Source organism: Pantherophis guttatus, chromosome 6 (assembly GCF_059756535.1).
Source record: "Pantherophis guttatus breed Tessera chromosome 6, ASM5975653v1, whole genome shotgun sequence".
NCBI lineage: Eukaryota > Metazoa > Chordata > Lepidosauria > Squamata > Colubridae > Pantherophis > Pantherophis guttatus.
The window spans coordinates 47,363,891-48,501,970 of record NC_142068.1 but is presented as its reverse complement, the minus strand read 5'-3'; the positions used below and the strand labels follow the sequence as shown (position 1 = coordinate 48,501,970).

The window sequence follows — 1,138,080 nt, the reverse complement described above, 5'->3', positions numbered from 1 at the left end:
GCTGGCTTGATAGTTTGGGGTCTGTGATTTCACCACATCTTAAGGTCTATTGATTGGTCAAGGCTCTTTCAAAAAGCACTGTATAAGCTCAACTACATAAACAAATGGTAGATAACACTGAATGTCTTGAAAAATGCTTGATAAAATCACTGCTATGCCATCTGTCTTTAAGCTGTCTGCACTGATGGCTTTGATGCCCTCTGTCTTCAGAAATACAAACAGCAGATCAAATAACCTCATGTTTTGACTCAAAACGACAGGCAGCTTATTGAATTATCAAGGCTTCTAATTTAATTGAAATTTCAGAGATAACCCGAGACCTTCCTTTAAGAACAAAGGTTCAGCTATCAGAGGAATTGCATTAAAAGTGTGATCATATAAGAGAAGGAACTGTTCTTAGATGGCTGATGATTGAAAGAATGGCCATGACAGTGAGAGAAGCAGTCAACCCCAATAGAAGTTAAGAAGGGGAAGGAAGGTCAAGAGGCAGATGGATCAGTGATGTGTTCAAGTTACTAAAGAATAGGGTGAGCATGGGAATGGTAGCTATTGTTTCATGTAGAATATTTTGAAATCTTAAGAAGTGCTCAATAATAGCTCATTTGGAATCTGTGATGAACTCATGTGGTCTATTCCAAAATAGATAACTTTTTTTAAGGTTGCATTTCTAACTAAGCTACATTTGTTCCACGGATACTACTCTGAAATTAGAGTGCCAAGGTTCAAGCCCTTCTGATTTATTTTCAGTTGTAATTATATAATGACATTGAAGTTCTAACCCTACACTAATGAAGGCCAGCTACGATATGTATCACACCCTGAAAGGCTTCAGCAATCTTCCTGTAAGGTCAGCTTCAAAGCAATGTGCCAAACCACAGGATATTACATATGGCCGATCGCATTTGCTTTTAATTACAGTCTGAAAAATCATCAACCTTCCAGTGGAAGCTACTTACTAGTGTTCTGATCTTTGAAAGAAAATTATAAGCTTAAAGTTAGAATCCAAAACAAATAATTTTTGTATTACTGGGACAGAGAAGAACTCATATAACGTGGAGGAAAGAACAATATATTGGAAAGTATGGTAGTTTAAAAGATCTTAAAACCCATCTTTGCAAGAGAAAGCACTATTGTGTTAACAAAATGGTTAGGAAAAGGGACTCCTTTCGTCGTGTGTGAGTTCTCACTTGATGTGCGTATCAAATATATGTTAGTGCATAGCTAAAAAGTGATTGATTAGCTTTTGGCTCAGGTAGTGTGAGCCTGTGTCATTGGGTTAATTCTATAAAATATTTTTTCTGTTAATTGGAAGTTAATATCTTGTAGAAATTTGACTTAGAATACACTACATCTGTTCAAAATAGTTGGTAGGCTATAAACAGTTCTTGCATTTATTTGATCTTGTTCCATTATCAAATAACTTCTTCGGGATTCCTCCCAAGCTCTGTTTTCACTGGCAGAGGGTTGCAGGAGGCCATCCCAGCCAAAAACGGACCTCGGGAGCCTGTTTTCACTGACAGAGTTCTCAGGCCACCACAGGCACCGACATGCGTGACTTTGAGCTGGCCCCGCCGCCCCGCCCCCACGAGGTCAAACACAACCCTGATGTGGCCTCAATGAAATCAGGTTTGACACCCCTGCTTTAGGAGGACAGTTTAATGTAGAAGTGCTCTTCTAGATTGAAATATCAAGGAGTTGTTGGATAGTAGGCTAGGATACTTGCAAAGTATAAAGACTTTTCTTCAAGCTTATGCTTTGGTGTTTCTGGGTTAGGAAAAAGAAATATTTTTTTGAGTATTGCTCTAATCTTATCTTCTAGCCTATTTCAATATGTTTCTTCTAATTTCAGGGACAGTAATCATTTGATTATTTTCAATTTATAGTATCCCCTTGCAAGTCATCTTATATGGGAAAGTAAATAAAACCAGAAGGAATATCCAATGCATGCTGATCTCATGTTAGAACAAATGCTGTGTTTCTCACTCATGAGATATTTAAGCTAAATTTGGATATATATGAACTATGTTCTATGGGAAAATATTTTTCTGCCCTGCCCCGCCCCCAACTATTTTTCAAAAAATGCTTGCAGACTTTACTTTTGAATCTCTCTCTTTCTTTCTTTCTCTCTCTCTTTCTCTCTGCGCACACAAACACTGGCAGTACAGTGGTCCCCATTTAACAACTGCTCATTTAATAACTGTTCAAACTTGGTAGTACAGTGGTTTAATGCACCCTGTAATTAACACAGCTGCCTGCAATTTCTGCAGGTTCGAATCTTACCAGGCTCAAGGTTGACTCAGCCTTCCATCCTTTCTAAGGTAGGTTAAATGAGGACCCAGTTTGTGGGGGCAATAAGCTGACTTTGTATAAATATACAAAAGTATGAAGGCTATTGCTTAACGCATTGTAAGCCGCCCTGAGTCTCCGGAGAAGGGCGGCATATAAATCAAATTAAAACAAAAACAAAAACTTGCAAAGCCATTGAACAAGTGGTAGTTACAACCAGTCCTGAAAGTCCCAGCTGGTCCAGTGTCCCTACAGGTATATGATTATGATCCATGTGCTTTCTGACTGTTGCAGCATCCCGCAGTTATATGATCATAATTTGCAACCTTCCCTGCCAGCTTCCCTCCCAACCCCACAAGCAAAATCAATGGGGAAAGTGGCAGAAAGTTGGAAGTTGCTATTAAGTGAGATCCTCACTTAGTGACACACACACACACAGTCTTCACTTAATGATGTAACTGTGGACTGCTACAACTGCTATTGCTAAGTGGCATGATCATGTGATATCCGACTTTCTGAAAGCATCACTTCATGTTACAAATTCTGGTCCCAATTACTGTTGTTAACCAAGGACTACCAACTATTATGGCTCTTCTGCACCTAGTAGTTTGCCCTCAGCACCCAAACATTGATCAAGTCATGTCCCAACACACAAAGAGAATACTATGTATAATAAATATATTATTGAGCTGTAACATAAAACATATTTGAGTTTTCCCAGTGGTGTGTATTCCAATAACCTGCATTCTGATACATTAAATATTTAGTTAGTTCACATGCAAGTCACTTTTCTTCTATTTTTGGCAATATGGGAAAGGTGATATGATTTGGCTTTGGTGCATTTTCAAATTTTACATGTTATAACTCAAAATGTATTGAAGTTGAAAAGTGAAAGCGTATTAGACTTGCTTCTGGGAATTAAAGCAATATAAACTTCTCTTCCTTGCCTTTTTCACTTTCCCATGACCTCGAATGGGGGTTGGGAATTACTATTTTTGTAAAGGTCTTTGTGGGGCAGAGGTTTAATGCTGTACTATATGTGTTTAATGATGTCCATATGGATTTGTGGGCATAGGAATTAAATACCTAATAACTCCCAATGACATGACATGGAAGTGCAACCCCAACAGTGCCTGCATTTAGAAATTAAAGGGTTATTAATACTTTAAATAGGAAAACAAATTTAGCAGCACAGAGTTGACTTCCAGTCCATCTCTGAATAGCAGCAAGGAGAGGTTTGAAAATTGTGGCCTTAGCCTGATGTATGAAAATTAACACCTTTTGCATCATTCAAGGTTCAGTTTACATGAGATACCTGGTGGTTTTCAAAATTGCAAACCTAATGATGATGGTGGTAAGAAAAGGTGAGACTTTACAAATATACTGAGTCAAGAGCTGGGCCTTTCAGTTGAAAGTTTCAAAGGAAATTATCCCATTTTACTCTAAAGCATTATGTTTCCTTTGATAGACTCTCCCAGAGAGTTACTTCTTAATTTGTCAGAAAACAAGATGTGCTTTGTTTCTAGGTAACCCAGAAAAATAATAGCAGGCACAATGTGAACGCAATTTGAAAGAAAGTGCATGAAGTATATTTTATTTATTTATATCCTGCCTTTATTATTTTTACAAAAAGCTCAAGGCATATCCCACACATCTTCCTCCTCTATTTTCTCTACAACAGCCCTGTAAAGTGAGTTGGGCTAAAAGAGAGTGACTGCCCAAGATCACTCAACTCACTTTCATCTAGCCTGGTGCCTTAACCACTAAACCAATTTGCTCTCTGTATTATACACTACTATAGATGATCCTTGATTTATAACCATTCATTTAATGATGTTTCAAAGTTACAACAACCTTGGAAAAAAGTGACTTACGACCTGTACTTACACTTACGACTATCACACCACCCCCACCATCACGTGATTGTAATTTAGGAGTTTGGCAACTGACTCGCATTTACAACAGGTAGCAGCATCCCATGGTCACACAATCACTGTTTATGACTTTTTTTGCTGATTTCCAGCAAAAAAGCCCATTGGGGAAATTCAGATTTATTAACAATCACATGATTGATTTAACAAATGCTGTAAAAACTGTTGTGAAGTCATGATCAACTTGACTTATGATTGCAACATCTTACAATGTAAACTCTGGTCTCATATGTGGCCATAACCGAGGACTAACTGTATAGAGTGTTGTCTTCTAATATTAATGGTGAAAATGTGAAATAATATTTATATTAATAGTATAGACAGTTACGTCTTCTTTGACTTCTAAAGATCATCCATATTATCTTCAATATTCATATTCTGTCTCTTTTTCTTCCTTAGCAGTGTTATATTTATGCACAGATAAAGCCTAAAAAGCTTAATTTTTGTCTCGCTCATATGCCTTCTTCCTAAATGCTGAAAGCTATTGAGAAGAAGATTCTTCTTTGCCCATGGGTTTTTTCCTATCTACCACCAATTCCTAATTCACCTAAGATAGTTAGTGATTTATGGATTTCTTCCTGTAAATATACAACTACCAGCTCATTCTGCAAACACTGCTAGATTTGTTCAGCCTGTTTATTTTTCATTTGGCATCTCCTTGCCAAAAGGCCTAGCAAGAAAGACAAATATAGCAAATTGAGAATATGATTGTTCTGTATAGGTTATAGGTTACTGAATCAAGTAACATACAAAAAAGAAGAAACAAAACAATTTCCTGTTGTTTTGTGACAACATGACACTAGATTTTTTTTAAAAAAAATCTACTGGTAGGGAACAAGAATTATTTACAGTGCTCAGAAAACATATTCTGTATCAAATTTTACTTCTATAGAAGAGGAAGGGAAGGGGATAGATGGACAAAGTCAGTCCAATAGTCTTTCCTTTTGTCCTTTAGGACATGGTAGATCCAATGCAGAGTGCAAATGTACCATTAACATTTTTCAGCAACAGGGGAACTGAGAAGAATGAATTGGTAACAGTTCCAGTAGACAAGATTTATTGGGGATAAATTCCAATTTGAAATTTGTTAATATTATGAAATAGTAGAAATGAGGTGTTGTGCATATATAAAGTTATGTAGATACAAGCATTATTTTTTACTTTACCAGCAAGTTTCTACAGCATTAGCCTTGTCATAAAGATGGAAGAATAAATGAATGCAAAAGTTACTGTTGGAATAAATGTTAAAAAATATTAGTCCAAGAGAGAAAGAAGTATTCAAACATAGTGTCAGATGACACAATAACTTGGAATAGCACTAAATCATTTACTTTAAGTTATAGGCTTCCATTATGTTTCTATCTAGGGTTTTTTTCTGACTGGTGGTATGCCATGCCTTTATTAAAAAAATCCAAATTTATATGCATTAAAACATTCATGTATGTCTGGCATATTATGTGACTTCAGAAAGAAAAGCACAGTATCTCTATCAGCTAAAAAAAAGATTACAGGACATTCCTTAAATAGTATGTGGACAACTCTTCTATCATGCCCAAACCAAAACTTGCTTGGTTTTTTTTAGAATGGTAGAACCTATTTTTGATATGGGATGGGAGTTGTCCTTCAAAGCTAGAGTGCAAAATATACAGTATAAAATTATTGTTGCTTCCCCATCCCCTTCCATTCTGAAATCAGATTCTACATTGGTGTTACTTGAAGTTGTTAATGACAGTGTTGTAGCCACATTTGAGTGAGCATACATAGGCAATTAATAGTGATATAAGAGAAAGACACCTGACTGTATCTGATCACAGAAACCATTAAAAAAAACATGGATGAGTCTTAACATCTATTTCAGACATAGTCAGACTAAAAAGCAAACTGTGCAGTTTTGATTACTGTCATGTTGATACTACTGCTTCTAAAGGATTAAATGTGAATTTTGGACTGTATCACTTCTGACATCTAGTGGGAAGTATCATATTCTTCAGTGCCCTTCATGAAAAAAAAATGTAACTCCCTAAATATAGTGGTTGGTACAAAGAAGGTAGAGATTTAAAGAGATTTAAACTGCTCTTTTTGCAGTTAATAATTTTTCATTTTGCATCAAATAATTTTATATTCCTTACCCTCATTTTAAATTTTCTGATATGTCAGTTTTATTGTGTTTACTCTCTGAGGTACCTTTCTATAATTCCTGATAGACCAAAGCTCCTACTCTTTTATTCAGCTGTTGTCACTGGTTGCAGATGATGTTTTATTCCAATCTGTCTCTCATTCCAAGTACCAGTGCGAGTAAGAGACATTGTATGTAAAAATGCATTGTTTTCTGTGTGCTGAGATGCACGGCCCAGTTCCAACTTTAAACAAATACAAAGACACTTTGTATAGATAAGCTAAACAGCTGAGTATTTCCCGGCTATTCTTTTAAAGAAGGAGAACTACATGCCTTAACTCTCATGTAAGTAAATCTACTGACATGTGTTGATATAGGTGAGATAGATAGATAGATAGATAGATAGATAGATAGATAGATAGATAGATAGATAGATAGATGATAGATAGATATAATCCTATGTAGTAATGAAACAAAGTAAGATATGTGTGGGCTCTCTTTTATCATCAAGTTAATAATATAATTTTTTTTTGCTATGATCTTGAAACGTGTTTCATTTCTAAATAGCAAATTTGTATTGAATGTTCAATTTCTGCTACTTAGATAAAGTTTATGATTGAATAAAAAAATCTGACAAGGAATCTTAGACTATACTTCTTTAAAAAAATAGTGGTGGTCAATAGAACTCATAACACAATTTCATATAAATGTACTCAAAGGTGCCACTGAGCAGTTATTTCTTATTCACATAGATGTTTGCATGGGAATTAAGTCTTATTGCCTAAATAACAAAAACTGAAGCATATAGTTAATTTAAATTTTCCTGTAACTCATTTAGAGGTTGTTGAAAGTTTGATATCCACTCCTTTCTAGTTTGGCAGTTATTCATTTAGCAAAGACAATAGAAGTTCCTTTTGAGATCAGTGCTCAACACATTTTATCAATAAATTGTAGTAAATAGTATATTTGGGAGAGGCTGGTAAAATTATTTTTATGATTAAATGAGTTGTTAATATGTTTGTGTTTTCCATTTACATATCACATGAAATATTTTGAAAATATAAAACTGTTCAGTTCGCCGTTTGAGGAATAGTGGCTTAGTTGCCACATATTTTGGATATATTCTATCCTTATTTTTTTTCTCTTATCTAACACATTAAGTAACCTTGACCTACACAATACTTTGAGTTTTTAAATCATTCTCAATAACAATATACCTTTAAACTATCAATCCAAACATATTTAAATAATCAACAGAAAGTAGCTTGATACCCAAGTAGTATCCTAAGATCAAATGGCCAAGTCTCAAAAGTAGGCATAGTCATTTGGTCTTTATATATAATCATGAAAATTAGATTTTTTTTAATTAAATGAAATTTGTTGAGCAAAATGAAATTTAAATGGAAAATGTTGGTGAAGCAAAAGAATACAATCATAAGAAAGAAAGAGAGCCTGTTGGCATAGTTTTTGTTGCAACAAGTTTAACAAAGCCAAATTTACAAGCAACAAAGAAGAGAACATTTGGATCATCTGATCACTCATGTAATACCCATATATTAAGTCAGAAAAACAGAAACTCTTTTGTATGTCCTTTCAGTAAAGAGATGTGTGATTGAATATGATTCATATGATGGTAATTATTTTGTAAACTTTGTCATACCACCATTGAAATTTCAGATTTCTCTTGCCTACATTTAATCTTCTTGCCAAATTGTGACCTTTTGGTTGTTAAATTATACTTCAAGAGAAAAAGTAAAAACCTGTGGTTTGCTTATTTTTTCTCGTGGCTTCTTTAATGGCTTCTATGGCTTCCATATTTTTCTGGTAAAAATAACATGACTAAGTTGTTTCTGAGTACATTCTTGTCATTTACAAAAGGAACATCTTATGAGCAATTCTGGGTGCCAGTTTCCTCTTACTGCTTATAGGTGTGCACACCCATCCATTTCAAAAGGTCTGATTCTGAGATGAGTGAGCTTACACAGTGTTTGTGCTTGTTTTTCTTTTGGAAAAAAAAACCCCTATATGATCTATCCGTCATCAATCTCTTCCTGGGTTATTCAACACAACTAGGAAAAAAACATTGAATGCAAATATTTTGGCACACCACTCCCATTTCGCATATTGCCATGCAGTACCCTTAAGAGTTGCTGACATAATATCTTGCACACGGCTCACCTGAATGCCATCTATACAGGTTTCTGTTGCCAGGCTGTTTAGCAACCTTCTAAGCCAAACATTTTATTTATTATTATTTTCCAAGCATGATGCTTGCAGAGTTACAAATAAAATGTTACTTATAACATTGTAAGAATGTTATAAGTAAAAGAAGCCCAGCAACTGAACGATCTTATCATTGCTGATCTGGTTTCATGAAGGAACAAAAAGATTTTGCTATAAAACTGCTATTTTAAAAAAATGACCTTCCTTTGCCACCTATTAGAGAAGGAATGTTTTGTTCATCACCAGGCAGATCTCACAAATATACACAGACAAATATGTATGTATGTATGCATGCATGTCAGTATGAAAGGGAATACTAGAAATTTATTTCCTTCACTTCAACTTGACAATTTGAAAGAATTATAGAACTGAAAATCATAGAATCAGAGCTGGAGAAAGGTGTTTAGGCCACTGAATCCAATCCACTTCTCAGTACGTGAATTCAAATTAAAGCATTCCAGACTGATCGGTCACTAGCTTTTAGTTGAAAACATCCAGTTAAATGAAGCCTATCACTCCTCTAGATAATTGATTCCTCTATTGAGATGCTATGGATGGGATCTGATCAAGGCAGAATAGAATAGAACTTCTAGTGGTTTTGAAGTCATTTTTTTAGTTTGGTTATTTTCAGAAGTACCATTATCAACCTGCATATTTCTATCCCGTACCTTTGCTCAGATTCTGACTAGCTTAAATTGAGTAATGTTTGTTTAATGCTAGGCCTCAGAAGCTCTGGACCCACAAGTGTGTAGAATACATCATACTCAAAACTTTGAGAGCTATAAATGGTAATATGTATTATGGAGAAATTATGGTTTCTTTTTCAAATATGTTAAGTACGATACGCAAATTGGAAAGCTTCCTAGTGTGGAGAACTTCATTGTCTCCCCATGGTTTCAAGTTTAGTTCTCAAGTGTTATTGAGTCACTAATGAAACATTCAAAGTGCAACTACTCTGCTTGTAAGCCTATGATGACATGCTACTTCCTTCTGCCTAGCAACTCATTCATGTGAACTGGTGATGCACAGGGGAAAGTCCTTCAGAAATTATACATAGGAGCAATTCCTACAGAAATTGTGCAAGAGACAGACAAGCTCATACTGGTAGTATGGGTGTTATAATGTTGAATTGTTCCTGATAAGCAATTACAATCATTTTCTTGTAACAATTGACAAGACCAATTGCATCTAAAATAGCAAGAACTGGTCTGGACATTTTTCCTACTGAGATGGTTTATGAATCCAGAAAATAGTATTAGAAATATGATAGGAAAAAATGTCACAACAATATTAATTATCCCCTGAAAGTTATATACAAGTTATACCCATTTATTTACTCTGAAGGTCAAAATACTTTGTGAAGAGAAATGATGGTGGATCAGTAGTTTTCAGAAAAAACATCACTTGTTATTAATCTTGTTTTGTAGTTTCTATTTATTTATTAAATTGTATGATAATAATTTTATTACACATGGAACTGTTCTGACACTAACTACTACTTTGTTTTGGCTTGCCTTCTTTTCAACCCATCCCTGTCATGGAATTCAAAGGCACTGGAAAAAGCATTGTCTACCTTTCTGTTTTTGAATTCTCTGAGAAAGATAGACACTAGAGGTGTGCAAGGATTCAGTTTGAAGATGATTCAATCAAATCATTTAATCAATTTTTTCAAACTGAATTATTAAGACAGTTTGAATTGTTGAATCAAACTTGAGTGTCTCCAAACCTATTTGGAATAGTCTTTGCAAAGACTGTTTCTGGAAGCATATAAAATCTTTATTTCCTGAAAACCTTTGTTTTTTATTGTAATTAATTCTTTATTACAAGTAGTTCTCATTTAGCGACCTCCATTCAGGTTGGTAATTTGGTCATTAAGCAAGACAGTTGCTAGGTAAAATTGCAACTGTGCTTATGATTTTACTTCAACTTTTGTTTTACAGATCTGATAAGTCATTAAATGCAAGGATTGGTTTTATAGTTATAGTTTTTTTTAATCATCGTCGTAACTTTGAATGGTTGTTAAATGAGACAGTTACTAAACAAAGATTACCTGTAATCAAGTGGTTTTTTTTTTTTTTTTCTTGTTATATAGCCTTGTATTGCTTGGTTAGTGTAGATACTGACATTTTATAACCAAGTGATCCAAATAAACCAGAAAATTATTTTGTATCACCTGTATAATATTCCATGATTAAAGCCAAGCATGAACAAAAGGCACTATTAGTGTTGATCAGTGTATATTTTGTGCAATGAAAATATATATATAATTTCCTCTTTAAGAACAGATGAACAACCTTGGTGATTCCCATTTTTCAGAACCTAGTGTCAATAATCAAGAGAAAGATGAGAAAACATTCTGTTTCCTAATGAAAAAGAATTCATTGGCAGTATAATAAGTATCATTTGGTTACCCAGTTGTGTGAGAACTGAATTCCACAATGTCCAGAAGTTCACCTTTGTTCCATATTATTTCAGATGTTACAGGATACTGGCATTCAAACAGGGTCTGATGCTGAGCTAACAGATTCTTATATTTGTCAGATGTAATTCTAACCAACCATCTGTTCTGAACCTGTTTTTTCTCCTGAATTATTCATGCCATAACACAATCCTAATTAACTACCAAAGTAAATCGATACCTGTTGCGTCACATCTCTCAAAACAACAGTGTCTACAAGTAATTATGATTAATACATTTTAATACTCTTTGACTTAAAATAAGAATAGTTAAGATCATTGCAATGGATTTTGGTTGCAAAATTGGTGATAAACCAGGCAGCAGGGAACCATAGATTGATGATAACGAATTATGTAATTTTGAGAAATTAGAATATATATTTGTAGGGAATAAGAGAAAATGACAGTCGGTCTATGGACAAGTAAAAGGCCCACCATTCACACATTTGCCCGTGTGAATAGCATTTTAGATTATAAAGTTCTAGGGTAAAAGTAGACCTAGGATTTTAGCAGATGAAAGGAAAAGCAAGGAGAGATGGAAATAAAAGCAGTTATAATTACGTATTTCCTCTATTATAAGGGGTCACTGCAAATTAAAGAGAAGCAAATGAAAAACAGCAGAATTTCTGAGGACAGTTGCATTTAGTTAGCCATTGTTCTCTTCTTTTTAATCTCCTCTTATTGCCAATAGCAGGGGTGGGTTTCACTTACCTTTGCTACCGGTTCACTCGCACGCTCGCACACCCCGTCTGCGCATGCTCAGAAGCCTCTGCACATGCGCAGATTGTATTTGATGGTGGGTGGGCAGACCTACTGCCGCCGCTGCTACCGGTTTGCCCAAACCGGAGCGAACCGGTAACAACCCACCACTTGCCAATAGATACAGTGTTCAGGCTGTTGGTCTGATATTATATTCAAATACATTCCAGATACTGTTCATTTAGCTCAGTGCCTGTTAGATTTTGCCATTCTCATTTCATGAAATTAACACAGATTTAACAGAAAGTACAGGGCAATATGATTCTCCCTGAATAGTTTAAACCAGACTTACTTTAAATGTCTAAGATTTTTTGAGTCACTATCTCCATCGTGTGGTAAAATGATGTATTACACAGTCTAACTCCTTGTTTTTACCCACAAAATCATTACAATTAGCAATTGTTCTGAAAAGAACTTTGTTCAATTATTAGCGAAAAATATATAAAACAAATACATTGTTTTCACCTTTTGTGACTCTCCTTGTGTGTCCAATCACACTTGGCCAATAAAGAATTCTATTCTATTCTATGTGAATTCCTTCTTATTTGTTTGCTCATTTAAAGGAATTCCAGGCTGACAGACAAAATGCAAGAATAAGATGGGTAGAGCTAGATAACTGATGTTTGGGAGTTAGAATTCAGAAGTTGCTAAACTACAGATCTTAATTTCACTAGGAAATAAAGGCAGCAATGGTAAGACAAACTGGAAGTTATGCCTCAGTAACATACATAAAATCACAAGCACAAGTTCTTGTTGTCAACTCATTTTTATCCATGATTTAAAAAAATAAAAATCTGCTAATAGAGAAATATTTATATGTTAAAATAAGGAGAAATGCAGAAAATGGGATTTAAGAGCCAGATATGATCTGGCAGCCTATATTTTCCACCTCAGAGAGATGGAATCGCATCTTATGTCTCTAGTAAATTAAACTTGTTTTCCTTCATTAGCTAGAGAATAGGAATAAACATTTTTATTTTGTGGAATTAGATAATGATGAACTAAGTAAGAAATTATATATCACACACTATACACACTATATAAACCAAATGATACTATATCATCTGGGCCCTTCAAAATTAGTTCTGCTCTTGTGTTTCTATTCCTCTATTGCATCTGAGAAGAACTACTAAAATTAATTTGGATATGTTATGTATACCAGTTCCAATTGAAAGTGCTGGTATTGACCTTTAAAGCCCTACATGACATGGGATTGGGTTACTTGTGGGATTGCCTTTCCTCAATTTAATCTCCCTGTCCCACCAGATCTCACAGTTCCATTGTCTAGGAACTGACATTTGGCAGATCCTAAGTGGCAGGCCTTTTCTGTGTGGCCCCCATCCTGTGGAATTTCCTTCCCAACCTGCACCTCTGGAGAGGACAACCTTGTCATTCTTAGCTTCTGAAGGTCCCTCAAGACGTGGTTATGCCAACAGATGTGGGGATCTCAGGAGATAGGTGAATTAATGAAGTGGCTTCATTACTATTAACATAGATCCATTTATTATTCCAGTTTAACTTTATAATTTTTAAATGTTTTAATATTTGTTAATATTGTTTGTTGTTTGCTGCAGAAGTCATGTTATGATGAGGTAGGTAGGTAGGTAAGTAGGTAGGTAGGTAGGTAGGTAGGTAGATAGATAGATAGATAGATAGATAGATAGATAGATAGATAGATAGATAGATGAAAATGTATAGTTTACTGCAGTGTTAAGTTTCTTCTGCTCATTTACCTATTTTTTTCCTTAACACAGTGGACTAATATTTGAGGCATTTTTATCTGGACTCTTTATTTCTTGGCATGCCCCAGCTTTTCCTCAAGCAAAATGTGAGCATATGTATGTAGTCACTAAGTATTAACAATCATTTGATGACACTTAGTCAATTAATTCTTGACTTTTCTATGAAATCCCTTGCAGTTTCTAAATACATCATACTGTTGCTCCAGTCCCAAGAATCACAAACTACTATGCTCAAAATGAGAGTTGAGTGAGTCTATCATCTTGAAGTTATACTGTGAGGCTTTCAATTTGCAAAATATTTTCAATGCACCCACAATTCCTCTATTGTCTTCATCATCTGCAGATTGCCAATAATTTCAACATTGTGTTCTTTGTATGCTTATTAATTTGGAACATGAGAGAGCAGCATCTGTTAGTCATTACTCAATCCAAGGTAGCCATTAGATGCAGAGAATACCAGCAAGTCATTATTTACTCTTTCTTTTTTGAAACTGGCCAGTCACAGGATAGAGATTTTCTAGTATTTAAAAAATAACTTCCCTTCCTTCATGGCAGAGGAAGGAAATATGTTTCTTCCTTCTCTGTACACAATATCCTCATCTATTTATTGATTGATCCACATGTACATTTGTCTGGTTGTTTAGATAATACTGTTCTTGATAGGCTGCAGAAGTTTTTTTGTTTACCAAGTATAAGAACAGCATTATAGAAAGCAAAATTCTAGTAAGACCTGTGAAGTGAATTCTAGTAGCATTGCTTGACAGAGTAGTACGCCAACAAAAATGCATTCCAGGAAGGATTGAATGAAATGCTAGTTAAGAGCTGGGTGGTAGAAGGTGGTTTGTGGTAGTTGTCCCACTATAGGTAGTCCTTGACTTACAACCACAATTGACCTCAGGATTCATGTTGCTAAGTGAAAAATTTGTTAAGCGAGTTCTGTCCCATTTTACAACTTTATGTGCCCCATTTTATAACTTTTCTTGACACATCATTGTAGTTGTTAAATTAGTAACATGTTTGTTAAGTGAATCTGGCTTCTCCATTGACTTTGCTTGTCAGAAGGTCGCAAAAGATTATCACATGACTCAAGGGCACTGTAACTGTTGTAAATACAAACCATTTGTCAAGCATCTGAATGTAAATCACGTGACCATGGGGATGCTGCAACAGTCATAAGTGTGAAAAATTGTCATGTCACTTTTTTCAGTGCCATTGTAACTTCGAATGGTCACTAAACGATAGTCAAGAACTATCTGTATTGGGAAAGCACCCACCTACAAACTTAGGGACAACTTGTTGGAACATTAATTTCATCCATATTAGGAAAAATGAAGAAAATGCAGATCAACTTTCTGAAAGAGATGGGTCTTAAAAAATTTGGAAATTTGCTTTCACTTGGTTTATATACTACTATTAATGAGGGTTCATGAAGTTTAAGTGGTATCAAAAACTAACTATATTTTTATAGAAATCACTTCCAAGCTATCTCATTCACTTATTTAATTTAATTTAATTTAATTTAATTTCCAATTTATATACCGCCCTTCTCCCTGAGGACTCAGGGCGGTGTACAGCCAAGATAAAAAACATAGAATACAAATATTAAAACATTTAAAAATATATATAAATTTTGGCCTGAAAGTTAAGAATCACAGATTAATTAAAAGAATTTAAAAATTTTAAAAATTTCTTCTTAAGCCAGAGGGTGGGAGCCCCCACAGAGAAGGCCCTCCCCCTGGGGGCCACCAGCCTACATTGTTTGGCTGATGGCACCCTGAGGAGGCCCTCTCTCGGGTCGATGGGAGGACATCGGTAGCAGCAGGCGGTCTCGGAGATAGCTAGGCCCGATGCCATGGAGCGCTTTAAAGGTGATAACCAACACCTTGAAGCGCACCCGGAAGACCACCGGGAGCCAGTGCAGCTCGCGCAGGAGTGGTGTTACATGGGAGCGCCATGTTGCTCCCATCACTACCCGCGCTGCTGCATTCTGGACCAGCTGGAGCCTCCGGGTGCTCTTCAAGGGGAGCCCCATGTAGAGAGCATTGCAGTAGTCAAGGCGAGAGGTGACGAGGGCGTGAGTGACTGTGCACAAGGAATCCCGATCAAGAAAGGGCCGCAACTGGCGAATCAGGCGAACCTGATAAAAGGTCCCCTTGGTAACAGCCGTCAGATGTTCCTCCAAAGACAGCTGCCTATCCAGGAGGACTCCCAGATTGCGAGCCCTCTCTGTGGGGGCCAAAGACTCACCCCCAATAGTCAGTGATGGAGTCAACTGACTATATCGGGATGCCGGGAGCCACAGCCACTCAGTCTTGGAAGGGTTGAGCTTGAGCCTGTTCCTCCCCATCCAGATCCGCACAGCCTCCAGGCACTGGGACATCACTTCAAGGGCATCGTTGGGGTGGCCTGGGGTGGAGATGTACAGCTGGGTGTCATCAGCGTACTGGTGGTATCTCACCCCAAAGCCACGGATGATCTCGCCCAGCGGCTTCACATAAATGTTGAACAGAAGGGGCGAGAGGACCGATCCCTGCGGCACTCCACAAATGAGAGGCCTCGAGGTCGACCTCTGCCCCCCTGCCAACACGAACTGCGACCGGTCGGAGAGAAAGGAGGAGAACCACCGCAACACAGTGCCTCCCACCCCCAACTCTTCCAGCCGGTGCAGCATGATACCATGGTCGATGGTATCAAAAGCCGCTGAGAGATCTAATAGGACCAGGACAGAGGAATAACCCCTGTCCCGAGCCCTTCAGAGATCATCAACCAACGCGACCAATGCCGTTTCCGTGCTGTGCCCAGACCTGAAACCCGACTGGAACGGATCTAGATAGGATGTTTCCAGGAATTGTGGAAACTGTTGCGCGACCACACTCTCAACAACCTTCGCAATGAAGCGAAGGTTGGAGACAGGACGATAGTTAGCCAATATTGCTGGGTCCAGGGACGGCTTCTTGAGGAGAGGCCTCACCACCGCCTCTTTCAGGGCAGCGGGGAAGTGACCCTCACTCAACGAAGCATTAATAACGCCCTGGAGCCAGCCTCGTGTAACCTCCCGGGAAGCCAGTACCAACCAGGAGGGACACGGGTCCAGTAAACATGTGGCCGCACTAAGTCTCCCCAAAATCCTGTCCACATCATCGGGAGTCACAGCATCAAACTCCTCCCAGATAACATTCTCAAGACTGTTCCTCGTCACCCTGCCCTGATCTACCCAGTCAGAGTCCAAATCCCCCCGGATCTGAGCGATTTTGTCATACAGGTATTGTCCGAAATCCTCCGCCCTGCCTTCTAAGGGATCCTCCCGCACTCCCAGATGGAGCAGGGCGCGGGTCACCCTAAACAGGGCGGCCGGACGATTCCCTGATGACGCAATAGAGGCGGAAAAGTAGTTAGACTTTGCCGTCTTTATCGCCACTAGGTAGGCCTTAATATGCGACCTTACCAGTGTTCGATCAGATTCAGTGAGACTGGCCCTCCAACCGCTCTCCAGGCGTCTTTTCCGGCGCTTCATTTCCTTCAGCTCCTCAGTAAACCAAGGAGCCGCCCGGGATCGGCATTGGGTCAGAGGCCGCAAAGGCACAACTCGGTCCAAGGCCCCACCAGCCGCCCGATCCCAGGCAGCTACCAGGTCCTCGGCCGAGTCATGTGCTAGATCCTCAGGAAATGGCCCAAGCTCCGTCTGGAACCTATCAGGATCCATCAGGCGCCTGGGGCGGATCCATCTAGTTGGGTCCACCTCCCTGCGGCGAGGGGTCGCGGTTCGAAGATCTAGGCGAAGGAGTGAGTGGTCAGTCCATGACAAGGGTTCCATGTCTATATCCCCTATAACAAGACCACTCAACCACTGGCCAGAGACAAAAATCAAGTCCAGAGTGTGACCTCCCCTGTGAGTAGGGCCATGAACTAACTGGGTCAGGTCCATGGCCGTCATGGAAGCCATGAACTCCCGAGCCACCTCAGACGTTTCACCGACGGATGGCAAGTTGAAATCACCCATGACTAAAAGCCTGGGTGTATCTACTGCCACCGTGGCTATCACGTCGAGTAGCTCAGGTAGGGCTGTTGCCACACGGCAGGGAGCCAGGTACGTAAGCAACAAGCCCATCTGAACCCCACGGCCCCATCTCACAAAGAGGGACTCACATCCGGCTATCTGAGGCACAGTGGTCTCCCTCGGATCCAGATCCTCGTTAATAATAACCACCACCACCCCTCCCCTCCCCTGGGCCCTCGGCTGATGGAATGCTCTGAAGCCTGGTGGGCACATTTCAACCAGAGGGACGCCGCCCTCCGGGCCCAACCAGGTCTCCGTAATACCCGCCAGGTCCGCTCCTCCCTCTTGTATAAGATCGTGAATGAGGGGGGCCTTATTAACCACGGACCTGGCATTGCATAACATCAGCCGAAGGCCCAGATCCTGAGTGTCTGAGCCACCTAGTCTCTGAGAGGAGCCATGGGGACCGGGGCAAGCAATTGCTCTCAAACAGCGAGTGCGAGCCCCCAACACATGATATGGTCCCCTGCTCCCGCCATATCTGCCCCTCCCATCTACCGTGCTGATGGTACAAACCTCATAGGTATCGTCCCCCATCCCTTTCCCAGTCCCTCGACCAACACCTCCCAAATCGTTACCCTGTGCCGGGCTCGGCTCTGACCCTGGTGGATTTCCCCCCCCATCCCCCAGAGTCTTCTTCCCAATTTCTCTAGAAAGATCATTACAAACCCCCCTCCCAGAACCCCTTAAAATCTTAAAAAATTTCCCTAAAAAACCCCACAAATTCTTCCTTGCTCCATGCCATCTCTCTGGACTCCAAAGTCCGTCATCGAGATAGGCCCTCGATAATGTGGAGGGCCACACCTGCGAGAGGGGAGAATCTCGCAGGGCAAGGAGTTCTGACACCAAATACATATAATCATCAGGGGAGACAAAGTCCAAGGGAAGGGAGTACCACTGATGTTACAGACATAGGGAAAATTCTAGTCCATGGTTAGGCCATCAAGCCCATTGTCCTCTCACGGCAATGGCCAAGGAGGTGCATATCCTTCGACCCCGGAGGTTTCCAGGGCAGCCATGCTCTCACCTAGGCCACCCATGGAAACTCTGATGGAAATCCGGGCGTGAGGATAGCCATAGTCTGCCTCCCACTGGCCTTACGTCCATAGAACCAGTATTCCTCCTGGGATTAGTAGCATCCGGGAGACCAAGTATCCTGCTCAGAAGGAGGGTTAAGTTCGTAAATTCACGTCGAAGAGATTTTACATGGCAGGGAGTTCAGACAGGCTGGATGTAAAAGGGGGAAAATTCGGAATAATTCAGCAGGCCAAAGTAGATGGGTAGCTGTAACCGTAGTAAGGCCCATAGGCCTAAACTCGGTCCAAAGGATGGAAGAGGGAGGGGAAATTCAAGCCGCATAGGTTTGTAGTTCTTTTCCGACCCCTGCAAATCCCTCAACCATTATCTGATGGATAATGCTGCCCAATTTCGGTCCCCCCCCCATCCAGCTCGTCCTGGGGGGGGGTGTCTCTGGGTCTCCATGGAGGTAGCCCTTCCCCCAAGGGTCCAACACTCTCCAATCTCCCAGAGCTCAGTCTAAGGCTGCTGCTGAAGAATCCTATGCTGTAGTTCAGGTCTGCAAGCCACTGGGAGCCGCCCCGACATCAGCTGCCATCACCGCAGCCGCCGCCGCAGCTGCCGCCGCCACCATCGTCGCCGTCGCCATCGGCCTCCCCACGGACGCCCCCAGTCGCCCCCTGCCTTAGATCTTCCTCGAGGCATCCAGGGGCGTGGGGAACCTCCGTAGGGGCCTCAAACGTCGCAAACTTATGCATGGACTGCTGTGAGTTCTATAAATCAGATGTTGTTTAAGATGTGTTTCAAATCAAAATGCATATTTTTGGATTCTCTAGACCACGGGTGTCAAACTCGATCGTGTGACATGATGTATCGTGATGTATTGTGACATTTTTTTACCTTTGTGGAGCCGGGGTGGGCATGGCCTCCGGGTGATGCATTTGGACAGCGTTCTGTCAGTTTGACACCCCTGCTCTAGACAAATCTATGCATCTCAAACAGGGTATTGTGGAGTTTTGTTGCTCATTTCAGAAAATAATATTCAAAAAGGGGCAATCGGATGATCAAAGATGTCTTTTTCTCATTGAGGCATACCTTCCACGTGGAGAAAAATAAAAAAAGGAAGGGAGCAGTTTGGGAGGAAAATACAAGGTAGGGTTTGTTCTCTCTTGACTATACCTATTCTGCATTTGTTAGATTTTTTTCCCCACCTGATTTGACTGAATTTACCCAAAACAGACTGTTTTTTCTTTGTTAAGTCAAGACTTTTAAAGGGGTCTTTCTGTTTCCCTCTTCTTTTTCAAATTTAAAATTCAAGTCTGTTTTTGCACTGACATATTCACAACTGATGTGGCCTGCCCTACTAAGTGGGAAGAGAACAGACTAAAAGCTCAGAATTTATTGTGGAAGCATCTCCCATTTATTGATTTACAAGCAGCTCATTGAAATGCCTTGATTGCTTTTGTGGTTTTGTTTTCAATCCATTATTATTGCTGATACATTATATATTTCTTCTACCCCCTACTGAAGCCACACTTTCAGAAACGTAACATCAGGCCATAGCATGAGAGATAGTTGTTGACCATCATTTATCCCCCATGGTTCAAGGAGTTCCAGCAGGGGGCATCAGTGTGCTTAGTGATTGCCTTAAATGCCAAATGCCTTTGCAGTTGACTCATTGACGCTGGCTGCAGTCTGTCGTTTGTGGGAATAATTTTTGGTCTGACAATCTGTGAGACTTGTGGCAATTCAGAATTACAGTGCTCATCAATTTCCTTTTATGGTTTCTCTTGAGAACTAGCAAAGATCAAAGCTTTTCTGATTTCCAAACCATTTCATATCTGTCTTGAGTATCCTCATGTGAACACTTTTAACACTTTGGTTTGGGAATTATATACTGCCACCTTCCACAGCACATACTTAATCACAAGTGGCAACTTCCTTATGCTTAAATATGCCAGCTCATTTTAGAGCAGTCTAGAATTTGAAACCATTAATAATTGGATATGATACCCTGGTTAAACGGTCTTTGCAGTATGGAAGATGCAGTGCATACTTTTTCATTAATATTAGACAGAATAGTTTAATTTACAGTATTGTGCAATTTGAATAATTATGACTAAGGGAAAGAATTTGAATTTATTCAAGATACGTATTTCATGCAACTATCCCTTAAAGGGCAATTGAAGTTTTTTTTTAGAGATATGGAACTTGAGTATCCTTATAAATCATCTAGTTTAGTTCCAAACCTTTTTGAAGAAAGAAATCTCTATCTTCTGCTTGGAAACCTGCAATTTCTACAGGTTTGGGTAATTGATTCTATTGTCTCAAAAGCTAATATCACACTTTTAAACAAAATCATCCTGCACCTTCCTGTCATCTTTTGTTCACACAGCATAAGTTTTACCTCATGACTTACACTTTTTAACTTATATTCATTGTTCTAATTCTAGAGAGTTTCCTGCCTCAGGTTATCTCAGCAGATGCATGTAAAAAAAGTAAGCTGTGAACAAGACTTTTGATTTCCTTTACATCCCACACTTTCAGTTTTTATCATAAAAAGAGATTTTTGTCTTATTTACTGCTGCATTTTGCAATATATTATCTGCCAGCCTCCAGTTATTCACAAAGTAAGCTATTGTTACTTCCTTGAATGGAGCCTGGAAAATATGCCACTAAAACATTTCAGTTCATTCCATTTCAGGGAAGAATAAGAAACACAAGAGAAGAGCCAGATGAAAAACAATATTTCTTCCATAACACAAGCCTCCAGCTAGGCTATATTCCAACAGACATTTACCAGTTTTTGAATTCTTGCAGACCAGACAGCATGCTTGCATAGAATCAACATGGGCCCACTGTATAAAATCACACCACAGTATTGGCATGTTTGAGTTATCAGTTGAATGTTGGTATATGAGAACCAAATGCATCGATTTCCAATATAAGTCCATCCCGATACATATCCTTGTACTAATCATCACCTGTAGCCATAGAATATGGCACTATATTAGTTTTACAGGCTGAGGATAACAAAGCACAGCAGATTCAATCTATTATTTCTCAGTTAACAAGCTTGCACAGATTGTAAGGCAGATAGTGTCTGGTGGGGAGATGTTATGCCATACACCAAGAAAAAGCAACAGAATCAGACTACACGATGAGTAGAAGTATGAGGAGCTAGTTTGCTCAAACTCAGGAGTTGCCTTAGATATAAATTGTTAGGCCAAGGTTGGACTAGATAACCTCCAAGGTCCCTTCCAACTCTGTTACTGTTAAGTGGGAAAGACTATTTTGTTTAGAAGATGATAAAATAATAATAATAATAATAATAATAATAATAATAATAATAATAATAATAATAATAATAATTTTATTTCTATACCGCCCTTCTCCCGAAGGACTCAGGGCGGTGTACAGCCTATTTAAAAACACAGAAACAAAACAACAGTTTAAATTTAAAATCGTTAAATAATTAGGCTCCAATTAAAATCCCAGAAATTTAAAATACCCCAATTTAAAACGTTATGTTAATAGCCCGGCCTGGCGGAACAACAGGGTCTTCAGAGCGCAGCGAAACACCCAGAGGTCGGAGATCTTACTTATTTCCGGGGGCAGTTCATTCCACAGGGCTGGGGCTCCCACAGAGAAGGCCCTCCCCCTGGGTGTCGCCAGCCGACATAACTTGGCCGATGGCACCCTGAGGAGACCCTCTCTGTGGGAGCGGACTGGTCGGTGGGAGGCTATTGGTGGCAGAAGTCGGTCTCGAAGGTACCCGGGTCCTATGCCATGGAGCGCTTTAAAGGTGGTAACCAACACCTTGAATCGCACCCGGAAGACCACTGGGAGCCAGTGCAGCTCGCGCAGGAGGGGTGTCACGTGGGCGCAACGAGTTGCACCCATAACCACCCGCGCGGCCGCATTCTGGACCAGTTGGAGCCTCCGAGTGCTCTTCAAGGGGAGCCCCATGTAGAGAGCATTACAATTAAAAGAGCTCCACTGATAAAGTATATGTATCCTTCCTGATAGCAATACTCACAAAAACCACTAATGGATTGGATGCAGCCCCTGAAGTTTAGTCTTCATGCTATTTATTTAATTTATTTATCTAATTTAATTTCTTTATATCCCACCTTTATTGTTTCTACAAATAACTCAAAGCAGCAAACATATCCAATGCATTTCCTCTTCCTGTTTCCCCCACAACAACAATTCTGTGAGGTGAGCTGAGCTGAGCTGGGCTGAGAGAGAATGACTGGCTCAAAGTCACCCAGCTGACTTTCATGGCTGGGGTGACATTAGAACTCACGATTGCCCACTTATTAGCATGGTGACTTAACCATAGACCAAACTGTCTCTGCCTGCATTCTTGGACACATACACAGAATGATAACAGTGTAACAACCATCAACAAGTTAACTACTCCTGAGTTGGATTAAGATCATGGAGTCTTAGTCTTAAAACAGTATTAGCCATTCATTGGCCCTGTTTGCACAACACATGTAATTAGGATAGAAGGAATTATTGTGTGGTACTTAATTAACTAAAACAACTAATGCAGAAGATTTAGTTTTATCCAAAAGCAGCCCTAATTAGGAAGAAGTAAACTAATGCCCCCAGCCAACCAGAATTATTTTCCAGAGGAAATATCTGTCTTTTCACACTTTCAAAACAAGGCCCTCAAGAAATGTCACGAAAATTGGCATTTCTCTCAGCTGCATCCATTTTGTTTCCTTCTCCATTGCAATCACATGGCAAAAAGCTATGGGCAATCATAAATATTATTTTTCACTTCTTCAAGAAATGAAAGTTACGGTCTGCTAAGCCCGTCTGTGAAATAGAAATGATTCAGAAAAAGCCCACTTCCTGGTTGATTAAGTGATCTATTCAATGTGCACTGTTGAAAAAAGATACTTTGCAGTTAGGAAAATTGTCTTTATTCACCTCACTTTAAAAAGGCCTGGAACCTTGGTCTTATATGGCCTTTGTTGTAGGAATTGCACATTTTTCAGTTCTAACAATAAACAGTCCTGTAAAATGTGGAGAGGAAGACCATGCAATGCTTTCAATTTGACTGCAAAAAGTTGTTTAAAAATGTGCAGGGAGCACAAATACTTGTTTTTCTAAAGAACTGCATAATCCTTAATGTGTCTGGTTTAAGTAAGCCTCTGACATATGCTGCCTTCATCTTCCTGTGCACTTCAAAATACCCTTTCAAAATCAAATCCTAAACTTTCCACAGTCAGAATAAATAGCATTTAATGAGACTTGCAAATATTGCATAATTATGTTGTGAATAAGAAGGAGAAAAGAACTCTCTTTCTCTTCTGGTATCATAGTTTCTATCTGGAGATTTCATTTTTACACAGATTGCCTTTGACATTTATACTACAAGCTGATGGAAACAAGAGCTGTTTTAATAAACTGTTAAGTGTGAAAACAGCCTAAATTGTCCTCAAGGCAGATTGAACAAAGATGAGGCTTAATCCTTACCTATTCAGTGGACAATCTTTGTTTTGCTGTCTAGATGCAATTAGAGCAGCTGGATTATAATCTATTTGTTTTACTTCAGAGTCTCACTCAGAAGAAGAACCTGATGCACATTCAGTAACAATTTATATGCAAGTATGTGCTTCTTATCATACATAATTATGTCAAATCCCAAACCACTAAGATCATTAAGTGAGGGTCATTTACCATGTGGTGAAAAGCAAAGTCAGCAAAGCTGTGCAGAGAATAGTCTCACTCCTCCGTTTTACAAAACCGGAGAAAATAGAGCAATGACCAGGCAGCCGGCTTTGCTGTGTGTCTCATCCATTAGTGGTGTCTGGCAAAAATCCTGTCTTACAATTAGATAAAAGCTTTTCCATTCTAAATCACTATCCAGAAGACAGCTTGGAGCCTGAAATGCTGAACTAAAATACACAAGGGAAGCGAAGATCCAACTCTGGATGGTGGTAATTTATGTGTCTCAAATATTTACATGGGGGAATATCGGCCCTTGCTCAGGGATGCATTGGATATTAAAAACAAAAACTCCAGAAATGTAATTAGTATTCTCTGCATATTTTAGTTGCTCCTAAGAGCCTATTTTTTGGATCAATATAGAGCCTATAAGGCCTTTCTCCACTTGGCATCTTCTGAATGGGTTGGAATTGTAGTTGGGAATTCTGGAAATTGCAATCCTGATCCATTTGGTAGATGGATTGATCTTGAAAATATGCACAGTATCTGTAATAAGATATGGTCTTGAGCTACTATTTCTATCATTCTTGATTATAGATGACACTGAAGATACAGGTGGAATCCAGTACCATCTGGAAGTTTGTTTACTTTTGATAAATGTCTTGTAGCCTGCACTTAGGGCTGCCATTTTTGACCTGCAGAAATGCAGGTGACCAATAGATGGAAGTTTGTTTGTTGTGCCTCTAATGATAGTCCATCTTTTTTACAGCCCAGATATGTAAAATATGGATTATGGATTATTTACAGTAATAATACACAAATTCATTCATTGAGGCTTATTTTAAAAAATCACAATTAAGTAAACCATAGACTAGTACAGTATTTGAGCCAACTACTGTGTCTGGTAAAGCCACTGTTTTCATTTTGTTTTCTGGGAAGGGGACAATAAAAGAAGGAAAGAAGCTGAATGACTTCTAATCACAGAAAAAGTTACTGGAACTTCTGCAATTACAGAGCCGAGGAAGGATGTTGTATGATGTATGATGATATAACTTAATATATTAATTTGTTTCAAAAACACCAGTTGTTTGTGCTTTGTTTAACTTTGGATTTTTTTTATAATTCCAAGAAATCTTTATTGTTCTAGATAAATCTTAAATCCCATATATTGTTCTTGTTATTTGTTAGTCTTAACTTTTGTTAGAACTTAAACTGAATAGGTAATTTCACCTCTCGTCTTTTTCCATCTGTCAATTAGTCCTAATTTAATGTCCATCTTTGTGGGGGTTTTCATTTTTCATAGGTTCTTTTTTTTTTTTTTTTGCAAAGTCTTATGTTGATCATTTTTTATTAAAATTATCTGTCTTATTGTTTGTCTTTAGGCGGGGATTTTGGCAGTATGTAGGTCTATTTATTTTGTGTGTGGTGTATTGTTCTTTCAATTGATGATCTAGTGTGTGTACTCTTATGATGATTTATGATGATCCATGAGCCACATAAAAACATCTAAAACATTCAGGGATACAATATTTGTTGGTATGATTTAACCAAAGCAATATTAGTAATGCTAGCACTGGAGCCTATTTCTATATAATAAATCCTGTTTTAGCACATTATTATTTACAATCAGTATGTTATAGCTCCATGATAGTTGCAATCCATGTGACAAACATATTCAGAATGAAAAGAGATAGTTTATGTTAGCACAGGTCTTTGGATCTACCGCAATTGCAAATCTAAATTTGCTTGCTTAAAACTTCTCTTTTTCTCCCTGAACCTATATTTCTCTGTGCTTTTTAAAAAAAATAAGTTAAGCAGTGAGTTGTTTTGTCATTTCTCAAGTATTGAAGTAAAGTGCAACCAACCAAAAGAAACAGGAATGTTGAGGCAACCTAAGGGAGAAAAAAGGACCTCAAAAACCACCATTGGAAAATATGCCTGCAAATCATATTTGTGATGAGAGGAGTACAGAGCGACAATATCCACTCTTGTCCTCCAAGGATGATTGTTCATTCTAATGATAAGGCAATTAAGTACAAATAAGCCATCCGTTCTGAAAAGTTCACTGATATTGATTTAAAAAGAGATTAAAGGCATTCTAAGACAGAAGAATATTTTCTTTTGTGGCTCTATTATTTTCTCTAGAGCTAACAGCACAGACCTTTTACAATAAGTGATGAGGAGAAATAAGCAAAAGAACCAGTGCTAACAAATGTTTCTTTACTCTCAGTGCTGTTATGGATGCATGAGTGACTCTTAACTTAGATAATAACTCTGGATTGCCACAGGAAAGACAGAGTAGGAGATGGTTTCAGGACACCAATCTTATCTTCTGCAAGAGTTTGGGTCTCTAAGTAGAGATGTCTACTTGTCCTTTGCTGCATGGGAATCAGAAGAAGGGGAATAGGCCTGACTTTAAGAGCAAATGGGTCCATCAATTACTAAGGAAATGTAGCTGTCAACAGAAATGAAAAAGAAAGGATACCAGGTCTTATACTATGGAATAAGTATTGATGAATTTTAAACTCCTGCACTTCTTCCTTCTCTGTTCTTCTCTGATGTAGTGTGAGGCAATTGGAAGAATCTGCTTCAGTTTTAAAGTGCATTCTATCAAAAAAGGATGACTTTGGTCAGTAGATCAATAAAGAGACTAGTGCAGGGTGGGTTTTACTTACCTTTACTACTGGTTTGCAATGAGGCGTATGTACGTGCTCTGCTTGTGCATGTGCGCGCTTCTGCGCATGCATAGATCATCATTTATTATGTCTGGGCAGGTGGGTGGGACCTTCCACTGATTTTACTACCAGTTCTATAGAACTGGACAGAACCGGGAGCAACCCACCACTGGACTAGTGGCTCTTATCCTGATTTGTTTTCCAAAACATAATTGATATTAATCATAGTTCTAGATTAGAACATATATGGAGAAATTCTGGTTGCTTTATATCTAGAAAGGTATTACTATTGATATTGTTTTCTTGAAACATTTTTTTTCATTAATCTGAAGCCTACAGATTAAGACCTCATGTCTTTAGTCTAAAAAAGCCCAAGAACAAAAATTAATTACCTAAGTTTTCATTGGTGATTGAATTGAATAAAGCAGTTTAAGAAAGAATATTGCAATATATATTGCAATAAATGGACACAAAACTTGTGATGTTTTAGTAATGTATGTTATAGTAATGTCCAATCTCTTGGGATTTTATTTTTATTATTCATAACCAACAAAGATTTCCATTTTTACTGTTGTAAATTGTATCAATAGAGTTGTTGTTTTTTACAAAAATGATAGAGCACCAAAATCTTGATCAGAGGCTGGTCTGCTTGTGTCACAGGGGCAAAAGATGAAAGCAGTGCTTCAGTATAAGCTCCACCTCTTTGTCATGTGTCATGATGAAAAAAATGGCCAAATTGTATTTTTGGATACATACAGTAGAAAAGTAAATGTCTATATAGATATGTGAGAAGACTAATGAAGGCTGCAAACCTTGCTGATTGGATAAATGTCCTGTTTACCAACATCCAATGAGATATCAGATAGTGGCAGTAATTCTGTTTCTAATATATTTGTGTGTGTGTGTGTGTGTGCGCGTGTGTGCATGTGTGTGTGTGTGTTAGAAACAAGACATAGTGTCATTTCAAATAAAAATAGGCTCTTGCAGGAAGCCTGATAAATTAAAAACTGCTTTTCAAAGGATGAACAAGAGAGACATTTTTTAATATTGTCTAATCAAATACTTATAATACTAGTCAGATGTTGTTAGAACCACTATTTCTGTGTGTGATTGAAAACTACATACTTTGAATCACAAAAACATTCTGAAAAGTAATAAAAGTACTTAAAACTTCAGTTCATATGGCACAACTAGCAGGAAATGACTTGTTTGGTTTTGTGTTAAGATTTTTGAGTGAACACATAAATCAATAGATTTTAGGGTTATATGCCAATTACCCAGGGCTGGATTAAGGCAAATTGATACCCTAAGTAATGTAAAGGTAAAGGTTCCCCTCGCATATATGTGCTAGTCGTTCCTGACTCTAGGGGGTGGTGCTCATCTCCGTTTCAAAGCCGAAGAGCCAGCACTGTCCAAAGAAGTCTCCGAGGTAATGTGGCCCACATGACAAAATGCTAAAGGCACATGGAACACTGTTACCTTCCCACCAAAGGTGGACCCTATTTTTCTACTTGCATTTTTTACGTGCTTTCGAACTGCTAGGTTGGCAGAAGCTGGGACAAGTAATGGGAGCTCACACCGCTATGCGGCACCTTTTGATCGATAAGCCCAGCATCTTAGCCACTGAGCCACCGCATCCCTGATACCCTAAGTACAGCCCCTCAATAGAAGCAAAGCTCTCTGCCATGAGAAGGGAAATAAATGTGATACCTACTATAATGACGCTTTCAAACCAATCTTTTAAGCTTTAATCATTCACCATGCCAAAGAAAATGCTTTTTAACAATGCAGATTAAAGTCAAACATGGCGATAAATTCAAATAAAGTCAAGTGTGGCAGTGAATTAGTTAAGAACATGATAGCTAGGTGAAAAAATAACTCCATGGTGCCCTCCTTACATTGGGGACCTAAGCACATATTTATTTTTCATAACAGTTAATCCAGGCTGAAATCAACCATGTGTATTTATTTAATAAGTCAGGAGCTAACAACTATTTCAGGACTCACTTTCTCAGAAGTTTAAATTTGTCGGTAGATATTTCTAGCAGCTATAAAAACCCATTTGCATTAGAAGCATTCATTTAAAGTTAACGTAAAGTATAACAACCCTTTTTATTATGCATAATCAAATATTATATTGTTCACAATCATATTTAAAACAATAAAAATGAAGAAAACAGTGTCCTTCAAGATTATGCTTTTTGTCTTTTTTTGTCATTATTTACATTCAGTGAAAACTATCTTCAAAAAAAGCCACAGGAGGCATTAGGGTAAGCACGTGTGTGCACTCTCTTATGAAAGCCATAATTACAAAGATGTCTTTGCAAAATAGGTTGTTTTGTAGGATCTGTCTTTCATGAAATTAATAAAAAATTCAATTTCTCTTTGCATGTAAAAAGTACAAACCAAGACGATAAACAAAGCAAAACTAAACCAGATGGAAGATATAATTCTTAAGTAAGATTGTCTTTTTCTTCTGCTGCATTTTTGGGCTTCATCTTTCCAAGAAAAAGCTGGCAGTAAGCATCAGTGTTGCATATCCCAATGTTGGATGACCTTTTCAGGAGGAAGTCATATGTTTTTAATCGATCATCATGGTCTCCCAAAGCCTTCTGTTTTGTTTCTTAGTAGTCCCTGCTTTCTCCAAGAGGCATGGAGCAGAGAGAGAGGGGGGGGGAGGGAGAGAGAGAGGGTGTTGTGTGGTATATAAAAGTTATCATATATAATAGTTTAATGTAATGAACCAATCAAGCCCTCCTGTAGAAAAGTAATATAGGTCCAAAGATGAAAAAGAAATCAGCATAAAAGTGTAGCCTCAGACATTTTACAGCAGGGATATCCAGTGGTTGGATTCAAATAATTTAACAACCAGTTCTCTGCCCTAAGGTGTGGTGTGGGTAGGTGGGGCTGGATAGGCATGTGACTGGGTGGGCAAGGCCAGAGCTTAGGCAACAGCTGTTTCCTTCAGAGATGTAGAGGTCTTCTTTGCTTCTTAAACCACACCCATGAGGTCTTTCACACACTTAAATCTGAGAATGAGAATATATGTAAACTATGTGGAAAAAAAAGTTCTCACTACCATAGAAGCTAATGTAACCACAACCATGAAACAACCAATTTCACAGTGATAGGACTCCCTTATCAGAGCTGGGCTCACTCTACATTTGGTGTGGAAAAACCTTGAGGGATTGAGAAGCAGGTGTGACTTTGCTTTTCCCATTGTTCTCAATTAAGGTGGCTTTTCAGCCACCTTAATTGGGAGAAAAGGAGAGAGCAGGTTATCATGTCCCCTTTGGGGAGAAGAAAGGTCATCTGTCTTAAAGAGCTGCCTGACCTGGAAATATCCCTTCACTTCAGCCAAGCTGTTTCCTTGCTGGTTTTCTGAAGTTCTGCTTGTCTCCATTGGCAGCATGAACTGAGATGGCTTGTTAGCCCCAATCCAGAGAGACAGATAGAGCTGATCATATCTTGAACAGCTTTTCTTAAGCTTGGCCACTTTAAGCCATGTGGACTTCAACTCACAGAATTCTCCCTACTATGCTGGCTGGGGGATTCTGGGAGTTGAAATCAACACAGCTTAAAGTTGCCAAGGTTGGAAAGCGCTAAAGTTGCAAAATGAACAAGGAGGAGCTCTGTGTGTGAATCAGTTTATCAGCAAAATATCTGGAAATACCTGGTATTTTAATCTTGCCTCGTCTCCTGGCAGCTTGCTCACCTGCCTCCTGAGGGGGGAATGGCACTTCCTTTAATGGCTGGCCCTGCAGGAGGGGAACCCCTTCCCTCGGCCACCATTACATCATACAAGCCGCCTTCCCCTTCTTCGCCAGCACGAGCAAAGCCTAAAGGGCAAGCAACTCAGAGGCAAAGCTGGCAGCGAAGAATCACCCACCCAGCAGAGATGGTAATGGGACCAGCCTGCACCATGCTCACCAGGTTACTGCAATCCTCTTCAGGCTGAAGCCACCAGAGGGGGAGGAAAGTGCACCCAAAAGGCTGGAGAGCTTCAATTAATGATCATGTGGCAACCTGGAGCTGGCAGCCACTTGGGACTCAGGAGGGTTCTCCATGGAGGCATGCTCCAGCATTACTGCAAAATGGGTGCCCTCAAGAATGGCAGCGGGCTCAGGTGAGCACTGGCTGCAGGGAGAAAATCCTGGGGAAAGCGCTTCTCTCAGAGGAAGTGGGGAGAAAAAGAAAGGCGGGAAGCCCAAGCGCACAGTTTCTTCTCCCATGGCAGCTGTACCCTGCAGCCCTGTGCTGCAAGCTCCATGGCTGGAGCTGAAGGACGAGCGTGGCGCTGCTCCTCAGACAGCACATTCGCTTTCCCTCCTCAGCTGGAATGGACCATTCAGACTCTCAGGCAAAAGGGGCGGACAGGGTGGGGGAGACTGCCATGGATGGAGGTAGTGGCGCCATTGCCTACCTGGCTGCATGTACTGCTTCCCTAAAACCACGATGCCACTACCACCAACATCCCTCCTCCTCTTCCTGACCTCGCAACTTGCCAAGAATTCAATCTGGGGTTGCTCAGTTGAATCTTCACCTTGGAGCAGATGAGATGGCTTATGATATTGGGAGCATGGAGCAAGCAAGGAGGAGGAGGCAATCATGTCCTGGACGAGATGGAGATTTGGCTTGGGGAGGAACTGTCTCAGCGATGAATTAGCCACTTGTGCATGCATGAGGCGAGGACTGGCTGGGAGGGGAGGGGCGAGGGGTGGCTGGGAGGCGAGGGGTGGCTGGGAGGGACGTGGCAAGGCATACTATTCAGCCAGTTCACCAAACTCCACAAAAAAAAATAGCTATCGGTTCTGTTGAACCGGTGTGAACTGACTGAATACCACCACTGGGGCTATTCAACCTTGACAACTTGAAGACTTGTGGACTTCAACTCCCAGAATTCCCCAATGAGCATTTATTGAAATATCTTCTATGTGCAAGCATGCTGTTCCCCCCTCCACAACAAAGTAGTTTCTCAATTCTACTCATATGGAATTTTAGTTGTGATCCATTTTGTTTTCTCTGTATTACAGGTAGTTCTTGATTTACTCTCATAATTAACACATGAATTTCACTTGTTAAGCAAGGTGATTTTATGATCTTTTTTTGCCATGCTTGTTAAGCAAATCATTGCAGTTAAGTGAATTGGGCAGTGGCTGAGCGAATCCGGCTTCTCCCATTATCTTTGCTTGCTAGAAGATAAATGTGAAGGGTGCAAATGGCAATCATGTGACCCAGGGCACTGCAACCATCATAAATACAAGCTGATGCCAAACACCTAAATTTTGATCATGTGACCATAGAAATGCTGCAATGGTGAGGACTGGTTGTATTCACTTTTTTCAATGTTGTTGTAACTTCACATGGTCACTAAACAAATGGTTGCAAGTCGAGGATTATCTGTTTCTTTCCTTTTATGTATTTTAATTATTTCACCTATTTAACACTTTTCATAATTAAACAATGACTGAAAACCTTTCACATTGTACAAAAATTATATTAATTAAAATTATATAAGCTATCATCTGATACAAATCAGTTTTGAACAGAGTATCATGTTTCCCTGAAAATAAGACCCTGTCTTATATTTTTTTGAATCCTGAAATAAGCTCTTGGCCTTACTGCCATGTGCTCAAAAGCCCAATTGGGCTTATTATCAGGGGATGTCTTATTTTGGGGGAAACAGGGTAGTGCTTATTTCTAAGTAAATATTCATAAGACCAGGCTCTATGATACTTACACAGATCTAAATAAGACCTATTGGACTTATTTGTAGACAGTGAAAGCCCAGTTGTTTGGCAAGGGCTGTTATTTTATTTATTTATTTATCCCTTGTATATTGCTCCTAACTATTCAGTTCTATCTCTCTGTTTTGAGTTAGAGTCCTGGGACAGCATAGTGGGAGACATACATACATGCACAGATTTAAGACTGCTATTATCTCTATGTGTAAACACTAGGGATTAAATCTTTTGCATTCAGAAGATGCACTTTCCCATTAGGCCATCTTTCTTCTAGTGCACATGGAAGCAAATGCCTGTTTACAAACAGTAAGGTACCACATAGCATATGGCTGAAGTTCACACATTGCAACATCCAGACTATTTATTAGGCCACTGATTTGGTTGGGAGTTTTAGGCAAAAAGTTATTTATTTGGGTCCTGTTTTTTTTATATTTGTAGAAACAGGGTTATATACCAAAGTAGATGAATACAGCTGACTGTGCGGAGTAGAGCCTGCTGCAGTGTATGCTTCTGATCTATTCCTTTGTTTTCCAAGACAAACCAATGAAATTGAAGGAAGAAATATTCTATTCATTTCCTGATCTAAATCGCTGCATTGTGGACCCTCTTCAATCTGTCCCTTCACAATCTGGGTTGAGTTTTTCCTTAGATTCAGAATGCTTCCCATTGTATGGTATATTAAGCCCAAGAGCTCCAAATTCCTTGCCTCAAGCAAAAGGAACACATGAGGCAGACAGCATTTTTTGAGATATTCTCTGTTTATTTCAGAAAGTGCAGAATGAAAACTCTTATTACGAGAAGGATATGCATATAACCCTAAAGCATGGTACCCTCCTGGCCTGCCTGAATAATACCTCATTAAGGCTCCAGTGCAATGAAAATATAAGGTTCACATACAAGCCGCTCCACACACTACATGTTATCTCCTCCATCTATGAATCATATCATTTTACATCTGGGAGCCAATTAAATCTGATTTTTAAAAAAAGAAAATAATAAATAGAAATAATCTACGAGCCATTACATTTAACATTTCTCACCTATACCCTTCTTTGAATAATCATCATAAGTTCCATTCTTCTACAACTGTTTCATACAGACAAACCGTGAGCTTTGAATAGAAACAGCTATAGCTTGTGTTATATGTTGACTCTCCTTTCCAGCTTGTAGAGATATTATAGATCATATGGACTTCTACAATTGTAGTCTTAATGAATCTGATTGTTGGTAAAAACTAGACAATCCATGACATGTTTCAGAAATATTTCCTTATCTAAACAGAAAAAGAATGACCAAGGGCAAAAAAGCAATGGGAACGGGAGTGACTTCCAACTTCCTGCCAGCTTGACCACAACTAACTATTCTCCAGCAGCCAGTGGTGGGACCAGTTTACCCAGAGAGTCAGGACTGGTCTACCTGATTATGTATCAGGTAGACCATAGTCCATAGTAGGGGCCAGTGTATCTGGCTTCTGGAAAGCTAGGACAGGATCAAGCTACTGAACTGGTGGCAGCATTGCAGCAACCACAAATTTGTGAAATTTCAGTCTCAGATTTTGGATGCATTCTGTAAATTAGCTCATTTGAGGTACCTTGAAACAAATATTGTTGCCCAACAATACAAGTTACAAGCAAAATAATTTTAGTAGTATATAGGCAAAGAGAAAAACATTCTGATTTTCTCCATTCCCTAACCACTCCTCTAGCAGAAGAAGTTTCACAGTTAGGGCTGAACAAAAATATTTACCTAACATTTATGTTTAAAACTAGGTAGGAAAGCAGAGTTTTGCTTCCTTTTTGAAGTCTCTACCAAAAATAGCAATAGCATTTAAACTTATATACTGCTCCATAGTGCTTTATACTATCTAGTATATACCATAGTGCTATATACTCTCTAAGCGATTTACAATGTCAGCATATTGCCCCCAACAATCTGGGTCCTCATTTTACTGACCTCGGAAGGATGGAAAGCTGAGTCAACCTTGAGCCAGTTAGGATCAAGCTTCAGGCTGTGGGCAGAGAAGTAGCCTGCAATACTGCATTCCAACCACTGCACCACCACAACTCCTTTGCTTTGCCAAAAATTAAATGTCAAAATCAATATATATATACTGTATGTGTATGTACACACACACACACACACACACACACACACACACCCAGAGAGCTCTTCTAAAATTATACACATTCAACCTCACTTAATACATTTGGAAAAACACACCCAGAGTCCACTTTCTGCCACACATTTAACTATAACTTCTGTACATTTAGAACATTACATACACTTTCAGATGTTCTTCCCTAGCTTGCACATGACTGTTAGAGCCAGGAGAGGTCATGGATTGAGTAAAATGTGGTGAAATTCATTTAACAACACTCTTGCTTAGGAACCAAAATTTTGGACTCAATTTGGTCATAAGTCAAGGACTATCTCTGCTTTCCTCTGCATGGCAGCCTTGTCCTAGTAACCTCCTTCTCCTTTCTGGCATTTTTTTTCTCTGTTAGGGGCACCAAAATAATCCAGACAATATAAGGTTTCCTGCTGGAGTAGGGGGTTGGACTAGATGGCCTCCAAGGTCCCTTCCAGCCGTAGATTGCTGTCTTGTTTCAAAGTGTCTTCTGAAGCCATGTCTAGTTTCTCTCTTGCTTTCTTTTTCTCCCTTCCTCTTTCTTTCTCTCTCTCTCTCTCTCTCTCTCTCCCTTCCTCCCTCTTTCTTTCTTTCTTTCTTTCTTTCTTTCTTTCTTTCTTTCTTTCTTTCTTTCTTTCTTTCTTGGCTCTGCCTTCCACTTTCTTTCTTTCTCTTTTACTTTCTTCATCTCTTTTTTCTTTTCTCTCTCTCTCTTTTCTCTCTCTCCCTTCCTCCCACTTTCCTTCTTTCTCTTTTTTTCTTTGTCTCTTTCTTTCTCTGTTTTTCTATTTTTCTCTCTCTCTCCCTCCCTCCCTCCCCTTCCTCCTGAAATGCCAACAAAACCCACCACTTTGCTCCTAAAGTGGTCTAGGGCAAGGGTCTCCAATCTTCGCAACTTTTAGATTTGTGGACTTCAACTCCCAAAGTTCCTCAGACAGCAAAGCTGGGTCTCTCTCCCACGTTGCTTCTCAGTCTGAGCAACAAAGCCCCCCCCCAACTTTCAGTCTCCACAGCCCTCCAGGTTACTTGATCCAGCCAACAGCCCCTCTGAGTGCCAATGTCCCCCCCCCCGAATTTCACCCAAGAGCCAAGCAACGGGGAAGGCAACCTCATTCCCCACTGGAGGGGCAAAAGGCAGACCTTAGTCCAGCACTCGGTGGCTGGGTAACCTCAGCGCCCAATGGGCTGCGTTGGCCTCCCCTCTGAGACTCCTTTCAACTGCTTTGGGGGCCGATTTCACAGCGAGGACCCACACACACACTTTTGAAATGTCAGAAGGCCCACTCTCAGGACAGCACAGTCCAGAAAACTATCCAGACCCCGCAGCGCACAAGTGTGGCCAAATAACCTCGGGAAGGGAGCAGGTATGCTAAGGGCTCCCACGACAAATCACTGGAGCCTGTAGGAGAAGGAAGGACAGGCGGGAGGGCACTGAGGGGGTGCTGTCCGGCCAGGTCAAGTGCAGGACCAGGTATTTGTTCTGAGGTTGAAAGGAAGAACCATCTGACCTGGAAGAGGATCACGAGGGAGATACCAAGTCCCACCCCACCCTGCTTCCCTTTTACCTTTCTTTAACGCGCCCCACTTCCCTCCCCAACCTTGGGAGGTGGCATCCTCCGCACCGCCAAGCCCTCAAGACAGCTGCAGGAGAGGGAAAAGAAAAAAAAGCCTCAGCCTCTGAAACCTCTCAAAGGAGGCCTCCTTGTGTGTGTGTTTGGCGGCGCTGAACTGAACCACGTGAAGGGAGCCCACCCGATAACCACGCCGACTGCGATCGGCCCCTTGCCTGCCAGTGTTGTGGCCCATACGTGTTCTTTGGGGTCTATAGCTGCCACTGCCACCTGTGCCTCTTCCTTCTCTCTGCTAACAGAAGTCGGAGAGGAAAAGGCAGTTGCTTCACTGCACGTTTCTCCGCGTTTCCATCCCAAGTCAGCCGCAGCCACCCTCCCATCTGCCATTGCTTGTGGAGGCCTCCTTCAAGAGGCTTCAGAGGCTGAGGCTTTTTTTTTCTCTTCCCCCTCCTGCAGCCGCCTTGAGGACTTTGCGGTGTGGAGGACGCCACCTCCCGAGGTTTGGGGAGGGAAGTGGGACACGTTAAACAAAGATAAAAGGGAAGCAAGGTGGGGGTGGGTGGCAAGCTGGCCACCAGGACACTGGGAAGGCAGCATGGAAGGCAGGCAAGCATGGCAGGGCTTCGGGAAAGGGGTAAGCTTCTAGCTTCTTCCCCACAGCTGGGCGGCCCTGACATGCTTGCCTGCCTTCCCGGTGGTCCCCGTGGCCAGGCCCGCTTGCCTGCCTTTGCAAGCTGGCCACGGGGACACGTGGAAGGCAGGGAAGCATGGCAGGACTTTGGGCTGCGGGGAAGGGAGTAGGAGAGGCAGGCTGGGACAGTGGGGGGGGGGGCAGGGGCAGCTAGGTAGGCGGCCACTCGCAGGCTTACCTAGCAGGCAGGGCCACTCAGTTGGGACGCAGTGCTTCAGGCAGGCAAGCTGCAGGCGAGGACCCACACAGCATAAGTGAGGAGTGACTGGGTGGAGGGGGCGGGGTGAGCATCAGGTGGCTGGGGCAAGCGAGCCCGGACCGGTTTGGGTGCATGGCCAGCCAGCGATTACTAATGGTTCAGCGAACCAGCCCAAATTACCACTACTGGTCCTCCCGAACTGGTGCGAACCGGTAGCAACCCACCACTTTTATGGAGGTTACTCTGTTTCAGATCTTATTACTTATGCGTAGGCCTACTTAAACCCAATGGAACTTTAAACTGAATATATTAATACAGGATTATATTTAGATGGCTTTAACTATACCTCACATTTTCTCCCATTCCACATTACTTTTTATATGGTGAATAAAACCATCTCACTTACTGGAATGAAGTAATTAATTTTCAAATATTATTACTAACATTAACATTCATATCAAGTTCACATTCTTTTCAGAGGCCGTGAGTCATTTAGACATATTTAATTCAGTGTTGAAAAATATACCTAGATCCATCTGAAAAGCCAATAGCAGGCAGGGAAGAAAAAAGAAATGCTAGCAAACATTTTTTTTTAAAGGCCACATTTATTTCTTGTGGAAAAGGACTTTATAGAAGAGTAAACTCTTAATATGGATTAATTTTAAAAATTGTACCCCGGAATCTCTCTTCACGGTTACACAGAAACTAGCAACTTTTACTGAAAGAATCAGACATGGGATTGTGCTATTTTAAAAAGTATTTTGCTCTACTAGAAATACAAGAGATTCTTCTTAAGGACCAGCCATGCTGTTCTGCACCATGTGATATCCTGATAAGCGTGATCTTTCTTTCTTAAAAAGTGCCTTGTCAAAAGAATTGGCTTGCTGTTGCTTTCATTTTGCCAATGAGGAAAGAAAATCATCCCCAGTATTCATTCTTATGAGAAAGAAGCCAGAGAGGTTTTTCTTTTTTTATACAAGCAAGTGTTAGGAGAGATAACTAGAAGGAGCTGCCAGCAATGCAGATGGCAAACAGCTTTTGAAACCAGAGGATCTTGAGCATCACAAAATGCTGCCTATAGCAAAATGTAGGAACTTTACAGAGAATAGCCGGCAGGCTTGTGCCTCTGAGTTGGAGGAGAACAATAAGGAGTTAAGAGTCAGCAACAGCTTGATTTAAAGAGAGGAAAGAATTGATACCCTCTCTCTCCCCCTTCCTTTGCCTGGATGGTCTGGTCTCTCTGATAGATCACATGGGCTTTCTTATATTCAATTGCTGCAAGAGCACCAGCAGCTGCTGCTGCTGATCTAGGAAACTACATCGCGGCTGTTTAAGTGTGTCAATGCCTTATGGTCCCCAGCTCCAATTTAAAACAGAAGGATCCTACAATGTATCTCTGAATAAGCCGATAGGAGCCTGGGATCTCACCTTTTCTCCCTTTATGCTCCAGGATCTAACCATGTCTATCTGTTGTTGCCTTTTTTTCAGGGATTATGGATCCTCGAAAAGGAAATCAGGTAGGAGAGCCTACTCTTTTTTACGCATAAATTACTTGTTTTTGAATGGGAAGTGGGATATATGCAAGCTCTTTTTTTTTTTTTTAAATGTCTGTTGTTTGAAATGCACTTGCTGCATTGGGAACAGGAGTTACTAAAATTTATAGTTAAATAGATATTTCCTGTTACATATATAAACCTCCCGATTTCCAACTTATTGAACTGATATTCTATTGTATAAAAGCATATTATACTCTGGCAAATTCGTCAAAGAATTGATATTTGATTTTGCAGTATTGTAAATTTGCTTACACTAGAATCTGTTTGAAAGAAAGGTAATCTAATCTACTCTCCCAAAGCTCATATATCCTGGCCCAACCCTACAAACTGAAATAGTTTGCTGTGGGTTTAGTAACCAAATGAGACAAGTTCACATGTTACTATCAAGTATTCTTGTTTTCTGAACAGGGCCAAGATATCCTGCTGTGGAGGCAATGGGTTTTAAAGTAGCTACTAAAGCACTGCAGAGGTTAATTAATAATATGCAGTTAAATAATATTTGGCAAACAAGCCAGAACCACCAAACCCCCTAAATGTTTATCTTCTTTTAGGGATAACCATAAGAATAATTATTAGTTATTCTATTGTGACACTTGAAATATATTGATTGGAGTAATCATCCTACTCTGCTTTAAGGATTGAACTTGATTTGTTTGAGGGATCCGTGGAGAAGCCAAGAATGCTTCATATATCTTTACATACTTTAGAGAACCAACATGAATGGAAAAAATAGCTATACAGTTGTAAAAAGGATGAGAAGACATAGCTAAGCAGTTGAGTATTGCTGTTACATCCATATAGGGAGTCTGATCTTCTTATAGGGAGTCACCATCCAACACTTGTTTCTGAGGAGGCCATACTGAATTTTTGGGATTTATTTCTGAATAATATGTACAGTCCATTTGCAAATATAGTTATTCCTGATGCCTCTGCCAAGATTATGTGTGAAGTAAATTCTGCTTTGGAATTTCCCTTTTAAATAGCTGCATGGCAGACAGCAAATCGCAGATGCAGCTTAAGTTAGAAATGCAATCACAGAAATATGTACTAATAGATTTCTCCCATAGACTGCACTCACATATGTATCAGTAATAATGTAATTTGATTTTGAGTTATTCTGAGTGCACTCACAAGAGTAATCTAAACTGGAACTTAGATATATATTCTTGCTTATATTTTGGGACCATGGCTTGTTATAATCTATATACACCTCATATAACTCATACTTATGGCTACTTGCATTTACTATATTGAGACAATCCAGTTACCCATTCCCCAGAATTTCTTTGACTTTCCCTTGTGCAGTGATCAACAAGGCCATAACTATGGTGGGGAATGTCAGTTGGGAATGATTGCTTTCTGAGTCCTCTCAACCTCAAGGAAGCTAGGAAATTAGCTTTCCCCAACTGGAGTAGAGCAAATAAATAAATAAATAAATCAGCAATATAATCATAAGCTGATAAATAATGTTGGAGCCTATTATTTATTGTCCCTCCTCCGCCATAGAGAAAGAAATAATAGAGAAATATTTACCGTACAGAAGGCCCATTTGGGAGCCACCCCATCCCTTTGCCTCATAAAGAGGCAGATAATGTAATCCTGAGAAATAGTTTTTACCATAAAATTGAGGAAGCATTGTCTTAGTCTCTAAGACTCCAGGGACTGTTCTTTTTTTTTTCCAACTTGATTAGATTTACATCTCAAAAACAAACCATGCATCCTTCTGATCCAATTAAGTATATCATTTGAATATGAAAGGGCAGTAAATCACCTTATCTGATGTGTTCTTATAGCTTTCAGGATTAATACAATTGTAGTTCAATTAATCTAGTTTTCTGAGTTTATTAGCCTACACTCAAACATGAGTCATAGAAGCTAAGTTCAAATATGGCTTAAACCACACTATTTGTAGTTCACCATGTGGCATAAACCTAACTGTTGAAATGGGATTTTTTTCTTTTCCTAGAAATCTTGAAACAGCCATATAGATGCTATTTTAGAAAAAAAACAAATGGTGGTCTAACAGAGCCAAAGATATCATTAGAAGATGGAAAAGACTGAAATACTTTTAGAAATACTGATTATATTTTAAAGCCACAGCAATCTATTTTTGGTAGCTTGGTCTCTTATCTTTCTAGAAACAAAAAATGAGAGTATTTTGTCCAAATTCAATTTAAGATTTAAACAAAAACCTTAGAATTATAGACTGATGTTCTAAACTAGTTAATGTTCCTTTCCTACTGCTAAAGAAACCCCAAGTGAAACAAGTCAGAGGTTCTAATGCAGATCTACTTCTTGTAAAACATTATCTGAGATCACACATTATGCTTTATCCAGCGGTGAAAGACACTTACCTTCGCTGCTGGTTTGGAAATGTGAGCGAGCGCACCTTTTCTGCGCATGTGCAAAGCCTTCTGCGCATGCGCAGAGGGTCAAAAATGTGACATAATGATGTCCTGGCGGGTGGGCAGAGCATCCCACCGCCACTGGCCCTACTGGTTCCCTCGAGCCGGATAGATCTGGCCAAATTTCACAACTGGCTTTGTCATTTGTTTTTAGCCATTTTCATTGATTCCAGCCAATGGGACTCAATTGGAGATCACCAGGATAGGTAAAGTTATTGGGAATTTTCATAGATGATCCAGCAGTAGGAAATTGATGTAATAGAATTTGATGTAATATTTTCACATGATGTTATATTAATGCATTATCTCTGCTTTCCTCACCCCACTGGTCACTACGGTACCATGTAACGGTGAGATAGTAGAAAAGGTTGTGAATTCTGTTTCCCCAACGAACTCAGAATTGCCGTGTAATTTTTGGGTCATAGTGATGAAAGGAGATGTTTTCATATATAACAGAATATCTCTCTTTCAATGTATAGATACATTGAGATTCACATTGAGAAGAGAGTATTCTCAAAATTGCCAAATTCTTCATTTTTCTTATCTGTGTTGTAAAACCCAAAAAGGCTCCCACCCCCACTTTTAATGACATATCATCTGCAGAAGACTACCATGTTTTCCCGAAAATAAGATAGGGTTTTATCTTCCCAGCTGTGAATGGCCTTCGTGCGCCACCATCACCCTTCTTTCCTTGAATGCAGCCAGAAGCAGCAGAAGTCTTTCTTTCTCTCCCCTAAACTCTGCTTCTGCGGCTTCCAAACCCCAGCCAGGGCAGTGGTGAGGGTAAAGGACCTGTGTGTGTGAGAGAGAAAGTGGAAGGGCTTATTTCTGGGGGAGGGCGTATATTTAGGCCCACCCCAAAAATCAGGCTTGGCCTTATTTTCAGGACATGTCCTATTTTCGGGGAAACACAGTAGGAATTTGATAGAATCTAGGACAGGGGTGTCAAACTCAAGGCCCGCAGGCTGGATCCAGCCTGCGGAGTGCTTAGATCTGGCCTGCAGGGATGTCCTTGAAATATCAAAGGACTGGCCCACAGTGCCTCTGCTAGTGCCCCCCCTCAGCCCATTTTTGGCTTGGATGGCTGCCTGTAACATTCTGCTGGCCAAAAGAAGACATGGGGGCCTCCAGAGGCCTCCCCCGCCTATTGCTGGCCAAAATGGAGCTTCCGGAGGCTTCTCCCGGCTTGTTACAGGCCAAAATGGAGCCTCCGTGGGCTGGATTCAGCCCTCCCTACCCCATTTCCCATGGCTTTGCTGTACTTACTTTTCGAAGATCTCCAGAAGAGGTTGACCCATGTGGCAGAGCAGCCAAAGTCTTTTATTCAGAAGCCTGTGAAGCTGTAATAAGGTGAGAGGAAAACAGCTTTCCCCATCTGAATAAAAGACTGGCTTCTCAGCCATGGGGGCCTGCAGGCTTAGTTTGGGCCCAGTCTGGCCAGCAACGAGCAGTCTCCTGCTTGCTGCTGAGTGGCTAGTTTGAATAAGCAGCTTCAGGGATTGGGGCGTGGCAGCCAATCAACAAGGGGCTTGCAGTTTAGCCTGATGAGACAAAGCAACCTCTTCGCTGATTGGCTGCTGCTGCTGCCTCAATCCCTGAAGCAAGAGGCTGTTGTGGCCCAGCCCAGGCCTAGGCCTGTTGGCCACATGGCCCCTGCCGAAGTCTTTTACTCAGAAGCTGGTGAAAATGTTTCCCTTAGATTTCACATTCTTACAGTTTTGCCATCATCTGAATAAAAAACTTTGGTTTCTCTGCCAGTGAGTCAGCCTCTTTTGGAGCTCTGGCGATCTTCAAAATGTAAGTAATCCATGGAAAGTAAGTGGAGAAGTAAGTGGAATATGGGATGCTAGCAAAGCAGGCCCAGTCTGTGGAGACCCAGTAGGGCAGGATGGGGGGGGAAGCAATTGTGGGGATCCCGGAGAGCATTAGTTATCTCAGTGGATTGGAGTACGCCTTGGATGGCCTGCTGCAGCATTATTATTATTATTATTATTATTATTATTATTATTATTATTTATTTATTTATTTATTTATTTATTTATTTATTTATTTATTAAATTTTTATACCGCCCTTCTCCCGAAGGACTCAGGGTGGTGAACAGCCAGGATTAAAATACATATAATATGAAAATTAAAATAATTTAAAAATAATTAAATCAATTTGGCTTCCCAATTTTAAAACCCCTTACCCATAAAATTAATCAATTAAAATTTTAAGCCCACCCGGCTTGCTGAAACAAGAAAGTCTTCAGAGCCTGGCGGAAAGTACGGAGGTCCGGGATCAGTCGTATTCCTGGGGGTAGCTCGTTCCAGAGGGCGGGTGCCCCCACAGAGAAGGGTCTCCCCCTGGGGGTCGCCAGTCGACATTGCTTGACTGATGGCACCCTGAGGAGACCCTCTCTGTGGGAGCGTATTGGCCGGTGGGAGGTTATTGGTGGCAGAAGGTGGTCTCGTAGATACCCAGGCCCTAAGCCATGGAGTGCTTTAAAGATGAGAACTAAAACCGTGAAGCACACCTGGAAGACCACCGGAAGCCAGTGCAGCTCGCGCAAGAGAGGTGTTACATGGGAGCGCCATGTCGCCCCCATAGTCACCCACACGGCTGCATTCTGGACCAGTTGGAGTCTCCAGGTGCTCCTCAATGGGAGCCCAATGTAGAGAGCATTACAGTAGTCCAGGTGGGAAGTAACGAGGGCATGAGTGACCGTGCATAAGGAGTAGGCCCCACATGCTCTTCCCTGCTCTGAGATACCTCATGTGCATTTAATGATCTGCACATTTGATTAACAAATGCATTGGGGAAAGCAGGGAGTGATCACGTTCATTTAATGTGATTCAGTTAAACGAATCCTCGGGTTACGAATGTAACTGGTAGGCTCTATTACATTCATAAATCAAGGATTACCTGTATAATGAGAGTGAGGGAAGGTCTTAGGGAAGTCCTGCCTTAGCACTTGGCCATCACAGGTGCCCCCCTCACAAGTCCTGTGCCATGCCCACCATGGCCACAGCCCCTGGGCATGCTCCACCCCCGGCCCTCCAGGGTCAAAAACAATCCTGATGCAGCCCTCAATGAAATTGAGTTTGACATCTCTGGTCTAGGATAACCTATAAAAACTAACCTTAGTAAACCTGAGTCTTGAGGAAACACCTTTTAATGTATCTGCGCTGAAACTTCTTAAATTGGGGATGGAAGAGATTCTTGAGATTCATTTCATCTTTTAAAAATTTATTCTGCTATTGAGCAATGCTTTTTTTTTTTTTACTGTTTTTGTGTCTTTCACCTTTCCTCTCTATCGAAGGCAATAGATGGGTAAATGGATACACATACATAACAGACAACTAATGATATGGCTATATATGATCCACATATGGCTGCCATCATATCATTTGAAAACCTATTTGCACACATGTAATCATGCTCATTTGGACAAAAGTTAAATGTAGTCCTTGCCTACAAAAAGTTACCTGCTTTTGCTATGGTTTGGGGCAGGGTGTCAAACTCGTGGCCCGCAGGCTGGATGCATCACGCGCTGGCCAGGCCCACCCCTGTTTTAGCGAAGGGGGGAAAAGTCACGATACATCCCATGATGACAACGTGATGATGAAGTTTGACACCCCTGGTCTAGGGTTAGGCAGTAAAACAGCTGGAGTTTCTCTTTCTCATTTATGTACACATATATACATACAAACACATATGTGTGTTTGTTTGCTTGTTTTGAGCAGGAAGGAAATGGTATATGAAAAAAGATCCAACTGAAAACATCCTTCACATATAGTTCCTTCAAGAAAACAAAACAAAACTTAAGAAGGATAATATGAAGTTGCTTCTTTTCATTACATATTACATCAGGAGGAGGATACATATCAAACATATATTTTATACAAACACACACACACACACACACACATACACACACACACACACACACACACCTACTTCAAATATTCAGAAGACATTCCTTAGACTTCTGAATGTAGCACCTCTGTGCTATATTAAAGTAGCCTGTCACATTTCCGGCTACCACAGGCCCTGAAAAATATTGCTGCTGCTTCAAGAAATCAACTCATAAAATATAATTCAATCCATAAAGTAGCCATATGTTTTTTTCATGCCAATGTGAAAGCCTGGGAAAAAATTGGACTTTTAATGAGAGCTGGAGAAGTGAATTAGAACCTGAAAGTTCTGAAGCATTTATTCTGAACCATTTTTGAAGCACTGACAATCCTAAGGTAGTCCTCAATTTACAGCCATAATTAATCCTAGAATTTGTGTCATAAATTATGCTGGTTATTAAGCAGGTCTCCACATGACCATGACCAATTTTATTATCTTTTCATGCAACAGACATTAAGTGATCATGGCAGTTGTTAAGGGAACCCTTGGTCTGCACTGAGTGTTTTTTGCTGAAGCCAGAAATAAATGTTGGTTTCAGACAAAAGTATAAATAGTCACATTATCATGGTATACTGCAACTGATTGTATATGAGACAGTTAAGAGTGCCCAAAATGCAATAACATGCCCATGGGAGGTGGGGAGCAGCTATCAGAACTTTGAACCCAGGTCATAAGTAGCTGTGAGAAAGTCCATTGTAACTTTGAATGATCAACCAGTCATAAGTCAAGGACTATCTGTACTATGTAGGTTAGGAGCCTCCTGGGTGATATGATTGCTCAGAGAGACTCATTTAGAACTAATACTTAGAACCTGTACTCATACCTTGCATTGCGTGGCTGAATCAGTTGTTGCTTCCTAGAATATGGTGGGGGTTTTTGTTTCTAGATAAAGTGAATAGCAGTCATGTAAATTGAAACCATTGCAGTCAACAGACGAAAAATCCAGAATAAAACACCAGAACAAATTAGAAGAAATTAAACAAATGTAATCTTTTTCTTTGTGCACTTTCTGAGAAATCTCAGCTTCATTTGAAATGACTGCAGTGCAGCATGCTGGAAGGCAGGCTTAGGGAGAAGGTATGTGCTTTCTGCAAAAGATTTGGCAGCTGAAATTCTTTCTGGCAGTCTTCTCTTCGGAAATACTTTCCTTTCTGTATGATTTTTCTTAAATCTGGCTTGCATCATTTGAAAATCTTAATTTATTTTTATGAGCTGTCAGTGCATGATATGATTTTTGCAAGGTTCATACCTCACTGGCAAGTCTGCTAATGCCAACTAACTTTTCACAGTACTTTTGTGAACTGTTCATATCCTGCTAAAGTTTTTCTTTGCCAAGGACCTTCTAATTTCACTAGTTAAGTTTGGACAAAGCTCCATAGTTTGCAAGCAGTTTAATAATAGCTTCAAGACAGGCTGCTTCATCTTATTCCAAGGAGGAGTGTGTTAACTCTGAAATGCAATAGTAAATATTAATGTTGACTAAATATGGACTCCCCAGCAGATCTTTCTGAATAATGATTGATGTAATTTTCTTGTGGGGCTTCAAAAAGGTAGGATATACAGTTGGAACAAAGGACTGCTTGCGAATTGTATTTCATCAGTCCTTTTCACTGAAAACTTTATAAACTGTCCTTTTTGAAATCTGGTCTCAATTAAAGTGTTAGATTTCTATTCTTCCAACTGAAAATGGAAAAAGGGGAGTGCAGAGTTTTATAATTATGAGTAGTTTTCTTCATGTTTTTATTCCACCCTTCAATGTACATATATTCAAGGAAGCTTATAGAAAAATGATAAAAGTTAATAGAATTGTCAGCAACAATCATTGTTAAATAGTTTAATAATTGTGAATTATTTTACAGGAGAGTGAAAAGACAGCAAAGTAGATTTCTTAGCGATAGAATTTTATAAATGGAGAACCATCATTGACACTTTTTGCCAAAATCTGTTTTACAGCAGATTTGTGTAGAAACAAGAGTTTTAAATATCAGTCCTTTGCATTGTGCTGAGAAAGAGCAGTAACTAATAAAGTTCTTTGAAGAATGAATGAGATTCATTTCTGAATTTTTTATTCTAGCTAACCAAAAGCATTTGTATTGGACTAAGTGAAATGTCTATCAGAAATAAAATGTTATTGACTTTTCCCTTTCTTTCAATGCTGATTAGCTAATTGTATTTTTACAGCATTTTGTGGCCTTATAAACTGACAAATGACTGGGGCCAGCATACTATTCCCTGTCATACACCATTTAAAATACAATAAATCAAGTCATAAAATCACAATATAAGAACCCTGGAATATTTGCAGTCTATTCTTCCATCTTTAGTAATAGTAGTTGCATTATGTCAGAATTCTATTTCACCATAATCTGAAGAATTATGATCTTCAAGCTATACTAATCCTGGATAAATTGAGTCTATTTTGACTGCAATGAGAAAATTAAGGTCTGAGGAATACAACTGGCAACCTGTGGACCTCTCACTGGCATATAGAAGATTGATCCTTTTGGAGTATCCTATGTTCTAACATACATACATATAGGGAGTCACTTCAGTTCAGATCATTTTAAATACAATACATTTTAGTTTGGGTTCAATGGAGAGTTTTGCTTGGCCATCCTAAGCTATGTCTTCCCCTCACCCTCTGCAAAGTAGTCACAAAGAAATATAAACAAGAAGCTACAATTGAAGTTTATGTGGTTGACAGCCAGGCATGGATAGACATGCTTGCTCTCAGATCAAAAGTGCACTTGTCACTTGAAAGGGCACACTGTGTGTCCTGTCAAAAAGTTTACCCTTACGCTACCCAGATCCAAAGGTTTTGGGGCGGTTAGCACATTCTCTCCACCAGATTAGAAAGTTCATCATTTACCTCTATGGTCCAAACGTACTGTGTTCTCCCTTTTCCGGAACCTTCATCTGCGTTCCTGACAGAGGAACTTGTGGGAACGAACATCAACTGCTTCCCACTCAGAGCAGAGGAAAAACTGCTGGTCCTGATCCTGCAAGTCATTTCCAGACTGCATCAAAAATGTAAACTCAGCTAATTGTGGTTTATTCAGCAAGTCATGTTAAAAACATGCATGGACACTAAGCATCACATTGGCACACACAGATGTAGAAATAATAATGTATGGTATGGTATAATGAGTCTGAGTAGGTTTTATTAAATTTATTTGGCCACCCATCTCACACACATAAGTCTTGATGGCTATAATATTAAGAACAGTAAAAGCATATACGAGAAAATAATTCTCACAGTAGTTGAGAGAAATTACACAACATCGGTCAGCACAATCAGAAAGACTCTTAACTAGAAGTGGGAATGCTAACACTCAAGGCAGACAAGTTAACCTGCCTCTTATGTTTAATAAATCTACTATGGATGCAACTATATATAGAGTGTCTACAAGTGATTTGCTAGATTGTGTGCTATAAGCAAAATGCTTATGAATTGTGAATTATAATACTGCATAATTAAAACTTTGTGAAGATTACATGAATTTCAGGTGTGGCTAAAGTAAGGAAAAGGGTCAGATCTCTTAAGAAGAATGGCATTGCAAACCCTTTGATTCGATCCCTCACCAGTCCTAATTGGCTATGGAGTCAGTATGTGGAGGAATATCTTCAATAGATGAATGTACTCAGTTCATGATATTCATTGGTTCCATCCTGTGCTTGATTAACATTTTAATAAATCATATGCATTTATAATCTTTCATTTCCTTAAAAAAAAAAAACACTTTGAGGTCCTAAGGAGGCAAATTACTATTCCAGAAGGCATGGCCCAACTCTTAGGATGTTTTTGTTTTTGTTTTAAAGAGAGCTTTTTCAGAGACCTTTATAAATGTCACTTCCAATTGGTAAAGTGGAATGATAGGATTTGTCAGATGTTCTTATACCAGCTTACCTCATGGACAAGATGTGCTTGGAAGATTATTTTTGTAGAAATGCAAGGATGGCCCCTCTGTGAAAACAGTCACTTCTTAATTTACACTCTAAAAGGGAATTGGACTAGTTTAAATTAGGTAAAAACTGTACTTCAGCTAGTGGAAATTTGGGAAACAAAATGCTGCACATGATCAGCTCGACCAGTGCAGCTGCCAGAACAGAAATAAGCACATGCATACTTTATTAAATAACAGCCTAAGAATCTGGATTTTGTTGACCCAGCCATGAATGTGGTATCTTAGCAATCTATATATTAGTAAGGTACATTTGCAAAGACTCCAATCAGCTAAGTGATACTGTCTGGTTGAAAGCCAAGATCTCCCTCCACCCCTTCCCCTTTAGCAGGCATTTAGTTCTTGCCAAATTTCCTGCATTTTCCTCCTAGCCTGCATAGCTGTAAATGTTATTGATGGCAATGAAGTTATCCAGGCTCTCTGCAGCATACAGCTGTAGCACTTAGACCCTTAAAATAGTGGTGTTACAGCTCCTTGAAATCTGAATGTGTGTTGTCTTAATATAGCAGCCATATGAAGAGAGGATAGGTAGGCTGAGGGGGGGGGGTTTGTCGTCTGTTTTGACTCCCTAAGCCAGCCTCCCCCAGATCTAGACTAACCTCCCCCAGACAAAACAAAATAATCCTATAGATGCCTGATGTCTTAAATAAGATCAGGGTGGGTCCAATCCACCTCCTCTGGAGGATTAAGGGCAAATATGTTATACAAAAAACATATCTGTGGTAATTTTCAACCTTAATTTCCTTGGATTAGGAGGCTCTGTTTCCCAGGAATGAACGATATGCCTGATAATCAATTATAATAATGCAGAATATGCCTTATTTATGCAAAATGTGTGTAATCCTTCTCTCAAATTACAGTCTGGAAAAATAGCTCTTCTAGAAGAAGAAAAATTAGACAATCATGAGATATTTTTTCCTTTTTCCCTCTCCCCATTTTGCAGTTCATATGATCAGTTCTGAAGCACCATTCAATCACATAAATACAAAATGCAAATATTTTCAAACAATTTGTGCGTGTAAGAAGTAGCGCAAAACTAGGCAATTCCAATTTTTTAATTTTTCTTTGTGGCATGTTGAAAGTGGGATCTGGTGTGTTTATGAAGTAGCAGCATGGTTATTTGTTTCACGTTGAAACAAGGCTGCAAAAGGGGCTTTTAATTAAAATTAAATATTTTAATTAATTAATTAAATATTTACTTCATTGTTGCTTTTGTGACATTTTAATTTTCTTGTCATTCTGCTCTTCAAGATATAAGAGCTGTTTGATATAAAGCTAATAACACCATGAATATCTTTTAAAGATGAAAACTGTCCTCTGAAGAAATTAATACAGGTAGTCCTCATCTTACAATACTTTGTTTAGTGACCGAAGTTACACAGCACTGAAAACAGTGACTTATGACTGTTCACACTTACGACCATTGCAGCATCTCCATGGTCATGAGATCAATATTCAGATGCTTGGCAACTGACTCATAGTAATGACGGTTGCAGTGTCCCAAGGTCATGTGATCCCCTTTTGTGACCTTATGACAAGCAAAGTCAATGGGGAAGCCAGATTCACTTAACAATTGTTACTAACTTAACTGCAGTGATTCACTTAACGACTGTAGCAAGAAAAGTCATAAAATGGGGCAAAACTCACTTAACAAATGTTTTGCTTAGCAACATAAATTTTGGGTTCAATTTTGGTTGCAAGTTGAGGGCTACCTGTATTCATGTTTTAAAGCAGTTTCAAATTTCATTTCCATATGCAGAAGACAGAAAAGGAACAGAAATTCATTTTAGGCTAGGGAAACCAACTGTGAAAATGAATGATTGGATAGACATACTGTATTCAGCGGAAAGTTGGCAGTCTTAGGCCAAGTGCAACCCCTGAGTCTCCAAAACCCGCTCTAGCATGATGGCTAAAAAGTAGGGTTCTAACTAGGGTTCCTCACTATCTTTCAGCCTGTAATGTGAGCCAGAAAATAAACTTAACATTCCTACCAAAATGAAGAAAATTCCTTCACTTCCCAACCAAGAAGAAAACCTTGACTACTGTAGCTCTGTTTTGGCTCCTCACTTTTCCATATATGAAGCTCAGTTCCATTTAGCAGAAGTGACTAAGAGATAAGGTCACTTGAATAGTTTCAACTTAGCTTGTGGTTTGTAGTTCAAGATTTGTTGAAATATCTTTCTCCTTGGGAACTGCCATTTCCATTTTATAAAAGTCAGCCTCCAGGGTATCTGATGATAAGAGGATGTGAAGCATTCAGGATGACATGCAAAGCAATGCTGGGGTTTGTTTAAGCCATTATTTTCCAGGTTTTGTGGGCTTGGCAAAATTCACGTGGCCTAATCCATGGGTGTCAAACTTGATCGTGTCATGTGACGTATCACAACATTTTTTGCCTTTGTAGAGCCAGGATGGGTGTGGCCTGTGCATGACGCATCTAGCCCTCAGGCCATCAATTTGATACTCCTGGTCTAATCCATCGGTTTTGCATCTTTGAGAGTGAATTTAAAAAACACACATTAAATAGTTGGTTTTGAAAGATGTCAGTTAAGCCAAAAATATAGGAGAGAACATGAAAATGCATAAAATTTATTTTACTTTTTTATTATTGTGTTACCTGGAATGGTTGTGATTATCCTGGTTTATGGCAAAATGTAATATGTAATCCAGATATTTTCATTTGTATAACCAACTGGATTATCATTTAGTAAGATGATGAATATAAAACAAATTTACTTGAGCAATCCAAATTAGAACCTGAGTAATTAATCCCTTTTTGGCTAATAGTTGAATGGTGGATTCATTTGCATTTCTGTTTTTTCATTCTTTTCATGACTATCCAGTATAAATGGCACTATATAAACTGTTTGTAGTATAAACTGCAAAACAACTAGACCAATTTGGTCTAGTAGTTAAAAGTGCTGAACTAGGAACCAAGATGCTGTGAGTTGGGGGACTTTGGATCAATCACTCTGCCCAACTTATCTCACAAGATTGTTGGGAAAATAGGAGAAAAAAGAAGTATTAAGTATGTTCGCTACGGTGAGTTATTTATAAACTATAATAAAAGCAAAATAAAAAATAAATGATACGAAAGTGATTCAACATCTCATGATATTACAGCAGAAACCCAAGTTTTTTCGTAGTTGTTTGCAAATGCACAGATCATAGGATTTGTATCACATTGTGCATTAAAATATGCATTACAGTGCATATTCCAACATTCTTTCTCCTCCTTTCCTTCCTTATAGCTATCTGTATTCCCTTTTCTGCCCAGCAGGCTGCTAACAAATTACTTTTAGCAAGTTCTGAAACTATTTTTCCACTTCTCCTTCTGGGTTATTTCTATTCCAATGAAATAAGCGGAGTGCTGCCTGCAGGATGCCCATCTCTGTTTTAGGGGTTCAGAACAATTAGAATATGTATGATTGTCATGCTATTTTTAAAAAATGAAATCCTTTGAAGTAATGCTAAACAGATGTTTAAATCTGAAATATGCTAGCTGTCTTCCCTCTTCAGAAGCACTCTTATTTCTTAACTCATATTTCTGTCTAATGCTATCAGATGAGTTTGGGGAGGGGAGGTGGTCTGCTAAATTTACCAGAGGCAAATGTATCTTTTCATTGGAAATCTACAATGTACTCTGCCCGGTACTCACTTCTTAGTTCCTAATTCCTTGTGTTGGGAGCTGTTTGTATTGTTTTGCTTCAGTTACTATTGATGGAGCATGTGCAAAAGGAGAAAGATGCTTCATTTAAAAATTTACAACCAGTTACCATTCAGGGCAATCTGATTAAATGGCAATTGTGTGAAAAACTTGTTTACACTTCAGCTGTTCTTGCAAAATGCAGTTCAAGGTTAAAAGTTTCCTTTTCTTTTTCTCTAAATTCTCTTTCTGAAATAGGTCAGTTGCATACTATTTTAAAAACTACGTGTTGTGCCATTGCAAGAGCATATGCTTCCAATATAGCCTAAGCCTTAGGCATTTTCTTATTCCAGATATTTTTCATCAGTGCCAGTTTTTTGGTTTTTTCATTATTGTTTTGGCAGAGGTAGTACAAACTCTGTTAGGGGTAGTTGGGGAGCGCTGAATTTTTTTCCCCCTGCTTGCAATTATTTTGTGACTTTATTTCATTATATTGTCACCTCAGTTTCTCTTTATCCAGACAAATCCCAAAAGCACAACACATTATGTACTGCTGGGTTTAGTGTTTTAACTGCTCTTCATGAATTGTTTCCAAGTCTATCTTTGTACATATTAGAGTATGGTCAAAGCTTTCCAGGTGGAATAGATGTCTATTCAAAAATTTGTCTTTTAATCAAGACAATGGATTTTGTGAGCAAACCAGTAATTTCCAAGAAAACGTGCAGTATTTTACCTTATAATAGCCCCTCTATGAAGGAGATGGATGGATGGATGATAGATAATTTCTGAGATGACTGCTAAAACATGGCTGTAGAAGTCATACTAACTCCTACTCAGGCCAAGATCATACCGAATGATAAAGCACCTGATTAGGTGATACTTTATCTGAGGAGTGCAAATTAAACCAAGAACACCTCCTTTTATAACAAAAATGAGAAATAAGATAATATGCAGCCCTCAAGATTTCAGTGTGGCTTTCAGAATGTTCCAAAAATTTCTGTCAAATTTTAATTTTTAAGGAGACAGAAGGGGGAAATAATCTAGCACATAGAAAGTATACCATATAATTGAATTTAATTGTATTTTAGCTTAAATAAATTATAAATTAAGTTAGATTTAATCTTGTCCTGGTCTTTTACTATTTTGGAAATGTGGCCTCTGATCTGCACTCAAAAACCAAGTAGGATTCTTGAACTGAAAAGGGATACGTTCTTCTGTATTAGTGACTGTATTCAGAAAATGCTGCCATGCCCCCCCCCCAAACTACATGAAAGCCAAGCAACAACAATCTTGCATCTCGGCCCCATGCAGCCCTAGCACCACTACTGCCACACAAAAAAGCCACCTCATGCTATTCCCCAAGGTGAGAGCCTTGGGGAATGGTGCAATTGGCCTCACAGCCCAGTTCTCCCAAGGATCTGCCACCTGCCGCTTACCTTCACACAGTGGTCTTTTTCTATTGGCAGGCCCTTGCGGCCTACCTGAGGCTACTCTAGGTCTGATGAGGTCTTTGTTCATAAAGTTGCTTCAGAGAGTGCTCTTCTGCAGCTTCTGCAGCCTCTGAAAACCTCATGAAAACCCTTCCCATTCTCATGTAATTTTTGGAGGCTCAGGACGCCTCCAGAAAGCCTGCCCTCTCATGTGACTTCCAGACAGTCCAGAGGCTGCGTAAGAGCACATCCCATTCTTGCATGGTCGCCACAGCCTCCAAAAAACACATACAAGAATGGAGCATTCTTTTGAGAATAGTTGTTGTTTGGCATTTATAAACACTGCCGGGACATCAAAGATGTGACATTTGACACATGTGTCATAGGTTTGCCATCACTACTCTAGATAGAATATTTCAGTTCTATAATTCTTAACCAAAGAAGTTCAAAGTATTTTTTTTAAAAAAAAACATGTACTTCGGGAAATGTTCAGTCCTTTCAATAAGGTTTCTGGTTGCTTAGAAGATGGAAATTCTGAAAAACAGGATTGTAATATTTTTGTTCCATCTGAAATGAAACACTGAAAGGGAATCCTTCTCATGGAGCCCCCCCACCCTTTTTTTATTTTTATTTTTTATTTTTTTTGCTACTCAAAGTTCAAGTGATGGTTCCTGCTTGCAGAAAGGCTCTGTGTACCATTAGTTTTGAATCATGTTTACTACAAGTGATTTATGCTTTGATGTCTCCGGAAATGTCTGTAGAATTTATATCTGATTCCTTCACAGCTCAATTTTAAAACAGTATGTGCTAATATAATAGTTAAAAGTTGCATTATTACTTTTCTATTTCTACTGCTCTTCCGCCACCCCAAAAGTTGGCATGGAGACAAGGCAGAGATTTGATGGGGTCCTTTCAGAGCCATATCAAAATGTCCTTATAGACCATATGTAGATTATAAATTGTGCACTTATAGCTATCGTATATAGATTTTTCAGCATTTTATCTACTGTATGATAGCAAGATTTCATTAATAAATTGAGCTAGAAAGTCATATATATCTGTAGATGATCACAAGTTTTGTTGGTAAAATTGGAAAAATGATTTTTTTAAGACTTTAAGACTTGTGGCTCTGAGAGCCTACACCACCCATCTCATTGTCAGGTGGCTCTTTTTTTTAAGTAAATAGAAATAAAAATCTTTATATTTCCAATATCTCAAAATAATGGTTTAAAAAGTTGATTCTTTCTAATCAGCTCAATGATTTCAGAACTGCTGTATAAATTGACAGCTCTAGCATTAGCTTACGATGAAGTGGATTGAAATGATTCACTAAACTCATGGATTAGTGTCCGTTCATGTTGTAAAACGGAGTTAATGTCTGGCCTTGTGGTAAAATACTAAAACACCCAGGCTTTACTTTATAAAAATGGCAGTCTGGACAGTTTCAAGGTATTGCCACAAATGTGAATGATTTCATTGTTGTACAACAAACCTTCTAACCAAGAGAAACGTCTAATGCTTATACAAAATAAACACATTTGTTGTTTGCAAAACTACCATGGAAACAACTTTGTATCAGCTGATGTTCTCCTTTAGCAATGTATTTTATTGTTTGCTTGCTGAGAGTTTAATGCAGAAAATTTCTCTGTATATATTCAAACAAATATAGAATTAAAACTATTCTGATTTTCATTGTTACAAAACTGCTTCTCTCTATCTCTAATCTCTCTTTTGCTTTTCTTGTTTCTCTGCTGTTTCTTTTCTTGGCTCTGAAGTTTGGATGTCAAGCCTATCTGATTCTCCAAAGAAGGCTATAGCAGGTATTGCATTATTTCTGTGTGTTAAATCGTGTTTGCTCTTTCTGGGAATGTTACAACGATGCAAAAGAAAATTAAGTGATGGTTGTAGGAACATTCTAGCAAGATTATATGTAGGTACTAGCTGGACGCCCATGCTTCGCTACGAAACTATGTGCTCGGGCTTGATAAATTGTCCCAGACCACAGCATCCATCGGTATTCATCTGGCTAGCATCCTGTCAGTGTGTGAGAGAGTTGAGGGATGTTTGGAAACTCAAACAGTATTTGCTGTGTGAGCAAGAAGGAGACAGGAAGGAGGCTGGGTGTGGCTTAGCTCAACTGTTCTGTAGTAAAGCTGCTTGCTGCTGTGAAAGTAAAACTGAAAGTGAAACTCCTCTGCTTGTGTTTTGCATTTGGAGCAGATTTCTTTTGAGGCGGGGAGGGGGAGTAGAACTCTTTAGCATATTCCTTAGAGCACACTCCTTAGAGCGTGTTAATAATAATATAGGAAATACTAATGCTCTGATGGTCATTTCGAAAAATCCTTTCTTAGTGAGCCCCTAAAAGCCAAGAGGAACATACGTGGCAAATTTCAAGTTTGTAGGCTTTATGGTTCTGGAGATTTTGTGATTAATGCGTGAGTGGTTTTTGCTTTTATATATATAGATTACATGTAATAATCATATCAACATTAGCTGTGTTTGCCTAACAGTAGTTATAATAAGTAAAATACTATACGTAGTCCTTGACTTACAACCATTCTTTTAGTGACCATTTAAAGTTACGACACTGAAAAAAGTGACTTATGACCATTTTCACACATACAACCATTGCAGTGTCCCTATGGTCACATGATCAAAATTTGGATGCTTGGCAACTGGCATGTATTTATGACAGTTGCAGTGTCCCAGGGTCATATGATCACCTTTTGAAACCTTCTGACAAGCACAGTCAATGAGGAAGCCAGATTCAGTTAGCACCCATGTTACTTAACAGCTGCAAGTCATTTTACAACTATGGCAAGAAGAGTTGTAAAATGGGGCAAACCTCACTTAACAATGTCTTGCTTATCAACAGATATTTTGGCCTCAATTGAGTTGTAAGTCGAGGATTACTTGTAGTCTGCCTTTAAAACTAAAAGTGGGGATTTCTTAAATTCACTAAACATATAGCAGAAGAAGCAGATAGGGTTTTTTTCTGATTAATCTTTGTTCTAGACAGTGAATATTATTATCATAATAATATCTCTTTTAGATAAAGGTAACTCTGAAATCCAATAGCAGTACTGCATTGTTTTTAAATATATATTCTTGTTTTATAATTTAGAAAATGAAACATTTGCTGGAAACTGTCCACTCCCAATCACCTATCCAAAGAAACATGTAGAAAAGCAAAGCAAATAGCAGATCTTTTAAAAAGATATAAAATGGTTGTGATTGGAGCTATAAATTATTCCAATATATGTTAGGAGAAAATTCTGCCAAGGATGGTCCTTTTAAGAAATCACATGACTTGGGTTGAAAATTTTCTTCAGATAGTAAAGAAGGCACACAGAATCAGCTATCCTTGACTTGTTTGTAACCAAAAGGGACAAAAGTATACAAAATGAAAATAGCAGAAACACGGAGAGGAGGAGACAAATGCTGGAATTCTCCATTGTAAGGAAAATTAAGGCCCTATTTGCACACATACACACCTTCAAGTCATTGTTGACTCCTGTCAATTTCCTGACAAGTTCCTGCAGTTTTCTGAGTAAGATTTTGGAAGTGTAGGAGAATTAGGGAAGAGAGCAGTTTGCACTGGCCAAAAGAAGAGCTCCATTTTCCATTCTCTAGATCGCACAAATAAAGTAAAGTTGTGTAATTTTGCAAAATACACAGATGAAAATTAGAAAAAAATGAAATAAATAATTTGGAAATACTAGTTTGTAATTTGGAAGACTACTTATCTGAATCAAGATGTAATAACTGGAATATGTTGAGCAAATGTTCTTTAGTCAGGAACAAAGTGATCTGCTATGTTGATTCCAATTTTATTTACAATAATATTATCAAATGATTCATTTTCTTCTTGTAAAATTGTTATTGCTTAATATTTCAGTTTAGGCTGAGCTAGGATTTGCTTATTTTCCCAACCCTAATCAGTGTTTCTTAGTATCAAATACAGGCAGTCATGGGTAACAAAAGAATTATGTTGCAGGAATCCTTATACATTCTTCCATATATCAAATTGTATGCATCTGCAAATGGCAGTCACATTTTTGCACCCTTTGTGTAAATTTGAGTTTATACAAATTGGGGCTTGCGTAATACAGAAACTATTTGTATACAGAAACTACTTGTATATAAAGAGTATTTCCTCCCCTCACTGGACTTCCTTAAATTAATGAACAGACTAATTAATAGCTTAGCTTCCATCTATTATTTCCCAATATGTTTTCTGTCTGATTGTTGCTCAACACTCTCTCTTTCCTCTCCCTTGACCCCACCTCTCATTTCTTCTAAATATTCAATTGTGAACTGGGAGAGTGTTGTTAAAAATGCATGAATGATCGGAGGTACAAATGACTGATCTATCTACTGAAATATGTTAATATCTTTAAGATTAATATGTTCTTGGAAAAGGTTGTCTACATGCTATATTTGTCTCATATGAAAGGGGGAAAAAATCAATACATTTCATCCAATTTTGCTCTGCTATACACTTTCCTTCCCTTGTCATTGCAGCTATTTTACCCTCACCCTATCACTATCCTTCTTTATTCCCCTTATATTTTGGTGTTTTGAGATGTAGAAGGGGGGGGAATATCTCTCATTCTGAAATTGCTTTACATGTGATTGATACAGAGAATGGTTCATATAAGTTAATGGAGATAAAAAAGAAATAGAATCATTATTTTATAGAGTTAAAGTAAATCACTAATTTTTAATTTTACTACTAGTACTAATATTTTTGCCTTGGTCCTGTTGTTTTTGATATGTCATTTCTACCTATATGTACCCACATGCATATACAAATACACTTCTCCTAAAAGGCTGGGGAGATCTCTGACTAGAATAGGAACATCAGATTGATAAAATGGAGAAGTTTAGCCTTCCACTTATTTTTTTATCTTACTTTTTCAGGGGTTTCTAAATATAAGACAGTCTTCCTTTCAGATACATATCATAATTGAGGAGAAATTTATTATAAAAAAAGACATATTCATTTATTTCGATTTCTGTAGCTGCTTATTTGTACACAAATCTGGATGGCTGTAAATAAAGCTGCTTACATTATTAAACTAGCCAATTTCACTTGTAAATCTGCTAATAAGCAGATTTTTTTAATGAATTTGCAGGTTCTGCCTGTCCTTCTTAGATTCATCTTCAACCCAATTCTACTTCCTATTCTTCTGTACTTAACCCTTTCCCACCCAGTAACCAACTTCTGCAACCACTTAATGCCCAGACAGAAGGGCAGGGTTCTTTCAGTTGGCTTGATGATAGCAGGGTCTGGCTTGATAATAGCAGATGTCCTTGACAGATAGAGCTGCTTCCAGTGGAGTTCCAGTTCCCTTAGCACAGGGGTCTGCAATCTTAAATACTCAAAAGAGCCATTTGGACTCATTTCCCACAGAAAAGAAAACACTAGGAGCCACTGGATGAGCGTGGCCAACTCGATGTCACTCACTTACACCAGTCACATGAAACTCCCTCCCCCCAGCCATGCCTACCCAGCCAGTCATTAGGCAGAGAACCAGTTGTTAAAAACACCGGGAACCACAAAATCCTTTTGACATCTCTCTCTCTCCCCTCTCTCCCCCGCCCCCTTCTCTCTCTGTATCTCTCTCTCCCCCTCTCTCTGAATCTCCCTGTTTCTGCCCTGGTCGTTTCTCCATATCCCACCATTGCCCTTACTTTCTAAGGCCAGGCGAGGAGTGACTGTGATGGGAGGGCGAGGGATGGGGCCAGCCAGTGGTGGGATCACCTGATAGGGAGCCACAGCAGAGGTTTACCCCTGCCTTAGCAAGAAAGACACACCGCCAAAGCCCAGATCAGATCAAGGGATCAATTAGAGTAACTGTTGGGAGTATATTTCACACTGACTAGGCCAGAGGTTGGTCTTTGCATCATAGAACTGTTCCATGCAATCCTGGTTATTCTTTAAAAATAATTGTTTTACTGAAGATCCAACTGCTTAGTTGTCTCAAACATCTGGCCATCTGTCTATTGTTTTTATTGAAGAGCAGTAAGTTTTTATCTTCTTGTTTAAAAGTTTTAATAAAAAAAGACGTCTTCATTGCTTTATCCATATGGCCAAGGAACTTTTTCCTTATTAGTTCATTTCACATTTATTTAAATTAATCTGTATTTGGCTTTTTGTTTATTTACTAAATTGATTTGCCACTCATCTTGCTTCAAAGTGACTGTAAGTCACTTTAAAAGCATTAAAATTATAAAAGATAAATATTTATAAAACAATAAAAATGGAAAGTACAATCAAAAATAGAATTATAGTTTTAAAATGGTGGGAGCAGGATACACGGGGGGCAGGGATTGCCTCTTAATTCATCAACCACCTCCAGTGTGATGGTTCCCCATTGGGGGCCCAAGCTATCTGGCAGAGTCAGGTCTTCAGGCCCCTTACAGAAGGTCAGAATCTCACCTCAGGATTAAGATGTTCCAAAAAGTAGGGGCCATAGAAAAGAAGGCCCTTCTCCTGAACCCTGCCAGCTGGAATTCCTTGACTTATGGAGCCCGCAATATGTCTCCTCTGCCGTCACAGGTGGGGCAGGTAGAATGAGACAGTTCCTCAAGTAGCCTGGACTGTAAGGCCCTAATGCAGAGCTTTAAAGGTAATAATCAACATATTGAATTACAACCAGAAGCAAACTAGCAGCCAGTGCAGATTGTGGATCAGTTGTGTAATATGGCGATCTTAGGGGTCCCAAGAACTGTCCACCCCACTCTGCACCAGTTTTAAATGACCATTCACCTAGCCAAAATAGATGCTTCTGAAACTCTTCACAATCATTTTTTATTTTCAGCATTCTGTCCTTTACAAACTTGGCTAACTAACTGTTTATCTTTAAATCAATGTAATTTATAAATGAGTCAAAAAGCACCAATTCCAAAACAGAGGTTGAAAGGATTCTATTTCTTACTTCCTTGTATTGGGAAGTTTACCCCTTAATTCTTACACTTTGTTTCCACTTTTAATAACACACACAATTTGTAACCTATTTTATACCTTTTCTCTATGCAGTCATGAGGAGACATCTATAAAACTTAAATCAAAGATTCACAGACTAAGATACTGATATTATTCCTCTCAAATCTGCAGAAGCTTAACTAAAATTCTTTTTTGGTTCTGTTCAATTTTACTTGGCCAGATGTTTGAGACAACTAACTTTAAGTAGTTGGATCTTCAGCAAAAATCCATATATGTCCATAAAAACTCTTTTATTTTATTTTCCAAGAAAAATATATCAGCTTTATTCTTCTTCTACCCTTAATGTTGATAGATCATAATTGGTTCTTTATGCCATTTTTTCATCTTATGTTCTCCCTACTTTCCGATATATAGCTTTATAGCACACATTGGATTAATGTGGTGAACAATAAGACCTAAACTGGTCCATATAAAATTGAGTATGTTTATTTAACATAGAGACATTGAATACATCTGCATTGTCCAAAAGATATAATATTGATTCCTCCCCCCCCCCCGCACCACACCACTAGATTGCATTCTAAAATATGGCAGATTTATATTTTTGTAGTACTGTGTACAAATAATGAAGGATGTATGTGGATATACAGTACTTGGAACGGTAAGACTGTATTATGTATAATTGTATAGTTTATTGAATAGCCCGGAGGCCTTTTCAAACAAAACAGAAAAGAAAAAGGGAAAAAGATAAAACAGTTACAAAAATAGCAATCTAAAAATATATGATAGATGACATTAAAATTTTACCATATCAAATTTCAATAGCTAAGTTGCCAAGACTAGAAGACTAGATAACCCAAATAGGATAGCTCCTCTCTAACTGAGCTCATCTTTCTTACAATCGATAAAATTTTCCTTGATATAACTGGCTCGTATTGCCGTCAACCTTTTAAGGTATCGAGTGATCGCTCTTACCAGGGGAGGAGAGTCAGCCCTCAACAGAAATGCTAATTTTTGGCTTATAACTATATTATGTATGCATTGAAGAATCTCTTGCTTTCTTCTACATTATTCAAAATTAATATATAGACATATAGGCATATGTGGAAGTGAGGTGCAACTTGTAAAAAGCAATTTTTGGCTTTTAAATTTGAATTCTGGCTCTATTACTGTTTTCTTCTGTAATACTAATGTATGAGAAGGTGGAAATATTGATTAGCAAATACTGTTCCTTTGTATGTATCCTCTGTACTTTTGTGTTATGTATTTCCTTGTCTGCAGTTGGCCAAATAGTGAAGCATTTGTAGAGAAGAATACAGTAAATAACTCAACCTAGGATTAAACATGCTTCAAATGGACCAATATTTGTGGATTCTGTAAAAACTATTGAGGAGGTGTGTAGCTGCCAAACTGCATAATTTTGCTCTTGATTTAACCAAAGAGGGAATACCTGGTCTAATTGTTTTATTCTTTTTAACTTCTGCAAGCCAAACTGATACTTTATAGAAATGTCTTTTGAGTTTCCTTCCTTTAAAAGATCAAGCTCTCTCTTGGCTATACAGCTAAAGAATCTACAATTGTTATAGCCAGTTGAAATGGATCAAATGGCAAAGTACTTAGGTGCTTTTCAATTGTTGGAGAACTTTTGTCTGGCAGTTTCTTGGATAACTTCCAAATGGTTTCACAAATCTGTATGTGGAATGCTGCTGCCTTTTTTTAAAAAAAAAAAAACTTGCAATGCAGTTGATTGGATTCTGTAGAGTTTGAGCCAATTTTCCACAAAATTGAGGTGGTTGGGGAAAGACGTCTGACTTCACCCTTTCCTCTGTCTCAACTTTGTCTTGGCTGGATTATTTTTTAAGATTAGCAAACGTACTGTAAAAGATCAGTCTGCTAGTGGCTGTTGTTCTAGCAAATTGTGTCCATGAATAGATTTTATTTGAAGATATGTACAGAAGGCAGACCAGATGTTGCATGAACAGAGAATATCAAAACTATCTGCAAAACCAGAATCTGTGCAAAGAATGCAAAAGAGATACTTTGGTCATATGGAAGTGCAAATGAAGGAGCTCTCTTTGAAGCATTAAAACAGCCATGTCTTTAGGACACTTGAAGAGTGCTTTAGAAAATCTCTATATGTAAATGCAGGGACAATTTCTTTGCTTTGTTGGTAATCCCAGTAGGAAGCATGGTTTATGCATGCACATGAACAGACAATCAAAGGTACCCTTCAGTGCAGCTGCATAAGACTTGCAAAGTATGTAGTTGCTTTCAAACAAGATTCACTTTATGATGCAATTCTTTTCAATGCTAGAAACAGCTGTAATAGATAGCTATTAATATTTAACCATGGACTTGAGGCATTGCTGTTACTAAGTTGGAGTCTCAATTGATGTATTTATTGCAGCTTAGAGTTCTGTTCATAAATGAGGCTGTGGAAATCAGACGTAAGATTGGTGGATATCAATATGCAGAAGGGCTAGATCCTGTGCCCACTGTAAATGCGATTCTGTCAAAAAATTTATTTATTTATTTATTTATTTATTTATTTATTTATTTATTTATTTATTTATTATTCAAACTTCTATACCGCCCTTCTCCTTTCGGACTCAGAGCGGTGAACATTACAATTAAAAATAGATTTAAAATAATTAAATAAATTTGGCCCGTAATTTAAAACTTGTCAATTTAAAATCCGTATCAAAATTTTAAAACCAACCCTAAAATGTGAAACCTTTGAAATCAGAAAAATATGGTGGTGTGCTTGACTTTTTTTCAAACTACAGTTAAAGCTGGTTACAGTTCAGGATTCAGAGACTACAGCAAGCCAACAAGTTAAAAACAAAGCAAAATGAACAGAAAATAAAAGTAAGGGTGGGGTGGGGGCGGTGAGAAGCAAGGTGAGAAAAGATGCACTGTTAGCAGAGAACATTTGGATCCAGAATAAGCATGCATATTCTTTGTCATTTGGACACTCAACTATCCAATAATATCCAATAAAAAGAAATTTTAACAAAATAAAAGCAAGGCAAATATTAGAAAGAAAATCAGAAAGAAATAGCGAATGAAACATTAAAAAGGAAAAAAGAAAAAGATTATGTAGAAGCGGCATCCAATCTTTTTGACAGCGGTTATAAATGCATTTATAGTTTAATCTTTTCTAAGGTTACATCATAATTTATTTCTTTCATAAGCTACCCTTTCTAATCTTCAAGCCCATAAATCACAAGTTCATCTTTCTCTGCTTTCAGCCAAAAGTCCATAAGGAGTTTCCAGTCACTGATAAATGTAATTGTTGGTCTTTAATCAAGTTAATTTTGCCATCTCTGCCAATTCAGTCATATTCACCAACCATTCCTCTATTGTGGGTATTTCAAAATATTTCCATTTTTGCACATATAATAGTGTTGCAACAGTAAACGTTTATGAGAACTATCTTCCTTGGCTCTTTTCTAATTGATTGTCCATTAATCCCAGCAAAATTTCTGATTTCAGTTGAATGTTGATCTGTAAAATTCTTTGTATCGTTCTATGTATTTGAACCCAGAAATTTCTGGCTTTTTTACAAGTATATTAGGCATGATAAAATGAACCGTTCATGATATGCACATTTCCAGCATAAATTTGAAGTACTTTATACATTCTGGACAACTTCTCTGAATTCATCACTTTGTGAAAATCATCCAAATATCATAAACACTGTTTGGATTCTCTTTTAAGGTCTAATGTAAATTTCAGTCCACTCAACCATATATTTTCACACTGTGTTGTCAGTATATTGTATCTAAAGTTCTTATCCCATTTTATTACATTCTTTCATTTGTTCTTCCACTTCAAATTGCAATAAAAGTTTATGCATTTTAGCAATTATGTTTGCATGTAGTCAAATTCTGTCTCCTGTTGCTCAATTCCAAATATCCTATTATCTATCTTAAATCTTTGTCTTAACTATGCCCAAACCGTTGAAAAGTAAACCCCTCAGACCACATTAATAGATTTCAGAATTTGGAAAAATGGATGGAAAAAGTGATGGAAATGGCAAAGCTAACTGTTTTAATTAGAGAGAAAAAACTTTTCTAGTTTGTTTCTACTTGGAAACCGCTTTTGGACTTTATGCTCAAAACAGAAAAGATATATGAACATTCGATCTTAGGTTTGATGATTAGATTAACTTGGTTGTTATAAAAATGGTTCGTATATATCAGTAATGTAAAGCAAACAGTTGACGTTGTAACTGTACCTTGTATTTTATTGCACTGAAAATAGAAGACTGTTTTTTTTTTATTTTTCTTTCTATCTTACACTTCTTTCTCCTGTCCTTCTGATCTTTATTTTATTTGTATTGTATATGACAATAAATTCAAAAACTAAATCCCGTTGCAAGCAATTGCTCTTTTGACTTCATCTTATATTCCCCATTTTTCTATTCGAATGACTGTTGAAAAGTTAACCATTTTTCTTTACTTACTGTTTCCTTCCTATAAAATATATCTTGCTCCAAGAGCCATAAAGGTATTTTCAGGCAAGTCTGGCTTTATACCTGTTCCATAGTCTTGATATAGCATTTCTAATATAATGATTCTGAAAATCTTTATGCACCTTACTTAACTTTATTGTACCATAGAAAATCATGCCATCTGAACCTCAGATCCATGCTCTTCTAATTCTAAAATTCTCTTATTTTTCACAGAAATTTTTCAATGTCAGTTGTAATTTCTCCCATATTAATGGGAGAAATTGATTTCATTCCATGTCTTAACATAATTATTCTCATACAATATATAATTAAATTTTGTCATAGTAATACATAAGTATTTCATTTTTTTCACAACCTTAAAACCAATTTATATTAATTCTTTTTTATTTTCATATTGCTAACACCTTCACTTTTTGATTATTAATTTTAAAACCAGCTAACAGCACACAATCTTTTAGTTTTTCCATGAATATCTTTATTACTTCCAAAGTTACCATTATCATTATTGCCTTTAATATTACATTTCTACAAGCAGAAAACAACCTCATTTTTGTAGGTTACCCTAGAAGTGTTTCTTGGCTAATGAATAGGACAAAAATTCTTTAAATAAATAACCCCCCTCCCTTTACCATTAATATAATGGGAGAATTCTGGAGTCACAATGTTTCCTGATGATCTGTCCCTAAGTGTCCGAAGGAACACTGCTGGCATTTAGTAAATAGATGAGTGTTTATGATGTTTGAATGAGTGTGTGGAATAAGTTACTGTTTTAAAAACCTTTCCATTTATTTTTCCTCAAATTAACCTAAGAGGTTAATTTGCAACATTAACCTCTTAAAAGAGTGAACCAGTTAGACAGGTTTTTTTCGTTAGACAACAATATGACTTAGGGAACACTGGCTGAAAAGATAGCTGTTCTCCTTTTTGAGATTACTTGAAAGATATTTTTCAATTTCTTTGATGTAATTAATGATGGTAGGAAGTCTTTTATTTTGTAATAATTAAATTGCAATTTAATGTCCCCATTATGAGTTGTAGTGGCACAGTGGTTAGAATGAAGTACTGCATACTTCTGCTGAATGCCGGCTGCCTGCAATTTGGTAGTTCAAATCTCACCAGGCTCAAGGTTGACTCAGCCTTCCATTCTTCCGAGGTGGGTAAAATGAGGACCCAGATTGTTGCAATATTCTGACTCTGTAAACCGCTTAGAGAGGGCTGTAAAGCACTGTAAATACCCTATATACGTCTAAATGCAATTGCTATTGCTATTTCAAATATTTCTGAGTACCTTCTATTTTGAAGATAAATTATTCCTACCTTTGTAAAAAATAGTCCAGTATAATAGTCCAAAATTTCTTTTTTACATTTGCATTTTTTAAACATAAATCTGTATCTTTGATACTCTTGCTTAAGAAAGATGAGTATTTTTTTTAAAAAAAATTGATTTATATGCCGCCCTTCTCCAGAGACTCAGGGAGGCTTAAAATGCGTTAAGCATTAGCCTTCATACTTTTGTATATTTATACAAAGTCAGCTTATTGCCCCCACAAACTGGGTCCTCATTTTACCTACCTTAGAAAGGATGGAAGGCTGAGTCAACCTTGAGCCTGGTGAGATTCGAACTTACAGTAATTGCAGACAGCTGATGTTAATCACAATGCTTTTAGTCTGCTGAGCCACCAGGTATTTAGTACAGATAAGTTTAAATATTTATCAATATTTAGTTATGTTTGGAATACATGGTCATAATAAATGGACTACTCTATCTTGTTCCTAGTCACAGGTTCTGTCAAAGCCATTTCTACTTCTCATGTTGATTCCTTGACTATGTTGTACATTTGTAATAGTCAAACTCTATATAGTTTTGAGATTGATCATATAGTTCAGCTATCCTTTGTGTGCACATTCTAACTTATACTGGTTTTTTTTTAACAGAATATGTAATGCAGTCCAAATACCATATAATTTCTTAGATATTCTCACAATTGTTTAAAAAGTGTTAGAGGAGTTTTGAAAAAATATATATTTATTATGACTATAGTATACTTCAACCTTTAACTAGCTCTTGACAATTACTAGTTACAAGAAACTTGGCAGGACTAGTTCCTGTAGTTCTGTTGGTAAGGTTTTTTTTGGAAGTGGTTTGCTATTACCTGCTTTCTATGGCGCAAGAGAAAGTGACTGGCCCAAAAGCCCCCAGCTGTCTTTGTACCTAAAACAGGATTAGAATTCATGGTCTCCTAGTTTTAGACTGATGCCTTAATGTGGCTTTCAATACAGACACCATACTAAGCCATAATAAGGGTGTACTTTGATTAGTGTATTATTTGAATCCAAGCATTGCCTCAGGTTTATTGTATTTATTGTGTTTATTATATCATGTTATATCAATCCAATGTATCATGTCACATTAAATAATGTGATTAAAACAATATGTGAAGCCAGCCATTTTTTAAAAATGGTTGTTCATGAGCTGATGTTCATCAGAGACATCCTGGTGGCAGGTAAGCCCATTTACATAGAATGACTTTTAAGTATCCCTGAGGTTGTTGATGACATTATTAGGCATAGAAGGTATAGAAGAGAGTTGACATTTGAGTGTTATGGACAGTCTTTGTTTATATGTTGCATGTTTGTGGCTGTCTTGGGCTGTGAAAGTTGTGAAAAGGAAGCATTGCTGGCCACGTTGGGCTATAGTACAGTTATAGTTTTCTTGAATGGTTTTAGATAAGAGCTGTTTGCAGCATAGTAATAAACACTGAGTGTCAAGGTTTTTTTTAATGTAAGTCCTATAATAAATTCTTCCTAAGTGGCTGTCTGGCTTTGCGCATACTTTTTTCACTACAATTCCACCCAAGGAATTTTTTAATTAGAAGAAAAAGCATCTGTTAGGGCATCGGGTGACAGATTATTTTCCCTTAAAAGCCTTTTAATATCCCTTAATAATCAGAGATAGAGTGCTTCATAGGAATGATGATAGATTTCTGGTTAGTACCAAAGGGATGATAATTCCCTACCCCAAAATACTTGAAAAGTCCATATCAAATACTTTATACTCTCTGTGTTTGGCATTGAAAGAACTCTGAAGAATTCAAAATATAGGGTTTGTAAGATAACTAAAGAACTGGTTTCATTTTTGCTGTCGTGATACTTTAAATAAAAAATCTAAAAAAAATAACACCAAGTTCCAAATGCAGGAATATTGATTATAAAACAGGATATGCTTGCTTGTTGGAATGCTACCTTAGATAATGCAAGTGATCCTTGACATACGACCACAATTGAGCCCAAAATTTATGTTGCTAAGCGAGATCTTTGTTAAGTAAGTTTTGTCCCATTTTACAAACTTTCTCACCATCGTTAAGTGGAATCATTACAGTTATTACATTAATAACAGGGTTGTTGTTAGTGAATCTGGCTTCTCCATTGATTTTGCTCATCAGAAGGCCACAAAATCTGATTACATGACCCGGGGACACTGCAACTGTCATATATATGATCCAGTTGCCAATCATCTGAATTTTGGTCCCGTGATGATGGGGATGCTGCAACAGTCATAAGTTTGAAAAACAGTCACAACTCACTTTTTTAGTGCTATTGTAATTTTGAATAACTATTTGAAATAAACTGTTGTAAGTTGAGGACTACCTGTAATATAAATATGGTCATGTGTTCCACCCTTGCAAGTGGAAAAAAACTAAATACAGAAGCATGGCTTTGAAGATGTAGACAAGAATACACAGGGACAAAAGGATGCCATTGTGCTGTAGGAATTTAGGGAGGGGGGTTGATATGCACAATTAGATTCATATAATATGTTAGTAAACATCTCTCAAACTTTAAGGAGTTCAAGTTTTTTTGAGAGAAATTCTTGGCTTCTTTTGGGGTTTTCAGTCTTTTGTTCCTAAGTATGCTTATTCCTAAATATGCCTGTATGCTGTGAAGTGGGGTAAGAGTTCAAAAAGAGAAAAAATATTACTGGTTTAAAAAAAATGCTTTTGTAGCACATATTTCTTCCTTGCCGGCGCCAAAGGGCAGTGTATAAGAGTCGATTTTCCTGTGGGTGTTCAGAAGTGGGCGGGCTAAGCCCTTGTTTATGTTCTGAGTGACTGATGAGCAAAGGGCACGCATGTTTCTGCTGCAAGTTGCTGTGGAAAGCAATTTTAAAAAACAAAAACTGACCATAGTAGCAGAATAAGTTTATTATTTCTGTTTCATATAATCAACTTGGAGAAAATGTAGCAAAAATGGTGCATAATAAAATAATAAAGCAAAGAGAGGGAGACTTAGGAATCTGAGGAGGTGGTAGAAAAATATGGGAGCAGGTTTTGCCAGCACTTTGCAGTGCTAGAGTTGTAGCAAGAGATTTGCTATGCAGTTTACTTTAAAGGGACACTTCTTTTGAGTTGTGTTTAGAAGAAGGTGAACAGTGGAGCAGGAGGGGGGCTGTGTAAGCAGGATTCTGTGCTATAACTCTTCTGTTTCAAGTAAACAGACCATTGCACCCTCCCCTCTTCCCTTCCTCCATTCCCTCCTCCCTTTTTCAACATTGCTCATGTGTTTTCTATTTAAGGGCTGCAGCGAGAGGCAAATATGATTGGCGTCCACAACCCTCTTTTGCCTGTCTCAAGCCTGTAAAAAGCAAGCAGGAGCTCTGTCTATAAGGGGAAGAAATTGCGAACTAGACTGTTCTGTTTTTTTTATCCCATTTTATCGGAGCAGCCCTGGCTTTCCTTTTTTTTCGCCCTTTTATGTTGGCTGTGATTGGGATGGATTTTTCTCTCTGAATAGGAATGAGTATGGTGTGGAACCATGTTGGAAAGAGGTTTATTTTCAAACTCCATCCTGCATTTTAATGTCTGCATTATGCTGTTGTGTTAAACACTTGAGTGTGGGTCTTTGTTTTGTTTTGTTTTTTGTCTCTTCCTCAGTCATTCTCCAATGTTCCTCTGTTCTGTTGAGCTGTGGGCCAGAGGAAACTACTCCTTTATGGCCAGCCATTTGGGGATACGCTGTGAGCCACAGTTGTGTTCTGATTGGCTTGGCCTTGGTGACAAGTCAGCCTATCCTGAGTCGGATGGACAGAGGTGATTTTTCAAGGAGCCATGGCTGGAAGCTGGCTCACAGCTTGCTTTTTCCCTTCTCCAGGTGCTGACGCTAGCTCTGAACCTATGATCCTGGAGCAGTATGTGGTGGTATCTAACTATGAGAAACAGGAGAACTCGGAGATCAGCCTGCAGGCCGGCGAAGTGGTGGATGTAATAGAGAAGAATGAAAGTGGTAAGATGTTACTTTTTTGAAAATTCATATTTCTCTTTCTTAACCCTCTCTATTCTCCACAGCCTCATCAGTCTTCCTGAATTTTTCTGCATTGCATGTAGATTTCTCTCTCCTGCACCATTTGATTTGGGCTAGGGCCAGATTTTCTATTCTAACAACCTCTCCTCGGCTTTTCCTTAATTACTCAATGTACTTTAATGGAAAACTTTGGGGATGTGGGGAAGAAGAGAATCCATAATGTATGTAATGTATCTATTAGTATTATATAGTTGCTCTACTGGAGAAAATGTCACTATTTCCATTTCTTCCCACTGTTTTGAAAGATTTATTGTATGAGCTGCTTTAGAACAATTGACTCTAGGGGTAAAAATTTTTCATGGTAACTCCACCTTTGTCAGTCACAGAACAGGGGGAAAGGTGGACTGTTATAGATTATATGGCATGAAAGATTTAAAATACATTTTAAGAGCTGTGTATTGTGACATTTTTAATGTAATTCATAGTAAAGTAGTACATGTATGCTGTATGCTAATTAGCAAAGAGCAATTGATCTTCATTGAAGAATTATTTATGTTGGAATGAAATGAAAAAGCAACAAAGTATTGTTTAGCAGTGATAGGAATTGCAGGTCAAACATCTGGACAGCATCAGGTTGGGGAAGACTGATCTTTAATGTTAAATACAATTCAAATTGAAACATTTTAACAAGAGACAGGTCTGATTAGAGCACCTCCTTCTACTCTGTGATGAATAATGTATCTTTTGTTTTATGTACACTGAGAGTGTATGCACCAAGACATATTCCTTGTGTATCCAATCACACTTGGCCAATAAAGAATTCTATTCTATTCTATAATATCTGATCACAGTTCAAAATAGATAAAACATATAGATATAGATTTGGGGGTTGGGTATGTGTATAGATTTGTTTTCCATTTGGCTTTTGCCACATGGGGTTGGATCCTTTTATGAAACAATTTAAAATCATCTAGGTAAACTACAATTATCTTTCTAAATTGGAATATGTTTATATTGTAGATTGATTGAAGGTGCTGTCCTATATTCTGTGGATTCAGCTTAAGTTTCATATAAAGAAACAGTATTGTAATACTTAAGAAATCTACATACTGAAAAGACTTAAATCAACTGTACATGAATGTCAATAATTCTACCATTTACTTATGGAAGAAATACAAAAACTGAGGTGGTTATGGAACGTCTGGTAAATTGCATTTTCACTGATCCAAATATTCTATATCATCCTTTGAGAATCCTTTACTATGGACAAAAAGTTCATGAACCCCTTATTTCTGTAGTGTTCATTGGATGATATGACGTAAATGCAGACACACTGGATAGCCTTATGCATCTTCTTCCATGAGTTACTGTGAAAGGCTAAATGAGACTGTCAGCTGAATATGTAACTTTCAGGGGTAAGAAAAGAAATAGGGCTATGGCTTCTGAGGTGCCCCTTGTTCAGGAGTATAGCATGGAATGATAGATTCACATAGAATATTTCTCAACTGGAATTCTTGTCAAGAGTATGGAATGCTGTGAAATAGAAATAAATAATTATTTAAATTAATTTTTTTGGACGGCTATATTCAGGAATAAAACATGGCTCCAATTACTGCTTGTGAATCACAAGAAAAGCAAGAGAAAACATAGAAATTCTTTAAATGCATATAATTAAGGTTCCAATTGAAGGACAGGGAGCCAGGTGAGTGGGTGAGACAGTAATTTGAAAGAGAATAATGTGATATACATGGAAGGACTCATGATGAAGAGCAGATGAAGAATATATCCAGGAAAACAACAGGCATTCCATTAGAATGGACATCTGGCAGCCAACTGGGCATTTGCAGAAACTTCCTTGTCTTTTTCTCTTCTTCCTGTATTGATTATTTACCTTCAGACATAACAAGAATTGGGAGGTCCAGAATAACACAAACTGAGTTTTGAACCTTAGCCGTTCAGAACCACACTTTTAAAAATAATTTGGAACATGAAATAATATTATGAAAAAATATAGAGTTGGAATTTTATTTTCCTTTGATTTGGGAGCAATGATTCAACATTTTTGGTAACTGTATTAAGCCAAACAAAGGCTTACATGCCAATTTTTATTGTTTGCTTCTAGGAGATTTGCTACTAAATTCTAGAGGCATATACACATACCTGGCTTTTGAAAGCAGTGTAATTTCCTATGTAATTTCCCATAAATCAATAGATTTACTACTACTGTTGCTGAAACATATATGATTACTTGTAAGTTCCTTATGGGAGATAAGAATAGGTATAAATCTTTTCTGTACTTATAGGTTTCTTATATGATCTTTTCTTAGACTAAAATAAATTAAATATCATCAAACAGTTATTTAAGTACTTCTGTTGCATCTTTTATAGTTTGCTTTATCTTTTGTGGAACATTTTTGGGGAAGAGTACATACTAGTTCTGTGCTTTTGCTTAAAAGACAAAGAAAATAAGTTTGAGGGTATTCATGGTGCTTTTTGTTGTTGTGGCTGCTTTAGAGTTGATAATATACATCTATGAGATGTATAGCCAATGAGTGACATTTGTATGATTCTGCTTTGCAGTCTAATGTATAATTTTTTAATTTAAAACTTTTATACTTCAGTCTGAAATCAAAGAAACTCCCATTGTGTCTACATCCCCTTTCCTAAACAATAGGGTCTTGCCCTCAGATTTACAAAATAAAAGACATAAGGGGTTAGGAATTAATTAAGGCAATATGACAAATTTCTTGAGATTGAGGGTTTGCTTTAATTTTTGAAATAAAACTTCTTTCCAATTACATGCAAGTTTGAACTCTGTCTGGGCTAGTCTGTTTCTCCCCCTATTTTTCATTTCATTCCATTCTTGAGATTAAACTGAAATTGTTTCTATTTCCTTTGCTTAGAGAAAAAGCTGAAAAACTCCTCTGGTTGCAATTGGGAAAAAGAGAGTTTGCTATTAAGACAAGGGAGGTGTCAGCTTACTGAACTGTGTCTCCTCTCTATTCAGGGCAATATGGTTTCTCAAAAACTACATCTGGAGGATAGTTGCAGAGACAAATGAGTGGAGAGCTTTTTACACTGAATATCATTTGAAAAGCTCCTTTTTAATCCTTAAATGTTTTTTAGAACATTTCTACTTTGCTGCCAAAGTAGTTTCCCCTACTTCGCTGCCTTTTCATTATATACAGTTGAAACTTTTAAAGGAAAAGTTGGGAATAAATCAGTGACTTTGCCAAATCTGCACTGGATCTACACTGAAATGATAAAGTTATGAAATAATTTATAATAAAAAAATACTAACATAATCTTGGGGGGGGGCTCTGAATGGTTTCTTCAGAAAATCTCCAACTGGGATTTTCTCTTGATGCAATAAAAGCACATTTGGATTGGTAGTTTTTTCTAGTAGCCAAATCATTGTTTTCCTTAAAATATACTGTAATAAGAGTAAATAAATTTATTAACTCAAAGGTAGGTCAATCCGACTTTGACAGGTTTTTGCATGAAACGAGAAGGGAGGGGAGACAAGAGGAGAGGAGAGGACTGTAGGTTTCAATTTTTCATTCCTCTCCCACCCCAATTTGAGAATGGTTTATGATAAGAGCCTTGGTGATGCAGTGGACTAAAGTGCTGTTAAGAAGCACTTAGCTGCCAGCTGCCTGCAATTACTCCGAGTTCAAATATCACCAGGCTCAAGGTTGACTCAGCCTTCCCTCCTTCCGAGGTAGGTAAAATGAGGACCCGGATTGTGGGGGCAATAAGCTGACTTTGTATAAAAAAGAACACCGCTTGGGGGGGGGGGTGCGAAAGCCCTACTAAGCAGGTATATACAAAAGTATGAAGGCTATTGCTTAACACATTGTAAGCCGCCCTGAATCTTTGGAGAAGGGGGCATATAAATTGAGCCAACAAATAAATAAATAAATAAATAATTTTTTACATTGTACTTATTCATTCTTTGTGTGTATGCCTTTGAGTCATTGGTGGCTCCTAGTGACTGCCTGGACATGTCTCTGTAGTTTTCTTGGCCAAATTTCAGAAGTGGCTTGCCCATTGTTTGCTTCTTAGGGCAGAAACAGAGTGACTGGCCCAAGATCATCCAGTTGTCTTTGTTCCTAAGGTGGTACTGAAATTTTTGGTCTTCTATTTTCTAGCCAGGTGCCTTAACCACTATATCAAACTGGCTCCTACTGAAATATTAATTAAACTAATATATATTTGCATGTTTTGATTTATTGTTAGAAAGATCCACCAATATTGTATTTATTTTTTCAGTTTAACAAGTAGACATACCAACACTAAACAGAACTCAGTCTCTATTTGTGTCACTGTTGCTAGGCTTAAAGCACCTTGATAAATGGACATATGCTTATTTAATATGAGCTGTCTCCTTTTACCAATATTTACTAATGGAAAAAATAGGCTTCCTTTCCAATGACCCTTTTGTCATGGGTGTCCATAACTATTTTTTAAAATATCATTTATTCTTCTGGGAGCACCTCATTCCTGTAATAAATTCCATAAATTAGCTGATGATAGATACTGCTGACTCCTTAAATCAGAATTTTAATGATTTTTTAAAATTTTTGTATCCGTTTTACTGTGTATAATTTATCTTATGCATACCTAATGTCTTGTGAATCTGCAGTGAATACAAAACCTTTAAGCTGAAGTTCTAACATGCCTAAACTTTTCTTATATTTGTAAAATTGTGATTGATGTATTTGTGTAATGCACACTTGGCCTAGCTGAAATGTAATGATTGCAATATAAAATTGGTAGTGATTTTTCTGCCTTATTGTTCAAGCTTCCCACGTAGTTGAAACCTATATGGTTAGAATGTTGATATTTCAGACTAACTTTTGGAAAGATTAGGCCACCTGTGTGTTTTCTCTTTTGATTGCTTTTTTCCCCTGGCAGAAGGGATTTCCAATAGGATAAATTTCATTTGGAACCAATTGCTAAATCTCATCTCACATCTTTTCCCGCTGAGATTAGATGGAGGACATTCCAATAGATCAATGTGCAAAGATGCCTTATAGTGTGTCAAAGGACTTGCTTTTTTACGAATCTTTACATGCACATTGAGAATAGGCAATACAAATTAGCTCTTTAGTTTCTTTGCAAGGTATTATTTCTCTGTCATATTAGTACAAACAGAGAAAGAGAGAGAGAGCTGGATGTGATAAGGGTGATTCCAGTTATGTCTTAAACCACATAACAGTGACTGATGCATTAGCAAATATTTCAACAAAAAAATTTTCTGTAGATATTCTTCTCTGTTAAGTAGAAAAGGGGATATGTGATATTTAATATCTTAATTAAAAACAGACTGCATATTGTAACTTAAGAGCATCATGAGCTGCCATGTTTCACTTACTCATTCCTTGTTCTTTGTGCAGCCATGTAACTTGATAAGCTATTAAAAGGTGACTATCTGACTATCTTAGTATGACAGAAAAAAATCTTAAAGGCTAGCAATAATATCAGTGGTTTCACTGGCAAAGCATTCTGTGCCGTTGCCAAGAAAACTGCCATGCCTGTAAAGGTATCAGAAGATGAGCTTGACCTGAAGGAGACAGGTCACATGAACTTCTAAACAACATCCCCATTTCCCTTAGTGCTTAATTGGACTATAGGAAAATAATCATTTACTACAGTTAAAAAAGAGCATGAAAGTGACTATCTTAGGGTCTTTGCTTCCTACGCTAGAAAAGATTGCTATACTTGCTGTACCACTTTTAATGTCTTGCATTCTCTACCCTAAACAAATAAATGATTACATGTTTAGAAAAAAATAACATTTTAATACCAATCTGTTGATAATTCTGTGGCATATCACTGCATTAAAATGAAACTACTCATTTTGCATAGATTTCCTTCCTTGTTGGCTTGCTAATTACTACAGCCAATGCTCTTTTGCAGAGGTATTACCATTGGTGGAATATTGTTGAATATTTCATCCCTTGGAGTTAACAACTTATTTTGTTGTGTTATTATTTTAAAACAATATGCCATATTTAGCTAAATGACAGATAGGTTTTCCCCTAAGTCTTAAATCTGCTAGTCCTACTGTCATCTCATTTTCCTCCAGATATAGAACTGTTGCAGAGGGGAATTTCTTATCTGTGAAGGCACTCTATACAAATAAGGGCTCTGGAAAATCAGGATTCTCAATCCCTGAAGACTCTTATATACGTTTGGAGAGGTGCTGCGTTGTAGACATTGCTCCTTTATAAGAATAGAAGAATGAGAGATGCAGGCCTGCTGCCTGACAGGATTAATTGTGATTTCATTTAATGCAAAGTGGTCTATACTTTATTTAAAATGTAGTATACAGAAATTCTAATCATATTTACCATATAACTCAGTCTAGAATTATAGAATTGGAAGGGACCATTGAGTCCAAACCCCTGTTCAGTGAAAGAATCCAAATTAAAGCATCTGAGACAGATGGCTTTTGGCCTCTGCTTGAACACATCCAACGAATTCTTAGGCTTGCAGCCCAGCACAAAATCTTTTCTGAGTCTGTCCTTTCTGTAAACAGAACGGGAGGGGAGAGGCTAAACAGTTCCATTCCTTTTGTTCTAGCTTTGCCCCTTTTTTGAACTATGGCTTCTGGCCTATTGTCTTTGTGAGTACACACATGTGCAGCTATGTCTGCGGGCATCCTTATATAAATGTGTCACCTGAAGAAAAAACAGTGGGATTTCTACAATTGGTAGAAACTCTAGCTGATAAGGTACAGCATTGGTCAAGACTGCATATAAGATTTCTTTCATGTAATCTTCCTATGGGGAGGAGTGTTCTATATTCATATTCTCTTTTTTAAGAGAGTGTAAATGTGGTAGGGAGAATTGAACAATCATTATCATTGCAGCTATTATTTTAAGGCATATGCACATACATGAAGCTTCATGTATTCAGGGTTCTGTGGAGTTAAAATACATGTTCACACTTTATTGCTCTGTACAGTAGCACTTCTGACGTTGCTATCCCTCTCTAGGCAAAGATAATTCTCAGAATCTTGAAATTCTACTTTGTGTATCCTACCTGGTCCCTAATCCTGTGTTATCACATGGCATTGTAAACTCAAAATTTAAGCAAGATAGTTGTTCATATTTAAATGAGTCATGCTGCAATCTTGTGATGTTTCTGATTTTTAGTGGAATTCAGAAGAACATGGAACATGGATGTTGAAATAATGCACATGACAAAGGTTCAATAAGATGAAAACAAACAAGTCTTTGAAGCCCATAGCTCTAGGCCAGAATCCCTCCTTATCTCAATGTCAGCTGAATAGGAAATTTATTTTTATCAGTATTTAACTTACCAGTACTACAAACACTACAGTACTTAAAAAATATTATATAACTGTCAGCAGGAAGAGAATTCCTATGATCAAAAATGAATTTTTTAAATGCAAGGAGGTTAAAGCCTTTTTTTTTTTACAGAGAAATGTTGTATTAGATATAGTTGCAATTAACATAACACTATATTTCATCAATGCTTTTTATCTAAAACTGGTTCAAGAGAAAATCATATTTCAAATATGGACAGAATGCATTTGATCAACCTCTCTGAACATAAATAGGCAGGTATTTTGGCCTGCCCAATTGCTAATAATGTGTCTATTTTGCAACGCCAGATATTTATTCTGCTCTCTTGATTTTTGTTTGTATCAGTTCAGCACAATTGGTGATTTTTTCTCTTTAAGCATATTCATGAAAAGACACACTGGGATTGTGTTTAATGCTTTTTATACTGAAGCATTTGGATAACTGCTTTAGATTATGACTAACAATGTCTCATAAAATTAATATATATCAGCTTAGGCATTTGAAGTTGTCCTTTTTGCAAATAGCATGTTATATCTCCTGCTTTTTACTGCTGCAATCATGATTGTAAAGTAAATGAGATGTAGCTTGATAGGGAAGTTATTTACAGCAGTTACTCTTATCAAAGAAAAGCTGCTTTAGGAATCTTTGTTTCTTTGTTTTTTCTGTTTTTGCACAAGATAAAATGTATGACTGTAACCTTGTTGCTGGTATCCTTAAGATTTATATTGACTGTTTCCCTATGACTATCATTAAGTGTTGTACCTTATGATTCTTGACGAATGTATCTTTTCTTTTATATACACCGAGAGAGTATGCACCAAGACAAATTTCTTGTCTGTCCAATCACACTTGGCCAATAAATAATTCTATTCTATTCTATTCTATGAAATGTTCTGACTATTTAACCTTTTTTAGTGCTTCATATGGACCGTCTACCAGTATATTAATATAAAATGTAGTGGAAAGGGAAGCGAACATAAAAAAGACTGAGGAAAAAAAAACCCACATAGTTTATGGGGTATATGTTAGAATTATACCTCAGCTACTGAGCATGAACTTATATTTTAATAAACATGATCTGGTGTTATGTATGTTAACTTCTTACGAACTGACATTATGTGGATTTCTATTACAAGTTGATTTGCCCAAAGTTTCCTCTAAAATTCAACTTCTGGTATCACTTGTGGGATGAAACCTGCCCAAAGTACCAATGGCACAAAGGCAACGTTTCTGAAATATTTACTAGCAAGTTGTCTTTATAAACACAGTGCTTTTACCACATGGAGATTGAGGTGTTTGGTGAATAGCCATATTGTTTTAACAGTTTTATTGAATGGATGAATAATGGACAAAGCTATAAGCTGAGCTAATTACAGGTAGTTTTCAATATAGGACCACAACTGATCCCACATTTCTGTTGCTAAGTGAGACAGTTATTAAGTGAGCTTTGCCCCATTTTACGACCTTTCTTGTCACAGTTGTTACAATCACTGCTGTGGATAAGTAGTAATACGGTTGTTAAATGAATCTGGCTTCCCCATTGACTTTGCTTGTTGGAAGGTTGCAAATCACATGATCCCAGGACACAGCAACCATCATAAATATAAATCCATTGCCAAGTGTCCAAATTTTGTTCATGTGACCATCGGAATGGTCATAGGTATGAAAAATTATCATAAGTCATTTTTTTCAATGCCACTGTAACTTCAAATGGTCACTAAATGAACTATTTTAAGTCAAGGACTATCTGGCCATTTCAGTTTAGTATGATAAACAGGACACCTTAGTCCTTGTTTCCATATGAATTTCTAGTTATGAAAATTTGTAAGTTTCCTTCCTGGAAAAAAATACAAGATATTATATACATGTAAGCAATATACAATATATTCATTAAAAATTCTCAGATTTAAATACTGGAAAATTAACCCAGCCTCTTCATGTAGCATTGAGAATGGATTGGAATGAATTAAAATAAAACATAGTAAGCTATTATGAAATTGACAGCTGGGAACAGCACTTTGTCCATACAGTCATTATTAGGGTTGGCAAATTAGCAGCGTTGTGCAACTCTGAAAGCAAAATATAATCTATTTTTTGAATTGCCTACAATCTAACAAAAAGTATTGGCGCATGCTTTGCATGCAAAAATTTCTATTCAATTCTGGCATTTCTAGGTAGGGCTAAGAAAGATTGCTGATCAATTCTACATAACAATAATTCACATCTTCTTAAATTCATTTCCATAAACATAAAATTAGTCTATCTCCAAAACAAGCGAAGGTTTGACTCTCATTTAAAGAAAGGCAGATGCAACTCAGATCAGTTTTGTGTAGAACTTGAAACCTTTTCTATATAAAGTGGCAGCCCATTATCATTTTTCCTCTTTGCTTTCCAGATTTGGATTGGAAAGGGCTAACTGGAAACTTCATTACTTGGTTTTAATTTCTCCCTTACTTTTCATTCCTGGCCCTTTCCAATTGTCAAGCCTTTTGGCTCATTCTTCCTACTTCCCACGGAGAAGTAAAACTCCCTAACTGCTCAGGTTGGCAGCTCAAAAGGGAAAAAATTATATGCTGGACCTTTTCCCCTCCTCCCCATCAGGCCCCTTTACACATTTCCCCCTCTGTTTATGGAGCTATTGCCAGCTTAGGGACCTTGAAGCCTCCCCAGGAAAAATCTGCTTTCTATATTAGAGCACTCCAATGTTATAATGCTTGGGTTTCTATATCCGCCAAATAGGTCACTAGCTCAGCAGTCTTGTTGAGAGAGCAATAACCGGAAAGATCTGAGGGATATTACAAAGGATTCCCATTCCCTTTGGTAATTACCTTATGGTTTCGATTTCTAGGGTGTATGGCTACAAAAAAAGCTATTGTTTCAACAAGCTCTTGTTACATCATAAAACTTTGTGTGCATGCATGCATGTGCTTTTTTTTCTCTCTAAAGAACGTTTTTAAAAACTATCTAAAAGTTTTCAAAGTGGGTTAAACATACATCAGTTTGTTTTCAATCCTGTTTAATCACAGGAAATGATTAATGACTTTTCTGCATAATTTCTTTTTGACAAATTGCTCTGAAAATATCAAACAAAAAACTGATGATGATTTTTATGTCAGATGAGGACAAGAATAATAAGGCATGGAAAGTTGATTTTATTTTCCCTTGAGCTGCACAGCAAATAAGCAGTTTCAGTAAAGCTTTGATATGCATAGAAGTTGCAATCGTTTTAAGAGTGGTTATGATTGCAACCAGAATTATTCATTCTGTCTTTCTCTCTTCTCCCCCTTGTTCCATTCCCTTGGGCAGAATTTACAGTGGAAACACAATGGAGGAAGTAGTTTTCCAAAACTATAACTGGTACATAGGATATATGACAAACAGAACAGGAAAAAATTTGCTGTGTTTAGGATGTATCTTCAAGTCATGCATTTCACAAACGGGGTAGACATAGGAAGTGATAGAAAACTCTGTATAATTAACAGGACAGCAGCTTCAGCATCTGAATATTTCCTTGTCTTGTTGTTAACCAAGTCTGCAAACACAGACAGTTCTGAACTTTCTTACTTTCTGAAGGGAATTTGTGTGTATGTATGTGTGTGTGTGTGGCCTCAAAGTTTGATCTTTGTGTACTATGATATGCCTGCCTATTTAAATTAATAGGTCAAGTTTATCTTTTCTTTTGCTCTTTTGAGGTAGGACTTATCCTGTTCAATATAGGAAGATATGATGAGTGAGTGGTTTAATGCTGTTTAAATTGATATAATATGTTCAAAGTGGCTAGGACCTTGGATTATTTTTAAATATCAAACTAATCTTTAAGAAAGCACAAGTACAGAGATTATTGAGATTATTCAATGAACCTATCATCTCCTTTCCAACAGAAAGCCAAGTTTGCCTTTGCTTTAGAAGATGCAAATTATAAGTCAGAAAAGTTTTTTGGCTTTATGGGGAGAGGGGATTAATGAGGAGAAAAAGCAATATTCACAGCCCCAGAACTGGAATAATAATTTGGTTCTTGTTCCAATCATTCCATAGATTCATATTTATAGTTCTATCATTCCTGCTATATTAAGGTACAATCAAACTATATTGCTCCTTTATAACTTTTAAAAACCTTTTTCTAGTTGCTTTGAAGTGTTGGGCTCAGAGCTCATCTCTGTATAGTGAAGAATTTAAGGCAAAACCTGTACACATTCTGCTCTGCATGAAAATTGACAGAAGGGGCTTTCATCACATGAAATACCTATCCATCACCATTGAACTCCTTGGAGCTTTTCCCCCTTCATGAATTAGAAGGGGAAGCCCTTTTGCAACAGATAGTGAACCCTAGAACAATATTTGATGTCTCATTGTCAACTCAAAAATAATATGCTTCTGATATCTCAGTTATGGTATAAATAGGTAGTCTTTGTTTCGTGACTACAGGTAACCCTCAATTTATGACCATTCATTCAGCAACCGTTCAAAAATAGACTTACAATGTGTGTCCAAAATTATGGTCTTTGTAGCACCTCCACAATCCTGTGATTAAAATTCAGACACTTGGCAGCATGTCCACTCCTAAGACCTCAGGGGCACTTCAGTTTCTCACTCCTTACTACTCCCGTGCCACCATCTCTGTCCTTTTGACTTCCCTATATCTGGCCTTGCAAGGGAGGCAAACATCCTCAGAACCGCACAACTCTGCAGGTGCTTGCTATGCCTTGGGAAGCCTCAGCAAGCAGCAGCAAGCGTTCATTCACTCACTTACCTTCTTTCCTGGTTCCCTGCACCAACTTTTTTTCTTTTGAGCCCAGTATGTCACTGCCTTGGCTGTCTCCTTTTCAGACCCAACTTCTCCAGCAAAGATTTCCTACACATGGCTAAAGCTGCAATTGTTCTGACCTAGACTCCCTTAAAAAGCAGGAAGCAGAGTCTTGGTCCTGGCAAAACCTCTTTTATTTACACAACTGTGAATTACTTTCATTCATAGTCAGCAAGGCATGTCCAAACAGTTTTTCCAAGGAATATTTATCAACACACCTTATCTTGCTTGGTATGCTGCCACATAATTTGTTTCCAAACACAGTGTAAGGCAAAACTTGGCACAGTATCTCTTAGAGTCACGAACAGAACTTTCCACTCTTGAAATGACTGAACGAACGAATTGTTTCCTGCAAAAGCCCCCTCCCCATTCGCTCCTCTTTTGTTTCCTATGGGAGGGGCCAATTATCTCCAAGGTATGGCTTTACTTCCATGTTGACCCTGCCTTCTTAGCTGTTCTTGTCTTCTGGCAGCTCTGCACATGCTCACACTGGGAATGGGCTCTAGCTGTTCCTCTGCCTCACCGCTGTCTAACTCCCTCTCTGCCTCTGGCGCAGAGCCCTCATCCGAGCTTTCCCCAGCCCCCAGGACTGGTCCATGTTCCTCCCCAACTTCCTTACTGTCCAACTCTGCTGCCAGCCCTGCTGGTTGCTGGCGGGCCACAACAGCAAGGTCTTCAGAAACCACCTCCCCCCACCAGTTTCCAAAGTGGTTAAATCTGTTCTGTCTTCACAAACCTTTCAAACATCTCAGTTGCTGAATTCTATGTTTTTAATCTTGGCTCATGCTAGAAGGTTGTAGATTGGAAATTGGATTTTTGCCTTTCTCAACATGAATGATATGAAGTCAAACTAGCTTTTATGGAGGGGCCATTCCAAGCCTGTGCTTCTTCAGAAAAGAAGTGTTGGACACAGTTCTTACCTGAATATAGTTTAGGAGCTTGGTTGAGCAACTGTAAGGCCCTTGGGTCTAAATGTAACCTTGAAAGGTATGAGAAAACAAAGAGCTGTGCAGATTAGTTTCTGACTAGCAAGCCAAGTTTAAATGAAGCCAGGAGATTAAAGTCAGCTGCAGTAGTTGGTCTGGAAATAAGAGGATAGACAAGTAGGGTTGTATGAATTTATCACTTGTAAGCTTAGGTTAATTCTATTGCAATTTCATTTCAGTTAGCTTGTTTTTTAAAAGACTGCATAAAAATGTGTGCATATTTTTCATTTTAGGCATATTGTTTCACATACGCACCAGAAGGGAAGAAAGGGGTTATCTGAGGAACATCTCATCCCAATTATATTGACCCATCCCACCAATCAGGCAGAAAAGGATTTGAAGGATCTAATCAGCTGAAAAATGTTGACTGGCAGGATCCAGAGAGTGAACCTTCTCTGCCATTGCCCCCACCCTATGGAACATCCTGCCTCTTGAAGTGAGGTTGATCCCCATTCTCACCAGAGTCACTTCAGAAGTATTTCCTACTTCTGCCATTATTGAATGATCAGCTCTGGAATCATGTCATATATATATATATATATATATGTATATTTCTTATACTGTATATACATGTATTATATATATAACATGTATATATAATAATATGAGTTATATATTGTATATATACATATATATATATACATATATATATATACATATATATATATATACATATATATATATATATACATACATACATATATACACACACACACACACACACACATATATATATGAGTTATACACACACACACATACATACATATAAATTGGCCATTTGTAGAGTGTTTTGAAGAAGTGCTTGACAACAAAGAGAAACCCATGCAATGCACCTCTTTTTGAACTGTTAGATCCAATCATGTCATTTGCTAAGCCTCATGGCAACACTTCAAAAGCTTTTCTGGTTGTCTCCATATGCTCTTTCAAATAGTGGCATAGTCCTAATTGTTTTCATGCTACAAAAAGCCTTTCCCTTTAAAATAGGGAAATGGAGTAAATAGTCTTTCAATAACAACCCCTCCTCTCTCTTAAAAAAGTCACACTCTAAGATCAGAAGGGTCTATTGTATCAAGGATGGGCTAAGATATCCACAGAACCAATCTAGGAAATTCATTGTGCCTTCAGAATTAGAACTGTTCCATTTCATGATCATCTTCCTTGCCCATCTTTTAGCAGTGAAACGAGCCAGCATGTGTAATTGACTGAATACTACAATGCTGTTGCATGTTACATACTAATAACAAGGATTGGGAAAGTGGTACAGTGTTTATTAGTTGTCATCTAAATTTAGCAACTGTGTTAATTTCTTCACTGAAGTATCTTTCACACTGTACAAGATAGATAAACTGAGCAATGATAGTTTTTCAAAAAGGTGAACTCTTCAAGTGAATTAATAGACAAGTAGGGTTGTATGAATTTACATTAACGGAAGTAGAGTGTACATAAGGGAAGTAGAGTGGTGTTCAGCTTTTAATCCAAACAATACTAAAATGCCTGTTTTTAACCTACTCATAGGAGTGAATCCAAACAGAGAAGAACCTTTTTAGAAGTTGGTTTATTTGTTTTTATTTTTACCATATGATTCAAAACATTGGTTGAGGCAGTACCAGAACAGGAACTAAAATGATTAGGTTTTAAGTCAGTTCAGAAATTATTGCTCCTATAGCTTTGATACAGTTGTGGGTTGCCCCCAGTTCAGACTGGTTCTCCAGAACCGGTAGTAAAACCGGCGAGAGGCTCCGCCCACTGATCCGGATGTCATCATAGGTGATATGCACAGAAGAGCGTGCGAACGTGATGCAAACTGGTAGTAAAGGTAAGTAGAATCCACCCCTGCTTTGATACCTCCAGTGAATGGGAGTTCATTTCCATCTTGGTAATAGGTTTCATTGTTGCTTTGTGACCGGGATGGGTATGGCCAGCACGTGATGCATCCCACCCGCGGACTGCGAGTTCGACACCCCTGACCTAAAGACTTTATATCTATATCTATATCTATATCTATATCTCTTATCTATCTATCTATCAATTTATCTATCTATCTATCTATCTATCTATCTATCTATCTATCTATCTATCTTTTCAGCTGTAATCTGTCTTCCTATATAACTTTGTGTGTCTATGTGTGTGTGCCTATGGTTTCTAGTCATTGTTGACTCCTAGGAACTCCCTGACCTAATCCCTGCAGTTTTCTTGGCAAGGTTTCAGAAGTGGTTTGCCATTGCCTTTTTCCTACAGCTGAGGGAGAGTAACTGGCCTAAGGTCACCCAGCTGGCTTCAATTTTTTAGAATTTCTTTTAGAATATGGCGTCCAAAACTATAGTGGGTTTGACCAGCGCAATATGTAGTGGAAATCTACCTGTATATAATTTGGAAATTATATTGATTCATCCAAAAATGTACATTTGTTTTTTAGCACCTGTAGAACATTGTTGATTTGTATTCAGGTTGTATTCAATTACAATTCCAAGTTCATATTATTAAACCAAATATTCTATACTATATTATGTATTTCATTTCTTTTGAATAACTTTTAATTTATGTATAATTTATATTATTGTATTACTTTCTGTAATCCATTGTGGTGATTCTGAATGTTGTTTCTATCTTCTAAAGTAAGCTTCTCCAAAGTGGTCAGTGTCGACTTCAAGGGTCAATGGGACAATTCATTGTACATTATAGTATTATTAGTTAAATTAGTATTTATTAAATAATATTTATATTATAAACGTCTTGTGGGTTGATGAATAATTTGAAACTTCATGAAGAGGTCACTGAACTAAAGAGTTTAGGGACCCTGTTCTAAAGTATATTTATCACACTCAGTTGTGTGTCTTTAGCTGTGATAAGTCTTCTTTCGACTTCTTTATCTTATTTAATAAAAATATTGACCATAACCAGGCCTATAATCAAATCTTAGTTCTTATGTCTTATCTCACTCCAGTTGCTGAGAATTATACTTTGGAGTAGTTTTCAAGCAGCTGCACAGCCACCTGATAAATATGTCATACTTAACTAGCTTGCTGTCAAAATGTCCTGTCTCATGGTGATTCTTTGCTGAAAGTGTATATATTATGTCTATATTTTTCTCACATTCTAATGAAGTATTACCTGTCCAAAAAGAAAAAAGAAAAAAATAGATTGAGAAGAGTTGCACCTGAGAAATCTATTGTGACTTCTAGGAATTATTGTTTTCAAGGTGCTTACATGTCATTGTAGAAGTTGCTTGAGTGTTTTTCCAGGGGCAATGTCAGACTGACTTGTCTTTAGTTTCCTGGTTCCTCTTTCCCAATTTGAATCAGGGCACAATATTCACTTCCTCTGATCATCCAGTACTTAACCATTTTTCAATGCCCAAGAAGCCTGTGGATAATTGACAAAACATATTCATTTTTTTGCTGCTGGTTGGGTGTAATTAGCAATTTTATCTTTTTTTCTCTTTCATCTCTTCCTTTACCTACTTTCTAGGAGATAATGGATATAAATTCTGCTAGAATATCAGCAAAATTTATTTAATGCCGTAAGATGTAATCGATCTGGTCATTCAAACTCATAGAAGATCATTCAGTAAGTTTTCCACAACTATTTTTAATCAAGCTTAGCTAGAATCATGCGCATTAGAGCATCTTTTCATAGTTTTGGATTGGCACTGCGCCAGCAGAAAAAATACTGTCTTTCTCATACCACATATTCTATTCCAATTAACAAATCTAATCTTTTTTAAAAATTGAAAAGCAATTGCAGGGAAGCCATAGCAGGAGAATTAAATTTGACATGATAACAGTCTATGTAATTTGCAACCTACATATGCTGGGAGAACTTGCCATGAAACTTAAATTCGTCATTTCCATATTCAGAGCAATTCCTCTGAAATTAACTGGAAATTATTGGTGGCAAAACTTTGTTCATGAATGAAGCATTAGAAGCATTATCTTGCACTGACTCAGAAATAAAAAGGTATGGATACTTTTAATATTACTAAGGCTTTCCAAATGCCATGTACCATATTTTTCGGAGTATAAGATGCACCTTTCTCCCCCCAAAAAGAGGGTGAAAATCTGGGTGCATTTTATACTCCGAATGTAGCCCCGCCCAGCTTTTCAAACGGAGGTTTTAGAAGCTGAAAAAGGCGTCAGAAACGAAGCTTCAGAAAAGAAGCCCCCAAACAGAGCTTCAAAAAAAAAAAAACCCCAAACAGAGCTTCATAGGCTTTTTTTCTGAAGCTGTTTCGGAGGCTTTCAGAGGCAGGAAAAAAAGTTTTTTCTGAAATGGAGTTTCCGAAATTTCAGAGGCAGAAAAAAAAGCAAAAAAAAAAAAAAAGCAAGGCACAGAGCTCACAACCAAGGAACCTGTTGCTAAAATTCACTTCTGGGAACAGCTGATTGGGGGTATTCCGGGAGGCCGATCCACCTGCCAATCAGCTTTTTTCTTATTTTCCTCCCAAAAAACTAAGGTGTGTTTTATACTTCGGTGCGTCTTATACTCTGAAAAATACGGTATCTGAGAGAACTACTGGTTGAATTTAAATTGTTGACCATAGTTGTGGTTTAAAGATGTACACCAACTAACAGATTTCAAAAGGCTTTTAATCCTTTTAAATTAATCCATTCAATTATTTTAATATAATAAGGTTTTCTGAAATCATCCACAGATAAAAGCTGTGCTATAGGTAATTGTGTTCAAGAATTTCTCCATTTTTCATTTTAAAGCAAATTAATGTCATTTGCCAATGTGTGGCATGAATATGCATCCTGTTACCTTTTGCATTTCTCTGAATTTTGCAATATAATTCTTATTTCAAGAAATTTAACCAAGATGCACCTAACTTTGAGCCTACATTTTGAAATGCATGTTTGAAATAAAAGTACGGCTAGAAGTATTTATGGACAATCCTTGGTTGGAATGCTTAATGGATTAAAAAATACAAATACATCATGGAACTGGCTGATTAATAAGCACATGCAAACATTGCAAAGGCTAGAAACATTTTTATGTCTCTTCCTACCTTAGTTATTAGGTAATAAATTGTTATGGTAACCATTTATGCTCCAAACTCAATTGCAGAAAATATGATTTCAGCAACAGAGTGGTCAATGCCTGGAATACACTACCTGATTCTGTGGTTTCTTCCCCAAACCCCCAAAACTTTAACCTTAGACTATCTACTGTTGACCCCACCCCATTCCTAAGAGGTCTGTAAGGGGCGTGTATTAGCGCACCAATGTGCTTACCCTCCCTGTCCTAATGTTTCCTTTTATTCGTATCCATTTCATGTATTCATAATTATGTTTATACTTATATCTGTTATCTAATACATGCTTGACAAAATAAATAAATAAAATAAAATACTATAATAATCTTTTCCCCTGCAGAATTCCTTCTTTTAAAAAGACAGGAGATGTTATCTACTTAGGAGGTTATATTTCTAAAATACTTCCACTAGGGGGCATTTTCTTATATTTCTGATGGATTTTTTTGCTGTGAGACCTAAATTAGAAAATGGGGAAACTGGAAATCCTTACACATTTAGCTGTATAGCTTTGATTTTCATGGGCTGCTAAGCTGCCTTTTCGATGTTGCAGTCCTTAGCCTATGGAAGGAATGTGGTCTCACAATAGGAGGAGATTAAGGAGTTCTAGAAAACAGAATTGCTTCATGAGAAAGGCTCCTAGAAAGAGGACAAAGACTTCTGGAAAGGGGATTTCTCATTCTTTTGTGTGGTCTGACTTTCTCTCTCCTCCCAAGTGGTTTTTACAGTTTGGAAAGACTTCTACCTCTTCTGTAAAGATAGTTGCACATATTATCACTGAACTGATATTATTGTTGTTATTCATTTTAGCTTGCTTTCTCAAACTGGTGAACCCTTGTGCAACCAGCATTGTCTATCTTATTGAGCAGAAGTCTGTTTCTTTCATGTACCTCATTCTGAATACATTGATATGCCAAGCTGGGAGTTCTGTAAAAAATTGAAAAGGTTCCATATATTTTCCAATATCTTTATTTTTAGGGAACATCTGCTAATTTTCAAGAATAGCCTAGCATTGTGAGGATTAGGATAGTATTGTACATGTTAATGCTACCACCAAATTCCTCCCTTCCCTCCTTCCGCTTTCCTGTATTTCAAGACTGAGCAATATCCAGTCTTCCTATAAGCCTGAGAGTCATGGAGGAGGAAAAAAAATCATAATGATGGATGACTTGTAAAACCTTAAAAGAAATTAAATCCTTTAGTTTGAGGCTTTAGTTTTAGGCTTTCTCTTTCATATTGGTTACAGGAACTAACTGTTACCCGAGAAAAGAAAATGGAGCTAGAAAACTAAAATCCTAAGTAGAATTCTGAATTCACTCAGTACATCCAGCAGGATATGTTTGCTGAGGAATCCTTTATCTTTTCACTTATAGGACTGCATATAGTGAGCAATGCTGGAGCAAAAATATTAATCTAATGGACTGACAAAATATGAATACTGTCATATCCTAGAATGGCTAATTGCAGTGGCTTAACATTCCATCAGTAATAAACCAATCAGACTTTGGGTGGTATTGTGAATGACATATTCCAAAAACTTTGGAAAGGAGGTTCGGGCCTTTTAATGGATGAAAAGAGTGCTTAAGCATCTGAGAAATTTACAGCACCTTAAATGCAAATAGGTAAATTGCTACAAAATAATCAATTTTTTAGCTACAACTATTTGGGAAAGCCATAAAAGAGATAGCTGGCAGTTGCACTTTTGCAAAGCTATTTTAAAAGGGATGGTTCTCTTAGCTGATATATTTGTTAGCTTTAAAGAAAACATTATCAAAAAGGTAGAATATTTTTGGCAAAGAATAGACTTGATAAGATTTCAGGTTACCTCAGGCAGTAAGTAACCTGTTAGACATATCAGACTAAGTCATAAATTTTCATTTAGTTCTAGTTTTTACGTAATGTTCTATGTAAAGCCAATTCATTGTAGTTTGTAACCATGTTTTAATTCAGTCTGGGAATCCAGCCAATAAGTGCAAATGAATATACAAATAATGGCAATAAGTTCACTCAAAACGAGCTCTATGCTGCTTTCTCATCAAAAGATCTTGGAATACATGTGTATTGGAATGAACTGCAGAATGGGGAAAAAACGTGACTTGATAGTACAGGTCAGATACCAAAAACATGTTTCATTTTCCTTGGGCTTTTTTTTTTTCTTCTCTACATTTAACAGGGAAAGGAGATAGCTATTTCTCTCACATATTAAAAATCACCACCATCAGGGAGATACCGATTCACTTAGCATGTTTTTAATAGTTCTATAATTAAGTGGTTCAAGCATTCCTTCCTCTTGAATGCGTGTATCTTTTTGGAGTGTAGCAGTGATGAAATGTAAAATTTGTTACTACTGGTTCTGTGGGCGTGACTTGGGGGGGGTTAATATGACTGAGTGGACGTGGCCAACTTTTTTTTTTTTACTTTTAAAACCATTTTTTCCACAACCAAAAAATGCTTTTAAAGCCTCTGATGATCCAAGCTGACTTGCCTGATCGGCAGAGGCTTTTTTTCCTCTTTTTTTTTTACTTTGAAAACCATTTTTTCTACAACCTCTTCAGCTGAAGAGATTGTGGAAAAACATGTTTTTAAAAGCCTCTGATGATCCCAGCTGAGCCGTGCGATCATCCCAGCTGAGCCGTGCGATTATCAGAGGCTTTTTTTTTTTTACTTTTAAAAGCATTTTTTACAAAGAGGTTGTAGAAAAAATGCTTTTAAAAATAAAAAAAAAGTCTCTGATGATTGCGTGGCTCAGCTGGGCAATGGGGGGGAGGGATTTTTGCTACCGGTTTTCTGAACCACCCGCCTCCATCGCTACCGGATCGGGCGATCCGATCCGAACCGGGAGCATTTCACCCCTGGAGTGTAGACAGCAAAGCCTGAGTAACTTTCCTTTCTTTCTGCCAGCTTCTTATCTTCTCTGCATTCTTGCCCAGTATTTGGTTCATTATGACTCATCTCCCAGAGTCACCCTATTGTGGAAGTGGTTAACATATATATATTTAATAAATAAATCTCCTAAGTAAAATGAAATACTCCCTGATTTAGGAGATAGTTTGGGTAGATAGATGACCAGCAAATATTAATAAACAGAGAGGAAAAGAATGTTTCCCCAAGAGCATTTACATGTATTTTTAATCTTTTGGAATAAGTATCATCTGAGCTCTGCATTTGTTTTGGTTTGGATAGAGTTACTCCTGCTTAAAACTAGAGTGTGTCTTGGCAGCAGGAAACCATTGTGACAAAATAATACTAAAGGGAAAGACATCCAAGATTAAAAAAGAAGCCCAGCTGATTTCATTTTTCCTTAAAATTATAGCACATTTTGTCTCTTTTGTTCAGTTTAAAAAATGCAGTATTAAGCATCTTCTTCACATTAGCTGTGGGGCTCTCAGCCTGCTTTTATGACCAGAATGAATCTTCATGGCAGACTAAATCAGAGCCCAGCACAATAGTTCAAGCTGTAACATCAATTCTTTTTGTCTGTGTTTCAAAGGGTCACTATTACAGACTGGTGAGTTCTGTAATTAAATTTCTAAAGAGTGATTCATTATACCTTCTGGTACTCTGTGGTAGATGGGTATTCTTTCATAAACCATTTCTTCTAGACATATTTTCTTCCAAATTGAGCTGTGAATGATTTATGGCATCTGACATATTATGGGTCAGAGATTGTGTACATTTGCTATAAGTCTATACAGTAGAAACGTATGTTCTTCTACTGTATATGGAATGAGCATAAACTGGAAGAACTTCTTATTTTATTTTTTTGGATACTCTTCCATGCAAAAGAGAATAGAGGTGACTTCAAATCTCTCTCTCTCTGCATTTTGAATTTTTGATATGTGAGCTTGTAACTTTAATTATTTTCCTTTTGCTAATTTCAAAATCTTGTACAAAGAGCTGAATGTTCTTAGTTTTCTGTGCAAGCATCACTTTAATGGCTTTTGGTTCATTTAATTTGTTTTTCTTCAGCCTTTACACACTTCATTTTTTATTATCTTGATGATTTTAATATAATGGAAAGATCTTTAATGGAAGGACCTATAACACAGAGCAGTCAGGATCAGGGCACAATAATATTGAAGATAGAAGACACATTGGCATCCTTCAGACTCAAAAGACTATGGTATCGTGCTCTGGAAAGAGGTCCTAAAACAGCATCTAGTGTGACTAAAAAGGCCAAGTGGCAATCCCTTCCACACTGAGGGCAGATACATTCTGTCCCCTGCCTAGCCCTCAGATTTCACTGGTTCTGGGACTGCCTCTTTGCCTCAGCCTGCCGAACAAGTGTCTCTTTGAATTGGAGAAGGCCTTGCTGCATCTTTAGCCTTCAAGCTGAACGATCGGAGGTCAAGGTTTCCCAGTTGTTAATGTCCATTCCTAGGGCCTTTAGGTCCCTCTTGCAGATATCCTTATATCGCAGCTGTGGTCTCCCTCTGAGGCGCTTTCCCTGCACTAATTCTCCATACAGGAGATCTTTCAGAATCCGACCATCAGCCATTCTCACAACATGCCCCAGCCAGTGTAGACGTCACTGTTTCAATAGTGTATACATGCTAGAAATTCCAGCACGTTCCAAGACTGCGTTATTTGGAACTTTGTCCTGCAGGTGATGCCAAGAATTTGTTGGAGACAGCACATATGAAAGGTGTTCAACTTTCTCTCCTGCCGTGCATAAAGGGTCCAAGACTTACCTCCGGACCAGATCAGATGGAAAACTCTTTAATCTCTCTAGATTGAGAGCAAAGTCTAAAGTCCAGCTGAAATGCTTATGGGATTTCCTCTTCACTGATGATGCTGCCGTCACTGCTCACTCTACTGAAGACCTTCAACAACTTATGGACAGTTTTAACAAGGCCTGCCAAAACTTTGGACTAACAATCAGCCTGAAAAAAATACAAGTCATGTGTCAGGACGTGGATTCACCTTCCTGTATTTCAATCTCTGAACAAGAACTGGAGGTCGTCCATGACTTTGTGTACCTCGGCTCAACTATCTCTGACACTCTCTCTTTAGAAACTGAGCTGAATAAACATTTTGGTAAAGAAGCCACCACATTTTCCAGATTTACAAAGGGAGTATGACCTTAATAAGAAGCTGACGGAACATACAAAGATCCAGGTCTATAGAACCTGCATCCTGAAGATAGAAGAAAGAGGCTTTTTAAAAGCCTAGCAGAAAAAATATCAGAAAGAAACATAGCTTAAAACTATAATATTAATTTGTCAATGTTTAAATAGTTTGCTGTTTAGTTGGTAACCAGACGATTCACTATGATTCAGATTCATACCCTACCCCTGTTTTGTCATCCAGTTTTGGGAGGAGTTGCTTTTGAGAGCAGGGTCATATTACAGTAGCTAATTAAGTTTGTTAATTAAGCAATTGGGAAATAACTGATAAATGTTATTAATTTTGCATATGTGGGATAAAGGTACATATATAAAGATGGATGCTAGAGATTTTGCATGGGATTATTTTTCACAAATCAAATTTCAGTATAATGACCTTGTTGAAGAAAATGAGATGACCTCAAACATAAATATGATCCGCATGAAACTAGTTCTTTTTTTAAAAAAAACTCATCTGAAAGTTTGAAAAGAGGGTTATTTCTGCTTATAGTTGGGAAAAGGACTTCTTGTCCATCCTGCATTCATTTGTCTTTTGGGCTGACAACCAATTTACCAGCTGATTGTATTAATTCATCCTTTAAGATTGACGTTAAAATGTTTAATCGTATTTTACAGCTACCAGCTTTATCTTCCCCAGGAAAAAGAGCCCCTTTCCACATTTCTTTTCAGCATCTGCAGAGTTAACTTCAAAACACATAATCTGCAAAAACAATTACACTTTATTGGCTTGGTCTCAGAATATTTGAAAGCTGAGTTGGGGAACAAATAAGCACTGGCAGACAGAGGTGTACTTGAGGAGAAAATGCAAGCAAGTCTGGCAGCAAGAACCAAAAATTAAAATTGGATCAAATACCCCATTGTTGATTCTTCCATAATTCAGACCATAGACCAACAATTATCTTGTCTTGTGTTTTGAATGTTCTGGAGAACCATAAGATCACTTATTTTCTATTCACTATGAATTGCCACATAGGCACTATGTGCCCCTAAGTCAGATTTAAACAAATTGTATCAAAACTTTTTTCTTTTTTTCTGGATCCATTTTAAAGTCCCGAACATATGGAACTGAACCACAGATGCATCCATCTTATTATTCTTTTTAGGAGTAAACAACTTTATCCAAAGTATAGAAAACAATAAACACTCATAAGCAAAATACATTAGAGAGATAAAATGACAGGATACAAAGTACAGCTAAATTAAACTATATCTAATTTAAATTGAACACCATTCACAATACATTACATACATTCAATCCTTTGCAAACAATGCTTGCTGCCACCACAACTGTATGCCTTTTTATATATATCTCACCTTTGTCTTTCTGGGGTTCTCAACAGTTCTACCCAACACCAACTTTCTGCATGTTTCCCTTCTTCTCAACAAGTTCAGTCATTCTTCATTTATTTGCTTTGTGACTCAATCCTAACTCATTTTTTCTGCATGTCCATATTTCTTACATAGTGTCATTTACATCTCTGTTCATCTACATTCATTTATCTGCTATTCATTCTTTAATGTATCACTCCTTGTTGTATCAGCATGATAATAAATGTACATAGCTATTTTTACTTCTTTGAGCACATATTCATTCCTTACTGTAAACTGTGGCATAGTTTCAGCCATGATACGACAGTGGAGTTCTGAAGGCTGCAAAATGGAGGCTTAAAAATCTAATTTAAATCTAACACCTTTGTTCCTTATGCTTTCCGTGTTCTAAATTTGCAGGATTATTTTTTCTCTCTCCATATATATGTATACATTCAAACAAGATTGCAATGTTTCTCTGTGTCGTGTATGTGTATGTGAGTATATGCATAATGGTTATCTTTTGAGAGTTGAATGCAATGAAAATTCATTTTAATGTATGCATTAGTGTACATTTAAAGTGACAATAAAGTTCTAGTCTAGTCCAGTCTTTCTAATTAATTGCACAATCCCTGTTTAAAAGGCTTGATTTTCCTTGAATAAACAGTGTTAATTAACTATTCAACTCATCAAATCAGTTGAATAAACATCTGCTAAATTTGATTTCACTGCATACATAGGTAGCATGTTTACATTACACAATTCCCAGCCTCTGAGTTATGGTCAATGATTAGTCCCTCATTCTCCCCCACATAGAATTTTGAAACTACAACCATCATTAAAATGCTTATGAAAAGCTCTTGGCTGTGAAAATGTCATCATGCTGGCCTTCCAGTATCACGGCTAACAGAGTAGATTAAAACTGCTGGAAAAATTGCCATAATTGTGTAAATTTATCAAAACTTGCATATTTAACATGGTAAAACTACAAACATAGTTGTGAGTGATGCTCTAATGGATAGGCTGGTGTATGCTTAAAACATGAAACAATTTATTAAGACTTTTTAAAATGTCTAAACGAATGATTATCTGTAAGAGACATTCAACAGAGTGTGCTCTTGCATTTTCATTGCAGTTTATAATTATGATCAAATATATAACTTCAACTCTTCTTGCGCAACTGATTTATTTTCTAACTAAAATAATTATATTGCCATAGAGCTTTACTTATCTTGTCTCTGATTTTCTTTGAAAAATAGTGTCCCTGCATTTTTATGCCTCTTTACATTAATTTGTCACATTGACAGTAACAGATTCGAGTCACAGAATTCTGCATTATTTTTTACCTGAGCTGAGAGAGGTCAGAGATGAAAGAAAAACTCAAGTATTTAAACAGAGGTTGTATGAATGTTACTAAATACATAGACATTCTGATAAAAGTGAACCAAAAGTGCAGCAGCATCTAATCTCGTTTTGCTTAACATATGAGAAAAAAACATTTGAAGTGATAGCTATACCTGTATTAAAGTTTGCCATGTTCAGAGGTACATTCCTTATCTATCCCCAGAATTTCCAAGCAGCAAATCCATAACACAGAGAAATTCAGAAGTTTAATCTCAACTCATTTCAATATTGTAACTGGTATAACATATGAGCCCTCCCCCTTTCCATTGCTTTCTTGTGATTTGTCCTCCAAATGTTTGGAGCCCTTTTTTCTGAGTTTCACCCTCCTGGCAGCTGCTTCTGCCTGGAAGCTTCTGCCTCTTCTCTGGTAGAACTGATTTCTCCAGTTTCAAGGCATCTGAAAGGATGTCAGGCTGATGAAAGTGAGCTTTGATAATACTGATGGATGTTGCAGAGATGGATGGATAAATACAAGGGTAGGATTAATCACTATTACTATATCCAAGATCTAGCTACTTTCAGTTCATGTAAGATAGTGTTAAAAAGACAATAAATATCTGAAAAGGTAAAACCATGAATCTGTAGTAGAATTATGAAAATAAGTGAATGTAGTTGTAGTCACATGAAAACATTTCCAAAGAGAGAATCATATTACCAGTGCTGCATATATGGACAATCAACTCAGGATCAGAATTTTTAGCTGTTTGAAAAGAGATTTGCATAACATAAAACTATTTTTTAAAATAAGATTTGCGTCCTCCTTTAAGCATTTTTGTATCCTTATTCTCTGTATATTTGTAGATGCTCTATAATGGTGTGTTTTAGTTGTGTGTTTTACCAGCTATAATCATCAGGCTAGAAAAATAGAACATTCTTGGAAGCAAATGTGGATTCAGATTACCGTCTTGCTTTTGGGAGCGGCTATCTCTGATCGTCCAGTTTATTTCTCTGTGCAATGCAGCTTTCTTGGTTAATTGGCAGTTTGCTAGATGTGCTGACTTCTCTGCGGGTTTCTCATTTCTAAGAAACATTTCCAAATGGTTGACTGTTGTTTCCGTTCCTTGAGGCGTGGCTTCAAAACCAGAGAAGTTGTTTGAATAAACTTAAGGAGCCAATCCTGAAAGAAAAATTGAAAGCAAAAGGGAGGGGGGGGGAAAGAGAGAGAGGGAAGGTTTAGCTTTGTAAGGTACTGCTTCCATCTTCTTCTCTGAGCTTGCTGGCCAAGAATAGAGGTGAGACAGAGGTGTGTGAATGGGGGATGTTCAAGGAGCCCCTGGCTGCTTCAAGAAGTGGCGTCGACAGTTTGGTAGGCTGTATTCTGCTCTTCTTTCTGCTGTTTAAGTGTTGAGAGAACGGGTTGGATGCAAACTGTAAAATAATGCTGATGGGGCTCTGCAGGTTTCCTGATAACCTGCCCATAGAGTAAATTGTGTTTTAGTCTGATTGCTAAAGAAATTAGCAAACTGACTCATAATGGAGCTTTGTTTGGAGAAAACACATGGCACTACTTATTGAGTTGTCATATGGATCTAGTATTAAACATATTTGAACTGTTTGAACTGTTATAGTATATTTGGATTCTTGGGGTTGTAAAGTATTAATCGCTTACTATGTTTTTGCAGGTTTTATAATTATTAAGTTTGATTTTCATTCATCTTTACTGCATCAACAAAAATCTCTAAGTGACATAGCTTACTAATTTTTAGAATTTTTATCTTAGGTTATTAAGGTACTAATAATCTAAGGTACTAAGGAACTAAATTAACTCTAAGTTATTAAGATTAAAGCCTCACTTTAGAAACAAAAGTTGGATATCAGCCAACAACTTAATAACTTTGTGAACCAAATCTAGCACATTTTGCTCACTTGGTTGAGTAGTTTTTACTAATAACATGATATATATATATATTGTAATAGTTTTATCTTTCATGTATCAGTTCACTAGTTCTCTCAAAATTAATCCTGAGAATATGGGGGGGGGGGAGTTTTGCCTGTATTTTTGATCAGCAGAAACAAATTTTCTGCTACAGTGTTGGTGGGATGGCACATGGAGCTACTGTTACATTTTTCTGGTAGATGTTGGCTGAAAAGCATTGCATTCAGGTACATGAGCACTCCCTGGTTGAATCTGAACTTTTTACGAAACTGTTTATATGGCAAAGTGAATAGACAGGTAAAAATCTGGAGGATGCATTTAAAGCAGTTTTGGAATGGTAATAAATATGGACGAAAAAAAGACCCAGGACAGATTGTTGAACATGCCTGCTTTCTCTATGGTCCTTGGCCATATTAGGTAGTGGAGCCCTCTAATAATGTGGTTGCCTTTAAGTAAAATAATATTTGTATAGGCATGCCTCTATTTAGTGGACTGTTAGATAGCAGATTGATACAAACCATGTCCAGTTTAAGAAATAGTTTTATGAGAATGACAGTTTCACAATTGTAGAACAGAAACTGCCATCTGAACAACATTTCTATAATTATAAAATTTTCTGCATGCTTTCATTCCTGCTTCATAAGGCTAAAGATAAAAAGCATCTTTTATTTTTATGTAAATATGTAAATACGTTATGAAACAACTAAAATGTAATCAAAAAGCCAATTTTTGGTATCCTTGCCTGATTTGTGAATAATTCAAATAGATTTGTTTTTTTTATACCGCCTCATTTTTGATGCAGAAAAAATAAATATAACACCAACTGAAAAATGCACTCCGATTTGAATTTGGCTGCATGGAAAAATGTCGAGGAAGAACAGAAAACATAACTGAAAATGTCATTGGAGGGAAAATATCTTTGGACTGCCTATTTAAGGAAGGATGATCTACTGCCAGCCATTTCCTGCAAATAAGTCTGGTCTCATGCAATTGTACATGAAAGAAGCCTGAAGGCATTTTGCTCACACATAAAAGCATGCTTGACTAATGAATGGGTCATGATTTGTCAGGATATGATATTTGCTTCATGACTAAAGCCAGTATATAGCTCCCTTTCCACTTCTGACTTCCTTTTATTCCCTTTATTATATTATGGGATCTTTGTGAAATAAATATATGTCACAAATTCAAATGGTCCTGTTTCGCCGAACCTTTTTTTGTGAATGTCTGTGCAAGGTAGAAAATACTTTTTTAAAAAACATCAAGTAATGCTATTTTTTCTGCCTTACACAAAGGTAAATTGACTTAGGGTATGAGTTGTCCATGAGCAAGTAGGTGGATACAGAGTTCCTGTTATATCTGTTGTTCACAAATCACCATCAATGACTTATCCTACCAAGTTAGTATGATAGCTATGTAATACTACAGCTATCCCAAGATGCTTTCCAAAAAGAGCGCACACTTCCCTCATTCAATATCAAAGACCAAGCCAATTGGAATTCGATTGTTTACATATTTATTTTATTTTGCTGATCAACCAGCATACCTTTCTTATGTCAAATGAGTAATAGGCAGCAGGCAAAACCTTGAGAAACAGGAGGAAGAACCACCACTCAGGCAATAGTCAGGTAAACAAAACCTGAGCTTTAGGCAGCAATATACTATAATTTGAGAAAGAATCTAGTATATGACTGTCTCTAGTTCTCATGAAGGGAGGGGGAGGTGCATTCAGGCTTGTAAAATTCTATTACTATAATATTGTACAATAAAAGTTCTATTAGCATTTATAACTCTGGTTTCTGGTCTGGTCTGCCTCGAAGGATGACAGTGAGGTACTTTAATTCACAAGACTTAGGTCCTGTTTAAGATATGTGTTCTTTCCTTCAAGAGAACAGAAAGTTCCAAGGGAACAGCTTGAAGAGCTGTCAATCATCGTTGCCCCAGTACGTCCCTCCTTTTAATGGTATCCAGGAATCATGTCATAAAAAGTAAAATTTGCAATTGAAGGACACATGCTTTTTAAATAAAATAGCTTGAATTATTAATTGGGTAGGTCGAAGAATTCACAAAATCACTCAACATTGTCATTTTGACAACTGTGTTTCCCAATTCTTTTAAATGTCTCTTTTTTTTCCTCTGAGTGGTTTGGCACAAATTTCAAAAATTTAACAACTAGAAAGCCTAGGCAGGGTATTTTGAAGAAACTGCTACTGAGCAATACTTGACTGGATGAGATGGACTATAATCTGACTAATGATAAGGCTGCTTCATATAATTTCTACCTTACTTTCCTTCAGGCTTGAAGATATTATCTCTTTGATATCAGCTTCCGTTTCCCAGTGTTTGAAGCAAGGGAACTTTCCCATAACTTGCTATCTCAGAATCTTTTATCCAGGGATAACAGAGATTGAACCTGGCACTTTCTGCCAGTAAAATGGGTATCCTGCCACAAAATATGATTTGAAGTATTTAATTCCAAAACTTTTATATAGTGTAAGCTTTTATTTTAAGCTATTCATCCAAAGTAAAGATACAGAAATAGATCGTACTATTTATATCTACAAAACTGAACTTATGAAATCACAATACTCTTACTCTTTTAATGATGGGAATTTCTAATAGGGCTGGTATGTTACCAAGATCTAAAAATGGATGAAGCCTAACAAATTGAAGCAAAACATGAAGCAAAACAAGTATGAAGCAAAGCATACTAGTGTTATAGGTAAGATAGTCTGGCTATTCTAAATGGGATCATATTTTTTTGAAGGAAGCAAATGCAAAGACTTGTTCACCACTGTTTCTCTGTTGAAGTAATGGTGTTGCTAATGATGTTATATCAGATTCCACTGATATGTGAACTACAATCTTATCTTCAGACTTGATTTCAGTTATCAATGTTGAAATTATTTCTAACCTTGAATGTAGCAATTCATTATAGATGAGGCTTTAATTGGTTTAAAATATAGAGGCCAAACATTTTCAAGTTGGTAATGTGTGATACTAGTTCAATTATGTCTCCACTGCCTTCTTATTTTCTGATTCAAAGTGCTGGTTGTTGTATATATGTGCCACAATAGCTTGAAACTTGGAAGGCTGCTTATTCAACACTGGTCTTGAGATTAAATATCTGTATTGGAGAATTTCTCTTAATTCATTGCAAGCCTTTTTGTAATTCTGGACACCCTCCTAAATAAAACCCATTAGAATAATACTCATGTGACATTGTTCAGAAAAAGCTACTTTGCTACCAGTATGTATCTAGACTAGGGCTGTAAAATTCGTGGGCCGCAGACCAGATGCACCACACATTGGCCATGCCCATGCCCAGTTTAGCGAAGAGGGAAAAAGTCGTGATACTCTATGTCACATGACGATACTATGATGATGTGAGTTTGACACCCCTGATCTAGATTTCTGTTTATATTCTGTTATTCTGCCACATATTTTATTATTGTTTAGTTTGCCAGTGTTTTGATTGCCAGTGTTCCTTTCCTATATTTTATTCCATTTAGAAGTAATGTTAGGTCCTTTTTCAGTAATTACATTTTATATTATGTTACCTATTGTTTTCAATATTGTTAATAGAACAGTGAGATATTATGGTACAGGGATTAAGATGTTGGAAAAAGACTGGGAAGAGCCAGTCTCTAGAGGGTCTAGATCTGTCTCTTAGCCATGGAAGTTTGTATTTTCTTAGCTGATGCTGTCCAATATTGTTTTGGAAAGAAATAGTAAGATGTAAGATGTACACAGCCTTCCTTCACTTTTAGAAGAAAGGTGGGATTTAATAGTTACAATAACAGTAACAACTGGTCCTTTTTTCTCTCTAAGCTATATGTACAGTATATAGTTTTGCTGTCTTAAGTGTGTTGATTTGGTAGCTACAGAGAATTAAACTTTGTTCAAAAAAAGAAAGCAGCAATTTGATACACTTTGCAGCTGTTCTGATCATTTGCCAAAATTACTTAGCTGATATGTAGAAATAAATGATTGAGTATCTTGCATTAATAATCTTGCTTTCATCGTATGCATGTTTTCCTCATGCAAGAGAGCTAACAGCTGAAAAGGTTAATTCTGATGTGAACTTAACATTGAGGTGCAGTGTAATGTTACTCTTTCAAAGGTGCAGTTTTTGAATCATCCACCATGCTGTGTTATAATAAAACGTGATTAGATTTAAGTACTTTGAAAAAAGTTCAGATATCTAAACACTATTTGTGCAGTGTTGTTTTGAAACACAAAAATTAAAAGCAGATCAGGGCCAATATGCGAATAAACACATATACAATACATCTAGTAATATTTAGAAATAATACTATATACCAATTTATCAAAACATTGTTCTGTTTCATTGCTCTTATTCTCTTTCTAAACTACAGGGAAGTAATAATGAATAGAGCAATTACTATTAATAGTAAGTTTTAGCAATTGCTGATAGAAGTATGGAAACGTTTGGAATAGCTGTTTGGAATAGCTGTTTGGCCTAAAGCACACATAACAGAATGGCTGGCATAAATTCCCAAAGAGACAAATTGTTAGACATGCTAGATATAATTATTGACCTATTGCCCAAAATGCAAGGAACAGTTTAAATCTTCAAAAGATAACATGTTCTCTAGTCATCCTTAAATTTTGGGACAAGTACTAAACCTTCTTTGAATGACAGACAAAAAGGATTATTCTGAAATGTAAACAGATCCATTATGTGAAATTACTGCGTTTTGAAATTTTGTGTTCTTCTTGAATGCATCTAAAATGAAAAATGTGTCCCTTGCATCAGTAAGGAAAAGAGAATATCAGAAAAGCCAGCTATTTAAGAAGGGTGAACTTGGAGTGGAAGGACTTTCTCTTGGACAAGGCTCAGCAGATGGACTTTATTTTTCCATTGTTAAGAACTGATTGTCTATCACTGTGGTTTAAGAGGCAATGGTTTCCCCCACCAAACTTGTATAACCTAGTGACAATCTGGCTGAATAGCTGTAGAAGCCTACTAGACTAGCTAAGCAATTTGTGAAACCAAGAATGATTTTACCATTTGACTTTGAATGTGTGTGGATTTGAAATGCAGACCTGCATTATAATTTTAAATTGTCTAATTCTGTAATTAAAAAAAGAAAATAGATCTGATAGCAGAGATATGTACTTAATCTAATTTTGGAGAATTGATGACATATATCTTCAGTAGTTGTCAGCAGCAGAAAAGCAGGAATGAGCTCCATAATTAATTGACATTCAGGAAAAAATTTTATATAATCCCCTGCAGCTGTTTTTTGTTTGTTTTTTTTGTTTGTTTTTTTTTTTATTTTGTTTTGTTTTGTTTTGTTTTGCTCAGGTCCTGCATGGAGATGTAAAGGGTGGAGAAAGTATGAGAGAGAAAGAACAAATAAAAAAATATATTGGTTTCTGAAAAATTAGATCCTTGCTAGACAATTTTGCTTAAATAGCTACACAATTTGGGAAAGATGAAGGACCAAGCAGTTGACCTGATGTTTATTTATTGAGAATTTTTTTGCTGAGGAGATGCAATGTTGTATGCAAGCAGAATGGTCCAAGCATAACTACTGTGTGGTATGTAGCTAATTATGGTGTATGGTTTCAATCAGGGGATAGGCAGTAAGAATTTGTGGTATATAAGAACATGCTGTAATTTAAACAACACTTCCTTTTATGTATGCCCCTAATTGTTCTTCAGAAGTTCGGGGTTAGGAAAAATAAAAGTATCAAAGTCTTGTGGAACTACAATCCATAGCAGCCTTAGCCAGCATGCCATTGGTGAGAACAACTATGGCTTTTAGTAAGGGCTGCAAGGCCACAGATCTCACATCACTATGAAAGAGGAAAAAACTTCAGGACAGAGATGCATGTATAACTTGTAGAAAGTTTTGAGGTGGTATATACATTAGTACTGCTGTAGTTAGACTTCAGCATTATCAAGAAAACTAACTCTGGTCTTAAAAGTTTTCAGTTGCAAGCAGTTCATTTCAAAGTGTTAAAAATGATGAATAGCATTTCAGAGCTTCATTAACAGTGCCTTTTGTTTAACCTGAACAAAGCAAATGTGATGCCTACTTACGTATTTATTGGGGCACTTGGAAGTCAACCTGCAAGGCAGATGTTTGCAGTATGTATCCATTTAGGCTGGATTTTTGTGTTATGTTGAATGCATAAGATTAATTTGATTCCCATGAGTTTACTTATGTTGAATGGTTTATAAAATTATTGCCATAAAGTTCAGATTATTTGTCCCTCTGTTCAGCATTTGGTTTTGAGTTTAGCTTCAATTGATTTTGTCTTTAATCGGTTGCACGCACACAAGTGCTTCCCAACATATCCCAGACATTAGTTCTGCACTTTTAAAAAAGGCTTCTTGCATTTTGCAGTATGTGAATATTTAATTGACTATTTATAAAAGTAATTCTTTTGAGTTTATTCAATAAGAAATCTAACTTCAATATACTTCCTGAAGTTGTAAACACTAATAATACTCTGTTTGGAAAAATAGACCCATCAGGTTCCCCACTTTAGCATTAATACTTTTAATTATGTGCTGCTTTTAAAAAGTGTGTCTAGATGTTCTCATTGTACTAATGTAAATTAGATCGTTCTGCATTGATTTATATGGGCCAACTACTTGATGAAATTCTAAGATAATTGATCCTAACCCTTATTTCAAATCCCAATTATGCTTTCTGTTAATCCACTTCTTATTATTATTTCTTCTTATTAATTTGGATGAGGAAAAATTTAGTAATACTGACATTTTGTTAGCAAGTTTGGATCTGCAGTTGTGTGGCTGAATGAGTCCAAGACCTACAGTCCAATTGTCATGTCAAGAAGCAGAAATTCAAAGAACAGAAAAAGCTGTTGGAGCAAAGCAAGATTGCATAGAGCTTTCTGCTTTATATGAAAGTAATCCCAGTGTAATTGCATATCTTTAGAGACTGATTTTGTTATGGAGTTCTAAATCATGAAGATTACTGATTCTTTCCCTCTCCTTTCCTCTGGACCTCCAAAGTAGTCTTACAATAGAGTGGAAAGGATTTTTCCTATAGGTCAGAAATATTTTGTCTCCCAAGAGTGCTCTGCTTTCCTGAAAATTAGTATGGAATGGAAAAACATATCTATTTAAGAGATATAAATTGGTTTTGATCTGAGTTGAAAATGGCTGTTAGCTATTTTCTAACTTGGTGCATTTGAGAACTATATAAAAAACCAAAATGTGGAATAAAATAAAAGACTTAAAGTTTATGGGTTTTCAGTGCTAACTATAGTACAGACCTTCTCACTCATCCAACATTTCCTTATGAAGAACAATTCATAGGACCATTTCCATCTAATTAGGATCAGATGTACATCAGCTTCTGGTCTATTTACTTCTCTGCTATAATTACAAATGTATGTTCAACTCACTGTGCCTCTTGTCCTTGCTATTGCTAAAAAAAAATCCTCATTTTGAGCAGCAAACTATGTGAAATTGTTTTGAAATGAAGTGGCTGTGTCAATTATCTTTTTAGTATTATTTTGTATAGACAGCTGCCATGGGTGAATATCATATTGGGAGAATCACTCCCCTACTGTGTAGCAATCTAATTAAATTTAAATTCTCCAACTGAGAAAAACAGATTAAGCTTTGGAAAACTTTGCTTCTTGGGGTTATGGTATAATTTGTACTGTTTATTTTTTATTCTTTTTGAAACAATTGAGAAATGTGAAATTGAATTTAATAATAATGTCATATATTATAGGTGATTTGGAAACCCGTAGGGATGAATATTGAGGCATATACATTCTCACAATTGTAGATTTGAGGACTTAAGAACTTGAAAAATTACTCTGCAGATGATAAGGGTAAATGAAAGGGTAGCCTACAGAATATAAGGGTACCAGGATAAAAAGTGATGTACATTTGACTAATACAAACATAAATCAGTAACAATGCTTATGATTTTGTATGGCAACAACAGAAAAACAATGAAGGGGCAGGGAGACACAAAGTCAGATATCTACTTGCATTATTTCAGTGTTTTTATAACAGCCAGGGACATTAGAAATAGTTTCGAAAATCGTTCTGACTAAGCTCCAAGATAGACCTTATATATCCAGTTCTTTTCAAAATGGTTGGAGGTAGTCAGTCTCAGAGTGCAAGGCCTCCCTTAGATTTAAGAGACCACGGTCTGTTTTTTATTACTCCTGCGATTTCAAATATGACTTCCCTACCTGCAGTGTCAAGGAGCCTTGGTGTTACTTCGACATTTATTCATGACACCTTATACAAATAGTTCTTTTTGTCTTAACAAAATGTTTATTCTGTTGATCTCTAGGGGGAGGAAATAAATGGAAAGCCTGAGAGATGAAATGGAAAATCATAGGATCTGCGTAACTGGGGGGCGGGCGGTGGGAGGAGTGGAGCTCATAAATGGGAGTGAAGGTAGACTCATTCAAGGTAGCAGTGGGGCATAGAATACAGTGTAGTAGAGCCAAAACGATCCAGACTCAAATGTGCTGCAAGCAGAAAAAAGGGATTAAAAATGCTGATAATCAAATTAATATAAATTTAAAGGCATGCACTCTTATGCTCTGTGTTTTATTTATACCAGCTGTAAACTATTCTCTGAATTTCATAGTGAAGGAATGCTAAAGCACAGTAGTGCCAAAAATCAGTCAGGTAGGCGAAATTATTAAGTTTAATAATAGTTTGCTTCTGAGTATATGCAAATGTTTTTGAGTAAGTGTTGCTGTTTATCTGCACAACCAACTTTTTCTCCTCACACCATGTATTTATTATAGAGACCACTACATACAATGAAATAAGATACATGAGGTATTCCTCACAATTATCCAGGCCTTGTTTTCCAACTATGTCCCAACTGCTCCTCTTCATTTATGGGCAAATTGTTTCTATCCCTAGACAAAAAGGTGGAAGATAAAGCAGATATAAGCAATAATTCTTCAGATTCATATTCATTTCTATGTCTTAATTTATAATAATAAAGGGCTAGCATTGGGAAATGTGTTTGTGAAAGGCGGGAATTTTAAAAGAGAAGGTCCATATTATTCCTCATCTCTCAATTGAATAACTGTAACAGCACATATTGTCCAATTCACAAATTACTGATCAGTGTACATATAAAACAGAGTAATCAAATGATATATTTTACTTCTCAATAATAACACTTTTTTAATATATTTAATGGTGAATGAAGCAGAAAGAACCTGCCAAAAGTTAAAGACTGCTTTTAATACTGGAGTGTAAGAAGGATTATAAATTGCATTTGAATAGATTTGTCAGCTAAAGTGGAAATCCTGGATATTTCCTGGATAAATATTAGTTCATTTTGGAGAATAAGCATCTGTTTTTAGGAATGGAATAATATCTAATTCCATAAAATTTGGTCTGTGTGTGTGTGCATGTATGCCTTGAATCAGTCTTGACTCCTAGCAACTGACTGGGCAAAGTCCCTGCAATTTTCTTTGCAAGATTTTCAGAAGTGCCATTGCCTTTTTCCTAAGGCTGAGAGATTGTGACAAGCCCAAAGTCACCCAGCTGATTTTGTGCCTAAAATGGGACTAGGATTCACAGTCTGGTGGTTTTGAATTCCATGAAATACAGAATATCAAAATAACATTTAGTGAATAGTATAGCGTACCCACATCTCCATTTTATTTATGTACTTGACCCTAAATACTTTTAAGAACTTCAACAGTATTTAAACATTCACAGATACAATTAATTTGGGCTAAACTGATTTCTCAACACTCACATAGCAACTTAATATGGGAAAATTGGATATGGATTCTGCTATATTCATTCTTGGCAACTTATTCACTCCTTTTCAACTTCAGCATGTGAGCTGTAGAAAATATTCAATGATAAATTTGTCACATAAGTAAAGGCAAGCTGTCACTTTCCAGATTCCCTTCTCTTCATATGTCTATTAAATATTTGAATTCCACATTAACAGTTTGTCTCAAACACAAGTTCTTGAACCCTTCATATGCCAGCAAGGAATCTCAGGAAGGCTTCCAGTGATACTTCTGGAGAGGAACAAACAAAACCCACAGGTTATTTTTAAATCTCTCTGTAGAACCTTAAAAGTAAAATACACAAAAATAGTTTCCAGCAGGTTCTATGACAGCTTCTGGCTTCTATATTTTCTTCTATTATCAATTTTACCCCATGATGACGGTTCTAAGAACTTGCTTGTCTATAACAACAATTTTGCTGTATACTTACAGGTTGGTGGTTTGTAAGTACTTCAGAAGAGCAAGGCTGGGTCCCTGCAACTTATTTGGAATCCCAAAGTGGAATTAGAGATGATTCTGAAATTAACATGTCCAAAAAAGGAGAAGGTAAGAAAACCTGATGCACTTTCAGGTACTTTTCTCCATTCAAATATAGTGCAGCAAGGAAGTGTAAAAATTTATTACTGTGATCCAGAGCTTCTTGATTATAAGAATGGAGTCCATAAGGAATATAAGAAATATTCATTTTTTGAGTTATACAGAAAAATTTAGAAACTGTAATAAAGGTATTCAACATAAATGTTAATTCTGTATGATAATAGCAATGCAAAACTTCTAGCAATTAGCTGGAATAATTATAACAGTGATATATATTAGTAATGTATTCTATTAATTGGCAAGAGATTTAGGATCCAATAACTTCTTACTCTAATTTTCTCTTTAATTTCTTATTGTTGGGAGTAATGTGTAATGTCTATAAAACTCTCAATTTTAAAGTATTTTAAAAATGAAACACATACTTAATCATATGCATTGTAAAGATTATTGTATTTTTGTTCTATTTCATAAGCATTTTTGTCTGATTTTATATGCTATAAAATCTGGCAAATACACCTTTTCCAAAAAGTGCTTTTAGCTAACCTCCTTTGGATGGTGCTAACTGAATCAACCTATTCCCATGTATTTGCTCCATTTTAGCATATATTTTTCTCATTATTACATTCCTATATAAGTTGTTCATCATTTAAAACCTGAGTAACTGTGCACAGAGGACACTTGGCATTAAGTTTTATTGAGGATCCCAGTGCAGTGACAGTCTGATCATATTCCATTGAACTATGCCGAGAGATTTAAAAAACCAAAATATATTACCATAGCAAAATAATGGAGTACAGGTAGCTGATACCCCATACTCCAATTTCAATCCAGCTATGTTTAAATGGAAGTACAAATGTTGTGGAAAGCAGAAAGCAAGTTTTTTTGTAATTTATCAGCATTTGCCTCTTGGAAAGCAGAGCATAGTGTTCTTTGGCCAGTTGAGGAAAAAATCTATACAAGTAGAAAGATTCAGCTCACATATTAGAGGATGCTGGGTGGTAGACAATGGTATGGCAAAATGATATTTGATTGGTAGACTAGGAATTTCAGGAATCAGTTGTAGATGGGTAATATACAAAGAGTCAGTTTGGTCTGGTGGTTAAGGCACCAGGCTAGAAAGTGGGAGATCACAAGTTCAAGTCCTTCCTACCTTGCCATGGAAGCCATCTAGATGACTTTGGGCCTATCACTCTCTCTCTCAACTTGGCTCAGCTCACAGGACTGCTGATGTATGGAAAATAGGAGGGGGAAGATATGCTGAATATGTTCACTATCTTGAATTATTTCTAAAAATAAAAAGGCAGGATACAAATAAAAAATAAAATAAAAATAAAATAATAAACATAATCAAATATAACTGGGGCTGTTAATGCAAGCTTACATATTTTTTCTTCACAGGAATTCTTTATTTTATTTTTTTTACTCAAGACTAAAACTGGTAGATTTATTTCTTTCTCTTTGTACATTGAACTTGAGAATATTCAGTAAACATGTTACTTCCTGGCAAAAAAAGCAACAATGAAATGTCCTCTGTGTTCAGCTATTTTAACAATTAAACTGTCACAAAGAATTCTTTCTTTCTATACACAAGTGAGTCTGCATATTGAACAGATGAGATTGTCATATCTGTCAGCACATATAAATGCCTTGGATCTCTCTAAATGTCATTGTTAAAGAATCAGAAAGTTGGTCTCAAGATAGAAATTGTGTGTGCTAACTCTTACAAGTTTTGGCTCAGTTCATGTCTTCCTCAGATTATTTACACTATTCTCTCATAATTACCTAAAATATTTTAATTATCTGTTTTGGGAATAGATCAGGGGTGTTCCTTCCTCACCCTGCTCACACTCCCATGATGTCACCTGTTTCCAGGACCTTACTTCCAATTTACTAGGTTTAAAAAAAAATCTTCTTCAAAATATCTGAAACCTAAATAAAAAACCGGTTTGGATATTCATTGTTTTAAAGGCTGGTTTTGCTTCCAAGAGACCAAAAAACATGCAGCCTTTTAGGATTACAGGAGGTCCTCATTTAATGACCATTCATTCAGCAATTTTTCAAACTTGTAACAGTGCTAATAACAGTGGTAGTTACAACAAGATCTCATACTTACGGTTGTTGCAACATCCAGGGTCACGGGATTGCAATTTGTGACTTTCTCTGCCGGGCTTCCCACAAACAAAGTCAATGTGGAAGCCAGCCGAAAGTCAAACACTATGGTCATGTGAGGTCCTTGCTTAATGACATGTTGTAAAGTAATCTCATTATATTATTTATCACATCACATTCTTGTTAATGCAAGATGAAGCTATGCAAAGATCATTGTTTTTTGTTCAGTTTGTGTTCTCCATCCATCATATTTTATATTTCTTTCCTTTTTTTATGCTTTCATCCATTTTTCCAAAATAGTTTCTAAGAGACGCAAGGCTCATCTGAGGCGCTTGGACCGGCGATGGACACTGGGAGGGATGGTCAACAGGCAGCAGAGTCGAGGTGAACATTTTTCTGGGATGCGGTCCCTTGAAAGATGCACATGCTGGTTGCTGCTGCTTCTCTTGCTATCTGACGCTGCTAAGAATGGCTGGCAGCTGCATAAGCTTTGATAGGGCCTTGTTTCCCTGCAGCAGAAATAAATCTGTTTGCAGTGAAGATAGAGGGTATTGTAATGTTATCTGCTGATAACATTTCAAGATAGAAGTCAATTAAAGTCACTAGAGACACTTGTTTTTTTACAAACAATTGTTCTAGTAATCTAATCTGTAATGAAATCTGGGATTGTTGAGAATCTTTTTCTGTATTTATTCAAAGGTATGTTTATTCTAGCGTAATGCAAAAAGATATACTTATCTTTTTCTATTTTAAAAAAAATTGGTTAAAAATTTTATTAAGAGTTCTTCTAAATGTACATTTTGGAAAAGTTCTCAAGAGGTATGTGGCAATCTTACAGTTATGAGAGGGGCAAGATGTAGATGTGTTTGAATGGCCAGGCTTTTTATTGACTAATCATCTTTCCTGTGATCTGTAGCCTCCTTGACCTTCCTTGCTTCCCTAGAGAGATTCTAAGAGATCAAGAGTTACTTCCTCCAATTCAGTTTTGTTCACTAGAAGCATTGCTGTTATTCATAAGGGAAAGACCTGCCTTTGAGAAATTACTGAAACAAATTTGATTGGAGAAGTTAGTTTCTCTTCCCCATTTGGCAACTGAAATTTGTACAAATCTAGAATTAACTTTGAAATTGTTTTTAAAAATGAGTTAACTATCACATTTGGCATTTGGATTAAAAAGAAAATGTTTCCAAATCCTCAGTTAATAGTTTATATTAACTTTTTTTAAAAATTAACATTGTAAAGTAATTTAGAAAACTTAGTTTATATATAATCCACAGAATGACTTATTGTAACAGGTGAACTTATTCCAAAATAGAAAAAAAATCACAGTATAAGAGCAAATTATGTGTCACACTGTAGAAACAAAGTATGAGACAATTTAGCATTATATATCAACAGTGCCCTCGGTTCATCAAGAACTTGGTTTCTTTTCTATTAATTCTTCTTTTTCTAGCAGAAAAGAAAAGTGATTTTTCTTCTCATGAGTTCCCAAATGTTACTGAATATTTCCACTAATAGTTCCACTGTCAGATATTCATATTGGCTTAATAAATATATAAAATTCATTTAATAAATTAAAAATATCACTGAATGTGAGTTTCTGAAGTGTTGGTATTTAGTTTAAATCATATTTGCATACAAGACAATAGGCAGATTTAAGTGCCTGAGAAAGAGTGAATAAGAGAATGTTGAAAATATTTTTAAAAGATATTTAGATTGTCTCTTAAATAACCTATAGTGTCTGTAACATAAACCTTGGAATCAGCTTTTGCATGCTATGTGATTAAACTCTTTTGCATAAAATAATCTTAGACTCCAGGATATTTCTAAATAACTGAATCAGTGCAAATCAAATCAGGTTTCTATGTTTAGCATTATATATATATTGTATGAAATTTATATTTTTATAATTTATCAGCAATGGTTCGAGCAATACAGTAATAAATGTCTTGCATATAATGCTTTTGCTTTATACTTTTGAGAAAAGAGTATGATTTATTTTTTTAAAAAAACCTAAAGTCTTTTAAAGTTATGAAATTTGTTATTCCTGGTTGTGGCACAATCATTTAAGAAAGAGACACGATAGTTGCTGCATTTATTTTAAGCCTGAAGTTATTGACTGAATTCCATTTGTATTTGTTAAAAAGACACATCCTCACAAGGATCCCATTAGAGGAATATCTATTATGGCCATAAATGTTCTAAAACTTTAGTATTAGGTCATCATTTTAAAAATAATTCTTAGATACAGAAACTTGGCCTAAATGAACTGATTTAAAGAAAGAAGAATGAGTAGAGTGAAAAGACTGCTGACTGAGGGCAAAGTGTGTTTAAGGAGAATTATTTTGTGGTTTGAAAAACATAGAATTTGAACTATTGCATTTTATGTAGGAACCTTAATTAGATGATCCTCTAAACTGCATGCCTTTTCTTCCACACACTCTCAGATTCTATAGTGATGTTCCATTACTGATACAGCATCACAAATTAAACAAGTGGATACTTGTCCTTGCTTCAGCTCTTCTGTTTACCTCGAAAATAGTTAAGATGGAGTTTGGTAGATAGGCTTTTGTATGGCAGCCACTTGCATTGGTTTGTATATCCAGCATTTTTTTTTAACAGAAAGTATTAGTGTAGATGAAATGGCTAGATTTGTAAATTTACAATCTGTAAAGTAGAGTATATTTATTTCTTGGTTAATTTGTTTGTGGTATATGAAGAAATTTACTTGTGGGCAAATTTGAGGAGAGCATCAGTTTTTCTTAATGAACTGCTGCTTCCACTTCACCACTTTCCCATTCTGAGCCAGTATTTTTCTGATGGGAGACCAAGGCAAGTTATATTCTTGTCTTCTTTGAGATGTCATGCTGTTCTCTTTGAGCAATTTTGATATGGTGGCCATTTTGTGGGACACTTACTATTGTCATACCCCTTCTCCATTTCAAGATTTGTGGATGGGTGAAGCCCCCCAAAGTGTTAGAAATTATTTTATAACCTTTTCTACACTGATTAGCATCCATGACTAAGCACAGAAGTTTATTTTTTTAAAATATATTTTTATTTGTTTAAAAGTACAAACAAGACAAAATGTTTAAAATGTTATTGTGAGCAGGGTATGACAGGCTCGTATAAGAAGCCTGGTAAAAACTTGACTGTGATGAGGGGAGCCAGAGTGAGATTTGTATGGGCAGGAATGACCAAACCAGTCCTGACTGTTTGAGTATTTGTATTAGGGCACCTATTTATTCTTTGATTGATTTAATTTTAACCAATTAAACTAATGGAGTGTTTTTTGACACATTACATGACATTGTTTATTAAATAAACACCAAATTTTTGTTTTCTCAAGCTCCCTTTATATATCGGAAAGACTCACATGCAACAAATAACATTCAGTGACAAAGATACCGGTATGCAAAAATTCAGAAAATCTAAAAGAGGCTAAATACTGTGTATATATATTTGCTTACCTTAAAAAGTGAGTGAGAAAAGTGAGAAACCTCATCCAATGTTTGTTTGAAAAAGAAAGTAACATTTCTTAGATTTTCAGCAATTTATGTGAATAAATGCTGAAGATTTTAGCAAATCTTATATTTCAAAGCATCCAGAAGAGTTTGAGGATTCAGAGAAGTAAATGAGATCCTAGCGAGCTCCCTGCTTGTATACAGTTAATGCTGTCTGGAACATTAGTAGGCAAGTTAGAGACAAAAAGGAAGGAGTTATGTCTGAAAATAAGTGAAAGAAGTACTACATGGGAGAAGCTGAAAGCACCCACTCCTTTAAATATTCACTTGTTTTAAAATAAGATATGATTAATTATTCATAAAAGCATTTTACACACACACACCACACACAAAATCTCTCAAAAATAGATCACATATCTAAGAACAATGATTTCATTCTTTTATTGAATAGCCCGAAGGCCTTTTCAAAAAAAAGAAAAAGATAAAACAAACAGTTACAGAAATAACAGTCTAAAAATATATGATATATGACATTTAAAATTTAACAATATTGAAGCTCAATAACTAGATTTCCAAAACTAGATATCCCAAATAAGATAGCTCCTCTCTAACTTAGCTCATCTTTCTTACAATCAATGAAATTCTTTTCGATATAACTGGCTCGTATTGCTGTCATTCTTTTAAGATAGCGAGTGATAGCCCGTACCAGGGGAGGAGAGTCTGCCTTCAATAGAAATAATAATTTATGCCTTACATTCCAGTGTGGAAATTTATTTATAATTGGGGACAGATATTGTTTTCTTACTTTCTCATACAACCTACATTCAAATATTATATGCGCCGATCTTCCACGACATTTGTCCGACATATACATGTTCTTTTGTCATACGGGATTTTCCGGTAACGGCTGAATTTAATGTTGGTATCTAAAAGTTCAAATCTAAACTTGACAAATAGCTCTCTCTCCACTGATGGCATTTCTAGATGAAAATATTTTTCCAGGGTAAAAGTTGTTTTAACTGCTGTCAGAAGCTTAAGGGAGTGATTAGTTGAAAGAGTTGCCATGTCCATTTGCCCATGTATATCTTTAATCCGTTGTTTAACTTGCTTCAGTGTGTCACACAATGGGAACCCTATGCCATATCGATTCAATATTCTGACAGCCGAGTTAGCCAGGAATACCTTTGAGGATTTGAAATCTGCTGTAAGAACAATGAAGACTATATTGTTCACTTTAGTTTTATTTGGGAAAAAAAGTAAATGTACTAAATTAATCATTGTCATATTCAGAATTGCTTAAACTTCTTTGGTCAGTTCAATCATTCTTCTAAATGATAGCAATAGCACTTAGACTTATATACTGCTTCACAGTGCTTTACAGCCTTCTCTAAGCGGTTTACAGAGTCAGCATATTGCCCCCAACAATCTGGGTCCTCGTGATAATGGTTTTTTGCTTTTCCCATAAATGCCAACTTGCATAATTTGATTTTAGAATTGTTCATGAATAACCTTGAGACAGGATTATCCCAACTTGCTTTGAGGTTTTACAAGGAGACCAATAGTCAAAATTCACTGCCTAAATCTCATTTATTTTGTGTTTGTGGGCTCTTCTTTTCCATCACAGCAAGAAATCAAATAGATGTAATTTGGAAAATGTTACAGTATTTTGCTGCAAAATCACTTTGCAAACAGAAACTTTAATGATAGCTTCCTGTTCCGGATTAGAATGCTTAAAAATAAAAAAGATAACCATACCATAAATGAAGCTCTAATATCTATAGAAATTAAATCTTTTACAACACCCAGTTATAAGCATTTTATCCTTTTATCCTTTAGTCTTTTTATGCCTTGCTTTTCCTTTTCTTAAATAAACAACGAAAATGTATCAGAATTCACGTTCAATTTTGGATGGCTTTTTTCCAGAGTAAATGAATCTTTGGAAACCAGACTTGGTGATGGGCAAACTTCAGCTGTTTAGCAGTTGCATATTTGACTTTAAGCCCAAACCTTATTTGAACTATCTGAATCTTCTTCTAAAACAAGGTTTGCTGTGAGTCAGCTTTTTGTAGCAAGATGGCTTATTTCAGTTATGTGTGTATTTATCGTAAAACTGAGTTTTTTTTAAAAAAATAAAACTGCAAAAGGAAATGTTAACTGGTAATACTTGTAGCAAGAAGTACTGCTAATAATCACCACCACAATGTATTGTTACATTGCCAATACCATCTCCAGATTCTTCTTTTCAAATTCGTTTTGAGCCCTACAGAGCACAAAGAAAATTTCTAAAATTCTGAGATACAAAAGACCAGTTTTTGAATGATAAAAATGAATCTAATATACAAGTGGCTGTACTTACAACTCCAAAAACTATGTATACTTCCTTGAGTATACAGACTGAAAGGTTGTATTCCTTGAGACTGAAAGGCTTGAACTCATCCCAAAATTTGTTTCAGTCATTTTTGTAGGAATCATCTGCATAGGAATTGACTAGATAGAGTGCAGCTCAGAGCATATCAGAGAGACTTTATCCACCAGTTGTCTAGGACACGACATTTTAAGAAAGATGTAGAGAAATTGGAACAGTTCCAAAAAAGAGCCCTGTGTATGTCTAGAAACTATATCTTGAGAAGAGACATTGAAAGGTCGAGATACATTTCAGCTGGAAGATAATTGAAGAATATGCAAATACCCTTCTACTACAGAAAGGATGTCACATAGAATCAGAACCTTTTTGCTTTCTAGTCCAAATGTTCAACACATATAAATATGGATTTAAATTACAGAAAGGTAGATTATGGTTTTTAGGGGGAACAAATGTTTAACAGTAGATGAACAATGAAACTGTGAGATTGTGGGCTCTTCTTCAGCTGACATGTTTAAGTGGAGACCATACAGCTGCCATCTGGAATGCTTTGACTTAGGATTTTTGCCATGAACAGAACATTGGATTTAAGGGTATAAATGGTCACTCCAATATGTCTGCTAAGAATTATATAAAACTATTCTTCTTGCTTCTGATATCTTCCTCCTTTTTAAATATTGCCATTAGGCACGAGACAAGAAGAGTTGGGAAATTTATTAACCCTCAAAATCTTGCATTCCAAGTCCATCTCTCCAAGAGTAATAGTCAGACAATATGAGAATCTGGAGATACACAGGCTGAGTCTAGAGCTCTTCTCAGTGTGATAATGCATTAGAAAAACAGCAATTTGGTGGAGTACTTCATATAACACTGTATACCATTTAGCTGAATATCATAACAGCCTTTCTTCAAATCTTTCCTGTCAACACAGGGTAGTCAGATGATGTACATACTTCTATATCCTCTACACAATCAGACAATTCCTTATGCTTAACTATTGAGGCTTAGAAAGCAGGCAAAATGCTATTATACATGAGTCACATAAAACATTGTAATGTTTAACTGGTTTACTCTGAACTTTAAAACAGCTTCAGTAGCTCCTCGAAAATGCTGCTGAATCCATTATTGGAAACTATATTTTTATTTAAATGAACACTTGAAAGATAAGCTGACACCTCATTATTCACTAAAATTGCTTATGTTTTATATCACATTTTCAAAATCGACTGTGCATAAAGAGTAGTTTGGAATTAATTTTTCCTTCCTTTTTCCACCAAAAGATGTATAATGAAAAACAGTTTACTCTGTATGAAATATTAATGTCCTGATGCCATTAGTTCATTTGAAGGGGATGAGAGAGTGGTATTGTGAAGTTTTTGTATTAAGTAAATTACACTGTATGTTCATTATATTTGTTGCATAAACTCATTTGCCTCTGGGAATCAGATTGGTATCACACCATTATGGCCACTAGTGTCATGAGGAATGATCTAGTACAGGTCCACAGTAGTTTTATAACATGGCTGCTTTTGAAATATCTATCAGGTTTCCCTTATAGTAGGATCTTCTAGATTATATTAGAATACAACTATTTATCATCTCCAGTTAGTATGGTCAATCATCATGCCAAATTGAGACTGATTCTGTTCACATAGGCTTTCAAGTTTTCCTTCTTTTTAACTAGCGACAGAAAATAGCTGATTCACAAGGTATGCTGAAAACAGCATGTTAAAACTAACTGTAAACAGGAAGCAAGAGTAATCCTGTCCGCATTGCTGTTATCTCCTGTCCTCTTATTAGCAATATGTAAAACCTCACAGCTGGTCAATAAGAGTATTGAGACTCTTCAAATTATGCCAAGCACCTAGATTCAACCAATGCTAGGACTATAATCCATATTTGCTGATGTGCAAGTTACAAAAGAAGTTAAACCAGTTTCAATTTCATGACTAAAATTGAGAAATTCTTATAGCAGTAATGGTGGATTAAGCATCTACAATAACCCACAATGTTATCTGAATTGGCCTGGAATCTCATCTAATTATGTCCTACACACCATCCTTCAATCTTAAAACAGCTGAGACTAATCTACTCCAGATACTCATAGTCTCCCCCATCCCTTCCATTTATGATCTTTTTTTATGAGGTTGCTTTTATCCACCTTTATTGGCTCTAATAGCAAACCCATTTCCCTTGGGGTTGTTCTATTTAATTTGTTGTGTGCAAATTTCTGCAGCTCCAAATAATCCACTATCTATTATTAAAATTCTTTATTTTCCTCTGGAACAATATCCCTCATTTCTTTAAAAACATTTTACATAAGAAACCTGCTTTTGTCTATTGCAATTACAGTCTTCCTTATCCAGTGTTCAACCATATCCAGATGTATTACTTAAGTTAATGTGGGGATATTTTGCTTTCTTCTTTTAACGCACATGTTCTAGAAATAGGCAACAGTGTACCAGTATACAATTTCCACAATGTAGGCTTCTTCTGATAAGAGATTTGTGTCAATTTGTCTCCATCTTGACATAGTCTTAAATGTGTGATGTAGTGATTTCTAAGGATGCCTATGTTCAAGTCCTTACTTAGCTATAAAGCTTGCTAGGTGACTTTGGGCTGATCAGCCAACTTTCCTTATAGAATTGTTGTCAAGAAAGGAGACCTCCAAATGTGTCTCTTTGAGATCTTAGGATAAAAATAATCATATTAAGTAGAGTCCTTTCCACCACTTGTGCAGCATCTCTTGAAAGCTGTTCATGGAATAGGGAGGGACAACCACTTCTGCCAGACCAACTGTGTGCATAAACCAAACTCAGATTAAGGTGAAATAATTCTGCTTCAAATCTTATTTGTAAAGACAGTCAGATTATCTATAGCCTTGGCTTATTCTCTCTCTCTCAATTCTTATAAGAACTATAGAATTGGGAAAATATATAATGTAGCTATTTTCAAGTACCCTGGGTAGAAAACAGAATACACAAATAATAAATAAGGATCCTGCACTTTAAATATTAAAGTGGGGACAGTGAGGACAGAAGTGATATTGTTTCTGATAATCCAGAAACAATATCAAGAGGAGTGTTTCTGGATTCTCAGAATCATGCCTTAATTTATTAAAGATCATGGTCTGTAAGAAATACCAGTCAATGTTAATACCTAGATTAACAGAACTATACTTCAGAGGTAGCCTACATGCCTTCAGTATGGAAGGTCAAAATTCAGGCCCACAACTTCTTATCAATGTAAAATCCTTCTCTCTATATAACCAGCGCTGGCTTAAAAGGATGAGTGTTCCTCTGAACCTGGTTAACTAAAGTGTGGGATGAGTTTTCCTGATGGTGCAAGTGTTTATAGTCTGCAGTAAGTAATCCAGGAGGTTAACAATGAATTAGCATTTTTTATTTTTTAAAAAGGCTAAAAAGATACACTTGCTCTTCTTTTATGAGTAGAGACGACCTGTAAGCAGAATATGATCTAATCAACAAAAAGAAATCCTGGCTGCTTTGTACTGAAACATGATATTGTTTGTAGGAGTGTGAAAAGGATAGTTCAGTCTGTTCCTCTGGGTTGAAGGACTTTTGGTAATGCTCCAGCTTCACTGTACGGATTCCAGTAATGCAGGGTTACTATAATCATGTGTGTATTAAATGGAGCCAGCTGGAGAAGGTTCCTCCAGTACTGCTTTGCTTCTTTGGCAGCTTGTTTGATTTTTGTCAATACCATATGTATAATGCAGGGGAGCCCCTTCTCTAGACACCCTGTCTCATTTGTTGGCATGAAAGGAGCTGGGCGGTGGTGATGGTGCTGACACAGGCATGCTTACAGTATGATAATTAATAGGTGTATGATCTCACAAGCAAGACTCCACCTCTGCAATGCTCAAGGATTTTAATTGCCTGCAAAATAATTTGAAATCACAATGAGAGAAGAGAAAACAGCTGTTTGATCTTAACTGATGTTGTCTTCTCTCTCTTTGCTAGAAGAGAAATATGTCACAATTCAGTCATATACCAGCCAAGGGAAGGATGAAATTAGTTTCGACAAGGGAGTCACTGTGGACGTCATTCAAAAGAACCTGGAAGGATGGTGGTACATAAGGTAATGTCATTTTGGCATGTTCAAGCCTTTTGCTTCCAACAAAATCCTATATATTTCTATCAAAGATAGGACCCAAAAATGTTTCAAATAAAGAAACGCTAATAATGTTATGAAAGCCAGTTAAACTATTTTGATAACGTATGTAAAATAAGATTTACAGTTTGTAGATTTCTTCAGCTAGGGAGAGAATAGAAGACTTCTGTCTTACAAATTGGAGAGAAAAATTAAAACCAAGTATAGCTGTTCTTGCATTTAAGAAGGATGGGTGGTTAAGTGGATTTTCCAAGAATTTTTTCTATGGATTTTCCTAGTTTTTCCAATTAAAGCAGTGTTCCATAGGTTTGTAATATGATATTTTAAACTATGGGAAGATTTTAGCACTCTGTGTTTGTGTGTATTCATGTATATAAAAGAGGTTTTTTTAAAAGAGCAGCATGTTCTGCTAGCATATGTGTTGAATTTTTGCAGAGAAGAGGTAATCTTGGCTGTAATTCAAACACTTTCCTTTTGGTAGCTTTAAATGATTAGTTCCATGCAGAAACCCAGGGCTTATTTTTAATGACATAGTTCTAGATACATTAAATGCCACGTACGCATTTGCTGTGCTCAGCACAACCCCTATTTCTGGTTGATGAAATAAAGATCAAAAGCACACAAAAATATAAAATTATTCAATGTTAACTGTTTACCAATCAGGTTTACAAACTGATCCTAATACTTTTGCCTCCTTACGTTCTTTGAAATATTCTACAGAAATTTAGCTGGGTCTTTTCCCAAAGAGTGATAAAGACTGCAGCCTTGCAGTTCAACTATTAAGTAAAATCACTATAATTCAAATGGAGAAAAGAATGTACTTGATCAAGAAGCCTGGAAACCTGGCTCCTCAATGGCTTTAAGTAGACCTTTAATAAAGGGTTGCCTTTATTACAGAACCTTCTTCTGGGTGGCCCATTTCACCTCTGGATTGTGCGAATTATTTTCTGTTCATTTTACTTTGCCTATAAAATAGATACATTTCATAGTTTGTCATTTGCTTTTGAAGTTTGACCATCTTACAACACCATCTTACAACACCTCTGGTTTGAATAATGGACTCATACTGAGATCTATATGATCTATAAACATAGTGACTGTAACATCTTCACTACTAACTTTTCCATCAACAATAAAGGAAAGCTGATAGAGTGGGAGTAGACTCTTAACACTGTGAGCAGAGAATGGTTGGCCTTTTGTCAGCTCTGCATTCTTCTGTCTTTAAATCATTCTCTGGACTTTAATCCAAAGCCAAGGGTGCAGGAGCAGAGTGCACAGCATTTGCAGGAGGAAAAACAATGTCATCAACTCTCCCTGATTTTACTTTTGAATTCCCTTTTTGTTTTTAAAGATTGATTTTGTACTAGCAAATTTTATTTTATATTAAACCTAACAGAGCATTAAAGTATTCATTATTTTCATTTAAGATGACTATACTATAAGAATTTCGATATTATTAGAATTTTCATCCCCTCTGATTGTTCACATTGTAGTCTAAAAATAAGCCATGTTTGTCTTTTTCTTATACCAACCTTGAAAATACACAGAGAATGTCATTTTGTATCCTGCTCTCTTAGCTACTAATATAGATGGAATGCTTGAAAATCCCACATATCCTGTTCATATGAAACGGATTGAATTTCTAGCTTGCCCTATCCATGTTTTCTAGTAAAGAAATTTTACAACTTTTAAAGTAATCAAGTATCAAGGTACCACCATACATATATTTGTATCGATATATCTGGTGGTTTGGGGAAGGGGAAAGGGAAGAGCTTGCTTTTACGGGAAACTGTGAAAAAGGAGGATATTGTTCTTAATTACAAAGAAGATAAAGAAAAAGAATACCAATATTTTTGCTGCTATTCTTCTATTTTATTAAAAACTCCCATGATGAAATGGTATCATGCTGGCAATTTTACTTTCAGACTTTTTTTCCAACAGAGATTATTATGTTTATATAATCACTAAATTGAGGGTGGAAGGTGGAGAAGGTCTAAATAAGCCATTCCCCAAATAACACCCTGTCAAAGTTTGTCGCCTCTGGTATGACTTAAAGACCACTTCAGCTGCCTTAATAGTATAATGAAAAATATTTTTTTTATTCACACATAATTTCTGAGATTTAATTTAGCCTGTTATTGGTCTTTAAAATAATATTTCATGGATATCAAAACTTGAAAGGTTTGTTTAAAACCAAATGGCAAAGCTGTTCATAGTATTCGAGGCTTGAAGATGTATACTTTGTGTCTTGGACTGTAATAACGCGGATAGGAAAAGCCTATCTAGAATTAATTCAAGTAGAAGTTAGATCTGCATAGGGTCTGCTTAATCCAACCTCTTTCCTTTGCATAATATTAGCCAATTAAAGAGGTTTACCCCAGGGCAATGGATTATGACCAGCAGCTCAGACTTCATTACTACCCAAATATAATAAACTTCATGAACAGCTGTAAGGAATGTGCTTTGCTTCACATTTTCTTTCAGCTCAGTAATGAGAACTAATTCTTTAAATTATTCTGAGATATGAAATTCCTATTCTCTTCTTCCTCTAGTGTCATAATGGAATTAATGAGATGGAATTTTTTGTAGGCTAATCAAGGATAGGAGTTTTCTATTTAGATTATGAATGTGATGCTTCTAAAAGTAGCACCAAAACAACAAATGCTAGATTTACCCAAATGTAAATACAAAGGATGTAAATATTTCATTATATTCATTATATATTTCTTACATCTGGTAGAGTCACAAATACTGAAGTTCTTGCACTCTTAGTTCTCTTCTCTTATGGCTCTGCATTCCATCCAATCCTCTGCTATGCTTTCCTTCATCCACTAAACAGATAATTACCAAGATTCATAAAGGATTACATGAAATGTTGCTAGGGATAATAAGGGCACTGAAAAGGGCATACATTGTGGCATCACAAGTAGCTTTGAAAACTGATGATCAGTAGGAGATTTCTGCTAACTAGGTAGGTAAGTGCTATAAGAAATATTTTTTATAGTGGTGAATTAGGTGCTACAGGAGGAATCAGTACAAATAATGGTGTAGCAAGTTCCACCTTAAACTCTTAATATTCTCCTCCTTAAATATAAATACAAAATGCTGATTCTGTTCTGATTTTCACTTTTCTCCCCCTTCCACTCCCTTCCTGGTTTCCTTCCCTCTGGAATAATTCCAGTGTTCTGGAGCTGGAAAGCAGATGTTTTAAAAGGGAAAGAAAATGCTCAAACAGGCAATTTTGACCATTCGTCTTTTTCCTTTAGTATTATGGTTGGAATATTGAGTTTTACCTTCAAAGAGCATTAAAACATTAGTGGATTTTTGGATAGAAACATAGTTAGCCCCTTTTTTCTGCTCCGCCTTGTTGCAGTTCTCTGATTGTATTCCACTTTCAGAACAAGAAAAAGATCCTCTTTTTTTCTCATTTTTTCTTTTCTATACTTGTTAGAAAGTTGGCTAATAGTTGTTGCATGTACTTCAAGTTTTCCATAAAAGCTAGCTATGAAAACTAATGACTAATTTGTCCAATAAGGTCACATGTTTAATAAAGGAGGTGGATTGTGTCCAGTGTCATTTATTGGAAAGATATCAAGATGGCTGCTTGGGGATTAACTGCATGATATTGCTGTCCATGATTGTTCTACTGTCCACCATGTAGACTTGGACGTTTTTGAATTGTGCAGAGAAGGAAGATATGGAACCTTGAAGTTTTGTGTTTCTAGATTGGATCTTCCTCTTTGATTTTGTCACAGCTAGAGTGCCTTGATCCTAACGAGAATTCTGTTGCCTACAGGGCTACCGGAAGAGCACTTGTACAGCCATTTCCTGAGATGACATGGAAGGAACAGTCGGCTGCTTTTTAGTGCGTAGCTGGGCTTCTTAGGAATATTGCAACTGCATAAGTTCTTTATCAAATGTGTTAGTCCTGGGTGTGCTGGCCTAGTGTTACTCCTAAATCCTATTCTGACTTGCTTTTCTTTTTGCAGATCTCAGTTTCTAATCTTTCAGCTGAAATGAGAAGATTCTTGAAAACTTCAAAAGAAAAACACAGCTGCTTCACTGAATCTGTGTGACTGATTCATTTGTCAGGTCTATATTCACTGACAACATAAGATATGTTTAAAATGAAACTAATTCTGTTAATAGTCACTGCATGAAAGAGAGCAGTTTTGTTTTCTTTTGGAATTCAGGAAGTAAGAGGAGACTTTCCATTAGCCTGTCACATTGTTTTCATTGTTTTCTTTCACAGATTTGAGCAAGAAAATGTGAGTTTTTAGATAAAATCACAAAATAGTGCCTGCTGTCTCCCATGAGCAACTTTGCATTTCCTCAAAGTAGTTGTCTCTCAGCCTTAGTCCTATAAACTTCACACCAGGGCCTGTGATTTTTACAGGGAAATCTCTCCTTGTTGTCCTTGGAGTTGTCAAGAGGCTGCTATATGGAGTCTTTGGTGCTCTCTGAGCTTGGTTGTTTTCTTGCAGACATTTCATTCTTAGACTAGGTAACATCTTTTGTGCTAGAAGGGTGTGTAGTTTGCTTTCTATTTATATACAGTAGCTTTCCCTATCAATGTTGGTGGGAATGTTGTTTTCTTCTTGGTAGTCTTGATTAGACTTTTACTTCTTGATTGTTTGAATTGGTAATTCATTGATTAGAGTTTTGTTTATTGTTTGATTGTTTGGTGTTAATTCTGATATTAATATCCTGTTTATCTTGAATGTTGATTGCTGGCAAGGGGATATTCCAATCATTCATTATAATTTTTTATGGTTTCTTTTGAATGGTATATAAGTGTTCTTTATCATTATGTGTTACTGATGGCTGTTTTGTCTGAGTGCCAAGCTTCTAGGAATTCCCTAGCATCTTTGGATTTAATTTGGTGGAGCATCCTCAGTTAACTATGGTTAAGTCTGTCAATGTGCTGTGAAATTAAGGAGTCTTTTTATCATGTCTTCTGAAGCTAGTTGGTGTTCATGATTCTTCAAGACTCTTATCTTCCAGTGTGAATAATGTTATTCAGTTGGCCAGGAGGCACTGGCAAACTGAACATGCTTTTTAATAATTGCTGATTAATTTCTTCTGTATTTCTGAAATAGGTTCTTTTTTAAAGTTTCTGTGTTTAATAAATGTGAAACTCTGAGATTAGCTTCTGAACTAAATATTTCTGGGGCTGAACTGTCTATTTAGCTTTGATTCAGAATAAGTCCTTCTTTTATATTGATTTAAAATGCTAGAAATAAAAACTAATATAGGTTTTTTCTTCCCTGATTCAAAGTGGGATTCTTGAAGATTTACTTAAGAATTAATTTAAATTACTAATATTTTATTTTGAGTAAGCAGTGATTCAGAGAAGATCTGCTTTTCTGCTCTAATACAGCAAATCCTCAACTTACAACAGTTTGTTTAGTGACTGTTCAAAGTTACAACGGCACTGAAAAATATGACATGACCATTTTTCATAGTTACGATCTTTACAGCATCCCCATGATCATGTGATCAAAATTCAGATGCTTGGCAGCTGGTTCATAATTTGTGATCTTTCCTGCGTCCCAGAATCATGTTAACATCTTTTTGCAAACTTCTGACAAGCAAAGTCAATGAGGAAGCCAGATTCACTTAACAACCAGGTTACTAATTTATAAACTGCAGTGATTCACTTAACAACTGTGGCAAGAAAAGTCATAAAATGGGGCAAAACTCACTTAACAAATGTCTCACTTAACGACAGAAACTTTGGGTTCAATTGTGGTCATATGTCAAGGACTACTTGTACTTCCCAATCTTTGGTAATATATTAATATTGTACTGCTATTATTTTGTATGATTGTATTTTTGATGGTTTAGAATGTAGAGTTCCTGAGACAAAGACAAAGGCAATATCTTCCTTGGTTATACAATGCCTATAAAAATGTTTCCTGCCTATATACAGAGTTTCTTCTTTGTAAAAATAAGATGAAAATGACCTCTTAGCAGCTTCCTTAAAGTTTTGGAGGAGAAGCATGATAGAGATGTGACAAAGAAATATCATTTATAGAAATGTTCCTAGTCATCAAACTGGAACAATATAAGAAAACAATTAGAGGAAACCAGATTAGATTATTTAATAGTTTTGCTATTTTTAAGCATTTTAATCATCTTTTCAAACATATTTATACAGGTAGTCCTCGACTTAATGACCATAATTGAGCCCAAAATTTCTGCTGCTAATTAAGACATTTCTTAAGTAAGTTTTGCCCCAATTTACGGCCTTTCTTGCCACAGTTGTTAAGTTCATCGCACAGTTGTTAAGTGAACCCGTTTCCCAATTGACTTTTGTGGTCAGAAGGTTGCAAAAGGTGATCACATGACCCTGGGACATTGCAACCGTCATAAATATGAGTCAGTTGCCAAGCATCTGAATTTTGATCATGTGACCATGCTGCAATGGTTGTAAATGTGAAAAACAGTCATAAGTCAATTTTTTCAGTGCCGTTGTAACTTTAAAATCTCTGTTAACAAACTGTTGTAAGTTGAGGACTATCTGTAGTGCTAACTCAGCTTCTGCACCACATTATGTATTTATGGTGTAAGCAGCTAAACTGCAATCATTTTTTGAATTTACAGATATTTAGACAAAGAAGGCTGGGCCCCAGCATCATATCTGAAGAAAGCAAAAGATGAGCTTCCCATTCGGAAAAAGAATCTTACAGGACCAGTGGAAATTATAGGAAACATCATGGAGATCAGCAACTTGCTGAACAAGAAATCTTCCAGTGACAAGGAAACTCAGTCAGAAATTGAAACGACGGAATCGCATGTTACCAAGAAAGAAATAAGCTTGCCCATCTTATGCAATGACTCCAATGGCAATTTCATGATGACCCAAGACAAGCAGATTTCAAAGCAGGTGCAGGGATCCCCTGCCATAGCACGGATTGCTCCACAAAGAGCTCAGATAAGTAAGATCACAATGATCTTCTAACTTTCCCCCTCCCAAAGCTTATCACTTAGAAACACAGATAAAATGGGACTGTAAATTGAGAAGGCAGTGGTTTGGAAAAGTTAAAGGGCTTATGATTTAAACATTTTACTGCCTCCTTTTTTTTTTTTTTGAAAAAAGTTTTTTTTATTTTTTAAACCACAAACATAAAACATATCTTTTCCAAAACGAAACATTGATCTGGTCACAAATTAGTACAAATCACTAACAATTCTTAACTTCCAATTAACACAATTTAATATTTTACACAGTTATTTCTCTAAATTCTATCCATTATGCCATTATCCCAAAAACCCGTTACTTAAATCTTAGATCCTAACCAAATGTCATTCCATTTTTCTCTTCTTGTTTGCTTAGATGGATATCTTTTAACATAATATAATATAATATAAATCGTTACAATTATTATAAACATTTGAAAATTATTTTAACTATTTCTCCCATTTTAATCATCTTCATTACTTTACAACATAATCATTTTTATTTCTTAGTGTTAACTCCAACATAATCATTTTATTTTACTGTTAAACTCATCATTATCATCTTTATTTCTTTAATTCAGCTTATACATTCCATTTTTACTATTATTCTCAACATATTCCTCCCTATTTTTGCTGTCCTACCCAGCATAATAATTTTTATTTTTGGCTGTTAATCCCAGCAAAATCATTTTATTTTTACTGTTAAACCCAACATCTTTATCTTTACCTTTGTTGTTAAACCCAACATAATATCATTCCATTTTTGCTGTTACTCACAGAAAAATCCTCTTTGTTTTGTTGTCCTACCCAACATAATCATTTTTGTTTTTTGGCTGTTAAACACAGCATAATCATTTTTGGTTTTTTGCCTGTTAAATACAGCATAATCATATTTATTTTTTGGCTGTTAAACACAACATATTCTTTTTTATTTTTTGGCTGTTGATCACAGCATAATCATGGTTAGCTTTACTATTAATCCCAACATCCTTTGTTGTTTCCATCCATCTATACATTGCTTATTTCAGTTAATCATATTTATCATTATCCTTTTTTATGACCATTTAACATTGAGACATGGTTCTTGTTTAAAGCTTAACTTTGTATATATTTAAAAATCTCTTTTAGCATGCTTAATTTGTCTTATATTCTAATTTCCATCAATATTTCATTTTTATATATCTATGTCATATTCTTCTCATATTCTTAAACATCCATAATTATCTTATAAGAACCTCCTTTTTATTATTACCACCACCTACACATTTTTCATTTTTAATCACATTATTTTAATTCTTCTTTTTTCTTTTTCCAGACATGTCTATCATTTCTTCACTTTCTCACCTGTTAATATATATTTCCTTCCATTTTCAAAGTCTTCAAATTTTGTCCTCCATATGTTATATTAAATCTTTTTCTTATTTTTAATCCGGATAAAATGCATCAGATTCCCTTCTTTTGAGCCTGCGCTAAATTCTTCTTTTGTTCCTGCACCAATAAATTGTTATTATTCAAATTATAGGAGTTCCATTGTAGTTTCTTTTTCTTTTCATCAACATCAAGCTGCCTGTGGTCGAGAAGATAAAAACCTCTTACACAAATCCCACGACTGTTGTCTGTAAAGTCTAAATTTTCCATAGCAAAAAAAAATTACAATGTTCCTTTTTAGACCAGAAGGTGTCCCTCTACAATCCACATATTCCATTAGTCATGCAAGTATCCATTTTGTTACAATTATATAACTGTCCAGTTGTTTACTTTTCTTTCGTTGATTTTAAAAGTATCAAATCTTTTTTTTTAATAAATCCAATTCCAGTTTTAAAATATCCAGTCTTTTCACCATGTCTCGATATTTAATTCCATTAGTTTTTTTTTATTTATTTAATTTGATTTATATGCCGCCCTTCTCCGAAGACTCAGGGCGGCTTACAATGTGCTCAGCAATAGCCTTCATTCTTTTGTATATTTATACAAAGTCAGCTTATTGCCCCCACAACTGGGTCCTCATTTCACCTACCTTAGAAAGGATGGAAGGCTGAGTCAACCTTGAGCCTTGGCGAGATTCGAACCCTGCAGTAATTGCAGGCAGCTGGTCTTAATAACCAGCTTAATAACAGGGTGCCTTAAACCCTTGTACTACCAAGGCTCCAAGGTTTTGTTCTAGAGTTAGTTGTTTGTCAGGTCTTTGTCTCTTTAAAATTACATTTTAAACTTTCCATAGCCCTCGGTTGTTCATCCGCTGTTTTAAGGCTAGGGGTCTTATAGTAAAAAATATTGCTCCAAGCGTTGTTAGAAGCCTGGGTTGGTTGTCACTCACCCGGCTTCAAAATGCTCCATTTCAATCCACTTTCCTCCTGCACATCTCTTAGCCCGGTTGTCCCAGCTTCGTGGCAGCCTCTATGGCTGCCACCCCCCTGCCACCGACTCACAGAGGATTCCCTCTGACCTCCAAGGAACTTGCCTGTTCCTCTTGATTGTCCAAGGTTTTCCCCCGCCCCTGCAGGACGGTTCCGGTCCGAAGACCCATCAGCGGCCATTCAGCAGCCAGGGTTTTTGCTGGCTCATCAGAGCCCACTAATTCCCCGACTGTGTCGCCGCAACGCCAAACCAGAAGTCCCTTTTTACTGCCTCTTGAACACATCTGTCCATTCTGATATTTCTCAGCTGTTAATTTTTCCAAATTTAATTTAGTTCTTTTCATTTCATTTCTTCACAAGTTTAAAATCTTAAAATAATAAAAAAATGAGTTAGTTTGGGCAGTACTGCTCCTTTGCATGCAATTATTTTTTTAACATGTGTAAGATTACATATACTTTATGTGGGAATCTGCATCCCAAGTTTATATGAAGTTGAGATATGCATATTGTTCTGCATATGTGTACTCAGAAGTAAGCTGCATATGAATGTGTACTCAGATTCATACTGCATATGAATCTACATATGAATGTGTACTCAGAAGTAAGCCCCGTTTAAGTCTGTGGTAAATTAGTGTAAGATTGTAGCTCTAATTCTACAACTTTTCAATAATGTTCTCTTCTATCATTCCTTGGAACATGCTGTAGCTACCGTCCAAATTCTACAGTTCTTAACATTCAGATAGACAGTAAATAAGCTACACACTGTGCCTGGCAATAGTGTGTTATACAAGCTATTGATTACCTTCCTAAACTGCTTTTCCTGTGCTGCTACATGAATTAAACGGCCATTAATTGTTCATTGTTGCCCATTCTATGCTTTTTTTGTCCCTAGAAGGACTGTCTACATTTGAATTTGAGAGTAGTTTTAAGATTGCTAGTTATTCACATATAGCATGCTTTTGTTCACTCTCTCCTACACACATAACACGCACGCACAAACACACACACACACAAACATATTAGTCATTTCAGGCTAAAGTGATATATTGCTAAGAAACTGCCTAGACTATGGACTGTAGGTTGCCATCCTACATTCTACCTCAGCATTGATCCTACATCTAATACCTCCAAGATCTAAAATAAACTGCAAGGTTTGGGTATGTAAGAGTAATTACTATTTTTTTGGAAAGGCCCATGATGCCCCCTTCTGATCAGCCAGTATACCGCTTCTTAATATCCAGTTTCCTAGCTTGTTTCCATGAAAGGTATATATAGGCACAAAGCACATAGATTTGTCATATAATCAATCTATTAATCTAATTCTTGAATAAATGGACACAATGGACATAACAGGTAGCACATGCCATATAAAACTAGAAAAGGAATCTATAAGTCTATAGATTGTGAAAAAGCTGCAACTTTTTCATCTGTCAGGACTATTGATTTTTGCACATCTTTCCACAGTGGGGAGTAATCTGTACATATGTAGGTGCATAAGTATGAGCATGCACACGTGCACACACACATACACACTGAGTTCAGCAATAATCCATGTGATTTTATCTCCACCCAATCCTAATCCCAAAAAAACTACAGTATTGGAAACAACTTGAAAGAGAGTTGAAATCCATATTAGTAGTCTTGGAATTATTTGTATGTTGAAAGGACTGTATATTTTTTTCATTTTTAGGATATTTATTATTATGGTATTTTATATTTATATTTGCTGTTTTTATATTCTTTTTATCTTTTGTGTGCTGCCCAGAGTTGCCTTGGGTGACATAAGTGTCTATATAAATTTAATTAGTAAGTAATAAATAATTGAAATTACTATAGCCATTTTAGTCTAGTTTATGGTTTTTGATTGCTTGTCCAGGGAGAAGTAGTGTACCAGCGTTTTAATTTATTAAAACCTATTAGCAGATTTTGGCAATCAATCATAACATATTTCTGGACTTGTGTCCTTCTGATGTGTTAGCTGAAGGCACTGCATTCGAGTCATTCTGCTTTTGTTTTGATAACCATATTCTGGAAAATGATATTTGGAGACTAGTGACCCATTATTTACAGTATTTGGTGGTACACAAGTTAAATTTTGACCTCACATGTTGTTCTACAACTGCATGGAGCTCATAAGATCACGCATAACTATAAAATATGGTGTAATTACTATATTAATAAACATTCTTCTTTTTATGTGTATGGAATGAGAATACTAAATCAAACTTCAGTCCAGATAAATACAAGGCATTATTTCTTTGATTTTGGATATAGTGTTTGCCTTTTTGGAACAGACTGTACATTTTTCCACAGATCTGAATCTTGAGGTACAGATGGTCCTCAACTTATGATCATTTGTTTAATGATGATTCAAAGTTATGTGTCAGCGTAAAGCCATCTTGTGCTGCCTCATAGTTGGCATTATGACTTGTCTCAGGAAAAGTGGGTTGTGATCATTCTCAAAGTTAAAACTGTCACACTGATGGTTGCAGTATCTTGCGGACATGTGATTGTGACTGAGCAATTAGGGAAGCCAGAGTCACTTAACAATTGTGTTAAGCCATGCAATTATACCACAGCAATGGTAAAAATGGTCATAAAATTTAGCCTGGTTACATGATAACTCTTTTAGCTGCATTGTTTAGCAGTATCCATCTTTGTCCTCCCTAGTAACATATGGAAAGATTCTTTGTCTGTCTGGTAGTGTATCTGTATCTTCTTGTTAGAGAACCTGATCATGGTTATTCTTCTTTGATATTAAGCTTCTTAAATTAAAGTAATACGTTGCATACAGATTTATTTTTTGAAAATTTCCTTGGTACAAAATATAGGAATTAGACTGATAACTTAAAATGGTCAAATCATATTTGCTTTACAAATTTGAAATAATAATACTGGTGTGTTGATTCAAGCTTAAATATGAGGATTGCCTGTTTACTACTTGAACATGTAAAAATAGTAGAATTGTTGAAAAAGCCCATTTTCCCGGTCTGCAAGTCCAAGTAAAACAGTACAAGAAATATATTATTATAGTTTATTCTGAAATGTCCTGTAGAACAGATTCTTTTCATCTGCTCAGGTTTTTTATATGCTGTGGCTATTAGAATATTTTTGTATGGGGAAAAATACTTCTGGACTTAGAGTTAATAAACATCTTAGTAAATCACTTTTTACCCTTTTGCTTACAATTTTACTGACAATAATTTGGAAATATTCCTTCTTTGTGAAGGTTCACCAAATCTGCGTATGAAACCTCCTCCAAGAAGAGAATCTAGTTTGGTAAGTAGTGATCTTGTTTTTATATTTAAGTCACTAAATGTTTAGTATTACACAAACACGTTGCCTAATATTTAGAGCTTAAGTACAGGAAACCAGCTCTTGGTTTCTCCACTGAGCAATTAGGGAAACAAGTGGTACATTAATAAGTTAAGTTTTTTTTTTATCATAAGGGACCGTATTATGATCTGGGTGTCTGAATTCATTGATGATGATAGTTAGGTAGATCCCTATAAAGTTTTATCGCTAATGTATTGCTAATGATTTTATATGAGGGGTACGAGAACATTAGAGTGTTATTAGAGTATTAGTCAAACTTATTTTGAATCTTTCAGCCAAAGTGCTAAAGTGAAGCTCCAGCTTCACATCCATAAGTCCATGAGTTGGCCACAGTGAGTTGTCCAATTCTGGTTTTGGTTGGATGCACCACTACTGATGTCACATTGATTTTCTTGCTTAGGGAGATTCAGCAACCACAATTTATATTCATTTGTCTCTTGCAAGTAGATTTCTAATAATTTGATTTTAGATGTCCTCTTCTTGTTCTCTGACATGTTTAATTAATCTCTGTGTCACTGTTTATTGCCACAGGGCTTTCAACTACCTAAACCTCCTGAACCACCATCAGTGGAAGTTGAATATTATACTATTGCAGAGTTCCAGTCTTGTATTGCTGATGGAATAAGCTTTCATGGAGGACAAAAAGCAGAGGTAAGACTAAAATAGGAAATGAGTTAGTGATGGATAGTTGTCATATAGTGAGAAAAAATCAAAGAGAAGCTTGGATTTAAAAAAAATGTATTAATGTTTTGCATCCATAATTAATTTATGATTTAATCCTTCTCTAGGTTATTGACAAGAATTCTGGGGGCTGGTGGTATGTCCAGATTGGAGAAAAAGAAGGCTGGGCTCCAGCATCATATATTGATAAAAGGAAGAAACCCAATTTAAATAGGCGAACAAGTACTCTGACCAGGCCCAAAGTTCCTCCCCCTGCTCCTCCTAATAAAGTAAAGGATTCTGAAGAAGTAACAGCTGCTAGTACCACAGCTTCAGGTGATGGCCAAGATTCCCCACACAAGCAGAGATATGAGGAACCAGAGTATGATGTGCCTGCCTTTGGTCATGACTCAGAATCTGAGCTGAGCCAAGGAGAAGATGGTAACTCAGACAGAAGCTCATTCCACCTTCCAAAACCTTCCTCTGGATCATCTCTCCAAAGAGCAAAATTTCGAGTTGGAGAGTCTTCTGATGATGTGGCTCATGAAGAGGAAACAATCTATGAAAATGAAGGTTTTAGATCTTACATAGAAGATGCACTGTCAAGCAAGGAATCTAGTGGTGATTCTGATTCTCGAAGTTCCTCACTATCTTTGATCCAAAGAAATTCTCCACGTTCACTTTCTCCTAAATCCTCCTTTCTGAAGCCCAAAAATATTCAAACAAACTTTGGGAAGTCTCATTACAGTCATAACGAGGAGACAAAGCCAAGATCAGCCTCAGATGCTGGCCTAAGTAGTATACCCAAATCAAGCACAAAAAGGGATACTGGAGAGCTCATGTCTAGCAGAGCAAAACCAATGGTGAGGCCAAAACCATTTCTGAACAAAGCAGAATCTCAAAGTCAAGAAATGATGAACATCAGTACTCTACGTCATCATCTGAGACCAACTGGGCAACTCAGAGGTGGACTTAAAGGTTCAAGAAGTGAGGAGTCTGAAAGTCCACCTCAGGCAATTTCTGGAAACTCAGAAGAATCTTTCAGAAGAAATTCTGCAGAATTCATTACATCCCCTTCCCATACCTCATTTTATGCCAGTCAGCTAGCCAAAACAGAGAATGAAAGCAACCCCTCAAAATGTCTGTATATAACTACTGATTCTTATCAAAAAGTTCAAGATTCTGAAATCAGTTTCCCTGCTGGAATAGAAGTGGAAGTATTGGAAAAGCAGTCAAGTGGATGGTGGTATTTGAAATATGGAGAAATAGAAGGGTGGGCTCCTTCTCATTATCTGATGCTTTTTGATAACCAGCAACAAGAAAACACCTCCAGTGGAGGAGATGCCACATCCAACATATCACAGGCTAGAAACAGAAGAAATGAAAGCAAATCCAATAGCTTGGAGAAAATAGAGAAGAAGGTCCAGGCACTGAATACTATCAACCAGAACAAACGAACAACACCCCCTATTCCTAATAAACCACCTGGTGGCTTTTCCAAAACATCTGGGCCTGTCAAATTGCGAAATGGAGTTAGACAGCTAGCAGTGAGACCACAGTCAGTGTTTGTTTCCCCACCCCCCAAGGATAATAATCTGCCTTGTTCCCTGCGTAGGAATGAGTCTCTTTCTGCCACAGATCATTTGAGGGCCGTACGTCGTAATTCATCTTTCAGTGCTGCCCAATCCCAAATGAATGAGTCTAAAGTAAAACATGATAGTCGATTGGGCTCTGAAGGGTCAGATAATGCCTCTTACATACCAACTGACCGCAATGGACTTCCAGTGTCCACTGTCAGGCCCAAGCCCATTGAAAAATCCCAGTTCATTCATAATAACCTTAAGGATATTTATATCTCCATTGCAGATTATGAGGGAGATGAAGAAACTGCTGGGTTTCAAGAAGGTGTCTGCATGGAGGTATTGGAAAAAAACCCAAATGGCTGGTGGTACTGCCAGATCATGGACAACAGTGGGAAACCATTTAAAGGCTGGGTGCCCTCAAATTATTTGGAAAAAAAGAAATAGTATTGCAATGTATTTAAATTCATTAATTTATATTTCCCTATGATGTACATTTGGAAAAAGGGAAAAGATACACAGATGTATTTCCTTTATACTATTGTACATACACAGGATAGTTCAGTTTTGCTTGTGGCCCAGAAAGTCTGCCATCTTTTAGGATATTTTGAAGAAATGGTCTCATTCTGCAAGTATCAAGAAAATACAGCTGGAATTAATGCCCTTTTATTTTATCCCCCCTCCCCCACAAAGATGCACATCAGGATACATTACCCTATCTCCTGATTTTACTCAGAAACCAAAAGTGTGCCTTTCACATTCTAGTTTGGAATTATGGGTTTACTTGGGATTGATTGGGAGTTTGATGCCAAACCTAAACGTGTTTTATAAAAAAAAAAACCCTCTGCTTGTTCATTTCTCCCATGTGATGTGGCCATAAATAGTATTTGGTTGATCCCCCTTCACCCAAGATGTGTGGGGAACAGAGCAAGTGGAGAAAATTTTCAAGAAACCATCACTCAACGATTGCATTCTGGTCTCTAGATTGAAGATCTGAGAAGGTTGTTTTTTGTTTTTTTTTCCTTCCTGGTATTGGATTTGAATCACTTATTGTTCTGTTTCCTCCAGTACTATCCACCCTGGTTTTTTCTCTTCTCGTATTCCTTACTTGTCAGCTGGGTCAGGAATGGGGAGTGATATTTTTTAAAAAGTTATTAGTGGACTTTGAAGTGTAATCCAATTTTATGCAGTTCCCTAATGTTTATAAACACTCTAAAACTAAGAGTTGCACACAATCTCTTCTGCACACTAGTTTCAACTTCAATGATTTCCTTTTGAGGCCTTCTGAATAATATGTACTGTAATTATTTTGAGAGTAATTGCCAGGCAACTCAGTTATTCAGAGTTTCGGATATCAACTAAGAATTAATCAAGTTTCATCCAGATCCAAAGATGAGAAGAGGAAGGCCCGTAGTGCAACCTCTTCTCTTTTTGTTGGGTTATGGCCTGTTATGGCTTGGCTTGGCTAGTTTTCTGAGGGCACACCTTTCTCAAACATCTGCTTCTTCTTCTATTCTTAGTCTCTATCTTTTGGCTGTGGCAGAGTTGCACTGGGTTGCACATGCCCTGCTTTCACCATGGCATTGGTATTGCTGTGCTGCCCTTTATCCTAAGCCATGGACTCCCTGCTCTTGTAGTCCTGGAGGGAGGAGTGGAGGGAAGTGCGTAGTTCCATCAGAGAAACCATTCAGATGCTGCTTCTCCTCTCACTGTGCTACTGTCAGAACCAATTGTATGGGTTCTATGTGTGACTCCTCACTATGTCCATTATGTGAAATAAGACAGTTCAAACCAATAGAACTTTCCTCAACAGATCGTGGCAAATTAGCATTACTATCACAAAGAGAAAAATAAAAATGACAGAACTGAGTTGAGCTAACTATGTGTGCCGCACTGAAAAAAAAACAAACAAAATTTGCTTCCACACAATGGAACATTGTCTGGCTTCTTTTGTTTTGAAGAGAAGGGTTTGGCATGTTTACAAGATTTGTATCACCAATGTGTATGAACAGACAGGAACATGAAAATCACTGCATGTAAGGAGGCAGTTGCCCAATCCAGCACACTGTATGTTTGTGGGAAATTATTTATTTTCTTCCTTGAGTACTTCACAGAGAAGAATGTGGTCCATCCCGAATTAGTTTCATGTTGCAATATAAAAGAAGAGTGTCAAAATAGGTGCTATGTGTGCACATCTGAATGTTGACAGTTCATCAAGTTTCTCTTCATTTCATGTCCAATCAATGCCAATTCTTACCTGGCAGAGAAGCGTCTATATTTTCGAAGTCAGAATGGGAATGAGCAAAAGCCATGGATGTTACCAACTGCATTCTTCGTTTTAGTTAATATATGAGCAGGAAGGGAGAGATTTTTATTAGTAAACACCAGTCTTCTGAACAAGTCTTTTTTTAAGAACAACAGTACACATTATTTTGTTCTTCTCGCTTGGATGTTAGCTTTGTACTGATAGCTACTGTCAAAGGATGATTGAACAGAGGACCATTAGACTGGAAATGTCACAAAGCAGGAATTCTGTACTCATGTATCCTCTTTTGCCTTTTTATTTATGATTTCAGATGCTTTTTTTAAAAAATGAGATTTTGTGGAAAAGCATAAAGTTTAAAACCACTGGGGTTTGTGCAAAGGCTTTGGGTACAAAGTGTGTTTATATTTTGATGCATTTTCATTTACTAGCCTTGCAGTGAACTTTGTAATTGGTAAACAACAGCAACAACACCAGAAGGCCTTTATTTAAACAATATGGAAATCAGACCACAGATTTATCGCCACTTTGAAGCCCAATATTTTATATGGAAAATGAAGAAAAAGAGTTGGGATTTTTAGGGAGAAAATATTAAATAATCTGGTTATCTCCAGCCACAATCTTACATTCTACCACTAGAAGATGAAAGAATCGGAAGATTTTTAATAAGGTCAAACTTATTTTTTTTTCCTGAACAATTAAAAATTAAGCGTATTTTGAGATGTTTTAGTTTTCTGAAAATTACATAATTATCACTTGATTCTTGCCTCTTTTGTTTTTTTGTTGTGTGTTACAAATATTACATTATAAAAATAACTTGAGGGATTGATTTCCACGTCTTGTGTGATTGATGCCTTTCAAGCTGATCTATTACAGCGCGTCATCATTGCTACTCTCCATGCTTCTACAGTGAATAGCATGGAAGAAAAGGCTTGGTGATGAAGAGGAAACCCAACAGGCCTCTGTAACATCAATAATAATAAATTTCATTAGGAGAAGACAGGTTTCTACACCACAGTGCATTTAAAAATGGTGTGGTTTTGCCCAAAGCTCCTTTCCATGAGGCTTTACATCTCAAGTGTTTCCTCATATTTATGTTTTGTTAAAAAGTGAGCAGCAATTTAAGTGACTGCCAAAGCTGCTTGAGTTTAAAATAGTATTATTTTCTTCTGCTGGACAGTATTAAGTAGAGCAAAATCATCAAGTTATCTGCTAGATTGCAGTACTAATATTAGTGATTTAGCAACACATATTAATGTTTATGATTTTTTTAAAAAAACAATAATGATGACGAAGTGGTTCATTATTTTTGAATTAATGCACTTTAACCATTTTAAACCAAAATGCAGGAAAATCAAGTGCATTATTTAAAGATGCAGTATAAATTGTCATTTTAAGAACATCTATTTATTAAAATAATTTATGATTATTTAAAATTTGTACTATACAGTTTTGTTCCAAAGATGCCATCTCTTGGGAAAGCTAAAAGTACATCTCCCAAAAATCCTGCACTGAGCCATCAAGACTCTTCAAATACAGGAGATTCAGGTAGCCAGAATCAAATTTTTGCCCAAAAAGGGATCAATATTTCTTGTTGTACAGAAGCAAATTGGTATGTAGTATTCTTGATAATCTCAGCACTGGGGAATTATGTGTACAGAATTGAACCAAAAAGGATCGACAGATTTTGAAAATTATCTTTTACAGATTCCCTAAAAAGAGCAACCATTTCCAGCCACATTTGGGATCAGTGGTATATCTCTCTCTTTAGTGCTACCCAGCCTTCAGCCAGTCCTTTTGCTGCATCTGCAGTTTTTGGGGGCAAGAAAGTCACTGAGTTCATTTTGAGTCTCGAATGCTTCTGCAAATTCTTAAGAAAAAAAGTTTTAACATAAATATGATTTGCCCATACTTTCAGTAAGAGGAATAGCTTTCCATATTGTTCTCTTTCATAGCTGCATTTTTTATGCAACAGTAATATTGAATTGGCACATGTAAGGGCAGGTTTCTTAAAGTGCCTCTTTATAATTAGAACAGTTATCAGTCAATAAATCCATTTGCATTTTATGCATTATAAAAGTGAGCCTTGATTTGTCCTATAAAACTGCCCCAATGATATAAAAAATTACATAAATATAGTTGGATAGTTTTCTGAGCTAAACTAGTTTATCATTTTTTAATTGTAAAACTTTATGTAAGTATGTGTCACATCTCTAGAAGCTTTATGCAGGGGACGTTGTAGTTGGTTTTATGGTACATGGAAGTAATATCTAGGTTCAAATACAGGGAGAAAGATAAAGGGCACTACCAAGCACCTTCTTAATTTAGTCAGTTTCACTGTTTCCCGCATGTAATCTATAACTTGCCCTTGTAAATATTAGGAATGTGTTTAGGGATTGGAGAATTCAAATTTCAGTGCCAGGCCAATGCTCGAAGAAATACATTGAAATCCCACTCACAAGGGCTGTAGCTTTCCCTATCAAAATATTATCTGCTAATTCTAAAATTATTTTGATCATAAAGCTGATTTTTTTTTTAAAAAACTATATAGTACTTTCAAAATAATCTAGATCTCAATTTTTAAATATTCTGGGGACTAATTGAATATTAAACCAAAGATTGCACTCTTAGACAAGAGTGGCTTCTGGTCATTTCCTGGTTCTTTAAATTGCCTTGGTTTTCAACAAAAACAACTCAAAATGCAGGTTGATATTTTGACAAAACCCAAACAATGAAAACTTTTTTTCTGCTGTATACTGCAACTTTAATAATAATGAGCACTTCTGAATTCGTTATTGCGGATTTATATAATGCCTGAAAAAAATACTCTTGCTTTTTTTCTTAATTTCTACATTTTGGTGAGTTAAGTTTAAGGAATAAGTTTAAAGCTTATTCTTTTTTAAGTACATATATTTTAATACCCCAAATAATATAAATTAGGATTGTAATGAGTTCCCTCACAAGATGCGGTAGTAAGCTTGGCTTACCACAGGGTTTTTTTTACAAATATGAAACCGTTCTATTTTACTGAATCCATTCATTCAGCAGGGGAACAGAAGTATAGATTGAGAAAAACCAGTCTAAGTATTCCTAGGGTTCATGGAATTAGTTTTACAATTATTTGACTTTCTAGAGCAGTGTTTTAGAAAATTGTGTGGATTTCAACTCCCCGTATTCCCTAGGCTGGGGAGTTCTGGGAGTAGAAATTCACACTTCTTAAAGTTGCCACATTTGGACAATAGTGCTCTAATGAAATCTAGCTTTCTGACAAAATAGGCTCTTTAATTTTTTACAGATTTGTGTCCCATTGATAGAAGCTGAAACAAATGAACAACTGCACATACATTTATCCTGTGGTAGCAACTACATTTGTTCCAGTGAACTGATTCCAAAAGCAACACTGAACATTTTGACGATGGCATTATAGAATTGTGCTTTTTAGAACTACTTTTGAATATTAGAATAGCTTATTTTAATTTAAAATTATACTTATTGCTTCTCTCCATTTATAAAAAAAATTGTTACTGCTTTTTGTCATTTATGAAAAATGGAAGGGAAACTGATAAATAATTATTTCATTATTATTAGTATTTACTAGCATTACTATAGCAATAGTAATATTTAAGTTTAGATCATCTTTAGTAATTTGTTCATTATATATTTTTTAATTATTGTTACATTTTATCCAATATTTGCATTCTCAGTGTAGTATCCAAATAGAGGATCAGTGCAATATTGAAAGGGCAAAAACAGGTCCCTCATCCAGGACTTGAAGTGGATGTACAGTGTGATTTTAAACATCTGTCATTTTTTATTATGCACTCTTAAGTAAAAAAAACATGAGAATTGAGGAAAGTTGAACAAGAGCAGAAGTACACAGGAAGTGGATGAAGAAAACGTTTGGAAAAAATGGCTGTGTAACTTTGATATTTTATCAAAGTTTATCACATTCAAATAGAAGTATGACATCTTGTTGGTTCCTGGCTGTTCAGCTGTCCCTTTTCTTTGCAATGTTCAGTATTCTTCCATCTTTTTTTGTAGCCGTCTGCACTCTTTAACTTAAGCAGAAGTTCCAAATTCTTATCTGATTTACATTGATGTCAGAGGAATTTACTCCTGAATTGATATATAGGTGCTGTTTATCATGCTATAGAAGCATGAAATAGATCCTGGAGCCTGGACAGAAGTTGCCACACTGAAGGCATGTTGACAAAGGGCACTTGCTGTTTAAGTCTGCATGAAATACAAGAAGTAAATGCTTGAAATAGAGTATGTCTGTATTGCATGGTATTTTAATAGTCTATTCCAGAATTAGACTGTTTAAAAACAGAAACTTCTATGAAGTTGCAGTTTGATCTCTCCTTTCTTAAAAGAAGAAAAGATTCAGAACTTTATTAACCCATCATCACTAAGGTAGCATATAAATAAAGTGGCTGGATGAAAGTATTTCTGGCTTTATTGAAAATAAAATGCCTATGTTCAGATGCTTGACATTAACACTTGATGAAAATTATCTTAGCCATTTATCTAATTCATCTCATTGAACTGAGTGAAATGTCAAATATGCATAAAGAGCCTGAATTATAAGTCAACCTTTCCAGAAGCAACAGTTTTCAGAAACTGGGACATATCTATACTATGTGAAATTAGAAAATCAAACTAAGGTCTGAATTTCACTATCACTGAATTTTTCCCCAAAGAATGTCCTTTTCCCATTTAGAAGTCATTTTTTAATATATAAATAATTTTATTGAATTTTTTAATAAAATGTGTTTTTCTTAAATACATTTCTATAAACAACACAAGCTTTTTAAATGGAATATGAATAAGGAGAAAATAGCTTACAACTTAGCCACTTTGTATCTACTGGATATCTTATTTTAACACAGGAATACATAACTTAACAAAATAACCTCTCTAGAATCACATTTGTAAATTAAGGAAGTGATAGCAAGGATGCTTTTTTTCATGCTATCAGTTTCTTGCTAAAAGGAACATCGCTTCTTGTTTTTATATTTTCATTGATTACTTGAGTGCAACGGACTCCAGTTAGGTTTGCTTTTAGAATATTCTAGTTAACATATTTTTTAGTCTGATCAAATTCAGACTCTGCACATGCAAAGAAAATTTGTGACTTTAACAATACCTTTAATATCAATCATAGATTGCTGCTAAATAGTCAAAATCACATCTCAGAAAAGCCAGCCATATATTTTATGGCTAAATCAGGGGTCCTTTACATAATCTTAGGTCTTAACAGGTACAAATTGGTGAAGCATAAGTTTCTTTGTAAATATTTTTTCAGGAGGATTGTGGGGAAGTAGTTTTAAGTTTTTAGTAAACATGTAGAGATTAATGGGAAGTACATGAAAAGCTTATCAGGTTCCAAAATTACCTTCTAGACTTGTTCGATTACTGCTGGTGTCTCAGTTCATCTAGTTAATTGTAAATTCTAAATCAAGGACTTAGGAATCAAGTGACCTTTTTCAAGCATCCTTGGAAGTCCATGAATTAGTCCAGTTCTTTTAATTGATATTCCTCAGCCTCCACTTGGTTTTTAGAACACCAAATTGGAGAACCCTCAGTTTTTGCGAGGGGCTTGTATAAATTGTGTTAAGTAAAGTACAACAGTTTCACTGAATTCAGATCCTTGCTTTGGGGACAGAATAGCCCAATCTGATTTTACTCAAAGAAAGCCCTGTTCTCAGGGTGATAAAATCATTTAGGCCTAGCGGATACAGAAGCAAATACATCTGTGCCTTTAAATTTTCCAGATGGGCTGGCCCCGTGAAGTGTGTAAATTGTTTGTAGAGTGCACTTTTTCAGGAAAAAAATGAACAGAAAGTTTCACACTGTTGAGGGTGTTTTTGTACATGTTCCACATCCAACACAACAGCTACTACTGCCCTGTGTTGAGACACCTGTTTATTATGACACCAAGTTGGAGGATAGATGTAGTATTCTTTAATGGTCAGAAATAACTGGATTGTGACTGAGGAAAGGCTAATTGGATTAAATAAAAAAATTGTTTCAAAAATGAGTTAATATGCATATATACATCATTCTCTCCCCCATCCAAGTGTTTGATTGAATTCCTTTTATGTGTATTTGTGTGATACTTCTTTATGTTAGGCTATGTTATGTTTTCCCCATTCAGGTACTCCTCAACTTATGACCACAATTACACCCAAAATTTCCATTGTTAAGTGAGACATTTGTTAAGTGAGTTTTAACCCAATTTACAACCTTTCTTGCAGCAGTTGTTAAGTAAAACACTGCAGTTGTTAAGTTAGTAATGGTAATTAAGTAAATCTGGCTTTGCTTGTCAAAAGGTGATCACATGAACCTGGCACACTGCAGGTGTCATGACTACAGGGTTGCAGCAGCCGTCATAAGAGAAAAAGATCATATCACTTGTCAGTGTCATTGTAATTTTTGTCAGTAAATGAATGGTTGTAAGTTGAGGACTAACTGTATTGTCAAATGTGATAGTTCTATATTGTCTGTGATAAGTTAGTTAATGAATGCCTATAATTGGAAGAAGTAATGTCTTTTACATTTGGAGGAAAAAAATGAAATGATTTGAAAATGGCATGACCATTTAACCTTAGTGTTTAGACTAAGGGACAATGCATGGTTCAAAAGAAGTGAATAATCAGAAATGAAAGATAAAGCCAATGTTGCCCTCACATTTCGTAGCATTTTAAAACTTGCTTTGCAAAACTGCAGTTATATATTCGGTTATATAAAACCAAAATGTGCAAAAAAGTGACCATCTTACTTGTTTAAAAAGTTCTAAAATTAAGAGAGTAGTAAGATATGTAAGGATCTAAAAGCTTGAAGAAAACAAATTTTATTCTCTTTAATATAAAACAAATATTGAAGCTGTTTTTTTAGCATGAAGTAAGTCATTGGAATTTGCTGTCATATGGTTCAGCACAGAACTTCCAATGAATTAATAGAAACCAGTGCTGTTTTTCTAATGGGCTTATTGTGATTGTTGTTATCTAGAATAAAAAGAATGTAATTATTAGAAGTCTGAGAAGAGTATGTTGACAAGGAGATGTTGAAGGATGTATGGCTGGTCCTTGAGCTGTGTGGTCAAGATGGATGGTGGAGGATGTGCTTAATGTTGTTTGGTTAGTTTCTTGAGAAAGATCATTTTTTTAAGTTAGAATAGATATTGGTTTATAGTGAGGTATTTTGAGTTGTTTGCATTAAGGAAGGATCAAGAAAGGAATCTTATTTGGAGTGCACTTTGGGGAACAAGAAAAAAAAGCTCAAAGATATTCACTGTTTTCAAAAGTAGAAGAAAATAGTTAAGTTGAAGAATATTAGATCCTTACATATTATTCTTTTTTATGCAAAATTGTTGGTCACATTGGTAAGAGCCATTTGGGAAAACAATTTACATGAGTGCAAACTAGTCATTAATTCTGTACAAAGACATTGGTCAGCCATAAATTTATTACACTAACCTATATAAAACAAACTGGCAGCAAAGGATAATGTCTATATTTAGACTGCTAACTGGAATTAAAGGTGTAAAACTAAATTGTATTTGTTTGAATATAGATTAATCATACCTAAAGGTCAAATGCTCCTTTCTAAGAACAGTGTCAGTCTTTAATTTCCAAAAATGGAATTTGGATAGGGGTGAAGTTTTAACCAAAAATGTTGCATCTTTTTACAGTTTCGTGCTGCAATATTCATTGGCATCTATGTACTTGATTATTATTGAAATATGTAAAGTTTTTTTTCTGGTAGGCACCTGGCACTAGTATTGCTTGGCAATTAAGTTGATTTGTCAGTTTCAGTCATTGAAAAGTAGGCATTTGGGCACATGTTTGGCCCAACTTTCTATTTTTTAATGGTTTATGTTTCATCTTTTTGGGGTGCTCAATTGGAATTTGCAGGAATTGAATGGTGGAGTAATTGTGGAAATGTTGCACAGCATGAAATATAGTCTTGTGCTCATCAGGGTATCTGAGCTGGATAAAGTCTGTATTATGCAAGCTTCAGTACAATAAAAATACTACATACATGCAACGTTTAAAAAAAAAGTGAGGTGCCAACTGGACAAAAATCCAGGAAAGCCCTTAGAGGTACTTGGTGAATAGGTAAATTAAGAGCTGTGCTTCCAAAATCCCTTGTTATATCTTAACTAGTGAATACGAAGGCACAACTCTCAGGTCATATGCAGTGATTACACTGCAGCTTTTTCATTCATACAGGAAATCATTTAAAGGCACTTCCAAGAGAATCTAGTCTGCAGCCTCTCTTGTTTTATTCCCAGGTTCTTGCAATGTAAAACCATAGTACAATATTAAATGTCTCACAAGACAGAACTTGATAACTAACTATACCTCACAGTGATCTCCCAGTTTACTCATTGCTTGGACCAAAGGTGGTGCTAATATGAACTTTAATTTTTATATTTATGTTTTTTGTTGTTGAGTTTTACCTGTGTGTATATTTGTTTGTTTTTAAAATCAAAGACTTAATGTCCTGTTTAATTAAAGAAGATTTTACCCTTGGAAAAAGATTATTTGAAACCCATAAAAATTATTTGCGATTTAGACATTACTGTGTGTTTTAACTGGCCATACTTCTTTTTTTTTTTTAAGGGAGGAATAAAGCATATCCTTCAAATGATTTCAAATTGTATTTCTTTTTATTATTTACAATTATTTACATTGTTTGCTGTGTCAGAAGGGTTAAAGTTTTTATTCCTTCAACTATGTTCCAGTTATTAGCGAACTCATTTCTTCTAGCATTAAAAAACTATAAACTTGTTACAAAAACATCTTAATATTTCCACTTTAACATCCAAGTGATTTCTTAATGAATTGTCAACGTAATTTACAAAACTTTTTTAAAATCTTCAAGTGACATCTAGCTAACTTTTGGGCTGGGAAGCTAAACAAGGTTAGTACTAGTAAAAACGTAGATTAGATAATCAAATATCAGGGAGTATTTGAGGGAGTTACTTGAGGGAATAAAACATTTTTAAAAATCCTCTTAGAAGAGTCATTTTCCATCTTAAATTGTTGAGCCCATGAATCCACCAAGAGTCAAGCTTGACTTGAAAATACTTCCCTTATATTACATAAGTCATTCATAGCAGGTAGAACTTTCAGATGGGGTTATCATGTCATGGGGAATCTTCTTGAAGAGGGCAGTGTGCATGGAAAGGATCTTTAGAAATATTCAAAACCAATATTTTTAAAAGTAATTCAGAATTATTTATTTTCTTAGTGGCATCTTACATGAGACAATGGTAGGAATATGTGAAGCTACCTTTTCGCTTTTAACGATTCCTCTAACTCTGATAAACGTATTTTTTCTAGCACATGTGAAGATTTGGGCAAATTTATTTTTCTTTGCAGGTGTAATTTGTACATTTCTGAAGGATTAATTTGCCCTTCACCAAAGGCCAGAAATAAGATTATGACAGCCTGTAACTGCAAGGTGTGGTGTATCTGAGAGTACATTCCAAAGTTTTGGGATCTATTTCAGGATTGGAGAATTCAAGTAATTATATTGAATCCCATGAAATTTCATACAGGATTGTGGCACTCTGGGTGAAATATCTATTCCCTACATTTCATGGAATTTGGCTAATCTCTAGCTACATCTGCCTCTCCCAGGATACTGTTGAGGTGGACTAGAAACATTAGAATATCCACAGACTCAAGTTAATTCTTGATCTATTTGAATAAACTTGGTACTATAGAATATTATATAAGATTAGAATCTTATATTTATAAAATATAAGACTTGGTGTTCACTCATTACACAAGAACGTTTTGTGTATAATATGGCTCAATGGCTGTACACATTTCAAAATTCTGAGAATTGATTAAAGCAGCCCTATATTTTTTTTCAGTTTAAAAGATATAAATCAGTAGTACCTCTGTAAAAGTTGTATTGATTTTAATGAATACATTCTTGACATTTTTATAAAAAATAAGACTGCTTTAATGAATAGCATAGAATTCAAAAAATGAATATGCTTACATTTCCAAAGGACTTATGTCAAATAATTTTTGAAGCATGGACTGTATGGTGCTGCCAGTTATTTATATACTGACATATGGAGAGCAAAATATTTTCAATAGAAAGGATTATCTAAGATTCCACCAAAAAGCTTTGTTGTTTTATATATACCAATGAATACAGATCTATTCTCTGCATATACATTGTCAACAGTCCAAAACATATTTTAAAATAAAGTTTTCACATTGTCAGTCATTGGTGAAGTCTGAGAAAAGCCAGTTCACTTCTGATTACATATGGGGAGAAACAAGCTTTCTCCTGGCATCTTAAATATTCATATAGTAGATTTATTATGGCATAGGTTTTTTTTTTGATGCAATCTTCAATTCAGATGACCTTAGTCCACAAAAGTACATCTTTATCTAAACAAAAACAATTTAACAAATAAATAAAATAGTACATCCAGGTTTAGTCATGCTTACATAAATCCAGTGAAAATAACTCGGAATGAGTGTATACATGACTAATTTATATGCCTGATTCAATCCAGAGTGTTGTAGCATCTTGGAGACCAACACATCAACTACTTATTTAAAGGTTTTATTCATGGAAATGTTCTGTAGTTCTCACCTAGTCTATCTATGTGTTACAAATATGCAGCAACAAAGATATTCTTTGCTCAGTAGGTGATAGTTAATACATAAGAGCACAAATGTAATTCCCAATTATTTAGGACTAAACTACATACTGAATGTCATGCAACAGATTTCACCCAAAAGCTATTTTTTCAATTAGGTTAAATTGGTTTAATTGCAATCTGCCGTGCAGTTCTGATGATTTGTGGTATAAAATGTAATAATTGTTTTTAAAATCTCCAAGCTGCTATTCCAAAAATTGTAATACTTAGCATATGTTTAAACTAAACTAGCATATTATGGAAAGAGAAGGTATAATATCAGTTTTTAATGGTAATCCCTTTAAGAGAAACTAACCAACAGTTAATCATTTCCTTCCATATGTTTTTCTTTGAGAAAAAAATCAAGATATGTGCCACATATTCTATATGTAATAGATAGTTTGTCCCTTCATTTTCAAACATTTTTATCAGTAATTCTGAATGTCATGTGCCAATCATTAAAATAACCACTAGATGGTAGTGATTCAACATTAATGTTTGCATTGTTATTTCTTGCCTGTTCTGTAGGTTTTATGCATGAAGTGAAAATATGTGGCAGGAATTTTAAAGAAACCAGATGACAAGCATGGGGAGAGTGTCAACAACTCACAAACTGATTGTAAGCTTAAGTAAAGTGCACAATAAGATTAGTCAATAGGCTCTTGGACATGAGGTATAAGAAAAGAGCAATACTGAGAAATCTTTAAGAGCATGATGTCTAACTGCACATTGCAGAAACTTTGTTAAAAGGTAAGGAATGCTAATCTTGTTCATGCATGGCTGGAAAACCATCTAAGGTGCTCAAAATATGCTGCCTTAAGTTATATAGTAGAGAAAGGCAATATCAGTGGGATATCTTAGTTTTGCTTCAGAAGGCCACAAACCAGAGGATGTTCAGATCCTCAAAACAACTTAGCTAGAATTAGTTCGGAGAGGAAATACATTTATTAAAAAAACAAAAATGAAACTTTACCCTAGACACCTTTACACAGACTTCCTCATGTATAGATATTATTTATCAATATATTAATTTCTACAGAACACCAAACCATGCAGTTCAAATATCTGCTCTTGATTTGTCAAAGTGATGATAAATGTCTTAGTCTATAAAATTTAGATATGTAGAAAGTAATGCCGCCACATATATGTTATTCTACTAGAAGCATTATCTTGTTAAAAAAGAAAACCTCCAAAAATGTCATTTTTACAAAACAAAAATAAGACTCTTTATGCCTCGGAAATAAATTAATTGAAAATAAACTCCCATTTAAAAATTGCCTCTATATTGTACTTTCACCTGAAAATCCTTACTCAATGAAAGACAATTCAAGGGCTCCAAGCACCATAGACCCTACCAGTACCTCACGATTTACTCTGTGGCTTCTTATTTTTCTGAAAGTGTGTGCCCAATAGTCACAGCAACCATAGACTTTAGTTCCATACTTCGTGGGCCTTTCAGGAAAAAAATGCAAATACAGGTGTATGGAATCAAGACGTGACTAGACAGTAGGGACAATTTTCAGCTCCTTGAAATTTTGTGATGTGACACCTGTGCACGCAAATACCTGCACCTATGACCAGGTAACTGATTACATGGAGCTCTCTGTACTCACAGGCTCTTTCCATGACACTTACCTTGTACGTCATAAGCAGCCCACATCTGCAATTCCACAGATTACCTAAATCAACTTTATTTACAACTATGCAATTGTCACACTGAATAGAACAGATTTTTATATCTGTCTTGAAAACACAAACATACGAATAAATAAAGCATTTAAAAGTTGAAATGTTCTTGTCAATGACATTAAATCACAGGAATTATTTCAGATTTTACACAGGGACACAGAGACAAAGAAATCAAACTGAGTTTACTGCTGTTCATGTGTAATGCTCCTCTCCCGCACAAAAAGCCTTTGCTTCATCTTCCTTTTTGGCTCCTCTTAGCTGTCCACCTTTGGTCATCAGTATATAAAGTTCTGCCTTTATAATAATGGTTAAGAGAAGAGTCCCTATTTTCTAATACTTCTTTCTCTTCACTCCCAAGTACCATCCTGAGCTAGTTTTTTTTCCATGCGAATATATTTTTGGTTTCCATGTGCAAAAACGATGCTGCTGATGGAGGGGAGGTGGAGAAAAAGCAGCTTAATAGACAAGGTTCTTAGGAACTGGGTTCTGATCTATATGTGCGCATGTGAGAAAAGCAGAGGGATCTACTATTTTCCTGTGATTCTGTTCTGTGAGCATTTGCGGTTGGAATTTCTGGTGATTATTCCCTCCCATGCTTTCTTGGAACAAACTGCCACATGACTCTGGCAAAAAGCCGAACTGATCTTAAATTATATAATAGAGGAATGCAATATCAGTGGGATATGTTAGTTTTGCTCTAGAAGGCCACAAAACAGAGCATGTTCAGATCCTCAAAGCAACTTGGCTAGGATTAGTGTCTAGTATAAGCTTCCTACCTTTTGTACCTTTGGATTCTTTTTTTAAAAGTCTTTTAAAAATATGTTAAGATATTTACAGGGGATATTGATAATTGGGGGATTAATGTTATTTTTAAGTGGGAAAAACAGGCCATAGTTTCAAGTCAAAACAATCTTTCCTTATCTCTTAATTATTATGGTTGCAGGCTTACAAGCTGGCAAGTTTTCTTCAACATAGGTATTTACAATGTTTGCTTTAGTGTGATATAATTAGTACAATAAGCTAAACAGAAGGAATTGAATTGAACCACACTATTAGACAAGTGGTCAAGAAGACATTTTTATAAAATATTGAAGAAATTTAGGGGTCAGTGAATAACAAGTTGTTAACAATTGGTATTTCAACTGTTTACAGGGAGAGAACAAAATTAATTAAACCAAGGTTTCTTTCCCTTGGTGTCAAACAATTTTGGATTGCCTTATGTTACTAACATCCCACTTTCTTTAAAAGAGACAAGCACTAGTGGGCAAAAACCAATAAAAAGTTTGATACAACTTTTAAGACTAACACATTTTATTATAAGGCAAAAACTTTTCATGATTCATTATTTCAGATTTTTAGTTACTGTTAACTAATTACTAATTTGAAAATTATGTCATTCTTACTGATGGCAGCATCTTTTCTGGGCTCAGAAACTTGCATACTAAGTTAATAGATAGCATTATGGCTAGACTAGACTATTCTAAAAAAATCTTGAAAGACAGCAGTGGAAAACCACTTCCACTCTGTAATCAAAATAATCGGTATGCATGATCCAGGAAGACACCAGGGGACAACATAAACTCAAAAGAGACTTTGACTTACACATGCACAATTTTGAATTAAGGGTTAAAGTTACTCTGTACTATAGAAAAAAAATATCTTTAGCTGTTTGGAGTTCAGAGGTGTAAAAAAAAACCACCTCACCTACATGCCCCATTCATTCATGTCCACGATATGAAGAAATAGGAACTTGAATGAATGAGAATGCACCAACAAAAAACTTTATTAGACTTTTTTTAACTGCTTAGTTTTTTAAAGCATTACTTTTGCACTTAGAAAAGGATTTGAGGAACAACTTATTGCATAATTTATAGAAATATCAAAAGACACGATGAGAAAGAGTGCAGAGAAATTGTTAGTGTGCAAAGATGCATTTTTAATTTTGATATCATTCAGGCTGTGCTTGTGCATTTTTTAAAAACTGTAGTATGAAAAGTGAAGACCATTATTTTGACCTAATTCTGGGAGGTCTCTCTCATATATTCATAAAATAATATCAATGACCATTATAAGAATCAGAAGACTACTTCAATCTTCAATAGACTCAGTGGAGAAAGAAATCAATGTAATTCAAACAAATGGAGGATGAAATAAATTGGACTGCAAATGTGAAATCCAGCGGACCATAATACCTTTCTTGCACATTTTCCCTACCTTTTGTCTACAACATTGTTTAATAGCCAAAACTGTATGTAAAATATAGGGAGTGTGTAAAAGACGAGACTTGCAGCACGTTGGATTCAAAAGGTGTTTGGGCACATGGAACACTCACATACCAATTGCAGAACGCTCCTTAAAGTAGTATCATTAAAATAGGTATGTCTTTTTCTGGGATCATGCTCTACTTAAAGAGGCAGCTATTTTAAGGATTTGATCACATATGATATTTGACTTCCTAAATGTGCTTCAAAGTACCCATTCCCCCTTTGAATCCAAAATGCTGTACAGTCCTAATTAGTAAATTCCTAGCATTTTTTTAATGAAGCCAATATTTTCCCATGCACAGTACAAACTACTCTATACATAATATATTAAGTAATTGCTAAGTACAAAGCCTATGGTTAAATTTTCCCAAACATCATATCCTATCAAAACAGCATTCCGTAAAAAGGAGAAAAAATAAATAATGTTACAAGTTATTAAACATGCTAGCCTAAACATCTTTGCGGCCAAAAATAGTTTTACCTATGAAATGACATTATGTATAATCTCCAACTGTTGCCTGGATTGGCCATTGCTGGTTTGTTGACAGACCTCTGAAATCCCCAATTATAACCAAGAAATCTATAAATATTGATGCCCAGGAAATCCTTTTTGCTGCCTTTTTCAGACCAAAGTCTGAAGATTTGCTTTCTCCATTAATATAACTGAAAATATTATTGAGTGGTAATGTGGCATGTTCCTTTAGAGAAACTTCATTAGATCAAATTTGCTCTGCATGAAATCTTATGCAATCATTAACTCTTGCCCAGAAAATTGATACTATCTTTTTAAAAAATTGTTATTACCTAATTGTCAACTCAAACATTATTTTGTACTTGTAGGATTCCACAAATATACATAAGATGTTGGCTTCTTTATGAATTTTGCAGGAAACATATAATCTATTCCTAACAGTACTAATTTAGAACTAAGTCCCACTGAGTTCAGCAGAAACGCTGCCAAATTCAAGTGGATTAAGATTGCAATCTAAACTTATAATTCTTTATTTAGATCTTTTCATTGAAAGCAATAGGGCATGGATTATCAGCTGTATTACTCAGATCACTGGAACAAAAATTCCTGATTCAAATGACTTTGCAATATCACAGCAAGGTGGAGTTCCTGAGCTGAGTGGCATAAATTTAATGTCCACTTTACATTAAATAACCCAGTGCTTTCTGAGATTACTAAAAAAAAAAACCTAGCACACAATCCTTTCAGAATTTCCTGGAACAAGCAAACACTTTACAATTAATTATTCCATTTTAGAATTGTAACTAGTCTAGCAACAAGTTTCTTGGATGGCAACATAGGAGAGAAGAATCTAGAACCCTGAAAATGCTACTGAACATCCATCACCCAATACCATAAGTCATGCTCGCCAAAGGTTGCTACTAATTGTGGTTCGGTAATGTCTGGGGTGACACATATTTCTCACCCCATTGAACCAGTTTTCCATCTACATAGGACTTGAACTATAGCATGAAACCTAACTGGTTGCACATTAGTTCCCTTTATAAGGATCTGGCCAAAGATGCAAGCTTATGTCCTCCAGTTATTTGGGCCTGAAGTTGCTACAGTTCCTTGTTTTGGGCCATTCTTGATAGAATGGATGAAAATCAAAATCTAAAACCAATTGTCTAGCTCTGATCAGTATTGATACTGACAAGATCCTTGCTGGTTCCCAGACTACAATATTAAGTGATTGTGTGCTTGCAACAATTCAAGGTGATTTTTGTAACTACTGTCCAGCACTTGGATTAATTTCATACAGTGGGGGTATAGGACTAGCATAGTATGAGTTGATCATTTCTGTTAAACACCACATGGCTATTGTAATTTGAAGCCGAAAGATAGACAAAATTAATTGAGTATTTTGGTAGTCCTCCACAATCATAGTAGACGAAAAAACCAAATGGCAGTTTCTCTACTTACTGAGATATCAAATGTGTAGAGTATGTGGCTTCTTGAATCCTGAGGTCCAATTTGTCATATAAGATGGAGGGGGGGTTCTATGAAGCATTGCCTTAATTATAAAATATGTCAATCATACAGTACAGCAAAATCTCTGCACTGTAAAATATGAACTAGAAGTGTTCAGCACAAACATTATTATTTGGACTGGATGAAAAATGGCATGTCAATTATTATTTTTCTTAGATTTCTATCTTAATTCACCCTCTAAACCTGTATTGTCCATATTGGGGAACTGAAATTGTGACCTAGGGTATGAGATTGTTGTCATTTTTCAATCAACCATCTCAGGATAGTTAGCTCACTTGGAATATATTAATTGTGAAATGCAATTTCTGATTTAAGATTTATTAAGTGGAACAGCTAAAAATAAAAAAAAATGGACTATTGAAAATGAAAGATAAAATATGACATTACTTGTGAATGGAGACAGAAAAATATTTTAAGAATTCAATTATGCCAAGGATCCATATGGTTCTATGAGTAAGTGAAATTAGCATATTTTTCACATGTTCTTCTCATATGAATCCTTCATTAAATCAAAGAAGCAAATAAAAACTAAAATCCATTTTGGTCCTGATTTCTTTTCCTTCCAACAATATAAATCCAGCTCTGTAACAACACATTCATTTTGGCAAAAGATTATACAATTGATCATTTTCTTTCCTTTCAAACCTGGGATAGATAATGAATGTCCTGACGACAAATTAAAAATAAAACTTTGCCAACTTTCATCCTTATGGCTTTGACATCAGGTGAAATCATTCTCCCAAAGCACCATTTCCTAGTGTAATGAACTTTGGAAATAAAAGTAAAAGAGGAAGGTGATTAAAGAAGGAAGTGATATCATGCTTCTGGGATATGAACAGCTTCTGCCTTGAAAAAGTAGAAGAGGAGAGCTATAGAAAGTAGAATCAAGGTCAACGATTAGCTGTTGGCCCTCTGTGCACAGCACAGCATAGAAAAACCAATCCAAGCATAATCTTCCTTAGTAGCAGCATGCGCTGCATTATAATTATTTGTAGAATATGACAGCCACTGATATGATTAGGAAAACTGGGAGGGAAATCCTATGTGAGGCTCTCTTGCCCATCAACGTAGTTCTAGCACTGAAATGATTTGTCCTTATTGTACTCATTCCAAGTATTCATTTAGTTCACTTAATCTAACATGAAAATCTGCTTATTTCATATTATTTTCTCCTTTGATCCTTGTAACATCCAACTAGGAAGAAAGGACAGTGAAAATGCAATGGAGAGCCAAGGAAAGGTAGACATGAAATCCAGCCTTTCTTGCTGGCTACACATATTAAATGTTCACAGGAGCACTTTGTTAGATGCCAAGAAAAGAAGATATTTTTAGCCCTCTAATTTCAGGTGGGAGGCTGTACCCACAGTTAACCACATTCAAAATTAGCTACATATTTAAAGAAGGGAACCACTTCCTCCCACCTTCCTTGTCCTGGTTAAGTTTATGAAGATCCTCTTGCTAGCTCCTACCCTTCTGCCATGCAACTTTAAGTGCTGCGATAGGTTTTGATTATGTCCTTGATGGCACGTCTACAGATAGGACAACAGGCATTAGCCATCTTCTTGAGTTTGAGCCCACATGTATAACACAGACACATATGTCCACAGGAGTAAATCACAGTGTCCACCATATTCTCATAGCAAATAGTACACTCATCATTCCAAGATCCTGAGATGGAAGAGGAAAGAGGGGATTCTGGCATACTGATTGGAGAGTTTGGAGCCGTACCTGCAAAATAAAAGACATTTTTACTTTTTAAAATTTTAAACCCTAATCAGCTTTACAGTTGCCCTAGTCTAGAATTTCTACGCCAAAGGTTAAAATATAGAGATTATGTCCATAATTCCCACCCTATTTAGTGGAATTACACTTTTTCCAAAAGCATTCTGTTTATGCACAATCTTTCACAGGATTAAGCTAACCTGGTGTCATCCTGTTTCAGATTTGGCTTTAGCAACCCCATTTAATGTAGTCAGAGGCATAGGATTAAGGAAGTTGTTATGCAAAATGTTTAAATGGCACCAAAAGTCATTTGAACTGTACCTGTGCCTCCACAGATGGTGCTCCTTGCTAATTCCATATTACATACATTTTGAATTTTTCCTTTTGTTAAAATATGATGCATTTAAATGTTGAATTCTTTGTTCTTTTTGGTGGGGGAGAATCTAACTCCTTCTCCTTGTATGTTGTGAGTGATCAAAAGAAAAAAAGACTATGGATTTTCAGTCTTACAAGATAATGAAATATTCAGAACTGGAAGGGATGCAACTTGGTGCTGTGGGAGAAATACTCACCACTGATTGAGCTGCCAAGTGGGCCAGAACCAGATATACATAGGACAGGATCAGAAACCTCATTGCAAAGAATGGAAGATGAATTGGGAGATGAGGTGGGTGAGCTTGGTGCTGATGGCGCCAGGTGTTCTGCCATGAGAGTAGAACCTGTAAAAGAGAGTAATATAATTTAGCAGTTCAAATAGCCCTATTATGCTGTAATTGGAGGACAAGCACATGTGTGTTCACATTCTCATTCTACTGCAAAGTTTGTTGAATTTCTTTGAGCCAGTCCTAGTGCTACAGCCCACTTGGATAAAACAGAAAAAATTATGAACGTTTTTATAATTAAAAAAGGGAGTTTGGGAAGTTCTGTAATAAAATAAGTAAGAAATTAATTCATGCAATTGATAGGAAACAATACTGGCTTTAGAACACATACTGGCCTGATTATTCTGGAAGCAGATAATATATAAGTATATGGTAGGCAGGTGGAAAGTTTATTCCCTCTCATCTCTGCTCTTACTATTTGTCTTCTCCTTTGATTAAAGAGAAACTCAGGAAATTAACATGATAGTATGCTAAAAGTCTGGTGTGTGAAGTGAGAGCAAAAATAGGCAGGTGGTGTGTGTGTGTGAGAGAGAGAGAGAGAGAGAAAGAGAGAGAGAGAGAGAGAGAGAGAGAGAGAGAGAGAGAGAGAGAGAACAGCCTGTACCCAATATCTGCATTTTATTTGCTTTAGATTTTATAGTCCTTTTGGTCTATATCACCTTATTTCTGTTTACATAGCGTATTTATATAACCTTTAGCTACTTTCACATCCTAATGTTCAATGAACAGAATGACAAATGGCAAAATGTTATTCATCAATAAAGCATATGGTTAGCGTATTAAACTCTCAAATTCAGCTTGTTAAGTCTCCAGTCAAAGATACCCTGTCTAGCACTATGCACAGAAAAGCATATTAAAAAGTACTATTTGAATAAAAACAATATAAAGAAAAAATGCCAAGTAGGCAACAGTGAGATTGTCATTCAAAGTCTAAAACAATATGAATTAAAATACAATTCAAACTCATTAAAAGCCTAGGAAAATAGAAATGATGCTAAATGTGAGCACCAATTTCCTTCTCTCTATATAAAGTCAAATCATATTTAAATATACAAATTATAACTTTTATATGCAATACAACAACCAATCATTTCTTGCATTTTCTTATGTTTAATTCAATACTGTTTGCTGGGTCTAGGTGCACAGTACCATAACATTAGCCTGACATCACCTGTGTAAAGTCTCATAGATTTGTTTTTTATATTACCATACTATTTTCTGTTCCCTGAACTACCTACATTATTGGGTTGTTTAACAGGTTCCATAGTATATTATTCCATTTGTCATTTGAGGCAGAAAGATTTCACCCCAGCTCCCAAATAGTGTAAAATGAACAAGTACTGCAACATATTTTGCAGGCAGGCATGTAATAAGCCTTTTTAATACTTTTCATCTAGGTTAAAAGAAAGCTGGGTAAAAGACAAGAAGATTGGTGCAGCATTTCAATAGTGCACAAATAGTGTTGTTGTTGTTACTTAAATAACCCATCAGTAAAATGAACAATATAAGAAACATGGTAAATTAAAAAGGAACTGGGAACTCCATCACTGGAAGTTTCCAAGAAGAGACTGGACAACCATTTGTTCAGAATATAGAGGGTCTCCTGCTTGACTAGAAGATCTCCAAGGTCCCTCCCAATCCTATTATTCTATTGTAGAAAGTTAGCATCAACTCCTCTTCTAGAAGAATGAAATATTTTGAGAAATATTAAAAAGGCAGAATATTATATTTCCCTGGATGAGTAATGGAGAAACATGTTTTTTTAGAGGGAGAAAGCAAACCCCACCTTTTCTTAATAGCCCTCAGTAGATGTCAGCACTTAAGAGATAAAGAGCTTATTAAAAACTGCTCTATTCATAAGCAAATATCGTCACCCAAGAGCCAAACCAGGACAAAGCCATTAAGCCATAATAGGAATAGTGATGGTCAATGGGAACATGACAGAGAACTTTAACATAAGGAAAGGAACGAGGCAAGGATGCCGTCTGCCCCCTTTACTCTTTATATTAACACTGGAAGTATTAAATAGAAGCATTAGAAATGACCCAGAAATAAAAGGAATGAAAATAAAAAAAGAAAAATACAAATTACAGGCATTTGCAAATGACCTGGTGTTTATTTTAGAAGAACCACAGAAAACTGGACCCAAGCTAATAAAAATGATAGTAGAATATGGTGAAATGGCATGACTGAAAATGAATAAAGAGAAAACTAAAATATTAGTCAAAAATGTTACAGAGAAAAAAAAAAGAGCTGGTGGAGAAGACAGATATTCAGATAGTGAAGAAATTTAAATATTTAGGAATTCAGTTAACAGCAAGATGTGCAACTATTAAAGAATATAACTATATGAAATTGTTACAACAAATTAAATTAGACTTGGAGAAATGGAAAAATCTGCAGCTATCGATGATAGGAAGAATAGCTACAATAAAAATGAATATCTTGCTGAGGCTATTATTCTTATTTCAAACAATTCCAATAAAACTAGAAAAAAAATTCTTTCAAAATGATATTAAAATATATCTGACAAGGGAAAAAAGCAAGAATAAAATTGAAATTGCTACATAAAGGCGGCTTTGGGTTGCCAGATTGGGAGCTATATTGAGCCGCGGTGGCGCAGTGGTTAGACTGCAGTACTGCAGGCTATTTTTGCCGATCACTGGCTGCCAGCAGTTTGACAGATTGAATCTCACCAGGCTCAAGGTTGACTCAGCCTTCCATCCTTCCGAGGACGGTAAAATGAGGACCCAGATTGTTGGGGGCAATAGGCTGACTCTGTAAACCGCTTAGAGAGGGCTGTAAAGCACTGTGAAACAGTATATAAGTCTAAGTGCTATTGCTATATTACCAGGCCACTGCACTTGCCTGGGTGAAAGAATGGGTAAATTTGAGAAATAAATGGAGGCACTGATACACCCTAATCTGATTGATGTGGAAAAAATTGTAAGATATAAGGACATTTTGAATGGCAAAGGGGAACTCAAATCTAAACAAGAACTGACTAATCAAGGGATTGATTTAGCATGGTGGTCATATATGCAAATACAATCAAGACATGAGAAAGATGCAAGAATGTATAACTTTCATAAAGAACCAAAAGAACTATATCAAATACTACTAGGGACAGATCAGGGGTGAAATCTAAAAATTTTCCCTACCAGTTCTGTGGGTGTGGCTTGGTGGGGGGGGGTGTCCTGTGACTGAGTGGGCATGGCCAACTCGATGTCACTCACAACCAACCCACTCAGTCACAAGACCCACCACCACCAAGCCACGCCCACAGAACCCGGTAGGAAAACTTTTTTAATTTCTATTCTGCCTTTTCTTTTTTTGCAAGATGCCTGCAGCTGCAGCCTCTCTTTTTTCGGTGCGCCAGGCGGCGCTTCTTGTGATGCAGATGCAGCGGCTGCAGGCTTCTTGCAAACGAAAGTTACCGGAACCGCTCCCCTTCTTGAACGTGGCTTTGCCCCGGAGCCGCCGCCCGCTCGCCACCCGCTCTCCCTTTGCTTTGGGTCAGGGGCCAGGGACCAGGGATTTGTCATTTCCTGGGACCCTGGAGCTGTTGCCCACTTTGACCGGGTCGGGGAATGCACCATTCCCTAACTCCAGCCTTGCCCTGGAGCTGCTGCCCGCTCGCTGCCAGCTCACCCTTCGCCTTGGGTCAGGGGCTTGGGCCCAGGGATGCGCCATTCTCCAAGGCCCCAGAGCCACCGCCTGCTCGCCGCCTGCCTCAACCGGGTCGAGGAATGCACCATTCCTTGACACTAGCCTTGACTCAGAGATGCCGTCCGGTCTCCCTCCGCCATGCGGTGTTTCCTTACCTTTCTCCTGTGGCTGGCTGCCAGGGAAGGCAAGCACTTGAAAATTACTGGAGCCACTCTCCTTCTTGAATGTGCCACTGCTATCGTGACCCTGGTCCATGCACCGGCTGTACATACCCAACCTGCCGCTGATGAATAAATGAAATAAATGAAGTGCGCTTGCACAGCCGGTGCATGGACCAGGGCAGTGATGGCGGCAGCACATTCAAGAAGGAGAGTGGCTCCAGTAACTTTCAGGAGCTTTCCTTCCCTGTCAGCCAGCCACGGGAGAAAAGTAAGGACATGCCGTGTGGCAAAGGGAGAGCAGGCGGCAGTTCCGGGGAAAGGCTGGAGTCAGGGAATGGTGCATTCCCCGATGTAGCTGAGGAAGGTGGCAAGCAGGAGGCAGCTCCAGGGCCTCAGGGAATGGCGCGTCCCTGGACCATGGCCCTGACTCAAGGCGAAGGGCTAGTGAGCGGGCTGCGAATGGGTGGTGGCTCCTGAGCAAGGCCGGAGTCTCTTTCTGGGCATGTCGCTTCCGCCTGTTGAGCCAATTCCTGAAGCTGGCAGCTCCGCAGCCAGCTGCTTTGCTTTTTTCCCTCTTTTTCCTCATGGGAGGCTTGCATGGTGGCACCAGCAGAAGCACTGCGGGGAAGTGGCCCAACAAGCAGGAACACTGCACCCAGAAAGAGAAGGGCAAGAGGGGCCAGTGGGCTGCAGAGGTGAAGACAAGCTTTGGGCCGGCAGCAGCACTCTGGGAGAGAGGGCGGATGACCCGGGGCTGCACATGCAGTGCTGCCACCACTGCCCCATTGGCCCCAGCGCATGTGCAGAGGCTCAAAAAACCAGGTTACTTCCTGATTTCTGGGCGGGTGGGCGGACCCTCGAGCTGCCATCGCTACCGGTTCTCTGAACTACCGGCTATCATCACTACCAGATCGGCCGATCCGGTCCTATCCAGGAGCATTTCACCCCTGGGACAGATGAAAAATTAATTGTCAAAAATATACAATTATTTACTGAGTATTAAACTGGAAAAAGTACAAGTGAAAGAAACAATGATAAGATGGGCTAAAAACTTTGGCTACCCAATAGAATTAGATAAATGGCAGAAACTGTGGGATAGAAATTGTAAACTAACAATGTCAACGGCCTATAAGGAGAACTTATATAAAATGTTTTATAGATGGCATCTACCACCAGTGATATTAGCAAAGATGTATGAAAATTTAGCTAAAAGTTGGAAGTGCAATCAGATACCAGGTTCATACTACCTGTCAACTGATATGAAGCTCATAATAAATAACTGGATTTCTTTTGAGACTTGGCTCGAGGCTCATGATTTAATTAGGGCATTGGTTGGAACCCTGTCACTATCATATGTGGTGGACATGCTCAAAAGCAAAAAAATATTGGACTAAAATACATACTTGGCTAGAAAAAATGAGAAAGCAACATGTAGATTTCAAACCAGAGATATTCTTGTTGGGTATATTACCAGAAAGTATGACAAAGGGAAAATATATTTAATTTTACATGTATTAATGGCAGAAAGAATTGTGTTTGCACAACAATAGAAAAATGAAGAGATCTCTACAGATGAAAGTGTTATAAAAAATATTAGAATGTGGTGAGATGGACAGTTAAAAGAAAAGAAAAGGAAGAAACAGAATACTTTTTGACATGGGACTTACCAATGGTTAATTAACAGAATCAGAGATTAGAATCTAAAAAGATCCAAAAGATAATAAGAACTTTTGTATTTGAAAACTTTATAAGATAGATAAACTAATTGTATTACTATTTTGCTATTATTACTGATATGTTTATTATGATTATTATGATTAATGTTGATTAACATGGCATTTCTACTTAAAATTAATTGTGTCCAGACAACACACTGTTCAGATAGATATGGAATTTTTAATGTGATATAAAAAATGTATTAATAAAACATATATTTTTAAAAAAAGGAATTGCCCAACACCCTTTCAGAATATAAGCCTCTTCATTTCATCACCCTCAGAAACTTCAACCAAACTTAGCTCAGACAAACACCTAGGATTTGTACTTTGCCTATAAAGCCAGCTATGACCCCTACATAACCCCTACATGGCCCCATGGGAGTCTGAATAGCCAATAGAAAACATGTCCTTGCACAGGAACAGGAAGCACAAGTGAAGGTATAAAAGCTACCTACTCTCAACTCCATGTGGTCAGCTGCACCAGAACCATGTGCTTGGTGGTTCTGTTCATCATTAAACCATCTTTCCAATCAGCCTCCATGTTTTCAGTGTCTTTCTCCCAGCTTGGAACTGAACCAGATGGATATTTCTTCCCACACTATGTTCTAACTTTCTTCTAGTTTTTGACTTTGTGCAAGTCAGACAAAGGTTACAATCACAATTCAACTGGAATTCCATTAGTAACAACTGGAGCAAAGATTAGAGAGCTGCAGGCCTGTCTTCCCAGTTAAGAGTGCATACCTATCATTACATGTGAAAGTCAACTACAAGTTTGAAAACAGGCAGGTATAAACACAGCCTGGACAAGATTCCAAAGGGTTAACTCTATATTTACTGAAACAATATCACACCATCTATGTTATCTACAATCTATATTCATTTAATGTGAATGTCACTGTACCTTTAAAAAAAATTCATTCCTTCTGACGACAATGCTTATACTTCGTCCTTCACAAAATGATTTGCAATTGTTTTTCTTTCTGTGAATCTCTTAATAATATATAAGGGCAGTCTTGTGAATTAAAGTTTAGCAAATCTAAACAGTAATGTGGAATTTACAGTTTCAGTTATATTCCATAATGTCTTTTATCAATCAGTAAATACTTAAATATCCAAATCACATTCACAAGTCAGTTTTTCAAAAATGGAGCTCACAATAATAACCTGAATTTACAGTAACTATTTCAACTTTCGTCTTACTTGATGTAGCACAAAACTATCCCTTCATTTTAATTTTACCATTTTAAAAAGGAAAGCAGTAGAGGAAAGGCAATAAAATCAAAAAAGCGACTCAAAATGCCAAGATCACTGAAGACAATGTTCTGACAAAAGTCAGCTGTTTCTAATGGACCATTCATTAACAACAAATTTTGGCCAATCTGGGGAGTTCTTGACTATTTTCTTTTGGCAGTCAGTATGGCTCTGCTTTTGTAGATAATTTTAAATGTTAACTGATTACCATCAGTTCAATAATGAGAAAGAGGAAAGGAATGGGGAGACAATAGCCTCTAGCTTAAAATATGAGCCAGAGTAACTATTCCCCACCAAATTCACAAGCAGACTCAGTTTGCAGGCAAATGTTGATCTGTTCTAGATTATACATTCCCTGAACCTTGCATTGCCCCAATTGAAAATAATGAACTTGCCCAACATTGCTTGATAGATGGCATTTTATTGTCAACCTGGCTGTTATTTTTAAAGACTCATTAAGTTCATGAATAAGACACATTAAAGTAATATTTAACTGTCCTGATCTTAAAGTAGCACTCACACACTTATTCCAATAAGATCCAAACAAAACTTTGTATAAAATCTGACTTTGCCACCCTTCCCCTTTTGGGAAAAGTCAGGTGACTAATTGATGCTGATTTGAAAAGAGGCAAGAGAGGGATCAGCATTAGAGACACAGATGTCTCATCAGTATAGTTTTCTGCAAAACTCAAAGATGGGCAGAGATTATTCCAACTAGATAGTGGAAAAGGTCCTTGTCCTTGGAATACACTCAGGTTTGTCATATTCAGATTACAAAGGTTTGATGCCAACAAGTTTGTGAAAGCAACATATTGTGCAGTTTTGGCTTCACTTTCCCATTGCAAACAGCAAATGTGGAAGGAAAGACTGTACTGCAGTGATGTCAAACTCGTGGCCTGAGGCCTGGATGCATGACACTGCCATGGCCACCCCCATTTTAGTGAAGGGGGAATAGTCATGATACATCACGTGATGACAACATGACACCACGAATTTGACACCCCTATTGTACTGGAAGAAAAGGATTAAATTCCTCTCACAAATCCATTCTGGAGAAGTCTGCACCAATCATTTGTTAGTCAAATTTGGAACCAAATTTCATGACATAATGATAAATATATCTATATTTGCATTGAAATAATGAAAACTATTGCAATTAAAAAAACAACATAAGTTGAATGACAACTTATATTCAAGAAATCTCATCTTGCTTACTTTAAAACTAAACCTGCACTCACCAAAAGCCATTCCACTAATGGAACAGGTTTGAATGTTTCAAAATGATTCAGAAAATTTTATCCAGATACATAAAATTTTCAACCAAAAATGTTGGTTGTTATGATAAGTTATTATGTCAACTTTCTGAAGCAATTCCAATTAACCCATGATATGACACGGTAGTCTGGTTTTTAACTCCGGTTTATTGAACAAGCATATTATTGTTTCTACATAAGTTTAAAGTAGAAGAATGGGTTGCACACCAACTACAGGCATCAATTGTGTTGACCTCATAGTGTCTAATGCAGAAAGGAAATAATGATCTCAACTCCTAATTTTCTGCAGATATTGTCACACATCAAGTATTTAAAGTCTAGGGTATTGCCAGACAATGCTTATTTTTCTGCTATTGCAATGCTCGCTATCTTGGAGGCTTTGGAGCATTTGCAAAAAAAGGGTTATGGTGGTTATCTGAAATGAACAATGAAGTTATTCTAGCCATACTAACTTATCCTGGAGATTTGGGAAATTCTTACAAGATGTGAACAGTATGGTCAGCTCAGAATAATCTCCAACGTAATAGTTTCCTTACTGCTTCTAAGCAACTTCTCTTCTGTCCCTATCAGCATCATGGAATGGTTTGCTGCAGTCCTATTCATAGCCCTGTATAAACAAGGCTCTGTTCCGTCCAGCAAGTGTTATCCAAATGTTCTGGACCTGCCACACTTTCTCCCTATCCTTGCCTCCCTACCTCACAATATGTTCAGTTGAAAAGAATTAAACTGTATACTGTAAACATCACAGCAAGGGACAGTTGTGTTAATATACACACAACAAAGAGAAAGACTAAACAGCAGTTACAAATGTTCAACCCAAAATATGAAACTAAAAGCCTTCCAATCATGTTTGGCCTAAATGAGATAACATCTCATTTAACAAGTCCTTATTTTCTTTTCCACAATAATTCCAATGAATCAGAGATTTTTAGAAATTAAAATAATTCCACTCGGATCCACTGTTTTAATTACTAATATCACACTGGGAGAATTCTGCAGATTAATATAGAGGCTCCTGAGCTAGTCACATTTAAAAAAAAAAAAAACCCTTCCACCCCAACTCCCTCCCCAAACCCAGGGGAATAGGAAAAGTCTTAAAAAGATTCCTTATTATAAATTTGATTCAAAAGGATAAGCCCGCCACATCCAGTCTAGAAAATTATAGACCACTAGTCACAATTTTCTGTGCCCTCTTGCACCATATATAATAAACTATGAGAGTTTATTGCAACAAAAGAAAAATGCACTTTAAAAGTTCACCAGATATAGGAAGTATTATCCTGTAGGAAAGAATATGTGAGCACTGATTTTCCAGTGGTGTATGGAAACAATAAATAATGAGGTCATAAGGAAATAAAATGTTTAAGGTACAAATAGTGTTAATTGTCTTTTTTCATTGTGACTGTTTACATAACAGTTGTTACATATGACTAAAATGGTCTGGTATTTGTAAGCTAATGATAAGAACATTTTGTTTCATCAATGTCACATCTACTGACCATTAATGAATTCTCTGCTGTCTGCAAAGTAATGGTGGATTATAGTCAACTAAAGCATATCCCATAGCAAGGATGTACAGGATGAATTAAGACCTCTGGAGTGTCACAAATGATTTAAAGAGATTTATTTTCAAAAAAGAAATGCATCAGGCATGGCAGTGCAGTAATTTTCCAATTTGGCTGAGATTCACATTGGCTGGGAGTTCTAGAAATTGCAGTCCTAATATATCAATGTAATGGCAGCTTGGGTGAAGTTTCAAAAATCCTTGATTTCACAAGTACACAAAGAGTGATTTTTTTTGTAGAGGAGGTAGATGAACAAAGTAGAAATGTAAACATAATAAAAATGTGTTATTGTATTGCACATTTCGCTGGAAGTACAAACTTGGCAGTTATTTAAAAGTTTAGTCTATTCTGTCACTCTTGTAAGAAAGCAAAAGAAAAGTCAACCAACTTTGGTATTCATGGAAGAAATAGATATACATTATATGTCCTGCAATTAACAAATACATTCAGAAAGATGATAAATCACCATGTATCCAATTTATTCTATACAAGCATAAGATGTCGGGAACACTAAGGGAACAAGTTCACTAATTAGTAACATTCTGTTTCACCCAAGGCTATGTTATTATTCTGAGTCTGAAAGTTATTCACTTCTATTCTCACAGAGGTACAAAAGTTAAAGTTTACATACTGGTTGAAAATTTCTTTACTGTAACTTACAGGCTCTCATTCATACTTGATACATAACACTTCTGGAACCATAGCACCCTCTGGTAGGAATGCTCCTGATTCCAACTAATCAAGATGCCCTTCCAATGCATAGCCTTATCCAGGACAACCAGTTATTAATGCAGCTCATTGCTTAAAACTACAGCTGGACTGTATCTATTTTCTTGAAACCACAGATAACATCAAGAGAGAAATGAGTAATCATATAAAAGCATCATCCAAGGAAGAAGTTGTGAATCATGTTACCTTTGAAAATCTCTGAGAAAGATAACTTGAGAATCTCAAGGTCAGATTCTGCAGTAAAATAAATCTTTTGTTATTTCAATTCCATCACTTACGATGTTCAAATGTTACGCTGAAATGCATTTCTGAATACATTTTTTAAATTGAACTTCAGTTTGAACTAGCTTTATTTTGCTTTCTACCTTCTATTAACAATATGAATGCTTATTCCAGACTAAAACAAGTTGATATGGTTTGCAAAAACACCTTAACGAATAAAAAAAAATACAGTATAGAACAAGAAACTTCTAAGCTTTTTCAGAAGATAGATGGGTCTCTACAAAGGAAATGTTCCACTGTCACAAGGTACAAAGCAACTTCAAATTTACAGTAGTTACTTTAAATGATGCTGTCATAGAAGACGAATTTAGGACACTGTATAGTGTCAAATGTATAATAGTAATGAAATTTGAAGATTAAGTTTATTAGAAATATCTGTATCTTAAAATTATCATTACTAATATATGACTAACATGCAAAGAAAAAGAGCAACATGAACCTGATGGATAGGGTCAGTCAATATTTCACACTTTTGGCTAATTCCTTTCTAAGAGGCAGATGGCGTATGCTAGAATCCTATTCTTTGAAAGCTACTTTGAAATTGATTTCCACCAAATCTGTTTGGATTGCCTCAAAAGATGGATCTACTAAATTTCTGTCTCTTTAACAAAACCATTTTTCCATAATGCCAAATTAAAAAGATTGCTCCTAGAACCTGGAGAAAGCACCTGAAAGAAAATGTGAGATAAAGAGATTCATTAAAAACACTTCATGTTTTGCATCTGCCAAACTCTCCTTGTGATGGAGTCATTCTAATCTGCTATTTAAAAGAGACTGCTATAATCTTGAAAGGGAGATTTTAGAAGAAATGTGGCTGTTTCAGTGATAAGCATAGCACTATGCCTGTGATTGTCTGTTGAACAACTGAAAAACATTCCAGCTACACTACATATGAAGAAGAGTTGATATATGTGCTTAGCAGGACAGACTCTGCAATAGGTCTAATATCCTGTATGGAGTCTACAGAGTCCTTTTAGAAAAAAGCATCTAAAAAGTTCCACCCTTGTGCAACTGAGCACTAGCCTTTCATGGTCTGTTCCCTTTCTTATTAACTCTTCCAGTTCCTCAGTACTCTGGAGCACATATCCCTGGGTTTTGTCTAAAACATTGTATATATTCTTGCTATATATATTTACAAGACTTGAAACAAGGGAGGACAACCCGAACTTCATGTATACTATACAGCACTGCAATCCTTTTTCTGTGGTCCATAACCTTCATCAGATGGCATAGTTGTAAAAAAAAAAAGTAAGCAATAATCAAAATCTATAGTTTAAGCCATCGCTAGACTTAGCATACGTCTTAGAAACAACTTCAGCAAAGCAAATTCAGCACTCTAAAGACATCATCACACCATTGTCCCAATTTGTATCATCTGTGGAGGATGAAAATTTATTTTTGAAAAGTCAACCCCACTTGCAAAAAATTATTCACTTCAACTACACCAAATTATTAACCTATAGAAAATATGTTTCTTATATATTATTATAATTACAGTTACAGATGAAGGAATACTTTAGGGCTACGGCTATAAGAATTAGATTAAGTTTGGTTTCCGGGCCAATTACTGTAGAAGTATCAAAAGTCCATAGTCATTATATTCCTTTAGCTAAACGTAACTTTAATCTGTTTAAACCTGTAGATACAGGAAATTTGGAAATTTGAGAAACTGCAATAGGATCCATCACAAAATTGGTACAATGCAAAGAAACTACTATCATAAATCACAAAAATAATTTCTTTAAGTCTTATTCCTTATCACTTTTTTGTAAATTGGGGTCTTTATCAAACTATTTTTGGTAGATTTTATTGGTATTGGAAAAGAAAGACTGAAAAGTGATATTGATGTCAGAATAAATAATACATCTTCTCCATCTGCAGATTTGGCTGAAGCTGAAGGGACTGGAAAACAAATATGCCTTTTTAGTCTTCTCTTTCTAACACATCTCATAATCTAAAGAACTTTTTCTTTGCTACACAGTACAGTATTTTAGTGCTACTGGTCATTTAATTAACTGACAAAATAACAGCATGCATATAAGAAGAGACAAACATACCCAGGACACGAATTTGCATCACTGCTCCATGTAAACCAAAGAACATCCATAATGGTTGGGAACAATCCACGCATACTTGCATGCCTGCACTTGCTCCATTGTGACTCAAGTGCAGTTCTCCTTCTGAATTCACCATGAATCCCAAGATGTCTCCACTCTGGAGAGGCACCAGCACTCTACAGACTGCCCAGAACTCTTTTCGATCAACTAAAGACTCTGGGTTATAAGGAAGGTCACTGGGTCTCAAGGTGCTAGGATCACAAGTGGTTACCCCATATGACAGTGTCGCAGTACGCGACGTGTTGGATTTATTGATTTTGACAAATATAGTCTCATTGATTCTAAGCGGCCTGTTGGTAAAAACCAAAGTTCTCTCATCTCGAGCATGGTCTAGACGGGCCACAGTCTGGTCATCCAGAATTTTAATATGGGCTCCCCTGAGCTGATGGAAGCGGAGATCGCTTTCAAGTTGAGATGGGAGGAGGTGGGAATGCTGAGAGTTGAGGGAATTCTGTGGAATAGGACACATGGCTGTCATGACTTGGAAATTGTCCTCCTGCAAGTTGAGATCACAAAGGCTTACAGATAGACGGGTATCCTCAGTGTCTCTGCGCAATGAGGGCCGGCGGATAGCTGTGAAGGATCTTGGACGGAGGCAATCAGGAGGAATAATTTCACTATCTGCAATTAAGAGAAGGAAAAGGTAACCGAAAGTGAGGAAAATATTTCAGTTCTGTTATCAGTTGTTCAAAAAAGGAATGCAATATCTTGCTTTCTTTTAATGCCACAACACATGTTTAATCTCTTGTAAATATTTTGGTCACTCTTCTGCATAACCTCTCAAACAGCAAATTCCTAAAACAGGAGACAACATTGGGAAAGAATAAGTAGGCTCCAGTGTGAAACCTCTAAGAAGATTGCTACACAGTCCTGAAAGCTATGCTTTGAATTTGTTCTTAGAACCAGTTTCGCTGATACAGTGACAAGAATATTTGAGTACATAGTTGGATTTTAAAAAGTTTTTAAGAAAAGGAAAAGATGTCTTAACCCCAATAGCATAGAAAATATGGACTTAGATCATATTTTATTTGGTTTGTTTATGGCATTTATCATCACTTCAATCCATTTCAGTGGTGGATTGCCCCCGGTTTGGACTGGTTCTATAGAACCAGTAGTAAAACCGGCAGGAGGCTCCGCCCACTGACCCTGATGTCATCAGAAGTAATCTGCGCATGCGCAGAAGCTTCTGCACATACACAGAAGCAAGGCACACGTGGGAGCTAAGCGAGCGCGCAAGCGCGTGCTCCTGTTGCCAACAAGTAGTAAAGGTAAGTAGAACCCACCCCTGATCCATTTATTTATTTATTCAATTTATATGCCGCCCCTCTTTTGATGCTTACAATCATTAAAAACAATAAAAATATTAAAACACTAAATAGTGATATTAAATTAGTTAAAAATCGACAAAGATTAAAAAAAAAGGAGCAAGATCAATCCATTAAACTATCATCTCTTGATTTTGTTCACTATAACAGAAAAACTTTCAAGATGCTGCTACTATATCCTACAATAAACATTCAAGATGCTGCTACTATAGTATCTTACAACAGTAAAGTAACATTCTTAGAATCCTTTTAGTGGTTTCTTGACCTGGTCAGCTTTAAAGGGCTATCAGGCCTTTATCAATTTTAGGCAATCTTTTCTATGCCTGTTTTGCTCTTCCCCTTCCCATTCACAGACTGGAAAGATTGGAGTGTTAGACATTACAAGAGAGTAAGCATGCAACAATGGGGAATTCACATCTAAAGAAACAGTTCTGGCTTTAACCTAACATGCTTGGGGCCACAAACGATTTAGGTAAACTAATTCATTTATTTTGATGTGTATGCCTGTTTATTCCTCTTCTAAACCCTTATCCTATTCAATTCTGAGGCTCATTCCTGTTTTTCTTTATAGCAAAGCAAAAAGTCATTCTTTTTTAATGTTTTTTAATAATCAAGGGGTCTATTTACATAATGTAAGAGCAGGATATTATAAAAAACCAGAATAAGATTTCTCCAATAATTTTTTATCGTAAATCAAGCAAAGTAGAGCTGTATTTAATTGTACCTAAAAGTACTGACATTGTTGGAGTGTGCTTTAAGACTAATATTAAACTTATGAATTTTGTGTTAGTTCAACATTAACTGGCTGACATCATTGAAAAACACTCAGGAAATTGAAATAACATCACTCATCAGAACAAATATTCAGTTCTAATCTATAACTTTTGCCATGCTTAAAAAAAATTAACAGCTTTTTTACTAGACAATGGTTTTGAACTTCATAGCAATGAGACATTTACATCTGAGAAGGCACATCAATTTTTTCAGCCTCTGTTTATTTGACCGATTGTTTATTTGAGGCATAAAACATGTATTATTTTGCTAAAATATAGCACAATATAGGGCTATTTTTATTCGATGGCTTTTGTTATTGCTACCTTTTGCAAAGTACTGCAAAGCAGTGACACATACTGTATATGAAGCATATATCAGGGCTTGCCTATATCTGTTTTACAAGGTGTGTAGTTCTTTACATTTGGCATGATGAAACGCTCCATGATTTCTAGAGCAAAAGGATATAAGAAAATATCTTCTGTTTTACTTTCTGTTCCTCTGTGTGTGTGTGTGTGTGTGTGTGCATATTTAATCTGACCCCTTATCACTGAAATAGGAAGGAAGGAAGAAATTTAACACAAAAACTCCCTACTTTAGAAATGTTCTAGAAGATGGAGAATATTTTGGATTTAGTGAACCTAAGCTTCTCCAAGTTTATCTGTTGAATACATGTTGAGATACATATTGCAAATTTTGTATCAAAATATCAGATTATACTTCAAAGATGGCTGTATCCTCTATCTGAGTGAATCAGATAAGTAAGTAAGTAAGTAAGCTTTACTGCAGTCAGAGACCAAATTAAAATAGACAAAGAAAGGGAGCATATTTTACAAATATGGATAGATCATGGGACATTACACCATCTACTGCCTCAAATACAATCTGTACTGTCAATACTAGTGATCCTCTGCCGTCGGGCTTACCCGTCTCTTTTCCCGTTTTTTCCAGCCACGACTGCAGCAAAAATTTTTGCCACCTTTAGAGTTATATTGGGGTCTGCGTCCTGGAGTAGGAAATAAAGGCTGAACATATCAGGTGAACCAGGGAATCTCTGGGAAATAGGAGAAATGAGTCTTGATCTTATATCCTGGTAGTGGGGACATACGAATGTAATATGGAACAGGGATTCCGGGGATCGGCGGTCACATGTACAATGGATGGATTTTACCCTCCCGCCCCGAAAGCCTACTGTCGAGGACATTCGAGGGGATCACATTAAATCGTGTCTTCATAAATGCGAGCCTGTGTTTGATAGAGTGTAATGTGGAGAGGTAAGGCGGAGGGTGAGATGAGGGAACAATACCAAGGGAAAACGGTGAGCATGTTCCCGATCCGTGTGCCAGATTTAGTGAATCAGATATAAATTTATCACTGAGCGAATCAGACACCTTGCAAGATTTTTATAAGTTTTTAACTTCTAAAGTTAGGATGACAAAATCTATCCCAAGTGGCTCCTGATAGTTGTGGTTCTGTCTTTTATAAAGTCTTCAATTACAGCCCTTCCTTGTTCACATTTGTTTTTCTCCTAAGAGTATACATATAGTCTGACACAGACATTAAGAATTAGCTGCCACTCAGTGTTTTACAATTCACTTTTACATATATTAAATTTATATACACATGTCTCAAATATAACAGATTTAGTTAGAACTTGGTTTTATTATATTTTTCATGACCAAAGTGAAAATTCCATTTTAGAATTGTTTAGAATTCTGAATTGTTTTCCAATCCACAAACACTTTACTATTGAAAGATAATCAACTACATGGACTCGACTGAAATATTAGTTCAAGATATACAAATTTTCTGTCTGAGGAATGTTTTTAAAACTCTGAGCAAACAGTTATCCAAAACGTTGTGTGTCAGTCTTGTCATCTCATCCCAATAAATACTATGGTGATCACTGTAGTTTCTATGGTGTATACAGTATGCAGGGGACAGTTATAATTATGATACGTTTTAACTATTTATTAATGCAAAAGAAACTTCTGTTTTCAAACAACTCAAGAATCTTTGTTTCATTTCAATATACTGTAATCCAGAATTATTGCTATATTTTTAACTTCAAACTTATTGACTGTAAGAAATTAGTAGTTCCCTGTGCAGTTCAAAAAACTTCCTTAGCTATTGTGACTCAGATAATAATCAAAACCAATTCTAGTTGCAACACAGTTATACAAAGTGTAAAATAGGATCTGATAATCTTCAGATTATCAAGGACATGGATCACAGCAGTAAAAATAAATAAGGCATGTCTGTGTAATATCACAGTGCAGAAAGCTAAGTTTATTCCAGAAGCAAATCCGAACAGTTCTAACTGACCAATTGGATGAAGAGAGAAATATATATGCACAATCAGCCTTGGTGGCAGGTTGAGTGATTAGGGTTTTGATTATGTGGTTCCCAAGCAACTTCTGCATATTTGATGTGCTTATAGGTCATCTTGGTTTACTAAGGAAATGTGCTTCATGGAGCAGGTGAACAAATACCAAGGGCATAGGTGATAAAAACAGAAAAGGGAACAGAGGGCCAATGATGTGTCATTGAAAAAGAAATGTTTTTTATTTGCTTCTGTTGTGTTTCCTGAAAATTACCTGAAAGATTACTGCATGTAACTTCCTAATGTGATCAATACATACTGCACAGCTTTTAAAGGATTTTTCACACCAACTCATAGTTGTTGGAGACAGATGTTCCTTAGTGTGTTGATCAGGAGACCAACAAACACACCAATTTATACAGTTTGTTTCTGTATATCTTGAGTCCAAGGACAGAGTGCTTGGAAGGATTTGAGCCACCACTACTTTTAGTAGTGGTGGCTCAAATCCTTAGTTCACCTGCCTTTTCGATGATTTTAGCCAGGAGGAACATGCTGAGGGAGATGGGTTTTTTGGGGGGAGGGGATTTTTTAGATTATTAATACTCCTTCAACCGAGGAGGGTGCAAAGGGCAATGGTACATAGATAGAAATAGATATAAGCTGGTATCAGGCTTAAAATTCCTTGTCAGAGTAGTTGAGTAGGTAGCGGCATATCAGTTCCAAGCATTCATGGATGAAATTGGTTTTTTAGATACATTTCAGGCTGCTTTCAGGCAGGGCCATAGAAAGAGATACGATTGGAATAGAATCAAAGAATATAAAGGTTGGAAGGGCTTTTGTTCATTTAGTCCAATTCCTAGTCCAACGGGGAATCCACAATTAGACCATATCTGATCTCATGCAATATATTTAAACATTTCCAATGAGGGAAAGTCCATCATCTCCTGAGGCAGTCTGTTCCACTTTCCTACTATTGAGATTTTGTCTGGTTGTTTACCCAAATATTGCTCCAGCTCAGTCATTGTACTGTGGGTTATATTCTCTCTCCTTACTATTCAACAACCATAAAATTAACCGCAGCAGCTTCAGGAAGAATCCTGAAGTTCTGTTGACTGAGATATCTCCTTAAAGACACAAACCACAAATCCCTCTCATTTTTAACCTGTTGTACGTCATGCATTCTGCAATATGGTTCACATAGGATAAAAATGAGGAGTTCACCATATCTTTTTCTGGAAGGGAACTCAGAAATTACAACAGGTCCAGAACCTAGTGGTTAGAGTTGTGTCAAATACTTTCTGAAGGGATCATGTAACACCAGTTACAGAGAGGTGTACCATCCTGGGAGAGGACGCAGTGGGAACTTAATACAAGGGTGTTTTTAGTGGCAGCTTCAGCGTTTTGGAATTCTCACCCCTAAAAACTTGATCTGCCTTTCTGTACTTTGTTTTAAGAAGAATTTTAGAAATATCTTTTATATTCTAGTCTTTTTGTTTGTTTATAGGCTGTTTTACACATTTTTATGATCTAAATAAGGTTTTTAATTATTTATGATACTCCTATTTTATGAATACAAATTAACTTAGTATTTATTGTTGACTTGATAGTCTTCAGAATTTTTGTTGTAGTTATCTGCCATGGTTTGCCAGAAGTGTGCAGTAAAGAAATATGAATGAAATAAATCAGAAATAAAGAAACACAGAATTACTTAAATAGATATGCTTGGTGCAGTAGATCACAAGAGCTATATGATGATTATTTGGAATATACTTTCTAAGACAAATAATTGTATAGCAACTGTTAATACTATAGATTTCAGATTTCAGATATGTGAGCTGTTCTGACCAGCTTTAATTGTACTAAAATGTCACCAGAAGATATTCAATGCCACTTCAGAGAATGCCAGCATAATTCAGAATTTTTAGTTCACAACCAAAATCAGTCTATAGGGAATGCTCAGTTTTCATACTTCCTTCATGCCACTTCATCAATTTCGCTGTAATTCAGGTATGAGAAAACAAGTTTGCACATGTGCTTAAATGCATTTCTTCAAAGCTCATTTGAGACTTTCAAAATTATTTACAAGCAGAAGGATATGATCAGATGTTTAACATACATGGATAGGAGCCAAACATGTTAAACCGAAGCAAATTAAGTTACTGTAAATCTATGATGTTAATTGTCACTTATTTCTTTAGTCAGTTATTTACAGAGTTTAAGATGATACCAGGAAAAAATATGCTCTCATTTAAACTATATTCCAAGTAAAAAAACAAAAACCTTGGGTAATCTTAATTTTTAAATGTAAAACTAAGAATTCCTTGCATTAGAAACTGATGCAAAGCAAATAGCTGAAATAGTAGCTCTAAATTCGATAACTTTAATTCTACGTTCTAGTGAAAACTAGAATGGTACCAAGGAAAGCCATATATAGGTATTTTTTTATGCCCAAAGATATTTTGAAGAATTCAAATATTGATGAATTCCTGTAATATGTTGATTGATGGGTAACCGAGAATGATTTTTTTTAAAAAAAAATATCCCTCTACAAGAACACAAAAAGAAAAAAGAAAAAATACGTAACGCCATGTTGTAAGCAAACTACAAAGTAGGAAAAACTTAGAATATCTTCCCCTTCCTCCCTTTTTATATGCATAACATATAAGACAGCAAGACTATTATAGGGCTGGATAAACTCTTTCAGGTTTATCTTTAATCACTGCCAAATATTAAAATTAAATTCCAATATATATGTTTGAAGTAGGTTCCACATTTGTGATTAAAACTTCCTTGGAGTATTGATATGATCCATTAACAAATAAAAAACTAAATTAAAATTTCCACATAGAATTATATGTTCTATCTGTATATTAAAAATGAGCAAAGCATCCATTTTAACTTTTGTTGAGTATAATAAAGCTGACTATCCAAACATTTAATCACCAAGATTAAAAAATGTTTTCAGTGTGAGATACCAGTTTATCAATGAAAATAACTATACATCAAATTTCATTTTTAGGTCAGTAACTACTACCGTACAGTATTTCTAGAATATCTACATCTACATAATTATGTTGTTTTTCTGACCATTAAATATTAAAGCTTATGTAAAATCAAGTGTGCTGATTCTCTACTTTGGTCCTGCCCAAATAGAAATGATGAATATATAAATAGCCTTTTGACTTATTTGTTTTGCAACTGAAGAACATTTTAATCTCATTCATAGCTGCCTCCTTTAAGCATCGGGTTTCCTAGGCACTAGTAGCATTAGCACCCATGCTAACAGTTATTCAGCTGAATGAGTAGTTTAATGCTGAAAGTGGGTTGCTATGGAGAGAGTCATACAAGCAAGTAAGACTTATCAAGGGCACCGGTGCACAGGTTTAGGCAGTCTATTGCGTCTGTTGATATTTATTCCTTGTCTCTCTCCCACACCCCATATGTTGCAACAGAACAAAGACTAAGTATAGCATTTGAAATATGCCAACAACCTCTGTCACCTCAATCCGTTTACAAGATTAAATCAAGTAACATCCACAGACTTCAGTGGTATCAATTACCTAAATTAATTCCTGTTTCTCCACAACTTTATATATCCTATAAACTTCCATCTTCAAATATAAAAAAATATATTTTTTATAAAAGCTCAACAAACTACTGGACCTATCTACTTTTCTTATGTAACAGATCATTGGTATCGTTTTCTCATGTTGCTTGATAATATTAAGAATTCAAATCTTGGGCTTGAATGATTTTCTATGTTTAATGGATTTATAAAGCATTACGTTTTAAAGAATACAGAAATTTATTCTTTCGGTTAAAAAGTGGGTAACTTGGTATCATTTAGCAGTAAACTATTCACAAATACTATATATCAGTGATGGCTAAACTTTTTGCTATTGCGTGCCAGGAGGGGGGGAGGTTTGCGCATGCGCGTGCCCACACCCATAATTCTATGCGCCCTGCCCTGCACATGCATGCGCAACCCCCCTGCCTCCCCGCTCCTGGCACACGATGGCCCGGTAGACCTATTTTTCTTTCTCACCTGGCTCCAGATCCTCTCTGTGCATCTGGGGAGGGCAAAAACAGCCTTCACCACCCCCTCCGAGGCCCTCCAGAGGCATGAAACTCCCAGTGGGACAGGAAATGATGTTTTTTGCTGTCCCCAGCCTCCAGAGCCTCCAGAGTTGTTATAAAGAAATCATCAAATATTAGAATTTGGACATTCTCCTTCCAAACTGCTGTTTGTTCAGATCAAGTTTGGTTTTATAATAAAGTTGGAGAAATGGCTGGCGTGAAACACACACACACACACACACACACGTTTTTTAAAATTTTTAAATTTTGTATTGGATGTTTTTTACTTGGCTGTGCACCGCCCTGAGTCCACCAGGAGAAGGGCGATATACAAATTTAAATAAAATAAAAATAAAATAAAAAATAAATGGTGTACATGTTTATACATTTACCATGTAAATGTAAAATGAAGGAAACTCTTAAATTAAGCCTGACAGATTCTCTTAAAATATTACACTTTGGAAAAGGGTTTTGAATTTAATGAATCTAAGAGAAACTCTATGTGTGATTCCTTTTACATTTCATTTTATTTCTTCACTTCAGAATATTCTTCATAAACACAGTTCCATGGCAACAAGATGTTATTAGGAATAATAATGAAGATTGTCTTTATTTCAGTGTGGGATTGCATACAATAGTAAAATCTTTAGAATCTTAAGAACATACCCAAGATATTTCTTTCAGGTAATTATGCTGGAAAAATCTCTAAAGATTTAATCATATCCAGACTAACATGACCAGTCATATGAAAAATATCTACCAAGCAAGTGGTCCCATAAATAAAAAATAGAATGTGGAGACAGAAGAAAAATAGTATGAGAAACTATCTGAATTGGCCTCTTTCCAATCAGTACTTCTACAGAAAGAAGATCTGAAATAAATGTTTTCAGCATAGGAAAGATGAGCAGTTTAGGATGAGCGCTTTCCCCTACATGACCCTGATAATTTTCCAGAGTGATTGGATCTGCTAATTAAAAATAGCAAAACAGAGACATGAGCAGAGCACTACAAAAATACCATGTGTCTTGTGATCCTGAAATAGTCAGACATCACAAACAAAAGTAAATCCAAATCTGAAAGCCTGAATAATTCCCCAAATTGTAAATTAAGTGTCACAAGATCCACAATAAAGGGACATGAGACCAAGATCTTCTATTTATACAATATTATCAGAGGTGGTATTCAGCAGGTTCTGACCATTTCTGGAGAACTGGTAATGGAAATTTAGAATACTTTGGAGAACCGGTAAATACCACCTTTGACTGGCCCCACCCTCATCTATTCTCTGCCTCCTGAGTCCCAGCTGATCAGGACGAAATGGAGATTTTACAACATCCTTCCCCCTGGAGTGGGGTGGGAATGGAAATTTTACAGTATCCTTCCCCTGCCACACCCATCAAGCCACACCCATAGAACCAGTAGTAAAAAATTTTGAATCCCACCACTGAATATTATGCATGACCAGTACTAAGAACAAGTTAACAGTAATCTAACCATTTTGGGAGGAGTCCATTTGAGATAATTCAAGAACATACAGTGTTTAAAAACTTATAATGGTTACACTTTTTGTCACTCTAAAGATAATGCAATATTGCATATAATCTAGTGTCCATACCCATCTATGATCATTTTATGTTGGCTACTTTATAATTTTTATATCTATATTAGATCTATTAGATTATTTTCTACACATACAATAGTTTCTGGAATACTTCTCTGCTTCACGTAGCAGAATGTCCATCATATCTGTCATTTATGTGCTGAGTGGTCACTTGGAATATACAGACACAGATTCATGAATTTACAAATATCTCATTTGTATAATATTTAATGATTTCCTGACAGGGCTAGATATACTATTTAGATTTGAAATAAAACCAGATTCATCCATATGAATAATTCTACATAATAATTTTTAACGGTTTAGCCAACTATTTAGTTTTTAATCCACATTGAGAAGTAAGGTGGGCCTCTAAAATGTCAATTCTTGTGATTTTTTTAAGGTTCAAAATTATCTTAGATGGTTTCTGGTAAGATTCTGGTAAGCGGTTTCCTTTCTGCAAAGTATTGCCCAAAAAGAAAAATTTAGACTATTTGATTTTTTTTATAAAACTCCCCTAACAGTTCATCAGAGACTTTCCACTTTGAATTGAATTAATTATCTCTGAAATTTCTGAAATAGAAAAAGGCGATTCCATAAATTATATATCTTCTGAAGCTAATTCTGGGAATATTTTTTTAAATATTTATTAATTTTTATTAAAAAATTTTATTAATTAATTTTAAATTAATTATTAATTTAAATAATTTTTTATGAATTATTTGAGAATATAATTGCTGAAAAATTGCTTGAATTCTTTACTTATATCTTTGGTTTTATTCACTATTTGTCCATTGCTGTTTTAATTTTTATATACCACCAAAAACTCAAAAGCAAATTTCTACAACGTTAAAGATTTGAACAGCATATAACTTTTTAAAATATTTAGGCAGCATAATTAGTAAGAATGTTAACAAATTATTACCTAATAATTCTATAACAACATGGAAAAAGTTAAATAGGTAAATGCAAAACTGTACTTCAAAACATGTTAACATTTTAGGGAGAACTGCAGTGGTAAAAATGAAAATCCTTTCATGGCTTAACTTTCTGTTCCAATGCTTCCCAATGGAAATTTCAGAACAGGGGTTAAGCCCTTGGGAAGAAAAATAGAAAGCTTCTACTTTCATGCAAAAGAGAGAGAGAGAGGGAGAGGGAGGGAGGGAGGGATAGGGGGAGGAGGAGTGGGGAAAGAGAGAGAGTAAATAAAAGGATTTTATATAAGCCTCAGAAACAAAGCACTTTAGGTATGCCCAATTTAATAATGTATTATGAAGCAGCACAGTTAGAACATATGATTCCATTTATTATGGAAGACTTTTCAAAACAACAGATTCAGATTGAAACTATATTACAGCCAAATAATTTTGTAAATCAGTTATTTTTTCATCTAAAATATTTTTCTAGAATAAAGAAATTTGAAGATGTCGTAACTAAATTGATGCTTGCTTTGAAAAAAGATACTTCTTAAACTCCTTAATTTTTTTTTTTATAATAATAAGGAAACTCTCAATAAAGATCAGATAGACCAATGAATAGATGATAAATGATATGGCTCTTTGGGTATCATATCTTTTTGTGTAACAGAAAGAGCTTTTGCAACATGGTCTTATATTGTCTATGGAGATTCTTAATCATCTAGGTCATGGTTTTCACAAGGATGCTTTTTCAAAAGGCAACTGGGCTTTTTCACTTCTCCTCCAAGAAGCTTCTTCAGTACCTGAGGTAAACTTCAGAAGAAGCTTCTTGGATGAAACGTTTTCAAGGAAAAAAATAAGAAAGTCCAGTTGTCTTTTGAAAAAGCACCCTTGGAACATAAATTTTAAGAATTTAATACTTTACTATTTAAGAACAACCAAAAGAATAATCTCAAAAAAATATAGGTTATTACTGCAATTAGAAATAGGAGATCCACCATTTGGTTTAAAGGAAGTTTGGGATATTGGGAATCCCTTTCAGGAGATAAATTGGCAGAAATTATGGAAAGATGGATTCACCTCAGCTACAATGGAATAACTGCAAAGAAGGATTATGCATCACTGGCACTTGATTTTCATTAGATTGGCACATATATATCAAAATTATTCTTCCAAATGTTAGAGAAGGTTTTTCATGGGTTGTTTTTTTCATTTGTGATGGTTATCTGATAAAGCTATAACCTTTTGGCATAAAAGTTTGGGGGAATATAACATCACTAAGAATTGAATGCTTCCCAGAGTTAAGCTTATTTATCAGTGACGCAGTGGTTAGAGTGCAGTACTGCAGGCTACTTTTGCTGACTGCAGTCTGTCTGCAATTTGGCAGTTCAAATCCCACTAGGCTAATGGTTGACTCAGCCTTTCATCCTTCTGGGTAAAATGAAGACCCAAATTGTTGGGGGCAATATGCTGACTCTGTAAAATCGCTTAGAGAGGGCTGTAAAGCACTGTAAAGCGGTATATAAGTCTAAGTGCTATTGCTATTTATGGAACCATTCCTCAAGCTTAAAAATTAAGAATGTATTTATCTATTTAATTTTAGCAGCCAAAATAATAATTGACACTGAAAAACTCTAGATAACATAACATTTAAGATATGGATGAATAAAATCTCTTCAATTGCCATGTTAGAAAAAAATCACAGATAAAGTTAAAATAATGAAACATTTGAGACAAGAACCACAATTTTATCAAATTTGGATAGCAATAATGTGGTAAACTTTACATATGGTAAATCTGTACATGTGCGATACCTGTCTCTTTATTTATTTATATTAGTTCTTTTTCTCTCTCTCTCTCTACTTTTTTTCTTCATATCCATCTTGGACTTGAAACTGTTAATCACAATTCAATAAAAACAATAGGAAAAATTAATTAAAAAGATCTCCATGTGCTTTCACCACAATGCTTTCTTCCAGGGCTGCCATTCCACTCAGCATATTGCAAGGAGATGATTTTGGATGCCATCAATGGATATAAATGTTATAGATATCAAACTTGTAAGCATTGTATTTTAGTGTTAGGGTGAGAAAAAGATGCAGCTGATTATCAGGAACTATAATAGTGTGTATGCAGGGATGGGGGGGGTAATCTGGTCCAGTTAGAAGGTGGGAGAAAGAGTTGGAAATAAAATGGAGGCTGGCTGGTTGGAAAGAAAGTCTCTGTTTATTTGGTTTCCAGAAACTTCAATGACTGAATGAGTGGATGGATTTTTATAGGGTTCTGGGATTAAGTATTAATTTATCATCCACAAAATGTATGTCATTCATCTAAAAGGAAGTTGTTTAATTAGGTTAAGGCAGAACATATCTTGACAGATGATGGAGGGGGCACTACCATATAAATCAAGTCCTAATATTACAATTCATGGTTGATAACTATACTAATAAATTAACACCAACATTATATGTTGCTTTTGCTAATTTTAATTATGCCTTTGACTCAACTTCCAGAAAAAGGTTAAGGCAAAAATTGAATAAACCCTCAGTTGATAGTTTTTGCTCCTATCTTTATAAAAATTCCATGACAGTTTAAAAATAAAAATCCATCCAAGGTTTTTATGCCAGGGAAATCTTGACAAGTTTTCAAGATTTTTGAAAAGCATTTCTATCTCCTCTCATAAGCAGATGATGTAGTAGTACTGGCATTAACAAAGGTTACTTTACAGAGACTACGTCCTTCTCAGAATTCTGCTATGAGAAAGTTTAGAGATCAGATATGAAAATAACTTATTGCACAGCCCATAAACTTCATAGACTATAGATGGACACTAAATAGTCATGAGATGCAACAGACCATACAATTTAAGTACCTAGGTAATAAAATATCTCAGAAAGCTTTAGAATACACAATTCAGAGGAATCAACTTTGGCTATTCAAAACTTATACAGATCTTGGGAAGTATTATTTCTAGCTGCAATTAAATGATTTATTGCTAAAGACCAAATACAGCATCTGTACACAGATAGGACCCTATAAAAACATCTTAAGATTGGAATCCCTATCCCCTCTTTTTATGGTCTGGTCTGTCTGATTTCCTCTGACAAATTTATCAGCAAATGGTAAGGGGCCACCTTACATAATTAAAATTACTGTGACTTCTCACTGGAAGCCACTTTAGCCTTAGCTCATGATCATACGAAAGCCAAGGTAAGGCAGAGTGTAACATATAAAGAAAGTCAGGAAGCAAAATTCTATGTGGCAGCAGGCGTCTACTTTGGGTACTCAACCTTTGCCTGCCACATATGTGAGATCGATTGACACATCAGACAATTATAGACAAGATACGACAGTAGAAAAATTTAATGCTTTGCCTACAGCTATCTTGGGACAGTGGTATAAGAATATTTCATACAATGAATAGCTTTGCCCATGTAATTGGTTATCTTGAAACTACTGCTCATTTTCTTATATGATGTAGCCTTTGCCAGGAAATTTAGGCACACTATTTGACTTTATAAATAGCAAATTATTAATGGAGATTCAACCCACCCAGGTTCATTTTATCTCTGATATTTGCTATCTGATTGAATTAACACTCTGAGATGGTAGTGTTCCATCTCAAAGCTGAGACAAGGAGATGAGAAGAAAAGAACTGTTAAGTTGTTCTAAGATAAACTATCACTCGACATAAAACTGGGAAAGATGTCAAGTTATAGAAAGAAAAGTTTCCCTTAGAATGAATTTCTTTCAAAGATGTGGTGGGGTAATATTTTAGAAAGATTTTAAGATGTATGCTCAGAATTGCTTTTCTCAGAGTGATAAGAAAGTTGTTCTTTCCTACTGGGATGGACTGTTGTCTCTGTGACATTAATTAAAAAACAGCATGCGTAAACTACATTAAATATTGACAAAATAAATCAGAGCAAAAACTATTAGAGAAATTCCCTGGTAGACAGAGTCATCTTCAGATCTCAGACTGACAGTCCCCAATGTCAGATGATAAAAGGAAGTAGAAAATTCTACAATATTCTGAAATGAAAATGTGAACTAAATAAAAAAACTTTAGTCTCCTAGGAGATTATGGAAAGGCATTCTTCAGTAGCACAAGATGCCAAAACAGTGATAAGCCTATTATGCCAGATGTTCAAACTGGCTTAAGAAAAGACCTCAGGAACGTGAGATATTATTGTTAATGCCCACTGGGTACAGTAACTGAAAAAGCTAAAGAATACCAAAACAAGCCCATATGTGCTTCATTGATTAGAGAAAGGTCTTTGATTGTGTCAGTCATATCAAGTCGTGAATATGCTTAGAAAAAGGATAATCTCAGAACATTTCATTGTTCTGATGAAAAACCTATGTACAGACAGAACATAGTGAGACAGACTAACTCTAGTTGGCAAAAGAGTGAAACAAGACTGTACACTCTCCCTTTATCTATTCAACATTTATGCTGAGTATATATTATGAGAAGGTAGATTGGGAGAAGATGAGTGTGGGTTTTAAAATTTAAAAGAAGTAATATCAAGAACAAGTGCTATGCTGATAGCCAAAAATGCAACTGATCTGCAATCTCTAATAATGAAAATCAAGGTGAAAGGAAAAAAATTAGATTAACATGAAATACAAAGAGGAATAATCTAATAGATAACAAATACAACAACCAGCCTTAGAACTGATAATGAAGATACTGAAGCAATATCAGAAGCAATAATTACCTTCTGGTTTTTAGGATCAATCATCAAGAGAAAAGGAATAATGCAGGGAAGAAAGAGTAGCACCAGTGAACTTCCAATGAAGGCTTTGGAAAAGACATTCAATGGCAGTGTCCTAAATCTACAAAGATTAGACTAGGCAAGCAATTGTATTCCTTCTAACACTCTATGGAAATGAAAGTTAGGCTTCCAAGAAGCAGGATAAAAAGAGTATTGACATTTTTGAAATTTGGTGTTGAGAAAATACCATGAGATTACTGTGGACAGCCATGAAAATAAATCTATCAAAAAACCCAAATCAAACCAGAGTTCCCACTTGAGGCACTTATTAGCAGGCTCATATTATCTTGTTTTGGACACATTATGCAAAGACCTAGTTCTCTGAAGAAGGCTCTGATGCTGAAAAAAGTTGAAGGAAAGAGGAGAAGAAGAAAGCCAAAAGCAAGGTGGATAGACTCAGTTATATTGTCAATGGGGACTTCATCAGAAGTCCTTTAAGGACCCGGTTAGGGACAGATTGTCCTGGAGAAATTCTCTGTACTCACTAAGTGTCAACACTCACTTGACGGCACATAATCAATCAATGTCAGAAGATGACTGTAACATGCGATGTAAAAGACATTCTGATATATCTAACAGGACCAGACAATTAGGAAAATCTCTCTAATAAATTATAAAAATTTCTAGTATTACTGTTAAATCGTTGGACATGAGATGAACAACATATAAAATTTATTTTAAAAAATGCATGCATGCATGCATACATACATACATACATACATACATATATACGTACGTACTATAGAAATCAATTCTTGAATTTATTTTCTTCCATTTCTGGACAAGGCTTTGACCATTTAGGGTCACTATGTGCTCTACTGGAACAATAAATGTTTTATGGAAATGAATGCAAATTAGTTGTGATTCCCTTCATTCTTTGGGATTCCCCTCATTCTTTACTCTTTGCTTTTTCAATCTACTGCCTTTTTATGTCCACACAGAGCCATCTGTTTTACAAATTCAATATTTAATCTAAGTCATTCAGTGCTCTTTCTTTCTTTATATAGCATGGAAAATAGCCTGTTACCACATTAAGCACAATAAATTATATAATTCCCTAATATATATGAATTCATTTATTTCCTTAGATGCACAAGTGAGCATCACCCTGACTTTCACTAAAGGAGCACTGTTTGTCATACCTTTACTATGCAATAAAGTAGAAGAGTAATTTTTTTTCAAAGTCCAAAATTAAATAAACAGATTCAATTTTGTAAACTAGTAGTTTTAACATCAGCAATTGCACTTAAAATCTAAGATTTATATAAAGCAATAACCAATTAATTCTCTTTGTGGGTGCAGTCTGAAATTACAACTTATCCCAGTTGTAACAGAGATATGCAATACATGGGGAATGAACAAAGTACATTCCATATTTTAAAATATGCACCAATGGTCTGTCATAACAAAAAATATTTTATTAATGATATTTATTTTCATAGTAATTTCTGGCTTCCAATCCTGGAAATGTTTGCTTGATCTTGGATGTTCTTATAAACAAAATGTAAAAATGTAAAAAGGGCATCAAGCATCATTTTTACAACAAATATGGTTTAATATCATCTGTTATTGTCTGATATGTCTAATTATGTCTCTTCAAGGAAAATATGATTAAAAGACCACATAAATGTATTTGGAGATTATATATTATATGATGATATATTTTTAGGTATCAATGAAATAGCACAAGTTTTGCATGTAGAAAATAACAGGTTCAATAAAGACAATGCAGAAGTTGTCTACCAATAACTTTAAAGAGACTGACACACAGAACAGACATTAGATTGCATTTTCCTCAGTGACAGAACTGCCCTAGGGATTAGGGTGACATTGGCCATATTTGCCTCTCATGAGTTTGGGCCACCAACCATTTCCAGAGGGCAGGAATAAATGATGTTGCCTTCTATTCATCTCCAACTCATCATAAATAGAATGTCTGCCTGTATTTTCCTATTTCAAGATGACAATAATGTTTTCTGGCTTATGCTGGTTCAAGTGCTGTGATCCAGTTTGCATGCTGTGTTTTACATTGTCTTAGGCAGCCCACTTTACTTCGATTACCCACTGCACAAAGGCAGAAACAGTCTTATCTCATTTTTCCTCCTTTCCTTCAAAATGGCCTTGTGAAGCTTCTGAATGCCTTGGCAGTTATGACATTTGCTTGACATAGACAAATTGTTTCACACACACACACATGCAAACCACATATACACATGAGAGAGAGAGAGGAAGGGAGGGGGAGGGGGAGGGGGGAGATAGTTTTTCCATTGTTGAGCTACCGACTTCTCCAGTTGGATTTTTTTAAAAAAAGATCATTTTACAGATTTTCTAGTCAGTTAAGTTAAAAGCATTTCACTTCCAACAGGGACATTGTCTATATCTACCATATGGAAGTGACTTGGCATGGATTAAAGACATTTTCTTTGTTTCTATGTACCATAAAGTCAAATGACAATAAAATGCAAAAAGCCTGCAATTGCGCTCTATAAAGTTTAGTTCATGCCAGCTGAGTCCTTAGCTCATTAACAGTTTATGTCCAAAACAAACAATTTTAAGGTGTACTGACAATCTGCTGTATTGCTCTTTAACTTCTTGACTTTTGGAACTAGAACAAGAAACGGTGACTAGAAGATAAGCATAACAGGATATGGAGTTAGGAAAAAAAAATCAAGAGATAAAAATTCATGGATGGCTATATTGTTTCAGAAACTCACATCACTAGAAATGGCCTGATTCTGTTGTTCAGCCACTGGAGAGTCATTACTAATTCAGATAATGCAAGAATTAAAGTATTTCTTCTAAAGAATACAAGGATGTACCATAGCAACTCATAACAATGCTGTATTGTTTTCAGATATGTACCTACCTAATAGTTGCACTCCACGAGTGAGTCCATAGACATCAATCAAAGCCCACAATGGTTCAGTTGTCCTTACCCCACTGAAGAACAACATGGCAGCAGAATCATTCACGCGATAAAACACACGTCCCTTTTTATCCACCCAGAACGCTATGATATTTCCTTCATTTGCAAACTCTTCTGGAAGGGCCTTTGCCCAAAATCCACTTTGAGAAACCAGATCTGGGCATGCATACTTGGGCAGAGTTTCTGGGTTAATCCTAGAGGGATCCTTGGACGTAAATCCCAGTCGAAGAGCTCCACTCCAACAACACTGCTTCTTTGTGATCTAAAAACAGAACAAGATCAATATAATTACTTTGCCTCTTTATTAGGTATGCATAGGATTAAGAATATGAATGGATAAGGAATTTTAACACATTTAACAATCTGATGGTGGAGATATACGGACGAAGAAACTGTGCTTGCACAAAGCATGGAAATATGAATACAATATGTTATGAGATCTGTTTTTGAAAGGAATGAGGATGTGATACAAATACTGTAACAATAAGTTGTGTGTGGTTCCCAATCATCATGGTGATGTCTAGAGGCAATTTCACAGTAATTCCATTGTTAGTCTCATGTGTTCTGACCTAGGCTTCCTAGAAATTAAACAGCACAAACTTAGTGCTGGCAAACCTCTTTAATTCATATGGCTGTAAATTACCTTCATTTACAGTCTGCAAGGCTTGATAAACAGTCTTTCAGAGGAAGGTTATCAACACCCACCTATCTCACGTGGAACGCTGCTGAAGATCTAATTTCCAGGCACAGGGCAAAGTTGGCACAGAGTCACAAACAGAAGTTTCAAATCTTGAACCGGCCAGATGAACTAATTGCTTCCTGCAAAAGCTCACGTCCCATTTGTTTCTCTTTTATGTCTTATGGGAGGGGCCAATCATCTCCAAGCCTTATTCCCAAATCAACCCTGTTTCCTTAATTGTTCCTGTCTCCTGGCAGCTCTGTGCATGCGCACACTGGAAACAGGCTAACACTATTCTTCTGCTTCACTGAAGTCAGACTCTGGAGGCAGCAAAGAACTACCAGATGGCCTTGGCCCCCTCTCTGCCTCCAACTCAGAGCCATCATTCGAGCCTTCCACAGACTCCAGGACTGGCCCACGTTCGTCCCCAACCTCCTCACTGTCCAAATCTGCTGCCAGCTCTGCTGGCCGCTGGTGGGCCACAACACATGGACAATTTAATTCAACCATAACAGAGAAGGGACACCTTCCTGCTAAATTGAGAGAACTCAGATCACACCAACTCCACCAATCAAATCATTTCTGCAAAATATGGAATCTCTTTCAGTATGGAAACATATGGGAAAATACTGCAAAGGCTACCATATCAAGCCAATGTTTGTGTTAAAAACACAGCAAGTAGAAAGAAGCACCAACTCACCTTAAGTCTGATTTGCTCATAGATGACTATTGGCCTGTTGCTGAAGGTGATGGCGTTGCAGAAACTTGCCTGTCGCTTGACCACTTTCTGAGTGCTATCCATAATGATCTGTGACCCCTTGGTGTGAGGATGGAAAAGCAGTGGGCTGACAGAGAGAGTGCCACACTGTGAGATGGGTAGACAGTGCTTTTGCTTGTGATGACATCGATGAGAGGAAGCAGGAAAGGGCCCACCAATGGAATCTGAGACAAGAATAAGGACAGAGAGAGAGCTGATCTTTAAATCAAACAAAAAGGAACCACTATTAGTGAAAAACATTGAATGAAATCATTGATTAGCTATGAGACTATTGTAATTTATAAAAAAATGTATAAATTACAATAGTTACAGTATAACATAAACTACAATATAATATAAGTAATATAAATAATCACAATGTAACCATACATATTTAAGTCAAGGGACTATATGGCATTCAAAACACTTTTTTTAGCTTGCAAAATGTTCTTTAGTCACAATTGCTTAATATCAGTAATTCAAAATAAATTATGTAAAATAAATTCTAGATGAAACTACATATAGAAGGGAAAGAACAAGTGTACTGCATTTTCTGTATTTACTGTATTTCCCAGCAATTAGTCCCAGATTTTAACTAAATCTAGAAATCTTTAGAAAATATATAAGAGTGTATAGTAAAAATACAATGATGTTACCTAGCTGGGTAGTGAAACATCTTCAGGTAAACAACCAAGCTCAAAGAGCACCAAAGACTCCATAGTTGATATGGATGGATAGCATTTATGGCTTGCCATGAAAGCCTGGAAATAACCCTAATCCTAACCAATACAATATGACATACAGGCAATCCCTGGATTAAGAACATTCAATTTACAGACAACTCATACTTACAAATGGGCTGCCTATTACTTAAAATGGCAGAAAGTTGAATGTCAGTGTGATCTGGCTCAAAATGGTAAGGAATGTTCTCTTTCCTTGAACCAACAATTCTGCTGAAGCTATGCAATGTTTTCATGATGTGGTGCATGTGTTTTTAATATATAGCCTATTTTCAGTGGTTTTCGGTGATTCATAAAAACATTGCACATTGATCTGAATTCTGCACACGGTAATAAATTTTAGGTCAGGCACTAAATACAGGAAATACCATGGCAAATCAATTTGAAAGTAAATAGTATTGAGCACTGATACCTAATATTTGTTTCCCTTTCCTGTCCAGTAGTGTTGTGCAGATAAATAGAGATATGCTAAAACTTCAATTTCCATTAGTGTAGAATGTTCGCTGAGTGTAAACAGAAATTGACATTGGAAACACCAGCCATGTAAAAGGAGAATCTAGTTGTGAATATTTAATGATCATTGTTTATTTCTGTGGTCTACAAATCAATGTGAATGTTGTTTGCTTTCCTTCAATAGGCCTCTCAAGTAGTGCAGACTTTTAAAAAATCACTCTGTTGCTAAATATAAACTAACAGTTAATCTTTTGGAAGAAAGAAAGAAAAAATGCTGGTCATAGTATTTTAGGATTTAGTTCTGGAATATTTTTTAAAGTGCCAGTGTTCTCTTCTAGTTTAATTATGTTGTAAAGGAAAGCTTATCTCAGGCATATTTTCTATGCACATTGCTTTAACTTGGAAGCTATCCTATTAAATTTCAACAAGATTATAAATCAGAATTTGGTTCAGGGCTGGAAAAGGTGGAAGAAGCCAGGAACAATAGGAAGATAGGGAATGATAAAGAATCTTAATAAGAATTCATACAGAAATAGACAATACATAGCAATGGTACAGTGTATTAAATTCAAGAACAGCTATGAATTCTACAGTGCGTACCAAAAAGAAATCATGAGGTCTTTTGGAAATTGCATTGAATACTGGATAATTTGTTAAGGCACAAAAATAAATAATACATTTATTAGTCTCAGTTATTCTTATCCACTCACTAGTTCATAGCATGGTCCTTAACATGCTATTCAAAGGTGAAGCAGAGTCCTGAACAAGGAAAAATATGTGCATGCTTCTGCTAATCTATTCATGAAGGAAAATACCACAATAGAAGTTTAGGAAGTAAAAGAAGTTTTAGAAGTAAAAAAACTGGAATCTTAAATTTTTCAGAAGAAAAAGAAAGCAAAATGGCAATATTTATATTTCTGAGAAAATGAACTCTTCCAGAAATTATTTCAATGTAAAATACGGTAATCTAATTTGAGATAACTTAAAGAAGTAGTAAACAAGTCCCAAATGACAGAAGAGAACCAAGAAAGTTTTAAAGAGCAAGAAAACTTTCTTGCAAGGTTATTTATTTTCTATTTTAACGTATGTTCTAAGTTTCAATAAATCTTTTTTATTGCCCAAATCAAGGAAACAAGAAGGAACACACATTCTGGCAAAAACTGTCAAGATTTTAAGGCAAAGGGAACTAATATTTGGAGTACTTACTCCTCAAAATATTATGTCAAGCAATAAATAAGTATAATACATCAGAGTGCTATAAAATTTGAACTGACCACTAGAACACAGGGAACAGGGAAAACTGTTAAAGGATACAGATTTGTACAGAACCTACATATTTATATATATTTAATGTGTTTAAAATAATAATAAAGAAAGATTACTAAGAGCAAAAACATCTTAACTGATATTTGCATTCTGCTAAAAAATAAAGGACTAATATCTGTGATAAGAAGCTAAGAAACATTCTGAGAGGAGACCTTGTTTCATTCAGAGTTTCTGGTGCCAGAATAAATGGTATTTGGTGTGTCCAATGCTGTTTCAGGGAGGAACAATGGAAGAGAATGAATATTTGGTTTATGTTTTCTTCTAGGCTAAGAACATAGCTGAAGGTGAAGATATTTAGAACTCTCCAGACCCTTTCATTTTTTCATTCAAAACAACTAGTGCTGCTAAGAGCACATCTAATAGATTGAATGCTTCACCTGCCATGTCAAATTTTCCTTTTGAGGCTACAACCCTTTTTTAATATTGGAGAGGAAAATTAGAAAAAAAATATCGTCTTCTGGATTCTCTTCACTGTTCTGCAGAATGAAAAAATATTTTTATTTATTTATTTGTATTTCATCCTTATTAGTTTTAGAAGTAATTCAAGGTAGCAAACGTATCCAATGCACCTTCCTGCTCCTATTTTCCCCACAATATCCTGGTGAGGTTAATGGGGCTGAGATAGAGTAACTGGCCCAAAGTCATCCAGTTGGCTTTCATAGCTAAGGCAGGACTTGAACTCAGGGTCCCCTGGTTTCTAACCTGGTGGCATAACCATGAGACCGAATTAGCTCTCTATTTTAAAGTAATTATAATAATTATTTGTTTATAATTTTAATATATGACCCTCTAACAAAAGTATCTATTATTAAAGTGGATCTTTTTAACTGAAGACTAAGAATTTATGCAATATTTGGGCAAAAGAGGACAGTGATTGGCCCAAGATCACCCAGCTGGTTTTCATGCTAAAGTGGGACTTGAACTCACAGTCTCCCAGTTTTTCATCTGGTGCCTTAACCACTAGACCAAACCGGGTCTCTTTATGGTGTGGGTGTTCTGATTTTCGGATCCAGAAAACATGTCCAACGTTTCCAATATTCCTTTTGCAAAATCAGTTTTTAAAAACTGACAAGTTAAAATGGAGTCATTTTGAAAACAATTTAGTTTATACACAGTGAGATTAATACAATTATAGCACCATCAGCTAGAATAATTATTTAATTCATGAATTCCTAAACAGAGAGATGACATTTAAAGGACAAAACATACTGTAGCATGCAAACTTATGCCTGAAAATGGTGAAAGCAAGAGTGTTTTGCAACAATATGCCAAGATACAAAATGAGCTAACCATGCTTTTCCCTATTTTGGTTTATTCTTGGTTTTGCTCTTACTTTTTTGTGCTTTGTACTGTATATGTTGCTTACCCTCAAAGAAAGTAGCAAGAGAAATATATATGTATGAATTAGCATTCTCTTCAGGCAATTAAGAAGCAGAGTTCTTAATTCTCTTCTTAGATTAATTTGAAGCAGTATCAACATAACTTGTCTTGGCGAGATGGGTTGCATAGAATCTTAATAATAAATGAACATTGCTTTCATTTTAAAACTCATTTCTCCTGATTTTGGTAAAGCAGTTAGGATCCATTTGAGTAAATGTAGATTGTAGAATTAGAATATTTATTTAATAAATTATTTATTAATTATTCTAATATTATTAGAATAAATTAGCAAAAGTTTCTGGTTTTGAATTTACCTTTTAAGTACCTTAAATTATCCTGTTAAAGTGAATGAAGCCTGATATAACAAGGAATGAAATTTTGTTAAGAAGAGCTAAAACTTCTATTCAGTTCTGAAATTAAATACAAATACAATTGAGGTCTCCATTTTGTACCAAGCTTGTGGTTAGTGGATCTTCAAGTTCCAATTTAAAAAAACAATACCACAGCATAAAATTTATCCTGCTTGAGAAAGGGTTGATTAGTGAATAGAAAATGAAAATTCCTGTTATGCGTCAATAAAACTTAAAAGTAAACACTTTGATGTAGTGGCTAAGGCACCAGGCTAGAAATGGGAAGATCCCGAGTTCTGCCTTAGGCACATAGCCAGCTGGCTGACCTTGGGCCGGTCACTTTCTCTCGGCCTTAGGAAGGAAGCAATGACAGATCTTGTCAATAAAACTGCAGAGTCTTGTCCAGGCAGTCGCCAGAAATTATAAACTCTCTTGAAAGCACCAAAATAAAATAAAGGCACAGCAAATCAAGTATTTTGTAGTAAAGCTAGTCAACAGGATAGAAGACTTTTGCAGGATTTGCACAATAAGTATGCATTTTGAATAAAAACAAATAAGTAGGATTTGCCTGATTATTTCTAAAAGAAAAAAAAAACCACAAGATGAGATCCCCAAAAATAGTGCTAACTAGGGTAGTTAGTGTAAGATACACCACTTTCCAAACAACGTACAGGTTTGGTTTCTCCGGAATTGTTAGATTAGCCTTTATTTGAATTTGCAAAATTTGCTGAAGTGGGCACGCCCAATAGTATGGTTTGTTTCCTGAAAACAAAACCCAACCACAACAAACACTGAAATAATTCATATGACAGTTTTCAGAACAAATATCATATGGACTTGCAACAGGGAAGGGAAGCTGTGTATGTTATACCGGTATATATAACAAAATGCTTTGTAAGTATATGGGGAGAACATTTTGATTAACATGCCTTTACTTCTTTTCAATGTGGCATACTTAGTGTCACAAACTGTTGAATCTAAATTCTACAAAACAGACAATCTGACTGGGTTTTGTCTCTTTTCTTCAGTTTATAGATAGCATTCAGCCTTTCCAATCTTGATGTTTTCAAGATTTTGGACTACCATTCCCACTGTCTGCAAATTGTTGAAGTTATACTATGTATGAAGTATAGCATGAAGTTATCCTCGACTTATGACCACAACTGAGCCCAAAATTTCAGTTGCTAAGTGAGACAGTTGTTAAGTGGGTTTTGCCCTATTTCTCACCACAGTTGTTAAGTGAATCACTGCAGTTGCTAAGTTAATAACACGGTTGTTAAGTGAATCTGGCTTCCTCATTGACTTTGCTTGTCGGAAAGTTGCAAAAGGTGATCACATGATCACAGAACACTGCAACCATCATAAATATGAGTCAGTTGCCCAATGTCTAAATTTTGATCACGTGACCATGGGGATGCTGCAATGGTCTTAACTATGAAAAATGGTCATAAGTCACATTTTTCAATGCCATTGTAACTTTGGTTACTAAACAAACTGTTGTAAGTCAAGGACTACCTGTAATTCATACATTTGTAGTAAATCTCATAAGGGATATTTGTAGTAGAGCAAATTCATCTGGTAGAAGAGGAAAAGGTGTGATGAGTTTGTGTATTTCTCTGAGTTCATCTGATGTAGATTTATTACCGTATTTTCCGGCGTATAAGACGACTTTTTAACACATGAAAATCTTCTCAAAAGTCGGGGGTCGTCTTATACGCCGGGTGTCGTTCTCCTGTAACCAGGCAGACCAGCCCGAAAGGCTCTGACGAGCCTTAAATGGCTCTGGCGATCCCAGCTCTGACGATCCCAGCTCTGACGATCCCAGCTGAGTTCCCTGCAACTCAGCTGGGATCGCCAGAAACCACGTAAAAGGAAAAAAGTTTTTTCCCTTTTACTCTGACGATCCCAGCTCTGACGATCCCAGCTGAGTTCCCTGCAACTCAGCTGGGATTGCCAGAAACCACGTAAAAGGAAAAAAGTTTTTTCCCTTTTACTCTGAGGATCCCAGCTCTGACGATCCCAGCTGAGTTCCCTGCAACTCAGCTGGGATCGCCAGAAACCATGTAAAAGGAAAAAAGTTTTTTCCCTTTTACTCTGACGATCCAAGCTCTGACGATCCCAGCTGAGTTCCCTGCAACTCAGCTGGGATGGCCAGAGCCATGTAAAAGGGAAAAAGTTTTCCCCCTCCAGCTTGCTTACCTCAGCTGCTAGTCGCAATGCTTGCCTTGCTTTGCTTGCCTGAATCTATTCAGGCAAGCAAGCAACTCCTGCCTGCAATCAAGCAAGGAGTTAGTTGTGGACTTCAACTCCCAGAATTCCTCAGCCAGCAAAGCAAAGCTGGCTGAGGAATTCTGGGAGTTGAAGTCTACAAGTCTTAAAGTTGCCAAGGTTGGAGACCCCTGTTCTATTGGGTAAGTTTTTTTCCCCTTTGGGAGCTTTAAAAAAAATAGTCAATTGGGGTTTTTTTAGTTGTTCTTTTTTAGACCTAGCCATTTAAAGTTTAGGAAGTTTTAAATTTAGCTTTCATATAAAAATAAAAATAAAATAAAATAAAACAATATTTGTGCAGCTTTCTGAGATTTAGTGTGTTTCTGTAGTGTTTCACTCCAACTACACAAACACACAAAATCTCACAAAGCTATATGTGGAATTTTGTGTGTGTAAAGTGTGAAAGTTGGTTTTTTGGACTTTTTGTGGCTGTGTGAGGTTCCTGCTTGTTGCAGGGGCCATTTTGGGTCTAGCACAGCTGCTTTTACATTGTAGGTGAGCCAGTTGATGTTTTTTAATTTTTATTTGGTGTGCATTGGAAGAGGGGCAGTCTTATATGGCGAGTATAGCCCAAACCCTATATTTTAACAGGAAAAGTTGGGGGTCGTCTTATACGCCCAGTCGTCTTATACGCCGGAAAATACGGTAGGTCTGATCTGCCATCTGAAAGCATCCATTTCAGATGGCAGACCAGAGGCAGGAAAACGCTCCATTCAGCTTTTGCCCCCAATTAGCCTCCAAGTTCTTTTTAGAAGTGTTGAAATAAAACTGAATTCAACCAGTACCAACTTTTCCATTATTTCCACAATTTATAGGCACAGTAAATCAACTCACAAAACATTTTTTCCCCATAAATTCTATTACCAGTATATTTATTTATTTATTTTATTTATTTATTTATTAGATTTTTATACCACCCCCTCTCCCGAAGGACTCGGGGCGGTGAACAGCCAAAGTTAAAAACATACAATACAAACAATTAAAAATACGTTTAAAACAGAATTAAATCTAAAATGGCTCCCCAATTTAAAATGCCTTACCCATACCCCTATAAAAAGACGAATTTAAAATTTAAAAATTTAAAATTTCCACATTTAAAAAGGGGGAAGATTTAGGCCAGGCCAGCTTGATAAAATAGAAAGGTCTTAAGCGCGCGGCGGAAGGTGCGCAGATCCGGGATCCTACGTATCTCCGGGGGGAGCTCGTTCCAAATCGTATCAGTTCATCTCTTTTGTCAAGAAACTGAAGGATAAACTCAGGGACAGTGGCAGGTTTTTTTCATACGCAGATTGTGAGAGGACAGTTTAATTATTGTGCTGGAATATCAGAGCAGTTCGGGAAAAATGAAGAATCATTTCTTGGGCTTATAAAAAGGCTAAGTGCAGATTTTTTTTAAGAATGGGAAGAAAGTGTTGCTGGAAAACTGAAAGCATATGAGCTTGCCTAGTTTTGGTGAAAAGTGTGCCTTTTTTTTCAGCCTCTGAGAGAGTGTTTGGGGAAAAGGAGGAAGTGTTGAATGACAATTTTAAAAATTACCCTAAATGTTAGATTGGAAGCAGCAGACTATTCTTTAATACATCTGTCAGGTAAGCTCCAAAGTACAGATGTAATATTGATTAATCTTACTTGAAAACGTAATGCTATTCAACTCAAGGGAACATCAGACATTTTTAATTTAGCAAGTTCATTATATCATGATAAATTAATAGATTATAGATGGGCCCAGGTAGCATAGTGGTTAAAGGGCGGTATTGTAGGCAAATTCTGCCCACAACCTGGAGTTTGATACTGACGGGACTCAGCCATCCGAGGTTGGTAAAATGAGAATCCAGATTGTTGAGGGGAATATGAAAATAATGCTTACATTGTAAACTGCCCAGACAGTGCTGGAAAGCACTATGGGACAGTATATATGCCTAAATGCTACTATATTTGTGTGTATGTGTGTGTGTGCGTGTGTGTGTGTGTGAGAGAGAGAGAGAGAGAGAAAGACAGACAGACAGACAGACAAACTATGGATTAATCCAGTCGACGCATGGATTAGTTTTTATAAAAGTAAACAAACAGCACTCCTTTAGAGAATGTAAGACCTGAGCAACAATACATATCTGTATCTTTACCTAGAATTATAACCTATTGCTCTAGATTTCCCACCCTCAACCTTTCAACTTTAAGGAAAGTGTAACCCTAAGATTGTGTTTTCACAAATGCATTATCAAGTTTTCACAGTCAATTTCAAAAAAAGTATTGTCTTAACCTATCCTTGTTCCTATTTTGGGTGTTTGCAAGCCAAATTATTATGGAAATAGTATTGCTGAATATATAAACAACTACTTATATGTACATCTGAGACTAATAGAATAACATTGTCTCCCTTTAGTAACGCTTCAATATTTTTTCACTTAGCTTTTGCACCTTTTTTATCACTCCCAATCTATTTAAAAGTCCATTTTTAAAAATGCACAATACCCATATTAAAGTCTGTGAGCTTCTCAGACGTATTTATATACATTATTTGGGACTAACTGGCATATGATCCAGCAGGGCTCTTCATATATTATTCAGCTTTATCTTTCATTAAAAGATTACTCATTTACTATAAATTCCCTTTCTCCATTATAAAAATGGAAAAAAACTTAAAGCTGATATGTTGAATATTATTTTTTATAATTCGATATCCATGTGCATTTTTGGTTGTGGATTATCTGAGGGTAGTATATAAGTATGTAATAAATGAAGAAAGTAAGGGAGTTTTGTGGTTTTCTTCTCATAACTATATAATTAGAAAAGAGATCCAGCTATTTAATCTGTTTTTTTCATACTTGTCTTGCTCTGAGAAGCCTGTGTTACAAACATTTCTTGTGTAAAAAGCTATCCACACAAAAATACTCTAAAATGAAGCATATCACATAACTGAAAGACAGTCTTTTTTTTTTTTAATGTTCAAGAAGAAATGATATTTTTCTTGTGGGTGGAATACAGAACTGATACTATTGAAACTTCTGTGCCCTTCTATTTATGCTGTTTTCAACATCATTATATTGAACTCCATGCATACAGTATTTTATTATGGACATCTGCTGTCTTGCACAATAACTGGTAGCCAATTACTATAAACGGTATAATAGAATTGCAGCATGCTTTGCTCCAAGAATGAATGCCAGTTTTTAGGGTAGCCAGTCCATGTTATTCTTATTATCTGCAACTGCTATTATATCTGATATCATAATTAAAAATAATAATCCCCTTTTACATCTGACAAAAAAGTCATTCTTCTTAAAAACATTTAGGGTCATTTTTACTTCTTCCTCCAGTTGATTAGGTTTTATGTATACTCTTGCTTTTATTATTATGAGAGCCACTTTTCAAGAAGCTGACATCTTTAGGCAGCCTTCTGAAAAGCTGAAATCACCTGGCTATGTTCATTTTAGATGAGTATATAATTGCTGTACTAAATCACACCAAAGACTTACCTACTTCAATATTCTGGATCTCAACGTAACTAATCAGGTGCTCTGGGGCCACCACCGCTGTTTCTTGTTTTAGGAGATAATATTGAACAATTAATTTCCTTTTTGTTTTTCCTAATCCTTTTTAAAACTGCTCAAGTTGGTTTCTTTGCTACATCTTCCAGAAACAGATTTTAATTGAATTTTGGAAAGGTTTAAGAAGTCCTGTCTTTGTTCACTTGGTATTGGCACACTCTGGGTTCCTTTGATTAAACAAGGGCATCTATCAGGATCCCAGAAGCATACCTTCTGTATAGCAGAGCTAGCCCTCTGAAAGGGCGTTCCCCAGAGATTCAGATAGCACTGAATCAGAGATTCCACCAAATCAAATGCTACTGGTATGGTGAAGGTCTCCGAAGATCTGGCTCTTTGTGCAGGCCTTTGACAAGTGTGGCTAATTCAACACACACACACACACACACACACACACATAGACACAAACACTTTTTTGTTTTTCATGTTCCCATTTGGGTTTGCTATCTCTGCTGTTTTGTTCTTTTTATCTGTTTTATTTTTAAGAATTTGTAAACCATCCAGAAACTGGGAGTTGGGCATATAAATTTAATAAGTAAATAAATGGTCAAATATTCAATTTTACTATATAACAGAATATTCTAGCATTATGAAGGAAGGAGAACAGCAACTTGCTTTCCACTACAGAGGTAATGTGATTATTTTTTTCTAGCTCTTTAATCATTTTGATTGTACTTTCTTGTGCACTGATCCACTATACAATATTCTCTTTTAATAACTGAAGTTTGGTGCACATACGGGTTTATACGAAGGCATCTCTGTAACAAAAGCATTCTTTTTGATTTCTTTCTAAGAATCTCCCTTACTGTTCTTTATGCTGACAGCAGCAAGGATGCTGTATGCACAAACATGTAAAGATACCGTACTCTAATTGCTACAATGAATGAAGGGCTGGAAAACTGATGGATCTAGCAGAGATGGCTAAATTAACTGCTTTAATCAAAGAAAATAATACATCCAATTTTGTTTCTACTTGGAAACTACTTCTGGATTTTGTGCTTGAGATGGAAAAAAGTGAAATTTTGGGTTTTGCTGATTAGATAAGTTTGTTGTTATAGTACATATTAAGTATATAAAAGTAAAATTCTGGGGCTGTAATGTTATTACTTTATTCTACTTTATTCTACTGCACTAAAAAGAGTCAAAGGTCAATGCTTTTCTCTCTTTTTCCCCTTTACTCTACACTTCTTTTGTTCCCCTTTTCCGTTCCCCATTTTTCCATTACTATGATCAGTTTAATAAAATTGTTTTAAAAATTTTCCCTAGGAATCCCTAACATGGAATTATATTTTTTTATTACTGCTGGAACACTTTGGTGCAGTGGCTTAGGCACCAGGCTAGAAATGGAAAGCCTCTGAATTCTAGTCTAGCCTTGGGCACAAAACCAGCTGGGTGACCTGGGGCCAATCATTTTGTCTCAGCCCAGGGAAGGAGGCAATGGTAAAAGTTTCTGAGAAACATTGCCAAGAAAACTGCAGATGCCTGTCAGGCATTCTTCAAGAACTGGATATAATTAAACAGAAGAAGCTGTTGTATGAATACATGCAAAATATTTACCTTGTTCCAAATTTAAATGAACAAGAAGAGACGTTGTAGGAAATGTTTAAACCAACTCTGCTTTCTATGTAGATCAAAATGTGCTACCTGAGATCTACACGTAGCCCCTAATCATACATTTTATGAGTTCTGCCAGATCTTCCTTAAGTGGTTGGGTGAAACATTACAGAATCGGTTTTGTTTTGTTGTCCTTTTGGAGTTTGGGAGGGAGATAAAACAGATGTTTTAACAGATGTATTTCATACCTTTAAATGAAATCTTCTTCTAAAAAGAGGTGTCATGGGTCTCAACTCTTTTTGGAAAGCAAGAGCTGTCCATGAATTGTTATACACATCTTCTTAAAACAAATAAAAAAAGGTGATAGAAATCAAAATCCTTGTAAATTAGTGGCTTTGTCTCTAAATAATAGAACGATAAAACACCAGCTATGATAGAAACAGTGTCCACTTTTATTACTCTGAAATATAATCTAAATGTATACTTATACATGCAACTGTGCTTTAAATCAATACCATGTGTACGTTATGTAGATTTAGTCAACAAATTCAGTATAATCTAATAGAAAGGGAAAGAAGGACCCAACTGAGTGCCTAATTTTAAGAAAATAACCATTTCTGTTGAATTTTTTAAGAAAATGCTTTTATTCATATTGCATATGAAAAGGACAATTTCTGTTTGCACAAAATTAAATTAGTGTATTATTACTCTGAACAGTCTGTCTATTGTTTATCTGCTCTGTGCACAATGAAAAGATTCAAGGCTTAATCTCCAGTCAATAGCATGGATATAACTTTCAAGAATAGATGCAAATTATCTTCTTCAGGAGTATCAGATTCCTATACTTTTCGTTATTTTGTATCCCTTTCTTATGTGATTCAGTAACTTATTTCAAAACAATAATATAATTTTCTAGTCCTGATTATGAGATCTATCAAGGCAGTTTGGTGTAGTGGTTAAGGCATCTGACTAGAAACTGAGAGACATTAAGTTCTAGTCCTACCATAGGCACAAAGCCAGCTAGGAGACTTTGGCTAATCACTCTCACTTCGCCCTAGGAAGAAAGCAATGGCAAGATAATAGCAAAATACTTCTGAAAATATTACCAAGAATACTGCTGGAACTAGTCCCTGCAGTGAGCAGGAGTCGACTCAACACTGATAGGAGGGAGGGAGGGAGGGAGGGAGGGAGGGAGGGAGGGAAGGAAGGAAGGAAGGAAGGAAGGAAGGAAGGAAGGAAGGAAGGAAGGAAGGAAGGAAGGAAGGAAGGATCAACCACTACCAATCTGTCACCATTTTTCATTTTAAAATATTACTTTAAGAACTTTTATAACTGCAGTATATTAAAGCCCATTCAATCTCTAAATCTTGTTTTAAGAAACTTGGAAGGAGCTGAAGACCAAACAGGCCAACTTCCAATGCAGTATGCATAATCCCAAACACAGATCCATTAAAAGATGCATTTTGGCAGAGAAATGAATCAATTATTCTCTAGAGATTCAAATAATGCATCAAGGGAAAGAAAACAGGCATATCCCAAATGAAAGTTATGAAGTTACCAAATCCAGAACATATGTAATTTTTTCTTCATAAGGGGTATGATGACCAGCTAGGCAATGTATAGGTAAAAATTATGTGTCAAGTCTACCATGGGGAATATGCATGTAGACTCTATGCTATAAAATTGTTTATTCCAAGCAATACTTGGAATAAGTATTTTTTATGGCAATGAAAGGAAAAAATAGAAAGTTAGTATTTCATGATAGTAATTCATTAAAAAGGTAAAGGTTTCCCTGTCAGTCATGTCCAACTCTAAGGCACAGTGCTCATCTCCGTTTCTTGGCTGAGCCAGCATTGTCCAAAGACAATTTCCATAGTCATATGGCAGCCTGGCTATATGCCAAAGGTGCACGGAAGGTACCCACTGAAGTGGTACCTATTAATCTACTTGCATTTGCAGGCTGACTATTAGTGCTCCACAATAAATAACATAGCATGCAGAAATGTATCTGTGACTTAAACTCTGCAGGGTTTTTTTTCCATTTCCATTTTCTTTTTTAATAGTTTTAATAGGACTTTTGCAGCAACTAGAACCTTGTACCTAGTTTTCATTAACAGAAATATTTTTTCTCCCATACTGTGCTAACATATACAACCTTTTTTCTGTGTTATCCTCCTTGTTTAATCATTCTCCAAATAAATTAAGCCAATATAGTATGGTCACCATATGCAGAAATAACTACTAACTTCTAGTAAATAATATTTCCCAGAAATAATTCACAATTAGGGCACAGATTTTAGACAGATTCATGATAGTAATTATTCACCCAGATTAACAGCTCCACATATCCTTTAAAATCTGAAGAAAACCCAGCACTTTTTATTGGGTTCCTCAGTTTTGTTGTGAAAATACATTAACACTATTTTGCAAACAGTACATGACATGTGATATGCTTATAAAAATAGGTAATATTATGGTTGCATGTTGAGAATAAAATATTGACACTGAACATCTAATCATTTGACAAATCATTGATTTGCATTTTTATTAGCAATTTGTAAAGATAAAAAAAATTCAATGCAAGCATCTTAGATATTGCTACCACATATAACATTGTGGAAAACAAATGATACAGTCCACATTAATATCATATTTATAAACAAAGATACATTCATGAAATCTATTCTCATTCTATTGTAAAGCTGAAATATGGACATTTGTATTAACACTTTAAAATAAGAGAGTTTCCTATGTAATATAAAAAAGTAACAGAGAACAGCTGTGAAGAATAAATAATTTCTGTGTTAAGTATATTCTGCTCCATCCAAAGTTTAAGCGCTGTTCAGCCTTATTGATATCAGTGTGAAGAAATGCTTAACTTTTCCACTGAAATTACTCAGGCTGATATGCCTTAATGTTCGTAAAATCACCAACTACAAGCATGCAGAGAATATTCCATCTTGCTCATCATCTTGAAACTTTTGTCCCTGCAATGCCCCTCCCTCTTCTCTTATGTACTCTTCTCCATGAACCCGTCAAGGCAAGCAGCATTCTGTGCTAAAAAGCTTTACAATGGATCAGCTCTTAACAAGCTGTATTGTAAAGCAAATGCCATTACAGTCAGAGAGAACCATATCCCACTAACCAGGAAATCTTTAAGATAAAACCCTGATCCATTTCTTAAGTGGATGCATCTTCTGTGCCTTCAGACTGTCTTGTCAAACACTACCAGTGCTCTTTTCTTTTTCTTTTCCCATGCAGGATATCTGTCAATCCACAGGAAGCAATATTCTTTAGACAAACATTTGTCCGAAGCAATAAAACAAAAGCAGCATATTGCATACAATCAGATAAAAGAGGCACATAGGTATACACTCTTTCTCTCTCTCTCTCTCTCTTTCCCCCCTCCTGCCCTTATGGATTCTAGATTAAATAAAGTCTCTCGTAGGAAGATTGTCTCTAAAAGAAAAGGCAGAGAGTACGAAGGAGACCGGGCAGATCGCAGCTTCTTGCTATAACTCACTTACCTTTCTGAGCCATATTGTCCCTTGCTGCAGAAGGCTCAGGCAAAAGGCAAGCAATCTACCAACATTAAGAATTTGCTGCCTAACCATCAGTGCTGCTGGCCAGCTCCTTACCGTATATTGTGCTTCTCGTTAGCTGTCCCCCCATCGTACTGCGCAAGGTGGCTTGGCTACCTTGCAGCTTTCTCTTTCACAGGACAGAGGTGCAGAACTCCAAGCAGGCAGGCATTGTCAGCAGCCGAGAGCCATGGATCCTCCGACAGGAGAGAGGATTGAACGACTCTCCATAAATACATACTCATGAACATACGACAGAAGCCAGCAATCAGCCTCCACCCACTTTCCGACCCCCTCAGGCTCAGCAGTAAGCAGAGGCATATGTCATGATTATTTACATAAGGAGGAGACTTATGACTCTGAAATAGCTCCAGCGGCTCAAAGCATTTTACACATACAATACATCCCAGTTCCGAAGTGAGTCAAGGGCAATCAACACACCCTAGGCCCATTCTCTTTCTCCTCACTTGGGGGTCACACTTCAGATAAATCACTGGATGAAATAGAGTGGATTTCTTTGCTGGCAAAAGGATGGCAGCGTGCCTGCTCCTCCACCCAAAGGTATTCTAGTTTCTAAGCAAAACAAAATTGCTGCCTCTGCAAATTTCACTGTAAATATAAAGCAGATTTGTTTATAAATCAAATGTCTGGCTGTCAATTAAACTTGCTATCCACCTCCATCACTGTGCAATTTAAAGGTTTTTGTTAGAAAAGAAGAAGGAAGGAAGGAAGGAAGGAAGGAAGGAAGGAAGGAAGGAAGGAAGGAAGGAAGGAAGGAAGGAAGGATCAATTTATCACATATTTGCTGCAGTAACACTGAGTTCTAAATATTCACACTACTAAACACTGTTGGCTCAGATTCCTCTGTGCTTAATTATTCAACATTTCAGAGCAAGAAAGCATTTTCTGAAATGCAGCACGATTCATTCTAGATAGCAACAGCAGAAACATTTTCTTCTGCACACACAGTCTCAAACTAGCTTTTTTTGGTAGGACTGCAGTTTAACTCAGGCAGAAAGCAGCCGCCACTTCAGTCCATTATCTCTGCTGAATAATTATTAAAAGTACTAAGCTATGGAAGCAGGTTTGTGGGCAGGGAGAGCTCAAGCACCTGGGCTTCTGTCCCTGGATGATAGGTCAGAATTTGGGACTTTTGGATCAGTGGTGGGTTGCCTCCGGTTCGGACCAGTTCTCAAGAACCGGTAGTAAAACTGGCGAGAGGCTCCACCCCTGACCCGGACGTCATCATAGGTGATCTGCGCATGCGCAGAAGCTTCTGTGCATGCTCAGAAGAGCACGTGGGCATGCAAGCGAAGCAAGTGGGCACGATGCAAACTGGTAGTAAAGGTAAGTAGAATCCACCCCTGCTTTGGATCTAAATAGTCCAAATAGGAACCATTCAGTCCTATTGTTTTCAAACATGTACCCTAGGATCTACTGCAAAAGAATCAAGCTAAATTCATGCTTCCTTGATTCCAAAAATCAAAATTGTACCAACCACAGACAGCCATTGTCCATCTTCTATAGAGCAAGCCTAATTGGCATTGGAATTTCCATTGCTAAGTGATCATACTGCTTAGCAACAGCAGTTTTGGTACTCTTGCTTGCAGTAATTAGGCCAGGATCAAGTTGTCATTAGGTGAGGACTTCACGTTGAAGAGCATTTGGAGCTTCAACTGGTCCAAATCATAGCACCTGTGTAGCATTGGGTGCACCATCCACATAACATTATTGCTACCTGAACTATATTGATTCTCAGAATGCTTGTCATCTTTAAAACCCTCCGTGGCATGTGGCTAAATTACCTGTGGGACGTCTCTTTGTTTTGATTTCTGCTTTCCACCAATTTGGTCAAAACATGCATGCACTGGGTCTCATTGTGAAGCAGTGAACTTAGCGGGTCTTAAGAACCATGTCTTCTCTGTTGTGCCTGCTTCCTGCTGAGATAGAGATTGTCCTGACTGCTGGCCTTTCAGAAGGCCAAGGGGTACTTGGCTGTTGTGTTAATGGATCTCTGATGAGGATGCTGTTAGGTCTATTATGCTGCTATTGAATTTTTTGAGATACCCTACTTAGGGTTTATTTTTTGTTGTTTTCATGTAATGAATAGTGGCTTTGATTCCATTTTTAATTTTGCTCACTACCCTTTGGTAGATGTGTATCATGTAAAACAAGTAAATGAACTCCTTTTACAATTAACTGAAATGTTTAATAGAGATGAAACTTTTTTTGTGTTGTTGAAGTAACCTCATTTTAAGATCATATAACACTAATTGCATATTTAAAGGAAACTTGCACTGATTTAATTGGACAGGAGATATAAGCTTATTTTCTGTCATGTAAGCTGTCCAGTATCAGTTTTATTACCTTCCTATTTTAATAAGACTTCTAGCTAGGAGCCAGTCAATTCTTCCAAAACCTCTGACCACGTCAGATATGGAATAAACCAAAAAAGAAATGTTTAAATTGAATAGATTGCCAAAAAGCACTCTGAGTTAAATCAAACTTTTTTTTAATTCTGCAAAAGCTTTTTAAAAGATTTCATCAGAAGTGAGTTCATCCAAAGTAATAACATTGTGACAAATCCAGATCATTCCCTCCCCTAAAAAAGATGTAAATGCCATTTTAAAAATGGGTTTATCTCATAATATAAGATGGGGTGGGGGGTTGTAAAAAGGATCAAAATAAATGTGTGGCCTAATAATTTCCATGTAAGACTTTCAGCATTACGTGTAGACCTGACATTAATACCTGAAGAAACAGAGATTTCACTACGTGCCAGGATTTCAGTGAAGTCAAATAATATTTCTGGAACAGATTTCCGGGAAGAGGTGGATTCTAAAATTCCTTATACTAGCCAATAACCAAAGCTAGAAAAATGCCACAGCAATAAGCCTGAAAAAATTGGAAAGTTAAATCAACCTTCCTCAATGTGACATTACAAATTGTGCAGTAGAAATCACACAGGATGTCTTTGCTAAAGAAATATATTCAGTATCTTGTAAATAAATTTAAAACCATAGAATAGAATCAATGTGGGATAGCATCCCAGAATGTAAATCAACTTCTGAGTAACACTCATCTTAATCACCTTTCTATCATCCCCAGATATTCAAAAAAATTCTAGGTCTGATTAGGTCATATTTCATTTTGTATCAAAGCAGAAGATAAATTCAAATTTACCTGCTGAAAAAAGAGTCAGATCATAATCAACCCACCCATATTATTTCCTGTATTATTTCCTGAACATAGTATCATTTTGGATTTACTTCAATATGTAGAACAACGAGACAGGATGCTAAATTCAGGTATTATTAAAATGAGATTAGAAATAGGGATTTCTGGTCTTTCTAAAAAACATAAGATATCATTAACTTATTTATTTATAATAGTTATATAGTCACTCATCTCACCAAGATGATGTTAGGTGGTGTAAAAAGATTAAAACCAAAGGTATAATATGACAGTTTATATTTTTTTGTACAAAATGTACAAAACGGCCTTGTATATGAATTAAATGAATTAAAGCAAGAATTAAACCAACTATAAATCTGAGATTGTAAAAAATGTGACAGCCCTGCATAAAACCCACACAAATTAAATCAACTATAAATCTAACAGTCAAAAATGTGGCAAGCCTACATAAAACCTGCCCAGTCATCTCCTATAGTTGGATGAGTAAATTGAAATTTATGCACTGAAAAAGCAATTAAATCAATCAAATCTATGGATGTATATTTATGAAGAAATAGATCTATAATTAAAACACAAGCAGAATCCTGACCATGTATAACCTAACAATTGACCTTTCTGCTGTAGTGCAGGGTAATGTAGAATAGAATCTATGGAGATTCTCAGTCATCCAGGTCATGGTTGTCCCAAAGTGCTTTTTTTTTAAAGACAACTAGACTTTCTTTGTTTTTCCTTGAAGATGTTTCGCTGCCCATCCAAGAAACTTCTGCAGTTCTGACTGAATGGAAGGATTTATGTTCCTTGCAGTCATGTGGTGGTTAGCACTCTTTCTGTTGCACAGCCATTTGCATTATTCAGGTGACCCCCAAGAGTACAGATAAATCTTCAAGTGGTCTCAATGTCTTTCAGAAAGAATGCTAACGACAAATGACTGTAAGAAATATAAATCCTTCCATTCTCCACCATTCAGTCAGAACTGAAGAAGACTTCAGTTGGGTGAGAAGTAAGACATCTTCAAGGAAAAACAAAGAGAGTTTGGTTGCCTTTTGACAGAGCCTTTAGATCTAGAAAATTCCAGATTAATAGATGAAATCACTAGTATCAAACAGCAGTCTTGTTTGTTGTTTGTTTGTTTGTAGGACTGCCCATCTCTTTTTTTTTTTCTCCAATTTTTATTTATAAGTATAAACTAAACAGAACAATGAAACGTACAAAACATAAAAACATATAAACATCCATTTCAATACATATCCAGTTTGTCGCAACTATAATATACATTTCTCTTTGTATTTTGACTCTTCCTTATTTGGTCATTCCCTTTTATCTATCTAATATTGATCTTTGTTAACCTATGTTTGTTCTTTGTTTCCATCATATTATATTTGGTCATTTTATTTACTTCCTATTGCTTCATCTCTTTCCTATTTTTCAACCAACTATACCACTTTTCCCATACTATGTAAAAGTCATGTTCTTCCCTATTTTGTAATTCCTTTGTGAGTCTATCTAATTCCGCACATTCCATAATTTTATTGATTACTTTATCTGGTGTTGGTATATCACTACTCTTCCAGTGTTGCGCGTATAGTATTCGTGCTGCTGTTCTGCTGTTATTTTCCATAGTTTTTCCCATTTGTCTAATTGAATATTATAACCGAAATTTTTTGCCCAGTTTATCATATTTTCTTTCATTACCTCTTCTTCTAATTTATATCCTCGTAAGTAATTGTAAATTTTTTTGATCAGTTTGTCCTGTGTCCCTTGCAAAATTTTATCTAATTCTGTTTGACCTTTTTGAAATTCAAATTGAGCCAAATCTTTATTGTATCTTGATTTTATTTGTATATACGGCCACCAGTCAATGTCTGTACCCATCTCTTTTAGTTCTTGCCTCGTTCTTAGTTCCCCCTGCTTGTTTAACAGATCTTTATAAGTTTTCGTTTTGTTATAGTCCATGGCATTTGGATAGATCTGGGCTTCTATCGTTGACAACCACTCCGGGATTTTGTAATAATGTGCCTTTTTAATACTCTGCCATGTTTGGTATAATGTGTGTCTGATTGTATGTCTCTGAAAATATTCATGCCTTTTGTCTGTGCCCTCCCATAAGAAGGCATGCCATCCTCGCTGAAGATCGAATCCTTCCAAATTCAATAGTCTATGGTTTTTGAGTTCCATCCACTCCTTGATCCAAATTAATGCTGATGCTTTGTAATATATTTCCCAATCGGGCAATGCCAATCCTTCTCTCTCTCTTGAGTCCTGTAGATGTTTTAGTTTAATTCTTGCCTTCTTCCCTTGCCATATGTAGTCTGCAATTAGTTATTAAAGTCCTTGAAGAAGTTCTTCCCCGGTTTTATTGGAATCACTTGAAACAAGAATAGTATTCGAGGCAACACATTCATTTTAATGGAGGCGATCCTTCCCAAAAGAGATAGCTGTAACTTTTTCCAAATTTCTAAGTCTTTCTTAATTTGTTTTGTTAATTTATCATAATTATCTTCTTTAATTGATGAACTTTTATTGGTCAGTCAGATACCTAGGTATTTTACTCTTTTTGTTGTTTGTATGCCTAATTTCTCTTCTAACTGTTTTTCTTGTTGTAGGACTGCCCATCTCTGAATAGCATACAAAGATTAAAAACAAACCCAATCATTAAATGCAAAATCCCATGCACAACAGAGTTTGCCTAACCTGGCCCAGATACTTTCAGGGTCTTAAAAAAGGCTAGCAGAGTAGGTGCTATTGGCTCTCTGAGAGGACTGCTGTTCCACAAGGCAAGCACTGCCGCACAGAAGGCATAAGTCCTGGGTCTAACAATGTGACATTGCTTAATGGAAGGGACCCAGAACATGCCCCCTCTGCTAGATCTAATGTGGCAAGCAGAAACAATGGGAGAAAGATGATCCTGAAGTAGCCTGGCATTGTGCCATACAGGGCTTTTTTAGGTAACAATCAACACCTTGAAATGCACCTGAGAGCCAGTGGAGCTCATGGAGTAGGCAGTATTGCAAGAGACAAAAAAAAAAATCCTGGATCAGCTGCAGCTTCATGTTCTTTAAGGGCCACCCCATGTACAGTATATTATAGTAATCCAAACAGGAGATGACTAAGGAATGAGGAGCCATTAGGAGGATCTCCCAATCCAGATATGGACACAATTGTGTCAGCTCTGCCCTTTAAAAATTGGTGCACAAGCCAAACCTGAGCAATGGCTCTCCCAGTCATGGCTGCACCTGCTCTTTAAATAGGAGCCATGAACCCAAGAGGACCTCCAAGTTGTACACTGACTCTGTCATGGGAAGTGCTTCCCCAGGCAGAATTAAAAGTAGAAAACTTCTAGAGCCACAGACATTCCTACCAGTGTTAAGCTGAATCCTGTTCTCCCCTATCTAGTCCTTCAACCTCCAGGCACTCGGAAAGGACCTCTGTGGCATCATTTAGTTAGCACAAGGTAGAAATGCATCAGCATGATGCTAATACTATACCCCATCACCAGCACCCAGAAAGTTCATGTAGATATTAAACAGAGTGATGAGAAGATAGAACCCTGAGGCACCCCATACAGGTGGAGCCTGTGGCTTGACTTCTCATCTCCTACCAAGACCAAGTAGAACTGACCTTAAAGAAGAATAACCACTATAACACAATGACTGCCAATTTCCTAAACCAGGCAAGAAGGATCCCAAGATTGATGGTATTGAAAGTTTCTGAGAAATCAAAGAGAACCAGAATAAATACACTATACCAATCCTGAACTCACCAGAGGTCATTCACAAGCACAATGAATGCTGCCTCAGTATTATAGCCAGGCCTGAATCCTGAATGTTAAATATCTTGATAATCCTTCCAAAATCCTTTGTAGTAGTAGGCCAACCACATTCCCTAAAAGGGAACATTGAAAATGGGGTGGGAGAAAATGTTGGATCCAGCAATTGTCTTTTGAGATGGAGGCAAACAACAGCTTCTTCAAAATGAATGAAACTACCCCCCTTCACAGAGATGTATTCACCATGCCTGGACCTAACCATCTGTCACCTCCTAGGTGACATTAATTAAGCAGGAGGGACAGAAATTTAAAACACAAGTGATTTAGCCAACTCACAGCAAGGAACCTGTCTTTTCATCAGGTCCCGCAGGTTCCAGTTCTGTATTAATCCAAGAATCTTTATCTGACAGATGGCTAGAATAATCCTCACAGTGGCCCTGTAGGCATTCCCACAAACCCTCTTTATTAAAGAGAGACCAGATTACTCTGAAAAGGGCCAATATTTGGCACTCTGTGGACACTATAAGGAAGAGTAATAGCTACATTTGAGTGAGTCGTATCACCATGAAGTAATCCCTAAAAAGCACTCTTACCCCCTGGAGTATACAGTATGCTTGGTTAAGAACACTCTTTGTTTTCCTCCAGCAATATTCTAAGAACATCTTATAGCACTTCATCACCCAAAGCTACTTTGAAAATCAGAAGGCCCTTTGGGATCCACCTGCAGAGAGAGACAGCACAGATATAAGTCAATCCAAGGCCAAGGTTGCCATCTCATTCCAAGTAGCAACCAAGAACTCAGTCAAACCACATATATACCAAAGTCCCAGAAACAATTCCAAGCTTCTCCTGGAACCCAACAGGGCCCAGCAGGAATGTTTGAATAAGTTTTGCTTCTTTGCAGGGAGGTGCAACCCCCAACAGGCAGTGATCTGTCCATTGCAAAGGATTGATGGTAACATGTGCCAATTCCAGATCACATTGCAATTGGTGTCTTATAGATTTTGGATCCCATATTCACCAATCCCAACCAGCATCACTAAAGGTAAGGGACTGTGAAGAAGCACCATGTTGCCCATGTTTGCATTAAGCAATCTGCAATTGACTTTATTGGATAATTTTGAACCAATCCTGAGCCAATCTCAACCTATACCAAAAGGTTGTTATTGTTAGGAAACTTATGGGACAGAATACTATTTATATATGCTGCCTTGAGCAAAAAAGGAAAGGAGAGATATAAATTTTTTAAAAAGGAAAATAACTTTTAAAAAGTATGTTATATGAGTACATTTCTTACATTCATATTATGGTTAAATCACAATTTTTATTTTCTGAACTCACTTTACTTTACTAAATATTCTTTGTATCATTACCTGAAACCTATATTTAGGGCATAGGTATATTTTCTTCATATTCCAAATGAGTTTTGCTATTTATTTTTGCTATTTTTGCTATTTACCCAGATGTAAGCATCGCTTATGCTAGTAGTATGTGAAGAAAAAGCTCAAACTTATCATCTGCATGTGGATTTGCACTGTATCCAATTAAGATATTGGGATGAAGCAAGTCTGGTATAATCACATGTTGGAGCACATGGACAAATATCAATGCCAAGATTTTAAGGAAAAAATATTAACCTTTTTCTTTTTTTTAAAGGTTGGCATTGAAAAGAGAAAGGTCAGCTTAGGCAAAGGCAAGAGCATTTCTCTCTCTCTCTCTCTCTCTCCCCTGCGGGACCTTCCTTCAACACTGCCTTAATTAATTGGAACTCAGAGGCATTTAAGGCAAAAGACAATAATGATTGCAAAGTTGTCCAATCCAATCCATCTCCTATCAACACTCCTGGAAACTTGAAATAGGAAAAAGAGAGAGGAAAAGAAAAATCCTGCTAGCCTGAAACAATATCTGTCACTTGTTCCCGCAATTTCTCTTTATGCAAATGGTGAAAAAGCACTAATGGATTTTTATTCACTGGCCTAATACACATTTGATGAAAAATAAAACAGTATAATAATTATTTTAAATGCACAGTAGTAAAGTGACAATAGCAAGTCTTCTATTGTAGAATGGATATTTATGTTCATTTAGTCTCACAACTCCTCAATTCACAACTCTGAAACTAGACATCTTTTTTTAAAAAATTTGATTTATATGCCACCCTTCTCCAGAGACTCAGGGCGGCTTACAATGCGTTAAGCAATAGCCTTCATACTTTTGTATATTTTATACAAAGTCAGCTTATTGCCCCAACAAACCAGGTCCTCATTTTACCTACCTTAGAAAGGATGGAAGGCTGAGTCAACCTTGAGCCTGGTGAGAATTGAACTCGCAGTAATTGCAGGCAGCTGGAAGCTAAATACTACTTTTAACAGTAGCATTAGTCTGCTGTGCCACTCAGGCTCCTTAAAATAAGTATCTCCAGCTATTTACATTTTTGCTATTTACTGCTGATGCTTTACTTGTAAACCACTATTCAACAAATCCATAATTTTCCTGATCAATTTCTTCCAATACTGAATTGTACAAATTCCTTGTGAGTCTAATCATACTTAGCCAAATAAAGTATTCAATTCAATTTGTTCCAATTTATCTTAAATTGCTTTCTCTGTATTTATGATACATTTCTTGATCATCTCAGGATAGATAGCATATCATTCCAGTGAGAGATAATGAATTTTGTAAGGTAGATACAGATAAGAAGCTACAAAAATATATGAATTATTGGCCTTTGACAGTAGGATTTCTGAACGATTTCATCTTACTCCCTTCAGACATTAAAATCCTCCTCTGAACATTAAATGAGCATGTATGAACATCGAAGAACATATTAATCAACTGTCACAAATTTTATGAAACTGTCTTTTTTTTTTCTTCAAAAGTGTGGTTCCACAATTTACAATGAGAAAATTCTCCAAACAATTGAACTGAATATATTTTTTGAATGGTTTAATGCTATTTCAGCTACACTCTTCCCTCGGAGTTCTTGGGGTCATATACATTTACCAGTTCAGAATCTGTCATCCTCCTATTATTGAAATTATGATCGGTTTTCATCCAGTTAAGATCAAATTATAATTTGCCTTCCTTTGCATGTTAGTACCCAGGAGATTCTTATTTGCTTGTGCAAAAGCTGAGAGAAGAATAGACTGATTCCTCCACTCTAGCTATATTTGATGATGTTCTAATACATAAGGCATAACTGTTATACATTGAAAGTTCATACATTGAAAGTTAAACAAGGTGGAGAAAAGAGATAAAGGGATTTTTAAAAATCATTTATCAAAAGCTGGTGCAAAATTGCAGATACATTCAGTGCTACCTGGTTCTAACTGTTTGATTTCACTGTGTTTTGAAATGTGGTCTCCTTCAAGTCAGCTTGATTTCTTGTGACCTGCGTAGATATGTCAGAGAAGTGACTCACAGGGTTACATTATGGCTGGTATCATGTGAGGCCCAGTGCTACTTAGCTTTCACGTCCAGATGAGGACATCCAGATACTGCAAACTATACAGGAAAAGTAAAGTTGCTACCCAGGTGAACTGGTTTCCAGGTGAATTATACTGGAACACTAAAAAGAGGCTACAATTTTACATAAGGTTATTTGGGAATAGGACACACTAAATCACTTTTGACAATCTAGTCGATGTTCTTGCTTGCATTGGAAAAGTCTTTTTTTTTTCCCTTGTGGCTATTCAGTTTATTTTATTCTATTAGAAAAAAGGCATGGATGGGGGGAAAATATGGCCCTCAAAACATTTCCCAGAATGGAACTACAAAAGATCCTCTGCTTCTGGAATGAACATAATGAATAACCATAAAGAAAATTAGTTGGATATATATAAAACTGTTTTAGGACTTAAAAGACAATACATAGTTGAGTATGGACAAAATAATATTTGTTGTTATGCTATTCAAATTGCATTGAAATGGCCAAGTTTTCTTTTGATTCAGAAATGTTCAGCAGATACAAGAGAACTCTTATTATGGATAATCCTCATTCAGTGACCATAGCTTTGCTTATTATCTTACTTCAGCTTTCCTTAGCTTTTCAAAACTAAATGTGAGGATTAGAAGCAAAAGTATTTTTTATCACAGTTGTAACTGAACGGTTGCTAAACAAGGACTACCTATAGAGCTCAAATTTACTAAGACCTGAGACTAAAATGGTAACATTTAAAAAATTTGGGTTTCAAAAACATGTAACCATGTTCACAGTGAAAGACAAACCTGTAAGAAGATTTTCCCATAATTATCCCAGCACTTGGGCCAGATTCTGAAATCCCCAAATTTATTTTTGGCATATCCACATATTTGGCAACTTCAATAATAGCATCCATATATTTTGATCTAGAACTCATTTTATCAGTGGCAATTTATATAACACATTTGGAGAGCAGTAATGTAGCTTTAAAATATCAAGAGAGAAAGCTGATAAAAGAACAGAAAGACCCCTTTTTCCCTAAAACATTATATTGTCAAAATGCAACTGCTGAACAATAAAAAATCCAAACAAAAATTACAGAACAAGCGTGCAGCAATTATTATGATTAATACTACTATTCAGACAGATAAGCAAAATCATGTATCTACTACTATATTGTGTGACTCTCTTTATTTGGATAGCACATGTTAAGCCAGCTGCCAGAGATATCGGTTAACATAATTTTGTCCTGGTTATCATGCTCAGGAGATAAAGGAAACACAAGAGTGCTCTTTTGTTCATGGTGGATAAAACCATATAAACTAATTAGTATTCTCAGTTAAAAGAGCCAGAAAGCTTGAGTTAATATTTAAAGAAAGAATGCTAAAGTCAAGGGAATAGATTAAGAGTCCCTCAGAAAAATGCTACTTGTTCTTTCTCAGTTAACTACCAAAAATTATCCCAAGTTTCTCACGTTCTGTCTTTCATTTTGAACATAATGTTCAAAAGACAAATGTTTTACAACCAAACACAAGTCCTATTAATATGTTATGTAAACATATAAATGGGTGAAAACTTCTTTTTACTTGTTTGACTTGGCCCAGTCCCGTTGGCATTTCCTATCTACTCATGGAAGACTGACAAATTCTCACAATTTCTGGTACACAGAGGAGTTGCCACAACATTTTTAAAATCTCAGACCTAGAAAGATCTTAGAGAAAAAAAGAAACAGAAAATATATTACGATCCAGACCAGCACATCTCTAGTTGAGCTAAATAATTCATTTCTAGGTTTAGTTCTAAAATAATCAAATTTTAGAAAATGATTATATAATACATATAATCCAAAACAAAAAAATGGAACAATTGTACAGCATTCTTTCATGGACTGTGCTGGCAGTATTCCAATTTATGTATGCATCGCTAGCAGAACTATATACTATGCTTCCTATACACTCAATACACTTTTAGTTATGCATAAATAATTGCACACACACTGTTCAGGTATTGTGTTTAGAGTACAACAGATGATCCAGGCCCATTGGGTTATGGATTTGGAGATATTTCCTTACCCAAACCAAGAAACAGAATGACTATGGGTAAGCAAAAAAATAGTGATAGCAGGAACAACTTTCGATTTTCTGACAGCTTCTTCATTGAGTTTTCTTGTGGGAAGCTGACAGGAAGTGTCAGAAATCTTGCTTATTTCCTTATTTGCTTGCTTGCTTGCCTGCCTGCCACCCGCCGCCTCCCTCCCTCCTTCCTTCCTTCCTTCCCTGCCTCTCTCACTGTTCCTTCCAATTATACAACAATCTCACATTGAATTCCATCTTTACACAACATACCCATTCTTAATTCTATACTGTCATGAGGATCAAATTTGAATAAATTTGGCTTGCTGTTTGGAGTCTGGTATTAAATGTCCAATGTAATTCTGGATTTACCCTTGAATAATCACAGAATGAGTCCATTCATTCTTCATTGAAAGGATTTCTTTGGCACTAAAATATATCACTTGGTAGAGAAATTTATATTGTCTGATACTATACCTAAACTCGGCTGTAATAAATTCATCATTGCTATTTAAATTGAAGAGTTCATTAGGCAGAGTTTACAAATTGCCTATCCTGACCTTTCTCTTCATAGAGCAAAAATTGGCTCCAAAGAATAGAAACACATGACAGTGAGGATCGACTTTGGCCAAGGTACCAACATCATCAAAAATATGTCGTCCAAGTTCTGCATTTCACCTCACTCTTTCTCAGTTGAGGTACTGCTGTTGAAGACAGGAATTATGCTGAGGGACTCTTGGAATAATTAGTGTCTGCCACATACCGTGTTTCCCTGAAAATAAGACGCTTTCTTATATTTTTGGAACCCTGAAATAAATGCTTGGCCTTACTGCCATGCGTTCAAAAGCCCGACTGGGCTTATTATCAGGGGATGTCTTAATCTGGGGGAAACAGGGTATTCTCAAGTTGATCTTTCCTTTCCTCCGCAATCTCTTCTTGTCTCTTCATTCTGTACTGTTCCCTGTGATTTCCTGTTTCCATGTGACATAATTATGCTGATGATATTTTATTTTAATTTATTTTTATTGCCACAATGTTGTGTGTCATAGTTGTCACCTCATAACAGTTCAGAAGCCCTGCCAGCTTCTCCTTTGAGTTGTAGGAAGCTGTCAGACATAGTTTAAAAATAGGATCATGTAACCTCCTGAGGGCTAGGTCAGGACCTTATCTCCATCAGCCAAAGGAGGGGCTGATCAACCCTAAGTTTCAGAATAGGAAGCTGCTGAAAAAGGAAACAGCATGGGCAAGGACTAAGGAATACCAGCTAATGTATTTGACTAATACCAGAGAGATCCAATTTCTACTCCATCTATAGCTATAGTAGCTCATTTTGTGACTTTCAGCCCAATGGACCTCGCAAAATTGTTGTGAAATAATATAGGAGAATGGAGCATTGTGAATGTCTTAGTTAATTTCCTAAATGAAGATTGGATAATCATGGATATAGATATATGTGCATGTTTGTGTGCCATAGAAGAGGCATGTAGAGCAATAAAAATATCCAGGCTTTTCTTTATGTGCCTTAAAGTTGTTGCTTCTACAAGATCCACATAATGAGTCAATACCTTGCTATGGGGGAGTAGGAGAAGGAGGGAGGAAGTGCAACAGTGGTAGGAAAACTGTCACAAATGTTCAGAATGATCATCATGGGACCACAGCACAACCCCCCACAACTTTCTCAAATATCATTCCCTCAGGAATCATGAGTCCCAATTTTGGACACATTCTGTATATTTGAGGCCCTGTGGTTCAAAAATTGTTGCACCATTTCATCCAATTAATGAAAGTGCCAATAAGAATGTTAGTGATATATATATATGAAGACAAGGATGGAGACAAATAAATAGACTGGTCCCAATACCTTTTATTGTCATTCTTAGTACTCCCATTAGAGAGATAAATACTTTTGCCTCAGAGTTTCATCTGTGTAACCTTCTGCAGAATGTTATGTCATGTATTCATTATCTTATAAGAGACTCAGCAGCCTTTTCTGATTCTAAGTACCATCACCATATCTCATGAACCAATTCCTTCATCACTGCCATGCTTGATATTTTACAATATTGCTAAATTAAAATATATCATGAAATTTCATTTTTTAAAACTTAGTTTTGGAAATTATTTATTTTGTTCTAATTGTATCATAGTCACATTCAAATAGTGCATATTCTTACTTTTATTCTTTAAGTACAATAAATACCACACAATGGGAGGTTATTGGAAGAGAAGGAATCTGAGAGCTTAATTTACTAAAAATTACAAAGACTGTTATTTGGAAATGTTTTGATCTTAGAAGAGATAAATGCTTATTAATATCAAAACAGCATACAATGGTTTTAAAGAACATGTATTTTTATCTTAAATTGTTGTGCCTGGAGGGTGCAATTAAGAGTTTTACTAATCTCTCTACAACTGCTATTTAGTTACATGTGTATTATTCAGTCAAGCAATTTCTTAAATCACATGAAACACAAGCCACTTTAAGAGATCCCAATATAGCATCAGGAAGCATGCTTAGCTATTGCCACAAGTAAACAGAAAGAGACACAAACGTAAAGAACTATAGGACTTGACCATTAGTTATATTAGGCTTAAAGAGGAAGATTCGCTTTAAGGAAGATTTCATCAAATTATCTCTTTGATTCAAATTAGGTCTCCATAAAATTGATTTGGAGAAATTGTAGGTTATTTGGAGATTTGATGTATGTTCTGACCTTACAGACTCTAAAGTTTTGCAAATTTCATATTACATATAGACAAAGCTAAGAGAGTTTGAGGAAAGTGACAGGATCTCATATATTGATTGTAACCAACCAATGAATTTTATCATCTTCACAAACACTGCTATTAAGTCACTTGGACAATTGCTGCTCTGCAGATTGCTAAAAAGTATTTATTCTAACTATTCCTTTCTCCAAAATCCATACCCTTTAATCTTTGTCTTTCCTTTATTCTTGTCTCTCTCTCTCTGCTGTATAAATCCCTGATAGTCTTTATTTCCAGTCTATCTGCAGTTCTTCAGCTCTTTCAGTTTTCTCTGTAATTCCCTTTTATTTTCCCCATTTCCTATTTTAAAAATATTTCAGTTTTTTTTTTGTTGTTTTCTATTTGTTTGTTTCTACATTGGCTTGTAAAGGGTTGGGTTTTTTTTCATTACATGAGGGTATGGCTACAACTAAATTGCAAAAACTCAGATGACTGCTAGATAGTAGTATAGAATTATAGTTTTATTAATGTTTTTGGTGCCATCAACTGGTCACTTGGAATTTGGCAACCCAGATATGGTGGCCTTACCTGAATAGGTCTAGAACAGGGGTCCCCAAACTCTTCAGTTCATCGACCTCTTCATGAAGTTTCAGATTGTTCATTGATCTCAAAATATTTATTACATTAATATATGTCAGGGCATTTATTAATCCCATGTTTGGCTCTGGGACTAATTACCCTGGTTTGGAGTAGATGAATCGAGGCTTATCCTTGTTGCAATATTCTGATAAAGAAAACGCGAAGGAAGGTTTCTAATAAAACTCATTTATTTGTTATAAAGAAAATAAAACACCTCACTAACTAAGAAAAGTTAATTGTTACATTTTTGAAAGTAATTCGGGCCGGCTATCTTTCAGCCGGACCTTGCTGGAAAGAGAACAAAGGAAAGAGATGTGTGAAGAGCAAGTGAAGGAATGTGGGTGGATACGGAAACACGTAGCTTACTGATAAGAAGTTGGCAAAGTTACGGAGAGTCTGACAGTCCAGAAATAATGAGCTCAGCTGGTAAATAAAATAACGCAGTGACAATATAATACAATAAACACTACTTTACCAATAATACTACAAATAATAACAACATCTTGAATAGTCTCCTCAGTCCTTGGGTGTTGATATTGACCACTTTGGGGAAACTTGGTCTAGGACAATGTGCTTCCTTGATCATTGCATACAATGCTGACTATGTTTATATCATTATGTATTATATATTTTAATGCATGTTTCAGAATGTTGAATGCACTCTCTATTTTATTCTGGAGCAATAAAGACTATTTTTAAACAGCTGAAGATCATAGTCCAAAACTGTTCGCTTCTCTCTTTTATGGAAAATTTATTAAAAATAAGGAATGTTTTTTATATTTTGCTGGAGATCAAGAGACAAGCCCAGTTAATCCCATTTAATAAGAGTTTTAGGGAAAGGAATATATATATATATATATATATATATATATATATATATATATATATATATATATATCCATATCCATATCCATATCCATATCCATATCCATATCCATATCCATATCCATATCCATATCCATACTTAAAATGCAAACTATCTATCTATATGCTGTCAAATTGGCTATGAGTTCTAGTTTAGAAGATTGGAAATTGGTTAAAAGACTGAATTATTTTGATAGTTGTTGTTCGTTCTTTTTGTCGGAAGCCAGTGATAACGAATGATAGACATGCCTGAACATACTGCTCAGATTCAAAAGTAGCTTCATGCCACATCATGAAGAAGGAAAAATTAAAGTTGATACTTTTTTTTTTTTGAAAAAGCTCGACCAACCAAAACATGAGTCCCCAAATCAGAATGTTATTCCAGGCTTAAATGATACTTGGCTCAGGATGTGCAAAAATTAAGCCATTTTCTTTTTTGTACCTGCTCTCCAAAGGACTTTAGATTTAGACTGTATTGCTGCTTTTGTTTTAAAAAATGTTAATCAGGGGTTCAGTTTTCTTTACCATTCACAAATCTTCCCCTTTTTATCTCTCCCCTAGAATTCAGAATATATGTTTATAAAATCTACAGTTACTACCAATTAATTTAGTCAGTTTTAATTTATTAAGATTTCGATTTTAATCAATTTAATAGGATTAATGTAAACATAATTCTCTATTTCCCAGATTACAAAATGAAGGCATTTTTGATCCAGATGAAAATTTAGGAAATAAAAGCTATTACTTACTGATAGAAGAGAGGTTTGATATCTTCTTTTGCATTTATAACATATATTTAATTGAACAAAATTAAACACCTGTAACTTTCAGGAACGATTATATTTTATTTTTACCAATCAAGAACCTGTACTTTTACATGAATAATGTGTTCATTAAGCTTCTGAAAGCATCACTCCATCACTCAGTTATGGATGACTTCAGTGTGCCATTGTAGTCATTAAGCAGCTAACACGGTAATATCAAGAACAGGATTCAGCTTGAACTTTATCACAGCTCTTTGGGAATCTTATCTTTGGCACAACATGATTTATTCAAAACCTTTATCAGCTTACTGTTTAAGGTGCACTGCAGGTGTTAATATGAAAACTACAGCAATATTCTTGTTAGAAAACTTGTTCCCTCTGGATACTCTGCAGGCATACTGTTTCGCTGTTCCTGATGCATATCCAGTTTTATGACAGAAAGTATCAGCTAAGCATAATATAATGAGAAAGCATTACTTTCTTCTGCAGGATTTAGCTGGTATATTGTTACCATTGAGTTCATACCAGCTACATTAAATTAAAGGAAATTAATATGACCAGAAAAAAACCTTCAAGAACCACATCAAGCCGCTTCTTATGATAATGTGAGAAGTGTATGAACAGGTATTTTTCTCCCATAATAGTGCTATGTTTGCCAAAGAAATATTAACTCACAAGTATATGTCTCAAAGGTGTTTTTACAAAGGCAACTGGACTTTGTTTTTCCTTGAAGACGGTTTGCTTGTCATCCAAGAAGCTTCTTCAGTTCTGAAGAACTGATGGGCTAAACCTACAACTTGGTTCAGTCAAGTTCTGCTTAGAGTTTTAGAAAATGAAATAATGACTGATAGCAAATGATTACAGATTAAAACAAGCACATATGCCCCTCAAAAATATAGCTTGACATTTATTTATTTATTTATTTATTTAAACATCTGCAAACATTTTAAAAAGCAGTTACTTAGTAAAATGGGATAAAGATAGACAAAAGAAAGTAAAGAGAGAAACATGCATGGCTGGCCTGAATTATTATCTACTGTATATCCACATCAAAAAGACACCCATCTTTCCAGAACCATTGGGAATAGTGCTGTAGATAATTGCCATGAAAAGTCCCAAAGGGGGAAACTTTTTATTATTCCAACTTTATCCCTTTTATTTACATAATGGCAACAGAACAGAGATGGATACCATCTGAGCCCTCCCACATTCTGCATTATGAAGGAAACAATTTGATGAATGGGGATAATACATTCAACACAGATAAGCTAAGTAACTGGTAATGGACTGAACTTTGCACAACCTTCACTGAATGAGCTACTAACACTGAAATGTCATCACTATTTTAACACAGTACTGAAAGACAGAGCAAAACAATTGGCTTATGGTTATAATTGGCTTTAGATTATAATACCGCATAAAATCAGAAGTCCAGTAGCATCTTTTCAGATTAACATATCACTATATTAGATGTACTTCAGACTAATACAGTTTGTTAGACTGAAAACATACTTTGAGACTCCTTCCGATTTTTGGCTACTAATGATTACATGGCTCTCCTCCTACAAAGCTATGTTAGTGGCTCTATGGTTACATTCTCTTTAAAGCGTGGGAATGTTATGCCTCATAAAACAAAGCAAAACCTCTGTGGAATTTGGTATGGAAGATATCCTGGGAAGTTTTGAGTCATCCAAATCTTGAAAAAAATCAGTTGAAAGATGGATGATGTCATAACATCCTTTACATGGGAGGCACACAGTATTTATTAGGACCTTTCTTGCCTAGGCTCAGAAACTAAACAAAGGCAGGCATGGTTAGCATTTGGCTGCAGGGGCTTCAGGACTATCGGCTGGAGTGTCAATTGCTTCTGTACTGTTGCCATGAACACTACATGGAAGTATCCATAAAGTCACCAGATATCTAGCTTGACTCAAGAAAGGAGTCACCTGCAATAGTGACTACAAGGTTGAATGAGATATTCTGCCAATCTATCATCATCGGTATAGTTGCCAGAAAGTAGAAAGGATGGTTATTGGTTTGGAGAAACAAAACTTTTAAATGAACAGTAACTTTTTTTGCAACAACATTTTTGTGTGTCTTCAGTAATTTTGAACAAAATGATCAATGGGAACAGTATAATGTTATTTCCAGAGATGTTAGGGGATTGTTTCCAACCCTTTTATGAGCAGTGGCCATAGGAGACATCTGTATTTTCCTGTGTAAAGATAATGCATTACATCTGTGTGCACTTTCTAGGGACTAATCAAAATGTATTCATACATGTTGTCTAAGTATGTATGTACACTAGAGAGAAAATGTAACAAGGATGGGTTTATCTTCATATGTATGCATACATGTGAGGAGAAATCAGAAAGAATATATAATTTATTCCTGTGGATCTTGCCATCTCAATGATCCCTAGGAAAAACTCAACTGACTTCTAAAAGCATCATTGCTCAACAATATGTCCCATAAGGATGCATTGTAGAATTATTTTCTGGATCCAATCCATTTTCAAACTTCTCTCTTCCAGAATATAGTCAATCTTTTTTTTTTTTTTGTTTTCAGTTGATTATTCTGCTGACAAAGAGACAGGGTGCTGAACTACTTTGCAGGAAGAGATCGTTAGGCTATTTCTGTAATGAATGTGTTATTTATTATTTCTAAACTGACAATAAACAGAATTGCATCTTAACGTTTCATCATTGGCGAAAGGGCTTCTTCAGATGCCATTAGCTCAAAGCTAAGATGAGCAACTTCTGTATATCTCTTCTAGTCTGTCTCTCCATATTGTCTGTCTGCCAAAGCAATTTTACTGTTTTCTCCTCACACCTAGCTTGTCCCTACCTCCAAAGCAGATGGAAGGAATGTGTCACCTTCCCCCAAAATGTCTTTCTATCTTTTTAGCACATTCCAAAGTGGTCTTTTAATAGGGACTAATTGTTGGAAGATGACCTTTCTTGATAGAGGAGCATCAACTGAATATCCGGGCTATTAACATTCTTTAGTCTACTCTAGGCTGGCCAGATACTGGGTTAAGACTTAATTTTGGCACAGACCATCAACATTAATTAGATAGGAACAACCTATGATGCTATTTTTGAACAGCAAACCTACATGCTTGGCAATGGAGCCAAGAGGATTTGAAGAAATAAGCTTAGAGCCATGTTGAAAAAACACAAACAGAGGGGGAAAATATGGATATTAGCAGGAGTATATTTTCTCCTGTTTGTAGGTCTGGTCTGACACTATGATTTGACTTTCTCCACTGCAACAGACTCCCTTTCTTTTCGAGCATATTGATGTCCAGTTGTGTTTCTTAATGACTTTCAAAACTATTGGAATTCTAATGCACAAACTGTCCAGGTTGTTGTGGAAATGCTCACAGAAAGTCAAGCTGGTAAATAGCAAAAAATTTCTAATTAGATATGTCATATCTATAAATTTTCTGCCCTGTCAAGTGCTTTATCCCTGTAATTTGGCATCAAGTTGTCTTTCTGAGATTGAAGAAAAATCCAGTGATCACATCTTACAAAATTTGGTTTCAAATATGTTTTGAATAATCCATTTGATATTACTGCATGAAATATAGGTGAATTTGAAGAAGCACAAAAATGTCTAGGACACCTTGTCCCAGCTGACTCAGCCAACTCACCACAGAACAACTCACCACAGGACAATTCAATGAGACATAACTCAAGAGAGGGACAAGTGAATTGCAGCGGGCTTTGTCTTGCTTTAAGTTTGAACCTTCTCAAGTTAGAAATCCTCGAGGCTGGGATGAGCTACAATTCTACTTGTCCCTCTCTTGAGTTATCCCATGTTGAATTGTCTCAGAGCAAGTTGTCCTGTGGTGAGTTGGCTGCAGTGTCTTGTCTCATGGCAAATTGACCACAGTGGATCGGCTGGAGTGAGTCGGCTGCAGCAAGACGGACAGCATGAATCAGTCATTGTGAGTTGTCCCATTCCACTCCAAATCATCTACTGTTTTCCAAAATGTTCCTAAGAGAAATGTTATAGTAGCCCCATCCAGAAAAGAAAATGAATGCCTTTTTCAGTAAAAAGGAAAAATAGAATTTTTCAGAGTTCTTGATTCAATGTGGTCCCAAGATAATTTTCTTTTACCTTATCCTAATGAGCATAAACTGTATTAAAATGTTTGTGATCATTTGTCTTCAAGAAATAGTGCTGTGGAATAAGAATGATATATTTTAATTTATTCTTCAGTCCTCAAAGACTAAAGTAACAATTATCTAATCCTTCAAGCATGGATGCTCTTGTTAAAGAGTTCTCACCAGCCAGTTGGTCCTACCTTCTTTCAAAATATAATTCAAAATATAATTAGTTCCAATTGCTCTCGCATATTTTCTGCAGCTTTATAACAATTGATGTTCCTTTAAACCTGCCGGTACATTCCTATAAGACGAGGGGACAACATCAGTGACGTGCCTAAGGAATTGAAGAATAGAACAGTTATTAGCACAGGTAGACAATCTCTTCTGGCTCAAGGTGATATGTGTTTTTATGTTATGGTTTCTCACACTGTGGGATTAGGGTTAGGAGTGATGTCACTATACTTTGCTAGGCCATGTCCTCATTTCTGGCGTTCCGGGGCTAGTAAAATATTGCTGCAGAATGTCTAGCTCTATATTTTTATATGGAATGGGGAAATAATTCTCCTCCCAATATTAATACATGTTTCCTAAAGAAGGAATCAGCGCTGTTGATTTTACTGAATGAAAAGATGTCATGAGGAAATTTCCCAGAGTTCTTTCTATTTCAGTGAACAGAAAAACCGTGTTAGAAGAATCATGAAGAAGAAGGGCAGATTGTGCTTTTTAACAGCAGCCCAGTGTACGTAAATGTAGCAAAGGAAGATTTTCTTGGCAAGAACATGAAGTAATGGGGAAATTAAGGTCTCCCTGAATAATTTCTGAGACACAAGCTAGACTGAAAAATCAAGTAATAAGATGAACTTAAAACATGGGATCACTAGACTGAATGGAGTAATTAGAAAAAAAAAGCATGAGCACTAAATAGTAATCAAAGGGTTGGAAGGGTTAGAAATATACCTTATGTATATAACTAGGAAAAAAGATGTAAATGCAGTATGTAATAAATATTGATATATTCATTGAAAAAACCTTGATTGTAGGAAATACCTTAAACAGAAGTTTTCCTCCTTGCATCACTAGATATTAAGCAATTCAGATAAACTTTCCAAGCAAAGACCAGGCTGGGTTTGGTTTCTATTTTTTATAGGCCACAACCTCTTGAGAAAAAAGAACTGAGAAAAACATGGATTTCTTTACATACTTTACAATCACACAGGATTAAGGAAAGATTTAAGGCAGTTTTTAAAAATCAGTATATATATGCATATGACCAAATATGAAAAGTTATAAGTTATATATAGAAATTTAGAAAGACCCCTTACTCATTCAGTCCATCAGGCACATGACATGCTAAACAAAGCTATTTATTTAAGTATACACTTTATTCATAGTTAGCTATTAGCTTACTGTCCTTTTTCTGGACTATCCAATTGGGCAGATCCAGAAGATGAGCTTCAATTTAGCCCTCTCATTAAATGTTCAGCAGTCAGGAAACAAAAGGCAAAACTGAGCTCTTACTATTCTTTTTTCCTTATCCACTCCTGTAAGCAAGTATGGGATAATAAATGGAAAGTAATGAGCCAGTTTGTTGTACCAAGATAGCAATTGGGAGACTGCAAATTCTGGTCTTGGAACTAGGTGACCTTGGACCAGTCATTCCTCTCAGCCCTAGAAATCAGACAATGGCAAATCACTTCCAAAAACCATTGCCAAGAAAGCTACAGGGACTAATTCAGACATTTGCCAAGAGTCAACAATGACTCGAAGGCTTACAAAAAAGAGAAAGCAGGGGAGGCTAAGCCTTCATCTATTTCATCAGTGTTGGCTCAAGTCCCAGTTGGGTCATCTCATATTCTTTTTTTTTTAAAAAACTATAAATAACACAAAGTCAAGAAATTACTGTCTTTAGCTGCCACAAAAGTGGCTGAGATGCTACTGATTGTGGTTCCCAGTATCGCCAAGACAATGCTCTGATGCTTCTATTATCTTGTGGAGGATTACCAGATACATTGTTTCCCCATTGTCCATGTTTGAGTCAGAGTATGCATGCCTTATAGGTGGCTAAATTCCTCTCAGGTCATTTACAATGTTGATATTTCCACACACAAATTTTGTACCATATTCTTTTTTAAAGTTTATGAGCTTAAAATACGGCTCTGTGGTGCATGACTGCTCATCAAAGAGAGGAGCCACTGTCCAATTTCAAAAGGCCAGAACACACCAAGACAGCAAATATGAATCATTCCAAACAATGCATCTGTGGAAGAGTAGAGGTAGCTATTTATAGAAATCAAAGGAACCAGTGCTGTTCTTACCACTGTTAATCGAAGTCACCATTTACTACAAAAGGAAAGCACAGAGGGAATTTGGCTTTAAAACATTTGAAACAAAAAATACATCACCCTAGGACACTGCATACTTTAATTCCTTATCCGGCTATATTTTATTTTGAAGTCCTGTTTTATTTCCATATAAGTGTCCAGTCTTAAATTGGCTAGATTTAATTTCTTCACATTATCTGGCTGTATCATAAAAAGATGATTCATATTCATAGCTTTGTAGGCTCATTGTGCAAATTGTACTTCCCCTCTGTCTATCTATCTGGAACTAACCCTCTGCTGTCATATTTGCCTCTAGAGCAGGAGGTCCCAATTTACTGTTTCCCAAATCCTTGGTGTGACTCAAAGTCCTTCCGAAAGTAGTTCCTGAAATTTAACAGAGTAATTACTAAGTACTGGGAAGAAGTCATATTTGGTTTGAAATATAATAATAGTTAAATGTAAACAAATTTCCCTACCTGTCTAACCTCTAATATTTTTTGAGCTCAGCACAGTCTGAGGCAACAACTGAAAAGCCAAAAGTGGCCCTCAGCACAAAAGCAGCAGCTCTTAAAGTAGCATTATTTGCTTGCAATTTGATCCTCAGAGACTATAATATCAACTTACAACTGGCAACATCCTATTGCAGAATATTAAAAAAAAGATAATTAGAGGAAGCTTATGAAATATTTTATGCACTGAAAGTGCTGTAACTGATAAGATCAAGGTTGAATCACCGTAGGCCAGCCTTCTCAACAGAAGAGTTTGTTTTCTGTAGCTGCATTCAATAACTGGGATTCTACTTGGCTCATCTATCTGATAAACTGAACTCATTTCTTTGCTTTTTCCTATATCTATATATATCTCTACTTTTTGCTTCTATGACCTGCACATTTTTTGTACAGAACTATAAATGGTCCACAAAGCAGATGATAGAAGTCAAGCCATAAACCACCTGTCAAAGAGAAGACTGTAATACTATAATCAAAGAGGATTTTACTTAGAATCATGATTAAAGTAGCTTAGAAACCAGCTGGTTGAAGGTTATCTCCTACTGCTGTAGGATTTTAAAATAGCTACTTTATTATGTTTTCTTACATATTATTTTGACTAGGAGATAACTATTAAGATATCTCTTTTTGCTGAGGTTCACAGACACATGCTTAGAAACAGAAAAAAATGAAAAAATATTTTTAAAAATATACAAAGCTATCCTAACCTAAGAGTAATAATTGCATGTATTCTGCAAAGATTTTAATATATTGCTTCTTTAACTGCACTTATAATACCAACATTCTCCACTTGTCTCAAACGTATTTCTAGCCATTGTGACTGAATTGAAAAAGCAATGACTGTTAAAAGCTCAAAAATAATTTCCTTAATATATTTTATACTGAATTCCTTCTGAAGGACTCAGAACACTACACTGTATGTAGGACTGGTAGATTCTCTTTGTTCTCTGTGTGCATATAAATCTTAAACTCACAAAAAGTTATGGAATCCTGAGTCTTGAATGACCGGAGAGGTTTTCAATTCATGTTGCAGTTGCTGTGAAATGTACAAATTCCTTACAATATACTCATTCCAGAACAGTATCCATGTGAATGTGAAGACTGGGAGGAGATCCAACTCCAAAGGTTAATGAGTCCACCTTGAAAGATGAAAGACTAGCAAGTGGCTGCTAATCTTGTGGCCACAATAGAATCACTGTTTCATAAGAACAATCTATGAATTCCATATAAGAGAGCTGATAATAAGGAAGTATTTCTTTTATCATATCTACTTACACATATAGACTGGTTTCGGCTATTCTCCTTTACAGAGGGTGATAATCCTTGAATTCATGGAATGCTGGCAAATTTGATCTTTCCTTTAGCCATCACTGAAGAAAAGAGAATATTTTTTAAAAAATCTTTTTAAAATCTTAGTTGGTCACCAGCCCATTGGGGATACAACTGCTACCATCATTCCTTGAAAAATGAATGAATGCATGGATGGATATTCTATCTGTGCAGATGCATAACCAAACCAAAGGCAGCTTTTAATATTTCAGAATGACTATTTTGTATAAGACAATTGAAACAAGAGTCAGAGTTTGAACCTAGCACTAAAAACCTTGACCACAAGCAATAAAAAAATTGCCAGAATAAAAGTGACCTTAGCAACTGGGAAACACAGTGGAGAAAGGGACAGTAGCTTTTTATTGAGTCGGACATTTTGGAAGCTGGGTGCAGCAGTTGCCAAAGCCCCAGGTCAGAGTTAAATTTGGCCTGGTGAAAGGGAACAGAGCAGTTTTTATGGCTAATTAGTTTTGTGATGATAATTTTTTATGTCTATAAGGCAATGTTCACATTTGAAACTCCTACTGGACAACTCAGACTCAGGGTAGCGAAATGAATCAGTCTAATTCACTATTGAAATGTCTCTGAAGATAGCAGCTTTGAAGATTGTTGTCCTGGAGAGAAAACAATTCCTTCTCGTGAACTTAAAAAAAGAAAGATAAAACGAGGCGGGATTTGAATGTTGCTTCAGACAAGTTGGAACCTGCCAATTCTCTGTACACGTGTATCTTGTTCTTTGGGTTTTTGTTGACGATACCATGGCATCTTGGCTAAAAAATGTCTTTATTCTAGAAAAGGAAGCCAAGCCATAAGCGTGAAGGTTGCTAGCCAGAACAGAGAAGAATGTCCTGGGTGGCTGCAGATAGGTCAGAACCTAATGCTCTGTACAATTCCTCTGTGGATGAAATGTAAAGGACTTGTTCCCATGGAACTGAAAACATGTGCAAATGCCTGCCTAACTGCCAAGCTACTATCTAGACTGCTGAACCATGAGGGTACCTGTAAATTGACTTTTTTAAAGACCCATAGTTCTCAAGAATACTTAAGCAACTTGAAATAAAATATTTGCATCCTGGGACAAGATACTGTAAATATAATTGATGTTGCTTTATTTCCTTTCTTTTCCTTTTCTGAAGTTTCTATTTCCATCCTGCTGCTGACTAGTTTCACCAGGAGTACCTGAGTATAGCAAAACAAAAACAAAAAAACCCACCAACCTGCTTCCCTATTTCCTTCCATACCTTATTTGGCAATCTCTCTACATCTTCAGTTTGATAAATGCACGCACATTAATTTGTATTGTACAAATGAATGGCCAATGCAGTGTTTGGAAATGAATGTTGTCAATCTAATGAAGCTTATATTAGAAACATGAAAATATTTCTTGATCTCTTGAGAAAATTGTCATGTTAAAGACACTCTGAAGCAACACATACATCACAGTGGCAGGGAAATAGGAACCTGCTGGAGTTGCTAGTGCCGCTATATGCAGGATATTAGGTATAAAATAGACTAAAACAGCAATAATCCATTTCTGTCTGCTTAGAGACATAAAAGCTTATCTAGCCAAGTTAAACACCTAGCAACTGCATTTGCACAACCGTTTGTTGGTTTTATCCTTGGTTAGATTTGGGAACTGTAGCATGTTATAAAAAATTAGCTTGTTTGGCTAATTCATGAATCATTATAATTCATGTACAAATGCGGCCATTTTTATTTTGTTTTTGGATCGAAGCCCATTCAGTGAGCCTAGTGGTAATATATTGTTGTTACTGGAAGAGAAAGGAATCTTTGCTTTTGAGGATGATGCGGGTGGGGCAAGCAAGGACAATCTGTCTTATTAAGCCTATTAAAAATATAATACATCTGCAATATTTTAGGAATTCATTTTTTATAAGGACTAAATCATGACGCAAAAAAATTGCAATTTTGCTGTCAGATTTTGGGGGCTTAAGAATTGAAAAATGATTGCCTATAGCCCACAGACTATGAGACTCCAGCCATAGTGTCCAGAAATAGTACAAGAAGATACTATAGTGTGACTTCCATCTTCTTTAATACTGACATTTTGCTCACGATTTCCAAGTTTCATGTAGTCACCTGTATGAAGTGAGGATTTAAAAGAAATTTGTCACATTTCTGGCAGGGAAAGATTTACAAGAATGGCCAAAATAGATTCTGCCACAGCACAGAGCAGAACTGTATGGAATTAGCATTTGTTTTTTCCAGTCAAAGGTTCTCTATCTCTTTCTTCTTTTCTCACAGATATGTACACACAAAGATATATCCAAGAAATAAGGATTTCTGAAAGCCACATACAAAATTAATGAACTATTTTTTAAAAAGAGCAATACAGAGAAAGCATTTACACATTAGAGAAATATATGTTTAAAAATCTGCTTTCAGGAAAATTATATTATAAAATGATATCTGGAAAATATAGATTAATAGCATAAAAAGCTATGTCTATCATGAGAAATTATTCAGAAAAGCTTGTGGGGAAAAATCATGTATGTGTGTTGCTTTTATAGTCCTTTTATAGTCCTTTTTTTAAAAATTGGAAATAAAACCTACTGCACCAATGCAAACAATAAAAAGGTCAGTTTGTACTGATTTGCACTATACAATCCTAGTGCAGCGATAGAGAATAGGCCTTACACCAACCGAATCAAGGCTGGAATCGCGCCACCTGCCAAGTGCCCTATTTCTACAACCACACCTAGAGACTCTTCAGAGGTACATTCCTAAGTGCCAGCTTAAATAGGCATTATATTTTGATTACTGACATTGATAAATAACCACATGGAAAAGCTACTAAAAGAAGCTAGCTCAGGACAGAGGTCTTTTTCTTCTTGCACTGTGTGTAGGAATTGGACCATGCGTGACAGATGGCAGAGATTGCATAAGGCTTAAATAAGAACAGATTCCTAATCTGCTTCCTCACAAACAGAGTGTTCTCTTTTAGCCCTTTAACTCTTCATTACCAGAGCATACAAATCAGAGACAAGGACAGCAAGCGGTTGCTTCAAACTACAGTTCCTACACTTCTAATACGGTTCAATTAACAGATAAGGGAGGCAAATATCTATGAAAAATTCTCAACTTCAGCCTTACAGCAACCAGTTGGCGACCTGTAAATAAATATATAAATATGTACCTTTGAAGAATGGAATGTATGGAACTCACAGAGGGAGTAGTTCTCATGTGATAACTATAAATAAAGGGAGATCGTATAACTCTGGTTTCATTTTGCTGAAATGTTTTACATGGTCACAGGGGGCCGTGTAAGGTATTTTTAAAAGAGCCATTCTACTATATTAAAGTGAGTTTGATTTCATGATCATGCAATTCTCCTTTCTGTTGACTCTTAGCCATTCCCCACTTCCCAAATTTAGCAACAGGATCCACAGCAACCTCCCTTGACCCACTGCTCGTGGGAAATTCTGGGTAGGAGATTTCTGACATCCTTGACTCAGCACAAAACAAATTGGAACCCTGAAATTGATTGTTCCCATTGCCAATCCTTACCCTGCCTCTGTGTGACTATTCTAACTCCCTAGCTGATAAGTGATGGCAATTCATTAAAGCAAGCAGACAAGTTTTCTCCTCTGGCTTTGCTACCATATCATTCCTGTTCAGTAGATCACTAGCTAGAGAAGAAAATATTCCCCAATGAGGCCACTTCAAAGAGAAAGAGGTTGGGTCCAAATCGGACTCTGCCTGTCTTCTCCTTATCTTCTCTTGCAACGCCCTATTTAGACAGATTCCAAGTTTAAACAAATATGAAATGTAGAAATATATGAAAAGACACCTAGCAGACGTAGCTCCAGAGAAGAGGGAGACAAACCCTGCCAGGACTGTGCAACCAACTAGAGACTGTAAAGCAGAACTGAAACTGATTAGCTGCTGAGCTACCATTATTTACTTGTCTGTTCAGAGAAAAAGGAACACAAAAATTTCTTCCCCTGAAATAGTGGCAGGCAGCATTCCTTTCCCCTACTTCTATGTCAGTTATGTTCACAGTGAATTCTGTTCTGTATACATATGTTTTATTGCTAGCTAAAGCACCTGTGATGCCTGCATAAAAACTCAGGTTTTATCTTCAACATCTCCAGATCAAACTGGAAAACCTCCTCAAAGGGACCAATGATCTGATTCAGTATAAGGCAGGTATTTATGTTCTTACTGATAGTTTTTCAAATATGTCACCATAATGAGGAAAGAGAAATACTGCACTGGATGCAAAAGAGGTAGAGTTGAACATAAGGCTCTTCACAAGCAGCAAAAGAAAGAGACTGTGATTTGGTCATCACGGGGGCTATTTTTACATTCTCTTTTTGACAATGAATAGAACATAATTGAAACCAGACTGAAACTAGACATTTAAGCTCTGAGATTGATGCAAGACCCTTCTCCACTTTTACCACCTGGAATATGTCCTCACATTTTTCTGGTACATAAAATATTTTAATATAGCACAACACATCCATATGCAGGTTAGAGAGTCAAATTTTTTACTTTCTAAAAATATTCTAAAAATGATCACTTGGAATGATTCCTCATCTTGCTTCTTGGGCTTCTAATGTTTCTCTCATCCAGAATCTTTCTCCCCCAACATAAGGTTCACACCAGTTACATTCAAACAATGGCTCTTATTCCAAATAAGGGAACTTGTTTCAGACTTCCTTGAAGCTGCCTTGTTCTGGCTGGTTTATGTTAGCGAGACAAGACTAAACAGACCTTCATATTTTCAGTATTAACCACTAAAAGTGAAAAGTTGCTTGTTTGTTTCCAGAGGGAAGAAAAGAAATAGGGAGGAAAGTGGAAAAGTTTTATTTTTCCAGAAGTATTTTCTGGACTTTACAATACTATAGCACTCAGCCTATCAAGTTCCATTATAAAAGAGACAGATTTAAGTTTGCAAAAATAAGGAAAAGTGGGGGCGGGGGAATGAGTTGATCTCATTCTGACAGTTGTCTAAAATTCCCTCATTTCCCCTATGCACGCTCATAGGGGCCACAGCCTCTACAGAAAGCTGCATTATCCTGTTAGATAAGACAACATGAGTTTGCCTAGTACAACAAATCTGCAAATTAATTTGTCATAAACATAGAATAAAAATAGCCTCACTGGTCCATTTTAGCTAAAGAAATGTCCTGGCTGACATAAAGATGAACTAATTTATGATTATGGCAAAAGCTTGCATGGTCTAGCACTTACTTCATCAGATGAAAGCAGTAAACAGTCTTGTAAAACAGAAACAGTTTATATGTTACATTTAGAAGAGCTTCAAGATTCATTTATTTTTCTACTGCAAACAGAAATAGTCATTCTGCTTACAGATGGAGACAAGATCATTCAACTTGTATTCTTCTGAAAACTTTTACATTTGTATCTCCTGAATTGATATATCATCTTTCCCAAGTTGATGCCATTCAGATATTTTGAACGGCAACTCCTCTGTTGTCTCCCCCATGCTCAATTCTCAGTACAACAGATTCAACAAAATCTAATGGTGTTCAAGGGAGCCCCATGTAGAGCATGTTACAGTAGTCTAACCTGGAGGTTACAAAAGTGTGACTATACCTCCCAGTTCAGCTACAGGCACATCTGCCGCACCACCCAAACCACTCCTAGCCGTGGTTGCCAACTGCTCTTCCAGCAGGAGCTGTGAGTCTAGGAGGACCCTAAATTAAATACTGGGTCTGTTTGGGACAGTGCAACCCGTCCAGAACAAGAGATGAAAAACCATGTCTGGGGGGGGGGGAGTCCAAATACCCACAGCTACTCCATCTTGCTAGGGTTGAGTTGGAGCCCAATTTTCCCCATCCAGTCCCCAATAGCCTCAAGAAACTGGAGTAGGATATCCATAACATCACTCAAGGGGCCTGGGCTAGAGATATAAAGCTGGGTATCACTTGCATACTGATGATATCTCAGTCTAAATTGACGGATCATCTTACCCAGTGGCTTCAGGTAAATGTTAAATAGAAGGGGAGGGAGAACAGAGCCCTAGGGCACTCCCTAAAGTAGGGGTCATGGGCTAGATCTCTCTTTCTCTATTAACACCGACTGGAAGTGGTCCTGGAGAAAGGAGGAGAACCAGCACAATACAGTGCTGCCCACAATTTCTGCATTATTGTGGTTCTTCCTGTGTTTAATTAATGTTTCATTTTGGGGGATGCAGCCACCAAACCAACACCTAAATAAAAACAAGATTTTCCCTCATGGCAAATTTATAGATGAGCACAATACAAATAGCAAAAGATATGTGACTATAGTCTCAATTTAGTTAATTAATTATATGTGAAAAGGATGTGCTGTTCTTTTTCCAGTTCGTCATTTTCTACTTTGAAAAGATAATGATTTACATCAAAGTATAATCTAAATAGATGACAGTTGTAAATTCTCTCTGCCTCCTCTGAATAAAATATAATAGTTCAAATGTTGTTTTCTTTGACCTTATAGACCAGAGTTTATGAATTCCAGTAGAATTATGGGTGGCCAATGAATTCCTGTGTGGTCCAATAAATAGGTTACTGTTTGAAACTAATGTCTAAAATTAGACTATATTCCAGATATTATTATTCAGCAGGCTTACTTCTTCATGTCATAAATTAAGATTTAATCCTAAATAACACTGGGCTGATTCAGTCCAACCAAGTATCAAAATTTGAGGATTATTTGAATTCAACCTAATCCAGGTAGGTTGTTCAGGAAGAGCTCAGCCTTTGAACTAAAAGTTTGAATTGCAGAAGAGAAGAGCTGAGTGCATATATCACTTCTCAACTAACATGAAAATGTCCACTGGCATTCTTTTCTGACATTGGGATAGTAAATAAGCACACCAAAGGGAGCACAGAATGGCATTACATAGTGTACTACCTCCCTGTTCTTAGACAAAGCTCCAAAGTAACTACTGATCCAGCCCTGGATCTGGTAAAGATCCATTCCTTGACACATTTCTGGTTAGAATAAAAATACAAAATAAATGTAAGCATTACAAAGCTATGATGAAGAGGAAGCCAAGCAGTGAAAGCACTGATACTCTCCTGTATCCTTCTAGCCTTGTGATGGGAAGATTGAAAATGGAATATTGGTGATCTCTGCAAGAAGATGTAAGATTGCCTTAACCAAATCTTTTACCGTGTACAGTAAATCAGTAATTCATAGATAGGCAGCTCTTTTAAAATGGCACTAAATCAACATAAGGAATAAAAATGTCTCAGACTAAAACTATTCTTTTAAAAGGTACTTTAAAAAGTCAGTTGAACAGTAAATCACAACCTGTGAGGAATATGCAAATAAATTTCTCAAAGGGTGGGAAAAAGTATTTGATTCCCAGTTTTTTTAAAGCACATTTCACTGCTTGACACATCAGTAATAATGTCTTCTGTTCAATTATTTTATATTTTCTATCCATGTAGTTCAGGGGTGAAATCCAAATTTTTTTACTACCGGTTCTGTGGGTGTAGCGTGGCGGGCATGGTGTGGCTTGGTGGGCATGGCTTGGTGGACGTGGCAGGGGAAGGAAACTGTAAAATTTCCATTCCCACGCCACTCCTGGGGGAAAGATATTGCAAAATCTCCATTCTCACTCCACTCGGGCCAGCCAGAGGTGGTATTTGCCGGTTCTCTGAACTACTCAAAATTTCCGCTACTGGTTCTCCAGAACCTGCTGGATTTCACCCCTGATGTAATTTTCCTGATAAAAATACAGGGGTGGTTTACCACTGCCTTTTCCCATGCAGTAGGAATTGTTGCCTTTAATGTCATTGTCATTAAAATCATCATCAGATGTTTTCAGCATCTTCCTGTATCTCTGTTGCCATATATAGCACCTGCTTGCTTTAGATGGACAACTAAGATGACCTTCATGCATTGGTGACTCTGCTGTTAGTATCTACTCTTGGTATTCACTCCCAATGTTCTTTGTTCATCCCACCCAGGAACATTCCCACCACCACAATCAGGTGGCACAGCAGGAAGTGGGGTGTGATATTATCTATACCCTTCAAAATTTTCTTTATTTTATTCATTTTTCCTAACAGTAGTTCACTGCCAGACAACTGGTGTTCTTAGCAGTACATTAGTGAAACCAAAGTGACATCTAGTGACAGCACTGGAAATGTCAGTGTTAAAACAACCAATTGGGAATCACCCATTAATTTCACCTTAATGGAGAAATATGTCAGGCAAACAAATCTGCATCTGTAGCCAAGCTGGAACACAGACAGTTGAAGTATGTGGTTAGGGAGGCATCTTTTGACAAGTTTTCTTCTGGTGAAATTAAGTCATATTTAGTCTTTCCATTGACACTGGATCACCTTCTTCATAATGCCACAGCACCAAAAATAATAGCAATAAACACCTCAGTTTTTCCTCTACCTAACTGCCCCATCAACAGTCTGCTGCCTAACAGATGACTTGATGCTATTTTTAACATCCCAGATGAATTAGCAGAAGTTTTCAAATGAAAAGACTTCCAATCAATGCCTGGCAAAGGATACTGGGAGTTGTAGTTGATCCATATCCATACATTCTGAGTTTCCTAAGACCTTGTGTTAAATCATGGAGAATGCTTCAACCTATTCATAACAGGAAAAGCATGAATTCGACACAAAAATACCACTCTTTATTTTCACAAAATGAAATTATCTTTCCACAAAATAATAGTTAAAATATGAAAAAGACCTGTGTAATGATGATTAAAAGAAGTAATTATATTTTCATCCATTTTCATTAGATGTGTAACTTACTTTCTCCATCTTTTTTTCTCACACAGCTTAACAGATTGCTTAGTGACTTGCCAATGATTAGTGAGCACTGCAAATGAGTTGGCACAGACGTCTCTTTCCCATCTTTATTCATACTTTACGTGCTCTACATGGGGCCCCTCTTGAAGAGTATCCAGAAGCTTCAGCTGGTGCAGAGTGCAGCTGCACAGGCAGTTCTTGGGGCCCCTCGGACAGCCCATGTTATATTACTCTTCCATGAGCTGCACTGGTTGCCGGTTTGCTTCTGGGTCCAATTCAAGGTGCTGGCTATCACCTATAAAGCTCTTCATGGCATGGGTCCAGGTTATGTGAGGAACCAGTTAATTCCATTGGGATGACCCTGCCCCACCTGCTCCAGCAGAAGAGGCATGCTGTGGACTGGGTCAATCAAAGAATTTTGGCTGGTGGGGTCCAGGAAAAGAGCCTTCTCTGCCATGGAATTTACTCTCTAGAACATATTGCCCCCTCAAGGACAGATCCTTCTGGCCTTCCGAAATGGCTTGAATATCTGATTCTGCCAGCTGGCTTGTGGCCTCAATAAGCAGTGGCATCTTGGGGTTGGTTAATAGATTAGTCAGACACCACCTCCTCCCCATGCTCTCTTTGCTCCCTTCCTTTCCATCCTGGTTAACTGAATTTTAACTGAATTTTAAATCATGGGTCTTATTTATTGTTTTAATGTTGATATGGTATTTTAATTGTATAACTGTAATCTTCCTGCAGTTGCCTCAGCAAGATGGGCTACATAAAGATTTAATAATAAAATAATTAAAAATAAATACTTTATCCATGAGTCTAATCTCTGCATACAAGTGTTAGAATATAGACAGTGATTCCGTGATTGCTGGTATGCAATTTGCTTGGCTGTGTATATTTTGCTTATCTGTCAAAACAAGAACTCTATAAAGGGGGGGAAATGAAATGAGAAACAAAAGAAAAACGTATATGAAATGTTGCACTTAACTGGCATGGAAAAATATGGAGTGAAAAGTAACTTTGTGTGGGATTTTTGTGGTAATGTTTTGTCTTGTTCTATATCTATATGTGGTCCCCAAAATTGTGGGAATCATGTGCCCATGATAATTCCCTTGATGCCATCAAGACTTCCTACTCACTCTTTTTTTTTTTTACAATTTAAACTTTAAAACAAAATAAAAAGCTCACCTACTATAAAAACCTCAGAATAACTTTCTTTCTAAAGATATCTCTAAACAACCATAAGCATGTTGTGTAAGGTTGACTATGGTATACAGCTATGCTTTGTATCTGATTAAGTCTCCCCTATCAATGCCCTTGTGAATGGACAAGCCCTTCCCAACCCACATTTTGGAAAGAATATTCTCAAACATGCTGTCAAAACCAAGTGCCCACCAAGCCCCAATAGGTTGGGGATTCTTTCTCCAATATCATATTTTCCTTGTAGTTACTTCTCTGCATTCTAGATAGATTGGTATCACATACATTAAGCCATTTTAACACTGCAGCTTGTAACATTTGATCTGTTCATTCATCACGCTAAGCCCCAAGTTATGATTTACAAACCAGACACTCAAATTCATACAATATTCTAAGGCCAAAACCACATATAGCTTGTGAACCCAGCCAGTGAGTTAAATGTATTTATCCACAGAATCCCCACCAATATAACACTACCTAACTAGCTACTGCACAATTGAATAAATAAATGATCTGATTCCCGTTGGCCAATATATATTATCCATCACTATTTCTGCCACTACAGGTTGCTAAAACAAAAGCCAATAAAGAATTTCATTCAGCTGTCTTCTGAGCCCAATTAATTAATGCTGAAGTTGTATGAAAAGTAAAAGGTATAAAGAATATCATCAAGAAAATTCTGTGTGTATGTACACACAGACATAAATACAGAGTAAGAAATAGATTTTCTCATTATTTAACAGAAGGTAGCCCAAAAGTAATTTATAAAGAAGAAAGAAAGATAAATCTCAGGAGCAGATATTAAAAGACAGAGTATTAATGCAAATAAATTGTCCAATGAACTTTAATTAACTTTTTCATCAGTGGTAAGGAACTGAGTTCGTCTGCATTAAAATGGCATTTGCAAAATGATTGTCAAACAGCATGTGCTTCCAATGCTAATTACCTCTATCAGTTTGCTATACTGTTCCCCTAGGTCAGAGTTCACAGATTTCTCACAGTTCCAGCTAAACAACTTCTCAGCAGTTAACATCAGATGCAAAACTGCTCAGATTTTGGATGGAAATGTATGTGTAATACATGCACTTTATACAATTACATTGTTTTAGTTATCCTCTAAATATAGCACATAAACTCAACCCATAAATGTACATGTTTTTCAATTTCATATGATTCAAACATTTCTTATATAAAAAATGCTTGCAAACCCTAGCAACCACAGATATATCACCATGCACAATTGTAATATTTTGTGCTAAATGCACACAAGCACACTAGAAAGCCATAACTATTTGACATATATATGTGAGCCATAACTATATGACAAGAATAAAAAGTATGATCCCCTTCAAATGTTTTAAACAACAAAGCCAGTATAATCAGCTGAGTTCCAAAATATGTGGAGCTTACCAGGTTGTTTCTTTTCCCATTCAAAGATGGGAGGAATAGATACCATGGTGTTATATATAAGAAATATGTCACAAGATTAGCAACCTAAAGGTCTCCAGATGCTTTGGATTTCAATTCCCTTTGCATATACTCCATATAGACCAGGCCTGTCAAACTGGTGGCCTGTGGGCTGGATGCATCACACGCAGGCCACACCCAACCCAGCTCTGCAAAGGCAAAAATGTCGCAATACATCACGATACATCACATGACGTGATCGAGTTTGACACCCGTCACCTATTGAATAATTTGTTACCACCATAGTTCAATGGACAACATCATAATTCAGTGATAGAACAGATCACAGGCCTATTCCTTTGTCTCTCTATATAAAAAGATTGAGATTTGGTAGAGAACAACAAGCTAGATGAAATTAAAAAATAAGTGTACAACGTCCTTTGTTCCCAATTTAAATGCTTTTTTTGATTCTGAACCACTACACTACAGAGAGTTGCATAAATGCATCGTTTTTGAAGACATATTTTAAATACAGAGATTGAAAACTAATGCACATGATGTCCACAGAAATGACCACTGAACAAAAATAGTTGGTTCTCTTCTAAAATAGACAATGTAATTACAAAAATTTAAACTGTGAGGTTGTTAAAGTATTTCACATTAGGTACAAGTAGTACCTGGAGCCAGTAATGCTATGGTAACGAGGTGAGCAATGTATTAATCATACCCTAAAAGGCCAAGACGTAGTGCTTCCAGCAAACAGTAATTGGTAAAAGTAAGAGGAGGGAAAAGCAGCTGTGTATAATATTCTGACCAGATGGCAGCACTCAGAAGAATGTAAGCATTTTCTGTACTAAATCAAAGACCTATCTAGTTCAGCATCCAGTTTTCCCCAGCGACCAATCTGGAAAGTAGGGCATAAGAACAACAGCAACACTTTCTAGCTTTTCAATCTAGAAAATGGAATCCAGAGATACAGGCTTTTGACTTGGCAGTATATACAGTAGCTGTCATGTCTAGCAATCATTGATAGATTTGTGTAAAAATTCTGAAAAAAACAGGGGTACCAAAATATTTTTTAAGTTAAATAGGTACAGCTGCCTTCCTAGACAAGATCTTTGAAGAGTGGGCTCAGATCTTTGGGATTTAAGGCTTTAAGAAGAAAAATATGAAAGACGGTATTATTTCAGAGACATGCACAACCAGGATTTCAACAAGACTAACAGATTCATTTAGTGTTAAAGGAGTCCTATTGGTGCAAAAAAGCTATCAAATAATAATATCCATTCTCTCTCTCCATACACATAATATTCCAAATATAATATTCCAATAGTATACAAAAGCTGAGAATAATACCAAAAATTAATCTATCTTCTGGGTTTTAATTTCTAGCACCCTGCATAGACAATGGAATGTGACTGTGGAAGTTGTGGTTCATTAGATTGCTTATCCCTAAGATAAATGGACAATAGAAATCTGATATTCAGAAGTGCAATGTTCAAAAAAAATATGGAGCAGCATGTTGACTTTCCAATGTGAGAAATGACTGATCAAGATTCATCTCTTTATTCTGTTGTTACTTTAATAAGGCTTTTTATTATATTAGATATCTTAACTGGCTCACCAATGCAACATTAAGCATACTTATCTGATTCAGATAAAGCCAATCTGATTTTGTAACTGTTCACAGATAAGTAAATTTTTACTTATCTTCTTCATTTCATTTCCCTCTTTTTTTATTCTCCCACACCAGAAAAGATAGCTGATTATATGCTTGTTTCTCAGAATAATACTCCATGTTTCTAATGAAGAAAGCAATGGTTCACTAGACTTATGCCATAATAAATGTCAGTTCTTAGAGTGCCCATTACTTTTTTTTTGTTGTACATTAAACATCTTTATAAATATACAGAGTTCAAGTGTATAAAATCCAACTTTATTGTTCTACTTTTTCAAATAATGTCTGAACATTAGGGCATAATCCCTGGGAATTTTAGGGATATATGTAATATTAGAGATATTTTGACTCATATACAATCTCTACTGATCAAAGACAACCAGTTCCTTTGATACGGATAAGGCACAGTAGGTTTTCCCCATGATACTGCCATATCAGCTGACTGCATATTATAGGTAAGATGTGCATCTAAAAATATTTTGACAGACAGCTGTAGAAATGTAATTTATGAAGCAGTCCTCAAGAAACAAAACAATTACGAAATTTGAAACTGAAGAATCAATTGTTCACTCTAGTCTAGTGTCAACCCCTATTACAAAATATTTTTAGTGGAAAGACAGTTCACTAAGCTCCTAATTTATTATAATGAATCACTTTGGAGCAATATTAAATTAGCCATTCAAAAGTAGTAGCAATTAATTAAAGTCTATATCAGTCTTCTGAATGTTTTCTTCAGAATAAAAAAAGAAAAGAGTACATTTTGGCTACGTTTTAAAACCAGCCTTCCCCCAACATAGGAAGACTATAATAATATAAAACAAGAAAGACCATAATTTGGCCACAGAGAGCAAGAAAGAAAGAGGTATCCCAAAAAAATCCTCCAAAGTTTTCTCCTGTTTCCTACAAATAGAGAATGCATTAGAATGTAAAGTCAGTGTTTTTTGTTATCGTGCAAGATTCCAAATCATAATTTCTCCCTAGAACTCAAGTAAACAAATAGCTCTTTGCTAATTTGTTCTCAAAAGCTGAAGTCCTTGATATACTGATCTCATAAGAATGACCTCTTAACTGTACCTTCTAAGTATGTTTATTACATAAAGAGATGCCTTATATATATTATAGCATTAATTCTTATACTTAATAAGAGTTGACATGAAAGATATAGATAAAAGATATAATTGAAAAGAGTCAAGTAACACAAAACTTGCTTGAGAATGAAATCTTGTTGAAAAGAAAGCTGTATTAACCTTGAACCCAGAAAAAAATAGAAATGGGACTTGAATATGATTTTGTCTTTTGCCAGAAATTTGTATCTTTTAAAAACAGACCATGTCGACCTTCTTGAATAGAAAGTGATAAAATGCCCTAAGGTTAAGCAAATAAGGGCAGTTCGTTAGAAATAAAACCAAGGAAAACAATGAAATTAAGATGAAATATAAAAAAGACCAAATTAATGATGACAATACCGCAACCAGTATAGAATTGACAATTAAGATATTGACATGAAATAGTAGAGAGCTTTTGCCTTTTTGGATTAATTATCAACAGCAAGGGAAGCAGCTGTCGAGTTAGCACTTGATAGAGTTGCAATGAAGGAAAAGACATTCAAATGCCTGGTGTGTCCATAGCTACAAAAATCAGAATTGTGCAGCAATGATTTTCCCTGTGAAACCTATAGAAGTAAACATTGGATTTTTAAAAAGCTGGATAGAAAGAATATTGACATTTTTTAAAACTTTGGTGATGGAGGAGACTCCTGAGAATATTATGAAGAGCCAGGAAAGTAAACAAATGAACAAATCATTCAAAGTAGAAACTATTGTATTTTGGACATTTTATGCAAAGTTCTGGAGAAGTCTTCAATGCTGGGAAAGGTGGGAAGAAAGAAATGGATACTCAGCAGCAGAGTGGATGGACTCAATTACAGAAGGACTGTAACAATGTTAAACATTGTTTCAGCTGCCCAGTAAATCACTCTTCAAGTTAAAACCAGAGTCTTTTTAAATAATGGAAAATGAATGAAAACAGTGGACTAGATGAACATAATAGGATATACATATAGAAAATGCACAATATCCCGCAGTAAGGCATAACAATTGCAAAATTGCTTGCATTCTATCTATCTGGATGCTCCTTAAAGCTGCTATCTATATTCAACCATAACCTATATCAAATGAAATGCAGCAGTCACTGGAGCCCATGATAACAAGATAATCCAGGGAATCAAAAAAAATAGCTCATGGCTAATATCCAAAGTACCAAAATCTACTAAATATTCTATCTTTGCCTTCCTAGAACAGTTTTATAGTTTTTTTTTATTCCGCCCTCTGAAATGATAACATATACTTTTTGAAGCAAAACATACAAAACTAGTTAACTTGTTCCTCCTGGAATACCCTATTCTTTCAAAAGGATAGGATATTCCAAATGATAATCCCATTTTAAGAAAGAATTCAACAAAACCAATCACATCTTTTTGTGTATCTATATATTGATACCTACTGTTAAACTTTGTATGTGTGTAATGTGGACAGATGGATATATTAAAGGTTTTCTTCTGTTCATAGAAAGGCTATTGTTCACAAATATTCATAATAAGGCTTAGAAGCAGTCCTCTTTTCCTTCTATAGAATCAGCTCTCCATTCTTCTGAGAGTCTGCTGTAAGAGCATATTGTAGGAACAGCAGATTTAACAATATTTTTAAAACAGTCTTGAAATGATGGAGCACTGCAGTGGGAGGGAATGGCAAAGCCATGTATCATTGTTGGATTAGGGTAATATTCAAATCTCCACTGAGCCATGAAACTCAAGTAACCTCAAGCCAGTCACTATTGTTTAGCTTAACTTACTTCATATGCTTGTCAGGAGGACAAAATTGCAACATATTAAGTTCAGCTCTTTCAATATGTGCACCCTGAAGGCATTTTCAGTTAAACACATGCTTTACACATGACCAAACAGGCCCAAGTTTAAAGAAAGGGATTTTCCTCTGCCACATTTAGACCAGGACTTAAGAGTTACAACTCAGTTTCACAATAAAAGAAGAAACTAAAACAAACACTACAAATTAAAGCTAATAGCATTGTCTTATTCTTGCCCCCTTTAACAAATATATTTATCTAACTGCAGCATTTGGTATTTTCATCAAATTATCTGCCTGGTCCAAAGAACACTGTTGACACTGCAAACAAAACCATTACAAGAACTAAGGCGAGTAGAGAAACCTCATTTGGTGATCTACCTTAGGATCATATTAGAAAATAATATGGAAAGACAAGACAATAAAATGAAAGCTTAATACTTATTCCCTTTCAGCCCAGCGGACTCATTTCCAAAAGCAGTTTTTCTTGATTAGTTCTGTTTTGTTCAATTGGTTTGCTCAGTTTCTAAATTAACAAATTTTGTATGCAAGGGACTAATTATTAAGTGTCTCCCCTCACTTTCCATTCTGGGTCTTAAAGCTGTTTATTAGGATAATGCACTGCTTCAGATCCAAAGGCAAAATAATGTTTGGGGGGAAACATATCTACAATTCTTCAGAGTAGTTAGCCATGCCATGTCATCTCAGAAAAAAAAAAACATTTGGAACATAAACAATTAAATGTGGGTCTAAACAATAAGTTTTAATTGGGGTAGATTAACTCAAACCTTTATTTTAAAGTTATGATCTTGAAATTATTTTGTCACAATTACGTTATGCTTATTTACTACTGATACGTATTATGTGTGAAATTAATAGCTGCTGTACATTCAGAAGACTGTTTTGTCTGATGCTCTATTTTAATGTCTCTTTTCTCCCATTTTTTAAAAAAATAGACCCGAAATAGTCCAAACATTTTTTAAAACCTGAGGTATATTGATAATCATAATTTCCAAATCTGAATATGCTGTTCATCCAAATGTTCCAGAGCCAAACTCTTATTCAAGGAATGATGTTAATTTCTTGAACAAGGGTTGTGCCTGGTTGTAGGATGTGGTGTTGGCAACAGATCTATTATTTCACTGCACAAACCAGTGTGATCATTTTCGCCTTTTGTTAACTATTATTAGCATGAGACTACGCCTTAGTTTAGTTTGATATTGTGTAACTGTAATGCAATGCCTAATTAGATATAGTTGGATCCTCTGTTTTCACTGGAGCAATTATCACTAGCACCAATGATAAATTAATTTTAAGATGGCATACACTGTTGTGACATCTACCATTGCCAATTATTTTTACAATATAGTTGAACTATTGATTTTAGTTAAAGATAAGGAACAAAATAGTGACTGAAAACAAAACACTAATAGGGATAAAAAGCTGCTTCAAATATTAAAATGTTTTATTTAATACTGGTAGTCAGAAAAAAATCTCATATTTTTTTATGAAATATGTATCAATTCCAATTTTGAAAAGAAACAACAAAAAGGTTAATATTATATATGACAATCCAAAATAAGCTCTATTTTATTCATTTGGGTTTACTTTCAAGAAAAAAAATCTCCACTGAATTGGGACAATATATTATTATGCCACAAAGCAACTGTGTTTTCCCCCATTTTAAGAGCAAATTTAAATAAGCTGAGATTGTTATTGGAGCCACATGACTTCTTTACCAACAGATAATCATGTTTCTATTCATTTCAGAATTGGATCTTGTATCAGATCATAACCCCTGTAGCTATAAAAGTAACTTATCTATGATTCTGCTTCTTATTAAAATCAGCTTCCATGTTTATGACTATTGTTAATCAAACAGATAAGAGTGTTGCCAAGGAGACTATTTTGTCCCACATTGTGTTGCTAAAGCAACATGATTAAATTAGGTACTGTGCTTTTAACCTTCACATGCTGCATTTGTGCTGGTAGGAGAATTAAACTGTCACAGCAATAAAGTCTATTGGATTTCTACATTTAATGCAATGGTGTAGAGTACTCAGCAACTTAAAAATAGTAATCGCCTTCTGTTCCTCTCCTTACCTGTCCAGATCAATCTTTCCCAGTTCTAGGTGTGACAAATTATAAGTTTCATACTTCCCATACATCATAGCCTGCTCATGCTATGCAAGCCAATAAAGAAATTCACTTCTCAATATTAAATATATCATCCAAATAGTTTTTGAGAAGAACAAGGGCAGGGGTGTCAAACTCAAATTCATTGAGGGCTGCATAAGGATTGTGTTTGATCTCAGGAAGCCAGGGTGGGCCTGGCCAGCTCAACATAACTCGTGTTAGTGATGCCTGTGGTGAGCTGAGCACTCTGCCAGCAAAAATTTATTTATTTTATTTGTTTCAATTTGTATACCGCCCTTCTCCAACAGGACTCAGGGCGGTGAACAGCCAGAATAAAAACAAAACATACAAAATTTAAAAACAGTTTAAAATAAATATTTTTGGCCGCAGTTTAAAACAAACCCAATTTAAAATCAATTAAATTTAACCCAAAACTGTGGGATCAAGCCAGCCCGGCTAGTTGAAATAAATAAGTTTTCAGGGCCCGACGAAAAATCTGGAGGTCTGATATTGTACGTATCTCTGGGGGGAGGCTGTTCCACAGGGCGGGCGCCACCACAGAGAAGGCTTTCCTCCTGGGGGTCGCCAGCCGACACTGTCTGGCGGACGGCACCCTGAGGAGGCCCACTCTGTGCGAGCGTACTGGCCAGTGGGAGGCTATTGGTGGCAGAAGACGGTCTCGTAAATACCCCGGCCCTAAGCCATGGAGCGCTTTAAAATGGGCTCCCGAGCTCTGTTTTCAGCTGCAACTGTCTCCTGCAACCCTCTGCCAGTGAAAACAGAGCTTACAAGAGCTGCATGCAGCCTCCCAAGGTCCGTTTTTGCTGGCAGAGGCACCCCCGTGGGCCAGATCCGGGCCCCAGGCCTTGAGTTTGACACCCCTGAACTAGGGTGTCTTCCCTACTACAATCTTAAACTGGATTGGGGAAATAGGCAAAACATTATTATTTTTTTTACAAAAGAATGTAGCACAGGTACACACTGAATAGAATAGAATAACAGAGTTGGAAAGGACTTTGGAGGTCTTCTAGTCCAACCCCCTACTCAAGCATAAAAACCCTATACCATTTCAGACAAATGATTGTCCGATTTCTTCTTAAAAACATCTATTGTTGGAGCGTTGACAACTTCTGGAGGCAAGTAGCTCCACTGGTTTATTGTACTGTTAGAAAATTTCTCCTTAGTTCTAAGTTGGTTCTCTCCTTGATTAATTTCCATCCATTGCTTCTTGTCATCACTTCAGATGCTATGGAGAATAGGTTGACCCCCTCTTCTTTGTGGCAGCCCCTTAGATATTGGACCACTGCTATCATGTCACCCCTAGTCCTTCTTTTCATTAACTAGACATACCCAATTCCAGCAACCGTTCTGCATATGTTTTAGTATTCAGTATTTAGTATTCAGTCCCTTAACAATCATCCCACAAATATCAATGACATCACCCAACCCCCCAGAAAACATCTTAAGAAAGCTTATTAGTTGCATTCTATTTGATCTTCAGTCCATTTATAACTTCATTTTTTCATCTGCAACAGATTTTATAAACTAAACTTGGACATTAAGCAACTGTGCATATTACAATATTTTGTTCTTCAGATACTCAAGATCATAGATAGCTATGAGAATCTTTGAAACACTAAAATAAATGGAGCACAAGTCTTGTTTTTGAGTATGGTTTGATTCAGGAGAATGGTTTGATTCAAAAGCATAAATTCAGCTTCTTGGTTGTGATTGTGAGCCCCATCAACCTTATATGTTCTCTCTTTTCCAGCCTATTTTTTTCATGTAAACTGAGGAAATCTAAAGTTTATTACTTGTGGATTGGAAAAATATTTAAATACAGGAAATTATAACCTGTTCAAATAAAAAAAAATAGATCAAATTAAGATTTCAAATCAGATGGTTTAACAAGGGCCAGGGTATTTACAAGACCGCCTTCTGCTACCGATAACCTCCCACCGGCCAATACGCTCTCACAGAGAGGGCCTCCTCAGGGTGCCGTCAGTCAAGCAATGTCAGCTGGCGGCCCCCATGGGGAGAGCCTTCTCTGTGGGAGCACCCACCCTCTGGAACGAGCTACCTCCCGGAATACGGCTGATTCCGGATCTCCGCACTTTCCGTAAGGCCCTGAAGACGTTTTTATTTCAGCAAGCCGGCCTGGCCTGAATAGGTTTTATGGGTTAGTTTTTTAATTGTATTGCTAGGGGTTTTAAATTGGGGCGGCAGTTTAATTTAATTTATTTTTAATTATTTTAACTTTTATATTGTATGTTATTTTAATTCTTGGCTGTTCACCGCCCTGAGTTCTTCGGGGAGAAGGGTGGGATATAAATTTAATAAATAAATAAAATAAATAAACTATCATATGAACAAATATACTATATTCAGGTGTAGTGGGAATTGTGGTCTGTTCCTAATTATATGAAACTATTACACTGCCTCACCTTGTGTATGAAGGAAGAACATGTTAAGGGTTTATTAGAACTGAATCAATACAAATTAAAAAATCTATATTACCATTAATTTGAATTGGGACAATGAAGAGTGGTGGAACACAATTTCCAGAATTTATTTTGGAGAATGTGTGATTTCAGACACTCTGTTAATATTTTCAGGATTTCCTCAGGTTTAGTTTATACCTTACAAGGGAGTAAATATGTTTGCTTTCCTGGTAAATATTCAAAGAATATTTATAATAAAAACTCTCAAATCTGAAAAGCAACATAAGACTAGGGATATCTATAGAGAGAATTGTTTCCACCTATGTAAGAACATTAGTATTTCTTATTATCTTTGCCTCCAGTGTCATTAAACAACCATACACTGTGAAAAATATCAAATCTTCCTCTCCATTGCTACAAGGCTGTTTTTCTCAACCTTCACAACTTTAAGATGTGTGGACTTCAACTCCTAGAATTTCCCAGCCAGCAAAGGCAGAATCAAGGCAAGCACTGGAAATATGGCTAAAGCTATAATGAGTTGTATCATTCACCTGATTCCCCTGTTATATTCCAGTTTGCAAGGTTAGATAACAAGACTATTTTCAGCTCTGTAAATTGATTGTGTACTGCAAAATCAAAGGGATATGAAAATTAATTTCCTTCTGTATTCATAATATATATATATATACAAAGTTTTTTTTTTTTAAAAAGAGATTTTTAAAAAAGAAAGGTACTTAAGTAAGCAGCTACATGAACGTAACTAAGAAAAACTTCCTCAAAAACAGCTGTTTTTTATGGAATTTTGATCAGTAATCTCTTATGCATTTCAGATAGATTCTTTAAAAAGGACAACACTGTAACATAGTATATCACCAAAATCTATGTGCATTCAAGCAAACAAGAATTTTGGTCAGCATTTTCTACTACAGAGTTGTCCTTTATAAAAGGATAATAAAAAATGCAGAAATTTACGACAGATGCACAAAATAATACTAGTTTTTTCCCCCTTCCTCATCACAAAGCTGTCTCCCTGGTTACATCTTAACAATATTCAGTCTGTTTGGGTAACTGTACAATGTTTCAACACTTACCAATATTTTGTTTAGAATTATCACTGTTGTTTTTTTAATGAAAGCCTGAGTCCAACTTCCAAGAAACATCATTGAATTCAGAAGTCAATAGAGTCAAGATGTACAAAGTACAAATAGATGTCATCTTGACTATATTTTAATAGCTACAGGTAGTCCTTGACTTACAACCACAACTGAATCCAAAATTTCCATTGCTAAGCAAGGCAGTTGTTAAATGATTTTTGCCCCATTTTACAACTCTTTTTGCCATAGTTGCTATGCAAATCACTGCAGTTGTTAAGTGAATCATGTGGTCATTAAGCAAATCTGAATTCCTCCATTGCGGGGAAAGTCACAAAAGGTGATCACATGACCCCAGGACAGTGCAACTGTCATACACACATGCCAGTTGCCAAGTGCCCAAATTTTGATCACATAGCCATATGGGGATCGTAAGTCACTTTAGATTATAAGTCACTTTTTTCAGTACCGCTGTAACTTCGAACAATCACAAAATGAATGGTTATAAGCCAAGCATTACCTATGTATGATCCCATTCACAAAATATCGATACACTATTCATACATCATGACATAGTAGCAATGAATAAGCTGTTTTCTTATGAAAACACAATACACACACATTAAGTAATAATACAATGGAGAACTTAATATTAAGCAATTAGTTCAAGACCAAACTATTATTATATAACTAATCCAGTACTATGATGCAACCATTTGTTTTTATGTTACACTTAACTTTGGATTGCAAATCAAATAAACTAATGTCTTTAATATTGATATCCTGCACTTTAATTAAAAGCAGAATTTTAATTGTTCTCTTTTTATCTTTAGTGCTCTAAGCTTTCTAAATAATAGAATGTTCATAACTTTAAACATATTACATAAATACTACTACATTGAAACAACACAATGTATCAAGTTTTATATACTATTACAATAAGAGGAAATATTACAATAATAAAATACACTAACCAACCAGAAAGCATTATAACATACAGAAAAAGAGCCTTGGTAGTACAGGGGTTTAAGGCACCCTGTTATTAAGCTGGTTATTAAGACCAGCTGCCTGCAATTACTGCAGGGTTCGAATCTCGCCAAGGCTCAAGGTTGACTCAGCCTTCCATCCTTTCTAAGGTAGGTGAAATGAGGACCCAGTTTGTGGGGGCAATAAGCTGACTTTGTATAAATATACAAAAGGATGAAGGCTATTGCTGAGCACATTGTAAGCCGCCCTGAGTCTTCGGAGAAGGGCGGCATATAAATCAAATTAAAAAAAAAATACACAGATCATAAATACATATCACGTTTACCATAAAAATATCTGAGAACAACCTTCAAAGCACAAAGCTCTTAAGACTAAAGAGTCCTCTGTATTTTAAAGGAAAACTCTTAACAACTGAAAACTAACAATTTCCTGACCCTCAAACAACAGTTTCTTCTGTTCCCCAATTTCTTCATTCTCCTCTCCTTTACTTTCCTAGCCATCACAATATTATTCCAATCCCAGACATAGAGATTTCCTTTCTCAAACACAATGACAGCAAAATGACAAAATGTGCAACATGACATCACAAAGCAAACTCCACCATTTTGTAGTTGGTCACAACGCTGCATGCTAGTATTTGCAGATGCCTACAAATACTTTGAAGTGAAAATAAAAGTTACCTTAGAATCAATTTTGGCTATTATTTTTAATAAAGCTACAATCAGAACTACTTCTATTTGACAACTATGCAAACAAAGCAGTACACAAAATCTCTTACTAAATGTAGATTTCTGTGGTCCAGTGTTTCTCAAAATTTGCTCACGGAATATATTGGGAATAGCATTATCCCCAAATTGATAATCTGGGTGAGAATTCTGCAAATAATACAGCTGGAAGGCATCCAGTTAGGAAAGGCATCAACAGGTTATAAATGCCTGGGACATATAATAAACTGCTAAGATTCTTATCTCAGTTCCTGTGAAAAAGAATTCTCTCTAACATTTCAGTTTTGCCACTCAGATATTGACTTACAGGTGCTGCCTTGCCTTTCGTATGCTGGGTTATTTTAATAACACCATCAATCTCTTATTCAATCCCTGATCACCCAGTACCAGCTACTGAGGTTTTAAGGAAGAAGTGAAGGGAAAAAGAGGAACTGAGGAATAAAATAAATAAAAGGTCAATAATTACAGCCCTGTGAAACAGAGGGCCTTATTTACGGGAGCCCTTTAGAACCCAAACAGAACATACCAGCCAGATGTGAAACACACAAAATGGGATGGGGTGTGAATTTCTGTGTGCTTTGTCAGACTAACCTAAGGTAAGGGGATTTTTTTCCTTATGGGGAATAAGATGTTAACTGTACAAATCAGTTAAATAAATAGAAAACAAAGCTACAGCCTTGAAATAAAATACTGGAGGTGAAAACTAGCAAGGTGGCAGAAGGCAGGTGGGTGCTAAATGAATGGAAATTATATCTCTCACATTCATACGCCTATAATTAGTAGTTGCTGTACTCTAACCATGGAAACATCTATAATGGAAAAACAGGGTAGCTCAACTATTATATAAAATACAAGGCAACTTACTCTTTCTGGTAAGTAACACCTCCTCTTCCCTGAGCAATCGGGGTAGTTTCCCTACTCCAATTGGGGATGGCTACCTCTGTCCACCCATTGAGAATTCAGTGAACAGGAAAAAACATCCTTCCCCCATGTTCCTGGCTCCTGTTACTCTTTCTGGGAGTGCAGTCACACTAAAAAGCAATACTACTGCAATCATTTTACTACTTCCAAAAACATATGAAACATAGTGCAGCATTAGGTAAGTGAATGTTCCTTTCTTGCCTTGATGGGGCTTGAAGAAATAGATGGAGCTCCATGTTGAAAAATTCTGCTCTTGCTTCTGATTGGCACCAATTTTTGGAAGAGGGGAGAAAATGATCATCCTGTCCCAAAATTTTGTGTTTTGAAATTAAAAACTAATTCACCTAAATTGCACTCTGGAAAAGTATAAAAACTGCAACAAAAATTCTACAATTTTTATCTTCAATCCCATTATGAAATGGAACCTTAGCTTCTTCCTTTGTTCTTGATTCTTGGCAAGAGACCTGGTAGAAGAATGGTTTTGTTTCACCATAAACAAAGAACAGAATTAAAGCTGTGCTCACAGTAATAAGATAATAATGGGACGAGAAACAATATTCGAAGCACATTGTTACAAGGTCAAATGGAAAGAGCAGCTGGGATCCCACTATCGGCAATTGTCCCACATATAGTTGGAGGAAACCCATATGGGATAAATCTAGGTGGTGTTGGTACATGTTATGCACAACTATTATATAGACCAGGTATGAAACAATGCAGTGCTGACTTTTAAGTATCTTTTTTTTAAAACACCTGATTAAAACCAGGCAAAGGAAGAGCAATCGCACAATACATTTGTCATATCTAACATAAAGCTTTGAACTTCTTTTTATCCTGGAATCATGTTTATTCAATATTCAAAATTCTTAAATAAAAGCCAAGTTTCTGGGCTGTGAGAAAGGAAAAAGAATGTTAGTTTGTTATACATGCACGTAAGGCCTATTTCCACCGCCATTTCAGGGGTCTGTGCACATGGGAAATACAGTACTGACACCATAATTTTGCAATTTGTACATGTTCCAAATCAATCATATGCATACAATATCAAACGCCAAATTCTGGTTTTGGTATAACACAATAGACTTATATATCCCAAAGGCAAATTCATGTAAATAATCAGCTTTGCATAAAGTGGAAGAATAGTTATTCTTTTGTCTCCCCAAACACTGAAATAATGGCCCACAATTTTAGAGTGATTCCAAGTGAGACATTAATTCTTCAGTTAGTCTGTCTCATTCATGGAATTTTAGGAAGGCTTGGACATTGTTTTTATTGAGGATCATGTGTACTTTATCATATTGTTTTTATCTTTCATATTACCAAAGAAAGAAGCACCGAGACTCTTTCAGCTAAAAGTACATGCTGAGATGAGTCAAATTCCTATTCTCCAGCCTGTCTCACATATGCAGGATTACAATCTATCTAACTGAAAAATGTGACACATTCTCTTTTATGCTCAAATGGTACTAAAAGATAAATAAACCAAGTCCAAGCAATTTATTATCAACCCTTCATATTTATTATGAAGGGTTATTATGAATCACTGGCCCCCACGGAGAGGGCTCGCAACTTGGGCATCCTCCTGGATGCACGGCTGTCTTTAGAAGAGCATATGATGGCCGTGGCCAGGGGGCTTTTCATCAGGTTCGCCTGATACGCCAGTTGCGTCCCTTTCTAGATCGGGACTCCCTACGCATGGTCACTCAGGCACTTGTCACCTCCTGCCTGGACTACTGCAATGCTCTCTACATGGGGCTCCCCCTGGGGTGCACCCGGAGGCTCCAGCTGGTCCAGAATGCGGCCGCATGGGGGATTATGGGAGCGACGGGGCGCTCCCATGTGACACCTCTCCTGTGCGAGCTGCACTGGCTCCCGGTGGTCTTCCGGGTGCGCTTCAAGGTATTGGTGACCACATTTAAAGCGCTCCATGGCTTAGGGCCGGGTTATTTATGAGACTGCCTTCTGCCACCAATAGCCTCCCACCGGCCAGTATGCTCGCACAGAGACGGCCTCCTCAGGGTGCCGTCCGCCAGACAGTGTTGGCTGGCGACCCCCAGGCGGAGAGCCTTCTCTGTGGTGGCGCCCACCCTCTGGAACAACCTCCCCCCAGAGATACGTACAATACCAGACCTCCGGACTTTTCGTCGGCCCCTGAAAACTTATTTATTTCACCTAGCCGGGCTGGCTTGATCCCACTGTTTTGGTTAAATTTAATTGATTTTAATTGGGTTGTTTTAAATTGCGGCCAAAAATATTTAATCATTTTTAAAAGGTTTTTAAATTTTGTATGTTCTGTTTTATTCTGGCTGTTCACTGCCCTGAGTCCTGCTGGAAAAGGGCGGTATACAAATTGAAACAAATAAATAAATGATATGCATTGTATAATCTTATATGTAACATGTACTTTTCCCCACAGGGCAAAATTCACTTTCAATGTGACAAATATTCTAAATTATGAGAGACTTGTTTTCTTTCAATCATTTTCTTGAATTGTTCATTAACGTATACAAGATTTTCTGCTTTGCAATTTATTCTATGAGAAATTGTCCAGTAAAGTATGTGCCCTGAATAAAGTGTACATCCCTGAGATACCAGGGAGTGGACTTGGGTTTGGTATCTTCTGTTCTTTTTTTATTTATTCTCACCCAATTTTTTCACACAACGAGCACCTTGCTTTGCTATGAGAAAAGTTATATGAATATTTAATGATATTCTGCAAGCTACAGCACAAACCCTCAAAGGAGATTTAGTTAGCAAGTTGGGGACACACTGAAAAGGAAGTCCAAAAGTATATTCATGCCACTGCATGTGCACAAAAGAAAGTGAATTGTTCATTATTGTTTTGCTTCAAAATGCTGAGATAAGAAAAACTACTTTGCATGTTGTCTAATAAAGTGCTTATGTTCTTAGCCTTAGTGGATTTTATTGGAACTGAAAGTACCCCAGCTTCAAAAAATGGAGAGTGGTTAATTAAAAATATTTAAAAGACAATTCTAACATCTAAATTTCTTTGGTTAATTTTACAATTCTTACAAATTAACATTCCATTCAAAAGCATGGGTCCATCCAGGACATTCTATCTAGGAAATGTTTTTATACCTCTCTTCATTCATGAAAGCCTGGAAGAACCATTTCTAAGTGTCTGCTCTGGCCTTTTAGATAGATGTCCCCTTATAATCAATACTTCTCCTATCCCTTTTGATGATCTAGATGCTACTTAAGACCCAACTTTTCAGTGGATAATCTGGAGATTAGTTGAAGTCATCATATTGATTTTTCAAATTAATTAATTTTCAAATTTATCATCTTTATTTCAAATTAATTTGTTTTGATTTTATTCCCTGGCTATCTCATTTTATTATTAGTTATTAATTTTTTACAAATATTGGTTTCTTAATTTTTAACATGGATATTTTAATTGTATGTTGTTTATTATTTATGTTTATATATATGATTATATATAATTTTAATAGACATGCCATTTTGGGAAAATGGAATACAAATAAACCCAGGTCGTGCCAGAAAACACCTCTGTGGATTTCAAATTTAGCCAATTTTACAAAAATAATTAATCTTCCTCAAATTTATTTTTACAAGCTATTTCTTTTTAAAATAGAATAGAATAGAATAGAATAGAATAGAATAGAATAGAATAGAATAGAATAGAATAGAATAGAATAGAATAGAATAGAATAATAACTATTTTCAATTTGAATGTACACTAATCAGCATACATTAAACTGAAATTTCATTGCATACAACTCTCAAAGGGCCACCTCCTCCAATATACACTACATAGGTAAAGGTAAAGGTTCCCCTGCACATGTGTGCTAGTTGTTTCTGGCTCTTTGGGGGGCGGTGCTCATCTCCATTTCAAAGCCGAAGAGTTGTCCAAAGACATCTCCGTGGTCATGTGGATGGCATGACTCAATGCTGAAGGCGCACAGAGCATTGTTACCTTCCCACCACAGTGGTCCCTATTTTTCTACTTGCATTTTTTACGTGCTTTCGAACTGCTAGGTTGGCAGAAGCTGGGAGCTCACCCCGTTACGCAGCACTAGGGATTCAAACTGCTGAACTGCCGACCTTCTGATCGACAAGCTCAGTGTCTTAGCCACTGAGCCACCACATTCCTACATATACTACATAAACATGACAAAATAAATATGAAATTATGTATATACACACATATAATATATGACACAGAGAAACAAAGATATGAATGAAATTCATAAATGAATTTCATAAATGAAATTTAATGAAATTGAAAAGCAACTTTGATTTTTATTTATAGGTCTATTTCTGTCCTTACTTCCCTAAAAGCTACATATTAAGAACATTAGGTGGTATGCTGTATACTGTATAGAGTTTTACATCCATTTTTGGATTGGAGAGGAAGGTTTCGGGAATCTCCAACTGATAAGGGCATTTCTGAATCCCTATAGAAAGCCAAGCTATCTTGGTGATCTTTTTCAGTTCTGCATATTTTGTTCTTTTGAATCTACCTGCCAAGTAGTAAAATGACTTGATTGTATACCATTATTATTTAATTCATACTGAAATGATCATCTTACTTTTACGTAAATATGTGATGAATCACAATAAAATGCTATCCTATTCAAGAGGATTGGAATAAGGTAAAGGCAATGGAAAAAAATAAAGACAGTTTTTCACAAAAGATATGTCTCTTTATTGTTCAAGAAACTGAATTAAAAAAAACCCATACTCAGTCCTATTGCTTTTACATGGCTTCTTTCTTAGCCCCCATGAACTCTCTGAAGTCCCCTATCAAGGACATGACTTGGCTACGGTACTTTTCAGAAGATTTATAACTTAGAAGAAACATACAATGTTTCTTATAAATTACAAATACAACGAGTAAGATTCAAAAGCATAAAAGTTCTGTCAATCTATTTGAACCACAGCAATTTGAAACATCATCTTTTCATCAGTAGTGATGGGATGGGTAAAGAAGAAATCAGTTTGTATCCATTTTTATATATACATTTATCTAGCTAATCTCTCGTTCATATATACTGAAAGTATATATGAACGCTTATATACTGAAATTAACACTTTTCAACATTTTAAATCAGAGTTTGCAACTCAATTTAAAATAGTATTAAAAAGCATATGAGAGCTAATTTGGTGTAGTAGTTAAGGCACTAGATTAGAAACCAGGAGATGGTGAGTTCTAGTCCTGCCTTGGCAGAAAACCAGCTAGATGGCCTTGGCCAGTCATTCTCTCTCAACCCTAGGAAGCAGACGAACTACTTCTGAAGTCTTACCAAGAAAAGTGCCGGAACTTGTCCAGGCAGTTGCCAAGAGTCAAGACTGACTTTTAAAAAATGTATATTCAAAAAGAATATCCAGTAATGGGTAAAATAGGGAAAAATACAGAAAATATATTCTATTCTATAAGGAAAAATATCATGCCCAACACAAAGAAATGCATATAACAATGTTGATATTAGGAGAAATATACTCAAAAATGTGAATTTTCATACAGCTTTCTTATATGATTAATTCATTAATTAATACAAATAGGCTGAAATGAATGTACTATAGAATCAGAAAAATAAGAAATGGACAGAAATTGAAACTGAGAGATTGATTCAAACTTAGTCACCAAATATCATTCATAATCTTGTTCTTTTAGGAGAATAGCCATGTTATTCTATGGCAAACAAAAATCTAAAGGGTAACACTAAAAGCCTAGAAAGATGCTATCAAATTTATTCTGAATCTGCTTATCAGAAATTGATGAAGTTCTGGGTTTTGGTGATTAATTTGTTTATGATGAATAGAAGTACTGTTATCATTCATTCTAATTCAAAACGTCATTGATATTAGGCTTATTATCAGTATTGAAGGAAGTTGAAAGTTACTTTCTTTGAATAGCTTTTGTTCCTTTCTGTTTCCATTCCTGCCTTTTTATCCATTTCTTTTTATTTTTAATGGTTTTTTTATTTTTTGTGTGTGGGCATTTTATACTTTTTAAAAAGTTTTGAGAAGGAAAAATGGATGAAGTTCACCAAATTTACCTGAACTTATAAATGCGGATATAGGTAGCCTTCTTTAAAACATTTTGGATAACTGAAAAAGTAAGATGTAGCTGGAAAAATGATATTGTGTCTCTTTGTACAGTTGCAAGAACTGTAACAACCTTTCCCAATCTGATTTCTTCCAGATGGGTTAGGTCCCTTAGGAGTATATGCTCCAAAATGTCCCAACACTTTTCATAGACAACAGATTAGTGTGAGATGGACTTTAAGAGAGAGAGAGCCTACAACTCCATATATATAATTTTTATGGACTCTGAATTTCAGTATTAGTACCACTATCTTGTTTAGAGAAGATTATTCACAAAGATAAGCAAGAAGTCCTTATTTTAAAGACAAACAGACATCACTAAAGCTGTGAGGATTTCTGCATCCCTCCCAATCTGAAACATTGTTAGGAAAATAGACTGAAATAAAATACATCTTCAGTTAAAATATATTTCCACAAGTGTAACAAAATAGTGTCACATTCATAATTTTGCGCTGCTATGCCTCCAAAGCATTTTAGAGAAATCTGTCAAATACAATCAAACTTGTTTATTTTTCATGTAAACGTAGGACCTAAGGCAATCTTCTTTTTGGGGGGAAAAATGGAAAAAGCACATATTGTCCCTGGCAGTTACTTGGCAGGGTTGTTTTTAAAATACAAGGCGAGAGAAAGCTTAGTTAACACTTCGTTTAAGTGATTTCAGTCCTTTAGCATTTAAACTCTACAAGGACCATTTTGTCTATTTGCTACAAGTAGTGACAGCCCAGCAACCAAACCCAGTTTAACTGGGGATTAGGAAGAGATATGAAATGCACCCAAAAGCGTGTCATATGAAAGCAATTCAAGTCAGGTTATTCCAAACTGCATTTGTGTTCCATAAGTATAAGCTAATAATAATTACGAGGATATGTGGTGTCAGCTTATGGATTTTATAATTTAAGTTTCTCCCAGAATAATTTCCAGTTGAGAAGCTTGTTCTAATGATAAATCTTTCTTGGCAGTTTACAACAGAATCCTAACTACTGCAGCACTGATACAGAATGATGGTTCTGGGAAAGATTCATCTGCCTGCCTCCTTTTTTACACATCTAATTTTAAACTGAGCAATTGCTTGCCCTGATTTCTCTCTGACTCAGTCCATGTTGGAATTGTCTTCTTGACCATCATTTGCAGAACTAGACAAAGCTACTAATACTCTTGAAACTACATAGGAGCTTCATTAAAATAACAATAGATCATTTGATTTCAAACATTTTTCATTATCAATCTGTACATTGCCCTACACCTAATCGCCTTTTCTTATATTGTAAACAAATGAAGCAACCAAAGTGCAAGTATGAAAGATTAGAAAACACGGGATGCAGAAGGTTCATTTTTCATTAATCGTCTTTTTAACAGCCAACCCTGGTTGTCTTATTTTAAAACTGAATTAGTGAATGTAATATGCATGAAATATATACCTGTTATTCTAGATTGTTCAACAAAATAAGTAAATAGATAAATAGATGGAAATACTTTTTAAAATAAGAGAGTTCTCAGTGGTTGAGAAATCATTTAATTTTGTATAATTGACGTCCATTTAGTCCCAAACAATTTATGGAATAAGTATACTCTGGCTTCATTTTTTGTGACCCAGCAGGATATTTTTGTGCAATGCCTAGGAGTCCAGTATACCAAAAGAAGCTCAGGTGATTCATATGCTGGGTATTTAGATTTGCAAACAAATCTATTGGGAATTATGTCAGTAGTGACTGCTGAAGATTTTTAAACATAACAGCATTTAGAAAGGATTGTAATATTTAATCAAATCTGAATTACAACCATCAGGATATCATTGATGCACATAAAATCTGTTATTCCTAAAATGGATCCTCCCACTCAAAAAGATGACATTTATGGGGTTACCAAGACAACAGCAGCTGCAGCACACTCATTCAGAAGTATATCGCCTAGTTCCTTAAGACATGTTATTCCTCCTTCCTTTTTGATGCCATCCTAATGTGTTATTTACCCAATTCATAGTTGAAGAAAGAGTTAGGAGAGGTATAAATAAACCCATTTCCCTGCAATAACTCAGCAGTAAAGTCCAACGAGACTTATTTCCAAAGAAAAACATTGACTCCCAAGTATCCAGATACATGATTGCAAACCCAAGCAAAGGAATCAAGTTTTTCTATTTCTGCAACAAAATTCCCCATCACAAGAGTAAAAAAAGAAAAAAGAGAGAGAAAGCAAACAAAAAAAAGATTCTTATTGGGGAAGGGTTTCAGGTGACTTTAACCATCCTGGGATGTATTACAGAATGGAGGGGAGGGTGGGTGGGTTTAGAGGCTGACATTTAATCGTGTATAAGCTTTGATTGAGGACTCCTATAATATCCAAACTTTCAAGGGCTTCAGTCAGCATTTCATGCTACACGCTAAATTCAAGACCAGATGAAGTTTTTACCTTTGAGATGTTGATGATGGACCCTGTGGAAGCGGTTGGGGTTGCCCCTAGGCATTGCTGGGATACTCGAGAAACTGTTCCCCATGGCACCAAAGGCAGCTAAGGGGATGACAAGAACTGGAAGGCTCTAGGTTTGTTGTGCTGCTCTGGGTGAGAGGAAGGGGGTCATGGAGGGGAGCAAAGGGCTGGTCTCTCCCCTCCCGTCTTCGGACCTTCCTCCTCCTCTCTCTCGATATCCCTTCGGCTTAAGATCCCCTTTGTCTCTCCTTCCTCATAAATGGTGCTAAGTCCACATCTCCTTGGCTGTCATGCATGGGAAACCAACGGCAAGAAGCTGTCTCCCCGTTGGGCTAACAGCCTGGAAGCCTTCTGCGGCGCTCTGCTCTGTATCCCTCGGGGAATTCAGGTGGATTCGAAACCCATCAAATCCTCGCTCCGAGTCCCGCTTCTCTTTCGGCGTCTCTTCTCGCCCCCTCTCCCTTCCCGCTGGCTCCCTCCGTCTACTTTACCTTGCCCAGGCAAAGCAAGAGGAGGGATGTCATCTGGCCCCGCCTTCGCTCAGCCATCAGCTGCAGCTGAAACTTGGCGTCTCCTAATCCTTCGATCAGCCACCCCCCACCCGCCACCTTCCTCCTCCTCCTCCCCCGGCATTTCTTCCTTATCTGGGGTGGGGGAGAGCTGTGGCGCCCCTTTCCAATCTGGTTGTTATGGCGATAGCTGCCTCCTCAGGCTCGGCATTTAAGAGACCGGACGGGTCACGTGGACAACTCCAGATGTGCCACCTCTGGAGTGGGAGGCCGGTCGGAGAGCGGCGCGACCCCTCCTCTCCCCCCTCCTCGCCCCCTCCCCCTTTTTTTTCTTTTCACGGTACCTGGTCCACAGGTACCTGGCCGTACATCCCTCACCGGGCGTGGGGCGGAGACACAGAATCGTTTTGGAGCGAAAACCGCCGGTGAAAGCTCTGCCTCGCCTCGCCTCTCGCTCCAGAGGTGGACGCTGAGGAGAAAAGGGCGGGCGCAGGCTCACCTATTTGGCCAGATGAAAGGGACATATGGGCAGCCGACCCGGTGAATGCGGGCGCCGGAGTGCTGCTGCTGTGAGGGAGGAGTCGGAGAAGAGGGTCGGCGGGGCGAGTAATTTTACACGCGGAAACCGAAATGGTGCCCTAGGCGCGAGTCCCCGAACCGGCAGGTGAACCGATTGCCTAGCGGTGTCATGTTTTCGGTAGTACGGTAGGGGTGAGGAAGAGGGGTGGTCCTGGGCACGTCCCGAAAATATTTCTCTGCTAACCCATTTGTTTCCCCTTAGAGTCGGTTGGATTAAATCAGGAACTGAGATTCTGTGGCCCGCCCACGTGCTCGTTCTCCTAAAAATACTTTTGATACCTTGTGCAAAAGTAGGAGGGAATAATAGTGTTTGGTGGCAAAGTGGATACATCTGTATCCAAAGGTAGGTAGATATAAAATGACACCTATCTGAGACATCTGAGAGCTGGATGCTTTTTTGCAATTGTATACTAAAGGAAGTTGAGGCTCCAGATTTCTGCATAAATACCCTCTAATACAGTGTTTCTCAACCTTGGTAGCTTGAAGATGGGTGGACTTCAACTCCCAGAATCCCCCAGCCAGCAGCGCTGGCTGGGGGATTCTTGGAGTTGAAGTCCACCCATCTTCAAGCTTCCAAGGTTGAGAAACACTGCTGGCTGGGGGATTCTGGGAGTTGAAGTCCACCCATCTTCAAGCTTCCAAGGTTGAGAAACACTGCTCTAATACTTACAGTTACCAAACTGAAAACTCAGTTATTAGGAGAGTCTTATTATCTTAGGAGGTTTTCAACGGTAAATCAATCTGTCAAATCACAGACATTCTTGTGTGGATCTAATTTCACTCACTGAAGTACATTACTGTATATGGGAATTGGAAAGTATGCTAATATTTATCTAAACTGCGTTTTTTGGGGAAGACAGACTTAGAATTTAGAACAACTTTATTGTCACTTTGAATGTACACGAATCAGGATACATTAAAATGAAATTTTCTTGCATACAGCTCTCAAAGGGACTCTCCACCTCTAATATACACTACATAAACATGACATATACTACATAAACATAATCGGGGGGCGGGACTACACATTTTTATTACTGCTTCTATGTCTCAACTTCACACTATATTATTACAATGTATGTTTGCAATTCACTGCATAGTGACATCCCAGATTTTAAAAAAATATTTAAATATTAGGCATTCTGAAAAGGCATGTAGTTCACCTTAATACTTAGAATTAGCAGTCAGAAGACACAAGAAGACTACAGTCCAAACTGTTGATAATTCTTCATACGAATCAGATTTCTGTAAGTAGCTGAGAACAGGTGTATTTGCATTTCAGCTTGCTATGAAAATAAATAATTCCAGGTGACTCAACCATTCTTGTGCCAAAGGAAAGTCCTTAGGCCCTCTGGGAATTAGGCAATATCTGTTACATTATGAATATCAGGACCATTACATGTTGTTTTAGCCATTTTCCTAATTTAGATGCATAAGAATTAAAACTTCCATATTTGTCCAGTCAGCAGTCTATGCTCAGTATAAAATTAACTGGGAAGAAGGATGTATATAAGTTTTTTTTTTCTTTTCTCCAGTGTTTGTAGCTCTGTTGCATTCCATATAAAGGTTTTTCCTTAACTTATCAATATCTTAACTGTCTCTATCAGGAAATTGAAAACAATGAAGAAAAGGCCAGCCAGAATGTTCAACAGGCTGATCTACAATGTTGGTTTTAAAAAGATAAATAAGGAGATTTAATATACTCACTACACATAGTGTGGGGAAAATATGTGATAATCAGGCTTCACAACAATAAATGTTGGTTCTCAAGAAACTAAGATCTGCATTCAATAACTAGTTAACAGGAGAAACTTTAATGATGCAAAGTGAATTAATGAAGTCTTCAAGTGCAGACAAGATTGCAAGTCATGCATATTAGATCTGCTAAAACACAACATTGAAGTCATAAGTCTTTTAAGCTTTGTTTTTCACCTGTTTTTTCTCAGCCTTGAAAATATGCAATACCTGCCCAAAATTTGCACAAAAGTTCTGTCTGACCTGAGCACTGCTGATATGAATATAGATATAGATATAATTTTATTGAAAGTTTTTCATAGTTAAAAGATCAACAAGGAAAAGTACATAAAGAGGAAATAGAAAAAAAAAGGAAAAGTGCTAGAAATAATACAGATGAAAGAAAAAGAAAGAAATGCCACTTCTAGTGACTGCTGGTTCATACTCATGATCATCAGTCTTTAGATTATAAGAGGAAATGAAACAAGCAATTCAAATTAGAAATTACCAGCTTTTAATATACACACGTGGTTTTATTTTTTGCAAAATCACAAATATGAAAGAAGCTGTAAGATAAATTGCACAACTGCTAAATTAATTATATATTTATAATTTACATGTCATTCTTTCTATTGCTTTTAGATAAAAGCTCCAGAATCTGATTGAGTATAAGTTCATTATTTACAATAATGTAAAATTGTGCAGTATCACAATAATTCATTTAGTCGCAGCAGCTATTGGTGAAGAAAACTTTTTAAATATGTAAAAAACATGAAATTTAAACTGTCCAATTATTAAAAATCCAAATGTCTGAATTTATAAATTAGCAGTGTCTAAAATCTTTAATTAATATTTGCTTGATATTGTTCCAAATCTACTGATTTTTTTACAATCAATTAAAAAGTAATATTATGGTGAATATTAATTATTTGGAAGACCATTGATGTAAAGAGTTGGAATACCTCATATTAACAAAAAATGGATTGTAGAATACTATCTTTCTTTTGATTATACAATAAGATTAATTAATTTTTCTATGTTTGTTGAACATTTCAGAAAATTAAAATGATTGTCAGTTTTATAATCCTTAAAAGTGTAAAGGGATTGAAGGAGGATTTAGGAATATGTTATTGCCCCACAATCATTAGTTTAATATATATTAATAAGGTTTGGGGAAGACTAACGTGGTTTAATGATGTGAATGCCATTTTGAATAATATCGCAAAATTTTCAAATCAATTGTTATGTGAAGAATAATGGGTTTTTTAAACATGGAGCTGGCAAAAGAAATTGCTTCTGTGATGGAAAGGTAGGGCTACCCAGATTTACAATCTTAGATTGATGATATGTGTTTGTTCTCTGCTTACAAAGTGGTTTTTCATCAATATAATGGAAAAATTGATCAATATTGCTCTAGGTGGTCAAGGTTTAACGCTGTGTTTAAAATTAAGCTGTTTATACATGAATAATGTTTTCCTCATTGTCTTTTTTCTTTTAATTTTTTCCTTTGTTTTCTCTATGTTAAAACGAATGTATTTACCGGTTATGATTTATGCAATTGGATGCCTACTAGTTTTAGTTTATGAGAAATAATTTTCAATTTTAGAAACATTATTACTTGGTGTATAATTTTGCAAAGGAATAGCAAAAGAAGTTTCATATCCTAAACATCTACAAAGGCTAGCTGAATATCTTAATATCAATGGATGAAAATTCCATCCATTCTTATCTGAAAGGCATAAGTTGCATTAGAGAACATTGTGAATAACTATTGTTATTATCTAGTTTGTGCATCTTTAGGTGTTGCCCTCTGAATGTGTTGAACATTCAAATTCTCCAAAGTGGTAAATTTTGTACTAATAGATCTTATGCTACCCATTCATGTTACAGCAACTAAACATTATAACTCTTTGTGTTGGTGGCTCCAGTTGGTTAAGGCTATTCTAGGGGAGAAATAAATCCAGAACTTATTTTTGCATATTTTCTTTCTGCCTAGAACTTTTTTTTATCAGTTACCTCAATCTCTATCGTTTCCCCTTTGTGAAAAGCTGAGAATAGGAAGAAGGCAAAAAAGTAACATGGTCCTTAACTAATTGGAATTATAAGGTATGAAAGTGACATACTGTGATAAACAATTAGACTAGTCATAGCACTCTGCAACAAGCAGGAAGGAAGGAAGGAAGGAAGGAAGGAAGGAAGGAAGGAAGGAAGGAAGGAAGGAAGGAAGGAGTCTAGCTTTACCTACTGCTTATCCCTAACAGGTTCTGTCACAATTCTTATCTATTTTTATCATCTGTAAGAATAATTAGGAGATACAGCAACTCTATTAATTTGCTTGATGGCCCTTGCTTCATTTATCATCAAAGTAAAACATAATGAGACAACCATTTTATAGGGAGGAATATCCTTTGTACAAAATGGGCAGGGAGGCAGTAATTTAAAGTCTCATGACAGTAATTTAAAGTTTCATCCATAAAATAGATTTATTCTAGGTTGCCACAGTCAGGTTGAATCTCCTGATACATCCGCTCCTGCCTGGAGAAATTCTTACCCCTTCTGCTAAGCCCGGCATCCTTCAATCCAATTCTGGAAAAATGGAGAGGAAAGTGCTTCCAATCTTGTTACTCAAGGCTGGAAGTATGAAACTTCACAAAATTTGTGCCAATTCTGAGCCAAAAGTTTTGTTGTTTAACTATGCATAGCTTCACAGGACTTTTCAGAACCATTGGATACAGTAATGTGGGTAAGTGGCCTTTAGTGGTTAATCCAACTAACCATTTTATGCATTTAATAACAACAGACTAGGGATGGAAAATAAGGTAGCAATTGATCTATCTTCTGTTCTACACCAGGAAGGATACAGTTTGGTGAATGGGGACAATGTGCCCAACTTCGACATGGAAGGTTAAAACTCATGGCAGAAGAATGCAATGGTAAATCACTTTGCAATTTAAGAGAAAATTAAATGAAGGAGTAACTCTAATTTCCATTCCTGTCCAACAACCATATCCGGCTGCAAATTGTCTGGCAGGGAAGTGTACCATGGAAAAAAATAGGAGGAGAAGGAAGGATTTACTTTGTATCATTTACTGCTTCCCGGGAATTTCTTTTCCCCCATGTTGTAAGTCCAGACCATTATTTACTTAATATTTTAGTTAAATGAAATCAATGGGAGAAAGGGAAAAACAGTTAAAACCACTGAAAATATATGACAAAGATGTGTAGAAACTTGGAATCAAAAGTGAAAAACTACTGTTCCTGCCTATCCTATACTGAAATAATAAAATCTTTCTTACTGTGTTGCTATTTCTGTAAATCCTCAACTGAATTTCTTCGGTGTGTCTTGACTAATAATATTAAAAGAATGTGTACAATGTGTTAATGCAGAAATTTCTCCTTATTTTCAAGATCTGCCATGCTAAGTAGTAGAAAGCTCTTCTTTTTTAGTTAAAAGGGGAATAGCAACATTTGATCAAGAGGTTTGGTTTGGTTTTCCAGAATGTTCACCTTCAATCAAGCATTTTCAAGCTGATATAAATAATTACATGATGAAGATATTAATTGTGTTATTCATTTATTCATTCATTTAGTAGATTTATATGGCTGCTCATCTCATGTACATGACTCTGGGATGCTAACAATATTAAAAAGGATAAAAAGTATACATACAGTAGGGAAAATATTTCAAAACATCAATCACCTTCAATATTGCAAGAGCTGGGCTCCATTATGAACCTGGGCCCCCACGTTCAAGCACAGAGCCAAGTCTTAGGGAAGGCCAAGAAGCATGGGCATTGGGCCAATCTAACCTCCAGAGGAAAAATGTTTCAGAGAGTAGACACCATGACAGATGAGGCTCTGTTCCTGGGCGCTACTAGCCAAGACTCCTTAGCAGGTGGGATCTGGAGCATGTCTCTCCTGCCAGATCTTAACAGGATGGGTAGATATCACTGAAAGCAATATATTGATGTTTAACACACTTTCATGAAAATAGACCAGTAAGTAGGTCCTGTACATACTGTATAATCTGCACACTAGTTTGCAAAAGGGCAAATCAGCCATTTTCAGTAAAGCATTCTTAGTTAATTTTAAAGTAAAATATTTCCTCATCTTTGCACATTGTCTTCAGCTCATGCCATCCAGTTGTGCTAGTTTACCACTTATCATTCTAAGACAGCATACTGTATATGCAAACTGAGGATAGTATAAGTTGAAATTCAATGAAGGGTAGAATGCAAGAGAACAAGAACTGAGGCAAAAGCCCCATTTTCTTTTTCTTTTCTTGTTTTCTGTTAAATTTCACACAGCAGGCTTTTTATCCTCATGCATATTTCTCTTATTAGAAATCCGAGTTGAAGATTGTGGAGAGCTTTCACATTAGGCCTAAGGCTATGTTTACTAGACTGAGCACTCTTTAAAAATGATTTTGAGGAAAATGTTTCCAAGCACATAAAAGCATAACCACCTCTCAGCTATTCATTAAACAGCCCAACAATTGGGGCTGCTTTAAAGTCACATTATCTTTAGGAGATTGATTCCTTAAAATAGCAGCATTTCTCCTTCACATTCATGCAGAAGCCAAAAGGAAAGGTGGGGTTGCTTTCCTAACTCTGAGAGGTAAGGTCCATCTGATCATGCAGGATCTGATGCCCTTTTTGCTAAAAATTTCAAAGCATGCACCGCCCGATTGTTTACTTCAAGGAAATATATTAGTCAACATTTGGCACAACTGTATGGATGCAGACATGAGAAGAAGAGTAAATATAATTTTTTTAAAATATCACAACTCAATTATTTCTTATTGTAACTTACTAGAAACTCAATCTGGACTATAGGAAAAGAAATGAATATCAACAAAGTCACCCTACTTATTGATTCAGTCAGGCCCAGAAATTCCCTGCCCTCTGAAGAAATTATGCAAGCCCAATAACATTAAATCTCAGCTACTTTTTCCCCCTCCGGTTCATCTTCCTAATTTGTACCCAAAATGTTCCCCTAAAAGCAAATCTTAAAACCAAAATCAGAAAATAAAACACTGCAGAAGAGATAGTGACAGTAAATCAAAGTCATGAAATGTTACGACAAATAACAGAAGTTGTAGCTTGGCACTGAAATGTGTCTAATGCGCTTATTAAATTTGACTATCTGGAAAAATATGTTTAACATAATGAGGAACTCCAGTAGAGAAAAACTTTTAATATTGTTTCTGATGTCAGGGACAGATTGGGAAATAACTCCCTTGGTGACTGTAGGATTTGGCACATTTATCATACCTAACTCACACAGTTCCACTAGATAGGTTCATAAGTAAATGCATTTTTGCAGTTCTCAAATTCAACACACTAAAAGCAATATCAGGTTGAATGCAGGACCCCCCCCCCTTCTCCAAGAACAAAGCCTCTTCTGCAAATGGAAATGCTTTTATCCATTTAGAAAAATCGTTTTGCTTAAAAGAACAGAAACCTGTCAATATGCTTCTCTCAGGCTTTGAATCATTTCTCAACACAAGCTCTTGCAGAGGTTTTTAAGATACTATACCTGCTCTATCAGGATTCTGGACAAGGTCACACATAAGGTTGTGATCTGTCATCTATGAGGCTCTCCCGGAGCTCACATGTAGCAGTTTCCAAAGCAAAAGCACCATTTCTTCTTTTTGCAATCCCTGGATCCATTCCATATTACACTTCTTTTTTTAAAAAAAAAAATCAGTATTAGTTGTAGTGGTTCAGTTGTACAAAAACAAATCACTTTATAGTTTTCTCCTTTGATATAATTCCTTGCAGATTCACCTAAGCAGTATAAAGCCACTTTCATTTTTCTATCAGTTTGCCAACATTATCGTATTGAGTCATGAAAAGCAGTCCCTGGGGATGTTCACTGGCAGCATGGTGCTTGTAATCAGCATTTGACTGTGATCTTTATGTTAGGAAGGCTGTCATTCATCATATCCATCAGGATCTGCACATAAAGAAATAGTAAATATTGAGAGGTTATTTTTGAGACTATATCAAAACCACTCCAATCCACAGCAGAATCCGTCTCTGAAGTATTATAGTTAGTGTTACAGTGTTGGAGGAGGAATAAAATATATATTGTGTGAGATTGGAATTTAACTAGATTATTTTATGTATTAACCTGACACCACTTTTAAATTATGTGGTATAGGACTATTTCAAATATCATGCAGAGTTGTGTAACATAAAAAGGGAAATTCAGTTTGAGAAACTCAAAATCTAGAAGACACAGATGGGAAAAAACTAACAAAGAACATTGACATAAAGTCATTTAACTGCATATTGGTCACTAGAACTGTGTAATCCCTTCCTCCAACCTGATAATGTGCTAGGTCTGCCGGTTAGAATTTGCAAATTCAGGAAGTTGCAAGGTCAATTACACCTGGAAAATGTAATATGTATATTTGTTGCTTGTTTAGAGCTATATATCTTCCTTCATTATGCTTTCTGTGTATACAAGGAAAAGCCAATATTGCAAGCACACCATCCATCTCCATTTTTTCCATATTCAGAATTATTTCTGAAACTTCTTTCCTGCCAGCATGCAGAAGATATAGCATTTGGTACACAACTGCTGGCTCTGTATGGCATTCAAATGTGGGTTTTTTAGCCGTTTCAAAGGCCTTCTGGGACTGTACCTATGAAATTTATCAGCAGTTTCCTGCTGATTTTCAAAAGGAAACCAAAGAAAACCTTCAGTTAAAGAACACTGTCGCATATTTAAAAAATCCTCAAACTTCTCCACCAACTTGGGTGAGACAGTCTTGTTTCCATGTTCCAAATCTGCCAAAAGCAATAATGCATGAAAGTAAAAAGAGTACAAAAAGGCTGTTTAGTGTGGTATAGGGGCTAAAGTGTTGGACTTAGAAGGAGATCAAGTGCTATTCCATTCTTGACCATTGGGATACTTTGAGCCAATCTGTCTGAGCCTAACCTATTTCACAGAGTTATGCTGCCCTAAATTCCAGAATGAGAAGGTGGGACATATATATAGTATATAGATAAGGTAAAGAACTTAACAAGAGCCACTTTGGTGCAACAGTAAAAACACCAATTTAAAAACGAAGAGAACACGAGTTCTCTAGTCCCAGTTTAGGCACAAAGCCAGCTGGATGACCTTGGGCCAATCATTCTGTGGAAGGAGGCATTGGAAAGTCATTTCTCAAACCTTGCCAAGAAAACTGCAGGGACTTATCCAGGTAATTGCCAAGAATCAATACTGACTTGAAGGCATACAGACTGAGGTACAAAAATCTTAATTAAATATGTAGGTAATTTAATAGAGAAATTGAGGCAAAGATAAGTAACATCAGGTCAGATTGGTAAAACTTTCACATCCTTTTATTAGGTGTGTTCTTAAATATATTATAGGAGGAGAGCCATGGTAGTCAATAGTAGTGAAAAATCAGAATCAGTCTAGTATCATCTTTTCAAACTTATACATTTTATTAAAAGGGATAAGTTTTAATGAGCTAAATTCATTTCATCATGGAACTCCGTGCATCTCAGAAAGTACAATGCAGCTCACAAGTGCTTATGCCTTTAAATAAAATGTGTTAGTCTGAAAAGATGCTATCAAACTGTTTCTAAGTCTTAAATTCAGTTAGCTTATTCTTCACTTATTCCTCATTACAGAAGTGCAATGAAATGAAAAACACTTTGCTGAACTAAAAATAAAAAAGGACCACCTTTCTCCTTCATACAATTATCAGGCCAGCTTTGCTGGAGATCAGCAATTTTCTTCTGGAGTTTATCATTTACATGTCATTGTACCCCAGCCTCACTCCTATACTGTCGTTTATTAAGCTAATAGCATTCTTTGAAAATTTCCACTTCAGTGAATGCTCAGTGAGCCTTTAGTAACTGCATGGCCAGCAAAAGTGTTAAAGCTTCATGCCAGTTGGTTAAAAGAAGAATAACTGCAGGAAAAAAACTAGAATATTTTTCCTCTCCCTTTAGCATGGTCCATCTCAATTCAACAGTATCTCAAGAACTCTCTGAAAAGATTAAGGATTGAGATTTAAAAACATCAAGACTTGTAATAAGGTTGTGGCTTTCTGTGAGTAGTGAAAATGCAACTATTGTACCTACAAAATCTGATTATTTAACAGTAGGTTAAAACATCTGAAGTAGCATTCTTTATAAAAGAAATAATCCTCAGGTTCCTCAATAGCTGGACACTGCACCATTTGCACAGCTGCATGATTCAGCCTTGGCTTCCTTCAACTGGCTTGTCTGCTCTCTCATGACTACACACACACAACAGCACAACCTAAACATGAATCTATACGCACATACACAAATAATAAATTATCTCTTTAAAACAACTATTTCTATAATACAAATTTACCAAGCTTTAGGAGAAAACAGTGGATTAAACAAATAGGATTACTACCATTTTCAGAGGATAATATTCTTTTGAACTATATACCTAGTACTGTACATGGAATCTGACAATCAAACAATGTAAATGGATTATCTGGCTAAAAAGCTGATATTGCAGCCTTGGGAAGATAAATGTACAGCTCCATTTATTGACTGAAGACTGACTGTACTTGCCACTTATAATCAGGTTGTTCATGAACACAGATTTTGTGTGGTTAAGTAAAAGCAAGTATGGGTCTCATTTATACAGAAAACAGTAGATTAAAATGTATCTATATAAATGTATTATAAATATATATATACTTGAATCATATTTGCATTTGATAAATATATATATACAGAATTGTAACTGTTTATTGTTCTAATGATGTATTAGGGTTTTTTCTTAGTTACATTTCTTTCACTTTTTTGTTAAAGCACTTTTATGTGTTCTTTTTTCTTTTCTTTGACAACGTATTATCACATTACTATTACCTTTTTTGTTTTGATTTATTTCTACTTTTTGTTATTAAGCAAAAAGCAATAAAAATAAATTTTAAAAAACTGAGGAATGCCAGGAATATAGACACAGAGACTCAGACACCAAGGCAGAAATAATCTGAGAAAGAATGATATGATTGTGTAGTTGTCTTCTAAATGAGCCCATTACAAATTTTCTGTTGATTCTGCTGGCAGGATTTTCATAGTTCTATTACTTCTGAGGGCACTGTTTTGCCTATACCAATGCTATTATTTGTACTCTATGGGATATTCTGTCAAATTGCCTTGAAATCTATCAGTTTCCCTTTTTAGACTGTGGTTAAATCACAGACATAGCTGAACTGTAGGTTGTGAAGTGGAAGGAAGCATTCTTGATCCTCCCCCGTGCACCTTGACATTAAAATATTTCTGAAGAGGATCTACTGGTCTTTTGGAAAATCAATAAGACCATTTCTCAGAATAGTCAATTGACAGTCAATGGGCTAAAGGATGTGTCCGGGATGAAATAGGACCGGATAGATGGAGTTCTTTCAATGCATTATATGACATTCCTTCCATTTTGCCATGGATTCCACTTCTAACATACTGACCTGTGTCTTGGACTATTTCTGGACATGCATTTACTTATTTTTCTGATCAGTAAATCCTGTTCAGAAATAGCACAATAGACAGGTTAATGATCTCATGCATGACACAAGCAAGTTGAAAAGTGGTAAATCTTCTGTTCTAGCATCAACCCATCCTTGCCCAAGTCCATTACACCACACACTAAGGACAGCAATTGCTAATGTTTTCTCCCACCAGAAAGTAATGCTCAATGGGAGGGGAAATTCAAGAAATCCACCAATCACTACCTTTAAATTGTCCTGCAGTGATTTGGAAAGAAAAGAAGTATTTATGAGCCTCAGTGCAGAGTCAGATAGAACTGGCCAGAATAGCGGGTGGAGGTTGTGCTGTTGAAATCTGGAAAGGGACAGACCGAGGAAGCTGCCGTAGGTTAAAATCAGGAGAACTTAAAACAAAAATATTTCTCAGATAAAAATTGGGAGACTAATAAAAAGAGTCAATACTAATAAAAAAAGTCAATCTCCCATCAAGGATCATTGCTTGAGCCCTTGATCCATAAAAATCAAATAGATCTAAAAGGCACAAGACCAGGGTTTGGGGCATCATTTTGAGAACACAAATTTGCATCTATGTGCATTAGAGGAAAAAAAGCAATGATTTCACTCTACCAGAAAATTAATTTTGAGAACTGTAAGTGAAAAGTTAAAACTCATGAAATGACAATTATAACAATTTATAGGATTAATTCTAAATTAACCAATAAATTAAAAAACAGAACCTTGCTGAAAAGGCTAGTAATACAGGTTGGACACTGCCTCCTTGTGGTCAGAATTAGTGCAGAAACATAAATAATTGTTCCTGCTGGCAATACAGATATTAACTTACCTTATTTCTGTTTACATCCAATCTTTAAGAGAAACTCAGAAGGTTAGATACTTCATTAATCATTTTCTATAGATATGTTTGTATATGCATAATTGCAGGTTTGAAATTTGAGAGGCAGATAATCACGCAATAGTTCCCAAAGAAAAGGCAACAGCTGATTTTCTAAAGATATTTTGTAGCACAGATCTGAAGAATCTTCTGGAAAAGGTTCTTTAGCTAAAATTTATTTTACTATATAAAATATAAAAAGAAAAAGAAAACAAAATCCAGAAAACAAAAATCCAGACAGCTATTAAAAGGAAGCAAAAAAGATGCATATTCAACTTTGAAAATAACTTTTTCAGAAGTTTACTGGGCAAGGCTTGTACAATATGTGGGCCTCCATCTAGTGCTCTTAAGTCTTGGAAAGAGAATGGAGGGAACAGAAATATAAGACTGTTTCTAGAGCTACATCAGGAGTAGGAATCCTATAATCCTCTGGATATTAGGATGTGTAATTCTCCTCAGTCTCAACTAGTATAGACTGGTTATGGTAGATGTTAGGAAAAACAGTCCAGCAACATTGAAGGGGCACAGAATTCCCATTTCTGTATTTAAACTTGTATTTTGTTTTCCCTGTATTCTGTTTTATACAGTTGAAAAGCACTTTCTTACACTGTCCAATGTGCCCCAATCCCCCAATCCATAGCATTGCCTTATAGGTTTGTTTCTGCAATGAAACAAGAAAAATTGTCTACTCAGTTTTAAAAAGTGAAATGGTGAGAGCAGGAGGCAAATGGAGATGAGAGCCCTTGCCAAGGATGCAGCCATAGTGTTAATGCTGCAGAATCCTCCAGCATCTTCTCTGAGAAGAACAGGGAGGAGTTTTGTAAACAAACTCCCTTATTTGATTATCTTGCTTCCTCATTATGCACAGGGACCATGGGGAAAAAGGAAATAAGGAAGAGCTCTGATCATTTAAACACTCTTTACAGTGCACCAGCTACAGGTCCTGCAAATCCTGCATTGTACTGCAGGTTCAGTACAATTTTCTGTAATTTTCTCCCTTTTCTTTAAAAGGAGATAGTGGAGAGAAGTCTTTTTTAAGGATCCAACAACACACAGATAAAGAACTTTGCTAATGAGGACTGATTAAGAAAGCTTCTAAATACAACGGCAAGAAGGGCACAACAAAATGTTATATTAATGAAAATGATATTTCAGGACAACTAAAAAGGCCATCTGTGAAAATCTGACTACTCTACTGTGTTCTTCTTGACCATTGTCCTACTAACTTAAGAGCTTATAGAGCTCAGTGCTGAAGAGGACTGTCAGGAAAACAGAACTTGCCAGTGCTGAAATCCTTTGATACTATTTCAGCCCTTCCTTTTTCAAGGAAATATCCTGAACAGCATGGATCGATTCCAGATGGTCTTTCAGTACTTCCAGTCTAATTCAGAATCAGTGACAAATGGGATCTGTTGCCTATTAGCATTGGCAAGTGTGAAGATTTACACCATCTTTGATTTCAATTGCCCTTGCCTTGTTAAATACAACATGGCATATGGCTTGGGAATAATGTTTATCCCACCAGTAGCACTTTTTCTCTGTGGGCTCATTGTCAACAAGCAATTTGTTATGATGCTTGAGGAGTGGAGGAGACCAACTGGAGATAGAAGGAAGAATCCATCCATTATCAGGTGGGAGATTCCAGTTATTTTTATTGCAAGAATCCAATTACTTAAATAATGTGTTTATCTTAAAAATGCAAAGTACTTAGATAATTCAATTTCCAGCATCTTCTTTCTCTGCCATAGTTTTCCTGGCACTTTAGTTCCTGAAATATTATATTATATATTCCAGGAAATAAAATTCCTTATATGTTTTTAAAATTAAACATATTTGGCTGGGATGTTTTATATCAGGGCTGCAAGATTTTAAGAATTTTACTTTGCCTTATTTTTTTGTATAACTAAACTCCTCCTTTGGCATTTGTTTATACAGCAAGACATTTATATACTTAATCTGTAAAATAATATTTGGGTAAACCATTATTTTATCATTCTTCTGGAAATTCTTTCTTTCTTCTCTAAAATATGTTATGCCAAATAAATAAAATATTCTATAACTTATCATTTCTATTTGTTTTTTCTTCTGTTTGGTCTCTGTATACCTTCTTGTTTATTTCTGTTACATGTTTCCACTTTCTACAAAGATAATGTGGTAAGTCTTTATAGAAGCATTGCACAGAAATATACATAGCAAAATAGATTAATGCAGGCAAAACATTCAATGTTAACTTGCATATCATTCCTTTCTTGATGATAACCCTCTTTGAGTCTATCACTTATCTTGTAAAGAAATGTTCTCTTCAGTTTATGGTATAACAGATAAATCTGTTCCTATCTGTCCAACACACAGGTACATGTGTTCTTCTGTTATGCAACGGGCTATGATAGCACCCACCATTTGGATCCTAGTTAGCCTCCTTGATGGGAAATGTTTTGTCTGTGCCTTCAGCAATTCCATTGATCCTGAGAAATTTCCAGGTTTTGCTGCCAACATCACCACCTATGATGCCTTACAACACTTCCTTGCCAAAATCCCATGTAAACATGAGTTGATGAGGAATAACACTTCCCGCAAGGCAGTGTCCAGGTATCTCAAATGCTGTTCACAAGTAAGTAATGGGCATCTATTGGCATTTGGTCCTGTGAGAAATACTTTTCCAATCCAGCACCCAATAAATGCATTGGGTCACAAATCATTCCTAGACTTCCTGCCAAATGGGGATTAAAAAAAAACTGTATAAAATACCTTGGAATAAGTTACTTACTGCAGTTTATAAATAAAAACTATATATAAAATTAAGTTTTCAAAAGAGTCAAATTCAATTGTCTCTATTAACTGCACCAGATTTTCTAAACATACTGGAGTTACGACTCCCAGATTTCCCACTGGAAACCTGGATATTCTAATAGTTGTAATATATTCTAATTCTAATAGTTGTGTTGTACCTTATGATTCTTGATGAGCGTATCTTTTCTTTTATGTGCATGAGACCATATGCACCAAGACAAATTCCTTGTATGTCCAATCACACTTGGCCAATAAAAAATTCTATTCTATTCTAACTCCATTGTAATTTCATCAGGTTCAGAAGGATGTTCTATACAATTGTACCACCTCGCTTCTACTCTGCACTTCCCTTTTTTCTTTTTTTGCCAGGATTTCTTCCTGACAAAAATGTGATTTCTCCTCAAGATTGATACAAACAAAGTTATATTATTACGGTATGGATTCATTGACCCTGGGAACTGGTGTGAAACTTGAAGTTGCATAGGGATGTAGAGCCAACCTAGGGTTGGGTTTCACCTTGTTGTAAATCCAAGGGCTCTTGATCTGTTTGTCATTTTCTTCCAGGCTTTTGGTTGGAGTCTTCTTTTAATCCTCATCGTGATGGCCTTGCTTGCTCGTTCTCTCAAGCCCTGCTTCAATCATGCCGCCTTTTTGCAAACCCGCTACTGGAGCAATTACATTGACCTTGAAGAAAAAATATTTGAAGAGACCTGTTGCGAAAAAACACGTGACTTTGCACACAAGTGTATCCTCCATTTCTTTGAGAGCATGCAGACAGAAATCAAACTCAGGAGGTTTAATGCCTACACAGAAGAAAAGGGAGCAAAAGCAAAGGAAAATATTCATTTGAGTGGCATCACTAGCCAGGAGCAAATAAGCAAATTTCTTTTGTCCTGGTACAATAGGAAACCTCCACTGGATTTAAGCCAAGCATACAGGCAAAGAGATTATACCTTTGCATTGGACAGGCAGCACATTTAACAGGTGCCATCCTCAGCCAAACAAACAGATGTTTAAAAGAAAGTTGAAACGGGCTTATCACACTTAGAAAATTCCTATGTCACATGGCTCCCCACAGCAACAGGGTTCTACTGCCTTGATCTGCAAGACTAAGCAGCTGAGCTTTCCCAAAAAGCAACTGGAATTATTTAAAGAATTGAATTTATTTTATCAAGTTTACCACTTTTGTTTCTACATTGTCCATAGATCATCAGACAGAACATAACATGGTTCAGAGTATATTGTTTCCCAGAACAAGACTGGCTTACACATAACTCAGAGGCACAATTTTTAAAATCATGGTATACTGCAGTCCCAACTACCTGGGTTTATCCACTGTCCTAAGCAATAATCCAATAATGGACAAAAGCAAACAGCTTAGTGCAATGCAGAAACCCAACCATGGTGAATTATAATCTGGTTCATCAACCAGAATTCAAAGACTCTTGAAGCAAGCAAGTGTGGTAGAGTTGTACTGATGTGATAGAATTGCTTGTAAAGGCACCAGACAGAATCTGTTTGTTTGTTTGTTTGTTTCAATTGATAGTCTTATCCAACAGAGAAATAAATACAGAAAGCAAATTTTGTTATTAGAAAAACAGTTGTAATTGTTAGTAAATAATGAAAGCATGCAGTAAAAAAGAAACAAATCTTTTGAGATAAGATGTGGTGGTGCAGTGATTAGTATGCAATATTGCAGGCTAATTCTGCTGACTGTCAGGGGTTCGATCCTCACCAGGCTCAAGATTGATTCAGCCTTCCATCCTTCTGAGGTTGGTAAAATGAGGAGCCAGATTGTTGGGGGCAATAGGCTGACTGTAGAGAGTGCTGTAAAGCACCGTGAAGCGATAAATAAGTCTAAGCGCTATTGCTATATAGGACTGTCTCTATATGAATTTTGTTTATCTTTTACTTTAAAGAATCATTTCTCATTTAAACTAGAGTGAAAGGTAAGAGAACCATGCATATCTTTACCTAAAGTAGGCAACCTGGAACCTTACAATAACTGATAGAACTAAATTGTAAGGTTGCTTTATGCTGTTAATAGAAAATTGTTTGTAATAACATGCTTATTTTTTAGTAATCTTTAACTTGCATTTTTGATTATTTGATTATTATTAAAGTGCTGTATTTTTGCTGAACTAATCTGTGTATCTACTTCCTCTGGTTATCTATGCCATCATTGTTTTTCTGAGTCTGTTTTAGTTAATAAGCCATTTGGCCTAGCAGGCTGCTCATAGTAGCAAAGCTGCGTTTATTTCCATGTTACTTGGCACCAAATAAATAAATATACATTAGCACTTTCTGTTGTAAAGATGCATATATTGTGTTACTCAAGTCTGTCCTGAGCTATTTTGCTTCACTAAACGGTACTTTTTGAAAAAGAGCTTTTATTGCTTTACATTTTTAAGGTCTGAACCAAGTATAATAATAATAACTTTATAATAATAACTTTATTGTAATTGTATGTGTATACACAGTATACCCATACAACAAAATTCACTTAACACCCAAAGACCAGGTCCAACACACATAACAATCCCCAAACACATTCCCACCCACCACAATTCCCCGTCCCTAAACCACCCAAACATCCACACAACAGACCAAGTAATGCTGTCCAACAGCTCACTGATGGTGGCCCTTTAGTTCATTGTTGAGTGCAATTATAGCTCTGGGATAAAAACTATTCAGAAAATGTGTGGTCCGAGTTTTAATTGTTCTGTATCTTCTGCCAGAAGGCAACAGTCCAAAAAGATTGTAAGCAGGATGGGAAGAGACTCTGAGAATGTTATGCAACTTCCTCAAACAGCGAGATTCGAAGAGGTCGTCCAGGGCTGGTAGCTGGAGCCCGATGATATTCTGGGCAGTTTTAATGATTCTCTGTAGAGCTTTTTTGTCCGCTACAGAGCTGCTTCCATACCATGTAAGAATGCCGTATGTCAGGACACTCTCAATGGTGCTGCGATAGTAGGATAGAAGTAGATGCTGAGATAGATTTATCTTCCTGAGCATTCTCAGGAAGTACAGCTTCTTCTGTGTCTTCTTCACAAGCATGTTAACATTCATAGTCCATGAGAGGTCCTTCGAGATATAAATGCCCAGAAATTTAAAACTACCAACCCTCTCCACCTCCTCATCATACTCTTCAACTGCTTTGAAACTCATCAAATTTGGTACTCAACACATTTTGACACTCAGGAAACTCAATCGGCCCATTCAAAATTTTAATTCTGAAGGTCTCTAATAGCTTAGAAATAGTTAATGAGAAGTTTTCCCAAAGTGATTTGAAAGTGAGGTTTGCAAAGTTAGTATTCTTTAAAAGTCCCCACCATGGTTGAGCAGTTAAGACACTGGGCTTATTGGCTGAAACCCAACAGCCTCAGTTACGAACTGAGACAAACATCCTGTGATAGAGTGACCTCTTGTCCTTGCACTAGCTCCTGCCAACCTAGCAGTTCTAAAGCATGCAAATTCAAGTAGATAGATAGGTACCATTTCAATGGGAAAGTAACTGGCCTCATGATCATGGAAATATCTTTAGACAGCACTGGTTTAATGGCACTTGAAATGGAGGTGCAAGATAATTCTCATTCAATCACAGGTTGATGCATTGTACCTTGAATAATTGTCACTTGCAGGTGAAGGTTTTCCATATAATTTTGCAGCCATCTACTAGTTGTCAGGATTTTTGGAACCTAGATATGTAGCTCTATTATTCTTGACATTAATTTGCAAGGACAGATGATAGAAACTTCTATCTCCATTAGCTCTTGGAAACTATCCAGGTTATGGTTTACTATGACATTCAATAAACCACAACTAAACCAATAAGGGTTTTGCATAATGTGCAAATTTAGCTAAAATAGGGATGCCTGTATTTATTTTTTGACTATTGTCGGAACAGATTTTGCATTATTCATCTTGTTGCCAACTAGGGTACATATTCTCCCATCATTTAGTACACAAATATTCAGAATTAAAAGAAGTTAAACAAGCTATAAATATTTTTAAAACTTGCTTTAAAGAGCCTGAATCAAACATACATTTTCTCTTGGGACCAAGTTCATCATATCTTCTTAGTAGGTCAGCAATGAATGAAAGCATTTTTAACTACAGCTATCCCAATCTATTCAGCTCAATAGCTTACTATACATTTTGGGATTGTTCTAATTTAATTACATTCACATAGTGAATACAGAATTATGAACCTGAACTTCCATATTTACTAAGAGCTTTAATAAAATTGGCTATGTCCTAAAATAAGCTGAGAATAAACAAGCCCCAGAGATCAATTGTATTTGCATACTGATTTCCCTGAAAGGGTATTTTTACATTTTTTTTTTTTTAATTTGATTTATATGCCGCCCTTCTCCGGAGACTCAGGGCGGCTTACAATGCGTTAAGCAATAGCCTTCATACTTTTGTATATTTATACAAAGTCAGCTTATTGCCCCCACAAACTGGGTCCTCATTTAACCTACCTTAGAAAGGATGGAAGGCTGAGTCAACCTTGAGCCTGGTAAGATTCGAACCTGCAGTAATTGCAGGCAGCTGTGTTAATAACAGGGTGCTTTAAACCACTGTTCTACCAAGGCTCTTTCTTACAGACATTGCAGAATATTTTTTTTTAATGGAAATATACTGAGTCTGGTTTCTGATAGTGACACTGTTATTGCTGGACTTAACAAATCATTGTTCCTCAGAAAGTATTATTAATGCTTCAGTAGTAGCATTCCAAGAGGCTGAAATGTGGAAAATTAACTCAATCTTTCACTCTAAACTGAAACCAGATACTAGGAAACCTGAACCCTGGGCAAACAAACAGGAGCTGGAAGGTTTCCCTTTCTATCAAATGAACTTTTAAAGGGAAGGGGACCTTGTTTTGTCTTTGTTCTTCCATAATAACAGGGTATCTAGTTTCCTAGCCTGGTTCCTATCAGGTAAGAAAAGCATCTTAATCTGGAGAAGGATTGGAATTTCAAAAGAAAATCATGGACCTAAATTAGGTTCCTTATATTTGTTAATATATTATGTATTGAGCTATTTATTTGAATTGTTAGTCCTGTTGAAGTTCTATTTAAATGTGATGCCATCATGTGTGAGAAATCGTCTCTACCCTAAGCCCCCTCCACCTCCCATATTAAGGGAAGTGACTGGTGACTATTTGGAAGAAAGGGAAGGAAAGGAAGGAATTGACTAATCCCTTTTCTCAATATGCCATGTACAGAGTAGCAGAAGACCTTACAAGATCCCTTCTAGCCCTATGATTCTATGCTATGGACGCCATCATTTAGGAGCAGTGAGTGATTATAGAAGAAGCAGAAGTACCCAACTTTATGCTGATACAGTTTTCTACCAGCTCAAGGACTGGCATATTATGCTTCACTTCAGCAGTGGAGAAAGGCCCAAAGAGAAACCAGTAAATTATCTTAGTGGCCATAGGAAGGCTGAATGGCACATAGCTCTGTGACTCCCCAACTAAGCCCAATACAAACCTAGTTCTGGCTAAGGGTAATGCTGGCCCTGGGGAGTTCTTTTAAGGCAGTAGAGGGTTGCCAGCCACATCAGAGCTAAATGTATGTTGTTTGGCTTTGATTGAGGTGCTTGGGGTTTTTGTTGTTGTTGTTTTGTTGTTGTTGTTTTGGTCTCCACTCAGTGAGTAAATACTGGAATAGATTTATTGACAGCTATTTTCAGAAAAAAAATAAAGATGTACGTTTTCTCCTTTTTTCATGAACCATAAATAGCAGCCCATCCTGTTCCTCTACCAAGCAGAGGTTGATTTCTCAATTTCAAAACAATACCAAAAGAAGAGAGAAAGCCACTGAATAATATTTCTGTTGCCTAGGAATCCATTTATGCAGAACGGATCCCATCCCGCCCATCATTTTGCATAGGCTCTCTTCTTTCTTTCTGCAGGTGGAGCATCCTGTTTTTTTAGGGGCTGTGGGATGAGCCCATCTTGCAAACATCTTCACCAAAATCAGAGAGATGCCTTTCCTGTTACAAATGAAAAGTGTTTGAAACAGAATCAAAACATCTGCTTTCTCCAGAAAGAAGCACCATCAGGGATCCAGACTACTAAAAAGACAGGGAGGGAGAGAGACATAGAAGAAACCTTCCTTGTATTAAGCCAAGACTTATCTAAAATGAGCCATAACTGATGGTTCAGAGCTGGTAATACACAACAGTCCAAGTCCTGGGAAGAACAGAGGTGAAAGGTAAAGTAACTTTTTGTAGACTGCAATAGAGAACTGGAGAGGCATGTTTTCTGAATAATAAAAAAATTACTGGAGAAGCAAAAAGTTGGATGTTACACTGATTACTGTGATTTTCTTTGTAACTTCTGGAAAATTGAGGGACCCCTTTGATATTTCTACAAGACAGTGCTCATAAAGCAACAAAGAAGATGGATAAATTCCGAATGATATTCCAGTTCCTCCAGTCCAACCAGGAGTCATTTATGAATGGCATATGTGGCATTATGGCTCTCCTGAGTGCACAGATCTATGTGGCTTTTGATTTCAAGTGCCCATGTCTACCTGGTTACAATCTGGCTTATGGGATGGGTATCCTGTTTATGCCTCCCTTAGTCTTGTTCCTGTTTGGTTTTGTGATGAATAATAATGTTTCCATGTTGGCTGAAGAATGGAAAAGGCCCATAGGGAAACGACAGAAAGACCCAGCTGTCTTGCGTTACATGTTCTGCTCCATGGCTCAGCGAGCTATAATTGCTCCTGTAATTTGGATCTCAGTCACACTGTTGCATGGGGAATGTTTTATCTGTGCATTCAGTACTTCCGTTCCCATACACAAACTTGGAAACAGCAGTTATAGACATCTTCCTGAGAAGGAGATCAGGAAGATTTTAGCCCAGATTCCCTGCGATGATATTTACAGTGGCCAAGAACTGATTGCCAGAGAGGTGGCAACCAGGTATCTACGCTGCATTTCACAGGTAAGCAAACAATAATGAATATAGGAAACTGATTCAGGTTAGCTCGTGTAGACTAGCTTTTCCCAATATCTGTGCCTTCGATTTCTATAAGCCCCAGCCATATTATGAGGGTTGAAATGCTAGAGGAACAGGTTTAGAGAAGGGTGCTATAGAAAATTTTGTTGTGTTTGATTCCAAAGGTTTAGAAGAAAGTTGGACTTAGTTATCTACAGCCTCTGAAATCACTTCTAAGGCATGCTTCTACATAAGGAGGCAGCACTGACTTTAAATTGACATATCTCCCATGAGCACCATGATGAGGAATCAAAGGGTTGGAAACTTGAGATGATCAATATCAACTTACTCTTCTGGAGCTGCAGAGGAAGGATTTTCCATAGGTAGAAACTCTTGGGATTGTCCTCCCTCATCAGAGGGCAAGCTTATAGTCATCCCATTTGTACAATAAAAAGTAATTACTGGTTCCTCACTCTGTGACCATTGCAATTTTTTTCCTCTCAACCTGGGATAAGAAATTGTGCTGAAGCATGAACGAGGAGGAGTTGAGGGATTGGCTGGCTGCCCTTTTTAGCACTCCTCTATTGACCAACCACAGACAGTGCCTTGGCCAGCTTAAGCAACAGAAGATGAGGAGTGTAGATAAGCCCTGCATAGCAGGGTAAAAACATCGTTTATGGTTGTGGAGGAAGCCATTTGGCAAGATCTAAATTACAGATTTTCAATTATTTCAGCGTTTTCCCAGATTATATGTAGCCAAGGATCAACTGGCAAACCACACTTAAACCTTGTGTGAGATAAGTGGAACACCCTGCCTTCATCTTTTTTGAGATCTAGCTTTATAGCAATCATGTTTCATTATTCTTTTCTCATGATATTGTTCCCAATTACTCTTATTCTAGTGCATATTTTCTCCATAGTGACCTACTTATATTTGTGAAAATAAAATGAAGATATATTTGCACCAAATGAGGATTAGAAGACATGGATTGGGTGTTCCAATTATGTGTATATGCTATAAAGCACAACCTAATTCCCAATTTAATGATTTTATGTATGTTTCAAAGCAAATAAAGGAATGGATGTTGCGTCCTACTTTACCCTTCCCCGTTCCATATTTCATTTGCCATGCAAAAGAAGTTTAACATAATCCATGATTCCAGTTTATAGCCAGAGCAAGCAATTCTGTTGTTTGTTGTCAACACTCATTTCCTGCACCTTTTATGAGATGCAAATTCCTTCCAGGTAGTCAACCCATAAGGACATTATCAACTTTTAAAATCTGCCACTAAAGGCCTTAATCTTTCTTTCGTTGCCTACTAATCAAATCAATTATTGCTTTTCCCAAACAATGAATACTGCCTGCTCATGTGACTTGAATGTATTTTTACATTCAAGGCAGCAGATCTTTATAGAATTAGAAAAGAAATACTCCATTCTGTTATCACCAAGGGGACACACAGAACATTTGCTGCCTCCTCTTCTCTCACCCCAACCCATTTCACCCTACACGCATTCTACTTCACCCTACCCTAAAGAAAGTCTTGTCTTAATAGGAATATCTGCAATTGTACAGTCAACTACATGGAGATGCTGTTTTGTACATGAAATCACCATGAAATATGAACCAGGCTCCTAGTGTAACCCTAACCTAAGATATCTAGCATTCAAAGCAATCAAGTTTGTCACTACAAAGCCACATATTGGTTTGGTTTGCATATTATTCCACCTGCCACAGGAATGGGGTAGTTCTGGCTATACAGTTCTGCCTATCAGCTCTCCTATCCACCTCCTCCTATAGTCGATTCTGTTTTAACCGAAGGTGAATAAATTGGAAAAAGAATCAGATCAGAGTCACAAAGGGAATCAAGTCACAAGTAGCACTCAGGGTTTGTCTCCTCTTCCTTTGTTTTCTTTTAGGCTAAATTTCAGATTTTTCTGGGCAATTAGGTTTGTGGTCTCATCATTCCACTGCACCACTATTTCACTTTGCACTAAACTGGTAAATGCTTTTATTTAAGTACTGAAAGTACTGACTGTTGAATCTCTATCGTGCAATTCTAATAAACCACTAATATATAGCACTGTTCACGTGCTATATCAAGTTCTTTGAGAGATGGCATGAGAATAGGGGCAAATAGGCTGAGCTTGGACTAGAGGGAGGCTGTGTTCCTACATCAGCCTAAAATGGCTAATTAGCATTGTTTTGATCTCACCCAATACTGATCCCTTGACTTTACCTTCAACTTAATGGGGCTTTAGACTACTTGACTCATAGGCTGATGATAAAATGAAGACAATGTCATAGAGACTCAGAAGAAAAATGATGTTGCCAGGATATTTTTGTGAAGTAGTTACTTCACTAAAATAAACAGGAAAACAGGTGTAAAACAGGAAAGATCCTAAATAGAAACTAAACAAAATACATAGCTTTAGAATTATGGGTAAAATCAGCAAATACCCCTAGCTTACCCATCTTAATAGCTTAGTATATTATTATGACTCTTCTTTCCCTTCGCAGGCAACAGGCTGGGTCTTTGTGCTGCTAGTAACTCTGCTGGCTTTCCTTGCCCGAGCCATACGTCCCTGCTTTACTCAATCTGCCTTTTTGAAGAGCAAATATTGGTCCCACTACATTGACATTGAGCGGAAACTCTTTGAAGAGACATGCACAAAACATGCTAAGAGTTTTGCCAAGGTTTGCGTCCAGCAATTCTTTGAGAACATGAACAAAGACCCCTTCATGGGCCACACACATATGCAGATTCCTGAGAAGGCACCATCAGACTCAGAGGAAGAAAAGGAACAACTGCTGGGCATCGTGGATCAAGGAACCATGAACGAGCTTCTGAAGAACTGGCATAACTGTAAGCCCCCTTTGTGTCTCAATCAAGAGCTGATACAAAATGGGACCAGTTGGACAAGAGAGATTCCACAGCCTTGTCCACCAAGGAAAGAGTATGCAGCCTATTACAGCAAAGTTTAAGGATACACAGGCTGAGAACAAAGAACACAAAATCATTACAGGGAACAACTTCTGGATGCATCCTCTTTGTAGACTAGATTTTGCCATTTTTCCAGATGTATAGCTAGAAGTCACATCCTCCCACCACTCAACGGTTTATAGTTTATTTTATTGGAAATGTTCTTACATTAATAAACAAGCTGTAGACTATTTTCTCACATTTTTAGCAGCAGCAGGTCTTATTACATATGGTCCCAAAAATGATTATTTATTTATTTATTTACTGAAAGGCTGTATGCTGAATTTCCAGTGAGCACCAGAAAATCATATACAGTAATTGATATATTTTTACATTTTACCTGAAAAGGGCCACACAGAGTAAATAATACTACCATTTAATACTGTCAAACATTTCTTAAAGCAAATATATATATAACTTCATATCTCATAAAAAATGTTCATGAGTAAGCATAAATTACGCAAATACAGAAACATATTTCAAAGACACTAGAGGGCGTTATAAACCAGTAAGAAATGCCTTCAATACTAAGTAATCATCTCCAGAACCAAAACCTACATTGTGTCTCGAACATTTTGAAATAATTTGCAGGGTTTTTTTCATTTCAACATCATACTTAATTTTGTATGAAAAGTCAAATAATTTTAGGCTTGTGATATCGATATGCTAAATTAATACTGTTACAATATACCTTCCCTTTTCTCTATTTCCAATACTCTAAGTTATCTAAACAATAGAATATTTTAATTAATACTGTACAAATACTAGTGTACATAAACAATGTAATATATCAAAAAGGAAATAACTCACACAACAGGAGGGAACCTTCAACAGGTATCCCTGGAAAGGGATAGAGCCATCTAAGCACCATCTAAGATTTTATAGATTACATCAGCACCTTGAATTGCACTCCACAACATATAGTAAATGTGCAACGTTCCCAAAAGTTTGATGATGTAACAATACAAAGCCTGCTATTTAAGCACAGAAGCCTCCTCATTATGGGCAGCTAAGGCTTTCCAGGTGATCTTCAAAAGACCTACTTTTGATCAATGCGATGATGGGAAATTTGTTTTGAGAGAATATTTATAAAATATTTATCACTGATAAATAGTGGTTGAAGCTATAGTAGGCCCACAAGACTCTGTTTTTCCTGACTTTTGTTTAAGTGTATTGTATATGCTCCTTTCTCCTAAAATGCTACAGGCTGTGATCTTCATAATAATATTTGTACAGGTTCAGCAGGTATTACAGGAATGCTCAAAGGCACAGGAAATGTTTAGATGAATTCATGCCCATTCAACATTCAATGCACACTCAGCAACCAACAACATGCATCTTACCATAAGCCAATAATATGCAGGCAAGGAAACAAACACAGATACTATGCTTTCCAGTACAGTTCTTTGCAATAAAAGATAAATCTATCTACATACCCAAATTCTCGTTGTCATGACTTTTAACTGGGCAAAATGTTGCATCATTGGTCAACAATTTTTGAATCAAGGTACCTCAAACGGTCTAACTTATAGAATATGTACATTAGGCAAAATAAATTAAAGTATGAAAGTGTACTCCAAGTTTATTTGTTTATTTATTTAATAGCACAAATTAAAGTATTAAAATGTATTCCAAGTGGTTTGCTTATTTAGTTAATACACAGAACCACTTTTTTCTTAGTAAGTAATATCCTCAAATGAGAAGTTTTGTTGATGTCAATTAATCATTAAGTACCCAACCACAGTTTAAAGCATTGGAAGAAAAAATATAAAACCTGGCATAAACAAACATTTTTATTACATTCTATACAGTATTAAGGATATTATTGTTGTGCATTTAGAACTTTTGCTTACTAATTGGATCATAATACTAAAGTATCATATTAAATTTTGTTAATGGTTAGTTGTTCTTATTAATATTTTCTACCAAGTGAAAATAATTCTGTATCTTCTGGCTGTACCTTTTTTCCTAAGCAAGAGGAACCAAATTTTGTATGCAATTATACCTGTCATCCATAAAGAAAATGTTGATTATTTGGATGATGATGAAGAAGGTGATGATGTTATCCATTCAGACATGTCTGAGTCTTGGCAATTCTATGCGCCAGGTTGGAAATTAATCATCACCTTCATTATGATTGCCATGCCAGCTTTGTAATTATGTAAGAGAGGAAAAAAACACTGAAGGAAACCAATCTCTCTTAGACATAGATGTAATCCTTATCTTACAACAGTTTGTTTAGTGTCTGTTCGAAATTACAATGGCACTGAAAAAAGTGACTTTTGACCGTTTTTGACACTTACCGACCATTGTGGCATCCCCATGGTCACATGACCAACATTCAAACACTTGGCAACTGACTCATATTTATGACGATTGCAGTGTCCTGGGGTCATGTGATCTTTGGGACCTTCTGACAAGCAAAGTCAATGGAGAAGCCAGATTCACTTAACAACTGTGTTACTAACTTAACTGCAGTTATTCACTTAACAACGGTGGCAAGAAAAGTCATAAAGTGGGGCAAAACTCACTTAACAACTGTCTCACTTAGCAACAGAAATTTTGGGTCAAAAGTCAAGGACTACCTGTGGTATCCATCAGTTTAACTTAAATATAAAATCCATAAAATCCAGTATATAACCCCTAGGGTTCATTTTTTTAAAGAGTGCTATCTTTTACTTTCCTTTCATTCCTATTGTAGTTCCCATCCCGACAGATGGAAACTACACAGAGGCACGTATCCATTGCGTTTCTAATGAACCCATGAATTACTGTACAGTATAACAAGTTTTGCAAAGGGGTTGAATCAACAAGAGAATGTAATCACCCATTGCACGGACATTTAATTTTGATGATCACTTTAGTAAATGCATTAGGTTTTGAATATGCAGAAGCTTATCATAACCATTCTCTATTTGCAAGAGAAGGTAATCACCCCCCCCCAAAAGAGAAGAACACCAGAAGTTTTTTAGACCTTTAAAAATAAAAGCTGGCTATAATGAGTCATGTCCTTCACTTTACAGAATGTCCAATATGCACACATAGACTTTACAAACATATATATATATTACCAAACAGGGGTAATACTCAAGTTCTGGTATCTATTTTATCTGTTCATAAATTGTTTTATGGGTTAGTGTCTGAACTCCAACATCGGCTGGCAATGCTTCCTGCCTCCCTTTCTAAAATAATTTTAAATTCTGAAAAAGGAAATTGGAAGCTATATCTTCATCATACAAATGCATGTTAAAATTATTTTATTTCAACAAAATAAAGATAATAAGCATAGTAAATAAGTTAAGTAAAGCATTCATCACAAGCCTAACTTATACTTCCAAGAACATCTATCAACCCTATATTAGGGATATCATGTATATGCTGCAAAATTAGCTCAAATACAAAAAAATCTCTTTTAACTTTAATCTCTTTTCTTTTCTTCTTTTTCTATTTCCAGTGTACAGTACCGCAATTTCTTTTCACTCTCTCTAGCAACTTTCTAATAGCAAGACTAATCTTGATATTAAACATACTCCTGACTCTTTAATTAATTGCTGACATAAATATCATAGCAGATGTTAGCTATCTGCGATGTTATAGCCACATAAACATGGCAGCCACTGTCTAAGGCTGTTATCTCTCTCTCTCTCTCTCTCTCTCTCTCTCTCTCTCTCTCTCTCTCTCTCTCTCTCTCTCTCTCTCTTTTTGTGGTGACAGTTAATGTAATACAAACCTCTGGGACTTTATTTTTAAGTTGTTATCTGTTACTCCAGCTGTCTGCAATCATACTGAAACCAGGAATCTCTTCCTGTATAAATAAAAAAACCCTGTAATGGCAAAGCTGTGATGATGATAAATAGAAGTTAAATGCAATTATTGGACAATATATTACATCAGTCTCTCATCTGCTTTTATGATTATAAATGGAAAATTGATATTTATGATTACATGTGGGGAAATGGTCAAAACAGAGTCAGTTTAGAACATTTTGCTGCCTGAGTTAAAGTAACAAATAGCATTTACAGATTCTTGCATATAACCATCTATCATTTAATTGCATTAGACCCAAAATAGTCTGCACTAAAGCAGACAACTCTAGAAGTGCTTCTTTCTTTCCTTGACAATAACAATATTGAAAAATGAAGTACTTAACAATCTGCTAACCTTTTATGCAAGGTTGTTATCTAAATTAGGCAAAATGAGTTCTGACATCATGTTAGCACTTCAACTGGTTGGAAGAAAATTGTCCATACAAAAAAAAAAATCCCTTTGAGTTAAATAGCATTTTTTGATAAAAAAGATTAGAGGAACATTGTCAGTAAAAGTAGCTTGGAGATGGGAAGACGACAGATGTAAAAAAAAAAAAAAAAGTCAGGAGGGCAAACAAATGGAAAGCAATTGGTGGACAATGGTCAGTGACCTGAGAGGATATGGTGTCTTCCAAAACTCTCAAAACATGTCTCTGGTCGCGCCCAGGGCAGGTCATCCACAACTTCACCTGCAAAATAAAGCTTTACAGATTTTGCACATCTTAATAATATTGGCTTCAGGGGAAAATATTCTGTACTGTAATGTAATGTAATGGTGATCTATGACTATCTCACTTATTGAGTAGGAATGAAATAAAGACAAAACTGTGAAGACAAGAGGTGTCATTGTCAGAGGTGAGTCTAATGCAGTCAACTATAAGCAGGGACAGAGTCTAACGATCTCTTTATTTGTATGCAGTTTCTCCTATCACAATCTGCTATAGGTTCTGTAGAACAAATGTTCACAACTTCTTCAGTCTGAAGGCTGCATTTTGTTTTAATTAGCTTGTCAGAGACAGGAGTTGTGCCTCAAAAGTGGCACGATGTAGTAGATTCTGAGTGACCAAATGTCACAATGAATTGATTGAGAACATAATTGGTTCCTATGGGAGTAGCTAAACAATGTTGTTTACACAGATAGGCAGAGAGAGAGGGAGAGAGAGACAGGGAGGGGGAGGGGGAGAGAGAGAGAGAGAGAGAGAGAGAGAGGGAGGGAGAGGGAGAGGGGCACTTCAAAATCCATTCTTGATTAAACATTTAGAAAAGCAGAGGATATTCAATTTCTTAACTGAGTAGCCTGAAGCAGCTGAAGGACGGAATTCTTTCCTTCTGCTTATGAGTCATCCTAGTTTACTGGTGGAATGTTTCATTTTTTCCAATAATTTTCCTACTTTTCTCCACAAAAACAGAATGAACGCAAGCCTCTTTTTTTCCTCTTCTTCTCTGTATGCATAATCTCCACCCTGAGTGAAATCTTTCTCCTCCCCTCTCAAATGAAAAAAAGGTCTTTTCAGCACAAAAGGAAACTGCTAGAAATCAACACACCCGCTCTTTTTAACCCGTCTTCTGACAGCAGTAATTTTTGCCTCTGATCCCAATGCCCAGCTCAAGTGCCAGACAGTCGGATAAACCTGGAATAAATTCAGAATCCACATGGTCACTAGAGAAGCCCCGGACATTGCTTTAGTCACCCCCTAAAGTAAGTGATAAAAGATTATTTTTCAGCATGTTTCATTTCAGTTTTAGAAAAAGCAAGACTTTTTACAATAACAGTAAAAACATAAGGAACAACAGAGAAATAAGTGTACCAGTTTAAAATACAAGACCATCTCCATCTACTGAAGAGAAAGTTTTGCACCCTAATAAGGTATTTAGCTTTATTTTTAGGCAGAAATTAGTTTGAGAAGCTTTCAGATGCCAGAAATAGATCAGATTCTTTTTTTTTTTCAAATCATCAAGAGTTACTAAAGCTTTTTTTTTTAAGTGTTACATCCATTTACTTACCATATTACAGTGTTGATGTTGTTTAGCTTTAAAATGATGAAAATGAAATATTTTCAAATCTGGAGATTAGAATCATGGACAGGGTAGAATTTTTGTTTGGTTTTGCTTTGGTTTGAATTTTAGCTAGTTTCTAACTTTTAGGCATTAGTCTAAGGGTGGGGTTCTATTGCACTAGGATGACACGTGAGACGCCTGGCATGTGCTTTTCTTGGCATTTGTGTCCTAAATGACCTACTAATTATTGTAGTGATTCCACTGCAATGAACAAGGAACAAATGTGGATGTGGGTAGAGATACAGACAACGGATCTACTATTTTCACTCCCCCGAACTACAGCCTCCACATTTATTGGCGATTTAAGGCAACAAAAGTTGAAAGTATTGCCTAAAAGAGAACTGATCTGGGTTCAGCCCTTGAGCTCAAGATTTAAGCATATATATTAATGTGTAGAAAGGAGTTTGTCTATATTAATTATTATGATTGTGTACTCTGAATTTCAAGTACAAGATTGCAGGTATATAAACAAGTAAATAGATTACAGTCTTTAATGGTTAGATAATAAATGAAGATGTTATCTAGCTAACACTGGTAGAAGAACAATTTCAATCAAGGATAACAAATTAAATGGAGCAATATTATGAGGTACCTATATTTGAAAGAAGCCTGATTATTTAATATTTCCTGCTCCATCAGGGTTGCTGCTCAGAAAAAGAAAATGTAGACAGTTCAGGCTGACTCTATAACTATGAACAAGAATCCTTCAGATTATCCTTCCCAAAGCCCCCCAGACCTCCTAGGACTTCAGTCCCAGAATTCCTTGTCAGCCTGTACTATTGCAGGGTTAACACTTTGGAGTCCTAATGCATGTGAAAAAGATGCTCCAGGTGCTAGTAATAGGATGAGTTGGGAAACCAAACCCTATATCACCATAAATTGCATAGCTAAAGCAGATAATTCTTTGCTAATGGAAGCTTCTATATTGCTTCACCATAATGCCTCGATACACTATACATATCCTTTTCATTCATACTAAAGCATCTGTCTTAGCTTCATCCTGCCAACGTTCACACCTGATAGATTGAAAGTTTATTTTGAGGCTAGTTTGATTCTGCTCCATTGCATTTGTAATGAAAATAAAACAGCAAGAGATTTTCCTTCTGTAGATAGGTAATAAACTTAAATTTTCTTGTTTTATCTTTGGTCTACAACTTATTTAATTGTTCCTTCTCTTTGGCAAGAGTGCACTTTGAAGTGTCTGTAATATACATATTTACATATTTTAATAATTTACATAACAGATGATTCACTTAAATATTTAAATGGAGGAGCAAGCCTAGTAAATAGTGTATGTTTTGAATGTAAGCATTACTCCAGGATGGCTTTAACTGAGCTTGCTGATCATGGATACGCAGTGGTGTATGGAAAGCTTCCCAGGGTCCAAAGAAAGCATGTATGTATCAAACTTTTCTTCTGGAAATTTCAGCTAATGCTAAGCATTAGCTGAGCTGATGCAAGTCACAATTTTAGTTAGGCATTTGGAGACAGTGAACATAATTCTTTCCAATACACAGACATCTAAAATAGGAAAATGTTGTTTTAAAATTATTTTAGTTTCCTTGCTGCTTCCAAAAGAGATGATGAATTGAAAGAAAGCTGAGATACTATTTTATGGGCTAAGTGCCTTTAAGTGTACTATACTGTAATTGTTTCAAAAGAGAACAATGTAATAGACTCCAGCTAGAAAAGGCAGGAACTTGCCCTAGAACAGTTAAAAATAACATGCTAAAAAAGGAAATAAAAATATGGTTCTCTTGAAAAAGCAGAAAGCTTGCCAATGGAGAAGGAAAGGGTAGAAACTCCAGTCAGTCTTATATCCTGTAGATATATGAGCAAGCAAATAAAGCACTAGGAATATGTTGCTGAAGATATATAAGCTGAATGAATGTAAGTACTTGCAATTCAGTATCTTGCAGTGCTTTTGTATAAAATAACAGTAAAACAAACCAGGAGAATATTTTTATAGTTAAAAATTAGGGAGCAGAAAAGAGGAATACATGGAACGTTTTTACAAATCTGGGATAAGAGATAAAAGTTAAACCATACAATAGAAGCAGTTCTATTAAGTATACTAGTAAAGTATGTAAAATCCAGTTTGAATTGGAGGATTACATCAGAGTATCCAAGATGCAGTAATCACAGCCAGAGCTAAAATAACTCCCATACTGAAGAGTATATTAACGGCAAATATTTTTCAATATTTATACAGGTATCCCTGTTCTCTAGGATGATTTCCTTTGGAAACAACTTGTCATTTTGCACCATTTCATTTTCAAAGGGGCAGGTTGATCATACAACCTAAATCACCTCTCTTTTTGTAGTTTACCATACTGGAAAAAATCAAAAGTCACCACTTTTGTCGTCTTCTTCCTTTGCATTTTCCCTTCCTTTCTCTTAATTTTCTAATTTTTGTTTTTTCGGTATTTTATTTTATAGTGAAAGTTAATTTTTCTAAAAAAATTAAAAGAAACAACTGAAGCTAACTTTCCAACAAACATCTCAGAGTCACTGTTCCCTAACAACATTCTTTCAGAAGAAAGAATCTCCATTCTTTCTTCTGACCAAGTCTGCCTTTTCATACATGTATCTGGTCGACCTTATTTTCTAAGAAAGAGGATGTATATAGAAAGACATCCAACCTGCTGGAACAGTTACTGATCACTAGTGACAGAGAATGTAGTGGGTCCTTTGACCAATCTAAATTCATCATACTTACCTCTAGCTGCCCTACCAGTTTGGAGGACTTGCTGACACACACACACACACACACACCTTAATAGTGGTGTTCCCCAAGGCAGTGTTTTAGGTCCAACACTCTTCATACTTTAAATAAATGACCTTTGAGATCATATTAAAAGTAACTGTGTTCTCTTTGCTGAGGATGTTAAACTATTCAACACCACCGACAATGCAATTATCCTTCAAAAAGACCTTGACTATGTGTCAGATTGGTCTAACAAGTGACAACTTCAAGTCTCAACAACAAATGCTCTGTCTTGCACATTGGCAAAAAAAAAATCAAAACATAAAATACAAATTAGATGGACCTTGTAGATGACCCTCACTCTGTCAAGGACCTTGGAGTATTCATTTCTAAAGATCTAAGTGCCAAAGCCACTGTAACAACATTGCCAAAAAGGCATTAAGAGTTGTTAACCTAATCTTGCGTAGCTTCTTCTCTGGTAATATTGTACTACTAACTAGAGAATACAAAACATTTGCTAGACCAATTCTCAAATACAGCTCATCTGTCTGGAACCCGCACTGCATATCGGACATAAATACAATTGAGAGTCCAGAGATATTTTACGAAAAGGGTCCTCCATTCCTCTACCCGCAATAAAATACCTTATGTCACCAGACTTCAAATTTTGGGCTTAGACAACTTAGAACTACGCCAACTTCGGTCTCACCTAAGTGTAGTACATAAAATTATCTGCCACAATGTCCTACCTGTCAATGACTACTTCAGCTTCAACCACAACAATACACGAGCAAATAATAGATACAAACTCAAGGTAAACCGCTCCAAACTCGATTGCAGAAAATATGACTTAAGCAACAGTGGTCAATGCCTGGAATGCACTACCTGACTTTGTGGTTTCTTCCCAAAACTTTAACCTTAAACTGTCTACTGTTGACCTCACCCCATTCCTAAGAGGTCTGTAAGGGGCATGCATAAGAACACGAGTGTGCCTACTGTCCCTGTCCTAACATTCCTTTTTATTTTTTACTCTTACTCTTTTCATATATTCAAATTATGTTTATACTTTTACCTGTTATCTTATATATGCTTGACCAATAAATAAATAAAAAATAATAATTGAGGATGGCCTAGTTTTGTGTCCTTACTGTGGCTTTTGTCAATAGCTACCCTGCTTCTTACACATTCCCTCTGCTGAGCAAAAGAAACATCCATTTAGTTATTTCTTTTTCCTTGGGTCCATCTTTGAGGGCTTGTGATTTCTGTTGATAAAATCTTTTTGGCATGAACTCCCCTCCATTGACTCTTCCTTGTACTTGGCACCTTCCTATCTGGTACTTCCCGACTAAAAAAAGAAAACACCACTACGGGATGTTACCATTCTTCTTGTCACTTGGGAGTAGAGAGAAAAGTAGTGAAAAATCTTATCAATTTCATTTGGTTAAAAATTTAATATAATAACTCTACTCTTCCCCCCAAAAGTTTCATCAGTGGGAAGGAAGGAAGGAAGGAAGGAAGAAGGAAGGAACAGCATATTTTCCCTGAGCTAAGATATAATCAAACTGCCCATTCTAAGCAGTTACTTTTCACCAGTTTGCAATTTTAAGATCTGAAATACAAGGAATAAATTTTGTGTTATACATAGAAGTCACAAGCTATGATTCCTTCCCTTGATTTTTTTTTTCTTCCATAAAAATACCTCATTACTCATGCTGTCAATAAAGAACATTTAGTGATACCTTATACACATTACAAAGAAGAGGGACAGTGACTGTAGACATTAGCCACCGAGCCATGTCACCAAAGATGATAAATTCAAGATGTCCTTGTTACTCCCCTTGATTCAAGTTAGTCAGGCAGTAACTATTTACTTCCTGTAATTCATCAAATGTTATAAACTCAGCCCAGATTATTCACACTAATACAGCAAATTCAGTTAACAATTTAATGCTGATATCAGAGTTGTAAGGTCATGAAAAAATGAGTGTCTCAGCATCACGTAGCAGAACAGGTCAGAATTCAAGTTTAAAAGCACTGCTTCTTCAACCCACAAAAACGGTATTTCTTCATTGAAAACTTCAGATAATTCCAGGGTCATTATATAAATAGCAGCAAATTCATGGAAAAGGTAAGGCACACTTGACTTTTGTTTTATAAGATGGAAAATGAAGGTAGACAAGCAGCCAGCTGAGAGATAGCAGGAGGGAATGGAAGAACAGATGAAAGTTGCTATTGTTGTTGTTGTTGTTGTTGTTGTTATACATTCTCAGTATATGAATGGGGAATAAATACTTTTAGTGGGACTATATGTAATAAAATGTATAACCATTTAAAATAGAGTGCATATTGTACACTGAAGTTGTACACTAAATTCTTATATAATTAATATTTACAAATTTATTTTGTAAAATTTTACCTATTTTTAGTATAATTAATATGTGAGAAAAGCTGTGCTGAAAGATATTACCTGCAGGAATTGTAAACTAGATACTTTATTTTATAATACAAGGTTCATAGGCTGTTTAGTTTACTTATTAAAATATATATAGTTGAAATATATGTGGATGCGTAGTGATCTTTGACAAGCATACATTTTTAAATCTACAATTGCTAGTGATGGTTCTGTTTTTACAGTAAATGAAGAAGTGAGAAGACCAAGAATGTCTATAGACATCTCTTCTGCATCAAAATACTAAAAGCTCCAATTGAACCCTATTAAAATGGCTGCTCTTATTGCCGAAAATTTCCGCTTTCTTTCACTCTTCTTTAAAAGCAAAGATGTGATGATTTTCAATGGCTTGGTGGCTCTGGGTACTGTTGGAAGCCAGGAACTGTTCTCGGTGGTTGCATTCCACTGTCCATGTTCCCCAACTCGGAATTACATCTACGGTCTAGCTGCCATAGGAGTGCCTGCTCTGGCCTTGTTTGTGATCGGTGTAATCTGGAACAACCACACTTGGAACTTAGTGGCCGAGTGTCACAAGCGAGGAACCAAGAACTTTTCTGCAGCAGCAAATTTCTTGATCTTTGGATCTGTCATGGGAAGAGCTGCAGTGGCTCCTATCACATGGTCAGTGATCTCACTGCTTCGTGGAGAAGCCTATGTCTGTGCCTTAAGTGAATTCATAGATCCCACTTCCCTGGATCATTTTCCACCTGGCTATGGACCAGATATCCTGGCCAGGTTTCCTTGTGAAGATCAGCCAGCCAACATGACACATTTTAAGGATGAAGTTACAAGACGATTAAGATACGAGTCACAGGTAATTTATTTATTCATATAAAATAGCATGTTTCCCCGAAAATAAGACTGGATCTTATTTCTTTTCGGCCCCAAAATAAGCACCCTAACTTATTTTCAGGTCATGTCTTACCTGCTTACCTTAGGACTACTGCAGCCACGCCTCCCATGCACCAACACCTGTCACACTGCTGCCCAACTTTTTTTGCAACTGCTCGAGGCCAGATGCTGCATGGCTCATCATGCCATTTCCGCTGCTCATGGTAGGATGCCATGGGGCCCGTTGCGCCAGTGCTGCCGCTTGCAGGAGGCTGTGTGGTGTGTTGTGTCATTGCACACGCGAGTGGCAGCATCGGCACCAGCGCAATGAGCCTGAGGGCATTCTTATTTTTGGGGTAGGCTTGTATTAGGTGCAGACGTGAAAATTGGGCTAGGGCTTGTTTTCAGGGTAGGTCATATTTTCAGGGAAACATCGTATTAATTTATTTACATATATATATAATGTACTATATTATAATATACAGCGGTACTCGGTCCTCATTAGTAATTCATTCTGGAAGTCACATTGAATACTAAAACAGAGTACCGAGAAAACTACGTGACTTATCACATAACCTGCTATTTTGGCCAGAAGAAATAGCAAGTCATGATCAGCAAGTTCTTCTTTGCATGTCGACTACTGGATGAAAGACAAATGGTGGGACATGATTTCTGCTTCAAAATGCGTCGAATACCAAATTTGACAAGTTTTGAAGCAGTTGAGAATCAATGTATGACTGTACTATAATCATAAAACAAAATCCAAACATTAACTCCAATACTTACTAATTCAGATTAAGAACATGGCATGCTACAAACAAGTCATCAAAATGAAAAAAGTAACAAAAACTGAATGTTGGCCTAGTCCACAGTAAAAACCAAAGAATAACAATAAAAATCTTCCATAGCATATCCCTTGTAGAAAAGCCTGCTTAAACAGGATAGTTTGGTAGATCCTATTCTTCATTGCAAGACAAATATGGTTATATATCGGAACATTTTTATTTTACCAAATGTTTTTAATGCAGTTTGTGAAATATCTCCTAAATCTTAATAGCCTCCAGAGCAAGTATGAGTGCTCAGGAAACTGTGGAATCCGTTGGTTGCATGGAAGTCCACACAAAAAAACCTGATTAGTTTCAGATATTTAATCCATAAAAATCCTCAACTACCAGTTAAACACAAACATTGCAATTATTAACCAGTTTCAAGGTGGAAAAAATGAAATTCCACTATAATTACAGCTTTTACCATTATCCATTTACAAATGTAACTGAACTTGAATAGAGTTTTCAATTATACTTTGGAGTCCAATTTTTACTTCAAAGAAATAAAATAAAGGTAGGCTTTTTAAAAATCAAACTTGTTAAAAATCAAACCAAGCCAAGCCGTGTTCTATCTCTATTTTCTTTCTCTTCAGCTCTTTGGATGGATGCTCATTGGTGGGGTTGCAGTTCTTGTGTTCATCACCAAGTGCCTAAAGCATTGCTGCTCACCACTCAGCTACCGCCAAGAGGCCTACTGGAACCAATACCGCTCTAGTGAAGCTAGGCTGTTCGAACGGACTGCTGAGGTACATTCTAAGATTGTGGCTGCCAATAACGTCAAAAACTTCTTTGGCTTTGTACATTTAGATAAAGAGGACCAGGAACTGATCCAAGCATATAATGTGCAAAATGTTCAGCCCCGGTCACAATGGGATGCCATCACTGGAGTTTACATCTATCGAGAGAATAATGGCTACCCTCTCTATAGCCGCCTCCATAAGTGGGCCAAAAATATAATGGGAAACTGCTCTAATCCTGATAGCCAGGAAACAGCCTTCCTAGCTACTTAATATAGGTAATCCTCAACTTAAACTATTCGTTTAGTGACCTTTTAAATTTACAACGGCATTGAAAAAAGTGATTTATGACCGTTTTTCATACTTATGACTGTTGCAACTTCCCCATGGTCACATGATCAAAATTCAGATGCTTGGCAACTGGCATGTATTTATGACGGTTGCAGTGTCCTAGCGTCATGTGATCATCACTTTTTGAGACATTCTGACAAGCAGAATCAACAAGGAAGCCACATTAACTTAATAACCGTGTTGCTCACTTAACAACTGTGGAAGAAAGGTTGTAAAATGGGGCAAAATTCACTTAACAACTGTCTCGCATAGCAACAGAAATGTTGGGCTCAATTGTGGTCGTAAGTTGAGGACTACCTGCATCTATTCAACAACTGTCCTACAAGTTTAAGAAAAATCATTTTGAGCACTTAAGACAGCTGCGCTGGAAAGCATCCAAGACTTGATTTTATACTTTGACTAAAGTCTTAGAAAGTGTATAGCTGATATATTTCAAATGAATTATGTCACATGATTACAAATCTATTGATGCTGCCTCATCAGAAATAAGGCCTATGAAGCTCAGTAGGATATATTCTTATATAAAATTACAGCTTAACAGTCTGATACCAAATAATATTGGGAGGAGATCATTTATCTGTCCAATTGAACAGGAAGTTATTTATCAATGTATAATTTCAGAAAATATGCTAATAGACAAACATGTACATTTGGTCCTTGATTTATGACTGATTGCTTAGCAATTATTCAAAGTAACAACAGACCATCCTCAGGGTTACTTATGATTTGGGTTTGAAGTTTTGATGGCTGGGCCCTCCCTGTGCTCACAAATCTCATTTTGGATGTTCAGCAACCAGCCCACATTTACAACTGTTTGTAGTGTCCGGAGCTCGTGCAACTGTGTTCTACTTAAAAAATGTTTTTTGCCAGAAACTGGTATTTATTTCTGGTTTCCAGCAAAATAAATGCTCATGGGCTAAAATGGGTTTGCTTAATGACTGACATGTTTGCTTAAGGGCTGAATTTGCTTAGTTACTGTAGCATTTGCTTAACAACTGCCACAAAAAGTTTGTAAAATTGGGCACAATCACTTTACCACCATAGTTCTGGACTCAATTATAGTCGTAAATTAAGGACTAATAGTATCTTTCAAATCAGTTTGAAATACTGCCTACAAATAAACATTATGTCCTTTTCAGGTGAAAGAGGAAAAATTCTCCTAATTGTTTTGTGTCTCATTTGTAAGTCCAGTTGCTAAAGACAAAAGCCACACTAAGTTGGCGAAATATTTTATTTGTAAAATCTGCTCTAATTTCTCTTGGTCTTTAAGATCTTTCTTTTTTGTATACATTTGATCGATTTGTTAATGAAAGTAAAATTTTAAATACTGAAAGGTTGATTTGTTGTCTCAATCTTAAAATTAACACTGCTAAATGCTAGAAATCATAGTAGTTATTAACAATCACTTTGGCCTTTAAAGATATTGTGGGATGTATGTGGGATTATCAGTGATTAAAATATGAAAAATTACAGAATTGGATGGCAAGACAGAATCAATGGTGGTATAATGGTCAAATATTGGGTTAGAACTGGGGAGACCCCCCACCTCAGGCATACTAACTGAGTGGGTAATTTTGAGCCAGTAACTCTAAACCCAACCAACTTTATAGAGTTGTTGATGTAGGCAAAAATGGAAGGAGGCCATACTACATACACAGCTTTCAATTCCTAAAGAAAAAGCAGGTTATAAAACAAACAAATAAGAATCTGTTCAAATATCATATGCCAAAATATACATGCCCTGCCATTTTCCTCCAAGGCGCATGACTGTCACTTACTGGAATTAAGTGCAAAAGAACAAATTATGGCTATTTTCCTGGCAGTGCATCACATTTGCACTGTTACTATGCAAATGCCATGATACTGCCAATTTTTTAGGCAATGACTATAGTCTTCTATAGGAGAATGGATCACGAATACTGGGTTGTAAAATAACAGATGGAAAAATGTATGGAAACTGCTTATTGTTTAGAAACTGTATATTTAACATTGATATTTTTAGCTTATTTATAAGAAGTTCAGAATTCTGTGAATAGCAGATGTAGAACAGGATAGGGCCGTGATGGCGAACCTATGGCACGCGTGCCACAGGTGGCACGCAGAGCCATACCAGTGGGCACGCGAACTCAGCTCCGGGGTGCATGTGCGCACTGGCCGGCTGATTTTCGGGCCTTCTGGGCCCACCGGAAGTAGGGAAACAGGTTGTTTCCTGCCTCCGGAGGGCCTGTGTGTGGGGGGGGGAAACGCCCATTTTTCTCTCTCCCCAGGTTCCAGAGGCTTTCTAGGAGCCTGGGGAGGGCAAAAACGGCCTTCCCCACCCACCTGGAGGCCTTCCAGAGGCCGGAAACGGCCCGTTTGTCAACTTTTTAGAAAGCCTCTGGAGCCTGGGAAGGGCAAAAAACGGGCCTACTGGGCCCACCGTCCCATCACGTGCCAAAAGCAGGTGGAGCGCGGGGGGTCGCGTACACATGCGTGGGGGACGGGGCGCATAGAATTATGGGTGTGGGCTGGCACGTCCACGCCCCCTCCACCTGCGACCCCCTCGCTTTTGGCACGCAATGGCAAAAAGGTTAGCCATCACTGAGATAGGGTGTATAAAATAAAAACTGAGTATTTTATACATAAGCTATGATGATGAGGCTAATTAAATGGAATTGCAGAACCTTGGTCCTGCAGACAACAGCCCTTTAATTTAGTCTTTAAGTCTTTAATATATTTTAAATGATGCTTAGAAAGCAGTGCTGTTATTATCCTCTAAGCCTATACTTGGATAGAATACAAAATATTTTAGGGAAGGAAGAACTATTTATTTACTACTGTAACCAAGCAGCTGGTTGCTTTCTCCCAATTATGAATTGCATATTTTAAAAAGAATCAAAGACAAATAATTATATAATTATTTTATTAGAATTTGGGGGGATATAAAAGGTGTAAAACATTTACATCACTTACACTGTTAATCTCTGGTCCTGGCTATTCCAATCTGTTATTGAGCTCGTTGGGAAATGCAAAAAAGCAGGAAGGCTTTTTGTACTACAGATGAGGCATGTCCACTTCCCTTCTCAACATACTGGGTTTAAAAGCAAGACCCCGAAGTCTGTCTACCGCAAAGGTTAGCTCTCAGCAAGGCTGTTCTTGGATTCCACATACTCCAATGCTGCTGCCTTCACAGCCTGGATGGTTTCCACTGTGCCATACTTCTTCTCATACTCCAGATAGCGTTTAAAGAAAAACTTCATCTTCTTTGCTGTTAAATTTAGGTGAATCACTCTTTCAAAAATATCCCTGTGAAAAACCCAAAATAATGTTCAGAAAACAGTTTTAATCTGATATTTTATGAACCTTTTCTATTTAAAATGACTAAAATTGTTAGCTTGCTTTCTCCTATGTATAGGAGATATACTTCTAGAATATATTTCTAGAGCAATTTCCTTAGGTTTCTCAGTGTTAAGTGTTAATAATGTTTCCTTTCCAAAATCAAGTCACTCTGCTTGCTTTAGTTTTAAGTTAATACACATTCCCAAGCTTACATTTGCATCTTTGCTGGAAATTAAGAATTCTAACCTTCCTACATATGTTAGTTGTCAGGGTTCCAAGTAACACCCCCAACGAAAGAAAACTCTGAGGCTTGAGTTTCCTCAAAGTTACATTTTATTAGAGATGTCATATTGGCACATCTGGGAAAACCTGAATCTGAAAGTTCCCAGGTTTTCCCCACCCAAAGAAAAGTTCAAGTCCCTGCCCAACACCCACAAGTCCATCACATGGTCCAATCACACATCGTCTCAACTGGAGATGCCTCCCAAGTCCAGCCTTCCAGGTACAGGGCAATTTGTCCTTGACTTTCTGGGAAAGAAATGTGGCAGCGTGGGGCTTTCTGGAATGCTGACATTATGACTATATATCACCCCGGCTCCATACAATCCCCCTCCCAGTTTCCCACAGTAGTAAACTGGGAAAGCCTAGTGCAAAAGATGGCTTCCAGGCCTGACATTAGTACTCACCGGACTTCTTTTTGGTTTCCATGTTTTATCATTATGTCTATGTACACTGACCAGATGTCTGTACGTTTAGGGTATGTGCTCAGCATGTTTTCAAACATGGCCTTGCCGTGTTCTGCATCACCAAACTGAAATTCTAACTGTGCCAGCTTTGAAATCACATCCACATCTGCGACCAAAAAAGAAGCAAGGATTATTTAAAGGATTATTTCCAGCAGTCATTATTAATTCTGCCTGAAGTTTGAAGGTATAACTATTATTTAGAAATATATGGTTAGCTACATCCTCACTAAAAGAATTTTCAGAGCAGACTAACAAACAAGGTGGAAAGGTCTAATCTTTTGTAAAATATGCACTGTTCCTTGTGATGCTGAATTTGTTTTTGTCTATTGGCATGAAAGAAAAAATAATATATTAAGAAATGAAGGTGAAAAAATGGAAATGGAAGAAAATGACTGAAAGAGATGAAGATAAGAATGGTTACAATACAGATAACACAGATATTAATCTAAATTAAAGTCCAATGAGGAAAATATAGACAGCACTATTCAAGAAAAAAGGAAACCAAAGAACTCTTACGCTCTTTGTCTGGCAAGCATTTCAGTGCCCGTGGCATCAGTCTGTGAGCTGCCTCCACCGAACCACGTTTCAGAAGAAAAGTGGTGTACTTTACCCACACAGACTTTTCTTGACGGAAGCGTTTCAGCATTGTATTATATAGGTCATCAGCTTCCTGAACAGATCAAGAAAAAGATAAAGAATCATCCTAAATATGCAAAATGTTTTTATTTACATAGCTTCAAAATTACAAAGGCCAATCTAGCTCTTGCTCTCACAAATATACTACCAATACCCCTGTTTTTCCTATCCTATCTTCCAATAATTATAGAAATGGCTAGTAGCTACTTTTGTGCTAGATTTAGATATTTATGTGGGGATGAAGCTAAACAGACATGACTTGAAAACAGCTACCTTCTGTTTTATTTCAGCCTTAAAAGTTCTATGCTATAATAATGTTCCCCGGGCTTTAATGATTCAACATAGGCTCAGAATGCTAACTGCTATTCTACAATCTGACCAGAAATTCTAAATTCAATACTAAAGAGTTGAAGGGTAAATCTTCTCTCATATTTAGAAAAATAAAAAATATACATTAAGCCTTTGTACCTTATTCAACAAGGTGCTTCACTGAACACAAGCTAAATATACAACTATATGTCCTGTTTCTTCATCGTCAACGGCCAATTCTGCAATTTTAGAATATAGATTTCATAGGTCCTAAGAGTGGATTTTGCATTCAATAATCCAGACAAGAGCAATAATCTGACACTGAAAAGAGCCACACAGAGATAAGACATCTGCTGCTCCAAGCAGAGGCAATATCCACAAGTCCAAAACGTTAAGGGAAGTCTAGGACAAGCTACAGCAGACTAGGTGCATTCTTTCTTGAAATCAAACAAATATTCTTCCTGTCATACACACACAGATGAATAAAAGCGATCATTCTCTTTATCATGCTGCTATAATTGGCATCACCTTATATTTCTCAGACGCGCTGTAGATGTCTGCCAACTGCTGAAAAACCTTCAGAGGCTCATTGTACTGAACTGCTCTTTCAAAAACTTTCATCAGTCCTTCCTCTGTGCCATACATGTTCTCCAGGTTCAGCAAAGCGACCCATACATTCATCTTTTCTTGTTCCTCTCTGAAGAGGAAAGAAGGCAACATTCAGTACAAAGATCAAAGCTCTTGATTTTGCTTTTGATGCTGCTATTCTTCTTAATTTGTTTGTGGCTAGTTTATACTGAATGTGTTTTTGGAGAAAGGTAAGAGAGAAAAGTTGCATGTTCCCTTTACGCTGCAAGTATCTTATTTTAAGATCCACCTAGCAAAGTATAGCATGGATATGAACTGTTACCAAGGAAACTGAAGATCAATAAAAAACAAAAGTCACCTAAAGGAGATAGTTTTTAGTGCCCTTTCTGCAACAGCTCTAGCTTTTTCGATCTCTGTAGCTTGGAGATGAAAAGCCATGAATTGCAACCAAAGGATGGAGCTGTTAGGACTGCCGAGGACCAAGCGGTCAAAGTCATCTGCTGTCTGCGGCTGTCGCTTGGGATCCATCAAGGCAGCTTCCAGCTTGGAGAGTTCTTTCTCTGCCTTTTGCTTCTCCAGCTCCTGTTTCTTTTTTGTTTGTTTCTTGGCCTTAAAGAAAGAAAAGGGAGAAAGAGAAAGGCTTTGACCACTGGAAAACCTGTAGTGCTGCCAGATAACAAGTGGGGTGCATCCAAGAACCAGATACTACTCTAGGGCCTTTGGGGTACTTAGCAGGCTCAATTAGACTAGTGAATCAGAAGCTTACTATTTTTACAGAAGGATGACACTCTGTCTCTTTCTAAGTTATTCTTAACACCAGTAGTGTCACAAGAGTCTCTTTTTATTATTTATGGTTTTTTAAGTGTTGTGAAAACTGCTGCAGCACTTTAAAAAAGTAAAAAAAAACCAGACATAAAAAATAGCTATGCCTACAAAACTCTTTTCAGAGTTACATAAAAATGTTATAAAAATATTATTATATATATGTGCATGGAAATGCTTTATCCAAGACATTCTTCACCATGATCACTTTAACTTTATAAAGAAAGGAATCTCTCTCTCTCTCTTTCAACTAGATGGGCCTTTTTACCAAAAGGTTAACTGAAGGACAACTACATACTAACTGCCATTGCATAAAGTTAATCCCAAGAGCAAACAATACAGAGATACTATACCATGGATTCAGCATCATTTTCTTCCTCGCTGTCTGAGCTCTGCTCCTTTGGAATCAATGTGGTTCCATCCAGCACATTTAAGCCCTCCTCCCACATAAAGCTGGTTGAAACCTTCAGTCGTGGAACTTCTTTTCCCTGCTGAAAAACAAGCAGAAATATATACTCACATCAACCATCCCACTAAGTACAAAAACATGGCTTCCACCATGTCGAAAGGCCTATCCCTTTCCCTCAGCCTTTTACCTTAGACTTCTTATGCTTCTTTTCCTTCTCCTCTTCCTCCCGATAATAAACCTCCACACCACTATCACCGTCCTCAGTGCAATGAGCTCTCTTTTTTGCTGGCGTTACTTCCTGTCATTGAAAGAAAAGAATGTGTTAAAACAATAGTTTAAAAAATGTTTCCTAATCAAGCCTAAAGTCTCTTCCAGGATAGATACCTGCTCGCTTTCAGAGCGCTTCCTCCTTTGATTTCTTGATTTCTGAGAGAGTGTATCCATTTCACTACATGGCTTTTCATCACATGGAATAATGCTTGGCTTCCCTGTGTCTTCAGGAAGGAGAGAGAGCTCCACAAGGTTCTCTTGTCTGTTTATACTGCAGAATGATTAGAACACAGGAAATGATAGGAGAAAAACCTAGCATAATTATGAAATCTATAGTGTCCTCTTAAATGTACAAAATGCTTTACATTTTTAATCTGCTCAGCTTCACACCATTTCAGTAAGGTAGTATTATGATCATTTAATAAAATGATTAACATAAAGTAAAACACATACACAATTCACCATAGTGCCACACCCTCCTACATACCTGAGAACTTTGGCAGTGAGAAGCTGATCTGTATGTATGTACTTCATACAGAGTGAATGATCTGGCACAAAGAATGGGGTGACATATTGAAAGGAAATTTGACCCACCACTGAATCAGACAACCTGTCAAGAAAGAAGATTGTAACTTCTTCAAGTGTACTTCAAAAGGTAAAAACACACACTTTGAAATGGTGCCCATGATATGGCTAAAAAATATACAACAAGTCCATGGCCATAACAAGAATACAGAAGCTGCACTTGTGTGGGGAATGCTATCTATTCGAAGGATGTAAGTCTATAATTGTCTAGTTGCCGTATGGGGTAGAAGGAACAATGCTTTTTCAAGCACAAATAATTTTCTCCAAAAAGAGATGGTAAAAATCTGCCTGATTTAAGGAATATATCTACATATTTATTAAATATGCTAAGATTCAAACAGACACACACAAGGAGGCATACACAGAAGTGAAATAATATCTCTATTTACTTTTATGATCGCAAACAAAACTCACCCCAAAGAGATGCCTGATGCTGTAATAGATTTGACATAGCCTCTGATGAGTTGATCTTTCTGAATGTTATCAAGGGAAGCAATTTCAGGATCTTCAACTTTACGATGGGCTTTAGGATTTATCCTAAAATAAACAGGAGAATGAATAAAGTGCCTTCTTCCTGCATAGACAAAATAAATTAGAACGACAAATACCATACTCTTCTCTAAATGCACATTTATAATACAATGAAATTGCATTAGGACTAAGAGCAGGTTTTTCTTCTGATGACAGATGAGGCAGTATTTCCTTACCTGGATGGTCGGAGGGATACTTTTACAGCATTGTCTTCAATGGAAAGAATATAACATCTATATAGAAGAGGGGGAAAAATTAATCTTATATGTAACTTCACATGTGATTATGTCTACTAAAAGAAAACGTTGATTACACTATACATGTCTTAGATGCATCATGCTGGAGCATCCCAAAGCATTGTAGTTATTGAATATTGGCATTGGGAGGGAAGACATGGTTCAGAATAAAGTGGCAAAGTTATCAAATGTTGTCTAAACTCTAAAGGATCATGCAATGCCTTTACTAAAACTCATGCACTAGTTTTGATTTGTTTCTTTTCAGGCAATTCAAGGATGGTATCTACAATCGGAAGAGTTTAGAAGTATCACATTTTCTAATTCAAGCTGTTTTGCCTATTGCAATAATCATCAAAGAACCTCTCTTACATTTTTTAGTGTCCCTAGAAATCCAGCTGGTTGGGACTGTGAAGCGGAATTTTCTTAAGAATGTACCTAAGTTTTGGAAATTGCTTCCAGAAGACGTTTATCTTCTTCCTCTTTTAATGAACTTTTCAAAATTAGTTTTAAAAAGTTATATATTTAAAATCACAGATGAAATTGATGTTATTATTTTTTACTATTGTTCTAATAATTTGTGAATTGATGCTTTCACCCTTCCCTTTTATAGCCAGTCACCTTGAAGTTGTTTTTTTAGGGGAGCAGAGGGAGTTTAAAACAAAAGAACTATTTTCTAAAATTATTCCTGAGCAAGGATTCATCTTGAAATACTAGCAGTCAAACAAAAGATTTGTTTTCGAAGTAGCTTAAGAAAATCAATGATCTCAAAATGGGAATTCAAAATGTAGGTTTGTATCAACCTGGCATTCTTCATATATTCTGGGAGCATAACCCCCAGGCTTCCAAAGGCATTGCTGGTTGGGAATGATGCTCATAACAGATTGAAAAGCATCAGATTGGAGAAGACTGCTCTAAGCAATCAGTACACACAACATCTCTGGCATTGGGACTGGTTAATTTTAAGCTGTTTAGAATTGATATTACACTGACATATTTCACAAGCTGAAATGCAATATAAAATTTCCATGCTAAAAGTAAGAAATAATCAGGAGACAAGATCATTGTTAAAGATCATTACATTCAGTTATTTAAAGTTTTTGCAGAAGGCTCTTACCTGACCATTTTTCCAACACCAAAGTCTTCAAGTGGTTGTTCTGTGTATGAATCGTTTAGGTGGAAAAGACTGACTTTGCCAATCCTCCCAAATGGAAGGATAATATGCAGACCAACATGGGGAACCAGTCGTTTCACAGTGCCCAGTGCAATTGTTCCTTTCTCCAGTGAACAAGAGCCTGAGGAAATCCAGATCAGACACTACAGATAACTGTTATAGAGTACATTTTCTTATACCTTTAAGATATTTGAGATTGTGGCTTGCTAGTCTTAATTTTCAAGCATGCCTTAGATCAACTCCTAAATACCAAAGGTTTCATCCACTCCCAATTACAAGTGCTAGAAGTTCTACCACAGTGTGCAAAAAGACTGTATCAAATTACCAGTAAAAGAAACAAAATATATAATATAATCCTATAATCTCTGTAGCATTTACTCCCAGTAAATGGACTCAGCAGCTTTTTCCTGGCTCCAGGCACCATACCCAATTATTGTAATTTGGCACTATTTATCTGATTTTAATGCATTTATCACTATTTAAGTATACCTGTTAGTGACAGAGAGAGTTTGGTTCCAGAAATATCACAATCTATCACTGTTGCAATCAATGCCTGTCCTTTTTTGAAGCATTTTCTGACATGTTTTATATCCTATAGAAAAAAAATATATAGACATGAGTATCAAAAAGTGCTCACAATACATAGAAAAAAATGCCAAGTTTTCAAGCAATACATAGTAAACATGTAATTATACAATAAACATGTAGTTTTAGACATATGGTTAATTCCTGAAAATTCCTGAAAAATAATTTGTGCTACTACAAAAGTGTTTCATGAGACACAGTCCTGAAGTTAAGCTTAAGCATAGGCTTCAAGCTATGGCAAATGATTGATAAGAAATCTCAAAGTTTTCCATATGAATAACCAAACAAAAGCTTCATGTGTCTACTTTGGGTCCTTAACTCTCAAAGAATGCAACAAGCCTTTTACAGGAAGATTATGGGCCATGTAAGAATGCAGGATTCACAGCAAACGGCATAACTAGAATAGAAACGTTAAAAAAAGTATGGTGGCGCAGCGGTTAGAATGCAGTACTGCAGGCTAACTTACTGCTCACTCCAGCAGTTTGATTCTCACTGGCTCAAGGTTGACTCAGCATTCCATCCTTCCAAGGTTGGTAAAATGAGGACCCAGATTGTTGGGGGCAATATACTGTCACTGTAAACCGTGTAAAGCATTATGAAGTAGTATATAAGTCTAAGTATGTATGAATTGAGTCAGTGGGAGAGGGATAGTGTCTTACAAAAATACAAAAAAGGGCAAACTGATAAGTCAACAGTGACCAAATACTTAGATTAAGTCCGAAGAGTCATCCATAGGACTAAACTAACTCATGCCGATTGCTTTTTTCCCGGATAATGGGAAAGGGACTAGAAAATATAAATTTATATATAAATGTATATAATTTATATAATATATAAATTTATATAAATATAAATATACTTCCCTGGAAAAAAACTCACAATACTAAATGCTGATTCAAGAAGATTGGTGGAGGAACTCTATATCTCTAATGGTGACTTCATGAAATGGTGGTTCCAAAACCACCATTTATGTTATGCATGTTGTGGGGATTTTATGGGATTTTATCAGATTAACACGGTTATCCCCTAGAACTTTTAATAGCATAGAAATAGGAAACAGAATTATAATCAGGGCATAGTATACCAAGATGTAAGGTTGATCTAAAGTATTTTAAAGGTATTGCCTCTCACCAAATGATAAATTTTCATAGTAGCCTCCTAAGATGTGCTTAAGGATACTGAACCTCTTATCCCTCAGCAATTACCTTGGGATTCGAAGAAAGCAGCAGCTGCAGAACTCTCCCTCTCATGGTGGGAGTGACCTCCACCTCCAGCCGTTTCTTCAACACATTGTACTAAGAAAATATACAATTCACACTTCAGCATTTCATTGGAAAAAGACTGATAATTCATCAACGTAACCTCCAACAACAGGTTCTAAAATCCTTTCGAGAATTTCAACATTGCCTGCACTTAATCTCACACACATATATGCACATAATACAAAGTAAAAAGTAAAACTCTTAACTCCTAAATCTTCAAAGTAATAATTTTAGAGGAAAAGATGCAAATTATTTTTTTTTAAATTAACTATACATTTCTCCTTGTATTTTACTCAAAAGTTAAAAGGCAAGAAGAAAAAATCTCCAGCGTGTAGATGTTGAGAAATTCTAAATCTCACCTTCTTAACATAGCATGTCACTGTCTGCCCAGGTTTCAATGGTTCTTCTGGACTGTCATTTTCAGCATTCAAGGCTGCTTTACTTTCCTCTTTCAGTTCACTGATCGTGAAAAAAAGTAAAATAGTTATGCCCAGGCAATTCTACTTTGGCATTCTGATTTTTTCCCTTTTCTGCAAAGTATCTTCTAGTTCATATTTAGGAATAAGCAGCTGCAAAGCCACATGTGTATTCAAATTCCAAGACACGTGCAGGTAGTCCTCGACTTACAACCACAACTGAGCCCAAAATTCCTGTTGTTAAGTGAGACATTTAAGTGAATTTTGCCCCATTTTATTACCTTTCTTGCCACAGTTATTAAGTGAATCACTGCAATTGATAAGTTGGTAACACAGTTGTTAAGTGAATCTGGCTTCCCCATTGATTTTGCTCATCAAAAGGTTGCAAAAGGTGATCACATGACACTGGTAAACAACAACTGTCATAAATATGAACCACTAGCCAAGCATCTGAATTTTGATCACATGATCATGGGGCTGCTACAAAGGTTGTAAGTGTGAAAAACAGTCATGAGTCACTTTTTTCAGTGCTGATGCAACTTTGAATGGTCACTAAATTAACTGTTGTAAATCGAGGATTACCTGTATTACAAACTTATTTAATTCTCATCTAACATTCTGGATTATTTAGAAATACTTGTTCAGATTAGAATAGCACAACCGTAATCTATGAATAATGGCTGGAAAGTTTACAGAATGGATTAAGTATGTTCTGAGGCTTCATCTTAATACCTAAACACTGTACTGAAAGATTTCCTTACCTTGGTCGGATACTGAGCTCTAGGAATGTACGGGTGAAGAGGGTATGGGTGATGGGCAAATATCTGTAAGTTAAGAGCATATGACCATATGAATATCATTTGGAATTATGAAAAATAGAACAGCAAATGTGTTCATCTAACACACTAATAAATACACCATCCGATAGCTTTTCACCTGTTAATGTTAGATTAGATTTATCGTTTTAATTTCAAGTAAAAGGGAAAAATATACCAATTGCAAGAAATAAAAGAAAAATATACATAACGCAAGAAATTCCTATACTTGTGCCTATCTGAAACACTGATTTTTCTCCAGAAGGAAAACTGTTCTTCAATTATATAAAACTTGTTCTCAAAAATCTAAATGCTTTCATGTCCAGTATCTGTCAAACACATTGACAGTTAATTCTCCAGGTTACAGAAACATACATAACATACATTGTAAGGTTTTTTGGCAAGATTTTGGAAGTAGTTTGCCATTTTCTCCTTCCTAGCTACAGTTGAGAGTGTAACTGATGCAAAATTGTCCAGCTGATTTTGTGCCTAAGGCGAAATTAGGACTCATGTTCTCCCAGTTTCTAGCCTGGTACCTTAACTAGTATACCAAATTGGCTCATAAGACCCTGGATCTCAATAAATTCATTACAATACAAACATTTCAGATTTCTTTCTTTGGTAAATCTCAAGAGTTTTTAATTTAGTTGATATATTTGAAACAATAGTTATGTTGTTTTATTGTTATTGTTGTATTGTTAAGAAACAATAGTTAAGAACAAGAGATGTTTCTTAAACATTTCTATAATATATAAAACATGAATATAGAAAAGCACATTTAAATTTCAAAAGTCAACTGAAGCTTTGCAAGTGTTGTTCATGGCAACTGATTGTGATCACATGGACAGATTTTCAATCCTTATCTCTGCTTGCTCCTAAAGGACACCCCGACTCTGAGTTTATAAACAGCCACAAGGCAATGTTATTATGTATAAAATCTGACTCTAATACAGATGGGAAGAGGGAGGGGGAATCATTGTATTTAACTTCTTTCACCAGGGAAGAATTCCAGGCTGTCTTCCTGTCCCTTCTGGATTGAAATTAGAGGTACTTAGATGGGAATAGAAATCACAGCACTTAAAACACTGGGCCAAGCATGAGGAGACTCGGATCTAAATCCAACAGTAGCTGACTGGGTAATTTTGGTATTTCTAAAAGGCTCTGGGCATGTCACATGGCTCTGGGAAAAATTAGGAGATGGACAGGTATGTATTCCTGAAGGAAAAATGGGAGAGGTAAGTAAATTTAACAAGAAAATTTTCTGGAACTAGGAGTAAAAATTAAAAACAAAACAGCAAATGCATGAGAAATGCTGTGCTTGCTAGCCTATTGAGCAACAATGAAAATAACTGTTAACCACTATACAAGAAATATATAAAATGTTGTCTTACTTGCGACTTTTAACGCCTCTGCCCCCAATCACCCGAGCAGTAATCTTCTGTCCAACTTTTAGTAATGATGTTGGAAAAGTGCCTACAGTAACATCATCCAGGATCTGGGATGCATGAATGGAGCCAGTCAACCTATCATTAAATGCCACTAAGACATGGGTGGGTTTGACAGACTTCACAACTCCACTGACTAAGTCTCCTGAGCTTGGCAATTGTTTTGTTGCAAGTGATATATCCTCAAGTGTCTCCGATTCATGACGTGATCTGATTACACTCTTCTTCTTCCCTGAACTTTGCACCGCAAGTACCATCCCATGATCACCAATCTGTGTGCTTTTCAGAACCACTTTGACTGACTGTCCCGTCTTCAGTTTTTCAGAATCAAATCGGAATGTATCATTCAAGTGAGAAGCCACAGGGATTGCGGTCAGCTGACCTGTTCCTAACAAGGAAACAACTGCATGCTCTGTAGCCACGTGGTGTACAAAAGCCTCATACTGAGAATTCAGGATTAACTGGAATATATAGAAGTTACAGTCAGAAAACCAAAGAAAAGTCTGTTATACATGTAATATATTTGCTTTGTTCTATTTCAAGCTTACGTTTTATCCTTCTTTGAAAAAGCTTCAGGAATTTCACAACTTTCACAACTATCATATAACACTTGAAACTTTTAGGTTGTGAAAAAGATCCCACAAACATTAAAAATAATAATTTTTAATGTTTTGGGGATCTTTTTCTGTAGCCTAAAGTTTTGAATGTTATATGCGACAAAGTTCTAATAAATTCCCAATTCTTCAATACCCGCAACAAATGCTTGAGGTTTTGATGAAGGGACGCCCTTAGGATATTTACAGGTATGCATCTATGCTGAATTTATTCTAACATGTGCCTAAAGGTTAAATAATATGTGAAATACTGTAACTTAAATCAACTACTACTTTAAGTACCTCTAAGACATAGAGGTTATCTCTTGGTATCTTATAATATCTTTTATAAAGGTATTATTATATAACCTAGGGAAGCATTCCATTGTATAGATTTGTCCATATCTGTAACTCTTAAGAGTAATGCATTTTCTGTGGTTTCATCATTACTCATGTAAGCATGTATCTATTTTATTAGAGTTATTAGAGTTAAGTACTCTATAAAAAAGAATAAGGATATCATACCTTCTTGGCTTTGAGAGACAGCAGTTCCTCTCGAAGAGATACATAGATTTTTGATTTCAGAAGATCAACACAGAGAACTACAGCTTTTGCTTTTTGACCTTCAACAATACTTTTGCCTTAAAAAAATAATACTTAGATGAAGATAACTGTTTCATGTTCAGTCAAAGAAAGCAACAATTAATGGTGCCCTAATGAATTAGTTAAATTATATCCTTACTACTTAAAGAGCAAGCTCAATTCCTAGTGACTTCAGAAACATGAGTAGTTTATTTGGCAACAATATAGAAGTGGTTAGCTATTACTTGCTTCTAGATTTTTTTCCTATTTCCCTCTCTGTGCACTGGGTAATCAGTGATTCATTTCCAGGTAACAAACAAGATAGAAGAGATCAAACAAGAGTTGGGGAATGGGAATAATAAATACTGTACCTCCAAGGTGGCTGTGAATGGCTATTACAGTCAAATCAGAAACACATGGACCACTGAAAACTGCTGAACCATCAGCCTTAACTTCGGTAACTACCAATTCTAGCCTCTGCCCCACTTTTAATTTGGAAAGTTTCTTAGCCACACTGGTATCATCTGCCAATAAGGAGAAAATGAATTAAATCTTATTTTCAAGTTGGTTTTTCCTTCTGAAAGTGTATAAAGTTGATGTACATTTTGTCTTCATCTTTTGACAAAGGTTTCAATGTCATAGCAATTAAGTTCTTCTAAAAAATTTCCTTAAGTTAATTCTCCCAGAATAAGACAAATCTGTGGCCTTCAACTCCCTACAGTATTCATCAGGGCACTATATGGATAGTACTCATAAGAGCTGGAAGGGCAAAGCATGCTAGACAAGGCTGAACTCTTAATACCTAGCCTTGAGGAAGGATGCAAGCTGAAGGCAGCGCCACCTGGTGGATCACAAGTAGCTTCATACCAAGAGATTCATTTTAAACACAGTCCCTTGAAAATTGCCTTCTTGTATTTAACTTATTATGGGGATAACTGCAAAAGATTAACTATTTTCTTTTTTATGATTTGTCAAAATTAATTGTAAATGCAAACAGAAATTGCCAAATTGAATCTCGCTCCCTCCCTCCCTCAGGGGGCAAAGTCACTAAGCAACAACTTTTGTTTGAAATAGAATCCCATGACTTTCAATTTTTATTATTTTTTTAAAAATATAAATGTTTCCATAGCAATAGCACTTAAACTTATATACCACTTCATAGTGCTTTTACAGCCCTCTCTAAGCTTTGCAATGCAGCCACTGTAATACCAAGTGCAGACATAAGACTGTCACATGCCACCTTTGTGTTCCCAAACACTCTTACCTCTATTGCTCATGAAGCTCAGAATCTCCTGCAGTTCATTAAAGTACTGTTCCAGTAAGCTAAAGCTCTCAGGAACAGACCCCTCAACAGAGCACTCTGACATCTTCAGGGACAGCAAGATGCGCTGCTTCTCCTCATCAACACTGGTCACCTTGGCAAGTACAGTTTGACCTACCACAAAATGGTCTTTGGTGTCCGTCACAAACTTGTCACTCATTGCCTGCAGTGGCAAGGAGACAGGATACAATTATATCAGCATCAACCCCAAGGTCTCTAAGAAGACAGCAATATACAATCCAAATGGAAGGGCAAATTCTACTAGTTGCTGCAGTATTTGTTCTTCTACTACCTGATGCCCTTTGACTTATTTCTACTCTTAGTATGTACCAGCATACAGTAGGCTTGTTCTTGCTTTACATTTAATAGATAATCAAAGTTGTATAATTCCATTCCAAGCTGGATAATTTTATATACTTTGAAATTCTGGCATTTTTTTGTTTTTGGTTCCTGAATGTAAACCTTGCCTGCAGAATTCCAAGCTCTATCTCTATTCATAATTTTTATTATCAAAGCCATTCAAAATGAAAGTTTCAATTCCTGAAGTTGAATTGATGGTCAAACCAGTAACCCAAAGATATGGTTGGCTTCCCTTTAACAGATGTGCCTCTGCATTAATGGGAGATTGGATTTGACAGCTTAATCGTCTCTTTGCAGTTCTATGATTTTATGAAAAATAATATGACATAAGACATTTTAACTTATAAATTTGTATTAAGAAATACCCCTCAAGCAATGCATCTGAATAAAGCAATCATTATAATGAACACTGAAACGAGTCTTACCGATTTGGGGGCCAGCCCAGTCAAACCATAGGGAAACTCCACAAATACACCATAAGACATGATGTTTCTCACAAAGCCAGTAAGCAGCAATCCAGGCTGGATATCAGCAAAACTCTTCACTACATGTTCATCCTCCATAGAGGAAATCAATGCTGGCTTTCTACTCAAGAGCTACATAATGAATTAAGGAATTAAAAAAAAAAACAACAGGCCTGAGAATTTCTTGTACTGGATAATTGAAACAAAACACTCCACCCATGACTACCAATGTATTAGCAGCTGAAAAAGTGCTATAGCAGACAGCACTTTTCTGCACTGATCAATCTTTTCTAACTAGTGTCTTGACTGAGCCAGAATTCCCAGTTAGTGTGGTCCATCTGAAGGACAAAAGACACTAGGGAAATATGAAATAAATCATGATGCAGACAGCCAACTGAATATAAGTCAGATGGGAGGAAAAACCAACCAATTCTCTCCACCCACCCAGAAATTTGGCTGGGAATCACAAGTCTTTGGAGGGAACCACTTTAGGTACATGCTATTGCACTATATATGGTGGGAAATGGATTGAAACAAGTATTGGCAAGAAATAAAAGGATACAAGGTGACCTCCTTTGTTATGGAGGCATATAACCTTTTGGAGAACATCACCTTCTTTGAGCCAGTGCCACCACAACCTGCTATTGGACACATGGTCAGAAAGTTGTGCCATGGGAAGGTAGGCCGAAACATTGTTGGGTAGGATTGCGACTTCTAGGCCATCTTCTTTCTTGTTCAGAATTTTTACATCTACAATCTAAATAGCATAATAAAAAAACCCCAGAGGTTTTAGACCATTTTCAGTTTATAATGCAGTATCCAGAATCCCAATGGAAATAACAAACAGGGTTTAGATATCTAAAAAATAAATGCCTAGGAGCAGTAAGAATCTTTACTGAATCTCATATTTTATAAGGTTAGTTCATCAAGAAGCTCAACATTAGCTCATTGCTGTATCTTTACGGAAGCAAAGGGGAATTCTAGCATTTCCTGTATGCATGTTTCTTTGCTGGAAATTAAGAAATGAAAACAAGGGAACTGAAAATGGGAAGATTAATACCAGAGCTGGTTGTGTTAATCAAAATGCCACCCTCTCAATTGCTTTCTTATAGGCGAAAAATATTTTAATCTTTTAAAGCAATGTGGGAGAAAGGATAAAAATTGAATTGTAACAATTCAATGTCACTATTCAAAAATCAATCTCCCTCACCTTTTTATCATTTGCTCTAGAAAATTAAGAATTTTGTCAGGCTTGCTGAAATTGGAACCTTTCCTCCCACACATATCAGGGGTTGAAAAAATATCTTGAATTATCCCTGATGGCTTTAACGTTTGCCTCTGGCATGCTTCTCAAGTAATAGAAAATAATTATTTTAGAAAATTACCTGTCCAGTTTTATATGCCATTTCATGGCCTTTTGAAGTTTCTGTTCTTTCAGCATTCTTTGCAATAGCATCCTCTTCCAATCTGAATGACAGCAACAATCTTTCTTGCTCAGGCTCACATTTTAATACAGTCACCTTGACTACCTGTGATTTTTTTTAAAGGAAAATCATTATAGTTAAGTATATCCAGTTTACACACTGAGGAGCAATTTGCCAATCCCATGAAACTGCTTTAGTAGCAAGCATGTACACCCAGCAGCCATACTGTCTGTGAACTGATCCACCATGGGGTGGGGTATGAAGGAAGACCCTTAGCTTCAACGTTTGGAACAGAGAATGAAGAGTAAACAAACTACAGACTTAAAAATACTGCTTCATTCTCTAATTGCTTTCAGAGAAATGTCGTAACTTAAGGTGTCATTTTCTAGTTTCTTCTAAGCAAAAGAAATCAGATTCCTGTTTTAATACCACACGCTTAGCTTGGCTAACCAAACCATGGTTAAAGGTTATTAATTGTATAACTAATTGTGTACAGAGCCATCAGGTACCAATGAATCCAGCATCAACTGATCACATGTAAAGTCACTATTAGAGTCCGACTAATACTTTATACATACTAAATGCACAATTGCTATGTATTCCGTAATGACAGCATTACATAATTGCTCCTAAGCTCCCTTTACATCCTATCTCTATTGTATTAGCAACTTCTTTACTTGGAAATTCCACAACTATTCCACTATTTAATGGTTTTTTTCACACAGTGATAACTTAAAAGTGCTATTTTTAAAAAAGATAAAAATATTCTACGTTGCTGTTTAGATTTTAAAATATTATTGCACACGTCAAATCTGTTACACAAACATGCATTTCAGGTAGCTGTTTTAAGTGCAATACTCAAGGGTACTTTTTACTTCTATTAAGCACTTACCTGGCCTTCATAGAAGGCTTCTTGAGGAGCAGTTAAGGGGAGCAAGCCAAGTTCATTAGTGGGTACTAAGCCCCTCACATCATTATAGAATTTCACAATGCATCCAAAATCCTTAATACACGCAACAAAACCATGAGTGATCAAGCCTGGCTTGGCATCTTCAAAACTGTCAAGGACAGGGAGCTTGGAATTAACAAGGGTTCTCTTAAGAGTCAGAATAAGCTTCTTTGTTTCAGGATTGCAGGCAAGTACCTGGAAAAGCAAGAGATTGGATTCATGTTTGTTAACAAAAATAGTTTCAAGCCGGGTTATGACTAATGTACATAACTGGAGTTAAATGCAATTGATGGATTCCCTAAATTCAGAAATATTACTGTCACTAAAGCTGGAAGAAAACTGGGAAGTAATTATTTCCTTACATTATAAATATAATAATGAACTAACTCTGAATGTAAATAATTTTAAATGGAAGTAACCATTAACCTTCAGATAAACTTTTCCCCAGCTGGTACCTTTGAGATACATTGGAATAATTTTACACTTGCCTACTTCGGAATGACCATCAGTAAAGTCAATAGATTTTAACTGTGCAGGTAATCCTCGAGTTTCGATGGACCAGGATTGCTATTGCTAAATGATGCAATCATAAAGTGTGACTGCATCACTTAGAAATGACAATCTCAGAAGTCCTGGTTGGCGTCAGCGTCATAACCCAAAGCTGTGTGGGTTGCTAAGTGTGAATCCCAGATAAGGAGCGCAGGGCTGTGACAGGGAGATGTAGGAGGCCTACAAAGAAGGCCGGCTATTCAATTGGCTTTGCTTGTGGGAAATTCACAAATGGCAGTTATGTGATCCCAGTTCCCTGTAACATCCTCATCATGAGCTGCACACCAAGTCCCCAGATCACAATCACGTGACCACAGAGAGGCCATGAAGGCCAGAATTTTGATTGCCCGTTTTTTTCAGGGTCCCGTAATTTTGAACAGTCACTGAATGAACGGCTATAAGTTGAAAACTACCTGTATTAAGAAGACATATACAAGATTATGACATAGGTAGTGTGTTAATATTTAACCGATGAGAAAGAGTTGTCAGGATTTATTTTTAGTGAAGCTTATATATATTTCTAGACACAAATACAGGACAGAATACATATTTTTACTTTCGCCTCAGATTAAGTTAGGCTAAAGCATAACAATTTGCTTAAAGGTACCTAGCAAGCAACAAGGTTCAGAAAGTTTGCATATTCAGTTGAAAGTTTACCCATATTGTCACAACAGCTTTAATGATAAAGGTTATATAGAAACACTAATAACAGTTAAGAAAATTAAATTAAAAATATTTAAAATAGAGTTTAAATTTAGTTTCTTACAGAAAAATCTTACCCGGCACTTAACAGTAGTTCCCGTGCTATACTTCTTCTCTGGCTGTTTCAATTTTACATCTGCAAGATGCAAATTGGGGACAAAGCCTTTGATACTCTCAGTGAACTTCACCTGCATGCCCAACGGCTTCAGAGTCAACACTTTCCCCTAAGAGTCAAAAATAGACAACAGGTAACTCAAAATTAAAATCAAGGCATAAAGAAATCATTCTTTTTCTTAAACACATCAACAATTCATAACTCACCTAGCAGAAATCATAGTGATATTTATATACCTCCCCTAATAGATCTATGCAATAAATGTATCAGAACAAAATAACAGTATTCCACTAGAGTTACACAAAGTTTGGACTCAAATATTGTATATATACCAAAAAATGTTAATATTCTTTCAGAACTACTTGAATAACATTTTCAGTTTGAAATTGTTTAGTTATGATAATTGATTCACAGAAAATATAGAAACAAATTTGTTTTCTAATTGAACTTACTTCCAGCACTTGCCCAGGATGTATATCATGATATCTCAGAAATGGAGCATTAATAATATGTCTACAAGCATTAAAAGAAAGAAAATAATTCTCCTTGGTGTGAAAAAATAAACAGGATGAAGTTTAAATAATAGCTGATTAAATTTTACAATATGCTGTAGAAAGTTGATATAATGATTTGATCAAATTGGCTTCAAATTAACTATCTAAATCTACAGAAAATTCATATGACCTTACTCATCTAATAATAGCTGCTTCAGAGCCTAAACATTCCAACCCAACATAGGTTCCAATTCTCTTTTTCTTTTGCTCTTTGTGCCCCAACCATTGCTTCCTGAAAGATGAAAAATTGCATTATTAACTATGATAAGCCTTCAGGAAACCTCTGCAACTGTGTTCTATAGTGTGGTGAAAATGTTTTATTACAGTTACAACCATCTTTATTCCAAATGTTATACTTATAAATTGCTTACAGGTAACATATTTTTTCTCACATAAACAGCAAAACTGGGATATTTGTATCGAAATAAAGAAACCCAATAATTTGTGAGTCACTTTGCTAGTCTTTTTCAGCATTCTACCAAACTGGTGGTTCTTGAATTAAAATACAAAGGTTCAAAATACATAAAATTGATGTTAAAATAAGAATGTGTACTTATAGCTAGTTAAGTCTGCATAAGTATATATATATATATATGTAGGTCTTTTTGAAGCAATGGGAATTCAGCACTGAAGGGAACGGAAATGTATCAGATATTTATGAGTTCCTCCTGCCTTGGGCAGTGTCAGAAATGGACATACATTTAGACTATGTTCAGAACTTAAAACATTGATCCATACAAACAAAATACATGAAATGAGACAAGAACCTTACTGTTTGAGAGACACCACAATCATGTCATCTATCAAGCTGTAGTCAATAATTCGGCATGCATGTTTACTTCCAGGCTTAAATACCTCAGTTTTGAAAGATTTGGAAGTCTTTGGAAGATACTTTATCTATAAACATATTATAAAGATTAGGTCAATTTCTAGTATACCATCAACCCTGCTATAGCAAAAAAGAAATGATATCTTAGATGCTTGGTCAGATTCAAAAACTCCATATTTACTTTATTTAAGTCAACAAATATTCTTAAGGATTGTGGAATAAAATGAACAACAAAACATAATAAAAACCTTATAACGCAAGTGACAATATTTATTCCATATTAAAATTTCCCTCTCTAAACCAGGTATCTAAACTGCAACAGAGGAGAAAAAAAATCTTTTGTGTGATGCTGAAAAAATAAGGAGGGCATCAAACTCCTGGGAAGGTCAGAAGACCATGGTGAAGAATATATCTATAAAAGGACACACTCTCCTTTTATTAAAAGGTAGCCTCATTACCATTGGGGGTTTCATTCCTTCCAAATGCAGAAAAGAAAACCAGAGTCCATGCAAAGGCTTGTCCTTTGCTTTATACATGCACAGTAACAACAATACTAAAAGGTCCAAAGTGCAGAAACATAAAAACTTTCATAGGTATGCAAAATTCTTGTTCTGTTTGACAACTGTGGAAACATGATATCTGAACAAGCCATAGATAACAGAACCACTGTGGAATGTTTATAGTCATTATTATCCATTTCTTAAATCTATATCCCATCTTTTCTCCAGAAGGCTCAAGATGATTATTTACATGGCAGTGATCCTTAATTTTAGTCCCCATCAATAGGCTGGAGTAAGAGAAGGGATTGCCAAAAATCACCCAGTGAATTTCCATACTGATGCTGCATTAAGACCTGAGTCTCCCAAATCCTGATCTAGTACCTTGACTACTAGCCACAGTGGATCTCAGTTTGGTCTTTAAAGACACACCAAGATTTTAAACAACTCAGAAACCAATGAACCAGTTTATTTATTTTAAAGAATGCTTCATTATTTTGAATGAATGAATGTATGATTATGCAGAAGAAAATTGAAAAAGTCTTCACTAACTTTTTTTGGGAGGGGGGGATTTTTTTCAGAACCCATGAAATCCAGGACTGTATCACCATAATCTGATGGCAAATTATGTTGTGATTAGTGGAACCCAAGTGGTCTGTTTCTGTTCTACAGATTTCACTGTACAAGTACTTAAAAGAAATAATAAAATACATTTAGCAAGGACTCATTTAATGGATAAAATTACTGATAGAAGCTGAAGTCTTCCAGCCAGTTAAGAAGATAACCGCATTTCCCTTGATGGTTTTTGACTGATGAGACTTCTAAACAAAGAAAATAAATACAAACTGAAGCTACCATCATGTTACTTACATGTGAAAAAGCATGACTGCCATCATCCAGCTTGAAAACAGCACCAACGTTTTTGAGAAACAGCTCTACTTTTGAGTCCGTTACTACAACGCCAATCCGATCATTGGAAAGTTGGCCAAGCTGGACGCCAGGCTGAAGGAAAACTGGGCGCAAAGAAAGACGAATTGCCTTGGAGGCAGGATTATTTGAAAGAATACAGGCTTTCACCTGGAAAGAGGAAATGCGGAAGAAAGTATTTTAATTCTATTTACTAAAGGTATCAGTTTGTGGAGGAATATAGAAAAATATTTTTATATATATTTACCAGAAGGTAGTAAAGATATTAAAAGTCATGACCCAGGTGATTTCATGTGTACATACAGTCTTTTTTACAAGTGACACAGAAGTATGAACTATTTCTAAGACATTTATCAATTTGTCAGACTAGCTTGGTAGTCTATCAACCAAGAATTAACCAACCCTATGCCCACTGAGTTTCTATGCTTATACAAGGATGGATAAATGCTGCCACTTTCTAAGATCATTAAGAATATCACTTTTACTTTAAAAAAAATTCTAGAATCCAGAAATATGAAGAACTACTATTTAGAAATGCACTAATTCATTTACATTTTCATCATAGTTTAAACATAGTTGCTTACCAACTTACCATCTGATTTGGTGATAAATGTCCTGTTTTTAGAGAATTTGTGTGCATGAAATCCACAATTCCAGTAAAGGAAGAGAGAAAACTTAGAGAAACTCCAGAAGAAGTCACCTGAAAAAAATGTAAAAGGAACAAAAAATCATCTTGTGGATGGATTTCCTTAAAAGAACTGGAGGAAAAGTAAGACTTAACAAAACTTTCAAAGTATTTATTTTGACATTTTAGAACTTTTATATATTTGGTTATATTAATTATTCTCTACTATGTTTGAATTAAATTTAATATTGCACATATCACTGAATATGTGAAATTATATATCCTTTAAAAGTCCAGCCAGAAAATGAAAGCTAGTAGCATGTATGTATATTTGCCAACAAAAATATTTTATTTTGTAATTATCCTTACATTATACTGGGTTTTAAATGAGAAAAGGAGCAATTGATGTATTAGATAATACAATGAAAGACCTTCCCGGCCATAGCTGCCACCTACTCTTTGAACAAGAGCTGTGAGTCCAGGACCAATTGCAAACTGTGCCATACTTCCTTGTAGAACTAAAATTGAAAAATCCCAAGAGAAATGGTCCATGACCTCCCAGCCATCCAGATTAGCTAGGATTGATCCTATGTTTGCTCCTTCTCATCTAGATCCCAACATCCTCACACTATTACAACAGGTAATCTTGATAGGTTCACTTAGTAGGCGTGGGTCAAGATATTTAACTGTATCAGCAGATCCTTGAAGCCTGACCTCATGATGAGGGATGAGCTTGTCCAACAGTTTTAAGTAGATATTAAACAGGAATACTGAGAGGATCAAGTCTTGTGGGAGTCCACAGCACAGGTGGCTTAGTTTTAATCACTCCTCCTTTACCAACAGTGAATGGAACTGGGCTTTGGGAAAGGAGGAGAATCAGCATTCTTGCTACCCTTGATTCTGGGAAGCAAATGAGATACAATTCAAAACCCACCCTCACTTTGAAGGAAATGAAATTAATATAGAATTGTTGCATAACAAATTTTAGTAGGAGGGCTTATAAAATTCAGTATCTGCCTACATAGTTTCCAACATCATTTTGAGTCTAGAAGAATGAAAATTGCAATCAAGCAGATATCTGCCTACTATATAGACTCTTGGATTAATAGATCAAAAACTGGTTCTTAACTTCAATATGGATGAGGTATGCCCACTATAAATATAACGTTTTTTCTTTTTTGTATCTATGCCTATAGACAATAGAGAAATGATTTTACCTCCTGAACCTGGGCTTTCACCACTAGCCCAGGTAGCAAGTTGGCAAGTGACCAGTTTTGTTTTTCTGTGGCAATGGCTGAAGCAACCTCAGACTGATTGATGGATATGCGGATTATTCTTCCACCATTCTTTACTTCTTCAATAAGGCAGTTCAGATATTGCCCTATCATCAGTTCAGTCCCTATAAATCCAGCATGCAGAATAAAATATCTCCTCAGTAATTATTTGCTATAACGTTTCTGTTATGATCATACTTTTCAGCACTTGCTATTTCATTGATTCACCAATTTCATCACGAGTGATAGATTGTTTAAATGACCAAAAAACAAACACGCATCTCATTTAAAAAGCCTAGAAAGGTTGATCAAATATGGAAAATAGCTATTGTACATTGAATTAAATACACGCATACAGAGACACACAGAACTTTGTAATGGTTTTTGTCACTATTCATTTTCATAGCTAAAATTTCATAATCCTTACTCACCTACTTCCTCTTCCCCCCACCCCCAATGCTACGCTCAAAACAACTATAAAAAGTCTTACCTGTGGTGAGTGATTGCAGGTAGCCTTGGGCTTTCTGCCGAGGAAGAAATGCTTTTGTTCCAGGAATACCTATATCAATAAGGTAACCATGGTCTTCTATACTAGATACGCATCCAGAGAGTAGCTATTCAAAGATATAAAACGTTGAATTAAATATATATAAAGAGATTGTTATTCATACTGTTCTGTGTCCCCTACTTTTCATTAATTTACTAAGTTTATACTGAAAAAGAAAAAAGCCATTGACTTTCCCAAGACTTCATTGCTAATTGCCCAAATCTTAATGGAGTTTTAAAAATATTGTCATTATATTGTACAACAAAATTGTCATTGGGATCCTGCTGACACAATGGGTGACACAATGAGCACGTCTAGCAACAAATACATGTACGTGTGTGTGTGCATGTGTGTGTGTGTCTGTCTATCCATTTATCTACTTCCCTCCCTACCTCCAAAAGGATATATTCATAGACACACACACACACACACAAACACATATATCCCATTATGTTTATCTCCAGAGCTAGCCTTTTTTAATGATTTATAATTTAACTTGTGTTTTCCCAGAAGCCACACAGACTTCCCACATAGTAGTGAGTGCAGCTACAGGTAATCCTTGATTTATATCAATTGTTTAAACTTTAAAGGCTGTTCACAGTCACAATGGCCTTGGGATGGTTACTTTAGTATACCCGTTTAAGAACTGCAGTGATTCACTTAACAACTATGGCAAGAAATGTCATAAAATGGGGCAAAACTTACTTAACAAATGTCTCACTTAGCAACAGAAATTTGGGGCTCAATTGTGTTCATAAGTTGAGGACTAGCTGTATTCAAGACAAATCCATTTTATAACAGCAACTTTTAAAAATCTGTGTGATGTTCAGGCCATTCCCATGAAACTTATTTCTTAGATTTTATGTGTGGCACTTGTTCATTACCTTATAAACCTGTTTGTATATTTCAGCATTTTAAACCAATATGCACTATCTTAATGCTATTTCTCTGAATTTTCGTATAAAACTCTACAGGTAAAAATGTAATTTTGGAATTTGACTTTTTTTTAACCCACCTTTGTTTTCTTTAATTGCACTGCTGTCATTTGTAATCACTCTTTTGCTTACAGTTTAACAAAAATGTGTTTTTTTCCTAACTGTCTCAAACAATTTGGGAGAAATTGTTCATTTAATAAATATGAAAAATAAGATGAGGAAAATCTTGAGTTACTAACCATGCCTGCTTTCAAAACTGTAGGATTCAAACCTTTGTTGACATCTTTTGGATTAATGGTTAAGTGTATCTTCTGATGTCCCATAGCATTCTTTTCTGTGCCTTCCACAGCACATCTCACCAACATTCCTGGAGGAAACAAGTCTGAGAGAGAATTCAGTTCCTGCAAGAAAATTCAAGAGGGAGTAGAAAAAATAAGGAAAGAAATGTGGCAAGGTGCTTTCTAGCTTTCACAGCAAGTAACATAATAACACTTTTTCCCCAGGGTATATTCGGTAAATTGAATGTATTTTGACATTGTTAGCAAATGATGTTACAGACTGGATTCATAGCAAATTGTGTTATAGACTGGACTCACAGCAAAATATATATCACAATTAAGATTAAGTTCAAGAATTGTACTTATATCCTAATTCCAATGGCTGTCCTCAGTTCTTTTGGCAAAGAAACACCCATATCTATGTATTCAAAATCTGGAACTTTGCAGATCAAAATGTGGTTTGATTAGGAGCAAAGCAAACCACAAGGCAACTACGAAAGCCAGATTTGTTGATCTTCATGGATTTCATCTATCAATTCCACATCATGTCTTACCTCCACAGGCTCATCAGTGGCCACCTGCTTATTTAGTAGTTCACTATAGGCATCACATAGGCATGTTATTTTCACAAATCCAGTAAGACCATTTGGTAAGCTGATCACCAGATCAAATTGATTACTCTTTTTCACACATCCTAACAGCAGTGTTCCTTCTGTGAGAGACTGTTGAAGACAAGCAAACATTAATAAGCAACAATCACAAATATACTTTTGCATGGTTTTGCACACAAAGCTTCTGTTAATACAGGTAATATGAATTTAAGGAGATGCAACAAAGCACCCAGAAAAAATCCAGTTAGGTGGAAAGGAAACCAAATCCCCATTTCAAGATCAAAGATCTGTAACTTGTTGAGAGCTTATACTGAGCTTCAGAGTATAATCAAACTTTGGCTGGATTCAAACATCTGTCTTCTATCAACATGTGGTTTATTTGTGTCCTTAGCATCTTGTGCAAATCTAACTAACTGATATTCATTCAATATTATGCCATGTAAACAGGGCTTAGGAATTATTTTATCATGGTGACACATCATCTAATAGAATCAATTGGAATAGTCAAGTAGAATTGTAAATCATAGCACCATAGATAAATTACAGTACAAATTACCAACCAACCTCTGCTGACAAAAGATCAAAATCTTTAGCACTGGTTTTTGAAACAGCTTTCTTTTCAAACTTAAGTTTTTTTGGCTCCTTTTGATCTTCATGTTTTTTCTTTCTTTTCCGAGTTACTTCTTCATGTTGAGTCTAAAATAGATTACATAAAAATACAAAAGTTGCTTCCTCAATTCTAGAGGTTAGTAATTGGGAGTCACCCCGTTGCGGGTTGGATGCGGGATCTGAGGTGGAGGGGAGGGTGAGTAGGCGGCAGCCGAGAGGTGGGCCCAAAAAGAGGCCAAGCCTTGCTATGTTGCCCCTGAGGCGGCCCTTCAGCCGAACAGGCAGGTCCAAAGTGGGTCTCCCTCACACGGTATGCAGCTTTCCGCGTTTAATTTTTGTAGCTGCCCGGGTGAGGGCAGCCTACTGGGCCTGGATCCATCCCCCCCTCCCGAGCGGCAATCCCTGCCACCACCATGCGAGACAGCCAGCCTAGCCCGTGCCCACCAGGCATTCCTGGCCAGTCCCCCGGGGCCTGCAAGCAAAGGAACAATTGCCCTGTGCCAGCCGGCCCGAGCCCACCCGGTCATGTTGTGGGAGTGCCTGGCTTCCCAGCCACCCCGGGACAGCAACAGGAACACACTCCCCTCATCCCACGGCAACCCTCAGTTCCCGCCGCTTTGGCTTGGAGCTGGAAGCCGCGGCCAGGATCACTCCTAGTTTTGCTGTCCATCGCAGCTAGGAATCTCAAATAAAGCTGAGAATGAACGCTTGTGTTGTAGCCAATCGGGGCGCCAGATAGGCAGGCGCAGGCCCCCTGCAAACTCTGTTGACTTCTGAGAAGCCCAGCCGAAGTTTTGCTTGCAGAGGCACCAGGACTCCTGACGACAGGATGGGGTCCTTTAGGCACTTAGCTTGGCCATACCAGTCCCTGCCTCCACCTCAGTGAGTGGCGCACAAAACTTCGGCCGAGAGACGGCGTTTGCAGGGGGCTGATCTAACACCCGCTTCTGGGACCCAGGGGACCCCCAAATGTGCCCATTCCGTTTAGCATCTGACCACACTGTCAAGACTTTGAGACTTGGCCTACTTCTTTTTGAAGTTATATTTTTTTAGATGCCCAGAATAGAAGTGGTGCTCTCCAAAGGTGTGAATGTTCTGGAAAGTTCACTCACAACATTTTGGAAGATGCAGCTCCCATGTGAGGAGTTCCTCTCCCTGCCTCTTTTCCCCATTTGGGCTCTTAGAAATCCTTTCTTAGGGAGCACAGAGCCAGGTATTTCAATGCCCTGAAGGTCCTCGGCCTGCCTAGCCTTCACCTTCTCCCTTCACAGCAAAAGGAGCTTTTTCTCTGTGTGCACAGAGGCTGGGCATTTTTCTGCAAGGAGCTTTCTTACATATTCTCATTAGGGGTAATCCTCGATTTATGGCCACAACTGAGGCAAAATTTCCATTGCTAAGCAAGATTTAAGTGAGTTTTGCACCGTTTTGTGATTTTCCTTGCCACCGTTAAGTGATGTTCACTAGTAGTAAATAGAGATTGTATCTTGTTGAGGTCTTCTGAGGCGAGCAGCCGGGAGGCGGGGCCAGGCATGAGTGATGTTGAGTTGGCCACACGCACCCACTCACATGACCACCCAGCCATGCCTACCCAGCCGGTCATTAGGGCAGAGAACGGTTGTTAAATTATTTGAATCCCACCGCTGCATCAAGATCACAGGAAATGATAGGAGCACTCTATATTATACTAGTGATTTGGAATACTGCATCCAGTTCTAGTCACCAAGATTAAAAAAAAGATGCTGAGGCCCTAGAAAGAATGCGGAGAACAACAACAAAAATGATAAAAAGTATGATGAATGTTAAGGGAACAAGTTATGCTTTAGCCCGGGGGTTCCCAACAGGAGGTGCGAGACGATATTCCAGAGGGTACAAAAACTTGGGTTTAGAAGTTTCAAAATTATAGTGTATATGTATAACTATATGCATTTAATTATTTATTTTAAGGGATGCGAGAATATATCAGAAGTGTTCTAGGGGCACGGGGTATAGAAAAGGTTGTGACCCTCTGCTTTAGCCTAAGAGAAGGCTTAGGGGAGACATGATGGCAATCTTCCAATACTTGAAGAGCTGTTAACAGGGAAGAGGGTATCGATTTCATCTTCACAGCACCTGAGGGTAGGACAAGAAGCAATGGGTGGAAGCTCATTAGAGGGGGATTCAATCTTGAAATAAAGAGAAATTTCCTGAAAGTGGCAACAATTAATCAATGGAAAAGCTTGCTTGATGGTTGCGGATACTCGTCACTGGAGGCTTTCAAGAAGAGACTGGGCAACCAGTTGTCTGGGATGATATAAGGGGGCAGGGGATTGGACTAGACCTCCAAGATCCCTTCCAGCCCTATGATTCTAAGAAAGTCAAGGAATAAGGCAATTGATATCAGTCACAAAACTACTTACCGGTATTTGGAGGAATCAACAGCCTGAGACAATAGAAGTTAAATGTTTCTAATTTGCATACCTTGAATAAATTATCATCTTTTTCTGTTGATTGTCTGATTGTTTTTTCTTCCTGTCCTTTCTTCTGTGTACCACCTCTTGGAAAAGTCTCCTCCATAGATGACATGGTTGTTTTTCTGTATAAAAGGAAACTAAACTATTAGAGTTTATATATCATCAGGATAAAATCATAGAACATAAGTATTATTTCATTTTAGGAATGAGATGACAGACATTAAATCATAAGAATATAAAATATTTGACTCATTTTATTAAAATATTACTGGTAGCTCTTTAGCCATTCTAACAGTGTCAAAAATTGGAACCATCCAAATATATATATGATCCCCATGTCATCTTCTGGGTAAGTTAAGTGGGTAATGATGGGAAGTTCAAAACAACCAAAAGGCATGAGATAAGGGAAGGCCAATGCATTATGGGATACTGATAATCAAGATTCATTCTTTATCAATAACTAAGTCCTGGGCCAGAGGGACCGTAGACATTTTAATTGACTACGTTATACAAATATTCTAAAATTCAAGTGTTTTAGCAGTGGCTGACAATTTTCAGTTCTTTTTATCAGTGAGCTGTAGTTTCACAATGGCTAGTTGTCAAGATTGACAGATGATTTTTCTATGACTTATTAAACTAAAGCTTTTCAATTTGGGATGGAAACTGTTTCAACTGAATTCATAGTCAATTATTGAATTCATATTGTAAAAGTAGTTAAAATGAGCTTTACTTAAAAACAATATCCTGGAAATTCTGAAGAGTTAATCTAGATCCTGAAATTCCTTGTACAGCATCACAGTGTCCCTATTACTATTATCTATAGAAACAATCCTTATAGTCAATTCAAATAAATATGAATTTGTAACAGAGAAGAAAGTAACAGTCTTTGCTATGTGTCTGCTTCAAAGAAATGTTAACCTCAGCTGGCCTCTCAAACATTTAATTAGCTATTTTTATATCTCACTATCAGCATAAAACTGCAATAAAAATAAATTAACGTTTACTTTGGTTTGTTACTATATTTCTGAACGTTAAGTAACATTGTTATTATTTTCTTGTACAGAACTTTTTCAATCCAAAGCAAACCCCACTAAGCATTGTCTCCATGATTTGTTAATTTGTTAAAAAATAAGTAAAAAACTGGGATGCTGTTTTCAGCATATTACAGAAAATATTGAGCAAACACAATGTCTGAAGCACTTGGCATCTAAAACAAGCATTCTGGAAAATGCTGTTATGCTTTCCTATTAAAAGGTATGATTGATTCACTGTTTGGAATGGTCTTTCAGGTACACATTTAGTCTTATTCGTGTATTTCAGCGGAGACTATAAATCCACTCCGCAACGCTTGTGGTTCACACAAGTTCAACACGTGGAACTCGCGTTGCTTTCTTCCTCCATTCCCAGTTCGGTAAACTTTCTCTCTTTACCTCCTGCTCCATTCCTTCTCCCCGCCACCCGCCGTCTTCCAAAGAACCCATCTTACATTCCTCAAACTTACTTTAACGTATCAATCTCACGCTTGAAGAAGAGACACCATTTGTTCCTTGACCCGGAATGGAAAACGATGCCGGAAAAAAAAAAAAAGGTAGAAGGGAGTGAAGCCGATTACCAAGTAACCATAGAGCAACGGCACTGAGTTCCGTCACAGAAGGTAGGAACTAGTAATTTGACGAGCATATTCATCGGCCAATTAAAAAACCCGGTCTTGGCCACAGTTCCGGTTTGGATAAATAAAGTCCCTCCTCAGCTTATCGAAGATTGGTTAGGGAAGGTTGGTCAATTGAATGACTCCATTTTGTACGTGAAGGGCATTGAGTCGTTCATACCTAGAGCAGGAGGCGGCAGCGGATAGGAAACGCGGTGGGTGCCGCCTTGTCTTGTTATTGGTATTTGTGAATAATATTTCTCAGCATGCTTTGAAGTAAATTAAACTTTGCCTATTGCAATATATAAATAACTAGGGGTTGAATACCAATTTTGTTCTGCAATTATTTGAAAGATTATGCCTGCACGATTATGCACCAAGACAAATTCCTTGTATGGGCAATAAAAAACTATTCTATTCTATTTTACAAACGTGGCTATTTTTATAACATCCTTCTCAACCGGAGTCTTCCATTTGTTTTGAATCACAGCTTTTGTAATTACAATATCTGGCAAGGTGACAGTCCAACAGTTTTGAAAAGCACCAGAAGGACTAAAAATGGTCAGTAGGATCATTTGCTGCCTGATAAATGGGACTATGTACTGGGGTATGCAGAGCTACCTTATTTCCCTCAACCAGCATCCTGGAATTGTATAGTGATTTTTTTGTTAAATTGAATTTATGTTTGAGCAGTGCTGCCTATCTATAGGAGGTGAACCGTCTCCTTTATATTTCATATTTTCTGTTCTTAAGTGGGTATAAATTCAGGTGGAAAAGGAATCTTACCTGTGCTCATCTAGATAGAAAAGTAAAATACTTGGTAAGTGGTTTTCATATAATGGATTACTTTGCCTCAACTGTTGTACTGGATTGATTTATACTCCCCAGGCCTGTATTCCATCTCAAATACTAAAAGGATGGAATATACCTCCATACTTTTCTGTTCACTGTAATCAGGTACAGATGTGTTGAATGCTATGACATTTTGCCCCTTATCTGGGGAAATGAATTGTCATTCACTTCAAAGTTCATAATTGAGTACAATGTTAATTGATCCTTAAACGGTTAATAGGATGTTGCTTTCGCTTTTTCTGTTACTGGCTGTAAATTTGGTACTCTAAGAATACCTACAACATCCTCCTGTGCCAAAAACAGCACTATCCTACATCCCAGCCTAAGCAGAATACTCTCTTGTTACGTATTGTACATCGTAGCTCCGTTTCTTAGTTGCATGCAACTTTTTGTTTTACTGGATGTCTGGAAGTGTGGTTAGCCTAGGAAAATTTGAAGCTAGGCTAGGTATTTTGATTGTCATAGATTGCTTTTGAAGGTACTGGGAAACAGATTAGTCCATTGTGGAAACAAACACCAAAGAAGTTAAAATCTGTACACTGTCTTGTCTAGCACTAACAACTTGATAAAGGCTTCCAGTGGGAGGAAGAAATCATTGTTGAACTTCAACTGTAGAGGTGCCTGGAAGAAACATCTGGACACATTTCAGTCAGATTTTAGGTCACGGGTGTCAAACTTGATCACTACGTGATGTATTACAACATTTTTTTACCTTTACGGAGCCAGGGTGATTGTAGCCTGCGGGTGACACATCTAGTCCGCAGGCTGCCAGTTTGACACCCCTATTTTAAGTCACCATTCAGTTTAAGAGAGAGCATTCATTGCATTTATGTATAACTTCTGGTCCTTCTGGCCTTGCTTGATCTCACAGTTGCTTTCAATACCATCCATTATAGTATTCTTTTAAGTTCTCCTCAAGGGTTGAAGGAGGGGGGAGTGATCAAACTTAAAGCCTTAATTGGTAATAGGGATGGTGTAGGACTCTATTCTCTCCCCAATCCTATTCAACATTTAGGTGAAACAGCTGGTTAACATCCTTCATGGGTCATTGATAATGTAATTCTCAACTATGATCAAATAAATGATGCTGTCAAATTGCCAGGAGACTCTCCAAGACTGGATGGAGAGGAACAGATCCTAGCAAGACAGAATGGCATTGGGTTCCAAGATCTATCAATTTCAATGAGATTCCATTGTTAAATCTGAGCAGGTGGAATTGGTTTACAATTCAGACTTCTTGAACTCATAGCCCCTGCGCAAAGAACAGGTAGTATTTGTAACCAAGAGGGTCTTTGTACAGTTTCATCTTGTATTTCAGTTGCACTTTTTCTTGGAATGAAAGACATTACTGTTGCCTATGCCTTAATAACCTCTCAACTAGACTATTGGAATGAGCTTAGTATGGAATTTGGGGCCTGCAATGATTGGGTAGTGATTAGCATCTCTAGACGCACATGTAACACTTCTAATGGCCACATTGGCTATCTATTGGTTTCTGGGTGGAATTCAAAGCCACTCTGGCTTAGTCTGAGATTGAGGTTTAGTTTGTTGTCACCTTTAAAGTTTTCAATGTTTTGGGGCCTGTATCTATGGGGTAGCCTTCTCCCAATAACATCTATCCACTTGATAAGATTCAATAGGGCAGATCTTTTATGTGTTTCTTAATAACAAATTTATTACTTTAGGGACTCTACAGCATGTTTTCTCAGTGCTGCCCCACTCATGGGAATAGCATTGCCCCTGTGTGTGATAGGCCCCTTCCCACCTGGCTTTTAGAAAACTAATCAAGTTGGTTTATCAGCCAAAAGTGATAAAAGGCTCTCTTTGCTACTGGTGTCATTGCTATACTGCACAAGTGTTGGATCCAGGAGGGCCCCAATCTGCAAATCTCTGATCTTCGGGAGAGAATGCAACCTGTTCATAACTGGTATTTCTCCTAGAATCAGTAATACTTCTACCTGTCTTAGTTGTTCATTTATTTGTATACCTGCTTCAGTCCTGGGCTAAATATCCATGGGGTCTTCTGTCAGACTACTTACTTGAGACAGAACTACAAGAAAGCAAGTATGGCTGCTTTGTAACTGTTAGTATGTTAATTGTTATTTGTTTACCAGTTACCAGTAATTTTGTTATGTATTAGAAGTTCATCAGATAAATATAACAAAATTGTTTTAAATTGAAATTAAGGTTAATTTCTATTGCATCTAGATCAAGCAATAATGGCAGGACACGATTCTGGAATACAACACCAATTTACAGGATTTAAGAAATACTTCAATAGCTACACAATAATAGGCAGAAGAAATGTAAGTATCTGCCATTATAATTTTACAGTATCCATTTGAAATTTTGGCTGATCTGACCTGTATGCATTCTGTCTTTAGTATGTGATCCTTACATATGGAAGCCTTCTAGTGCTCTTCCTTGGATATAAAATGAGGAAACCTAAGGAAATTTCACACAAATAAGTAAGTGTCATAATTTGGTAAATAAACAGTAACTTGGATCTAGTAACACTTTTTTCCTAATTTTCTCGTTACATAAAGATTTTATGAAGCTTGCTTAAGAAAAGGGTTTAATTACAGCTAGTTCTCATTGAGTGACCATAGTTGGAAGTGGCTACTTGGTTGCTAAGTGATGCAGTCACAACATAGAAAATCATATAACCACAATCAGCTTACAATGTTACTTTAGCTTTCTTTTGCTTTACAGTATCAGAAGGATTTGACCTGAAACAATTGAGTGAGCCCAAAAGGTTTCCAGAATTTGTCTCTCAGGCAGTTTTACTCTCAGAGTAAAACAGCAAATCTTGAAATCCTTTGCCCCGGCCCCCCCACTTCTCCACCTTTTAGAATGCTCACCCCAGCATTGGGATAATTAGCAAGGGAATTAATGTTTGCATTTATATTTATTGGAGATGAAGGAATTTCAAGGAGTAAGGAGGCACACAATGGGGAATACATATTGAAAGTAATGAGCTGGCACCAGCTGTTTGCCTAGCAAGCTCCTGAGCTGCAAACAAAACCCAAAGGTGTGAAATTGATTCAAGTCTAGTCAGCTACAGGCAGTCAATTTCTGCTTGTTAGCTGAACTTGTTAATTTCTGCTTAGCCCTTTTTAATTACTTAGCACTTGGTTGGAGAAAAGCAGCTCAAAACAGCTCACTTGTTTAGCCTATCCTCTTTGAGGACAATGGGTCAGGCGCAGGGCAACATTTACTAATCAGCAAACATGTGACAAAGAGACACTGAGATCATAAAAGTGGGCTTTGATCACAAAGTTTATTTTTCCTCACTGTCATAACTTCAGATGATCACTGGCTGAGGCAGACACTAAGCAAGGTCTACCTGTTTTAGCTATTTTTAGTCAATGTACTAAAGCTTACCCTATTTTATTTTCAGTCTAATAATATATAATTCCATACTGTCAATTCTGTAATTCCTTACTTAATGAAGAACTTTTCTGTCACTTCTGATATACGTTAGTGAGCCTGTTTTTATTTCTATGTAGTGTCTATAGATAGTCCTTGTTTAGCGATTATAGTTGACATTGCAACTTGCTCACTAAGCACTATGGTCACTAAGCAGAAGATCAAATGGCTTCATTGAGTTTACAACCTTCCCATTTGGTTAAGTGAAGCCCTGCGGTTGCTAAGCAAAGCATTTTATGACCACAAGTTACAATTATATTTCCACACTCTCTCTTAACTTGCTTCTTGCAATGGTAATCACATGACTGGGATGTTGCAATGGTCATAAATGTGAGGGTTGATCACATAGCTTTTTTTTATAGTCATAACTTTGAATGGTGGTTAAACAAAGCAAGTTGATAAGCAAGGACTGCCTATACATCCGTTTCCTCATTTCATAAGGGAGAATTGAGTCTTAAATAAAAGTTACGCTAGATGATATGTTGACTGAAGTTTCTTTTTTTTCTTGGACAGGTTCTTATTGTTGGACCTTCCTTGTTGTATTGCTGTCTTGTGAGTTGCAGAAGCAGATGCAGTTCAGTAAATCATGAAAAATGACTATATTTGCCTTTAGTATCAATCCATGAGTGAAAACTGTCCAAATTTCTGATGTGTATTATTAATTAAAGAGACCCTCTCTATCTATATTGCCCAAAACCATCTGCTCCAGAATAAATAAATTGACTCTTATTAACATGAAAGCAAGATCACATCTCTGCCCAAATAGTTCTGAGCACTGATTTATTTCACTGAAAAGTATTTTCACTATTCTGCCCTTCTAAACAAACAGAATATTCAAGGTAGGCACTATAAAATATATGGAAAGTAAGCTAAAATAGCACAATTAAAAAAAATAGAACAAAGAATTCTTTAGAACAGTTCATGAATGCCCAATTTAAAAAAAATAATTTAAGATTTTAGTCTGAAGATCTTAGTGTATGGACAAGTTTATAATAGAAAAAACAATTTATTAAATATAATTATAGGCCTTTTAGGGTTTAAAATGTTAAAATAACTGATTTTTTGCCTACAAAGTTTTGTGTACATCTGTACACATACATACACATATGATCTGTGTCATTCTCAATCCACCATACCCTGTGTGACTTTTCTACAAGTAAAGGGAGATATCAAAAACTAGGCAAATGTTAAAATAATATTCTGTAGTTTTTTTCGATAGTAATAAAAATGGGATTTGTACTACTGGGTTTGACCTCCAATGAACCATCCTATGTAATTTAAGTGTTAACTTTAAATAGATTGTCAAACAGAATAGCTTTAAAAAAGTGATACCAAAATAATCAAGTCTGTAAATCCCTATAGTAGGCAGCTCATTTAACCAACCTTGGCTGTCCTAAAAAGCTAAGCAGGTTCAGACTTGGTAAATACTAATATTTTTATCCTATCCTACCCATCCATCCATCCATTTGTCAAGGCAGTGAGAATGCCTAATACTACTGCGTCCTATTTTCCCAACAATCCTACAAAGTGAGTTGGATTGAGAAACTGGCCCAAAGTCATCACCAAGCCAGCTTTCAAGCCTAAAGGAAGCCTAGAACTTAAGTAAGTTCTGGTTTCTAGGCCAACATCTTCATTTCTGCATCAACCTAGCTGTACTTGTATAAGAGACCATTAGGAAAGATCAGAGCTGTAGACTTGGCAATTGAAGAATATTCTGGAAGATGGAAATATAAACCATGTTTATATTATTAGTAAAACTACATGGAGAATCCATTAGATAAACTGAATTTGAAGGGTTTTTGTTAGAATACAAAGGAAATAGTGTTTTCCTACTACTTATTCCTGCATTCAGGCACTTTGAAAGTATATTGCACACAAGTACTACCCCAGACCCCTAGAGAACATATCTACTCTTTTATTGGGTACCATCAAACACAATTCAGTTTTATAATTTTTTAAAATGTTCAAAAATTGAAGTCTTGAAAATTTATGTGCACTGCCTCTTCCCTCTTAAATCATAATCCAGTGTTATATATGAATCAGACCTAATTCTAACTGTTCTCTGTTTGATTTTCTACATAAATATATTTTTAATTATTCTAACCATCTGGAACCTAGATGCAGGAATACAGTTGAAGAGAAAGTTAACTAGTCACAGCAAACATTCTTTAAAAGCATAAAGCTTCCCTAAAACAAATCTATACTAATAGAAGAGAATATTTGTAGTTCAGGGTTTAACTGCTGAGTCTGGTGCTGAGTTTGGTGGTTTTCTTGCAGATGTGACACACATTTTTGTTTCAGTCCAGCGCTAAGTGCATCATACAAACCCAGAAAAGTTAGCAAAGTTTTCCACAAATTACATTATCTGAGAATTCACTGTTCTCCTAATCGGAGGGAAACGGCAGTCAGGTATGGGAGGAGCTCCGTCTATGCAACATAGGAACGAGTCTGCAGATTTGAATAGCTCCGCCCTCTGCTGGTGTTCCCCATATGATCATGTGGTCACTGGCAAGGTTCCCTGCCAGCTTCCCATAAGATGTCAATGGGGAAGCCGGCAGGGAAGATTGCAAGTTGCTCCCACCACTTTTTCTCTCAAGGAGCCCTGCTACAGAATATGAAATACTAGGGTTCCCATACACTATAATCCCATACACTTGCATCACAGCAAACCCAGTCCGCAAGCAGTCATACCACTTCAACACCCTGTGCAATTCACTTCAGCACTTCCTCTTACCCCTTAGTACTTGTCCAACTTGTTTGCAATCTGCCCAGGACTAGCAACTTCCGTATGATTTTCCCATTGATTTTGCTTGTGGGAAGCTGGCAAGTTGCACTCATATAATGTTCTAGCTCAGAGGTGTCATTCGCAGGCCGGATGTGTCACCCGCTGGCCACCCCCACCCCCCGGTTTAGCGAAGGGGAAAATCGCAATACATCATGTGACAACATGTGAGTTTGACATCCCTGTTCTAGCTTAATGACCCATGATTTTCATTTAATGGCAATAGGAACTGCCAGGATTGCTATCGTTAAACAATGCAGCCATGTGTCATCATGCTTTAAAGACTGCATTGCTTAGCAACAGAAATTCTGATCCCAATTGTCATTAAGTGAGGAGTATATGAAGTCTGCCATTGTATTAAGATATCTACAGTAATTCAAGGTTGCTTCTCAAAGAACCATGTAAAGAGAACTCCATCCAATTTTTACGTATTTTTACAGAATTTTTATTATAAAGATACAAAACTATAAAATACAAAATCACAATTATTTTTTAAAAATGCATATACTGGATCCATGCTGCTTGATTTCAACACTCAATGTATAACTGATATATTTCAATGACGGCATAAGCCAACACTTATTATGGAAAACTTTAAGGCCAGCTATTTTTTTTCCGATTCATACTTGAATAATCATATTTCTGTGACAAGTTTTTACTTGTGTAGAACAATATTTAGAATTCTTAAGAGAAGCCAGTCTCTCTCTTAAAAATCTTAAGAAACATTTATGAAATCAGTCTTCTGAAATACTATTTATTTTAGTAATTCCCAATACATATGTAGTTATATAATGTGATTTTTAAAGCTCTGGGGTAATTTAAATAATAATTCTGGTTTTCTTGCTACATAAATACAGCACACTGCTCTATACATTCTCCTCCCCCAACCTTTTTGAACAGGTTTTACAGAAAAATATGCAGTTAAACCTATGCTAATGTTGGGAAAGATCTATTTGAAACCTTTGGAAAGGTCAAAGGACCATTGAGAAAGGGAAAAAAGATTGACTGGTACCCAAACTAGCTGTCTATTTACACTATTGTCACAGATGACACCAGTTAATTCCTTACGATTTCAGTAGAAAAAAGCTGTTTCTGTTTGAGGGGAGGGTGGTAGAGAAAAGCAGAAATGCCACTTTTTTTTCCTGTCCTGCTTTACTTAGTACCCTCGTACCAACAGAATTTCAGTTCATTTGTACAATATATTAATGGTAATATTCAGGAATGTGAAGATCTAAACATACTTTACAAGACTTGCATAATCAAGCCATCGACTTTTGCGTTTTACTGAGGACTATAAGCCCCAGCAGCAAGAAGTAAATTTCTTCGAGTAAAGTGGAGGTGTAAAACTGGAGTTGATTTGGTCATATATGTGCCCAGAAGCAAGTCCTGTGAACTTTCAGGAAGGTTTATGTGTCCAGTGGCTGTTGTAAAATCATCTGTCTCCAAGTCCTCAAAAGCTTTCACAGCATCCCAAAGTTTAACTGTATTGTCCATTGAACCTTGAAAATAAAATACATGAAGAATCTTAAAACCAGGCATTGCAATTATCAGTTCATGACATCCATGGATTCTCTAAATGCTGTAGTCAATTTGACAAACATAATTTACTATTTTCTGGAAAAACGAACATTTATCACAGTAAATGTAAAAACAAAATGTCTTGATTCAGAAAACAAGAGTACTGAATATCCCTGTTAATGTCTGGACCAGGAAAATTACATTGAAGGTTGATCTCCATTTGGATCTGAAGAATGAACATATCCAAACTCTCAAAATATTGCTATGGTGACTTCTATAATATACCTTCTACCAGGGGTGGGTTCCATTTACCTTTACTACCGGTTCACAACAGGATTGCGTGCCTTGCTTCAGATCACCAATGATGACATCTGGGGCGGTGGGCGGGGCCTCCCGCCAGTTTTACTACCGGTTCTTGCGAACCAGTCCAAACTGGGGGCAACCCACAACTGCCTTCTACCATTCCTAGTTACTTTTCCGGCCTTATTTGTCTCACACAGAAAAGCATTTATACCACAATGGGATTTAACACCTTATTCTCAAAGGTGTTGGAAGAGAGCTTCAGTAATGCCAGATATTTGAGGTATCTGGCCATGCTTGGATGAAGCTATCAATAACTGTTTCAGACCTCTTTCTATGCCATCTTTTGACCCACACTTAGTACTAACATTTAACTTAATTTAATTTAATTTAACATTTGTTCTACCTGCCAAATATACTGGTAGTTTTATGTAAATGGAGCTTGTGCACTTTATATTCCTCACTTTTTAAATGTTTATTGTATTTTATCTGTGATTTTCTACAGTCTGGTCTTAGATTGTATATTCAACTAAAATAACGTGCTTAATATACTAGGAATTTATAAAGAATTCATATGAGCTGTCATTTGGAAGGTAACATCAATTTTTTAAAAATGGAAAATTGTTGAAGTTACGATAAATATTCAAGCAAACTTATTGTTCTAGTAATAGAAGTCTCCTCGTAGTTTTCTAAAAATTTAAATTTCTAAAAAAAATTATCATGTAAAACAATTTTATCTGCCCAGGATGTCATGGATGGATGGGACCATTTATAATACTAATGCAACTATTTCTGCAGTTATTTTTCATCTTTAGAAATGAGATGGAGCACAAAATAGAGAATGATGTATTATTGTAGTTCATAGCATTAGTTTTATAATAATTTAAAAATCATACCTGAAGCTAATATTTCTCCATCTCTACTGAATTTGAGTGCATAAATTGTGTCTGAGTGCCCTTTTAATTCTCCTACCATTAAACCATGGCCAATATCCCACAGAAGCACTCTTCCATCAGTTGCTCCAGTTGCCAAGAATCGTCCATTAGGAGAAAATGCTAACGAATTAACTGGTCCCTAAGGGGTAAACAAACAAAAGATGAAAATACTTTATAAATTTTCAGTTAAATATGCTTAGTGTTTAAATCTGCTAATCATTCCCATTCAGTTATGAGTCTCTCTAGATGAAAAATTCTAGTTGAAACAAAATCAGTTATCAGTTGTCCATCTGATAATACTTTCCAATCTCCAGCACAGTCCAGAAGCAGTTGGGTCAAGTACACTTAATTTTCTACTTCATTATCTACTTCAGCCCAGAATCCAAATAATGAACTTAAATATGACCAGAAGGATGTTTGATTATAGTTTTTTTTAAATCATAAACAGTAATGACTCAGATACAAGCTCTATGTGATTTTCTCTCCCACTAGAGAAACTATCTCTTGGGGCGAAAGTAATTACCCACATCTCTTGATTTGGTCTGGCATCAGACTATTTGCTTGTCTCTGTGTAAAAATTGAGCTTTCAATACATCTCTGTTATGAGGGACCTCAGCCTCCTTTCATGAATGGTCATGTAGATGTTTTCTCAAGGAGACTGGCTTCTAGAAAGATTAGTCATAAGCAATGTAAATCTGCATGATATTATAAGTAGCACTTTACCATGTTCCTGAAAACAAACTGGCAACTGATATATCTCTGCTGTTATGGCTCTCTTAATGCCATATTTTGCATTACTTAAAAGTTTGTAAGTAGTCATCAAGCCCAGTCTCTAGTACAGATGCATTGTAGTAGACCATCTTCAAAGTAATAAAAAAATGAGTGCTAAGGCCCCCCATTTTAGAAAAGGTCACAGTGAAAAGTGCCACAGATTTTATCTTACTAGAAATGTTTAACATTTCACCAGGAACTTCCCTAGTAGGTAGAATTCTCATTGTATTTGCTCTCAGACTTGCCAGAAGAGTTTTGCTAGCTTGGTACATATACTTCATGGTATACCATAAAGTGCCTTGGTTTGGGCTTAGCATGATATACTAATCAAACCACTTTAGTTTTTAAAATAAGTGTCAGTTATAATCTTCAGTAACCCATGATTGGCAGAATATATGAACCTGTTTTATGAAGACAAAACTTGTTTGATAGATTTTTAAGTTAAAAGTTCTAACAAAGTATGTTTGATGAGGCCTACTGGGTAAAATTAAGGATTCTTATAAGTGTAAATTATGCCTTGCTTGCAAACCCATAATTGGGTTTCCCCTACTGGTAAAATTTGCATTTAAAAGTTATAATTTGGATAGGAGGCCATCTATCTACCTACCTACCTATCTGATTTTTGAGGCCACCTAAAAAACCTGTGGACAACTTACAATATTTAAGAATATACAATTTCAAAGAAATATGACTATCCAGAGAAAACCAAATAAATAAAAATTGAAGGTGACTCCATAAAAACAGATTCAGGTCTTAAATTAAACTTCTAGAATATGCAGTGAATGGGAACTGTTATCTATCAAATTATTTCCATACGGGTTTGATATTCATCTACCTTATGTCCCGTGAATATTCGTACACAGTTTCCATTAAGTACATCCCAAAGCCTCACAGTTCTGTCTGCTGAGCCTGTGGCAATGTAGTTGGAGTTTGGGTGAAAACGTGTACATGTGACATCTGCCAGATGACCAGCAAAGATCCGCAAAGGCTGATAGTGATCTGTAGCCCACAAACTTTAATCCAGTAGAGAGTATGTTTAAGAAGAGAAAGAAATAGATTGTATTAAAAATGAAATATTGCCTCTTTTGTGCCTCTATATAAATATAAACAGAACTGTTTTTAATCAATGGTCATATAATTTTGTAATATAAGATATATTCTAAGTTACAGCAGCAACTAACATAAAGAGTTTCCTTAGCTAAAAATAAACAGTTCTGAGATTGTATCTATATGAGAAACTTGTGATAATTCTTACCGAGATACTCTGTCATGGCCACCAGATACAAAATAATATCCATATGGAGAGAACTGTGTGTCCCATACAGGATAATTATGTCCTTTGTATCCCACCAAACAAGAAAAAGTTAGAAGACTCCACAATCTGATTGTGCCATCCTCTGAACATGACAGCAAATAGTTCCTGACAAAACAAGCCAAAAGAAAAATCTTAATCCTAAAAGTTTATCACAAAATACAACTATTCAAAAATACCTGTAAATCAAAAGTTCACGCACACTCAGTGAAGGAACTATTATCTTACCTATCAGGACTAAAGCTAGCACCATAGACAGGTCCACTATGACCATATAAAATTTTCAATTCACTTGCTGTTTTTTCATCCATGATTCTTTCTAAAACATCATCAGATTCTTTATCTATGACACTGAGATCTGAAAGAAAAAAACCCCTAAATTTCACGTTCAGTATAATCAACTAATAGTACTTGTTTTAGTAAATGTATTTCTTATTCCTACTAAAAGACAATGGGTTAAACATGCTACAAATACAGCAATTCAATGTATGAAATATTTACTGTTTTAATGTAAGAGGTCCTCGGTTAAACTGGGGGTGCATATTTAGAATAACTTGGGTGACCTATTTAATAGGCTAATAGGCCTGCACTTACAGTATTTTCTTTTATTCTATTCTCCCAACTATCTGAATTTCCTATCTCTATATTATTCCTGAATTTATTTATGTTCTTTCCTTTTGGCAAAAATACATTATTAGTGAGGTGCAAATCTCAATGATTCAGGAACTGAGTCTTCCTGATAATTTGGGAACATTCTATTACTCCAAAAGACCATAACAAACAGAGCATGAATTTCAAAATGGACTTTTGTTGTTTTTACCAGTTGTATGTGCCCAGGATTTTTATTACAACTATGAGTAGCTATGTACCATATTTTTAGCAGTATAAGACACACGTTTTTCCCTCCTAAGAGGTTGGAAATATTGGTGCATCTTATACACCAAATACAGTCTCCCAAAGCCCTGCCCCGCTCATCCCATTTTTGCGAAAAATGGGCCCATTTTTCACAAAAACAGAGTGCGCAGAGGGTTTGGGAGACCTGCAGATTGCTCCTGTGGAGCAGAACAGCTATTATGAAGATTGAAATGAGAGTTAATTTTTATTACCTGTAGCTGATTTTACACTGCGAAGCTTTTTGGGTGTCACAGACCATACCCTGACAGTGGAATCAGCAAAGCCTCCAACGATCATGCTAGAGTCATCTGTAACATCCACAGATGTAAGACCCTGTTTGCATAAACCACAATTACAGTTTTATTTTAAATAAAAAGTTAAAGCATAACACCAGACTGAAAGTAAACAATAAACTATCAATTGGAGCAACAATCAATCAGTCATTCTCTCAGCCCATCCCACCTGATAGTTGTGGAGAAAATAGGAGAAAGGAATAATAGGCATGTTTGCCCTCTTATTTATAAAAATAATGACAAGATTTAAATAAAAAAGTTAAGAAATGAATAAGATAAAAATTATCAGCTTCTTTTTTTTAAGTGGCTTCAAAACTTAGTGAGAATAGTAAGTTTGACAATGCAGTGTGCAGTCATTTATTACTGGGCAAAGCAAAGACAGTGCAACCAGATACACACCTATTGCTGAAGCCCTATTTATGTGTTTTCAAAAAGACCACAAAGGGGGGGGCTCCCAGGCTAAAATACAAATGGGGCCACCTGGATTAAAATCCAAAAAAGGCATGGGCTTTTGGTCCATATTATATGATGGAAGTGGGAGAGGCTTGTGCTACTTTCTCACTCTGTTAACTGTCCCCAGAAATAATGGAGCGAAGATTATAACAGTAACCTGTATCTTCACATTAGATTTTGAAGCCACTCTGAAGGGTTGGACTAGTTCACAAAGAAAGTTTGCACTTTTTGAAATGTAATATTCTTTATTTGGGAAACTGAAAAAAATAATTTTGTTTTCCTTCAGCAATAGTTTATAAGTCTTTTGATTTTTCCCTCTGCAATCACCAATCAAAGGCTGCATGCAAGGCTGTGTTGTGATCTGATCCACTGTCAATCCAGTACACTAACCTGGTATGCATTAAGAAACGTGTAGAAGCAAATAGAAGGCAAACAGTCTGGACCAAGCCGAACACGTTTAGTAGCTTCCTTCATATTCATTATTTTATCCAGTTTATCAGAATCTTTTAGCTCAGGAAGAGGGATTCTGCATAAAGAATAACAGTTTCAAAACACAGATAAAACATTTTCAACGTCATTGAGCAGATGCTTATCCTCAAGCAAATTATCAGGGTTTCCTCACTCTCCACTTGAAGACTAATAAACTTTAGTCTGCACCCTAGTGTAGTCTATATGATTCACATAATTTATAGTTGTTCCCTATTCCTTCCCCACTTGAATATCTCTTTACACAGAAAACTGGCTGTGGGAGTGAAAATGGAGGAACATTTAAGCAAGGAAAAAGTTGCTTATTACAGTTTGAAATGTCACATTTAAGTAAGAACTGCACGTGAGCAATTTAAATGGAAAGTTAAGAGAGGTTCTACCTATTCTGAGGTGGAGCATTTGGATCCTGCTTTTTACTTTTTGATCCCAAACTATCTTTTTTGGGCTTCTTTTTCTTTGGCTTGCCCTCTTCATTCTCTCCCTCTTCATCTTCATCATCCAAAGGTAACTCAATTTCTGGTTCTTTTAATAAGCCAAAAAATACCTGTAAATCAAAAGGAGAAAGTACAAATTGCAGAAATATTTCCTTAGCATTTCTTCCCTGTGTGTTGGAAAAGAGAGATTGTGCATGTCCATGTTGTAGACCAGGGGGTCAAACTCGCAGCGTAACGGCAGCATCACATGACGTATCAGAACTGCTAAATCGGGCCTGGGCAGTGCGTGACACATCCGGCCTGCAGGCCACGAGTTTGACATCCTTGTTGTAAGCTACCTCTAATCACAAATCACAATCCAAAGTTCAAAAATATTTTTAGTTTCTATTTCTTTAAACAGCACCTCTTTCCTGACATATCTCAAAAAGTGGAAAGAACCCCAAGCACCTTGCTGAATGCTGAAATTACACTGATCTAACCATAATTCTCTCTCTAATCTTATGCCCTCCAGATATGCTGACATATCAGAATTATGAATTATGGAAAGTTTATCTAGATAACCGCTAGATTAAGGGGATGAAGTAAAGCATTTTTACACATAGTGCTATTTTTCGAAACTTCTGGTCTTATTTCAGTGCAAGTAAGGCAACTGGTTGTTATCAGGCCTGGACTTTCCAGGAAACCTGAGGCATGCTTTGATGGCTCCACTACTGAGGTAGCCATCCTTATCCTCTCTTTGCCTAGGATTTATATATTTGTTTTTATTATATTAATCTTTTAATGTGGATGTTTATACAGGTAGTACACAACTTACAAGCACAATTGAGCCCAACATTTCTTTTCCTAAGCGAGACATTTGTTAAGTGACTTTACCCCACTTTTTGTCCCACTTTACAACCCTTCTTGCCACAGTTATTAAGTGAATCACTGCAGTTGTTAAATCAGTAACACAGTTGCTAAGTGACTCTGGCTTCCCCATTGATTCTGTTTGTCAGGAGGTCACAAAATGTGATCACATGACCCTGGGACCCTGCAACTGCCATAAATATGAATCAGTTGCCAAGAGTATGAATTTTAATCACATAACCATGAGGATGCTGTAACGGTCATGTGAAAAACAGTCATAAGTCACTTTTTTCAGTGATGTTGTAGCTTTGGTCACTAAATGAACTGTTGCAAGTCAAGGACTACTTGTATCATTTTATCTGTTGTTTTTACAGTTGTTTTATTCAATTGCTGTATGCCACCCAAAGTCATTTTTTGTGAGATGGGAAGCTGTACAACTTTGATTAAATAAATCTCTCCCTGCTCACTCCTTGCTTTATGTATGGTGTGAATAACTTACAGTACTTTCCTTAAGTTCAAAAAGCCTCTGCTATCAATTGATTCAATATTTTCGTTAATCTATACCTCCCCTACTATCATGATGAGCGGAGAAATTTATTTATTTTTATCTTGCTTTTATTATTTTTACAAACAACTCAAGGCAGCAAACATATCCAACACAAATTCCTCCTATATTCCCCACAATAACAATCCAGTGATATGAGTTGGGCTCACTGACGCAAGGTCAGTGTGACTGATTCAAGGTGACCCAGCTGACTTTAAGTTTATCCTTAAGAGTTGAAATATAAAAAGTCTTACTTGTTCATATGAACCAAATTTAAACAAGGAAATGAGCTGATCAAAACTTGATATTAACTTAAAACTATTATTTGAAGCTTGTTTGTTCACAATAATTATTTTTCAATTTGAGCAAAACAGTAAATTCTTGTTATTTGGAGTATAATAATGTACACTATTACAAGCAGACCACTATACCAATTGCAGTCATAAATGTAATTTTCATGGGTTTTTTATCCATGTGCAATACTGTCCATGATGATATATCTTATGTCATACCTTTGCTTTATTTGCTTCTCGTTTTGCTTCGCCAGCTAAACTTCCCACCATAGCATCAATCTGTTGTTTACTACGAGGCATTCCATCAAAAATATCAATATAAAGATGTTCTTGAACAATGTTCCAGATCTGATTGTTCTGTTTTTCCTGAAGATGTCTCTTCAGAAGCTGGTAAGAGTCACGAGAAATACGCAACACAAACTTGCTTGTTCGGAAATCCAGCATAGTCTCATTGCCCCTCATATGCTCTTTTTTGGTTAAACTGGATAGTACACGCAAGTCATCTTGGTAATAACATTCTTGGTCCCCATGAAACCTGGGAGGAAATTAAGGATATATTAAAGATAAGTAGGGACTTAATCATCTCATTAATTGATTAAAGGAGATCTTGAAGCAGTTGTAAAATTGTATCACAAATAGTTATATAAAAACTATGGCATAGAAATATAATTGAGATATATGGAGAATGGAATGGAAAATAATAGAGAGTCCTCCATTAGGAGCAACTCTTAGCAGCAGTACATGTTACCAAAATGGGTAACAACTGACACAATACCTAAGTCCCTATGCGATACATTTAGAACATCATATCCAGACATATGTAATATTTTTCCAACCAAATCATGGGCAATTTTCTTTCCCTCTTCCCAATCTTACTCTTTGAAGCCTACTCTTTGAAACACCAAGGGAGAAATGCTGTCCTTGAAGACTATCTAGAACCTATAGCTGGTCAAGAATGCAACGGTGTAGAGCATCATGTTATGTGTACATGACTTTGATGCTTCAAGAACTGCACTGGTTTCCAGTTGCTTTCTGGGACAATTCAAGGGTCCTGTTTATCACCTTTAAAGCTTTTCATGGGTTTGGCTGAGGGACCATCAATCTCCTGCCTACTTGGAACAATTAAGGAGGTGGGTATTCTCTGTGTCCTGTCAATAAACATTGTCAAATGACAGGACCCAGAAGTGGCCCTATTTTGTTGTCTTCTGAAATGTTATTCCCCCAGAGATTTGTGCAGCTCTCACTCTTAAGTTGTCTAGGAAATTAGTAAAGACCTAGTTGTTCCTTTGTGATAGATTGATTGTGAAGCCCTCTTAGTTATAGTTGCTTCAATGTTTCATGTTTTGTTTTTCTGGCCAGTTATGATTTATATTTTTATATAACTTTTTATTTCTTGTTCAGAGTTGCTGAGTAATTGGACGACCTCAAAATCTGATAAATAATGGGTGTATATTCAAACAGAAAACAATAGTTTTAGCATTTCATGATAAACCATCCTTTTACCAAGAAGGAATAACATTATTCAATGGTTCAGGCCAGAACATTTCAGTAGTAAAAATTTACCTCAGAATAAAATGTTTTTGACATATACATATCCACAAACAAAGCAAAACATATTTTATGTATTCACTGATGCAAGAAATCAAAACTCCCTGAAAAGAAATAATTTATAGATAGTAAGTAACCAAGTAACTGGGAATCTCTTTCTTATGCATCAAAATTCCCTAAAGAAATCATATCCATTTACTAACCCCGATCAACCATTTTCAAAAGAATGTCTGTTAACCTTTCTCTGCCAAGAGGGATAAAACTGGTAAGCTTTCTATATTTTCAAAATGTTTAAAATGTATTTTCTTTCTACTCTTAATGCATCCCAAAGTAAATGCTATAGATTCTTTCTATTCCCAGTTTACCATGCTTCAAAATAAATGTCTTTTTTACTGTAACAACAATTAAGAAGTTATGCGCCTAATTAGTGAAACATCCATGGATATTAAATGAACAAAATTATTACTTTTGAAAGAACGATTTTGCTTCATTTTCATGTCCATTGTAGACTAGTTCCAAGTACATGTGTACAAACAGAGGATAAAAAAGTTGTGATAATTCAGCTCGATGACAATCCAGAGCACATTCAATGAAGTGTTTCAATCCACTGTAGTATTCTTCATAAAGTGCTGGGTCTCCCTGTTGATTATAAGCAGATAGTACTGCACTCACATCTGGCTGATCTTCTACAAGAACTCCAGCTACAAAATTAATATAGGAAAATTAATGTCTGCATTCTTTTGCAATTCATTATTTCAATCCTAAATCCTTTGAATTCCTTGTAGCAAAATCTCCCATTTTATTTCAAATCCAGCACATATTGACTATGAAATTTGATTTTAACTAGCAACATTCAACCGATGGCTAGCAAGAATGTTTTGACCCAAATTTATCAACTAAATGTTTATTAAGAACTGCTGCATTAGCAATTTCCCATTAATTCCACCCTTTCAAAGTTTACAGATTGTTTACAAATTCCCCCCCAAATTACAAATTAAGTACAGTAAAATCAAATATAGAGAATGAAGGAAAACAGATTAAGAACTATTTGTAGCATGAGTTGATCAAAGAAAGAAATTTAGTGCTGTTAAACTTCCATTTCAGCAAGAGCTTTCTTCTTCTTTCCAATCCAACAGAATGTTTCAAAAATATGTAAAGAATATCAGGATTTGGCCTCTCTATAAAATGATTTTTTGAAAATGTAATTTTCCCTAATGCATTTGTATGGGAGAGGCAATTTGGCAGCATCTTAGAATGTAGCTAACTCTCCCATTCTCTCTCTAAGACCTCTCCCACTTTTAAAAATTCACATTTATTAAAATGTTTTCATACAACAGAAGATAAATCAAAAGGAAAAAATCAAAAGAAAAATTTAAACATACAAAAAAAGAAAATGAAAGAAAAAAGTTAAGGAAGTTAAGAAATTTTGGATACAAATTCATAAGATTTTAAAAATTAATATTTATGAAGAAACCAGAACTCTCTTTATTTGGAATTTATGGACAATGAGTTCGAAAAGACTTATGCCAGACTGATTTTATATATCGCAACTGCAGCAAAGTTATTGTATGTACAAGAGCTATTTTAAGGGATTGCCTTAAAAGTTTTGGTTGCTCTCCATAACACGTTGCATTCTTGTATGTTTGTTATTTACTCTGGATGAGAAGCAGATTTTGTTCTCATAGCTCAGATTTTTAAAGGATTAAATTTATTACACCCAGCTACAAAATTGGATCAGGACACAATTTCTGATCCAATGTTTGTATTTCTGATACTTAGCTTCTGGAAATAAGAGTGAGCAATATACATAGGAAGGAGATCGAAAAGTAAAGATAATGATCACAACTATGCAATCCAATTCCCACTTCTTTTTCTTTCTGGATTATATACAAAGGGCTATGATGGGGGAATGCAATTATTAAAGTGTAAACTCCGCTCCATTTTTAGGTGTGTCATGATACTGCACATAAACAGGAAATGATACTTTTGTTATTGTTTTGATTAAAGTCTCCAATCCAAGTGATGACTTTGTATACCCTTAATATGGAACACTGATATATATTTTATTGGAACAATCTCTTTAGAAGACTAATATATATTCTGTTCCATATTCAGAAAATGCTTTGTTTGCCTGTTTTTGTCACTGGCAAAATTTATATTTATACAATTTATACAAAATTTATACAATTTATATTGATATTGTTTCCTGATTGCTTATTTGTACCCTATGACTATCATTAAGTGTTGTGCCTTATGATTCTTGATGAACATATCTTTTATGTAGACTGAGAGCATATGCACCAAGACAAATTCCTTGTGTGTCCAATCACACTTGGCCAATAAAAAATTCTATTCTATTCTATTCTATTTGCATATCTGATATCTGCATATTTGCAACTATTTTTTGGTTCTTTATATCGTATCTCTGAATATTTAACTATAAAAATATAACAAAAAATCTCCCAGCCAGTATTAGGGTTTTTTTTTTTAGTTTTAAATATGCAATTTAAAACCACAGTAATGTGTGTTAATGATATTTTCATTTGGAAGCACTGGGAAGCTGTTTTGTTACTCCACCATGCTTTTAAACTGCATATTTAAAACTATATAATTTACAGTGGAAAGTGAGGAACATGATTCACTAAATAGAATAAACAATTGAACCATAGGTTCTAGCGCTTCCAAACAAAAATATCATTAACCCGCATAACACTCAGTGTTTACTTATAGATTATATTACTATAACCACAGTAAATTTAGGAGGGCAGTGCTTGAACTGATATTCTCCGAAATGAACTACTGTAAGTTGTACATCAATTTGTCAGGAGAGCTGGGCAAAAGTAATTAGCTGGCTCAATGAACACTTGCTATTAATGTTTTACATCTCACCTTTCCCAGGATGGCCCAAGGGCGCTGCGGGAGGTGTCGTGATAGCGGCTGGAGAGATGGTAGCTCCAGTCTGGCCAAAAGTGACAGAATTGATTAGCACGTCCCCCGCTCCAGGGGCCAAGATCCCGGCACTGGGATCCTGTCCTTCCCCTCCATGAGCTCCGGGGACCCCGGGAGCTGAGGAATTCGGGTCGCTCGGGACGTCGTCGACGAGACCACGGGCTTCCCTCCGGAGGATCTCCTCCGATTCGCGCAGATTGCTGCGGCGCAAGAACTGCAGCACCGCCAGCAGAGTATGCTTGTGGATGGGTAGTTGAGAGGCTGGCGGCGTGGGGCTGGAAGTCCCCGAGCTCTTCGAGTCAACTCCTCCCGCAAGCGGCTCTCCATCCGCGAGAAGGGTGGCAGCGACCGAAGAGGCAGACGCAGGAGGGACAGTTGTTGCAACTGCTGCCGCCGTCGAGATCGGGGACTGGGAGAGAGGAGCGGGCGGAGCGGGCGGCGGCGCTCCTGCATCAGGATCCGGCTTTACCGCTACTGCCTCCGTCGGCTCCTCCGGCAAAGCAGCCATGTTGGCGCGCCCAACGGCTTCACCTCCCCTTTTGCTTTCCCGCGTTTTTGCGACAGTCCGGGCATACCCGCCCAGCGACAACTTGAATGGCTCCAGGAAGAGGCTTCCCTTTGCTTTACGACATTTCCGCTTTATGGAAATCAAAGGAAAGGAGACATTTCACTGATCAAGATCATTTCACTTATAAAAGGTCCTGCAGAAGCTTGCGCGTGTGTGGTTAGGAGAATCGCATCTTCTGAAATGTGCAGTTTCTCTTTTAATTTTTTTTTTTAAATGAAGACTTGCCTACAGCTTATATAGAAGCAACTCCGGTTAATTATCATTGCATCTTTACACACTAGAAAGTATATTACCTTGGGTGTATTGTTTAGTATGTCAAATCTCGGGAAAACTCATTTCTCCATAATACGAAAATAGTAATATTTAATACTACAGCTAAGTAGAAAAAGTTAATATGTATAGTAACTTATATTACATTGCATAAAATATGAGTTACCCGGATTCTGAAGTGTCTAATTTATTCCCTTCTCTATTTATTGAGCACATAGCTTTTATTATTAATGTCTAACGGTAATGATAAAAACAATCCTTTACTTTTCAGAGTCAGATATAAACCTATAGTGCATGCAAGTTTACCTATAGCAGATAAGCAGCAATCCCTGATAACCTTAAATACGAGTCCAAAAGATCTTCAAAAGCTCTCACCAACTTGTTTAAAGCTATTAAATATACTTTTAAAAGGAAAATCCATTAAATGAAGACAAAACTATTAAATATGTTACTTTAAATTTACTTTTAAAGTAATTTTACTTTTTCTTTAAATTTACATTTAAACAAATTTAATTTAAACAAAAACGTTTAATAGCTTTTTTTCTTTACATTTAAACAAATTACACCTATATTATAGGTAGGGCAGAGCAGGGCTCAGCTTCTCCTCCCCTCCCCCCGCCATTATAGTACTGAAAGATCCTTAGACTTCAGTAACCTACTCCTAGAACTAAATCCTACCTATATATTTTGCTGCCCCAGATGTAACTTGGGACTTGGAGAACATTTTTTCCAATGACAAATAATTTTTGTGCATGGAAGTCAAGCTCGATTGGAACGATTGTCTAAAGACAGATCAACAGAAGCAGCAAAAACCAGCGTTATTTTAATAGTTTATATTTAATTAGCATTACAATGCAACAGAATAGCACAAGTATGAATGTAAACGATCTGATATTTTATTGCAGTCCCTGCCTCACTGACGTTTTGACACAACTTCGTGTGTGCCTATTTTTACATTTTAACTTAATATTGAAAATTAAAATTAGTTCCGGTCTTTAGGAACCGTCGTATCACGCGGATAAAAACCCTCGCTTTTCTCGTCTGCAAAAAGAGGAACAAAATTTAACTCAGTTTCCCAGAACACAGCGCGAGTATGTAAATTATGCAGGTGTTCTGGAGATGTGCGCGCCAAATTAGCCGTGCGCACGCGCTAAAATTGGTAGAAACCCCCCCTCCCACTTTTTTTTTTTTTTTTAACTTCTGCTTGGAGGGACTGGGCAGACCCCTCGCGCAAATTAGCGAGAGGGGCGGGGGGGGTGAAGGAGGCGACCAGGTAGCACAGCGATACTCCGCCACTGTTGGAAAACTGTGTTTCCTTGTGTGGAGGCAGGGAAGAAGCTCGTTTTTGGTCGGGGATATGGCGTTGACTCTGCTAAGCGAAGGGTCCGTGGCTGAAGCGGCGGGGGGACCGGCCGAGGAAGTGGAGGGGAAAGTAGCGGCAGCAGCCACCACGCTGGAAACGCCTGGCTGCTCCGGGGCAGGTGCTCGTTACGAACAGGGAAGCCGCTCTGGGTCCAGCTGCGGAGGCAACGAAGAGATGGAGGATGAGGAAGAGGTGATGGAGGAAGGGACTACAGGAGGGGGAGCCGCAGCTCTCTTCGGAGGATTTGGCACCGAGGAGGGCGAAATGGATTGCGACGAGGAGGACGAGGTAACACGGGCCTGCCACTCTTTCCTCGGCAGCGGGGTTAAAGGGACGCGAGGAGGGGTAGCTCGGTAAAGCACAGTTGCGGAGGTCCTTAGGCAAGTTACCCTAGAGAGCAACTTTACTGATAAGATTATTGTTGAGCCATTTTGATTTTCTTGAGATAGAAGTACTCGCATTGCTTTCTGTGCAAATTCATTCCTTTTTTTTTTTTTTTTTTTTGTATTTTGTCACAATGTGGCATTTCTTGTGTTCCCTGGTTAAAACAGTTCTATCGGTGTTGCTAGTTTCTTTTATGTGCTCTTACAGAAAAATGATCCAAAAGTGATAACAAAACATTGTCGTAGTTTGTAAAACTTGTCATGGTTCAGAAAGAGAAGGAAAGAACTTGTGAGACAAACTTTTTAAAGTCCTGTTGTGTAGTTTCCTGTACTTATCCTGTCGTGGATGAATATAGGATGGATTTATCCGATATGTCTTGTGCAAAAGTACTGCTGCTTTTCACACCAGAGACAGTATCTGTCATCACATTCTGGGAACAAGAGTTGGCCTTGGAACATGTTGCTTATATTACATTAGTCTCTTCTTTCCTTCAGAAGTAATGCCTAGTCTTGCACTGCTCAGTTGCTGAGGCAGTTAAAGAGGTTAATACCAAACATGATGTGAGAAGATACATGCTTGTTTCCCAGGAATCCTCTTTTTAATGTGGCCTTCCAGATTTGCTTTGGAAACACACAACTCTCTGTAGGAACCTTGGAAGGCTCGCAGAGATAAAACTTGCTTTCAACTACATAATATGGCCATTATTGTTTGCAAATAGTTTATGAAAAAAAATATGTTCTCAAGTACTTATTTTAAATATAAAAACTGTAATGCTATGAGCAAACTTTTAAACAATACTCTTGACGTACTTTTTTGAAATTTCAGCGCATGATTAATCTTTCTGAACTGGTACCGTATATCATGTGTTCCATCTGCAAGGGGTATTTCATAGATGCCACAACCATCACAGAATGTCTTCACACATGTAAGTATTGGAATTATGATTACATTTGTTTGCTAGCCATTGCAACTCTGGGCAGTTTACAACGTTAAAAGCTATAAAAGTGTAAAACAAATATTTCTGAAAATAATTGGTTGATGCTACAGCCTAAAGCATTGTAGGTATTGCTTTGTGTACCAAGCAGAAGAAGACCAACTGCTTCATCTCAGAGCTTTCCTACTGCAAATAGCCTGCTGTCTGAATTTTTAAAAAAACTGAAATAGTGTGAACTGAACTGTGGTATCCTGAATTACAGGTATACTTAGTTCACCCTAAGTAAATGTGAGCTGTTTGCCAAGCACTGAAAATGCAATCACATTAAGTGAAATAACTTCATGTTTTTAAGAAGAGACTGGACAGTCACTTGTCTGAAATGTTATAGGGTCTCCTGCTTGAGCATGGGGCTGAACTAGAAGACTTCCACGATCCGAGCCTAGCTCTATTCTGATTGATTGGTTGATTGATTGATTGATTGATTGTAGGGAGAGGCAGTCATAACCTTGAGGATGGGTTGTAAGTAGCTTTTTTGAAGTCCATTATAACTTTGAATACTCTCATATCTCTGTAGATTCTGGACGTTACTGCTTTCAATAATAATGGATCATTATGTAACAGTCATGTAATTACTTTTTTTTACAGTTTGTAAAAGCTGCATAGTAAGACATTTTTACTACAGTAACAGATGTCCAAAATGCAACATTGTAGTACATCAGACACAGCCGCTTTATAATATCAGGTAATTTACCTATTATGGTATACTCTATATTTATTTTGTGTATAAATGAACAGTTTAGCTAATATTCTTATGCTAGTTTTAGTCCTGACATTAACTATTGGAGCTAAGAATTATTTCAAGTAGCCTGATAAGGGAGAATATGTTTAAGTCTTCTGAAACTCTAGCAATGTGTTCAAAACCATTAACTTTATTATTAAAACAATGAAACTAATCCACAGACCACACTTCACTGTCTTGTACTTGATATTTTTCCAATCCGTTTCTAGGGCTTATTATTATGTTGAAATGTTAATGTGTTATTTTAAAAATGCTAATAAAGTTGCTTTTGTAATTTTGACATGGAAATTTTGCAGTTTTGATAGCTATTTTTCAGCCAATCTTATAATATCTGTTATAGTTTAATAATTTTGTGTTAGTGCCTATTTTTCAATATGTCACTGTAATAAAAAAAATAGTTACATTTAAAAATTACTTTTTATTTTCTTTTTATAGACTGGATCGACAATTGCAAGACATAGTATATAAATTAGTTGTCAACTTGGAAGAAAGTAAGTTTTTACCTCTGAATCTTGGTAAAACTGAAAGATACACCTAACTGAATGTAACTTACTTTGCTTGTATATATCTTATGTTGCCATATCAGTCAGTCCCCTTTTTTAGATTTTCGAATTTAACATGCTTGTTTTCTTTTGATAGTTCACTGAAGAACCACATGCTCCGTGATATAATTTTGAATATTGCAAGTTAAAGATTCTTAGTTATAAGATTTATGAAAAAAAGTGTGAAATCTTGGAAAATGATAGAAGGGATGGTTCATTTCCTTCAGAAAGTTCATCATCCCTGCCCTTTCCACACATGTTCATCTTCTTAAAAGTCTTCATTTAGTGACTATCTTGTTTAGCAATTGTTCACAGTTACAATAGTGATGGAAAAAATAACTTTGTGACCAGTCCTCATATTTATGACCTTTACAAGTCTATAAAGTAAAAGAGAAGCTTAGCAACCAAGTTTTGCTTAGCAACCAAGTTGTTGGTCTTAATTGTAGTTGCTAAACAAGGATTACCAGGCTAGGCATATTCGTAGAATGATTGCTGAGCTCTTTTTTTAGCATGGGGTATTCACAAATCTTTTTAAGATTTGACAATCAAGAATTCAGTGCTTTATATTATTTTGGTACTATATCCTCTTATTTAAATAATAAAATGTACTATTTCTGTCAGTTAAATTTGTAACAGCTGTAGAACTAAAGTACCGTATTTTTTTGAGTATAAGTCGCACAGAAGTATAAAACGCAGCTTAGTTTTTGGGGAGGAAAATAGGGAAAAAAATCTGTTTACCAGGTATTCATCTGGCTAGCATCCTTAGTCTGGTCAGCTTCAGCACATTAGTTTGCTGGTTTTTAGCCCCTGCTTGGGGATAAAAAAACAGCTTCTAAAGCACAACTGATCTTTGGAGAGAGAAGCAATGAGAAAAGCAGGCAAACCACGGAGATCGCTTCACTTGCTAGCACCTCCTTAGGGCCGAAAGAAAGCTTCACAGCTGAGAGTCGGAGGGAGCAGGCAAAGTAGGGAAGCGGAGATCGCTTCACTCACTAGCGCCTCCTTAGGGCTGGAAAAAAGCTTTGAAAAAGCTACATTTGGAATATAAGACGCACCCAAATTTTCAGCCTCTTTTAGGAGGGAAAAAAGTGCGCCTTATACTCTGAAAAATACGGTAATGAAATAAAAGATTGACAGATTATCTTCAGAATCTTAAACTCTAGCAGCAAGATCTAGGATTTGAAATTGAATCTTTCTGAATCTCTTTGTAATATAGAATTATTATATTGTAGCAAATCATTTATTTATTATTGGTTCAATTTATATGCCGCCCTTTTCCGGAGACTCAGGGCGGCTTACAATGCGTTAAGCAATAGCCTTCATACTTTTGTATATACCTGCTTAGTAGGGCTTTCGGGGGGCCCTAAGCGGTGTTCTTTTTTATACAAAGTCAGCTTATTGCCCCCATAAACCAGGTCCTCATTTTACCTACCTCGAAAGGATGGAAGGCTGAGTCAACCTTCCATCCTTTCTTGATGTTAATCATAAATAATTAACATCAAGATAACTCCTAGGAAAAACTATTCTGCACTGAAATTACATTCTGTTAATTGTAGCATTTCTAGATTGTATTGGTGAAATTTTAGCAGATTTATACAAGTCATCGGGGTGACAGTGCCCAGTTAGATAATATTTTAGTCAAGTATTTTTGAAAAAACAAAATGTCTCACGGTCTTTCACAATATATTACTATTAATTTATTGGCCATATTTTCTAATGGATATAAGTTATTGCAATGTAAAAATAATGCAGTTCCTTTTATTATCTCTCAGGTTTTTATTACAAAATATTGGAAAATTAAAACACTCCTCTCATTGGATGAACCATGTCAGAAATTGTTCTGAAAAATTAACAACGAAGACCTTTAAAAGACTGTGTGAAAGACAAACTATTAAAATATGATAGCCATTTATTACCTATACCAGCAGGTTTCCTATTTTCATAATCTTTTTTCCTTATAGATTACTTTCACCTGTACATGCATTAATCTAGAAATAATATGTATTTAAAATACTGAGCCCTTTTTTTAAAAAATCACATATGTGCATATGACGATACCTTCCCAAGTTTTTATTTTCTTATTTTCATTTTCTTAGTCTTTTTGCCCAGGTCTGTGCAGCATTTTATCGTTTGTTATGTTTCTTTAATAAAATGACAAAAAATGGAGACTTTAGATGATTTTCTTTATCTGTTTTGTCTGTTTTTGTCTGCTTACTCCATATCAACTAGATCCATATTGTTTAGGTTGAGGATAACCAGCCCTTTTGTATTTATACATTTAGGAGAAAAAAAAAGAATGCATGATTTCTACAGGGAAAGAGGTTTAGAAATACCCAAACTTGGTAAGTTTTTTAAATGTGAGTATACTATTGCTGAAAAGAAAGTGAATTTATTAAAATTTAAATTACTGGTAAATACTTTTTATTATGCCTCATGCCAAGAGATATGTAGCTATGTATTTAACCTTATTTTCTACAGACTAAGACCAACATGTATTTCTTTTCTGACATTATAGTTGCTTTGGTTTAAAAAAAGTGACTGGAAAAATTATATTTTTATAATAGTTAAGTTTTCAAAAAAATTCATAGCTGAAAAAAATAACATTCTAACACAAAAATATTGTTAACCTTAAACAACATTAATGTTTTCTTATGAAAGTACTACTAAATTTAGGAATATTTAATGAAAGTGGTTTTTGTCCTGAACATTTTAAAGATGATATTTTAGTGAGTAGTTTTGTTCATGTGTCAAACTACACTAAGATTGTTGATTATTGTCTTCAGTCAGTTCTTGCTGTCCAATTTGTGATTGATGAGAACATTACATCAGATTTATGGAATTGTATTTTGTTGCTGCTGCCTGTGGCTCTCTCAGAAATTCAACATCATTTCTTACTTTTCCTGTATCTTTGAGATAAATATGAAGGTTAGAAACATAGCAATGTTTACATAAAGCTATCAAAAATAGCAATGGGAGAATAACTGTATATAGAAAATCACAAGTTTCAGCATGTTATATTAGTAGCTATTACTTTTCAGTGCCTGTAATCATCTAGATGTATGTCAGAGATTTTGGAGATGTATCTTTTGTTTTAATAAGATTTTATATAAGAGACACCAAAAACCTAGCCAAATTTGACAATATTCTAATTTGGAAGACAGTTCTTGTGTTATATTGTTTTTAGACCTCTAGGACACAAATGAATAGATTTGTGGAGGCATATCTTTGTCACTGTCTCTTCATTACTGCTCTTTTTGGATTCTTTTTTCCCCACTCTTGGCCATTCTTAGCTTCTCTGGTCTGAAACCTAATTAGTACAAACTCTTACATGTGTGAAAGTCTTGTATATTGTTACAATGGAACACATAAAGGGAAGAAAGAACATAAAACTATGGGACATAAAGGAAAGAAGAAAAATATTTACTCAGAAAGAGGTTTCACAATTGATAATACTTCCAAGAGAGAGAATACTCTATGGTGTAAGAGAAATAAGAGAAAGCTGAGAAATCATGGGGTTGGAAAGGGACATTTAGGCCCTAAAAGTCCAATCCCCTATTCAGCATAAGACTCCAAATCAAAGCATTTCTGATTGAAAGTTATCCAACTTCCACTAAAATACATCCAGAAAAGAAATGCACTGATTCTCCAAGTAATTGTTTTCTGGGCAGTGGTGCAAAGATTGTTAAATCATCACCAGTGAGACAGAGGCAATGGGTAGCTCAGAGAAAGGACACCATGGATTGAAAAAAGAAAGGGTTGAAAGAAGAGTAATCCACAAGTATTACAGGGAAAGAAGCGTGAGTGTATTCATTTTATTCTCTGTTCCTAGCCTGATTAATCTTTTATATTTTAGCTGTACCTCAGCCAATGGCAGCGAGCAGGGGGAGGTCCCGCAAGGTTGTAGGATCTGTATTCCGTATTCCTCCAGAACTTGACATGTCACTTCTTCTGGAATTTATTGGGTAAGTTAAAATTGAATTTCTGAGAATCAGTGTTTTATATATGAACATAGACAATAAATTATTGCCTATTAGATCATATTTAAGTCTTGGTATTGACAGAAATATGAATAAATATGGTAGTAGCATGCAAGTTGGCAGGTGGTGAAATGTGCATTATGATGTCAACTCTGCTCCTCTTATATATTTAAGTGTGATGTCTCAGTGTGAATATAAAAGTACAGAGCTTCAATTACGAGATTACTGCGCATATTTTATCACTTTTTGTGATTAGGAATGATCACCTACATTGGCCTATTATATTACCACAATTTTAAGTTGCATTATTAGATTTTAATGCAGTGAAAAGATCAAGGGATAGTGGAATAAATTAAGGTCTGCAACTCTACATCAATATGCTCAATTTTCAACGTATGCTGATAGCAGTGTCTGAAGAATACAACTTTCTGATATAGAAAGTAGTGTTATTTTCACTATGCTTTGATTTAGCTTTATGATTTGCTGAGTAGTGCTATACTTTGTGCAGATGTTCGTCCAATGCATTAATCTATAAATCATGCATATGGTGTGCATACAGGTAGCTGGCAGGAAAGACTACAAACTACTGTTGCCTGCCAAGAGGTCTTCCTCTCTTCTCTGGGGCTTACTAAAAGAGGTGCTTGCTGAGGGGAGCTGAACTCCTTTGGCAGAGAAGAGAAACAGCTCAGATCCTGAAAATCTGAGCTCCATTCATGCAGCCTGCCCGAGCAGTTTCCTTCCACACATGGAAGGGAGCCGAACTCCTCCTATGGGGTGCAGAAATAGAGCTCAAATCCCACAGATTTCAGATCCTGAAGGTTAGTTTAAACAAACAAAATTATAACATCTGCCATAGTCTTGTTCCAGTAATTAAAGCTAATTGTTAGTTAGATCCATTCAGGAAAATACATCTTTGATTCAAAATTGAAAGCATGATAAAAGAAGAATATGACACTTGAGCAAGCTCATTTCCAAAGTAACTAAAACTGAATTGAGCTTGGCAGCAGATTTCACATTACAACTAGTTGACAAGCAGCCTTTGTATTTTTAAGGTACTTATGCCTTGTGCATCAATGTCTTATTGTAATGAAAAATACAAATCAATCATGTGAAGTGGTTCAGAATCTCAATAATTTGAAGGAAAGAAATTTAAAAATACTCTCTTCAATTTATCCACTAGGTGGCAATAATAACCAAGTAATGTTCACATCGATTCATGCAGTATTTCATGACAAATACGCTTGAATGTATCATACCTGGGGCTTCCCTTAAAGACCACTCGGAGGCTTCAGCTGGTGCAGAATGCGGCCGCGCGGGTTGTAATGGGAGGATCCCAATACTCCCATGTTACACCTCTCCTGCGTGACTTGCATTGGTTGCCAGTTGCCCTCCGGGTGAGATTCAAGGTGCTGGTGTTAACCTATGAAGCCCTTCATGGCTTAGGCCTTGCAACCAGCATCGACTTCCCATCGCCCAGTGCGTTCCCACAGAGAGGGCCTACTCAGGGTGCCATCGGCTAGACAATGTCAGCTGGCGACCCCCAGGGGTAGAGCCTTCTCTGTGGCCGTGCCCACCCTTTGGAATCACCTTCCCGTGGGTCTTCAGCTGGCCCCCATCCTTCGTACCTTCCGCCGTGAGCTTAAGACCTGGCTGTTTAAACGCCCTGGCCAGGACTGATGGGGTCTACTGTTTTAAATTGGTTTTTAGTATGTTTTTAGTATGTTTTAAATTGTATTTATTGGAATTGTTTCATTTGATGTGAACCGCCCTGAGTCCTCTGGAGAGAGGGCGGCATATAAATCCAAAAAATAATAATAATAATAATTGGTAATATTCAAATGTTGGTTTATTAAAAGTGTATTTTAAAAATAATGTTATAGTAATTCAATCTTCTTTACCCTTTGGGATTGTACATGTTTAGAAATTAGTTTAAAAGCTGAGGGAGGGCTTTTGGGGCACTAACCAACCCAACGACTGCAGCTCCCCATGCAAGACTATATTTTAACTCCTTTGCGGGGGCCTCTCTCACCTCCTTATTCCACAGGGCTGGGGCAAGGGAAGAGAATGCTGTCTTCCTCTCTCTTCCTTTTGGCCCCTCAAAAACCAAAAATTAAAGGTTTTTTTTTGGGAACCACAAAATAAATGCAGGAGGGAGCATGGGCTTTGATTTATGCCTGTAAGTTGAGCATGCCAATGTATGTATATCCCATGCACACTGATTATGTTCGTTTCTCTTTCTTTCAGAGCAAATGATCTCTCCGGGAATTTTAAGGTATCAATATTACCAAACATTCTTGCTGTATTAAAATAAATGTGGCATTATGTTTGCAACCTTTTATTTGAAGAACGAATTTGTAGAACATAGCTGCCTATATACTCCATAAATATATGTACAAACACTGAAAGATCCCAGTTTTCTCCCTACTACCATGTATTGATGATTTCCAGACAACATTTACTGCATTATACCTCTGTTATGATATGCTTAAGGTCTACCCGTAGCACTTTTCTAGCTGAATCTCTACCTAACTTTCTTCTCTTTTGGTTTAGTTTAAATCCTTGCTGACATGTTAGCAACTACATTCTTTCCTGCCTTTGGATGCAGCATATATCTGCCTAAAGGCTTATTATACTAGTGGTATATGTCATGGTCCATAAATCCAAATCTTTCTTCCAGTTTACTGCTTTTCTTTATACTGTAGTTCCTCAACCCCCACAGAGAGGATAGATGAAAATACCACCAGCCCTTTCACATTTTCATTTATAGATTTGTATTTGCTTTTAATCCTCTACCTTTTCTTGACTATATCATTTATCCCCTTGAGTTCAGAAATTATGGCTAATGATCAGTTGATTTCATGAGCATTGGTCATCTTTCAACCCTTCTTTTTCACAGGATTAGACAGTATGCTACTCTTAATAACTTGTCTTGTGTACATCTTCTGTCCTTTGCAGTAGTATGTCTTCTACCATCAATATTTTTCTCCAAGTGAAGGGCTTTGATTATTTGTTGGGGCAGTAGAAATATCTCAGGAGGCTGGAGCTCATTTTCCATGTCTGGAGCCTCAAATCAATTTCAATTGTTTGCTAAAAGGGCAACATAGCACCTGAGCTATGTATTACAATGCAGTCTGCTTACCTAGACAGCAAATGATTGTCTTATCAAAGTCTCAAGAATGAACAGTGAAAAATTATTGATTTCATCCTCTGTGGCTATTTTCAGGTTTTAAAATAAACATGAGATTAACTATTTGCAAAAGATCCTATATATTACAATTTAACTGTAAATTAACCTGTTCTTTGTTCTTATAGCCACTGGAAAAGAAGTTTGTACGTGTTTCTGGAGAGGCAACAATTGGACATGTGGAAAAATTCCTCAGAAGAAAGATGGATCTTGATCCTGGCTGTCAGGTACACTGTAATAATTCATATAATTTTACCTTTTTTTGCTTGTCTACAACATGTGTATAACAGTTATCAGATGAATGAGGTTCCCACAGATTTTAATGTAATACTTTTCTCTGAAAGCATTATGTAGGTAGGAAAGACCAAAATAACAGAAATGAAAAATTCAGGCAGTTAAAAGAAGTACTCAGTTAAACTGAGAGCCTGATTTTGAATCGGCAATCAGGCAACTCAACTGGGATCGTCAGAGCCATTTAAAAGAAAAATGCCTCTGACGATCCCAGCTGAGTTGCCTGATTAAAAAACCCTTTGACAATCAGGCAACTCAGCTGGGATCGTCAGAGCCTTTTGAAAGCATTTTTTTTTACAACCTCTTCACTGAAGAGGTTGTAGAAAAAATGGTTTTAAAAGTAAAAAAAACCAAAATTGGCCACGCCCACGCAGTCACATTACCCCACCACCATGCCACACCCACAGAACTGGTAGTAACAAATTTTAGATTTCACCACTGATCCTTAGTATGTATTGTTAATATAATAGCAAAAAAATTAACTGAGATTCATTTTTGTAATGGTAGGTGAGGATGACTTTGAGGGGTGTGCGGGAAAGATGCTTAGGGAATGATCAAAGAAAAGAGAGATAAAAAGCTGCATCTGCCTAATGGGCAAAGAAGGAAACATTTAAGGATCTATCCTAATGTATTAGACTGTTAAAAATGATGCAGGAGGTTTGTATTTTCAGACTTGCAAATTTTTGTTAATGTAGCATGACAGCAAAGTAGAATTAGCTCATCTAATCATGGTTTACTTGGGAGGATTGATAATTTTACATCTTCCACTTTATCATAATCTGTCTTTTAATGATTGCAGATGGTTATACAGCCAAACATCATCTTTTCTAGACTGGCAAACAGATTATGTTCATTTCAGTTACATACAAGTAATCCTCGACTTATGCCAAAATTAGGACAGGGATTGCTATCATAAGCCAGTGCTTATGTAAAGAGAAATGTCATGTGATTACATCAATTTATGACAACAATCACCATACTCCCCATTGCGGTTGTTAACTGAGAATTGATCGTCGTTAAGCGAGTGCCCATCCCAATCTAAGCCTTCTTGGCTTGGTCCTTCCCTGCCCCAAGCCTCAATAAGGTAAGGAACTACCTCCAACTCCCTCCACCCTGCCTATTTCTACCCTTATCTATGACTTTTGGCCACCTTGCACCTATCTTGCAGGATAACAAGCAGCCACAGAACCAGGTAGCTTTGAGGTTATTTGTACGCCCTAGGAACCTCAGCCTCCCCCAGCAAATGCTAGCAAAATCCATTCACTCTCTAGCCTATCCCAGTAAGCAAGCCACCAAGTATTTGTTTGCTGCTTGGTCCAGCAAGGAAGCCAGCCAGCATCCATTCACCTTGCTGCCTTCTTTTCCAGCTCTCCACAGCAATCTTTGCCTTTGGCTTTCTCCTTTTCAGACCCAGCTTCTGGAAAGGAAGGCCCCTGGAAATGTTTCCTAAAATACACATGGTTCCCTAAACATTCAGAAGGCTGCACTGCCTTTGTAATGCTGTGTTATCTTTGATTTTGGCAGAGAACTTTTTCAGCCAAATCCCAAAGAGTCATCTCAGCAGGCAGCATCAACTTATGACCTTCCCTGATGGCTTCCCCATTGACTTTCTGGGGAAGCTGGCAAAGAAGATTGCACATGGTGATCACATGATTGCAGGGTGCTTGGCAATCAGCCGTAAGTATGAATGGGTTGCCAATCACATTCTCCCAGCAGTCCTGTAATGCTCTTAACTTTGCGTACGTAAGCCCCTTCATTCAGCACTTTGTTCATAACTTTGAATGGTTGCTGAATAAATGGTCTTAAGTCAAGGACTACCTCTATTATTAAAGTGATGTTTTCTTATTCTGGTTTTCCATTATAATGTCAGTATTTTTGTTTTATTTTATTGAATGGTTTGAAAGAAACAGTTTGATTTTTAGAGAAATCACATAGTTCTGAGAATATTTAGATTAGCTTCTCCCAGCCTTGACATCCTCCAGATTTTGATGTCATTTTCCAAAATTTTCAGCAATAGCTGTGCTTTTGGGGGAATTCTGGGATCTAAAATATATACATCTGGAAGGCACACAGATATAGATAAGACTGATATTCAGTAAAACTATATTTATTGTAATCAATCTCCTGTTTTTAGAATTGCCCAGAAAGTAATTTAGAGTTGCTTTGGTTATTTTTAAAGTGTATTCTACGAATATTTTTGTCAAGGATTTAATGGTGAAAATATCAGTAAAATAAATCAATCAATGTAGAAACAATTCGGCTGTTGCTATTTTGCAGTTCTGAACAGAGCAGTTCTCAACAGAGTTCTGAACAGTGTCTGATAGAAGACTATAAAGTGTGGAGGAATATAACATATCAAGTGTAAAATAGTAGAGGAATATAAAGTGAGTATTAGGGCAAATAGTCCATTACCTTTAACTCCCTCTGTGCATTGGAAATGTGTCATAAAACTTAAAGTGAAAAATTTCTGTAGCTCACAGTAATCTCAGAGCAATTGAAAATACATCTACAATTCAGATCTATCACTAGGAAGTTTAATTCCACTAATCTATTAAATAAATTGCAGATATCATAAGAGCTTTGTGGTAGCAAACAGTATGATCATGAACAAATGATCATGCTTTTGTTTCAGTTGCATCATTGAACATTATTCTTTTTTAATGGCTTGGATGAATTAAGCAATGCCATGCAATAGTTACATGTGAATAAATAATGCCTCTGGGTTTTGTTAATGCTAGATGATGAGCTGAGTGGAAAGAAACAGTATTCCACAGAGAACTGGGTTGCAGGATTGATCCATTGTTAATTTTAAATTATGTTTAAACTGAGAACAGCTGCTCATCTTTAACAAATTTAGCAACATCTGATCTGAAAGAATATTAGCCCGAAAGTGGAGGTTTTTAAGAAACTTCTCTGCCCATACACTAACAAGTATGTGAAACAAGGGTAAAGTTTAAAAGGGGGGAAATATAGAAAGTACAGTATTTGCCACTGTTGTTAGTAAATCAGTTAAAAATAACTGACTTGTAACAGGTGGTGTGTAGTTTCTCGGAAACTATTAACTTTATAATAGTTTTAGCAGGCTATGTTCTTGTTAATTGGGCATACATTTTTACTTTGAACACAACTTTTACTAAGTACTAAATTATTTGATAATTTCTTTCTGTTCATTTCAGGTTGACATAATATGTGGTGATCACTTGCTGGAACAGTATCAGACTCTAAGGGAAATCCAAAATGCTCTAGGGAAGAGTGCAGTGCAGGTAAAGTACTGACATGCTAATTAAAAATGTGTTTTGCTTAAAAGCAATCCTAATTTTGAATAGTGCCGTCTCAAGGCACTATTTATTTATTTAAATTTGTTGGCCTTCAACTCTACTGAGTCTTGGCAGTGTGAAAAACTAAAAAACATACAAATAGCAAGAAACATTAAATCAACAGGTAGCCTAGACTAAAATACTCTGCTAACAAAACCCACAAAACAAGACAGCGGCCATTAAAATAACAAACATTAAACTTGAAACAAAACCAGGATTTAAGGAGAGAAGACACTGTCCTTATCTCTGGAAGGATACTGTTCTCAAATGTGGGAATACACATTTCCTAGGTCCCACAAGATGGCAATATTTAATTGATGGGACCTGGACACATCCATTCTGCCAGAACAACTAAGTAGGCAGAAACTATTGGAGATATTCTTTATTTACCTTTCATAAAAGTGTTTTTGAGACTTTTTTTTTTTAGTTTATTGAAAAAAATGAATCTTGGGATCTGGATATTCTTGCACTCCCAAATATATGCTGTTCAAGTCAAAAACTTTGTGGTCCCAATCCAGAAACTGAACTTGCAGCTTTCTTCCATGTATTTGCCTTATATCCTACAATCTTGGCACACTGGAATATATACAAACTCACTATATGAGTTTAACTTACATTAAAAGGTTTTGGCGCCACATAACATTCCATCTTGGCTTTCTACAGGAACTGCATTCATATATATTTAATAGATGGGTTTCAAAACTGATAAAGTTTTGACAAGCAGGCAAAGAAAGGGCCAGGACATGAACAAGGCATTCCCAAGTGCACACAGATTATGCCAGTTTTCATAATGCATAGCATAGGAAATGATAGTTCTATAAGTAGAAGGTGTAAGTTTGTATCACCAGTGGGAAGAAAACATAGTGCTTCTACCCTTTTATCTATGACTGCAGAGAAGGTAGTCAGAATAATCTATAACATATGAAATATGATATACAATCCGATTGCTGCTTTCATCAAATCTGAAAAAGAGATTTGAAAAAAATCAGTAAATAAAATTACATGTGAAACTACTACTGATTTTCACAGTGCAGAAGTGCTAAATCTGAATTATACAGAGAACCTGAATATGTGTAATTAACAGTTACAAGACAGTGATGATAAAAATCACAGTGAATTGATTTTATTATTTTGCATTAAATTATGTGTTAAGACTTCTGCAGTGATTGTACCAAATCCTAAACATAGCATCAGAAATATCAAAGAAAATGCAATGACTGCTGTCTTTACTAGCAACCTCTGTACAAGGTTCTCAGGAGTCTTTGGCAAACATATGTCATGATTGAAGATGCACAGTCATGCTTGGACTATCTGCAAAGCAATCTTGTAAACATTTGGGCATTTTAAGGCCTACAGGCCACATTTGACACACGGGCTGCCTCTTTCTGGACCACAGTGTTGAGGGGGGCAGGGTGGCGGTAGTATGGGGGGCAGGATAGTGGCAGCCCTCCACAACAGACCCAGTTTTTTATGTGGCCCTTGGGAAAATTGTCCACTGCTGCCATAGACAATACTGTAGGCACAATGACTAAATAAAATTTATGGAAACTATGCACAGATTGGATAAATTTTTCTCTTTTACAATTTTATTTAAAGTTTTTTTAAAAGATAGAAGCTAATACAAGCTAATAATAAAGAAAAAAGAAACCAAAGAGAAAATTAGAAGTGCAAGAAAAGAAAAAATACAAGAAAAATAGAAAAGAAAAAGAAGATGCAAAGAAGTGATTTCTAATCATCTTTGCAGCAGTTATAAACATAATTATAAATTTACCTTTTTACCTAAAGTTATGACCTCTCTCTATTTTAATCTATCCTGCCTAGTGATTAAAACTATAAATCATACGTTCATTTTTTTCTGTTTTCCACAAAAAGTCCATAAGGGATTTCCTGTCAGCAATAAATGTAGATATTTCTTTTCTCTCATCAAAGAAGACAATTTGGCCATCTCGGCAATTTCCATTATCTTCACTAACCATTCCTGTTATAGGTATTGCCCAGTCTTTCCATCTTTGTGCATAGATTAATCTTGCTGCAATTATAGAAACATAGAAAACTAAGTAGGCAGAAAAAGCCCTATTGGTCCATTGAGTTTTCCCTTTGGGTTTTTTGTTTGTTTGTTTTTGTCTTTTTCATTTATTATTTATTATTTTTAGCGGATGATGGATATGTGTTTATTCAAATTTTTAAATTCAGTTACTGATGATTGACCCACTACCCCAGCTGGAAGTTGGTTCCTAGCTTCCGCTATTCTTTCTGTGAAGTAATACTTTCTAACATTACTTTTGAACTACCTTCCTATCAGTTTGAAGTTATGCCCCTAAGTTCTTTATTTTTGCTTAATATTGAAAATACTGTCTTTAAAACCATATTCACATCCTTAATATATTTAAACATTTCAATCATGTCCCCCTTTCTTTTCTGACCTCCACGCTATACAATCATATTCCTCCAATCATATACAAAAACATATCATATACAAAAACAAAGTTCCATCACTGTCCATCAATTGCAAAAGAGAGTACCTTAGTTTTTAATTGTATATTCATCTTTAAAATCCACTGAATCTATTTTTTGGCTTTTTTATGCATGCATCAAGCATGATAAAACATCTTTTTGTTCACATATATTTGAACTACCTTTATACATTCTAGACAATTTCTCTGCTGGTATATTCCAGTGGTACATTATTTTATAAAAATTATCTTTAAGATTATAACAATATAAATTTCAATCTTTTCAGTCATATATTTTCCCATTGTTCCATCTGTATATTATAGCCAAAATGGAAGGAAGGGAGGTGAGAGAGGGGGAGATGGGAATGAAAAAGTGGGAGGCAGGGAAACTGGCCACACCCACCCTGGCCCCCAAGGTCAACTACAATCCTGATGCGGCCTTCAATGAAATCGAGTTTGACACCCCTGATTTAAATGGTGCATTATCTATCAAAACTGTGGATTTTCTGAAACAAAACCATCATTATAAAAATATGATCTATTTTTATCACAGAAATTCTCCCCATCAGTAACAATTCACAGTTTTTCCATCCTAAATATCTTCTTTAATGTCATTTTGTGTCTTAACATAGTTTTTTTGAAATAGCATATATATTTGTCATAGTGATATCCAGATATTTTACTTATTTTTCAATCTTAAATAGATACGGATTCATAAGCATTAAATGGTGTATATTTCTTTACATGACTCACTGGCCTGATGTGAACCAAATCTAAATAAACTTCCAAGGCAATGCTCAAAATGATGTTATTTTACGTTACTTTTTCAGGAAATTGTTTTCTGTAAGTGTGTTTTCTTAAAAATTTGTTCTAGAAAGTAAAAATGGAAGCTTATTCATAATGAAGTACTTTTTTCAAAAGGGATCCATATACATAAATAGTTAGCATGACATATTTGGTGTTAATGCTTAAAATGCTTAGCCCAGCCATTTGAGAGTCACAATGAACATAATTGTCTTCAAATTTGCCTTCAAACTCCTTGAAGAGTCTACAAGGCTAGGAAGATGGAAAGTTAAGTAAAAAGATGAAATCCAAAGTTGGTAATAGCTCTTCTTTTCTTCTTAACGAGGAATTACATTTTTAAGGCACAAATAGATAACTGAAACAATATGTCTTTTTTAGATATTTTGTCACTGTGCTTGTGGAGAAATATGGTATTTAGATTCAGATGTGTGTTTTTTGCTGTTTCTCTAGAAAATTATTAACCCAAAGCTATTTTGTTTCAATACCAATACCTAATGTGTGTGTGTGTATGTGAATGTGTGCATGCACACCTCCAAATCAGTGTTGATTTCTGGCAACTGCCTAGACCAGTCCTTGCAGTTTTGTTGGCAAGATTGTGGGGAATGCTTTGCCATTGCCTCCTTCCCAAGGCTGAGAGTGTGACTAGCCTAAGGTCACCCAACTGACTTTGGGCCTAAGGTAGGACTAGAATTCATAGTTGCCAGGTTTCTAGCGTAGTACCTTAACGATTATATAAAACTGTCTCTTGTACCTAATGCACAATAAGAAAACTTGTCTGTATAAGTCATTGCCTTTTTTAGTTTGCTGATTTCATTGGATTTTTGATTCATACAATTTCTCTTTTTCTTTCCAGGATGGGTTACTTATACTTCATTATGGACTGATTCTTAGTGGAGATTCCACATTTTCAAAAATCTCTTAAATTTTCAGAAGATGTTTGAAAGAACAAAACTTCATGGGAGAACTGCAGCAAAAAAAAAAAGCATTTTATTTAAATGAATCTAAAGAAATGCACTGTGTTTGCTCTGCATAATAATTAAGGAAGTGATTTAAAGCAGTGAGAAAAACAAACAATTGTACCAGTAAGTAAGCTATAAATACTTCAGTGCTCTTGTATCATCAGCGCCTAGCTCAGGGAAGAAGCATATCAACATAACAGAATTCATTCTAAATATGTAGGTCTTGCGGCATTCATGACTAATCCATGGGCAGTGTTGTATTTGAGACTACAATTTATCCAAAAGTCTTTAAGTATATTTGCAGTACAGTTCTCAGGGATGATCTCTTTGACCACAATGTCTTATTGGGAGAAACATGCATTATTCATAGGGGCATTTGAATTTTATTTTAGTCAGTTGAGAAATAAAATGACTTTTAGATTTTTCCCTAGAGATAAAATGGAGCTAATCACCCTTTACAAATTGCAAGCATTTCTATCTCATGCCTTATATGAAAAATATTGAAATATATAATACTACCAAATACTACAACAGGAAAGGAAATAAAGCTATGTTGCCTATAGATCATCACTTGTTGAATAGCAATGTAAATGTAAAAGTAGATGAGACAATGAATTGGGCTGCATTGGAACAGGTGTTCCACTGTTGTTTATACCCCCAAGGTCAGTGGAAAAATAAATGGACCATATGCTTTCCAAATGTTTAAAACAGTAAACTTGTTCCCCAGGTAATAAATGTGCACTTAAATAATAAATTATGAGCTGGCTGAATGGTAGCAATAAAATAACAGAGCCAGAATTGGTCTTATTAAAATATGAATTTGATTAGTTTACAGCTAATATATTAAAATGATAAAAAATGAAATACATCAGATATAAGAAAAAAAGCCATAGAAGCACTCAGCACAAGAAGGATATGGCAGGATTATTGAAGAGCAGTGAGAAATTGTTAATGATTTTGACTGGATTTTTTAAAATTAAAAACTAATTCCAGTTGCAGCAACATAAGCTTGCTGGGACAAATGGGTGAAATACAAATATTAATTTTTTTGCTTCCCCCATACAAGAACTCAAATTCTTAAAGAGTGAAATAATATGGTGTTTGTTACTTTTTTTAAGTTGATTGAGTAAATAAATTAGTTCATGCTACCTCAGTTTGTAAAAATATCAATATTACAAAATTTGTTAAAAGCACACAATTGGAATTAATGCAGAAAAACAGACAGAAAACTGTCAGAAAAAGTAGCATAACTTTCGTAGTGAGAAATCTGCATTGCCAAGGAGAAATTTTTCTGGAGTGCCAACTAGGGATGCTGCATTAGATATATTTGAATATCTAAGTAGGCACAGAGTCAGAAAGTTAATGTAAGTTTTCAATATGCTACTTTGTTTACTTTGTGGCAAAGATTGTTATTGTCACAGAGGATTGTCACAAATGAAGCATTAAGTTCATGGAGAGAAATATGGAGTGCTTTTTTCTAATAATCAACATATTTATTACTGATATGTAATGTACCCACAAACGTTCAAGCTTTGGTTGAGCAGTATAGTGGCCAAGTTCTGGTCATTATCAAATTCAGTTTGAGTTTCTGCATGTATTATTTATAGAGCTGAAATTTATACAGAAAATGTTAACTATAAAAAGCAAGAGTTGATACATCAATTCTGAACAGAAAACTGCATTGTATGGATATTTCATTTAAAGAAAGCGAGGCATTTCAGAGGGAAGTCATATGAAGAAAACAATTGAAGCACTTTTTTTCTGGTAAAGCTAGTGTTCATGACCATGCAGTTAGCTATAGCTAATTAAGAGTAGCTTCAGAAAACAAGAGGCTTGCCTTTATATTGCATATGGTAAACTTTAAGAATTCACTGAGTAAGAGGTGCTTACCACTGATATAGATGGGTTTCTGTTAGCCTTTTCTGTATCTCCAGAATAGAGAATATGTTGCTCAGAATTGCAAGAAAGCAATCTTTCCAAAATCTGTATTTGGGCTTTATAGAGAGACCTTTAATCCTTCAGGACTTTTTCTTTCTTTATACATGGAGCACTTTCAGTAATCAGTCTAAGCCAAAATGTTTTTCATATTCGACATTAATAGATTATTGGGATGGGATACATAAGAACAACAATGATCAAGTCTGTCTGCTGGTGCAGTTTAGATTATCAAGAGAGGAGTTTTCAGAATTTGCATGTACCGGTATATTGCATATATATTACATCACACAGTATTTTGGAAGGCTCTATTATTTCTCTTTTGAAGAGGAGTCGGCATTCCAAACTGATATTTGAATAAATATTGGAAATGCCCTACTTGATTCATTAAAAAAAATGAAGCTCCACGATGGAATATGAAAAATATTTTTCTTGTATTCCAGTTAATTCGATTGCAAAGCATATAGAAGTTCACTAAATCTGTAAGTCATATGTTCAGTGTTTGTGTTGTTCTCTTTTGTTTCTTTTTTCTTCATCTATATATTAATTCTGCATGAAAAAATACCTCCCCAAAGCACCATTCCAAATTTTGCCTTATCAAGTAAATATATAATATTTTATTACATCTTGGTTACGCAACATTTGGAATTTATCACAATGTTGAAGCACATTATAATAATATGTACTATTATCACAATTGTAACACATGTAGAGGATCATGTTGATATCAATTTTAAGACATACCACATTTCACATTAATTTTTCCCTCTAGTTATTCCATAAGCTTGAGACAATCCCAATATATTATCACAAGAATTACCTGGAATCCTCTCATATCTGTGCTTTGCATATTCTTAAACAAACATTTTGGAAAGTTTCTTCCAAGATCAAAATAATGATGGCCATAGTTCATTCTGTCCCCCCTCCTATTCTGTAGCATTCATCTTCCAATTGTAAGGTTAAATACATACATATATAAATACATAAATTCATCTTACAGAGTCATTATGAAAGCATTCGTGTGGAATGTGGAAATATTACACATAGTTATAACTGAAAGCATTTTGTGGTTTCATTCGTTCACTTTTAATCATTGGTTTTTTCCACACAGATAAACTTAGATATTTATTGGCTGTAATGTAACTATTAATTCTTAATACCAAAGTTTAGATTCACAATAGCACAAATGACAAACAGGCTGCCTAAAGTGGTACAACATTTTTTTTATTATTAATTTGTGCCTTACAGAGAAGAAAAGTGTATTAGTTCAAGGGACACAAGATAGGACATGGATTTGTATTATGAAACTTTGTGACAGGATGAATCAGTGCAAAGACATCGAATAATACAGTCTTGAATTTCTGCAGAAAGCAATTTAGTTGCTGGCAATCTTTAAGGCATTCAAATAAAATCTAAAATAGTGTGTTCTATATAAAAGTTGGCACATGTTCAGACAGAGATACATAGTGAAGTTAAATTCTGATAGGACTTGGGAATCTGATTTATCAGAATTCCCAAATTATTAAAGGAAATTTTATGTTGATCTCTTCCAACCAAGATTATTCTTGTGTCATTTGCTGCAGAAACATGGGCTGAATCTGCTACTTGTTGGAAATGTAAGAATTTTTATTTTATCAGATTTCAGCACCATTTGTTTATTTTTAAAAAAATCAATTGTTTTTGTGTGTGTTGCTCATGTATATGATTTTCAGTTGTGATTGGCAAGGCTGAACAATTACATTCACCTTAACCAATCAGAGCAAAATTAGAAGAACCACTAAAATTCACTAGTGCATTTTATTTGTGCAATAATGAATGTGTGTAAGAAAATACATTTAGGAAAAGTCCCTCTCTTATTTAAGAAACCATATCTCAATAACTTACATAGAAGCCATATTGTTTTCCATAATACAGAAATAAGCAGCTGGCATAAATCTACATTCATTTTCTAATTATGAACCAACACATACATCCCTGTTTTAGGTTGCAGATTGTGCCTTATAGAAGCAGTAGCAATCACTACTTTTGAATCAGCATTAGTACTGTGCTTCTAGACAATACAGGAAAACATTCTTTTAGCTTTGTTTTATATAAAGCTAACCTCTAAAACATGTGTTTCTTTTCATTTTTTAATAGCTGGCACTATTAATTCTAAGCAACAACAACTTTTAAAATTGCTGGCTACTAATATGGCACAAGGTAAAATGGACAGTGCAGTGACTTTTTAGATAATCACAGAGATGGTCAAAAACGTGCATTCAACTAACAGTTAACCAGGATCCTAAGACTCCTAATTATTTGACTACAGCAGGGGTGTCAAACTCATGGCCTGTAGGCCAGATGTGTCATGCACTGGCCACCCCCCCCTCATTTTAGCGAAGGGGGAAAAGGTCGTGATACATCATATGACAATGAGTTTGACACCCCTTGTCTACAGCATGTAGATTTTTTTTAAGATGGGCATATTGTGAGTAACTTTAGATATCAAAAAATGTATTATGTGTCTCTTGACAATGTGCTAATAGGATTTCTTTATGCAGTGATACAGCAAGTTTATCATGGGGTGTTCATTTTCCTAAACCTTGTTCATATTTTCTACCTAACATTCCTAGATAATTTTGTATTTCTTTGTAACGTGCATAGACCACAAAGTAAAATAAATATTTGTATTTTTTACATCTCTGTGGTCCAGAAGGACTAAAATGGAATAAAGTTCATTATCTGGAAATTACATAATTGAATTATCTGTCAGTTTCTTTATTTTATGAGGCAGACAATAAGGATTAATCTTCATTTCACTAATGTGATTTAGTTGCTAGATTTTTCCCAACTTGAAAGTTGTGCTCAGCAGAAATAAATCAGAAACATGATTTAATAAGAGTACAAGTGTGTGTGTGTGTGTGTGTGTGTGTGTTAGCACATGCTTATTTTCTCTTTAATTCAGCAATTGGGAGACATGTCTGCCTTACAGCAATGCAATTGGCAAACAAGATTTACTACAGTATTTCTAAATTGATCTTTGAGCCTCTGTATTTCTGATAGTATTGAACATAATACTCCTATTGAAATAATTTACTGTGAAACATTAGAAAGTTAAATGGATGTGAGTTGGGTACCTTAATTCAGGTATAGGCAATTTAAAGACTTACGCTATATTATTATGCCTTGCATGTATCTGTATTTAAGGTCAGTGATTACATTTTTTGATTGACAGTGTTTCCTTCTTCCAAGTTTGTTCTTTCAGGTTTTTTAGTAGCTGCTATGGTTTCCTCTATCATTTCAGCAAAGGGGTCTCCTACCTGGCTTGATGAAATTTTTGAGGTTAATTTAGCTTCCTCTTTCTCATCTTTCTTAAAATAGAAAGAGGATGACATTTTGGAGCTGCTGGCTACAGATGAACTATAGAGCCTGGGTTGGAAAGAGTAAGTAGGATTGGAAAGGGGATTCAGAGATGAGATGTTCATGCTTGAAGTACTAAAACGTGTCTCCTCACCCTCCAACAGCTTCCTGCAAATACAACAAAAGATTTTATTAATAATGGAAATCGAGGATTTTCAGGCACACTTATATACATAGACAAGGTAAACAATATATGTCTTATTGATAAAAAGAAATTACCCTTAACAAAACAATCACATTCCCTGACCGTAAATGCAAAATTATGGCAAAGCATTGAAATAAATAGGATCAAGCCATTTCTCACCAAGTTATTAGGGCAACATAAATTCGATCACCTATTTTGGAGATTTTCAAAATAGCATTACAATTCTAAATTGATATTGAGAATCAAAACCTGGTTACCTGTATGCTGCTATCTCTATATCCAAGGCCATTTTGACATTCAGTAAATCTTGGTATTCTCTCAGATGCCGAGCCATTTCACTCTTTGTGTCTCTCAAATCGCTTTCCAACTGGCTAATGGTATCCTGTAAATTCAGAGAGTTCAACATTAACATTTTAAGGCCAAAGTCTCTGCTAAATAGTTTAATTCCTTTTTAACAGAAGCAAGAAAAAATGAAGTTTTGCTAATTTGTTGCAGACAACAAACAATTGGAAAATGAATTAAATTACAACAGTAAAATTAACAATTAGAATCTTTTTTGTGTCAAGCACTTTAAAATTATAGAGATATAGCCTTCAATACTGAGCAAATGAAATAGGTATAAAATAGATATACCTATACATTTATTATGATAGAAATGCCACTTTATTTTTTTTAAACCAATGATAAGCACCAGGATTTTTCAGAGTTTCTGAATAAAACTCCCAGAACTGCTAATTACTAACTATATTGGGCTAATAGGAACATTCCAATTGTTTTATTAGAATAAGATTAAATAAAAATAGATTATGGCAGCTCAATAGGCAATGGTCATACATTGTATTTATTTCATTTGGTAATGTTTTTAAAGACTAGAATAAATAGTAAAGAGAGTAATAAATTTGATGAATTCATGATGTTTCTAGTTGAGTTCTGATATAAAACATATGAAATAGTGTTTAATGATTTGTGATGTGATTGTTTTTATTTGATGAAATTATTTCACTTTTTGTTTAATACTTTTGAAATTATGTTTTATTGAGAAAAAATAAGCAGGCAAGTTACAGGTTTATATACATTAGGCAAAATCGAAAACCTCTATTCTGTAAGTCCTGAACTGATGGGAAATTGAGACTGTGGATGTATATTAACATCATTTGATGGCATGCACAATCTCACACATATACATAGAATGAGCAAAAGGTTATTGGCAATTTTCAGGATTATCTCTCTACACACATGCTTATATATCAAATATAAACAAAATTTATATTCAGGCTTGAAACCAAGAAAGAAAACATAATGAACTGTCATTGGAGTTAGCAATATTGTACATGAATGTATGTAAAAATGTCATGCATGTTTAATTCACCACTATAAAAATATATAAATTTGCATTACCGTATCTTTATAATTAATACTTGATCTTACAAAATATTTTCATGGATCTTTTAAGGCCATTCTAGTAACAATGACCACCACACTGAAATCTCACTAGATAGATTTGCTATAAAAAACACTGAATGACACTGGAGGATGCACCCCCCCTCCCTCCCTCCCTCTCAGATTTGGAAGGTTTAGTACAGATGGAATACGATGAAACAGGTTGACTCCAGGTTGGCAAAGGAGTGTGACAAGTTTATATACTCTGTGATTCAAAGTACAGTGTATGCTTAATGTGCATTAAAAGAAGCTGGATTAAATAAAAAATAAAAGTGGAAAATTGGAGCAAGAAACAGCCATAATCTGTGCTATGTTGATCACATAACTCTGCTAGCTAAAATGCAGGGATCTGCAAGTGAAATTGTGGGCACTGTGAAAAAAAGCTAAATTAAATATAAAAATACCAAACTAATGACATCACATACAATGAGCAGCTTTAGGATTGATAATGAAGCTATCAAAGTGGTGGACAGTTTAGGATCAACCTTGTTAGTGATAGATATTTTTAAGATTTTTCCTTTACTATGAACAGTAAAGGAAAAAGCACTCAAGAAATGCACTTTACATTAGCATTCGGTAGTATGCATAACATTATAAACTATAATGTATATTTTATTCCTAAACTACATAGGAGCAATTATTTTAAACTTCGTTGTTTAAGGCAGAAGGTTGTTCCATCTGCTTGATAATTTTGGTTTCCCTCTTTTTTACATTCTTTATAGTTATATCCTTTTGGGGTATGGTGAACTAAACAATATGCATCATATTTTAAGTATAATCACAATGCAAAATAGTGTAAGAGCAGTACAATATTGCAGATTTATTTTTGTTCTCTAATTGATAGCTTCGGATTTTTCTTTTTTATAGCAGAGGCACATTGTTCTCATTGAGCTAATTATCACAAATCCATTTGTTCATTTTTGCCAATGTAAAGTACTATATGTGAAATTACATATTCCAATGCATTTGCCAATTTAATTCTTATGCCCCATTTTGAAATATTCTTCAAAATGTTTTATGTAGGTTTTTTATTGTTATTTCAAAATAATAAAGCTGACCACTTTTCAGTTTACTTGTATTCAGATTGTTTATGAACATATGAAAATCCACTGATCCTATTATAGATTTTAGTAGTATTGTTTTTCCTCCTGTGCTAAAAGTAATTTTTTTATTGCCATTCTACATTTTACATTTCTCGAACAGTTAAGATGACAAATTGACCTCTGTGATTTATTGCTATACAGGTAGTCCTCGACAACTGATATTTTCAACCCAAAATATCTGTTGTTAAGTGAGACATTTGTTAAGTGAGTTTTGTCCCATTTTATGACCTTTCTCACCACAGTTGTTAAGTGAATCACTGTAGTTCTTAAATTAGTAACCTAGCTGTTAATTGAATCCGGTTTCCCCATTGACTTTGCTGGTCAGAAGGTCACAAAATGGGAACAAGTGACCTTGGGACACTGCTATCGTCATATATATGAGCCAGTTGTCAAGCAATTTTGATCATGTGACCATGGGGGTGGTGCAAAGTTTTAACTGAAAAACGGCCATAAGTCACTTTTTTCAGTGCTGTTGTAACTTTGAATGGTCACTAAATTAACTATTGTAAGTCGAGGACTATCTGTATTGCCTTCATGACTAATATATTTATGTAATAAAGTATAATCTAAAATGAATGCTTTCTGATATCCAGAAGGAAACAATATAATTTAGAAAGTACCTAATGACAGTTCGAATTAATCTGAAGAAATCATCTACTGTAACATATTTTTTAAAAATGGGTGGACGTGCAATTTCTTAATTTTCAATACGATTGTCCATCAGTTCTATATTAGCATAACACTTAAGTGCTGTTTGTAAACAATGCTAATTCAAAAACCCTGTCAATTATAGTATCTACATTTCAAATCATTTTGTAAGGCAATTTCTCATGTGGAACCCCATTCCATGTAAAACAATGATTGTATTAAACATGTTTCTGCAGTATTGAAAGCATAGTAAATGTACAGAAGGAATGGATTTGAGATTGGAATATTTTCTCACAGATGTCCAGTGAGACACCTTTCTGTGCTAAATGAGCACTCCTGAATGTAACAACACATTTTATTTCAATTGTCTTTTATTACCCCTATTTTAGTTCTACCTTTCCTGATTTTACTGTTTACCATCTTTATAATTTTATTAGGGTTAGAGTTTTATTAGTTTCATAGTAACTTACTGTATAGCATGTTTAATTTATATATAGTAAAAATCTAAGCACAAATTATCAACCCTGAAGAATTAGCCTAGGATTAGTTAAGTAATATGTCTATTACAGAGAGATCATGAAAAAAGCATTCTGGAAAATCAATGGCTGATTTGCAGTAGTTTTGAGTAGGATCGCTAAAAAGCAAAACGTTTCATTCCTGCTGGTAAACACAAGCACAATTCTAGAGGTGCAGTCAACCAATTGTTGGCTATATTCAGCACCACGGAGAGCAGCGTGAACGTTAAGAAACGTCAAAGGAATGAGATGCTCACAGCAGACAGACATCCCGGTGCAACCCTTCCTGTGGTTTTGTCACTGAACACTGATTGTTTACAACAATCATTAAGCCAGCTAGAACGGCCAATGATAATGGATAAGGGAAGGCATAACGCAAAGCATCTGACAGGCATTAGGAAAGGTAAAAGCGACCCAGCTTAATAGCAGACTGCCTGCTGTAAATTTAATAACCGTTCTGCTGAACGTTGGATTTTTACCTGCTGAGGGTATTTGGAAGACAAAAATGCGGTAATCGCAGTAGGGGAGTGGGAGGCTTGAAAAACGTAGCTGGCCCAAATCTGCGCTAGGGGCAGCTCGATATCACCACGGGACACTTTGGGAGGCAAGAAGTAGTAGAGCTCGCGCGGGCGGTCCTCACCTGCAAGCCGAGCGCTTCGGCGTTATGCCGCTCCTCCATCTCATTTAGCTGCCGCTCCAGGGATTCGTTGGCTCCGCGCAGGCTCTCCACCTCTAAAGTGCGGGCTTGCAGCTGGCGGCGGTACTCGCCGATCTCCTCGCGGCTGGCTCGGATGGCCTCGTTGTTGCGCGCCGCCTGCTCGCTGAGGTTGGCGAACTTGGCGCGGTACCACTCGTCGGCCGCCTGCAGGTTCTTGGCGGCCAACGCTTCGTACTGCGAGCGTAGCTCCTTCAGCGCCGCAGTCAGATCGGCCTTGGTGGCGTCCGGCTCGATGGCAGCCAGCTGGGTTGGCTGCAAGGAGACGCTCAGCTCGGCCACCTCCTCGGCGTGGACCTTGCGCAGGAAGGCCAGCTCGTCGAGCAGCCCCTCCACCTTCTTCTCCAGAGCCATGCGCGCCAAGGTGGCGCCATCCACCTCCCGCTGCTGCGCGCGCAACGCCTGCTCAGCCTCCGCCTTGGCTCGCGCCTCCTCCTCGCAGTGCGCCCGTAAGAGCTGCACTTCCTCGGCCAGCCGCTCCCTTTCGAGCGCCCCCTGTGCCCGGGCGGCCTCCGTCTCGTCCAGTTGGGCCCTCAGCTCGCGGAGCTCGTTTTGGAAGAGCTCGGCCAGGCCGCTGGGTTCGGCGTGACGCTGCCGCAGTGCGCTCAGCTCGGTCTCCAGGAGGCGATTGTGCTGCTCCAGCTGCCTCACTTTCTCGATGTAGCCGGCGAAGCGGTCGTTGAGTCCCTGCAGCTGCTCCTTCTCATTGGTGCGGGTCAGCCGAAATTCGTCATTCAGCGCCGTTGCCTGGCTGAGATCCAAGTTGTCTGCCTGCGCCAAGCGATACGAGACGGCGCGGTTGCTACAGCGGGATACCGACTGAGACCGGTAACTGCTGGCTGTGGCCGAACTGCCAAGACGGGAGGAGTAGCGGGGCGGCTCCCCGAATATCTTCCTGTAGGAAGAGGCCAAATAGTGGGAATCCGAAGAGAAATTCATCCTGGAGGTTGTGGAGGGCTACACGCGACGCCCCGGTCTTATATAGAGAGGCGGATCGCCGGTTCCGCTGCAGAAAGGCGGGGGACGTGCGCTTCTAGGGCGCGGCCAAATGAAGGAGATTGGTTTGGGAGGAATGGGAGGGGACGATAATGGGGTGGCGCCAGGATTTTGGGCGTCAATGACAATCTCGATCCTAAGCACGTTTTCTTTCACTGCAAACTTCAGGGATCCTACAGTTTGGCCAGCTTTGGAAGGGAGAAGCTGACAGGAGACACTTAAAAGAATGTAGTCCTCATTGGATTGTTGACTTAAGGTGGTGGTTGATGTGTGTGTCTTCAGGACACAGAGCCAGATAAGTGTGAGGATTAAACAGTGTTAGGCCAGGTCGGAGGCCGAGAGGTTCTCAAGAGTCTCATCAGAATAAACGAGAGCCACCTAATTGGTGTTTAGGGTTCCATTAAATAAAATCCAAGAAGGCAGAAACGGAAAGCGACAGCTGGAGAATGAAAGACAGCTGGTTGCACAGTTAGTAAAAAGAATGGGTGGAAGACCGAACTATTTCATGTTTATGGCCCTGCTTTCACGCCCTACTCTTGCGGCACGCATTCCCAGTTAATTTTAACACGGCTAGACTAGAAGAAATGCTGATGGAGCTGTCCATTTTGCCGCAGTGCTGATGTCGTTCCCACTCAGCTACCCCTGGCGGATGAAAAGAGTTAGCGCAGCCTCTTTCCGCTTTTACGTTCAGAATCGGTAATAATACAAAGAAACAGTTCTTTTTAGAAATCTGTGTCTATTTTATACTGAATTCCAGCAGTAATACTGGTGTTAGGAGCAAGTGCTTTGCTTTAGGTTGCTTGAATACTCCAATACAAAATGGCACGTTTCTTGTGTCTCATATCATCAATAAAGAAATTAAAGAAAACCTATGGTGTTTTTAATTGCAGATTAATTCTTCATATAAATTGCCTACTTTTTAAAATAGTGTTTGTAATATATATATATGCAAAAAATTAAAATCTCGGGTGTTTTCCTGTGTCATGTTAAATAAGTTAGTTAAAATGTTTAAAATTCTGGTTAAAATCCTAGCTTAAAATCTTCCAAAAATCCTTACAGAGCACTCTGCAAGGTCCTTTAAAGCCTTAGCTAAAATCCTACCAGTACCTTAAAAGTTTTTTCTTTCTAGCAACGTTTTGACAGGCTGTCAACCCTGTCATCTTCAGGCTCTTGTTTAGTTTAGAAGCTATGGGTGTGTTGCGAGGTCAGAGCTGTCGCTTTTCTATGTTTGCTGCTGCTGACGTATGCTGGTTAGCCTGTAACTCTGTGTCCTGATTGGAGGACAGCAGTTTTTCTTCCTGCTTCCTCATCCTGGCTGTTTGGCTACGTGTTACAGGCCTAGCTTTCTCACGTTCTCTATTATTATCTGTCTGCTGTAGAGGGCAAAGGATTTTGGTAGGCATCCCAGCACCCTTGATAGTTAGTTGAGATCTCAGCCTATCTTCTGGCTCAATCCTCTCTCTCTCCCTATTGCTAGCCACCCTCTGCAAAGAGGGAAGAATTCTGGCAGGCCTTACAACACCACTGGTTGCTTGTTGGAATCTCTGCCTCTCTTCTGATGTTAACACTCGAGTTTCTCTCAGTGCAGGTCCCCAAATACTTGATAACCTAGAGGCGTTATCTCGTCTGTTCATATTCTGCGGCCTCTTTTCAATTTCGATGGCCTCCCTGATTATTCTTTTGTTGAGATGTTCCTCATATAATAGTAAATAAAATTCCACAGATTATAGCCAAGATGCTGAGTTATAATTGTAAGAGAATAGATAAAATCAAACTACAGCAAAACAATATCCCTGAGTTCCACGTTGATCAAATATTTCAATGGAATGGCCAGTAGTATCAAATACTAGATGAGTCAACAAAATTAAGACTCTCCCTCACCAGTTCCTGGCATCGTGGTGACCAATGTTAACAAAAACTGCACCTAAAGGAATAGAAAATGGAACAATTATCTTTTTCCCAATAAAAATTAGCCTGGAGTTTCTATTACTTGTATTACATTTTACTACATGACATCGATCAAACATGCAATACTGAAATCTTTTAGAAAATGGTAACAAGTCTCTCCTGGTGGAATTGGATATAAGAAGTATGGAACCTTTTTTCTGAAAAATTAGTGCACAATATTAAATTATCCATATACAAGGAAACCAAGATAAGATTGCATGTATGTTTTTTAAAATTTTCTTTTACATTTACTGCATACCTCTAGGTCCTCTCCACAGTATAAATCCATGATGGCAAACCTGTGGCACAGGTGGCACGCAGAGCCCTCTCTGCTGGCACGCCAGCCGTCGCCCCAGCCCAGCCCCACCATGTCTCCCGCCGGCGAGCTGATTTTTGGGTCTCTGCCGTGCATTCATGGGGGGATGCTCACATTTGATTTTGTGGGCTGCGTGCACACACACACACCCATGCCCTGTTTTGGGCCTGAAAAGCCTCCTGCATCAACCTGGAAGCCAAAACAGGGCACGGGGGGTGTGGCGCATGCATGGGAGGGGTGGGCGCATGCGCAGGGGGCGCTTACATTGCATTTTGGGGGTTCAGGCATGCATGTGTGCATTCGCGTGTGCGCACTTTGGGCACTCGGCACCAAAAAGTTTAACCATCGCTGGTATAAGTAAAACTGTAGGGGCTCCAAAGCAATAGGCCTCCTCAATGAACTTCCCCAGTTGCAGATCATAGAAAGAGAGGAGGAAAGTCACATGTAGAAGCTGTTTCTCTCTAGCACCTGAACTTTCACAAGCAGCTCAGTAAAACAGAGAGAGTGGTCAAGCAGCAAGCAGTATAGCTACCGGCTTATCCAATCACTTTAGTTCCACTGTACAGTCCAGTTCTTTCTCTTGTTGCTTTCAGGTATTCCACTATAGCAAGGTCATTCCACATTCATTCATTACTTCATTCACTTCTTTTTGTTTCCTTTGCCCTTGGGGCCCCACTAGTGTGATCAATTTCGTTGCAAGTATAAGGAAGCAACAAATGAAGAAGGGACCCAAATTTTCTGTACCTGTGAGCCCTAAGGAGAGTGACTCCCCTCATCTCTCTTGTTTATATCTTGGAAGATGGTCATTCAAAGGGACATACTATTTTCAGAGCATATCATCAGGTTTCCTTATTTATTATTGCTCTCTTTTTAATGTTTATGTTATGGGTTTTAAGTTTGTTTTCAAGAGGTTTGGTTTGAAATTTCACTTCAATAAATATTAGAATAAGCAATGTAATTCATTTCTCCTCTCAATGTACCTTTTACATTGAACAAGCATGAGAAAATGTGAAAAAAAACCCAGTGTTGCTACCTTCGATGGCCTATATATAGCTAGAATTATTATGCTGTATCATTCAAATAAATATTACAAATAATAAGTCTGAAAAACCTATTTTTAGAATATCTGTTTTCAGTCCTGATTGCTAGGAGAAAAGTCCGAGAATTTGCTGTTTTCACCATCCAACAAATTGGCCCCCTCTGAAGCTCTTAACCAATTTAGATACATTTGCTTTACTTCTCCAAGTAGTGATTTCCAAGCGCTTTTCAAATCATTTTTAAAATAAAATGAGGCTCATCCACAAAAACCAAAGAAGCAGCTACCCTATTTACAAACCTTGAGCCTGCTTTCTATCTAAAGTGCAAGTGGACAAACATTAGCAATTGTACAGTTTTGAAGGGTCATTATAATTGGCTACCAGAATGTTCCTTTTTGAGAGGGCTATTCTCCCTTTTACAGTGTGAAATTGTCTGTTGGAGAGCAATAGGTCTGAAATTAGCTCTATTATGTGTTAGCACCTTCTGGCGAGCAAAAACCAAGTAAATGACAATAAATTGGCCCAGAGATTATGGTCCAGAGATTACATTAAAAAACGTGCTGCACCATCATTATCTGTCTGTCTGCTTGCCTTCTCTGCCATTTGGATAGCAGCTTCCTCTAAGGATAGGATAAACTAAGATAAAACGGATGGGAATATTCAAAAGAATGTTTCAAATATGCAGAGGGATATTTTTTTAGGGGAGAGTACAAGTGGTACAGGAATTACCAGCCTGGTTTATTATTTGCACTAAATCGTTGCTTAATCACAATTTATTAAGTAAATCATAACGTCTGGGTTCACACAAAATGCTGAGCCATAACCAAAATAAACCCTATCATCACAGCTTAATGGGGATCCAAATCCATCTAAGCCATTATTTCTCAAAACTCTTAATCCAGGGGATAAAGGCTAATAAACTCTGATAAAAAAAATCAATACCCAGTTTAGTAACCAATCAACATCAGTGACCCTGATATCAGATATGCTGAATTGAGGATTATCCCATTTACCAATTAAATTGATTAAAACTGTTAGTTACAGAACAGAACCACAAGGTTTAAATGAAGAAATATAAAGCTAAATCTTAATTGGAAGAAATTTTAATCAAATGTGATAAAGAAAGGATAGTCTAAATCAAACCTTGGCATTTTACAGCCACAAGGCCACATCTGGCCCTTAGGCTCTCCCTGCCGGCCCGTGTGAAGTCAATCAGAAATTAGAAATCAAGTGTAAATAAGTATCCACCATGCATGCAGGACAATTGCATTGCTTTTATTTTGAAAGTTACTTTTTTTCAATTTACATATGTGCATGTGTGCATGCCTATGCATCTTCACAAGCCTATTTGTCTGGTCTGCAACAACAGTCTCAGTTTCTCATCTGGCCCCTTGGGGAAATTAATTGCCCACTCTTGGTCTGAACTGCTTTGATAACTTGAATCACTAAATGAGGTACAAATATTGAACTAAATGATGCAAAAGACTGGATTCAAAAGTGGCCTGAATAAAGTAAGATATGTGATGTATAATCAAAGAAACATGAATTATCTTATCAAAATATTATAGTAGAGGGAATATTTGCCTCAGACCAGAAGTCTACTCACCTCTATGGCTTCATACACAATGCTATGGCATGGCTTCTTAAATAAATATAATATATACTTTTCCTCAAAGTCAAAACCATACAAACTGCCTTAGAGCTTAATATAACTCATAGGTATGTATCTATTACTGCTTGATTTGGGCTAATTACTTCTCCCCAGTAGCCCATGCCTCTAAAAGTGAATGGATAAAAGATAGACTCACTTGAATTGACTCTGACTCCTGATAGTTATATGCCCATATTTTCCCCGTTAGCAATAATAACGTAATTTCCGTTATCTTTTTCAGGATGTTTTTCAGCTTTCCTGTCCTACAACCCTGATATTTCCTGGCAATCTCCTACCCAGCTATTAAACAACTAAGCCTGTATGGTTTTTAAGAATCTGCTATTCGGCGAGGTGCTGTCGTTTATGAGACAAACAGGGATATTTTGCTGGGTTCACTAGCATAGTATGAAAAAAGAATGTTAATTTGATCAATATTAGGAGAAAGAGAGGGAGATCCTACTAATACATATATAGGATGGGACGTGGGTAAAGAACTGAGTTCTGGAAGCAAAGAATGCAATCACTCTGTCACTAATATGACAAAATATCTTTCAAATTAAAAACATTTAGTACAATCGATTAAGACACATACATTAAAAAAAAATATTGTGGCAATGCATATATGAGCCCTATTCCCCCTACAGCTGACTACCTATCAGGGTGTTGGATGTTCTGTATTTTTTTTCTTTTATACTGCTTTTTGTATTTTTGAGGAATTACTTTATTTGCTTCCTTTTGTCTTCTCTCCTACTTCGATGCTTCACTTACCCATTCCTCAAACATTACAGCTTCTATTTCACTTTCTTTAATTGATTTCCAGTTATTGTTCCATTCCTATTATTCACCAATCTCCTTCTACGCACATTTAGGAAACTGTGGTAAGAAAAACACACGCAGGGCCTCTCAAGTTAACTTCCAGACATATCATTTAGAAATGATCTCAAGTAACATGGCTAAGAAATATTTTGCCTGAGACCTGCCTGTCATCTGTCATTTCGTATAATATTTCAGGAAGTGCACATTTCAGCTCGTCCAAATTTCTAATTTTAATCTTCTGTGTGATATCTTGATAACTTAAAGGCAGCTGCAGATGCATGCAGAAGGGGGGGCTCTTATCCAGGCCGCATAATTGTAAATGGTAATTGTATGGCAGAAAATAGTGCTTTATATCTTTTGGTTGCCATCTACTTGTTGTCCAGAGTTTTGTAGCTTTAATATAGATCAATAATCTGATCTACCCAAATAATTTCTTATTACTTTTGTTCTACACCAGGGGTCAGCAACCTGTGACTCTGGAGCTGCATGTGGCTCTTTCACCCCTCTGCTGAGGCTCCGTCACTCAAAATATGCATTACAACCGCCAAGGTGCGACACCTGCCGGCACACGATTTATTGAACTTTTCAACCCCAGTAGACCAACCATGGATAAATCCAATAAAAGTTTCAGAAGAAAACAGAACATTTAATTCAACTACATATAATAGTTTTGTGGCCGCTCAAGAAATAGTCAGGCACGGGAAGGGTTTTGTGGCTCCCGGTGTTTCCTTTTCTGTAGGAAACAGGTCCAAATGGCTCTTTGAGTGTTTAAGGTTTCAGACCCCTGTTCTACAATGATAAGGTTTGATTTAATAGCTTAAATTTCTAATAAAACATTGAAATGAGGGATCTTTGCAAATGTACTATAGTCAGCATTGAATTTTAAATTTTTGTCTAAAAATTGGGGTTTTGAAATAAAAAAACCCAGTCTACTTTGTAAATAAACCTAATGGTTAACTATCTAATAGATTTCTCCTTTTTCCACTAAAACCTAAAAAACAAACAATCGCCCATTTTATTATATACCAATAATGCAGCTCTATTATTGCAAAACCCATCAGGGTTAAGATGCACACTATGATCCCTAGCCAAATTCTGAAGGGAGGACAAATTATTGATAAACAATTTTAAAACTGAACTTTGGGTTTTCTTCATAATAGAATGAAGACCCAGCAAGAAGACCAGTTCATAATTCCTCTCTGATCAAGAAGAGACTTGAGATTGCCCACAATTGCTCATACAGTTGTTTCTCATGAGGAGACTGCGAGACAGCTGTCACTGGCAGGTTTAGAGCCATCTTTTTGCTCAAACTATGGCTGGCCCACTCAACCATACTTCCTTCCACTTTACATACTTTACTTCACATACCTTCATTTTCTAATCACTTTTGGAACTTGTTTGTTAACTGCTTTTCAACTATTATGAACCTTCGGCTCAATAGGTTTTACAGTACCAGATGAGTTACCTTCAAACCTTAGTGAAAGAAGATTTAAATACAAGTTTAAGGAGTTTTTTTTTCTGGAGTGAAACAGCAGAAGGGTGACTAAAACTTTGATTTTATAAAATATTGATTTTTTGAAATAAGATTTTGGAATTAATAAGAATTCTATGAGAAAATACTTTGTTTTGAATCCTTTAAAAAAACACATGTAATTGCTTTGAAGTTTAGACACTAGAGGGAACCAAAAGGAACTAAATATTTTAATAAAGAACACTTAAATTTGACTTATTAATACAAAATATTTTAACATTGGGCAGATTGAGATATTTTTGAAGTTAATTTTAAGAATGCCTGCCATGATAGATGCACTGTTTTAAATATGTTAAGGAAAAGGAACAAGAAAAACTGACACTGATAGGAAAAGTCTTCGAAGAATTTTGTAAGAAGTGAAAACTAGTTTTAAGACATTTTTAAAGGATTAAAGATCCAGATTGTTAAAAGTAAAAAAGAATGATTATAAAGTTGGTTTACTTGATCAAAACTGAAATGATGTTATCACTGGTAATTCTTCATGGAGTTTGCTGATAAAGACTGAAATGATGAGGTTTTAAAGATTTGCTTGTAGATAAGAGATGGGATGTGGCGAAAAATGGTCATTTGTAGTTTGAGAAGGCGATAGGTTACTAAAATCGTTTATACTTGTAGTAATGAAGGGGGGAGTCATTTCTTTATATATTTCTTTTATTATATTCCTGTTTTTATCTATTTTCTATTTTCTGCATCATTTTTATTTTTATAGTTTTTAAATTTGCATTCATTTTTATTCTTGTAATTTTAAATAAAATTACTAGTTTTTAAAAAGGAAGCCAAAATGATAAGCTTATATATATTGAATACAGAATGGCTAATTAGTTCTGCCATTTTTTCTTAAACAGCTTTGCCCGTGTGTAAAGCAGAGAGCTACTTGAATTATATATTGCAATGATACCCATTACAGGTAGTACTCAATTTAAGATCACCATTGAACCCAAAATTTATGTTGTTAAACAAGAGAGTTATTAAGTGAGTTTTTTCCCATTTTACAATTCTTCTTGCCATAATCGTTAAATGAATCAGGCTTCCCCATTGACTTTTCTTGCCAGGTCACAAAAAGTGATCACATCACCCTGGGACATTGCAACCATCATACATATAAGCCAGTCGCCAAGTGTCGAAATTTTGATTTTGTGACATGCGGATGCTGCAATGATTGTAAGTGTGAAAAATGGTCATAAGTCACTTTTTTCAGTGCTATTGTAACTTTGAATGATCACTAAACAAATGGTTGTAAGTCGAGGACTACCTGAATTTAGAAGTTTCTTCACCATGGTCTGCTGTCTACTACTGCTTTGGAAGGGAAATTCAGAAGAGGCCCTTATAATGACCAATTGTGTCCTTGTGGATCAACTGCAATCTCTAAGTCATGTTTTATTATAGAGCTTCTTCTACAGAGATATTAGGAACAGGTATATTTCACTTCATGAATGAAGACAAATATATGTGTCCCAGGATAAAGTTGCAGGATTCAATCTGGGTTGGTCATGGGGATTCCCTGCAAGGGTGGTCCCTGTGGCTGTGTAGGGAGGAAATTAACTACCAGATTACAAGAACCCAAGTGAGTGGTCAGGTGAGGAGATCCAAACTCATTGGTAGCTTCATATTGCAATGAACAAGGACATACATTCAATTTTGCAGCTACTAAGATTGTTGGCCAATCAGGGACAAAAATAGCCAGGGAAATGATTGAAGCCTGAGAAATGGGCCCCTTCTCAGTCAACAGCTTATCAACTATTTAGGAGCTGAAGGCTTGGCAGCACAAGTAAACCCCAGCCAATGACTTAAAAGCTGGTAATCAACATCCCAATCAACAATTAAAAAGGTACACACAACCAGGCACCACATAAATACCACACACACAATAGCTCAAAACACACATTTTGCTAGAGAGAAGTTCCTTGAGGATGGGCTCTAGTATGAGCCTGAAAGCTCGGAAGACTAAACCTCTGGTCCCAGTGTCCGGAGTACAATGTTACACCTCTGGCAGTGGCCAAATTCTGCCTTTCAGGTCAGAAGCCAAATCTTGATGCAGCAGCAGAACTATTCTGCTCCTGGAAAAAAATATACCAATTGTTTCTTGCCTTTTCCTTTCCTTTTAGTCAGTTTTTAGATAATAACCAAAAAATCCACACACTTTTCCCTTTTGTTTTTGTTTTTTCTGCATTTTGACCCATGACCTTAAATTGAATACATGAAACGAAATGCATGAAAAATAATGAGAAAATAATACAATTTTTGGAAATAAATTTTACTTTTATCTAAAAAACAACAACGAAAAGCCTTAAGCTTTTGCAATGATATTTAGAGGCGCGATTATTCAGACCCAAACTGCTTTATATTACTTTTGAACCGGGTGCTGGCATAAATCGCCCGGGAAATGAATGAAACGCTGAAAAGTGACGTTCCAGTTGGCGAAGTTATCAAACAGCTCCCTCTGTTCGCGTTTTCATTTGCAAAAGCCAATTCTCCTCCCCTTTGCGCATGGCTGGTAGCCTTTTGGCTCTTTTAGGGACGCTCCGCAAATGTTTGCTCCTCCCGTCTGCTATGTTGGCAAGTAAAGTAAGCGAGCTACGGTTAATATGTTGGCATTTCGTCCCTATCAATTTGGATTCCGCATACGGGAAGCCAAAAAATGTGCTTCGTTTGCTAATGTTTATCTGGATCTCCAGCAAAAAAAAGCAGTGGCATTTCTTCATAGAGTCGTTGGGTTGATTGATTATGTGCCAGCAAGGGCTTTTCGATTCCTAGTGGCTACATGATCACCGATAAGATTTTCTCCATGATGTTCTGTTCCCTAACTTGATCTTCCAGGTCTTGATATCTGCCCTTTGGCAAATAAAAAGTGACAAGAATAATTAAGCAAAACACACACAGGACTGTACCCAGCATTTATTTATCTTTTTTGCTAACCTCAGCTTCATTGCTAGACTATAGTTCCCAATCTGCAAAATACGAATTAAGTCAATCCAACAAGGAAACAGCGTCCAGTTCCCACGCGCGCTGATCTTTAGCCCCGCGGGGAAAGCCAGCCCGGAGCCTTAGCCGGTTTTGCGGCTCTGCAGTAGCATCGCACGTTGTCTCTGGTCCCTTAATCGAGGGGCCGGGAGAGAGGGGGGGGGATTGAGGAATAAAGCGATGGAGGGAAGGGCTATTCTTGCGCATGCGCGGCTTTCGAGGTCCGGCGCTACAGCAGTCCTGCGGTTTCTTTTGGGCGAGGGCGAGAGCGAGTGGCGACGGGCGGCCGCGGAGAGGTGAGCGGGGCAGCTGGGGGGGCCGAAGAGCCGGCAGCGACTGTCTCGCGCCCTCACGGGGAGGGGGAAGAGGAAGGAGAGCGGTGCCTTTAAAGCGGAGCTGCCAGGCAAGACGCGGGAAGTCAGATGCCCCCCCCCTCCCCCGCCGACTCCTGTCTCAGTCGGGGGAAGGAAGAGAGAGGGAGAGAGAGGGAGAAGCGCCGTCCGTTTCTTTTTCTTTAGGGACGGGGCTGCCCTTCCCTTTCCCCGGCGGTAGCAGGACCCTCCGGCTGCGCGCGCTCCTCACCCATCTATGCACTTAAACGCAGCGCGGGAGAATGAGTGGTACAAACCCCGTCCGGACTGAAGGGGAGAATCGCCCCGCCGAGTGGAGAAAGGAGGCAGGCAGGTTGCCCCAGTCTCGCAGGTTGAATCCAAGCACGGTTATAATATTCTCTCTTTCTCCCCCCCCCTCCACCCCCAAACATAAGGATAAACATATAGGGTGGAAGATATATACCAAAGTGTCACCTAAGAAGTGACGGGATATCTTCTTGAAGCTTGACCTCCTATATTTCTCTTTGGGAGTGAAAAGTATGGAGAAACCACCCAAACTTCCTTTCCAATCCGCTCATTTTGCGCCTGGCATTTGGAGTCTCACTCCGTGATGGAGATGTGGTATCGTTTTGCTCAGTGCTGCATGCATGCCCACCTTCTCTCACCCGTGTGTTGTTAACAGCAGGGCATGGGGGATCCTTTCAGCCCTAATTTTTTAACCACTTCTCCTCTCGAGTGTGGATCAAAATAAACCTTCAAGATTAGAAAACAGATGGATCTCAAGGATTGATAGAGGAAACAAGGTTCTTTAGAGATATTGGATAGAATAATCATTTTGGGTGTAAGGAATAGATGGGTGTAATCTGTTTTTAGTCCCTCAAAAATCCCTCAAAATCAAAAGTGATTTGCACAGGAACATTCTTTGGCCAATGTAAAGCGCCAGGCAATTTGATGCATAAAATGTACTGCCTGAGTTGCAATCTCTATCTGCTTAAGGCCAGGACTTTTTTTTAAAAAAAACTATACTTTTCAGATGTCAGGTCTTCTGTTCCTCTTTATCTCAATTATAACTTGACTCCAAATTTGCAGTTTTCTCCCCTTATTTCTTTACTGCAGCTATGTACCATTTGCATCCATATCTCAATTTTTCATAGACACTAAAGTTATTTCATTTTCAAGATTTATTATAGTGGGAGCCCCTGTTTAGTTGAGGAAAGGGTTATGTTTTAAACAGTAATGATGGGGAGTGATTTGATTGCCAGAACTTTGCAAAATATTTGGGTAAAAGTGTGTGTTCAGATCAGCTAATTGTAAGATAAAGTGTAGGTTAGAAGAATGCCAGTAATACAGTCAGTTTTATTTCAGACACTGGCATCAATAGCATTAGATTTTGTATTAGATAGGTCCTGTTAAAAATTTAAATACTTTTTTGGTCTTGTGGTTGAGACTGAGCAGTAGTTTGGAAAGACAGCTGACATTTTGTTCTTCATATAATTTCATTGTGCAACCACAAAAATCTGTTGAAAGAGAGGGACAAAGGTTGTATGTAGAGTAAGTATTTGGCCTAGCAAATGTTGGATGTTTCAGAGAAACATTTTACAGGAACTGAGTTGACGTTCTTTATTTAAAAGTAGGTGGCCTTGGGGAAGGTTTTTGCAACAGGCTATTGTTGATAAATTATATCAGAGAGATAACTGTCAGGTTGAGTAAGAGGCATCTGAACATGTGTTTATTTTCCTTTAAGCTTTTAAGAACATCTGTCATTGATGTTCTGTTGCAACATGAAGCAACTTGCAGTAATCATACATTAGCTAAATTGTTTAGTATAAATCATCTGTATTTTGTGGTATTAATTAACTGCAATCCTTGAAACAGCAAATAATTAAACTCCTTAATGTTCAAACGTTTGAACTTTGTTCTTCTACTAAGGACAGCTGACCTGCTGGTCTTTTGTTTGTATCTATAGATGTAAGAATTTCTAATTACTGTGTATAATGCTAAATATTCCTCAAGAACATTTTAAAAATGCTTGCTATTGACATTGGTAACATACTGTATTTACTAAAGGATTATAGGGTCATAAAAAGGGAGTCACTGTATTTATTTGAAGATAATTTTTGCTTATCCCCGAAAATTGGAGAATTGTCTTGTGTTTCTCAAAAATATGATGTAGAAGATTATAGAATGTAGAGGATTTAGTTGAAAGCAAACAAATAGATTACAGGAACACTGGCTGATAATACGGCAAAAGTACAGAAGCTTCAGGAGGAATAGTATTGAACATGTTATCTCAATCCACATTTATCACCCTCATTTATAGAAGGTGCATGTCTGCTTTGAGAACCTCTTCAATCCACATGGATTAAAACTCTTGGAAATTATGATCCTCAGATGATGAACCTGTCCATTGCAGAGACTCTTTGAATTTCCACCACTTTTCCCCCAACTTGTATGGAGTAAGATGAACTGAACAGATTGATCCTCAATATAGCACAAGACTTTTGAAAGAGGAACTTCACAATGTATACCACAAATACGAAGCGGCTCTTTTTGAATCATTAAAGGGGCCATATTGTTTCCAAAAATGGCTTTGGAAGCTGCTCCTGGTTGTCTCTCGTGTGCAAAATGCACACACATGGATGTAAAGGTAGCAAAAGCTGCTTCCAGAGTTAAAACAACTGCTTTAATATTTTCAAAAGATCTGTTTCATATACACTTCCATTTGTGGGAAGCATCTCTTTGAAACATGTTGCAGTGCATACATGCATGCATGCATACACACACAGACCCAGACTCAAACATGGTTTCAGGAGGAGGAGTTAATCAGTTTAGTTCAGGGATTCCCAACCTCTGGGACACGGCCCACTAGTAAGCTGTCACGTGTTTGCAAGTGGGCTGCGGAAATGGGAGAGCATGCACACCCACACGTAACTCCACTTACACGAGCAGCGAGTGAATGTACATATGTGCTTCATTTGCGTGAGTGGCAGCTACACATGCCACTTGCGCAAATGCACTTGCCGCTCACGCAAAACCATCCCCTCCTCCCCGCCGGTCTGCAAAGCTTAGTTTATTGTTTAAACACAATACACTTTAATTTGTAGAACTGCAAGAATTATATTGATTTCTGTGTCCAATCATTGCCAAAGAACTAGGATTTTTTGAGATTAGTAGCTGCAGTTCAAAGTTCTGTTGTTGTTTGAGTATCTGTGTGAGGCAACAAAATGTGCTGGTAAGATATGAGAGAAGAAGAGTCACTGTTTTGCTGCTACTAAATCCTATCCTCCTTGTCACACATATTTGTGTAGCTATTGTAAGCAGAATATATAAATTATAATACGCCACTATAAATTATAATACCATTTATGATATAACATTATACAACTTACTATGCCTTATTATTCTGAACACTGAGTAAAGAAAATAGCAGCTGTTATCTTTTCCACTATCTTGAACAATAATAAATTCATCTATAATATTCTTCATTTTCTTTTCTTTTTTTAGATTGATTGCAGTGCTGTTCCTTTTTTGTTTTTCTTATTGCCTCTCTATTAAAACTTTTTTCTTGCAGTCTGCACAAACTTCACCAATAGTCACAAAGTATTAATTGATATTTCATATTGGTGAGATTAGCAATTCAGTTGAATTTCACTGTACCACCCTCTTTTTCTAGAGCTTTTCTTCCAACTTTTTTAGGACTGTCTCCACTTTTTCAGTGTCATTCATAGAACAATAAGGGAAGAATTTGAGCCTCCTCTTTGGTGCTGGTAATCATCAATCAGATTGGGATCTCCTTCCTCTGCAGAGTTAAGACAAAGATTACATCAAGCATGAGACATGCTAAATTATACATTTTGACTATCTTGTCATCCTGAGAAGTAGATCCATGGTTTTCATTGGATCTTTTTCAGATTAACTTCAATTCTTGCATGGCTTAATAGTCACAGGGGTTCTATGTCTACTTTACCTATTCAGTTGTATTCATCATTCACCCACATAGTTTGCTCTGTTCTGCCATTACCACCATTGAACATTTAAGTCTAATTTTTTCAAAATAAAAAGACATCATCAAAGAAGTCAGATAATCACTGACTTTGATAAGATACCTTTTGCTATCCCAAGAAGATTGGCAGACTTTCTATTTTCATTAGAAGACAATTCCTTCAATTCAGTGTCCTCACTCCTGACCATCCAAGTCTATAGATAAATATTGGAACTCCAGTTTATCTCTAATAAACCCTGTAATTTATTTTTAAAAAATGTATTTAAACTTGCATTAGGCTCATCTTACGTAATTTCTGACCGTAAATGCTGAGCCAGCTAACATATAGTGATCACTTGACTAAGAAAAAATCTGCAGCAGAATTTGGGTCTTATGTCATCTATTTTAGCTACAGCATTGATTTATCAGATTACAGGTAGAGATATTCCAATGTCATGACCCTATTTTCTAACCTTGTTTGCATCTTTCTTTGACAACGCAACTGAAATGCAGATAGTTTATTAAATTGTTTCTCTCCAGCAGCTGATACTGTTTTGCTTTTGCAAACATCTCACTTTTAGACTGCAGGGCAAATTCATGTAGTTTGGTCTTAGATGGAGAAAATGAGTAAGGTCTCAATCCTTTGTCCATCCTGCATTACATAACATGGAGAATGTAGCCATGCATCGTCATCAGCTATATTGCAGCTTATCAAGAGGCCATAGAAGCCCTCCACTTATTAGTCATAATTTTACAAAGTGGGTTTATTTATTTATTTATTTATTTATTTATTTATTTATTTATTTATTTATTTATTTATTATATTTCTATACCGCCTTTCTCCTGTAGGACTCAAGCCGGTGTACAGTCCAGAAAAATATAGACACACAAACATCATAAAATTGCTAATTAAAATTATTACTTAGTTTGGTCAATTAAATAAAACCCAGAATTAGATCACATTTAAAAATCATTCACATGTTCATATGTTTAGCCCTGCCTGTTGGAACATCAGGGTCTTGAGGGCACAGCGAAAAGCACGGAGATCAGGGATATTCCGTATCTCCGGGGGCAGTTCATTCCAAAGGGTTGGAGCCCTCACAGAGAAGGCCCTCCCCCTGGGAGTCGCCAGTCGACATAATTTGACTGACGGTACCCTGAGTAGTCCCTCCCTGTGAGAACGAACTGGTCGGTGGGAGGCTATTGGTGGCAAAAGACGGTCTCGTAGGTACCCAGGTCCTAAGCCATGGAGCGCTTTAAAGGTGATAAATAACACCTTGAATCGCACCCGGAAGACCACCGGGAGCCAGTGCAGCTCGCGTAGGAGAGGTGTTACATGGATGTAACGAGCTGCGCCCATAATCACCCGCGCGGCTACGTTCTGGACCAGTTGGAGCCTCCGGGTGCTTTTCAAGGGGAGCCCCATGTAGAGAGCATTACAGTAGTCCATACGGGAGGTAACTAGGGCATGAGTGACCGTGCGCAAGGCATCCCGATCCAGAAAGGGATGCAACTGGCGGATCAGGCAAACCTGATAAAAGGCACCCCTGGCCACGGCCGTCAAATGATCTTCTAAAGATAGCCGTGAATCCAGGAGGACACCCAAGTTGCGGGCCCTCTCTGTGGGGGAGCAAGATCTCATCCCCTATTGTCAGTGATGGTACCAGCTGACTATACCGGGACTCCGGAAGCCACAGCCACTCGGTCTTGGAAGGGTTGAGTCTGAGCTTGTTTCTCCCCATCCAGATCCGCACGGCCTCCAGGCAACAGGACATCACAGCAAGGGCATCATTGGGGTGGTCTGGGGTGGTCTGTTCACTCTGTATTTTAATATATATTCAAGTTTCATCTGATTTAACAATTTGGGAGTATTTCATTGAAGAATATTCCATGTGAGCAGTTACTTTGTTTACAGCATATATGTGTGTGCATGATTAATTTGAAAATATGCTAATTAGTAATCTGGTCCAGTCTTTCAATATTTGTTCATTATTATAGATTGGACATCTGTGTAAAAATGATATATTTTGGGGGAAGTTATTCTCTCTTAACATTTTTTGTCTGATAAATAAGCCTCATTTACAGACACCACAAAGTAAAGTGAATGGTTTATTTCTAACTGTGGTTCTTTATTAACAAATCCATTCCAGGTTGTACTGTCCATTATAAAGAACTGAAACTAGTCCATTGCTCTGAAGTTTGTTTCTGTGTATCACTATAGCTTTCCATGGAAACTAATTGGGAAGTGTGGGAATTTCAATATTGGACATATGCAGATAGAATAGAAGGAGAGAGGCCCCTGTTAAGTTCCTGTTTTTGGAACTTTCTTGATGAGGTTTTACACAAATGCAGAAAGACATATGTATGAATACATAGATAATTACTAAAAGAATAATAACTATTCATAAAATACTTGTTTTTCTGGATCTTGTCCCCTATGGTAAAATAACCCCGAGTATCTTTCCCCCTTTTTTGATTTTTGTTGCTAAAAATATCATGCCCTGTTAATCTGAAAGTTGAAATTGGTTACAGTACTTTGTTACTTAGTTTTTAACAGCAGCTCCAAAAGATTTTAGAACCTAGGAAAGAAGTGTTCCATATGGAAGAACCTAGCAGTTTTTATAATAGTATCTTAGATCAGTATTGTGCTCCCTCTGTTAACATCTTTTAATATATGTTAAATCATATGTATATATTTGTATGTGTGCATATATGGAAAAGATCCCAATGTGTTAAAATCTACACCTAGCAATTTTTTATTAAAACATAGCACATTTTCTACCTAAGATTTTATACTTATGTTCAAAATTGTTGTATAGTATGCATCTAAAGCTCTTGTTTTTTCATGATTCCCTATAGTTTACTGCCCTTTAGCCAAGTTAGGAGACCTTCCTGATACTGCATCTGTTATGTGAGCTACAGTATTGTTGTTTCCGGAATTGGAATTTAAATGCAACAATTGGCAAATAACACTCCTAGCCTCAGGTGAATTTCCAAATGTGGTTAAAAACCATTCTCTTCCCCGTACAACAGCTAGTGGTGCATCTAAGCCCATTTAACCTTTTATAGGGGAGTAGCATGTCATGTGAACCAATCAGCTAATGTAGTTGATGCATAGCTTTGTTCTTTTTCTTTAACTAGTTTCTATAATTGTATCTGTTTAATATAGTGACACAGGGAGAATATTTGTGATCTGGCCAGTAAAGTTATAAGTGTTTGTCATATTATTCCTAAATGATAGTGTAAAGGTTACAAAACTTTATTAACTGAATAAGAATCCAGTGCCATAATATAAGATAATGATAGAAAATCTCTGAAAATATTTTACAAAAGGAATAATCAGTTATTTAATAGTGATAATGGCAGGAGCAATGTAATAAAAATAAATTCCCAAGTTATTTAGCATGTTTACACATTTCTGTATTTATCTGAAGCCATTTATAGATGCATAAACTTTAAAATAGATTTTTGTAATTTAAGAAAGGTGTCATGGATTTCAGTAGCTTATAATTAAGAATTTTAGCTGGCTGCCCGCCTGTACTGTTACGTACTTATCCCACTGACTTATAAAAGTATGCCAGAGTTCAGACAACCTTATTTTTAGGTTGTATCTTTGACATCATTTAAAAGAAGCAATCATATATTTAAAGTAAATAAAGTAAATAAAATTACAGAAGAAACAAGTTGACGATTGGTTTATGATTCACCATGAAATTAAGAAATAAGAGGATAAGTGGGAACAATATAAATAGTATTTATATATAGGTGTCCACACAAATATAATTTTTAGATACAGTGATTAGTTTAGATCATAAAGCTTACACATTGAAGTATGAATTCCAAATTTTTCTGACATTTCTGGGTTTTCTTGTGTTTTACTCAACTAGCTAATTTAAATTGTTTTTATCAGGTATTTGTGGACATTTCCAAATACATTTGTCTTTAAAAAGAAAGCATTAGACAACTCTTTGGAATTGTGTATTAATGTTAAATAGATCTTTATGTTTGTTTTTTCCATAGTTTATTAAGTTTTAAAGAAAATCAATCAGTAAAAATGACAACTTCATGGAGTGACCGGCTACAAAATGCAGCAGATCTTCCTGCAAACATGGATGGCTATGCTCTGAAAAAGTACCGTCGGGAAGCATATCACCGGTAAGCTATTTCTACAGTTAGAAGCATTTCTTTAATATACTGAAAGAAAAACTGAAATCCTAAGTATCACATACATACAGCTCTATTCGTTCACACAGCCTAATTTCAAGAAAGCAATTGGCATCCTTGAATGTTGCTAAAACTTGATTATGGGATGAAGGAGAGAAAACAAGTGAAATTGCATCCAGACAAAATGCAGGTGCTGATAGTCGAGAAGAAGCTGGATTCAGGGACTGAGATGAAGCTTTGTTTTTATTTCCCCAGAAAGAGCAGATTTGGAGTTTGCGAGTACTTCTTGCGAGTACTTGGTGATAGTTATCCACAATCCTGGTTAATTCTCATCTTGACTACTGCAACACACTTTATATAAGACTGTCCCTGAAAGCTGCAGTAACTAGGCTGCTGACAGGTGCAAGGTACAGAGATATGATGCCTGTACTAAAATATCTCACTGATTGCCAGTTGTCTACTGTCAGAGTTTAAGGCGATGATGTTAACACTTAAAGTCTTAAGCATCCTAGGGCCTATCGGGAGGAACACAGTCCTATTACAAATCTCTTGATTATGTAGATGAGCAGGATCTCCTATTCTCAGGTTCTGATTTTTTTCTGGATTGCTTCCCATTTCCTTCTGCTTCCTTCTGTTTCTCCTAGGTGCCCTAGCGATGTTATTTGTGCTCTTGTGCAAACTCACTGTGCAGCAGTTTTGATCAAGCAAGGCTTTAATTATAGCAACTGCCCTTGTGACTTTTGCAGATTGAAGTTCGAAGAAAGGTAGCTAGAATCCTAGGCTACAGTTTGCATAACTTTCCCTTTAGTTTTTTTAACAAGGGAGGAGAGATGCCATTGATTTATTCTCTCCCCAAATGACAGATAACTGGATTACGAAAAACTTAAGATGAATTGAGACTGTAATGTATGGTACTGAAACATTATTAACAAACAGGGAGAAGTTATAAGAAGACAGTTATGGTATATCATAAATATACTTTGTTAGAATAGAAGGAAAACAACCAGATTGAAACTACAACAGGTGATAATGAAGGAACAGTTCAATTTGTTTGTCATTCCTATACTATTTTGGCCTGTTCTGAATTTCAAAAATAGTGTAACCATCCTTGGATGAAGGAAAAATTAATTGGACTTAGTGGATGCAATGGAAACTATTTTTTCAAGCTGTGCTTAGTCAATGCCACCAATGTCAAGGCAACCCTCATTGCTGTAGCACATTGCTAAACATTCCATAGATGTTTTACAAATATAGATAACAGGCAGCTTATACAAGGAAAAAAATCAGTTATCCAAAGCCAGTAATTTCTTGTGCTGCGTATAATATTGAATAAGTACTAAATGAATGAGAAAAGCCTTAAGACAAAATGCAATGTTTAATTATAATAACATTTGTAAACTGTCCAGAATTGTTGGGAGTGGGCAGCATGTACAGAAAATCCTCGACTTACAACAGTTCATTTAGTGATCTTTCAAAGTTACAATGGCAGCACTGAAAAAAGTGACTTATATCTATTTTTCACAGTTACAATCTTTGCATGGTCACGTGATCAAAATACAGATGTTTGGTCACTGGCTCATATTTATGATGGTTGTAGTGTCCCGGGCCCTTTTGTGACTTTCTGACAAGCAAAGTCAATGGGGAAGCCGGTTTCACTTCACAGTTGGGTTACTAACTTAACAACTGTAGTGATTCACTTAGCAGCTGTGACAAGATAGGTCGTAAAATGAGGCAAAACTCACTTAACAAATATTTCAACAGAAATTTTGGGCTCAATTGTGGTCATACGTCAGGACTACCTGTATACAGTATATTAAATAACGTTAATTTTCCTTTTTATTCAAATAATTTTATTAGCGATTACAAATTGAAAAAGAACTAATTAGATTACACAAATATAAAAACAAAAAAGTGTGAAAAAGTAAATGGAATTCACCTTTCATCACAACATATATTAAACAATTTTGGTAACTTATTCTGAAAATATTAGAATGCTGAAGCTAAGAGCCTTTAGTAGTTTGACCCCTGGAATCCACCTCTTTTCCTAGTATCTTTGTCCTGTCTGGAGGAGAAAGACACTAGCAAAGCCAGCATTCTGAAAGGCTTTACTCTGGTTTTTAATGGCGATCACATGATTGCAGGGCACCTGACAACCAGTCGTAAATGTGAACAGGCCCCAAATGTGATCATGTGTCTGGAGAGAGGGTGGTACGATGTTTTACCATAGTCATCAGGACTACGAATGCTTGTTAAACAACTGGTTATAAGTCAAGGACTACCTGTATAAAGTATAATATGTTGTTACAACAGTTAACATTTACAATTATGAATGCAATTATCTAATGCAAACATTATGCAAGTACCATATTTTTCAGAGTATAAAAGTATCCTTTTCCCCCCTAAAAGGGGGTGAAAATTTAGGTGCATCTTATACACTGAATGTAGCCCCGCCCACCCACTGGCCTCCACCCTTTGGCCTCTGCCTCGCAGCAGTTACCTCCTTGCAAGCAAACAGCAAGAAAAAACAGCTCCTTTCAGCTTCAGCACAGCCTAATTAGCGCAAGTTGATTGGATCAGCCTCCTGACTCTCAGCTGTTTTGCGCAGGCTCTGCTTCTTGCTGTAAAGTGGTAAATTGCTGGAGCAGATTTTTTTTTCTTTGTGCTAATCAAGCTATGCTGAAAACGAAAATGAAAGTAAAGCAGGCTGTTTGCTGTTTGCTGCAACGAGGCAAAATTGCTCAGAGGCAGAGGGAGATTTTTTTTTCTTCTTTTCCTCACCAAAAAAGGTAGGTGCGTCTTATACTCCAGTGCGTGTTATACTCCGGAAAATACAGTACATATATTTGTGTATTTATAAAGCTAATACACTTGCATAACTATCATACTTCCTTTTTAACTTACTATATTTTATATAAATGAGTCCCATATTTCATTATTCTTGTCCATAAAAAATCTATGTCTTCAGGCAGGTGTGAGCATATCTTCAATCCATTGAGTAAGTGGGGACATATATTTATCTTTACAAAGTTGCAGTATCAATCTTTTAGCCATAACATAAGACATATTTATATTTTATATATAGATATACATATACACATACATATGTGTGTGTGTGTTAATTGTAAGCCAGCCAAAGTTACCCTGTGGTAAGATGGGGACCAATAAGTTTTATAAATACATAAAAAATAATGGAGAATCCATTTATGTTCTCCAGTCATCAAATTCCATGTACTAGATATACACTGCTCAAAAAAAAAAAGGGAACACAAGCAGTTTTGTGTTCCCTTTAGTTGTTTGAGCAGTGTATAAACTACTGTATGTAAAGAACGAAGTATTTAATAAGGCTATTTCATTCATTCAGATCTTGGATGTCTTCTGCTTGTGTTCCCTTTATTTTTTTGAGCAGTATATAATTCAAATGAATATTATCCTTTGAAAAGTTTAGCTTTTGTTGCAGTCATATTTTATAGTCCACTACTTCTCCCAAAACTTTCTCCAAAATTTTCTTCCCAAATATAGAACATTGTAAAAATAAGTGCTTTATTGTTCTTATTACATCTACAACAAAATGCTGTTTTAGACATGCTTTTTCTATACAAAGGTAATGGAGTCCAATAAAGTCTAAATATTTTTTGTTATATAAATTGTAGTTTAAGGTCCATTGACACTCTTGCTAGAGAAGTTAAAATAGTCTCCCATTGTCTAGCCCAGTGATGGCTAACCTTTTTGACGTCACGTGCCAAAAGTGGGGGGAGCGCGGCGAGGTCGCCCACATGTGTGCCCACACCCATAATTCAATGTGCCCCACCCCTGCAGATGCGCCCCACCCCCCACTTTTAGCACATGATGGCACAGTGGGCCAGGTAGGCCTGTTTTTCACCCTCCCCAGGCTCCAGAGGCTTTCTAGGAGCCTGGGGAGGATGAAAATGGCCTTCCCCACTCCCCCGGAGGCCCTCTGGAGGCCAGAAACAGCCCATTTCCCAACTTCTGGTAGGACTGAAAGGCCCAAAAATCAGGTGGCCGGCGCGCGCATGTGCACTGGAGCTGAGCTAGGGCAACGCTTATGTGCCCACAGATATGGCTTCGCGTGCCACCTGTGGCACGCATGCCATAGGTTTGCCATCACGGGTCTAGGCAATATAGGAATCTACTATCTGATCAAGGTTAAAATAGATAATTATGCCTGGTAACCCTTATAGGACTCTTCAATAAGGATTATCAGAAATAATTGAAATTATCCAGAACAATTGGGTCCAACAAAGCTTGTCGAGGAAGGGGCATATCACCACTCTCTTTCTTAAAACACAGATCCAACTATATATCACCTCCTGGGTGACATTAATTAGGTAGGAGGGATATAGATGTATTATAGAGGTGGCTGGTACATTGGCCCAAGGTCATCAGAAGACTAGACTGTGCTTCAGTCAACTCTATATTAGATTGACCACTATATGTTCAAAATACTCTTTATAGCAACGAGCAAAAATCTTGTGACTGATCTCTCATAGAAAAGTGGACTGCTGAGTAACTATATCCAGAGACAGTAATGGTGGAGAAATAATTGAACTTTGCCATTCTTATTACCATGATGTAATCCACATGGACTCTTACTCATGTCCATTTGCTCTTTGCTATCCCTCAGAGGTTCTATAAAAGAGGACAGTATGATTAGCTACACAATTTCACAATTGTGTAAACAGTAGAGTGGGTGTTAAAAAAGAAGAAAAAAATTAGCCCAAACAAACTTTGTGTTCTGCTTTGTTGAAGGTTGCTGGGAATAGAAAATAGTTTAGCTTCTCGTAAGATAGTGTTCACAGAAGAAGGAGTAGCTACTGAGTTTGCATAAATTGGAAAGTCTTAAAAACTTCCAAGTTGACATCTGAAGATCAAAGAGGATTATAGGGAAGAGAAGCTGAGCAATGGGGTTTCTGCTGCAATAGCTAAAATGGATTAGGAAGTTCTAGTGGCTGTTGAAGATGGACTATTGGCTTACTGATTCTTATCCAGAGTAAGCTGGACTGGCAAATCTCAAATAAAGCAGTTTATACTAATTAAGATTTATGGGATGCTGGATGAGAGTGAGAAAAGAGTGAATGAAACATTTGAACACATAAAGGGAGCAAAATGATATTTTCTCCCTTGAAAAATGAGGTGGGAGCAGGGGTGAAATGCTCCCGGTTTGGACCGGCTCGGTAGGTAACGATGGCGGTGGGCAGTTCGGAGAACCGGTAGCAAAAATCCCTGCCCCTGCCCCCCATGCCCAGCTGAGTTGCGCGATCATCAGAGCCTTTTTTTCCTTTTAAATGGCTCTGACGATCCAAGCTCTGACGATCCCAGCTGAGTTGCCTGCTAATCAGGCAACTCAGTTTGGATTGTCAGACCCATTTAAAAGAAAAAAAGTTTCTTTTTTTCTCCCCCCGTCCCCCAGCCTCCAGCTTGCTTACCTTAGCTGCTGCACTTGCTGTAATACCTGCAATCCATTGCATCAGCAAACAGCTGAATCTCCCTGCCTGCAATCAAGCTCATCGGTGAGCAGCTCTATCTGCACTTGTGGACTTCAACTCCCAGCAAAGCTGGCTGAGGAATTCTGGGAGTTGAAGTCCACAAGTCTTAAAGTTGCCAAGGTTGGAGACCCCTGTTCTATTGGGTAAGTTTTTTCCCCCTTTGGGAGCTTTAAAAAAATAGTTAATTGGGGGTTTTTTTAGTTCTTTTTTTAGACCTAGCCATTTAAAGTTTAGGGAGTTTGAAATTTAGCTGCTTTTATATAAAAATAAAAATAAATTAAAATAAAATAATATTTGTGCAGCTTTCTGAGATTTAATGTGTTTCACTCTAACTACACAAACACACAAAATCTCACAAAGCTGTATGTGGAATTTTGTGTGTGTAAAGTGTGAAAGTTGTTTTTTGGGGGGCTTTTTGTGGCTGTGTGAGGTTCCTGCTTGTTGCGGGGCCATTTTGGGTCTAGCATAGCTGCTTTTACATTGTGGGTGAGCCAGTTGTGCTGTGTTGTGTTTTGTAGGTTAAAAAAGGGCAAAGAAGTGACATTGACTTGGCCACACCCACCAGGTCACCTTACCACCAAGCCCCACCCACTAATTAAGCCACGCCCACAGAACTGGTAGCAAAAACTTTTAGATTTCACCCCTGGGTGGGAGGCTAAGGTCAAGGCAGCTTGGAAATATGTTAGTCAGCTGATGGAACTACAGAAGGATGTGAAAATTAACGGATAAGGCTTGGCTATTGAAAAAAATACAAGGTCCTGACAAAAAACCATCCAAGGTGCAGTGCAACAACATAATAACAGCAGAGCCATCAAGAGCCAGAAAGAACATATGGAAGTAAGAGAAGACACATAACACCAGTACAAAGTGGGTGCAATACCCAAGAGAAAACCACAAGTTTCCAAGAACAGGAACCAGTTTACCATCATGGTAACTGGCCTAGATTATCACTTGGACTAGACATGATCCACACATACTGGCTAAAGAAACTACAAGCAGTACATGGAATACCTAGCACCACAGATGAATCAGCTGAAGTGGCTGACATTGGGAAATCGTACCACTGGCTGGAAAGGGCTTTACTACAAAGACAGCACTGAAGCTTTGAACATAGTAGCAATGATCAGGCACTAAGCATCAGATCCATAGAAGTGGGAATCTACTGACTGAAGGTGAAGACTGTGCAGAGGTGTCAGAGACAGTCCAATGCATAGTGGTGATGCAGGAAGGAGCCAAGTGAGAGCAACATCAGGAAAAAGGAGTATGAGAAGCTGGTGAAGTACCAGGGACTGAAAGATCAACAAAGAGGATATAGCCAAAGTACTGAAAGAACGTATAGGAGAAAAAGAAGACACATAACACCAGTGTAAAGTACCTATAAGATCTGAAAGCAAGCAACAGCAATCTCCCAGAACAGGGGAAGTAAAATAAAAGCCAAAGTGGTTCCAGTGGTGGTAGGAGAACTCAGAGCTGAGTTTCCGTAGTTGGGAGAAGAGCTCCAAGAGATCCCAGAAACAAAATCAGAGTTCTCTGTCCAGAAGAATGCAATGCTAGGAACAGCTAATATATTGCACAGAACCCTCAAACTCCCAGATCTCTGGTAGAGGACCCTGATTGAGGAAGACACATACCACCCATAGGGGTAAGCAGGGATTTTGTTTTTTTAGAACTTTGCATGAATAAAATACATGATAGTGGGTTTTAGTTTAATCAAAAATTACATCGAATCTGAAAGACCCACTTGCTTTTACTATTTAAGTTAATTTATTTCATCTCTCCAAAGGTAGTGTGATTTTTCTAAATGCCTAGAATTGGGATGATACCTGCTAAGTATCAAGCCATCGAGCACAGAGGGCAATTATGGATCAGTGGGCCAGTAGAATAAAGCCACTGACTCAGACAGGAAGCAAGGAAATAAAAGCAAACTCTTGAACTTAGAAAGATTCTTATTTCAGGATCTCTGGAAGCCTGTTCCTGTAACAGGTTCTTTAAAAAGATGTGCTATTTAAAATAGGTTTTTAAATAAAATCAGGTTTTCTTTAGTTTTCCTGCTTATAGAAGAGCAGCTGTTCATATACACAGATCTACAGCTACTGAGCTGTGTCTGATGCTACTACAGTGGTGCTTAAAAGTTTGTGAATCCTATTGAATTTTCAATATTTCAGCATAAAAATGACCTTAAACTATATAAAGAAAACCCAATTAAACAAAAGAATCCAAAACATTATACCTGTTTATTTATTTATTGAGGAAAATGATCCAAAACTACATATTTGTGTGTGGCAAAAATATGTGAACCTTTGCTTTCAACAAATGATGTGCTCCTTTTGGTCAGCAATATACCAAGGCATTATAAAGTGGTACTAATACTTCATGTGATCTTGATTCTACCCTTCTGTTAAAGCAGCCTAGGACCGAATTGGCTTTTTTGACAGCTGCCGTACATTGCTGGCTCATACAGGTAGTCCTCGGCTTACAATCACAATTGAGCCCAAAGTTTATTTTGCTAAGCGAAACATTTTATAAGTGAGTTTGTCCTATTTTACGACTTTTCTTGCCACAATTGTTCTAGGAATCGCTGCCGTTGTTAATGTAGTAACACTGTTGTTAAGTGAATATGGCTTCCCCATTGACTTTGCTTGTCAGAAGTTCACATGAACCACTTGCCAAGCATCCAAACTATGGGGACGCTGCAACAGTCGTAAATGTGAAAAACCATCATAAGTCACTTTTTTCAGTGCCATTGTAACTTTGAATAGTCACTAAACAAATGTTTGCAAGTTGAGGACTACCTGTATTTAAGTGATTGTCTACTAGGACTCGTGAAGCTTTCCAAATATGTAGTTTTGTATAATGTTTTTGACTCATTTGTTTAATTGGGTTCTCTATCTAGTTTTAGGATGTATGTAGAACAGATCACATTTTAGGTCATATTTATGCAGAGTTACTGTAAAATTCAACATGATTCGTGAACTGTTAAGCACACTGTGCCCCTTCTACTTCAGTGATGCAGATTTTGTAATTCTTTTTTGAGACCCACAGATGCCTTTCCTCCATCCTTCAAAAAAGCAGGAAATTACCAAAAGTGGCAGTGCAATTTGCATTATTTAGACTGATTAAAATTAAAAAATAAACCCTTTAGAAATTTCAGTTCTGTCTGTTTAAATAATATTGTTCTATCACTACATTTATCCTCTATATTGCGTGACTATTAACACTTTTAGATATAATCCCTGGGACCCAAAATTACCCTCTCCTCTACATCTAATGGCTGAGAAGAAGCTAAAGGGTGGAATGGTTGTCAGGAGTGTTGTAAGTGATTTTTGAGGATCGTGTTGTTTAAATTTGCTGCAGTTACAATAAATTCCGATGGCTGTTTTAAAAATAATGTATATTTTTGCCAGAATATATTATGGAATAATCTATATAGAATTTAGAGAATTGCATGTTCATGCCTTCAGTTATTTCACCAGGATAACTAAAAGTTGGACTGAATCTGTTGACAAATCTGTTGTGTTACATCACCCCAGGTGGGTGTTGCACATAGCTTTTTTTACAACTGTCATCTGTAAGACTGGCTTAACCTGTATAGTGAATAGTGATTCAGTATCTGATAGATTATCATAGATATTAAATTGTACAAAATGTTTTTATTTTGCTTTATGTTTTGTTGTAAATACAATTCACTAAGACAGTAAAAAAAACCTGAGATGCTTATTGAATTTTAGGTATATTAATTAGGAAAATCTGATTTATAAAGCACACATTAGAATAGATAGTATTGGCTGTACTTTCAAGAAAGATAAAAGTATGAGGACCCATAGAAAATGGGTTACAACCTCTACTCTTATTTTATGTGTAATATTTATGCAGTACAAATGCCTCTTTTCTCCCTCCCTTCTACTTCATCCCAAATAATAGCTAGCTTTAGACTCATAGCTGGTGTCAACTGTAAGTCTTATTATATCTTATACCCTATTTGTGGAAATGCTTATTGTGTAAACAAAAATAGAAATTGACTATACAGACACTGACTTACTGAAATATTTGGAAATAAGATGCTACTCTTTTATAAGCTGTTACTGATAGCATGAATTTGGGTAGAAATGAAACTCTCATTTCAGTAGAAGGAAGTTCTTCGTTACACAGAAGAAGAATGCTATCTCCTTTGCTCATTGTTGATGTATCTGGGTTGGGAGTAACTGAGGCTGGTCCCTCCGTAGGAGTACAATCATACAGTATGATTGTAGTTAGACAGGAAGGAGGTTCAGTATGAGACACCAAATTGTTGTGATGTCTATTTTTTAACTCTGAGGGAATACTTCTCGTCATCCTTTGGATTATTGCATACAGTTCTTTGGCGTCTAACAGCTGTTACAAGTAAAGGTTAAACAATGGAAAAAGTTGGGTTTCCATTCTCTCTTGTTACTGGCAATTGCCAAGAAGCAGATTCCAGGTATTTGTATTATCTTATTTTATGTGTGTATAATGAATTGGGGTTGTAATATTCCAAGATAATAAGATAACATTAGTTATTTTGGTGCACATATTTTTACAAATAACTCCTTTTAAATATATCTGATGTGAGAAAGGATTCAGTGCTTTACTTTCTCTTCTTTCAAGACAGCTTTGTGTAAGGTTGGCATAAAAATATGGCAGTTAGGCCTCTTTCTATATTCTGATATGCCACTGGTCTTACTTTGGCTTCACTTTAGGCATCTTTCTATTTTTATATCACAGACTTCACTGAAGCAGCGTGAGACTAGAAAGTTCTCTGTCCTGGGGTAAAAAAATAGACACAAAATATGTACTGTGGCTTCACCAGAGATTTGTTTTGCATTCAAAATGTAGATAAAACTAATGTTTAAACAGAATAGTTTAAGGTTGAGGCCATTTAGAATTTGGCTTCCTATTATTGGATATCAGCTTTAGTTAAAAAGAATAATTTTTCTGAATTTGACAGATAAAAGATACTATCATCTTTTAAAAAATTAATATAGACTAATACTAGCCTAAGAATTTCAATTATTGTTCAAGAATAGTTTGTGTATGTTCAGCACTATTGTATACATGTCCCATACATTAAAAACTGACTGTTTACCAAAGAGTAAATGAAGTACATAAAAAGTAGTTTTTTAAAAAAGTAGGAATTGATGCTGTTAGCTCAAGTACTTCTGATTTTGGTAAGCAATTTATTTACACCTTTTCATTCCACTAATGAAGTGTCCAACAGAAAAATTTTAACTATTGCTTGTTTATTACTAGATAAATGATATTAAACATATAAAACAAAGACTGTAAAGCTAAGAATAAGTCAAACTTGAACTTTAGAGCAGTTTGCTTTATTTAATATCTTGGACTGAATTAAAAAAATATCAGTTTTTTTACAGTAGTAAGAAAATATTTGTCTCCATATGTAACAATGGTAATATACAAATAATTACTTTCTCTGCATAATCATACATATGACAGTAATGACCATGCATCTGCATATATTGAGGGGTTATTTTTCTGATATTCCAGTTCTTTTGATAATCCCTAAACTTGTAAGATACACAATAAAATTCTTTCGATGCAACTTGAAAATGAAAGGGTTACCATGTTAAAATGTTGCTGCTACAATTAATAAAATAGAGTCCCAGACTTATATGACCATAATTGAGCCCAAAAAATTATGTTGCAAAGTGAGACAATTATTAAGTGAATTTTGCCCCATTTTATGACTTTTCTTGCCACAGTTGTTAAGTGAATCGTTGTCGTTGTTAAGAACACAATTGTTAAATGAATCAGTCTTTCCCATTGACTTTGCTTGTCAGAAGGTTGCCAAAGATGTTCACATGATCAGGGGAGACTGAAACCATCATAAATATGAACCAGCTGCTAAGCATCAGAATTTTGATTACATGACCATGGGGATGTTGCAACGGTCGTAAGTGTGAAAAACGGTCATGTCACTTTTTTCAGTAATGATGTAACTTTGAACGGTCACTAAATGAATTGTTGTAACTCGAGGACTACCTGTAGTTATATGCAGCACGGTTGTGATATGATTCTGGAAAGGAAATTATATCATTGAAGTTTTATATCTTGCTTAAATTGTTTATATCCATAATTTTCATAAGGTTAGCAATGCTTCTAATGACGATTTCCAAATAAGTAAACAAGTTTTTTACTTCATTTTAATTAGTAGTGTTAGGTGGCTGCCCATCTCAGTTACACAATTCTGGGGTGCTAACAATATTAAAAATGATAAAAACATATACACATAGCAGCCACAAAAAAATTATAAAAGCAAAGATTCACATCTTTCAGCATCACCAACTTCTGAGTTTGCCTAGGGCTGTGATGGCGAACCTATGGTAACTATGCCCGAGGTGGCATGTGGAGCCATGTTACCTGGCACGCGCAACGTCGCCCGTTCCTCTTCCGGGCTTCTGGCGCACATACACACACGACGATCAGTTGGCCTTTTTGCATGCGGCAGTGTCGGAAATTAGAAGAGCTGGTCTTCCGTTTTCCTGTGTGAGCATGCACGCCGGCCAACTGATCGTCGCGTGTGCATGTGCGCCAGAAACCTGGAAGAGTAGCTGGCTGAAACCGGAAGTTCAGTAGCTGAAACCGGAAGTTCATTTTCGGATTGCAGCCCAGGCCCATGAGTGCTCCCTTTTCGGCACTCAGTGCCAAAAAGGTTCGCTATCACTAGCCTAGGGAATGGGTGGGATCAACCCATGAGCTGAATAAAGGTTCCATGCAATTCCTTTATGACATTGGCTCTCTTAAATGTCTTTTTTGCAGAATTCAGACAAAAATGGGCCGCTATCATTAAAACACACACACACACCAGAATTTGTGAGTGTTTTAATGATAGTGGCCCAGATCATTGTTGAGAATTTGCTGTTAAAACTTTCTTTTTGTTAATACTTTTGTCATTTCTCATTTTGATGACGCCTGTACAGTGCAGTCCTGGATGCTAAAATTTGATACAAAATGAACTGATATTACCAGAAAAACATTAGGAATATTTTTATATGGCCTTATAAGTACCCACATATGTATCTTGATTGTGGTACATACCACATATGTACATTGATTGTTTGATTAGATTTCTAGGCTGCCCATCTCTTCACCAAGTGACTCTGAGTCATTACTGAAATTCCCTTACAGTATTCTTCATTATTTAGTAATTAATAGAAATAGCATAGAAAAGTAAGCATTTCTATCTTAGCAGTACATCAGAATCAAATATTACTTTTATTATCCAATTCAGTTGGCATATGTGGGCTGGAGGATAAAGAATTGGTAAATTGTATTGTTTCCATGAGACAATATATATATATGAATAGCCTTCCAGTCATTGCCCTAAATTAAACACTATTGTAATCTTAAGTGTCCTGGCTGCTAAGGATCAAAGCTATTTATCTAGGAAAATGTTTATCTAGACCTGAATCTTAGAGGATACAGTGCAGGTTGGGCAATATTGAGCAATGCCTTCAATCCATTTGTGGGAGAAATCTAAATAGGAACTGGTTTCAAGGAATATTTATCTCTTGGCCTGTATCCCTAATATAACCTCATTCACTCATTCTAAGAGACATTACCTCTAATCCTTACAAGCTAATACTCAATGTTTTGTAGGACAAATCCGCTAAAAAATCTGCTTGCATTAAAAAAAAAAGTACATATAAATATCTTTCTATATTCCAAATAGTCTCCTTTGTATATAAAAACCATCATAACTGTTCAGTAGTTCTTATTTGCTGCCATGCTGATCACCACAAAATTGTTTCGTATTCAGAGAGAGACACCAACATTTCGATCTGTCATGGAGCACAGAGGTGGGATTCAGCCGGTTCAGACTGGTTCAAGCGAATCAGTTAAGATTTTGCACAGTTCGGAGAACCAGCTAATTGCACCACTGGCTGGCCCTGCCCACCCACTCCTTATCTCGCCTTTCCCGCCTAGGCCGCTTTCCTAGAGTCACGCTGCTCTCTGGTTCCCTCGCTTGCCTTGATCACGCTGCCCAGCTGATGTCTCCCTGGTGAGGCTTCCTTCGCTTCTTGCCCAGCTACCTCCTATGTGGCCCAGCCTGGTTGCCTTCCTTCCCTGCTGCCTTCCCCGTAATCCCCATGGCCCAGCCCATTTGCCTGCTTTCCCCATAGCCTCCCACACGTGCCCCGCAGCCCAGCTGATCTCTGCATGGGCAACTGGGTGTGTGGCTGACCCTTGGCTTCCAGCACCGGAGAGGACGGGGAAGGGAAGTGGCTGAGCTGCTGCTGCCTTTCATTGGGGCACGTGGAGCGAAATGGAGCTCCTCTTACCATCTCTTCTCCCCCCCCTTGCCCAGGGGCGGAAGGCTTCCTGCCCCTCACTTATCCACCTGCCCCCTTTTTTGATGCACTTGGGATTGTGGCAGGTGGGGAGGGGTGGAGCAGGGGAGGAAGGGTATTCCTGACGCCCGCGCTGACTGGCTTCTTCCAGGCAGCTCTTGCTCTGCCTTTCGGTGACAGTTGTCAAAGACAAGGTTTTTGTGGGCAGAAGACATTGCCCAACCCACCACTGCCCAGGCCCTTGCTTTCCCGAAGCATTTCTTTGCCTACCTGATTTGCAGCTCATCACATTTCTCCGTCACTTTTCTTGCCGTCATATGCAGAGAAACAGAAGTTTGTGAGACTAAAAAAAAAGTTCAATCAATCCCAACTTCTTGCAAGAAAAAGATCTTGCAAAGTTGGAATTGACTGAGTGATTTTTTTTTTTTTAGTCCCACAAACTTTTATTTCCCTGCACACGATGTGAGAAACATGATGGAGCTGGAAATCAGGTAGGCAAAAATATGTTTCAGGAAAACAAGGGATCTGGATGGTGGTGGTAGGAGTGCGATGCAATGGCAATGGAGCGGCCTTGCCTTCTCTTCTCTCTGTCCTCCTACTTGGGGAAAGCGAGGGATTCTGGAGGGGGGGTGGTAAACTCCGCAGCGCTGCAATGGCAACAGGCAGTCTCATCCTCTCTTCTCCCTGTCCTCCTACTTGGGGAAAGTGAGAGATTCTGGGCGGTGATGGTAAACTCCATGGAGCTGCAATGGCAACGGATACAGTTTTCTTCCAGATAAATAATTGATGGGAATTTAGTTATGAGGAAGACAATGTCTCTTTCAATAATAGAAATTAAAACTATTTTATTTTAACAAGAAAAGAAGTAAAAATATACAAAGAAAATTGGGATAAGAAAATGAAGAGAAAAAACAAGAAATGATACTACAAAAGTTTTTCTTTTATATTGTTGCTAAACGTAATATTTCAAAAGCAGAAAAAAAATGAAAGGGCATAAAAGTGCATTTATCACATTTTTCTTAGAACAATTAGCTGAACTCTGCCTTGTTTATCATTATTTTAGGTAGTAATTTAGCAAATCAAAAACACAACATGCAAAATTTGCAATAATCCTTATATTTTGGTCAACTGTAAGTTCAAAAAGCAGAGGTGAATTTGTGGTATGGAATCATTTCTCAAATGAAGCCACTCAGTTAAACAGAATCTTTATAATTGGCATTATATCTTTGGAAAATACAGCTGATGTGAAAATGCTAAATTTATATAATGTACTCTGTATGTATGGTGTTTGCAATTCATAGCACTTATTTCTTAAGCTAATAATTAATATTTCATAACTGGAAATAGTTCTTGGAATCCTCTGTATTTATTAATAAATCCTTATTAATTTTGTTAATGTCCTCATTGGACGATAGGGGGTTATAAAAACTGACTTTATATCCAAGGTGATCCCATACTTACAAAACGTATGAAAAGAAAAAACTGTTTTTTGTTAAGTAACTATTAAGTAACTATAAACATGCAGGTGCAAAAGTTATCCTCAGGGGAAGACAAAGAATATTTCTCAGGTTTTAGATCTATGATGTAAAAGGTACATGAGTCAGAAAATATGCTTGCGGAATGGCTGGGAATGGGGTTGCTCAAGCACTTTATGTAAATACAGATAGTCCTTGACTTACAACCATTTGCTTAGCAACTGTTCAAGTTATAGTGGTGTTGAAAAAAGTGATTTAAGATTGGTCATCGCACTTATGGCCATTGCAGAATCCCTGCACTTGGCAACCAGCATGTATGATGGTTGCAATGTCCTGGGCTTAAATGATTGCCATTTGCGACCTCTCCAACTGGCTTCCGACAAGCAAAGTTAGTGTAGGAAACTGAATTCACTTAACAACCATGACAGTTTGCTTAACAACTGTGACAAAATAGGTCATAAAATTGGGTACAACTCATTTAATGACTGCTTCACTTAGCAACAGAAGTTCTGATCCTAATTATGGTTGTAAGTTGAGGATTACCTGTATAGTATTAATAGATAGTTGTAACGGAATATAGTTGGTACAACTAAAGATTTGTAGATCTTTGATACCTGACTCATGGAGGTGGATTAGGTTAGTTTGAATCAGAGTTTCTCAAGCAATTCCATTTTGCATAAAAATTTTGGAGGTGAGGTGAGGGGCCGCGTGAGGCGAGGCCCCTTCGATGTGAGTGATGTCAAGTTGGCCACGCCCACCCAGTCACATGATCACTCAGCTACGCCTACTCAGCCGGTCATTAGGGCAAAGAACCAGTTGTTAAATTATTTGAATCCCACCACTGATGGAGCAGGATCGTATTCTCTGAGTCTGGAGGACTCGAGTAGAAAAAAGGCAAAATATTTAAGGAGGAAAAGGTACATTTCTGTCTCTTTCCTTGCTTTATGTATGTATGTATGTGTTTGTGTGTGTGCAAGTATATGCGCGCAGGCATGCATGTACCTTCAAGTCAGTTTTGATTCCTAGGGACTACAAACATTTCCTTTGCAGAGTTTTTCAGAAGGGTTTGCTGTTGCCTGATTTCTAGGGCTAAGAGAAAGAGCCTGGACCCAAATCACCCAACTGCCTTTATATCTAAGCCAGGATTAGAACTCATGGTCTCCCAGTTTGTAACCTGACATCATAACTATCACCACAAATTGGTTCTTCCTTGTAGACTCTCCTACATAGTGTTAAAATTACTCGTTTTTGAGATTAGCTGTATGAAGAAGTTTCTGTAAAATTAGAAGGAACCATATCATTTCTTCCAAATTACCTGGTTGGAACAAACCCTTCTAGTGCAGAGAGAACAATTCTTTAATTGTGGTGGTGTGCTTACCACCCCTAATAATGTTCTGTCCAAACAGACTGTTAACTGGTTATGGATTTGAACATGCAATTTCTTCAATCTCTCCTGTTTTTCAGATGAGATTCCTAAACTCTCAGAAAGAACTCAAATTCTGTGGATTGTTTTATGGTTAATTTCATTTTAATTTACAAACTAATATCTATGTTTATATCTGGAGAATCCTGAGAGGGTATAAAAAAGCCCCACCGCCCTTTTGTGATGATCCTGTTGCCAGAGATCAAACCATCTAACTTGTGTATGAGAAAGATGAATCATATCTTGTTTATTCAAAGTCATGATGATATTTGGCAATGCTGCCTTTCAGTTGATATCCCAAGGGCTCATGTGGTGCATCATAAATTTGCAATATTTCTTCTGTTTATAGTGGCTTTCATATATTCTGATGGTAGCTGTTGTGTAACTTTTGTCATGTTTAACTGTCTCTCCTCCCTCCTGTCTCATTCCACAGTTGTACTTTCTATGCTTCACTGCCAAAACAGGCAGCTTGCCAGGAAATTGTGACTCTTAGAGCTGCATTGAAAGTTAAGGGTAAAACATATAGCCAGAGAGATTCTATTCCAAACGGAGATGTATTGAACAGTGATATTCTGTAACTTATTAAATTAGCTGCAGATCTGTGTTCTCTAGCACTGTCTAAACAGATACGTGGCATCTCCCAGTTTGTTTTACGCATAGTGCTATGCTGAAATCCAGCCAGAAAAAAGCAAAATTGCTTATATATGGGGGAAGGGAGCCTTTTAAAAAATAGGTAACGTGGATTTGACAGCTACAAATTTTACAAGAAGAACATCCAAATAAGATGATGAGGTAAGCTTGTTAGTGCAGAAATATGATAGCTTGACCTTAAATGTTAATGGTTTGGAATCCAAATGTTCGTAATTGTAAATTGTCTTGTATTAAGACAAGCTGTTTAGTTAGTACTTGAATTTTGGAAGGGAAATCTCTAAGGTTAAAAATGCTCTATCTTTGGATATATTTGTTCATTTTTTAAATATTTACCATATCTCATAATCCTGTACAAATGAAATGTTACTTTAATCTTCTTTCTCCTATAAATCTAAAAAGAAAATCTGAGTAGTACCTAAAAATACAAAAAGCCTGTTAGTGACTTTGTACTATATTTATTTCATTAATGCAGAAAGCATTATTCCATAAATTTGGATTGACTAATTCCTCTGAAATCTTTCAAAAATGTTAACTGATAACCTTGTCTTATGATAGAATCATATTTTCAGTACGTTATTTAATAAACAAAAATTCAATTACTTTTCTAAAGCATATTTCCCAAACAAGTAATTTTCTTCCTTTGGGTGTATAGTTAATAGTAGGGCAAATTAAAAAAAATAATACAAGATTTTCAAAAGATTTGTTTTTAATTTTTGAAAGACACCAGAAATAACTGAATTGCTGTATTAGATTAGCTGATTGTTCAAGTTAGTGCATAGCACAGGAGCCAAGTATCTGACCTTCATGTATCTAGTGTCATCAACAAATTAAGATCTGAATTTCTCAGAATGATGCACTGTTCCTTGCAGGAAATATGTACTTATCTCTTACAATATCTCTTACAAAGGTGAGCAGTAGCTGACTGGTGAATACTAATCATTGATCCTGATAGTAAACTGCAGTCAAATGTATTTCTTATGCTGAATACCACAATTTTTTTTAATAAATGTATTGAAGGCTAATAGTTAGCTGAAGGATCTAACCAGGAGTGTCAAACTGGCAGCCTGCAAGCCAGATTCGTCACACACATGCCACGCCCACCCCAGCTCCGCGAATAGGAAAAACATCATGAAACATCACATGACAGCAACATGACGCCACAAGTTTGACACCCGTGATCTAAATTCTTCCTTCATTTCCTCTTTTGTTTTAAGTTTTAAGTTTACTCTAAAACTGTACGTGAGAAAGTAAGGCCAAGAGGGGAATTAGAGGAAACCTAGGCAAGTTAGGTTCAGATAAGTTGCCCAAAGAGATCAGCATTTCTTAAATGCAGTCAGAACCAAGGATAGACAGACATAAAGTTAAACTAAAGGCAAATAGAGAATGCAGGGACCGGGACACGCAAGTGCATGGAATGACAACATTGTAATGTAATAAATAATGCACTTACATGCTACTTATAGGATGAAATGTTAAAGGAGGAAAGAGAAGTTTATGGAGGTTCTCAATCATTCAGGTCATGGTTTTCCCAAAGGTTCTTTTCAAAAGGCAACTGGACTTTTGGGGTTTTTTCCTTGCAAACATTTTGCTTCTCATCCAAGTAGCTTCTTCAGAATTGAATTGTATATTACCAAAAAAATTGTGTATATTTTTGAATATAAAGTTGCTAATGCAGGGATTGGTTTAAATTAATTTAATGTACAGAATGCATTTTTATGCATTTATAAGGGACCCAGTGGCTCAGTGGTTAGGATGTTGAGTCTTAGACTGTGAAAGGTCCATATCTTGACAGTTTGAGACCCGAGTGTCACGAGACAGAATGAGTTCCCACTTGTCCAGTTCCTGCCAATCTAGCAGTTTGAAAGCATGCAGAGGCAAGTAGATGAATAGGTACTGCATATAAGCATGCAGGAAGGTAACAGTATGTTGTGCCATATGCTTTGTGCTGCGGCGTGATGTCATACTGGCCAAGTGAGTGCCAAAACATATTCAGACAATGCTGGTTCTTTGGCTTAAGAAACAGAGATGAGCACTGCCTTCTAAAGTCGGTCACGACTAGCGGGGGTAAAACTTGCAGGGACAACTTTACTTTTTATGCATTTATATATTGGTGGAATTAGAGTGTAATTTCTGTGGCATCTTTTAAATCAATCAATACCATTTTAAGTGTATTATTTAATAATACAATGAGATAGGCTTGATTTTGAGAATAATTTTAATGTTAAACAATTTATGTAATTAGTAGGCAAACTATCAATTCATAGCCAGTATGCCACCTTCTTGGTATATTGCTTTTATTTTCGTTGAGTTAAAAAAAATGAGCATTATTTCATCCTTTCTTTTTTTTTTCTTTTTGATTGGTATCTGCAATTTGTGTTTATTCTGTTCATACATATAACATAAATGAAAAATCCGGCTCTCTTAAAAATCTTTTAAATTCAACTACTACTGATAGCATCCAGCAATGTTATTGCATTTAGGAGATTAACAGCCCAGTGCTGTAAGTATAAAGTTATTCCCAGATGAGTCTACTGAGTCCAGTGGCATTTGCTCCAAAGCGAATGTACTCAGGATCACTGTAAACGCGTCTTAGTCATTTTGTCCATTGGCATGTTCCCTTAATAACTCTTGGATAGTTTAAAGCATATGTGTTCCTCATGCAGTTTACTCAGGTTTCATATCAACAATACTTACTATTGGTTCTCTTACCTTTTTTTTGGCAGGGTTTTTGTGAATAGAAGTCTAGCCATGGAAAAAATAAAGTGCTTTGGATTTGATATGGATTATACTTTAGCTGGTATGTATACAAATCTATGTTTCATAACTGAGCCTTATTGCTAACAAGAGCAAGAATGTCTTACAAATTTTTGGGATAGTAAGTGCTTATTTAAGAAACTACTTAAACTCTGTTTAAGCAGTTTATAGAGAAAACTGAAGAACAGATAGCAGTTGACTTACATTCTTATCGTTTTGTATAAATCCTGTCCATTTTGTTGAAGAATAAACATTCTAATAAATGAACATAAATCACCCTCACTTCTATCTGCCAATAATAAAACTTAATTATTTTTATCCTGGATCACATAATCTTTAGAGTGGTATTGATAATTATGCTTCTATCAAGGAGTTGCTATTTGTCTCTTTTCTTTGTGGTGCTCTCTTTTAGAATTGACCAACTAATGTTTCTGTTTCCCCAACTAATGCCAGGCAGAGTTGAATGAAAAAGTAATTTTTCATGAAGGGACATTTTCCTAGTATTTATGAATAATAGTTCATATTTATATCTGCTAGCTTCAGCAGAGGATGACCAATTATTCTAAAGCTATTACAGTTGTTTGTATCTCCTAATTTCAGTAATATTTGTCTTGATACTCCGTACATCTTGCAACCATTTGCAGTTGGCAAATAAATAAGTGGTTATGCTTTTTAAAGACATTTAAGTAATTGATAGTAATTAGTGTTTTGCATGTTGTGCACAAAAACTGAGTATTCCATTTTGGAAATTTTAAATCGATTATTAACTTACTATGGTTATATGCCCAAAGACACAAATATTATACACATGTTGTTATAATAATCCATGTTCTTTATTTGATTATTATTATTTTTTTCAAGGAATAAAAACAATTTTAGATATGCATAGCATTTTAAAGGTATTTTAAAGTAGCATTTTAGGTTATAAGATTGAAAATACTTATATGTGCCTGGTTCTCTAACTGAATGAAAAATTGCTATGCTGTAATTTGTTTCTGTCATGTTGATAATTCTGTATACCCAATGGAAGGAAGTAATTTGAGGTGGTTTTGTAATCAGTTGTGTAGTGAAAGTGAAGAGGTGTAACTTCTCCTGTCTGTGATTCAGAATCCGTTGTGGAACTCCAACTCTGACATACAGCTTGATGATTAAGTAAAGGCAGAGCATTTTACTAGCATTAGGCCAGGACTTTACTATTATTTTTTTAGATAGTACCTATAGTGTTTGCTCATATTATAGAAGCAGCGCTTTTAGATTAGGAGTTTGTCAGGTCTCTTTTAAGAGTCTCTTTTACAGTCAATCACTCCAAATCATGGTAAGCGTGAACATGAGGGTAGACAATGATGAAAGACCTGTTTCTGCTACCACTGCAGTTGACTGCATTCTTGTCCAAGACCTCTTTTTATGTATTTGGGCATGCAATAGTTATAAGTGTGTTAAATGTTACATTTCGGAGACAGAATGTTCCAAGGAATTCTGAAACATTCCATTCTTCCTCCGGACAGTGCTGATTCAGCTGCTCTGGAAATAGTCCTGCAATTGTTTGGAAGTGAAATGTGTTTTCAAGATGTTTCTGGCTTCTAGTATCTTGCTGTTTAAGAAGATGGTTGAAACACATCTGTCTTTTCAAGCTTTAAATAGTTAATTATTGTAATCAATTATTTTAATTTCATTTTTAATTTTTTTTAAAAAAAAAAATTTAAATTGGGTTAATTTTGTTTGCCAGACATATAAACTGATAGAAGTAGCTTGTGGTCTAGAAGAAAAATGGAATATTTTGCACATCCCTAACATGTTGCAGCAGTCTTGTGAATAAGCAGTTTATATTTCTAGTTTCTCAATACCTTCAGTTGTAACCATTCGTATCACAGGAATATGTCAATTGAATAGGATTGAGTCGAGGACAGATTTCATTCAAATTGTAATTACAAAAATCACTGGATTACTGAAATACTTGCAGAAATGGTCTGAGCAAATGACTGTTATTATAAAAGATTAATTGAAATCAATATACTCATTTCTTCAAAATTTAGGAAATTGTGTCCCCTACATAATTGTCATCCTGTAAATTTTATCTAGATATATTAACACTCAGGGGGAAAAAGAAGAAACCATTTTATACCATTCTTTTTTCTTGCTAGGCTTTCCTATTTCTGTCATTTTTTTGATCCTAGGAAGATAACATCTGTTGCCACTTATATTGTGCATGTAAGGTAAATAAATGAGATGTAAATATACAACGTTGGCATATTCCTTTCCCCATTTTCAACCATTTAGTTGCTTTATATTGCATTCTGATGGAAGGTTCCTGGTTATTATAGCAATTTTCAATAGGCAAATGAGGTTTCTGATATACCATGTTTTTAAGGAACATCCATAGTACTTTTCAGACTATCTTGTTAAAAGCCATTGTACAATTAGTAAAACAAAAATAGATATCTTTTTTGAACTCCCCCTTTTTCATTTTCCATTGGCTATTAGCCAAATGATCTTGGGTATCATCATCTCTTCTGAGTCCATTTGTGTATCTGGAAGTTCTTGTTCCATGTATTATTAAAATCTGTGTTGCAAAATATTGGGCATTATCTTATTAGGGTGTTAAATTAATGCAATTGTTCATTAGTTCGGACATTCCTTAACATTTCCTTTTTGTGGTACTCAAATATAATGGATCTTTTTCATTCCCTTGGCCACAGTTGTTTTCCATAGTTGTTTACAAAGTTATTTTCTGCATCTTGTTATCAGATTTTAGAGTTCTGATATTTTGCCAATTCCTGCAGCATCGAGTTAGCAATATTTTCTAGGACCAATTTAACTTCACTTTACAGAATATCTGGTTCTAATTCAATGATTAAACACAATAACATTTTGGATAGTTTTCAACATTTCTGAAAAAGATAATTGCAAATCCATAAGATATTAGCATTAAGTCATTTTTAATTGCAGTAACTCAATATATATGATCAAATATAAAAAACCAGAAGATGGATAAAAATACACATATACTTTAAAGGTAGTATACAGAATTCTTGATTTAACTACACTAATTTCAGATAATGTGTTCAATGCAAATTTATTATGTGGCACTTATCAATATGCTTTTGGCTTTTGGTGTACACCGAATACATAGCAACATTAATGGAATTGTGGAGATTTTCCAGTAGTTGACATACTTTTCACTGAATCCTGAAATCACTTAGCTATCTTCTCTCATCTGTAACTCTGTATTAAGGATATTCTCCCTGCCTGTAGCCCAGGAATCCATGTAGTCCATTTTGTATTGTTCAAGAATGTCCAAAGCCCAGAAAAGTTAGTCAAGATGTTCAAGTTAACTATAAGAGAAGAGGTAGAAGCCTGTAAAGACTAGGAGTCTTTAATTAAGCTTAGATCAGGAGTGTCAAACTTGTGGCCCGCAAGCCGGATGCATCACATGCTGGCCACCCCCACCCCCATTTTAGGGAAGGGGGGAAGTCAGAATATGTCACATGACGACAACATGACAATGCGAATTTGACACCCCGGCTTAGATCATGAGATCACTGTTGAAAACTAGAGGGAAAATAAATATTGACTACCAAAAGAACAGTGAAGGGCTAAGAAACAAAGTAGTTCAAGTAAAATCATTTTGCATCTGGCAGAAAAATAACATTGACCAACTTACTAGCTAGATCTGGAGAATTAGTAACAAGTTAATTGAGACTCCATTACAATATTGCTGCTTGGGAAGAGAAAGGATATATATCTTATCAATTACTCTTTTAGTTATGATTTTTATGAGGATAATTATTGATTATTGTATGTGTTCCTGGTTTTTAAAAAATATGTAACTTTTGGAATAGAACATGAGGAAAGCTTTCAGATGGAAATGTTTAAATGTTTGTGTGTTAAATCAAAACATATGGCATATGATAGAAATAACAGGAGTGTGTTGTTCTTTTGGGGGGGGTATACTGGTATAGTACTGGCCATCTGTAGAAGGATAGAGTCATGATAGATGAAGTTCTTATTGCAAATAAAAATAAGTCTAGAACAAATGGATAAAATCCTCTATATAAAGAAAAGAGCCTACAATAATACAGTTTCATTATCCTTGTGACTTGCTTTTTAGCCATAATGGCTCAGGGTAATTTATACATAAATTTTATTTATTTTATTTAAACCCCACCTTTATTATTTATAAATAACTCAAGGTGACAAACATATCTCCTCTCTCTTTCTCCTATTTTTCCACAACAATCCTGTGAGGCGAGTTGAGCTGACAGAGAGTGACTGGCCAAAAGTCAGCTATATTTCATATGTAACAGTTCAGATGTAGCATCAAAATTGAATGATAGACTTTGGCAGAAAAAAGATAAAGTTGGAGTTAAAATCTGAGAAATGAAGGAATTTTTAAAATTTGGAGTCAGTTGGGATAGAAACACAATCCTGAATGTAGCAATGCCAGGAAAAAAGCAGAATATGTAAAATTTTTAATCTTTAAAAGATTCAAAAATATTTAATCTTTGCCATGGTGTCTGTTAGCAATATTGAATAGTCTTCCAGGAGACCACTTGCTAACCTTTTCAATATTATATTACGGAAAAAAGAATTATGCTGTGGAAAACAGCCAGCTCTTTTTGCCAGATTTTGATAGTATATTACAAAGGAATGCTAGAGACCACATGTAGTCTATCAGTTAAGGGTTGTTGCTATTAAAGTTAGCAGAGTCTGGTAAAAGCAGAAACTCGACTGAACATGGTTGCCAGATTTTGTTTCAACAGAAATATTTCACATTTGTGTGATTAATTCTGATACTGAAGTTTCTCTTTGCTGCAGTTAAAAGGGACTAGGAATTGCTTTTGAGAGGGACGGATATAGAATGTGCTTGTTTTCATAGCTGGCTTCTAATCTTTATAGCAAGGTTAGAGAAAAGTCATCATTCCTTCTGCAGTAGCTAAAATAGCAAGAAGCATCTTCTGTAATTAAATGTTCTAAGTTTATGTGTGTTCTTGCATATAGAGTCACAGAGACAGCATATTTGAGTTTTATCAATGGAATTGCTCTTATGTTTAGAAATATGGAAATATCTCATAATGTACTTCTTAGATGAATTTTAGTCATTTACAACATGCAGTTCATCATACATTTACTCAGAAATGGTGCACAATTATTACACTAGTCTAGCTAATTAGGCTTGGCTTATCTTTTGTAATGTATCGGGTGATCCTTTCTTTCAAAAGTAAATATTATGAAAGCTATTAGTTCATCTTCCCATTTCTCCTCTCTGTCAGCATTTATCAATAGACTTCTGCATTTATAAGAAATATAAGGAGGTGAGCTGCTTCTTTAGTCATGTTTGACACTATTGTCCTTATGGCCACCACTCTAAGGAGTGGGCATTCTAAGTCCCTATGACCATATGCAACCGGTACGTTCCTAGATCCCTTTCCAACCATATTGCTAAAATCCAGAAGCATATTTTCCTCAATTATGAGAAAAAAACACAACAAAACCTATTGTGAAAGCCACCAGATCTTACAATTGGGACCTGCCTATTTTGCAACTCTTACCCTTTCCAGAAATGTTTTGTCATCAGTCACCAATCATGAGGTCCTGAGCTTCATATTTTTTTTTCTCAATATTATTTATTTAGTGAATGGCATATCATACACGGACTAGCAGTATTATCATTTCACCTAGATTAGTAAAACACAATAAAATCTAAACATTAAAAATATGTATGTTCAAATACCAATGCCTAGGCCATCTAACCACTGAAGTGCAGCATTGTTTATATTAAAACATCAGATACTGGACTAGTATATGTCCTCACTTTACAACCGGTCATTATGTGATCTGTAGTTTGACATGGGACTCCACAGTCACACTGAGGGAAGGATACTATGCCTCATTAATATAGAAAGTCTCTGCAGATGCCATGTGAGGTGCGAATCCTATTCAGAATTGTCCATTGCTGGAATGGTAGTTCAAAGCCTGACATCTTTTTTGTGGAGTCAGTTATATATCTTTCTATGTCAGGGCATTCAGCCACCCCTTTGACTTTCCATTGGGAATCAATGTTAAAGTTGTACAGATATTGTGCAAGTACTAGGGAGGTTTTCTGGATTTCAGTCTTCAGGCTGATAAATGAGAAAGGTCGGCATGCACCAGTAAGAGTGAATTGTTCATAATTTTTCTGTATTCTTAATTTATTTTGCTTGATACTTCCATAGGTTTTTGCAATCTATTAACATTTCTTCACGTAACATAACACTTACAACTGAATACACTTAAAACTAGAGATGAGAGTGGATTTTAGGAGAAGCCCTTCTATTTTTACCATATTCAACAGGACAGTATCAACAGTAGAGTCCTTCAAATTTTTGGGTTCTTTAATCTCCCAGGACTTGAAATGGACATTGGAACCATCATTAAAAAGGCACAACAAAGAATGTTCTTCCTGCATCAACTCAGGAAGTTAAAACTGCTCCAGGAGCAGTTGATAAACTTTTACAGAGGAACTATTGAGCCTGTCATATGTAGTTCTATAACTGTCTGGTTTGGTACAGCAACCAAACAGGACAAGTACCAATTCCAATGGATAGTTAAGATTGCGGAAAGAATAATTGCAACCAGCTTGCCTTCATAGAAGACCTGTATATTGTTCGGATCAGAAGGACGGCTGAGAAAATAGCTGTAGACCCCTCACATCCTGGACACAAACTGTTTCAGCTCCTTTTCTCAGGAGGGTGCTATAAGGTATTGTATGCCAAGACAACTAGACAAAGGGACAGTTTTTTCCCTCGTGCCATCACTCTGCTAAACACCTAATTTTCACACTGTTGTCTAATGTGTTTATGTATTTATCCAAGTAGCATGACTGCAGCATTATTATTATCTTCTTATTATCTTTATTATCCCCTCCTATTGGTATGATTATGATTTTCATTATTCTGCTGCTTTTTGGCATGTACACTGAGAGCTTCTGCACCGGAGACAATTTCCTTGTGTATTTAATCACACTAGGCCAAATAAAATATTCTATTCTGTTCTATTTCAATATTTATTGTAGCATATGTCTCAATAAATAGATGTATTATTTTCTTTCAGAATCCTGAGTATTATATATGCAGTGCTATTCTCTTTCATTCCAATGTGCATTAACCTGGCTTTTGTGGTAGAGGAAATGGAAAAAAGTCAATTATTTTAATTAAGCCAGGTCATAGACAGCAATCAATGACCTCAAGTTGATAAGTTTATTATACATTCTATATTGCTGCTGGAGTAACACTACGTATTGCGGTCAAAGATCTAATTTTTTTTAAAAAAATCTTCATAGGAGCATAATTCATACAAACACATTACCCCTTTTATGCTAAAGCCTCCTGCAAATTTTCTGTGTTTGAATCTAAGAGCGTTTTGTCGTTTGAATATGGGATCTTGCCTATAGATCAGCAAATATAAAGTATGTCTCACTGGCTGGTTTTTGATTGTCCTCAAGCCAGTACCTCAAGCAAGCATATTGGTGTTAATACATCACCACTGCTCTATTTTTTTAAAGTCAGTTTGATTCTTTCTTTTTGACAGGAGAGTCCAGTGTAACTCCTTCAAGACTGGAGTGACACTCTGCATCTGCCTCTGCCTCTGCCTCATGTGAGTTAAAATCTTGGCAGCAGTATATTGTGCTAGGTGGAGCGGCTGCAGATTTTTTTTCTCCCCACAAAGGCTATTAATGTGGCTTCTGTGCCTGTCTTAACAAGTAACCCTAGCATGCATGAAAGTCCTGTATATATTTTAATATATAGCTTTCTGTGCTTTGGGATTCTTTTATGATTTCATAAGGAAATTGCATTCTTTAAATGGTTAAAATAGTTTTCAACACAGCGCATTTTATTGAATATTGCATTTGATAGTTATCGGATCTGAAGATGCTGACAGCTGGATTGTGTTTTCAGCTTTGTTCCACTTCCCAAATCACCCCTCGCTAATCTGAAATTAAATTTGTTGCCTTGACTGATGATTTCAGTGTATCTCTTGATAGGCTTGTGGACTTACTGCACAATTAATTATGCGTAGCAGTATCTACTTCTTTTCACTACGCCAGGTGGGATTTCCTCATCAGGGTTTTCCGCCGTTTTCTTAGTAAGATTTCAGACATGGTCTCCTACTGCCTACTTTCTAGGGCTGAGAGAAGTGACTGGTCCAAGGTAACTCAGCTGGCATAGACAGACAGGTAGGCAGGCAGATAGACAGACAGAATTTCTATGCAGACAGATAATAAATTAATTTCTATGTATTTCAGAGGTAGGTTTCCAGAAAACAGAAGCAGAGAGCATTGGTCTCTTCTGCCTTCCAATTTTTGTGGATTTTTTTTTTAAAAAAATACATTGATAAAATAAACATGTATTGATCTGGATTGATAGAGGACCCTGAAAATGATGTTTCATAGAGAAGAGATTTTTAACTCCTACGTTAAATTTTTTAAAAATTGCACAATAAATGCAAACGATTCCTTAAATAGCTAAGTGCATTAAATGGCTTAAATTGTCCAATTCTGCTTTAGGGTTTAATATAGGATTTAATATAGGATTTAATGTTGAAGCATTTGGGTTTGGAATCTTAATTGGTTTCCTAGTACATATGCAGAAACTTATAAACTATTATTGAACAAATAGTTGTATTTAATATTAAATGATTTTTTTTAAAAAGCATACCCAAATACACTGAATTAGACATGTATTAATTGATCTATTTTGCTAGAGCTTTTCCTAGGCTCAGTGAACTTCATATTATAATGGTGAAACAACATATGCATTAAATTGGTGAATATTAGTATGATGGGCCAGTATATCTCCATGACACAATTAATTTATATAAAACTCTCAGTATGAATGATGCTTTTTAGAGTAATAGCATAAAATCAAATCCATGCAATGAAATTGTAATCTAAAATTGAATCAAAGAAAGCAACGGAGAAAGATGGTGGTGGAAAATAGAAGTGAGGATAAACAAGGAACAGATGTAAATTTATATAAACCTGATTTCAAAATGTGATAAGAACTACTACTGTGGGAAAAAGTGAGACTTAAGAAAGCAGCTTGCACTGTTTCTTAGAAATTGTGTAAAGCTATAATTTGGGTAGCTTTTCAATGAGAGCTGTGTTGTTGTACATCCTTGTGTGTTATGTGCAAAGTATTTGAGGTCGTACAAACCCCAAAGCCTTCTATGGGAATAATACATGTGGTGGTAAAAAAATTGTTGGAAAGAGAATACTTGGCTACGGTCACTTCATAAATTGATGCATTGCATCATATTTGATCTATGAATTTCAGCTTGCATCTGTGCTTTCTTTTTGGCTCCATTTTGTGGAAAAAGTCAAAGTCAGTTGGTACTAACTGCTACAATCATCAGCTCTTCACTTTTAATTCTGTGATTTGCTATTCTTATGGTACACTTTAATTATGGCACTGGAATTAATTTTCATTTACTTTTTGGTAGCCAATTGTGGGGTTAGGCATCTGCATTTGACGAGGCAGTGATACAAAGGAAATTGGGTTCTTTCATGTACTTTGGGATTGCCGGGATTTTTCTTTTTGTTTCTTTATGCTAACCCATTTAGGGCCTATGTTAAAAAATGTCATTTATTTTCTCTGCGAATGATTGAAACTACTGGAAAATATTTGTTGTCCAATGTGCTCTGCAAAAGGACCTAATGATGATAATGAGGATTTTCGCTCTCAAAATGGAAGGAAACCAGTTTTCAGCATTTGTTCCATAAGCAATGTGGCTAAAGGATTTTTGTAAGCTATAGGCTATATTTATTCTTGATTTGCTATTTTAGCCCTTTTGAGAACAAAACCCAAATACTTTTTTTCCTTCTATGTTTTGATGTAATATGTGTTATAAAAAACCTAACTTGTTGGTCTGTAATGAAGGCAATTTCAATGTGCAAATAAAATCTTTACTATAAGTTTTCTATTAAGTCTATTTTCCCCGAAGTCTATAACACAAAATATATTTCATACAAGTGCTTTAGAGAAAAAATACTGATGAAATTCCATGGAGAGAGACTTGAACCCTGAAAACGACATCAGGTTATCAAAGGAAGGTAGAGAAATGGATGGTTTGTGTCAAACATCACTATTTTGCTCTTCATTTTGTGATGCCAGGGTTTTATTTGAATTGAAGATTGATTTGTCTGATTAATCAACTTCACCAAAACAGACGTAGGACTGTTTATTCTATTGGGCCACACATGAATCTAGAGCTGTGCCTAGAACACAGTCACGATGTTATCATGGGATATTTTCTCATTTTCCTAGTTAATCCCAGTTAAGTTTTACAAAAACAAGCAAGGTTGGCTAGTTATTGCCTTCTGTTGCAAACTGCAACTCCTCATCACAAATATTATATCTGACTAGTTGTAGATAGCATGAATCTTTCAGAAAAAATAGCTCTGGTTACACATGTTCAGTCTGTGAAACAGTTCACTGCTTAGACAGCATGGCACATCATGTCCTGTAAATATCAAAGGGCACCTTTGATTGTTTTGGGGCACCTAAAAAATTACCTGGGTAGTTACTAAGGGTTTCCCGGTATACCAAGATTGTACACCTTTCTTGATTTGGACAAGTAGAAATACTACATTGCTTCTATATAATAAATGCAATGTTAGGGATCAATTCGCTTTCCATTATGGAATTGACAAGACTGCGATTGTGACCCTTAACAGAGCATCTGTAGTCTATTACTTTTAGAGTTCTTTCCCTTTATGGTTGTATGGAGATTGGGGGAGTATTGCTGGGCATTTGCAGTACTCAATAAGAGCTACAGATATACTACGAGTTTCTCGCATATTATTGTTTATTCTGTTTTACTGAATGTTTTTCACAGCCAGTTGTTCCCTTTCCTCCAAAAACCTCTAGATTCAGTTATGTTTTTATACAGCTTGGTTATACATGCATACTGGTCAAATTTATTATATAGTCTGATGGAATATATACCATGTTTTTCATAATACATGTATTTATCAGCTGAAGTTATTTTCGGATGCTAGAAAGAACTGTTTTTTCTTAGAATTGACAATTTGTGTATACATGTACTTGCTCTCTACATATCTGCAGTAAGAGCTGCTGTTATCAGAATCTTTGGATAATGTGTGCTCTTCTATACATCAAATAAGAAGGCCACTTGGCATAATACCATATACTGAACCTTAAATAATGTACAGTCAGTTATGTACTATTACTACTAGAAATAGACATAGTCATAGAAAAAGAAAAAGCTAAAGGGCTCTGGAACTTTCAAATTCAAACAGAAGAGTACCTGCTACATAACATTCCAGACTTAACAATTGTCAATAAGAAAGTTAAAAACATCCGGATGTGACAATACCTGGAGACAGCAGAATTGAAGAGACATAACTGGAGAAAATCACAAATTACAAAGATCTGCAGATAGAAGTCAAATGATTATGGAAAAGGAAGCAAAAATAGTATCAGTAGTAATAGGTGCTTTGAGCACAATGCCAAAACACCTGGAGCATCATTAAACACCATTGCCATTGACAAAATCACCATCAGTCAATTGCAAAAAGCAGCTTTACTTGTAGCAGCTTATATCTTGTGACTGTTACGTCCTCTATCATTCTGTTGGAAGGAGGTGGGGAGGAGACTTGCTGGCATTTTCCACATGTTTTTGCTTTTGCATATCTCTACTGCAGAGATACACTTGAGAATTAGGGAGAGGGATTGTCTTTGGAGAAAGAGCACACTCCCTCCCAGTTGGTTCCATCTTGGTTCCAAGGCCATTGTGTTCTGAGAATGAACAGTTATCTGCCTAGCATCTTCACATTCTCAAAACAACTTTTCAACATCAGATTGGCTGCTGGTGGACTGGTTGGGGGGGGCGGGGTTGGGTTTGGGGAAACGGACAAATTGCTTTGTGCTGTGCGTGGGTCTATCAGATTGTGCCTGACTTTACTGCAACCATTTTCTCTCAGTAAAAGTTCTTTTGATTTAACTTAATGGAGTCAACAGTTTTATTTTCCTTTAACACCAACAAAAAGCAACATCTGTCTATTTTAGGAAGGACTTGGAAGGTGAGTAAAAATGCCAATTCCAAACTAAGCATCTGTCTGACTGTGCAACCAATCATAAATAATATGAAGAATAGAATGACACACGACAAGGCAAAGTAATACATGGCCAGTACATTAAAAAAAATAGCAGGCAAAGCAGATATTAACAAGACCCTGGCAAAGTCTAAGAGCAGGTAAATTGAAGAAAGACAAATCTGGAAGCCTTAAAAACAAATGGATACAGAACTATAAATGAGAAGGCAGCAACGAACAGAAAATGCCGCCTCTGCAAAGAAGCTGAAGAAACAGTGGGCCATCTACTTAGTTGCTGCAAGAAGATCTCACAGATTGACTACAAACAATGGCACAACAAAGTAGCAACAATGGTGTATTGAAAGATCTATAAGAAATATAATTTACCTGCTTGCAAGAACTGGTGGGACCATAAAATTGAGAAAGTCGTAGAAAAGGAAGAAACTGCAACATAACACCCCAGACTTAACAATTGTTTTTTTTAAAAAATTATTTATTATCAAATTTATAGACTGCCCTTCTCCCGGAGGACTCAGGGCGGTGTACAGCCAAAGTAAAAAACATAGATACAAACATTAAAAACAATTTAAAAAGATATATATAAATTTGGCCCCAAAGTTAAAAAAACAGTAACAAAACATATTAAAAACATTTAAAAACCATTAAGCCAGCTCGGCTTGCTGAAAAAGGAAGGTCTTCAGGGCACGGCGGAAGGCACCGAGGTCTTGAATTCTTCGTATCTCTGGGGCAGTTGATTCCAGAGAGCAGGTGCCCCCACAGAGAAGGCCCTCCCCCTGGGGGCCACCAGTCTACATTGCTTGGCCAATGGCACCCTGAGGAGGCCCTGTCTGTGGGAGCGCACCGGTCAGTGGGAGGTCGTTGGTGGCAGCAGACAGTCTCGAAGGTATCTAGGTCCTATGCCATGGAGCGCTTTAAAGGTGATAACCAACACCTTGAAGCGCACCCGGAAGACCACTGGGAGCCAGTGCAGCTCACGCAGGAGAGGTGTTATGTGGGAGCGCCATGCAGCTCCCGTCACTACCCGCGCGGCCGCATTCTGGACCAGCTGTAGTCTCCGGGTGCTCTTCAAGGGGAGCCCCATGTAGAGAGCGTTACCGTAGTCCAGGCGAGAAGTGACAAGGGCATGAGTGACTGTGCACAAGGAATCCCGATCTAGGAAGGGCCGCAACTGGCAGATCAGGCGAACCTGATAAAAAGTCCCCCTGGCCACAGCCGTCAGATGTTCCTCCAAGGACAGCTGTGTATCCAGGAGGATGCCCAAGTTGCGAGCCCTCTCTGTGGGGGCCAACGACTCGCCTCAAATAGTCAGTGATGGAGTCAACTGACTATATCTGGATGCCGGGAACCACAGCCACTCAGTCTTGGATGGGTTGAGCCTGAGCCTGTTCCTCCCCATGACTTTTTAACAAAGTCAAAAAAAGTCTGGATAGTGGACATTGGCAATTCCTGGAGACAGCTGAATAGAAGACAAAGAACTGGAGAAGCTAACAAAATACAAAAACCTACAAATAGAAATGAATTATTATGGAAAAGAAAGTAAAGGTAGTACCAATGGTATTAGGTGCCTTGGACGCAATCCCAAAACAAGTAGAGCACCACTTGAACACCATTGGCATTGACAAATTCACCATCACTCAATTGCAAAAGACAACTTTATTCAGAACAGCTTGCATTCTGTGATGATACCTCACTATCAACATCTGGCTATCCTAGGTTCTTGGGAAGGACTCAGTGGGTGAATAAAAATGCCAAATTCAGTCTAAACATCTGGATGATTGTGCAACCAACCATAATAGATTATTAAGCTTGTGTGACACTCAACTCAACAATTCTGGGTGGCTCACAACAAACACATTACAATAAAATCATTAAAGGTAAAATATGGCAAGGAGAACAGTCCAGAAGAAATAAACAAAGGATCTCACGCTTCCTTGCCAAAGACCTGGGTTTTCACAGGTCTTCCGAACAACAGCGAAGAGGGGACCATCTGGATCTCAGGGGGAATCTCATTCCAGAAGGCAGGCAATGCTACAGAGAAAGCTTGTTTCTAAAGTTCTGATTGATATCAAGACCCCCAGATTATGCACCAACCTTGAAGGGCAAACAGATACTTTACAATCAATAGAGTTACGGAAGTATAATACCTCAGTCATTGCTTTATGTCTGCTGAACTTTCTGTAAAGACTGGTAAAATTAATGAAAATTTTCTGATTTGCTTAGATGTGACATCTCTCTTGCTTTCTCTTTTGTATTTTCTAATTGGAATCTTCTCATCTTATCACAGTGTATAAATCTCCAGAATATGAATCCCTTGGATTTGACTTAACAGTCGAACGGTTAGTTTCAATTGGATATCCTCAAGAGCTGCTTAGTTTTGTCTATGATCCTACATTCCCTACCAGGTAAATAATTGTAATTTAAAGTTGAATTTGTTCTGTACAGTTTAAGTGGTACTTTTAAGCTTAAGGTGCTATAGTTCATATATGGTAAACTGCATATGTATCTTGAAAATTTAAGTTTATGTATTATCAGATAATGTGTTTTAAAATACAAATAAATAGAAGAGAACTGCAGAGCAGATAGGCAGAAATATTCCTCTAGACTAATGTTTTGCCATTTTATAAACGTCAAGTTTAATTTATGACAACTAAATAACTACTATTCACAAAATCATTTGGGGATAATATTCATGGGTATTCCAGAAATTTTAATGATCTGTGTATTTCCTTAAGGTGCTTTCTTGAGTGTATCGGGACTGCCACATTTTGCACATTTTTCTCAGACAATTCTTTGTGCTATGTTAGAGACTTTTGAAGTTGCTCGCAGCTTTGGGAAGAACTTAGTGGGACTGAAAGCATCATGGTTGACCATCTGACAAGGATACTATAGTTCAGTAGTAGTTTCTGGCATTGATCAGGAGTAGGATTAGAGAATCTTCAAAGACCCTTCCAGTCCTTTATATTATGTAATTCTGTGAACCTTTCCCTGAATCTTTCTGGCAACATTGTTAGAACGTATGGTGCATTTACTAAAAATAGGTAGTGAGGGAGAATATAAGCCTTTTTATAAAATGTATATTTTAAAAAGCTTCACATTTCGATACTTTTTATTAGGCTCACTTTTTTAATTTTTAATGATGATTTATGTAAAACTTTTGAGACGCTGTTTAATGGGGAAATATTACTTGATAAAAATATGGTAGAAAAATTCTTATAGCACAAAGTATACAAGAATAAATATGGGAATCAAGCCTTAATCATGGGAAAGTGAAAAAAAGAAAGACAAATCTATTTGTCCATATTGTTTTTCCGCAGTGAATACTTTACATTTTTCTAAGAAGCATCCAAAGTTTCACAGTATAATGTGGGCAAAGATTTCTAGGCTCATTGTGAATCACTTACATCAGGGGCCCCAACCTTTTGGACTCTAGGGACTGGTTCCGGGAAGGGCGTTTCTTCCGCAGACCGGGGGTGTGTGGTTTCATGCACTGCCTGGATCCCACACATGCATGGATGGTTTTTCATTTGCTTGCCCAGCCTAGTTCCTGGCAGGTGGCAGACTAGTGCCGGTCTATGGCCCAAGGGTTGGGGATCCCTGAATTACACCATTCCTACACTATCTCTTTGTGAAGTCCACTTGCATTTGGTCAAGCCATGTACTCCTGCTGTTGGCATCAGACTAAACAGTCATGGTTCAAATCAACAGTATGCATTTAGTTTTTAAGCTTATTTCCAAATGTATTTGGATTTCTCCTTACTGATTAGAGAATGAAAATTTTAGCTGTTGTAGTTTATTATAATTTCTTAGTTTGATTGTTGTGAGCTGCTCAGAGGTGTTGAAAGGCAGTATACAACTTTTATTATTATTATTATTATTAATAATAATAATAATAATAATAATAATAATAATAATAATAATAATAATAATAATGATGATGTCTGGTTATTAACTCCTTATTCTCTCAGACCTGGGGACAAACTACACATTGCAGAAAATACGCTCCACTCTACTTTCTTGAATCACAGTCTCACCTTTCTCTCAGTATTGTTGACTTAACATAAAAATTAAACTCTTTATACCTTGAACATTCTATGCCTATCTTTCTACAGCAACTATTGATGTAGAGCGGGGTCTGAGAAATGCACTATAGGATAATGTCACATCATGGGTAAGGAAAAACCATGACACATTAATGGGAAGGAAAGAGACCCACCAAGCACATTAAATGAATTGACAATGAAGCCAGAGAAAAAAGAATAGACAATCTGAAGTCTTAATTTATAGCCACACCCAATGTAGCAGTTTACTTTTTTTCAAATATCCAGCCTCTTTCAAGCATTGTTCAGCCAATTGAGACTATTTTAATAGCAGAATTTAATAGAGGGATAAAGGGGGGGATAGATAATTATCAAGCAGAGGAAGCATCCCTTAACTGTGTACCTCATTGATTGTCTAAATTCAATATATTGTTTTTCCATGTAACTAGGACACTGTTGCACTGAAACATAAAAAGTACCCATAATTATGGGTACTTTGACTTTATAGCTTGTTTTAATGAAAGCCCTCCTGGTAAGCTGCTAGCATCTAATATTTCATTGAGATATTTTAGTGTTTATATAACACTTAAATGTGTATTGCATCCATATTGATGGTATGTGCACATCATATTCAAGCTTGCTTTAGGAAGTTGTAGAAAAATGTCAGTGAATGTTGGCCCACATGGTCTCCCTCTTATTCTTCTAGATGGCCAGACATTAGCATAGGGTGTGGCAACTTTTGTTTAATAGTACGTATGGTTAGCTTCAAATAAACCAAACTTCAAAGAACTATTTCTCAAACTGGCTTGTTAGAACTAATAAAAATGTTAACCACAATTTTGGGTTAAGTCTAGCAAACTGTAGTGAAATTCTGAGAAGTAAATGCTGCCAAAATTGTTCTGGCAAAGTACCTTGCTGTTAAGATAAATGAACTAATTATAAGCAAATAGATTAATTGTACATTTAAACCAGGCAATGCAGACTATTTTTTCCTCTGCAGCTAAACAAAAGTTCAATGGGACTCTATCATCAGTGTCCTCCTTAGGGTCAGATTCTAATTTGGACAGAACGTGATAGAACTGGCTCAGGTATGCCATTCCAACAGACTATCTTTCAAAGTCTTGCTGTTCATCGTTGCTTATTATGAAATGCTGACATCCATCCTTGCATTTCTTTTTTTTAATAGAGGCCTGGTATTTGATTCTCTTTATGGAAACCTGTTAAAAGTTGATGCCTATGGGAACATCCTAGTGTGTGCACATGGCTTTAACTTTATGAGAGGGTAAGTGATGCAAATATTGGTGATCTTATGCACAGCTGGGATATATTCTGTTGCACATGGTATAGAGTCTCGTAGTGACTTTGAGGTTTGTTAGTTTCTGAAAGAAATTATCTAACTGTAACATTATCTTATTCCTGTTTTTTTCCTATCAATAGATTGGTAAACCAATATAATACTTTTGTGATCTTTTAGTCAATAAGTATGGTTTCAAAAAATCCAATTTATACTTTGTATACAAAAGCAGTACATGGATAAAAGATTAGATGTCATCTTCAAGAAATCATATAATCTACTCAGGGCTCAGTTTTTTCTTGGAAATTTTAAGAGATAACTTGGCTTTCTCATAGGTCTTGTTGACTGTTGATTGAACCTTACAATATACAGTAGAGGAATTGCTTTGATTTGATATCATTAACTACCATATTCTTTTGTCCTTTATATTCCTCAGGCCAGAAATACGAGAACAGTATCCTAATAAATTCATTCAGAGAGATGATACTGACAGGTTTTACATTTTAAACACACTGTTCAACTTACCAGGTGAGAATTGAGAGGGGGAATTATGTAGTCCAGATCAGTAGGTACATTGCTATTAATTGTAAAGGAACACTTTTATGAATGTCTTCTTGGTTTAGATTAATGACAGGTATGTCTATTTGACTAATCGTTCATTTTAAGATCTGGTCTTGCCTTGGTTTTGCTTTCTTGCAGAGACATATCTGTTGGCTTGTCTGATTGATTTCTTTACTAATTGTGACAGATATTCAAGGTGAGTATTGTCTTGGCTATATGAAATCAACAAGGCCAAGTTGTAGCCAGCTTTTCCAATGCAACTGTATAAAAACATAGCATAGTGGCATGGTTATTTCAGAGTGAAGAAATTATTTAAAGGATTGCTCCTTTTTAAAATAAAATATTGTGATTTAACTTTCAGTAAGATAACAGGGTTTCCTCACTCACTGGAAAAAATGATTCCCTTTGAATCAGTGAAGATAGTATTTGAACAGATGGATATGCATAATGCCTATTCATGAAATATACAAAATATGTAAACAAAAACCTAGGAGGAAGGGATGGGAAACTGTGCTTTTAGTTTATACCTAAGGACACCAACGTCTTTTTTAATTACATAACATTTCTCAAGCCTCATGCAATTTTCTACATGGCTGTTTTATTCCATTTGTCTCTCAGCTGTGACACAGGATTTAAAGACGGAGACCTTTTCATGTCCTTCAGAAGTATGTTCCAGGATGTGAGAGATGCTGTAGACTGGGTTCATTATAAGGTAACCTGCATTTTGGGGACATTTAGATCATCTCTTTAATTCAAACATTTCTAAGTTTTGAATTATAGTATCATTTCAATAATTTTAATTTTTTTTTCTTCCGTGATGAATAAATGCTAAATACCAGTAGTACCCCAGCAAGATAATTGGACAAGATGTGATATAGAATGAATTACTTTTTATTCTTCCTTCATTCTCCCCTTAATTTAATTCTTCTGTTTCTTCCTTGCCTCAAGAGATTAGTAGCTGTAACCCATCACAGAAACAGCTGCCAGTCCTCTTACACTCTTTATATTCAATTTTCTCTCTACCCTTTTCGGCGACTTATATAAAGTTCCTTGGTGGCCTGTCATCCAGACGGAGTTGACGATAGCCCCACCCTGTAGCTTTAAACTATCATATGTCTTCAGACTATTCAGTTTTAGAACAGAAATTATTATGTACCATCATCTGAATGGCACTTTGACTCATATTTCATTTTTATGTCAAAAATGACTCTTAGAGTTGTCCAATTCTACAATGAAATCATCAAGACTAATCCCTTGACATATGAAACTCTGCAAAGAACTTTCTGTCTTTAGTGTCACTTGCACATCTTTCTACATGATGACAGCATGGAAGATTATATTCATATGAAACCCAAGTAAGGTACCTATTAGATCATTGCTTCTGCTGTCATGTAAGATTTTTTTCGCCTGTTGTTTCAGGGCTCACTTAAGGAGAAGACAGTTGAGCATCTACACAAGTATGTGGTGAAAGATGTAAGTATCAAAAAGTTGCTTTAAGAAAGAAGATAGATGGTGATTTATTTTGCTAATTCTTAATTGGTCTTACTACCCAGTCACTTAAAATAGTGGATGGAAAAGAGGAAGTCCACCAAACGAGAGTAATTTTATCTCGAATCTGCCAATGATATAATTGCTCTAATAAATATTGTTCTTATTGATGGAGGTAGTGTAGTATTTCCCTTTTCTCTTATTAAATGTCATTAATATTAAACAAACTGGAAACATTCCCTTCTTATCTTTCAAATTGGACATGTGGTGCAAAGTAATGATTGTGGCTCTCACCATTACTTATTCTGGGCAAAACTTCAAATTAAGCTCCAACATATAAAATGACAGATGATTTATTAGCAAAGCAGTACTGGTCAAAACTGGCTGAACTGGGATTAAAAAGAATTTTAAACAATATTAGCAAACTGGTTTTCTACTCTGACATTGTATGATGATGTGAACGTGGAAGAAAAACAAGTCTCTGAAACTATCCACACACATACCAAAAGCATGTGCCTGACTATCTGATACCAAACACAAGTATGGAACTTGGATGAATGCCTAGAATCAGTGACCAACATAGGTCAAGTTGGCAGACAATACATGATACGGGCGGCTCAGAACTGAAGTTTGCCATCAGCTAAAGACAAAGCAAAAGGCTTGAACACCATGGCTGTGGAACTGGAAGAAGCTGCACAAACACAGGCACCACACCCTCTTTGCCATTCTCTGATAACTAAGTGAAGAAACTAAATCAACAAACACAAGGCCAGTGGGATATTTATACAATCTTGAAAGAAACGAGTGACTGCAAAGACAGAAAACCCAGAAATCCACCACTCATTGAAAGGCTGGGATCTCAGGCCTTGCATGCTGAGCCTACATCTTGAGGGACTAAGAGTGGCAATAAAGGTAGAGAAAATGGTCATGCTGCTGGAATGGATGGAGTCCCAGTTGAGGCATTTGAAACTGGGTGGAGATAATGTGAGACAGTGAATGCATTCACGTAATTCAGGGAAGTTCCCATTAAATGAAAATTGATGATGATAATCCCTTTTTGCAATCATCCAACCACATTTCTAGAAATAGCAGGAGCAACTAGAGAACAGCACACTGATGCTGGGATCAGATTTCACCATCAGACAACTATTGGGAGAAAAAATCACTCTGGCATATGAATGCCCATTGTATTCATTGATTTTCAAGCAGCCTTCAACAGTGTGTACTAATCAGCTTTATGGATAACATTAAAAATCAAACATATACTCCCCCAAAGGGATATACTTACTGTAAGAAATTTATAGCAAATGCACTGGCTGTATGCACATCCAAAATGGATCTTTCAGAATTCCCAATTTGAAGTAGTACTAAAAGAAAATGTTTGATATAGTACAGATAGTCTTCAACTCATGACCATAATGGCACTTGCCTATCATGGTCATAAAAATGGGTCAATCATCTTTTTTATGGCAGTCATTAAGAGAACATGGTGGTTGTAAAATGGCCAACATGATTGTTAAATGAATGCTACAATTGTTAAGTGAATCAATGCTTTTGTATAGGTGCGGCATTGCCAAAGGTTGGAAGTAAATGCTGTATTTTTGGGGGGAAACACTGTAAAGCCTAGTCATGTGACTGCAGGGCCCAACAAACAGCTATAAATGCAACCAGGTTGCCAAGCACTTGAAATTTGATCACGAGACCATGGGAGGAGTGACCGTTGGAACTTCAAGTCTAGATCATAAATCGCGTCCCCTCTTGATAGGGCCATTGTAATTTCTTATGGTCACTAAGCGATGGTCGTAAATCAAGGATTACCTATATGATGACATTGCCATAATTGCAGAGACCATAGACATTTTGTATAACTTCACAAAAACTGCCAATTGATGTGGCCTGAAAAGTAATGCTTACAAAAGAAAGGTTTTGACAACTGACAAGCCACAGTCTTCTGTCTATCTCAGTGGAGTCCAAATGGAGCAAGTTAACCATTTACAATGGAAAAGAGAGAACAGTATCAAAAGGCCACTGCTCTGTTTGGATTGTTAAATTGGTGTCGGTGGAGGAAACAAAGGATTTCAGAGAAAACAAAGTTGTGAATTTTCCATTCACCAATCTTGTTATACAGATATGATACGGTACATAGGCACTATTACAAGGACTTCTAAACAAATGTGACATTTACATGATTGTCTCAAGAATGAGACATCATTTTCAATCTGCAATTGAGAAGGAAGTACAAACATGCATATTAAGATGGTTGGGAAGGTATGCAGAATATAGTTAGAACTTTGGCTTCCTTATAGACAGTGGTGGAGAAAGTTACCTGCAGGATGGAATAGCACCAGAAAAAATAAGGGTGAAGTGACAATCTGAAAAGCCTAATTTTCAAGTAAAACAGATATAAGAGATAGCATCCATATCAATGCACTGGCCCCCTATTTAGCCCTGCCCAGACACTTGGTAAGGGGAAAAAGAAGAAGTGAAACTTCAATTAATTCTATTGTTAAAGAAACTTTGTTCTCTCCTGCTATCAAAAATGTAAGGACAGTAGCAAGAGAGACGACCATCACAAAGAAGACACAGAAAACTTTCCAAGATACCAGTCCAGCCTTAGGTCTTGAATTCAGTGGTGGCAACACCATTTGGGGCTTAGGATCTGTCATCTGAATTGCAGCATTTAAAGGGGATGTAGGGTTCCTGAATGTGACATCCTCCACTCTCTGAACTTGATAGTTCCACAAAGCTGTGTCCATTCTTTCGGGCTTCTCTTCATCCAAATAGGAGGTATTCAGTGCATCCCTGTTCATGACTGTCAAAAATAAAGACTGTTTCTGTAAAATATCTTTGGCAGCTGTTTCCATAATGTGTTGAAATGTCACTTTTTCACACATTATTAAATGATTTATGAGAAGTTGCTCCATTCTACAAAATCCAACTTTAACTGTAACTATCCTCTTGTCCGGAACTTAGCACGTAGTAAGGATGCACTAACAAACCTGCCCTTTCTCTATCACATTGAATCATCTATATTATATGCACAGAACTTGGCATGAGATTCAGTACAACATAGTTAAGATGTGTAACATTTTAGAAGATATTTTAAGCAGGCTGAAATATGTATTTGACATTATTCAGAACAGCAGGGTGCATGGTGCTATTTCAGCTAGGTCATGTGAAGTACCCCAAAATAAAATTTAACTTAAATGTTTGAGAATTAGTTTTATGTCGATGTTTGTCATTTTAGGGAAAGCTTCCACTGCTGCTGAGTCGCATGACTGAGGTGGGAAAGGTGTTTCTTGCCACAAACAGTGATTATAAATATACTGATGTAAGTAAAATTTTATGAAGTCTTTCAGTAAGTTGTATATTTTTCCTTTGATAATAAAGGAGGCTTTAAATGCAAAAAAACAAAAAACAAAAAAAACAACCCCAAATCCAAATTATGAATTTGAAATCCTGGAGTGTTCTCCGGGTTTGATTACTGGTCTAAAACTTAATTTGCAAGGGATTAGAGGTGCATATATAAATACTTTCTAAACCTTTCTCCAATATATTTAGTATGAAATGCAAGGATTCTTTTCAGTTAAATTCACTAACATTTTTACATATCTGGTGAGACTATAATGGTCAATTTTCTTCTGGGAATTATATTTCAGTTTTGCCCAGAAAAGGCAGTCTGAATGCCTGAGTGCCTGAAGGCCACTCTCATCCATTGAGACTGAATATTTATATGTCAGTCCAAAGAACACATGTTAGAGACCAATTTTATCTGAATTTTACATTAAATGAATATCAGGCTTGCAATGTCAAGCGAAATTCAGAATTTTTCATTTCTGGTGTTCTCTTTGCAGACAGATAAATAACTGCTTGTCTGATTACAGGTAAAATTGCTTTCTGTGTATATGGAAGGCATCAATAGTGGTTTAACTTCCTCTTCTTGTTCAGAAGATGAGAAAATACACTGCTGTGCTTTTTGTACCATTCTCTTTTCTGTACTTCCATTTCTTTGCTTTGGTTTCCCATCATAGGAACTTCTGTTTTCTGTTATGCCCTGTGGCCATGTAGATGATATTTTCCGTATTTGGCAAAATAGCAGATATTCTACCCAGAAGGGTATTCATGCTATTGTCCCATTCTTTTTAGCTAGTTAATTTGGTGTGGTGATTAAGAATGTTGGCCTGGAAATCAGGAGACTGTGAGTTCTAGTCCTTCTTTAGGTAATGAAAGCCACTTAGGTGACTGGCCAGTCATTCTCTCTCAGCCCAACACATGCCTGTGGCCATGGGGAACCTAGGAAGAGGAAGCAGTATTATGTATCTTTGTCACCTTGAGTTACTTATAAAGTAATAAAGGTGAAATAAAAATCTAATAAATATTAAATAAATCTGGGAAGCTAAACAGGAAAGTATACCAATGCTGAACCCCATCCTCCTTATATTTCTTGAGTGATGAGAACTTTAAAAGGAGCAACAATCCATTCACTTTCATCTCAAGGCTCCAACCTTCTTATTCAGCCAGTCACAAAGCCCAGTGACCTAGAAGCAGAAATAAAGATTGGTGTCATGGGAAAAATACAGCAAGATGTACTGCAAGTAAAAACTGACAGAACTCATTCCATATAGTACCCAGATTCTAGTGTTTGTAGAATCCATTTGAAGGATACAGAGAAAGGCAAAACTTTTATTGAAAGAAAAAGTAAAATTGAAGCTTTGTAAAGTCTCTTCAAGTTCTGTTCCAGAGCTGATTGAATCGTCTCTAGACATTCTTTAGTCATTCTTTTAACATAACAGCCAATTCAGGTGCTTTTCGGGCTCAAAACCTTCAGGATACTTCATCCCCTGCTTTCTTCAAACTTTAAAGACGCAATTTGCAAGGAATGGACAAGGCCATCCCCATTAATGCAGTTCAACCATGGCATCATTGATTGCTTTTATATTTTGCAAGCATAGGTGACAAAGAAGCTAACTATATGATAATGACACTGCTGTGGCCACACTGCCTTCCAAAGCACTGGTATCTTAATAGCAAGAAGAATATTTAACTGATCATATGACAAAAAAGTTGAGCCAAGCCTGTACAAAATTTTTTAGACATCCTGCACAGTACTCAGTGTCTCAATATACTTCTTTGTTGACCTGGAGCATCTTCATAAAGTAATATTCTCATTAGAAGTCAACAAAACAGTCACACTAATTTGTGTGGTTTTCTAAGTTTTCCCAAGATTTTCATTCAGGTTTACATCATGTAAGAGGCTGCTACTTTAATTTCTATCTTACTCTTCATTCTTTGGCTCTGTTCATTTTCTGTTTTAAGATTAATTGTAATAAAGAATTGCAGAAGAGTGTTCAAAGTAAGAAACATTATTGTAGCAGTGTCTGAGGATTCCTATCTTTTGAGCAAATTGAAGGAGTTGACCTACTTTGGATATCTCTGTATAACAAAGCAGGAGGAAGTTGATTGGTAAGCATTTCTATTGTGAACCCATGTGCATTGTGAGTCACTGAAGGAAATAAGAAGAAGTGAAATGTATTCAGGAATTAGAAAGTATAATTTACATTTTATAGTTAGGAATTTGGTTGCTTTAGTTTTTCATAAATGATTCTGAATGTTTATATATATTTATTTATGATCAGAATGTTTTGTGACAAAATTGTTTAGAAATAATTGTAGCATAGGATTCAAGAAGTTATTTCTTTGAACTGTCAAAAGGAGGTTAAAACACCTAGTGTATTCAAGAAAAAAACAAATAGAAAAGAAAGGAAAAATGAGAATACATTTAAAGAAAAAAATATATAAATATATTCACAACATGAATAAACATTGTTAGTAACTTATCACCTTCCCTTGTATTGCAATAAATGATCTTCTCATATCCCATCTGTTATTTATAAAAAATAAAAATATTGTCATTTCAGTCCTAATGTCAGCAAAAGTCCATTAAGTTCCAGATATAATAACATATCTATTCTAACCTTGTTCAAATCAAATATTCCTTCCTTTTACTTTTAACAATCTTGCTCTTTAGTCCTTTCAAATAACTTCCTCTTAATGTTATTCCTAGAACTTCCTACTTTTTCATTTTCTCTTTGTCCCTTCTCACTAGATTCTTTAAAACTTTTAACACATGTTTTGTAAATCCAATATAGGAAAATTATCCAGTCACACTTTTTATTATTTGTATATCCCTTTTAATTATTGAGATATCAGCTGGTTTCTTTTGTAGATCCATTATAAAATCTTGTTATAACATCTTCTAGACACAGTCTATCTGTAGAGGCAGATACTATTAAAATTAACTTCTGAGTCCATTGTTCAAAAATATCCTCCAATTGTCCAATGTTAAAATATTTTCCTTCATTGTGTAATTATAATAGGAATTTTAAGTGTTATTCTTATTTAATTGTAATCTTTAGTTTCCTCTAGTTCCCTCTAGTGTCCAGTTTTTAAAATCTCTCTTCTTATGTAAGATAAGATAACTTACATATTTAAAACTGGTTGAACTTTTTTGCTGAAACTGAACTGATTTAAGTCAAAAATGAATGAATGAAATATTCCCTCTAATTTCGGTACTTAAACTACGTATTACATTTTGTTTCTTATCTGTCTTTCAGAAAATTATGACATATCTCTTTGATTTTCCACATGGACCAAAGGTAGGTGCAAAGAAATATGTTATTCTATTGTTGGATAGTATTCATTATCTATTCTTGAATAATTCAGGAATAGAATTCAGTTTTGGTCCTGGGAACTGGAAATATATGGCAGCTATTTATGTATTTGTAAAATTCAGATTGAAAAAGTATTGTGTCAGTTGCGCTAGATATGTTGTTATAGGTCAGGCGGAAATAAGTCCGATGCATCTTCATATGCCAGATAAGGCAGATTTTTGAAATTAAATAATAGTAATTGCTGCTGAACTATTTAGTTGTGTTTTAATCAGCAGCACTGATTCCTCTTAATGTTAGTTGTTTACTTATTTGCATTTCTCTTGTAAAAACAGCTTAGATAAAAGGAGTAATGGCATATCCTGGATTAATAGATACACAATTAATAGTACCAATTATATGTTGAATATATAAGAGATCAAAGCCTTAGGCAAAAGAATACTTCTACTTAGGATTTATATTTCTGATGTTATCATATATCTGAATTAACTAATCACTGGAAAACATAGGAAACATGAATTCTCTAGATGATATTTTCTTAGTATCTTATCAAGCACTGTAATTAACCAATTGTAGTAGCTGCAATATCAGACTAGATGTAGTACAGAGTACAGTTAGTGGTGTTTGCTGCAGAACTAGCATTAGCCAATACCTGTATGAGTTATTACTATTTGTTTACATTAACTTTAAATGAGATATGCTTCTGTTTTTTTAAATGTAGCCAGGTAGCTCTCATCGACCATGGCAGTCTTATTTTGATCTCATCCTTGTGGATGCACGCAAGCCTCTTTTTTTTGGAGAAGGCACAGTCTTGAGGCAGGTGGATACAGTAAGTCTACATGGAATACATGGTTAAGATTCATCTGGAAGAGGAGACAATATTCCTATTTTGCTAATTAGAATATGGGTGTGGACAACATAGTATAATTTCTCCCCTTTTGAAAATAATTGAATATTTGCCCTTAAGTGTATTTATGACATCCAGTTTTGGGATAGTAGTGATTAAGACTTCAGGTTAAAAACCAGGAGACCATGAGTTTTAGTCCTATTGGGTGACCTTGGGCCTGTCATGTTCTCTCAGCCCATGGAAACAAGACACTGGCAAGTCATTACTGAAATTTTGCCAGAAAAACGCAGGGATTAGTTCAGGCGCCAAAAACATTTTTTTAAAAAAATAACCCCACAACTATATTTAATAGCAAAATAGCAAAAATTTGGGGTCAGTTAGTTTGATTAAGAAAACACAGCATATTTTTTAAATAGATTAAGTATTCTTGTAGTCTGTGTTGTCCTTCTGTTATTACATACAGCTTAGGAATCCTCATTTTGCTGAAATCAGTTCTACTGCAATTGCCACTGCCTCATTTGTCACAGTATAATATGTCAAAGCCAAATCTGCTGGAGGTAATTTGGTGCAGGAGGAATTGGTTGTGATCACCATTTGTACTAACTATACCATTTGGCAGTATAGGTTTGTGCTATTCTCACTAGTGTTTTCCTGGAATCATTTGTAGGTTACAGAAAACTTGCTGTTGCAGAGGTGGTTTAATTGTTTTTAACAAAGGTTGAGGCAAGAGTAGGAGATAGTCAAAGAGTGCTGACGATATATAGGTAAATTTCACAGTACATTTTCCATTGAGCTCTGATTTATCCTATCCCCTCCAAGTAGAAGATGGAAGTTGCTCATGAAAACAACTTTCTCCTTCTTTATAGGTTACTGGCAAGTTGAAAATTGGAACCTACACAGGTCCTTTGCAGCATGGTATTGTCTACTCTGGAGGTAAAACAAAGATGAAGCTGTTTTTTTTATTAAGTGCAGGAAGAGGGATTTTGCTTTTGGTCAGCTTCAGTTAGAGTTTGAAACTGGGTTATATCTTCTATAGAGCAAAAATATTCTCTGTTGATGGAAGCAGAGATTTACCCAGCATAAGCTGCTGGCTACGGTTATTTTTCAATTCATTGTATGTATCTTTGTGGCAGGGACTGATAAACCATGACTTTTCAGATATAGCTGAAATATAACTGCCAGCATCCCTAATCTGTGGCTGTAAATGGACAAGAAGAAGTAGCAGCTTGTATCTCCCTCACTTTCATGTATCCCTTTTGATGTCTGCTGTTAAGGAATGCATCAGAGAGATCCCAAGGGCCAGCCATTCCAAATCAGTTTGTATTTTTCAGATTTTGTATACTTCAGAATAAAATACATGTATCATGCATTGCATCCAGTCTCTGCATTAGGTGTTTTTCTGTATTTCAAAACTCTGTGTGACAGAGAGGGAGGGAAGGGGAGGGAAAGAGGAGAGAGAGAGGGAGGGAGGGAGAGAGAAAGAGAGAGAAGAGAAGAGAAGGGCCAGTCACCTTGAACTTGCCACTTGGAAGCACTGGGCCTGAAAATGAAAATGTTCCAATCAGCAAAGCAGAGCGGCAAGAGTTACATATAAATGTGCTTGACTTCTTCCAGTCACAACTATTTTAGGGAACAGCGCATGAAAAGCAAAGAGTTTTCCACCATGACATCTTAGATTTTTGTGAAGGGCAAAAAACATTATTGCTCCTAAGGCTGTCCTCTTTTCTCCTCAGGCTCCTCCGACACAGTATGTGATCTCCTGGGAGCCAAAGGCAAAGACATCTTATACATAGGTGACCATATATTTGGAGACATTTTGAAGTCCAAAAAACGCCAAGGTTGGAGAACTTTTTTAGTGATCCCAGAACTGGCACAGGAACTTCATGTCTGGACAGACAAAAGCTGTGAGTGTTTAATATTCCAACCTCAGGTTTGACTGGGTTTAGAAAAAAATAGAAAAGTACTTGCCTTGTTCCAATTGATTATTTGCATTCTACGTATTTGGGTGGTTCCGTACACTAGGATAGAGGAACTTCTTCAGATCATTCTGAAATGTGATATTGACACCTTGTGGAAACTAATTCATTTCCTAATACATTTTGGATTGAGATTTGGGAGAATTTATTTCCTTTGACAATAATGTTGTCAGTTTTCCAAGTAATGCACTAATGCTGCTGACGTTTCTTGTTTTTATTACATTCAAAACATACCCTGCTTTTCCATTAAAATGTACAAGGTTACTTTCAGCAACAATTTAAGTAAGAAATTTGCACTATAAAGACAATTACTTTTACATTGGAAAGATAAAAACCTGAACATAATAGAACAATGAGAGGTCCAAAAATAATTCTGAGAGGTCCCCAATTATCTTAAATATCTTCATTGGGTAGACATTGCAGAAACATTAAAAAGACTGATTGCAAGCCGATTATTCTTTTTAGCCTTGTAATTGTTCCCGCCATTCACAGACTAGAAGTGAAGAATAAAATTTGTCATGTATACACCTTGTTTAAAAAAATGGAGACATTGGTTGTGACAATTGCAGGAGGTTTTCCAAGTAGGATTTCATATTGCCATTATTAAGCAAGCAAGCAAGCAAGCATCTGTGCCTCCCAGCATTTCTAGTTCTTTTGGTGAAAATAATGCTGCCTGATAGACAGGCCTATTTGCTTCATGGACTTCCAGTTGGAAATGACCTTTACTTTCTCTCTCACTTAGGCCTTTTTGAAGAACTTCAGAGTCTAGACATCTTTTTGGCTGAGCTATACAAGTAAGATTTTTTTTCATCCACACAGCATAAGCCATAAATTGCATCTTTTCAGAATGCCATTATAGCCTCACCATTTTACAGTGCCTGCATCAATTCAGTGACTTCTGGACTTAACATAAAATCTGAAAATGGAGTTATGTGTGAGCCCCAGTCACCTTCCTAAATAAGTCTTTGTTTTGTCTATGTTAGTTTTTTAAACGTCCTTATGTGCTTCTTTACTGTTTTAAATTTCAACAGGCATTTGGATAGCAGCAGCAATGAACGTCCCGATATCAGTTCCATCCAGAGGCGTATTAAGGTAATGCTCACCATTTGGTCTTGGTGGTTTACTTTTTACCCCCTTATTAAACCCTCCCTTTTCCAGTTCTTCAGCATGATGCTAGAGTGAAGTATTCTGCAATGGCCCTGTAGAAGGCTGTTCTACAGGATGCAGGCCATGAAATGAGTGAAAAAAAGGAACTAGGAGGAAGCTGGAAGGCCATGGCTGCATTTTACACATTGATTTTGGCTTTGTATGATATATGACCTCATGCCAAGGCTCTATACTTTACACCTACCCCATTATGTGTAAACCAGTCTTAAGGAAAAATAATTGTAGAAAAACATTACAAGAACTGAAAACATGAGAGCATACGCTATATTGATAAAATTATGGTTTGTACATCAGAGAAAAAGTAATACTGAACAAGTGGGATGATGGCTAAGGAAAGAAGAAGGCAGGGGCAACGATGTATGTAAAGCATGTGGGAAGAATAAAAGTTTCTGGGCCATAAACATTCTTTGTGTATGCTCTAGAGTTTAGTACTTCCCACCCCATTTTATTTATTTTAAAAATGCCTCCATTGTTGTCAAGCTATATAAACACAAAGCCCTAATGGCCTGCTACTACAAGGAACACTTAATTTATGAACGATATTTCCTAAAAGCTTTTATCTATAAAAGTTTTGATCTCTAACTGAATGAGAGGTTCAAAAGAACAAAGCATTGTATGTAATCCAGCAGGAATAGGTTTAGTCTGTTTCCAATGACAGCCTTTTTAATAAATGGAATTAGCACCCCCTGAATTAAACGGGGAACCCTTATATAGGAATTAAAGCTCTCACTCCTAGAAAGACTTGCTGTTCCTAGCAAATGCTTACTAACTTCATTCTCTGATTTTAGAAAGTGACTCATGACATGGATATGTGCTACGGAATGATGGGAAGTTTGTTCCGAAGTGGTTCCCGACAAACGCTGTTTGCTAGTCAAGTGATGCGGTATGCAGATCTCTATGCAGCATCTTTCATCAACCTCTTATATTATCCCTTCAGTTACCTCTTCAGAGCTGCCCATGTTCTGGTAAGTTGAAACACAGGTTTTCATTTACTCAGGTAGACAGACATTTTTCTGACTCTTCAAGTTATAGAGTAAAGCATTCTCAACATAAAAAAGATGTGCCCTACTGTATCAGGTAGGATAACATTGACGTTGCATAAAGAAAAATGAGGCTAATCAGTTACCTATATGATAAGGGTAGACCAATGTGACCTCTTTTCTGAAATAACTTTCCTTTCTGAATTCTGGTGAGATAGGCTTGGGGCAGTTTGAACTCCTGCTTTTAAGGAGCAGTTCTGACAAATGTTCCCCATGAAGACACATTGACTTGAACCTGAAGGCATCTATATCTGACGGATTCATATTAAACAAGGAAGTTACATAATATATATTAGATCTACATCAGTGGTAAAATTCAGGCGGCTCTATCCGGATCGCACAATCCGGTAGTGCCGGCAGGCTGTGCCCACCCACCCACCCGGATGTCATCATGTCCCATTTTTTACCCTCTGCGCATATGCAGAAGGCTCTGCGCATGTGTGAAGGAGGTGCATGCAGGCATAACGAGCGCGCTCACATTTGCGAACTGGTAGTGAAGGTAAGCAAATACTATCCCCAATCTACATCCACTACATCACTTTTATGATCAATAGAATGCTTGGGGAAATAATTTGTAAACAGTGTTGGTAATGGGTCAGTTAGCCCTCCGTAAGGAAAAATTGCAGGCTTTCCTATACAAAGTTCCTCACTTAACAACTCTTTCATTTTTGTTATGTCGGTAAATATTCACCACTCTAGGATGACAAATTCCTCTACAGGAGAGGCAAATTGCCCTGCTTTGTGATATATTTTAATTTTGCGAAACGTAAGCAGCTTAATACAATGTTGCTGCATTTGTTTGTTTTAATGCATTGTTTTTGCTGTTGTAAGCTGCTTTGTGGTCTTATATAGAGATGAAAATCTATGTTAGTGTCTGCACATAATGCAGCTAATGAGTCACCTAACTTCTTGGAGCACTGAGAGAAAGATACTCTCTTTTCCATTGCAGATGCCACACGAGTCAACAGTGGAGCACACCCATGTGGATATCAATGAGACTGAATCCCCAATGGCTACCCGTAATCGCAATTCAGTGGACTTCAAAGATTCCGACAAACGACATCAGCTCACCCGATCTGTTAGTGAGATTAAACCACCCAATCTCTTCCCTCAAACGCCCCAAGAGATTACACATTGCCATGATGAGGATGATGATGAGGAGGAAGAAGAAGAGGAAGAAGAGGAAGAATAGAAAATATTTTCATTAAATGTGGCTATAGCAGGAATTGGCAGGAACTGATTTCCCCCCAGGTGGGGAATAATACACAAGCAAGCAAACAAAAACTAATCAGGAGCCCTTTATTTTAGCAAGCTTATTCCTTGCAGACCTATTCCAAATATATAAAGAATGTGCTGGCTGAATTAAGACATATAAGTAGCCCAAATGCATCCCCCACACACATATAAAAAGGAAGGCTTGTTTGTATATTTTTAAATTCTCTACTGGTTCATTTCATTAAAATAGCCTCTCAGGCAGTTTCTATGACCTGCAGTAATCACAGCAATTACAGTTATTTGACCCTTTAGGGAGGGAGTCATCTCTCTCTCTCTCTCTCTCCTCAATCCTGTATGTGTAAAAATGGGAATATTTCAGGGTTCAGTTCATCCGGTCAAGAGCGGTCCTCTGCCTTTGCTCTACAGCTTTCCAGCTTCCACTCATTTTTATATGTTATGATTTATGAAATGATATACCATCTGTTCTTGGATGTCTGAAAGGTAATTTTCTGTGGCTGAAATTTGAAAGCTTTATCATTCTGATGGAGGCATGTGGTGCCTGTGTTCTGGAACCTTCTAAAATGGATCCTTACGCCATGTGCTTAATCTTTGCCCTGATTATTTCTACTGGGGAGATCTATACTTTTTACGCTCAATTTTATGGGAGAAGGAAAAGAAGAGGTGGTTTTGTATGCGTGCATGACCTCAAAGAAAACAACTCCTCATATAGACCAGACAAAGAAAATTACAATCTTTTAAAAAAGGAAGTTTTATTCATGCCTCTTTTCATTACCTTATTATTGCTAAAACTTTAGCTCTGTGTCAGAGTGAGATTCTTTTTTTCAGCTAGCAGCCACTCAGCTCACTCCTACAGAGTTGGAATATGTGGCAGCAAATGGTTCCAGAGCCTTTACAAAACAAAACACCTTCCACAGGATGTCCTTGTTGGGCCCCTCTGTTTTTACCTCCATTCCAAGAATGAGACTCAATGAAGGTCAGCTTCATAATATTTGTAAAAGGCTCCGAGGGCCTGGCTTGTTGTCCTATTAATTAGTTCAGGCTGTTAAATTAAAGCACATTTCCTGATAGTTACTCTCTAGTGCAAGGCTGTATCTGGGTTTTTTTTTCATATAAATAAGCTGTTTCCTGGAGTGTAAACATCTCTCACCATTCTATGCCATTGGTGTATAGAAGACAGAAAAAGAGGCCCTATTTTAAAATATTGCAATTTTTATTTTGAATCATTTAATAGTATATTCCATTATTAAACACACTGAATTGGAAATAAGCTGGTACTGCTCTGATAGATCTGCAAATAAAAAAACCCATGATATTCATAAGCAGCTTTCATGTGTTTCTGAAGATGCAAAAAAAAAAAAGGTAAAGTCATCAGTGTTAGACTGGCTAACAAAAGTTTTACAAGCAAGTTTAAAGATATGTGAATAATATCTCATCCAAGGATAATAACCATTATGAAAAGTACAGATGTTTCATGAAATGTAGCACAATTCTGGGATATTCACCTCCCATTATCTATACCTCATTGCATTCTGTTGTAACTTGATGGCAATGGTGGGCAATTTGGGTTTCGTACATAGGTTAATCTTGGAATAGAGATGAATACCTACATCATAATGAGCTGCCTATTATCAGTGCAATCAGAATTGGAAGAGGCTGCCCATAGGCAACAGATCAAGTTTGTCATAGAGTTCCAACAACCCACATTTAACCTGTTGCATTCCTGTTCTGTGTTATTGTGGATTTCTGCCTTTGTGAATCAGCTCTTAGTTGCCCCATCAATAATTTCACCAGGTTGCAGTCATCTGGTCTTAGTTTGAAAAAAGAACTTTTAACTGCTCTGGTGGTAAGTAGTCAGTTCAACAACTTTTATTTCTAAAAGATACTATTTATAATGGTAGCAAGTATTTCCAGCACCCCTTCAAATTTGTCCTCAACACTTGGATAAGAAAGATGATGATCAAAAAGTGGGGGAATGTTAGAAGGTGGGATTTGTTGCCATACATACACATACAGCAAAATAATTTAGATTCTCCAGAGCAGATTTGAGGAAACCAGAGGTACAGAAAAAAGAATCCAATTGTGGCAATGGAGACTAATTCATGTAAGTCCAAACATAGCCCATGGTTTGTTCTGGTCTTAAATATAATTAACTTATGCCTTCTAGATCTCCTCAATAAATCTGGATGCAGATCTCGGTGTCTAAGGCATTCTGGTTGTACTGAAAAACAGTCGCAGCAAAAATGGTCATTGCATCTAACAGTGATTTGTTGGGGTCCTCCTGTTTTATTCCACTAGTACGGAAATGATTGATTGACATGTCATTATGCCATCTCAGTCACATGGAGAAAGCAGTGAAAAGCAATCTAGGCATATTAGGCATATATTTTAATATTTTGAGTAGTTTTCACTAAGCATCGTGTATTTATATTATTTCTCCAGTACGCTCATACCATATTGTATTAGTTTTCACTTTCTTTTAGGAGAAAGCAGGAAACAAAATCTATTTAAAGGGCTCCTACTTTGTAGCACAAATTCAGCCAGCAGCTCTTCTATTAAAGCCATTATAAGTACTGGACATGGTATGGGTGAGGTATATTTAAATCCCTATATAGCTAGAGAGTTCACCAGATGACATGAGCCATTCACATTCAAACACATTTTAAATTATCCAAGAAATTGTGAAGATAGGAAAATAAAATAAAATACATTGTAGGCAGTATTTAAAGATGATTAGACAGAATCCTATTGAATTGTCAAAATCATAATCTGAATTTCAGTTTCCTTATGTTTTGGGGGGAAAGGCTGAATAAGAATGATACAAAAAGATGACTTTGGCAGTATGAAGACTACTTTTGCTATCCACTGAGATAATTTAATATTTGGTTGCTTTATTTGAATGTTGTAACCTACTAACATTGAGTGATGACGGACTTAAAGTTGAGAAGGAATCATTATTTTTGGCGTCTTTAAAAAAAACTAAAATGCATAGAAACAACTGAAGTATATGATTAATATTCTCTAGATAAATTTAGATTAGGTGAATACTGCAGCCATTTTTATCTAGGTTAAAAATAAATGTAGTATATATCTTATGTAGTAGGAAAGAAAAATTCCATCAGCTTGTTCAGTAAATAATACTGTAACAAGGGGCTTAATTGGACACCCAAATCTTCCATGAATACTAGAAATAATATCACACCAGGAGGGAAGGAAAATTGGAAGGCCAGCTAGTTCTTAATTTCATCCCAAAGATTTTTTTTTTAAAAAAGACAATGTTTTGCTTCTACCTGAAAACAAATACCAGCATAATGTTCTCTCCTTTTCTAGCTGGTGACTGTGACCATTAACAAGACTGCAAGTAACCATTCATGAACAACAAAGTCAAATCCTGACCAAAGACTTTCGGAAGTTAAACATTCCTTTGGAAGAAGCCTTCCATTCTCCCTGGAAGCCACTTTTAGAAAATTACCATCTTGTCCTCTTATTAACAAAAGATGATGCATGGAATGTGAAGGACCCACTTAAAACAAAGGTCAACAGGAAAAACACATTTATCTAACAGAAATAAACTGCTTTTCAATAAAATTGCAAAATATACAAATAAATCAAGTTCAAAATAAATAGAATTAATTGTCAACACCACTGAGTAATGGTACACTCCACTGGGATTACAGATTATTTATGAAATGTGTACATTCCACTTGTGCTTTTTCAAAAATTATATAAACATAGTATGGAATACTATTAGGGGTATCCCACTTAGAAGAGAGAGAATGCATAGATACAATGCAATATTAACAACAAACCTAGAAAAAGAATGTAGATATGTAGTAATAAGTGGAAACAAATTGTGTGAGGAGCCTTTGAATTCTTACCAAGGCATGGTCAGCAATCTGCAATAATGAAAACTGGAATCCAATGCTTGGAACTTTATAGTTTTGATATACTGTATTACATATGTATAAATCTGCAATTCTGTACAACACTTATGAGGGAGAAAGATATACTAACTGCATTGGAAAGCTTCTCCTGAGATGCAGTTAAGTTTCAACTTATGACCTTAATTGTAGTTACTGTATTGTAGTTCAGAGTCTCCAACCTGTGGGCTACAGACCGGCACTGGTCCACGGCGTGCCAGAAACCAGGCTGTGCAAACAAGCAAAGCCCCATCCATGCCCGCACGAGATGCAGGAAGCGTGTGAAACCATGCCCCCTATTGTCCATAGAAAAATCTCTCTCCACGGAACTGGTCCCAGGCACCCAAAAAGTTGTGGGTACTGTTGTAGCTCATGCAGAAGTACAAATATTTTTGAGAGAGAACCTTTTGTAGAGATCCAGATAAACCTCTGTGAAAAAAATGAAGTTTGGAATTAAGAGCGCTAAGTCTAAGCATGAAGTATGGTATTCTCCTTTATTGTTACCTTCTCCCTTACAATACCAGTTTTACTCCTAATCTTGAAAATTGTATTGTGATTGTTCTTTCATCAATCCCTCCAAATCCACAAACAGGTTATTTAGAAATACTACACCCAGTTAAGAAATGTAAATACAGTGGTAGGATCAAGCCAAGAGGAATTACAGCTAAGAAATGACAATAACCATAAAATGTCAACATATGAAACAGTAAAAATAAATGGAAGAAATGTACATCATAAATAACGGAACAGTTCTTAGGAACCCCCTATACAACAACTGTGTTTCAGTAACAAATCCTAGCCTCCCGTTGTGCCTTTAGTTGCAGCACCGTGTTATTAATAATAGCACAAATGTGCTACAGATACCCATCAAAAAGTGTACACATTTCCCTTCTTCATCCATGAGCTAACCTAGATGTAGATTGTTCAACCATGCACAATTCTCTGACTTCTAAGCAAAATTAGACAATTTCTAAGGTCAGGTGAGAAACAGCAAAACATCAAGAGGTTCAACCACTTTCTAGCACCTCACATTTATAAGATAAATTATTTTTAACCCTGTATTCATTCTCCCATCTTTTGAGTTCAAGGCTTGTTGTTGTAATGTTAATTCAGTCTACACATTTATTCTAGGATTAACCAGGTTTAGTATCACTCACTTTATAAAAAGATACATCATTGCAGCATTACTACAGCAGCTAGACAGGCACTTCTGTGGAAATAATGCTAACTGCCAGAAGTATGTTAGGAAAAGTACAACTGTAGAGATGTACAGTTGCTGTACATCTCTACAGTTGAGATCTACAGCAAGCATGTAGATCTCAATTGGTTGCCTATTGCGATAACAATTTACACACATTACAGGAAGGAAATGAACCCTAACCAGCAAATTCACCCTATTCTAATCTAGTTTCATCTGCATAACTACTTGTGGCAAAGACTCTTGGGGATCAGTCTCAAAGGAAGCAGTAGACATTATGAAACATCTCATAGTACATAATCCAAAGGAGGCAAAACAAGGAATCACTGACTGCGTTCAATGCTGCAAAATAATTTCCCCCCTGTTTTTTGTTACGAAGAGGCCACATTCTAAAGATCACAGGAAATGCTGTACAATTCAAGGGCTGAAACAAATATACTTTAATTTATGGGCATGTTTTACTACTGTAGTAAAATGGAGGGGCTGTATTCTGGTAGTTAAAATAAATAAGATCATTCTGGCTTAAAAGCCAAGAGTACTTGTTAAAAGCCAGCTAATTTGATCCCCAAATACAAAGCACAGATTAACTAGAGATTTTCACACAGAGATGTAAGAATGATTCTAACTGGACCTTAGAAATATGTGCCTTCTTGTTCAAATGCTGTCTGGTCTCAATCGAGAAATTCCAAGCACTCAAGCTTTGTTCAGGCCACCACCATAACCACCACTCTGTCAATTTAACAAATGTCTGAAAATGGAATTAAAGCCTTTCTTGCTTGCCAGTTGCCCTTGTTGCCATATCAAAATAGCAAAATACACATCACTTTTTGGAAATGTACAGTCATTTGGACATGCTGGCCTAATTATAGCTATTTTGTATTAAGAGTTTAATGTTTCTGAGACCTTTTCCAAGGATTCTTTATTACATCTACCTGAGGGACAAGGCATACTTGCGTCTCCATGGTGGATCTAGCAATATTGCTTTTGTCTTATTAGCCCTGAGCATAAAGCATAATGTTACTTATTTGTGGGACTCCATCTGCACTGTTAATTGACAAATTACATCTCTGGGCTGTCTTGATGAATAATTCACACAATAACCACCATGTGAGAGTTGCTTAAAATTACAGAACTGCTTACATATATGAAGGAATTTATTGCTACAAGCAGCCATAATCATGTAGCTGAAGCTTATGTATTGTATATAAAGCTCACTTACATGTAACAGCCATCCCTATAATTTCAAAGCAGTCTCCAGAGCATCTAGTCATTATATAGGAGAACATAATACGATCAGAAAGCTCACATAAGAGAATCAGAGTAGATAAAAAATGTCTTAGTGACCATTGGATCAACTGACGTTTTTATTGCTGGATACTATACTACCTGTTTCCTAAGGATGCCAGAACAGTGAAAAATTGGCCTGGAATATTATCCACCATATTATCACAAACTCACAGAACTGATTCCTGACACAAAGATATAAAATCTCTGGGTAAGACTTGGTAAGTTTAGAACAATCATACATGAAGAAAATGAAAAAAAAGAAATGTTATGCTCAAGTACCATTTCTTCACATGCCAGGAGGGGTAAAATGGTGCTATATTTCATTTTTATAAAGATTAAAAGGCAGGGGAATTGGGGTATACTGGGGGGGGGGAAGCGGATGATTAATGCTTATGTATCAAAAAATATAAAGGATTTAATACTTAGGTTATATTGTTCTTTGCTTTCATATATGCCAACATATTTCACATGGAATTGGAAATTAACTTTAGCTCCTTAAGAGAAAGCATACAAAATATTTTGGAAATTAATTATGCAAAGGTATGTAATTTGATTTACTGCACTTCATTAAATTGCATAGTCCTAATCTTCAGCCACACTTGGATGATTAATGTTTATACAGCCCAAATGTTCAAAGTTGTGCATTTAGGTGGCTGGTTAAGATCAGTGAAACTTTGCAAATCTTCTGCACCCACAGTTTGCAAGTTTAGAGAAGAAGCACTTGGGGCTAACTCCAACCCCCAAATGAAGTCTTTATGATGATCTCTGAGTTCTTACCTCACAAACAAAACATTTCAAGAAGTAGGTATCACTTTATGAAGACTTAACAATGTATTGTCCTAAACGGTATAAGGCATTCACATTAGTAAGTGCAAAACTAATTCACAGGCAGTTGAAGAACTAGTGTAAGAAAAAACAAACAAGGGCTATATTTCTGTAAGACTTATACAAAAGGACTTAATGACCATTGCTGACTACCAAATCCCAGAAGAAGAAACAGTGAAAACAACATGAGCAACTGGGACAAAGAGGCCAGGAAGATTTCTGTCAAAATCTGAAGACTCAGATTTCAAACTTTTCCTGCCTTGTGGTATTTGAATGGGAAAGGGTCCAAACATTCCAGTCTAAAGTGACTGTGAAAGTCACATTACTTGCCAAAATATATTTGGATATTTTTAAAAAATGGATAAAATGATTGGCATAATACATGAAAAGCAGAATTTAAATAAACTGAGTAATATTCTTAAAGACATGAGTAAATTCAGATAATCCAGTGGATGTTAATTTTACACATTACATTTTAATACATGATGGAATCTCGAAGTTTGAACAGGAAAGGAGACCACTCATCAGAAAGTGAAGTCCAACTGTGATGCAGATATTGACAGAGCAGATATAAAGATGTCAACTTCTAAAACATTACCTCTTCTTTTGAACTGAGAGCATCTTTAGCTTGGCATTGGCTGGGAAGCCTAAATAATACAAATGGCCTGCTACTAATTTCTTCCATGCACCATTTTTTTTCAGGGATAGAGGTCCCTCTAGGCTCTGGACTGGAATATTTAGTCATTCAACTATATATACTGATTTGAAATAATTACAAAAGATTGATATACACCTTTAAAATATTTAGGAAGTTCTAGAAAAGCTTTTCATGACAAACCAGCATAATCATTTGGATATAATCAATTGGAACAATTCAGTATGTGTTATGGGAAACAAAACATGAAAAGAGATACATGAAATACAGACACAAAAACAGTTAAGAATCTATCTTTGTCATAACAGGCCAAATTATAATGCATCATTTTCAACAGCACATTACATTTGAAAATTCAATATTCAAGGGCATAGCATTTTGCAGCCTCTAAAGAAGTTTGTCTGCATTTCATGACAAGCCTGAAAAAAATTAATAGGTTAAAGTATTATGCTAATAAAAGAAAGTTTCAAAATGTCAATCCTACTCAATGGCATACTGTAATGGAAAAATCTACATTGTGCTTCATGGGAACTCAAAAAGTCTTGTGGTCAACAATGAAAAAACAGCTCTTTCATATTTACAGATTAAACTGCAAAGTAAGAATCACAACCTAAAATAAAATAAATTTCACTTAGGCGCACAACTGTTTGGGGTTAGGATATTTGCATAAGCAGAGCTATAGAGAATTTACATAAGGTTCATCTCACATCTGCAAAGAACCAACACATCATCTGCAAAGTATCCCTGTAAATTCAGGGTTCCAGCATGAAGAGTGAAAAAAAAACAATCAAGGCTCAGGAGGTCATCGTAGCTAACACACTCTGGAGGTCAGCCCTGAATGCTATTCTGCAGAATAGAACCTTTTATCCATTCAGTAATACACGATTTTCATGGTCATATTTCTTGTAAGCAGGGAGAATGGCACGGGCAATTCAGGATCTCATCAGCAGTGTCAAATGAGATTGTTTAAATATGTAACTGCAAGGCATTCCTTGGGGAATCCTCCCTAGATGCCACAAAATAAATTGCAACTTCTTGAGGTGGAGCTCATTTGTCAGGGAACATCCTAAAGAGATTTGCCTCTTCATTTTTCATGCCCAAGTGTTCATAAAAATTCTGAACAGCTGATTAAGAACTAGAGGTTAAAAAGAGGACTTCTAAAGAAAGAATGTATGGAAAAATAGAAATTCTCTCCCACTTGTTGAAACATATCCCATCTCTCTTCTTCCTGCCCTCTAGCCTAGACTCCTCTAACACACACTGACTTTATCTTAAAAAGAATTTTAAAATCTAAGAGAACAGGCTGGCCCAGCAGCATCTACAGGGGCATGTATCTTCTAAGAACAGAGCCTTTGGGAGGATTGACTTTGGCTATCAGCATAGCAGCATTTTTAAATAACAAAAAAGTCAGCTCTCTTAACAAACCTTTTACAACAAGTTCTTTGTTGAAAGTAAAGGGCGGCATGACTGACAATACATAGACTCTGAAAATACTCCAAAGTTTAGACATGCACTCAGCAAAGGAGAAGCAGCAAAAATGGCTACTTATCTCCCAAATAAATAAAAACTATGTGCAATTTTTCAGGACACAATTCCTTCTTTTTTCATATGGTGCCCACGTATTCCACTATTCCTGGACTCAAAAATATGGCCTCTTAAATGACATGTCCTTATGCACAACTCGGAAGGATTAAGGGACCACTTACTTTTCTCCGGTCTCAGGAGCAACCTGTGTTAAGTTCTTTAAGGATCATTCATATTTTCCCCAACCAATACATTCTACAAATGACAATACTTTGTTATTTTATCTAAGGGGAAAACACAATAAATGGAAGATGGAACCATTGGAACAAAGTCACAAATAATACAGTAGAGTTTAACTGGGAATAAATATCCTGCAATTTTTACCACTGCAAAATATTTCTTAAAAAAGATTCATGATATTGCTTGAAAAAATAAACCACAGCTGCTTTGACTTTTCAGCATATATTTAAAAGGATTACCAATATAACTGGAAAAAAATAGACCTGATTCTGCTCCACTTGGAATAATGTTGCCATTTGTCCCAAAAAGATGGCTCATCATTGCCAAGCTTTGCTTAGGTGTTTGCTGCTTTTTTTTTTTTCCTTTCCTTCTGTGCTCTCATTCTCTGAGCTCCCAAATCTTCCCAGCGTTGTCTCCTGCTCCCAGAATGTCTTTGGTCTCAGAGCACTGGATATAAGCACATGTTAATGGTGGTCACAGTCGGAGAGAAGGCAAAGGAGGGAGGACTGGTCCTGGTGACCCGGCGATGAAGATGGAAAGCAGAGAAACAGGGTGAAAGTTGTGTGACAATTCCTAGATGGTACCTTCATTATGCATACTGTGGTTGGACTTGTTGTGAGTTACACAGTTCTGTTCGTTCAGTAGATTTGCCATCTCATCCGGCAAACCGTCATGCAGTTCTGTAAGAGTCAGTTCTATTTTAGTGGTTTCACTGTCCGAGGACTGAGGTGTTTTATCCATTCGAGATGCCATTAGGGCATTTTGGTATTGCTGTCTTGAGATCTGTACCAAGCACATTAACAGATACAAAAAAGAAGTTGGTAATTAATAATAATACTCCTGATGCTGCTAGCATTAAGCGATTCATAAATCATAACTTGCCTTTATTGAAAATAAGCAACATAGTATCTGTTCCACAAATTTTGAATTCCAAGGCAGTTTGGGATCACTTAGAATACATTTCTGTTTATTCAAGGCAGAATAAATGGCTCTAATTTTTTTCTGCCCCAATTCTAGAACCAGTGATGCTGCAGATTCATCTATTGCTCCAGGGCCCAATCATGTTGCAAACTCCATCTGAGTTTCCCTCTCTCATTGTATAATCCTCTTTCTGTAAGCTTAGCTAATTGACTGTTGTAACTATTTTCAGTTTGATAAAGACCATATGTTTCTTTCTGAATCAAAACTCCAACTCTCATATCATTAGATTCAGGATGCTACAGTAGATTCAGGAAGGAGCATTATTATTCTTAATCAATTCTCACCATTGGGAGGTAACTTTGAATTGGAAGTAATGCTTTTAGTTTGTGAATGGATGCTCTATACTGTATATTAGAATGGTTCTACCTATTTTCTATTGGTTCCTTTCTTGAATCCCTGGGCAGCTAGAAGTTTCACTTCTTGCTTTATCAACTCTTGGCTGTTGACTAAGTTCCATTCCCTGAGCAAATTTAAACCCATTGTCCTTTATACACTGTCTCTTCTGATGACAAGACAATATGTATATTAGTGTTATTATTAAAGCAGGCTTATTATAACTTGTTTCCATTAAACAAATATATAAAAATATATTTGTTTTATTATAGCATAAAGTACAAAAGTACTAGTTTTTGAATACTCAACATTTGGGAGAAAAGACAGTTGCAGTCTATGAATGCTAATTAAAACCTTTTCTCCCTCTATATGAAAAATTCTAGGTAACTGAAAACACTTATTTTCCACTTTCTGGTGGTCTGTTCCATTTTTTAAAAAGTGCCTGCACAGTTTTAAACCAAAATATTGTGCTTGGAACCAGTCATAATATTCCAAATGCTGATATATTCAGGTAGATATATACCTTAGAAATTAGATTCCTTTTTTTTTGTATGTAACTACTGTATTTACCTGAAAGATAATCCTGAATTTATAATCACCCATGCTCCCTCAAAAAAGAGATTAGACAAATAATAATAATAAACAGAGCAAACTCTTGTGCATTGTCCAGTTCCACATCTACTTGCTAAGAGTAGCAAGTAGACTTTTTGGAGACTTCCAAATGAGTTTAAAAAATCAGGAGTTAATACCTTTTCCAACTGATAGACTTTATTAAAAGGTACAAGGTCATGAAAGAGGAGAAAAAGCGGAATCCAGGAGACATGAGGCACAGCGGACAGAAAGAGAAGAAGAAGATCAAGAAGATAAAAGAAGAGCAGAGAGAGAAAAAATGGAGAGAGAGGGAGCGAGGGAAAAGATACAAAGAGTTACTAGAAACACAACAAAACTGAAAATAACTAACAGATAAACCAATAGAGATGGAAGGAGAATTAAGAATCATTTCGATTAATATAAATGGACTCAATTCACCAATTAAAAGAAAATACATACTTACAAAACTGCAAAAAATTAATATTGACATTATAACACTACAAGAAGTTCATATCAAAAGACAATATCAAAAATTGTTGGAAAATCAAAAATTAGGAAGATTATACACGTCCCTAGGAGACCATAAAAAGAGAGGAGTAGCAACGTATGTTAAAAAACATCTAAAAATGAAACAAATATATACAGATACAGAAGGAGGTATTTTAATAATAGAAACACAAACAGAATTGAAGACAATCTTACTAGTATCCATATATGCACCCAATGGAAATCAAAGCAACTTTTTAAGGAAATTGGATGATACAATTAAAGATTTGGAGTATGAAAACATCTGCATTGTCGGGGATTTTAACGCAATCACAAATATACAAGACGACTATCGAAGTAATAAAAGAAGCAAAACCAGAAAGAAAACTCTACCAGATACATTCAAGGTCATGGTCGAAGAATTACACCTATACGACGTATGGAGGGAGGCAAACAAACAAGTTAAGCAATACACATATTACTCGAGCCTGCATCAGTCATGGTCTAGGATCGACATGGCCTGGATGACGCAAGATCTCAGGAAGGAAATACAAGAGATTGAAATTACACTGAATACTTGGGCCAACCCTAATCCTATAAAAATAAAGTGGAAAGGGTATAGAAAACAAAAGAGATGGATGATGGACACAGGAATAATAAAGGACAAAGAATATATACAGATGATTGAGAAAGAAGTAAAAATATTCCTTCAAATAAATACAAAAGAACAGACATCGTTACAGAATCTGTGGGACACAACAAAAGCCTACATAAGAGGACTTACCATAGCGTATGCAGCCAAAAAAAATAGACATAAACAATAAACAAGGAACAACTTAGTAGAAGAACTCAAAACATATGAATTACAGTTGCAGAAATATCCCGATAATAAAGTAATAAAACAAAAATTAAATTTGGCTAAACATAAACTGAATTTAACTATGCAAGCAGAAATTGTACACAAAATCAAACTGACAAAGCAGAAATACTTTGAACATGCAAACAAAACAGGACCCTGGTTAGCGTATAGATTAAAAAAAAAAAGGGGGAGTAGAATAATATACCAATTACAAGACGAAACAGGACAAACATACCATTTGAATTCAGATAAAAAGCGCATAGTCAAGGACTTCTTTCAAAAGCTTTACACCCAAGAGGAAACCCAGGACCAAGATATTAAGGAATACTTAAACAAAACAAATATCTCGAAATTAGAGGAAGCCCACAGAGAGACACTAAACAGACCAATTACAATGACCGAGTTGATGGAAGCACGGAAAAAGCAAAAGAACAACAAAGTGCCAGGCCAAGATGGAATCCCAGCGGATTTTTATAAAAAGTGCCAGTGTCCAATGGACGAGTTATTACTCCAGGTCTTTAATGATGCATTGTTAGCAGAAACCCCTAAATCGTGGACGGAAACTATTATCTCACTCATTCATAAGGAAGACACTGAGCCAACACTAGTTAAAAATTACAGGCCGATCTCATTGTTAAATGTGGACTATAAACTGTTCATGACAATAATAGCACAAAGATTGAAGGCAGTCATCCACAAGTATATGCACTCTGATCAAAATGGCTTTGTCCCAAGGAGACAGATTAAAAATAACATGAGAACAATCATAAATGTCCTTGAATACTATGAGCAAAGAATTGATAAACAGATAGCCTTGATTTTTTTAGACGCGCAGAAGGCCTTCGATAATTTGAATTGGAACTTTCTTGTATTGCAATTAGAGGCCATGGAATTCGGCGATAAATTTCTAAAAATGATTAGGAAAGTATACTCATTCCAAATGGCAAGAATTACAATTAATGTGGACATGACAGAAAAATTAGATATACAAAAAGGTGTTGGCAAGGGTGTCCATTATCCCCTTTATTGTTCATAACATCATTGGAAGTCCTATTGAATGAAATACGGAAGGAAGAAGAAATAAAGGGCTTGAGGATATGGAAAGAGGAATATAAATTGCAAGCCTTCTCTGACGACGTCGTGTTCATAGTGGAACAACCGGAAACAACAGGAACTAAGTTATTAGCGAAGATAGAAGAATATGGTAGAGTGGCGGGGCTTAAAATTAATAGGCAAAAAACTAAAGTCTTAACAAAAAATTTGACAAAGACACAGGTGCCACAATTTTTTTTTTTGTCAGGAAGAATTAGGAATACAAATTGTAAAGAAAGTAAAATACCTAGGAATCTGGCTTACCGCAAAAGCAACAACGATTAGAGAAGATAATTATATTAAATTGATGAAACAAATTAAAAATGATCTGGAAACATGGAATAAATTGCAACTATCATTTTTAGGTAAAATAGGGTCAGCAAAAATGAATATACTACCTAGATTGCTCTACCTCTTTCAAGTGATACCGATTGGCCCAGGAAAGAACTTCTTTAAGGAGCTCAATAAAATAATAGCGAAATATATTTGGCAAGGAAGGAAGGCCAGAATAAAAATAAAATGCCTACAGGATACCTGCGAAAAGGGAGGCCTTGGTTTACCGGACTGGGAGCTATACTATAAGGCAGCATCGCTTAATTGGATAAGAGACTGGATAGAATTAAAAAATAAGAGAATGCTATATCTGGAGGGATTTGATTTGAACCGAGGCTGGCACGCTTTCTTGTGGGAGGGCGCCAACAAGCAACAAAGATACTTCCAACAGCATATTATTAGAGGCTCACTGTACAAAACCTGACAAGAAATTAGAAAGCAACATTATACTAAAATCCCGAGATGGTTATCGACCATGGAAGCATTGATCTATCCAAATGTAATGGACATAGAAAAAACGAGGAGCTATCAAGAATTATTGAGCGAAGAAGGGAATTTATATACGAGACAGAAACTCGACAACCGGGGTATAGACATTGACTGGTGGCCGTATCTCCAAATAGAATCAAGATACAAAGCAGATCAGGCAAAATTCGGATTTCAAAATGAACCAAATGAATTAGACAAAATATTAAAAAGTACGGATGAGAAAATGATAACCAAAATTTACAATTACCTAATAAAATACAAATTAGAGGAGGAGACTGTGAAAGAAAATATGATAATTTGGGCAAGAAACATTGGATATACTATTGAATTGGATAAGTGGGATAAATTATGGAAAGAAAATTATAAGATGACAATGTCTATACCTTACAAAGAAAACCTTTATAAAATGTTCTACAGATGGCATCTACCACCGGCACGTTTAGCTAAAATGTTCCCAAATGTGTCACCAATGTGTTGGAAATGCAAGTCATAGAAGGGATCATACTACCATCTCTCGTGGTCATGCAGAAAGGCGTAACATTACTGGCAAGAAATCAAGAAAATGATTAGATATAATGAAACAGAAAGTTGAAATGAGACCGGAATTTTTTCTACTTGGAATAAGTACCCCACAATTTACTAAGGAAATAAAATCTCTCACTATACATATCGTAACAGCAGCACGCATATTGTATGCTCAAAATTGGAAATCTGAATAACTGCCAACAGAAGACAAACTAGTTGCCAAAATAACAGAATGTGCAGAAATGGACAGACTTACAAAGCAATTACAAGAGAAAGATGATTCTGAATGCTATTTAGTTTGGCAGAGATGGTATTCCTGGTTAGAGGGAAAGATAAATATAGGAAAATAATGTAGCCTGAATGTCTAAGCAGGAGCCACAGATAGCTAAGCAAGAAGTAGATTACAATTGATTTGTGTATAACTATGTGAATAAATGAATACATAAAATAGATATGTATAGATATGTATAGAGGAAAACAGGTGGAACAGGAAAATAATCCACCAATGCAACAAATTTATGTTCTTTTTGATGTTGGTTTGTTTTTCGTATTGTTTTATTGTATTTATGTTTGTTTGTATTTTACTGTTGTTTTTCTTTTTTAAACAATAAAAAATTGGGAGAAAAAAAGAACTAGAGTTCAGTTCATCAGATGAGATTCTACCAAACTCCTAATTTTTTTCGATCAGACATTAACACAACTCTTCTCCTATAATGTCTACAAGAGGCATCAAATGAATTCACATGTCACACACTTATGTCTGTATGTACAAAAAGAGGAGACCAGGAGAAAAAAAGAATTAACTGAGCAACCATAAATTATTAGTAATTATACAATTTATAAAATTGATTCTGCATTTGCACATACCAATTATTCTCTCACCTGCTTACAAACCACTCTCCCACAGAGTAACTCACAAGGACATGCACAAAGATATACATATTATTTTCTTCCTTCAAGCAGAATCATAAAAACGAAGGAAAACACACACCTATGCACAAAGAATGGAAATTGCATGAGGAATAGATCAGGGATGAAATCCAGCAGGTTCTGACAGGTTCTGGAGAACCGGTAGTGGACATTTTGAGCAGTTCGGAGAACTGGTAGCAGAAAGTAGTTTGGAGAACCAGCAAATACTACCTCTGCCTGGCCCCAGAGTGGGGTGGGAATGGAGATTTTGCAATATCCTTCCCTTGCCACGCCCACCAAGCCACACCCACCAAGCCATGCCCACCAAGTCAAATCATTAGCTAAATTTAAGAAATGCCTTCAAAGTATTAAAAAAAAAAGTAATCAAACAATTTGGGAACTGAATAACATGAAGAGAAAAGCATGGGGTTTTCAACTCCACTAATGAGTGCCTAGAAAGTATTAGCTGGAAAGTAGGGTCAACAAGGAGGATTTGTTTAACTCTGCTGATTCCTTCTAATAATAGCTCTCAAACTGCCATTAACTGAGCAAACTTCATTAATTTATCCAGTCAGAGTTTAGTTCTTCCCTAGAAGAAGTACAAGATCACCTCTAAACAGATAAAATGTTTTGCATCTGAAACAATTCTTTCCAAGTGTTGAATATTCTTTATCACAAAGAACTGATTGACAATTAAGAGTTTAGACAGCCTATATTCCCAGTCTACAATTACAGGTAGAAGATCCATTTTTTTTCCTTTCATACCTTGACGTATTGAATGTCTGAGATTGCTCTGACTGAGTAATCTGGAACATATACTTGAAGAAATGAGGAGTTCAACTGATTGTTGCTATTCCCTATTGCTGGTGTCACAGCATCAATGCGATCTCCTCTATTAAGAGAATCTGAATGATTTAAGCCACAAGAACGAGGTGGTGACTTATTTTCAGCTGGGAAAAAAAGAAAAATATGAAGAATGAAATTGAAATCCAAAAACCAACATCAGTTCATGGGACAGACTGAAGGTAACTTGAGATAATTGACAAGCTACTTGAATTTAAATTCATGAGGCTTATTCAGCAAACAAAATATGTAGATGTGTGTCCTTTGTTAAATTTTCTTGTTCAACCTCTAAAACCACTTTGAACACAAATTAATGCATTCAAATTCATAATAAAATATTTTAATAAATACAGTATAATATAGTTTAGAATAATGTAATGTAATGTAATATAAACATAAAACACAACATAAAACATAACATAACAATATAAAATTCACAAGTAAATATCCAATGCTTGTAAAACCTCGGGGAGATTAGGACCATTTTCCACAGCATTATAAGCAAGTAAATGTTCTAAATTATAAGAGAAATTAAAATGACTTTGCAACTTATTTAGAGGCTAGTATAAGTCAATAAACGAAAAAAATGAAAGCCAGATTGATGATTCTAAATTAAACCTTAATTTTCGATTTACAGATGCTCTAAGAGAAACTAATAATGTTTCTCAGTTTTTAACCACGTGATTATACTCTGGTGTTAATTAATAATGCAAAACTCATATAAATAGTCCTCATATTATGACCATTCATTTAGAGACCATTTGAAATCATGATGGTGCTGAAAAAAAAATGGACTTATGACTGGTCTCCAAAGTGTCCAAATGCAGTGTCCCCATGGTCATATGATCAAAATTTGAGTGCATGACAACCCTTTCACACTTATGACCAAAAGGACACTTCAAATCCCCCACCCATATCTCTCTGCCATCTATGCCATTTTGGTGTTCGGCAGTTGGTGGCCCTGCCACCATAGCTGACCATCACCATCTTCCTGCTTCTAGTGCTGGCCAAGTATGTGAGGTAGCTGCAGAGAAGAGCAATGAAGATGATAAGAGGACTGGAGGCTACATCGTATCATAAATAGTTAAGAGTTCTGGGTATGGGATTAGGGAATCACATGACAGCTGTCTTCTGGTACTTGAGGGGCTGTCACAGAGGAGAGGGAGTCGACTCAGTGGGTGAAAGCTTGTTAAGGAGAGATACAACCTGGAAGTAAGCAGAAATTTCCTGACAGAACAATTAATCAATGGAATAGCTTGCTTCCCATGGTTGTTGATGCTCTATCCCGTGAAGTTTTCAAGAAAAGATTGGGCAATCCAATTTTTCTGGGATAATATAAGGTCTTCTGTCTTGAACAGGGGATTGGATTAAATCTCCAAGGTCTCTTTTAGCTCTATGATTCTATGATTCTAAACCAGGAAGGCTAACAGCTTCATGGCTGAAACAGGAATAAGGCAAGGAAGTGGCTGAAAGCAGTTTAAGAAGCAAAGAAATCTTGATAGAGCAAAATAGAGTGGAAACAATATATTAGAATTAATGACCTGGGCAATGAAAGAGGTTTGCCCATCCAAACTAATATATAGGGTATTGTTTACATTGACTGAGACTATTGATTGATCTAGCTCAGCCTGTCACTATTTTGGTATAGCCCCACCTGGATTGGACTGAACTACATTCTCCCACATGAGCTCTACCACTGAGCTATGGCCCTTCCTATAAACAGTACACATAGCAGCAAAAGAATTAAATTTACTGAATTTTCAGTTTATTGGTTTTGGCAATGCTTGCAAATGTGACTGCTATGATCCTCATCAGGTATAGCAAATTAGAGACTGTGACAGAGTGCAGTCTGGTTCAAGGAATATAGCAGTTCATCCATGACATCTTCTGAATGAAATTACCTAACATATATGATAGGAGACAACATATGGATCGTTTTAAAGGACTCATCCCATTTTTGTTGCTTCACTCCACATGGAAAACACCACTGAGTACAAGACTGCACAGAGTCAATGTTCCTACTAGAGCTTTTAGAAGAATTAACTCATTATATTCTCATATACTGGAGTTTACACTAATCCATAGCAATAGAACAACTTGTATATTTTGTTTAACTTTCAAAAATATGTTTAGCTCTTGGCAGTATTTTTAAAGATATGGAAAATGCTAACTGTCAAGGCAAAAGTTTCCGTGACTCAACAAATGTCAAGACACAATTCCTTTTTGTTTCAATGTCCACTTATTATCTAATCAGAAATAAAAACTTAGGGCACCCACCTGGTTATACCCAAACCCTTTCTTCTCTGAAAAGTTGATATGCAGTATATAAAACTGCTGCTAATTAGTTACAAGGTAAATGCAATTTACAACAGAGGTACAGAAGAAGCAAGCATATTTACCTGGACTGCCTGGGGCTAGTATGTCTGTTCTGCTGACAACAAAGGTACGAGACAAGGATAAAGGAACTAGAGAAGGAAAAAGAGATGAGACTAAAATAAGAGAAGACATTAATATCTTTAAAGAAATCATCAGTTTTGTCATGGTGAAGAAATCAAGTACAATTCAAATGTAAGCGAAGTACATAAAGAGAGCAATGAAAAACTGGAAAATAAAACATAATTATTTAGGAAATCAAATGTCAAACAATACATGCTTCTTTCTTAGTTACTTCTTAGTTACTTAGTTCAAAATTCTCTGAATTTGGAAATACAGTTCTGTTAATATTTTTAGAATAATCTTACTAACAACAGAAGTTAGAGATATACAACAGAATATATCATCATAAGCTGTTTAAAGGAAGTATCTGTCCCATAAACACATGCATTTTGTATTTGTGTTACAATATAAGTAATAATCACAGCTCATCCTCTTATTCAAACAGGCCATAAAAAAACAAGCCTTGCAAAAAGTGAAAGAAATCATTTTGCTGTTAATTTTTCAGATATGAAATAACGTTATTTCTGTATAATCTTTTGCTGTCAACAAGTGTGGCAAGTACATACTCTTTTAATCCTAATCCAGGAATTCTAAATTATACCAGAAATGAAGGTAAATAGCCAGCTTGATGGAAGTTATTGTAGCAAATGAGAAAGAAAGAAAAAGAAAGAGAGAGAGAGAGAGAGAGAGAAGGAAGGAAGGAAGGAAGGAAGGAAGGAAGGAAGGAAGGAAGGAAGGAAGGAAGGAAGGAAGGAAGAAAAAGAAAGAAAGAAAGAAAGAAAGAAAGAAAGAAAGAAAGAAAGAAAGAAAGAAAGAAAGGAGTTACTTCCATAATATCAACTCATACAGAAATCCAGCATGCAATTTATTTTCACCTTCTTGTTGTAAAAGAAGAGGAGTCATTCCAACAAAGGAAGTGATCAAATATCTGGAAAAGGAATTTGTTCCTTCAAAAGTAGGTATACAGAGAAACGTAGGAGAGCAGGACAATGTCAATATGTGCTCACAAATACTTCTAAAATTGAACATATTGCTATCAGAAGCACCAAGAATGGTTTTCCAATAAAACAGTAGCACAAAGATGAAGCCAAAGACAAAATTCAGAGCTGGACCCAAGTTGTCCTTTATTCCTGATCTGATATAACAAATTTTATTTATTTATTTTATTTGTCAAGAACGTATTTGGTAATAAGTATAAGCATGGATTGGATACATAAAATAGATACAAACAGAAGAAACATTAGGACAGGGATGGTAGCAGGGGTGGGTTCTAAAATTTTTTACTACTGGTTCTGTGGGCATAGCTTATTTTGTGGGCGTGGCTTGATGGTCATGTGACAATTCTTTAGGATTTAGCAGAGGTACTAGTCTACCAGGCTTTTAACTGCTTGCAGAGCTATACCGGTCTATTCATTTGTTTTTGGAGGCACCCGTCTACCACCAAACTGCCTTTTACCACTGATCAGCTGTAGGGCGGCCCTTTGAAGCCCCGCGACAAGAATTTAAACAGTTTTTTTTCCTTCTAGCCAATCATCTGGGACTCAGGAGGCAGCAATAGATTGGGGGTGGGGCCAAATAAAAGGTAAGAATAACGCGGGGTGGATGGGCAGAACCAGTTCGGTGATGTCATATCGTCATCGCGACCTGCTCGGCAGAACCGGGCCGAACTGGGAGGAACCCACCACTGGATGGTAGGCACACTGGTGCTCTTATGCACGCCCCTTATAGACCTCTTAGGAATGGGGTGAGGTCAACAGTAGACAGTCCTAGGTTAAAATTTTGGGGGTTTTGGGATGAAACCACAGAGTCAGGTATTGTGCTGTATCTGATTGGGGTGGCTGGAAATCTAGCTCTAAAAAGATTTTTAAAAATACATCTCTATAGGTTTGTCTTAAGCTACTGGAAGACTATACTGTCTTTCTCTATTGAAACAGCTGCACCAGAATACTTCAGGTTAAAAAGTCTCTCCCCTCTCCCCAACAAGTGCATAGGGGATACAGGTAGAATACTGTACACTTAAGTACAGAAAGTGATAGAAATAATCCATAGCATTGCTATGGATTGTTAACATACTCTGTCCATGAGTCCCCAAAATTTAGGTTTTAACAAATCTATTTATCATCTACTAGAAGTGAGGATAAAAATGATCATTGCTGAACCATTTTGATCCTTGTTGAATAAAATTGGTATTTATTTTTTGTAAACAGCAACTAAAGATTCTATCAGGCTATCTTTCAATCTGCTATTAAAGAGGTAACTGAATTTAACTGTCTTAATTTAATCTTTGTAGCAGAAGCAATTATTTTATTATCTGATTTTTACTAAAATAGCACATCTGGGTTTCTTGCCAAGAAACATTAATTCATATGATTTGGTTTAAGACTTCTTTCAGGTTGAGTGACTTAAGCTAATATACACTGCTCAAAAAAATAAAGGGAACACAAGCAGAAGACATCTGAGATCTGAATGAATGAAATAGCCTTATTAAATACTTTGTTCATTACATACAGTAGTTTTGTGTTCCCTTTAGTTGTTTGAGCAGTGTATAAACTACTGTATGTAAAGAACAAAGTATTTAATAAGGCTATTTCATTCATTCAGATCTCGGATGTCTTCTGCTTGTGTTCCCTTTATTTTTTTTGAGCAGTATATATGCCATCATTTCTCTTAATAGCAGTTTCAGATGGAGATGGTGAAAAATTACCTGGTGAGGCTGTGAGAGCCATCACTCCATAGTAAGAGAAAGCACCAGCTTCAAACTTCATTCCTTCTTTCCCAGCCTCTACTTCTACTTTTCCCTGCAGAGAAAAAAAAGATAACATTCCTATTTAGAATTAGAGGAAATGCTGGCCTTTAGCCAGATCCATTAATTCATTCACCTTAGCAATCATTTATTCTTTTTAAAAAATAGTTTTTCTTTTACATGTGTTCCCAAATATAACTGGTTTGACTTCAATACCTCAGAGGCTGTATTTCTCAATTATATTCAATAATTAAACAAAATATTTTAAATAAAGGAATAAATCATTCTGGCTATGAATTAAACAGGTTCACTATTTGGGACAGTGCCATATATATTCCCCAATGACATTTGAAGGAATGCCTTATGCTTCTTTCCAATATATAACTTTCTATTCCCTTCTGCAGATTTCTAACATTATCTTAAAGGCCAGGCAAGCAAGCTTTAGAAGATCAGATAGGTAGTTGCCTGAGCTAAAGCCAGTTGGTGGTGAAAGTAGAAGAAAATGGCAAGTACAAAGTGAACTAACAGAGCAGAAGACCAAAATTGGCAAACTAGCATTGTTACTTTAAGAATCACAAGTTCTATACCAGGTTCAAGGAATTCTATCTTCTGTGTAATTGTTCAACACTGATAGTGCACATTAAAAATGTCTGGTATTTATAATTTTGAAGCTTTGCATGCTTCAAATTCCAAATTAATAAGCAGCATACAAAAATGGAAATTTTAGAAGCTGTTGGGATCTGATGTTTCATGGTTAGTCCACAAAAAGAATGGTTCCTGTTTTTCCCAGATGGGACTGAGGGCTGCTTCATAAAGTCTAGCAAGAAGTTGATTACAACAGGAAGAGCTCAATGTTTCATTTTAGGTCCTCTTAAAGGTGGCCAACTTTACCAAAGACATTGGGAATTTGGGGAAATAAAGTGAATTAAAAATAAGCAAAACAAAAATAGGAATATTTATTAAGAATAATAAGAACAGAAAAAAAAGATAACCTAAGAAAAGAAAAAAAACAGTAGAATTCAATCACAGTTCTTATTCTGCTACTATCGTGTCTAAAGCAAAGTGATTTCTTCACTTGAGTTGGGAAGAAAATCTACCAAGTACTTTAGAGCCTACTTTTGCTGTTCCTCAGTAGCACAGCCAGCAGATACTCATTCTGTACTATCCTTTCTTCTACCACCTACTGTGATCTACCAACAGGAAGGACTACCACCAATTACTCCCCTCAGTATGTTTGGCATTCAGTTCAGTTTTGCATTGCTTAATTTTGACTTTATTAGAACTTTCACCACACTAGTTCTGCAAATCACATGATTTCCAGGCCCCAGAGGCAGAAATGTACCACTCTAAAAGTGAGAATTCATGCATAATAGAGGTCAGGGGCTGTCACACACGAAGGCTGACAGTTTTCTTCAGCCGAGAGCTGTGAAGAGTGCAGGGCTCTTCTCCTTGTTAGGGTCCTGATTAGAGGATAAAATCTAAAAAGCTTTTTCTCCTTCCTTCTATGAGTGTTAGCAGAGATGAATGCTTTTAAAATAGAACAAGGGTTTCACAGATCTGAACAAGTGAGATTCACCACTTCAAACATCCTATTTGGAAAACTGGGATGTTGTTTCCTGATGTTCTCTATCATAATTAAGCTTTTGTTTCTATGGACGCCTCCTTGAAGAGATACCTCTGCTAAATACATGGATCTTCATTCAGAATAAATATATTAGGTCAGCACCGCCTCTGTGTTTACAATAGAGTCAAATCTCAAGGAAAGCAACCAATGGAATGAGGAAATTTATATTTACTGCACAGGAGAAGGAAAGAATATTCCAGAATGCTTCTCAATGCAGATCTCTCTCTCTCTCTCTCTCTCTCTCTCTCTCTCTCTCTCTCTCTCTCTCTCTCCCTATATATATATATACACACACACACACACAAACACATGCATGCAGACAGATGCATACATACAAGCACATGGTTTCCCATTTAACTGGCTCTGCAGTCACATATTCCCTCACCTCATTTGCAAACAGGAGGAAAAGTTGTTGGCTGAAGTTCTCCCTTTTTTTAATCTTTCCTTACCAATGGGAATATGGACCCTCTGGTACACTTGTGGACAGTTTTCCACAAGGTCAACATTTTCTTGTCTAATTTTGTTGGCAATGAACTGAAAATAAGGTGCCAGCAAATTTAGCCCAACTTCTTCCTCTGAGCAGCAAGCTGCTGACAAGGTGGAACTCTCTTGTGAGGATATGCGCTTAGCAAAAGTAAGTGAGCTGTTTTAATGCCACAACAACCAAGACATGTGATAAACCCTAAAGTGGCATTTAAAGGAAAAATGAACAGAGAGCTACTAGATCACTAAAGAATACTTACATACAGGTAGCCAAAATTTGCAGAGAATATATCAGGAAAGCAAAAGCTCAGAATAAACTGAATTAGCAAATGATCTCAGGAATAACAAAAGAGATTCTTTGGGTATGTTTAAAATAAAAAAAGAGGGAAAAATAATACACCAGCTGCTAACTGAAGATGGCAAATGATAACAGATAACAAAAGCAGAACTATTCAATTCCTATTTTAGCTCAGTTTTCTCTGAGAAAAGAATATGTGTTCCACCAGGGAATTATGAAGAACCCGAGGAAGAAACAGGTTTCCAGTTCAAGCTTGTGAGAAATATTAGTCAGATACTGACCTTGAATGAGTTCAAATCTCCAGGGCCAGATGGATTGCATCCTAGGGAACAAAAGGAAATTGCTGAAGATCTGGCCAAAACTCTCCAAACCAGGTGAAATAACAGATGACTAGAAGAAGGAATGCAGTGCCTTACAGAAAAAAAGGAACTGCAGACCAGTCAGTCTGATACCTGGGAAGATTTTGATTTTAAAGCAATTAATATTAAGAGACTTGAAAATAATATGGAAAATACTAAAAGTGTGGATTTATTAAGAACAACACTTTCAAAACTAATTTATTTTTTACCAGGTAGCTTCCTTTATAGACTGTGGAAATGCAGTAGGAATAAACGTATCTTGATTAGGAAAAAATTCATCAGCTACTCTGTGGCAGTCTGATTAGCAAGTATCAGCTGACTCACACATCTGTAATATGGATCTACAGATTATTTGAAAACCATTCTTGAAACTGAATTTTCATTTCTCAAACTGAAGTGAGATATAAAATAGGATATCACAAAGCTTAGCCCTGGACTATTTTCATTAATATTAATAAATTGAACGAAGAAATAGAAGGGATTTATAAAATTAGTAGATGATCCAAACTGATGTTAATACTCTATAAAACAGAAAGAAAATTCAAAATGATCTTGAAACAAAAGAGAAGTAAATTTAAAAAACATAGAGGAAAGGTTCCTTCTAAGGATGGAGAAAAGTTTGCAATAGGGATCTTGATTTAATTCTGACATACAGAAATATCTATGCTGACTAATTGTCGCAATGCAAACAAGTTTATTAAAGCAAAATCTTAATAATGTTCTCTCTACCAAATGATACAGTTATAATACATATAAGAATGTGACCAATTTGTTTAGATGGATGGAGGTTTTGTTGTCTTCTCTAACAGGATGTATTACTACAAAAATGCTGAATACAGATTTCCTAAAATTTGCAAGATGAGTTGCATCACGGATAGAGAATGATGTTACTCTACTTATTTATATGAACTATGACTCTCTGAGGTGACCTGAGTGGATTAATTCCAAAAAACTAAAGACTTTAAGCAACTTTGCAAAGAAATTCTAAATAACAGATGTGACATCATCATTTTGTTACCAAACAGCATTTATTTATTTGATCCAAACCTAAATGTGTATCCCCCTGTAAATAAGAGTAAAGAAAGGTCAATAGCCTTATTGGTGAATCCTGTCCATCAAAGAAGAGAGACACAAGTTTCCATGGAAGGCGAAGATACTTTCAAAAGTGCACTGTGAGAAGAATGAGTAACTGGTACCATCTCATAGTCAGCTGAACAAATAACATTATAAGAGTAATTGTTATAAAGTGTAAAAAGCCTCTGAGCCATGAAAAGGCTGATGCTATGTTGGTCCCAAGCAGGACTCATGAAGTCAATATGATAAAATGTCTTATTGAATGACAGAAAGATCTTTGTGTGACTGAAATTCAGGAGGATCCTAGAAAGAATAAGATTTAAGATAGCTGAAAGTGCAATCCTCTAGAAAGTGTATTCTATGGGACTGAGAAAGGGTAGCCTGGGCATGGTCCTAAAGTGGAAAATCAAATGGAACCACCAGGAATCAATGTGAAATAGTATTTAAGAGACTGAAGTAGGAATGGTAAGGTCTAGGTTCAAATCTACCCTTAGTTATAGAAACTTAGTGGTGACTTAGAGACAATCACTTTCTCTCGGTGCAATCTAGCTCACAGGACAGACGGATTTCTCTTTGTAAGCTATACGTTGCTCCTGGAAAAAAGACAAGAAATATATTCAACAAATAAAATAAATAAATAAATCATTTATATAAAGATATAGACACTGCTGTATGAGATATAATATTACAGCCATTCATGCCAACCAGGAATAAATTTTACTGAAACAAGCATTTAAAAAAATATCCTTCTTAATCCGATAAAGATTTTCTAATTAATTAGGAATTGATCTCATTCTCAAATATTTTTCAGTGTGGTCAGAAATTCTAGTAGGACTGGAACAACAGCAGGAATGCAAACTGGATTAAATGAAATATCAGGAAAAGAATATGATCACACTTTTAACCTGAAGAAAGTTAAAACCAGTTCTCACAGCATACAGGACTAAGAGTAATGGCCTAAAATCAGTTCATATTGAATATTAGGAAAATTTTTCTAACCATAAGAGCAGCACAACAGACAAATCAATTATCAAAGAAGGTAATAGACTTTCTTTTGGTTGAATTATTTAAATGGAAGCTGGATATCCAGCTATTGGGAATGCTTTAATTTTAATTCCTGTGTAAAACAGGATTACACCTTGATAGATAAAATTCTGGGAAAGGCAAGATTTACATATGATGGTACTCCAAAATTGCTTTGACTATGGCTTATTAAAGAAAATGCAATATAAAGTAGCTTAGTATTATAAGCTAAAACCAAACAAATCATATTATGACTTATTAAAAAGTGTGAACCCAACCAAAATCTCTATGGAAAATAGAATGAGTTCTAACTCAGAATAAAGCTTTACACTATTCCAAAAATTCATCCCCCAACACAAGTGAGAAACAATACAAAGAGATCAATAAATACCAACCTAAAGACAGCAATAGACAATGGCACGGTTTCTATAAGTAGAAATTCTACAAATTGTTAGATATACTGTTACATATTTCTATATAAAGAAAAATCAAAAGATTTTCTGATCCAAATACAAATGAGGCTTTCTGTGAAACCCTTCAGCATGTAATAAAGACAATGTCTTTCTTTCTTTCAAAACATTTTAAGGTGCTTTGGATTAATAGGCAGTAATTAGACCAAAACCACTCAGTGAACTCCATGACTAAATGGGAACCTGACCACTACCACTGATTCTCAAACCTAGCCAAATAGAGATTGTGTGAATTGGCAATTCCAGAATTCAACCATTGGATTGATGGACTGCATTACATGAGGTTTTACCCTCTTGCAGCTGCAAATGCTTTGGGAGAGGATGCTCTTTGATCTAAATTTCAGAACACTAGAGGTCCATTAATAGAAAAGGCATTTGTTCGGCTTCATTTGGTACATTAGATTCTACAGATAGTTCTTGACTTATGATCATTTGTTTAACCAAGTTCAGAGTTATGACGACCTTGGAAAAATTGGCTTACTTTTTTACACTCGGTTCTACATTAGTACTCACATTTATAAGTATCACACCACCCTCCTGATCACATGGTTATAATTTGGATATTTGGCCACCAGCTCACATTTACAGCATTCTGCGATTATGTGATATATTTTTTTTGCCAACACCCATTGGGGAAGCTGGATTCACTTAACTACCCCTGTAAAATGGTCATAAAATCAGATCTGACTTTGATTTATGACAATGATTTATGACAGAAGTTATGACAAATGGTGTATAAATGGAAAAAATCACATAGATATTTCTAGCCACAGTATATTTTTAATGACCTTGTTTTTAAGAAGCGCCAAGAAAGATAATGAGAGTTTTCTTTATAGGATGACTGACAGTACATTTCACAAAGTCTGCATGAGTAGTAGAGAAACCATCATCCTCTTTAAACTACAACTATCCCTTCAAGTGATCAAAAATCTTAAGAAGGATTTACAAAAGATATTTCCTTTACATTTTGATATGAGGTAATAAAACAATGACTAAACTTAGCAAATCAGCACAGAGGAAGGTAAAATCCTTTTGAGTTATAAAACAAATTTTGAGCACCATTAAAAATCTTCAAGTCAGAGTCTAAATTATTGACCTAAATCCCTTCCCGAGAGCTTTAGCTATAAGGGTACTTTTTGAACAATAATTTCTGGATGCTGAATATCAAATGAGTTAACCTTAGTCTTTAATATTACATCCTGGAAATGGAATCTTGCCACATTGGAACTCCCAAATCATCACAAAGCCTTCTCTCAAGCTTGACTTCATGTTTGCTCTTCTGCTCTGCTGGAAGGCAGATTTACAATGAGCCAATAAAAGTTTGTACCTGTTCTTTTGACTCAAGGTCACTTGATACAAATGAAATGTCTTCACACAATGCTGTATATAATGAGGTTTAAGTTATACATCTCTACTGGGGCTGGGCAAGTGATGCTGTTGCAGGGTTTCTGAGTGCCTGGAGGCTATGCAGGTCTGGATGGGGACTTCAACTCAATCCAGACTAATCTTGCCAGATTGGCATTGGGTGTTTGGCCCACCAGGGAATGGTGAACTGTCATCTTTGATTAGGGATGGGATTGCATTTCCCTGGACTAAGCTGTGTGCAATTTGGGGTAGGGGGAATTCCTGGATTCACTGTTCCTGCTTAATGAGCAGATATAGCCATGGCAAGGAGAGGCTTTATACAGATTTGTTTTGTGCACCAATAACACTCTTTTCTGGACCACAATCGCTCACAATTTTAGAACCCTACAAGCCATGGGGCTTGATTATTTGTGGGGCCGCCTCTCTCTAAGAATATATACGCACTAGGTCAGATAGGGTGGGCGCACTCAAGGTCCCCTCCCTGAAATCTTGTGAGGTCTTGGAAGCATGCCTTTTCTGTTGCTCCTACCCTCCCACTGGTGATTTGACAGACCCCCCACCATTCTAGTCTTCCAGAAGGCCATTAAAACTTCACTTTTTACTGAGGTGCTGACATTGTGTGCATATAAGTTATGGAAAAACTACAGTTGAGCCTGCTGTGAGGCATCTCAAGGGAGACATTTCAATGGGTACAATTATGACTCAAGGTTTTTATTATTTTACAGTTTTTATTGTTTTTATGATTGTTTAATTCAGTGGTTTTATGGTTATTGTGAGCCATGCAGAGTTGCTTAAGATGGGTGGTCATATAAATATTTTAAATAAATAAATAAATGAAATAATGTTAATTCTAAAGGGATCTACATAATAATAATTATGCTCCATTTAGTAAACTTTCAAGGGCACCCAGATTAATTCCTCAATCTTATACACAGCCAAATTCTAGCATATAGAGTTCAGCAATAAATAGTAAGAGTATACTATCAAAACCAGTTCCTCTCCAGCTATAGCAATAGCACTTATTCCCTATTGCTTTTATCTTATAATCTGTTTGTTTCACACTGTATTATTCATTATGTAACTCAGTATTGGATTACTGTCTGGACTTTATTTCTTGTAGGTCTTTGATTATAACAAAGAATTCATTCATTCAAAGTTAGAGTGACTTAAGCAGAAAAATGACTCAAGAATAGACTATGATCCTGATCACAGAGACCAAGAAAACAACTATATTAGCAATATAAGATTAAAACGCTTTTGCTTAAACATTCATTAGGTGGGATCATTCTTAGTACCTAATTATATAAGAAAGTTTATGCAATATATACGTTGTGACACAGGCTTTCACTGACTACATCAAATGCATAAACTGTTATCCAAAATTGATAGGTGTATTTCTGTGTGTGGAACTAAAAACATTGGAATTTTTTTTTCAAGAACAGAAGATTCTTCTACTTTTTATTATAAAACAAATCACTATGTTTGTGTTGAACAAAGGCAAAGGAGTTTCTATTATTTATTAGAATTTTCTACTATGCATTTTATCTATCATATAAGTAACAACTCTTGGAACAAAAATCTGTTTGAATTTTAAAACGTGTACATTCAGTATACAAGAGAAGTAAAATGAAAATAAATATACTCTTTTAATAAAAATATTTTTTAATAAAAAGTAATATATATTATTAAACAAGCTCAATAAGATCAGGTTTGCAACTTTTTTTTTCTTCATGACTAATTTTAAAGGCTTTTAAAAATACCTCATAAAACTACATTTGTAAAACTACAATTATAATATAAAATATATTGAACCATATCTCGACCATATTTCAAATTTCTCGCAGGACTTAATGACTCTTCATGCTATTTTGGGTATTTCAGAGAAAGGCTTCAGAAGTCATAGTTTGTTTTTCTCTCTAAACATCTGCATAGGTATCTGAGGTAAACAAATTTGTGTAAATCAAATTATGTTTATCAATAAAGAAGATATTGTTCCTAACAAACATTCAGACTACCTTGTGAATTGATTTGTGAGAATATCAAAACCATAATTATTTATTTATTTATAATAGCTAAGTGAAAATACTGTAGAAGATTTCAGTTTTATTTAAAAACACCAAAGTAATGTATTAAACTAGATAGTATTGTTAAATAGCAGATCTAAAGACTACAAAATTGCTTGTTTTTTTGTCTTCATTTGTTTTAAAAGCAAACCGGTAGGTGGTGCTGTTTGCTTACTTCAGTATACATAATTGTTTAGTTTATTAGGCAAAACTAAGGTTAGTTCAATTCATATTACAGATTACACATAAAATAATGCCTTGAGTTAATAATATGCATACCAGGATTTTCTCAAAATGTCATCTGTTCTGGTTATTGACTTAAAAATATTTACTTTTGAGAAGAAGTATGATTTTTCAAGCTTAATTGTTGCTTAATTGTTTCCAATCTATTCCCACTTCAAAATAATTTGGTTTTCACTTTATTTTGATGATGCCAAAAACCAAAACTCAGATAACATTATCTTCCAGATGTTGCTTACTTACAATTCTCAATATCCCTAGCCAATGTAGTGAGCAATGGAAATGGTGACTTGAAAACATCTACAGGGACTTAAATTATATAATTAATCGGATGATTTTAATGGTTCATTAAAAGTAGTTAATATTAACTAGGAGTATATCTAAAATTGTATGGTGATCAATACATTGAATAACTGAATAAGAATGTAATACATGGCCCTGGTTTTACACAGGCTAATATTTTCACCTTTTCTCAAAAGGGTCAACAGCAATTTCTTCGGTCATTTTCAGATTGTGCCTTTTTCTTTCATCTCATGCTTTATTGTAATGGAATGTATGAAAGATCTTGGGGGAAAAGAGGAGGAGATGCTGCCTAGGAAGCAATCAGACAAGAGAAGCAGGAGCCTGCAGTCGCTTTATGTCAGAGAAACTTAAGAAAGACCCCACTTTAATGGACCAAGTAGTGAAATTTGTGTCTTCAGACTTGCAAGTTTCTATTAATGTAGACTTACAATAAAGTAGAATTAGTTCATTTTGTCATGTTTCCTGTCTGGTTTACCAGAGAGCGCTGACATTTATCAATGTAATTATGATTTTTTTTAATTAAAAAAAGTACTTTCTACTCCTGAATACAAGGCTCAATTTTAATCAGACACCCCTAAAATTTTAATAGACACATAATAATTTTCCCATTAAATAAGATGGTGTTGATTGAAGTCTTTCTAAAAAAGTGACTCAGATTGGAACTGTGGAATGAGGAACTGTTGTCGTGACTTTTGCCCTCTCCCTGACATTTTAAACCAGCACAGCTCCATCGTCCCACTATTTGCACTGAAAAAACAAGCTCCCACTCTTACCAATGGACCTTTTGCTAATACCTCTGAAGCTGCCATTTATTTTTTTAAAAGCCATTCAGTCACTATTAGGATGAATGGTATCTTGCTTAACCAAATCTTAGGTTGCCCAATGCAGGCAGAACAAATAACAAGGTAATGCAGGAATAATGATGACCCTTTTGACATTAGAGACTGTCACTGAATAGTCATGCTGGTCAGAGGAGATTTGCAGGAGAAACAAATGCTTATAATAATAGGTCTGACCTGTAAAATTAGAATGAAGTAATCAATAGGTTTGTTTCGCTGATAGAGGTAGTATTCAGGGGCTTTCTTGTTTTTCTCATCATACTTCAGCTCCTGAATCACATTGGGATGCTTTAGTAACCTCAGGAGGATCTTTTCAGACATTTGGGATGGGCCAAATGCTTCAACCTCTGAAAACATAAAAACAACTTTATTGATAATGAATACTACATTTGTTAAGACATAATATAGATTAGCATATTAATAAAATAGCTATAAAAGTGGAATGGCAAATGTTTCAAGCCAACACATCTCTGTTATTTATTACTTCTGTCCTGTGCCATGCACACCATTGTCCATGTCACTGCTCAGACTGTCCAAGAATTTATCAACCCATCTGGACAATATTAGGCTACAGGTAATATCTGTCTATTCATAAAGAGGGACCAGAAGTAGAGGAAGCAATTAAAGAAGACATCTTTCTTCCATTTTTTTGCTCTTCTCTACCTCTGGAAATTGGGCCTAAAATATTTTTCCTCCCAAAAGGAAAAAGGCACACATATAAAAGAAAAAAGGAAACAAGAGAAGGGAGGGAGAGAAAAGGGGAAGGTTTATCTTAAATGGTGCAGGGTCTCCTGCTTGGGCGGGGGGTTGGACTAGATGACCTACAAGGTACCTTCCAACTCTGTTAATCTGTTAACAGTGGAAAATAGAAAGGACTCAGTCCTCCTGCATGTTTGTTTCATTCCAGCAACTATTTTTAATTAAATGAAAGGCAAAGAAAGTTACACGGTTTTCCTAGTGGCATCCAGTTCAGTTTTAGCCTGGTCAAGTCTATGAAAGTAATGTGATGCTGCTCCTTACCCTGCCTCCTCAAACAATTTTAAATTGTACTATAGCTCTTTTTCTGTTACACTCTTGGAATTTCTATCAGGACTGACCAAGAGCCTTGGTAGTACAGGGGTTTAAGGCACCCTGTTATTAAGCTGGTTATTAAGACCAGCTGCCTGCAATTACTGCAGGGTTCGAATCTTGCCAAGGCTCAAGGTTGACTCAGCCTTCCATCCTTTCTAAGGTAGGTAAATTGAGGACCCAGTTGTGGGGGCAATAAGCTGACTTTGTATAAATATACAAAAGGATGAAGGCTATTGCTGAGCACATTGTAAGCCGCCCTGAGTCTTCGGAGAAGGGCGGCATATAAATCAAATTAAAAAAAAAAACCAAAAAAAAAAACCCATGAAGTATAAGAGAAGAGAATATAATGAAGAAGGAAACACAATATACAATTCCATAACACAGCTTCCCTACTCCATCCACTGTTTCATTGATTCTCTGTTAGCAATTTAGCAGTTAGATCCTAATGTGATAAGAACTTTAATAAACCACACTTGCCTGTTGCTAGGAAACGGTGCATTGCCAAAAGCAACTGGGGTGAGATTTTAACCTTCATTTCACTATCTGTCTGTTTGAAGGCAGAGAAATCCTGTTTTCTCTCCCGATGGGCTACTTTCTTTTTGGTCTTGTTATCAGCTAGAGATAAAACAAATAAAATATTCATTACATTTCGCTCCAGTGTTTACCTTGTGATTCCATTTTTATATTCCAATTTATTATTTTTATATTTATTTATTCCAATTATTATAAGCTGTTATTATTTACACAAATAGAAATTCACAAACCTCTGAGACACTCCACCCATCTAATTAAAAGTTTGTGATGTCGGGTAACTTTTGATCAAAGTCTTTACCTTATCAAAGCAAGCTACTGAGTAAATTAATATAAGATCTGTTTTCATTAGGCTAGCATTTAAAGACCTGTCAGAGTGCTCCCACTGCTGCTTTTCTGCCTTAAAAATTATGGCACTGAGGAAGTGTTCCTGGCTTTACAAATAATGGCAACAATGAGGAAAAGAGATAATGGGCAGAAAATAATCTAACATTCTTTGAATAACGATAGACAAAAAATAATTGGTATTTTTGCTTCTCTTGTACCAACATATGTTTTATGCTAATAGGAGAACTGCATTAATTTTAATGGAATTACAGGATCAGCTGAAACTGTTAGTTATTTTTCATGTACAAAATAATGTAATAATCCTTTTCATAAAAGAAGCATTGGGTGGAATCCGATATCATGTAAAATTTGCCTGAGAAACAGAGTTCTTCCCCAGCTCTTCTCCACAAACCAGCTAGAGCAGTGATGGCTAACCTTTTTTTCCTTGGGTGCCAAAAGTGCATGCGGGCACAATAGCGAGTGTGCCCACATCCATAATACAATGCTCCCCACGCCCCCCAGTGCATGCATGTACAACCCCCAGTGCTGCCCCGCCCCCCTGTGCAGGCGCGTGTGACCCCCCATGCTCTCCCACCCCCCACGCATGTGCGCATGATCCCCCCGTGCCCTGTTTTGGGCCTAGCAGGCCTTCCTGAAGCCTCTGGAGGCCGGAAACAGCCCATTCCTGGACTTCCAGTAGGCTCATTTTTCACCCTCCGGAGGCTCCAGCGGCTTTCCTGGAGCCTCCAGGAGGCCGGAAACGGCTTGTTTCTGGAGGCCCATTTCTGGACTTCTGGTACTTCCAAGAGGCCCATTTTTCACCATCTAGAGGCTCCAGAGGCTTTCCTAGAGCCTCCAGGAGGGAGAAAACGGTCTCCCCTGGAGGCCGGAAATGGCCTGTTTCTGGACTTCTAGTAGACCCATTTTTTACTCTCCCAGAGCATCCATGCGAGCCCTGTACTTACTTGGCATCCAAAACGGGCTGCGTGGAGACTCCTGGGAGGGCAGTGGTGGCATGGGCATGTGTGCGCGTCTCCCACATGCGTGGCAGAGACCTGAAAATCAGCTGGCCAGTGGAGGCGCGTGCACATGCGCGGTGGAGCTGACCTAGGGCGACAGCTTGTGTGCCCACAGAAATGGCTCTGTGTGCCACCTGTGGCACGCGTGCCATAGGTTCGCCATCACAAAGCTAGAGAATTCCTCAACCCTCTCATGATTCCAGAGGCCTTGTGAAGGAGGCTGCAAAAGGACTCCTATTCTGACCTCCACATAAAGACATTATGGAAACAGTTTCCTAAATCAAACAGGAAACAGGATTACATGAACTACTTTTATTTTACAAGAAGGCTACATTAACAGAATCTTGCAAATCTGAAGGCACAAACTTCCTTCTGCCACTTTTAGCTGATTGATCCATCAGGAAGGGTCCTTTCTAAGTTTCTTTCCCTAACAGTTAAGCCACTGGGGCTCTTACATCTCTTGTCTGTTTCCTAGGCACCTTTTTGCCCCTAGGTTATTTGCACATTCTACACATAAGGAGGATCTTTGTACAACTTTGTATTGTGTGTCAGTTGCCCCTGTTCTTGGATCATGAGGTTCTGCTCACAATTACTCACTCCATGGTCATCTTCCAAAAGGATTACTACAATGATGCTGCCTTTGAAGATCATCCAGAAGCTCCAACTGCAATGGCATGGACAATGATATATGTCTCTAGAAAGACACATTACACCTTTGGTCTGTGAGTTTCCATTGGTTACCAATTTGTCTCCTGGTACAATTCAGGGTGCTGGTTTTGATCTTCAAAGCCCTACATGACATGAGGCCATGTTATCTGAGGGACTACCTCTCCTTGATTACATCTATCTATCCCATCAAGCCTGGCAGGAGAGTCATGCTGTAGGTCCCATCCATTAAAAAATTATGTCTGGTGGCATCTAGAAAGAAGTATTTTCTGCCATAGAACCTGCCCTTTTAAATATTATTTGCCCTGAATTTAGCCCAACCCTTATAGCCATCCTGAAAGTCTTAACACATGCTTTTTGCATCAGGCCTGGGGATCCCCTGACAACCTTCATTTTATTGCGAAGGTTGTTGAGAGTGTGGTGGCGCGGCAGCTTCCACAGTACCTGGATGAAGCTGTCTATCTAGATCCGCTCCAGTCTGGCTTCAGGCCTGGGCACAGCACGGAAACGGCATTGGTCGCGTTGGTGGATGATCTCTGGAGGGCTCAGGATAGGGGTTGTTCCTCTATCCTGGTCCTGTTAGATCTCTCAGCAGCTTTTGATACCATCGACCATGGTATCATGTTGCGCCGTTTGGAAGGGTTGGAGGTAGGGGGCACCGTTTTGCGGTGGTTCTCCTCCTATCTCTCTGACCGGTCGCAATCTGTGTTGGCAGGGGGGCAGCGGTCGACCCCGAGGCACCTTGTTTGTGGGGTGCCACAAGGGTCGGTCCTCTTGCCCCTTCTGTTCAACATTTATGTAAAGCCACTGGGTCAGATCATCCGTGGCTTTGGGGTGGAGCTCCATCAGTACGCTGATGACACCCAGCTGTACATCTCCACCCCAGGCCACCCCAACGATGCCCTTGAAGTGATGTCCTGGTGCCTGGAGGCCGTGCGGCCTGGATGGGGAGAAACAGGCTCCAACTCAACCCTTCCAAGACTGAGTGGCTGTGGCTTCCGGCGTCCCGATATAGCCAGCTGGCGCCATCGCTGGTTATTGGGGGCGAGTCATTGGCCCCCACGGAGAGGGCTCGCAACTTGGGCGTCCTCCTGGACACACGGCTGTCTTTAGAAGAGCATATGACGGCCGTGGCCAGGGGAGCTTTTTATCAGGTTCGCCTGATAGGCCAGTTGCGTCCCTTTCTGGATCAGGACTCCCTACACACGGTCACTCAAGCACTCGTCACCTCCCGCCTGGACTACTGCAATGCTCTCTACATGGGGCTCCCCTTGGGGTGCACCCAGGGGCTCCAACTGGTCCAGAATCGGCCGCACGGGGGATTACGGGAGCGACGGGGCGCTCCCATGTGACACCTCTCCTGCGCGAGCTGCACTGGCTCCCAGTGGTCTTCCAGGTGCGCTTCAAGGTGTTGGTGACCACCTTTAAAGCGCTCCATGGCTTAGGGCCTGGATATTTATGAGACTGCCTTCTGCCACCAATTGCGTCCCACAGGCCAGTACGCTCGCACAGAGAGGACCTCCTCAGGTGCTGTCGGCCAGACAATGTCGGCTGGCGACCCCCAGGGGGAGAGCCTTCTCTGTGGCGGCACCCTCCCTCTGGAACGACCTATCCCCAAAGATACGCACGATACCGGACCTCCGGACTTTTCGTTGGGCCCTTAAAACTCACTTATTTCATCTAGCTGGGTTGGCTTGATCCCATCCTTTGGTTTTAATTTGAAATTAATTTTAACTGGGTTGTTTTAAATTGTGGGCCGACATTATTTAATATCTTTTAAACTGTTTTAATTTTTCTTTGTTGTGTTTTTACTTTGGCTGTCCACCACCCTGAGTCCTGCTGGAGAAGGGCGGTATAAAAATCAAATCAAATAAATAAAAATAAATAAACAGGGAGCCTGTACCATGGTTATATCATGCATAACATTCTGATTTTGACCCTCTTGCAATCTTGGTTTCAGTAATTGTTTTTAACAAAACAATTTTAACAAATTAAATAATTAATTTAGTTGGTATTATAATACATATAATCAGTGGTTTTGAGGCATGCTGCCCAGAGTCACCTTGTGTGAGATGGGCAGCTATATAGATCTGATAAAACAAACAAACATTAATGAACAGCATTAATGTAGAAAAGGTATAGGTAAATATATTTTAATAGGATCTTAAGGTAAATTACAGTAAGCAAACTGAATAATAGAGTAGAAAGTGTCCTAAAGAAAGGATAGCATAGAGGTCTCAGAAAATTGTAATCTACAGATCACTGCAGAAACACTAGGATCTCCTTAATTGATTGCATAAGGTTACATCTCCAAAGGTGACCTGCTTTGTGCCCTGTTCTCAAACAATTTAGGAAGTTACATACTGTGAAGTTTGTTTACAAACTAATAGGCAGTCACTGCAGTTATTTCAGCAGTAGTAGAATGTGTATACGGTAGATACTCCTTCAGCAACTTGGCTGCTGCCTGCATTCCATTAAAAATCCATTAGTGGAAGATGCCCTTGTTCAGGAAAAGGTATAGCTGGTATACTAACAAATGTTCCAGGTCACAGAACTCATTTGGGCTTCCAATGATGATAAACCAAATCCACATATTGAAGAACACACCCTCCCAACTGAGGCTCTGTGTTGTTAGAATTCAGCCTCTGTATTTGCATTATTTATTCAGCATCTGAAAATATGCTTGATCAGATATGACAGCATAACAAAAATACATGTACATCTTCCAAAATGCCTGCAGTCCAATCTACATTGTTTTTTCACAACTGCCTGCTTCTTTTCCACAACAAACAGCAGTGATGGCACATGAGGTACTACAAACCATGCACTGCGGTAATAAAACATCTTCTGACATTTTCAGAGAAGGCATACACAGCGCTTCTGAGGGCTAATCCAAGACACTTTGCTGCCTAATGCCTGACAATATTCTTACACTCTCAAATACCATGTATAAAAGACAACGAGAATAAAAGCAACAGGTCATTTTAAAGCATCAGGCTAAGTTAAAGGGTATAAAATTGATCACATGGTGAAAAATTTGTCCTTTATGTTTTAAAATAGCTGTCTTAGTGATAAGAGTGTCTCTTTTTGTTACAATACAGAGGCAGTCACATGCATTTTAAATTGGGCTAGGCTTTCAATTTTAGTTCATATTTAATTCTTCTCTTCTCAAAATGTAATTTCCCTCAAAAAATAAAAAGACAGAAAACTTTATTACAAGAAGGCCTTTATATAATTCTGAGGGCACTGTGGTGCTTAATACTCACTGTAGAGATCTGTTTCATCTAGAATCTCAGACTTGATGATCTCTTCAATTACATCTTCCAACGTAACAATGCCCAAGACTTCATAAAAAGGATCCCCTTCCCCTTCATTATTCACCCGCTGCACAATTGCCAAGTGAGATTTACCTGCACAAAGTAGTAGACCAAGAAATTAGAATTTAGAGCAGAAGGACTGACTAGTCAGTTCCAAAATGATACAGATGAATCTTATAATGCAATAGCATATAATTTATGGAGAGCACTGTGTGAAAAAAAGGTTAACCCATTCATTACACTGTCCACCAAAAAAAAAAAAAAGGTTGTTAAAGAAAAACTGTAAATAAAACATAAAGCAAAAAAACCCCCACCATATAATTTATGGGATACTGATGCTTAAAAAAACATCAAAAACAAAAACCTACCTAAAAGTTTACCAAGCATTTTTAGAGGCAATCATAACTAGAAACATTTTTTTCCCCTTGTTGGGTACCATAGGAAGTAGGGTTACTTGGGTATTGATATTAATTAGGTAGTTGGAGTCAATTTTTCAATATTTTGTTTGAGAAGGCTGGATATGGAATTAAGGAGCAAAATGGACATATTATTTATATTATTTTTAAAAGAAAAACCACACTGTTACAGATTAGCAGTTTTGCTAAATTTTGGGAGTATAATCTGGAAGTGCTCTGGGAATCACAAAATGGGGGGAGGGAGGTCCACAAATTATCTAATCCTAATATCTTTAACCACTTCACAAAGATGATCACCATTATCATGCCAAATGCAACAGAATTTGATATTTTTGTATCCAAAATATATAAAAGATATTAAACAAAATAAGTCCAACCAGCATAAATTCAATTAAAGCAATATCCAAACATCAAAGCACCAACAAAGCTTTATATTAAAATAGAAATTTTAAACATCAGAGATTAATATTTTTATCAGGCACACAGAGTCACTGGCAGCAAGTAGGCGGTCATATAAATTCAAACAAACAAACAAATAAATAACATACTATCTTCCAAGAAACCTCTATAACACAAAATCTAGTTTGTACTAAATTACGTATGCATAATTATATAATAATATGCATTATGTATGCATATTATTTAAATTTTAAATAAGCTTAAAATTGCTTTCATCCCTCTTGCCCTCTTCTCAGGAAAATATTTCACATTTAAATTACTAATTCTTATGTGCTATACCATTCACCTACAAACAGTTGAATTTGATCACTTGAGATGTAAGAGAATCAAAGCAATTTTTTACTGAATGGCAGGTAAAGACTGCATTTTGTTAAGAACAAATGGCTGAAGATTAAATATAACATTCTCAAACATGTTTGATTGTACTTATTAATTTCTAATATATTAATATAACCCTATTATTCATTTTTAACCTATTGTATTTTATATAAATGAGTTCCAGGTTTCATTATATTTGACTGTACAAAGTCTACCTGTATTGGCCATCTGTCCATAGGTGGTAAATGTAATCACGTCTTCAATCCATTGATTGAATGGGCCATACATTTATCTTTCCAATATTGCATTACACATAGTCCTTGACTTACAACAAGAATTTCTGTTGCTAATTTCTGTTGTGACAACTTTCTTTGCCATGGGTGCTAAGTGAATTATTGAAGCTGTTAAGTGAAACATGCAGTAATTAAGTGAATCTGGTTTTTCCCATTGCCTTTGCTTGTCAGAAGTTGGCTGGGATTGTCACAATGACCCCAGAATGCTGCAAATGTAAATATATGACAGTTACCAAACACCCAAATTTTGATTATGTGACCGTGAGGATGCTGCAACAATTGTAAGTGTAAGGACTGGTTGTAAGTCACTTTTTTCAGTGCTGTTGTAACTCTGTGAACAGTCTTTGAACCACTAATTCATGGTTGTAAATGAAAGATTATTTGTATCCATATCACCCTTTTGGCCACAGTAAAGGCACAGAGAATCCATTTATGTTATTTTAGCTATCAAATTTCATGTAGTTCAAGAGAATATTATGGATTATGGAAGATCATTTCAATAAATTATTATTGCAGCAAGATTACCATAGGTATAGATTTGGAAAGATTTGACACTACTCATTCTGAAGAAATGGTTGGTAAAGATAATAGATCTTGCTGAAATAGATAAATTGACTTGTTTAATTAAAAAAAAAAGCATTATCTACATTTACTGGTGCCTGAAAGCCTCTTACGGAATTTTTGTGTAAAAATGAAAAAAAAATGAACCAAAAATGCCTTATGTTTCGATGATTACACAGGCTAGAGTATAGAAAGAAGAATGAGATAACTTTGGAGATGGGTTAAATATATTTATACATATAACTGCTGTGAATAATATTGGAAGCTACTTCTTCATATCTTTTTTCTTTCTTTTCTATTTTTCATTTTTTTCTCTTTTTTGCATTTTTTCCCTTTATTTTTCTCCCCCTACTTTATCTTGGTCTGTGTTAGTTTTTTTCTTCTTATTCAAAAGTTTTAATTTAAAAAATTATACAAAAAGAGATATTAACCTCTGAAAACTTTAGCTTTTGTCACACAGTCATATTTATATGGTTCTTATTTCTTATTTCTTATCCAAATTCAGTTCTTATTTATAGAAACATAATGGAGCCCAATTAATTCTAAATATTATGTCAGTACATCAAAGAAAAATACTGGTAATCTTCATTTACTGACTGGAATTATGACTGGTCACTCAATTGCTAAATAGTGTGGTAGTTAAGCATGACATTACGTGACTGCGTCAACTTACTGGAACCTCAATTGCAGCAAATCTGACTGTAGTCGTGAATCACTATGGATTGTTAAGCACCACATCACATCCGCTGGTTGCAAGTTTCCAAATTGTGATTACAGGACTACTGGGACATGGTTTGACCACAACTTTGAGGTCCAATTGTCTCTACTTTCAACATCATTATAAGTTTGACAGATCACTGAACAAATGGTTGGCAAATGAGGGCTATCTATAAACTAACTGATGTTTTGACTAATCATATTAAAGTATTCCTTATTAACTAACAACAGCATACTTATCCAAAATTAAAAAATAGCTGAATTCAGACACTCACTCTTTAATATCTATTCTAAATGTTAGATTACTATCTAAATGGCAGATGCAAGATTTTTTTTTTTTAAAAAGACATTTTTATAAGTAAGAATTTGGTTCAAATATCTTAGGTTTATTGAACGAGCAATCAAAATATCCTATTCAAACAAATGGATGTTTAAAGATATTCTGGAAACAGTAGATCAGGGAGAAGACCTTAATAATTGACATAAATACTGCATCAGGTCAAAATAATTCAGTTCACTAAACTTCACATCTGCTTTCCCAGGGACCTAACATAAGCAAATTCTTTGAGAATGCTGTCTGTTGAAAGTTAAATTCTTTTGCTATTCCCAGCTTGTGATCATTTAAAAGGAATTTTCCAAAGCAAGGTCTAATATTAGACTTAAAATGAAGTTTCCATTCCACTTACGCGATATTCTCACCAAAGTAACTACTACATAATCTGATTGTCTTGGAGCTACTCGTTTAGATGCAGATGACCATACTTCAAATACCAACTGAACCACATTGGCAAAACTTGTCTCAAAGAAACCTTTACAGTGTGAATCATTATTACAATCATACTTTGCATTTATAATTATGCACAATATCACAAACTTCATTAAGCTATAAAAATGAAAATCCTTCCTTGCATAATTATATTTTGTTATCAATTTGCAATCTGTGAAATGGGTTCTATGTTACATGGTATCTCAGAGTCAACATAAATTCTAGTTATTCTAAGTGTGTCAAAGTAAGACAACAGAGATTTATTTGGTAGCAAAATACAGTGTACACAGAGTGCAGATACAAGTAAAGGTATGGAATCATTTTGACTTAAACTATCCATTTGAATGAAGTTTACATTTTAAATTTGAAGTTGATAAAACATATTAATGAAAACAAATAAGACAGAATTTCATAGAGATTCACTACCCTTGAACTTTGATGCTTTAAAATAAGAAACATGACTACTTAACATTTTATTCCAATCTTTAATAGTATATATATATGCTCTTTTATAGTTCTATGGAAATTAACCTCCTTTTAGAAGAAATAAAATATACATTATGATATCACCAAAATGATTTTTTTTGACATGCAAATATTAGGAAAAAAAATGTTGGACCTCTAGATCAAATTAAAGCTATTGATACGTTAGGTAGTATGGGTTGTTACAATCATAAAAGTTAATTTCAATACAATTAGCAGCTTACTTTACTTCTATAATGCTCTTCTTCCCGGAATGTATGTTTTTACATGGGTGCATCTAAGGCAATAGTGTAAAAAGCAGCAATAAAATACATATTTGAAATGGATGGATTACATTGTATAGTTTTACATAGAATTTAGATAATAACTCCCGAAAGATTTGTGAAACATGTGCCGAAGATTTAGATACAGAAATGAAGCATGGTATGTTTAATTGTTAATCAACAAAGCATATGCTTATTAATTAATGAGGATTAATTTTAATCAGTAGGTTTAGTATTAGTAATTTTAATCAAAATTTTAAAAGACTTCAGACCACCTAACAACTACCTATGTTTGTTTGTATGGAAGTTATCTGTACAAATGCATTGCCAGACAAATCATGTTTTTTTGGGTTAACAAGTAGTGACATTGATAGGTTTATATGTAAATGTGTGCATATATAAATACATGTATATATAATAAAGAAGGTTGGTGATGAGATTGAGAAGGTGAGGGAAAGGGAAACTTTGTAAAGTTCTCTGAAAAGAATCTAGATGGGTTCTTCACTTTAATAGTTAGCCAAATTATAACTTAGAACTTGTAACGAGTGCCAAAAAGAAATTTAAGAACTACTTAATGTTATGTCATTTTTTCTACATTCCACTTGGTTATGATTGGAACAAACAAGCATCCCCTCTCTTGACATTATTCAAATATACCAGTAGATAGTTTATTAAATAGCTGTCTGCCCATACAATTGAAACCAATCTTTCCCACTCTCACATTAAAGTATCACTAATTCTGAAGATTTGACAATTGTCCAAACTGAGAAAGGAAGTGGAAAATGAACAAAATATTAGAAAGATCCTGAAGAGAATGAAGCAATTTTTTTTCTTTAGATGCTTAGAGAAGAACTGAGATAGACAAACTGAAATAATGGAAATGTTTTCTATGATTCTTAAAATGAACTGATGTGCACAAAAGGGTATTATTTATAACAACATACTTATAATGCAGCAAGAGAAGTTCTCATAGAAACTTAAATCCTTCAGCATGTCAGCATAGTACTTTTGTTGTTGTTGATTAATTTCACTGGACCCTGCGATGATGGATAGGAATTCTGAAGTATATTCTATTTCCCCTGAGAACCTATAGTCCATTTCCTTTCTACATTAATAAAAGTTACTTATAATTATTTTACTCTGTCAGTCAGACTTGCCGTATTGGTGCCATTTTGTATTTTGAGATCAATATCTTAAGAAAGTAGAAAAAAAAGAAATCAGGAAAAATAAGAAACCAAAAAAACCTGCACATTGATACCAGTGGTAGTCTATTGGAAATCAACGACACAAACTTTTCTGTTTTAGATTGCTTTTTCTTTTATTTCTAAACTTCCCAATGATGAACATGCTCAAAACTTGACTTCTTGTCTAAATGGAGACTGCTATTCTAATATCATAAACCCACAGAGTTTACTAGAATGGCATTATACCAGAGTGTTGGAAAGTTCAGACAGAGTACAAACAGATAGTCAAGTTTTAACTACATTGTAAAAACAATAACAAAAATGGTGCTCTACTTAATATAGCAACTAACAGTAAAATGGTTGAGAAAGCAACTTGATGAATGGCTATCATGTTCATTCTTCTCTTTCTCAATCAACTTTTATTCCAAAATTATCTGGAAATAAGAATTCTGAGAATTCTCTAGAAAAATGCATAGTAATTGTTCATGTTTTAAAACCTAATTTTTAGTATTTGGAGAAATAATTTGGTATGAAAGTACTGCCACCTTAGTCATTCATCCTGATGTGTGCAATTCCATAAATAAAAGGCATGGTTAAACTTTTAAAATCAGGAAACAAAATTCACTGGCTTTACCAAATGAAAAATGTTGTGTGGCTGCAATAGTTTATTGACCTAGTTCAGGATCTTAGGAGTCTTAAAAGTGTTGCCTTCTGGATTCATTGCCAACATTTCTCAATTTTCTAATACCAATTGCCAATTCAAATAATATGAGGTTTCTACATAGATAGCATTGTTATATAGGAAAAAGATGCCAACAATGTGCATTTGTTTATATTTCTTCCAAATTTGCCTTTTACCACATAGGAACCAGCCTAGCTGCTAGGCAAGAGAAAAATCTATATCCCTGTCTAAGAGAGTGAAACAAATCTCAACTTGATGCCAACTGGATATGCATTCATTAAATGCATATGTCCCCAAATGTTTTGAGAAATATTTTTTAAAGTGCAGATAGTAAATGCTGCTAATTATGAAAAATGTAACCTGTTACTTTCATCCATCAAGTTTATAAAAGAAAAAACATCCAAAGCAAATGAAACAAAGGTCCTAATGTTAAACAACATAATTACCTTTAGTTTTTTAAGCAAATAGATTTACTTTTGACATCAATATGCAGTATAACAATCAGAAATGTGATGGATAGATATTCTCTACCGTGTTTTCCTGAAAATAAGATCCCGTCTTATATTTTTTTGAACCCTGAAATAAGCACTTGGCCTTATTGCCATGCACTCAAAAACCCAATTGGGCTTATTATCAGGGGATGTCTTATTTTGCGGGAAACAGGATAGTAAGCTCTCTATCCAATGACATTTTGAAATCTTCTACCCTATAGCACCTTTGCCTCTGCCACTTTTGATACTGCCCTCCCTTCAATTTATTAGCTAACCATTTTAAGTACAAAAACACTACAGAAGGGGAAGTAGTTTGTTCCATAGGCCATATCAATAACAGAGGACATTTTCATGAAATTTTAGGCATTAGATGAGCATTAATAATCAATTTATTAAGGGACGATAAGGACCTTACACTATTAACAGCAAATTCACTTTAGAGTTCCTTAAGGTTTTGAATACCTATCAAAAGTAACTTTTCCTGCATCTAGTTCCACTGTAACACTTGGGTATAAATGTTGAATTTGTGCCAGAAATAACCACTATGTTGCATTATATTGTTTCACCAAATGAAAGTCGTAAAATTACAATCTAGATTACAATTGCCAAACAAAACTGAGACAAACATTGATAGTACCACATTATATTATATTTTAAAAAATCAAGGCAGAATCAGTGTTTATTTCTCTAAAATTAAAGTTACTTCTGTAACACATTGTAACAATACTTGATTAGTGATTACTCTGTATATCAAAAAAGACCAACTTTTTTTCTTATTATTCTTGGATTTCTTTCAAGATGTAGTCTTATCTTCATGAACCACGGAGGAAAACAATAAATGATCAGAACCAGCTGCTTCACACATTATGTTAAATGTTGGAAATCTCAGTACATCATTAAAGTGTTTAAGAGAACCCTATCTCCCTGGCAGTGAACTTCAGCATCCATTTCTGGAAATTCATTACACTGTACTGGTTTAGCAGACTGGTACTTAAGTTCCATTATTTAATTCTAGTTCAGGTAATTCAGGCAGATGAACCTCTTTGGCTTAGTTTCATGAACCACATCTTTGGCAGACAGCAGATCATGTACAATCCTTCTCTCCTCTACCTTTTCCTTCACTTCCTCATATTCCTCTGGTGATGAGTTGTGATCCTCAAGCCAGCCACATCACTGAAAAAAGAAGAAAGGCACGTGACCCAGGACAATAAATGTACCACATATAGCTGCCATTGTTACGCCTACAAATAGGAAAATACAAGGAAAGGAGGTGAGCATGACAGTCCAAGGGACATACTTTGCTTGTGATGACACACAGAAGATATGTGAGCTGGGGTAAAAGAATGCATGCAAACTATGAAGATTTGGAAAGGGAAGTAGAAAAACAAGGCAAAGAAAGATGTGTGGGAAAAATGAGGCCACATTTTTGTGAAGAAACACTAGTAATTATACAACGTGACAGAATACCAAGCAGTAAAATAAATGAGGATATTGCTATTTCTCTAATAACATGTTTCTCTCTCTATTTTTAAAATTATTTTATCTGTATGAGACACAATTTCTCTATAATGCAACCATGAATAGAAGAATACTGTAGCCTAAATCACAGGTCACAGCAGCTTAAAAATATAACATAACACAGCATAGTTTAGCTTACCAGTAGCAAAAGTACAATGAGCAATGCTGCCTTTTGTGTTGGCCTTCTCTGTTCTGGTACCACCTGTAAAAAAGTGGAATGCTGGCAGCTCAGATCTTACGAGTTCTGCTTCTCAGATAACTCAAAGTGTTGAATTCTTTGAAGAAACTGTCTCCATGCTTAAGGTAAAGAGTTGCTCAGAGATAAAATGTGTACTTGGCATCAGAAGTTATAATGAAGACAGTTCACATGACTAACCAACAAGAAATGCTGTATTTTTTATGCTTCTATAATTTTTAAACATTGGACCAAATTGGGGCACTTCTTTTGGGACTACTTCACCTAGCTCATGTTTTTATATGTTTTTATATACAGAATTCTTGGGTTGACTCCTCTTGATAATTTATTTACTTACTTAATTTTATTTTACCTCAATTGGAAATGTGGGACTCTTGCTCTCCAGTTGTTTATGCCTATTTGATAAGAACCAAGGAAGGTCTTCCATGCTCTAGGTGCCTACCACAAAGCAAACATTTTCTTATAGCATTTAGAAAGTATGCCTTCTCTGTTGCCACTTCTCTCTAGAACAGCACTTTCCTCAAAGTCTGCACTCTTCCTGACTTGGTTGTTTTTCAGAAAGTATTAAATTCAGGTGCTAGTTGTCACCTTAAAAGTCCCTCATGGCTTAGGACCAGGTTATTTACCAGATTGTCTCTCCCCAATTGTTTCTATCCATCCTATCCAATCTGGCAGGAAGGGCTAACTCTAACCCCAGGTTTAGTCAGCTAAGAAGTGTTGGCTGGGGAGGGGAGGGGCAGAAGAAAGCTTTTACTGCCATGGCAGCTGTTCTGACCTAGGCTTCCCCAGCAGCACGAATCCAAGTCCTCGTCCCGGTAAACCCCTTTTATTTAATTTACAGTGAATTCCTCTGCAACAAAGCCTTTCCTCTCCCACAGTCTTTCAAGATAGTTCACAATTACCAACCTTTGGAGAGTGGTCCGGCCGATATCTTTCAGGCCGCAATACTTGGCAAGAATGCAAGAATGAACTAATTGTCTCCTGCAAACTCCACTCCCTTTCATTCTTTTATTCCCTCTGGGAGGGGCCACTCATCGTCCACCTGTGGCCTTACTCCCAAATCGACCCTTATTCTTTAGCTGTTCCCTTTGTCTGGCAACTCTACGCATGTGCACGCTGGGAACAGGCTCCAACTGTTCGTCTGCCTCACTGATGTCTGACTTCACAGACAGCTGATAACTGGCATACATCTCTGGCCCCCTCTCTGCCTCCAACCCAGAGGCCCATGTTCCTCCCCAACCTCCTCACTGTCTGAATCTGCTGCCAGATTTGGTGGCCGATGGTAGGCCATAATAGCAGCTGCCCTTTGGAACATCATTCCTATGAGATTGGCTTGGCTTTGTCCCTGTTGGCCATTTGTAAGGTCTTGAAAATATAGATTTCTGCTCAAGTCTGGAGCCCTGGGAGTGGATTAGAGTAAATCTCTGGGCCGTAGAAATGATAGATTAGATCAGTGTGCAAGTTGGCTGAAGAATTCTGGGAACTGAAGCCGAGAAATCTTAAAGCTGCCTAAGTTGAGAAACACTGGGTCAGATCATACCCAGCTACTATCGTGTTTTTATTTTTGTTTTATATTGTGTATTTCTTGTTTTGTTCTACAGAGATCAGCCGTTGTGGGTAAATCAGACAAGAAACAATTAGATGAGCTAATTCTACTTTATTGTAAGACTATATTAACAGAATCTTGCAAGTCTGAAGGTACAAATTTCTCACCACGACTTCTAACTGCCTCACAGGTCCTTCTTAAGTTTATCTCCCATTAATCCATTGCTGGTTCTTATGTCTCTTGTCTGATAGTTTATTTGGCAGAATCTCTTCCCTTCTTTTCCCCAAGTTCACCCACACATTCCATTTTATTTGTAAGCCAGATGTAACCACATAAAAATGAAATGGGCAACTGTATACATCGAATGAATGATCAGGCTTTTTTACCAGGCCCTCACCAAGGGAGATTTATGAATTGCCGATACATTACAAGCTTTTAAGTTTTCATATTCTGGATGACTATTTTATGTGTTTTTATTGTTATATTATGCTTTTAACCATTTCTGCATGCCCCTTAAAGTTACATGACTATTAGATAGGTTTATAAATCAAATTACTTAATAAAATATTCTAATATATTGCTTTTCATTTCCTATATTGGGCATCTCTGGAATGGTGAGTTCCAAAGCAATTTTAGAGCAGAATCTTTTCCTTTACTACCACTAGTATGGACAGTTAGCTGGCTTCCTTAGCAAATACAATTCTATACCCTATTCCCCCAGGTTGGATACGGTGTTTTTTTTTAAAAAAAATTCTAATGTATAACAATGTAGTTTTGGGGAAAGAGTTAGGTGCAGTCTAGGACAAACAAAGAAATCTAACCCATATCGATTTCTAGGAAGAGAAATGAAGCAGCATTAATTTTACTTTGGTTGTGTTCAAGGCCCTTCCTGATTCCTGACAAAGATATTGAGAGTCTCAATCTCTATTTGGATGAGCCTACCAAGCAAATTCACCTTTGTTTTTCAGTCATTAAAACCAACACACATACATGTTGCTGTTATGTTTCTTCATAAATGTTATTGTAAGCAGGTATGCTTGTGTCAGTTTGTGCTTTAGCTGTTGTAATCTTATCATTGGTAACATAACTCAGAAAACCTAGGGCCGATCATAAAGAGATGCACCTGTAAGAACTCTGTGAACCAGTGGTGAAATCCTACCAGTTCGCACTGGTTCAGGCGAACCAGTAGCGATAAAAGCTACCGGTTCAGTGAACAGATAGTAAAAAAAGCTACCGGTTGCTCCGAACTGGTATTTCCGACGATCAGCTGTGCCACGCGATTTAAAACCACTATCATACTTTCTGGTGAATCTAAATCACACGGCACAGCTGTTCCCCCCCCCCCGCTGTTCTACTTACCTTCCCAAGCCTTTTTCCACACGCAGCGCATGTTTGGCGCATACTGTGCATGCGTGTGCACAGCGTGCATTTGGCATGCACTGTACATGTACATGCAGCATGCGTTTGGCACGCACTTGGTGTGCACCACATATGTGCGGCAGTGGCGGGTTGCCCCCGGTTCAAACCGGTTTGCAAGAACCAGTAGTTTAACTGGCAGGAGGCTCCACCCACTGACCCAGACATCATCATAGGAGATCTGTGCATGCAAGCGCGATGCAAACTGGTAATAAAGGTAAGTAGAACCCACCCCTGATGCACGGGCAGCGAACCAGTGGCAAACCGGGAAGATTTCACCACTGCTGTGAACCCTTGATTACCAGAAGTCAATAGGGATTTGTCAAGTACTAATTTTGGAAATAGAACCAGTTGGTGTAATAGTTAAGAAACCAAAAGACCACAAGTTCTGTCTCAGGCATGAAGCTAACTGGGTGACCTTGGGCCACTCTCAGCCCTAGGGAGAAGGCAATGACAAACCAAATCCTGCTTTTCACTTGTCCAGGCAATAGTCAGAAGTTAATACTGACCCAAAGGTATCCCACACACAAATTGCAAATTGTAAGAATAATTTTGTTTCTTTTTCTAATTACTTCCCTAATACATTATGCAAATACTATAGTCATAATATATCTTGATTTCAGCAAAGCATTTGAGAAAGTACCTCATAATACACTAATCAGCAGCAATAGGCTAGAGTAAATAACAGTTAAGTGCATACATAGCTGACTTGAAAATGGTGACCAAAGAAAGTTCAACAATGGTTCCTCATCAAATTGAACAAGTGTTGTGAACAATCAAATGAGGTGCCAAAAGAACCAGCCCCATGCTTCTTTTTAATAATTTCATCAATGTTTTGGATGAACAGATGGACAGAATGCTTACCCAATGCAATTGCAGAGGCCAGCAAGATTGCTTGGGGTAGCTAATACCTTAGAAGACTAAAATAAAAATCAAAACAATCCTGATAACTTGGAGAAATGGATTGAAAGTAACAGTAAGAACTTTAACAGAGAAGTGCAAAGTTGTTTAATTAGGAAACAATGAAAATCAAATGCAGATACATAGAACAGGAGATATTGGGATTGAAATTGGGGTTGGTTACAGTTTATGTGGTAGCATTCTTGTAGGAGGAGAGCTGTGTTAGTCTATTGTGGCAAAAATCTGGAATCTTAATAGCATTTTTTCCAACCAACATATATTATTAGAATGCAGGGCATGATTTTACCCTATTTAGGATTCTCCTAAAATTACTGCAATGTATATAGTTATCTAAAGGTGCAAAGATCTTCAGTTCTCAGTACCGTAATTAGTTTCAACTGCACAGAATAACATCTGTTCACCTAAATCTGATCTCCAGTCGGATAAAACCAATCATACTATTAATAAAATATATTAGTTAAAAATATGCTACTAGGCTCTTTGTAAATGTTGAAAAAATTCTTGGAATAGTAGTTAATTGAATATTCAATGGGAAGCTGTAAAGTGATGTATGAAAATGGTTATCCCAAAGGATTTAAGGAATCCTTCCATTCCCCACTATCCAGTCAGAGCTGAAGAAGCTTCTTGGATGAGAAATGAAATGTCTTCAAAGAGAAAAAAAACCCAGAAAGTTCAGTTGCCACTTGAAAAAGCACCTTTGGGACAATCATGACCTGGATGACTAAGAATCTCCATAGACATTTATGAAAGTGATTGTAAGCTGCATCATTTCCAGATCATTCTTTGTCCAGCTCTGGTGACAATACTTTAAGGAATTAGAGAAACCAGAAAAATTCAGAGAAAGCAAGGCAGATGATTAAGATACCGTACTTGGAAACTATTAGCAAAGAAAGCACCAAATAACAGAATAGATTATCTTAAAAAATATCTCCAATTATACCACTTTGCAGGCACCAACAATGTTTAAGTATATGCTTTCCATGTTACATCTTATGACTTATTGTGTGATGGCAATATGGAGGAAAGTTTCTATTGTGACAACAGTCCTATGGAATGATCACTCCTCTCCGGTATGCCACATTGATGAAGTTTATGTCTCCTCTTTTTTTTTCCACTAGCTATAAACTCACTCTATTTGTTTTTTAATTGGCAGTTGTTTTTCTAATTTCATTTTGATCTTAATGAATTTGTAAACTACTGAAATAGCAAGAAGCTTCAAAATACTTTTAATAAATAAGTAAATGCTTTCCACTTTGTTGTCCACAATACAGTGATAAAAGATTTTTATTTGGACCTAGAGTTTTATCATTGAACTTTGCTTTTGATCATCTTTTATAATCCATATTTTTAATCATTGAGTATGTGGGCTGAAGAAACTTTACAGAAGCACTTTCTCAAAAGGGATATAAATATTCTGGGACAACTAACCTATGATAGAAGAAAATGAAGAAAAATTATAGACATAAGATGATGGCCTTTGGGTATCTATTCTCAAGTTGTCCCATGTGTTGTTTGTGGAAGTTTTGAGTCTCTCCCTCCTCCATTGGTCCTGCCCCATTTAACCAGATTTAGTTTATTTCTGAAGTGACTATCTAAAAAAAGAATTCAGATTACCCAAATAGCTATTTTACCTTACTATCCCACCAGAATAAAATACATTTTTCCACTCAGATTTTCCCACCATTAGAAAATGTGACAAATATTTCAAACTGTTTCTATAAAAGCAATTGGAAAGTATAAATATAGAAATGTGATCATTTACAGAAATATTTAGTTATAGCAGACAGAGAGTGAGCAATAGTGAGAGTGTGCTTCCAGTTTATACTTAAGCTATAATTCTTTTCTGGTTGACCATGCAGACAGAAGGTTGCAGGAAGGTACAGAATCCCAGCTTCCAATTTTAAGCATCTGAGGATTATTTTACTTACAATGCAAAATCACATGGTCCATTCACATAATTTTTGAAAAGAATTTATATAGCACAAAATAATTGAAATAAACCTTGTATCACACATTCTCAAATCGTAGGTAAGGTAAAACTTTGAACGGACTTTACATATAACTTCCTCGCCATACAAATAAAGGTAAAGGCATAAGCATTTATAGATAATCATGATAATATAGATAGTAACATTACTCTCGCATACATGTGCCCTAATGTCCAATGCAGGCCAGAAACTTCCAGTGGTACCGAAAGTAGGGAAACGGTCCGTTTCCAGCTTCCGGAGGGCCTCCGGGGAGAGGCCGTTTTCGCCCTCCCCAGGCTCCTAGAAAGCCTCTGGAGCCTGGAGGGAGTGAAAAATGGGCTTTCCCCACCCCCCACCCCCGGAGGCCGGAAACAGCCTGTTTCCTGACTTCCGGTGGGCCCGGAGCTGAGCTAGGGCAACGCTCACGTGCCCACCGATATGGCTCCATAGGTACTATAGGTTCGCCATCACAGGTATAGGGTTTCCTGCACAAGCAGGGGGTTGGATTTGAAGACCTCCAAGGTCTCTTCCAATTCTATTATTCTATTTGTGATTCTAATAAATAAACAAACAATAAATTTAACAAATAAAGATGCTAGTTTTAAACAAAATAAAATGGAATGAATGAATGAATAAATAAATAAGACACAAGATGAAATAACCTTAAGTTGATAATAATAATAGAAAGAAGAACTAGTCAACAAGTGAAAAGTGAAACATTGGAAGAATGGGGTCTGCTGGAGTTCTAGACTAAAGCTAACAAGTGCTAAACAGATTCTTTAATTTCAAGAAAGCAAATTTTAATAAACTCAAATAATCAATAAATACATTTCCATGACGGAAGAAGCCAATGGAAAAATGGAAAAATATCAGACAGTGAGGGTGAAGGTACATTCTCTAAGCATTTTGAACGTTTTGTTATCAGGCTAGGTAACATCTTCAGTGGATGTTGAACCCCTAAATTCTACTGAAGATGTTATCTAGCCTTGTAACAAAACATTTGGAAACCAACCCACAAGCTCAGAGAACGAACCTTCACCCTCAACCTACACCCAAGCTACAGATATTCACCACTATTGCATATCTGAGAGTTACTGTAGAAACAAAACTACAAATACTATATTGTATTTAACCTCCTCTTTTCACAGAAAGATATTAAGATAATAGTTGTTGGACAACCAAAGCATCCTAAAATAAATATTATCTGGACTCAGTTAATATTCAACTGGTCAGAATTTAGATTTAGGAATGACAGAGAGACTAAACAGGATACTGTTGTTGATAATTGTCAAGACTTGGATAGAGATAGTGTTTTCTAATCCTTTTAGAATTCATGAGATCCTACAATTCAATTAACCATGGTATCTTTCTAATCTATCTGTGAGAGTTAGGGAATAAAATAACAGTTTTACAGTGGTTTCACTCTCTTTAAAGAGATCAGCCAGGCAATCATGTCTAATAGGATGGGAAACAAGCTGGACCTGCCCGGCAACAAGGGCGGGCTTTAATGTTATTGGCTGACTCAGTCCTTCAGCTGATTGGGCGAGCTACCCACACTGGCTGCTGTCTCCACCAACAATGGAGAAGAGCATTTGATATTTTAATATTTTTTTGACAAAACAATCTTTAAACCTAAAGGAAAAACACTGGTAAGTATTGCTTTCCTGTGCTCTACCTGTTCATTTGACTAGCCTCATATTTGAAATGAGATTGGCCTCCACATGGTTGCCTTCAGGAACTTATTGAGAATGTAATTGTTCCAAATGGCCTTTGATGATCTTTGATGCTTAGGAAAATTGTAATTGTGCTTTTCATGATTTTATAGTTATTTATTTTAATTTGTACTATGGAAGTTTTATTTTTTCTTTTGTTACTATGAAGGGTTGAGAATTCAACATTAAAAACTAAAATATACGTATAAGGCTTTTTAGCCTTTCAGCTAACCTCAAGTAATATCCATATACCCTGTTTCCCCGAAAATAAGACCTCCCCGGATAATAAGCCCAATCAGGCTTTTGAGCGCATATGCTAAAATAAGCCCCCTTTGAAAATAAGCCCTTCCCGAAAATATTTAATTGCATGTGCAGCCGGTCCCCACCATTTCCTCTGGTTAGGGTTAGGGAGACAGAGCTGGAAATCAGGCAAGATGGCAAGAGGAGCCCCGTCTTGCTCCACATGCCCCAAAATAATAAGACCTTCTCAAAAATAAGGCCAAGCGCTTATTTCAGGGTTCAAAAAAATATAAGACAGGGATTTATTTTCAGGAAAACACGGTATATACAGGTAGTCCTCAACTTACGAGCACAATTGAGCCCAAAATTTCTGTTGCTAAGTGAGACATTCATTAAGTAGGTTTTGTCCCATTTTACCACCTTTCTTGCCACATTTCAGTGCTGTTGTAACTTCAAATGGTCACTAAAAAATTGTTGTAAGTCAAGGATTACCTGTATACAATTGCCCAACTGCCTCTTCCATATTCAGATTTTTTTTTGCTGGAATTTTATTTCTCTGCAGACCCCAGCCATTTCAAAATCCCTTTCGAATGCATACGTGGCTTCTCCACACATACAAATATGCTCCTGTTTTTGAAAGACATCCTGTTGACTGGAAGAATTCTTTTTATGTGTTCTTTCTTTTCAACTCTGTTGAGTTATTAAGAATAAAAGGACACATATAAGAAGTGGAAAGAAGGGTAGGCACCAAGAACAAGTACATGCAATGTCAGTAGTTTAATACTTAACATGAGGTAAAGTTGATTTAAGATACTAAGAACAATACAGAAGGCTTCTCCAGATAGTTTCAAAATAAAAGGAAAAGAATGAACATACTAGCTTCTTATTTTGGCTCAGTCATTTCCAGTAGGTAGGATGTGTCCTATTAGGCAACTATTCAAGTAGAATTAAATATTTAGATTAATAAAAGCATGATCAGGGAATACCTATTTATTTTGTGTTTAAATTCTCAGACCCAGATGAACCCTCAGTTATTGAAGAAACTTGATGATGATCTGGCCAGAAGTTTTATGTACTATCTTAAAGTTCATAAAGAATGCAATCTGTAAACCATTCCTTGAAATGCTATGATAATTACTAGCAGTCAGCAAGAATTTCTCAAAACAAATCTTGCTTCATTAACCTTATCTCATTATTTAATTAGGTATTAACCCAGGTATTTGTGGAAAGGTTGTAGATACAGTATATCTTTATTTCAGGAGATCATGTGACAAAATACTCATGGTATTCTTGTAAGCAAAATGGTTAAATATGGGCGAGAAGGCAAAAAGCAGAAATAAAATACAAAATACCGTATTTTTCGGACTATAAGATGCACCGGAGTATAAGACGCACCTTAGTTTTTGGGGAAGAAAAGGAGAAAAAACCTGATTGGCGGGTGGATCGACCTCCCGGAATACCCCCAATCAGCTGTTCCCAGAGGTGAACTTTATCAACAGGTTCGTGGATTGTGATCTCGGTGCCTTGATTTTTCAGCCTCTGAAACCTCCATTTCAGAGGCTTTTTTCAGCCTCTGAAACCTCTTTTGGAGAGGTTTTTTTTTCAGCCTCTGAAGCCTCCATTCAGGGCTACATTCAGTGTATAAGATGCACCCAAGTTTTCACCCTCTTATAGGGTACTCGGAAAAATACGGTAGTTTTGATGAGTTAATCTGAAAATAATTGAATTTAGCAGACACAAATGCAATATTTTCTGTTTATTGACAAAGTTTATTCACATTGATCAACCCTAAACTAGCCAAAGGTATAAACACAGTGTTACTACATAACACAATATAACTGACCACACAAAGCCTATAAAAATGTGGAAACCTACGTCACCCAATATATTTTAAATTTTTTGGCTAATTCTGTGAACATATCAGATGAACCCTAAAGAATTCCTCAGTTCAGGAGTCATAGCAGAAACAATAATCCAGTGGTTAGAAAGTATAGTCATCCCACTAAGTCAACTCAAAATATGAATCTGCTACATAGTTTCATAATGCAAAAAGAACTGTTAAAAACATGTACAATCAGATTCATAAAAAACAATGAACTCTCTTTTCTAAAAATTCTTGTCAACAGAAAAAGCAATAGCACCCTACAAATCGGAGGAGGTCATCCCGCTTGACACTCAAAGTGACTGCAGAGCCAACCCTCGCATTGGGGGCACCTGGCTCTCTTTGCCAGGCATTGGGAGGGCATCATGAACCATTTGCTCCATCTAGGAACAGTCATAGACACTGTGGCGTGCACGGTCTACCTCTCTCAGGAGTGACAGACAAGCCTAAGGGACTTGGCAAGTCGAGTCAGAAGGGATCGTACAGTGCCCTGCCCCTTCTCTCACAGCTCCTGGGCAAGATGGTGTCCTGCATTTCCATCGTGCGTTGGGCACCCCTGCATGCCAGTGGTTCCTCCTGCCTTACCAAAGGTCAGGCGGGAGTAATTCTCCGGCTAAGGTCAGGGTTAGCTATATTAAAGCTATATCAGGGGTGTCAAACTCAAGGCCTGAGGGCCAGATTTGGCCACCTGGGTGTTTAGATCTGGCCTATGGGGCCATCCTTTAAACAGTGAAGGATCGGCCAGTGGTGCCTCTGCCAGTGAAAACAGAGCTCTGTTTTGCTGGCAGAGAATTGCAGGGGACCATCGTGGCCAAAAATGGAGCTTGGAAGCCCATTTTCATTGGCAGAGAGCTTGGGTCACCTCAGGTGCCCCCAACACGAGTGACGTTGAGCCCCCCTGAGGTCAAATACAACCCTGATGCGGCCCTTAATGAAATCAAGTTTGAGACCTCTGAGATATATCCAGACAAGCTACAATGCACTTGAACTACTGAAAACAGAAATAAACAACCTTTACAATATCTTTCAATGCAGGAGATACTTGTGAAATTTCATCAAAAGTGCATATCAATGCTCTTTCCCCAGGTCTTTGGAGAGAATGACTGATGCCCCTTTCTTTATTTTGGTTCCCTTCTGGGTTTATTTATTTTGCCATCATTGTTCTATCTTGTGCTGCTTGTAGTTGTGTGTGTTTTTTGTTCTGTGCCTTTACATGTTTTAATGACTGTAAGAAGCCCAGAGTTGCTGAGAGTCAGGTGGCATATACTTTTAATCAATTATTATTAAAATATATCAACAAATATTGTCAAAAGACACAAAATGATGTGATTTCCTTGCACATAGACAACCTTAGGCATTAACTACATCTGGAAATAGAACAGGCCAGATTAAAAAAATGTAAGAGAATTCTTAGAAACTTGGCACTCCTGCCAGCAGCAATCCATAGAGTTATCAAAAGACCCTTAAAGACTATCAAACAATATACCAAGGACCTAATTCTAACACATCAGTTCAACACACTCCTTCAGAGAATATTTAAAGACTTGCAATTTTCCCTTCATAGTTGGTTCATCTATATTTTCCTATAAATAAAAATTACACATAGAACATAAATCTCTCAACCTTTACTGGTACATATTGGGTTTTGCTTGCTTGATAGTTCTTGTAAGCAATAAAGAGCAAAGAGAGACAAAGGGTATTGGGTCTTGAGCAAAGATAAAGAAGGGAGATGAGAGCTTTCTCATGTTTCCCAAGAGACAGGTATCTTTTCTTTATCCTCAAATGTTTTGTTTTGGAAACAAATGTATCTATTTCTGTCATTTCCTTTAAACTTGTGCTATTTAGACATGCAGTCTTATAGAGTATTAGATAAGCATGACTGATTGCAGTGTCTGAGAATGAGTGTTGGAGCCCCCAAAGCATTCTTAACCTAAGTATGAAGCTTTCAGAAGTTAAAATATGCCCTGCTATGAAACATATGTCTCAATGAATAATATTTGTGGATTATAGATGTTTTGCTCAAAGCATTCCTTCTTTAATCCATAGTCTAATAATCAAGTCAGCACTTTCTATGGAGAATATGTTTCTGAGTTTAAATTCAAGAGACCATTTGAAGGAATCTAAGAACTCAAAAATACTGAAATAGACATTAGAAAATATTTTTCATATTACATATTATAGTTACTAATAATAACAATGGAATAGGGCTAAAATTTGGACATTTTTCAATTCTTCTAGAATTTCCCTATGCCTTAGGCACTTTTTTGGCATACTAAAATATCTGCTTATTTTCTGTTTCTGTATTAGTTTATAATGATCCAAATATGATTAGCACTCCTTTATATCATCACTAACCTTGTTTTAAATGACTATGAAAAAGAACACACTATATATAGCACTATAACACACTATATTACATCTCTGGTAATCAGCAGGATTTGAGCTTATAAATTCTTTTACTTGAATTTACTTTAAATTGTTATCTTGTTGCTGTTCAAATATTCAGTCATACCAAAATCTCCATCATCTGACTGTCTGTTCAGATTGTCTGTCATCTTCTTTAAGTTTTTGCAGTCATTTCTCTTCATCTTGTCTCTGCTGATCTCTTTTTCAATTCCCTTTGATTTTTCCAAGCAGCAAAGTCTCCTTAAAAGATTCTTGCTTTTGCATTTTATGTTCAAAAATTTAAGCTCAAGCTTCATGAATAGTGGTTCCAACGAGCTGTTTGATTTTACTTAATCTGGCAGGTCAAAATATGCTCAATAATTTCCATTAGTACCTCCATTCAGAGACATATATTTTTCTTCATTTGACCCTTCTGATGGAACCACAACAAACATGCTATAACCAGAAAGCCCACTATAGGGATTTTCTTTTTTTAAAAAAAAATGACCCCAGCTTAGTTATTCAATTCTTCATAATTCTCTTTCTTGTTCTTTGACACTACACTTTGTCTACTCTAATACAACACAACTCTGGATCCACCTGGCAAAAGAACTAACTTTAAAAAAAAAAGCAGACAGGCCTCCTCCAGAAAACCTGAAGCCCTTGACTCCAGTAGAAACTCTGCTTCCACAATAAGGGAGACCCCTGAAACAGGAGATGGCTCTCAGAAGTCTAGTGATCACCAAGAACTTACTTTTGCTAATAAGCAGTGACCTGTGAGCATAGTCTTCTTCTCACATTTCTCATAATGCAATGATCTAGTCAGCTAAGTCTAAAGCTGACTAGACTTTTGGCAAAATATTGCTTCTTAACAGCTGAGACTGTTTGCCCAACTGGCAGCTATCTCTGTTAAAATTAAGGACTTAGAAAAATTTAAATAACAATATTGATTATTTTATTTAGTACGATAGCTAAAATTAAAATACTCTCTAAGACAGAAAGAAGCCCTGGCAATGACTTTGGTAGGTGACCAAGAGGAGGCTCCTGAAGGTAAGTCAATATATCAGTAAATTTATCTGAAGCTCACGTATTTAAAAAAAGGTATGCTTCCCTTAGGAATGGTCCTCTTCTTACCAACAAACAAAGCACATCAAGGCTGTTATCAATATCCCTTCAACTCCACAGCTGAAAGATACCAGAACATAGCCCCGCCTATATGTTTATTTACAGCAATGCCATTCATCTGAAAAGGTACAGTAGCTTACTGAAACTGAAATGGCATGCGGATGTTCCTGGTAAATTGTATTGAGGATCCTCTTAGAAATAAAAAATAATCTACCTCAGTCTTTCAATGTTCCTTCTACTGCACTGTTTTCTTGTCAGAATTGAGTCTTTTTTACACTCTAACTTCTTCAATCAGAAAAAAAATTGGACTCAGAATTGGTCAAAGTGATCTTTTCTTGGTCTTATAGAACATAAGTGGATAAAAAGTCCACATAGATGAGCCTGTTTTTTTGACTCAAATTTCTGAGTTAGAACTAGTAATTCTACAGGAAACTTGGCCTGTGGTACAGATTACCCTACTTGGGTAGATTAACCACTCTTTTACAGCTACAACGGGAACAGTGAGAAGCCATGCCTGCAGAAGTCTAAGCACGTTTCACTGTTGATAGGACTGCCCCTATTTAGCTTGGGACTATCATCTCTAATCAATTTGGCAGCTGTAAATTTATCATTATCAACTATTTTTATTGAGGTAGGCTCAGTGGTGAAATCCAATTTTTTTTTACTACCGGTTCTGTGGGTGTGGCTTAGTGGGCATGGTGTGGCTTGGTGGGCATGGAAGGGGAAGGATACTGCAAAATCTCCATTCCCACCCCATTCCAGGGGAAGGATACTGCAAAATCCCCATTCCCACCCCATTCTGGGGCCAGCCAGAGGTGGTATTTGCCGGTTCTCTGAACTATTCAAAATTTCCGCTGCCGATTCTCCGAACTGCTAAAAATTTCCGCTACTGGTTCTCCAGAACCTGTCAGAACTTGCTGGATTTCATCCCTGGGTGGGCTATAATAAAATAATTTTTAGTCCAGTGAATTAGGGAAAATTTGAGCCATTTTCAGATGTTCTCTGATCATTTGTGACTGAAAAAATCCTTTAACCCCTTTTGCCTAAGCAACAGTACTGCATACCACCATCAAGATAATCTTTTTTATTTTCTACAGCATTGTATTTAAGCTTCTCTGATAAAGTCCTTGTCCTACATCACACTCCCAAAGCAATAGTGGCCTTTTGCTACAGATAGTAGGTGTATCCTGACAGTTGTAAATCTGTTTACAGCTAAACCCTTCTTTTGCAGAGGCCTTACAGCTCACAGATATGCATTATAACAGCTTTAAACCGTACAAAAGTTTGATCCAAATTTTTGTGTATTCTCTTTTAGGTCCCATGGCAGATTGATCAGGAGACGATTGATTATTCTTACTGGTGGGTTTTTTTATCAGAATCTATTTGTAGCCACTAAGTATTTATTTAGTTTCATTTCTGCTATATACTATAGAATTTTGCCTGCCCACCTTGTCATCTTGCCCACAGCAATACTGGAGTGGAGGTATTGGAAAATTCTTTTTGTAGAAAATCTTGTGATTCAAGTGAGATTGGAATCCTTGTCTACATTTTCTTCCATTGTCTCTTCTATGATATAAAATATATTCTACCCTTTCAACACTCCTCATTAATGGAATTCAATTGTTCCTTGAGGTAGAAGGGGCGTTGGTCTTACCTGAGATGCTCCTTCTCATTGTGATGGAGATAGGATCCAGGAATGGGCTTACTCCATCTGTCAGCTAATTGGACTGAGTCTGCAAGTTGTTATGACACAGTTCCTCTGCTTGCGTCCCCAGCTTTTTGACAAAGACGTCAATGCAGACTGATGTGCTGTGCTGTTTTGCAGTCGTATTCCCTTGTGACCCAGGACTGGACGCCAAGCCAAGTGGGACCGGATGCTATCTCCACCCCAACAAGAAGGAGTGCCTCAGATAAGACCAACACCCCTTCTCCATAGTGGTGGAGATAGCATCCAGGAATGGGACATACCAAAGCTGGCTGTCCTATGGGGGGGCGCGCGGTCCGGTCCGAAGTCCCCTGCTCCGTGTGGACATGCTGAAGTACCCACCTGCCAAAAGCCGAGGCGTAAGTGTCCAACTTATAATGGCAGATAAAAGGGGATGGAGAGGACCAGGTAGCCATTTGACAGACTTCCTCAATAGAGGCCTGTGTTGCCCATGCCACAGAGGTGGCCACGCTCCTGGTAGAATGGGCAGTTACTCACCTCAGCAACACCAAGACCTAGATCTCATAGGCCTTGGCGATACACGCCCTAATCCACCATCCCAAGGTTGAGGAGGTAACCCTGTTGCCTAGCGTGGAAAGAGACAAACAGTGACTCCGTCCTCCGTAGGGAGAAAGTCCTTTTGGGATATATGCAGAGGGCCCTCCACACATCCAAGGTGTGCCATCTATGTTCCAAATGGTGAACTGACTCAGGACAGAAGTTCGGCAGCACCAGTTCCTGAGCCCTGTGGAACCACGTGTTCACCTTGGGGATGAAGAATGGGTCCAGCCCCAAAACCACTCTGTCAGAATGGAATACACTAAGGTCTTTCCTTACCGACAGAGCCGCCAGTTCTGAGACCTGCCTGGCCGATGTAATGGCCACCAGAAATGCCACCTTACATGTAAGGTAGCGTGGGCTGGCTTCTCTCAAAGTTTCGAAGGGAGCTCCAGTAAGGGAGTCCAAGACCTTGGCCAGGTCCCATGTCGGGTACCTGTGCACCACAGGTGCCTGAGGTTGGTTGCTCCCCTGAGGAACCAACGGACCATGGGGTGCTGGGAGAGGGAGTCCACGTCTCCACATTCCAAAACGGAGGACAGGGCTGCAACCTGCCTCTGGATCATATTTGGGGATAGCCCATTGTCCAGTCCTTCCTGGAGAAACTCCAGGATCTGGGCTATGGAAACGTCCGTAGGGACTAATTCTCCTTTAGCACACCACCCACAAAAAGCCTTCCATGTGGCATTATATATTTGATCAGTCGAGGCCCTGCGTGAGGCCTGAATCATCTTGATTACCCTGGAGGAGAAATTGTCCCCACTCAGAAGGCTCTGCTCAAGCGCCAGGCGGTCAGTTGGAACCACTGTGGGTCTGGATGGATCAATGCCCCTTGGCTGAGGGAGACCCTGCTCTGAGGGATCTTCCAGGGTTGAGCCACCGGCAGGTTTACCAGGTCTGCGAACCAAGGCCTTCTGGGCCAGTGGGGGGCCAGAAGCAGAAGCTCCTCCTCCACCTCCAGCAGCTTCCTGACGACCTTCGGAATAAGCAGAAGAGGAGGGAAGGTGTACAGCAATCCTGGAGGCCACGGACTGCACAGCACATCTACTGCCTCTGCCCCCAATGTCGTAAACCTGGTGAAAAACCTGAGGATCTGGCAGTTGTCTTTGGTGGCAAATAGGTTGACTGCTGGGAGGCCGAAGCGGTCTGTCATTTCCCAGAACAGGGATGGGTGCAGGCGCCACTCTGCATGGTCGACTGAGGCTCTGCTGAGCCAGTCCACCTGCATGTTTGCCACTCCCGATATATGTGCTGCCCTGATGGACAGCAGATGAGTCTCCGCCCGGAGGCCCAGCTGCTCGGTCTCTTGCATGAGAGGCCTGGAGTGGGTCCCCCCTAGGCAGTTGATGTGGGCCTTGGCGGCTACGTTGTCAGTCAAGACCAAAATGTGTTGGCCTGAGACCACATCCTTGAACCTCCTGAGGGCCAGGTGGATCACCTGGAGCTCTAACCAATTTATGTTGTGGCTCAGATCCTCCTGAGTTCACTGTCCCTGAGCTATACATGACTGAAGGTAAGCTCCCCAGCCAAATAGGCTGGCATCAGTTGTTAGTGTCAGGCGATCTGGTTCTCTGAACTGGCAGCCTTTGGAAATGGCCTGGGACATCCACCATTCAAGAGAAAGGATCACCTCTGGCAGGATCTGCACTCTGGCCGGTGAGCTGCTCCTGCCGGATCTCTGTTATGGAAGGAGGAACCACTGTAGACTTCTGCTGTTGAGTCGTGCCCATGGGGTGATAGAAATGCAGGACACTATCTTTCCCAGGAGCTGAGAGAGAAGGAGTAGTGGTACAGTACGCTCTCTCCTGATATGAACTGCCAATTCCCTCAGGCTGGATTGGTGCTCCTGAGTTAGATATACCTTGGATTCCACAGTGTCAATGACTGTCCCCAAATGAAGCAGTTGAATTGTGGGGACTAGGTGGCTTTTGGTCCTATTTATAGAAAAGCCGTGGTCCTGTAGGACCTGGATCATGGTAGCCAGATCCTTCCTCGCCTGTGGTTCCGAGCTGGATTGAATAAGGATATCATCCAGATAAAACTGGATCATTATCGGTAGAGTCCGGAGGTGGCCTGCCAGTGTGGCCATCAGCTTGGTAAACACCCTGGGGGCGGAGGACAGGCCGAACAGCAATGACCAGTATTGGTAGTGTTTCCCTGCATAATGGAAACGGATAAACTGTCTGTGGGCAGGTAGGATGGGGACATGAAGGTACGGTTCCATCAGATCCACTGATGTGAGGAAGTCGCCCTTTCTGACACTCTCTAAGATGGTATGGAGCAACTGCATTTTGAACCATTGGTAAACAATGTGATGGTTCAGAGTCTTGAGGTCGAGAATTGCCCTCCATCCCCCCAAGGCCTTTGGGATGACGAACAGTAGGGAATAAAACCCCTGTCCCTGCTCCTCTGGAACTGGTTGGATAGCCTGGATATGCAAGAGATGTTTTATGGCCAATTCCATGAAGAGCCGCTTTGTCCAATCCTTTGACACAGGACACTGGATGAAAAACCTTGGGGGAAGGGAGACGAATTCCAGGAAGAGGCCTGACCTCACCATTTCTCTGACCCAGGCATCCATGGTGGTGTCCTCCATCAGTTGGCAAAGAAGGCCAAGCGACCCCCGATGGGAGGGTTGGACGAGCAGTCACCTCGGGTGCCGAAAGAAGCAACCCCTCCCACATCAAAAGGACCTTTTGGGTGGGTACCTCTGCCCTTGTCGGCCTGCCTGGCCTATTATTCCCCTTGTCTGGGAAGAAAGGGCCTTTGCAAATGCGGTATTCTGAATTTGCTGTCTGGCCCTCGAAAGGACAAGGGTCGAAAATAAGGGGGCGGGCATGAGTTCGCTCTCCGGGACATGGATGGCAGAACCTTGTGCTTGTCCCTGGACTCAACTAGAATAGGGTCCAGGGAATCCCCAAACAATTTTTCCCCAGAATACAGGGCAGATGCCAGCCTCCACTTATTCCTGGCATCAGCTTGCCATTGGCTGAAAGCATTCAGGAATGGGTAAGTGAGAAAAAACACATCTTGACCAAGCTAGACTGAGTCTAAATGCTGGGGACACAAGCAGAGGAGGCGTGTCATAACAACTTGCAGACTCAGTCCAATTAGCTGACAGATGGAGTAAACCCATTCCTGGATGCTATCTCCACCACTGTGGAGAAGTTGAATGCTTCCTCTTCAGGATCTGAATTCAACTTTTACAAATAGAATGGTACTAGATACTGTTGTTGCCTGTTGTTTTTTATAAAACCTAATAAAATTCTTCCACCTTTGCTTTAAAGTGTATGATCAATTTGAAGTTGATGTCTGTCCAGCAACATCCGTGCATTAACTGACCTTTTATTTTGTTGTAAAAAATTAGTTGCCATCAACTCTGAATAATTCTTGCAGTCTATAAGCCACTTTTAGACTGGGAAAGGTAGAAGAAAAGAGAAGAGGACAGCCAGGAGTAAGGTGGATGGACTTAGGTGCGGTGGCAATGAATGCACAATTGGAAGACCAGATTAGGGATAGATTTTCATGGAGAAAATTTATCTATGTGGTTGCATCAGGTCAGAGTGACTTGATGGCATATAATCAATCTATCTATCTGTCAGGCTTTTATGAGCAATTTTCTCTAGAAAGTTCTTGTAATTTGTAAGATTACTATAAAACATCTGAGCAATCTCTTTTTACAGATTCTTTGGGGCAAAGAACAAACTATTTGTAGCAGCCCAGTGTCATCTTGTGGTCTATTTAGGGCATTTTTATTTCGTGTGTGTGTGTGTGTGTCTGACTATCTCTGTGTGTATGTGTGTGTGTGTTTTTCAACTACTGTTTTCTCTTGATCTGAGCAGCTTTTGTAATTTATTTTCTTATGGTTTTTATATTTCACTTTTCTTTTTTTCAATAAGGCTAAATCTTTTAGTCATGCCTATACACCATACATCCAGGAAGAGGCATTATAGAAATGGGGCGTTGGTCCTACCTGATACGCTCCTTCTCGTTGAGTGGAGACAGCAGCCAGGATGGGTAGCAGCAGCCAATCAGCATGAAGGACTGGGTCTATCAATAATATTAAGTCCCGCCCTTGTTGCCGGGCAGACCCGCTTTAGGCGAAGGACTGAAGAGATAGACTCGGCGTGTGGGAGACGAAGAAACCAAGTTCCAGAAGAAAAAACAAGAGGAGAGCAACACCAGACTGGCAAAAAACAAAGGGAGGGTCTGGCTGCTGTCTCCACTCAACGAGAAGGAGCGTATCAGGTAGGACCAACGCCCCTTCTCCATTGAGAGTGGAGACAGCAGCCAGGATGGGACATACCCCAGTTCACTGTCCTGAAGGAAGGGCGGGGCCAGACTGGTGAGAAACATCCTCCCCCGCAACCACCTGTTGCAACACCTGTCTACCAAACGCAGCCTCAGCGGAAGCAAATGTATCGATCTTGTAGTGCCGAATGAATGGAACGGGCGAAGACCACGTAGCCGCCCGGCATATTTCTAATAGCGAAGCTTGAGTAGACCAGGCCGCCGACGTGGACGCACTGCGAGTGGAATGTGCTGTTACATGATCCGGTCGCGGGAGAGAGCGGAAGTCGTAGGCCGATGCGATGGTTTGCCGGATCCAACGGCCAACTGTAGATGCTGTCACACGAAGACCCAGAGAAACGGGTAAGAAGGATACAAACAAGGCCTCCGAACGGCGGACCCCAGCCGTTCTCTTTAGGTAAATACGCAGTGCCCGCCGAACGTCTAAGGTGTGCCAACGACGTTCCCGAGGATGAGATGGTCTGGGGCAGAAATTAGGTAGTATGAGTTCCTGGGACCGATGAAACACTGAGTTGACCTTCGGAAGGAAGGTGGGATCCAGACGGAGCACCACACGGTCAGCATGAAAAACACACAGATCCGAGCGAATTGACAAGGCGGCTATCTCCGAGATACGTCGGGCCGAAGTTATGGCCACTAGGAAGGCGACCTTGCAGGATAACAACCGGAGACTCGTTGTCCGCAACGGTTCATAAGGAGGGCCCATAAGAGATTTCAACACCAATGGCAAGTCCCAGGTTGGATAGCGATGCAACACCGGGGGAGATATGTTAGCAGCACCCCGGAGGAATCGTCGAATTAGAGGATGCTGTGCCAAGGACGAGAGAGAACCACAGCGAAGAACCGAAGAGATAGCCGCCACCTGGCGTCTCAAGGTGTTAGGAGAAAGACCCTCCGAGAAACCCTTCCGAAGGAACACCAACACGTCCACAATAGATGCTTGAAGGGGTGAAACATCATCACTGGCACAATAAGAGCAGAAGGCCCGCCAGGTAGCCGAGTAAATCCGGTTAGTCGAAGGACGACGAGAGGCTAGGATAATCTGGATCACATCGCCAGGAATGTTTGCGGCACTCAGACATTGCCGCTCAACCGCCAAGCGGTCAAACTGAGCCAAGGCAGGTCTGGATGAAATACGGCACCCTGAGTGAGGACGTCCTGATCGGGTGGGAGACGCCACGGCGGGGCGATTGAAAGAGACACAAGGTCCGCAAACCAAGGCCTCCGAGGCCAGTGAGGGGCTAACAATATTACTTCCGCCCGCTCTATCAATATCTTCCGGATGACCTTGGAAATCAGAGAGGTAGGAGGGAAGGCATACAATAGGCCCCGAGGCCAAGGGGATCGCAGGGCATCGGCGGCAACGGCTTGAGGTTCTGGGTAACGGGCGATGAAGAGAGGAAGTTGGGCATTCAGATGCGTGGCGAAGAGATCGATCACAGGAGAGCCGAACCGAAGAATCAGAGCTCGAAAAATGCGGGGATGAAGCCGCCACTCCGCAGCATCTACTTGTTGACGGCTCAGCCAGTCCGCCTGAGTATTGTTGATCCCTGAAATGTACTCTGCATGAAGAGAGCTGAGATGACGTTCCGCCCAGAGGCCTATCGCCAGAGCTACGGACAGCAGGGACTTCGACCTGGTGCCTCCCAGTTTGTTGAGGTGAGCCTTTGCAGTGACGTTGTCCGTGAGGACGAGCACGTGTGCTCCGGTCACCAGGTGACGGAATGCCCGGAGGGCCAGGAAGACAGCCCGCAGTTCCAGCCAGTTGATCGGGCGGGAAACATCCCGCCCCGTCCAAGTCCCTTGAGCTATCTGCCCTTGACAATGAGCCCCCCAACCGTGGAGACTGGCATCCGAGGTGATCACCACCCGTTGAGGTTCGAAGAAGAGGGAGCCGGCTGACAGAGCTGGAGATTTCCACCACTTGAGGGACCTGCGAACTGCTGGGGGAACAGGAATCGGCTTCGCTGAGGTGGCTCTTCCCGCCTTCTGCAAGGGCAAAAGAAACCATTGGAGCTCCCGAGTGTGGAGCTGAGCCCAGGGAACAATGGCTATAGCGGAAATCATTTTCCCTAGGAGCTGGGAAAGAACAAAAGGGGAGACAGTACGACACCTCTCAATCCTATCAATCAGGCCCTTCAGGCTATCCTGTCTTTCTGATGATAGAAATACCCTCCCTTGGACAGAATCAATAAGAGCCCCTAAATGGACCAGGGAGGTACAGGGAACCAAGTGGCTCTTTTCAAGGTTAATCGAAAAACCATGAGAAGCCAAAGTCTCCAGAGTCAGCTGGAGATCTCGAACAGCCTGTTGGGGAGAAGAGGACAAAACAAGAATATCGTCCAGGTAACAAAGTAACCTAACTGAACGAACCCTGAGGTAGGCCGCCAAGGCCGCTAACACTTTAGTAAAGGTACGGGGAGCAGAGGAAAGTCCAAAGGGCAAGGCCCTGTACTGATAATGGACCCCCCCGTAACAAAATCTCAAATAACGTCTATGAGAACGACAAATTGGAACATGCAAATAGGCCTCCGTTAGATCAATAGAGGATAGGAGATCACCCCTCCTAACACCGTCAAGAATTGATTTTAAAGATTGCATCTTGAATTTCCGGTATACCACATACCGATTCAATCTCTTAAGGTCCAGAATGGGTCTCCACCCCCCCGAGGATTTGGGCACCAGAAACACCCGGGAATAGAAACCCGTACCCCGTTGGTCGGGGGGAACAATTTGGATAGCACGGATGGAAAGGAGATGCTGAACCGCAGAGTCCATAAGGACCCGTTTCTCCGGGTTACGAGAAATTGGACAGCAAACAAAGGCACTCGGAGGAGGGGAAAGAAATTCGATGGCCAAACCCGATTTTAAAGTGGCCAGGACCCATTTATCAGAGGTTGATCTCTCCCAGGAAGCGGCAAAGAGGGCCAACCTGCCGCCAATGGGAGGATCTGAGATGCAACTAACGACGGCGTCGGTAGGGACGACCTCCTCCCCCCCGAAAGGGCCGTTTCGAGACAAAGGACCGACCCCGAGCCGATCTATCCTGCGCACTCCGGAACCTATTAAGGTTAGGAGGTGGCCGAGAGGGCCCAAAGGAGGAAGAACCACCCATATCGTTACCTCTAAATTGAGAACGAGGGGCATAAGGCGAAAAACGGGACTCCCCCCTGCGGAAGATAGGGGCCAAGATTTTCTTTTTGTCTCTCGTTTCCGTGAGAAACGGGTCCAACGCATCCCCAAATAATTTGGCACCCCCAAAGGGAACGGAAGCCAGACGCCATTTATGTCTGGCATCAGCCTGCCAGTGACGCAACCACACTAAACGGCGGGCGGCCACAGAGGAGGCCAGAGCCTTGGAAGCGAGACGGGAGGCGATTAGGGAAGAGTCCGCCGAAAATTGCAGGGCAGCAACAATTTTGTTCAGGTCCTGCTTGATCCGTGAATCCTCTGGTGATAATTTCTCCTGCAACTGTCGTAACCAGAGCAGAGTAGTCCTGTTAAAAAATGAGGCCGTAGTAGCGGCTCGAATAGCCCAGGCGGATCCTTGAAAGGCCCGTTGCAGGACTAAGTCCGATCGCCGTTCATCAGGACGTAAAGCTTCATCCGGCTCCCCTGGAACGTTGACGTTAGGCAGTAAGGCGGCAATAGGAGTGTCGACAGAAGGAATTTGGAGGATGGAGTCCAATTCCGTAGCCACATTAAAATTTCGTCGATCGTTAGCCGAAGGCAGGACAGCCGAAGTTGGAGAGGACCATTGTCGTTTAACCGTATCTAAGAAGAGGGGTGGAGTAGGCACCGATGTAGTTGGCCTAGCCGGCTCGGCAAACATGGGGTCCAGCGCGTCAGCTGAAGAGGAATGCACAGGATCAACAATTGGAGAAGACATGCGGGCCGTGGAAACAGCCTTAAATAGCAATGATTTGAATAATGATTGCGGAAACAACCCCGTAAAAGAAGGCTGGTCCGGCGGAAGGTTGTCATCGTCGGAAAGGCCTGAATCGCTGAGCTCAGCATCCGTCATAGTCGAAAAATGACTAGAGTGGGAGCAGGATGGAGAGCCAGAGGCCCTGCGATGGACTCTCTCAGAGGCAGGACGTTCAGGTGGGCCCGGAGAAACCGACCTCACTGACCCCGCACGGCTGGAAACACAGGAACGGGCGTCCAGGGACCTCTGCACCGCAGCCTCAATCATACGTTGGATCTGCTCCGGAGAAAGTTGGCCAGGAAACTGTCCGGGCACAAACTGAGGCTCAGAGACTGCAGGTGGAGGAGGCAATGACAGAGGCTCAGGAGCAGAGGAAGCAGGAGGGTCAGGCAAGGAAGGACTTTGTAAAGGCTCCGGCTGAGAGAAAACGGGCTGGGCAGAGACCTCAGATCCCCAGAGATCTGTAGCAGATATGGTTACAGGACAGTCCTGGAGAGACATCTGGTCCGGAGTGATGGAACGAGGGACCGTTGCTCGACTTGAGGTCTCGCCCGTTGAAGAAGCCTGATTGCCAGCACAGGTAAGATTTGCGCAGGCCTTGTCGCACAATTTCTTTAACACTTTATCCCTCCTTCGCTCAGCTCTGGATATATGGCCATGTTTGTCAGGCCTATTACGGGCGCAAGGCGCATGTGAGACTGGGGATGGCTCCTGAGAGGCCTCCCGAGCCAAAGGTGGAGCAGCAGGCAGAGGGTCTGGGCCATGATTGTCAGAGGAACCGGCCCTGCGGCCGTGTTTTGATTTTGTGAGCGCTTTGGGCATAATGCTGGCAAAGGTCACCCTAAGGGAGCACAGATGATCTCAACAAGCCCACAAGTCCAAAGGGCGTAGGTTAACAACAATATGGGAGTGATAGCCTCCACTCAACCGCCCTTAGAAATGTCACAGTTCAAATGAGGCAGGGGGCGTGAAAGCTCCACAAAACCTGCTGTGCTGGGTGACAGAGCTCCACAATGCCTGCTGTGCTGGTGAAGGGCTGTAGAGGCAAACTGAACAGACAATAGGGCAACGTGGAAACTGCCAAGAGCCTTCAAGGTGACTGGTCACAAAGGATAGCAAGTCCCAAGAGTCCTGGCTCAGATACAATTAGTAGAGGGCAATGCAGTCTGTCAGAAGCAGAATCAAAGATGATATACAAAAGGGTCCAAGTTCTCAAGGCCACGGAGAAAGGACTGAATCCACGATGCAGAAAAAATAAAAAATAAAAATGGGTAAACAAAATGTCCGCCGCCCAAGGGTTGAAGCCAAAGCCTACTGAGGGCAGAGAGTTCTCCTATGGCAACACGTTGAAGCAAGTGGCAAATTAGTATTCAAAATGGATGCCGCCCTCACAATGAAGCCAAACCTCCTGAGGGCAGGCAAAATGGCCGCTCGCTAGTCCGAAAGCTGCAAAGGGCGGCAAGGAATCCAAAACGGAGAAAAATGGCCACCGCGACTTGAAACGGGCAATCCGAGCCGAACCCAGCCAAAGGAGGCAAACTAAGCCGAACGAAGCAGTCCTTTGTACAACGCTGAGCGCCAAACAGCGATTTATCGCCGCCCCCCCCCCCAGGGGCGAACGGGAGCGAAGCAAACGGCCCGTGAATGGGAGAAGTGCTAAATATCACAATACCACCAAGAAACGTTGTAAACAGTCCGAGAGTCAGCCAACCGATCAGGGATGCAATGAATAATACGTAGTCGAGGAATCCGAAGTCAAAACCAGAAGGAACCATGCAAACAGAGCGAAAAAGCCAGAAAAGGATAGGAGCTGAAGACCCACACGCCAGATCAAGCTGAAGGACTGAGTCTAAAGCAGGGTCTGCCCGGCAACAAGGGCGGGACTTAATATTATTGATAGACCCAGTCCTTCATGCTGATTGGCTGCTGCTACCCATCCTGGCTGCTGTCTCCACTCTCAATGGAGAATATGTCAATTTTTTCAATTTGATATTTTATGACAGCCTCTGACTTTCACACTGGGTAAGGTGTGACTTTTTCTAGGAGTTACACTGAGGTAACTCCTAGAAAAATAAGGGGTAGTTACAGGAATTGCCAAGCTGCCAATCCAAAACAGGACAAGGGATCAGGATATGAATACATACAAATCATCTGAGATTTGAGATCTCTAATCTTCCCCCTACAATCTACTACAAACATAAACATTCCAGGTTTGATAAAGGAAATTATTAAGAAATCCTGTTGTCTAATTCCTCAGCATCTGTGCTAGCTGCCTGTATGTTAATTTGCATCTCCTTGAAAATCAGTGTCTTTAAATAAGTTATGTTTATTTTTACTGAATTTACTCAACTTGATGCTAATAATTCTTGGAAAAAGTTATTTCGTTTAGTGAGACTGCAAAAATATACTAACTAAAAGACAATAATTGATCTTCAATTCATTTGTTTGAAGCAATATTTCCTGAACTGAGCAACTTTTAAAATGAGTCAATTTCAACTCCCAGAATTTTGGCAGTTGAAATCCACCCTTCTTAAAAATACTGAGGTTGAGAAACACTAGTTTGAAACTTCACTTGAAATAGTCACTTATTACACAGTAACATAGTAACATCATACAGTCATTCAAAAAAGTTAATTAGCAATAGCAATAGCTATATATCACTTCATAGTGCTTTTACAGCCCTCTCTAAGCAGTTTACAGAGTCAACATATTGCCCCCAAAATCTGGGTCCTCATTTTACCATCCTTAGAAGGATGGAAGGCTGAGTCAAACCCAGTTTGCCACCAGTTTGCTGCCTGCGCATGCGCGCCATATGCACACTGTGTGCATGCATGTACAGTGCATGACAACGCATGCTGTGCATGCATGCACAATGCGCACCAAACACACGCTATGCACGCGCGCATGCACAGTATGTGCCAAACGTGTGCTTCACACGGAAAAAGGAGGCTTGGGAAGGTAAGTAGAACAGCGAGGGGGGAAAACAGCTATGCTGCGCAATTTAGATTCACTAGAAAGCAGGATTTCCTGCTTTCTAGCGATTTTAAATCGCGCGGCACAGCTGATCGTTGGAAATAGCCAGTAGTTTCGAACCTGTGCAAACCGGTAGCATTTCACCACTTCCTTGTTATTAAGCAAACTGCTAGCAGTGGGCAGAGTTAGCCAGCAATACTGCATTCTAACTACTGTGCTACCAGATGATGCTTTAAAAGCCACAAATTTATATTTATAAATCCTATGGTCATCGATGTGCCTGTGGAACCCTCCAATGGAGCCTGCCATGCTCCCTATTCCATCTAACTTTTAATTGAAGGGGGAGGAGGGGAAGACATGCAGCAAGGTAAGCCATCAGTTTTCCATTCTCAAAGTTTCAAATGAACTCTATTCGATTTCTTAAAAAATAACCACAGTGTGTAACTTTGTTTGGAATGTCCTCTTCTGACTATTAAAAGAGCAACCAATAGCAGGGATAGCACAGAACAACATGTGTGCAGTAAATGAGCAGCAGGCTGGGCACAGAGCATCCTGTTGAATTGAAAGAACACTTTCTAATGCTTTCATTCTCCTAGGAGAACTGAAAACTTACGTATCTGAGACAACTAACAACCCTCCCTCAGAAGCCATTTTGCAAGGCCAGAATATATTTTCAAAATTCTGAATGTGTCCACCAATATCCCAAATTAGGGAGCCCTATTTTTGTATGTGCAGAACATATTATTTCTGAAACTGGAGTAAGTCCTTTATTTCTGTCCTCCTCTCTCTTCAAACTTCTATGCTACATGCCATTCTAGTGGTGTCCAACCCTCAGGAGTTGTTAGTGGCTGAACTAGAAAAGACATGAAAGCCCATCTCTTTTTGTTGTCTAGATCCTATCTGTTATGCATAATTAGAACCAATTTAAAAATAACGTAAATGAAACTTAGAATTAAGTTGCTGACCTATGTAAGACTATTGCAGTAGATTCACAGTATTTAAAATAAAACCTTACAGGGGTCAAATAGTATACCTATAACCCCCTGAAACTCACAGTGACCTTTTTTATTTTCCATTGGAGTTGCAATTTTCCAGCAGTTTAAGCTCATTTGACTTAATGACTCTAACATGAAGTTGAAAATGGAAAATGTTCCTGGCAAGATTGTTCCACTCAAGAGTAATTTATGCAGGTGTATTTGCGTCAGGCCCCACCTGTTTTATAGTATGGACTCTATGTCACTGACCTTTTGTCTGGAATTTTCAGTTGGTATGCCTGTATATAATATAATTTATGGCACATTGTGTACTTGTAGCACTTAAGTAAGTGACAGTTTACTATAAGAAAATATAATAGCCAAATAGTCCAATGGACATTCTTACTACCTTAGAAGCTTCTTGTAACTGAATTAAGTTCAATATTTTTGATTTAAGGCTATAATCAAAAACACGTACCAGCCTATTCCACCACCTTTATATGGGCAATCTGAAGTTGTATGGAAAAATACGATCTGAAATAGAATAGTGGTCCAACAGTATATGTATATCCAGCCAAGATATTGCAATGGAATTTGGACTGGACAAATGTGGCATCCTACAATCAACAGGGGGGAAATAGTGAAAACTGAAGGAATCAAGATGTCCTATGGAAATAACATCATGTGTCTGGATGAAGACAATCATTATAAATATCTGGGTACCCTTCAAACTGACAACATCAAGCACTCTGAAGTCAAGAAGAGAGTGAAGAAGATCTTAAAGTCTAAATTCAGTGAAGGAAATACCATCAAAACTATTCTAACTTGAGTAATTCCAGTCACATACATATATACATACACATACACACACACACACACACACCTTTGGAAGATATGTGGGTAAAAATGTCCAATCCATTCTATAATAAATTTAAATAATATAAAATATACAAAATATATAAAATAGAGGAAATTCATCATCTGGGGTAAGTTTCAATAATTTTCAAAAAAGTAGGTATCTTACAACATGCTATCTTATGGTATCTTATGTAGATTTAGGGTATAAGATTTTGTGGAATTATTTTATTTTATTTTTCTTTATGTAAACTGAGAGCATATGCATCAAAGACAAATTCTTTGTGTGTCCAATCACTCTTGGCCAATAAAGAATTTTATTATTATAAAATAATTTTATTATTTATTTTATTTTGTGGAATTATATATTTTATTTTTTCTTTATGACAGCATATGCACCAAAGACAAATTCCTTGTGTGTCCAATCACACTTGGCCAATAAAGAATCCTATCCTATCCTATCCTATCCTATCCTATTCCTAGGGCTGAGAGAAATTGACTGGCCAATGGTCATCCATTTGGCTTTGTGTCCAAGGCAGGATTTGAACACAATCTCCCAGTTTCTAGCCTGATGTCTTAACCACTACACTAAACTAGTTTTCATATCTATTTTAACTTTTTAAAATAAATCAACTTCATATTCCTTCCTTTTACTTCTAACACTCTTAATCCAGAGTCCCTTCAAATAATGTTGTAGAATTAGATTTCTTTTCATTTCTTCTTTATCCTTTCTCATGAGATTCTTCAAAGCTTTAATAAATCTCTTTTGTGAGTCCAATATAGAAAAATTATACAAGTCACTCTCTTAGTTTACTGTTTGTATGTTCTTTTTTTTCCCATAGGCAGATATTGCATTAACATGTCTCCATTTTTCAAAAGTGACCATTAGTATTTCTATTTGTTAGAATATTTTGCACCATTCTGTAACTATCAGTCAAGTTCTTCTTCTTTAATTTAAACCTTTAGTCCCCTCTCGTGTCCTATTTCTTAAAAATATTTTTTAAATCTATTATTTTATATTAACTTTATAACTATTATAAAATTGTATTTGCTAATAAAAATGATTAGAAAAGGAAGTATAGCCCTTTCAAAGATGCTGACTGCAGTTTGAGCAAGATGAGAATTCCCTCATCTCCCAGTGCTCAACCTCTTCCCCCAGGACCATTGTCTTGCAGACTCCTCATGAGGAGCAACTGTCTGGAGCACTTGTTGGTGACCCCTCAGCCTCTTCTTTGTCCTGAATGGTTCCAAGAGCCAATCGACTTGCTGGCTCTTTGTTCTTCACAGCAGTTGTCAGTTCCACTTTTCATAAACCCATCTTCAGTCCACCATTCCTCCTTCGAAAGTTACTTTTTACTGTGCATTGGATTTTACAAGTTGCCCATAGTCTACTGGAGGGGGCAGCCATAACAAAATAAATAAAAATTAAATTAAATCTGCAGAAAAATATGCTGGTATAATTTGTGCTCCCATGACTGCCAACCTCCAATATGCCTCAGCAACAAAGTTTGTGAGTAATCATGTCCTGTCCTGAACAGCTGTACTACATAACAGTTTAGGGCAGCAGGTAGAGTAGATTCCCAGCATTACTAGCTTTCAGGAAAAAATCATCAACATTCTCCTTAAAGTTGATGGGCAAGCTTGAGCAAATATGGGTGTCCACACCAGTAACTTTTGACTCAGCCTATTTTTGAAGGTGGGTTCAGAATAAATAGTAAATACACATTCAGTTTTGCAGAAAGATGTCATGTTTGTACCATGTAGAGATGTCAACTGTTTACTTAGGGTTTCACCAAAACATATAAAATGATTACGCATCCTTAAACCTTTGTATGGAACTGTATATGTATTGATAATATATTACCACAGATTTTTAATGAGAGGCTTACACATGGGACATATATATTTTCTTGGACAGCTGTATTTCCATGCACACAGATACACATACCAAATTTTCTACATAATCTGTAACACATTCCATTAAGCCTCAGGCCTTGAAGAAATCCAGGATTGGTATGTATGCTTTGGTGTGCTATGGTATGCTTTGAAGCAAACACTACTCTGAGGGAAGATGGGGTGTATATATAATTCCTGAACACGCTAAAATAACATCTGACTACCCATTTCTGAAGAGTCCCAATAAAAAATGAAACTTGTCATACAGTGCCTACAGGTGGTCAGTATAACTGAAAAATATTACACAAGACATACACAGTGTAAAAAATAGAGAAATCCCAGTTGTCCAAGAGGGGGAATGGAAGTCATATAAAACCCTGTATATGTTGGATTGTCATAATAAAATATTTGTATCCCTCTGGTCTGAAGGTTAAGAGGAGATGGACTGTATATACCACATCAAGAGCATAAATGAAACTGTATTTGTCTCCAAGGTTATCTACCGATATGAACCTGAACCATATATATTCTTTGGAAAATTAAGTTCTTTATAACTGTTGTTTAGTTGAGAGAAATGAGTTACAACCTTCTACCTTACCAACCTTACTACCTTACTATCTTACCAAGTAAGGTTAATATACTAGTATTCAGTACTCATATTCAATATCCGTATACCAATGATACCAATCTTCATAATGCAACTCTTTGCTATTAGTTAAGTTTAGTCTTGTTTGTTTTAACTCTTTATATTTTAACTATAGCCAGATACCTAGAAGTATAAAGACTGGCAGTCTATTTATACACACATAGGCATAGGCACACAGAATCTTACATACAGACACAAACACAGTACTTAAAATTTGTGACACCTTTGAATTATCCAAATTTCTGTATAACCATGATCTAAAATGTGGTTCTAAATTAAAGAGAACCGAGTTAAACAAATGAGTCACAAAGACTCATTGATTTACTGGAGAAAATGAGCAAGGTACATATTTCTGCATGAACTTATTAGTTTATTTGAAGGGGAAATTAGAGTCAAGTGTTTCAATCAATGGAACGATAATCAAGTGTGATTATTATCATTATGAGAGGTCCTGTCTTATTTAAAGAGGTGGCACAGTGGTTAGAGTGCAGCATTGCAGGCTACTTCTGATGACTGCTGGCTGCCTGCAATTTGGCAGTTCAAATCCCACCAGGTTCAAGGTTGACTCAGCCTTCCATCCTTCCGAAGTTGGTAAAATGAGGACCGAAATTGTTGGGGGCTATATGCTATCTGTAAACCGCTTAGAGAGGGCTGAAAAGGACTGTAAAGAGATATATAAATGCTATTGCTATCAGAATTCTGGATATTCACTATCAAAGCTTGAATTTCACACACAGGTATGTGGAAATGTGTCATGGCTCAAACAACAGAGATTCTGGTAGACTCCAAAACAGTTGATTTCCCATCTAGTAATAAAAGATTACAAAACAATTTCCAAAGACTTTAGACCTATCAGTCCACTGTCAGACAGACTATATACAAATGGAAGCAATTCAACATCATTGTTGCCCTTCCCAAGAAGGTTTAACCAATTAATATCACACCAAAAACAAAGTATTGGGATGTATCAAAGATCTGGGATGTACCAAAGAATGTCAGGGTGACATCTAAGGAACTGAAGTATTCTCTTACATTGGCAAATGACAGTACATGTATAACACTACTACCCAAAGGAACACTGAACAACAAAGACAAGCTACTACTCACCAAAAAGAAAATTATGGCCCTCAGAATGGGCTCACAATTTGGGTGTCCTCCTAGACTCACAGCTAAGATTAGAGCAACATCTGTCAGCTGTGGCTAGGGGGACCTTTGCACAGGTTCGCCTGGTGCACCAATTGCGACCCTACATGGATCAGGACGCTCTCCTCACAGTCACTCATGCCCTTGTCACCTCACGGTTAGATTACTGCAACGCGCTCTACATGGGGCTACCCTTGAAAAGTGTTCGGAGACTACAGTTGGTCCAGAACGCAGCCGCGAGAGCTGTCATGGGTGCACCTAGGTACACCCACATTACACCAATTCTCTGTGAGCTGCACTGGCTCCCTATTGGTCTCCGGTCACAATTCAAGGTGTTGGTTATTACCTTTAAAACCCTACATGGCTCAGGGCAGGGTATCTTCATGACCGCCTTCTACCGCATAGCTCTCAGCGACCGGTAAGATCCCACAGAGTCGGTCTCCTCAGGGTCCCGTGAGCTAAACAATGCCAGCTGGCGGGCCTGCGGGGGAGGGCCTTCTCTGTGGCTGCCCCAGCTCTCTGGAACCAGTTACCTCCTGAAGTCCGGACCATCCCCACCCTATTGGCCTTCCGAAAAGCGGTGAAGACCTGGCTCTTCCGGCAGGCCTGGGGCCATTGATCTCACTGTTGCGATCTGGCAAGATCCGGACATGAATGGTGTGAATGGGTTTTAATTGTTTTTAATGGTTTAACTTTTAATGTTTTATATATGGTTTTAAATGCATTGTAAACCGCCTTGAGTCTTCGGAAAAAGGTGGCATACAAATTGAACAAATAAATAAATAAATAAATATATTTTGGGGGGAAAACACATGGATCAGCCAAAAGACCAATAAAAGAGAAATTTGTAGCTCAGGATTAAAATAAGGCATACTTGATGCTTTGTGAGTTTGGTTGTTTTATGCAGACATTTCATTACGTAAACTAGGTAATAACCAAACTCAGAGAGCCCCAAGGACTCTTTAAGCCAGAAGAGCACAAAAGAGACGAAAACAACTTTTTGGGGCTTGAATGAAGAGAGTTATATTTGGTGAAAGGCAAATACTGCATTCCAGCATAAGAACCTTATCCCATTCGTGAAACTATCTGTTCTTATAAAGAAAGAACTCTTGTATCCATATGGTAAGAGGTAAATTTATAATTGTACATAACTATTATAATTATTGCAATAGCTATAATTGTATTATAACTATTGTAAAGAAGATCAGAAACCACTTCTTTGAATCTTTTTCCTTTCTTTTCTATTTTCTTTTCCTGTTTTCTCTTTCTTGCACTTTTAGTTTCTCCATTGCACTGAGGAGAGAGAATCTAGGAATGGATGTTGTACTTCTCTTCTGCCTGGAGACAGAGCCTGTCATCTTTTTTGGTGACACCTCCCTTGCCTAGTGACCTCTCAGTTCGGCTCAGTCTTCAGCCAGAAGAGATGTTCAAAATGAAATGACTTCACAGCTCCATCAATTCCTGGATTCTCTTCAAAACCGTGAGACAAAGGAAAAATATTTTTTCAAGATCACTGGACAGTGATCAGGTCGGCTAACTGGCCCACTGGTTAGCCACGTCTCTGGCTATTTAAGAGCCGAGGTCCCTGCCATGCCCACAACACAGCAGAGAGGAGCTTGATCCTGAGCCAGCTCCAATCAACGAGCCGAGGCCCCTGGCATAACCTGTACAGACAGCAGAGGAGACTCAGTCCTTGTCCGGCTTCGTCCAGGCACACTGACAGCGGCTGGTGCGATTGGTGCGAATCCAAGCCGCGGCAGCAGCAGTCCATTGCGGGCCAGTTCTGCCTAATGACGCGCTGGGAAAATAGAGCCTCTCTCACCAGCCACCAATCGCAGGAAGAGGACAGTAGGGCTTCCCCTGTAGCCCCTCGAGCTGCAGACAGGGCTCCTCCAGCCAAAAAACGGCTGCCAAAGGAGCAATAGTTCAGAGCCATAAAGCTGTTGCGAGCGGCAGAGGCTCCAAAGCAGCTGAAAAGGATGCCAAACAGCACCAAAGACATTGAAAAAGAACTGGCCAAAGTTGGAAAGGCTGGCAGAAGCCAGGGCCTGGGAAACCCTCCCAAGGGAGGAGCTGTCATTTCCCGCCCTTCAGAGGAATGACCATTAGAGCCTTGCAACGAACCAAGCCTCTTGCAGCCAATATACTATCGCACTTTGTCACCAGATGGGGCTAGAGAGCTGATTTCTCCAATTCAAATTGAGACATTTGACAAAACTGAGGCTTTCTCTAATGCAGCTTTCAGTCTGTCTGCAGCAGGAACAGAGGACCAAATTCCTCCTTTGAGGTCAAGGCCAATGCCTGAGGCTACCTTTACTCCCATTGCGGCAGGGCTCCACCCAGGGGAGGACAATGGGTCAGAATTGTCTGACCATTTAGAAATGATTATTTCCCAGGCAATAACACAGGGAATAGCTGCAGGCCTGTAACAACCTCCCCAAAGCTTTCCTCATTACCAGGCCCAGCAATTGCCACCCATGACACAGAGCCCCTGGATGGAACTCAGAGCCTTCACTCTCAAGGTCCTTCCATTCCATCTGGAGAAAGGGATGAGATTATGGGTCTTTCAGAGGATGAGGGGATGGCCCCTCAACCGTCACTTTTCACATGACTTTTTTGACCTGACCTATTCAAGTCCCTGTTGCACAAAGCCAAAAACATAATCAATCTGGGATCTGACCCTACCTGGGAGCAATCATAGACACTTCCTTGTGCGTGGTCTCCCTTTCACCAGAGAGATAGGTCAGCCTACAGGCCCTGGCAAGGCGCATCCAGAACGAAGGTACAGTATTGCTGGCACTCCTATTGCAACTTCTGGGCAAGATGGTGTCTTGTATTTCCATTGTACCATCGGCATGTCTGCATGCCAGGACCCTACAATGGTTCCTCCTGCCTTACCAAAGGTCCAGCAGAAGCAACTCAACAGCCAGGGTCCGAGTTCCGCAGAAAGTACTGCTGTCCTTCCAGTGGTGGATGTCCCAGGCCATCAACAGGGGATGCCTGTTCAAGAAGCCCGACTGTCTGACCATCACGACAGATGCCAGCCTCTTCGGCTGACACCTAATACCATCCGTAGGCAGGTGGCAGCACTGTCTTCGGTCTTGTTGTGTGGAGTCTGGAGTCTCTCACTAAACATCCTACTGTACGCAGGTTCCTCAGGGACGCAACGAACTTGAAGCGCCCTGTAGTTCACGGGTATCCCACCCGGGACCTGACAAAGGTTTTGCATGCTTTCACCGAGGGGCTGTTTGAGCCACTAAGATTGGTTAGCCTGCGCTTCCTCACATATAAGGTGGCCTTCCTTGTGGCCATCACATTGGCCAGACGGATGTCAGAACTGGCGGCCCTTTCTGTGAGGAAAGACCTATATATTCCACCCTGACAGGGTGGTCCTGCAGTTGGACCTGTCCTTCGTCACCAAGGTGAATTCCTGGTTCCATAGGGCCCAGGAACTGATACTGCCTGACTTCTGCCCGGGGCCAAAATATGCCCTGGAGAAGAGACGGCACACCTTGGACGTTAGGAGGGCCCTACGCATTTATATTAAGAGGACTTCTCCCCTCAGGAGGACAGAGTTCCTATTTGTTTTCTTCCAGCCCTCTACTCTGGGCAACAGGGTCACTCCATTGACAGTGGGACGGTGGATTCAGGCATGCATTGCCAAGGTCTACGAGCTTCAGGCTCTTCTAGTACCTAGGAGTGTGATGGCCCATTCCACCAGAAGTACAGCCACGACAGCAGCGTGGGCAACACAGGCCTTTATAGAGGAGGTCTCTCGAGCAGCGGCATGGTCCTCTCCATCTCCTTTTATCAGACACTACAAGTTGGACACCTTCGCTTCGGCTGAGGCGGCCTTTGGCAGACAAGTCCACACAAATTGTATATTTAAAGAATAGTTAAAGCAGAAGAAAGTTAATGTTCTGGAATGGCCAAGTCAAAGTCCTGACCTTAATCTGTAAGGAGAAATGGGCTAAAATTCTTCCAAGCTCATATTGATCAATAGTTACTGGAAATGTTTAGTTATAGTAATTGCTGCCCAATAACATCAGTTACTGAAAGCAAAGTTTCACATGCTTTTGCCACACACAAATATGTAATCTTGGATCATGTTTCTCAATACATAAATAAACAAGTGTAATGTTTTTTATTCATTTGTTTAATTAGGTTTCCTTCATCTAGTTTTAGAACATGTGGAGAACAGATCATATTTATGAAATAGTGAATTCAAAAAAGTTCACAAACTTTTAAGCATCACTCTGTGTGTGCGCGCGCGTGTGCTTGTGCATGCATGTGTGCACTCATACATGTGTAAAATATTTAAATAAAGTATTTATTATTTATCAACAATAAATAAATAATAGAATCCAACTGCTGTTTCAATTTCATATTTTGTTTAAACAAAATTTAGAAATAACCTGGAATAAAAAGCTGTCACTGAATGTAAGAATACAAGAAAAAACTATATAGTTACCATAAATAAATTGAACAATCTACAAATACTGTAAAACAAACAAATAAAATAACTTGCAAATATTAGTAATACATTCTTTTGTTGTCACAACAATGCCACTCAGTTAATTCCAAGCAAAATAGGATTTGTTGACTTGAAATCAGTGGTGGGTTTCAAAATTTTTTACTACCAGTTCTGTGGGTGTGGCTTGGTGGGCGTGGCATGGGAAGGATACAGTAAAATCCCCATTTCCTCCCAATCAGGTGGGACTTGGGAGGCAGAGAATAGATGGGGGTGGGGCCAGTCAGAATTTTTACTACCGGTTCTCCAAACCACTCAAAATTTCCACTACCGGTTCTCTAGAACTGGTCAGAACCTGCTGCAACCCACCTCTGCTTGAAATATATATAAACATCTATTACATTTGCAGATGCTTTCATCTACAGATAGTCCTTGACTTACAATCATAATTGGGACTGGAATTTCCATCATCAAGTGAAGCGGTCATAAAGTGAGACTACATGACTGTATTGCTTAACGATGGCAATCCCAGAAGTTCCACTTGTCATTGTTAGGTAAGAATTGTAGGTTGTTAAGCAACCGACTTCATTCTGGGTTTGTCCCTTTCCAACCCTGAGCCTCAGTAAGGTAAGACTCTATTTTTTGACTCCCCTCCCCACACAACCTATCTCTCATCCATCTCTGCCCTCGGGCCTAGCTTGCACCCTGTATACTGTGGCTCAGGGGCTGCTTTTGGTTCCTTCTTTCTTTTCAATACAAAATCCAGTTCTAGCTAAGCCTAGCAGCCACAACAGGCATGGCTCATCAGGAACAAAAAGATAATGAAGGTCATCTGGGGCAGTGAAGCACTGGGCAGCAGAGGACAAAAATGGCATAGAGGGAAGCTAGGCAGGTGGGGAGTTAAAATGCTCCCGTGGTTATAAATGCAGACAGGTTTCCAAGCTCCCAAATTTTGATTATGTGGCCATAGAGCACTGCAATGGCCATTTCTTTAAGGCACAGATTGTAAGTCCCATCATTCAGTGCTGCTGTATCTTGGAACAGTTGTTGAATGAATGGTCGTAAATCAAGGATTACCTGTAAAGTGGCTTAATACAACATTTCAGACATCAGACATCTCAAGTTATTTTGTTCATGCTGGCACCACCTATTCTATAGAAAATTTCATTTGCTATTATATTTCTGAGTGCTCCCCCTCCCTAAATTGACTGAATTTCAACAGACTCGTCATTTTAACAGTTTCAGTCTTGAACTATAATAAAGTTTAATTTTACTACTTAATGGATTTATTATACATTAAAATAAGAATATCTAAGTAATTTTCAATTGATTTGGTTGATTGTTATGACCAGGGCTTAAGGCAGACACTACATAGGAACATAAATTAATCCTCAAGAACAGTGGTGGGTTCCTCCCGGTTCGGTCCGGTTCGGCCAAGCCGGTAGCAGTGACGATATGATGTCACCGAACCGGTTCTCCCCCCCCGCTCTCCCACCCCCCACACATTATTCTTACCTTTTATTTGGTCCCACCCCCAATCTATTGCTGCCTTCTGAGTCCCAGCTGATGACTAGAGGGAAAAAAACTGTTTAAACTCTTGCCGCGGGGCTTCAAAAGGCCGTCCTACAGCTGATCAGTGTTAAAAGCAAACAAATGAGTCGGGTCGTAAGTGCGAGGACGGGTTGTAAGTGCGAGGACCTTCCAGAAATGACTCTGACCAGCTAGCCACGCCCACCTAGTCACATGACCTCCAAGCCACACCCACAAAATAAGCCACACCCACAGAACCGGTAGTAAAAAAATTTAGAACCCACCCCTGCTCAAGAACTATCATAAACACATGCAGATGTTTCCAGCTGACAGAAGCCATGCAGAATACACTGTCCATGTTTCCCAAACTTGAAAGATTTTGAAAGCTATTTTCCTATGGTTCCAGTAAGCATTAAGAACATGAGATAAGAATACTACTAGATAAAGGCTCATAGATTCATTCAGGATATTTTTCCATTGTGGTTAACCAATGCCTTTTTAAATGGTTTTCTACAAAAGTTCGTAAGAGTATTAGCGATCCTCTTAATTTTGAAGTATATGAAATATGGGAAGATACTATAACAAGATAAGTACAAGTCAAAATAAAGCTAAACAACAATATAAACATCAAGCTATCCTTCCTTCCACTTTTTTTCTCAGTAGAGAAGAGTTTGGCTGCTTTGCCAGAAGCCTATTCATTATTAAAGAAGGATCTGGTGAATTCCAATAGACTTTACTGAGTCTCTAACATACATATTGAAGCAATGTCTATGGGCTTCACAGAAGCCCCACTGGCCAGAGACAGATTCTGCTTAGCCCTGCCTCTTCACCAGTAGTGAAATCCTCCACGGGTTGCCACCAGTTCGCTGCCCGCGCGCCAAATGCATGCTGCGCACGTGTGCATGCGCAGTGCGTGCCAAATGTATGCTGCACACGTGCGTATGTAGTGCACACATGTGCAGTGCGCACCAAACATAGTTCATTGGAGGTTATTGTACAGCATAATGTCAAAAAACAAACTAAACAAATGAAAAAGGTCTGAGGTATTTTGAGGTCCACAATGGTCTTTCTAATGACAACTCTGTAACTTTGAACTAAATAAAAATATTAGATAATGTTTTATCATTTTTTCCACAGCAGCAGTCAACAGTTAAATATCTGGAAATCCTAAATAACAATTAGATGGCCTGAGTGTACTGGTTCTTAGTTTGCACTGAACCCTACTGGGCTTATTGTGATATAAGAACTTAACCACTGTGGTTTAGGGCATGGTTTATAAATAAACATTTAAGAATCAGTCCATTGTGGATTGTTTACTCAACCATGATAAAGCAAAGCATGACTTGCTCTGAAAAATAAACCTACCTACAAAAAAGTTTAACTAACTAACAAAGCTAAAGTTCTACTATCAGCTGCTGAATAAAAGTTTCACTGAAGCTTCACTTTACCCTGCTGTCTCATAGTCATTGGAAACATGAAGTTTAGCCATGGTCAGGCTGATACTCCAAATCGAAGTAACTCCCAACAATTGTATAGGGCTGTGATGGCGAACCTATGGCACATGTGCCATAGGTGGCATGCGTAGCCATATCAGTGGGCACACGAGCTCAGTTCCAGCGCACATGTGTGCGCCGGCCAGCTGATTTTTGGGTCTTCTGGGCCCACCAGAAGTAGGGAAACTGGCTGTTTCCTGCTTCCAGAGGGCCTGGGCGGGTGGGGAAGGCCCATTTTTCTTTCTCCAGGGCCTCTCTAGGAGTCTGGGGAGGGCGAAAACGGCCTTCCCCATCCCCCTGGAGGTCCTCCGGAGGCTGAAAATGCCCCATTTGACAACTTCACCCCCTCCCGGGGGTGTGGAAGGCCATTTTCACCCTCCCCAGACTCCTAGAGAGGCCCTGGAGGTTGGGGACAGCAAAAAAACGGGCCTTCCGTTCCCACCGGAAGTTGTTATACAGGCTGTTTTCGGCCTCCAGAGGACCTCTGGGGGGGGGGAGACCATTTTCGCCCTCCCCAGACTCCTAGAGGCCCTGTAACCAGCTCAGAAAGAAAAATGGGCCTACCAGGCCATCGCGTGCCAGGAGCAGGGGAGAGAGGGGGCATGTGTGGGGCCATAGAACTATGGGTGTGGGCACGCGTGCCTTCCCCTCCTGGCACGTGATGGCAAAAAGGTTAGCCATCACTGGCATAGGCGATATAGCAGATTTTCAGGAAACAATAAGCAACTGCAGAAAAGACAGACATGTTCTGGAAATGCATGAATGAGAAACATGCTGAAACCCTTTTTTTGCTATTTAAACATATTTTCTGACTTCAAGCAGCCTTCCTTTCCTTAAAAAAAAAGGCATACAAAGAAGGGTTAGAATGTGGGTTTTGGAGAATATGACTGCAATGAGAGAACACCACCTGACAGGAGAATTTAGCAGGCTGAAGAGTTGTGATAGGAGAGTTAAAATTCTAGAGGTTCCCCACTGCTATTAAAAGAATCCTCTAAGCAAAATGTGAAAGAAAAATATGCTTCTTAGGATTGGGATAATTTTACAGTATTTTGGTTACTTATATGAGCCCCTCTGTTGTTCCACTGCTTCAAAAAATCTGAGGGGACAAAAAAAAATTATAGCCTTACTGATACATGATATGGCTACATGACCATCCCTTGCATGTTTCCTAATTTTTCAAAGAATATTATGTAGGTTCCAAATATATTTATTTAATTTATTTTTATCCCACCTTTATTATTTTCCCAAATAACTCAAGGCACTGAACAACATACCTTCCTCCTATTTTCCACATATCAACCCCTGTGAGGTGAATTGGGCTGAGAAAGAGTGACTGCTCAAGGTCATCCAGCTGGCTTTCACTGAACTTGGGACTTGAACTCATAATCTCCTTTCTAGCTTGGTGCCTTAACCGTTTAGTGTTACTAACTTAGACTATCTAAGTGTTACTCTCAACAGTGGATCTCAGAATATATCTATTATATTAAAATGTTATAGTTTTCATTGTGAGGCAATAGTGGTCTTTACCATTTTTTGGAGTCCATTTTTTTATGAATCTGAAATTCACCATGCAGACTAAGCGTAATATAACTCCTGTAAACCTGAGGCTAAGGATCTATCTTTATTACAAGGTTTGATGAAGCTCAATCCAACAAAATATAACATACAATGATAAAATCATTCAATATTCTCACTTGCTCAGAAATATGAAAACATAACATCAGAACTGCCCCCATGCTTTTTATATAAGATTAAATTGCTAATTGAGCTAATTATTGTCAATGAATTAAATCATTGGGTTAGATCAATACTAATACTGTAAGCAAAACTTACAGTCAGAGGATTTTCAATAGTACAACTCCTGAAAATCTTTATTTTCAATAAAACAAGGTCTAATTTGAGTTAATAAAAATAAACTCTGATATGAAAAATAAATATAAACAAGTAAATACTTAAATTAGACTTGTTTTATTTTGGTATATGTATAACACTATATACCAGGGCTGTGAAACTCATGGCCTGCAGGCCGGATGTGTCACGTGCTGGCCATGCCCACCCCATTTTAGAGAAGGGGGGGGGGAAGTTGCGATACGTCACGTGACAACATATTGTCACGAGTTTGACACCCCTGCTATAGATTATATGCTGTACTATTGTAGTTTATAGTACTGTCATATGAATTTCTGAAATGTGTAATAGTAGCTTGTAACTAGATAGTTATATAAATGTTAAGTACAAATTAAAAACAATTGAAAATATATAATTTGTGATAACTTTCCTACTTAGATATTGCTAACCTGAAAAGTATACATATTTATACAAAAGTTATTCTTTTAACCACAGTGCAGTTCTTCAACAATTGTCTTAATCACATTCCAGGTTTCATCAGTCAGTCCTGTAAAATGCTGGTGTGTTGTTTTTTTAATTTAGGGGTTAAGGCAGGTAACATCTGACATGATTTACTCTATTTTTAAAAATCTACATTTAAATTTAATAGTAGATATGGATTTATGTGAATAGTAATTATCAAGTAATTCAGCTAATGTAATACATCAGTGTTTTTCAAGGAATCCTTTCCGTGCAATAATATTAGAAGAAATGCTTCATTATAGTTGATTACAGATGCCTCCTATCTCATAATTCTGCTCTTTTTCTTTGCAACAATGCAACATTGGCCAAAAAAAAAGGTAAGAGACTCCATCCAGGCACTCTTTATCTCTTCTCATTTCCCAGAAAACTGTCATTAGTTACCAGTTAAGCCAGAGATGCTTTTAAAAAGTTTTAGATTCAGTTTTGTATTTAATTAAGCCACTTGCCCAAATTGAATAAATTCCTTCAAGGATAATAGCCTGATGGACTCACTGTTCAAGAATACGTGGGACACATAGACAAAATACTTAAATATTAAAAGTAAATATTTTGCAGGGACAGGAATTTGTTTTGTCTTTAGTTTCAAAAGTTTAGAATATTCAGTAAGCTGTATTCAAAAATAGCATGCTCTAAAAAAAGGATGCTCTCCATTTTATTTTTAAAATCTTCATCTATTTATTTATTGTATTTATTCTATCAGTTCTTGTTAGGAACTAGAAAACTCGTTCATCCTATATTTTCTCATTTTCCAACTCAAAAGCATCTAACATTAAAAACATGTTTTCTATACATTTCATTACAACAATAAGGGCAATGTCCTTCTGACTCAGAGTTGAACAGCAATACAGCCATATCTGCAAACATGCACATTCTTGAGCACAGGCGTTTAAAGGTTTGTAATTCATAATTAATACCCCCAATGAGAAACAATCATTTGAGTCAAAGCCCTAAAGCTGCAACAAGCTAATTACTAATAAAAGCTCCACAGTTTCAGTTAAGCTTTGGGAATGTCGCTAGGCGCAGCAAATAGCCCAATGGTGAGCAACACTTTAAGCCTCTGGTTCTTTGTGGTAAAAAAACCCTATCATTTTTGTACCCTACCCCCAAGCTCTGAGGACTTGTGCTAGACAAAATTGCTTACTCAGAATAGAAAACAGTGAAAAAACATTTTCTTTAAAGAAACTCCCTTATCTGCATTAAAGTTGCCCAAATCTGAGAAATAATATATCAGTTGAGACCTGCTCACTAATACTACATTGCATCCCACATTGCACTTTGCACCCCACTCCTGGTGCCCTGGTTACCAGTACTCAGCAACATCATACTACTCCACATTAGAAGACAACAAGCTCTTGATCAGCTATGGTCAAGGATGCTGAACAACAAGGCCCTCCCTATTCACCAGGATAATGCACAGTCCATCACAAGATTGAAATCCAGTAGACCAGCATGGAAAACAGCTATTCACTTAACATCTACCCAGTTTAACCTGTGAATGCCTAGAAAGAGGAATAGTCCAAGTTACCTTCTTGGAGCGTGGCCATTAGTGATGCCTCTACCAAACCACCTGGTTTCAATCTGTTTGCTCTTTCTGGACAAAATTGGACAGAATTAGATGTTACACTGAACGACATGCCCCTGCCCTGTATTAATGGGGCTGGAAAGATTTCCCTTGTTGCCACTGTGGTGCTAATATGCAAACTATTAAACATACTTGGCAAGACTGTCCACGGCATGTGTTCCCTGGTTCCTTAGAAGATCTGCATGAAGAATGCCAGAGGTGATCACCTGGATAGCTGAACTGGACATCAGAGTTATGAGGCCACTGTCATACCCCTGTAGAGGTTTTGTATATAATTACGTGAATTGTGTGTATATGTTTACTTCTCTTTGTTATGTTCTCATCATACGCTAAATAAAATAAATAACTAATACTATTCATTACACCAGGACTTCTTATATCTTATATCTAGACAGGCCCAGGCCATTTCTAGTTTTGGCAACTGAGTTAAAATAAAATTTTAATGTGACATGAAATAAGCCATCCAAAAGAATAAGGTGTAATTTTTTACTATTTTTATAATAAGTTTGGCTACTCATAAGACCTATTAGCTTCATGGCACAAAATGAATTGGCTCAAGGCAGATAATGTGGATTAATTCTAGATATGCTGGTAAATAAAACCATAAGACCTATCTGAGTGAGGTCCATTAAAAAAAAAACTGTAACAGATATAATTTTAAAAGGAAGTAGTAGTACAGGATTTCAGAAAGATGTGTCTGGGCATTTCATAAAAAATTACCTTAGTCCAATATTGGACATAATAAGCTTTCACATCCAACCCATTTTCACTTGACCTTCCTCCAAATTGCTTTCATTGGAGCTCATGCTTAGATCCTACTTCTATTCTCAGTACATCATTAACAAAATCCACATCTTTTCTTCTACAAATTTAAAATAAAATAACTTGCTGGCACTTCCCTCCCCCTCTGTCATCCTCCCCCTATACACACATATAATCCACATATCTACATGAATTACTTTATTTCTACTAGTGGGTTTTAAAAAAAAACTCCTTCAAGGAAGTTGTTCCATAAGAGTAGTTCTGAGAATTTAACTACCATACTCCATGATCAGTAAACATACATGAAGAAGCCTTTCTGAGTATAGTAACAACCATGCATTCAAGCAATATTCTGACTGACTATAAATTTACAGCATTATGCTAAAATTACATTACAGAAATTCTTCAAATCACGGGTCTGGTAAAAGATTAATGATAAACAATGCATATTCAGATACCAGAATACTGGAAGTTCCATTAACTGGTGCAGAGTGAAGTAGCACAGGCTGTTCTTGGCCCATGTAACACCATTGCTCCACATGCTGCATTGGCTGCCAGTCTGCTTTTGAGTGCAATTCAAGCTGTTGGTAATCACCTATAAAGTCCTTCATGGCATGGATCCAGGCTACTTGAAGGACCGTCTCCTCCCACTGGGATTGGCCTGTCCCACCCATGCCAGCAGAGGAGGCATGCTGTGGGCCCCATTGGATTGATTATGCCAGTGGGTAGAGTCCAGGAGAAGGGCCTTTTCTGTCATTGCATCTGCCCTCTGGAACATTGTGTCACCTGGTGTGAGGCCAGCCCTAAACCCTCCTGACTTTCCACAAGAGCCTAAAGACCTGGCTCTGCCAACTAGCTTGGACTCCAATGGGAGAATAGCACAGTGGAGATGGTTGATTGATTAACAACAGATCCCATCTCCCCCCATTCTACCCACCGCCACCCTCCCCATTTTTAATTGAATCAGCGTTTGGCTTATTTTAACTTATTTATGTTTTTAATGTATTTATATTTATCTTTTATTATTGTAAACTGCCCAGAGTTACCTTGTGGTAAGATGGGCAGTCAATTAATTTTATAAATAAATAAAATATTAAGTATCTATGAGGGAGGGGAAAAAATCATTGCAGATGCTTTCAGATACCACACAGGAAGAACATAACACAACAGTAAGAAACTATTCTAATAGAAAACTCAGCAAAGTTCCTGATATACAAATACTACTGAAAATGTGAGCCTCGAAGAAAAGTTGACTTTTCTTCATTTGAGAAAATGGTAAGGAAAGGAGGTAAGGTGATAAATGGCTTCTGCAGTGTGAGCACTGCTAATAAATGAGGCATTACTTTGTAATGTTTCTGGATGAGCAGTGGCAGGGAAAAAGTCAATTCAGACAAAATGTAGATCCTCCTACAATTGGCTAATTACCATACTTTTTGCTCCATAAGACACACTCTCCCCTCCCCCCCCCCAAAGTGGATGGAAATGTCTGTGCATCTTATGAAGTGAATGGAGCCGATCCTTTGGCAGCCGGGCCGTGGTGGCAGCATCCTTTTACAGTGCTGAACCCCGCCTCTTCTGTCTTTGTCATTGCCCGCCTCTGTGGTCCTCTCAGGCTCCGCCTCCTGCTGTCACTATATTGCTGCTCCATATTCGGTGCTCCATATTCACAGTGAAACGGCACTCCATATTCATATTTTTTTTCTTGTTTTCCTCCTCTAAACCTAGGTGCATCTTATGGTCAGGTGCATCTTATAGTGCGAAAAATATGGTAACTAATATTAGTCTCATTTTGAATGATTGTATTGTAATATTGGACCGACCACCTAGATAGTTCAGGTGGTGAAAAATAAGAGTCTTCCTTTTCCAAGTTAATAGATATTTGGCCATTTTCCTAATGGGCTTGGAAGTTTATGTAACAATTCTGTCTAGTTTGGGTATCACTAATTGCCACCTTGCCAAATGTAGACCTTAACATTCCAAGCAATTGAAACGATTAATCGTTATTAATCTTTAAAATACTAGTTATCGAGTGATTAATTGCTCCATATTTATCCAAATGGCTCTTACAGTCTTTTATTAGAAGCTCTTTTCCAGAAGTCTAGCTAAATTATGAAAATTGAGTAGTTATCAAGGACATGGCAAGCTTGTTATGGAATGCCTTATCTTTAACCTGTATTACAGTCTTATGTATTAGAAAGAATAACTTTATTTACTATACACTCCCAATGACAACAGCGTACTTTAAAATCCAGTTCTGAGAGCAAGATACTGAAAGCAGAACTATTCATTGCTGCTCTGTTAACATATATCTTTGAACCTTAGAAGACTTAGAACACACAATGTCCCTCTTTTATATTTCTAGATAGACAGAGCTCAGCTAACAAGTACATTTAGACTTTCATTAATAGAACACCAGATAGACTAGGTTAGGGAGGACTAGGGAGTCATGGAGAAAAGCTGTGTGGTCCTTAAGAGTCAACAATACTTGACAGCATATAATCTATCAATCAATTATAGCTTAATAATTATATATTCAAAGTTCTACAAGGATATTTTTTAAACCAGACCAAAGAGTAGATATATTTAAATTCTCTAGCTTATAGAGAATTCTAATTTTAAAATACAAAACATTTGTAGCTTTTAATGTAAGAATTCTATAATAAGTGAATAAAAGGCATTCATAGCCGTTAATTTCAATATTTCAAAACTAAGTCTTCTTAGTTTTAAAATGAAGATACCAATTCAGAGAATTTAATCTTAACACATACAATATTTTTATTTTTTTTATTTTTTTTTATTTTTTTTTTATAAATTTTTATTAATAATAAAAAGAAAAAACAAAACCAACATAAATACATAAAATGACATACAAAACTAACAAACATCGATTCAGTCCAATGACTGACTCTTAGAAGTTACTATAACGGTGGGGTATTTTCCATTTTTCTATTTATGTCAATGTCTATAATCATCTGTTTACATGGTTAACACATACAATATTTTTAATAATGCACCTAAAATTATAAATCTATTTTTGTTTAAAGGATGTCAGTTTTTTCTTGCTGTTCTAAACTTGATTTAGTATTGGAATTAATGAGAAACCTATATGAGGGTCCAGTGAGAACTGGACACGGAACCACTGACTGGTTCAAAATTGGGAAAGGAATCCAGCAAGGCTGTGTACTGTCTCCCTGCCTTTTTAACTTATATGCAGAGCACATCATGAGAAAGGCGGGGCTAGATGAATCAAAAGTTGGAATTAAGAATGCTGGGAGAAATATCAACAACCTCAGATATGCAGATGATGCCACTCTAATGGCAGAAATTGAAGAGGAACTAAAGAGCCTCTTGATGCGGGTGAAGAAAGAGAGTGCAAAAGTTGGCTTGAAACTCAACATTAAGAAAACTAAGATCATGGCATTGGGCCCTCTCAATTCCTGGCAAATAGATGGGGAAGAAATGGAGGTAGTGACAGTTTTTATTTTCCTGGGCTCCAAGATCACTGCAGATGGGGACTGCAGCCAAGAAATTAAAAGACGCTTGCTCCTGGGGAGGAAAGCTATGGCAAATCTAGACAGCATACTATAAAGCAGAGATATCACCCTAAAAACAAGAGTGCATATAGTCAAGGCTATGGTTTTTCCAGTTGCAAAGTATGGCTGTGAAAGTTGGACCATAAGGAAGGCTGAGTGTCAAAGAATTGAGGCCTTTGAACTATGGTGCTGAAGAAGACTCCTACAAGTCCCTTGGACTGCAAGGCGATCAAACTGGTCAGTCCTAGAGGAAATCAACCCTGACTGCTCTTTAGAAGGCCAGATCCTGAAGATGAAACTCAAATATTTTGGCCACCTAATGAGAAGGAAGGACTCACTGGAGAAGAGCCTAATGCTGGGAAAGATTGAGGGCAAAAGAAGAAGGGAAACGACAGAGAATGAGGTGGCTGGATGGAGTCACTGAAGCAGTAGGCATGAGCTTAAATGGACTCCAGAGGATGGTAGAGGACAAGAAGGCCTCTGGAGGAACGTTGTCCATGAGGTCGCGATGGGTCGGACACGACTTCACAACTAACAACAACAACACCAAATTGGAATTAATATACTGTAGTGGTAAAAATGTTGGACTAAGACTGGAGGGACCCAGTTATTATCCACCCTCAGAGAGAAATTAAGCACAGCAAAAGATATGGGCTGATTGGCTGTGGTTAGTAGCCCTGGATGGGAGATGAATCAGTGCAATGAAGGCCTTCACTTGAAGTGAGAGACAAGTAAGGAGGGAAATAAACTGACATCCTCGTGCATGCAGTGATCTCTAGAATGATATGATACAATATATGGAAAGTTGATGACGAATGAGTGAGATGTCTGAGGAATGGCCACCTAAATAGCATTGCCAAGAAGCAGACCACATATGAATGGTTTGTTCAAAGTATCTTGGGAAGATCAATGGGAGGGACTAGAGAGCTCTTAAGTGGAATGGCTTTGGATTTTAGCCCACCAGAGCTGGTGTTGCATCATTTTTGCATTCCAATGTTCCATGCTTGTTTTTCTGCAATTCTTTTCTCAATATAAGAAAATATGGGTCAGTGAGAGCCAGTCTGGTCTAGTGATTAAATGAACCAGGCTAGAAACTGACCATGAATTCTACTCCTGCCTTAGTTATGAAAGCCAGCTGGATGACCTTGGGCCATTCACTCTCTCTCAGCCTAACTCACCTTACAGGTTGTGTTGTGGGAAAAATAGGAGGACGGTGTGTTGGTATGTTCACTGCCTTTAGTTATTTGTAAAAATAATAAAGGGGGGATAAATAAAATATATGGTCCTAGTCTTCCATGTAAGAATAGGACCAAAATATTCTTATGTAAGGAATCACAAAATTAAAAATGCAAATATTTTGGTAGCCCATGCATTCTCTTATATCTCTCTTCCTGAATATTACACTGTTCTTTATCTAATACGTTACATAGTTTTTCTGTGTATTTGTTGACACAGATTTATTGTTTCTTTTTTTTTATAATTTTTTATTAAAGATAGACAAACCCATCCAAGACCGAGTGGCTGTGGTTTCCGAAGTCCCGATATAGTCAGTTGGTGCCATCACTGACTATTGGGGGCGAATCATTGGCCCCCACAGAGAGGGCGTGCAACTTGAGCGTCCTCCTGAATTCACGGCTGTCTTTAGAAGAGCACTTGACGGCCGTGACCGGGAGGATTTTTCATCAGGTTCACCTGATTCGCCAGTTGCGTCCCTTTCTGGATCGGGACTCCTTACGCACGGTCACTCATGCCCTCGTCACCTCCCGCCTGGACTATTGTAACGCTCTCTACATGGGGCTCCCCTTGAGGAGCACCTGGAGGCTCCAACTGGCGCAGAGTGTGGCCGCGCGGGTGGTAATGGGAGCGACTTGGCGTTCCCATGTAACACCCCTCCTGCGCGAGCTGCACTGGCTCCCGGTGGTCTTCCGGGTGCGCTTCAAGGTTTTGGTTACCACCTTTAAAGCACTCCATGGCTCAGGACCTGGGTACTTGCGGGACCGCCTACTACCACCAATAGCCTCCCACTGGCCGGTACACTCCCATAGAGAGGGGCTCCTCCGGGTGCTGTCGGCCAAACAATGCTGACTGGCGGCCCCCAGGGGGAAAGCCTTCTCTGTGGGGGCACCTACTATCTGGAACAAGCTCCCCCCGGAGATACGGAGGATCCCGGATCTGCGCACCTTCCGCTAAAGGTGGTCTTCCTTTAAAGACCTTTTTATTTCACCAGGCGGGCCTGGCCAAATTTTCTCCCTCTTTTATAAAAGAATTTTTAATTTTTAATATTTTTTAGTATTTTATATATTCAAATTTTAAAATTGGTTTTAAATTGATTGGGGTTTTAATTTGTCTGGGCCAAAACTATTTAATTTGATTTTAATTCTGCTTTTAAATTTTGTATGTATGGATTTTATTGTTGGCTATTCACCACCCTGAGTCCTTCGGGAGTAGGGCGGTATAGAAATAAAATAAATAAATAAACAAACAAACAAAGAAACAAACAAAGCATACATACATACAATACACAACATAGACAAACTATACATTAAAATCAAGTCTTACAACTTGAGCCTTAAGAAAAAAGAAAGTTACTTCGGTATTGTATATTTCTGTATATAGATATCTACATTCTTCATTATATAACAATATTTTAAGATTATTTCTCAATTTTTGTTTCCGTAGTTGGTATTCCCTTCCTTTCCTACTGATTTTTTCTTATTTCGTTTTTCTTTTCTCTAACCAATCGTACCATTGTTGCCAGACAATAAAATACTCGGTGTCTTCCTTTTCTTATATTTCTTTGGTAAACCTGTCCATCTCCGCACATTCCATTACTTTTTGTATTATTTTATCCTCAATTGGCATATCTTCTGATATCCACATTTGCACGAATATGATTCTTGCTGCTGTCAGGATATGGAGTATCAAATATTGTGTTTCTTTTTTGTAGTGATTTGTTAGTATTCCTAATAAGTATGTTTCTGGTCTCAATGGTACTCTCTGGGTGGTGATTTCTTCCAGTTGTTTTTGGATCATTTTCCAAAAAATTTTTGCCTTTTGGCATGACCACCACATGTGATAGTACGTCCCTTTGTGTGTGATCTAAATTTCCAACAGTCCTGTGAGGTGTTAGTGAACATCTTTGCCAAACGTGCTGGGGGGAGATGCCACCTGTAGAACATTTTGTAAGTATTTTCCTTGTAGGGTACAGACATTGTCAGTTTGGTATTTACTTTCCATATTTTTTCCCATTTATCAAGTTCAATGTTGTATCCGAAATTTTTCGCCCATGTAATCATATTCTCTTTCACCACTTCTTCCTTTAATTTGTATTTTAGTAGATAGTTATAAATTTTGGTTATTAATTTATCATCTGATCCCAATAGAATTTTGCCCAATTCGTTCTGTTCTTTTTGAATTCCAAATTTTTTCATGTCCATTTTATGTCTTGATTTTATTTGTAGATACGGCCACCAATCAATGTCTGTACCCTGTTCTTTCAGTTCCTCTCTTGTCTTCACTTCTCCTTCATTATTCAGCAGTTCATTGTATGTTCTCATCTTATCTATGTCCATTGCGTTTGGATATGTTTGGGCCTCCATGGTTGAGAGCCACCTTGGGATTTTGTCATAGTGATTTCTCCTTATTTCTGTCCAAGTTTTTGCAAGTGCCTCTCTAATAAAGTGTCTCCTAAAATGTTCATGTTGTCTGAATTTCTCCTCCCATAAGAATGCATGCCATCCTTTCAGCAGATCGAATCCCTCTAGTGCAGGGATGAAATCTAAATTTTTTTGCTACTGGTTCTGTGGGCGTGGCCTAATTAGTGGGTGGGGCTTGGTGGTAAGGTGACTGGGTGGGCGTGGCCAAGTCAATGTCACTTCTTTGCCCTTTTTTAACCTACAAAACACAACACAACACAACTGGCTCACCCACAAAGTAAACGCAGTTGTGCTAGACCCAAAATGGCCCCGCAACAAGCAGGAACCTCACACAGCCACAAAAAGCCCAAAAAACCAACTTTCACACTTTACACACACACAACACAACACAACTGGCTCGCCCACAATGTAAAAGCAGCTGTGCTAGACCCAAAATGGCCCCTGCAACAAGCAGGAACCTCACACAGCCACAAAAAGCCCAAAAAACCAACTTTCACACTTTACACACACAAAATTCCACATACAGCTTTGTGAGATTTTGTGTGTTTGTGTAGTTAGAGTGAAACACTACAGAAACACACTAAATCTCAGAAAGCTGCACAAATATTATTTTATTTTTATTTATTTTTATTTTTATATAAAAGCAGCTAAATTTAAAACTTCCTAAACTTTAAATGGCTAGGTCTAAAAAAAAAGAACAACTAAAAAAAACCCCAATTAACTATTTTTTTTAAAGCTCCCAAAGGGGGGAAAAACTTACCCAATAGAGCAGAGGTCTCCAACCCTGGCAACTTTAAGACTTCTGGACTTCAACTCCCAGAATTCCTCAGCCAGCTTTGCTGGGAGTTGAAGTCCACAAGTCTTAAAGTTGCAGATAGAGCTGCTCACCGATGAGCTTGATTGCAGGCAGGGAGATTCAGTTGCTTGCTGATGCAATGGATTGCAGGTATTACAGCAAGCGAAGCAAGGCAGGCGTTGTGACCAGCAGCTAAGGTAAGCAAGGGGCTTGGGAGGGGGGGGGAAAGAAACTTTTTTTCTTTTAAATGGGTCTGACAATCCAAGCTGAGTTTCCTGATTATCAGGCAACTCAGCTGGGATCGTCAGAGCTTTTTAAAAGGAAAAAAGGCTCTGATGATCGCGCGGTTCAGCTGGGCATGGGGGGCGGGGGAAGGGATTTTTGCTACCAGTTCTCCAAACTGCCTGCCGCCATCGCTACCTACTCACGTGAGCCGGTCCGAACTGGGAGCATTTTACCCCTGCTCTAGTGCCAACGTGCGTTTGTTTTTTAGTGTTATCCAATCTTTTATCCATGTAAGTGATGCTGCATTATAATAAATTTGCCAGTCCGGTAATCCTAGGCCACCCCTCTCTCTGGTATCTTGAAGATGTTTCAATTTGATTCTTTTTCCTTGCCAGATGTATTTTGATATCATTTTATCGAGGTCTTTAAAATATGATTTCCCTGGATTTATTGGTATTACTTGAAATAGATACAATATTTTCGGCAAGACCTTCATTTTAATGGAGGCAATTTTACCTAAAAGTGATAATCGTAGTTTACTCCATATATCTAGGTCCTTTTGAATTTGTTTGGCCAATTTATTATAGTTGTCTTCTTTGAGTGTTGATACTTTGTTGGTGAGCCAGATTCCTAGATATTTTATTTTTGTTGTTGTCTGTATTTCGAATCTGTCTTCTAATTCTTTCTCCTGGGCTTTCGTCAAATTTTTCGTTAATAGTTTGTTTTTTGTTTAATTATTAATTCTTTTTATTAATTTTCAATCCTGCTACTTTTCCGTATTGCTCTATTTCGCCTAATAATTTCATTCCCGATTGCTTTGGTCGTTCTAGAATAAATACCACGTCAAGCGATTTATTGTTTCTTATCCTGTAGTATTAAGCAATCCAATGAACTTCATCTGATCTTCAGGTTTCCCACTAAACAGTTGGTCCATTGTCTGCTGCACCTTATTTTTTAATGGAATTGGGTCCTAAACCTCTAGAGAATTATTTCTATACAGTGCTCCAATATAGCTTTTTCATCTAGCTTTAACCCCACGTGCTTCTTTGATCTCAAGCAGTTGAAATCCACTTGAACAATCCTACTTTAATGTTAAATTATTTGTAATTTCTCTGATTTTTTTTTAAGTTTGATTTATATACCGCCCTTCTCCGAAGACTCAGGGCGGCTTACAATGCATTAAGCAATAGCCTTCATACTTTTGTATATTTATACAATGTCAGCTTATTGCCCCCACAATCTGGGTCCTCATTTTATCTACCTTAGAAAGGATGGAAGGCTGAGTCAACCTTGAGCCTGGTGAGATTTGAACTTGCAGTAATTGCAGGCAGCTGATGTTAGTAACAGTGCTTTAGTCTGCTGCGCTACCAGGGCTCCTATTATATATCCTATTTTCTTTGTTATGGAAATATGATATCCATCAGAGAATATTTTAATTGAAACCAATGAATCAGGAGACTAATAGAAATGTAGTAATATGTATACAAATATAAATAATGAATGATTACTAATGAAACTGGTTTAAACTTCTATATGGAGCCACAACTACCCTGTTTCCCCAAAATAAGACATCCCCGGATAATAAACCCAATTGGGCTTTTGAGCACATAGCAATAAGGCCAAGTGCTTATTTCAGGGTTCAAAAAAATATAAGACAGGGTCTTATTTTTGGGGGAACACGGTAATTAGTTACTCATGGTCTCTTGGGACATTTAATCTAGGAGATATCAGCTAAAATAGGTCAAAACATAAGTATGACACAGACTCTTGTGTTCATTCTGCCTTTCTAATTTTGATAAATGGCACATTAGAATTATAGACCATAGACAATTATAAACCATAGACAAAGTAACATGAGACAATCAAATTGATAGGGAAACCCTTTGCAATGAAATTGATTTGGTACTTATATACAGAATAATCCATTTGCTTTTATGAAAATCTATAAACTTTCACAGATATTCTTTTACATCTTTCACATTAAACTTTTATAATTTAAGTACAACTAAAGATTGTAACAAATCTTATCATTTGGGTTCTATTAAATCCCTTACTAACAAAATATCTTAATGTACAATGGAAAATCAGAAATTTTTCTTCCCTTCCCTTGGTCTGATTCTCTAATCTGAAGCCAGGAAAATATTATTTCATAAACCCGCAGAAGTTTTAAGTCTTGCACCACAGGAGCTAAGATGAATGGGGGAGGGGGAAAAGTGCTAGCTCATTGTCGGGAGCCAAGAGATCTGCATGTGGTCAAGTTAGAAATCAAGTTTAATTTTGCTCTCATGGGTTTTAGAATGAGCAAATGCCAGGATTTGCTTTAATTGGGATTACTAAAAATAACTCATCTATACAAGTAACACTCTACTGTACAAAGAGTTCTGCTAGATCAAAAGTTGGTTAAATAATAAAATATAATATTCTGTAATTAGAATATAGTAATAGCTTTTCTGAGTAAGTTCATATTGATCAGTTTTTAGGAGACAGTATCCTAATTCAGAGGACCCCAACTATTCTGGCATCAGGGACCAGCTTTCATCCTGCAGTGGATAGACAATGGCGATGATGATGATGATGATGATGATGATGATGATAAAACACCAAGGACACCTCAAGACAAAAATGTAACTATGTGCTCCAGAGGTTCTGGAGGATGAAGTGTGTTAACACTCAAAGATTACTCTCTTCTGATTTAACACAAACAGTGAAACCTGTATCCTTCCATGTACTGCAGCACTAATAACTCCCAGTAGCCTCAGTTAACATGATCAGTGGAGTAAGGAGACTCTGGAAAATAGAATTCAGCAATCTCTGCAGTCATATTCCTATGTTAGGATTAGTCTTGATAAATATAATTTATCTGGAATATAGTTTCTATTCATATCCAAATGAATATTTTAAAATGCAGACTTTTTAAATGACAGTCTGAAGTTACAATGATACTGAAAAAAGTGACTTATGATCAGTTTTTCATGCTTATGACCGTTGTAGCATCCACATGGTCAGGTGATCAAAATTCTGATGCTTGGCAACTGGCATGTATTTATGACAGTTGCAGTATCCTGGGATGATGATAACCTTTCGCAATTTTCTAACATGTAAAGTCAATGGGGAATTCAATTCATTTAACAACCGTGCTACTAACCTAATAACTGCAGTGATTCATTTAATAATCATGGCAAGAAAGGTCATAAAATGGGGTAAAACTCACTTATCAACTGTCTTGCTTAGCAACAGAAATTTTGGGCCCAATTGTGGTAATAAGTCAAGGACTACCGGTATATAAATCAGACCTCTCCTCAAGAAGCCGTCCCTGGATCCAGCAATATTGGCCAACTATCGTCCTGTTTCCAACCTCCGCTTCATTGCGAAGGTTGTTGAGTGTGTGGTCGCGCAACAGTTTCCGCAATTCCTGGAGGAAACATCCTATCTAGATCCGTTCCAGTCGGGTTTCAGGTCTGGGCACAGCACGGAAATGGCATTGGTCGCGTTGGTGGATGATCTCTGGAGGGCTCGGGACAGGGGTTATTCCTCTGTTCTGGTCCTATTAGATCTCTCAGCGGCTTTTGATACCATCGACCATGGTATCATGCTGCACCTGCTGGAAGAGTTGGGGGTGGGAGGCACTGTGTTGCGGTGGTTCTCCTCCTTTCTCTCCGACCGGTCGCAGTTTGTGTTGGCAGGGGGGCAGAGGTCGACCTCGAGGCCTCTCATTTGTGGAGTGCCGCAGGGATCGGTCCTCTCGCCCCTTCTGTTCAACATTTATGTGAAGCCGCTGGGCGAGATCATCCGTGGCTTTGGGGTGAGATACCACCAGTACGCTGATGACACCCAGCTGTACATCTCCACCCCAGGCCACCCCAACGATGCCCTTGAAGTGATGTCCCAGTGCCTGGAGGCTGTGCGGATCTGGATGGGGAGGAACAGGCTCAGGCTCAACCCTTCCAAGACTGAGTGGCTGTGGCTCCCGGCATCCCGATATAGTCAGTTGACTCCATCGCTGACTATTGGGGGCGAGTCTTTGGCCCCCACTGAAAGGGCTCGCAATCTGGGAGTCCTCCTGGATAGGCAGCTGTCTTTGGAGGAACATCTAACGGCTGTTACCAGGGGGACCTTTTATCAGGTTCGCCTGATTCGCCAGTTGCGACCCTTTCTTGATCGGGATTCCTTGTGCACAGTCACTCACGCCCTCGTCACCTCTCGCCTTGACTACTGCAATGCTCTCTACATGGGGCTCCCCTTGAAGAGCACCCGGAGGCTCCAGCTGGTCCAGAATGCAGCAGCGCGGGTAGTGATGGGAGCAACATGGTGCTCCCATGTAACACCGCTCCTGCGCGAGCTGCACTGGCTCCCGGTGGTCTTCCGGGTGCACTTCAAGGTGTTGGTTATCACCTTTAAAGCGCTCCATGGCATAGGGCCTAGCTATCTCCGAGACCGCCTGCTGCTACCGACGACCTCCCATCGACCCGTGCGCTCCCACAGAGAGGGCCTCCTCAGGGTGCCATCAGCCAAACAATGTAGGCTGGTGACCCCCAGGGGGAGGGCCTTCTCTGTGGGGGCACCTACCCTCTGGAATCAGTTGCCCCCAGAGATAAGAAGAATCCATGACCTCAATGCCTTCCGTCGTTCCCTGAAAACCTATCTTTTTCAGCAAGCCGGGTTGGCTTAGAAGAAATTTTTAGATTCTTTTAATTAGTTTGTGATATCTTAACTTTCGGGCCGAAATTTATATATATTTTTAAATGTTTTAATATTTGTATTCTATGTTTTTTATCTTGGCTGTACACCGCCCTGAGTCCTCAGGGAGAAGGGCGGTATATAAATTGGAAATTAAATTAAATTAAATTAAATTAAATCAAAAGGTCATTTTATGGAAAAAAGTCTCCTTAATCCTTTATCTAGCCTCTGAAGCTGTCACAACTAAAGTGTGATTTTAGCCTAATCTATAATCTAACCTGCTATTTAGACTAATAACACAATCCTATATCCACAATTGGATACTGTATAGAAATAAAACACACTGACAGTAAGACACAATGGATAGATGTACTTTGAAGTATATATGTATAAAATTGTATTATCAAATCAGATGATACTGTAATTTCCTGGTCTTTCCCCAAATAGAATTGTTTTTTTTTTTTAAATTTGTAACAAGGAAAAAAAGCCATACTCAATCTGTTGGTGAAAAATAATATATGTGAATCTTAATAAGAAAAGCTTAAATAAATGATCGAGCACCTTAAAGACATATAGAGAAGCCTTTCCATTCTATCATCTTTTTACTCTTTGATTTTCTTCTAAAATAGACATTGTGGCTAGCATGAACTCTAAACCAAACATTGGGTATCTCTGAAATAGTTGTAAGAACCTGTGTATGTAATAGACAGACCAGATAGACCTGTGTATGTCTGGAATCCATCACAGTTGTTTTTTCTCTGACTAGTTCCTTAAATAATATTTGAGTTCAAAAGCATCTAGATTCAGGAGCTGGATGACCAGTTAATTCCCGGAAGCTTCTCTTACAGATTCTTTCCCCTAATAATAATTTTAAAAACCATGATGATTTAGAAGGGAGAAATGTTGCAAAGCCTTTTACAATTGGACCTTGTTCAAAATATCAGCTTAGCAGCAAGTTAAAACCTAACACTTCAGGCTATTGTCAATAATGAAAATATTAACTATTCAAGCTCAGGTACTTTTTCTTCTACCTGTATAATATGTTTTTTTTTCCAAATACAGCAAAACTGCTTGTTAAAAAAAAGTTTCAGGAAGTAAAGAAGATCTATTTTAAGAGTTCCTTAATTTGCACCATTTCCCTTGAAAATACATTTATACTTTATATTTCATATTATAGAAACACACACACATAAATACATTAAAAGGCATATAATACCAAGAAAAAAAGTTTATTCCTAGCAAAGCAAATCAGCTTATTTTCTCAACATGAAGTTCCATAAGCAATGACAAAAATATAAGCTTTAAAATGTGATAGCCCTTAAACTATTTCTATCTATGTACCATATAGCTATATCTATTTATATTGAGATACAGATACATATATAGATATAGTACAGTTCAGTTCAAAAATACAGTGTGTACTATGTACACACACACACACACGTATATATATTCCATATAGTTCAGTTAAAAATAAAGTCTGTTTTAGGTAATTTTTTATCAAGGTATAAACACTAAACACTCCTAATGCAAACCAAGCTGTTGCCAACCTTCTTTCCATGATACTAAAAAATCTTTTCATCTGTACGAAGAGACTCCATCTAGTGGTTCTTAAACTGGGGTTATTATCCTCTTGAGGGAATTAAGGCATATCTTGAGGGTAATGTAATTTCTTATATTACACACAGTTTGAGACAGTTGCTGCTGAGACATTTGTGTAAAACAACAGTTGAGGGGGCAATGTTGTTATTTTAGACCAGGAAAAAGGGTAATTAGGTCAAATAGTTTAAGAATCACTGATATAGAGAAAATATGGTTCTATTACTTAATATTAAAATTTTGCAAATTATTTTATAAAATAGTTAATGCCATTTTAAAGTCCAATAACAATAGATATATTTAAACATGCCATAAGATATCCTTCACTGCATACTACTTAAGCAATGGTCAATTTATGTAATTATTTTTGGTGTCTTATTTTCTCTTTCTGGAAATCTGGAGATTGTCTCTTGTCTTAGCTGAAGGAAAATGATTATGGAAATAATGGAAATCATCTAAGCTTTTGGATTTTGTTGGACAAACAACTCAGAAGACAACTGGCACCTAATAAAAAGTTGCAATTATTTGTCTCATATTCAATAAGTTGCTCATTTGATGACCAGTTATTCTTTCTAAGTTTTATGTCCAATAATAGGCTGCTTACTATGATTCTTGAAGTGATCATCTCTATACCCACCTGTATAGATTTCCAGTATGTATGTACTCAGCATTGGAACATTTTAAAAACTAAAGTGTACTGCATTTTGCAAGCTCATAAGGTACATGTGCCTAAATGACTTATTATCTGCTTTATATTCCTTGAGGCTACTGTATGAGGCTGACTCATGTAAATGCATGAACGAGTACTTAAAGAACCATAGCTGCAGCTGAGCAATTTATTATTTTAATCAAGATCTTTCTCAATCACACATATGGGTGATTAGCACCTATATTTACCATCAACACAATATTAAAGAAAGAACGGTCCATCTAAACACAGCACATGATATAGTTCTGGTATCAAGGTGGTAATAACAACAACAACAAAAGTCTAGCTCTGGTATAAGGTAGTAATGACAAATAAAAGTCAACAGCTACAACTTGATGGCTTCTCAAAATATGTCAGGAAGTTAAAATGCTTTGTAAAATTGAAGCTAATACAGGTAGTCCTTGACTTACAACAGTACCACTTAAAGTTACAAAAAAAGTGACTTATAACTGCTTATGACCGTTGCAGCATCCCTATGGTCATATCCTCAAAATTCAGATGCTTGGCAACTGGTTCATATTTATGGTGGCTGCAGGGTCCTAGGGTCATGTGATCAGCTTTTACAACCGTATGACAAGCAAAGTCAATGGGGAATCCAAATTCACTTAAGAACTGTGTTACTAAATTAACAAATGCAATGATTCACTTAATAAGTGTGGCAAAAAAGGCGTAAAATGGGCCAAACTCACTTAACAAATGTTTCACTTAGCAACATAAGTTTTGGGCTCAATTGTGGTCATAAGGACTACCTGTACAGTCAAGCCCACCTCAAAAGCACTTGAGCAAGATGAAGTGGTGAAAATGTGCAGCCTGACAAGAAATATCATGTGTCTTTTTCTCTTTTTTTTTTCCCTTGGAGACCTGATATTGTTGTTGATTGGAAAGAAGTCCCTTTTTTTTCTTTCTTGCTTTTTTTTTTAACAAAGCCTGCCTGGGCGGAAACATGGCACTGAGACTCATAAAGTCAGATAAACAAGAAGGGGGGGGATCCCCCCACCAACAACTTAAAGGAACAAGTCTTAATTCTTCAGTCTCAGAAACCTGATTTTAATATAATAGAATTTTTTATAGAGGAGATTGAAAGAAGGGAGGAGATTGTGAATCAGCAATTTGAAAAATTTAAGCAGGAAATTAAAGAATTGGTGAAATCTAAGTTTGATTTTTTGGAGAAAATACTCTCAAAAGTGGTTAATGGTTTTACAGGATTTATGAAACAGTTGGACACAAATACTAATGTACTAGAGTCTAAAATGGAAGAAATTCAAGATAAATTGGACAATAGAATTCAAAAAATTGAAAATGATTTGACAAACACTCAGGATAATAGCTTAGAAGAAAAACCTAAAATGGATGCTGATCAAAAGTATGGTAATGCAGAAAATCTGCAACAGAAGATTGAAAAAGATTTTAATGGTACAATATAATTTCACAGAATATGCGATAAGATTAAGAGGTTTGCAGGAAAATAATAGAGATGATTTAAGGAAAATATCTTCTGAATTTCTAGCTGGGATTCTAAAGGTTCAACCTGACGAAGTGTTTTGTAGGATCGATAGAGTTTATCGAATCAACTCCTGGATTGCTAAGCAAAGGCAATTGCCTAGAGATGTGGTGATTTATTTTACAGATAAGGAAATTAGGAATAATATCGTTCAAAATTCCTTCAATTCTAATTTGCAATTGTATGGAAGAAAGATTTGGATTTACAAGGAACTCCCACCTAAGATATTGATGGAAAGGAAGAAATTTGGTTTTCTGGTGAATGAGTTAAAAAAGAGAAATATCTCCTACAGGTGGGACGCCCCAGTTGGTATTATATTTAGATACCAAGGAGAAAGATATCAGCTAAATACTGTTGAAAGAGCGGAAGAATTTTATCAAAATAGGTTGAAAATGAACTTAACATCTCCAGGTATAATACAGGATAAGCAGAAGGAGCCGGAAATAAAGGTAAAATATCGAATTACAGAGACTGTACCAGATGAATTGCCTTTGGATTTATTGGATACCCCAGCTGGACTATCTACAAATTTGAGAGAAGAGGCATCTAATCTTAATGTGATGACTTATCAAGGCAAGGATAAACATGGAAACCAATTAGGGGATATACAAGGGATAAAAAAGAAATATGAGATACAAAAGCAAAACCAACAAGACCAATCTACAAAGCAGAATAAAAACCGACCAGATGATACACATTTTGTAGAAAGGGAACCAGGATGGAAACCAAACCCACAAAAAGAAAAGAAAAAAAGAAATAGATGGCATAAAAACAGAAATTTCTAAATCAGGCAACAGTGAAGCCAGTGATTTTAAAATATGAACGATTATGTGTAAACACAGAAGAGGCGACGTATTGGTTAATATCATCCTGAGGTTTGTGGCAGATCTCTGCATGGCCGTAATCTGGGGACGTGAAACGAGCCTTAAACTGATGGATTTGAATTATCCATTTTGGAATTTCTTTTTGTGTTGATAAACATATTATATTATCTTGAATCACAAGGCAAGAGAATTATGCTGGGGCATGCAGAAGACCGGGTTGTTACCCACTACGATGATGGGAATTAATAATCCTGATGAAACCCACAATTATTACTATATGGAATATAATTATAATGTCACTCGGGTGGTTGTTTTTACTTTTATACATATAAGAAGATATTTACTACTGATGGGGGCAGATATGATTGAAGATCCTGAATAAACTGTTGCACCAGTAAGCTATGTTACCCGATTATGGATGTTGGTTCTACCAATCCAGCGGAAAGACCTCAAAGAAGATACTATATGGATTATAAATTTAAAGTCATTGTCTTTTCTTTTTTTTTATTTAGATATAATGGAAAATATAGACATATATTTTTAAGTAGTGTGGGCAGTGAATCAAAGATGTTAAGAAATGTTGTGTATGGCAATTTTGCATGATAGTGGGTGAATAAGCTAGTTAGTAGATTGATTAGTCTAAGAAAAGGGATTTTTAAGTGTTATATTTAGGGGAGTGGAGGAAATGGATAGAGTGGAATAAATGTTAAACTAGATTTTATGGGGAAGGCCGCTTTGGAATGTTATAGTAATATATATAGAAGATTAAATGTTAAAGTAGGACTTATCGTATAGTTTTAAAGTGGAGAAGTTATTCTATAATGTCATAGTATAATGTCTTTTTTTTTTCCTTTCTTTTCTCTTTTTTGATATGTATGGATAAAGGGGGATGTTATAATATTAATAATATTTTTAGTAAGTAAAGGTCAATATCTAGAGGAGGGAGTAAGTAATCTGTTATGAATTGTTTTTTTTTTTTGTTATGAAGAAGTCACAGGGGGGGATGGGTGGGGAGGGGGGGTTAGGGAGGGGGAGGGAGAGGTGAAAAAAAAAGGGGGGGAAATTGTATTTGAAAACTTTTTCAATTAAAAAAAAAAAAGAAAGAAATATCATGGAAAAGAGCACACATTTCTAAATGCTAAATAAAGAGAAAGTGAAAAGGAACTGAGGGAAATACCAATAATCGTTCAGATATATATAGCGGCAGTTAATGTAAGGACACACAAAACTGGAGCTTTTTTCAATTCCTAAAATGTCCTAATGATGTCTGCTCAGATGCTGCAAACTCAAATGTGATGTACAGAAACCACACGAAAGCAACTGCCAGAATTCTGACCTGTTAAACTATAATTCTTTTGGAAGATTTGTACTCTACCTATTTGCTTCCAAGCCCAATGTACAGGTAGTCCTCAATTTACAACCACAATTGAGCCCAAATTTTCTTTTAAGTGAGTTTTGCCCCATTTTACAACTTTTCTTGCCACAGTTGTTAAGTGAATCACTGCAATTGATAAGTTAGTAACACAGCTGTTAATGTGAATTTGGCCTCCCCATTAATTTTATTAATTTTATTTATTTATTTAGGGAATTTATATTGCCACCTTTTCGCACATGGTGACTCAAGGCGGCTTACAGAATATAAAATATTCTGATTTTGCTTGTCAAAAGGTTGCAAAAAGGGATCACATGACTTTGGGACACAGCAATAGTCATAAATATGAGTCAGTTGCCAAGCATCTGCATTTTGATCACCTGGGCAAAGGGATGCTACAAAGGTAAGTGTGAAAAACCGTCATACTTTTTTCAGTGCCATTTATTAAATTTCTCTAAATAAAGTATTCACAGAGATTTGTATAAAACATTTTAAGATACAGGTGGGGAGATATGAGAAGATGCTTGTCAACTTGCAAAGCTTTCAAGTTGCCATGAGCAGGAGGGAGGGAAAACTGAAGTGAATTCCAGACATTCTTTCTGACCGCAATCAGAAGGAGGGTGTTAGGTTTCACAGCCACCCAAAGTGGTTAATTGGAGAATGTGATTTATGACATGGCCAGAGAGGAGGGGAGAGACAGGGTAATAGGGGAACGTAAATCTATGTAGGATCAGTCCTAACTGCATCTGAGTATTGCCGGAATGTTGCTCCTAATAAATGACTATATTTCCTTTGAAGTTTGGATCATGGCTCATGAATTAATTAGGGCATCTTTCGGAAACTTGACAATGCTTATTGTATAGTCATAGATTGTGCAATACTAATTTTGTACTAAAATACCATCCATCATGAGACTCAGTTTGTCCTGACATACTGGAGTATTGGTGTGTGTGTGTGTGTGTGTGTGTGTGTGTGTGTGTGTGTGCGTGCTGTATCAGTTCAAAATCCTAAGCATTTCAGATGTGATCCTATTTATATGGCTGTGATCTGCTTGATTGCCTTGAAACTGTTTTTTTGTCTGTTTTGGGTCTTCAAATCAGTGCTGAATTCTGGCGACTGCCTGGACAAGTTCCTGCAGTTTTCTTGGCAAAATTTCAGCAGTGGTTTGCCATTGCTTTCTTCCTAGGGCTAATAAAAAGCGACTGACCCAAGGTCACCTAGGTGGCTTTGTGCCAAAGGTGGATTAGAACTAAAAGGTCTTGGTTGCTGGCCTACTGTCTTAACCACCACACAAAACTGTCTATATTCCATGATGTCTGTTGTTTTCATTTATATTTTTATTTATGAGAACAAGCACTGTTCACACATTTGCTTATCATTTGTGCTTGAATGATGTCTTCTGCTCATATGCTAGAAACTCCAAGACTACAAGTCAAACTCAACTTGAGGGAATTTTTACCTTTCAAAAAAGTTACTATTCAAATTATTAGGCATGATTTTTCAACAAATATTTCCAGTCTCTTTCAATTCGGCTTTCCTTTTTCATCATTTCTAATACATTTTTCTCACTTCATATCCAATTATTTTTCACAGGCGTACATGTTCAACACCCATCGAAATTGTCTACAGATCAAGCAACATTATTGTCTCATAAATCTATCTTTTCAATTACTTTTACAATGCAAATAACATTTATAGAACATTTTAAAAAGTCAAGGGTTCCAAAAAATCCAAATTACTATCCATTATAGAAAAATCTTGCCTATATAGAACAATTGAAAAGGAAGATTAAATATTGAAAAGGGGGATGAAAAATAGCAACAGAAAAATATTGGTACTAATAAACATCTCTAAATGTTAGAAGTAGATTCACAGAACACTAATATATTTCTGAAAATTTAAATGGCAAGCCACCAGTTTAAAATATTTAATTTATCAAATTTGTTCTTATGTCTGTCAAAGGAATATCAGAGCAACATGCAATATTTCAAAACTAACACTGATTCTATGGGTGCAAAGTTTAAACCAACTGCATTATCTCCAACAACTTAAAGTACAGAAGGAGGGGCTAAGTAGAAGAAAAGACCCAGAAATACTTGTTTTGTTATTCTCAATTTTTTTTCACTGCCAGCAGATATTTCAATTGAAAATGTGAATTAGAATATTCTGAATAATTTAGTACTGATATTATATTGGCATATTGATATAAGTGTTGTATAAATGTGATGGTTTATGATCACAGGTTTCAACCTGTTTCTCAATATCTAGTAAATAACACAAATACCCCTTTCCACTGATCCGCTGATTGTTGTGAACAAACAATACAGTGAGGAACATCCCTGAAGACATTGCAAGGAATTACAAACCACTGGACAAGAAGATTGAGATAGGAGCACAAGTGGTATTGAGGGAAAGGCCTAAGAAAAGAGAGAGAAATCCTGGCATTGAATTACTAGCAGTGCCAATAGTGTTAATATGATCAGGCTTAATTATTTCATTCTTCCTGAGATGGAAAACTCCAGATAAAGATTTGGTTGATTGATTGATTTTACATAATTCAATTCCCCTTCCAAAATCAAAAAGACTTTTGATTGTGTCTTACATAGAATAATAATATAAAAACCCTTCTCATCCCTATGAGTGTTATATTTTCCTCAATTTCAGGTCCTCTGTCAGAGACCTGGAAGTTTGAAAGTTCTGTGAAGTACCTTAGCACTGGACTCTTCCAGATAGAGCTCTGATATTGTTCCTGAGATCTGTTGGAGCCACTCTCCCAGCTTAGGAGTCACAGCCCTGAGTGCTCCTATAACCCCTGGGACCACTTTGCCCTTTACTTTCCACATCCCCTCTAATTTCTCTTCAGGTCTGGTACTTCTCCAGCTTCTGGTACTCCTTCTTCCTGATACTGCTACATCTATCACCACTGCTGTATTTTGGTCCTTGTCTACGAAGTGTGGTTGACTGTCCAGTACTTGCCTGTCAGTCTGGATCTGGAAGTCCCACAGGATCTCTGTTATTCTCCATGAAATATTCAATGAAATATGAAACATACATAGAACAGTTGCAAGTACTCGGCATGGCTAGTCTAGTGAAGTGAAGGACCAGGGGAGACATGATAGCAGTGTTCCAATATTTGAGAGGCTGCCACAAGGAGGAGGAGGTCAAGCTATTTTCCAAAGCACCTGAAGGCCAGACAAGGAATAATGGATGGAAACTGATCAAGGAGAGATTCAACATAGAAATAAGGAGAAATTTTCTGACAGTGAGAACAATCAGCCAATGGAACAGCTTGCCTTCAGAAGTTGTGGGAGCTTCATAATTGGAAGCTTTCAAAAAGAGACTGGACTGCCATTTGTCAGAAATGGTGTAAGGTCTCCTGCTTGGGTGAGGGGTTGGATTAGAAGACCTACAAAATCCCTTCCAACTCTGTTAATCTGTTAAATGATCATCTATGGAATCTCCCATATGGATTTGGGAAGGTCTAGATGGGAAAGTCACAGATGGTCTAGCCCATACACTCTGCAGGTGTTCCTGTACACAATGCTACTACTTTGTGTATTGTATGCTGTTCTTGCCTGCATCTAATATCATGCCACCAGGTGTTGGACTGTCTCTGAGGCCTCTCTGCACAGTTTGTACTTTGGGTCCTGTCTAATGCCTGTTCTTGTGTTGTTATGATCAGCACCTCAATGTTGTCATTCAGTCCAGTCCTTTTCAGCCACTGTTAGGATTTCTCAGTATCTATCGGTTGATGATATAGTCCATGCAAAGTCTTTTCTTGCAGTGGCACTTCCTCTGCTTGAACCTCCTCCCACATCTGCTGCTGCCTCAGACACAGGCTGGACAGCACAATGGTTAGAGTACCACCCTTTGACAAGGGAATCCAGGGTTTGAATACCAGTTGATACCTATTTTAGCAGTAGGGGTCAAGGATCCCTTAACCCCCTAATACTTCTCCTGCCAAACTTGAATATGAGAATGGTGTGAAGTAAGAGATTCATGCTGACTTGGACATGACTCAGATTAACAAGGTTCTGCGTCAGATGTTAAGGAACCAGGACAATCTGATGATAAGTGGGCTACTGTAACAAACCATAGATGACTGAGACAAGAGAACCTGGAATTAATGGAATGCAAGCAATAAAAATAACAGTGAAAATATGGTATGATCAGATCAGCAGATGATTCTCCTAAACAACTCTGTCTCTAATAAATCTCAAAACATCAATAAACAAGGGTGCCTATCAGGGGTGGGTTCCAAATCCATTGCTACTGATTTGCTCATGTGCATGCTCGAGCGTGCGTGCAGCCCTTCTGTGCATGTGCAGAAGCATCTGGGCAGGTGGGTGGAGCCTGCCACCGCCGCCACTAACAATTCGCCCGATCCTGTGAGAACCAGCAGCAACCCACCACTGGTGCCTATTCTACCAGGAGGCTATTGTACAGGACTGATATTGCCTCTAAAAACCAGCACTTTCTCACTTAAGCTGCCTCCCAAGCCTTCTAAAAATCTGGGATCAATAATACACTGCTCAAAAAAATAAAGGGAACACAAGCAGAAGACATCTGAGATCTGGATGAATGAAATAGCCTTATTAAATATTTTGTTCATTACATACAGTAGTTTTGTGTTCCCTTTAGTTGTTTGAGCAGTGTATAAACTACTGTATGTAAAGAATAAAGAATTTAATAAGGCTATTTCATTCATTCAGATCTCAGATGTCTTCTGCTTGTGTTCCCTTTATTTTTTTGAGCAGTATAGTTTCTCTCTATTTGATCTTAATATTGGGTGGGTAATGGTTGGAAATGGAACAGGCAATTCTGAAAGTATGTGGGCCATTATGTTTTAGACCAATTGTAGTTTCCAAATAATTTTTAAGGGCAACCTCAAGTATAATGCATTACAGTTATCCAACTATGAGTTGATAAAGGCATGAAACGGTGGGATACAACTGGTACATCAGTAGAGTTCAATTGAGTTCAACTCTCTGCTCCCAGCTTCCAACTGCTATTTCATCAGGTGCTGAAGTTGTAAGCTTCCTCTCTGATAGGTCCTGTCAAAGAACACTTTTGGCAACAGAGAACTGTGATATATCAACAGCAACTCCAGATTACCAGGATTCAGTTTTATTCTCTTCTCTTCTTTCTTCTCTCAACTCAGACAATCTCCAGGCATGAGGAAAGGACACTGACAGCATCTCCCTCACAGCGTACAAAAAGAGCAGGGGAGAGAGGAACGGGCTCTACAGTATCCCACTCAGAAGCCATCAATCTTTCTTCACCAATGATCACAAACTGTAACCAACTACTGAGGAGGAAGTGGAATCACAGTAAATAAACTCCTCTGATCTCCAATCTCTGTACACAGTCCAGTAAGATACTATGGTCAATGCTATCAAGGGCTACTGAGAGGTCCAACAAGATGCAAGGGTGCATTATCTCATTTGGGCCTTGACAAATGTCATCTAAGAGGTGACCAATGGTATCTTTACTCCAAACCTAAGCCCAGTGGTAGGATCCTCCTGGTTTAACAACCAGTTTGGTGATCGTGCGATTTGGGTGTGCAGTTTGAAGAAATCTCCACTTCCTGGTTTCTTCGGAGGAGTAACACAGCTGATTTGTGCAGCAATCCGGTCTACCGCATGAATCAGATGAGAAGAGAAAGGTAGGAAAATAGTGCGGGCGGGTAGGTGAGCCCATCTGATTGTCGGGGCAAACCGGTTCGCTCCCAGCTGATCGTTGGAGCTACCAGTTCACCCGAACCAGTCTGAACCAGTAGAATCCCACCCCTGCCCAAGTCTGAATCCTGACTAAAAAGAGTCCAGATAGTTTGTTTCCTCTAGGGTACTGTGAAGTTGTTCCACCATCACCAGCCCAATAACTTCTCAACCAAGGAGAGACTGGAGACCACCTGACATTCTCCACTAGCAATGAATCCTTTTCAGGAAGTATTCACCACAGCTTCTTTCAAGGTCACCAGAAATTGCCCCTCTTATAATGAGGCATTGACAATTTTCTAGTACATCACTCTATCTGCTTCTGGAACATGTCAGGATAGACTGAACCTTGTAAGAATTGGGAAAACTATGTTTGTAATGTGCCTTACAAACGTAATTCAGAACTCCTTAAGTCGGAATCCTGTCAGAGAGGGAGAAGAGACTATGGAAAATAGTGTGATGCCGAAAATCAGAAATGGATCTAGGAGTGATATGCAGGATATGGGGTGGTTCAATAATGGCTATATAAATACAAAGACAAATAAATTATACAATTCAAGGATTCATGTGTTTGTAAACATTACATAGATTATTGGGAATATACAGAAAATAATGCATTGCTTGGCAAGAACCACTGTGGAATCAAAAATAAATCATGCCAAACGAACCTAATATTTTTATTATTTTCAATATCCAAAAGTATATCATGTGAAAGGGGTTAGGATTCTGTCATTCAGTACAATAACTCTGCAAAAACTGACCTGAACAGAAACAAATTTGATGTGGCAGAAGACGTCAAGAAAAGAAAGATTAGGTTTGAAAATGGGCCAGATCAAGCCAGGGGGCAGAGGGAAAACAAAACCCTGAAAAATTTCTAAAGTGCTACCCTAAGAGAGAAGCAATCCAGCAGCAGTTTTAGAATGTTGACAACTCCTGCATTCTGTGATTCCCTTCCTCCTCTCACCCAGTCACGTGATCAATAGCAAAACTATTATCACATGATTGAAAAGAATTTCAGATGAACAAGTATTTTTTGATAGAATGACCAGTTTAGTTGACTATAAAAATGCAGTAGGTATAGAATATCTTGCTTCACCAAAGCACCCAATGGTCTCCCATGAGATTCTAGAAGACAACATGACAAAAGTATTATTGAGATTCAGAAATATCTTGACATGCTAGAATAATGAGCATGCTCATTAGCACAGAGCCCTAAGAAAAATGAAAAGTATGATAATGGGGTACAAAAGAAATAGTAGGGGACAGTGTATATACATAAAGGATCTGGTTGCCTTGATGGATCACAAACTGAACATGAGCCAATGGTATAGTACAGTGCAAAAACTACTATAGGTCACAGCCATAGTCTGTTACCCTTACAGTATCAGTATATTTTGACAGAACTATTCATGGTTACCTATTCCTTTCAGGGAAAGATGAGAGTAAAGATAATCCAGCAGACCACTATGACTTCTCTGTGGGTTTCTTGCTTACATTCCCCCTAGGTTTAACTACACTTGGATAGGGTCTGATATGATGACCAAAGCAACATCCTATGGAATGATCTGGCATCAGTTTGAGCTTGTTTAGACCAAAGCTGTGAGGAAATGATATATGAGCTCTTCCCCCTATTAGCTCAATCTATGCCCCATCTAGGACATCTGTGCAGGTTGGTATTAATCCTTCATTTTTTATTTTTAAATTAGATTTATATGCCGCCCTTCTCCGGAGACTCAGGGCAGCTTACAATGTGCTAAGCAATAGCACAATAGCATTGAGGAAAGGAGTAGTGCCAAACATTATGAATGAGGTAAGGAAGCCATTCCTTTTAGAAACTATCTTTTGACTCAGCCACATTGGATAATTATCAACCAATCTCCAATCTTCTCTTCTTAGGGAAGATTCGTAAAGTAGTAGGGAATTCAGCTACAGAGATTTTTAGATTTAACATTTTCTGGATCCTCTGGATTCAGGCTTGAGCACAAGACAGAAATAGCACCGTTTGCCTTGATGCAGAGCTTTTATTGGGGCTGGAAGGAATGCACCTCCCCTGATCCTTTAATACCTCTTGGAGTCTTCAATACCATGGATTATGCTATCCTTATTAGTATTTATTGAATGTATATACCACCCAACTCCCAGCAACTCTGCTTTTGTATAGATGAAAAGTTAAAAATGGCTGAGGGACCCAAACAATAGACAGAAATGAAAAGTAAAGATAGGAAGGGTGGCAAAAAAAGATGGTAACAAAAGAAATAATCTACATGGTCCTTCATAGACTCTTACCAATAGACTGAGTGAAAAGTCAGATCTTCAAAGGGACTTTGAAACATCAGCAAAGTGGAGTCTGTCCACATTCACAGGCACTGTTACAGAGAAGGCACACTTCTTGGGGTCTTGATAAATGGCATTATTTAATTGAAAGAACTGGAATATACCAACCCTGCTAGATTAAATCAACCAGGCAGATACTATGCAAGACAGATATCGCCTCAAGTAACCAGGCACTATGCCATGTAGGACTTTATAGATAAAACTAGTACTTTGAATTGTACCCAGAAGCAAACTGACAACCAGTGCAGCTCATTAAGTAGAGGTGTTACATGGGCTTACCAAGACATGCTCATCGTTATTCATGTCATTTTGGACCAGTTGAAGCTTCCAAGTGGTTTTCAAGAGCAATCTCATATAAAGCATTTTGAAGTAGTCATGAGGTGATGAGTGACTGTCTGAAGGACCCCTCTCCCCCAGTCTAAAAAAGGATACAATTAGTACACCAGATGAAGCCAAGAGCTTGACTCCAGGTAAAGCCCTACACCAGAGGTCTTCAAACTTGGCAGCTTTAAGGCTTGTGGACTTCAACTCCAAGTCCACAAGCCTTAAAGCTGCCAAGTTTGAAGACCTCTGCCCTACACTGTGTACCATTGTTGAATGAGGAAGTGCAATGTCATCCAAGGTCAGAAATGGAAAATCTCTAGATCTTATGGAGTGCCTACAAGGTTGGAGCCTAGATCTATGTTTCACAATACTTCTGCTTTATACTAAATAGGCACTTCCAGCTAGTATGCATGAACAGAAATTGCATTAGTGGCTAATCCAATGTGAGTTTCTACAGGGCTTGTTCCTGTCATCCATGCAATTTAATTTCTATGTATAGCTGCTAAGCAGCTTATCTGGCAGTATAGAATGCAGTATTCTTGCTATATTATATATTACTGGTGATACTATATATACATGATGCCCTTGAAGTTCTGGCCTGGTGCCTGGATACAGTAAGGGCTTTGATAGATCAAAACTAGATTAAATCTCTGCAACATGGAGGTACAGTTTGCTGATAATAAAACTTGCTTAATTTCAGCCTCAATCTTGGCTCTGAATTGTGTCACATTTCCCCTTAAGCAGCAGGTTTACAACTTAGGTACCCTCCCAGGTTATTGATTTATGCTGGAGTGACAGGTGAAAACTGTGGTCATGGGGACTTTTACCCAGCTCTAGTTGGGGTCCCCATTGTGGCCCTTTTGGGACTGAGATGCTTGGCAAAAGCACCCACATGACCATGCAGCTAAAACTACTGTAATAGGTTTCACATGGGGCTGCATTTACAGACATTTGATACTTCTGTTACTCTCAAATGCCTAAAGATAATGTTCCTGAAGAACTGCTCAGAAGAATGGAATGGGAAGGAGTTCCTGGAGGGCCAGGAAAGATATATGCTGATATAAATTGGAGTTTCCTATCTTGCAAGACCCTAGAATTCTGTAAATGGGTCTTCGTCTAATAGCAAAACTGCTCACAAAGCAATTCAAGAGGGAAAATAAAGCTATTGAAGCTAGGAAGATATCCTATAAATAATGGCTGGCATTAATCAACATAGGCTATATAATATCCATCCCTGCTAGGTATTAAACTTTCTTTTCCAACTGAGTATCCAGCAATAATATTTTACCATTGAAGTTATCTTGAATTTTTAGGGTACACATAATTTCATCATGTATTTCAGAAGTACATGCTCCTGTCCTAGACTCTTAACATTCATTTTACTATTACTAATTTTTTATCTTTTAATTCTTAAGAAATAACTTCTATTTTGATATTTTTCTATTTCTGTGACAAGACTGTTCTACCCGCTCCTCCCATTTTTTTCTGTTTAACTTTGTATTTAAAGTTATCTATGTTGCCATCTCAGAGCGATCACTTAAACTTTCCTAGAAAAGCCTAAGATAATCATATCTCTCCATGCATTTTGCCTCCGTATGCAAAAGAGACCATACAAATACCTGACATTATCATTCTTAAGCTTTGTAAAAATTATGAATGCAGCTTTGTCTTGCAGGCAGATGTTTTGGTTGGGATCCAAAATTTGATTATTTTTAATGATACTTTGATAGTTTGTCCTTAACAACAAAAATGTCCAACAATATGGTATTTTATACAAAAATAATAGTCTATGGCATTTCTGGTCTGCCAAGTTTATGTAACACCATTATAAACAAAAACATGAGAAGGATGCACATGAGAGATTAGATTCCTATCTGAACGGGTAGCAAGTGTTTCTGTCTAATATGTAAGAATGTCCAAGCATATCTCATTACTACAGCAAGCCAATAAAATGTAGATCTAAAATATTTAGTACTAGGTGTGAACTAACAACTTGTCTCCTGCTGACTTTGATAAAAGGAAGATACAGGTAAATCAATTACCTTACTTCCGTAATTAAGTATGTCTGATGTATGAATTTCTTAAGCAAACCAATTAATGTATAACAATCATAAAATGAGTGAAGACCTTGCTAAAAATGGGTCTCCTGAACTATCCTAGATGAACCAGTATCATAGCAGAGCAGTATTACTCAATCTCAGCAACTTTAAGATATGTGACTTCAATTCCTATGCTGGCTGTGGAATTCAGGGAGTTGAAGTCCACACAATCTTAAAATTGCTGAGGTTGAGAAAAACTCCCTTGTAAACTGACATTTATTGAATGTGTATAATAAAAATACTTTTGTTTACATTATTTATTATTCATTATAATACATTCAAACTCTGGGAGATAATGTATAATATGTGGCTAATCACTCAATTCAAATTTAGGTCATACTTTGACACTAAGTTTCTCTTGCATCTTTTTTCAAAATTCAAAATATTTCAGATTTGAACAAAAGAAAATATTCTCAAAGCTTCAATTTAAGATCCGAATAAAGATCAGTATAAGACATTTATTTATTTTATTTTATTTTATTTTATTATTTTATTTATTTCTTACCTCTTTCTAAACAGTCCATCTCTCTCAGAGCAGGGCTCTTTATTATACTTTATTGAAAACACAATCTTACCATTTTGGTGTTATTTGAGCACAGAAGAGCTTTAAGGAACAATGAATGTGTATTTTTTTTCTGGTATAACAGCAGGGAACAGTTATTTCTCAGCTGCTATTGGTTTAGACTGCATGATGTCATAGAAATGACTAATGTGTTAGGAATAGGCAGTAGACATTGTGGACTTTGGTGTTGTTTTTGCACCTATAAAAGACTACATTAAAAAAAAACCTCTAATAAACACAACTGCTTTATTAAAAAGCTGAAGATTTTTCCCTAAGCTGAATTAGTAAAACCTATTCATACCATTCTACATCTCTTCAGAAGATTAAAAACTCCCACCAAATACATCTAAACTGGATGACCTTGGCAACAGACAGGCTGAAGTACCCGGCTGATCTGGGGTCATTAGCCATGTGCTGGTAGTTGCAGTACATTAGAGTTTAGTATTTACGCTACTGTTTGTAGCTGGCAGGCTGCAAATTAAGACCCTGTCAAATCACTGTTTGAGTGCCAGGTCACGCACACTAGACATGGGATGGTTCATAGCACTGCATTCACCAGTGTCAATGATTAGTTTTATGAGCTCAATTATTGGAACTAGGGAAGCCTAAATAATAATAATAATAATAATAATGATAATAAAGATGTGAGCCAGGAATCAAAACACTAGCTAACAATACTCCTGTAGTACTATTGTTAACTTATACATAAATGAATCAAACATTTTAGAATCTCAATTTAAGTTTACATCCCCTCAATAATTCCATTCTAACAGAAAGATCTCATTCCAGATAAGAAATTGCAATTTAATTCCATTTGTTCTCACTATGTTGCTAATATTCTTTATTAAATATTTAGCCTGCGATCTTTTGTATATACTCAGATTTATCAGATATTTAAACTTCTAACAATGTAAGCCTCCTTCATTCCTGTCCTTAGTAATTTTGTGACTGCATAGGATTATATGCGTGTATTAGAAGAGAAATTGATGGTCAAGTGTTTGAATATTAAAAAAAAACCTTTAAGTTCAGAACCCACCATTACATTCAACAGATATAGCTGGCCAAATTCTTATTTCCTGTTATCCTCATAATAGACCAGAGATAACCTAAGACTGAAAAGTAATTATTTAATCAAAACCAACCAAGAGGAAACAGAACGTATCTGAATTTGTGAACCTACAAACCTCAAAATGTTACTGAACTGTAATTTAGAATATCATTAATGATTTCATACCCCAGCTAGAATACTAGTTCAGTCGAATCTAGAAAAGCACAAATATCTCTCTTCACCACCATCTCTACCCAACTCCATCTATACAGATAGCATGGATTAATTCAGTAGGAGAAAAAGTATTGGCCTTTTCTTTAATCTGCACTTGGTTTATCCTTAAAATATTCTCTATATAATATTAAACTTCAAATGTTCAAAATGTTATCCTAATGTCTCTGCTGATTGTTTAAAACTGCTTCTCTGACCATCAATACAGTCATTAAAGACTACAAGTAGCTCTCAACTTACAACAGTTTGTTTAATGACTGTTTGAAGTTATAACTGAACTGAAAAAAGGGACTTATGACTGTTTTTCATGCTAACGATCATTTTAACACCCCATGGTCATGTGATTGAAATTCAGATGCTTGGCAACTGACTCATATGAGAGTTACAGTGTTCTGGGGTCATGTAATCAACTTTTGTGACCTTCTGACAAACGAAGTCATTGGGGAAGCCAGATTCACTTAACAGCCATGTTATTAACTGCAATGATTCACTTAACAACTGTGGCAAGAAAGGTCGTAAAATGGGGGGGGAAATCATTTAACTGTCTCACTTAGCAACAGACATTTTGGGCTCAATTGTGGTCATAAGTCGAGGATTCCCTGTATTTTCTCAATTCAAAAAAAAGTTGAAATCTGATTTCTAAGATTTGGTATTATTTAACAATAATATTATTGATTCAAGGGAGTGTTTATTTTTATATTATTATTGTTAAATAATACTAAGCCTTAGAAACTTGTAATGATTTATCCCTATTATTTCCATATTATATCGATATATTTCGTACAAAAAGCAGAACTACAACTTTTTTAGTTTTTCATTTAAGCTTCCCAGTTTAGCCTACATTTCTAAGATTTTGGTGTGGTCTCTCATCCAACTATTAATTAGATCTAACTTTGCTTACTTTTTGTGGGATCATTCAGTCAGCTTAGGTGCTACCATCTGACACCATCATGTTTTAACAACAATGCAGCACTTGTCAGATATTCAGTTCCAAGAATGGTTTGACCTAGGCTTTTTTTCAGCTGAATGCTTTCACATACAGAACTTGCCCTAGTTAGAAAAGCATATTTGCATACTAGGAAGAAGCCACTAAAACACTTAATTGCTATCAACTCGTTTCCTTATACCCACTATAGTTTAATTCCAGTGTTTCCTTTTCAAATCCTTCAACTTGAAAGAATGTTTGTGCCCTATCTTTCACAGCCTTGAAGCTGGTGACTGTTAGCTTTTGACATAAGTGACATCTCTGCCCTGAGAAATTCTAGCTTTCACCTTAATTTCCCCAACCACCATATATTCACCAAATTCATGTTCATACTGAATTCCTGTTCAGCATTCATTACCAAATGAAACAGCATGGGTATTGTTAAGCAATAATAGGTTTGTTGATAAATATTCATTAAGTCAAGTATAAACAAGCCATATGATGGCTTACTGTTAGCTATGAACCAGACCAGATTTTTCGTTGTCATACAACTAATTTTATCTAGTATCTTTACATGTTCATAGAAAGAATTGAAAGGCAGTTGGGTGTAATGATTAAAGCATCAGGCTAGAAACTGGGAGACCATGAGTTCTAGTCCCACCTTAGGCACAAAATCAGCTGGGTGATCTTGAGCCCTAGGAAGGAGGCAATGGCAAATCACTCCCGAAAAACCTTGCCAAGAAAACTGCAGGAACTTCTCTAGATAGTCACTAAGAATCTGACAAAAATGAATGGAAGAAAAGAAAGAAAGAAAAATTACTCTGGCCGAATAGCATATGACCAAAAGCTATACCATTTCAAGAACTAATTAACATATATTCTTGTTCATGAAACAGTTATGAGATGGGAAATTTTATAGCAAAAGCACTTAACCTGTTTCCCGCAAAATAAGACCTCCTCTGTTAATAAACCCAATTGGGCTTTTGAGTGCATAGCAATAAGGCCAGGCGCTTATTTCAGGGTTCAAAAAAATATAAGACAGGGTCTTATTTTTGGGGAAACACGGTAAATACTGCTCTATAGTGCTTTACAGCGTTCTCTGAGCAATTTACAATGTCAACATATTGCCTCAACAATCTGGGTCCTATTTTTACCTATTTAGGAAAGATGGAAGGCTGAGTCAACCTTGAGCTGGTTAGGATCAAACTCTTAGCTGTGGGCAGAGTTAACCTGCAATACTGCATTCTAACCACTGCACTACCATGGCTTTTTTATAATTTTCCTGAAATTTTATTTAGACCTTGCTTAACAATCATTCAGTCAGTAACTAAAGTTACAGTGAAAGATACCATATTTTTCAGAATATAAGACGCTCTGAACTATAAGATAAACCTACCTTTTTGGGGGAGGAAAACAAGGGGAAAAAAATCTGCCTCTGCCTCCCAGCAATTTGCCTCCTTGCAGCAAACAGCAAACAGCCTGTTTCAGTTTCAGTTTCAGCACAGCCTGTTTAGCACAAGAAAAAAAATCTGCCTCTGCCTCTTAGCAATATACCTCCTTGCAGCAAACAGCCCGTTTCAGCTTCAGCACAAGCCTGATTAGCACAAGCAGCTGATTGTTGGTTGGATCGGCCTCCTGAGGATCAGCTGTCTCATGCTGCAGGGATTTCCATAGGCTATTGCCGCCTCCATTTTCAGCCTCTGCGCATCCCATTTTCCGCCCATTCCGGGCAGTGGGGATCGGAATGGGCAATAGGCAATGGCAATCTCTGCAGCCTGAAACAGCTGATCCTCAGGAGGCCGATCCAACCGACAATCAGCTGCTTATGCTAATCAGGCTGTGCTGAAGCTGAAACGGGCTGTTTACTGTTTGCTGCAAGGAGGCAAATTGCTGGGAGGCAGAGGCCAAAGGATGAGGGCAGGCGGGTGGGAGGGGCTACATTTGGTGTATAAGACGCACCCAAATTTTCACCCTCTTTTGGGGGGGAGTGTGAAAAATACGCTGAAAAATACAGTAGTTATGCTTGCCCCCAAAGTTGTGGCCTTTAAAGTGCCTCACTGTCAAAGTGCCTCCTGCTCAATCAGGAGAACTTATATCATTCCAGACAAATGGCTGTCCAACCTATTCTTAAAAATCTCCAGTGATGGAGGACCCACAACTTCCAGAGGTAAGTCATTCCACTAATTAACAGTTCTCACTATCAGGAAATGTCTCCTTAGTTCTACGTTAGATAGCTCTTTAACGTTTTCATGGGAAAAAACCCCCAATCTTTCTGAACTGTGAAAATATGCTAGCACGGATAAAAAATATATTTAGTAATAAGGTATTTATTTTTTGAGCAACTGATAGTTCCCCAAATGAATAACACAATGTATAATATTTAGATAGAGGAATATCAGGTGTAAGTTTATCATTTCATCATACAATTTTTAAAATTTAAGGTTTTAAAGTATGTTGTCTTCTAGAACTATTCTCCCCTGAATAGAATTCAAAGAAAACTGCAAGGTATCCATGTAACTTATTAGAACACTGAAGCAGCATTATCTGGGTGCTCTTTTGCAAAACAAATTATTAATCCAAACTCAGCAAACATATAGTGTAATATAGTAGCAAACAAAAGGATAAAACAAGAACAAGAAGCAAATCTCAAAGTCTCTAGGTCTACAATTACAACAGATAAGGAAGAACTCTGTGTTGTAAAAGGCTCTGGGAAAGTTTCTATACAGAGTAGTCTGCACTATGTGTACTAGCTTTACAGTTTTAAATACAAGGCATTTCAAGCTAAATTTCTGTGGTAAGCTAAGAAATAGAAGGCTTGGGATTTAGAATCGTACATGCTGAGAACAGCCAGTTAAAAAAAAGACAAGAAAAAATGCTAATGGTTTTAGTGAAAGCTCAAGCAAAAACAGGATCCTTAAAATCACTTGTCCACTGGAAGAAAGGCAAATGAAAAATTGCTCACAAGTTTATTTTCAAATTAGATTTTTAACCACACTTGCCACTGATTTCAAGGCAAATCACACAACTTGGGGGGTTGATCATAGTTTTACACTATAATTGGAGTGGATAATTCCACTCTGTGGTCAACAGAACCCTATGGTGGCAAGAGAATCTGATGGGCTTCTATGAAAGACTAAACACAAAAAAAAGTTAATTTGAATGCAGCAAATGTTGCATTGCTTAGAGCTTTGAGTTTTGATCAAGAGTATCAAACTTCCAAATTCCACAATTGGAAAATCCCAGTATAGATGCTAACAACTGAACAATTACAGTATCATATTGGCTTCAAAGGACTGTTTTCCCATCCATAAGTATGTTATTTTCAAAATGGAGCTATCTTATAAGATTATGGATAACAAAGGTAATTTTCTCTGTTCCATTTTCCTTTAATGAGAGGGACTGTCTAAAATCTGGGTGTTCTATTTAATATACTAACAGTTCTTGCTCTTTCAGCAAAAAAATCACAAAGTAAAAATCAAAACTGGCTTATTTGTATTTTTGTATTTGTCAGAATAAAGACTATTTTGCATCTCTACTACAATATTAAGTAGAAATTGATAGTAGCCTTTTCACCTTCTGATATGTCAACTTGCACAGAAAAATCCCCCAAATTTCAGAGCCTTGGATGCAAATTGAAACAAACCCCTTAACATCTCCCTTTACGTCATCAAGAATGTAGAGTGAGGAAAGAAACAGAAACTACTTGTTTGCATTAACTATAATATGATACTTAATGAAACTTTATCAATGCAGGAGTACTTATTGAAGTACTTACTGAAACTAATAATGGTCAATCAGGATGAATATATACAAAAGAATCCAGTAATATAATTATTAATGAAATTTTCATCAGATTGTATCACATTCATATCCTAATTCATATTAAATTTTAATCACATTCATATCAGATATTCCTTAAACTCAGGGCGGGTTCCAAATCCCGTCGCTACTGATTCGTTCATGCACATGCACGGCGCTTCTGCACATGTGCAGAAGCATCCGGGCAGGTGGGCAAAGCCTCCCACCGCCGCTGGTTTGCCCGATCCAGTGCGAACCAGCGGTGGAGCCTCCTGCCGCCGCTACTGCTCAATCCGGTGCAAACTGGTAGCAACTCACCACTGCTTAAACTTTAACCTACATCACCAGTCTCTCAACAACATGCATCCACTCCTATCATTAGATGACAACTAGAACAGGACCAACCCAAATTCTGTTCATAAAACCAAAGATCAAGATTTTTTAAAAAAAGACCACTGTATCCTTCTTAGCATATTATGTGAATTCACTTACTGTGATTTATTTAATAAAACATGTTTAAACAGTAACAAACATAATGGGAGATTCCAGTATTCCCTATTATTGGAAATAATAATAAATGTCTGGCATTATGAGCAATGCAGGACTCTGTTGATTAATTTGTAAGCTGCTGGTGTCTTACCTTCAGATGTCTTGCATCTTACAAAAAAGGACTTTAGCCCACACATTCAAAACCACTGATATTGGAAGGAGGTGTCAAAGCATTGAACTAATTATATTAAGCTTAATTAGTAGAACTGCTCTGGTGTTCTGCTTATCTATGGGTGGTTTGATTTCAAGTTGAGAAAGAAATAGAAGTCAACTTGGTTTTGCTACTAATGTTAATAATGTTACAATATTTTGCAGAGTCAATCACATAAATGGGAATTTGCAAAGACTGTTTTACACAGATATTTGTTAGAACAAAAGGCGCAATAAATTGTTATAAAATAACAAAGACAATGGTATGTTTGTAACAAAGGTGTGTTAATGTACAGCACAATTTGAATATTAATCTAGAAGCAATTTTTCCATTTAAGGAAAATAACTTTTCTATTTCAGTAAGACAGCAAGATAATATTTTAATCCATTCCACACAATACTACAATAGCTTACTAAATTTAGGGATCTCTCATTTTGAAATTAAATCCATCTCTACCAGCTGCTTTTCAGAATATATCAGTCTCTGAAAAAAGAATATTAAATATCATGTGTTAATATAGAAGGGCAATATATATTTTTTATAAATACAAATAATGAAATTGACATATCTAAACAGAATTGTATACATTAATCTTTAGATAAACTTGTTATTGCCCAGAAGAAAGGTTTTGCAGCCAGAGTATCTTCATTTTAATATCATAATATATTTCACTAATACCACTGAACAACCTAGCATATTGACTGAGAAATAATCCTTCTATGCTTAAGAATAATCTTACCCTCTAACAAATGGATTATAGTTTAAGGGAATGAGTAGAAGGACTGAAAAACAAGTGTTATTTTACATGTATTTGTTACTTTGTTAGTACATCTTCCTGCTCCCTGATTTTAGCTTCTATAATGTGTGTGTGTGTGTGTTGTTTTTGTTGTTTTTTACATACATACATACATACATACATACATACATACATACACACACTAATCTATTTAGTTCATATAAATTAAAAGTCCAAAGTCTTGTAAGATGTGTGGCTATATAAATTTGACAACTAAATAAATAAAATCAATTTTTAAAACTGTAAATATAATTATAAATTCAACAAGACTGCTTTAGTGGTATTCTAGAAATTTAAACTATTACTAAAATGGGAAAATAGTACTATTTGCTACAGCTTCGTGATTAGATTGCAATACAATCTCATAAAATTCACTTTTCATAAATTATAAAGGCCAATAAACTAGCCTGGTTCTTATTCTAGAAAATACTAAGTGGTTATAGGAGATACATAATAGATTACCAAAACATTTTATCCACCAAAACATATTCATTTGAAAATTGAAAAGAAAAATAAAACTAGAGTGAATAGAAAACTGAAAAATGGCTTAACTTTTAAATTGAAAAAGCTAAAGATAAGTGTTTCAGACTGGCACTATTTGAAATCTAACTAGCAGTTTACTGCCTACAACTGTGCAAAAAAAAAATTCAGCTACAGAGAATGTACCACTTTGAGAAAAGGTTAACTCCAGCAGTACCCTGTTTATCCAAATACTGAACAAATGCTAATCTCAAGATGGTGTTGAATCCAACTATCTTCAAATATATTTTCCCTGCAACAATTTGATCACAATTATCTTTAGATTGATAGCCTACTCTAAACATTGAGTGCTTGACTCATATAAACGCTCAGAAACTAAGCAACAGTATACCTTTCACTATGGCTTCCCAACTTAATTGATCCCAAAGTCCAGCCAAACAAGTAGATTTTAGAATGGTTCTAAATGATTCTCAGTTCTGGCAGTTTGCAGCTGAAAAGAAGTCAATAACAGGAGAACCAATAAAATGTGCTCTTCCTCACCAAGCTGGAGAAAAATATAGTATCATTCAGAAGATGCCATCAGTGATTTCTAGTTAATATAACAAGATACAAGAGAATACGTGATGAAATTCATATAAATCACACAGACCAAACTACTTTTTAACAATGTTCATGATTGCAGAGCAGAACTGCTTCCTTTCCCAAAAATCAAGCACACTGCATAACTAAGTCAGATGATTTGGATACCTGAGGAAGAAAATATCCCTGGCAGTAAAAAGGCACCAATAATAAATTAAATAAATAATAGTTTACAATGCTTTTGTGACAACCAGAATCAGATATCTAAGCAAACATCTCTCTTTACAGCTAGAGACAATCATGTCAGCAGAGTGGTGGTATGCTAGGCTAGGAGTGGAAAATACTAACAATGTTTTAAACAGAACTTTTGGGATGTTAAAAACAAACTCAGTGACAACTTAACACCAATGTCTGTTAGTAGATATAAATTATTGAATGACATTTCACAAAATTTGTAGAAAAAAACTTAAAATATTAACATAGTATAAAAATTATAATATTGGATGACTTCTTTAGTTTTAACTTTCATGTACAGTACAGATACATTGAGGATCCATAACCACAATTCCCAATCATATGTATGTGCACAATGAGAAAAAAGCCAACATTAACCAACATTATTACTGACCTAAAATTTTAACTCCATCTGTATATAAGCATTTACCATGTAAGAGGTCTGTATCATACACATCTACCAAATATTTTTACTATATAAAACAGAGGCTGTATTATTGCAACTAGTGAACAGTTAACAAATAGTTGTTAAAGGAAACAAAAATTGCTATTCAAGGAAAGATAACCTGAGAAGTAAAACTAGTTGCCAATAATAATAAATTCAAATCTAAGATAAACATCAGATAAGTAAAAGTTCATATATGGCATGATGCACATACCAGGCATAGATTTCTATGGAAAGAGAATGCTTGTTATATATTACTTTAGCCTATACATTTGGATACAATCTGGTCCCATAAATTCCTCTTGTTTCTTGAGATATTAGCAGTCATAGGTGCACATAAGACAGATGATGAGTCCAGGTTGGAGTCACAATTCAACGTAATATCTGAATACCCACTGGACAGTGAAAAACCTAAACTGATCCTTAAACTACATTCAATGACATACATATAAATAGAAATGATGGGAGCTGTAGATTAAAGTTTATGAATACAAGGAAAATATGTGAAGGCAAGAGAATCACTTTACTATTCTGAGCTATACCATAAAAACACCAAATGTTAAGCACAGAATTTAATATCCCCAGAACTTCATCTTTCATTGTAATAATCAGGTACCTTCCATACTCCTGAAGCTCCTTTTCACATTTTCCTTCCCCACTCCCTTCACCAGCCACCATCATCCCACCTTTTTTGAATTCCTCAAGCATGGCATCAAGCTTGGTGTCATTGAAGACAAAGTGCAGTGGGTGGTTATAGAAACGTGTGATGGTCTTGAGTGGAGTGCAATCATCAGGATCCACAAAAGCTAAGTCTTTGACAAAAAGAAGGTCCACAATATTAGAGCGGTCTCCTTCAAAAACTGGGATACGTGTATATCCACTCTCCATGATTTCAGACATAGTGTTGAAATCAAGTACAGCTTCAGCAGTAATCATGAAGCAATCCCGGAGAGGAGTCATTACATCCTCCACAGTTTTGGTGCGCAACTCCAGCGCTCCTTGAATTATATTCAATTCTTCTTTGACCAAATCATTGTAAGGATCAGTGACTCTTAACATTTCAAGTAGCTTCTCACGGTTATAGACAGTACCAATCTCTTGCCCTAAAACACAGTCCAGCAGTTTGCTGACTGGATAAGAGGCTGGAAAGGTCATCATCATAAAGAACTTTGTAAGGAAGATGGTGTTGGCACCCACAGCCAGACCATGCCGGGAACAAATAGCCTGTGGCACAATCTCACCAAAAATGACAATACCAATGGTGGATACTACCACTGCCACCAGTCCAGAACCTGCAATGTCATCGAGCAGGATGGTAAGGGTAGTATTGACCAATACATTACCCAAGAGCAAAGAACAGAGCAAGTAGTTGCCCTGACGGCGCACAGGCTCAATGCGCTTAGCATAGTTTTTTTCTTTTTCTGTCCCACAATTCTGCACAATACGCAACTCCATAGGATCAAGAGCCATAAGTCCCAGGTTGAGACCACTGAACATGCCAGAAAGACACAACAGGAGGGAGATGAAGATCACCTGAAGCCAGAAGGGTAACAAGAATTTCTTCTCCTCACCTACAATCATCTTGGTGTCCTCACCATCATGATAGATCCAGGTGGTCTCAGTCCAGGGCCCTCCATCGGGACCAATAATGCCAGCTCCACCACCGGGGGCCCCGGCCACACTCCCCGCCCCTCCTAGGATAGCAGGGGAAGACACCGAGGTACACAGGTAGTACGACTTGCTTTTTTCCGTTTTGCGCAACGGCTTGATATCGATCTCGATGATCCCCGAGGTACGGCGGTTGAGGGTGATATGCGGGTAGATGATGATGTCCGACGTCCGGATGCCGCAACGCTGCGGGGCCGACGACATGGAACCCACGGGGACCGGACCGTCTTCTTGTTCAGCCGGCGGCCGCCTGCCTTCCCCATCCTTCCAACGTTCATGCTCAGTGAATGCGATGCGGGACCAGGTCTCGTTATTGATATTCTGCCCGTAGACCCGCAGTTTGACACGAGTTCTCTCGCTCACCCGGAGCACTCCCTTTTCCATAAAGGACACGTCGTCCGTGTCCTCCAGCCGTAACCCTATTATCACCGTTTCCTCAGAATCAGACGCCCCGGGCAACAAGGAGGAGGAAGAGGAGGAGGAGGAGGAGGAGGAGGAAGAAGAGGCGGCGGCGGCGCGAGCGGGCTGCTCTCCCAGGCACCGGCTGAGGAGAATTCCTAGCAGCAGCGGCAGCAGCAGCGGCGACCGCGGTAGCATCCGCGTCTCCCTTTCGCCGCCTCCCCCCGGCCCTGCCATGAGCCTGGGAGCGCCCGCGGGGAGCGGCGCGGCCATATTCCAGTAGATAAAGGTCAGTGGTAACCCGGCCACAGTAAACTGAGCGACCTCATTGTGCCAGCGCTTAACGAAGAGAGCCAGTAGCGAAGTCCTCGACGGATGACAAGCGACTGCCGGGCCTGGGCCAGGAGCTGCTCCAACCCCTACCCCGAAGGGGACGGGGAGGGGGGGAAAGAGACCCGCGCGTGCGCATCAACCAATGAGGTGAAGGCAAGCGAGGCAGCGGAGGGCGCAGATAAAGAACAATCGTCCAATCAGACCGCTCATGAATACAGGGTGGGGACGAGGGCTAGCCGGCCGGTAGGTCGGCCTTCCACTTTTTTTCATGGTTGGGGGCGGGTGAGGAGAGAAATGCCTGCGCTACACATTGAAGCCGGGGGGGAGGTTGTTGTTTTTTTTTTCCCCTTCTCCAGCGAGACCGGTAAGGAGACTCATTCGAATCGGTTTCTCCAGGGCTTCTTCCCAGAATCCACGAGTTTTACTGAACCGATGTTAACCCTGCCTATATTGTTGATCATTACCCCGCAGTATACTGCTCGGAGGGAGGGGGGGGAGGGACATCTCTCTCGGCCTTCTTTCCTATTAAAAGAGCGCGTGATGCTTGTGTATATCTCAGTTTTTAACAAGGAGTCAGCGAAACGCCAATCGGAAGGGAGGACGACGGCGATTGGTCAGAGGATCAGCCAATGGGGCGCAGAGTTTTCTTCCGGAATCGGACCTCTTAGCGCTCTTTAACCGCGAAGCGAACTCTGCTTGAAGACGAACTGTGCAATGGGCGGCTTATTGCTCGCCGCTACGCTCTATTTGTGCCTGCGACCTTCCTCTCCTCTTCGTTTCCCATCCGAATTTTCCTGGCGGCGTTTTGCTTGCGAGAAATACTTTCTTGCGGCTCTTCGTTCCTCCAGTTTTTTTTTTTTCTCAACAGAAAGGTTTGACAGCACTAGTTGTGCTGCCCGACAGCCAAAAATCTAATACCTAAAACCTGAGTTAGGACGCTTGCTAAATGATCTGTTCTTTAGCTTTAACTGTAGGACAATTCAAAGGCAGGGACTAGTGGATTCCCGGGGTTTCGCTTCGTTTTACTGCCCAACTTCAAGCTTCCCTCTCAAAAGGTGCCCTTTCTGTCCCCAAAGAGCCATTTTGTCATTGGTCTTCTCTACCCAAAGAGCCAATCTTATCAGGCAGAGGACCAGTGGGAGAAAAAAGCAGGACACTGAAAGTGTCCCCCTGCTTGGTTATTCACAGTCTCATTTCCTGTCAATAACCTGTCATGTGAGGTGTTCTTGGTTAGAATTTACCAGAATTCAGGAGCCTGGTAGACTCATGGTCAGCAGTGACTATTCAAATGACTGAGTTCTAGTGACACTTCATAGGCAAGGTGGAGGGATTATGAGGAGGACGGGGGTTGGGGGGCTTCCTATAATCCAACTCCGCACTCCTGGGCTGAGCTGTGATCTGTCACCTAGATGAGAAGGAAAAACTGGCAGAACTCAAAAATCGATTTTACCCCAACTCCCAGTTGCTGAAAATAAGTAACCGCTACAAAGGAATCAGTGTCTTGTCTTCTATAATATCCAGATGTATTTCATGGAATACACAAAATGGCACATTTGTAACTACCCCAAAGTAATAAAACCAAAAAGTACCCTCATATGCAGAAGCATTAAAAGCATACAATGCCTTCATTTTGGATAGAACCAGAAAAGTATAGTTGATAAAACATGACTGTTATTACGAGTTTAAATCAACCATTTATGCAAACATCACGGTTTTTTTTTTAAAAAAAACAGGACTACCACTGTCAAAATGCACGAAAAGGATGTCTCCACTGCAGCTGAGAGCAAATCCTAGCCCTAACTTTGTCATTGCCAACATAGTGAATCACTGTAGAACGTACGTTCTGCAAAAATTATGTTGGAAGAGGAGGAAAGACACTACTTTAACTCTAGGACAACTGTCTCCAAATATAAACTGAGAAGGCCTCTTTCATGATGCCATGTCCTCCAAAACAGTTTGTCTTTATGTCACAGAAGGACAGCAGGATGAGTTCTTTGGCTAAATTCACGTTAAGTTGAATATGGTATAAACTAAAGCACCAGCTATAGTTTATAAATCAAATAGCATTCATAAAATACCCCAAGGGAAAACCATAAGAAAATAATAGAATTGGAGTATGAAAATATATGTGTAGTAGGAGATTTTAATGCAATTGTGGATGCAGAATTGGATTATAAAAGTGAATAAAAAGGCGGAAGAATTAGGTATTCGAGATTTATGGTGCGAGGTACAACCCAAGAAAAAGCAATATTCATTTTATTCAAATTGGCATATGTCTTGTTAAAGAATAGATATGATATGGATGACAGCTGAACTAAGATCTAGTGTACAAGAAATAGACATAGAAACAAGTAATTAGGCAGACCACAATCCAATAAAAATTGAAAGGAAAAAAAAGAAAATCGAGATGGATGCTGAGTCAATATTAAAAGACAAGGAATTTATTCAATTCATGGAAAAAGAATTAGACTTTTTCTTTAAAGAGAATAGAAAAGCAGAGACCTCATTACAAAATGTATGGGGCACAGCAAAGGCATACATTAGAGGTTTAGTCATAACTTACATGAGAAAGAAAAATAAGAAGAAACAAAACCAAAAGATATTAGAAGAAGAATATAAGAGGTTAGAGATGGAATTACAAAAGGAACCACAAAAAAAGAGTCTAAAAAAATCAAATGGAATGAATAAGACATAAGTTGAATTTAATAAATAAAAGAATTAACACAAAAAATTAAAAGTGCTAAACATTTTTTTTAATGCAAACAAACCAGGAAGATGGTTGGCATATAAATTGAAAAAGGAGAAGGAAAAAAACCTGATATACCAATTAATTGATGAGGAAGGAAACCTTCATCATCAAAATGGCAATTAAAAGAATGTGATCCAAAACTTTTATGAAAAATTATATGATCAAGAGACAGTTTCAGAAGATAAAATTAAACAATATTTAGAAAAAGCGGAATTGCCTAAAATACCTGATACCAGTGAAAGCTATGTTAGATGAATATATAACAATGATGGAATTAACAGAAGCAATTAAGAAACAAAAGAACGACAAAACACCGGGGCCCAGATGGTCTACCAGCAGAACTCTATAAAGACTTATGAAATATTTTAAGTATACCAATGTTGGAAGTGTTTAATGAAGTACTGCTAGAAGCGAAAGTACCAAATTCATGGACGGAAGCATATATTACTCTCATACTGAAAGAAGATTCAGACTTACAACAAATGCTGACTATAAAATATATGCTTCAATAATTGCAGAAAGACTAAAAAGGTTCTTAAACCAATTTATACATTCAGATCAAAATGGATTTTTACCTAAGAGATAAATTAAAGACAATATGAGAATAATTTTAAATACATTGGAGTACTACGAAGCACATCCAGGGAAGCAAATAGCGTTGATTTTTCTAGATGCAAAGAAAGAATTTGACAACGTGAACAGGCAGTTTATGTTAGCACAATTAAAAGATATGGATTTTGGGGAGAGAATTATTAATATGATTAAGGCAATATATTATAAACAAACAGCAAAGGTGATGGTAAATGGAGATATGACAGAGAAGGTTAACATTTAAAAAGGTATAAGACAAGGATGTCCCTTGTCTCGTCTATTATTCATATTGACACTGGAAGTATTAAATATTAGACAAGATGCAGAGATAAAAGGTATGGAAATAAAAAAGGAAAAATATAAATTACAGGCATTTGCAGACGATTTAGTCTTCATTCTGGAAGATCCACAAGAAACAGGGCCTAAATTAATAAACAAAAATATAGGAATATGGCGAAGTGGCAGGATTGAAAATAAATAAAGAGAAAACTAAGATATTAGTTAAAAATCTTACAGACATGTAGAAAAAAGTTAATGAAGAGAATAGATATTCATATTACTAAGAAAGTGAAATACTTAGGGATTTACTTGACAGCAAGATGTATAACTATTAAAAAAGATAATTACTATAAACTGATGCAGCAAATTAAAGCAAATCTGGAGAAATGGAAAGATTTGCAATTATCATCAATAGGAAGAATAGCTACAATAAAAATGAATATATTACCGAGATTACTATATCTATTTCAAACAATTCCGATAAAAATGGGAAAAAAATACTTTGAGGAACTCAATAAAGTAATATTAAGATATATTTGGCAAGGGGAAAAAGCAAGAAAAAGTTTAAAAATGCTGCAACATGCAAGGAATAGGGGAAGCTTTGGGTTACCGAATTGAGAATTGTATTACCAGGCTGCGGTATTTATATGGGTGAAATAATGGATTGTATGGAGGAATACAAGACTATTGACTTTAGAGGGGCACGGTTTGCAATTAGGTTGGCATTTCCTATGGGAAAAATAAAATACATGGTTACTTCCAAAGACATTACATTAGGAATGCATTATTTTTAATGTGGGAAAAACTAGAGAACAACATTATTTGAGGATACCAGTTTGGCTTTCAACAATGGAAGCACTGATTCACCCATACGTTATTAATATGGAAAATATTGTTAGATACAAAGATATCTTGAATGAAAAGGGGGAACTCAAAACTAAACAAGAACTGTGTGATCAAGGGATTGATATGGCATAGTAGAAGTGCAGATACATTCTAGATACGAGAAAGATATTAAACTATACGGATTTTATAAAGAACTGACAGAATTGGATAAGATATTAACAGGGGCAGAAGGAAAATTGATAAAGAAAACATACAGCTATTTATTGGGTATTAAATTGGAAAGTGAACAAGTGAAGGAGACAATGATAGTAGGGCCCAAAAACTTTGGCTATACAATAGAGTTAGATAAATGGCAGAAACTGTGGGACAGGAACTATAAATTAACAATGTCAACTGCATATAAAGAAAATTTGTATAAGATATTTTATAGATGGCATTTTGCGCCAGCGAGGTTGGCAAAGATGTTTAAAGGTAAATTGGCTAAATGCTGGAAGTGCCACCAGATACCTGGGTCATATTATCATATGTGATGGACATGCTCAAAGGCAAAAAAGTATTGGACAAAAATACATACTGGTTGGAAAAAATGATAAAGCAGCACATTGACTTAAAGCCAGAAATATTATTGTTGAAAAATATAATAAGGGGAATGCATATTTAATTATTCATATATTAACTGCAGCTAGAATTGTATTTGCACAAAATTGGAAAAGTGAAGAGATTCCCACAGATGAAAATGTGATTAGGAAAATATTACAATGTGCAGAAATGAATAGACTAACGCTAACTATCAAGGAAAAAGAACAAACTGAGTATTACATCATATGGTATTTTATCAATGGTTAGATAATAAAAACGGAAGTTAGAAACAGAGAAACAAAAGACCATTTTAACCAAGATTAGTGAAATAAAGAAGATATGTTAAGAGAGAAACAAATATTATGATTATTATGTTTAATATTATCATTTTAATACTATAGAATTAATGTTAAAGTAATGACTATTGCTGTAAATTTTGATTATTATGTTATAAAGGTATCTGTACCTGGACAACACTGTTTAATTGAAGATGGAATTATTATACTGAAAAATAAAAAAAATATTTTTTAAAAAAGGAAAACCAAACCATACATCATTACTTATTGCTGCATGATAAACTCGTATTTTGAGATATGGACTCCAATAGATTTCAGAGGGAGTTGCAGATTATAATTGAAGGTCAGCTGCATAGTCCTGCTGAGACCCAAGTCACTGTCTGGAATAGGAGGATAACAGAGGTTTTAGAAAGGATGGTACCCAAGCCACCTCTCCTGACTCATGGATCTTATTATGCCACATGGTATATGGAGGAATTGAGAGAGATGAAATATATCAAGAGACATCTCAAGCACTACTGGCAGAAGATGAAGAAAAATCTTGACTGAACACAGATATTGAGGCCCACCTCATAACTATTCATGTGGCAAACCATGCAGAAATTACATCTGCAAATTACTTAGCAACCCTCTGTAAGATGACCTGGTTCCTTCTGAGTAAAGAGGACTTGAATGTCTATCTGCAGGGGCACATTGAGGAGTGTGTCCACCCTTGTTTTACTTGACCTCTCCATGGCCTTTGTTATAATTGACAATGGTATCCTGGAATGATCCCAAAATTGGGAGTTGGGGCCACTGTGTTGTCCTGGTTCGTTTTCTTCTTCCAAGGCCATTTGTTTAGCCATTTCTCAATATATACCTATCAGCTTTGCCTCCTCTTTTGCTTCTTTATGTGCAAACCCACAACAAACATGCCCAGTAATAAGAGTTTTTATGGCATTACCATTTTGCGTAAATCTGATCAGATTAAAAATAACAACACAATCTCCCTTCTAAGTGTTTTGACCTGTGGCAAATGTGTGGTTTTAAAAAGATACCAGTTCAAAGCTGCTTTTATTTGCCAAAGCATTTTAAGTGGTGCGGTTTTGATTGGTCTGTTCTGATATTTCTTTATCTTGGGGCTATTACCGGTACATAAAGTTTTTATTTACTATTTTATTGGATTTGTCTTATGTAAGATTTATTTTGAACATATTTACTTTACACTGCTCTACTATCCACAGGGACAAACACTATTAAAACATATTTAAGACTAGGATATAAATATTCAGGGATTTAAAAAATATTTCCTTGTGAAATTAATTTAATAAAATTTATACACACTATATTTTTTCAAACATTCAGATTATTTTGTAAACTATACATTAAACAAGCAACCTGTTCTAGTTTATGAAAAGCCATAATAGGTTTTGCTTGTTTTTAGCTTATAATATTATATAAACCTGGCCATGGAAGTTTACAAACTGTGGCTCATAGTTTAGTACCTGTGTGAACTAGTCATTTGGGGTTTATTCAATAAACCATAGTTTAAAAATAGTTTTTGCATACATGTGAAGTAGATCTGAACATAGAACACGTTTACAAGAAAATTCTTTAAACAGAATATTCTTACAGTGCACAATTCAAGCATGAATATTAATGACAGCCAATATTCCAGCATGGATAAAATCAAACCAAACACACACTGATAATGAAATTCTGGAAGTTCTGCATATGTTTTGAGTGAATTTTGTGAGGATTTCCACTAATAACACAGAACTTGTATGCAACAGCTATCCTTTTAAATTGCTCTTATAATCGATTTGATTCATGGTCTCCCAGTTTCTGCCTTACCCACTACACCAAGATATATACTGCTAAATAAACATTTTATCATATCTTAATTATTGTTGTATGCCACCCAAAGCTACTTTTTATGAGGTGGTCAGCTCTACAAATTTGGTGAATGAATGAATAAATAAGTAAATAAATAAATAAAGGTCTACTCAGGATGTTTTGATAACATTTTTCAGCATTTACTTCACAAATATGACAGAAATATACTTTTTTTTAGATCCTAAAGCTCTGTTCTCTTTGCTGCTGTTGGGGCTGGTTGTTTCCTTTCTCCAATTTGGTTATCATGGCAGCATGTCTCCCTCTGCTGTCAATATTAAAAACCAATAGCACTGTACCAATAAGATTGTACAGAAGTAAATATTTGGTCCAGTAAGGTTTAGTACTGTAGTTTAAGTCATCATTAATGCAAGCACCAGGTCTTTCTGCAAAGAAATTTTCAAGATTCTTCTACCTCTCTTACCTCAGTTTTAAACTCCTGGAAGTTTTACTTTATAATGGCAGTCAAAACCCAATACAAAGCAAAAAGAAATTGATCACTCATCATGCCTAGGTATACTGTATATACAAGGAAGAGGGGTATGAATGCCAAATTTTTGCAATCCTATCATTATCATCCACCATATGCAGAGGGAGAAAGCATGCAGTAGAGAACCTCTATGGGATTCAAAATTCTAGAAATCAAGATATGAGCACCCTTTTTATTGTCCACCCAGTTTTTGGAACAGAACCCACAGCTTGTCATTCAAATGCCAAACATACCTTTTTAGCATTCTGGAAGACTGTGATAACCTGATTCTTCCCCCAAGCACTGGGATAGAACAGAGAATGAAACAGTTTGGTCTGGTGCCTGGAGGGAAGGGTACTTCTGTTTTTATTCCAATAACAGCCTTGAAATTTAACGGGCCCAGAAAGCAAAATGTTATGAGCATTACATACATATTTGAAATCAATACATCCTACCAGTATTTAGAAAGTTGTAGCAACTTTCAACATGCTGCCCTTTGGCCATGCTTTCCTGAAATAATTTACAGCTTTTCTGATTTGAATTATAGACAGAACAAATCCAGAAACAGATATAAACACTTAAGAATGTGGTTTTCAAGGATAGCAGTTTCTAGAGAACATTCTATGAACTTTTATCAGTCTCTTGCACACAGTTATGTTACTGCTCTCAGTCTGGGGTCACCCAGGTTCAAGTCCATCCTTATCCATGGAAACTCTAATCCCATCCTGAGAGTACCAAAGCTGTAATGGGATAAACATTTAGAGAGATCCCATGTAAACTGCCTTGAGCTCCTGGGACAAAACAGGAGAAAAACCTAACAAATAAATATACCAATAAAGTTTAACAACTGTTCTTGGTCTAATGAAGGAAATAGGCAGTAGAGAAAGGATTATCTTTGCAAGGAGAAAGCTGTTGTTGGGAACAACCTGTTATCTTTGCAAGGAGAAAGCTGTTGTTGGGAACAACCTGTTCTTCCTAAATTGCTCAAAACAGGTGGAGCAACATTAGCCTTAGCCACTCTTTTCCATTACATGTTATAAAAAAACAAAATAGTTGAAATTTTTGCTTGATATAGGACAATGTTCACATATATAAATCTATATGAGGGCATGGCGATTAAGGTCTTTATTCAGGTTTATTCATTCATTGTCCATGAGTGCTTTTTAAACTTCAATTGTACTCTTGCTTAAGCAAACTGATAAAAAAATTAAAAATTAAAACCACAATTTTCTAGTAAGTTAAATGTGTGCTATGAAGATAAAGACTTGTTTGCAAGCAGGCGGAGTTACTTTTTAAGAAGTGAAAATATGCAGCAGTGTTGTTGTTTCTTTCTTATCAGCGATTTTATGAGGTTCTACAATAAAGTAATTAAAAATTAACTCTAACAGGCTTCAGGCACAATCCTTCCTGCTTTTTATATGACCCCCTGCTTCTCATTTGACATTTCTTTATTGCACTCTCTTCCTGGGGATTAGACATTTCATATTGATAAAGTGACATAATATAAAAATAGCTTCACAGCATATAATTCAGGATTTTCATGAGATCAAAACATTATATGTCAAATAGTATCTATCATAAATGAGATGTTTTGTTTTATTGTCCAATAAAAAAACCTTTGAAATGTTAATTTTGTTTTTTAAAGGTAGAAGTAGTGGATTAATTATATTTGCAAGGCATTTAGTTATACTTCTGGCCTGACCGCTAAAATACCCTTGTAAAATATGAATGGATTTTTCATGTGTACGTGTCAGAACTGCAATATATATATTTAGTTCAAGACCAATAGTCATTCCAAACTTTTGAAAAGCAAAGGGGAGCTGGGTGCAAGACCCTCAGATGATCCACTTAGCCTTACCAAGGTTGAGCTTAATCCTGTCCCTCTCCATCCAGGACCCATGCTGCCTCCAGACGTTGACAAAACATCTTGGCAACATGACTTGGCTGGTGCAGGGTAGAGAACTTTAACTGATTATTACTATCATAGTAGTGATATCTAACCCTGTGCTGATGCCATCCTCTTTAGTTAAGTCTCATGTAGACATCTTTCTCTGCTTTTCCTTGCTTTTCCCTATTACCAGCTCTGACATTTATATATCTCTCTGAATCTTGACTCCATCACACCATCAGCAATTTATCCTGTTTAATTCAATGATGTATAATTTTAAAGTAGAATTTGAGAGTTTTATACCTATAATGGACTTCAATCAGGTTGGTTCTCTCTATAAAGGGAGAAAAAACAAACCTGTTCTCCGTCTCCTTTCTATTTAATTTGGCTCCTGAGGCATCAAGACGAAATGGTAAATAAATTCCATGTACCACAAATCCCGCATATTTCTTCATGTGCCATAGTAAGCGAAAGATCCTAAAAATTAGTGCAATAATTACTGCAATAATTTCTATGCAGTTAATTTTTACTTTGGGCCCTCTATGTTCAAATGTCGTGTCTGCAAGTGTCTCTGTGTTATCTATATTGTATCGTACTAAATATTCAGAAGGCTAGGGAACACTCTGCTTGTCTGACCGTTGCCTTGATAGCAGCTCTTCCTGTCCTCCAAGGCCATCCCAATGCGTTCTGTACAAACAGGCCAATGAGAAGTAAGTAGCTACGGCCTGCTTATTTTTGTTGGAAAATAGAACTTGCCAGTAGTGCAGTGAACAATGGAATGCTCTGCTTGATCTCATAGAAGGATGTGTGTTTTTGTTTTATTTTTTATGTATAATGTACACTGAATTTAATTTTGTTGTACAAGGTGCAATGATAATAAAGTAAACTAAACTAAACTAGTATCCTGAAAGACATGTATGATTGGCTGAAATTAACCCCAATACCATTTCTACTAACAAAATGAGGAATATATAGCTATTATTTTCGTCAGAAAATGTGCCAAATATCTCTTGGTGTTTTCCTCACTGAAGCAAAACATGAATTCATGACACACCTAGAAAAACTCTTCCTCTATCCTTTCTCTTCCTAGCTCAGTAAATCAGCTAATGCCTGAACAAGCTTTTTTTTTGTTGTTGTTGCATATTTTCAGAAGGATCCTCTGGAATAGCCCTAAACTGCAAACAAAATTCCTTCTCTCTAAGCTCAAGCATAGCCAAATTACCCAACCCTCTCTCTAACTCCAAGTGCCTTGTTTTGGACTTTTTCTCTAAAAAGTCTATCCTATTGAACGGACCTGTTCAATTTCCTCTGAAATCTTAGCCAATCTTTCATCCAAACTTTTTTTCCTACAGTCTCAAACTTAGCTTCTCGAGATTGTGTCAGTCTTTTACTCAAGTTATCAAGATTGCTTTTATCAGGTTCAATACTATACTTTTGTGGGGAAAATGACCATGGATAAGTTTGTATACATTACAGACAAAATGGACAAATTCTCCACCTGAAGGCTGCCGATTCTGGTTCTGGTATCCATTTTTATTATGAAAATTCTATTTTTAAAAAATAAATGTAATACACAGCATACATTTTTCAAATCTATCATAAAATGAATTTTTAATTCACTATTTAGGAATTAATTTTAAATATCTTAAACTTTGGAATTGAAGAACAAAGTAATTATATAACATAAATTGTTGATTAAATCACTAAGTAATTACTGGTTTAATTTCTGTGAAAGTCTAAAGAGCAAAACATTGCTCACCTGTTCAGATGTTTGGAGATATGATAATGCTTTAGATTGGGCAGAAGTATAATCTGTTTATTATTCCTTTCTCCCCCTCTTGCAATCAGTCTTTTGCTGTTTTATGCTAGTCAGAAAAATGTAAATACTGTTGCAGAGCAGGTATCACAAATTTACGCACAATAGAATCCTAACTAAAATTACAGGATTAATTCTTATCTATGAATATTGTCTCAATTTACCAAGACTATCTTTTAAATTTGTCTAAGAGGTATGCCTAATTCGTATGTGCATATATTTTGTCAGTTCTTTAAACTATATGCTATGGCTACCAGATCCCAGCTGCAAAATTCTGGACTGCTACAAAGAGATACCTAAATTGTCAGCTATTTGCTACCATCTGGTGGTCATTGGGATTATTGTAGGCCTTTCTGGTAGGCCTGATTTGTATTTCATTCCTATGAGATGATCCATTAACTGACATGGTAAAATGCAAAATTTGAAATTATATCAGTAATATAAACAGTATTACAGCAGTTACAGTACAGTTTCATTAGCAAACAATTACTAAGTCACACAGTTTGATTTCATCAATTTATTTAACCCAGTAAACTATAATTTACAAACCACAAGGGTGCACACCATATAGGCTGAAAACCAGATAAATTACATTATGACTTAGCCTCCTGATGGCAACCTAGGCCAACTGTGTGTAGTTTTTGCCTGTAGAGGCTACACCACATTCTGTGTACTATACTGTGTAAACCACAACTTCAGAAGTAGTAAAAAAAGTATTATTCATCCCTTATTACTGCAAAAGAAAAGCTAGGGGGAAATGTCCTATCTCTTTGAGGATATAAAAGGCTAAAATGTCTGTTTTCCTGATTTAGGCAACTGAAGTTTATACTTAACCACAAAGTCAGGAAAGGTGAAGGAAGGTTTTTTTAAAAAAAAAAAAAATTCTTGGCTTTCACTGACTTTCTAACACAGTAGATGATCTGGCATTTAGGAATGGCCTTTTTACCAATGCAGGCTTAAAGGAAATACGGATAAAACCGTCCAGGAATCTCAACAGGAATTTGAAGACCTGCAGTAAGGTTTCATGTCTTTTTAATGAAGCTGGTTTCACAGGCATCAGCACTTTCTTTCTTACTCTAAAGAACATCTTTGATGCCACAAGTAATTAGAGGAAATATCCCAGCTAGAATATTTTCAGAAATATGTTTGAATACCAGTGAAAGGAAGAAAGAATAGAAGACAAAGTCTATTTAGAGATTTACTTTATATTTTTCTGGTTCCAATATCAAATGGGTCTTTAGTCTGTCCTTTCCTGTATTATTAATCAGCTACACACTTTTGGGGGAGAAAAAAAACTTTAAACTTTCAAAAATATACCAGACTTGACACCATAAGCGTGATTGCTCTTATTTTACAATTCAGCTAGGAGATATTGTACGAAGACCAGGAATGGAGATATAAATCTGGGTATGATCAGCATATTGATGATACCTCACTCCCAAACCTTGGATCACCTCATCCAGTGGCCTCATCTAGATTTTGAAATAGGAGGCAAGAGAACTGAACCCTGGGGCACACTATAAAGTAGGGGATGCAGGTTGGATCTCTCTCCCCATTATCAACACTAATTGGAATTGACCCCAGAGGAACAAGAAGAACCAGCACAAGAGTGGCATCCACTCCCAACTCCCAAAATCAGTCCAGAAGGACCCCATGATCCATGTTATCCTTCTGGACTGATATTATCAAAGGCCACTGAAAGGTCAAAAAGAGCAAGGATGGTCACATTGCTGCCATCTCAGTCCTAAAACCTGGCCTGAACCCTGACTGAAAAGGTCCAGAAAGATCCAGATAGTTCGCTTCATCCAGGATCTTCTGCATCTGCCATGAAAATATCATCTCCACAACCTTCTCCAAAAAGAGAAGGTTGGAGCAGGGGTAAAATGCTCCTGATTTGGACCGGATCAAAATCCCTGCCCCCCTGCCATGCCCAGCTGAGCCCCGCGATCATCAGAGGCTTTTTTCCTTTTAAATGCCTCTGACGATCCCAGCTGAGTTGCCTTGATCGGCAGAGGGTTTTTAAAAAACACTCTGACGATCAGGCAACTCAGCTGGAATCGTCATAGCCTTTTGAAAGCAGTTTTTTACCACCTCTTCGCTGAAGAGTTGTAGAAAAAATGGTTTTAAAAGTTAAAAAAAAAATGGCCACGCCCACCGTCACATTACCCCACCACCACCAAGCCACGCCCACAGAACCGACAGTAACAAATTTTAGATTTCACCACTTGGTTGGAGGCTGGATGAAAGCTGTCTAGACTGGTTGGATCAAGTAATTGGCCCTTCTGAAGAGGGTGCACCACCGCCTCCTTGAGAGCCAATAGAATCACACCCTCTCTCAAGGAATGATTAACCACTACCCAGACCAAATCAGAAGTCCCATCCCAGCAGCCTTAAGCAGCCAAAAGACACATCTAACACAGAGGTGGCCCAAGTAATAGCTGCAAGAGCCTTGTGCACTTTCTCAAGCAGTCCCTTATAACACATTTTCATTTGCACCCAATGACAAAATATTAATCAATTAAGCAGGACATCTAAAGGCCATGATTTATTATTTTATACGTTATCCTATTTCAAACCATGCTGTCTTTTATTGGGTATTATTTTGTGTGAATTCCTGGCTGAATTTTCCATTTTTATTTCAAAATTATACTGTAAAGCTAAATAGCATGCACTGCAACTTCAGTTGCTTTCTTTCATTCATAGTTTATCTGGATCTTCAGATTCAAAGTTGAGATTAATGGCATAATTTCAGTTAGAAAGGTAGGTGTACAGCATGTATAACTATGCCCCAAAAGGCTATTTGCAGTTTCAAAATTAAAATAAATTTTGAAGAAAGATTTTTGTTCTTGGGTACTACATATGTGATTAACCTCAGAGAGGTTGCTAATCTTTATAAGTCCCCTCTGAAATAAACTAAGTACTATATCATTAATGAAAAATAAAAAAATCATAACTGAACAGGGATTTTCAATGTGGAAATTTAATTCCTTTATTCGGTGCAAGGATGTATCTGTCTCTCATTTACAGAGCTCCATAAAATATGTTTTTGTTGAATTTTCTGCCCATAAAAATCATTCCCAAATTATAATACTAGAATGCATTTTGGCTTCCTATTATGCTCCCTCTCTTTACTATTCCTCTTTGTAAGTCAATTCATTTTTTTTAATCGTAATTTTTCTTATTACCCAAACAGTAATATGCAATTTGGACAGCCATATCTTTCGACTAAAAAAAGTAATAAAAGTGTAAAAACTAGAAGCATCTTTCTGCTTTGCTTAATTTCAATGAGAATAGTTGTATTTATACTAATATATTAATATTAATTATAGTATGCTATTTTCATAATTATTATTATAAAATGTAATATATATTAATATATTAATTTTAATGAATTAAGCCATGGAAATTAAGCATATTCTGTTATCCAAAAAATACCAAAAGATAAAATTAAACTACCAGTTGTATACATCTAAACATTTTGTGATAAAACTTCTAATTGGTAATTGATCTGCTTATCCTTTTTAGAAAGGATTTATTTTTAGAAAATTAATTAGTTTTAGTTCACATACTTTGTGATTACATTTGAGTCAATTATTAACAGCTCCAGAAATCACCAGGAATCAAATAACAAAGCAGCAATAAGCAAAAGTAATGAATGTACAGCAGATGGGGCTGTTGTATATTTTAGAATTGCATTATGGAACAGAGGTATACATTTGCAACGCCAAATCAAACAAAGGACTCTCAACCATGCGTTGTTTGGGTTTGTTTTTTTTTGACAGAATAGGAAGCATATGTACACACAGAAATGTTATATTTAAATTTTCTTTAATAATGTTAGCTGTGTTAGCTATCATAGACATTTCAAAGGATTGGCAAAGTATTTTTAGTTATAGCTGATAGAGAAAAGAGAAAAATGGCAGTAAATGACAAAATATTGTGGAAATTCATGGAGAAAGTGTGTTGAAATAAACAAAAACAGCTATGAATTAGACTATGCTTCTGTTCAGTTTTTATATGAAAGTCAAAATTAACTATCTCATGAAAAACAAAATAAGTTGAATACATTACTTACAAAATGTGCATAGGAAAACAAGAAAAAATAAGGTTGACACGAGACCTGAATGACTGGGGTTTGAATACAAACGGAAGTAAGCAAAATTTCCTTGGAGTACCTTGGAGTAACACTGGACTGGACTCTTTCCTATAAGATATATCTAGAGACCATAGCGGCAAAAATCAATATTAGGAACAATTTACTCCAGAAATTATGCGGAACTAAATGGAGAGCTTCAGCCGCCACCCCACTAGGACTGGTCCACTCTGCAGCTGAATGGTGTGTCCCTGTATGATTTGAAAGCTACCGTACTGTAAGCTAGACATCAGACTCAAAAACACTATAAGAACTGTAAGTGGATTAAAGCCACTCTGACTTGCTGGCTTCCTGTTCTGAACCATATAGCACCGCCAGCTTTACGAAGACAAGTGCAGGGGTGTCAAACTCAAGGACTGAGGGCCAGATCCGGCCCATGGGGTGCTTAGATCTGGCCCGTGAGGCTGCCCTAGAAACAGCAAAGGACCAGCCCATGGTGTCTCTGCCAGTGAAACGGAGGTCAGGAGGCCTGCGTGCGAGCCTCCCAAGCTCCGTTTTCAGCCATGACAGCCTCCTGCCGCCCTCTGCCAGTGAAAATGGAGCTTAGGAGGGCCATGTGCAGCCCTCCCGAGCTCCATTTTCACTGGCAGAGGCCAGCAGGAGGCCGTTGCGGCTGAAAACAGCTCGGGAGCCCATTTTCACTGGCAGAGCAATCGGGCCATGACAGATGCCACTGACATGAGTAAGCTGGTCATGCTCACCCCAGCCACGCCCACTCTGGCCCCTGATGGGGCTCTCAATGAAATCGAGTTTGAGAGAATACAGTGAGAGAATACAGAAAAATTATGAACAAGTCACTCCTAGCAGCATTATCAGCCATAAGGTTCAAATCCAGGAAGCCCCACTGGCACTTGCATAACATCTGCTCAACAACTTTAAGATTGATGAAAAACGTCACTGTGTTCATGACAAAGGATAAAAAATAATTCTTGCTATTCTATTCTCTTCTATTTAGTTTTATAAAGCAGTCTCATGTTTCCTTTCTCTTTTGTTTCTAAAGTTAAGGAACAACATTGCCTATCAGAAGTTAAATTCGACTATTGTAAGACTAATTTATAAGCCTGGATGGAAAGTAGGAAATTAGGATTTAATAACATCTGTTTTAGCTCTTACTTGACATTTTCAAAATTAATCAACAACCAATTTTGTAGTTTTTTTCTGATAGCAAAACCTGAATTAATCTATATATCTAAGGCAGTGTCTATATCTACAATTATATTGCTCTATCTATATCTGTACCTATACATGCATACATGCACGCAAGCACACACACACAGTATTAGTTGCTTCAAAGTGCAACCATTGTGCATTCTCCAAATTGTCTTTTGCGTAAATATTAAATTCACTTCATTTCATGCCCTATCTTTCTCTCATATATGCAACCCAATTAGAGTTTATTAAATTGTATCTTATGATTCTAGAATAAATTGATTGTATAAAGCACTTTCAAACACAGGGAGGGACTATACTGTCCTTGGCATTTAATTAAAATCTGCTGTACTCTCAAGTCAATTTGAAAGCTAAATGCAAGGTTAGATGCTATGCTGGAGATAAAGCCACAAGGCTATATGTTACAACCCAAGGAGAGTATATCTGCAAAAAAAGAAAATGGCTGAAGCTACAGATAGTGTCTGTTGAAATCCTAACTTTAATTGAACAGCTGTGAGAGACTCCTTTAGATTATCTATCTGAATGAGACTCATTTCCTAGGACACAGATGTTGCAAAGGACATGGCAACAGTTTACTGATTTAACTACGTCAGAGTTTGGAATAAATCTATACCAGTCACCCATCTTCCCTTCTCTCCATTCCTAAGGTTTTCTTTTCTTTCCTCTTCTGCATTCAGAAAGCCAGATGGGAGGGCGGGACAATTTCCTTATCTGACAAATAAATTGATCACTTGCAAAGATCTAGTTGAGTCATGCAGGGGCAAGACTGCAAGCTGCCCTCTCTTTCTCTAGATTTCTACAGTAATTATAAGAGAATTTTACCTTAAATTGTATTTCTCAAGGTAGACATTAAGCCTTGAATGAAAATGCTTATGTTTCCCTCCACATATATACTGTGCATACTAGATATTAGAAAAATCAAGCTTGGGCACTCCAAGGGGTGGCATTTAACTTGCATCATGTTACAGGGATAAAGTAACCGGTTTGCACTAGGCTTTATGAGTTAAGCATTTAGCAAATCTCTAAATGGATTCCATTTCTTATCTAACAAATGTCTCTGAGGCCTTCAGCATCTCCACCTTTCCTAACATAAATCAATAGGCATGTTATCTTTCTAGGCCACACAGCTGTTTGCCTTCCTTGGATGAATCTGGAAGAGAGAACAGAAATCTTATAGATAGACCAGCTCCAAAATCAGGCTGAAGGATAAAGGTCAAGATCCAGTTAAGCACACTGGATGTACTGAAAAGATCCTGGGGAATATGAAGCATGAGTTCCTCTTCAAAATATACTACTATGGATTGCAAAACTGCTTCTTTCCTTTTTCAGAGTTTAAGCTTCATTTACAGTATGTTCATCAATTTCTCCCAAATACAAATTTATACAATCCAAATAGGTTTATCAAAATAACTAGGTAGCCAGATCTATCCTCATCATTTCCTCAATATATGTGTTTTCATAGCAAGGGGGAGAAAAAGCCGGTCACTATGAGGAGAAGCTATTAGGCCATTCTTTAAAAGCAGTTTTAAAAGCAGGTTGAAATGAAGGCAAGGAACCCTTGAGTTTAACAGAGATGGAGGGTAGCTAGAGTTGGGAGGACATATATGGAAAGAGTTCTTCCCAGTGGGAAACCACCCATTTCCCTATGAGAATACAGCACTGATATGCCAGCAATAGATTGTTGACACAAACCAAATGCAGTGAAGATCTAAATCACTTTGGAGAGTATCTGTGAAATTCAGTAGACATATTGCAAGCTGGAAACTATTTTGTTCTCATTCCTCAGCTTTCTTGGCCAGGTTTTTCTTCGTACAATTTAATATATTTCTTCAAACTTCAGCTTTTGTCATAATTTTATAAAACAAACACACGGCAAGCTATAACAGCTGGCAATATGTTCCTGCTGTATCACATCTGTTTTAAAAGGTATTATAAGATACCGGCAATTAGGGAGAATTTTGGTTATGATGATCAGTCTATGATATTTGCTTCCTGATTCATTTGCTAATAAGGTTTGTATATCTTATTTTGGGACTTTCCTTGGAATCTTCAATCACAAAATAGCTCTCCTTTGCCAAATAAGGAATAAAAATACATAGAAGATGATGAGACTGATTTTTGGGCTGGTAAACTTTAAATCTATAGTCCTCTGTCAGAGAAACTGGCAGATACATTTCTTTAGAAGCAATTATTCAGTAGCTCTCCCTAATAAGAATAAGTTTTTAAAATTATGCACACTTTCTAATATGAAAGCCTTTGTCTCATATTATCTCTGCTCCTCTCTAGAATTTCATTTACAGTATATCTTCCTTTCAGAAGTTCTGTTTCCACAATGTACAAGAGCAATTGTCCCATAGTTTTATCATTTTGCCTGTGTGTGTGTGTCTGTCTGTCTGTCTCAGTAATTGTGCCAGCTTAAACTGGTTGCTATGACAGCTGATCCCTATTCACATTGTTACAGATTTACTAAATGGTGATATTCTTATGTACTAGGTGGAGCAAATGTTAAAAACTCTGCTACCTTTCTTTCCTTTCTTCCCACTATATGTCACCACCAATTGCTTTCCTTAATTTAGGAGGAGGCTTCAGGAGGACCTGAATTTTAACATACATCTTGATCAATATATAGATTGGTCAAAAGTCACTCCTAATTTTTTTACATTATACATAAGTACCTTCAAAATAAGCCTGGACAATACCTGACAAAAAGGATGAGGACTTTATAGTGAAACAGAAGTTTAGAAAACACAATCTTTATACCAGAACAGCTAAGGACAAGTTAAAACTGCTTCATCTATGCCTTGGGGATGAGATGACAAATTGGGAATAAGATAAAGGCAACATCATGTGGATATATGGCAGTTTAAAAGAACATCTTGGTGCATAATTGTCCTACAGCTTATAGAACATTCACAAGTTAATTCTCTACCAGATTTGCATAGGACAGGATAAAACTTTTTCTGCATCAGTTCAAAATATTTTGCTCATGAGTTGGAGATAGTATATCTGAGTGTTTTCCCCCTCAAGAGAATGGCTAAGTTCCCATATTATACTAGGCTTTAACTAGCTTATTGAATTACCCAGAAGGGCATAGTTGCCAAAACCATCATGACCAGTATAAATCCAGCCAAGGAATTATAGCAAAAGAACACAGATAAAACAGAAACTCCATGGTATCAACGTAACTTCTTTTTCTGTTTTGTTTGCTTGCTTGCTTGGTAGACTTATACAATTTGGGAGAGGGAGAAACTGCCCCATCCAGGTATTCCTTTTTGCCACCAGTTGGTATCATGATTTGCATATGGACTAGGTACACATGACACACTAAACCAAAAGCAAGCAAAGCAACTGATGGCTTTGTGCAATTTTTGAAAGCAAGAACTGTTATTTACTCTAACACATTTATGCAGATAGTTCAAACTTTACCCTTAGCCCCCCCTCCCCAAAGATGTCCCAGTCAAGTCACTTTGTTTTAATAAGACAGACATTAATCACATAATAGAGGTAACAGGAGATAAATGCTCACTTAGATACTTTAAAAAACAGCTGCAAAAGCTAATTTCATCCTAAACAGAACAAATAGTTTTGGAACAAGACAACAGTTATATTGGATCCTTTCCCCTCCCCTTAGCAGAATTGAGAAGGGGGGAAAGTAGGTAGTTCTCATTCCTTAAGTAAGCTCTCTTGCAGCAGACCAGAACTGGACATAATGGGTGAAAGGAAAAGAAACCAAATTAAAAGCAAGATTTTCTAAAGTAAGCAAGTTTAAATATGTTTCAAATTGCAGACAAAGAAGCCTGCCTTCTTCTCCAATAAAAATCAATACTTACTTTCCTGTAGGCCAGCACTAAAATATATAAGCATGGATATCATAAACATGTCCGTTCTATTCTAAGGGATGGAGAAAAAATGTCATTTGCATAGAAATATACCACAAATGCTTAATTTACATAATATACTAAGCCATAAACTATGATTTATAAACAGGATTTACACAGGATGGTAAGCCCAAACCAATCATATTACAGTTTAGTAAATGTGTAGATCTAAGCAAAAAGTCATAAAAAATATTTTTCAAAAATTATCCTCTATCTGGAATATATGTCTATCCCTGTTATGTATTTTTTTCTCCCCTATCAGCTTACTGATTATATAGCAGTCTTCACCATTCCTACCAGTGGTGAAATTCAGCCGGCTCTATCCGGATTGTGCGATCCGGTAGTGCCGGCAGCAGGAGGTTCCGTCCACCCGCCCAGACATCATCACGTCCCATTTTTGACTCCCTGTGCATGCGCAGAAGGCTCTGCACATGCATAGAGGCGCGCACGAGTGTAGCAAATGCATGCACACACTCACATTTGCAAACCGATTGCAAAGGTAAGTGAATACCCCCAATTCCTACTGTTTAAATCAAACACTCAGCAGTCTTTTACCTATTCTAATACAATTCATTAAATCAATACAATAAATCAATAAAATTGCATGTTAATACTGTAGCAGAATTAAAATACCAACAAGCATCCAATGTGTATTTCCTCCCCCTTGCCCAAATATTCCTTACTGATCTACTTAGTTTTTTCACAACCAAAGTTTAATTATACACACATCTATTTTACAAGCATGATACTTCATTAAAGTAAATGGAATGTGGATGTAGAATGTATAAAACGTATGTTATACATTCTACATCCACATTCCATTTACTTTAATGAAGTATCATGCTTGTAAAATAGATGTGTTTTATATAATTACACTTTATGTTGAATATTTTATTTGAATTTTAATTTACTATAATATCTACCAAAAATTAAATATGCATAGAATATTATTAAAAACATGTCAGTTATTCCAATTATTACTGTTTATGAAAACCAGCATTACCAAAAAGATAATAAAATAATATAATTTTAATATTATAATGAAACCATTTGTTATGATGTAATTCCTGTATATAAACAAAATGTTTGCAATTTTATAAGGAAATCAGGAGTGTTTTTTAAAAGGGGATTATGAAAAACATTACTAGTTAATGAATTGACATAATGAATATATTTTGAATGCATATTATAACTGTAGCTCTGCTTTTAGTTGCTTTTAAAATGGCCCACTATTGTAAACATGAAGTATCTCCAAGACTCTCCAAAATCAAATCAACTACTAGCCGATTACTTGTTAGGTAGAGAACTGCGTAATGACACCATGGTGAATTAAAGAAGCATAGCAGCAATGAAAATGTAGGAATGTTTCTTAAGGCCAAACCTGACAGCAGATGTATCGCCATAAAGAAATATATATAACTTAGCCCTTTTTTGGAAATAAATTATACATGCACTAGATTTGTTTCATCAGTTTATATTCACATAACAGATTATGCAACAAGAAATAGGGGGAAATAGCAGAATTCTGTGAATGTTTACTTCAAAATAAATCCCATTACATTTATATATTTATTACTATGTACAAGATTATAGTCTAAATACAAGCATTGTTACAGAACAAGGCATGCAAGCCTTTTTTAAAAAGATGCTTGCTTAAATTAGGAATTTAAAGCAAATCTAAGTAAGCAAACTCCCAGATTTTTACTCAGGCAGACTGTGTTCTCATTAACTTAAGATAAGATTGGAAGAAACAAAGAGTCCAGACCTTGAAAACATGTACTTTCCTTGAAGTTAGATATTCACTCTGAAGTCCTCAGAATGTCAGTGAACAGATTTTGCGGGACAGAAAAGAATACTACTTAGGAAGTGCAATTGTTAAATAGCACCACTCTCCTCCACCACTCTGGACTCTTATCAATGATTGAATTATTAAATTACAAAATTATATACACATAGAAATCACACACAGGTTAATTCACTACCAGCACTGTATAGGGTAGGGTAAAACTTTTTCTATATCAGTGGACATTTTACTCATGAATTAGAGGTAGTATGCCCTGAGAGTTATCCTCCTCAAGAGAATGGCTAAGTTCCCACATTATACTAGGCTTTAACTAGCTTGTGGAATTACCCACAAGGGCAGTTGACAAAATCATCATGACCAGTATAAATCCAGCCAATATTAGAGATATAAATAATAAATATGGGAACTTCAACTACACCTATACAGATAGTTGTCGACTTACAACCAAAATTGGGACCAGAACTTCTGTCATAAATGGTTGTGGTCATAAGTCAGACCCAGTTATACAAAAAAAATGTATGGTGGTCATTAAACAAATTATATAGTTAATAAGCAAATCCAGCTTTCCCAATCGGCAATTTTTGTCAAAAAGCAAAAAGGCTGCAACTCAAGATGATGCAGAATGCTGCAAATGGCTGTATATATAAACCAGTGGCCAAATGCCTGAATTGCAGTCGTTACCGTGTGGTGATGCGTTGGTCGTAGGTGCAAGTACAGGTCCTAAGTAACTTTTTCCAAGGCCATTGTAGTTTCGAATTATTAATTGAACAATTATAAGTTGAAGACTATCTGTAGATTTTTTATGATCAGTGTTCTATACTCTTCTATATTGTGTTCTATCAGTATTCTATGAAAAGCATTTACACTACAAGAGTTTTCAAACAGCCTGAAAAAAGGAAAAATTCACCTCTTGAAGTACTCAAAACCAGAACAAGATGAATTTGATTATTTAGAATGATGTTAATTCTTAAAGAAATCAATGCTGCTAAAGAGAAACAGGCATCAACACACAGAAATTGCAATTTAATACACCGATGTACCTACCCTCTTATAAAGGTAACATTTGTAATTTAAAAATTGTCCACATTTCCAGATCAGAATCTTGTAGAACAAAGCACATATTTTGTGGCATTACATCTGGGAGATGACTTTTGACTCAGTCTTATAGTGCATCTGTAGAACAGGGAAAGGTATTCCATAAACCCCCACTGTGTATTTTCTTCCACTCTTTCCCAGCTGTTTGTTACCTCTTACAAACTCTTATCTTCATTTCAGCAGATGGGTCAGCTGATCACGCAAATTTGAAGACTGTTCAACACTACAGAAGAGTTTAACAAGTGGACATGGATATTTAGATATAATTGCTGGAAAAAAGACTTCCACAACGTAAAGGTGTTTCAGAATAAAATAAGGGGGCATGTGCTGTTTTTATTCATTGAACTCCAACTCCTTTTTCCAAATTATGTAATATAATGGTGAATAGACTGGAATAATGGGATATATTTTATTTTTATGTGTAACAAACGTTACTGTTTCAATATTTAATATAGCACTGATTAAGGTAAAAAGCTTACAATTTACTTATAGCAAGAAATGTGGCCTAATGGGCAGTTGGGAGGCAAACAAATTTAATAAATGTGAATGAATACAAACAAAACGTTAGCTATAATATCTAAACTATTAGATTTACATACTACATATACAATCTTTTGAGTACATATAATTTGCAGTTCACATTTTTCTGATAGAAAGGAAAAAACAAGGAAACTAAGATTAAGTACAATTAAAAGTCATAAAAGGGATGCTTACTGGCGGAATGAATTTGACCTAGATTAAGTCTAGTTCTTATATGATACCTTTCCAATGCAATCATATTCATATTTACTCACGAGATAAATGCTATTGTGTGCAATAAAGCTTCTTCATTACTATACTTTTTCCAAATTGCAAGCTTCAGTAATAAAGAATCTCTCATAAAAATCAGGAGCACCAAAAAAAAAAAAAAAATGGGAAAAGGCAGAACAATTGCAGATCTGATTTACTCAGCTGCTAATTCTTGTCACCACAAAAATCACCTGAGCTTTCATAGGTGATTTTTTTCCATATTTTAATATCTTCTAAAAGCAAGGTATTTAATGTAGCATTAAATCATTGTGGTGTATATTAATATTTAATATTAATATTCAGTATTTAATAATACATAAAGTGCAAATTAAGCCAGCTCTGTAAAGAGGCAGCATAATCCTAACTCTATTGAATTTGCAATTTAAAAAATATCCACACAAACAAAATGGATGCGAGCAAATTTTGAAAAGCAGTAATAAAGATTTCTGGAGTAGATAATCTCCCAATCAAATAGAAACAGCGTACTTACTTTTTTTGAATAGCTTCTTGCCTAAAGGTGGGAAAAACACAATGTGAGTTGAAATGAATTTTAAATTGATAAAAAGAATGCTGATTTATTGCTGAGGATCCAGGGAAATCAAACAGACTAGAAATAACTGACATATTTAGATTGTTTGTAATGATGCAAATAAATCTGTGTTGTGAAGAGGACAACTGAGGGCAGTAATTTTTTATGTTGTCCATCAGAGCTCCTTACTTATTTTCTATCCTTTGGGTTGGTATCCAAGAATGCTTGTACCTTGGGCAAAGCGTTCCAGTGTTAGGGAACTTAATATAGCCCCAAAGCTGCATTGGATTGCCCTATCCTACAAAAGTAAGTAGTGGGGCCTTGGAAAGGGATACACTGATTGCATTCCAACCCTCTGGCCTTTGAACCAAATCCTGCCCTTTTTTCTGTTCGTAAACAAGCAAAGGCATGCTATGCTTTACATCCAGAAGACAGAGTGTGATTATTTTTTTTTCATTACCTGGAAAAAGAGGCTTCCCATGCAAATCAACTATGAGGGAAAAGACTTGCTTCCAGCTGTCATGTTCCTGATGGATAGGCCTTATTCATTTATTTGAATGTATTTCTCTGTGAAACAATTCATAGAGCTGCCCATCTTACCAAGATTAGAACTGGAAGCTGGAGTTTCCCAGCACATCCCAGATAATCTTTACCAGGTAAGTCATTGGATACATATGGGATCCTAATATCTGTGTGTAGATTCCATAATGAGGGAAACTGAAAAATTCAGATTTTTTTTCCCAGTTTGGGAGGGTAGAGGACAAAACAGGAATATCCCTAAAAATACAATTTTCCAAAAATCAGGGACAAATCTTCCTATTCTGCATAGATTTTACTTCTGTAATGCTTCACTTCCTCCCTGAAATAATGCAATAACACTGACATTAAAACATGTAAAATGCTGATTTCTAACCACCACCTTGCAAAACTTATTCTATACCATTCTCAGTTGTATTTTGGCTGTAGTAGGAGAGCTATGTTACTCTATAATAATCAATAATAAGGAGGAGTCTATTAGAATCTTTTCAGAATAACAATGTATCTGACTAAAATGAGAAAATCTTCATAAAGGCTTATGCCCTTTAATAAAACATTTAAATTTGAAACTATACTACAGGGTTTTTTTTGCATTTATTTGCATTTCTAGGGACTAGAAATCCCATCAAATATAGTATGTACGGTGTGTATACTTACTGGTACTGTAGGTGAGTAGTTATAATAGCCATTTTTCTTAAACTCTGCAAAGAGATAGACATGAAGTAAAAGCTTTTTCCCTCAATGAAGTTATCAATGCTATCAACATTTGGCATTACATGATAATGACAAATAATCACATATTAAGTTCGTCTAGCTCTCATAGTATTTGCTGTTTTGAAGAAAACATGGTGTTTTGATAAATCCCTAATTTTAAGATAACTGTTTTCACAACTGTTTTACTTTTTCTAAATGAGATGATGATGGTGACTTAATTAAACTCTTACACAAAATTGTTTTCTCCCACTAGCAGGATTAGCAATATAGACAACAATCTATCTGGGTAACTACCACCATTTGTACACTACAATTCAATACTATAAAAATGAATAATGTACTCATAGAGATTTTGGTTAGTGATAAAGACTTTCCTTGGAAAAAATAGAAAAAAGCTAAATAAACTGTTTGAAAAACGTAAAGCTAGGCATCATTCCAGAGTCTTGAAGAGTCTTCCACAGTCTGATGCCCTTCTACTGTGCTAGACTACAATCCCCATATGCCTAAGGCAAAGGTCACAATAGTAGGTAATTATGAGAGTTAAGAATCCAAACCGATCAGAAAACATCAAACTGGAAAAGGCCTCATTAGGTTGAAGCCTCAAAATGTGGTCTGGGAGTTCAACATGGTATCCATGAGTACCAAAGTGTCGACAGATACAATATATCACAGAAGTGAGTACACCCCCTCACATTTTGTAAATATTTAAGTATATCTTTTCATGTGACAACACTGAAGAAATGACACTTGGCTACATGTTAAGTAGTGAGCATACAGCTTGTATAACAGTGTGAATGTGCTGTCCCCTCAAAATAACACAACACACATCCATTAATGTCTGCTGGGAACAAAAGTGAGTACACCCCTAAGTGATAATGTCCAAATGGGGCCCAAGTAGCCATTTTCCCTCCCTGGTGTCATGTGACTTGTTAGTGGTACAAGGTCTCAGGTGTGAAGGGGGAAAAGGTATGTTAAATTTGGTGTTATCACTCTCACTCTCTCATACTGGTCACTGGAAGTTCAACATGGCACCTCATGGCAATGAACTCTCTGAGGATCTGAAAAAATGAATTGTTGCTCTACAGAAAGATGGCCTGGGCTATAAGAAGATTACCCACACCCTGAGCTGCAGCACGGTGGCCAAGACCATACAGCGGTTTAACAGGACAGGTTCCACTCAGAACAGGCCTCACCATGGTCGACCAAAGAAATTGAGTGCCCGTGCTCAGCGTCATATCCAGAGGTTGGCTTTGGGAAATAGATGAATGAGTGCTGCCACTATTGCTGCAGAGGTTGAGGGGGTAGGGGATCAGCCTCTCAGTGCTCAGACCATACGCCGCACGCTGCATCAAATTGGTCTGCAGCGCTGTCATCCCAGAAGGATGCCTCTTCTAAAGATGATTCACAAGAAAGTCCGCAAACTGTTTGCTGCAGACAAGCAGACTAAGGACGTGGATTTCTGGAACCATGTCCTGTGGTAAGACCAAGATAAACTTATTTGGTTCAGATGGTGTCAAGCATGTGTGGCAGCAACCAGTGAGGAGTACAAAGACAAGTGTGTCTTGCCTACAGTCAAGCATGGTGGTGGGAATGTCATGGTCTGGGCTGCATGAGTGCTGCCAGCACTGGGGAGCTACAGTTCATTGAGGGAACCATGAATGCCAACAGGTACTGTGACATACTGAAGCAGAGCATGATCCCCTCCCTTTGAAGACTGGGGCGCAGGACAGTATTCCAACATGATAACGACCCCAAACACATCTCCAAAACGACCATTGCCTTGCTAAAGAAGCTGAGGGTAAAGGTGATGGACTGACCAAGCATGTCTCCAGACCTAAATCCTATTGGGCATCTGTGGGGCATCCTGAAACCGAAGGTGGAGATGCACAAGGTCTCTAACATCCACCAGCTCCATGACGTCATCATGGAGGAGTGGAAGAGGACTCCAGCGGCAACCTGTGAAGCTCTGGTGAACTTTATGCCCAAGACGGTTAAGGCAGTGCTGGAAAATAATGGTGGCCACACAAAATATTGACACTTTGGGCCCCACTTGGACATTATCACTTAGGGGTGTACTCACTTTTGTTGTCAGCAGACATTAATGGATGTGTGTTGTGTTATTTTGAGGGGACAGCACATTTACACTGTTATACAAGCTGTATGCTCACTACTTAACATATAGCCAAGTGTCATTTCTTCAGTGTTGTCACATGAAAAGATATACTTAAATATTTACAAAATGTGAGGGGGTGTACTCACTTCTGTGATATACTGTACTTATCCCAATGTTGCCCACATTTCCAGTCCATGCTGCTAATTTTTCAAAACAGATCTTTTAATTTCAAAGGTGCAGCAAAATAAGTTTCAAGCATGTAAAAATGTCTCTGAACCTACATAAATCTAGGAAAATATGTTGCTGAAATCCAGTACATTTTTTATGTATATCCTGAAGCCCAGAAAAAAACAACACAAAGCAAAATTAGGTGTAGATGGCAGAGAGAGATTTGATACACTAGATAGGATTTGTTTGTGTGTGTGTGTGTGTGTGTGTGTGTGTGTGTGTGTGTGAGTGAGTGAGTACACGTGCGCGCACACTATGGACCCCTTTTAGACTATGGCGAAGCCTCCAGACACTTTTAGAAAAATATATTTAAATGCATACAATTTAATACATGAATATAGGCTGCATTACAAAGAAAATTTATTAGTTATCGAAGTATTTTTTTAAAAAAACAAGAAACAATAGCAAAAACATAACAGTAATATATGTGAAAATAAAGGATTTTTTTCCCATCCAAGTTCCCACGGCCTCTGAAATCTACCCATGGACCTCAGGTTAAGAATTTAACCTTAAATTAAAGAATACGTGTGGAAATGCATATTGTTTTGTGTTATAATGATTTATCCTAAGTTTATTTATTAAAATGACTAACTGGTATTATGCACAACATAAAAATATTTTCATTTTCAACCCTGAACTTGATATTTCCTTTTCTACATGTCCTGCAACTCCCACAGAGGTATGTATTTAATATTAGCAGACAAGTATTCTATTCCATACTTACATCTTCAGAGTGCAGAATGGCACCCTCTTGCATCACCATATTTCTGGCAGCCTGTCCTAGGAACTAAAAGACATGAAAGTCATAGGAAGAGATATAAACTTTACATTATCCAAGTTAGTATTCTTCCACTGTTATTCAAAGTTGACAATGCAGCTAATAGTGAGCTTTCAAGAGATAGTAAGATTTTGGAATTATAACTTTATGAACTCATATTTAATCCAGAAGCATTAACTTACTGAACAAACATTCCGAACCAAAGGGATTTTCTGAAATTATGTAGAATCTTCATAATAAATAATATATATGTGGATAAGTACTACAGGCTATTTCTGCTGCCTGCCAGTTGCCTGCAATTTGGCAGTTCAACTTTCACCAACTCAAGGCTGACTCAGCCTTCCATCCTTCTGAGGTCGGTAAAATGAGGACCCAGATGGTTGAAGGCAATATGCTGACTCTGTAAATTGCTTAGAGAGGGCTGTAAAGCACTGTGAAGCGGTATGTAAGTCTAAATGCTATTGCTATAAGTGAAACTTCTTGGTATAGTACAATATTTATGGTAATTATTAATTATGCTAATATACATAGTGATTTATAGAAGCCTTTTTTAAATTGACGGTCTCAAATTTCTTGATCATCAATTGGGCTAGTTCAGCAGACAAATCCTGAGGGTAAGCAAACTGTAAATTACTTGTTTGTGAATCAAGGATTGAAGTTTGGGGCTGGTGGAAGACATACCAAGCCAGCTTCAATCTGATGTCCTTCAGATGTATTACATGCAATCCCCACAAACACCTTTGTCATGTAAACAGGATGATGGGAGCTTTATACATCAGAAAAGAATAAAGATATGCTTACATTCAAACTTTCCCAGCAATTCCTTTCTGAAATTACTTTCAGACAAGTTCCAGCAATTGTGCAACACATATCCAGCACCATTCAATATTAATTTCTACTACAGGATCTCAGTGGGATTTACCACTTTTTCAGCTAGTTTGCTCAAAGGGGTGTGACAATATTGGATACATACTTGGGTCTTTGGGGCAGAAACAAATAGGCTTAAGAAAGCAACACCAATGAATTTCAAGAATAAAACCTAAGTCTCTGTTCTTTCTTATTAGCTTGCTTGGTTAAATCAGCAGCAGAGCACTTCCACTATACGTATATGAACTTTGTTCTTACAGGCAAAAGGTCTGAACTATTTGAGTTTTAAAATAAAGGTGCTAAGTATAATATCGGATGTCTGTAACTGAGCATCTAAACGTGTCAAAATCATCGGCTCCATCCCCTGACATTTAAGGGGAAGAATCAGTTGACCATCTTTATCCCATGAAACTAAGCGGCTTTAGGTCAGTCCTAAGTTTTCTAGCACTACAGTATTTCCCTTAAAAAGGCTGCCCGCCAAAGCATTCAAAGAGACTACAAATCCCACTATACACCGCAAGCCTCTTGTACCAACTGAAATCCAGTTCCGAACTAATATTTGGAGGGGAGCCACATAGTCTCGCTTACCTCAGCGCTTCGGGAGCCCTTGAGCACCTGTTTAGTGAGAGCGATTATATCCGTACCGCAGTTGGTCACCTTTTCGGTCAGCAATCCTTTCACCGAATGCCCAAATCGTGCCTGAACATCCACTGCCATCCCTGCCGGAGTTACTGCCATGTCGCTATCAATAATCACAGAGGAAGCGAGAGAACCGCACCTACGGATAGAAAATAGGGTCAGAAAACATAGAAAAGCACCCCGAACGGGTTTTGGCAAATAAGGAATTGATTGCTCTTAGCTTATTCCATCTTACTGTAGTTCTTATTACCTTTTCTGATGCAGAAAAGAAAGCTGCTTGCTTTTTATGTTATTTGCACAATACAGGAAATACTTTGTATATTTTTTAAAAATGAAAATATTTGTTTTAACCGTTTGCCCCAGAATTACTTAATGAAAAGCTAAAGACAAAAAAACTGATCGGTTCTCTACTCCAGAGTACTTAGTATACATCCCAACAGCAAGTGTGATTGCTTTTGATTCAGCATTTGGATTTGCACAATATATTGTATTAAATTGTTGCCTAGTCTATAATTTATAGTGTTTGACTTCAGCTACCGGCGTTAGTTCAGTATGATATATAACCATCATTCTGTTTGATGTATAATTCTAATAAATTGGGTTAATTCAGTAATCATTGTTAAGTAAGTCATCACTCGGGGAAGTGTTTTCCTCAACCCTCTACCCACAACTTTATTGTAATTGTCATTTACTACACAGAAAATGCGAAATTCTGCTGCAGTCAAAGCCAAAAGTAATTCTGTATTTGCAGATGCATCATTGGGTTGTATAAATTGGACAAAGGGTACTTTAATGTTTGAGAGTATTTTAAACCCTTTTAACTTTCTACAATTGTATATGTTGAGAGGACCTATATCAGTGATGGCGAACCTTTTAGACACCGAGTACCCAAACTGCGTGGCAAATCCCCCAATTGAAATGTGCGCGTGCATGCACAAATGTGCATGTGTGCGGACATGCACGAACATGCGCATGCACAGACATGTGCACACATGCACGGATATACGCAGATATGCGTGCATGTGCAGCAGAGACCCAAAGACCAGCTGGCTGACAGGAGGCAGGGCATCCCAACACTGGCAGTGCGGCAAGAGGTAAGATCTTTTTCTTTCATGGGCTTCCGTTTCATCATCTGCAGGGAAACAGAAGCTCACGAAAGAAATGCCACAGAGATCTGACCTGGGGTGATGGTGTGTGTGCCAGCAGAGAGGGCTCTGGTGCCACATCTGGCACGTGTGCCATAGGTTCGCCATCACGGACCTATATACACAGAGGACCACCATGGATTTTTAAAAAGGCACAAGCATCTGTTTCACAAAATGCACATAAGTTTGTTTCTACATTCTACATTTTTTTACTTTATGTATTCATTATCCATTGTAGAGGATAAGGAACTGATTTTCATGAGGTTTCTGTTTGGATTTTTGTTTGGTCATAACTGGAACCGTAAGATTTTAGTTAGCAAATCTTGATTAGTTAAAAAAAATGGTGATCGAAACACCTAAGCAGTGTTTAAATTTTAATTAATATGATTATTTTATAACACATATTAAATAATAAAGAGAAAATAATGAATTTACAATAAACATATACCAACAACTGTATTGGTCATTCTTGGCGTTTTTTTGTTGTTAGTTGGGAAGTCATGTCCGACCCATCGCGACCCCATGGATAACGTACCTCCATATAGGATAAGCAAGGATTTGACTAAGTTTGAAAAGGAAATACTATTCTACCTATAAAAAGAGCTTGACTGGAGTGTATAAGCAGTTTCTAGAAATAAAAGAGTAACAGTTAATCTAATTGGTTTCAGTAACTATCTCCTAAAGCTGGTTCAGCATGCTCCCGCACACTGGATGGCACATATCATCTGGACCCTCTTAGGGGTATTGTCTATGTATCTACTGATAATTTCTACCTGGTGAATTGTATATATGAAGTCAGCATGCCCAGCCACTACGAGTGTGTTATTCACACTTTCTGCATTCACAGTAACTTTGAAGGCATGAACAAACCTTACGTGTAGATCAAATCAAATCTTTATTATCATAAAGAAAGTTGGGTACAATTAGTAATTTTAAAAAGCTAAATATATATATATAAGATACATTGAAATCTAATTTTAAAGAAGTTAAAAGTATAAAACAATAGATATAAAACCAAGTCACAGTATAGAACACTCTTGAACATGAACCAAATACTCATTAGTTTATAGCATCGCTTATCATCTGATAGATTTTAAGTGCTGCTGGGCAGAATCTGGTAACATATGTTGTACAGTAGTGGCCAAAATTGTGGAAACCTTTTGGGAAAAGTGTATTTTTGAGGTTTGATGGCTAATAACACCACTTTTTAGGAGGAGTTTCAAGATAATCATATTCCACTGCTGGAATGGCCTGGAAATAGCCCAGACCTTAACACAATTGAAAATTTATGGAGCCGACTAAAGAAACTTGTTAGTCAGAAGCAACCCAGCAATACTGTAAAACCCAGTTAATAGAAGCAATCATTCAATCTTGGTTTCACATTATAACAGCTGCAGAACTAACAGACTAAAAACTAAAAGTCTTGGTTCACTCCATGGGAAGATGTTGTAAGGCTGTAATTCATGCTAAAGATTACCCAACTAAGTATTAACTGACATGGTGATAATTTTTGTATATCTCATTTTTTTTTACATTTCACTTTTCTTCTTTATACTGTAACTGCTATTCTAATAGCAAATCCTTCATAAAAGTTATTGCATTACATTCTTGATTAAATCATCTTTCCATTGATATACAATTTTATGGTACTACTCCAAAAAAAGTGGTGTTATTAGCTAGTTTTAGAAAATACACTTTTCCCAAAAGGTTTCCACAATTTTGACCACTACTGTAGTTGGGTGACTATCTGCAAACAGCAAGGAGGTACCAAATTGTCCTGTATACTTTAGGTATCTATGCAGTAATGGTGAGATGGGGCTAATACAAATGTTTCTATAATACAGGCAGAGTCCAGTGGTTAGGTACTTGGAGATTAGTTAAGTATGCCACTTAACATGTACTCAGAGTACATGTTGGATTCATTGACAATAAAGGCTAGATCCAATTAGCGCTTTGTGTCTGCTACATGCTGTTTAATGTGTGTTTTGGCCAAATCCTGTGCCATGCTGAGTAGAAGACCTGGACAAGATGACCAGGGGTCAGTGGGCCGGGCCTCCCACCAGTTTTACTACCGGTTCTATAGAACTGGTCCAAACCGTGGGCAACCCACCACTGAAAAAGATCCATGGACAAGATTTTAGTTCCCACTGCCTTTTTTCCATGTGAAATGAAAATCATTCCTCGTAGTTAATAGAGCAAGACCAAGGTGGGGGGAAAAGGGTATTTTGAACCAAAGGTTTAATATGGTCACCCACACTCTGCCCTCCCATTTTCATGAGGCCTGTCTCTAGTCTCAGAATGGCATTAGAGACACATTTTGGGACTTGTAGGACCAATCTTAAAAATTTGGATTGAACAAATTCTAATGGTACAAAATTGGAGAAGGGGCCCAACTGGGTTCGCTAAAGAAATTATATTATTGGCTTGGCCTCAACCAACTTGCTTCAGATCTCCTAGGGCTAAAATCCTGTAATTTCCAGGGATGTTTTTTGGGTGAAATGATCCCTAGTCCCTGCAAACCATGACTACCCAGGCCAATTCAAGACAGTTCACAGGTATATTGATCTGCACAATCTTGGATGAGATTGTTGATCATAAATATACTTCTACAAATTAATATAGCCTTTATCAGCAATGTTTTCTGCTTAGGAGTAAATAGTGGACAGAGGAATCTGGGAGTAGATACACTGAAGCAAACTGATTAATGGCAGGAAGAAAAATATGCTTGTGTTTGGGCTTATTAATTGAGCATGAAAATATAATTGTTGTTGAAACAGAATTGCTCCTGAAGTTGCAGTAAACCTACTGGGAAGTCACCAATTTTGGAAATCACCAGAAAATTACCATACTTCATTTTTATGATATGCTGATAGAGAGTCAATACCATAGTTAAGAGCCTTTAGTGAAACAATGACTAAAGTGAAACTGAAAATTTTGTTAACTGTGAGATATGCATGCATTTCAATTATACCTTTAAGCATTATGTTTGGATTAGCATTAAATCCCATAGTTTACAATTGAGAAAGCCTTATCTGATTGCAAAAGAAGCCATCTACTAACTACGTAGTAGGCATTGTGAAATATTGTCATGCTTTGCTCATAGACAAGGGTCTATGCACCAAGATCAGAATTTCCATTGAACAGAAACCCCTGTGATTCTATTTTCTGGTATGATTTCTTTTTTCCCTTTTTTTAACTGGCAATATAGATGTGGTAGCTCAGTGGCTAAGATGCTGAGCTTGTCAATTGAAAGGTCGGCAGTTCAGCAGTTCGAATATCTAGTGCCGCGTAACGGGGTGAGCTCCTGTTACTTGTCCCAGCTTCTGCCAACCTAGCAGTTTGAAAGCACATAAAAAATGCAAGTAGAAAAATAGGGACCACCTTTGGTGGGAAGGTAACAGTGTTCCATGCACCTTTGGCATTTAGTCATGGCGGCCACATGACCACGGAGACTCTTCGGACAGCGCTGGCTCTTCAGCTTTGAAACAGAGATGAGCCCCGCCCCCTAGAGTCGACTAGCTCTAGGAGGAATGACTAGCACATATGTGCGAGGGGAACCTTTACCTTTACCTTTATAGCTTTCACGTTTGGTTAGTGCAGCTACCTGCTTTCCAGGAAGCTGAAGCCTCTCTCTGTTTCATTTATTTCATTTATTTATTAGATTTATATTCCACTTTTATTACTTTATAAATAAAGTAGCAAACAAATATAATACTCCTTCCTACAACTATTTTCCCCACAACAAGAGTCTTGTTTTTCTGTTCTGGGGTGGGCTGAGAGAGACTAATTGACCCAAAGATTCCCTGCTAACTTTCATGCCTAAGGCCAGACTAGAACTCATAGTCTCCTAGTTTCTAGGCCAGCACCTTAACCACTAGACCAAATTCCTTCTCTTTAGTCTTTCTGAAGAAAGCAGTATCACAACATTGTACCACAAGTCCCACACTTTTGATTGTGTGACACCTTATAATATTGGTATTACTGCAACAGTGCTTATATCACCCTGATCTCCACTGCCCCCGCCCCCACTCCCAGTGGACATTATTGCTGCTTTCGGGAGTATGTAAGTCAAATTAGAAGAGCCAATTTTATGTCCAGTCAGTTAAATCATATGCAAGCGTGATGGGCAGTTTAGCAATTTGATAGATAAATAAATAAAATAAAATGAATATAGGTAGTCCTCAACTTAAGATTCATTTGGTGACTGTTTGAAATTGCAGCAGTATGAAGTGATGTATGACCATTTTTCAGAGTTACGACCGTTGCAGCATCCCCATGGTCACATGAGCAAAATTCAGAAACACATTTATGGAGGTTGCAGTATCCCGGCATCATGTAATCACCGATTGCAACCTTCTGACTAGCAAAGTCAATGGGGAAGCCAGATTTACTTAACAATTGTGTTACTAAATTAACAACTGCAGTGATTCACTTAACAACTGGCAAGAACGGTTGTAAAATGGGATAAAAGTCACTTTTCAACTTTCTTGCTTATCAACAGAAATTTTGTGGTCATAAGTCAAGCATTACCTGTAAATAAAACCCTCGTCTTCCATCTAGTGTCTACCACAACCACACTATGACTTGCTGGAAATCAAACAGCTTTGAATGTCAAGTGAAGTTTGACATTTCTGGCCATCATAGTAGATGTCTTTAACCAAAATCAGCTCTTCCTGATTATTAAGGATTTTTTTACTGCTACTTTTGTCCCTGTTCAGAACAGAAACCAGATGGGTGAAGCTGTCTCTTCCTGTAGAAGAGAAGTCAGGCAAAGGAGGTAGAAAAGGGTCTCTTTTACTTCCTTCTACATAACAGAAGATGGATGAACAGCAGACGGGCAATGCTCCATCCTGGGAAAGTTATAAATGGCGATCACGTGACCACAGGACTCTACAACCGTTGTAAATATACGCCAGTTATCAACAACTGAATTTTGAACATGTGACCACGGGGGTGCTTACTTTTTCCAACAGTTACTTTTTTAGAACTTCTAACAGTCATTAAAGAAATGATCATAAACTGAGGATACCCCTACTATTATGCATTTTTATTGCTAGTTGCCAGTGTATTATTGTATCTATTTGCATCATTCTGTTTTTGTACTTTTTATTGTTAATACTATTACTGTTGTTATCCTGAGGAGTTTTAGGAATATTGAGGCTCTTTTTAAAAATATAGAGTATGAATGTTAATATTGTATAAGAAAAGTAAAAAAAAACCCTTGTATTTCTTGCAAGGACACACATTTTTTTGATTTATTTAGTTCGGGTCAGTTCAAATGAGATGCAGCTTGCTCTTGATTTCTTGGCAGGCAGCAAGGCTAATTGCTCAGATTGTATTATCTGCTAAAGATTAACCAGCATCAAGGCAAGGTGATGTCGCTAGGACCCCTTATAAAAGTCCATATATAGGCTAATGCAGAGAGACTCCTTCATTTGGCTTCTTTTTTTCTGGATCGCAGGCCATTTCTCCAGGCACCTGAGAGACAATGATGATTCTCTTGGTTGGCTTGTTCCTGATGCTGGCTGTCCTGTCATTCTGGAGAGTAGCAAGAGGAAAGCTGGACTCCAAGCTCAAGTATCCCAGAAGCCTTCCCTCCCTGCCAGTTATTGGTAGCCTGTTGCATTTAGGTGGCTCCAAGCAGCCCCATCTCTTATTTTCCAGTCTGCAGCAAAAATACGGTAGTGTCTTCTCCCTATACATGGGTTCCCATTACACAGTAGTGATCAACGATTATCTTCATGCCAAGGAAGTGCTACTTAAAAAAGGGAAGATCTTTGCTGGCAGACCTCGAATGGTAAGCAAACTATCCACATTAATATCTAATCTAGGCTAGGAGTTAGTTTCTGGCTCTTGATACAGCTTCAATCAATGCCAGGGCCTAGAAAACAGCAGACTGTGAGTTACAATCCTGCCTTAGGCATGAAAGCTGGCCAAGTAAGTTTGAGCCTGTTAGTCTCTCTCTCAAGCCAATCCATTTCTCAGGGTTGTTGTTGTGGGGAAAAGGGAGGAGGAGGAAGTATTAGGTATGGTTGCCATCTTGAGTTACAGTTACAAATGAAATAAACAAATTTCAGTTAATTTAAATTTCTTAGATAAGGTTGTCCGAATAATTTATTAAGAAACTTTAGAAACGAATATTCAGCTGTTGAAACTCCCAAAATGCACTGAGAACAAATTAATAAATTAATGCAAGTATCATTTTATTATAAGCTTATTATTTGAAAGTATTCTTCAGTCTCTTTGCTGTTGACTTGTATCACTTTAGAATACTTTAAGTAATTGTTTTTATAAAATATATTACATGACTGCATAATTTATTTCAAGGAATTCTGAAAAAAAACTGAGAAATAACACTAGAATATGGATATAGTTGCTATTAAGACATATTGTTCTTTCAGCTATGTGATTTATAATTTTTTTTATGAGCCATTCAAATGCATCACTTGGATATGTGTCCTCCACCCCCAATTTAGAGATATTTATGGAAAAAGTAGTGTAAAGACACATATAGTTTGAAATGCTTACCTGCTCTCTCTAAAGAATTAAACCCAATATTTTTCTTTGCTCTGAGATCATCCTATTCAGAAAACCAACTATAGGTAAACCTCAGATCAAAATAGTTCATATTGAAGATGGTTTCACTCCCATTTATTGTTTATTTGTTTAATACCCTACTATTTCTCCAAAAGTTCATAATGGTGTACAGCACACTGTAGTTCAAACTCCACCAGGAAAGATATTGCTCTTATTTCTTCTATGCTAGCTCTAGGTCTCACTGAGGTAATATATTTGCACCTGAGTTTATAAATTTGGACTGCAGAGATTATATGTTTTTCCATAACCGCCACAAAGTTAAGAACAGAAGAGGCATCAGACTCGTGATTTTTCAAATCACGTACTATCCTTTGCTCTTATCTTGGAAATAGCACATTGAAATAGCTTTCATTAATTTCTCTGTCTTTTAAATCCATCTTATTTGATGGTTACCATCACATCAACAAAGCGAACAAAATCCTGTAATGTGCTACATTATGTGAAGAAGTGCTTCATTCTGTGTATCTTGAGATCCCCCTCTCCCCTCCTTTTTTTTTTTTTTTTGTCCCTTCCAGTCAATGTTGATTCCTGGTGACTGCCTGGACTATCCTGGCAGTTTTCCTGGCAAGATTTTGGAAGTGGTTTGCCATAGTCTGCTTCCTAGAGCTGTGAGAGAAGACTAGCCCAAGATCACCCATTTGGCTTTCTGGAAGTTGATGGTGGAACTAGAACTCACAATCTTCTGGTTTCTAGCCTCGAGTTGGAGAAGGCCATGCTGCATCTATAGCCTCCAAGCTGAACGATCGGAGGTCAAGGTTTCCCAGTTGTTAATGTCCATTCCCAGGGCCTTTAGGTCCCTCTTGCAGATATCCTTATATCGCACCTGTGGTCTCCTTCTGAGGCGCTTTCCCTGCACTAATTCTCCATACAGGAGATCTTTCGGAATCCAACCATCAGCCATTCTCACGACATGCCCCAGCCAGCGTAGACTTCGCTGTTTCAATAGTGTATACATGCTAGAAATTTCAGCACGTTCCAAGACTGCGCTATTTGGAACTTTGTACTGCCAGGTGTTGCCAAGAATTCGTCGGAGACAGCGCATATGAAAGGTGTTCAACTTTCTCTCCTGATGTGCGTAGAGGGTCCAAGACTCATTGCAGTACAAGGGTGTGCTCAGGACGCAGGCTCTATAGACCTAGATCTTTGTATGTTCTGTCAGCTTCTTATTAAGCCATACTCTCTTTGTAAGTCTGGAAAATGTGGTGGCCGCTTTATCAAAACATTTATACAGCTCAGTATCTAAAGAGAGTGTCAGAGATAGTTGAGCCGAGGTACACAAAGTCATGGACGACCTCCAGTTCTTGTGCACAGATTGTAATACAGGGAGGTGAATCCACGTCCTGACCCATGACCATAGTCTCTTGAGACTGAAGGATGGGGTATACTATATATGTCTTGTGTTTTTCTTCCTTCCAAATGTCAATCAAATGATAATCTCACTGAATGCATAATAAGGTGTTCTGATGAAAACTCAGTTATTTCTTCTCTTCCTCTGCATCCTCCTAGGTTACTACAGACTTGTTGACCCGGAATGGAAAAGACATTGCCTTTGCTACTTATAGCCCAATGTGGAAATTTCAGCGCAAGATGGTACATTCTGCACTTTCCCTCTTTGGTGAAGGATCTCAGGCTCTGGAGAAAACTAGTGAGTTTCCCACAAAGAGTAGTGAAGGAGCTCCAAACCAGGAAGAGAAACACTAGCAATGTATTTGTAAATGAAGATTAGTTGAACCTACTATTTTCAGCTGAAGGAACATATTATCTAAATCAAGGACACCTGCAGGTTAGATTTAAAAAGTCAGGATGGTGGCTGAGACCATGCAATTATGGCCACTATCTTGACTTTTTTTTAACCTATCCTTTGGACACATCTAATTTAAGTGTTATGATACAGGCTTCAACACTGGTTGGCTGCCTATTGAGTGTTTTGTTTGAAAGCCAATGTTCCCATCCTGGAAATTTTATACATCATTATCATAGTGCATGTATCTTAAAGACTGTTTATTTATATTGTTTGCATGAAGAATAACCTAAACTGCATAATAACGTGGTATGCATCCAGGACAGATATTTAAGTCCTGGAAGTGTAAAAGATAGGTAGATTAAAAAAAATGGAAAAACTAAAAACTTATAACAAATATTTAACAAACATCTAACAAATGTTTAGTCATATAAATTTATAGCCACCTGAAAAAAATCTAATCAATAATAATCTGAAACATGAGCAAAGAAAGTAACTACATTTAGTTTAAAACTGCCTGCATCTTATAACCTTGGCAGTTAGTTTATTCTGGGATAACAGTTGTTCTTGAGTAGAATGGATATCATAGTTTTAATCCAAACTTTTACTTATTTCAGGTAAGAATTATGACATTGATATGATCAGTTTGCTTATATGAATATACTTGGTTAACACAAAGAAAAGAAAATAATTTACTTTGCTTTCTCTGGCCTTTTTATATACTGAAATTACCTGGGAAAATATTTATCTGCAAGTTGATGCTCTTTCTGAGAGCTGCAAAAGAGGAGGTAAAACAAGATATACATTGTATTTTCAAACAATGAGTAGAAAAAAACATGGTTGCTGGAGCAATGGGCTATAGACTTACTGAAATGCCTTTGTCCTTCATAGGTATGCATTAGTGAGTTATATTTATGTTGTAGATAGCTTCACAGTATATCTAAGGCAGGGGAAAGATCGTAGGGTACAGAAAGTGTGATTCTGAGCATTCTTTTATACAATAGTTATTACTCTTGGCCACACATCATACCAAAAGAGCCTGCCTGAATGAATATAGTACAACACCACTCAATTTCATTTGACAAAAGTATCAAGCTAGGAATGGAAAAAAATCAAGCTAGGAATGGAAACCACGGTAATATTTCATCCTTCACTTCCACTTAGAGATGAAAATCTGCATATGCTTGCAAACTGACTAAGGAAATGTGTTGTAAGAAATCATTTTCCCTTGATACAAAATCAGATAAGTTTAAAAATTACACAGCACAATGCCATATTTAGTTACTTTAAAAATTCAATGGTTTGACTAAAAAGTTATTATTTACCAGTAGTTCAATTTAGTCTCCAAATTTGTCTTTGGAAGATGGTACATGAGTTTCTGTTGAGGACAATTATTGGAAAGTCACCTCAGTGAATGGCAGGCCCTGGGCAACTTTGTCTGGGCTTGAAAGATAAGTACGGTCAGGCCTAGTTGTTGCTTGCGTGGGAAACCACAAGAAATTTCAGGCCGGTATTGAGAAAAAATGAAAAGAAAAAAAAAACACCTCAGAAGATAGTGCTCAGTAGGACCTAAGAGAATGGTCTGAAAGCAGTGCTCAACTAATGTGCTTGCTCAAGTGCTAATGCGCTTGAGCAAGCACATTAGTTATTGAATACGAAGTGACTGTTGGCTTTGGAGTAATGACCAATTAGAATCCTGAACAGCCTTCCATTTTAGCAACAGTAGATTTTGCAATATATTTCTGCACAGCAGATTTTTCAGTTATGACCACTGCAGCATTCCCATGGTCCCTTAATTTACAATTGGATGCTTGACAACTGGTTCATATTTCTGATGCTTGCAGTGTCCCAGTGTCATTTTTGCGACCTTCTGACAAAGTCAACGGGGAAGCCAGATTCACTTAACAACTGCTTTACTAATTTAACAACTGAGGTGATTCGCTTATCAAATGTGGCAAGAAAAGTTGTGAAATGGGACAAAACTCACTTAACAAATTTCTCACTTAGCAGCATAAATTCTGGGCTCAATTGTGGTCGCAAGTCAAGGACTAACTGTACTAATACAAATTAAATTGTCTTGAGCGCTGGATATATATAGTACAGAAAATACAGAAGATGAAGGTATTGACAGATTTTGTAGAACTCCAAGTGCATAAAAATTAGAATATTTTTCTTATGACTACTGAATGAAAATGCCACAAGAAAGAAGGGAAGGAAGAAAATGGGATGAAGTTACTCTATCCTGGAAAATGGCAAAGCTGACTAGTTGAAGTCATACCATACCATAACAAGGGGTGGCAAGACTCAGTTTTCAACAACATGCCATATATACAGGCCTCTAGCAATGAGGATTTCTTAAGGAGTTCTCCTGTGGATCTTATTCAGATTTTGAAGTAGAAGAAGCAGTGATTTACGTAATCTCGACCTATGCTATTTAGGATTTTAAACAGTTTAAACACCATAAATTGTGTTTGTTAAGCATCTGATAATCAATCTTTCAGTATAAGCATCAAACTGTGCTCATTTGAACTTGGTGGCGTCAAAATAGATTAAGTAAATAAATGAATTTTTGATAATAAGCCATACATAGAGTAAGTTGCAATTATTAAGTCAGAATGTAGTCAAAATATTATTAAAGCACTTTACAAGTTTTTCTTTGATCTTTGCATCAGTCCTGAAAAGTAATTTTATGCAAAGGTTTAGGAATCTTGTAAGTTATTTTCACATAGCCCTGCTATACTGTGTAAGGCAGAATAAAGTTCAATAGAACTTAATGTCCATCAAATGTTCTAGGCTACATTACATGGCACATTTACTTTTTGTAACTTAATAATGGTTTATTTAATTCAATTTTGGGAGTTCATATGACACATAAAATTAGAGCAGCACAGTGGCCTAGAGGTGAAGACACTCGCCTCTCACTTGGAAGGTTAAGAGTTCAATCCTAGGCAGTGGCAGATGTTTATCAGAGCCCAAAGAGCCCTGATAAACATCTGCATAGGCATCAGGAAGGGCATGGGGCCACTAAACACTCAGCTCCACCTAGTTGCCCCAACTCCACCCCGAAACAAAGAGATTAAAGAGTAGTAAAAAGAAAAAAAAATGACACATAAAGTTAAGTAGGGTTGGTTCATTTGTTGTTCACTATGTCATGTAAACATAGCCTTACTATAGTTCGCCTTTATTATATCTGGGGCATTAAAATCGGAAGTGATTGATTTGTCCACAGTGAAAAATTAATCAGGTGGAAGATATCTCCTGGATAATCAGTGTTATCTTGGGGACCTATCTACAGGTATATATCCTGGGTTAAAATACACTGCTCAAAAAAATAAAGGGAACACAAGCAGAAGACATCCGAGATCTGAATGAATGAAATAGCCTTATTAAATACTTCGTTCATTACATACAGTAGTTTTGTGTTCCCTTTAGTTGTTTGAGCAGTGTATAAACTACTGTATGTAAAGAACAAAGTATTTAATAAGGCTATTTCATTCATTCAGATCTCGGATGTCTTCTGCTTGTGTTCCCTTTATTTTTTTGAGCAGTATATTTCTGTTTCTCCCTAATTGCCGTCTCCATTCTTCCTGTTTCTAAAAGAATTCTTTCTTCTTGCATAGATTTGCTCTCTTGTGCTTTTCTTCCAGTCTCTCAACAAGCAACTTTTTTGTGTGCAACTTTGAGTGCTACAGAGAATTCATCTTTGGACCTGGGTCCTGAACTAACACGTGCTGTTACAAATGTAGTGTGCTCCCTTTGTTTTAATTCATCCTACCAGCTTGGAGATCCTGAGTTTGAGTCCATGCTTCAATATAGCCAAGGCATTGTGGACACTGTGGCTAAGCAGAGCATGGTGGATATCTTCTCGTGGCTTCAGGTGAGAGATTTGAAGGAGGTGAGAAACAAAGTTCAAACAAAAAATATGATTTGCAATTAAGATAGAGATTGTGATTATGGCTGTTTTTCTGCCCACCACAGTATTTCCCGAATAAAGATTTGGCTATGCTGAAGAAATGTATTGAAATGAGGGACAAGCTCTTACACCAGAAGTTTGAGAAACATAAAGTAAGTGTCTACATTTAGATATTTATAGGCTAATCATACTATCCCTTATAATGGGGGATCACAAAAACTAGATTTTATTAGTAGCATCAAAGTTATCATGTGGCCTTAGCTCTGTTCCCATAAAGATCCCTAATAATGCCAAAGAGAAATATCAAATACTTTATTTATTTGAACCATTTATTTGAACCTTTTTCATTCAATATCAGCTATGTGTTCTTCATCTTTATATTCTGTAAGCCACCTTGAGTCGTCATGGGTGAATAGGCGGCAATATAAATCTAATAAATAAATCTAATAAATAAATAAATAAATAAATAAATAAATAAATAAATAAATAAATACATACATACATACATACATACATACATACATACATACATACATACCATCGCTGTTTTGTAAATGTAAATGAATTATGTTCATGGCATAAATTTTGACCAATCAGTCTCTTTCTCAATCTCATCTTTTAAGCAATTTTAATATACTATGAGCTTTTTAGCTTTATAAAATGGCAGAGATTGTGGAAATTAAATCGTTTATAGAAATAGTAGGTGGAGTTATGCAAATAAGCGAACATAATGCTGGGTTGGATTGAAGTCTCTTTTCTCTCCCCTGAGTAACCATACTGCTCAAGAGTTTCTCTGGGACAAAGAAGGGAAGAAGCCAATGCTGGATGAGGTGGAGGCCAGGCAAGAGAAGCCACTGCTTTGCTCCACAAATAATGTGCTATGTATGCTATCTTGAGCTCTTGGAAGAAAAGTGTGATAAAAATTCAACATACAAATACATATTGGAAATGCTCTAGTATGGCAGGCAAATCCACTAAATAATCTTCCTAGTGGTGTCCTTCAATCATCACCATCATCACCATTTTCTCCTTCCAGGAAGCGTTCAGCAGTGATTCTGTTAATGATCTAATGGATGCACTTCTGAGGGCCAAATTGAACATGGAGAACAACAATAAACATCTATTTTGTGAACAAGAACTAACAGATGACTACTTACTCATGACAGTGGCTGATATATTTGGAGCTGGTGTTGAGACTACAACAACTGTGTTGAAATGGATTGTGCTCTATCTCCTATATTACCCAGAGGTAGCAGCTTCTCCTGTCCTGCCTATTATCTCTGAAAGAATTGTATTGACTATGAGTAATATGAACAAAGGAAACAGATAACTACACTGAGTTCTTCAACTGAGATCCTTAATTAAGAGAAACTGATTCTTTCCATCACATTTAGACATTGTCATTAGCAGAGGTCATTAATGGAATTCCTTTATTTTATTTATATTTTTCAGAGGTGGGCTGCAACCTGTTTGGACTAGTTCAGGCGAACCGGTTATTTTTTTTTTACCAGTTCGGAGAACCGGCTAATCCCACCTCTGGCTGGCCCCGCCCCGCCCCTCCCAGGAGTTTCCCCATGCGCCATGCCCCTTGGCTTTCAGGGTGGTGCAGACTTTCCAGGCCCAAAATGGGTTACGGGGGGGGCATCATGCGGCCCCCCATGCCCCATTTTGCATGATCATTACTGTGGGGTGAGTTTGAAATGGGGATTTTGCATGATCATTACTGTGGGGTGAAATGGGAATTTTGCATTATGATTGCTCATAAGTAAGTAGGAACCAGTAAAAGGGGAATGGAAAAATCCCTATCTGTAGAGCAGCGTTTTTCAGTCTTGGCAAGTTTAAGATGGATGAACTTCATCCTGCCTTGGGAATTCTGGGAATTGAAGTCCATGCACCTTAAAGTTGCCCAAGTTGAGAAGCATGGGTCTACACTAGAGTTTAGGATTTTCCATTCTCGTTTTATTTAGAATTTGGTGCAATTAAATAAATCAGTTGTGGTTTCGTTAACAAATAGTGATTACAGCGATAAGAACCATTATTTTTGTAAGAAACAAATTAAATGTTGATCTGGGCTTTGATGATTAAATAAGGGATTATGGAAATAATGTAGACAAATGTTAATTTTAGAGTAAGAGTTTGATATATTTTTTTACTTATATCTGTACCAAAGAAAGTTGGAAGTCATTCTTTTTCAGTTTTCCTTCTTTTCCTCTCTTTCTTTTTGACACTTTCACTTTTTCTTTCCTGAGCCTTTTATTTTTTCAAATCTGTTTTTTATTTGTTTGTCCCTTAGCTTTGTATTTTTTGATGTATAAAGGATCAAATATTCAGCTATCATAATTCTACATTCCTTATTTGCAGAAATCATATCAAAATTTAGAATGAAATCCACTGGGAGCCATCTCATATAATGCAGACTCTGAGTTAGGGGTGAAATACTACCGGTTCGCGTTGGTTCAAATGAACCGGTAGTAATAAAAGCTACTGGTTTGGGCAAACCAGTAGTAAAAAAAAAGCTACTGGTTTGTCCGAACCAATATTTCTGACGATCAGCTGTGTCGCATGATTTATATTAGCTAGAAAGCAGGAAATCCTGCTTTCTTGCGAATCTAATTCACGTGGCACAGCTGTACCCCCCCCCACTGTTCTACTTGTAATGATCAAATCTCAGAAACTACTTAACCTGCACGATCTATGGTTGCATAGAAGAGTTAGAGCACCTTCCTCATGCATTTGAGGAAATCGGTGTAAGACCATCAATAAGGTATGGTGGTCCCCCCCCCTATAAAAGATTTTATATAGGGTTAGTAAAACCTTGAAACTGATCCTAAAGATCACAGAAAGCCAATGGAACTCCTGCAATTCAGGCTGATAAAACAGCATTTTGGGAGGCCTAGATCACCTGTTCTGCTACATTTTTCACTGCCTGAAGTTTCTGGATTTATTTCAGGGGAGACACCATCTAAAGTGAAAGTCCACATAGTCCAGTGTGGTAATATTGCCTTGAGGCATGCCGAGCAAGACTGTCTTTGGTCCTGACTAAAAACAATGTTTTGGAATCAAATAGTATTTTCTGTTTCCAGAGTTTTATGATTTTTATGATTAAAAATACTCAAGCTGATTTCTTCCCATTGTTGAACCACTGTCTAGGTCACAAGGCAATTCCTCCACATCTGTCATGAACTAATCTGCTTGATTCCTTCCTCATTTCTCCAGGTACAACAGAAGATCCAAGAGGAACTGGATCAAAAAGTTGGTTTTAATAGACATCCTGTACTTGCTGATCGACAGCATTTGAATTACCTGGAGGCTACCATTAGTGAAGTTCTGCGTATTCGCCCGGTTGCGCCACTTCTTATCCCTCATGAGGCACTGGCAGATACAAGGTGAGGAGGATCATTTCCAATAGTGGGAGTTGATGAGGAAGAAGACTTTCACTAAAGAAAATGGGTTTTTTCTCTCTGCAGCATTGGGGAATATCATATCCCCAAGGGAACTGAAGTTGTAATCAACCTGTGGTCCATTCACCATGATGAGAAAGAGTGGGATAAGCCAGGGAAATTTAACCCAGGTGGGTGTACCACCATTCTTATTCTGTGTGTATAAGGATGAGTGGGATTTGCCATTAAAATTCTTTTATTGTCATGAAGGGCTGCTTTTTAAACATAAATTTCTATTAACTTTCTACCCACTGCCACATTCCTCAACCCAATAGCCTACTAAAGAACTTCTCTTCAGATTCCTGCTCATCAGAATTTTTTCCTCCAATATGACCCTTCCTTGCTACAATTTTAACTACTACAGTATATATACATTTCTTTTCCCTAGACTGCCACCATGAGTGATAATGTAATACAGTATTTTGGATATTTAGAGAATCCTTGTTTAATTATAAATTTGGGAATGTCTAGCCAACTACTCCTATTCTTCATTATTGAGTTTGCCATGTTTTCTAGAAAATGTTTCTGCTCTTGCCTCACAGATCGTTTTCTGGATGAGGATGGGAACCGGATCTATTCTCCCTCACCCAGTTTCCTCCCCTTTGGGGCTGGTATCCGTGTTTGCCTGGGAGAAACCCTGGCCAAGATGGAGCTGTTTCTCTTTATAGCCTGGATCTTGCAAAAATTCTCACTCAGTGTTCCTGAGGGAGATACACTGCCTGAACCAGAGGGTAAATTTGGAGTTGTGCTTCAAGTACCAAAATACAAAGTAAATGCTACTTTGCGAGAACCTTGGAAAGAAAAAGTAATAGAGCAATAATACTTTTTGAGTCTCAAATAATCTAATAGAAGACAAATAATTTTTTAGTTGAATCTGTAAAGTTAAGATAAGTTTAGATTAAGAGATACAACAACAGGATCCACTAGGTTCAAAACAGAAAAGACATTAGAACTCGAAACAATTTTTCCCAATAAACTGGAGGTGTTGCAAGGTAGAATTGGTAGGATGGTATTTTTTGCCATGGGGGAATGCTATAACATCAACAATTCCCTATATATTCAGAAGCAAGGTCATCTAAACTGTTGCACATAATCCTTAGATTTTGAAATAAAAAATACAAATCATGATTTTCAAGAAAAAAAGATGTATTCAAGAAAAAAGATTGAAGCCCATCTTCAAGAAAGACAGAATATTAACACCTCTTTTTAGAACGATGCAATGTGAGAAAAGCAACACAACCATCTATACCATTTTTCTATTGTCTACATTCTCTTAAGGAGATCATGATGGATAAGCTTAGACATACTTTTTTGAACACATTATTTTCTCTATTTCTTTTTTCTGATATGCTGTACAGAACTCTCCACACATGAATTAACAATTAACAATTTAGAACTTTTCAAAAACCGTTATATTTTCCATTTTGCCAAATGGTATTGTTACATATCTGCCTCCTATTACACATTCTTTGTGTTATACTCATCCCATACATATTCCTTGAACATTTGGGCTGCATTGGTAAGAAGCACATTTTCAACTGTGTAATAGGTCTGTTTACCAATAGAACATATACAATAATTTTCTAATTTGAAATAAAATTAAAATGAAAGACAAACATTTTGATTTTCTAAACATGACTTTACAAATATACTGTAATTTCACAAATAGCCATAAAATATTTCATCTGAAGTAAGCTGAGGCAAGTAATATTTTTGTCTAAACAATCTGTTAGGTTTCTATGATAAGAGGGTCAGCTTTTATCTACATAACAAAACTCAAAGTGATGAACACTTTTCCTCTGGCCTATCTCTAGCTATATGCATATAACTAGATTATAATATAAGGAATGTATAATAGGAGGCTATATGTGAACCAATGTTGTACAGTTAGTATAGTGTATTGGATAGCAACTTGGAAGATTCATATTTCAGTCTATCTTCAGGAATAGAAACTCACTGGTTATTTGATCTACTCAGCCACTATGTATAAATGGTGGAGTCTTTATTTTCATTGTGCTTTAGCAGCTATGTGACAATGGGATAATCTTGTTCAATAGAAATCATCACATATATAGCACATATACATATACATATTATCAATACAGAATCAAAGATCCTAACTGCCCTAATGAAAGAGGGAATTATAACATGGGAACAGTTGTTTTCTCAGATATATCAATTAAATTTCTTAGTCAATTGTAGAATGAAAGTAGAGAACAAAAGCCGGTCAGGAAGTGGAATCCACTAGAGTATAGATCTATGATAATCATGTATATTAAATGCACGCATATTTCAGGAGATGCTTAAGATGTTATACCCAATTGTTCGCATGTCTGTGAGTACATTCAGGTATACCTCTTTCTTACATGTTCAGACAGAGGATAGATATAGTAGAATGTATTTATATTAATAAAGTTCTCAGCCAAAATGTAATAAGTTACCCATACCTTTAACACTTTTCCACTTTGCATACTACTATAATTTGTAAAGAATTAAACTGTAGTACTTTTGAAGCTTGATATTTTTAAAAGATTGGAGTCTTTGACTAGCAAAGCAGCACTTAATTAATATTGAAAAGTGTCTCCTCTTTAAGTCATTCACTGGGAAAACACATTTGAAAAAAAAGCCCATTAATTAAGAGTCATAGAGGTATTGTAATCTATATATATAAAAGCAAAAACCACTCATGCATTAATCACGGAATCTCCAGAACCATAAAGCCTACAAACTTGAAATTTGCCACGTATATTCCCCTTGGCTTCTAGGTGCTCACTAAGAAAAGATTTTTCGAAATGACCATCAGAGCATTAGTATTTCCTCTATTATTAAAACATGCTCTGATGCTAATTAGTTAGACGTTCTACTCCCCCTCCCAACTTGAAAATAACTCTGGAGAGTATGGGATAGTATAGGACAGGCTTCTGTGGGGCAAGCCTCATGGAGAGACGGGGCTAGAAAGCCTGAGGGAGAGAAGGGGAGAGGAGAGGATCTATGGGGCCAACCTGCGGGAGAGAAGGGGGATAGAAGATCTATGAGGCCAGCCTGAGGGAGAGAAGGTGATAGGAGAGGATCTATGGGGCAGGCCTGAGGGAGAGAAGGGGAGAGGAGAGGATCTATGGGGCCAGCCTGAGGGAGAGAAGGGGAGAGGAGAGAATCTATGGGGCCAGCCTGAGGGAGAGAAGGGGGTAGGATAAGAGAGAATTCTGTGGAGCTAACCTGAGGGAGAGGAGAGGCTTGTGTGGGGCCAGCCTGAGGGAGAGAAGGGGAGAGGAGAGGATCTATGGGGCAAGCCTGAGGGGGAAAAGGGGAGAGGAGAGGATCTATGGGGCCAGCCTAAGGGAGAGGAGAGGACAGGAGAGGCTTCTGTGGGGCCAGCCTGAGGGAGAGAAGGGAAGAGGAGAGGATCTATGGGGCAAGCCTGAGGGAGAGAAGGGGATAGAGAGGAGAGGCTTCTGTGGGGCAAGCCTGGGAGAGAAGGGGATAGGAGAGGCTTCTGTGGGGCTAGCCTGAGGGAGAGATGGGGAGAGGAGACGATCTATGGGGCAAGCGATCCCATTGAGAACCGGTGGTAAAGGTAAGTAGAACCCACCCCTGGTTTGCGTATATACAAATTTTGACTAAATGTGGACTTATTAAGTGTCAATGAATGTAACTAAGTTTTCTATTTCTATCAAAAATACTTAATTTCAAAAAATATTTAATTATGCTATTGGAAATTGAGTTAGCAAATACTTAAAATAATTAATGAAGAATTTTGCTATTGTTATAGTGGCCTTCAACCATCGATTTTGAAAGGCTATGCAATATATTTTTTATTCTAAATCCTATTAATTTTACTTTGTATTGTAACATAAGAATATAATTTTATAATCTTGTTTTATATCATTTTATTATGTTGTTTGTAAACCATCCAGGATCATTTAGATTAGATGGGTGGTATAGAAATTTAATAATAGAAAAACAATATCTAAAGTTGAAAGTAATATCCACACCTGATTTATAAAATACATTGTTCATTCAGATGAAGGTTAATAAAGAGTAAAGCCCTTTGAGTTTAATGTGTTTTAATTCACATCTTAGTTTTGTCTATTATTTTTATCAAGGAATATAAAGAAAGGAGAAATTGAAATATGGAACAAAAAATATTGTCAAAGGATGTGAATTATTTGCCTTTTTAAAATTACTACATTTCACAATTGCATTTAATTGGTTCTTTTTTTTTCCAATTACAGATATATAAGCTGGTGCTGTAAGTAGCTAACATAAATAAATTTAGAGTTCAGCAAAGTTAATATGGAGCATTTGCCTGGTTTAGAACATATCGCGTTTCCCCAAAAATAAGACATGTCCAGATAATAAGCTCAATCGGGCTTTTCAGCACATGCAATAATATAAGCCACCCCCACAAAATAAGCCCTCCAATCAACTTACACGCATGTGCAGCCATTTCCGCCATTTCCTCTGGTTGCTTGCTGTGCAATCAAAATGAGTTGAGGCGGCGAGGCCGGAGGGGGGAAAAGGAGGGATATGCCCTCCTATCCCTGTTCTTCGCGCCGTCCGAGCAGCCCAACATGTCCCATCCTACCCCAAAGGCAACAGCAGCCTGGCTGCTTGCCTTCCCCACTGTCTCTTTATCGAGAGGGGTGGCAGGTGGGGGAGAAGCAAGACGCATGGAGCGAGACATGGCTCTCCTTGCCGTCTCTTCTCCCCCCCCACCTCACTGGGCATGGCAGGGCTCCTGCCCCTTGCTTAGCCACCCGCCTCCTTTAAGGATGCAATTTGGGGGTGGCAGGTGGGGCAGGCGAGAAGCGGGACACAGGTCTTACCTTTCAAGCTCCATCACTTTCCTTGCCGTTGTGTCCAGGGAAACACACTGTAAAAGAAAGCCTTCTCGTGAGTTTGAGAAGTTTGAACTCACGAGAAGGCTTTCTTTTACAGCGTGTTTCTCTGGACACAACGGAGAGGAATGCGATGGAGCTGCATGCCTGCTTTGACCATACAAGCACAAGGTACAAGGTGCATGACTACAAAAATGCTGGGGATTTTTCATATTACTAATACTCTTAATATTTAACTAAATAATGGAGATCGTAAATACAGTACATTAACTGAACATGAGCTTAAGCCAGATATCTACACTAGTTTTCTGTATTCTCTCAGTAAAACATCAAATTTTAAATATTGAAACAACTGTCTTTAATTTAATAATCTTTGACTTCTCCAAAATTATTCCCAGTTAATTTTCAATGCATTCACAATGTTGGTAACATTTCACATATTTATTAAAAGTATATTCCTCTATTACTCCAGAAGCAAAAGGTTGCATACATCATATCACTCTTTTCCACATTTCTCACAACCAGTGGTGAAATCCTACTGGTTTGTACTGGTTCGGGTGAACCAGTAGTGATAAAAGCTACTGGTTGGTCTGATCCGGTATTTCCGATGATCAGCTGTGCTGCACAATTTATACTAGCTAGAAGCAGGAAATCCTGCTTTCTAGCGAATCTAAATAGTGTGGCACAGTTGTTCCCCCCTCACTGTTCTACTTACCTTGTTAAGCATCCTTTTTCCGTGTGAAGCGCACCTTTGGTGCACACTGTGCATGCGTGCACGCACAGTGGGCATTAGGTGCACACTGCATATGCACGCACAGCGCTTGTTTGGCACGCACCGCACATGCCTGGGCAGCGAACTGGTGGCAAACCGTGGAGGATTTCACCACTGCCCACAACTACTTTGTGACAAGCTGAGCTGACAGTTAAAAGACTGGCCCAAAGTCACGCAGTGAGCATGCAGTGAGCTTCCATTATGGAAAATGGATGTGAACACATGCAACCATGACATCAAACCATATTTCAGTGCGATTGCCAAATGTTGGGAGGAGAAGCCACATTCTGTCACACGTAGTCAACCGTGCTAGATTATGGATTAACAAGGATTAAGCTGTCTCCCTCAACATTTGTTCAGCATATTAAACTCTTTTTCACAATTCCTCATACGTCATTACTCTGGAACTCACTAGAGGGTGCCAATGCATTACTATTTACAACCGAGTCTTATCCGTATGAAATACAAATTAGCCTACTGCTGGGATTGCTGTATGCATGCAATAATACAGATTCTCAATATTGCATTATTTTTTTCTCTCTGCCTGTTATGTAAAATTATTATTATTATTATTATTTATTGAATTTGTATACCGCCCTACTCCCAAAGGACTCAAGGCGGTGAACAGCCAAATAAAATACATATAGTACAAATGTTAAAAAACCATTAAAATACAATTAAATAATTGGCCCGGAAAACGAATTTAAACACCCCAAATTCATAAGACAAATTTAAAATTTACAAATTTTAAAAATTTTAAAAACAATTTAAAAGAGAAGTTAGGCCAGGCCGGCCTGCTGGAATAGAAATGTTTTAATGGCATGGCGGAAAGTGCGCAGATCCAGGATCCTCCGTACCTCCGGGGGGAGCTCGTTCCAGATGGTGGGTGCCCCCACAGAGAAGGCTCTCCCCCTGGGGGCCACCAGTCGACACTGTTCGGCCGATGGCACCCTGAGGAGCCCCTCTCTATGGGAGTGTACTGATCTGTGAGAGGCTACTGGTGGCAGAAGGCGGTCTTGTAGATACCCTGGTCCTAAGCCATGGAGCGCTCTAAAGGTGGTACCAAAACCTTGAAGCGCACCCAGAAGACCACCGGGAGCCAGTGCAGCTCGCGCAGGGGGGGTCACATGGGAGTGCCACGTCGCTCCCATAACCACCCGCGCAGCTGCATTCTGGACCAGCTGGAGCCTCCGGGTACTCCTCAAGGGGAGCCGCATGTAGAGCATTGCAGTAGTCCAGGCAGGAAATGATGAGGGCATGAGTGACCATATTTAACAAGTCCCAATCCAGAAAGGGACGCAACTGGCAAATCAGGCGAACCTGATAAAATGCCCTCCCAGCCACAGCCATCAAGTGCTCTTCTAAAGACAGCTGTGAGTCCAGTAGGACCCCCAAGTTGCGAGCCCTCTCCGTGGGGGCCAACAACTCGCCCCCAATAGTCAGAGATGGCACCAACTGACTATATCGGGATGTCGGAAACCACAGCCACTCGGTCTTGGATGGGTTGAGCCTGAGTCTGTTCCTCCCCATCCAGATCCATACAGCCTCCAGGCACCGGGACATCACTTCAAGGGCATCATTGGGGTGGTCTGGGGTGGAGATGTACAGCTGGGTGTCATCAGCGTACTGGTGGTACTTCACCCCGAAACCACGGATGATCTCACCCAGCGGCTTCACATAAATGTTGAACAGAAGGGGTGAGAGGACCGACCCTTGTGGCACCCCACATACAAGGGGCCTCGGGGTCGACCTCTGCCCCCCTGCCAACACTGACTGCGACTGTTCGGAGAGGAAGGAGGAGAACCACCGCAACACAGTGCCTCCCACCCCTAACTCTTCCAGCCGACTCTTCCATGATACCATGGTCGATGGTATCAAAAGCCGCTGAGAGGTCTAATAGGACCAGGACAGAGGAACAACCCCTGTCCCGAGCCCTCCAGAGATCATCAACCAATGCGACCAATGCCGTTTCCGTGCATAAAACAAGCAAGCCCTCTGCTAGAGCAGCTCAACTGCAACTGATAGAATTGTCCATCCCCTAAGTCTATAGACAAGACCTCTGAGGCTGAAAAAAATTTGTCCCTCCCCAGTCTGTGTTAATGTAGTCAGCATGTACACAGCATTGTGCGCAGTGGAATATCTAGAACAGTGATGGCTAACCTTTTTGCCATCGCGTGCCAGGAGGGGGGGGCGGGGGAGGGTCACGCGCGCACGTGCCCAGGCGCATGTGTGCGCAACCCCCTCCCCCCTCCCGCTCCTGGCACATGATAGCCTGGTAGGCCCGTTTTTCTTTCTTACCTGGTTCCAGATCCTCTCTGTGTATCTGGGAACGGCGAAAGCAGCCTTTCCCACTCCCTTGGAGGCCCTACGGAGGCTGAAAAAGCCCATTTTCCAACTCCCGGTGGGACAGGAAGTGACATTTTTTGCTGTCCCCAGCCTCCAGAACCTCTCTAGGAGTCTCTAGGAGCCTCTCTAGGAGTCTGTAGGAGCCTCTCTAGGAGTCTCTGGAGGCTGGGAAGAGGAAAAAACGTCACTTCCTGTCCCACCGGGAGTGGGGAAATGGGCCCTTTGAGCCTCCATAGGGCCTCCAAGGAAGTGGGAAAGGCTGTTTTTGCCGTTCCCAGATACACAGAGAGGATCTGGAGCCAGATAAGAAAAAACAACGGGCCTTCCCCACCTCCCCCAGGACCTCCAGGGGCAGGAAACAGCCTGTTTCCCTACTTCTGGTGGGCCCAGAAGGCCCGAAAATCAGCTGGCCGGCGCGCACATGCGCCCCAGAGCTGAGCTGGCGTGCCCACTAATATGGCTCCGCGTGCCACCTGTGGCACGCGTGCCATAGGTTCACCATCACGGATCTAGAATCATGTTATTATCTGTCTTGACAGTCTTAGCTCCTTGTGTGCTTTAATTAAATGTGGATAGAATCAGAATCAAATGCTCATCCCTTTTCTTAACTTTTATATGGAGATATACATAATAAAATAAAATGTCTATGGAGATTCTCAGTCATCCAGGTCATGGTTGTCACAAAGATGCTTTTTCAAGAGGCAACTGGACTTTCTGCTTTTTCTTTGAAGACATTTAGCTTCTCATCCAAGACCTGAAGAAGCTTCTTGGATGAAAAGTGAAATGTCTTCAAAGAAAAAGCAGAAAGTCCAGTTCCCTTTTGAAAAAGCACCTTTGGGATAAAACAAAATGACAGATATATTATGTTTTTTTAAGTAAATATTCCCATAACAATGACACAAAATTCATTGATTTTGATTTTTTTAGCAACAGTATCTAATCCATAGAGAGAGTTTAGCCCTTGGTTAAATAATTCATAAGCTTGTTAAATGTTGTATGTGGTTTCTTATATTTATCATGGCCTTCATATTTTCTAAGATATGGTCCCACTTCATTCAGGACTGAAAATATGTTTCAATATGAAACTGTTTTCTCATTGGAAAGGAACATAAGGTTATGTAATGTAGCTTCCAATGATTCGGCTTCTGACTAAGCCTTCCCTAAACTTGTACTCTGCGTGGCTAGGCAGGAATTTTGGGAGTGACGATCGCTAGCAGGGTACTGAGTTGAAGAAAACTTATTTTTTGCCAAGTGCTGAGACAGATCCAGGTAAGGTTTCAGACTTCCAGATAGCAAATCATCTAGATCAGAAATAGCAGCAGTTGACCAAAGATTATGTTGACAAAACAAGTGGGACATCTTATGTAAAGTCTTGGCTTACACCCACACAGACTGAGAGCATGTTTACTGATTAACAAGGAAGATCAGACCACGTACAATGCTGCACAAGGCAGCATTTTCTTTAAGCAGAGGAAGAACCTGGATTTTAATGTTTTACTACACATATGTTCAGTACATGCATAATTATTTATGGTAGAAGCTCTCTGTGTGTACTTTTTAATTTATAGAGCAGCATTTTCCTGAATTTTGGAGAAGTCCTTGGGTATTTTCGTAGAGTGTTTTCAGAAGTTCAGGAAAAATACAACCCCAGTGTAATTTAATGTAGGTTCTATTTGTGGATGGATTACCATCCAATTGCCAAGAACTTTTCTTCTGAGCATCTGACATTCAGTCACACACTATTATTTCAATAGTCCTTTGAGGGGAAAGGTGGCTTGGCAGTTTTAAAGTAAAGCAAACTTTTTTTTTTTTTTGGCCTATGATCAGAGAAGTTGACATGCAGTAGCCTGAATTTAAAAAATGGATAGGTGGGTATTAGCAATTTATGCTCTTCAACTTTGTGCAGAGTGAGGGTGGTTTTTGTTCTTCAGGAACTGTGGAATTTGGGTTGAGGCCTGAACCAAATGGTGTTCCTTTGCATTCTCCCTCAGCATTTCAAAGTCTACAGCTGTAAAGACATTGAGGGGTGGTTTAAAGCTGCTTCTGAGGGATTGGGCAGTGGCAAGAATGATGGTATGAAAGTGTTCTTCTCTGTGAATGGCTTTTTTTCTGTTTCATTCATGTTTTTTCTGTTGCTATTAAAATGGTGAGGACTGCAGTCTGAATTCCTATTTTTGTTGTTTGGCACTGCTATCTCACTCTAAAACCAGAACCCTTGAGTTTCTCACAGCATTCATAAAATGCAATAGAAAACCAGTAGAATTCCATGCATAAAACAGAGTAAACAAACAAACAAACAAAGCATACTGAATTGCTTCAATTTTAAGCTGATGGTGTCCCTTACCTACAGGGTTGACCCTGGTGATATAAAAATATTTCCTCACAAAGGCCTATTAAACACCAAACTGCAAAAAATGTACATGTGACATATATATATACATACACACACACACACACATATTTAGACATGTTTAGTGTTTAAATTTCACAGCAATGCTAGACAATTTTCCATTTAAATAAAAAAAAATATTTAATTCATCTGTATACTGCAAAACCATATTCTTCAGCTATTATTAAATTGCAGTGGTTATAAACAGATATAAAAGAAAGTCTGCAATAAAGTAGCACAGGTTTGTGTTAATTATATTTATATATGACCATAATCAAAAGACTAAACTCTTGGGATTTATAAACACTTATACAGGTAAGCTTAGCTTAACAATGATAATTGGGACCAAGATTTCCATTGCTAAACATTGAAATCATAAAGTATGATCATCATGTTACTGCACTGCTTAGCAATGGCAGTTCTGGTATTCTGCCATTATTGTTATTAAACAAGGATCATACAGGTTGTGACGCAAGGAGTGAGATGCTGAGCACCCAGATTGTGATTACCTGAGGGTGGGAATGCTGTCAGCTGAAACTTTTAGGACCAATCAGTTTAGTGTTGTCACTAGTTCAAGTTATCACTGAATGAGGACCACCTGTGTACACATAGTAAAGATATAAATTTGTGCATCAAAATGCAGTTTCAGAAATTTGAAAGAATGTTACTGCAAAAGCAAGTATCTGTATCACGACAGTGGTACCACGTCCTTAATTGGTTCTGGGAGGCACAAGTACTAAAAAGGTTGAGCACCAAAGAAACCATGTGACTTAGCACGACCCTTTTGTTTTGGCTGGGAAGGACTTCCCATTTGTCCCTTTTCCTATGCCAGCAACCTTTCTCGCATTGCCTACTTCCTGTCCAACCTCTGTGCCTGTCCCTCGCTTCCTTTTGCAGCGACCTTCCTAGCATGGCTGACTTCCTAGCTGCCTTCTGCAGCTCTCCCCCACTTCCTTTTGCAGCACGTCACGTCCCACACAAACGCTGAGTACCAGGACAACATTTTCGTGTCAAAAACCAAATTCAACAAGCTTTGAAGCAGTTAAGTACCAAGGTACCACTCAGGCGTGGGTTCTACTTACCTTTACTACCGGTTTGCAGCGGGCGGCGCACGCGAGCGAAGCCAGCGCGTGCGCTCTTCTGCGCATGCGCAAAAGCGTTTTGATGTCATCAGGGTCGGTGGGCGGAGCTTCCCGCCGGTTTTACTACGGGGCAACCCAGCGCTGGTACCACTGTATTTATTTCTCAGCTGATCCTGCTCTGAATTGCAATAAACTCTTCCCTCATTGTTCCATTTAATCACTACATCCACAGATTAGAGTCGAAATATAATTCAGTATGCGTGACTCCATTTTAAGGGAATGAGGTGACAATATGCTAAATGAACAGCATAAAGTTGCTGAGTAAAGGTGGGAAGACGCTGTTAAAATCTTAAGTGCAGAACAAACAGAACCTTTGAGAAGATTATCCAAAATGTCATATAATGTGGAGAAATGAGAAAATTTGCCTTGGTGATTTCATGATCACCATTTTAAAATGTAGCAGAGAAAAAGATAGCTGACTTCTTTGAATTAAAATCAGCCTAGGTGTCTATTTCAACTTAGAGCGGCATGGGCAAAAAAAAAAAATGCCTTACACTCAATGGCTGATGTCCCCTTTTGCAATTTTTCTTTTCATTTATATATCCAAACATATTCATGTTCTTCGTCACAGTTCTGTAAGATGCTTAAATTCCATCGCTTAAATGCCTTCCTGGTGTACCTTTCTCATGATAAGCCTGCTTCTCTTGGACCATTAACATCGGATAAAAAGGCATATTTATTGCTAAGAATGTAAAAAACAGATTCATTTCTTTCTAGTTTCTATGTTCTAGTTTCTATGTTTTTTTTCCCAAAAGTGCCATTAACATTTGCATCTTTTATTTTGCACATTTCTTTACTATCTCAATTGAGATGGAATATATTCTTCTAGGTTTAATATTCAGATGTCTCTTTGGCTTATGTTTAGTGACCTTGGATGTTCCTTGAGCTGGTAAACACTCTTTCTGAAATCTTGCTGATGGAATGTTAATCTACAGGACAGTCAAGATCGTGCTGAATCACTTGTATCAGTATTTATATCCCTAACAGCTGCATCACAGGTTAAATTCTCATAATTCAGCTTCAGGATTCTATCACCTAGCTGTGGCTTGCTGAAGCTCACATTTTGTCAACCACAGTGAGTGCAAGGACATGTATATAAAAATGTCAAGAGGATATTTGCTGGAGAGAAACAAAAAGATTAGAAATTAGAGCTCTCTATATTTTCAATACTATAACATTAAATACCACCTTAGGTCAATACTAAGTTATAGATCAAATTAAGGTATAATTCTATAGCTAAGAAAACCCAAATTTCAGATGTGGAACAACTCCATATATAATATTATAATCCAACAGAGTTAGTCCTCACTTAACAATAGCAACTGGGATCAGAATCATTTCTATTGCTAACAATGTGGTTTGTCTTTGTTAATTGGGGATCATGGGTTGTTAATTAAGGACTTCATGGGACTGAAACTTGCAATTTCCTGATAGTTTCCAACAAGCAAAGTCAATAAGGCAGATCTTCACAAATCCTGGATGGCACATGCAGGCTCTTGGGTGAGTGCGTGCTATGGATTATGGGGGTGGGTGAGGGAGGGATGCTGCAGTGCAAGTGTGGGTAGAAAAGGGAGACAAGGTTATGTAATGCAAGCTGGTTGAAACACCTGAATCGTGATCATATGACCACAGGGGTACTGCAATGGCCAGAACTTTGAGGACCAGTCATAAGTACCCTTCATTTAGCAGTTGCAACTTTGAAGGCTGCTGAAACAAGTATTCATTAACCAAGGATTACCTACAACAGTTTCCAGTCAGAATTAAATTATCAGATTTACTTTTTAATTTAAGAAACTATTTGAGGTATCAAACCATGCTCCCACAATTTAATTAGCCATTCTTCCGAAGAATGTCAACATAGAATGCTACTTCAGTGTACTTTGAACAAATATACGGTTTAGTGAAATTTAATACAAATATCTCAGCAGTAGTGAAATTCAGCTTTCAAAATCTGTGCCATTCTACTATGTATCAATTTCTAGTATTGTTAAGTTTATAACAGTATCACAATTTAGGAAGAAGGGATCCAAATCGTTTGCTACATTTCCAGCAGTTTTTTGGAAAATAAATTATTCAATCAAGACTAGAATAATATACCAGCAGTAGAACCAATTGTACCAAATCTAAATATGATGTTCAAAGTAAATTTAGTATTCTTCCACTACAAATCCTGTATCGTATCTCTATAACTGTGTTTAGATTCTGCATTTATTTAATTAATATTTAATGTGGCCCTTAATATTTCAGATTCTAAATCATACTTCAGTAATAATTTATAAATTTCACCTAATATTCAGTATGTTGAATTATAAGATTTTCAAATTTAGTCAAGTTTTTCAATGCTTGATTCTTGTTTCTGTAGTTTTCTTGTTGTTATTGTAGCACTTTTATTTGGAGATAATTGAAACCAATTAAATGTAGAACTTTGTATGCTAAGACAGAATCCCCCAACCTTTTTGGCTTTGCAGACCAAATGGGTAGAGAGGGGATGGTTCCGCATGAGCAGCTGGCAAGTGTGCTCCATTTGCAAGAGTGACTGCACGCACACACACGCTGCTTCCACGGTCCGGTTCCAAACAGCTCACAGCCTAGTAGATGGGAACCCTTGTGCTAAGAGACTCTTGCTTGTTTTTATTTTTGTTCTATTAAAAATGAAATCTTTTAATCTAAACATAGTGTTTTTCCACTGAGCAAATTTCTTAAAGAGTCTTCATCTTCATGAAAGGAAACTTTTAATAATGAAGCGAGGGGCAGGGGGAATATATCCTGCCATCCTGGACATTCAACTGAAGTATTAATTTTATATTCACAATAACCACCACTTACAGTATATTCCCATTAATGTTTTAGATTGTCTCTGCCAAAGAACTTTAGAAAAGTTTAGATCTTTGACTTGTTTAAACAATACTTTTTATAACTCTGATTCCTTCTGACATAAGTGTTCTATGCAAAACTGATTTAGAGTAGCACAAATTCTGATAACGTAGTTTGTTTAGCAGCAGGAAGTCCTGCATGGCTAATCAGAAGTGCTGCTTTAGTTTTAATTTGCCCTTTTATTTTTAAAACGGTTCTGTGTAAGTGACCTTTGGAAAACTTAATACCAAAAGTTCTCTTGAACTTTTGGTTTTCGTTATTGACTTTAATTGGTAACATTTGTAAACATTTTAAAATAACTTCTAATTTGGAATCATGAAATGACTTATTTAAACAATGAGACAACCATTAATTTTACATTTTGTAGCTTGTTGCAGAAAGGATAGACTTGATTAAGACATGGTTCTTTGGTTTCTTAAGATAAAATTCTAAAAGTAAGGCTTGATCAGAAAATATAGCAAGAAACCAGGTTTCCAGCATCACAAACTGGCTTTCTCTTTTGAAGTAGAATGTTCCAATGAGAGGGAATTGGAAAACCAAGTTTCCTTTCCCAGTTTTCGCTTCCATGAAAACAAGGTGCATTTAGTGTCCTCAGTAATCAGTATGCCTGCTTTTGTGTCAAAAATGAGATATATACATACCAATTCTTAATTACAAAAATACAGGTAGCCACTAGATGGCAGCAAAGAGATAGGAATTTTTTTCGGCAACTTTTCAAACTATTTTCACCCCAAATATTACAGCAGTACACTAATGAGACTGTGTGTGTCACCTTGAAACTTCCAGTAAGACAACATATAAACTGAAAATGAAATAGTACAGTAAAGCATATGCAATTCCAGAAATAAATTGATCTATTTAGAGTTCTCTTTTACTGGATCTTGGAGTGTTTCACATATTAAATTGAGTCAGAGATTGATACTGAATCAAATTATTTAATTTTTTTGGGTCCTTACTTGCTGCTTTTCCAGTTTAGGTATATTACAGTAGCTGCCTAAAGTTTAGCCACCGATTCAGGAATCCACATCAATGTTGCTAATCAGTCTGTATAGGCTGAGGTTGAACCAGGAACTCCTTGATGCTCTTTGAGCTTGGTTGTTTGCTGAAAACATTTCATTACTGTACTAGCTAACATCATCAGTGTGAGTGTGGTGTTCCTCCCTGTACAATATACAATACAATACAATACAATATACAATATACAATATACAATAACTTGCCCTGCCAGTGTGATAGGAATGTTTTTTTGGTAATTCCTTGATTGGGGTATTGTTGTCTGCTTGGCTGTTTATTGGTGTTAATTCTGCAGTCTCCTAAGCTTTTTGTGATTCCAGACAGTTTCAGAACATGTCCACCACCAATAATAAATAATACCCCAAACTCTTGTAAAACCATGAAAAATGGGAAATCATGTCTTGATCCATCAGTAGTATTCACTTAGAATTACCAATATGCGTATTGCAGTTCTTAGCTTTCTCCCAAAATGTTACATGACTTCTGGCTACTAATTTCATACTCTTCTGCCAAGCCATAAATCATGGTTTATAATCCAAAGGCTAGATTTATAAAATTATTAATTCAAAATCAAGTAAGTCACATCACACAATTCACTCCTCACATTTGGCTTTGATTAACTATGACTAAAGTTAACCATTAACTTTTTACAAAACAACAATGTAATTTTCTCTGCCTCTATTATGTAGTGAAAGAAGCCATGTCAAAAATATTTGGTTTTGGTTTTGGTTTTGCTATCACTTTATAAAAATACACAGGACCTCCTTTTATTTGCCTTTCCAAACCCTCACAGGTTTTTCTTTTTAAAAATATTTTACAGGAAAAGATGCCAGGCTGTGAAAGCAGCAAGAAACAGGAATTTTTTAACAAGGAAAAACAGCTAAAGCACTCTGACCATAAATTGTCATGAGAGGCAAGATGGAGAACAAAACCCTTGCACAGCCAACCAGTTCTGTATGCATGTAGTTGGATCAAGCTGAAATATAAAGAATGAGAGAAACATCAGAATATCCCATGCATCTTCCATACAGAGAAGGATGGCCCAAGTAAGAGGGATGATGTGGCATTATAATTTAAATGGGAGGCCCACCCCAAAGAGAAGAAAACACATGGCATCCTGGTACAAATCAACCCTACTAGTTCCTGCTGTCTCCAGTACCCCTCCTATACTTTGACTTGCCCCAGAGAGATCTATAAAGTAGAACAAATGCTGAGAACAGCAGCAGAGTGCAGGAAGGAAAACACTCCATCTTAGAAACATTTTTAAAAAATGCTTCCCTATGCTTTCCTTCTCACATTCCTTCTGCACCATTCCTTTTTCCCCCCTAACTCCTTTGAGCAGGACCAAACTTGAGGCCCAATTTTATAACGATTTATTAAACCTGAAGTTAAAAAAAGTAAACAACCAGTAACCTGATTCCTAAATTCATACTACAGCTTACTCAGAAACATGTGAAAGGGGTGTGGCTCAAAGGTGCTGTATGCTGTTCCTAAAAAGGATTTCCCATAGAAAAATATGAAACCACGATGCATTCTGTTTTTATAATAGAGCAACTGTGCTATAAAGTTATTCCAAAAACACACAATCACAATTTATATAGAGCCAATATATAAGTCTAAAAAAACAAGTTAAAATAAACTTACCCAATACTCCTAGCTAAAATTGTTAGCTATTTCGTAGGATGACTAGATACGTACCTGTAGCTAAACTTCCCACTGTATGGACTTTTTTTTCCAGCATCTTGTGGATTATAACCTTTTATCAAAAGGTCAGGAACAAGTTTTCTAGCTTGTGTCTTTTTTACACAATTGCCTGCAATTTCCAAAAGAACAGCAGCTCTTCCATAGGGAGGAAGGTTGGGGAAACTTCTCTCTTGCTAACTTCATTCACAACAGTATCTTTGTAGGACTTCAATACATCTGCAACAGTGGTGGGTTTCAAAATTTTTTACTACCGGTTCTGTGGGTGTGGCTTGGTGGGCATAGCATGGGTTGGTGGGCATGGCAGGGGAAGGATACTGTAAAATCAACATTTCCACCCCTCTCCACGGTTACTGCAAAATCCCCATTTCTTCTCGATCAGCTGGGACTTGGGAGGCAGAGAATAGATGGGGGCAGGGCCAGTCAGAATTTTTACTACCGGTTCTCCAAACTACTAAAAATTTCCATTACTGGTTCTCCAGAACTGGCCTGAACCTGTTGAAACCCACCTCTGATCTGCAAGTTATTCAAGGCTGAAGGAAAATGGGAAGTACTGCTGTTAGTACAAACATGCATACTTTAAAGATTATAGTTTGGAAAGAGACTGAAATCTGGGATAGCTTGTTCAGGCCCATCAAGTATCTTTGTCAACCCATTAAATAATGTAGGATTTATCAACCTTTCATTCAGTAATATATAGGAAGCAAATCCAGATACTGTATAGGAAAGGAAGCATCATATTCCTCTGATAATTTGAACTCTTGGCAAAAACTGCATTTTTTTTTCTGGGCTTGGCCTTTGAAAAGAACATCCAGCCAAGGTTTTTGAAACAAGCAATGCACACTTCAGCATTTCCTGTAATACAAGAAACTTGGGAATCACACTTCCAGGGTTGTGTAACTTTGCATCTTAAAGATGGTAATGTATCACAGATCAAACTAAAATGCATTTAAAACAGTTTTCAGATTTAGCTCTGCTTAAGTTTGCTGCGTATGCAAACTAATCTTGTATCAGTTACAGAACTTGTACATTTTTAAGGTACTACAATATAAATAAATTTGTTGTCATTGTACATGTATACACAATATACACTTACAATATTATTTTTGTAAAAAAAAATTGCTTTTATAAACTAAATTCCTCAGAAAGAGGAGGAAAATATATTCCAGTTGTCAGTAGAAATGAGAAACCTAATTTTTCAAAGTAGTTCCACAAGTACAGAGGACACGATGTGGAGAGTAAATGAATTTTATGCGATTACCTAAAATCAGGGCAAGCCATAATTGCAAGAATTGCAATACATCTGCCTTATAAACAGCTCCTTAATGTTGTGAAGGGTGTTATGTCTCCTTCTTGGCAGCAGTTGACTTGTTGATACAGAGGAGCCTCCCAAATCAATGAGCAATCAACAATAGCCTGTTGTTTTGCATGAGGAGAGAGTGACTATGCATCAGGCACCTGGGATAATTATCCCCATGTTATATAACAGACCCAGGAGACATATTAAGCCATGACGAAAAGAGGGTTAGTTTCTTCCAGCCCATGCAGGACAGCAATAGGCGGTGGAGAATAATGCTAAAATACCTGTGGGCTCTCTAAACTGGGCATGTAGCCAAGTGAACTGGAAAAACATTCAACCTCAGAACACAGCTGCTCTTTGATTACAAATAAACCCAGAAATAAATTCTTTGTCTCATGTTTCAAATGTACTGATGAGGGTTTGGCACTGAGGAAGTTAGTGCTGCTTTGCTTACTTACCCTGAGATATGTACACTAAGCATAAATTGCCTAGAGCATATATAGAATAATTTGGCACCTTTTGGATGAGCTTAGATTTCCTTCATGTGGGCTTTCCAGAAGTAACAGCCACTTGTACTGTCATCACAAATCATTTACAGAACATATTGCATTCTATATTATTTCTCTGTGATTCTAAGTCCCCTCTATGATTCAAGTGCAGTGCAAATGTGCTGTGAAGATCAAAATGATTTAACTTGATGAACATGCAATAAAAGCACAAGTAAGGCAATCAATATTAAGTGTACATTTGGGGGGAAAGCTTTAACAATGTCTTAACTGAAAATAAATAGAAAAGAATTTCATATTAGTGAATAACAAATTGTTACATAAACTTAGTAACTGAGTTGACGGTTCATACCAAGCCAAACTAATTCATTTGGGCTTATGTTAGCAAGTGTGAAACCAATTCCATAGCTTTCTCAAAGCAAAAATCCATTTGAAAATGTTTCAACTACTTTAGTTAAAATGACAATTATTGGACACAAAATTTATAAAAATATGCATTGTAAGAAGAAAAATATGAGTTTTCTTTTTCGTAATATATATTAACCAGTGGGAAAGGTGAGTTAGACATCTTAAAGCATATTGCACAATGTATAATCTATGAAAATTTTGGTTATGGGTAGAAATTAAAAAATGTAGACCAACATTCACTGGATCTCTTCAGCCCTTTTCAACCTGATGCTATTTGCTATTTCTAAAATACTAGATTGTTATTGGTATTTTAACTCTTAATTCCTAACTCCATATTAGTTTTCAGAGGAAAGTAGGTATATTACACAATCTTTGGAAAAATGAGATTATCAGTTTTTGTAAAACAGCAGCAAACATTTCCTTTAAAATGTGGAAGTTGTTTAGTTTGGTGTTAATGTGCAATTAACACAATAGAACAGTTTGTCTCATATGTACAGAACATGACAGGAAAAGTTCAGTATGAGATGATTATAATTATTTTGTTGCTAGGGATACTGTTTGGGAGGTAAAATGTGGTTTGGGTTTGTCTGTTACTGCCACATTTGGATAGAAATCTGCAGGAATGCCAATATAACTAGAGTGATAAGGAATGCATATACTCCTCTTGGTATATACTCATATACTCCAAGACATTATGTCAAGACATTAGAAATGTTTATTTCTTATGTTCAGGAAGATGGCAAAAAAATTTACAGTATAAAGCAATTTTTCAATTCCTGGCGTTTTATATTTGTAGGGTTTAAAAAACATCCCATAAAATGTTGCCAGCACTAATGTCATGATTTTATAAAAGATTGTTGGATTTTGTTCTCTTTATACTGCTATACCAAAATGATATTTTGGTACCAATTTAGGAAGGCTGTGTTAGATAAATACATTGCATAAATTAAGTCTATTAAAGTCTATTGAACATGACTGCTATATGGAACTACCATTGTTGTAGGTACTATTCAGTTACTGCTTTCAAAACCAGTTTGTAGACAGTTCCAAAACATGTTCTAGGAAAAAAGGATGTTAGATTAGCAAACTTTTGTCTGATTAAGAAGTATTCCTACAGAATGATTTCTAAGGTTTCATTTTTTGAAAAAACATAGCAAAAAACAGCGATCTGTTCTTCCTGACTAATGCAACTACCGATGTGTAGTATAAAATTACTTATTGGGGTTACTTATATTAGTTTTGTAAATAATACTTTAAAATTTATTCACAGGAAATACGTAGATGTGTGTATAATGGGGAAGAAAACTGTAGGTCCCAGAAGATCATATGTACGGTGAATATATATATATTTTTTACTTATGATCCAGGAATATTTAAGATGTACCTCAAAACCAACATTATGCTGCACTTGTAGATATGAACTATATACTGTATATCTTAAACCACCAGATGACTTGATAATGCATTTTCTCAAACAACAATCTGCTACATTCTCACTTACTGTTTCCTAGTATGATTCGATTGCTTATTTGTACCCTATCTATCATTAAATGTTGTACCTTATGATTCTTGACGAATGTGTCTTTTCTTTTTATGTACAGAGAACATATGCACCAAAGGCAAATTCCTTGTGTGTCTAATCACACTTGGCCAATAAAGAATTCATTCTTTTTCGTTTTCTTTCTTTCTTTCTTCTTTCTCTTTCTTTCTCTATCATTTTGTATTGTAGAAAAAGCATAGACTTTGTGTCTACAAATATAGCAATTAACATAGAGTATAATTATGGTCTATTAGGAAATAGAATCAAATCTCACAAAGTATCAGTATGTCTTATCATCTTAGAGATTAGTTTGTGTTTCTCTCCAGTACTGCTTTCTTGAATTACTGAGCGAAGTGGTATATATATAAAATGGCTGGATATGGCTCTAAAGTCCATAATAGCACAGGTATGCACCAAAAGACCAGCATGTGAAACTGCTCTGATGCAAATGAAATTCTATTCATCCCAATTGTCCATTTCCATTCATTAGCTATATATAAATCATGGTAGCTAGTAATGTTCTATCTAGATTTTTTTCCAGATCTGAAATTAAACTCAATGTCACCAAGCAATTTCATGTAATGCAATTCAAATCATAAAGTTAGTGTGGGATTTTGATCACTGATGAAGAAATATTAAAACAAATAACATCAGGTTTCTTTTCTATTTCTACCTAATTCATAAATGGAAAATATTCTTCCAAAAGTAAGACATTTGGGATCTACTTATTTGTCCTGGTTTTTCCATGGTAGTAAGCAAGATGGAAAGAATAGTCTAGTGAAAAGGTGCAGTTCTGGCTTCTACAGTATTGCTGTTTTCACTGTACAGCTGCATATAAACAGATACCTGCTCCTGACAGTATATCTGTTAAGCATAACTTTGTATCTACATTACTCTGTATTAATGTTCAGAATTCCGTGACCAAATGTAAATAAACAAAACAAACATTTTTCATTGTGATGTTTCTGCTCTATTTTTTCCCAAAGAAAATGAAACACAAGGAATTATCAGAAAAAAAGGCATTATATTTGGGTTTACACCATATTTCAAACCGATTTTGGTTTCAAATAATCAAATCTGAAAGTCTATTTTATAACAGTAAATGACCCAGACAACCGTAATTCAAGAAAAAGGAAAAGGGGAAAAGAAAAAGAAATGTCCATCACACTTAATATAGAAACCAAGGGTTGGTCTCTTCCACAGGAACACTCCGAGGAATGTTAGTTTCAGTTGTTTTGAGTTTCTTCCCCTTCCCTTTGGTGTTGTGACTAACAAAAAGTCCATTGTTTGGTTAAAGCAAAGCAACAGTCTTTTTTTTTTTCCTGCAGTCTTACAGCAGCAAATTTCGTCTTACCAGTAGGAAACACACATGCAGACGCACACACACACATACTCAGACATTGTACAGTAGCCTGTGCCGCCTTCAAGAGAGCGAAACACAGACACTTAGTTCTTTTAAGTGGTCACTTGTTAGAATCATACTAACTTTTGGACTAAGGAAAGAAAATACTGCACAGGTCTTCCACATTAATGTTGCAAATTATCCATTTGCAATTAATTGATTTTCCCATTTGTTCAAAAAGCATCGCTGAAATCTGAAGGCACCTGAAGACAGCCCTGTTCTTTTGTATGTTTTGGTTTTGTCATTTTTAACTAGTGTGCTGGTCTGAAATTGCAAAGCCCCTGTCCTTTTGCACTGCAGCATACTAGTTGCAAGTTATGTAAAGACCAAGTACTGGAAAAGGAGAACTTCTTCAAGGAGTCTCAACTTATAGCTACACATTTGCCTTAAAATAAAACAAAAGGCAATGTCTGAAGGCCCCTCTTGCATAAACGCTGTATTTTTGGATAATGTTTTTGGAAGAAACTGGTCCTTTACCAGCTTCAAAAAGAAAACATTTATTACAGACTGTTGTAATCAAAATGCATCAGAGATGCATTCTATTGGCTAAAAGCAAAAACCGTAACAACCCATTCTTTGGGGAATTTATTTCAACTTCTCCATAGTACTACCTAAACGTATTGCCAGGGCTATCAAATGCCACAGGCTTTTGAGAAGACACCTGAAAAGAGGGGTGGGGAAAATACACTAATGAGACCAGGCGGGGGCGGGGGGCAGGGGCAGGAGAGGGATGTTAAACACTAGGACTCCTTGTTCTCACACGTTTATGAGTTTCTGATCAGAAAATAAAGCAGATCCGGAAAACTTTTAAGGTGACAACCAACCAAATAAACCATCACCAAAATCAGCAATAGGAAGATTTTTTTTTCTTTTCTCTCTATATAAATGATGACACTTTAAATCGTCCCTAACCAGTCAGAGGACAGAAGGGGCAATTTTAGCACAAAAAGAAGAAAAGCCTAAACATGTCTGCCCCCTTCTTGACAGATTTTAAATTATTCCCATAGTTACATCTGAAGAAAAAGATGAAACATTTTGGTTTTGGTTATATTTATCATTTTGTAGATCCTCTCTTCTGATGTTGTTTTAGCTGGGAGATGTATTGGCATAAGAGTTTGGAGAGTCTTGCTCATTTATGGTGTTCAGAAGCACACACACAGGTTGTCTGGAGAGGTGGTGGTGGTTGTGTTCTCCATGCTGTTCATCTGAAGCACTGAAAAGCCCTTCTTCCTCATCTCCATGGGGTGGACGGCCACTGCAACTATCACAGAAGTCCATGGATCCATCATCAATGAACCCATCTAACTCCTTGAGATCATTATCATGGTGGTCCTGGTTACAGATACAGATTTCAATGCCTGAATCTCCGGTAAACCTTCGGTGTCTGCCTGGTGTCTTGTCTTTAGCATCTGAAAAAGCGCTGTTTTGATCTAAGCTTTCTGAGTTGTAATCCTTAAGCAATTCTTCCTTGCACTCTGACTCCTTATCAGAAGTAGACACATGGTCAGCCGCATCTTCTAATTCCACTGTGCTGCTGGAATTCCTTGGCTCCCCACATGTTGCTTTGGTAGTTGATCGCTCAACTGTCGGACTGGAGGATTCAGAATGCCCGATGCTTGGAGAGGCAGTGATGTCTGTATTTCCATTATTGCTTTCTGCTCCTGACAGCGTGCCTCCCTGAGCTGGCTGCAGGTTTCTTGTATCTGGTGCTGTACTGCCATTGCCAGTTGGAATGCATTGCTGATGTAAGGCACTATATGGTGGGGGAGGGGTTGGAGGTCGATTCACCACTTCCTCATAGGGAGGTAGTAAATAATTTGGCAAAAATCCTAAATGGGGAGGTAGGGAGGACAAGTTACTTCCATATTTCTATATAGATGAAATCTAAATCACATTAAGACCCATTTTCTTCTATATAAGTACATTTATAGCTATTCTATTTTTTACAAAATCTTAATTTCTTACTTCATTTAAGAAGTAGCAATTGCTTATGCAGTAACATGCAGGCAATATTCAAACCCAGAAATTCATATAAGCAATTTAAGTGGCCTTTGATACAAGTGATGCTAAATTAATTATCTGGCCCATGACTAAACAAAATTCTGGAGAAGAAAAGGAAATATATAGATATCTTACCATCCATTATAAAATTAGAGATCCCTTTAACTATGGAAGTTCTCAGAAATAAATTTGACACGTAAGTACTTTCCCTTTACTTACTTTTTCTTTCCATATTTCCTTTTCTTACCCCTTACCATATTTAACAATGGTGTCCTGCAGATATTTTGGATTATAGTTCTCATAATCTGTCTATTATCTGGGATTTATAGTAACTGCACTGAGAAACAATGGGAATTCTCAGGTTGCCTGTTCTTGATTGACTAAATATATCTAAATTTTTTAGTAAAACAGACAGAAAAGTGGCATCAGACATTACCGTGTTTCTCCAAAAAGAAGGCCGCGTCTTATTTTCTTTTGACCTCCCCGCCACCACCCAAAAAAATTGCTAGGCCTTCTTTTTGGAGGGTTCCAATTATTGACTCACTTTGCAGCGGTGGCACCAATAGCCCCGCCCAGCAGGAGTCTGCTGCTGGCCCATTTCTTCTGTGGCCACTTGCCGCCACTCGCACACAGCACCCTGGCCTCCGTTTCGCCTTCAGATGCTTTCCGGAAAGCCCTCTGCAGCCAATAATAGAACTTATCAGCTGCAGATGCCTTCCGGCAGGCATCTAAAGCCAAAATGGAGGCCAGGGCGATGCGTGTGAATGGCAGCAAGCGGCCACAGAAGGCGAGGCAGGTGTTGCAGTGCACGAGGCCTGGTAAATAGGGCAGCTCCACCCCCCCATCCTCATCCTAGCTTATTTTTTACCTGTGTGCCTCACCCCACCCTCTGCACCCTGGGGTGGGCGGGGTCTTAATTAGGGCTAATTTTGTGGATGGGGCTTAATTTGATCGCTTACGCTCAAAAATGTGATAGTGCTTCTTTTCAAGGTGGGTCTTTTTTTGAAGAAACATGGTATTACAAATACTAATAACAAGAGATCTCAGATATCTAGCTCCTTTTGCCTTCTAGTGATATGTTGCAGTTCCTTTGTATTATAGCTCCATGACGGTGATGTTGTAGTAGTCACAGAGGAAAAAAAATATAAAATATAAAAACAGCTCAGCTTTTATTACTACTACTGATTTTGTTCAGACTAATCAGCAAATATGCCTCTTGTTCCTTTTTGCAGTAGAGTCTGGAAAATAACTCAAAAAGGAATATAGCGTTACCATGCTTGATACAAAGTTAGCTCATGGTTTTATCTTTGTGTTTCAGTCAGTCACCTATACAACTTAAATTTTGCCGATATCAATAAAGGTTAGCCAGCTTCAACTAGAACAGTCAAATTGCTAGAAAGGATAGGGCGCAGTCTCTCAGGATATTATAAACCTGCACTCTGTCCTCATCAACCAACCTTTCTGTACTATTCCTGCCACTTTGGGGGGGGGTCCCTGTTGTATTCATGTCCCCTCTCAATATAGCAATATTTTGGTCTTGGTCTTTGAAGACAGCTACTCCTTGCATGCAGTACATACGGAAATAAAATGGCAGGGTGGAGTAGTTGTGAGCTTCACGATAGGCAATCAAGTTAATTTCATGTTGCCTTTGTTGTGCCTGAAGTCTGTGTTTGGCGCGTCGGTGGTGGCAGACACAACAGCAACTCAAAATGATGATAATCGTCCATACTAGCCAGAACCCTGTGGAAAAAGAAAAAGGAGGAAGGGAAAGTAAATTTTATTCAGAGTATTTCTTCTTCAGAAGAAAAGCTTATCTATAACTACTGCATATGTGTGTAACCATTTGCAGCAGTCTGCATCTGTCAATAGACCAACTGTCAGGAGACATAAATAGAAGCAACATGCAGTGTTACTGGGTATTTTTACATATTTATTCCAGTCAACTGTAAATAAGAGTCATCACAAAGACTAAAAATGAAGATTTGAATGAAAGTGGCCTGTGGGAAGCTCCCATTTGATATCATGGAGGTCAAGTGAGAACTATTGCTTCTGACAGAAAAGAGAGCATACTTTAAGGCTGACTTCATGCCAGGTAAGATAAAAAAAATAAGTATGAATGGAAAAGAAAGATGAAATAACCAAGACATTAAATATATGGTTATTATAAAAAACATTGTACTTTAGTTTTGTTAAGAAATAACAAAGTATCCTTAAGGTAGGCTCATGATAAACAGCCAGAAATTTTGTTTTCCATTTGTAGAATTATAAAATGGAATTACCATAAAAAATCCCAATGTTTAACAGAGGGAAGGGGGAGGAATGGAGAATATCACAGAAGGATTATAGCTAATGTTGAAAAAGAAAACCAGCTGAGTGACTTTGGGCCAGTCATTTTCTCTCAACCCAACTCATTTTACAGGATTGTTGTTGTGGGGAAAATAGGAGGAGAAAGGAGCATAAGGTATATTTGCTGCCTTGATTGTAAATTGTAAAGTGTATGTATGTACTATGTATATTAGCATCCTTGTAGATTTGTTTTTTCCTTCTTATATAATGCCTGAACTTGAGACATGAGTTCCGGTAGATTCTGAGCAAAGAAAAGTACTTTACATTTTACATAAAATATAATTTAGGGAAAGAAGAGTTATATAATTTTAAGAAAAATGAGAACTGTAATCGAATTGGTACATACTACCATCTCTGGTGGCAATGCTCATTTAGTTACTCATTTAGGGCAAAGGTTTTGAGGAAATGTGGAAAATTACTCAGAAATCTGTGTTAATTAAATCAACTATATATTTTTTTTCATTGCAACTATAGCACAAAAAATAATGTAATTGTTTTCTGTTAATTGCAAGCTTTTCCATTGCAAAACCCTAAAATGTGAGTAATCTCTTCCTTTGGATCAATAATAGCTAGAATATGGAAAATAGTACCGGCTGAAAAAATTACATAAAAGCAAAGAATCTTAAAAAATTTGCTTTGGAAACCAAAACTAATTTTGGTTTCCAGTGCTTTAGTTTTTTTCAAAGAATATCTTCTAGTTGAACAGCTTCATCTAAAAATGTGCATTTCTGAGCAAACCATGGACTGTTTATATTCAGTATTTCTTAATAAAATATGGAGAGAAAGAGCACACTTAATTCATTGTCTTAAGGTATCACAGTACAGCAACATTTCCTTTTTGAAAGATAAGACAAATTAATGGGGAAAAAATACAATCAGAAGGCATATTTACATATCCTAAATTCAAGTTGAGGGTAGCTAACAGCACACAAGTTTCTTTCTTGTAATATCAGCTGGCTTTGTAATTTTTCTGAATTACAGTTGAAACTTTCATTGCCTCTTAGTGTAAGCTTTGTTGTATTGTGACTATGCTAACAATGTAGAAAATGGTGGGATCTCCCCACTGGTCTCCATCTTATATGATATGGCTACATATGGATTGGCAGAGCAAATAGAGCAGCTGCATTGGCTAAAGCAGGAAATTCACTTCTCACTGAGCCAGTGTGTCACTTCCAAACTGCAGACATGTCTGGGTTGTGTGCAGTTGCAATGCTGGCTATAGAGAGAGATTCCACACTTTTGTTTCCAAAAAATCTGCATGGGTGGTCAAGTGAAACACCCTGGTAGCTTCCAGTAAAGCAGAAGAGGATTCTGAAAGCACCTGATTCAGATGGTGTGAGTGTGTGTTGAAGTTGTGAGGGAATCAGCTGCTGATGGAGTGGTCATAAGCGGGACCACTCTTCCGTGCTTTATTCTCAATTCTCACATCGCCATCAGGTTTTGACGAATAGCTCACCTACCATTTTAGAACTTCCCCTCCCCATCCACATTAGAGAAAAGATAATGATTTTTCCCTTATTGGGAGGAAAATCCACCAGCCATTGCACATTATCTTGCCCTGCAGCAAATTATTAGAATACTCAGTAGTCTCATTACCAATGCAGTATATATAGCCCATTTATTTTGACACAAAAAATAATTCTAGTATACTTTAGATTATTCTATTAACTACTAGAAGAAAGCAGTAGTTTCTGTGGTGGCACCTTGGTTGCGCAGTGGCTAATACTGCCGACTGCCAGCATTTTGATCCTGACCGACACAAGGTTGACTCAGTCTTCCAACCTTCCGAGGTTGGTAAAATGAGGACCCAGATTGTTGGGGGTAATATGCTGACTCTGTAAACTGGTTTTCTGAGTGGTCAACTTGCCTTGAAGAAGGAAAGCGGCACTAAACTTCAATTTATTACCAGAAAGAAAAAAAATGTAGATGCTGTTAAAAAGGATGACATTTCAAAGCTTACCTTATCATTGGTAGGTATATGCATGTATCCACAAACACATAATGGAATTGAAACTAACTACTTATGATTGTGTGGTGGATGAAGAAGAGGAAGATTATGGCAACAAGAACCCACCCCCAGCTTTACTAGAATTGAGGTGTGTATGTCCTGCACAATATGAAATAAGAGAGCTGTTTATAAGCTGATACCTGCAAGCCACAAATAAATTGTATATTTAAGACCAGAAGAATATACAATTTCTAATAGAAATAGAAAGGTCTACTATGGCTACAAAACTGCCAATGTTTTATAGAAAGTCCTATATAGATACTAGTCCAGCTTTTTCATTTTTATAATGCAACTTCAGTAATTAGTAAGTAGAAGCAACATATACTTTCTTAAAAAGTTAAATTCTGTATACTAATATAATTGATATACTCAGATAATAGGACAGAAAAATTGTATTGCATTGTTTTGTACAACTTACAATACTGTAGCAATACTGTTACAAAAACAAAATGAAAAAGAAAAAGAAAATATAGAGAGTGGAAACAAGCTGGCAACATGAGATGAAATGCTATATGGGGAAGCAATAAAAACTGAAGCTTCATTCCCAGTTATTGAACAGTCAGTTTAATCCCTGTCTGAGTCTGCAATTTGTCTGATCACACCAATAATAGTTTCCAAATCTTTCTGTAGAATCATGGAATATATATTTGGGAAATATTAGACAAAGGGAGTGTTAATATTGCAGAAACCTGTAATACAAAAATGTGTGCTTCTAGACACTGCTAAACTCCCATCCCAGAAGTCTGAACCACCTTGGTGATTTATTTTATTATTTTTATTTATTATTAAATTTATTTGCCACCATCTCATATGTGAAGCAACATTGAGCAGCCTAACAGTCACACATACTAGGAGACATAGCAACACCTGGAAGGCTACAGATTCATCATCTCTGCTACAGACAATTGGAGACACATGTAACAGTGTCCACAGTTATCTTTTTGTTCATAGAAAGGTATTTCTTTATTAACAACTTTTAGAAACTCTGTCAATATTTTTCCTCAAAAGATTTTTCCCTGGTTGGCATATGAAGATTCTAACTACTCAAACATCTATTCTACAGCAACAGATAATAAAGAGTGAAACAGAAATATCTTTAAGCAGACAAAAAATGTTTCTCTGATGCAAAGAATCGAAGCAAAAAGTTCACTGAGAGAAGAGCCTTTTATCCTTTACTCAGAATGGAAAAACATGTTTTCTTTTTCACTGTTCAAGAACAGGAACAGAATAGTCTGCCCAAGAGTTCACAGTAAACTTGGATAGGTGCCACTGCCTTACTTAGCAGCAAGTCTCAGTACAGCCAAATCAACTGCATAACAAATAATTTCTTTACATTCCCCAAGAATCATGCCTTTGCCTTCCGATTACAGGTAGTCCTTGGCTTACAACAGTTCATTCAGTGACCATTCAAAGTTGCACCAGCACTGAAAAATGTGACTTATGACTGTTTTTCACAATTATGATCTTTGCAGCAGCCCCATGATCATGAGATCAAAATTCAGATATTTGGCAACTGGTTCATATTTATGACCGTTGCTGCATCCCAAAGTCATGTGATCATTTTTCCCCAACCTTCTGACAAACAAAGTCAATGGGGAAGCCAGATTCACTTAACAACTGGGTTACTAACTTATCAACTGCAGTGATTCACTTAACAACTGTGGCAAGGAAGGTCGTAAAATAGGGCAAAACTCACTTAACAAATGCCTCACTTAACAACAGAAATTTTGGGCTCAATTGCAGTTGTAAGCCGAGGACTACCTGTATCTTGGTCAAATCTAACTGATTAGCTGTGATAATGAATGAAGACCAAATGAAGAAAGGAGGCGAAACATTTTATGGTGAATTAAGTAACGTCCTGCTCCAAGTTTATCCTGCTCCTTTTTTTTTTTTTTGCCTTCACATCAGTCTTGACTCCTGGTGTCTGCCTGGATATAGTCCCTACCATTTTCTTGCCAAGATTTCAGAAGTTGCTTGCCACTGCCATCTTCCCAGGTCTAAGAGAATGTGACTGCCCCAAGGTCACCCAGTTGGCATCATGCCTAAGGTGGGATCAGACCACAAGTCTTCTTTTTTCTAACCTCCTGTTTTAACCACAACACCAAGTTGGCTTTCTGAAGTTTATCTTTAGATATTAGCTGTTAAGTTGCAAAGACTGAACTGAGTCTGAACTGAGATAAATGATTACCACTACACTCTTATCCTACAATGCTTACTGAAAGTTATTTACCAAACATACATAAACAATATATGTGCATAGACTTAATATAAAACAAGCTGAACAGAGCTTAAATTCTGTTTCACTCTTTTTAAAAAATGAAATTTTCATTTGAAACAATAGAAGGAAGATAGGTTATTAAAAATATTTTGGGAGAGAAGTAATATTAATGTGGACATCATGTATTTGTAATGGGCCAGGAAAGACAATCACCAGATTTCAGTAACACAACCTTTTGCACCAAAAACACTGCTGACTCATTAGAGAAAAACAGCTGTCTAGATAGAACAAGAATAAATCTGAAACATACACAATTCATCTATTGAATTGTGTAGGATTCAGATTAAATCCTAAAACAGTACCTCATTATCCTTGGAGAAAACTGTACAGAATCCCCACCAAAACATGTAAATCGTTGCAGTTAAACAGCTGATTATTTAGCAGAACTGATCCTAAAATGGCTCCCTGACTGTTTTAAACCCTGTCCATTCTAGTTTATAAGAACCATAGCATGCATCTCTAGCTGGACTTATGATCTGCCCAATCTCTGCTCAAGCGAGTGGAGCTTCACACATGAGCACAAGTGTTCTCTACTCATGTGAGTGGAGCTTCATGCATGAATGCAAATGTCTGCCTGTCATGCAAATGGAGCTTCACTCACAAGCACCTTCCTTCGCACACACTAAACTCCATTCATGTGAGAGGAGGGTGTGCGTCCCCACCGCTCACACCAATGGAAATGTGCACGCATGCGTAAGTCTGCCATTCATACAGCCACACCGGGCCAAGCTGGAAAGATTGGGGACCACTGCATTACGGCATTGGGGCTGTTACAAAGCAAAAGACAGCAATGGGAATTTGAACTGGGAATATTTAAATCTGCTTTATCTACCAACTTGTAGAGGTTGGTAGATACTGCCACCAATGACCTCCCACCGACCGGTATGCTCCCACAGAGAGGGCCTCCTCAGGGTGCCATCGGCCAAGCAATGTAGACTGATGGCCCCCAGGGGGAGGGCCTTCTCTGTGGGGGCACCTGCCCTCTGGAATCAACTGCCCCCAGAGATACGAAGAATTCAAGACCTCGGTGCCTTCCACCGTGCCCTGAAGACCTTTCTTTTTCAGCAAGCCAGGCTGGCTTAACACTTTTTAAATGTTTTTTTAATATGTTTTGTTATTGTTTTTTAACTTTGGGGCCAAACTTATATATATCTTTTTAAATTGTTTTTAATGTTTGTATCTATGTTTTTTACTTTGGCTGTACACAGCCCTGAGTCCTTCGGGAGAAGGGCGGTCTATAAATTTGAATAATAAATAATAATAAATAAGCAAGATAGCAAGAATGATGTGTTATTTGTGCTCAGTTTTCAAGTATTTGCTCAATAATATTACTATCACCATCTTTAGCTTTTGAACAAATAAAACTATAAACTAGAGATAATAAATGTTTAAATGAAAAGGACTAATAGAAACCTTAAAGCAGTGGTTCTCAACCTGTGGGTCGCGACCCCTTTGGGGGTCGAATGACCCTTTCACAGGGGTCGCCTAAGACCATCGGAAAACACATATTTTCAATGGTTTTAGGAATAATTTTATGGTTGGGGGTCACCACAACATGAGGAACTGTATTAAAGGGCCGCGGCATTAGGAAGGTTGAGAACCACTGCCTTAAAGGATGTATTTTAAAGAATGGACATACAGTCTTTGTTGGAGATGTAAAAAAATAAATAAAGACCAACTGACTGACATTATGCTTGAGAAATTATGGTTATATTAGGTATTGGGTGTTTCTAAGAGAAATACTGTGAGAAATTGGCAAAGTAGTATTATCTGTGATATTAAGCACTGAATTCAAAAGATATGTAATTTCAATAAAGACACAATATGTCCTTTTTCCACATAGGTTTATGACATTTTGTAACAATAATCATTATTTCTTTTAATTTAGGTTAAGAAAATTTGAAATATTGTTTAATATGTGATGGATATGTGTAATGGTGTTCCCCTTTTGTTGTTTTGTTACTGTTAAGTTAGCTATTGTTATGCTTCCTATATTTCTTTTCTTACTGGAGAAGAGCCTAATGCTGGGAAATGAGGGCAAAAGAAGAAGGGGAGAACGAGGTAGCTGGGTGGAGTCACTGAAGCAGTAGGCATGCGCTTAAATGGACTTCAGAGGATGGTAGAGGACAGGAAAACCTGGAGGAACGTTGTCCATGGGATCGCAATGGGTCAGACACAACTTCGCAACTAACAACAACAAATATTTCTTCCTGTAAAATTTGTTAAATTGTTAAATAAACTTTAATGAGAAATAAATGTAAACGGAATAAATTTTAAATCTGGAGGAGAGGATCCTTTGATATGCAGACAGAAACAGAGACTCTTTCCCACAATGTTTAGGTCAGATTCAAGCAAAAACGTTTGTTCATGGTATATGGCAACAATATGAAATCTTTTTTAAAATAAAAAAAATATCACATATTAAAAATGTCCACTTAATCTAGTGGATTCGTCATTCATGGATATCTCTGACCTGCATTTCAAGTGTGGACTGAACTTTAGTGTGTTGGCTTTCATTTGTTACTGATACCAAGCATCTGTTCAAAGTCTCTGCTGCCTTACCAGTGTGCAAAAAACGGGAGATGTAAATATTTGGATGATACCAATGAACTCAAAAACCTTGGATGATCTCCTCCAAAATTAAACAACATAGAAAACAGAATAAAAACTTTAGCATCTAACAGGATAATTTCCTAATAAGGAATAGAGTCATAATCTGCTGGAAATGGCTAGCAGAAGTAGAATCACTTTCAAATCGAAGTACTTAGTCCTAATCTGACAGATGATACAAAAGGTTATTACAGGACAAAACTGAAGCCCACAAAAAAAATAAAAAAAAAAATGGAAAAACAGGAACCATTCTTCTATATATTTCCTGCAAAGCCTATCAAACAATCCTATCAAAATCTAGGAAGTTCCTGTCTTATATTGAAACATACCATGTAGACATTTTGCCATGTATAGTCAGTTTTGCCATGCTTCAGTTTCAATCTATAAAAGCATTTATTTGGGGGGGGGGGAGATAAAATCAGATGCTAAACCCAAGAGTAGTTATCATTTGTATTATAAAATAAATTTTAAAAACTTACACCAGAGTTCATAATAGTAATTGCAGCATTGAGACTGTCCACAGCAATGGCCTGTTTCACAACTGTAACTCTGGTTGTTAATTCCTATGCAGGTTTCTTTGTCCTACAATGGAAGAAAAAAATATGTTACTAACATAGCAATCTGATAAGTGGGGAGGCTCATTTGAGTCTCAATCCCACAAACTAAGGTTTGTGAGGCATGTATTAACCCAAGGCTTAAATACCTGTCAATATTCTGGATATAGATTATGGACCTCTTCTCTAGGATATGGGTAACTTGTAGCTAACTGAGAAACACACAAAGTTAATTAATCCTTGGAAATGAAATGAAAACCTTAATTAGCTTAAGTTTCCTTGATATCATCAAATCGAATAAAAATGCTGTGTTTGAACAGAAATGTTTTTAGTTGCATTAAAATTAAGTATTTTCTATAAATATCAGTCTGGTCCCATTGCTCATTCTTTCCCTCTCTCTTTTATGGATCTGTATGTGCAGCAGAAATGGATGGAAATGAACTGCCAGAATTATACTCCTCTAAAGCATTTTCACTAAAGAAAGTGAACAAATATTCTAGATGTTCCTGCAATAAAACAATGACAACTTCTGCAAAAAAAAAATCAGCTTTCCTTTGTACAGGTAGTCCTCGACTTACAACAGTTCATTTAGTGACTGTTCATAGTTAGTATGGCACTGAAAAAAAGTGACATGACCGTTTTTCACTTAGGATCATTGCAGCATCCCCATGGTCACATGATCAAAATTCAAATTACCTGTAGTTTTGTCTAGCAAAAGTCTATACTTTTCATTTACTACTGATTTTACTCCATGTTTTTATACTACAGTTTACATACAGGTAATGCTTGACTTACAACCGTTCATTTAGTGACCATTCAAAGTTACAATAGCACTGAAAAAAAATGTCAAAAGTGTCAAAAACAAAAAACGTTTTTGACACTTATGATTGTTGTAGCATCCCCATGGTCATGTGATTTGCATTCAGATGGTTGATGACTACATTTATGATGGTCCCAGGTCATATTATCATCTTTTGCGATGTTCTGACAACCAAAGTCAATGAATAAAATAGAATAGAATTCTTTATTGGCTAAATGTGACAAGGAATTTGTCTTGGTGCATATGGGGAAGCCAAATTCACTTAACAACCATGTTACTAATTTGACAATTGCAGTGAATTGCAACAAATCACGCTTGCAACAAATGTGGCAAGGAAAGTCATTAAATGGGGCAAAACTCACATAAGCAACATAAATTCTGGGCTCAATTGTAGTTGTAAGTCAAGGACTGCCTGTATTTAGTTGAGATATCTAGGTGTGTTGGCAGGCAACAATTAGAATTCCTTGCCAACATGATGAATGCTGACTAGAAATATTTCTCTAATTCTTTCATTTCCCAAATCTGTTTCAAGCTACTTTTAGCAAGGTTTATCCTATTTTCAGTGTGTTTAATCTTTTTTAACAAGCTGGCAAAAGTATCTTCAATCTGCAGTGTCTGTGACATAAGAATTTCCTCCCTGACCATGCAGGAAAGGGTGTAGCCATTGTGTCCTAAAGTTGGATCAAACCAAGCCATAAGCTTTATAATATGTTATAAATATGTTTTAAATTAATGCATTGGGGAGCACAAAAACGTTTAAACACAATAGTTTTTTTTAAGTTGATAGCCTTAATTTAGCTCAAACATTTACTGCCACAGAATCATGTTATGAAATAGTTTTTATCTACTTAGCAATACACTGCTATAGTACCAGAAGGCACTAAGTTAAATAAATAATAAAGGCAAGGTAGTGATTTGGTGTTATATTTATAGCATCATTAAAGTGCAGTGCCTTAGATCATAAGCAAAAAAGTTCAATCTTTACCATAAAGAATGATAATGAGGAGAAAGCAAAGAGAGGAAGTGAAGTGAAGACAGTAAACAATGAGGCAAGTAACAGAGTTTATACAAAATGGGAACTAAAGGAGTTGAAATTTAACACATCTGGAAGGCATCAGAGGAAGCCTATTAAGGAGAGGATATACAATTATGATTTGAACCAAGAATTGCTTGGCTTGTTGGTTAATCAATGTAAGATACCAAACAGCATGCTTTAATTTAGCTGATAATAGAAAAATAATATTTGTGGCTATTTTTCAGAATACTGAATATGAAAGGCTAAATAAATTAGCACCATCATAATTAGGAAAGATTTTAAAACATAAAACTATCTGTTTTGGAAAGGATCACAGTTATGAATCAAAAGAAAAAGAAATAAACAAATTCCTGTTGAAAAAGAAATAAACAAAGACTAGAAAAACATGGGAGGATTAAAAATTTAAAAATGACATTAAATTGGACCTCTTCAAAATTCAGAGAATGAGGCAAAGTAAAAGTATCACCTGGAACAAGCCCAGAAATCCTTGAATTTTTTTTTTGGTAAATCACTTGAAATCTTATATAAACAAACATGTCAAACATTATTCCACTGGGTTTTTTTTTCAAATCACAAACTGATTTTAGTTCATGTAAATAGAACAATTCTGTTATTCCTAAATAGACTCATTACATATTTAAATCAACACACAGGAATCTTAGCATTAAAAAGTTCCACGAGCTCTTATTACCCCAAAAGAAGTTAGCACTCATTACAAAAAGACATCTGGCATCATTTTCAAAGTTCCAGTTTCTAAAGAGGAGGGGAATTCTTACCCATTACATGGAATATTCTCCCTGGAATCTGTAACAAGCTCAAAAGTTCACATAAACCTCCACTGTGTCTGAATACACACTGACATTATTTCTCCTTCACAAATCACAACTGTGAGCTAAATGAGATAACCTGGTTGCCAAAAGCTTATCTCAATTTGTCTTCCAGTTACATCTTCCAGAGAAATCTCCTCTCCTATCCCAAGATAAGTCTTCAGTAGAGCTAGGGAGACCCTTTCAGTTTTGCCTTGACAAAACTTTCTTGACCCCTCCCATCTTGAAATTAGGATTCCAAACAACCAATTATTGGTTGTACATTGGGTGTACATGCTACCAGGGTACTTCTACTGATTAAAAAAAAGTTGTTGATTCCTTGATATGGTACAGTATGTACAGTGATGTCTAACTTTTTCAGCTTGGCATTCAAACATTTAGAAAATGACTAACTTGACTCACCCAAACTCGAACAAAAGAATAACAATTCCCTGTATTTTATTTATTTATTTATTTTATTGAATTTTTATACCGCCCTTCTCCTGCTGGACTCAGGGCGGTGAACAGCCAAGAATAAAAAACATCCGATACAAAATTTAAAATTATTAAAAGAATTAAACAAATTTTGGCCCAGATTTAAAACATCCCAACTAAAATCCGTTACAATTAAAATATCTAAGGGGGGTTACGCCAGCCCAGCTTGGTGAAATAGAAGTTTTGAGGGCACGGCGAAAAGCACGAAGATCTGGTATCCTACGTATCTCCGGGGGCAGGCCGTTCCAGAGGGCAGGTGCTGCCACAGAGAAGGCCCTCCCCCTGGGGTCGCCAGCCGACATTGCCTGGCTGACGGCACCCTGAGGAGTCCCTCTCTGTGGGAGCGAACTGGCCGGTGGGAGGCTATCGGTGGCAGAAGGCGGTCCCCGTAAGTACCCAGGCCCTGTGCCATGGAGCGCTTTAAAAGTGGTAACCAACACCTTGAAGCGCACCCAGAAGACCACCGGGAGCCAATGCAGCTCGCGCAGGAGGGGTGTCACATGGGAGCGGCCCATCGCTCCCATAATCCCCCGCGCGGCTGCATACTGCACCAGTTGGAGCCTCCGGGTGCTCAAGGGGAGCCTCATGTAGAGAGCATTACAATAGTCCAGGCGGGAAGTGACGAGAGCCTGAGTGACTGTGCGTAAGGAGTCCCAATCCAGAAAAGGACGCAACCCCCCACCCCCCAATCTAGGAGTGCCATCTGAACAGCAATATTTGATACAGCACTGAGACTGGGCCTGAAGGAGAGTCCCGGGCCTTGAGATCAACTCTAGCGCCACTGCTGCCCCTGAAAATGGATGCCTTGCACCATTTTCCAAGACATAGAAGCCTTGGGGAATGGTGCAAATGCCACCAAAGCCCAGCATTCTCCAGTATCTACTGCCCTCTGCTTACTTCCAAGGCAGTGTTCTGTTTCTGTTGACAGGTCCCTGTGGCCTACTACCCAGTCTGCTGTGGGTCACACATGGCCTTTGTTCTTGAAGTGGCTTTGAAGAATGCTTTTTCACAGTCTCTGGAGAAATCGCATAAAAGCATATTCTGTCCTTGCACGATTTTCCAAGGTTTAGGAGGCCATGCAAGACCATAGCCCTCTCACATGATTTTCAGAGGGTCTGGAGGCTGTATGAGAGCATACTCTTTTTATGCGGCCTCCACAGCCTTCAAATATCACAAGAGAATGGGTGTGATTTCAATAATAGTTGTTATATGTTGGTATGTCACTTTTGTCTCATATGTCATAAGTTCACTATCACTAGTATATACTATGTAAACATTAGCCATCTGACATGACCGCAAAATGGCCGCCTGCCTTGCTCGTGTGTGAAAGATTCTGGAGTGAAGGCTAGTTCATTCACTATAGTAACCCTCTCTTAATTTATATTAAGGTAGTGCAGCTAAGAATGTGGTACATAAAATTCCAACTGCAAGTACATTCATTTGAAATGATTCAGGAAGATGGGTGTCTTGGGCAGTGAACAAGGGAGTCACATTATGTACTGTCCAGACCAACCTTGAATATCTGCCAACAGTATAATGACAAAGCGATTTTCAAAACTAGCTGGTACTAATGGTGAAAAGATAGAGATGCAGAGCTTTTAAATAGTAGTAACATGTCACAGTGCTCAACGTTTTCCAAACTAGTACTCTCCCAAACTTCAAGGGCTATTAGATACTTCATGTATAACGAAGTACAGCATGAATCATGGCCTATCATAATATTTTACTTAGAAAATAGGTATATACTTTTGTTTGCAATTTATTTATTAAATTTATTAGGTATAAATTTAAAAGTTCTCATATAAAAAGTTAAAAATGTAACAAAAATATTTATTTTAAAATATGTTTTCTAGATATAGATGATTTTTCTGAAGATCGTTTTTTCCACTTAGGATGCTCCTTAACCAGCATAAATAATGTGGGGATGTGGGGATGTGGGGACCTCTTAATATAACGTAAGTCAGAAATTTATCTCTACAGTGCTCAAAAAGAAAAGAAGCTGCACCCGACCTACTAATTACAGAATTCATACATTATGGTTTATGGATGTTGATTGATAAGTGAGATATTTTCTGTAGAAATCCTTGTACAATAAGAACAGCTTGAACTTGTATCATGTTATGTTGTTTAAAGGGTTATAATTAGTTTTACGAGTACAGTTAAATAATAATGGAAAAAACTTTCACATTCAATTGTATTTTCCTTTTTAAAAGCAGGATCGGATTTCTGTTGAACCTTAATTCAGAAATGAGTAATCCATGCATCCCACAGGCCCTTTTCTATAACCCTCCGGGCTTCCCAGAAAAGTATTCAAATTCTACAGAAAATGGCCCATTTTTAGCTGGAAATATTTTTACTTTCCCCCCTCAAATTTTAATCATTAGTTAAATGACTAGGCTTGGCTGCCTTAAGATATCAAATGACATAAACAAAATCCCATTAGTTAAATCACTGCATTACTCTTTTGCCTCTTGCTGCCTCTGGGATATTGGCAGTGGGATGGGATGGGGAGAACCTTTTAACAACTGATAAAAATTAGCAAGTTTACATATTTTCACTACCTAATTGCTGATTTAAATTCTGTTTTAAAGCACAAGAACTGACTGAAATTTTTAAAATAGAAAAAGAAAAAACCTAGCATTACTTGCATTCAACTATATCAATAGCTTTCTTGTGTTAAGAAATTAAATTAGTAGCTATTACATTTTAAAATAAATCTGAAGATATCTTGAGAAGAAATTGAAAATGAAAATGCATTAAATCTGGTCACTTTCTTGTTAATCCTTTTGACTACAGTTCTATTTCCTTTGTTGAAATTTAGTTATTCCCTAAATACCACATAAGCATTTGACAAAGACTAATTTTCCTTCTAAAGATAGTATTACATGTTTTGTGTTACTCTGAAACATAATATTCATTCTATTTTTTAAATACTAGAGTAAATGAGTAGAAGAAAAGAAGGCATATAATTTTAACATACAGGAACACAAACTAGTCATTGCAATGGAAATTAGATGTGAACATTTCAAGTTATCCAACCAAAACTTTGAAACAAACTGGGCAGGCATTCGTTCAGTAATCATTCGAAGTTATAACAGTGCTGAAGGAGGGAAGGACTTACAAAAGATCCTCAAAATTTGATAAGATTTTCCAGTAGGTGTTTTTGGATAATGAAAGAAAAAGTTTGGGCTTTTAATAATAAAAAAATACAATAAAAAAACAATAAAAAAAGTAAGAAATGAAAAGTGTGAACAGAACAGAAGAAAGATAATAGAGCAATAAAATAAACAATGAAAAAGAACTAAACGAGTAATACAACTACCTGACTGGGGAAAAAAGAAAGATAGACGGGTAGATAGCAGAGAACCAGGGGGGGGGGGGGATATGTACACATCTGTTGGGACATATAGCAAATTTAGATGGTTTTCAGAGCATCACTGTAAGCCGCCCTGAGTCTCCAGAGAAGGGCGGCATATAAATAAATAAATAAAAAAAAAGCGATGAGATTTATTGAACAAAAAGCAGGTGCAAATATTAGCCCTTATAGTAAGGTCAATCGCAGAGACACCAAAAATAGGCAAGTAAACTTGTTTCAGATATTGAATCTCTTGTTACCAATAATAGACTGAACAGAACACATAAATATAATCAGAAGCTATCCACATTTCCTTTTAGGAGGTGAATCTGACATGAAAGTACTCAGAGGTCACAGAGTTTATCTCCCATAGACACAAAATCAATATCAAGTGGTTTATAAGAATTCTAACAAAACATGTTTTCTAGAGACCTAATTTGCTGATACAAGACATAATATATAATAAAAAACGGTCTGTTATTACCATATTAAAATTTCCATAATCTTATCTTTATTTAAAATAGTATCAATAATTTAAAAACAATGTGAACTCCATGCTTCAGGTAATCCTTGCAAAAAAAATAGATAATTCTTATTTAATTATTTGTGTTTTAAAATCTAGGCATCTATAAATTAAATCTATTTCATTTTTATCAAATAATTTGGTGGTACTAAGTATTTTAGATAACAAAACATTTAAAGCTCATCACACCAAACATCACTTGATTTTTTTTTTACAAAATAAATACGTTAGATGAAATAAATACAGGTTAGATGAGCAATATTTTAATTAAGGGACAGGTTGATTCCTAAACTGTCATTTACTAAATTTACTCTACTAAGTGCAAGCTGGCAGTGCTGGATGCCAGTTAGGAACCAATTAATTTGGTATTTTAAAAAGAGAACCTTCACCAATATTTTAAAAATACACATCAAATCTCAGTAATTTTTTATTTATTTACAGCAAAACTCTTACAGCAAAAGAAAAAATCTTATACAGAACTCAAATTTTGAAGAGATTTAGAAATATTTGAAAGGGAGAACACATTTTTCTGCTCACTCTGATTCCCTTAAAACTTGTTCAATCTTCAGGATTTTTCAGTGTTGTGATATAAATATCTTTTTCCTCTCAAATAGACCGGTGGAAATATGATCAAAGTGAATGATGAGAATCAGTAACTTACTTGACAAGGAAGCCTGGTAGTTTTAAAAACCAGCAAAACTTCTTATTCTCCACCCTAACTAGTAAAAACAAGAATCCAAAAACAAGTTACCTGTCGCAGGCCCAAAAGGAAAGGCATTTTGCAAACTCATAATCCAAGCTAAAAGTGTAAACAAAGAAATTTCGAAAACCGCATACTCATTTCTTCATCTGATATGGAAAGACTACACACACAATCTTTTTTAAAGTAGGGTTTCTTTAGTTGGGAATGTTAAATAAACAGGGTCCCAGGACACGGCATGCTCTCACTCGCTCTCTTTCCCCTCCCAGAGACCAATTTCAGAAACAGGAGAGCTGTCGTCTGTTTGCCAAGGGGGAAGTGACATCAGTAGCAGCACTGCCCAGGAAAAAAAAACTCTTTAGACAGCTGCTGATTAACAATTCAAAGAAGCCTACTGTCTAGAAAAAATACACAGCACTTAGGAAATGAGAAACATTTAAAACCAAGTGCTTGGATTAAGCATTAATGACTACTCAAAATTACCCTTATATCTCATTATTTTTAAAGGAAAATAGTATTTGAACAACCTGGAGCTCGTTTTCAGGGCCAATACATCAGGAAAATAATCATTCATTCTCTAGAACACCTGGAAAAAGTTAGACCAAAACCAGAAATATTAAAAACAACAATGCTTTCTATCTACCCTGACATCTAAGCCCAAGGCAGAAAAGTAGAGAGTCAACTTTGGGGCCTCACTGGCAATCTTGATGTGGCCATACTCAAGTTAGCTGATAAAGAAGTATGTCTTAAATCATATCCAACCTGGAGTGGACAGTCTGAAGCTCTCAGCCCAATTTCAAAAGCTACTTGCAAGCTAAAATCTATATTTTGGCAAAAAAAACACATTGTGCTAGAAAAAAATGCCCCTGAAGTTAAATGACTAAGTGAGAAGAAAGTGAAATAATGCTAATATTTTTAATATTAATATTTAATATTAATAATTTAATATTATGTCTGCATTACTATTAATCCTTATCGTTCCTATCACCCATCTCCTCCCACTTATGACTGTAAACTTGTTACTGGTATCCTTAACGATTTATATTGACTGTTTCCTAATATGATTTGATTGCTTGTTCCCTATGACAATCATTAAGTACGTTATGATTCTTGACGAATGTATCTTTTCTTTTATGTACACTGAAAGCATATGCACAAAGACAAATTCCTTGTGTGTCCAATCACACTTGGCCAATAAAGAATTCTATTCTATTCTATTCTATTCTATTCTATTCTATTCTATTCTATTCTATTCTATTCTAATAAGGACCTGTTAATTTTTTGCAGAATTTTAGGAATGCTGCTTGAGTGCTAAATTTATCTCTTGGCATATATGTATTATATTCTCTATATATTAGCCTGACTGGTGATGCCAACAGAAATTCACAAGAATGTCAATAGAATTCTAAACAAAACCCTCAAGGATATATATACATCTGCGTAAAATTTGTACTGGGAATTTTCTATCTAATAATCATTTTCATTTATTTAATTTTCAATAGAAGACCTACTCCCGCCAAAATCAACACAAAAATAACCAATATGGATGTTTTATTTTATTTTTTAAAAACAAGCCTTTTAAACGTGTCTCTTAAAATGTATCAAAATGAAATTTGGAGTACTGTGTAGTAATATCTCTCTTAAAAAATTACAGAAAAAGGAGAGTAGTATGTGATGTACATGTTAGAACAAAATACTGAAAAAAAATGATTATTGCTTTTAAAATGACATAAAATACAGTTCTTTCACTTTCAGTCAATCCTCCACACTCCATGTGGTAAAATGACCTATGGAAACATCAATATGCTCACAGGTTTTTGCTCTAGTGAGCTTACTTACTGTGTAAGAACAAACTGGACAGGGGAAAGGAAAATGTATGAAAGAAAAGATTAACCTAACTCTTCTCCCATGTTGCAACCCTCTCTTACTCTGCTGCACTTGGCCAAGGAAATGGGTTTGCACTGACATAAATGAGTATTCCCTTTTTAAAACATTTGAAAGCAGACTAGAATAATGAAAAGAGATCCAGATGCTTGGAGTTTAGTATAAGAGTGAGCATGACAAGGCTACCTGTGAACTAGATTCAATGCTCAATACTCAAGTCATAAATTTAGATACAGCAAGGCCTGTTTTTCACAAAACACTGTTGAATAAATAAAAACAACCAATCACTATTTTCACCAGGAGTGATATAAATTATTAAGATTCTTAATAATTCTAAATCTGTTTCCAGTTCTACTCTATTTTATACCAATAAAATGGTGTTTGCCTTAGCAACAGAATACATCAAATTCCAAAGCAATATAGATATGAAAGAAAGTGATCTAAATTTAACTCCGCTGAGCCTTTAAAGCAGAGGTGTAGCAATATTTTTGTGCTTCTCTTAAACCAGCAGCTGTTCTTGCTTGTCATATACTAGTCTAGAAGCCTCACAACTCTCAAGTCTGGAAATACAGAATACATTTTAAACAGAGTGTGGGGAATTCCCTCTTATATTGTTTTTCAATTTTAGCTCTTGATGTAAGTAGTTTAGTTTGTTTGAAACTGATAAAAAAGATTAAGTACAAACTTGGTTGAAAAAAGTTTAACATATTGATCTAATGGACATACAAGGGATATCCTCAACATTCCTTTGAGGAAGGCATGAAGACCCCCATTAACTATTTTAGGGAGCATGTCCCAGTAACATGGTCTTATCGCCAGATTAAGTTTGAGGCAGTTTAATTTTGTATTTAGCTATTGTGGTTTTAAAGTAATGTATTCTCTTTTTTATATAAATTTTACTAAAAAATTTAAAAGAACATAAAAGTTAACATAAACTAATACAGAATAAAAGAAACAAAGAAAAAGAGAAAGAGACAAAAGGGCCAAAGATTTTTTAAAAATAGAAAGCTCTGATTTCCTTTGCAGCAAATATAATAATTTGACTCTCATTTTATAACAAAAAAGTTGATTTTTTCTTAATACAATTTTTTAAATCATCAAAACTGCAAGTCATGTTCATTTTTTCTGTACCATGCAAAAAAACCTAAAAAGGGGTTTCTAGTCAATCACAAATAAAGACATTGTCTTTTCTCTAATCAAGGAGGTCAATTTTGCCATCTCTTTTTAAGTTACATCATCTTTACCAACCCCTCCACTATTGTGGGAAGTTTAGAACATTTCATCTTTTGTGCATATAGTAATCTTGCTACAGTTGCTATGTTGTGGCCCGCTGGCGGCCAGCAGAGCTAGCAGCAGAGTCAGACAGTGAGGAGGTCGGGGAGGAACTTGGGCCAGTCCTGGGGGCTGGAGAAAGCTCAGACAAGGGCTCTGCGTCGGAGGCAGAGAGGTAATTAGACAGCATCAAGGCAGAGGAACAGCTGGAGCCCATTCCCAGTATATGCATGCGCAGAGCTGCCACAAGACAAGAACAACTCAGAAAGCAGGGTCAACTCAGGAGTAAAGCCACACCTTGGAGGTGATTGGCCCCTCCCATAGGAAATAAAAGAGGAGCGAAGAGGGAGTGGGCTTTTGCAGGAAACAATTCGTTCTTTCTGTGTCTCTGAGAGACTCTATGCTAAGTTTTGTCTTGTATTGCAGTTGGAAACAAGTTATGTGGCAGCTTGCCAAACGAGATAAGGTGTGTTGAGAAATATTCCTTTGAAAAACTGTTTGGACAAACCTTGCTGACTGTGAATGAACATAATTCACAGTCGTGTAAATAAAAGGGGTTTTGCTGGGACCAATTCCTGCCTCCTGCTTGTTAAGGGAGCCTAGGTCAGAACAATAAACTCAATTTTATGACTGTTTTTATGACAGGCGTTAGGGGAGTCACCATGGTTTTAAGTGAATCACATAGTTGTAAAGCAAATTCAGCATTTCCTATAGGTATTTTTTTTCCTGCTTTCTGCAGGAATGTGGCAAAAAATGTCATCAATTGTGACCATGTGATTGCAGGATACTGCAACTAGTCATAAATATAGGCCATACACCTAAGCCTGGAATGTGGTCACATGACTTTGGAGTGGTGGTGCAACAATTGTAACTTCGAAGATGAGTTATAAGTAGCTTTTTTGAAGTCCGTCCTAACTTAAAATGATCTATAAGCAACTTGTTGTGTCCTGTTGGCCGCCAGCCCCTCCAGCAGCCAAATCAGATGAGGCGGCGGCATGGGAGTTGGGGCCAGCATCAAGGCAATCTGAGAGCTCTGAGGGGCAAGAGGGAATGGAGCTGTCAGAGATAGAGACAGAGGCGGAACCTGGGCCGTCCATCATTCCTCAAATGGAAAGTCAACAGCTCCCAGGACTGAAGGTGGCTGATGAAGAGGAGGAAAAACAGCTGGGTCCAGTGCTTGACGCATGGATGCGCAGAAGGCAGAGGACAGCAGTGGAAATCTATAGGCCGGTCCTTGGGACGGAAGAGCCACGCTGCTAGCAAAGCCCCACCCTAGCTCTGGGGATAAAAGGCAGGAGGCAGAGATGAATAAGTGTGGCAAACATCTATTCATCTCCCTGCCAGTCAGCCACTGATAGCCTGCACTTCCGAATCCTGTCTGGAAATTATCAGAATTCTTCAATGCCTTTTGAGTGTGTATGTCTCTCTGCTCCTGGAAGCACACCTTCCAGGACTTCCTTTGCAAGTGTGGGGAGAGAGAGAGAGACTCCTGGTGTGTAGGGCCAGTTCAGGGGGAAAGGGAGTGAATTCACTTTCCACAGGACTTAGAGACTTCGTAGCCTGCTGTGAGAGCGCAGCTGCTGGTGCTCCTAATAAAGGGAATGCTTCGTTAACTACTTATTGCCTTATTGCCATGCACTCAAAAGTCCAATTGGGCTTATTACCAGGGGATGTCTTATTTTGGGGGAAACAGGGTAGGAAGAAAATAAGGCTTGGCTGAACTAATCACCAGTTCAGTTTGTCCCCCTCAAAATTGTAGTTAGCTGCAGTGTGTTAATTACCTCTTGGAATGGTATCTTAGTTATTACTTCTTTGTTAAAAAGGGATGAGGTGGTGTAGTGGCTAATGATGGTGAAACTGCCAGCCAGAAATGGTCTGCACTCTGTCGGTTCAAGCCTAGCTCGGAAAGATAGAATGAGCTCCAATCACTCAATCCCTAGCTCCTGCCCACCCAGCAGTACAAAAGCATGCAATATTGTGAGTAGATAAACAAGTTACTACTTTGGTGGGAAAAAACTATCTGCGTTCATGTATGTGAAGAGTGGAAGCTGGCGCTATCATCAGACGTGATGCATTGTGACATGAAGTGAGGTGAGGCAAGACTGGTGGAGAAGCCCAGAAGAGCAAGCAACCCAAGTTCTGCTAGTCAGCTGGTGTATATTAGTTTGCCCCCTATGGTGCACCAAGGATAGATGTGCAAGTGCTGAACAGAATGAACTCGCAATTTAGGTTGTCCAAACTGCATTGTGTGTCTAGCATCTGGAGATTTCCCTTATTTATTTGCTAAATAAATAACTTCCTTTAAAAAAATAATAATCTGTAAAAAAATGTGGGGCCAGGATTAGTGTCATAAAGGAGACACAATGGTAGAAAACTGTTTTACCATGTCTTCTGTATCTTCAATTAATCATCCACTACAGCAGTGGTTCTCAACCTTCGTAATGCCGTGACCCTTTAATACAGTTCATGTTGTGGTGACCCCCAACCATAAAATTATTCCTAAAACCATCAAAAATATGTGTTTTCCGATGGTCTTAGGCCAGGGGTCCCCAACCTTTTGGACCTCAGGGATCACCAAGTTCATAATTTTAAATTTTGCGGATCACTAATACGAAATGCAGCGCGCTGCTTGCTGAAGCACCTGGACTCCCAGTGACAGGATGGGGTCCTTCAGGCACTCTCCCTCCTCTTTCTCTCTCTCTCTCTCCCTCTTTCTCTCTCATTCTCTCCTTCTCTCTCTCCCTCCCTCTCTCTCCCCCACTCTTCTCTCTTTCTCTCCTTCTCTCTCTCCCCTCTCTCCCACTCTTTCTCTCTCATTCCCTCTTTCTCTCCCACTTTTTCTCATTCTTTCTCTCCCCCCCTCTCTCATTCTTCTCTCTCCCCCCTTTCTCATTCTTTCTCTCCCCCTTCTCTCCCCCACTCATTCTTTTTCTCTCTCCCCCTTCTTTCTCATTCTCTTTGTCTCTCTCCCACTCTCTTTCTTTCTCCCTTTCTCTCTCCCCCACTTTTTCTTTCTCTCTCCCCCTTTTCTCTCTCTCCCCCACTCTCTCTCTCATTCTGATTCTCTCTCTGATTCTCTTTCATTTTGTCTCTCTCTCATTCTCTGATTCTGATTCTTTTTCATTCTCTTTTTTCTCTCTCTCATTCTCTCTCTCACATTCTTTTTCTCTTTCATTCTTTGTTTCTTTCTCTGTCTCATTCTGATTCTCTTTCTCTCTCTCTCATATCTCATGGGCCAGCCAGTGTCTTGAGGCTGAGAGGAAGTCAAGCATTTCCCTGAGAGACCGAGTTGCGCGGAGCACCAACAAGGGCTAGAAGTGTGGGAGTGAAGCACTTGCATGAGCATTCACGTATATTTGTGCCAGCCAGTGGCCAAGGCAGCCCTCATCTCCTGCCGCTTGGGACTCAGAGCGGTAAATGGTGACTGGTCCGGGGAGCAGCCAGATTTTGCTCTCCACTGCGGATGCCAGATCAGCCCCCTGCAAGCTCTTGTCTCTCAAGGAGCGCTCCCTGAAGCGGCATTGGAAACTTTGGTCGGGTTCCTTGAGAGACAAGAGCTTGCAGGGAGCCGATCTGGTGTCTGCAATGGAGAGAAAAATCCGGCTGCTCCCCAGACCAGACGTCATTTACCGCTCCGAGTCCCAAGCGGCAGGAGAGGAGGGCTGCCTTGCGCCACTGGCTGGCGCAACTATACCGAGGCAGAATGCTGTTGCCGTGCAAATCAAAGTAGTGCTTTGCTCCCGCAGCTTCCAGCCATTGCAAACGCCGCTTCTTCCTGCTTGTGCCGCCCCCTCCCCACCCCACAACAGCACCATTCATTCCGAACGGCGAGGGCTGCACTCCTTTTTCCGTATTGCACCACCTGCAAAAATGCAAAAAAAAAAGAAAAATTATCCGCAGACCACCAGTTGGTGACCACTGTCTTAGGGGACCCCTGTGAAAGGGTCGTTCGACCCCCAAAGGGGTCGCGACCCACAGGTTGAGAACCACTGCACTACAGGAACCTGGGGGGAGAAAAAGTATCAATTTAATGTCAAATTTTCAAAATGATAGTCTGCTCCCTTCAGAACAAATTCAGTCTCCAGATCTCTTTCCTAGGCCAGGTTTCTATGAGAAAAGAGTATTTGTTGCCTGGAATTAACTGCTACTGCCTACAAGATATACTTCACGCTGTGGGATTCTTGACCCCACATGTTACGATTTCTAAAACATGGTGGGATGCTTATTTTTGTTTACAGTAGAGCACTGTGTCCCTGGGAGTTTTCCAGAAATGTAAAAGTTTGCCTAGTAGATAAATTCAGCTTGCTACATTGAAATAAATAGCCTATTTGATGGCATTCATTTAGTTTTAAATCTATTTAAACTCTGGGATAGCTTCCAGCCAAAAAACCCTGGGGACTTCCGTTTTGTGACATAAATAGTGAGAATGTTATTTACAAGGAAATCTTATCTCAAACGATTTCCCACATTCTCAATGGGAAGTGAAAGCTATTAAATCAGTGTGGCAACCATTATAGGCAAACTTAAAAAAATAATCCTTTAGCCCAGAGGGGCCCAAAGCTGTTATGATAGCTAACCTGGTATAGTTTTTAAAGTTGCTGGACTAAGAGCAGGGAAACCTGAGGTTTCGTCCTCACTCAACCACAGAAATTCACTGGCTAATATTGGCCCTCTCTGTTTGTCTTAGTCGAATATACTTCCCAGGGTTGCTCTGGTGGGGAAAAACAGGTGGAAGAACCACCTGCAACACCTTCAGCTCCTGAAGGAAAGGCAGAAAATGTCAAATACCAAATAAATATATAACCCTGACTGGCAAATCAATCGAATAGAATAAAATGAAAAGGGTTAACTTAAATGCAATGAGAAGGCAGGGTGAAGAAAATAAGCTTCCATTCTTTCCAAAAGATACTCTTCCTACCCTCCCATCCACCTTTCAGCCGTACCTCTACAGTTCAGAGAAAAATAGTGATTGCTTGCCAACTCCACCTCTGGCAACATGTATTGTATTCAAGGAAAGCTGCAATGAGTAATGCTACAAAAGAGAAAAAAATTTTTTTTTCTTGTTCCTTGTAGAAGTTGGCAAGAAAGATATCTATAGCCCTATCAAAGAACTGAAAGATACCTAGATGGCAGCTGCTCTGGTAACCACAGCACTCTCATTGAACCAGAAATAGACACTGGAACAACTGTGAAAGGTGGGCACATAGCATTAGTGAACAAGGCTCAAGCAACACATGAACACTGACAGCAGGTGAAGAGTATGCACAGAGCAAGCTGAGCCCTATCAGACCCAGCAAAACAGTAATTGTGTAATGCAGTTAACAATACATCTCCAGCAGCAAAAGGAGAAGCAAAAAGAAAGCAAAAAAGACACCAAATGAATTAAGACAATTAAACAGAAAAAAAAATATCCACTCAGATGCAGCTTACGAATTAGTCTTGATTTAGCTATATGATTTTACAAAGTTTCAACTCTCCACAGGAGCTTTCGCTGCCAGGAGTCAGTCCTTCATTGGTTTAACATCTGGAGTGCATCTATTGATATTTACATTCTTAAAGATGTGGGGTCTTTGTTTCCAGTTTCAGGTCTATATCACATTTGAGATTAATACACTCTGCGCCTGTTTTTCCCCCCAGTGCTGGTACTGAGGTTTGGTTTCTCAGCATAGGAAACATCAGGTTAATTAACTTGATTCACTTCTGAAGACTGCATTCTAATGTGGACCATTATTATACCAGCTATAACAGATATACTATTCAAATCTATTATGTAGTCTTGGTTAAGATATTAACTTCGAAGTTTCAGCATCAATCAGGAGAATAATAGCATTAGTATATTGTCAGTTTGAGGCCATCTATGTTTTCTATCAGATTTGAAAAGTACTGTAAAAGAACTGTTCTTTCAACTTGGCTGGATTCAAGCAACATCCTAAATCATACACAATGGTTTATGAATTACAATTGCTAAGATTATATAGTATATTGCATTAAACACTTAGTGTGATATATAAGCCAGGCCTAGAAAAGGATAAACAATCTTGCTTTTAAACTCGTAATTCTTGACACTCTCTTTGTTGTTTGGGACTGCTGGGAACTGGAAATCACCAGGCTGACTGCCCTTGATTAAAATTAAAAATATCCCATACCCTATAATGCAGGGATTCCCAACACTTGGTCTATGGACCGGCACCAGGCAGTGACATGCCAAAAACTGGACCACGCAAAGAAGCAAAGCCCCATCTGCAGGATGCAGGTAGCAATAGCGAAACTATGCCCCCTCCATTCCATGCAAAAACCTCTCTCCACGGAACCCCCAAAAGTTTGGGGGCCCACTGCTATAATGCAATTGTCCATTACAAACTGTCAAAATATTGGTTATCAAGATACTAACGACAGATTAAGATTAGGGTCACAGTAAAGTAAGAAAGTCTTCCAAATGTCCACACCTTCTTTTTCACTAAGCAAATATTGTTTGTCTTTGTAAACTGTAGTCAAAATCGATTTTATTCCACAACTATGATCATATGATTTTTGCTATTTGGCAGATTTCACTGTTCTTTTGGACTGGGAATGTTAACACTGAAAAGAGAGACATAAATGTCATAACACAAAGAGGGGGTCCCTTTCATTTCTCTATTAAAACAGATTTCTATAAATACCGTGATCAAGTTTCATTTTATAATAATAATAATGTTAGATATAAGTACTGAGTTCAATATTCAGTCTGAAGTAAGAATGCCATCTGCTGGATACTGGTATTTCAAGCCTAACTTGTTCTGACCCAGTTTTGTTTGCAAGATTGGACATGACCAAATGTGCAAGAACCAACAAAAAGCAGAAGCAATTATCTGGATAACTGGAATACAGTTTTATGTTTAAAAAATGGAAGTTGAATCATTAAAGTTAAATTGTTGTTAAAACTGAATTGTTAAAACTACTTTTTGGGCAATGGATTCTCAAAAGCTGCTTTAGTTACAGGAAAACGTAAAATAAAAGCATGATGTAACAAAAGAAGTGAAAAGAGGAAATTCCAACTAACTTAAACTACCCGATTGGAAAAAGGAAACAGCATGATGATATGTACATATATATCTGACAACTGAGTCAACAAGCATACTGTAAATATATTTATCTGTAAATACTATTGGATGGAGCTAACATTGGGAAGCTCTATGCTAGCTTCCTGCCACTCAGCTAATCGGTTATGATTAAGTACTGCTGCATCTGCCAAACTGTTTTACTTGCCAAAATAATGCTGACATTTGCAATTACCCATAATACAGTAACTCACATTTTTTCTGCTGTACTGAGGGGGATTTTTTTGTTTATATCTTCTGGTAAAGGAAACACACACAGATACAACCTGCTACATTTTACAGGAATTTTTAAGTAAAATATTTTGTTTTCCTAGTATGTTCAAAAGACATTCAGGGAGAACGTAGAAAGTAAAACACTCTGCTATTAGGATTTCTATCTAAATCAAGTGTTGAAAACCAGAGTTAAGCAAGATTCACCCCTTCTGTTGTAATATTACTGTAACTCATACCCTGTTTCCCCCAAAATAAGACATCCCCTGATAATAAGCCCAATTGGGCTTTTGAGCACATGGCAATAAGGCCAAGCACTTATTTCAGGGTTCAAAAAAATATAAGACAGGGTCTTATTTTCGGGAAAACATTTTGTTCTTTGTTACATATAAGATGGGAAGACACAATTTGTCCATAAGATTCTATTATAGCTAAAAACACAAGCACACTAAATTTTTTATCTCAGGTTGCATCAATGTATGGAATACAGCTTGGTGAAATTCAGCTGGTTCCTGCCAGATCGTGCGATACAGTAGGACCGACTGTGTGAAGCCCTGCCCATCCGCGGGGACATCATGACGTCTCTTTTTTGTGATGATTTTAAGCCTCTGCGCATTTGTGAACCAGTAGGTAAGGTAAGTGAGGAATACAGGTACTCCTCAATTTACAATCATATGGAGCCTGCTCATTACAATTATAAATCATGACAACCGTAAAGCAGGAGCTGTGACTGGATCTGTTTTTACAATCTTTTGGTTGTATTATCATTAAATGAACACTGTTGTCATTGTGAACTCATTGTTCATTATGGGCCATTTCTGCAGAAAACTGGAAGTAAACATTGGTTTTCAGCAAAAACATCGTAAATTATTATCACGTGATAGGATGCCAGAAACAGCCACAAGTACAGGCTTGTTGTCAAACACACAAAATGTGATCACATGACCACAGGGGCTGGCCATCCTAACTTCAAAGCCAGGTTATAAATGCCTTTTGGATGGGGCAACCTATCTTGGAACAGTTGCTAAATGATGAGGTTTTAAGTCAAATACTACCAGTACTGTAACTCATGTCAAAATATCTTTTTGTCATTTAACAATAAGGAAGTCTCAAAAATGGCACATATCTTCAAAAAGGAGTAATAGACTGTTACTTAAAAGAGCCTGTTTTAGCTTAATAAAGATAATATCATAAAATGATTAAAATGTGAAAGGCATGACTTATTCTGTTTGAAAAATAAACGGCAAAGTAGCTGCTTTTTCAACAAAGTGGTTGCAGCTCCCTCCCCAGCTAAAAGGCTCACCAACAGCTCTGAAACCTTGTTCCCAAGGCAAGTTCCTGCAGACCAGTTATATGGAGGACCTTGTGGAATGATTCTAGGACTCTCCCTAACCCAGGAGTCATATAAAGTAAGGGAAAATGGTTCTCTTGTTAGCAAGTGAAGAAATTTCCATCCAGATGAAACTCCCCCCAGGCTGCTCAGTCAGCCAGCCATTTTCACTGAAAGTCCAGTGCAGAATTTTCCATTGGTTCTTTTCAACTGACATGCAATCTCTTACATATAATTCAGTTACTGTTATCTCTATGAAATGAATATTAATACAAATATTAGGGCTCTCACCTCGTCTTGCAAAGAAGTCATTAAAAGTTACAAGCATACATTAGCTAACTGATTGTTATACATCTATTGAACATGCCCCAGAAGCAAAAGGAGAGCCAAACTCATAACAAATTAAAAAAGATTTCTATTTGGCCCTGTTTGCCAAGAAAATATAATGTACTCCCTTGGAGATTACTGTGTTTGCAACACAATGGGCTCTGGTTTCATCCAGTTAAAAAGTTATTTTATAGATGAACAAGATGTAGACATATAAGCAATGCTTGAGCAGGATCTGCAGTATTGTCTGGGATGCTGCACATCCTCTTCATGACCTGTTTTCCATGTTATCTTCTGTGATAATCAAAAACAATCATCAATTGTTCCCCCATGTTGAGATTGGGAAGCAGCATTCAACATTATCAATCACTAGACAACATGTGGCCTGCGGTGTCATTGTTTCTAAGGTATTTCCTTACCACAGCCCTCCAAATCTTCAATTAATTGCTGCCAGCTTCCCACAGGGGAAGAGCCAGACATATAACAACAATGGGAGAACTTCTAGTGTACTGCCTTCACTGGAAAGGTTCTTAAAAATTCAGAGATAAATCTGCCTTGAAAATAGCTCATATTGAACTGTAGAGCACAAACATCAGGAATTGACCAAATGAAATGTTTTATGACATTTTGTATTATGTTATAAAATGCTTTATGATAATTTTTATACCTTAAAATGTTTTATAAAATTTGTCAAATTTCAGTTCCACTGGAGTCATGAATTCAGGATTTTGGATAAATTCTTTAAGTTAGCCACATTTGAAATAGTGCAAAAATTATTGTCCTATGAGGCATTGATTTTGCCATTAAAAGTTACACACAAACAGGTGAGTTTTAACAATATATAGATTGGTAGAATCCCATTACCTACAAGATAGGATCACAAAATCATAATCTATACATACCTGTTTCCCCAAAAATGAGACCGTGTCTTATATTTTTTTAACCCCAAAATAAGCGCTTGGCCTTATTTTCGAGGTGATCTTATTATTTTGGGGCGCATGGAGGAAACCAGAGGAAATGATGGGAACCGGCTGCGCATGCATTTAAATATTTTCGAGTAGGGCTTAATTTAGTGCATGCGCTCAAAAGTCCAATTGGGCTTATTATCAGGGGATGTCTTACTTTAGGGGAAACAGGGTACATACATATATACATATATGTATATTTGTATATACGTATATGTATATATGTATATTTAGGAGCAACTTTCCCAATATGATTTTGGGACATGATTCACTATAAAACTGTCTTTCATTAATTATTGTTATTCCATATATACAGCATGAGGCTCTTTTTGTGACGTATAAGAAAAATTCTTTTACTTCCAAATAATTAAAAACCATCCCCCATATTTTAAACACAACAAACTCTTTTACATCATGCATATCACTGAACATTCAGTTATATTGACAGGTTTAACATTTCACCTTAAGCCTTGTTATCCCCTTGTAGGGGATAAAAAACAGCAAACTAATGTGCTGAAGCCAGATGAATACCTGGTAGGCAGATTTTTTCCCCCCCTATTTTCCTCCCCAAAAACTAAGCTGCATCTTATACTCCGAAAAATACAGTATATGCATTTTATATCTGATTACAAAAACTAAGGAAACTTAGTCTCAAAATTATTTTCTTTTCTGAATATGGAACTAATTTATACGTTACTATTTCTTCCATGGATGTTTTAAAGTAGTGTTTTATACTTAGGTCTGGCTTATAAAATACAAGTCACATGAAGGAGACATATATATTATTTGAATCATTTAAAATACAGAATTTGCAGTTAGGAAGGTCTGGTCCTTGTAGTTTTCTCTCTTATAACAGGATTCCTCAAACTGTTAGGGTTGCAAATTCAGGAGGTGGGACACTGACAGTCAACTTATCAAGGCAAAGTAGAAGTGAGGTCTGACAGAGCTCCAGTTTTATCTGCCCAAGTGTGCATGCAAAGCTACTAATCAAAATTCACTCCTGCTGTACCTGGACAACCTGGATACAAGCTAAACAAAGCAAAGAAGAAAATCTGGGTAATGATTTGACAAAGATCTGGCTTTGTGTGCATATGCCATTTCTTCATTGCCCAAACTCATTCTCACTCTGCTTAAATAATCAAGTTTATCCAAACAAGACCCTGACTGAGTTCTGACATTGCCCCAGGTTTGCATCCTTAGGCCTTTTGCTTTACACACCTAAAGTTGAATCACTGTCAGAACCTGATACCGCTCTGAATGTTCCTGATGTAAAGGGCAAATATCAATTTTAAAAATGAACATGGAACAGGAGTGACTAAACCGGAATTAAGGAATTACTGTATGCAAAACTAAATATTTACTTTTATAACTGATTAGAAATATTCAAACAATGAAATATTATTTAAAATACTGCAAAACTATACAATGGTTTTAATCTGTAGATAAAAACCTAATTATTTTAAGTAGCATATTTCTTGCCTCATCCTAACGTTAATAAAATAATTAGTTTTATTAATTAACAGGATGTAAAAATATATTGGAAAATATAGTTTTTAAGGACTATAAATTCAGGGGAGTTAAGAGATATAATCTTTGGACATTAAATTTTATTGACAACTGGTTTTATTGGTGTTTATAGAAAATTGAGATATTGAAAATGTGGTGGAACACTGAGTGATATTTATAATATTAAAATATTAGGGGTTAAAAAGTATATTGTATAAAGAAATGTTATTGATGTTCACATATACTTTTGGAGAAAGTGATAAAAAATCATAGAGAGAATAGTATTGTTTAAAGTTAATGTGGTAAGAACCCCAACAAATGGGAAAAACAAAGAAATAAGTATAAATTGGGAAAATAGTATAATATAGATTGATACATAGAATATATTATAATTATGACCACATTAAGGTCAGAAGTTGGTAGATAAAAATTCTGTATATGTAACTGTATTATTACTGTACTGTGTGAAAAATATGTTAATCCAGTCATTACTCTGTCCACAAAAAATGTTGGTTGTTAAAGAAAAACTGCAAATAAAAAATACAAAACAAAAAAAAGAAGCAGAAGGGAAAAAATAATTATTTTCTTCCCTCAAAATGGGAGCCTATACAAAAACAGTAGTCTAGGACAGTGGTCCCCAACCCCCGGTCCGCGGACCGGTGCCGGGCCGTGGAGTACCTGGCACCGGGCCGCGCAGTGGCCGGGGGACATGAACGCTGCAGCGCAAAGGCTCCTGGGCCGTGCGCAAAAGCTCCTGGGCCGTGCGCAATGGGCCGTGCGCAAAAGCTCCTGGGCCGTGCCCCCACCCCTGCGTGCGCTCAGCGGGCCGCGGCGATAAAAAGGTTGGAGACCACTGGTCTAGGAGACTGAAAGAGATAGAGAATTCTTTACTAGTGTATACAACTTTGCCAAGTTAATGAGACCAACACAAGGACATTAACTGTTCTGCTTTTTTCAAAAGTTTAGCATACAGGTTCCAGATAGGGAATTTCCAACATATTGCTACAGCTGACTGTCCACAATCGTTTTTATTTCAATTCACAGGCTAAAAAAAATATTGTATAACAATTACTCTAAACAGAAATAAAAACAAAGAAATCATATCCATGGAATAAGATAAGGATAAAATTAACATAAAACTACAGAGTACAGAAATTAAAACAAGAGAATCCTATAAATTATGTAAAGTTTAAATTGTTGTAATGAATAATCTAAATACCATAAATAACTAAGATAGATAACTATAAAATTGCATGATATTAGAATTTATAAAATACAACGTAAATGTAAAGTGTGGCACTTTATATTAAGTCTAATACTTGCTGAAGCCCTGCTAGGATTTATGGCCCAACTAATTACAACAAAGAAATAGCAAAATAAAACATGTAACATTTAAAAGGGAAAGGGAAAAAGGACGGGGAGGAAAAACAAAAACAAAGGAAGAGAAAATATACTCAGTTATGGAAGCCTAGACTGTCTACAAATAAGCCCCTCCTATTACCAGAAGTCAAAAATTGTGGTGCTTGAAGTCATACAGACCAGTTGCCAGCACCTACCAGTTACCAGCTTCAATTATCCCATGCCTTTCCTCTTTGAGGAAAGGTCAAAGATAACTGAAGATAACTAGAACCTGGAGTGCTTGCCTACAATGGTAACAGGGCTAACAGAACAGCAGTAAAGTCAGTATTCATGATGTAGAATCTGGCAAAAACCAAGAGTCCCACAACAAATACCAGCTTTCTTCCTCTTGAATCAAATGAAGATTGAGAAATCATTTTTTTATTATTTAATAGTCACATTTTCATAGTAGCAATTTTGAGTTCTTGACTTCTTCACACAAAGCTAAAGATGAAGCTTTACAAAAATAATTAAGCAGCATCTTTTTTGACATTTCTTCCCACCTGGATTGCAGAGGATTGCAGAGATCCCACCTGTTTCATGTGCATGCATACACACCAGTAGCTTGCTTCACACCTGCTGTCCAGAGTTTAGTGGATCGCGGTTTACTAATTAATTCCATTACCTGGGTTTACACAACATACTGATTCCCAACAATCACAATTTGGTCTACCATTTTGTTCCAACAGTAGTTGGCTTTCACGCAATATGCTAAACCACAGCTTCCTCAATCCTTAGTTTAACACATATGCAAGTATGGACTCAGAAGCAGATTAAACCACAAACTACCATTTACAAGCTGAATCAGAAACAACTATTCTGACTTAATATACGTTTCTACCATGGGTTTGGCCGCCGGTAAATGTCTTCATAATTTTTTCAATTCGATTTCCCGAGTGTCTCCAAAGCACTGAACCCTTATCCGTAAAGAATAGGCGCTAGGCTAAAATGAGGTCCGCTAGTTTTTAGTTTAGGGCGACTTTATTCCAACCTATCGTGACAACGAGGTGCTACACTTAACAGTTCCCACCTACAGCCTGGTTTGTATTTCAGATGCTGAACGCCTGGGATAATACAAACGTTTACTACAAGCCCGGTGATTTCAAGTGATTTGCCTTCTTCTCGAGGGAATTTCATCTCCAGCCATTACCACGCTTTCTGAACCAAGCACTTTTTTCCAAAGCTTTCCTCGCTTCGGAGGTCTTTTTCGAGCGGACCCGATCCTGTTTCTCAAGACTCCCTACGAAATGCAACTCCCATGCGGAAAGAGGCTTGGCCTCGGTTTTTGCTGCCCTCGCCCTGCCTTCCGCTCTCGTTCTGACCCGACACCCCCCCCCCCTTTCAGCCTCCATGTCCAGCCCTTCGCTCTTCTCGCCTCCCGACCCGAACCCCAATCCCCCCCCCCCCGCCCTGCTCTAGTCACACCCGTTTTACCTGCGCGGGCTCCGTGCTCGCCGGCATCCCCTCGGGCAAGGCCTGGAAGAGGAGCAAAGCCATTGCACCGAAGAGCCTCCGCTCCATTCCCCCCCACCCCCCGTTCCCCAGCCAACTTCACCCAAATACTGTGAGTCTGGCCGAGAACGAGCGTACCCCAAGAGCCTTACTCCACCCATGCCATGCTTCCCATTGGGTACAAAGAGGCCCTTCCTGTCTTCCATTGGCTTTCGCTGCTGCTGTTTAAAATACGGCTGTGGAAATGGGAGTATTTTAAGAATAGGTTCCGCCTTTTTCGCCCGCGGGTGGAGGGAGGGGGAGAAATATATGAAAGGCCGAAACGGCCATATTAAGTGTGGCGGAAGTATGCATATGGTGGCGGAGGCAGCGTGTTTGGCTTTTCTCGTTTAAAGAGACAGGAGACAGGAGACTGGAACAAAGGGAGCTGCGATTATGTCTTTCGAATTGGGACAACCGGTTAATTGTAAGAAACGGGGCGGATTAGACCTTTTGATTCTGCAGGAACGAGAAGGAAGCTTCTCTAAATAATGTCCTTGATCACAAGAGCAAGAAACCCAGGGCATACATATAAGCCTACCCAGGCAGAACAGGCAGGTACAATGGTATATGGCCCACCCATTGTCTGGATGCAACAGTAAAATGCTAAGAAAAGCTACCTTATTCTTTCTGTCATTCGTGCACCTCATTTCCCTTACCACTGATGTGATAATGACCAAATGCAAGTAGTGACAGAGTTCATACAATATGCTAAACCTTGGTTTATTTCATCCTGGATAATTGTGTTAAGAATTATTTGCATTCACCCTAAATCATAACCATGTTTGACAACTCACAGTTGCTTTGTTGTTGTTAGTTGCGAAGTCGTGTCCGACCCATCACGACCCCATGGACAACATTCTTCCAGGTCTTCCTGTCCTCTACCATCCTCTGGAGTCCATTTATGCTCACGCCTACTGCTTCAGTGACTCCATCCAGCCACTTCATTCTCTCATCCCCTTCTTTTGCCCTCAATCTTTCCCAGCATTAGGCTCTTCTCCAGTGAGCCCTTCCTTCTCATTAGGCACAATATGTTAAGCATTATTGTGATTTGTAGCTCAGGTTTATAACTAAGCCAATCAACCATGGCATCCTAACCTTGGCCTTGTTGACTGGGAATTCTGGAACATGAAATCCCATTTTGTGGAGTAGCAGGTTGGGACAGACACTTCCAGAGATAATCTTCAATTTACAACCACGGTTAGGACTAGAATTTCCATTGCTGTGCAAGTTAGTTGTTGAATGAATCATGCCCAATTTTATGATCTTTTTCTGCCATGGTTGTTAAGCAAATTGCTGCAGTTGTTAAGCAAATCACACAACTGTTAAACATATTGGACTTCCCAGTTGACTTTGCTTGTCAGAAATCAGCTGAGGATTTCTTAGGGTTACAAATGGCAATCACATAACCCCAGGACACTACAACTATCATAAATACATCCCCTGTGCCCAAATTTTGATCACATGACTGGGGCTACTGCATTGGTAGCAGAGGTGGGTTTCAGCAGGTTCTGACCAGTTCTGGAGAACTGGTAGTGGAAATTTTGAGTCGTTCGGAGAACTGGTAGTAAAAATTCTGACTGGCCCCACCCCCATCTATTCTCTGCCCCCCAAGTCCCAGCTGATTGGGAGGGAATGGAGATTTTACAGTATCCTTCCCTTCCCACACCCACCACAAAGCCACGCCCACCAAGCCATGCCATGCCCACCAAGCTACACCCACAGAACTGGTAGTAAAAAAATTTGAAACCCACCACTGATTGGTAATAAATTTGAGGAATCTTCTAAATCACTTTTTTCAATGCCATTGTAACTTTGTACAATCATTAAACAAACAGTTGTAAGTCGAGGATCACCTGTCGATTGTGCTACCCAGTGCAAGAGAGGCTGAACCAAAACAAAGGTAGCTGCTTGAGCTCTGCTCAATATTCTAAGCAATATTTGGGGCATATCCAAGCCTCTGCCACACCATCACCATAGTTGTTCCCAAAGCCGCACAAATTGTGCATATAGCAAGGCTTATGGTAGGACAAGATGCTGGATCAAATAAATACAAAATTAGACAGCCTCAGTCATGATTTGAGAATGAGATTAATAGGAGACCACATGTCCTTTAAAAATGGTTACAAAGTTGTGAGTTTAAGCCTCCTTCTTTCTATCTCTTAATTCTGAATGGGTTTGTGCAACTGCCTTTGAATCAGTCTTGACTCTGAAGTCAAGTCTCTGCAGTTTTCTTGGCAAGGCTTTGCATTGCCTGCTTCCTAGGGTTGAAACAGAATGACTGACCCACGGTCACCAGTTGGCTTTGTACCTAATGGGACTAAAACTCATGCTCTTCCCATTTCTAACCTGGTACCTTAATCACTTTGACTCACAGGAACAAAAGTTAATAAATTTGCAGTACTGTTCAACAAGTGAAATAGCGGCAGGGAACATCCTAATATATGAATAAAATTGGGTTTGGTGAGCTAACCCATATCTGTTGGGACCAAGGGACAGAAATCAGCAAAAAACATGATTAATATAACTCTCCCAGTTTTCCTTCTGATTTTCAGTTATTTTTCAATTGGATGTAGACTGTTGTGATGTACCAACAGAACTGAGAAACTTTTATGATACCGTTTTTCCCCAAAAATAAGACATCTCCCAATAATAAGCCCAATTGGGCTTTCGAACTCACATGCTATAATAAGCCCCCTCTGAAAATAAGCCCCCCAAAAACTTATACGCATGCGCAGCTGCTGTGCAAACAGCATGAGGTGAGGAGGCAAGGTGGGGGAACGGTGGGGGAACATGCCCACGCGCACCTGCCATCCACCCAGAACGGCCTCGCGGAGGCCGCTCCCGCAAACCATAGCTTGCGCGCCCCTTCTCTTAGTGGCAGCCGCAAAAAGCGGCCGCAAACAAACTCTTGCCAGCCCTAACCCTGTTGACCTGGGGGGAGGGGTACTGACACCGGAGCTCCGAGCAGTGGCCAGTGTGGGCTGTCTGTGCAGCCATGAAGCGGGATCGGCGTGGCCAGTTCTTGCCCGCAGCATTGTCAGTGAGGGTCAGGTCAGAGCCGCTGCCACTGCCGCCCAAGATCCACAGGCCAAATTCAGTGAGCTGGACGCACTGCTGCCACTGGGGAGAAGAGAGAGAGGAGGCGCTGCGAGAGAGCCCATTTCTGATGTTCTCCTCCTGGGCGGCAGCAGCATGTTCAGCTCCCCGAATCAGGCTTGGCAATCTCAGCCTGTGAAGGAAAATGGGAGGTGGGGAAGGGTGGGGAGGCGGAGAAGTGAGAATTCTGCAGCTCACCCAAACCCCAGATCTCTTGTTTGTCCTGCAGGCTCTTCAAGAGGAAGGCGACTGAGCCAGTCTGTGGCTTTTGCAATCCAAGCCAGTGCTTTTTCTCCTGCTCCCCTTTTGTCCCCACTGGAGCTGAAGCAGAGAACAAAAGGATGGCTGGGAAGAGTTTAAAAGAGAGAATCCAAGGTCCTGGTTCTCAAGTTACACACTGCTGGTGGGGGGAAGGAAATCGCAAGCTACGGTTTGCGGGAGCGGCCTCCACGAGGCCGTTCCAGGTGGATGGCAGGTGCGCGTGGGGCATGTTCCCCCACCATTCGTCCCCCCCCCACCTGCCTTGCCTCGCCTCATGTTGTTTGCATGGGAAGCAAATTAAAAGCTGCCAAGATTGCTGGAGGCAGCGGCCTGAGCAGCATCGGCAAAGCAGCTGGTCGGCGCTCCGGCACCAGTCCCCCTGCAGTGGGCCGATGTTCAGGGGCCTCCTGGACCTGAAAAATAATAAGACAACCCCCCCCCCGATAATAAGGCCAAGGCCATATTTCGAGGGTCAAAAGAAAATAAGACCCTGTCTTATTTTCAGGGAAACATGGTAGTTGCATTTAAATTTTTTAAAAATCTATAAATCTGTTTCAATTTACTAAATAAAATTTCAATTTAAAATTTTCTCATGAATCTCTTCACTATAGTCCTGAAAACATAAGCCATTCTCAATGTTTTTCAGTGACCTTGACTACATAAAGCCCTGGTGCAGCCCTAATTTTATCTAAAAAACCTCTCGCTGCTCTTATTAAGAAGAGACTGAAATGAAACCACTGCCAGTATGGGTAAAATACAGCTGGTGAATCTGGCACAATTATTATGCAGTTGATAATAGTTATACTGCACTTTCAAAATAGTAGTGGAGTTCTCAGTAACAGGACATACTTGCCAGAAAGCTGTCATTAGCTTTGCTAGGGCTCAACATTCTAATTAAATATTTGCCATTTAGAATAGTTTGGGGGAGGCAAAATGCAAAAACGGAATAATCTGAAGTAATCAATCTTAGATATATTCAAAACTGATTTTCCCCTTCTTTATTTTTTTGGTCAAATGATGAACTAGTAAAAGGCTGGAGTTTTCTTTTTTATATGTATTGTTAACAGGTTCAGGCAGTGAAGCAATGAAAGGTGTGTCTTTTCTTCTTATTTCCCCCAGGGGAATTAGACAAGAGTTCTGCAAGTTTCTCCTTCTAGCTGAAATTAGAGGAAGAGCCTTGAAACTCTGTGCCTTTTTTCACCGCTACTCAAAAGATTTGTCCACAGAAAGGAAAGGAACTGATGCTTCCTTTCCTGACATCCGTGGGAAGGATAAAATATTAAGGGGAGCCACTGGTTGAGGGCCATGATCATTGCTGTTTAGACATTACGCTTAGGCTAAGTGGCTTAGCTATTATTATGACTAAAGTATAAAAGGCTGAAATCCAGAATGCAGTTTATTAAGCCACATAAAGCCACAGAAGAGCTCTTAGTCTCTTGTTCATGTGAAGAAGCCATTTTGTTGAAGCATGTCTGCCTGACTTTGGCCTGTGGTTGATGGGAGATTGCATCAGAATCCCATTTACGTTGCCTTGCATTCCAGATGGGTTAGAATTGTATGAAGTTTAAAATAGCTTGATGAAAACTGCAGATTTCTAACCATACTTAAAGTTAATCTAGCTAAAACTTTATTTGAATCCTTACATCTTTTCCAGGTCCATGTATCTACTTGCCTTTTCAGTGAGATCATCATGGTACTGGCCGTTTACAGATTAGGAAAATAATAAGGGTTAATACATTAAACCAGCAGTCCCCAACCTTTACGGCTCTGTGGACCTGCAGTGGTGGCTGCAATGGTAGTGGAGTAGTGGTTTCACACGTATGCCCGCAGCTTGTACAAATGAAGCTTCGCGCGCTTACCTGCCACATATGTGGCACAGTTCCCAACAGACTGCACACTGGTACAAGTGCGTAAACCAGGGTTTGAGACCCCTGCACTAAACTAGATTTATTGAATAATTCACGATTATCTAGGTCCATACAACACATTGTAATAAATTATGGTTTAAAATCACAATGATTGGATTTATATCACAAGTAAACAAAAAAACCACATTGTAGATAATGCATAGTCAACATGATTTTGTTGAGTATAATAAGAAAATTATGTTGTCTCATAATGATTCCTCTGACTTGAAGAGGTGATTGTATTGCTGATTATTTAACTGACAAATGTGTTTTATCCCTTTGTTCCCACAAAAAGTATTTAGCAACACTGGTTCCCTTAACACTCCAGATATTTTTTTCATTGCTAAGTCAGAGACCGTAAATAGATTGTATGTCTTCTTGTTTTCCCTCTAGCTCTTGAAATGTGAGTCAGACATAAAAATGTATTTCCCAGCCAGGTTTTGTTTGAAAACAAGGACTCAACTGCGGCAATAATAAGGGTTATTTTTTTACTTTAAAAAGGCAGGAAGATAACTCTTTAAAGGCTCTGGAAGGCTATGTTTCTTGGAAGAGGCTATGATGGGAAAGGAGAATTAAATACAAATACGGGAAATGGAAACCCAGCCCTTGAAATCTGAGACATTGAATCTGGCCAAACATGCAACACATTTCTAAGTAATTCAAAATGTCTTTAATACTGAATTCAGATATGAGAGTAAACACTATTGAAACGAATAAAATTGAATTGTAATGTATCTTCATTATTACACAGGAAGTAAGCTTAGTAGTTTCAGTCTTTTAGTGAAAGCGTAATCTTCCTCCTTCGCTGGATATATTTTTTTTTATAAAGTATGTTTATTTGGATAAAGACATCTCTCATTAATATGATGTAACGTGAAAACTATTGCAACACTGAATTAAACAGATTCTTACAAAGCAATTGTGATAACTGCTATGTAATGAACCTGAGACGGAGAAGGGGAAATATCAGTGTCAACAAATATATAAGTTTGTTGCATAAGAAGGCAAAGCTGCTGTTGGTTCTATACAAAAAACATCTCTGTTAGGTACCTCCCTTCATCAGCTACAGCAGAAGGAGAAAAGGAAAACAGGGACAAAGCTCCAAAACCACCGGCGCTGGGCTTTTCTGGCTCCCGATGCCATTAGGACTGGAGTCAAGCATTCAGCAGAATAAACAAGAGATTTTCGAATTCAGCAGCACTGGTTTGCAACTTTTTGAGATGAAGTCAGGGGTGGGTTGCTACCGGTTCGGTCCGGATCTTGCAAACCGATAGTAATGGCAGCGCCCACCCGCCTGGACGTCATCATGGAGGCACTGCGCACGCGCAGAAGCGCTGTGTGCACGTGTTCCTGTTGTGAACCAGTAGCAAAGGTAAGTGGAACCCACCCCTGGTTGAAGTACTATCTAAAGAGCATCATTTCCTACTTAGTTACATTCAGGTTTAAATAACTAATGGCACCATTGCTTTGGACTAGATCCATTTTAGATGGTCGTTATAAAAACTGTGTTGTTAAGGAAGTTCTACTTCCTTCTCTTTTATGTTCTTTTTATATTCCAATTTTTGGGTTAGATAAACCTAAGGCAGAGGTCAGATCTCTTTGTTGTTATTGATCTCTTGGGGGTGGTTTTATGTTCAGATAAAATTCATTCCCATTTATTTGAAGATAAAACATTACTTATCCACTCAGCCTGAAGGCAGTAAAATACCTTAGCTCAGGCCTGTCAAACTGGAAGCACGTGGGCTGGATGCATCATGCACAGGCCATGCCCACCCGGCTCTGCAAAGGTAAAAAAATTGTGATACGCCTTAGCTCTAGATGCTGAAATCTGCAATCCAATAATTGGTATTTTCCCTGTGAAAGATCAACTATGAAGTAAACATCTATTACATAAATCCTAAACTTATGACCACACTTAAGCCCAAAATTTCTGTTGCTAAGCGAGACAGTTGTTAAGTGAGTTTTGACCCTTTCTTGCCACAGTTGTTATCACTGCAGATGTTAAGTTCATAACACGATTGTTGACTTTGCTTGGCAGAAGGTGGCAAAAGGTGATCGCATAACATCGGGACACTGCAGTCATCATAAAAATGAGCCAGTTGCCAAGGATCTAAATTTTGATCAGGTAACTAGGGGAATGCTGCAACGGTTGTAAATGTGAAAACTGGCATAAGTCACTTTTTTTCAGTGTCGGTGTAACTTCAAACAGTCCCTAAATAAAGTCAAGGACTACCTTTAGGAATATCATTATTTTTAGAATGCAACAATGCACCTTAGAAAACAGATAATTCTTTGACTGCAAGAATTTCGATTATCTTGCTTGCTTTTATACATTAAAGGAAATCCTATAGAAGCCATTTTCCACACCACTGCCCCGAAGCTTTTTAATCCAATTTGAAGTGCTAATTACAAAGAACCAAACCATTGTTAAGCCCTCAGATGGCTACAGGATCTATAGCAAAAGAAAATATCTTTACCCCATAGGAATAAAATCATCCAGCAACTTGGAAATTTATCTTCTACTGAGGAGAATTGGCAAATCCAGCAGCACTTTTGTCTTTGGACTACTAAGGGGAAACTGCAGAACATTCAGTTTGGTGTGTCTCAATGCTACCTGAGCTTAAAAAGATGGGAGGAAGACAAGATTTGCTGGAATTTTCTGAGCTTGGTTGTTTTACTGCAAATGTTTCTTTACCAGCCTAGGTAGCATCAAGGCATGAGAGAGTAAAGTTTACCTTCTTATCTGGGTGTTGGCTGCTAGGGAAGATGTAGGCTGGACTGTTTGTTTTCCCCCTTGACCTTTGATTATAATATATATTCTCAACCAGTGGAGAGATAGAGAAAGGTGTCTTCCAACATGGAAATGAAGCCAGAGAAATCCCAAACAAGCCTAGCTTCAGACCAGTTCTTGCTATATACCACAGCTGAATCATAAATAAATAGCTTCAGCTTTCAACCTGGCAAAGATTCTTCTGAAAATGCCCGTTCTCTATAAAGATAAGTTTCCACAAATACTTCCAAAAATATCTAGTATTTCTGCTGTCTTACTGTATTATTTCTTCTTAGTGTCATGTGAATTCTTTTCAAGTTAAGCTCTGCATTAAAAGCCCTCATCGGGATTTCCCAGTTGGGTAAGGTTAGACAAGTGGGGAACTATAGCTAATAAAATGACACAAATCTCACCCTTCTTACTCCTTGTCTCTCCTCGGCATCATGAGCTGAATCGTGGGAGAGGCAGGGAGGGAGGAGTAGCAGTGAGGCTTTCTTTTCCTATGGGTAAACTCTAACATTTTTCTATTGTGATTGTCAGTGGGAAACTAGTGACTTGGTCTCTGCTTAATCAAATAATCAGCTGACTAGTGGAGTTATTTGCTTAGCTTCCTGCCATTAATAGCAGTGGGAAATCAGCCATCTTTTCCTAATTTAAAAGATAGATATGGCTGCTTGTTGCTTCATTTTGCATTTGGTAGGTCTATGATGTAGGAGTGTCAAACTCGCGGCCCACGGGCTGGATGTAAAAGCACTCCAGTAGTGGGTTCCACTTACCTTCGGAATGCAGAGCATCCATGATTGTGTCCGGGCAGGTGGGCAGAGCCTCCCGCCGCTGCCACTACTGGTTCGCTTGAATCGGGGTGAACTGGTAGAAACCCATCACTGATGCACTGGCCAAGCCCACCCCTAGTTTAGCGAAGAGCGGGAATAGTCGCAATACATCACGTGACGACAATGTGCCATCGCGAGTTTGACACCCGTAATGTAGATGATTAATCTGTAAACTATTTCATATACTGTTTCAATGTCTGAGAATACAGAAAATAACTAAAGATAAGTCCCTGCAAGTATGCATTGTCACCAGGCTGAACTGCACAACCAGACCAGGGGTGGGTTCTACTTATCTTTACTACCAGTTCGTAACTTGGCCGCGTGCATGCGTGAGCGAAGCAAAGTGCATGCCCAGAAGCGTTGTGATGACATCGGGGTCGGTGGGTGGAGCCTCCTGCCGGTTTTACTCCGGTTCTATAGAACCGGTGCGAACCGGGGGCAACCCACCACTGAACCAGATTGATCTTCCATGATAGGACATTAACTATTTCTGAAGGGCAGGATTTACCACATTTGTCTTTTGCTTAGTCGCAGAACAACAGGAAAGCAAGCCCCACCTGTCTTTTCTTGCTATACATCTGGAGAAGTGTTGCCAGCCCTTCTAGGTAGACCAGATTAGGAACCAAAGTCATGCAGGCCAATACTACTTTTATTGTAAAATTTCAATTTGCCATGGCCAACTCGATACAGTCAATTTGCCATGGCCAACTTGCTGTGGGACAAGAGTTACACTAATATCAAGAAATAGATTCATTAAAGAAAGGATGCAAAAGGAGGGATAGAGTGAAATGTGAATGACAAAAATTAAAATAATTTGTTATTTATTTTAAATAATTAAATTGAATTGTTAAATTATCTCATGGTGAGTTGGCCACAGCGAGTTGGCTGTGGCAAGTTGTCCCACTCCAATTCTCCAGTGTCTGTCCATGGGAAGAGTAATAATTGGTGCTTACTTTCTCATCATGTATGGGAGGAGTAAAGAAGCAGGAGAATCCATCAGTTTGGGACTTTGATAAGTATGGTCAAGACAGGCTATTAATGTGACCAAAACAGAGCAAGGGGTGGAAATCTGGAGAGGAGTTTTCTAAACCAGATTAATTCCCACAATGGGAGGGCAGCAGCCAGAAAATCCCACTGTTGCTATTCCAGGCTTATGCTCAGGTTTGGAGCAAGCAATACTTTAAGTCAAACAGACTATGGTATCCCTTCTCTGAAGTTGAAAATTCAACATATAGACATTCTGCAACAGTTCTACAGAGACCTCTTGGTAAACAAATAAATATAGAGCAATTGTTTAAGAAAGCTTGGAGCCAAGTTAGCTTTGCTCACTACTTTGCTCACTACCAGCTGTTTGTGACGAAATTATCAAGGTCTGAATGTTGCTGTTCAAACATAGACAGATGAGGTGCAGAACAGAACTCAGTGTTCTTCAGGAAGAATTGGCACAAATTCAGATATAATTTGGTATCCAGTATGTATTGGAGAATCTTGTTCCTATGGTAAATGAGAAAGGATTGTTTGGTATAAAAATCTGTAACATTTGTTTATGGGTATAGGACAACCTTCCCCAACTTATCTTGCTGATAGAAACCTCCATTACCCTAAGGCCTAAGCCACTATGCACATTGGTAATAACGAAAGTAGTAATCATACATCTCTGAAAAATATTCCATTGGAGAAGATTGGTGTAGGATTAGCAACTGTGTGAGGAAAATTTAGACTGGAAAATTACCAAGTGGCAAAATATTTAAATTCTCTTCTCTAAATGCTGTTGCTTTCATGAAAGACTCTCCCTCTTTCCAGATCTCTTGCATTTTACTTGGTTTTCCAAGTAAAGTTGTATAGTACAAGTTGTATAGTACAATTACTTACTATTCACTGTCCACAATGAAGTATAATCAGAAGTATGTTATCCTATAATTCAAATGAATGTAGAGGTGAAGTAAAACTAAACTTGTTTTTTTCAAACTTAGCTGCTGATATATGAAACAGTATATAAGCTGTTGATTATATCTTCAGCACAGAGAATTCAGACTTTTTTTTTTTTAACAAACACCTTAATCTTGCATTTCTGGAGCTTAAAAAAAATCCTTCAGTATATTTGAAGCATTCTCAAGTTTTGGATGCACTATATTTCTACGTATTATTTGGGCAAAAGTTCATATTTAGGATACCTTCACTGAGATTAGTTATGGCATTAGTGTTAAATGGCCTTGAGCTTTGTAAAGATGTTTGTTTTTACATTTAAATTACATTGGCAGGGCTTCGCAGTATACTGAAGTCGGAAAAGCCATACAGAACTGATCATCCTATTTCTGGTCTAAAATAAGTTTTTAGAATGTGGCTGGAACTGTGAGGATTGCAAAGGATGGATTTGCTTCCTCCATGTGACTCAATAGGCACAGATGTCTACCCATTATTTATTTCTAACTGAAATTATTCAGCTTTACATTTCAAGTCTTGATGAAATGTTCCAGTCATTTACAATTACCAACAAACTAGTAATTGCCAAGTTTCTATAAACAAGTTAGCTGATTGGCATCTCGTGATCCAGGGATTGGCGCATTAGCTTGAAATATTGTTGGCACATACATATCTTCAAGTACTATCTTGTTAATGATGGCCCATGTAGCACTTTTGGATAGGAGTACATATCCAATGGGTACATACAACTTCAGGCTTGGCTTGCCTTGGGTGTTTTTCCTACAGGAATCAATGCCACTAAAACAAGAATCTTTTTTGTTTGTTTGTTTGCAGAAAACTAGAAAAACAAAGGATGAGTTTTGTTTATTAATTTTCCCAGCTCTAAGCATGGAATGATACCAATTGGATTTGTAAGAACATACAGTAGTGAATGGACCATATGTTGCGCTAAATAGTGTTATGATTTGTTTGGTTTTGATTTAGGTTGTTTAGTGAAATCAGACAATGGTAGGCTATTAAACAGCACAAAGTTCTTTCTTACCTCATATTCATACGTTGCCAATATAACTGCTTTTTGACATACCATGTAAGAGTTCATTTGTGAATTCAAATAACTATGCTGAAATTTTGACTTATCAATTTATTCATCATACTGTATAAGTATACTACCAAACCTGTCAGGGACACCTGGCAGTTTATAATAATCCAAAAGAACTGCACAGCCAAGGTAATACAGAAGATTTTTGTGTATGTTGTGGCACTAAAATTCAACTATTTTTATGCCTGAAAAAAAAGCCAAAAGGATTGAAAGACTGTGACTAACATTCAAATAAATTCAAAACAATGGGTATCACAGTACAGGTTCTTTTATTTTCAATGATATATTGTTCCAAATTCTGGAATTGCTATCTTCAAAATTATATACAATCTGAAATTCCACTCTAGTAAAGATTGACTTCTGTAATCCAAAACTTCTGAAGAGGCCAAGCTATATTGATACCACAGTACAGTATCATTGAATTATAGTGTGCTGGGATACAAAATCCTAACTAAGGTGGAATGAAAATGATGGAAGAAGGAAGAAGGAAGAAAATAGATAAGACATTACTTAATTATGCCTTTAATATTCTAAAATATTATTTAATATTTATTTAATATTATTTTACTCTTCTCAGCCATTTCAGAATCAGATAAAGAATTAAAATGGGCAGGTGAGTGGGTGGGGAGACCAGAGACTTCCATAGAATAAGTGTTTGTTGGACTGGTGACATTTACATAGCACAGACTCTTGTCTGTGGGAGAAGTTTTTCAATCTACGGCCCCTTGGGGGTTCCGCCGTGAGCGGGCGGGCCGGAGGTCGCCCCCATTGGAGGAGATAATTAGGACCTTCCTGCTGTTGTGGGAGGACAGTAGAGATACCAACAGCACATTGATGAACAAATGGCTGTGTTACATCTTTTGTGAAGTCCCCTGTCTGAGCTTCGGGCCTCCATCGCTGCATTTTGGAGATGTATACGACTGCAGATCTTCTTGCGCTGCGAGATTCCCCCTTCTCACAGATGTGGCCCTCCTCACTATCGAGGGCCCACCTCAAGGACGGGTTTTGGAACCCAGAGAGGTGGCATGTGAAAACTAGGGGATTGAGGGGTTTTCTATCGAAATTTTTAGTCAAATTTTTAAGGGGTCCCAGGGAGGGGGAGGGTCAGATTGGAATTCGGGCTGTAGGTATGGGGGATAACCCACAAGGGGGAGGGTCGGGTCTGGCAGTGAAGCGCGGCGTGGGGGGTGGGGGACCCGGGGTCGAGGGGGGGGTTAGAGCTTGTCCAGATGGTTTTTTGAACATCAGTACTGTAGGTGAGAGGGGTAGATATGGCGGGAGCAGGGGGCCATATCGTGTTAGGGGAGTGCGCACTCACTGTCTATGAGTGGTGGCGTGCTCCGGCCCCCAAGGCTCTACTCGCTCCTCAGGTTGCATAGACCCTCAGGACCCAGGCCTTCGGCTGATGCTGTGCAATGCCAGGTCCGTAGTAAATAAAGCCCCCCTCATTTGTGATCTTGTTCAGGAGGGGGGTGCGGACCTGGCAGGTGTTACGGAGACCTGGTTGGGCCAGGAGGAGGGGTTCCCCTCGTTGAAATGTGCCCGCCAGGTTTCCAAGCATTCCATCAGCCGAGGTCATAGGGGAGGGGAGGGGGGGTAGCGGTTATCATTAAAGAAGGTCTGAGACCGAGGGAGGCCACTGTTCCTCAGACGGCCGGCTGTGAATCCCTTTTTGTGAAATGGGGTCATGGGGTTCAGATGGGTTTGCTGATCACGTACCTGGCTCCCTGCCACGTGGCAACAGCCCTGTCCGAGCTACTCAACGTCATCGCCACGGTGGCAGTTGATACCCCTAGGCTTATGGTCATGGGGGATTTCAACCTGTCGTCCGTGGGTGAGACGTCTGAGATGGCTCGGGAGTTCATGGCTTCCATGACAGCTATGGACCTGACCCAGTTAATTCATGGCCCTACCCACACAGCGGGAAACACGCTGGACCTGGTTTTTGTCTCTGGACAGTGGTTGAGGGATCTTGAGATAGGGGATAGTTACTGAACCCTTGTCATGGTCAGATCACTCTCTCCTTCGTCTCGACTTTCGAACCGCTGCAACTCGCCGCAGGGAGGCGGAGCCGGTAAGATGGTTCCGCCCCAGGCACCTGATGGAACCTGACAGATTCCAGACGGAGCTTGGGCCATTTCCTGAGGTTCTGGCACACGCCTCGACTGGAGACCTGGTGGCCGCCTGGGATAGGACGGCTGCTGGAGCTCTGGATCGGGTCGTGCCTTTGCGGCCTCTGACCTGGCGTCGATCTCAATTGGCTCCTTGGTTTACCGAGGAGCTGAGAGAGTTGAAGCGCCGGAAAAGACGCCTAGAGAGTAGTTGGAGGGCCAGTCTTTCTGACTCTGACCGGACACTAGTAAGATCCCACATTAGAAATTACCTAGTGGCGATAAAAGCAGCGAAATGTAGCTATTTTGCTGCTCTTATTGCATCATCAGATAACCGCCCGGCCGCCCTCTTTAGGGTGACCCGCTCCCTGCTCCATTAGGAAGCGCGGGAGGACCCCTTGGAGGGTAGAGCCGAGGATTTTGTTCAGTATCTGTATGACAAAATCACTCAGATTCGGGAAGATTTGGACTCTGACTGGGTAGTCTCAGGGGGAGAGACGGGCAGGTCTTGAGAATGTTATCTGGGATGAGTTTGATCCTGTGACCCCTGAGGACGTGGACAGGATTCTGGGTAGACTGAACAGGACCACTTGTTTATTGGACCCGTGTCCTTCCTGGTTAGTACTGGTTTCCCAGGAAGTGACACGAGGCTGGCTCCAGGGGATTATAAATGCTTCGCTGGGTGAGGGTGACTTTCCCGCCGCCTTGAAAGAGGCGGTGGTGAGGCCTCTCCTCAAGAAGCCTTCCCTGGACCCAGCAATGTTGGTAAATTATCGTCCGGTCTCCAACCTTCGCTTCGTGGCAAAGGTTGTTGAGAGTGTGGTCGCGCAACAGCTCCCCCAGCACCTGGATGAAACGACGTATCTAGATCCGTTCCAGTCGGGCTTCAGGCCCGGGTACAGCACGGAAACGGCATTGGTCGCGTTGGTAGATGATCTCTGGAGGGCTCGGGACAGGGGATGCTCCTCTGTCCTGGTCCTGTTAGATCTCTCAGCGGCTTTTGATACCATCGACCATGGTATCATGCTGCACCGGTTGGAAGAGTTAGGGGTGGGAGGCACTGTGTTGTGGTGGTTCTCCTCCTTTCTCTCTGACCGGTCGCAGTCTGTGTTGACAGGGGGGCAGAGGTCAACCCCGAGGCCCCTCATATGTGGGGTGTCGCAAGGGTCGGTCCTCTCGCCCCTCCTGTTCAACATTTATGTGAAGCCGCTGGGCGAGATCATCCGTGGTTTTGGGGTCAAGTACCACCAGTACGCTGACAACACCCAGCTGTACATCTCCACCCCAGACCACCCTAACGATGCCCTTGAGGTGATGTCCCGGTGCCTGGAGGCCGTGCGGATCTGGATGGGGAGGAATAGGCTCAGGCTCAACCCATCCAAGACCGAGTGGCTGTGGTTTCCGATGTCCCGATATAGTCAGTTGGGGCCATCACTGACTATTGGGGGCGAATCATTGGCCCCCACGGAGAGGGCGCGCAACTTGGGCGTCCTCCTGGATTCACGGCTGTCTTTAGAAGAGCACTTGACGGCCGTGACCGGGAGGATTTTTCATCAGGTTCGCCTGATTCGCCAGTTGCGTCCCTTTCTGGATCGGGACTCGTTATGCACGGTCACTCATGCCCTTGTCACCTCCCGCCTGGACTATTGCAACGCTCTCTACATGGGGTTCCCCTTGAGGAGCACCCGGAGGCTCCAGCTGGCGCAGAGTGCGGCCGCGCGGGTGGTAATGAGAGCGACATGGCGTTCCCATGTAACACCTCTCCTGCGCGAGCTGCACTGGCTCCCGGTGGTCTTCCGGGTGCGCTTCAAGGTTTTGGTTACCACCTTTAAAGCGCTCCATGGCTTAGGACCTGGGTACTTGCGGGACTGCCTACTACCAATAATAGCCTCCCACCAGCCGGTATGCTCCCATAGAGAGGGGCTCCTCCGGGTGCCGTCGGCCAAACAATGCCGACTGGCGGCCTCCAGGGGGAGAGCCTTCTCTGTGGGGGCACCTACTATCTGGAACGAGCTCCTCCCAGAGATACGGAGGATCCCGGATCTGCGCACCTTCCGCCGCGCTTTAAAGACCTTATTATTTCACCAGGCGGGCCTGGCCTAATTTTCTCCCTCTTTCATAAAAGATTTTTAATTTTTAAATATCTTTTAGTATTTTATACATTCAATTTTAAAATTGGTTCGGGGTTTTAAATTTGTCGGAGCCAAAATTATTTAATTTGATTTTATTCTACTTTTAAATTTTGTATGGATGTGTTTTATTGTTTGGCTGTGCACCACCCTGAGTCCTTCGGGAGTAGGGCGGTATAGAAATCAAATCAAATAAAAAAATTAAAAAAATTAAAAAAAAAAGAGAAGGAAAAACCCAGGGAGGGGGTAGATAACAGGCTACTTAATATAAAGCAATCAAAAGCACAAAAGTTGTGGAAAATTTGGTGCACCCACATTACATTGGAAAGTGAAAGTGCAGGCTGAATTCCCAAAGGACATAAAGGGATTAACTCTGGTTTACAAAGTGTAGTAGTTGGATTTACAGACTATACAAAGCCAAAATGAGGAACACACATGATTTAATATGATGTATGAAATTAGTCCTGAGTTCAATGGCAGTCTTAGGAAAAGAACAATAGGATTGCAATCTAATTTATTTTAGGGATTCAATTTAAGAAATGTTTATTCATAATCATCTATTGGTCTGTAACTGGTGGGATTTAGCCAATTCGCATCACTTCGGGAGAACCGGTTGTTAACTTTCTGAGCAGTTTGGTGAACTGGTTGTTGGAAGAAATCATTAGGGCAGAGAACCGGTTGTTAAATTATTTGAATCCCATCACTGGTCTGTAAGAACATAAGGTACATAATTTCAAATTTTAAATTCAAATTATCCATTTCAAGATCAAGTGAATTAATATATTATACAAAAACCCAGCTCTTGCTTTTCTGAAAAACCCTGAAGATGTGGTTTTGTCAGTGCACTGGGGACCACAAATGGAGATAAAGCTGATCAAGTGATTGATTTGTGTTGCTGCTGCCATGCAGAGGGAGGATTGTGGGTTCTTCTGTTGTGGATTTTTAATGTTGTAAACTGCCTAGATTCATCTGTGACTTAGGCACCATGTAAATTTGTGTAATAAATTTATACAGTCCTGGTCTGTATAAGGGGAAAGGCTGGCGAGGAGCCCCTCAACATGACACCGAGTTGACCACACCCACCCAGTCACATGACCACCTAGCCACGCCCACCCAGCCGGTCATTAGGCAGATCATATTAGTGGTCCGCGGGATTTAAAATTATGAATTAATGGTCCCTGAGGTCCAAAAGGTTGGGGACCCCTGCCCTAGAGGACAGGAAGTTGGCAGAGTCACTGGGCTATCAGCCTAGGCCTTCCTCAATTAATAACATAGGCAGTTAGCATCCAACAGTTAAAAATGAAAAGGACCGGAGCAAGAGTTGGTTCATAAAACATAATCTTGCTAAGCATATTATAGCTTAATGGAATGCAGCTAAAAGAGCCTGTCTAGAATGTTTGAAGAATGTTGATATTAATCAACCTATCACCAAATCATGGATTTGCATGTGCAGACCATGTGATACGCATAAGTGAATTAACCTTTTCAAAGTTAAGTTAGTACATTATATGATTGATTTACCTTTGCTGTTCTCATTATTCAGCATCTTTATTGGATTAATCTATATTACCATAGCATTGAGCTGTGATGTCCCTATGGGCTCTAAGAGTATTTTATTGCGATACACAAGAATATTTCTGTAGAACATTATTTTTGCTAACCTGCAAACAATGTTTAAAATGGACCATTACTCTATATTTGTTGGTTAGATGCCTTCAAGTCACACTCAAACCCTGTTAATTGTAAAGACCACTGTATGCCATTTCAGTTTATCCCTGGTGATAATTCAGACCTCATCCAAGGACATCCCAGAGATCTTTCTGATCCTGTCTATCATTTACTGCTTTAATACTTTAAGAAACTGTACTTTCCACTGATAGATGATATTTAACTGCATACGTTTTATTTAGAATGATTAGCCATCTACATTGCCCAATGAGCATATCTTATCTGTATTGTCTTAGAGACAGGAAGTAATGTATAACTACAATGACTATTGAACATCTTTTCATCTATATGGAAGTGCAAAGTCTATCTGAAGTTGTAACTCTGCAGCCCTGCATAGATCAGCTACATATCTTCTATAAAATAGAAGCTCTGTTCAAGCTAACAGATGGCTCCAAGATTTATAAAAGAGGAATCAGACAACTTTTAAAATCACAGTGTTTTATTTCATGTTGAATGGTCAAGAGCAAAAAGAAAATTATCAAAATCTTTCAATATTTGTTGTCTAATATATCAGATTTTGGCTAGCACCAGCATAAACAACAATAGTCGTATTCTGTCATTTATTTCAAAAATTATTTGCAAAATGATGTTTGCATTCAATCACAACATATTTAATGTAAGGTAAATCACAGGTTTAAAATAATGGTTGCATTTAATTATCAGCAAGAGACAGATGAACCAGTTGCCAGACCAAGGGTATCAAATGAACAACTCTTCAATGAGAGATGTGGATAGACACTGGATTAATAATGCCAGGTACAGCATTTCACCTGCTCTGGTAATATTCTGAATGTAAAATAGATTGCATAAGAATAAGCATTTTTAAAGTACAGTCTTCCCCAATATGGTGCATCCAGCTGTGTTGAAATTCCGTATCTGGACGGTGCCAGATTAGGGAAAGGAGAGATGACACAAAGTATTCAAAATTCATAAAAGAAAACTTATTTCACATATTCAACAGATTTTTGCACATACTATTTGTTTGTGATACAATATTATTAAAATTGTAACAACAGTTTCTGGCAGGTAAACCTGCACTGCAGGGGTGAAATGCTCCAAAGTCTGCTACCGGTTTGCTTTGCTATTAGTTTGCTGCGCGCGCGCATGAGTGGTATGTGCCAAACGTGTGCTTTGCACGCATGTGTACCGCAAGTGATACCGCGCAGTGCTGAAAAAGTGCTTAGAAGCCTTTTGTAAGGTAAGTAGAACTGCGAGAGAGGGGAAACAGCTGTGCCGCGCGATTTAGATTCACTAGAAAGCAGGATTTCCTGTTTTCTAGCAAATATACTGCTCAAAAAAATAAAGGGAACACAAGCAGAAGACATCTGAGATCTGAATGAATGAAATAGCCTTATTAAATACTTCGTTCTTTACATACAGTAGTTTATACACTGCTCAAACAACTAAAGGGAACACAAAACTACTGTATGTAATGAACAAAGTATTTAATAAGGCTATTTCATTCATTCAGATCTCAGATGTCTTCTGCTTGTGTTCCCTTTATTTTTTTGAGCATTGTATAAATCGTGCAGCACAGCTGATCGTTGGAAATACTGGTTCGTCTGAACCGGTAGCATTTTTTCCACTACCGGTTCACCCAAACCGGTAGCTTTTATTACTAGCGGTTCAGGCAAACCAGTCCAAACTGGTAGCATTTCACCCCTGCTGCATTGTCCATGGTACAGATATTGGGATAAGGGTAAGAATGGATACTTTGTCTATCCATGAAGCTCAAAACAGAGCAAAGAATTTAAGATGTTGTTTCTTGCATCCACCCATAAACCTTACAAATTATGCCTACACATTCTATGCAAATGTAATATGTGCTTAAAAAAAAAAGCTATGGAAACAAGAACTTGAGTTGGGCAATTGCTGAATCGTCTTGAAAAGAAATCTCCCTTTAAAACAAATCAACAAATCAACACAATTGGGCAGGCTCCAAATTTGATTTCCTAGCATTTACTAAAGACTTGATTGATACTCTATGGTGACTATCAATTTTGGCAAAAAGGTATAAAAATGGTAGGGACAGCTTCAGAAAGGCAAACACAGCACCATGTTGCTTATTATTAAAAATAACCAAAAGGAAGCTTCCGTAAAGTCCTGGTATAACATGGTGCCCCACACTTGTACTACAGTATAGACATTCGAGTTACCTTATCTCAAAAAGGTAGGTAGGTAGTCCTTAATTTACAATTATTTGTTTAGTGACATTTTGAAGTTACTATGGCACTGAAAAGTGTCTTATGACCGTTCACACTTATGACTGTTAGATCCCCATGGTCTCGTGATCAAAATTCAGACACTTAGCAACTGGTTCATATTTATAATGGTTGCAGTATCCCAAGATCACATGATTATCTTTTGCAACCTTCTGCCAAGCAAAGTCAATGGGGAAGTCAGATTCACTTAACAACTATGACAAGGAAGGTTGTAAAATGGGGCAAATTTACTTAACTGACTTGCTAAGCAACAGAACCTTTGGGCTCCACTGTGGTCATATGTCAAGGACTACCTGTATTGTAGAACTAAAATATCAAAAAGACCTGGACCATCTTTCTTATGAGAGAAGGCTCCAAAATGTGATTTAAAAAACAGCAACGAACAGTAAGTGAAATATGAAACTATGCATAGTGAAAATGTAAAGAGGAGGGACATTTTCTCATTGACAACAACTTGCATTTGGATTTATTCAACAAAAACAGGAAATTCACAACAGGGGAAAACAATTCTTAATAGTACTAATGTACAAGTTTTCCTGTAAAAAGACATGGTGAACACCCCTGCGTATAAAATGGCTTTTTTAAAAAGAACCAGATAAATTTGTAGAGAATAAGTTAATCAATATTTATGAACCATTTGTCTGCTTCTGATTCAGAACACTTTTGAATATCAGCTGCCTCCTGTGATAAAACCAATCTTCTCCCCATCTCTTCCTGATTAGGAAGTAGGTTCAAATATTCAAGGTCAGGCCTGGATTAACCATTAAGCAAAATAAGCATGTGCTTGAGGCACCAAGCGAAGGGGAACACCACTTTTTCCCCTGGTTAGATAGTCCTCGACTTACAACAGTTCATTTACCGACCGCTGAAAGCTACAACAGCCTTGAAAAAAGCGACGACCGTTTTTCACACTTGCGACCATTGCAGCATGTTGGTCACATGAACAAAATTTGAATGCTTGGCAACCGGTTCATATTTTTGATGGTTACAGTATCCTGGGATCATGTGATCACTTTTTGTAATTTTCTAACAAGCAAAGTCAACGGGGAAGCCAGATTCACTTAACAACCATGTTACTAATTTAACAACTGCAGTGATTCACTTAACAATTGTGGCAAGAAAGGTCGTAAAATGGGGCAAAATTGACTTAACAAATGTCTCACTTTGGGGCTCCGTTATGGTTGTAAATTGAGGACTACCAGTATTATGCCCTTAAGTTTTTCATTGTCATGCACAAAATTACTTTTCAGCGCTTATTGAGTCATAATATCTTGTTAGTTAAGCAATTGGAGGGATGAGAGGCATCATTGTTGAGTCATGCTTAGAGCATCAATTGGCCTTAATCTAGCCCTGTAAAAGGCACATACAGTAATCATTGAAATAATTCACTATTAGGTCACTTCAGGCACGTTGTCCTTCAGACTAATCCCTCAGGTTGTAAAAGCATCCTTTCCCTTTTTAATGATTGCAAAATGTCAAGGCTAAACTGGACTAAGGAGCTCCAGAGATCCCTTGTCCTACCCTTCCATGCTACTTTGGTGAATTACTTATAAAATTTAGGTTTGTAATAGCAACCGTAGCTAAAAGTTTTTTCTTTTTATTTAAAAACACATATATTTCTGTCTAATTCTTGGAATTTTCAATCCATATGTGTCACAAAAGGTAGCCAATCATGATTTTAAGGAGAATAAAAATAGTTCTCATGCTAATTAAGCAGATGCAGGAAAGCTTTTGGAGCATGAAATAAAGAATATCCTGTTAAGTGAAGACTGATATTTGTACACTTTCATGTCCAATTTAAGGAGACATGGATACCCAGGGGGTATCTTCCAGTGTACTATGGGGAAAGGATGCTAGACTGTTCAGTTATATTTGTTAAAACAGAATTATGAATTAAGGAAAATTACTGACAGGTTCAGGAACAGAAAAAAAAAATCAAGCAGACCAGCTGTTTTCAGAAATACTGCTCAATTGTACATGATTGAAGATGAAGTTGCCAAACTGAACTAATAGATAATTTAAAGGATATTACATCTATTGCAAGACTGCATAATTATGCTTTCTTACAAGGTTCTGAATTTAACATTTGTTTAGTAATTAATGTTAACAAAGCATTAGTAGCTAGATGAGAATATTTGGTCACCTTAAGCATAACATAATTATAAATGCCTTGATTAATAGTGTATTTTAATAATATAGTCTTGTTCAATTAAAAAGTAAAATTTATTATGGGTGAAGTAGGATGCACTGATGTTAAAAATGAATTTCTAAATCAAAATGCAGTGCTATGGGTCTTTTTTTTTTCCAAAAGTGTCTCTCCTGAGTTACACAGAACTTGCTCCTAAGTATCTTTGTATGGAGCTGCAGGTTGCTTTTTGGATTAGAGACACTTAGTTATGGTGTTCAAAACACAGAGGAATATGGTTCAGGAAATATTTTGTGCCCCCAAAGGATCAAGGCGGATTTAAGGCTTGAAATAACTGCTTCCGAGTAATTCCATTGCTGACTAATTGGCTACAAGTAATGCATTCTCATCATTGTCATAAAGCAGAAAATGACACATTCGAAAACCCAGATGTTTGTCACTATGAAGATGTAGCAGAAAGAAGGGCTCAGATTTGCCCAATTTCTCTCTATACCCAGACACACAAACACGCACAAAGAAAAGAAGAAAGGAGATGGAGTGCTGCTCCTTCTGGAATATTCTGAGCTCTGTTCCTGACAACACCCTATAAAGGTTTTTGTCCAGGAGGAGTCCATAAGCACCAAGTCCAGACAAGTTCTCACTCATAAACCCTTATTAAAATAGACAAAAGTCACTTTGTCCCCATGTTCAGCTACAATTCGTTCTCTGAGTTCAGGCTCCAGGTGTGACAATGCAATTGAACTAAAAAGAGAGAGAAAAAACAAAGCATATTGTTCCCTGAAATGCTAACGGCTGTTTGATATTGGCCCAAAGACAGAGTGTTATTGGGGTGATGTAATATTGGCAGAGGAGACAAAAATCGATTATGAGCTCTGTCACAAATAACTGTGGTGTAAGACAGAGCTGGTCATTTTACTTGCAAAATAAGGGCTTCCTTCACTGTTTCCACAACGAAATGCAATAATCAAGCAAGGTTGAATTGAAATGACAAGACTTGGGAAGTGGGTGCTAATCACTTCTCTTCTTCATGCAGCGAGCTGTTTTAGGCCAGCCCTGACTATGAAAGGCACATAGAATCCACAGAACACCCTAAATCAAGCTTCCATGCTGCAAGGCCTCTTTTTACAATTGGCCTAGGAATTCAAACACAACTGAGTTGAACTAACGTGTGAGTCACAGTTGCAGCTTCTTGTGGTTGGATTTGGAAAGCAATAATATACTGCATGTTTTCAAAGTTTATCTTTAAATGAGAATGTGTATGAGTGGGCAGAATTATTTTATACAAAAGAATGTATAAAGCTTTTTCAACTTGATGTAGTCCAGAAGCATTGGAATGGCCCTCATCATCCAGAGCCAGCGTAGCCATTGTTGAAGATGATGGGATTTATATCCAAACTAATAACTGCATAGCTGTTTGCAGTTAGCCACAATAACAGCAACATGATGAAAAGTATGTTGTAACATTCACATACAAATAAGTAAGGGGTGGATTTTGCATCACAACACAGTTTGCTCACTCAATTCCAAGGATCCCTATGGATAACTTCATTTCAGGTATGGAGTGCTGGTCCTGCTTCCTCCTCCCCCATCCCATGCCTTCCTAGTTCAGATTGTATCAAAATTGTATAGGGCAGTCAGGAGGGACAAAAGGACAGAAAAGAGATTGGTACCTTCTCTGGGGGAAAAGTGCGCAGGCAACTGGGACCATGAACACAAGACTGCAAAGTAAAGGCAGATTATTAAAAAGAAAGGCCAACATTTTTTTTCTCCATAGGGAATCCAGAACTGCGTTCTTAGCTTCAAAACAGCCAAGCAGAAGTTATGTATTTGGCAGGATTCTTTACAACAAAATGCACTGGATTTTAAAGCAGTCTGATGCCCATTCCCACATTCAATGCAAACATATCTCTTTTCTTTTCCATATATAAATACAGATGAAATTTGCATTTAACAATGGTTGCTTTACTGAGCATTAAGCAATTAAGTCATTGCTTGTTAAATATCCCGCACATATTCTAAGCCACAAACATAGTTTTCCATCCACAGTGCTTGAGTTCATATTTTAATGCTATGATGCAAAAAATGTAGTCTTCTGATATCCTTTATAACACCCCCCGCCATTCCTTATAAAATGGGTGCCTTTTCATAAATCACCAGGAATTACAGCTTTGAAGCATTCTCTCATATGACACTGGCTTCTGAAAGTAATGCAGGATACAGAATACTTACAATCCTCCAACAAGAACTGTTTGTAAGGGAGCATGGAGAACCTGGATTTTCTGCCAAGAAAACAATATGCCTGAGATGATTCCAAGAAAGTAAGAATTCAAACTTTCAGTTCCTAGAATTAGGGCTGAGATCATAAAGAGAACTAACAATACAAATCTCTTTTTGGGAAGCAAGAGCACAAAAAGTTGATTAGATCTATAAAAATCTACAACAAGCCCCTGCCAGTTTAGGGTTCAGTATCAGCAATATGCTGATATGCTTAAATAATATGCTTAGCCAGTTAGGAGACACTATCAACCTCTTGACTTGGTATCTAGAAGCTTTTAAGAACTGAAGGGAACTAAAAGGCTGAATTCAAGCAAGGGCAGAGGTATTGCCTATTCACTCAGGTACTCTAGCTGCTCCATTTTTGTCTGTCAAAGGGTAGCACTGCCCCTAAAGGAGCAAGTCTATGATTTTGGGGTCCTCCTGATTAGCAGCTTCTGCTGCGTAAGCTGATGGAGACTGTGATCTGTGCAAACTTTGTCCATTTGGGGCACATCACTAAACATCAAGACTAATGCAATATGGCATACTTGGGGCTTAGAAGACAAGACTTTAATAAGGCCCGAGTCCAGAAAGCAGTTATCTGATATTATTTTGCTCTTACATTTTACCTGTATTCTAGTTTTTGCAATGGCTTTCTATTAGTTCCTGGGTATGCACATCTAAGTGCAGGTCATAAACCTTCGATGGCTCTGCACTAAGGTACCTGCAGGACAATTTCCTTCAGGTGGAATCAAATCACCCAACTTGCATCTGGGAGAAACTGCTGGGAATACTCTCTTTCTGTTTACTATACAGAGTAGAGCACCTGTGTCAAACTCGATCGCATCACATAACGTATTGCAATGGTTTTTGCCTTTGCGGAACTGTGGTGGGCATGGCCAGCACGTGATGCATCCAGCCCATGGGCCGCTATTTTGACACCCCTGGAGTAGTCTCTTGTAGGTGCTTCTTTTTAGTAGCAGCCCTTATATTACAGAATACTCTCCCATTAGAAAGTAAGTTGGCTCCAGTTTTGACATACCAGAAAGGTTTGAAAACTGAGCTATTCTGAGCCACGGTGGCGCAGTGGTTAGAGTGCAGTACTGCAGGCTACTTCTGCTGACTGCCAGCTGACTGCAATTTGGTAGTTCAAATGTCACCAGGCTCAAGGTTGACTCAGCCTTCCATCCTTTCGAGGTGGGTAAAATGAGAACCCAAATTGTTGGGGGCAATATGCTGACTCTAAAACCGCTTAGAGTGGGCTGTAAAGCATTGTAAAGCGGTATATAAGTCTAAGGGATATTGCTATTGCTATTCTGGAATGCTTATGATGAATAATAAGATGCTTTTTAAAACTTGTCTGCTTTTAGTTTTTTTTTAATTACTGTGGCTACAACTTGGCTTGTTTAAGTTTTTATTATGGATGTTTGAATTTATTGAATAAATGACCATTATATGAATTCTGATAGCATGCTTAGCTTAACCCAACCAGCCACAGTATGCCTTATTGCGGTATGCAAGTATAACAAACAAGTTTTTTTCTGATATTCTATATAATTTTGAACAGTAGTAACTAGATGCTTTTTAGGACTGTCCATAATGACTTTTTTAAAAAGTCACAATAACAATAAATAATGTGTGTGGTTTATTTATATAATAAACATATAGACTACCTATTTCATATACATGACCCTGGAGAACTAACAATTAAAACTGAGTTTAAAAAAACAATAAAACCAACCAAAAAGTAAAAATAATTTACTCCAATTGCTTTGTTTTCTATTGGAGGCTTGCCTTGTTTTTCTTGTTTCTATTGGTAACAGTAGATTTGCTACTGAGTTATGTGCAGATGATCTATTTCAAATCTTTAACAAATGTAATATATTGCCAAAGTGAGGAATACGTAGCTATTTACTTATCTGCAAAACTATCTAAAATTTCTGACCTCTTATTATTTAAGCAAGTACAAACTATTGTAATTCATTCGAGTTCCTGAGTACCTTACCTTCATGAGTGGATATTTCTCTAATGCCTCCATGATAATAGGCAATAAAACTAAAAAGAAAAAATGATTTTATTTTCATTGGATCAACAATGTCCCACATCTCCACTCAGTGATATAATAGATAAGATGCACTGGACTGCCCCACTACTAATAATTCTCTGAGTTAACAAACACTTTCTTCCCATGTTCTGGGATAATTCTTAATAATCCTAATGTATCCTTATTTAGGGGAACAAAATGCAACATGTAGACATGTTAAAGAAAATCTGATAGCTTATTTCCCAAGAAAGTAGAACATAATATCATTCAGTAACAGCTTTGATCACACCTGTGAATGTTTGCACTATGGCTCATAATAGCATTTGAAAAGGTTTATAATCAATACATGGTCAAATGCTTACCACACTTGAAGCTAGGTGTTTTTAACAAAACTCCCTTTAATTTTTTCATGAATTATGTTGGCATCTTACAGGACTTAGCCATGCACATACCCACCCATACACAGAGTTAAAATATTGTAACTGGATTTTGCTTTAATTGATTTAAATTTTTAAACCTGAATCTTAACAACCTAAATAAATTAATGCTACAGTTTAGAAATTCATCTACCTGGCATCTTTCAATAGGGAGATTAAAGTCTCAACCATCCCCAGTTGGCTGAAAGTAATAGAATGTTAGCCATCACCTTGAAGGGTACCATTGGGGAAGCTAATTATGATTTTAATGTGGAGCAGAATCTGACTAATGAGCACTTACTAGTTTGTAAACATCATAACGAATGAGAGCCAATACTAAATATAGTTTCAAATGCCCTTCAGCACAATCCACTAGAACAGCCTTCACCAATGGAGAGTCCCCTATGTGAATTCCCAACCAACACAGCAGCAACCAACTTGGTTCGGAGTCCTTGTGGAAGTCACCAAGTTGCAAGCTGTTGCAGTAGAGGACAATGCAAGGAGGGTGAATGATGAAATGTACATCATGATATCAACCACATGACTATATCCTTGCATCCGATGTCAGGGCAAAATAATGAAATGCTGAAGTTAACGTTCTATAGCCCAGTCTCCTGCTCGACAACTCATATGGGAGGCAGAGAGGAGGCCATGGGAACGCGAACTGAAGCTACCTGGAAACTGAAACGGGGAAGCTCTTCACAGGGGTTGGTGATGGTGGCACTGGATGTTAGGCAACCGGACACATCGAGGAAAGGATCGGCAGCGAGTGGAGGCAGTGGAGGATCACAGGCAAATGGAGGCGACGGTAGCGTTTGATGACATCACGGACCGACGCCATGGCCCGTTTGAATACCTCGATCAGCTGAGACTAATTCAGTTGTTCATTATGTGTGTGGGACAGGCGGAGCCTGCACGGACATATAAAAAGCGCTGAGAGGCGGCTGCTCTCAGCGCCAACTTTAAACTATTGTAACTTAGCATTGCCTTGAAGCTACCTTGCAGCTGCAATAAACCATATGCTAACTCCGGTTTCAGTGTGAATTGTTTGGGGCTGTCAAGGTTTGTTTAGGAACGCTGAGACTGATACCATGATGCACATGTCATCGTTTTCTATTAAGAATTTGTATTGGATACTTATGCTCTGATGCCTACATCTAAATTAACATGCCAAATTACAATCCAACGAAAGAGAAATATTTAGCACTTACTCATGCCAGGAGCAGCCATAACAATGCGGGAAACCACCACCTGAGTTATCCCCTTGATTGCAGCTCTCTAAAACAAACAAACAAGCAAACAAACAAACAGCAATCACACAGTATTCATTGCAGAATATCCAGCCTCAGAAACAGGGCAATGCTGGTGGGACAATCTTAAATGGCAATTTCCCCAGACCTTATCTCAACACCGAACAAAATGCTTTATAGGAATCTTTATTAAACTCAGTGATATCTCCTGTTTGCCAGGAGTAGTTCAGAAGTATTCAACTGCATTTAAAATTACAACATTTTAAAGACACACATATTTTTGTTTTAAAAAGCACTCAAAGAGTGCCTTTGTAGCTAGAATATTTTGATCTAAATCATAGCTAAATGTAAAAAAGGGCAGGCAGGATTTTTTTGGTTAATTTTTTAATTAACAATGCATTCACATAATCCAAAAATAATGGAACAATATGGGAACAGTCCTTTAAATGCAAATATTCCTGTTAACCAAGACAATATTTACATTTTTCCAATAAGATATTAAATAAGTTTAAATATGTATTTTATTTGTGGTCAAAAATTGGTTAGTCACATATTATTAGGAAGGCAATCAAAAGGCAGTACAATAAAATTCTCAAACAGTTAAACTGTTTTTAACATATTTATTCATTCAGTGTGGATGCCACCCAAGTCCATCCATTTTCAAACAATTTGCAGAAAAGAATTAAAGCCTAAAACAATAATCCCCAGACAGCAAAATTTGGCAATTCTATTTGGTCTCCAGGCTTCCTTAAAGACAAATCTGCTACTGAGAAGAATCTTTTCTTAATCTGGCTACTAAAGCAATTATATAAAAGGAACATTATAATACCTATGCTTCAATATATACAATATAGGGAACACAGCAATACATACACCATTTCTCCATTTCTCCCACCAAGCAAGGCACAGAAACACTTGCACAGACATATTTTAAAAACTATATTAACCACAAGAAAAAGCTCTCGTGTGTAGCAAACACAAGATATTAAAAAAATAATTGTTGCAGTCCAAGGTCCTCTAGATGGATGCCACTATAATAGGTGGGTGTTGTAGTCAGATACAGGTAGTCCTCAACTTACAACAGTTCATTTAGTGACTGTTCAAAGTTATAACGGCACTGAAAAAAATGACTTACAACTATTTTTGACACTTAAAACTGTTGCAGCATTCCTGTAGTCATGTAATCAAAATTCATACGCTTGGCAACTGACTCATATTTATGATGGTTGCAGTGTCCCAGGTTCATACGATCCCCTTCTGCGACCCTCTGATAACCAAAGTTAATGGGGAAGTCTGATTCACTTAACATCCAGGTTACTAATTTAACAAGCGCAGTGATTCACGGAACAACTGTGGCAAGAAAGTGTGTTGTAAAATAGGGCAAAACTCACTTAACAAATATCTCACTTAGCAACAGAAATTTTTGGTCCAATTGTGGTCATCAGTCGAGGATGACCACAATCAGTAAACCAGTAAACCATCAGTATTGAATACATCTAGTTCAGTTTTAGTTCTTCCAGTAAGGTCAAATAAGATCAAATATGGGGCTTACAGTTTATAATATGTAAGATCGACTTCAATGCTTTTTTTCCAGGACAACAGAAAGTTATCCAAAAGGACTAAAGAGGCAAGGGAACCATAAGTAAAAATAAACTTTAGCCAGAATTTTCAACAATGGAGGTGCATGTGAGTATTTAGAGAACCTAGTCTAAATTCCAGATTCAATGAAGACTTAGAGTCACTCAGAAGAACTCTTAGAAATTTAGACTGTGCTGTTTCTGGAGGCTTGGAACTTTATAATTACAAACCTTCAAGCCAAATGGAAGCCTATACTAAAAATATTTATAGTGAGACAAATATAGTTACCATCTCTGTTCCCAGCAAAATGTAGATTCTAAACTGTGTTCAAAGATGTTATTATCTTTCCAATAATATCTACATCTTGCAAACCTCTGGAAAGACCACTTACTACCTTTGTTTTGGGACAAAGGAGGATGGATCTTTACAATATGAGCCAAGAGTTTAAAGGAAGGGTTTTAAACCTACTTGTGTCTGAGACAGGCTGGATGCATCATCAGCAGTTACAACTGAAATAGATTTATCTGCAGCTTGGATGATGGAATTTTATTTTTGTCAAAGGTTTGAGCTAGAGAATAGATATAAACGTTGACAAAAAGGGAAACTAGGATACAATTTACTTAAACCTTTTGAACTGAAATCCAAAAAAAACAAAACATATTTAATCTGCACTAGGGTATTTTCATGCGGCCTTAAAATTAGTAATTGTTGACTCTTTATCTACTCTATAGAAGAGGCTATCAGTTTTATCCAGAGCTTGTATACAGTGATTGAATCAAATGCTACATTTAAGTAAATAAAAGCTGCATAAAGATGCTTCATGAACAGTTGATTTTTAACTAACTGGTGCAAAATAATACAATGATCAAGATTTGATTACCCCACCAAAAACCAAGAAACAGCTCAGTTTTCATCAAACACCTCATAATGACCATTGTAGCGATTGAAAGCAAGAGGAATAAATAGCAGGGTGTGACTTAAAAATAAAAGAAAAGAAAAAAATGTGTGTCTGTAAAAGCAAGAAAAGAAGAAATATTGTAACAGGTCTGCTACTCCTCTATGGGTTTCCATGACTGTGACTATTTAAATTTTTTACTCTAAAATCTAGAAGCATCTTTACCTTTAATCATCACTAATTCGGGTCCATCTTCCTAAATTGTCTGACAGCTGATTGCTCCCCACAAGAACTCTCCCTATCCTATATGCATGGAACTGACTTTCTAAAAGTAACCATGGCATATTCTTTAATTTTTAATTAAAAAGTTATAAAACCAGTATTTGATTATAAACAATATTACAAAAGAAAATACAGAACACCAAAACATCCAGAATGTATTTTAGAAAAAGGGGAAAAAGCAAGGATTTGATAGTCCTATGCTGCTTTTATATCAGTTGCTGTGGCCATCAATTCTATTTTTGAATAATGTTTTTAATTATGATATTAAATAATAAATTTTATGATAGTATTTTATCCATTACCAACTTTTATTTTACCATAATTTTAGTCTAAGCGTAGTTTTGCTTTACTGGACAGAAGAATGTCAGGAAGTATAACAACAACAAAACAGACTGTTTCATAACATCATTAGCAATTTTGGTCTTTCTAAGAGTTCTAGTTCCAATAACTAAAGAGACAAATAAGCTAACAATTTTGCATTATGAATCACACATCTTACCCTGTTTTATCCCTGCCTCCACTTTCTCTGTTATCTCCCTTGTGTCAAACTTTATATTGTAAATTCCTGTGAGCAGGGACCTGTCCTCTGGTTATCGGTAAAATGCCATGAAAACTGATGCCACTGTATAAATAAACAATAAATAATAATACTAGATATAACTTTTCTAAAATAGCTTGTACAGAAGGTTATGTATTAAAGGTTAAGAACTCCCAATATAGAGAGAGATGTCTTACTTGGAATACTGGTAACAAAGTAGGAAAATTAAAGCATCTCAAAGAACATTAAAGAATCTACAAAGCATATGAAATTTGCTTTTTCAAGTGGTAGCAGTGGTAATAATTTTCTTTGTCAAAGGGATACAATGAAGAGCTCTCAAAATTTTGTTGAGGAAGTAGCACAAGCTAATGGTAGATATTCACCACAGATAGTCAAGATACTTCAAGAATGTCAAAAGTTCTGGGAATTCTGGGAATATAAACAGACATACTATATCTGTATGCTGCTAAAATTGGGAACACAACTCTACTACAATCCCACATTCCTTAATCATAATTCTTAGCATTCACACTAACTGGGAATTCTGGGAGTTATTAACCCAATACATCTGGAAGGGCATTAGGCTGCAGAAGTCTGTATTGGACAGTTCAACAACTCCAAGCTGCTCTCTATTTAAGAAATGTTGATCTTGCCATCTACTTCTTTATCAGAAATAATAATCATGCGAGTATGTGGGAGACCAAAAAACAAAACAAACTCCCCCAATTCAACAGATAACACTTGCTGTAACCTGATGTATCAGCATACAAGGCTCTCCTTAGGCAGTCAGGCACATACTGTAGAGAAGATGACTCTAAATGTTCTTGTTTATAAAAAGAATAATAATAAACCAATTTCTGGATCTCAAATTCCCAAGATAACGGTACTTACCCTGGACTTTCCCAGAGTATTGTCATTTTCATCTGTCACTGTGATCCCATTAATGAGTTCCCTAATGCAGACACAAACATATGACCTTAGACATTAAGATCAACCAGCTAGATGTTGTGGGTTTTTTTGTACTACTCAAGGAAGCATACTAAATGCAACCACTCCTTTTCTCTCCACCACAACTAATCTATGAGATGAAGAGGGCTGGGAAAGTGTGGCTTGTCCTAAATTAACCAGCTGCCTTGTCATTTTTAAAAATGCTGCAGGAGCACTGTTATATTCAGTTTAAATCAAGAGACTCAGTAAAAAATCTTTGCAGGAATGCAAAGCTCCATCAGCCTAAGAACAATTACATTGCAAAGGAAGTCCACACACTTGAGTTACTGAGTATCTGAGACCAATGATGGTGCACTGCTGCCTCCTAGAGAATCCTATTCCTAATTATCACCAAACATTCTGAGGATTTATATGATTAGCAACTCCAAATAGTAATTTGAATGTCAAAATAAAACCTGGGTAAAATGAAGCAGGTGACAAATGTTTTTTTAAAAAGTATCCATCAATATAAATTCATCATGGGATTTTTCAATTGAGACATAAACTGTTTAAGAATGAATAATCTTAAACCAGAGCAAGCTGGTAAAAATGTGCTGTTCTATATAATGTTTCCATTTTTCAAATGTTCCTCCAATGTTCATATCTCACCCTGTATGGTCCATTGTTGTCCCACTGGTGGCTGTTGTAAACACTTGTTATAGCTGGCCCACACCTTCAGTTAGCTAATTAGTGGAGTGCCAAAATTGCACTCCTATAGCACTCAACCCATTCCTGTCTCACTGGGCTTGTTCTGCATTAGCGCCATGATTAAAGTCATGGTTGCTCGTTGATTAGTCATTCTAAAGTCCAATATGGGACACACTATGATGGCATGGAATTTTTAATAAAGGTGCTAAGATAGTTTGTCAGTTGTGGGGAAGGAGCACCAAGATTTGGTAGGACTTCCTGCCAGTCAAAAACAGGTCAAGCTGTAACCCCAAGAATAACAGCATCTCCCAATCTGGGAAAGACAAGTTTTACAATGTGAAATTTTGGCTAGCTGAGATGGAAGAGAAGCTGCTGAGTAAGGACATAAGTATGGGAGCCGCACCTAAACCCATTAGGGAGGTGCTCTGAGAAATATTCTTCAATATTGATCAGTTACACTAACCTCACAACTACTTAATATATATATAGTCTACATCTGATCAAATGGCTGCAATTTTAAACAGAAGATTTAGAAAGTATCATGTTGCTTTCATAATATCAAAGCACAATTATTGTAATGTTTTATATGGGACTTTGTGCTTCCCTCATTAACTTTTTTCTAGACAGGGTAATAGTGACATCTCTATGCTTTGTTTTATTATGTCTAATTAAAAAAATAAATTTTTTATCTGAATAGCGGGTGCCAAAATATATTCTTATGACAGACTAATCTTTAATTATTTTCTTTCTTATTAACTGTTCCTGGTTGTACACAAAATGAAAAGGCAGTTATGGAGAAAAGCATTATTTAATTAACATTTTCTATATAAAGTTATAAAAAGATTGGTGACAATTCAATCTGGCAGAATAGATTTTTCCATTTGTCCCCAAATCACTCATGCCCTAATTATCAAAGTGACCCAGTCTTATCTTATCTTACAGATTATACAAGAGGCAAAATCTGGGCTGCAGCCAGTTCCCTGCAAATACTCCTCCTGAAGCCATTGGCTAGGTTACTGTGATGTCATTGAATTTTTAATGAATTGCAGCTGTACAGGTAAGGATGACATCAACAAAATGTTGACAGTTCAGCAGCTTCTGTAAGCAAAAGGTCATCAGGCTGGGAGCAAATTATCATATGATAGTCAGGGCAAGAACAAAAGATTAAAATATGCTGTTTTTATTTGGATCACAATTGACTGATTCAATTCATTCTCCATAGCAATTAATTCAGCCCTGGGCAAAGGAACAACATGACCATGAATGACATTTCTGAAGTTTTTCCAGCTGCCACCAGAGTCCAGGAAGCCATCGCACTCTGGCTTTGCAGGGGAAAAATAAATAGTGGCCCAATTGGGGTTGGTGTCACTGAGGACAGAGAGAATTATTGAATTTACTACTTTGTTCCAGCGCCTATCCTATGCTGGTGAGGTAAGGGAGCCACAAGACAAGAAGAATTAAAGTAGTGATAAAATCAAGTTACAAATTGAAAAGAGGGATAAAAATGGAAAGAAGGAAATAGAAAGCAAAGAGGACTACATGACACAGACAGTATACAGGATCTAAAGTCTGCTTTTGTGTCAAAAAAGATTTTGGAGACAGGTTAAAATGATAATAGGACTGTATCATATAGCTTAACATGCTATTTGTCTTTAACCTACTTTTAAGAAGGCACCTGCACTTTAGGCACATAAGCACAATATAAGTGTGCCTATTTTGGTGGCTAGAATATGGTTTAAATTTTAGTTGGTTGCTTTTATTGATATAGCTAGCTATGTGCATATACTGTATATGTAGTTGGTAAATCTAATTCAGTTTGCAAGAGGAAGGTGCAACAGCTAACTAGGATGGAGAAGAGACACTGTACTACAGATTGGTAGTGGGATTATTAAAATTTTCAAGTTTATTTCCTTCTCTTAGGAAATAAATGAATATTTTTGACTGGATTAGCAGGTCAAGTCATTAATTATCTTTGTCAAGTCAAGCAATTGAGTGCAAGATAGTATTCTAATATATTTTTTAAAAGCCAAATGTACAAGACAAGAAATAAAGTGTAAAAACAACAAATAATGTAGTGGTCTGTGGTCCATTTTCTCTGTACAAGAGTATTGGTTCCTGGCATTTGGATGTGCCCTCCAGTATGGTAGACCGTGAGGATATTGGGTGCATGCTAATTAGAGGATTAATTAGAGGCAACATGTATCCTTTTTTTGGTTTAGCACACACAATCCTTGCTTTGATTTTAAATGACCCACATTTGTCCATTTAATGGTTTTAATGGCCCCAAACTAGTGACCGAGATGGAAACCGTAGTGACCAATGATGTAGAAGCAAATAATTTCACAAAGGTAATGGAATAATTTCTCTCTGTAAAAAATAGTTATCTGGCTATCTGTTTCTACCATCAGTGGTAATTCTGAAAGGCAGCTATAAGACTGATCAAGTTGTTATTACATAGGAAAAAATACAGCTATCCCCATTCCCAAGCAAATGCTTTTATTCTTATATTAAAATATAGTAAACCAAAGCCGACTTCTGTGCATTATATTCAAGAAAAACCTCCTTCATCATGTTATTCTTTCATCCCTCTCCCTTTTCTGCTGGGATTTCATCAAGAGACTTACTGTTGTCTCATCAAGGGGATATTCACACAGTTGGCAGCAGCTACTGCTGCGAATGGGACCCAACGTGCCACAAGGGATGGTGCTCTCTGTATGGAGGAAGATAAAGCAATAAGGAGCAGGATTAACCTTTACAAGAAAAGGTGAAAAGAACTGAGTAGCAGTACTATGGAAGCCATGGGCAAGGTGGGCTTCTATTGCACTGACATAAATTCTTGTAATCCCACATTAGTCTCTTAGAACAAAAGTGTGCAATCTGCAGTTCCAAGGATACAAGAATACACGCATCCTCTCAATGTCAAGGCTTAGTCTTCCAGAACCCCATCAATAAAAGTCCTCAACAAACTGTGGTTTCTTTTTTTTTAATATATAAGAGAAAATTGGTACATACGTGAGAAACAACCCTTAACTGTGTTTAGTTTAATTAAATTAAATGAAAATGCAAGTTAAATAAAACTACATTTAGATGCCTTTTCAAGATCGTTACTATCTTTGAATCTAACCCCTGGTATGTCAACTCAAATGACAAGGGTGGCCCTTAGCCTAAAAAGTGCATCGTGCTTACAATCTTTGCAGTGGTGAAGTAACAAAGAAAGATAGAATATATTTTACAGCCCAAAGGAAAAAAAAACTTTTAGAGATAGAAGATATTCGACTCATCCGCACTAGGAGACTCAGGTATTTTGAAGACAAGAATTATGCTCCTTACAGGTCTACGTTCCTACAGGAGGAGGCCAGGGATGCCTTGTCTCATTCTTGGACCAGCTGACCCCTTGTGGTTAAAATTAGTAGCATTTTAGATTTGTACCTTAGTGTAAAGGTTGAGTCCCACAGCAGTTGCCAAGGCAGTGCTGGTAGCGGTGAAATAAGCCACTCCAATTTGCCTGAATTATCCAAAGGGATATAAAATAATAGAAGTTGTGGCATTAGTCATTTTAAAACTGCAGTTGTGTAATAAAGAGTCTTATCATTCACATGACTTTTTAAAGGCAAATGTAATCACAGCCCTTATACTCTTTTCCTTAAACAAGAATGAGCTTTGTGGAAAACTTTTTCTGCATGGACTTGTGGCTTCTCATGAAAGATCTATGATATAAAGAGATACATATGTTTTACACATCTAGCTCTGTGATACAGCCAGGAAATAAAGAATGGCCATGAAGTCGAAGTAGACAATGTAATAGGAAAACCAGGTTTTTCTGAAAATCAAGAGGAATCTGGCATCACCCTTTAAGACTAATTTTCTTAAAAGGACTAAATGTGTTTGTGAGCTACAAATGTGCCAGACTCCTTCTGATACATGAAGTCACAGGTAATTCTATTGGGCTCAGCATAAAATCCTTTATATATAGCCACTTCCCCATATCAGGTCCCATCCCACACTTACCCCACTCCAGCTGATACTCAAAAATAAAGTTCTGAGTTGAATAAACCATGAAAGCTATATAGAGGAGCAGCAAAAATAGATCTATCTCGATTGTCCCTTTCCAACAGTTGACCATTTTCTATTCCCTGAAGTCAGTTCTGGAAATACTATGCATCCAAATGATAAAGTACAATGGCTAGCAAAACTTGACCATATACCCACACTGTCTACACCCCAAGAAAAAATTTCCTCATAGCAATGATTCCAGACAGTGCTGTAGTTCAAAACTAAAGCAAAGTTAGCTAATTGGATCATAAGGAGCATTGGATGAAAACTATGCTATCAGGTAATCCTGAAGAGACACTTACTTGACCGAGATGGGGCTAGCTGCATTCCGGTTGGTGTAATTCACAATGGCGTTAAAAGACTGATTTACCCACTGCCAAAACACCACAGCCGGGACTGTTCTGTAAAGAAAAAAAAAGTGAACATAGATTCAAACATCTGAGTAGGTATGTGTCTTCCAGATAGCTGTTGTGGCCTGTCAACGGCCTGTGTGGATCATGGCTGATCCCGACGAGGAGGCTGGTGTGGGGTTGCGCCAGCAGCCGGCACTCACGTCGGACAGCGAGGAGGCTGAAGAGGATGTGGTGCCAGAGGCAGAGACTCAGCCAGGGCCTTCAGAACCTCCAGAGGCTCCTTCAAGTGGAGAGAGCGAAGTGGAGGAGCCTCTCCTCAATGCTCGAGCACGCAGGGCTGCCAAAAGGCAGGAGCGGCTACTCAGGAGGAGGAGGTCTCCTCGAGAGTAAGGCTTGAGGATAATTGGCGACTCCCTTAGCCTATTTAAATTGCACACAGTTAGTAATTTCTTGCTGGAAACAACGTGTAATTATTACAGAGCATTTTGGAGAGTGAGTGTCTTATTGTATCTTGTTTTCTGGGCTGGTTGCCAATCTTTGCCAGACTTTGTTTATTCTTGGTACGTTATAACTTTGATAAGGACTGTTGGTGTGTGTCACAATCCTTGGGAATCTGGAGCTGGGGCAGAACAATAGCTGAATGTGATAGAACCAATGTTATCTCTCTTCTGGACCCATGTAATAGCCTTGATCAGACACTGATTTTATTACTACTATTATAATTTTTTTATTATAAAAAAAACCCTACATCATAATCAAAAACTGTCTATTAAAATGCAATTAAAACAGCCGAAAGAATCCTAGGTAAACAAAGCACAAAGTTCCATGTTAGTAAAGATGAAAAAATAGTTGAAGAAAAAGAATAACAAAGGAACAATTCGAACAAAAGATATAACAGAGTTATAGAACTGTAATTAAGAAGCAGCAGGGGGAAAAAAGGCTACAGTTGATGGCTGGATTCTCACAACATGCAAGGGTAAAAAGTGGCAATTTGTGACCAAGCACGTAGGGTAAATCTAGCCAGTATGATGAATATAAGCTTGACTGGCTTATGTAAACATTCCACTGGGTATACTGAGAAACTGCAAAGCATTGGGAAACAAACTCTGGTTCCACTTTGTGAGACTAAGTAGATTGTGTCGGTGTCTTAGTTGAAAAACTATGCAGTCTCAACATTTCATTTATCATATAACTTTGTGTATAAATTTTAGCCTTTGTAATTCTTTACCATTAAAAAGCCATTACACGGAGGTGGTGTTTTAAGACATGTAGTGTCCTTGGCAACAATTAAGTGGTATAGCATTGCCATTTTCTGGATTGATTTTCTTTCCACTCTGGCTGACAGCCTGAGCGTTTCTTTGTGGTCTGCCATTCAAGTCCAGTTTTGCGGGATCAGTCAAAGTCAGCTACGTTATTGCTAGACAAATTCATAACTTGTTTTGCGAAATAAAGTTGGTTATCTGATATTTTAATTCCTTTGAAGTGAGTATTTGAATGTTTGAAAACAAGAGTATTTTGAGGTGATGAGGATGAAACGTAACTTTTAAGTTGCATAAGGAAGACTATATTTTGAATGTTAGGCACACCATACCAAAAGAAACAGGCAATATTTACATGAAGTTAAATTAAAATAAAAGAATTGATTAGATCATGCCCTTTATACTTAAGCGTTTTTCTCTTCTGTCAGATTGAAACATTCCCTTGGCCCTATTTTTAGGAAGAATAGATACACTAGGCTTCCAGATTGCATTAAGACCTAGGATTTCAGGTTATATACCTTTACTCTAAGTATTGGGGGTGAAAACACACACACACACACACACACACACACACACACACACACACACAGAGTCATAGTTTATGCATCCTGCTAAATCATCCATGGCTTAATTGTTTTTGCATATTAGTGAAATATGACTTCATCTACGGTTTCTAGTTTATTTCACTAGGAAGCAAAAAAATAAAGCTATATTAGTGCTTGGCATATTTCTCCCTGCTGATACTGTTTTGGATACAGATATTGCATCCATTGTTTTACTAATAAATAAATACATCATAGAATTATGAAATAAAAAGGCCCAATCATGCCATCAAAACCAAGCCCCTGCTAAGTGCAGGAATCCATATTAAAGCATCTTGGACTAGGGTTAATATATACCTCATTTTCTGCCCAACTTCCCCAAATTTAATCTGCACAAAGTATAGACTGTTTATCTCAATCTGGGACCCCGCTGTCTTACCCCGAAATGCAGCTTGTTTTTAGACTATCCCACAAGCCTTTCTTAATTGATATTAATATCAACTATTGGGAAATTTTGTTCTAAAATATACAATACTTGCTTAAATCTCAGCATTAATGCAACAGTGTAGGATAAGGATAACAAAGAATGTCCATGTATATTGTATAAAGCAGCGTCTGTGAGACAACTGAGTGAGGAATGAAGGAGAAAAGAGAGCAATGAATCTCAGAAAAAAATGCCTCTTCTTACCTGTAAAATTGCAGCATGCAGCCTGTGATAGCCATTCCTCCAGGGACTTGAAACGACATTCTCCCTATTAAATTCATTTTTTCTCCTGAATCAGGATGGAAAGCTGAATCATAAAGCTTTTTGGCATAGAAAAGCTGTTCCTCGCTGGTTCCAGGGGGTACTGATCCTGCCCTAGAGGTGCAAAAAAGAAATACCTTCCTAGTTTTATACCTCTTAATGGTATCAGTACACAACAGGGGTGAAATGGTCCTGGTTTGGACCGGATCGCCTGATCCAGTAGCGATGGTGGCAGGTGGTTCGGAGAACTGGTAGCAAAAATCCCTGCCCCCCCCATGCCCAGCTGAGCCACGCAATCAGAGGCTTTTTAAAAAAAAAATTAAAAGCATTTTTTCTACAACCTCTTCGGCCTAAAAATGCTTTTAAAAGTTAAAAAAAAAAGCCTCTGATGATCGCGCGGCTCAGCTGGGATTGTCAGAGGCTTTTAAAAGCATTTTTTCTATAACCTCTTCGGCTGAAGAGGTTGTAGAAAAAATGTTTTTAAAAGTAAAAAACCTCTGATGATCAGGCAACTCAGCTGGGATTGTCAGAAGCTTTTAAAAGCATTTTTTTTACAACCTCTTCGGCCGAGGTTGTAAACCTTTTAAAAAATGGTTTTAAAAGTAAAAAAAAAAAAAAAGTTGGCCACGCCCACCCAGTCACATTCCCCACCAAGCCAAGCCCACAGAACCGGTAGTAACAAATTTTACATTTCACCACTGGTACACAGCACATGCCTCTTAAAAATTGTGCACTGGAGCTTTATCTTGAAACAAGTGTGAGTGCAGGTTGGGGTCTTAACATTCAAATTTGTTGTATGCTAAAGTACCTCAATGCAATGTGCAATGTGCAGAGTGTATACAAGAAATTTAAGAAACCTTCAATTTCTACCCAAGGCAGAAAATCTAAACTCAACACAATTAGTAGAAGCAAACCAACAATATCGCCCTTTTGGATGATTAAATCTTCCAATAGCATCAAATCAGGTGCTTGAGGCAGCTGTTTCATTCTGTCTAGTAAATAAGGCTGGCTCTGTTTGTATAATACTATGCACTATTCTGCCTTGCATTTCAATTCGCAAGAGTGTGAGATTTCAATACATGTAGATTTAATTTTCTAGTAGTAAGACAGGCAGGGAAATCCTTTCGTAATGAAAGGTTTCCTTTTGTGAAAGAATCTGTTCTCAGAAGAGGTTTGAGTATCCATTTAAGAATTATCATCACCCAATGGCAATAATGACTTTAACAATAATGAATCATTTTATTGTCAATTAATATTTTTATTTATTTATCTATTTATATTAGACTTATTTCATCTCACTCAGAGGCGATATCATTACTATTTGTTAATGCTCCACAAATAAATGCACATAATCATGTGAAGAAAATGAAAAAAGGGGAAAAGATAACAGAAACACTTTTTAAATCAATTAAAATAAAGTTAAAAATGAAAAAAATTAGTAAAAACATTAAATTCTAAATTCCGTTTCATTGTACTTGATTGAGTGCATCAAATTATTTTTAACATTGGAATTGGTTCTAATTACTGTTTTTACCTCAATTATTTCTCCTTTTAAAAAAAGTACTGTAGGTTTCTGTGTTTGACTAAATTTATATAATATGTCACACAACAAGGCAAACATCTATTTTGGATGTATGTTGTTCATTTTGTCACTAATGTGTATTTGCCAAATTTGGTTTTCTAGTCTGATATTGTTGGTAAAGGATGTCAGCGCCTCAGCGCTGGCATAGAGAGGAGAGAGATAATTTCTGAACTTTTGCCTGCTAAATCCCTTTGAAATCGGGTTGTCGTGGAAATGAGAAGGGGGGGAGACATTCCTGGGAAATGACGTGACAAGAAGTCTGGAGAATGACTTGGAAGATAGCCAATGAGAAGCAGAGAATTGGGGATCGGAAAGGGAGGGATTGGGGGGCAAAAGGTCAGTCTTGTCCACATCGAGTCATGATCCGGTGGCTGTGCTCAATTAAAGAAAAGATTTCCTTAAAGATTGGCAGTTTGGAAATTCATTTATTTTGAGATAGCATCGAAGTCTGACAAAGTGTCTCTTTTATAGTATTGGACCAAATTTGTCTTTGCGACTGTCACCACGTCTGATTGGTTTTATTGATACATTTGAACAGAGGCAACTCTTAGATTTTACAAAAGCTCCAAATTTGCTTGATATTATTCAGCAACCTCCCAGTTGATTACCTGCAGTTCTCTACAATTGTCTTTGCTGAATCCAACGTTTGCTCTGACACCAGCAGCGTCCGTGGATCTGTGATGTTGAAAAAGTGCTTTACACGCCCCCAAAAAGTATTCTGGTCCCAGCGAGGGGCATCAATATTAAACTTGGCAATACTTGCCATTGTTCACTGCAGAGGGAGTACAGAAGAAAGGACAAGTTATAAATCAACACTGTTGCTCTCTGCTTTTTTTTGCCAAGCTGTCACCCAAAAATAGTGAATTACATTTTAAAGATTGTAGACAAAGGAAGAATGTACTTGTTAGCATTTTGTCCTACTGATTTATCAATTGTTTGCCCCACAGATTTGTGTGGAGAGAAGATGAGAATTTTGCTTGCTAAGCCAAACAGAGGAAGACAGCAAAAGACAGCTGGTGAATTCAGCTGCTGCACTCTCGGACTGTACAATTTTATTCAGAGTACACAAAAATCTTTACAAGCTTTGCCACTTGTCCAGAACAAATTAACTAGCTGTGTTTACTATGCACAGCCAGCATTTAGTCACAATTTCATACACCATTTCATGGAATCTATACTGTAACACATAAAAATAGCATCAATATAGTTTTTTTACAAAACACAATAGGTTAAAAAAACACGATACTTATACTATACTAACTATTCTAATACTGTATGTTATAATCATATATGTACTTGAATAATAATTGCATTAAATAACTATTTACTGTTAACATAATGTTTTTATATCCTTCTTTGTTGTATTTTTTTCACTTTTAAAAAATTCTATGTGTTTTCTATTTCTTTAATAATATACCATATTTTTCGGACTATAAGTCGCACCTAAATTTAGAAGAGGAAATCAACAACAAAAAAAGTTTTTGACCTCCACTTGCCCCATTTTTGGGTGATTTTTGGGCTTTTTCCAGCCTTTTTTCGGCCCATTTTCAAGGTTTTTTTCTGCCCGTTTTCTATGCTCTTTTTGGGCCGTTTTCTAGGCTTTTTTCAGCCTGTTTTCGAGGCTTTCTTCAGCCTGTTTTCGAGGCTTTTTCCAGCCCGTTTTCGAGGCTTTCCCCAGCCCATTTTCAAGGCTTTTTGCACCCTGTTTTTGAGGATTTTTTCAGGCCTTTTCCCCCCAAAAATTGGCCAAAAAAGTCTCAGAAATGTGCCAAAAAAAGCCTTGAAAATGGACTAAAAAACCCTCAAAAACGGGCTGAAAAAAGCCCCGAAAATGGGCAGAAAATGGGCCTGAAAAAGACCCCAAAAGGCACGAAAATGGGGCGTGTGGAGGCAAAACAAAAACTGTTGGGGGTGGGAGGGACTTCAGTAATATTCAGTCTATAACATGGAGAGACATTTTCATCCCCTTTTGGGAGACAAAAAAGTATGTCCGAAAAATATGGTATGTATCGTTATTTTTGTGAGTTTTTTTTTATTTTTGTCACTAATTTAAAAAGCAATAAAATAAAAAATAATTACCTAGGAGTTTAGTTTCAATATGGTGGACACAAAGATTCTAGAAAATCCAAAGCAGCTTTTTTTTTTTTTTTTTTGCACCAAATAACAGGATCCCATCAGGTATAAGCTTGATAGATAAGCCATGATCAAATCATGGCCAAAGATGGATAATTCATAGAAACACCTCAATTTCATGGACATTTGAAATATTGTAATTGATAAAGCTACTGAAAGGGTTGGAAATTATGTGGAAAAGCCAATTACTAGCTTATATGATGTTTGTTCAAGCAATGAACTTTGGTATTAACTGGATCACAGGGTGTATGTTCAGTCATTCAAAAATACTATCCACTCAAAGCAGATTTTTATTGGCCTGTTTTTTCCATAATGGGTACTTAGTACAAATGGAAACTGCTAAAATAATTGTTACATATTCCTAAGAAATGCTGCATGTACATTCTCTTAAAATATAGTCAACAGTCAGCCTCAAAATTAGTGCAGTGTTAAAAAAGACCATAAATATTTACTGATTGGTGTCCTCAGCAAACATTCAGTAATGCATCCCACATCCATTCTCTGAAATCTTAAAAATTCTAAGAACTGATGCAGCAAACTAAGAATGTTTTCTTTGAGCTCCAAATTGCTATGTAGATTTGGACAATGGCAATAATGCTTAAAGTTTTAGGTACAGATATAGTCTCCCCTTTTCCCTAATCTACCTGGACTAATATCCTACAATGACCCATGCCTTCCTCTAAATTACTGTAACGTGCTGGATATTGCCTGGACCTGAAAAATATTTAGAAACAACTAATGCAAGCAGCACCTGGTATGCATGTCAAAATGAGTCCTGAAATAACTTCACTGAATTCCAATTTATTTCCAAATTTCTCCAAGTTGCTTACTCATACCTATATATCTTGGACCAAGTTATCTTGAAAACTATTCATATAAATCTGCCAGAGCCTGCATTATGAAGTGAAGATCAGCTTTTATGTCCCATATCCTAGAGCAGGGGTCCCCAAACTTGGCAGCTTTAAGACTTGTGGACTTCAATTCCCAGAATTCTCCAGCAAGCTAATTCTGGGAGTTGAAGTCCACAAGCCTTAAAGCTGCCAAGTTTGAAGACCTCTGTCCTAGAGATTTATGATTTTAGGGGCAGGACCTTTCAGTTATAATTATATTTAAAATTTCCAAAACCTGGACTTTTGAAAGTACTGTTTGCTGAACAAGCATCAGGGTGGTTGTTTTGCCTGTAATGTGGATTCACAAAACACATTTTGCCAAAAGCAGATACCGATGCATGTTATTTGTGGCCTAGGCTTTTGCAGAAGGTGGCTTGAGTTTAGGAACTTTTTTCCTAGATAGACCAGGCTGGCTCCCTCAGTGTGGATGATAGGTAAAAACTATACTGTTCTGCCAACATTTTAATAATTATTGCCATTTCTTCAATTTAAAAAGCTTTTTAATGTAATGCATTGAAACATATTACTTATTGTCTTTTACTGGGTTTTTAGTTTTTGTTTATATTCTATTCTTATGGTTTTTCCTCTAAATGATCTCAAATAATGGGGAAGATCGAATCTGAATAATAATAATTATTATTATTTATATGCCGCCCTTCTCCGGAGACTCAGGGCGGCTTACAATGTGCTAAGCAATATATATTCAATAAATGGAGGTAAATACCTCCAGTGCTATTTAAATAATGTTTCTATAGTCGGGGTAGTGCACCTTTGGACTGTAGAGCTGTTTTAAAGACGAAGCATTGCTGAAACTAATATCTAACACCATTTCTTTTAATTGCTAGAGGTATAATATTCCAGTTCTATATGTGCATCCCCCAAATATGCCATTATTGGAAACAACTGATTATATAAAAAAGAAGTGTTTCACAATTTTGCATCTGCACAATTCGAAAGGTTTAATTCTAAGAAAACTCACCTCTATTTTGTCATAACCAGGATGAAGACAAAGATCTTTTAACAGAGAAAGGGATAGATCAGGTATGTCAAACTCATGGCCCGCGGGCCGGATGCGTCACACCCACCCCTGGTTTAGCGAAGAAAAAAAAGTCACGATACGTCACGTGACAACAATGTGACACCGCGAGTTTGACACCCCTGAGATAGATAGATTGGGGGGGGGGTTGCTTATGATGTTTCAACCATATCTTTTTTGTTTGTTTTAAAGAAAAGGCAAGCTAAAAATAATTAAAATACTGATGCAAGAGAGTTCTTAAAACATTGGAACGTCTCGAGACTAATTTTTAATAGTAAAAACCAACATGCAAAATGTTTAAGCTTTTCTCAAGGCAAAGGCATTCAAGACTACCAAAATTATTTAAAAATTGTCTGCAGCAACAAGCTTACTGGGCTGTGAAAGAAGCACTATGTAACTTATCTTGCTAAACCACAGTTTATAAATCACAAAGGCAGGGTTCACAAATAAGCAGAGAATGTTGCAATTTGTGAGGGAGACATTCTGTGGGAAGCTATCAGGGCTTAAACCACAGTACACGGGAAGGGGGAAAAAAGTCTGCTCGGGGTAGAAGCAATGGCAAATCATTTCAATTGTTGTGATTGAAGTCTGGGGACAAGTCCATGAAGATACTAGGAGTCATGTTCAAATAAAAAAGATGTTTCTTTATTGTATGTATATAGACCTATACTCCTTACATACATTGGAAAATTTCTGGCTGTTCATCACAAATGCTGTATATAAAGAAATAAAATCATTCTGTTTAGAATTACATAAGCACTTTTTCCTAACACTCCTGAATTACAGCCATGAGAAAATTCTTATTTCATTGATTTACTGGCACATTTTATATAAACCTGGAATTTTAGTTAAAATAGTTGCTAACGTGGGATACCATTTAATAGTTCACACATTCTAAACTATTATGTGTGAAAAGTCACCACTGAAAGCTTTATTAGATGTTTTTCTATTAAATTCACAAAGCAATTTGAGACAATAGAACTCTTTATATTGTTTATTTCCACCTTTGAAGCACAGATGAATAAACCGATAAAATGAATAGTTTTTGTTCTGCTTTTATTCTCTTACGAACACTTGAATGAACTTTGACAAAATTTAGTTTTATTTTATTGTGTACAACACTTTACTCAGTCTGGTCCCCTCACCCCCACCCTGGCTACATTGGATCAACACCACCCTTGGGTGCACAATTTGTTGCTTGTCAAGAAGAGACCAAGTTGGAACAAGCTAATATATGGGAATAACAGACTTGCCATACAAAGCAGTTATGATAACAGGTAATAAAAGGATTTAGAGTGCTATGCTCAGATGAAAAATAAGGTCATATTTTACTCTAATTCAACATCTTAACCACAAATTACTCCATGTAATCAAGAAAACACAAAAAAAGAAGATAGGGCAGAACATGCTGATTTTGTTTTTGACATGGTTGGAAGAAGAATATCAAGAGCAGCTGCAATGTCAAGAATGTGGGAAAGATTTGTAAACCAAAGTTCATTTTACTGTGGTGAAAAAGCAAAAATTTCACTTAAAACAAAATGTAGCTTACATTTTAAAAAAATATTCTGAATTTTTCCTAATACTCACAATAGATTATACTATAGTTATGTGAAAGTTCTGAGTTCTTTAGTGAGTCATTCTGTTGAGAATCAGGATAAAAACACTCCCTTCTTCAACCAGAATATATGTAAGATTTTTAAATATTCATAGTAAAAATGTGCAAAACTTTTAACAGGCAGTTTAAATCGAGTTATCTTACTCAGCAAGTGTACAGGTTAGCTTTTTGTTACAAAATAATTAGATCTCAAAAGACTAGGGAAAAACAGAACTAAATGCCCTTGACTGCTAAGTAAATATTCAACTCCTTTTGTTAATGGACAGCACACTCTCTTAAGTAGATAACTAAAACTACAGGTACAGAACTCCAGAAATCAACATAAATATAAAGGACTTTGCCCACAGGACTGAAAACTGATAGAAAGAGGGGCTAGACACTGAGAGCAGAAAGGAAGCACTGATTATTTAATTATATCATATTTAAATCTGTAAAATAAATTGGAATATCACAAAACAGAAAGTATCTCCTCACTGCAATCCCATATTTGAATACTATACATAGATTGATATCCAATTTTGTACATGGAACTGAGAACTAAAATACTAAAAGCTATATGGTTTGCATCACCAACTGTGGATCTCCTATTTATGGGGCTGAGCAAATCCTTCTCCAAATCCAATAATTCCTACAAATGTGAACTTACAATATTTATATTGACTAGGTTTGCTCAACACATTACGTAAGGCTAAATGGCAATTAGATAGTTTATGGCTCAGTGTTGTGTGGAACTTAAACCATAATTTGATTTAGGCACAGTATGTTATAAGAACACAGCAATTATGTTTTTATGTCCTGTATATTATTTTGAATCCAACTGGTAAACTGGAAGATGGTGCCTGAGAATATGTACAGTACCTGGTTAAGTGCCAAAGAGGAATTCTAGTCAGTTAAAGGTAGATTGTCAGCAATGGTGGTTAATCTATGACCAGGATCAAGATGTTTTGAGGGATCTGAAAAAACACACAAAATCTGCTTAAACACATAAATTCCTTCTTGGAATTTGATCAATGAATCTTACATGACACAATGTATAACTTTACCCCCTTTGGCTATAGAAATAATTTATCACGCAGGTTTGAACTGAAGAGCAACTAAGTCCTTCTATTTGTAGATGTAAGCATGTAAAATACCAATAGTTTCTGACAATTAAAGTATTCTTCCTTTCCATGCCAGGAACAATATCTCAGAAAGAAATTATCATATTTATTTAAGAAATAAAACATACATTAAGTAGCATAAACATATAAGCAATTTTCCTGAAAGATTTGCCTGGACTTAGCAATGGATTCGATGACATATATACGTCATTACAAGCGAAAGTCAAAGAAAACAGGTTTCATTCTGCAACAGAAAAACCACAGTCACCATTACAACTGAGTGGGAATATATTTACTCCCTAGATGTAATACACTACTATACTTCAGTCTCATTTAAATATTAGGCATTGGTAGTATGATGTTTTGGATCTGATTAGGAAGAGGTATTTCAGATGGAAGGAAATTTGGCAATTCATTAAATCTGCAATTGCACAACCATAGAAACAGATCCATCTGCTTTAATGAGTCACAAGCAGGATCTCTCATGCATTCTTGAGGATTTCTTCTGAATCAAATCCGGAGCACTGAATAACTCCATGTATCACCCTACTCTTGTTTGGTCATTTAAAAAAAATATTTGACTTCTAACACTTGTGGTCCCTTTCAACTGTTCCTAAATAGGCTGCCAAAAGGGAGGTGGATAAAAAACGACTCATTACATTTAAGATAAAATGTGAAACCAGTTTGTATCTGGTCACATATGGAGTTATTCATATACCGGTTTCTTTCCCTGAAACCTTAACTATTCTACAACTTCTATAGCATTTTTCATAGTGATTTGAAATAGCAATAGTACTTAGACTTATATACCACTTTACAGCTCTCTCTAAGCGGTTTACAGAGTCAGCATATTGCCAACAATTTGAGTCCTCATTTCACCCAGCTCGGAAGGATGGAAGGCTGAGTCAACCTTGAAATCGAATGAGATTAACCATACTGAAAAGATCATTGATTTGATTCTTCCTGGTATACTGACATGTTCACTTAGAATGTTCTCTGGGGTAATATTTTAATGCTGCTGAGAAATCTTCCATTCTTTTTTCAATGTTCAGGGTGGTCTTAAGTTGAGCCAAAATTCCCTGATGATTCAAACTGCCAGTAAAACATGTCCCCAACTAACACCTGCAGCAATTTTCCTTCATAATTGCATTGTTTTTAACAAGACAGGAAGAAAAGTGGGGAAAAAAAGATGGAGAAACAGCCCCTCTCCTCATCTTGTCCAAAGCAAAGACCAGGATTTGGTCAAGTAACAGGTTCTCTTGAGGTTCCCTCCCCTACCAAATTTTAAGTTAGCTCTGCTGGAGTAGCTGCATAATAGCTAGCCCTGTATATTGCAAAAACCAATCAGCTTCATCCTTGCAAAATAATATTTTGTGTCATCACCCTTAAACCAACACTGAGAATAAAGAGCAAAGCTGATCTGAAAAACTTGATGTACTGAGACTTAATGGTAAACCCAATACCATAGAATGAGACATTTGTCTATAGATTGGTAAGTGGTTTAAAAAAAAACAACCACACAAAATGCAAATAGTCCTCAACTTATGACCACAATTGAGACCAAAATTTATGTGCAAATTTGATAAGTGAGTTTTGTCCCATTTTATGACTTTTCTTGTTACATTTATTAACTGAATCATTGCATTTGTTAAATTAGTAACACAGTTGTTAAGTGAATCTGATTTGCCCATTGACTTTGCTTGTCAGAAGTTTGCAGAAGTTGATGACATGACCCCACGACACTGCAATCATCATAAATGTGAGTCAGTTGTCAAGCATCTGAATATAAACCATGTGACCATGGGGATGCTGCAATGGTCATAAGTGTGAAAAATTGTCATAAGTCACTTTTTTCAGTGCTGTTGTAACTGTGAACAGTCACTAAATAAATTGTTGTAAGTCACGGATTATCTGTAATTCATTTTTTCAGTAGAAGAAATAAACTTGGTGTCTTGAAACAATCAGCATTGGACTAATGGTATTTCATACACGTTCATAATTTTGAGTATATTTTTAAAGAGCATAAACATGAAAGATGACTGAAATATTAAATTAATAAATAATATAGAATGAGTGATGTTAATTACTTAGAATAACAACTACTAAATGATTGGGAGGTGTTACCACAGCATCTTCCAACTCTTCCAACAATGTGACAGAATGAAAAATAGAGAGTGAAGTGTTGCTGATATGCCATCATAGGACCAATTTAAATGTGCACACATTGTCATAAAGTTCATAGCTGGCCATGAATTCTTAGGCAAAAATATTTTCATGTAATGGTGGAAAATTTAATGGAAATATCAATTTAAAGAGCAATCCCACATTCTGGAGAGTATAAGCAGAGTTGTCATCCTTAGCTTCTTGAACATCTCTGGCCACCAAGATGAAGAAAGCCTTTCCACTGTCATTATTTCAATACTAGAAATACATTTATACTAACTACCCCCAGGAATCAATACATTAATTTTTGAGCTCAGTAAACAAAAATCTTTTGCAGTAGTTAAAGGTAGGTTCTTTATCTCACCCAACCTGCACTTTTGTCTGTCCTTCCTACTATATATTTCACTCCAAAGTGTTTAGAACAAGCACCCTGATTCTATACTTCTTTGCCCACTGCCCCATCTTCTCTTTTTTATGAACCCATTAAAAAAAAATTCTATGTTGCCTCATTCTTTGCTTTTTCAGGTTTCCTGTTTTCAATTTTCTAATATTTCTATTTGCAAAGTTATACATCCTTAGCCAATTGGACAACTTCTTTTCATTATTGCTGGGCTGCAAAATATTTAATTTCTTGAAAGATCAGGCATTCTGTGCCAGCATATCAGTTTGATCAGCCTCCATTACTCAAATGCCACTTAAAGCATTTGAGAGGAATAGTTCATTGAAACTAAATTTTAGTAGATGAGAAAAAAGAAGTCATTTACTACTTTGTTCTTAACATTCATAACTCAGGGCACAATCTGAGAACATGTAACACAATAATGTGCTGAAGTTTAAAGAAGTCTGGTAAATATCCAGATGGTGCTTTCTGAGCTTGGTTGTTTTCTTGCACAGGTTTCATTACCCAAACTACATAATCATCAGTGTTAGCAGAAACCTCTGCAATAAAACAACCCAATTTAGAGAGCACCAAGGAGCTACAAAAAAGGATTTGGGGACCTGATGTATGCTATTTTTGTGGAACAAATGCAGGCTATAAGCAAAGCTATATTTCTTTTAACATTAATATGTACCACTGCATAATATATATTTATTAGCTATCACAGCTGTATAAACCTGTTGTATTCAGAGAATGTAGGTAATTATGGAGAAGGCAAAAAAAAAACCCCAGAACAACTTGGTTGATATGCTGAAATATATGGCAGGCAGGCAGGCAGGCCATTGCTTGTGTGCTCAAATCCTTCACATTACAGTACTCTGAGATTTATCTTCAAAGCAATACCAGCATGAATCATTTACCACTCAAGACCTGGCTTGATTTTACATCTTTCCCATTCGAAATGGCTCCTTCTACAACAATCTACCTTTAGAGCCCTAAATCAGTTATGCTTCACTCCCACTCCAGTTTTTATATTCGCTGAACCTAAGTGACGGACAGTAATTTCCTAAATTTATGTCCTCAACTTATGGGTTGCGGCAGTCCAACACAACACCGAGATGGGCGTTAATCGTTTTGGCAACTGTAGGTCTACCAATTAATTTACTTAAAAGCAGAAAGTTTATGAAAGTCAACCTGGAGTTTGGGTGACTACCATATTTCTCTGCTGAGTAGGACTCTGAATTCCCCCTTCATTCTGCCACCATTCTTTCATTCCTAACTATCAGAAAACTCAACAGCCACTTTTCCACTAACGCCAGAAGCGAGCCTTTTGGGTCCCTTCTCATCCCCTGCATTCCCTCCTTCCTTGTCAGGTTGAAAGACAAGCACTTATTCCGCATAGTCTTTCTAGTTCAAACTCCTACCTGTAACTCGCCAAGCACCACTCGGCAAGACACACGCCTTTCCCTTGAAAGCACATGGGTCGTCACTAATTTTGCCCCCTAATCTCTCCGCCCCCTAATAGTTGGGACGCGTGGCCCTTCGCAACCAATCCAAAGACTCTTCACCCAAGAAAGAATGTGCAGGTCCCTCGTTTAAGCCGCATGCGCTGAACGGAACGTGATTTTTTTTTTTTTTTTTTAAAAGAAGAAGCCAGTGGGCGGTGTTTCTGGAGTCAAGCCCCTCCTTCGCTTTGGACCGCCCAGAGAGCACCCGGGACGGACGTTCTACGTAAGAGGGATGCAGTGCGCACGCGCCTGCCGCAGTTGCCCATGGTAACCGAGAGCCGCGTAGAGGATGGTGAGTGTGAGATTGGAAGGGGGAGAAAGCCGGGGACGGAGGAGGCCGGGGAGGGTGAATTATGGTTGCCCCCCCCCCACTCCAATTCCTGGTGCCGATGGTTGTGGAAGAAAACCGTTCCTCGGGAACGGAGTGCTTGGTACCGAGGGGAGGCCGGTCCAAAGCGATGGAAGTGGTTGAATGGGCCTGAATAAAATAAAAGGGGGGCGAGGGGGGGGGGAGGAGCGTGAATGGTCCCCTGTGTCTCTGTTTGGAGAAACTGTTCAAAATGACTACCAGGAAGAGGAGGTTGAGGTTGAACGGTAAAAGTGTTCCAGGAATAGGGCTTTTCGCTCGTTTTAGCGTGTGTACATCCCATGTGCTTATCTACTGTACTGAGCTCTTTGGGGCTGTTAAAAGAGGCTGAAATCAGGATTCACTATTCATTTATGTGAGTTACTGCGAAGCTCCGGTTCATATGGCGATCGTTTCTATCTGTGGCATTGAACTGGTGCCATTCAAAAGACAGTTTCTTAATCTTGTAGAGGCACGTGACTGCTGAAGAGTTTAGCCTTTGTAACCTGGAGTCTCTTGGGGACGAACTGACCCATTTTAGAAGTGGAAAGGCTCAGGAGTCCTGTCGTTTTTTCCCCTTAAGATGCAAAAGTGTCTGAAAAATAGTGTTTAAATGCATCTTTCCAGAGTTATTTTTAATGTTACAAAGAAAAGGGATATTTTTCTGATTCTAATACCCAGAGATTTTCTTTTGATTATATGCCATAGGTGGCCAATTTTGAAATTGCCCAACTAGACTGCATCCAGAACATGATATGTATTTAAAAGCCCATTAGGTATCAGATTAGAGGTTTCCTTTTATCACGCTAAATTAGTAATAGGCAGAGGGATTATACACTTTATGTAATCCTGCTGCCACATTCTGAATAGAATTGAGGGGCAGGGAGAGGAGAAAGCGAGGGAGCAAATGTGATACAAGGTAACTGCTGTTCTTTTGCTTGTGAATGGAGGAGCACTAGAATAATATTTAATAATAGCAATTTATTAAATTTATATGCTGCCTGACTCTCAGCAACTCTGGGTGGTATTTAATAGTATGTCTTTGGTGAGCTAAAATTGTTTGGCAGCAATTTCTGATTATGCTGCTGAAATAAAGAAGAGGCATTTGGGAGAGAATATTAGAATGGAAAGATCAAACTCCTTTCAGTTTTGCTACTAAAAGCAATCCTATGGGCATAAATGTATGCCCTAGAAAACAAAGAGGTTTATGGATCTTAGAAATCTGGTAAAAAAATAAATTAGATTCCATAAACCCAAAATATCAGTTTTCTGTAATTTAGGATGAATGAGAAATTATCCCTTAATGTCCCTCTAAAATAAAGCTCCTGTCTCTCTTCCATAGTAGTCAGGGACATTAGGATAGGACATAATAAGTATTGGAACAGCAGCTTCTTTAGTTCTTATATGTATATTCTGTACATTCCATTTAGTGTGGATATGTTGGTTATCTAAGCAAGGTATCAGATTAGAAACCAGGAAAGTACGTTGTAATCTGGCCTTGGGCACAAAGCCAGCTAGGGGACTTGGGACAATCCATTTCTCTCAGCCCTAGGAAGAAGTCAATGACAAACCACTTCTGAAAAACCTTGCCAAGAAAACTGCAGAGACTTAATCCAGGCAGTCTCTGAGAATCAGATATGATTTAACGGGGGGAAAAATCTCTTTACAATATTTTCTTGGGATGAAATGGGAGAACTAGCTGAGCAAGAACAACTTGACTGGCCAGTAGTCCAGCTCCTTAATAAAAAATATTTTGTATAATTGAAGAATTCAATTTTCTCCTTTTTGCGCTAAGATTTTATTTCAGTGAATCCTGATGAAATATCAATATATCTAGAGCTTTTTGTAGAATAATTTGAGTTTTTTTGGATTTTCCTTTAAAGAATAGATGCATGATCTTGGTAGAAAATACCCAAACCTTCATAGTCTCCTACAACCTGTAGCAGTCTTTGCCATCCTTACTTTGTTCATTTATACTGCTATGTGAAAATTAATGATGTTATACATTCCAGCCTTAGCATAATTGGTGTCTACTTCATGCATTTTACTTCCCTCAGCTTGATTTCTACAGATTCAACCTGCATAAACCTTGTGTTTCTCCAGTATTTCAGCCAGAAGATCTTCCAGCTCTACTTGAAGATGCCAAGGAATTAAACTTTGGACCATCTTCATTTAAAGCATGTCTATGAGCTTCTAATGTTCATTATTTGTACTTAATATTCAGCATAGTATTCACTTCATACTAAAAAAGAATCTGTGTTTAGAAGTAGATACTCTGGTTTAGATCTTTAAAATTTAAATTGTGCAAGCATGAGGTGACCATGTGTTAAAATAAGTAAGTACATATGAAGCTGAGCGGAACATCTGTGTGAAGAGAAAATAAATATGTTCCCTTTTATTTTACATTAATCATCATCAGAAATTGAAACAAGGTTACCACAAAGGATATTGTGTGCCAGGAGCTAGTTTCCAGATGATAATTTCCCCAGGTAGTGGGACAACAATTCCAACTTATTTGTACTTTTTGCAATTTGTCATCTCAAATGTGGAGGACACCAGACTGAGGAAGCCTGCTTTATAAGCTTAAACTCGAGGCCTAAATACTAAGAAAGATTTTTTGCAGAAATTTAGTTATTTCGCAAAGAAACCATGAAGTAAACCGAAAAAGAATCTTATACTAAATCTATTTTATGGAAACGGATAGGAATAAGGCATTTAAAATATGCTTAAATTTGCAGAGAAGCTGAATGTATTCCTTATATCATGAATAGTTATCATTTGTTTCTTTTCAGAAAGTCCGTTTTCAGAAAAGGACTCTGAAAATCTAAGGCAAATAGTGATATTCAAATTAAATTTAAAAAATAAATAGATATTTTTTGAAAAGTTTGACATATTTTAAGCAGTTTCACCAAATTATCTGCAATTTAGAGAACCCATGAAATGTATGTCAAATAACAAAAATTGAATTCAGTGCGAAAGATTACTGAAAATTAAATTATCAATAATATACTTCAGACAAATCTGTGATGTGACCACCTTTAGAGTTCTGTACAATTCTGGCTCTAATTATTTAAAAAGAGGATTTTGAACAATTGGAATAAGTGCAGGAAAAGTAACTTCAGTAATAATTGAAGCAGGTTAGAGAAAAGAAAGCAATTCTTCACATAGCACATAATTTTAAGCTATGCAGTTATCACAGGATGAGGTGCTTGTCAACTATAAAAGATTAGTCATTAATCTTGTCATTAATTGTTAAATCTTATAATGGCTCTAAATAATACCAGCTATATCCTATTTCCAAGATCTGGTATGGGTCCCCCTGAATATTAATTACTTGAAAGCTGTTAGAGAGGATATATTGCTATCATTTCCTTCTTTGACCTATCAAATAGGCCATTCCAGTAGGCCAGCCATAAAGAAAACAGGTCATTGTGCTAGAAAGGCTATATTTGACCTAAAAGAATTCATTCTCTATTTTTTACTTTTTTCTCTTGCACTCTTATCAGATTCTGTTTCTGTATTAGTTGACATGGATTATAATTTGAAAATAAATATTTCTTACAAAGTATTCCTCAAACATAAATATGCTATGAAATGGATAAATCGCACTGATTTTTCCCATTAGGTAGTTTTTGGTTATACCATCTTCAAAATTAACAAAATGGTGTTAGTAATGCCCTTCAAAAAATATCTCCCACTTACCAAAAATATCCCTGATACCTATCTGTATAAATAATTTATCTTCTTAAGTTTTTCTGGAATTTTGCAATTGATACCCCGTCACTAGAAGCTTTATTATATGCTACTGAGAATGTTGACTTCCTACATCCATGGATCTGAAAAACAGTGTTTGCTTACATTGAACATTATTCTGTTGCTAATTTAATTTAAATGTACAATGGTCCCAGAGAAAAAATGTCCTTTGATATGTTTGTGGCTTTTATATTGTGAGTAAAATAAACTAATTGAGTTTATGAAAAATTAGGTAAAAATTAATTTGTATATTTCCTTTCTGAAAACAAAACAGATTTTTAAAAAGTACCATTTGTTTGCCTAGTTTTTATCAACAGTTATCAATGCATGAAATTTATCAAACAGAGGCTAATTTGGTCTGAGAGGACAAGTGAAGCACATGATCATACAGCTAGTTTCTACACTTCAGGGATGTCTAATCTGGGTTTTTTCACTCTTAACCCAGCATCTACAACTAGTACACCACATCGGTTCTTGCAAAATAAAGATAAAAATTATCCAGTCAAGATAAAATAACAGCTATGAAATAAATTTTAAAGTGTGCAGTGAAGTGCTATATAACTATAGAAAATGAGCTGTATTTCAATAAAACCAGTATATCATAGAAAAAAATAGATTCCTCTTTAGGAGGACTGCAAAATCTAAATAGGTGTTGAAAATGGTTTAAATAGAGGTCAATCTTTAATCTTTTTTTTCTGTAGATCTTGCAACTGACATGTTTTAGCACTTTCAGTTAATATTTACTTAAATGGGAGTAATTATATTAGAGGTTTATTTGTGTTAAAATTGTGACCAAAATTAATATTTATATAGGATTTTTTCCCCTGTGTTCCTTATAACCAGTGAAGTATATTCACTAAGGTTTGGGGTTAGGTTAGAGAGATTATAATTCAGATCCAACCTTATTGTGGAAACTTACTAAGTTGCTTTGAGCAGTCATTCTTTGTCAGTACAATCTACATCACAGAATTGTTTCATGCGAACAAAGGGAGTTTCCCTTGTATACCATTTTGAGATGCTTATGGGATCAAATAAATGCACAGAATTGCCATAAGTGAAATAGGGTATCATAATTAAAAGCTAAAACCTAAATAAAATTTTTGAGCAGTGATGACTATTGGGGAAAACATATACAGTATATGCTTTCAGTTTGATTCCCCCCCCCCATTAGTGCCTTTCCCAAGCTGAATGTATATAAACTTCAATTATTAATTTGCATTCATAGCTCCGCAAAATTGTTTTCAAGCTTCTTGTTTCTGCTTGTCTGCTCTGCATTCCTGCTGTAAAAAAGACTGAAATAGATTTTGAAATGTTAGAGAATGGAACTTCTTATATATTTAAAGTTCCTAAAATCTAAATAGTGCCTTAGCTAAGCAATAAGGCTGAAGTGTAATAATAGTCCAAAGCAAACTAGGGTCCATATTGAAGAAGTCAGGATCAAATCAAGTGGCAGAATTAAAATGGTAGAAGGTAATGAAATAAAGATCAATCCAGAATCAGAGACACACCTCAGCTCAGCTAGATCTTGTTGCTAACCTTTTTCTACACAATTCTACATAGAACAGACAGCTTTTGTAAAGTCTGGAAGATGTTTCATTAAGAAATTGTAGTGAAAAGATTTACCACTTAGAAGAGTGGTTAGTAGTTCCTTCCATTATGATGTCACAGTCTTAGGATAAGAATAGCAGGATCAGTTAATGTTCTGGCACTGATGCTAGCTAGGAAACCAATCAACAGATCAAGGATAAGAATGAAAAGCCCGAGAGTCCTGAAAAGAGATGGAAAGTGCTGTTATGTATTATGTTAGTATTTAGGAAAAAATATTTTTATTATTTTGGATGCAGCTACGTAAATATTTAACAATACTTATTTCCAAATAGAGTAGCTATTAGTAAAGCTATTAGATTGCCTTCAATGATATTACTCCTTTAATTTGAATTCCATTAATATAACTATTTCACAGAATTTTTAGAGAATTCGCTAGAATGCAGCAAAAGCAATTCTGACACCTTAGCATATGTTGTTGTTTTTTAAAAAAAAACATGCTTTCATTGTTCACTTCATCAAATGCTTGGAATAGAGCCCTTAAAAGGCACAGAATATGTAGACACTGTTCTTAGAAGGGAAGTAATTCTACTTGTACAATTGTACAAGAAATTGTAAAAGGAGAGGTGAGAAAGATAATGAAATTTCAGAGAGGTAATGACTGTTAGACAGTAGTTGGGAGTGACATAAAACCATCCACTTGGCTTCTTTGCCCCAGAACAAAGATGTTTTACTTGCCACTTGTTAATAACATGTCTATGTCACTGTGAACCCACTGCTACAGCATTTGGAAGATGGCTTTCAAATTGACGTGAAAGCGGGTTTTCCATGTTATGCTGAAACTAGGCTTTCATGCAGATAGTGTAAAATGCACAGAAGAGGTTGTTTGACATGATACAGACAGGATCAATGCTGTGTACAGCTCTGATTAACTAGTGGGCCTGCACTCTTCTACCTGGTCACCAGGTTTAGTACCTATTCTGTAATGTTGTTCAGTTGTTGTGTTGGCTGCTAGGAGGACTGTAACCACAATTTCTCTGGACTTTTTTCTTACGGGTAGGTAAACCAATTGATTGCTACCCTGATTGAGAGACCAAGCAACCCAAACCATTCTTTTTCTTGACATCAGTTCTATTAATGCCACTCTTTGGAGCTGATATTCTAGGAATGTTTTTCTACTCATTGAGAGCATGGGATGCAGAGGGGCTTTCCTCTATGCTTGCTAGCAGTCTGATTGCAAGGGAGACTAGAATCCTGGTTTTGCAGATGCTTGCTGAATAAAGCATCTGCAAAACCAGGATTCTAGTCTCTAGTCTAGTATTTTTTTTGAAGGATAGGTTTATTGGTCTACCTACACATGTACAACAAAGCTTCTTTCTCAAACTCAGTGGGTACAGGTAACTTTCAGATTGGAATGAAATAAATGAGAGTGATATGATCTATTGCTGCCTGACATTCTATTACAATTTATGTAGGCTTCAAACGAAAGATTAGAGCCATACATGAAAAAGATCAAATTAAAAAAGTCATTTAAAAATACTTATACATTTCTTTGTATTTTCATTTTTAGTGTCTAAGGTTCTATAATATTTGAAATGCGTGCTCTTTTCTATTGTTAGCCATTGTTGGTATCAGTTGATTTTAAAGGATCAAATTGCAAGCAAAACCAAAATATTTAGTCTACTTAAAAATATAACTTCTAGCAATGTCACATGATTTATAAATTACACATATTGATACATTTCTCTTCATTATTTTCCTCTGTTGTCTGTATATGTGCACACACACACCCCACACTACTAAAATTCTCATTTACCTAACCTTCAACTGGGAGAAACAGTGCATTCTACGGCAACAATGTTTGAATTTTTAAACCAGGGTACCTCAGAAGGACTAACTTACAGAATGTGTCTAAAATCCAGGACCCATTACTCTTCTGGAATTGAAATTTGTCAAATTTTATAAAATATTTTATAATATAAAAATGCTCATAAAAGTTTATGTCATAATACAAAATATCATGAACCTTTTCCTGTGCTGCTGATTAACTCTGCTATATAGTTCAACAGGGACTGTTCGCAAGGCAGATAAATCTCTTAATGTATCCTATCTTTTCCAGTGAAGGCAGTACATTAGAAATTCTGTTGTTGAAGGCATTGAGGCATATGATAAGGAAATATGTCTGAAAGGTTGATTTAACAGGTCACAGGTTTTCTGGTTCTGTATACAAATAGCCTCTTATAGTGTCTTTCTTCATACCTTCACCCTTTTTAAAATGTTAATTGTTTTCTCTTTGTTCACCTCAGTCCCTTTGTTTGTCAAATATTAATGCTCTTACAAAATCTCCACTTTCTTAGCACAAGATTGTTATATATGGCATTGTTTTTATTAAGAAAATGTATATGGTTTTCCTATATACAACAATCTCCTTTTTGTCCTTTATTTAATAAATAATTAAATATTAAATTTGTTTCTGGTGTTCTTTCTTAATACTCTGTTTTATTTTAAAATAATAAATAGGATATTGATGAATAGATTTTATTCCTTTATTTCTTTTTAATTTTATCCATTAGGGGGACTGTATAATTTATTTTTATTTTTATTTTTTTTAAATTTGATTTATATGCCGCCCTTCTCTGGAGACTCAGGGCGGCTTACAATGTGCTAAGCAATAGCCTTCATCCTTTTGTATATTTATACAAAGTCAGCTTATAGCCCCCACAACTGGGTCCTCAATTTACCTACCTTAGAAAGGATGGAAGGCTGAGTCAACCTTGAGCCTGGCGAGATTCGAACCTGCAGTAATTGCAGGCAGCTGGTCTTAATAACAGGGTGCTTTAAACCACTGTACTACCAAGGCTCCATTAATGTGCAGTGCTTAGTATATATTGGGAATAGCATATGTACTTTCCAAAAATAGGTCTTCGTGATGATGATTGAAATAGCAAGTTTCCTCTCTATTTGACTGCAGGGCTTACTATCAATTCTGCGTAAATTGAAGAGTGCACCAGACCAGGAGGTTAGGATCCTGCTCCTGGGATTGGATAATGCAGGCAAAACCACACTTTTGAAACAACTGGCATCTGAAGATATCACCCATATCACTCCAACCCAGGTAACGAAAGATGGTATTACTGATATGGCAGATATTCCATGATTAAATATAAGACTATATCTTGATGTTTGGCAAAGAGTTCCAAAAATAGATTTACATTGGATGTGCATACAACTCCCTTTCCAGATTTCAGTGGTATGATGGTACAAGTAGTCATGAATCACTTTCAAGCGGCACAATTTGTTTTACAAAATTATGACAGCATCCCTTATTTTAATTCTGATTTTGAAATGGCTACAAACTGACCTTTGAGCAATGGTGTTAAGAGCCTTTGGTCTAGATGCATTGTTGGGTACTATATATACAATACTCTTCAACTTACAACCACAATTGAGCTCAAAATGTCTGTTGCAAAGTGAGATAGTTAAGTGAGTTTTGCCACATTTTATTACCTTTCTTGCCACTGTTGTTAAGTGAATTACTGAGGTTGTTAAGTCAGTAACACGGTGGTTAAGTGAATCTAGTTTCCCCATTGACTTTGCTGGTCAGAAGGTTGCAAAAGATGACCCCAGTCACCGCAACCATCGTAAATATGAACCTGTTGCGAAGGGTCTGAATTTTGATCACATGACCATGGGGATACTGCAGCTGTTGTAGGCATGAAAAGACACTTTTTTCAGGGCCGTGGTAACTTCAAATGGTCACTAAATAAATGGTTGTAAGTTGAATACTACCCCTATTCATATGTTACTGTTACCAGATATAGAGTGCATGTGTTGTATATAATATATACATTAAAAGAATAGACTGTAATATAGCTCAGGCGGTTTTTTGTTTCTTTTTTGCACAAGCGGAAGTCTCAAATGATACCCAATTATGAGCATCTCAGAAATGCCAGCAGGTGGTGCTGATGATTTGTATGCTGGGCCTGGATTGTAAGCAGTTGCTGATGAAATCCTCCCATGCCTCAAAGCAAAACCCATTCCGATTCCACACTTAAAACCCATCCCTTGTATTGCGCCGCAGCTTGTGGCCAGTCTGCACCACTTCTCGTTTTTCTAGTTGCACACCCTTTCAGTTGGAGCTTTAATTAATGAAATGGGTCTTTCAGAAATTTAGCTGGTGCTTCTACTCTTCTTACATGAAGTCATGTACAGGGTTTTGCTTCTGATTAACCTGCCCATTGGGTTTGGCTTTCAGAACAGAGGCATTTTGTTTTCCCCTTATTTGCTTATTCTTTGACTTCCCGGTGTGCCCCTCCTTTCTTGTTATAAGCTGCCACATATATATTTTTAACTGTGACATAAATAGATCCCGACTCGGGCAAGGCTACTACTATATCCTTCACCTTGCCTACAGTCAATTCATCTGAATAGCAATACAGGTTTTATCTTGTTACATTTTCCAGGGTTGCGATATATAAGCTGTGAGCCAATGAAACTATAGCCATGTACTGTATCCACTCATGTTTTTTTTTTAACTTTATTTATTATAGGGTTTTAACATTAAAAGTGTGCAAGCCCAAGGTTTCAAGTTGAATGTGTGGGATATTGGTGGACAAAGGAAAATCAGGCCATATTGGAGAAATTATTTTGAGAACACTGATATCCTGGTAAGCATTGGATACATTGTATGGTATATTAAATAACACAGAGACTTTAAATTTAAGATATGTTGCTACTAAATACCTTCATTTATTTTGTAGTAGACAGGAGGTGCATTTTGCAAAGCAAGTATGCATATGTCAATTTATGAAATCTTTAAAACCTTTTTATTTTTAACTACTTTAACTCAGCCATGTGCTACCTGATAGTTTCATTTGATATTGCTTTGTTTGAAATTATGTGATATTTCTGATTGAAAAGAATGAATCGAGTTACGATGTGGAATCTTTTCATTCATACCCATATTTTTTCTTGAATGCTATGTAAAACAGAGATGAAATATTTCCAATAGACAACTGAATTTCATGTAGGGAAGGAACATTTTAAGGAGCTGTTCCCATTTTGGTACCTTTTTCACATCACATTTGGGAACTTCCTTCCACCACCACCACCACATGCCACTCACTCAATGTTCTCAGATTTGTGTTAATTATGGTATTATGGTAATGTTTGTGACAACAGCTCTTTAAAATAAGGCAACATACAGATGACAAATTGAGGCCAAGAAATAGTTTCTTGCCTTATGTGGCATTCCTAATATCTTGCTATAAAAATCCAGTAGTACTTAATTTAGATAGAAAACTAAATATTCACAGAACCAGAATAGCAGGAGAATCCAAAGTTGGTGTGGCAGACAGCCCATATTATTCTTGGGACCTGGCAGATAGTCCATATCTTCCTGAATATTAAGAGGAGAAGTTACCATCAGTTACAAAGTTGCTCATTGATTCACTACTGCATAAAACATGCATAATGCGCAAAGTAATATCCAGTGAGGAAGAGACCACCTACTGTATGTATTTATTATAGAAAACATACAGGTAGTCCTCACTTAACAACCACAATTGGGACCAGCATCTCGGTTGTTGAGTGAAGCCATTGTTAAGCGAGATTTCGTGTGACTGTGCTTCACTCGGTGATTGCAATCCTGGATCTTCCAGTTGTGGAAATGGGATGCAAGGCTGCTATTGCTCAGGACATCTTGGACTGCTCCCTGCCCCACCAGGCCCAGGAGGCCTCTGCCTACTGCCTGCCAGGCCTGGGAGGCCTTAGCTTGCTCTGCTTGCTCCCTGTCACACCACTGTGTGCAAAGCAACCCATTTATCTTTACTGGCAGCAAAAATCCAAGCAGGGATAGAACTAATAATCTTTCTCTCCCTGCAGCTCCATAGACATGAAACTCCCAGTAGCTCTGCAGGCATGGGGCTCCCTGCAGTTCTGTGCCTGCAGAACTGTGGGAGAGAAGGATTTCAGCCCCTTGCCTATTTGGATTTCAGCAGCCAAAATCCAAGCAGACATGGAGCTAAAAATCGTTTCTCCCTGCAACTCCACAGGCATAGAGCGGTTTGCAGCTCTGCAGATATGATGCTTCCTGCAGCTCTACCGGGACAGAGTTTCAGGAAGAGAAGAATTTCAGACACATGTCTGCTTGGATTTTGGCAGCAGTTACAGAGCTAAAAATCAGATTTTCCTCACAGTTCCGCAGGTGCTGCATAGGCATGGAGAGATAGATTTCAGCTGTGTATCTGCTTGCACGGAGCTGAAATCTTTTGACAGGAAGTTCGTTCAGCCAGCTCCCAGAGAGATGAGTCCTCTCGGCAAATGACAGCAGCTTTCAATCTTCCCTGCCAGCTTCCCCAGTGACTTTCTGGGGAAGCTGGCAGAGAAGATCACAAATGATCACATGATTGCAGGGCACTTGGCAACCAATTGTAGGTGCAAACAAGTTGCCAAACACCCAGATCACGATCATGTGACTGAGAGGGGGAAGGGGAAGGGGGATTCAGTATTTTGCATTGATCAGAAGAACTTTACAAGTCATAAACACCCTTTCTAAGGCAGTTGTTATTTCAAACTGTACTTTAGTGAATGGTTGTTAAAGAGGACTACCTGGAACCAGAAAAGCAGAAAACTACCAGAACATTTCTTTGTTACAAATTACCATAAGTTTGACTTATGGGGATTTGTAACAAAGGGTAACAATAGCAATCTATAGCTACTCTAGAAAGTTTAAAGTCAGACTTTCTACGAACAAAAATTTCTAAGCAAGAATGGAGAGTAATGCAGAGAAGTTTGCCAGTTATAAAACCAAATCAACTCTGTACCCTGGTGAAAAGGAGGCCTGAATGGAGAGCTCATAAACTTCCAAGAATGGTTCAGATCTTATCAGGACAATATGTTGCTGCAGAGACATTCCAGTTAATACAGGTATATCAGTGTCAGAGTGAGGTGAACATTTTTCTTTTGTAAAACAGCAGCAGCAGCACAAACAGAATTCTCTGATAATTCAGTGGGGAGGGGTGGGGAAATCCAGTGAGATCAGACGATAGATGTTAAGAGTCTAACAAAGGGAGTAGCGAAACTAGTTTATGCTTAGTTCAGCTGCAATTAAGAGATTGTGTTCTGTTACCATGGAATAAACATAGACAAATGCCATATTCATAAAAGGAAGACTGAATTTAATTCAGCATTAATAGTGGACTAACCTGCCAGTAATCCCATAAATCAAGTAAACCATTTCAACACTATTCTTTCTATGGCCAGATGCTCAAGCCAACTTGCTGCTTTCTGATCTTTTTTCATTATTTTATTTTAAATAACTTTATTATTTTCATAATAAAATTAAGTTGCCAACTGGGGCTGGTGCCACTGTCCCCAAATCAGAGACAACTGAATCTTTCGTAATGCCCTCTTTGATTTCAAGTAATTTCTTAGTGATGGTGACATGAAAGCTAGACTAGTGGAAATGGTATTCCTGAGATAGCTTGATTTCACATCCTTCTACTAACCCATTTCTTTGTTCAGTGGAAAGTGCCTCCTGTGGGTACTAGGAGAGCCACAGATCCAGATTCATGCATTACATATAATTGTGGCTGAATATGGTAATATAAAGTAAGCCATGCTTTCATCTGGGTTCAGGTGAAAATGTCTAATTACAATATCATATAATAATGGGCAAAAAAAGTTGTTTTTAAACTGTATGTGTAGATCAATTCTCCATTGAGAGTGGAGACAGCAGCCAGCGTGGGTAGTGCCCATCCAATCAGCTTGAAGGACTGAGCCTGTCAATTTTTCTTAGTCCCGCCCTGTTGCCGGGCATGCCCAGTTTTTGGCTCAGTCCTTCAGCGCTGACTGGTGTGTGGGACTTCTCTCTGGCTAAAATTCTCCCTTTATTTCCTTCCTATTGGGTTTTTCGGAAAAATTGATCTTGGACTGTTTTGACTGTGCTCTAGCTATTCGATTTGGACACTGACTGCTTCTCTGGCTGACTTGGACTGTCCCGACATCGTGTTTGTGAGTTTTGAATCAGGAAGTGATCTCCGTTAAGAGGGATTTCTCCTGGCTCTTCCAGGGGCGTGGGGACTCCTTGCCCTCGATTTCCTCAAGGGAGGGCTTGGGAACATTTGATCTTCGGGGGACAAGCCCTTCCATTGCGCTCCCCTCGCCCCTCGTTACTTTCACTTTCGCATCCTGCAATATCGGCATTTCGGGAGGCTTCCCAGACCGGCGCCCGCCATTTTGAATTACAAACTTTGCCGCCGTTGGGGGAGAGCAATACATAAACAGCTTGCCGAAACGCTCTCATTTGCGGCCGCTCGCATCCCGCTGTTAAATTCAAGGCAAAGTGTGGTGGGCTGAGTGACTCTCTTGAGGAGCTTCGCGCCCCCTCCACTGGGTTTCTTACCGGTAAATGCGGCCTGGCTAATTACTTCGTGGCTAATCTATGCTAATTTGCTGATGCTGGCTGCGTGACCGCAGCTGAGGAGCTTCGCGCCCCCCTCCCCTCTTCCTATTCTGCAGTGGCCTTATTCTGGAGGCTCCTCTCATTGATCACAGTGGAGCTTCACGCCCCCTTGATCTGATGCAACATCTGTTTGTTTAGACGCTGGCCACCATTAAAATTTTAGTGGAGCTTCGCGCCCCCACCTGTGTGCTTGAATTATAACGGTCGCAAGTCTGTGACCTTAATTTGTCTGATTTTTTGTTTGATTGTTTCCTCGCCTACAGTAACGTTTCAGGGGCCTCTCCCCCCCCCCCCACCATTGCCACCACTCCTCTCAGTTCGTGGAGTTTTTCGCTCCCACCTTGATTTGTTTGGCCTTGAGGGTAACTATTGAGTGGCAAATTATTCGAGACTGTATTCCGTGGAGTTCCTCTCGCTCCCTTTACTACTTTAAAGTCTGATTATTGAGTCACAATCTGGTGTGTGGGGGGTCTTACTTCCAATTGTTACCATGCCTAAGGCCCTTTCAAAGTCTAAGCACGGCCGGAAGGCCAGTGCAGGTGAAGTTGGCCAATCAGATTCCACGTCTGTTACCCAGCAATCTGCCAGGGAAAATTCCAGGTCACATTCCAGGACTTCTCAACTGTCACGTTCCCATCACAAATCTTCCACACGTGGTTTGTCTTCTTCTTCTTCTAAAGTGGAACAACGTAGAGACAAAGTTTTGACCAGATTATGTGACAAGGCCTGCGCCCAGTTGCCTCCTCCCACTCTTCAACCATCTGTTCCTTCTAATCCACCCACAGTCCCCTTACCTCATTCTCCTACTCCTGACCAGCTCTCTCTCCAAGATTGTCCAGTGACTATTTCCGAGGAAGATTTGTGGGGCCCTGACTCAGCTTCTCAACAGCCAGTCCCTGATCCAGCAACGGTACCGGAGGCTCCTTCTTCTGATCCTGTACCTGTCTCTTCCTTGAATTCAGTCGTCCCTCCAGATCAGCTGCAACAAATGATTGAGGCGGCGGTTCAACGGTCCTTGGCCACCCGTTCGGGCCTCTTCAGTCAACATGGATCGGTCAGAGAGACCTCTCCCTTTTCAGCAGACCACGGTGACGAAGGATGTTCACATTCAGTTCGATCCGCCTCCCCTACGTCATCTCACTTCAATCATCCTTCAGTCTTGATCGATGAAGGAGATCCTGATTCTGACCTGTCAGAAGATGAGAATCTTCCTCCAGATCAGCCTGCTTTCACAGGTCTCTTTCCTCAGGCCTTATTCAAATCGTTGCTGTTCAAGGCTGTCAATACGGCTCGTTTATCCTCTCCAAACGCTGATCCTGTACCCCCTTCTTCTTCCTCTGCATCGTTGGACCCGATGTTCGCGGAACCAGCTAGACCTATAACATCCGTTCCTACTCCTCCTCTCTTTCTGGATGTAGTGAAGCGACAGTGGGAGTCCCCAGCTTCTGCTCCCCTCCCTTCGTCTAACGACAAAAGGAACTTTCAAGTATCCTCGGACCTTGAAGCTCTTCTTCAAATCCCTTCGGTAGATGCTCCAGTGGCAGCTCTTCTTCCTAACTCCAATGTTCCAGGCGAGCCGGACAAAGGGCTCCGCCCTGATGAACGCAGATCGGATCAGGTTCTTCAAAAGGCCTTTCAAAGTTCTTCCTGGGCGATTAAAGCAACCACCACAGCATCCTTCTTCAATCGGACAACTTTGCTGTGGTTGCGTCAATTGCAAGACAAGCTAGCTCCAGGAGATGCTCGTATCAGACAAGACCTGAATAAAATTGTGGCTGCCGTGCAATTTTCAGCCGATTCTACTCTGAATGCTGCCAGGTTCTCCGCTAAATCTTTGGCTTCAGCGGTCACGGCTCGTCGTCTGCTGTATCTCCGTCACTGGCAGGCGGATGCCAGACACAAGTGGCGTTTGGCTTCGGTGCCCTTCAAGGGCACGAAACTCTTCGGAGATGCTTTAGAGCCTTTCCTTACAGAAACCAGGGACAAAAAGAAGGTTTTAGCTGCTGCTTTCCGGAGAGGAGCGCCCCGCTTCTCACCTTATCCTTCTCGCTCCTTCTCTCGAGGTGCGGATGGGGGGTCCTCCTCTTCTTCTCCCTTTCCCACATTTAGGAGAGACGGGTCTTTCAGCAGACAGCGGGGTTCTTCCGATAGATCATTTAGAGGGCGCTCCTTTAATTTCAAGCGGCCCTTTCGAGGGGGAGGAGGTTGTTTCGTCCGTCGCCGTCGCTGATTGCCCTTTGAATCCTCCCATTGGTGGTAGATTGGGTCTCTTTGCCACTGTCTGGGAAGAATCCACTTCGGACAAGTGGGTCCACGCCACCTTAAGATCTGGGTTGGCCATTGAGTTTATTGCCCCCCCCTCGCACCTTTGTTTGCTGCCCGATTTCTCGTAATCCTGCCAGGAGATCCCTCATGGATTCTTCGGTTCAGCATCTTCTATCTATCAGGGCAATTCAACCTGTACCTCCAGGTCAGGAAGGATCGGGTTTCTATTCAAGGGTGTTTCTGGTCCCCAAATCCTCGGGGGGGTGGCGTCCTATCCTGGACCTCAAACGTTTAAACAGATACGTTGTGTATCGAAGATTCAAAATGCAATCTTTGAAGTCTATTCTAGACGGTGTGCGGAGGGGCGATCTCCTCTCTTCCATTGACCTAACAGAGGCTTACCTTCATATTCCTATCCTCCCATCCCATAGACAGTTTTTGAGATTTTGTTATAACGGATCTCACTACCAATATAGGGCCCTACCATTTGGCCTATCTTCTGCCCCTCGCACTTTCATGAAGGTGCTGGCTGCCTTGGCGGCTCGACTCCGTCTCTGTTCAGTCCGCCTCATGTGTTATTTAGATGATATCCTTCTGTTGTCCCCTTCTGTGCAACAGGCTGCCCTGGATATTCGCCTGACGGTTGAGACACTAGCGGCTCACGGCTTCTCTGTTAACTTGGAGAAGAGCCACCTTTCCCCCTCCACTAGATTAGTACACTTGGGTGCCCTGATTGACTCCCTTCAGGGCAAAGTTTTTCTTTCTCCCGATAGGCAAGCTAGTCTGAGGCAGTTAATTTACCAGGTTGAAGGGAGTCGGGTGGTTTCCCCCTATGTCTTATCTCAACTCTTAGGTAAGATGATATCTGCGATAGCTATTGTTCCCTGGGCTCAACTCCATGCCAGGGAACTCCAATGGTTTCTCTTACCTTTGCAGAAGGCTGGCAGAGGCACTTCATTGAAGCCGATCCCACTTCCTCCGGCGGTATGACGATCCCTCCGGTGGTGGCGCTCCCCTGCTCTATCGGCGGGGTGTTACTTCCTCGAACCCTCGAGGGTAGTGGTGACGACAGATGCCAGTCTCCTGGGTTGGGGGGCCCATTGTCAAGGTCAACTGGCTCAAGGAACTTGGACAACCTCGGAAGCTCGTCATCCCATCAATTGGCTGGAATTGAAGGCGGTTTTTCTCGCTCTAAGGTCATTCCGTCACCTGGTCTCCGGAGCCCACGTCCTCGTCCTCACGGACAACGTCGCAGCAAAGGCTCATTTGAACAAACTGGGGGGCACCAGATCGAAGTCTCTTCTGACTCTGGCAGTCACGTTGGGTGTATGGTCAGAGCGCCACCTGTGTTCCCTTCGGGCAGAACACATATCCGGGGTACAGAATGTTCAAGCGGACTGGTTGAGTCGCCAGCGGATAGACAATGCGGAATGGCATCTCCTTCCACTCCTCTTCCAGGAGCTGTCTCTTCGCTTCGGCCGTCCAGTAATCGACCTGTTCGCAACTCACGAGAATGCTCAACTTCCGCTGTTCCTTTCTCGGTACCCACATCCTCGAGCGGCCGGTGTCGATGCTCTTCGAACTCCATGGCCGTCGGGCCTTCTGTATGCATTTCCTCCGACGGCCCTCCTTCCCAGGGTCATCCGCAAGATTCTATCCGAGCGAGCGGAAGTGATCCTTGTTGCACCTCATTGGCCTCGGAGACCCTGGTTTGCAGACCTCGTGTCCCTATCGGTGACCCCCTCGTGGTGCATTCCTCTCTCGGACAATATGCTCTCGCAGGGCGCTCTGAAGCACCCAGACCCGGCCTGGCTCAATCTGACCGCTTGGAGATTGAGCGGTGCACTTTAAGGGAGGTTCAAGTCCCGGCAGATGTTGTACATACCTTATTATCCTCCCGACGACCTTCTACAGAACGCATTTACTCTGCCACCTGGAGGAGTTTCTGTAACTGGTGTAATCAAGTCGGTGTCATGCCTCTACAACCGTCTATTATACATATTCTGATGTTTTTGCAGAAGGGCCTTTCCCAAGGTCTCTCCCCTAACACTCTCCGCAGACACATTGCAGCCTTATCTTCAGTACTCACCTGCGGCTCCTTGTCGTCTCTCGCTCAACACCCTTTGATCCGTCGGTTCCTTCGGGGAGCAAAGAACTTGTGCCCTCCTGTTCTGCATTGCTACCCTACCTGGGACCTCCCTCTGGTCTTACAATCGCTTACGAGTCCTCCATACGAGCCTCTTCAGACTACCAGCCTCAGACTTCTCACCTGCAAGGTTGCCTTCCTGGTGGCCATTACTTCGGCTCGCCGCATTTCTGAGCTCGCCGCCTTGTCTACTCGTCCGGATCTTTGCGTTTTCCACACAGACCGGGTGGTGCTCCGTTTGGACCCGACCTTCGTGCCAAAGATCAACTCCGTGTTCCACCATGCTCAGGAGCTTATCCTGCCTAATTTCTGCCCCCGGCCTACTCACCCTCGGGAGCGTCGTTGGCACTCCCTTGATGTCCGACGGGCACTGCGGGTTTACCTGAAGAGGACGGCTCCCTTCCGTCGTTCGGAGTCTCTCTTTGTATCCTTCTTACCTACTTCTCAAGGCAGTAAGGTCTCGTCTTCAACCATCGGTCGTTGGATTCGCCAGACTATCGCCACAGCCTATGATGTTCGATCCCTTCCGCGACCTTCAGGATTGACAGCTCACTCCACCCGCAGCGCAGCTACGACGGCAGCTTGGGCGACGCAGGCTTCGTTGCTGGAAATTTGTAGGGCTGCCACGTGGTCTTCTCCTAGCCCCTTCATCAGACACTACAAACTCGACCAGTTTGCGTCAGCCGAAGCCTCGTTTGGTCGCCGAGTTCTGCAAAGAGTTGTTGCCGGAGAGAACAATGCGGTCCAGCGTGATCCCCCCCTATCATCGGGACAGTGAACTTGGGTATGTCCCACGCTGGCTGCTGTCTCCACTCTCAATGGAGAAGGATCGTTGGTCTTACCTGATACGTTCCTTCTCGTTGAGTGGAGACAGCAGCCAGACCCTTCCCTTTTTTTCTGCACGCTGGACTAAAACACCTTTCTGCATTTCTGTCTTGTTTCCTTTGTCCCACACACCGAGTCTGTCTTCCAGTCTTCGCCAAAACTGGGCATGCCCGGCAACAGGGCGGGACTAAGAAAAATTGACAGGCTCAGTCCTTCAAGCTGATTGGATGGGCACTACCCACACTGGCTGCTGTCTCCACTCAACGAGAAGGAACGTATCAGGTAAGACCAACGATCCTTCACCAAGGCAAGCATATCTGATATCACAGCCAAACATTGTTTTTTTAATCATCATTTTTAAGAGGTAAGTACCATTATTGGCATGTCCTGATTTTTATTTTTCTCAGATATACTCTTTATTATTCCTTCCAGATACTAATATTTGTACAATCTTCACTCAGAATAAAGCTTTATTCATCTGATGAAATCAAGTATAACAATAAAGGCTTTACTGTAATAAATATACAGGTTTTTAAATTCCTTGAGTCACATATTTTAATTATTATTATTGTTGTTGTTGTTGTTGTTGTTTATTTGATTTGTATGCCGCCCTATCTCCATAGGACTCAGGGCGGCTCACAACAATTAAAATCAAACCAGATAAAACATGTTAAAATACATATTAAACACATGTTAAACATATTAAAATAATCCAAATCCCATCAGTCCATGCTGGGCAATTTGAACAGCCATGTTTTTAATTCGCGGTGGAAAGTGCGAAGGTCAGGGGCCAACCGGAGCCCCAGGGGGAGTTGATTCCAATTATAGCCAACAAACCTAACTACCTCTCTGGAAAATGTAATGCTAAAAATACAGGCTGAATATTCTAGCGGCAGCAAGGTTGTCAAATGTAAATCCATGGACTCTAGATTGCCTGAAATCATATGAGAAATGGAGTAGATAAATGAGTTGCTGCCCTCTACTTTGTAATTTCTGCTAGCAGCAGTTTGCCAATATTAGAGTTTTGCTGGCAGTACCAGCCTGATTGTAGCAGAATTTATTCTTGTGTTGTTGATCTGCTCCCATCCCCCTTGGGAATATTAATGCTTGTATCCTTGCCCATTGGTTTCAACTTAGAGGTAATATTTTGCTGTAGGGAGTTTATAACCAAAAGGGCTGTTAGTGGAGCAGTGACTAACAGCCTCAGTCTGGAGCTGTAATATTGCATCATTTCAATTAGTTGGATTTTTGAACCATAGTGAAGGTAAATTTTAGAATAATTGCTGATATTTATACTATTTTCAATTAAATATATCAAAATTGATTGGAAAAAGGAAGCCATTGATTAAAATATTCAAACATGTACAAAAGAAGAGCAGTTGGGATAGTCCAAACAACTAAATATAAAATAGATGTAAAAATGGAGACAGTTTTTTGATGAATAAAAGTTTTCAACTTGGTATTAGCATTAATGCTGAAGAAAGCTGCCTGAAGAATTTTTTGATTTCACAGAAAGACTTTCTAGATCACAAAAGAAATTGATTGCTGATGTTATGTAGATTCCGTACAAGTTTATCTTTACATTTAGGATGTTACTTTTTGGTAAATTAGCAGCAATGAAATGAATATATTCCCATCCAATAGTTGGGTGATTCATAAATGATCTATTCAAGTAAAGTATGGCTGTAACTTGAGTAATAGATGCTAAGATTCTATGTGGACAAAATAGCATGTGATTAACAATATATATTGTATCTTGGCAAGTTTAATTATCCTATAAAGATTTTAATTAGGTATTGATTTTTTACAGCTATTATGAAGCAAAGAAATGTGTTACTTTAAATTCCTTCAATCTAAGAAGTTCAAAAAGAAAACTGACATTGCTCACACACAAACACAGTGAGAAAATTCATATAAAATCAGTTTTTACACATAACAATTTTCTTTAAAAAACAATTTATCCAAACATCCTTCATATTGAGATTTTAAATCCAAAGGTATAGTTTCTTGTGCTATTCCATTTTAACCCACTATTATAGTAAAGGGAAAGCTGGATTAGGGGCTACATTATGATAGTTTGGTTTGCCTTGAAGGAATTTTTGTAAACAGACAGCATGCTAGCTAAGAAGTCTGTTTTGGCTCAGAGTTGAAGAAGATTGCGCAAGTGAGAGGCCCCTCCAAGAATATTTTTAACACATGAAGTGATTGCACATTCATAAACACGCAGGTGTGTTTGAATGGGAGATACTTCAGTCTCCCACACCTGTGCTATTTGGAAGCTATGCACAAATAAAGGTGTGTATATTTGAATGATTGCATATTCAGACGTACACCTGCAGCTGCTTGGCACCTTCTAGATATGGAAGTAGGGACTTGATAATGTATACGTATTCTGCTTGATGCAATGCTGTTCATTGTGATGTTGGCATTAAGTCTGCCTTCTCAAGTTCTAGTGAGGTTCTTCTCATAAGTTAAGCTTAGATCAGAAGTCCTAGAGACAGTCAGATGCTCCAGGGATCTTGTGAGTGGTTCTGCAAACATAGCTGTCTCTTGAAGCTTAATCCAATGTTTCATCAGGACTATAAAAGCATGTCATTATTATAAATGTTGTCTTTGGGATGATGTATATAAATTGCTCCCATGACCAGTTATGCAACTACTAAACATCCTAGAATGACAAAATTGTCAAGCTTGATGTCCAGGATACATTTCAAAGGATTATATTAGCTTAGTTTGGACAATAACCAACATTTGAATGAAACTGTCCACAAACTCAAGCCATTTGCTTTTTCATACATAACAGTCTTAAATATACTAGTCTTCATTCAGTTCATCATAACCATTCCCATCATCATCATCTTCCTCCCTTCTTTTAACTTTGAACTGGGACAAAGCACTTTATAGCTTTAGAGAAAGCCAGAATCCTAAACTATGAATTCTGATTTGTTCTTAAATTAGTAACTGTAGTTTCCCAATCTGAAAAAAACCAGAATGTAGTGCTCCTATTTTTATACCAGGAAGATGTGGGTGTATAGGCTCTCATTTATCTCTCATCTTAAGACATGATTGTTTGTAATAGTCTGTCTTGAGATCCTAACTTACAATTGGAAAGATTCATTTAAATGCTTTGCGGTGGTTAAAATAGGGGCTCAATTCTACTAGATTGCAGTCATATACACCAGGAGTCAGAGGTTTATGCACTCATTTTTTCTTACCCCCCAAGGCCCAGTTATTCAGAGAGGCAAAAAAAGTAAAGGAGGCCAGAAGCCAAGGTGCAAAAAGAATGGGTTGTGAGGTACCAGTAATCACAACTTGTGATTACAGGTACATTGGTAAATTATCACTTATTAAGCAAAACCCTGTATATTTTTTCTCCCTATACCTAATATTGCCAAGCTACAGTCTTTCACTCTGAGAATTCTGTGCTTTTTCAGATACTTCTCACAGCTGAAAAAAGTGTTATAAAATACTTTAAAAAGGGCTGACAATTTTATCCTGGACTGATTTTTTGCCCTATTTCAAGTTCCATTAATTTCAACAGGCATTAATTACTTAACTTTTGAGAGATTATTATTGCAAAAACTTGTTATTACAGATATACTGTCTGTGAAATGGCATCGTACTGTTTTTTGTTTTTTTTTGAATTTTTAAGCCTGTTTTCCTTATTTGCTTTCTAGATATATGTCATTGATAGTGCTGATAGAAAAAGATTTGAAGAAACTGGTCAAGTAAGTATGTCACAGCTTTTGAAAATAGAGATATAGCACGATGATTTTTTTCAGATTTTGAGGTGGAACTTACAGTAATAAAAATGGAGTTTCATTTAAGTTGCAGCTTTCTGTCAAAGTTGGTAATTAGCTGAAAACAGGGAAATTATTTTTTAAAGTCCCCTTTCAATTTTCACAAGTTTGACCCAAATAATTTTTATTTTTTGCACTCAGATCTGAATTATATAGACTCTGTTGTACCATCTTTAAAATATGAAGATTTTCCTGATAATTTAATGCAGTGATTGGTAAATTCTGATTTATGATACAGTGATCACATCAATTGAATTATGTAAGGTCTCCATGTTATATCGAGCATTGATTTGAAGTATTAGGCTATTATCCTTTGATAATTATAACACTTTTCCAGCTGGATCCAACTACCCAAAGTGTATGCTCCTCTTTGAAATGCTAATTATCATTTTGCATTCCATTTATTTCCCTTTTTTATGCCATTAACAGAAAACGTAAAATTTGAGTACGCTGTATCATAAGTTCCTATCCCTCACAGTAAAAAATGACAATTATTTTAATTTTAGGAGTGTTTTTAAGATCATCTTACAGTGAATTTAGTTTAGAATGATATATGCAGGATCAGTTTGTATTTAATCTTCAATGTACTCATTTAATGAGTACATAAATAATTAGTGCATGAGCCCAGTATACATAATAATAATAATAATAATAATAATAATAATAATAATAATAATAATAATAATTTTATTGTCATTGTACGTGTATACACAGTATACCCATACAACGAAATTCAGTTAATACCCAAAGACCAGGAATGTTCAGTATTCCTTTTAGTAATCAAAACTGCCTTATGAAGATTACATTTTTTAAAAGATGTATTAACGACCCATATATTAGAGATGAATAAAGTGGATCAAACTTTAAAATTTATATTTAGGATTGCAGAATTTGAACTATTTGTAGGCTAAAATGAATTGTTTTTAAGAGCTGTTCCACTATACAGGCAAATTCAGCTTGTAAGTATGCTTGTATATATTACTTTGGCTGTTCCATAAGTGCTAGTCTAGTGCTAGGGCAATCCATTGTTGTTGCCTTGAAGGCAATTAATCTTTACTAATTTAGAAAAACTTATTTTAGATTGTGGTGTTAGTGCTTGCTTGTGTTACATACCTGGACTCTATATTCTAGCATCTATAATGCTACAATAAAGTATTATGTTATAATATTTCTCCAGAATTGTTTAAGGAAAAAAAAATCGTGTTCATTTTATAAAAAAATCTGCACATGTCTTTATGATTTCAGGAACTAGCAGAGCTGGTGGATGAAGAAAAGCTAAGTGGCGTTCCAGTACTCATATTTGCAAACAAACAAGATTTACTGACGGCAGCCCCTGCTGCAGAGATTGCAGAGGGTCTGAACTTGCACACAATCCGGGATCGAGTCTGGCAGATTCAGTCTTGTTCAGCCCTGACAGGAGAGGGCGTGTCGGTGAGGAGACAATGTTTATTTTGGCAAAATGGCTTTTCTACTGATCTGAAAGAGATAGGCATTCCTCTTATTTTGCATTCTTGTGTTTTTAGTGAAAGCTACGAACCAAATGCATAATAGAGAAACGTAATTTTTTAACTCACTTGGCAAGCGGGAGGTTCTATATATGATGGATTTCTCCACTGCAAATCACACACTAATTCATATTTTTGCTTCAATAATCTCACCCCAAATCAAATTCTTGTTTGATTGTTCTCACATAATTATTTACTTCCTTTAACAACATATTCTATATTCCAATTTAGTTTTAAGGATAATATGTTTATTGTGCTAGTTTTTATTTAGCCATTTCTTTTTGCCACAAATAATTATTTAATAAGCTTTTACATATTATATTGTGTAAATTTATGTACAGTGTAAGTATGTATGTATCATTCTGTATTTGTGAGTGGTCCCTCTACATAGAATCCTGGTTTGGGCCTATTAAAAGGATATGTGTTTATGTTTGTGCATTACTACATTAGGCAGAGTCACCAAAGAGTTCAAGAATAAGATTGATGACAATAGGGCTTAGTAAAAATGTGTTGGAAAGGAATATAAAATGCAAGATGAAGCTCCATTTTTTCTCAGTTACTTTTCAGAATTCAGTCATAATGGGATGCACTCTGGACCATAACAACCAGGCAATTTCAAAAGCTGACGATTAGAGCTCCATTAATATGCATAACATATTCATTAACAAACAGAAAACCATTGGGATATTGGGGAAGTACTTTTACTTATTCCAATTTCCATTCCTTTTCTATACCTTCCTTTTTCTTCAGTCCAGCAGCATGGCAGAAATCCCCATCCATCCCGGGCATTGCACGGCCCAATGCTGGTCCATGGACCAGGGGTTGCTGATCCCTGTTTTAATGTATTATGAATCATTATGGTTCTATTAAACATAATTTCAACATAAACTGAAGAATTAAATAGGTATAAGATGAAGGATAATATTCTAACTCTATGCATGTTTGATCAAACTAAATCCTAATATAATCAACAAAGTTTATTCCTAGGAAGACATACTTGTATAGATCAGGTTTCTGTTCATCTTATCTTGAATCTGCTGAGTGGTTGTTCCTCAAAATAAATCTTAATATTTATGCTTGATAATGTCACAGGACAAAAATCACAGAATTGTTATTGTTGAGGCCAGGTTTTCTCTGCTAAACAACGTTAAAAAGATGACTGTTGCCTCACTTCATTATAAACAGTTTTCTGTCCCCAATTCCTAGTATTTTGTACATTTGTCACTTTCCAAGTTATGAATCATTTATATAAATATCGCTACATTCATTTGGCATTTGTTTTCTCAGTTTCCAAACATTTCCCATCATCCACAATATGAGCTTCAACAAGTGATCCAGTGAAAACATATGGTGAATAAATCTTTTACCTAGCAGAGGCCAAAATCAAAGTTAATTTAAACAGGAAATACATTTGTTCATTATGTCTTCTAGAATATTGGAATATTTTATTTCTAATTTAAAATGCTTGATTTATCTGAAAAAATACTCCCTTTTGTATCAAAAATGCCCGATGAATAGATCTTTGAGACAGATAAGCAACATAGCATTTTGCCTTTATCAAAGCTACATGCCAAGGGCAGACATATTATTCTTTTGGTGCCAATGTATCTTACATGCCCTATGCAGATGTAATGCTACCAAATGTTCTAACTTAGCATATATATATTTGCCCACATTTCTTGTGTGTATCACATTTTATGATATCAAACTGTAAAATTTGAAATAATATATCTATGTATGTAGGTACTCCTTGTCTTACAACCACAATTGAGCCCAAAATTTCTGTTGCTAAGTGAGGCAGTTCTTTTTGCTCCATTTTATGACTCTTCTTGCCACAGTTGTTAAGTTAGTAACACGGTTGTTAAGTGACTCTGGCTTTCCCATTGACTTCCTTGTCAGAAGGTGATCACGTGACCCCAGGACACTGCAACTGTCATAAATATGAGTCAGTTGCCAAACGTCTGAATTTTGATGATGTGACCATGGGGGTGCTGCAACAATCATAAGATGATTATGAAAAACCATCATAAATCACTTTTTTCAGTGCCAAATGGTCACTAAGAAAACTGTTGTAGATGATCTGGCTGGTGGAATGGAAGATATTTTATTAGATTTTAAAGCAAACTTAAAATTCAGCTACTGTACAATCTTTTAACCCAGGAATAGTGATACTAAAAGCTCGTAAAAATATTTTTTTGAAGAAAAACTAGATGAAAAATTAATTTTAGGTTTAATTTCTAGCCTTTTGAAATATTTCATTTGTGAACTGTAAAAATATATTGATATTTCTTTCAGTGCAGCTTAAAAATAGTTTCATAGAAAGATAAGTCAGCAGAATTACTTCCTTCCCAGCTAAGCCTTCTCCCCCACAGGAATTTGACTAAATATAAAAACCATTTGCTTCTCATATAACTGCATATAAATTTAGAGCATTTTCTTCCTTCAGAATTAACCTAGGTGTGATCATCCTTCTTTCACTCACTCAAAAACTTCCTCTTTGATCAAGAAAAGTACAAACAATTTCAGTAACGTAACATGTTCCCTAACATTTCAGCCAAAAATCTCTTCATTCTATATCTCATCTTTTTATCTGTTAACAAATAATAAAGCCTCATCATTCATTCTTAATCAGCAAAAGTCCATTAAGAGCTATCAGAAATATGTATAGTTTTATATAGGTATATAAACTTTAAACAAGAAATCAATTTCATTTACACAGTACCCTATCATTTTCTCTAAAAATACAAAGAACACCTCTTCTTCCTATTCTTATTTCATATCTATAAACAGATAAAAGAATCCTGAGTCCTGGGCAGGAATGTAACAGTAGGAATTACACACAAATCCCTCTCACAAAAATAAAGGGAGAGAGTGGGGAAGTGCATTCAGATTTGCAAGATTCTGTTACTATAGCTTTACTATAAAAATAGTATTGGTTTATATGGCATTGGATTCCTAATCTGATCCACTTGAAGGGCTGACATCTATACCAGTAGTGGGTTCCACTTACCTTCGCTACCGGTTCAGAACTGTGCTTCGCTTGTGCGCAGCACCTCTGCACATGCGCAGCACCTTCTGCGCAGGCACAGAGTGTCCGTGATGACGTCAGGGTGGGTGGGCAGAGCCTCCCACCACCGCCACTACCGGGTCACAAGAACCGGGGCAAACCAGTAGAAACCCACCACTGATCTATATCTACGGCATGACACCGGCCTAGTGTTGCAATCAGGCTGAGAATGTATATTGTTGTGTAAATCTTTTGGGGAAAAAATATTTCCATTTACTTAAGTTACAGTCATTTACTCTTTTTCTTGGAAATATGCCCCTCTGGAATTACTGACACTTTTCTGTAGTTCTGATTATAAAGAGATTCTGGCATGTCCTCAGTATTTTTTCTTTTACAATTAATAATTTATAATCAGATTTTAGTATCAAGAACTGAAGTTCTATCTTCTCAGACAAAAATGTGTTGCAATCTTGAATTCGTTTACCTATGAAATAAATCAGACTGGGCTTAGGGAACTTAACTTCTTGCGAACTTGTAATTTGTACAAGTGAGCCGTTAGATATTTTACTCCTGACTCATGACATTAAGAAAGTGCCCAAAGATTCCATATATAGAAGTTGATGGGATAGGATAGTACATATGTCATATGGGAGAGGGGATGTATCCAGGAAGTTAAGAGCTGATTTGGGGGTCAGGGGTAGGGAACTGAAGAGTATGGATAATACATTAATAGGGAAACTTTGTCATAGCCCTAAGGTATAATATGAAAAAAGAATAAATACTGTAGCAAATGTAGTGATTAGGAGGTCAGGTTAGTTAGTTTTCTAAGTGATACTATAATGTGTAAATTCAGAAAGCTTATAGACTTCAAGATGATTGAGATTATATTGTGATGAATAAATTATACACATTTAGAGAATTGAATTATTTAAAATGAGTTTCCTTAACTAAAAATATTAATTACAATTGGAATCTGCTGTGATTGTGTACTGATACCCTTTTGAAAAAGTTGATTTATTTTCATTGATTACCCAATGAAAAGTTCTAATCAAGATGCTTTGGAGTGTCAGTGAAGAGAAACCTTTGTCATAGCTGAGAAAATAGCTTTCATTACACCAATCATGTTTCCTAAAGTCAGAGACTTTTACTGTAAACAGATTTTGTACTTCCCATTTAAGGAGGTCAACTAGAGAGATACACAATCAAACTATCTGGATCTCCCTAATACTTCAGAATAAGGATCAGTTTAATTCATGCTGATGTTTGTAATATATAGTGAGGATTTATAAAATGGAATTGAAAATGTGAATGTGCAAGGAATTCTGACATTAAAACTTTCTCAAGGGGTTTTCATCCACATCACAAGATGTACTAATCAGTACAAATATTTGTACTGATTTATTATAAAACTGTATATATTCTTTATTATAAAACTATATGTATTCAGGCAGTATTTTTAAACCATGTTGTTTGGTTCATTTTAGAAAGGACAGTTCAAAAGCCAAATATGCCCATTTTCTAGGTTAGAGTATTTTATTATATAAATATGAATGAGCCAAACATGGTCCGCAACATTCTTTGCAACCCTTTGAGCATTCCCAAACTAGATGGAAGTTTACCTACCTCAAAAACTAAATATTTGGCTGGAAATTGGTAATAAGGAAGTAATATGGCCACTTGGGATCTTACATAAACAATCAAGAATCAACACAAAACATTATTAGCGCCAGTGCATAAGTCATGATTTTAATTATATAGAGAAGCATAAAAAATATATTGAGAAAATGTATCTTTTTTTCTTGCGTTCTAGTGAGTCTTTGATAGCAAATTTTCAGCCTTTTTAAGAATTATACCTTTGCTTGTAAGTCAGGTATAAAGTGTCTAGATGATGTTGGTATGGTTTTATGTTTCTTGCATAAGTTGCTAACGCCACTTTAATGTTTTCTAATCTTCTTGAAACAGTGCTGTTGTCAGACCTATGTTTAAATGAGTGCTTATCTGATAAGAATTTCAAATACTCCCCGTCTTCCCCAAGAAATATACTTGTTCTGATTGAATCGTTGCTCATTGAATCTATGATCATTAGAGTTGGAGTTTTGGAGGAGCATTCGCAACTAGAAGACACCGAAGTGCCTCTACTGCTTCTGCAGCTTATTGCAACAATAGCTTGTACTGCAAGATGCATTCCTTACTGTTGTACTTATATTTATAGTATATATTGGTCCTGATACCAGAAATATTAAACAAAAGTTCTATTTCTCATTTTGACAACAGTCAAAGATCACTGATGCTTGCATAATATAAGGACAGTACGGCCACTTCCTGAGTGGCTTCTCTTCACTGCTGCATTCTTTTTTGATCCAGCTTCTTTGGCAAATGTTCTCTACATGTGTGTCCCTAAGCCTTTGGAACACTGTACAGTCTTTGTAAAACTGCATTGTCTTCATAAAGCTGCACTGCTTTCGAAAAGCTGCTGAAGGCACCGCAGCTTACCAACAGCGTAGTGTTCTGAAGGCAGTGCAGCTTTACGGACACAGTGCAGCATTCTAAGGACAGTGAGCTTTACAAAAAGAGCACTCGGAGACATGTGTAGGAAATGTTCGCTGGAGAAGCTGGGTCTGCAAAAATGTCAGCAAGGGGCTTCTGCTTTGGCTGTGGCAGTTGGGCACAAGAAGAGAAAAGTCATAGCAGGGAATTGGGAGAGAAGGCAGCTGGGCAAATGAATGCTTGATAGCACTTGCTGTTGGTGTGGGCTGGTACGCCTGAGGCTTCCCAGGACATGGCAAGCAGCCCCAGAACCAGTTCTGGGGCTGCTTGGCATACTACTAGGCAGGCTGCAGGGCATTTAAAGAGCAAAGATGGGGGGTGGGGAGATAAGTGTGGGGGTGGTGGGTTGCAGGCAGTGCCTTACTTTACTGAGGCTCAGGATTTGGAAGGGCCAAGCCTGGAATTGCTTGGATTGGGGTGGGTGTTTGTTTAAATATCCTTAATGCTTGGTTAACAATTTTATTGAGATGGGGGTGGGGTGGGGAAGTAAGTTGGTGTGGTCAATGTACAATTGTGGTCATAAGTCAAGGACTACCTGTAGGAGAGGGAACCAAGAGAAGACTGGGCAAGTGCTTTTGCAAACCAATCTAAGACAAAAATAATCAGGATCTGGCTAACCTTATGTTCTTTTTCTATTGTCTTTAAAGGATGGCATGAACTGGGTCTGCAGAAATGTCAATGCAAAGAAGAAGTAAGTCAAGCTGAGTTGCCTGGAACTAGAGAAACAGCAAGAGCCAAACATGCTAGCCAGCTGCTAGTGTCTGACCAAATATTGTTCCATCTGCCTGCAGCTACAGCTGTTCAGACTGGTAACCGTAGCTAAGCCTACTGCTTCTATAGGAACTTTATCTGTTGACTAGTACCATCCCCATCCTCATGCAAATCTTTCTTTCATTCTTTTAAAAAAGTAAATAGTATTAAGGGTCTCCCTATTGTTCATACTAGCAATGAAAATAGGAATGGATTGCTGTCTGACATAGAAACTTCTGATGAGCTCCATAGAGGTCGGATTATTATAGCAATATATATCAGTGGCCACATCCATTCTGAAATCATTCAAGATTCTCCTCTGGTCCAGTTCAAAACTTTTCTCATTATCCAATAAAGTGATCTTTTGTTCATGCAAATGCTTCAATTTTAAAATGATACATACCTTAGTACATTGCTTACACTCATTTGGCCATATGCCCAAGGGCCTGTCTTTTCTTCATAAAGACATGTATAAAACTCACTTTCTTAGCAGTTGGAATGGCGAAGCAGGATGCCATAATTTAATTAAATAAAACAACATGTGGTGGTTGTTATTACATTTATATTTGGCCTAAACTTTCCCCAAACGTCAGGTTTCACTAAGAGTTCTTGAATGTTCAAGCTTATTGCATTGTATTAGTCCTTGAAAATAAGATTTTTTTAAAATAGTGAAAGTAACTCAGAGCTCAAAATCTTATACAAGAAGCTAGTAACAATAGGCTTTGTCATATTCTGAACGGCTTTGATGCAAAATTTGATTTAGTATACCTAAGATCTATAAAGTCAATGAATTTATCTCTGGTAATACAAGCAGTAGAAAAATGTGAAGTGAAAGTTTTTGTCCATTTTAAAGAGTCATGACTTGTATGTATTTTTTGTGAGTTAGTATAGTTTCCTGCCATTCTCATTTACATTTAATATTGCTAACTCTGCAGGAAGTCATTGTCTAGATATCTGAAATATTGAAATTTGTCAAAGATTTATCTTTGGCCATGAGAACGTTGTTGCATCAAAATGAAGAGCAAGAGAAGAGAACCATAAAGAATCAATAATATTCTAAATACATTCCCCAGAAAGACACATGATTTAATAAACCTTAATGTGCTGCCACAATACCAGTATATGCTGCAGGTTAATGCTTCTTGCCTCTTAAGTTATTTGCTAAATTTGTCCAAATCATTTCATGGGGCTACTCTTTTGTGCAAGAGATCACTTGCAGAATATAATCAGATTGTAAGACTGAAAAATATGGAAATTGAAATGTTCCCTTTTGTTCCTGAAGGAAGTCAGACTGTTTTACTAATCCTCAAACTGTGGGCATATCTACTGAGGAACCGGACAGCTCTAGCTTCTTTCAAATATTCTTTATCCAATCACTATCTTGTGATCCTTGCTCATACCTTACTCTTTTTTGGGTGGGATGGGGTAGATATTTTCCTCTTTGGTATCTTAAAACAAGCACAAATTGTAAATTACATATATTAATTCTCGATCTCATCTACTTCTGATGGTTTATGAGATATCATAAGCAAATATTATAAGAAGTAGGAGGTATAAAATGAAGCATGGGGAACCATCTAAATACTTCTAGGGAATCCAACTCTGCTAATTAATATACATGCTCCAATTCCTAGATGTTTTAAGAGTATTTCATTTTATTTTAGGTATGCCATTATATACAACAGCTAAAATGTTGCTTGCCATTTTAAAATAAAATAAAAATGATCTGTAATCCTTTAATCCAAACATCAAAGAGGTTCATGTCATAATACACCAATCAATTCAAAAATAGGTTTATTTCTCTTGTACATCAAGCTCCTCTTCTCCAGAATTTCCTCTTGTGTTGGAAACACATTATATTCCTATGCACAGTTTGACCTTCAAGCACTTTTCAGCTCTCAACATTTTTAAATACAAATTTCCCATTTTTCTTGATGAGTTTCTTGCTGAAAATTTTATGTATGTTGTTGAGAAGGATTTAATTGGAATAACCAGAAAGAATCAATATGCTTTGTTGAATTCAGCAAGCCCCCAAATTCCAGTGTTAATGCATCTATCAAGTTTTATTCATTCTGAACTAAGAAAATTTGAAGAAACCCCCCCCCCCATTTCTCTCTCCCCCCGCCCCAGATGGAATTGGCCTAATGATTTCAAAAGCTAATATCTTGCCAAAGGTAATGGCTTAGTGGATAAATGCCTCATGAACAACATGGAAGAAGTGATAATTCATGGAACAATCTCCAGTTAATCCTTACAAATGCTAGCAGAACACAGCATTAGTTAGCTGTTCTTAAATCTCCACCTGCCCAGCTTTTAAAAAAATTCTCTTACTGGTCCTTATAATATTCCCGAGTGAGCAATCTATATAAATAAAAATGTAAATGTCGGTTTGTACATAACCGCACATCTCCGAAAGTTCTTCACCGATTGCTTTCAAATTTTGACACAAAGTTGCATTCGACTATGGGCATGTTTTTAGATACATATATACATGTCACACCTGTGACAGGTAAAAACATGAAAAATATTGGAAAACATTGAAAGACATTGACAAACATTGAAAAACATTGAAAAACAGCGCCATCTGCTGGACGTAAAACCAACATGGCAGCCTCCCAGCCCTGATTACGCTCAACAGATTTCTGCTCCTTATATTTAGACTCTCCTTCCAAGAAACTGCACATTTGGAAGGCAGAGACGCCCGAGGGCCATATCCTGCCACCAGGCTCAGCAGGTAGGCAGCTGGCTCCCCGCCGGGAAGCCCTTGCAGCCGGCGCTTCTAGGGCTGGACGGGGCTCGCCCGAGCCTGGCTCTGACCTCCCCCTCCCCCGGCCACCCCGCAAACTAGCCTTGCCCACTGCTGCTGCCCATCCCCTCGCCAGCCACTCTAGGGGCTCCCTCCAAAGAACACCTGGCAACGAGGCTGCCTCAGTCCGCCGAACGGGAACCCTCCGTCCCTCGTCTGGCCCAAATCGTGCCTGGCCCAGCACTACCACGGGCCCCGAGGTCAGAAAGACCAGCCGCTAACCGGCGCTATGCGAATCCGGTCGGTGAACGGGAGATGGAGGCAACTGGAGCCTCGGGGTCACCTTTGACCAGCGCTGCCTTTGATTCCCAGGTGGGCGCTCTGGCAGTTCACGGAGTCTACATGAAAATTTTGCCCTCTGGCAGAAAAGGGGCTCTGGGGAGGCTTTGGGGGGCAGAAATGGGTAGGAGAGAGGATGGCCGGCCCTCCTTCGTTTTGCCTGGAAGAGTGGGGGATTTAAGCATTCCCCTGCCCTTGGCAGGAGGGGGAGGAGAACTGCACAGCAGGGGTCCAGTGGGGTGTGCGTGGCTCCTGGCTTTGCCGTTTTCTTCCTTCAGGCGGGAAGCCCCAAACCAGCCTCGAACCCCCACTGCACCCCTCCCTTTCCCTTCTCTGCTATGCGTCTCCCCGTCGAGCCCCCAGAGAACATCTGTGTAGGGAGGACGGACAGAGGGGGAGAAAGAGACACATAGAGAGATACAGGGGGGGGGAAGAGAGAGACAGAGAGATACAGAGAGAGGGGGAGAGAGACATAGATACAGAGGGGGGGAGAGAGACAGATACAGAGAGAGCGGGGAGAGATAGAGACATAGAGATACAGAGAGAGGGGGAGAGAGAGACACAGAGAGATACGGGGGGGAGAGAGACAGACAGAGAGATACAGATGGAAGAGAGAGAGATATAGAGAGAGATACAAAGAGAAAGGGGGGGAGAGAGAGGGAGGATTTTGTGGTTCCCATTGTTTTTTAGCAACCGGTTCTCTGCCCTAATCACCAGCTGGGTAGGCGTGGCTCGGGGGCTGTCATGTGACTGATGAAAGTGAGTGACGTCGAGTTGGCCACGCCCACCAAATGTTCGTGGAGAGTTTGGAACTTCAGCCTTGCACTTTTAGCCCAGCGGAAGCACCAGACTGGGCCACAGCAACGTGTGGCCGGGTACAGCTAGTATGCAATAAATATGGTACAATGTATAAAGCCATGCTATGAGTACTTGGCAAGTTGTTTTTCCAGTAAAATATTCTTTCTTTTTTATTAAATTGTGTTGATATTTAAAGGTAGGTCAGAAAGGTTGAAGTGTAGCTTAAGACACCTGATTTAACATGTTAAAACATATTTAAAAGCATGGTTCAAATGTGGTTTAATTGTTTATTTTCATTACACACAGCTTCCTTACTCTCTAAACAAACATTTTCTAAGATCATGTCAAATGCTTTATAAAGCCATGCCTACAAATGTTATCCAGCACACTTACCTTTTTAGTTTAAAAAACAATTTTTTTAGTTTAAAAAACAATTTTATAAGCTCTTCTTTTCTGAAGTTAATGAAAAGAAGTCTGATGAGATTTGGTAATATCAAACCTCTGTGTATACATTTAGATATTTGGCAAACTTGAATTAAATTTGGAAGAAATAACAAACACTTTATGATTCTCTCTCATTTTTATAACAAATTCTCTATATTATTTTTTAAATGAAGGTGGTTGGGAGAATAGTGTGTGAAATGGACAGACTGACACGATGTTCGGTTTCCATTCATTTCATCCTAAAATGGTATTTCTTAGTGTTTATGTATGCTAATGGCTATTCATCTACTAGGCCTGATTATCTGTAATAATTATAATTATAATAATGTGTTTGTCAGAAGAGCATCCCATTTAATCAATATGTCCTGCCACATAAAAAATTAGATACAGCTTTCCCAAACTTGTTATTCTCTATATGTGTTGAACTGCATCTACTATTATAGGTATTGTAATTCAGTACAGCTGGTGGAGATGGTGGGGGGAAGACTGGCTTAGTGTATTTGCTAGGATGACCACTAGACTGTTGAGAGACCTTCAACCCCTCCATTTTCATTTTTACTCCATTAAATCACAATCATTCCTGCAATACTCAGTGCTGCTATATAAAATAGTTAATAGAAGAGGAATTCATTTTAAACTCAGAACTAGGGTTAATGGTCAGGTGCTATTCTATTATTTTATGAAAAACTCTATGTATTTATTATACTTGTCCAATTCTGGTTATAGTGATAAATAATATTCGTGATGACTGGTTATGCCAGAATATGGTTATAGATATAGATGCATTTAATATAGTAACAATAGCACTGCATTTATACTAACAGCAGCAGAACAGCAACAGCAATCATCATATCATCAACATCATCATCCACCGTTTCACCTTTGCAAAGGAACTCAGAGTACCTTACATAGGATTACTTTATGCCCACAACAACAATCCGTGAGTTAGTGTGCTGAGAGACTGGCCCAGAATTTTCCAATGAGTTTTATAGCTGAGGATAGACTTCATTTTCACATCTTAGTCCAATATCTTAACTGCTAGCTTTAATTAAAAAGCTTGAAGCAAAACTCGGTTTTGGTTGTGCTGGTATTTCAGTTTCAAAACCTTAACATTAGCATAATGTGTGTCTGATATGTGTGCTGCTACTACTAAGGCTAATAACCAGTTCTATTCTTTTTTCTGTTGTACATCCAAACACAATGAAGCTATTAATGACCAAAGCTGTAATGAATGATAAAGGTCAATATCTATGGATCTTTCTGGTGACAGTAATGGCATATGAAAGATTGCAACTTAGAATATAAGAGAATAAATGTTAAATTACACGAATTAGTTCATGAAATAAATAGATTTTGTGTTTGTGAAATTAAGAGAAAGGGGAAGAATGTAATAGATCTAAAAGAAGGTCCTCCCATGTTGTGAGAGAAACTGAGGTAAGTAAGAATGAAAATGCTGATGTAGATCAGAAAATACCGATATTCTCTAGATTGTTGCATGTATGAAAATAAGATTTCACAAGTTAATGTTATATTCAGGAAATCTTTATTGTTTATTTATTCAATTCTCATACTACTGCAATTGGGAGAGTTCTACTGGTATATAAAAACATAAAACATCCATAATAAAAAAAAATCCCCTCTTCATCAAAATCAGTGATACCAATGAACAATCTAAATATGAAGCAACACAGTGAAAAAAATAACAACAATAAAAATTTGGTCTCCTTTGCTTCCTCAGGGCTATCAGTTAGAGCAAATTATACTCCCAGGGAAAGGCTTTTCAGCAACACAAGGGCCATGTTGGAGAAAACTCTTCTAGCCCTGCTTCCCCTCACCTTGCTCTGCTCCAGCTTAATGAAAATGAAGGGTTGCAAGCAATTTTTTCCAGTGTGTGTATGTATCTGTATCTGCAGCTTTACCTACCTATAATGTATCAATTTTAGGAGGTGATCGTGGATGTAACTCAGAATCAAGCCATATAAAGCTTTGTATGCCAAAACCAGTATTTTCATTTTCATTTGAAAAACCTGTTGGTAACCAACACAGAGCCTGCAGAACAGATATAATAGACCTGGTTATCAGCTCCCCAAACAACAGATGGACCTCTCCCAGTGAATTTATGTAGTTTTAAAAAAATGGGGGGATGAATACTATGGTACGTCACATGTAAGACTCTTCCACACCAATCTTTATCTCTCCCCCCCCCCCAAACTAACTGGAGACACCCAGTGAGGAAATGGGGAATCTCTGGAATGTGATGGCTCCCTGGACGATTCTTCAGATACCTCTCTAGATGTCAGCTTGGAGGAGGAGGAACTGGTTCCTACCATGTCAGAAGCTGGGTTATTTTTTTTTTTCATGTTTTATTTATATAACATATAAAAATTCCATTTCAATCAAACAGTCTGAGTATAATTGGGCGAACCGGTTTGCTCTGATTTTGAAGCGGGCCTGCCTGCCCGCCCTGCGTTATACTTACATATATTTCTGTGTCCGAAGCCCATCTGATAGGTGCACAGAGTGGATTGCTGCGCCTCAGCTGTTTTCCTTGCCGGCAGCAATGCGGAAGGTGAGTTTTCTCCAAACTGCGTATGCGCACGCCGCAAAGTGAAGCACGTGCTTAGCGAACCAGTTGTTAAACTGGTAGGATCCTACCCCTGGGATGCACCACAACCTCCTTCAAGGCTAAAAGAAACCCTCTTTCTAAACCCTAACCCTAAAACTATTACAACTTCCAGATCCAGCCAATTATACTGTCTCTGGTCCTAGGCAAAAGCCAGGAGGGGCATGATCTGGCCTACAGTAGCAGGGGACATAATGAGTATCTTATCCACTAAATTAGAATCCACTGGCCAAAGGGAATCTGATTAATATGGCTCAACATTGCCCCAGCCACCTTGGATTATATACATGGACAGTCAAGATTTTTATTTATACACTTAAATTATTAAGAATGGTGAGTGTTGTTTAAAGTAATCAGGCAGGAAATCTGCTGCCATTTATTTTCCCAAAAGGGAATTTGATGAACTAAACAAGGTGATTTAGTCCATGAAGGCAATATAGTAGAAAGAATAAGCTTTCCTATCGCCGTACTATAAGTGCAAATTTGAACCTTGTAGCTGTGCTTAGTTTACTTTTAGACTTCTTTCACCTGAATATGGATTTGTTTCTCAGGGCCTGAGAAAGAAAAATTCTCTGTTTACAACAGAGCCTGGTATCGTAAGCGTGCTGATATTTTTTAAAAATAAAACAGACCCCTAATTCATACTGAATATTTCACGAAGTATGGGATGGTCTATCCTAGGTATCAGATTATTTGTTCTATAGATTGTTTTAATAATGAAAAGATTTTGTTTGTTTGTTTTAGGATTGGAAAACTCCCCCAAAGCAGAGTTAAACTGAGCAGCTCAGTGTGTCTATACTAACATCTACTATGGATGGTCCAAGGATTCCAAGGAGTGAAAATAAGTTTTATGGGCATGACATAGTCTAGATTGCATTATTTAGAAGAAAAAAGAAGGAAGGGTAGCTAATGGATGGGCCACTGCTGCTTACATTTCTAAACATGAATTACTCCAACTTCTCCTGAGAGAAGATTTCTGTCCAATAAGGCCATATATGTCTGACTACCTTCAGGGTTGGAAAAGTAACCAAACTCTTGCTGTAATTAGAACCAAGAGCTTGCCAGGATTGTAAGTACACTAAATAGTAACTCTCTCTCAAGTAGCATTTATTCTTGGACTCTTGACAGATGGAGCTGCCAAGTGAGTAGTTCCTATCAACAACAGTCAACAGCAGCCCAGTGATGGATAACTATTCAGAGAAACGGAGCTGCCGAGAATTAGCTACTGCTAATTGTGAATTCATAGATTGTACCAAGCTAAGCACAGAGTGAAGCAGGAGATGTGCTCAAGCCTGGAGCCCTGAGTGTGTGATGGTGAACGTTTGTTATGTTAAGAGACTGATTTATATTTTTATAATTTTTCCTGTGTTCTCCGTGTTATAGTATGTGTTTTGGATAACTTTTTAAAATCACTTTTTATTATTGTTAATCAACCAGAGTCATGTATTTGAGATGGGTGGCCATATACATCTAAATGAATAAAGCTTCAATTTATGCCAGGGATGAATTAGTTCTAGTTTCAGGATGGTCTTTCTGTTGAAATGCAGGATGAGCTAGTTCATCATAACACACTAAAGAATTTAGAGGAGCTTTTTCAGTATTGTACAACTACAAATGAAAAATGAGAAGAGCTGAGGCAAAAGAAGAAAAGAAAAGAAAATATTTTGCAATTTGCACCCTTTTTATGTCCATTTCCTCTCCCCTTCTTCATATCTTTGGACCCTTCTGGGATGGAAGTAATGCAACTCAGAGTTAACCGATCTCCTTTGCCAGAAGTAGAGATATAATACATATTACAACTTTATTGTGAGATTTTACTGTACTTTGCATTTTATTGCTGTGTAAACTTCCTTCTCCCCACCCCATCACATTTGAAGTGGTTTTCCTGTGGGCTCAAGGATCCAGTTGCTAGTAAGTGTCCTAATTGTTTCAAATCTAAGAATTCAATCCTTCCCTTTGAAGAGCTTGGGGGGAGGGGAGAGCCAGTTTGGTCTAGTGGTTAAGGCACCAGGATAAGCAAGAGACCTTGAGTTCAAGTCCCACCTTAGCCATGAAAGTCAGTTGGGTGACTTTGGGCCAGTCACTTTCATTCAGCCCAACCCATCTCACAGGATTGTTGTGGGTAAAATGGGAGGAGGAAGGTATATTGGATATTATCACCAGCTTATTTGTAAAAATAACAAAAGCAAGATATAAATAATAAACTAAATGATACTCAGACATCTAAAACAAGAAGCAACTTGCTTCTTGTAATTTTCCAGACATAACCTGTAATTTTCCAGACATAACCTGGTTCTGAAATAATGTTTTTCTGCATTATTGAACTTGGAAGCAATGAACAATTTCACTGATTAAGGCATGCTACAGTAACATGCCTTAACCCAGGAGTGTCAAATTCGATTTCATTGAGGGCCGCATCAGGGTTGTGTTTGACCTTGGGGGGCTGGGATGGGCGTGGCCCAGGTGGGCATGGCCAGCTCCATGTCACTCGTGTTGTGGCCCAAGCATTCTGCCAGCGAAAATGGGCTCCCAAGTTCTGTTTTCAGCTGCAACGGCCTCCTGCAACATTCTGTCGGCAAAAACGGAGCTTGTGAGAGCCGTGTGCGGCCCTTCTGAGCTCCGTTTTCACTGGCAGAGGCATCACGGGCCGGTCCTTTGCTGTTTCCAGGGTGGCCCTGCAGGCCAGATCTAAACACCCAATGGACCTGATCCGGCCCCCGGGCCTTGAGTTTGACACCCCTGTCTTAACCTGTCAGATAATTAAGTCAGCAATGCATATGGAACCCATAATGGAAAAGTTATTTAATTCCATTATTACCCTCTAGAAACCTTGCAACTTCTTATTTGAACGTTCCCATTGTCTTGGGAATTAACAGGCTATTGACTTATATGTGAGATAAAGAAATTGTGTCTTTTACATCCCATAGGTTCCAAAATCATTTATAGGCAGTAAATTTATCATATTCACTGTTCACTTATCCAATTTTGCATTACCCATTGCAGCTCAATCCTCCTGTTTTACTAGAGAAATATGTTGACATAGTTGGAACAGAGAGGCTGACACATTCCCCAACCTGATTCCTGTGGCTGGTTCCAGGAGTTTATATCTTTGCTAAATAGCATCCTATGCCAACACTAATTCACTTATATACAGAAATGTATTGATGATACCCAATTGTAGGTATCATCCACATGACACTGTCCCCATTTCTGCAGGCTATGTGAACTGAATGGAGAAAAATAGGCTCAATCCTGAAAAAAATCAAGTGGTTGTGGATATTTGGCTCCCTGGTCCTGAAGATGTTCCACCTTTAATTTTGACTGGAGTAGTACTTTCCAGTTCAAGATTATGTACAATCTGGGGATTGTCTTGGTGATGTTTGTGGGTAGTAGGACATTTGCAAGTTCCATCTAGTGTGTCAATTGCAACTATTCCTGGAACAGAAACCCTTCTAATGGAGTACTGCATTCTACATGAGAGTCTACATGAGAATCTCCTTGAAGCCCATTCAGAAGCTATAGCTGGTACAAAATATAGTGATGGAATAGGCAATAGGCATACCAAGAGATGCCATATGGCATCATTAGTCTGTGAGCTTGCCAGTTAGCTTTCTGTTTCACATCATGGTGTTACTTACTAGCATAAAGCCTGGTAATTTAGTATTCACAATAGTTTATACCCATCTGGTAAGATTTGGCAGCAGGTGCACCCCAGGTGCACCTGCTCAATCAATATGTATCTGGACACTATCCTCTCTGTTGGAATGCCTGCATCACCCGGAGATCCATATTGGTTCCACCTTGATGTTCAGAAACTCATTGAAAGTTAACTTTATCCTCACAAGTCCTAGGATAGAGTGGTTGCTGAATGCCTGTAGGATTTCTTATTATTATGTATGCTTTTTTTCTGGAGGCTTATCATCTGTTCCTTTAATTGTTTCTTGCTTTAAATCAGAGGTCTTCAAACTTGGCAGCTTTAAGACTTGTGGACTTCAACTCCCAGAATTCTCCAGCCAACAATGCTGGCTGGAGAATTCTGGGAGTTGAAGTTCACAAGTCTTAAAGCTGCCAAGTTTGGGGACCCCTGATTTAAATGTTTAAAATCTCCATTGTCTCTAATTCATGTATGAAAATAAATAATAACGAAGTCCTTGATGCTCTCTGAGCTTGATTCTTTGTTGCAAAGGTTTTGTTACCTGGCTCCTTGGTAGTTTCTTAATTTAGGACACTGTTTACGGCTGTTTATTGTTAGGCTGTTGTTTACACTAATAAACAACAGCCTAGTCAAGAAACTACCAAAAAAAAAAAACACAACTTCCCACAAATACTGATAGGGCGAGCTACTGTACATAAACAGACAGCAAATCCCACTCCTTTCTAGCACCAAAGATGTTACATAGTTGGGTAATGACGTCTCTGCAAGCAAACAACCAAGATCAGAGAGCACCAAAGACTCCATAGGTCAACCCTGAGATATATACATTCTTGTCTATTAATAAATAGATAATTAAATAAAACAGGCATGAGAATAACTAAAGGTTATTCTAAAAACCTAAAAAGGTTAGTAATGAATGGATAAACATTGAGCACAAAGAGATGTGTGGTTGTCCCCGTATGTATCTGTGGATAAGTATATATAAAATGCTACTATAGACATTAGCTCTGTGTCGATTGAAGATGTGAGTAAATGTGTGATTTTCTATCAAAAATAGTGCCATGTTATGAGCTTCAAACCTGAATGATTTTATGAATGTTAGACTGTATAATGCAATTATGACAAGATATGAAAATTAATAAACTGAAGTCCAAGAAAGTTGTGTTTGACAGAGGAGATTAGATTGAATAATTGCAAGTTATCCATGAATGGCAAAAATTAGAGCAAGTAAATGAAGTGGTGTATATTGGTAGAATGTTTACTAAAGATGGGAAAATTGATGGAAAAGCCTTAAAACATGCAAATGCTGGCAGAAGGGTAATAAGTAATATTTGGTTTGTTGCAATGAATGAAGAAAGAAGCAAAAATATAAAACCAACCTTCAGCTCATTTTGTTACATGGAAGTAAGAGCTGTTTAACTATATCACAGGAAAACAAAGATAAGGAAATGCAGTGGGAATATGTTACTTAAGAAATGTGTATGGTAAAATGAGAATAGGTAGGTTCAAGGATGAATGTGATGAATACATATGAATTGAACAATATGAAAGAACCACATTGAGTGGTTTGCTCATACAGAGAGAATAAATGAGCATATAAATATATGAAGGAAGAATAAATAGGTTGAGAAGAAAGAGAAAAGTCATGCTTGAATGAAGTTCATGAGCTCCTGAAAAAGGAAAGTGGAATGTGTGACGTTTAAAAAACAAAGGGCAACGTATGAAACAATATATAGACTTGATGGCTTTTCTACACGGATAAAAAAGTATGCATGTAAAGAGTCATGGTGCAAACCAGATTTAGTTATCTTTCCTTTGCCACCTCCTCCAATTTCTTTTGTTTATAACTCTTTTTCTGGGCTTGAAAAAAAAAAAAAGAAAATGCCATGTTAGCACACAGTGTGCATTTCTTTGAAAGCAATGCAGTATGGATAGAAGCCACCTAGACAAATGCATATTTGAAGATTAGAAATTGAATAAATAAAGATGCATCTGATGTGCACACTTCAGCTGATGAATGGTATTATTTTTTTTAGCTAGATTGGAATATAAATTTATTTATGTTAAAATATCTGTAGCACTCGAAGCATGAGTACCCTGCATAAGTGCAACCTCCCACAAATGGCACTTATGTAATAACAGCATCCTGTCATTTACCAATTTATTAGATTTTGACATGTGAAATCCTATGCAAGTACACTTCTGTGCAGAAAGTATCTTCATTTGTAGACAATTGCAACTGAATCTGCATATGCAGAAGAAATAACTGTGTGTCATTGAATAATGATGGAGCAGAGCTTAAATAGACAGCTCCCCTGGTGAACATTCTAATTTTATAATGCATGGGGTAATGATATAGGGACATGAGGTATGAACTTAGGATGCTGCCATCCAGTGGTGGGATTCAGCCAGTTTGCACCACTTCGGGAGAACCGGTTGTTAACTTTCTGAGTAGTTTGGCACACTGGTTGTTGGAAGAAATCATTAGGGCAGAGAAACAGTTGTTAAATTACCTGAATCCCACCACTGCTGCCATCCTATCCTAGCTTAACTTTACATTTGTTGAATTGTGTTCACCAAGCTATGACTAACATCAGCTACACTTTCACAATCTGAGTGATAGCATATGCTGATTTAATTCCATGTACCACAGCTGAAAACTCAACCACATTATAATTTACTGCAAATTGTAAGCCCATTCACTACCCGAGATAAAACTTGTGTGAAGATCCTTAAGCAGTAAAACACCATATAAATGTTAGCTATTAGTTGGTCTGATGCTCTCTTTGTACTTGTTTTAAAAAGTTTATGACAATCGCTGAAAAGCGGAGAGGACACCTTGCTTTAAAATTAAGTTGAGAATTTTGCATTATTTTGCAAGGCATGACATCAAATCTCATTAGATGGATCCGCCCCAGGCGCCTGATGGATCCTGAGAGGTTCCAGATGGAGCTTGGGCCATTTCCTGAGGTTCTAGCACATGACTCGGCCGAGGACCTGGTAGCCGCCTGGGATCGGGCGGCTGGTGGGGCCTTGGACCAAGTCGTGCCTTTGCGGCCTCTGACCTGGTGCCGATCCCGTGTGGCTCCTTGGTTCACCGAGGAGCTGAGGGAAATGAAGTGCCGGAAAAGACGCCTGGAGAGCGGTTGGAGGGCCAGTCTCGCTGAATCTGATCGAACACTGGTAAGATCGCATATTAAGACCTACCTAGTGGCGATAAAGACGGCAAAGTTTAATTACTTTTCCGCCTCTATTGCGTCATCAGGGAATCGTCCGGTCGCCCTGTTTAGGGTGACCCGCTCCCTGCTCCATCCGGGAGTGTGGGAGGATCCCTTGGAAGGCAGGGTGGAGGATTTTGGACAATACCTGTATGACAAAATCGCTCAGATCCGGGGGGATTTGGACTCTGACTGGGTAGATCAGGGCAGAGTGACGAGGAATAGTCTTGAGAATGTTATCTGGGAGGAGTTTGATGCTGTGACTCCCGATGATGTGGACAGGATTTTGGGGAGACTTAGTGCAGCCACATGTTTACTGGACCCGTGTCCCTCCTGGTTGGTACTGGCTTCCCGGGAGGTTACACAAGGCTGGCTTCAGGGTGTTATCAACGCTTCGCTGAGTGAGGGCCACTTCTCCACTGCCTTGAAGGAGGCGGTGGTGAGGCCTCTCCTCAAGAAGCCGTCCCTGGATCCGGCAATATTGGCCAACTACCATCCTGTCTCCAACCTTCGCTTCATGGCGAAGGTTGTGGAGAGTGTGGTCGCGAGACAGTTCCCACAATTCCTGGAGGAAACATCTTATCTAGATCCGTTCCAGTCAGGTTTCAGGTCTGGGCACAGCACCGAAACGGCATTGGTCACGTTGGTTGATGATCTCTGGAGAGCTCGGGACAGGGGTTGCTCCTCTGTTCTGGTCCTGTTAGATCTCTCAGCGGCTTTTGATACCATCGGCCATGGTATCATGCTGCACCGGCTGGAAGAGTTGGGGATGGGAGGCACCGTGTTGCGGTGGTTCTCCTCCTTTCTCTCCGACCGGTCGCAGTTTGTATTGGCAGGGGGACAGAGGTCAATCTCGAGGCCTCTCATCTGTGGAGTGCCACAGGGATCGGTCCTCTCGCCCCTTCTGTTCAACATTTATGTAAAGCCGCTGGGCGAGATCATCCGTGGCTTCGGGGTGAGATACCACCAGTACGCTGATGACACCCAGCTGTAATCTCCACCCCAGGCCACCCCAATGATGCCCTTGAAGTGATGTCCCAGTGCCTGGAGGCTGTGCGGATCTGGATGGGGAGGAACAGGCTCAAGCTCAACCTTTCCAAGACTGAGTGGCTGTGGCTCCCGGCATACCGATATAGTCAGTTGACTTCATCACTGACTATTGGGGGCGAGTCTTTGGCCCCCACAGAAAGGGCTCGCAATCTGGGAGTCCTCCTGGATATGCAGCTGTCCTTGGGGAACATCTGACAGCTGTAACCAGGGGGACCTTTTGTCAGGTTCGCCTGATTCGCCAGTTGCGGCCCTTTCTTGATCGGGATTATCTGTGCACAGTCACTCATGCCCTCATCACCTCTCGCCTTGACTACTGCAACGCTCTCTACATGGGGCTCCCCTTGAAGAGCACCCGGAGGCTCCAACTGGTCCAGAATGCAGCAGCACGGGTAGTGATGGGAGCAGCATGGCGCTCCCATGTAACACCGCTCCTGCGCGAGCTGCACTGGCTCCCAGTGGTCTTCCGGGTGCACTTCAAGGTGCTGGTTATCACCTTTAAAGCGCTCCATGGCATCGGGCCTAGCTATCTTCGAGACCGCCTGCTGCTAACGAAGACCTCCCATCGTCCCGTGCGCTCCCACAGAGAGGGCCTCCTCAGGGTGCCATCAGCCAATCAATGTAGGCTGGTGACCCCCAGGGGGAGGGCCTTCTCTGTGGGGGCACCTACCCTCTGGAATCAGTTGCCCCCAGAGATAAGGAGAATCCAAGACCTTAGTGCCTTCCGCCGTGCCCTTAAAACCCACTTTTTCCAGCAAGCCGGGTTGGCTTAAGAAGAAATTTTAAATGTTTTAATTGGTTTGTATTTTTAATTTTGGGCCAAATTTATATATATTTTAATTGTTTTTTAATATTTGTATTTTATGTTTTTTTAATTCTGGCTGTACACCGCCCTGAGTCCTCAGGGAGAAGGGCGGTATATAAATTTAAAATAAATAAATAAAATAAATAAATAAATCTCTATAAAAAATAGTCTGATTTAATTTGGGGGAAGGGAGGTTTTTTCCCCCCTCATCCTAGAGTTTTTAAGCCACTTCCAGTTTTCCTGATAGTTTGGATATGGAGAAGGTTTCATTGGCACACACATACCCTGGGAGTAGTTGAACTTGTCACAGTATTATTTATTGTTTGCTTCCAGGTTTCTGCATTTCTTTCTCCTGTTGCTTTTTGCCCTAGAATGCCATATAATTTATGACAAGTTTGTTCTGTGACCTTGTTTGTGTGGCAGGCAGGGAGAATTATATCCCAAAGCTTTTATATTTACATGATAGATTGAGTACTGTTAAAATGACAAGGATTTGGTTTGGCCCTGTATGTTTTACCTCTGAACTGAGGAAGAACCACAGGCATGTTTTATTACTGTGGGGTTTGATGCATCTCTATTGTTTGGACTAAAAAAAATCCCACCTATAGCCTTGACTAAGCCCTTCAGCGTGCTATAGACTGCATTATTGTCAGCTTTGACCCCAACAAACCTTCCTGCAAGTTGCCAGGCAATTATTCCTATTACCTCCTTCCCACTCTGCTAGCTACTACACAGGCAAAAACATTTCAGCTCATACAATCCCAGCCACCTTGCAGCGAGCACCTTTGCCAGCTGACTAAATGGTATTGGATGAGATTATTTTTCTTTTAATTGTCCTTCAAAAGTGGGACTCAGGTTTGTATTTAAGGCTGTTGATTGGGCTGATTGAGTAACATAACTTAAAATCCTGAGTTAGAATTTTAGATGTAGGATTGTGTGTATGTGATATACACACATAGGCGTTTATTTATGTGTGAGTGTGTGTGTGTGTGTGTGAGAGAGAGAGAGAGAGAGTGAGTGAGAGAGAAAGAAAGAAGAAAGAAAGAAAGAAAGAAAGAAAGAAAGAAAGAAAGAAAGAAAGAAAGAAAGAAAGAAAGAGAAATAAGTGTTTTGGTTTCAGACCTGCTCATGGTACCATGATATAGTACTGTCCAAATATATTTATCCTTAGCTTAAAAATGCATGTGTTGAATGTATCTCTGAGGACGAGCTGTTTAATTTATGGGGACAAACAGAGCCATAATCAAAGAGGGGATGCAACACCTGGAAGGAGCAAATTCAAACCTCCACAAAAGCTGGAAGTTAATACAGCAACAATTACGGGTCTCCTTTGTCTTCCTTTACTACTCTGTGTTTGAACACTGAACAGCAAAAATATAAAGCTAGAAAAAGAACTGAGCAACTTGTATATGTTCACTCACATCTTGCTCTCTGACACTGCTGTCTTCAGACAGGTGCAGGCCATGGGGAAAATTTAAGTTATGTCCAGCAGAGTGAGCATCTCTACAGCTGGGCAAACATGGCCTGAGCTGTTTGGCACCAAAACAGGAGTTTTATTTTTACTCCCCCCTGTAAATTTTCAACAGTCACACCCACTATTTGTGAAGCAAAAAACAGCTGAATGATAGTTTAGTGCTGCAAGAAGCTGGAAATTTTCATAAGGGAGAGTGGAAAGGAGTGTTGCTTTAGTCTGTTTTGAAATCAAATTGTACAAGTCAAAATATGAAATAAACTTGCTAGCTATTGATCAATGCTGTAATTATTTGAAAAGGAAAGCTGCTGATATATCTACTATATCATTATACTGCTGTCTAACTTACTGCAGAACACAATGCTTCAGTTTTGTTCATCAGAATAACTAAGACCGGGAAGAGGCAGGGAGACTTGGGCAAAGGGACCTCTAAGAAAAAAGGATAGAAAATTCCTTCCTTCTCCTTTTTTTAATGAGATGGGATTAATCTCCAACCAACATATGGCAATTCAAGTATCTGCACTTTTTCCCCATTGTCAAGTGACAATAGAGTACAGTGTGTTATTTATGTCTTCATTTTATTTTACTCATGTTTAAACTATAAAGAAAGCAAAAATGGTTTATGATTCTTAATTCACAGCCATCACTCCATGACTGGGAGACTCAAGAAGAAATTCTGTCTTGCGCTACTTGTCTGTCTCCAGTGTGATCCAATTGTCCATATCCAGCATTGTGAATAAATTAGTTCATGTCATATGATGCAGAGAACAAACTCAAGCAAGATGCCAGAAATACTTGTAAAACAAGTTTAATAAAACAAATCAAGGTGCTTCAAGCGAAGAGCTGCCACAAATGCCATTGGAGAAGGACAGAGTCCCCAGCCAATTTTATCCGAAACAAATTCATTCCGCTACAGTGACAATTATCTTAGCATAAAACAAAGCCTCTTGTCTGAGTGTCTATCAACATTCAATTGTTTGTACAACCACCTCACCCAATACCCCAGCTCAAATTCCAGATTTAAATACACATTACATAGGCATCAGATTAATACTTAAAATGTATCTGGTTCGCTGTCCCTTTCTCTCAAAAGTTATTTCTACATCTATTCTTGGATTAAAAAAAAATTCCTGTTCCTGTGAGGGTTAGTATTTGCCTTCTTGATGCTAAACTACAGGCCAATCTATAGAATTGTTTTTGAGAACATAAGAATATAAGAAGCTTCTATTAAATAAATAATTAATGCATTATCAACTGCATTAACTATTCTGGTTGTGGTAGGACTATCATATCTGGGTTGCATAAATCTGGTTGCTTACCAGATTGTACTAAAGAGATATAGATAGCCATTTTTGCTTTCATCTAATAGTTGCCTAAACATCGATTTTTGCAGCCTAAATATCGTAGCCCTAAGTACTAATTTTCCATGATCTTAGCAGGAAAATAGAATAGAATAACAGAGTTGGAAAGGACCTTGGAGGTCTTCTAGTCCAACCCCCTGTTTAGGCAGGAAACCCTACACCACTTCAGACAAATGGTTATCCAACATCTTCTTAAAAACTTCCAGTGTTGGAGCATTCACAACTTCTGGAGGCAAGTTGTTCCACTGATTAATTTTCTAACTTTCAGAAAATTTCTCCTTAGTTCTAAATTGCTTCTCTCCTTGATTAGTTCCCACCCATTGCTCCTTGTCCTACCCTCAGATGCTGAAGGTAGGACAAGAAGCAAATGTATTATTATTATTGAGTGCAGGCATTTTTATCCACCTATCCTTCCCAAGGACCTGGAATAAGCAGGTGTTGTTTGATAATATTAAAGATATTGTTGCAGCCGTTCCAAGTAAGTCTGCTTTTTGCAATTGATGGGTAGAGATTTTGTCAGTGTCAATTCAAGTATTCAAGTGGTACTCTTCTATCTTTGCTTTCTTTTGCCCAATTTTCTCCTATTTGCAGGTCTTATATTTTGTGATTTTCTCCAGTTGACTTTTACTTGTCTCCAGGTATTGCAATGCCCACTATCCAGACTTTTTTTGTCTTCTAATTTATAATTGTTAAGTCTGGAATGTTATATGGCAGGTGTTTGTTTGAATTCTAAAATTCCAGAGCATTTTAGCTTCTTATAATTATTATTTAGAAACTGGACAATAGGTATTTAGAATAAGCATGTTACTCATATGCTATCTAATCTTGCAATGTCATCTTAAATTCAAAATAACCTTTTTTTCTAATATGTCACATCATCTCTACCACTGCATTCTTAGAATAGCAACCTGAGCTTTACCAGGTGTTCTGGGTCATGATTAAGGTCCCAGGTGTTCTGGGACATGATTAAGGCTATCAAATCTAGGTTCCAGATATCTGGATGAGCACTAGGAGATTGCAAATACCTAGACTGTTTAGTATTTCTTTGCTTCCATTTAGTGGTTGCCTGGTTTTCTGTAATCACTCAATCACTTAAACTTTTATTATGACCTTGGCACAACAATAAAAGGGGCGTTGGTCCTACCTGACACGCTCCTTCTCATTGGGTGGAGACAGCAGCCATGCTTGGGTAGTGACTCGTACAGATTGGAGGACTGAGCCTGTAAAATTTGACAAGTCCCGCCTCTGTTGCCAGGGATCCCAGCTTTTGGTGAAGACGGAAGGAAACAGGCTCGTCGTGTGGCAGAGACATTTGTGAAGAGTACCAGAAAGAGAAAAAAACAATACCCCAAAGACCCAGATTGAAAACGGGTGGGGATGGCTGCTGTCTCCACCCAATGAGAAGGAGCGTGTCAGGTAGGACCAACGCCCCTTCTCCATTGAGAGTGGAGACAGCAGCCATGCTTGGGACATACCCAAGTTCACAGTGTTAGGCAAGGGAGGGCTCAGTCTGGGCCAATGACTCTCCTCCCGCAATAACCCTTTGTAACACATTACGTTCAAAGGCTGCCTCCTGTGGGGCAAACCTGTCCAACTTATAACGCTTAACAAAAGGAGAAGGAGAAGTCCAGGTTGCCGCTCTGCAAATGTCCACTCATGACGCTTGCATGGCCCAGGCCGCGGATGTTGCTGCGCTGCATGTTGAATGCGCCATCAACCTTGCCAGTAAAGGAGAAGAGCGAAGCTCGTAGGCAGTAGCAATCGTCTGGCGAATCCAGCGACTGATGGTAGATGAGGATACCTTAGAACCTAAGGAAACAGGAAGGAAGGAGACAAACAAGGACTCCGAATGCCGGATCGCTGCCGTTCTGTTGAGGTATATCCGGAGAGCCCTCCGGACATCCAACTTGTGCCACTTCTTGCCTGACAGAGTGGTTGGGTGAGGGCAAAAGTCTGGAAGAATAAGTTCCTATGTGGTGAAACACAGAGTTAGTTTTAGGAACAAAAGTAGGATCTAGCCTTAGGACCACACAATCTGCATGGAAGACACATAAGTCGATACTCATCGATAACGCTGCAATTTCCGAAATCGTCCTAGCTGTCATAATCGCCACTAGGAAGGCCACTTTGCAAGACAGAAGCCGCAGGCTGGTAGATTTCAATGGCTCGTACGGTGCACCTGTGAGAGAAGTCAAAACAATAGAAAGGTCCTAAGTAGGGTACCTATGTAACACCAGCAGGCATAAATTAGAGGCTCCTCTGAGGAAGCGACGAATCAAAGGCTCCTGTGACAATGAAGGAAGGGAGCTGTAGGTTAGGACTGAAGTGAGAGCCGCCACCTGTCGTCGGAGAGTATTGGGAGAGAGACCCTTGTCTAAGCCGTCCTGCAAAAACATGAGAACTTGAACTATGGAGGCCCGGATGGGAGAAACGCCGTGCAGGTTACACCAAGTAGAAAATGCCCGCCAAGTGGCTGAGTAAATACGGTCCGTATTTACCTAGACACCTGAATGGTCTTTATGACCGTGGCCGGGAGATTGTCACGCAGCAGCGCGTCCCACTCAATCTCCAAACGGTCAGTTGCAACCACTGGGGATCCGGGAGCAGTATCGCCCCTTGAGATAGGCAATCCACGGGCAGGGAAGTCTCCAGGGGGAAGGCACTGGCGATTGCAGAAGGTCGGCAAACCACGACCTTCGCGGCCAGTGTGGAGCTAGAAGGAGCAACTCCGCTTGTTCCTGTATGAGTTTCTGCAGAACCCTCGGGATGAGGGAAATTGGGGGGAATGTATAAAGCAACCCGTGGGGCCAACGGGAGCGCAGAGCATCCCCAGCCTCCGCCTGGTGTGCTGGAAATCTCGTGAAAAATCGTGGAAGTTGGGAGTTCATTGGTGATGCGAACAAATCGACTACTGGAGTGCCGAACCGGGAGGACAGGACCTGGAACAAACGAGGATTCAGACGCCACTCTGCGTGATCAATTAGTTGTCGGCTTATCTAGTCTGCGCATATATTCGATTCCCCTGATATGTGTTCTGCCCTCAAAGAAGCCAGCCGGTGCTCCGCCCAGAAACCCAATCTCTTGGCCTCCCGTATAAGGGCTCTGGACCTGGTGCCCCCTTGGCGATTAATGTGCGCCTTTGCCGTCACATTATCTGTAAGAACTAAGACGTGAGATCCGGACACTAGATGTTGAAAGGCTCGAAGGGCTAAATAAACTGCATGTAACTCGAGCCAATTGATGTTTAATGATGACTCGGGTGTCGACCAAGTGCCCTGGGCCACCTGATCTAGACAGAGGGCTCCCCAGCCAAGCGTGCTGGCATCAGTCGTAATCACCAGCCATTGCGGTTCAAAGAAAAGGCAGCCCCTAGAACTGGCTGGAGACCGCCACCATCTGCGCGAAGCCAAATGGTCTGAATGGACCAAATACACTGTAATTGGTCTGGCAGTCGAAAAAGAATGAGCCGACAGGGATTGTTGCACCATTGCTGCAATCATACATTGAATGTCCTCTGGATGTAAAGAGGTAGAATCATGGTCTCGGGCTGGGCTGGCCTCCATAGATGCTCAAACCAGAGTATAAGATACAGGTGGATAAACCCTCCACCCAGCTGGAGTGCTAGACTCCACAGCATTGATACCCCACAGACGGGGGAGATCCCAATAAATCAGCTGACTCAACTGACACCAGGAAGTCTAGCAGCAACATCTGATCTGGGGTCAGAGAGGGGTCACGTCTATGTTCCCCTGGAGAAACCCTGGCTGTTATAGATGATGTAGAACCACTGTCCTTGGCCTTGACTACAGGCTTCCGTAGAAGCTTTTCTTTGCGTCTAGCAGAAAACTTAGACTGAGGTTTAATGGATACTCCATCCCCTTGCGTGTGCTTGGCATCTTTATGCTTGGAAGCAACTGACTGCTCCCTTACTGTGGCCTGGTGGCCATGTTTTGACTTGGCCAGAACCTTAGGCATGATAGGCCGTATAACACCTAAGGAGTGGAAAATAGATTCCGTGTTAAGCAAGGCAGTCCTGTATCAGGGGAATGTCAAATTCTAGATGCAGCCTGTGATAAATATGCGAGGCACCAACAGAGAAAGGAGAAGGCAATTAACTCCAAGCCTGTAAGGTGCAGCAATGTCTGCCAAAAGGGCTGAAGGCAAGGTTAGGCCAGGGTAGCAGGGACAGCCAGAAAGACTGGAGGCCTGAGAGAAGCTCAACGTGTTACCTCACCCCTAAACAAAATGGCAGCCAAAACTGCCAACTCAGGGATCACCAAGCTCCGTTACTGAGCAGATCAGCAATGTCAAACAGCTGAGATGCAGACCGGTAAGAGAAATCAAAGAGCTGAACAGAAATAAATCAGGGCAATTTTACAGTTCACCAAGCCCTTGTGATGTGACCACAAGCGGCAAACCACAGGGAGCGCGAAAACTCCACTTCGAAGCCGGCGGCAAGGTCAATCAGCTGAGAAGTGGTTAATAGTGACAGCGGGCAGAGCTCTGTTCATTTCCGCAGGAAAGAATCAGAGCCTGGAGGAAAAGAACCGACAAGTGGTGATAGTCAGGGAGCGCAAAGACTCCACTCAGAACCTGGCAGCTAGTCTCAAACAGCTGAGAAGTGGTTCTATTGAGTCTGCTGGAGAAAAGCCACGCCTCGGTGAAAGGCCGACAAGCGGCGAGAGGCAGGGAGCGCGAAAAACTCCACTAACAGTTATGCGGCTGGCAGTGACAAAATGGCTGCCCAAAGACCGTGGGGAGTGCAAGACTCCACAAAGAGAAGCCACTGTTTAAAATGCAGGGCTCCACCTGCAAAGCCGGTGATTTTGAGCCACTCACGGGAGCGGAAAGCTCCACCAATGTACAGAAACTTACCAGTTCGATGAAAGGATGGAATGGCAGAATGGCTTCAACAAGACCTCAGAATTGTAATCTGAGGCTTCCTGAGGTAAAAAGGTTCACAGAATGTCCAGCAAACAAAAGAATAGCCAAGTACGACATCCAAGGTCAAATCCGAAGAATCAGGTATGAAAGAAAACACTCTAACTCTGAAAGCTGTCACAGCTAGCTATCCACAAACTGTGCCACCATAAGGATAGGAGCGCTAGACTCCACATTATTGTTACTCCGAACAGGAGGAGGAGATCCCCATAAATCAGATGACTCAACTAATAGTGGGAAATCTTGCATTGACATCTGATCCGGGGTCAGAGAGGAGGCATGTCTACATTCTCCTGGAGACCCAATGGTTATAGCCAATGGGGCAGAACCAGTGCCTTTGTCTTTGACAATAGGTTTTCTTAGTAGCTTCTCCTTGCTCTTAGGAGGAGCCTCAGAACAAGGCTTAATTGCTACTCCTTCCCCTTGTGTATGCTTGGAAGCTTCCATCTTAGAAGCCACTGACTGCTCACGCACTATGGCACTACGGCCATGTTTTGACTTGGCCAGAGCCTTAGGCATGTCTGGCCTTAATCAATCAATAGGGTTGAAAAGACACCCCTAAAATTTTATCAGCCCTGTAACAGGGTAATGTAAATTTAAAGGTAGTTTAAATCAGTATAAATGTGTTATAGATTGAAATTATATAGCCAACTCAATTTCCAGTAGCCAGATGTAGCATCTTAGTTTATAAGGGCAGAATATGCTTATAGCCGGCATAGAACTAAGGATTGGAGGCTTAATAGAAAAAAACTGTGCCCTTGCCCTTAAACAAAATGGCGGCCGAGCAGTCACCTAAGAGCTCAAGCTGTCGTAACTGTCAAAAACTGAAGCACTGCTCAGTCTCAAATGAAGGTAGATCTGTTTTAAATAGTCTAATTTGGCCAAATAATTAAAGCACTGTCAGAGTAAAGAGACTACACACAATTAGTCTCAGTCAGTTAATAAGCAGTAAGCCTGTTTGTAAAAAACGCCGACAAGCGGCAAGCCTTTGGGAGTGTGAAACTCCACTTCACAGCCAGCCCCAAATTCAATCAGCTGAGAGGCAGTTAGGCTAAGCAGCAGTAGCGCTTTAACAGCCTATTAGGGGGAAAGTAGCTTCTGCTAAAAGCTCTGATAAACTGAGATAGCCAGAGAGAGTCAAACCTCATAGCGAAAATGTTAATTAGCTTCAATCAGCTGTGAGGCAGTTTAAAATAGCAGGGACAACTCTGCGCTTTGTTAAAACTGCCGACAAGCGGCAAGAATCAGGGAGTGAGACAACTCCTCAAATGGAAAAGTTTATGGCTATAGTTGTTGGGAGAATCGATATGGAAGCACAAAGCTCCACAGCTGGTATCATTATTTAATTGTTAGGATCCCACCGGCTAAGACGGTGACTTTGGATCACCCCCGGGAGCGGAAAGCTCCACTAACCTTTGAAACTGACCAGTTTCAATGTGCCTCTGCTGAGATATGAATAAAATACACTCTAACGCTGAAATCCCCTGGCAACAGGGGCTCAGCAGCGATTCCAAGTAAATTGCTATCCAAAATGGCCGCCTGTCAATCAAATAAGGGGGCGCAAGGCTCTGCAGCGATTCTGAGTGGATGATCATTCAAAATGGCCACCTGTCAATCAAAAAGGGGAGTGCGAGGCTCCGCAGCGATTTCGGGTGAATGCCTACTCAAAATGGCCGCCTGTCAATCAAAAACGGGGGCGCGAAACTCCGCAAGACAAAACTGCCTCAGAGCCTTCAAATCAATTAAATAAGTGGAAATGCTGCGAAAAGGGCAATCAGATAATAAGGCAAGCCAAGACACAGGCTGGAGATGGTAAACCTCCTTTACAATTCAATGGCAGTAAATGAGACAAAATGGCTTCCAGGCTATAATGTGGAGCTCTGTGACTAGAGGGACACAATGTAGGGAGCACAAACACTCCTCCAGCTATCACAATATATTTAAGGTGAGGTAAGGGATTGACCATGTCAGATGTAAATGCCTTATTCCCTAATGTGTAAATAATGTATATATGGGATATCAGGGGTTAACTTATTCTTTGTTTCTTAATGTATTCATAATTCACCACTCCCACTCTTGGCTCCACCCTTTGTATATATAAGGAGCCACCTTCACCATTTTCTTGGCTTCTATCTGTGAATATTCAGTGAATATAGAATGCCTACTATAATTAAAGAGAAATATATTTAAACCTCTAACTCTCATTATTATTATTGAGTCTGATCCTAAAAATATTGCAACAAACTGGTAGCAGAGGATGGTTAATTGACTCAATAAATACCTAAAAATGTCTAAGAAAGATAGGCCCAACACCAGGGCCTACAGCAAAGAAATAGAAACTGAACAAGAAATAATCAACGAATCCACAAACGCGATTTCGAGAGAATCCGAAGAATACACCACTGAAGAAGAAGAATTAATAAATGAAAATGATGGCCAGGAGAAAATCGAAATAGAAAATAACGAACTCAGGTCAGAGATACTGAAGTTATTAAAAAGCCAGAAGAATGATGAAAGTCTCATCGCGAACCTCCAAGAAATGCTGAAGAACAGCGGAGCAGCGAGAGAGAAAAACATCGCTAAAGAGAAACCCAAAGACCAAAAAACTGTGAGTGATATGACTACAGAGAAAGTCGTTATGAAAAAGAAAAGATGTGATCCCGCGTGAAATTTTGAATGGCAGCCATCTTGGTTTCAACAAGCCTCCAAAGTGAGCGAAGCAGAGCCAATCAAAATGCTCAGTTCAAAATTTCTGGCGCGAAAAACGTTATCAGACAACGAAAGTGAAAAGGAGGATTCAAACTCTTCGGAAGAGCCAGAATCAGAAAATGAAGACGACTTAACGAAATCCCAAGTAAAGTCAGCAATGAAGACGCTTTTTGCTGCATTTGGGCCAAAATTAAAAATTTCCAAAGCGCCAACGAAGAAGCAAGCGAACAAGCCGATACTTCAAGACCTGCACGCTCCCATCCTGACTTCGAGAACGACGACGCCCGAGCCCAGAGAGCCATGTCGATTCCGCCCTACACCGCAGACCGAAGCAAGTGCCAACGCACCCAAAAGAAAGAGAAGAACAGTCGCCGCCATCAGAACTCCTAAGACCGAGCCAGAGACCGACTCGTCTGAAGAGGAGCGGAGCGAGCGAGCTACAATGGAGAGAACCTTCCACGACGACGTCAAAGAAGAAATGAACAACGCGCATGTGCGAAACTACGTAGACGGTCCGGAAAGACTTGAACTGGCCAGAGAACCGCGCAGACTCGTTGCGAGCATCCCCATGCCGTTTTGCAATTTCCTACACTTGCGAGACCACGGACTACCTCAGGTTGTAAGTAATGGACAAAATAATGTGGGTAACTTACCCAGTGACTTCCCAAAACTTAGGGTTGATGGCATTAATTTACAAGAATGGTATCAACAGCTCCAGGTTGTCTTTATGAAAGAAAATTTACTATTTTTTATCACTAGTCCCCCAAGAAGACCTTGGACTTTAAAAATAGATTGTTTACACCATAAGGCATTTTTCTTAATAATATCTAGCGTGTCTCCTGCAATGTATCATAGCATCAAACCAAATCTAACTGTTTCAGAAATAATTCAATGCATGTTTAATTTGTTTCACAGCGATAGTGTAGCTACCACCACAAGAATGTCTAAGGACTTCTTTTCTTCCAGAGTAAAACCAGGGGTTTCCATAAGTGAGCATTTAATATCTTTAAACAAAATAAGAGCTGAGCTGCATTTGAGGGGGGAAGTGATTTCAGATCAAACAATGAAAAGTGTTATTATCAACTCACTTGATTCATCATGGGATAGTTTTATGTCACACTTAGACACCATCAATCTAGGATATTTGTCAATAGAAAGTCTGTCTAACAAATTGATAGCAGAAGACAATTCAAGAAAAAATCGTTATAGCAATCACACAGAACACAAATCTTTTAGGAAGGTAGCTTTCCAAGAAAAATATAATGAAACTTTTAAATGCCACAATTGTGGGTCCAGAGAACACAATAGAAGAGATTGTCCCAAAATTTCAAAGGAAAGACATAGGTCAGAATATAGGAACAAATACAATTATAGACAGTCTTCCACAGATAGACATAAATATAGAAGCCCACCAAATTACAGAGAAAGTAGAGGGGGCAGAGAAAATTCAAAAGAGAGAAAATCTGGTTCACTGAATGGACTAAATAAACAAGACAGCACTAAAACGCAACAAAATGAGAACAATAATTGGCTTATTGATTCTGGAGCAACTAATCACACCACTAATAACAAAAATATATTGTCTTCATTTACAGAAGATAAGTTTGTAATAAAGGTAGCTAATCAAGAAAAAGTTCAAGTATTAGGCAGAGGGAATGTGACCTTGCCTGGTCTAGGAAAAATAGAGGGGGTATTGTTAATACCAGAAATACCTCATAACATACTAAGTGCCATAAAACTAAGCAGAGATTCTGACATCAATATAGTTTTCTCAAAGGGAAAAGCAACTTTAGAGAAGAATAAAACAAATGTAGGCACTGTGATGATTAAAGGAGGCCTACCCTATCTGATAACAAAAGAAAGATGGTTACATAACATTGATTCAAATATGGAAGATTGTATTGAGGCAGATGATGAAAATATTAGTAACAGTGACAATGATGAATGTAAAATATCTCATGATCACACAGATACACACAATGAGAAGAAACCAAAAATAGGTAAACCAATTCATGACGAGTGTGCTCATATCTTACATAGGAAGTTAGGACATGCAAGTTTTCCTGTAGTACAAAAAATGACTGAACACGCAGAAGGTGTCAAAATAAAAAATTGTGAAAATTATTTGGAATGCTCAGTATGTAAATCTACTAAATTAAAAACTAGTCCCAGGCCAAAAAAATCCACCAGATCAACTAACAAAATTTTTGACTTAGTACACATGGACTTAGTTGGCCCATTAACTCCATCAATCACTTATAGAAAACGTTACTTCCTAACAATAGTAGACGATTACAGTCGCTATGGTTTTGTTTACACATTAAAACACAAGGATGAAACCTTTCAAAAATTTAAGGAATTTTACAAACGCATAGAAACACAACATAATATCAGAATAAAACAAATTATGACAGATAGGGGATGTGAATTCATGTCTAAAGAATTCTCCCAATGGTTAAAGGATAGAGGAATGCTACATTACACGTCTAGTCCATTTTCTGCGTTCCAGAACGGGATTGCAGAGAGAAAGAATTCCACATTACAAACCATGATTAGATGCACATTAGAGGATGCTGGTTTAGGCAAACAATTTTGGTCAGAAGCCCTACATTATTCAAATTACACTCAAAATAGAACCTGGTCCAGTATTGTGAATAAGACACCATATGAGGTGATGTATAATAGGAAACCAAAATTAGCACACATGCACATATTTGGGGTCACTGCAGACGTACACATACCCAAACAGTTGAGAAGAAAGGGAGAAAACGTATCCAGAAGACTAAGATTTATGGGATATGAAACTGGCACCAAAGGGTACAGATTCATTGATAATAATAATAAATTTATAGTTTCCAGAACAGCTGTGTTCCATGAACAGGCCAACTGGTCTAAATTACATCTTAATGAAATATTTCCGAATAAATGCAAAGATACCAAATCTCGTGAGGAAGGGACAATAGAAAATCAAAATGTCAACAAAAATAAAACCAAAACCAAAACATGGACAAATAGTCAACACAAAATAAAGACAGACACATTAACAAAAAAGGAAGCAAGATATTTGCATGACTACCATAGCAAACCAGAAAGAGCTATTAGGAACAACAGAAATCAAATACCAAATAAATACAGAGATTACATAATGCATATGGATGGTGAACAAATAACACCTAATACATATGAGGAAGTATTAAAACTACCTCGTGAAGAAAAGGAAAAATGGGAACTAGCTATGAAAAAAGAGATGGAAAGTTTGCAAGGATTAAATGTATTCACACCTGCGATTGCACCTAAAGATAAAACAATTATTGGTACCAGGTGGATTTATAAAATTAAGAACCTAGAAGGAGGCAATACCTTATACAAAGCTAGATTGGTTGCACAAGGTTATGCACAAAAATATCCGGAGGACTATACTGACACATACTCCCCCACAGTAAGAACAGAGAGTGTTAAAACAGCTCTAGTAGTAGCATCCGCACTCAATCTTGATGTATTTCAATATGACATACAGACTGCGTACCTACACGCAAAACTAGATAAGGAAATATATGTAAGAGCACCTCACAGTCAATACACTAATAAAAATGAAATTTGGCTATTGAACAAGAGTTTATACGGATTAAAGCAATCTGGCAAAAGATGGTACGATTGCTTGGTAAAAGTACTTAAGACCATGGATTTCAACGCTACCACTGCTGATAACTGTTTCTTTGTCAAAAAGAGTGATGATCACATTGAATTTGTATTGATTTATGTAGATGATATTTTATATATAGGAAAACACAAAGAGAGAAGAGAAATCTTTGTAAACAAGTTAAATGAACATTTCTCGTTGAAATCTCTAGGTAAAGTAAACAAATATCTTGGTGTACAAATTAACAAAACTAGAAGGGGATTCAAACTTACTCAGAAAGATAAGATTATTGAACTTCTAAACAAATGCAATTTAAACAATGCCAAACCCTGTGACACTCCTATGCAAACTGATTTCCTTAGAAATACTGATGAATCTTCCCCTGAATTCAGGGATAATACATTTTATAGATCAGTCATAGGTTCACTTCTTTATATATCTAATTGGACCAGGCCAGATATTGCATTACCACTCAATTTATTATCAAGGCACGTTAGCAAACCAACAATGTATCACTGGGAAGCTGTCAAAAGAATTTTAAGATATCTGAAAAGTACATTAGACTTTTGCCTAGTATTAGAACCTAGTGATAATAAAGAACCAAGACTTACATGTTACGCAGATGCGGATTGGGCTGGAGATACATCATGCAGAAAAAGTACTTCTGGTTATATTTTTCTATTAAATGACTGTCCAGTTTACTGGTACACTGGTAAACAAGAACTGGTAGCCACTTCAACCACAGAAGCGGAATATGTTTGTTTATCCAAAGCTGCAAATAACCTTGTATGGTTTAATGATTTAATTTCAGATGTTTGGAAAAAACCTGCTTTGCCTTTTGTTATGCATGAAGACAATAAAGCAGCCATCGAAATATCTAGATCCGATGCCATTGGACAAAGATCCAGGCATATAGATATAAAATTTAAGCATGTGAGACAATTGTCTCAAGATGGATTTATCAAAGCAGTGCATTGTGATACCTCTGAACAATTAGCTGACATATTGACGAAGCCTTTACCTTCTAAACAGCACAAATACTTAACTTCCAAATTGTATGTCTTATATTGTCCTGAATCTGAATGTAATTGGTGTTGTATAGCGAACCGGCATTTAGAGGGGGATTTGTCAGATGTAAATGCCTTATTCCCTAATGTGTAAATAATGTATATATGGGATATCAGGGGTTAACTTATTCTTTGTTTCTTAATGTATTCATAATTCACCACTCCCACTCTTGGCTCCACCCTTTGTATATATAAGGAGCCACCTTCACCATTTTCTTGGCTTCTATCTGTGAATATTCAGTGAATATAGAATGCCTACTATAATTAAAGAGAAATATATTTAAACCTCTAACTCTCATTATTATTATTGAGTCTGATCCTAAAAATATTGCAACAGACCAAATAAGGAAGGGGCGCGAAGCTCCACGATCCCTTCAGTCAGGGGAAGGTTTTTTTTTTTTTTTTTTTTTAAATTAATATAGAAAGGGAAGAGGGAATTCCTTTTCACCCCCACTCCCTAGCAACCCAGCAACTCTGGTTGCTGAGGTAAAAAGGGACAAAGAATTAGTCACACTCACAAAAGAATAGTCCAAGAGAAATCCGAGTCAAACCTTGATATCAACCATCTGAAAAAGAGAAATAGGAAAATTAGTAAAATTGTCAGAGAAAGAAAACCACACGACTGTCCAGTCTGAAGGACTGAGCCAAAAGCTGGGATCCCTGGCAACAGAGGCGGGACTTGTCAAATTTTACAGGCTCAGTCCTCCAATCTGATCGTACGAGTCACTACCCAAGCATGGCTGCTGTCTCCACTCTCAATGGAGAATAAGTAAATCTAATTACCGTATTTTTTGGAGTATAAGACGCACTTCCCCCCGCCTAAAGAGGGTGAAAATTTGGGTGTGTCTTATACACCGAATGTAGCTCCACCCAACTGCCGGCCCCCACCCTTCAGAGGTTGTCGGCCTCCATGCATCGTATTTTCCAGTGGTTCCAGGCAGCGGGGATCCTCACTTCCATTCGGATTTTGATAACGACCAGCACAGATCTTTTTATCTGTTTAAAACAAACCCTATCATCCTACGTGCATTTAATTGGAGTGGGTGGGGTGGGGTGAGGGATGATTTTCATGGGGGCAGAAGAGGGATTTGGCATCAAAGGCTCCACTCCTGAGACGCCCTCATCTTCCTAAAAATAAAAGATAAAAAGATCTGTGCTGCTCGTTATCAAAATCCAAGTGGTAGTGAGGACAGTGCTGATCCTGATGCTGGTAGGCAGAGGCAGAATTTTTTTTCTTGTTTTCCTCCCAAAAAATTAAGGTGCATTTTATAGTCCGGTGTGTCTTATAGTCTGAAAAATACAGTATTATTAGTAAAATTTTGAAAAGACATAAAATGCTATAAAATTACATAAAATACAATTATTAGAATACTGTGATACAAATAACTGGTAATCATGATAAATTGTCCTAAATTTAGAAATGACATAGAGAGATAAGATCAGTGTTTCTCAGCCTTGGCAAGTTTAAGATTGGATAGACTTTAACTCCCATGCTAGCTGGGGAATTCTGGGAGTTGAAGTCCGCCCATCTTACTTGCCAAGGCTGAGAAACACTGAGTCAAATGATGGCACTTGCCCATTTGAGAAAGATAATAAATTGGGGGTTTGGATACTAGGCTAAAACTAGTTTGAAAATCAGTATCCCAGATACATTTTTTAAAAGTGATTCCTGGCATTTTTAAACCCTAATGGACAGAGGCTTTTCAAGCATAGTTCTAAGGATTGGAGTTAGCCATTAGTTTTTGTTAGCCAAGTTGATGAATACGGTCTTGGAGGACTAGTGGAGCCAGACCACAGGAGGAAAAAGAATCAACCAGAAATTAAGGAGATAGAACCAGTTTCTGGCACCCACAGAAATGATATCTGTCTCTAACCGTGAAACAACCTTCTTGATGTATCTTGGAACCACAGGTATAACTTATAAGTTGGATTGGATGGCTTCCAAAATATTACATTTTTAAAAAATGCAAACTGGAACATCATAAAGAAGCTGAGAGATGGCCATGGAATTCCATTGGGCCACATTGCATGATAAATGTATGCTCCAAGATAAGGAAGTCTAGAAATGTACCCCAAGATATTTATAAATATATACTGCTCTGCAGGCCAGATATGGTAGCCCTAAAGGCCTACGTGACTGTAAGATGCATATGGGAACTGACTAAACACTTACCTGTTCAACTTTGATTCTCTTATACCAAACAGAAGGCATTAATGGTTCGGTTCCAAGGAGTGATACATATATTTTAATTAAAAAATGGAGCCAGCTATCAGAAATACTTGTGCTTCTACTTTCCTTCTCTCTTCCTTCTCTCTGTAGACTATTATCCCTTGAGTGACTGACTGAACGACTGCAAGTAATTTCAGAATCTCTTGGATGGAATTTATTTTAATATAGTTTCAAATCCTGGTTTTACATAAGTGCCTTGGAGACTGTGGCAGCAAGTAGGTACTGGGAAAAGGGCAGGAAAATGCAGTTCTGTTAATTCTGATTTTTCTTAGGAATATGAGATAAAACCACATATCCTGCTAACAGAACAATCTAAATGACCCATGGATCTGTCTTTTCCTTCTTTATTTAAAACATTTATATAAATAAAAAATGTCCAATATGTTCATGAAACTCCTAATGACATATCGACTCTTTTTTAAAAAAAAATACATCTTAGTCAAATGGGGAACTTCAATAAAGTGGATGAAAGTCAAAAAGTTCAAGATTAGGATCACACCAGAAATGTGCCCATTTAATTATTGTTGTTATTTAGTAGAAAAACTATGAAAGCAGAGAACAAAAACAATTCCATTTCTATCTTATCTCATCATAGCTTTAAGTCATATTTCCTTGCTCTTATATTAAAAGTGAACCAGCAAGGAGAAAATACTTTATGCAATATAAAATGGAGTTTTGCACTCTTTTTTGAATTAAAAAAGAATATAGAAAAGAACAACTTTTATATACCTAAATTAGTAAATGCTTGTTTTAATGCATCAGAGGGACCTCAGTGGATTTCTTGATTGACACTGAACAACTTGAGTTATCAAGGGTGCATTCAGACCATGAAATCCATGAGTTTGCAAGTGCCAAAGAATTATAGTATTTGCAATATTATTACAAATTATTACAAATATTATAAAATGTAAAATATTACCAAAAACTCTACAATAAAAATAATAATAAATGCATGAATTGAAAATCATAATCACCATATTTAATTTAAGTTACATAAATCACATTTAATGCTATATAAAGGCCCAAAATTGCCCTTAGTCTGAATAAAAGTTAAAATATCCTTGCCATGGAAGAGCCCCTGGCTATTTGGGAATATTGAAGGTTCCATTCCTTGGATTTGGTTGCCTAAAGTTCTCTTAAGTTAGTATACCTTAGGTATACTTGGTTGTACATTAGACATGAAATGACGCTATAGAGCACTGCACACCAGAACAACTAGACACAAGAACAGTTTTTTTCCTGAACGCCATCACTCTGCTAAACAAATAATTCGCTCAACACTGTCAAACTATTTACTAAGTCTGCACTACTATTAATCTTGTCATCGTTCCTATCACCCATCTCCTCCCACTTATAACTGTATGACTGTAACCTTGTTGCTGATATCCTTATGATCTATATTGACTGTTTCCTAATATGATTTGATTGCTTATTTGTTCCCTATGACTATTAATAAGTGTTGTACCTTTTGATTCTTGATGAATGTATCTTTTCTTTTATGTACACTGAGAGTGTATGCACCAAGACAAATTCCTTGTGTGTCCAATCACACTTGGCCAATAAAGAATTCTATTCTATTCTATTCTATTCTATTCTATTCTATTCTATTCTATTCTATTCTATTCTATTCTATTCTATTCTATTCTATTCTTATTCTAAAGGTGATTGGATAACTTTTGGCAGCTACTCTCTCTCAATCCAACTTATCTCACAAGATGGTTGTTGCACATACAGAGAGTTCCTAGAGAGTATCCATTGTCAAATTTCTGGAAGAGAATTCAATAGAAAATGATAGGGAGGAAAAATAGTATTATGACTGTGATACATTTAAACCTTCAAGGGCCAGTTCTACTGCACAACAATGGCACGAGGCTAAAATTTTAAAAAGACTGTTTATTTCTAACATCTTTAGATCCAGTGCTTCTCAGCAAACGTCTAAATGTATTCCTTTTGTGTAAGGTGAGAACTTCATGTGAAAAAAGTGATCAGTTGCTATTCGTCGGCAGAAGAGTCCCATTTGATTTGCAAGTGCAATAAACAATAATACATTAATACTAAATCAATGACAAAGGAGAAATACCTTCATTCCAAATAATTGAAATCTGCCTGTTTAAGCACACGCTCTGTTAGAGAAAAGTTCCCTGAGGATGAGCTCCAACATGAGTCTGAAAGCTCAGAAGATTAAACTTCTGCTCCCTGTGACCAAACCAGGTTGGATCCTTTGCCCGTTTTTGGTCAGAGATTTTGCATGTTAGATTACACATCTTCCAAATAAGCCCCAGTTTAAAAATACAAGGTTACTAGTGTGGCTTTCTCTATTAGGGGCATTCATAGTTGAATGCAAACGTGAGGCATTCAAGGAAGTCCCCAATGATTGTGCTGTTAATGATTCTCCCAGAAGATAATGCAAAATTATGTTATCTCAAAACATAGCAACATTACAGAAATAGCTATTTTGAGAGCAAAATCAAATATGTCATGATTGGGATAACCTTGACATAAATAATACAGAAATAAGACTGACTTCCTCAATGGAATTTTAGGAATTATAAGGTTGAGATTAAAAGGGGTTCCCCTTTTTATCAATACAACTCTAAAAAAAATAGTTGTTTCCCAACACAGATATATCTGGGGTACATGCAGAAATGATGAGTTCAGTGATGACTTTGAAGTCATCTGATGGGGATGGCTTAGAGGCAGGCAAAGGGGGCTGAATGAAAAGCAATCAACAGCCCCACAGCTGCTGTGGGTAGAAGGAGGGGCAGAGACTGCAGTTGTTACTGGCACGTTTGTTTCTGAGTATGCCAACAAACTTGTCTGTGTTCATCTGTGCTGTTTCCTCTGGCTCCCAAACAGTTGGCTTTAATGAGCAGAAGGCCTGACAGCTGTAAAAGGCTATACATATGCATTGATCTATATATTATAGACACAACCATATATAAAGACAGAACACAGCTGCTGCAATTCTTCTGCCGCCAGCATGGCCCAGCGCATGCTTCCCTCTCTCTTCAGAGTGTTACTTGACCTAGTTTGGAGGTGTGGGTTCTTAGTGCATTTAAGAGTTTCTCCAGTTGATACTTTTGATGTAGCTGAATTATCTTGATTAAACAATGGCAGCTTCTTCAGTTTTATGTCTTTGCTGACATTGCAGAAATGGACCAGAATGCCAGCGTACACATATGTGTGGGGGAGATTGAAAATGAAGGCAGGAGGGTTTCTATGGCAAGAGATGGATGGCTGCTGTTCTGATATTCTAAAAAGAAACATTCTAATCCTCAAATGAAGTGGAAATCAAAGCTGATGAGCTTAAAACTTTCCCCAAACTAGGAACTTGTTGCCATATTTAAGTGGCCCAATTTTAAGAGACTCCAGGGGCCAAAACATGGGGCTTGCCTGGCTAGCTACATGGGCCTGGGTGGGTTGTCTATATAATGCATTCACTTCTAAATAAGTGCCACTAAGTTGGTTGAAGTGAATGGAGAGAGGTTTGCAGTTGATATTGGTTAATATTCAAGGTCTGTGTATGACAGAGCTTGGTAGGCCTTAATTGGAAGTAATTTTCACTGCTATGTCTCAATGTTGGAAAATATATGCAAATAAGAGTTAAAGGACAGTCCAAGCAATCCAAGCATGTTTCTCTTCTCTTAGACATCACAGAATAGTGGGATGGATTTCTAATAAGTCTTGGCATTATTTGGTATAAAAGGTAAAATACAGATAGGCAACTCATAATGCCTTTGTAAAAGTTAAGCCATCCAAATGGTAAATTATCTAATAGTATTCTGAGGTACTGGTACAATATTGGGCAAACAATTCCAAGGGCAGTTTGAGCAGTCTTGATCTATTTCAAATTACCAATAATTTTGTTCTAGTGCAACCCCATAGCCCCACCCTTTCACTGTAATATATTCTTCTAAAGGCTCCAATTGACTTCTCATTCAGAAACATTCCAGATGTTCCACCCAGACATTCCAGAAGAGAGTTTTCACCCCTAACCATTACCTCCATGATTAATTCAGCATTACTGTACATTCTGACCTATGCAGCAGTTCAACTAACAAAGAAGTGGTTAGCCAGCTGTAATGCTAATGAAAAAAAAAACAGCTTTAAAATATTTCTGGTCTATAATGGCTGTAGGGATCAATAAGAAAGTATGTGGGCAGAACTTGGTTGGACTGAGAAGTCAGAGAATTGAATGAATATCTTCATTGGCCATACTGTAGGACTTCAGTGTTTCACTGAATCATAATATTAAATTATGCAGATCAAACAAAAGCAGGAAGAAATTGTGCTTTGCCAGATGTGTACCTTTATATACTATGAGACTTTTCCTTAGAAATAGTGCATGCTGTTCACATGCTTACGCACCCCACATGTTATTATAATGGTTTCGGTAATAATGTTTTATTGAATAAGAATTAATTGGCTGGCTTTTAGCAACATGCTAAGTTACGAAGCACATTATGCATTAGAACAATGTACAAATCCATCTATTTTCTACAGGCCACCTCTGAATTAACTCTGCTTCTACCACACCCCTAGTAGATCCAGGGACAGATAGGTTGCAATGAGGTTAAGGCAATCTTCTGCATTGCTACGGTTTCCTCATCAAAAACAATTTCCCCAATTAACTCTCCATGGAGAATTCAGAGCTAAGCCTAGCCTAAGATCATTGTTACCTTCGTTGCTCTAGTCAGTTCAGTGCAGTAAGAGCAATGCACTTTTCTTCTACTTTGTATCATCCTTGAATTCTTGTTGACAGTGCAAAAAACTCACCATAAACTGACAGCATTTGTAAAATCATCAGTGTCGAGAAATAAATAATACCACTCAAAAAAATCTTCATTTTTGTCAGCTGAACTGTCATAGTGGGAGACTCTGTGTCTAACAGCCAGATGCCTAAGGAGGACCCGAAATGGGAATGAACATCTTTTGCCATTAGCAGCCAAAGGGCCTGACAATATCCAGCCACCAGGAGGCCCAATTTGATACCATCCATTTTATTCCAGGGAATGGGGCTAGAAAAAAAGATTGCACTGAGTTTAAAATGGAGCTTCTGTGAACAGTCCAAGCAATAACTTCAGACATCAAATGAGAAGTGAGTTAGAAAATTGATTTATTGTGTGGCTGCAAGTATCATAAAGTTTGGAATAAAACCCCGTGAAAAAGGCGATTATCTGGATTACTTTGCTTTGATATAGGGCATTATTTTGAAGGATATTAAAGATCCAATGTGATAATTAAGATGTTCAACTGGAACTGTAGTAATTTGATTTAAATCCACTCTGAAGCATGGATATTCATTGTGTTATTTTGAACCAGTTCTTCTTTACATAGGTTAGTGGTAGAAGAAATAGAAAGAAAGAGGAAGAGGAAGAGGAAGAGGAAGAGGAAGAGAAAGAAAGAAAGAAAGAAAGAAAGATATAGATAGATAGATAGTTGATACATACATAGATGATAGATAGATAGATAGATAGATAGATAGATAGATAGATAGATAGATGATAGATAGATAGATAGATAGATAGATAGATAGATAGATAGATAGATAGATATTGAAGTCTCAAAAAAAGGAAGGCAGAAATTAAATGAACGGATTTTATAAAATCATGGAATCTCAGTTTTGAAAGGAAGCTGGGAGATCATCTAATGCAATCCTAGCAAAAATCCACTGCGACAGCATCCCTTGCAAGTAGTTCCCCAGCCTCCAGTGAAGGAGAGCTCCCATCTCCCAAGGAACACTGTCCCATCTGACTGATAGGATTTTTTCTTCTGAAGTCTGAACGAAATATACTTCCTTATAATGTAAACTCATTATTTCTTGTCCTATCTTCTGGAACAACTCTGAACAACTCTGCCCTATAGTTATTTGATGGCTGTTATCAATACTTCCTGGAATCTCCTCTTCCCCATGTTAAATATGTTGAACGCCTCATGGGTTTTTCTTCCGGATGCCTTGCCATCTTGGTGACTCTCATCTGCATTCATTCACAGTTTGCCAATATCTTTTCTGAAATGCAGTGGCCAGAAGTATATGCAATATTTTAGGAGTGGTCTGATCAACACAGAATTGAGAGGAATAATGACAGCTCATGGTCCTGATGATATAAGATTGTATTTCTTTTTGCATTATACTGTTCATCCAGTTTGTGAGCCATCAAGTCATCCAGAGCCCTTTCAAGGGTATTGCTGCTCTTATACCTTGTCATTCTATATTCATTTCTTTTACTTTTCTTAGACAAATGCATTTGTCCCTGTTGAAGTAATCTTCCTATTTTTGACCCATTGTTTAGTATGTCAGAGTTGTCCCAAGTCTTGAAACTTTCCCCCCAAAATAAGACACTTATGTTACTATATTCTCAGCATTTGGAACTATCAAGACATCAGAAATGAGGGTTGCTTCATGCATGGGAGTTTGCTAAAGAACTATGAATGTTGGAATGAAAATATACTTGATTTGCAGCATTAGTGATATATGATATTTCTTGATCTTTGTATTAATCTTCCTTCAGCAGAGGAACAATCTGGTCAGATTTGCTGAATTGTTTTGCAGATGATGCCAATTCTCACACAAGCCCCTTTTGAATTTTAATCTTCTACAGAGATTGTTTTTATAAAGTTGATTGCAAGTAACTATTTGGTTTATTCATTTTGTAATGTGGTCTTTATTTGGATCATTATTACATTGAACAAAAATTAAACAGAGGGATAATTAAGTAAACTCCAAATTCTTTCCAGTCTTCTGATTCTTAATCTGGCTGGGTGATTTCCCTGGGATTTCTTGCTCACATGATTTGAAGTCTCCAGTTGTTAACAGAGCATTTGGGGTGTAACAGTGGAAGAAGGGCACCTACACCTCTTCAGTATGGTCATGAACAGACCCCAAATCTAACTCCCATCCATTCTACAGATTCATAATATTGGGCACAAACATAGACTGCAATGAAAAAGGCATCAAAGTAGAAAACTTCCATAAACCAAAGATAAGAATGTCCTTCTGTTTCATTACCACTTTCTCAAGTGGAAAGAAACAGGATAGCATCTTTTTTGCAGTGAGGGCATATTTACATTGGAATTCATAGAAAAACACAATGTTAAGGTCTCCCCAACAAAATATGCAGGCCATAGGGGTGTGATGCTCACATGTTCTAAAAATCAGGCAGGTCCATCTGTCTATTCACATTCAAGATTCAGTGAAAGAAATGTTTGTTCAGTCAAAGAACCACCCGTTGGAATTGTGGAACTCATTACCACAAGATGCTGCTGGGCACAAATACTTAGTAGAATCTACAGATGCTGCATAGGGACCTATATTGGAAGCAAGAATCAAAGCAACTCATGTGCACATATCTTTTCTACACATCTTTTCTAACAACTGAAACACGAAACTCATCATCTCTGGGGGCTTTTAATAATAATATGTTTAGTTTTAAGGTCTAAATTAACCACATTCCAGGATTGGAGAAGCCTCTCCCTGTTTTACAAGGCTGTGGAATACAAGCTCCCTTTTTTTTAAAAAAATGGGCCAAACTATTTCTCCAACTGCCAAATAAATGCATGCAAAGGAAGATTTTGTGGGGACAAATAGGAAAGAACAATTCAAAGGCCCAAGGGAGTTTAAGGCTGTCAGCAAAATTTTGCCATTTTAACAAGCTCAGATCAAGGGAGACTCATATGCTGGCTGGTGTCTCATCAGACAAAACTCTAGTATTTTATCTCTTCAGGAAAGCATGGCTTCAATATTGCCACATCATCAGTATCTGCTGAACAAGTCATGCAGCATCCTCAGTATCTGTGTAACAAGTCCCCTCCCCATCCCCCTGGGAGCCAGGATGGGCCTCTCCTGCCATGTTTAGGGGCTGCATTCCTGTGTAAAAAGGCATCTGGGAACTCTCAGGCCAGGCTTTGCATGTCCATACAGCACAAAGCTGGAAGGCAATCAACACTGGGCTGATAAAACTTTCATTTGGCTTCAGGAGATGGTTGACATATCATGTTTTATGCTAGCCGTCTCCAGTCTGGTAATTTCAAAGTGGGTTGGATTTAAATACTGGTAGATGGTTCAGTTATACAGTGATCTGTGGATTAAGGATGTTTATAAGGCGGTATTATTGGTGTTTTCAAAAGGAAAAGGGGCTGGGATTAGAAAGTGGCAATGTCAAAATTATAACTAGGTTCACATGGCATTTTATGGGCCATGGTTTACTGAACAAATCGTTGTGTTCTGATTCATGCACAATACATAGTGTACAATAAATTGCATAGTACCTGGCTTCATATATTGCATTATGTGATTAGTTTTTGTTTGTTAGATTGGGTGGGCCCAGAAACCATAATTTACACTTTAGGATTATTCATAAAGCCATACATTGTGGCTTATTTAGTGAACCATGGTTGAAGCAACCAGTTTCACATTATGCTTAAACTCAAACCCTTATGAATTTATTGAGGGGTATGTAGAATTGGTGCAAAGAAAACTAATTAATCAGATCTAATAAATCCAAAACGGGGGAATAGTTTAGATAGGTGTGAGCAAGTTTTTATTACTAGGGCTGTGCTTCTCAAATTATTATTATTAATTATTACAACTCTACTGGAATGGTACTAGAATGGTATTATAACGATAGTGATGGCTTCCTGACAATACAAACATTTGGCAAGGATTTGGGGTCTGTTTTCCCTTTTTTCTTTTTTTAAAAAATGTTTTATTGGTGCATTTCTTAGTGGATTTTTAACACTCTATTTTTTTAACGTTCTATTTTCTGCTAAAAATCACAGAGATGAGGTACCATTGTGATTTGCAGCATGATCCTAAGAGGCTCCAAAACTTACATAAATGAGCTGAATGGCTATATGTAAGCTGCAGATTGCTCATTTCTGATTTCAAGATTTGAATGGATGAGATAAATATATACAGAATGTGATGGAGGAAGGGAAATATAGAAAAAATGCTTATGTACTCAGCAGATCTAGCTTCACTTAGAAGGATCTGTCAGGACAGACCCCACAAACATGAAAAGAGGTAAATCATATTTTCAGGAAAGAGCAAGCATCAGAAATAGTAGAGTCTATGGAGCAAGCATATAGAGCAAGCATCACCCACATTTTCCCCTTGTGGTGTTCTACCATTGCAATCAGACAAAATGGCACAGTGGATTGAATAAAGTTCTAGTTTAAAGTATTTATTTCATTCAGAGACAGAGTCTTCTAGGATCTATCACAGATGCATCACATCTGGGCCTCCTATAGCCCTTGATTGCCATTATTTTAAGGGCTGTCAGTTGCCATAATTTTGAAACAAAATAATTTTGCTGCAGAAAATCCAGCCAAAATATATCCTGATCATGTCAGAAATTAATTCAGCAATCATGGACTTAAAGGAAATGCTCCAGCCCTGGGTGCCAGATGTTATCATGGAGTACATCTCAGTTGTAATTAAAATGCTTGGTATTGTATTTAAATTGAATACAATTAGTGGATGAGTGGATTGTAAATATAAAACCATATTTTCATTTTGCATTTTGTTATTTCAGTTTGTTAATCTGCATAACTGGGATATTGGTATTACAACAATAACCTCTTGTACAACTGAGCACATCTGCAATGGTGCAGATGGATAAAATGGCACCCAGAAGGTAAATTCTGGGACTCTGTCCCAATCTCCATAACCTCCCAGGGGATCTTCTACAATTACAATGTATTTCTGTCTTCTCTCTGGACAGATGGACACACTTCCAAAGAACTGAACTGTAATCTCCTGTTGCTGTTGTTTCCTGGGTGTATGTGGGGCTCAGAGGAACTCCTGGAAATAAACAATATATTGTTATCCCAGAGCCATATACAGCTCCCCCTAAAAACATGAAGCTTAATGGGGCCAAAGGAAAATGTACTGGCAACCTTGAGCATCCCATCAGCAACTCAAGCAATAGAGGAAAGCTGTTAATAAAATTGCTTATTTATTGTTAGGGTCTTTATGAATCCAAGAGAGGTTTTCATTCACAGTGCTGGTTATAATCCAATCTTAATTTCTAACTATTGCTGCATTCAAGTCCTTTCCACTTGTCCCTCCATGAGCTTCTAGTGCCTGAGGTGCATACGTATTTTCCAGACCAAGGGATGTCCTTGGCCATCGTGGGACTTGCATTTAGCTTCTCTCATTTTGAAAATGACTATTAGGTAACAAAACCTGGCTGTGTCTGCATATGACCCTGGATTTGTTCATTTTCATATTTATTTGTAAAAATGCATTACAAATAGGTACATTAAAATGTTTTCTTGCTGCTCTTATCTTATACAGCCATTGACAAAAGTCACTATGAATATTTTCTTGATTGAGGTTTAAGCAGTATTCTTAGATCTTCACTGGATATCTTTTCAAAACAGAAAAGAATTTTGATATAGAATAATGTCCTATACATCTACCAATATAATAAATAGAGAGGTACAGCTCAAACTATACAAGGGAAAAAAAAGACAAAATGTTTTTACCACTATTATCATGAAACCACAATTTAAAAAGTATTAAAGAATGCCTCCCTACAGAAAATCCATATAGAAAAAAATACTTTGTTGGCTCTCTTTAATTATATGCACCACATTTTTATGTTATGATCTGGAGAATGTATCTACATCTGACAGCAAAATCTAAGATAAATTGCTGTCTTGGTGCATGGTTATACATGCAGACTTTTAAAAAATGCAGAATATAGTCAGTAAAATAGCACACATTCAGACAATAGCTAAATACATGACTACAATTAGCCATGCTCTAGTAACATCTTGCTTAGCTTACTATGACAGATTATATTTGTGCTGTCTTGGAAATTTACTTGGACTCTCCCAAGTAGTATAAAATATACTGTAAAAGCTAAACTACTAACTGGGGCTAAATGCAAACAATGATCAGTTCTGAAAAATTGCATTTCTAACTACCCAAACCATATGGGAGATGGTTTAATTACTGTCCAAGTATTAATGTCCACAGTCAGCTGTCCCATTTATTTACTTGTGAATTAACATTTTGGTATTGCCCAAAGATAGGAGTGAACAGAGGAATCTCAAACAATAATATTTCCCAGCACAAAAAATCCAAATAGTAAATGAGAACATAAGTCAGAATAAAATCAGATTGCCAACATCTATCCTCCCCTGGCATTACAAATTGTCACAACATTTTTAAAAATGCTTTCTGAAGGCTGGGAGCAAGGACTAACTCCAAGGTCAGTATATTCTACAGAGTAAGGGCCGCTACTGAGAAGACATTCCCTCATCACATGTAGGGGTTGCGAACCGAAGAAGGCATCTTAAGATGACTTGACAGAACGAGCAGAATCATTAAAGACAAGGATGTCCCAAAGGTAATTCAGCAAGTCCAGGACTTTGATAGTTTATTTATTTATTTATTTGGTCAAATTTATATGCCACCCTTCTCCCGAAGGACTCGGGGTGGCTCACAAAGGATTAAAACCGTAGAACAGTAAAAATAAATTAATTTAGATTAATTAAAAATACAACAATTAAAACCCATATTAAAACCAAACTAAAAACACCCCGCAGGTCAAGCGATTTGTTTAAAAAGCCACGTTTTTAGGTCCTTGCGGAAGGAGTGGAGGTCGGGAGCTATGCGGAACCCAGTGGATAAACCATTCCAGAGGATCGGCGCGCTCACAAAGAACGCTCTCATCCTGGGCGCCATCAGCCGACATTGCCTGGCCATTGGCACCCAGAGAAGGGCTGCCCTATGTGAGTGCGCTGGTCGGTGAGAGGCTGGCAGTAGATGCTCCTGCAAGTACCCTGGGCTCATGCCATGAAGAGCTTTATAGGTAAGCACCAGCACCTTGAAGCGGATCTGGAGGATCACTGGTAACCAGTGCAACTCGCGCAGGAGAGGTGTAACATGGGAATAACAGGAAGCTCCCGTAACAACCCGCGCGGCTGCATTTTGGACCAGCTGGAGCCTCCGGGTGCACCCCAAGGGCAGCCCCATGTAGAGGGCACTGCAGTAATCCAGGCGAGAGATGACAAGAGCGTGGGTGACTGTACAAAGGGCATCTCTGTCTAGGAAAGGGCGCAACTGGCACAGAAGGCGAACCTGTGCAAAGCCCCCCCTGGTCCAGCCGTCAGGTGGTTGACTAGAGACAGCCATGAATCCAGGAGGACGCCAAGATTGCGAACCCTTTCTGAGGGAGTAAGTGAGTTCAATAGTTCAAGCCTATTGGCAATCAGAGCAGCAATTATAAAGTAGGTGTTACCCTGGAATGGTGGGACCTGCATGCCAGCAGTCTGGCCACTGCATTCTATATCAGAAGCAGTTTCTAGCTATTACCAGTATTTTCTGTTTCACTTAAGACCACAACCAAAATACCGGATAAAGCTAGGCAAAGTTCCCTGCTGGCCACAACCTCCACTTGCTATTTAAGCAGTAATTGTAAGTCAAGAGGAAACCGCCTCCCACCCCCCAGTCATGGGTCTGCTCCTTCAGGGGAATATGACTGCAATGGTATGTGGAAATATCCTTGGGAGTAACGACATGCAGCCAAGGGAATGGTCAGATAAAAGGCAGCTGAGTCAAAAGCAGGAATGTGGGAGAGGAAAGAGGCTGAAAAGATCCTTGCTAGTTTTAAACTGTAAAAGAGAAGTGGGGGGAGCAGGGAGGGGGAATTGTAGTTTGAAACCTGCAAGATTCTGTTAACGTAGTTTTATAATAAACTAGAATGAGCTCATTTGGTTGTGTTTCCTATGTGGTCTATTTCATAAAGCTGAAAGTGACCCTGTCCATAATTAACAGGAACCAATAAATACTCTCTCCAAATCTCTCTTTGATGCTGGTCCTTACTCCAATTTCATGAAAGTCTAACCCTAAGTGTATATTAGAAATTGGAATTCCCATTAATCTATCCATGGAATGACAATAGTATGTATAAGAGCCCCTCCATGCATAAAGAGACTCTCTGAATCTCTCTGTGATGTTGATTTTCTCTCCAGTTTCATGGAAGCCTAACCCTAAGTAGATTTCCATCCCTGAATGGGATTTTTCCATGGAATAAACATAATGGAGTTCATAAATGTAAGATACTTCTTATGCATAAAAAGCTGCTCTGTGAGAGAGCAGGCTGTCCAGAAAAAGGGCTAGCACCTGTGCTGCTTTTGTCCTCTCTCTTTAAGCCCTCTCTCCAGCCAGCAGTGCTACGTTGGCTATAAAAGCTGTGTGTGTAGGTGTGTGTGAGAGTAAAGCATCCTGAAGTGTCCTAAAGCTGGGAGAGAGAATTCTCTCTATCAGAACTCACACGGTGTAGTAGTTGGAGTGGGAGTATTAGTAGTGGGAAAGAGTGGAGTAATGGTGAGCAGTGAGTAATAGCTTGTGAATGTTTGTATGTGTGTTATCTGTGTTGTCTAAGAGCCAGTGTTGTGTTGATTCTTTTGTGTTTTTTGCCTACTGAATTGGGTATATTTAAAAGAACTTGTGACAGAATGGTGGGATAGCCATTAAAAATGGTGGGATATCAAACACAGGGTGGCAACCACACAAGTGGAGGTGGCTTAAACTCAAGGAGTTCATTAAACACTCCATAAAAAGAAAACAAAAATTGGCTTCGAAAGGAAAAGAGCTATGCTTTGGCAGACCTCAAACTTTGCCAGAAACAGTCAACATCCTGACTGCAGAAACCAGATCTCTTACCAGAACCTACACCAAGCAAACAGACATGGAAAATGTAGAAGGGACAGACTCTTAGAGACAAAGACAGGTATCTACCTGATGCCTGTAGTTAAGCCAAAGATGAAGATAGGTCAGCCAAGACACAAGGCTAGGCTCAGATACTTGGGCCAACATTATCACAGAAATGTTAAAGCAACAGCAAGAGGAAAAGGTGTAATTAATTACAAAAGAGGAAGAAGAATCACTTTGGAAGGACAGGAAAGAGGCTAGAATGGAAAAGAGTAAGAGGCAAGGAAAGAAGAGCTTAGGGGGCTGATAAACTTATTTTTAAAAGTCCAGTCACCACAAGGGGCACAATCGCCTCAAAGATTTTTGGAACATATAGAGAACGGAAATAGCCCCAAAGACATAAAAATCCCTAAGTTGTCTGAAGAAGAATACATAGAAACCTATTTTACCATGTCTTGTAAATGGCCTGAGAGTGAAGGATGGCCAGAATGTTTAACAAGAAAGGCTTTGAGAACTTACAAGTAGTCTTCCAGCAACAGAAATAACAGATTATTCACATGTTAATTCTATACATGTTTGACGTCACTCCTTACACCTATAGGCAGAGGTATAGGAGCCACGCATATGACAAACATGAAGGGATTTGTGAGTTCTCGGTAAAATTAACTTGGGACCATGGCAAAATAAAATCCAAAATTTTATCCATGTGAGTTAAGCAGAAATTCATCTATCATTTTAGGGGATTGCATTGTTTCAATTTTTGAGAAATTATGATTGATTAGAGGTTTAAAATTGGGACACGGCCAATATATATACTACCAAGGCCAAGAGCCTTGGTAGTACAGTGGTCTAAGGCACCCTGTTATTAAGCTGGTTATTAAGACCAGCTGCCTGCAATTACTGCAGGTTCAAATCTCGCCAAGGCTCAAAGTTGACTCAGCCTTCCATCCTTTCTAAGGTAGGTAAATTGAGGACCCAGTTTGTGGGGGCAATAAGCTGACTTTGTATAAATATACAAAAGGATGAAGGCTATTGCTGAGCACATTGTAAGCCGCCCTGAGTCTCCGGAGAAGGCGGCATATAAATCAAATTAAAAAAATAATAATAATACTATAGAGCCAGTGTGGTCTAGTGGTTAAATTACCAGGATAGAAAGCAGGAGACCATGATTTCAAGTCCTATTTGAAAGTCAGCTGGGTGTTTGTTGGATAGGTTTGCCGCCTTATTTGTAAAAATAAAGGCAGGATACAAATTAATGAATAAATAAAAATGACAGACTTTTAATTTTGAATAAAGAATAAAATTCATAATGATACTACATAAACATAAATTATTTTTATTTTATAATTTTTATTCTTGTTTCCTGAGGCCAGAAGAACCTTCCATGAATCATTCTGTCTTGGACAGCTTTCACAGCTAGTGTCTGGAGCAGAGGTGGGTTCTACTTACCTTTACTACTGGCTCGCAACGGGGCCGCACATGTGCGCTCGCTTCGCTCGTGTGCACGCACGCTCTTCTGTGCATGCACAGAATGTGATGACATCAGGGTCAGCAGGCAGAGCCTCCCACCAGTTTTACTACCGGTTCTATAGAACTGGTGCGAACTGGAGGCAAACCCACCACTGGTCTGGAGTTACCAGACACTATTTCTTACCTCTTCTCAAAACTTTTTCTTCATTTCCACTTAACACGAGAGACATGTCTCTGGACTGTGATATTTTATACAGATCCCAACAAGAACCGATCAATGACTTATACAGATAGTCCTCATTTAATGATTTGTCACTTGACAGCTGTTCAAAGTTATGACAGACTTTAAAAAAAAGTTATTATCTGTTTGAAAACTGGCTCACATTTATGACCATTGCAATGTCTTGCATGCACCTGACCACAATTTGCTATGGGTTTTTTTTCCCCAGCAAAAAAAAAAAAAAAATGCAAAAAAATATACATTGGTGGATTTGCTTAATGACTGTAGTAATTCATTTTATGATCATCATAAAAATAGCTGTAAAATCAAGTCATGTCACATGATGACCCTCTTAACATCTGCAATGACTTACAGCCACAATTGGAAGCCCAGAATTTTGGTTGTAAGCAAGAACTACCTATATCTGTCGCCTCAGTGATCTATCACTGAATAAATAAGGGCCAACAAAATGCATATAATATAAATGTCAAAGAAATCTTTTCAATCACCCCTTCCATGAATCTATATGTCCAATCAGGTCCCTTACAAATAGGTTGGAATATAACCTGTGGTGAAATCTGAACCGGTTTACTACCGGTTTGCTGGCACCACGCACGCCAAAAGGAGGTATGGGGTAAGTAGAACAGCGCACACTGGGGGGGGGGGATGATCAGCTGTGGTGCGCAATCCGATCGTGCGGGTCAGCTGGGATCGTCAGAGCTTTTTTTTACCTTTTAAAAGCATTTTTTAAAAGAAGCGGCAAGCGGGTGACCAGGCGATTGGGTGGGCATGGGTAGGAGGGGGCAGGGATTTTTGCTACCAGTTCTCCGAAACACCTGCTGCCATCGCTACTGGATTGGCTGATCCGGTCCGAACCGGGAGCCGCCCTGAGTCCTTTGGGAGAGAAGGCAGCATACAAGTTTAATAAAATAAATAAATAAATAAATAAATTTCACCCCTGAATATAACCCATTATCCTTAATCAGCCAATTTGGGAAAACTTGGTTTACAGTACCTTCTGTAGGATAACTATTGGAAGCTGTCACAGTAGTTTTAGTATATAACTGTGTCGCCAATTATATACAGTACATTTTAAACAATTTTGATTTTGATTTTGATTCTTCACCATAAAGCCCTTTTTACACCTTCCATTCTTTCTAAGATTTGAGTAAATTGGTGTGATAAGGATTTTTTTTTTATTGTGCCTCTCTTAACACTTTACAAGGAAATTTCCTTGGTTTAGAATTGAATGTCCTTTGATATTAGGTGAAACATTTGTATCTGTCCAGACCTTTTAGATTTCTTGGGATTTTTTTTTATTTTATTTGAATTTATCTTGGTGCTTCTAGTTCTAAACATTCTCATGGATGGCTTTGTCTGTGTTTACTTTTGTAGTATTTTCAGTATGCCACGGTTAACGTTTGCAATAGTTGCACAAAACCCCCCCTTTAAAGATACACGTTTTCTCAGCTGGACTTCCACCACTCAAAATGTAACAGTGAGTGTTTAGCATTCATGTACAAAAGTAGCAATGTTTTCATGTTTTTAATTTATTCTTCTTTCTACTGCATTGGCAGTAATCTCTAGGAAAAACTGAGAAATAGGTTAGCAAAGAGATACTTTTCCAGGTGGATGAGGGGAGGACAGAAAATAATAGTTATTTGTGAAAGAGCCTGATTGAAGCACATGCACACTAAACAAAGTTCTCCCGAACTGTGCATAATAGACAGCTTTCATGGAGAGAAGATCCCCTCTTCCATAAGAACTTCACGCTGAATAAGAAGAAGAATAAAGATGGAGAGAGTGCAATGAATGAGTTCTTCTCAATTCCCCTCTTTGCATGTGGTTGCACTTATGTTATAGAACGCCTGAAACAAGGATAATTCTGCTCCCAGTTACAGCATCTCTAGCATTAACCTGGATTGGTAGCTCAGGGGAACAGTTTAGTTTTCACAGATGAGCAATTGAGTCTCTGACCATGGAATCCTGGGTGAAAGAAATGTCTGGGAAGAAAGCTATCCACATTAACTCCGTGGTTTGCGGGACCACACAATTCATGGATATGTATGCTCACCTGAATTATTCATACTAAGAAGAGATGTGGGATAGCTTTTCATACTATGATATAAAGACGAGTTTTATGACACAGGTACAGAACTGTGCAGTGTTTTGGATTGAATAGCAAAAAGATGCTTCTGAGCATGCAGGGGTGCAGAGGCTGTCATCACTCCTTATGATTAAGGGCCTAGAGACAAAAACCTATGAAGAACGGTTGCAGGAATTGAGTATGGCCAGTCTAGAAAAAAGAAGGACCAGGGGTGGCATGATAGCAGAATTCCTTATTTGAGGGGTTGCCACAAAGAAAAGGGAGGTCAACTTATTTTCCAGAGCACCAGAAGGCAAGACAAATGGATGGAAACATGTGGAACAGTGGAACAAGCTGCCTTCAGAAGTAGTAAGTGGTTCTTAAGTTTTTAAGAAAAGACTGGACAGTCACCTACCTGAAATGGTATAGGGCAGTGATCGCTAACCTTTTTGCCGTCATGTGCCAAAAGCGGGGGTAGAGGGGGGGATTGTGCGTGTGTGTGCCCACATCCATAATTCAATGTGCCCTGTCCCCCCACGCATGAGCTTGTGACCCCCACACTCTCCCCCCCACTTTTGGCACACAATGGCACGGTGGGCCCGGTAGGCCCATTTTTTTGCCCTCCCCAGGGTCCAGAGCCTTTCTAGGAGCCTGGGGAGGGCGAAAACAGCTTTCCCCATTCCCCCAGAGGCCCTCCGGAAGCCCAGAAACAGGCAGTTTCCTGACTTCCAGTGGGCCAGAAAGGCCCGAAAATCAGCTGGCCAGCGTGCACATGTGTGCTGGACTGAGGTAGGGCAATGCTCGTGTGCCCACAGATATGGCTCCATGTGCCACCTCTGGCACCCATGCCATAGGTTCACCATCACGGGTATAGGGTCTCTTGCTTGAGCAGGGGATTAGACTAGAAGACCTCCAAGGTTCCTTCCAGCTCTATTCTGATTGAAGCAATGGCTCCCCCTAAGAGCTGCAGCAGGTGCTGTGTTTGTGTGCCAGTGTGCTCTGAAAGCATGATTTGGATTTTGAAGCTGAGGCCCAGCAAAGCCCCAGATACAGACCTGCATTTCTTTGCACAAAAAACTGTTTCCCCCCTCTTTAGACAGTGAAGTGTGGTAAAAATATTGGTACCACACTATGCTAATCCTATTGCAGAACAAAAAATCCCAGACCATGCAACTGAAATCAATTATCTCTTTAAAGGAAAGAAAACGTGTTTAACTCTTTCAAATCCATTTTAATTGATTACTGTTGCTTCATCCTATGGCAGAGCTAATGACATGGTTACATTTGCCGTAGGCAGCGTCCCTCAAGAGCCTTGCCCTGCCTGCCCCTCCCTTGCATGGAGATCCATCTGACACTTTATACACAGAGATCTAAAGGAGGGGGGGGAGGAAGAGAAGAGAGGATTACTTGGATGGAGGAGCTTGCTCAGCCACCAACAGACAAAGAGGCACTTTTGGGTTCGCTTTGTTTGAATCTGGCCTTCATCTCGGTTTCTACGGCAACCAGGAAGTTCACCTCCTGGCCCGGATGTCACAAAGGATGCAGCCGGGGAGTTGGGGAGGGGAAGTGGCAAAAGAGAGAAATTGTTCAGCCTACAGCTGACGGATTCATAGCTGGGGGCTCAATTGTCATGAGCTTCTACAGTGGAAGACTTGGCTGGGTTTTTTAGAAATCTCTTCCCATACCCAAATTTCTCCCACAACATTGAATCCCATGAAGAATTTCAATCCAACTGTCACCAACTGTCCTTTCCTGTAGATTTTCCCCAAAAGCAGACTAATCTGAACTTGCTGTTTTCTGTGTGTGTTAACGAGAACAAACAAGCTTTTGTCCTGCAGAGATCCTCTGGCTTTGTCAGCTCTTTCTAAAGCAGAGGCTGTCCCTTTAATAAGCATCTTCACAGAGACTTTAGGAAGGAAGTTCTCCACATACTCCTAGCAGAGAGCCAGGCTTCATTGTATCAGCCTGCAGCCACATGTCCAGCATGGAGGGAAGGAAGAGCAGGATGCAACATGAAAGAATCAGGAAAGTCAATAATACAAAACACCAATATACCGAACCAACACTCTTCATAAGAGTAATCCAAATTCTGCATCATGAGAACATATATGTTTACATTTGGAACAAATTACACAGACAATACTGATGTGCTTTGTTTGCATTACAATGTGGAAGCCAGTTCCATTGGCTGAATTCAAATTTTGCTCTTTGAATACATACTCTGGAAGTGATTGGGCTGATCAAGAAAGCGATGGGAATGAAGCTTAATAACAGCATGGTCCCTCTAAGATAAAAGTTAAGTGACAAAGACTAGAGGAGGCAGAGGGAAACATAACCAGAATATGAAAATGAATCTATATTACTAAGAACTGTGCATAATTGTCCTTTGGAACTTCTACTTTAATGTGTGTTATTCAAATACTTTCAAAGTACCTAATTAAATCATTACTAATAGGAATATTACTGCTATTGTTCCTAATATTAAAAAAATGTCAATGAGAACTAAGCTGAAAAAAAGTGTAAAAGCCATGTTTGGGCTTTCTCATGCATGCATAATACCCACAGTGCTGTCTGCAAATGAATTGATTTCTGCATGTGGTATTCTTTTGCTAGAGTTTGACCATGTTACTGAATTCATGCTCATACATGTGGTACCCAGATGTTCAACAGCAGAATACGCTGCAGTGTAAAAAAATTTTTTTTTGCTTTGCCCAAAAGGCAACCACATCAACACTTCTATAATCACTGAAGAGTTATTTCTGTTTTGAGAACTGGTGTAAAGTTCTGGAGTCAGGAAGTCCCTGGTCAAAAATTCACCACTATGCATTCACTTGTAGAGTGATCCTATGCTTGACTTACATTTGCAGGATAGAGATACAGTAATATTCATTACAGCATGGCAAAATGACAGGAAACCAAATCTTGCATTGCTGCACCATACTGATTTATGCGCTGAAGTTATCCTGCTAATGCAAGGAGACAAAGCTGGTAGAATATAAGTGATGGGGGGAAAGTCCTGAGCTTCAATGGAACCCAAACCTCAGAAATAAGACTTTAAAATGATATCCGGTTTCATTAACAAGAAAAATACTATTGATAACATACTGTGTTTCCCTGAAAATAAGACCCCGTCTTATATTTTTTTGAACCCTGAAATAAGCGCTTGGCCTTACTGCCATGCGCTCAAAAGCCAGATTGGGTTTATTATCAGGGGATGTCTTATTTTGGAGGAAACAGGGTACTTCCAACAGAATCAATGGAGAATGGCTGAGATTGTCATTTTCAAGAGACTTGGGTAATTTGGAGAAACAGTTGCACTATCAATATCTAAATCTCAAGCACAAGAACTCAGATTTGAAATTTCTGATTCATATACCCAAATAGAAACTTTTATGGTTGTGAATTTTGATGAAACAGAACCCTTAGCACAATCAATACAATAAAATAGGAAAAATAGATCAAGAACCTTTAAAACTCTATTTTGTTTCAAAAATCCAGATAAATGCTCCAGCCCCATTCATCTGGGCACGTACATTACAATACCCATAATAAGTTAGCAAAGGGGGGAGAACCCTATGTGAGAATTTCAAAATATGCTCCTGAACATGCCATCTTTCCAGATGCCAGTTGATCTCTGCAGCGTGTAAATTCTTCCCCCTTATAGATAGAAGAAACTGATTTTTTTCTGCAGTTTAATATCTAGTAATTTTGTTCACATTGAGAATGTAGGAAAATATGTTGTAAAGAAAGTTTATTGATCAAAAAATATCCAGATATGATTAAACATATACTGTGTATTGTTTAAATTCAGTGGCTGGATGAACATATTAAGGCACATAATGATGTACTTAGTGCATTCATTAGTGTATTCCTTCAGATTTAGACCAGGGGTGAAATGCTCCCGGTTTGGAGGCAGGTGGTTCGGAGAACCGGTAGCAAAAATCCCTGCCTCCTCCCCCATGCCCAGCTGAGCCTCACAATCATCAGAGGCTTTTTTTATACTTTTAAAAGCATTTTTTCTACAACCTCTTTGGCGGAAAAAATGCTTTTAAAAGTAAAAAAAAAAGCCTCTGATGATCGCGCGGTTCAGCTGGGATCATCAAAGGCTTTTAAAAGAAAAAAACTCTTTTTTTCTTTTAAATGCCTCTGACGATCCAAGCTGAGTTGCCTGTTCGTCAGAGGCATTTAAAAGAAAAAAAGTCTCTGCGGATCAGGCAACTCAGCTGGGATCGTCAGAGCCTTTTGAAAGTATTTTTTTACAACCTCTTTGCTGAAGAGGTTGTAGAAAAAATGGTTTTAAAAGTAAAAAAAAAATTGGCCACGCCTACCCAGTCACATTACCCCCCCCACCAAGCCACGCCCACAGAACCGGTAGTAGCAAATTTTAGATTTTACCACTGATTTAGACTACATAGGTAGTCCTCAACTTAGAAGCACAATTGAGCCCAAACTTTATGTCTTTAAGTGAGAAATTTATTCAGTGAATTTTGTCCCATTTTACAACTTTTCTTGTCACATTTGTTAAGTGAATCACTGAAGTTGTTAAATTAATAACACGGTTGTTAAGTGAATCTGGCTTCCCCATTGTCTTTGTCAGAAGGTTACAAAAGGTGAACACATGACCCCGGGACACTGGAACAATCATCAATATGAATCAATTGTCAAGCAGTTGTCAAGGAGCCCTGGTAGCACAGCAGACTAAAGCACTGTTATTAACATTAGCTGCCTGCAATTACTGCAAGTTCAAATCTCACCAGGCTCAAGGTTGACTCAGCCTTCCATCCTTTCTAAGGTAGGTAAAATGAGGACCCAGATTGTGGGGGCAATAAGCTGATTTTGTATAAATATACAAAAGTATGAAGGCTATTGCTTAACGCATTGTAAGCTGCCCTGAGTCTTCGGAGAAGGGCGGCATATAAATCAAATAAAAAAAAAAGAAAAAAAAAAAGCATCCAAATGTAAATCATGTGACCATGAAATGCTGCCACGGTCATAAGTGTGAGAAATGGTCATAAGTCACTTTTTTCAGTGCCATTGTAACTTCGAATGGTCACTAAATGAACTGCTGTAAGTCAAGGACTATCTATAGCTTATAAACCAATGCTTGTAGTTTAGCAAGTTGTATGAATATATAGCCAGTATATAATATATCACATTTTGGTATAAATACAGTTCTATTTGTTGCTCCTATATAAAGTATTCTCTCCTATAAATAAAACTTAGAACATATACAGTAGGACAGAGACTGAAAAATTCTAAAATATTCTACATTGGATAGGTGAGAATGACTGAGATAACCCTATTTAGTTCAACAGGTGAATATCCCATTGTATGCTTCGGAAGAAATCAAAATGTAAACTAATGGAAATGACAAGGCTGCAGACTGAGTTACACTGATTAAGTACCCATAGTAACCCTCTTAAGTATTCTCCAAGTGGTAGTAAGTACTTAGTCCCTGGACCTGTTGCAGCTGCTGCTTATAACTCATTAACCCCTCCAGTTTCCACAATCGAAATGTGCAGCCCTGAGATGTTCCCCACCTCCAGCCCATGCCAACCATATGAGCCTGGAAACAAAAGCAGCAGTGAATAGTAAGTTTCCTCATTCAGTTACTGCTGTTGATTTTCCCTGGACTTCTCTGACTTTCTAGAATGCAAGGCTGAGAGATTCTTTTTATTACTGAAGCTAATTGGGCCTGTGGACAGGAGAGCCAGTTGGAGCTCATTTTTAAAACTTAAAATTACTCATTTTTAAACATTAATATAAATTGTATCTAATAATTTTGAGAATGTCTTGCTTAATATTAAAGTGAAACTTTTTTAAAAAAATGTTATGATTAAGAACGTCAGTATCTGAAAGTGCCTTCTCTGAGAGAACCTGGAAACCTTGAATGTATATATTTGTCTTCTTTGCAAGATTAAAGAAGGGGTGTTCCCAAAAGAAATGTTGGCTGGGATTACTCTCTAGTAAACCGTACTAAAACACGGTTTAATCAATGCTTATTAAATAAACTTTTAAAGATGATGGCTTGCTAGGAAGATAGCAATTTTTAGAGTGAAAAAAAAAGACTTCAATTTTTTTTCCTGTAGCTCCAGAAGAAGATATTTTTGGTTGTTAATTGCCAAAAAAAAATATTCAGAAAAGGAAATTTTCCTCTAGGGCTGTTCCTTTGGGGTAAAGCCACAGGATTATTAAATTTCAGAAGATTTTACATGGTTTTGGTTTTGCTGGTGGGAAAGGATAGCATCTCATTTAGCTTCTTGCTCCGATGTTTTGGACAGCATCACCCTTCTCCAACCTCACAGTCTTCAGATATATAGGTCCAGCAACTGCCACAATTCTCCACCAGCTAGGAAGCCTTAGGCAACCATCCTATATCACTGGTGGTAAACTGAATCCTTCTGCTGCATTCAAGACTGACTTCAGAAAGTATTGAGATGAGAAACTTTAAGGACCACTGGAAAATATACATGTAAGGAACCTAACTGCATTTTAGTAGGCCAGAAACGTAGCCAATCTGAAATCCACAATTTTCATTATAAAATGCAGTATATCAAATTAAATATAGAAAGAAATAGTAAATAAACCAGCAATAATGTCCGATTTTATTATAAAACCTAGGGTAAAAATTCTGACTAAACACGTAGATGTTTGTGCTCCGAGGATGTAATCCTAGCATCCTTCTTAAGAAATAAGTTCCACTGACATCATGGGGAATAAATAACCAAGAAACTAGACGTTACTGAAATAACTGCTGATCATATGGGCTATAAAAGATCTACAAATCTTGCTATATTTAAACCCCATTGGTACAGGAAATCTTTTGAATTTAAAACTCAGTGGAGCAAATCATAGAATTATATCATAAGAAATTCTTTTTACAAGAAAAGCAAGTAAACTTTATGTAATATATATATATATATATATATATATATATATATATATATATATATATATATATATATATATATATATATATATATGCTAATTAATACTCCTGCATATTTTTTCTTAGTTGATGAGGCATCTTGAAAAGCTCCCTTAAATAGGTTTCCATATTCATAAGGTTCTGTGCATATAAATTGATGACATCTAAATATACTTCTCCTTGCAATTAAAACTCTCTGCTTAATTTTTTTAATAAACCATGCACATTCCCCTGTATTCTCTGTATCTTGAGAATTTTCATAAAAAATATAATTTGCTAGGAATCAAGGACTTTTTCACATCTTTCTGAATTTTTGAATAGGGGTGACATGTGGCTTTTTGAGATGTTCTTACTATGACCAGTAGTGAGGGAAGATGTCATCTATAATCCAGTAATATCCAGTGAACAATACTTTGTCATTACTATCCTCAGTAAAGGGGAGCACCTGGCTAAACCTGTCTGGATTTAGAAGTTGAGGAGGTAGGTTCTGATTAGTCCTTAAATGAGAGATTCCTAACGAACATTAGGAATTCAGTCACTCATTCAGTTTAGAGGCCACCTAACTCTATAAGACTGAGAAATTGGAAAATGTTCCCAAGGAAGGCAGACATCAACAATTTCTGTACCATTCCCAAGAAAGCTGCCATGGATGCATCTGTTACCCAGAGTTAAGTTTGTCTTGAAGGTGATTCTATCTTTATTTTAAAAGTGCACCTATTACCTCTACTGCAGCTACATAATTATGGGACCCACTCAAAATGTAAAGGAGGAAGTAAAAACGTAATTGCTTTGGATATAAAGGACATCGCAGGGCAGAAGATTGGTTGATGGATGTAAAGTGATTGTTTTTCAACATGGACTCTCCAAGGTTTCCAAATGAATACTTGGGGTTTTCCCCAACAATGGTGGGGGAAGTATTAGTTAAATACCTTTTTAGCCTCTAATATGCAGTGCAAACAGGCACTAAAAAGAATTGCCGCTAAATGGTTTTTCTATACCTGCTAATCCTGAGCAGCTATTTTGGGGCTTCAGGATAGATGAATAGATGCTTGAATCAGTATTGGTAGAGGACAAAAAAGGGACCAGACACAATACGGTCCTATATTGTAGCAATAATGCAGAGGTGGGTTTCAGCAGGTTCTGACCAGTTCTGGAGAACCGGTAGTGGAAATTTTGAGTAGTTCAGAGAACTGGTAGTAAAAATTCTGACTGGCCCCGCCCCCATCTATTCTCTGCCTATTGAGTCCCAGCTGAACGGGAGGAAATGGGGATTTTGCAGTAACCTTCCCCTGAGTGGGGTGGGAATGGAGATGGCCATGCCACGCCACCAAGCTACGCCAAGCTACGCCAAGCTACGCCCACAGAACCGGTAGTAAAAAAATTTGAAACCCACCACTGATTCACAGGCGTGACAAACTAGTGGCCCGTGGGCCAGATGCATCACATGCAGACCATGCCCACCCCAGCTCCGCGAAGGGAAAAAAACATCGTGAAATGTCACGTGACGGCAATGTGATGCCATGAATTTGACACCTGTGGACTAGAAGATATAGTCAATTGCAATCATCTGACCGATCACTTCATTGCTAACGTTACCTGTGTCTAGGAAGCCTTGGCGGGCAGCACAAAATTCCATATGATCTTCACTCCAATACTTGTAGGACTTGACTCCTGCTCCTCCTTGTGATTGGTTACACAAGCCAGAAAGGAAGCAGGAAGGTAGACCCAAATAACAGTAAATGGTAGATGGATGTGCCAACAACCTTGAAAAAGAACTGGTCTGCCACTTTAAGAATCTGCTCTGGATCTGCTATAGTTCAACAAATATTGGTCTGGTCTTACCCTTGTGAAGAAAGTTGTGGAAGAAAGTGACAGGATGACAGTTACAAAGAATCTTGGGGGAAAAATGGATTTTCTGGACCATGGGAGTCAGAATTCAGGCCCATGTACAGTATGGTACTAAAATTGCATTGGTCAACCTCATTGATGGAAGAAATGTGGCCATCCTTGTTCTGCCAGCTAGACCTTCTCTCAGCATTCCTTCAAGTCATTTTCAATATGAAGTTTAAGAGTTGGAAGCACTATGGTATGGGACTTCTTGTTGGGCAGGTCCAGTCAGTGACTGGGAGATACATGGTTCTCAGGTGTTTCACTGTGGGCATCCTCTGTAGAATTTCCCTTTCCTTGGGACAATTGCCTTGTAAGGAGCAGATGGTTCCTGCTCCCATGTCATGCAGTATCCTTATAAAAATGGTATTTAAAATCTGACTGATATGGAGCTGCTGTTGTGTAATGGCTAAATTATGTAATGGGTTTGGTGTGCTTGTATTTATGCCTTGCATTGGCTTTTTTTGGTTTTGATCTCTCTAAACCACTTAGACTTCTTTAGCAAACCCTGCATCTGCAGGAATGCTAGGATGATGATAATGACGAAGGAGGAGGAGGAAGAGGAAGAGGAAGAAGAAGGAAGAAGAGAAAAAACAAGGAAGAAGGAGGAGGAAGGAGAAGGAGGAAGAAGAAGGAAGAAGAAGAAACCACTTAGACTTCTTTAAGATCACTGTTTATTCGTGTATAAATAAATAAAAAAATTAAACTTGTCTTTAATACTCAGGAAGATAGATGAGAAGTTTCTGACACTGGATTGGAATTGGGTTTGCAATGGCAAATGTAACTATTAATATTGGCTTCTTTAATAGCACAAATATTCATCTGAAGGCAAAATTAACACTATAATCCTATATGACTCTATTTAGAAGTAAATCTCATTGAATTCCACTGAATTAGCACCCAGGCTAAGGGAGACAGTGCTACCACTGAAATGTAAGATGCATTATTTCATCCTTCTCCTTAGATAAAAGAATTCAGACTCCATTTCGCCCTGATAGGTGATCAATTCAATTGCAAGAGGAAATGTAGATCTCTGTGTATCATTTATTCTAAATGCATATTACTAAACTAAGAACTGGAATAAAAGATATTAGGCAATTATAAATAATGAAAGATATCAAGTGAATTCAGACTAAAAGAGCATTTGTAGTCGAAGGAGACTGATTCTGGGGATTTTATTAATAACCCGATGATATGGGCTTCATAAAGATTATATTTAGGTGTTGCAGTAATGTATTCAATTCATTTAAAAAACTATTTCTGTAGCAATCATACATTACAGATTTAAGAAGTTTATAGTGAAAATCATAATGGCAACAATTTCAATTAATCTAGATTAGGAAATGTGTGAGAATTTGACAAATGTTTCTAAATGATTGAAAGGTTTACCTGATATTAAGTTTGAATCTTCTGTCTTTGGTATGTAATACCATAATTTCAGAAGGCAGAAAAAGTGGAAAAAAACAGAAAATGGTTTGATTTCACACACTATATATATTATCCATAACTGGGCAGATTTGCCCAACATTTCAGGGCTAACACTTGAATAAACCACATTATGGCTTAACTACTTTTGCTGCTGTAATAGGGATCAGAACAGTGGTGAAATCTAAAATTTGTTACTACCGGTTCTGGGGGCATAGCTTGGTGGGGGGGTAATGTGATTGGGTGGACGTGGCCAATGTTTTTTTCTTTTAAAACCATTTTTTCTACAACTTCTTCAGCGAAGAGGTTGTTAAAAAATGCTTTCAAAAAGCTCTGACGATCCCAGCTGAGTTGCCTGATCATCAGAGGCTTTTCTTCTTTTAAAAGCCTCTGCAGATCAGGCAACTCAGCTTGGATCGTCAGAGGCTTTTAAAAGAAAAAAAAGTTTCTGCCGATCAGGCAACTCAGTTGGGATCATCAGCTGATAATCCCTTTGATGATCCCAGCTGAGCCACACGATCATCAGAGGCTTTTTTTTTACTTTTAAAAGCATTTTTTCGTCAGAAGAGGTTGTAGAAAAAATGCTTTTAAAAATTAAAAGAAAAAGCCTCTGATGATTGTGTGGCTCAGCTGCACAATCTTGGGGGTAGGGGGAGCAGGAATTTTTGCTACCGGTTCTCCGAACCACCTGCCTCCATCACTACCGGATCGGGCGATCCAGTTTGAACCAGGAGCATTTCACCCCTGGATCAGAATCAGAGAGAGCTAGAAGTGAACAAACTAGGCTCACAAATCTCCTATGGCTTTTTCTTACTTATCCCACATCTACAGGGCTATTTTATTATAACCAGCTGTTCTTCACCAGATAATGCTACCAGCTTTGTGTATCTTACTTCCACCAGGCCTTGTGTCCTTCATCAGATACTCATTTTTCTTTAGGCAGCTGTTCATTTTTCTTCCCTCATTCTGACACAGCTCCAACTAACTCCTAATCTATATCTCACCATTTACAACTTGAACTCTATATTAATGCTTTATTTCAAGCTTTCTCTTCCTCCTACTCCCACATTAGCCCTCACCCTTCAGGAAGAGATACTCCATCAATAAAACATGAGGTGTCAACCTTCCATCATACCCTCCAATTTCTCCTTCTTTCCCTGCCAATATGTTCAGAAATCATTACAGTTGCAGAACGCACGGCTAAAACACAGCTGAAAAAAAAAACTAGGGTAGGAAAATGAATTGCTAGATTTGTTTTTAGTAAAACATTTATAAATGAAAGGGTAGAAGTGGGTGGACATCCGTGAAGGAAATTAATGTATGTATGTGGGTGGGGGTTAAGAGTGTTTCCAGCCATTAGAACTAAGTATGGATATAGGTACAATAAAGACACCCCTGAACTGAACTTAAGTTTCAGTAATCACCTGGATATCAGGTATAGGGATGAATAAATTGTTGGAATATGGTAATAGAATGAGTGGTTTCTTATTGCTATGTTCTAGTAGGGTTTTTTCAACTTCTTTGTGTAGTCTTTAACTCTAGAATTCCCTGTTGGTTTTGCATCCAAGTACTAACCAGGCCCAACCTCCTTACCTTCCAAGCCCACACAGCATTTGCCAGATGCTTCCACCACCTGCTTAGACCCACTGGTATAGGTTACAATGCTCAGACGTCTCTGTGGTCAATGCACTGCATAGCAGCTAATAATTATAAACCATAATAACTGGATTTACCAAACATGTTAATCTATAAATAAGCAGAACACATTCTTGCTGAGCAAAATTTGCAAAAAAATAAAACATTATGGATCATAGAAGCATAATGAAGCCTTATATGCTACCATCATTACACGCACATGCACGCACACACACACAATTCAGTTCACTCACAGAACTTCCTATCATCTATATCATGAAGTTTCTGGTATGATTCAGGCCATTGCACCTTGAATTCTCCAAGCTATGGTTTCCATATTGGAGAACGTAACAATAGCAAGCAAAGTTTTGGTGTATTCGGGACTTTTCCCGTGTAAGACTGAGAGTATCTTGGCAACGTTTCGACGAGGTCCCACTCGTCATCTTCAGGCTGATGCCTTCGGCTTTGTGCCTGTGTGAGCAAAAGGCAGGAAGCCAAAGGCACCAGCCTGAAGTTGACAAGTGGGACCTCGTCGAAATGTCACCAAGATACTCTCAATCTTACATGGAAAAAGACCTGAATACACCAAAACTTGCATACCTCTACATATATATATGCAAGTCTTGGTGTATTCGGGTCTTCTCCCGTGTAAGATTGAGAGCACTTTGGCTCTCTTACATGGGAGAAGACCCGAATACACCAAGACTTGCATAACTGTACCCATGACAATCTATGTGTGTATATATACATACATACATACATACATACATACATACATACATACATATTAACCTGTCTGCCAGACCACAACATCTCAGGAATTTCAGAAACACAGAAACAAAAAAGGGCTTCAAAAAACAGGATCTGGTATGAGTTAAAGAAAAGTTGGAATTATTCTAAAAGATTGCAGTTCTATTTCTATTAATTTGTACTAAACTAAATACCAAGCCTTGTACATAGTTATATACAGGATCAGGTCTGTAATGTGGATTCCCAGTTCATCACCAAGAACATGGAATTCACATGCTTCTTTTTCTTTCAGTTTTTGAAGGTCTTAGGCAGCCTTATAGAAGAAGCAGTTGCTCTGAGCTTTTTGTCCCAGTATCAGTGATGCTCTCACTTTCTTATTGATTCTATCTGTTTTTCAGACTAGGTCAATTGAAATTCTTTCCATTTTTGCCTCCTTCTGTTGATTTCTCCTTTTCCAACTGTTTCCACTGCAGCCCCTGTCATGTTTCTTCTGACAGTTGTGCTGTAGCAACTGGAGATGAAGCCTTAGCAGACATATGACTGTAGGCTGGCCTGGTGGGCTAGCACCTGTGAAAAAGGAGCAATTAGGTTTACAATAGTGAAACACTGCTGAAAAGGGTTGGTTGAAAGTGTACTATTTCCATCTTTCGTAATTCATCTAGATTCACTTTTTAAAATGTGAAAACCCAGAAGGTCCCTTGCTTATCTTTTTAAAATGGCCAGATAGAGGAGTAACATTTCCCCTATTTTTTTTTTCTTTAATACAGGGGTGTCAAACACATGTCATCATGGTGGTATCACGTGACGTATCGGGACCTTTTCCCCCTTTGCTAAACCGGGCACGGGCGTGCATGACGCATCCAGCCCGTGGGCCGGGAGTTTGACAGCCCTGCTCTAATCAGTCCAGCCTGTGTTTGGTAAAAGGTAAAGACTTCATAGAGTTGAAATTAACTCTGGTGATTACATGCAATAGCATCCAAAGGGGAAATCAAAACAGGCAAGATGGTGCTTGTGGCATTATAGTTGAAATCTCACATCTTTCTTTTTACATGCACCACAATGCTGTTGGCACTGTGGGTCCATATTTCTACCTCCTGTCTCTTCCCTCCTGTTAATTTCTTTTTTCTTTTTTTCTTTTTTTATAAATACTTTATTGAGTTTTCCAAAACAAAAAAGAAAATATATAATCTATCTCTCCTTTCGGAGGTGCAGTGTTTATACAATATAGTGAAACAAAAATTTAAAAAAACTTCATCCTTAACAATACATTATTTTATACAATATACCTATGATTCATGTGCCAGGTCAAGATTCTAGGATCATGTTTTCATCTTATTGTTCAGCCAGTGGTACCAAATACCCCATACATCATAATATTTTGAATCGTCCTCATTTTTTAACTCACTTGTCAGTTTCGCCATTTCTGCGCACTCTAGGATCTTATTTATTAGAGTTTCTTCTGAGGGGATAAGTTTGTTTTTCCAGCATTTTGCGAAGGCTAATCTAGCCGCAGTTATAATCAGGATTATCAGTTGGGTTTTGTTGTTATTAAAGCCTTCTTCAGTTATGCCTAGGAGAAAAAACTCTGGAGCTAGGACTACCTCTTGCCCCGTTATTTCACAGAGCCAATGTCTAATTTTGGACCAGTACTTTTTAGTCTCAGGGCAAGTCCACCATAGATGATAAAAAGTGCCGACCGTTTTTCCACATTTCCAACATGTGGGAGAGAAATTTGGAAACATCTTGGCTAGCCTCGCAGGGGCTAGATGCCACCTGTGTAACAATTTGTAATGGTTTTCCCTAATCGTTGTCAATTTGGTTATTTTGTAATTTCTGTTCCAAGCTATCTCCCAATCGTTAAAATTTAGTCTATGTCCTAGATTTTTTTCCCAGATGTTCAGTTGGTTTTTTGCTATGGACTCTGCCTTATCTTTATCTAATAAAAAGTTGTAGATTTTTGATAACATTTTCTTATCTGTTCCCCAAATAATTTTGTCGAAGTATCCGAATTTTGCTGCTATACCAAATTTATCTCTATCTTTTTGGAATCTTGAGTTAATCTGAAAATAGTTCCACCAATCCAAGTTTAGGCCCTGGTCCCTCAATAGGTCCAGCGATTTAAGTTTTCCTTCTTCATTGAGGATGTCCTTGTATGTGCTCCATTTATACTCATCTCTCCTGTTTGGTGCCATTAACGCTTCCATAATGGAAAGCCAGTTGGGTACCTTGGTATAGATCCTCTGCCTAATTTCGGCCCACGTGCGAATAAGGGTCTCCCTAATTTTGTGTTTGTGGAAATAGGATTTTTTCTTGTTTTTTATATCCCAAAGGTAGGAGTGCCATCCTTCTAGAAGGTCATGTCCTTCCAAGATCAGGGTTCTCCTATCTTGTAGTTTGATCCACTCCTTGATCCAGATCAATTTTGCCGCCTTTTGATATAATTCCCAGTCAGGGAGCCCAAAACCTCCCAAATTCCTTTTCCCTTGGAGTATCTTAAAAGATATCCTTGATTTCTTGCCCTCCCACAGAAAATTTCTGATGTATTTGTTCAAATCGAAAAAAAAATTTTATCTAATGAAAGCGGAATATTTTGGAATAAAAACAAAATTTTGGGTAAAATATTCATTTTAACCGCTGCAATTTTACCAATCAAAGACAATTTGAGCTTTTTCCATCTTTCAAGGTCTTGGTGTATTTTCTGCAGAAGGGGGATGTAATTATCATCTTTTAATGAGGAGAATCTCACGGTGATCCATATTCCCAGATATTTTATTTTCCTCACTGTCTGGAGGCCTAATAAATCTTCCAATTCTTCCTTTTGTAGATCTGTCATGTTTTTCACTATTATTTTAGTTTTATCCTTATTGAGTTTAAGGCCCGCCACCTCTCCATAGTCCTGAATTTCCTGCAATAATTTTAGACCGGAATCTAATGGGTCCTCCATTATGAGGGCTACATCGTCAGCAAAAGCTTGGGTTTTGAATATTTCATTCCTAATCTTTAATCCTTTGATATCATTGTTGGCTCTTATTTTTCTAAGTAGCACCTCTAGTGCCAAAATATATAATAAGGGAGACAGGGGGAATCCCTGCCTAACTCCTTTTTGGATCTGAAACGACTGGGTTCTGTCTCCATTCACTAGTATATTTGCCCTCTGGTTTTTATAGATGTTCTCAAGCATCTTCCTAAAGTTAGTACCGAATCCCATTAGGTCAATTTGATTTATCAAAAATGTCCAATTCAAGTTGTCGAATGCCTTTTGGGCATCGACAAACATTAAGGCCAGCTGTTTTTCAGGATGTTGTTCGTAATATTCAAAGGTGTTTAGAACTATTCTCAGGTTATCTCTGATCTGTCTCCCTGGGAGAAAGCCGTTTTGGTCTTTATGTATCCAGCGATTTAAAATTTTTTTGAGCCTCTCCGCAATTATATTCGTAAGCAATTTATAATCTGCGTTCAACAATGAAATAGGTCTGTAGTTGGATATCTGTTTCGGGTCAGCACCTTCTTTTAGTATAAGCGTCACATACGCTTCCCTCCACGAATCTGGGATAGTGATACCCGCCAGAGCCTCATTTAGTATTTCTAGTAACTCTAGTTTTAGGGCATCATCAAGTTTTTGGTACAATTCCCCGGGGAGACCATCTGGGCCTGGAGTTTTATTCTTCTTTATTTTAGAAAGGGCCGTTTTTAATTCCTCTATAGTGATCTTTTCATTTAACATTTCCTTTTCTTCTTCAGGGATTAACGGTAGTTTGGCTTCCAACAGATACTGCTCTACCTTGTTTGACGCAATTCCTTCACTTTTGTATAGACCTTCATAAAACTTTCTTATACTCTCTAATTTATCTTCTTCTTTCGTCAACAAGTTACCCTGAGAGTCTTCTAATACTAATATTTGTTTTTTTCCCCTCTCTTTTTTTAGTTTATACGCCAGCCATCTCCCTGACTTGTTAGCGTTCTCAAAACAGTAATGCTTGGATCTTTTTATCTTTTGCGCCATTTCCTCCTGGTCCAATAAGTTCAATCTATGTCTTGTCATCGACCACTGTTGTTTGATCGCCTCATCCCCCGGGCATTGCTGAAGTTTATCTTCTGCTTGCAATAGCTTATTGGTAAGCTCTTCTCTACTTTTTCTTTTTTCCTTGTTTTTGAACGCAGTATATGAGATGGCAACCCCTCTCACATATGCCTTCATAGTATCCCACACAATTTCTTTGGGTGTCTCTCGGTTTCCGTTTTCTATGAAAAAGCGTTTGACTTCTTCGTTCAATTTCAGTATAAACTCTTCTTCATATAACAACTTAGTCCTTAGACTCCATCTCTGTTGTATTTTCTTTATATCGTGGTGCCAACTTATTTCAAGGAGCTTATGATCTGCCCAAGCATTTATGCACATATTAACCTTTTTAATTTCTAGGCCCAGTTTCCTGGTAGCCCAGACCATATCTATTCTAGACCAGGAGTTTTGTGGCATTGAATAGAAAGTAAATTGTCTGTCGTGGGGGTGTAAGGTGCGCCACATATCAGCTAGGTTTATCTCGTCCACTAAATCAAAAAAGGTCTTTGGTAAGGGAGATCTTTTATTCTTTTTGGTTATCTCGCATTTGTAATCGTATTTTGGATCTACTATTCCATTAAAGTCCCTTAGCATACATATTTCGTTATTTGCCCAATTTGCCAGCTGTTCATGCAATTTCTGGTAAAATTTCCCTTGTTTTTTATTCGGGGCATAAACCCCAACCAATAACACCTTGGCATTCCCTCTCGTTATTTCTACTATAAGTATTCTCCCTTTTTCATCTTTATATTTGCATTCTGCTTCTATTCCTTTCTTAACATAAATAGCCACCCCCCTTTTTCTTTTCTCCGCTAATGAAGAGAATACTTTACCAAATTTAGTATAATTTAAATAGTTGGCTTCTTCTTTTTTTATGTGAACCTCTTGGATACAAATTATGTCGGGATTTTGTTTCGCCAATTTTGAAAATATTATCCTCCTTTGTTTGTAATCATTTAAACCATTCACATTTAACGATAAGATCTTAGTATCGTTCATTCCTGAAACTGTTCTCTAGTCTCTAGTTCTTATTTACCTTTTAATGTTACTGCTCTCACTGGTCTAGATTTTTTCCCTCTTTCTTCTGTATGTTCCTTTTTCTTCTTCTCTTCTATGTCTTCTGTTGTGATTTGTTCTTGAGATGTGTCTTCTTCTGTGTTTACTATTTCGTTTTCCTCCTTACTAATTTGTTCCTCTTCACCTCCCCTTAATTGCTCTAGAAAATCTTGGGCGTCACTTACACAATCGATTTTGATTTTCCTACCTTGCCAAGATATTAGCATTCCTTCTGGCAAGAGCCACCTGAATATTATCCCTCTCCTATTTAATTGGTTTGTCAAAAATTTATAATTTTTCCTCCTCTCCCTCACTCTCCTTGGAATTTGTTTTAAGATGTTCACTTCTTTTCCCCCAAAGGTAATTTTTTCCTCCCTAGCAATATTATACAGAATGTCTCTCACTTTTTTCCTAGCGAACCGAACATGGACTTCTCTAGGGAGCCTGTTCCTTCTCACGTAGTTTGTTTGGACTCTGTAGACTTCGTCGATCTCTCGAATTATCTCTTGCTTGTCCTGTTGGAGAGTCTCTGCAATCAGCTCAGCCATCTTATCTCCTAGGTCCTCGTCCTTATCTTCGACTATGTTTTGGAATCGCAAGTAGAATGAGGCCTTGTCCATCTCGAGTTGTATTAGGGCGTCTTCCGTTTCTTTATTCTGCGCCAGCAGGGTTTGATCAACTATGTCCAATTTCTTCTCGTTTTTTTCTATTCTTTGTTCCGCTTTTTGGATTCTATTTTCATTGCTAGCGATCGAAATTTGAATCTCATTCATTTTAGCATCAAGTCCGTGTATATCTAATTTCAGTTCAGAATGGCTATTCAAAAGTTTTCCTTGCATCGCAAGCATGGTTTCTTGTATTGTTAACAAAGATGATTGTACCGTTTGCAACGTTGGAGTTGCTGGGGGTTTGTCTGTTTTCTGTAGACCCTCTACCAATTTCTGAGTAGCTGGAGATGACATTGCTAACGTGGGGATGGACGGCACTTTTTTATTGGTTTTTGCTATTGTTGATGTCAAACTTGCCATTTCTTTCAAAAGCGCTTTTTGGTCTCTGATTATATTCTCTATCTTTCTCCAAATGATCATCCACTGACACTTGCCACCTTTTACTCCGGGGCACTATCTTAAGTCCCAACCTCCTTAATTGATCCCCCCTGATCTCTTAATAGGTTTCAGCAAAAACTTGATTTAAATTACTGTAATATGATAGTTCTACGTTACCAGCTAACCACAATAGGTAAAAGTAGCGTTCTTATGAAACTAAGTACAATCTTAATAAAATTCGTTAATATAGTTAATATAGGAATATTAATAGGTTAATAAGTTAGACAGTTAATAGATTAAGTTAATAAATAAGTTAATAAATTTATCAATTCTCTCAATAGTTCTTATAAATCTAAAATTGAACCCTTAATATATACAAAATTACTATAAAATAAATAAGTCTATAAAAAAGCTATTACCAGAAGAAATAAATATTTAGAGTTAAATAGATTCAGTGAATAAGATGAATATACCTAACTAAATATATATAATATATTAATTCAATAAATACAAATCTAAATCCTGATATAAAATTTTATCCAATAACTATTTGATAAGATCAATACTTAATTAATCAATTTATGACTTCAATGTATCTTAACACTAAGGAAATCTATTTAATAGTATAATATATAATATAATTTTTGGAGATTTTAAAAGTACTTAAAAGTACTTATCACAAGCAAAGTCTAAGTTCTGAGTAATAGAGTCAGAAATATTCGCAGGAGCAGGAGGGCAAATGAGTAGGAGTATGTCTATGGTGTAATACGGTAATCGCCCAGCTTTAGGTCGTCGCCTCTCAGCTCTGCTAGGTTCCAAAGCTTCTCAGTGGTAAAAGCTCACGGCTAGAGCGTCTCCTTGTCAATCCTCCGCTGTTACAGTCCTCCACTTCAATGGGCGCACTTCCTGTTTCTCTAAAGCTCTTTAAAGTTCTCTCAAAGGCAGATCGCAAATTTCTCCCTCTTCTTTTCCACTTCGCTCGCCAAACAACACCCAACCGCCTCCTGTTAATTTCATGTCTCCATTGTTTTCTTTTGGGATGAATTTTTAAAAACTGCCCAAGCTGGAGGAGAGTTTTCTAGTTTTAGTTTTCTGGTGGTCTTTTATCTACTACTTATCACACCCAGGCCTGTTGTGCTTTTTTAACATCAACAGATTTTACCATGCCCTTGGGATAAAAGCGATATTCATGCTGATTCTGCAGGCCCAGGGAATAGTGCCTTCACTGTCTGTTAAAAAATATGGTTAGTATTAACCTTATTTAGATTTAGTCTAAGAAGGTAAAGAAATAGAACATGAATAAAATATAAACCCTGTCAGTATAAAGGTTCCTAAGGGCATCGGGTCATAGAAACACCAAGGTTCCTTGGTTGTTTCTGCTTAGCCTGATTTCCTGTATTATATATTTCTCGTGCATATATGTAGATAGAATTACTGTACACACTAACTTAGTTTGCAAATAAGTTAACTGGCTAGATTCATACATTGAGCTAAATCATGGCATCTATCTGTCTGTCTGCCTACCTCTAATTTGTAAAATTGCCCATCTGAACTACATGACACTCTGAAGCTAAGAAGTATACACCATAATAACTGGATTTACCAAACTTGTTGGTCTACACATAAGAAAAACATATTCTCACTAAGCACAATTTGCAAAAAATAAAATAAAATAAGAGTCTATAGAAGCCTATTGAAACGTCATATGCTACTATCATTGCCCCACCATTTCCTCAATAGTCCAAGGCTCTTTGAATAAATTGGAAAACTTCTCTGCAGCTATTTATATCACATATAGTTTTAAATTGGAGCAGCTGGCATTATCGATTTCTGAAGAATAGAATAAAATCGCAGGTTAGTTGATTTAAATTTCAACTAAGTCTAATTAATGTTATTAGCTTCTTAGAAGATATATATTGTCTGTTACTTCGAAACATGATTAAAGAACTGGATGTGTAGCATTAATAACCTTCTATAGAGACTTATTAAGTTGTGTGGACACAGGCATTAAGAATCCTTGTAGCCAAGTTGTTTGATAGCTAAGCTGCTGTCCCTTGTTGAACAAGTTTCTACTAGACTTTGGTAGATATACATCTTAATAGTGCAATTGACTTGCTAGTGTGTGGCTTTATCTCTTAGAGGGTTTCTATTTACTGATACTTATGATAAAGTAGAATTAATTTGGTTAATGTATATATGCTGAAAAATGGATGCTTTAAATCATAATGTATTCTTTGTTTTTTCTCTAGAAAGTACTTGTAATTGCAAGGTAGTGTACAAGAATAAAGGAAATGCACATCTTTCCCACAGCTGTGTAATCTAAAAAAAGTAACATGTAAGAGAGAAAAGGAATGAGATCAGTTTGAAGAAACCAGAGCCAGAGCCCAAGGGGAAATTGTTAAGGACACATTAAATGAGGCAACCTTAGAACTGGATAGATATCTGATATAAAACATACCAGCTATAGAAACAATAAGAAATTAACAAGATTGGGGACTGTTAATCCAGAAATGTTTGTTTCAAATGGTAAAAAGTTTAATCAAATGGCTTTTAAGCAAATGAATTTTAAGCAAAATTCTGGTGCACTTCTTGAATACCCCGGACCTTTGATCATGCTGTCCATGGATTTTAGGAGTTTTTCCAAATCTGGATGATACCAGATTGGTTACATGCTTATGCTATGGTACTTGAGAGTCAACTATTGGTTGCTTAGTGGATGACTTTTTCACTGATGAATTTATTTGGGTTTCTTGCAATTAGCTTGTCCCTTAATCTCAGCATAAAATAGTGGATTTTGATAGTTTGTTCAGGGATCCTGTTCAAATGGGCTCTACAATAACTTGTATGTGATGAAAACAGTTCCACTTTTTTCTTGGTGTGTAATGAGAAGGCAACTGCGTAAGGGGTGGGTTCTACTTACCTTTACTACTGGTTCACAACGGGGCCGCACGCATGCGCAGAAGCATTCTGACGTTGGGGTCGGTGGGCAGAGCCTCTCGCCGGTTTTACTACTGGTTCTATAGAACTGGTACGAACCAGGGGCAACCCACCACTGAACTGCATATCTGAAGAAATAATCAAGTGCCAGTTGTGTTATGTAATGGCTCAAGGGCTTTGCTTTTTAGCTGTGGTAGTTCCTTATATACCAGATGCCTTCATCTACATAGATAATCATTGTATAAGTCATCTTAACAATTTGTTCAATGGTAACTCCAAGAGCATAGGTCTATATATGTTTAACTTCAGTAAGATGCTCTCTGTGCTACATGTATGGTTTCTGCCAAAAGGAGAAAAAAAATAGACAATTTGGATTCCTGCCATCTGTCTTTCATAGGCAGGTGGTTGATGACATTAAAGCGGGGCTGAATGAAACCCTGATTCCTCTGCAGCAGAAGGCATAAAGTTGGGAAAAGGCACCTGAAAATAACTTAGCTTTTATGTAGTAAAAGTTCAGCTATGTGAAAAAACTCCAGATATAAACAATGTTACATTCATGTTCGAGTATTAGGTTTATAACTTGCTTTCAAGAACTCAGCATGGCATACATTGTACTCTTGTTCTATTTTTTCTCCAGAATCCTGAAAGAGAATTATAGGCCCAGAAGCTTCTTTGGGTGAAGGCAGACTAGAATCTGAATTGCCCCCATCTATCTCGACACTTGCTGTTCTTTGTATTGGAAAAGAAACTTCCCTTAAAAACCTAGAAGCTTCTCTCACAATGCAAGTGCCAACTGGGAACAGATTTGAAGCAATACACCTTCTGATCTTGGTTGCAACCTCCAGGGCTACAATTATTATGTCTATTGCTTTTACATCTCTCCAGTAATCCCTAGTTTACTTGTACTGGCAAACACTTAGTTTTTTGTATAGCACAATGGTGCTTCTTAAAGCATCTGATAAATTGACCCCATGCTTGGAGACCTGAATAGATTTGATTGTGTTTTTTTAAAAAGTCTCTCCCAATCAGTTCATAGATTTAGAAAGACCTATTTAGGTCATAAAGTCTCCTTGAGTCTCTTTCTTGTATAGGAATCCAGGTTAAAGCTTCTGAGACAGATAAAATAGTAGATAATATAGTAGGAATAGTAGACAGATAGTATGAATCCATCCAGTTATGGAAACATATCACTTCTCTGTGTAACTACCTCTACTGGCAAATTGTTTTGCTGTTAGGACATTAGTTCCTCTCTACTATTCACTTAGCATGTGCCTTCCTGTAACTAAAATCCATTATTCAGCCTCTTGATCTTCTATGTGGCTTCCTTTCAGGCATTTCAAGAGTGTGTCATATCCCCACTCATTTTTTCCTTCTCAAAGCTAACTAGTTCCTTCCACCTCTCTTCAAAGAACTTTGTTTCTAGCCCACTTAATCATCTTTGTTGTCCTCTCTAAACCTGTTCCACTTTCTCTGACTCTAAAGTGTGGTGCCAGAACTGCACACATTTGGTCTGACCAAAACAGAAAAGAGGGCCATAATTGCTTCCCATCATTTAGAAATTATATTTCTGTTGATGCAATTTAAAATGACATTTGATGCTTTGCAGCCACAGCAGATGGCTTGCTCATATTTAGTTTTCAATGAACTTTTTCAAGAAATTTTTATGAACATTACTTACCCAGGTACCCCCACATCCTATATCTCTGCTTTGATTTTTATCTTGCAAGTGAAGAACTTTGCATTTGTTTCTGCTATGTTTAATTGTTTTCAGTTGATTTCTCCCACTTTATCAAGATTATTTTAAAATTTATGTCTCAGCTCTAGTATGCTACTAAATCATCCAGGTTTGTTTGTTTTTTTGATCTTCTGGAAATTTAGGAAATTTCTCCATGTCATCATTCAAATTATTAATGACAATCTTAACAAGTAGAGGATACAGGACTGATTCTGGTGGTAATCTATTTAATGCCTCTCTCTAATTTAATGCTTCTCAACCTTGGTAACTTTAAGATGTGTGGACATCAATCGTTCCAATTACACTAACCCAACCCACCTTGTTAGGCAGGGAAGGCTTTCTGTGAATCCCATCAGTTAAAAAACCTTGACTAGGAAGAGAGGGCCTTCTCTGCTATTGCCCCCACTCTTTGAAAAATTTTAACGCAGAAGTTAAGGAGAGTCCCCTGCCTCTTGTAGCCTTCCAGAAGAACACATTGGCAGACCTGGCTCTGCCAATTAGCTTGAGGATCTAAGAGTGTTTCGCAACTCTGGAGATGGCTGATGGCTTAAGAGTGCTCCCTCGATCTTGTTAATGTTTTAGCTTTGTTAATTTCTTAACTCTAATTTTATACTTGTAGATTTTGACCTTGTTTTTCATTTTGTTTTTAACTATGCTTTAAGTAATATTTTTATATTATTTTAAATTTGTCCAACCTCACTTAAGTAAAATTGGTGGTGTAGAAATTTAATTTTAAAAAATATAAATGAAATTCCCAGAATTCCCCAGCCAGGCTGCCCACACACCTTACAGTTGTCAAAGTTCATATTCTAATTTAATGAGAAACCAGCAGTGACTGTTACAGGACAAAGAGAGTCAAACTGAGGAAAACTAATTCACAGCAATGCAAGACTCTCCCCCACCCCTTCTATGTGTGTTGTGACATTGCACATATTTGCAGAAGAGGAGGCAGTGAGTTCTAGGCCTCCCTTAAGCATGAAATCCATCTGAGTGACTTTGAGCGAGACACATACACACACACATTCTCTCTCTCTCTCCTTCATTCATCTCACCAAGTTGTTCTTATACAGAAAAATTGGAGACAGGAGTATTAGTTACATTCATCACAGAAAAAAAATCTAATAATAATGTTGAAAACAGCTGGATATTGTGGATGCCTTTGTATGAAACAATTGATTAGTAATACTTGAGTAGAATTTTTGAGCTACCTATGCATTTTTTAATTGTCATGTTATCCAGTCCATATTTGCTAATCAATAATAATGGGACTATTTGCCAAATGGTTTACTGGGGTCCCAGTATATAATATCTATAGCATCCCCACAAACTATTAAGAAAGGTTCCTGATCAAAAAATGAGATAGGACTGTTTTGTTTTTAACAAATCCACACCTGATAATCATTTCATTGTTTTCAAGGGCCTGGTGGCTCAGCAGACCGATAGCATTGTGATTAACACCAGCTGTCTGCAATTACTGCAAGTTCAAATCTCTCCAAGGCTCAAGGTTGACTCAGCCTTCCATCCTTTCTAAGGTAGGCAAATTGAGGACCCAGTTTGTGGGGGCAATAAGCTGACTTTGTATAAACATACAAAAGTATGAAGGCTATTGCTTAACACATTGTAAGCTGCCCTGAGTCTCCGGAGAAGGGCGGCATATAAATCATTTTTTTTTTTTTTAAAAGGTGTTTACTGATAAATTGATCAGTATGATCTGTTCGTTATGGAATGGTACATATGGTGAAAATTAATTGGTGCTTTTATAATCCAATCAGGCCTTGTTAGGAAAATGGACTCAGCTCTAGATAATTTCTGGATTTGTTGGCTTGCCTAAGATATTAGAGAGGGACTAATGGGCCAAACAACAATTGGATTTTATGAAACTGAGAAAAAGATCTACCTTAAGAAAGAAGAAAAATCCTAATTGGAAACAAGAAAATGGACAATCCAAAGTATCTTTCTAACCATCTTCTTTGCAAAGATCTCTGACTGTACCTGTGTACTGAAACCCCAAAACTTGTTTAAGGAATTATGGCTGTGTGAGCGTTGCCTTCCTTAGTTTTCCGATATTCCCCTTTCCCAGTAAATTCATTTTAATAATCTAAAGATTATTAATCTAAATAATCTAAAGATTTGACTTCATTGACTTAAAAGGAGAATTCCTTATTTAAAGCCTTCCCCACATGCAAATTAGTTTGTTACTTAGCTAACATTTGTGTTTCAGAGTCAGCACAAAATTTGTTAAAGTCTATATTTCTGGGCAGGGAGAACCAAAAGATCTTTTTATTTTGGCCTAGAGTTGGACTGAAGGGAAAAGTTCCTGTTGAAAAGCTGAGACCTTTCCAGCCTGTCCAACTAAGAAGTTTCAGGCACCTCAGCCTGACTGGTGGCAGGAAACTCTTGGAAAGAAGGGTCTGTTTTTGATGGTCTAAATAATCTCCCCTCACAGTTTGGAACAGTTACTTTTTTACATATTGTTTATGTATCTCTCACTGTCTCTCTCCCACACATCATTACTTCACATCGACTATGTCAGCATTCCGGAGCTAACCGTTCAGTCACCTTTTATCACCCTTGCTGAAACTGCTGATTGTTAAAACTGAAACACTAATAAACAACCCACCGTAACCTCCATCCACCATCTCCATCTCCAGTTAAAGCAGGATGTTTGTACTGTAACTCTGAGCTGTGGCTTACACTAGATGTGGGAAATAGTTATGGAGACCTCTGTTTATGAGTTGCAGCCACTCTCCCACTCTAAAAATAGTTAACCAAAGTTAGACAAGCAGAGCAATCAAAACCCTTTAATTCATTTCAGTAAGGACTATCAATACATTTCTTACCTTTTTACTGCCATCTCGGCTCCATTTGTAGGTATAGAAATAATCCTACTCATCTCTGTGTCTCACTTTTCTGGGTGCTGTACTGAAATGCCTGAAAATATAGTGTCGACCTCATGATTTTACTGGCAGGTTAACCCAAGACTGGCCTTTAGGTGGAACTATCTGATTTAACACACTTTATTTGTGAATGTGAAAGAAAGTACTTCCTTTTACTGGTTTCATAAGAAGTAATATAGCTGCAGGTTTTTAAAAAGTTGTCTTGGCAACTAATTTGCTCCTCATGTTTTTTTCTTTTCTTTTAAGATTTAGCTATAAATGAAGCCCTAAAAGAAAAAATAAGAGATCATTTGATTTGGTATCTGATCTTATACTATTTCCCAAACATGAAAAACAGGACAGAAAACTGTTGAAGGTTTTGTTCTGGCCAGAGGAAGTTAGTGAAATATATTGCTACTGCAAAAGGCCAGGCAAAAGTGAATACTAGCAGGAGGTACCACAGAAACAAAGAAACGTTCACTTCTGCCATGGTGTGTGCGTGCGTGCGCGTGCCTTTGAGTCATTATTGACTCTTGATGGCTGCCTAGACAAGCCCCTGCAGTTTCCTTGGCAAGATTTCAGAAATTATTTGTCACTACCTACTCCTTAGGGCTGAGAGTGATTTGGCCGAGAGTCACCTAGCTCATTTTGTGCCTAAGGCAGGACTAGAACTCAACGGTCTCCCAGTTTCAAGCTTGATGCCTGAACCATTACACCAAACTGGCTCTCCAGATGGCGATATAGAACGGCATGTAACAGTAAATCATAATATATTTTGTTGACCTCTTGTTTGTTCAAATATATGAACCCAACAGGAAAAAAAAATCAAAATTGGAAACCATGAACAATGGAGAGAACATAATGTGCGGTGACCTTATTTGGACAAGATAGAAATTCCAAGCTGTTTTTCCCATATTTGTATGACTAATTAAATGTTAATGGTCCTACATGTGTTTATGGTTAATGAAATTTGCTCAGAGTCATGACACTCTTTTATTGGGTCTGTCCTGGTGGAAACTGGGACATCTGTCATCAAGGCTTATTTCCTCACTGCCATGTGACCGTCAAATTTAATACCATATTTCACCTTCCCCCCATGCGTCAAAGGTGTATTTGTGTGTGCATGTCAGAAAGAGAGAGAGAGCAACTGCATTGTATTACAACACTTGGTATGGATTGAGGAACTAACTTTGTCCCATGGTTTACAGTCTTCAAGAGTGGCATGGCTTGCATCATTCATCGGCATCTCAAATTGTTGCCAGGATGCTTTGGACCAATGGTTCATGACCGTTTTTCCATAGAAAACAAGTGAAATTGAAAATATGTAATTTACTGATGTAAATTACATATTTTTCTCCTTACAACAATCCCTTTATCACAAAGGTTACCAATCTGTTTCATCCAGTAAACATAATTTTGAAAGCCTGAGGAATGATTTTGAATGATCACTTATAAATCTCCCAATTATTTGTAAATTAATGAATGATACAACCACCATTCATACTTTGTATTAATTTTGGAGGTTTTTTGTGTGTGCATAAGTAATCACTTGTAAACAAAGCACTATACAGAGCTGAGAGAATGGCTATTTTTCTTTTACTTTTTAGAAATTAGGCAAATTAAGAAAAAAGATATGGCAGGAAACCTGGTAGATACCAAGAAAGATGGTTATGGGTACCAACTAGGTACTTGAATCTTAACACTTTTTCATTTATGTAGCTATTTATGTAGCTTTTTTTTCAATAAATGAAATACAATAGTACCTTCTATTAAAAATATACTTGTGAAATTTATTCTGTTCAAAGCCTGACAGAAAAACAGCCTACAAAGAAACAGTGGTAAATAAGAATCTGCATGTTCTCCAGATCTAAAGTCAAAATCCAAGTAATAAAAATCTTTTTAGAGGTCCAATATTGCATGAGAATGAAAGCAAAATGAACAATTCCAGGTTCAGAGTTATGAGGAAGTCAGGTTAGCTAGACTGATATCAGACACTGTTCCAAACATTGGTCTGCCACAAACTAATATTTCTGTTTTAAGGCTCTTAGCCTTTCAAAATTAATTGACACTTTTTGTGAACATGGATTCACTCATGAGTAGGCTTGATATACTTGAGGGATTCTTTCCTACAGGCTACTCAGCCTGAAAAGTCCTTGAGCTTGGTGTCCTCAGCATTCTGAAATCCCGGCAAGCCTCGGTGTCTGCATTTGGATCGTGTAATGACCCACACAGTTATACAAATTGTTTTGTTTTGCAAAACTCACTGAATCATAAATTATATTTGCACAATATATCCAGTTAAAATGTTCACTTTGCAATTCGGTACATTATGCAACTACAGCTGTGCCATACCTTTGAGTCTGCTGCTGTACCCCCTTGTCCTTGTGAAGGTGATAATGGGGAGCTGCCCTTAACAAGCCTACACCAGCCGATTTCTGAAGCTTTTGTTTCATTCTCAGTAGATTATTGCTTCGCCTGCCTTTAGATGGGGGCAGCAGTATATACTTGGTAAACTAATAAGGAAATAAAAATTAGCCTTGATTCTGATTATTGTCACTGTGCAGTAATGGACATTACTGCCTACATCTAAACTGTGCCTTCTAAAAAAAGATGGAAGTGTAGAGCTAATGAAATCTGCAACGCTGCAGATTGTTTTATTTTTCTCTCCTCAGTAACAGTGTCCTCAGGTTTTCTGCAGTATGATAAATGATAGAAGCAGCACTGGGAAATTTTGGAAGGATTGCATAGAAACAAGGCACCTGTATAAAATGGAGTGACAGAGGCCCAATTTATGTCTTGCTTGAAAGCAGCAAGATTAAGTTTTTGCAACTTTGTGAGAGACATTGGAATGAATGTTGGGTCTGCCATGTTCATCCTTTCACTTCTTATTCTGGATTCCCTTTCTTGATATGGAAATGAGGGTATCTCATGTTTGGTATCCAACATTTTATTATAAGTTATTATCTAGTGACATTAACCTAGTATCTGTCTTGATAGGTGCCCAGCTTGCTATATACAGTAAAACTGTTTCTTCTCACTAAAATATATATTTTGAGAACTTTTTTCCTTTCCAAACTAGTGAACTAGTTGGCATTCCCTCAATCTGTTTCTCAAGATAGTTACAATACATGTAGTCCTCAACTTACAATAGTTCATTTAGGGTTTGTTCAAAGTTATAATGGCACTGAAAAAAAATGATACATGACCGTTTTTCACACAACCATTGCAACATCCCCATAGTCATGTGATCAAAATTCAGATGCCTGGCAACTGACTCATATTTATGACAGTTGCAGTTTTCCGGGGTCATGTGATCACCTTTTGTCATCTTCTGACATGCAAAGTCAATGGGAAGCCAGATTCACTTAACAACTTAACTACTACTAACTTAACTTAACTACTGCAGTGTTACTAACTTAACTACTGTAGTGATTCACTTAACCCCTGTGTCAAGAAAGGTCATAAAGTGGAGGAAAATGTACTTAACAATTGTCTCACTTAGCAACAGGAATTTTGGCCTGATTGTGATTGTATGTTGAGGACTACCTTTACAGAGAAATATACCAACTGATGAATCACTCTAGAAAAGTATAGCACACTGTTTACTTAGTCAGAGCTGAACCTTTTATCCCAAGATTAAATCCAGGTCATAATTCCAACTGTCAACTTGCAAAGCTTTCAAGTTGCCATGAGCAGGAGGGATTCTCATTCCTCTTATCTCTACAATGATACTTAGATTGAATCACTTGCTTTTAAAAATAACCAGGCAGCCTCAACATATAAAATATTGCTCTATGGCTTTCAACAACATCTAATAGTATGACATTTGGTTTTGATGAGGTTTGGGAAACATCAAGTGATGCTGAAATTAGCATTTAACTTCTGATTAATGCATCTGCCAGTTGAAGATGGAGGATAAAATGGAATACTAAATTTGGTGGCAGTGACAGGGAAACAAAATAATTCAGATTTGTACATATGATTGAACATCTTCCCAACCAATTAATTGTTTAAAAAATGACAATTTTAAGGTGATGGGGGAAAAGCAAATTTATTGAGAGTTATGACTCCCTTTTTCTGTCTATATCTGCTTGTGTAAAATTTTAGATATCATCTCAGTACCTCGTATTTATCCCCAAAGATTCAGCAGATACAATAACATGACACACTGATGTACAAACTAATCATCTTGTTTTAGCATAATGTATAAACCCATCTTAATACTGTATATAAGTTAAGATATCATGTAAACAGAATATGGGTTAAAAAGTATAGCATGTTATTTAACACAGATATGCAGGATGCACAAACATAGACACTCAATGTGTCCAATGTCTTCACTGAGCTTAATAGGGTGGCCAAAGTGATGATGTCTCTTCCCCAGCTCTGTCCTTTCCCAACAGGGATACAATTCTCTTTATTATTTGTCGGGTATATACCAGTGGTGAAATATAAAATTTGTTACTACCGGTTCTGTGGGCATGGACTGGTGAGGGATAATGTGACTGGGTGAGGGTGGCCAACTTTTTTTTTTTTTTTTACTTTTAAAACCATTTTTTCTACAATCTCTTTGGCCGAAGAGATTGTAGAAAAAATGCTTTTAAAAACCTCTGACAATCCCAGCTGAGCTGTGCGATCATCAGAGGCTTTTTTTTAATTTTTAAAAGCATTTTTTCAGCCGAAGAGGTTGTAGAAAAAATGCTTTTAAAAATTAAAAAGAAAAAGCCTCTGATGATTTCATGGCTCAGCTGGGCATGGGGGGGGGCAGGGATTTTGATACCGGTTCTCCCAACCACCCGCCGCCATCGCTACCGGATCGGGCGACCCGGTCCGAACTGGGAGCATTTCACCCCTGGTATATACTGACACTGAAGGACATTTGTGAATGCACTACCCAAATGCTAAACATTAATTACTGTATAAAGGATTACTGTGCAGAAAGATTTTACAGACTTCATGCTTCCCAATTATTTATATTGTTAGTAACAATCATTAACTGTCCAGTATTAGATCAGGCAAGGCTGGGCTTGTAAGGATAATTATTAACTTCTAAAAAAAAAATACAGTTGGCAATAATAGTTCACTCTTATGTCGCTTATTTTATAGGATGTAGATGCATGGTCCCGGTGCTTTATTAATACAAAATCTGCTATTCATTATTTCCCCCCTTTAGTTCACTAAAGAAATCACAACAGTCAGGTGACAGTGAGGTTGCTTTTTAGACTTCTAAGCCTTTTAGCAGTGTCAAAACAGATTTTCACTTTTTGAGAAAGACTAGTTTGAAGAGACTTCTTCGTACTGGGCTTCTGAAGTCTGGGTTAGAGGTCTTCGTTGCGATTAAACAGTATCTCTAAATAGAATCCAACTCTCTAAAAAGATAATTGCTTTTGGTATAGCACACCAAAGGCCTCTAAAAATTTGTGGAGGGGCCTAAATAAGTGGAATTCAGCTTCGTTCCTCACCTTTCAGAAAAACCCTTTTTACTCACCTGATCCCTATTTGTCCATTGGCAAAATTGGGGAAAACTATTTGCACCTTTATAATTCCATCGAGGGTAATTCAGAAGGAAAATCTTCAATGTGCTGGGTAAATCCAGGTTATCAAAGATAAACATTTTCCTTGAATGAGGAAGGCAACAATTTCTATAAAGAGGCTTATCCTCCAAATTTGATAAAATTGAAAATAAAAAGTAACAGATCTTTCAAGTTGAACTCGACACATGTTGACTTTATGAAGGCATCTCTATTGTTCCCTTAAGAACATTTCACCATTTGGTTGTGTAAGAAAGTTAGCACTCACCCATCTCCTAGAAGAATGAAATATTCTCGGAAATATTAAAAAGGCAGAATATTATATTTCCCTGGATGAGAAATGGAGAAACATGGTTTTTTTTAGGCAGAAAGCAGAGTCACTCTTAATAGCCCTCACCCTCCTCAATAGCCCACAGCAGATGTCAGCACTTAAGAAATAAAGAGATGGCTAGGTCTATTCATAAGCAAATACCATCACCTAAGATCCAACAAAGGTAGGATTAGCTCTCAGCCATAATACAAATTGCCCAAAACCCTCTTCATTACATCATCACCCAGCAAGATTCAACCAAGCCTGGGACTCAAGACAACCTACAAAGTTAGGCCTGCATGACCCCATGGGAGTCTGACAACCAGAGTACATTTTTTACACAGGAATAGGAAGCTCCAAGGCAGGGCCCAAGAGAGGATATAAATCTCTCTCTCTCACCCATCTGCTCTTTTTGCCCAGGACTTCAAACCATGTGGTCCTATCCACCATTAAACCATCTTCCCAAGAGTCTCCATGTTTCCAGTGTCTTTCTTCCCACTTGGAACTGAACCCAGATGAACATTTCTTCCAACAGTTGCTATTGTCATCTTCTGGAATATTTAAGAAGAAGAATATAGAGGCCTGACTAACAATATCCAAGCAAGAGATACAATTGAACATCTACCCTCTCTGTAATGAACATTTACTGAAACCAACAACTTATTCAACAGGGGCTGGCTGTATTGTTTTTATTGAAAATGATAAGTGTGATGGTTGACTTTCTTTATTTTTTCCTACATCGTCCTTTTCATAGTATAATTCTTTTAAGATTTGACTTCATTTTTAAAAAAAAGAATTTATCATTTAAAATCTCCACATGTAAATTGCATGATTACTAGGCTGCCCCTTGTGGATTGGCATAATTTTTTTCCTCTATTTCTAGGTTTTAGGCAGAGATTTTTAAGGGGAGGGATTTTTTCCCTAGAACTGCGTAGAAGTGAGAACCTTTGACCAAAAGTCTGAGAAAGTTTCCAACCAGACCAACTAGGTCAGGATGTCTCAGGAGTCTCAGCCTGACTGATGACAGGAAACACTTGGAAGAAGTGTCTTTAAAGTTTAAATTGGGAGTGGCTGGGGAATTTGGGGAGTTGAAGTCCACAAGTCTTAAAGTTGCCAAGGTTTGACACCTCTGTTCTAAATTATCTCCCCTCTCCTCCTCCTATAATCTACATAACCTGGTAAGGCTCTTATGGAATAGAAAAAGCAGTGTGATTCATAGAAATATACTTCATACTCCTTGAGTTATGAGCAATTAGTCTCAGCAATTAGACTCTATTAAAACAAAATATTCTGGTTTTAGAGACAGTTGTTACTCTGGAATTCCTCTTATTTCTTTGATCATAATTCTGTTTAATTCTCTGTTTTCTGGAGGAAAGAATTTGGTATGACGATGATGGATCAGTTGGCACTGGCTTCATTTTCTCTGTTCCTTCCAACTGAGACTTAAATTCACACCCAATGTGATATGTAAGAGACGTAAAGGGAGGGGAATTGGTTTTGAATCATCTAGATTTGTCATGTTCTGGTTAGGCACATTCAGTCAAGCCTCTTACTATTACAACAACTTACAACACTAGAAGGGTGTGTCTTCTCTTTCCCATCCTGTATGCTGATTTCTTTGCTTCACTTAAGAGTGCATGTGAAATTGAGTCAGTATTCTGGCAATAATCCCAAAACTATAACCTTATTCTGTAATTTAGTCATACTGGGAGCATGACAGTCTTAGTATATATGAGTGATGTGTGTGAATGTTTGATCTATACATTCAGAAGCTTTCCTTTAAGGAATACTACTGAACTCTGCTTTTGCAAGGAATTCACAACCCTCCCAAGTAAACAGTCACGTTTGTGATCCTAGACTGTAGTTTGAAGATGGTTGCTGAACCCTACTCCACTGAGCAAGAAACAGGATAAATTACCCACAGATCAGCTCTAAGTACTCTATTTTCAGAAGCCCTGTGTACCTGATTTTTTTTAAATAAAAAGTTAATATTTATGCAGGGTCAGAAAAGCTCTGAATTTAGATCCTATACCAAAATGTTGGAGCTTTTAGGGACTGAGACCTCTTGGCTTGACTAAACCTTCCTCTGGTCCAAAAAAGCTTGACAGGCTGCTGTCAGTAAGGCTGCCACAGGACAGCTGGCTTCTCCTCAAAGAAAGCTGATTCTGTTCCCAAAGGGAAGTGTCACATCTGTTCATGTGATGTATTGAATTGGAGTGTCCTACTGTTTTGCAGTAAACCAGAAGGCAAAGGAAAATTTGTAAATGTGTTGTTTTGAAATCCCAAGATTTTAAAACAAGCTTGAACTTTTAAAGGATGGTGCTGAAATGCAAAGCCATTTAAATGTTGTACAGTTTGGCATATTTGCCAGCCTTTTCTTTTGTGTGCACGTAAGCGGGAATGTGAGGGAGTGACTGAGAAACAGCCTATGAGCATGTTTGTAGTAGCAGCTTGAGTGTGTACCATTTGAGTCAGTAAAGAGCCCACTAACATTTCACTTCACTTATTGAACTAAGTTATCTTAAAATGTACAACCCACTGAGAAATAGACTAGCTGATTGGTCTACTGTATCAGGTGATGCCAGCTTATGTGGTTAGTAATTTTTCAATATATCATGTAATATTTGAGGGAAACCAAAATATAGGGTGAAATTTTAAGCCATGGTTATATCAAACACCAGTTTGTTGATATCATGTGAAAACAGCCAGTACTTTTAATATAGAAATAACAAAACAGTTTTATCACATAGATCTGTCATATGTTTCAGCAGTACAGTATCTTGCAACTAACATTGAATTTTTGTGCCTCACTAACAGTACTCAAGAAAAGATAAGAATAAGCCAATTTTTTTTCCAGTCAACCCAGGGGAAAGTATGTCTAAAATCACAAGTCAGATCAAGTGCAATTTGCTCGAGCGCATATTCAGAGCCTCAGGGCTATGCAGTCCACATGTACTAACATCACAGCTCACTTAGGTTCCATAACAGTGACAATTATGTCTCAATAAAAAGAACTACATGTATGATGCTGTAGTCTTAAATACTTTGAATGGTGAAACCATCAGCCCTTTCCCATTTTAAACTTCTGAAGCACATAAATAACATCAAATGTTCACAAATGCAAATATTATTTAAGTAGGCTCTAGATTAAAACACAATAGCAACAATATTGAAACCTTTATTTTACTGTCCTATAGTTCAGTAAACAGCTTCAGACTTTCTCATAGTTGGTTCCTTGGTGGTTGATATGGTGTTCCATAGGTTAAGTGTGAGCATGGGAAGAATAAATTACATATATGTATAGGAGGCTACTGTTGTTGTTAGTTGCAAAGTCGTGTCTGGCCCATTGTGACCCCATGGACAACTTTCCTCCAGGCCTTCCTGTCCTCTACCATCCTCTGGAGACAATTTAAGCTCACGCCAACTGCTTCAGTGACGCCATCCAGCCATCTCATTCTCTGCCGTCCCTTTCTTCTTTTGCCCTCAATCGTTCCCAGCATTAGGCTCTTCTCCAGTGAGTCCTGCCTGCACTTCTGGTAGTTCTCGGTCCACATACTGCTGGATCCTAGCTTGTAGGATTTTAAGCATAACTTTGCTAGCATGTGAAATGAGTGCAATGGTGCGGTAATTTGAGCATTCTTTGGCATTGCCCTTCTTTGGAATTAGAATGTAAACTGGCCTTTTCCAATCCTGTGGCCACTGTTGAGTTTTCCAAATTTGCTGGCATATTGAGTGTACCACTTTTACTGCATCGTCTTTTAAGATTTTGAATAGCTCAACTGGAATATTGTCACCTCCACTAGTTTTGTTGTTGCTCAGACTTCCTAAGGCCCATTTGACTTCACATTCCAGGATATCTGGCTCGAGGTCAGTGGGCACCCCATCGTAGTTATCAGGGATGTTAAACTCCTTCTTGTATAGTTCTTCTGTGTAATTTTGCCACCTCTTCTTAATCTCTTCTGCCTCTGTTAGATCCCTGCCATTTTGGTCTTTTATCATGCCCATCTTTGCATGAAATGTTCCCTTCATATCTCCTATTTTCTTGAAGAGATCTCTGGTCCTCCCTATTGTTTTCTTCTATTTCTTTGCACAGTTCATTTAAGAAGGCATTCTTATTTCTTCTAGCTATTCTCTGAAATTCTGCATTTATTTAGGTGTATCTTTCCCTTTCTTCCTTGCCTTTCACTTCTCTTCTTTCCTCAGCTATTTGTAAGGCTTCCTCAGACAACCATTTTGCTTTCTTGCATTTCTTTTTCTTTGGGATGGTTTTAGTTGCTATCTCTTGTACAATGTTGCGAACCTCCATCCATAGTTCTTCAGGCACTCTGTCTATCAGATCTAATTCCTTAAATCTATTTGTCACCTCTACTGTATATTCATCAGGGATATGATTTAATTCATAGCTGAATGACCTAGTACTTTTCCCTACTTTCTTCAATTTAAGCCTAAATTTTGCCATGAGAAACTCATGATCTGAGCCACAGTCAGCCCCTGGTCTTGTTTTTACTGACTGTATAGAGCTTCTCCATCTTTGGCTGCAGAGTACATAGTGAATCTGATTTTTGTGTTGACCGTCTGGTGATGTCCATGTGTAGAGATGTCTCTTGGGTTGTTGGAAAAGACTGTTTGCTATGACCATCATATTCTCTTGACAAAATTCTACCAGCTTATGCCCTGCCTCATTTTTTACTCCAAGACAAAACTTGCCTGTTATTCTGGTTATCTTTTGACTTCCTATTTTAGCATTCCAATCCCCCATGATGAAAAGGACATCATTTTTTGGTGTTAATTCTAGAAAATGTTGTAGGGCTTCATAGAACTGGTCAGCTTCAGTCTCTTCAGCACCAGTGGTTGGGGCAGTGGTGGGTTCCTCCCGGTTCGGCCCGGTTCCCCCAAGCCAGTAGTGATGACGATATGATATCACCGAACCGGTTCTGTGCCCCCGACCCCCTGACCCCCTGACCCCCTGACCCCCCACATTATTCTTACCTTTTATTTGGCCCCACCCCCAATCTATTGCTGCCTCCTGAGTCCCAGCTGTTGGACTATAAGGAAAAAAACTGTTTAAACTCTTGCTGCGGGGCTTCAAAGGGCCGCCCTACAGCTGATCAGTGGTAAAAGGCAGTTTGGTGGTAGACTGGTGCCTCCAAAAACAAATGAGTAGACCAGTGCCTGCAAAAATAAATGAGTAGACTGGTACAGCTCTGCAAGCAGTTAAAAACCTGGTAGACCAGTACCTCTGCTAAATCCTAAAGAATTGTCACATGACCATCAAGCCACACCCACAAAATAAGCCACGCCAACAAAACTGGTAGTAAAAAAATTTAGAATCCACCCCTGGGTTGGGGCATAGACTTGGACTACTGTGATGTTGAATAGTTTGCCTTGGATTCGAACTGAGATCATTCTGTCATTTTGGGGATTGTATCCCAGTACTACTTTTCCTATTCTTTTATTGACTATGATGGCTACTCCATTTCTTCTGAAGGATTCTTGCCCACAGTAGTATACCTGATGTATACTACATCAGGTATACATCTGAATTAAATTCACCCATTCCTGTCCATTTTAGTTCGCTGATTCCTAAGATGTCAATGTTCAGTCTTGTCATCTCTTGTTTGACCACATCCAGCTTGCCTTGATTCGTGGATCTTACATTCCAGGTTCCTATGGAGAATAGACAGCATTGGACTTTCCTTTCACTACCAGATGCATCTACAGCTGGGCGTCCTTTCAGCTTTGGTTCACTCTTTCTGGCGCTACTAGTATTAGCCCTCTGCTCTTCCCCAGTAGCATATTAGACACTTTCCAACCTGAGGGGCTCATCTTCCAGCGTCATATCTTTTTGCCTTTTGGTACTGTCCATTGGGGTTTTCATGGCAAAAATAACTGAAGTGGGTTGCCATTTCCTTCTCCAGTGGATCACGTTTTGTCAGAGATCTCTGCTATGACCTGTCTGTCTTGGGTGACACTGCATGGCATAGCTTCATTGCACTGCGCAAGCCCCTTCGCCACTACAAGGCAGTGATCCACAAAAGGGTAGGAGGCTATAACCATATATTTATTTCTGTGATCTTTCTGGTATAAATTTTATTTTGGAATTAACATGGAAAATAACTATAGAGACAAAAATTGGGTGTTAGAACTTGTACAGTATGTAGTTATTGCATGATAATGGCACACACACACGAACTGCGCTAAACATACCTGTAATCTTGCTTTCCCCCTGCTATAAGTTCTGAATGACAAGGTCAAGTTCTTCTAGAAATACATGAGTTAGAAAATGTTGGGGCCCCAATACAGTAGAATGGAAGGATTTGTGAGATTTTCAGAGGTGTTCTAATTTGGGTTGGTATAAGACATTCTTGGTTTTCCATTATCATCACAAGATAGATCAGAGAATACTTATCTCTAAAAGGCAAGGTGACATAGAAATTCAGTACAAACACCGTATGGATGTTGCCACAACTTTCACAGCTGTCTGTGACTCCAGATCTCTTTTTTTATCAGCTTGTTTTATGTAACCAATTTGTAATGAGCTCAACCAGTGAAGGAACATTGGTTGAGCAGCCCATGCTAGACAGACAGATGTCTGGAGCTTGCAGTTTAAGCCCAAATTATTTAACTTTTCTCTCTGCAATTTACGTTTTGTTCTTATTTTTCTTATTATTCTTATTTTTCCATGAATTGGAGGGATTCCTTACAAGCGCCAATATTTTCCATAGAATAATGCCCCACAATTTGCTTATTCCTCTGGTACTGTACCTTCCTGCATAAAAATCAGACCTATCATCCTGCAGGAAAACTAAGAGACTTGCAATTCTGCACTCAGTAGTGGGATTCAGGTAATTTAACAACCGGTTCTCTGCCATAATGATTTCTTCCAACAACCAGTGTGCCAAACTGCTCAGAAAGTTAACAGCCGGTTCTCCCAAAGTGGTGTGAACTGGCTGAAACCCACTGTCTGCACTGATATATATTTTACATGACAGGGATGGGCAATCTGGTTATTAGTGCCACCTATGGCCCCAAGTCCATTTTCCAGATGTCATTGCCCCCCTACAATGAACCCCCATATAATTGCTAATAATGAATGATATGTGCTTCCTTCCACTTTGAAGTGGGAAACACAAAGAAATTGCAACAGACACTCTTAAAACGTTTTATCATGATGAAAACAAAAAACCTCCCCCAAATAATACCTCAGTTGCCTGCCAAAGCACTGCCACATAGCCTCACCCACTCTCCAAACAATGTTAAGTATAGTTTCTGACCCATCAAGTGTTTTCCCTCCCTGTCGTATGAGGGATTTTTCAAACCCTATCGCTAGAGCCCAGTCAAGAAAGGGATAAAAATAACTGAAGCCCAGCACCACAAAATTGGCTCTGATGAGAAGTAATTCTGTCAAAAGATAGCAAAAGTATGATGATCTTTGGCTTTCCTGCACCTGTCTTATTGAATGCAAGGATAGAAGGGATCTTAGAAATCATCTAATCTAATCAAATCCCCTGCTCAGGGATAGAGTTTGTAACTACACTATTCCCAAGAGTTATTCATCCAAGCTATTTTTTAAAACATCTCCTTTGAAGGAGAAGGAAATCTGTTCCATCACTGAGTATCTTCTGGAGAACTGGTAGTAAAAAAATGCTAAAAAAGTAATAAAAAAAGTTCTGATGATCATGGGTCTCTCAGCTGATCATCGGAACTTTTTAAAAAACATTTTTATTACTGGTTCTGGCGAACTAGACCGAACCGGTAGCATTTCACCCGTTTCTTGGGCTATTTTCCACCCAGCTGTGCAGTTGAAATAGTGTGAGAGTGAAATAGTGTGAGAGTGTACTTCAATATCCTGTTTTAGTAATTCCCAGTTCTTTGATTTATCCTTTGACCTGGGATTATGACCATAAGATACTACCTGGTATTTCTCTCTCTCTCCCTCTCTCTCTCTCTCTCTGTGTGTGTGTGTGTGTGTGTGTGTATAGTATTATATTACTGAAATTAGTATTTCTGTAGGTTGTTGTAATTGTCTCTTCTGCAATCTAGTGTGTCTGCATGAATATATCTTCATTTTCTCTGAAATTCCCACTGCGTTTACCAGTTCTTTCCATATTGGTTAGCTTCAGGACTCTGATAATTCTTCATGCTTTTAGAAAAGAAAGTCAGCAAGACCAGTGAGGAATTTTGGGGATCTTGAGTCTTGGCTGAATAAGTTTTCCAGTACATATCTAGGTAATTAAAACCTGCAATTATTACTATGTCTTTCCTCTGTTAAATTACATAAACTGCTGCAGAAAGGTATTACTGAATTCAAAACTTCTGGCTAGGCAGTCTATACTGTAATAGTACTCCTTCACTATAATAGCCGTCCTTTTTATTCTTATATTCTTTGGCAATGCCAAAGAATGTTCAAATTATCGCACCATTGCACTCATTTCACATGCTAGTAAGGTTATGCTTAAAATCCTACAAGCTAGGCTCCAGCAGTATGTGGACCGAGAACTACCAGAAGTACAGGCAGGATTTCGAAGAGGCAGAGGATCTAGAGATCAAATTGCCAAGACACGCTGGATTTATTTATTTATTTATTTATTTATTTATTTATTTATTTATTTATTTATTTATTAGTTTGATTTATATGCCGCCCTTCTCCGGAGACTCAGGGCAGCTTACAATGCTTTTAAGCAATTGTATCATGTATTGGATCATGGAGAAAGCTAGGGAGTTCCAGAAAAACATCTACTTCTGCTTCATTGACTATGCTAAAGCCTTTGATTGTGTGGATCACAACAAATTGTGGCAAGTTCTTAAAGAGATGGGAATACCAGACTATCTTATTTGTCTCTTGAGAAACCTATATGCAGGTCAAGAAGCAACAGTGAGAACTGGACACGGAATCACTGATTGGTTCAAAACTTGGCCATGCCCACCCAATCACATTACCCCCCATCCACCAAGCCATGCCCACAGAACCGGTAGTAACAAATTTTACATTTCACCACTGCCTAGGGGAGATCAACCCTGACTGCTCTTTAGAAGTCCAGATCCTGAAGATGAAACTCAAATACTTTGGCCACATAATGAGAAGGAAGAACTCACTGTAGAAGAGCCTAATGCTGGGAAAGATTGAGGGCAAAAGAAGAAGGGGATGACAGAGAATGAGGTGGCTGGATGGAGTCACTGAAGCAGTAGGCGTGGACTCCAGAGGGTGGTAGAGGACAGGAAAGCCTGGAGGAACATTGTCCATGGGGTCGCGATGGGTTGGACATGACTTCACAACTAACAACAAATATTCTTACCCAAATGCTCTGGATTAGACCTTTATGCTCAGATTTCTGGATCTCTATTTATGCATATTTCCTTCACTTTAAATGCCACTCCTCCTTCCTTTTGTCTGCCAATATCTTTTGAGTAAGTTGTATCATCACTCCGTTTTGAATTCCGTTTTGTCCCATTATGATTCAGGAATACCTACAAAACCATTTTGATCTTCTGGAATTAAGACTTCCAGTTCTTCCTCCATCGCTGCTTGCAAGAATACCACAGTAAAGAAATAATAATAAAAATCAGCTGCATAAGGCAACCACTATACGCCTAATTCACACAGCCTAATCCCAGTTCTCTTGCAGTATGGATTTATGCTGAATACAGAACTGCCTGAGGAAGTCATTGCTACGATATTTTATCAAGAAGATGCTGTGGCCCACTGTTTGAAAAACATTGTCAAAATATCTTGCTTAAAATCATACAATTTTATTTATTCCAACACAGAAATCCATTTCTGCAATTTGTCTTCTCTAATCCTGATGCTGTAAATAAGTCACATGAGTTAATTTCTCCTACAACAGATCTTTGAAGGCTATAACTAAATGGGAAAGCTATCAGGTTTTCCATTTCTGCTTTGTGACATCCCAAGAATTACCTCGAATCAATTTTTCAGGCTTTCATTCTGGGGTCTGTGTGTTCATGCACAAATAGTAGGTATGAGCAAGTGAAAGGACAATCTATGGTAATTCACCTACTCTTCACCTGGGACTTCAAAAAGCAAATGTGCGAATAAGAAGGAAGAGCAGGATTGGACAGGAGTGACAGGAGAAAAAGCAAAAGGAAATCAGCCGTTATCTCTCAGCTATATTTACATCTTAATGCCTTCCCATTTCACAAGCCACAATGAAGACTGCTGTTCAGTTTGGAAAGAACAAAGCCATTTCTGCTTTCGGCTGGGGGAGGTCAAACAGGTCACCTAGTTTCACAGAATGATTCGAAACCTATATAGGTATATTTGAAACTGAACTGGGGGAGGGGGTGAAGCAATGCATTTTGAGTAGATAATAGAAACAATGAAAGTTATATTGAAGCCTAAGAATAAGAAATTGATTTAAATTCACCTAGTGTAAAAAGAAAGCCAGAAGTGATTTCATTGTATTGTACTCTTTCTACACATTTGGTTTTGATTAAATTCCTATCTTAAGTATTAGGGTTTTTTAGTTTTCATCTTTTTAGTTTTAAAAAAAAATCTAATAAAGTTATCTTTAAAAAGAAAAGGAAAAGGCATCGCATTTTGTAAGCTTTTGCTGAAGCTATGTTTTAAATTGTATAATACTCTGAAATGCAATTCACATTAAGGAATATTTATGCATGGCCTAAAAGTGGGAGGGCAGGTTTTGAGTATTCGCTCCCCTTCACAATTGGTGGCCCCAAAACAGCTTCTTATACAGCTATCCAATCTGTTTCTTGTTATTGCTCTTCATGGAAATCCAGCTGCTACTGGCACAGCCCCTTCATTTTATCTTGTCAGCCCATTTTTGATTACCTCTTCACAAATCTTTCCTCTTCACAAATCTTTACACAAATCTCTTCAGCCTGAAAAGGCTCTTTTTTTGATTGAACAGATTTAACCCAACCAATATTAGGATTTAAAAGGTTATTATAAGAATAAAAGGCAGTGAAATTATAAATAAAACTATACATAGTATGAGGGCAAATAAATAAAACTTTAAAAAATCACTACCCTAACATATTACCAAGAAATTAAGACAACAGAAACAATCTAATATTTAAGATTCCTGGAGGAAAAAAGGAAACCCACAACAAGGTATCAAGCAAGTCTTATTGGGATTGGTGTCCATAAGCAAATTCCCAAACTGAAAAGGTTAAGAAAGAGAACTGTAAAGCTGATCAAAGCATGTGGTACATATTGGACAGCTGACCCTCCTTTAGATTTTCTGGCTCCAAACTGTTCAAGAAAATATCCCAAACCTTTACCAGTAGTGTCATTTTGACAGGAAATGAACATAAATCGGGCAAACTCAAGACTTCAACTGACCTATGGTTAGGTCTTAGAATATTAAATAATGGTAGGTTAAATTGTGAATTTTTAACTATGGACTTTTAATGTTGTATGCTGCCCAGAGTCACTGCATGTAAATTGGGTGGATATTCGTTTGATAAATGAACTACATTAAAAAAAAATCAAGTCATCCTAGATGTTCGCAATCACATATATCTTCTAAGAAATATGGATAGTAACTTCTCCTTCAATCACCTTACTACCTCATAAAACGAGCTGCTGCTAAGCAGACAAGCAACTGCCTTATGCAATAGACATAGAGTAGTACGAAATGTCAAAATCAACAAATTATGTTATTTAATTTGTAATTGCATTTCACCAATAGAGAGAAGGGTGTCAATAATTTTTTTCCATTACGGGCCAAAACCAACATGGATGTCTTTGATTATAGTCATTCTGAGTTGAATGGGGAACAGTCATGGGCAGGAACTATTTGCAGCTCTGACTCAGGCAGCAAAGTATCTTGGGTCAGCCCTGTTCCCACGCTGGCAGGCCTATGATTCATTCACAGTCCTTCTTTAGTTCCATTTCCCACTCTATATGGTGGCCCAGTTTTTCCTACACCTCCCATCTCATGCTGAATTTGTTTTTTTCTGCCAGATTTCGAATAATGTTGGGTCCTTTCTCTTAAATTCTCTCCTGGGTATCATTAATACTATTATATTCAATCGAATATGGCAAAAGTATATTGTACCCTGAGGGACTAAGAACTTACGTTGTAAGCTCTTGGGTATATCTGGGCTGAAATCAGACATGTTGGGAGGTGTTTTATGGCTACATTTTATGGGACTGTTATGCAGATGCTCAGCAGATGTTCTTGGATCATGCTGGTAGATCTTAAAGATGGCTAGCAGACTTAGTAAGAAATCAAAACCAGCTTCTCTGTGCGCAGGCTGATGATGCCTACTACATCAGTAAGAATTCCTAATGTTCCTGCTTGTATAAAATATCAGCCTTCAACCATCTTGGTACCCTCCAGAGATGATGAATGGAAAGATGATATTGTCTGAGAATTATGGAAATTGACATCCAAAGCACTGCAGAAGCTAGAGAAGCTGGGAACAGCTGAGATTCATAATCCAGTTGTGTATTACTATAGCTGTTAAGCAATTACCCAGAGGTTGTAAGTGATCACCTATGATGAAGCAAATAATAGAAAATTAAAGTATGCATCTTGAAGCGAAGGAACTAACAGCAGTTTAATTCATGCTACAGCTATACAAGGACTGGTGCAGTGCTTTGAGTTTCTAATACAGAATTCATGCTGGAAAAAGGTGGCTTTAAGGACAACCTAGCACTAATGATTGTTAAAATCAGAATATTGCAGTGAAATGAATGTATTGCAGATTAGTTTTTCATGAAAGCTTCTTATACCCAGCACTTATGTCTTAGACCTAGGGTGACCCAATATTAAGGCACAAATGATGAACACCTTCCCGTCTCTTATACAGATATAGTGACACTGAAATCTTTAGCATTCCTGGTCAGCACGGCCCACTGGATTTTCAGTTCCAACATACCTGGAGGTCACCAAACTGAGAAAAAGTTTTAAAATTTAAATTTAATTTAGACCAGACATATCCAACCCATAGCCCAAGGACTGAGGTGGCTTTGGACAGCAATTAATGCAGCTCCTCAAGATTATAAACTTTAACATTATTATGTGCTATTTATATACATTAACTATATTATATATTTTAAATCAGTAGTGGGATTCAGCCAGTTCGCACCACTTCAGGAGAACCGGTTGTTAACTTCCTGAGCACTCTGGCAAACTGGTTGTTGGAAGAAATCATTAGGGCAGAGAACCGGTTGTTAAATTACTTGAATCCCACCACAGTTTTAAATGCGGCCCAAAATAAGTCCTCTTCACTCATTGCAGCTCAGGCAAGCCAAAAGATTGGACACCTACAATTTAGACCATTGACTTAAGACTTCTAGTTCAGTTCTTTGTTACCTTGTCAGAACTGATCCTACTTGAAGAGAGATGAATAGGTCCGGAATAGTAATAAATGCAGAAAAGCACCAATGTAGTGATTTGAAAATTGGTAGAATTACATCAAAATAAGGGATTTGTAGCCTAGAATTATTATTGCTCTCCCAGACTGCTTTTATACAAAATAAAAGTTGCATTTGCAGCTAGTACTGCCTTAATCCTTAGTTTATAGTAGTGAAAAAACTTTGTATTACAGCAAACGTTTTGAGATACAATTTAGCTAGTAAAAGGCAGTACGTTTTAGAGCACAATTGTAAGACAATTTCTTGAGAAACATTTGTCTGTCTATATGTGAACTTCTATATATGCATGTGTAAATACACAACTTTTTTTTTAAAAAAAAATGGGGAATCAATTTATGTTTTGCCCTTTGGGGGAGCCTCATTTCTCAAATAGCAGGGAAACACTGAATGCGGGCAGATATTCCTTTGGCCACCGAAAGCAGAGATTCTGGCTGGATCTGCGACTGGGGGAACAGGAGGAAGCTAGAAGCCGTTGCTGCATCACAAAGACTGCAAAAGAATACTGATGAAATACAAAGCCTCTCATTCTCTGTTCTGAATCCTCAATGTGCACAGCTGTATGTTCTGGCACATCTGCACCTCCTGAGAAAAACAAGCAGCAACCCCCGCACTCTTCTCCAGGGAGGCATGCTTTGCATTAAACGTCTTGGGGGCTTAACTATTTGTTGCATAGAGTCATTCCAGGGCACTGAATTCATTGGCCTCTCACTATCTGGCCTGGCACACTAAAAGTGTTTGTTGATAGAACAGATACTTTTCTCTAGTGAAGAACAGGAGCTCCACCCTTTTATGGTATTTGATTAAGACATTGCTATTACTAAGCCCAGCCTTTTTTTTTAATAACATCCACTTCCCACAGACATCCAAATTCAATTCACAAGGAAGGAATGGCTTTCTTTACCCCCCACCCCCAAAATTTAGAGCTAGTAATAACTAGTCAGTTGCCAAATCAGGGAAAACCAGTCACAGCTTGTCCTTGGCATAAAGGGATGCAGTTGGCTGAGTACCTAGCAACCTGGTTTGGACTTAGAAGCTAAGAAGGTTTGTGCCAGATTAGTACACACATAAGGGTCATCAGGCAATTCACTAGCAAACAGGAAAGCATTCCCAACGTTGACAATGCTAAGATATATGATTGTCCATATATTCAGTAAACTCAGTGAAGCTCAATGTTTTCTTTTTCTTTTTGCTGCTTGCACCAGAGAGAACTTTTGCAAGTTCCTTACTGAAGAAGCATGCATGCTGCTTCGTTGCAGGAGAAAGGAAGCAACCAAAACGGCTACAAAAATTTGAACTGCACTTCTTGGTTCGTGCAATCTCTCCCGCTAACTGAAAAGTACTGTCTTAATGCAGATGTTAAAAGGAGTGATTAAATTTCTTTTCAGTAATAGCAGCCTTCCAGAATAAACTGTGACCTCTTAACTTGTCTTGGTGATCGCCTAGGACCCTGTGATTTGCTTATACTTTATTTCAGGGTGTTGAATGCCATTGCTCTGGGAATATACAGTTTGAGACTATAGCTCCTGTAGGTTCCAGGTAGCTTGGTCAGTATTAAAGATGATAGGAATTGGTATTCAAAATGTTTGGCAAAAATCAAGTCCCCCATTTTTAAGCTGGCACACTAGAGAAGAAGTGTGTAAGATCATCATCTCAAAAATAATCATGTTCATGTTAAATCATTCATTTATGTATTTATTCACATATGGATTCTTACTATCTGTATATATTAATCCATGTAACATTCCTTTCACTTGTTAGTACTAACACAAGCAATATTCAAAATAGTATTCCTTTCTTTAAAGAGGTAAGAGAGCATTTGAAGAAAGTTTGCAATTTCTTTGAATGAATGAATGAATGAATGACATATATTGGACAGGCAAATACAGTATTCTATTTTGTGCTAGCTCAATAGGTTGAAGACAGTATCTTTAACAGCTCCTAGACAATTATATGTGTACTCTTTATGTATATCACATGTAAACAATGCACAAATTCATTTTCATGGATGTATTTGGCTAATTTGTCATGTGTTGCCCTTGGACAGATATTCCCTCGGACTGTTTGGAGGGGTCTCATTCCCTCATTAACATTTGGGTCAGAGGGAGGGAAAAGAAACAAACTTTTCAGATACATGCACATTGTCATTCTCTAACAGTGCATAATCTGCACTGCAATGCATCCAGGTTTGAATTTGAGGGCCCTGACAACTGTGAAATTATGCTATCCCACTACCTGCAGAGTTTCTTGAGTACCTGAATGGTGAACTGAAATATTCAGTTGAACAAGACATCTTGAGAAGTTTTATCCCTCAATTCCAACATTATTTTATCAAAAAAAAAAAAAGGAAATAATCTATGTGATAAAAAAGGATAGATCTGATGAGGCACCTCTCATGGACTTTATTCTGAATTGGCTTCAGGTATAGAGTGGAGCCTTGTACACTCCATGTATAATCCTGGACTGCAGCTGCTGAAATCTCTTTACCACTGGCGATGCAGGATCAGGTGGGAATTGGTTTCAGCATTGTCCTTGCGTTGGTTGTACCTGTTATGTTACCTCTGTTCTATTTGCTTAAAAATATGGCAGCAAAGCAAACCTGCTGTGGCGAGAAATGAACACTGTGGGTGGGACTTCATAAAGCACGTGGAGATCTTCCAATCTTGTTTCCATCTGTTCTCATACTAAGAAGTTGGATAATATCACCATTTCAGTCTTAATAAATCAATCCTCTTTTTTTTTCAACCTGGCCACCCTTTTCCCCTTTCAACAGATTTATCACATACTTTAGTCTATAAATGATTTAGAAGGCAGTAGAATGATGAGCTAGAATTTTTATTACCTTTTGAAGGCTAGTTAGGCAGTTCTTTCTGTCAGATATACATTAGAGCCGCAAGAATACAGTTCTAATGTAGTTGGCCTAAATAATGCAGATTCCACTGCCATATCAGAATGAGCAAGCTTCCTGGAGACACTGACCTTCTATGGTCTGTTTTCCAGAGGGTTTTTTTTTTTAACTTTTTCACCTTTATCTTGGGTAGAATGGTAGCAAGGAAATTAAAATATCTTCCAATATTACAAGGTATTTTTTACTAACAATTTTACTATAGGCCAGCATTCAAACCAACAGTAAAAGATGAAGATATGGAAACCAGAAGGGATTCCTGGGTCTTTTACATAAATCCTTTGGCTAAACAATTTCCCTACCTTCGAAGCATCATAACACGCAATGAAACTTTTCCGGACTGTTAGCTATCCAGAAAGAATAAAATTACCATTTTTTCATTGAGAGCAAGTTGATCACTAACTCTGTTATGTCGTCTGCTGTTATTCTTACTTGAGCTTTGCTGGACAAATTCTGTATTAGCAAAGTGCATTTGCTTCATCTTTAGAGGCATCTTTTTTAAAATTTCAATTTGACAAATCCACCTTCAAATAGTCCCACGGAAGAAATCTTCACAGGAAGGAGAAAATGATTGTTCCACTATTAAACTATAGCATTTAAACTATAGCCAATGAAAAATCGTCATTTTTTTCCCTACACTTGTTTGATCTAGGAAACACCCTAAAAAACTATTTTGCAAATTGACCTGGTAATAAAAGGTCAAAAAATGAGTACTGAAATTTGAACCAGGGATTTCCCCACCTATTTCAGTTGCTTGAACCTTAAGCAGAATAACTCAAGTGGTATTTTAATTATTTTTACATTACTGTATTGCATGTTATTGCTGCAAGATACTATAAAGAGAAAAGAGTATTTGAATATATTCTAGTGAAGGTATAGTTATTACTTGGATAATGAAAGGGCTAGCTCTTTTGGCCTTTTTGTCATGTATTTTGATTCCATTTTTATATTCATAGAGCATTTGAATAGGACAAGGTTGTTCAGACCATTTATACTCGGCTCCATGAGGCTCAGTGCCGCAAGATCTCTCAGGAAAGTTATCGCCTTTCTTCTGACAACAAAAACAGCATGCGTATTTAGCAAAAATGTCATTCTGCTCCTGCAGCTCCTTGCTGTGAACTGATTAGGCTCTTAAAAAGAAATAAGACTAATGCATTCACTCAATCAAGAACTAAGAGTGTGGCTGGAAAAAAATATCCTAATTCTAGGAAGGTCATCAGCTGTAGGTTATAGAAACTTTGGTGTTTTACATCCTACTTTCTTATACTATGAATGAACATTATTAAGCACTTTTCTCTTCCCTACTGAAACTAGTCTTCATAATCTAGTCTTTTTGTCTATCCACTTCTTTTGGAAATCCTATTCATTCCATAGTTCCTGTAAGGTACAGGTGAGGAAACTTGGTGCTTGGAGCTGTATACAATAGTTCTGGGGAAGGCCAAGAGCTGTAGTGGAACAGCCAATGACGCAGAGCAGGTCAAGCTGCATCATAGGCATGGGCAGCGCCACCTTACATGGATGTTTCTTAATCACTCATCACCAAATGCCAATAAACTATCACTCAGAGATAAAATGAGATTCTGTATACTACAAAAAAGGGCCCCTGGTTGCCTAACTTTGCACTACTAAGTTATACTCACTATCCATCACAATTTACCAACTAAATGACTTTTTTCCAGGTGGCTTTGTAAAGGCGGCGGCACTGATGATTCCCTTACAGTTCAGAGCCGTCGTCAGGTAGAGCAATGGCATCATCCTTAGTTTCTTTCTCAGAAACGTGCAACTAAATAAATGCTACCCCTATGGTAATATTTTAAGATGCAGAAAACTATGATGGCATTATGATTTGTGCGTTCTCCCAAATGTGACCGAGAGACATGCACAAAGTTTCACTGTTTAATGCCTAAGTATATGAAAGTCAGAAGTGCCCTTCTCAACAGGAAGCACAGAAGCAATACTTCTAGAAGAAAATATAACAAGTAACTCTTTTGTATTGTATCATAATGTACATTATTACTTCCTCTGCAATTTACTTTATAAACATCCTGCATAAACAATTGTTGTTTTTACTAAATTGCGGCCATTAGAATATCAATGAAAACCAATAGTTTTTTCAATGTTGTTTGGTTAGAAATGGAAATCCAAAATTGCTGGTTTTTATCTAGCATACTCAGATGGGCATGAAAGGGGTTGTTTACATGGCAATCTTCAATGCCTTTTGATATAGTGGTCTGCCTGAAGAGTGAGTTGGAATTAATCCATGGTTACTATTCATTGTACCACAGTAGACTGCAGGAAACTCCAGATGAAAGAATCTATTCTGAGTTAAATGCAGGACAACCCTCAATATAATACCAAGTCTAGAAGTAATGCCTCTTCCAGAAGTGTCCATAAGGAAATCAAGAGGAAGAAAATGCATTGTATCGGAGAGACATAAGCGCCCCACTCCCTTTTCTATGCATTATGATAGTATCTGCAGGTGATCTTTGAAAGAGATGAAACTTCCTTTGCAAAGATACAATGCCGTTTTGTACTTTTTGACAAAAGCACCGGATCCTGAGAATGCATCTGGTCTTTTCATCAAATTGAGTGAGGATTAAAACTTGTTTCTTTGAAAAGAGCAGTTCCTGTTTCAACTCTGAACCTTTGAGTACCGGTTTCTATGAGGAAATGTTACTTTCCACCAAAACAAAAACACACAGGTAAACAATGTGTGAAGAAATGATTGAATGTCTTCTGTGGGTTTATGGCCTGCTCATTGTCATTTTACAATACAGTATCAACAACAGGACCTTAAGGAGTTTCCTAGGCTTCCTCAAATCTTATAGATGAATTTGAGGGCCTTATAGTCCATGGCAGGAGATCCATGTCTGTATTGAAAATCTGTGTACAATCCATGTAATATGACCAAGGTTTAAGAACCAAAAGAGATTTGTGCATGAGGGGAAGGGATGTTTCAAAACATTTCATTCATATGTGCTTTCCTATTTGGACCTCCAGAACAAATAACACCAGAATACTGTTTTAAATCTGCATTCCATATACAGTGCCCAAGCTTTGAATTAATGCTCCTCTGCATGTAAAAAAATGACAGGCCTGTGACAGATTTAATTTGCTTTTAAAAACTACCAAATCTGACCTTTTAATTATCTTGCAAATCTAAAATTAAAATAACTCTGGGATGATTATCTACTCCCTTATTAAGCCACCGCTGAATATTACAAAACTTTGAAGTAACATTTGATCAAAAGTTGATATGCAATCAAAATTGGTAAACAGAACAGACAAACAAGATGATTTTACATTAAAAGCTAAACAGTGGTTTTTCTTTAAATAGTGAAATTAAATGCTATTTAACTAATGTCAAAGGAAGACACTATTTACTAAGCTCTTCACCAGGAGAAACCACACAGTGGTCTATCAGTTTCCAATGAACATTTTGTCTTTTTCATATAAACCAAACAGAAGACAAACTTAAACAAATCTAGAAGTTAATGGTACTGCCAGAGTCCTGAAACCTGAATATAGTTATTTTTTTGTGAATTAAAAAAAATAATTCATTTTCTGCTTGTATAATGTATTAACTCCCACATTGTTTGATAGAATAGACAATGAAAGGAGAATGCTGGAGACATTAAATAAGGTTATTTCCAAATAAGTTTTAGCAGATTTGTTATAAAGAGAGCCTCTTGTTTGCTGTTATTGCTTTTTGGATGCTGGGCTTGTTTGCTTTTTATTATACTGATTATTTTAATTTTCTTTTGAAGAATGTATGCCACTGAGCCCTGTTTAAATTGGACCAACATCTAAGTTCCAGTAAATAAATAAATAAATCCGAATGGTTGATGCTGGTACTAGCTGTGGATTTCTTGTCCCTCCCTTTATAAAAATAAATTATGTGTCTTTAAAAAAAAAATGCCAGAGAATTGGAAGTTAGGCTTTGGTACTACAAAATCTTTTCTTAACTCCATCAGGATACTTCCTATATAAAAGACGTGGCTAGAGCAAGCACAAAGGTAAAATGAATCTTTTTTTACTTGGGCCTCAAGGAATCTAAGTCCACCTTTCCCACTGGGGGCATTTGCAACTCCTGAAATTTCCATTCAGCATTTTCAATAGGTTGGGGATTCTGAGAGTTTTAATCTAATATATCTGAAGAGAAATAAGATTGAGAAGATTGGTTCAAAAATGGCCAATAGAAAGCATCTAAACCATAGATTTTTTTTGTTTTTGTTTTTAAATAGCAGTACAAATCCTCTATAGGTCTATGTAGAAGCGTATTCCATTGAGTTAAATAATCAAATGTTGCGGAAGTGTGCATAGGTTTGTTGCAGAAATGTGTTATAACAGAAACATATGGACAATCATGATTAGTTTAAAAGCAGAACTCTGGTATAACTCTGACAAAGCTTAGAATGTTATATTTTTGTTTTAAATAAAGGAGATACTCCCAGAAAGCAAAATATGGCATCATATTAATAATCTGCTTTGCTTTTTCAAGTTAATACTGTATGACCATATCTTTCTTAATTTGCAAATCTCACATTTTAACATTTTAACCAAGTTTTAGCAAATAAAAAGCAAAATCTGACCATTATGCAATGTCCATATCATTCTTAATTATAGCACCAATATACATTATATGTATCTTTTATTTTGAACTACTGTTCTGATTCATGTTTGGTTCATGTGTTTTCATTACATCCAAACAGAAATGACATTCCTATTTCACTGAGTAAGGAATAGGGTATTGCCAGATATTTTAACCCATTTTTTCAATATTTACACCATTATTGAATATCTATTTAGAGCAGAGGTGTCAAACTCAAGGCCCGCAGCCCGAATACAGCGGGGTGCTTAGACCTGGCCTGCGGGACTGCCCTGGAAATAGCATTCTGGCCCACGCTTCCTCTGCCAATGAAAATGGAGCTTTGTTTTCCGCTGTGACAGCCTCCTGCAGCCCTCTGTCAGCGAAAACAAAGCTCTATTTTGACTGGCAGAGGGCTGCAGGAGTATCCCCCCTGGCCACCCAGGCCACCACAGGTGCCCCCGACACGAATGACATTGAGCTGGCCAAGCCCATCCTGGCCACGCCCTCCCGGCCCCCCAAGGTCAAACAAAACCGTGATGTGACCCTCAATGAAATCGAGTTTGACACCCCTGATTGTGTTATTCCCAAGGGCATGCATAGACAAAGAAGAGTGTGATCTATTTTTAAAGGCTATCAGATCCCTCTCTGAGCAACATATCCTTATTCCCAGACACAGTTGGGTAAAGTAATGCCCACACAGGCAAACCAGAACAAGGCATTGCACTAAGTGATCACATTTATTTGAATATTTTGTGTGTGTGTTCTAAAATTGGTTACAGAATAAATACCTGCATCTTATAACAGGAAGTCCATTTTTTTTTAATACAAAGTGCTTGTTAGAGGAAGTTGCATCAACAAAACACAGGAAGCCATGTGTGTACTTAGGCACACACTTCCCTCCTGGAAACTAAAACAGATTTTTAATTTTTTTTTTAAGTTTCTTTTCCCTTTTTTGTGCATTTCATTTCCTGCCATTGTGTATTTACAAATCTCTGAAAGAAGAAAAAAATGCCAATATGTACGATACGTGGCCTTTTAACACACAAAAAAAATCAGCCTTAAAAAAAAAACATCTACAAGTGTCATTTCTTAATGAATCAATGATAGAAATTTGTCTTAAAAATGGGAAGGAAAAAAATAATTAAAAGGAAAACCAAAGAGCCCAGACTTTGAAATAAAAAGGATCATCTGTCCCTTTAAGTTTTCCCCACAGGAAAGTAGCAATGTCACATGATCCAAAGCAAATACTTGATTGAAATTCTTGTTAATTTTTCCCCCCAGTTTCCCATCCCCAACCTGATAGAAAGAAAGGAATTAGAAATAACAGATGACAACAATGCCCCACTGTGAATCTGGCATGTGGTAGGGATAGATGGAAATGGATTTGATTTAAAACAATAAAAACTAGATTGAAAAAATTCAAAAATCAACAGGATTCTACCAAAACCAGATGGTTAACTGGTGACATAGTGTTTGGTGGAAGGCTGACCATAAACTCTATAGAAATCCTGGCGTCCATGTTGCTGAGATGCATCAATCCATTCTCTCACTGCCAATCCTGGAAGCGACTGAGGTACAGATGGAGCAGGTGGGAGTGGGTGGGAATATTCCTGTGATGACACTGTCCATGGAAAGTGGCCGGATCGTGGATATGGCTGATGCCCACTGTGATTGGATACTGAGGAACAGTAACAGTTGTCCACTGAGCAGACAAGAATTTTACGCCCACCATACTGGGACAGCACAGACTGCTGAGATGATGTGCTGTTGGGATAGTGAGAAGGGTTGAACATGGAGCTGGAGTGAACTGGTTGGGGGCCACTGGGGAGTCCTACTATGTGCTGCGTGGAGCTACAAGGCACCATGGGTTGTGCAGACTGGCCTTCACCAGCCGAAGCCCCCTGGCTGACGTACTGGTTGGCAACGGGTCCCGAGGATGGCTCCAAGAAGCTGGCTTCTGGGAAAGCTGTGGAGTGCTTGCGTTTCTCGGCTCCTGAGTTACTGATGCTGCAGGGGTACATAGGGATGCTCTGCAAGAATGGCACAGGGGTACTGAAGGGACCTGAAATGAAACAGAGAAAATAGGTGACATCTCCATTAAATGTCACTCTGCTTTTTCAGCTGAGTGATTAAGGCAACAGCACAGATCCGTATGTTTGCTAGTAATATAATCAACTCTGGCAGATAATGCCAAAGACAGACGTGATCTCAAAACTAATAGAAACTAGGAAAAGAACCCCTGATTATTCCAGCTATCCCTTGTATACTTCCCATAAAAGTAATGTCTAGGGCCCTCCTCCATTTAGATGGAGATTCCTGCTGGACTTCTGTTCTTATAATGAACAAATAGAAGGAGAAAATATTTTTCACTAAATGTTGTTATTTATAATCTGCGGGAAAGATGGCAGGGTTTTCCAATATGCATAATAAAGTCAAATATAATTTTGATGCAGAACATGGATTTCTGGAACCCAGAACAATGGGCTTAAAGGTTTAAGCTTTCTAATGTATTAATTTCTTCACCTATATAAAGATAAAATAGAATGGGGGTTTACAATCCTGAAAGAGCTAGGGTGCATTCTTATAGTAATTTCCCCAACAGGCAAATGTGAAATGCTTGTCCAATCACCCAGTCTCATCCTTGCAATACACAATTTTCGATCCTTGAGGAATTTCCTATCATTGACCCAGTAATCCATTCACAAATCAGCCAAATTTGACTCTTGTATTATCCACAACTAATTAACCTCCTTGTTGCTCATTATTTCACTTCTAGCTTATTTTCTATTTACCTTTTCTCAATCAGATTAAGTGATTAATGATTATGTGGTGAAAATAAATAATCTGATCCGAGGCAGCTTCTTATTCACTAACTTAAAGTAACAAACAATTTCAACTAACATGTACCATTTGGAGACTGAATAAAAAAAGTCCTATCAAGTCAAATAGGAAATACTAGCACTATATATTTATAATACGAATACTGTGCACTTTTACCAGAAATATGTGATCTGGGACATATACACATTAACAAGCAAACACTATTTATATTATTCCAGCAAGAAACACTTCACTAAAGACCAGGAAACTCAGTGAAAAGGCACTTTTGGTACATTTTCATCTTCTGAAGATTAGGTTGCTGGCCATTTTCATGCATGATGCATTCTTCAAATATTATCCAGCAAATATAAAAATGGAAGCAGAAATGGAAATGAACATTTTATGAAAAACCTCAAAATGCCCCAAGTCCCTGGAAATTGTCCTTTATGAGTAACTTACATTGCACTTGGCCCAACTGTTGATTCAGTAGCCTATAATCATTTGAGCATGAATCATTTACAAGTAACAGTAAAAGGTAGCTTTGGATACATAACACCCCACCCCTGACTTTGGCCTCAATGGAAATCTTTGACAATATGGTCTTACCTAAAATTTGTAGAAATTCTATTATTATATAACTAATGGATTGGACATTAGGTAAGTAATGTCCAATCGGTAAGTAAAGAAGCTATCTCTTTTCAACATGGCTATAATTTCAGAACAATATTAAGCTAATATAAAATAACTCTCAGACACATAATGCATAGTAACATTTTTATGGAGATTTTCAGTCATCCAGGTCATGATTGTCCCAAAGGTGCTTTTTCAAGAGGCAACTGGATTTTCTAGTTTTTCCTTCCATTCCCCACCATCCAGTCAGATCTGAAGAAGCTTTCTGGATGAGAAGTGAAATATCTTCAAAGATAAAACAGAAAGTCCAATTGCCTCTTGAAAAAGTACCTTTGGGATAGTAACAGTTTATTAACTATTAGATTATAACAGAATATAAAATATAAAACACATAGTAGAAGTAATAGTAAAACCATATATTAAAAATACAATAAAAGAAACTGCAAATTGTACTTCCATGTCACCCTTCCAACTGACTTCAATCAGATTCACATATGTGGTTCTCAACTCTTTGTTCAAATAAAGGGCCATATTATTATTACACCTGCATGTAATAATAATGTGCATAAATAATCAGGAAGTCTGCAATTGTGGCAAGATATATTATTATTTAATATTAATGTGTTGAGTGGTTTAAAAAGATTTTTGGAGGTAATATCTTACACTGTCATTTTCTAATGAATTATTTCTATGAATATATATATTTGAAGAGACTGTACAGCATTTCATATTACACTTGGAACATTTGCCCATTTAATATCATCTCATAGAAGTATTCTTCTGATATACAAATATTTCCATATAAGCAGAGAATAAACATTAAAATAATTATTCACAAATATTATAAATCAGGAATTGGTAACCTTTTCCATCACCATTGCATGCGCTCATGCAGTAACACAGAAATCATTGATCAATATAATTAGTTGAAATCTAACGAGAATACAATGTTCAATGTTGAAATCTTAAAACGATGATTTATCATTTTGGAGAATATAGAAATGCCATTCAGAAATGTCCTCAACATTCTAGAGCCAAGGGGCAATATATTTATAACCTTTTCATCTTTGTTTCATAAATTTTAACCCATTAACAGCTATTCTGAATGCAGCCAAATTACAGCTGGTAAAAATAGCAGTCTCCAAATGTTTTGGATAATAATCTACACTCCTCACTCCCTAGTACCTGACAAATAATAATAAAATCATATTGGTTGCTACAGAATTACTCAGGGGAATCAGTAGTATAGCAGTAATTGGAAGAATATCTTAAATAAAAGAGACTGTACTTCTTTAACTTCTTTCCTAGATTAAGGCCATACTCTATAGCACAGAGTAGAAATCCTATGGCCCTTCCAATGCTTTTGGATTACCAGTTTCAATCAAAATGGTAAATTGTGAGAGCTGGGAGTCTAATAACATTTGGAAGGAAACAAATTTTCCATTCCTATTCTAGAGGTTAAGTAGAAAATAGCCAAGACATCAGATTGAGTTATTTTTCTCGGACTATTAAGACCACTGTGTACAAAAATGCAGAATGCCTTTTTTTTCTAAAATATATCTTAATACATCTGGAACTAACAATATAAAGTGAAAATATTGTGGGAAGAATATTATTTTGTGCCACATCCATGCCACAGCTCCCTAACCCCTTTGAATTAAAATTAAATTGCCAATTAAAAAAGCAGCACACTGTAAGGAATGTAAGGCAAATTAAAAGAAATAACACAAAAAATAAAATTTTATTTCCCCACCACCCTTAAAAATACATAGTTGGAAAACCATGTACAGATTTAAGATTGGGATCCAATCTGAGTTGGTCACCAGGACCAGAGGTTTAGTCTTCTGAGCTTTTGGACTCATCCTGGAGTCCACACTCAAGGAACTTCTCTCTAGCAGAAAGTGTGCTTTGGGCTATTCTATGCGTATCTATGTGATACCTGGTTGTCTGTAACTTTTTAATTGTTGTTTGGGGTGTTGATGGCCAGCTATTAAGTCATTGGCTGATTTAAACTCCCTATTCTGTAGAACCCAAATTCTTCTCCTGGGATTATTTCACTGAAATACAGAAGCAAATCTGTGAATATGTTGTGCAGTCTCTTGCTTATTCCTAGGGGAAGAGATATAAAACTCAATCCACAACACTCCCAAACCAAAAAAAGGCCCTGCTCACATATGTGTCACATTCCCATTACCCTGGTTCCTGTGGTTTCCAATTTTGAAAATTGGCAGCTCCCTCCCTCCGGAACATCATTCCCCCAGAGATTAGAACGGCCCCCACTCTAATTCTCTTCCGGAAGGCACTGAAGACCTGATTCTGCCAGCAGGCCTGGGGAATCCAGAGCAAGATGGAGCCCATTAAATGGCTGTGATCGGCTGTCGCTGGGGCGGGAGGTGGGGGGTGATTTTATTAATTTATTTGATTTTTTTATTAGTTTTACTGTTTTTAAATGTGGTTTTTATATTCTGTAAGCCGCCTTGAGTTACCATGGATGAATAGGTGGCAATATAAATTTAATAAATAAATAAAATAAAAATAATTGTTTAAAAAAAAAGGGAGCCAAAAGATACTCTGTCCCTGATTCATGCCAATGGAAATTCAGGAGTGAGTATACAAATGATGAAATGTCATGGGAAGTATCACTCACCTTCCAGGAGCTTCCGCAACTGTTTTTCCTTCTTGGCAATCTCATTCAGGAAGAGCTTGGAATTGAGGTGGCCAATCTTAGGAGGGGGCAGACTGCCTCCTGTGCAGTTCTGAGTCCTTAAAATGAGCATTACAATCTATTACAACATATGTTTTTTTTTACAAAAGCCACTGGAAAAATATCCACAGTACCTCTTATTAGGCTATCTGATTCTTTTTTTTTTTTTTTAAGTTTTATTAACATAAACAAACATAAACCACAAATACATGTAAACACTTATACATTAACAAAGAGTCAATCGACTAACTTCTAGAAAACCTTCGCATCGGTGATTAATGTCCATTTAACCAATTTTCCTTAATCATACTATTTACAAATTCACTTGCTTATACCTTGATATATTCATTGAAGTTCAGCAGTATCTTTCTACAAACATATTAACCATTTATTTATACAATCCTACGGCTCATCTCATGTATCTATTTCTGCAATTCTTGAGTTATGTTCTCCTAATGTCCTATGTTGTTGGCCCTATCCTTCTTTCTAACCATGTGTACCATTTTTGCCAAACTAAATAAAAGTCAGTGTTCTCTTTATCTTGGAGCTCTTTTGTGAGCCTATCCATCTCTGCGGAATCAATTGTTCAAAATTTTCTCTCCCAGTGGATTCTGGCAAACTTTTTTCCCTATATCCCTAAGAAGAACTTCCTTTCCTCCATATATCCTTCTTTCTTCTTGTAAAACAATTCTATAAATTTAAGATTTCCCATGTCTTTTTAAGAAAACGGTGTTCTCAACTGCCAAACACCATTTAAATTAATATTTTTTCTTACATGTTTCTGTCACTACTAACAGAGAACAGTTTATTTATGGGGATTCTTTGGTTTTTCAGATATAGGGCATAATTCAAAGCATCTTTTTTTTTTGCTCTGATTTGTAACACAAGTAACACAAGTGTATAGCAGAAACTAAAGCACAAATCCCCCCAAACCATAACTTAACTCCATCAATGCAGAAGCAAAACTTGTATTTCTCATGTTTGAGAAATATAGTTGTCATTTTCTTGAACCCTCTCTCTGAGTAAACTACACATCAGAGAGTTCCATTACAGTGCAACAATAACCCATGATTATAATAATGGCAGCTGAGGAAAGAAATCAGCTTTGTTAATGTTATCTTTACAGCCAACTCAGATGGTTATCTGGATTTCCTGCATTTCAAACCACCCTCTATTATGCAATCCCAAATTGCCGCCAATAGATTTCTTACCTATCCATCAAGATCTTCACCGACTTTGTATTCTAGAAAAGAATAAAGAAATAAAATTAGTAGTTGTCAATCATATAGACCTCTGATGGCACATAAACTACAGTTTCCCCAATTCTGCAGATATCTACGGTGTTCCCACTGATTATATAAATTTATTAAATTCATCTCCAACAACCTATAAATACTCTATAATCAAACTACCTGATGATCACGGCTCATAGAGTCGTATGTTTTGCATATTATCAGATTCATTCTCTGCATTTTCCAAAGTTTTTCAGTTAACAAGAATGGCTTCTGGCTGAAACTGTAATCTAGTGGAATCATAATCATTATGAATACTATCAAGGTAGATGGCAATTGTTTTCTTCTCATAAAAGATAATCTGGATTGCTTTTCAGCGTTGTAAAGTTCATGAGAATATATGTAGAGCATTCTGAAGTACTATATTACTATATATTATCTGAAGTACTATTTTCCTACTATTACATTATGCTTCTACCAATACTCTTTCATTTCTCTGTTGTAATTGAAATATATGGGATCAGTATGGAATCAGCTATTCAAGTTCCATTAGTGGTGTACAATATATCTTAGATTAATTGCAAAAAATACTACTAGTTTACACAAAGCTTCTTGGTTTTAGATAGATTTGCTATGGTTTCCTGAACCACAACAGTGAAAATAAGAGAGCTTTCTTAATTAATCTTACAAATTTAATTAATTTTACAAATAATCTTATCTCTGAAACAAATAGCAGAAGTTACTAAGCAAATATTTTGAGTTAGGTGAAAACTCAATAACTTTATCTATTGCTCTATAATGATTCTAGTTTTTATTATTTTAGCTGTAGTATATGGCAGGTAGACTCAGGATTTTAGAGGATAAGATTACCACTATTGCTGTCATTTCCTTACACTTCCTTGGCTTTGTGCATCTACTGAACATTAATAATACTGAGAATAATGTCACATTCTAGCACATTATTTTTTTTAATTCACTCTGCCATTCTTCTAGTAGTCTGGTTTGGGACTCTTGCTGAAGCACAATTAACTGCAATATAATGTATCAACCCACTTAATGAGATATTCTAGTAGAATGTAAATACCTTGCCAATCAATTATTGAGATTTACAAGCAAGCCTCTTTTTAATAGAGGCATTAATATTCATGAGTTGAAGAAACTTCCTAAACTGAGTATTAGGCCATTTGGGGTACATGAAAAGAGTTTTAGACAAGAATGCTGAGTGGAACCTTATATTAAGTCAGGTCGGAAGTAATCTTTTTTACTATATGACCTAAGAAGGCTATAACCAATAGGAGGATTGACTAGGCATCTCCAACCCCAATCCACAATCCTAAATAAGCCAGTTAAAACATTTGAATCTCGAATCCAAATACATAAGCCTAAAAGATGTTGACTGGATTCTGTCCTTGGGCCACTTGACCAAAATTATAATAGTTTTATTTTATTTCAGTTACAATTTCTTTTATGGTGGGTAATAATATTGTTATCTTTGCCTTAATCCTTCCTCAACCTGATATCCTTTGAGACATGGTGCTAAAACTCCCAGAATTTGCCATAGCTGGAACTTCTAGACTTCAGACATCAGATGTGCAACTGTTTTCAAAAACAGTCAACAGAATCCCTAACCTATTTTAAACTAATGTTATTTGAAATATCCATCTAAATCCATCTCTATTCTATTTCCCTTATTACTTCTATAAACCTTTTTGGGACATTCTCATCCTTTGTGGATAAAGTAGCATTTAAACATGCAGAAACAATGACAGCATCAAACAGGGAAATGGAATAATAATTGAATACTCTTTTCTAGAGGAACATCTATTCTTTTATTCTCTCTCTGCACAATATCTTTGTGTGTTGCTGCAGAAGCTTCAAAATTATTAGAGAGAGAGAAGCCATAAACAATAAAACAAATAAGTCAGTAAAACTACAGAAAATTAATCAAATCTAAAGTAATATAGTTTTGCCGGGTAAATATGGGAGGATTCATCAGGGTAACTTGAGAAAAACAAATGCAAAGAGATGGGAGATGGCCTATGCGAGCTGAAAAGGCTATAATGAAGAGAGGGGAGAAAGAAATTTCTACTGCCAGAATGGGAGACAAAGATTGGAAATTAAGTTACAACTGTGAGCTTGATGCACCCAGTACTGGCTTGAACAGACTCTTTAAAAGCTCTGAATCGTTCGTTTATTCTAAGCGCTCAACCCAGACCTCTCCTTCTCCAAACACATCCCACTTTTCACCTTCATGAAGTTGATGTCTTCTGTCTTGTCATACATGACCTGAACAGAGCTTAGCAGTTTCTTGGCCTCCTGCATGCGTTCGCTCAAATGCAGCACCTGGGCAGCATTCTCATTGCAGAATTTGGCTTGGGCCTTGTCAAGGATCTCCATTGTTTTGCGCAGGTCCTCATCAAGTATCTGATGCATCTTCTCATACTGTAGGCGCACCTCATCCTTCAGCTGGCTTACCTTCTCCTATTGGTACAGAGAAAGAAGAGTGCCCAGAGTCAATGTCCTCTCTTATTTACTTACTACATCACCCATAATGGATAGTGGTGGTAATGCTGCATTCAGAAAATTTATTCTAGGCAATTTTCACTCTCATTTTTTACACAGGTTCATTTGCTTTGCTCTATTGGCCTATATAAATGTTAAAAGAATAAAGTTACTTCAAGATGTGAATTCAACAAAGTGGTGAGGGTGCACATCTTAGCAAATGGCACACAGCAGCTGTGAAGCATCATCTACAAGAAAATAATTTTTGCTTTTGTCCTTGATCAAGATCAGGCCAAATTAATCCTAGCTCAAGATGGCAAACACTGCATTCCAGCAATGAATAGAGGTTTTTCACAGACACATTGTGATACATCAATGCACCCCCTTAGCCCCACCTCCTCTACTACACCAGGCAAATATGCTAGAAAGACAATTTCCCTATCTAACTATCAGCTGAAGTATGAGGCTGAAGTAAAATAAAATTATTTTATATCTCATATTCAGTAGATTATTCATGCCCTGAGAGAGGAAGCTGCACTGGAAGACAGGGCCCTAAGAAAAAGGGTCTAAGCCTAAAGTATGAAAAATACCTATAGATTAATGGTTTCCAATGTTCACGCATATCATAATAAGACATACTGAAATGATATAATTAACATTAGAGAGCTGTAGTTAATGATGTCTTTGGTGGGAATTCTCTAATTATTCCATGCATGGAGGAACAATAATATACGACTATGCCATTTATTTTGTAGGGATTCCAAAGACTAAACCTTCACTGGAAATTCCCCTATCAAGAACACTTTCTTGCTAGATGATCAGAATTCTTCTTGGCTGTAGCTTTAAAGTAAATTAGAATTACTTCAACCAGGCGCTTGTCAGATTCCAGCTTGTACAGCTGCTCCTCAATGTCTTGTTCACGCTCTTCCAGACGGTCCTGCTGCTTCACCAGCATCTTCTGCAAGAGAAGGAACAAGCAGAAGAAAGGCTGTTAAGATGCTTTAAGGGAGAGGGGAAAAAATTGAAAAGGTATATAACAATTACAAGGAATGTTGGTGTTCCACTGTTCTTTCTGTAAAAAGTTACAGTGGCAAGCCTAGATTTGTATTTCAGTAGCTAATCTGAAAAGTGTTCAGTTAATTAGAAAAAGAAAAAAATGATAAACAATTTGTTCTTCCACTCACCAGCACTGCTCCTATGGTAATATACTATGAACTAGAACGGTACATATTACAAATGTGACTCTTATTTGTTTAATCAATCAACTTATAGGCCATGTCAACTGCAGTTGCAACTCTAGGTGACCTTACAAAATACAGTAGAACCTCTGATCACAACCATAATTCGTTTCATAATTTTGGTCGCAAACTGATTTGGTTGTGATCCGAACCTAATTTTGAAAATTTAACGCTTACAAAAAAAGTGGTGTGGAATTTTTGAATTTTTTTGGTCGGAACCCGATCTGGTCGTGGTCAGAAGCGTTCGTGACTAGAGGTTCTACTTGTATAAATAATTAGAATTTTAAAAAGAAAAAAGAGAGAAATAATGAAGTGAAAACAATTAAGAACAGGAGGACTGCTAAGGACCACCTTGAGAAAATAACATATCATCAAAAACAGAGACCAAAAAGTTGAGTTGGAAATCACCTGACCCTCAACCTAGAAAAAGGAGGAAGGTTGGGGCCACACACTGGGTGAATGCTGCTTCGCTTGAACTCCTGATTTTTTTTCAAATTCTTGAACGCCATGCAGACGTTATTAAAGACTAAAGACATGTGCCTCAAAAAAGGTAAATCCATTAATTGTGTTACATAAGACCTTATTCAAATAATTTATTTTTTGTTTTGTAAGCAACAGGTATGTGCCAGGAGTGGAAAAAAACCCACCCTCCCTCCCTCCTTCCTTCTCACTCCCTCAACCCCACCCCCCATGAATATTTTGCTAATCAGGAAAAGATTATATTGGGACGCTTCTTGTTCTTAGATGGACTTTTACATCCTTACTTGTTCAAATCTTTGCTATGAGCCATCTTACCAAACTATATCTTTGTTTCTTAAACTTTAAGAGATTAAAAACAGAATTTCCACCCAAAATAATTTTTTCAAGTTGAAGTGAAGACTAGCTGTTCTATACATATTAGAGACTGTATAAATTCTACAGCTATGATAACAAGAAATTAAAAATAATAAATACTTAACTATGCAAAATCATCCTTAGGTAATTTCCTTTGTATTTATTTTATTCTTGCTATTATTATGATCTTATTTTTCACCTTCAAAGTTCTTCCAATTCTAAGGAAATTATTTCTGAAATGCTATAAACTATTGTGTAAACAAGAGAGTTTTTACTTCAGGTGTCTAAACTATAGCACAGTTTAGGAAACTTCAATATAAACATAAATAATTGATAGCATTTTACATCACCTAAAATTCTTGATACTACTTTGCCCACTTATTATGCGCTAACTTCAGATAAGGCCCTTTCTACTTAAAAAGCAGTTTCCCTGGGTCATTTGGTAGAAGGAAAAGAGGCAACGAAAGAAAAAGATTCCCCAGTGATTCAGCAGACATTGGACTTATAAAAACACTTTAGCCAAACAGGTCTTCAGATAACTAAGCCTCCTTGTTGAATGTCACAAAGAACGTTACTGTAATTTCAAACAAATGAGATTTCTATGATAATGAAGAGCCAGATAAACCAGTCTTGTAGAATTTCTTCCCTTTGCTTCAATAAGCAGCTTCTATATACAAATAGAATGCACTTTGATTTCAGATAATATTACCCAGATATGAAACTTATTTTTATATGAGTAAGGCAATTTCAACTGTTGTATGAACTGTCTACCTTTGACCACTCATCACCCAGGTAACTGCAGGTTACTTCTCTGCCCTACTTCAATGGAAATGAAGTTGTTTTATTTTTTCATTGTTATGAAGATGACTAGGCTGAAAGACACTGACATGCCCAAGGCCACCCAGGCAGATTCTTGTCACAGCAGATTCAAGTCATCCTAGTTCAAGCCCAGCACTAAATCCTTACTTTACACTGGGGAAGAATTCTCATCAACCTATTGTCATTACTCACTAGATAAAATGGTATCTCACCTAGCTGGCAATAAATATTAAGCTAGAAAAAGTTTAGAAACACAGACGGATACATAGCTCAAATATGCTGATGCTATACATGAAAAAATCAATGCCACACCGTAAAATTTATCCTAAGAAGTAGTAGAGGATTAACACTGTTTTAATTACACAATAGTTCTGGTTTGTATTATTTTAAATGCAAATTTTTCCATTTAAGTTTCATCACCAGCATTTGGGAACAGGCAGCATACAAATAAGATAACTAAATAATCTATTGCTGCTTAAAATAATGCATTTTGACATATTGAATCTGTACAAGGATGTGTCTCATAAGTAACATAACTCTAGACATCTATGGAGAAATGAACTTCTCATTTGATATTTGTCTGCAACAAGCACGTGCATGTGTAGTGTAAGTATCATATTCATTCATTGTGGTCTGATTGGTATATATGTGAAATCTGGCTAGGGAAAATCTTGTGAAAGATAAGATTAGAGAAAAAGCTGAACCGTGGGGGGGGGGGGGGGTCAGCTTTGGACTCCAAAGGTTTTGATTGTTACTGGGAGCGGGGGAGAGATTGGGGCAGTTACTGTGTTTTGCTACCCAGAGTCACCATGAGTGAGTTGGGTGGTCATATAATTTTTATAAATACTTAAATATCACTAATGATTTATCTACAAAATTTGCAACCCCTTCTGCCTCCTGAGAATTGAGAACTTGGTCCCCTAGAGATGTCACCTCTTCAAGAAGAGCTAGATCCCCTAAACTTCCATAGTATAGATTTATCATGTGCTCTTTTGACTATACTAAACTGTTCGAAAATTAATTATTTTAAATAAATAAATATTTATGTATTTCATTTCATTCTCTCTTTTCTGGCTACCTCCTCCAACTAATGAAATTCAACTGACACCATTCAAGCTGGGTTCTGCAGTAGGATATCATTATCTGCACTACTAGGGAGTTTTAAGCAGTAATAGATTATTTAGTTATCTTATTTGTATGCTGCCCTTTCTCAAATGCTGGTGATAAATCTTAAATGGAAAAATTTGCATTTAAAAATAATACAAACCAGGGCTATCGTGTAATTAAAATAGTCAGCATGTTACTTAATTCTAACTATTTCAATTTATATAAACTGCAGAGAATCAGCATCAAAGATAATTATAAATATCTATATAATTTATAAATAATAGACTGCATTTAAATGTAACAGAATACTAGAAGATTCATTCTTTTCTGGGGATAAGAAATATAGGATAAATCTCCTAAAATAAAACTCCATAGTCAGCCTTTCTGAACAGCTGTCGAGGCTAAGTGGAGATGATGTAACTTATATTCTAACACCTCTGATGAACAACACGTTTGGAAAAGCTATTTTAAATATTTAACTTTAAAATAATCTGTTTCTTCAAAACGTTATGCAAAAGAGGTGTTAGTCTTACCTGATACGCTTCTTCTCATTGAGTGGGAACAGCATCCAGGAATGGCTTGTCTGTCAGCCAATTAGACTGAGTCTGTCAAAGCTGCAAGGACACGCCTTCTGCTAACGGTCCCAGCTTTTGGCAAAGATGAAGGGACAGACTCGACGTGGATATCTCTGATGTTTGCTATGTTGGACCGACGACCAGCCGGTCACTAGGGTGGGGCTGGATGCTGTTCCCACTCAACGAGAAGAAGCGTATCAGGTAAGACCAACGCCTCTTTTCCATTGTAGTAGGAACAGCACCCAGGAATGGGACATACCAAAGCAGTCTTGTCCTTACGGGTGGGTCGCCGCCTGGCCTGAGGTCCCCTCATCTGCATGCACCCTCTGGAGGACCCGCCTCCCAAAAGCCTCCTCCGCCGAGGCATAGCTGTCTAGTTTATAGTGATTGATGAAAAGGGACAGGGAGGACCAGATAGCCGCTCAGCAGACCTCTTCCAGAGAGGCCTGCATTGCCCACACTGCACTTGTGGCCACACTCCTTGTGGAGAGTGCCGTTATACTCTTGGGCAGTGGAATGATCTGTATCTCGTATGATTTGGAGATACACATCCTAATCTAGCAGTCCAAGGTCGATGGAATGACTTTGGCTCCTAAAGAAGCTGGCTGGAATGACACAAAAAGCAACTCCATGTTTCTGAAAAAGGAAGTTCTTTTGATATAAATCTGGAGTGCCCTCCTCGCGTCTAGCGTGTGCCATTTCCATTCCAGTGCATGCACTGGGTTGGGGCAGAAATTAGGTAAGGTAAGTTCCTGGGCCCTGTAGAACCATGAGTTTACTTTCAGAACAAAAGAAGGGTCCAAACGTAAAACCACCCTGTCGGTGTGGAACACACAGAGGTCCTGTCGGACGGAAAGCGCCCCCAACTCCGATATCCGCCTGACTGATGTTATGCCATCAGGAATGCCACGTTGCAGGTCAGGAAACGCAATGTGGCCCCTCTCAGTGGTTCAAATGGGGCCTTGGTCAGCACCTGCAGTACCTTAGTGAGGTCCCATGTAGGGTATCGGTGAACCACTAGAGGCCGTAGGTTCGTTGCGCTCCTGATGAACTTGCGTACAGTTGGGTGTTGAGCAAGGGAGTCCAGCCCCCTGCAAGAAAGGACCGATGACAGGCTGCTACCTGGCAATGGATTGTGTTGGGCGAAAGACCCTTATCCAGCCCTGCCTGAAGAAATTCCAGTATCTGGGGCACGGATACCGATGTTGGGTCCAAGTGTGACTAGGAGCACCAGGAGCAAAATGCCTTCTAGGTGGCATCATAAATTCTGTTCATGGAAGGCCTCCTGGAGGCTTGTATGATGTCTATCACCTTGGAGGAATAATTGTCATGGCTCAGAGACCTCCGCTCAAATGCCAGGCGGTCAACTGGAGCCACTGTGGGTCCGGGTGGACCAATGCCCCTGGCTGAGGGAGACTCTATCCGGTGGTATCCTCCAAGGACTGGCCACCGAGAGGGCGACTAAATCGGCAAATCATGATCGCCGTGGCCAGTGCGGAGCCAGAAGCAAGACCTTCTGCTCGTTCCACCAAAATCTTCCTTACTACCTTCGGGATGAGAGGAAGAAGGGGAAAGGCAATCAGGAACACAGGTCAAGGGCTGTGAAGCGCATTGACCCCTTCTGCACCCAGAACAGCAAACCTCGCAAAAAACCTTTTCAGCTGGGCGTTGTCTGGAGTGGCAAAGAAGTCAACGTCCATCTGTCCATCCGTCCAAAGCAGTCCATCAGCTCCTGAAACAAAGTTGGATGCAGGCACCACTCTGCATGATCGACAGTGGCCCTGCTAAGCCAAACTGCTTGCACATTCATGGCCCCCCAAATATGCTCCGCCCGCAGGGACAAATGACATTTCTTAGCCCATAGGCACAGCCTTTCTGTCTCTCTCATAAGAGCCCTAGAATGCGTTCCCCCTTGCTTGTTAATGTGTGCCTTAGTGGCCACATTGTCGGTCAGAATTAGAATATGTCTGCCCGACACACGTTCCCTGTTCTGGAACGCAGGGCTAGATAAATGGCCCTAAGTTTCAGCAGTTAATATTGTGGCCCAGGTCTGCCTATGACCACTGTCCTTGGGCCATCCTACCCTGGAGGTCTGCCCCCCAACCAAAGAGGCTGGCATCTGTTATAAGTGCTAGTCTTTCAGGTTCCTTGAAGCGACTACCCCTATTAATTGACAGGGAGGCCCACGAACGCAGGGAGCATATCACTTCTGGTGGTACCCTGACTCTGAAATGGGAATTGCTCCTGCCTGCCCTCTGGTAAGGGAGAAGAAACCACTGGAGCGACCTGGCATGAAGGCGTGCCTAGGGCACGATAGAAATGCAGGAGACCATCTTGCCCAGGAGCTGCGAGAGGGTGGCCAGGGGTACTGTACAGTCCTTGCTGACTCTACCTGCCAATTCCTTAATATTTGCCTGATGCTCCTGGGAGAGATGTATCTTGCATGCTAAAGTATCTATTTCTCCTTCTAAATGCAGCAACCTGTTAGTTGGTGTGAAATGGCTCTTGGTGGAGTTTATCAAAAACCCGTGATCCTGAAGCACCTGTATGGTGCGTTTGAGATCCTCACACGCTCAGGGGAAAGAGGTGGACTGGATCAGGATATCATCCAGATAGCACTGGACACGCACAGGAAGAGCCTGGAGGTGTGCTGCTAAGGCAGCCAACACTTTCATAAATGCTCTGGGTGCTGTTGATAGGCCGAATGGCAATGCCTTATAGTAATAAAACCTAAAGTACTGCCTATGTCCCGGTAAAATGGGGACATGAAGATAAGCTTCTGTAAGATCAGTAGAAGTGAGGAAGTCGCCCTCCCTAACGCCGTCCAAAATGGACTGAAGAGACTGCATCTTGAACCGCTTGTAGATGATAAGGTGGTTCAATTGTTTTAGGTCTAGAATTGCTCTGTGCCCCGCCCCCCGAGGGCTTGGGGATTACAAAGAGGATAGAATAAAATCCCAAGCTCTGCTGGTCCTATGGAACTGGCTGAATCGCATGGATATCCAGCAAATGTTGAATACCGGTTTCCATGAGGGCTCGCTTCGCCTTGAGCCCTGAAACAGGGCAGCGAATGAAATATCTCGGGGGTGTAGAGAGGAACTCTAATGAGAGGCCCGACTAGACCATCTCCAAGACCCATACATCAGTGGTTTTACCCTTCCAAAACCTGGCAAAATAGGCCAGGCATCCACCAACGGGAGGATTGGTGGTGCGGCTACTTCTGGTGTTTGAAAGATGGCTTTCTCCTCCTCGAAAGGGCTGTTTAGAAGGAAACTTCTGCCCTATCCTGGGATTGTTCCTGTCTTTGAAAGAATGGGCGTCATGGGCGCGGTGGCCCAAACCTGATATCTGACGCCCTGAAATGCTTGCCATCGGAAATAAGAGGACGGGGGGGGGGGACTCCGCCCGCCGGGATAGAGATGGGAGGATCTTATGTTTATCCTGTGCCTCCACCAGGATCGGATCAAGTGAATCACCAAAAAGCTGCTCTCTTGAGAATGGGGCGGAGGCCAGCCTCCACTTGTGTTTGGTATCCGCCTGCCATTGACGGAGCCACAGGGGTTGCCTGAAAGTAACATTTGAGGCGATGGCCTTTGACGCAAACCTTGCGGCATTCAGCGTCGCATCTGCAGAGAATCCCAGAGCCGCCTGCAATTTGTTCAAGTCCTGATGGGCTCTGGTGTCTCCCACTGGGATCCGATCCTGTAGCTGCTTTAGCCAGAGGAGAGAAGGTCTATTAAAGAACGAAGCCGCCATGGAGGCCTTGACGGGCCAGGCAGCCGCCTAGTATGTTTTCCTCAAAGATTGTTCCGCCTTCCTGTCCTCAGGGTGAAGAGCCTCCTCTAGGGCCTCTGGTATTATGGCCTGCACAGTTAGTGTGGCCACTGGTACATCCACTGTAGGTACCATAAGCGCCTTTGAGAGCTCAGGGTCGATGTTGTATAATCTTTTGTCCAGCGAACCTGGGTTAGGCCCAGCCATTGGTGCGGTCCACTGTTGTACAACATCTAAAAATAGGCAGGGAGATGGCACTTCCACCTCATTGGTGGGCTCAGAAAACAAGGAGCCTGCAGAGTCAGAGGGTCCTGGTACAGGATCCAAAGATGGTGGAGTGGATGCCATGTTGGTGGACTTTTTTTGCTTTAAAAAGCAAAGACTTAAACAAGGCTGATTTGAACAGTCCTGCAAGCCCTCATCCTCTGACAAGTTCAGGTCCCTGCCTGTCTCTTCTTCAGACACCGATGAACAGTGTGAAGGGCCTGGGGAGTAGGGATCATATGGTGCCCAAAACTTCCCTGAGGTATGAGTCACTAGGAGGAAGGAATGAGGGATAGTCAGAGTGAAGGGAAGCAGCTCTGTGGCTCTGCTGTAAACCAACTGCTATTCCCTGCTGAATAGCCTCAGAAATTAGGTCTCCCATGCTGGCAGGCATCTGATCTGGACGCAGCCCTATGACCGTTGGAGTAAAGGTGGCCCTATGCCTATAGTCTTTTGCCTGACAGGCTGTTGCCAGGCAGAACTTGTGTGAGAAGCCTGTGGAACTAAGCTCAGCAAAGGCTCTCTATTGCTAGGCAGATTAGGCAAGGGCTGTTCACTAGCGACATCTGGCAACCATTGCAAGGCTGGGCGGCTGTCAAAATCCTCCAGCAGCGCAAACAGCTGCAAGGCAAAAAGGCGGGAACTTACTGCCTGATCCAGGACTGTCTGAGGTGATTCCCTCAGATGGTCAGCTCTCTTCATGGCTTTTTTGATCTCCTGATCGATAGCCTTCTGCCGCCGCTCCTCATCTAACTCTGAGGCCTTAGAGGCCTTTTTGGAGGCTCTGCGGTGCTGGGATAGAATTGCCACAGCTCTCTTGCCTGCGGGCCTCTGTCCAGAAAGCCCCGCCAAATCACCACCTTGAGGGAGTAACAGATCCAGAATTGCGCTACTAAGGGTGGTCTCCACGCTAATGGCAGCCGCAGCAGTGTCCTGAGCCATTTCCCGGCTAAGCAGACTCATCCGAATCGGCCCAGCTGCTATCGAGCGTGGCTAAAGCTTGGCACTCAGTCAGAGTTTGCCCGGGATCCCGGCAGGAACTCAGATGCCTTTCGAGTCCGGAGGCTAAGGCTGAGCTATTGGACAGCCGTCCGGCATTAACACTCACAGTCCAACAATCTGGAACACTCTTAGTAAGTGGTGCTCCCTTGGCTGCTAGCAGGGAACCGCTACAATCTGGAAAGAGAGGAGCGCCAACCGTCGATGTCCAGCACAACCCAAGAGTCAGCAGCATTGAGCTATGCTGCTGCTCGTTGCCCTGCCAGGAATGTTTTTCTGTCTGGCTCGCCACTACGCGGCCTTTAGCAGGGTCGGGCTAAAGCCCTTCGTGCTGGAAAAGCCCGGCTCCACCAGCCTTGGCTAGGAGCCAGTTGACAGTTCAATTGAAGATGGTAATTCAAGATGTTAATTGTAATGAGAAAGTGATCCAAGAATAGGTTAGCTAAATAAAACCACATCTGTCTTTGACCAAGACTGAGTCAAAAGCTGGGACCGTTAGCAGAGGGCGTGTCCTTGCAGCTTAGACAGACTCAGTCTAATTGGCTGACAGACGAGGACAACCCATTCCTGGATGCCCTTCCCACTACAACGGAGAATAGTTTTATTTCCTACTCAAGCTATGTTAGTAATTTTTAACAGAATCTTCAGGAACTGGAGATAAAGGAGACAGCAAAATATTTTAATATAACACAAAGTATTCACATTTTTGACCTTTGTGGAAGAAAATCTCAGGTGACAGCATATTTTTCATTATCAAAACTTTTTAAAAATATACATTTACCATTTCAATAAAAGTGGGGGAAATGGAAAACAAGGTAACCTAATTTACCAGTCCCCAAATAGTGTGTATGTGAGAGAGAGAGGGGGGGGGGGAGGGAGGGAGGGAGGAAGGGGGAGGGAGAGGGAGAGAGAACGAGAACAAGAACAAGAGAGAGAACGAGCATGTGTATTCCCCCCCCCCCCTTCTTATCCATTCATTCTCTGGAGGGGAAATCTACCTAACTTTTTTACTACACCACCAATGATGCAATAAGGGATTCAAAAGTTCAAGAAGGAAAGTGGAGTGGTAAGAATAGGCAGAGGAGCAATAGGAAAGCCAGTTCTGAAGGGATTATTGCTATCATAAATAGCCGATTGAGGTTTATAATCAAGTACTTGATTCTTGTCTCAAGTAGAGAGAAGAGTAAATCAATATAAGTGGAAAGAAGGCCACTATCTTTTCTATCCATTAAGCAAAAATATTGGAACTCTTGCCTTGTTTTCATGATGTTTCCTGCAGGTCTCAGGTACCTTGAGCCCTGTTATCTACAGAAGTTGGGATAAAACAATAGAGGGCTGCAACACAACAAATAAAACTGCTTGCAAAACCATGCATTTTAAGGAGAAAATAATTCATTTTTGCCTATTTAGCTACCTCTCCCTAACCTATCCTTTAAAAGATTCCCCAAAAGTGATATCACAGGTTTCATTGAAGAATCCTTAGTCTTTTAAAAGAGAGCTGCATTCTCTCTAGACAAAGTACAACTAGAGCTGTTTGTAAAAGCTCAGCTACTTTGCTAGTTTATTAAGAAAAACTAAACTAAGCTCTGTGAAAGGCTCAGGCATGACTTGGATAATATCAGTGTATCCAAACAGACAGGGATGGATCTTTCAGCATCCATTTAGAAATGTGAGCTGGATAGGGTGCAAATGCTATCAGTTTCTGGCCTAATTCTATTCACTTTCCTGTCAGCACAAGTCAAAAGCTGAGACTTTTTGCATTCCTCTCAGCTCATCCTCATTAAGGAATGGGGACATCCCACATTTGGCAGACTTCTCAGTTCTTTCCCTGAATTGAAACACTGATATGTTGGAGTAGGACCAACAACATTCACAGAATTCATGATCAAAGCTATTAAATAGAAAATGAAAGATTTAAAATAGGGTAACAAATTTGGGAGGCACCAATGTAAAGCATATGCATATCTATCAGTTTTCAACATCTGTACTATTAACTGCTGAATATCAGAGATTATTTTTTCCCAACCTGGTTCCTTTTCTGGAAGGAACTATAACTCCTTCCATAGTTATACACTGTAGCTCTATAATTCCCAGTGTTTATAGCTCCATAATTCCCAGTAAGCACATAACCATCCATGGCGGCTGATGAGGATAAGAGTTGTAGTCTAAACACCTAGAAACTAGGTGGGAGAAAGCTATAATAGACCTGGGAGCGGGGGGTGGGAAGGCTCTTGATATTTAACTTACCAGTAACTGAGATCCCCTGAATTTTGAATATCACTACTGATGTGATTCATCCAATAGAGTTAATAGAACAGAAGCGCTTTGGCTGAAGGCTGTTCTACTGACCATCCTTGCACAAGCAAAACCAAGTGCAATGAGCCTATTTATTTTTTTCAGAAACAAATTAAATCCTTTCTGTTTCTCCCAGTGCTGACATCTGAACCTCTACATATCTGCTTTCGGGTTTGGCACTGAGGAGGCATTGGATACAAACATCTGAAGATAGATATGATGAAAATTCCCTGTCCCTTAAATGAATGAAGGAGCAAATTTAATATGTATTTTATGCATATTATACAAAGTAATACCGTATTTGCTATGCCTTCTGTTGAATAATCACTAACAGGAATATTTATAGATACCAATGGCAATCACACTGGATTGCCATTGTACAAGTACAATCATCTTTGATTTTGAGTGCAGCTAAAGTACAATATACCGTAATTTTTGGAATATAAGATGCTCCGGATTATAAAACGCACCTACCTTTTTTGGTGAGGAAAACAAGAAAAAATTGCTGGGAGGCAGAGGCCAAAGGGTGGGGGCTGGTGGATGGGTAGAGCTACATTCGGTGTATAAAACGCACCCAAATTTTCACCCTTTTATACTCCAAAAAATACAGTAAATATTCCAATGTTTCTAGATGAAGATAGATTTCAAAACTGGGTAAATCTTTTGCTCAGATCTAGCAAACAATTATAACAATTCTGAGACTTATTCACTAATTTTGAATAAGAGGTTCAGTGGAGAATTTTGCAGTTTATAGGAAATCTAGTGTCTAGTATTAAAAATCTTTATTTTTTTAAAATAGCCCATAGAATATTTCGTAAACTAAATGGAATGAAAAGTATTTGATATTGATCAGTATTTGACATATCCTTATATACCATAACAGTAAGTAGAATCAAACTTAATATCAATGCCACAAATTGTTCAGCAATATAATGTCCTAAACATCTTTTGTCTCATTTCTTTCCAGAAAGAATGCAAAAATTTCTGTCATAGAGCAAAAAGTTGTTTTGCTACTATGCTTTTTTTTTTAAATGTTACTTATTGAAATTAATTTTCTGTTTTAGTGCAATCATTGAAAGTTCAGTGTATGTGTCAATGATATGAGTTCAGGGTGGGCAAAATAAAAATATTTTAAATTAAAATAAAATATTAGCCAAAATTTCTAATGCTGGGCCATTGCAATCAATTACAACCATTCAGAGAAGTGAATTTGGAAGAGATGCCGTCTTGAAAAGTGAAGCTCTCCTGTCTGTCATTAACCCACTGATATGAAAGCACGATCTATATGTCACTGATTCAAAAAACTAAAAAGGAAGTAGGATGAGGTGGGAGAGGAGGCAGGAGAAAGTAGGAGAGAAGAGGGAGGGAGGGAAAGGAAAGAAAGGAGAAGAAGAAGGTTTGTTGTGGAATGAGGGGAGAAAGAGAAGAAGAGCAACTCTGAATGTAATTAAAATGTCTTATTTTAATGCTTTCTTCAAGGGAAACATGTATATGTAGGATTTCTTATGTATAAGAAAATGTACAATTTCTATTATGTGGGGAAGGGGAAAGGGTGGGGGTGGGGGAGAAAATTGTTTGTATTTCTTATAAAACTTTTCAATAAAAAAAAAAAACTAAAAAGGAGTCAGAGACCTGAGAGGATCAGTTCCAATATTATGCTGAGATAGGATTTTTCTTCTTATGTCCCCTGACATAAATCAAGCCAAATGACTCATCCAGTTCCATTTATATAAAGTGGTGAGTATCTTAGTGATGAATTAGAAGCCCTGGAAAATTTACCAACAAATCAAAGACAAAAGAAAACCATTGATTCATTATTTAGGTATTCGTTTTCCATCCTGACATTTTTAGTTTAGCAGGACCTTTTTAAGAAATCTGAATCCAGGATCAACTCTAATTCAGAGTAACAAAACTTACTTCACCTTTTAATTCCCTAGTCACACACGTAGATAATATCTGCTCTCATTTACACAGCCACATAAAACTGTTCATTTTTAAGTCTATGACATCCCTTTTTTTTTTGTTTCAATATGAACAATTTGCTATAAGATAGTGATAGTTGCCTCTTATAAAGGGAGATGACCATACATCAAACAAATGAAGGGAACACACAAAAAATTACTATTTAAGATTGTCCTTGTATTTTACAGCTTACCCAACAGAATGGTACACTCTCCTCTTACATACTTTAAATTTCTTCCAGATTCCTACTCCTTAAATTAAAAAAAAAAAAGAAGATTTCTTCCGTAACATAAATGTGTTATTAAAAATAAAAAATATTTTACAATGTAAAACTTTGACATGTGGGTCTTGATAAAGCACATATTGCAAAAAATAAGTTTACATTTCTTATCATTGTAATTAATCAGGTGTATGACAAACCGTGTCTCATAAGCATACTACTCATATACACAAATTTCATTTTAGAACTGTTAACTCCCATGGGAGAGCTAATTATAATTAGAAACAATTGGATCAGAAACTTATATTTATTTATCTGCCTATTCCTGTGGCAAATTGCAAGATTTCAAAAATGGGGCAATGTAAATGCTTAGTATAACGTTTCAGTTAGACCGTAACAGCCTTTCCACACATGGAATCCTCTAGATATGTTGGATTGCAACTCTTACCACCCCAATTTACTGCTAGTAAGTGCTGACAGGTATGCTGTGAGCTCAAATTTAACACAACTTAGAGGGCATTGGGTGAGTGAAGGAGAGATTAAGAACAATTACAGCAGCTCGTTCAACAACAGGGTTCATCTGATTACTACTTCCTTATAGATCATAAATGACAAATCTGCTTTACCCCTCAGCAAAGTCGTATCAACTGAAAGACATACTACATTTATCTTCAAAAGACAAAGTAAAAGTTGAAACTCCAAACAAGATAACAAGCAATCCTTGGCTCGACCTCTACAAAAGTGTTTTGAGTTTTACATCCCCACCCTACACAAGGCAAGCTTATTAAATGCAACAGAATACTTTGCTGCATTTAGTAAAATCTCCCTTAAGTTACTATAGCTAGTTCCCTAGCAACCGGTGACACAATGGTAGACAGGAAGAGTGCAGACACAATTCTGCTGTCTGAAAACAATAGGCCACTAAATGAAAGGAAGTAGTATTCTACTTCCTTAGAGCTGCTTTACCTATTGGAAATCCCAGTTTAACACTGATGTTGATTTGGAGACAAGAGTCATTCAGATAAGTTCCTCAGACTGTAACATGAGAGCACCATGGGCTTGAACAACCTAATTCCATCTCTTTCCTTGCCATCCTGTTTCAATACAATTATTTTCAATAATTTCATGGTGTTTTAGCAACAGGAATAGAATAGAATAGAATAGAATAGAATAGAATAGAATAGAATAGAATAGAATAGAATAGAATAGAATAGAATAGAATAGAATAGAATAGAATAGAATAACAAAGTTGGAAGGGACCTTGGAGGTCTTCTAGTCCAACCACCTGCTTAGGCAGAAAACCCTACATCACTTCAGACAAATGGTTATCCAACATCTTCTTAAAAACTTCCAGTGTTGGGAGTATTCTCAACTTCTGGAGGCAAGTTGTTCCACTGATTAATTGTTCTAACTGTCAGGAAATTTCTCCTAAGTTGCTTCTCTCCTTGGTTAGTTTCCACCCATTGCTTCTTGTCCTGCCCTCAGGTGCTTTGGAGAATAGCTTGACTCCCTCTTTTTTGTGGCAGCCCCTGAGATATTGGAACACTGCTATCATGTCTCCCCTAGTCCTTCTTTTCATTAAACTAGGCATACCAAGTTCCTGCAGCTGTTCTTCACATGTTTTAGCTTCCAGTCCCCTAATCATCTTTGCTTCTCTTCGCTGCACTCTTTCTAGAGCAGGGATCTGCAACCTTAAATATTCAAAGAGCCATTTGGACCTGTTTCCCACAGAAAAGAAAACACCAGGAGCCACAAAATCTGGGTGGGCGTGGCCAATTCGATGTCACTCATTTCCACTGGTCACATGACACCCCCCCAGCCACGCCTATCCAGCCGGTCATTAGGGCAGAGAACCAGCTGTTAAAAAACACCGGGAACCACAAAATCCTTTTGACCTCTCTCTCTCCCCCGCTCCCTCTCTCTCTGTATCTCCCTATGTCACTCTCTCTCCCTCCTCTCTCTGTATCTATGTCTCCCTCTCTCTCCTCTCTCTGTATCTCTCTCTGTCTCTCTCTCTGTGTATCTCTCTGTGTATCTCTCTCTGTCTCTCTCTCTATGTCCCTCTCTCTCTCCCCTCTCTCTCTGTATCTCTCTGTCTCTGCCCTGGCCGCTTCTCCATCCCCCGCCGGCGCCCTTATTTCTCAGGCCAGGCGAGGAGTGACTGGGAGGGAAGGATGAGGGGCGGGGCCAGCCAATGATGGGATCACCTGACAGGGAGCCACAGCAGAGGGCCCAAAAAGCCGCATGCGGCTCCGGAGCCGTAGGTTGCTGACCCATGTTCTAGAGTCTCAACATCTTTTTTACATTGTGGCGACCAAAACTGGATGCAGTATTCCAAGTGTGGCCTTACCAAGGCATTATAAAGTGGTAATAGTTTGGAATACTACATAGACAATCTGATAGACACATACCTATCACTGTCTGTTGTTCCAGCTTCTTACATGTTCTACTTTAAGTGACTATTTTTGGTTAAAACATCTCTAGTTAAGAACTATTTATATTCATATACCAACTATGTACTGCCATAAGATTTCACTGAGAAGTGATATAAGAAATATTTAAATAAGAAATAAAAATGACCATTTTGACTTTCATTTCTGTAGCAGACTTGTAAGCATGAAGGTCTTCTTGCCTGCATTCATTGGAGTGCAAGTATGAGGGTTAGGGTTAGAGGCAACTAACCAACTAACTCATGATCCCATCCGTTTCGCTTTAATTTGAAATTGGTTTTAATTGGGTTGTTTTAAATTGTGGGCCAAAATTATTTAATTACCTTTTAAACTGTTTTTTAAATTTTGTATGCTCTGTTTTATCTCGGCTGTTCACCGCCCTGAATCCTGCTGGAGAAGGGCAGTATACAAATCAAATCAAATAAATAAAATAAATAAAAAATAAGTAAATAAACTGCAATAGTACAAAATGTTTCTATATGGCAATTGGAGCTGATTATTAACTCTGCTTTTGGACAGCATCAGATTCTGGGAATATTCACACAATACCCTGTTAAAAGTGGGTAGAAGTCTGTTCTGATTACATTATTGTAGCACTAGGAATAGCTTTCAGGAAGGGATTGTAAAAGTAAAAAAAAATAATCTCCCAATTCAATATCATTTATAATTATATTTTAATTATTTTCAAATATGTACAATGAAATTAGCAAAGGCATTTAACATAAAATAACTTTATTTTTGTAAGCTGCCCAGAATCATTGAAAGTGAGTTGGGAGACCATATAAATTCTCTAAATAAATAAACATTTCCACCTAGGAATTTAAAGAAAACAACCATGTGCAAGAATAATTTTTTAAAGATAATTTTAAATTATTTTCTTGAAATTCCCAGCCCACCTAGTGATGGCTGATTAGAATCCTATGCATTGCATAAACCATGAATTAGAATCCAATAAAGAAATTCTTAGAATGATTGTTCAATATTTGCCATGTTCATAAACATTACACAATTTAAGTCAACTACATGCAAATAGAAATCTATTGCATTCCATATCTTTTCATACATTTGTGCAGGAACTCTACCAAGAATTTTGTGTTGACGAGTCCGTGAAATGTAGGCTAACCTCATGGCAACCAAGCAGGAAGAGCTGAACTTGGCTGGGGCAATTCAGGAAACTTCCTTTCTTTAGTCTTATGGCACAAAGCCAAACCAAATGAGATGACACCCTTGAGGAGTAATGGAGTCAAGTGTGCTGACTACATAATTTAATGGGCCATAACTTTAAGTCATGCATGGTAAGACCAGGATAATTAAATTTCATGCTTTAGAAATCCAAGGTCAGAAAGGCGTTCCCAGATCCTTACGCTGTATGTTGCATCACCCAGTCAACTGTATAGTTCTTCTCAAAAATTTGGCCTGGTCAGGTACAGAGAAAACTCAACAGCTGCATTGGACTTGTCATTTTCCTATGGAAAAATCCCATCTGATTTTAAGTAGAAAGTATCACAAAACAAATTAGAATAGAGATTACATGAAAGCTTGTTCATTTCATTTTTTCCATCCTCTTTTGCCAAAAACTAAACCATTGACAAGAGCCAGTTTGGTGTGGTAGTTAAAGCATTAGGCTAGAAACTGGGAGACATGAGTTCTAGCCTGGCCTTAGGCCCAGCTGGGTGATCTTGAGTTAGTCACTTTCTCTCAGCCCTAGGAAGGAGACAATAACAAAACACTTCTGACAAATCTAGCCAAGAAAACTGCAAGGACTTGTCCAGCCAATCTCCAAAAAACAGACAAAATTAAATGGAAGAAAAAAATCCATTGACTCCCTCTTACTTTTGCTTCCAAAAGCTGGAACTCAAGAATACTGAATACTAAAGAAGCATGAATACCACAATGAGATTTAGGAAAGCTACCACAGAAATTGCCCTGCAATTCAGACTTTATCACATCCTTGTTTTTCTTACAGTTGCAGCTTCGCCCTATTTTTAGTTCTCCACAAAGCCCCCTCTTCCAAGTATATTTCTGATCCAGAGTCAGAAGATTATTTTGTTTATAAAGGGAAATGTCAAAATATAGAAATAAATTATAAGGCAAAGAATTCTTGACAGAAAACTAGCATATGTAAAATTTCCAGAGGATTCCCCAAGGATAGTAATAGAAATCTAGGGCATCTCTCTGAAACTAAGTATGGCTGATTTTAAGATTAACATATCATAGAAAACTCCACTCATTATTGTTATCACTAATAAGATGCTTCCTGGCCATAATGTGTCCTCAGACTTGGAGCTCTCCAGACATACAGACTTCCGAGTGCCAGAATTCTCAGCAGCGGCCAAGTTTATTCTGGGAAAAGAGGCTAATACATACAGGGGGCTCTCAGATTGAGGAAGGATGGCTGCACACACCAATTACCCCAAAACCTACAAGAATAGTTTATTGGTTAATAATAATTTATTTACAGCAAGATGAGAGTAGAATGAATGGGATTCAGAGAAAGGGGGGAGAGTGACCTTTGGCTTCTAAAACCTGAGCGCCATCCCTTCGACTCTGCTACTGAGTGCCGGGTTGATCTTATTCAGGTTCCTTTTCAAGGACACAGGAGAAAAAATAATTAGCATTATCTGCAGAGGCTGTAGCCCAGTTGTCATCATATCTCAGTTTGAAATAATGCAAAAGAAAGAGGTATCAGCCCACTGAGACCCTGGAAGATTTGATATTTTTGTACGTTGCCATGGAAGAGATCTGCATTTCTTTTCCAGCAGGTTGATTTTTCTATTTGCAATTGACACATTCTTTTGGCACCAGCAGGATTATTTCAAAAGTAGTAGCTTGAATACTAATGATGAGTGCAGCAGAGAGTGATGTGCTTCCAAGGACACACTCAAAAGATCCAGAACAAGGGCAGGTCAACATGTGAATGCCTTCAAGAACAGAACATTTGCGGGAGGGGAGGAGGGGAGAGAATTCTATTCCATGTTCCTTCCTTTTGAAACAATGAATTATAACTAGACCCAGAACAGAGGCTGACCCATGCTTAGACCTCAAGAATGAGTATGTGGCCCAAGTACACTCTAGGTATTCTGGACTATAACTTCCTTAGGCCTTGATCACTCCTGGTTTGCTTATCCCTGTCATCAATATTCCATTGTCAGTTTCCACTATTAATCTCCACATTATGCTGCTTATTTCACACGCAGGAAAAAGATACCTTATGGCTTTGCTTGCTTGCCTATGCGCCAGATGGAACGTTTTGCTCTGAACTGTTTTCTTCTGTTTGTGGTAGTAATGTGACCCAGATCTCATTGGATGAGTGCAAAAATAGGGCAGAGAGAGATGACAGGCCAGGTTTTAAAGCAAAATTAGCACTTTCCACCCAGAGTCAGCTTAATCCTTACAATTTCCACCCAGAGTCAGCTTAATCTTTACAATCACTGAAGGAAAGTGTGCCGAGGGTTCCTATCCTGCAAACAGTGAGGGAGGTAGGACCCAATGAAGCAGCTTTCATTCTTTAGAACAATACTTTTCAAATGTCAATTTTAAAATAAGTGGCCTTTAACTCCCAGAATTTCCCAGTCAGAATTTTGGGAGCTGAAGTTCACATATCTTAGAGTTGCCATGTTTGAAAAATATCCTGCCACTCAATATTAGAAATGCCCAACCCCCTCATCTTTTAAGCTTTTAAAAATGTAGTTGTTCTACAGAGCATATGGGTGCTAATAGTATAAGGGCTACTCAGATGAGTTAGGATAAATTTTGTTTTGATACTTTTGTATGATTTAAACTATCTTGAGTCCGCTGCTAAAGTGGGCAGTCTAAAAATTATTGCACAAATATATAAACAAATGCATAGTTTACTTTCTAAAAGTTCCTTGTACACCATTGTGTAGTCACCTGACACAAGAAACCCGTAAATATTAGCTTATCCATGCTTGTAATACAATCATCCCCGCAACAAAATTTACATCTAACCTATATGTGCAATAAAACTGCATTGCCTGAGGGTAGATACATAACTATACCAAGCCAGATTGAGAGCCAAATTATATTTTTGAATGCCGTTCCACACAAAGAACAGCCTCTTTGTTCCCCGGATGTTCTTTAATGGCAGACTGCTAAAAATGCAGCCCACAAGCATGTAATCTGAAGTGGGACACTCCAGATAGTCATGCAATTTTGATGCACATTTGGGTCACACCCTGTTGGGAGCTCAGAAAGAACATGGCTACAAGTGAGAAAAATGGGGGTGACCAACTACAACACATACACAACTTTACACCCATCCCTTTCTTGCTCTTGCTTGGGGCTAGAATTCTGCATTGTGTTTTGCTGCAGTTCTGCATAATAGTTATAGCTTCCTCTCCTGCTCTGGGGAAAAGAAAATGATACTGACCACCGAGGAACTTGTCTACTCAGATTCTAATTAGATTACGCTCCCTCGCGCAGCAAAACGAGTGGAATGTTGCCAGCCATAAACGCCCAATGCAAAGGCCTGCATCAAACTGCAATCCATCTATCCTAAGGCTATGTGGGAAGGCGGCTTGCTCTGGCCCAGTTGCCAAGGCAACAGGGGGGCGTCGCCATGTGCATTGGCTCAGTAGGGGACTGAGGGGAATGAGGTCAGCAGTACTGTATGGCCTCGTCAATCACAGTAACATTAGGCTGGTGGCCAAGTGAGCAGATAAGTGGCTAAAAGAGCAGACCTTATCCTCTGCTAAGTAAGGAAAAGAATATGCCCTATTGAAAAGCAGCTCAGAGAAAATTGGAAGGGGGGGGGGGAAAGAGAATAATAAATCAGCCAGTCACTCCTGACTTACTTGAAACAGGACCAAGAGTTAGGACCAACAATGAGGAAGTGGCATGGAGGAGATTCCACTCACATTTCCCAGATGGCACTGACCAACCCTACTCCTGAATTTAGAATTAGTGTAACCTACATCAAGGCCTCACTGTACTGTTTCCTGTTGATCAGGAGTGTAGGGTAAATGAGGCTGCACTCTTATCCACGCTCACCAAGGATTAAGGGCCATCAAACTTTAGTAAATGTGGCAAGTATCAGGCCATAAAATGGAAATACACAACACACTTACCTCAAAGGAACTCAAAATTAATAGGGATTATTTGGATAGGGCTATTAAATATTGCCTGCAAGTTCTTTAAAAAAAATAAAAAATAAAAGCACAATCATAAAAAAGAGCAGAGAAAGAAATGTGATCACCTACTGAAGATCAGAAAAAAATCAGTAATTGGCAGCCAAGAGATATAGACATCCTTAATTTTTTGTTGCCATCTAGTGGTCATCCACATTTTTACCATCTCGATCTAATACATAGGGTACTGTTATTTCCAGAGAAACTTTGAATACATTGTGTGGAACGGTGCATGCAGGTAAAATGTTATGCAAATAGACAATAAAGTCAAAAAGCCAAAACTGCTATGTAAAAGTTAGTAATTTGTGGATGAGAATTCAGAAACAATCACCTAAAAAGGGGTGGCAATCATTAGTTCTAATCCGGTCTCTAATTTCAACATGGACTTCTCCAAGATCTGTGAAGTCTTGCATCTCAAACTGTTCATACATTAAAGCAAGCAATTTACCACCTGTCATTTAAAGACACCTGCACAGCAATAAGCCAGGAATTTGAGGTTTATGCCTATAAGAGTTCAAAAGTAGCTGTAAAATACAACACTGTCTTGAGTTAGAAAGCCAAAAACAAACATCTCTGGGGCAATCTATATGAAGATTTTAGTGTCACATGCTATAATAATGCTTATGTTACTATACCTAAGGTTGACCAGTTGGCTTCTTTGGAAGCACTTCAGTTTTACAGAGAACATATTAATTATCAATAGGAAAAAAGATGCATTTTATTTGTGGGTAAGTAACTCTTTGTGGGTTAGTAACTATTTTTGGCCTGGACATAACATTTCTGTCTGCTGAGCCTTAGGGCCATCCAGAAGAAGTGGTCAGAGTCATGTTAGCAGAGCTGGTGAACGCAATAGCATGCAATTTTTTAAAATGAGAGCTTTATTTGAGAGTTGGTTAAGCAGTAAAGCACCCATTTTTGCTCCTCAAACTCCTCCCAAACAAAAATGCCCTTCTTTTCATATCCAACATTCAAGGAGAAAATGTAGCCAACTGGTGGTTCATACCTGCTCTAATTCAAAGATCTGGTGAACATAAAGTACTTTTTGCAACAGGGAAATTTCATTCCTATAAAGTAAAGCACTGAAAGCCAAGAGTAATTTACCTCTTTATTTTGAATGAAGTTCTTCCTTTTTATTCCTATTCAGAATCACAAAACTAAAGATTGCGATGTTTTAGCTTTCTGTATTTCCTACATATTATTTTCATATCACAATTAGTTTTTTGTTTGTTTTTGCTGTGTTTGGTTTTTTACAGTCCTCATTTAAAATCATTTGGATCCTTGCGTTTTCAGTTTATTCTAATTGGCTTTACTCTTCAAATAAGCAGAATTTGTCATATGTTTTTATCTATACATAGAAGCTGCACTGTTTTACATCAAATAACAGCTTCAAAAAAACAATCTAACGTATGTTAGAGCTCCTTAGAAAAAAAACAGGAAATATTTGTAAAATTATAGTTTACCAAACCAAGATGTCAAACTATTCCTCATTTCTCCTTCTTTGGAATGTAAGTAGTATTTCTTGACTGGTTATTGATTCAAGGGATTGAGGGATAGAAAAAGAAAGGTCTCCATTTCAAGAATATCAATCAAGCAATCAAGACAAAGGATTATCTTGTACTGTGTTTGTGGACATTCAAATAGCAAAATGTTTTTTGCAATTGTGTTATGGCATAATCTGGCTTCCGTTCTGAAAATGACATAATCAAGCAACTCTGTGTTGGCAACTTCTAGAAAACAAAACCAATGCAAATAAATATTTTAGTTACTCTATTTATGGTGCTGAATGAAAGAAGATGTTGACTGAAATGCAATATGTACATGCATGGGTTCCAGTTTCCTGCCTCTTAAAAGTTTCTGTCTCTCCAATCTACCTCCTGGAACTTTCAGGATCAAAGCAGCTGCAAGCAGGCCAGGCCCCCTATCAGACTTCCGGCATCTGTTGACCCGATAGTACAATTCCATGTTTTTGTTCTATGTCCCTTCCTCATCAGCTGAGCTCTATACCTCCATGTGTACATCTTTCAAAGTTTCACACAACCTCCAAATCTCACTGAATTTGTTCTGGGAACCTTCAATAGAATACATACCAAGTGGCAATTAGTCTGATTAACAAATAAGTAAACAATAAGCCAAGTACATAGGACCCCTAGGTGTGTGTTAAGTCTCCATTCTGTTAATGGAGACTACAAACTTTGTCCAACAACAAATTAGCACAGAAAGGCATTGAAACAGCTAAAAAGATGCACAAAGAGAAGCAGAGCAAATGCTCTAGCAATCCCTGGTTTCAAGATCCATTCATATAGGTTTTGCATTTCTGGGAAGCCTTTTGCACAACAGCCACCTAATAATATATAAAACCTACAAAATTTCCCAATAAGTGTATATTCTTGCATTACTAGGACACTTAAATTGCAATAATCTACAATCCACTTATGACTCAAAAATCCAGAAGAATTATTTTTAATGATCTTAGGTGTTAAAACAATTTTGTAATTTGGTCTTTTCCTAATTATCCCAGAGCTCTCTCCTAGCAGATCAAGTTCACATCTACTTAGCTTTAGCAATGCTGCGATACTGAGCGCTCCAGTGCTATTTCCTGGGCCCTGCATTTCAGCCTTGTGACTGAATTTATATATCTGTTTTTAAAAGAAGTACCTATGAATCTAAAGTGTACAAGTAATGTGACGTAGGACTTGGAATGGTGGAGAAGGAAGCTGGGCAAAAAATTCACAGGTCCTTGACTGCCTGGGGTGCTTCAAAATTTGCATCAGAATTCAAGAAAGAATTTAGTATTAGCTTAAAAAAATTCCTATGTTCAACCCTCAGAATATATTTTTAAAAATTCAGGTCAAAATAGACACTATATACAGATACAGCTATTCACTTCAATGGGACTTTTTGTTTTCTGTGGATTTTAAAAGTTGCTGCAACTGCCATAGATTTCTGATCAAATTATTGTAGTTGGACTTATCTTCTTCCTTCCTAGTCTATAGTTTGAACAGCATTCAAGCAAAAGTACTTTCAACTTTTTAGTATTCAAGCTTCAATTAATTCCTAACGAAGTAAAGGGCTAGGGAAAGGACTGGAATATATGATGTACTGATTGCAAGATGGAACTGCACTTCCAAATAAAACTGCTGTTATATAATTTTGCTGCCAATGCATAAAAGGATCTGGGATTCTTTGACCTCAGCATCTCAATGCTATGTTATAACATATATTTGATCCTCTCCATCAAACAGAAGCCAATCACTTCTTTCTGAGAGAGAATCTTTGAGACGTGAACTAATAAAAATTGTAACCATGATGTACAATGATTCTTAAATTTATTTTTACTTTTTGAGAAAAGAAAAGTTTCCCATCAGGGCCGATTTCCCATTCAACCTCCGTATAGCAGTGCTAATTACAAAGCTGCTGAAGCATCCTGACTATTTTGCTAACACACCCTCCAGCTGTCTCCTTTAAAAAAAAATGCAGTAAAATCAGCTTGGATTTTACTTTTTTTGAGGGGGTGGTGGTTCAGAATTCTAAAGGCCTGAATTATAATCTTTTATGAATCCTATCGTTAGAACAGCCCAGGAACACCAGATGTTCAAGCAAAGCTGCCAACCAGCAGCTGGCTACAGCTTGCAGCACAGGGTTTTTTGTTATTGTTACTTCTAAAAAGCAAAATGATATAGATCTGTACTTTAAACAAGCAGACTGCCAGGCCTTATAACATCATACAAAGTGGTGAGGGTTGTTTCTTATCTAGGGGTTGGCAGAGGTAGAGAGAATCTTGAAAAGGATCAACCTTTTTTTCCTCTCTGGGCCCCTCCTTAAGGGCAGAGCAAAACCTGGGCTTTTGAAGAGAGTGGGATACTCCTTTTTTTGAAGGCCTGTCCATACAAGCCAAAGAAAACAAGCACAGTGCAAACCAATACTCTCCCTGTACCAGATCGGATAGACTAGACTCAATAGATTTAAAGCTCTACTCCTGTTTTTATAGTAACTTTTTAAAATCAAGTAGTTTGGAATATATATTATCTATGTATGAGACAAGGAGGGGAAGTTGACGACAGTGACTTAAGAGAATTAAAATTTATCCAAAAAATTCCTATTAATATTTATCCATGTAATTCATATTCACGAGATAATTGGCCGTGTTTTAGGGAGGGGACATTTTCTGCCCAAGTATCTGGGTAATAACCAAAATGAGGTTTGGGAAGGGGCTACTATGCAACTTGTTTTTATTTGCTTTCTGAATTATCTGAATGCTTGCTGTATAGACACTTCCTTCTGGCACGCATATACATCTGCTATAGAGGATTATAAACTTGACAGAAGAGATTGGAGTCCAGGCAGAATATGGAGGATAGTCTACTACTGTCTTCCACCTGTTTGATTCTAATCTTATCTCAAAGGACAGAAAAGAAGATATATGAGCATTTCATTTTTTCTTCCTTACTGGATTCTACAGGCCTTTTTATTCCTAGAAGCTTAATTCATTGCATTTCATATACTTCAAATCTACTTTTAGATTTCACCCATGATTAATTTATTCTCCCCCCCAGTTCTTAATAGAACTCAATGTTACATTGTTTTATTTATGCTTAAATATGTTATTTCTCTATGGCTGGAATTTTTTATACTTTGTTTCAAGCTGGTAATTAACAAAAATCTGTCTGTCTGTCTGTCTGACCTACCTACTTTACCTACCTACCATTTTGCTTTTTCAACATCTGGACTGGATGCCTTGAATGCATATCTACTTGGACCAATCCATGCCAGGTCATTTGTACTCAAAGAGCAATTTTCACAGCAGTATCACAAACTATATTCTATCTTAAGAAGTAACAGGTTCTTCCTTAACTGAAGCCATCTTATAATTGTAGGGTATGACATCTCTAAAGCAATCTGCCAAATTTCAGGTAGAAAGATGGATTTTGCATTCAAGTCCCCTACTCAGGATTGAGAAAGCGGGAAGCATAATTAGAATCCCAGTTAGATTTTGCACATGCCCATCCAATAATTGAAAGATTAAACTGCCTCCAGCTATGTTTTAGCATAAGTTGTTATGCTGTCCTGATAAACTAATATTTATATAATTTGTAACAACAAAGAGCTGAATTATTGCATTATTTCTAAAAGAAGGAAAATAACATTGCTATAATTCGGAGAAAGGAGTTCACAACATCCACAGACCTAAACTGCAAAATATTCTGAAATTAGAAGATCACTTAAATGATATAGTGTGAGACTAAGCACTGGAAGAAGACACTTCCAATGCCTGAACATCTATGTACCCAAGATGCACAACATGAATCTCTAAGGATTAAAAAAATTAAAAGTAGATAAAAGAACAGCTATACAATATTTAACAAAATCAGAGGCAGCAATGAACAGACATCTTTTCCGCATTGTTTTCCATGTGACACAACTAGAGGGAGTAGATTTTGTACTCCTCCCCAACAGTATAGGGTTGCCTATATTTAAGAAAATATAAAAACCCTGCAATAGATATCTATGGAGTCCTTAGTGGTCTCTGAGACTGGTTGTTTGTTTGCAGATTTCATTATATGGAAATAATGAGAGAAAATCAAAACCATGAACAGCTTTGCTTTCTGTATAAAAATTATCACTAGAAAACACCTTTGATTTTATTTTTCATGCAGTATTCAAGGGATTCACCTGAAACAGTATCTTTGCAGTCCCACTGAAACTCAACCCAGAGCATCAGGATGTAGTTTTTAAGGAGGCTTGCAACAAAGTAAAGTACATAAATTTACACATGCTGCTGTACTGAATAATAATGAGCAATGGGGAGGGAATAGTAGGGCATAGTTATATTTTGGAAGTAGACATATTTAACTGAGCATTAGACTACTTTCATCCTCAAGAAATACTATATTAAATCTAGTCTGAAGAAGTAACTCATATTGCAGTTGATACTGTTGTTCAGTTTTTGTATCCCTAAACCAGAATATAGAATAATATTCATTTTTCTTGTTTTCTTGTTAGAAAATGAAGTTGGAAGGAACAATAATAAAAGTTAGAACGTATTTATTCAGTTCAGTACACTAATTCCCTTAAAAGTTCGCTATTCTCTAAATGGTTTAACTGAAGAATACCGTGTTTCCCCAAAAATAAGACCGTCTTATATTTTTTTGAACCCCAAAATAAGCACTTGGCCTTATTTTCAGGGAGGTCTTATTATTTTGTGGTGTGTGGAGCAAGATAGGGCTCCTCTTGCAGTCTTACCTGATTTCCAGCTCTGCGTTTAAATATTTTCGGGGAGGGCTTATTTTCGGGGGAAGGCTTATTTTAGCACATGCGCTCAAAAGCCCAATTGGGCTTATTATCAGGGGATGTCTTATTTTTGGGGAAACAGGGTATATGCTAAGTTTATTTATTATGACTTTTCTAAGCAAAGGTAGACAAGAAAATTTAATTAAGTTTGGGACTCCCAGATTTTTTGCTGGTTGACATAATTCACTAGTGAAGACTTTTTTCCAAGCAATAGAAAGAACATTTTGGTATACATCACGGATCATATTATATACGTTTTTGACTAAGCAGCTAAATTTGTTGGGGACTTACTCACATGGTCTTTCTCTATAAAGTCTCATATAACCTATTTAACCAATTCCCTTTAAATTATAGGAAAACATTGTTTCCCATGAATTCAGCAGGAGAGCTGTAATAATGGCAAGAAAGAAAGTGGGACTTTATAAGCAATCCCTTAGAACTTATTGGACACTTATTTGCATTGCTTATAACAGACTAAAATGGAGGTGTAACTAGCTTATATTGATAAGCCACAAGGAAAACTAGTCCATTTTTTCAAATGGCATTCCCCAAACTAGTTCCAGATGTATTGAATTACTGCTATCAGTAATAGGTGCATCAGGTTGGAGAAGACTAATTTAGAAAATGGATTTCATGTATCCTTATGATTTATATTTATATTGTTTCCTGATTGCTTATTTGTACCCTATGACTATCATTAAGCATTGTACTTTATGATTCTTGACAAATGTATCTTTTCTTTATATTTACACTGAGAGCATACGCACCAAAGACAAATTCCTTGTGTGTCCAATCACACTTAGCCAATAAAGAATTCTATTCTATTCTATTCTATTCTATTCTATTCTATTCTGTTCTGTTCTGTTCTGTTCTGTTCTGTTCTGTTCTGTTCTGTTCTGTTATTTTTTTATAAAGATTTAGGGAGAAGGCTCCTCTTGATTAAATACCATACACTCAAAAAGACATTTATGTCAAACAGCTAAATGCTTGCTAATTGTTTTGTTTCCACACTCCACATGCCAAAATTCTTGCATTTTTGTCTGCTCTTCTTCTCATCTGGAGCAAGGAACAAGAAACTGTCCAATTCATCTTGGTTGAAAGAAATAAACACATGGTGAGACCGTCCAAATACAAATCTCCAATGATAGATTTCTATTTTATATTCCATTGGCCAAAAAAATAATAAAGTTAAAAAACAGGGCAAATAAATTCTGTTTGAATTTTGTTGCATCTTTCAACATGGCAGTTCATAGGATTTAGAAAGCTTTATTTATGAAACCAATTTTGATTAATGACTATTATGTCAAGGGTAAATACTAGAAAAACAAAATATATTTAATTTTGGAAAATTATTCTCAATCATGCACTCCAAAGAATTCCTAAAGCCTCTATCATAATAGATCTTACTGGCAGACATGTAAACAGGCCTCCATAGAGAATTCAGTTTACAGATATAGACTTATCTTAAAATTATTTCAACATTGTGAAGGTACTGCTTTATTTGGTTTAATGAAAATCAACATGGTTCCGATTACAAAAAGCAACAGCAGTTTTTAGCTTGGAATTTGCACCATCAAGACTGTGTCAGAGATAATGCAACATGTCAGTTTCCAGATGTTGTTGAATCGTATGCTCAACACTCCTTAACAATGTCTAAGCTAACTAAGACTGCTAGGCACTATGACTGAACAACATCTGCAACTTACCTCTGGTTTAAAATGTGTAATTTCCACCCATTTTCTGAAAAGATTTCCTGGAAAGCATCTAAAATATAATGGACCAAAAATCCATTATTCAATCCCTTGTTACTAAAACATTCAACTCACAATTAGCTAAAAAATGTGAACACAGAAAAAGGAACAGCAACCCACCTCCTGTGGCTCACTCTTCTGATGTCATAACCATATATTATGACATTAGTACTGTAAGTGCATTTTTCAGAGACTAAGATTCTTTCTTTGAATCTTTGAATTCTTTGAATTTACTGAGATTGACTTTTGTATATAGAATTCCAACATATTTTCTCTTACTCTCTCTTTAACAGAAAAGTTCCCTATGTTCTTGTTTTCTCACACTAACAAAAACTATCATTTATTCCTAAATGTTCAAGGATTTTGTATTGTTTCTATGAGTTTCATAGATAAAATTAATGCTGCATATAGCATTGTGTAGTTAGATTACCTAATCATATCATGAACAAACTGCAAGCTTTGTTCAACAGATTCTTTTTCATTATGGGATTGCTGACATAAACATTTGTGTAACTTTTTTGTATTAACACTGCATTCTCAATTCTTGATTTTCAATCACTGATTTATCATTAAGTTGACATCACTGATCTTAAAACTCAAAAACAATAATCTTTCTTTTAGGTGTTCATCTTAGGAAATGGGGGTCAGTCTGCTGAGTCACTTTTTGTTTCCTTTACATTATCTATTTTGTCATGTCATGTCCACAGAGAGCACAGAATGACAAAAAAGGCAATCTAGTTTAGTGTCTCTGAACTAAGATAAGGATCTGGTTCAGAATAGCCTTGCTTCTGTAATGCAACCACATTGAACCTCAAAAAGCCTACAACTTCATTCTACTTGAAGTAGGTTCTGTACAAATTACTAAACATAAGACACAAGCCTTACTCCTCCTTGTCCACAGGTTAGGGACACTCAGATGCATCTAATTCAGCAATTAAAATCAACTATATAAGATTGTATAAGAAGTTTAAACAGTAAAATATTAGATTAGGAAAAACCCAGGAATAAGGATTCTGTAGAGATTCTCATTCATCCAGGTCATGGTTGTCCCAAAGGTGCTTTTTCAGGAGGCAACTGTTGTTTTTTCTTTGAAGATGTCGTTGAATGGTGTGGTAGTAGGAATGGATTTCTAGAGAAAAAATTGCAGTCTAAAGGAATCAGGAGCACTATCTGTGACCCCGAGGACATAGATAAACCTTCAAGTGCTCCAAAGACCCTCTCAAAGAATGCAAATGACCAGCTTCTGCAAGGAATATAAATCCTTCCATTCCTCACTATCCTGTCAAGAGCTGAAGAAGCTTCTTGGATGAGAAGCGAAATGTCTTAAAAGAAAAAAAACAAGAAAGTCCAGTTGCCTCATGAAAAAGCACCTTTGGGACCAGGAATAAGGAGTTGTCAGTTTAGTCAAGGTAACCACAGGTAAATATCTATCAGAAGAGTTCTACTTTAAGCTAAGGAAGGAAAAAGTTGTATTATAGAGTTCTTCAAATTCAGGTACAGTATTACATAACTAGCTTAAATAAATTATTCTTGTTATAAGGCTGGTAATTCGGTTAACAGCTTCAATCTCTATGGCTTTTACTTTTAATCTGCCATCATCTCCATATGCTAGCTGCATTCTTAGCTCAATTTAAAATATTGTTTTTTAAAATTTTTCCAGTTTAGTTTTTTACATTGTAGTGGTTTCTATTTTGTTAACAAATAATATTATTATATAACTATCTAATTTCCATGACAATTATAGAAAAATAGTGAATGCAATGTAAAATTAACCTGTCCAAAAAATAAAACTGAGAGATAATATTCTACAATTCTTTGTACAATATATAGCACTTATTCCAGAATTTTTGTTATTACTGTAGAGGTCCTAATAAAAGTTAGGATGCTTTTTTTTTTGTCTTTGAAGATAGTAGAAAACTGATTCACAGAATTCTTGCTAAATAATATGCACAATCATGATTTGACAAAACTAAGTTTTAAATCCATCAGTTCTGCTGTATTTTTACTTTTAGTCATCCAGAGCAACAATTATTCTTGATAATTGATTTACTAAGGGCCACGTGGGCTCTGATTCTGAAACATTTTTGTACAATATTAATTTTTCATTTTATTTAATGTGTAAAGTAGCTAAAAAAATCAAATTAAAAATACTTTAGCATTTTATTCCTGAAATACTCTACTAGATGGAATTATATTTAAAGAAAGCTTTGTTTGGCTATTATTCTACTGAAGTATTTGTAAATATTAAAATTAGGAGGAAAAAATAAAGGCATGTTAACTATTAACATGGGCAGGAGGATTCAATGAATATTGCCTTGGCAATATTTCCATTGTATTGATTGCCCAGCATATACGCACAATATGAAATTTCAAAATAATTTTTCTATGTAAGGAAGCACATACATGATAAGGAAGAAAATTCAAAATCAGTAATAATAGAAAGAGGGGATGGGAAATAAAGTAGCACCAGGCTTTGCTAATTATATCTTTCTTGAAAAAAATTGGCTAACATGCAGAATCATGTACATGTTCATTTGGCAAACTACTGAAGAGGTCCTTCAGTAATAATATTCCCAAGCTAGTGACCCAGAAAATGAAATAAAGGAAAAACTGTACTTCTGTGTATGAATATCAAATAGACTAGACATACAATTGGTCTCCTAGTCCATATCCATTCCTTCAATCATGATTAGTCCCATATTTAAGCTTGCATTAACCTCCCCAGAGATTTGCCTTTCCATAACAGACATTTACTATATTTCACAACAGCATTCTGAACTTGCTTTTCACCTAAAAAAAGGGAATTTCTTTTCTCTAATATGCAATACTATGTTAAATTATAGTAATGATGATAAAGCTGGTTGGGAGACATTCATAAACAGTCCTGTGGTTTTTCCAACATTTCTGGGGTCATAATGGAGCCAGAGATCTTACGTCTTTTACCCTACACTGCCTGCAATTCAATCAACCTACCCCTGTTTACTCCCCCTATCCCAAGCCACAGGAAAGCAGCTTTCTATGTCAGCGTATGGTACACCAGAACAAGAGAACAAAGGGATAGGCAGGCTGATGCGCACGCGTGCACGCACACACACACACACACACACACACACACACACACAGTCCTTTGTCTGGGAAAGGCCATCCCTTCCTGGCTTCCAGTAAGATGCAGAAATGCAGTTTTTGCTGATTAGGCCATCTACTCTGAAAGTACAGTGAAATTCCTGGAAAACTTAATTTTGCTTTTTGTTCCCATCCATTCACCTAGCTCCTTATAGAAGCAAAAGAAATACTTATACTTCCCAGTAAAACATGATCAATAATCATGTGTGTGCAAAAGAGCATCTGACCTCATGCTTGTCTGCAAGGTCAGCAAAAAGAAACACATAGCAAGGGGGAGGATGAACCTGAGAAAGCAAGTAGAGCAAATGAAAAATGTGTCTCCAGAAAGAGATTTAAAAATCAATTCACTAAATGGAAGAACCAAGGAAGCTATTCAAATTGAAAATTTTGAAAATAGTCTCAAACTAAAAAATGGACTAAATGTTACACTGTTTTGGGATGAGAAGCTGAGATAATTACAAATCATATCTCTCCTTAAAAGCAACGGACTGCCCAAGCAGATTGGCTTGCCAGTATTTATTCCTACTTCAAAAAGAGAAAGAAAGAAGACAGTCATCCAAACCTTTACTTTCTGCCAACTGTTTCATCTGGATCTATCTACAACTGCTGTGTTTTCAGTTTAGCCTCAATGTCTGTACAGTGTATTACAAAAAGCTCTTTACTGCATATGCATATGAGCATTTATGTGGGTGTCAGGGAGAAAGCCAAGCAACAGAAGATTCTACATACAGTACAGAATCAAAGCCAAGACACTGATTATTCAAGTCACCAATTCTTTGGAGTGGAGCCACCGATTCTTTGATGGAGCATTTGTAATGTACATAATATCCTATTTTTAAGCAAGGCAGAAACGTATCATTTTGTAGATTAGAACAATGTCTTCCCCCATGCAAACTGAGATTTTTTTAAAGTGAATCTTTAGCGTATCATGTCCTTTTATGTATGTGACAACAACATACGTCCCTCCAGTAATGTCACATACCTGGCTAAGTCATTATCATCATTAAGAAAAATTCCACAATTACAGGCTTCTCAAAGTGTTAAGCTAGAAAACCTAGTTTACAAACCTCAATGGTTGGATTTCAAAGCAGTTGGTTAAAATCAACCGAACCATATTATTATTTAGCATGAAATGCAAATTGAACTTAAGGCCACCTAAGAAATTAACAGGCAAAGAAAATTTTTAAAAAGATATATCCTTATTTTTCGCACTATAAAACACTCCGGACTATAGGATGCACATTAGCTTTAGAGGAGGAAAACAAGGGGGGGGGGGGAAATTGCCTCTGCCTCCCAGCATCCATCCAATATTCATCTGGCTAGCGTCCTTGTACCAAACAGCAAACAGCCTGCCTCCACCTGGGAACGCTGGAGCCTTCGCTGCCAAGCAGCTGATTGGCGGTTGGATCGGCCTCCCGGAATATTGCCGATCAGCTGTTCTAGGCAGTGGGAATTGCTGCCACCACCTATCGCCACCTATCGCTACCGCCCATTCGCCACCAGTTCGCCTCTGCCAATAGGCGGCGATAGGTGGCAGCGAATGGGCGGCAGTGAATAGGCAGTGATTCCCACCACCTACAACAGCTGATCAGTGGTATTCGAGGAGGCCAATCCAACCGCCAATCAGCTGCTCAGCAGCGAAGGCTCCAGCATTCCCGTGGTGGCAAATGACGACGACACACCAACCCCCTCCCCCTGCCGTGATATTCGCTCTATAAGACGCACAGATATTTCCACCCACTTTTGGGAGGGGGGTGTCTTATAGTGCAAAAAATACGGTACTTCAGGTTTTGGGTTATGTGAACATGAGATCCAAAATGATAAGAAAATATGTCAGTACCTCTATTAGACCTTTTCAATTTAGTTTTGCTACTGTACCATATGGGTGGATCAAAGCATTTCAAACATTTGAAATAAAATACATATTTTTGAAAAAGTTTTTTGAAAAATTATATCAAATAATTTATATTACACAAATTGTGTAATACAAAAATACCCACTCGTTAAGGATTACTGTAAATCTGTATACAGTTATTTACAACATGATGGAGCACAAGGTTATTTTCTATACATGGTAACTGAATGCTTATTTGGATCCCTGTTTGTTTCAACACTTGATTCTTATTCAAAATGGCATTTTTAGATCCTAGACAATCAAATCCTAGATTATCCTCATTGGTAATAATTGGTTTACTTGATTTGACAAAATATTTGTTTTACCCTTGGGATAATACAGTATCAGACTTGATGGTTTCTGTTTCCAAGAAATGCCATGTGTCTCGATATATGACTGCAGTAAGTAACCAGAGATCCTTACACATGAATTACATATAAGAACTCATATGTTCATAATCTAAACTTTTTCATGATACACAATAACCAAGATCATGGATTCTGATCACTGACTCCTAGATGAACACAGCCAGCCATATAAGCCAGTTATAACAATGCATGCAGTTTCGGCTATCTTTTAATTAGACCAAAGATTACAGAGATAGGGATAAAACATGTGCATTCTGCTTGTGCATAGAGCCATAGCTTTAGTAAAGATTTGTTTTTAAATTATGAGACAGAAAAGAAAAGATACATAATAATACTAAAACAAAACCAAAAATTTCTTACAGAACACAAAATTAAGAATTCTCCATATTTATCCTGCCCAGTCTTTCATATCTACTACAGAAGTATGGTCTTTATGGAAATGAATCTCAGTTTCAGGTATTTATTGGAATTTTCCAGTGCAGAATTAGGTTAGACTATGCATCCTTTTTGAAGATTATCAAGTGCAGGTATCAACCATGAGCCTCTTCAATTTAGCAAGATACAGTATAATTACTAGCAGGACTTTGTCTTAATCTTAAAGACTTAAACACTGAAGAACTGAGGTGTATTTACTTTTTTTGGAATGGGAGCTACACCTGGCTTTTCAGTGGCATGCTGTGGTTCCGCCCATGCAAAAAGTGAACAGAACTAAGATAAAAATCAAGTTCAATTATTAAGATTGCTCTTCAGGTATTTTATTATTTTCCCCTTCTATCACACTGGAGATTTAATTCAGCAGCCACTTTTTCAGCCCTTTAAAGGACACATTCAAGGTTTTATGTAACCATCAACACATGTGAAGATGAGAGCCATGACTCATCCATCCTTGAGGAAAATTCCTCATGCTCCTACTTAGCTCTCTGGAGTTAATGATAACATTTAGTCTACTGAAGATAGCTAGTACTTGTTCCAGGAGAATCTCTTCCTTACCCCATGACTTAGCAAGAAATCTAATGAGTACAATTATCATGTTGAATTTGGGTATAAACTAGACCTGCAAAATTTTAATTTGATAGACTAAGATTGGATTCCCATGCTCCAAAGGAAACAGGTTGGAAACAGAAGAGAAGATCGGTCAAGGGAAAATTACTACTAGCTTGAAATAATGAAATGTACATGTCCTACTTACCTGAATGGTTGAAATGGAATAGTTTCAGTTGCAAAAGATCTGAGAAGCTATAGGAAGGGGTGTATTGTTTCTGCAGGCAGCATCCAGTCTACTTTTGTTATCTAATCTGCTTCGTACGTGTTTGAACATACCATGCATTTTGTAAAATGTCATTTAAGGAAGAATTCCAACAGTACAAATGGCTTTTTTAAAACACCATTTTGGAATTGTTCATTTTCCTTGTATTATGGATTCTTCTATGAAAACCATATGTTTGATCAATATGTGTCTGTTTCTAAGCAAATAGAGAATAGCAAAGTAATGGCCCTTGATAGATCAAACCTAAACTGATGCAAACAACTACAGGCACAAATTGCAGGTTAGAAATAGAATAGCTCAAGTTCCAAAATAGGTTTTTCATTCTGCTGTAATCTCGTTTCAGAAAATTAATACTGCAATAAGATAGGCTTGTAATAAGTCACAGAGAAAGATATATAGATGCAATCTAGGTACATCCATATGATTGGCACATGCCAAGATCAGAGGGTTTAGAAGGAGTATTTTTATATAGCTGCATGGGAAGACTAGGCATTTAAAAACAGATTAGTGTTCAAAGTACTTCCCACACCTTTCCAGTAATCTTTATACCTTGTTTCTAAGGTAGGTCAGTACAATGATTTTGAAACTTCTGAAGACAGGAGGTTGAGGTTTAGTGTTATTTTACACTATTTATTGAGTTTATGGCTAGGCAGAAATTTGTATAATGACTTCCTGCTTCATACCATATTCTCTTAGCTTCTACTATCTCTGAAATCTTTTTGTACCCATATATCTTTTTGTACCTGGGAGAAGAATATTTTTCCCTGTCTTTAACTTTGTTGGATCATTTTGGGAGGCCAAGAATATTTACATTCTCCAACCTAGTGACCTCCATAAAAATTGGACTAAAACTCCCAGCATCTGCAGGCAGCACAGCAAGACCATTGTAGTACCACTCCCATAACTGTGAGGACAAAAAAAAAAATGGATGTCACTAGGCAAAAAATGTTGCTCTATATAGCCAAATATTTGGAATATTTTTCAACATTTCTATACTGCATATCATTAAAAATGCCTTACAATTAAAAATTATGGCCTCTTAACCATTTTTCTTTCGGTTGTCGTTCTGAACATTTAAGTTTACTTTCCCATCATTTATATGGAAAATACAGAAAATGTGTGTGCTTTAAAGTAGGTTTAAGTGTTTAAATTAAAAGAAACATTGTAATATATTCAAAAGTATCTAGACTCCCTCCTCCAATAAAATCTGGAAGATAATATACATGCGCTGGCTTCACCAGTTTTGCACTATTGTTTGGCCAACTAAGGCCCTTACTACTTTCCAAAAAGCTAGATGCAGCAAATAGCCATCAAAAGGTTGCCCATCTTTATAACAAACTTAATTCTGAGTAACCAGCCTATGTTCTGACCAGCACAGCTCAGAGTTTACTTACAATAGAAAAAAAAATCAGTAAAATGAAGATATTCACTACAGATAATAATCCTCAGTTCGCTTAGTGACTGTTTGAAGTTACAACAACACTGAAAAAAATGACACATAACCATTTTTCACACTCATGACCATTGCAGCATCCCCATGGATGTTTGACAACTCACATTTTTGACGGTTAGATCCCAGGATCATGTGATTGCCTTCTGACAAGCAAAGTTAATCTGGGGGAACCAGATTCACTTAACAACCGTGTTACTAATTTAACAACTGCAGTGATTCACCTAACAAATGTGGCAAAAAAGTCATAGAATGAGGCAAAACTCACTTAACAAATTTCTCATTGAGCAACATAAATGTTGGATTCAATTGTAGTTGTAAGTTGAGGACCACCTGTATTTTATAAGCACAAAGGTGGCTTCTACAACATGAAAGATAGACTGGTCTTCCTATTTTAATTCTAGAAACTATTCAATCTTTGTTAAAAATATAAATAAAGCATGTGAGGATTTTCTTCCTAAACCATGTGATGCCCAAAGGTCTGCCTTATCCATCAGTCTTTCCGTTCTCTGCTCAGAAAGCAACAATAATCCAGTCATTAAACCCACAACAAAATCTCCCTGGACCATGTTGTCATCTGAAACCATAGCAAAAGTAAAGATGTACCAAGACATTCATAAATGCATACTTTTTATTTCTTTGTTTTTATCCTGGTCCATATACAAGTACACTTGGGTTTTTAATTCAAAGCATTCTTTCTCATTCAATGCTGTGGAATGCTATTCAGCATATAAATTACTCAGCTGACTAGTTTAGCCTTTCTGGAAAACCACAGAAGAATCTTCAGCAATGTTCTCTCATGCATGTTTTTGGGAGGCCTTCCATTATCAAATCCCCACTTTTCTTATTCTGAAATCACTACTCCTCCTAGTTGCATTTTTTCTGTGCCCTGAAGAAATAAGTTATCTTTATTTCTGTTAAACCAAAACATGTTTTATAATGAAATTAGAGGCACTTGCAAAACAAAATGTACTATGCAGCTAAGAGGATTTAAAATGCATTTTAAGAAAATAAAATCAAGGCTCTTTTGTTGGAATACTTCGCCCCACAACTCAAAATCAGATCTGACAGATATCCCATACAGAATAATGTAGAAGACACATTATATGCATACTATATATTTCAAGGTAGTATAGAACTCGGGACCACATCTGTTTGGAAATATATTTGTAATTAACAGAATAACTGAGTTTAGAAGGGACCTTGAAGGTCTTCTAGTCCAACTCTCTGCTCAAGCAGGAAAATACCATTTCAGACAAATGTCCAATGCCTTCTTAAAAACCTCCAATGTTGGAGCACCCACAACTCCTGGAGGCAAATAGTTTCACTGATTGTTCTGTCAGGAAATTTCTCCTTAGTTCTAGGCTGGTCTCTCCTTGATTACTTTCCATCCATTGCTTCTTGTTCTGCCTTCAGGTTCTTTGGAGAATAGATTGATACTTCAATTAAAACATTTCCTCCTCTACATAGAAAACTAATATGGTCTCCTCAGAATGAAAGTTTATCATACACAGGAAATATTTTATACAACCTTTTATATAACCATTTTATATAACTTTTACTTATATAGGATGTATGGATGTATGGATGTGCAGAGCTGATATGTTTCTTGAATTGAAACTGACCCAGTTGTTTTCGTACTCTATTTACATAAATAGGGTGAACATTATATTATAGATATCATTTTAGTAGTACAGAATTTTGCGCAAATCTGAAAACCTATCTCCAGATCTAAATCCATAACATGCATATGCATTTGCATATATAGAGAATCCTGAGGGATGTTATATATCAAGCAGGAAAAATAAGTTAGGAAATACCAAGCTGGTTCAACAGAGAAAGGCCCTTGTTTTCCCACATAACATATCAGCCAGTAACCTACTTCAAACATGCAAAGTAGGTGGTAGGGGAGGACAGGAGAGCTAGGAACACAAGGGCCCTGGGGAAGCCAGCAGCTTTTATTCTTTTTTATATCCAATCATAATTGTTTCCTCCTCCTTCCCTCCCTCCACCTTCTCTTCCTCTCTGTCATATCTCAATGCCAGAAAACACACAGCACTTTGTTTTGCAAATGGTTCCAATGAGCATGATACTCATATGAGCAGAGACAGAAAATCAGGATATTTAAAACACACGCGCACAGAAGAAAACAGGATTCTAAGCAAAACAGAGTCAGCATATTTAAGAGGGAGGGAGGGAGGGGATTCTAAGCAAAACAGAGCCTTGGACACAGGAGATGAATGAGAAAGAGCCTTCAGAACAATGTAGACAATGCTAAAAAGCACATCTTCTGCCCTTTTAATTAGTGGGAGGTCAGTGGGAATGTCAAGCTTTGCCATCGAGTTTCTTTTTTCAGAGGAGAAAATTAGACTTTTAAATGAAGGTGCTTTAGGTCTTTTTTTCAATAGGATTCATACAGGATAAAAGAATGGCTTACCATCCCTTTGCACCAAGTACAGCACCAAAATTTACCATTGCCAAAGGAATGTCCCCAGTCTTCCAAAACTGCATAGCTATAAAAGTCTAGACAGGGAATGGCACCAGTTATTTCAGAGAGAAAACCAAATGATCATCTTGTTAAATAGGATACAGCATATTTTTGCCCTTCAATCAAGGTTCATGGTGGCAATAACCAACTACTCTCTGCTTTGCTCTTCATTCAAGCATGGCTTGATGAGGATGGGCATCAATGAAAGCCACAGAGTCTGATCTCCATTCTTCATCTAACCACAAGGTCACTGAGGGTACTTAGTTTTATTCCCATATGCTTTCTTTTTGTCAGATGGTTAAAAGGAGAAGCAAACCAAAATTAACAGATATATTTCTTCAAGCTTGATATAAAAATACATCATGGGTCTACTTTGCAGGGATCGGGGATATTTGTATTTCTTTCAATTATAAAAGACTGTATGAATATGAAATAAATAAAAATCCAGGCTGTATCAATAACACTTTCATAGCTCTCAGACCAAGAAACATTTTATAGACCAGAAATAAAAGGCAAACACAAATGGCTAACTTATTATGAGATACTAGAATTTTTTGAAGAGGGATACAAAATAAAATCTAGAGAAGAACTGGTGGCAGAGGGACACAGTTGCCAATGATCTTATTTACAATTATTGAAAAGATTTAAAGTAGACCAAAAAAATGCAGTTTTAAACAATGCAAGACTGAGTTTGAAATGGAATTACAAACAAATGATGAACATGTAATTGCTAAAATGTATAAAATTTTATTGAAATATGAAACAGAAGTTGAACAAATAAAAAATGCAAAGGTAATCCGGTAGTCTACTTTTGACTATAATTGGGATTGGAATTTTTATCACTATACAATGTAATTATTAAATGGCTCATTACATGATTGGACTTGATTTTACAACCATTTTTACCATGGTCAATAAGTGAATCATACGATTGTTAAGTGACACACACAATTGTTAAGAATTTCAGCTTCCTCAATTGACTGTCAAAAACTGATTGAGAAGGTCGCAAATCATGATTAGGTGACCATAAATCACTGCAACTGTCAGAAATGTGAGCTAGTTGTCATGTACTCAAATTGCAATCACATGATTATAGGGTGATGGTTGTAACTTTGAGGATAGGTCATACATCATTCCCCACCCTCACCCCCAGAGGCCATCATAACTTTGAACTGTTGTTAAATGAATAGTGGTAAATCAACAAGTAACAGTATGATAAAGGGGGCTAAACATTTTGGTTATAATATACATATGGAACAACAGGAAAATATGTAGTTAAAAGGACTGAAATTTGCATTATTTTGTAATCTTAACGACAATTTTTATAAAATGATGTGCCATTGATATATGTCAGCAGGGAAAAGTGTCTAGAATGCACAATATAAAAACAATTCAAATTCATGTTAGAAATGTGAACAAGAAGAGATATTTTATGTTTAGTGGATATGTAAAAAAACTAGAAAATATTGAATTCAAATATATAGCTGATTTAGAGGATTTTAAAGATTAATGTATAGTTGAGACCAAAGGTCAGTCTTTTGGGATTGATGGACATAGTCATGGAGCCTTGTTTTTGTGTATGATAACTACAATGAGATTATTGTCTCATCGTCTTTGACAATACCTACAATGGAGGTGAAGATTGTGGAGCTTGCTGAGGTGGCAACTGATGTCTTTGATCAGAGAAAAAATAATATCTACATTTATTGCTGATGGAAACCCCTTATGGACTTTTTGTGGAAAACAGGAAAAAAAAAAACCCAGACTTATCGGGTTTTTGATTAGACAGGATAGATTATAGAAAAGAGACATGTAACTTTAGAAAAAGAGATAAATTTATACTTGTACTTATAACTGCTGTAGAAAAAAATCAGAAACCACTTCTTTTATTCTTTTTTATTTTTCTTTGTTTTCCTCTCTTGCACTTTTACTTTCGCTTTGATTTTTTTCTTACTTTTTAATATTAGTTTGTATTTAGTTTTTAACTTTTTAAAACCTTTTATTAAAAAAAGTCTTTGTGACAACTGCCCATTGCATGCCTTCTACCCACACTAGTGTGGTCTGCTTGTTTCTGAAACTCCATGTGCTTGATCCTCATCTACAGCTTCCCTTCACAGCATGTGTTTCACCTTGTCTATTTACATGATGACCCAGAATAAAGCACATGGAGAGGTTTTGCAATCCCATAGATCTTACTACAAAAGTTGTCTGGGGAGAAGTGGGAAGAAAAATAATTCAACTTTATGAATATACAAAACACTCCTTTTTTAAGCAAATGTAAGAATTCCCAAGATAACAGTGTTACATTTCTTTAGGTCAGACCTTTACTCCTGGGCAACATTTAGGAGGTAATTGGATAATTAGACCTTAACCTCCAAAATTTCTGTGAAACAGTCCTTCCTTCTATCTTATACATTTAATTTTCTCACTGCTAATTTCCATAAAAACCGAAGCCCCTGCTCAAAAAAATACAGAGGCTGTCCAAACCACTCAGAAAATCAGCAAAAGAGAGATGAGGAGGAGCAAAATGACTATTACAAACCATTAAAGAGCATTTGGGAAGCATGGCCAAGGTAGAGAGAAATGGAAATGGCTGCATAGAATAGGGAACTATGAACTATGGAAGTAGGAGAAAATTCAGGATGCAGAAAGCCAAAGGATTAGAAGACCTCAGCAGGCCTTGCCAGTTTCAGGGAAGAAAAAAAGGGGGGGAGAGGGAGGGGGAGGGGACTGCTGTGGAGAAGAAGGCCTGCAGCCTCACATCACATTTAAAGTGATAGGCAGAGCAGAAAATGGAGCTGGAAAAACAGACAGCAACATGTTTTACAGGCCACCCAGAGACAGCTTGCCTGTGCAAAATTATAACTGTGACCTTATAAGCATTTTCACCCACAAAAAGAAAGCTGAAGACAGAAGGCGGCTGGGGAAGAGGGGAAGAAAGGATGACTGTGTTAAATCATGCTTAGGCCATAATACCCTTTATGCTGAATGATTTTTAAACGACACTTCAACACAGCTCCTGACGAAAGGAGGTTTCTGAGCGACACTCTTAACCATTTTGTTTTCTCTCACATGCTGGTTCCTGCATGCGGTTTGGGTGGAGCTGTTGTAACTCTGCCTTTTACAACACAAAAAAAGCATTGGGCCTCTTTGGGGCCAGGTAACGAAATTCCTGTCAGAATGTACTCTGGCACAAAGGCTATCTTCTGTGACACACACCTCGCTACTGGCAATGCAGCCAAATGGGGGAAGCATTTGATGAGAGCATGAAAAGCCAATTTGCAGGACATAAACTAACTGTTCCTTGCCTCCACAGGCAAAGCAAGCCAGACTAGGCCATATTAAGGGTTCAGGCAATCTCTCCTCCTGTCTCCTTTGTCCATTTGCTATGTTATCATTAGAATTCAATCCTGAAGATTCTTCCCTTATAAAAATCTATTTGCTTTGGACAAAGTCTGTTCATTTTAAATGAACATGAATACCACCACTTTTTTCATTTATTGCAGATATGGGATACATCATATGCAATTCAGGATGTTTCAAAGTCCGAAGAGTCTTTCTTTCATACTTGGTAGGCAGAACAGAGTATCCTTCTGCAAGAAAATCTACATTCACAGTGATATAAACCTTTGCCATATCACATAAAAAAACGAGGTGATGGGTAATTGCATTTTAAAACAAAAATGTAAAATATGGGCTAAGGACTAAGTTAGAAAAGACATCCACATGACTGACAGCACTCCTCAATGCCTCTCATCTTAAAGCATGTTACAAAAGTCTGTCTATCATAGAGAAATATATAAATATATGCAGAATAAGGGATAATTTCAAGGTGTTTATTTTATTCTGTTCTAGCTTTTATTTGTTTTTAAGAGGTTTTTTTTAAAGTTTTACTATGACAAGATGGATAGTCATAGAAATCAAATCAATAAGGAAATAATAAATGTATAAATGTCAAAAACTGACTTTTAAGTTAAAAATAGAAGAAACCTAATGAAACTTTTTAGGGACAAAAAATAGAAGTAACATTACAAGATAACAAGCATAAAAAGGTTCAGATGTGTGTTCAAGTTTCTTTCCTCTTTGCTGAGGTTTCTGAAGATTTTATTTTTTTTATTAAGAGGGCAAACCAAGCTACCTGCTAATATTTAGCTCTTCTGCAAATTAAGAATTCACAACTTCTGGAACCTTGTAGAACTTAAGAAAATATAAAAAAACTAATTCATGGGAACTAGAAATTAGTTCATACTTGATATGACAATCTTGTTGCACCAACTTCATATATTTAGCTTTAATAAATCTGAAAGGAACATGCGGTTGCCCAGGTGTATAAATATTTTGGACAGACCCATGTAGGAGACAATTAGTCTTTTATCCATTTTTAAAATACTAGCTTTCTTTTTCAATTTTATATATTTCTGAGAGCGCTCCTGAATGTGGCATATACCATAAAACAAGTCCTAATCAAACCATAATAAATATTGTTTCTTAGAACCAAATGTCTTAATTTTAATAATGCTTAAAATCTTACATCTCTTTCTTGCCTTATCTACCTCAGGACTGGAAAAATTTCTATAATCGAAACTACCTATGGGTGATAAAAAATGTACAAGCATGACCATTGTAGAAACAAACCCAACATCCTTAATTCATTAATTCCAATAAACCCCCTCTTCAATTGTAAGAGACATGCTTTAATTTTATTATCATAGACTTCACTTTTTCCAAAACTTTTCCCATTATTCTTAGAATGTCTGCATTTCACTTCATAACATCTCCATATTCCTGTTTAATTCCTTTTCTTTACTTCTACTGCGATGAAAAAAAATTGGGTTTTTTTAAAGCCTAGTGCATGGGCGTTAAGAAAACTGTGCAATCTGTGTTAATGTACAAAAGAGAAAGAGACGTACATGACTGCATATATGGACAGCATTTAAAAATTGTTAGAAAAGGAAGTTAGACAACGGCTGAGATGAAGGATATTCCAGAGTATTAGTCAAAGAGACACATGAAGGATACCATTGGAAGACTGGTATTCTTTAATTAAGAACACTGGAAAGAAACTTATTCAGAAACAGGAAAAGATGTAGACTACATCCATTACTGATGGATATTGATTGAATATGTGACCAAAATATGGATGATATACACACAAAATCTCTAAAAGTAGCAAATCGCTGTTTCATTTCACTTATAGTTTAAAATTTAGCATTGCAAGAAAAAATGGAGCAAGATATGCACTCATCAAAAGGACAAAATGTAAGTGTTGTATTTACACATACTTGACTCAATCGATATAAACAAAACAGTATAAAAAGACAAATGGATGACCACTTATCTTGCCGGCAGGAGTTTGCTGAGCAGCTCACATCCTTGGAAAACTTACGTATAAATAAAACTATAAAGTTAACTTCAGTTAAATACATCCTCAGAACTTTGAATGAGAAATGGTTCAGATAGGCTAGATAGGGTTATGTAAAGACTAATGATAAATCACGTTACCTTTCAAAATATTCTCCCATGAAAAGTGCTAAGTTGAGCAGGGCAAAGAGAAGCAAAAACATTTTCCCAACAATAAACTAAACTCAACATATAGTGGTTTTGTTCATTACTATACACTGAAGTCAAAACCAAGAATTGCCCAGCCCAAACAAGGACACAGAGTTCAGCTGATTTCCAGACAATGTCTGCTTATTCAGGGAAATACTACCAGACAATCTGGGATGACTTTTTACTAATTCACTTCATATGCAGCCTGACTATCACTAGTAAGGTCCAAAATAAATATAGCTTACACATTATATGATGGAAGGTAGTGAAGGACACAAGGTAATTTTCTAGAAAAAGTTGGGTGTGGACATAACTAAAAATTCCAGAAAATTGACTCATTATTAAAAAGCAAGCTCTGAATTGAACTGTTAGTGGGATTTACCAGTCTCAGTTCATCAGTCATTTGCCAAACGTCTCCTAGATTTGAGGAAAAAGATATATTTTCTATTTGATTCAACATTCCTTCCTTTTTTCCCTCCTATCTATAAATAAAAAGGATAGAGGAGGGTAGAAGTCAATCCTATGGGTTTTTCAATAGTTCTGCCACATCTTCCCTTCTTCCTATATAGGTATGCAGAGCCACTAACAAATGAATTTGGCTTATCCTCTTTACTCCCACCCAAATCCACAAAAAGTAGAAGGAAAAAAATAATCTTTCTGTTCAAACTCACTCTTTCTATTCAGAATACCTACCCTCATCCCAACCACAAGATTAGTTCTCCAACTGGAAAATAATAAAAAAGCAATTTTATTAATGACTTATCTACTCCCCCATTTTAGCAGCTAAATGATGAGTCATTTTGGCAACACTGGAATATACACAAGTTGTCTGTTTTATAGCCACTGCTGTTCATTTATTGTTAAATATTTATCCTACATAATGATGCTTGAAAGGAATCTGTGGACCTGTTTGTGCAGATTTTGAAGTAACTGGATCAGATCAAAAAGAGAAGACAGGGCCCAGCCAGCCTGTCTTTACATGCAGGTGTTGTCACACAGCTGTTCCTCAGTCTGACTTTTGCCACATACTCAAGATCACACCCTCAAACTCAGTATTAATCCAGAGTAAACACCACTCCCTGGTTTCAGCCTCATGATCACCAGTACAGATTACAACTTCATTTCATAGATAAACATGCATGAAGGGAAATGATGACACAGAGAAAAAGTCTATCATAGCCATTTTAATGTTGCCAAAAGCTAGCTAAACTACTTTAGGTGATTTTATGACTGTAGTCCAATAAATTTTCATGACCTCCATGATATTTTAATCTTTTGTACAACTTCTATGCATAGAAACCCACCCCTCCAAAGACCCCTGAAATTTCAGCATATCAGAAACCATTGAGATGTCAGGAACTAAAGCAACTACAGTCCAAAGTGTTCATGGCCAGGCTGGCTGGAATTTAAAGGAATGCAGGCAAAAACATCTGAAGAATACAGAATACCAGATTGACTATCCCACCTTTACTGTATTGTCAAGGTACAAAATACTAATTTGAAGCTGTCTGTGATCTTCCAGTTACATTCCCTTGCTCCACTACTAAATGATGGCTTCTTTGGGGAATATCTTTTGTTCCTTTTGGATGAATGTGAAGAGCCCATCTCATATCTACCTTCATAGCATGAAGTCGGTGTAGGAGAGAGATTTGAGTTCATATGGTACAGTATTCCTTTGTAGGAAGTTGGCCAGAAAGGAGGAAGGGAAGAAGAATGCTGATTTGACAAGTCTTACAAAATAAGAGGACTGCGATGTAATAAAGTCTTTGCTTTCAACTACCGGAAACAAAGCTGCTTAAAACCAGATTTCAGAACTGTACTTTCAACCTTTAGGTCCATTGGGCTTTTTATGCATCCCATTTCTGAACAAGAACAGAAAAGACAGTTGAATCTGAGGAAATGGTTTCTAGAGTGAACTGAAGAATACTGTAATGGGCATTTTATTTTGAAAGTAAGGGAAATTGTTGATAATTATACAGCTTCACTTGCTATCGCACTGAGAAGAGTCTATCTTATATAGAATTTTATATCTGCTAATACACCTATACCTATCTCTAATAACATAAAATAACATAACATAAAATGATCCACAACTTTAAATCTCCTACTATTCTGAGATTTGCAAGGCAATGACATTTAAATAACTGATTTTTTTACAGGAAAGAAAAGGTATAATACTATTGCTACATCACCACCACCCATTTTATACCTTATTGTTTGAGTTACTAGTTACATTGAAAGACACCTCCCCACCATACACATTCCCATTGCTTTATCCCTCCCTTCCCCTCCCCCAACATCCTGTGCAGTAGAGGCCTGTGTTCCTTGACAGATTTCTAAGGAGGTCTGAAAAGATAATGTCAGCTTTTGTTTACTTCTTCGTTTTCACATTTAAGATATGAGATCAGTACCAGGATAAATATATAGAGCGACCTGCAGTAAATCTAGTTAACAGCAATGGAAGAGCGTATTCTGTAGGCCTTGCAAAAAAAAAAAAGGGCAAACGGCAAAAAACTAAACAACCACTTCTAGCTTTATCTTTATTTATTTATTTATAAAGGTCACCTTTGGGTAGAATGGATCATTTTATTATTGCAAAAATGTACATTTGAGCAAAAGGAGTCACATTTCTTATTGAAGATAAATGTTCTTAGCAGAATTAAGGAGCAAAGCTACTAAAACAATAGTGATCCTGCTGATGAGCAATCAAGAAAAATAAGAAAAAAGTTCTTGTTGCACTTTCAATTACTATTTATCATTTAATGTCAATGGTTCCTCTTTGGCCTCAGATCAAAACAGGGACAAACTAAACCATAGCTGACGGTAAACAAAGAACTGGGGAAGACTAGACAGCTAAGAAACTGCCCTTTACCTGAAGTAGAGTACAAATTCCTTGATGCTCTTTGGTACAGCACCAAGCACTGAATTGGCCAAAGATATTTTGCTGCCAGGACAAAAGAAAGCTTAGTAATTTAAGGAAAAGTTTTTGCTTTTTTTAAAAAATAATTCTAAGTAATGAACTCTTCTATTCCACTTAAATTGAACATTATGTGTCAATATCCACCACCTCAATTGAAAGCATTACACTATCTGGACGAGCAGCAGGATGGATTCTAGGCTGCCCACAATAATGTACCACAGCAGAAGGGAAAGGGGGGGGCTGCTTCAGGATCCCTCCTCAGCAATTCCCATCATCATCTGACAAAACTGGTTGACTAATAATGAGGTTGCACCAGTTGTATTTTGCAGTCAAGAAGAAAGCTGCATTTAAATATGAAGCAATGTTCCTACTTACCCTGATCTCATTGCGTCGGATCTCCACGTCACATACTGAGTGCCCTTGGTGTGCACCACTGTAGTAGCAACAGAACTGGCAAACAGCAACTTGTTCAGCTTCGCAATGATACAGTCGGTAAGCATTGTGCTGGGGGCAACTCCAAGCCCTGACGTCATCCGCCTCCACCAGGAGGTGCCCACGTGCTGTAGAGGGCTGTTGCAGGTGTGTCTGAACGTGGGATTGACAGCATGGAGCTTCACACCTTAGACAGATCTTCTGTGCAGGCAAAGGTGGCCCACGGCGGCAGAAGACACAATGCAAGACTGAGGGAGTCTTTTCCAAATTAAGAGAGTTGAATTTTTCCACAATGTTGGTCAATTTTAAGTTCTTTTCAAGGTTGGGCTTCTGGTTGTAGGCCTGATTACATTCAGGACAACGCACTAGCCCCGACTCTTTGGCCCAAGCCTCTCCTATGCATCCCCTACAAAAATTGTGCTTACAAGGAAGTTGGACAGGTTCCACAAAGACATGCAGACAAATAGGACATATAAGCTCCTCTTCAAAACAGTTCTTCCAGTTTTCAGCCATGTCTCAGCCAGATCAGAACTTTCCCTTTAATCTCTTTAAACAGTCAGTTTTTGGTCTACTAAAGCAGATGATGATGAGTTTCCACTTTTGCAACAGAAAGGCCACTAAGTTGCTAATGAATCAAAAAATCAAGAATGCAATTAATGTGGATTTCCTAAAATTTAAAGTAATATATTCCCAACAAGCCCATTTGTATTAAATATAATTAACAATCAGTACTAAAATTGCAGAACAGATACTTCTAAAGTTTGAAGCCAAACTTTCTTAATTCTTATAAGGTTTTTACTTCTGATTCTGAAAAGCAAAAGTAAAACTTACCGAGAATTGAAAAAACTCCATACAAAATCCAGAAGGAAGTCCAAATGCCATATAAACCTCCTATATTAAATATTCCTGATTATTACTTTCTGACCATTTAATATCTGAAAGGAATTTGTATCTCTCGTGACTAAATTCAAGCCTCCCTTTTCAATTATTTTTCCTCTGTAAGAAATTAGAATTTGAGTCTTTAATTGAATCATTAAAAAGCTGGAAATAAATCCATATGCAAAGGGCAGGAGGAGCAGCTAGTTTTCTAATGCAGCTGAATGGTGCAAAAGGATATTTTTCCTTGGCTTTGGGACAGTGCAATCGCAGTAGGAAGACGGTCAATCACTCAGATGAAATTCCAGCCTAGAGCCAAAAGGACCCTCCCATTCTTTGCTCTTTTTACAAATAGGAATGAAAAGAAAAATACTTTAAAATGTCTACTATGAAGAACAGTAATAATCAGAGACAAATTCAATGAAAAAACAACCTATTCTAATACTCTGTGGAATTCTGTTTTCAGGATTTGCCTTATTTCTAACCTTTCATAAGACTAAGGTGAAAACAATACTCCCAACTCCAAAATCCTCAGCCTTTTGGAGAGTGATGGTTTGCTCTCGCTGGAAGGAAAACAAGTATGCCTTGATCAAACTGAAAAGGAATTTCTCAACTGCTAATGAAAAGCCCAGACCCCGCCTCTTCCCCTTTGCTTCTCTGTTTTCCCTTCTGACATGAAAGCTATTTCTCCTTTTGGAACCAGCCTGCAAGGGGGTGGGAGAAGAGGGAGACAGACAAGAGCTAGAAGGGAACTGCTGAAATGTACAATTCCAAGAGGACCTACTCAGTCCTCAGCCATTTTGAGTTGGTTTTATTTTTAATTTGTGGGATTTAGGGGAGAGAAATAAGAAACAAACGTGCAAAAGACAAGGGAGGGGAGCTGGTGAATGGCACCACCCTGCAAAGTGAGTCCCTATGGGGAAAAGAGAGAGAAAAACATACAGGAAGGAGGACAGAAGCGGAGTGTTCTAAATTGGGTTTATATAGCTGCAGCTGCTGTCTCTTTTAGTTTTTATTATCGGATCAAAGAAACCCTACATACTACTTGCAATCATCTCCAGCCATCTTGGGTCCCTTCAGTCCCCCTTTTAAGTAAAAAGGAATTTTTTAAAAAATATATCCGTATCTACACCTCTCTTCTTCAGTTCTCTCCCTCAGTCACAACAGAACGAGCTAACAGACCAACCGATCGGACCTGTGTCACATAAAAAAGAAACAACAGGAAACCCAGCCACGATTTTAGCCCTAACAGAAGGAAAATTAAACCGGGGGAGGGGGCTACTATCACCACACTATCGCACACAACGAAGGCAAGAAAGAATATGGGAATTCCGGAAGAGGAAAATAGGGTGATAAATTAAATAGCAGGTCCATTTATCGATTAAGATCCAGTACAGAAAGCCTACATGGATTTTCAAAAATCGTTTCCCCATTCAAGGCAGAGGAGTGGTGAATCTAAGCTAACTAAGCAGCTCTGCCTGCTTCGCAAAAATTTCCTTTCCCCCCCCTCACAGATACCAATTAAAACCTAACCCCCTTCTCCCCTCCTTCCCCTCTTAAGATCTGCAATATAAAGCAGGTCCGAAGTAGGGAGTGGATGGCTCAACAGAATCAATTAAATGAAATATGCTGAGCAGATCGAAAGGGTCGCTATCAAGGTGAAGGGGAGCAGGGCGCCGGAAAGAGGCAGAGATGCTGCTGCCTCTTCCCCCTCCGCTTCTCCCGGGATGGCGAAGGCGCCTTAAGGGTCGAGGTGAACGAGAGGAAGAACCGGAGTATGAAGGAACTCAAGGGCGGAAAGATGACTAAAGATCAAGGGCGCAACGCAGGATTTCCCCCAAACCCCTCGGCTTGGATTAAAGGAACAGGAGCTCAATCCGAGCCCAGCTTCTCGGTTACCCAGCGCCAGGGCCCCTTTAACGCGCGATTGTCAATCGATCAATCAATCGACTCCGATGAATAACAAGCGTGGAGCCTCCAGAAGCGCAAGGACAGACAAAAAAAAAAAAAAAAAAGGAGAGAAGGGGGAGGGGAAGGAATCGCCGCGCAGTCCGGAGAAAGCCGCTGTCCTAGCTCGGGCCCTCTTGCTGGATCCAATCCCTCCTTCCTGCCGGCTTTGCTCCCACCCTAGCCGCAATCAGCGCCAGCCATTCGCTCCCCAGCTCGGTAGACCTTCGACGGCGACGATGGCTGCTGGCGCTGCTCCTGCTGCTGCTGCCGCCGCCGCCGCCGCCGCGCTGCTCCTCAACCCCTTCTCCAGGGCCTCACGTGACCGCCACAATTTGATACATTAAACACAACGCGTCCGGCCTCTCTTAAAGGGGCAACGGCGGCTTCGGCTTTAGGCCGGCCTTACAGGCCTCTCTCGCCTGTTCTCTCCCCGCCTTCCTACAGTACTTACTGAGCGAGCTGGGACCGCTAGGAGGCCCGTTGCCGTGCCTGAGGAGAGCCAGCCATTGCTGAGCTCCCTTCTCTTCGCTCGCCTTTGCTGGATGTCACGGTATGACTGAGTCATAGTGGGCTGCTCCCGCCAGCCTCAAAGGGAGGGGAAGAGCGTGGCTGGAGCTGCCAATTGAATAGGCGCAGGAGGCTTTCTTTTCTTCCCGGTGCCGGCAGCAGGGCGTCCCAGCTGGGCTTATCCGGGGTGGCCGTTGCAAAATTCAGCGGATGGCACAGATAAAAGGAAAGATGCTCGCTGGGGTCCCAGAGGCTTTGAGCCTCGGGTTAGCGATGCCGGGGGTTGAAACGGGATGGCTTTGCTTGCCAATCGGGGTGTTTTTAGCCCTGCTGCCCGTGGCCTTTCCCAGCCTTTGAAAAGGAATCGGGTGTTGTAGCCAATACTGTAAGCTTTTTTTTTTTCCCCTGATCGAAGCGTGGCTCGGTTTTGAACGCTGTTGGTGAATGACTACTGCTAAAAATACCAGGTGAACAAAGAAAAACGACACCTTATCTACAATGCTAAAACTTGCAGCTGATGCCTCGTCTTGGAAGTCCTAACAAACCGAGGAGTGTATTTGAAATTCAACACTGCTGTGCTATCGCCTCTGGTTCATGGAAGACATCATCTTTTATGCTATTCCATCATTTAGCTTTGATGTATTGCCCTCATTGCGCCAGATCCTAGCAATACAATGATATCCTAGAAATCGTTGGATGTGGGAGAGGTTGGGGAAGTTAAAAAAATCACTGGGTTTCCTATGATTGGAGTTCACTTGTTATAGTACAGATATGAAACTGAGTAGGAATCAAAAGAATGTGCCCTCTACTAAAGGGACAGCTTGAAAGGAAAAGGTTATCACAATTCTTTACCTGAGGACATGTTATTCCCCTTGGAAACTAACTTGGTTTCTGTGTTTTTTTTAATGAAGGGAGTGAAGATAAGGGATGGCTTTTCCTCATGCGGCATCCTTATTCAGTGTCATATATTTTTCCAATGCTAAGACTTATTTGAGTGGAGAGCATAGTGGATTACAGATGTTTTATTAAATTTAGCACAATTTCTTTTTTTGCTTGCCAGCTGAAAAACCTCCCTAAATGGCTTGTAAAGGTTGTAAATAAGAACGTCTCTGCCTGTAGGCTTAAAAGGAAGATACAGGTTTACACAACACACTGAGTCACAATTACTTTAACTATGATTTATTAAATAAGATACAATAACCTGGCTTTACCAAACAATCAAATCATCGTTTAGACATCACATTAATCAAGAATAAACCAAACCACCAGAAGCTGTAAGCATCTGATATATTCTTCTAGATTCTTACCTAAAGTTTGGAAGCACTAGTTCAGATGATGAATCTGGATATAAGCACAACAGATGTGTTGCTGCTGCTGCTTTTCTCTCTGCTGGCCTCAGCAATGGCCACTGGTAGCTAGCAATAGGAAACACTATTAAAACTGATAAACTGGAGCTTGGTTAACTGCTGCTTGATACTAGCTTTGATGAAGGTTGATATAAACTGTGTTGTCATGTAGCAGTGAACAAGTATATCTGATATGTCTGCATGTTTCATATGTTAAGTGATATCTAGTACTTGATTCCTTGTATCTGGATCTAGAAAACAAAGTAGAAGGAAAGATCTAACTACAGAAGGATCTGTAAAATAGTTTTTGCCATTTTCCCACTCTTAACTGGTTAACTCTGCTGTGACATTTTCTATTGGATGTTCCAGCATTACTTTATTTAGAGTGGTTTTAGCAGGCATTCAAAACCAATACAGTTCATAACACTTCAAGTTTAGAAGAGGCTTTTGCTGTTTCAGGAAAAGGCCTGCATATTCCCAGGTAATGGCATGCCTGACTTCATATGAGAAAAGAAGATATAGACAGATTTTGTCAGCACTTGCATGTACTCCCTCTGTGAGTATATTGAGCATTTACATTTGGCCACAGGGAGGAGTAGAATTTTCCTCGCTGTGAGAGGCACAGTTCTCAGTTACAATTTCTGGATGACATGCAGAAGTATTCCAAGTATGCTTCATTCACTGGTGGCAGCTGCATTTACAGCTCACTTATACTTAAATATTGCAGTTTTCCACCTGTGTGGATGTAGGGTAGGTGAAGCAAATAAGTTTTCTCTGAAGAAGGAAAAAGAGACAAACACTATTAATACTGCAGAGCTATTACAAATATCCAATTATATTTTGAATGACTAAATTGTTACTCTTTTAGGACAACTTTTTCTGCAATAGTTGGCATTACTGTCAGCTTTTGAAAACTGAGAATATGCTCAGTGATCTTTCAATTTTGCCAGGGTTTTTTCGGTTGTAATTAATGGATTGGATTATTTGAGGGGAATAAGAGCCTATTATCTACAAATAACTTACTAACTAGAAATCCATCTGATTTTTGCTACCAACTGTTCTTACAGGGAGAAGAGATAAAATAAAATTAATATTGAAAGCTATGATCTTTAGATCCTTAATCCAGTTCTGTAAAAAAACAAATTACTGCAGCTACATTTTCTATTTTGAATGTTAGAAAATATTCAACAGAATTTTTCATGGTGCCTATTTCTTCTATTATTTGAAGATTGGTGAATTTCCCTGGGGTTGGGTGCGGGGGAGTGAATAGAGTAGTAAATCAGTTATCAGAACCTTCCTGCCAATATTATCTGCAGAAGCTTTTCCATACCATGTGAGAAAAGCTAGTGAATCTAAATCCTAGAAAATAGGCAGGGTGGAAAATATTTTTCTAAAGCATAAGGCATAGGACCTAGTTATCTTCGAGACCGCCTGCTGCTACCGACGACCTCCCACTGACCTGTGCGCTCCCACAGAGAGGGCCTCCTCGGGGTACCATCAGACAAACAATGTAGGCTGGTGACCCCCAGGGGGAGGGCCTTCTCTGTGGGGGCACCTACCCTCTGGAATCAGCTGCCCCCAGAGATAAGGAGAATCCAAGACCTCGATGCCTTCCGCCGTGCCCTTAAAACTTTCTTTTTCCAGCAAGCCGGGCTGGTTTAACAGATTTTTTAATATTTTTTAATTTTTAATTGGTCTGTTATCTTAAATTGGGGCCAAATTAATATATATCCTTTTTACTGTTTTTAATGTTTATATTGTATGTTTTTTATCTGGCTGTACACCGCCCTGAGTCCCTCGGGAGAAGTTGCGGTATATAAATTCGAGATAAAATAAATAAATAAATAAACAAACTAATTTTTAAATTATTGAAAACATGTTAAAAACTCTCCTGTTTATGTTAATGGAATAGGAATGGAATAGCATTGCATTATTAGATGTAATATATAGTACCAGCAAGAAACATGGTAATTAAGATTAAGTAAACTCTTAATTAAAAGAATAAAATTAAGCAGTCTAGTTGTAAATGACGTGAATTAGAATGAGTAGAATATGTATCTTCAGTACATCAGACTGTGGAATGTAGAAGGAGCTTAAAAGAAATAGGTTTTTCCTAAATTCTTATTATTTTTCAAATGCATCAAGGATAGAAATTATGTTACTAATTCATGCTTGCAATCTGGTCTCTACACAATGCTAAATGGAAAATAGAATAGTGCATTATCTGAAATTCAGGGGAAAAAATTGGGGTTTTGCTACGGTAGTTAAATGTGGGGCTCATGATCAGCAAACACAAAGAATACAAAAATATATAGATTAATTTATACATATAAATTCAAGTCTGGGGCGAATGAAAATTAAGAATAAACTCTTTTGTTTGTATTGCTGCACACTTTGAGGCATGTTATCGCAAAATATTTTCTGGAGCTAATATGTGCTTTGTACTCTATTCTGTAACTGATTGTGGGGATACTTACCCTATAGCAAGACTTTAACAATTACTAAGATGCTATGTGTAAGGCACTCTAAACATATACAATGTGTAATATGAAAGCTTAACATTATTATGTTATTATATTTTGTACAGCCATGTATGTAATGAGCATCAGTTGCTCAGATTAAATATCTGAAATAAGAGCTTAGTTGCAGAAAGCTTATGCAACCACAAATGTGTTAATTAATCCTCAAGGTGCCATAGAACTCCTGGGCTGTTTTAAATTTCATATAGGGTTCTATAGAATGCCAGAACTTGCGAGAAATATTCTTTACTCCCTTTTTCCTGGATTGACAAGATTGGTTGCCAGCATTTATGCTGTATGAGTATACTGCTGTGTTTTTCCCCCACAAATTATAATTGAAAGATTTTCCCCATTTTGTCTGAATACAGGTAGTCCTTGAGTTACGACCGCAATTGAGCCCAAAATTTATATTGCTAAGTGAAACATTTGTTACGTGAGTTTTGCCCCATTTTACAACTTTTCTTGCCACAGTTGTTAAGTGAATCATTTCATTTGTTAAGTTAGTAACATGGTTGTTAAGTAAATCTGGATTTCCCATTGACTTCTGTTTGTCAGAAGGTCACAAAAGCTGATCACATGACCTCAGGACACTGCAACCATCATAATTATGAACCACTTGTCAAGCATTTAAATTTTGATCATGTGACCAAGGGGATGCTGCAACAGTCGTAAGTGTGAAAAATAGCCATAAGTCAGTTTTTTCAGTGCTGCTGTAACACTGTGTCACTAACTGTTGTAAGTCACTAACTGTTGTAAGTCAAGAACTATCTATATTTGGAACTTCAAACAATATTCCTCAGAATGTAGTAAATGTTTTTGGTCTGTAAAAGATTAAAGATCAGTTAGTTGCATGGGGTTTAGTATTGTTAATATGCTGATGATCTCTACTCTATGCCAGGCATGTGATGCTGTTCAGGTGCCTGCTCAGTAGACTATAAGGACTTGGATGGGGAGAAATTGTCTATGACTCAATTCTAGCAAGGCAGAGTGGTTATGGGTTTTTTATTGTCTGTGGTTAGGAGAGATGACACTTTGATACTGGAAAAGATAGCACTCCCTCAGAAATGGTACGTAATTTTGAGGTTCTCCTGCTGGAAAAACCGGTGACAAGTGTAATACTAATAATCACCATCTTGCAGGCCAATTGCTCCCATTCCTGAACCTCATTGGATTATTGCAATGCACTACATGAAGCTGCCCTTGAAGGCCCATCTGGAAGCTGTAACTGTTCCAGATTGCAGTGGTGCCTGTAATCATCGTCCTGATCCTGGTGCGGTGGTTACCCGACCTGATCTGCCCACGGGCGGTCTGGTGGTTCCGGCTGAGGTGCCCCTTCATCCAGTGGCGGGACCTCCATCACAGTTGCCTGTTGTCCAGCCCCCTCCAGAGGTGACCTTCATCTTGTTCACCCATATTACATTACTATCGCATGAGTTGCACTGTCTCCCACTTGTTTTCCAGGTGCAATTCAAGGTGCTAGTTATTACCTTTAAAGCCCTGCATGACCCAGCTCCAGCTTACTTGCAAAACAGTCTCTTCCACTAGGTCAAATAGGCCAAGCATGCTCCAGGTCCCTTTCCTCAAATATCATCCTCTGGTAGTACCTTGGAGGCCTGCTTTCTCTGTAGCCATCTTGATTCTTTGCAGTAGTCTCCCTCCTAAGATTTGGGAGGCCCCTACATTAGACAAGAATGGAGCTGATTTGTTTACAGTACAAATAGTTTGGCACCTGGAGGAAAGAGTTTGATTTGTTGTTTTTATATTGTTTTCATTGTAAGGCACCTAGGATCTCTGGGTGAGATTGGCAGACAGGAAAGAGATACAGACAACCAAAGTGTACAAGAGGACAATCGAGAATTTGAGAGACGGCATTAGAAAGAATGAGTTCAGTAAAGAGGCTAAGAAAAACAAAGTCAGCTTCTGCTATATTCAAAACAGTTACTAACAGTAACCAGCTGGGCATGTAACTGCCCTCCCTTGTTAATCAACATAGCATCCTGGTCCTCAACACAGATGCTAATCTAGGTCAAGGGACCATGCTGCCACAGAAAGTCTGAAAATCAGGCCTGATGAAGACAACAGAGAGAAAACACTCTGTAGCAGCAGAGTGGGCATAGACCACAATTTGGTAAAGTTCCTTCTCATTTTTCTGAAATTTGTGCACACTATTTTTGCAGTAACTAGCTATTAGATCTAGTTTATCATCAAAGAAAATAGCTTTTCACATCATGATTTGGCTTTGCATTGATGTGGAAAGGTCAGCCTATGAAATAAAGTAAGAAAAAGAGCAAAATCTAATTTGATGGGATATCATCTCAGAACAAGGAAGGTGAAGACACTATGAAATGAAAGTGCTTTCCTGTTTATAGAAACATATACAAATATCAAAAACAAAAATCTTTTTGTTCTGTATCCTATACTCATACCAGTAGTACTAGAAAGATGAATGCTCCAATTTTCCTCAGACACAAAATCTCATTTTTTCTGCATTTTCATATGGTTTCACATAATACAATATTAGTTAAACAAATAAAAAGGCTTTAGGTTCATCATAAGGAATAATTTCAATATTTGGAATTTTTTGCAGGGCTACTAATAGGAACAGCTAAACCTCCAAAGATATATTATGTTACACTTTATTATTTCAATTTATACACCTACCCATCTCATCTCAAAAACATGACTCTGGCTGACTTAAAAATTAAATTAAATTGTTTTAAATTAAAAAACAATATCAAAATATCAGAAAATATACCTATATATGTATAAGAAAACTAAAATCATATTTTTTTAAAAAAAAAAAACCCATACACAAAATTCATAGCTGAAATAGTTGAGGCACTAGTTTACTGCAAGAAGTTAATTTATCTGTGTCAGTGTTAGAGGAAAGTAAGTTACTAATTCACCGGTACTTAACTGGGTCATGATCCCAATTGGGGATGTCTTGAAAATATAAATCCTGTTGTTTTTTAAAGCTCTATCTGGGTGAATAGACTTATTAAAATGTGCATGTATGAATGAACTGTGATTACTCATTGAAGTTTACTGTCTTCTTGATCAGGTGATGTGCTGACAGCCGATATTGTCACAGCCTCAGACTGCCTAAACCTGTTTCCCACCTGAAAATTGCCACAAAGACAGTCCTGGTAGAATTGCTGTGATGTCACAAAATGACATACTAACAAATGCTACAGAACTTCTGAAGTGCAACTGTTTGGAGAAGAAAGTGATCTGGGTATATGTAATTGGAAAGTCCCAATTATTTTATAAATGATTCATCCTTTTCTTATGATGGTCATAGTCATCTAGATCAGTCATTTAATTGAACATGCCCTTTTCAAATTAGCCTGATGTTTTATTTCTCTTTTTAATTTGTAAGCTTTGCATCTCACTTTTTATTCAGGAGATCAAGATGATGTTATAATATTCCCTCTTTCTATATTTCCCAACACCGATACCCCTGTGAGTTAGGTTGGGTTAACAAAGATTGAATGGTTTAAAATCACCCACGACCTTTTGTGACTGAAGGTGGATTTGAATCTGAGCTTCCTTGGTGCTTGTCCAATACCTTAATCTCTTCATCACACTGGCTCTCTAATGCTGTGTCAGTTACCAGCTTTTGCAATCAGTAGATTCTACATGTGGCCACAATGTCATATTCGAGACATTTAGAGTAGTGATTGCTGTAGAATATTTAACTAAGTCTTTCTGAACACACCAAACCCTGCTATATGAGAGCAAGAACATGGTCCTAAGAAAAGCTAATGGAAATTCATGTACAGTATTAAGATTTTTGTTTTAAGATTGTAAAACTCTTTCATTGCATGATCTTATTTAACAAACACGTTTTGCTGGCTTCAAACTTCTTGGCCATAGGGCCGCAACCTAAGGTGATTCTTCCCTTTTAACTGACATTCAGGAAAGTATCAAAATCATCCTGAACTGACTTCTAAGCAACTAGGCAAACTCTTCAAAATCTAGGGATTGTCCAGCTACAGGGCAGAGTTAAATAAGTTCCAACTGAAAGCATATCTTTTTTGATCCCATCTTACTGAGACATAAAAAGCTTCCTCGCTTATAGAGCTAAGTAAAGTTTTGAAAGGAGAAAAATGGATCAGTTTTGACTCTGAATATAATATGAAAATTATATGGTAATTGTTATGCAGATAGACAGCAGTAGGGTATATTATCTTCAACAAAAAATGGGAATGAGAAAAAAATGGGAAAACATTTTTATTTATGTTTCCACAAAGACAAAGAAATCATTTTTAAGAGAGAGAAGAACGATGTTGAAAATCCTTCTATTGAAACTGTGGGAAGGTGGAAATAGGAGAGAAAAATAGGATGGAATTATAATAAATAAAAAGTGCACTAGCAAGACTGACTTATTTGTATCTTTGTACACTTTCCTAGAAATAAATACAACTCTGCCTTTGTGGCTTAGTCTCAAGAAGAGAGCCTAGACTATAACTGTCATCCTGGAAACTCACTGGCATAACCAGAGCAAAAGCTTCTTAGCAACCGGTTTTTAAGTTGTTCTGCCAGTCATTGAGGAAGTAATACAGTGGTACTTAAAAGCTTATGAATCCATTTTCCTCAATAAATAAATTAACAAGTATAATGTTTTTGATGTATTTGTTTAATTGGTTCTCTTTATCTACTTTTGGGTTGTGTGGAGAACATATCAAGTCTTTAGGCCACATGTATGCAGAAATATTGAAAATTCAGAAGGTTGCACAAACGCTTACATACCACTGCATATATCAATCTAAAGTATATCCAGTGATGGCTATATTTGCTATAGATTTGCCCAGTTCTCATGGAAAACCTTCGGAATTGCTAGTCGTCATTGTATCCGTATAGTTTAGTCAGGCCTGATGAATATCTGCAATGGCTGCCATAGTTGTAGTTTGGGTTTTCATCCTCTTGAAAACCTCCATCCTGGGGAATGTGGACCTTCAAAATGTCAAGTCATTTGGTGCACATCTTTACAGTGTTAAGAATGACAGGGCTCCTAGTTGCTCGCACAATAGTGATGTTCTATACAGTTCCTCAAGACACTTTTGGGCTCCTGCTTAAAGAGATTCTGCATCTCTTTTTGGTGTGTGAGATAGCCAAACACTGAAAAAAAAACATCAGGCTTGTTTTGGCACATCTTGTTCCACTTTGTTGGTGCCTTTGTAATTCAAATGCACATTTCCCTGGGATTGCTCAGCAACTGTGTGACCCAGCCTCCTTAAGGAGGCACTAGGAAGCACAATGTTTATGATTTCTCAGTGTCCCATGATAGGATTGGTGATGTGAGTATTTTAAAGGTACCATTAGCCCTAGGATCAATGTGGCAAAGTCAAAAGAATTTAAAAGGTTAATAGATTCTTGATCCAGTCCATATAATTTACTTTTTCAGGTATGCGTGTGTTATTTTTTCTTCTATTTTTTCTTTATTTAAAAAATACAAAACTCAATTTTTTAAACAAACAAGACAAAACACAAAAAACAAAATATTTAAAAAGTGCATTAAAAATGAAAAAAAACAAACATATACACACATATTATCCCACCTACCGTAGTTGAATACTGATTAATACATTACTACAATATTAGTTCCCACTCTTTGCGGAAACAGGCCTCCCCAAACTTTTTAAACTATTATAGCTACTTGCAATTATTAAGTGTGTATGTGTGTATTTTTAAACAATATTCTGTTTGATGTGGAATGACAGTTCTGCTAAATAAATATGTGGACTCCCAAAGCCAGTCATCCTGCCCACTGCATTAGGGAAGATTGTTCTACCAAATACCAAATTCTGTTTCAGTCCCACTTAGCAACATTTTGCCATGCCTATTTCTTTAGGGAACAAGAGATGGAATGTGTGCAGCAGAGGAGGAGCAAAAGTATAGGGTGATGTATTATGCATGGCCCATTGCACAACACATCTATTTCTAATTCTGACATGTTGGCAGGTATGGTTTAATTATGCATTATGTTCAGAAGTACTTCCTTTCATTAGTCCTGAATCTCCCCACATTTCATTTGTAAGAAAAGAAAAAAGGAAAACTTCCCTTTATATATTATACCTACATTTGCCAATATGAATTAGAAAAGGAGTAGAGAGGGAATTCAGAGACAGTTGAATAGTTTGGTTCAGTTGAGTGTGAACTTACACAAAGTTAATCATGGTCCTGCTTGCCCTACATAACTGGCATATTAATTACTCCTAATTAATTCACTCATCTTTGTATGCTGGCAGCAGACAATCCAGGATGACTGGAATGGTCAAATGGAAGCCATGTTCTTCTAGATTTTGTAATGGAAACTTAGAGGCTGTTGCTTCACTCCCAATTGCCTATGCTTTTTTCCCTTCAAGTGAGGTTTTTTTTTTTTTTTTAAACATTTATACAGTCAGGAATGGCACTACTGTAGACAGATTCTGGGGGACCTTATTTATTTTGGTCCTCCTAGCTCTTTCCCTGCTTGTGGCTATAGAAGAGAGAAATGATCAGAACAGCCACATATGGGGGCAAAATTTTTGCTATTTTTGCAAATTAATAAATAAACAACCCTCAGAGAAGCATTTTTCCTAACAACAATGAATAAGCTGATTTAGAGAAATTAGTTTTGTGCTTACCAAGACTAGAACTGTTTGAGAGTAAATCTAAGCTGCTGTGGACTAAATTGATGGGTAATCACCTAATGATTCATTTAAAATATAATGCAAATAGGACCACAGTGGAGACAATTGTGCTGAATTCTAGCTTAGACATCATCCAAGGCCAGATTGGATAATTGCATACAATTCCCTCTAGCATGAAATCTACCAGTTTTTTCTTTATGCTACTTAAGTGAATCAAGAGATGAAGTAATACTTGACAAAGCAAAGCAAAAGGAACAGTCTCTCTTTGTAGACCTTCCAATTCATAGGAACAAATCGCCACACCATCTACGAACGGCATACATCACAGCAACATTTATTACTTCAGAATCAAAGGAGATGCGGGTGTTACCATTTATAGCTTATAGATTTATTATCCTCAGCCTATTGACATCAAGATGAATTGGGTGTATGACTCCTATTATTCTTAGCAAGCATGGCCAATCATAGGAGTTCCAGTAGTTGAAGTTCAAACATATTACATTATATGTAATTATGTAAAATGGGGAAAAACAATAGCAAATACATTCGAATTTACAAGATGAATCCCATCCAAATTTATACCAATCCCCAAGTTTCTTTCCTTGCCAAATGACATCCTTGTTCTTCTGAATAGTAATATAAAATAAATATTTAAACATTTCTATCACTACTGATGAAGATGATACTACTCAAATTCAAATAAACCTTATGAAGATAGATTGTCCAATAAAGGAGTATATTTGTATCTAAGGTCGAAATGAGGCATTTTTGGTGCACTCTGAGCTTGGTTGTTTTCTTGCAGATGTTTTATTACCCAATCTTGATAATATAATCGATGCTAAACTCTTCTAGCCATCTAGATTCTTTTTACTGGGAAGAATTATACCCAGGATAAGATGTTTGAGGAACATTGCACTTCCTTGTTTTGAGATGTGTTCTAAATGTATTAACTTCTTGACAAAACCAGGCAAGACTTAAATTCATATCTCAGAGAAGCTGTTTGTTCTTGTGGATGCAGTCTTTCCTTTACCAAAGGCAATAGAGCTGCTTATTGTATGCAGCTTTTAAACAACATAATAGCAGAGGCTTCTTGGATAAACAACACTCTTATAATTTTCACTGCTCAGTAATAATCATAATAATAGAACCTAATTCTAAACTAATAATTTTCAGCGTCAACCCATTTTTCCTAATGACCAATTAACAGAAGACTTTTCCACAAGGCCCAGTTTCTATCCCCTAATTCCTCCAAAGCAGTATAAAGATCTGTCAATAATCTCAGCTCTGCCAGCTCCCGAATGCTGAGCAGAATAACTCAACTAAAACTCTCCCTCCAGCTGACCAATAGAAGCCTCTAGAAAGCAGCCTTCCATTAGTTCACCTCCATTCCACAAGACAGAGAAATGAAACATAATTGTTAGTTCCTCTTCCATGTTTTCTGTACATATTGCATACTTTTATCTAGGCTTTTGCAAAGAAATCTAAGCATCTGAAATATGATGAAGCTTTTCTGCTGCCAAGCCACCATTCTGTCTGTATTAAAAAAATCTCATTCAGAACAGTAAAGATGATAGGATATCATGTATCCATTTTGCAAACAAGTCCTTTTTCCAGGGCTTCTAACAATGGTGGTAGACTTGAACAAGGGCTGATGTAGGGTAATAAATTGTAAACAAAATGTGGACCTGCAGAAACTTCAATTCATTGTAATGGCATTTCAGAAATCAAGCTGCAGCAAAGCACTTTTCAGACCCATTTATCCCTGTCAGAAGAAAAGGGGGAAACCATTTCTTAAAATACAAGTGACAGCATGTACGTCCTGCACTCTTTCTAGACACACTTTCTAAATCCATAACCAAGGAGAAACCTTCTAGAATAGTGCTTTGCAGTAATTCAAAAGTATTACAATATGGTTGGGCTTTCTCTTATCAGGGAGAGTTACAGCTACCAAACAAGGCAGTGATAGTTCAATGCACTCCAGGATACCTTGGGTGTCTGAAATGAATCCTACAATACACTAAAATGGCACTTGCTTTTTCAGGGAATGTCACCCCACCTGGGTTCAAAGAGCTTTTTTCTCCCCCCCCCCAATTTATTATCCCTTACCCAATACATCAACACATTTGGACACTGGTGTAGATCACATTGATGACAAAGATAAATAGAACTGGTACCATCAGCATGTCCTTAATATCCACTCCCAAACTGCTTTATGACCATATCCAACAACTTCATCTACATAATGAAATCCTCAGAGCCTATCTAGAATGGAGGGGCGTAGAAATCTGGGTAATTAAGAAAAGAACCAGACAGCCAGAAAATTATCACATTTATGCTGGTGCAAAATATGGTTGCATTTAGTCTGTTCTCTTTTTATCTGCCCTGATTTTCAGGTTATTTGCAACTGCAATTCAAGGTGAAATAAAAAGAAGCCAGACAGTTGAATGAAAATCTGCACACAAAAGAATAATGAATGAAATGAGTTTGGTGATAGTGATTCAGGGCATTCTACTGAAATCACTGCTGTTTGGGATAGCACTCAACTTTTTCAGCAATTATGAGGATGAAAGTAGTCATGGAAAAGTTGTAAAATTCAGAACTGAGCTGAAACTATGTAACATTTAAGGCAATAAACAGAGTTAAACATACAGCAGTATCATGAAAATCAACAATAATAAAGAACCAGGCAGCAAAAGCAAAACTTATGCCATGGGACAATAATTAGTAAACAGCACTATTTAAAGTTGGGATAGGTGAGGAAACCTTATATTTCCTGCTCCCCCAACTAATCCCTTATTCAGTTATTGTTTTATGCTGTTCGTAGAATTTTATAGAGTGGATTCCAACTATTGCTGGTTTCTCACTGACCCTCTTTTTTGCTTTTCACAAATATCTCTTACAAAAACAAGGGGACTTGCCATTTTGGACCAGTAGTACTAGAATTCTCTGCTTAGAATTATGCTTAAGTGATCTAGCCCTTTGGTTATGGTACAAATGAGAAGTAAAGTTAAGCCTATAACAACTTGGATGCTTAACATTTACAGGATATTGTAATAAGGGAGATTAGTGTTATACCCTCCTCAAGAAAAAATTGCTGGATCCATCTGCTTTGAATAACTTTGGCCACATCTCCAATTATCCCTTTTTAAAGGAGGTTTGCTAAAAAGGTAGGTCCACAGGAGTTTGAGATTCCTGGGGGTGGGGGGGGAGAGTTTATCTGGACCCTGATTAGTTGGGCTTCAGATCAGATATATAACTAAAATGACATTGATCATACATATGAATGACCTCTGGTAAGAGCAGGATGGGATGGTGCATTCATCATTGCTCCCCTTGACCTCTCATTGATTTTTGATGCTGTGAATCATAATAATCATCTGAACTGGCTTTGGTTGCTAGGAATGGGAGATGGAGTTTTGAGTGGATTCTTCTCTTCTGGTGCTTTCCTTCCTCCTGGGAAAAGAGATCTAGTTTACAGTCCCTTTTCTTTGGAATACTTAAGGATTCTACACTCTCCCTATTTCTATTTAACATCTAATGAAGTCATTGGCTGAGGGTAGGACATCATCAATATACTGCTCTAAATCTCCTGAGTCAACCAAATGATGCCAAAGAGGTTCTGTCTTACTGTTTTGAGGTTGGTTGGGGAAGAAGAAACTTTAGCTCAACCCTAGCAAAATGGAAGTTTTGGGCCTGCTGGATTTAATGTTTTCCCACCTTTGGTTTTGGATGAATTTGCACTACCCCAAAAAGAACCAGTGCGCCATACAAGAATAGTAAGGAGGGCTTTTGCCTAGCTTTATTTTGTGTGCCAGTTGTACTCTTTTGTGGAATATGAGGCACTGCTCATACTCATACCTTAGTTACCCACCAAATGGATTACTGCAATGTGATCTATGTGGAACTACCTTAAACGAGATCCAGAAGATTAAATTGGTGCTAGCCCAGCCACACTTTTCTTCTGGAAGTATGGAAGTGTGGGAAGCCCCCCCACTAGAAGAATGAAATATTTTGGGAAATATTAAAAAGACAGAATATTATATTTCCGTAAAGGAGAAATGGAGAAACATACTCTTAAAGACAGAAACCAGCCCCAGTCTCCCTGCCCCCAAGCAGAAACTGAGGCAGCCAGCTTTTAGAAATGCAGATTTGGTAATCCATTCAAGACAGGATATTTCAAAACTCCTTGGCAGAATGGTAGGATTAGAAAGCAAGATCCTCACCCAAGATCCAACCCTCACCCAAGATCCAATATAGGATGAAAGCCATCGGTCACAATAGGAATTGCCCAACATCCTTTCAGAATACAAGCCCCTTCATTGCATCACCCCCAAAGCAGTCCAAACTTCAAAGTCACAGAAACCTAGGAGCTCAGATAAACAATAAGGCAGAGGTTGACCAGATTAGCTCAGACAAATACCTAGGATTTGCATTTCCTCTTTTGCCTATAGAGCCAGCTATGATCCCTATATAATTAAACATCATTCAACTTTATTTCCAACCAGCCTCCATGTTGTTTCTAGCATTTTTCTCCTAGCTTGGAACTGAACAAGATGGATTTTCCTTCCAACAGAGGTATGGATGTGCTATAAGGCCTGGAAGCTGAAAGGTTAGATAACATGAGATGTTGTGCTACTGCTGAGAGTTTATTGCATTTGATCTTAGTGACCATTGTAAGTTTTTATGCTTTTGCTGTTTTTTTGTATGGTATAGAATGGCAAGACGAGTGGCCATAAATCTAATAAATAAATAACTTGACCATCAATGTTTAATATGTAGCATTCTGATCAATATCAGCAAGACTTCATTTTACTTCCTGGTTCATTTGGGGATGCTACAGCACAAGAGGGTAGTTTGGGAAAACATAATGTGGCACCCAGCCACAACTAAGAAATCTGAATTTAGTGCTTGGAAAGAGATCTATCATGGTAGAAATGCAAAATACAATGTAGCAATTAAAGCAATCAATAGATATTGAAATATTGAAAGGGGCTCAAGGAGAAATAAGATTAATATAAGATTTGGATTGAATAAAAGCACATGGAAGAATATTGTAACAGGCTGATTCAAGGACAAAGAGATTTGGGAATAACAGAACTGTTTGGTATATCTTTTCATCCACAAAAACAATTATAGCAAAACAAATTGCTCAAGAAACTTCATTTGGAGATTTTTTTAAAAAGTTTTCCTGACTTTCCAACGATGGCTCTTGGGTATAGATTAACATATATTGAAGCTTTGCACATGTTCATATAGGAACAACAAATACTGTTGATCTCATCAGGTTCTTCTTAACTTGTTTTTCTATTCCCATCTCATTTTAATGTTCTATGCTAACAATCAATCTGTCCCTTCCAAGTGGTGGGAAATCATTGGCACAATGTTCAACCAAGGTAACTGCTTTACAGCAACAGATGAAGATTTTTTTTCAGTCTTCTTGCCACAAAATAGCTATCTTTGCATTGTGTCTCTAAGTTTGCATACGCATGATGCTCATCTTGCTCTTTCAAAGCAAATTGCCGATTCTTTGACTCCTAAGTATAAAGACTTTTTTAATGCTTGGACGTTCTCTAGACAATTTTATATGTTAAAAAGAAGCTAAGTGGGGAAAAAATACATGTCATTTAGAACTGGACATTAAGAGAGATTCTTACTGTCATCTTTTTGACAATATCCAAAAAAAGGCCTGTGCTTTTTCTCATCCGAATCCATGCATAATAGAAAGAAACACATGGGAAGGCATAATAGCTGCAGATATTCTTAGGAAACGCTGGTTGATCTACAAATATTTCACAGCCTTGATATTCTTCCAGATATGCCACCTTATGAGAAATAGCTTATTGGGAATAGACCTAGCAATTTTCCCCACTGAAATAAGCTTATTTTACATTATTTTGGACAGTTTGAGTCAGCCACTTCAGGAAACTAATAATTCGATATGTTCATTATTTCATTTTTTTGTTTTATTTTAAAAATCAATAATGTATATTCAACTGATATACACCTTGATATATTAGTTTATTCATATGGTGTCCTAAATTGTGCCACGTTAATTAATTAGATCCAGAAATTAAGATTCTAACTCTGGACTTAACACTAACCATGCATTCTTCTCAGAAATAAATCCTATTGAGTTCAGTGGAGCCCACTCCTAAGACATATAGGAATCACAGTACTTGTTACTTCTTGAGATAGGCTTCTTCACTGGCTTCCCCATTTCAAAGGAAAGCAATCAGAGCATCTGAATTGTGAGCAACAGAAACTCTTGTCTAGTTAGTACTTCTCACGAAAGCAGCAAGCTGTTACTTGCTGCCTTGCTCAGCCCTTTGGCTATTATTTCCCAGCCTAGTCCACATTTGCAATCTTTTCTGATTCATGTTCTTAGCTTCCCTGATAACTTTATAGCTAGTTTCATAAACTGACAGCTCAGTTTTGTATGGCATTTTTTTCTCTTCTCCCACATGTGAAGTTTTTGCTAACTCTTTTTGTCCATTCTTCACCTTCTTTTTGAATGAATATAATATTACTATACAAAAATTGAAACACCAAAAGGGCAACAGCAGGGAACTCAACAACATCATGCCTTGTACTTGAGCCTCATATTTGTCATCAACTTGACTGTGATCTACCATGAATGGATCAATTCTCTTTGGATTTTAACAAAGACCATTATTAGATTTCACATAAGATAATGCAACCAGAAATTCTTAGGGTTATATTGCAACTCTACCTTATCATCAGGGCTGGGGCTACAGCAAATCAGCTGTCTCAGGTGGCAGAGGTGGAAGTTGGCTGAAGCATGTTGGAGGAGAGACACTGTATCCATTAGTTTTGCCTACTAGCTTTTCTTTTTCTAAGCTTGCCTGCTATTTTCAGATGCAGTAAGAGAGGTAGTCGTATCAGTTCTGCCTATTCATCTGGCTATTGTACAGATAGTCCTCGACTTACAACAGTTCATTTAGTGATCGTTCACAGTTACAACAGCCACTGAAAAAAGTGACTCATGATCATTTTTCACACTTACGTCCTTTGTAGCATCCCCATGATCATGTGAACAAAATTCAGATGTTTGGCAACTGATTCATATTTATGACAGTTGCAGGGTCCCAAGGTCATGTGATCACCTTTTACAGCCTTTTGACAAGCAAAATCAATGTGGAAAGTTAATAACTTATCAACTGTGTTGCTTATCAACTGCGGTAATTCACTTAACAACTGTGGCAAGAAAGGTCGTAAAATGGGGCAAAACTCACTTAACAAATGTCCCACTTAACAAGATTTTGGGCTCCATTGTGGTCGAAAATCAAGGACTATCTGTATTTTGAATGGGGGAGGTGCAGTCTCTGGTTCAGGCAGCAAAATATATTCATCCAGATCTACCTACTGGTCATTATTGGGGAAAAATATCAATACAATATATAGTGGTGTTCTGTAACAAGTCTTATTGGAAGCAATAGACCTTATTCTATGGTCAGTGTGGCACTACCTCTGATTAAAACCTAGGATTGGTTTGTAACTTGCTGCTGAGACCATTTTTCAACAGTGCAGGTCAGTATCATGCTCTCAGCTTATTTTATCCTTTTTCATTCGCTAAGGCTTTGCTTGCTAAACACAGCCATTTGCACTGCAGATGTATTTCTAGAAAAATATTTTTGTTGTAGTTTGTCAAAGGAAAAGAAATGTTTTTATGTACAAGTGCCCTTGATAATTCTTTGTAGGAATACATGATAGTGGGGGAAGTGGATAAAAAAGGTTATACTTTTCTGTTTAAAAGAGGTTTAAAGGATCTGCTAAGGTAAAAATGGAAGGATGGAACAAGTGACAGCATGAGTGGGACTTATGTATTCAAATATCTATAACGAAGCACAGAGTAGAACTACTACCAGGTGGATAGTAACATTTGCATCAAGAAACACATATTTCAGCCAAGAAATCTGAGAGCTGCTGTCTTAGTCCATCTGATGAACAAACCACAAAATAGAAAAGTTGTATTGTACCTTCTATCCAAGATACTTCTGCTAACAAAGCACACAGATTTGGTACAAAAATTAGGCTGCTTGATGTGGATCAGAGAGATATTATTTCAGATGTATATTCAACTATGGCAACTTAATAGATGACTTTAAGCTAACATATCTGTGTTATACCTTTAAGCTGCTCCTGCCCTGTGCTAATGTTTGCTTAGCACCAAACTGGTTTAATGAAAAAAAAAAAAAAACCCTGTCCTAAAAAACTTCAGTTCAGTCCAGCCAATAGACTATCACAGCCCTTTACTGAACAATTCCTCTCTTTCTGTGCCTTTCCAATTTACTATTTACAAAAGTAATTGGCAATCCCTTTCTTTTCTATAGGTAAGTCTTACTGGACAGATATTTCTGTGTGTGTGTGTGTTCATATACACACAGAGAGAGTGAGTTAAAGCATCAAAATATACAGATACGAAAGCACAACAACCAGCTTTCAAATAAAGCATGCTTTGTTGCATTTTCCTAGTTTGGCTCAATAAGATCTGCTACCATGGCTATTGGAAATGCATAATGATTATAGTACTTACCTGACATGTAGAATGTCACTGGTACGAAACCCAATAGAGGTTTTATCCCCTTTTTAATTTTTTTTTTCACTGGTCTGTCTAGGTTTGTACTGGGATTTTAAAAAAGTTTTATCGATGTGCTGTTCAAAACATTTCAAGCAAAGTGGTTTTACAGAATGAAACTTGAAAACTTGGGATAAATGAATCATTTTACAGAATGAAACTTGGGAAATGATGAAACAGCAACAGTTGAATTTATTTAAAACAAAAAAGCCAACACAGTGAAAAAGTTGGTGGGTCAGGAAAAGAAAATTAATATTTTTACCAGCTTTCAGACATGTTAGACAAGTGAGAGTACATTCCTGCTTCTGCACAGTAGTCACACTACAGGCAAGCTAGAAGTAATACTATCAGCCATCACATCTTTTGTGTCGGAGCAGAAAAAGGGATTGCATTTGTGGTGGACCAAAAGTGAATAGAAGACAGTGGCATCCATTTCTGTGCTCCAGAAATGGTTGGTGCCCCATACTTGCAATGGGGAATCTGACAATGTGGCAATATGCCCACTATCTTTCATACCAACCTATTTCAAAGTATGGTTCTTGAAAGGATTAACTTGCAGGAGGGACTCCTACATAAGGCACTTTGAAGCATAGATGAAAGTTGCCATAGAAATCTAATAAGTAACAGCTAGCCCAGATATATCATTGGTCATGCAAACAATGTTTGTTTATATTAACTGAATGAGAAAGAAAAGGCAGGTAAATTATTCATTCTGTCTTTGTCTCTAAGGGCATGCAACAATAAGTCACTGAGCTGTAATGGTGTAGTGGTTAGAGTGTAGTATTGCAGGCTAATTCAGCTCACTGCCAGGAGTTCGATCCTTACCAACTCAAGTTTGACTCAGCCTTTCATCCTTCCAAGGTTGATAAAATGAGGACCCAGATAGTTGGGGGGAAATATGCTGACTCTGTAAACTGTAAAGCACTATGAAGTGGTATATAAGTCTACGTGCTATTGCTATTGCTACAAGCACTACAATTTAAAAATGAGGTGAAACTGCTGTTTTGCAGTCAGGGGTAATATCTATATTAGGTAACAACCAGTTCTCGAGCACAAAAGGGGTGGGACAAACTGGGAGACAAAGCCAACAGAACCAGTGCAGTCAGAGATGGGAACGGGTCAATTTAGCTCTTTGGTCATAGTCCCTTCATTTCCGGGCTGGCTTCATCATATATCTTCAGTGGAGCTATTATGCTGCCCCTTGTGTTTCTATGTATGCTGCCAAGCAGGATGGTCCCCATCCTTTGAGTCTCTGCTTTCTGTTCATCAATGGAATTACTCAATTATTGCCTTCCAAGTTTTGAAATCGCTCCTCTCCAAATATTACAAAAACGTAACAGCTGGTTACATTACTGGATAAATAACACTCCTGCATGCAATAGTCCAATGTTTCACAATCTTTGCAACTTTAAGATGCAGGTAGTCCTTGACATATGTCCATAATGGAGCCTGCCGATTATGGTTGTATGTTATAATGGTCATAAAATGGGTTAGTCATGTGACCAATATCATTTTACAGTCTTTTTAGGAACAGTTGTTAAATAAATTATGTGGTTGTTAAGAGAATCTTACAGTAGTTATATGAATCAATGGTTTGCTATGGGTGTCGTTTTGTTGAAAACCAGGAATAAATGCCAGGTTTTGGGAAAACCATCATAAAATGTGACTATGGCTGTGTTATTGAGTGACCTGACCATGGAGAAGTCCTGACCATTGGAACTTTGAATCCAGATCATAAGTCCCCTTTTTCAGGTCATTTGTAACTTAAAACAGTCACTAAGTGACCACTTGTAAGTCAAGGACTATCTGTATATAGTCTTCAACTTCCAGAATTTAAGTTCATATATCTTAAAAGTTGCCAAAGTTGAGAGATACTGCTATAGTATATCTAGATTTTAATTTATTGGGGGAAACAATATTTTTTATTCTTTTCAAAGAAACAGAAATTTGAGAGGAATTATGTCCATTGCCAATTGGCAGACCAACATTTCAAAAACACTAACAGAATAGGAGAGAGAAGCCAGGAAAAGAAAAAGATCAAGTTTGAAAATGGACCAGATCATACCAGATGCTGTAAAAAAATACAGGAAAAAAATCCCCCCCACCCACATTCCTACAAACAGCTGGCCAGTGGCTTCAATTTCTGGTCCCTAATCTGTTCTAAACTTTCCTCTATTCTTTCTTCCAGTAATGCCCCTATTATGCTGAGATGTCTCTCTTTTCCAGTTCTATTCTTCTTCAGGACTGGCATAAGAATGTTGCTGCTTAGCAGCAGAGCTTCTAATGGTATCCACCACCTACCCCAATTAAGTACATAGAAGCAAAGATAGCCAGGTATTTTGGCGTATCATGCTGAAAATTCTACAAGCACTCATCCCCTTACAGGCAATAAAGGACTGTAACAGCAAATTAAATAACTAGCAATTTGCTATTTTTTCATAACTTCCAAACTTGCTGCCTGAGGCGGCTATTTCATCTTCTCTGTTTGGTAAGGCCATCCTATATATATATATATATATATTCTTCTTAATCTCAATTTATCAAAACCAAAAATGGATAAATTTAAAATCTGAAGTTTATGATAGTTGGGCCCTGTTCCTACGTATTTGAATGCACAGTATATGGACATTAAGTATTATGTTCTACCCACAGGAGAAATTATCAGGTCAGAAATTTAGCTGTACATCAGTTGCTATTTAAAAAAAACAAACCTCAAAATATCACAGAATTTGACCAATGGATCATGATTTTAATTAAGTTGTCTTAAATTTATTTAATTTATCTAGAATCTATTGTTAATACTGTTTATATTTTGTTCCACAGTCTTGCAATTTGCATCCATTACCTTTTGGAAATTCCACATTTCACAACTATGGTATTAATCAACTTTGGCCACAGTTCTGTACATTATGCTGTTTGGCATGACAACCAAAGCTTGCACAATATTATCTTCGACTATGATGCATTTGGACTAGTTTTCCTGTTCTTCCCACATTCTCCTCCCTACTCACTTTCAGAGATTGTTATGTCTCAGCCAACTTTGCTGCTTTTCATCCACATGTCATAATTACCTTTAATTTACTATTTAAATAGTTTTCTCCCTTGTCATTTCTTATATCAACATTACCTCTTAAAAAGGGAAATATAGGACAGGGAACAATGCAACTTGGTGTAGTAGTAGATGTTCCATTTGCATTTTTAATACTTATTCTGCATTAATTAATTGGAAAAAAACTTGCACTGATTAACATCAAGCATAATCTTGAAAGTTCCCCAATGATATAGTTATTGGGGTTGGGGGAAGATGAAAATGTAAACGTAAATTCAAATATTGTGAATGTACCATTTTTCAATTTCCTTTGTTCTTAGATGTGCATTTAGATGTGATCTTGTGGTGACATTGGTGGCATATAAATTCAATAGATTAGATAGATGAGAGAGAGAGAGAGAGAGAGAGAGAGTAGATCAGAGGTGTCAAACTCACGACATCACAGCAGCGTCACGTCACGTGATGTCTCGGGACTTTTTCCCCCTTTGCTAAACCAGACGTGGGTGTGGCCAGCGGGTGACGCATCTGGCCCGCGGACCGGGAGTTTGACAGCCCTGCAGAAGAGAGAGAGAAAGAGAGACAGATAGACAGACAACAGTAGGCAGGTAGGTAGGTAAAGAGAGAGAGGCGGGGGATGGGGGGGAGAGAGAGACAGAGAGAGAGACACACACAGAGAGAGAGAGAATTTCTGTGCTGTTTCGCCCAGTCTGGCCTTTGCTTTGGTACCAAGCAACATTTATAAGACACTGCAAAAACTATTTAGACTCAGAGACACAATGGGGTAATAGAACCTTCTCTATTTTTGACACTTGGATACCAGGTGAACATGCCTCAGCTGTAGGAATAACAAATGTCCAATCACTGCAAACAGCTGCAGTTGGTTTAAAGATGGAATCATGCAAAGTCATGGCCAGAAGAGCTTTGAGAGACTGTAGCACAGCCAGGGTTTTCTTTCTGAGCCAATCAAATCAAGGTCACCTGTCCATGATAATTATATTTGTTAGCAATTTGACCTTTGCCTGGAGCCATGCAGTTTTACAAGTCCCACTATAAATAATGATTTTTAAAATCTCAATTTTTTGTGTTTTTTTAAAATGTCCTATTATAGAATGCAAATTCATTTTTAAAAAAAGAAATACCTTATATATGGAAGGATGCTTTCTCTGGCCATATTTCTGTTAAGATCATTCAACCAGGGAGTACACACTGGCAGCAGGAACAGCTAAATCTAGCAGCAAGCAAAGCCACTGCTCTCTTAATCTCTTAGATATGCCAAATTACAGATGCAAAAATCCAGACAGCCACCAGGTTGGGGTTAGGTTAGGGCAAGACTGAATTCTGTACTGCCATACAATACAACAGTCTTCCCAGACAGACCTACTCTTTCTGTCCCCTTTTCCAATCTGTTCCCTTCACACTTTGTAGGTTTAGAGGCAGAAAGAGATACTTTTGTCAGAGGTCAGAAATGAAATTTTTTTTTTTCTTTCCTGTTTACCATTTGGACTATTTCCCTTCCTTATTATATTTTTCTAAACGTTCATGCATTATATTGTTTTGCTACAATGGTATTTGTACAGAAATAATTAAAATTATTGTCATTCTATTGTTTAGATAACCTAAAGTATTAGACTTGAAAAGAAATATTCTGTCAATATTAATTACAATTCAGAATATGAGCATAACATTATTTGACTTTTTCATACAAAATTGAGTGCCTAACATTTGTTTTGCTACTTTTCTCTTCTTGCAGGATATTCTCACTCTGATGAAATTAAGCTGAATCCTTCAGAGATCCAACTCTGCTTACCAGTGGTGAAATTCAATTTTTTTTACTACTGGTTCTGTGGGCATGGCTTGGTGGGCATGGTGTGACTTGGTGGGCGTGGTTTGGTGGGCATGGCAGGGGAAGCATACTGCAAAATCTCCATTCCCACCCCACTTCAGGGGAAGGATACTGCAAAATCCCCATTCCCTCCCAACTCCTGGGGAAAGGATATTGCAAAATCTCCATTCCCACCCCACTCTGGGGCCAGCCAGAGGTGGTATTTGCCGGTTCTCTGAACTACTCAAAATTTCCGCTACCGGTTCTCCAGAACCTATCAGAACCTGCTGGATTTCACCCCTGCTGCTTACTCAAACCTATGTTTTAAAAGAAAAGGAAGCTATCTAGTTACATTGCAACATAATTTTATGGATCTTTGCTCAGAATGAGCCCTGTTAATTTCAATGGGATTTAGATTCTAGCAAGAACTCCTAGAATATCTGAACAAAAGTAATGCTTACCAAGTTCAGTGAAACAAAGAGGAAATACATTGTGTACAGGATGAATATTAAAAATTCAATATTAATATCCTGTTAAATTATATCACAGTAAAAGGAGAGCAAAAATGAACTAATGAACATACAGTATATTCAGTATTTCCTTCCTAGAAGTTGGACAGTTTTTTCCTTGCTTTGATTCCAGTGAGTTTGTTTTTAACAATTGAGATTGCCTTTATTCTTTTTAAAAATTATTTTCTTAAAGTTGCTGTCTGTACTCTGCTGAAATTTGATTTTATAAAGAAAACAGGCAATACATTTCAATTAAATGCACATGATAATGATAGTTTATATGCAATTTCCATTATTATCTAAGGCTGTGCTATGCTTCCAGATATTTCATGCTGAAATACTTAATAAAACTGACAGCTGCATTGAAGTAACCGTGATATCTCAGCTGGGGTGATTTCTAGTAGAGAAGTCAGAAGGAGTGGGGGAAGAGAAGCGTCCTATTTTACATAGCATAGACCTGAAACAATTTTGAAAAATTCTGGAAAAACATGGTGGGGGCCAGCTTGAACTCAATGAGGAGTCTGTTCCAAAGTACCAGCACTACCATAGAAAGGCATCACTTTCTAGTCTCATCTCCCCAAATCTCTTGAAAATACAGGAGTGCAAGTATTAACATATCTTATTCTAGTTGTTCTAATGAGTTTGATCTTCTACCAGTGAGAGCAGAGAGCAGTGTTTGATCTTCTACCAGTGAGAGCAGAGGAGACAGTCCTGTTGGTATTCAGGTGCCAAGTGATCAAGTGGGACTTTATAGGTTAATACCAGTATTTCAGATAGTATCCAGAAACAAATTGGTAATCAAGTCTGCAGAACTGATTTTACATGCTGCCAGTGATGAGCGCCAACAACCATGCAAGCTACCATGTACTGAAACCAATTGTGGTTTTCTGACTAGTCTTTAAGGGCAGAGACCCATATAAAACATATTGCTGTAGTGAAGCTGGGTGGTAATGAGGAGATGAGTTAGTCTATCCAGGTCTTTTTGCCCAGGTACAGCTCTAATTGGTGCACAAGCTAACTGGTTATAGATCCCTCCGACCACAGTTTCCATCTGCTGGTCAAGCAGGAAATGTGAGTCCAAAAAAAAACTCCCAAGTTGCAGACCTGCTCCGTTATAGATCATGCCTATCAGTCAAGAATCCATCAATCAGAATAGAGCTGGAAGGGATCTTGGATGTCTTCTAGTCCAACCCCCTGCTAAAGCAGAAAGTCCTATACCATTTCTGACACGTGATTGTCCAGTCTCTTCTTAAAAACTTCCAGTGATGAAGCACCCACAACTTTTGATGGCAAAAGCAACCTGCCATTCCCATATCTTTCACCTGTTATGATTCACTTGTTTTTGACATCTTTTTCTTCCTCAAGGCTGCCCACCCCTCAACAAAATGAAGCTGATTCCTTCTGAGATTCCACTCTGACGATCTCAAGCCCAGGTTTTAAAATAAAAGGGAAGCTAACTACCTACATTACAGCACACGTCTCTCAGCATTTTCAAATTACCGGTATATGACTGCTTCTATGTCAAAAGTAGAGTCTTTCCACTTTTCCAATATCAGGGAATCACAAGAAAAAATTGGTTAAGAACCTGGAGTATTCCAGATGTTGATGAACCACGGTTATCAACAACCCTCCTAACATGGCCAATGTAGGTTAACAACATATGGAAAGTTTCACTTTTTCTATCCTTCACCTTTGACGTGTGTGTCTGAGTGCTCATGCAGGGTGAGATCTATCAGATACTTCCCTAGAGAGGCAAGGCCAAAGAAAGAGATTGGTTCCTGATCTGCTTTAATTCTCCCTATCATATTAGTACAAAAGTGGATGCCTTGTCTAAAGAAAAAAGTCTTCTGAAAACCAGACGTGCCACTGACTAGTAGCACCAACCAGGTCTAGTCGAAGATTTCAAGGTATCTGGTGGATTTTTTTAATCATTTCTGTCCCAGAAATGAGACTTTACATGTTGCAAATGCTTGTGCATCCTGCTGGAAAAATTGTTTCATGCCCAGAAAAGGCGAACAATTGTATCTCTTGAATACATAGAGTACATTTCAAGGAAACCTTGGTCCATGCCGCTTTTAGGAAAGAAGGACTTCATGCCCAATGATTGTGCTTCTGCTTCACAAAATGATTATAGCACAAAGATACTAATGTAATTGTGGTACAATGTTGCCATGATAAGATTTTATAGGGCACAATTGTCAGAATAATAAAACTGTTTGGTGATTGATCTGATGGCAGCCCAAAAAGCAGCCGCTCACAAAGTTATTGCTTTCCCTCTCAGTTGTACTGAAATTTACTTTGTGGGATTAAAGAAGTCCATGCTTTTGAAACACAGAATTCTTTTTAGTACTTGGAAATGTTTATGCAGAATAAATCCTCTGCAAAAATCAGAAAAATGGAATGATTTTGCTCAGACATTTTGGTTGTGAAGAAAAATCTCTTCCTCACATTGGTATAATTTCACTGAATTATGAACAATAATTCTTAGTACAAATAATAGATAATAATGTCCACTAGCATCTAGTATCTGTAAAGTGTATGCTGGTCTTTTCCAAATCTGCTATCTTCCAGAGGTGTTGAACTATAATTCCCATTATTCTAATCAGCAAAGCATTCCATGTATGGGTTGAGATGGGCATTCTCAAATTTATAATGTAAGATATAGGATATGAAATTAAGGGAAGGTTGCATTAAGCTAGTTACTCAAAATGCAATTTGTTACAGTCAGATTAACACATATGCTTTACCTTCACTGAACTCTTTAAAGATATGGAGCAAAAGGTAAAACTAGCAATGCTCGTACTAGCATATATTATCGTTTTGGAATAGGGCTCAGTTATATTTTATCTCAAACAAATTCAATATCTGCATATTAGTTTTTCCAATAAAGTTTACAGTACCAATAAAGGAGAATATTTGTAGCTCAGAGTTGAAATGAGGGGTCTTCGGTGCTCTCTGAGCTTGGTTGTTTTCTTGCAGACATTTCATTACCCATCTATTTTGCTGGCTAGAACTAATAGAAACACCTGTCAGGCATTAATTTGCTTACCTGAACTATAAACTTTTGAAGGGTCTTTGCTGCTGAGTTTGGTTGTTTTCTTGCAGACATTTCATTACTCAAATAAGGTAACATCAATTGTGCTAGTAATGAGTGGGGTTTGCTCTCAGTTTATATTCTAGTGGCTTGCCCTGACAGTATTGGTGGGGATGGTCTTAGAGCAGGAGTGTCAAACTCACATCATCATGGCGGCGTCACGTGACGTATGAGGACTTTTCCCCCCTTTGCTAAACCGGACATGGGCGTGGCCAGCGTGTGACGCATCCAGCCCATGGGCCGGAAGTTTGACAGCCTTATCTTAGAGGTTCTTTGATTGGACTGTTTACCATTGGCTTGTTTGGCAGTTCCTTGATTGAGGTATTGTTTACTTGATTGTTGGTCTGATGTTAATCTTGGAGTTAATCTACACTCATCTGGGCATCTGATTGCTGGTGTTTTAGTCATATAATATAACGTAAACTGAGAGCAACCCAGTAGTGGGATTCAAGTAATTTAACAACCGGTTCTCTGCCCTAATGATTTCTTCCAACAACAACCAGTTTGCCAAACTGCTCAGAAAGTTAACAACCGGTTCTCCCGAAGTGGTGAGAACTGGCTGAATCCCACCACTGGAGCAACCCCACTCCTTACTAGCACTGATGATGTTATCTAGTTTTGGTAATGAAACATCTGCAAGAAAACAACCAAGCTCAGAGAGCACCAAGGACTCCTCAAAGTGTAAAGTTCAGATAAACAAATTGATGCCTCACAGGTGTTTCTATTAATTCTAGCCAGCAAAGTAGATGGATGAGGATGATAGGAATGATAGTCCATGCTAATGTCCAAGTTACCAAAAGTCTACCCCGCCTTTTCATGCACATTGCTATGATATCTGTGAACCTAAGATATGCTTTCATCTCAGTAAAAACATACTTCGAGAGTTCATGCAGCATTGATGCGGCCCTCAATGAAATCGAGTTTGACACCCCTGGTCTAGCCCATATTCAGTACAGATGTTCCTGTACCTAATGTTGAATAATATCTATTCTTCTCTGAAAGTCAGTTTGGTGTGGTGATTAAAACATAAAGCTAGAAATCAGGAGACTGTGAGTTCTAGTCCTGCCTTAGACACGAAGCTAGCTAGGTGACCTTAGGCCAGTCACTTTCTCTCAGCCCTAGGAAAGAGGCAATTGCAATCCATTTCTGAAAAACCTTGCCAAGAAAACCGCAAGGGTTTGTCCAAGCAGTCTCTGAGAATCAGACACAATTAAATGGAAGCAAAACACCTATAATTAGAAAATAAACATACAGAAATATAAAGCATAAACATGCAACAAAAGGTAGAATAATTGGGTTTACCTTGCAATATAAATTATGCATATCTATCTATCCACACTCATACAGATGCATGTACAAGCCTACACTTTTATACTAGGCACTATCATTGAGATGGTATCACATATTGCTCTGATAGCAATAGCAAAAACACTTATATGCTGCCACAGCACTCTGTGCAGTTTACAATGTCAGCATATTGCCCTCAGCAATCTGGGTCCTTATTTATCAACCTCAGAAGGATGGAAGGCTGAGTCAGCCTTGATTCCCCACTACCATAAGGATCGAACTCCAGACTATGGGCAGAGTTTGTGTGCAGTACTTCTATCCACTGCACTACCAGTGGATAGTGACGTTTACCAGATTATGTTGCAGACTGAAGAAGTCATATGAATACACTTATGGGTGGTATGTCTTCCTCAATCTCAGTCCTCTACCAAAGACCTGGGAGCTTGAGGATTCTGTGCAGTATCTTAGTTGTTCCAAGCACTACACTTTTCTGGATAATGAGTTCTGATGTCATTCCTGGAATCTGTTAGAACCACTCTCCCAGTTTAGGAGTTACAGCACTGAGATCTTCTACCATCACTGGGACCACTTTGGCTTTTACTTTCCACATCCTTTCCAGTTCTTCCTTCAGGCCCAGGTACTTTTTCCTGATGTTGTTGTCACTTGATACAGCTACATCTATCACCAGTACTGTCTTCTGGTTCTTGTCTACTACCACAATGTCTGGTTGATTGGCCAGTACCTGTCTGTCTGTCTGGATCTAGAAGTCCTACAGGATCTTAGCTTTCTTATTCTCCACAACCTCTTGTGGGCTCTCTGATTTAGACTTAGGAGGGTCTAGCCCATATTCAGTACAGATGTTCCTGTACCTAATGCCAGCTACTTGATTGTGCCGTTCGGTATATGTTGTTCCTGCCTGCATCTTATCCCCTGCTACAAGGTATTGGAACTGACTCTGTGGCCTCTCTGCATAGCCTGCACCTCGGGTCCTGTCTAATGTAGTAGACCTCTGTCTCAGTGCTGTCCTTTAGTCCAGCACTTTCCAGCCACTGGAAGGATTTTCCCAATGTTTGAATTTCTCAATGTATAGTAGGTTTGATAGTTTTATACATTCATAGATTTATATTTACAGACAACACAGGTAATTATCATATTCAAACATTCAATTGTCAACATCACCCTGAAATACCTGAGATATTTTTGGGGGGAACTGCATTGTTAGAAGAAATCTAGGACTCAACTTGCTTATATAAATTCCTTCACTGCAGGCACAGCAACTTAACTGGCATGAAGAGCAGCTTCTACCAGAGAGAAAGAGAGCAAGGGAGAGGTGTGTACATAATACAGAAGTAAACCCTGGGTTTTTTGTTTTGTTTTGTCCTCACATTGCAAAAGATTGGCAGCTGCCCTAACCCAGTCTGGTCTGTTCTGGCCACCTCCCCAGTGTTTTCATAACAGACTTTCTGTATTCCTAACTTTACTTTGTCCTGCCTTGCTAAAGTTCAACTCTGGCTGGGTTGGAGATGTTCTGAATGATTAAGGAGGCTCTCAGAGGGATAATACCCTGGGGCTACCCAAGAAAAGCCACATTGCAACTATCTTATTTTCTCTTCCTGCAAGGATTATTAGTGGTAAAGGAAAAAAAGATATAAGAAACAAAATGTTTCAAGTTTACAAGTGAAAGATGGCACTGTTTGAACCTTCTATAAAATTTTGCAAATAAGAATTGTACAGTAAAAGTTCAGACAGGCGCCACTGTGAACTACTATATATACCAGGGCCATAGACTGAGCTTCCTTCATGTTTGAAAAGCACTGGTAATTGACCAGTAGGGTTCTAATCTACTATACATTTTTTTTTATCGATTACTATTCATGAAAAGATAGGTGCCTTTGCAAAGCACAGCAAAATCAGCCCAGTATAATACTGCAACTTTGCAACATCCTTTTGATATGTTGTATATTCCCCATACTACCATCAACAGCCTCCCACCGACCAGTACGCTCCCACAGAGAGGGGCTCCTCCAGGTGCCGTCGGCCAAACAATGTCGGCTGTCGGCCCCTAGGGGGAGAGCCTTCTCTGTGGGGGCACCGACGATCTGGAATGAGCTCCCCCCAGAGATACGGAGGATTCCGGATCTGCGCACCTTCCGCCGCGAGTTGAAGACGCTTTTGTTTCATCAAGCTGGCCTCGCCTAAATCTCCTCCCTTCTAAAGTGTAAATTCTAAATTTTTAATGGATTTTAAAATATGGGTATTTTAAATTGGGTATTAATTCAGCCAAATTTATTTAATTCATTTTATTCGATTTTAAATTTTGTATATCTATGTGTTTTATTTCATGGCTGTGCACCGCCCTGAGTCCTTCGGGAGTAGGGCGGTATAGAAATTCAATAAATAATAATAAAATAATAATATTGCTGCTGCAGTATCGTTCAAAGCAAAAGGTGTTCATTCCCAGATCCCACACACTTGTGTTTAGCATCCCCCCCCCCCTGCCATTTATTCCCTTACCTGAAACTAGACCTGCTGGTGGATTTTCTTTTTTTTTTAGAGCAAATGTCATCCATCTGAAGGACAGGGTCTATTCTTAATGGTTTATCAAAGAGACTAGAGGAAGCCGTATCATTCACTCTCTAAATCCTAACTCACCAAAAGGGCCTCCCACCCAGTTCTGTTGTGGACCCTGCTGACCTAGTTGGTTTCACTCAGTGTGAGGGGAGAATTAATCCCTTCCCTGTCAGAAATGGATTGAGAGGATGACGGATGTCTGTATCATCCTTCTGCCAGAGCTTTGTCCTTGTGCAGCCAGCTTAGCAGGTCTCCTCTTGGGGAAAAACCCAGAGGCCCCCCCAGTGGCCTTGCCCCGACCTGCCCTAATATCAACAGAGACGCTGGCTGATTCGTGATGGTGTGATGGGCTATTTGTGTGTGAGGTTTATTTAAAGCAGGGATTTCATGTTGCATCTCTGAGGAAGGGTTTAAAGAGATCAGTGGCATTCTTTAGGATAAGGCAGAGCAGACAAACATCTGAAAATGAGCAAGTAGCCGCCAAGATGCAGAGCTCACTCCAGTCCGGAAGCCCGGTGTCATTTCCCCCTTGTCTGGTGGTGCTTTTCTTTATGCAAATAGCTGAAAGCAGCTGCTCTCTTGGGAATGACTCATTTCCTGCTCTTGTGTCACATTCTGGTCAAGCCAGTTTGGCAAAATCACTCCTTTCCCTCTTGGTTCCACTCCCCTTTGGCTAAGCGAGGATGTACATTTGTTCAGTCCCTGACAGGACCAAGCAGAACTCTCAGGGAATGGCGGCACAAAACTCCCAGCATGAAATCCAAGAGCAGTGTGTGGTGTGTGTGTGTATACAAGTGTACTTTTTTCTGGAAAAGTGTATGTGTTAAAGAATGCACGCAGAGAGGCACATTTTTCCCCTCCAGAAAAAGAAATTTCTCCAGGCAATGTCTCCATTTTGGGAGGGCCTCCGTAGTGCAATTTGCATTGGAAATACATTTCTACCTCTAAAAATAAAACATGGGTAGAAAAGGAAAGGAAAAGCAACTTGCTTTCTAAATTTAAACTTCAAAATCATCTTTAAAGATTGTGCGTGCTTACTTTAGCGGTTATTACGATATTATTTTAAAGCACAGTTTAGAGGGCAAGAGAGCAATGTTCAAAGTGCAGAGAGCGTGGGATTATGAGAAATTTGGTTTTTGATGCCATCTGACTCCGAGGTAGCTTCTGGAATTCAGTGTAGAGTTGAAGATAATAATATCATGATAACCAGTAACACATTTTTCATCTCTCTCAAGATGATTTTACAATTAAAGCCAGCTGTATATGAAGCTATACTTGTTTTCCTTAGAGAAATTGACTAGAGTTGATAACTTAATTCCTTTTGATATAAATGTACCTAATATGAAGACTAGAAAGACACAGCATCAGCCAAAAAAAAATATGATTGCATTGAGATATCAGTGCTACCAAATCGGAAAACCTCAGGACAACCACGTGATGATAACAGAGATATAAGAAAACCTATATAGGTTACATAATGTACACAATGTAACAGAATGTTACATAATATTCTGATAGCCTTAATCACTGGATGCATCCATCCAAAGTCATGTGGAATTTTGCAAACCAGACCTAGTAGCACTGCAGAAGTCATTTTGCTTGCATTTAATTTTCTTAAGGAGAAATTAGCAGTACTTCTAATATTGCAGAAGCATCATTGTGCCTGTAGCTCTCAGTTCCTTATCCACAATTGCTCCCCATTGTAATATACACACATATTACTCAGTACAGTACTGGAGAGTTCATTATTTAGTTAAGGCTATATTCCTCCTTATATATTTAAGTTCTCTGTGGCACTTCCTTGCTTCTTCCCTAGGCCATTATAATTGTAAAATCTTGCCTGTTGAAGAGTTCCAGGGTTCTTTATCATTGTGATTAGATTTGGTGAAAGAACTACCCCACTATGAATGTTAGCTTTTTTAAAAAAAATTGACCATGTAACAAATAGCACTAGGCAACACACACATATAAATATATATTTTAAGTGTATATGTTATTTTATTCATATGCTTATTTTTTTTAAAATAGTACCAACTGAATTTTTTACTTAGCTGAAGGCCTATAGCAATAGCACTTAGACTTATATACCGCTTCATAGTGCTTTCACAGCCTTCTCTAAGCAGTTTACAGAGTCGCCGCCAACAATTTGGGTCCTCAATTTACTTGGAAGGATGGAAGGCTGAGTCAACCTTGAGCCTGGCAAGATTTGAACTGCCAAATTGCAGGCAGCTGGCAGGCAGCAGATGTAGCCTGCAGTACTGCACTCTAACCACTGCATCACAGTGGCTCTATAAATTTATAATATGTACAGCTTTGGGAAAATGGACAAAATCCCCAAACCCAAGCCATCAGCTTGCTAGAGAAGATCACAAACCATGTCTCTGTGAAAGACTTATCTGGTTCTTGTACAGGAACATGAAATGGCTGTGGTAGCAAGCATCTGTCAGAGCCTTTTTGCCAACCTGAAGGCTGATGACACTTGCAGGTACAGAGAACAAGTGACTGCCTAGACAAGCTCCTATTCTTTTCTTGGTAAGATTCTTCCTAGGGTTGAGCTAGAGTGACTGGCCCCAGGTCATCCAACTGGCTTTCTGCTTCAGGTGGGATTAAAATTTAGAGTTTTCTGGTTTCTAGTGTGATGCCTTAATAACTACACCAACCTGGTTCTCATTTACAAATGCTCAAAATTTTTAGGGCAGCTGAGAGTAAAAGAAATTCCCTTACTGCTTTTGAAACTGGGAAGATAGAAAAGTGGATAGGCGTTGGCTGGCAATTCTTTGATCCATGCAGGGATCAAAGATGATGGTGTGTGCTTAAGTAGCATTATGGTTCGCCTTTACTGTTTATCAATCCCTTGAAAGAACTGAGATAGAAAATGGCAAGGGACCAAAAGTATTTCTGGGTTTCCAGGCTGACATTGGGTGCAAAAAATAAATTAAAATGGTCAAGAGTGAGCCTTACAAGAATCCCCAGGGGAAAGCAGCTTTGCAGTATTCAATCCATGAGCTGTGGGAACCAGGCCTACAGGGGGGAAGGAACATGTCCCAACAGGCAAACAAAAATTCCCTGCAATATGGTGTCAGTTGTGACATGATCTGGCAAGAAAAGCAAATTAGTTAATATGAGCATCTCTGCATGTTACTTTTTGTCTGTGTGTCTCCCTGGTCAGGCTACATTTTATGTGAAATAGTGCTTCAACAGGTCCATCTTTCCCACCTTCACACCTCAAGATAAAAGGAGTGAGGCAGTTTGGTTTGCAGAATGACCCCAGCACCATCCTACATAGCCAGTTGTTTAGGATACGCCCAATGGAATTTGCTATGACTTATTCTGAGTAAACATATAGTGTCTTTAAAAATCTTCCAGTTATATAAGCAGACCTCCCAATTTAAAGAAGTTGTATGGATTATTTGGGGAACAATTCAAATGCACGGAAATGACACAATAAAATGCAATCAACATACTCCAAGGGCTCTTCTCCCATCTGTGAGCCAGAAGAAAAGTATGCCAGTTAAATTTTGCTGCCCCCATTGTCAGTCCTAATTGTCTGTGTTCTGGCTTATGGCCATAGCATGGTGCCCTTGTTTTCCAGGAAGGGAAGGCTGTAATCTCATCTCATCTCCTCTCAACCTCACCAATGTTGAGTGGGAAAATGATCTTCCAATCCCAGCACTGCATCTGTCAGCATTCACTTCCTGAGATCTCCTGCCACCTCTCCCAACCTGGGGATTAACAACCTATCAATGTATAAGTATACATCTATTGGGGCTTTGAAAGAGCCACATCTCATCACCTCTACTTTTTCCAGCCCTGGCAGCTGATCCCGGGCTGGGAGAATGACTAATAAAAAAAGAGATGGGGGTATCTTTATGCACCAGATATAGCAGGTAAAGGAAAGCCTGTTTTGAAAAATGAAAAAAGCAGAATGGTCCTACAAGAAAGTACCCAGAAACTAGGCAATTTAGACATGCTCCTGCTAGTCCAAAGTAGCCAGTAAATCCCAGGTGATCTACATAATACAGAATAATAGGACCTTGGAAGGGACCTTGTAGGTCATCTAGTCCAATCCCCTGCTCAAGCAGGAGACCCTATACCATTTCTGACAAGTGGCTGTCCAGACCCTTTTTGAAAGCCTCCAGTGATGAAGCACCCACAATTTCTGAAGGCAAGCTGTTCCAATGGTTTATTGTTCTCACTGTCTGAAAATTTCTCCTTAGTTCTAGTTTGAATCTCTCCTTGTTCAGTTTCCATCCATTGTTCCTTGTCTGACCTTTGAGTGCTTTGGAAAATAGATTCTCCCTCTCCTTTCTGTGACAGCCCCTCAAATATTGGAACACCTATATCAAGTTATCCCTGGTCCTTCTTTTCACTAGACTAGACATGCCCAGTTCTTGCAACCGTTCTTCATATGTTTTAGCCTCCAGGCCCCTAATCAACTTTGTTGCTCTTCCCTGCACTCTTTCCAGAGTCTCAACATTTTTTTAATAGTGTGGTAACCAAAACTGGATGCAGTATTGTAGGTGTGATCTTACTAAGGCTTTATAGAGTGGGATTAGTATCTCATATGATCTTGATTCAATCCCTCTGTTAATGCAATTTAGGATTGCATTGGTTTTTTTGGCTGTTGCCGCACATTGCTAGCTCATTTAATTGATTACCTGCTAGGGCCATCTAGAGTACCACTGAGAGAATGATTGGTGAAACACATTAGATTTTGTCTACAATGAAACTGCTATAACTTGTGCTCTGCTAAAAGTGAAACAGCTCAAAATAATTTAGGTGTAGGCTAGAGCTGAGATTCATACAATAACAGGAAGACCCAGCAGAAAAGAAGAGGTTCTGTGGTCAAACACAAGTGGGAAAGACCCTCAACAAACTTACATACATATGTATGAACTTATATATGGTACATATATACACCACGCAAAACAATTTACAGCTGTATCTTTGGTTTTGGCCAATACAGCCTACAAATATACTGTGCCACTGATTCATGATTTTAATTATTTCTTGAAAGAGAGATGTTAATTTAATGAAGATATTGGTTATTCAAGTGACATACAGTCAAGGGATATTAGTTGAATGACAGACTAATACTATAGAACAATAGGAAGTAAGAGATTTGGGCCATACCTTCTAATAGGCTTTGGACCAAATGTTAACAGTGTCACATTTTGACTATTGGTCATTTTTCAAAATCCAATTCATCTGTTTCCAAAATCAGAGACGGGATGCATTGCAAGTATTAACACTGTTACTGAAGATGAAAGCTGTAAAATATAAATGTGACAGCTATTTTTTTCATCCCTGGTAAGAGCTCACCTTTGTGACTTTTAATAAAAACATGCACATTCACAAAATGAATGCTACTGTACTCACTAGAGAATGGGGGAAAAAATAACCCGATCTTCCTTGGTGATTCTAAAGCTGTCATCTGTTTTTCTTCCTTCAAATTTGATATCCCAAAGTTTTGCAACTCCCTATCAAACAAGATTGCTTGGGTTGCAATATCTCTTCAGGATGAGGTGCTAGAGGGTTGAGCAAAACACCCCAGAGGCACCACAACAACACACATACGTGCCTAATAAAGTACTGAGAACAGGCACCTGATTTGCTTCTATTTGCAACTCAGAGGGACTTGATCACTGAATGAACAGTATAAAAGAAGTGCTTCTCTTCTCTCCCCCTCCCCCCATGTAGTAGATTGGCATGGGCAGCTGTTTTTGCAATGTTCATTGTTGGGACCCTTAAAAGATGAAAGATTTCATGGCAGCCATTTTAGATTCAGAAGTAGGAGTGATACCTTAAAAAAGGAGGGGCCAAGTGGGTGTACTGAATGTCATTGGGGCTGAGAAGATTGTGGTTTTACAACTAGCAGAGCTACATGAGAAGGCAGAAGGCAAGCCATTATAGGGAAGAAAGAGAAAAAACCTGGTTCCCAGCCCACTTCCTGCTCCCCAGTCTCAACCCAAGGCTCTTGGTGCTCGATCACTGGAAGTCTAAGTCTGACTACTTCTGCTGAAAGTCAGGCCTGTTCATCGTAAGGCCTGCTCCATGTCTAGCACTGAAGGAACAAACAGATCTGGTGTGGATATGGAATTCTGAATGGACAAAATGAAATTTGTCAGTCAGATTGTGGGTGGTACACCAGCCCTAACTCCAAGGTAGAGAAGGAGGGTGACTTGGATACTCTATGCTTTGGCAACAGGAAGATCTTCACTTTAGAACAATTAATATGTAATCTGAAGAGGGAGGATGTTCACAACAATCCATTGTGTCATGGACAGATCATTATTAAGTTGCATTGAACTGTTATTAGCCACCAAACTTTGTAGGCAGGAATGAACCCATTAAACTGGTTTTTCCTGGGCAACTTATAGATTCTCTTGGATTCCAAAAGATTCTTGGGAACTTTCCCAGTGAGTTAATGAGGAGTTCTGTGGGCATCTGATTGATGTCTGAAATACAAAAGTCACCAAGACACTTGATAAGATTATTCTTGAGTGCTTTTCTTGGGCATATAGCCAGAAGGTTTACTAAGCTGCTCTGGGAACTGAGGTGCAAAATGTGACATCTGTAGCAATGGTAATGCAAAATGAGTTAGTGAAAAATGAGAAGTGACAAAGACTGGACATGGGTACAAGTCCATATTTACTCTGCTGGTAAAAGAGATAAAACATCAATGTGTCCCTGCATATATTGCATCTATAGAGTGCAGATCATAGCATTGTTTAAAGTGAGCCATTTCTTTCTGGATTCTGGGAAAACAAAAAATTCTGGTCTGTGAGTTCCTGGGCTAGGGATTTAGAGAATAAAATTACTCATAATAATCTTGAACTGGATGCTACACAGAAAGTTGTGCGAGACAAAAGAGGTAACATTTTTCAAGGCCATTTGGAATTCCTTTGAGCTTGTGATACTTAACAGTTTTTTCGGTGACATGAATTTTGTCATTACAAAGTAGAAATCTGTTCCTTTTGATAATAGGGGTGGCCAAAGAGGGTGTGATGGCAATACATATTTAAGGGAGGAGGTAATACCATTATTGCCGAAGATGCTCAGAAGAAGAATCGTTTTGTGGGATCTGAATTACTTGCCAGTAGACTTCCTAATCCAATTTAGGGTGCTGGTAAATATTATAAAGCCTTTGGGATAATTTTATTTTATGTATGTTATTTTATGAGTATTTCTAATTCTATATTCTATAAGGTATCTAACTAGACTCATTATATGACACACAAAAGTTTTTTTGAAATGGGGATAAAATTTCTCTGCCAGTATAGTTCCATGTTACGTAGGCTGAACTTCAGGTCAGTATAAAGCTATTCCTGTCAAGAGGTCTTGTTGCCCAGCATACAGAATACTAAACCTAGGATGACATTTAACAAGATCCCAAAAGTTATTACACCCTAGCTTGGCATGCCCTTTATCCACTGTGAATTTGTCACCCATGCCCAGGATATGATGTTCTTCTCAAAAGTCACTGAGAGATCTAGGAGAACTCAGACTTCATCTACAGAATAGGCTGACTCATGCCATCTCAAATCTTGTAGGCTGCTCTGAAACCAATTTGAAATGGACCTAGAGTGGAGGTCAAGTTAATTTCTGAGTCGCACAACAATTCTTTATAGATTTTGAATATTACAGATTTACACAATAATAAAGGCAAATATTGGTGTTCTGGTTAATGGAACACTTTACCAGTTCTGTGTTCACAATGAAATGGTTCAGTTTCATAGAAAAAAACCAAAAATTTGTATACTTACATTTTACAGTATACTATCAATATATAAAAAAATCTTCGAGGTTGCAGCCTTTTGGCTTCTGGTCAGGTGGGGAATCTCAAAATTACAGGAAATTTATATTAGCAGTCATCAGTTGAAACATTCAGCTTAATGCCACATGATGATGATTTTAGGTGCAAAACAGTGTCCAAATTAGTTCAAAACCAGAAAGATTTTTTTTTTTTGCAAAAGAATTTATTGACTGCATCAGATGTCATCTTTGGCAAAAAAAAACTAATGTCCATGTGCATTGAATCTGCAGATTCTCATCTATTTGAGATGCTCAGAGTTGTAAGAGAATTAAAATCTGTTCCTTCTTTTTATTTCTTGTCTGTTATAGTCACTTAACAAGCCACTTCTAACATTGGCCATTTTCCTTACATTTTATAAAAAATCTATGTGTCTTTTCTAAAAATGCCTCTCAGTGCCTAACAAAGCAATAATGGTAGTTTTTCTTACGGAAAACTTATGGAAGCTTACTGGGTGACATTAGGCTAGTGGCTGTCTCTCAATCCACTTACTCAAAGAATTGTTAGTGTGAGAAAAACATGGGAAGAAGAAGTAAATATATATGCTGTTTTGAGTTCTTAGAGGAAATAAATGTATATATAATATAAATTTAACTCTACATTTAGATGTAAGTCTAAATAAATAAATAACCTCTCCACCTGCCATGAATCCTCTGCTTCATCCATATAATAACACTCTTGAGCTATGCTTGCCCAGTTAGCCTTGCATATAGAATAGGCAGCATTTCTGAGAGTGTTACCTTACATAAATCTACAGATTATCTACCTACATGGATATCTACAAGAACAGATACAAGTTCGCAGCTTTAATATGCCAAAAATGCTGTTGTTCAAAATGTTTCTAGAGGAGACTTTCAAGCCTCAAGCTAACATAGAACTCAAGCTCTCTCATCTCCACCCTGACCTTGTCTCTACAACTGCAACAAAGCACATTTCCACAGACTTCTGCAACAGTGCATTCCACAGTTGGGAGGGAGGCCCTGTGGCAGAACAGTCTATGGCAACTTCCTTGTCATTCACAAGGCCAAAGAATGGAAGCCCACAGAATATACAAAACAAAAGGAAGCATTCAAAGCTTTGCCAGAACTACCATATTTTTTGGACTATAAGACGCACTCCCCCCCCAAAAAAGTGGGTGGAAATGTCTGTGCATCTTATAGAGTGAATGTTGCCGAACCCCCACCCACCTGCCGCCCCCACCCTTTGGCCTCTGCCTCCCAGCAATTTGCCTCCTTGCAGCAAACAGCAAACAGCCTGGTCAGCTTCAGCACAGCCTGATTTAGCACACGCAGCTGATGGGCGGTTGGATCTGCCTCCCGGAATACTGACAATCAGCTATTCCAGGCTACGGGGATTGCCGCTGCCTATTGTTGCCTCCACGCGCCCCATTTTCGGCGTCCACACACCCCATTTTCAGCCTCCAAGTGTCCCATTTTTGGCCTCCATGCGTCCCATTTTTGGCCCATTCCAGGCGCAGTGATCCAGACTATCCTCTTCAAATATACAAATTGCTAACTATTTATTTGTCAACAATTTGTTAATAGCTTTATGGATATTGTATAAATTCTCATTTAAAATAAAATGTATTATTGATATTAGGTTTTTATCAGTTGACTTTCCTTGTAAGCTGATTTTGGCACAGGTGTTATTAATGAACACACATACATACATACATACATACATACATATACAGTATATATTCATTCATTAACAACACATTTGCCAAAGTATGTATGTGTGTTTATATGTATGTGTGTGTGTGTGTGTGTGTGTGCTTTTGTTAACACACACACACACACACATATATAAAGGTGTTATTGAATGAATGAATGTATATTATATATATATATATATATATATATATATATATATATATATATATATATTCATTAACAACACCTTTGCCAAAGTATGTCTGTGTGTTTGTGTGTGTGCATGTCTCTCTCTCTCTCTCTCTCTCTCTCTCTCTCTCTCTCTCTCTCTCTCTCTCTCTGTGTGTGTGTGTGTGTGTGTGTGTGTGTGTGAGATAACAAAAGGATTTCTAATGTTTGCCAATTGTTAATTTGCTCAAAGTACATACAGGCAAATCAAGATTCATGAAATCTTTGAGATGGAAAGAACCATTTAAGTCAGCAAGTCCAACTTCCTCTCAATACAAGTACCTAAACTACCCAAACTAAAACATATCATTCTGTTGTTTGCCCACTCTTTGCTTGAACATACCCAGAAAGAGGAACCCACCACCTCTTTGGTTAACTGATTACCCAATCAACTGAAACTATTATCATGAGTTTCACTCTGGGACAATAGCCATTTCCCAAGACTCTTTTTAAAGACTTGTCTTGGGACTAAATTTCTATTCCCTTGATTAGCCTTATAACCATTATTTATGTTTCTCCAATTTGTCTGAGTCTGAGAACTGAACATAATATTCAAGGTTGGGATCTCAATAAAGCAAAAGAAAGTTATTTAATGTAATATATGTGTATTTGATGCAGCCTAAGATAATTTACCATTTTCCTAGACATATCACACTGCTGATCCTTTTCACACATTTATGATTGCCAAAGCAGGTATCCCATTTTCTCTTCCTATGCTTATTATCTATGCCTATGCATTTCATTTCTTTTTCCTAAACAAAATTATTTTTACATTTTTATTAAATCCCATTCTCTTAATTCCAGCACACTTTAATAAACAATCAAAATAGCTGTTAATATTCTTTCTGCCTTCTAGAATATTAGCCAGATCACTCAGTTCTGTATCAGAACATATGATGCATTCATTCCCTTCACCTCTTTATTCAATTAATAAAAATGGCACATCGTCTGTTTTCTCACTCCAGCTTGATGAGGCACCATTGAAGAACACTAGATTAAAAATCAACTTAATTCATTTAACAAAAAAAGTACTGACCTCAACATCAAAAATACTTATTGCTTCAGATTTCTTTGTCATTTTGTTACATTTTGCCACCCTAATCAAAAGTCCCTTTTCTCATGTGCATGCTTCCAAATTGCAACCACTTTTTAAAACTCTTTACACAACACTTTCAAAAATTCTAATAACAACCGTTTCAAGTCATGATTTCCCCAAAATAGAGACAGCGCTATAAATTCTGGAAGTTCTGACAGAGCCAGTCTGGAGTCAAAGTTTAATCAAATAAATAAATAAATCTTGAAAAAAGTTTGGAGTTTGAAGAAAGCTGGTATACAGCTTAATCTTTCCCATCTGATACTCTCTTAGCCCAGTATGTTAGTTAGTTAGTTAGTTAAGAGAAAGCTGGGAAAGCAATAAGACATTAGCATCTCACACATCTGGAAAGTACCAACGTGAGAAACACCAGTTCAAGTTAGCAAAACTGTCTATGTTCACACAGCTTATCTGCTTAGCTAAGCCATTCTTAATTAACCTAACATTACTGGGTTCATGATTCGCCGAATCATAAGCTACCATGGGCTGATGATTGTACAATCCCAAAAGCTAAAATTTAATTGGCTAGTTTGATTCAGTGTGTCATAGGAAAACAGTTACACTGAACAAGAAATAATTTATATCCTTGAAGCTTTATCTGGGTACCGTATTGCTAGCACCAAGAATCAAGGAAAGATTATGTAATGCTGTCCCTGGCAACTTTTGGCATCACTGCAAGAACATAGAAGATTTTTCCTTCTTTGCAGCTCTTAAAACTGCAGGAGCCCACTCACAATCTCAAGATGGCAATTCCATGTAACCTCTGGCTTGGGCATTCTTGAGGCTGATTGCTTTGCATTCTCTCAATGATACTACCAAACCTCTTCTCTTAACAACTTTTATAAGAATCAAGTAAATAGTTCTTTGCTGGGTTCTTAAAAGACAAAGGAACAGTGTTGCATAACAGCTGTAGTTGCTTCTTAGATTCTGTTGCAGTGTGTGTTCTGAGATGCAAACTTACTTTCCTCTCCAACTCAAAAGCCTGCTAAGCACAGAAGTGTTGTTATAAACAATGTTCATTGTAATTTTAGATCTATCAGTTTTGCTGAAATCTTAGTCTTAAAAGTTGAGCAGAGAGAGAGAAGGGGCAGAATGTTCACATATTTAATATGCTTTCAGAAGAACTTCAATTGGGTCGCTGGTCAGTCCAGCATTACTTACTGTTTATATGTTAAGGCAAAGTTGTGGTAAAAACCAAAATGAAGCATAAAAATAAATAAAATCCACAAACGTATATCTAGAATTTCAATTGTAGAATTGTTTTAAAGGCCTACTAAAGCTCCCCTGTTGCTATTAAAGCTGTACTTAGAATTTTAAAATACAGTAGTATTTCCTATTTGTTATTTCTCTTTTACTATAGCTCTGTTTGCACATAGGAAAACAAACCCACTCTAGGTCTACAAAATTTGGACTGCAATGATCCAGATAACTACTAAGTGGCAGGAAAGATTCTGTCTACTCTGCTGCCATTTAATGATCATCTGGGTATTTGGAGCACAGATCTGGTAGCCCTACCCAATGTTATTCTTGATTACAAGATTCTGATACAACCATTTCTAATTTTAAAAACTTATTTTAAAAATTAAAAACAGCAAGAAGTAACAGCCTTCCGGTCATCTTTGGAAGACTGCAACTTTATCGAGACGAACAGTTCCCATTAGACTGAAATATCTGTGATCATGTGCCATCAACCAACAAGGGCATTTCACCAAGGCCATTGACTGCCAAGATCAGTCAGTTCGGCAAACACATCTACAGAAAGCATCATAATTGACTTGGGATAAGAATTCAGGTCATTATGCTTAAAACCATTTTATTCAAATGAGACTAGCTGGAAAAAAATAGAAAAAGAGATCCAATATCTGGAGTAGAAAAGCTTATCTATTACCCAGTGATTTTTTTTAAAAGCAACCCTATTTTTAATTATGTTTAGATCATGGCTACCTGCAACATGGCACATTTGCATGGCTTATTGAATTTTAGCAAGACTATAGTTTGTGTAGCATAAGGATATCTGCATTAGTATCCGCTTTTAAAATCTTGCTTTTTTCTTATGCTAAAAGCTACTTAAACAGGGTTTGCACTTGCCATATCCAGCTGCTATTGAACACTTCAACAATGCCATATTTGGGATAATTACTGAAAATATTCTGTTCACTATAAGTATACATAAATATTTTGTTCAATCACTATACTAAAGAATTTCCCCTCACCCCAGAAAAAATGAAAAGAAAAACACCTTTCTTTTTCTGACACATGATTGACTGTTTGAGAATTTGGGGTTGACTTTTTTTAATTGGCTAAATTCCCCAAGAAAAGGAGGGAGACCCTCCTGAATTCTCAGCAGCAAGTTGGAAGAAAGGAGTAAAAAATAAGAATTTTCTTTTTATTGTGTCCTTTTCCTTCTATACACCTAATCACAAAATCACCCCAGCGTGCTGACCAGACAGGTGCTTCTTTGTTATACCCTGTCCTAAATAAAAATTAATTTCCTCATCAAAGAAGCAAGCTCTTTTTTATTTTCTATATTTTCAAGTTACATCGGAGCCTGTTTTCTTACAACATGTGTATGTACCGTGATTCCCTGAATATAAGACCCTGTCTTATATTTTTTTGAACCCTGAAATAAGCACTTGGCCTTATTGCTATGTGCTCAAAAGCCCAATTGGGCTTATTATCAGGGGATGTCTTATTTTGGGGGAAACAGTATATGATGAATGTTACATCTTACATTTTTTCAGCTATGCAGGGGCAAGAAGCAGCTTTAACATGAAGTCCTCAGTTTTATATTTGTTTTCAGTTTCCCCACATAGGAAATCTCTGTTAAAATAAATCACTTTTCAAAATTCCCCTTTCCCCTACCTCTTTTTGAAGAAGGTCATTCTTTATCCTTGTCTCACAGAAAGTATGAATTTGTTTAGAACTACACATTGTAAGTATTCCTTGATTGCATGATATACTATTAGTTTCAATATTTTAATAGTTTATACTGAGCCATTGGCTAAGCATGTCTGCCATGTGAGCAGCAAGTTTTATTTTTGGACTTCCACAATATATAAGCTGGTTTAATATAGTATTCAAGGTCTTGGCAGAACTGACACTTAGGAAACTAGTTCCTAATAAAGGGAGACAAAAGACAAGAACCTTCACAGTAATAAACCCTCCCATTGTTTCTGATAAGACTCCTTGATGCCAAAGTAACTACCGTATTTTCCGGCGTATAAGACGACTGGGCGTATAAGACGACCCCCAACTTTTCCTGTTAAAATATAGGGTTTGGGCTATACTCGCCATATAAGACTGCCCCTCTTCCAATGCACACCAAATAAAAATTAAAAAACATCAACTGGCTCACCTACAATGTAAAAGCAGCTGTGCTAGACCCAAAATGGCCCCTGTAACAAGCAGGAACCTCACACAGCCACAAAAAGCCCCCCCAAAAAACTTTCACACTCTAAACACACACAACACAACACAACTGGCTCACCCACAATGTAAAAGCAGCTGTGCTAGACCCAAAATGGCCCCTGCAACAAGCAGGAACCTCACACAGCCACAAAAAGTCCAAAAAACCAACTTTCACACTTTACACACACAAAATTCCACATACAGCTTTGTGAGATTTTGTGTGTTTGTGTAGTTGGAGTGAAACACTACAGAAACACACTAAATCTCAGAAAGCTGCACAAATATTGTTTTATTTTATTTTATTTTTATTTTTATATGAAAGCTAAATTTAAAACTTCCTAAACTTTAAATGGCTAGGTCTAAAAAAGAACAACTAAAAAAAACCCCAATTGACTATTTTTTTTAAAGCTCCCAAAGGGGAAAAAAACTTACCCAATAGAACAGGGGTCTCCAACCTTGGCAACTTTAAGACTTGTAGACTTCAACTCCCAGAATTCCTCAGCCAGCTTTGTTTTGCTGGCTGAGGAATTCTGGGAGTTGAAGTCCACAACTAACTCCTTGCTTGATTGCAGGCAGGGAGTTGCTTGCTTGCCTGAATAGATTCAGGCAAGCAAAGCAAGGCAAGCGTTGCGATTAGCAGCTGAGGTAAGCAAGCTGGAGGGGGAAAACTTTTTTCCTTTTACGTGGTTTCTGGCGATCCCAGCTGAGTTGCAAGGAACTCAGCTGGGATCGTCAGAGCTGGGATCCTCAGAGTAAAAGGGAAAAAACTTTTTTCCTTTTACGTGGTTTCTGGCGATCCCAGCTGAGTTGCAGGGAACTCAGCTGGGATCGTCAGAGCTGGGATCCTCAGAGTAAAAGGGAAAAAACTTTTTTCCTTTTACGTGGTTTCTGGCGATCCCAGCTGAGTTGCAGGGAACTCAGCTGGGATCGTCAGAGCTGGGATCCTCAGAGTAAAAGGGAAAAAACTTTTTTCCTTTTACGTGGTTTCTGGCGATCCCAGCTGAGTTGCAGGGAACTCAGCTGGGATCGTCAGAGCTGGGATCCTCAGAGTAAAAGGGAAAAAACTTTTTTCCTTTTACGTGGTTTCTGGCGATCCCAGCTGAGTTGCAGGGAACTCAGCTGGGATCATCAGAGCTAGGATCGCCAGAGCCATTTAAGGCTCGTCAGAGCCTTTCGGGCTGGTCTGCCTGGTTACAGGAGAACTACACCCGGCGTATAAGACGACCCCCGACTTTTGAGAAGATTTTCATGTTAAAAAGTCGTCTTATACGCCGGAAAATACGGTAATTCTTATATCTCAAAGTTACTTATGACAAAAAGGATAAGTGTATATGCAGCCCAGTGTTAATTTGGGACTAGCTCTAGTTCATTCAACGTGGCATGCTTTTTAGTGAATCTGGTTAGAATTCCTCTCAATAGGGGTTACTCTAACCAGGATTAACATGAGATACAACTAAATATAGACCAGCATCAATACTGAATCAAAATTTAAGACTAAATCAACATTTCTAAGACAGAGCTTTTGCGAGAACAGTCACACTTCAATAGAATGCCTAAGAAAAGCAGAAACAGTCCTGTTGGATCACACTTATCTATTTCTGATCCTGCCTTTTATATAACAGAGAAAGTAATCAGATGGCTCCTGAAGGCCCACTAGCAAGGTTAAGAGGCATTAGTCTCTCCCATCCCAGCAGCTTGAATTCAAATCATCATATTATTCTGAATTGGGTAATTACAGAAAAACTGGGCATTAAATCTACTTAACTATTAAGCATAAAGCTACTTAAACAAGTGGTCATTTCCATCTCGTGGCAGGTAGTTCCAAAATTTAATTTTGCACTGAGCAAAGAAGTATTTCCCTGAAATGTGTATTTTTCTGAGAAAAGTATATCAAAATGTCCTACCTAAATGTTAAAAGGAAAGAAGAAAACCAACCTCCAGATTCCAGAGCTTTAAAAACACATTACAATAGCTAGAAGTATGAGATCAGGCCCCCAGTTAAAATCTGTAGTTCACAAACAAGCCCACAGTCAGCACTGTGGAATCCTGGCTGGGTAGGGATCGAAAACTGGCTGGAAAGTCGTAGGAGGTGGAAGGAATTAGAGTGTCCAGGAAGAGGAGTGGACATAGCTGGTTGTCCAGCTGGATCCTATTAATTCAGTGCTATAGCAGACATTATACTGCTGTAGGTAGGTGGTTTTTCTAGTTTTAATCACAGCTAGGGAAAAATCTACTACCTAGCACTAGAAACAATACTCAACTCAGCTGAGTGGGCCAAGCTCCTCACCCACAATAAGGCAGATTCCAAAGCTGCAGGCGAAACCTGGCTCAAATACAGTAACTGTGAGAGGGACCTTGGAGTCCTAGTGGATGACAAGCACTTGAATATGAGCCAACAGTATGCGGCAGTAGCCAAAAAAGCTAATACAATCCTTGGTTGTATAAACAGATGCATAGAATCAAAATCACATGAAGTATTAGTATTGCTTTATAAAGCCTTAGTAAGGCCACATCTGGAATACTGCATCCAATTTTGGTCACCACATTACAAAAAAGATGTTGAGACTTTGGAAAAGGTGCAAAGAAGAGTAACTAAGATGAATAGAATAGAATTCTTTATTGGCCAAGTGTGATTGGACACACAAGGAATTTGTCTTGGTGCATATGCTCAGTGTACATAAAATAAAAGATATGTTCTTTTATTTGGGTTTGGCTAGAGAAAAGAAACATAGAGAGGACCTGGTGGCATTATTCCAGTATTTGACAGGTTGCCACAAAGAGGAGGGGCTCAACTTATTTTCCAAAGCACCATGGGGCAGGACAAGAAACAATGGATGGAAAGTAATCAGGGAGAGACACAATCTGGAATTAAGGAGAAACTTCCTAACAGTGAGAACAATTAACCCATGGAACTGCTTGCCGTCAGAAGTTGTGGGTTCTCCATCACTGGTGGTTTTAAGAAGAGACTGGACAGTCACTTGTCTAAAATGGTATAGGTATAGGGTTTCCTGCTTGAGCAGGGGGTTGGACTAGAACAGCTCAAAAGTCCCTTCCAGCTCTATTCTGATTGATTGACAAGCATTTAGATTATATCCGGGCAGTCTCCAACCACAATCACTACCACTTCCTTAAGTTTGCTTGGAGAGTTTGTTAGCCTTCATTTCAGTACTGTCTCTCTCTGAGCAGCAGCCTGGCAGCCTTTTCTCCCCCACTTTGAGTGAGATCTGAGAGACTCAGGGTGGGAGATGTTAACATAGCACTGCGGGGGCCAATTGGCCCTAGCCAGGTTTCAGCGTAGGGACTCAGAAAATGAAAATTTAAAGCAGCATGCATGCAAGCAAGCACTTCCTTGCTGCCTCTGTATTCTCCTGCAACCAGTCCAATTAATTCAGGGAGGCAGCTGCTCTATCTGGCCCACCCAGCAGACAACCCTGCTTACTTAGACTGTGTTAATACAAAAATCTAAGCCGTGTCACTGGCAGCCCCATTATATTGTCTGAACCCAGAGAAGCCATTGCTATGTTAGGAGAGAGGCCAAGATTACTTGCTGGATAAATCCAACCATCCATGACTCATCTTAATCTGGAAAAGGGGGTTAATTTGTGATTAGTCCTCTTGTTCAGCCTCTGGTGCAGAGCCAATAGGCTAGAACAGCTGCAAAAGTGAGGCTGTTCCAGCAGCATATTATCTGGTCTTTCTTTTTGGATCATCCCAGGGATGGGGGTGGGAGTGGGGAGGTGGAATAAAGCAGCACAAAAGCACAGAGGTGAGATTTTCTTCCAGTCCTTCCTCAAGGACTCAATGGAGATTTTTAAAAAGATTAAGAAAAGACCACTACAATGATTATGGCTGAATGATAATCAACATGACTGGCCTAAATATAACTGGCATAGCCTCAGTTTGATCATTCATGGGGACTGATCAATTTGGTTAGGGGTATCCTACAAACACCCCCTCTTTCATTATCAGTTTCCTTAAGCTTGGTGCTTTCCAGTGTAAACTGCCCAAGGCCATGCTTCCTGGGAATTCTGAATTAGTTTTTCAATGCATCTGGACGGCAGATTTTGGGGAAGGTTATATTCTGGGAAAGGTTATATTTTGCTCTATGTGTTATATTCTGCTCTATGAATACATAATTCTGTTTGATGAAGTGGAGAGTGAAACCTGGAAGGTCATAGATCCTTAAAGCCTTTTTCAAATATTGAGCTTAATGCACTGAGGACTCAACTGGAGAATGAGGCATGCATGCTAACATTCCCCTCCAAATGTCTAGTTGAAAGCCTGCTAGGAAACGGAGGTTATTGCAGCTTGAATGTGACTATAGCTTTCTACACGAATTGGGATCTTGTTTTATTAGAGTGCTGCACTGCACAGAGAGGAAAGTCATAATCAGGCCAGTCTGAATGCCCCATGAAACATCCAGCTAAATGTGAAAATATTGGGGAGAATAAGGGCAAGACTGCCTGCTCTCTGTCCAGTTCAAAAATTTCTGTATGTTTCACTTAGCTGCTTGGTCAGCGGGATATCATGATCACCTATGAGAAAGATAGTGGCATTCTTCATAGCATATGAAATAGTCTTTAGAGGTTTTAGGCAACATCTCTCAGAACCACAATTCATGGAAAACAAATTTTATCATAAAAGAGATAATCCTTTCAGATCCAGAGTAAACCAGAGTAAAGTCATATTCAGTATTTTTCTTAAACGCAAGAGCCTGCATTTCTAATCTCCATAGAGCTTTCTCAGTGGTTGGAGAAAGATGTGACTCATATATATACAATAATGGATTTAGCCCTGGGACTATAACTTGCATGTCCATCCCTTATGAGAACCTATTTCTTTTGAGAGTCTCACAAAACTAAAATCCTTTCAGATGCCCAGAATGTTAGTCAAAAAAGACTAATTTAAGTGGTGAAAAAAATCTTTTTATTGCCAACATTCAACATTTTCATTCTCTTGGCCACCATATTCTCTCTCAGGACCATGATTTTGGAAGGTCACAGGTAGGTGTAGAAAGGCTGTGACCTATTCTAGAACAAAAATGAAACGAAGAGTTATACTAAAATCTTTCTTTGCAAGTCATGGGGGTCCTTTCTAGGAAGGATCAAGCAGTGTAAGATTACTGTCCATTAAAAATCTCAGGTTTTACTGACATATTAATGATGTCCCAAACCCAGGGGTCAGCAAAGGCAAAAACCAGTTGTTTCACCAGTGCCCTGAGGACACTTTTGATTTCTGCAAGGTATTCTAGATCTTAACTTCCCCTTTATAATTTCTTCTGGAACACCAAAGTTAAGACACTCAACCACAAATGCATAAGTTCCATTAATTTAGCAATATACATTCTGGAAAACTGCAGCATATTTTATGTCTCTCTTGTAAAAGAATTTAAGTATGACCTTGAAGAAGGTATCAAAGAATTATTAAGATTGGATTTGTGAAAAGATGACAGACTGCAGAGATTCAAGCAAGCATGAGAAAGAAACTCAAAATAACTCTGCCTTGATTTTATTTAATATAACATGACACAGAAGGAAACCTTGGCAGCTGTCAAGAGTTTGTTATATACCCTTAAAATAAATTAGCATTTTTAAAATTTCTGCAGTGTATTTATTTATTTGTTTAAATTTCTATACCGCCCTTCTCCAATGTAGGACTCAGGGCGGTGAACAGCCAAAGTAAAAACAAGACATACATACAAACATACAAAGTCTAAAAACTGTTTAAAATAATTAAATAATTTTGGCCGTAATTAAAACATTCCAATTTAAAATCCATTTAAAATTTGACTCAAGCCAGCCCAGCTAGTTGGAATAAATGGGTTTTCAGGGCCCGACGAAAAATCCGGAGGTCTGTTATTGTACGTAGCTCTGGGGGGAGGTTGTTCCAGAGGGCGGGCGCCGCCACAGAGAAGGCTCTCCCCCTGGGGGTCGCCAGCCGACATTGTCTGGCGGACGGCACCCTGAGGAGGCCCACTCTGTGGGAGCGTACTGGCCGGTGGGAGGCTATTGGTGGCAGAAGGCGGTCTCGTAAGTACCCCGGCCCTAAGCCATGGAGCGCTTTAAAGGTGGTCACCAACACCTTGAAGCGCACCCGGAAGACCACCGGAAGCCAGTGCAGCTCGCGCAGGAGAGGTGTCACGTGGGAGCGCCTCGTCGCCCCCAAAATCCCCCGCGCGGCCGCATTCTGGACCAGCTGGAGCCTCCGGGTGCACCCCAGGGGGAGCCCCATGTAGAGAGCATTGCAGTAGTCCAGGCGGGAAGTGACGAGTGCCTGAGTGACTGTGCGTAGGGAGTCCCGATCTAGAAAGGGGCGCAACTGGCGTATCAGGCGAACCTGATAAAAAGCCCCCCTGGCCACGGCCGCCAAATGATCTTCTAACGACAGCCGTGCGTCCAGGAGGACGCCCAAGTTACGAGCCCTCTCCGTGGGGGCGAGTGATTCGCCTCCAATAGCCAGCGATGGCGTCAGCTGGCTATATCGGGACGCCGGAAGCCACAGCCACTCGGTCTTGGAGGGGTTGAGTTGGAGCCTGTTTCTCCCCATCCAGGCCCGCACGGCCTCCAGGCACTGGGACATCACTTTAAGGGCATCATTGGGGTGGCCTGGGGTGGAGATGTACAGCTGGGTGTCATCAGCGTACTGATGGAACTCCACCCCGAAGCCACGGATGATCTCACCCAGCGGCTTTACATAAATGTTGAACAGAAGGGGCGAGAGGACCGACCCTTGTGGCACCCCACAAGCAAGGTGCCTCGGGGTCGACCGCTGCCCCCCTGTCAACACAGATTGCGACCGGTCAGAGAGGTAGGAGGAGAACCACCGCAAAACGGTGCCTCCCACCCCCAACCCCGCCAACCGGTGCAACATGATACCATGGTCGATGGTATCAAAAGCCGCTGAGAGGTCTAACAGGACCAGGATAGAGGAGCAACCCCTATCCCGGGCCCTCCAGAGATCATCCACCAATGCGACCAATGCCGTTTCCGTGCTGTGCCCAGTATGTTTCTCGACCTGGCCTACCTCAAAGGGCCGATACCAATCATAAAAGCCTCTCTAAGTTTCTAAAGCAACAATCATAGAACAGAATTCCAGATGCAGTAACATAGGTAACAGGTAACAGCCAAGTTACCTATCTTGGTTACACATGTTCTGGAATTATCTCTTGGTTTTATTATACATGCAGAACTCAGTGGAGAAAGAAGTCACACAGGCCTCGTGTGTTTGCCTGCCTGCCATTTTTGATGCCTTAGCTGTAGCCAATCAAGAAGAAAGTATCTGATGGCTAGATAATTTCTGCAGAAGGACCTTTGGTGGAAAGATAATGAAATACTCCAGTTTTCATTAGATGAATCACTAGATAAATAGCATAACATGAAAAAGACTTTTGGGAAATTGAGGGGAGGGAGAGAGAGATAAAAGCCATTTATTTAGGAATCTCAGCATGTGTTCAACTACCACAACAGGGGTGGGTTCTACTGGTTTGTCCCGGTTCTGGCAAACCAGTAGCAGCAGCGGCGCAAGGCTCCGCCCACCTGCCAGGACTTTATCAAATACGCTCTGTGCATGCGCAGAAGTGGCGCGTGCGCGAACCGGTAGCAAAGGTAAGTGAAACCCACCACTGTACCACAAGGTCTAGAGAGCACTATTGAGCTATACAATATCAAACATTGAGGGTTTGTCAATTACGGTGCCCTTGCTTTGAGATCTGAAAGAAGAAAAATGGGTTAAAATGTATAAAATAAGTACATTTATATAACACTATATCTCAGTGTTCTCTCTAATACATTCCACATATGCTGTTTATGCAGCCATTTTTTTTTTTTTTTTACTTCTTGGAAGATTTTGGGGGATTCTTTAGCTTCGAAATAGGTACATTAAGTAATCAGAGAGAGCACATACCTACATTACCTTTAGGGGAAATAAACCTCACGCTGGTCAAGTTGAGGATTTTATTGCCAGATTTTAGCAGCATACTGTGAGGATGTCTAAGAGCCGCATCATGGGAGGTGATGTAGCTTTCCACTATCCTGTTAGATGTGTTGGACTTTTGCTTCCTCAGTTCACAATTAGGATGAATGATTGAGAACTGTAAGAGATAAAATCTAAATTGTTTGGAAGGCTCCAGCTTGAAGAAAGCTAATATAGCCAATGTATGGAAGGAGGTATTAGTTAAGCAAAGGAATGCATATAATCAGGTATTTACTTCACTAGGGCTTTCTATTCAGTGATTTTATGTTTCTCAGCCTTGCTTCTCAAGTTCTTTTAAAAATGGGAAATAAACTAGCAATCTTTAATAATGCAAAGTATGCACAATGTTCAACCTTCAAGTCTGAAGGAAAAGAAACTTCATCCTCTACTGGCATCTTTCTCAATACTGAAACCTAGTGTGCTCTGCAGTGCTCCAGAGCAAACCTAACAGGTAGTCTTAGGCCAAGAAAAGTATGACTTACTCAAGGCTATCAGCGAACTTCAAAGCCAAAGTAAGTGGTGACTTTGTTTTTCCATATTCAAACCAGAAGATTTCCCACTACAAATCCTGGCTAATGAAGTAAACTGATTGGATAAATTGAAAGTAATTCATTAAGAGTAGTTGAATTTCAAGTCAGCGTGTACGCCCCCTTAGCATACTTTTCTGAGGAATTTAAAATCTGAAATATGTTTTAGAGATTCCTCTTGTTCTTCTAAAAGTTGCTTCTTAATGGATGGATTTCTAACTCATATAAGTTAGAAAGTTACATCAGTCTAACATGAGGGTCCAGAGAACTGCAGAGAAGCTGGATCTGTTCACCTAGATCATTTTCTTCTGACACCCTCAAGATGCATTGCATTTCAACTGTACGTGTGGATTATAGATTTTAAGGGAAGCTGATTTGGTGAGTGGGAGATTGGGGAAGGCTGATCTAAAGCTTGCCCAACTGGATTTCCTCTCTTCTCATTGGATTACACAAATCAAAGAACATTCAGACAAAGGAAAGTGGGGAACTGCCTCCATATTTTCTCCCGTGGAAGTTATTATCTTCCTTTAGATCTTGTTTGTTATTATTCTACTCAGAATAATATCAACTAAAGAGTATGCTTAATGTCCTTTGAATAAGCCTTTCTTTCCTGCACTACTGAATTTGTTAGCCAGAGGAAATTATTCTAAGCAATTCCAAGTAGATTTGCTTCAAAGCCAATCAATCTGCTGGTCTGGGAATGTCAAAAATGGGAGAGGTAACTTTTGTTGAACATTAGCATCTTACAAACGTGAATTTGTAAGCACATGTCCACTCACTTGTTGAATATCTATTCAAAGGCCTCCATTTCTCTCTATTGTATATATCTGTAACTAACATCACTGCATCCCTGTTCTCAAGAATATTCTCCACTTGCACCTGTCTACAGTACAACCATACCTTAGAACAGAGGTGGGTTTCAGCAGGTTCTGACCAGTTCTGGAGAACCGGTAGCGGAAATTTTGAGTAGTTCAGAGAACCAGTAGTAAAAATTCTGACTGGCCCCGCCCCCATCTATTCTCTGCCTCCCAAGTCCCAGCTGATCGGGAGGAAATGGGGATTTTGCAGTAACCTTCCCCTGGATTGGGGAGGGAATGGAGATTTTACAGTATCCTTCCCCTGCCACGCCCACCAAGCCATGCCCATCATGCCATGCCACGGCTGCCAAGCCACGCCCACAGAACTGGTAAAAAAAATTGAAACCCACCACTGCCTTGGAACCATCTTTTGCTGCCAAGACCCCATGTCATCTTGCCCCCCAGCCCATCAGATTTAAGTTTTCCTCAACTTTAACTGGTGCTGAAGTAGTGTTTTCCCTTTTTCCTGACACTGTCTGAGTACAGCCTTAATGTGTGTAAAGTTATTAAGCTTTGTCATTCATTTCCCTGGAGGGAAGTCAGGTGACTACGACTGGGAACAGAGTCAAGAGAGACAGGATAGGGATCAGCAGTGGAGGCAGCAAATTTCATGCTGGTAATGTTTCTTTCTTTTTGTTGCTGAATCAAGGATGAGTAGATCAGTTTGGGAAGGGGGAAAAAAAACCCTCTCAGACTGGCTCAGGTATTTCAGCTTGCATTCTATTATTTATCAAAAGGATTAAAAAATAACTTTTGGGAATTACTGTGGGTGAGTTTGGTGCCTATATAATTTGTTAAATAAATAAATAATCCTCCATTGCTCTTGGTAAATGTAAGCCAAACACAGCTTGTCATTAGTACTGGAAGAGAAGACAGATTGCAGACAGTTGTCTACGAAGCTGATGACTTCAGGTAATTTGTAGTCACACACTACTGGAGAAAGCAGCATATTCTCTCATCTGTTTCCTCCCTCAAAGCCTGCTTTCCAAACCTGAAGTGACTTTATATCTAACCTCTAGGTTAATTATGAAATGTTCACTTATGATTAACACCTCCCCCTCTAAGTTTTCATCATAAAATCCAGGGTGAATCAAGAGAGGGATTGAGGGATGGGAGGACAGGATGAAAATGAAATGTATCCAAGAACAGAAATCACAATTTGATACTGAGAATGCTATCAACATATATTTAAACTCGTCCAAAATCAATATATTCTGGAGTTCCTCCTTGACTCACAAATGAGACTAGCATCTCAAAGATCCCATGTGATATATTCTAATCATAGTTTTAGTTCATAGTTACAACATGCAGTCTGATAAAACAAAAAAACCCTACTTACTAACAGCCAATCCAGGGCTAATCAGTTGTTTGTCAAGGTCATGGTGCAAATGGAGGAGGAGGGGAATAACAATTTTGTTAAACAGGAGAATCTGCATGCAAAAGGTCCTTATGGGTTTTAGACTAAGCAGGAAACCAAAGATTGCATCCAGGCCAGACAGATGCTTACTATAAATTCCAGGAAGTGTTACTAAGTAATCTGGCTAAGCTCTCACAAACATAACTTGTGTAGACATTTGATAAGACAATCATGTAGCACAGCACATATACTGACCCTAAGAAGTGCGTCCCAGACATCAAAAGGATAGTATACAGCCCACCCTCAGAAATTACAGGTGTTACTCCTGATGTTTTCATCCCTAAAGAAAGAAAATTATTGGAGCAGATGACAGGAATGCTTCAAATCCTGAAATATTATCTACCCTATAAAAGGCACAGTCATGCAAATGCAGCACTTAAGAAATTGACAAACTTTCCAGAGTGGGTAGCCTCCATAACTTGATGAATAATGTTGGCCAAAGTTGGAGGATGTTAAAAGGCTGGGTAAATGGATCAAACACATTAGGGATTTACCTTTCTCTTTTTCTTAGATTGGATTCATATATTGTAGTTTGTTTGAACCATAGCTGTGTTCATATTTAAGAATTAATGATTAAGTCACAAACTGTAGTTAATAAACTATTATAGTCATGTTTACACTTAGATGCTAATTCAAAATCAATCAGATTATGTTATTGTTTAATAACACTTCACTTAGCTCAAGCAGAATGTACAAAATCTGGCTAAAAGTATGGCACACCTCCACTTCTCTCCCCAAAGAATTCCAGTTTGCTCTCATATAAGTTGAAACGAACACAACTAAATGGCGCCCACCACCTTTATTCATCGTCCACAGAACAGGCATTTTGCTTGATGCATGACTTCATATATTATGGTAAAGAATAAAACAAATGAAAATGTGTTTTGATTGTTGCAAAAGTTATCTGAATTTAAAAACTGCAGTATCTAACTGTAAAAATGAAGCACAGCTGTCTTAAGACTTGAGTTGGAGGTTTTAGGAAATGCTGGGGGAATGGGATTCTAGCTGAAAAAACACCCAGAAAGGAGTAAAGTAAAAAAAAAAAAAAAACAATCATACTGCTGCAATGAAAACTACATGGACATGTCTGGGACATGTCTTTTTGTCCAAATGAAATTTTATCTTTGTGTACAAAACTGACAAGATATGATATAAAAAATTAAAAATGATAAGAAAGAATCTCTGCCTCACTATTAACTATTTGGATTGCTATCAGTTTGTTGGACTGATGCCTTAAGTCGCAAGACTTTGCTGTTTTTCAAAAGCAAGCCTATAGTTGTCTCTGTGTTGCCAGCCCCTAGAAACTGCCTCAGGCCTTCTCCTGCCTCAGTGGATATTTAACATTCTGCTCAACCTCAAAGCGGTTGAAATATTAACTGTGTGCACAGGCCAGATGCAACTGCCTGAGGGTACCCAGAAGAGAACTTTTTTTTAAATGACTGAACAAATCATTGCCCCATTCTTGCTGTTATCTTGCACCTCCCTTTACGCCCCAGTCCAAATGTTCCAAATAACTTGTGCTTGTCAGGCAAAGCCTAATGTTTTATCAGATGTAAATCCCTTCGTGTACTCCGCTATTCTCCAATAGAATAGCACCTAAATTCTGCAGTGAAATACAGTTAGATCATAAAATGTGGGCAAACACTGAAATGGTTCAACATTCATTTGGTTTATTTTTAAGAGTTATAAAAATGAAACAATGCAAGTGTTTAGAGTTTAAAAAAAAACCTAGAAAAAATGAATATGAAAGAAACAACTATAGAGGCATTTCTCCAAGAGAAGGCATAACAACCTGATCCAATGTATTTGCCTAAGACTATTCCCAGGATTTTGGGGGAAGATTCAGATCAATGTTAAGTATAGAGACAAGTTCTATGGTCTCTATAAGCAAAAAAATTTGTAGGCATCTGGAGTGTTCACTTCTCCTTGTTCAAAACTTCAGGTTTTCTACCTGGCCATTTCTCAGGATTCAACAATTAGGCTCACAACCTGCTACCCCAAAATGCAGGAGGTCTGATCCAACAGATATTACAACATTATTGTGATCATGCAGAATTGAAACACATTCAGTATTGTATGAATGTGTCAACACCCAAATCCACAGAAAATATGAGCCTGTTGACTAATTTTCATTTAAAGCTGTGATACTTACCCAGACTGCTGTGGCATCTTGGATGCCACATAGTCAGTCTAGGGGATTGTGGAAGAGCAGGCTGCTAAGAACATGGCAGGCATCTGTGCCGCTTTTCTCCCCTCCTATTTGAACCTTCTTCCCAGTGTCAGCATGGCAGAATTGCTTGTAAGAACTGCAACCTTGAAACAGCAAAGGAAGAGAAGGGAAGAGACAAAAGAGGAAAACAGAGGAAATGAGCATGTTTTGGAAACTCAGCAGCAGCAACTGCAGCAACCAAAGAGAAAGCATCAAATAAGTTTGCTTTACAGAGATGGAAGGGTCAGGAAGAAAAGAAGGGCAAAGTATGGCATTGGGAAAGTGCCAATGCTTTACCTGCTGGCCATTAACAGAACATTAAAGAAGAAAATAGCAACAGAAGAAAATCTGAGAGAATGGGAGTGCGGATGGAATTTAAGGATGAACCAGGATCGCAGGAGTTAAAACACTGTATTTTACTAGTAATAATACTAGCATAATAGCAATAGTAATAGTATACTTAGAGAATAGTATAATATAGCATAGAAATACAGGTTACAGAGTAAGGTGTATTAATAGTAGAACATTAACATAGAAACACTGAATAGTATTAATAGAAATAGAGTGTAGCATAAGATTTGGAAAGAACACACACAAACATATTTCACTTTTGTATTTTGGATACTTTTTTTCAGAATAAAACTTTTCCCCAACCCTTATAAATAGATATAAAAATCCTATTGTCTAGGGTCCAGGGATCTTTTGAGCTTGAGTCGATCAAATTGGCTAGAGTTTTTTTTAAAAAGCCCATGACAGGACCAGAAAAGTTTTACAACGAACTTTAAATTATTAATGAATGAATGTACTATTATAGTAGACGTGATTCTGTTTTGTGAATAACGATTCATTCTTGTGTAAGTGATGTCTTGACTGAGACAAGTATTGTTGAAATCTGGGTTAATGTGCTTCAAGAGCCCGAAGGTGAGTCAACTAACAACTAAGCCTCAGTTTAAAATGTTACCGTTTGAAAGCTGTTCCCCCTGTGAATAAACCCTAAGTAACAAATGCAAGTATATAGCTTAGTTTGACTGGTTAATAAGGAAGTGACAGTGATGCCCAAAGATACCAGGGATGTGTTAAAATGTTAATGGGTAGTCAGTAAGAAAATATAAAGATTACAGTGGTGGGAACAAAGTAACAATTATGGAATATAAATGGGGGGGGGGGGAAAGGTGCCATAATAAACAAGAAAACTAAAAATAATAGTTTCTTCTCAGCCAGAGACATTCCTAACTAAAATGACACTGCTATTGAGAAACATTTGATGGTATTATGGGAGATTTTTAAATTCGAAAAAGCAATCAAGTTTGAATTTTGCTAAAATAGTTTCCAGGTAAAGCCTAAGAAAAATTATTTAATCACACAATTTATTCTCTTAACTATGGATCCTTACACAATTATAGACATACTGATTTTTCCTGCTTGTACTGCCATTGGAAAGTCAAGATTTGGAATGAAGCAGAACAAAAAATTAAAGGAAATTCCTCTCATGGACAGTATGTTAGCCAACACTGAAGAAACTGTTTATACCTCAATTTAGAAAGAGAAAGAAATGGATGCAGTTCAATTACTGTCAATCATTTGCCATGTTGATGATTGTAAAATAGAACAATGCTTATGTGGTAAAGAATTTGATGGAAAAACTCAAAGCGAGGGTAGTTGTCTTATCTTAGCTACTTGGAATCTGTTGCGTTGCCCTAGAAATCCTGTGCACATAGGAATTTGTTAGCCTGCTGCTCTTTTAATAGGTGAGTCAGTAAAAGAATTTATGTTAATGGGAAACATAAACAGTAATGTTATAACAATAAGTTTTCTTCAGTATCATGAAGCATTAGCTGCAAAAACAATTGGCTACAAGTTGAAAACAGGGGTAGACACAGTCATGAAAATGGAGGGTCACTAATTACGTTTCCCAAATTTTGTGAAGAAATTGGAACAAATTGCATACTTTTCCCTCCATCCCAACTTTGGTTAGCTTATGAGAAACTATGATGTAATTGAAGAACATGATGCATATTACCACCTTTATTCTTCAGCAGCCAGGAGTTTGTATTTTCAGTCTGCAAAGCTATTTTTCTTGGTAGCTACTGTTGAATATTTAAATAAGACAATGACTATAGATCAAAGTAATAATGGTAAAAATTTTAGACTGGAAAAGTGAAAGAGACAAATATGGGCATATTTCCCAATATTACTGCAGCAAACAAAATGAGGTCATACCAGTAATTGCTGAACAAGCTGGAAAATAAAATTATATTTTTCAGTCTACTTTTGAAAACTGTGACTAGCTGAGAAACCATTTTATTGAAACATCAAACCAATTTCAGCTTAGTCTCACCGAATGGGAGGAATTAGTGTATGTCAGAAGAGCTGCAATTTGAAATTAAACCTCATGGAAGGTGTTTCTTGAATTTTGGATGTAGGCAAAGAATGAATACACACTTCGATTGCAGGAAAAGGAAGTCTGATAAGAAACATTTTTAACCTATTACCAGTGTGAATTGGGATTTTCTGCACTCACAAGCAAAAACTGGAAAAATGGGATGTAAACATTGCTGAGAGAAATTAAGAGTGCTTGTGAAACAGCTGTGAAAATCTCATCAAGCCAAAATACCGCAGTAAGTAACAAAAGAAAAGTTAAATACCAGAAAGCTTGTTTGTTCAATTGTTTCAATATAATTTAAAATTGGAAATATACCAGTAATAAATACGGTACTCAAGCAGTTGAAGGCTGAAAATGATTTATTTGCGATATCTTTTATTGAAGTTTTAATTGCAAACAAGATGTCATCTGAAAATAAACACTTTGCCTAAGCTTAACTTTAGTCCTTATACATGCCATGTTATTTAGTAATCCAACTCATCACTATAGTGTATTTTTGAGGTAACAATACTAGTGGAAAATAAAACAAATGTACCAGATAATGCTTGAGTTTAGGCAGCCACCAGCAAAAAGATTTCTTCTTTAAAGGTTGAAAATCACTGATTTAAAGTATGAGTATTTTTAGTTTCTCAGAACTTTCTTAATCAGTTACAGGAACATACATACGTATGTGTAAACACGATGGCTCACATAGAGTATTTCATACTGTTCCTGTCATCTGTTGATATGGTAGTAATGCAACAAAAGCTCTCAAAGTTATTGAAGAAAGAACGATTCCCCAGGTCTCTACACAAATTCATTTCATCCCTGAAATGCACAGCACTATGAATTACAGAATCAAAATTTGCCACACACTTTTTATTCTCTTTAAAAATTTTGTGGAAAAACATTAATTTCTAAAAATCGGATATATATTGATAGTATAAGCACTCCAGTGGTCTAGAAGATATGCCTCACTGGGTGGACAAGGTGTATCACTCCATTACAGCAAGAATTCCAAATGAGATGTAGCCGTATAGGAGACTCGGTAATTTCTCAATTGAGAAGAACAGGATAATAAAGTGACTTTTTGCAACAAGCCACAGGGCCTATGCCACAAAGCACAGTAAATCAAGAGATCAATGAAGCTGAGTCAGTGCTCCAAAGTGTGGCTCAATATCATATGGATCCTAAGTCATATGCACGATCCAATGGAGTGGTGAAACTATGAAACAAAATTGATTCCCCCCACCCCCCAAAATCCCAAGTGATGTATGTATTTTCTCTCACTAGTTTTCACTGTTGCAAAACTTGAATATCCAGACTGAGAGCACAGCATCCAAACCAAATTAATGGCACAATCCAACTATCAAATTATATTTATTCAAGATAGTAATTAAGTGGGAGTTATGCTTTCTTTAGAACACATAGATAGGAGGTGACCAAAAATCGGTGAGCACTTATAGTCTCTATGAAGTCCCCCCATTTCAGTTGCAGCTTTCTAAAAAAAAGTCCCCTTCCTTTTTTGACAACAGTAAAGTGTTTTCTGAGTACTTCAATATGATACATAGGATCATGTGATCATTTTAACTTTATCCTTCTTCAATAGCTAAGGAAAAATGATATAAAAATAAAATTAGAAAAGAACTCTGTTATTTCCAGAATTTTATATGAGTTTTAGTCCGAACACATCTAGAGGTTACTAGGCTGAAGTTAGTTGCTATAGATGCAGTAAGGTTCCCGCACTTGTGTTAATGATTTCCACATCATATTATAAAAATTAGCATACATCCACATTTACTCAAATGTTTCTCCTGAAGTAGACTGTACAGTTCAGAACAACAACAGATAATTGCAACAGAGATTGTGGATAAGGAGATGCTGGTGGTTGGCCCTCATATTATATATTGCCTATTATCTGGTTACAACCTGCAGATAACAGTTGGAAAAAGAAAATTAAGTATGAGTGAAAAATAAAATCTAATTTATCAGCTCTGCAATCAATAAATACACACCGAACACAATATGCAAACAGGTTTAATGTACTTTGAATACACAGAAGGGAAACAAAAGCTTTGTGATTCACAAAAATATTACAAAAAAGTAGTTCATACCAGCACTGTGATAATGTAAGAATATACATTACAAACTAATATAAAATATTTTAAAAACTGCTAGTTTAGGTTTTCATTGCTTTTTTTTTTTTTGGTAGAAAAAGGGTATACTAAAATATTGAAATATTACTGCAGGAGAAGTAAACTGTTTTCAGTCAGTTTCTGCAGTAACTCTAAATATATTTGTAGAGAAATGAACACACACACACACACACACATACGTGCTCCCCCCCACACATATGCACACACTCACACACAGATGAACTACAAAAAGGTTCATCTCAGCTGAAGCTTTTCAAAACAGCCTCAGCAGTCAGAATTAGCATCTGAACAAGTCTAAGGATTAATTTCTCCAAAAGTATATTTCAATTTGTTTAAAGCTTCCTAGAACTACAGTACAGCCATCTGAAGTATAAAACTAACACCCCACAAGAGTTCTTCTCCCTTCAAAAAGAAAAAAAAATTAGCAAGCCCTCTGCTGAATAGAGAACTTTAGTTCCTATTGAGATAAAACCATTCAAAAAAGGAAAAATACTTCTTTTCATTTGAAGTGTGATGCTACCTCAATTCAAACTTTTAACTCTCATGTGCTGTTTTCAGCTGCAGTACAATTCAGAATTGCTACTACTGAATACCAATTTTATGTCCTTAAACTAGATTAAACTGTGCATGTATTTGCATACATGTTCACAAACGCACACGCAGACACACACCATGGGTCTTTGCTATTGTTAAATACAGCTCCAGAAAAGCTAAGTCATGGGCAGCATTGTTCATAAAGTACTGTTAAATTTTTGAACCTTTTCATACATTTTAAAATTATTTAAATAGGTTTTTCTTTCTCTAAGGTAAGTTTGGGGGGTGGGGTTCATCCTTGAAAGTAAAACTGGAAAGAAAGCTAGTTCATCTTAACCTGGAATTAAAAGATCCAGCAAGAAACTTGCATGCTCCTGCATCTTCTTATCAACCCAGGGCCCACAACAGCCATTTGTATTAAACACAGTGCCCATATTATGGTATATACTCTGAACACAGATCATAGAATCACTTTCTTCTGTTCATTGAAGATTTATATCATAAGAGTGTAACAGAAGAAATCTGTAATTTTGCCCTGAAAAGGAAAATAAGGACTAGGGAGGATGCCACAACAATTAGTTGGCAACAAAGCCTTAAAACAATGTCTGAAAAGAAAATATAATTGAAGAGTTTAAACATATGATTCCCTCATCTCATCTGGAACTCACTACCAGTATATCGTAACTCTCTAAATGAGGGTTTCTTTCAAAATATTTGCAATATAGGAAACTGATTGGCTAAAAATAAGAAACATGTTTTGGGAAAAACAGTAGAAAGCTTAAAAGCTCTTACTATGATTGTATGTAAGCAATTTGAAAAAGGAAAAAGAAATACATATGAAACATAATAATGACAAGTTAATTAAGGAATGGGTCAGTCTGGGGTCCTTATAAATTTATATCAGACAGTACTAATTTTGACATTCAAGATGTCTAGCAGAAAAGGACATACAGGTTAAGTGGAAATGAAATGCCACAGGGCTACCAAAGATGGAAGGCATCATTTCTTTTCCTAAAAACTGCAAGGATGGTACTCATCGGGAACAGTATTAAATATTTTTGTCTCAAACCATTAAAATGCTTATGTAAATAGAATAGTTCTCTAATCCCTTACTTCCCTTATGTATAGGGGTCATATGCAAAAGGGGGTCATATAAAGCATGTTGTGATTGTGTCCCTACTACTGGAAAAAGAGAATGTAATGGAATGACAGTGCAATCCTTTTTAAATCTGCCGTAGAAGTTGCTTTCACTTCTAATTCTGCACTGATCATCAGACTGAAATGCAAAATATCCTGCAGAGACTTCAAAGGTTTGTATCTTACTTTTTTGCCCAACCACCATCTAACAAAAGGGAAACATGAAATCAAGATGTACACATTTATATAAAATCTAAGGAGATATTATGAAGACTACAGATGTAGGATTTAATGTAATAGCCATGCAAATGTTTATTTCTTTTGTCTTCTTCAGGGTGAGCCCAGCTTCTCTTTTTTTATACCTGATTCTGCAACAAACAATGACTTTCTTCCTTTTTGCTCTTCTACCATATTTCAAGTAGCTTATCGTCGATTTTAAATGCGTTTAAAACGTTATTTGTGATAGGATTGTATATTTAAATGATTTATTTTTAAATACAATCCAACTGTTTATTTTGAACCTTTTACTTTTTTTGCATTACAAAAATCTTTAGTGCTTTTGTGGGATTCAGAGCAAAACAGGCGATAGGCCAGAACTTGCAACATGTACAATAGCTTCAAATCTCTATTCTACTTACAGCTTGTATGATAACTAACTTACAGATATTTTTTCATAGTTAGATAGTTAAACACTCTGGAATGGTCTGGTGGCTCTGTTAGCATTATCCTGGCATATGACTAGTGCAACAGCTGCACTAAAAGTTAATAATTGTTGCAGCAAGCCAGGAAGGGTGTTTACTGCTCCAGGTGCTGAAGGGATTAAGTAGCAGGTGCAAACCAACTGAAGAGCAGCCAAAGCTTCTATTTCCGGTAAAACACTTCAGGAACTAGCAAGCAAAGAACAAGAGTGCAAAGCAAACTCTTCTTACCTTATGTTGGGAAAACATAAAAACCCAGCCTAACTAGCCACAGTGTGAGTTTCTGCTCATGAAGAATTGGAGGAGAGACCAAACCCTGTTCTATTATGTTGTCCCTTAGGGAACTAACTAGAACAGTCATACATTGTTATTGATTAAACAAAAATACATAAAAGCACCATACCTTTGATTTGCCAAGCCAGTAACTTGTGGTTGCATTCAAGTAGATAAAAAAAACCTGAATGCTCTCTCTCTGGAAATCCAAAGAGACAAGTCATTTAAAAATATATATTTTGGGTCAGTTCTGCCCTCCAAAATGAATACTCATGCAGGACATAACACTGAAAACACTAGGATCTTGCAGAAAATCCTATGAGACACTATTTAGCTCTAACTTGTAGATCCTTCATGAGAAATTCACAACGGTTTTTAAATTCCAGTTTAGCATTTCACAGTATACTGACTCTGCCTCCTTTTATTCAACTTTAAAGAGAACAAACTGAGGGTTAACTAGAGAGAGAGAAATCAATGAGGCAGTTGTAACTAATACTTTCCCATTACAGTAATGAATATATTTCCAAATAAACTATATACATAAACTAATTTAGTTGGAGGAAATAATTCCCGAGAGCCCACGACAGAATGACAACGATCAAAACAATTATTTATCATCTTAACTATGTCTCTCAGTATTAGGTCCTGAGAAGTGAAGAGGATGCTATTGCTATAGCTTGACCTATGAGATTCTCAAAGGCATCTGTGAAAAAACAAGATACTGAATTAGTTGGAACATTTCTCCAGGTCAGTTGGTCCTTTTAAAATTAAAATGTGTGTGCGCGCACACACACACACACACAATATTTATATGTAATAAATTAGATCTTGTAGGAGAGGCTCTCTCTAGCTTAGTCATTTCTCTAGCATATCTGTTTCTACCAGCAGGGATCACTTTTCTTTCCATATAAAAGCATTTCAATGATGTTAGATCCAATTACAGTTTGAAGCATAAAAATTAAGGAATAGGCTTCCCACTTCAGTTCCTTCAGAAACTAAATAAAAGTACAGTTGTGGGAAAAACTACACAGCATTTCTGTCACTCAGGCTATTTTCCCCCATGCCTAACTCCTCCCTGAAAAGATAGGGAATTGCTTCCCAATGCCAAAGCAAAGCATACACATTTCAACAAAATACCCATTTCATAGAAATAAAACTAACCATACTCAGATAACAGACACAGGCGAAACCAAACCTACACAAAACAGAATTGCTCTCTAAATTCTACGAATTCTTTTTTAAAAACCCAATATAGTGTACATTTAACAAAACCGCCAACAACAAAAAAGTAAACAAAGCCAATTCCATCAATCTTACAAAGCCAAAATAACAATAATCACAAAATTCTCAGGACTATCCTTTTTGAGGATGGAAGTTATACATATTTCCTAGGGTGCAAAGGAGTGGATGGGGCTCTCAGATAAATGAGCAGAAGTAGAATTTTCTTGATTTTGCAGGGGATTTGTTTTTTTTTAAAAAAATGCATTGTGTGTTACAGACCATATACTAGTTTTAATGAATATTTTGTCATAAAATGGTGGGAAACCAGGCTAGCAATTTTCATCATTTGTAGTGCCAACATTTGCAGTACAGTTGGATGAAGATCTGAGGGCTATCAAAAGAAGATCTGGGCACCACACTTGGCCCTTGGCCCTCTAATTAACTTGCTTAATTAGAGAGCAAATTATAGAACAAATCTTCCTACAAACAAACAAACAAACAAACAAACCTTGTTCTTTTAACTTTTGTTAAGAATACTATGAAATATCACCTGAATGATAGAAGAAATGGAGTGAAAATAAGAAACTGATCAAAGTCACAATCACTCTGCTGTCCCAGAAAATTGATTCTGGCTTGTTCAACAAATAATGGTTAATGATCTTGGCTGCACAGTATATGTGAACACCACCCATGTGCATTTCCTCCAGAGAATCTTACGGTTAGCTCTGCACATCTTTGCAATATTCTATTATTAATTTAACACTGTTAATTTTATTTAAATATCTACTCAAAACAAAGTATGAACTAGGCCAGTGATGGCTAACCTCTTTGCCATCGCATGCCAAAAGCGCGGGGGGGGGGGATCGCATGCGCACGTGGCCACACCCATAATTCTATGCCGCCTACCCCCCTGTGCATGTGCCCGCTCATCCCGCTTTTGGCACGTGATGGCACAGTGGGCCCAGTAGGCCCGTTTTTCGCTCTCCCCAGGCTCCAGAGCCTTTCTAGGAGTCTGGGGAGGGCAGAAAAGGCCTTTCTCACCCCCTGGAGGTCCTCCAGAGGCCAGAAACAGTCTGTTTCCTGACTTCCAGTGGGCCCAAAAGGCCCGAAAATCAGCTGGCTGGCGCATGCATGCACACCGGAACTGAGCTTGCGTGCCCACCGATATGGCTCCATGTGCCACCTGTGGCACGCGTGCCATAGGTTCACCATCACGGAACTAGGCTCTCCAAAAGACTCTCACTTATGTTACAGATTCCAAAGCCTTCTTGCTTTATGATCTCTAATATCAGAACAGGTTAATACATCACAGTATTCAAAAAGTCTGTTAACAATACAGTACTTCACAATGCATAAAGACTATCTCATGTTTAATGTGTATTTCTTTCTCTTTTCCCAAAATGTCATTGCGTAAAAAAGTTTTCCCTTTTTTGTCTGATGCGAGTCTAACCTATCCTTTGAGTTACAGATGAAGACCACTGAAAATTTGTAGATTGTAAAACAGCAGTCCCCAACCTTTGCGGCTTGGGGCGACTTTGTGTGCACACACAGGCTTTGCGCAAGTGGCGGGCTGGCACGCAGGTTGACTTGCTTGAGCAGCGGGCTGGTGCACATATGGGTGAGTGCCCGCCAGCCTGCTATTCACGTAGGTTGTTGTGCATACATGCACACACTCCGGCCAGCCACTTGCATAGCTCAATTCAGAATAGGCCATGGCCCAGTGGTGGGTCGAGCCCAAGGGTTGGGGACCCCTGTTGTAAAAAGTACATATTTTCACATAGTTCAAAAATAATTTATACTTCTATATGAATTACAATTTCTGGAGAGGCCTGATTCAATCAATGCTCATCAGAGCTTTCTATTACATTAATAAAAAGTGAGAAGATGGTTTTAACAAAACTTAAATGTTTTATAGACTGCTTTGTTCCAAAGCTGATATAAGATAACAGGCTCTTGGGCACCTCTAGGACCTGAAACAAAGAGAGTTGGTGGAAATTTTTCAGAAAGAGTGCAGCATCAGGAATTTTCATAAAAACAGAAGTGCTAACAGTGCTAATACAAATAAGACAAGCCATTAACTCATTTTATAGCTCAGTGAGTACAATGAGAAAAGCATATAAAATTAATCACTCATATTTCTTGCTTGGTCATCAGTAAAAGAAATGAGTGATTATTTAATATGCTTTATAATCCAATAATTTAGGGTTATCTTATCAATTAAAGTGTCTAAAAGGGTCGGGGGGGCTTATTGTCTCCAAACATTCTCAAAGTAATATATAAAAACTTATAATTTAACATACATTTTTTTAGAAATAAGTCCAACTGAATTACAGCTAGGTTTCTTTCTAAATCTGTTAATATTCACAGGCTCAATTTGGAAGTTGTTGCTGATATTATTATCATTAAACTGGTTTTGGATGTTATCTTACTAGTGAATTATCTATTCTTTACAGAAAAGCAAATGAAAGGCTCATTTCATTATAGGGCTCAAAATTTGGGTTCTAAAATTCAGCTACACTCAACTAATCTGAGCTAAAAAACCAAACCCACCCACCCAACTTCACTGCAGCTGAACCACAAGAAATGCTTGGAGCCAAGATAATAGAGTAATTTTTACTCTATTTACTCTCAATACATGTAGAGAATCCTACTTTCTTTTTGGAATTGCAACTTGCATTAAAGGAATAATTCTGCCAAGGAGAAGCCTGGTTAACAAAAGAAATTTGGCATTATGGAGAACATGTGCTTATGTGCTTACAGGTGAAAAATGTGTACAATAAATGCAGATGAGGAATATAAACCCTGAACTAAGGTGGCAGCAGGCAGTTCTAGAGCCAGTTAAAATAGTGGAAGATGTATTACAGCTGCTACTCATAATGGAATATTTCTTCCTCTGTCTAATTCTTGTACTCATTCATACGCAGATACTGAGAGTTCAGCCATGATGAAAAAGAAAAAAAACCAGACATGAGCATTTCTGGCTGAACTGTTGTTGAGTAACCTCTCTTCTGCTGTAGTTATGCAGCAACATTGTCAGGACCAACTTTTACTCTACTCAATGCTCCCATTAGTCCTTGGGCAATAAACAGCAAGCTGCTACTTGTGGGCGTCAGCTGTCTTTAATGGAGTAGGTTGTCAAATACAGCATCAGGTAAGATGGAGACTTTTAGTTTCTTTTCAGGCCAACTATATTCCTTTGGAAGCTTGAACTAAAAAACAAAGAAATCAGTTAGTACTTATAGAAATTGCTAGAATCCAGGGTGAATAAAAGTACAATTTGAAGGCCCGAGAAGAAAAACAAAATTTGAAGATAGTATTTTATAATTTCTCTGTAGAATTATATAAAAAAGTGATATCTTCTGAAGTGATGTATAAAATAGTTAATTAAAAGAAACTGGTGTCTACATATGGAAATAGATAATAAATGAAGAAATACATCAATATGAAAAGAGGCTTCTTTCAATACAAAAAAAGTCTCAGTTTTTAGAAGATCATGAAAATAACAAAATTAAGAATAGAAGAAGCAGAAGCTACTGATAGTAACAGAAGTGAATATTGAGAAACCAAAGTTGCATAAACAATATTTCATGTGAGAAAATGTACTTTTTTCAAATTTTCAATATATTTTATATCATTGTATAACACAGGAGCAAATGAAAAGGTATCAGATTAATAAGCAAATGAGGATTTTCAAACCAGGGTTTATATATGATCTTTGTTGTTTGACAGCTTATGCACTGGAGACAAATGCCTTGTGTGTCCAATCAAGAATTTACAACAAGATTTCATGATCCTGCAATTTTAACAAACATTATGCAGCTTTGGAAGATAAGGAACCCTCAGGAACTAAACAGTGAGAAGGTAACAAGTGAGATGGCAAAGAAAACATTTGTGCAAGGAGATCATAGAAAAATACTCTCTCTCTCCAATCCCATTACAGTATGTCTATGAATAGCTATGATGTCGATACTGTTTTTATTCACTGTTTTTATAAAAAAAACTTGAGAGGGGAGTTGTATGATGATTGATAGTTCATAAATAGATAGTTAAAATGGTTCCATGGGGAAAAATCTGTTAAATTAAATGTCAATTAATCAATTAATCTAAAAGCATTAATCAATTAATCTAAAAGCAAAACAAAAACTATAAAAAGGGTTGAAGCACTTTCTTCTGAGCAAAGTATTGGATCTTTTAGGGAAAACATGATATCTCAATTTCAACACTTTTAAGTTTTCTAAGTAACAGAATATTCATAATTTTTAATCATAGTATATAAATATTATTGCAATGAAATCTGCATCAAAGTAATACATTTAAAGTTTTACAAATTACCATAAAAAGGGGGAAATGTGTTAGGGAAAGGAGGATACATGGCAAGAAAAAATACATGGAGAAATGTCAATTTAGCATAAGGTCCCTACTGAAGGAACATCTTAATTCTTCAAGTTCATTCAGCAAAGAATTCCAAATGTTGATGTTGATCTATACAATAAGTTACGTTAAGTTACATATATAAGCAAAAATATGCTGGTAGTCCTCAACCATGTAAATGTAAATTTATGTTGTCAAGTGAGACATTATGTGAGTTTTTCCCCCATTTTATGACCTTTCTTGCCACTGTTGTTCAGTGAATCACTGCAGCTGTTAAGTTAGTAACATGGTTGTTAAGTGAATCTGGCTTCCCCATTGACTGCTTGTCAGAAGACGGCAAAAGGTGATTGCATGATCTCAGGACACTGCAACTATCATAAATATGAGTCGACTGCCAAGCATCTGAATTTTGATCATGTGATCATGGAGATGCTGCAACAGTCGTGTGAAAAATGGTCATACGTCACTTTTTTCAGTGCCATTGTAACTTCAGTCAGTAAATGAACTGCTATAAGCCGAAGACTACCTTTGTAAAGAATGTCTCTTTAGGTATTAAGTAAACTTACTTCTTCTGGAGAACTCAGATCTTCTAGGTCTTCCAGCATTCTTTCCACAAACTCTTCTGTAAGTAAGATCTGCAAAAGTGAGAGGCAATAATTTTTATTCTTTTATGCACCAAGTTAACACTTAATTGCCTAGCAGCAGATCGTTTTAGTGCTCAGAGCACTGTTCCATGTTGCTCATCCTGTAATTCACAAAGGCTTGGGAAGTCAGTTCATTTCCTCCGGTAATTATTTGCTTCCTCCTGTAATACCTGCAATTATTATGGAATCCATCTATATTGTATCAATATTTCCTGTGCCAAATAAAACGTCAATTCAGAAAGGGTAAGGATCTAAGAATTGTAAAGAAACATCATTTTATATGAGAAGGCAGGCAATGTAATGGATGTACCCATTTTTTAACACATGAACCCTAGCCAAATAATTGAATCGGTAGTAAGAAGAGGAAGAGGGAAAGGGAAAGGAGGAGGTGGGGGGGGGGGAAGAGAGAGAGAGAGAGAGAGAGAGAGAGAGAGAGAGAGAGAGAGAGAGAGAGAGAGAGAGAGAGAGAAGGCAAGAGAATGCTTAATTTGAATGCGTCCATAGGATTTTTTTCTTTAAACCATGTTCAAAATTTCAGGAATTAATCTGCAGTTACTGGAAGTTTGGATGCATCTTTACCCTTCCTTTAAAAGGCAGATTAAAAAAATGCACATAAATGCAGAGGTACAGCAATACAAGACCTCATGTTTTTGCTCATATTATTACACTATAAGTGTTTCTCAATCATGGCAACTTTAAGATGTGTGGACTTATTCCAGAAATCTCCAGCTACCATGGCTTTTACTGAAATGTATACAAAACAATAGCTAACTATATGTGTCTCAAAACTCTTTAGTTTCTGCACTGCTCTTGCAGTGGTGACATCACATTACAAATAGACATTACATACATTTGATCAGCATATTAAAGGAGACATTTGTAGCAAATCATATCACAAGCTGCTATTTCACATTTTCCAGGTTTTCTTTTTCAAACTCCTCAGCATGTGGTGAGAATATTTAAGGCCTTTTAGCTACAGAATACCATGGAAAGAAAGCCAATTTATTTTTCCAATGCATAAAAAAAATATTTGAAGTAATTATGAAAAAACAACAACAACCCGATACTACTGTTTCATGCATTTTCAAAACTAGTCTGTAACTATGAGAAGATCAAATAGCATTTGCGATGGAACTTTTGAAATGTAAAAACGTAACTCAGGTAAATTGTGCAAATAGCTCCTACCATGATTACTCAACTGATTCGTCATGCAGGAACATAATTCTGCCTTTATATGAAGATCTTGCAACACACCCTAGTTTTTGCAAAGCTGAAAAAAATCCCATAAAATGTGTTCACATGGGGTGCTTTCCTTGAGAAATGGATTATCGAAGTCTCAGTTACGTGGACTAGGTATCTCTAGAACAGTATTTTATATACAGCTCTATTCAAACAACATACTTGAATACAGAAACACAATACGGAGCAAAGTATAGTATCCCTCTTTTCCCAATCTTTCTAGGCTGAGAGAAAAAAGATTCAAAACTGCATATTTGGCTTAATCATATGGAGAAGCCTCTGTGTTATAAGGCTGTTCTCAAAAGGTCCGAGTTCCAGACCTAAACCAGCATTAAGAAGCCACACGTTTGGAGGCTTACAGGGTTTGACAGCTGCTTCAGAGATGTTTCTATGTTTCCCAGAGTCAAATGCCCTCATAAATTCCCTTCAAATTTTTCCCACCAAGGAGGGAAAAGACAAAGAAATATCAGGATTTATGTTGCCAGTCAAATGAGCAAGAGAAGAACCTTTAAATCAAGGATTCTGAAAGTCTGGTTAAAGCATGACCAATTGTATATTGAAAATGGGCTTCAGGGATGCCTGAAGCAGAGCATGAATTGCTGTTTGTCCCCCTGTAACTGAGATCTGGAGAAATACTACCACTATACCAAGAGGTTCCATTTAACTATCATGGCTAATATTGATTGACAACTCTACCTTCCATAAATTTCTCAAAGCCGCGTAATTCTACAAAATAGATCTGGTTTGTATTATACTTTTTTATCTTTTCTCAATCCGCTGTCAAAAAAATTCACTTCTCTATTTTGCTCTGTATCTTTTTCTTTTTTTCCTAAATGTAATAGCCCTAATATATTCTGCTTTCTTTATCAGGAAAATGTTAGAATATTATGGCCATTTTAGTTGTCCCCTTCTATATTTTTCTCAATTCTACAATGAGGTTGAAATGCAGCCCTGTAAGCATTACTTGTATACTTTCTTAAGATATCCAATACTCTTGATATATTTTGCACTCACACTACTATTTATCTCTTTCCATTGTAAAGATTATTTCTGCTTGCTTTTTCTTGTTCTTAATTGCTAATCTATAAGAAAATCTGACAGTTTATTTCCCAACTGCTAAATTCACTTTGCTGTTTTCAGTGATGGTTCTATCAAAAATGTTCTAAGCCTTTGTCTATAATGTTGACTGAATAATATGTGCCCATTATAAAACAACAATTATTATTCATGTCCGGTCTAATCCAATGGCTCACAATAATAAAGGAGATACAAAGTTATATAACATCCAATATTAAACCTAAAATCAATGCATAATAATGTAATATAATTTATTAATCTAATTTACTAAGAAAACCAGATAAAGAAAACTATTAGATAATTAGACTTTATAAAGTAAAAGATTATGAACATTCAATTGCAAAAGCCCTCTGGAAGAGTGCAGTTTTCTGGCTTCAGCACACTTCTTTGTTAAAAAATGGGAGACAATCAGCAGCCTTTTCTGTGAGGACTACCTTAGTCTGGTTGACTCAAGTTGGAGCAGGCAATCCCATAGACAGTATTTGATTTGAAACTGGAATCTCACAGGTAGCCAGTGCAGGTCTTGCAACATAGATATAAAATGATCAAACAGACAAGTCTCTGTCAGCATGCATGGGGCTACATTTTGGATCATCTGCAGTTGCCAAGGGGTATTTAGAGGCAGCTCTATCAGGAACAGACTGCAGAGGCTCAAGTGTTAAGTTACTGGAGCCAGATCCCCTTTGTGCAGAAAGGGTCACAAATGATGCATTGGCTGAAGGTGGATAAAAAGCTTATTTTACCCAGGATGGCAATATAAGTGGAGAGTTGTTAGCATATTGAGAGTAAAATACTTTGAATTTCCAGATGCTCTTTTCCAGTAGCTTCTTACAGATGCTATACAGCAGAATATACATTATAGAAGCATCAATCTCTGCTTATGTTTATAGTTTGTTAACAGACCTCCCTGAAACCGAAATACTCTAAAAAAAAAATTCTGTTTTTCATATTGCTTGATCCCAATTTTGGAACACTGAAGGGCTGTCAATGATTATAAAAGAAGCAAGACTTGCTTTTTGATATTTATGATTTAAATTTATAGAATTCATTATTCCTTTTAAAATTCAATTTTGGTCTTGCTGAGATAATGGGGCAAATTTTGTGAACTAATTCACTATAATTGCAAAACGAGAACTCAAGCTATCAAAAGCTTTTAATGTATGAAGAAGACATACTTATATTTTACGATAATTTGCTTTATAATTCAGAAGAACTATAACTTACTTATAACTGAAATACTTTCATTGATTGCCTCTAAATATATGCAGATCCTATATACAAAGATCTTCAAGATCTTCTGGATCTTGCAGTGCCTGATCCAGGATATTCCAGGAATAAGAAACTTTTGGTGGACCTCATACCTTTCTCCTATATTATATCCAATTGCAGTCATATTGGCTAAATGGGGCAGAGGAGAAAGGGGCAAAGGGGGCAAAGGGGAAAAAAAGGAGAGGATGGAAAATAAAATAGGTATTTTAATATAACAACCTCGAATTGGAAGAGAGTGAGTTATGACATACACAGATCAGTACTCCAGAATCAGATCAGAACAGATCAACAGTTGCAGAATCAGAACAGATCAACAGTTGCAGAATCAGAACAGATCAACAGTTGCAGATAAGCAACAGGATCCTTTTATCTGGATTGCTATGAATCACAGAGATATGATTCAATTTTGGGTTGGTAGATTCAAGAAATCACATCAGCAAGTTAACCAAGTCTGCCTAATGAATGAAGCACTTCATGGGAATCAAGCATCCAATATGTTTTATAAAAGCAGATGACTGAGTTCAAGTTGTCACCCTGCATAATTACTGCAGCAAAATGTGTCATGTACAGCTGCTGAAGATTACATGGCCTTTGTGGAGTGTCTACTAATGTCTTCTGGGCAGAAAGGGATAACTCATAGAGCATGAGAGCAAGAATCCATTCATAGCATGTTTGGGTGAGGCAGGGAACTCACGGCTCATAATACAGAGTTGGATACGAATAACATAGAGTTCTGTATCTCTGGAAAAACTCTTTGTTCTTTGCAGGCAGAAGTGATTGATTTTACAAACATTCAATATGTTAACCATACCAGAGTACTGTAGTAATATAATCTGATTTTAAAAAAGCAGAAAAAAACACATCTTCATACTGAATTCATATATAGCTTTCAGTAAAAAGATTAGGTGCTTCTTTTTAAATTCTTACAGATATCCAATTAAATCTATTCAACTTGAGAGAAGTAAGATTATCTGCTGCCCTTCCAAAAGGTACTGCAACCAGAAATAGGGTCTTCCAACAGCTGACTGGGACAAATAGTCAGTAATTTAAGGGGCTTCTTGGCCAATGTACAGAAAATTGAACATTGGCCCCTTGATACCTTGTGAGCAGATTTTTTTTTTTTAAAAAAAACCTTTTCAATAAAATGATTAACTATGGGGTATAAAAATAATAGAAAAACAGAAAATTCCATTAACGTACAGATTAGCCCTCATTTTACAACAGGGCAAGAGATGCCATGTGGATTGGGGAGATTGCATAGGGTGCAGTATGGTTTGGGGAAAATGCACAGGGGTGCATGAATGGTCGGAGCAAGTGCAGAGGGGCTGGGTGAGGGTGCACCAATGGGGAGACTTGTGACCATCCCTGCCAGTTACCTCCCTGACTTTCTGGGGAAGCTGGCAGGGAAAGTTGTAAATGACAATCAAGTGATGCAGGCACTTAGCAACTGGTCATAAGTATAAACAGATTGCCAAGCACCCAGGCTGCAATCACATGACCATGAGATGCTGGTACAGCCAGGAACTCCGAGAGCTGCTCATAACCACCATTCGTTCAGCACCATCATCACACTGAACAGTTCCTGAACAAGTGGATATAGGTCCAAGACTTCCTGTATTCAGAAAACAATAGCATAGCTGTCAAAAGTCACCCTGAGAAATAAATGGAACAATCTCTAAGCTTTTAATAAAAGAGGTATTGCTAGAACTGATACTGCAGAAAGTTGGGGCTTTCCCTATCTGTACAGCAAAAGACCAGACTAGTACCATAATCTATTTCTGATCATATCACTTGTCACTATCAGCTCCCAGTTAAAATACCTTTAATTTATCATAAAGAATATACCGCCCATTTTGAACAATTAAAATCTGCCATTTTAGCTATGAGTGAAAGAGTAGTCTTTGTTTTTAGATAGCACCCTCATTTAACACAGGAATTTATTAGAAACAAATGATGTTAACAGACACAGTAACAATCCAAGCGCTGACGTATCTGGACAAAATTCAATGTTTTCCCACGCGTTTTTGAATGAAAATATCGTGAGGAAACCAATGAGGAAGCAGAGAATCTATCACTTTGCCTGTTTGGTCAGGAAACACATAACTTTGCTGCTGTCACTGAATAAACACTCCATTATTAATATCTGAGCATAGCTTTGGTTCTCAACAATGGTGTATTTCAAAACAAAAGGATGCATTAGTATAAATGGTTTAGAAGATCTTTTTTTAAAAAATGGCGAAGAAACCTGGAAAACTGCATTATTTTTTACTAATCTTTATAATGCTTTTCCTCCTGAAGATACAGTAAATCCCAAGATTTAATTGATCATAAGGATCATTTTCTGACTAAATAGGTAAAGTGATTATTTTTTTCATCATATATCTTTATTCAAAAACCTTTTGACAAGTATTATTTTGCCTTGTGTTTATTTCAGCAACAAATACATTAAAATATTAGAAATAGAAATAGAATAACAGAGTTTGAAGGGACTGTGGAAGTCTTCTAGTCCAACCCCCTGCCCAGGCAGGAAACCCTACACCACTTCAGACAAATGGTTATCCAACATCTTAAAAATTTCCAGTGTTGGAGCATTCACAACTTCTGCAGGCAAGTTGTTCCACTTATTAATTGTTCTGTCAGGAAATTTCTCCTTAGTTCTAAGTTGCTTCTCTCCTTGATTAGTTTCCACCCATTGCTTCTTGTTCTACCCTCAGGTGCTTTGACTCCCTCTTCTTTGTGGCAACCCCTGAGATATTGGAACACTGCTATCATGTCTCCCCTGGTCCTTCTTTTCATTAAACTAGACATACCAAGTTCCTGCAGCTGTTCTTCATATGTTTTAGCCTCCGGTCCCCTAATCATCTTTGTTGCTCTTCTCTGCACTCTTTCTAGAGTCTCAACATCTTTTTTACATCATGGCGACCAAAACTGAATGCTGAGGCATTATAAAGTGGTATTAACACTTCACGTGATCTTGATTCTATCCCTGTTTATGCAGCCCAGAACTGTGTTGGATTTTTTGACAGCTGCTGCATACTGCTGGCTCATATCTAAATGGTTGTCCACTAGGACTCCAAATTCCCTCTCACAGTTACTATTATTGAGCAAAGTACCACATATACGGTACCTGTGCATTTTGTTTTTATTCTCTAAATGTAGAACCTTACTTTTTTCACTGTGGAATTTCATTTTGTTAGATAGCGCCCAATGTTCAAGTCTGTTAAGATTCTTCTGTATCTTGAGCCTATCTTCTGGAGTGTTGGCTATTCCTGCCAGCTTGGTGTCATCTGCAAATTTGATGAGTTTCCCATCTATCCCCTCGTCCAAGTCATTGATGAAGATGTTGAAGAGCACTGGGCCTAGAACAGAGCCCTGGGGTACTCCACGGCATACTTCCCTCCATGTAGATGCAGTTCCATTGAGGACTACACGTTGAGTGCGGTTGGTCAGCCAGTTATGAATCCATCTGGTGGTGATGCTGTCTAACTCACATTTTTCTATTTTATCTAGTAGGTTACGGTCTACTTTATCAAATGCTTTACTGAAGTCCAAGTAAATTATATTGACAACATTCCTCTGGTCCACTAATTTTGTCACTTTGTCAAAGAATGCAATAAGATTAGTCTGGCATGATCTGTTTTTGACAAAGCCATGTTGGCTTTTAGTTAGCGCTCCATGGCTTAGGGCCAGGGTATTTGCGAGATCGCCTGCTGCTACCGATAACCTCCCACCGGCCAATACGCTCTCACAGAGAGGGCCTCCTCGGGGTGCCGTCGGTCAGGCAATGTCGGCTGGCGGCCCCCAGGGGGCGAGCCTTCTCTGTGGGGGCACCCGCCCTGTGGAATGAGCTGCCTCCTGGAATACGATTGATCCCGGACCTCCGGACCTTCCGTAAAGCCCTGAAGACGTTTTTATTTCATCAAGCCGGCCTAGCCTAAATGGTCTTTAATTGGGATTTTAAATTTTATGGAATTGGGGTTTTAAATTTGGGTAGCCAATGATTTAATTCTTTTAATTATCTTAACTTTTGCATTTGTATGTTTTTTAATTTTGGCTGTTCACCGCCCTGAGTCCCTTCTGGGAGAAGGGCGGTATACAAATTAAATAAATAAATAAATAAATAAATAAATTACTTTGTTTGCTTCTAGGTTTTCGGTAATTTGTTGCTTATCTTTTCCAGAATCTTCCCTGGTATTGAGGTCAGGCTGATAGATCTGTAGTTTCCTGGATCTGTTTTTTTTCTTTTTTTGAAGATGAGAACTACATCAGCTCTTTTCCAGTCCTCTGGCAGTTCCCCTGTGCTCCAGGATCTTTGAAAGATATAGTTCAGTGGTTCTGAGATCTCGTCTGCCAGTTCCGTCAGAACCTTGGGGTGTAATCCATCTGGTCCTGGTGATTTGAACTCGTCTAGGGTAGACAGGTGTTCACTTACCATTTTCTTCCCTATTTTAACTTGTGTTCCTAATCTGTTTTTTGTGGTGCTGTTTTTGATCGGTTGGACTGTTTTTTCCTTCTGTGTAAAGACAGATGCAAAAAATGAGTTAAGTAGTTCTGCTTTCTCCCCGTTGCTTGTCACCTTCTTGCCACTTTCTCCCAGCAATGGGCCAATTGTTTCCTTGACTTTTTTCTTGTTTTTAATATGTTGGAAGAAGCTTTTTTTGTTATTTTTTACTTTAGTCGCATACCTTTGTTCATTGTGAGCCTTAGCTTTCCTCACTTCATCTTGACACGCTCGGGCTATTTGCCGATATTCTGCCTTAGTTATTTGCCCCTCTTTCCACTTTTTATACTTGTCCTTTTTACTTTGCCTCTTTTGTTTAGGAAGGCCTTCAAAATCAAACACAAAGCCCAAACTCTAAAACCAACCTAAATACCGTATTTTTCAGAGTATGAGACGCACCAGAGTATAAGAGGCAGCTTAGTTTTTGGGGAGCAAAATAGGAAAAGAAAATCTGCCTATCAGGTGTTCATTTGGCTGGTGTCCTTAGTCTGGTCAACTTCAGCACATTAGTTTGCTAGTTTTTATCCCGTTTGGGGATAAAAAAAGCTTCTAAAGCACAACTGATCTTTGGAGAAAGAAGCAATAAGAAAAGCAGGCACGGAGATCACTTCACTCCCTAGCACCTCATTAGGGCTGAAAAAAAGCTTCACAGCTGAGAGTCGGAGGGAGCAGGCAAAGCAGGGAAGCAGAAATTGCTTCACTCGCTGGCGCCTCGTTAGGGCTGGAAAAAAGCTTCCAAAAAGCTACATTCGGAATATAAGACACATCCAAATTTTCAGCCTCTTTTAGGAGGGAAAAGTGTCTTATACTCTGAAAAATACTGTACTTCAATGAATACAAAGGTAGAATTGGCAACACTATTATAGGACATAATGTAACACAACTATAATGTTACAAAATAATTACCCTACACATTTCCTGATATGTGATATGATATAAGCTACCAGCAATTTGTTTTCTATGTATGATCTATATTTTTGTGCTTGTGAAAAAGATAATTCAAATATAAAATTGGAAATGATAAGTCAGAAAACAATGGAGGACATTTCAACTTGCCATTACAATCTGAATGAAAGAATGTTGAATAAAAAGAATAAAAGAACTTTTAAACTAATTTTAAAAGCAGAGTCCAATATATGTTACATGAGTTAAAAGTTGACATACAAATTATATTTTGCAATACAGTAAATGCAGCAGTCAAGTGAACCATTACAGGTAGTCCTTGTTTAACAAATCAATTGGGATTGGCAACTCAGTCATTAAATGATGTGGTCACTAAGTAGAAGATCATTTGACTACAATTGTGTTTATGAGTTTATTTCGGCTTTCCTTGTCCCCCCCTCCCCCAATTCATTCACCCTTTGGAATGCTCACCCTGGTGCTGGGATAAGCAACAAGAAGGGAATTAATGTTTGCATTTACATTCATTTGAAAGGAAGGGATTAAGAGAGAGTAAGCAGGCACACAATGGGGAATACACACTGAAAAGAATACACTAATGCCTATGTTTGCCTAATATGCTTTTGTCTTCAAACCCGTCTGATTAGGAGGCCAACAAAAGTGAAAGTGATTAAAATCTTGTCAGTCGCAGGCAGCAGCTGTAGCTAGCTAATTAACATGTTAATAGTTAACTTGAGAAAATCAGTTTAGAAAGAGATTGCTTGTTTAAATCATCTCTCCACTGAGAGATTGGGGGGGGGCATTGGGGGGAGGAAACAAGTGTCAGGCACAGGACATCAGGTACTAACTGACAATGGTGAACACATGACTGAAAGAGAGAGACATATTTTATATTTATATCCCACCTTTATTTTTTTTACAAATAAGTCAAGGTGGTAAACCAGCGGTGAAATCACTTACCTTTGCTCCTGGTTCAGGAATGGGAGTGGGCGGGAGCACGCGGGCACCTCTTCTGCGCACATGCAGAGGGTAAAAAACAGGAGGTAATAATGTCCCAGCGGGTGGGTGGAGCCTCCCGCCACTGACACTACCAGTTCACGTGAGCTGGATAGATCCGGATGGATTTCACCACTGTGGTAAACATATCCAACACACCTTCCTCCTCCTATTTTGGCCATAACAATAACCCCCTGAAGTGGGTTGGACTGAGTGACTGGTCTAAAGTCACCCAGCTGGCTTTCATGGCTAAGGTGGGACTTTAACTCATAGTCCCTGTGAAGGTCATACATTAGCACCTTGGTCACAAAGTTATTTTTTCCGCATTGTCGTAAATTTGAACATGATTATTATGAACAATCAATAAGTGAGATCTACCTGTAATTCTTGTTTGTCATATTGGGAAAATAATGCATAAGGGACAAAGGATAGTGAATATTGAACCCTGGGCAGTATTAAGCCAGATGAAAATCTGATGAAATGTGTAATAATTATTGTTTATTTGTATATAGAGATAAAGATGTAATTGAATTATCTTAATAATAGCTGGTTTCTTCTCAAGCACATAATAGTATAACTGTATATGGATGTTCTTTTTTATGCATCTTAAAACAACAATTTTATTTGTTTCATTCATATATATAAATATATCCCAAAAAAACAGACTTTAGTACATAAGTATCAATGCTAAAACTGCTGGTTTTCAAAAGTACCAGAGCTCTGCTGCTTTCTATGCAATAAATTTCAATCTTGCAGAAAACTGCATTGTCTTAGAACATACAGGGAGGAAGGCTGAAGATATTTATTTCATGCATTGGGCTACAAGAACCTGAGCTATCCACTGGTGAAGAATGTAAACCTACTATTTATTAACTGCAAGTTTCCCTTCCTTACAAGTGATCCTACTTTCCGTGAACCATAAGAACCTGCTATGTGAAGTAGAGATTATTCTCCTTTGCACAATTAATTTTAATCATTAAGTTAGTTAGGCAAAAAAAAAGCCACAATACTTACTTAGTGAACAAGAAAAATAAAAATGTAAAACTGTTGTTTCTTTTTAAATTAAAAATATAGGCTATGTAGAGCTACTAAAATTTGAAAGATATTCTAGAATCAAGCCGCCTTTTTTTAAAAAAAGCTTCTGATGGCACCTAGAAGAAAATAGGATGTTTTGCTTGACATCATGCAGGAAATGACGTATATAAAGTCACAAATTCTGGGAAAGCCATTAACTGTGAAATGTTTACCTCCAGATTTCCTTACTGGAACAGGCCTAGTGCACAATATGTTAAATCATTTCTAAACCTGTTTAAGCACAGAGTAAAGGAATATATAAAGGGGCTAGTAATGGCAAGAATGGAATGTGTTTGTTGCCATTTTTCCAGTTCCGTAAATGGCTAAAATTACTTGAGAGAGACTTAAGTAGGTGACACAAAATCCCAACACATCTCATTCTGCAAACCATTATGGACTAGTATTACCAGCAAATCATAAAATTAGCTTAATTAACATAAACTTACATTCATTACTGCTTTGATATGCCATACCTTTACTGTAGTAAAATTTGACATTCTGTCTTCCACAATGCTATTTAATACATTTCATAACCTAGCATGATTTATTTAATGCTTTATTGCTAATTTTATAGGATTGGAAAATCCTGCCAATTTACCTTATTCTTAAGAGAATTTCAAAGCAAGGATCTTGATTACAATTTATGTTATCTATTAATATTAAATATCCCAATCTATAGGGTTACCAAATATTGTATTGTTTTATCACTTACCATTCACTGAACAGCAAAATATTATCATAGTTCTGTTATAATGTATCATACTGCACTCCTACTTTAGTTACAAGCTAGTTTATCATTTATTATCTCAGTTTATATGACTATTCATACAAGACTCTTCAATCCACAGACTCAGCAGTTAATCTTCCATTACAGTACTTAGGTTTCAAAAATGCAAAGACAAATCATAACACAAAGATAGTTGACAATAATAAAATTATCTTGTCTTACATTATATTTAAGTATGTTACAGTACAGGAGTCTATACTTTTCGAATTCTAATTTCTTCATCCTTCTGTCTATATCTGCTCAGAGCAGCACAAACTATATGCATTTTTTTGTTGATAGATTAAACAACTTTTGATTGGACTAGACCTCTTGGAGACTTCAGTCAGCATAACTAATAACATCTTGACTAGAAATTCAAAAAGTTATAGTTCAACAAGTTGAAAAAGTACATGATTAAAGTACAAATTATTATATCATAGTATCTCTAAATTCTTGAGAAGAACAAAGACTCCATAATGATAAAGCTGAAATAACTCCTATATAACTGTTTTTGAGATGTGAAAATTATTTAAATGATTGGCTTCTTATATAAGAACCAATTAATCAATGGATATCACTAAACTCAATTTCTTTAAGGAGGATGAATATAAGAAGGGACCTTGAATTGTTTAAAATATACCTTGAGAAGATTCATGGTAAAACAGAGTATAAACCTGAATAATTAAATACTTGCTCTCTAGCCGACTTTTATTTATTCAAATTAATGCATGTAAGTCAGTTATTAATGGCTCATTGATACAGGACATGTATTGAATGCAAAAAGTCCCTAATTCAATCTCAAGTAGCAATTAATGAGACAAACCTCTGCTTGAAACCCAAGTTACTAGTACCAAGTCAGAAGAGATCATGCTGAGCTAAACAAATGAATTGTCTGACCTGTAAGACAGTTTTTTATATTTCATAATATTTTATATTGCATTGAAGCTACTTTGTAATACTTAGGTTGTTATTCCTGTGTCAAGCTGTGTGTGTGTGTGTGTGTGTGTGTGTGTGTGTGTGTGTGTGTGTATGTGTGTTTGTGTTTGTGTTTGTGTGTATGTCTATATATGTGTATGTGTATGTGTATGTATATGTATATGTATACAAATACCCGCAAAAACCTCAGAAAACATATATGAATATCATATATATGATTTTCTTTATGGAGAGAATAGAATTGACAGTGTTTCAAACCCCTGACTCATGCCAAAAATATTTGATGGAAAATGGTTTTTACAAGATTGATTAAGTAGAAATTACCAAGCAGCTTGTTAATTTAGGAAGAACCATGGGCACAATGAATTACTGAATTTTACTCCAACCTAATTTAGGCTGATTTGAATCATGAAGAATGAGAGGGGTAAGTATGGATTCTAAGTCTCTTGACTGAAACATGTGTTGAGCTCTTCTCCCATTCAGCATGGCTTATCATAATACAGATAATGGAATGCAGTTTTCTTCAGTTCTAACTAAATTAAAGATTAGCATTGCCAAGAGGTGTACAAAACCTATTACGATAGTCTTTCAAGAAAAAGACTTAACCAGAGCCAACAATTTCAGACTATCCTTTAACTATTATGAAAAATGGTCCCTAATACTACAGGTATTTGTACATTTTAAGTAGCAATTCCTTGCGCTAATTCCAATAAAGCTACAGAAAACATAACCAGTACACAGACCTACTGTAAATGTGTACTTGAAAATTCAGTTTCACAGAAAACAAACCAAAGACACTCTAGTCAAAAATATAAACAGGCCATTATCTGTGGGCAATGTTAAAATATAAAATACTTATAGAAGGTTTGACTGTGACATCTAGAGGAGCTAAGAACAAGGGCTTAAGGTAAAAAAGTAAATTTAACTTTGGAAACCATGTTAAATCAGAAATAGCTGCACAATAAGGCTTCTTAATTTTTTAAGATTAGATCGGGATTATATATTTAAACATTCAGCATTTGGAAATTTATCTGGAAAAGAAAAAGTTTAGGAATATATGGGCCTTGTGAGCCACATACACCATAATTCAATTACTTCAAATAATTCCTCACAAGACTGTTTGCTGAGTCTGCTACTTTATCCTGTGTTTCAGTTCTATTTCCTGCCTTGATTAGTTACCCTGGGAAATGCAAAAAGTCACAACAGAAGGAATTTACAAAAGATGAAGCAACATATTCAGTGCACAGGATTCCCAAGATTAATCAAATATAAAACAAAAGATAGAAAGTAATAGTTGTAGTGTGTTTTGTGGAACCATAACTAGTTTTCTAGAAAACTGTTTAAAAATTCTGCCATTGTTTCTTCTAACGGAAGAAGGAAGAATTCTCCATATCCTTAAAAATAGGCCTCTTCATGCTATCCTAAAGATGCTTTGCAAGGCTACTTGTTTTGACTTTCTTTTTGAGTTTTTAATAGCTTCAAATATTGTAGCCTTGCCTTTTCAATTGCTGCATACTGTTTGAAAACAACAGTGATTATAAAGGCAACTGCATTGCAGTGGTGGGGAAAAAAATTAGAGGATGCAGAGTTTGTAAAATGTTCTGGGATTTGGGAAGAGAAAATTGCTGTTTACATACATAGAGAAGAGTATTAAAAACTGCCATTTCTTTTTGGCTTATAATTCTACTTTCTAAATACTTTAAAAAAGGGCAAAGACTGCAAAAGCATTCTTGACCTAAAAATAATACAGCAAAACCAAAAAATGATTATTAAAGACTTAAAGCATCTGAAACAAAATGGGACAAATCAGTTCTTATTCAGAAATACAAAATATAAAAATAAAATACCTGTAACCAGGGTCCATGTGCTGCATATGGATGCTCCTCTGTAGCAAAGGCCCCTTCAACTCCTGTAGATACAAAAGTGATTGCTGTATCTCCTGTAATACTTTTGTATGTAAAGTGCCGACCATGTAATAATCTGCCTCTGAAACAATAAACAAAAAAATGACTTTCAAATCAATACAATCTTCCCCATGTGGCGCTCTGTCATGTCATGTACTCCTCAATACATATAATATTTTAGGCCCATAATTTTAAAGTTCAAGATAAAAAAAAAACAAAATAGGGACAAGGGAAAGAAACAATTATAATTTGATTATAGTAATTAAGGCTCTAGTAAAAAAGGATTGGGTAAAAAAAGAAAATTCATCTAAGTTCCAATATACACAAACAAACTACAAACTCAACGACTTGTATCATAGAACAAACCACTTTCACAGTACAATGACTAATGAAAGAGAAGCAATTAAATGAAAGGAATTCTATATCTCACCTACATTTCTCTCTTCCAGACACATTCCATCTAAATCTAATATATGCTTTTTCATGAACCAAAACAAATATATTTGAATAGCAAATTAAGATAATATATGTGTGCTGGAAGATTTCCTAAGGTTACCAGGAAAATTCTCTAATTTAGAATTCAAGTAAAAATAAACAATAATCTAATTATGTAGCAAAACACAAGATTGCATTGTGGTATTATAACAATCAGTTCAGACACTTGAGACTTGACATATAAGAGTTAACCAAAGCCTTGAAATGCAGATAGTCTTCAGGTTACGATGGCAATTAGGACCAGACTACTGTCGCTAAGCAATGCGGTATGAAGTATGATGCAGTTACCATCAGTTACCAATGACAATCCAGACAGTCCCCCTTGCTGTCTTAACCCCAAATACACACTAGGAGGCCCCCACACAGGTCACACACAAGTTGGAGGAAAGGGGGACTGAGCTGCAAGTGCGGGGAGGCCACAGGAAGGAGGGTGTGGGTTGCATAAAACAAAGCGTCTTGGCCTTTCAAAGACTTTATACAGCCATTTCAAGGTCTTCCCTGTTGTTTGAATATGTATGCTTTCAGGGAAGATATCTGCACTGGAATTACTATTGTAGTAAAGCAATAAGTCTCTTGAAGGATCATGCCAAATCTTTGAGATGCAGCACTTTCAAGGGCATATTGCTCATTTCATGCAGTGCCCTCTGAATGGCACTCCTGAGCCCCAATAGGCATATAATATTACATGGTTAAATACTTTGTAATATTCAGTTTATCTTTTTAAAATCTGGCTGAAGAGACCTCGGTAATGTAGAGATAACAGAATGGTCCTTACAGCCCCTCATATAAAAACTAACATTCTACTCACCTTAAACAAAGTGGAATTAATGCTCCTGATTCCTGGTTGAATTTTAGGTGCACACTCTCAAGCTGTCTTGTGCGAATCAGTTCATGAGGAATGATTGCTGCTGAGCTGTCACTTTCTAAACTGTCCTTACGACTCCTAAATCAAAGAAGGTATAAGATTTTATCCCACCTTTTAAATACATTTTGGTCAACTCAAGGTGGAGAATACACCTAATATTCTTGCCCCCTATTTTCACCACCACCACCACCATCTTATGAGGTATATTAAGTAGAGAGAGAGTGACACGCCCAAAGTCAATCACCTTTCATGTCTAAAGGAGGCCTAGAATTCAGTGTCTCCTGCTTTCTAGTCCAGAGCCTTAACCACTATAACAAACTGGCACTGTAAATCCTTAAGCAGAGAATTACTGGAGCAATGTTTAGGTTTTAAAACTTAATGCATTTTACAAAGTATATGATATATGTAGCCTCTACATCAGATCTGTGTGTAACAAATCTAGTTTCATCTATGACCTGATTGTGAGTGAGATTGCAGACATGGTACACATCTCTAAATCCCTGTTGTAGAGTCCCCTTTGCTGAGGTTTCGCCAACTAGTTTTATTTTTTATATATATAATAATGTTATTATTAATTATTATCTGTGACTTCAGTTCTGCCATGGGTGGATTGGATCCTTGCACTACCTTGCTGGGGAAAGCAGCAAGAGAGTATTGAGAGCTGGGCCTGGTGTATACTTAATGTTGTTGTTAGTTGTGAAGTCGTATCCGACCCATCGCGACCCCATGGACAACTTTCCTCTAGGTCTTCCTGTCCTCTACCATCCCCTGGAGACCATTTAAGCTCACGCTAACTGCTTCAGTGACTCCATCCAGCCACCTCATTCTCTCATGCCTCATGCCTTCCCCTTCTTCTTTTGCCCTCAAACGTTCCCAGCATTAGGTTCTTCTCCACTGAGTCCTTCCTTCTCATTAAGTGACCAAAGTATTTGAGTTTCATCTTCAGGATCTGGCCTTCTAAAGAGCAGTCAGGGTTGATCTCCTCTAGGACTGACTGGTTTGATCGCCTTGCAGTCCAAGGGACTCGCAGGAGTCTTCTCCAGCACCATAGTTCAAAGGCCTCAATTCTTTGACACTCAGCCTTCCTTATGGTCCAACTTTCACAACCATATATTGCAATTGGGAAAACCATAGCCTTGACTATACACTCTTTTGTTGGAAGGGTGATGTCTCTGCTTTTTAGTATGCTGTCTAACTTTGCCACACAGTAGCTTTCCTTTGTATACTTAATACTTCACAGGAAAGTTGCACTTTTGATATCTCTGAAACTTGTGCTAAGTAAATTTTTAAAAACTGTCTAATCCATTCTAACCAATGGAAGTAACAATTCATTTAAGTCAGATTTAGTTGGGATTTCTATATATTATTAGTAAAAAGGAGTCTGGACTTGAATTTTTTTAATGGTTAATGTTATCCAGAATAGAATAGAATAGAATAGAATAGAATAGAATAGAATAGAATAGAATAGAATAGAATAGAATAGAATAGAAGTTGGAAGGGACCTTGGAGGTCTTCTAGTCCACCCCCTGTTTCGGCAGGAAACCCTATACCATTTCAGACAAATGGTCATCCAATCTTTTCTTAAAAATTTCCAGTCTTGAAGCATTTACAACTTCTGGAGGCAAGTTGTTCCACTGATTAATTGTTCTAACTGTCAGGAAATTTCTCCTTAGTTTTAGATTGCTTCTCTCCTTGATTAGTTTCCATCCATTGTTTCTTGTCCTGCCCTCAGGTGCTTTGGACAATAGCTTGATTCCCTCTTCTTTGTGGCAGCCCCTGAGATACTTAAACACTGCTATAATGTCACCCCTAATCCTTCTTTTCATCAAACTAGACATACCCAATTCCAGCAATCATTCTTTATACTGTATGTTTTAGCCTCCAGTCCCCTAATCATCTAAATATGGTTAAGTGATTATGGTTTTTTGATCATGGTAAATTATCTTGCTCAGAACTGGTCTCTGCCAGACCAACAAAATCCACATGTTGCGTAGAAATAAGGTTATGAACAAAAGCTTGGTATGTCTAAATCTACAGAATATCTTTAGCACTGAGAGTACACAAGTACGGTATAAAAATTTGTTTGTAATTTCAGGAGCCAGTATTGAATCATTATGTTTTGTCACATATTTCATCAAGATATATTGCTATACTTATATCCCAATATTCTGAAATTCTGCCGAACAAACTATTGGCTTAAGTGGGGATGTTTGTATTAGCAAACGAAGTAATTCTAGCTTTAAAAATAAATGAATCTATTATTAGTCCTTTCGTTTCCAATTCAGTGTTTTGCTTGCACTTTACTCTGAATGTTATTCTGCCTAATTTCTTCACTTGACCACATTCTATTGAATTTTACCTCTTGACCAGATAACGGTCCTGGGACAAGTGTCCCTAAAATCCATGTTTCATTAAAACCTGTTAGATCCAGCAGCTGAAATCAGGAGATTTCTTTTTATAGGGGTTTTTCCATTTTCCATTTTCTTTGTATCTGAAATGAAGGCCTTCTCTTTGCCTTGCCAGCTCTTAAGAATGAAGGGTATTGGCAGGGCCACCCACATATAAGATTTTCAATAACCTACACTAAGCTGAATAAAGAATCAAGTATTCATTCTTTCAGCTTGAATGAATGCCATGCATGGTCCTGGGGAAGAAGACAACCTAGATGAGGGGGTGATGGAATTTCTAACACTTTAGGGAAAATCAGGGGGAGCCAAAGAAGTTATTACTGCAGCTTTTTTCCTCTACAAATGTAGCTTTGAAAGCAGGAGCTTAATACAGGTTTTATATCTGGTATCTTCAGTTTTATTTCTACTTATTTGTGTTATTTTCCTTTTTTATGGTCATCATCTCTTACTTTCATTTACTCTTACACACATAAAGTACTCTTAATCAGATCTATTTAACATAAAAAAAATTCCAGTTGTCATTAACTAATATATTTAAAAAACTGCCACATAAAATTCTCCACTCAACCAACACAAATAATTCATGGATTCTCAGCTTATATCAAGAAAGAAATGAATAACAACTGACAAGAGCCATGACTTCTGTATTAGGAAAGAGTGAGTGCATTTAAATGAGAGCAATATGCCGGAAATGCCCCAGCATGAGACTGCATATCTAACGTTTTATGGAATTGGAAGGGAATCTGAGATTAAAGCTCATTCTGAGTGATTGAAGGATTGTGGGAGGTGTAAGTGTGGGCAGTTGTCAGATTAATTCTTTAGATGATTAAATTCTTTTGTAGTCAATGTTTGAAGTCTCTTCATTTTAAATGAGTGTAATGCAGCAGTTACCAAGGTGACTTTTGCTGACTTTCAACTATTTCTTCTTCATTTTCTGTTCTTACTAAGAGCCTGAATTGGTTTCTACATCTTGTGAATTAAGATGAACAACAACACTGTTAGCCGTACTGCTGTTAGCTGCTGCTGTATTAAACTTCAGATCTGGATTTGGGTAGCAGCAGCACAGCTAATAATCTGCTGGAAAACCACATCTCTACTGTTGCTAAGAAAGCAACAGAAGCAGTGGTGGGATTCAGCCAGTTCGCACCACTTCGGGAGAACCAGTTGTTAACTTTCTAAGTAGTTTGGTGAATTGGTTGTTGGAAGAAATCATTAGGGCAGAGAACCGGTTGTTAAATTATTTGAATCCTACCACTGAACAGAAGTCATAGTCACATAAACAAATTTGCAATCATCTTTGACCCTCCTGCAATATTAGAGACAGATGATATAAACCATGTTATTTGAAGGCAGTTAATATAAATTCTCCAGGAAAAAAAACCAATTGCTTGCTATACAGTTTAATTATCCTACACTTTTTCTGGGATTCTAAGAATCTGAGAGACCAAAGTTTCAATAATTGCTTATAGTCCAAGTAAAGGAGAAACTAAGATTTGCTATGACAGGCATTGATTAACAGATTAAAGCTTGCTAATAAAATAACAAACTAGGGTAGTTATTCTTAAATGCTGACTATTTTTATGAAATCTATTGTCTGGGGTATTTGATTCAGAGACAGAGAAGTGAACTTGTGCAGAAATACAATGTTCCACTGCCTATCTGTTACTTAAATTAAAAGTTCTAAAAAGTACATTAAAGTTACTTAACGCAAGAGTCTGTATGACTTACTGTGCTATATTTTAACAGACAATTAATATTTTTCTTAAGAAAACTCTGATACCAAAGTTCAATGCTGATTGGGTAATGCTGAAAAAATGATATATTTGCAATGCTGCACTTGCATTTAAATACTTCCTTTGTTATATACACTTTAACTAGGCAATGTGGACAAAAAATAATATAATTTGTTTACTTTTATAACAGAGGACCAATAACTAAAGTTAGAGATATGAAATTACAGAAGAGGTATAAAATGCTAAAGTTATACTACAGCGTACCTTCCATTCTAAAATAGCTTTTTACTATATAAGGTTCCAGCCAGTTTTTCTTCCGAGGAGAACAATCTATGCCTATTAGCCCAGACATCATATTCTACGCACCACTGGTTCACTATACTTTATGTAACTTCTGAGAGCACATAGTCCCTACAGGGCTAATATGGCAGGGAGGGGGGAGAGGAAAGAAAAGATTGTCTAGATATTTTCTAGTTCTATCAACCTGGAAGTTCTTCTAAAGGTGCCAATTCTTCCTCTTTTTTTGTAAGATTTGGCTGCAAACCTTGGACACTCATAATCAGTATTACAAAAAGTAATGTGCAGAATCTAATGTAATGCTAATAAGTCAAACAGCCAACTCAGGATACAGACAAAAAAACCTCTATTTGTTAACAGTGTGTACTTCAGAGTTTACTTGAAAACAACTATCCTTTGCTTACTTGTGAACAATAATATGCTATTATTCATATTCTAAAGAAGGCAGAGGAACATTTGAAACTGAGAAATCAAAATAAAATTTAAATTCTGATTTTTTTCTTTACACACACACAGAAACGTTTATATCTAATGTACACAAAAGGCCAAGTAACATGACCCAAATGCAGTTACTTCTTATGTATCCCATATTGCTAGTAATTTGTAAATTAATTACATATATGATCTACCTCAGCTACTGATATAAATAAATATGCTGCTATCTGGTGTATAGTTTTTTTTAAAAAAATTTTTTGCTAGTCTGATGTTTAATAACTTGAACATTCTCAATTAACACTATACGGTAACTTGGTCAACACATTTATGTTAGAATGTGAGATAGCTTAGCCTTTCATTCAATTTCTCTTTCTTAACTTTTGGCCTTTAGATTCTGAGCTCTTAGAGTTTGACTCTCATATTGATGTTCTAATGACTGTCCTGTGGCTTGCCAATATTCACATAAAAGAGTCTTGGTGGCACAGCAGACTAAAGTGCTGTTAAGTAGCACCAGCTGCCTGCAATTACTGCAAGTTCAAATCTCACCAGGCTCAAGGTTGACTCAACCTTCCATCCTTTCGAGGTAGGTAAAATGAGGACCCGGATTGTGGGGCCAATAAGCTGACTTTGTATAAAAAAGAACACCGCTTGGGGTGGGGGGGCGGGCGAAAGCCCTACTAAGCAGGTATATACAAAAGTATGAAGGCTATTGCTTAACGCATTGTAAGCCGCCCTGAGTCTCCGGAGAAGGGCGGCATATAAATCGAAATAATAAATAAATAAACTAATAAATAACTATGGTATAAAGGACAAGCATTTTCTCTTATAAAGATATGCTTCAAATATCTGAAATATTATAACACAGAAAAGATAGTAGACATTGTCCCAGAAGTCAAGTTCAGAAACAGTATACTAACTAAAAGCTATAAGTAAGCAGGTTCAGGCTAAATGCAAGGAGGAACATCCTGAATTTACAAGTTGCCAGCCAAAAGAATAGGCTGCTACACGAAGTCATGAGTCCCCTTTCATTGGTGAACTTGAAAAAGAGGCTGGATCATTGGTTAGAGATATTTTATTTATTTATTTATAAAATGTATTGGCTGCCCATTTTACAACAAAAAATATCTGTCTGTTGGTCTGTCTGTTTGTCTATATATACATACATACATACAGTACATACATACATACGTTAAAACCATATTCTAAGATTCTGCACTGAGAAGAGATTAAATTACTTCTAAGATCATTTCTGCTTTATGCTACTTTAATTTAATGATGTTTACCAGTGCTCAAGCAGAGATTAGCATTCTCAAACCTGAATATTTTTTTCAGAATCTGAAATGTTCTTTATTTAGCCAAGTTTTCCACTGACTCTTTTCAATTGCCCTAATTATAAACAATTTGTTATTTGCTTTCCTTTGATTATTTTAAGCCATTTTTACTATTTTGTTTCATATTTTTATATACTGTATATCAAATACCACTTCGGTAGTTTCTAAAATTAAGTTTCTAAATTAAAGCAGAATAAAATATTGCAAATACATAAATAAAATATATTTGAAGTATAGTACCAACATTATATTAATTATTATTATAATTATATAATATAATTATAATATAAATATTATATTAAAAACTATATACCAAAGTAGCCTTTCCTCCCATTATTATCATAAGAAAAATGAGAAAAACCCATTTTTTCTCACTTCAAGATTCATGTATAAGACTAAACTTACGGTGCTCTGTCACTGTTCAATCCATTCTGCCTCTGAGTATTAATTGGTGGCAAAATTGGCTTGCTGTTAATCTCTAGTCCCCTTCGTAGAGTTTCTCGAATTTGTTCTGTGTCTGAAAATTCAGAAATTTAAAAATAGAGTTAAACGTAGATGAGGTGAGTAGACTGTAATACTAAAACAAAGACCATATACTTTCTTTTTCATCTATATATCAAAACCCATAGTTTCTTGCAGCAAACTGGCAACTATGATCCATTTAATATAAACAACACTCAAAAAACGTAAGTGTTGAGTAATATTTCAAATTACAATTTTTGGAAAACATTAGTCACAAAGCACTGAATAAAGCAAAATGGAATATAATAACAATGTTGGTCCTCTGGCTTCACCCCTTTCCCTATCATTGGGGAAATGTTATATAAAGTTAACACAAAGTCACAGGTATTAGTACACAAATTTTTCAGTACTAAAACCTATGTTTGTAAAATGTAACACCCTTTAACTAGTTTCTAAATAGTTTAGAATCAGAATTGTCTTTCTGCAAATAAAAGACTTCTTCAATTACAGAAAAAAAATTCAGGAGACGGTGCAATGAGAGGAAAGGGAAGAAAATCTATGTGAATTTGCCCTGCATCAGTAACTCCCATGTTGTTTTCAAGAGTTACCTCACTTTTTGATTGACAGTATGCATTATCCTGAAGAGGATCTTACTTCATTTGTTATCAGCTAGTACTTATAGGCTTCCTCATGTTTAGTTCTATGACATTCTATCTGCATAGGCACATTGAAGTCATGGCAATAGAAAAACCCAGAGTTGATAAGGTGACTTTGTGATCCCTGGCCTGCCTCATAAATTGCTAAAGAAAACTAGTTGCTACGCCTCTTCCCAGATGCTTGCCCCTCCTCTCAGCAAAAGGGTTCAAAATGCAATAGGCCAGGAAACCAGAGTTTTTCTCCTTCACCTGGAGGGAAGCAACTGTCTGTCAGCAAAAAGCTCCATTTTGGCTGCTAAGGAAAGGGTATATAGCAGTGATGGCTAAATCTTTTTTCCTTCAGGTGCCAAAAGTGTGCGCGCGCACGTGCCCACACCCATAATACAATGCCCCTCCTGCATGCCCCGCCCCTCTGCACATGCATGTGACCCCCCACATGCACACGCGACCCCTGCATGTGCGCACGATACCCCCCCCTTTTTGGCCTCACATCCCAAAACAGCACTGGGGGGGAAAGTCTTTACCTCCCAAAAAGGCTGGAGTGAGGGGGGGGGTGGGGAAGCTTCCAAAATGGCTGGGAGGGGGGGAAAAAAGCCTTTGCCTCCCAAAACGGCTGGGGGGGGAGGGGGAAAAAGCCTTTGCCTCCTAAAACAGCTGGGGGGGGAGGGGGAAAAAGCCTTTGCCTCCTAAAACAGCTGGGGGGGAAAGCTTCCAAAATGGCTGGGGGGGAGGGAAAAAAAGCCTTTGCCTCCTAAAACGGCTGGGAATGGGTCGGGGAAGCTTCCAAAACGGCTGGGAGGAGTTAAAAAAGCCTTTGCCTCCCAAAACGGCTGGGGGGGGGGGGAGGGAAAAAAGTCTCACCTCCCAAAACATCGCTGGGAAGGGAATCTCCGGAGATCTGGAAAGGCATAGGCAGCAGAAAGTAAGGAGAAAGGTAGGTCTCCCCACGCATGCCACTTGCTGGGCAGACCCGAAAATCAGCAGGCCGGCGGGAAGCAATTGCGCATGCTTATTGGAGCTGAGCTGGTGATGGCTCGCCTGCCCGCAGAGTGGGCTCCGCGTGCCACCTGTGGCACGCGTGCCATAGGTTCGCCATCACGGGTATATAGGGAACCTCTGCATAAGTACTCAGTAAGAGTCAGGGGAAGAGATCATAGACATTCTTCAAAGTAAATTGGGAGATAGTGTGTTTCAAATGGAATATGGAAACTGATGTATTTCCTCAGTAAAAAGTAAAATTATGTATATTTCCATGAGATTGTATATGTTTTGTGTGTGGGTGTGTGGGTGTGTGGGTGGGTGGAGACTTGTCTGTGAACACATTTGTACAACCTTGCATCAGGGAAAAGACTCATTTTCACAGTACTGATGAAGTTTCTTGAAGACCTAACTTGGACCTTAATATATTCTTGAGCTGGAAATGGTTGCCTAACTATAATACAGTTTATTTAAATATTTTTTAAAATTCCTCTTATGCACAGGGTCTGAGTATATTTGGAAAGTGCCTGCATTCTATTTTCACTTAGATTGGGAAGTAAATATTTTAATTTTTAGAAATTGACATCAAAAATTTGCTACGTTTCTTGGTATAGTAGCTATATTACTATGTAAGAGGCCCAGGAACATATAAAAATATAAAGATAGGTAAGTAGGTAGGTAGGTAGGTAGGTAGGTAGATCTCCTTACAATCCTGTGAGGTGGGTTGGGCCAAAGATGACTGACTATCCAAAGTCATCCAGCTGTCTTTAATGGGTGAGGTGGGACTTGAACTCACAGACCCTTGCTTTTTAGCCTTAACTATTAGGCCAAATAAACCTGAAGGCTGATGGGATCAAAGTTTAGCTTACCTTTTCCAGACAATCGTCGAGGATGTGTACCAATGCAGATACTTCTGCTGTCTTCATCGTCCTCTGGTGGCCGGCTAAGGTCATCCCAGGCACATTTTGCACTGACACCGCTTAGATTTGAGCCATCTGTTTCAATCCCTTTATCAACTCGGTCCTGCTTAAAAGGATCCCAAACAAGCACACATTTGAGAACATAGTTCTGTCATTACAGGATCTATTACATATATTTTATTAATGCTAAGTGTCTGAGAAATTAAGAGCTGCAGTACTCATTTTTCACTGCTCTAAAGACACAAAAGTCAGCTGCAAATCAATGCCGATGAATACAATGGGCTTAAAACTCAGAACATACTGTAGCTCCGCCCGGTATAATGTCACACTGCTTCATGGGACTTTTTTTCCAGCCCTATCTGGAGGCATTGAACTTCTGTAATTGTGCATGATAATGCCTGTGCTCTATCACCAAGCAATGGCAGAACGTCTGAGTTGCCAGTTATCATTTGGTGTCCTGAGACATAGCATATATTCAAAACTACATTTCACGAAAGTGTAGCGTTGAATCAAAAATAAGGTTTAATGAATTCCAACCATTAATTCTCCCACCATGCTTCACTTCCAAAATCAATATCAGAAAAGAGATATTCCTGCATCTCACTACCAAGTTCAACAGATGAAGAAAACGATTTATTTTCAGTTCTAACATTCACCACCAGATGATGCTGTTAAACTAAATCTTGGCTTTTAAAATAAGAAGGGGTAAACTGCAGCAGTTTGAAACAGAAGAAAAAAACATGAAAACAGAAAGAAAAAAAGTGATTCAATTTTCTTTTTCACATGAAAACAAAAACACGTACAACCTGGTCTGCTTGAGAATATCACTGAAGAAACTGTTAGAAACTACATATCCATGAACTATAGTTATGATGTTTGGTAATACTGAAGGAAGACTTCACACTGAAATGGCAGTTTTACATTTAATATTCCAATACTGTCAACGGTTGCAAATATCACTTTCAGCATGCTAGTCTATTTCCAACCCAGAAGTGAAGGGTTACATATAGCTTTTCAAGGCTTTTGAAATCATTATAGTTATCATAAATCATATTGGTTTCTACAAAACAAAGCAATGAACAGATGTCTTTCCTTCATAATTCAATCCTTCAATTTCCCCCAAGCACACAAGGTATCAGGGAATCTGCACATGAATGGGCCTTTTTGTTGTTTTTGTTTTAATTGTTTTTACTGCATGCCATCCAGAGTCATTTTGGAGTTGTGCAGTTTTACAAATGTCCAGGAAGCGAGGGAGGGAGGGAGGGAGGGAGGGAGGGAAGGAGGAAGGAAGGAAGGAAGGAAGGAAGGAAGGAAGGGAGGGAGGGAGGGAGGGAGGAAGGAAGGAAGGAAGGAAGGAAGGAAGGAAGGAAGGAAGGAAGGAAGGAAGGAAGGAAATAATGTATGTGACCCAGTTCAGTAGCAACAGTGAAACTAATCTGAATTGAGCCATTTATTGACCATGCTTCCAAGAATTGGGAGCATGAAGACTCACAAGTCAAAAATTGATAGCAAAGTAACAAAATAATTGACTATTTTTTCTGAGAACATTCCAATACAAGGAGAGAATTGTTTTGGGTTAAAAATGCAACTGTGTCCACTCGTGAAATATCAATAAACTAAAAAATTAAAATGCATACTTGCAGATGTGGATCTATTTCGAATATTGTTTCCCCACGTCGCATATCTGTGATTAACCATGGACCTCCTGCTCTATAGATGTACAAAAAAAAAAAAAAAAAAAGAATAATTAACTGCAACTATCCCCAGAATTTTAGGGTGTCTTGTGCATCTTTACTAACTATATCTCAGACCACAAAATGCCTTCTCAGATTCTCTTTGCAGGCTATCAAATTTGTACGAACGTACATAATTCTTTAGGTATCACAATCCTAAGGGAATACGATATCTAAAATATCTTCACACTGAAGATATTTATTTTCCCCATGTTACATAAAGTAACCAATAGAAGACAGTATTTTGTAGCTCAGGGTTGAAGTTTGGGGTCCCTGGTACTCTCTGAGTTTGGATGTTTTCTTGCAAACATTTAATTACTGAACTAGGTAAGTTCATCAGTGCAAGAAGGGAGTGTGGATCAATTTCATTTTATATATTAGAAGTTTGTTCTGTCTTGTGGTCTTGGTGAGAATGATATTGGTGATTCATTGATTAGGCTGTTGCTTACTGTTAGCTTGTTTATCTGACTTGGTTAATTTCCTGACTGAGGTATTTATTTCTTGATTGTTGGTCTAGTGTTAATCTTGGTGTTAATCTCTGCTCATCTGGGTGTTGATTGCTGATGAGGAGGTGTTTTGGTCTTTTTTTTCCTTTTTGGCTTTTTGATTGTCTCTTTTGAATGGTACATAGATGTTATTTCTCTCTAAGGGGCTGTTGGTGGCTGATTTGTTTGAGTGCCATGCTTCCAGGAATTTTCTAGTGTTTTTGGACTTGGCTTGGTCTAGGATGGCCTGTTTTCCAGCTAAAACTATGATTAAGTCTGTCCATGTGTTGTGAAATAAAGGAGTTTTCATCCGATCTTCTGACTGCTAGTTGGTGTTCATGGATGCGCTCTGCTAGTCTTCTGCCTGTTTGTTGTACGTAGTGGTTCTTATAGTCCTTACACTGTATATTATAGATCAGGAGTCATAAACCTTCTGGACCTCAGAGACCACTAAATTCATAATTTTAAATGCCGCGGGCCACTAATATGATTGCCTAATGACTGGGTGGGCGTGGCCAGGTGGTCATGTGACTGGGTGGGCATGGCCAAGTTGATGTCACTCACATCGAGGAGTGCCTCACTGGCCTCTATTCACTCCTCCCCTCCCAGCCACTCCAGAGTAAAATAGCTGGCTCAGTTCAAATTGGATCTGACCAAGAAGGAGGCTCAGCAGAAGCACCTCACTAGGACTACAAGCATAGGCTTTCCAAGCAGAGGGAAGACCTGCAGGAGTGCAAGGCCAGGTACCGGTGCCTGGAGGCTCAGCGGGCTGAGATGGTCAGCCAGTTCCAGGCCATGATGCAGTCCCACTGGAACAAGGCTCTCTGGCTCTTCACCACCAGCGGCATTTCCCTCCAGCCTTTGCCCAAAGCCCCACACCAGGAGGCTGAAGCAGACCCCAAGTTCGAATTTCTGCCCCCCTCCAACCCACACAAAAAGACCCTGAAGGGGGAAGACTCTCTGCAGCAACACAAACATTCATTTCACATATCCGGCCCAGGGGCTGTAATTTGAGGACCCTTGATTTAGTGCAACATAAAAAATGCAAATAATTTTTCTGCGGACCACCAAAATTTTCTCACAGACACCCCGTGGTCCATGGACCACCAGTTGGTGACCCCTTTTATAGATGACTCCTGCTTTTACTTCTGGGCCTGCTGGGTCTTTTGGTTTACTTAGGATGCTTTGGAGGACTTTAGTTGGTTTATGTACTATGGCGATGCCATAACTAACCAAATAAATTGCAATTTCAAGTTGTACTGTGCAATTAAAGCGGGGGGGAAAGAACCTCACTATTTAAGTATACAGGTTTTTAAAAAGATTATTTCAAGTGTGGCATTTGGAAGTGGCTGAATTTATCTTAATCAGACATTATCTTTTAACTGCTGATATGACTTTCAAATCAGGTGGAAATGCTCTACTTACACAGGAACAGTCCGAAGCAATTCTAATATACCCTGCCCATTCCACTGCTGTGCTGCATGAAGCTCTTCTGTACATACTCCAACAATCTAGAACAATAAAATAATAACAGGATCTTTTTATACATTACAAGAAAATATATTGGAAAACCTAACATGATGTAGCACAAATTTAAACGATAGAGAAAAAGGGGGGGGAAAGTCCTGTGCACTGGAGGAAGGGACCTAAAATCTGGGCAAAACTCTAGTGAATGCCTTTTGGCTAAGATCAGTTGTAGCCTTTCAGAACCACTGGCGTTCACTAGCCTCCCCCACCCTAACAGATGGCTCAGAGATGGCTCTGGAGAAGAAGGGAAAATGTTAGTGAAACTTGAGTGTTTTGAGCCTTTCCCTCCCCTCGGAAAGCTCAGAGAGGCTCCAGAGGGGAGGAAAAGAGAAACATTCTCCCCACCCCTGGAAGACTGAGAATGCTGGCATCTGCTAGCATTTTCATCAGATTTGAAGTCTATTTCTCCAGCATGCCAAGGGAAATCCAGTGTTCCCATGGTCATTTCCCCTGATGGGGAGAAGGCCTGGGCTTCCCAGGTGTGGTGGGAGGCCTGGGCCGTCTCTCTGCCCTACTATATCTGGGGTTCCCTGGGGTTCTGCTTAATAACCACATTGGGGGAGCTGGAGGTTGCAGTTGTTGAATGAAGTGGTCGCATGGCATCTCGCTTAACAACTGCTTTGCTCAACAAGAAAGATTCCAGGCCCAATTGACATTGTAAGGACTATATATTAGATGTACAAAAGAAAGAAATTGAAGTCTGATGAAAATGAACTAAAGTGACCTAAAAGTCTACCACAGTTATTATGGGAAGTACTTGGTACTTTAGCCTTGACCAAAATTACTTACATGGTTTTTAATGGGAAATGGTATATAATGTCTTTTTAATATCTAAAAATAGAAAATGACTGATAATTGTTTATATAGAAAAATAAAATATTATTTCTTATAGACAATTATAAGAATACTGGCTGCTAGAGAACACATACCTGGAGAAATGTTACGATTCCAAATGGTGTCTGAACTGGCTGCATTTGTGGATCTTCAGTCAGGAGCATATGTTGGATTCTAGACTCACTGTTGTCCAATGGACTATGCCAGGATACATGGTCACCACTACAGAATGTATTTTCTGTTGAGGAAAATGAAGGCAAACTTCTTAAAAACCTGGAATAATCAATAAATGGCCAAAACAAGCATCACATCACCATAAAAAGATTACAACAGAAGCACTACCCATTTATTTTCTATTCTTATGTATAATAATGGAGATTTTTTTAAAAAAGTGAAATGACTTACATCTACAGTTAGTCGTCGATTTACAACCACAATTGAGTCCAAAATTTGTGTTGCTAAGTGAAACATTTGCTATGTGAGTTTTACCCCATTGTATGACCTTTCTTGTCACAACTGTTAAGTGAATTGCTGCAGTTGTTAAATTAATAACATGGTTGTTAAGTGAATCTGCCTTCCCCATTGACTTTGCTTGTCAGAAGGTTGCAAAAGGGGATCACATGACTGCAGGGCATTCATAAATATGAACCAGTTGCCAAGCACCTGAATTTTGACCATGTGACCATGGGGATGCTGCAACCGCCGTGTGAAAAATGGCCATAAGTCACACACCCATCTGGGCACCACTGATTAGAAGGCAAAAAAAGTTACCACTCTTGATTTTTTTTTAACAAGTCTTCTATGAAGTGACTACTCTCTTTAAAATTCATTCTACTTAGCAAGCTGGTGCAGAAGGACAGTTTATCTCTGATCATCCTGCTCATTCATCTGGATTGGATTCCATGAAGTTTTCTACATAAAATGTTGGTCCTGCCAACCCATGCCAGGAACTCTAAGTTCCAGTAAACAGGAAAATGCAGTGAAAAATTATTTTTATTTTGCAACTTTATGTGTCACTTTTCATTAAAAAGAGTCAATGTGGCTTACGAAGTTATAACAAAAACAGTAAGGCACGAGGCTAGAAACCGGGACACCAGGAGTTCAAACTCTGCCTTAGCCATGAAAGCCATGGGTGACCTTGAGCCAGTCACTCTCTGTCAGACCAACTCACCTCACAGGGTTGTTGTGCAAAAATAGAAGATGGAAGAAGTATTAGGTACGTTTGCAGCCTTGAGTTATTTATAAAAATAATAAAGGCAGCAAATAATAAACAAATCAATCAATCAATCAATCAATGCAACCTTGATAAATAAATTGTTCAGACCCTGGCAGAAACATCCCAATGTAGGGACCCAAATATTTTGTCAAAAATTTACGTCTACTTTATTTGTTTCTAGAAACTAATCAGGATTAAAATGCTTAACATATTGCAGTAAAGTTAAAATCCATATATTATAATCATTCATAGTTGGCTGCTAGCTTACAGTGCTGTCTTAATGGCGGTATCAAAAGCTCAGATTTTAATATGCCATTATTTTCTGTTAAGTTTTATCCATTTGCACAAAAGAATGAATGCAAATAAGTTTTAATACCATATGCATTTCCAACCACCTCCCTCTATTATCCTAATTAATCCACAAGGAATCTTTGGATCCATAGAGAATCCGATCATGGAAAATCCTGCTTAGATGAAACATGTCCCATTAATCCCTTGACTACAGGAAAACAAAATTCTACTATCAACAACTATGAGGGTTAAGGCATTTATTAGAGCTAGGTTACGGGGGCTGGAAGTAGCATAACTTTTAGTCTCCAAATCCACTTTAGAAATATCTTGCAGGAAGATCAGGAAAGAAAATTATTTTCATTGGAAACCATCACAGCCTTCGAGGGAAACCTGATTTTTTGACCACCATGAAGCTACAGCAATTGGGCCAGAGGATTAGGTGCAGGAAAATAAAGTGTAACCTAAGGAAGAAATATTTCACATTTCAACAGACATGTATGGAAAATCAATTGATACATTCAGATTTCAAAAGCATATAAAGACCTATAAAGAAAAGGAACATGTAGCTGCTCAACAATATTCAAAGCCATCTTACGAGTCCTTAGGATTCCAAATTTCAATGTCTTCCAAGTGATACAAAACACCAGCTAGGACTCTGATTAACTAAATGCTTTAATTATGTAAACCTCAGTCACTATTTTCCATAATGAAAGGAGTTACAAAGCGACTTATTCCCGAGGCTTCTGTTTTTGTCACAATATTCTCTTGATTCTGTATTTTACTGCCTAGATTTCTTCCTTCAGGAAATCAACCATTTCCAACTGGTTTTCAAATGCTAATACAAATCTCTGCTGGAAGTCCAGCTATTTGTGTCTATTTGGATGAAGACTATTTAATAAATGTCTTTCTTCTACAGATATACCATTCATACTAACTGCTCAATTAAACTACAATTAAACTAACCAACTACCGTATTTTCTGGACTATAGGATGCACTCCCTCCACCCCAAAAGTGGGTAGAAATGTCTGTGCATCTTATAGAGTGAATATTGTGGCGGGGGGAGGGGGGGTTGGTGTGGTGCCGATCAGCTGTTCTAGGTGGTGGGGATTGCCACCGCCTATTGCCGCTGCCCGTTCACCACCGATCAATACGATCGGCGGCGAACAGGCCAAGGTGGTGAAGGGGCCGCGGTGGCGAATGGACCTCAGCAGTCCCCGCCGCCTAGAACAGCTGATCAGTGGTATTCTGGGAGGCCGATTCAACCGCCAATCAGCTGCTCGGCAGCGAAGACTCCAGTGTTGCCTTGTGGCGGCAGCAGCTCAGCTCAGTTGTCCGGTGGTGGGCGCAACTGAGCAGAACCCTGACAAGCCACGTGCTGGTGCTGCGATAACATGCTGAAGCTGACCAGGCTGTTTGCTGTTTGCTGCAAAGACGCTAGCCAGATGAATGCTGCATGGATACTGAGAGGTAGAGGCAGATTTTTTTTTCTTGTTTTCCTCCTTTAAAGCTAATGTGCGTCTTATAGTTTGGAGGGTCTTATAGTCTGGAAAATACGGTATATGAAAAATTATATGGATTCAATTTCAAAACCTCAAAGTGAGCAAATCCAATATCAAAGCTTAAGAAAGCGGACCTTGCTATCGTATAATAACAGCAAGACCTGTCTTTCTATAGAGGTTTCCCACAATACTTGGATCAAATCATTATCAAGACAAATTATTGCTATGCAATTTGAAGTTTTTGGGAAAAAACACTAAACAGACATTTTTATCACTGAAATAATTACTAATTCCTTTAATTTTCTGTGGAATTGTATCACCTTCCAATATTATCATTCAACCCAAATTGTATCAAAATCCTAAATGTCCTAAATGAATGGAAAGTGAATAAGAAGATACAGGTAACAATAATTTTAAAAACTATAACCTCTTATATGAAAAATATGGATGGATGCTATCATTTTTACTTTAAATCAATTAGTGGATAAGAACTAAGAATCTTTATCATTAGCTCTGGTAAAAGGTAAAAGGTAAAAATCATTTTCATAAAAGGTGAAAGGTACATATCATTTTTTTGTTGCCACCCACATAACAATTACGACATCTATTAACACCTTGATTTGGACCACCAACATTTTTAATTTCTGAGATACCTAAATAGAAGTTTATTGAAATTCAATGAGCATCACTAAACGTTATGAGACAAAATAGTCTTTATAAATATTTATTATTAATAAAATTTGATATGCAAATTTTAAAGCCAGAACAGAACAAGGAATTGTAGATCCCAATTTGTTAAAATATTGGAAACTGATAGATGAGGGAAAAATTAAAATCAGACAATAGGGAGGAGCTGTTACAAAAATAAAACTGGAACTGATAGTGACAACTGAAATTAGCATGTTTTTGATGAAGCTGGTGAAGGTTTATAATCTTAGCGCACAACTTGATTCTCAGCTGTCACTGGATTTGCACATCATAGCTGAGGTGAGGTGTGCTTTAATTATAGTGGTGCCAGAAATAATCTGCAAACTGAAAAACTGGATTCTGAATTAGTCACAATATTCTGTGGTGACATAAGCTTTTATTCTGGAAGTTTTCCTTATGTCCTTATGACTTCCAATAAATGTTTACAAAAACCACTTACATATTAGAATGTTATCTATCTTTTAATGCATTATATGAGAACATGTTTACTATAAGTAACAGAACCAAAAATATGGCATTCTAAAACACGGGTGTCAAACTCGCCATGTCACGTTGCTGTCATGTGACATTTCAGGTGTTTTTCTCATTCGTGGAGCTAGGGTGGGTATGGCCTGCGCATGACCCATTCAGCCTGTGGGCCACCAGTTTGACACCCCCGTTCTAGAACAATTTTAAAATGAAATTACAAATATTTTCACATACCCAATGATCAATTAAATTACTATACAATATTTTTGCAATAGTAGTTTAAATATTCTTGTATTAAAATCTACTTCCAACAAAGATGTCACAGATTCAAGTAATAATTGAAGTAATTTGAATGTGCTTCTGAAGAACTCCCAATACTTAAATGATCAAGATTACAATTCACTTGAATGCATAATTAAAAAGATTAATTCAATAACCACTGAAAGGTAAATCTGAAACATGAACCTCTTGTTCAGAGGTCAAAGCAGTCATTATCCCATGAAATATTACTCAACATCTAGTTGGTACACAGGAACAAAACACTCCTGAGGCTTGAGAACACTAAATCACAGAAGGCTACTGCCATTGAGACTCAATGTAAAAACAGATAAAGCTTTTGAAGCAACAGCCAATTTAAATAGTACAAAATATCCAGGTTTTTTTATATGGATGCCATAAAAAGTTCAGTAAAAGATTGGAATTTCCTATTAGCTGACTATAGAGACTACAAAATAATAGATACCCAAATGGTTTATAAAGGAAAAATACAAAATAAAAATGTTTATCTATATATTTTTTTATTTCTAATAAAAATAAAGCAAAGGTGATATGATAAGAATGTTTTAGAAATATGAGTAAACATAATGAAATGGTTTGGACCATTAAATATTATTTCCATTTAGAAAATTTGTTAATGGAAAAGGGATTTCAATTACTAATGTTCTCACCTTGAGCTTGCTTCCCTTTTCTCTAATTCAAAGTAAAATCACAAAGACCATTCCCACCAAGATCATTGATATAAAATGACAGCAAACTCCACTCCCTACTAACACTGTTGATGTTACTTAGTTTGATAAGGAAACTTCTGCAAGAAAACAACCAAGCTTAGAGAGCACCAAGGACCCGGCAATGGATATATATTTTTACATTGGAAACCTGCAAGCAAAATGTATTGCAAGCAAAAAGTGCTGAATATTCTATAAATTAACATTTAAGATAAAAGAAAGTATCAGAAACAAGCTAGAGAAAGATTTAAACTTTTGGCTGTCAAATAATATTGAATGAGATTGCTTAGCAAATGAGGCTTCAGTAAAAGAAAGATATCTTCAGATGAAAAATAATTAATTTCCAACCAATAATTAAGAAGAGGGGTGGGAACTGACTTATTTATTGGCTGTTGGGATTGAAGTTGGTGAAATGGCTCAAACTGTCAACCCAGAGAAAACCAATTTGTAAATAAAAAATAGTCAACAGAGACATTCTAAGTTGAAAAACATGCAGCTACAAAACTACTAACTCAAAAAGACAAGACAAAAAAGTCCAGGATTTTAACTGGTCTGTAAAATAATCTGGATACCACTATTCAACTGAACATTGGTATTCAAAGTCCTTATTCCTAGATTATGAACAGTTTTCAGAGCCCTTACTAGTGCAAGTGATAGCCTCTAATTTGCTTTATCAAAATAAAAATATGAGTTTCATCTTTCAGACAAATTATGCAAAATTCAAATTAATGAAGTATCTATAAAAAGGAGCTAGAATCAGAGCTAATTATTGCAAAAAAAACCCAACAACAAACCATTAGTGTTTAAAGTAAACATTTAAATTATACCTGATTGGAAGACATATCTGGCTAAGCCTTGCATTAATTCTGCTGGCCAGGTGGGTGGTGCAGATTCCCCAGTTTCACGCTTAAGTCGAAATGTCAGCTCAAATCCAAAACCACTTGGTCCATCTGGTCCAGTAAATCTGAAGGAAATTAACCACAAAAGGTTTCATAAGAAAGGTTCAGGAATATAAGTTTAGAATTCTACTGTTTATTTATTCTACTTATTATACTACTACAGTAGTATTCCTCTGTATCAGTACAAATTCACAGTATTTACCTAAAATCAACAAAAATATTGATAGTTAAAATATGTGCAATACACATAAATAAAAACTGTTAGTAACTAATGAAAGTTAGAATGCAAACTAAATTATAATGACAGCAAAAATAAAACAAAGCTTAAATAAACAGTATCTGTCAGTTTAGAATGGCTCCCAAGTTTCAACGGCATCCCATCAAGAAAACTGCAATTATAAAAGTGTATGAGGTTAGAGGAATTTATGCAGAACATTTAATTTTTATCTACTTATAACTTTGATAATTCATTAGTTTCCATGCTGCTAGAAAATGGCTATTCATCCCATTAGAAGAGTCTTAGTTTCCCAAACTATGAATAGTTACTGCAGTAGACAAAATTGCAATGACTAGTAAATGTCTTCAGCAAAATGACTTTTCTCTATTCTACAAAGATACCAAGTTCATTTTATATCAAGTTTTTAAAAGTCATGAAATTAGTGTTTTGATCTGTAAAGGATGCATGTAGCTGTATCCATTTATTCTAGATGAAGATCAAATTAGCAAACAGATTCTCTGATTCTATGGATTTAAAAGAAAGGAAGGGCTATGGATTTGTAGCCTTTCTGGATCTTTTACCAGGAAGACAAGAGATAGCTCTTATGAATTTCTAAGCAACAGTAGTTAATCTTTATAGTGTACAATGACTGCAAATGCCACCCTTGTCCCTCTAGCTTAAATTCAAGTTTCCCCAAGTCATACATTTCTGAAAATTCGACAAATTCATGGAATTTGCCACTATAGCCAAATGGAATATTGAGAATAGGAGTAGAGAACATTATTTTTCTCAAGAATTGCATTGCCTTAGGAAAGGATTGTTAGAGGTTGAATTGCAGTGTTCATCCCTATTATGCAGAAGTATAGGTACAGTAGTCTGTTCTGACTTAAATACAAATCTAGGTTAAAGACAGGCTTGGGGAACAAAACTTGTTCTTAATTCAGGGACTGCCTGTAGAAAGAAAGCACAATTGTCTTTAACTATGCCAAAGTCGCTATGTTGGGGGAAGAGGGGGGGGATGATGAGTTCAGTACTAGCAAGCAGAAGAAGTCACATATAGCTGTCAAACCTCCCAGATACAATTAAGGACTTGATAAAAGCAGAAGTGGAATTCCTAATTATCAGTCCCCCAGCACTGCTGTGTTCACAGTATCTTGGGATAGCAAAAGATGCAAAGAGAATAGAATTCAAAGGAAGGAAATCAGGAAGAAACAGAGGGCCAATGTATAATACTGAAAAAAGATAAATGAGAATCTGCCTATCTTTACTGTTTTTTAATAATTTTAATAATTAGCTCTTTCCTCTCTCAGTGTGTTATATTGGAAAATTGTTTTACGCTAGAAAGGAGATTATTCTCCAAAGAAGCAGATGCAGATATGCTGCAGACTGGCTTTGCCCTGAGCTAAATTTAGTCACATTACTCTTATTAAAAACAGTCCTTTTAAGTTCAACTACTGTGCTATAAATATAAAGCAAGTATCTCTCCATGCTTTTAGAACCAACAACAAAAAAGTGTTTTTAATAATATCGGCGTATTTTAGATCCAGGAATTGTGTATGAGTTTAAGTAGTTCATGTCAGCCTCTTTGTAGGTGGGCTGCTTCTCAAATTAGCTACCTCAAACAATTGACTTTTAAAGCCAAGCATACTCCATCAGACTTAAGCAAAACAAAAAACGAAGGTGGTCATGGCTTCCAGGGCGGTCTACCACCAACAAAGAACAGGAAATGTGCTGAAATGCCTTGGTGGGGTGCATAAAAGATTCAGGTTTTGTAAGATATGTGGCCAAGGGTTTAAGATATACAAAACTACCCCAAAACAAATGGGTATGAATTGAAAACATTTACATTTCACTTTCTTTCTCCTTGAAACAGAACTGCAGCAACTACGTATAGAGAAAATGAAATAAAAAGTTGTGGATAATATATTCTAAATTGCAAAACAAAGAGTACAATAGGCACTGCCAGCTAAAATGATGATTATATTACACTCTATATTTAAAGCTTCAAGCCTGCTCCTGATACAGTCAACCGAATATTTTACTTTTAACAAGACTAATTATAGATAGATAGATAGATAGATAGATAGATAGATAGATAGATAGATAGGAAAGAATATATATGTATATGAATATACTGACTATTACAAAATTTAAAGCAGAAACCAAATTGACAAATTGATATTATGACAAATTGGTCATAATGTTCTTTTTTCTCAAATACTTTTGAACACATCACTAGGAATTCTTTCACCTAACAAGGTTAATAATCATCAGCTTTAAAACATATTATCACAGATATGTTACAGGTATTCCTGGAGTTACAACAGTTTGCTTAGTGACCGTTCAAAAGTTACACAGCAAAAAGATGGTAAAATTTACCGCAACTCACTTAACGACTGAATCATTGTGCTACTGAAGTTCCTGTCCCAATTGTGATTGTAAGTTAAGAGCTATCTATACAACATCAATAACAATCACATGCACACAGCTACATGAAGATGGCGCCGTGGTTAGAGTGCAGCACTGCAGGCTACTTCAGCTGACTGCTAGCTGCAGTTCAGCAGTTCAAATCTCACCGGCTCAAGGTTGACTCAGCCTTCCATCCTTCCAAGGTGGATAAAATGAGGATCCAGATTGTTGGGGGCAATATGCTGATTCTGTAAACCGCTTAGAGAGGGCTGTAAAAGCACTGTGAAGCAGTATATAAGTCTAAGTGCTATTGCTATAATTCCAGCAAGATAGTTCTGTCTGGGATGCATCACTTGCAACAAAAGCAGAATCTGTAACACTTTAGATTAACTGCTTTATGGCTATTGGTGTCTGAGAGATACATCTTACTTAGTGTAATGTGCCACTGCATTGCAATAATGATTTATGGCTTAAGTTTACCCATGAAGCAAATCATTTTGTTCGTGCCACAAATCACTGTTAAAATAAATTATGACTTAATAACCTGAATCATATCAAAAGTCATTTTATGTAGTGTCATCTACATGTTAGTATGTTATCCATGAATAGGCAGTAATAGTGACAGAATATAAAATACAGATTTGTATTTTATAATATAAAATACAGATACATAAATGCAGCAATTCTATTTAAACATTAGAAATTATAAGTAAATGCTGTCTTGCTATCAATACTTTTTCTAATCTAACACTTAGATGAAGTATTACTACCGCTTTATAAAGCCCTAATAGAACCACACCTGGAATATTGCAACCAATTTTGGTTACGATACTACAAAAAAGATGTTGAGACTTTGGAAAAAGCTCAGAGAAGAGCAACTAAGATGATCAAAGGCCTGGAGACTAAAACATATGAAGAATGGCTGCAGGATTTGGGTTTGGCTAGTTTAAAGAAAAGAAGAATGAGGGGTGATATGATAGCAGTATTCCAGTCCTTGAGGGGCTGCCACAAAAAAGAGGGGGTCAAATTATTCTCCAAAGCACAAGAGGACAGAACAAAAAACAATGGTTGGAAACAAACCAAAGAGAGAAGCAAACTGGAATCAAGGAAATTAAGAAACTTCCTAATAGGAAGGACAATTAACCAGTGGAACAGCTTGCCTCCAGAAATTGTGGGTGCTCCATCACTGAATGTTTTTAACAAGAGTCTAGACAGTCACTTATCTGAAATAGTATAGGTTCTCCTTCTTGAGCAAGGGGCTGGGCTAGAAGACCTCCAAGGTTCCTTCCAGCTCATTCATTTTAATTCTAATTCTAACTTATAAACAAGAAAACATACAATCGCCAATTACAATTAAACTTCATGATGAATCCTAATTTCACACTAAAATTTCCTTCTAAAGTATTTCATAACAGTAATAAATAAGAGCCTTGGTGGCACAGCAGACTAAAGCACTGTTAAGTAGCACCAGCTGCCTGCAATTACTGTATGTTCAAATCCCACCAGGCTCAAGGTTGACTCAGCCTTCCATCCTTTCGAGGTAGGTAAAATGAGGACCCGGTTTGTGGGGGCAATAAGCTGACTTTGTATAAATATACAAAAGTATGAAGGCTATTGCTTAACGCATTGTAAGCCGCCCTGGGTCTCCAGAAAAGGGCGGCATATAAATCAAACTAATAATAATAATAATAATAATAATAATAATAATAATAATAATAATAAAAATTACAACAATTGTTCATACTCTAAAAATAATACTTTAAGCCCAGAATAAAACAACCCCTTTGAATTATATTGCACAGAACTATTTTTAAAACCTGCGTTTGTACTCTATACAAGTGCTTCCCAACCTTCTGATTTCATATATTTTTGAGGAATATTCTATTTATTATTTTTAAAAATACTGCTTCCTGTACAATTGCATATCAACTCAAAGCATCTTATAGTGCAATTATTAAAACAATGCATACAAAATAAAATATATTCATTAAAGTGTGATGAAAAGGAAAATAAATAAATCAGAAACCATCTAACATTCATGCAGGGAAAGCCTGGACAGAGAGATTTATCTCCAACAACAATTGGAAAGATATAGTAACAGGATAGATGTTTAAATCAGTTTATGCCCAAATAATTGTACATATAAAACAGTTACTTTGGGGTGGTTCATATACAGACCAAGACATGCATGTTATGGATGCTTTATTCACATATCTTTGATACATAGTTGTTGTTGTTTTCAGATACAAACTAAAAGAATATTGTTCTGCATTACTCAGATTCTTGCAGCTCGAAAAAGCTTGTTATGAATTTCATTTTTTGCCATGGCTAAAACATCTGAAACTGTTAAAGAATTCATTTCTGCCAAAATATGGAAGTCAAAACATTTCAGATTTTCTTCTACTAAACTGGGGCCAGTCCAAAAGGGATCAACAGAATTTCTTGGATGCAATTTTTGAGATGAAAATAGGAACACATTTCATTTCATAAACTCTTCTACAATAGGGAGGGTGGGAATCCATTCCAATAAAAATACCACCCCAGAAAATTCATGCCCATGTATTACTGAAAAATAGCATTCAGCCATTTTTGGCCAACACACCAGGGGACAATCATAGGGTAGGGCTTCATCCTTATCTGCAATAAAGATGCTAAACTAGCTAAGCTACCTGTTTGACAGTTTTCAGCCAAAACAAGATAAGGTATGAAGAATCAGGAGATCTATGGTCTTCTGCTGTGCTACATTGGAAAGCTCTATTACAAAGTAAAGCATCTCAGTCAAATGGCCATCTAGGCTCTTCTTGAATACACCTAGTGATAGAGAACTCACCACTCTCTAGCTCTTTGAAGCCACCATGGAACTACTCTTTCTGTCAGGAAGACTTTTCTAACATGTACCATATTTTTTGGAGTATAAGACACACTGGAGCATAAGACGCACCTTAGTTTTTGGGGAGGAAAATAAGAAAAAAGCTGATTGGTGGGTGGATCGGCCTCCAGGAATACCCACAATCAGCTGTTCCCAGTAGTAAATTTTAGCAACAGGTTGGTTGGTTGTGAGCTCTGCGCCTTGCTTTTTTTTCTGCCTCTGAAACTTTTGAAACTCCTTTTCAGAAAAAAAAAAATTCTGCCTCTGAAAGCCTCCGAAACAGAGCTTCAGAAATATAGCTTCTTTCAGAGGCTTTTTTTCTGAAGCTTCTTTCAGAGGCTTTTTTTCTGAAGCTTCTTTCAGAGGCTTTTATTCTGAAGGACTATCTGTACTCTGTTCAATCTCCTTTCTTTGGTATTGGTATGTAGATTAACCTCTTCTGATCTGTTGGTTATTGTGTCATTCTCCAGATTTGTTAACATAGTTTGTTTAGAACCTTTACTGATTCTTCTTTTGTTGCTTGCCATATTATTTTAGATAAAAGCCTTTCAGAGGCTTTTTTTCTGAAGCTTCTTTCAGAGGCTTCTTTAGATTTCCTCTAAAATCTCTGTTTGCGAGGCTGGGAGGGCTACGTTTGCGAGGCTGGGAGGGGCTACATTCAGAGTATAAGACCCACCCAGATTTTCATCCTCTTTCTGGGGGGGGGGGGAAAGGAGGTTTGTTTTATACTCCAAAAAATATGGTAATTGGAATTTCATTTGTTGTCATTTTAATCCAGTACTCTGTTTCCTCCACTCTAGAATGAGACACTACAGATACTGGTCTTCTAAATGACACCCTTTTAGGTATTTGAAGAGCAGTATCATGATTTCCCTCAGTCAACCTTTCTCAGGGCTAAACAATCATACTCCACCAAGACAGGCACGAATTTAGTTGATGTTTTCTAGAAATTTAGTGTTACTAAAATAATCCATATTATAATTTAGCGGTGGCCGTTACAACAGTTGTCATTCTGTGAGCCAATAAGGCTAATTCCCCAATTGTGCTACAAAGAAATTATTTTAACGTGGTACCTCCAACTTGCAATCTTCCCATTGGTCCCAGTGGTTCAGCAATACTACAATTGCTGAAAAATTAAGCTGTACCAGCAGTTATATCCTCTCCATAGTAAATATTTTTGGCTATGAAATTGCCGGATGCCACATAATTTTCTTTCTCATTCGTACACTCACAAAACTTAGCTATTCTTGTTCAAAACTTCCCATTTTTTTTCAAGTAAAAACAGGAAAAAACTGATAAACTTCTGAGATTCCAGAAATTTAAAACTAACCATTTCTTAACTGAATGCACAACTGAATACACAAAACTAGTCTTTATTTACTTGCATGTATGTTTTTTCTACTGCATTTCCAACAACTTCAGAAAACAACAAATCATAATACATAGAAATTAAAGACTTACTCATGCACTCTGTTATCACCATACAAGTCACTTAGTCCAAAGCTTACATAATGCCAGTGCTCAGGAACATTTTGATTTGGACTTCCCAAATTCCTGTACATACTGACATAGTCCAGAGGATCCGGTCCACCTAACCTATTTTAAAAAGAGAAAAAGAGAAATTAGATTGTTTTAGTCCAGTTTTGGGAAATAGTTTCAAGAAAGTGGATTTACCTTTACTCCACATTATTACACCACTTCCTTCTAAAAACAGTTAATGCTTCTATTTGAAACTAAGTCAGAACTTTGCCTGATGTCATCATAACTACATAGCTGTTGTCATAAATCTTAAAAGTTCTATATTGCTTGGCTTTCATATTTTTTTTCTGTTCTAATACTGAACAAATTACAGGATTGCAAAGATGTTAGTGTATTGCAAGCAACAAATGAACATAATTAAAATGAATATTTTCATCTGACAGCATAATTTTTCATAAAAATTGTTAATAAAATATGTCTTTTTTTTTCTCTGTAATATTATACCAAAAACACCCTACATTTATTCAAAAATATAATGTGCTTTTGTGGAATATTTATCTAACGATCATTCAGGCATGGGCTAGATTCACATATTATATCAGCCATGATTTATTTAGTTTGCTGATAAGTCAGAATTAGTTGGTTGCATGCACCATGCTAAGCCTAAGAAAAACAAATCAAATTAGAGCACAATTTAGAACACAATATAAGTGTGGACCAGTAAGACCTTTTTAGATTCAGAAATACATGCCATTTCTTATCTTTCTGCTATTAAGGTAAATTTGTGATTTATTAAGATCATATTAATAAAACTAGCCAAGCAACTAGTTTTAATCGTTGCAAACCACTAAGATAAAGAGCCAATCTTTTAATTATTGCAAACCAAATAGAAAAAAAAACTCAAGTAGCATATTTTGTTTTTGTGAAACATATAATAGTAATCACCACCTTTATCAAAATTAGTGATATATGCCATTTGTTACCCCAAACTGGTGAATAACTTTTCTTTTTCAAAATTAGAAATAAAGTGGATCTCAGTTTATTTCATAGATGTATGGCATGAAGTCCTAAGAGATGGATATTTTATACAAAAAAACTGCAAAAACAATTTCCATACTAGAGTTAATATAGCCTAGTTTTCAACCAGATGATGTCAGAAGAGAAATACAATAAACAATGAGATAATCACAGGACAAACTCAGAGCCTAGTTTCCATTTTTGTACGGGAAAAAAACTAAGAGCAAAGTTGAAACAAACACTTTACAGAAAGCCCTAGCATTTTTTTCAGATAGAAAAGGTAAAATCAGAGATTAAGATTGAATAAAATCTCCATTTAGACATCTTAAAAATCACAATTGGAAGGCAGAGTTTAAACAGAAGTAAAAGAGAATGTCTCTCTTGGGACAGGCTAGATTTCATAGATATGGTCCTGCAATTTATTTATTTTTTTGTAAAGTCAAAAGTAATTCATAATCAGACTCCAGTGTGCTTAGCTTCTGAATGCTAGCTTCTACCAGTGAGGCTTGTAGAAGTGAAACATTTTTCAGTCATACCTAAATAAAGTTTTGAACAGTTGGACCACTAGATGTCAGTCTTACTATTTCTGCAGGTTTAGAAAGGTGCGCTTCCCAAACTACAGATACCACTACCAATTCTTCTTCTTGTGCCATATCCGTCATTGGACGTTGGCAATCATGTTGGCAATCCTATTTTTGTCAACAGCTGCATGAAAAAGTGCTGCTGAGTTTTGTCCAAAGCTTTGATTATTTCCCTTTGCTTTCCCAGGCGGTTTATCACCTCATTTGTGATTTTGTTAACTCAGTTTATACATAACAGTCGTCTGTAAATCCACATTTCAAATGCTTCTGGTTTCTTCAAGTGGTTTTCTGTCAGAGACCAACTCTCTACTCCGTAGAGCAGGATAAAAAATATGTAACATCTAACAAGCCTGATTTTCAGTCTCAGGCTTATGTTGTGACTGCAGACGACCTTTTTCATTTTGAAGAATGCTGTTTGAACTTTCTCTATTCTTGTGTTTACTTCACTGATCATGTCCCAGCTTTCATGTAAATTAAAACAGAAGTACGTGATCCTTTCAACTTTTTCTAGTGGTATTCCTTCCGAATTTATCAGTGGTAAATTAATGGGTTGTTCGCTGACGACCATGATCTTGCTTTTTGAGGTGTTAAGCTTAAAGCCATATTTTTCAAATATTTCTGAGACTCTGTTGATGAAGAGCTGAAGGTCTTCATGCTTACTGGCAAGCAGAATCACTACCAATAGAGAAACTAATTTAGGTTATTTTACATAAGCCAAAGGAAAGCAAAATACCATTCTCAATAGAAGAAGAGAGTGATTTTAAATAGGCTTATGCCTGAGAAACAGATACAGTACTTTTTGGAGTGTAAGACGCACTTTTTCCACCCTAAAAGAGGGTGGAAATGTTGGTGCATCTTATACACCGAACACAGCCATTTTTGGCCTCCTGAAGCCCCACCCCACGTGTCCCATTTTTGCAAAAAACGGGCCCATTTTTCACAAAAACAGGGCATGCAGAGGCTTTGGGAGGCCTGCAGAGTGCTCCAGTGGACTGGGGAGGGCAAAAACGCCCCCATTTTTGCAAAAAACGGGTGAAAAACGGGGCACGCAGAGGCTTTGAGAGGCCTGCAGAGTGCTCCTGGGGGCCAGGGAGAGCAAAAACCTTTTTTTTCTTGCTTACCTCTTCAAAATCTTGGTGCGTCTTATAGTCCGAAAAATACGGTATTTTCCAACTCTTACCATAAAAAAGTTGCTTGCATTATATAGTTTCCATATCATTTTGTAGGAATCAAAATACATCACTTTGTGCCAATTTCCACAAAACTAATCATACCACTGCATTCAATTTTATAATCAATATGAGTATACATTCTTATTTACAAAGAAATATAAGTCATATTTTCTTTATTCCAATTCGGTTTCTTCCTTTTCTTCTCTTCCTTTCATTCTCAAACCAGCTATATTGAGACATCAATGCCTACTATAAACTGCAGAACCAACAAACCTTACTTTTGCTCATATTTATTATTGCAGGCAATGAAATCTTCCAAAATGAAATGAAGTCATGCATACTTGTATTCTAAGAATATTTTTCAGAGTAGACAAATAAGATCTTAACCTTATGCTGTTAATCTTAGCATTCTGCTAAGCCCTGAAAACATTGCTTTTTAAACAGGCTTTTAATTTGAACTGATAAGGACGAGGTAAATATTTTTAAGTGAAATGATGCAGGTTCAAAGTGTTTTTCATTTATGGATTGGTTATGTTTTTATTGTTGACTGACTGGTACAATATGAAATTTTGCATAAAGATAAATCTATATTTAAATGAAACTTAGACTAAATAATTTTCAGTTTCTGTTGATAGTAATTAAGAGTACATTACAAGAAACTAAACATTTGCTTAAAATGTTTTATAGAATCTTTTATACAATGTAAACTAATTTCAAACCAAAGCCCTTGGAGGAAACGGGAAATAAAGAAAATGATCAAAATTACCTAATTCTGGTTTTGGTTCCCATAAATTTATAAATAATAATAATAATAAAGAAGTGTTGCCATTGTGTAGTGCTCCATTAGCTCATCCTAGTTACTAAATGAAACAAACAAAATGTTAAAAAGTTATGATATGTATGTAGTTACTTACCAAGCACATCTAAATTATATTAAAATAACCAAAATATCTTTACAATCCCCAAGGCATGTGACAACTTTTGAGCACCCCTACTGTTTGGAAATTGAAGGTTGAAATTTTGAGAGATCAAAAGGATTCCGCATATTTTCAATGCTGGGACCAATGGTATACTTGGTTGAATAATAGAATAAAAAGAAGATAAGGTTAGTGTAGATTTTATATCTTATTTGTATATTTTGACTGAAGTTAATATATTGTGTAAAGCTCCCGTCGCGATCTGTATGTGAATAAATACTTTGCTTGTAAAGAAATAAATAAAATTTAAAAAAAAAAGAAAGCTGAAATATTTGACACGCCCTACAACCCAGCCAGATATGCTGTCCTTAAGATCTTGTTGATGCCTATTTGCAAACTAACAGTTTTTCAAATATAATAAATCTAGCTACTCAATACTTTCCCAAAGGCATCCTTTGAGTGAAACAAAGTCTAAAATTACAGGCTGTGGTTGATTCCAGATTCAAATTAAATAAATATCTAATTCACAGAGTTGTCAATCACTGGGAAGACTAATCAGATAAAGGAGCAACAGGCAGCTCCATCTGGGACAATCACAGCACTTTGGCTCTGTAAATCAACAGACACAGAGGAGTAAGCTGATACTACTAACTAATATAAAAATCTTAAATCTTTTTCAGTGATTAAGACAAGTAAAAAGCAGATTACCAGGTCCTTTCTCTGTTATGATCAAGTACAGACTGTCTTCAAATTATGATGGCAATTGAACCCACAATTTTGGTCTTAAATCCTGATAGTTTTTAGGCTGGCTCATCATGTGACTGTGCCCAATTTTGCAACCTTTTTTTGTGACAGTCATTAAGCAAATGTGGTGGTTATAAAGCAAACATTGTGGGCATATTGTTCTCAATGGGGCATTTTTTAAAAATCAGCAACTGGAGGAAAATACGTTTTTGGAAAAAACAACATTCATTGCAATCATATGACAATGGCTGTAAATGTGGGCTGGTTGCCGAGCACCCAAAATACAATCATGAGCCTACAGGGGGAAAGGGACATCAGAACTTTGAATCCGGGATTTAAGTCCCTTTTTCGGGCCCACTGTGATTTTGAACAATCACTAAGCCACCGGTCCTAAGTAAAGGACTACCTGTACAGAAATATTATTATTATTTCCATGGGACCATGCAAATAACCAGCAAATGCTCCAACACTGGAAGTGCTTAAGAAGATATTGGTTAACCATTTGCCTGAAGTGGTGTAGGGTTTCCTGCCTAAGCAGGGGATTGGACTAGAAGACCTCCAAGGTCCCTTCCAACTCTGTTATTCTGTTAAACTCTTCATGACCTTGGTATTAAATAACAGCAATATTTGAATTGAAAACATTTACAAGTTCAAGCAAACTCATCAAATATTCTCAACTTCAGTTTCCCCCCATTTATTGATAGCACTATTTCAATCCAGAAATGTGATTACAATAGTTCAATTCCCTTTCTCCATCTATTTCTTCCATGGCAGTTGTGTTATGTGCAGAACATTGGCCATGTCTGTGAAGCACAACTAACCATAATTTGGCCTAAACCATCAATAGATGATTTTGGTGACCAGTACCAGACAATTTATGAAATCAGTGACTGCCTTGGTTATATTGGGAATTGACAAGCCAGGCAGCATTTCTACAGTTTTGCAATGGCAGGCCGTCTGCCACTTCGAGAGCACTTTATTGGGAGAGGCAGTAACATTTTGATTATCTATATATTTTAAAAAGTGAGATGGTATGACTGAGAATGAAACCACTGCTAATGAAAGGAGGAGATGCTTCACATATGGACACAACTGCTGCCTAACTACATCAGCAAAACAAATAATCCAACCTGAAAACATAGTTTCACAACATCAGAAATTATCCTTTTGGGAAAGTGTACTCAGTGCTGAAAGATAGCAAAGTAACATAAAGATTGGGCTCTCATGATATATTTTTTTTCTTAAAGCGATATATTTTGGAGTTAAAGTGTAACATTAGATGGACACACTAAGACTCAGATATGATTTAAACCAAAGGAAAAAATATGTGTGCATATGATCAGATAGGAAAAGAAATGGAAGTAGTGTGGAAGATAGTTAAAGACAAGGAAAAGGATCCATCCACTAACTTACTGCTACCAATAATATGCAAAAGCCAACTCTTAAAGATATAATGTATATAAAGGACAGTCTCAAAAGGCATGCATTCATTTACTAAAATTGCAGAACCTTATCAATATTGCCCTTACTAAAAATAAAGGTCTTCGGGCTTCTAATGGTTTCTGATATTTATTCACAGTACGGCAAAATTTAAGAACAATTCCTCTTTCAATCTATCTTGCATGCAAGATTCAGCGTAACAAAATTTAAACCCTTTATAAACTCAAGCTGTTTCTCTGAACACTCCCCTATTCTTCACACACAGACATGAATCAGGACATCAACCCATAAATAATTACAATGTATAAACTGGTAAAATCACTGAGTTATACAGTGCTTTTAGGCCAATGCATATTCTCCACTTGCTAGAGAGATTACCAGGGAGGGCAGACAATTTGTATGTAGTCTATCTCCTCCTGGACAGAAACCCAGCTACTACACTTCAGTAGAAAAATTCTGTGCTGCTGCAATGACCACAAGGAAAAATTCGGTTACAGGACTAAACATGTTTTCTTGTCCCAAGTTTTCATAGATATCTCAAACAATTTTTACACAATTTATATTTATATACATACTTATCCACTTATCCATCAAGTACACATGGGCACGATCTAAACTGTATGATACAATGTATGTTATTGTTATGGATGTTATTATTTACTATTGTTATTGGTAATTTTAATATTATTGTAAATAGATTATTGTCTTTTGCTGGTCTATGACCATAATAAACTTTATATTCTATTCTATTCACATACAGACATACATCAGGACATCAACCCATAAATAATTACAGTTTATAAACTGGTAAAATCACTCTTCCAAATTCGGAGTCATTTTTAAAATCTGGGTTTCAACCACCCAGGATTTAGATTTGAGTACAGGCCAGAATCCCGTGTCATTTCAGCGTTTTGGATTACAACTCCCAAACCGCTGACACAACGTTTTGGGGATGATGCTCTAAGAGGGATGATCCCCCTCTCCAACCACTTTTCCTCCTCTCCCCCAAAACAACCGTCCCCGACCCAGGTACCACAAGCCTTCCCAAAACTTAAGTCCCTTCTACCACTCTTAGCCACTCCCAGTTTTCCGACAGATCCTCCTTCACAACACGCGCGCACAGACACACACACACACATTTATCACCTTTCCAACCTCGGCGGAACCGCGTTCAAGGAGCCAGACCCCCTCGCCCTTTGTCGCCCACCGGTCCCCTCGCCCAGGCCCAAACTCGCCCAGGAGCCCCCCGAGGCCTCTTGTCCCAAAAATGCCGCGAAGCTACCCGCGGAACAAACCTTCGGATCGGAACCAGCTCCTCCTTCTCCTCCCGCCTCACTCACCAGTATTTGAGAATCGCCGTGACCTGCAGGGGGTTGGGCTGCTCCGGGTACAGTCGCCGGCACTCGCCGTAGATCCCGTGTAGCCCCGGGGGGAAAAGCGAGGGAAACGGTCCCGCTCCGGGGCCAGGAGCAACGGGGGCGACGGTCTCCATGAGGGAACCCGTAAAGGGCGGAGGGAAGCAACGTAGCTCGGAGCGGGTGGCGGGGGGGACGGGGACGATCCCGACCCCCGCAGGCAAACCAAAGGTCGCTCCAAACTCCTTTCGCGACCCCGGCAGGGCCCAGCAGCAGCAGCAGCAGCAGCAGCAGGAGGGGAAAAGCGTCCCCCCACTAACCCCGACTCCAGCCTTGATAGGCCACAGTCTTCGCCAATCACGCCGTAGTGAAAGAAGAGGCTGACATAATCCCACCTTCGCCTCCACCCGGTGTCCCACCCCCTTCTCCGCCGGCGCGTTTCTGACCTCTGGCGTCGCTTAGCTTGCATTGCTGACGCTTTCCTGCCCAGAGTGGGCAGAGGGAACGATGTCGCGCTGCAAGCCGTCGTTGAATTACTACCTTGCCCTGTGTCTGTGGGCATTCTCGGTCATCCAGGTCACGGTTGTCCCAAAGGTGCTTTTTTTCTAGAGGCTTCCCTCCCCCCCAGAAAGTCCAGCTTTCCTCTAGAAAAAAAGCACCTTTGGGACATAGTTTGCCATGTGTGTATCCGGGGGAGCTCTGCTTCCTTTATCAAATCCTACTTTAAAAAGATCGTAGCCTATGAATCCAGCCTAGGACGAATAGAGTTTTATCTCCTAGTGAATCGTCCACGATTGCAGTATACAGAAACAGTACAGTATAGAAAGAGTATATTGGAGGTGGTGACCCTTTGAGAACTGTATGCAACGAAATTTCATTTTAATGTATGCTGATTAGCGTACATTCAAAGTGGCAATAAAGTTATTAATCTAGTACGTTGAATGCTGTCCATATCTCCGATAGGGCGATTCTGGGGAACTTATTTTATTATTTATTTATTAATTTAATTTGCATAGAAGGTAAGAGGTAAAAGGATGAATAGAAAAGCAATTAAAATTTTAAATCTGTGCACATTAAAAATGTACAACTATGCAAAAACCAGAACCAAGGAGATGGATAGCACTGGGATGAGGCCTTTTTTCTGGGTCAACCATCTCCATCTATTCAAGTGGTGTGATTCATACATAATATAATAAAAGTAATTATATGTGTATTCCCACTATTGCACTTATATGGAATTATGAGGATTATAATCCTAACATATCTGGAGGGCAATTAGTTGGGAAATACATTTTAATACTACCAGTACCTTAGGCTGGGTTTATCTTAAAAATTGCTTGCAGTTGGGCAGTCCTAGTATTACCAATCAACATGTATTGTGCAATTTTCTGTCTGCACCTCTTTAATAGATGTGTATATATGTGAGATTTTTAAAAGGATGGTTCATCTTATGTTCTTGTCTCTACTCAGAGAATTCCGAATATATGGGGTACAGGTTTGAAGTCACAAAAGCTTAATGCTATATTAATGTTGAGTTTTCTGAAAATAATTTTCTTCATAAAAATACACATAATCTTTTAAACAAACTGTATGAAAAACATTAAAACATTTTAGCCTATCTAAATATAAACTTTTCACCATCTATCTCACTGTTTATCACATGAACTGCAAAGTCATTTATGAACAAGTTAAAGAGCACTGATATTAATACAAATACTTGGGAAATTCTTTTTTAATTTTATTTATTTGTATCACATCTTTATTATTTTTACAAATAACTTAAGGCAACAAACATATCCAGCACTCCTTCCTCCTCCTATTTTCGCCACCACAACCCTGTGAAGTGAGTTGGGCTGAGAAGTGTGACTGGTCACCTAGCTGGCTTTCATGGTTAAGGTGGGAGTAGAGTTTACAGTTTCCCGCTTTCTATTTCTGCTTTAACCACTAGTCCATACTGGCTAGCTGTATAGTTTCTATTTTACTAGTTAAAGGGTAGTAGAAAATCAGATAAAAAAAGGAATGGGAAACACATAAAATATAACAACATGTACTTCCTCAGATTCCATTTGCAATCCATAAAGCATTCTAAGATTTTGCCTTGAATTTCAGACACAACCACCCAACGTTCTAGAACCCAATGCTTGTATGAAAAGTATGTATTGTATTGTATGGAAGGCAAAATGTTCCTACTCCGAGTCTCAAAATCTTCTAGTACTTTCTAGTACTTCTAGTACTTTCATACCTACATAACAAGGGTTTTAGCCCTGCCTTCTTTGGCAAGTTATAACTAAGACCTCCTGAAATTGGGGGCTGAATTATGATATCCAACCTCAGCAAGGTTTCCTAACTAAATTATTCACCAATTCAAATTTCAGCAAATAACATCTTATTGTGTGTACCAGGTCAAATAAGAATAGAGCCAATTTGGTGTAATGGTTAAGGTACCAAACTAAAAAGTGGAGGACCGTAAATTTTAATTCCACCTATATCATGAAAACTAGCTGGGTGACCTTGGGCCAGTCATTCTCTCTCAGCCCAACTCACTTTACAGGTTTGTTGTTGTAGGGAAAGTAGGAGGAGTAAGATCTGTTGGATATGTTCACCTCCTTGGGTTATTTTTAAAAATAATAAAGGTGGGATACAAATAAAAAAATATAGTCTATTCACTGATAAACAGTTCAAGTGTGTGCATTTCAGTTAATGTTATGAATGAATGTGGCAACTAAGAGGGGCTCTAGATGTTACATTTGTTCACATCACTGCAGTGGACCATATAAAGGTTTCCATACAATGGAAGTATAATTCCTTCTGTGGACTGAAAAAAAATTGAATGCATTATATCCAAAAGATATTAGTAGGTACATCCTCTGAACTTCTGTCCTGATAAAACGTAATTTTTTCTCTCCCCCTCAATGTATTACAACATCTCCTTTACTTACCATAATAAAAAGGGAAAGGAAACAGGAATCCCAATAAAAGGATAATAGTTGTATTTGCTGTGGAATTTATATTAACTGGGCTACTAAACACTTTAAAAAATGCAACATGTGTTAGGCATATCATAACTAGTCTCCAAATCTTTCATGTAGTCAATAGATGGCTGCAAAATGACTAGACTTTTCTGTATTTCTTTATGACTAAATATTGGAACCCTAACATATTGTATACAGTATATCTTCACCAACACATACAACATTCAATATGTGTGTGAAAGAGGTTTTTTAAAACTGTACGGAGAATGCTGATATCAAAACATCTTACATTTCTTCCTTGCTTATAAATACCTTTTATTTCTCTCCAGGACAAAAATAGTTTTGCAAATCAGTACTCCACGGTAACTTACTAGAACAAATAAATAGACTCATTCATTCATTCACCCACTCATGAAAACAAAAAAAAAAGGCCTCTTTTCTGGGGTAAGCTCCAGTTACAATGGTTATTTCCATAGAAACTCGCTTTCCCGACAAGCTTTGCCTTTGCTCTGAGCATGCGCTCTACCGCCTGAGCTGTCGCTTGCTTGGCAGTAACCGAGGTGGGTGTCGCCGGCGGCGCATAGGCGCTCGCCATGGAGTCCTACGATGTGATCGCGAATCAGCCGGTGGTGATTGATAACGTGAGTCCGAGCGCAATTTTGTCTCTGCAATGTGAGAAGGTGGGGGAGGGGGAGGGGAGGCGTCGCGATTGGCACGGTGGGTTTTTTGCTCCTCATAGAAACCAGTCAACGGATCTGTCAGCCGGTGGTTTTCTGCTCCATCCTCCCCGCCCCCGCCCGCGCAGTCTCCGGGCAATCCTCTGCCCCTCGCCATCTCCAACCGAAGTTGGGTTCTTTCCTCCTCTCCTCCTCCTCCTCCTCTATGATCCAGGCCCACGTTCCCGTTGGCCGATGCCTTTGCCATTCAATGGTAGAACGGCGCAGCCTGCAGAACAACGGAGCAGGTAAATCCACGCCCTGTTGAGCTCCTCGCCCTCTGATTGGTCACGCTCTGCCGATTCTCGACCCAGCGTCATCGGTTCGCGTTTCGCGAGGGAGTTCGCCCCTCCCCCTTCATAGTTTCATGCGCGATTATTGGCGCGTTGGCTCTGCTATTCGTTCTTTTATGACCTTTAAGGGCTCCGTTTTGTTCTCAACCGCTCCTTCGGTCAAAGCGCGCGAGAGAGAATGGCCTGGGTTAGGTAGCTGGGAAAATTGCCTCGCTCTCCTCCATTTTCCCTGGGTGTATTTTTGCTACTGTGTATAAATTGCCCGCGCTGCTCTTTCTGTAAAACAGGGAGTGCAGTGAAGAAACGTTTTTTTTTAGATTCATCCAGCCCAGGCTTCTTTCTACCGTTTTTCAGATTTCTCTCTGACAATGCCGCCGTTAAGAATCAGCTCATCAGTTAATATGATTGTTAAATGTTGCATTTTTTTTCGAACATGCAGAAACCTGAGAAATGAAGGGTCATTAAAGGAGAATATTTATTTGTAGCTTGTCTAGGCTACCACTGATTACGTTACTTAGTTTGGGTAATGAAACGTCTGGAAGGAAACAACCAAGCTCAGAGAGCACCAAGGACCTTTCAAATGAAGGGTTGGTTCAGTAAATACCAGCAGACAAGTGCTGTGCTTGTGGAGGATCCAAAGCATTTCTCCTGAATATTTTTTTTTAATGGACACTGCTGTGATGCATACATCTTTGAAGATAGGATTTAGTAATCGGTAATTAGTATTCGTCACAGGAAATCCTCAATTAGATTTCCATGTTATGTTCAATAATTTCTGGATTTTGGGGTCATAAAATCACTGCCCAGCAACCTTCTTGGTTTTCTGGTACAATTCAGAATAGTGATTTTGTACCTATAAAAAAATTGTATACCTCAAAACTGTAGAAATGGTGGTAGACTTTAGGAGAAACCCTCCCATACTACCACCTCTTACAGTCGGGTGAAATCCAGCAGGTTCTGGAGAACTGGTAGCGGAAATTTTGAGCCATTTGGAGAACTGGTAGCGGAAATTTTGAGTAGTTTGGAGAACCCGCAAATGCCATCTCTGGCTGGCCCCAGAGTGGGGTGGGAATGGAGATTTTGCAATATCCTTCTGGGGGGGGGAATGGGGATTTTGCAGTATTCTTCCCCTGGAGTGGGGTGGGAATCGAGATTTTGCAGTATCCTTCCCCTGCCATGCCCACCAAGCCACGCCCACAGAATCGGTAGTAAAAAAAATTTGGATTTCACCACTGCTTACAATACTAGACAACACAGTATCAACAGTAGAGGCCTTCAAATTTCTAGGTTCTATCATATCTCAAGACCTAAAATGGACACCTAACATCAAAAACCTCATCAAAAAAGCACAACAAAGAATATTCTTTCTGCGCCAACTCAGGAAGCTCAAACTGCCCAAGGAGCTGCTGATATAGTTCTACAGAGGAATTATTGAGTCTGTCATCTGCACCTCTATAACTGTCTGGTTTGGTTCTGCAACCCAAGAAGATAGACAGACTTCAGAGGATAATTAGAACTGTAGAAAAAACAATTGCTACCAATCTGCCTTCCATTGAGGACCTGTATACTGCACAAGTCAAAAAGAGGGCTGTGAAAATATTTACAGACCCCTCACATCCTGGACATAAATTGTTTCAACTCCTTCCCTCAAAACGACGCTATAGACCACTGCACACCAGAACAACTAGACACAAGAACAGTTTTTTCCCGAACACCATCACTCTGCTAAACAAATAATTCCCTCAACACTCAAACTATTCACTAAGTCTGCATTACTATTACTATTAATCTTCTCATCGTTCCTATGACCCCTCTCCTCCCACTTATGACTGACTTTTGCTGTATCCTTACAATTTATATTGATTGTTTCCTAGTATGATTTGATTGCTTATTTGTACCCTATGACTATCATTAAGGGTTGTACCTTATGATTCTTGACAAATGTATCTTTTCTTTTTACGTACACTGAGAGCATATGCACCAAAGACAAATTCTTTGTGTGTCCAATCACACTTGGCCAATAAAGAATTCTATTCTATTCTATAAATCTCCATTTGGTTAACCAAGTCATAAGAAAAACTGCTGCCTGCTAGAAGAACATGTCTGTAGTTTTATTATATGATGTGATTCAGGGATTCTTCTGTATGCTAATTAGTTGAAAGAGGCTAGGCAGTTGGGAATAGGGAACAGGCCTTTTCTGTGGTTAGATGGATTCCTTCCCTGTAAAAGTTAATCTGTTTCTACCTTTCTTTACTTTGTTCTGCAAATGCCCTGAATTGCCATTTGTTAGAGAGCCACAACCCCTCTATTGCAGAGTACTTCAACAGTTTTAACACTAAGCAAAAACAGATGGGCCTTTTCTAGAGCCTGTTTTGATGCAGTCGCATTAGCCCCACTTGAGGAAAGATTTCATGGGATCCCTTATTCACAGAGACTTTGCCTTTATGGTTCTAGGAAGGTAGAAACACCCATATTCTCATACAATGTCCATTCTACAATGTTCCAAAATGGGCTTTGATTGCACCAATCATTTCCAAATATGAGGGCCATGCACGTAAATTTTATGTTTATTATTTTTAAGGGACACTAACCCTACACTTACATATAAGGCAGCCAATTTTTTTTTTACCAAGTTCACCCAACTGCACAGACATTGTTTACTGTCCCATTATTTTCCCCTTCCCTAACAACTAATTGTTGTGTTAAACCATCGTTTTACTGTATTTTAATTGTAAAAGCTGGCCAGAGACCTTAATAAAGAATTAATTTTGTTATGCATAGCCATTAGAACTGTATTTTAAAGACCTGTTTGCACAACACAGTAGATAGGTTATTTATTATTATTCAAAGTTTGCTGTAAATTAACATAGGCAATTTTTAAAAATCAAATCTTGGAAGAAGGCAATTGCAAATAATTTTTCTATTATTGCTTAGACAGGTACATGAACATATACATAAATTGACCAGATTCAGGTTTGACTCACCTGAGATTTTAATACTTTCAATGCTTATCCACAGTCAAATTAACCATTATTTAATCACTAAAGTTTTAACATCTGCAAATCCTGCCACTGAGTCCCAAATTAGCCAATTAGCCATTAGCCAAGTTTCTTGTCTGAACCAAGCTGTGGCTGACGTATTATTTTCATAAATTTCTAAAGATGTATACAGAGGGGCAAATGGTTCAGTGTTCTGTAAGTTATTAAGGTGATGTGATTCAGTGCTGTTTACTGGATCTTTCCTGTTTTTTGTAGTTCTCTTGAGGAAAAGCCCCTTCTGTCTTACTATCTATTTCTAAAACCTTTTGTCCCACACAAAGAAATTCTTCTTGGGTGGTCTGAGGCTGCATAAGTGTGATAATGGGATGTGCTCCATCTAGTGGTCATATAAATTCACTAACAGGTCACACAGTTTTCATAATGGAATGTATTGCGTGAAGTTTTCATTGAAAGGTCTCAACAAGAAGGCTGGTGCTAAATTTGGACTATTTTTTTCATGTGTTGATAGGCATAGTTTTGGAGCCAAGACGCTCATGAATAATTATCTCATTTCACATGATGGTCTTTGTTTTTTTATCCCAACAGGGTTCTGGCATGATTAAAGCTGGCTTTGCAGGTGATCAAATACCTAAGTACTGTTTTCCAAACTAGTAAGTCTTCTCATAATTTTGGCTGCTGTTCCATAATTTCCTATTATGAACATTTTAGCATGGAGCAGACTTGAGACTTTTAACTTATGCTGGCTCTGGCAGTTGAACATACACAATTTTTTATGAATAGCTTTATTTAGGCCAGGGCTTTCAAACTTGTGGCCAACGGGCCATATGTGTCACGCGCTGGCCACGCCCACGCCCGGTTTAGCGAAGGGAGGGGGAAAGTCCTGATACGTCATGTAATGCTGCCATGACCACACGAGTTCAACACCTCTGATTTAGGCTATTACGTGGCATATAGGATACAGAATTCCTTAATACTGAGGGTTTGGGGGGAGCTCAGAAATAGCTTCTCATGGATTTGGAATTTTAAGGATATTTGCAAATTAGAATCCTTTAGCTTATTCTAAGAAGCAAAACAAATTAGTTTCTTCATTAATCCTATGGTGGATTTTGAAGATATTTGATATTGAATTAGTTCTGTAGCATGAACCAGTGACTCTGATTTAAGCATTAATGTGATGTGTGCATTATTCTTATTCAATAACCATGGTTAAATTAAATCATCCTATGGTATTAAACTCAATCACTCAGTTCAAGTTGCAGCACCTTAATCTAACAATTCTAAAATGGCCTTTTCTGAGTGAATTTTTGAAGTCATAAATCCATTTTTTCCTTTTGTGGTACTTATTTCAGTGTTGGCAGACCAAAGCATGTCCGTGTTATGGCTGGAGCTTTGGAAGGTGACATTTTCATTGGCCCAAAAGCAGAGGTAATATCACAATATTTATTTGACTTAATTTTTATTCTTTTTTAGAGTCACCAGAAATTGAGAAACAGCCTATGCTTTTTATCTAAGCAGAGTCTGATATTTATCGTTCCTATGTTCCTCTTGATAAGCAGATTGGGTTCTAGGCATTTGCTTAGGGTTATATTAGAAGTATTCCTGAATGAACTCAAATGGATTATAGTAATAATGAACTCATATCTATACATAATGAAATATATGAATTATGGATGCATACATATCATCCACACAGCTGCTGTTACAAATAAAGGATTGTTGCATGATGAACACATTTCTTCTGCTATGTTACAAGTGTAATTTCCATTGTAAATTTAGTGGTTATTATATTTGGGAATCTTTTGTCAGCAAGGCAATGTATGTATATATGTCTCCTTCTCTGACTGATTGGCTGTCTTGGCTCTTTAATTTTCTTAAGGAACATAGAGGTCTTCTTTCTATACGGTACCCAATGGAACATGGTATAGTGAAGGATTGGAATGATATGGAGCGCATTTGGCAGTACGTGTATTCAAAAGATCAACTCCAGACATTTTCTGAAGAAGTAAGCTACCTTTCTTTCTCTAAGCTCCAGAGTACCTAATGAGAGAAAAAACTGTATCTGCTTTTCAATCTCAATGCCAACTCAATTAGCATTTTTGATTCTGTTCAATTCACTTCAAAAGAGATAGCAATTTTATTGGTTGGATTCACAGGGTAAGAATTAAACTGGAAAGACCACAGACAGCTGTTTTATAAGCCAACCAGGTGCATTCCAATCTCATGGCTAGGAAAAGCACAGCCAACTTTATTAATTCAAGAGCGCAGAATAAAAAAGTTTACAATTTAAATCTTGGTCCTGGAACATACATTTTATAGCATGTTGATTTTCTTCCGTATTTAGAAAATTATTTAGGAGTATAAGTTTCTAAGAGTGAAGTTCCTGCTGTTAGCTTATTTCTGAATATAGGAATGAGTTTCAGGAAGAGTAAGGATTTATAGTCATGTCTGACCTGAAGTCTTATACCCATGGTGCCAAGCAGTAATGTGATTTACTCCATTTTGACTTAATGTGAGAATAGGTGTTATGTAAGAATATGTAACAATTTGTTTTGGCTTAGCCTGAATCAGGTTATTGGCTAGATTCATACAGAGAATAAGAGAATATGGCTGAAATTGTGCATTGCACTAAGTCAAAACCAAACAGCCATAAGATGATGTGATGTGTGACTTCAGCCATTATAATATATTTAACAAAAATGGATTAACATTTTCTGATTTAAGATATGAGGGGACACAAGCATGGACTTTCAACATAATAATTCCACTGTCTACTATAACAAGAAGATAAAAATGCATTTAAACTTGTGCTTTAAAAGAGCTGTTTTTATATCTGTATCCACTCATGGAAGGGAAACTTATACGTAGTGTTGGAAATGTTACTGAACTACAGCTTTTAGCCTTCCTCACCAGTAGTAATATTGGCTGTACGCTGATAATACAAATTCCCCATCCATGATGAGTAGCTATTTAGTATATGCAAGGCTACCATATCTGGACTCCAAAAATACTAGTAGGTGGCAGCAAAGAGTTACAGAAAATGCTAACTATGTGCTACCATCTAGTGGTTATCTTAATTTTTGCAGTTCCAATATGGCAGATTTAGTGTAAGGATTACCTCACAATTCCCTTTTGGTGGGATCAACTTTCCAAATGAATAGCCACAAGAAGGAAGAGACTGTTAAACCTAAAGCTTTGTGCTAGAAAACTGAGAAAGTCTCCATTGGCCATGGAATAATGGCTAACTGAATCCCTTGTGTTCCTAATCACTAGCATCCTGTGCTCTTGACGGAAGCGCCACTGAATCCTCGTAAGAACCGTGAACGAGCAGCTGAGGTTTTCTTTGAGACTTTCAATGTGCCAGCTCTATTCATCTCTATGCAAGCTGTGCTTAGTCTGTAAGTATCTTACCTATAACTTTTTTTACGCTCAACCTGGAACAAAAACTAATTTTTGTAATTTATTGCATTACTTTGGATATGGAATGATCAAGGAGATTTTCTACATGCACACACAAGTAGATCTTTGTTCATTAAGACTTACTTCTAACTAAATATGCACCTTGATTTTTAAAAAAGATTTCCTCAAAGATGTCTTGACAATTAAATGAAGAGATTTATACCATAGGCAAATACAGAAGCAGCAGTAAAAATCCACTCTGTTAGTATGGTACATATAAAGAGTGGGTTTTTATTGCTGCTTCCTTATAAATTCTGGTGAATTGGTCCAATGCCACATAGTGAATTTACAATTTTAACTTTCCTCTGCTTTAATTTGATGATCATTGATGTATCATTACATCAATATTACATTATTGATGTAGTAATACATTACTTATTATCACTGATTTTCTTTCATAAAGATTGCTATTTAGTTATTACTAGGTACATAAGAATAGAATTATGCTGGGGGAATTGCTATCTTGGAAGTGTTACAGATTATCCATCAAATACTGTTGATTTTCTCCTTTCTGTAGTTATGCAACAGGACGAACTACAGGGGTGGTGTTGGACTCTGGGGATGGGGTCACCCATGCAGTACCTATTTATGAAGGTTTTGCAATGCCCCACTCCATTATGCGAATTGACATAGCTGGCCGTGATGTCTCTCGTTTTCTTCGCCTCTATCTCCGAAAGGAAGGCTATGACTTCCATACATCATCTGAATTTGAGATCGTCAAAACCATAAAAGAGGTGCATGGATGCCCTTTGTTTTTGATTCTGGGGTCTCTTCTGTTTTAAGGTACTGAGCAGAGGAGGGTGGATTGAGCAGTTACAGCTGATATATGTCATAGCATTTGCTAATGTCTATCCAGATTACAAGAAAAGATGGGGAAACAAGCCTGTTTAAATAGCATCTGTGGTGCAGAACTGCTCTCTTTTGGCTCTTGAGGGCCATTTACCCTTAGTTCTACTTTAATCTCAGTCCAATCAGTATGTTTAGAGAAGTGATATGATTACAATCTTAATCCTTAATGTGTAATTGTGCACATTCATATAGTGGACACATGATTGCAGTTTTTAAAATTATCCCCCTTATCAGAAACCTTTGGTGCTTAGAAAGCTATCACATCTAAAAAAACAAATAGAATATTCTTACCTTGGCTTCTTGCATGTATATCTTTTCTTTTGTTAAAAATGGTAAACCAGGGAAAACCTTCAGACATTTCCGTAAATGCCACTTTCTAAAAAGGTTGTATTTCATTACATATTCCTTTCAAATTACTAGCTGGTGTCTGAGCCCAGATAACAATTTTAAAAACACACAACATAGCAAATATACTAATCTTTGGGATCAAATTGCATTGTAATTTACATCAAGTCAAGGACTTTATTTGCCGTTGGTAGATCAGTAGATTTATGGCTAATATGCAAGATTTCACTGTCTAATAATAATAATAATAATAATAATAATAATAATAATAATAATAATAATAATTTTATTTCTATACCGCCCTTCTCCCGAAGGACTCAGGGTGGTGTACAGCCAATTTAAAAACACAGGACACAACAATGATTAAAAATTAAAATAATTAAATAAATTTGGCCGATTTAAAACCCCAAAAATTAAAATACCCCAATTTAAAATTATTATGTTGATAGCCCTGCCTGGCGGAACAACAGGGTCTTCAGTGCGCAGCGAAATACCCGGAGGTCAGAGATCTTACGTATTTCCGGGGGCAGTTCATTCCACAGGGCTGGGGCTCCCACATAGAAGGCTTCCCCCTGGGTGTCGCCAGCCGACATAACTTGGCTGATGGCACCCTGAGGAGACCCTCTCTGTGGGAACGAACTGGTCGGTGGGAGGCTATTGGTGGCAGAAGACAGTCTCGAAGTGACGGTCTCGAAGTGACGTTTAAACATTGGGTCAGGGTTAGGGCTAGGGTTAGGTCAGGGTTAGGTCAGGAATGCAGAATTTGCTTACTAGATAAGTAATGGGAACATCTTGGCAAGAAAAATCAGAGCTGGACAAAGCTGTTTGCCAGATCTTGCTTGGGAAAGCTACCAGAGAGTTACAGTATATCCAGGATTCTTGGCCCTTCTGACTATAAACTTTCCTTATGTAGAAGGATTTCTGAGCTCTACAAAAGCCAAGGATAATAAAGTAGATGTGCCTAATTCTTATTAATAGATACTTTAACTTTGTCATAAAAACTCAGATTAACTACAACACTTGATTACATTATAGCATGATACTTGAGAAAATGAGTGGAAAACAATTACTTCATTCCAATTTCTATTCCATAATGAAGCTACTAGGTCATTTTAGAAAAGCATTACTTCTTAACCTATGTGTTTAAAACACAGAAACTCTACTTTAGTTTCTTAATATTTACAAGTTGTCCTTCTCAGGTTGCTCACAATGTTAATAAAATTCAAACACTACAAAAAGTTGAAATTTCACATAAAGGAAGAAAGAAAACAAGATTCAGGAGTATAGCCTTGGAAAAATTGCAGAAATCTTATTTTAAAATTATAACAAAATAGGTGTCAGATAAGCCTCCCTGAAGAGTGAATTTTACAATTGAAGTAGCACTACTAAAAGTATAATTTCTCTAGTCATTCGAGCAACTCACCTCTGATAATAGAGCTAGTTTATCATACAGGATTACTGCAATAATGTACACTCAGAATATACTATTCTGATATATCATACCATTATACCGTGTTTCCTGTCTTATAATTTTTTGAACCCTGAAATAAGCGCTTGGCCTTATTGCCATGCACTCAAAAGCCCGATTGGGCTTATTATCAGGGGATGTCTTATTTTGGGGAAAACAAGGTGTTTTAATGGTATATTCTGAGTGGCTTATGTACCTTATTGCAATCATAAGGTGATCATGTGGGCTTGTTCCAACTTCTTCAACTTGATGTCTTCCAGTTCTCAGTGACCATCTCCAGGTTGAGAAAAGTGGCTTAACTCATGAACAGTGGTGTGTCTCTTTACATAATCATTGAAACTGGGCTACCATCTACTATGTGATCAGCTGGAAGGAGGTCATATAGTGTTTTACTACAGAATTGCTGTTAAGCATTGTAAGGAAAATAAACACTGTAAAAGCTCTTTTTTCATGTCCTTTGTATCATTGCTGAATGAGGCTATTTATATTGAAAACTCCCATCTTATAGATTCATCTATATTCCACAAAACAATGTCTACTGGAGAGCTTTGCTACTCTGGATTTTCTTTGTAGAACTGCTGGTTCTTAATAAATTTTCTAGAATTTTTCATTTTTAATCATCAAATGGTTAAGAATTTTATGACATTGTTTGTATGGTGAGGCTCCTTCCATGTTAGAAGTGGGAATAAAAACAATACCAAAAGGCAAAAAAACTAACGAATGATAGTACATGTGGAGCATCCGAGTGAACATTGTTTTACCGTGGGCTGCTTTTTGGAATGTTGATGATTATTATCTTTGCTTGTCATTCTTCCACAGCGGGCTTGCTATTTGTCAATAAACCCTCAGAAGGATGAAACTTTAGAAACTGAAAAAGCTCAATATTACCTTCCTGATGGAAGCACCATTGAGGTTTGTTAAAACTTCACATAGTTTAAATATTTCTTAAAGAAATCATGGGAAAAGGCTCTGAAGTGACACAGTACCTTCAGGCTCCTTCAGGATTCTATAATTGTAGTGATCTTGATTTAGGTTCATTCATCTTTGAATCATCTCTTTGTTTATTTTGAGTTGCCATTCCCTCCTTTTCTCCTTTTTAACTCAGTGGAATGGTACAACTGATACTTTTGGTGTCAGTCATCTGACACAATCTTAGTAAGATTGTATTCTTTACAATAAGGGCTTTTGAAGTTTTGTTTACTCAAAGTTGCTGTAGAACAAAATGTGAAATCTATCAGTTTTCAAATGTTTTGAATTTCAGTTCTCATCAGGCCTAGTCGATATGTCAGTGAAAAAGTTGACATATTGTTGTCCAAAACATTTGGATAGCATCAGACTGCCTAAGTCCTGTAGAATCTTAAAATAGAGTAATTTATAACCATATCAGTTTATCACCACAATACTGAAGAGGAGAAGGTCCTTGTCTCTGCACTTCAAGTTCTGTTTAAGAGTCCTTTTAGATTAGACTAGTGCGGTGGGAAGAAAGTCTTTATATGAGCATAAGAATATTTGTGTGACACAGTTTTTTAATCTAGGAAATAAGACTTCTTATATACGAACCAGAATCCTGACATTCTTGCTCTGTTTGCAGATTGGTCCTGCCCGATTCAGGGCTCCTGAATTACTGTTCCGTCCAGATCTGATTGGAGAAGAATGTGAGGGATTGCATGAAGTTCTGGTTTTTGCAATTCAGAAGTCTGATATGGACTTAAGGCGAACTCTCTTTTCCAACATTGTGCTCTCTGGAGGCTCCACGCTCTTCAAAGGTTCCTTCTGATGCTTATTTGACTTTATAAACATGTGGTGTTTGAACTTAACTTTTAACTTGTCCCCTCATTTTCTTTGTAACTATTGAAAATAATATTAGCTCTTGGGAGTAAATATTGGCAGCTCCATATAATTCTTTTCCTGGAAGTAGGAAAAAATTGTTCCCAAAAAAATCTTCTTCCAGCCCTGTTGGAAGAACTGGAAGTCAGCAGGCTAGATTCACATATAGTTTCTGGGAAAATAGTCATAGCATTTCCTAATATGTCTCTTTTTTTATATTAATGAAATACAGTTTTTGTGTGCTTAAATGATTTTACCTATTTTATTATTTATCTGATCCGTGTAATTCAGCGGTCCCCAACCTTTCTGGCTCCACGGACCAGCAATAGCAGTAGCAGGGGAGAGGGGATGGTTTCACATGCGCAACCTAGCTCCCGCCCATGCGCAAATGAAGCTTCGCACACTTGCACAGCCTGATTGCCAAAGGGCCACAGATTGGTCCATGGCCCAGGGGTTGGGGGGCCCTGGTGTAGTTTATGTATTAATACATTTCATGCATTCCTTTATTATAGAGGAAGAAGATGTAGATGTTGTTTCAGAGATTGTTTGGTTGATTCTAGATTTGTTTTTAGGAAACCTTGATTACTTTATAATACCCTAGGTTGTTAACTCAAATTATTGCTTATATTTAATAGGTTTTGGTGACAGGCTTCTAAGTGAAGTAAAGAAACTGGCCCCTAAAGATGTCAAAATCAGGGTATGTAGAGCTTGTTTGGAGGTTGTAGCAGGGGAGCACAACTAATGTATACATTTGCCTGAAGATCAGTACACTCCTATCTGGGATGATTATTCTTCTCCACCAATTGCACAGCTTTGGGAGGGATGCACATGGAGCAGTGAAGGAGGAAGGGAAAACCAGCCAGATCAGCAGATTCAGCCCTAGTGATCAATGGGGTGACATATTGCAACCATATAATCTTCACATTAAAGGACTAAGAAACCTATCATACTCTGTTTTAACTATCATCTACTCAGATATCACTAAAACAATATGTTCTTTTTTCACTGTAATTTTATTAACGATCACAATTACAACAGTAAAAATTAATACAAACTAAAAAAAACAAAGAATAAAAGAGCAGAAGATACACAATAAACTAGAAAAGAAAAATTATAGTAAAGAAAAAGTAAAGAAATATATACAGAAGTGACATCACCATCATAACAACTATAAACAATTTAAATAACTTATCGCCTCCTCTTAAAATACATCAAATGATCTCTTCTTCCCATATCCCATTTCTTATCTATAAACAAATCCATAAAAATGTTATTTCAGCCCTGTTGTCAGCAAAAATCTATTAAGGGTTGCCAGATATAATAATGTATCTATTTTACCCTTACTCAAATAAACCATATATTCCTTCTTTTTACTTCTAAATAAGAATAGAGTTAATCCCTTCAAATAATGTTGCAAACCTTTGATTTTTTCCCCCACTTTTTCTTTATCTCTTCTCACAAGATTCTTCAAAACCTTAACAAGACTTTTTTGCCAATTGAATATAGCAATAGCACTTAGACTTACATCCACTCCATAGTGCTTTATAGCGCTCTCTGAGCAGTTTACAAATGTCAGTATATTGCCCCCAACAATCTGTGTCCTCATTTTACTGATCTGGGAAGGATGGAAGGCTGAGTCAAACTTGAGATGGTTAAGATTGAACTCCTGGCTGTGGACAGAGTTAGGGAAATTATCCAGGTCGCTCTCTTTATTTGTTCTTTTAACCCCTTTTAATCATTAAAATGTCAGCCAGTTTCTTTTGCATGTCCGGTGTAACATACTTTTGCACATCATTCTTGTAGCCTGCCATTTTAAAATCCACTTTCAACTCTGTCTCAATGTTGTAAAGTAGAACTTGTTCCCTAACATATTTTAGACATAGTCTGTCCATAGAGACCGACACTTGTAAAATTAACTTCTGGATCTATTGTTCAAAAATTATCCTTTATTATGTCCAATGTTAAAATAGTTTGCTTCATTCTGTATTTATAAGTTAATTTGAGTTGTCTCCTTTAATTGTAATCTTTAATTTCTTCTTCTTTAATTCCCCCTCATGCCCATTTTTTAAAAATCTTATTTTATTTTAGTTTTTTAAAAAAACATTTAAAACAAACTCATTTCTTACTAGAAGAATTCTGTATAATTAATTCCAAAATCTTATTTCAACTTCATCTGGAGTCTTAGTCCGTTTAAAATCAAAGTTTTAATCACCCTTTTTGCTGTTATTTTTAAAAAAAGTTCTTAAACTTGTAGTTCAAATGTGTTTAGCTAACAATTGATGGAAACTCACTCAGTGTTGTAAAATGTGTCAATCTAAAGATTCCCAATAGACAAGCAATTTCTGAAAGTGATTAAAAAGAACTTGGTGGCACCAACCGCAGTTTGAACAAGATGGCTATTACTTTGCCTATTAGAGCTCTAAATCTGCCTGAGACCACTGTCTTGTTATCTCCTTGTGAGGGACAACTGTCCATAGCACTTGTGGGCAATCTCAAGTCTTTTCCTTGTCCAAATAGGAATTATCAAAGAGCCAGTTTACTTACCAGCTCTTCATCTGCCATAGCTGTTAGTGCCTCTCCTATGAAACTTATAACACAGTGATGTAATTACTGTGGCCCTCATATGTTGCTGAACTATAACTCCCAAGATCCCTCACCATTGCCCTTCTTGGAGTTGTTTAGAGTGGTAAATTAATTTAGAAAGACATAAATTATCTTATTATTACTATGGTTGTATAATGCAGCTACCTATGGTTAACCAACCTATGGTTTATGAATTTTCAGGATTTAGATGACCACCTTAATCATAAATTAACATCAGGGGCTATGTTAATAAACTTGTGTTTACCTGACACAACAAGTCTATTTCAAAGAGTCTTTTGAACAGATTGTCAACTACAGTAATAAATATCTTTCTGGCTTTCAAATTGGTTGGTTGGGACTGTTAGAAAAAAAAAATCCAATAGCCTGCAATAGAAGAGCTTTGTAAATTTGGTATATGGACAATAAATGTCTTCTCCTAATCTTCCTCACTTTTTATTTTAATCCCTAGATATCTGCTCCTCAAGAGAGATTATATTCTACATGGATTGGGTATGTACAACATCTCCTGCAGCAGAAATTGTAGTTTTACTTTCTTTTACATGGATGCACACATTTTATTAAAATAGAAAGTGACTCATTTAAAGCTAAGAAGACTCTGAACTAGAGTCTTGTACTATATATGGTATACAACAAATTACTGTGGTTAAATAATTGCTCTTTGGGGAAGTTTGAAACAAACTTTTTAATATGTAGTGGTTAAGGTGCTGGAAGATCCAGGTTCCAATCCTTGCTTTGACATAAAAGTCAGCTAGTTCACTTTGTCCAGTCAAATAGATAAGAGATATACAGACGGAGATACAGAAAGATAAAGATAGATAGATAGATAGATAGATAGATAGATAGATACATAGATACATAGATACATAGATACATAGATACATAGTTACAGAAAGAGAGAGAGGGAGGGAGGGAGGGAGGTAGAGATGACAGGTGGGTAGATACCCTGTTTCCTCCAAAATAAGACATCTGATAATAAGCCCAGTCGGGCATGGCAATAAGGCCAAGCGCTTATTTCAGAGTTCAAAAAAATATAAGACAGGGTCTTATTTTTGGGGAAACACGGTAGAAAGACAGAGATGATAGATAGATATAGATAGATGATAGATGGATTTAGATAAATCAAATGCTGATTATTTTGTTTGCCATACTTTTGAAAAGAAATCTCTGGGCATCCTTTAATTTGCAAGTTGATGACTATGAGTTTAGTAATATTTTTAGAAAGATTTTTAAAAAGTTATTCCTAATAGCCATGCATCTAAGTTCTGTGCTTGTTCCTCTACAGAGGCTCCATCCTGGCTTCACTTGACACATTTAAGAAAATGTGGGTTTCCAAGAAAGAATATGAAGAAGACAGTTCCTGGGCAATCCACCGAAAAACCTTCTAACCCTATTTCTTTAGATATTTGTTCTTATTCTTAACTCTCTTTTCTGAATCTCCAAGGAGTTGTCTGTGTATGCATGAATGGATAAATGGGTGCCAGCGCACCCTGGACTTTCACAGAGCCAAAGGGAAAGCTGGGTTTTGACTTGACTTCCAACTGGTTGTGTGGGTTTGAGACTTAATCCACTAGAAAAATCCATTCCCCCACCTTTTTTTTTCCTAGGTGACCCACAAACCTCTAAGGGGGAAGGAAGGAAACCCTATTATGTCTCAGAAGAAACTTTGGGTAATACAAAAGTGAATAATAAGACAGAAATAGAAAATGTCAACTAACATTGGATCAAATTTAGATAGGCTGACCAGGTGGAAATTGAGCATAGAAAATGATTCCAGTGCTCAGCAGATATTTTTTAGATAGTTAATTCAGAGCTTTCCTTCTACCCCACTTTTTTCCCTGACATATGCAGAAAAGAGAATAAGCACATTCTTAACTATTACAACTCCATTTACTGCTTTGTACATGTATGTATATTCTTAGGCTGGTGTGTTTGAATCAGAATCACGATATGATAGTTGGAGCAGTTAATTTTAGGAACTAGTTTATAATGCATGACATAGATGAGAAAGAGCCTTCCTTTGTTCTTTTCTAGACAGTTGGTTTTGGCAGCTTGTAATAAAGCAGATGTCATTTAACTAACGAACGGAAGATAATTCCAAAATGTGTTTGATGGCCCAATCTATTCTTCCTCTGCCCACTCTCTCTCTTTTCCCAAACATGTAGGTTCTAAATGTTAATATTGATTCTTCCTGAAATGCAAAGACATTGTGCCTATGTCACAATTTCTGCCCAAAGGATCTTCAGCCAAGCTTGGTGGGGAGCCATGCAATTGTTTTTCAGACTTGTTTTATTTATTGAGAAATTTTGGTGGTCGCTGAACTACTATTACTAAAATTAATTCCACCATTTTCTGTGTCCTATTATATTGTATTTGCTCATAATTTAATACTAGCACTAATGTTTTAACAAAATATTTGTTAAATACTATGAGGTCTGTTTGGCAACCCTGCTGTATTATTTTTGGATTTGTTGCTTCAGTGAATGCACCACATGAGAAAAAAATGAATTGTATTAGAATGTTTGAATTTAATAGTAATCTCCAGAAAGTTGGCATTTTTAAAATAATGTCAGCCTCTGATTTTACATGCTACAGAAATGAAAATTGATCTGTTTTGAACTCATTTTTGTTTTTATTTTTATATATATATTTTGGTGCTTACGTTTTTTTTACTTTGCTGCTGAAAACCAAATATTTTTGCATTTTTGTCCATTTAAGTATTTCAAGAGTAGGCATCAGAAAAGAAGCCTTACATCTACCAATAGCCAAATATTGGAAGAGAAACCGTAGTCAGAAGTAAATGTTAAATAACTTGTACTATCCCAGAGGAGAAATACAGAGTGTTTTCTATTAGTATATTATAAATGTGGTCCTGTTGTGTTTTTGGTTGAAAGCTTGTTTTCCTTCTTAGGTTATTAGCATTCTCAGAAAAAATACACAGGAATTAAGTAGGCAAATCACATATTTAGTGGCATTCTGCCTCTGTTTCAGTGCTTATAAGTGGAAGATCCATATTGGCTGAATGGATGGAGGAAAATATAGCTTCTCTTGCCAGCAGGCTAATTAGAAATGCATATAATACATATAGTCTTGTGCATTATTCAGACATTCTTTACCCTAAAAATAGGGTAAGATCTGAGGCTACAGTTCTCCCTGAGTAAGTTTTGCTTAATCAAAGCAAAGTTAAGAGCAGATATATTTTCAAAGAGTCTTTAATTATAATTGACTTTTAAGGGAGGAAAACAAACATATCTGAATTCAGCAATTCTTGAAGTGTACATAAATAGTTGTGTAGTACAGGAATATGTAGAATCCTTTGTAGCCATTTCTTCTGTTACAAAGAAAAGATTTGGGGGGGTAGAGCGATAATGTTCCTTTAATGAATAATATTAAAATTTCACCATTATGCCCTTATATTCATTAATGAAAATTTATACTGTGACAAGAATGAGTCTGAAAGACTCTGCCCATTTAATTATCCTATAAGACTAAAGAATAGCATAAGGCATTTTCTAGTTTCGCAGTTTATTGAGAATAATGGTTAAAATACTAAAAAATAAAATGACTATACACTACATTTTGCAAGGTTCTTCTAAAATGCTGCTACAAATGATCTCCTGTGTGTTTCTTTATTTCCTGATATTATTTATGGTTTTCTTACCTTGAATGTATCCTAAGCATCTAAGGTGACAGTGGTAGGAGATCATATCCTCATTACAAAACAACAATCTCCCGATTCAGTCATTGTTTTAATTAAACCTTCCTGAACAAGTCATTTAGTCTGTGATTGGAACTGAAATGAAATTTCTGCTATGCTTGATTCAAAAGTTCATTGCATGGCTAAGCAAGATCTTGAGAAGTTGCTCCGCTTTGATTTTAACTATTTGCTTTCAGAGCAGAGGCTCAAGCAAGTTTATTGTTGTGTTGATCAAGGCTTGAGTTGTAGATCTGTTTTTCTATACAAGTATACTTTTTCCTGTTGGCTCTAAATGTGTTCAGATATGGTAGAAGCCTGGGGTACTGAGATTAGACAAAGTTTAGAAAACTAAAGAATAAAATGCAGGTTTAGAAGCAGTAGACTAGTTATTAAAAAATATTGAGTATTGTATTAGCTTTTCTTTTGACAAGATTTATGTACAGGGTAACCTGGTATTTCTCATGGAAGACCACAGGACTGGTTTTTCACTGCAGGAAAGGGCACCTAGCCCGTATTTCTTACCTTGCACTACAGTAATGTCACATTTTATTCTAGTTGTATAGCATTTGAAATGTGTGTCCAGTGCAGGCTATTACTTTGGAGGCCTTGAGTCTTGCTTGAGTTACTTGAAAAAACAGAAAATTTTAGTATTAATGAAATTTGTACTGTAATTGCAGTAATGAAGGGACAGTTGGAAATAATAAGGGCTACAGCTTGTACTGGTATGAAGGATGGCAAACCATTACTGTAATTTATTTTAATTCATATTTATGGCTGTATGTATGTGAAAGTAGCATTCCTATGTATAAACAATCCTTACTTACCCCCTTCCTTTCTTTTAATTCATGGCCATTTGTTTTGACATCAGAAGCAGTAAAATTGTATACAAACAGACAAACCCAGCACTGGTTTTATCAGTCTGATGCTATACTTCACACAGATGTGCAAATCACTGTGGGGTATTGCCTACTGTACGTAAATAAAATGATTAATACACAGTGTGGTTATTTGCTTGGAGAAACTGTTTGATTCAATTAACGTGAGTGATCTTATTTTCATTTGAGTCTTAGACACAAAGCCCGTTTGGTTATCTTGGGCCAGTCGCTTTCTCTCAACCCTATGAAGGAGGCAGTAGCAAACCATTTCTGGGGGGAAAAAAATATTGCCAAGAAAATTGCAGAGAATTGGGCACAATTAAACAGAAGAAAAAATATCGATTGAGGAGTTGCTGTCCTCTTTGGAAATAATTCTGTTTGGCTAGCACACTGTTGGGAACCCGCAGCTCTGGAGCCACATGTGGCTCTTTCGGCCCTCTGCTGTGGCTCCTGACGCTGCTGCTATTGCCGCCTCCATGGCCTGCCCACTGCTCTTGCAGCGCCTTGCACAGGCCAGTGAAATTTAGTGCACGTCACAATGGGGGAGACAGGGTCCCCTCCTCCTTCTAGAGCCCATTACGATGTGGAGCCATAATGAGACTCTGCCCCACTTGCCCCTAGTGACAGCAGCAGTGTCATTGGCTCGCTTTTGCCTCCTGGATGTCAGTTGCTTTTCCTGCAGAGCCTGCAAGCTGCCTGCGTTGTGATGCCCCGTTTGCCCGCCAGCCAGCTGGTCTTTGGCTCTCCGTCAACCAGGTGCTCATTGGCGTGCTGCTCATGGGCTGGTCGGCCTGCGGATATCAGATTCCCACCACCCAGCACCAGTTCAGGGGTTCCTCCTCCCCCCCACCCCCGGTATGGCAAAGCCATGCGGGGTTTGACAGTGGTGCAGGTGAGGCCAGTGTCTTGGGGCGGAGAGACGGTCACGCGTCTTCAGCACTAACAAAGGCCGGAAGTAGCCACCCACCATTTCCTGCTGTAGTCTGTCTGTAGCAAGACCCAGAGAGAGAGAGAGGAAAGAGAGAAGAGAAAAAGGAACAAGAGAGAGAAGGGAAAAAAGAGAGGGGGGAGAGAGAAGGGAAAAGGAGAGAGAGAAGGGAAAAAGGAGGAGAGAAAAGGAGAGTGAGAAAGAAGGGAAAAAGAGGAGAGAGACAGAGGAGAGAAGGGAGAAGGAAAGAAAGAGGAGAGATAGAGGAGGGAGAGAGACAGGAGAAGTGGGGGGAGGGAGAGGGGATGAACAACACATCCGACACCAGGTGTGGCAAAAGGTGGCTGGGAGGGAAGGGGTGATGCAGGGCCGGGCGGGGCAAATAATTTAACTGGTTCCCTGCCCTAATGTCTGGCTGGATAGGTGTGGGAGGGGTCATGTGACGGGGGGGAGTGAGTGATGTTGAGTTGGCCATGCCTACGCCGTCACATCGGTTGTGGAATTATTGGCTCCTAGTGTTTTCTGTGGGAAACGGGTCCAAACGGCTCTTTGAGTGTTTAAGGTTGCAGGCTCCTGGTAGCAGATGCAGCCAAATCTTACTCTTCTAATTCTTGTGGCGTTCCTTAAAACAGCTAAGATTCTTACATACTAGACAAGCTTTCTTCAGTTTAAAACATTCCAGTGAGTTGGAGGAACACTTCCAGGTTATGTAGCTAGGCTGGCCTAATATAATTTATATTTTTGTTTTTGTTATTGTTATTGTTAATGATATACTTGGGTTAGCGGCTTGATTGAGCCTTCTGCCACCACCCATCTTGGAACATCACAGTTGACATCCACCTTCCGATGCTAGCAAGAGAGCGCTCACATTCCTGGTGTTGGTTTTCTGGCAATGTAAGACTCAAAATGCAAAAAGTGAAAATATAACAGCACCACTGCATGGCCATGCGCTATAAATGTGTGTGGTGACCAAAGGATTCAGCTATTCCTTTTCCTTAGTGATAAGCAAACTCAAACTGAACTTACTGAAGAAAGAAAAGATGCAATGTAAACCTTTGCCTAACTGACTCAATGTCTGCATTACTTTCTACTCTGGGCATGTGGATTGTGCCTCTGTGCCTATAGTTTGGCCTGCAGGCTAAATCCAGAAAAGAAATCAAGAGGAGATTCCATTGGATTAGTTTTCCCTTCCTTTTTCTACAGAAAGGAAAGGTAAAAATCCTCATGGGGGATACACAGAGAAAGTCTATGATGTAGAAAGACAGCTGATTTTCTTCCTTTTGCTCTCAAAGTTTGCTGTGATGTTCATTTGGGGAAAAGATGCTGCCTACCAATAGGCCTTAGTGCCCTGAAAAACAGATCAGACCAGAACTGTAGGAAATAGAGAAGACGGCCTCACATTTCCTAGCAGGTAACTGTGACTTCTCTTACATGTATAATAATGTGAAAAAGGCTTAAGTCTGGTTCACATTAAATATATTGTCCTAACCCCAACACTAATATTTGTATACCCTTACAATATTTGTATATTAATATGATTTGGTGAAGCCAGCCAATAGCCTAAGATGGGAAGAAAATACTTTCTTGGAAAACCATCTCAACATTAACTACCATATAGCCAACAAATCAAACCATCACTGTCTCTCATGAACATACACGCATACATACATACGCAAAACAGATTTTTAAAAGGATGTTTAATGAAATGAAAATCAATGTAATCAGTATACATACTGAGAGCAATAAATTACACTGAGGCCATCCAACAATACAAAAGCTGTAAACATTTCATCATCCTGGTCTTTGAAGGCAAAATGGCAATTGCAGCAGCTAAGGCTACTGTCTAAACAAAGTGATATTTGGCACGCGCAAAGGAGGATATGATTTGGTCCTGACAGGAAATGTAGCCCAAATCATTTGGGGAAATCAAGGATATTTATGATATATAGGCAATTTTAGGTGATTTCCTGTGATCAGTATTTCTGCATAAAAATGATTTCATGGCCAGTTCTGCTCAGCTAGTGGCAGCTTTTTTAGCAAGGGATAGTCTCAGAAAAGCAGAATTGTTATCAGTCAGCCATGAACAAACCAATACTTGGCACTGGTTCAGTAGAAATGCACAGACCACTAGCCCGTATTCCCCCTTCGGCAGAACAGGAGAAAGTAGATTTTCAGCATAACCATTAGGACTAGAGATTGAAAATGCATGTTTTTAATTTCTGACAGCTAAATCTGCCTTTAGTACTCTATTTTTAAAAACAAATTTCTATCTTGAATTATGAGTGGGAATAAAGTACATTCATTCTCTTGAAATGGATGAACACTGGCAATACATGACCAGATTCAATATCAGAGAAGCTATTTTACAGAATCTAAGTGCTCTATTGCCCACTGTGAGAAATCATGAAGTTACAATTATTTTAACTGTATTTGGCTAAATCAAGCTTGACCACCAATCCAATGCAAAAAAGAACAGAGATAATAGAATACTTAAACCTTATCTATCACCTGTGGCAAAGGTGTCTTTAAACAGTACATGGGGGTTGTGATACAAAGACCAGAAGGTTGCCAATTTACTCAACTCTATCCCTTCTTCATTAATAAGACTATTTGTAATCTGAATGCTTACCTCCCAAGCCTGGAAATGAATTAGTACCAATATGAACAGCAAGTAATTGATAAAATATTTTTAAAAATACAAGGTGATCCCTTTCTGGACAACCTTGGATACAGAAGATACAAATTTTCAAACCTCTATGAATTCTACAAGACTGACTAGACCCTGGACAGTCTCACAAAAAATTTCAAGATAATTCAAAAGCTTCCATTTATTTTCCACTAGCCAATGCTGATCTGAAGATGTAACAAATGCCTGTTTATTCCCACTTTTTCCTTTTTAAATGGGTCATGCAGTCATCGACAGTGGGAAGATGCTGCTCGCTGTTATCTTCACTCTCAATTAAATAGTCTTGATTTCTCGAGAGTGACTCTCTGTAAAAGCTTGACGTTGAGATTTCACAGTCTGAAGGCGTCTGCCGTGCAAGCTGAATTGTGACCAGGTGAGAAGCTGTAGTAAAGCACAGGTCATGGGGACAAAGACAAGGAGGTAGAAGCAGCCCTGGCGTAGTGTAGGTTTCCAGGCTACACTGGAAGCCAACCTTGGCTGGGCACTCACTATACTGCTCAAGGGATCCCGCTGAAAAATGTCATAACCTGGGTCAAAAAGAAAGATGAGATTGAGAAGTTGGGTCAACAAGAAAGATGAGAATGTTTTCAAGAATTGAGAGGGTCTAATTTGATTTTGTCGTTTACTGAAAACATTTCTTTCCCTATTATATTCATGTACTTCCACCTCAACAGCCTTCCTGATGCCTTCATTATTTGCTTTTGTAAAAATAATGAAGTCGGCCTTGAACAAGTTCCCAATATTTATAACCAGGACATTATTTGTATGGCCATTTACTTCTTTGTAAGACTACCTGAGTCACAGAGTAAAAAGTAACAGTTGTTGTCCTGATCAAACAAACATAAGTTGTGCCCTGCCTTTCCTTCGGTTTTGAACCAAAACTTACTTACTTCTCTTTTTTTAGCAAAATAGTAAAAACAAGTGCAGCAGTTCTGTTCACTTTTATACTGCAACTGCACTTCTCAGGAAGATCCTTCACTAGAAATACAAATATTTCCCTGCATGAAGTGATCTTAGCAAAACAAGAGAAAATGAAATTCTCTTAAACAAGAATCTTTAAAAGTTTAGATTAAAATCTTTTCCATCAAGCATATTTAGTAGTAGAAAACACCCATTCCCTTTGGGGGTGCCTATTGGGTATGAGATTTATTCATGAAGAAACTATCCTAGTTTGCTCCTTTCAATCACAAAGCTCACTGGTGTGGTATCTAGAAAAGCAAAACATGAATCACCACATCACTAAGGGAAAGGGATTTTTTTTCTTCTTCTGTAGATTCACAATTCAGCAGAAAGAACAAGCTTAAGAGGGACCACTGTGCTGTTTCTTTTCTAGACCTATTCTAGACATTCCCCAAGAAAAAATAAGCTGACAATAAAAAGCAAAACAATGAATATTGTCATTGCTGATGTGTTGTCTGCCTAATCAGTTATCCTGCTCTGATATTCCAACCAATTCCCCCACCGCCCTTCACCTACCAGTGTAAGCAGAAAGCAGCCAGGTGCCTATTAAGGGGGCAAAGGTTTGGCCTGGTTTGGTTACCAAGGCCACCATGCCAAATAAGAGGGCTGAGGCAGCCTGCTGCCTCCGATTTAGCACCAAGTCTTCGTCCACCAAGTCAGACACTACCAGATTCAGCAATTTGCAAGTCCCTTCAGTAAACACACGGTTGCTAAGAAAAAAGAGAGGAAGGCTGTTAACAGAAAGCACTAGCATCAGAGAAATTCCAGTTCATTCTTGGCTGATTTGAAACAACTGGGAGTTAACTCAGTGCAAAAAACTCTCTGCTTGACTGCTTATGTGTATGTGTCTATAAATATACTGTATGTGTTTATGTGGCTTCATATACATGAATACATCAAGACGAGCTGGTTCAGTTTTGTTTTCTTTTATATTGGCCTTCACTCCTAGATTGACTACTGTAGATATTCAGAAAAAGATCCATAAAAGAAACACAGAAGCAGCATGTGGGAAAAGGCTCTATTTGCAACCCCCACAGCTCCCTCCAAATTCATCATCATAAAGTGTAAAAGTTCATTTGTACAATTTTTAATATGAAAAAACAAACTCTGAAATATCATTACCACTGAGGTGAGATTGTTCCATACCCTATTGTCCACCTGAAGGTGCTGAAAACCTGGTTTTGCCATTTGGCCTTGGGAAATAGAAACCTGCAAAATGGCTGTATTGTGTGTAAGATTTTGACTGCACTCCTCAGTGTTTTCTAATTCTACCTTTTAATTGTCCTAATTGTTTTTTGCTTTTGTTGTTTTAACAATGTGAACCATCCAGAGTCAGGTATGTGAGATGGGCAGCTATATAAACTCAATTAATCAATAAAAAAGCAGGTTTGATAAGTTTCTCTAGGACATAAAACATCTGTTTCTTTTCAACCTTCCCCACGATGAAAAAGGATCAAATTCACCATGCCCTATTCATACATTTCTTAATACATTCATATTTCCTGTGGCCATCAGAATCTGACTTTAATGAAAAATAAAAATAATTGTTGTGGTCCACTAGCAGCCTGCAGATCTGGCAGCCGACTCGGACAGTGAGGAGGCTGGGGAGGAATATGGGCCAGTCCTGGAGTCTGGGGAAGTCTCAGACGAGGGCTCTGCGTCGGAGGCAGAGAAAGGGCCATCTGGGAGGTATGTGCTGCCTCTGGAGCCTCCAGAGTTGGACCTCAGCGAGGCAGAGGAACAGGGGGAGCCTGTTCCCAGTGTGCGCATGCGCAGAGCTGCCAGAAGGCAAGAACAGTTAAAACAAAAGGGATGACTCGGGAGTAGGGCTTGGAGATGATTGGTTCCTCCCATAAAACTTAAAAAAGGAGCAAAGGGGCAAAGCAACATTGTTAATTCTGTGCAGTTTAAAGTCTTAAGCTCTGTTTGATTCTGGACTCCGTGTGGCTTTGCCAATTAGGTCTTTGGCAGCATGTCAAGGGAGATAAAGATGGGTGATTATCAGCCTTATCCTGAAGGACTCTTTACAACTATTTGGGACTCATCTGTGAATGAACAGAATTCACAGCTGTTAAAATAAAACAGGTTTTTGGGACTACTTGTGTGTTTTACTGACTCAGGAAGCCTAGGTCAGAACAATAATAATAATAATAATGTGGTCCCTAGCCAAAACCCCCAAAACATCTGTCTCCACTTTAATATGCTTTTCAGCATGGCATCAACTCTGTTCACCAACTCAGTTCACCAAATCATTAGCCATAACGGCACTTTTAAAAACTCCTCGTTCCTCAGGAGCTAGATTTGTAATATAAAAAAGAAAATGAGAAACCCACTGAGCTTCAGAAATCTGATCCTCCACAAGTTGTCATCCCAAAAGAACATTAGTATCTCAAGAGATATAAATAACTAAGCATGCACCCAGAATTCAAATGTTAAAGAATTTAGCTTCACTTTCTATGATGTCAATCTATGTCTAATATTTTATCATAGAGGCCTAGCCCATTGTGTTTACCTACCCCAATTCTCCAGTGTCATAGCAATATAGGAATAAATACCTGGCTATGAAGAAACAGAGCAGATAGATCCAATCTGGTCCAGCAAGGAGCATTATTACACTGAGCAACAGTTTCAGGAAGAAAAGCCCTCGCACTACAGCATATACGCCCCACCTCCGGCAGAGAGAGAGGAAGTAGAGGTTGTTGAGGTGAGGAGCCACATAGGAAACACCTGTGACAAAGAATAAATAAAGGAAAGTCAGAGCTTAATGGCACAATTCCTATTTATACAGTATACAGTAGATCCTGGACAGAATCTTTCATCATCTAGTCTAGAGGAAGTATAGGAAAAGAGACCTGCCTAAAATCCTGAAGTGAATACTAAACTAGATATGTTTTTCTTTTCTTGGTAATTATTTCCTTTGTATTTACATATCTAGCAAGAAATGAAGAAATAAACTTATATACATTCTGAATAAACCAGCTAAAATTACTTTGGGGACCTTTGATTTGAAGAACTCAAAGCATAAAAATGGACGTAATTTCACTGTATTAAATATCATTTTTAGCAGAGCAGACTAGATATATATCTTACAACCAATCATGTTCCTCCTTTTAAAATAGCCACATTACCCTAATCAATCAATCATAATAAAGGATTGCTTGGTTGATTGATTGATTGATGGAAAGTAATCAGATTAATATCTGATTCTTTTTTTTCCAATCAATAAATCAATTTTTATTATGGTTAAAGTTTAAGGTGGGTGTGGTACAAAAAAATTGAAAACAAAAATACAACATACAAAAATAAAATTACATAAAAAGCTAGAAAGTATAAAAACAAAAATCTAAAAGGAGTCTAAAAAGAAAAATAAAAGCAATAAACAGACATTAAAACATACATTTTATTGTACTACCAGTATTAGAAATCTTGATACATTGTATTATTTCAATATAGTGATGTTTATAGCTTAGAGCCGTGATGGCGAACCTATGGCACGCATACCAACTATCAGTGGGCATGCCAGCTCAGCTCTGGCGCGCATGTGCGTGCTGGTCAGCTAATTTTTGGGCCTTCTGGGCCCACCAGAAGTAGGGAAACAGGCTGTTTCCTGCCTCCAGAGGGCCTGGGGGGGGGTAGGCCCGTTTCTCACCTGGCTCCAGATCCTCTCTATGCATCTGGGGAGGGCAAAAACAGCCTTCCCCACCCCCTCAAAGGCCCTCCGGAGGCCTGAAACGGCCCATTTCCCAACTCCCAGTGGGACAGGAAGTGACTTTTTTGCTGTCCCCAGCCTCCAGAGACTCCTAGAGAGGCTCTGGAGGCTGGGGACAGCAAAAAACGTTTATAGCTTAAATTATCGAAAATAGAGAAAAATATTTCATCAATACTAACTATGATTTAAGATAATATTACAATTTAGGGTTTTTTTTTTACAGTTTAGAACATAACATTGAGAAAACCAGTATAACTCGCACTGAATTGCAATATAAAACTTTTGATCTTAAACTAATTATTGAATATTAAAGTGCCCATTATGTTCTTACTTGGTATGTTTGTGAGTGTGCGTGTATTAATGAAAGGAAAATAGAGAAAATTTAACAAGAATTGAAATACTCAAAATAAAAAATAGAAGAAAAATAAAACATAAAAATAAAATGTTGGATTTCTAGCTCTGTTAATTTGCAATATTTGCAAAAATGTAAATGTGATTATATTTGCCAGGCTGCATGATAGGTTGTATATGTGGGAACAATTCTGGCTTAAATTTAGTGAAATTTCTATTGTGTATGTGTATTGTGTATGTTTTGCCATTGTCTTATATTCTCCAAGTGAAGTTAACTTTTCTGATCAGATAGCAATGTCTTTCTTCCAATGTGAGGCAAAACTTACTGTAAGCATATATTTTGTTACATTAGGATGTTTTTCTTGTTTTTTTCTGAGATTATTCCTAATAAATTGTGGTTTCATTTCAAATGTAAATACCAAGATTTTCTACATAAAATCATGCATGACTTTCTACTACTTTTGAGGCTTTTTATGTTTATCATCTGCAGTACAATGTTTCTGATGTTTCATGGCCTTTCCAATATTTATTTCTAAATATTGGATTGGTCTATATTATATATTACTGATAGAGTTTGTAAAATACCATTTTGCACCAATTTTCCTTTAGATTATAATTTGCTGCAAATTTTATAGATTTAGTCCAAAATTCTTTCCATTGTTATGTAGAAATTCACTACTACAGCATTTGAAATTAAATCATTCAATTTTCTGATTACTGAAAATCCATCAAAATCAATAGGAGCCTTTAGTAGATGCAATGAGTATGACAATAAGTTTTCCTCCAAAGACAGGAAAATTGAAACATGCATAGAAGTTGTTCTGAATATTCATTTTGGTTCTTTTACACGTTCTGATTCAAAGAACATGTCAGTTTCTGCAGAATAGATCATGTTTGTTCTCGTTGTGTACATGGTTTAGATTACATGAATTCAAGTTTTATATAAACTAAAAACCCTTCCACAGTGACATAAGCAAACATTGATTCTTGCTAAGCAAATGCCTTTGCATAGCACTGACATCTCTAAAGCCCTTTTCCATTTAAAATGGAATAAATATTTATGATAAGTAGTAGGATTTGAGGTTTATTTTGTTTTAAAATTTAGAAGTCCAAACTTATACTAAATAGACCATATTCTGCATGATTCTATGTCCTGGATTCATTCTAGACTAAAAAAACTGTACTAAATGAATTTTTTAAAAATATTGTGAATCTAGATTTTTTAATTAAAGCTCTCATAACACTCAATATGGATGATAGTTAGGGATTATTAATCCAAACCCCCTGGAAAAATATTAATCTAAACCCCCTGGAAGAAATAAATTTGTCTGACTCTTTTACATTGGTTTCGATATGAATCTGAACTATACTAATATGACAAAGTGATAGTAGGCACTTTAGTATCACTCATTTATGAGAGACAGAGAGAGGGAGGGACGGAGGGAGGTAAGGAAGGAGAGATCACTAAATAACCTATTAGTTACAATAATCATATCCAGTAAACTGTTGGAGAGAAAGGAACTATGAGGATACACGAAAATGTAATGGAATTCTGTCTGGTTGACTTCAATCCTATAGTCTTATTACTGGTCCTATTTGTTTTCATGGAATTCACACACAAAGAATATATATAATGCTACCTTTAAAAGACTATACTGTTTGTCATAATTAAGAGAATGACCGGAACTAACTTACATAATTTGGATCTATACTATTGGATACTGCATATCATATCTGTAGTTTCTTTTTTTCAAGAGAAAGAAGTAAAAAAAAGTAATTCCAGAAAATGCTTCAGCTGAGATGGGTCATATATTTTCTACCTTTAAAGAGTAATAATATCCACTCTACAGTCCAGCTTTACCTGTTTCATACCCCTAAATGTGCCCAGGTAGAACGGTCAATATTTATTGCAGTTGAATACATCTGCAGAACAATTTCTGGAAAGCAAGAATCTACAGCTGAGCAGTGCTTCCTACTATTCCCACTTTGGACTTACCTAGAAGAAATGATCCCATTGAAAGGGAGATGCGGTCAGACAGCAAATGCTCCAAAAACAGAGGGAAGAAGTTGCTGTTAAAGTGGCAATGAAAAACCTGTAAAACACATTAATGAGACCTATAAAAAGACAATTAGAGAACAAATAAACACACTGAATCCTTAATGCAATATCTGCCCCACAAGGATAAATATTCAAGCCAGTTCAGTGGGTCTGTATTAGATCAGAAAGAATCAAATCTGTTCCATTGATGGAACCCAGAAGTTTAGCTCTAAATAAGCCCTTTGAAGGGAATAACTGCAAAATTACTGCAATATGCTCTACATGGGACTGCCCCTGAAGAGCATTCAAAAATGTCAACTGGTGCCTAGATAGTAAATGATGCCAGATATATGGCACAGATAGCACCACTTCTGTGTCAGCTGCATTGGTTACCGGTATGTTTCAGGATGCAATTCAAGATGCTGATTGTCACCTTTACAGCCCTACATGGCTTAGGATGGGGTTACCTGAGGGATTTCCTTTTTCCAAGTTTCTCTGCCCATTCAACTCAATCTAGCAAAATAGGCATGTTGCAGATCCTGTCAGCCAAAGAGTGTTGGCTGGCAGGGATTAGAAGACAGACTTTTTTTGCAATGATCACCGCTCTATGGAACATCTTCCCTTCGGAAAGTAGAATGGCCCCAACCCTGTCAGCCTTTCATAAGACCCTAAAAATCTGGCAGGAAAATGTGAATATTCTCACACAAGCCTAACTTGACATCAGGGTAATAATATTATTCTAGAAAAGCTGTGTTTTATTACTTTCAAGATGCAGCTGCTGCTGACTTCATAACACAACAATTATTTGTACCACAATATACATTACTCCGACTGTACATTATTTTTGCTAATATGCAAATAAACCACAGAATCTGCACTGCCAATTAATACTAACACTGTGTCAACATCTGCAAAGGCTAAGAACATCTACTCATCATATAACAGGAATGCCATGTTTGAAGACAGAATGGCCTCATAGCCTTTCCTCCTGTCATATGAAAGTACACTGATGAAGAATGCAGAAAAGGAACCTTTGCTCTGTTGCACACAGTAACTTGAAGATTAACTTCAAATTTCTTCCCAAAAGGAAGGCGTTAATTCTCTCTTAATGGAAAAAAGCACAAAAATATTTAGAGTTCTCAAGAATGTTCTTATCCCACCATACAAATTATTTTGTCTGAGAAACAGGAAACTGAAAAGTTTATCATAAATTTTCCCAGTAGCTGACTTGTCACACACAGTCAAGATGAGACTATTGGTCAGATTCATCTTGATCTGAAATCTTTCAGATCAACACCGCTTTCTAATTCCAACTTTCCCAACCCATCGCTTTCTAGATGTGTTGGAGCTATAGTTCTTAGAAATCTTAGCCAACATACTCCTCAACCAGGCTGGCTGAGAATTCTGGTAGCTGTAATTTAAACATAATATTGAATACAGAGACAGAGACAATTATCAAAAATTTATGAAATTATATTGAAGATCACCAACACTCTGCTGGATAGGATCCCTATCAACGTACTAACTGGGCTTTTAGCTAGTAGCCAGTACTGTTTTGTTACAGAGACTATCCAACCCCTACCTGCATTAAATTCATGGAGACAAACCATAGAAAATTGTGATGTCTGGAAAGCTGTTTGAGGTACTCAGCCAGTGTGATTCTTTTATCTTGATTTCTAGAAGGATGATCAATATATAATCTGCAGGAACAAATTTCCACATTTTAAAGATAGCCAATATAATGAATTCAGGTCCTTATCTTCTTGAACATTTATTTTCTTGGTTAGGTAGAGAGGATAAAGTTCCAAAACAATCATATCATGTAAGAACAGGAAACAATTGAATAACAGTCTCTGCCTTCTCTCTTTATATAGAATGATGTATTTTTATCCAGTCACCAAACCAAAAGCAACACAGAATATAATTTGTTTAAAAGAGGACTTTAGTAAAACTTTCAAGGTGAATTTGTCACCATTTTGTTACAGAAGGCAAGCTCCATCTCGATTTACAGGGGTTCATTTCAAAAGTGCTCAAGAATTACACAACTAAGCTTGAGGCCATTTTGCAGATACTGATATTTTGTTTCATTTTTCTGTATCTCTCAATATTAAAGCTAGAAACTTCATGGGGAAGGATAGAGGCCACAAGGAAAAATAGACAATTATCATCAACTGTATTATATCAGAAAGGAGAGCCTAGTGTCCTTCATATATTTTGAGCCTCACCTTCCTCTTGGGTTATGCCAACTAAATCTGATGGGAATTAAAATTCCTAATTTTTGGATGACAGGCTTTATTATCTATTAAATTATATTATAAATTATACAGAGAGACGGTTTGGCATGGTGTTAAGGCACCAAATGAGAAACTAAGTGTCTGTAAGGTCTGGTTCTGCCTTAAGCACTAAGCCAAACGGGTGACTTTGGGCCAGTCACTCTCTCTTAGCCCTAGGATGGAGCTAATGACAAAGCACTACTGAAAATCTTGCCAAGAAAACTGCAGGGACTAGTCCAGATAGTCACTGGAAACCAAAAAAAAAAAGGAGAAGAAAGAGGAGACCTGATTTTGAATAAAAGGAGATAGTGAGCATACGTTAAAACATTTTATTTAAAACATTACAAAAAATTTAAAAGAAAAGCTAAATATTAGCCAAATGTTTTTGAGAAATCCAGTCAAATAACCTTAGTTAATTGCTAAGCAGCTAGTTTTTTAGCATTACATATTTTATATGGCTAGCAGAAAAAGCCCTTAGGGATCAGTGAATAGGCTTCTTCTGCACAAACCTTTCACATATATGGATTAAACGCATCCAGTGTTCAGAGGGTTTAAATACAAAATCCAGTTAGAACAACTTCATTCAGAAGTGCTGAAACTGTATTCCTATATAGTTTAATAATTTAAATTTTCCACCACAGTTGGAAAGCATGGTTCTTTGGTTTCACACTAACCATGGATCTGGAAGCTCAGTCATGCACTGCTTTTTAAAAGAACCTGAATTCTTTACAATTCCATCTCCTTAAAACTTGAAAAGTCTTTAGTCATTTCTTTCACAAGAAATAAAACAATACTTGGAAAAAACGGTCACTGTTTACCCACAACATTTTGTATATACTGGGCTAGTTATTTAAAATGAGAAAAGATACTGGACAACCAAACACCACTCACTCTTTTAATGCTTCATTTTCATCCCATTTCACGTGTCCATCTGTCTGAAGACACTGCCTCAGTAGCCATGTGGCCAAGGTAAATCCAAGTGCTGAGCAGAAAGCCAGAGCCACACAGAATACCCTGAAGGAGAAGAAGTCCTCTTTGTTCCACACAGCATAGGACATAAAAACTGAGAGGGAGCCAATGGCACTGAAGAGTGAAGAGTAGAAGTTGAGGTCAGTCCTATCCTTTGCAGACACAGCGAGATCAGCAAGCAAAGCATTCTGGTTTAGATCCACCACAGTAAGGAAGCTGTCATATAGGCAGAGACAGATAAGGAATTGTAAGCCTGGGTTGGTCCAGGCAATCCAAAAAGCCAGAAATGACAAGGCAAATAATGGACCATTGCGTCTTAGAGCTTTGAGTCTCTTTGAAACAACTTCTGGAGTAGAGATTGCTATTCCAGACCTAAAAAGAAGAAAAATATAGTCTATGAAAACTGGTTGAGCTTCACTCCACTTCACTCATTCATTTTTAAATTAGACACCACCTTTTTGGCCAAATAGTAAGTTAATTTGTCTCAAGCATGGATTCAAAGTTTCTTCCCTGATATTCCCCTTTTGCTGGAAACTGTCATCAGAGACTGGCACACACGTAGAAAGTAACATCAAATTTATATTTAAAGAGTTGGAGGTCTTTATCCAAACTAAAGAAAAGGAACACTTTGATATAATCTAGACCTTTAAAAGGTTGGTCCAAGAGACACAGGACTGACCTTAGACCAACCTAAATTGATATAAGAGGTAATCTTGATTACTTCACAGCCTGGGAAACTTACAGGGAAACTGAAAACAAAAGATATGCATCTTAAGAAGAACAAAAATTCTTGCTAGTACAGTAATAAAGCAATCTACATAGCTATCTTTTTTTCTGTGGAGCTTCCAATTTTAAGCTAGTTTCTGACTAGGGTGTCTGAATGTCTGCAAGATGCATTACTGTGAATAGTGTGAAATCTGACATGTTTAATGAAACATAATTATAATTACTACATTCTTTTAAACATCTACTATCAATGAGCTTCTCTATGTCTTCTTATGCTGTTTAGACTTTGAAGTAGGACATAAATGAAACACTGCTTACTGCTGGGTGCTAAGAAAAGCTCTGTCACTCAACCAGCCAAACAGAGGATCGTTGAGGCTGTTCCAGATCAGAAAAACAGTCTAGGAAAAAACAAAAAGAATATGACTTTGAAACTGAAATATTTAACCAAATCTATTATCTTACAAGTTAGCCATGCCTATATTGGGAAGAATAACCACAATAATTGAAATGCCTATATACATACCCTTTTAAGGAGTTGCTTAAAGGTACACCAAGAGTGTCTACACAAGATGCAAAGCACTTACCCATTTTGGATCTGAATACTGCATACCTATAAGAATCTGATACCAGATTTTTTCAGACTAATTACTGTACTCTGAAATTATTTATTACTGCAACTCATTTTAAACTTTACCCAGAATTCTACCAAACTACAGTTTTTACATTTTAATGTCACTGAATCTTTACAACCAATGCAAATGCTATAGCATACATATATTTGCCATATATTTGCATATACTGGCTAATCAATAGTTCACGCATCTTCTATGATAACTATGCCATAATAAATTATAATTTATTTAATTTCTGAAATACCACATGTTATCACATGAAAGGAATGGCTAATGCTGATTTTCAAAGTTAAGAACTTACCTCCCCAATCCAAAAGGAAAGTTTATCAATTTTATATATAGAAACAAAGGTGTCCACATAGTAGAGGAGAAACACATTATGCAAAATTGAAATAAAGAGAGACAAGGATCCATAAACTACTCCAACGGGGAAGTTGAACAGGCAAGCTAAAAGCTTCAAACCCATGTTGATTCACGTTCTGGATGTCACCTCCAGTTCCAAAATGACCTCTCTGTCCAGTACTTGCTGACTTGTTGGTGGGACCAAACCATCATTAACTCTGTTTGGGGAGACAAGAAAAAATTGGGCAATTTAGTGTATAGGTTTGATACATTCCCTACTCTTTCAAAGAAAGAGACAAGTTAAATTGCAACAAGGAAACCAACTTCAGCAAGTTTTGCTCTGGGCTTCAAAACCTACATAAGATGTAGGAAAGGAAATTTATAATAGGATTTATACATACAGTAACAAAGGAATATGCATCACATGACAGTAGGTTTCAGATCAAACTGACTACTCACTAAACTCTATTGTACTTTGGATATTTATATACATCTAATACAAATCAAGCCTACTTTTCTGCTGATACATTTTCATAGTTCTTAACTAAGTATATAAAATTATTTAAAATTAATTTTAAATCAAAATAATTTAAAATTATACAAACTAGAATGTCTTAAGCTTGTGCAATATCACAGATGCATAGGATGGGGATTGGATGGGGATGATGAAAATCATACTCTAATTTGAAAGGCACTAGAATGAAGTATTACTAATATTAAATAGGAAGGGATGCTGAATGCCTAACTTTTTAAAAAGATAACTTTTAATGTGCTAATTTTATAACACATGATAGCCATCTTCCCAAACATGGCACTTTTCAGAGTCCTTGGGTTATAGGATCTTGAATTCCCATTTTTTGTGTAGGCTGTGTTCACACAATATATACATACAAGGTTAGTTGGATCAAGGTTTACTCAATTTTCTGGATTGATATAGTAATGAATTATTAACTAACTGCACTGAATGAGTTCTTACAATATCCAAGACTGAAATGGAAAATTTCCTTCCAAGTCTTTCTGTATGTTGTCCAATGCAGCTACAGACTAACTTCTGAGATGTTTTTCTGTTTTTGCATAGAGGGTTTATCCCCTTTCTGGGAGAAAACAGAAACACACCAGGCTTATGTGCTGTTTACAGAATTACATGTTTCTTGAAAGCATAAGTTATTTGCAAGACTCCTTTCAAAAGAATATGGCAAGTTTAACGATAAAATAGGATGAAATACATGAACTACAATACTTGAACTTCAGCAGTCTACTTGGCATATTGATACATAATTGCCTTAACTTGAAGATAACATATTTTAAAAAAAAACCAGTTTTCTGTTTTCTGAATTCAGAGTAAGGTTGATCTTTTGCAATTCAATCTATATAATTCTATTTCACCATAATATGAACAGAATTATTAACTTTAAAAATTCAAATAGGAATCTAATCCAGTACACTGGAAAGGGCAAAGAGAATTTTTTTAAAAATAGATTCTTAAATATATTTCAAATCAAGATTTTCACATGCAAAATTGACCTCCAATTATAGTCAGCCACAATTAAACACTACTGTACTATCCCACAAAGTATAAGTTAAACTGAAACAAGGAAATTGTTTCTCATTTGTCAGCAATATGATCTATTTCTTCTTGCAAGAAACTAAAGTCGACATTTTGACAATTATAATCAGAAGCATTTTCAGTCTAAATTTTTAGTCAGAATGTTACCTATCTAAGTTATTAATTGGAAGCAAATCATAATATTCATACTAAAAAAATGCTCGGCAGTTTAAGTCAACTAGAAAACCCCACTATGATTCATTGACTTTGTACATTGTTTGAACATAAAAATACATGAGAATTTGTTGGATGGCATTAATGATCAATGTTTAATTGGCTCTTTTGGAAATTTGAATACTTTTTTTTCAGAAAACGAAAACGCTGTGCTTTGTTCTATGACTAGGTCATCTATTTTACTAGTAAAGTGTTCAGGAGAGTTACCTGTTTATTTGTCTACATAATTTTTTAACAATAAAGAGAAAAATAATGGCAGGAAGATCCCCTTCCCTGGTCAGTTTTCTAAAACTACAACTAAAATCTGTGGGGAAATTATGTCAGGAACCATTCGTTTGAGGCAGGAATAAATGGTAAAAGAAAGCAGACATGGTAGGCAGCACTGGGACCAGCTGATAGGCACTGCAAACTGCAAAGGCTGCTGCTACAAAAACTCAAAAAAGTTGGATGAAAGGCCCGTTTTGAGAAGGTGAGAATTTCATGCACAAGCAGGTAGTTGGATGCGTATATCTGCCTTTCAGCCATGCTTTTTCCACAGGAGTATAACAGGGAAGTGACACATGCTACAACGAACTGCCACATAGCACATCTGAATATTTACAATCCAGTTTTGTTCTTGTGTACAGGTTTCAGGTATCTAAACGAGTGTTTCTCAACTTGGAAACTTTAAGCTGTGTAATACTTCAATTCTCTTATATATGCAGGCTGGGGGATTTCGGGAGTTAGAATCGACAGGTCTTAAAAGTTGTCCAGGTTAAGTAACACAAGTCTAGGTCTTTGCCCCGGATAATTATTAGGGAACACAAATGAGAGTTCAGGAAGCATCCTTCAGCTCTGCCTGTCAATATAATACATTATCGAAGAAGCCGCCAAGAAACCTAAAGAAATGCCTCAAAGGGCGGGTGGTTTAGCCTAATGCAGGGCAAGAATCTGCAATCTACAAGAAACCAAGAGCTAACCGACCACCGAGAAAGAAACCGCTTTAGGAGCGGTAAAATCCTTTAAAATTAGGATTAAGATCGAATGACTTGAGAACGAACATTCTTTAAAAGAAGAAAGACGAGGCAGAATTTTTAAGAGAATTTTAAGATATATTACTATAAACGAAGGAGGGGGGGGGGAACCCTCAAGGAAATCACGAAGAGTTTTGCCTACCCAGCCATCGCTAACCGAACTCCGCCGGCATCTACAGCCCGATTTTGCCTGTTCCGTTTTCAGAATCGCGCAGCCGTACTTCATTTCTCAGGGGCCAACCTCCGGAGTTTCCAGTGACGTTCACAGGACGGCCATCTTTAACACTGAAAGGACGAAGCTCTTAAATGCCATGTTTGGTGTGGGCAGTAATAATAATAAAAAGAAACGTTCGGTAGAATTAGTTCATTGTCAGGGAAATGGTTGTTGTTGGAGTGATATTACTAATTTTACCGAGATCCGTCCAACTTCAGGATGTTTTCTTCGCGGTCTTAATTTTTTAAGTATATTGTACATCCTGTTTATGTTATAATTCCGGATTCTTGTTGTCCTATAAGAATTTCAAACGTATGTAGGGCATCACGGAGATGATATGCAGATCGGTGACGTGGGATAATGGTGTGCGTGTTTTTTTTAAATATAAATCAGTAAGTTAGAAATGTTTCAGTATTTGCTCAGTTTATTTGGATTCCGATATAGCAGCCACCAAAACAAGATCTATAATTTTAAAACGTAAAGCAATGCGTTTCCAGAATATCCAAGAAGTGAGTTAGATGCATATTATGGAAAAGACTGTGGTTTTTATTCATTCTTGGGATACTGACTTACTCCCCTAAACTGCTCCCACCTTAGAAAAGAAAAGCTATCACTGGACTTTTTCAAGAATAATCATTTGACCTGGATGGTATAAGGTTTTTTTGCCTTAAACAGGGGGTTAGACTGGGATAAATCCAGGATCCCTTCCAACTCTGTTGTTCTATTTCCAAAATGCTCCACGCAACTGTGTTGTTTGGGATTGCGAAAAGATTATTACCTGCCAGTTTCCTCCAGTGATGTGTTACATAACTTTTAAAGCTTTGTTGAAATGTCTTCAATTGGTTTGCCAAAAAAGAAACTCATCACCAAGATAGTCTAGATGCCCCCTTGATTGTAGTGTCACCAATGGAGCATCTAGTAAGGTTTCTTTTCTTTGCAATAGTTAGATTGGTTCAGTGTTTAATTTGAATACATAAGATAGAATCAGATTTGTGGTGTTTTCAGTATATGGAATAAAATTATATTTAAATCACTGGCACTACATAGTTCAAAATAGCCTAAAAAGAATTGAGGTAGCTTGGAGCAATATGTCTTGCTATGTGTCCTTTGGATTCTTGAGTAGCTTTGCTTGCATTGTGAAAATAAATTGCCCCTTAGACTTTCTGCATACTTACTACGGAACCTCATTAGAGTTCCATGGTGGTGCTCCCTACATAAAAGGAGTTTGAACAAATAATACCAATTGTTGGTATTTGTTTCACTTATTTTATATAGACTGCTAGTTTGGTCTAATGGTTACAGCACCAGAATGTGAGTTCTACTCCCACTTTTGGCATGAAGTCAGATAGATGACCTGGAGACAGTCAATCTCTCTTATCCTAGGAAGCAGACAATGGCAAACCACTTCTGAAATTTTGCTAAAAATGTTGCAGGGACTTGTCCAGGCAGTCACCACCAGGTGTGAAGACTGATTCAAAGGCACTGCTCCCAAATATATAAAATAAAGTCATCCACAAATAATCTGTATTTAGAGTGCTGTAGTAGCTTCTCCACTATGCAATTTAGGTGGATGCAAATTATCTTTACCTTTTTCAAATGGATGCAATGATACTAAATAATAGAGGTAAATTCCCCCCTTTTCACACACAAAATCCTAATCTCCCCCCAATGATCTCTGAGTCAGGTTTTAGCTCTGTACAAAAACTCAATTGGGGAGATGGTTCTTATAGCTATGGGGGCAAGTTGTTCCACAGAAGGATGCCATCATTGAAAAGGCCCTGTTACGGCTTTTCTGCTTTTAATATCCTGGTTTTAACTGCCTAAAAAGAATTGAGGAGGATGTCCTGAGAGGTCCATATGTGTGTTTTCCGTAGCTTCTTCTGAGAATGTCTGCATCATACATGAGTCAAGGAAGACAGTTAATTCACTTTGTTCCGTAAATATTGTTTTACAGTGTTTGTAATATCAATTGCCACTGATGATTCACAGATTCCACTTACTAAAGCACAGGAATATGATGACTGATACTGTATTGGGAAACGTTTGTATCTATTAACATACCTTAAATAGCAATAGTGTACAGAAATAGAGAACCTGATTTGTCTTTTAGGACATTTCCTCATTTTTTTTGCATTTGGTCTTTTTTCTGAACTCTTATTTCTCTATTTTTTGATATTCTATTATAATCCATTACATCTGATAGCTACGGTAATTTAAAACTTTGAAAAGAGATTACTTAGAATGATGTATTAAATATTCAGATTTATTTCCACATCAGTGTAACAGCTCATGAATAAAAACTATCTTAGAATTGGTATTACTATCACTAGCCTGTACCACAAAAGAAATAAATTACCACTGAAATGTGTTTTAAACTTTCTGCACAACTATGATTTGGTAAATGAGTGACTAAATTGTAGTTTATTTAATAAAACAGTTAAATCCTACAATCTTCAGGTTACATCCTACTCCAATTAGCACTTTGCATTTATTTACAATACTTGCCTAATGCCGCTATTGTGTGACTACAGAAAACAAAAGTTCAATATTCCAGTTCTAGTAAGAACATAATCTCTAGTTGCTCACCCATCAATCCATGCAGTGGTGAAATTCAAATTTTTTCCCTACCGGTTCTGTGGGCGTGGCTTGGTGGGGGGGTCATGTGACTGGGTGGGCATGGCTAACAACATCAATCACGTAGAGGGGTGCCTCACCCGGCCCCTCCCCTTCCAGCCACTCCTTGTCGCGAATGGCAGAAAAATGGAGAGGGGAATTTTCCTGCCTACCATCCTTCCTTCAGTCTGTGCTGAGCGTCAGGAGTGGATGACAGGCAGAAAAATCCCCTTCCCCATTTTCCTGCCTTTCATGAAAACGGCTCCATTCCGAGCCTTCAGCGTTGCAATCCGGGGATACGCTGAAGGCTTCGGGATGCCTCTGCTTCAGAGCAGAATGACTTTCACCCGTCTCTTTCTGAGCGTGGCGCTTCTGTCTGTTGGGCCATGTCCCAAAGTTGGCAGCTCTGCAGCCAGCCGCTTTGGTTTTTCCCTCTTTTTCCTCATGGGAGGCTTGCGTGGTGGCACCAGCAGAAGGTGGAGGCAGAGGCATGGGGGAGGCAGAGGCGATCCCAATGCATCAGCCCCTTCGTCCCACTGTCTCTTGGCTTGCCTGCAGCTGCACCAAACAAGCACCAGCGTGGGGCATCTGGATTGCCTGCCTCCCTCATGCCAGTGCTGGTGCCGCTGCGCAAGCCTCCTGCGAGCCTCCCAAAAAGTGGGAAAAAGCAAAGCAGCTGGCCCCGGAGCTGCCAGCCTCAGGGAAGCGGCCCAACAAGCAGAAGCGCTGTGCCTAGATAGAGAAGGGCAAAAGCGGTATTTGCTCTGCCCCAAGGGGCCGGTGGGCTGCAGAAGCAAGGCGAGCTCCGGGGCGGCAGCAGCACTCCGGGCTGGAGGACGTATGTCCCGGGGCTGCACATGCTCATCACATGTCCCCGTGGCCAGCTAGCAAAGGCAGGCAAGCGTCCGGGCGGGTGGGTAGGTGGGGGAGGGGCCAACCAGGGGTGGTTTTTACTGGTTTGGCGAATCATTTAAAATCGCCATTACCGGTACGCGTGATCCAGTCCTATCCGGTCGAATTTTACCCCTGATTCCATGGGTCAAAGGCCCATTGAAATAAACAGTCTTCATGGTTCTTTAGAAGAAAAAGTGACTTGGGACAAAATCTATTTTCAGAGGGAGTAAATTCCAAAGCACAGGGACCACTACAATTAAGGCCCAACGCCTAGTCCATACCACCTGCAGATCTCTCAAAAAGTCATCCCTAGATAATTGGAGCAGATGAGCAGAATTGTACTTCGCAAGGCAGTTCTGGATATATCCTGGGGCCCCAGAGGATGTGAATACTGTACATGTGTGTGTGCTGTCATTTTCTTCTACCATGTGATTCCAACTCTATGATTGTAACTTGTTTATCTTTTTTCTTATTCACAACATTTTATATTGCTACATTATAAAAAGTCAATCCAGCAGACAAAAACAATTACATAATAAACATTTAAACAGTAAAAGGACTGAAACAAAATTAGGGCCATGGATAATTGAGATGAGCCGAAATTAATTAGTCATTGTTTCAAATGTCATTGATGCTAATCAGAAATGGTGTTCCACAGTCACATGATACATATCTTAAACCATGAACTATAATTAGAGTTATGTGGGCTCTTAATAATAAGGCCCATCACACACAGCTCAATTAACCTATGATGATAATATAGCCACGATGCTAACCTGTTCTCTGGGTTTACACTTTACTGCAGTGTTTTTCAACCTTGCCCACTTCCAGGTAATAGAAACTGCCAGATTCTTATCAATAGCCATGCTGGCAGTGGAATTCTGGGAGCTGAAGTCCAAAAAATGCCCAAGGCTTGGAAACACTGCTTTACAGCTAACATCAAACAGCATAACACATCTTCTATCATCATCTCTTTTTTCAAATTTTCCTTTGAGGAAAAAAGGTTATTTGCTAGTTTTGGCGTCATTAATTTTGAAAATTTTTCAAACAAGTGTAAAGTTGGAAGGAAATTGATTCCTAAAGATAATTCCAAATAATAGACCATCTGGGCCTAATGATAGAATTCCTCCTGAAATGGATTTGTATTAGGATTTCCTTTGCCTAACAAAGAATGAATGATGGCTAATTATTGCCCCAGGTGTTGCCTGGGTTTGATAAAATGAGTTAATGAGAAGCAATGAGCTGAAAGTAATAAGTGTGTGGAAAGAGAGAGTTGCAAGTAAGACTGGTTAGTGTAAGATTGTTTGATAACCATGTTTTGTTTTTAGGTAGAAGAATAGGGTTGGATTCAAAGTCCTAAAAGGTAATCAATATTTAATAGTGATACATTTTTAAAGTTGTGATATAGCAAATATGATAATTGGTAGTTTTACTAAACATTTACAAATGCTTTCTGTAATATGTTATTTTTATAATAGTAGGGCAGTTCTAATTCTTGACTAATACTTATATAAGCAGTACTTGGGAGATGGTGTTTGATTGTTGTTGAGTGTATTACTGAATTTAAAATGCTAGTGAGGCTTTCCAGCCTGTTAAGTAAACAATAACCATCCTCCAGCTGAATGGTCTCCAGATATGGTAAACTGTAATTCTCACAATCTTTAACTAGCATAACTTCTGACAATGGGGGATATCCATTGTCTAATTTGCTTTGTTTTTCTAACATTTCTTATTAGTTTTTTTGTTGTTGTTCTTGTTGTTGTTGAAAACAGCTAAAGGTTCAACTCTTGTTGAAGGGTACTAGGTACACTTGAGGTATAGTGTACTAGGGTATATCTTATATGTCTCTGCTGATTACTAAGATTACATAAAATTATTTATGAAATAGCAGGATGACTAGTCTATTGTGGACTTGCGGTTTGCTAGCCAAATGCTATGTTGTGAGAACTTGACCAATATGGTTATGGTTTATGGTTCAATGTAATGTAGAAATTTTTACAATTATGTTAACTCCATAAATTCTGTACAGTATGTTATCTAAAGGTTAGCAAAGAGTATATTGAACAACAATACCAAGCCAACTACATTTTAACCTGAAATATGCAAATTTATCCTGTGCAGCTAGTTTGTGGAACTGTAAAATGTGAGAATGTAGAAAATTGGTTTAACTGATAAACCATAGTCTGACGGAATATGGATAAGCATGCTATGAGAACCAATTTAAGGCACCAGGGTAGAGTTCTAGTCCTGCCCTAGGCAGAAAGCCAATTATGTAACCTTGGATCAGTCATACACACTAGGCGGAAAGAAGGCAATAGCAAAGCATTTCTGAAAATCTTGCCAAGAAAACAGCAGGGACTAGTCTAGGCAGTTGCTAGGAGTCAAGAGTGACCTGAAGAAACCAAAACAAAACATGCTATTTGAATTACCGGTGTGGATTTTGTGCAATGCAATAAGCTAAAATACAGCATGTGTTTTATTAATCTAGTCCAGAAGGTTAACTGAATAAACCCTGATTCAATTAATCATGGATAAATGTAATACAAATATCCAGTGTTCATTCCATCAAACTAGGATGAACAAGAGAAAAAAACTTGGTTGATTTGTCCTTAAGTTTTATGTTGGACAGCAAATCTTATAACATTGTTTTACTGCATCCTGTTTTGCCATCACTTTTAAAGAAAAGTAACATATTTAAGTTATAAACAAATAGTCCTGTTGAATCATCCATAAGCTCATCTAGTCCAGCTTTCAATATCGTATACCAGCCAACTGGATATATTTGGAAGCTCAGAAGCCTGGACAAGGGAGTGATAGCCCTTTTTCACTTTTGCTACTCAGGATTCATGAGACAGTAAATAATCATCAGTATTAGTAGCTACTGAGACTTTGATCCTTTATGAAGTTGTCCTGAGAAAATTTACACCTCCTGCTTCTCTCTCCCTGTATTTTTCTTGATTTTTAAAATTTTGTTTATATAACAATTTATTTATTTTTATATTTAAAAATAGTAATTCAGTTTAATATAACTGGATCTATATATAGACCTGGGCTGTAAAAACTAGAACGGCCACAAGTTACTTTTTTTATGTTTTTACTGTCACAGGCTGCTTATTTGGATTTGTGCAAACCAGAGTTGGAAGCTATAACGTTTTTTTTAAAGCAACACCTTTGATAGTCTTACTAATGGGCCCCAGTGTATTAGCTCCCAAATCTATAATGTCATGTGTAGGAGAAAGTTAAACTTAAAAACTTTCAAATAATAGACAAAACCAAACATTTATAAAGTAATACTTGATCCTTGATGCTCTCTGAGCTTGGTTGTTTTCCTGCAGATATTTCATTACCCAACTAAGTGACACCAGTGGCTTGAAGCATGAGGTTTGCTTTTTCGTACTTCAAACTTCATAGCCTTGTTTACAGCCTTGATTACCAAAGACCTTTTTTTCCTGATAAACTCTCTTAACCCTGTTAATGGAATTTATTCAGCTTTGTAACTTTATCTTTAAAATTAAAGTCAAGAGGGTAGCCATGATGATGCAATTGAAGTTTCACCTGAGGAAGATGAGAAACTTTAATCACATCATTGCAACTGTTATCTTGACTTTTTAAATCGTATTTAATATATTGTATATTATTACTAAAATATTAAAGAATCCTTTTAGTTGGATTATGCTTGGCTTCTCTTAGTTTCCCCTGAGGGACTCTCTCCCTCTCCCTCTCCCTCTCCCTCTCTCTCTCTCTGTTTTCTTTTCAACTATATAAAAATGGCTTGTTTATCGAATGATTAGTTTTGCAAACTTATTAATAAAATAAAATATAATACGTGCTAGTCTAATTCCAAAATAAAATAAATAGGAGTGATAAAATAGATATGTGGTAATACAAAGAGTTAGTAATCGGATAAATGAATCTCTTTTATAGGGTAAGAAAGGAATTAAATAAATCTCAATAGTACTTCTTATTCTGCTGTGGAAAGAATCCAAGCTACAGTGTTACTTTAAAAATGCAAGGAGGAACAGAACATGTGCAATACTGTAATGTCAATAAGAAAAGATTGAGATAATATCTGCAAGAATGTTCTCCTGCTTTCTAGAGTTTATTGGTTGCTATGCATTCCTTTGTCCTGTTCTCCAGACAACAAAACTTGAAACCTGAACTGAGAGAGCAAGAGAGAGAGAGAGAGAGAGAGGGAGAACTATTCATGTTTAAGTAAAGGTAAAGGTTTTCCCTGATCAATCGTGTCTAATGCTAAGGTGTGGTGCTCATCTCCATTTCCTAGCCGAGGGAGCCAGCGTTGTCTGAAGACACTTCTGTGGTCATGTGGCCAGCATGACTATAAATCAAGGTGCATGGAACATTATTACCTTCCCACCAAAGTGGTATCTATTTAGCTAATTGCATACTTTCAAACTGCTAGGTGGGCAGGAGCTGTGGCAGTGATAATTGCATTTCCTTACATATTCTTGGTATTGCTTGGGCAGAACTTACTTGCTGCTGTGGCACTACTATGGTTGGTAATGTTGCTTTCGCTTTTTAATGCAAGATTTACGGGGCATTTGAGTCTATTTTTATTCCTTTAAAGAGAGCTAAACTGATGTGAATCTCTATCTGTGTCCCATTCTAGACTGTGAAATCTGGTATTCAAGACACAGGTTATGTGGGAAACATAGTTGGGTATAAAATGCAAAGTAAAGATTGATGTGAAGATTAAAATCCTAAAGCAGACTGCGAAACACATAACTGTAGCCTAATTCTAATAGTGGAACTTGTGAAATGGGGGGGGGGAGTATTGATCAGCCAAAGATAGGAAACCTTAGACTTTTCATTTTAGGAAAGTCTATTTCTGATATTAAATTAGCAATGGAAGTTGGTGTTTATCTCCTTGATATTGCAGATAGTGAAATGAGAAGAGAAAGAAATGTAAAAAGTTGTATTTTTCCTTATGTTTTAGCTAGCCAACTTCATTGATTTTTAAAATAATATTTTGGCTGCTTTTTAGCTTCGTGGCGATTTGTATTTCTATTAGGAGAGAGTTACCATTGCTGTTTACTTCAAATGCAATTCCTGAGAATATGCTTGAGAGTTGGCTTACCCAATTCTGTGTAACTGAAGTGAAGTCAGGAAGAGCTTTCAGTAAATTGATTATGATTGTTTTAGCAGATGCATAGATAATTTGCCATTTCCTGGTATATTAAAATATGCAATACTGTGTCTGAATTGCATAGTCAAAGCGTAACATTTATTGCAACATTATTATTGTTTATAATATTACTATTATTAATATTAACTGATTTTTAATATAAGCAATGGCTGAGGGTTGGGGGAGACCGAGGCACATTGGGACCATAGTACAATGTTGAGGACTTTAATTTTGCCCTCACTATTGTGCTGGTTGTAATCAGGCTCCCTCCTGTCTGTTTCCTATAAGGAAAAACATGTTTCACTGGTACTATCAAAAGCCTTGCTTTCCTTGGAAATGACTATTGAGTTTGTTGCTGGTGTCCCCTCTGCTTAGTCTCTCTGGATGTTTGCTAGCATCTTGTCTTTTTGTTATCAGAATGCTGCCCCTTTCTGTTTTATTTTTTAAGACGGCACCCAGGAGATTATACAGCAATTCTTGGAAATAAACACAGTGCTTGTGGCTGGCTTTTTTTCTCTTCAGCTACTTTCCATTTAGGCACGTAATTGGGAAAACATATGGGAGGTCCTGTGGCACAGGAATCAAGTATTATTAAGCTACTCGGTGGGGTGCTTCTGCATAACTTCCCATTTGATGTGAACCCAGCAGTTGTGTGTTCTAAATCACAACTGTTTATGCAAACTTATCCAAGTATAGTTTATTTGGGAAGCTAAAGTTGCTTAACTCTAAGACAACTCTCTGTGGCTTAATGTGCAATAGGAACACCACCTATATGTGCACATACAAACTAATTTGGATCACAGTTGGGACAAAGTTGAAATTCTCTTCTACCCAGAATTATGGCTTCAAAAACAAATAAAAAGAATCAAAGTACATTTTAAAATGTAGCCTCAGGCCTGTGTTTTCCAATATATAAATCTGAGTACTGCTTTACATCGTTTTGCATCACTCCCCATATCTTGGTGGAGCAGGTGAATAAAAAGCTTCCTCGTTTTTGTTTATTAGAACACCATAGTAGATACACAGAACTTGTCTCAACAAGCTTCAAAGCTATTGAAGTACTGTAATTGTTTAGTGCACTAATTATGAAATCATTATTTGTAAGGAAAAAAGTCCCTTTAGGCGTATTATAAAGGTTGCTCCTGAACAAATTTCATTTTAGAAAATGTGTATACTTTACATGCAATTTTTCTAAATATTTAGAGTTGATAAATAGATATGAACTATCGGTATTTATGTTTTCAAGAAGTTCAGCATTCTTACTTTATCTTCACAGTGTGGAAGAAAGAACCTAGGTGAAATGCTTCATGAAAAAATGGCACTTGGTTAAGAAGAAGCTGTGTGCACCATCTATGAGTATGGCTCTGTACTATCCTGGCATGTTTCAGAATTTTCCTTATGCATTCCTGCCCCAGGTTCCGATGCACAACACTTACAAGCCTCTTGCTATCATGGACTATGGTTACAATGACAGTTTATCCAACCAAATGGCGTACCATCACATCTATGGTCCAAGTCCTTTTTTTTACTCTTATCCTTTCTGGCACTTTCCCCAGGTGACTTCTCTTCCTCTGTACCAGCCTTACAGTAACCATCATCCTCATATGGCAGTCCAGAGACCAAGCTGGGATCTGTGGCCTGAAGGGTTTGTTCTGAGAGGAGAGCTCCATTGGGGTAGGCTTGATCGTGTTGTGGGGCCTAGGAGGGACTTGCCAGACTTTGTGAAAGATGATCTCAGAAGAGTCTATGGCACATATCCAAAGACAGATGTTTCCATAATGTATCAGAATGGTGAATTTATTGTAAAAGGAAACCCCAGGGTAGGAGAACAAGAATACAAGATAGAGAAGACAATCATAAGAAAAGAACCCACCCCAACTGCCAGTGAAGCAGAGGACAGCAGTGAAGAGTGGAACAGAAAGAAGAAAAAGAAAGCAAAGAGATGATGTAGCTGGATTAAACTATATTGATTGAAAAAGCACTCATCTCTGCTGCTGTAAGAGTCAGGGATGTCTATAATGAAACCGGGCTATAAGCACAACACTGGGGGTAGTGAAAAATAGTATTCGATTAAAATTTGTACAGTTGTCAATTGCTTTCTTTGCAGCCAGTAATCACAGAGGGATGTGTGTGTGTGTGGGGGGGGTATTCACTAATATTTTATGTATAATTGATTTTGTGTTCTTGCTTGTTTTGGCTGTATTTGAAATGATTCTTGCATTGAAAGGCCATGCGAAAATCAGAATTGCTGCTACTGTTACTTCAAATTCTTCCCAAGGATTTTTTCTGTCATATATATATGGGGTAGGAAGGAAGGGAGGCACTAACTACTAAACGAAATAACCATAAGATATTCACTATGGATCTACTTAGAAATTAAACCTGAAATGACAATACAAGATAATAGTGTATTTCATCGCCATCTATTTTTTCACCTGTAATTTCAGATACACAGAAAGGTAACATTAGGGCAGGATTATCATTTTAGGTTACCAAGTATTCACCTTGCTTAACTCTTAAAATAGACTTTTGAATATCTTCTGTGCCATTGATTATTCCTCTGAATCTCAAAGTTTTATTCACAAAGTTATGATAGTCTATTAGACTGAAATCTAATTTGTACACAAGCTATTTGAGCAATTTTAAATAAAAACAAGCATGTTCTAGTGTGATTATTCTTACTTTGCTTGTGGAAAGTTCTTTATAATGGTAAAACTATATTTTTTTTGAATAAATATTATTTCATCAGGCATTATGGACTTTGAGGCAAAAGTCAAATCATTTTGATTTTCTTTTTATTATTTTTGATCTTGGAATTGGAAACATATTTAGTCTATTGGGTCAAAGTTAAATTGACCAATTGCTGGCTATCTTCCACTTGATCATATTTAGTAAGGGGTTCCATTATCAAACTATTCTTCCTGTTAAGCAGTGTTTCCAGAGTTTAAGTGTTAAGCACTCTGGAACAGAGAGGTACCACATAAACTGGCCATGGTGCTGAATGAAGTGATACCTAGTTTTCAGTATAAATAGCCAGGTCTATGAAGTTTCACAGGCCCACGAATCCTGTTAAAACTGGATTGTATATTAGACTCTGAGTAGAGTTGAAACATCTGTGGATTGAATCCATTTAAATGTTAAGAATATTGTGTACTTGGGACTTAAGGCTGAATGCATAGGAGGCATCAGTATACAGATGACAAGCAGGAACTAATGAAGTACTGTTTTTGATGGAAGTCCTCCATTAAGGATGGCCATAATGGCTGTTGATATAATGAGAAACAGTTACCCATGTTTCCCCAAAAATAAGACCCTGTCTTATATTTTTTTGAAGCCTGAAATAAGCGCTTGGCCTTATTGCCATGCGCTCAAAAGCCTGATTGGGCTTATTATCAGGGGATGTCTTATTTTGGGGGAAACGGTATAAACAGTGATATAAAACAGTTATAAAGATGATATAAAAATGTTGGTCTTATGATAGTCATGGCAGCATTCGTCATCCTCTGGAAAACTTGATGGGTCAGGTTTAAGACCTGTAAAGTAGAGGACAGTATAAACAGTGATATTTATCTATATAACACTAAAACTCTTGTGCCTGTTTGTTTACAACCTTCAGTTGAATGAAACCGTGCATCACAGGGCAACAATTTTTCAACCAGTATACTGTACCTCAAATGGGCTAAATTAAAGAATGCATGCAAAATCCAGAAACCATTACTCCCATGGGATTGGATTTGGAAAAGTTGTAGCTGCTTTAGAGCTGCTAAACTGCCAGTCATCCATGGTCATGTGATTGTCATTTCCGGTGCTCCCTGCCAGCCTCCCACAAGTCAGTGGGGAAGCTAGCAGAAAGTTGCGTGTCCAAGATCAGAAGGCAGGTAAATAGCTGCTGCTGGGTGGGGGAGGAGCAAGGGTCTGTTTAAGAGGTCTGGTGAAGTTTCTGAGAGTTCTCAAGGAGGCAAGGGGGTGTACAAGACGCTTGGTGCACAGAAATGTATGAGATACTGCAGAGGTCAGGGAGGTTGAAGTGGGTGTGGTATAAATTGGGGAGGGTGTATGAGGATGTGGGTGAGGTGAAGCAAGAGTTGAGGGTGCATGGGCATGTAGAAATATTAAATAAGGAAATAACTCTGAAATGATGTTTCCATGACCAATGGGTCCTGACTTGTTTAGTTACTTCTACTGTCAAAATGAAACAGAACTTGTCTGCTATTTTTAATTTTGGATTAAGCACATCATCAGATAACAGAGCCTGTTTTTGAAGTGTTCACCACTTCTGAGAGATATTCTGACACTCCAAACCCTAGTCCAAACTTTCAGGAATAAACCAAAATGACTACCTTAGAATCAATAGAGATGAGCATATAATGCTTGACTCCAGAACACAGAATGAAATCTGGCTAACTGGAAGAAAGTGGGCATTAAGATGGAATCGCTAATCTTGCAACTGTAGAGGTAGTGATGTTACGTTATCTTTGCAACATTTCCATTGGAGAAGCAGCTGAACCAGAAATAAATTCTTTTTTTTTGAGGGGAGGGGGAGAAGATTGCCCATTATATTTTATTTTATAACAAAATTACAGGAAATAAATATAAAATATAAATAATCATATTAAATGAAGTAAAAAGAACCCCCCCCCCAAAAAAAAGAATTTCTAAAAATTAGAAACTCCAGAAGAAAAAGGATCCCCAAATAAACTCAATATTCTCTGTGTGTGTCCACGCGCACACATAGGTACCAGTAGAAATCACTGGTTTAACCCTGCTCCCCCCCAAAATGTAACAATGATGCTCTGTCATATAATATGGTGAAATTTGTACCAAATAAAAACATATACAGTTATCTTTGAGTACCAGCCACAATTGAGTCCAGAATTTATGTTGCTAAGTGAGACATTTGTTAAGTGAGTTTTGCCCCATTTTACAACCTTTCTTGTCACAGTTGTTAAGTGAATCACTGCAGTTGTTAAATTAGTAATACAGTTGTTAAATGAAACTGGATTCTCCATTAACTTTGCTTGTCAGAAAGTCGCAAAAGGTGATCACATGACCTTGGGACACAGCAACTGTCATAAATATGAACCAGTTGTCAAGCAGCCATGTGTGAATCAGGTGATCATGGGGATGGTGCAATGGTGATAAGTGTGGAAAATTGTCATAAGTCACATTTTTCAGTGTTGTTATAACTTCAAACGGTCACTAAACGAACTGTTGTAAGACAAGGATTACCTGTAGTGCTGCATCATTTTTTGACTGGTAAAAAATATCATTTCAACACAGATAAATTACAAATCTTTGTATCTGGAATAACATCACTTTTCCATTTCCCAGTGTAATTATTTTGGCAATCCTCCCCCACCTGTGCTCAGTACAACCATAATTCCTTCTGTCAGATTCCAAATCAAAATTTATTTATAGTCCAAAACCAAATATAATAAAAGACTGGCATACAATACAATAGATATAAAATTGTGAGTAAATCCTAAAGCAATTAACAATGATCAAATAAAACTAGCAATGAATAGCATGAGGGAGGATAGTTCCTAGGAGATAAGAGATAAGAATTCTGCAACTTCCTTGGAGATCTCTGAAGGGTAGGCACCTAGGAGAAGAGTAACAGTCTGAGCGGTCCTTGGTGCTCTCTGAGCTTGGTTGTTTTCTTGCAGATGTTTCATTACTCAAACTAGGTAACAACATCAGTCTCCTGGTGACAATGGCAATGAGAGTTATTAAGAATTGGAAGCATTGCACCTGATTGCCATTGGCTGTAAAACAGACAATAGCACATGAGATACATTCTGTCTCCAAGTCTGATCAGAAACAAGTTTAAGTTTCATATGGGAGGCTTATATACCTACCAGTTATTGCCTTCATAGGTACACCCCAATTTGTGCCAAAGTAAATAGTCATGGAACATATGAGATGTCATAAAATACCTAGGAACAGACCAGGAAAGAGGAATGTTTGTGCTATGAAAGGGATGGCAGAGTTCGGTACTGTCATTTTGGATATCTAGATCCCAATTCCTTTGCTTTAGCTCAGCCAGGGCTTTATCGAGTCCCAAAGGAAATAGTGCTATTTGCAGTTTGAGACTTATTGACCCCTCACACATCTACTTTTGTACTGTTTGCTCCAAAAAGATGTAAATAATTTAAAGGGCCAAATCATATTGGTTGGTGAGCCCAGAGTCAGAAGTAGATTGGCTTAGCTGCAGAAGACCTCTAAGGCATTGTGAGGAGATCAATGTGCCTCAATCTGCTCAGTTCTTTCATAAGGAAAGGAATATTCCCAGATTTGGGACATTTGTTTCTGCTTATAAGTAATGTTTGGAACATTAAACATAATTAGAGCTATTAGGAAAAGAATGGGTTAAAAAAACTAACTAAATATTTTACCACTGGAACTTGCAAGAGGCTTTTAAATGCCACAAAATAACAGCATATTTGCAGCCATCTTACCCTCATAGCAATCACTCAGATTGTTTTGAAAACAACCCAAATAAACTCACATAACAAAGAGCTAAGGACATTGGCAATTTATTTTACTTCCATTTTGTGCACAGTGGAGTGTGAGTTTCCTATATGTCTTTAACATCTCAAATGCTGCTGTAAGAAGAATTACAGCTCAACTTCAAATATTTTGTGAGGGAAATCATGCCTTATACACATAGCAAATGCTCAGAATAGAATACTGTATATGTAGGAGATGACTGGGCTGAACTTGAGGCAGGAGTCAAGTACGTCATTAGTTTGGAGTCCCTTTGCACCCGCAAGACATCTAAGTCCAGCCTTTCTTGAATTCCTTTGACCCTTATGTATCACTAATTTGCCTTCATCATTAGTTCAGTTTCTTGTAATAATTAGCATGGATTAAACTTGTACTCATTTGAACAACACTAGTTCCTGATTTCTTGCATCTGGTGACATGCTCAGAGTGTGTGCTCACATTTACATTGGATGTAAATGTGCCAGATCAGCCTTTCTACTTGGATACTGTCTTTATAGCACTTTAGTGAGTCATGCCTTCATGCCAAAAAGTATCATAAACTTTTAAAAGATTGGCTTTGGTTGTAAGAATAGCTGCTTAAAATAGAACTGTTTTAACTTTTTAAGAATAACAAATGATCCCTAAATTGAATGATGGATGGCAAATATTTAACTGAATGAGTTTGTAAATCTGTTCTTGGCAGAAGTTCTTTGATGATACCCTGAAGCATTTGTGATCACTCTCTGGAGTTTATTAGCTGCCTAGCTGTAGAACTGAATCCACGGGGCGTTTCATTTCTTCTAAAGCCTATGGAATTCAGTTCTCAGAGCTAAGCCAGCCATGTAAGCACCTTGTTCTTTGCCGATGTCATCTGTCGGAAAAAGCAACATGGATTTACTACTAAAGATGCCAATGCTGTAAATGTCTCAATTTAATGGACCTTAGTTTAGTAGATATTGGATGTATCAGACACATTTTGTATACTATATTTTTGTACATTATAAAATTCCATTCACCATCCAGTGGTGAAATCCTCTGTGGTTTGCCACTGATTCGCTGCCCACACATGTGTGGTGCACGCCAAATGCACGCTGCATGCGCGCGCATGCACAGTGCACACCAAACGCGCAGTTCACATGGAAAAAGGACACTAAACAAGGTAAGTAGAACAGTGGGGGGGGGAAACAGCTGTGCCGCACTATTCAGATTTCCTGCTTTCTAGTGAATATAAATCACGCGGCACAGCTGATCATCAGAAATACTGATTCGGACCAACCGGTAGCTTTCTTTAACTACCAATTCGCTGAACTGGTAGCTTTTATCACTACCGGTTCTCCCGAACCAGTGTGAACCGGTAGGATTTCACCACCATCACCATCTTAACTATGTGTCAAATATGTAACCATGATTACAGAAAACTTATTCAGATTTAATGAACATTTAGTTTAAAGGGCACTTGCAACCTTCTCCCCCCCCCCCCGTTTGTTAAAAGAAAAGTTAACTGCATTTTTAATACAGTCGGGTGGGAGGGGGAAGTGCTTGCAAATATTTCAACATCTCGGTGTAATTAGATATGTTTATTCTTTGGCAGAATTTTAGAATTTCCTTTTCTGTTCTCTGCTTTAACACATCTTTAAAAACATCTTCCTGTTTAGTGAACCAGCCAGGTTGGGACATGAACCCTACAGTGCTCTTCAGCCTACCTGAGTGATAGGTGGGATGGACTCTGAATTGGCTCACATATTGTATTAAGCCAAGAAGTAAGCCACAGTGATTTTTTTCTGCTTTGGAATTCTTTCTCTCTGAATATGTATGTGGGTGGGTGAATGTGTGTATGTGTGTATATACATATACACACATACCTATCCACTTACCTACCCCAAGTACTGCAAGAAGCCCATCTGGTGATATAGTATTCACAGTGTAAATGGACCAATGTTGTTGATTTTGGCTGGGGTTAAAACAGGTGAGTTTAATCTTCAAACAAGTATGTAAGCCAGGGGTGGGCAACTGTGGCCCTTTTACAACCTATGGACTTCAACTCTCAGAATTCCTGAGACAGCTTGGCTGTCTCAGGAATTCTAGGAGTTGAAGTCCACAGGTTGTAAAAGGGCCACAGTTGCCCACCCCTGATGTAAGATATTCTTCTATCCCTATGAACTAAGATAGTACTTTGATAGGTGATATCTGCAGTAGCTTTCCCTAAACCTAATGCCTTTCAACTTTTCTCCATTATGCATGTTGGAGAATTTTATAAATTGCAGTATCAATACAACTGACAGATTAGTTGTTCCAATTTTCCTAACCTTTAAGTCTCTAAGCACTATATCATCTAATCGTTTTAGGGATTTTTTGCTTCATGTGTGCCTGTTTCAAATTAAGATCAATATCACTTCTTTTCAGTGCTGTCTTAGCAGAGCTGACAAATGATTGTATGACTAAATCTTTGAAAGAGAGGCAAAGATACAATTCTGGAATATTAGTCATTCTTTTTATGTATCTTCCCCTAGAAATTGGACATGGTTTTAACGGATACAATCTAATCATAATGCAGCTAGTTTTAATTTGTATTATTTATTGTTGATGCTGCTATTCCCATAATTTAATTTAATTTAATTTAATTAATCATATTTCTATGCCGCCCAACTCCCAAGGGACTCGGCCCTGCCATTGGCTAAATCAGTTGGGAATTATAGTACAAATTAGCTAGAAGAAAACCACATTGGCCAACTCTGGAGTAGAAAGTTCAAAGGCAAAGAAAATGTTCTCCTTTTCTCCACTCTTGTTTTTCCTTTGCCATCTCAGAGAACAATAGCTTCCCTGATGTGCAAATACCCTCTCCACACTTTCTTTAAAAAAGAAAATACATAACAGTTCTAGCAAACTGAAACTATATTTTTAACTGTTTCCACAAATCATATTTGTGGTTAGCCAGAAGAAAGGACTGTATTAGAATTAAACATATTGCTCTGATTTGATGATTGCTAGCCTGTAGTCAGTGACATGCTGAAATCAGCCTGTCAGTCCATCCACCCACCCACAAAAAACAGACCAGACCAAAGATTATGGTACTGCAGAACTCTTTCCTGAATTCTCCCAAGATACCTCTTGTTCCAAAGCAGGATCATAACACCCAAAGGCAGATAAAGTTAGGAACAAAGTACTAACCTTCTGTGTGGTCGCTCCAGCTGTTTCTTCCCAGACTGTTCAAGAGACCTAGCCGGAGGCACTTAAATATGACAAGCTACTTACTCACTTCTCTTCCTGGACTGCTGAGGCATGCACATGGTCTGAGCAACTTCCACTGCCCCCTCCTTCCAATCTTTCAGCTTCCAGGCTTTTCTGAGAAATGAGGAAAGTGTGGGAGGGCAAATCAAGCATCCCACAGAAGAATCTCTGCCAGCATCTTGTTCTCAAGAAAATCTCTGGACTTGTCATTGCAACTGTCTGTTCCAAGAAAAGGAAAGCACGCTTGAAACAGAAAGGTGAGTGGGAGGGCAAAGAGATACAGTACTTCAGCAGGGGATGGCATTTGTGCTTCCCTTGCTTGACAGGAACAGACAATTCAAGAAAACGCTGGCGTTTTATGCTATCTTGGCGAAATGGTTTCTTCCCCTCCCCCCTTTCAGAATTTAGCAGCCAAGATAAAATTCTATGGCTGTTAGCATTCCTACTTTTGCCAAATATATACAATAACCATTGAATACACTCCTTGGGCCTTTGGATCTTGTTTAGACTGGTTGATAGCCAAATAGGGAAAAATGAGCACAGCGCCCAAGCACAGTGGTAGCAATTGTTTCATACAGCAAATGGCATGTATGAATTTGCCCTGGGTTTGTAGCCATGCCAGTGATTATACTCAATCCAAGTACTGTAAGTTTTGTGTTTTAAAGGTTGTCTAGATTAACAGTTTCATCAAGCTTGGCATTATTATTTTGACGCCGTGACGCAGAGCCGTGGGGCTGACTTCTTGAGTTCTCCACTCTACAAGGCAGAATTTCTTTCCATATTCCAGAGTAGTATTGTAAGAAATTAAAATGGTTGGGCCTTGTAAGAGGGGTCCAGCAGAGAACATTTTGTTGAAAGTTCCCTCATATCTGGAATCAGTTCTCAAAACAAGCCCACAATATGCTCCTCAAATACAGGTCTGCTTCACATATTGGTATCTTTAAAATGTACTCATGACAAGCTGATATTTACACATAACAAGCCCACAATGTGCTATCTTTCTCATAGCAATATGAGAGTATATGAAGCTTTTCAAATGAATTTCAGTTGCTGCCATATAGCCTTTCCTGCCATATGAACACATTTTTTAGAGGTGTCAGTTTTTCCATCATATTATTCTAACTGTATGCAAAAGGAATAAACAAACTTGTTAACATGTAACGTGCCATAATTCGTTAAACACATGGATTTGCATATTTCTTTGCTGCCATAAATAACACATTAAAAAAAGAAACCACCTTCAGATCTGTAAAGTTATTTCCTTATCAAAGGCCTGGTTCATACAATGTGCTATTTTGTGTAATCATAATTTCTTGAATTAGCCATCACTGTTTAGGTTCACATAACCTAACCCAATTCAGTCAACGATGGCTTGAGTTTTTGCGTATCTTGCCATATAAAATCAACTGTCTCATACTACCACCTGGACTTCCAAAAAAGACAGAGGTAACCTTTCTAAAAATGATCATTTTCCCCCCAATATTCCTCAGGAGATATGGTATCTCATGTTTATCAAAGAAGGAAAACCAGAAAGTTCCTGGAATCAGATTTAAAGGAAGTAGACAAGAAGCAGAATCCAATATGGGATAAAGGTATCAATAATAATTCCTTTGGCGACAGAGGATATTTATTTATTTATTTATTTAGTATTTTTGAAATCACCCATCTCCCCCGCAGAAAGACTCTGGGCAGTATATAATTAAAATACCCTAATGGTAGAAAGAATATGGTTTTGAGGAATTCCGCACTGCTTTGCTTATTTAAATATGGTATGTCATAAGTTTTCCTTCCCTGTTTCTTACTGTTATGCATATTACTATTTTGATTGTGAAATTCGGTATTAAGACAGAATTGCAAGTTAGATCTAAGTGAGTCATATTTTAAAGAGGAATATTAATACATTTATTTTATTATTATTATTATTATTATTATTATTATTATTATTATTATTATTATTATTATTATTATACCGCCCTTCTCCCGAAGGACTCAGGGCAGTGAACAGCCAACAGATAAAACACAAGAAATACAAAATTTAAAAACAGTATTAAAATCCAATTAAATTAATTTTGCCCATAATTAAAAACACCCCTGTATTAAGACCCATAATTAAACAATTTAAAAATTAAAACAATTTAAAAGAGTTAGGCCAGCCCGGCTTGCTGGAATAAAAAAGTCTTTAGGGAACGGCGAAAGGTGCGAAGATCCGGGATCCGCCGTATCTCCGGGGGCAGCTCATTCCAGAGGGTAGGTGCCCCCACAGAGAAGGCTCTCCCCCTTGGGGAAAGCCAGCCGACATTGTTTGACCAACGGCACCCTGAGGAGCCCCTCTCTGTGGGAACGTACTGGTCAGTGGGAGGCTATCGGTGGCAGAAGGCAGTCTCGTAAATACTGGGTCCTAAGCCATGGAGCGCTCTAAAGGTGGTAACCAATACCTTGAAGTGCACCTGGAAGACCACCAGGAGCCAGTGCAGCTCGTGCAGGAGAGGTGTTACATAGGAGCACTGAGTTGCCCCCATAACCACCCGTGCGGCCGCATTCTGGACCAGCTGGAGCCTCCGGGTGCTCCTCAAGGGGAGCCCGATGTAGAGAGCATTACAGTAGTCCAGGTGGGACTACTTTATATTATATTTAAAATATAATAAAGATTGTAATTGTTCTGCTAAAATTTATGCTCTGACTGGAGTTTTAATTTCCTTCCCATCACATGAAATACATAAACAATACTAATTAATTTGCTTTTGTTTATTTGCACATTTGATTTGGGTTTCTACTTGTTGTCATTTACATGTTTTCAGAACCAAGATAACCTAACATAAAACCAATATCTGGTCTTATGATATGTTTGAAGAAATGAAAAGTATCAAGAGTAGCCCAGGGTTTTTAGCTCTCTAGGTTTTATAGTCTTCCCAAGCCTGAGGTAGAGTAGCTGAGTTCATTGGTTGCAAACAAAAATCCTGTTAAGTGTATTATAGTATAACATTTTAGAGATTATTTGTAATTCATGACATGCATGAAGTGTTAATATGCAAAGTGATAGTTGGTGGAGTAAATAAGATAATATGTAATAGTGACCATTCACAAAATATTATTGGGTCTTTCAGAGATACTATTAATGAGCTCATTAATACACTTGTTGGGTTTGCAAATTTTTCTAAGTAGAGTCAACTAACTACATTATGGCACACTTTAAAGTGTGAATTCATCCAGATCTATCCTGCAGTAAACCATTGCTGGATATAGATCTGTATATCCTTCAAACTACAAAACTCATCTGAATAATATTCTTTTTAGGATGGGTACAGTGCTTCAGAAATACTCTCAATTCAATTACAATTTTTTGACTAACAAGTCTGAAAAAATACTAGAGCTATGCTATGTTGTGCTTTTGAAAAGGTGTTTCAGAGTGCATGGCTAAATTGTCTCTTTAAAAGCAGTCACATTATGTAAGTCCAGAAAAAGACTACAGTACTTTAAGAAAATATAGACAGGGACATTCTTGCTCTTATGGGGTTTTTTTGGAAATCAAACACAAAGCACTGCAGAGATAAAAACTTTTTATCAAAAATTTTCATCACAGACAATAGATTTTGTGGCATTTTCTGAGTGGAGCTATAAATGTAGCGCTTAGGACATTTCAAACAAAAAATACTACCATGCCAGCAGGGAGATTATTGGCAAGTAATATCATTTTACCATATAATATAATCCACATAATAAAAAAAATATTACCAGAACTGTAAGAGCTATGCTGAATTTACCTGAAAGGAAAACAGGTGTTTTTTTTTTAACCAAACTTTTTATCAATCTTATATTTTTTCTGAGAATATAATAATCTAGTCTTCCTTTTGGAAAAAGACTATGTATAAAATAATTAAAGTGTCTTACAACAAAAGGAGTTAATGAATAAGATTGGAGTTAGTGCAGATGTCTGAGGGCTAATTCTCCATTACATTTTTACAGATTCTGAACCTTTTGATACCCCAAAAGAAATAAAAGAGGGGCGTGCATAAATGCACTAACGTGCCTATCGTCCCTGTCATTGTATTTTTATTCTCTTATTCTTGTTCTCGTTTTTTATTTGACAAATTCCAATAAATAAATAAAATAAATATATATAAAGTCCAGTTAGTGATGTGGACGATAGTGCATGAAAACCTACTATTTAATCTTGGAAATATAGCAAGATTTTAAAGCATACAATTAAATATTGCTTGGGGCTGTTTTTAAAAATGTATTTTGCATTTTATTCTTTCTCTCGAAAACTCCCTTTGATGCTGCTATGCTAAAATATGGGATATTACTTAATCCTACCTTAACCCATTTTTATAAAGATAAAATACCTAATAAGATGAGGAAAACATTGAAAAAAGTTCACAGCTAACTGTGAAGCTATTTTTAATGCTGTTGGTTGTGAACCTGAATATTTAATGGGGAAGTAAGCCACATTGCAATCACTTTGGCTTGCTTTTGAATAAATGTTTTCTGGTAACTGACAAAATATGCTAAAGATAGCCTAATCCCAATCACATATTTTAAGTTTTATTTGCCTATAGGTGTCCATAGAGTTGAAGTGGTGGGGATGTCATCTTACATGAACCATGTAATTTGTTACAAGTCATATTATTTGCTTCATTTAGGCAGTGATGCCATGATGTTCTTAATCATGGTGATCATGGTGCAGCAATCAACATGGCTTCTAAAGGATGCCTATAGCCTTGCGCACGGTCACTCATGCCCTCGTTACCTCCCATCTGGACTATTGTAATGCTCTCTACATGGGGCTCCCCTTGAAGAGCACTCGGAGGCTCCAACTGGTCCAGAATGCGGCTGCGCGGGTGGTTATGGGCGCACCTCGTTACGCCCATGTAACACCTCTCCTGCGCGAGCTGCACTGGCTCCCAGTGATCTTCCGAGTGCAATTCAAGGTGTTGGTTACCACCTTTAAAGTGCTCCAACATAGGACCAGGATATCTACGGGACCGCCTTCTGCCACCAACAGCCTCCCACTGACCAGTTCGCTCCCACAGGGAGGGACTCCTCAGGGTACCGTTGGCCAAGTTATGTCGGCTGGTGACACCCAGGAGGAGAGCCTTCTCTGTCGGAGCTCCTGCCCTTTGGAATGAATTGCCCCCGGATATTCGTAACATCTCTGACCTCCGGGTCTTTCGCTGTGCCCTCAAGACTCTACTGTTCCAACAGGCGGGGCTGTCTAACTGAATGATTTTAAATTGGGTTTTAATTCTGGGTTTTAAAATTTGGCCAATACTATTTAATGATTTTAATTAATTTTAACTATGATATTGTATATTTATGTTTTAATTCTGGCTGTACACCGCTCCTAGTCCTTCGGGAGAAGGGCGGTATATAAATAAAATTATTATTATTATTATTATTATTATTATTATTATTATTATTATTATTATTATTATTATATAAACTTCAAAATCTTTCCCAGATAGCCATCATTGGATGTTATTGCCCACGTTTACCTAAAAAGAACATAATGTTGTGTAAAACTATGGTATACTTTGCTTGACTTGGGTTTAATGTATTCTATGAATTCGATCTTTATGATTAGAAGCAATGTTGAAGGCTTGTGAATATACTGTGTTATAATTAGATGTTATTAAATTAACCATGGCCAAGCAAACCAGGGCATAGTCTAAAGTATAAACTTGGTCTATATTTTCTTTTTAAACCACATAATGTTGACATCAGTATTGATCTAATTCTAAGGGACTAATAGCTACCAAAATTATTTGCTTTAGTTTTAGTACAAAAACATTTTTCTGTCCTCTCCCAAAGTGGAAGGTGACAAAAAAACTAAGCCTTATTTCAAGTAGTGAGTATTTTTGCATAACAATTTTGTTCTTAATTTAGAATAAAGGGGAAGAACAGGGGTTTTCCAGCATTCACTCTAATGTTACAGTTTCCTGCACAGATTCTCTCTTAAAAACAGAAGCATATTATTATACCTTTGTTTATTTTTAAATTTATAAAAAAATATATAATTTTATTTACTTTTTTAACCTGTACGATCGTTAAAATCATTCCTCAAACCAGGATAATTTCTGATATTCTGAAAAGATATGTGAAGTTTAAGATTTTATAGATATTAATAAGCAAGACTAATACTTCAAATGAATTTAATACTCTATTGCCATTCTCATTACAAGTCTTTCTTTTAACCGCTTCATTGGCTTGAATATGGCAGTTCTGTGCTACATGTTATCTACAGAGATCCTGCAGTGATGTATTACTGCTTCTAAGGAGTCATCAGCCCAACTGAGTTTTTAGAGGGGTAAAGGACTATTACTTTCCAGATCTTCACAGGTTTCTCAATATCTCTGTAGAAACTCAAGATCCTCTTCAGAAATAATAGTTGATTTTTAGATGTCACAGCAGTTATCAGTATCTAGCAACCTTGACTCTTTGAACCCTCCCTCAGGCTCTGCCTGGTCATCTCCTAGAGGAAAGACCATGTAGATGCTAGGATGCAAGCTGAACTTGAGGGAGAAAAATCTAAACTTGAAACTGTTATTAGTATTGGTATATATTAATAGATTTATCAATCTTTTGTCAACTTCTTAACAAATGGTGGCCTGCACAATTAAAATGTGCATGGCATGTATGCAATAAAACAGCAGTCCCCAACCTTGGCGGCTTGGCAGCCCAACTAGAAGAGGAGAGGGGAACTGGGCAGCACAAGCAGTGGGCTGGTGCACACACGCACAGCTCAACTTGTGAGAGTGGCAGGCTGGCACATGTGTGATTGTCCACCAGCCTGCTGCTCATGCAAGTTGTGTTTTGCGCGCATACTCCGGCCAGCCACTCATGCAGCCCAGTTCTGAATAGGCCATGGTCTGGTAGTAGGCCGCGGCCCAGAGGTTGGGGACCCCTGCAATAAACAATATAAATAAAACATCCATAGTAATAAAAACAATAAAATGTCTATGGTGAGAAAGGTAAATCATCTAAGTAATAATGACAACATCCTAACCCTATATCCTATTTAATATATTGTAACACAACAGTCCTATAATAGTACACAACCAACATTCAATTACAGTAAAATTATGTTTAAATTACAAAAGCCCTAAGGAATGATTCAGTCATCTGTTTCTCAAAATGCCATCAAGGTGGGGCTGATCTAATTTCTACTGAGAAACTGGTATGTCACACTTACATAATAGCATAAAAGTATCGACTCCATGTGTAAGACTACTGTAGGCTGAAGCTGCCATACCTAAAAATGATGCAGGTACATAAGCAGGGTGGACAACCAGAAATCTTGCCTAAAAGAACCCTTCAGAAGATAAAAGGGAACTAAGTTCCCTTAGGAAAAATGTCACCTAAACCAGACAAAAGAAGTTGGGCCTGAGCATATGGGAAACCCCTCCCAAAATCCCATCAACAGCTACCAGATGTGTAAATCAACAAGGCTAGAGTAGCTCCTAGTCTTGTGAATCAACAAAGTGAGAACTTTGGGGATAAAAGGGATCCTGAAACCCACCCACTGTGGAACAGAATGGGACAACTCGCCATAGCAAATTCGCCGCAGTCAACTCACTGTAAACAACTCGCCCTGGGACAATTCACTGTGGGACAATTCAACAATTCAATTTAATTATTTAAAATGATTTTAAAATATTTTAATTTTTGTCATTTACATTTCATTTTGTTCTTCCTTTGACATCCTTTCTTTAATTATTCTGTTCTACTATTTCTTCAATATTAGTGTAATTCTTGTCCCGCAGCGAGTTGGCCGCAGCAAGTTGGCTGTGGCGATTTGGCTCTGGT

At 37.6% G+C, this 1,138,080-nt stretch overlaps 22 protein-coding genes and 7 long non-coding RNA genes across 61 annotated transcripts; 14 read left to right on the top strand and 15 right to left on the bottom strand.

Annotated features, from left to right (window-relative positions):
- Positions 1–38,547: 38,547 nt before the first annotated feature.
- SH3PXD2A (SH3 and PX domains 2A) lies at positions 38,548–146,999 on the top strand. Of its 5 annotated transcripts, XM_034440017.3 has the most exons (10): positions 38,548–38,798; positions 55,954–55,998; positions 70,756–70,887; positions 109,012–109,125; positions 111,526–111,609; positions 121,035–121,152; positions 127,792–128,126; positions 133,735–133,784; positions 134,373–134,492; positions 134,630–146,999. In XM_034440017.3, exons 1-10 carry the CDS (start codon positions 38,624–38,626, stop codon positions 136,526–136,528), a joined length of 3,072 nt encoding a protein of 1,023 aa, XP_034295908.2. In that variant the 5' UTR covers positions 38,548–38,623; the 3' UTR covers positions 136,529–146,999. The 5 variants fall into 5 exon arrangements, with proteins under 5 accessions (XP_034295908.2, XP_087728976.1, XP_034295911.2 ...); XM_087872850.1 differs by lacking the exon at positions 55,954–55,998 and having other exon boundaries at positions 38,549–38,798; XM_034440020.3 differs by lacking the exons at positions 38,548–38,798; positions 55,954–55,998 and adding an exon at positions 70,161–70,498.
- LOC148113108 (uncharacterized) lies at positions 85,290–89,372 on the bottom strand. Its single transcript, XR_015728643.1, has 2 exons — positions 87,240–89,372; positions 85,290–87,143 (listed from the first exon to the last, which is right to left on the bottom strand). It is a non-coding gene; the product is annotated as an uncharacterized LOC148113108 (long non-coding RNA).
- An 8,277-nt stretch (positions 147,000–155,276) lies between the features above and the next one.
- On the bottom strand, positions 155,277–264,981 carry NEURL1 (neuralized E3 ubiquitin protein ligase 1). Of its 2 annotated transcripts, none has more exons than XM_034440021.3 (6): positions 263,872–264,981; positions 190,221–190,462; positions 188,782–189,103; positions 170,065–170,745; positions 157,269–157,415; positions 155,277–156,702 (listed from the first exon to the last, which is right to left on the bottom strand). In XM_034440021.3, exons 1-6 carry the CDS (start codon positions 263,954–263,956, stop codon positions 156,461–156,463), a joined length of 1,719 nt encoding a protein of 572 aa, XP_034295912.2. In that variant the 5' UTR covers positions 263,957–264,981; the 3' UTR covers positions 155,277–156,460. The 2 variants fall into 2 exon arrangements, with proteins under 2 accessions (XP_034295912.2, XP_034295913.2); XM_034440022.3 differs by lacking the exon at positions 263,872–264,981 and adding an exon at positions 205,529–205,866.
- A 5,287-nt stretch (positions 264,982–270,268) lies between these two features.
- LOC117678671 (uncharacterized) lies at positions 270,269–295,779 on the bottom strand. Of its 2 annotated transcripts, XR_015728641.1 has the most exons (3): positions 295,630–295,779; positions 280,397–280,564; positions 270,269–272,669 (listed from the first exon to the last, which is right to left on the bottom strand). It is a non-coding gene; the product is annotated as an uncharacterized LOC117678671 (long non-coding RNA). The 2 variants fall into 2 exon arrangements; XR_015728640.1 differs by lacking the exon at positions 280,397–280,564.
- On the top strand, positions 278,435–281,755 carry CALHM3 (calcium homeostasis modulator 3). The gene is made up of 3 exons (XM_034440006.3): positions 278,435–278,721; positions 279,443–279,701; positions 280,445–281,755. Exons 1-3 carry the CDS (start codon positions 278,435–278,437, stop codon positions 280,859–280,861), a joined length of 963 nt encoding a protein of 320 aa, XP_034295897.2. The 3' UTR covers positions 280,862–281,755.
- On the top strand, positions 286,293–290,004 carry CALHM1 (calcium homeostasis modulator 1). Its single transcript, XM_034440005.2, has 2 exons — positions 286,293–286,841; positions 289,357–290,004. Exons 1-2 carry the CDS (start codon positions 286,293–286,295, stop codon positions 289,819–289,821), a joined length of 1,014 nt encoding a protein of 337 aa, XP_034295896.2. The 3' UTR covers positions 289,822–290,004.
- On the top strand, positions 294,875–304,918 carry CALHM2 (calcium homeostasis modulator family member 2). 3 transcript variants are annotated; one of them, XM_034440007.3, is made up of 3 exons: positions 294,875–295,324; positions 301,025–301,653; positions 303,091–304,918. In XM_034440007.3, the coding sequence occupies exons 2-3, from the start codon at positions 301,111–301,113 to the stop codon at positions 303,505–303,507; spliced, it is 960 nt and encodes a 319-aa protein (XP_034295898.1). In that variant the 5' UTR covers positions 294,875–295,324; positions 301,025–301,110; the 3' UTR covers positions 303,508–304,918. The 3 variants fall into 3 exon arrangements, with proteins under 3 accessions (XP_034295898.1, XP_034295899.1, XP_034295900.1); XM_034440008.3 differs by having other exon boundaries at positions 294,875–295,492; XM_034440009.3 differs by lacking the exon at positions 294,875–295,324 and adding an exon at positions 300,170–300,518.
- A 1,552-nt stretch (positions 304,919–306,470) lies between these two features.
- Positions 306,471–336,584, bottom strand: PDCD11 (programmed cell death 11). Of its 3 annotated transcripts, none has more exons than XM_034440001.3 (36): positions 336,426–336,584; positions 334,932–335,046; positions 332,430–332,561; positions 331,809–331,976; positions 331,216–331,377; positions 329,985–330,108; positions 329,438–329,619; positions 328,188–328,295; positions 327,539–327,745; positions 326,115–326,239; positions 325,241–325,301; positions 324,751–324,897; positions 323,366–323,617; positions 322,435–322,578; positions 321,612–321,806; positions 321,011–321,181; positions 320,169–320,388; positions 319,276–319,428; positions 318,848–318,963; positions 317,676–318,190; positions 316,231–316,293; positions 315,413–315,512; positions 314,997–315,086; positions 313,696–313,798; positions 313,150–313,327; positions 311,976–312,032; positions 311,683–311,805; positions 311,171–311,293; positions 310,798–310,954; positions 310,601–310,711; positions 310,358–310,495; positions 309,541–309,791; positions 309,123–309,291; positions 308,166–308,319; positions 307,590–307,755; positions 306,471–306,870 (listed from the first exon to the last, which is right to left on the bottom strand). In XM_034440001.3, exons 2-36 carry the CDS (start codon positions 335,034–335,036, stop codon positions 306,699–306,701), a joined length of 5,442 nt encoding a protein of 1,813 aa, XP_034295892.2. In that variant the 5' UTR covers positions 335,037–335,046; positions 336,426–336,584; the 3' UTR covers positions 306,471–306,698. The 3 variants fall into 3 exon arrangements, with proteins under 3 accessions (XP_034295892.2, XP_060538887.2, XP_087728974.1); XM_060682904.2 differs by having other exon boundaries at positions 310,358–310,492; XM_087872848.1 differs by having other exon boundaries at positions 336,355–336,473.
- Positions 336,585–336,662: 78 nt separating this feature from the next.
- ATP5MK (ATP synthase membrane subunit k) lies at positions 336,663–341,593 on the top strand. 2 transcript variants are annotated; one of them, XM_034440010.3, is made up of 4 exons: positions 336,663–336,787; positions 339,633–339,730; positions 339,809–339,892; positions 341,367–341,593. In XM_034440010.3, exons 2-3 carry the CDS (start codon positions 339,644–339,646, stop codon positions 339,890–339,892), a joined length of 171 nt encoding a protein of 56 aa, XP_034295901.2. In that variant the 5' UTR covers positions 336,663–336,787; positions 339,633–339,643; the 3' UTR covers positions 341,367–341,593. The 2 variants fall into 2 exon arrangements, with proteins under 2 accessions (XP_034295901.2, XP_087728975.1); XM_087872849.1 differs by lacking the exon at positions 336,663–336,787 and adding an exon at positions 336,789–336,813.
- A 2,463-nt stretch (positions 341,594–344,056) lies between these two features.
- TAF5 (TATA-box binding protein associated factor 5) lies at positions 344,057–357,767 on the bottom strand. Its single transcript, XM_034440004.2, has 11 exons — positions 357,152–357,767; positions 354,729–354,963; positions 352,934–353,249; positions 350,978–351,141; positions 350,502–350,637; positions 349,578–349,698; positions 348,700–348,829; positions 348,415–348,579; positions 347,995–348,172; positions 346,350–346,527; positions 344,057–345,134 (listed from the first exon to the last, which is right to left on the bottom strand). Exons 1-11 carry the CDS (start codon positions 357,717–357,719, stop codon positions 344,917–344,919), a joined length of 2,409 nt encoding a protein of 802 aa, XP_034295895.1. The 5' UTR covers positions 357,720–357,767; the 3' UTR covers positions 344,057–344,916.
- A 1,402-nt stretch (positions 357,768–359,169) lies between these two features.
- PCGF6 (polycomb group ring finger 6) lies at positions 359,170–381,732 on the top strand. Of its 3 annotated transcripts, XR_004595090.3 has the most exons (11): positions 359,170–359,700; positions 360,622–360,721; positions 361,376–361,472; positions 361,965–362,020; positions 364,354–364,413; positions 365,925–366,033; positions 368,293–368,320; positions 369,361–369,459; positions 371,801–371,907; positions 372,700–372,786; positions 376,951–376,975. XR_004595090.3 is itself a non-coding variant. In XM_034440000.3 (10 exons), exons 1-10 carry the CDS (start codon positions 359,407–359,409, stop codon positions 377,017–377,019), a joined length of 999 nt encoding a protein of 332 aa, XP_034295891.2. In that variant the 5' UTR covers positions 359,170–359,406; the 3' UTR covers positions 377,020–381,732. The 3 variants fall into 3 exon arrangements, 1 of the variants encoding a protein (XP_034295891.2); XR_015728638.1 differs by lacking the exons at positions 371,801–371,907; positions 376,951–376,975 and adding an exon at positions 371,048–371,200 and having other exon boundaries at positions 372,700–372,787; XM_034440000.3 differs by lacking the exon at positions 371,801–371,907 and having other exon boundaries at positions 376,951–381,732.
- INA (internexin neuronal intermediate filament protein alpha) lies at positions 380,195–388,112 on the bottom strand. The gene is made up of 3 exons (XM_034439999.3): positions 386,882–388,112; positions 382,793–382,917; positions 380,195–382,498 (listed from the first exon to the last, which is right to left on the bottom strand). Exons 1-3 carry the CDS (start codon positions 387,893–387,895, stop codon positions 382,186–382,188), a joined length of 1,452 nt encoding a protein of 483 aa, XP_034295890.1. The 5' UTR covers positions 387,896–388,112; the 3' UTR covers positions 380,195–382,185.
- Positions 388,113–397,785: 9,673 nt separating this feature from the next.
- Positions 397,786–462,886, top strand: NT5C2 (5'-nucleotidase, cytosolic II). 6 transcript variants are annotated; one of them, XM_087872845.1, is made up of 19 exons: positions 398,371–398,507; positions 406,546–406,680; positions 426,793–426,866; positions 441,220–441,337; positions 444,159–444,254; positions 444,703–444,794; positions 444,966–445,023; positions 445,446–445,539; positions 446,247–446,300; positions 449,563–449,646; positions 452,930–452,971; positions 453,705–453,812; positions 454,697–454,763; positions 455,564–455,734; positions 456,549–456,600; positions 456,838–456,898; positions 457,762–457,938; positions 458,963–459,091; positions 462,577–462,886. In XM_087872845.1, exons 1-19 carry the CDS (start codon positions 398,392–398,394, stop codon positions 462,619–462,621), a joined length of 1,773 nt encoding a protein of 590 aa, XP_087728971.1. In that variant the 5' UTR covers positions 398,371–398,391; the 3' UTR covers positions 462,622–462,886. The 6 variants fall into 6 exon arrangements, with proteins under 6 accessions (XP_087728972.1, XP_087728971.1, XP_034295884.1 ...); XM_087872846.1 differs by lacking the exons at positions 398,371–398,507; positions 462,577–462,886 and adding an exon at positions 397,786–397,815 and having other exon boundaries at positions 458,963–460,565; XM_034439993.3 differs by lacking the exon at positions 462,577–462,886 and having other exon boundaries at positions 398,470–398,507; positions 458,963–460,565.
- Positions 462,887–463,641: 755 nt separating this feature from the next.
- Positions 463,642–595,286, bottom strand: CNNM2 (cyclin and CBS domain divalent metal cation transport mediator 2). Of its 2 annotated transcripts, XR_015728636.1 has the most exons (9): positions 591,176–595,286; positions 498,537–498,680; positions 493,205–493,342; positions 491,834–492,003; positions 490,981–491,106; positions 481,477–481,570; positions 478,736–478,801; positions 476,259–476,443; positions 466,932–469,678 (listed from the first exon to the last, which is right to left on the bottom strand). XR_015728636.1 is itself a non-coding variant. In XM_034439986.3 (8 exons), exons 1-8 carry the CDS (start codon positions 592,827–592,829, stop codon positions 469,469–469,471), a joined length of 2,661 nt encoding a protein of 886 aa, XP_034295877.2. In that variant the 5' UTR covers positions 592,830–595,286; the 3' UTR covers positions 463,642–469,468. The 2 variants fall into 2 exon arrangements, 1 of the variants encoding a protein (XP_034295877.2); XM_034439986.3 differs by lacking the exon at positions 490,981–491,106 and having other exon boundaries at positions 463,642–469,678.
- Positions 506,230–506,953, bottom strand: LOC148113107 (uncharacterized). Its single transcript, XR_015728637.1, has 2 exons — positions 506,878–506,953; positions 506,230–506,393 (listed from the first exon to the last, which is right to left on the bottom strand). It is a non-coding gene; the product is annotated as an uncharacterized LOC148113107 (long non-coding RNA).
- Positions 595,287–614,933: 19,647 nt separating the features above from the next.
- Positions 614,934–651,912, bottom strand: BORCS7 (BLOC-1 related complex subunit 7). Of its 2 annotated transcripts, XM_034439983.3 has the most exons (7): positions 651,832–651,912; positions 651,259–651,347; positions 623,518–623,707; positions 622,009–622,071; positions 618,887–618,930; positions 617,654–617,674; positions 614,934–616,597 (listed from the first exon to the last, which is right to left on the bottom strand). In XM_034439983.3, exons 3-7 carry the CDS (start codon positions 623,665–623,667, stop codon positions 616,546–616,548), a joined length of 330 nt encoding a protein of 109 aa, XP_034295874.1. In that variant the 5' UTR covers positions 623,668–623,707; positions 651,259–651,347; positions 651,832–651,912; the 3' UTR covers positions 614,934–616,545. The 2 variants fall into 2 exon arrangements, with proteins under 2 accessions (XP_034295874.1, XP_034295875.1); XM_034439984.3 differs by lacking the exon at positions 651,259–651,347 and having other exon boundaries at positions 651,832–651,906.
- CYP17A1 (cytochrome P450 family 17 subfamily A member 1) lies at positions 630,133–644,456 on the top strand. Its single transcript, XM_034439982.3, has 8 exons — positions 630,133–630,510; positions 632,817–632,955; positions 636,699–636,928; positions 637,030–637,116; positions 638,001–638,213; positions 640,181–640,350; positions 640,432–640,535; positions 640,947–644,456. Exons 1-8 carry the CDS (start codon positions 630,202–630,204, stop codon positions 641,222–641,224), a joined length of 1,530 nt encoding a protein of 509 aa, XP_034295873.2. The 5' UTR covers positions 630,133–630,201; the 3' UTR covers positions 641,225–644,456.
- LOC148113106 (uncharacterized) lies at positions 651,636–657,365 on the top strand. The gene is made up of 2 exons (XR_015728635.1): positions 651,636–651,803; positions 656,600–657,365. It is a non-coding gene; the product is annotated as an uncharacterized LOC148113106 (long non-coding RNA).
- Positions 657,366–662,238: 4,873 nt separating this feature from the next.
- WBP1L (WW domain binding protein 1 like) lies at positions 662,239–699,965 on the bottom strand. Of its 2 annotated transcripts, none has more exons than XM_034439972.3 (4): positions 699,592–699,965; positions 674,359–674,461; positions 666,216–666,377; positions 662,239–664,465 (listed from the first exon to the last, which is right to left on the bottom strand). In XM_034439972.3, exons 1-4 carry the CDS (start codon positions 699,676–699,678, stop codon positions 663,723–663,725), a joined length of 1,095 nt encoding a protein of 364 aa, XP_034295863.1. In that variant the 5' UTR covers positions 699,679–699,965; the 3' UTR covers positions 662,239–663,722. The 2 variants fall into 2 exon arrangements, with proteins under 2 accessions (XP_034295863.1, XP_034295864.1); XM_034439973.3 differs by lacking the exon at positions 699,592–699,965 and adding an exon at positions 682,220–682,470.
- LOC117678654 (uncharacterized) lies at positions 666,646–742,374 on the top strand. Its single transcript, XR_004595084.3, has 3 exons — positions 666,646–666,729; positions 733,713–733,827; positions 742,252–742,374. It is a non-coding gene; the product is annotated as an uncharacterized LOC117678654 (long non-coding RNA).
- SFXN2 (sideroflexin 2) lies at positions 717,930–752,240 on the bottom strand. Of its 2 annotated transcripts, XM_034439974.3 has the most exons (13): positions 752,045–752,240; positions 747,837–747,931; positions 741,913–742,076; positions 739,666–739,836; positions 737,126–737,224; positions 736,200–736,275; positions 735,395–735,480; positions 732,027–732,087; positions 727,804–727,870; positions 726,138–726,187; positions 724,106–724,155; positions 723,547–723,594; positions 717,930–722,617 (listed from the first exon to the last, which is right to left on the bottom strand). In XM_034439974.3, exons 3-13 carry the CDS (start codon positions 742,068–742,070, stop codon positions 722,518–722,520), a joined length of 966 nt encoding a protein of 321 aa, XP_034295865.1. In that variant the 5' UTR covers positions 742,071–742,076; positions 747,837–747,931; positions 752,045–752,240; the 3' UTR covers positions 717,930–722,517. The 2 variants fall into 2 exon arrangements, with proteins under 2 accessions (XP_034295865.1, XP_087728970.1); XM_087872844.1 differs by lacking the exon at positions 723,547–723,594 and having other exon boundaries at positions 721,361–722,617; positions 752,045–752,213.
- Positions 752,241–752,252: 12 nt separating this feature from the next.
- On the top strand, positions 752,253–784,194 carry ARL3 (ARF like GTPase 3). 2 transcript variants are annotated; one of them, XM_034439976.2, is made up of 6 exons: positions 752,253–752,420; positions 760,744–760,887; positions 762,323–762,439; positions 775,150–775,200; positions 776,518–776,703; positions 782,979–784,194. In XM_034439976.2, exons 1-6 carry the CDS (start codon positions 752,418–752,420, stop codon positions 783,024–783,026), a joined length of 549 nt encoding a protein of 182 aa, XP_034295867.2. In that variant the 5' UTR covers positions 752,253–752,417; the 3' UTR covers positions 783,027–784,194. The 2 variants fall into 2 exon arrangements, with proteins under 2 accessions (XP_034295867.2, XP_034295872.1); XM_034439981.3 differs by lacking the exon at positions 752,253–752,420 and adding an exon at positions 757,889–758,029.
- Positions 784,195–887,370: 103,176 nt separating this feature from the next.
- Positions 887,371–949,454, bottom strand: TRIM8 (tripartite motif containing 8). Of its 4 annotated transcripts, none has more exons than XM_034439970.3 (8): positions 949,033–949,139; positions 946,587–946,972; positions 945,699–946,380; positions 897,403–897,498; positions 896,286–896,519; positions 894,018–894,049; positions 892,750–892,865; positions 887,371–888,714 (listed from the first exon to the last, which is right to left on the bottom strand). In XM_034439970.3, exons 3-8 carry the CDS (start codon positions 946,266–946,268, stop codon positions 888,107–888,109), a joined length of 1,656 nt encoding a protein of 551 aa, XP_034295861.1. In that variant the 5' UTR covers positions 946,269–946,380; positions 946,587–946,972; positions 949,033–949,139; the 3' UTR covers positions 887,371–888,106. The 4 variants fall into 4 exon arrangements, with proteins under 4 accessions (XP_034295861.1, XP_034295860.1, XP_034295862.1 ...); XM_034439969.2 differs by having other exon boundaries at positions 948,804–949,128; XM_034439971.3 differs by lacking the exon at positions 946,587–946,972 and having other exon boundaries at positions 949,033–949,454.
- Positions 948,948–957,571, top strand: LOC117678649 (uncharacterized). The gene is made up of 3 exons (XR_015728634.1): positions 948,948–949,131; positions 954,732–955,081; positions 956,015–957,571. It is a non-coding gene; the product is annotated as an uncharacterized LOC117678649 (long non-coding RNA).
- A 61,601-nt stretch (positions 957,572–1,019,172) lies between these two features.
- Positions 1,019,173–1,071,638, bottom strand: SUFU (SUFU negative regulator of hedgehog signaling). Of its 4 annotated transcripts, none has more exons than XM_034439965.3 (12): positions 1,071,180–1,071,638; positions 1,063,951–1,064,085; positions 1,056,923–1,057,059; positions 1,051,004–1,051,146; positions 1,049,973–1,050,058; positions 1,047,967–1,048,039; positions 1,046,279–1,046,435; positions 1,043,719–1,043,830; positions 1,037,053–1,037,187; positions 1,035,693–1,035,831; positions 1,021,010–1,021,078; positions 1,019,173–1,019,281 (listed from the first exon to the last, which is right to left on the bottom strand). In XM_034439965.3, exons 1-12 carry the CDS (start codon positions 1,071,329–1,071,331, stop codon positions 1,019,192–1,019,194), a joined length of 1,428 nt encoding a protein of 475 aa, XP_034295856.1. In that variant the 5' UTR covers positions 1,071,332–1,071,638; the 3' UTR covers positions 1,019,173–1,019,191. The 4 variants fall into 4 exon arrangements, with proteins under 4 accessions (XP_034295856.1, XP_034295858.1, XP_087728968.1 ...); XM_034439967.3 differs by having other exon boundaries at positions 1,046,279–1,046,432; XM_087872842.1 differs by lacking the exon at positions 1,071,180–1,071,638 and adding an exon at positions 1,064,164–1,064,245 and having other exon boundaries at positions 1,046,279–1,046,432.
- Positions 1,071,639–1,074,665: 3,027 nt separating this feature from the next.
- Positions 1,074,666–1,093,415, top strand: ACTR1A (actin related protein 1A). The gene is made up of 11 exons (XM_034439964.3): positions 1,074,666–1,074,807; positions 1,078,760–1,078,824; positions 1,079,524–1,079,599; positions 1,080,051–1,080,176; positions 1,081,445–1,081,569; positions 1,082,148–1,082,364; positions 1,085,112–1,085,204; positions 1,085,884–1,086,058; positions 1,086,755–1,086,816; positions 1,089,172–1,089,212; positions 1,090,006–1,093,415. Exons 1-11 carry the CDS (start codon positions 1,074,760–1,074,762, stop codon positions 1,090,106–1,090,108), a joined length of 1,131 nt encoding a protein of 376 aa, XP_034295855.1. The 5' UTR covers positions 1,074,666–1,074,759; the 3' UTR covers positions 1,090,109–1,093,415.
- Positions 1,093,416–1,095,900: 2,485 nt separating this feature from the next.
- SLC68A1 (solute carrier family 68 member 1) lies at positions 1,095,901–1,112,214 on the bottom strand. The gene is made up of 9 exons (XM_034439963.3): positions 1,111,842–1,112,214; positions 1,108,866–1,109,124; positions 1,108,251–1,108,330; positions 1,107,129–1,107,578; positions 1,105,547–1,105,664; positions 1,103,923–1,104,019; positions 1,100,422–1,100,593; positions 1,098,383–1,098,576; positions 1,095,901–1,097,433 (listed from the first exon to the last, which is right to left on the bottom strand). The coding sequence occupies exons 2-9, from the start codon at positions 1,109,028–1,109,030 to the stop codon at positions 1,097,180–1,097,182; spliced, it is 1,530 nt and encodes a 509-aa protein (XP_034295854.2). The 5' UTR covers positions 1,109,031–1,109,124; positions 1,111,842–1,112,214; the 3' UTR covers positions 1,095,901–1,097,179.
- Positions 1,112,215–1,116,274: 4,060 nt separating this feature from the next.
- On the top strand, positions 1,116,275–1,123,244 carry C6H10orf95 (chromosome 6 C10orf95 homolog). Of its 3 annotated transcripts, none has more exons than XM_087872840.1 (2): positions 1,116,275–1,116,783; positions 1,121,840–1,123,244. In XM_087872840.1, the coding sequence occupies exon 2, from the start codon at positions 1,121,871–1,121,873 to the stop codon at positions 1,122,507–1,122,509; it is 639 nt and encodes a 212-aa protein (XP_087728966.1). In that variant the 5' UTR covers positions 1,116,275–1,116,783; positions 1,121,840–1,121,870; the 3' UTR covers positions 1,122,510–1,123,244. The 3 variants fall into 3 exon arrangements, with proteins under 3 accessions (XP_087728966.1, XP_034295852.1, XP_034295851.1); XM_034439961.3 differs by lacking the exon at positions 1,116,275–1,116,783 and adding an exon at positions 1,119,483–1,119,638; XM_034439960.3 differs by lacking the exon at positions 1,116,275–1,116,783 and adding an exon at positions 1,119,645–1,119,768.
- A 2,710-nt stretch (positions 1,123,245–1,125,954) lies between these two features.
- LOC148113105 (uncharacterized) lies at positions 1,125,955–1,130,323 on the bottom strand. 2 transcript variants are annotated; one of them, XR_015728633.1, is made up of 2 exons: positions 1,130,306–1,130,323; positions 1,125,955–1,126,267 (listed from the first exon to the last, which is right to left on the bottom strand). It is a non-coding gene; the product is annotated as an uncharacterized LOC148113105 (long non-coding RNA). The 2 variants fall into 2 exon arrangements; XR_015728632.1 differs by lacking the exon at positions 1,130,306–1,130,323 and adding an exon at positions 1,126,422–1,128,073.
- Between the last annotated feature and the right edge of the window lie 7,757 nt (positions 1,130,324–1,138,080).

What these genes read in the sequence shown, in the direction of transcription:
- NT5C2 (XM_087872845.1), top strand. Translation starts at nt 398,392, where the DNA reads ATGGAGGGAAGGGCTATTCTTGCGCATGCGCGGCTTTCGAGGTCCGGC. An exon ending in CGACGGGCGGCCGCGGAGAG is followed by an intron (nt 398,508 to 406,545) that starts GTGAGCGGGGCA and finishes TTTTTTCCATAG; the next exon opens with TTTATTAAGTTTTAAAGAAA. An exon ending in CCATCCAGAGGCGTATTAAG is followed by an intron (nt 456,899 to 457,761) that starts GTAATGCTCACC and finishes CTCTGATTTTAG; the next exon opens with AAAGTGACTCATGACATGGA.
- TAF5 (XM_034440004.2), bottom strand. Translation starts at nt 357,719, where the DNA reads ATGGCTGCTTTGCCGGAGGAGCCGACGGAGGCAGTAGCGGTAAAGCCG. An exon ending in CAGTGTAAAATCAGCTACAG is followed by an intron (nt 348,830 to 349,577) that starts GTAATAAAAATT and finishes TTTTTCTTTCAG; the next exon opens with ATCTCAGTGTCATAGATAAA. An exon ending in GGCCATGACAGAGTATCTCG is followed by an intron (nt 348,173 to 348,414) that starts GTAAGAATTATC and finishes ACTGGATTAAAG; the next exon opens with TTTGTGGGCTACAGATCACT.
- NEURL1 (XM_034440021.3), bottom strand. Translation starts at nt 263,956, where the DNA reads ATGGGGAACAGTTTCTCGAGTATCCCAGCAATGCCTAGGGGCAACCCC. An exon ending in CCATCATCAACATCTCAAAG is followed by an intron (nt 190,463 to 263,871) that starts GTAAAAACTTCA and finishes TTCTTGTCTCAG; the next exon opens with ATTCCATTGGTGGGCCCTTT. An exon ending in ATGAGCAAATCAGACTTAAG is followed by an intron (nt 189,104 to 190,220) that starts GTGAGTTGGTGC and finishes TTCTGTTTTTAG; the next exon opens with ATCACAAAGAAGCAGTGTTG.
- ATP5MK (XM_034440010.3), top strand. Translation starts at nt 339,644, where the DNA reads ATGGCAGGACACGATTCTGGAATACAACACCAATTTACAGGATTTAAG. An exon ending in CAATAATAGGCAGAAGAAAT is followed by an intron (nt 339,731 to 339,808) that starts GTAAGTATCTGC and finishes TTCTGTCTTTAG; the next exon opens with TATGTGATCCTTACATATGG.
- SFXN2 (XM_034439974.3), bottom strand. Translation starts at nt 742,070, where the DNA reads ATGGCAAGTATTGCCAAGTTTAATATTGATGCCCCTCGCTGGGACCAG. An exon ending in TATGGCTGCTCCTGGCATGA is followed by an intron (nt 726,188 to 727,803) that starts GTAAGTGCTAAA and finishes TTTTCTTTTTAG; the next exon opens with TTTTATTGCCTATTATCATG. An exon ending in GCACTTTTCCCCCAGAGAAG is followed by an intron (nt 722,618 to 723,546) that starts GTACCAATCTCT and finishes CTCTCTTTTTAG; the next exon opens with TTCAATTGCATTGTCACACC.
- CALHM2 (XM_034440007.3), top strand. Translation starts at nt 301,111, where the DNA reads ATGGCTGCTCTTATTGCCGAAAATTTCCGCTTTCTTTCACTCTTCTTT. An exon ending in GATTAAGATACGAGTCACAG is followed by an intron (nt 301,654 to 303,090) that starts GTAATTTATTTA and finishes CTTTCTCTTCAG; the next exon opens with CTCTTTGGATGGATGCTCAT.
- C6H10orf95 (XM_087872840.1), top strand. Translation starts at nt 1,121,871, where the DNA reads ATGAAAAAATGGCACTTGGTTAAGAAGAAGCTGTGTGCACCATCTATG.
- SLC68A1 (XM_034439963.3), bottom strand. Translation starts at nt 1,109,030, where the DNA reads ATGGGTTTGAAGCTTTTAGCTTGCCTGTTCAACTTCCCCGTTGGAGTA. An exon ending in GCTTTTCTTAGCACCCAGCA is followed by an intron (nt 1,107,579 to 1,108,250) that starts GTAAGCAGTGTT and finishes TCTTCTTTTTAG; the next exon opens with GTCTGGAATAGCAATCTCTA. An exon ending in GAAAATGAAGCATTAAAAGA is followed by an intron (nt 1,105,665 to 1,107,128) that starts GTGAGTGGTGTT and finishes TTGTTCCTGCAG; the next exon opens with ATTATATATTGATCATCCTT.
- CALHM1 (XM_034440005.2), top strand. Translation starts at nt 286,293, where the DNA reads ATGGATAAATTCCGAATGATATTCCAGTTCCTCCAGTCCAACCAGGAG. An exon ending in ATCTACGCTGCATTTCACAG is followed by an intron (nt 286,842 to 289,356) that starts GTAAGCAAACAA and finishes TTCCCTTCGCAG; the next exon opens with GCAACAGGCTGGGTCTTTGT.
- BORCS7 (XM_034439983.3), bottom strand. Translation starts at nt 623,667, where the DNA reads ATGGCAGTAACTCCGGCAGGGATGGCAGTGGATGTTCAGGCACGATTT. An exon ending in CCATTCTGCACTCTGAAGAT is followed by an intron (nt 618,931 to 622,008) that starts GTAAGTATGGAA and finishes ATCTCTTTGCAG; the next exon opens with AGTTTAAGAAAAATGGCTAT. An exon ending in CAAGAAGCTATTCAAAAAAA is followed by an intron (nt 616,598 to 617,653) that starts GTAAGTACGCTG and finishes ACTCTTCTGTAG; the next exon opens with TGTTGAACAGTCTTCAAATT.
- CALHM3 (XM_034440006.3), top strand. Translation starts at nt 278,435, where the DNA reads ATGGATCGATTCCAGATGGTCTTTCAGTACTTCCAGTCTAATTCAGAA. An exon ending in AAGAATCCATCCATTATCAG is followed by an intron (nt 278,722 to 279,442) that starts GTGGGAGATTCC and finishes TCCAACACACAG; the next exon opens with GTACATGTGTTCTTCTGTTA. An exon ending in ATCTCAAATGCTGTTCACAA is followed by an intron (nt 279,702 to 280,444) that starts GTAAGTAATGGG and finishes ATTTTCTTCCAG; the next exon opens with GCTTTTGGTTGGAGTCTTCT.
- ACTR1A (XM_034439964.3), top strand. Translation starts at nt 1,074,760, where the DNA reads ATGGAGTCCTACGATGTGATCGCGAATCAGCCGGTGGTGATTGATAAC. An exon ending in TCATTGGCCCAAAAGCAGAG is followed by an intron (nt 1,079,600 to 1,080,050) that starts GTAATATCACAA and finishes AATTTTCTTAAG; the next exon opens with GAACATAGAGGTCTTCTTTC. An exon ending in CTGATGGAAGCACCATTGAG is followed by an intron (nt 1,085,205 to 1,085,883) that starts GTTTGTTAAAAC and finishes CTCTGTTTGCAG; the next exon opens with ATTGGTCCTGCCCGATTCAG.
- INA (XM_034439999.3), bottom strand. Translation starts at nt 387,895, where the DNA reads ATGAATTTCTCTTCGGATTCCCACTATTTGGCCTCTTCCTACAGGAAG. An exon ending in CCGAAGCGCTCGGCTTGCAG is followed by an intron (nt 382,918 to 386,881) that starts GTGAGGACCGCC and finishes CTGAATTTACAG; the next exon opens with GATACCATTAGCCAGTTGGA. An exon ending in ATAGAGATAGCAGCATACAG is followed by an intron (nt 382,499 to 382,792) that starts GTAACCAGGTTT and finishes TTGTATTTGCAG; the next exon opens with GAAGCTGTTGGAGGGTGAGG.
- PDCD11 (XM_034440001.3), bottom strand. Translation starts at nt 335,036, where the DNA reads ATGTCATCTATGGAGGAGACTTTTCCAAGAGGTGGTACACAGAAGAAA. An exon ending in AAGATGATAATTTATTCAAG is followed by an intron (nt 332,562 to 334,931) that starts GTATGCAAATTA and finishes AATCTATTTTAG; the next exon opens with ACTCAACATGAAGAAGTAAC. An exon ending in TGCTTTCTTCGAATCCCAAG is followed by an intron (nt 313,799 to 314,996) that starts GTAATTGCTGAG and finishes TTTTTTCTATAG; the next exon opens with GATATAAAACATGTCAGAAA.
- SH3PXD2A (XM_034440017.3), top strand. Translation starts at nt 38,624, where the DNA reads ATGCCTTATGGTCCCCAGCTCCAATTTAAAACAGAAGGATCCTACAAT. An exon ending in CAACAGGCAGCAGAGTCGAG is followed by an intron (nt 111,610 to 121,034) that starts GTGAACATTTTT and finishes TCTCTTTGCTAG; the next exon opens with AAGAGAAATATGTCACAATT. An exon ending in CAAGAAGAGAATCTAGTTTG is followed by an intron (nt 133,785 to 134,372) that starts GTAAGTAGTGAT and finishes TTATTGCCACAG; the next exon opens with GGCTTTCAACTACCTAAACC.
- CYP17A1 (XM_034439982.3), top strand. Translation starts at nt 630,202, where the DNA reads ATGATGATTCTCTTGGTTGGCTTGTTCCTGATGCTGGCTGTCCTGTCA. An exon ending in ATATCTTCTCGTGGCTTCAG is followed by an intron (nt 636,929 to 637,029) that starts GTGAGAGATTTG and finishes TGCCCACCACAG; the next exon opens with TATTTCCCGAATAAAGATTT. An exon ending in AGAAGTTTGAGAAACATAAA is followed by an intron (nt 637,117 to 638,000) that starts GTAAGTGTCTAC and finishes TTCTCCTTCCAG; the next exon opens with GAAGCGTTCAGCAGTGATTC.
- CNNM2 (XM_034439986.3), bottom strand. Translation starts at nt 592,829, where the DNA reads ATGGCCGCGCCGCTCCCCGCGGGCGCTCCCAGGCTCATGGCAGGGCCG. An exon ending in AGATGAAACAGATCTCTACA is followed by an intron (nt 493,343 to 498,536) that starts GTGAGTATTAAG and finishes TTTTATCTCTAG; the next exon opens with CTGATAACAAGACCAAAAAG. An exon ending in GCACCGTTTCCTAGCAACAG is followed by an intron (nt 492,004 to 493,204) that starts GCAAGTGTGGTT and finishes TTATGTTTTCAG; the next exon opens with AGGTTGAAGCATTTGGCCCA.
- ARL3 (XM_034439981.3), top strand. Translation starts at nt 758,006, where the DNA reads ATGGAAAGTGCTGTTATGTATTAT. An exon ending in TTGAGAACACTGATATCCTG is followed by an intron (nt 762,440 to 775,149) that starts GTAAGCATTGGA and finishes TTTGCTTTCTAG; the next exon opens with ATATATGTCATTGATAGTGC. An exon ending in TGACAGGAGAGGGCGTGTCG is followed by an intron (nt 776,704 to 782,978) that starts GTGAGGAGACAA and finishes TTGTCTTTAAAG; the next exon opens with GATGGCATGAACTGGGTCTG.
- TRIM8 (XM_034439971.3), bottom strand. Translation starts at nt 946,268, where the DNA reads ATGGCTGAAAACTGGAAGAACTGTTTTGAAGAGGAGCTTATATGTCCT. An exon ending in CTGACAAGCGCCTGGTTGAA is followed by an intron (nt 896,520 to 897,402) that starts GTAATTCTAATT and finishes CTGTACCAATAG; the next exon opens with GAGAAGGTAAGCCAGCTGAA. An exon ending in GTTGCGGAAGCTCCTGGAAG is followed by an intron (nt 888,715 to 892,749) that starts GTGAGTGATACT and finishes GTTTCATTTCAG; the next exon opens with GTCCCTTCAGTACCCCTGTG.
- SUFU (XM_034439965.3), bottom strand. Translation starts at nt 1,071,331, where the DNA reads ATGGAGACCGTCGCCCCCGTTGCTCCTGGCCCCGGAGCGGGACCGTTT. An exon ending in CAGATATGTCTTCCAATCAG is followed by an intron (nt 1,051,147 to 1,056,922) that starts GTATAATTTAAA and finishes TTTCCTCAACAG; the next exon opens with AAAATACATTCTGTAGTGGT. An exon ending in TCGACGATTGTCTGGAAAAG is followed by an intron (nt 1,043,831 to 1,046,278) that starts GTAAGCTAAACT and finishes CTGAATTTTCAG; the next exon opens with ACACAGAACAAATTCGAGAA.
- PCGF6 (XM_034440000.3), top strand. Translation starts at nt 359,407, where the DNA reads ATGGCGTTGACTCTGCTAAGCGAAGGGTCCGTGGCTGAAGCGGCGGGG. An exon ending in ATCTTGATCCTGGCTGTCAG is followed by an intron (nt 369,460 to 372,699) that starts GTACACTGTAAT and finishes TGTTCATTTCAG; the next exon opens with GTTGACATAATATGTGGTGA. An exon ending in TAGGGAAGAGTGCAGTGCAG is followed by an intron (nt 372,787 to 376,950) that starts GTAAAGTACTGA and finishes TTTTCTTTCCAG; the next exon opens with GATGGGTTACTTATACTTCA.
- WBP1L (XM_034439972.3), bottom strand. Translation starts at nt 699,678, where the DNA reads ATGGAGCGGAGGCTCTTCGGTGCAATGGCTTTGCTCCTCTTCCAGGCC. An exon ending in CGAGCACGGAGCCCGCGCAG is followed by an intron (nt 674,462 to 699,591) that starts GTAAAACGGGTG and finishes CTTCCATTGTAG; the next exon opens with GACAAAGAAACCTGCATAGG. An exon ending in TTACTATTATGAACTCTGGT is followed by an intron (nt 666,378 to 674,358) that starts GTAAGTTTTTAA and finishes CTTTTTCCACAG; the next exon opens with GGTTCTGGCTAGTATGGACG.